Source organism: Ambystoma mexicanum, chromosome 2p (assembly GCF_040938575.1).
Source record: "Ambystoma mexicanum isolate Mex_15411 chromosome 2p, UKY_AmexF1_1, whole genome shotgun sequence".
Lineage (NCBI taxonomy): Eukaryota > Metazoa > Chordata > Amphibia > Caudata > Ambystomatidae > Ambystoma > Ambystoma mexicanum.
In genome coordinates this window covers 1002256934-1003304007 of record NC_090923.1, presented here as the reverse complement: position 1 = coordinate 1003304007, position 1047074 = coordinate 1002256934, and the positions used below count along the sequence as shown (strand labels likewise).

At 47.2% G+C, this 1047074-nt stretch overlaps 1 protein-coding gene and 1 long non-coding RNA gene across 4 annotated transcripts; one reads left to right on the top strand and one right to left on the bottom strand.

Annotated features, from left to right (window-relative positions):
* Window positions 1–340267: 340267 nt before the first annotated feature.
* LOC138567015 (uncharacterized) lies at window positions 340268–384405 on the bottom strand. Of its 2 annotated transcripts, none has more exons than XR_011302086.1 (5): window positions 384343–384405; window positions 357076–357174; window positions 356662–356753; window positions 342376–342578; window positions 340268–341910 (listed from the first exon to the last, which is right to left on the bottom strand). It is a non-coding gene; the product is annotated as an uncharacterized lncRNA (long non-coding RNA). The 2 variants fall into 2 exon arrangements; XR_011302085.1 differs by having other exon boundaries at window positions 356666–356753.
* Window positions 384406–384538: 133 nt separating this feature from the next.
* RELA (RELA proto-oncogene, NF-kB subunit) lies at window positions 384539–891580 on the top strand. 2 transcript variants are annotated; one of them, XM_069644816.1, is made up of 12 exons: window positions 384539–384628; window positions 448224–448627; window positions 492651–492689; window positions 506722–506879; window positions 507248–507396; window positions 576242–576333; window positions 603722–603856; window positions 655258–655362; window positions 715881–716093; window positions 733306–733386; window positions 746268–746339; window positions 888666–891580. In XM_069644816.1, the coding sequence occupies exons 2-12, from the start codon at window positions 448618–448620 to the stop codon at window positions 889313–889315; spliced, it is 1704 nt and encodes a 567-aa protein (XP_069500917.1). In that variant the 5' UTR covers window positions 384539–384628; window positions 448224–448617; the 3' UTR covers window positions 889316–891580. The 2 variants fall into 2 exon arrangements, with proteins under 2 accessions (XP_069500917.1, XP_069500918.1); XM_069644817.1 differs by having other exon boundaries at window positions 715884–716093; window positions 888666–890871.
* Window positions 891581–1047074: the final 155494 nt, after the last annotated feature.

Below are 1047074 nucleotides of genomic sequence, written 5' to 3'. Positions count from 1 at the left end.
ACATTTTATGTAATTGCTGCGGTGTCACTGAAATTGGTTTTGGAGAAGTAGAGTTGTAAAAAGAAAAATATGTAAAATATGAATGAATGAATTTTGTTGTATATAATTTTGTTATAAAATATTGTAAAGTTGCATTTTTCAACTAAAAAAAAAACTGCTAAAACTTGCGTTCACTAGTTTTCTTTTTTTGTTTTTTTTGGAGCACCACACCAATACTCTAATTTGCTTTGGATTGTATCACAGGTTATATTTATGTTAAATGTTAAAGGTATTTATACCGCTCCGTAACCAACGGAGTTGACCCCAGGTGCTCTGGCGGATCTGTAAATGAGAAAGTGGGATGGGTTAGTAAGGTGAAGAGGGAGTAGGATAGTGAGAGGAGTGGTGGTGTGTTGGCAGCTTCAACTCGGTATGCACCGGGTGCTGAGCTTTGGTGTGAGTATCGGATCGATGTCAGTCTTTGTGTGCTGTTGGTGCAGTTTATGTGTTGTTGCTGTGTGGTGAAGTGCGTGCAGGTTGTTGTGCAAGAGATGGTTGTGTGAGTTTTTTTAGTGAGATAAGTATGCAGAGATTTTGAGCTTTTTGGTGAGTGAGTTATATGACATTTAACATGCTAACATTCACAGCTCTATCTAAGTGTGGCGCTTGCTAGCCTTCATAATTCAATCTAAGTGTGGGGCATCCTAACATTCACAAAGATGTTTATATGCGACGCAAGACAGCATATACAATCCTGTCATGCATAAACTCTGGCTTGTGGTCACAGGGGGCTGCCCCGGGGAGGTCAGGTATGACTATCAGGAAGCCAATCACAGGGAGGGGGACAAGGCTGCATTCGGCCAGGAGAAATTTGCAGTATGAATCAAAACTGGCCCAAAGCAGTCCCGGGGCCTTGCCACTCACCTGGCCTTATCACAGGTTATATTTATAAAGATGTTATATTTGTCAAACTGGTTAATCACAAATAAATTCTTCTGTTGTGCTGACAGCAGTTATTAGGAAATTAAACTGGGTTCATGGGTAACAACCTTTGATCTTCACTACAGATGCAGAAAGGAAGTCCTATAATATGCGTTTGACCAGGGGACCCCTTCCCCTGGCTAAAAGCATTTTATGCCTACTAGCTGATGACTAACACCCAAGAGCTGGTTTTAGCCCCTGCTCATCTAATCTTAATTTTAAAGTCTCTGTTACGCTCACCTATTTATCCCGGGGGCGTCTGGAAGGCTCTGAGATCTGGAACCCTGGAATCGTTAGTTGCCCAGTGCTGAATAATGAATCTGCAATTACAGAAAGGAGGATTTGTGAATTGTAAGCCTTTGTTCTGTTTATGGTGGGAATTCGTTAATGTCTTTATCTCCTTCTTTTCAGGTGCGAAGGTCTTGATGCTGGCGTGCCTGATGGAGAGGCACGTTTTCTAGGTAAGAGAAAGCGCGAAGAGCAGCGCCTTTATTGTCTTTTAAAGCTAACCTGTGTTTTCTTCTTCTCCTCACAGGCCGCTGTTATGCTGCGAGTGTATGAAAGCGCGATGAAAAACAGGTCCCCGGAATACATTAAGGTAAGTACAGCGCCGTGCGGTTGTTTAATATTGAAAGCGAACTTGAATATGTCTCTTTTCCTTTGCAGATGTTGCTGTGGTGCTCTGGATGGAAGCATGGCGTAGCGCGATGGAATTCAGGTAAGACTGATGGAATTTGATGTTTTGGAAGCGCGCCTTCTAATATTGTTTTTTTCCTTTCTCGTTATTGCAGGTCGCAATGTTCGAACGGCAGCTGTGGTAGCGGTTCGCCGGAAGTCCTTAAGCTAGTACTCACAGGACACTTCTTCTTCTCTCGGTTTCCATAGATTGCAGCCCAGTTGAGATGCTGAGTACTCAGTGTTTTCTCAGGTAAAACAGAATAATCTTGTTCTTGTAGGATTGCAGGAAGATGCTGAAGACCAGTAGCTGGACACAGTGAGAGTCACGCTTCGGGTTGCAGAATAACACAAAGCGTGTTCTGCAGTCAGGGTGTGGTTTATACAGCCCAGGTTAAGTAGTACCAGGGAAAGTAGTTCCAGGCCTGCCACACCCGAAACACTAGACCGCATGGCTTGGTTCTTAGAACTAGATTGTGTGAGTGCTTCCATGTTGGATTTACAGGCCCATTTACATAAATGGGGCCTAGTTTGAACAGCCATTCCTTCCTACATATGAGCCTGGTGCCAGAAGCGCCTGGACTGGCTCCAGGAGCCCTTTTGCAGTGGTTTTAAGGCCCTCAGGGTTCTGGTGGGAGCCTGCTTGTGGCACAACTTGTGCCCCTCACAGTGGTCATGACAGTCTCAGGTAGACCCATATATCCTTGACTAACTGTTCATTTTCATTGCAGCAGCATCTCTCCAAGCGTTAGTGTATCAACCTAACCACCTGTGTCCCAGCAAGAAAAATCCAGTGAAGCACTTCACCCAGTCACGCAGGCAGGTAAGGATTTCTTTTCCCTATGTACCTTTGTTTGAGTGGAAGTGGTGAAGGTTTATACCGGGCCCTGTGCAATGTGCAGCCAAGTGTGGTTTTCACTGCCATTCTGTGGCCTAGTCCAGGACCACACTTCAAAAAAGAATTCACGTTGACGTCCACCACGTGGCTCACGGATGGAAGTCTCCTGATTGGGCTCCTCCGTCCCCCGGTTCCCTATATATCGTGTTTCCCTCCACCTATGGCCCCTGTGGTGCTCGGCAGACCTTGGAGGAGATTTGCGGGCCTGCAGGCTTCACCAGGTCCGAAACCCGACAGAAATCGGTGGTCCCAAAGTAGAGTTATAGCCCTCCACAGGGAGACCATCGTACCGAAAGAGAAGACTGGAGACGGCGCAGAGCTCGAAGACACAGGAGTGTCGTAGATTGTGCAGATTTGGCTCAGAGGTGAGTCTGTCACCCCCTCCCTTCCCTGAAGGGCAATGTGTGGCAGCGCCTGGAAAAAAGAGGGACGGAGGCGCCCCTCACTGCGGAGAGACCCGGCCCGAGGGCTAGCATTGAGGCTCGCCCAGCACTCAAGGAGAGGAAGTGTGCTCTGCATGGGCTGAGACCCCACCATCCAGTGAAATTAGGAGCGGAAGCTCCCTATGGCAGCAAGCAGACACCGAGGGACAGCCCGGGCCCCAGAGCTATCGGCGGCTAGAGGAAAGGTGAGGGTCCCGAGTCCTGGGGCATGGGTCCGCCTCCTCAGGCCCGGATCCAAGGACCCTGTGATTGTGAACTGGAGGCTGTTGAGTGATATCTGGGTGCTGAGCCCCCAGTGCCCTGTGGGATCTAGAGCTGCAGCTCCCACAGACAGAGACCAGAGATTGAGGGAAAGTCCCGGCCGCAGTGAACGCAAAGATCAGACACCAGAATTTTCAAAGGCTGCTGGAGAGGTGATGGCCCCCAGTCCTGGGCGTGTGCCCGCCTCCCCGGCACGGATCCAAGGGCCTGGTGATTGTGTGGTGGAGGCATAGGCTGTGGAATGGTATTTGTGTGCTGGGCCCACCCAGCACCCTGTGGGATCTGTGGCTCCAGCTCCCTCAGGGAGATACCGGACATTGAGGGACAGCCGGGGCCCTGGTGGATGTAGAGGACTAGACCTTGGAACGTGAAAAGGTGGCAAGAGAGGTGAGGGCCCCCAGTCATGGGGTGTGTTCCCTCCTCTACGACCCGGGCCCAAGGGCCGTATTACTTTTAAGCTGAAGAGTGGGTTGGGGAGCTCTGTGGGGGTACAAGGGCACTCCTTGGGCTCTCTTGCTTTGGAGGCAGCCCGGACAGAAGGCCCAGGTTTAAGTTGAGGTCATCCTGAGACCAGTGGGAGACCCCCGGGACAGGGGGTTTACCCTGGACAGGGTGACCCTGGTGGGTGGGGGTAGCACGAGGGGACCTGCAGACACATCGAAAGCCTTGAGCCACCAACTGGAGCTGTAAGAACGATGTAACACCTCCGGGTCATGTGACCTCAGCTGGATCAGGGTGTGGAGCTGAGGTGTGTGGCCCCCAACCTCAGGGGGTGTGCCCCCTTGACCAAGCCCCATTCATAGGGAGTTACACCCCAGAGGAGGTGGTGTGTGGATGTCACAAGGCTGGGGACAAGCAACCTGGGAGTCGCCCGGTACAATACAATCAGAAAGGCCCGGAAGAACCTGACGGGGGGCACAACATAGACTAGCCTTCCTCTGATACTGTGCTACAGGGGGTTTTCGCTATCTGGACCCTCTCTTGGTCCCTTCCTTTGCGAGGGGCGGGGTACTCATGGGAGGCCTGCACCAGGGTGTTCCCCCGTCGTGGTGTGACCTTGTATGTATTTCAGATCCCCGCTTGTGGATTTTGCGTTACAGGGCAGGGTTGTAGGAGTGCATAATGAGTCGGGGGGGACGATGGTGGCTGGAGGCGAAGCCTCTATGGCGACGAAGAAGGACGTTGCCTCGCTACTCGAGGAAATCAAGGGCATGAGTGCCGATATAGGGGGCAAAGTCGACAAGATCAATGTCAGACTCGACAAAATGGAGGAGAGGTTACATGAGGTGGAGCATAACCAATCCTCCCTAGACACTTTGGAGACTCAAATAGATGTGAGGATGAGTGAACTGAAGAAAAGAGAGTCAGATATGGTGCTAAAAATGAACGATTTCAAGAATCATGAGAGGAGAAACAACCTCCCGTTCGGGTCCCAGAAAAGGAGGGGGAGACGGAAAGAGATCTCAGGCAAACGATACACAAGATTATGAAACTCCTCTTCCAGGATGACTTGATTGACAAGACAAAAAGTAGAGAGGGTCCACAGAGCCGTCGGTCCTTCCTGAAGCCCAAAATCAGTCCTGCCACGGTTCCACAACTACCCGGACAGACTCAAAAGTCTGGAAAAGGCAAAGAGCAGGGTAGCGGTGATGATGGGCACGGCGAGAGTTACTATCTTCCAGAACCTCTCCTCTCTGACCCTTACGAAGAGACGGCAGTGCCTACCCCTGACGAAGTGGCTAAACGGTAAAGGAGTGCGCTACAGATGAGTATTCCCGTTCTCCATCTCCTTCGAGCTGGAGGGGCAGAGACACAGGCTTGTGACGGAGAAGGAAATACACAGTCACAAGGGAACTACTAGCAGAAGAAGGAACAGTCCAGGTACACATGGAGAGAACGATGGTGACATTAAGGGAAAGAGGGGGAAAAGAATCCCGGGCTCAAGGAAGTTTATGAAGCTGAACACGACCCCTCCCAATATGTCTTGACTATGCCCCCAGAGGAGACACAGAGAGGGCTGGAAGAAATGGTGATTATGGGCTTGACCCCCGGGGAACAACTGAGGGGAGGCATGGCCTGCACACTGGGAACGTAAATGTACTCTCATGTTGAGTTGTGGGGTTTGGGAAATGTTTAAGTTGTTCTATTTGCCAGGGGTTTATAGCGGTGGGGGGTCAAGGATGGGGGCAAACAAGTTTGAGTTGTTTTGAGGAGAGGCCTGGGCTTTGGGCTTGTTTGGTGGTTCGGACTCGTCTGGTTAGGGGGCGTGGGGCTCTCAGGGGACCTAGTTTTTATATAAAGGCTCATGTTTTGTTCATCTGTGGAGTTGAGCTTCCTTTTCAGAGGGGGTGGGGTTTTGTTCTGAGGTTCATGTTGGTCACAGGAATTGATCATGGGTGATAGAGGCAGGACAGCAATGGGGGACAGTCTATGGGTGTGTACATTGAATGTTAAAGGGCTCAACTCCCCTACCAATAGGTCTTTGGTCGCTAGAGAATTGAAAAGGTCAGGTATTGATGTTCTGTTCCTCCAAAAAAACAGATATCAGAAAGATGATGAACAGAGGGTCACTTGTGGGCATATTGGAAGCGAATATTGAGGTCTGGAATAGCCAGAAAGGCCAGGGTGGGGATTCTGGTTCGGAAAGGGCTACGGATGGAAGTAGCAAAGGTCTGATCTGATGCAGAAAGGTGATCTGTGTTGATCTCTGGTCTGATCAAAAAAATAAGGGACACATTTGCAACGATGTATGCCCCAAATCAGGGCCAGAAGAGATTACTGAAAGAACCCTAGAGAAAATAATGAGCGAGGGCCAGAGGCACGTTATCCTTGGTAGGGAATTTGATGTATGGATAGACACAAGGCTTCACAGGCAGTCCAGACAAGTGGGGGACCAGGAACCCCAGAAACGGGGGGGATGCTGAGTTGGGAACAGCCATGGAATTGTACGGGCTGAGGGACATATGGCGGCACCTCCACCCGTAGGAGAGGGGATTCACTTTCTATTCGGCACCACATGGCACTCTGACGAGAATAGACTACCTGTACCTCACTAGGGATCTCTGGGATGTCTCGAGGGAGTCAGGGATACATCCAATCTCATGGTCCGACCATGATATGGTGTCCGTAGACATTGGGCCTCATCACGAGTTGGGCTGTAGCCCTTAAATGCGGTGGTAACGGTATTACAGCCGCATTTAAGGGCTGGCCCTATCACGAGTTGGGCGCTAAATCGACTGTTTTACCTCCAGCTTTTTTCTGGGGCTGAAAATCCCTGTTTTCGGCTGTATTACAGCCGGCTGTATTAGCCCGCATAATTAGCGCCGAAAATTCCCCATTGGATCCAATCAGGAATGGGGATTTACCGTTAAGGTCCAACTCGTGATCCGGTGGTAATACCACCGGACTGGTCGGTATTAGGGCTATTACAGTCGGCTGTATTACAGCCGGGAATACAGCCCAACTCGTGATGAGGCCCATTGACTGGGGAGGCCTGTACCCTAGGAACTCTAAGTGGAGGTGTAATGACTCAATGTGTAAGGATCAGGTCTTCACAGAGGACCTTGAGAATAGCATTAAAGAATTCTTTGCCATCACTGACACAGGTGTAATGAGAAGGGGGACGGTATGGGACGCAGCAAAGGCCACATGGAGAGGCTTGCTGATTAGGGAGGGGGCCCGCAAGAAGAGGGAATGTACATTGATAGAGAAAGGACTCAGGGACAAAATAGGAATACTGGAGAGGCTTGCTCAGTCCTCTCCCGCAGAAAGGGAGGACCATATTCTGGAAGCGAGGGGTCTGAGGAGCTGGAGGAGGGGAAGGTACTTCGGAAATTCTATGAGAAAGGAGATTAGGCTGATGCCCTTTGTGCTGCAAGGTTACAGGGACAAGGGGCAGACAGATGGGTCATAGAGGTTGAGGGTAGGGGGGAGACAAGTGAGAGTGCAGCAGAAGGGATCCAGTAGGCATTTTCCTCGTTCTTTGAGGCCCTACATACAAGTGAAGGGAAGGCCAATATCAGGGAAATTAATGCATACTTTGAGGCCTCCCCCCACCCGCCGTCCCTATCAGAGGTTGATTCAGGGGTCATGGATGCTCCAATTACGGGTGAGGAAATTCAGAATGCCGTAGGACGCCTCCGGCCTAGAAAAGCACATGGAGATGACGGTTTCACACCATGTTTTTATAAAACCTTCTTGCCGTCATCCTTCCCTTCCTGACACTACTTTTTAATGATATCCTGGACACAGGAGAGCACCAGACTCATTCGTCCGGGCCCTAATCTCAGTGATACCAAAGGAGGGCAGGGACCCCAGATCCTCTGGGTCATATCGTCCAATCTCGCTCCTTAACATAGACCCCAAGATTTACGCTAGAGTTCTTGCTGCTAGATTGGAAGGGCATCTCCCGTGACTTGTACACTAAGACCAAGTGGGGTGTGTGGGTGGGCGCCAGGCTGCAGACACTATGAGGAAAACGCTCCATTTGATTAACGAGGCCCAGACTATGCAGGGTGATCCCACACTCATTTCTGTGGTTGCAGAAGAGACATTCGACAGGGTTGAGTGGGACTTCTTGGAGGCGGTCCTTACCAAAATAGGGCTGGGCGAGAGACTTCTTAATGGTATCATAGAAATGTATTCCTCCCTGAGGGCCTGCGTGGTGGTTAATAGGGGATACTCGAGGTGGTTTCACCCGGGGGAGGACAAGGCAGGGTTGGGTGCTTTCCCTCGCTCTCTTTGTGCTTTCGCTGGAACCCCTGGCCCAGAGACTGAGACAGGACCAGCAAGTTGAGGGGTTTATCGTTGGCGGTTTGACCTACAGATTGGGTGTTTATGCAGATGACATGCTCCTACATGTGGTGAACCCACTGACCTTGGTCCCAGCGCCGGTGGACGTGATTGGAGGATACAGACGCATGGCAGGGTTCAAAATAAATACAGGCAAGTCAGTCCTTTTCCCCTTGGATAAAAGCAAGGATGGCGAGGGGGGCGGTTTTCTCTCCTGGGCATGAAGGTAAGCTTGGGGACACTAATGTATCTGGGCATTAATGTCACGAGAGAGCTAAAGGGTCTCTATGAGGCAAACTCCCCCCCTCTTACTATAGAATTGGAGAAAGACCTAGTGAAATGGTGTCAGTTGACCATATCGTGGATGTGTAGGTTGAATTCAATTAAAATGGTGCTATTCACCAGGTTTTTGTATTTATTTCAAATGCTCCCAATACACATCCCCGACTCCTTTTTCAGAATGACCATGGGTACCCTCACACGATTCCTCTAGCAAAGGAAGAAACCAAGGGTCTCTAGCTTGATACTGAGTCTTCCAAAAGACCAGGGGGGCGTGGGACTCCTGGATATACAACTATACTACAAGGCCACCCTACTTAGGATCCTAATTCCACACCTCAGAAAATGGGAAGATTTGCAATGGGTGGTTCTCGATAACTATCCCTTAAGACTGGCGATGGTTGGAGAATGGCTGTGGGTTTCCAGGGCTAATCTGTTGAGGAGGATAAGAGAACACCCCATTTTGGGTACTATCTGGAGTGTTTGGCGCCAAGGAGCTGGAATGAGAGATGTCACCACATGGTCTTCTACACTGGGTCATCTCTGGGTGCCAGGTTTTTGTATTTATTTCAAATACTCCCAGTACAGGTCCCGACTACTTCTTCAGAATGACCAGGGGTACTCTCACACGATTCCTCTAGCAAAGGAAGAAACCAAGGGTCTCTAGCTTGACAAGGAGTCTTTCAAAGGACCAGGGGGGCGTGGGACTCCTGGATAGACAACTATACTATAAGGCCACCCAATTTAGGATCCTAATTCCACACCTCAGAAAATGGAAAGATTTGCAATGGGTGGTTCTCGATAACTATCACTTAAGACTGGCGATGGTTGGAGAATGACTGTGGGTTCGCAGAGCTAATCTGTTGAGGAGAATAAGAGAACACTCCATTTTGGGTACTATCTGGAGTGTTTGGTGCCAAGGAGCTGGAATGAGAGACGTCACAACTTGGTCTTCTCCACTGGGTCATCTCTGGGTGCCAGGAATCAGGGATACCATTCCGATTCCTGAGAGGTTCCAAGCATGGTACGAGGCGGGTTTGGAAAGGGTTGGACAACTGACGAGAAGGCAGGTTTATTATGTTACAGGTGTTGGAAGACACACTGGGGTTGGGCAAGCTCTCCATCTTCTCGTACCTATAGTTGAAGGGTGTTCTTACAAGGGAGGACTGGAAAGAGAAAATCCAGAGGGTACTCACCCCATCCGAGAAGATTGTAGACTCCACCTAAGGCTCGATGGGACTGATTGGTACACTATATAGGGCCCTGGTGGATACGAGAAAGGGATCCTCAAACAGGTTGAAACAGAGATGTGAGGGAGACCTAAGGATTGACCTTTCTCCCCAGACGTGGCAGAGAATGTGTCGGGGAACCTCAATCGCATGCCAGTACAAACTGCATGCCAATAAACTGTTACACAGGTGGCAGTACGACCCGGTCAGGTTGGCCAAAATGTTCCAAAGCGTGAGCCCTCTCTTTTGGCATGAGTGTCGTTCGAGAGCCGACTACTGGCATATGTGGTGGGGCTGTGATGTGGTCCAGTCCTACTGGGATGAAGTCCTCAGCTGGATCAGGGACCTGGATGGGACCTTGAGATGCAAGCCACCAATGTTGGTATTGTTTGGGCTAGAAGAGCAGGAGGGGGAGTATATAGGATTGCTGAAAATGGTGCATGGTCTGCTTTTGGCTGAGAGGGCTTGCCTGGCCACACATTAGAAGAGAGAGCTCCCACCGAGTAAGAGAGAATGAGTCAGCGCAGCCAAGAACCTATGCCTGATGGAACGCCTGACAGCGACAATACACAGTGATTCTAGGTCTGTGCCAACTGAATGAGCTGGCTTCTGTGAAAGACACACCTAATAGGTTGGACATGTGGTTACCCCGCTTGCTGATGGGAGGGGAGCCATGACCCCTCAACCTTTTCAACAAGTAGGTTATCGTCACAGACTGTACTATATACCTATCAAGGGGGTGGAGGACCCCCCCAAGAAGTGTTATGTAGTTTAAGTAAACATTGTAGAGCCTTTTCATTGTTAAATTGGCTAGGGAGGGGGATGTGGGGGTAAAGTCTAAATGACTCTGAGTTCTTTTGTTGTGATCTTTCAGATGTGGCCTGATGATACCAATTACCATTCTTAAATTTTTCTTGAAAATTCTATAAAAACTGAAGTTTAAAAAAAGAATTTGAGCTAGGACTTCATGATCTGAACAGGGAGTCTTCTGAGACTTGTATCAATTTGGTGTCTTTTTGTTTTTAATCCAACCAGTATTTCTGACCCATTTTTGTGAGGGGATTCTTTCCCCCAAGCTTTTCACATGTTTCCTTTTTTGAATCTTTGCATTTGGTGTTTGCCATTGTTTAAATCTTTTGGGGACTTTTTTTTTTAAAGTATTTTTTCCACCCAGTATTTCTGACCCATTATTGCATGTGCGTTTTTCCACCAACTTTTTCACAGGGTTTGTTTGAAATCTTTGCATGTGGTGTTTGCCATTTGAAATCCTTTTTGTTTTTTTAGGCATTTAAAATTTTTGAAAACCTGAAATGTTTTTTTATAAACCTGCGTGACATACACTAAAGTGGAGGTTTGCAATGTTTTTACAGATTCAGGCACCTTTTTGAGATGGATCTTTGAAACTAATTGCAAATATCTTTTTCACTGTACAATGGGGGAAAAAAGGTTGATTTAGAAAGGCCACTGTGTGTGTGTGCAGTCTTTCTACAATGAGCTGTCATAATTGTCAAACCTGTGCCACACACGAGTGCACGCAGGGGCTGACAGGCTCTGTGAGCCCAAGCGGAGTAGTTACAGGAGGCAGGGGCGAGAGAGAGAGAGGGAGCGAGAGAGAGAGAGAGAGAGAGAGAAAGAGAAAGAGAGAGAGAGAGAAAGAGAGAGAGTGTGTGTGTGTGTGTTTGTGTTGATGCAGGAAGGGGGTGGTAGGTTGGGAACTGGCAGGTTCCCCCCAATTAACGAGTGAATGAGTGGGAGAGGGTGGGGGCAGGGAATGAGGGGAGCAGTTTGTGATATTTCCGCATTTTAAAGCCAACACAAAAACGGCTGAAACAGTTTTTTGTGTTTGGGCTTTAAAATGTGGGAATATCACATAGAACTGCATCGTTTCCAAGTGCCCGAAGATGGTAGGAATCTCAAATGAAAAGCAGAAGGAGAGTTGGAAACAGATAAAATAAATGCAAGATCACGGAAATATGATGTCTCTTATTTGGACTTTGGGTTCACATTGGTTGCAGTTGCTGGAGAAGTTAAGCCGCAGTGTGTGGTTTGTGGCACTGCATTAGCAAATGACAGCCTGAAGCCAACAAAATGAAGTCAGCATTTGGAAACAAAACATGCCGATTTAGCAAAAAGGACCAGGGATTTCTTTGTACGACAGCTGCAAGGCATAAAAAAGCAAAAGGACACTGTTAAAATGTGGCCTCAGTACTTGCAAATGCCTTGGAAGCTTCTTACCACATTGCATACTATCTGGGCAAAATCAAAAAGCATTTTACAGATGCTGAGAAAATGATTCTGACAACAATTCTCGCTGTCAACCGAGTAATGCTTGGTGACGGTGCAGCAGAGAAATGCAAAAGTATCTCTATGTCTAACACCACAATTTTATGCCACATCTTTTTTGTTTTTATTAAAAGTTGTGTTTAGTTTATACATGATAAACGTTTACAACATTGTTCTTAAAGACAGTATAAATCAGATCAAAATGAAATACTAATCACTTGTTTCAATCGAGTAACATTTCAAACATTGTCATAATTAATATTATACAAAGTATTTATGCAAACAGATTTAAAAATTAGTCATTTGTTTCTTCAGAAAACATTTAGTTAATAAACAATTTTTCTTTCCAATTTCGAATCAATAACCAAGGTTATTCACAAACATGAAATTTTACAATCAATAACACATTATTTATACTCATATGATTGAGACTCTTGTTTCAAGTTCCCAGCTTCTGTAATTAATGGTGCATTTTTCATTGATAGTGCCTCATCAATTTTCCATAAGATACAAGCTAATGATAACATCAGACACATGCTCCCCCCATACATACATCTCTCCCCAAAAAATTATCTTGAGATAACAGTATCTTTTGGTGCATATATCCCCAAGAAATTATTTCTAACATCTTCAAAGAAGATGCAATCAACCACACGATGTTTCAAGGTTTCAATTTCTGTTCCACATTCACAGAATCGACATTTCAAATGATCATTTCCCATGATATTTTTTGCCAATGATGGATTCGCTCTAGTGTATGAAACTGATTCAATTTAAACCGCATATAGATGTTACATATTTTTCTAAAGGGACATTGTAATAGATAAATGAATCTCAACTCTCTCTTCCTTGGTCGTTGTGCATATTCAAAGTATGTTTTGTAGTTTTTATTGCAATCCAGAGTTGCAGACCAGTCTCCATCTATAGATTGCGCTTAAATTTTGATTAAGATCAGATATAGAGGAATCAATGTTGTCTAGGATCGTTTTCATTTCAAGGTCAAATCTAACCAGGGATTTAAGTCTTCCCTCACTAAGTAGCACATTTAGCTCAAGGAAAAGAGAGTTATGATATGGCGCCATGATATATGCGTATCTTGATCATTTCCGCCATGTCCATCTGGCTGCTAGAGATAATAGTCCCATTTCGTGTCTTACCATTGAATTTGGAACCGACAGGGACAATCCCAAGGTACGTTTCCATAAATTACCCTGTATGTGATTTAGAGTTACATCCATATTCAATAAGCACATATCCAAACCATATAATAGTATTGGTTCAACTTTTAATAAGTAGAACTCAATGAGTGGTAATAACGAAAATTCACAATACCTTCCAAATACAACCTTCATCATAGATGCTAATGGGCGCACTTTGGTTTTCAAATAAAGTTCCCAACATTTTTTAGAGTGTTGATCCGTTAGGGGATCACCAAGGTAGCATATTGTTTTTTCACATACTATTTCATTTCCAGCCAGTTGCCATGTGTATGATTTAATTTTTTTACAATTGCGAAAGATGAAAATTTGCGATTTAGCAGAGTTTGGCAAAAGGTTGTGCTCTTCAGCATACTTAAGAAATTTATTCAGTTTCAGTTGTAATCAGTTGTAATCCACTCAGTGTTCGATCAAACAATACAATATCATCTGCATAGCACAACCATGATATTTTTAAATCTCTGAGTTTTACGGGATACATACCAATCTCATTCCATAATTTGTCCATGTCACAAAGATATAAGTTAAACAATTTGGCCACCAGATTACATCCTTGTTTTACCCCTGTTTCAGTATAAATGGGGATTGTAAGTGCTCCTGATGTAGTTATTCTAATCGGGAATGTTGTTTGGTTATGTAGCAAAGCAATCAATTGCACCACCCGTTTAGGAAAGCCCAAGTCCAGTAATTTAGTCTACAATACTTCCCTTATCACAGTGTCAAAAGCATTGGTCAAGTCCATATAGACTGGGCCAGTGTGTGGTGTTTTAGATTGCGCAAGAATATGTGATATAATAAAGGCATTCAAAGAAGTCCCCATGTTCTTGTGAAATCCAATTTGAAATTTTGAGTAAATATTATTTGTGTCTATGAAGGATTGTAGATGCTGCAATAGTATGATAGCAAAGACTTCAGCTGAAGCATCCATGAGTGCTATAGGTCTATAGTTGGAAGGCAACATAGGGTTCCCCTTCTTATATATAGGAATAATAATGGCATTTTGCCATGACCTTGGGATTTGATTGGTTGCCAAAATATGTGAAAATTTTGTAAAGAGAATAGCACCCCAAAAATAAGGATCATCTTTTAAGATACAAGAGGGAAGACCATCAGGCCCAGCCGCTTTCATTGGATTTAGGGACTTAATTGCATCAATAATATCCTCCAAAGAGAAGAACATACAATCTTTATATTTATGTTGCAAAATTCCAGAGTTTAAATGCCAGAATTGAGAAGGTAATTTATTCTTATTTTTTGTGTATTCCTGCCAAGTGGATGTGGCAATCGAGGAACCCAAGTCATGTGCAGCAATCCTTTCTTTGTTATTCAGGATAGCCCAAATATTTCGGATGTTTTTTGTTATAATAAGTTTCATCATTTTTTGATTTACATATAATTTTGAATTAATTTTTATCATTTTTAACATGCGACTATATTGCGATTTTTTTAAAAACTTCTTAGCCACGCTATAGTTAGCATAAGTTAGAGTCAGCCCACGTAAAGCTCTTATCCTCCGTTTTTTTCACATTTTATTTTGCCAATTTCAGAATTGTATCGTTGTAAATCACTAGACATATTCAATGCAGGGCGTTGAGTAAGGGTTTCTATATATTTTTTATTATGTGAGCATTCCATTCCTCTCTCATGTGTGCGTTGATGTGCACATTTTGAGAGTGAAACACCCTACATACAACTCTGTGTACCAAATAGGTCAGCTCCCTACACATTGTTGGATGCCAATGAACCGCGGTCTGAGCACGATGAAGGGTTACCAAACCTGAGGAAGCTTCTTTGCTTAGGGTTGCTACATCGCATCTTGTACTAATACTAATAGGATTGTGATCACTCTGTGTGTCATCAATAATGTGCACATTGTCAACCATACCAATTAGGGAAGTGGACACAAAGAAATAATCTATGTATGATGCAAGTGGCCCCTTCGACCGAGTGCTTCTATGCGTGCCAGATGCATAATTTACCACTTGTATGTTCCATTCTTTAATGTAACCAAGCCAACACTTCCCTTTGACAGTTGCAGAGCTACTTTGGCTCATTCATTTGTTTTTAGGAGTAGCCATTGATGATATGCATGCTGCATTAAAATCACCCCCAATGACTATCGAGTAGTTTGGGTTTCTAATCATAGCCTCTTCTAGAATTTCATCCAAGGTGTCAAATGCGGCATCTATGGTGTTACGCGCCAAATTAAAATACAAACATACCACCAAAAACACACAAGTCGACAAACCAACTGAAATTCAATTGCTAACATACCATTTTTTGCATATACAACCTTGGATTCATGATTTATGGCATTGTTAATAAGTATAGCAGTTCCCCCATATGGACGGCCAGTTAAGGCAAGCTAAAGGTTGAGAACCCATCTATGTTGAGCTCACCAACACACATAGTTTCCTGTAGTAGTGAAATCGTCGGTGAACCCATTTTTGCATAACATGAAGACCATTGCTCTAGATTCTTTTTTCCACAACAATTCCAGGATAAAATTTTGAGATCATGTTGAATAGAATTAGTGTCAACAAATATTTATGATTGAGTCTGTTATTTTGAGAATTCAAGAATTGAGGTCATTAGAGGGGCCAACCAAGTGATATTTGATGTTGCACCCACCATTTCTGAAATTTTAGAAATAGGTTTGGCAGTTTGGGCAGGGGAAGTCTGTAAATTTGTTAAAGAAGACCCCACCAATTCAACGGGTTGCAGAGCTTCATTTAGGAACACATCAGCCTCCTCTATAGTCCTGAAGAGCCGCAATGATAGGCCACGAGACTCAGAGTCTTCCCTACGTTCCCACAGTAGCTCGAGTATTATCACAGATTGAGGTGCACAGATCATCCGTAAATTATTATGGTTAGCCAACCTCAACCCCTCGATATCATCAGAGTGAAGGGTCCTCAATTGTGGACTATCCTTAAAAATATGAAACAAAAATGATCTGTTCAATCTCTGCTTACCGTTTATAGATTGGTCACTAGACCAACCCAAGATATACCTTGTTTCTCTGTTAAAAGAGTATTCAATTTCCTCTTGTTCAAAGGTACCTCGAGATTGGGACATCCTACCATTGTTAGCCCTATTATAGTCTGCCCCATTTTCAACTAAATCATGCACACCCGTGATCTCTTTGTTTTCAATACTGTGGTTAGGTGGCATAACTTGATTTTTACTGTTGTTTGGAGCTGCCGTATTAGTATTACTTATCGAAATAGATTTCACATTCATGGAGCCAGTGATTTTATGTTTGGGCACTGCTCCCATGTTGACGATTGGGGTTTTTACGCCCTCAGGGGCCTTTCCAGTTTTTCGGTAAGGGGATAAAAGGTCGATAATTGACCTTGTGTCAAGGGTCCCCCAGTAGCATGATCACCCTCCCCAGACCATCTCTAGGATTCAGCTTTGTATTACCCTTTTTTTTTGTTTTCGTGCTGTTTCAGGCCAGGTGCGGCCACATTTAATACAACCTTTGATTCTTCATTTAGTTGGGTCAAGTCAATCCTTTGCTCATTTGGATATCCCATCAAGCAGCCAATAGATTGTCTTCCTCATTTGTCTCAATATTTGTTAATGTTTTGTTTTTTTTGCTGTTTTTTGTACCTTTTTTGTTTTTTAGAGAAGTACACTATCTGATTTTCATCAGGTTCATTACCCTCACTCCCGCTGTTCGTTCCTTCATCCTTTTCACTCAGTTGTACCAAATTTTGGTCAGTTAGACGATTACCTTTAAGTTGTTCTCTTCTGATTCCTTAATAACATTCACAAGCGCAGATGGACTATTAGGTAATTCCTCCTTTGGATCTACCAGAGAGCTAACTGCACCAACATTTTCACTTCCTCTCCCCCCACCATATTTAAAGTCATGGTGTTGAGTTATAAGGTAACGGAACACATCATCCAATTTAAGAGAGTTTTCCTTGACTACAGCCATTATTTCGGCTGTATCTAATGTCACTTTTGGAGGAATCGCCTCCTTTGATCCTTCAGCAACTGTTCTCGCATAAGTACGTGATTCATGAGTCACAATGCGATCAGGATCAATTTTGTGAGTATATTGATTTCTACCCCTCTGTTCTGTAGAAGTAAGAGCTTTTAGTAAACATGCATCCACTAGTCCCTGTCTTTCTGTTCGTCCAGAAACCTGTGCAATCAGAATTCCTTCAACTTTAGATATTTTGTTAGATAAAGCCATCATCCCTTCCTTTAGGGAATTCACATGCATGTGGGTTAATTCGTGGCCCTTGTCAAGTAAGTTTAATAAAGAGGTTATCACAGGAAAATTCATAACATCTTCATCATCTTTTTTTCCTTGAAAATTGGTATCAGCATTTTTATCAGAATGAATGCCAACCCTTTCCTCCACGCAATCATCTTCTTCCAAAGTTTTATTCATGTGGTGGTTGGATACAGAAGTCATCCCTTGTTCAAGTCTCCTATTTACAGCTATGGGAGAGCTACACGAGGGTCTCATCGATCTTTCATAGTACTGTTTATCATGCCCTCCAAATGAGTTAGAGGCGCGACCATCTTGTATGTTATGCAAACAAATTCTTTCAACTTCAGAAGGTAAAAATACAACAGGTGATTGAGGGTTCAGGGCAATTCGGCAACGTTTTTCCCATTCATTGACTAATGCAGGTGCCATAAAGGAAACATCCGAGATGTAATTAGGTATCACAGTATGAGTATCAATGTCATTTAGTGCTTTATGCATGTGTTGTACTTCGTTTTTTGATGTTTCACTATTTAATTTTGCTTCATGCCTGACCTTGCTCTCGTCAATTTCATCTCTAAAACCATTTGGCATACAAAACAGCAGTTGCTCATTCATGTTATAATTAGGTTCGGTGGCTAATGATTGCATACTATACGGAATATTGTTTATATCAGTGGTGCATTCATTGTAAACAGATACCTGTAATGGTATGGTTGTAGCCTCCACACGAGAGTCATGTAATTGGACTGGATTAGTTACGTTCAGCCCTATTTGTGTGTTACTATCAACTAAACTTTTGCCACTACGTAAGCTGCCCACCATTTTTCAAAAGCAGGTTCCTGATTTATATACTATTCGATCCTAGATACTTGTTTTGATACGAGTGTTTCACAATACCTGATAAGGAACCACCTAAGGATATGCACGTAGGATTAACCGTGCCAATACAAAGCAACTTTGTTTTTAACTGATGAAGGGTTTCAATTGAACAATCTAACTTCAGCGTTGTTTATAGAAAAAAGTACATACATTTAGTGAAGCAAACGAGATGTTCCATTCCAAAAATCAGAACGTGACCTCTCCCGCACCCTGCCGACCCGCCGAACAGCCAAACAGCCCAGCACACTTGGATACACTTCGGTGCCCGCGCGGTGCACATGCTTGTGTATTTTACAGCTAACAAAGTCCAATCAGGAAGTGTAGTGGTCGGGGCTTGAAGCGGGATCGGGGGCAGGGCTGGAGAGAGAAGACAAGAAACAGGAAACAGAAATCAAATGGGGTGAGAGAAGTAATTGCCGTGCACAAAGTGCACGGCACGGTAGTCTTCACTGGAGATTGCACTGAAGTGCTATTAGTAAAAGTCACCTTGTGTGAAAACCGAATGAATCAATCTGCCAGTGGCCCACACGTTGAAGCGAGATACGGCTCACGCAATGCTTCCTCTTACCGGCGGCAGCTATTCAGAGGAAACTTCAGCAGCGTGACCAGCCAAACAGCCCAGCACACTTGAATACACTTTTTTGCCACATCACTGACCTGTCCTCTGTTATCAGTACAGAATATTGCGCTTGAAACACAGTCAGTTTGCTCTATAGTTGGATGAGGCCGCTGACATTTCAAAAGAAGCTTATTTGATTGCTTATGTGAGGTACTGACATGGAAAAGAAATATTGGAGGATTTCAACAACTTCCTAAATTCCCACTGCCTAAAGTGGAAGGCGTGTGTTGGTATTTGCACAGATGGTGCTCCTTCAATGTGTGGTACTAGAGCTGGGTTAAAAGCAAAAGGGTTGGCAGTAGGTCCACATATATTGTGGACACACTGCATGATAAACCGGGAAGCTTTGCCTTTGTGCAATATGGGGAATGAACTCACAGAGGTGCTGACTTCTGTTGTAAAGCTTGTAAATGTTATTAAGATGCACCCCACAAATGCCCGTCTGTTTGTCACATTATGCGCAGAAATGGGAGCTGAACATGATGCTTTGTTGTTTCACACAGAGGTCAGGTGGCTCTCCAGTGGAAAGGTTTTTAATCGCATTTATGAACTCAGGAACAAAGTGAGACACTTCCTCCTGGGAGTAGACCAGACGAAAGAAGAGCCTAAGTGTGATTTACGCTGGCTTGTACTTTTAGCTTTACCTTGGTGACATCTTTGAAAAGCAACATTTCTAAACCTCTCTATACAAGGCACAGAAACCACATCATTTGCTATGGACGCAAAAATCTCAGCATTCAAGAAGAAGCTGGAGCTTTGGAGGAGGAGGGTTGATGTGGGCATTACCGATGCATTTCTATTATTAGCAGATGCACTTCAGGAGACGGAGTATGATCTTTCATGTGTTGCTGAACTAATAGGAAACCATCTCAGAGCCAGTCTCAAAGTACTTTCCAGAGGACCATTGTAACGTCAATGATTGGGTGTTTCAGCCTTTCCTAGCAGACGTAGGGGCCCACCTCCAAATACACCTCCAGGAAATGGAGCTTCAAAGGGACCCCGTACTGGAAAGCCAATTCAAAAAATTGTCTTTGGGTAGATTTTCGCTAAATGTGTCTGCAGAGTTTCAAAATGTACAGTCAATGTACTGTTACCTTTCAGCACCTCGTACCTTGGCGAGATTGGATTCTCAGCACTTGCAGCCCTAAAGACTAAATATCGGTCAAAGCTGGAGGTGGAAGAATCGTCAGTCTAAGTCTATAGATGGCTATTGAACCCAATAGTGATAGGCTGTCTGCTGAAAGACACTCTGTCATGGGTATCAGGCAGGTAGTTGGGGCAAGCTGGGTGGAGGCTTGGCAGGCCTGGCATAGGCACACAAAGAACCCATAACAAATCCCTCCTTTCATTCCTTCCTAGTGTTTGTAGTAACTTCCTGGTTACCACTTCCTGTTGCCAAATAGGAAGTGCATGATAACTCATGAGCTCTCTAGTGTTTGGGTGTGGCTGGCTACATAAGCCACATCCAAGATTCTTCCGGTGCTTCGTGTTGCTTATTGTGAGCTGCATCAGCAACACACTTGCCGTGCTCTGGATCAGTGTCATGATCTCTGCTTCCAAAAGGTCAGGGTTTTCCCAACTCCCTTGGAAGCAGATCCATAACCCAGGTTCCGAGTGCCAACCAGTCCCAATTGGGACCTTTTGGACCCAGTCCTGGCGCCAGTGGCACCAGGCTCATAAATATGCCCAGTCCCAGCGCTGGAAGCGCCGGGCTCATAATGCTTGGGTGGACTTACCTGCAGCAGACCATGCTGCTTACTTGCCTGCCAGTTGAGCCTCTGATCCTCTTCTGTTTGGAACTACTTTTCCTGTTGGGTGGGGCAGGAGCCACTCCCTAGATTCAGAACACTGGAACTCTTCTGGAAAGCAGGAACTCTTTTCTTACCTAGGCGTGACTGTGGAAGGAGACACCTAAGCACTACAGGAGGCTATTTAAACCACACCCGGTGGATGAATCTTGCTTTGCGTTATTCTGCATTCTCTGCAGCAGAACGCTCATCGTGTCTTCTGCATCGGATCCTGGGCCTAAGGAAAAAGGCTTACCATCCTGAATCCAGTCTTCAGCAACACCTATAAAGACAAGAAAGAACAGGTTAGCATTCCGGCATCTGAAAGACAAAGGCTTACCTATTCTTCGTGCGCTCCGGAGGTCTTCACACTGCATTCCGGCATCTGAAAGACAAAAGCTTACCAACTCTTCGCACGCTCCGGAGGCCTTCGGCGCTGCATCCCGCATTTGAAAGACAAAACAAGGTGCGTTTAAAGACATTGGGGAACTTTAATACTCACGTGCCATTACTCCTTTCCACATCTAACCCAGTGGGTATTCCGGCACCCTGCAGCCGCTCCGAACTCGTACCTGCAAAATAAAAAGACAGTTAAAGCGCATCGTGAAGCAGGCAACAAGCGCTTACTTACGTGCTTCCAGGCGCTTCTATTCATCACACGGACTCCATCTTCAACTCACTTCAGCCCGTCATCCGCCATCGCCGGAACCCTGCAAAACAAGAGACATCATTACTAAAGACTTTAAAGACAATAGAATTACTCGAAACTTACCGTTCGTGCAGTAAACGACGGACAGCAGTCCTCTGAAGTCAAGAGGCCTGCGCTGCCTACCCAGTGAAGAAACTGGTTACAGCACCCTGCCCCGAGGCAGATGGAGAGCTCGGCATTCACTTACCTAAGGTGAGAGCGTTAACCTTTGGGGGTCTACAGGAGAGCAAAAAAGGAAAGAGATAGGGACACCCCAATAACCCCAGTTCATTAATCCCATATTTTCTATCTGCAGACATCTCACTCTTGAAGTCAGGCATACAGTGCACAGAGGTCCAGCCCAAAGAGCCAACCGGGTTCTACACATCACCTTTGAAGATACGGTAGTTGCCCAGTCAAGACCGGCGCCTCTGCGAGAATCAGGTGAGCGTTACAATCAGCCAGCATCTGCTTACATGCTCCGGATCATCCTGCTTCTGCTCACCTGCTCCGGATCATCCTACTTCTGCTTACCCGCTCCGGATCATTCAGCTTTAGCTTACCTGGTTCTTACTCCACGCCGCAGCTATCTCCAGTCAAGAGGGGGCTTCTACACCAGTACCTGTAAGAACAAAGAAGAACAGTGTTAACACGCGCACATCAGTAACGCTGGACATAATCTTCCCGCAACGCTGAAATCCACAAGCGCACAAACTCCTGTAAGAAGGAAGAGACATTATTAATTGCGCTCGATCCAATAACGTGGACACTTATTTCACTGCGCTCTCTCTCTCTGCGGTGCAAAACCATCAAGTCTCCAGTAGCGCTGAACCCAGACACGAGGCGCTAATACCACATAATTTCTCCTGCAAGGGAAAGGGAGAGACATTAGCAGGCGTGGTCGAATTGAAGGCGCTGCACAAACCTACCAGCAGCTAGCTTATACACGCAGCGCTACTCACCCACAAAAATACTGACAAACAAAGACAATACAGACAATTTTGGACACTCAACATTCTCTGCACAACGTTCACTTGTGGGAAGGACTTTCTAGCCAGTGAAGATACTGGCGCCTTGTACTCTCTGCCTCGCTGTGAAGGCATAAAACAGCATTTGGCATCTGAACTCAGCCTACAGACATTGGCACCAATCACATGAGTGAATCGTTCCCCTGCAAATGCAGGATGGAGTGCACACCCTACTAAAGATCAAGGTAAGCCCACAGGGGGACATCACAGCACACAGTAAAGAGAAGGGAAGGGCCCAGGGGAATCGGGTGAATTCAGGTCCCAGTGCACACCTTGTATTTGACAGGTCATCCCCCGGGTGAAACAGGGGAAGTGAAGACTCGGGGTCAAGGGAAGCTCGTCCATCGCTCCTGCAGAGACACAGGTGAGTGTGACAGAACACAAAGCCATCCTCAATACCTCTGCCCAAGCGATGGAAACCTCTGAGGTAGACCAGCTTTCCCTATTGTTAGGTGAACTACGGGCCGAGGTGCATGCAGCCCGCTCAGAGACAAATGCCGTAAGGCGCGAACTGGTAGTCAACAGGGACAAAACAGATGATTTGGCAAGACAGCTCCTACAGACCCAAGCTGGTCTAGCACCCCTACCAGGTTGAGTTCCACAGGGGCACCTGTAGCCACACCCTTTCAGGTATTGCTTCCAGGTAACATCCTTTTAGCACCCCAGAACGCTTCTCTGGGGATCCCAAGAAATTTGGAGCGTTCATGAATCAATGCCGGCTACATTTCATATGCAAACCGGACACCTTTCTGAACGACCAAGCTAAAGTAGATTTTGTCCTCTCCTATTTAGGAGGGCACTCGGCAGACTGGCCTGTCCTGTTAGTGCTTAGGGACAACCCATTACTGAGAAATTGCCCAGGTTTTCAGCGTGAACTGGAAAAACTATTTGCCCATCGGACTCAAGGTCAGGCCCTGGATGAAGAGCTACTCTCTCTGCAACAGAGTGGTCAGGATCTTATCTCATATGTCGCCACATTCAATCGCTTAATAGCTGAATCAGGTTGGCCAGAGGAGAAACGAATAACGTTATTTTATAGAGGACTGAGAGGAGAATTAAAAGATGTCTTGGCGCAAGTAGTTAATCCTCTAAAAGATTGCAGTGAATACATCGACCTAACTATGCAACTAGACGACCGGTTACAGAGTCGCAAGGCCGACCGAACCAGATCAGAGCATAGAGCAGTTTATGTCCAACCAAAGGAAGCGTCCCATCGACAGGCCTCAGAAATACACTCAGAGCCCATACAATTGGGTGTTCGAGGGGGATGACTCACCAAGGCGGAGAAAGAACGGAGGCGTCAGGAAAAACTTTGCTTATATTGCGGCCAATCTGGTCATTTCCTCTGGAACTGCACGATTAAACCCCCAGGGAGGACAATGGGGGTACTAGATAACACAGGTGCGGTAGCGGAAAACTCCAACGCCCGGCAGATGTAGAGGTCGGTCTGTCGAGCCAGGAACGGAGCACTCAGATCTCACATTTCAGTATTCCTGTGGTTTTGGTAGACCCTTCACAGCCCACCCGAATGCATGCCCTCAAGGCTTTCATAGACAGTGGAGCTATTTGGAACTACCTGGACATAAATACTGCAAAGACCTTGGGATTAGCATTCCACCGTAAGGACGCCGCAGAAAGCGTGACAGCTGTGGATGGCACACAACTCCTTTCGGGACCAGTAACACAGTGTACTTCCACCATCACCTTAATCTGCCAAGATGGCCACAGACAAAGTATTAGATTCAACCTTATCGCTGCACCCCAATTCCAGCTGATTCATGGGATACCGTGGCTAGAGACACACAATCCAAAAATAGATTCGCAAGCTCGAACCTTACTCTTTTCCACAGAAAGTGCCTCTTGTTATGACATCAAAGGGATCAAAGGAAGCCCATTGTTAGCTTCACAGGAAAAGATAGCAGGTTTAGGCTTGGTGGGCACTTTACCAGAGAATACCAGGAGTTCCAGGATGTGTTCGCGAAGGAGCAAGCTAATACACTACCACCACATCGAGTTTATGACTGCCAGCTCGACCTGCAACCAGGGGCATAAGTACCGTGCAGCTGCATTTATGCATTAACCAAGGAAGAAAACACTCATCTACGGACCTACTTGGATCAATACCTGGCCAATGGCTTCATTAGACCATCTAAGTCACCAGCCGCCTCACCACTCTTCTTTGTACCGAAGAAAGAGGGGAACTTAAGAATGTGTATTGATTACCGGGCCCTAAATCAAGTCACCATAAACAATAAGTACCCGTTACCTCTGATACCAGTACTCATAGACCAGGTGAGACAAGCAAATATTTTCACCAAGCTAGACTTACGCGGCGCATATCAGCTGGTACGCATGAAGAAAGGGGACGAGTGGAAGACTGCGTTCCGTACCTGCTATGGCTTGTAGGAATACCAGGTCATGCCCTTTGGGCTTTGCAATGCCCCGGCTGCGTTCCAGAATTTTATGAATGATGTGTTACGGGAACTCCTCGATGTCTGCGCAGTCGTCTACATCGATGACATTCTGATCTACTCCACGACTCCCCAAGAGCATGTAACCCATGTGCGAGCTGTACTCCTCAAGCGTGAAAAACAACTGTATGCAAAGCTAGAAAAATGCTCCTTCCACGTCACTGAGGTGGAGTTTCTGAGATATCTACTGACACCGCAGGCGATCAAGATGGACAATAGAAAAGTGGACGCAATCCTCACTTGGTCCTCCCCACGTCTGTAAAGGGAGTACAGAGATTCCTAGGGTTTGCAAACTTTTATCGATGCTTCATACCAGGATTCTCACATATTGCACATCCAATAACGTCCTTGCTGCACAAACACTGAAAGTTCGAATGGACACCAGCGGCGGAAGAAGCTTTACGAGCTCTCAAGGAAAAATTCACCTCAGCCCCAATTCTGCAACACCCACAGCCCGATTTACCGTACATCGTGGAAACGGACGCTTCAAGCATTGCCATGGGGGCCATATTGTCTCAACAAAATCCTGAAACCGGATGTCTTCATCCCATTGCCTTTTGGTTAAGGACATTTTCCCAAGTAGAATTAAACTATGCAATTTCTAAGAAAGAACTCCTAGTAATCAAAAGCGCACTGGTGAATGGCGACATTACTTACTAGGAGCAAAACACACCATCACAATAATAACAGATCATCGGAACTTGCAATACTTACGCTCAGCAAAAGCTCAGTCTTCTAGAAAGCTCCGTTGGGCCCTATCCTTAATCGAATACGACTTTGTAATCACCTACCGCCCCGGAGTTAAGAATGGGAAAGCGGATGCGTTATCCCGCATTGGCACAGGAGAGGAAGTCTACAATGCCCCTAACCCGGTGGAGATCATACCCAGCCATAAAATTCTCAGCCTCTGCATCGGCCCATCTCTGTTAAATATTCTGCAGGAAACAATAAAAGAAAATATGTCTGAAGAAGACCGCTGTAACGACCCTCGCCCAAAACCCCCTCTGGCAAACCCATTGGCCAGGTGGAGTCAGGACTCGGGCCTCTACAGCCTGGCATCCTCTTCAAAAGCCCTCATGGGGCCAGTCCTGGTGCCTATGGTGCCAGGCTTATACACCATGAAAAACAATGTGCTTGGGAACTACTTTATTGTATTGTCAGCCAACATGGAGGCATCCGCATAGCTTGGTTCCTAAGAACCAAGCTATGCGGTCTAGTGTTTTGGGTGTGGTAGCCTAGGGACTACTTTACCTGGACTATTTTGTTGGGGCTATTTAAGCACACACGAGCAAGACAACACGCTTCACGTTACTTTGCATCTTGCAACGTGACGCTCACCGTGTCCAGCTATTCCCTCGAACCTCGGAGAAGCAGAACCTGCAAGGAGACAAAAGGAACATCATTAGCTGCAGGATCTTACCTGGAGTCTTCATCTTTAAACACTCGCAGCTACAGAGAACAGCTACCTCGAATCTGCCCGCCTCCCGTACAGAACGACCTGAAAGAGGAAGATAGAGGCAACATTAAAGAGCACAGTAGAGACATTTACAAATTACAAACTGCTCAAAAGGCTTACCTGGCTGGTCGCCTCTCGGCTGGCACCACTCCTACATTCCACTTGCACTGAAGAACACCGCGACCTACAAGGAAGGAAAACACAGGTTAGCAAAGGCAAGACTTTGCAGCGCTGCGCATAGCGCTTACTTACTGCATCATAGCGCTCTTAATGTGCCATCATTTACCAGCGGGGCTCAACCAAGCCAGTTTGCCGCACTGAAGCTGCGCATACCTAAGGGAGAAAAAAGAGACATTTTAAACAAAGAAAGGCATGCAGGATAGCAACAAAACTAAAGAACAGCAATAAGACCTACCTGAACAATATCAAACGGGCCGGCATCAGTGAAGTAACTGGACCGCACTCGCCCATGAAAGACAACGCGCCCCGGCAAAGAAGTCAGGACGGAGAGCACGCCTAATTCTACCACAAGGCAGAACCTTCCCCGCAGACCACATCAGGGCAAAGTTGAGAAGCATACCAGCGAGTAACCCGGCTGGGTGGCGTCCTTGTGGATACCAGGTGAGCATAACAACCAACTGGCTTGGGACACGCAGGGAGATCAGTTCACCATTCAAGACAAACTACCATACTACCAAAAACACCTCTACGTTCCAACTAAGGATCTGCAACAAGCAATCATATCAGAACACCATGACTCGCTGTTAGAAGCCCAACCGGGTATAGCCAAAACCATGAAGAAAGTTAGCAAATCTTCTTGGTAGCCAACTTGGTGAGAAGATATTGCCACCTACATAGGCACCTGTGAGGTGTGTGCACAATACAAAACATCCAGGCAAAAACCAGCCGGCCTCCTTCAGCCAATCACCATTCCGCCATTGCCCTGGCACACAGTATCAATGGACTTTGTCACTGATCTACCTCCTAACTCAGGTTATAATACCATCCTCGTAGTAATGGACCTCTTCTCCAAAATGTCCCATTTCATAGCTCTAAAAGGTATTCCCTCAGCTCAGACCCTGGCGCAGGTTTTTCTAGACCGAATCGTCAAGTTACATGGATTCCCTACCATAATCGTTTCAGACAGAGGCAGCCAATTTGTATCTCGTTTTTGGAAAAAATCTTGTGCCCTGGCAAGAGTAGAAGTCCGTCTGTCTTCTAGTCACCACCCTCAAACGGACGGCCAAACCGAGCGCACGAACCAGACCATGGAACAGTATTTGCGCTGTCTATTACACCAAACAAGCCAAAGCTGGACAGAAAATCTATGGATGGCAGAGTATGCCTACAACAACTCAACACATTCATCAACCCAAGCAACACCCTTCTTTACTATATATGGTCCAAACCCCAGAACGTCGGTCTACGATCCGCCAGAAAAGATTGAAATGCCTGCAGTAAAGAATCTACATGCCAGCATCATGAAAGCAGCCAAAGAAGCCAGCAGGAACCTACAGCAAGCCAAAGAAACACAGAAAAGAAACGCTGATCGCCATCGACGAAAAGCCCAGATTATCAAGTGGGAGACTCGGTCTGGCTGGCAACTAGAAACATTGCTTTAAAGGGTCCCAAGAAATTTCCGCCTAGATACATCAGCCCTTATACAATAGAAAAAGTCATTAATCCAGCAGCCATGAGACTGGCGTTACCTCAACATATGCGTATACATCCCGTATTTCACGTGTCACTATTAAAACCAGCACACCCAGGAACCCAAACTTCCACACCTCCCGCACCCATACAAGTGGGTGAAGAAGCACCAGAATATGAAGTAAAGAACATATTAGATTCCAAACAAGTACAAAAGGTCCTGTATTATTTGATTGACTGGAAGGGGTATGGACCCCAGGAAAGTTAATGGGAACGCAGCATGCACGTGCATGTCCCCCAATTGGTGCGGAAATTCCATCGGGACCATCCTGAGAAACCAAAGCCCTCATACACACCATTGGGAGGGGTCTTGAGGGGAAGACCGTCATGGGTATCAGGCAGGTAGTTAGGGCAAGCTGGGTGGAAGCTTGGCAGGCCTGGCATACGCACACAAAGAACCCATAACAAATCCCTCATTTCATTCCTTCCTAGTGTTTGTAGTAACTTCCTGGTTACCACTTCCTGTTGCCAAACAGGAAGTGCATGATAACTCATGAGCTCTCTAGTGTTTGGGTGTGGCTGGCTATATAAGCCACACCCAAGATTCTTCCAGTGCTTCGTGTTGCTTAGTGTGAGCTGTATCAGCAACACACTTGCCGTGCTCTGGATCAGCCAGCATCTGCTTACCTGCTCCGGATCATCCTGTTTCTGCTTACCTGCTTCGGATCATCCTGCTTCTGCTCACCTGCTCCGGATCATCCTACTTCTGCTTACTCGCTCCGGATCATTCAGCTTCAGCTTACCTGGTTCTTACTCCACGCCGCAGCTATCTCCAGTCAAGAGGGGACTTCTACACCGGCACTTGTAAGAACAAAGAAGAACAGCGTTAACACACGCACATCAGTAACGCTGCACATACTCACCGAATCTTCCTGCAAAGCTGGAATCCAGGTTAGTTGCACGAGCGCACAAACCCCTGTAAGAAAGAAGAGACATTATTCATTGCGCTCGCTCCAATAACGTGGACACTTATTTCACTGAGCTCTCTCTCTCTACGCAGTGCAAAACCACCAGGTCTCCAGTAGCGCTGATCCCGGACTCGAGGCGCTAATACCACATAATTTCTCCTGCAAGGGAAAGGGAGAAACATTACCAGGCGTGGTCGAATTGAAGGCGCTGCGCAAACCTACCAGCAGCTAGCTTCTACACGCAGCCTTACTCAACCACAAAAATACCAGCAAACAAAGACAATACGGACAATTTTGAACACTCAACATTCTCCGCACAACGTTCACTTGTGGGAAGGACTTTCTAGCCAGTGAAGAAACTGGCGCCTTGAACTCTCGACCTCGCTGTGAAGGCATAAAACAGCGTTTGGCATCTGAACTCAGCGTACAGACATTGGCACCAATCACATGAGTGAATCGTGCCCCTGCAAATGCAGGATGGAGTGCACACCCTACTAAAGATCAAGGTAAGCCCATAGGGGGACATCACAGCACACAGTAAAGAGAAGGGAAGGGCCCAGGGGAATCGGGTGAATTCAGGTCTGAGTGTACACCTTGTATTTGACAGGTATTCCTCCGGGTGAAACAGGGAAAGTGAAGACTCTGGGTCAAGGGAGGCTCGTCCATCGCTCCTGCAGAGACTGTGAAGCCATCCTCAATACCTCTGCCCGAGGGATGGAAACCTCCGAGGTAGACCAGCTTTCCCTATTGTTAGGTGAACTACGGGCTGAGATGCATGCAGTCCACTCAGAGACAAATGCCTTCAGGCGCGAACTGGTAGTCAACAGGGACCAAACAGTCGATTTGGCAAGACAGCTCCTACAGACCCAAGCTGGTCTAGCACCCCTAGCAGGTGGAGTTCCACAGGGGCAGCCTCCCGTGGCAACTGTAGCCACACCCGTTCAGGTATCGCTTCCAGGCAACATCCCTTTAGCACCGCCGGAACGCTTCTCTGGGGATCCCAAGAAATTTGGAACGTTCATGAATCAATGCCGGCTACATTTCATATGCAAACCAGACACCTTTCTGAACGACCAAGCTAAAGTAGATTTTGTCCTCTCCTATTTAGGAGGGCACTCGGCGGACTGGTCTGTCCCGTTAGTGCTTAGGGACGACCCTTTACTGAGAAATTACCCAGGTTTTCAGTGTGAACTGGAAAAGCTATTTGCCCATCGGACTCGAGGTCAGGCCCTGGATGAAGAGCTACTCTCTCTGCGACAGGGTGGTCAGGACCTTATCTCATATGTCGCCACATTAAGTTGCTTAATAGCTCAATCAGGTTGGCCAGAGGAGAAACGAATAATGTTATTTTATCGAGGACTGAGAGGAGAATTAAAAGATGTCTTGGCGCAAGTAGTTAATCCTCTCGAAGATTGCAGTGAATACATCGACCTAACTAGGCAACTAGACCACCGGTTACAGGATCGCAAGGCCGACCGAACCAGATCAGAGCATAGACCAGTGCATGTCCGACCAAAGGAAGCGTCCCATCGACAGGCCTCAGAAATACACTCAGAGCCCATGCAATTGGGTGTTCTCAGGGGACCACTCACCAAGGCGGAGAAAGAACGGAGGCATCAGGAAAAACTTTGCTTATATTGCAGCCAATCTGGTCACTTCCTCCGGAACTGCACGATTAAACCCCCAGGGAAGACAATGGGGGTACTAGATAACACAGGGGAAAACACAGGTGCGGTAGCGGAAAACTCCAACGCCCGGCAGATGTAGAGGTCGGTCTGTCGAGCCAGGAACGGAGCACTGAGATCTCACATTTCAGTATTCCTGTGGTTTTGGTAGACCCTTCACAGCCCACACTAATGCATGCCCTCAAGGCTTTCATAGACAGTGGAGCTATTGGGAACTACCTGGACATAAATACCGCAAAGACCTTGGGATTAGCATTCCACCGTAAGGACACCGCAGAAAGCGTGACAGCTGTGGATGGCACACAACTCCTTTTCGGGACCAGTAACACAGTGTACTTCCACCATCACCTTAATCTGCCAATATGGCCACAGAGAAAGTATTAGATTCGACCTTATCACTGCACCTGTAACGCTCACCTGGTATCCACGGGGACGTCACTCAGCCTTTTTTGACCTCTTACGACCTCAAACCCTTCCCTGGAGTCTACTCGGCTGGAGACTGGCCTGAAACACAGGATTGGTAGAGTTTAACTCCCTATTGTCTCTGTGTGTTTGAACCCCTTCTTCCCCGGGGTCCAACCCTTCCCTTTGATCCACAGCTCACCTTGTTTTCTTGGAAAGTGTTCTCTCGATCCTGCTTTCAGCGCAGGGGCACGTTGATTGATGCGGGCTCGTTGCTGCCTAGTTACTTCACTGGCAAGAGTCCGACAGGTAAGTATAATGAGTCTTTAGAACAGTTCTCTAACTTCATTCCTTTCCTTCCTTAGATCAAGGCCGGCGTCCGTGGATGGCGACGTGCCGCTGAGATGAGTAGCGTTGAAGGTGAGTGAGAGCGCAATGCGACCCTTTCGTATTTGTATTGAACCGAGTTCTTTTTCTGTGTCTTTTAGGTGCCGTGTCGTTTTCAGCGTGGATGCCGGTTATGAAGAAGAAATGTGGTGAGTAAGCGCGGTATGCGGCACCACTAGATGTTTACACGCTAACCTGGAGTGTCTTTTCCCTCTTGCAGATGGATGAGAAGTTCCCCCAGAGCGGCTGGGATTCAGGTAAGCGTTTGAAGCTCGTACAGTCTTTAAAAATAAGCAAAGATTTGTTGAATGCTTACTAATGTCTTTTTTCTGTTCTTTTCCCTTTTCCTTAGGAATCGGTGTGCCGGGATGGAAATGACACCGCCGAAGATGCCCGCAGAACTGAAGAAACGATGAATAATGGGCAGAAGCGCTGCAAGTTAAGGCTGTTTTCTAACGGTGTTCTTGTTCTTGCAGGAGCTGAGCGCAGAAGAAAGATGCAGGCCTACTGGAGACCAATACGAACACGGTGAGTGTCACGCTGCAGGTGCAGAAAACACAAAGCATGTTTCTCAGCCTGGGAGTGGCTTAAATAGTCTCTGGGTATCCCAGGTGTCTCTGGGCTGAACCACACCCAAAAGACTAGACTGCACATGCAGTTCTGGGAACCGAAATATGTGGGGGCATCCATCTTGTCCCCATCAATGCACTACAAGTCCAATCCCCAATGTTATCCTATGGGAGTGAGTGAGTCTGGTGCCACAAGCGCCAAGTCTGACTCCAAGAGGGTCTTTCGAGGGATGGAGAGGCCCTTGAGGGCCATGTAGGTGATCGTGGCCCGGCTCCAGCCTGACATTCTGGAGGGATGGGGACATGAGGGGCAGGAATCATGACAGCAATCCCCCCCCCCCCCAAGGCCCCTCTCAAGGTGGCTCTCCTGTCTGGTTTGTTTGGATGGTTTTGATGAAATCGTCTAAGCAAGCGAGGTGCATGGATGTACTCACAAGGCTCCCATGTCCTGTCTTGTGGACCATACCCCTTCCAGTCTACTAAGTAGTATAATTTGGATCTGACGTACTTTGAATCCAGGATGTCCTTGACTTCGAATTCTGGCTCCCCGGTGACTACTACTGGCTACGGTGGCGTTGCTACCCGGGTCCCAGGTTGAACAGGTTTAAGGAGAGACACGTGGAACACAGTATGAATCTGCATGTTTGACGGCAAAGCTAGTCTGACCGCCACAGGATTTATCACAGAGGTGACAGTGAATGGACCGAGGTATCTTGGACGGAAAGTTCGGGTTCCTTTAATGGACACGTGTTTAGACGCCAGCCAGACTTTGTCTCCCACTTGGTAGTTGGGGGCCTTTGCTCAGTGTTGATCAGCAAATTTCTTTTGGCGATTCTTAGCTTGAAGTAGGTGTTCAGCTGCCCTTTTAAAGGTTTGAGAAATGGTTGTGTGCAAGGTTTTGACTGCTGGCATTTCCAGGGTTGTAGGAACGTCCAACTCAGAAGTACTTGGGTGCCTGCCATACATGGTATAAAAGGGTGTCTGCCCAGTGCTGGTGTGTAGGGAATTATTATAAGCATATTCAGCTATCCATAATAGGTCGAACCAGCTTCCTTCAGCTTGGCGTAACATGCAACGCAGATACTGCTCAAGGGTCTGATTTGTCCTCTCAGTTTGACCATCTGTTTGGGGATGGTGACTGGTGGATAGCCGGATGTCGATCTGGGCCATAGAGCAGCATTTTCTCCAGAAGTTAGATACGAATTGAGTACCTCGGTCTGAGACTAAAACTGAAGGAAACCCATGGAGCCGTACGATGCCTTCAAGAAATACCTTTGCCAGAGTGGAAGCATTTGGGAGCCCCTTAAGAGGAATGAAATGTGCCATTTTTGAAAATAGGTCCACAACCACAAGAATAGTGTTAAACCCTTGACTGGGTGGTAAGTCAGAAATAAAATCGAGGAACAACGTGTGCCAGGGTGCTGGTGGGATTTCCAATGGTTGTAATAGCCCAGCCGGTTTCTGCTTGGATGACTTGTTTTGAGCACACACTCCACAAGATAGGATGAATTGGATAATGTCTTTACGCCACGTGGGCCACCAATAATTTCGTTTTACCTTGGCTAGGGTTTTAGCGATTTCGGGGTGGCCCTCGATCAAAGAATCATGATAACCGGACATGACTTGTTATCGTAGTTCTTGGTTTGGTAAGAATTAGGGCTGTACTGAATAGCATATTTAGTATTCGGCCGGATACTGAATAGTTTGTCAACTATTCGGCCAGAGCTGAATAGTGAGCCGAATAGTTTTTTTTTTTAGGCAAACATATTCTAGGGCATAAAAAATCAGCATTTCAATGAATTAACTACGGAGGCATTCTATTGCATGGGTACATATTTATTAATTGGACACATCTCTGTAAGCTTATGACAAAAGACAAAGAAAAAAAACAAAAGTTACGGGAAAAGCCCTCACTCTTAGTAAGAGTAACCTGTAAGGGGAAGGTTGTATTTTAGGAAAACAAGCCTTTCAACATTTTCAGCTAAGAGGCTACTTCTGTGTTCGGAATAAATATCTCCAGCTGAACTGAACACTCTCTCGCTGTCCACACTGGTAGGAGGAGGTGCCAAGTACACACGCGCAACTTTTGCCAACCCTGGAAACCGAACACTGTTCATGTCCCACCACTCCAGCGGGTTTGCAGTTTTAGGGAGCAGCGGCTCCCTCAAAAAGACAGTGAGCTCAGTGTCCAGGGAACTTATGGACTGACTCACACCAGCCGTGGACTGCTCAACAACACTGTCCGAGAATGCCCATATGCCACATGGTGGAACGCTCTTCTTGGGTGGCTCATCCTCTTGTGGGTCAGGGTCTGCAGGTTGCCCCTCAGGAGGGGAGGACTGCTCACAGAGGGCTAAGGCAGTAGAGTGCATAGAACATTTCACATTATTGGCCACAACATCATTGCTGAAAAATGTTAATTTGAACCGCGGATCGATGCCTGTTGCCACACAGTAGATAGATATAGCCTCAATGTCTTTGAATCTTGCCTCTACAGCCTTCAATAACTCTGCTTTCACCAGCTTCACACCAGTGTCCCTAACCTCGCCAGAGCTCAGGTAGGCCCTTAAAGCTTTCACAGTAGGAACAACCAAGGAGATGCTTGATGCATGAGAGCAAATCTCCTTTGTGAGCTCTGCAAAGGGTGCCAACAAAGATAAAACATTTTCTGCCAAAAGCCACTGGCAGGCAGAAAGATTTGACACTTTATCGTCCTCCGCACAGTACAAACTTACTGGCCGCCTCTGCCCCACCAGTCGCCCCAGCATCAAAAAGGACAAGTTCCACCGTGTAGATACATCTTGAATCAACTGCAATTCAGGCAGCCCTAGATCTTTTTGCAGTGCGTGCAGGCGGGACCTGGCCGAACTAGAATGTTTGAAGTGGCCTACAAGTTTCCTTGCATGTGCCATCATGTCTGACACAGATCTTTGCACAAAAAGGCCATCATGGATGCAAAGCTGTAGGGTGTGAGCAAAACACCCCACACTAGCTAGGTCTGCTTCTCTGAAGGCCTTGCACATGTTAGCAGCATTATCCCGAAGAATGACGTGCACTTTGGAATGGCTAATTTGCCACCTTTCTAGCATTTCTTGAAATGCTAATCCTATTTTGGCACCAGTATGGCTTCCGCCAAAAGCCTCGCACTGCAACAAAACTCCATGCCTTTTCATGTTGCTGGCCAGCCAATGCCCTGTTAAGCTCATAAAAGATTTCACAGTGTTATCAGATGTCCAAATGTCCACAGTAAATGCAATTTTCTCAGCCCTCTCAACCTCTGAAGCAATAAACTGGCTCACTTTCTCATACAGGTCGGGGATGATGCGTGTTGAAAAATATTTACGTGATGGAACCTTGTACCTAGGCTCCAATTTATGGACATCCTCAACAACAGAAAATGGTTGCAAGTCTAGCTCTATCATTTCGCCAATACTGCGATGCACTGCATGTGCGGAAGGGCTGTCCAGAGGCCACGCTTGTTTTTTGTCCAGACAATCTTTAATGGACAGCTGTGACAATGCCATCTTGCACTTTGTGGGAGACACATTGCTATTGATTCTCCCAACAACTGCCTCTTTTTTCCTTTCATATTGGACATATTCATTGTGATGTTTGGACCGCAGATGGTTGGTCAGTGCTGATGTGCTGCACTGTCTCGAGTTTGCAGATCCACGAGACAAAACCGCAAGGCACACAGAACACACTGCCTTGGAGTTATCGTCCATTTTTATGGTAAAGTAATCCCACACAGGGCTGGTTTTCTCCTTGGTGCTACTCATGCCGACAACGAAGGGGGTTCTGTAGCTCTGAGGGATAGGGTTTCTGCTGGGCACGTCTCCTAGCTGTTGCTTGTGGGCCTTTAGGTAAATCAGAAGCTCATACTGGTGACAAAGAAATGTAAAGCAAAAGTCAACTTAATTTTTTGGCAGGGCAGTACTGCATGATGGCTCTGGGCTCTGAAGTGGTATCGGGGTTCCCTTTAAAAAAGTTTTAGAAAAAACCTTTTATCAAAAATAACTATGTAAAAAACCGAAATATGAACGACAAAAACCTCACTTGAAATTGCCAGGAGTTGGTGTCATTATGTACATCCATTGACGGCAGCAAGCATAATATAGCAGTCTTTCATTAAATCAGGCATATGAGTGTTAACCTCCCACCGCAAGCTTCCCCTGAATAGTAAAACCCCCATAGTACTCACCAGGATTGTAGGCACTAAGCAGGCATCTGCATCAAGGTGGTGTAAGTCCGTCTCAGGGGTGAGCTTCCTTGGTAGGTGCTGTGTCTTTTCTGGGCTGTGGTATAACTAAAGTAAAGAAAAGGATGATGTTACTGCTAGACAAGTGTTGCAGGATTAAGAAAATGCACAATTTTTCTACTCATCACATTTTGTCACAACAAGTCTACAAGAACAAATACATGGCCCAGGACAACTGGATCATAAGATCAAGAAACTATGGCCTAAAAGGAACAAACTATGAGACTCTTTGGGATGCAGAAGTCCCATCACAGCCAGCGGGACTGAGATCCACTCATAAAATATTTCAGACACAGAACTCTATGGAGGGCAAGGCTAAAAGCAACCCTGGGGGCTGCTCCAGCAGGGACATCATGGCACAATGGAGGGGGTGGGGGAACATGGGAGAACATTGCGGGACAACAGTGGGGGTGGGGGTAAATGGCAGAACATTGCGGAACAACAGTGGGGGTGGGCGGGAACATGGGAGATCATCATGGGACAATTGAGGGGTGGGGGTAAATGGGAGTACATTGCGGGACAAATGTGGGGGTGGTGGAACATGGGAGAACATTGCGGGACAACAGTGGGGGTGGGGGTAAATGGCAGAACATTGCAGGACAACAGTGGGGGTGGGCGGGAACATGGGAGATCATCATGGGACAATTGAGGGGTGGGGGTAAATGGGAGTACATTGCTGGACAACTGTGGGGGTGGGGGGAACATTGGAGAACATTGCGGGTGGGGGGGAACATGGCACCCCTGCTGCCTCACCGTGATGAGGGGGAACATTTCAAAGTGAGGCCGCCGGGGTGGCTTCAGTGCCCCGGCGGCCTCATGAGTCTGGGGGGGGGGCGCTCCTGTAGGAACGGCCCCCCAATGCAAAACAAATGCCGGGCCACCGGCTTTGGCCCGGTGGCCTGACAAACACAACATTATTGCGGTGAGGCCGCGGGGGTTCCCTTTGGCCCCACGGCCTCACCGTGCTCAAGGGGCGAGGGGGGGCACATCTCACAGCGAGGCCGCCGGGGTCGGCAAAGTGCCCTGGCGGCCTCATGAGTCTGGGGGGCCGCTCCTGTAGGAGCGGCCCCCCAATGCAAAATAAATGTCGGGCCACCGGCTTTGCACCGGTGGCCCGACCAGCATACCTGCAATTACTGCGGTGAGGGAGCATGGGGGGGCACATTAGAAATCGAGGCCGCCGGGGTCGGCAAAGTGCCCCGGCGGCCTCATAACTCTGGGGAGAGCCGCGGCCCCCCTACCGGCTTTGGCCCGGTGGCCCGACAAACACAACATTATTGTGGTGAGGCCGCGGGGGTTCCCTGTGGCCCCACGGCCTCACCGTGCTCAAGGGGCGAGGGGGGGCACATCTCACAGCGAGGCCGCCGGGGTGGCTTCAGTGCCCCGGCAGCCTCATGAGTCTGGGGGGGGGGTGCTCCTGTAGGAGCGGCCCCCCAATGCAAAACAAATGTCGGGCCACCGGCTTTGGCCCGGTGGCCCGACAAACACAACATTATTGCGGTGAGGCCGCGGGGGTTCCCTGTGGCCCCGCGGCCTCACCGTGCTCAAGGGGTGAGGGGGGGCACATTTCACAGCGAGGCTGCCGGGGTCGGCAAAGTGCCCCGGCGGCCTCATGAGTCTGGGGGGGCCGCTCCTGTAGGAGCGGCCCCCCAATGCAAAATAAATGTCGGGCCACCGGCTTTGCACCGGTGGCCCGACCAGCATACCTGCAATTACTGCGGTGAGACCGTGGGGGTGCAGGGCACCCCCACGGCCTCACCGTGGTGAGGGAGCATGGGGGGCACATTAGAAATCGAGGCCGCCGGGGTCGGCAAAATGCCCCGGCAGCCTCATAACTCTGGGGGGGGCCGCGGCCCCCCTATGCAATACAATGTCGGGCCACCGGCTTTGGCCCGGTGGCCCGACAAACACAACATTATTGCGGTGAGGCCGCGGGGGTTCCCTGTGGCCCCACGGCCTCACCGTGCTCAAGGGGCGAGGGGGGGCACATCTCCCAGCGAGGCCGCCGGGGTGGCTTCAGTGCCCCGGCGGCCTCATGAGTCTGAGGGGGCCGCTCCTGTAGGAGCGGCCCCCCAATGCAAAACAAATGTCGGGTCACCGGCTTTGGCCCGGTGGCCCGACAAACACAACATTATTGCGGTGAGGCCGCGGGGGTTCCCTGTGGCCCCGCGGCCTCACTGTGCTCAAGGGGCGAGAGGGGGCACATTTCACAGCTAGGCCGCCGGGGTCGGCAAAGTGCCCCGGCGGCCTCATGAGTCTGGGGGGGCCGCTCCTGTAGGAGCGGCCCCCCAATGCAAAATAAATGTCGGGCCACCGGCTTTGCACCGGTGGCCCGACCAGCATACCTGCAATTACTGCGGTGAGACCGCGGGGGTGCAGGGCACCCCCCCGGCCTCACCGTGATGAGGAGGGACGGCGGGGGGGTCACTTACCTGGTGATTTCTCTGGGTCCGGGTGCTGGCATCTGCTGGAGCCCGTCTGTTGGCATAGGAAGCGAGGGAAGGGAAGAACTGTTCCCTTCCCTCGCTTCCTATTTCAACACGTTAGGCTGGTTCCTCTGTGGTCAGACTGCAGAAGCCAATAGGCAAACAGCTTGTTTGGCTTCTGCAGCCTGAACACTGTCAAACTTTCTATGATTGGTTGTCATCTCCCAAACAGGGAGAGGGCAGCTAATCATAGAAAGTGGACTTTGGCTTCAAGTCCCTAAACAGAAACTATTCTGCCGAAGCCGGATAGCTGTATTTCAGCCGAACTTCGGCAGAATAGGGACTCGAAGCCGAAGTTCGGTACAGCCCTAGTAAGAATAAACGATTCCTGAAGTAGGGCAACTGATCTTTTATCATGTAATGTTCTCCTTGTGCACTCCACGCTTGTAATTGCTCCGGACTCATCAGGTTTTGAATTTCTTCATGTAATTCTTTCTGAGTTATGGTTGCTGTGATTCCTAGGAGCTTGTCACTCGGGATGATTGCTATTGGGTCAGGGGTCTGATACCCTTGCACTTCCACCCCCATACGGGAAAGGGCATCGGCCTTCCCGTTTTTCACCCCTGGTCGAAATGTAATCACGTAGTCATATTCAGCAAAAGAAAGAGCCCAACGTAGTTGTTGTGAGGATTGGGCCTTTGCCGTTTTTAGGCACTGGAGGTTGCGGTGGTCAGTTATTACGGTGATTGTGTGTCTGGCGCCCAAGAGGTAGTGCTGCCATGCCTTAAAGGCTGACTTAATGGCCAGGAGTTCTTTGTCTGTGATAGCGTAATTGAGTTCAGGGGGTGTAAATTTACGCGACCAGAAGGCAACAGGGTGTAACTGGCCCGTTTCGGGGTCCTTTTGTGAGAGGACGGCTCCCATAGGCATGCTTGAGGCGTCCGTTTCCACCAGGTATGGGAGATCAGGGCGAGGGTGGCGTAAGATTGGGGCAGATGTGAATCTTGCTTTGAGTTCCTGGAAAGCTTCCTCGGCTTCTGTTGTCCACTGGAACCTTTTGTTGCTTTTCCTTAGCAATGACGTGATGGGATGCACGATTTGCGAAACTCCTGGGATGAACTGGCGGTAGAAGTTTGCAAAACCCAGCATACTTTGAACCCCCTTGAATGAATTTGGGGATGGTCAGTTCAGGATAGCATCTACCTTGTGTACATCCATTCGGATTCTATTCGGGCTGAGAATAAAGCCCAGGAATTCCACTTTGGAGACGTGGAATGAGCACTTTTTGAGCTTGGCGTAGAGCTGGTGTTGACGGAGTTTCTCCAATACGGATCGGACGTGTTTAACGTGGTCCTGCTTTGATGCGGAATATACTAGAATATTGTCGATGTACACTAGAGCACAGACATCAATCAATTCCCGTAGGACATCGTTCATGAAGTATTGAAATGCTGCAGGTGCGTTGCAAAGGCCAAAGGGCATTACTTGATATTCGTACAAGCCGTATTTGGTGCGAAAAGCGGTTTTCCATTTGTCCCCCTGTTTTACGCGAACAAGGTGATATGCCCCCTCAGGTCTAGTTTTGTGTAGATTTGGGCATCTTTGACTTGATCAAGTATTAAGACGGATTTCTGAACTCTGTCCTGGTGGCGCAGAAGTTCAGAAGGCCAACCTAATTACTTGGAACAGGGTAACCTCTGGACGAGGCAGACCAATCAAGGTAGCGATCGCGGCGGTCAAGACTAGGTCTCAAGAGGGGTGAGGGTGACTGAAAGCCCGCAATGAGCACACAAAGCAAGATCACTTACAAACTACTCCAAACAGTTGTTATATTAAAAATATATACACATTTATTTCAAAGCCTTTAAAACAATGACCGTAGCGAGAAAATCACAATATAACGATAGTAAACCAACACATACCATATCAACACAATATATATACAAATACAACAAGTCTCAAGCGTTATGTGCACGAAATGTGTAGTCCACCTAAAAGGGAGGGAAAACAGGCAGTGCGCAATAATGCTTAGACCCAGTTCGCCTTCAGAGGCACCTAACTAGATGGAAGTCCGAGCCCTGCGAAGAGTGGAGCCTTGTGCTCAAAAGTACCTGCACGCGCTGGTGCCAACGGGCAAAAGGAGAAGCTCTTCGAGGGAAATCAGGCAGTTCAGTTTAGTGCACAAAAGAAGAAGAACAAGTTCCGCGACTCAAGCGCAGCCTCCACAGTGGGCAGAAGCAGAGCGCGAGTACGGAAAAGGGTGCTGTTTGACACAGCAGGGAAAAGCAATGGGCTCCTGCAGGAGGGCGACCAGATCCTAGCTATGCTACTCACCGGTCCCCGATGCAAGCAGACCCAGGCTTCTCTGCGTCAGTTTCAGCAGCTGGCAGGTTCAGAAGAGCAGGGAACGCCTCGTCGTCGTGTTGAGTAAAAAGACGTCCCAATCGAAGAAACTCACACAGTTTGTTACCACAGCAGGGCAACGGAGCGGCCGTGTGTATCTGAGCCAAATGTACACTACTCACTTCAGACCTGGGAACGCCAAGTGTACGAAGCGTGTGAGAGTGACAAGGACTCGAAATACTACACAACCTGGCGGCGGTTACAGAGCAAGACTCCCGTGTAAGCTGGTCAGTCAGCTGGATGGCCCAGAGACGCTTCCGAAGGCTTACTGGCAGGAGATGGTGAAGATGCCGAGAATAGCTGTTCCCGCTGTTCCAAGGGTCGAAGTACCAGTACAGGCCTTCTGGTTCGATCAAAGGTGAAAAGGGTTTCACAAGGCGACAGCAGTGCAGAGGAGAAGTCCTTCAGCGGGTCACCAGCGATTCCTCGGTCCAGCCTCTTGGTTGCAGGATACTTGGCTCCTGTATTCCTTCGTTCGTGAGAACTCAGGAGATCGACATGATAGTGGTGTTTCCAGCCCCCTCTTATCCACGGTTCCCTTCGCGCCAAAACGGAGGGGACCCAATGGGAGATCCGCTCATCAACACTCACACCATTCGTGGACCAATCACGGACCACGGTGGTCCCAGGCATTCACACCACCCTAGACTCTCTTGCACCCAGGATGTGTATTGGGACCAGACATCCCAGCCCACATCCTGGAGGCACACACAAGACATGTAGAAGCCCGCGAAAGCATCCGTGTTTCGCGGGAAAGTACATGCCCAAATAAGGAAGGCCCCGGGTCGGCTCGACCTGGGGAAGGTGAAAGGAGCAAGACGGTCAGCGGACAGGACAAAGGAGCCTCGTGGTCTGGCCATTTTGGGAGCCAGGCCACCATTTTGGGTTAAGGGCGAGAAACGCGCTTAGAACGCCAAAAGGAGCTCAAAACACAAGAAACGATCGCTGCCACCATTCCCGTCCCTGAATCTCTTGCACCGATCAGATACAATCCTAAACGAGTATCTAGGGCCTGTAGAAGGCTAGAGACCCAAGAGAGCTGTAACTTATCTTACAGTGCCCTCTTGTGTCATGTTGCACGAAAGCCGCAACATGATAAAAGAAACTATGGGAAACAGCGTTCCCCGGTACTGACAGTCTTAAGGGCATGTCAGTTTCCCCGTAAGAAAGGAGCGAAAGCCCAGAGGAGTGCGGCAGAAGGCTGCACTTCTCTGGCAAAGTCGAGAAAAAGGTGAAAAAAAACAGCAAAAAGTTTAGGGGTTGCCACATGGAAGGAAAATTACCTACAATTACGAAATCTTTCCTAACACTCGCCCCTCCCAGACTATGGACAGGGGGAACTAATCCACCCCTGGATGAGTCTCTTGTTCAGGTCGGTTAAACATTCTGGACAACCCATCAACATTGCTATGTTGGACACCTGGCCTATGCTCAATAGTGAAGTCGAAGCCTTGTAGACTTATGGACCACCTAAGCAACTTTGGATTCTCCCCCTTCATGTTCATTAGCCACTTTAAGGGCTTATGGTCAGTTTGCACAGTGAAGTGGGTCCCATAGAGGTAGGGCCTCAGCTTCCTTAGGGCCCACACAACAGAGAAACATTCTTTCTCTACCGTGGACCATCTGAGCTCTCTGTCCTTAAGCTGGCGGCTAATAAAACCAATAGGGTGTTCCTTACCCTTCTCATCTACTTGTGATAGTACAGCTCCTATCCCAGTGTCAGAGGTGTCCGTCTGCACGATAAAAGGTCTTTGATAATCAGGGGCCCTGAGGACAGGGGCCTGGCACAAGGAGTCTTTTAAGCCATTGAAGGCCTTCTCACACTCGTCGGTCCAAGTTACCTTCTTGGGTTTCTTCGGAGTTGTGAGGGCAGTCAGAGGGGCAGCTATGGTGCCATAGTCTGCCACAAAATTGCGGTAATACCTCGTGAGTCCTAAGAAGGCTCTCACTTGGGTTTGCGTAGTGGGGGTAGGCCAGTCTTGTACCGCTTGTACTTTACTGGGAAGAGGCTGTATCCTCCCTCCACCTACTTCATGTCCAAGGTAAACCACTGAGCCTTGTCCAATCTGGCATTTACTAGCCTTTATGGTCAGGTGTGCTTTCTGAAGAGCCTGGAGCACAATCCCGAGGTGTTTCACATGGTCTTCCCAGGGGGCACGAAAACTGCTATATCGTCCAGATATGCAAGACAGAATTCGTCCAACCCATTCAACACATGATTCACAAGCCTCTGGAAAGTGGCAGGTGCATTCTTCAACCCGAACGGCATTACCTGGAATTGGTAAAGGCTGTCTGGAGTAGAAAATGCTGTCTTCTCCTTGGCATGTTCTGCTAAAGCTATTTGCCAATAGCCAGCAGTGAGGTCAAATGTGCTGAGGTACTTGGAGGCACCCAAAGTATCCACCAGCTCATCTGTTCGAGGCAAGGGGTGTGCATCTGTCTTGGTGACAGCATTCAGAGCCCTGTAATCCACGCAGAACCTCAATTGAGAAGTGCCTGCTTTTGGAACCAAAACCACAGGGCTGGACCAAGGACTACTAGAGGGTTCAATCACCCCAAGGTCTAACATCTTGTTGACCTCCGTCTTAATATAAGACCGTACTTTGTCTGACATCCTGTATCCCCTACTTTTGGTAGGTACACTGTCTCCTGTGTCAATGTTATGTTTGCACCAAGGTGTCAAACCAGGCGACTGTGAAAACAGGGGGGAAAACTGCCTAAGCAAACTTTTCACCTCAGCCTGCTGATCAGAAGTCAGGTGAGGGGCCACTCGGACACCCTCAAAGGAGCTATCTGAAGGACCGCTTTGGAACAGGTCGGGGAGAGGTCCAGACTCCTCTTCCTCAACATCTGAAGCCAGTAGCAGTGCTGCGATTTCGACTCTTGGGACGAAAGCCTTCAGCCTATTCACGTGAAACACTTTTGGAGCCTGTCCAGGCCTTCCAAGGTCCACTAAATAGTTAACCTCACCCAGGGGCTCCACCACTGTGTAAGGGCCTGACCATTTGTCCTGTAAAGCTCGAGGCCTTATGGGATTCATGATCAGGACTTGCTGACCAGGTGTAAAGTTGATGAGGGAAGCTTTCTGGTCGTACCAATGTTTCACCAGCGCTTGTCCTGCCTTCAATTTATCACTAGCCAAGCCCATCAGAAGTACCATCCGTTTTCTGACCCTAGCACATAATCAACTACGTTGGTAGTAACAGGGGGAGTGGGCATCTCCCATCCCTCTTTGACGATGGCTAAAGGACCCCGTACGGGATGACCGAACAGAAGTTCGAAGGGGCTGAAGCCAACACCCTCCTGTGGTACCTCTTGGTAGGCAAACAGTAAGCATGGTAAAAGAAGATCCCATTTTCTTCTCTGAGGTTCCTCCAGAGCCCCAATCATGCTCTTTAACGTTCTGTTGAAATGTTCCACCAGACCATTGGTCTGGGGGTGGTATGCAGAAGAGAACTTGTAGGTGACCCCACATTCTTTCCACATAGCCTGCATATACTTCGACATAAAGTTGCTGCCACGATCCGACACAACTTCTTTAGGGAAGCCAACCCTAGTAAATATGCCAAGTAAAGCTTTTCAATGGGATGGCCTCAGGATATCTGGTTGCATGGTCGACCAGTACCAGGATAAACCTATTGCCCGAGGATGTTTGCGGGTCAAGGGGACCAACAATGTCGATCCCTACCCTTTCAAATGGTACCCCCACAACTGGGAGCGGTACCAACGGAGCTTGGATTGTCGCGCCAACCTTACCAGACAACTGGCAGGAGGCACAACTCCTGCAGTGACTTTCTACTTGCACCCCCATCTTGGACCAGTAGAAGTGCATGGATAACCTTTGCTTGGTCCTCTTCATACCAAGGTGACCAGCAAGGGGAACTTCATGCGCCAACTGCAGGAGGAAGGGCCTAACAGCAAGGGGAACCACCAACCTCCTATGGTCCCCTTCTGTAGACTCTGTGGGCTCACTATACAGGAGTCCACCTTCCCAATAAATCCTATGCGTCCCAGGAGGTTCACCCTCAAGCTGGGAGCAGGCCTGTCTCCTTAGGCCTACCAGAGATGGGCACTCACGTTGGCCTTTACTGAATTCGTCCCTATCAGGACCTCCTTCAACTAACAAGTCTTTTAGTTCAGGATGATCGTTGGGGTCAAATACTTCAGGCATCGCCACCTCCTCATCAGGCCCGGGCGATTGACCAACTTCCTCCACCGCAGTGGTAGGCGAGCTCGGGGGAATATTCTCTTTCCCTCGTCTTGACTTGTCAACTCCTTTCGCCTTGGGTTTCCCCTTCGGCTGGGGCAGCGTATTGGTCTTGGCCAATGCTGCCCGTGCTTGAGACCGTGTGTAGGGTCTTTCGGCAGTGTCTCCTACGAGCCCTAAAGCTCTGAGATCATTACCTAACAAGACCTTTCCCGGGACGTTTCTCTGAATGCTCACTGGAATCCTGACTGCTGTACCATTTAAAGTAAGATTTACAGGTATTACTGGGAACATACGGAGTGGGCCGTCAGCCAACTTAGCGGGCATCAGAGTAGCTCTGGCAACTTCCTCTGAGTCTACCAAGGTAGAATCCACTACAGTGCGACTGCACCCACTATCCCTAAGAGCTGGAGTATCTACTCTATTGATCAGCACACTGTCTTTAAAGTAGTGCTTGGTATTATCCGGAATCCTAGCATAAGCCTCTGCGACTTTAGGCTCCCAGGAACCCAGGGACACTATAAAACTACCTCAGCCTCTATCCCGCTGGGAAATGAGTCTGAGGAGAAGGATGCTCCTGTAATCTCTTCTTCCTCGTAGAAGGAGAAGGCCAGATTAGCGGAGTGGACCCCCAAAGGTCTAACCTTACAGTGGGGATCCCCCTTCACGTGGTCAGTTGCTCCACAAGCAAAACAAGATCCATTGGGTCTGTTTACATAGGGAGGCTTATTGTAACCAGAGTTCTGTTTCGGAGGCTGACCTCCACTACCCTTTGAGTTCTCTTGTGTCTTACCCTTATTTTTCTTTTTGTGGCCCTTATGAGAAGAAGATTTATCAGATTCTCCACCCTCCATATCTTTGGACTTTTTCCCTTCCTCCTGCTTACCAGGATGAGTTTTGTCCTTATGGGACACTCGATGTGACACCCATAAGTCTGCTGCAATGGCCAGCTTCTTAGGATCTATCTCCTTCGAATCGGCCAAATGCTGCTTAAGCTCCGGGGAAGAAGATGCAAAAATGTGTTCCAGCATGACAAGATTTATCATGCCTTCGAAGGTAGAAACCTTATAACCTTCGACCCAGCCAGTTAAGTTTTTCAAGGATTCAGTGACATAAGATACCCAAGTATCACCTTCCTTTTTCTTATACTCTCTGAAACGTTTCAAATATTGGGCCGGAGTCTTCCCAAACTTTAAAATGAGAGTTTGCTTTACCATTGCGAAATCAGCTCGCTCAGCCTTCGACATTTCCATAATGGCACTACAGCCAGAATGGGACAGTCTGCTGAGTAACCAGGCAATCTTATCAGCATTGTCAACTTGTTGAACTTCGCATGCATACTCAAACGCATTCAGCCAGTCCATAATGTCATTCCTTTCTTCATACACACTGAGCAGATCTTTCGGAAACCTTGAATGAGAGGAAGCCCCAGACCCATGTCCAGGACCCTTGGACCCATTTGCAACCTGAAGCTTGGCCAGTTCCAACTGGTGATCCCTGTCTTTTTGTTTTTCTGCCTGTTCGATTTTTAGTTTGGCTATGCTGAATTCAAGCTCCTGCTGCCTAAACCGCAGCTCTTGCTTCTTGAATTGAAGCATAGCCTCCCCATCAGCACTGGCAGAGGAAACATTAGACATCTCATCCTCCCTGTCCTCGTGGTCGCGATGGATCAGTGCAGCGGCAGAACCGTCGGTTCTACCAGTGAGAGCAGCCCCACCTCCTTCCGCACTGTCCTCAGAAGTTATAGCGTCAAGCTGCGTTTCTTGCCACGCCACGATTCTTTGGATCATTTCCAATTTTGTGCCTCTCTCCGCACACATCTTTTTCAATGTTTCTGATTTGGAAGCATTTAAAGTTAACAAGGTATTTGTTTCCATACTGTTAGATAGGACTATGGCCTTTTTAAAGTTATACTACAACAATTCACTACGTGTCCTGGTTGGAATAACCTGAAATGCCTCAGTTCGTGCGCAACACTGGATACCTTTAGTCGTATCCCACCGCTGTACACCAATTTGTTAGGACGGATTTCTGAACTCTGTCCTGGTGGCGCAGAAGTTCAGAAGGCCGACCTAATTACTTGGAACAGGGTAACCTCTGGACGAGCCAGACCAATCAAGGTAGCGATCGCGGCGGTCAAGACTAGGTCTCAAGAGGGGTGAGGGTGACTGAAAGCCCGCAATGAGCACACAAAGCAAGATCACTTACAAACTACTCCAAACAGTTGTTATATTAAAAATATATACACATTTATTTCAAAGCCTTTAAAACAATGACCGTAGCGAGAAAATCACAATATAACGATAGTAAACCAACACATACCATATCAACACAATATATATACAAATACAACAAGTCTCAAGCGTTATATGCACGAAATGTGTAGTCCACCTAAAAGGGAGGGAAAACAGGCAGTGCGCAATAATGCTTAGACCCAGTTCGCCTTGAGAGGCACCTAACTAGATGGAAGTCCGAGCTCTGCGAAGAGTGGAGCCTTGTGCTCAAAAGTACCTGCACGCGCTGGTGCCAACGGGCAAAAGGAGAAGCTCTTCGAGGGAAATCAGGCAGTTCAGTTTAGTGCACAAAAGAAGAAGAACAAGTTCCGCGACTCAAGCGCAGCCTCCACAGTGGGCAGAAGCAGAGCGCGAGTACGGAAAAGGGTGCTGTTTGACACAGCGGGGAAAAGCAATGGGCTCCTGCAGGAGGGCGACCAGATCCTAGCTATGCTACTCACCGGTCCCCGATGCAAGCAGACCCAGGCTTCTCCGCGTCAGTTTCAGCAGCTGGCAGGTTCAGAAGAGCAGGGAACGGCTCGTCGTCGGGTTGAGTAAAAAGACGTCCCAATCGAAGAAACCCACACAGTTTGTTACCACAGCAGGGCAACGGAGCGGCCGTGTGTATCTGAGCCAAATGTACACTACTTACTTCAGACCTGGGAACGCCAAGTGTACAAAGCGTGTGAGAGTGACAAGGACTCGAAATACTACACAACCTGGCGGTGGTTACAGAGCAAGACTCCTGTGTAAGCTGGTCAGTCAGCTGGATGGCCCAGAGACGCTTCCGAAGGCTTACTGGCAGGAGATGGTGAAGATGCCGAGAATAGCTGTTCCCGCTATTCCAAGGGTCGAAGTACCAGTACAGGCCTTCTGGTTCGATCAAAGGTGAAAAGGGTTTCACAAGGCGACAGCAGTGCAGAGGAGAAGTCCTTCAGCGGGTCACCAGCGATTCCTCGGTCCAGCCTCTTGGTTGCAGGATACTTGGCTCCTGTATTCCTTCGTTCGTGAGAACGAAGGAGATCGACATGGTAGTGGTGTTTCCAGCCCCCTCTTATCCACGGTTCCCTTCGCGCCAAAACAGAGGGGACCCAATGGGAGATCCGCTCATCAACACTACCACCATTCGTGGACCAATCATGGACCACGGTGGTCCCAGGCATTCACACCACCCTAGACTCTCTTGCACCCAGGATGTGTATTGGGACCAGACATCCCAGCCCACATCCTGGAGGCACACACAAGACATGTAGAAGCCCGCGAAAGCATCCGTGTTTCGCGGGAAAGTACATGCCCAAATAAGGAAGGCCCCGGGTCGGCTCGACCTGGGGAAGGTGAAAGGAGCAAGACGGTCAGCGGACAGGACAAAGGAGCCTCGTGGTCTGGCCATTTTGGGAGCCAGGCCACCATTTTGGGTTAAGGGCGAGAAACGCGCTTAGAACGCCAAAAGGAGCTCAAAACACAAGAAACGATCGCTGCCACCATTCCCGTCCCTGAATCTCTTGCACCGATCAGATACAATCCTAAACGAGTATCTAGGGCCTGTAGAAGGCTAGAGACCCAAGAGAGCTGTAACTTATCTTACAGTGCCCTCTTGTGTCATGTTGCACGAAAGCCGCAACATGATAAAAGAAACTATGGGAAACAGCGTTCCCCGGTACTGACAGTCTTAAGGGCATGTCAGTTTCCTTGTAAGAAAGGAGCGAAAGCCCAGAGGAGTGCGGCAGAAGGCTGCACTTCTCTGGCAAAGTCGAGAAAAAGGTGAAAAAAAACAGCAAAAAGTTTAGGGGTTGCCACATGGAAGGAAAATTACCTACAATTACGAAATCTTTCCTAACACTCGCCCCTCCCAGACTATGGACAGGGGGAACTAATCCACCCCTGGATGAGTCTCTTGTTCAGGTCGGTTAAACATTCTGGACAACCCATCAACATTGCTATGTTGGACACCTGGCCTATGCTCAATAGTGAAGTCGAAGCCTTGTAGACTTATGGACCACCTAAGCAACTTTGGATTCTCCCCCTTCATGTTCATTAGCCACTTTAAGGGCTTATGGTCAGTTTGCACAGTGAAGTGGGTCCCATAGAGGTAGGGCCTCAGCTTCCTTAGGGCCCACACAACAGAGAAACATTCTTTCTCTACCGTGGACCATCTGAGCTCTCTGTCCTTAAGCTGGCGGCTAATAAAACCAATAGGGTGTTCCTTACCCTTCTCATCTACTTGTGATAGTACAGCTCCTATCCCAGTGTCAGAGGCGTCCGTCTGCACGATAAAAGGTCTTTGATAATCAGGGGCCCTGAGGACAGGGGCCTGGCACAAGGAGTCTTTTAAGCCATTGAAGGCCTTCTCACACTCGTCGGTCCAAGTTACCTTCTTGGGTTTCTTCGGAGTTGTGAGGGCAGTCAGAGGGGCAGCTATGGTGCCATAGTCTGCCACAAAATTGCGGTAATACCTCGTGAGTCCTAAGAAGGCTCTCACTTGGGTTTGCGTAGTGGGGGTAGGCCAGTCTTGTACCGCTTGTACTTTACTGGGAAGAGGCTGTATCCTCCCTCCACCTACTTCATGTCCAAGGTAAACCACTGAGCCTTGTCCAATCTGGCATTTACTAGCCTTTATGGTCAGGTGTGCTTTCTGAAGAGCCTGGAGCACAATCCCGAGGTGTTTCACATGGTCTTCCCAGGGGGCACGAAAACTGCTATATCGTCCAGATATGCAAGACAGAATTCGTCCAACCCATTCAACACATGATTCACAAGCCTCTGGAAAGTGGCAGGTGCATTCTTCAACCCGAACGGCATTACCTGGAATTGGTAAAGGCTGTCTGGAGTAGAAAATGCTGTCTTCTCCTTGGCATGTTCTGCTAAAGCTATTTGCCAATAGCCAGCAGTGAGGTCAAATGTGCTGAGGTACTTGGAGGCACCCAAAGTATCCACCAGCTCATCTGTTCGAGGCAAGGGGTGTGCATCTGTCTTGGTGACAGCATTCAGAGCCCTGTAATCCACGCAGAACCTCAATTGAGAAGTGCCTGCTTTTGGAACCAAAACCACAGGGCTGGACCAAGGACTACTAGAGGGTTCAATCACCCCAAGGTCTAACATCTTGTTGACCTCCGTCTTAATATAAGACCGTACTTTGTCTGACATCCTGTATCCCCTACTTTTGGTAGGTACACTGTCTCCTGTGTCAATGTTATGTTTGCACCAAGGTGTCAAACCAGGCGACTGTGAAAACAGGGGGGAAAACTGCCTAAGCAAACTTTTCACCTCAGCCTGCTGATCAGAAGTCAGGTGAGGGGCCACTCGGACACCCTCAAAGGAGCTATCTGAAGGACCGCTTTGGAACAGGTCGGGGAGAGGTCCAGACTCCTCTTCCTCAACATCTGAAGCCAGTAGCAGTGCTGCGATTTCGACTCTTGGGACGAAAGCCTTCAGCCTATTCACGTGAAACACTTTTGGAGCCTGTCCAGGCCTTCCAAGGTCCACTAAATAGTTAACCTCACCCAGGGGCTCCACCACTGTGTAAGGGCCTGACCATTTGTCCTGTAAAGCTCGAGGCCTTATGGGATTCATGATCAGGACTTGCTGACCAGGTGTAAAGTTGATGAGGGAAGCTTTCTGGTCGTACCAATGTTTCACCAGCGCTTGTCCTGCCTTCAATTTATCACTAGCCAAGCCCATCAGAAGTACCATCCGTTTTCTGACCCTAGCACATAATCAACTACGTTGGTAGTAACAGGGGGAGTGGGCATTTCCCATCCCTCTTTGACGATGGCTAAAGGACCCCGTACGGGATGACCGAACAGAAGTTCGAAGGGGCTGAAGCCAACACCCTCCTGTGGTACCTCTTGGTAGGCAAACAGTAAGCATGGTAAAAGAAGATCCCATTTTCTTCTCTGAGGTTCCTCCAGAGCCCCAATCATGCTCTTTAACGTTCTGTTGAAATGTTCCACCAGACCATTGGTCTGGGGGTGGTATGCAGAAGAGAACTTGTAGGTGACCCCACATTCTTTCCACATAGCCTGCATATACTTCGACATAAAGTTGCTGCCACGATCCGACACAACTTCTTTAGGGAAGCCAACCCTAGTAAATATGCCAAGTAAAGCTTTTCAATGGGATGGCCTCAGGATATCTGGTTGCATGGTCGACCAGTACCAGGATAAACCTATTGCCCGAGGATGTTTGCGGGTCAAGGGGACCAACAATGTCGATCCCTACCCTTTCAAATGGTACCCCCACAACTGGGAGCGGTACCAACGGAGCTTGGATTGTCGCACCAACCTTACCAGACAACTGGCAGGAGGCACAACTCCTGCAGTGACTTTCTACTTGCACCCCCATCTTGGACCAGTAGAAGTGCATGGATAACCTTTGCTTGGTCCTCTTCATACCAAGGTGACCAGCAAGGGGAACTTCATGCGCCAACTGCAGGAGGAAGGGCCTAACAGCAAGGGGAACCACCAACCTCCTATGGTCCCCTTCTGTAGACTCTGTGGGCTCACTATACAGGAGTCCACCTTCCCAATAAATCCTATGCGTCCCAGGAGGTTCACCCTCAAGCTGGGAGCAGGCCTGTCTCCTTAGGCCTACCAGAGATGGGCACTCACGTTGGCCTTTACTGAATTCGTCCCTATCAGGACCTCCTTCAACTAACAAGTCTTTTAGTTCAGGATGATCGTTGGGGTCAAATACTTCAGGCATCGCCACCTCCTCATCAGGCCCGGGCGATTGACCAACTTCCTCCACCGCAGTGGTAGGCGAGCTCGGGGGAATATTCTCTTTCCCTCGTCTTGACTTGTCAACTCCTTTCGCCTTGGGTTTCCCCTTCGGCTGGGGCAGCGTATTGGTCTTGGCCAATGCTGCCCGTGCTTGAGACCGTGTGTAGGGTCTTTCGGCAGTGTCTCCTACGAGCCCTAAAGCTCTGAGATCATTACCTAACAAGACCTTTCCCGGGACGTTTCTCTGAATGCTCACTGGAATCCTGACTGCTGTACCATTTAAAGTAAGATTTACAGGTATTACTGGGAACATACGGAGTGGGCCGTCAGCCAACTTAGCGGGCATCAGAGTAGCTCTGGCAACTTCCTCTGAGTCTACCAAGGTAGAATCCACTACAGTGCGACTGCACCCACTATCCCTAAGAGCTGGAGTATCTACTCTATTGATCAGCACACTGTCTTTAAAGTAGTGCTTGGTATTATCCGGAATCCTAGCATAAGCCTCTGCGACTTTAGGCTCCCAGGAACCCAGGGACACTATAAAACTACCTCAGCCTCTATCCCGCTGGGAAATGAGTCTGAGGAGAAGGATGCTCCTGTAATCTCTTCTTCCTCGTAGAAGGAGAAGGCCAGATTAGCGGAGTGGACCCCCAAAGGTCTAACCTTACAGCGGGGATCCCCCTTCACGTGGTCAGTTGCTCCACAAGCAAAACAAGATCCATTGGGTCTGTTTACATAGGGAGGCTTATTGTAACCAGAGTTCTGTTTCGGAGGCTGACCTCCACTACCCTTTGAGTTCTCTTGTGTCTTACCCTTATTTTTCTTTTTGTGGCCCTTATGAGAAGAAGATTTATCAGATTCTCCACCCTCCATATCTTTGGACTTTTTCCCTTCCTCCTGCTTACCAGGATGAGTTTTGTCCTTATGGGACACTCGATGTGACACCCATAAGTCTGCTGCAATGGCCAGCTTCTTAGGATCTATCTCCTTCGAATCGGCCAAATGCTGCTTAAGCTCCGGGGAAGAAGATGCAAAAATGTGTTCCAGCATGACAAGATTTATCATGCCTTCGAAGGTAGAAACCTTATAACCTTCGACCCAGCCAGTTAAGTTTTTCAAGGATTCAGTGACATAAGATACCCAAGTACCACCTTCCTTTTTCTTATACTCTCTGAAACGTTTCAAATATTGGGCCGGAGTCTTCCCAAACTTTAAAATGAGAGTTTGCTTTACCATTGCGAAATCAGCTCGCTCAGCCTTCGACATTTCCATAATGGCACTACAGCCAGAATGGGACAGTCTGCTGAGTAACCAGGCAATCTTATCAGCATTGTCAACTTGTTGAACTTCGCATGCATACTCAAACGCATTCAGCCAGTCCATAATGTCATTCCTTTCTTCATACACACTGAGCAGATCTTTCGGAAACCTTGAATGAGAGGAAGCCCCAGACCCATGTCCAGGACCCTTGGACCCATTTGCAACCTGAAGCTTGGCCAGTTCCAACTGGTGATCCCTGTCTTTTTGTTTTTCTGCCTGTTCGATTTTTAGTTTGGCTATGCTGAATTCAAGCTCCTGCTGCCTAAACCGCAGCTCTTGCTTCTTGAATTGAAGCATAGCCTCCCCATCAGCACTGGCAGAGGAAACATTAGACATCTCATCCTCCCTGTCCTCGTGGTCGCGATGGATCAGTGCAGCGGCAGAACCGTCGGTTCTACCAGTGAGAGCAGCCCCACCTCCTTCCGCACTGTCCTCAGAAGTTATAGCGTCAAGCTGCGTTTCTTGCCACGCCACGATTCTTTGGATCATTTCCAATTTTGTGCCTCTCTCCGCACACATCTTTTTCAATGTTTCTGATTTGGAAGCATTTAAAGTTAACAAGGTATTTGTTTCCATACTGTTAGATAGGACTATGGCCTTTTTAAAGTTATACTACAACAATTCACTACGTGTCCTGGTTGGAATAACCTGAAATGCCTCAGTTCGTGCGCAACACTGGATACCTTTAGTCGTATCCCACCGCTGTACACCAATTTGTTAGGACGGATTTCTGAACTCTGTCCTGGTGGCGCAGAAGTTCAGAAGGCCGACCTAATTACTTGGAACAGGGTAACCTCTGGACGAGCCAGACCAATCAAGGTAGCGATCGTGGCGGTCAAGACTAGGTCTCAAGAGGGGTGAGGGTGACTGAAAGCCCGCAATGAGCACACAAAGCAAGATCACTTACAAACTACTCCAAACAGTTGTTATATTAAAAATATATACACATTTATTTCAAAGCCTTTAAAACAATGACCGTAGCGAGAAAATCACAATATAACGATAGTAAACCAACACATACCATATCAACACAATATATATACAAATACAACAAGTCTCAAGCGTTATATGCACGAAATGTGTAGTCCACCTAAAAGGGAGGGAAAACAGGCAGTGCGCAATAATGCTTAGACCCAGTTCGCCTTGAGAGGCACCTAACTAGATGGAAGTCCGAGCTCTGCGAAGAGTGGAGCCTTGTGCTCAAAAGTACCTGCACGCGCTGGTGCCAACGGGCAAAAGGAGAAGCTCTTCGAGGGAAATCAGGCAGTTCAGTTTAGTGCACAAAAGAAGAAGAACAAGTTCCGCGACTCAAGCGCAGCCTCCACAGTGGGCAGAAGCAGAGCGCGAGTACGGAAAAGGGTGCTGTTTGACACAGCGGGGAAAAGCAATGGGCTCCTGCAGGAGGGCGACCAGATCCTAGCTATGCTACTCACCGGTCCCCGATGCAAGCAGACCCAGGCTTCTCCGCGTCAGTTTCAGCAGCTGGCAGGTTCAGAAGAGCAGGGAACGGCTCGTCGTCGGGTTGAGTAAAAAGACGTCCCAATCGAAGAAACCCACACAGTTTGTTACCACAGCAGGGCAACGGAGCGGCCGTGTGTATCTGAGCCAAATGTACACTACTTACTTCAGACCTGGGAACGCCAAGTGTACAAAGCGTGTGAGAGTGACAAGGACTCGAAATACTACACAACCTGGCGGTGGTTACAGAGCAAGACTCCTGTGTAAGCTGGTCAGTCAGCTGGATGGCCCAGAGATGCTTCCGAAGGCTTACTGGCAGGAGATGGTGAAGATGCCGAGAATAGCTGTTCCCGCTATTCCAAGGGTCGAAGTACCAGTACAGGCCTTCTGGTTCGATCAAAGGTGAAAAGGGTTTCACAAGGCGACAGCAGTGCAGAGGAGAAGTCCTTCAGCGGGTCACCAGCGATTCCTCGGTCCAGCCTCTTGGTTGCAGGATACTTGGCTCCTGTATTCCTTCGTTCGTGAGAACGAAGGAGATCGACATGGTAGTGGTGTTTCCAGCCCCCTCTTATCCACGGTTCCCTTCGCGCCAAAACAGAGGGGACCCAATGGGAGATCCGCTCATCAACACTACCACCATTCGTGGACCAATCATGGACCACGGTGGTCCCAGGCATTCACACCACCCTAGACTCTCTGGCACCCAGGATGTGTATTGGGACAAGACATCCCAGCCCACATCCTGGAGGCATACACAAGACATGTAGAAGCCCGCGAAAGCATCCGTGTTTACGCGGGAAAGTACATGCCCAAATAAGGAAGGCCCCGGGTCGGCTCGACCTGGGGAAGGTGAAGGGAGCAAGACGGTCAGCGGACAGGACAAAGGAGCCTCGTGGTCTGGCCATTTTGGGAGCCAGGCCACCATTTTGGGTTAAGGGCGAGAAACGCGCTTAGAACGCCAAAAGGAGCTCAAAACACAAGAAACGATCGCTGCCACCATTCCCGTCCCTGAATCTCTTGCACCGATCAGATACAATCCTAAACGAGTATCTAGGGCCTGTAGAAGGCTAGAGACCCAAGAGAGCTGTAATTTAGCTTACAGTGCCCTCTTGTGTCATGTTGCACGAAAGCCGCAACATGATAAAAGAAACTATGGGAAACAGCGTTCCCCGGTACTGACAGTCTTAAGGGCATGTCAGTTTCCCCGTAAGAAAGGAGCGAAAGCCCAGAGGAGTGCGGCAGAAGGCTGCACTTCTCTGGCAAAGTCGAGAACAAGGTGAAAAACAACAGCAAAAAGTTTAGGGGTTGCCACATGGAAGGAAAATTACCTACAATTACGAAATCTTTCCTAACATCAAGTAATTCAGGGATCAGTTGCAGGGGGTAGCGTTTTTTTTTACGGTAATCTGGTTCAGTGTGCGATAGTCGATGCACGTTCTCAAGTCCCCCTCCTTTTTCGGTACAAAGAATAGGGGACTGGCTGCTGGAGACTTTGAGGGACGGATGAACCCGTTGGCCAGGTATTGGTCAAGATAGGCCTTCAGGTGCTGGTTTTCTTGTTCCGTGAGTGCGTAAATTTGCCCACAAGGGATTTGTGTGCCGGGTATCAGGTCGATTTGGCAATCGTATGGTCTATGAGGTGGCAGGGTATTAGCCTGTTCTTTCTGAAAGACATCTTGAAAGTCCTGGTATTCACTTGGTAGGGTGCCGATTGCCACAGTCGCAAGCGTGGAGGTTCTGGTGTCTACCGGTTGTTTCTCTTGGCGATAACATGTGTGGGCGCAAGTCTCGGGAAAGGCCAATTCTTTTGCTTGCCAATCGATTCGAGGATTGTGAGCTACCAACCATGGCATTCCCAAAATCAACCAGAACTGTGGTGCCTTACTGAGGTAGAAAACGATACATTCTTGGTGTCCATCCTGGCACAGAAGGGTTAAAGCTGCAGTGCATTGGGATACTAGACCAGAAGCTATTTCTGTGCCGTCAACAGTTGTAACAGTGTCGGTGGTTGATTTAGGGCGTAACGGAAGCCCCATCTTTGCCGCAAGATCCTGGTCGATGTAATTCCCAACGGCTTCACTGTCAATGTATGCTCTTACTGCGTGCATCCAAGATGGTTGTTGGTGATTGATCAAGACCACAGAATGCAAAATGGGAGGTCTGTAGTTCACTTTCTTCGCTCGACAAGTGGACCCCTACACTTGCCGGGCTGGGGAGTTTTCCGATTCCTTGATGGTATCTTCCTTCTCCGTGGCCCCTACCGTCCTCTGCGGTGGCTTCACAGGGTACTCTTTAAGGAAATGACCTGACCTTCCACATTACAGACATAACTGCTGCTGTCTCCTTTTATCCCTTTCCGCTTAAGTCAAGGGGGATCTGACCCCCCCCGATTTGCATTGGTTCTCCTGAACCTTCCATTGTGCGGGCAATATTGTCCTTTGAACGCACATACATAGGGCGAGGGTCCGGTCTGGTTCGTTCTGCTCTTCGGTCCTGCAACCTATGATCCAGTTGAACAACAAGATCACTGAATTCTGAGCAGTCTTTCGGGGGGTTCACTAGTTGTGCCAGAACATCCTTGAGCTCCCGCCGCAAGCCCTGATGAAATAACGTGGTTCTCTTCTCCACTGGCCATTCTGCTTCAACTACGAGTCTATTGAACGTGGCTATGTATGTTAATAGGTCTTGATTCCCTTGGCGTCGGGACAGAAGATCGTTGTCTAATGCTTGCTGTTAGGGAGAATTCTCTGTTAAGGCTAATTTCCCAAACCTAGTGAGTCCCCCAGCAACTTTGCTGGATTTTTTGGGGTTTCTTTTTTTCTCCTGCTAAGAGTGAGACTCTTTTCTCCCACTTTTGGGCATGATTTGAGAATGTCCTTTGACTATGTAATGTGTTTTATGGGCTATGGGGTCTTTTACTCCATAGGGCTTCATGTGTTTTTGGTATGTGTGTTACACAGCACCCTCAGTGCAGTAACATAGGGGTGTCATAGTGACCCCCAACCATAGACTCCATACCCTGGGACTGACTACTGTCTCCCAGGGCATGTAAAGTCACCATTGGCTTTACTAGTCTCAAATTCTGAACAGAACCAGTACAAACCATCATATTGTGGAAGTACTGGTAGGAGTAATTCGATTGCCCCTGGGTCTGTTTTCCAAGGGGGCACTGTCCAGTCCCCCCTTGTCGAGCTTCTGGCTGGTGGCAGTGGATACCATGCGAAATATTGCACCGGAATATTTCCTATGGGATTTTCCCATTCATTTTAAACGCACCACTGTTTGGTGCAATGTTAAAGATACCGCCGGGTTATTTATTTAATATTTATGCCCTGGTTGGGTCTTTTTGCCAGGACTCAGTTTTAAAATGGCGTTTGTGTTCGCCTCTGAAACTCTAACCCAAGTCGAGCCCTTTGTTCCACTTTTTGGCGGGCTTCTCCACAGAAGCCCTCTAAATGGTGCCACTCTGTCTGGGGTCAACAGGATGTGAGGGAGGGGGATTAGGCACCCTGGACTGAGTTGCCTTGGCAACTCAAGTCGCACTCTTGTGTGATTGGCCCAGTGGTGAGCCGCCCGGCTCACCACTTAGCATGTTTGAGTGACAGCTAGGCTCATGAATGGGGGTTTTGCTGCATAAAAGCAGGGCTTTGGGGACTGGAACTTCAGAAGTCGCCACAGGACCCAAAGAGGGGAGAAGCTGAGCCATCTACAATGACGACACCACCGGTGGAGCCCTGCTGTACGAACTCACCACTTCCCCGACGACAGAGGAGATCTTCTTCCAGGAGAGTCTTCTTCCCCTTGAGCTGGTGGGACCAACCAGTTCTCCTTTATCGCCTTCCTGGATCGTCTAGTGGTCGAATCGCCCGTGCCAAGCACCCTGGCGGCCGGATAGCCACGCTTCACCACTACCACGCATAAAAAGGTCGTACCTTTTAACCGGGAAACTCTGAGGCTGTTTTCTCCCCTGGCAGTGCAACGACCTCCAGCTTTCCTCCACGTCGAGATCCTCTCTTCCCCTGGACGAAGCCCTGACTTGCACCCTCTGCCAGGAACATCTGCCCCCGCTGGAGCTTTCTCACCATTTCAGGTACTGTGTCCCGCCTGGTCTCCCTTGCAACAGATTGTCCAAGGTATCCCGTAAATCCTTGACTCTCTACCCTGGGGTGACCTCGGACCTGCTAACTTTACCTTTCTGAACTGATCCAACCTCTTTTTGACTTTTCTGCAAAGACTTTGGGCCTCATTACACGGTAGGCAGTAAGGGTTTACTGGTACCGGTATTTTACCGGTACCGGTAAACCCTTACCGCCTTACTACGAGGTCCCTTTGCGGGTTGGAGAATTTAACGCCTGCTTTTTGCTGGCGTTAAAAACCAACCCGCAAAGGGACCAGGGAGCTAATTACGGTACCGCAATTTGCGGTGCCGTAATTAGCACCTTCCCCATTCCCATTATGCCCTATGGGGCAAAAATGGGAATGGGGAAGGGCAATGGGGGAAGGGGGAATTACCGCCCCACCAACCTTGGAATAGGGCGGTAATTCCCCTTTCCACCAAGGTGGTGCTGGTATTTTACCGGCATGGACCAAGGTGCTAATAGCACCTTGGTCCACCGCCGTCCGTGTAATGAGGCCCTTTGAGTGCATTTCCACGGTGTGATCTTGGGCACATTCCGCCTTGCTCTCTCCAAGAGTAGGTCTGGCCTATGTACTTTTTGCTAAACGTTAGACCCTGCCTTTCTTGACTTGCTGTGGTTTCTTAAAAGTGTTGGTACTGTATGATTTTCCTATTCTGCCTTTTCTCTCCCTTTTTAAACAAATTATTGGAGTGCCATCTACGGTTACACGCTCACCTCTGTTTTGCTAAATAAGTGGTGTCTTAACCTAGACTTGTCGAATAATTAACCTGGTGAGGTGTATATATTTCTAGTGGCTGTGTTGGAACTTGCTTGACATATTAGTGCCAGTGTATTTTTTACAAGTGTGTTTTTAAATAAATAATTATATACTTTTATACCAAAGCTCTGGTCAGTGTTTGCTTGTGCTACTGTATTTTTAGCTCTATTATGTATACTCTATATACTGCCTAACTCTTCTTGGGAGAAGTCTCACTGCTTAGTCACAGCTACCAGGTAAATCTGGGTGGTACAGACTGCTACCAATTGGGTTTACTGCTTACTCCTGTAGTCTTAAACTTTTTGCAGAGGTCCCTAAGGGAACTGCACAGGGTTCTGCCTAACACCTGCCCATGAGTACGACGGGCGAACAGCTTTTCCATCTCCTGCTGAAAGCCCCTGAAGTCATGCAGCAAAGGATCGTCTTGGGCCACAAAGGGTACAGACCAGTCCGCGGCGCTACCACTCGGGTAGGATAGCTCAAAAGCGACCCGTGATTGGTCATTCGGAAAGGCCACTGGTCTACAAAGGAAGTACAGGCGGCACTGGTTCATGAATGTTGCAAACCTCTTGGGCTCCCCCGTAAATCGTTTGGGCGGGGCCAAGGGAACTGCCCCAGGAAGGCTTATCTAAATGGGATTGGCTGATGGTGCTGGCATCGAGGGCATGCTTCCCAGCAATGGTGCATGCCCTGCTTGTGACTGGAGAAGTTGCTGGCTTAAAACCTCAGTGCGTTCTTTGGCTACTATCAGCTCTCTCCTCAGGGTGTTGGTCTCCTGCCTGGCTGCATGTACTTCGGTCTAGCTGCCCCAACATGTGGGCTAACTGGTCGGTTTCTGACATTTCCATGACGCCCAGGTGGATTTTGATGTGAGGCTTTGTGTTCTGTAACGCTCACCTGGTATCCACGGGGATGTCACTCAGCCTGTTCTGACCTCTTACGACCTCGAACCCTTCCCTGGAGTCTACTCGACTGGAGACTGGGCCTGAAACACAGGATTAGTAGAGTTTAACTCCCTATTGTCTCTGTGTGCTTGAACCCCTTCTTCCCCGGGGTCCAACCCTTCCCTTTGATCCACAGCTCACCTTGTTTTCTTGGAAAGTGTGCTCTCCGTCCTACTTTCAGCGCAGGGGCGCATTGATTGATGCGGGCTCGTTGCTGCCTAGTTACGTCACTGGCAAGAGTCCGACAGGTAAGTATAATGAGTCTTTTGAACAGTTCTCTAACTTCGTTCCTTTCCTTCCTTAGATGATGGGCAGCGTCCGTGGATGGCGACGCGCTGCTGAGATGAGTAGCGCTGAAGGTGAGGGAAAGCGCGATGCAACCCTTTCGTATTTGTATTGAACTGAGTTCTTTTTCTGTGTCTTTTAGGTGCCGCTATGTTTTCAGCCGGCGCCTCTAGATGTTTCCACGCTAACCTGGAGTGGGTTTTCCCTCTTGCAGATGGATGAGAAGATCCCCCAGAGCGGCTGGGATTCAGGTAAGCGTTTGAAGCTTGTACAGTCTTTAAAAATAAGCAAAGATTTGCTGAATGCTTACTAATGTCTTTTTTCTGTTCTTTTCCCTTTTCCTTAGGAATCAGTGTGCCGGGATGGGAATGATACCGCCGAAGATGCCCGCAGAACTGAAGAAGCCATGAATAATGGACAGAAGCGCCGCAAGTTAAGGCTGTTCCTAACGGTGTTCTTGTTCTTGCAGGAGCTGAGCGCAGAAGAAAGATGCAGGCCTACTGGACACCGATCCGAACAGGGTGAGTGTCACGCTGCAGGTGCAGAAAACACAAAGCATGTTTCTCAGCCTGGGAGTGGCTTAAATAGTCTCTGGGTATCCCAGGTGTCTCTGGGCTGAACCACACCCAAAAGACTAGACTGCACATGCAGTTCTGGGAACCGAAATATGTGGGGGCATCCATCTTGTCCCCATCAATGCACTACAAGTCCAATCCCCAATGTTATCCTATGGGAGTGAGTGAGTCTCGTGCCACAAGCGCCAAGTCTGACTCCAAGTGGGTCTTTGGAGGGATGGAGAGGCCCTTGAGGGCCATGTAGGTGACTGTGGCCTGGCTCCAGCCTGACATCTTGGAGAGCTGGTGACATGAGGGGCAGGAATCATGACAGCACCCCAATTCCAGCTGATTCTTGGGATACCGTGGCTAGAGACGCACAATCCAAAGATAGATTGGGGATCTCGAACCTTACTCTTTTCCACGGAATGCACCTCTTGTTACGACATCAAAGGGATCAAAGGAAGTCCATTGTTAGCTTCACAGGAAAAGATAGCAGGTTTAGGATTGGTGGGCACTTTACCAGAGAAATACCAGAAGTTCCAGGATGTGTTCGCGAAGGAGCAAGCTAATGCACTACCACCACATCGAGTTTACGACTGCCAGTTCAACCTGCAACCAGGGGCACAAGTACCGCGCAGCCACATTTATGCATTAACCGAGGAAGAAAACATTCATCTACAGACCTACTTGGATCAATACCTGACTAATGGCTTCATTAGTCCATCTAAGTCACCAGCCGCCTCCCCACTTTTCTTCGTACCGAAGAAAGAGGGGGACTTAAGAACGTGTATTGATTACCGGGCCCTAAATCAAGTCACCATAAAAAATATGTACCCGTTACCTCTGATACCAGTACTCATAGACCAGGTGAGACAAGCGAAGATTTTCACCAAGCTAGACTTACACGGCGCATATCACCTGGTATGCATGAAGAAAGGGAACGAGTGGAAGACTGCGTTCCGTACCCGCTATGGCTTGTACAAATTCCAGGTCATGCCCTTTGGGCTTTGCAATGCCCTGGCTGCGTTCCAGCATTTTATGAATGATGTGTTACGGGAACTCCTCGATGTCTGCGCAGTCGTCTACATCAATGACATTCTGATCTACTCCACCACTCCCAAGAGCACGTAACCCACATGTGAGCTGTACGCTGCAAACTACGTGAAAACCAACTGTACGCAAAGGTAGAAAAATGCTCCTTCCACGTCACCGAGGTGGAGTTTCTGGGATATGTACTGACACCATAGGGGATCAAGATGGACAATAGAAAGGTGGAGGCAATCCTCACTTGGTCCTCCCCCACGTCTGTAAAGAGCGTACAGTTTCCTAAGGTTTGCAAACTTTTATCGACGCTTCATACCAGGATTCTCACATATTGTACATCCAATAACGTCCTTGCTGCGCAAACACCGAAAGTTCGAATGGACACCAGCGGCGGAAGAAGCTTTACAAGCTCTCATGGAAAATTCACCTCAGCCCCAATTCTGCAACACCCACAGCCCGATTTACCATACATCGTGGAAACGGACGCTTCAAGCATTGCCATGGGGGCCGCATTGTCTAAAAAAAATCCTGAAACCGGATGCCTTCATCCCATTGCCTTTTGGTCAAGGAAATTTTTCCCAGCAGAATTAAACTATGCAATTTCTGAGAAAGAACTCCTAGCAACCAAAAGCGCACTGTGTGAATGGCGACATTACTTACTAGGTGCAAAACACACCATCAGAATAATAACAGATCATCGGAACTTTCAATACTTACGCTTAGCAAAAGCTCAGTCTTCTAGGCAGCTCCGTTGGGCCCTATCCTTAATGGAAAACAACTTTGTAATCACCTACCGCCCCAGAGTTAATGTTACGCTCACCTGGATTCCACAGGGGCGTTGAACGAAGCTGGACTTCTGCGGTCTTCACCAGTGTGACTCATAGCGAAGTGATGATCGCCTGCACTTGCCCACTCAGTTTCGTCTGCCTGGCCCGCAAGAATATTTTCCTAAAAGCAGTAAAGGGGATTAGCCATCCGTGGTAGAGAGGTTGCACTAACACTATTTTCCCTGAAAACTTCTAGTATTCCCCTTCATAAAGTCTCACCTTATTGTTTGGAAGGAAGAACTCCCCATCCTGCGTGGAGTGCAGGGGCGCATAGAAGTTCAGTTACTTCACTGATCCGAAGGTATTTGGCAGAGTTCCAGACAATAATGACTCCGAGGTAAGTAGTGTGTAAACCGAATGTATAGTTCTTTTAGAGTTCAAATGTCTGTTAATACACTCTTGCTCCTTTCATACCTTTTCCGTTGCAGCGTGATCCAAGGAGTGAGTTCGCCTTGATGGATGAAGGTAGCGCTTAGGTAAGAGTCAGTTTGTACCAAGCACTGTCTAGCAAGTAATATTGTTCCAAATGTAATTAACCAATAGTTCTCTATCTTCTTTGCAGGTGCGGTGCCTTACCGAAAATGTCTAACGCAGGATGGTGTCCAGTGCTGCCTCGAGGGGGTAAAATTCTGAGTAAGTATCTTGCGGTAAGTAAAAGAATGTCTTTGGCAGAACCCTGCTCACCTTTTGTTTGTTCTTGTCTTTTCAGATACTGATGTTTCGGGCAGCGATTCAACGGGTGCTGCGCCGGGTCGTGGAGATGCTCCGAAGACAGGTGAGTATGGCGCAGCGCTGCAGCTGGCAATGCGACGCGGTTTATATTAATGTCGTTTTCCTTTATCCACAGGTGTGGCTGTTCCAGGAAAAGATGATGACCAAATGGAAATCTCCTTGTTCTAACCTTCTCTTGTTCTTTCCTTTTCTCTAGGATTGGCTCCGGACACAAGACGGGTGTGGCTGTAGACTGGATGCTGGACTGCAGACACAGTGAGCGTTACGCTGCTAAGATGCAGAATAACGCGAAGTGTGTGCTGCTCTTCGGGCGTGGTTTAAACAGCATCAAAAAAGTAGTTCCCAGGTAAGAAGTTACACTACCACACCCAAGCAGCAAAATAGTTCCTAAAGGAAAGTAGTCCGTTCATGGCCTCATGATGGCCTGTACATGAGTTCTTTGCAGGATGACCTGCATAGTTTAAAGTTGGCAATATGGGTTTTGGGAATTCCTGTGTCTTCTTGGGTGCCTGTTCCCTGGACAGATGGACCTGTTCCGGATGTCTGGGGGCAGGCATCGTGACAGTTAAGAACGGGAAAGCGGATGTGTTATCCCCCATTGGCACAGGAGAGGAAGTCTACAATGCCCCTAACCCGGCGGATATCATACCCAGCCATAAAATGTTCAGCCTCTGCATCGGCCCATCTCCGGTAAATATTCTGCAGGAAACAATAAAAGAAAATGTCTGAAGAAGACCTACTGGCTTGGGACACGAAGGGAGATCAGTTCACCATTCAAGACAAACTACCATACTACCAAAAACGCCTCTACGTTCCAACTAAGGATCTGCAACAAGCAATCATATCAGACTACCATGACTCACTGTTAGAATCCCATCCGGGTATAGCCAAAACCATGAAGAAAGTAAGCAAATCTTATTGGTGGCCAACTTGGCGAGAAGATATTGCCACCTACATAGGCACCTGTGAGGTGTGTGCACAATACAAAACATCCAGGCAAAAAACCAGCCAGCCTCCTTCAGCCAATCACCATTCCGCCAGCGCCCTGGCACACAGTATCAATGGACTTCCTCACTGATCTACCTCTTAACTCAGGTTATAATAACATCCTCGCAGTAGTGGACCTCTTCTCCAAAATGGCCCATTTCATAGCTCTAAAAGGTATTCCCTCAGCTCAGACCCTGGTGCAGGTTTTTCTAGACCGAATCGTCAAGTTACATCGATTCCCTACCATAATCGTTTCAGACAGAGGCAGCCAATTTGTATCTCGTTTTTGGAAAATATCTTGTGCCCTGGCAAGAGTAGAAGTCCGTCTGTCTTCTAGTCACCACCCTCAAATGGACGACAAGACCGAGCGCACGAACCAGACCATGGAACAGTATTTGCACTGTCTATTACACCAAACAAGCCAAAGCAGGACAGAAATTATATGAATGGCAGAGTATGCCTACAACACCTCAAAACATTCATCAATCCAAGCAACACCCTTCTTTACTATATATGGTCGAAACCCCAGAACGTCGGTCTACTATCCGCCAGAAAAGATTGAAATGCCTGCAGTAAAGAATCTACATGCCAGCATCATGAAAGCAGCCAGAGAAGCCAGCAGGAACCTACAGCAAGCCAAAGAAACAGAGAAAAGAAATGCTGATTGCCATCGACGAAAAGCCCCAGATTATCAAGTGGGAGACTCCGTCTGGCTGGCAACTAGACACATTGCTTTAAAGGGTCCCAAGAAATTTCAGCCTAGATACATCGGCCCGTATACAATAGAAAAAATCATTAATCCAGCAGCCATGAGACTGGAGTTACCTCAACATATGCGTATACATCCCGTATTTCACGTGTCACTATTAAAACCAGCACACCCAGGAACCCAAACTTCCACACCTCCCGCACCCATACAAGTGGGTGAAGAAGCACCAGAATATGAAGTAAAGAACATATTAGATTCCAAACGAGTACGAAAGACCCTGTATTATTTGATTGACTGGAAGGGGTATGGATGCCAGGAAAGATCATGGGAACCCAGCACGCACGTGCATGCCCCCCGATTGGTGCAGAAATTCCATCGGGACCATCCTGAGAAACCAAAGCCCTCATACACACCATTGGGAGGGGTTTTGAGGGGGAAGACTGTCATGGGTATCAGGCAGGTAGTTGGGGCAAGCTGGGTGGAGGCTTGGCAGGCCTGGCATACGCACACAAAGAACCCATAACAAATCAGGGATGTCATTTCACCAAAATGCCAGGGGTAGCGGAAATGACATCACAATGCCACACCCCCAAGAATGACATCACAGGAAGTGATGTCATTTGAGCCCGCCCCGTGTGCCATCCCAGGAAGTGATGACATTTGACCACACCCCCCACGTGACATCACAGGAAGTGGCATCATAAAGCATTATCCCTCAGTAAACTAGGAAAAATATGGTTGTGGTATCACTGTATTGTGACATGTCATACAAGAATGGGTCATCATATGTACAGTGTGTCAAGGCCCATGTTGCCATGGGAAGTGTATGAACCACAGGAATTTATCAAAACTACAATAGATGCATGTGAATTACCCACGCACACCGGCTGTCCCTGAAATTGTGCGCAATTTTGAAAACTTGGAGCGATGCAGATGACCACTGTCCTTACAACCCAGTGTCTGCACTACGCTTTGCACGTGGCACAGCTTGGCCCCCCAATTGACCTTTCATTACGGACAATGAGCCGTGCATGCAGAACTACCCGATACATTTGTTCTGACTTTCAAAGTTACGCGTTTCGGATCGCAGCACACACCGAGTAAATTACCCATTGCCACGTGTTTCTCAAATTACAGCAAAAGAAAAACTCTTGTTCCAAATAATTTCAAGGAAATGCTAGTCTCCTTATCAAAAGGTGATAGCAAACATGGGTGACTCAGCCCCCCTCAAATTCATTACCCCGAAACATCGCTGCATAGCTCCTCCATTTGGCATGTCACACTCACAGATCCATTCCTCACCTGTGGGAAAGTTCCCGCTCCCCCTCCCGGGAAACCTGTATTTACATAAGGGAAAGCTGATCCCGTTTGCATTGCTAGAGGGAGCGGACAGCAGGCCCACCTACAGGATTACTGGTGGGCGCATAAAACAGCCGTCCCGTTGGGGCCCATTTGGTTTCTAGTAGGAGATAGCAGCTTCCCTACACAGCATCTCGGTTTTTAGTTACAGCCGAGATCTCAAATCTGTTTGTGGTAAGAGTGATTAATTCATTGAGGTTTATTTTTCGCTTTGCATTCTGGTGCTTGTGGTCCTACTCTTAAAATGGAGAAATGAATCTAGAAGTGGCTGAACGTAGAGAAAACAAAGTAGTTGACCTCCAATATAGTTGTTATCTCAGCTCTACTGTTGTGGCGTGGTGGATTCCCTGTCTCGTACGCCCTCCCCTCACACAGAAGCGTTTTCTTAAAAGTCCAAAGCTTTGTGGCACCTGGCACCCCCTCAACGCTTCTAGACCACCTATATTTAAGTACACATACTGAAAGACATATAATAAAGGAACACTGTTAACTCTAATCATGGCATTTCGTGCTTCCTCCAATACGATAACCGTTCGGCCTCTTTCATCATTGGTCAGTTAGCGGGAAATGCAGCGAATCAGGTTAATGTCGCAGGTCACAGCGTTGAGCTTCAAACCCACCATCCTCGACACACTAAGCCTTATCATCTTCCAACATGAGTGCCATTTGGTTAATTATAGCAATGCCTGTTATTTAAAGGACATCAAAACTTCGAACCAGGGATGAAAGCGCTACACAAGAATACATATAATTACGTTTGTCTTATTTATAGTAAACTATCCGATGTTCAGAATACAGAGGTTCCTTCCCCTGGCATCGAAAAATGAATGGATGTGAGCTAGAATTTAATCTGAGACACAGCGTTTACTTAAATTCACACCTTTGTGGAAGGCGATGGGTATTACCGTTATTAAAGTGTACGCAAATGCAAAGGCAGAGAAATGGCTTTGAAGTTGAATAATTGCAAGAAAAACGGCGATGGGCTGTGCAATCCAGGTACTACTCTGACGCTTCTTGTTTGCTTGTGGCGCTTTACGAAATACCAAAGGAAAATACATGGAAAAAGGACAGTCTGAAGCGCGCGGTTGGCATTGTTACAATGCAGCAGCTAACATGCTGGGAGGTGGTACTTGCATTGCCATTTGGGAATTCGCAAATTCTATATATCATTGGCATGGTGATCTGTTGGATAGCATTACTATCCACTCTGTACTCTCGGTAGATTTCCATTATTTGCCAAACAGTCATCTAATCAGTGCCATCCACAAGCTACGGCACAAGAGAGCAACTTTTTACTTTTATGAAGCTGCAATAAGTGTATCTTTAACATTACCTGTGGAACCAGCAGGCCCCTGCTACGGCCCGCAGTGTGCTTTGCTGGGATAAGACGCTTTGTTCTGCCTCACGCATTCAACATTCCGCATTCAGCTTGGCTGATCAGAAATCAAGGCGCAGCGCCACTGCCTTCCTACGCAGTACGATGTTGGAGGCCCTTTTTTTCCTCTCAGAAAATGGCCTGCCAGGCCATGTGAGCAGCACCCACCACACGAGGACACTGACCGACCCCAGCAGCACAGAGTACACCCCCGCCTGACCCCACTCTTACTGTGTTTTTCAGGCTTTCAGCCTTTCATGCCGTGCAAAGGACAGGAGCGCCTGAGAAACCACACGTGCTGCTGGCACGCCCCCTCCTCCGATTGGAGGAAATGCCAGAGGTCGCAAGAGATTGACAGCGGTCGCTGGCCAATCAGCAGTGGTCGCTCTTGCTACCTCTGGCGACCCCCAAATGACATCCCTGTAACAAATCCCTCCTTTAATTCCTTCCTAGATTTTGTAGTAACTTCCTGGTTACCACTACCTGTTGCCAAACAGGAAGTGCATGATAACTCATGAGCTCTCTAGTGTTTGGATGTGGCTGGCTATATAAGCCACACCCAATATTCTTCCAGTGCTTCATGTTGCTAACTGTGAGCTGTATCAGCAACACACTTGCCGTGCTCTGGATCAGCCAGCATCTGTTTACCTGCTCCGGATCATCCTGTTTCTGCTTACCTGCTCCGGATCATCCTGCTTGTGCTTACCTACTCCGGATCATCATACTTCTGGTTACCCGCTCCGGATCATTCAGCTTACCTGGTTCTTACTCCACGCTGCAGTATCCGGAATCTTCACGCCAGCATTCCTGAAGGAGGACTTCCATTTAAAAGCACCGCGTTGCTCGCTGCAGCGCCGCGCTTCACTCACCTCTTCCCGAGACGCTGCCGAGCTCCATCGCGGCTCTCAGCACCAGTCGCCAGCCGCCACATCTCTGCACCTAGGGGAGAGAAGAAGAGACAAAAGGTGGGCAAGGGAACACAAGAGGAAAGCCGAATTTTCAGCTATATTACTTACCAGCTTTTCTTGGTGAACCATTCCACATCTCGGGTCGGCGCCACATCTTTGGCAGGTACCGCACCCCGGCCCCTATGGGGAAAGGACAAAAGACATTACTGGGGAATTATAAAGACATTTAGAGGGGTCGCCCTCATCACTAACTCACCTGATTTTACCACCGGCAATTTACCCCTCAACGCATCGCCTTGGTTCTGCACCTGAAATAAAGGACAGATCACAGGTTAGGAGAAACAACATAAAAGGAGGCTCACACTTGAACTTTTGCATCTTCATACTTACGGTATATCGCTCAGAAAAGTCAAGTGGATTTGCCAGCGCCATTCTGAAAACCAGTGAAGTAACTGGACGAACGTGTGCCCCTGCACCAGAAGCAGGATGGAGAGTTCATCCTTCCAAACCATAAGGTGAGCTTAAACCGGGGGGTTTTGGAGGAAGTCAGAGGAGAACGAAGAGGGAAAGGGGGGAGCAAGCACACTATTCAGCAGACAGTTAATCCCCTTTCTCATCTGCAGAAGGATATTCCTACGGGCCAGACAAGCAAGATTTGGGGGTCCTGTTCAATCGGTGGTCCGAATTCTGCGCATCACGCTTGAAGAGGCCACAGCAACCCAGACCAGACCAGCGCCTCCGTGGTAGCCAGGTGAGCGTTACAGAACGCGAAGCCTTGCTACAAATACTCACCCAGGCGCTATGGAAACTTCTGAGACTGACCAGTTGGCCCAACTACTGGGGGAATTACGGGCCGAAGTACACGCCGCTCGTCAAGAGACTAATGCTCTCAGGAGGGAAGTGATTGCATCAAAGGAAAGGACTGATGACCTGGCTAGACAGCTTTTGCAAGGTCAAGCTGGACAAACTCCTTTACCCGGTTCCAGAGGGAACCCCGCTCCTGTGCTTTCCAGTAACCCGGTGCAGATTAATCTACCAGGAAACATGCCGCTGGCCCCACCCGAATGCTTTGCTGGGGACCCCAAACGATTGGCCGTATTCATGAATCAGTGTCGTTTGCATTTCCTGTGCAGACCTGGGGCCTTCCCTAATGACCAGACTAAGGTAGCCTTTGTATTGTCATATCTCAGCGGCAGTGCTGCCGATTGGTCAGTTCCACTGGTAACTCAAGATGACCCGATTCTTCGTGATTTTCAAGGATTTCAAGCAAGCATGGAAAGGTTATTTGCTCGTCACTCCCAGGGGCAGGCTCTAGATGACGAACTTCTATCTCTGCAACAGGGCAATCAAGACCTACTTTCCTATATTGCAACCTTTAATAGACTAATTGTGGAAACTGGGTGGCCAGAGGATAAAAGAATCACGTTATTTTATCGAGGTCTACGCGGAGAACTTAAAGATGTCCTGGCCCAAGTTGTAAATCCGCCCCAAGAATGCTCAGAATATATAGACTTAGTGGTCCAATTGGATCACAGACTGCAAAACAGAAAAGCAGATCGGTCCAAGTTTGAGACCCGGGTGTTAGTCAAGACCCACGTTAACCTCAAGGGGGCTGAAGCCTCTGAGCCAATGCAAATCAGAGGAGTTAAAGGACCTTTAACTCAAAAGGAACGTGAAAGAAGGTGGCAGATGCACTTATGTCTTTATTGTGGATCCTCTGGACACTTTCTACGAGATTGCCCGGCAAGGCCGCCCAGGAAGGTGGTAGGAGCCGCTGATAAAATCCATGAAACCTCTGTATCGGGAAACGACCCTGCCCGACAAGCGTAGGGGTCCGCTTGCCGAGCTTGAAAACGAACTCTCAGACCTCGCATTTCATTGTGCCAATGGTCCTCGTAGATCCGGAACAGCCTAAGCGGTTGCATGCAATAAAGGCATAAATCGATAGTGGGGCTTTAGGAAACTACATGGATCGTGAATTGGTCTCCAGGATTAACCTCCCTCTGCGTCCTAAAACCAGCAAAGATGTCATCACCACAGTTGATGGAACCGAAATTGCCTCGGGACCGGTAACACATTCCACAGCTGAGGTGACACTTGTAGGTCCGGACGGCCATCGGGAGGCAGTTGTGTTTGATGTAATCAAGGCTCCACAGTTTCAGGTTATTCTCGGAATCCCTTGGTTAGAGACACATAATCCTCAAATTGATTGGCGAGCGAAGAGGATAACCTTTCCGGAGTGTGCACAAACCTGCTACCCAGAAAATCTGAAGATCAGTCTAGCATCAGTAACCTCTGTCTCCATGCAACTACCTCCGGAATACCAAGACTTTCAGGACGTCTTCCAAAAGGAACAGGCCAACACGTTACCTCCTCACAGATCGTACGATTGCCAAATCGATCTGGTGCCCGGTGCTCAACCCCCTTGTAGAAGGATTTATGCCCTTACTGAGCCGGAGAATCTGCATTTGAGACAATATTTAGATCAATACCTAGCCAATGGTTTCATTCGCCCGTCAAAGTCTCCGGCATCCTCGGCTTTGTCCTTCGTGCCAAAAAAAGAAGGCAACCTTAGAACTTGTATCGATTACCGCGCATTGAACCAGATAACTGTTAAAAATCGTTACCCTCTGCCTTTGATCCCTGAACTCCTTGACCAGGTGAAGGACGCTTGCATATACACCAAGTTAGATCTCCGGGGGGCTTATCATCTGGTACGAGTAAAAGAAGGCAACGAATGGAAAACGCCTTCCGTACAAAATATGGACTATTCGAATACCAGGTGATGCCTTTCGGGTTGTGCAACACGCCTGCTGCCTTCCAATTCTTCATGAACGATGTCCTTTGGGAACTCATCGATGTCTGTGTTGTCGTGTATATCGATGACATTCTGGTGTACTCCTCTTCGGAATCAGATCACAGAAAACATGTCAGGGCTGTCCTTGAGAAATTGCGCCAGCACAAACTGTTTGCAAAGCTGGAGAAATGCGTTTTCCATACCATCGAGGTTGAATTTCTTGGATTCATCCTGACACCCAAAGGGGTCCGAATGGACTCACGGAAAGTGGATGCCATCCTCAAATGGCCATCACCTAGTTCGGTGAAAGGTGTCCAAAGCATGCTTGGTTTTGGCAATTTTTATCGCAGGTTTATCCCGGAATTTTCACGAGTGGTGCAACCCATCACTGCACTCTTGCGGAAGAATAACCGTTTTGAATGGACCGAGGAAGCTGAACAGGCCTTTCAGGAATTAAAAGCTAAATTTACGTCCGCACCTATTTTGAAACACCCGCGTCCTGATCTCCCATATATAGTCGAAACCGACGCATCCAGCTTAGCCATGGGAGCTGTCCTGTCCCAGAGAGACCCCGAAACCAACCAACTGCACCCCGTAGCATTTTGGTCCAGAAAGTTCTCGCCGCCGAAAATAAATTATGCAATCACCGATAAGGAATTATTAGCCATTAAGTCCGCCTTTAAGGCTTGGCGGCATTATCTTCTTGGCGCCAGGCATACCATCACCGTGATCACTGATCACCGAAATTTACAATATTTAAAAACTGCCAAGGCTCAGTCTTCACGACAGCTCCGATGGGCTTTATTCTTTGCTGAGTTCGATTTTGTAATCACTTACCGTCCCGGCTATAGGAATGGCAATTGGAATGGGAGAAATGGACACAAACTCAGAACCTGTGCTGATAATTCCTGAACAAAGAATCTTGGGGATAACCACTTTACAAACCCTTGAAGACATTCAAGCACGGGTAAAACTATTCCTGGACTCTTCAGCCTTGCAGGATTGGATCAAAAGGGGGTCTGACTTTTCAATCAACGATGGCTTACCTTACTTCCGAGGACGTTTATTTTTGCCAGAAAAGGAATTGCAAGAACTGGTTATTTCCCGTCATCACGATACTCTGATGGAAGGACATCCTGGCATTGCCAAAACAGAGGAAAAAATTAAACGACAATTCTGGTGGCCGTCCTGGCGAAAGGATATTAAATCTTTCGTGATGTCCTGTGGAGTTTGCACCGAAAACAAAGGTCAAAAATCAAAACCCGCCGGTCTTCTTCAGCCCTTAGACATTCCACCAGCACCTTGGCACACCTTGTCACTAGATTTTATCACGGACCTGCCCTCTTGTAATGGATACAATACTATTCTGGTTGTGGTGGATTTATTTTCCAAGATGGCCCATTTTATTCCGTTGAAAGGTTTACCTTCAGCTTTTGTTCTTGCCAAGGAGTTCCTCGAAAATATCATCCGTCTGCATGGATTCCCGTCCATACTAATCTCCGATCGGGGAAGCCAGTTTATTTCTCATTTTTGGAAAAAATGTTGTCAACTGGCACAAATCGATGTAAGACTTTCAACCAGCCACCACCCACAGAGCGATGGTCAGACGGAGAGAACGAACAAGACCCTTGAACAATATCTACGATGTATGTTGCACCAATCGGAGGGTAATTGGAAGGATATTTTATGGGTGGCTGAATATGCATACAATAACTCGATACACTCTGGAACTGGTCAGAGCCCCTTTTATACCCTATATGGACATCACCCTCGTACTTCAGACTTGGACTCAGCTTTGAGCCTCGAAATGCCCGCAGTGGACCATTTGCATTCTACGATTACTCAAGCCTTCAAGGATGCTACTGCACACTTACAACATGCGAAAGGGAAATACAAAAAGAATGCGGATCTGCATCGAAAGGAGGCGCCTCCATACCAAATAGGGGATCAAGTATGGTTGGCTACCAAACACTTATCGCTCAAGGGACCTCAGACTTTTAATCCAAGATATTTAGGCCCTTACTCGATCAAAGCTATAATTAACCCAGTGGCAGTCAAGCTAGATCTACTAGCTAACATGCGGATTCACCCCGTTTTTCATGTTTCGCTTTTGAAACCAGTGCAACCAGGAACCAGATTAATAAAGCCACCAGAACCAATCCAGATAGATGGGGAGCCTGAATTTGAGGTGAAGAACATTTTGGACTCTAAGATCTCAAAATCAAAACTTTTCTATCTAATTGATTGGAAGGGGTACAGGCCTCAGGAAAGATCTTGGGAACCCAGCGACCACGTACATGCACCTCGGCTAGTAAAAAGGTTCCATCAGAATTTCCAGCACAAACCGAAACCTCCTGAGGGAACGACCTTGGGAGGGGGAGTGCTGTCATGATGCCTACCCCCGGAGTACCAGGCCAGGCCCAGCACCCCCGGGAGCAGGCATAACGCCCCCGGGTAAAAGCCCAGCGGCCCTTTATAGGGGCTCTTTGGACTCTGTCCTGGCACCGTTGGCGCCAGGCTCATGTTGGACATCAGTCCTGGCGCCATAGGCGCCAGGCTCATAAGGGGAAGTGTTTGGTGCACTTACCTGAAGCAGACCATGCTGCACACTTACCTGATGCAGACCATGCTGCATGAAGAACCAAGCCAAATGAGACTTAGGCGGGACTATTTTTCTGAAGGAACTATTTTGTTACTTGGGTGGGGCTGTGGAAGAATACTCACCTGGAACTTCTTCCAAGGCTATTTAAGCCACGCCCGGACAGCCACACGTGCTTCGCGTTGTTCTGCATCCCAGCAGCTGAACGCTCACCGTGTCAGCTCCTGCACCTGGACTCCAGCCACGCCCGCCTCGAACCTGGAACACCTATAAGGAAAGAAGAGAAGAGAAAGGTGAAAACCAAGAACTTATTCAAGCTTCTTACCTGCATCCGGAATCTTCACGCCAGCATTCCTGAAGGAGGACCTCCATTTAAAAGCACCGCGTTGCTCGCTGCAGCGCCGCGCTTCACTCACCTGTTCCCGAGACGCCGCCCGGCTCCATCGCGGCTCTCAGCACCAGTCGCCACATCTCTGCACATAGGGGAGAGAAGAAGAGACAAAAGGTGAGCAAGGGAACACAAGAGGAAAGCCGAATTTTCAGCTATATTACTTACCAGCTTTTCTTGGTGAACCATTCCACATCTCGGGTCGGCGCCGCATCTTTGGCAGGTACCGCACCCCGGCCCCTATGGGGAAAGGACAAAAGACATTACTGGGGAATTATAAAGACATTTAGAGGGGTCGCCCTCATCACTAACTCACCTGATTTTACCACCGGCAATTTACCCCTCAACGCATCGCTGTCCTGATCCGAGTCCTCCTCCCCTTTCTCCTCACCTGACTCCTCCGAGGTACGTACACACGGATCAGTCTCAACCTTGCCTGGCTTCTCCTTAGTCCTTGGAACCTTGCTTTTCTGTGTTCTGGTCTTCTTTTCGTGAAGATAGGGTCTGGCCCCTCCGGAGGCCACCTTGACAGAAGAGTGGACCTATCACCGGGGAACCCCAGGGGGCCAGCCTCAGTTCTAGGGAAAAAGCCTGAAGGCGGAAAAAACCCTAGTCCATAGATGGGTTCGGAAGGTAGGTCCTTTTGATGGTACAGATCTATAATTTGCAGTTCCAAGATGTCAGGGGTAATGACGTAGTCAGTGTAGCTGAAGGCAGGAATCCAAGAGACAAAAGCCAAGGTACGGAGTATAGGGGTAGCAGACCCTGTGAATAAGGTAGGAAAGGGATGGTAAAGAAAAGAAAAGGATATAGAAGTTAGAAGCAACAGGGAAAGGACTACTGTACCAAATCAGGGAGAAGGCAACTGAAATGTATCAAGTAGTCTGAAGCAGCGCTAACCTACCGCGGTGAAACGGAAAGGAACAACTCGCCAGAAGGTATTACGCCAGGAAGGTAGAAAAAGGTAGAAAAGTAACAAAGGCTTGAAGAATCGCCGAGGTGACTAGCAAAGGGATTCCGTGTCTGTGAAAGAAAGAAATTACCAGTCCGAAGGGCTGAAGGAACAGCCGATAGCAAGTCCAATAAGGAAGCTCCTGTTCCCGGACGCGGAAACACAGTGCGAGAAGCACCCTCGCGGCCGGAGTAGCAGGTTGAAGTAAGGTAGGTTGAAGTTTAGAGCAAAGAAAGAAATAGGGAAGCGGTACCACAGCAGATGTAACAGCGGCACTCGTGAGCGCCGAGCAGAACTGTAGCGAGCACGGAGACAATAGAAAGGTAATGAATAGGGATAAAGGGAAGGAACAAGGAGAAATGAGGACTAGGAGGTATACACAGGATGGCAATAATCCAAAGTCGGAGCATTGAGAGAGTGAAACAACAGATACAACGTGCCGAAAAGTGGGCGGAGCCGGAAATATATAAGCTCCAGTGCCATGTTGGGCGCCATGTTGGGTGAGGACTAGACCGATCACCGTCGGAAACCGCCAGCGATACCAATGTTTCCAATCTTGGGTCCTGACAATCGCCTTGGTTCTGCACCTGAAATAAATGAAAGATCACAGGTTAGGAGAAACAACATAAAAGGAGGCTCACACTTGAACTTTTGCATCTTCATACTTACGGTGTATCGCTCAGAAATGTCAAGTGGATTTGCCAGCGCCATTCTGAAAACCAGTGAAGTAACTGGACGAACGTGTGCCCCTGCACCAGAAGCAGGATGGAGAGTTCATCCTTACAAACCATAAGGTGAGCTTAAACCGGGGGGTTTTGGAGGAAGTCAGAGGAGAACGAAGGGGGAAAGAGGGGAGCAAGCACACTATTCAGCAGACAGTTAATCCCCTTTCTCATCTGCAGAAGGATATTCCTACGGGCCAGACAAGCAAGATTTGGGGGTCCTGTTCAATCGGTGGTCCGAATTCTGCGCATCACGCTTGAAGAGGCCACAGCAACCCAGACCAAACCAGCGCCTCCATGGGAGCCAGGTGAGCGTTACAGAACACGAAGCCTTGCTACAAATTCCCACCCAGGCGCTATGGAAACTTCTGAGACTGACCAGTTGGCCCAACTACTGGGGGAATTACGGGCCGAAGTACACGCCGCTCGTCAAGAGACTAATGCTCTCAGGAGGGAAGTGATTGTATCGAAGGAAAGGACTGATGACCTGGCTTGACAGCTTTCGCAAGGTCAAGCTGGACAAACTCCTTTACCCGGTTCCAGAGGGAAACCCGCTCCTGTGCTTTCCTGTAACCCGGTGCAGATTAATCTACCAGGAAACATGCTGCTGGCCCCACCCAAATGCTTTGCTGGGGACCCCAAACGATTCGCCGTATTCATGAATCAGTGTCGTTTGCATTTCCTGTGCAGACCTGGGGCCTTCCCTAATGACCAGACTAAGGTAGCCTTTGTATTGTCATATCTCAGCGGCAGTGCTGCCGATTGGTCAGTTCCACTGGTAACTCAAGATGACCCGATTCTTCGTGATTTTCAAGGATTTCAAGCAAGCATGGAAAGGTTATTTGCTCGTCACTCCCAGGGGCAGGCTCTAGATGACGAACTTCTATCTCTGCGACAGGGTAATCAAGACCTCCTTTCCTATATTGCAACCTTTAATAGACTAATTGTGGAAACTGGGTGGCCAGAGGATAAAAGAATCACGTTATTTTATCGAGGTCTACGCGGAGAACTTAAAGATGTCCTGGCCCAAGTTGTAAATCCGCCCCAAGAATGCTCAGAATATATAGACTTAGTGGTCCAATTGGGTCACAGACTGCAAAACAGAAAAGCAGATCGGTCCAAGTTTGAGACCCGGGTGTTAGTCAAGACCCACGTTAACCTCAAGGGGGCTGAAGCCTCTGAGCCAATGCAAATCGGAGGAGTTAAAGGACCTTTAACTCAAAAGAAACGTGAAAGAAGACAGCAGATGCACTTATGACTTTATTGTGGATCCTCTGGACACTTTCTACGAGATTGCCCGGCAAGGCCGCCCAGGAAGGTGGTAGGAGCCGCTGATAAAATCCATGAAACCTCTGTATCGGGAAACGACCCCGCCCGACAAGTGTAGGGGTCCGCTTGCCGAGCTTGAAAACGATCTCTCAGACCTCGCATTTCATTGCGCAAACCCACCACCAGCTAGCTTCTACACGCAGCCTTACTCACCCACAAAAATACTGGCAAACAAAGACAATACGGACAATTTTGGGCACTCAACATTCTCCGCCCAACATTCACTTGTGGGAAGGACTTTCTAGCCAGTGAAGAAACTGGCACCTTGAACTCTCTGCCTCGCTGTGAAGTCATAAAACAGCGTTTGGCATCTGAACTCAGCCTACAGACATTGGCACCAATCACATGAGTGAATCGCGCCCCTGCAAATGTAGGATGGAGTGCACACCCTACTTAAGATCAAGATAAGCCCATAGGGGGACATCACAGCACACAGTAAAGATAAGGGAACGGCCCAGGGGAATCGGGTGAGTTCAGGTCTGAGTGTACACCTTGTATTTGACAGCTATTCCTCCGGGTGAAACAGGGGAAATGAAGACTCAGGGTCAAAGGAGGCTCGTCCATCGCTCCTGCAGAGACACAGGTAAGTGTGACGCACTCCCACCCTTAACAATAGTTCTCCAATAAGCCACTGTCCAACTTGCAAGTGACTGCACTGACAGTAATCTCAAAGTTGTACTTAAGAAACAAATTATTACATCAGTTGCATGTCAAAAGTTACTGAAGGACAGCAAACTTGGCTCTTTACATTTGTGGGAAATAAATATCCAACACTACTTATATTCAAGTCCTCTGTATTGTAGCAAACCATTCTGAATGCTGTGTTTACAAATATTAGAGTTATTGCAAGCAATGATTTTGAAAGAATTTACAGGGTAATTCATAGATTTTAGCGCAGAGGCAGCGCACGCGAGCAGCGCAGAGAGGGAGCGTGCGCCAGCCGTGTGCGCTAAACAGCATTCTGGCGCACCGCGTATTCATGGAATTTCAAAGCCATTTTGAGCGCTGGTGCAGAGAACATCCCCCAGCGGCAGTTACGCTCCCAAGAACGCCCCTTGCGCAAGGAAAAGGCCTTGAAATCCTCAATGCAGCGCAAAGGGCCGCGCTAACCCTGCACCAGTTTACAGGGCCGGTACAGTGTATTTCTGGGGTGCGTGGGAAGTATCACACGCGATAAAGCTTGGGCGAGCGGGGTACGTGTATTTCGGGGGTGCACGGGAAGTATCAGACGCGATAGGCCTTGTGCGAGCGGGGTACATGTATTTTGGGGGTGCGTGGGAAGTATCACACGTGATAGGCCTTGTGCGAGCGGGGTATGTGTATTTTGGGGGTGCGCGGGAAGTATCACACGCGATAGGCCTTGTGCGAGCGGGGTACGTGTATTTTGGGGATGCACGGGAAGTTTCACACGTGATAGGCCTTGTGCGAGCGGGGTGCGTGTATTTTGGGGGTACGCAGGAAGTATCACACGCGATAGGCCTTGTGCGAGTGGGGTACGTGTATTTTGGGGGTGCGCGGGAAGTTTCACACGCGATAGGCCTTGTGCGAGCGGGGTACGTGTATTTTGGGGGTACGCGGGAAGTATCACACGCAATAGGCCTTGTGCGAGTGGGGTATGTGTATTTTAGGGGTGTGCGGGAAGTATCATACGCGATAGGCCTTGTGCGAGCGGGGTACTTGTATTTTGGGGGTGCTCAGGAAGTTTTACACGCAATAGGCCTTGTGCAAGCGGGGTACGTGTATTTCGGGGGTGCGCGGGAAGTATCACACACGATAGGCATTGGGCGAGCGGTTTACGTGTATTCTGGGGGTGCGCAGGAAGTTTCACATGCGATAGGCCTTGTGCGAGCAGGGTACGTGTATTCTGTGTGTGCGAGGGAAGCATCACACGCGATAGGCCTTGTGCGAGCGGGGTACGTGTATTTCGGAGGTGCGCGGGAAGTATCACACGCGATATGCCTTGTGCAAGCGGGGTACATGTATTTCGGGGGTGTGCGTGAAGTTTTACACACGATAGGGCTTGTGCGAGCGGGTTACGTGTATTTCGGGGGTACACAGAAAGTATCACACGCGATAGGCCTTGGGCGAGCGGGGTATGTGTATTCTGGGGTTGCGCGGGAAGTATCACACGCGATGGGCCTTGTGCGAGCGGGGTATGTGTATTTCGGGGTGCGCGGGAAGTATCACACACGATAGGCCTTGTGCGAGCGGGCTACGTGTATTTCGGGGTGCGCGGGAAGTTTACACGCGATAGGGCTTGTGCGAACGGGGTACGTGTATTTCGGGGGTGCGTGGGAAGTTTTACACGCGATACAGCTTGTGCGAGCCGGGTACGTGTATTCTGGGGGTGCGCAGGGAGTTTCACCCGCGTTTTCGTTAGCACGAGAGGGGTATGTGTATTCTGAGGGGTGCGCAGGGAGTTACACACGCCATTTAGCAATGTGGTCCCTCTGTGGTGTGTCCCTACCCATTGCCCATGCCCCGCAGGCAGCCCATCACCCCTGGGCATGCCCCACAGGCAGGCCGCATGGCACCATGCACCTGGGAGACTTCACACATGTCCCCCACCCACCATTGACGAGCAACTGCCAGCAGGCCCCGACTCATGTCCCCCTACCCACTCACCCACCCAGCAGTGACAGGCACCTGCCAGCAGGCCCCGACTCATGTCCCCCTGCACCCCCACCCACCCAGCAGTGACAGGCACCTGCCAGCAGGCCCCGAATCATGTCCCCCTGCACCCCCACCCATCCAGCAGTGACACCCACCTGCCAGCAGGCCCTGACTCATGTCCGTCTGCACACCCACCCACCCAGCAGTGACAGGCACCTGCCAGCATGCCCCGACTCATGTCCCCCTGAACCCCCACCCACCCAGCAGTGACAGGCACCTGCCAGCAGGCACCGACACATGTCCCCCCACCCACTCACCCACCCAGCAGTGACAGGCACCTGCCAGCAGGCCCTGACTCATGTCCCCCCCAACACGTCATCACGATCCACAATCATGGCCCTTATGGCCACCTAAATCCCACCCCACGCCACCCCAGTCCAAACACACAACCAAGTATTGCATCCACCCCACATTGAAATCCCCATCACATGATACATCCCAAATGGCAAGTATGCACATCAATACATGCCCGTCACACACACACAATGGGTGCAACTGAATGAGAAAACCCACATTGTGACATGCATGAAACCAATGAGAGAATACCACACATTGAAGTATGAAATAAAAATGTATTAAACACAAAACCAAGGGAATGAAATGAAATCACACAATAATGGAAATAATAAACAAAATGCTGCATGTCCAAAATAATAGAAAAAAATGTATGAAAGCAGAATCCAAATAAATCTGAATGAACATGGGTCCAAAGTGTCCGTCCCTCAAACCAAATCCAAAGGTAAAAAATAAGACAAATCCATTGATCCATGGTAAAATGAAAAAATAATGAAGTGAAATCCAGTCTTCAACTATATACAAAGTACAAATCCAGATTCCATGAGCCCAACTATTCAAAGGAAACCTACAAAAAACCCTACCTAATAAACAACTACATACAAAAAGGTGGGGCATTGTCCAAGCGCCCCAAATGAAAAAAAAACAGAAAGGAAACCTAACACTAATTAACTATATACAATGGCGGCGGGCAAGTCCTACGGCTCACTTGTTGATTTCCCGGGCCAGGGCATCATCAAACTCCCGGTCTATGTCCTGGGGGCAGGCCTGCTCCATGGCCCTGAGGTTTCGCAGGGATAAAGCCATGTCCACCTCCAACTCAGTGCGAATTGCCTCGAGGCACTCAGCCCGCCTCAGCGCCCTGCGCATGGAGTTCTCCGCCCTGACCATAGTGAGCCTTGCCTATTCCGCCCGCCGCCGCCCCGCATCTATTTGCTGGCCCAACCACTGCAACACGGAAGACACTCCCAATCCAGGGTCCTCCTGCCCTCCGGCGCCTGCCCCTCTGATGTTGATGGCCCGAGCCATCATCGCTCCCACCTTGAGCCTGCTGCTGCCGTGCATGTGCCCTGCTTCTTGATGCCTGCACGTCCTCCTCCTGCTGCTGGGGTCCAGTTGTTGGGGTGGCCACCCCTGCTGACCCTCCGACTCCCGACTGTGGCAGGGATGAGTCCTCCACCAGCCTGGCCGTTGGGTCAGAGGCAGCTCCACAGGGTACCCAGGTGATACTTGGGCCGGAAGATGGCACGGAGGATGACTGGCGCATAGGGGGTTTAGTTGAGGAGGGGGTCGGTACAAGGTCCAGCACACGGAGGAATCCAGCACTGGTGACCCGTCCTTGTAGGTTGACGCGGTCAAAGAGGCATCCCAGATAACGTGCAGAGTCTTCACGAAAACCCTGCAGGTCATTTTAGATGCCCCATTGATGCAACGCCATCCCAGCCAGGACAGGCTCAACACGGTCCCGGATTGTCACGTCCGCAGGGAGAGGAAGGCCAGTTGTTGTGCGCTCATCCCCTCCCTGAAAACGGGTCTGGACGAAGGCATCCCTGCTGGTGCGGGAGGATGCAGTAACAGGATCGGGGACAGGATTACACACAGGCACCTCCGCGGCAGCCTGTGCTGCCTCCTGTCTCTGCCCCTGGACTGCAACACTAGCACCAGTGGAACCCCCCCTCCAGACTCTGTGTGTGTTCCTTCCACGGCCTCCTCCTCAACCAAACCTCCCACCAACCTGGATGACTCCGTGCCATCTGCCTCCATCGGACCGTATGGGGTCTCAGCTGCCCCTTCTGCTGCTGAGGAGTCCACCTCCGACCTCCGCCTCTTGGACCTACCCTCGGCGGTGCGGCCACGGACGCGGCACCAGACTCCTCACTCTCTGACGGGATGACAACATGGGAGAGGGGCCGGGGCTTGCGTCTCTGGCTGGAGGTTCGATCTCTGCCGCTTTGCTCCACAGCACCGTCTCCGCCCTCTTCATCAGTTGACGCTGCAGACAGGGAGAGATAGAACACAGGCATCAGGGCACTGTACAATGGTCTGATACACACATGACAGTTGCACATGAGTGGTAGTGTCAAACTTCACACATGGCATCACACTCCCCAACACACATATCATTTCAACTCACACACATGAGCAAATCAACAGGAATGTTGCACCAGGCAGCACCATCCATACACAAACAACAGCATGAGCAGCCGAATGTTAGCCTGACGTCACATGCAACACGGGGAGTGCAGAACACATGCACACACACCACCAGACATATACGCATCTGTACATCTCCACCACCTGTCGCAGTGATATCATCGCCATCCATATCACATCTGCCAATCAGCCTCCTACATGTCAGTGTCACATGCATCCATGGTGTATCACAGTTGCACACTTGTCAAATACACCCACACATGCATTCAACCAGCATGCATTTCAACACATACACCATTGATGTGTCTCACACATGACAGGACTCACATGCGGCAGGCTCATTTCCCTGTACATACACATCCATACATAGGCCTACAAAGACATATGTGCAACCTGCACACTCCTGGCACACCTCAACATGCACAGCATCCAATCAGTACGCATGTACACTTACCGCTCAACTCCGGACGGGTCTGCCTCTCAAGGACCTGGAGATGGAGCGCTGGGTGTATACGTTCCAGGACCCTCATCTGGTTTTTGGTTAGGCGGACCCGGCACCCCTCAGCATCCGCTGCCTTCAAGAGGCGCCGGGTCTTGTAGAGGGTCCTGGACTTGAAGTCCTTCCAGCGCTTCCGGACGTGTTGAATGTCGCGGGCTGCCACCCCCTCCACGTTGATGGCAGCCACAATGTCCATCCAGATCCTCTTCCGTCCTTCATTGTCGGCGCGTGAACTTCCAAAGAGGGCATCATACTGCCCCAGGACTCGCTCCACCAGGATAGCAACTTCATTGGCACTGAAGCTGGTAGCCCTCTGCCTCTCTGCTGGGGGGTTGCCACTGGTGCCAGATGGTGTTGTGTCTGACATGGCAACCCCCGAGGCAGGTGTGGGTGGGCAACTGGGTCCTGGGGCTGGGCTGTGGAACGATGGAATCCCAGTTGGGAGTCTTCTGTTCCAGCAGGGGTGGTCAGAGCAACTGGACCCCTGCAGATAGTTGACGTGCAGGCACCAAACAGCAGGGCACGTGGCCAGCAGATGGCAGGTGGGAGCGTCCTCGGGACTCTGGGGGGCAGCAAAATGGCCTTCTGTGCAGAAGCGTGGTCTTCCGTGTGTTGTTGCGTGGCCTGCTTGATACGGAGTGATTTGGCACATGAAAAAACTGCACGTCAGCGTGTAATTCGAGGAAAGGCCCTTAGCGCGTAAGCGCATCTGTGATGTGATGCGCAAGGGCGTTTCCCTCAACACGGGTGCATGTTGATTGTACAAAACCTGCACGTCCGGGTGTCACTGCGTGTAATTGGTGGAAAGGCCCTTAACGCGTACGCTCGTAAGTGACGTCGCAGGTGTGGGCAGGGTTAAAAGGTACGCGTAGGATGCCATTTTCTTGTACGTACTTTTTATGGAGAGCGAGCGGGTGATTCTTGTACTTCTTGTCAGTTCACACGCGATTACTTCACAACGGTTCCAGTTCGCACTCCCTGTATACTCAGACAGCGTTCAATTCTTATTTTGGCGGGGGTGTTGCCAACGTGCACACGTGCGTCTTTTTCATGTTTTTTTTTTCCAGGGAGATGGTGAGTCGCGCACGTATTTTTCAACTGTGGTTGCCCCGGGTGTCGCATACCCATTCAGAGGTCATTGTAGCCTGCGTGTACCACGCGTACGCTTATTCTTGTGTTTCTGGGTACCACAGCGTAGTGTGGGTTCTTTATTCCACGCACGTGGTCTACCAGGGGTCGCGTGCACGTTAAATTTTGTTTTCGGGTTGCCTGAGTGTTGCGTGACCCGTCATCTTCCCCCTGGGGTCACAGACAGCCTTGCTAGAGCACTAGGGTATGTATTCCATCTATTACCCTACCCCTTTCACCCTAATTGCCCAGGACAATTATTTACTGCACCTCCCATTCGCACAACAACATCATTGCATGGTTGGGAGGCGACCAATCAGTAAGGGAGGCAAAGGTGGCCGACCTCAAAGAGGTGGGCGCAGTAGGGGACATGGCCAGGATGTGCAGGATGGCCCAAGAGGCCAGTGTGTGGAGGACCAACCAGGGATACCTATGCCCCCCCAATGGGTCGGGGAGATGTAGCTGACACCATCCCAGCTCAGGCCTTGTGAACCTGGCCCATATTGTCAACCGAACAGGCACATGATGACTCCCAGGCTGACTTCCGTGTCACCAAGTCAAAGCCACGTGTGGCGGTGAAAGTTGCTGTCACCAGGCACGTGGATCTGGAGCAGCAATGTCATCTGCTGCCCCAAGTAGCCAGGGTGAGGAGGCTGCAGCGGTAGCTGCAGCTCAATCCACCCCAGCTCTGAGTCTCCCAGCAGGACAGTGTTCGTCCAAGTCCATCACACCAAGGTTGGTCCTGCCAACATCACCCAGCAGCCAATGCCTGCAGTGAAACCTTTGGTCACCGTGCCTTTGGCTACTTCCAGTGCCCAGTCCACCTGCGCTTCAGCCCCTACCAACCAGAGCGGCGTAAGCCACTCAGGGTCCGCACCACCTTCCAAGAGGAAGAAGGGTGCTCCTGCGGTACAGGCTGGGACCCCAGACACGGCTACCCACTCTGGCACGTCAAGGAAGCCTAGTTTCAATGATGCAGAACTAGACGCACTTGTGCCCTTGGATTTGTGAGGAGCACAGCTGATGATTGCTCTAAGCGGTGGAATGACCTCAAACGCAGAGCAAAGAACAAGCTGGCTTCCAATTATGCCTCTACTCTGATGACTGGCAGTGGGTCTCCACCAGAGGAGGATGAACTAACAGAACATGAGGCAATCGCTGGAGAGTTCATCGCAGAGGATCAGATCCAAGGCGTGGGAGACCTACCTACCGTGGGAGACCTACCAGATCTTGAGGCAATGTCCGGTGAGTGGCCATACATGTGTGTGCAAACCATGTGCAAACCATGTGTATGTTCCTTGGGTAATGTGTTGTGATTGAGTGCCAGGTGAGGCTGTGTAGTCATGACTGCTATGGGTCACCCATGTGGTGCCTCCAAACCAGCCTTGGGTTAGGTTTATCAAGTATCCCTTCTGACCACAGTAGAGAATTAGCACCATATTACTGCACTTGCCCTTCAACTGTCATCAGTCATACTGTTTTCCTGTTCATTCTGCCTGATTGATGAAATTCTTAGCATTTTTACCACACATTTTTGTGCCGTACTGCCCCAAATGTAACATACTTCAGTCATAGAATACACCCCACAATGGCCCACATTTGTTACCTTATTATGGAAATGATTTAACCAATCAGGCTGATTGAGTAATGTGCACCTACACATGGCCTGCACACAATCATTTCGGGCCCTGTTTGAATGTTCAACATGACAATTGTCTTCTGTAATGTCGAAGTGACCAACCATTGATGTATCCATGTGCCTGCCATCACTGCATCAGTGAACACTGGCTTTGTTGCAGCGTGTGGCACATGCGTGTTTGTCACACTATTTTGCATGTTTAATTTCATGATGTCCATCTCACATGGATGGGTGACAATACTGATTTGCTACCATCTGGGTTTCCTTGTCAAATCTGCCATGGCTATGCTATGTGCCATCTGTGTGCTGGCATGTGTCATGTATGTCGATTGTCCATGCCACTCACAGGCTAATGTGTGATGCCAGTGCTATCAACCATGCAGCACATGTGTTGCTTTTCCATCTTGGAGTCCTCAGTGTCTGCTTTTTGCCTCCCCTTCCAACTCATTGACAGTGCATGCATGCCAGAGTTATTGTCATGTGTGACATGTGTCATTTATGTACTGGATGTCTGCCTCGGCATGCCTCTGTGTGTGGGCTATGGTGCTCATGCCCGTTTTCATTACTTTTCTTTCATGTTTTTGCAGGTGATGAGGCACTTGATGCTGTTGGGGAGGAGGAGATGGTGCAGAGCCAGGAGTACTCACAGCCACAACCGGGCACCACTGGAGCACGTGGGGTGGTGGTGGGTGAAAACCCATTACTCCTACAGACCGTACTGTCCACGGGTGTCTCTGGGTACACCACTGGAGACCTCTATGAATAAGGTGCTGAATCGGACATTGAGACATATGTCCCGTCGCAGGTGAGTGTTTCTGGCAGGGATGCTGTTCTGTCCAACCCACCTGCACTGGGGGTAGGCCCCTCTATGGGGCATTCAGTGTTGAAAAGTCTGCCTGTGGCGGTTACGGATGCAGGATCACACTCCACAATATTTGCTCCTGTTCCTGGGCCAGCAGATCAAAGGAGGAATGCAGTCCTGCAGCCTCAGACAATGCCAGCACAGCAAGGTGCACATCACCTTGCCTCAAACAGGTGTTGTGGCCGCCAACACGGTGGCCGTGCGCCACCAGGAAATACTGTGTGGGAGAACTCCATCTACACTATAGCAGTACAACAGGGGGCATTGTGTGAGATGATGGCTCAGGCCATGGATAGGGTGGCCACTTCCATTCTCCCCCCTGAAAGGCAGGTGGAGCTCCAGCAGCAGGCAACAGAGTCCATTTGCCACTCACACAGGGAGGACATGTTGGCGTCCGACAGGGACCGACAGGCTGGACTGGAGACTGTACGCACAGCCATATCTGTTAGAGTCACAGGCCCACAGGGATTGCCCTGAGGTTAGAACAAAGGTCCCTCAGGGATACTCTGTGTGAACTTGAGGTGTCCCGGAGTACAAGGTCAGAACAGCAGCTGGAGCAGCTGACACGCACACTCTCAGCTCAGCTCCAGGCAACCCGTCAGGAGATCCAGGTATCATGTGAGGCCATGCAGGCAGGAATGCGTGCTACCCGTGAGGTGCTGCATGGGGATCTCCGTACCATCATCCTGCAGAACCAAACCTTTCACACCCACATGGCTTGCTGCCATGGAGGAGCATGCCAGGGCTTTGCGTGGTCTGCCTCCCATATCACACCCACCTTCTGATGTAGCACCAGAGGGTGATGACAGCGACGGCAGTTCTCCCACTGTAGCGTAGCCGTGCAGGCCATGAGCCCATGGAGGTTTTTTTTTTTCTCTCAACATCCATGCATGTGGGTGTTGGGGAGCACGCTGTACCTCGTTCCTCGTGGGTGGCATCCCCCCCGGTCCACACATGACCATTTTTATTTTTTTATTTTTTATGTTACAGTGGGTCTGATCACGACTTCGGCGGTAACCCTTAAATCCGGCGGTAGTGCTAATACCGCTGGATTTAAGGGTCCGCCGAATCAGGACTTCGGCGGATTTAGCCCCAGCTCTGAGCTGGGGGGAAATCCGCTGAAAATGTGCGCTATTACCGCCGGCGGAAAATCCGCCGGCGGTAAGAGCGTGAAAAAATTTCCCATTGAGCCCAATGGGGAATGGGGCATTCCCGAATGGGCTCAATGGGGAATTACTTTACCGACAAACTTGTGATCCGGCGCTATTAGTGCCGGGGAGTTCGGCGGTAGGGCTATTACCGCTGGCAGTAATACCACCGGCGGTAACAGCCAAGTCGTGATCAGGCCCAGTGTGTTGCTTTGTGTGGCTCCTGTAGGCATCCACTGTGTATTCCAGCTGGGCACATGCAGGCTTGTCCTCTCTTTGGGTTATAAACTTGGGTTCCTGACACACACACACCTCCTGCTTCCCCTTTCCATGGGCTTGCAAAGGGTGTGACCAAGTGACACTAACTTGCACAGTGACATTGGGCTCCCATAAGTTGTGTGGACAGTCTGTAGTCCAAACTGTGTATACATCCCTAGTGGGGATTGTTGTTCAATTCTCCACTGCATGGTGAATTTATATATGGTTCTACATCCATGACTTTTTCCTTATATACATGTACCTTCTTCATGTCTTAAGAAGCGCATCTCCTTTGCAGATGCAGTTCATGTTGTATGCAGTACACTGACACATTTGCCTACCAGCAACATTCTGCAGTTGGAAGGGGTCGATGTGCTGCTTTAGTCAGGTTGTGACACTTGCACTACTTTAATTTTTTACTGTCAAATGTTGCCACTGTTTGATCCTGTACTGATGTTTTGTCTTGCTGGTAAGTATTTGTTCATGTGTGTTGTTTTTTATTCATTACTGAGAGGAAATTGTCTGTGGCTCGTTTCCATTTGGGACAGTGCACTTTGTGACACTTGTGTCATGTGTTGTGCATTCCTTTGGTTGCTTTCACATTGCATGCCATGGTGTATTGGGTAGCTGAGATGGGGAGGGGTTGGGTGACATGCCACTATTTTGATGTGGTATTATGCAAGGGGGTAGTCCTTCATGCTGCATGGATGTGTGCCTTTTACTGACACAGCTTTGGGTGTCTTTAAGTAGCTAGGGGTGCACACAATGTAGCACTTCCAGGTGAACAATCTCAGGCTAGTATGGTTGTGACAGTTGACTGTCCCTTTTGTCATCATCATTGATTGTCAGCTGGTATGTGCCAGGCCTGTGTGCACTCCGCAGGGGTGGGATTTTAGGTGAAGTATAATTTGCCACAAGCTGGGTATGGGCTGCCTCACCACGTGCCCTTTCACCTCCCATGCGCAGCGGGCGTGCATGTGGTTGGGGATGTGGGGGCACCACCATGTCCACCGGCACGCCCCGCTGGGTTGCAACGTTGTGCAGGAGACATGCTGCCACTATGATCCTGCACACTACTGGGGGCGCGTATAGCAGCTGCCCACCATAGCGGTCAAGGGAGCGAAAGAGTGACTTGAGCACTCCGAATGTGCGCTCCACTATGCCCCGGGTTGCAATATGGGCTGTGTTGTATCTTACCTCGGGTGGTGTGGTGGGGTTCCGAATTGGCGTCATCATGTAGGTGCTCAGAGGGTAGGCACTGTCCCCTGGGGAGGTGATAAGGGTTGTCATTAGTGGGGTTTTCACATTTCTCAGTGTCTGACATGCATGCATGGGCAGAGGCATTTATACTCACCAATTAGCCATGTGTAGCCGTGCCGCCCAGCTTCCAGGTCCCGGTTTAAGGGTGATATTCTGAATATGAAACTATCATGGCTGGACCCTGGATAGTTGGTATATACTGAGGTGATGAGTCCCTTGGCATCACATACAACCTGCACGTTGATGGAATGCCAGTGCTTGCGGTTTCGATAGATGTGCTCAGTGGCCCTGGGAGGACGTAGAGTCACATGGGTGCAATCAATGGCACCTAGCACTTTGGGGAAGTGTGCCACCCCGTAAAAGTCGTGGACGACAGCCTGCCTTTCTGCAGGTGTTTTGGGCATGTATGCCTGAGGGGCGTGCAGTCATGACGGCCAACACCTGGTGTAGGCAGCATGACTGCGTGGCCTGTGAGACACCCCCAACTTCGGTCCTCACTTGCCCACTGAAATGACCCAGTAGTCAAGAAGTGCAGTACATTGAGCACCTTTTCCAAGGGGCTCAAGTGCTTGGGAGCACAGGGTGGGTGATGTGAGGTCATTGTCACGACCCTCGGCCAAAACCCCCTCTGGCAAACCCATTGGCCAGGTGGAGTCATGACTCGGGCCTCTAGAGCCTGGCATCCTCTTCAAAAGCCTATGGCGCCAGGCTCATACACCATGAAAAACAATGTGTTAAGGAACTACTTTATTGTATTGTCATACAACATGGAGGCATCCACATAGCTTGGTTCCTAAGAACCAAGCTATGCGGTCTAGTGTTTTGGGTGTGGTAGCCTAGGGACTACTTTACCCAGACTATTTTGTTGGGGCTATTTAAACCACACCGAGCAAGACAACACTCTTCGTGTTACTTTGCAGCTTGCAATGTGACGCTCACCGTGTCCAGCTATTCCCTTGAACCTCGGAGAAGTAGAAACTGCAAGGAGACAAAAGGAACATCATTAGCAGCAGCATCTTACCTGCAGTCTTCCTCTTTAAACACTCGCAGCTACTGAGAACAGCTTCCTCGAATCTGCACGCCTCCCGGACAGAACGACCTGAAAGAGGAAGATAGAGGCAACATTAAAGAAAGCAGTAGACACATTTACAAATAACGAACTGCTCAAAAGACTTACCTGGCTGGTCGCCTGTCGGCTGGCACCATTCCGGACATTCCACTCGCGCTGAAGAACACTGCGACCTACAAGGAAAGAAAACACAGGTTAGCAAAGGCAAGACTTCGCAGCGCTGCGCATATCGCTTACTTAACGCATCATAGCGCTCTTAATGCGCCATCATTTACCAGCGGGGCTCAACCAAGCCAGTTCGCCGCGCTGAAGCTCCGCATACCTAAGGGAGAAAAAAGAGACATTTTAAACAAAGAAAGGCATGCACGATAGCAACAAAACTAAAGAACAGCAATAAGACCAAACTGAACAAAATCAAACGGGCTGGCGTCAGTGAAGTAACTGGATCGCACTCGCCCATGAAAGACAACCCGCCCCTGCAAAGAAGGCAGGACGGAGAGCACGCCTAATTCTACCACAAGGTGAGGAGAAGGCGCCAGAGGGACTGAAATCATATGGGGGTGGATGGAGGCTACTTACCCCAGTCGGTCAGTCTTGAACACAGTCCTCCTGTATTTTCAGGCAGAACCTTCCCCGCAGACCACATCAGGGCAAAGCTGAGAAGCATACCAGCGAGTAACCCAGCTAGCTGGCGTCCCTGTGGATACCAGGTGAGCGTAACAGTCATCCTCCCACTCCCTGACCAGTTCTAGGATTATTTGTGGTGGAAACCTGTACCTCCCATACACCTGGTCATCAGGCATCCCAAAAAGGCTGGTCCTGGGTAAAAAAAATGCGGGGCCTGGCTATCCTCCTCCTCCTGCGGTGTCCCAGGACCACTGCTGCGAGGAACGGTATATTCATCGTAGCGTATGAGCTTGTTTGTTGTTTGCGCGCACTTTTATGCTGCGCAGGGCCGCTTACGCCTGCTTCCTGCTGGCGTCCGTGTTTCTGGATTAGCGCGTCTTTTTTGGCGCACGGCTTTCCCCTGTTCGATTCCATGAATACGTGTTGTTAGCGCGCGTTTGGGCGTTGCGAGCATTTACTTCCTGTACTTCCCCCGTAACACCCACATTTTCACGCGTTGTTCCCCATTCCGTGTGTTACGTCCCGTGTTATGCCCACTTTTCTTGTGTGCGCTACATGATGTGCCCTTTCCCTGTGCGTGTCGCGCACGCCGTTTAGTGACGTGTGCGCCCGCGTGCGCCACCACGGATTTGGCACCCATCCCAGGTTTTAGAAGCACAGCGCATTCCATGAATCGATGAATGGCTGCGTGTGCAGCTTTAGCATGTGTGTGCTGCGATTTTCACGCTTGCACTCCCCTTTTCGGTGCACATTTATTCCATGTTAAGGAACTACTTTATTGTATTGTCATACAACATGGAGGCATCCACATAGCTTGGTTCCTAAGAACCAAGCTATGCGGTCTAGTGTCGCGCACGCCGTTTAGTGACGTGTGCGCCCGCGTGCTCCACCACGGATTTGGCACCCATCCCAGGTTTTAGAAGCACAGCGCATTCCATGAATCAATGAATGGCTGCGTGTGCAGCTTTAGCATGCGTGTGCTGCGATTTTCACGCTTGCACTCCCCTTTTCGGCGCACATTTATTCCATGAATTACTCTGCAAGTGTTTGACACCCACGCCTCCATTTGGGGCACCATTCTACACCAGTGCACGATAACCGTTTGCATACCGATAAACATTTTGGAGTCCATGTTGTGAGGGTATTCTCCCAGGTAGATCCCTTATCCAGGTGGCCAGGACATAGCTATCGTTGTTGGATCCATTTCTTGGGGTGGACCAGTGGGGGAGGATCACCTGGCTGAGTGTGGCCGGGTTATGCCAGGGGGAATATCCAAGGTGAGGCGCGGCATTATACCAAGGAGGAAGGTGAGGGGGACAAAGTCCCTGAGGTTTTCCTTGGTTATTCCACTTCTACCTCCCTTCCACCCAAAGAAGCACCCTTAATAAAACCCAATCACCCTTACACCTCTGATAAACCAACTCGGAGCCCAAACCCCAATAGACCTGAAAATTACCTCTATCAGAACCCCTGTTCTCTTATATCCTACCCGAATACTCCCAGTCATTTTTCTTCCCATCCCTCTGATTATTATTTCCCGCACTCCCAACCTGCTCAGATAAAACACTACCGTTCCCGCAATCCCCCTTGTTTATTTTATGATAAAAGTCCTGGTCAGTCCCATTCACATCACAAACACTACCAATCTCCCCATTCCAAGGTCATCAACCCTGCGGACATGAGGGTTGTAATTTTTTAGAACACCTCTTCCCTATCCTACCCCATAGGATACTTTTTGACTTGAACACTTTTCCCTGACATGAAAACCAAAGGACTAACCCTAGAGTTGTGTATCTGACATGTCCCGACACAAGAGTCAGGCAATTAACGGGAATCACACACACCTGACAACCCTTTCCTTTCCCCACAGGGATAAAAGGTGGAGCAAGAGAACACAGTACGAGCAAGACAAAATGCATGACGAGACAGATATCCAGACCCAGCAGTTCAAGAGACGGAGAAAGGCGGGGATTATCGAGAGATTGACGAGGGGAGACACAACCATGCCCTTTTCGACAAAACCCAGCGAACACTCTGCTGAAAGAATTGTAAGGTCGGGGACAACAGCCCAAGAGTGCTGCAGCAGATGTCAACGGTACACAGAGCGTATCAATGCTGATAAGCCGGTGCAAGGGAGACTCCTGCTTCCGTAGTACCAGCCTTGACTCCAGTAAAGAGGAGCGCAAAGCGGTTCCTCATAGCCAGTGAGTCGAGGGGAGAGCCGATAAGAACCGGGCTGTGGTGAATGGAAATCGCACAGTGGCAAAGGGAAAGAAGTTCAAAAGAACTGTAACATTGTAAAGGCGAGAACAGCTGCAGAAGGGACCGGCACAACACATGGCTGCTGCTCTGAGAACCTCTAGTCAATCCCTGAGTGAAACTACAGATACCAGAAGGCCAAGATAGGTCAAAGTGGTTGTACAGGAGGTCAAGCAAAATCCCTGTACAGTAGAAAGTCTTTGACCTAAGAACTATATGAGAAAGCAAGGTAAGTGAATCCCATGTACATTGAAAGTAAATGTTAATGTGAAGTTGGCAAGAGTGAACCAAGAAGAGGGATGCTGACGAGAAGGGGGCAAGTCTACAGTCCCAAGAAACAGTGGGTTGACAAGAGTGAACCCGGCGGAGGGATGTCCTCTGGAACTTTTTTAAAAGACATTGAAAATTGAGAAGGGGTTTTCACCCGGAAGAGGGGGACCCAGGGGTGAGCCAGTATCATCCTGATCAAGTGAACCATAGGAAGGGAGGTTCACAGCAAACTGTTGAAAAGACCTTGTACGAGAACGATAGAGGAAGATTGTTGAAAGCCATAGTGAACTGGTGGAGGGAGAACAACAGTAGAGAGGGACCTGAGCCCAAACGAGGGAGATCCAGGGGTGAATCCATCACCCGATAAAAGCCATAGTGAACCCAATGGAGGGAGACTGAAAGCAAAGAGGGGTCTGCAGCCAGAAGAGGGGGACCCAGGGGTGAATCCATCACCCGAGAAATACATACAACAGAACTTTGTGTTTTTGTTGTTGTTTTGGTTATTTGACCATCTGTCAGGCCCTCGGAACTAAGAAACACAACCACTGAGGCCCTGAAATCGAGAGGAACAAGGGTCAGCTCCCGGAAGAGGGGGATACAAAGGGTGAAGAATCCTCACCCTAAGTAAAATCAGGAAACAAACTTTCATTTTGTTGAAGGAACTTTTGTTTTGTTATTTGAATATTTCAGGCCCTCGAAGGCAAGAGACTTTCAAGAGAAACGAGACTTGGTGGCCATCAAACCTGATAGCTGCAAGTGGAACTGTCGTCTCATGCTGGGGAAGCCCAAGACTGTACTGTGCTCCAAGATCCCACCTTACCCCGTGCTCAAAACGTGGCGAAGGGAGACCCAAGCTACTGCATCCTGACATATTATTTGTGAACACTTCTTTCTTTTCTTGAAAACTATCCCACACACTTTTTGTATTAGTTGTATGGTTCGGTAATAGGTTTCTTAGTATAGGCTCTTTTTATTTGACAACGCCACTACGACTACCTCGTTATCATTTGATGGTTGACGCTTACTCCCATCTTAGATTTAGGTTTAGATTAGGCGTTTTCCCAACCTGCATACAGTTTAATAAACACCCTTGAACTGTGATCACTTGTGTCTATCTTTACTATTGCCACCATAAGTTCCTTACAATGTGTATAGGTGGGCCCAAGCCAGGTACATTTTTTTTAGGTTGGGCTCGGGGTCGAAAACGTTTGAAGACCACTGCTGTAGAGTGACTATCTTTTTTTAAAAAGGTGAAAAACCTTATTGCTATCTTGCTGGCACCGTTATATGTTAATATATATTGCTAGTTAATATGTATTGCTAGTTTGGAAGAGCACTTAGACCCTCACCGCTTTGAAACAATTTTGCTAATTGTATAGCGCCTAACAAATGACCAATAAATAAATAAAATAGGGGACAGTGCACGTGCGGGCTTGAACGGCAGAAGCTTAATGTACTAAACAAAGCTTTGGAAGACTAGTTGCTTTTTAAAGTGGTCCATTATCCACGTGCTTGCAGAGCCCTTATGTGTGAAGTTGCTATGCGTACGGTACGGTGCAAATAGTATTCGTATACATGACCACACCTTCAGTGGTTACGAGCAAATCATTCCAGTGCTTTATTGTGAATGAAAGAGTCACACAGGCCCAGCGATACTCAAGATTTGACTCAGTTGTCTGTTTAAGAACATTGCAGTGTTGAGGCGGCACGCAATGCAGACGTGCCTGCTGTAAACTCTGCTGATGGGCCCCTGAAACCCTGATGTTATTGCAGCGATTTTATGTTTGAAATTCCCCCTCATCAAGTCCTATAGCCTCCTAGATACTGGTGAACTATTTATGAGGCAAATAGCATCGAAAAAATCCTGATGTGAGCAGATCTTTTCCTGTTTCAAGGAACGCCATGAGGGATCAAGATGGCGTCCCTCGCTTAAGGAAAATCGGTGCTCCTGAAATCCTGGCCTAGCTCTGCACTGGCAGGGTGAGGGTACTCGAATCCCTTCCTCCTCAAGTGCTGTGAAGATCCACCGCTCCAGACAGAGAGATCTACTTGGCTGAGCCCCCGGTACTTAGCAAACACTGGCAGGGTTCCCGAACTAGGGCAGAGACACACCTCCGACCCAGACCCAATGAGGCGGTGTTCGCTGGCAGATCAGACCCCTGGACTACCTTGTTTCTGTTACGCTCACCTGGACCCCACAGGGGTGTCGATCGGACCCGGACAGCTGCGGTCTCCGTCAACGCGATGCGTAGTGCAGAGATGACTGTCTGGACTGGCCCGCCTAGTCTTGTCTGCTGAACCCGAAGAAGTATTTTCCTGCAAGTGGAGACAGGGATTAGCCACCTGTGGGTTTTAGTGATGGCCTCCCAACTGTTCTCGCTCTCCCCCACTAATCACCTCCGATATCCCCTTAGTAACCTCACCTTATGTTTGTAAAAGATGAGCTCTCCATCCTGCGTGTCTTGCAGGGGCGCGTAGATAACAGTTACTTCACTGGTTTGAAGGCGTTGGGAGAGTTCCGGTAAGCATTGACTCTGAAGTCCCAGGCGGGATTGGTAAGTATCAAGTTCAAAGAGTTCAATGTGCCCAATGCTCACTCTTATCCCCTTCCTTCCTTAAGTTGCAACTGAGTTCGTGAGAAGAAGGTCTCGTAGCTGCTGCTGGCGTTCAGGTAAGAGTCTGTGTTCCCCAAAGTTGTCTGGTAACTATTGCATGCGTTAACGTGTTGTTTTTCTCCCTCTTTACAGATGCGGCATATGAAGATATGGAGAATAATACCGCCGGTGGTAAATCAGGTAAGTCTATGGTGGTAAGAGGTATTTGTTGATTCCCTTGGCTCACCTTGTTATTCTTGTGCCCCTAGGTGCCGGAGTTCGGCGAAGAAATGATGGAGACAGTGCCGGATCGAAAGATGCTGTGAGAACTGGTGAGTATGGCGCCGTGCTGGAGCTGGCGAAGGGACGCGTGCAGGACTGATGTACTTTCCAGGTCGGGAGATGAAATGGATCCGGAATCAGGTGAGGAATTTGAAATAAGTTCGTTTTCTAACCTTGTCCTTTTCTTCCTCTTTATTCTAGGAGCTCCGTATTAGAGGCGGGCGTGGCAGAAGACTGGATGCTGGCTGCAGGCACGCAGGCGTGGCAGAAGACTGGATGCTGGCTGCAGGCACGGTGAGAGTCACGCTGCTGGATGCAGAATAACACGAAGCATGTGCTGCTGTTCGGGCGTGGTTTAAATAACCTCCAAAGTAGTCCCAGGAAAGAAGTTCCCCAGGACCACACCCGAGTAAAAAATAGTCCCTGTAGTAAAATAGTCCCATCCAGGCCTCACGTTGGCTTGGATTTATTTGCAGCATGGTCTGCATGAGGTAAGTAATGTCTATGAGCCTGGCGCCTATGGCGCCAAGACTGATTTTTATTATGAGCCTGGTGCCTACGGCGCCAGGACTGAACCCAGACAGCCCCTAGCTGGGGCTGCTGGGGTTTTTGTAAATGTCTGGATGCCTGCTCCCGGGGCTGATGGGCTTGATCCGGATGACATGACAGTTTCACGGTGATGCAAACCCTGCTGCTGTGGTCTATGAACCTTAACCTCTTACTGGCAATGCCCAGGTCGTGAGCGCAGGCGAGAGCATCGGACATTACTGTATTCTTGACCCCACAGGAAGCACAGAAATCAGCAATGCAGGCTGTGCGAGTGGAGGTCCACCCGCCCACGCCAACCCATACAGCCCTACCAGCGCTCTCTAAGGAAAACCTTGAAAACATGCTGTTAGCCCTCAAACAAGATTTATCATCCAGTAGATAAAGCAGGAGATTAAGTCAATAAATCAATCGCGGACCTGAACTCTTACTTAGGAGGCCTTGAATCCTGTGTGAACGACCTTGAGAACACAATATGTGAACAGACTCACAACCACACTGAATTAGCAAAGCGAATGGGGAGCATTGAGGAACATCGCAAGGATATCTGGGCGAAGTAGGCGGAGGAGAAACAATATCCGCTTCCGCAGGATCCCACGCCTTATCCAAGACCACAAACTAACTAATTATGTGAAAGATCTCTTCAAATCCTTGCTAGAGCTCCCGGACTCTAAAGAGTTGGTTCTTGATAGGACCCACTGAGTCTTTTCCTCCACAAAACAAAGATGCAATCTGCTGCCAGACGTCCTTTCCAGGGTGCATGGTGCATGCTTTTCACTAAAAAGAAGCCATCATGATGGTTGTTCGAAGATCAGAACATGTGGTTTTCCGGGCTCTTCTCTCGCTCTATTTCAAGACCTCTCGCCCTACACCTTAGCCAGTCGCCAGCAGTTGCAAAGAGTCACCTCATGGTTGCAGTCACAAAAGATCAGGTATCGCTGGGGGTTCACCTGCAAGTTGATATTTGATTATCAGACCCGCCACTACATAATTGGCTCAGAAGAGGAGGTGGGCAAGCTGTTAGAATTGAAATCAAAGTCTCTTCAGCGTGAAGATGAAACGCAGGAAATCTTCCACCTGGAGCCCACTCCCTGGCACGAGAGGAGGAAACCCAGAGGAAAGCGGGACACTAGGAAGCCATCCCCACAACCCGAGATTGAGTCATGCCCGGAGGCCCCGTACAGAGAGACTGTGTCTGGTGGCGAGTGTCTGCCCGATCAGGGCAATTTCTGATCTGCTGTGGTCCCCTGACCCGCATACAACTAGGGGATAAATACTCATTGGGAACAGCAAGTGCTGGACTGCCCCAGGGCAGGACAAAGACTGATATGTTTGGGATATTTCTTCTCTGTGAAAGATAGTGAGCTAAAGACTCTGGGTAAGTCTCTCGTAACCAGGACTAATGTCTGGCAGAGGGACTCCCAGGACCCCCCTTGTTAATCTGCATATTTAAGTAACTTTGGGTCTCACCCTAAGTTACTAGGGGAATCCAGACGTGGACCCCTTCCTCACTATTCTTAGAGAGGCACAGATCCACCCTACTGATGAGGTCCAACCAGACCGAAACACGTGTCTGGGGTTTCTGTTGGTACTCTTGCTCAGAGGAGAATTGCCTAGCATTTCGGTGCTGGACTGCCCCAGGGCAAGACAAAGACTGATATGTTTGGGATATTTCTTCTCTGTGAAAGATAGTGAGCTAAAGACTCTGGGTAAGTCTCTCGTAACCAGGACTAATGTCTGGCAGAGGGACTCCCAGGAACCCCCTTGTTAATCTGCATATTTAAGTAACTTTGGGTCTCACCTTAAGTTACTAGGGGAATCCAGATGTGGACCCCTTCCTCACTATTCTTAGAGAGGCACAGATCCACCCTACTGATGAGGTCCAACCAGACCGAAACATGTGTCTGGGGTTTCTGTTGGTACTCTTGTTCAGAGGAGAATTGCCTAGCATTTCGGTGCTGGACTGCCCCAGGGCAGGACAAAGACTGATATGTTTGGGTTATTTCTTCTCTGTGAAAGATAGTGAGCTAAAGACTCTGGGAAAGTCTCTCGTAACCAGGATTAATGTCTGGCAGAGGGACTCCCAGGACCCCCCTTGTTAATCTGCATATTTAAGTAACTTTGGGTCTCACCCTAAGTTACTAGGGGAATCCAGACGTGGACCCCTTGCTCACTATTCTTAGAAAGGCACAGATCCACCCTACTGATGAGGTCCAACCAGACCGAAACACGTGTCTGGGGTTTCTGTTGGTACTCTTGTTCAGAGGAGAATTGCCTAGCATTTCAGTGCTGGACTGCCCCAGGGCAGGACAAAGACTGATATGTTTGGGATATTTCTTCTCTGTGAAAGATAGTGAGCTAAAGACTCTGGGTAAGTCTCTTGTAACCGGGACTAATGTCTGGCAGAGGGACTCCCAGGACCCCCCTTGTTAATCGGTTCGAAGATCAGAACATGTGGTTTTCCGGGCTCTTCTATCGCTCTATTTCAAGACCTCTCGCCCTACACCTTAGCCAGTCGCCAGCAGTTGCAAAAAGTCACCTCATGGTTGCAGTCACAAAAGATCAGGCATCGCTAGGGGTTCACCTGCAAGTTGATATTTGATTATCAGACCCGCCACTACATAATTGGCTCATGAGAGGAGGTGGGCAAGCTGTTAGAATGGAAATCAAAGTCTCTTCAGCGTGAAGATGAAACGCAGGAAATCTTCCACCTGGAGCCCACTCCCTGGCACGAGAGGAGGAAACCCAGAGGAAAGCGGGACACTAGGAAGCCATCCCCACAACCCGAGATTGAGTCATGCCCGGAGGCCCCGTACAGAGAGACTGTGTCTGGTGGCGAGTGTCTGCCCGATCAGGGCAATTTCTGATCTGCTCTGGTCCCCTGACCCGCATACAACTAGGGGATAAATACTCATTGGGAACAGCAGGTCTCTGGAGGGGTTATTGGTCCAACATGCTTACTAAGGTGAGGGAGTGACAAGAGGGGTGAAATAGGTGCCCTCTGCGTGTACGCACGATACTGTTGGTTTAATGGTTCTAGTTGACGCTACTTGATTTTCCCAATGCTTTCTTTTATACCATTTGAGTTAAAATTTTAGAATCTTTTATTTTATGTGCACCATGCAACTTGACATGAGCTTTTTGCTTGGGACATAGTGACTCCTGATGTTTCTTGCGTAACCCTGAATGTTCGGGGTCTAAATGCCCCATTAAAACGCAAAGCACTCTTCATAGGGTGTCCGCTCTGACCTAATCTCTCTTATTCCTCCAAGAGACCCATTTATTGCCCTCTGATGAGTTTCACCTTAGTAAGAAGCTATACCCCGTGGTATTTGCGCTTCCAGCAGCTCTAAGAAATGTGGAGTCGCCATCCGGGTCCGCAAAGGTACCCCCCAAAAGCCTTGAAATTACTGTGAGATGGGGAGGTATATTATGGTAGTAGAACCCTTGTATGGTCGTAAAGTAAACTTGGCTTCGATCTATGGCCCAAATGACCAACAAGACTTCTCTCTCGCTTCGTTTTCTAGCAAATTGGTTGAATTTGCTGAAGGGGAGATTATTATGGAAGTCAGTTTTAATTGTGTTGTGAACCCACACATGGATAAATCCCTGCCCCCGTCATCCAATGATAAGAGACTTTTTTTGGCCCTCACTACACTTTTGCGTGTACACTCACTAATTGAAGCCTGGCGCTTCTTCCACCAGGGAGAATACACCTTTTACTCGGCGGTCCACAAAGGGTTCTCTAGACTGGATATGTTTCTAATCACTAATACCCTAATTCCATTAGTATGCGGCATCGAGGTACACCCGAAGGCCCTATCTGACCATGCCCCACTCGCGAGCATGATGGACCTCCCCCCATCCTGCTCCCAAAGCAGTCTGGCGCCGGAACGACTTCCACTTGGAGGACCCGCTAGTGCATTCCCATATTTCAGAAGCAATAGCGCACTTTTTACAGGAAAATTATATAGGGGATCTGGGATTTAGCACCGTCTGGGATGCTGGGAAGGCGGTCATTCGGGGATGCATAATTGACCAATTGGCAGCACCAGGGAGAGCTAGGAAGCTTCTCCAAACTCAACCAGAGGGGGGTAATACAGGAGAAGGAGGGGAGCACAAGCAGAAGGTGTCCCAACGCTCCTTAAGCGAGCTGCGAGTAGCAAAAAGCTCTGGAGGCATACCTCATGGGACATGCAGCCCATTCCATTTTGCTTACCAAACAATATTTCTACACGAAAGGGAATAAGGCCAATAAATTACTTGCCGCAAAATTAAACAAAGTGGACACACGCAATTACATTGAGGCATTGAGAGACAGCAAACAGAATAGAGCACTCTCAGAGGTGGGGAAAACATCACATCATGGAAGAATTCTATAGAGTAAACTCGGCAGCACATCCAGGTGATCAAAACGAGATGCAAGATTCTATCGGTAAATCTCACCTCCCTCAACTCCCCCAAAACCTGCGAGATCTCTTAGAAGGGCCTATCACAGACCAGGAAGTGTTGATAGCGATTTGCTCTCTCCCCTCAGGGAAAGTGCTGGGTCCAGGCAGCTTCTCTTATAAATACTACAAAACCATTTAGCGCAGCGTTGGTTCCATACCTGACCAAGCTCTTTAATTCCTTCCTATCCTCCAGTTCGGTGACAAGATCAGAGCAGAATTGGCCACTACCCTAATATTAAAACCGAGGAAAGATGCGGAAGAGTGTCCCTCGTATCACCCCATAGCATTGCTAAACACTGATGCCAAACTATTTAGCAAAATGATTGCTCTCCGACTTGGAGAAATTCTCCCAACTCTAATTAATAGCGACCAGACGGGCTTCATACAAAATCTTTCTGCACTTGATAATATTCATCATGTGATAGATCTCTTGGCGCTGGCTCCCCATCTCTCTGGGAACCCAGCTTTGCTAGCCTTCGATGCTCACTGAGCGTTTAATAGTGTTAAGGATTTCAATCTGGCGATACACTCTGCTCTCCATCTAGTGTACAGTGCAATGGAAAAACCTATTTGATTTATAGATTCAATTATTTGAAATATGTACCACTCGTATCACACACCTTACTTTAAAATGACCCCGGTCACACTGGACAAGAAATCAGGCTGGCTTGTAAAGGAATTATTTATTTACTTATTTAAGATGAAAATCACAATATATATATTAATAGGTAAACAACAATCACCAATGGGGTGACAGAACACGGAATGATATCTTTAATACACGAGGACTAAGTAATGACCAAAACAAATGCAGCAGAGAAAATACTTTTGCGTTGGTTTCAGATCAGATAACACAATGGTTAGAAATCCCCCTGCAACACCCCTCAACCCACCAATAAGCAAATTTAAATAAATATGAGGAGATAGCAGGTGTTCAGAAATAGTACAGATCACAGTGTCTCACTTCCCTCTTCCCCCCTTGCACAGAAAGAGAAAAACGAAGTGGGCTTTTCAACTGTCAGGATGACTTTTAAAGTGGCTGAGCAAGAATTCTAAATGTGTGGAAAAATGCTTAAATTGTTATAAATTCCTATGGGAGCCGCTTTAAACAGTTGCACACCAGCATAAGCAATGATTTAGTCAACAGAAAACATTTGCAATCTTAAGATCCAAGTCGGAAGCAGTTTAAATCTATTTTACACGTGTAAAATTTCTCAGGATTTTAAAATCGCGGCAAACTTTTCTGTGCGCGATATTCGCGATAACGGGAGAATCGCACTGTTGCCGGCCACCGCAGGGTTAATAAGAAGCCCCGCCCACTAAGGAGCGGGCGGCATGAGGCATGCCTCGAGGGGCGAGATTGGGAGAAGGCGCGCTTGGAGCCAGTTACGTTGGAACCGTTAATAAAAGAGGTTCATGCCTAAACCCTCCCAGTGTGTGTGTGTGTTTATTTCCTGCCCGATCCCGGGCAACACTGGCGACGAGGACCCTCCCAGCACACACGCTGGGATCCTCCGTGCCGGCAATCCGCCGAGCTCCTTTGGTCCCTGCGGGCCATTCCTCTTCCTCTGGCTGACGCCAGCGACCCCGCTGAGCGCGCTCTCCTACAAGGGCAGTCCGTCCACTCTCCGCCTCCTCCTACACGCGCCAGTGATCCCGCTGGGTGCGCCTTTCAATGCGGGCAGTCCGCCCATCCTCTGCTTCCTCCTACATATGCTAATAAGCCCACAGGGTGTACTCTTCCACATGGGCAGCCCGCCCAGCCTCCTCCTCCGCCTGGATGCGCCGTCGAGGTGCTGCGCACAGCACAGCCACTCCCCAGCACTCGGGAGATCCAAGCCGCTTAAGCGGCCTCAGAGGACAACACAGCAAAAGACGGAAAAAGACCAGCCCCCAGGCAATACTAAAATGCCCGGCTCCAAAAACACGTGCAGCAAACGGTGAGTGGAAGTCAAACCTTAATCACTCACACGTGCTGTCTTTCCACACCCTCAAAACAAAGGAACTGTAGTCCTGCAGAGGTGATCTATACTCAAGACGCCTGCACCTTACAGGCCCACGTGACCCCACCTAACTGACACACGGCCACGCTGCCAATTTGGAGGCCCAATCTACACAAGAGGTTGAGTCCAACACATCAAACCCCACGCCTGGGCACCACAAAGGACAAATCAGCCCCACAAAATGAGCAACCCAGCGTCACTCCAGCCTGCCCGTGCAGTCAAGTCCATCCAGCTACGGATGCCGCCGCCATTCACCACGACACTGCAAGCCACGAAAGGGCCAAGGTGGACCGAGTGGATGGAGGATTTCCATCATTCTGTGAGAGGGTCAGGGGATGGCTATTCCCCCCACAGAAGGGACATCTTCCTCAACCTGGTGGGGGGGGGGGATAAAGACCATTGTCAAGACCATCCCGGCAGCTTAACAAAATGACTTTGCAGCATTAATCAAATCACTTGACAAACTACTCATAATCGAACCAAACTCTGATTATGAAAGATACCTTTTCAACCAGTGTACGCAGAAACCACAGGAAACAGTGGACAAATTCATAACCCGCCTAAGGGTGAAATGAGCGCACTGCCAATTCGACGCGTTTTCGTTGGAGGAAGCAATACACCTTAGAGTCATAGAAGGCTGCCTATCGCCCGCACTCAAAAATCATTTATTAAAGAAATCACTCACCATTCCCGAAGTCAGCGAGCTCGCTCTTTGAAAAGAGTCGATGCACAAGCCGCATCCATGACCGGCACCAGCAGCCCAAAACAAGATACAGCTGAACTCATAGCTGATATCCAACCACCTCGCCAAAAAAACAGATGCTTATATCCATACAGACCACAAGCCCAGCAAATATCACGTCAACAGAGACAATGTTACCATTGCGGCATGGCATTTCCACACTCAGGTGCCTGCCCAGCACTGTCACAAAGGTGCACAAACTGCAGAAGAGAAGGACATTTTCAATCAGTATGAAGAGAAGGGAAGCCTTTCCCCACAATGGCAACCCAAGCAGCCGTCAGAACGCCTTTCCGCCCGATGCCTCTTCAATACGGAGCACAAAGATACTATCAACAGAACCAACTGAGATATGTAAGAGCTATTGACGAATATCAAGATTACTAATACCCACACGCACCTGATCACACAGACCGACCGCAACACCTAATGGACGAATATGACAACCCTCCAGAAGGGTTCAGTGAGGACCCATACTACCGCGATCCACCAGCAACCGCATACAATTTGCATTACGACCCACACAACCAAGACGAGTATGTCAACCTTGTGCTTGACAATGAGGAAGCCAGAGAAGCCCCGAAAATACCAATCGAAATGGAGAACTGCCTATTTCACTTTGTGGTAGACTCACCCACCGTGAACATTATGGGCGAACAAGAGTACAGGAGAATCCCAAGGCCACCAGTGCTCGAGCCCTCACACTCCAGAATTTTTCAGTGGGGCGCAACTACACCATTGCAGACAATCGGACATTTTACGCGCCGTTTTCTCCTGAATGGCCGTCAAGTGGACACCACCATTCACGTCATCAGATCTCTCACCAAAGGGAGATGCCTCCTCAGTTATCACACCACCTCTCACCTAGGTTTCACCTCCAGGAGGCAGTGTCACGAGAGCTTGAACAACTACTCACGGATGGCATTATCGAACCAGCAACAGGACCAACACCATGGGTTTCCCCCCCGGTCATAGTGCCCAAAGACGGGGACAGGCTATGCCTGTGTGTTCACATGAAGGTAGCCAACACCGCCATCCAACGCGAGAGACACCCAGGCCCATGCATCAAGGACATGATAGTCCAATTAAACAATGCTCGCATGCTCTCCAAACTCGATCTAAAACAGGGCTTCCACCAACTGGAATTGCATCCTAACTCCAGAGCTATAACTACCTTTGTGACCCACTTATTCAGATACCGCAGACTAAATTTTGGCATCTCCTCAGCCGCTGAAATCTTCTAGGAAATGGTGCGACAAATCATCAGGCCAATATGAGGTGCCCTGAACTACAGCGACGGCATCCTCATTTTCGGCTTGTCAAAAGAAGCCCATGACATCGTCCTGTTTGCCACCTGTGAGGCAATACAAGCCGCTGGCCTCACGCTCAACATCAAAAAATGCCGCTTCAGCAAAGCTCAAGTTTTTCGGACACATTTTTTCCAGTGAAGGGATGATGCCCGACCCTGAAAAAGTGGACACCATCACGAATCTCAAAGAACCACAACAGGCGGCCGATGTCCGCTCCTTTCTGGGTATGGCCGGATATTGCGCCAGGTATATACCACACTACGCATCCCTCACAGAACCACTCAGGAAGCTCCTACAAAAAGAAGCGACATTCAACTGGACTCCAGGATGCCAACATGCTTTTAACGACATCAAGCAAGCTCTCACAGAGGCCCATCTCCTAGCATATTTCAATCAGACCTGGCACCCGTAAGTGATAGTTGATGCGAGTCCAGTTGGCCTACGTGCAATTCTAGCACAGACAAGCGGAGCAGACGTACACCCCAGGCATGTGGTAGCATACGCAAGCAGAGCTCTATCCACCCCTGAAACAGCCTACTGCCAGGCCAAAAAAGAAAGCCTATCCACAGTCTGGGCCTGTGAACATTTTGACAACTTTCTAATTGGGAAAAGATTTACCCTGATAACTGACCACCAAGCATTACTATTACTATTTGGTAATCCACACACCAAGATGCCTCAGAGAATAGAGCGTTGAGGCATCCACCTTCAAGAATACGATTACGATATCATCCATCAACCCAGGGGTTTTGAATGATTGATATTTTATTTCTATCACGCTCGTACACAAGTGTTTCAGAGCGCGACAAGGCAATGGAGGGGAACAGGGGAGAACAAAACAGCGATCTTACTAGGCCCCGTGACATTAAGAACGCGCAAGTGCATGGCAGGGGAGGGGAAAAGTGCATGGAAGGGGGAGAGGTGGAAAGTGCAAAGGAGAGGAGAAACAGATAAATAACAATAAATAAATAATAAAGGCACCAAACAGTGGTAATGCAGCCAGCAATTTGCAAGTGCTAGGTTTAAGGCAGCAGACAGGGTAGGTCTGATAAGTGCAGGAAGAAAAAGGGGGGGCTGTATGGGTACAGATACAGACACCAGGGTGACTTAAACCCCTCCGACTATCTGTCACGACATCCAGTGGGGGCCACACTAACACAAAGAGGAGACGTTGCATATGTCAATTAGGTAGCGGAGAACTCATTACCTCCCGCGCTCTCAATAGAAACGGTTGCTGCAGACGAGCGGTGCTGGCCCACCCAGGGGTGTGCAGAGAAGAAATTGAGAGACTAGAGGGAGTACACATAGAATTAGCCATAAAAGACCACAACATCCTATTCAGGGGATGCTGCATCATAATCCCAGCTGCTTTGAGAAAAGAAGTTGTCCGCACCGCACATGAAGGACACCGAGGAGCCAAAAATACAAAGAAACAACTGAGGTGTCACGTCTGTTTCCCATTCATAGACGCTGCAGTGGACGAATGGGTAAAGAACTGTCATGCCTGTCAGTGCACATCCCCAGCCGAACCTCCAGCTCCCTTACAACATACACAAATACCAGACCACACCTGGGAAAGAGTGGCCATTGACTTTTACGGACCTATAGAGTCAGGCAAATACTTCTTGCTCCTGATAGACGAACACTCTTGATTCCCCATAGTGAAAACACTAGCCACCACAGCTTTTCCACTAGTAGCCGCAGTACTAGAGGAAGTACCCAGCGAATGGGGAATACCCAGAGTGATTAAATCAGACAATGGGCCGCCTTTCTGTGGATATGAATTTGCAGCCCTGACAAAACACTTAGGCTGCAAACACATGAAGATTACACCTCGACACCCGCAAGCAAATGGGATGGCAGAACGATTCATGGCATAATAAAGAAAACAATCCAGAGAGCCCGAATCAAAGCAGTCAACCCCCATCAAGCACTATGCCGGCTCCTCAGAGACTACCAAAACACACCACACAAAGCCACAAGCAAAGCACCCGCTGAACTCATGGTCCAGTACGAGGTACACACACGCATCCCACGAAACCAGTCAGCCACAGAGGACCCAGATGCAGAATTTCTACAGCGGGACGCTGAAGAGAAACAGAGGGCGAAACAAGACATTGACACAAGGCGTAAGGCGACACCGAAAGACTCCCAGATCGGAGATGAGGTACTGGTACAGTTTACAGATCCTAGGTCCCATGAGAGTCACAGCAGTAAAAGGAACAATGATGACAGCACAATGCCATCATGAGGAACTGCCAACAATTCAAACACTACATCAAAAGAGAAGAGTGCAAGTCTCCCCCGAGACCCAGCACCGGAGAGCCAAGGGCCCCACGAGACGACTTGTGGATTCCGCCGAAGGAAGGTCCCAGCAGAACGGATCACGGCGATGAAGCTCGGAATGAAGGAGAAGCAGAAGTCCTCCACAAGAGACCGCAGCGGGTCATCAATAGACCAACTCGACTGGTCGAAGAATGTTAAGAGGACGTTTGGACATTTTGTCCAGGGGTGGTGTTGCCGGCCACCGCAGGGTTAATAAGAAGATACGCCCACTAAGGGACGGGCGGCATGACGCATGCCTCGAGGGGCGAGATTGGGAGAAGGCGTGCTTTGCGCCAGTTACGTTGGAACCGTTAATAAAAGAGGTTCATGCCTAAATCCTCCCAGTGTGTGTGTGTGTGTGTTTATTTCCTGCCCGATCCCAGCCAACACGCACTGTTTTGAAATGCGTTTGAGTTCTATAAATAGCTATGGATGTTAGGTACAAGTAGAAGTTGATATTTCGTTTCTATCACAAAAACGGAGGGTGTTATAGTGGTTTTAGTAAAGGTCGTTTTTGCGAGATAGGCGTGAGAATGGAAAGAGGCTTCAGTTTTAAAATCAGAAAATATTGACTATGGACTAGAGCATCCCAGCTAAGCCACCAGGACGGCACAGGTAAGAGTCAGGAGTGATTCGCGACTCAGTCCTGGTTCCTCGCTGTCCACCCTGGAGCTCTAGGCTGGTCACTCGGATGAAATTAATAGATCACAGTTGACAAAATGACTAGGAAAAGGATGCTTTTACAGAAAAGACAGAATAAGATTTCACTACAGATTTAGACAATGTTACTGATTATGTAAGTAAGGATAGTTCAGAGGTTAGGAGGGGACAAGATAATGCACGGCAATCAACCGTTTTTAGCTTCCTGCTAATACTAATAAAACAAAATGGATTTAAGATTTTGGACCGTCACGATTCTGGACCATTAAATCGGATCTATCAGGGACTGACAGCTGGGCACATCGGACTGGACAGGGTCAGCAAGGCGCTCTGGTCACGGCACGGCACAGGACTGGATGGGAGGGTATTTCAATTCAGCAGGCAAGCATTAACAGCTCAGCCCAACTGTATTATGATACTTCCCCTAGGCTTTTGGGGTTCGGTTCTAGAATTTGAGTCCTAGCTGACAATGGTTCAGCTATGTAATAGGCCCTTGCTTTGCCAAGTTTCTGGAGTCTGGAACAAGGAAGATGTCGATTTCAGCAGCAGGGCGCTCCGCCAGCATCAGGAGAGTGAGTGGATCAGTCTCGCTTTATGTGTTGTCAGCTGTCTCTATTTATGCAATAAAATGACATCAAGAAGGGGGTGTGCGGGCCGGCTTAGCTAAGCTTGCCGCTTTGATCTGGTATAGGGTCAACAATTCATCTCCGCCTTGCATTTGGGGTGATTGTACCAAGGCCGGCTGATGTCACATTTTATGATTTGCTTTACAATCCTCAGAGACTTCCCTTTAGCCATTGGTCTCCAAATCTGATTTTACACTAAACACACATTTCTACATTAGTCGCTTTTATACAAACTACACACAAAGGTGCCATATTTTATGTAGCAGCTATTCCTCAAAACCCTGCAGCTGTAGGATCTTGTTTTAACTTTCTACAGAATTTTGTCCTTATGAACACACTTTCCAATTTTTCCGCAAATTTCCACAAATTTGCGTGTTTAACATGGGGACATGCGTGTACATTTTCACAATTCTAACAGTAATACATTTTGCATAAAACCACATATCTTGCCATTCCTGCCCAGAACATGTCATCCAGTTCTGCCTACAGTTCTGCCGCCTCTTCATACGCGCAGCCAGAAATTAAATTAACAACTCTGTCATTTTTATATTTTTCACCATTTTGAATAGCAAGTTATAAATCTTTTAAAAATGTGTTCTTTGTTCATGTTAAGCAACAGATGGTCGCTTGGCTCCACCTCTTTTTGTCTCCCTGCAGTCCAAGGCATCCCCCTCCTCGCTTGCTCCTTCCAGAGGCCATTTACGACCCCTTTTCACACTTCCAATTTCGTGGGCTGCAACTTGTCATTGTTCCTTTGCTCTCTGTAGACCAGATTCTGTCCCAACCTGCATTAACACCTCCCTGTTAGTTTCTGCTGAGAGGAAGGCCCTCCTTCTGGAGAAAAAAAACCTGCTTTTCCAGTTCTTTGAATCTTCGGCCAAGCTAATTAACTTTTAAACTTTAGCAAAAACCACATCTGTTGCATCACATACAAATAAATGTTTTTCTTGGACTTAAAATCTGTGGAATCAAAAACACAACTAAAATCTGTATTCCATTTTTGGCAACAATCCTGTTTATGTTTGCTAATTCAGCACACATTTGAGTTTTAGCTCACTTTTAAAGTTTCATTAGTAACTTCTCTGACAGCTGTCATTCTGTACTGCACCCAGATTTTGGCATAGAGGCTGTCAGTTTTCAAACTTTGTATGTTTCACCATATTTCATTTGATACATGGATTTTAGCACCAGACAAGATTGTGAATGTTGAAAAGTGTTGTGTTATAGGCATTTTGAAGTTTTTGGCAACAAAGCAAATGTCATTTGTAGGCACATTTTTTGGGTTTTATTTGCAAAGGGCTGCTTTTCTCTCTGCATTCTGTTTGCTGGTCATGGAACCCCCTGGCACATTTCTGCAGGGTGTGCTCCATTCCACTGCACATGCACCATGGGTGGCAGGTTGTGCCTCCCTCTTTTTGTGTGCTGAAGCACACGGTTTTTGTAGGTTTTTGTAGGTTTTTGGCACGCACAAGGGTTTTGCCACCATTGTTGCCGTTTCTTACTCCATAACAGGCAGGGTGATGCCGCATAGCATAGAGGAGTGGGTCAATACATCCCACAGAGCCCCCCCTCCCAACTTGATTTTGACTGCCCGTCAAGGGGAAGTCGGGAGATTGGGATGTTCTTTTCTTTTGTCCATGTGGAGAACTTCAGCTTCTTCTCCAGTCAGTGATGAAGTGACACGCTCTCCTCGCTGGTTCTGGTCAGGAGACTTGCTGTTTCTGGTTGGGAGTATGGAGCGCCACTCCGGGCTCCTTGGGTCTTTCCTCCTGGTCCCCAAATGGTCCTCCTTGGTAGTCCTTTGGATGATTCTTAGTCCAGATGCTAGAAGATAGAATAGAGCCTGGTTATAGATATTTTCCCACTACTGTGTCCACACATCATTTGGGGTTGTCCGCTGTGGGAAAGACACTTGGATTGGTTATAATTGGCACTAGTCCCCATCTGGGTTTCCTGCCTGTTCCTCTATTTGCCGCAAAGTATGCCTGGGATGGCAACTCTTCAGCTGGTTTATGTGCGCCCACTTGTCTTCCCCTTCTGCCAAACTGCCCTTGGGGATGCGGATTCTGTAGGCGACTGGTGAGAATCTGGCCACAATTTTAAAAGGACCCCGCCAATTTGGGAGGAATTTGCGCTCTTTGGCTTGGTTCCTTTGGAAATTGTACAGGTAGACCGGGTCTCCTATTTGGTATTCCTTTTTAGTTGTCTTAAGATCATAGTGGGTCTTCATACTGTCTGCAGATCTTTCAAGATTCCGCTGAGCATAGGCAAAAGCATTTTGAAGGTGTTTTCTCAGATTCTCAATATATTCATGAGTTGTGGAGGCATTTATTAAGGTCTGCTCTTGGGTTCTGTAGAGCAGATGCTGGGGTAGCACCATCCTTCATCCAGTTATCAGCTCAAATTGAGACATTTTTGTTGCAGAAGAAGGGGTAGATCTGATGGATATCAGGACAAGGGGTAATCGAATGCCCCAACTTGGCCCAGAATCTGCCACAAACTTTTTTAATATGCTCACAATAGTTTTGTTGTATCTCTCAACTCCACCACTAGAGGACCGCTGGTAGGCAATGTGTAGTTTCCTTTTGTCCCCTAGTATCTCCCACATCTTTGTCATCACTTTGCTAGTGAAGTGACTATCTCGGTCTGACTCAATCCTTTGGGGTAGTCCAAAACGCGAGAAGATGTGATTGATCATCAGGGCAGCTGTTGTTTCTGCCTTGCAATTTGGGGGCGGGAGACATTTCACCCATTTAGTGAACAAGCATGTTACGGTCAACATGTACTTGTTCCCCCCAGAGGAGCGAATCACGGGCACGATAAAATCGACTTGCAAATCTGACCAAAGCAGTGTCATCCCCCTCTTTTGGAGGGGAGCACGGTGTGTGAGTGACATTGGCTGAAATTGTGCACACACAAGACACCCCTTCAAGTATTGGTCGAGGTCCTGCCCCATGTGGCCAGTATGCAACCTCTCGCAAGATTTCTAATGTCGTATGAAACCCCCGATGACCGACTGTGGCCGCATCATGGGCGTGACTTAGCATCAGGCTTCGGAATGAGGTAGGGACCACCCACTGGTCATGGCCAGCTACGGATCTCCTTACCAGCAAACCGTCTTGGATTCAGAACATTTTTGGACATTTCATCAACACTCTGAGGTCCTCTTTCCCAATGTAATCGGCATCAGTCAGGGGAAAGTTTATTGGATCCCCTTTTTGATCCGTAATCAAATCAGCATCTGGGGTCTCCTTACTCCATTGTTCAGTTGAGAGTTCATTGTGAGCATTTGTCTGGGACCTAGTGATAGCAGTGACCTGGATTTCCCCCAACAGGGACTTGATCTCAAGTAGATCCCCTTGGATGGCTCCGGTTTTGGCCAGCTGATCAGCTAGGTCATTTCCAGTTTTGTCTGGTCCCTCTTGTAAAGACTGGTAGGGGGTGTCTGCACTTCTGCTCTCTGTATGGTAGAGGAGAGGCACAGAAGGCCCCAGCCAAGATTCTCTATAAGGTAGCATTGGACGAGCAATCAAGGCCTAGCTTCTCAGGAGGTGATGTGGGCTGGTTCTTAAGTACAGTCTAGTCCCCGAACCCCCACAAAGGAAAGTCCACACATTGTATTACTGAAAACACAGTATTTATATAATATTCAAAGGTATGTACACGATCACAATAACGCACTTTGTACTCGGAAGTCAATAATGATAAATATATTGTAAGAGGATTCAATTCAGCACTACAGCCACGTCAACGCCTAGTCTAGAATACTGAATGAAAACCCTTATTGATATATCTTTATGTCCAGTTCATGCGTTCTGGATGACTACCCCTATATAACACCCCTCTCTTGGAATCCTCCTGACCCCACTGAGCCAAGAAGTAGTTCTGTTTTGCAAGTTAAAAGGTTTATTTGAGAAGTAAAGCAATATATATCTATCACACTTTTTAATAAATTAATAATTGAATATCACACTTAATCTGAGATGATAAAGATTAACAACGGAGAATCTGGCACTGCACACTTCTTGATAATCACTAAGGAGTTGACATGAAATGGATAAGATAGCAACAATACTTTTATGGTTTCAAATGGATGCAATGTGGAATGAAATGCAGTAAAGAAAATAACTTGATAGGATTTCAGCAAAAGACAATGTAATCACTTTCTTGGACAATTCACCCCCCCCCTTTTATGCAATGCAAGGAAATGGAAGGAAGGCACACAGTTCTCAGAAATGCAATTAAATGTGATTCAGTTCACCCCAGCAAGCTTAGACTACAGAAGTTGGAAACACAGGCCCAAATGCTTTTAAATGTGCTGGCAATGAAGAAAAAAATATGCTAAAATGCTTTTAATTCCCTCTAGAGGTTCAGGTTGAGGATTAGTTGGTTTAAATTAGTTCAGGCTTACTTTAGCAATGTCCTAGGAATGATTAGCAGGTTAAACGAATTTCTGCAACGGAAGCAAAAACAAACTGCTGTTTTCACACGTGGAGAAATTTGCAAATCGCAAATCGTTTTGGGGTCCTAGGACAGCCTAGGATCTCAGCTTCCAGATGAAAGTTACTGCAAGTCTCTAGCACAAACGGTCACGGAGATATGAGCGATTAAATAAAGGTCGTTTTTCAGATTTGAAATTTTAAAGTTCAAAAAGACAAGTGCAGCTTGCAACTAGAAAATGACAGGTGACAGCTTTACAAACGACAGGTGACAGTTAGGAGGCAGTTCTACTTAGATTAAATAGATTGGATTATATTATTTTAACTAAGAGATTGGTTCTGCACAGTTTGCTAGGTACTCACACTATATTCTTGAATTAAATGGGCCTCGCCACGGATCTGGTCAGGTTTTAGACTGGACTCTGGTCTCTGCACTTCACAATGATCTGGGTCAGCTCTGCTCTGCTGGTCTAGTCTGGGTTTCTGGTTCTGGATATTGATAGATTTGAAGTCTGGATCTTTCTGCACAGCTTTCTCTAGAGATTGATGGAGGTAAAGTATGGATTTTCCAGCAGAGCGTCCTGCAGCAAATGGATTTGAAGGTCCCTATCTGTCCTGTCTGTCTGCTTTTATCTGTTTTTAAAATGGGTGTGTGTGCAGCATCACTAGGCTCTACCCCTCTCCACTTATCATTGGCCAAGCTTTCATTTCTCCCCTGATTGGGGGAGCTAAGTTGTGTCAGAGTGATGTCATTTTACAGCCTGCAGAAAGTCCACTCCTCCTGTCAACTTGCACACAAATCTAGATTTGAACCAAATACATATTTGCAGAGGTACATATTGTTTAGAATTACATGCACCCCTCACATATCACAGGAGGTATCCCCTGTTCAAACTCTGCTCTTCCTGGGGGCTTGCATTCGGAAATGGCAATATTTTGCACTTTTTAACTGGTTTGCAATTTCGGACATTAACCCAAATTTACACACATGTGCGCAAGGAGTATGGACATTAGTTGATGAAGTGTCAGATTTTTCACATGCACACATTTTGAGTAATATCCTCTTTTCCGCTAAAACCCCCCTGAACATACCACCGGTTCTAAAAACCTCTTAAAATGTGGGCAGAAAAATCACAAGAATTATGGTATCATTTATAAAATTTTCACATGTCCGCTCTATGAATGATCCATCTTTTTAGAGTTATGTTCTGGCCCCAAAGGGGTGTGGTTTCCCCCCAGCACAAGGTTGAATTTCTGGTTTTTCCAGTTCTGCCAAGCCAGCTTGCTCTCACAGGCAGTGCCCCTCCCCTTCCCTTCCAGGAGGAAGCTACATTTACGACATCTGCAATAAACCATCTGCCTGGGTGAAGGGGGTTGCATTGTTCAGAGCTCCTGTATTCTCTGGGGGCTCCCCTTAATTCAATTATCAGAGAGATGGCATATCCTTAGTATGGCCAGCAAAAGGCAGATAGGCCTGGGAACACAGCTGTGACTCAAGTTTCACTCCTGATGGGGGGTAGTTGCCAGGCAAAATTGGAATCTCTTTAAGCCAGTTTTTAGCTACATGTCATTTCTGTTCCCCAGTCTTCTGCATTCAAATAAAACTGAACATTTTTACATATGCAGCTAGAATGCTGATTCTAAGTTAAAAACTATGACATTTAAACAATTGAAACCTATGTGACACTCAAAAGTAGGTCACTCAGTCAATTTAAAAATTTAAATTTTTAGTGTCTTTCAGTCCAAATTTACTTAAACTGCTGAAATCCACAGCTCAGCCAGCCTTGTTATAAACCTTCACGTCACTTCAGAATATAACTTTACATTGGATCCACCTCTCAGTAAGTCTTTCTTTGGCCTGCTTTGGGTTCATTTATTCAGTTTTATACAAAAAGTAAAATCTGGTGTTGTTTTAAAACGCCGGCTTTTTGATAGTGGTGAGTACTGGTACTGCACCCCTTTTTGGGATTTAAGAAAATGAATTCCCAACAGTTATGGGTTTGCTTTTGGCAATCAGCATTGCTATTCCCAATGGTTTCAGACTACTGTGTGGGTAGTCCAATGGTGGTTTTAGGCAGTGTCCTTCTGTGCCCATAACATCGGCAAAAATGAGTGGCAGCCTATTCTTCATGCATTTCCCTGTGCATTTTCTGGGAAGCTCTGGCCATCATGATGTTTTCCATGTCAGTACTGCACAGTTTTGAGGTAGGGCTTGGATGCGTGGATAAAAACATCCCACAAGCCCCCCTCTTGCGATGGCCATTCTGTTTCACTGATGGGACTCGCAAGACCTGGGATGTTTCCTCATCTTCTTCCAATAGATGGCACAGTACAGCATATTTTTCTCCATCCGGTCCGATCGATCGGTTCTCCTCGCCGGTCCTGATGGGAATATTGGGCGGTACACTGGGCCCCCTTGCGTCATCCTCCCAGTCTCCGGATCATCCTCCTTGGCCGGTCTCCAGGTTTTCTTTCTCCTAGGACGACAAAGGAAGAGCGGCAATACCTATTCATGGACATTTCTTCCACCACTGTTGAGATAGTGGGGCAGCATATGCATTTCATCATAACGAAACATTACATTCTTATTTTGAAAAAAAAAACAGTATAACTAAGAGACAGTTTCATGCAAATCACAATATTTTAGAGACTAGATGTGGTATGTTTTATGGTTGGAACTGAATTAGTCTGAGACAGTACCCGCTAGGATTCCAGAGGATTCCTCCAGTTGTTGCAGAGTGTGCCTGGGATGGCAACATTTCAACTGGTTTATGTGGACCCACTTGTCTTCCCCCGCTGCCAAAGGACCTTTGGGGATGTGGATTTTGTAGGCCACAGGGGAGATCCTGTCGATGATCTCAAAGGGTCCCTTCCATGTAGGCAAGAATTTCCGCTGTTTTGCCTGGTTCCTTTGGAAATTGTATAGATAGACCCGGTCCCCCACCTGATATTCCTTCCTGGAAGTCTTCAGGTCATAGTGGGTCTTCATGCTATCAGCTGATCTTTCTAGATTCCGCTGAGCATAAGCAAAAGCATGTTGGAGGTGTTTCCTTAAATTCTCCACATACTCATGAGTAGTGGAGGCATTTATCAGTGTCTGCTCTTGGGTCCTATAGAGCAAATGCTGAGGAAGCACCATCTTGCGCCCAGTCATCAACTCAAATGGTGACATTTTGGTTGCAGATGAAGGGGTAGATCTGATGGCCATTAGGACCAGAGGTAATCGGATATCCCAACTTGGCCCTGAATCTGCCACAAACTTCTTTAATATGCTCACAATGGTTCGGTTATATCTCTCTACTGCCCCAGAAGAAGCTGGCCTGTAAGCAATATGCAACTTCCTTTTGACCCCAGTATCTCCAACATCTTTGTCATTACTTCACTGGTGAAGTGGCTACCTCTGTCTGACTCAATCCTTTGAGGTAGACCAAAACGGGAAAAGATGTGGTTAATCATCAAGGCAGCTGCGGTTTCTGCCTTGCAATTTGGGGCTGGGAGACATTCCACCCACTTGGTAAACAAGCATGTCACAGTCAACATGTACTTATTCCCCCTAGCAGAGCGAATCACAGGGCCTACAAAGTCGATTCGTAAATCTGACCATGGCAGTGTCATCCCCCTCTTTTGGAGAGGCGCACGGTGCGTGTGGGATGATGGCTGAAATTGTGCACACACAAGACACCCCTTCAAGTATTGGTCGAGGTCCTGCCCCATGTGTGGCCAGTATGCAACCTCTCTTAAGATTTCCAATGTTGTGTGAAACCCCCTATGACCGGCGGTGGCCACATCATGGGCGTGACTTAATATCAGGCTTCGGAATGAGGTAGGAACCACCCACTGGTCATGGCCAGCTTTGGATTTCCTTACCAACAAACCGTCTTGGATCCGGAACATTTTTGGACATTTCATCAACACTCGTAGGTCCTCTTTCCCAGTGTAATCGGTATCCGTCAGGGGAAAGTTCTCAGGGTCCTCAAGGTGTTGGTAGAACTTACCAATAATTGGATCCCCCTTCTGAGCGGTAATCAAATCAGCATCAGGGGTCTCCTTACTCCATTGTGCAATTGAAAGGTCGTTGTGAGCATTTGTCTGGGACCTAGTGATAGCAGTGACCTGGATTTCCCCCAACAGGGACTCAATCTCAATTAGATCCCCTTGGATGGCCCCAGTTTTGGCCAGCTGATCAGCTAAGTCATTTCCAGTTTTGTCTGGTCCCTCTACTTTGGAATGACCCTTGATCTTCTTCCAATAGATGGTCATCTCATTCGAGGTGACCAGATCATCAATGTTTTGGATCAACTTCCCATGTTTCAAGGGTTTGTTGTTAGCACATAACATGCCTCTGGTTTTCCAATTAACCAGGTGCTCCACGAACCCGTTCCATACATAATCCGAATCTGTGATTATGACCAGTTCGTGGAGTTGATGCTGGACAGCAGTGCGGATGGCCTGATGCACAGCCATCAATTCTGCCACCTGACTACTTCGGGGACCAATTTTGTATCCAGCGGAGGGTTCTGGGGACTCATTCACCTATGCATTCCCTACGCTGGCCACCAGTTCTTTCTCCCCGTTGTTGTCAACATGGTAAGAGCATCCATCCACATAGACAGTGGGCATTCCCTCACACTTGTCCTCTTCAAAGACTTTGTGTGGGGAATTAAGGTATGCCTCCATGTTGTCCTTTATTTTTAGACTTTCGTCCTCGAGACAGTTTTCTCTGGCCCAATCATGCAAGTCAGCCAGACCTTGCGCGAGGGGACTCTTCTTGTTTTGGCCATATCTGACCTCCACAGGAAAGCCTTGCATTGACAGAATCCAGGAAGTAATTCGGGAATTACTCACATTTCCGGCCCGGATTCTGTCACTTTGGAGATATTGCAGAGGCTGGTGTGGAGTCTCCACTATGATGTGTTCCCCCTGGATAAACGGGCGGTAATTCTTCAATGCCCACACCGTCGCCAGGAGTGCCTTCTCACAATCGTTGAATTTTTCCTCCACAGAGGATAAAGTTTTGCTCGCATAGGAGATTACTTTATTGACCTTGTCATGCTTTTGGTATAATACTGCCGTCAAGCACGTATTAGAGAACCCTGTCTCCAGGAAGAACTCCTTGTTTCTGACAGGGTAAGCTAGGCAAGGCGCTTGTGAGAGGCTTCTTTTGAGTTGTTTACCGCCTCGGCTTGTTCTGGACCCCATTCCCACTTGACCCCCCCTTCAGGAGATGAATCAGGGGTCTGGTGATCTCTGCGTAGCCCTCAATGAACTTTCTGCTGTAATTAGTCAGTCCAAGGAGGCTCCTTAGTTCCCGTAGAGTTGTGGGGTCTTTCAGTTTCTGAAGTGCTTCCACTTTCTTTTCCTGGGGACAGAGACCCTGAGGAGTAATCTCATGCCCCAAGAAATTAACACGGGTTCTACACCTCTGTGCTTTCTGAAAGGAAAGTTTTGCTCCGGCGGCCCTCAACTGTGTCAGAACATAACGGATCTCCGCTATGTGTTCCTCCACAGATGAACGTTTGATGAGGACATCATCTACATAAGCCAGGTTACCCCTCGCACCCAGGTCGGGCATGGCCTTATGTAGGAAAATGTTGAATTCATTGCCGGAGTTGAGGTATCCGAAGGGAGTCCGGGTCCATGTGTACTGCTGGCCCCCAAAGGTAAAAGCCAGTTTGTATTGGTCCTCCCTGCTGACGGGATCTGGGCCAGCCCTTGGTCAATGTAGGGCAGAGGCCATCGGTAAGTATGGACCCGTTTGTTGAGCTCCCTGAGGTCGGCGCAGAGTCTCCACTGGCCGTTTGGCTTCAATATTCCCAGCACCAGATTATTGAAGGTGCTGTGGACGGGACGGATTATTCCCCGGGACTCAAGGTTCTTAATTATTTCAGTAAGGGACTCCATTGATGCGAGAGGCAAGCGATATTGCTTCACAAACACAGGAGTCATGCCAGGGTCCGTGGGGATTGTTGTTGTGTGGATGTCAGTGCGACCACAGTGATATGAGTCTACCGCAAAGAGATCTTGGAAATCCAAGAAAACTTGTTTCAACTTTTGCTTCTGTTCCAGAGTCACACAGGCGTCAGCTAGGTTGACTCTCTCTTCCACCATCTGCCTGAAGCCTGGAAAGACTTCTGGTTTGGCTATTTCAGCGGCCTCCTCCAGCTGGGTGGAGAAGTCCCTGGTCAGAGTGCTGATTTGGACTGGAGGCTTCAGGTGGGAAAGGCAGCCCTCATGGACTTGGAAAATCACCTCATCCCTCCTGAAGTCACAAGTCACATCTTCCTTACCATAAGGGCAAGAAGTGTACACCAGGAAGTTCCCCCCATGCCGGGTAAAAATCCTGTCTGGTGTTGTATTGTCATCACTGTCACTGTCAAAGCAGTCCTTGGGGATTGGCCCTAACAGTTCATTACCTAAATCTATGGAAAAATGTCGGTCATCAACCGCCATTCCAATAATGGTGCCTGCGGCTAGAGTAATACTCTTTAAGTCGCTGTTATCCACCTCCATTGGAATGGTGTCATGTTCTATGTTGACTAATGTGTTGGGTTTACCCCTAACCCTTGCTGTTGGAGAGAAGCATTTAGATGTATGTAAGCATCAGGGTTTTGCAAATATTGTCCTCTTTTAACTTTCACTTCCAGGGAGAATTGTCGGGTCCTTTCTGGGATGGTGACTTCCTCTTTGATCTGAATTTCAACTGCATAAGGTAGCAATTGAGCTGACCTAAATGCTTTTTCTGGATCATCAAAGCCCATGGGATTATCCGCTAATCGGGACCAAGCTTTGAAGTTTATTAGGTCCAAACTAATGGCAAAGCGATTGAGAATGTCACTGCCTAAGTAAAAGGCGGCAGGGACGTCTCGCACGACCCAACAATTGTGGACTATGCTCTTGTTGCCAATGGAGATTTTGAGCATACACCTGCTTGGCAGGAGATGCTTGGAATTAGGTGCTTCCAGGTCCATTTCCCATTTGTCTATCAGTTTGAATGTGGGAATGGCTGGATCTTTTGGGAGTTGGCGGAACATGGCTTCGCTGATGAAGCTCTTACCGTTGTTCACACACACTCGAGCGAGAACAGAGTCCTTCCCATCATTTAACTGAACAGGGATAAACAACTGCTCTCCAATTTGCTGAATATCAGCCAGGCTCTGAGCTGATTTCACATCTTTCTGGACTATAGGAGTGGGAGTTTCTGATTGTGGATTAGTATAGAATTTCAGAGTGTTTCCTTCCAGCGTGGAGTACCACTTTAGGCTGGAAGGAAGGTTGATTTTCAGAAATAGAGAGGACACCCCATCACCAGTCTGTTGTCCTACTGCTATTACTGTCACGTCTGGAATTTGGCTATTCTGGAAGTGAAATTTTACTTGGTCAGATTTTTGTTCAACCATGTGGCAGGTGCCGTTTAAACTAACATGGTTGACACTCTGTTTTAATTTTATTGGTCGGCTAGTCTGGGTCCAGAGGACCTTGTTTACGCAATCTATTAAGGGTGACAACCTCCTCAGGAGGTCATTCCCCAGTAAACAAGGGGTGCCCTCTGGAGTCACAACTATGACTGGGTGTTTCAACTTGTGTCGCCCAATTTTAATGTCCAAGTCTGCCGTCCCCTCGACGGGAATTTCCTTCCCGTCAAAGTTCTGGAGTTCCAGGAAGTGAGGTGAGAGGAATTTGGTAATTCTCTCCCCTTCCTGCATTCAGTTCATCAAAGGCCCTTCTGGACAGAAGGGTAGCTTGAGATCCCGTGTCCACCAGTGCCAAAATTGTACCCTGCCCCTGTACTTGTACCGGGGCATAATATCTTCCCTCCTTCTCCTCAAGGGGGCACAGATAATGTACATTTTTGGACAACTGGTGGGCTAATTTTCTGGTTTTGGACATGGCGAGAGAAGAGATTTGGGCAGAATTCTGTGGAGAGTCTTGGGAATCTGAAAGAAAAAGTTGGCAACTGGAGATCAGAGCCATTGTGGGTTCCCCTGGCTCCGGTTCTGGGCCGCCCCCCCCTTTTTGGAGGCAGTCACCAGGATGGGTTTGAACCAGGGGATTTTCTTGCTGTTGGTTCTGGGATGAGATGGTGGGCGGCGGTAGCTCAGTCTCCCCATCTCCCCAGTCTGGATTTGTATCCCTAGGGACCCATTTTTCTTTGGGAGGAGTTCCCCCCTCTCTGAAGGAGAAGATCCTTTTCCCAGGATCCTCTGAGGATCCCTCTCCCTCAAATTGGAAGATCTGTACCTCCTCCTCAAACTGAGTCTGTTTGGGTCTTTTGTTTCTCCTACCCCCCCTCTGCTCCTTAGGAGGCAGACTTTCAGGGGCAAGAGATTGTGTTTCCGGTTCCTGGGTTTCCAGGGGCTGTTTACAAGTGAGGAAGGAAGCTTCCTCCAAGGCTTTACACCCCCCTTCCCCTTGTGCCTCCTCCCTGGGAACCGGTGAGTTATCGGGGTGCTGCCCCCGTCATTGTTCTGGGGCACCAGGTCCAGAGTTGGGTGCGTTCTGCGCCGGCATGCCGTTCTGAGGGTTCTGCTGCGCCCTCAGTATGTGACCCAGATCCCGCGCCATGTTTTGAACCTGGCGCTCTAACTGGGAAACCCGCTCAGGCTGATACGGGGCCCTGTTTTCTCCCCTGGGCTGATCCCGGGAAGGGTAGCTATCCCTTCTTTGGTAGTACCCCTGGTTGGGAAGATTTGGGTACCCCTCCACCCTTGGCCTCCCCTCTCCCGGATTAGGTTGTCTGGGCTCAGGGAATTGGGGAAAGAAGGGTGGAGGATTTTGGGGCTGAAAGTCGGGTGGGTATCTGGGGAAAAAGTTCTGCCCAGGGTTTGGTAAATTTCTGCCCTCCTGTGGAAAGTTTGGAGGGAAGTTCCCTGGGTTCGGTGCTCGGTTGGATCCCCCCCCTTGGGCTGGGGGAGTCCACACATAACCCAGGATGGGTCGATTTCCCTTGTAACGGGGACTTACATAATCAGGAGAGCGAGGGACCCCATTTGTAGGGTTGCCTCCTTGGCTCCCTGTCTGTGACTGACCCGAGGACCTCCTGGGCCTAGCATTATTAGGTGCAGGTAGGTTTTTAGGCCCCCCCATCTCCAAATCCAAAACGGGGGTGACCTTCACCTCTGCCACCTTGGCAGCAGCAGGGGTGCTGTTGGCTTTGGGGTTTTTCTGGGCATTACTTTTGCTATCTACCGGTTTCTGCACCTCATAGATCCGGGTAGCCTGTTCAATGACCCAGTCTAAAGATCTTTTCTCGTGAAAATCCCTCACGAGCTGGGTCATTATGTATTTGGGCAAGGCATGAAAAAATGTATTAATGAATTCTCTACTGTCTGTGCGCACCCTTCTGGTGGTCTGCGCAAAAGCACGTTTCAGTTCTTGCACAAATTCTTGTGGGGCCTGATCCTCCCCACATTGCAAATTGTAGGCTGCCTTGCGAGCCTCTTGAGGATTTCTATAAATCGAAAAATGTTTCAAGATGGCCGCCTTATAGGTGGACCATCTTAAATGATTTTGGTCCTCCAGCCCCGCAAAGAAACTGGAGTATTCCGGGGAGAAGTTCCACTTTACATATTGAATACAGCTTTGGCTGTCCTTCAAATGGAAAGTCTCCATCATTTGCTCAAACAACTCTAAGTGCTCCCAAACAGAATACTTAGCGTTCTTATGGTAAGGCGTGATGACGCTCCTGATCGCCTTAATCTGCTTTAAGGGGTCCTTAAGCAAGGCCCTTTTTGCCTTATTGGCCTTTTTGGTTCGGGTAACCCTTGTCCATTCATCCTCTGACTCAGAGGCACTGCTCCCAGAGGTTCCTGTCTGTTCTTCCAGGTTTTCCCGGATTCTGCAAGCCTGGGAATGGCTGGCTGAATGTGGGGACCTGGTCTCCTGTTTCCTGTGGTGCTCAGAGGAGTCCTCAGATCCCTCCTTGCTGCCAGGATTTGCTGGGTACTCCCCCCACTGACCTAACTGGGCAGAGGTTTTCAGGATGCCCTTAAGGGGCCTACTCTCCTGGGGTTCCCCACTGAACTGTACTGTACTTGGGTGCCCATACCCGGATGCCCACCCCTCCATTCCTGAGTGGTACTGGCCTATGAGCCCCATACTTTTAGCTGGATAGTAATCTGCCATCCCTGTGGCCCTGTGCTCATGTGCGCCAGGGGACATGGGGGTGGTAGAGTCCAGGGACTGGGAGAGATGAAGACCCCTGGTGTTAGGGCTCCTGAGGTTATGGTCAGGACTCTCTCTTTCCCAGCGGACCTCATCTCTATCCGCCCCTGCTCCCTGTTGCAATGCAAGAGCCTGCGCTTTCAGTTCCTCAGTTAAGGCCTTACTCGACTCTATCAGTCTCTCCTGCATGGCTACCTGTTGCTGGAGCCTATCATTGTGCTGGCAGAGAGCCTCATTCTCTCTCTGCGTTTCCTGATTGGTCCTGGAGCACTGGGCCAGTCTTTGCTGCAGGAGGGTTACCTCCTGAGCTGTGTCCCTAGTGGCCTGCTCCTTTCTTGCCAGAGCATCCTCCACCTTCCTGGTGTGCTCTAACAAGTTATGGTGTTCTTTTTGGAGGTCACCCAGTCCCTGGAGGGCCAGGTGATTTTCTTCCAATTTCCTTTTTAAGTGGCAGACTTCCTGGCCTAAGGTATCCCTTTCCTGACTAAGAGCCTGCATCTGTGCCGCCAGGTCATCCCTTTGCCTTTGGAAGGCACCAGCTTTCTGGCGCTCCCGGTCAAATTCTGCCTGGGTATCCAGGTCTTTCAGAATCAGTTTATTGCTCTCCTTTTTCTCTCTATCTAGCTGGCTTTGCAGGGTGACTACCTGCTCCGCGCATGCCCTGTTGAAATTGATCTGTTGCTCCAACTTTTTCTGCTCTGCAGTAAGGAGTCCAAACTGTCTTGGTGCTCCTTCTGCAGGGCCAGAAATCTGGTATCCTGGTCTGTCTTTTCCTGTTGTAGGATGCCCATATCCTCTTTTATTTTAATGATATATTGTCTACTATCATTTTCTGACTCCTGGCTCCTCTGCAGCCTCTGCTCAGAAGAGGCCAGATCAGATCGGGCCTTCTCTACTGCCATCTGTTGCCTATTTGCCAGATCTTGGCTTTCAGTGCATTTATCCTGCATGTCTCCCATATATAGGTACAGGTATGCTGCTATCCTGGCAATCTTATTGTGTCCATCTTTGGCTTTAGGAGCCATATATAGTTCACTCAGGGCCACATGTAATGGACCCTGATCTCTCCATAGGTCTGACCCTGTTTCAGTGACCTGTCGCGTGATGGCCTGCAACCAGGCATCCTGGCCCTGTTCAGTCCATTCACCTCTCACAAACAGTTTATGTAAGAGGTGCTCTCTGGCTATTTTCATGTCTACTAAGGTCGTCATTCTAGAGATTGGTCTCTGTCCTGACTTACAGAAGTTTGTATTTTATTTTTTTGCAAAACAGACCTTTTCCTAAGAGCGTTCCTTTGAGGAGTGCTTTACAGCGTAACACAGCGTGGTGATCCAACCGGATAGGTGTATCTGGTCAGCTGGCACGCTGTATTAATCTGCACAAATGGTAGATCTAACCCAAACGTCCGGCACGAGCCCCCAATTTGTAAGAGGATTCAATTCAGCACTACAGCCAAGTCAACGCCTAGTCTAGAATACTGAATGAAAACCCTTATTGATATATCTTTATGTCCAGTTCATGCGTTCTGGATGACTACCCCTATATAACACCCCTCTCTTGGAATCCTCCTGACCCCACTGAGCCAAGAAGTAGTTCTGTTTTGCAAGTTAAAAGGTTTATTTGAGAAGTAAAGCAATATATATCTATCACACTTTTTAATAAATTAATAATTGAATATCACACTTAATCTGAGATGATAAAGATTAACAACGGAGAATCTGGCACTGCACACTTCTTGATAATCACTAAGGAGTTGACATGAAATGGATAAGATAGCAACAATACTTTTATGGTTTCAAATGGATGCAATGTGGAATGAAATGCAGTAAAGAAAATAACTTGATAGGATTTCAGCAAAAGACAATGTAATCACTTTCTTGGACAATTCACCCCCCCCTTTTATGCAATGCAAGGAAATGGAAGGAAGGCACACAGTTCTCAGAAATGCAGTTAAATGTGATTCAGTTCACCCCAGCAAGCTTAGACTACAGAAGTTGGAAACACAGGCCCAAATGCTTTTAAATGTGCTGGCAATGAAGAAAAAAATATGCTAAAATGCTTTTAATTCCCTCTAGAGGTTCAGGTTGAGGATTAGTTGGTTTAAATTAGTTCAGGCTTACTTTAGCAATGTCCTAGGAATGATTAGCAGGTTAAACGAATTTCTGCAACGGAAGCAAAAACAAACTGCTGTTTTCACACGTGGAGAAATTTGCAAATCGCGGTAAAATTCACGGGTGCGCCGGGCGCGATTACAGAGGAACTACAAGGACTATCACTATCGTTTTGGGGTCCTAGGACAGCCTATGATCCCAGCTTCCAGATGAAAGTTACTGCAAGTCTCTAGCACAAACGGTCACGGAGATATGAGCGATTAAATAAAGGTCGTTTTTCAGATTTGAAATTTTAAAGTTCAAAAAGACAAGTGCAGCTTGCAACTAGAAAATGACAGGTGACAGCTTTACAAACGACAGGTGACAGTTAGGAGGCAGTTCTACTTAGATTAAATAGATTGGATTATATTATTTTAACTAAGAGATTGGTTCTGCACAGTTTGCTAGGTACTCACACTATATTCTTGAATTAAATGGGCCTCGCCACGGATCTGGTCAGGTTTTAGACTGGACTCTGGTCTCTGCACTTCACAATGATCTGGGTCAGCTCTGCTCTGCTGGTCTAGTCTGGGTTTCTGGTTCTGGATATTGATAGATTTGAAGTCTGGATCTTTCTGCACAGCTTTCTCTAGAGATTGATGGAGGTAAAGTATGGATTTTCCAGCAGAGCGTCCCGCAGCAAATGGATTTGAAGGTCCCTATCTGTCCTGTCTGTCTGCTTTTATCTGTTTTTAAAATGGGTGTGTGTGCAGCATCACTAGGCTCTACCCCTCTCCACTTATCATTGGCCAAGCTTTCATTTCTCCCCTGATTGGGGGAGCTAAGTTGTGTCAGAGTGATGTCATTTTACAGCCTGCAGAAAGTCCACTCCTCCTGTCAACTTGCACACAAATCTAGATTTGAACCAAATACATATTTGCAGAGGTACATATTGTTTAAAATTACATGCACCCCTCACATATCACAGGAGGTATCCCCTGTTCAAACTCTGCTCTTCCTGGGGGCTTGCATTCGGAAATGGCAATATTTTGCACTTTTTAACTGGTTTGCAATTTCGGACATTAACCCAAATTTACACACATGTGCGCAAGGAGTATGGACATTAGTTGATGAAGTGTCAGATTTTTCACATGCACACATTTTGAGTAATATCCTCTTTTCCGCAAAAACCCCCCTGATCATACCACCGGTTCTAAAAACCTCTTAAAATGTGGGCAGAAAAATCACAAGAATTATGGGATCATTTATAAAATGTTCACATGTCCGCTCTATGAATGATCCATCTTTTTAGAGTTATGTTCTGGCCCCAAAGGGGTGTGGTTTCCCCCCAGCACAAGGTTGAATTTCTGGTTTTTCCAGTTCTGCCAAGCCAGCTTGCTCTCACAGGCAGCGCCCCTCCCCTTCCCTTCCAGGAGGAAGCTACATTTACGACATCTGCAATAAACCATCTGCCTGGGTGAAGGGGGTTGCATTGTTCAGAGCTCCTGTATTCTGTGGGGGCTCCCCTTAATTCAATTATCAGAGAGATGGCATATCCTTAGTGTGGCCAGCAAAAGGCAGATAGGCCTGGGAACACAGCTGTGACTCAAGTTTCACTCCTGATGGGGGGTCGTTGCCAGGCAATATTGGAATCTCTTTAAGCCAGTTTTTAGCTACATGTCATTTCTGTTCCCCAGTCTTCTGCATTCAAATAAAACTGAACATTTTTACATATGCAGCTAGAATGCTGATTCTAAGTTTAAAACTATGACATTTAAACAATTGAAACCTATGTGACACTCAAAAGTAGGTCACTCAGTCAATTTAAACATTTAGATTTTTAGTGTCTTTCAGTCCAAATTTACTTAAACTGCTGAAATCCACAGCTCAGCCAGCCTTGTTATAAACCTTCAAGTCACTTCAGAATATAACTTTACATTGGATCCACCTCTCAGTAAGTCTTTCTTTGGCCTGCTTTGGGTTCATTTATTCAGTTTTATACAAAAAGTAAAATCTGGTGTTGTTTTAAAACGCCGGCTTTTTGATAGTGGTGAGTACTGGTACTGCACCCCTTTTTGGGATTTAAGAAAATGAATTCCCAACAGTTATGGGTTTGCTTTTGGCAATCAGCATTGCCATTCCCAATGGTTTCAGACTACTGTGTGGGTAGTCCAATGGTGGTTTTAGGCAGTGTCCTTCTGTGCCCATACCATCGGCAAAAATGAGTGGCAGCCTATTCTTCATGCATTTCCCTGTGCATTTTCTGGGAAGCTCTGGCCATCATGATGTTTTCCATGTCAGTACTGCACAGTTTTGAGGTAGGGCTTAGATGCGTGGATAAAAACATCCCACAATATACAATTCTAAAGTGGTACCACTAATGTTATCGAATCTCATTAAAGTGCATCAACTGTATGGTTAAAATGTCACACAGATTAATAATGAGGAAACCAGCAATAGAGATAGGCAGGAACGTAAGATGGTTGAAACAATAGGTAGAATGCTGGCCCCGTTTCATAGACACAGTTCTGTGTGGAGATCCCCCCACCTGGGCAACCTGTAAAATAAGATATATCGCACACGCCCAGTCCATATGTTCAATAGTCTCACTTCTTCCTATTAAGGTTTTACCCCCCCAATGTACCTGGTGGAGTAGAGTTCTCCGACGATGCGTCGACCGATCAATTCTTGAGTGCCTCCCTTTCAGGCGGGAGCCACGGATCGCCGAGAGGTGTCGGGGAACTTGGCGTTCTGTGTCGGGGAATCGACGGCCCTTCTTGAGTGCCCTCCCTTTAAGGCAGGAGTCACGGGGCGTCGAACGTCCGACGGTGAACAGGGTGAACTACGGCAGGGAAGTGGCAGCTTCGTTCCTAGCGGTGCTCGTCGACGACAGAGCGTTGGCGTCCTGCAAGGAAGAGGCGTGCGGGGCACCTCGGTGACGATAGTTCTGGACCGCAAAGAGATGAAGAACTGTGGCCCAGCAAGGGTGTCGAGTCGTCGGCGTCTCTGTGGTCCTTAGGTGGCAGAAAACCCACCGGTGGATGCTCCTCGGCGCGTTGACGGTCGGCCTTCTCCGGCGGGAGACAAGCGGATGACGATGCAGACGAGAGCGTCCAATGATCAATGGAAGTTCTTAGGCAAACGGGAGCATGGGGGCTCCAGTCGGCGATGGCGGTATGCGACAGTGGCGGACAACAGTCCGAGTGCTTCTCCTTGGAGTTCCGCAGCAGTCCCCATATCGGGTCGGCAGCCTGTCGAAGGGCTGTCTACCAGGGAGCGTTGGCAAAGATCAGCTGTGCACGATGGTCCCTCGTAGCTCGGGAAGAGGGCGCCTTACCAGGTCCTCTCTGGGTCAGTCCTTGAAAACACAGCAGCTTTTAGATTGTGAAGGAGAGCCACGGCACTTCTTCTCGTCCAGCAGGGTTTCAAGGTCAAGCGTCAGTTACTCCAGTTACTCGTCGTAGTGGACTTCAGCTTCTGAACACGATTCCTAGCAGTGAGAGGTCCCCAGATATACTGTTGATCTCCCATTCATTCCGCTGGGTCACACTCAAGCATCCAATCACGACTACGGGCATTCAGGCAGGCAGGCAGCCAATCAGGCACACAAGGTATTCAGGCCATTAGCTTCTCTCCAGACACTCACAACAAGTTATTTGTATTGGGACAAGTACCGAGCCATTCAACACTCCAAGCTGCATTCATACCAGTTTCAGGCAGGGTTGTCTCAGTCATTGTGTCAACCACCAGATACTAGACACCCACAACACAGAATGCATATTCGTCATACACACTATTCACCCAGGTCCCACCCACAGGAGGTTCCCACAACATACATCACCGGGAAGGCTCCAGCTAGTCTGGCCAGGCCTTCACAACAACACCATATATGGCATTTCCACCTAACAGTCAGTCAGGTGGAAAGGGACAGAGTCAGGGCTTCCCAGGACTTTGGGAAAACAAGGTAATGGGTAATAGAAAGCAAGAGGCCACCGGGGCCATCTTGTTTTCCATCAGGAATCAACTGATCCCAATGGCAGGGCCGGGGTATCCCAAAATGGAGGATACTCCGCGCACCTGTCAAATTCAGCATGGAGCTGCCACCAGCCCATACCCTGCTCTGCGGGCCACCCACAGATGCCCAAAAACATACACTAGGTGCACATGGTTGTACCCCCACCCATGGGTGCCATAAGGGTATCCCACAGGTCTGTTCACCAAACCAAAAGAGAGCTGCACCGCCAGGAGTCCCACAAGAACTACTGCGCGGAAAACACGACAGAACACACGATAAAAAGCAGTAAAGGACAAGGATACGGAGGCCCTGTCCCTCCGATGCATTTCCAGCATCACAGTCGCCCCCCCCAGACTGAGGTGGAGGGTGCCTAATCTCCCACGGGATAGACACCCTCATCCAGATGGTCAACATACCTTCTGGAAAGGCCATCTGCATTATCGTGACTCTTCCCTGGTCTGTGCTCTATGGTGAAGTCTAGCCCTTGCAGGCTAATGGACCACCTGAGCAGTTTCGGGTTCTCACCCTTCATCTGCATAAGCCACTTCAGGGGCTTATGATCTGTTTGGACCTTGAAGGTAGACCCCGTAAGGTAGGGCCTAAAACACCTAAGGCTCCAAACTATACTAAAACATTCCTTTTCAACAGTAGCCCACCTAAGTTCTCTACCCTTGAGTTGTCTACTGATGAATATGATAGGATGTTCTCTCCCTTTGTCATCTAACTGGGACAAGACAGCTCCAATTCCGGTGTCGCAGGCATCCGTCTGGATGATAAAGGTTCGGCTGCAGTCAGGCGCACACAACGCGGGTGCCCGACACAGACTTTCTTTCAAGCCATCAAAGGCCCTCTGACATTCCTCAGTCCAATTAACCTTCCTAGGCTGTTTGGGTGAAGTCAGAGCTGTCAGTGGTGCAGCTATGGTCCCATAGTCCGCCATGAAATTGCGATAATACCCGGTGAGGCCCAAAAAGGTTCTCACCTGGGTTTGAGTAGTGGGAGTCTCCCAGTCCTGTACATCCTGTACCTTACTGGGGAGAGGTTGGATTTGACCCCCTCCTACCTCATGACCAAGGTACGTGACTTTCCTCTGAGCTATCTGGCACTTGCTGGCCTTGATAGTGAGGTTAGCCCTTTTTAAGGCCTGCAACACTCTACCCAGATGTGTCAAGTGCTCCTCCCAAGTGGAACTGTAGACGGCAATGTTGTCTAAATAAGCCACACAAAAGGCTTCCAGCCCACTGAGAGCATGATTGACCAATCTCTGGAAGGTGGCAGGGGCATTCTTCAACCCAAAAGGCATGACCCTAAACTGGTAGAGTCCTTCTGGTGTTGAGAACGCCGTCTTTTTATTGGCATGGTCCGTCAGAGCTATTTGCCAATAGCCTGAGGTGAGGTCAAAGGTGCTCACAAATTTGGCAGCACCTATGGTGTCCACAAGCTCATCAGCCCTGGGCAATGGGTGCGCGTCAGTTTTGGTGATAGCATTGACTCCTCGGTAGTCCACACAGAACCTCCAATCCTTGGTACCTGCCTGGGAACTTGCTTTGGGGACAAGGACACGGGACTGGACCAGGGACTGGTTGAAGGTTCAATAACACCCAGATCCAACATCTTGGTGACCTCAGCCTGGATGTGGTTCTTAACCGTATCTGACATTCGGTAGCTCCTGCTCTTGACAGGCACGCTGTCACCAGTGTCAATCTCGTGCTTACACCACAGTATAAGGCCTGGCGTCAGCGAAAACAGAGAGGCATACTGCTGGAGCAAAGCCCTGCAGGCCCTCTGCTGCTCGGTTGTGCAATCTGGAGCGAGCTGCACTCCCTCCACTGAGCCATCCTGAGGGTTGCTATGCAGCAAATCAGGAAGGGGCTCACTCTCATCTTCTTCTTGCTCTGAAGCTAGCAAGAGACATGAGACTTCTGCTCGCCTGTGGAAAGGCTTGAGCCTAGTGACATGGAATACCTGAGGGGCTTCCCCTGGGATTCCCATGTGAACCAGATAGTTGACCTCGCCCATCTTGGAGATTATCCTGAAGGGTCCAGTCCATTTATCTGCCAATGCCCGAGGCTTGGTAGGCTCCATCACGAGGACCTCCTGTCCCGGAGTCCAATCCACTTGCGACGCTTTAAGGTCATGCCAGTATTTGTTCAATTCCTGGCTGGCCTAGAGATTCGCCGTTGCTTGATCCATCATCTGTGTCATCCTCCGTCTGAGGCCTAACACATAGTCCCCCACTTGCTTGGCGGGACCGGGAGGGGTGGCTTCCAAACCTTCTCTGATCAAGGCGAGGGGCCCCCTCACGGGATGTCCAAAGAGTAACTCAAAGGGGCTGAAACCAACACCCTCTTGAGGTACCTCTCTGTAAGCAAACAGCAGGCATGGCAGGAGGAGATCCCATTTCCTCCTTAGGGGCTCTTCCAAAGCACCTAGCATGCCCTTGAGAGTTTTATTAAATCTCTCAACCAGACCGTTGGTCTGGGTGGTAAGAGGTAGAGAACTTGTAGGTTACCCCGCACTCTTTCCACATGGTTTTCATGTAACTAGACATGAAGTTGGATCCTTGGTCAGAGACAACCTCCTTGGGGAAACCAACATGGGTGAAAATGCCCAGGAGAGCCCGGGCAACCACCTTGGCAGTAACAGTCCGAAGGGGTATAGCCTCAGGGTACCTGGTGGCATGATCTACCAAAACCAGGATGAACCAATGTCCACCTGACGTGGGAGGGTCAAGGGGACCGACGATGTCGATGCCCACCCTCTCAAACGGTGTGCCAACCACTGGCAATGGCTGCAGTGGGGCAATGACACTGCCTCCAGTCTTGCCAAACAACTGACAAGTTGGGCAGGTCCTGCAGTGGGACTCCACTTCTACTCCAATCCGAAGCCAGTAGAAATGGGCAGAGAGCCTCTGCTTAGTCTTCTTGGTACCAAGATGACCAGCCAAGGGCACCTCATCCGCCAACTGCAGTAGGAAGGGCCTGTAAACCTGGGGTACCACCAACCTCTTGAGGGCACCAGGTTCAGGCTTAGTGGGCTCACTAACAAGGAGCTCACCCTCCCTATAAATCTGGAAAGTCCTAGGCACTTCTCCTTGTGCCTGGGACAGGGCCTGTTTCCTCAGACCTTCGAGAGAGGGACACTCTCTCTGTCCTTTACAGAAGTCTGCCTGGGAGGGTCCCCCTTCAGATGACAAGCATTGAAGATCGGGATGATCCTCCGGGTTGAGAACCTCTCCCACAGGAGAGTCTTCTGGCTCTTCTCCCACAGGAGTTAAGACGGGTTTACCACTGGACCCAGCCCTTCTGGAGCATGGATCCCAATCGGTGCTGTAGGAACAGCAGGAAGAGAAGGAGCTCCCTCCACAGAGGTCGCCTTCTTGCTCTTCCTTCGTCGTGCCTTAGGCCGCGCCTTCGGCTCGGGTACCTGACTCACAGCCAGACCCAGTGTCACCTGTGACCTAGTGACCGCAGCAGCAGTCATGGGAAGACCATCCGCGATCAACCCCAACTCAACTAGATCGTTACCTAACAGAATGTTAGCATGGACGTTGTCCTGAAACAGGACAGGAAGCTTTGCTGTCTTGTCTCCAATTACGAGTGTGACTCAGGCTACAGGCGATAATTTGGGAGGCCCACCAGCTAACCTGTTGGTTCTCAGAGGAGCATCTACATAGTCCTCTGGCTTGAGCAGGGTCCTGTCCACCACTGTCATGCTTGCCCCAGTGTCTCTCAAACCAGTAGAAGGCTGGACATTCAGGAGGACACTTCTCAAAAATCTACGGGTGTTCTGTGGGATAGTCGCCAGTACTTCCGCGTACTGGTCCCAGGCCCCAAGGGACACTAAGGAAATCTCTACGGGAGTACCAAATGTGATCCCTGTAGAGGAGGGGAGGACAGTGGCCTCCACCTCAGACATGGGGTAAGGGTAGGTCAGGCTGACAGCCTGTACTCCGAGTGCCTTACCTTTACACTTGGAGTCACCCCTTTTGTGATCCAGAGCCCCACAGTCCCAACAAGTGCCAGGAGTGCGGGGTACGGTACTGGAACCACCGGGAGCCTGCTTTGCAGCAGGTGGACCACTACTCTTATTCCCACCCACATATGACTTATCCCCACTAGATTTTTGGGTCTTAGGAGAGGAGGGTTTAGGTTTATTCGAATGTGACTGCTTTTGGGACTCCTCAGCTTTCTGAGAGGCCCCTTTTTCTTTGTCCTTGTCCTTCCCACTGGAGTCCTTAGGGGACACCCAGTGGCAGACCCACTTGTCAGCCAACCTAGCCAGTTTAAAAGGATCCAAAATGTTCTGGTCAGCAACATACTGACGCAGCTCCGGTGAACATGCTTCAGAAAAATGCTCAAAAAACAATAGGTGGGACAATTCAACAAAAGTTTTCACCTTGTAAACATCAATCCACCCCATCATATTCATGTGCGCAGCACTCACCCAGTCAACCCAAGACACATTCTCTCTTTTCTTAAAATCCCTGAACCTTTTAAGGTATTGGGTAGGCGTCTTGCCAAACGTGGCAATCAAAGCAGATTTCATAAACTCATACTGACCCCGTTCTTCCACACTCAGCTTCAGAATACAGTCATATCCAGTTTGAGGCACTCTGCTTAGCAAACACTTAGCCCAATCTCTTTTGTCAACATCATGAATTGCACAAGCCATTTCAAATGCTTCAATCCATTGGAGGATATCAGAACCCTCCAAAAACACACCAACCAAATCCTTCATAAATTTAGTTGCCGGGACCTGACACTCTCACTGGGTTTCGCTGAAGTCTCCACTCGAGCTTTCTCTAGCTGGATTCTATGACATTCAGTGTCCTTGTCTTTGAGTTCAAGATCCCTATTCTTGAGTTCAACTTGTTGAGCCAGCTCCTCTTTCTTAAATTCAGCATCTATTTCCAACTTACGATATTCAAAGGCCAATTTCATCCTTAATAACTCAAGTTCCAAGGAATTGCTGGGGTTCAGAACAGAGGCAGCAGGAATGGCGGCATTCCCAGAAACAGATTTGGTAGAAACCCCAGGGGCGGAGTCCTCATTGGTTGCATTCCCCCCCTCATCGAGAGTTTCACCATCTGTCTGGTAGTCCACCAGGGCAGCTATCAGCTCAGCCCTAGACTTATCCACAAAGTCTAACTCCCTGGCTTCACAAGCACTCTGGAGAGCCTCTAAGCTCATCCAAGTCAATTTACCGTTCGCAATAGACTCCATTGCTTGTAATGCAGTTATTTTGTACACCCAAACCTTAATCTAATAAAGTGCAGATATTTTGTAAGTGGCATGGTTATACACTGATTCTTAAAACCATAAGCATCCCACCGCTGCCACCAGTGTAAAGACTGGTAGGGGGTGTCTGTACTTCTGCTCTCTATATGGTAGAGGAGAGGCACAGAAGACCCCAGCCAAGATTCTCTTTAAGGTAGCAATGGACGAGCAATCAAGGCCTAGCTTCTCAGGATGATGTGGGCTGGTTCTTAAGTACAGTGTAGTCCCCGAACCCCCACAAAGGAATGTCCACACACTGTATTACTGAAAACACAGTCTTTATATAATTAATATTCAAAGGTATGTACATGATCACAATAACGCACTTTGTACTCGGAAGTCAATAATGATAAATATATACAATTCTAAAATGGTACCACTAATGTTATCGAATCTCATTAAAGTGCATCAACTGTACGGTTAAAATGTCAGACAGATTAATAACGAGGAAACCAGCAATAGAGATAGGCAGGAACGTAAGATGGTTGAAACAATAGGCAGAATGCTGGCCCCGTTACCTAAACACAGTTCTGTGTGGAGATCCCCCCACCTGGGCAACCTGTAAAATAAGATATATCGCACAAGCCCAGTCCATATGTTCAATAGTCTCACTTCTTCCTATTAAGGTTTTACCCCCCCCCCCCAATGTACCTGGTGGAGTAGAGTTCTCCGACGATGCGTCGACTGATCCTTCTTGAGTGCCTCCCTTTCAGGCGGGAGCCACGGATCGTCGAGAGGTGTCGGGGAACTTGGCGTTCGGTGTCGGGGAATCGACAGCCCTTCTTGAGTGCCCTCCCTTTAAGGCAGGAGTCACGGGTCGTCGAACGTCTGACGGTGAACAGGGTGAACTACGGCAGGGAAGTGGCAGCTTCGTTCCTAGCGGTGCTCGTCGACGACAGAGCGTTGGCGTCCTGCAAGGAAGAGGCGTGCGGGGCACCTCGGTGATGATAGTTCTGGACCCCAAAGAGATGATCAAGAACTGTGGCCCAGCAAGGGCGTGGAGTCGTCGGCGTCTCTGTGGTCCTTAGGTGGCAGGAAACCCACCGGTGGATGCTCCTCGGTGCGTTGACGGTCGGCCTTCTCCGGCGGGAGACAAGCGGATGACGATGCAGACGAGAGCGTCCAATGATCAATGGAAGTTCTTAGGCAAACGGGAGCACGGGGGCTCCGGTCGGCGATGGCAGTCGGCGACAGTGGCGGACAACAGTCCGAGTGCTTCTCCTTGGAGTTCCGCAGCAGTCCCCGTATCGGGTTGGCAGCCTTTCGAAGGTCTGTCTACCAGGGAGCGTTGGCAAAGATCAGCTGTGCACGATGGTCCCTCGTAGCTCGGGAAGAGGGTGCCTTACCAGGTCCTCTCTGGGTCAGTCCTTGAAAACACAGCAGCTTTCAGATTGCAAAGGAGAGCCACGGCACTTCTTCTCGTCCAGCAGGGTTTCAAGGTCAAGCGTCAGTTACTCCAGTTACTCGTCGTAGTGGACTTCAGCTTCTGAACACGATTCCTAGCAGTGAGAGGTCCCCAGATATACTGTTGATCTCCCATTCATTCCGCTGGGTCACACTCAAGCATCCAATCACGACTACGGGCATTCAGGCAGGCAGGCAGCCAATCAGGCACACAAGGTATTCAGGCCATTCACTTCTCTCCAGACACTCACAACAAGTTATGTGTATTGGGACAAGTACCGAGCCATTCAACACTCCAAGCTGCATTCATACCGGTTTCAGGCAGGGTTGTCTCAGTCATTGTGTCAACCACCAGATACTAGACACCCACAACACAGAATGCATATTCGTCATATACTCTATTCACCCTAGGTCCCAGCCACAGGAGGTACCCACAACATACATCACCGGGAAGGCTCCAGCTAGTCTGGCCGGGCCTTCACAACAACACCATATATGGCATTTCCACCCAACAGTCAGGCAGGGGGAAGGGACAGAGTCAGGGCTTCCCAGGACTTTGGGAAAACAAGGTAATGGGTAATAGAAAGCAAGAGGCCACCGGGGCCATCTTGTTTTCCATCAGGAATCAACTGATCCCAATGGCAGGGCCGGGGTATCCCAAAATTGAGGATACTCCGCGCACCTATCAAATTCAGCATGGAGCTGCCACCAGCCCATACCCTGCTCTGCGGGCCACCCACAGGTGCCCAAAAACATACACTAGGGGCACAAGGTTGTACCCCCACCCATGGGTGCCATAAGGGTATCCCACGGATCCGTACACCAAACCAAAAGAGAGCTGCACCGCCAGGAGTCCCACATGAACTCCTGCGCGGAAAACACGACAGAACACACGATAAAAAGCAGTAAAGGACAAGGATACGGAGGCCCTGTCCCTCCGATGCATTTCCAGCATCACACCTCTACTTTAGAATGACCCTTGATCCTTTTCCAGTTGATGGTCATTCCATTCGAGGTGACCAGATCATCAATATTTTGTATTCATTTTCCATGTTTTAATGGTTTGTTATTAGCACATAGAATACCTCTGGTTTTCCAGTTAACCAGGTGCTCCACGAAGCCGTTCCGTACATAATCTGAATCAGTGACTATGACCAGTTCGTGGAGTTGGTGTTGGACAGCAGTGAGGATGGCTTGATGCACAGCCCTCAACTCTGCCACTTGACTACTTCGGGGACCGATTTTGTATCCAGCGGAGGGTTCTGGGGCATCATTCACCCTTGCATTCCCTACGCTGGCCACAAGTTCCTTTTCCCAGTTGTTGTCAACATGGTAGGAACACCCATCCACATAGGCCGTGGGCATTCCCTCACACTTGTCTTCTTCATAGACTTTGTGTGGGGAATTAAGGTATGCCTCCATGTTGTCCTTGATTTTAAGTCTTTCGTCCTCGAGACAGTTTTCTCTGGCACAATCATGCAAGTCAGCCAGACCTTCCACGAGGGGACTCTTCTTGTTTTGGCCATATCTGACCTCCACAGGAAAGCCTTGCATTGACAGAATCCAGGAAGTAATTCGGGAATTACTCACATTTCCGGTCCGGATTCTGTCACTTTGAAGATATTGCAAAGGTTAGTGTGGAGTCTCCACCATGATGTGTTCCCCCTGGAAAAACGGGCGGTAATTCTTTAATGCACAAACCGTTGCCAGGAGTGCCTTCTCACAATCGTTGAATTTTTCCTCCACAGAGGATAAAGTTTTACTCGCATAGGACATTACTTTATTGACCTTGTCACACTTTTGATATAATACTGCAGTTAAGCATGTATTTGAGAACCCTGTCTCCAAGAAGAACTCCTTGTTTTTGACACGGTAAGCTAGGCAAGGCGCTTGTGAGAGGCTTCTTTTGAGTTGTCTTACTGCCTCTGCTTGTTCTGGACCCTACTCCCACTTTACCCCCCCTTCAAAAGATGGACCAGGGGTCTTGTGATCACTGCATGATCCTCAATTAACTTTCTGCTGTAATTAGTTAGTCCAAGGAGGCTCCTTAGTTCTCGCAAAGTTGTGGGGTCTTTTATTTTCTGGAGTGCTTCTACTTTCTTTTCCTGGGGACAGAGACCCTCAGGAGTTATCTCATGCCCCAAGAAATTGACACGGATCCTGCACCACCGTGTCTTTTGGAAAGAGAGTTTTGCTCCAGCAGCCCTCAACTGGATCAGAACATAACGGATCTCCACTATGTGTTCCTCCACAGTTGAGCTTTTGATTAGGACATCATCTACATAGGCCAGGTTACACCTTTAACCCAAGTCAGGCATGGCTTTATGCAGAAAGATGTAAAATTAATTGCCGAAGTTGATGTATCAGAAGGGAGTCTGGGTCCAAGTGTACTGATGCCCCCCGAAGGTAAAGGCCAGCTTGTATTGGTCCTCCCTACTGACAGGTACAGTCCAGTACCCATTGGTCAGGTTAATTGCGCTGAATACCTTTGACCCTTGGATCTGGGCCAGCCTTTGGTCAATGTAGGGAAGAGGCCATCGGGAAGTATGGACCCGTTTGTTGAGCTCCCTTAGGTCAGCACAGAGTCTCCACTGGCCGTTTGATTTCAAAATCCCCAGCACCGGATTATTGAAGGTGCTGTGGACTGGACGAATTATCCCATGGGATTCAAGGTTCTTAATTATTTCAGTAAGGGACTCCATTGATGCGAGAGGCAAGCGATATTGCTTCACAAACACTGGAGTCATGCCAGGGTCTGGGGGAATTGTTGTTGGGTGGATGTCGGTGCGACCATAGTCTTATGAGTCCGCCGCAAAGAGGGCTTGAAAATCTAAGAAAACTTGTTTCAATTTTTGTTTTTGCTCCAGAGTCTCAAAGGCATCCGCTAGGTTGACTCTCTCTTCAACCATCTGCCTGAAGCCGGAAAGACTTCTGGTTTGGCTATCTCAGCGGCCTCCTCCAGCTGGGTGGAGAAGTCCTTGGTCAAAGTACTGATTTGGACTGATGGCTTCAGGTGGGGAAGGCAGTCCTTGTGGACTTGAAAGATCACTTCATCCCTCCTGAAGTCACAGGTCACATCTTCCTTACCATAAGGGCAGGAGGAGTACACCAGGAAATTCCCCCCATGCCGGGTGAAGATCCTGTCTGGTGTTGTGTCATTGTTGCTATCACTGTCAAAACAGTCCTTGGGGATTGGTCCTAACAGTTTGTTACCTAAATCTATTGAAAAATGTCGGTCATCAACAGCTATTCCAATAATGGTGCCTGCACCCAGAGTGATACTCTTTAGGTCGCTGTTATCCACCTCTATTGGAATGGTGCTGTGTTCTATATTCACTAGTGGTGTTGGGTTTACCCCCAACCCTTGCTGTTGGAAATCAGCATTGAGATGAGCATAGACGTCAGGATTTTTCAGTTTCTGTCCTCTTTTAAATTTTACTTCAAGTGAGAATTGTCAGGTCCATTCTGGTATAGTGACTTCCTCGCCAATCTGAATTTCAACTGCATATGGCAGCAGTTGAGCTGACTGAAATGCTTTCTCTGGGTCATCAAAGTCCATGGAATTACCCGCTAATCGGGACCAGGCTTTGAAGTTTATTAGGTCCAAACTAATTGCAAAGCGATTGAGAACGTCACTGAATAAATAAAATGCAGCAGGGACATCTTGCACGACCCAACAATTATGGACTATGCTCTTGTTACCTATGGACATTTTTAGCATACACCTGCTAGGCAGGAAATGTTTGGAATTGGGTGTTTTCAGGTCCATTTCCCATTTGTCTAACAGTTTAAATGTGGGAATGGCTGGATCTTTTGGGAGTTTGCAGAACATGGCCTCGCTGATAAAGCTCTTACCGTTGTTCACATATACTCGGGCGAGAACAGGGTCCTTCCCTTCATTTAACTGAATAGGGATGAACAACTGTTCTCCAATTTTCAGAATATCAGCCAAGCTATGAGCTGATTTCTCATCATTTTGGACTATAGGAGTAGGATTTTCTGATTGTGAATTTGTATAGAATTTCAGAGTGTTCCCTTCCAGTGTGGAATGCCACCTTAGACTGGAAGAAAGGTTGATTTTCAGAAATGGAGAGGACTCCCCATCACCAGTTTGTTGTCCTACTGCAATTACTGTTACGTCTGGGATTTGTTTATTCTGGAAGTGGAATTCAATTTGGTCAGGTTTTTGTTCAAACATGTGGCATTTGCCATTTAAACTAACATGGTTGACACTATGTTTCAATTTTATTGGTCGGTTAGTCTGGGTTCACAATCTATGAGGGGAGATAATCTACGCAGGATGTCATTCCCTAGTAAACATAGTGTGCCCTCTGGAGTAACAACTATGACCGGGTGCTTCAACTTGTGTCGCCCAATTTTAATATCTAAATACGCAGTCCCCTCGAAAGGAATTTCCTTCCCATCGAAGTTCTGAAGTTGTCCAGGAAGAGGGGTGAGAGGGATTTGGTATTTCTCACCCCTTCCCGAATTCAGCTGATCAAAGGCCCTTTTTGACAGAAGGGTGGCTTGGGACCCAGTGTCCACCAGTGCCAAAATTGTACATTGTCCCTGTATTTGGACCGGGGCATAAAATCTTCCCTCCTTCTCCTCAAGGGGGTAAAGATAAGGGGGCCACATTTTTGGCCCATTGGTGGGTAAATTTCTTTGCTTTGGATTCTGACAAAGGGGTGATTTGGGCAGAATTTTGTTTGGGATCTTGGGAACCTGTAAGAAAAAGGTGACAGCTGGATATGGGGGAAGTTTTGGGCTCCCCTGGTTCTGATTCTGGGCTGCCCCCCACCCTTTTTGGAGGCAGTCACCAGGATGGGTTTGAACAAGGGGATTTTCTTGCTGGTCATTCTGGGGTTTGATGATGGGTGGTTTTAACTCATTCCCCACATCGACCCGGTCTTGATCAGGATCTCTTGGGACCCATTTTTCTTTGGGAGGAGTTCCCCCATCCCTGAAGGAGAAGATCCTTTTCCCAGAATCCTCTGAGGACCCCTCTCCTTCAAATTGGAAGATTTGCACCTCCTCCACAAAATGGGCCTTTTTAGGCTCTTTATTTCTCCTACCCGCCTTCTGTTCCTTAGGTTGCAGATTTTCGGGGGCAGGAGATTTTGGTTCCCGGTTCCTGGGTTTCCAGGAGCTTTCCACAAGTGGGGAAGGAACCTTCCTCTAAGGCTTTACACCCCTTTCCCCCTGTGCCTCCTCCTTGGGAACTGGTGGGTTGTTGGGGTTCTTCCATCATTGTTCTGGAGCACCAGACCCTTGATTTGAGGAGTTCTGAGTCGCCATGTTCATCTGAGGGTTCTGTTGAGCCCTCGGCATGTGACCCAGATCCTGTGCCATGTTCTGGACCTGGCGCTCCAGTTGGGACATCCACTCTGGCTGGTACAGGGTCCTCTGGTCTACCCTTGGTTGATCACGGGAAGGCTAACTGTCCCTTCTCCTGTAATACCCCTGGTTGGGATAGTTTTGGTACCCCTCCACCCTTGGCCTCCCCTCTCCCGGATTGGGCTGTCTGGGCTCAGGAAAGTGGGAAAAGGGTTGTTTTGGGGGTTGGTGTTTGGCAGGTACAGGGGAAAGAAATTCAACCCGGCATTTGAGGGATTACTGCCCTCCTGGGGAAAGTGAGGAGGGAAGTTCCCTGGGTTGGCAGCTGCCTGGTTGGACCCCCCCCCTTGGGCTGGAGGAGTCCACACATAGCCCAGGATGGGTCTGTTGCCCTTGTAAGAGGGGCGGATGTAGTCAGGGGAGTTAGGGGTCCCATTTGTGTGGTTACCTCCCTGACTCCCTGTTTCGGATTGGCCCGAGGGCCTTCTGGGTCTGGGGTTGGTAGGATTCTGTGCGGGAATGCCTTTAGGCCCCCCCCATCTCCAGATTTAAAATGGGGGCAACCTTCACCTCCGCCACCTTAGCAGCAGCAGGGGTGTTGTTTGGTTTTGGGCTTTTGTTAGTACTTTTACTTTCTAGTGGCTTCTGCACTTCATAGATGCGAGTTGCTTGTTCAATGACCCAGTCTAGTGATCTTTTCTCATGAAAGTCCCTCACTAGCTGGGTCATAATGTATTTAGGGAGGGCATGAAAGAAGGTATTAATAAATTCCCTACTGTCAGTGCGCACCCTCATGGTGGTCTACGCAAAGGCACGTTTCAGTTCTTGGACAAATTCTTGTGGGGCCTGGTCTTCCCCACATTGCAGGTTGTAGGCTGCCTTGCAAGCCACTTGAAGGTTCCTATGGATAGAAAAATGCTTTAAGATGGGGCCCTATAGGTGGAGCATCTTGAATGGTTCTGATTCTCCAGCCCCGAAAAGAAGGTGGAGTACTCAGGTGAAAATGTCACTTAACATACTGAATACAGCTCTGGCTGTCCTTCAGGTGGAAAGTCTCCATCATTTGCTCAAACAATTCAAGGTGCTCCCAAACTGAATAATTGGCATTTTTGTGGTAGGGCGTGATGACGCTCCTAATAGCTTTGATTTGCTTCAGGGGATCTTTCAGTAGAGCTCTCTTAACTTTGTTGGCCTTTTTGGTTCTGGCCACCCTGGTCCACTCATCCTCTGACTCAGAGGCACTGCTACCAGAGGGGGCTGTCTCTTCCACCAGGCTCTCCCTGATTCTGCGAGCTTGGGAATGGCTGGCAGAAATGTGGGGGCCCAGTCTCTTGGGACCTGTGGCGCTCAATAGAGTCTTCTGACTCTCCCTTGCTCCCAGGATTGGCCGAGTACCCCCCCATGATCCTAGCTCGGAAGAGGTTTTTAAAATGCTCTTAGTGGGCCTAGTCTCATGGAATTCCCCACCAAATTTGACTGACTGATCTCTAGGTAAGTGATATTTCTGAGGATCCAGTACTCTGATTCTCCCCTCACTGGAGTCTCCCTGATCAGAGAAGCTGGCCCTAGCACTTGGGAACCTGTACATAGATGCCCGCCCACCCATTTCTGGGAGGCGCTGATCTATTAGTCCCAGATTTCCCATTGTGTTGAAGTCTACCATCCCCGTGGCCCTTGGTTCATATCAGCCAGTGGACATGGGGGTGGCAGAGTCCATGGAATTGAAGGGATTAAAGTTCTTGAGTATATGCCAGAATCTGACCCTTTTGTTCCTCTATTAAGCCCTTACTGGTCTCTATGAGTTGTTCTTGCATGGCTATCTGTCTATGGAGCCTGTCATTATTTTCACAGAGAGCCTCATTGTCTCTCTGTGCTTCCTGCCTGAATTGGGAGTTTTGGGCCAATTTTTGCTGCAGGAGACTCACCTCCTGAGTTTGGTCCTTACTGATCCGATTATTCTTTGCCAGAGCATCCTCCACCCGCTTGGTGTGCTCTAGTAGCTTTTGGTAATCCATTTTGATTTCACCCAGTTCCTGAAGGGCCAGGTGATTGTCTTCTAACTTTGTTTTGTTTTTAAATGGCTGACTTCCTGGCCTAAGGTGTCCCTTTCCTGACTTAGAGGGCCCCTCTGTGCAGCCAGGTCATCCCTCTGCTTTTTAAGTGCCCCAGCTTTCTGACGCTCGTCAAACTCTGTTTGGGATTCTAGATCTTTAATGATGAATTTATTATTTTACTCTTTTAATTGGTCTATCTGGTCTTGTAAGACGACCATTTGTTCTGCGCAGACTCTATTAAGTTAATTATTGTGCCAGTTTTTGTTGGCTCTGTTTTAAAGAGTCCAACCTTTCTTGACACTCTTTTTGCTGTTTCAGTACCTGGGCATTTTGCTCTGCATTCTTTTGCAGTAAGAGTGTCAGTTCTTCTTGCAGTTTGCTGGCATACTGCCCAGCCTCTGTTTCAGCTTCTTGGCTGCTCTGGAGCCTTTGCTCTGCAGAGTCCACATTAGTCTGCATTTTCTGCCTCTTCGTGAAGTCTACATGGTCTGCATACTTTTCCTGTATGACTCTTATGTGGAGGTACAGGTAGGCCGCCATTTTGGCAATTTTGCATTGCTCCTCTTTTATTTTAGGGGTCATGTACAGCTCACTGAGTGCTTGATGTAATGGCCCTTTGTCCTTCCAGTTATTAAGGTTGGTTTCAGTGACTTCTTGTTTTATTCCCTGCAGCCATACCTGTTTGTCCTGTTCTACCCATTCACCCCCGACAAACAATTTATGCAGTAGGTGTTCCCTTGCAATATTGATTTCCACTGGGGTTCCTCATTCCGGAAATATTAATTTCCTTCTGGTTTATATCAGGGTAAATTTACTTTTTCAAACAGGCCTGATTTCTAGAGTATTTATTTTAGGGGCGCTTATACAGTGTAGCACAGTACTCACACCACACAAAGTATTACTACTCTGCAGGTTAGACTGCTGTGTTAGACTGTCACGGGTGGCGATCAATCAAATCTCGGACTCGAGCCCCCAGATTTGTTAAGGATTTCAATCAGGCGATACACTCTACTGTCGGCCTAGTGTACAGCGCAATGGAAAAACTTATTTGATATATAGATTCACTTATTTGAAAGATGTACCATTCGTATCACACCCCTTACTTTAAAATTACCCCAGTCTACACTGGACCAGAAATCAGGCTGGTTTGTAAAAGGTATTATTGATTTACTTATATGTGTGGTCAGCTGTCTCTATTTATGCTATAAAATGACATCATAAAGGCGGTGTGCGGGCCGGCTTAGCTAAGCTTGCCCCTTTGAGCTGGGATAGGGTAAACACTTCATCTCCGCCTTGCATTTGGGGTGATTGGACCAAGGCCGGCTGATGTCACATTTTATGATTTGCTTTACAATCCTCAGAGACCTCCCTTTAGCCATTGGTCTCCAAATCTGATTTTACACTAAACACACATTTCTACATTAGTCACTTTTATACAAACTACACACAAAGATGCCATATTTTATGTAGCAGCTATTCCTCAAAACCCTGCAGCTGTAGGATCTTGTTTTAACTTTCTACAGAATTTTGTCCTTTTCGTTATGAACACACTTTCCAAATGTTCCGCAAATTTCCAGAAATATGCGTGTTTAACATGGGGACATGCGTGTACATTTTCACAATTCTAACAGTAATACATTTTGCATAAAACCACATATGTTGCCATTGGCTGCCCAGAACATGTCTCACAGTTCTGCCGCCTCTTCACACGTGCAGCCAGAAATTAAATTAACAACTCTGTTATTTTTATAGTTTTCACCATTTGGAATAGCAAATTATAAGTCTTTTAAAAATGTGTTGTTTGTTCATGTTTAGCAACAGATTGCTGCTTGGCTCCGCCTCTTTTTGTCTCCCTGCAGTCCAAGGCATCCCCTCCTTGCTTGCTCCTTCCAGAGGCAATTTACAACCCCTTTTCACACTTCCAATTTCCTGGGCTGCAACTTGTCATTGTTCCTTTGCTCTCTGTAGACCAGATTCTGTCCCAACCTGCCATTAACACCTCCCTGTTAGTTTCTGCTCAGAGGAAGGCCCTCCTGGAAAAAACCTGCTTTTCCAGTTCTTTGCAGCTTCAGCCAAGCTAATTAACCTTTAAACTTTAGCAAAAACCACATCTGTTGCATCACATACAAATACATTTCTTTCTTGGCCTTAAAATCTGTGGAATCAAAAACACAAGTAAAATCTGATTTCCTTTTTGGCAACAATCCTGTTTACGTTTGCTAATTCAGCAGACTTTTGAGTTTTAGCTCACTTTTAAAGTTTCATTAGTAACTTCTCTGACAGCTGTCATTCTGGCGGCCCTGGGTACTGCACCCAGATTTTGGCATAGAGGCTGTCAGTTATCAGACTTTGTATGTTTCACCATATTTCACTTGATACATGGATTTTAGCACCAGACAAGATTGTGAATGTTGAAAAGTGTTGTGTTATAGGCATTTTGGAGTTTTTGGCAACAAAGCAAATGTCATTTGTAGGTACATTTTTGGGTTTTATTTGCAAAGTGCTGCTTTTCTCTCTGCACTCTGTTTGCTGGTCATGGAACCCCCCTGGCACATTTCTGCAGGATGTGCTCCATTCCACTGCACTTGCACCACGGGTGGCAGGTTGTGCATCCCACTTTTTGTGTGCTGAAGCACACGTTTTTTGCAGGTTTTTGGCACGCACAAAGGTTTTGCCGCCATTGTTGCTGTTTCTTTTTCCATAACTGGCAGGGTGATGCTGCATAGCATAGCGGAGTGGGTGAATACATCCCACAATAGCATGTCCTGGGACTATGTGAAATTACTGCTGCTTGCGCATGGGTTTGGGCCACGTTTCTCTAAGTTGGTGCTCGAGAATTTCCAGATCTCTGCTACTCGAATTAAGATCAACTCTCGGTGGATATCCCTGTTGCCCCTGGGCAAGGGGGCTAGACAAGGCTGCCCCCTGTCCCCTCTGGTCTTTGCCCTTGTCATGGAGCCCCTAGCTCAAAGAATCCGCCTCCACCCTGACATCCTTGGCTTCACACACAGGAAGACATGCCACAAAGTAGCACTGTATGTGGATGATGTGCTGTGCTTCCTGAGGGACTCGCTCACCTCCTTGCTGGCCCTGGTGGCCCTATTAGGTAAATTTACTAAGGTGTTGGGGTTCGATATCCAATGCGGGAAGCCTGTTGGAATGAGCCTGATGAAGACCCCAGAAATGCAGGCCACCCTATGGGAGATATTTCTGTTCCGATGTGCCGATAGGGAATTCTCTTATTTGGGAGTGCAGATAACCCCCATCTACTATGGGCTAGCAAAAGCTAATATTCCGTGCCTGTGGAAAGAAGGCAAGGAATTACTACAGCAATGGGACTCAGTGGAAATCTCGTGGCAGGGCCGCATCTGTGTAATCAAGATGACTCTACTCCCTAAACTTTTACACTTTTTTCACGCGCTATCATTAATTATCCCAGAACACAATTTTATCGATTTACAAAAAGTAGTGGGACAGTTCATCTGGCAGTGCAAACAGCCCCAAATTCTTCTCAAGCTTCTCACAAGTGGGAATGCGCGTGGTGGGCTGGGTGTCCCATCGATTCCAAGATACTTCCGGGCCTCCCAAGTTGCTTCATTGCTGAAATGGGCAAAAACTGTAGATGCTCACAAGTGGAGAGATAAACAGCAGACCGCCTCTCCTTTCCCCTTGAAACACCTCCTGTTTCTCCCTAGGGAAGCAAGACGCCTCCATAACACTTCTGGTAACTGCGACCCTGCAGAACTGGGACAAAGCATGTGCTAACAGGGATTTAAATCTGGGCTGGGTCCGCTCTCCCCGATTAACCAAAACCCAGCATTCATGCCAGGCATACACCCCAAGAATGTCCAGCTTTGGGATTCCGGTGACCCCCTACAAGATCTTTATAAAGATGCAGCGCCCCTCACATTCTTGGAATGCAAGGAGAAATGTAATCTGCCAGAATCAGAGCGCTTTCGATATGGGCAATTGCGCCGTTGGGTAACTAATACAATGGTTAGGCAGACAGGGTCCCGCGCCACAATGGTTATAGAACTTAAAGTGCTAGAAGGCCAAACCTCACATAACATATCCACATGTTATCGACTCCTTGAGAACGCTTTGCCTGAAGAAAGATTCCCCTATATGCCGACGTGGGAGAAGGAATTGGGCCTGGAAATCCCAGAAGTGTCCTGGATGAAAATATGGGCTACAGCACATAAAAGTTTGTGATGCACTCTTGTCAAAGAGGGGGGCCCTTAAGCTGTGTTATCACTGGTACATGTCCCAACAGCGCCTTCATGCTATACGCCCAAATTACCCTCATAGGTGTTGGCACGGATGCCGACAGTTGGGAGATTTAGCAGAATTAGTCTCCCAATTACTAATGGCAGAACGATTCACCGGGGCACGGTTTGGGAAATATGTGGAAGGCTGTGCATCTCTTACTGGTAGGTGAAAATGTGGGAGTTAATGGAGATGGAGAAAATGACGGCGCTGCTACCGGGACGAATGTCAAGGTTCTCCCAGAAATGGGGACCCTTCTTGGAGCGCGTCGCTGATAAAGAACAGGTGTTTTTCCGGCCTCTGGTTTTGGAGAATTTAACACTGTAGAAAGGCTATGTACCTTGCAAGGAATCACGGACACTCTATTACCACTCATGTCATTGCATCGAGTCAAGTGCTTTGGATAAAATCTTTTTTTTCTCTTCTCTCTCTTCCTTCCCCTGTTACGTTGCTGTGTAAGGCTTCCGTTTATTACTCCCGTAAAATGACATTTCGATGTGCACTGTTATCCTGCCTGTACATTGTGATGGATTTTTTTGTACTTTGACCATGAAGGCTTCAATTAAAAAAAAGTATGTAAAAAAAAAAAATGGCCATGGTTTGCGAATTCCCAGATGAGAATTTTGCGGTGCGCCAGCAGGTCATCCATGGGATCTCATCGGAAAAGCTATGAAGGCCATACTGTCCAAGAAAAACCTGCCCCTTGACAGAATACTAGAAATGGGACGACAAAGGGAATGCACAGACGAGCAGGCAACAGCAATGGAGACGACCACGAATCGGCTACCCATAGGCGCCCTGAAAGAAGAAAAGAACATTGCAGCAATTAACTTGCGGCCGGGCGCAGAGCGCAAGAAAACCCCTGCTAGACTTCAATGGCTACCCAGCAAATGACAGGACACGTGCAAATGGTGTGGGGGAGCGTGGCACAAGGGCAAACCATGCCCAGCTCTAGTGGCCACGTGCTGAAAATGCAAGAGGCAGAACCACTTTGCAGTGGTTTGCCTCAACCCTCCACCTCCAAGAGACACGAGATGGGCCCCCATCGCCCCAACCAGTAGAAGGAGCAGGCAAAAAGCACGAGCCTTGGCGGACAACCAAGACGCTGCAAGTAGAAGTGAAGAGGAAGATGCCTCTGCAAGTGATTTGTCTCAGGATTGGCAACCAGGGCGACCCAGGAGGTGCAACAAGCGAGTGCACCTGATCTTGACAGTCAAACGGAACAAGGAATCTACAAGCAAGAGAAAGGCCGTCCGAACCACCTGCCTGGTCGTAACCAATGGAACCGCCACGAAAGTAGTAATCAACACTGCGGTAACAGTGAATGTGCCATTAGCAAAGTTTAAAGAACTAAAACCATCACCACAGCTTCAGGGCAAGAGAGTGCAACTCTGCATACAGGTGCAAAAAGACACTACCTGTAGTAGGATCTTTTAAGTCTGAACTAACACACAATGGCACTTCCTGCATAACACACATCTACATAGTTGACAATGGAATAGAAACCCTGTTGACAGGGGAGTTGCCAGGTTTGGAAAAGACCCGGGGCTAAGCTTATGTTGGAACTGTTGGGACTGGGGGCTAGCTAGTCTTTTGGCTGTAGCTCCTGAGATTCTATCAGGGGCTACAACCAAAAGATCAGGGGCTATAGCCCCCTTAGCCCCCCCCCTAGCAACGCCCCTGCCTGTTGAGCTGCAAAACCATGGAGAAGCTCAAGCTCATACACTTCACATTCAGCCTCAACCCGCCAGAAATTGAGGAACTACTGGAAAAACATGCAAAGCTATTCCAAGGAATCGAATGCCTGAAAGGTCGAACTGTAAAACTGCACATTGACCCAACCCATTGAACCGAGAGCGGTGAGGCACCGGTGGGTCCCATTTCATCTACGGGAAGCCGTTGAGTCAGAGCTAGAGAAACTGGATCAATTGGGGATCATCAAGAAGACATCCAGCCCGACCCCGTGGGTATCACCCATGGTGGTAACTCAAAAGCACAAAAAACACAATGCCGTGCGCATTTGTATCGACATGAGGCTACCAAATGTCGCCATAAGCCGCGAGCGACACATCACACCGACGATTGATGAGCTGATAGTAGACCTCACCGGTGCCACTGTCTTTAAGAAACTCAACCTGGCACAGGAATCCAGATACATCACCACGTCCTTCTCACACCTCGGCCTCCGGAGATACCGCTGACTCAACTTCGGGATATCCTCTGCAGCCGAGGTATTTCATAATGAAATCTGGAGGGAACTACAGGGGTAAGCTGGCACTACCAACATCAACAATGACATCTTGGTGTATGGAACGACCCAAAAGGAACACAATGCCCGCCTCAGCATCGTTCTACAAAGACTAGAAGAAGCCGGCCTCACTCAGCATGCAGAGAAATGTGAATTCGGCAAGAACAAACCGCCATTTTTTGGTTTCGTATTCAACGCTGAAGGTGTATCACCAGACCCAGCATAGGTTGACAATATCCAAACAGCCAAAGCTCCCACCACGGTATCGGAAGTTAGACGTTTTATGGGAATGGCTACATACTGTGCCAGATTCATCCCAGACCTGGCCACCGTATCAGCCCCACTGAGTATACAGTCTTCCTAGATGTTTCTGGGAGACGATAATAGGAAAGATGCACTTTTCTTTATACTTTGTGTTCAGACTATCGTTACACTATTTTTATCATTCAGACGTGTATGCATTTCGGATAAAGTTGCTTAACTAATTTTAGCTGGGTTTGGTTAAGCTGCATTTCAGAGAGACTTGGATGCCGGAATCTCCAGCTGATTCCATGTTGGCGTGTATGCGCATCCCAGCATGCCGGAACTGGCATAACCCTCATGCCGGCAACACCATCAAAAACCCCCAAAAATGACAACACCGTCGTCCTCAGTGCCGGTGACTCAGAATCAAGCAACACGGTCCCACCTGCACCGATAAAAGTGTTCCTGCAAATACTGTGACTAGAAATACAGTGATCGGCAAAACAGGAAATTGGCAGGTGGCCAATACTAAAACACAATCCATTGCAATCCTGAAAGCACAGGTGACATCCACCACTCCTGACCACAGAAACTCCACCCTTACCATGGCATCAAGAGTCTGTGAGACCCGGAGGCGAAAGCCACGCTTCAGTCAGGCGGAGCTTAACAATTTATCGGACACCATAGTCCAGCATGCTGCAAAGCTCTTTGCAAACGACCAGCGCAGGCAGGCCCAGCTGCGCAATTAGGGCATCTGGGTGGAGGTTGCCCAGAAAGTCTGCAGTCTGCACAATCCCCTGCACTGTGTGAGACTGCCACAAGAGGTGGGATGACCTGCGCTTGAGGGTGCACAACCTCCTCCCGGCCTAGGGTAGACAGGACATGGGCACAGGTGGTGGGAGCGCATCCCCAATATTCCTGCTGCCCTGGGAGGAGACGTGCAGCAGTGTGCTGCACCTCGAGGCCATCAAAGGGGTCGGTGCTGCGAAGGCCGGAGCCAGGATACCTGAAGATGCTGGTGAGTACACATAACCCCATTGTAATGTCACCCCCCTTCACCCACTACTGTAGCAACATATGACATGAATGTCAAGTGTATCGTCCACAACACCAAGAAAGCCTGCATGCCCCCCCAAGAGACCACCAACCTGGCTGCACACACGGACATACACCTCCCCCAAAACATCACTTATACCACTAATACACCTAGCACACAGCACAGGCACCATGTACTGGCAACAGAACATGTTTCTGCTGCCACTCAGACACATAATCCCCTGACACAGCATCATTTGCGTGTGCCCGCTGTGCTTCCCCTGGCACAAAGTAACATCAGTGCTAAGCCTCTTCCCCACCCACAAATGACCAGTGTCACACACAAACGAAACATGCGACTCCCTCGTCCCAGCCAGCCCGACACATGAGCAGAAATGGCTGCCTATACCAGTAAGTGTTACAGGCATCAGGCACATGGCGACCCCATCCATGGCACCCCCCTCCTCAACCCAACATCACACAGCGTGAAGGCCATACCCCTAACACCGTACCTAGCAATTGTCAGTACACCACGACAGTATCTCTGGCACACCGCCCTACCATGCACGGACATCACACATCCACCCGCAGAGTATGCACGACACAAGCAGTTGTGCACCATGCCATGTCCCCGACACAGCACAGGCACAAACAAGAAAATACATGAATCTCTGCCTCATCAATCCACACTGTTCACTGACAACCTGCCTTTCCGACTCCCTCAGGCACATCATCTGACAATGAAGAGGCCCATCCAAGCACCTCAAGGGGCACCAGCCGTCGAAGCTGCCAGACCCAACGGACCACCTCCACCCAGGACAACACAGCCACAACTGCCACCCCAGCTGCACCCGTCGAGCCACCACCGGTCGGCACACACTCAAGCCATTGAGCCACCACTTGTCACACAAGCTCAAGCCATTGAGCCACCACCGGTCCTACAAGCTCAAGCCATTGAGCCACCACCGGTCCCACAAGCTGCACCCACCCAGGCAGCCCCAGCTGCAGCAGTACCACCACCACAGCCACAGCCACATGCTCATGTGTGCATTGTAGAGGACATAGCAGATGACGGTGGAGTGGACACGCGGGAGACCATCGACCACAGCACCGATGAGCCTTTGCTATTCAGTCCCATGGGCCCAATTAGCCCATAATGCCCCCTCTTCCCCAGTGTGAGGGAAATTGATTGCAGACTCAGCCGCATGGAACGACGTCAGGATACCTTGACAGCCCTGGTGCAGCAGCACCTCCAGGAGTGGGCGCCGTAATGCCAGTGCACTTGGCCGTTGTACAGATGTCCAGGAGGGCACGTGAGGGCAATAGTTTAATGTCATCTATAGCTGACACAATGGTTATGTTCCTCCAGGCCTTCCTAGACCGATGGCCCACGGAACTCCTCCACACACCATCCACCAGTACAACACCTGCTAGTTCCGTGCAGAGCAGCCCAAGGTGGCGTTCAATGCGGCTGACCAGCTCAGCACACAGCCGCACGGCTGACCCGTAAAGGGGACGTAAATAGGCCCAGGACACACATGTGCCCTGTCTTTGACTTGTTCAAGTTATCCTTGCAAAACATGGCAGGAGTTGCATAGAGACAGTTGGGGAGGGGCAGTGGGGAGGGATAGTTAGGGAGAGTGAGTGCAGAAGGATAGTTGGGGAGTGTGAGTGGGGAGGAATAGTTGGGGAGGGACAATGGGGAGGGGCAGTGGGCAGGGATAGTTGGGGAGGGACAGTAGGGAGGGGTAGTATTGCCAGTTTTTTATTCTTCACATTTGTAAATATTTTCATTGTACGAATTACAGTTGGTGTTGCATAGAAATCATGACTGGACATTGATTTTTCAGTGTAAGTGAGTGATTTATTTACTGTGCAGTGCCTAGTGTGCTAACTGGCCTGTGCCACGTGTGTGTGTGTGTGTGTGTGTGAAGTAATCAGAAATAGTGGTAAATCAGTTCCTTGCATGCAACACGGCCATCCATGCCATCACCGCGATGTGCAAATGGCAGTTCATCATCAGTCTCATCCTCATCTGCCTCTAGTGGGTGCATGTCCTTGTCAGGGGGCAGTGGGATGTTGTGCCTGATACACATGTGCAACATGGTACAAGCTAGGACTACCTGTCCCACCTTCACAAGGCTGTACATAAGTGCACCCCCGATCTGTTCAGACAGCAGAACCTTGCCTTTAAGTGGGCAAATGTCTGCTCTATTGTACAACGAGTACGGATATGGGCACTGTTGTATCCCTGCTCGTGCTGTTTGTGTGGTTGCCTCACGAGGGTCATCAGCCATGGTATCTGGGGATATCCAGCATTACTTGCACATGAGCAACAAAGTGTAGAATGTCATACTTGTGCCCGTATCATGTTGGCACAGTCTGTATAGTGTTCACTAAACAATGCAAAATTACACATGCTAATTGCTGGTCACGCAGCATATGTCATATTTTGTGAAGTTGAAATGCACATTGTCAGTGTGAATGGATGTCCATGCATTCTATGCACCATTTTGCGTAGGATCAGGGTGATCTTGGGGATATATGTCTGCAGTCATCAATGTCAATGTAATGACAAGTGCTAAATGCAATTGTGGCTTGTCCAGGTGTAAGTGTGCAGGTGCCATCACCAGGTGGCAATGTTTACCGACCTGGAAAATAGTCTTCGACACAGCCGGTGTGCCGACATGGCAGACCATGCTGGGGGCCGCAGACCTAGTAGGCATTGCTGACACGGGTAAGGACGTTAATCTGCGTTGAGATGAGATTTTCATTTTTTAAAATCAGTACATGCCTGAAGGTGTACTTGCACTCTGCGGTACATGACGTGCTGCATGGGAGTGGTTGAACAATACACACAAATGAGACTGGTGTGTGTTCTTATTGTGTTCAAATTCAATATTCCTGTGATGGGCATGTCACACAATCATACGTGTGGGTAAAAATTTGAACTTCAGGTCACATGCATATATGTATGTGCACTTTAAACAGGCAGGGGACCTGGCTTCTTGGTGTGCGCGGGACACTAGTGGCATGGAGGTGGTGTGTTCTGATGCATAAGGATTATCAGTCTGGGCATCAGGTGGTGTGGGTTGTGCTGATTGTGTTTGTGCTGGGTTTTGGGACATTGATGTGAAGCATTTTGGTACATGCAGTGCTTTTGATGTTACTGTATAGATTTGATGTTGTTATGCATTCACATGAACAGTTTGGTCAATTGAGACACGCCAGTCAAAGCCTTGTACTCAGGCATGCTATTACTGTGTTGCACATTGCATTCCACACATGCACTGCTGATAGATGTTATGCATACCCACATTGAACAGTGCACATGCTTGGGTAGATACACTCACCCAAGAGCCAGGTGCGCTATGGTGTTTGCTGTCCCTCCTCCCACTTTCAACAGTGCACATGCTCTGGTAGATACACTCACCCAACAACCAGGTACACTCTCCGCTGTGACATGCCATGTACCCAGGCAGCGTGGAGTTTGCAGCACCATGGAGTCATGGGTTGAACCAGGGAATCTGACACAGCAGTGGGTGATGAGGTGGCGGGCATCACACACCCTCTGCACATTGAGTGAGTGGTAGTTTTCTGTTCCAGTACACTGTCTCAATGGCATGCCTGGCCACCAGCTCCACATATATACAGTCCAATGCACCTATCACATTGGGCATGCCTGCAAGGGCATGAAACGTGATTGTAGTGGCATTGACCTGGTCAGCTGTTCTGGGTAGGCCGATGTGATCTCCATTGTGATGCAGGAGTGCATCGATGACCTGAAACAGAATACGTGAGAAACAGGGTTGCGATAGCACATGCAGTTCACCCACAGTGTGTAGATAGATGCCCGTGGCTAGGAAGTGTGGCACAGACACTACCCTGAGCAAAGGGGATATGGCTTTACGGATATGTATGGGCTGACCAGGTCATCATGGATCAGGTCCACTATGGATGTGATGGTCTTCCTGTCTAGCCGATACAGGATGTGGATCTGGCTTTGGCTCAGGTTGAAGGGTGTGGCCCTTATGCATAGTATAGGTGGCTGCCCGTGGGCTGCAACCTGCTGGCCATTGTTGTTTTGCAGGACCATGATAGCCCTCCTTCTCCTCAAGTGCCTCTGCGGCATTCTCTGCCTCCCTGCCTACTCAAGTAGTAGGCCTGCATGTAGGGCCTCCAGCTCTAATACTGCTACTGCTAGCATGGTAGTGTGGGAAGGGGTGTGGGAGTGGTCCTTTTGTGCTTTTGCAGTGCTCATTGGGGCCACGTGGGCTGATTTTGGGCACCTGTGGGCTGTTTCTACACACCTGACTCTAGTTAACGCCTGGTCCGTGATGCCAGTGTTTCCGGCGCAGAATTCATGGTGCTACCGGCATGTCTATGCCAGTGTTTCCGTGTGTGTGGAGCTCGGAATGTGCACGTACTAACGCCATGCTGGGGACCCAGGCATGGCGGATGCGTCTTGCCGCAGATTCCGGTCATGGTGTTGCCGGATACGGTAGGTCACTTGCAGCGGCAGTGTTAGCGGCATCACAACTCAGAGTATGCCGAACCGAATAAAGGTGCCGGTACGGTGTGACCTGCACTGCCATTTCCGGACAATCATACTTGTAATGAGGCACAATGTGGTGTGCAAACCGTTGTCTGCTTAACTGCTACCACTTTCCCTTGGCAGCAGGAAGGATCTAGATCTATGCCCCCACATACCTCCCTTTGCAAAGAAAAAATCTCTTGAAACTTCAGCTATCGAAGGAAGTCTGTAGTACTCCTGCCTTTCATATAGCTCACTTCTTTTCTTTGTTGCAGGTCTAATCCTTGTTGCTTGAAGTGTGTGTTCCCCTGTGTGAGAGGACCAACCCAGGGGTGTCTGAAGGGCAGGAGCTGCAGCCCTGACACTAAAAGCAGAAGGCTGTGTAATCCGCACTGCAACAAGAACTGTGAAAGCGGCATAATCTAATGAATGGGAAACACAGTGCGCTTATTCAACAATAGAGAAAGTGCAAATGAGCTATAAAACTAATAATTATTGAATACCGAACTGAATCAAAACATTGTCAACCATTAGAATTAAAACATTTGGAACCCAGAAAGAGAACAGAACCTGAAATCCAAGCAAATCATGGGGCCTCATTACAACCCAGGCGTTAAGGGTTTAACCCTTAACGCCTGATTACCATTTTAACGCCTGCTTTTAGCAGGCATTAAAATGCAAGGCGCTAACCCGCCTTGGTGCTAATTACGGCACCGTAAATTGCCCCTATGGGGCAAAAATGGGGAAGGGTAAATGGGGAATGTGGATTTACCGCCCCACTCACCTTGGAATGGGGCGGTAAATCCGCCATCCACCATGGTGTAAACAGAGTTTACACCATGGTGGTAAAGTAGGGAACTTACCGCCTGGGTTGTAATGAGGCCCATTGTATGTTAAAATGCTGATATGTATACAACTTTAAAGGATAAGCAAACCACAGCATTTTAAGTTCTAAATTGAATGTGACTTTAAGGAACATACAAATAAAAATGGGGCGTGGCTGGCAGCCATGCGATAGAGAAGCAATCTCCGTGAGCTCCTGCTTTATCTGCAGGTTTGGGTATCGGAACACCAGCTGTTCATTCTCGCTGCAGAGTCGACTGATAACAGCTTTCGGCACAGAGATTCGCTGCCGGCTGTAGGTGTGCCGAGATCTGGGCCAAGATGGCGGCTGGTGTTTTCGGGGATGCTGCTTGAGGACCCTGTGTGATGCCGAGTGCTGCCCGCGGGCAAGCACTTCGAGCCTGGGCGGGAATGAGCGCTGCAAACTGGTCTCCTCCCTGCCTGCCTGCTGGTGATCCTGTGGTAGAGCTCTGACTGAGGGGTGGAAACCCAAAGCGGTGTAACGCTCACCTGATTCTCGCAGAGGCGCCGGTCTTGACTGGGCGACTACCGTATCTCCAAAGGTGATGTGTAGCACCCGGTTGGCTCTTGGGCTGGACCTCTGTGCACTGTATGCCTGACGTGTAGAGTAAGATGTCTGCAGATAGAAAATATGGGGTTAATGAACTGGGGTTATTGGGGTGTCCCTATCTCTTTCCTCTTCTCCTCTCCTGTAGACCCCCAAAGGTTAACGCTCTCACCTTAGGTAAGTGAATGCCGAGCTCTCCATCTGCCTCGGGGCAGGGTGCTGTAACCAGTTTCTTCACTGGATAGGTAGCGCAGGCCTCTTGACTTCAGAGGACTGCTGTCCGTCGTTTACTGCACGAACGGTAGGTTTCGAGTCATTCAAATGTCTTTAAAGTCTTTAGTAATGATGTCTCTTGTTTTGCAGGGTTCCGGCGATGGCGGATGACGGGCTGAAGTGAGTTGAAGATGGAGCCCGTGTGATGAATAGAAGCGCCTGGAAGCACGTAAGTAAGCGCTTGTTGCCTGCTTCACGATGCGCTCTAACTGTCTTTTTATTTTGCAGGTACGAGTTCGGAGCGGCTGCAGGGTGCCGGAATACCCACTGGATTAGATGTGGAAAGGAGTAATGGCACGTGAGTATTAAAGTTCCCCAATGTCTTTAAACGCACCTTGTTTTGTCTTTCAGATGCGGGATGCAGCGCCGAAGGCCTTCGGAGCGTGCAAAGAGTTGGTAAGCTTTTGTTTTTCAGATGCCGGAATGCAGTGTGAAGACCTCCGGAGCGCACGAAGAGTAGGTAAGCCTTTGCCTTTCAGATGCCGGAATGCTAACCTGTTCTTTCTTGTCTTTATAGGTGTTGCTGAAGACTGGATTCAGGATGGTAAGCCTTTGCCTTTCAGATGCCGGAATGCTAACCTGTTCTTTCTTGTCTTTATAGGTGTTGCTGAAGACTGGATTCAGGATGGAAAGCCTTTTTCCTTAGGCCCAGGACCGGATGCAGAAGACACGATGAGCGTTCTGCTGCAGAGGTTGCAGAATAACGCAAAGCAAGATTCATCCATCGGGTGTGGTTTAAATAGCCTCCTGTAGTGCTTCGGTGTCTCCTTCCACAGCCACGCCTAGGTAAGAAAAGAGTTCCTGCTTTCCAGAAGAGTTCCAGTGTTCTGAATCTAGGGAGTGGCTCCAGCCCCACCCAACAGGAAAAGTAGTTCCAAACAGAAGGGGATCAGAGGCTCAACTGGCAGGCAAGTAAGCAGCATGGTCTGCTGCAGGTAAGTCCACCCAAGCATTATGAGCCCGGAGCTTCCAGCGCTGGGACTGGGCATATTTATGAGCCTGGTGCCACTGGCGCCAGGACTGGGTCCAAAAGGTCCCAATTGGGACTGGTTGGCACTCGGAACCTGGGTTATGGATCTGCTTCCAAGGGAGTTGGGAAAACCCTGACCTTTTGGAAGCAGAGATCATGACAGTACCCCCCTCAAGGCCCCTCCCAAACCGGGCTTCTCCGGGGGTTTTGGCTTGTCAGGAAATGTTCGGTGAAATCTTTTGATTAGGCGAGGAGCGTGGACATATTCAGCAGGTTCCCAGGATCTCTCCTGGGGGCCGTAGCCTTTCCAGTCAATTAGGTAGAATAGTTTAGATTTGGAGATCTTGGAGTCCAGAATGCTTTTAACTTCAAACTCGAGTTCTCCATCAACTAGGATAGGTTTTGGAGATTTGATTAGTCGGGTTTGAGGTTGCACGGGTTTTAATAGAGAGACGTGGAAGACCGGATGTATCTTCATGTGCGGGGGCAAGTCCAACTTGACCGCTACTGGGTTTACTATGGTAGTGATGGAATAGGGACCAAGGTATCTTGGGTTGAATGTGCGTGGCCCTTTTAGAGATAGATATTTGGTGGATAACCAGACTTGATCCCCTACTTGATAGTGAGGGGCTTCCTTCCGATGTTGATCTGCTCCTTTCTTGTATTGTTCTTTAGCCCTTTGAAGGTGAGAAACAGCTTCCTTAAAGGCTTGGGTGATTGTAGAATGCAGGTAGTCTACTGCTGGTGTTTCAAGATCTTGGAGGGGATCCAACTCCGAGGTTCGAGGGTGACTGCCGTACAAAAGAAAAAACGGGGTTTTCCCAGTTCCCGAATGGACAGAGTTATTGTAGGCATATTCGGCTATCCAAAGGATATCTTTCTAAGTTTTTTCAGTTTGTTGCAGCATGCAGCGTAAATACTGTTCCAGAGTTTGATTGGTCCTCTCGGTTTGTCCGTCGGTCTGAGGGTGGTGACTGGTCGATAGTCTCACATCAATTTGAGCCGACCGACAGCAACTTCGCCAAAAATGAGAAATAAATTGACTACCTCGATCCGAAATTAGAACCGAAGGAAAACCGTGCAGTCGGACGATGTTTTTGAGAAATTCTCGGGCCAGAGTTGCTGCTGTTGGCAAGCCTTTGAGCGGAATGAAATGCGCCATCTTGGAGAATAAGTCCACGATTACTAGAATCGTATTGTATCCGGAGCATGGAGGTAGATCGGTGATGAAGTCCATAGAAAGCGTATGCCAAGGGCGAGGTGGGATGTCAATAGGGCGTAAGAGGCCTGCTGGTCTTTCCTTTTGACTCTTGTTTTGGGCGCATACTCCACAGGACATTATAAAGTCTCTGATATCTTTCTTCCAAGACGGCCACCAGAAGTAGCGCTTGATCTTTTCTGAGGTCTTGGCCATACCGGGATGACCTTCCATTAAAGAGTCGTGATAACAAGAGATTACTTTTTTCTGTAAATCTGTGCTGGGTAGGTATAATCGTTCTTGGAAATACAATGGTTGTCCTTTACTGCAAAGTCCTTTCCCTGCAGATGCCAATTCTGTATGTCTGCTGGAGTTACAAGTTGCCTAGCTTTATCCTTAACTTCCTCTATGGATTCGGTGGCGATTACACCCAGAATTCTTTGTTCGGGAATGATTGGTACAGGTTTGGGGTTGATCAAGTGTTCTTCCACTCCCATCCGAGAAAGGGCATCAGCTTTACCGTTCTTTGTACCAGGTCGATAGGTAATTATGAAGTCAAACTCGGCAAAGAATAATGCCCAACGGAGTTGTCTAGAGGATTGGGCTTTTGCGGTTTTCAAATATTGCAGGTTTCGGTGATCCGTAATCACAGTAACGGTGTGTCGGGCCCCCAGCAGGTAATGCCGCCAAGCCTTAAAGGCAGACTTGATAGCCAGAAGTTCCTTGTCAGTAATCGTGTAATTGATTTCAGGAGGCGAGAATTTGCGGGACCAAAATGCCACGGGATGCAACTGATTGGTTACCGGGTCCTTTTGTGATAGAACTGCCCCCATGGCAAGGCTTGAAGCATCAGTTTCCACGATGTAGGGGAGTTCGGGGCGAGGGTGTTTTAAGATTGGTGCAGAGATAAATTTAGTCTTCAAATCCTAGAAAGCTTGTTCCGCCTCGGTAGACCATTCAAAACGTTTGTTTTTCTTTAACAAGGCAGTGATGGGCTGGACTATTCGAGAGAATTCGGGGATAAACCTGCGGTAAAAGTTAGCGAAGCCTTACATGCTTTGCACACCTTTTACGGAGGATGGTGATGGCCATTTGAGAACTGCATCGACCTTCTTCGAATCCATACGCACTCCGCCAGGTGATAATATGAATCCCAAGAATTCAACTTCAGTCACGTTGAAAACACATTTTTCCAACTTAGCGAAAAGTTTGTGTTGACGCAATCTTTCGAGGACCATTTTCACGTGTTTCCGATGTTCAGATTCCGATGAAGAATAAACGAGGATGTCGTCAATGTAAACAACAACACATACATCTATGAGCTCTCTGAGGACATCGTTCATAAAATATTGAAAGGCGGCCGGGGCATTGCAAAGTCCGAAGGGCATGACCTGATATTCAAATAGCCCATACTTGGTGCGGAAGGCCGTCTTCCATTCATCGCCCTCTTTTACTCGTACCAAGTGGTAAGCTCCTCTAAGATCCAGCTTTGTATATATGCATGCTTTTCTGACTTGGTCCAGGAGTTCAGGGATCAAAGGTAACGGATATCTATTCTTAACGGTGATCTGGTTCAGGGAGCGATAATCGATACAAGTTCTAAGGTCTCCTTCCTTTTTTGGAACGAAGAACAAAGCTGAAGAAGCAGGGGACTTGGAAGGACGAATAAACCCATTTGCCAGGTATTGATCCAGGTATTGTGGAAGGTGAAGGTTCTCAGGCTCGGTGAGGGCATAAATTCTACTACAAGGAGGAGTAGATCCAGGTATCAGGTCTATCTGGCAGTCATAAGACCTATGAGGAGGTAGAGAGTTAGCCTGATCCTTCCGGAAAACATCTTGGTATTCTAGGTATTCGGGAGGTAACTGGGGAGTCTCTGAAGAAATTGCGGCCTGTGCAACACCAGGTGGAGGGTGACAAGTAGAGACACATTCTGGAAACTGGACCGTTCTTGCTCGCCAATCGATCAGAGGATTGTGTTTCTCTAACCAAGGTATTCCTAGAATAATCTGAAACTGAGGGGCCTTGATCACATCGAACACGATCTTCTCATGGTGTCCATCTTGACTTACTAGCGTCACCTCTTGAGTGGTATGCGTTACTGGCCCGGAGGCTATCTCCGTACCATCCACCGTAGTAATGACGTCCTTTACAGCCTTGGGACAAAGAGTTAGATTCATCCTCAAAACCATTTCATGATCCACATAATTGCCGATGGCACCGCTGTCGACGTAAGCTTCAATTGCATGTAATCGATCCGGGTTATCAGGGCTAATGAGGACCATAGGTATCACGAAATGCGAGGTCACGGAACTGGTTTTCACGCTCGGCAAGAGGACCTCTATTCTTGTCGGGCGAGGTCGTTTCCCTGCTCAGAGTTTGTAACTTTGGTAACTGCAGCTCCTACTGCCTTCTTGGCAGGTTTCACCGGACAGTCTCGAAGAAAGTGCCCTGAGTTTCCGCAATATAGGCATAATTGCAACTGTTTCCTCCTTTCCCGCTCCCTTTGTGTTAGAGGACCTTTCAGACCCCCTATTTGCATGGGTTTCCCGGAGTCTACTCCTTTGGAAGGAGTTGGCGGTTTGGAAAATACTCGAGCATCAAACTTGGAACGATCGTCCTTCCTGTTCTGCAGCCTGTGATCTATTTGAACGACCAAGTCTATATAATCCGAACAGTCTTGTGGGGGATTCACTACTTGGGCTAAAACATCTTTGAGCTCTCCACGTAGACCTCTATAAAACAGCGTAATCCTTTTGTCCTCAGGCCATTGAGTTTCCACTATTAGTCTATTGAAAGATGCAATATAAGCCAAAAGGTCTTGATTACCCTGTCGCAACGAAAGAAGCTCCTTGTCCAAGGCCTGCCCCTGTGAATGTCTTGCGAACAGTTTTTCCATACTAAGCTGAAAGGCTTGAAAATCATGGAGAACCGGATCATCTTGATTAACTAGAGGGATCGACCAGTCTGCCGCATTGCTAGTAAGGTACGAAAGTACAAAAGCTACTTTTGCTTGATCAGTTGGAAAGGCTGCTGGCCGGCATAAGAAGTGCAACCGGCACTGATTGATAAATACTGCAAACCTCTTTGGGTCACCAGAAAATCGTTCGGGCGGAGCCAGAGGTACATTCCCAGGTAGGTTGATCTGCACTGGATTCATAGAGGATGTTGAAGGAAGATTTGCCCCTGATGCGGGTAACGGGGTCTGTCCGGCTTGTGACTGTAGCACTTGTCTAGCAAGATTGTCTGTTCTCTCCTTGGAAATAATTAGTTCCCTTCTTAGAGCATTCGTTTCCTGACGAGCTGCATGCCCTTCTGCCCTTAGTTCCCCAAGTAACCGGGCTAGGGGGTCAGTATCCGAGGTTTCCATAGCGCCTGGGCGAGAGTTTTGCGGTGGGCTTTGCGTTCTGTAACGCTCACCTGATTCTCGCAGAGGCGCAGGTTTTGACTGGGCGACTACCGTATCTCCAAAGGTGATGTGTAGCACCCGGTTGGCTCTTGGGCTGGACCTCTGTGCACTGTATGCCTGACGTGTAGTTTAAGATGTCTGCAGATAGAAAATATGGGGTTAATGAACTGGGGTTATTGGGGTGTCCCTATCTCTTTCCTCTTCTCCTCTCCTGTAGACCCCCAAAGGTTAACGCTCTCACCTTAGGTAAGTGAATGCCGAGCTCTCCATCTGCCTCGGGGCAGGGTGCTGTAACCAGTTTCTTCACTGGATAGGTAGCGCAGGCCTCTTGACTTCAGAGGACTGCTGTCCGTCGTTTACTGCACGAACGGTAAGTTTCGAGTCATTCAAATGTCTTTAAAGTCTTTAGTAATGATGTCTCTTGTTTTGCAGGGTTCCGGCGATGGCGGATGACGGGCTGAAGTGAGTTGAAGATGGAGCCCGTGTGATGAATAGAAGCGCCTGGAAGCACGTAAGTAAGCGCTTGTTGCCTGCTTCGCGATGTGCTCTAACTGTCTTTTTATTTTGCAGGTACGAGTTCGGAGCGGCTGCAGGGTGCCGGAATACCCACTGGATTAGATGTGGAAAGGAGTAATGGCACGTGAGTATTAAAGTTCCCCAATGTCTTTAAACGCACCTTGTTTTGTCTTTCAGATGCGGGATGCAGCGCCGAAGGCCTCCGGAGCATGCAAAGAGTTGGTAAGCTTTTGTTTTTCAGATGCCGGAATGCAGTGTGAAGACCTCCGGAGCGCACGAAGAGTAGGTAAGCCTTTGCCTTTCAGATGCCGGAATGCTAACCTGTTCTTTCTTGTCTTTATAGGTGTTGCTGAAGACTGGATTCAGGATGGTAAGCCTTTGCCTTTCAGATGCCGGAATGCTAACCTGTTCTTTCTTGTCTTTATAGGTGTTGCTGAAGACTGGATTCAGGATGGTAAGCCTTTTTCCTTAGGCCCAGGACCGGATGCAGAAGACACGATGAGCGTTCTGCTGCAGAGGTTGCAGAATAACGCAAAGCAAGATTCATCCACCGGGTGTGGTTTAAATAGCCTCCTGTAGTGCTTCGGTGTCTCCTTCCACAGCCACGCCTAGGTAAGAAAAGAGTTCCTGCTTTCCAGAAGAGTTCCAGTGTTCTGAATCTAGGGAGTGGCTCCAGCCCCACCCAACAGGAAAAGTAGTTCCAAACAGAAGGGGATCAGAGGCTCAACTGGCAGGCAAGTAAGCAGCATGGTCTGCTGCAGGTAAGTCCACCCAAGCATTATGAGCCCGGCGCTTCCAGCGCTGGGACTGGGCATATTTATGAGCCTGGTGCCACTGGCGCCAGGACTGGGTCCAAAAGGTCCCAATTGGGACTGGTTGGCACTCGGAACCTGGGTTATGGATCTGCTTCCAAGGGAGTTGGGAAAACCCTGACCTTTTGGAAGCAGAGATCATGACAAGCGGCGAGCAGAGACAGCGGATCAGGCTGAACGCTGTTTCATGCTCCGGATGGCAGGTGTGTTATTGCGCATGATACCCCTTGACTCCTTGCACACACCGACACAGACATTTTACATTCTGCAATACCACTGGGCATGGTGGCAGTTCCCGATATAGCAAATAGGGGAAGGGATACAAAAACGACCTTCTCTGAAGAAAGAGGCTGCAAGCTGATACCTCAAAGCACAGGAGGTTTTCTCTATTTTGTGCACTCCCTTAAGATAGCAAGGGTTCCCCCAGCTCACTTGGGGGCACTATCGCCTGCATCTTTGCTTGCCCTTGCTGGCAGAACGGTGATGGATCTCATAAATCTGCTGACCGTGCATTCCCATCACACTGGATTGCTTGGTATTCAACTCACAGCAAGAAGGTGATGGGCAGTTGCTGGAGGAGCCTGGTTAGAACACACCTTTGTGAAGTGGCATACTTGTGGGCCTGCTTAGGACTGCTGTATATAAGGGCCTGAGCAGCGTGTTGAATCATATTGTATTAGGAGCACAAAATACTTTCCAGTGGGCACTGTCGCCATGTGGTGGCTCTACGAACACTTGGTAACTCATTTGGGAGCGTTCTGTGCCCTAGCCAGACTCCATCTGCTTGTTAACTGGCTGGGACAGGGATAACCAGCAGTGCTACCATTAGCTACAGCACAGCTGCTCTGCGGGTAATAGAGGGTCAACTACAGGACCTTTCAGCACACACCTTCACAGCGCATATTCTTCCACTATCCTGCACCTGCGCTCCTGGCTTTGTGAAACCTACAATCCGGTTGGAGTTATCGCCCTGCCGTGTTGTTATCTTGCCCCCGGGGTGTACATTAGGGTGCACAGTCCCCAGCACCATTTTCACAAATTGGTTGGTATAGGGAGGCTCGGCCCAGAAACACGAATTCGCCAGGCTCCACCGGAGGAACTGGACAAAAGATTGTTTCCTGATGCAGCGACACGAGTGGGGACACGCTGGACACATGCCTGACAAGCAGAGTACGGGTAAATCCAGACAAACCAAGATGAAGGCGTTTGCATGCAAGGAGAAGGGTGGCAGTGAAACCCTGACAGATAGATGTGCCGCAAAGCCAGAGGCCAAGGCGCAAGAGAACCTGACCCTGAAGGCAATTGCAACACTGCAAACAACCCTGGAGAGTGGAATTGATATGGAAAGAATAGATGTGGGGCCGCTGCAGCAGGATGTTCACACCCTGGTGGACAGGGTGCAGACAGTGGAAGTGCAGGCTGATGAAAACAGGCAGAATATAGATGGGACCCGGTCCGAGGTGCAGGAGCTAAAGCTCAAGGTGGCCGTGCTAGAAAGCAGGATGGAAGACGCTGAAGGACGTGCTCAACGGAATAATATAAGGATACTGGGCCTGCCAGAGGGCAGGGACCCTATGACGTATGTAGAAAACATGTTGCTGCAAGAGATTGGGGCAGCGACCCTGTGGCAGGGGTTCACGGTGGAGAGAGCCCATAGGTCCCTAGCCAGGAGACCCCCACTAGAGGCACCTCCGAGACCATTAATTGCGAAGCTCCTGAACTATAGGGACAGAGAAACAATACTGGCTTTCTCCAGACAGGGAGGGATCATTGAAAGAGGATCAGTCAAGATCACAGTGTACCCGTACTATACCCTGAAGGTACAGAGGCAAAGGGCAGCTTTTGGCCCAACAAAGGCAAGACAGCGGCAGGCGGGCCTAAAGTACATGTTGATTTACCCTGTCAAAAGGTACTGCATAATTGGACCTCCCATTTCTTCGACAGCACAGGGGGGGTGCAAGCATGGATGGATACGATTGGAGTGCGCCCCCTGAGGAGGGAGCCAGACGCAGGCCAGCGATGAACCGTACTAGGTCGGAAAGGGCCTGGTCCTGGGCATAGGTAGCAGAGCAGAAGACTATTTTACAGATGGCAGGAGGCAGAGGCGGCGTGCCACACCGGAGGAAAAGGACCACCGCACACTGCCTCTTAGGTCGCTATTGACTGTCAGACTGGAACTTGGCCCTAGTTAGTGACTGTTGTTCAGGTTTATGGGTGCCCAGTAGGGGTACCCTGCTGCTGAATGTGAGACCGATGGGTGGGGAGGGAGACACTGGTTAAGAGTGAGAACTAGCTGAGCCCGAACTGTCTAGTAGCAATTGGGTATTTGTTGGGAATGTTGGGGGTTTTGGAGAAGTTATTTGTAGGTATGAACTGCATGCCGATCTGTCCTGCACCCTGCAAATTGGCATTGGTGCACTGCACGCCTTTGTGTTGGGGAACGTTGTTGGGCCGGAACCAGGTGAGGGGGAGGAAGGAGAAAGTGCTGCACCCTCAGGGTTAGGTGGGAGAGACCTGTGGGCTCCGATTTAAAGTGGGCATACGGGATGAGGAGCTGACAAGATGGGGGCGAGTGGGACATCCGGGCAGGGGAGAGGCAACACGACTGTGATGAGTGACATTAGGGCCGTCTCCTGGAATGCAAGGGGGCTCAATAGTTATATCAAGCGGAACAGAGTATATACGGATTTGCTAAGCAAGGGCATGCACGCAGCCCTCCTGCAAGAAATGCACCTCGTGGCAGCCAAACAAGCGATGATTGCCAGAAAGTGGGGGAGACTGTTATACGGGCCAATGTATTCGGCATACACCCATGGTATCTGTTAAGCTCACCTGGTATCCACGGGGACGCCACTCACTTGCGGGGACTCTGGTACCCTTCTCAGCCGCTCCCTGGTATTATCAGCGGGGAGGTTCTGCCCGGAAAACAGGTGGGCAATGTTCAATACTGGGCAACTGGGGTGAGAGCCTCCCAACACCCGGTATGCCGCAGCCCTCTCCCGGGACCTTTCCTCACCTTGTCATCTGTTTTGGCGTGCTCTCCGTCCTGCCTTCTTGGCAGGGGCGCGTTGTCCTTGTGGGGGTGAGCGATCTAGTTACTTCACTGATGCTCCCCTTAAAGTCTTTCAGGTAGGTCTTATTACTGGTATACTGTAAGCCTTTCTTGCACTAATGTCTTTTCTCTCTCCTTAGATGCACGAAAGTTCGCGGTGGGCCGTGGGCTGAGTTTGGGATCGCCGGCAGGTGATGATGGTGTTTGCGAGCGCCTAGATGCAGTAAGTGGGCGCTTGTGCGCGGCGCTAAGATGCCTTGCCTTTTCTAATAATGGGCCTCATTCCGGGTTTGGAGCTAACCATGGAGTAATTAGCTCCATGGTTGCCTCCGAAACCGTCCCAAATCCGGCATGGTGAATGGAGTAATTACCGGTCCATTCCAGGGTTGGAGGGACCGGTAATTCCCCATTCACCTTTTGCCCTTCCCCATTCCCATTTCTGTCCTATAGGGCTCAATGGAAATGGGGAAGGAGGTAATTACGGCACCGTAAATTACGGTACCGTAATTACCTCTGAGGTACCTTTAGGGGTCCCGTACTTAACTCCTGCTAAAAGCAGGAGGTAAGGAAGGACCCGTAAAGGGAACTCGGAATACGGAGGTAAGCGATTACCGGCATTGGCACCCTTACCGGTGCCGGTAATCCCTTACCTCCAACCTCGTAATGACCCCCAATGTCTTTTCTCTCTCCTCAGCTGCACGGGAGTTCGTGGTGGGACGTTTTTGTTGAATTCGGCATCACCGACGGGTAACGTGTGATTATGGTGAGAGTGCCTTGAGGCGGTAGGTAAGCGCTATGCGCAGCGCTCAAATGCCTTGCCTTTGCTAACCTGTTTGTCCTTTGTTCCTGTAGGTTGCGGCGCTCACCAGAGCAAGAAGTTCCAAGGCGGTGCTGGCCGATGAGCAACTCGAGAGGTAAGCCGCCGGTGCAGTTGTAAAAGTCTAATTTCTTGTTTTTCCTCCTTTTTGCAGGTCCGACGATTCGGGAGGCTCGCTGTTCCTTGGATGTTGTTTGAAGGAGCAGAGGGCAGCTAGTGGTGGAATCACAGGTAAGCTGCTGCGAATAACGATGTTCCTTTGTCTTTCAGGTGCGGTTCTTTCCTGGTTCGCAGATGCTGCTGGACACGATGAGAGTTACGCTGCAGGACTGCAGAGTAACGCGAAGCGTGTTCTCTAAATCGGGCGTGGTTTAAATAACCTCAGAAAAAATAGTCCAGGTAAAGTAGTCCCTCGGCTACCACACCCAAAACACTATAACGCATAGCTTGGTTCGAAGGAACCAAGCTATGTAGATGCCTCCATGTTGACTGGCATCAAGTAAAGTAGTTCCCAAGCACAGTCCTCATTAAGTATGAGCCTGGCGCCAAAGGCGCCAGGACTGGCCCCAAGAGGGCCGGGGCAAAGGATGCTTCAGCTTGGTGGGGGCCCGAGTCGGGACCCCTCCTGGTTTATGGGTCTGCCTGGGGGGTTTTAAGAGGTGGGTCATGACAGCACTCCCCCCCAAGGCCCCCCTCAAGGCATTCCTTCTGTCTGGCCCTGGTTTAGTTGGAAAGTTGCGATGATATGTTCTAATCAGGCGTGGTGCATGGATGTTTTCACAGGGCTCCCAGGATCTTGGGGTCCAAACCCTTTCCAATCGACTAGGTAATATAATCGTCCCCTCGAATACTTGGAATCCAAGATGCTTCTGACTTCGAATTCTTGTTCTCCGTCAATGAGTATGGGTTTTGGTGGTGTCCCAACCCGTGTACCGGGTTGCATTGGTTTTAATAGGGACACGTGAAATACTGGATGAATCTGTAGATTAGATGGTAAGTCCAGTTTGACGGCTGCTGGATTGATGATTGCTTTGTAAGGCCCTAAGTACCTGGGTTGGAGTGTCTGGGTTCCTTTGATGGGTACAAACTTGGCAGCCAGCCAAACCTTGTCTCCCACCTGATAGCCTTTTTCTGGTGTTTGTCGGCGAATTGTTTTTGTTTTTCTTTGGCGGAAAGATGATGTTATTTGGCCTTTTTGAATGCCTGGGTGATGGTGGTGTGAAGAGTTTTAACTGCTGGCATCTCCAAATTGGTTGGGATATCTAGTTCTGAGGTACTCAGGTGTCTACCATAGATGGTGTAAAAGGGAGTTTGTCCGGTACTGGAATGCAGGGAATTGTTGTATGTGTATTCGGCTATCCATAACACATCTTTCCAGTCTCTCAGTTCATGGTGTAACATGCACCGTAGGTATTGTTCGAGGGTCTGGTTGGTCCTCTCGGTCTGACCGTCAGTTTGTGGGTGATGGCTCGTGGATAGCCTGATGTCAATTTGCGCCATTGCACAACATTTTTTCCAGAAGTTGGAGATGAATTGACTACCTCGATCGGAGATCAGGACTGATGGGAAGCCATGTAGTTTTACAATACCATCCAGGAACACTTTGGCCAGAGTGGGTTCGTCAGGGAGGCATTTGAGTGGAAAAAAGTGCGCCATTTTTGAGAACAAGTCCACGACTACCAGGATGGTGTTAAATCCATGACTGGGAGGTAGGTCAGTGATAAAATCGAGGGATAGAGTGTGCCAGGGAGTGGAAGGAATGTCTAAATGTTGCAGAAGACCGGATGGTTTTTGTGACTTGTTTTGCGCACAAACTCTGCAGGACTGAACATACTGGATGACATCTTGACGCCAGGCTGGCCACCAGAAGTTTTGTTTTACTTTGGCTAAAGTCTTGGTGATTCCAGGGTGCCCCTCGATCAGAGAATCATGATAACTAGCATCAATTTGTTGTTGTAAATCTTTGGTGGGGACATACAATCGATCCTTAAAAAATGGTAAATGATCTTTAATAGAATATTGCTCCCCTCGAGTTTGCCATGCGAAGTAGGTATCTGGGTTCATGGTTCGTTGAATCTTATCTCTCAGCTCGACTTGGGTTAAGGCCGTAGTGAGTCCCAAGAGTTTGTCTTCCGGTATGATGGGGACTGAGTCCGGGGGCGTATATGCCAAATCATCCGTGCCAGTACGAGAAAGTGCATCAGCTGGCCCCTGGTCGAAAAGTGATGACATAATCGTATTTGGTGAAGAAAAGGGCCCACCGCAATTGGCGTGAAGACTGGGCTTTAGCTGTCTTAAGGTATTGCAGGTTTTGATGGTCTGTAATAACCGTAATGGTATGCCTGGCCCCCAAGAGGTAGTGCCGCCAGGCCTTAAAGGCGGATTTGATTGCCAAGAGTTCTTTGTCTGTGGTGGCATAATTCCTTTCCGGGGGAGAGAATTTCTTTGACCAAAAGGCCACTGGATGTAGCTGGCCCGTTACTGGATCTCTTTGCGAAAGGACAGCCCCCATCGCTGTGCTGGAAGCGTCTGTTTCTACGATATAGGGAAGATCGGGCGAGAATGTCGCAGGATTGGTGCGGAGGTGAACCTTCTCTTGAGTTCCTGAAAAGCCTCCTCTGCTTCTTCGGTCCAGGCAAATTTCTTATTATTTTTTCTTAACAATACTGTGATCGGGTGTACGACCTGTGAGAAGTCTGGTATGAACCGGCGATAGAAGTTTGCAAAGCCCAGCATGCTCTGTACCCCTTTAACTGACGTTGGTGAGGGGCATTTCAAAATGGCGTCCACTTTATGCAGATACATTCTGATGCCTCCTGGAGTAAGGATAAAACCCAAAAACTCAACTTCGGTGACGTGAAAAAAGCACTTTTCCAGCTTGGCATACAAATGATGTTCTCGGAGCTTGGAAAGGACCGAACGGACGTGCTTGATGTGCTCTTGCTTTGAGGTTGAGTACACTAAGATGTCATCTATGTACACAAGGGCGCAGACATCGATTAACTCTCTCAAAACGTCATTCATAAAATACTGAAATGCTGCAGGAGCGTTGCATAACCCAAAGGGCATGACTTGATATTCCAACAAACCATATTTGGTGCGGAAAGCAGTCTTCCATTCGTCTCCGCTTCTGACCCGCACCAGGTGGTACGCTCCTCGAAGGTCTAGTTTGGTGTAAATTTGCGCATCTTTGACCTGGTCCAGCATTTCTGGGATGAGCGGCAAGGGGTAACGGTTCTTTACAGTGATCTGGTTTAATGCGCGGTAGTCAATAGAAGTTCTTAGCTCCCCTTCCTTTTTCGGTACGAAGAACAAGGGACTGGCTGCAGGGGACTTGGATGGGCGGATAAATCAATTTGCGAGGTACTGGTCTAAATAAGCCTTCAGATGAAGGTTTTTGGGTTCCGTGAGAGCATAGATTCTACCGCAAGGAACTTGCGCACCTGGAACAAGGTCAATTTGGCAATCATAGGGTCTGTGCAGGGGCAGCGTATTTGCTTGATCCTTCTGGAATACATCCTGGAAGTCTTGGTATTCCTCAGGTAGGGTACTTGTCACTCCCAAAGTTACCGCTTCTGGATTCGGAGAGGCACTGAAAGCAAGTTTCTGTTCTTGGTAATAACAGGCTGGGGAGCAGTTGTCAGGAAAGGTTCATTTTCTTGCTCGCCAGTCAATAAAAGGGTTGTGAGCTACTAACCATGGCATCCCTAGTATGAGCCGAAATTGGGGAGCCTTGATGAGATCGAAAGAAATAAGTTCTCGATGCCCGTCCTGGCACACCAAGGTTATCTCGGCTGTGCGCCAGGTTACGGGTCCGGAAGCGATTTCTGTCCCATCCACCGTGGTTACCTTATCTGTAGTTGGCTTGGTACACAGGGGAAGCCCCATCTCTGCAGCTAAATCCTGATCTATAGAATTCCCAACTGCTCCGCTGTCGACGTATGCTTCAATGGCATGCATTCTTGCCGATCGTTGGTTATTAATTAGGATCACTGGAATTGAAAAGTGTGAGGTCGGTGGCTCTTTTCCCTCACTCGACCAACTGACCTCTACATTTGCCGAGCTGGGCAGTTTCCCGACTGACCCTCCTTCTCTTCATCTTTTTCCGTGGCTCCAACGGTCTTCCTAGGAGGCTTCATTGGACAGTCCTTCAGGAAATGCCCTGACTTTCCACAGTACAGACATAGTTGTTGTTGTCTTCTTTTATCTCGCTCTTGTTTTGTTAGTGGGGGCCGTACTCCTCCGATTTGCATGGGCTCCGTAGTAGCGTCTTGCACTCGGGTTACATTGTCTCTAGGCTGAACGTACACTGACCGAGGGTCCATTTTAGAACGGTCTGCTTTTCGGTCTTGCAACCGGTGATCCAGTTGCACAACCAAGTCTATGAATATAGAACAATCTTGGGGAGGATTAACCACTTGAGCTAGAACGTCTTTTAATTCACCGCGTAAGCCCCGGTGAAACAGCGTGGTTCTTTTGTTTTCAGGCCACCTGGCTTCAGCAACCAACCGGTTGAAAGTAGCGATGTAGGTTAACAAATCCTGATTCCCCTGTCAGAGGGAAAGGAGTTCATTGTCCACAGCTTGTTCTCGGGTATAGCGGGCAAAGAGTTTTTCCATTTCCCTCTGAAAGTCTCCAAAGTTATATAATAAAGGGTCATCATGGGACACTAATGGTACCGACCAATTTGCGGCACTGCCACTTAGGTATGATAAAACAAAGGCTACCCGGGCTTGGTCATTTGGGAATGCTCCCGGCCTGCAAAGAAAATGAAGGCGACACTGGTTCATGAAAGCTGCATATTTTCGTGGATCACCAGCAAACCTCTCCGCTGGTGCCAAAGGAACTGTACCTGGTAACACAACTTGTACCAGGGTCGAGTCAGTGGAAGGCATGCTAGGGTTTTGCATCGGTGGGTTGTTCCCAGGTAGAGGTGTCTGACTCGCTTGTGATTGCAAGACTTGCCTACTGATATCTTCGGTACGCTCTCTAGTCACCAATAAGTCTCTCCGGAGAGCGTTAGTCTCCTGTCTGGCGGAGTGAACCTCTGCATGAAACTCTCCCAACAATTGAGCCAATTGGTCTAATTCTGATGATTCCATGGCACCCAGGTAGATTGGTTTATGAGGCTTCGCGTTCTGTTACGCTCACCTGGTATCCACGGGGACGCCACTCACTTGCGGGGACTCTGGTACCCTTCTCAGCCGCTCCCTGGTATTATCAGCGGGGAAGTTCTACCTGGAAAACAGGTGGGCAATGTTCAATACTGGGCAACTGGGGTGAGAGCCTCCCAACACCCGGTATGCCCGCAGCCCCCTCCCCGGACCTTTCCTCACCCTGTTATCTGTTTTGGCATGCTCTCCGTCCTGCCTTCTTGGCAGGGGCGTGTTGTCCTTGTGGGGGTGAGCGATTCAGTTACTTCACTGATGCTATCCTTAAAGTCTTTCAGGTAGGTTTTATTACTGGTATACTGTAAGCCTTTCTTGCACTAATGTCTTTTCTCTCTCCTCAGATGCGCGAAAGTTTGCAGTGGGCCGTGGGCTGAGTTTGGGATCGCCGGCAGGTGATGATGGTGTTTGCGAGCGCCTTGATGCACTAAGTGGGCGCTTGTGCGTGGCGCTAAGATGCCTTGCCTTTTCTAATAATGTCTTTTCTCTCTCCTCAGCTGCACAGGAGTTCGTGGTGGGACGTTTGTTGAATTCGGGATCACCGACGGGTGATTATGGTGAGAGGGCCTTGAGGCGGTAGGTAAGCGCTATGCGCAGCGCTCAAATGCCTTGCCTTTGCTAACTTGTTTGTCCTTTGTTCCCATAGGTTGCGGCGCTCACCAGAGCAAGAAGTTCCAAGGCCGTGCTGGCCGATGGGCAACTCGAGAGGTAAGCCGCCGGTGCAGTTGTAAAAGTCTAATGTCTTGTTTTTCCTCCTTTTGCAGGTCCGTCGATTCGGGAGGCTCGCTGTTCCTTGGATGTTGTTTGCAGGAGCAGAGGCCAGCTAGCGGTGGAATCACAGGTAAGCTGCTGCGAATAACGATGTTCCTTTGTCTTTCAGGTGCGGTTCTTTCCTGGTTCGCAGATGCTGCTGGACACGATGAGCGTCACGCTGCAGGACTGTAGAGTAACGCGAAGCGTGTTCTCTAAATCGGGCGTGGTTTAAATAGCCTCAGAAAAAGTAGTCCAGGTAAAGTAGTCCTTCGGCTACCACACCCAAAACACTATACCGCATAGCTTGGTTCCAAGGAACCAAGCTATGTGGATGCCTCCATGTTGACTGGCATCAAGTAAAGTAGTTCCCAAGCACAGTTCTCATTAAGTATGAGCCTTGTGCCAAAGGTGCCAGGACTGGCCCCAAGAGGGCCGGGGCAAAGGATGCTTCAGCTTGGTGGTGGCCCGATTCGGGACCCCTCCTGGTTTATGGGTCTGCCTGGGGGGTTTTAAGAGGTGGGTCGTGACAGTACCTTGGTGTGGGTAGCTCCCGCAGTGCAGTGTAGACCCTTGGAATGTAAGTGTGACAGCGGAGGAAGGCTAACTATAGTGCACAGGTTTCTGGAACAAAGCGAGGTTCGTATAATTAATTTGTATGCCCCTAATCATAATTCTGGCAGTTATTCTAGATCCCTAGGCCCCTCGTTGATGCCATATAGAGGAGTCCTGTGGCTCTCAGGGGTTGGGGTTTTTAATTGCACCCTATACCCGGTGTTAGACAGGTCGGATGGCGGGTATGGGAAACAGATGCCACCGGCCAAGCCGCTGAGGGCATCATTGCGCGAGCTGGAGATGGGAGTTATCTGGAGGCAGTTGCACGGGGATATGAAAGATGACTCCTTTTATTCGTGCCCGCACAAAGTGCATAAACGCATCAATTATATGTTCATGGGCACTGAAACCCTTGGCGAATTTATTGCGACTGATTACAGGGCGAGAGTTCTCTCAGATCATGTGCCGCTTGTGGTGATGTGGCGGTGGACAGCAGGCACACCCCAAATCACGACATGGTGGCTGAGAGCGGAGGCACTGCTAGATGAGCAGTTCAGTGCCCACATGACAGACAGGATAGTGGAATTATTTGATCTTAATGAGGGGAGTGTAGATAGTGCTGGGACTCTGTGGTAGTCCTTCAAGATGGTCAGGGCCGGTCTTACAACAGATTGCACCCCAGGCGGGAAGTGTTTCTCTGCTTTTGCTCTTCATTTTTACTAACAATGACCCGTTTGCTGCTGTGACTCAGGTCAGAGAATCGACAATGTCAGATCTACACTAATGTCGTTCGTATGACCTCAAACATTTAGCCACTCTTAAAAGGTGATGAACTGGTCTTGAACAGTGTTAATTGAACCTCCAAGAACAAGAACCAGCAACATACCCACCGATAGCTGTACGAGCCCGTCTATCTCAGCATTAAAATACATGCATTTATGCAATATGTATTGCATCAAATATTTCACGGGAGGTTAAATATATTTAGGAGGGACACACAAACAATATCACTACTCCATGTGAGTGGTAAAGTCTACTTTAAACATATGCAGAGAGTTGACATGCATGTACAATTCAACATAGCTCCCAATGTTAATGTTAGAGAGGTGGCGTCCTAAAATTATGACATTACAATGTGGACTTTACATTGAAACACACTGCAGTGCATTACCGTGGCACAGAAATGGCAGTTCTAGTATTGGGGTTTGTTTCGCTCATGCTCGTGAACTCTCAACATTCTTAAATGTTTCCTCCGTGATCACTCATTTTATCTCCCAACAGCACCATGAAACTGTAAGATCGCAAAGAAAAATGATGTCTACCATCCCAACATAAAAACAAAAACAATCAAATTCTTAAAGGGTGGAAGGCAACCTTTTCTTGGGGCTCGTTAAGTTTAACTTTTGCAAATTACTAGTCGCGTGCTGCTTGAATAACATTTCATTTCAAGGGACTTGGAGTGCTGCGGGTATCAGAGGAAGCATCTGCCGTGTACCCCAAGCGTAGTGCGCTTTGCCCTCCACCCTCACCCCCCAGCCTTGCAGCCCTGCACTTTTTCACATTCTCCTTTATGGTAAAGAACATTGTCCCGAGCTTGGGAGAGAAATGGGCTATGCAGAAGGAGCTGCCTCCACAAGGTGTGTTTAGCTGCTGGTGTATCAAATGCAGAAATGGGTATCATCAAGAGCCCCACGCTCTGAAACACCTTTTGTGCACTGGTTGGTCACACGACAGAAAGTGTGAGCAGGTGATTCCCCAAAACTTAAACCATTATTTAGAGACCTGGCTTTGATTAATGTGGCGTTAGCTAGTCATGGCCATTTCCCAGCGTTTGTGTTAAAGGAGATCGGAAGCTGCACGGTGCAGGGTATTTTAAAGGCCATGAATTGATGCTACAGCATGTCGCCTCCAATGGAACAAAGAAAGTGAAGCATGCATCCTGCAAGTCTGGGTATTTGCATTATATGGAAGACGGGCCAACCGTCCACGGAGACGGTTTCTACTATAGTTGCTGAGTCGCTTTCCCAAACCAGCTGCTGTGCAGACTACGCTCAGCTTTTGGTCCAGCGCCTGCATCCATCCTTCACACCATCATTCACAAGGCACGTTCGTGTAGGTGTTTGTTTATCTCGTTAGACTAGCGTGATTGTTATTCCAAATAAAAGAAGCACAACGACAAAGAGTATTAGACAAGTCTGAGCGGGAGCAGGAAGTAGGGGGGCGTAGTAACCTCCAAACCGGCTCATGCGTGGTACTGGCCCCCAGGGCCTCGCCCTCAAAGTGATTTTGGCCTGGCCACGGGCCGAATGGTCGACGGACGGACCAATCCAACCCCGCTGGAACTTGCAACTAAGATAAGATCTGCTGACGGTGACACTCTACCCAGTTCTTCCGAGAACCGGCCTTTTGATCTCCTGAGGAGAGTCCACCACCAGTGCTTGCTTTCTTTTTCATGACTACTTGAGCCTTGACAAAAGTGTCTAGCTTTGTGGCCTCCAGAGGCCGTTCTTGGTTGGCCCAGTCATCTCCGCAATACCATTTTAAAATAAATAAAACACCTATGCAGCAATAGGCCTCACCTGCGAGGACGGAAGCAGGAGGAAAGAAGTGTGCTTGCCTCGGCAGGCTGTAGTTACTGCCGGGTGTCCTGAAACAAGGCCAATCAGCGAGGGCAGGATGCAGCAACTGTTTGTATTTGCTGATTCTGCTGCTGCTTGGCAGTGTGTGCTTGTGATGGGAACAACTTGAGGATTTAGTGACCCACTCGCTCCTCTTTTCTGCAATGGCCGGGCCGACAACACCAGCCAGCCCCAATCGATCCAAACTTCATTGTCAGTCCGCGCCCATAGCCTGGAGGAGGGCACACTGCATGTGTGCCCATGGGCTTGGCTGGCACCAGCGGCGCCGGCGCCACCCAGGGCCAGGGGAAGGTAATAACGCAACAAATGTTGCTAATTTATTTGCCAATTGCCCTGCCCTGCCTGAGGGCCGAGGCCAGGCCCGTTTCTTTGCCCGGGCGAGGCGGGCAACTGCCTGGGACGCAATAGCCCCAGGGGGTGCAATTGCCACAGTCCCTGGAGCCTCTGGAGGGGATGGAATTCCCCAGTTTGTGGGGCAGCGCATTGACATGGGGAAAGTTCCGCAGGTCAGGTGCTGGCGCTGCCCCTTCCGACTGTAATGTCACGTAGTACAAAAGTACTACGTGACATTACAGAAGTCAGAGGCTCCCTCTGACCACTTTCGCGCCACTTGGAGTGGGGAGCATTAGCACACCAATAAAAACACCTTAGGTCCCCCTGCAGCTAAAACCAGCCCCTTCCATCACACTGCCGGCAGGAAACTGCTAATGGTGACCCATTAGTCACTAAATGGTTTTGTGCTGGCATTGAGATGGGAGGGGAGGTGCAGTGGGCTGTGGGGAGTGGGCGTGCCTTGCAAGGACGCACCGTGGGCCCCGACACGGTACAAACGGAGACCCGTTTGGGCCCATGGTGCATCCCTGCAAGTCCAGAAAATGGCCAAAATAATAGTTTAAAGCAGCACTATTTCTTTCATGCCACTTCTTTTCCAAACTGTATATCAATTACACTTTAAACCACTTCCATGCTAATGGTGATGAGTTACTTCACTATGCAGATAATAGTTTTGACCAGTGTTGCTGAGTAAATATTCTTTAAGCACCAAAAACCGGTTTATTTATTTATGCAATGTTTGTCAGGTACATGGATACAGATCATTTATTTATTTATGCAATGTTTGTCGGATACCTTTATCCGGCACACATTGCATAAATAAATAAATATGCAGGTACCCGACAAACATTGGATGAATAAATAAATAATCCTGGTCCATGTATCCTTACAACAGTCAAGACTTTACTGTATCAAAGCATACACTTGATTCCCATTCAAAGAATGTTAAAGTGATTGTTTATTGGGTTCAGGTGTCTCCTTGTCATTGCCCTTTTGGCTTAGGTTGCCTCCAAACCCTCTTCAGCATCTTGTGTTCTTTGTTGGTTGTATATACTGCATCCTATGCCATATTCATGGTCTCTTGGTGTGCCCAGTCCTCATTATCTGCAGCCTAAGTGGGACTGGGGCATAAAATTGTCTTGGGCACCAGTAGAAAAGTGGTCCACCGTTGCAAATGGCAATTCATTCCTTGTGTGACGGACTGTTTGACTTTGGGTAGGAGTTCCTTAGCGGTGTAGTTTGGGAATGGCGCGCAGGGTGCAGTGGGAGTGGTGCACGGGGTGCGGCGGGAGTGGAGCGTGGGGTGCATTGGGAGTGGCGCATGGGATGGGGTGCATGGGAGGCGCATTCCTAGTGTTTCGCCCTGGGCACCAAATGGACTACAAACTGCCCTGGCCGAGGCCACAGCCTGCAGCAGTGCCAGTGGTAGAATACATGTGTAACACGTTCGTTTCCTAACATTATAAAAATGAACAGGCACATTCGTTTTTATAATGTTAGGAAACTAATGTGTTACACGTGTATTCTAGCACTGGCACTGTGGACTGCTGGTGCAGCGCCCCCTAGAGGCTGACTGATGTCAGGCAGCCGCCTGGGCTGCCTGATGCAAAGACCGGCCCTAAAGATGGTGATGAGAAGGGAAGCTATCGGGAAGATGGGTGGCATACGGAAGGGCCTGTTGCAGGATATTGCTACTGCGGAAGCACAGATGGAAGCGCTGGATGGTAAATGAGCAGCTAAGAGCGAGAAGAAATTGATTGTGCGCTGACAGGACTGCATAGCGGCCTGGGAGCGCTTAGGCAAGCACGACTATGCAAATACGTGGACTCCATGAGGCCAGAGATAAACCAGGAAGGCTGCTTGCATGGCTGTGTCATGCGGAAGAGAGAAGGCACATGATAGGTTCCAATAAAGACGAGTGCGAGGAAGAATGTAGAGCTCAGAGTGAGATCAATTAAGTCTTTAGCCAGTATTAACGGCGCTTATATACCACCGAGGAGGAAGACAACGCCACGGGCCTGGAGATAGCCTTCTCGTGTTTGGAGCAGGAACAAGCATAAATGCTGGTTGCTCCGTTCACGGTGGTGGAGTTGCAGGCCACTGTGTGCATGCTGTCCTCGGGCAAGACGCCGGTTGCAGACGGATTCCGGGCGGAATTCTAAAGGGAGTTCACAGGAGAACTACACTGTCCTTGCAGATGCTGGAGGAGGAATACAAGGTGGGCTGGCTGCCAGCAAGCCTTAGAAAATCCATTATAGTGTGATACTGAAAGCAGGCAAAAGGCTGCTGGAGTGCGGACCGTATAGACCGCTCTTGATGATCAATCAGGATTGCAAACTTCTTGCTGTAATGTTGGTTAATAGGCTGAAGGGCATAATTGGTACCTTGATACACTCCGACCAAACTGGTTATGTCCCAGGGAGGAACGCATCCTGGAACCTGTGCAGACTGCACCATGTCATAGATAGATCTAGGGAGGATGAAGTGGAATACTCGGTGGCCTTGCTCATGCCATAAAGGCATTCGATTCGGTAAGATGGGATTGGTTGTATCCTGCGCTGAGACACTTCTGAGTGGGGCCACGTTTTGCACAATGGGTTACTGTACCATAAGCCGCTGGCACATGTAAAAACGGGAAACACATCTCGGAGGCGTGGGAACTGGACAAGGGAACTAGACAGGAGTGTCCGCTCTCCCCCCTGCTGTTCATTTTGGCGCTGGAACCGCTCGCTGCCTTTCATAGAGCTGACTTCAGGGATGTAAGCATACCACTTGAGGGATATGTGCACGTGGTTTCGCTGTACACAGATGATATACTGCTTTACGTGTAGGACCCGGAATCCAATCTACCTTACATACTAGACTTACTGGACGGTTTTGCCTGGCTATCTAGCATAACCATAAGAAAAACTAAATTGAAGTTGTTTCAGCTGGCAGAACCGGTGACACTGGAGCAGCAGCACCTACCGAATGTAGGGTTACAGTGGGCGGTAGACTCCTTTAGATACTTGTGGGTGGATATTTACCATGACCCCAGAATGGAACATGAGGTGAACACATTGAGGGCCCTCCGTGGCATCAAGAAATCAATGGAGTTCTGGCAGCGGTTCCTGCTTTCCATGATGGATCGCACAGCGCTGCTCAAAATGGTTGTATTGCCACGACTGCTATATCACTTTGGAAGTATACCATATGAGATCAAGGGAATGTTTTTCCGCAAACTAGATATGGTAGTGAGAGGGTGCACTTGAGGGTCAGAGGGGGGGTAAAAGGAGTCAAATATCACTTGTGCACTTAGAAAAGACCATAAGGAGGGGGGAATTAAGCTGCTGCACTTTGAGGCATACTATCTGGCCGGACAACTGCAGTTTGTAGTGACTTGGCTGGCTGATGAGGCCTGGGTGACTGGTGCGGGTTGAATGGGAATGTCTGCCCTGGTCACACTGGGCAAGAATCTGTGGGACAGATTATGGAGGTTGGTGGGTAAGCGGGACCCGTATTCTGCCAATATATCATTAGCGGCAATCAGTGGACAGAGTCGGGAGGTGGTCCGAAATATCAGACTGCATTGGGAACCAAATGGAATATCTACTCTGGGTGATCTGTGCAAGGAGGGGGTTATGCTGGTCTTCCCTGAGCTGAATGAAACCGACAGTGTGTCAAAAGGACAATTCTTGACATACAGCAGGGTGGCTGAGGAGGTAGTGACCAAATGGCCGGATATCAAGTGGAGATTTGCAGGGATGATACGCTGGACTCCCTATATGACCTGACAGAGGGAGGACATGTAATTTCTAGGCTCTACGATTTGATTATGGATTGGGTGCGGGCCAAATAGGAGGAGGAGGTAGGACGGGCCTTCACAGATGGCAAATGGGCCACAGTAATGTTCTATGTGCGAAAAGTGTCTAGGAATGCCACATTTAAACAGTTACAGCTATTTATCACACATAGAGCCTACTTGACCTCCCAGGCCATTTCATGGTTCCCGGGAGCAGGGGAGCAGAGAAGATATGCTACACATGTTTTGAGCAGGCCAAGTAATTAGGGGGTTCTGACAGGACATCGCGAGTAGAACTTCCAGGGGAGTGATAGCAATGCATGAATGGCTGTCGGAGGCATATCTGCTGGGGCTGTTTCAGGGGCGGTGGATGGAGGTGCATGTAGCGAAAATAAAATATCTCATCTGCATACTGGCAAAGTGCAGAGTTGTGCTGGCTTGGAATCCTTCTGGGAGTTCCAGCATAGAGGCCTGGTGCGGGGACATTAGGAAGTGAGTGGGGGCAGAAACAGTGGCACAGGGTGGTGTACAGGGGTCCAGCACGGAAGTCACAGCATGGAATGCATTGGTTCAGCAGATGTTTGCGCCCTCAGGTGATATGCCACTGTGAGCTTGTGCTGCTAGGTAAGGCATGCCACTATGCCTGAACAGCAATGAGGCAGGGGAATTAGTAGTTTTGGGGGGTGTTGGGAGGCAGGAGGGGTTGACATGGTTTTGTTGTTTGAACGTTTTATTAGGTTGGGCCGTTTAGCCCGTTCGGCTGCACAAGAGTGGGCAAACACAGGCTACAAAGTTCTGATGGAACGTCAGACACAAGTTTAAAAGGAAAGGTCTAACTAGTATGTTGTGCAAAGAGACATTGATCGCACAGAGGGTACTGGGACCTGAACATTCACTCCCACTGTCTTTGTTTAGAAAGCGTGCAGCTGTTCGTTTGTAGCAGTTTATCTACATGGTATGGTTTTATGTTTATTTTGTTGAAAATGCTAATAAAGAGAATGTTTAAAAAAAGGAACATACAAATAAAAGGTGCTGCAATTACAGTGGAATTTTAACATTTACAAGGAGTATTGATGTCCACTTGTGTGAAAACTACAAACTAAATGAACTACTGTTTAAAAACTTGAACTTTGGAACTTTAAAGGATACCTTGCTTTTTGAACTGTTACACTTAAATCTTGGGGAAGGGAATCCCGAGCCCTGACTTGGGGAAGGGAACCCCGGGTCCTGATTCAGGCTATTTTATTTTAAGTCCAAGGAGGGTAATTGTGAGACTTTTTGTGGAACTGCTTTACACTTAGGGAAGGGAGCTGAAAGGAAGCTGTGAGCTGGAAGAAGCTCAGAACTTTATGTTAAATACTTTTCTTTTTGGTTGCTGACATCCCTGCACATTGTACAGATTTAGTTGTGAGGGCAAGTGTTGATTTCTGGACACAGACATGTTTTTCAGTTGAACTCTTTGAATCAGACTTTCCTTAGTTTTCTTTAGGTAGGGAAATCCCACCTTAGCATAGGGCAAGTTAGGCATTTTTCCATCCTGACAATTAAATTAATAAAAGTGGTTATTTTGAACTTTGAATCTGTTGTCTGTGTCTTGCTTCATGATGCCTTCACACACCCCCACACGCCAAAATCAGCACCACAGACCAGCACAAACACATACACACATATTCACACCAGCATGCTGTGATCGATCTAGTAGAGCCATCCCGGATTCCCCAGCAGTGATGTGCTACCATGTGGCCAAGGGACGGCGGCCGCTAACTGATCCTGACCCTGGGGGTGGTTTCATGAGGGAGGATCACATGGGAGGAGACAACTACCGGGGAGATATCATGACTTCATTGGACGAGTCCCACTGTTCCCCCCTTCACCATGAAGAAGACCCTCTGATACCAAAGTTCTCAATGGCTTTTTGTCATGCTAGTCAGGCCCCCACCATTCACCCAAACACTCAAAACTAACACATAACATCTTTTGTCTTGATGTGCCTTTTTGTGGAAACTGCAAGAAAAAGCATCCAGGAGTTAAAAGCCCAAAGAAAGTTAAGGATTCCAACTCCCATAACCAATCAGGTACTGAGACGAGGAAGAGCACAAGGGAGTTTATGCAGAGTGACAGGAGCTCAAAGTGCAACATACAGACCAGTTGTTTTTCCAAACCTGCAATGAGCGGGACATTTCAGAATGGCAACCGCACTATGGAGAGGGGAAGTGCAGCAAGCAGTGCAGAAGAGGACGTTGCCATTCACGCTGGAGCACCTAAACGCAAAGCACACTGACAGAGCCGGTAGAGGAGGCCATTGAGAAAGGAAGAGGAATGCTGTGTGCAAGCAAGAAGGGCCTTGGAGATGCCAGGAGCAGTGCAGGAGCTCCTGGAGGTTTGGTCGCTCAGCAAGGCAGCAAACTTCACCCTGGGCTGAGGAGGAGAGCTGGCGTGTGCCCGCTGAGCCAAGCTGAGTGCTGGGAAAGCATCCGCACACTCCAGCCTGGAAGGCAAGAAGCAATAACACAGAGGCACAAGCAATGTCAGGAACGCTCGAGAAGACCAGTGAGTCTGCTCAAAGCATCTAGGGAACCCGGCTGTTCCCGACAACCATGCCAACAATTGATTGAATGGTATAAGATTGGTAATGCAGATAATATACAAATGCAAAGTTTGTTTGAATGCAGTCATGGGAAAGCACAAAGGCAAAGTTTGTTTGGATGCAGCCAGGGCAAAGTACAAAGGCAAGATTCAATGAGAAGAATGTGTGAATGCAAACAAGACACCGTATAAAAGTCAAACCCCAATGAAATACAGACGTATGAGATGCCAATGTGGGGGAGAAGTTTGATTAAGTAAATTTCAGCAAAATATAACCACAAATAGATATTCCAAGCATCACATGGTTAATGCTGTTGTGGTACATTAAGGAACTGTGAAACACATAGGAAGTCTGGCAGGCGAGTATACCAGGAGATCTGAGAATCCTAAAGAGAAGTCCTGGCCGGCGAGTACACCAGGCAGTTGGAATTTGTATAAAGATTCCTGGCAGGGGAATTTACCAGGTAATCTGCTAAAATACAAGAACTCTTATAGAAGGATGATTACAGAATGTTTTGCTTGAACAGAACTTATTTGGTTAAACAAGAACTTTGTGAGTCCAGTGAAGGCACCAAGGAACTGTTAACTAAAGAGACATTTTGCCATCCTGGCTAAGAATCCAGGTGAAGGGGACCATCCTCTGGATCCAAAGGTCTTTACCTTTGGGAACATTTTCATTGGAGTCATTCTTATACTTTTGGTTTTGAACACTTTTTCTAACATCAAGTTAAAGACATTTCCTGGTACTTTTTGTTGTTGTTTTATAGGTGTGAGGGTCATGATAGGTTGTTTTGGACACAAGGACGGCTTTTCAATTACTGACATCCTGACACAGACAGATCCTTAGTTTTAGTTTCAAGGTAGGGAAGTTCCTTTTTAGAACAGAGCTATAGAAATGTTTTTCCAAACCATTTTTATTTAATAAACATGTCTGTACTTGGGAATTCAACAACCTTGTTTCTGTCTATCATTTCGGAACCCTCACAATGCACTTGTTCATTCACACAAGCACCCATCATTATACACTTGCTCATAACACAAGCATACATACATCCATTCCCATATTTAAACAATAAATAAATTAACATAAATGTACCATCTGGACCAGTCCTGAAGTTTTGCTCCAGCTCCTGCATAGCATGAACAGGAATGAGGAAGCAAGGGGGCCTGAGCGTGGGTGATGAAACCCCCTGTTCTAGCCTGTTCTGTGTGTGCAAGGAGGCACAGGAGCGCCCCTCACACACACAGACACGCAGTTCCCCAGCTAGCATTTCCAATAGGCTGGGGAAGCAAAACACCCCCAGCCTTGCATGGATCCTTGAGCATGCATGACTGAGGAACAGAACTGTCAAAGGGAAACTGTATTTCCCTTTGACAGTTCAGCCCAACGTGCTGTTGGTTGAACGCCCTCGGATTGACCAGAGTCCAAATGTATGCTATTATGCGTGCATGCATTTCAGCCATTAAACCTATATGAGGGTGGACAAGACCCTGCTAGTCATCTATGGATGAATGATGTGTAGATGGACTGAGCAGAGGTATACTATGAACTAAGCGGGTGGTTTGTGTTTAAGGAGGCAGATTGATGTGGGAAGCTACAATTTGAATTTCTTTTGTTAAAGGTAGCTTCATTCGTATGGCAGAAGTGTTGTGCAATAGTGTTTGTGTTATATTTGAGTGCAGGGTGTGTGGAAGGCACCTGCGCCTTCTGCTAAATTATGAAGGTGTGGTGTGTTGAAGTAGAAAATGGGTTAGCTCTACAAACAACAATGTCTACATCCTGGTTTCCATCTATGAACCTTGCACAGTTGGGCTAAAAGCAGGCGATAGGTACCTTGCACAATTAGGCTGAAAGCAAGGTATGGATACCTTACACAATTAATATGGCTGACTAACAAAAATGGGCTATAATATAATAGGTAATAAGAGTGGTGAGGTTTTAATGGAGTGCTGTTTTGGTTCTACACCGCACACACACCAAGCTTACCTTATCCATTGCTGTAGGTAGCCTGTGTCAGGTGTCCCACGCAAACATGGGCAAACACAGAGTGGAGGAGCTGCTCAGTAGAGAGCTGCCCTTTGCCTCTGGCCCTTAGCCAATGGCTGCCTCGGCAAGGCTGCCCTGGGTCACCCTGTTAAGCAGGTTGCTCCCCCACCCTCCAGCCAATCTCAAGAGACCCGCTGATGCTGATGAAAATGCTGCCCAAAGTCCAATTCTAGCAAGGAAGCAAGGTATCACGCGAGGCAGGGCAGGAAGAAGGAGGGAGAAAAGGCCACGGGGGGCGGGAGGCTTTGGGGAAGAAAATGGCCGGAAGGAGCCAGAAAAAGGAGGGTCAACACCCCCTCACCCATTATGGATGAGCCACCACTGAGAGAAACGGCTAGACAGGCTGCACTCAAATGCCAGTCTATCCAGGTAATTACTGTGATGAATCTGATGATGTTATCACTTCTTTCCCCTTAGTTAGCCTCTCCATATGTTGCCACGGGGCGGAAGCCACTACCTGATCCTGACCCTGGGTTGGCAGCTATATGCGGGAGGACCACCTAGGGGGAGGCAAGCCTTTAGGGGATGACACAACATCATTAGGAAAAGTCACATACCCCCTTCCCTTTTATTGCAATGGATGATAGCACAGGGGCAACGCGCTGGTCTTGGCATCAAGACCACGCTGAGCAACAGAGGATCCGTGCGTAGAAACCAAACTCAGGTACGGTACTAAGCGTGTTATGCATTTTCTTTTTTTTATCAAACACTCTCCCTCAAACATGGACCAGATCTACTTTAGGTGATCCCGAACATGACACAGAACAATATATCAACCACTGAGACGAGGAAGAGGCAGGGAGCAGTATTGGTCACTCCCAAAAAGTTCCCATACCAGTTTCCTCAACATCACAGAAGGAACAACGTGATAACACCCGAGACAAGAAGGAGGTTTAGAACAATGAAGATCACTGTGACCGGTAAGCCCACACAGCAGTCTAGTCTTTGGAAACTATGCACTCATGACAGCAAGTAGTGAGAGCTGCCGACGCTGAGCTGCACAGCGACCTGCACGAACACCGACCAGTAGACTGAGGGAGGGGATGAGGTGGGAAATGTTGTTGAGGCTGACGCAGACAGCAGAAGTGGAAACTGGAGTGCAGACGGCTAGCCGCACGAGAGCGCAAGGCAGTAGGAATCATATACAGACACAGCAAGGGTGCAGTGGCTAACGGGATGCAAGCCGAGCCAGCAAGCCGAAGGGAACCAAAGCAGCGAAGCTTGAAGGACAATAAAAGCACCCGGTAAGCCCAGGGAAAACTGAATGGTTACTAGGTTGCCCGAGAGTTTACGCCGCTTCATAGAAGCAACACATGAGCATAGTGAAATCTGTCAAGAAGCCAATTTACATGTAAGCTATGCCATAACGGGGTTGTTGAAGCCGCATCCTAAAAGAGAAAGGTAAGTAATTGTGAATGAAAGCCAAGCAAAAGTGAACACACTGGGAAAAGGGTAAAATGCTCATTGTATGAAAGAGAGATGTATTATTGAAACGAACACTGTTAAACAAGGAACAATATGCCAACAGAGGAAATATTGTTTCATGGATAAAAGGAAATCTCATTGTGTCAAAAGCCCTCTCAGGACAGTATACCAGGCAAAGTTAAGTGTGAGTAATATGTTGCAGAAGGAAGAGTATTTCAAGGAAGGTCAATGCCCTTGAGATTGTAAAGTGTCATAAAACTCATTGTGTGAATGTCCTGGCAGGAGAGTACACCAGGCAAAGTCAAGTGTGTGTAATAAGTTACAGTAGGAGAATTATCTCAAGGAAAACCCGTGCCCTTCAGTGTTGGTACTCACCTGTGTAACACAGGTATGAGAAACCCAAGGAGTCTGAGCCAACCACCAAGAAACCAGTCCAATGCCAGAGCAGTTGACAACCTGGGTTAATCCGTAACCCAGGTCTCCTCAGAGAGGGAGCGCTTTCTTCCGATACACCCCTCTGCCAATGGATAATACAGACCAGAGGAGTGGATCAACCGAAAGAGTGTGGAGAACACACCGCCACGGTACCCAAGCTGCAAGGGAAAGGACAACAATTACTCACAAGTGAAGGTGCAGAATGTACTGAGAGCTGGTATGATTGATCTACCTGTGAGTGAGCGTAGGTTTCCTGGAAGTGCGGGTATGAGGAATGGCTCTATCGGACCAGTATCTAAGGTAGTAAAAGGATAATCTAACTGAAAAGGCAGAACACATAGACCAACACTAAGTGATAGGCTGACTGGTTTCTTACCAGTATTCAGGATGATTCAGGAGAAGAGGAGGCAGTGTAAGAGAGTCAAATCAACTGGGAGGAAAAACGAGGGGAGAGGGAAGGGTTACGTTCAAGATTCTATATTGATTTTGGTATAATCTTGTCTCGTCCTTCTTTCTTAAATAATTTAGGCGAGCTTTATTGTTTTGGTCAGACCATTCAATTACGATCACAATATCCTAATAAAAGGAGGGGTAAAATAACAAAATTAAAGGGGCGAGTTACATGGCTCACTTTCGCCTAGATTGACCTCCATCCTGAGTAACAATTGTGGATTTTCATACTCACAGAACAGAAATCTCTTCAGGTTCCTATGTACGCATCAGCGGCATTCTGCATGGCTGCTTTTTATAGCCATTCTGGAAAAGAAACAATGTTTTATACAGCGTGTGACATTACAGGTTATGCCGTGTAACGTCACACGTTTTATTTCCACAAGTCAACAGCGTCTCGCTACCGTTACTCATGCCCATTTTTAATGGCTTTGTTGCATCTACTCAAACAGCGGGGGAAACAAAAAACACAACTTCATATGATCTGAATACTCACAAAATGAATTGTTAATATAATTGCAAAGCTAATTTACACATTGTAATGTAACAATCCCATCACTACTTTCATTACTGGATTGATCCCAAATTTATTAGGTATGTTTCGTCGATGGCAAAGACCGTGTTTTTATCTCTTGGGGTATGGAAATTGATTGTCCAAGGGGTGGAGTGTAATGTGTGTGCGAAAATGAGCTAGAAAACACACATAGCCATTTTTGACATTCATTTCCATAGCCACAATGGAAGTGTACATTTCTGTGAGCTCAATTAGCAGGCATGAGTTCTGCTACGTGTTCTATGTGTATATTTGGAAGCAGATGAGCTCATTTTAGAGGATAGTTGGCATACTGTTCAACCAAGGACATGCCAAGAAGGGAGTCGGAAGTGTGCAGGTGCAGTGATAAGGGGTGCTGGTAATGAGCGCGTAGGAGGTGAGCTGGATTTTTGCACTATTAACTGGATTTTTTCCACTCTGTGCCCCCATGCTTGCTGTCTGTCCTTCGGCCGGGGACGGTTGACAACCTACGGTGGGCGGGGATTTGTTCTCCCTAAGAGAAGGGGTATCCAGGTAGCAGATTCAGAATTGGAACCCCGGGTGATGAATTCTCGCTGAGAGGGAGGACGCTCTGCTCCAGACCCCGTTAGCACATGTGATCTTTCTGTCTATCCGCATTGGGACTGGGTAGTGTCATGGTGGCCAAAATGAGGCTTTCTTCTTCGACTACACTAAAGGTGATGTAGCATAATTATCTTTGCTTATTTTATGTGTATGTCTATTTATAATCAACTCTATGCATTTACAGAGTGTTGTGTATGTTCATATTTTATGCAAATAAAGGGCCTGTAAAGACCCGATTATATTCTAACCATTGGTCTAAGTGTGGGTTATTGTCTCCCTGAGTCCAATAACCTTTGCTTTGTGTGGTCTGGTAAGTGGTTTCTAGGGTAACTACACACAACGCAAAAGCAAAACATTTTGGTGCTGTGAGCAGGGTCTTTGTGCTGTTGTTGATGCCAAAGAACCCTACGAACTTGGAGCTTGGACTCAGACAGGCATTCTCTTTTTGCGATCAGAAAGAAAGTGAGTGTGTTTTGAGGTATTGTTAATCGGGGACGTGAAATATTCCTTGACGCCATGAGTTCCCTATTTAGGAAAAAAGGAAGCTCCGCAGGCGGAGACTGTTCTGAGGTGATAATCCCAGGGTGGACAAAGAGTCCATATGATAAATTGGCACACGCTTGGGCATGTGGCGCAGGTTTGAGTGAGACCTGGTATATGAGTCTAGGGGAGGCAAGTCCAGCCGAAATGGCGGGGTGCCTGTAGCAGGTGCCCTTGGAAAAGAGGAAGGAGTGTTCCACTCTAGGTAGATGAGGGTGGATTTTTTTGCATGCGTTTAGAAGGATACACCAACAGAATGTAGAATTGCAGGCACATGTTTTAAAATTAGAAAAGGAGCTGGCTGCTGGAAAACAGATTGCGTTAATGCAGCAGCTTCAAATGAAATTGTATCATGACAAGGCAGATAAATATCAAGCAGTAGCCGAGCAAGCTGCTGTGAGAGTTGCTTGACATAAATATCGAAAGAGGGAGGATGAACACCCAAAAGGTGGCAACAGTAATTGCCTTTGCTGGGGTTGATTGGGACCCCGACCAATGGGATGGAGATGTTTTTGATAGTACCAGCTCAGAGAGTGGGTCGGAAAGGGAAGTGCCGTAGAAGTGGCTGTTAAACCAGTCACGCGCAGGTGAGCTGGGCCAAATCCAAATATTCCAGGGGGTGGTTTAGTGGATATGACAACATTAGAGGACTCTCAGCAGGAGGTTGGGGAGATAATCGACTGATTTGAACAGCAGGCTGGCGAGCCTCTGTTGACATGGATGGTTCAATTGTTTGATGGAGATGCAGCGGGTTTGCTTGTGTATAAGACAGACGCCACAGGAAACACATATTCAGGAGACTTTGCGTGCGGGACCACCTCATGATCAGGATGGGAGAGAACCACAAGTGTCGCTATTACAGTTAGCTGCACAAGGGTGCAATCGCAAGTATCCAATGGCATCAGGTTGGCCCAGTGAGGAGAAAAAATGGTACACATTGAGAGAGGTGATTCAGAGGCTGAGAGAACATGCCATGAAAGAAACCATTCATGTTGAGACGCCCGAACATATGGGGATAGTAGAATTATGGTCCCAGCATGAAATACCATTATTCGAACTACTCCTCCGGCGTACATAAATGTCATTATGAGTTTGCTGGTGGGGATGACTGGTAAGGAAACGGATGAAGTAGTGGATGCTATCAGACAGATGGCTGATCTGGGATAATGGGATAAGGCAAAGGAAAGACCCAGAGAGAGCGAGAGAGAGAGCGAGAGAGAGAAAGAAAGAGAGAGAGAGAGCGCGAGAGAGAGAGCGCGAGAGAGAGCGAGAGAGAGAGAAAGAAATAGAGAGAGAGAGAAAGAAAGAGACAGAGAAAGAAAGAGAGAGAGAGAGAGAAAGAAAGGGAGACAGAGAAAGAGAAAGAGAGAGAGAGAGAGAGAAAGAGAGAGAGAGAGAGAGAGAGAGAGAGAGAGAGAGCGCAGTGACCGACAAACCCCTGGAAGGAGGTTCGATAGCTGAGATCCCTGAGTATCTAGAAAGGATACATTTTTGGTGCTACTAAAAGATGGAGTGCCGCGGGAAGACATTGATGGGACTGAAACCTGAGAAATACATCAGCTCTATAAAAAGAGCGGGCTAGCGGGCTAGAAGGAAAGGAGTGGTACAAGCAAGTGAACATGCAAGATGTCAATAAGTCCAATGGGGGAAAGGTTCCCTCCTCACCGTCTGAGGAGGCGGATGAGGAGTCCTTGGGGACGCCTTTACCATATCAGCCAACTTATGCTGAGTTACCGAAGGTTGTGAGCGCAATGTTTGAAACAGAGCCCAAATATGTGCATTCAAAATACGAATAGGATTGTGGTCAAACTCCGATAACGGCTGCCTGACTTGAGGCAGACAGACAGCCTCTTTTGAATGTAAAATTATTTTGGCAATCGGGCAATACACAAGAGTTTCGCATTTTAATTGATACTGGGGTGGAGGCCTCATTGATTCACCGGAATTTTTAATGGTTTAATGGTAAGCATTTCACCATTATGGGGTTGGAGGTAAAGAGACCCCCACAGTCCAAACCAGAGTTAAAATGAAAATTGGTCATTTGAAAAGGAATAAATATCAAGTGCTGACTGTTCACCTACCAGAATACATTATTGGCTTTGATATTCTGGAAGGGTTGACACTCAGGTTAGAAGGTAAAACCTATCAATTTGGGGTAAGTACATTGACATGTACTCCCGTCCTTGTAGGAAAATTGAAAATGCCCCCATGCAGGTTCCCATAGCCATAAAACAATTATTGGTGAAACAATATTGTATGCCTGGGGGGCAGAAGAATATTCCAGATACCATTAAAGAATATGTTAAAGCAGGTGTGCTACGATGTGTGACTAAGGCTTGGAACATTCCGGTTTGGCTGGTTAAAAAGCTGGACGGAAGCTATAGGATGACTGTGGATTATCGTAAGATGAATAAGTACACTTCTCGGTTAGTCCCAGCAGTTCCAGATGTGTTACTCTGATTGGGAATGTGCAAAAGTTCGAAGGAACCTGGTACGCGGCAATCGATCCTGCAAATACATTTTTCACAGTAACGATTGCGGAAGAATGCTAAGAGCAGTTTGCATTCTTTTGGAATGGGATGCAGTATACATTTCAATGTTTGCCCATGGGGTACATGCATAGTTCGATCATCAGTCACTGGCTGGTGGCAGAACACTTGGATAAGATTCCGTGCAAACCAGATGTGCACATTTTGCACTATGTCGATGATATCCTGATACAGGGGAAAGATGAGCAAAGCATGGAGATGCGCCTAGACCTCATTACTGAGGGACTGAGAACGGAAGGCTGGGAAATTAATGAGACGAAAACCCAAGGTCCTGCTGAGACTGTGATATTTCTGGGGATTCAGTGGCATAATGGGCATCGCGAGATGGCGCCCGAAGGCTACACAAAAGATCCTTGAGTTCTCTACGCTATGAATAAGAAACAAGCTCAACAATTCATAGGTCTGTTTTGGTTCTGGAGACAGCATATACCACATTTGCGGCAGATTGTGGTACCCCTTTACAGGGTTACATGAAAAAATGTCACTTTAAGTGGAGGGGGGGGCATGAAAAGCATTTCAATTGACGAAAGATACCATACACAGAGTGCTTGATTTATGGCCATTGAGGGCCACGGAAGCGGAGTTGAGTTGAATGTGTCAGTACAGGAGAACTTTGCCAATTAGAGTTTGTGGCAGAAACAGGACCGAAAGCGCATCCCTTTGGCATTCTGGAGTCGTCGTCACTGTTGACCGATAGACTTCTTTTGAAAAACAGTTATTGGCATGTTATTGGGCTCTTGTGGATACAGAGCAAATGACGGTGGGTCATGATGTATTGAGCCAGCTGCAAATTCAGATTATGCAATGGGTACTGAGCTCTCCTAAGACACATCTAATAGGGCATGCACAAGAGGCAAGCATCATTAAATGGAAATGGTACATTCAAGATGGTGTCAAAACGGGGAAAGGGGGAATTGATGTAATTGACACAGAAATCGGAGTACAAATTCCATCAGAGCATTTGTGATTAATTGCCCCTAGATCTTTTGCCCCTAGAGCTTTAAGAGGAATCCAGGTATTGGGAGGGATTGTTGATGCGGACTACCAAGGGAAAATAAAAGTCATTTTGATTAATAGTGGCGAGAACAAGCAACCTATCCATAAGGGTGATAGGGTGGTGCAGATAATCATTGTCCCTGTAAAAATGTCCATGTTGAAGAAGGTAGAACCACCCACTGTGATAACTACACGTGGGGATAGAGGTTTTGGCTCATCAGACAAAATGGTTCCAGGAGCGAAATTCTGGGTTAAGAAACCTAGTGGTCCGCCGGCTCCGGCAGATGTAATTGCAGCAGGGGAGGACCAAGTGGTTCTCGTGATGGAACCGGGGAAAAAGAAGTGGAGTCATGTTCCCGCTGACAAATGTTATTTACGTGAGTGATGTGCTTCACTGATATCTTGTTCTTTTTTGATATTTTGTTTTCAGACCCTGATCGTGCTGTTTGCGCATGTGGATGTGTGTGGAGTGCATTCGGCGGGTCCAGGTCATGCCAGAAACGGTGGCAAGTGTCTCGATGTTGCGGCTGAATTCAATGATTTGGACGACGAATGATTATGTTGATGTTATCACTTTCACTCCACCTGCTGCCAATTCCGCTGTGGGGTATCGTGGCTCCTGGAGGAAACGTCGAGAGCATGGTCTTTTGCCCCCTTCTGTAGTTTTCATGTCTTTTGTTCGACATGGCTATGTCGCCATTGTGGATCAACCTGAGAATATTTGGGTTTTCCTGCCTGTCGTGTACTGAACATATGGCATTTGTGTTTGGCTGATATCCACGATGCTACAAATTTGATTTCAACGTGCCTCGTGGCTGTGCCTATGCAGGCCCAACGCAAAAGCAAAACAAGTATCAAGATGGGTTTTAGTTCCCATTACAAGGTCCCTTTTAAAAATAAATCTTTGGGCAAGTTAGTATTTAGGATCTTATTTAAATTCTGTACAGCCTTCCGCATTGGTCTCAGAAAGACCTATCCTTCTTCTGGTTATTCTGTTTACTATCATTGAAGACATCATTTTGTTAAAATATAACACTATGGTGTTCTACAACTATGATGCTCTTACTTCTTTTACTACCTTTTCTAGTTGGTCGCTCCATCATATTTAGGCAACTTGGTTTTTTATTAACAATAACATATATTTGCCAATATTATTTCTAGCACATTTGACACTATTTAAGTGTCATATCCATGTCTGTCCAATATCTGTCTGTCACTTGTCCACCCCAATACGGGCCCTTGCTATCAAAAACACCATCTACCAGTTCTGTTTCCATTTCAATTTATCTTGAAAATATTTATGACTACAATACTCAGTAATTCTTCTTGCTACCATTGTCACCATATGCCAGTAATATTCATATTCATCCTGGCTACACAAATCTCAATTGCCACAGATTTTCCAAATTAGTACACATTCTCTAGTACATGTGTCATCATAGGAATACCACCATTTCAAGGTCTGCATTGAAAGCCAAACCACCAAACGGGAAACGCAATGAAAAGGACGACAAATCTAGGAAGACAATGAATAAATCTAAAACTGAATAAAGAAACCCCTACTACAACAAGAGAGACAACACTAATGTTAATGTTAAAGGACATTTGTACCGCACACTATCACCACCGGAGTGGTCCCCTGGCGCTCTGGCGGTTCTGAAAGAGGACGGGAGGTTGAGTTAGTGGGAGGAAGCAGGAATAGTGCAAGAGAGCAGTGATGTGCTGTTGGCGGCCTCAGCCCGGTGGGTCCGTTGGCTGGGAATGGGGTGTTTGCAGCCGGTAGTCGTTGTGTATTGTTGTGCCAGGCTCTGTTTGTTTTTGTTTTGTTGTTGCCATCTAGTGAAGTTTGTGCGGTTTGTTGTGCTGTAGGTTTTGGTTGTGTTTGGTTTGGAGTTTGAGAGGTGTATGCAGAAAGGGAGATTGTTAGTAGGGTTGGTTAGTTTGCGTCTCTATCCTGAAATGAAGCGCTCGGCTTGCGTAGTCTCCCCTGTTGCGGCTCTGTCCTGATCTGGGTCTGACTGGCATACAGGTTCCTTACTCCTCTAGCCCCGCCTCTAACATGCTCTCTCATAGTTCCCCTTATCCTCCATTCATACTCATGTGGCCAGTGCACCTGTCAATGACAACCTCTCAGGTAGTGGGGTGATTGCCAATATCTCGATAATTCCACACCAGTGTGGTACCTGGCGGTAATTAAGGGGTGGGCGAAAGTGTTGGTGGGATTGTCTGGGGTAGTTGACTCAGTCTCCGTGCGTGTCGCCTGTGTTCCAGTCTGTCCGGTGTCACCCGTCCAGGTGCCGTGGGCATTACTCTCTCGGGTCAGGGATGTGCGTGTCTTTTCACTTTAGTCATCCTTTTTTCCAGTTTCGGTTTCCAGGTCTGTGGAGTTGTAGAGCCAGGTTTTTAGTGATTTCCTGAATTTTAGGTGATCTTCAGTGTTTCTTATTTCTTTTGGGATGTTATTCCAGGATTTTGCGGCTAAGTCATAGAAGGAGGTGCCTCCAAGTTTTTTCTTAAGGTATGGTTTGAGTTCCAGGCGGATTTTGTTGCTTGATCGGAGGGGTCTCGTTTGGTTTGTAGACTGTTATTTTCTTTTGTAGGAATTCTGCTCCTTGTCCGCTGATTGCCCTGTGCGTTAAGCACATTGTTTTGAAGGTGATGCGATGTTTTACTGGGAGCCAGTAAACAACCAAACCATACAATATATGAAGTGTTATATTAACATTTTGAGCAAAGAGCCTAAGGTTGTAGTAAAAATGGGGCTTCTTCATTATGGGTTGTGACCTGTCACCCGGTTGCCCTTTATGAAGAAGGTCCAGCTCACAGGATCGCTGCCTCTCCCTGCAGGTCATTCTGCTTCACGAGCAATGGGCCATGCCTGCCTTGCACAAACAGCTCAGACATATTGAAGGCTCCAGCCTCATGACAATAACATCATTTGCAATGGCATCAATGTGTTTTACAGTAACAGTGTCTGCCTATCCCGCATACTGTTGGTGATTAGACACCTATTGAAAATGTTCCAATGGTTAGAGAATTACTTCTAAGGTGTATAGTGTTCGGCCCAATTTTGAGCAAAACAGTGTTCATAAATTGCACCATTTCAACCCAGTATTCAAAGGCTGAAAGTCCCTGCCAGAATTGGGACATATGCGTACAGGTTCATCACAAATCTCCATAAAGTGGGCCATTTTGGAAAACAGATCTACGACGACTAAGATTGTATTGTATCCGTTACAGAAGGGAAGGTCTGAAATAAAATCCATTGATAGCGTATGCCATGGTGCTGGGGGCACTTCTAAGGGACGTAGCAGACCTGCAGTACTTTGTTTTTGGGACTTGTGTTGTGCACAGGTGCTACAGGTTGCGATAAACTGGACAATGTCCTTTCGCCAAGTTGGCCACCAGTAATTTTTCTTTATTTTAGCTTGGGTTTTGGCTATTCCCGGATGCTCTTCTACTAATGAATTGTGATAGTTTGCGATGATTTGATTCTGTAATTTCTTATCCGGGATGTACAATCGTCCTTGGTAGTATGGTAGGTAGTCCACGATCGTATACCATTCTCCCTTCCCTAGCCATTCCTGTTGAGCTGGTGAACTCATCAAGTGTTGCAGGTCAGATTTTAAGTTGTCTAGAGTGGTGCAATCATGCCTTGGATTCGTCCTTCAGGGATGATGGCCACGGGGTCTGGTGTAGTGAATGCCTCTTCTCCCTCACTCATGCGAGACAGGGCGTCCGCTTTTCCATTGCGTACTCTGGGTCTATAGGTGATGACAAAATCATATTCCACAAAGAAGAGTGCCCAGCGGAGTTAGCGTGATGATTGCGCTTTAGCGGTCTTCAGATATTGTAGATTGCGATGATCCGTGACGACAGTGACTGTATGTCTAGCTCCAAGAAGATAATGTCTCCAGGCTTTGAATGCTGCTTTAATTGCTAGCAGTTCTTTATCAGTGATTGCATGATTCAATTCAGGTGCTGAAAACCTGCAAGACCAGAATGCCACGGGATGCAACTGAACTGTTTTGGGGTCTCGTTGTGACAGGACTGCACCCATTGCTATGTTGGAAGCATCAGTTTCGACCACGTATGGTACTTCTGGTCGAGAATGCCGTAGAATTGGTGCTGTGGTAAATGTTTGTTTTAGTTCCTGGAAGGCTTTCTCTGCCTCTGCGGACCAATTAAATTGTTTATTTTTCTGTAGTAAAGAGGTGATTGGGTGGACGATCTGGGATAACCCGGGAATGAACCGGCGATAAAAGTTGGCGAACCCAAGTACACTCTGTGCTCCCTTTATGGATGTCGGTGAGGGCCAGTTAAGGATAGCGTCTACCTTGCACTTGTCCATGCATATGCCCCGTGGTGTGAGAATAAAGCAGAGGAATTCTACCTCTGTCACATGAAAGAAGCATTTCTCCAATTTGGCATATAGCCGGTGCTGCCGCAGTTTCCCCAAAACTGCCCGGACATGGTTGACGTGGTCCTTCTTGGTGGTCAAATAGATAAGAATGTCATCAATATAGACAAGAGCACAGACGTCCAACAGTTTGCGGAGCACATCATTCATGAAAAATTGGAACGCCGCCGAGGCATTACGTAGTCCAAAGGACATAACCTGATATTCACAAAGGCCATATTTCATGTGAAAGGCCGTCTTCCACTCATCTCCTTTTTTGACTCTTACTAGGTGGTAGGCCCCTCGTAAGTCTAGTTTTGTATATATCTGAGCATTTTTTACTTGATCCAAGAGCTCAGGGATAAACGGTAACGGGTACCGTTTTTTTACCGTGATCTGGTTAAGTGCTCTGTAGTCAATGCAAGTTCTCAGGTTTCCCTCCTTTTTAGACACAAAAAAGAGGGGCGGAGATGCAGGGGGCTTGGATGGACGTTTGAAGCCATTTGCCAAATACTGATCGAGGTAGGTTTTTAGATGCTGGTTTTCCTGTTCTGTTAGGGCGTAAATCCAGCTGCAGGGAACTTGAGCTCCAGGTACCAGATCAATTTGGCAGTCGTACGGTCTGTGCGGGGGTAGAGTGTTTGCTTGCTCTTTTTGAAAGACATCTTGGTAATCCATGTATACAGGTGGTAGTGAACTGGTGAGGCCCAGTATGGTTTCTTTATACGACGATCCTGGGTTGGTAAGACCTTTTAATGAGAATCCCTTGCTATAACAGGTGTCGGCACAGTCTTGGGGAAAGGTCAGAACTCGTTTATGCCAGTCAATCCTGGGAGTGTGGGTCTCCAGCCAGGGCATTCCCAATATCATCTGGAACTGAGGAGCGCCGATGAGATCGAAGGTGATGTCCTATTGGTGACCGTCCTGACACAGAAGTGTGATCTTCTCATTGTAATGCGTCACTGGGCCGGATGATAGCTGAGATCCATCAACTGCTGTGATGTTTTCCGAAACCTGCTTCTGTCGGAAAGGAAGGCCTATCCGGGTAGCCAGATCTTGGTCCATGTAATTTCCCACAGCCGCATTGTCAATGTATGCCTCCAAGGCATGCATTTTCTACGGTTGCTTGTGGTTTACCAGGAGCACAGGGATGACTAGATGGGAGGTCTGTATAGGTTCTTTTCACCGCTAGACAAGTGGACCCCTACGCTTGCCGGGTGTTGGAGTTTCCCCGAGTCCTGTTCTTCTTCTTCACCCTCGTCAGTTGCTCCAACTACTTTCCTGGGTGGTTTCACCTGGCATTCTCTGAGATAGTGACCTGCCTTACCACAGTACAAACAGAGCTGCTGCTGTCTCCTTTTCTCTCTTTCTGCCTTGGTGAGTGGGCTACGCAAGCCTCCGATTTGCATTGGCTCGGACTGATCATGTGATTTGGTTTGATTCTCACGGGGTCGCAAGTAGACCGACTGCCCCTCGGCCTTGGCCCGATCTATTTTCCGATCCTGCAATCTGTGATTGAGCTGCACTGTCAGGTCGATGTATTCAGCACATCTTTCTGGGGGATCTACTACTTGGGCTAATACGTCCTTAAATTCCCCTCGCAAGCCTCAGTAAAAGAGCGTAGTTCTTTTCTCCTCTGGCCAGTTAGTTTGTGCTATCAGACGATTGAAGGAAGTAATATATGTTAGTAAGTCTTGATTACCCTGCCGTAATGATAACAGTTCATTGTCGAGAGCCCGCCCTGGAGTATGCCATGCAAATAGTTTCTCCATTTCATGCTGGAAACCTCTGAAGTCTTGAAGCAAAGGATCATCCTGGTTTACCAAGGGTATTGACCAGTCCACTGCAATACCTCCCAAATATGAGAGTACAAATGCCACTCTTGCTTGATCATTGGGGAATGCCCCAGGTCTGCACAAGAACTGTAGGCGACATTGATTCATAAAGATGGCGAACTTATTCAGATCACCTGGGAAGCGTTCTGGTGGGGCCAAGGGAAACCCCCCCTGGAAGAACCATGTGTACTGGCGTAGGCTGTGGAGGCGCGGAGGAGGGGCATACCCCGGCAGTGGGACTGGCCTGCCTGTGCCTGGAGCATTTGCCTTGCTAGTTCATCTGTCTTCTCCCGGTTCACAATTAGATCCCTCCTTAGGGCATTGGTTTCCTGTCTTGAGGCATGAACTTCAGCCCGTAACCCTCACATTAATTGGGCCAACTGGTCAGTTTCAGAAGTTTCCATAACGCCCAGGCAGAGATTCGAAGAGGCTTCATATTCTGTTACGTTCACCTGGTCTCTGCGGAGGAGTTGGGGCACGGTTGCAGCCCTCCTGGGGGTGAGGTCGCTCGGGTCCGACTTTGCCCTCTGCGCTTATGTGGTGGCTGGTGGTAATAGTTGATGCAGTTCAGGACTGCTCCTGTGTGGAGAATAGGCGGCGTGAGTATGCCAGCTTGTGCGCCTGATCCCCGTCCAGACCCCTTCTCCCAAACCGTGGTACATGTGGGATGCGCTGTCCCAGGAAAGGTCACCTGTTGATTAGTTTTGGCAAGCTCTCCGTCCTGCTGCTTCTAGCAGTGGCGCTTGTATGATCTGGACCGAGTTCCTTCACTAGTCCCTTGCATGTGGTAGTCCAGTCCTGCTGCGACTAAGCCACTATACTTCAGCTAAGTGTTCCTGTTTGCCTTTGTCTTTCCTCGTCTGTTTTTGTTGTATTGTAAAGTTTGTTGTCTAGTATTCCTGTCCGTTCTACTTTTGATGTTTGCTCTTTTGCTTTCTTCCCTTGCAGGTAATGTTGCCGGCCCGGCAGAAGCTGCGGAGCTCAAGGCTGCAGCAGAGGGAATGAAGAACGAAGCTGCAACAGTACAGTAGCTGGTAAGTTGTTAACAAGGGGGCTCGCTGGGTTCAAACGCGGCGCAGCGCGGCTCTAGGACGGATGTTCTAACCATGTCTTTCTTCTTCACAGGGTCCGAGTTTGTGGATGCGGAGTGCAGTGCTGCGGCGTCGGGATTAAGATCACTGGATGTCAGGAGATGAGTCTGCAGATGAAGCGATGAAGCACCAGTTTGCTGGAGGTGAGTATGCAGGAGAATGCCTGGTTTCAAAGGTAAGTAAACTGGTCGAAGCGGCGGTGAGCGTCACATTGCACGCGCGTGCACAGTAACGCAAAGCACCAGCCTTAAGAATGGAGCAGCTTATATAGCTGAGCTTCTCAAGCCAGGCCTACCAGGTTCAGCCTGCCTGCCACACCCTGCCACACACAATGAGTCAGCACATGAAGACCAGGCCAACGGAGCCACACCCGATGAGTCAGCACCTGAGGATGTTCTCTGGAATAAAGGCTTTCAGCTCATTGTAAAATAAAAGCACCCCTGCACTGAAATAAAGTAAAAGCACTCCTACACTGAAATAAAGTGTTCTTGCTCACATCTCTATATGAGCCAGGTGCCAAAGGCGCCAGGATGAGTACAGCCAGGGCCCCTGTGTTTATGGGTCCCAAAGGGACATAAGTGAGTCAAGTGACCCATTGCCTCCATCACTAGATGTGTGGTTTTTGTGTCCGGGGGCCTGTGGCCATGACAGTAGTTCCTCTCAAGGCCCCTCTCATGGGTGGTTTCCCCCCGGCCCTTGTTTAGAGGGGTTATTGCAGTGGAACTGCCTGATTAATCCTAGAGCGTGGACATGCTCATTGAGTTCCCATGTCCGATCTCGGGGTCCATAACCTTTCCAGTCTATAAAGGTAGTATAACTTGGACTGGACCATCTTAGAGTCTATGATCCTTTTAACTTCGTATTCTGGTTCTCCTTCAACTATTTCGGGATCCGGTGGAGTATCGATCAGCGTACATAAGGGAGTCAAGTGACCCACTGCCCCCATCACTAGATGGTATGGTTTTTGTGTTCTGGGGCCTGTGGCCATGACAGAAAGGTTCAGCTTCACAATGAATATGGGGTACCTCTTGGCTTTAGGCAATGCTTGTTCTCTTCAGTCTTTTGTACTCTTGTGAATGAAAGGTATGTCACTTGTACATAAAGTATAAAGTTCAGTCTTTCAGGAGAAACCACAATTGGGCACAGGCAACCACTCTTTGTTGTAGTTTTCCCACGATAAAGATTGAAACTTTGCAATTGTCACTGTTGTATTCTGCAATGGTCTTCGCAGCGTTTCCTTTTCTTAACTGGAGACACGAGATAACTCCTTAAACATTAATAGTCTTTTGTTAAAGGAACAATGGGCTGTAACAGCATTAGCTTCCTGTGTGAGCAAGAAACCTTTTCTTCAATACGTGTGTGTTAAATTTCCATTGTTTAAAGAATCGTTAACACAGCGGTCCACTTCTACTCGCTGAATATCTTACACGAGTGGCAAAGGAGTTGGTTACTGTTACTAGCCAGGCTCACACAATGCTTTAGAACGCTGTGCTTAAGTCACTGGCTTCTTAAGCATTTTCTGTGTGGGTTGCACTGCTTTCCCGACTTATATTACAACTTCTACTGCTTCTAGCTCGCTGGGGGTACGTCGCTCTCCGGAACAGGTGTCTTGGGGGTTTCCTCTAATCCTGAGAGCCTCGACTTGGGAATTACTTCTTTCCTCAGTGCTGACACGCCAACAGCTCTGCCACCACGGCAATCGGACTCACATGGAAAAAACGGTTTCTCCAGCACGTCTTCTGCTGTGCAGCCTCTGCACTTCAGAATATGGGAGGACAGGACTCTGTCAGAACATGCAGGTGAAATCCGCAGTCTCCTCGTTCCGGGGTCCCTCATGTGCTCCCACTTCTGCTTGGTCTGCCAGCCTCATGTTTCCTTCTGCTTCCACTGCCACAGCCTGCACTCCAGCCAACGTTCCAACTCTTTCCACTCTTTCTTCCTTTCTCTCCCTGAGGGGGCCTTTTATGCCTCCCAGGTTCAGTAATCATTTCCAGGTGTGGACTATTAGCCTCAATTGCCTGACTCCTGCAATGGCTACTAGGCTTAATTGCTTGACTTTGACAACTGTATGCCTCTTCAGCCCTCTTCCTCATCTCAGTCCCTCTAGGATTCTGGGACTTGTAGTTTCTTTCCACAAAGTTAGATGTTAGCATATTTGAATTATTTTTAAGGGTAGGTTGAATTCCCTTAAAGTTATTACGAGAGGGGCTATGCAGATTAGCCTTTGCAATGGAAGCTATTTTGTTAAAGACAGCACTCCCACACTCCTTTGTAGTGTACCCTTGGGTTTGAGGAAGGGGGTTAGTTTGGGATACCAAAAAGGATCATTCTTTTGGTAACGTTTGCTCAGATTTTACAACATTAAGGTCCACAACTCGAGATCTACAATTAGAGTTAGGGACATTAAAATGACAATAAGCTATTACCTATTAGGTACCTTGGGAAGATTCTTCCTTCCAGAGGAAAAATACCATGTCTCATCCCACAGACTCACATGTTACAGGTACTTTCTTCGATTTTGTTGGGCCAAGAAAGGATTTTAGCCAGGAGAGTGCTTCTGGAGAGCATATACCTACTTTTTGTAATCTATCTGCCAGTAGGCTATGATCTAAGTCAAAAGCTGAAGACAAGTCCAACTGAAGCAGTAATGCAGAACTCCCCTTCTTCAATGATCTCAATGATGTTTGTTTTCAAATCTAACAAGGCAGTTTCGGTCCTGTGATTAGTATGGAAACTGGATTGTTCTTTCGCCAGTATATTATTTTTCTCGACAAACGCTTGAAGTTGTGAGTACGCTATTTTGTCAAGGATCTTTAATTTGAACGGCACATTCGTTATTGGACAATAGTTTTCTGGTATCAGAGGATTCAAGTTGTCCTTTTTTAAAAGAGTTGTAATCCAAGACTCTTTAATAGCAGTAGGCACATGTGCCTCAGTAAAAGAGCGGTTAACAAGCTCAGTAAATCAGGGGGTGAGTGTGCTAGCAAATTCCTTAAACTAGGTAGCCAGGAAGCTATCGCCTTTACAAGACGTCGGCTTGAGTGTTTCTATAGCCTCAAGTACCTCTTGTTCAGAAACTTTGGAAAACGAGAAAAGGTTTGTTCTCTGGGTAGTGTCGTCCATCCCTGTAGTATCTATATTTTGTACAAGGAGTTGTCAATCTATTTTTTCTTTGATGCATGTTTGGTGTTGCTGGGTTTTCTGGCAGAAACTATCCAGTGTATTCTGACACCAGCCATCATCTATGATAATTGGAGGTTCGGTTACAGGTCCTTTAAGTTCCTTGAGAACTGTAAACAGCTCTTTGGATTTCACAGGGGCTCTTTCTATTCTAGTGTTGAGAGTTACACATTTAGCTTCAAAAATCAGTTTCTTGTACTCTTTGGCTGATAATTTATAGTCTATCAGTGACAGAAGTGACAAGTGACTTCTCCATCTACATTGCCCGTAGTGCAATAGAGTTGCCCTGGTATCACCAAGTGCCATTTGTAACCCCATTATAAGTCTCCCATGGCCCACCTTCATCCTCCCCCCAACTGGAAGATAGCACCCTCAATACAAACACCCAACCAAACATTGCATAGGGGGAGTTGGCGCACGGTCAACGACCCGGGAACAGCCGCAGGGATTGAACAACACGGTGTGCAAAAATGTTTGTTCTACATTTTACAACAACAACAAGAAAACGGGTACAACAGCCCCAACATTCTCAGAGTGGTGCGAAATTTTATGAGTAATGACTGCCAGGAGCCAGTGACACACAATTCATGGAACTTAGAGGTGCAATTGGCTGGACAACATCATGGCCAGGACTGAGGATAGTGGAAGCGGCTTCAGGTTGCGGTAGAGTGTTCGTCCAAGAACTTCATGGCCTCTTCAGGGATCATGAAAAAGTATATGTTGCCACTACATTCTATACAGAGCGTAGCCGGGCATAACCTTGCATATTTCATGCCCAGTTTCCTGAGTTTTTTCTTAACTGCCAGAAAAAGTCTTCCTTTCCTGCTGCATCACCACAAAAATGTCCGGGCATATATGTAGCCTGCTGGAGCCCAAGAGCAACTCTCCTTTTACTTGGGCGGCCCGGAGGATCGCATCTCTGTCACAATAGTTTAGCAGGCGAGCAATGATCAGGCGAGGCGGGGCTTCCGGGCATGGGCGCTAGTGATCGGTGAGCACACTCAATCACAAGTTTATACTTGTCTAGGTGTGAAAGGATGGTATGCTCAACAAAATACTGCATAGTGCCATCAAGATTATTCCCCGAACCCCAATTATCTGAATACTGTTGTGCCTTGACCTGATTCCAGTTTGTTATTTTTCTTGATAACAACCTGGACCTGCTTATTAAGGGTAGCTACATCAGTCTTCAACCGAGTAAGATCGTCTTCCACCGTCCCGTCTGTTTTCTACCTCCGCAAGGCGCAAATTTTTTCAAGTTTCTCTTTAATGGATCCGATCATGCCATTATTATCGTCCAGTTTATTGTGAACAGCGGTAAAACCCTCCTGCATACAAGCCATCATACAATGCATCTCAGTAGCTCAATCAGATCTGAAGCATCACCAACAGGCGAGGCATCACTTGGGGCAGCCAAAGCTTTTGGAGTAGCTTTGGTAAACATATTGAGCTTTGCTTCCTTCCAGCCCCCTTAGTCGTTTCAGTATCTGATATACTCTTGTGGTCACTACAATGGAAGATCACCACCCTCTGCTGTCAGCAAGACCAGGTAGCAGTGAGCCACAAGGTATAGATGAGAAGCACTGTCACCAATGTCTAGCAGACAGGGGTAGGGTCCCAGTGGTAGTTCGGGCGGAGATCTTGCTCCTACATGTAATGTAACAGTGCCAGGAAACACCTCTCACCAGGAGCCAGAGCCGCCTCTACCCCATAGCAATCCCAGAGCAATCGAATATTAGGCAAATGCAGTTCTTGGTAATGAGTGATGTTGTAGAGGAGGTCCCAAATAAAGCCTGCACTCCAACCGTCCATTTTGAAGTTCCAGGAACGTTGACAACGAGATATCTGACGTATGATGAGCAAATAAACCAGCAGAGAGCTGCAGTAGGGCTCTGCTCAGTGCCTATCGGAAGAACAGCACCTAGTTAAGTACCAATACCAAGAAAACCATGGACAGTAAGGTATCCATTGAGGAAACCCTACCAACAAATGAAACGAAATGAAGATTGCCTAAATACAGTCCCGGAAGAAACCAAAAAGGTCTTAATGGAAGACAAATGGGGACGTCACGAGGACCCAGACGGACTCACAGATAGAAGAAATGACGACCAGAAAATGACACAAAAAGACGAGATGCCATGAAAAAGGATATCGTGAACCTAAAGTGAAAGGCCAATGTTGAAATGCAAAGAAGTTTAAGCTGTAAGCAAGATGAAGATAGTGACCAGTTTACACTTGTAAATATGCTTGGAACTGCAAGAAAGCTAAGAAACAGTGCGGCTTGCTATGTTTAGTAGAGGAATAGTGCGGCAAGCGCATTATACATAATCTACCTCAAAATAAAGCACAGTATTATAAGTGTATTTCTCCTTTGCACAAGAAGCAGAATCAACCCAGGTTACTAAAGGCCAAATGAGCAGAGATTCATATTCAGCAAAACAAGAAGAGATGGCTGAATCGAAACTCGGCAGAGGCAACTCGTGCCAGGAAAGCGAAGGTCATATGAATAAATGAAGCGAAAAGTAGCTACATCTAATTGAAACTGAGAACAGAATATCCTGCCTCTGAAAGGTCGAGATAAGAAGACGTAGGCAGGCGGCAGGCTAAATAAGAATCAAATACACAAATGGAGAGAAAAGAGACAAATTCACAGTGTGGGAATCAAATGACCAGCCGAGCAAGAAGAAGCAAGGGTTCACACCTACGCTTGGCGCCAGACCAGGAGGAGATATCACAACTTTTCCAGGCAGAAGATGCAGTCTCGAGGACAACCACAGTGAACTAATAGACACATGGGCCCTCATTACAAGTCCGGCGCTGGACCATGGTGCTATTAGCACCATGGTCTATGACGGACTCCGGCATGGTGGATGGCGGAATTACCGCCCCATTCCAAGGTGAGTGGGGCGGTAATTCCCCATTCACCATTTGCCCTTCCCCATTCCCATTTTTGCCCCGTAGGGCATAATGGGAATGGGGAAAGGCGCTAAGTACGGTGCCACAAATTGCGGCACCGTACTTAGCACCAAGGTCACTTTGCGGCATGGGTTTTAACGCCTGCAAAAAGCAGGCGTTAAAACCTGTTACCTCTTAATCAGGCGTCACCATTTGCCCTTCCCCATTCCCCTTTTTGCCCCGTAGGGCATAATGGGAATGGGGAAAGGCGCTAAGTACGGTGCCACAAATTGCGGCACCGTACTTAGCACCAAGGTCACTTTGCGGCATGGGTTTTAACGCCTGCAAAAAGCAGGCGTTAAAACCCGTTACCTCTTAATCAGGCGTTAAGGGTTAACGGCGCCGACGGCGCCGTTAAACCCTTAACGCCTGACTTGTAATGAGGGCCATGGACACTAAAGTGATGATTGTAACCTTAATCGGAGGAAGGCCTGGTAACTAAGGGGCAACCCGCACCTGGCCGACCATTCTGCATGCTGCTAAGCAAAGTGGAAAAGTATGCATATGGTTGGTGCCAACCCAATCACAGTGGACCAAATACTCTAGGGCCCTATAGTTAGTAGACCAATGAGACGTTGTACTTTTAGTGATGTCTATAGTAGTCACTTTTGAAGGAAGGGCTTAGATGCCCATCTGACATAATGTACCCAATATACTTACCCCGTTAGCATATACAGATATAGTACCTATAGTAAATTTACCTTTTCCTAACCAATAGAATTGCATGTTAACTTTTGAGTGTTGCACGTCAGTGATGACGAGTTTTGAGTATAAATGTTACAACTTGTATGAAGTTCGTTGGAGTTTGAAGCGAGAAGGACAATCGCATCACTGCTGATATCCATGACTCCCCGTTTTCTGTACTTGTCATTAAACGGACTCCCTTTGCCAAACCATTGAGTTGTCCTTATTGATTGGTGTTGGAGTAATGAATCTGCACCCCCATCCATCTCAAGGGTGCAGCTATCTCATCTTAAAGTACTTCTGAGCAAGCCTTGGCTCTATGGGCTGGCTGGGGGTCTCGGAGTGCACTTGGTAGCAGAGATACATAAAGTAACTCTAGGTCTTCGGCAATATCACAAGTCCTTTTACATTCGGCTGAGTAGCCCGTGAAGCTCCCCCTAGACAGTGGTAGTGTAAGAAAACAGAACCTCCAGGACAAGGTCTGAAGGGACCTGTGTTTCCCCACGTAACCCCTTCCCATTCCTATGGGCAGCTGAGCGGGAAAAAAGCCGAAGGAGGCGGTAACGAAGGCGGTGATCCCAAGGGTCCAGAGAGGAACCATGCGAACGGTGAGTGAAAAAGACTGAGGGCCTCATTACGACCCTGGCGGTAAGCGAAAAACGATGCCGGTAAATGATTACTGGCATCGTTTTCCGCTAGGTCTGATCATGACCCGTGACCGTTAACTACGATGCCATTAGCGGCATCGTAGTTGACGCTCCCGCTAACTGCACCAAGGTCGCGCGCACACGACCTGCCACGCCATAAATACCGGCATGGCGCAAAGCTAAGCGGATCACGACCCAAGCGGACATGCACCTAATGCCATCACAAAGCCCGTTAAGTACCTTACCGCCATGGTGCTAATTACGCCATTGCGAACCAACCGTAAATGGCCATGTAAAGTGAACCCAGCTGCCACAGGTGCACAGAATCAGCACAGGTGGAGGCAATACAGACTCAGGAAGTACAAAAAGAGCACACCCTACCCCTTCCCACACCCAGTCACACTCCACAATGATACCAATAGGACTAGCAATGTTGGGGCTGGAGGACCTGATAGCAATGCAAGTGCTAAAACAACAACAACAACAACAACAACAGGCAGCACAGAGGAGACGCAGGAGGAGAAGGAGGGCAAGGTAGGGCCAGCAAGCCCCACCAGCACAGCCAGTGCCACCACGCAGGCAGCCCCCAATCCCACGCATCAGAGCCAGTCCATTCAACCTCACTGCTGAGCAGATCCACACCCTGTACCGTTTGGACCGGGACACCATCACCGCCATCGTAGACATGACACACAACGACATTGTCAGCATGATAGAAACACCAACCGCCATCCCACCCCTACTGAAGGTAGTGTCTGTACTCCACTTCCTGGCCACAGGCACCTACCAGCACACAGTGTGGCACTTGCATGGCATTTCACAACCATTATTTTCACGTACACTGAACCAAGTGCTCGATGCCCTCCTCAAGCACAGAGACAACCACATCTCATTACCACGGACTGCCCAGGAGATTGCAAACACCAAAGTGGGGGAATGATGCATACTCCACCTGGCTGAAAGGGGTGGGGAATGATGCATACTCCACCTGGCTGAAAGGGGGGGGGAATGATGCATACTCCACCTGGCTGAAAGGGGGGGGGTGATGCATACTCCACCTGGCTGAAAAGGGGGGGGGGAATAATGCACACTCCACCTGGCTGTGAGTAGCAGAGACAACGGAGCCAGATCATACGCTAAAGCAACACAAACTTCACCCAACACCAGTAAACCCAATGCCTGATGTATGCAGCCCTACCATGTGAATGAGGTTGTATCCCAACCATGACACAATCATCTGCAAGTGCATTGTACCAATTCAGACCACATGGACTACAACAAAATGCACCTACATGCACGTCACCAAACACCATCAACCGAAAGGCCTGTCCCCCATAACTGCGCACGAAGGAGGCACATGACTGACAGATACATCAACACACCATGACACAGACAGCAGGGCACCCAAAATGTCCCTAGAAACATCAGTATTGCTCACTGGGGTCATGATGAGGCCGACAGCAATGTTGCAATGATGTGAGCATTGACATCACAGGACACGTGCCAGGCCACCAAAACAAACGGCATGAACGAACACAGTGGATGGGCACTCCATGAACGAACACAGTGGGTGGGCACTCACAAGGCACTTGACCCCCCCTGCATATATTGGTTGATGGCATGCAAAACAGGCCATGAGAGCCATGAGCATGTACCGGTCGCATAGTGTGAATCAATTAGTGCATTTAGAAGTGGTCCAAAGTAACAGTTGGATGCAAGCCATGGTGGCACATCATGTTTCGAATTAGACGTCATGACTGACACATACATTCTCGCCCACATACAGGTGATGCAGGCTATCCCCTGAAGAGGTGGCTCCTTACACCAGTCCGGAACCCACAGAACCAGCACGAGGAGGACTTCAACCGTGCACATACACGTACCCGTGTGGTCATTGAGCAGGCATTCGGCCTATTGAAGGCACGGTTTCGCTGCCTCAGCAGGTCTGGTGGGGCACTCCTGTACTGCCATGAGAAGGTGGCAAAGATCGTCATGGCATGTGTCATGCTACACAATATGTGCGTCAGACGAAATGTGCCCCTGCCCCCTGACGCAGAACTGCAACCACCTGACGATGAGGATGAGGAGGGTGCAGATGGGGCCGCACCTCATGGAGGAGGTGCGTCAAATGCGTCAAAATATCATCAACCAATGCTTCTAGCACACATGGCTGGTGTGTATGACATGGAGACGGCACTTGGGGCACTGTGTGTGTCGGGGACAGGCACACTGTGGACTGTACACCAATAAAGCACACATACGCAATGAACAATGTCCACACATTTGATTTGTGCAAAAGGAAAATGTGTATTTTAAATGTGAATTGTTGTGACACACCCACCACCCCTCCCGCCTGAACACCCCAACACACCCGCTCCCCCCTCCCACCTGAACACCCCAACACACCCACTCACCCCTCCCGCCTCCCCCCTGGACTCCCCAAAACACACCCTGTGACTAAGTGGCTAATGTTGCATGATAACGGTGGGCAGCCGCTATTGCAAGCCCCCTCTCCCGGCCCCCGGGGCACCCCTGCCTGTACTGCGCCGGTTCCTTCCCGATCGGCGGATGGGGCTGCTTTGGGTGGAACTGGCAGCAGAGGAGGTCCCTGCCTGCTCATGTGCACACATGTCCCGAATGGAGTTGGCTAGCTCTGAGAGCATGCGCCGCACGGCGGCAAGTTCCGCACACATGTCCCTTGAGGAGGACTGCATTTCAGCCCTCAGGGTCCCTGTGCTCCGCTCCATTTCAGCCCTCAGGGTCTTAGTGCTCCGCTCCATTGCTGCCCTCAGGGTCTCTGTACATTGTTCCATAGCTGCCCTTGCCCCCCCACATTCTGCAGCATGCTCATTCAGAAGCGAGGAGAGTTGTTGCTGGGGCGTGATTATCTCCTCCAGGGAATGTTGGCTCTGCTGGCCCATGCCTATTGCAGATGGTGTTACGAAGGGGCTGCTCCCCTCCTGCTGATTTTCGACAGGGCATGGGGTGGATGGCCAGTCCTCATCTTCTGAATGCCCCTGTGTGGGATCCTCATGGGGGGTGCTCTGGGACAGACAGGGGGAATGATGGTGGTCAGTGGGGGGTCCGACATCGGGCTCCTCTGTGTCACTTTCAGAGCATGCTGCAATGGCAGCAGTTTCGCCTATGGTACTGCTTCCTGCAGAACCTGTGTCTTCTGTGGCGAACATTGTGGGGATGTGTGGTGCTGCTGCTGCCATGCTGCCTGCTGGGGTGCCTGTCAGTGGCCCGTCCTGTGTACTGGCAACGGATTTCGGCTGCTGCAGTGTCTTGGTCACTACAGCTGAGGTGGAGGGTGTTGGCACAGTGTTCTTGGCCCTCTTGGCTGGTGTTGTGGCAGGGGTGTCCTCATCCTCGGGGTTGGAATTGGAGCCTGTGGTGGAGGGAGAGTGTTATTGATGGGTCTGCGGACATTGGAATCGCGATGACTGACATCATTTTGGTTACTAGATGCAGCACATTTGAGGCAGGGGCATGCAGGTTGTCTCCTTTTTGTGTGGCTTTAGCATGGAGGTATGTGGGTGCCTGCAGTTAGGGTGTGCATACTACATGTGTACAGGGTGGAGGTCGGATGTGGCTGTGGGCAGTCTCCTGCTGATGTGTTGCATTTACACTCTAGGGCAACATTGTGCTACACATGAATGGACTTCGGTGACTATTGCATGGCTTGATTTGAGGCACCTACCTGCATCTCCTGATGTCGGTGCTCCTCTCTCCATCCCTCCTACCCCTTTTATGCTCTCCATGCCGATTGTGGAGGCACAGATTTCCTCCCATGGCTGGAGTTTAATTGGGGAATCCGATCCTCCCCCGGTTGCCAGGCCCAGGTTGCCGTTTGCGGAGAGGATGCTCCTGACGTGGAGCCTCAGGTCGTCCCACCGCTTTCGACACTGCTGTGCGTTGCGGGGTACGGTTCCCACCGCACTGACCCGCTGTGCCACCAGGGCCCATATGGCCACCTTCTTGGCAATTGCTGGCCTGGTCATTTGTGTCGAGAAGACCACCGCCGCATTCTCCTGGAGGGTCTCCGCCAGCATAGTGAGTTCCTCCCGAGTGAAGCGGTCCTGCCGCTGCCGATCGCAGGCTTTTTTGACAACTTTTGGCATTTTGTAGTGGAAAAATGGGTGGGTAATGGGTTTTGACAGGTCTTAGGGTCGGATGTAGACTGGTTGGGGAGGATGCCAATGGATTGTGTTTTTAAAGATGGCCGCCGCCGATCGCAGGCTTTTTTGACAACTTTTGGCATTTTGTAGTGGAAAAATGGGTGGGTAATGGGTTTTGACAGGTCTCAGGGTCGGATGTAGACTGGTTGGGGAGGATGCCAATGGATTGTGTTTTTAAAGATGGCCGCCGTGCTCTTTCCCGTTCCTCTGCGATGACGCTACTTCCGGTTCCGCTTATTTACGGTGACTGCTAATTACGGTCGCCGCTGTGATGGATGGCGGTAGTGCACCTTGCGCGGCGTACGATGCCGCTAGGGGCTGTTTTGGGGTCTTTTACGGCATGGCGTAGTTTACATTACCGGCATGGCGTAATGCTCGTGCGCGATGGGTCGGAATGTGCCGGACTTTACGGCATCGGACCAGGGCGTAAACGTTAATTACGCCATGCCGGTAATGTTGAATACTTACCGCCTGGGTCGTAATGAGGGCCTGAGTGTTTTGGCAAAAGTGCATGCTTTAGAACAAGTAAAGGGGAAAGGTAACGAGGGAGGCGGAGAAAAACAAAATGTAGCTAGAAGTAGAGAAGAATGTATATATATAAGGGGAAGGGAATAATGACTCAAGAGTAACTGAGAAGTAACTAGAAAGGATACCAGGGAGGATACCTGAGAGGAAGGAGAGAGGATTCCGCGGAGGAAACCCGAGAAGAGAGAGGATTCGCCTTATTCCTACGCTTTAATATAGCGGCTAGAAGAAACGTGTATCTAGGGTCCCAAATAAAAGGGGAACGAATAGGCTACCACAGCGATTAAAGACGCTGCGAAAGAGATACGTTTAAACTCCATGTAGGGGTACATTTTGAGGCAGAGATACATGTGGCCAGCTGGTTTTCGTCTAGTCTGTTAAACGTCTGTCTTACATGTTGTTTGTTGTGACGTGATAAGTTGAAAATGTTCTTGCGAAGAACTGATTTAAATTTTATGTGATTGAATAACTGAGATATAGTATACGAATTGATGTTTTTTGAGTAAAATAGAAGATATAAAATTTTAGGAGAGAATCTGGATTGGAGCTTGCAGTGATTGGTGCTCACTCATATTGTGGGAATTGTTTAAGTCACGTGAAGCTTTTTATATATAAGGAGAAAGGGAACAGATTTAAGCATGGAAGACATAAATCCATTGGCACACCCATGCAAACAATTGCCGAAACATGCACCTAAGCTGAAAAAATACAGTACAGAGTGGGTTGAGGGGATCGTCCACAAAATCTTTATGCCATGGCCACAGGGTGGGTCCTTATCTAAAGCTGTTTTGCAACACATGACAACATACTTACATGCCACATACACGGGCAAAAAGTTAGACAAATGCCTAGTTGTTCTAGAGCTTTGGAAAATGTATACACAGGGAAAGGAAGAGGAACCGCCAATAGATTGGATACTTAATATATGCTAAGAGGGGGTGAAACGCCTACCGTGCCACCCACCTCAGCCGAAACGAAGATTGAAGAAAATAAAGACAAGGGGTTATACCCGCTAAGAGAACTTAAAGCAGCTACAGGGTATAGCAACCCGGTATATGAGTCACCTACGCAAAGTAGTGAGGAAAATCAAGGGAAAGAAAAGGATAAGGTTATCATTTCCACAGTCCCAAGGGACAGGGAGAGACGTGATGATGAAAAAGGGACCAGACACAGACAAGTACATCTCTCGATAAGGAGAGAGAAGGCAAAAGATGGAAAGGAAATGAAGATAGAACTGATGAGATAGCATTCGCAAAACATAAATGGATGGGAGGGCAAATTCTATTGAAATTTGATGGCAAAGGCATTGATGATACAAAGCAAAGAGAGAGGCTAGATGATGTACAGAGAAAAGAGAAAGAGAAAGAAGTAAAAGACGAAAGAATATGAAAGAAAGATAGACAAAGTTGAGAACAGCTATATCACGAAGAGCAAGAAAGACAGCTTGATCGCAAACAGAGAGCAGCCAATGATCAAGACAGACAGAAGCAGCAAAGGTCAGAGGAAGAGCAAAGAATACGAGAGAAGAGAATAAAGAGACGAAGGGATGTGGAAATCCAAAGGGTAGATGAATGTAGAAATGAAAAGAAAAAGGAAGAAGATCGGGTCAACGAAGAGTCGAGGAAGCGCAAAGAATTCGATGATGATGTAGAACGTAAGCGAAGACAGAGAGCACGCGATCTTGAATATCTGAGGAGAGAGGTTAAAAAACCCACTCCAGTAGTAGATTGTAAGACATCGAAGAATTCTTTCCTGCGTATGATTCAGTACCAGGCACATCTAGGGCAAATATGGAAGATGACTCCGACACCAGAAGCATCGGAGAAACGATTGCTAGAATATATGATTTAATGGGGCTAGAACAAACACCCCAAGGGGAGGGGGAAGACGAGCGCCTGGAGAGCACTCAACTTTACGACACTGAAGATGTTTCCCAAAGTAGTGGGAATAGGGAACTATCCCTGGACAGATTAGAAATAATTAGTAACCAAGAAGACCCAAGAAGTTGCACGAATTGGGGACAGACAATGTCTGACACAGAGAGGGAGGAGCGCAAGGAAAATAAGGAAGAGAGACGGAGCAAAAGACGACTCCCAAGAGAGAAAGGAATAAGATGGTCAGACACTAGCGAGTCTGAACCAAGAGCATCAGAACTAGCCACGCAGTCAGACTGAAGTCAGAAGTATCTCACGGTCAGAGGGGGGTGTCTCCACCGCCCTTTGTAGACAGACTAGGTCACTGCCAGGCAGGCGGCGATGCGGGAACGTAACCCCTGCCATAGATAGAAGAACCATGAGGGGAGAGAGAGAAAGCTATATCCCAATTCCCGTTACTCGAAAAAAGGGGGAACAAGACCACAATATATTCCATGCCCACACATGGACCGAGAAAATGTGAAAAACAAGCTTCCAATGCTGATATCGGGAGCTGGAAAGTGGATACACTAGTTAGGAAAAATGACAGGAGGGAACACGTTAGCAATAGGGGATATCCAGGGTCTCCTAATCGCCATACTTGGTGTGAGAGCAGCCAAATTGTGGACACGGGCAGGTAACCCGGGTGTGACCACAATCAACATTGCACATGATGGGGCTCCATTTAACAACTGCAGAGCTGCAGTATGGAAAGCACTACGGGTACTGTACCAAGACACTTCTGATATGGGAGCTATAATGACAGAGTCTGAGGATCCGTTAATTTACATACAGAATTTCCAAGACGCGTGGGTACTCGAGACTCATGAATCTTGGGGGAAATCTATGCCTGTATTCTACCACATATTGTGCCAAGGTATGCCAGAGCCAGTACAGAAACAACTCAAGAAATTGGTAGGAATCGAGGCTAAACCTTGGTCAGAAATACAGCTGACCATCGCACACTATTGCAGGCTGCTGAGAAGAATCTCAAAAAGGAAGCTACACAAAAGGGTGAGGAAGCGAAATTGGTGCAGAAGAAATTGTCAAAATATGCTCTTGTGTGCTTGTCTGATTCCCTTAGTTCCCTTCGTTCCCTCCTCCTTCCCTCCTTCTGCACTCTCCTCACCTAAACTGCCGGAATTTTTGTTTGTAGACTGTAGGTTCCGCCTGGCCAGGTAATCCTTCTCCCTTCTTGGATGAATGTGCTTGTCACGGAAGGAAGCCACAGTTACCGCTAGGAAACAGCAGTTCCGTGGCCCCTTTTCCGGAATCAAGCCGGAGGAAGGGAAAAACCCAATCGGGAAGAAAAAACCCTTCGTAGCACTTGAGTTCTCTTCTTTTTCTTCTCTGTAGGTGTCGGTGAAGGCTGAGCAGGAAGCGAACAAGCAGAATGGCTTGAAGATCGGGCAGCGCCTTTGAAAGAGGCAATGAGGGAAACCACACTGGCAGAAGGGACCTCCGGAAGGTAAGCCGGGGACGGGTGAGTCCGCCCAGTAGCTCCGAAAGAGAAAGCCGAATCTGGTAAGGAAAGGAAGAGAGGGCAGAGAGGAATCCGGGGAGTCCAGCCAGGAGGCGGAGAGAAGGGAGACAGAAACAGGTAAGAAGGAGAAAGGTAGGTCCGGAGAAAATAAAGAACCGGACCTAACGAGAAACACTGAAGAACGCCCAAAGGAAAGCGTCAGAAAAACACTTTGCGGGAAGAGCGAAGTGTTGGACAGTGGAGCGAGGAAAGGCCACAGCAAAGCAAGGAGTGCCAAGCCTCGGGAGCGCATAAACCCGGAAGAGAGACTTCCGAAGTGGGTTGCAACGTGGAGTCTGCTGGGAAAAAGGAAGTTTTAAACTCCCGTCAGGTACCGCCCACAGGAATGGCCGAGAATGATGACCATAGAAAGAGGACTAAAACACACTGCCCCTGTGCCGCCACCTGTAACGCGGAAGAATCCGCCAATCGCGGCAGCGGCGGATGACAGTATACCCCCCTTAGAGCATGGAACACCGGGTTTCCCCGGGTGCAAGCGATGAAATCTGGCAAGCAACCGAGGGGCATTCACCTGAGAAGCTGGTTCCCAAGAGTCCTCCGACTCAGGGTAACCCTTCCAGGAAATGAGATATTCCAAACGGCCCTGATAAAATCTGGAGTCTAGAATGTTAGAGACCTCATATTCTTTCATGTCTTGTTTGGGGAAGGAAGGAAGACGAAGGCACTGATCTGTGATGTGGATCAGGAAAGAATGATTTGAGAAGAGAGGAATGGAAGACAGGGTGTATGCGATGGAGAGTGGGGGGAAGTCAAAGATGATAAGGCATTGGATTAACCTTAGAGATAATGGGAAAAGGTCCCAGAAAACGAGGAGACAGTTTAGAAGGACGGACCCACTTGGGCAAGAATTTTGTGGACAGCCATACCCTGTCACCCGGCTTCCAATCCGGACAATCCCTGCGAGGCTTGTCCGCCTCCTTCTTGGTACGTTTCTTGCTAGCTTCCAGGCTGCGTAAGGTGGTGGAATGAGCCTCCGTGATATTCTGCAACACATCTTCAACTGCTGGGGAGTTGGTAAAACTGGGCATCAAAGGCAGGATGGATCTTGGGTGAACTCCATACGTACAAAAGAAAGGTGAGTAACCCATGGCAGAATGTTTGGCATTGTTGTAGGAAAACTCTGGCTTAGGGAGTAAAGAGACCCAATTCTCCTGATGAGTAGTGACATAACACCTCAAGTATAGTTCCAGTGTAGCGTTCAGCCTCTCGGTCTGTCCGTTAGTTTGCGGATGGTAACCATAGGAAAGAGCACGTTCGATTCCCAATCGGTGACATAGCGCTGACCAAAACTTAGAGACATACTGACTACCGCGATCGGAAATAATCTTATCCGGTAAGCCATTCAGACGAAAGATGTCCCTCTCAAAAACCTCTGCCATTTTGGATGCAGTTGGGAGACCTGGAAGAGGGGAGAAATGAGCCAGCTTGGAAAAAGAGTCCACAGTAACCATAATGCAAGAACAGGATTCAGAGGGGGGAAGATCCACAATGAAGTCAGTAGAAATATGTCCCCAGGGATGAGTTGGTACCTCTGCCTGCTTCAGTAAACCCAAAGGTTTGCCTGCCTGGTATTTAGACCTGGCACAGATGGGACATGACTTGACATATTTCCAAGTCTCTTCCCTTAGAGTGGGCCAAAGAAAACTTTCGAGATGAGTTCCAAAGTGTTGTTCCATCCTCTATGTCCTGTGGTGCGTGAGTTATGACTCCAGCCTAAGATCTTGTCTCGCCAGGGACACTCTGTAACGTACAAGCGTTTCTTATACAAGACCCAGCCATCTTTCATTTGATAGAGTGATTTGGGGGATAGAGATATTCGAGGTAGTTCTTTCATGACTGCTGCTCGCACTTCTTGGAGGAAAGAACCGGCCAGGGTTAGAATCCGATTTCTGTGAAACATGGCTTCGGTGTTGATTAAGGCCTTCTCCTTGCTTGAGTACTTGCGAGATAATGCATCTGCCAATCGATTAGATGTTCCGGGGATGTAGGTGATTTGAAAATCATATTGCGAGAAAAGGTGGGCCCACCTTGCCTGCCTGGAGTTAGTGCATTCCATCTCCTGTAGAACCCTCAAGTTCTTATGATCAGTTCGGATAAGAAACTGGTTTCGGGCCCCCATGAGAAGGTGACGCCACTCCTCACAGGCAAGTTTCATAGCCAACAGTTCCTTCTCCAGAACTGAATAGTTCAGTTGGCTTGGAGTGAGAGTCTTAGATAGATATGCGACCAGATGTTCCACTCCATCGACAGCATGAAGTAACACTGCCCCAATGGCAATAGCTGAGGCTTCGGTCTCCAATATGAAAGGTTGTGTCTGACTGGATGTTGCAGAATCGGAGCAGAACAGAAAAGACCTTTGAGATGATGAAAACTCTCTTCCACAGCAGTTGACCATCGGAATGGAACAGCGTCCTTCTTCAACAGTCGGGTAGTGGGATATACCACCTCAGAGAAATTGGGAATAAATCTTCTGTAATAGTTGGAAAGCCCAAGAAATCTTTGAACCTCTCTGACAGTAGTGGGAGCCGGCCATTTCAGTATGACGTGTACCTTGTCCTGGTCCATGCTAATCCCATCTTCGGATAGCACATATCCAAGGTATTGCACAGACGAAACTGCAAACTTACATTTTTCAGCTTTGACCAACAGTTTGTTCTCCTGAAGACGCTTCAAAACCTGCTTGACTTGCAATACGTGTTCCTTCATGTTCGAGGAGAAAATGAATATATCATCAAGATAGATGATGACAGAGACTGACAAAAGATCAGAAAACATTCTGTCCATGAATCTTTGAAATATAGTTGGCGCATTCACTAATCCAAAAGGCATCACTTTATACTCGTGTAAGCCGAATGGGGTGCGGAAGGCAGTTTTCCACTCATCTCCTTTGGCTATTCTGAGCAGATGGTAGGCATTTCTTAGATCGAGCTTGGTGAATACTTTTGCCCCCTGGACTGTCTCTATTATGTTGGTGATGAGGGGCATCGGGTACCGATCTCGTATGGTGACTTTGTTTAGGCCCCGATAGTCAATACAAGGTCTAAGCTCATTAGAGTCTCTTTTCTTTATGAAGAATAAAGGAGCTCCGGCCGGGGACTTCGAAGGTTGGATGAGTCCATTCTCCATGTTGGTGTCGGGGGAAATTCTGCCGGGGTCGGCCGGGCCGTCCGCAGACCTCCGGGCAGGGAGGCCCCAACTCCTCCCGTATATCCCAAAGGAGATAGAGTATGAGACACACAAGAAGCAGTGTGACTCTGCTGTTTATTAAACACAAACGGCAGGGATGGGTCAAGGATCATACGCGTCTGACCTGACACACACACAATCGTGGGGCTCGCAGGCCCTTTTTACTGTAGTATGACGCGCTACCTGCGTCACTTTAGAAAATTAACAAAAAACCTATCGCCACTCTTAATTGGTTGCTCGAGTGGTAGGGTTAGTATAGCATACATATAGAGAATAATATGAGTGGCCGAGGGTTAGTCAGGTGATATATCTGGGTTGTCCCTACAATTAGATACATGAGAATTGTTACATGAAGACTCCTAATGGTTGGTTGATGTTAATGGCGTCAGTGATAAGAGCCCCATGTTCTGATTGGTGCGCCCGTGAGCTTCCCAGCCTGGGACCATCGCTGTTCCCAGCTCTCGGTGTACCTGCAATTTGCAACAATGTTTCACTATTGGTACATGCAGACAATGTGAAGACTTATTCATGAGCTGGACGGCCGACTACTCCCACCGTTGCAGATGTCCATTGATCCTTTCAAGTGTATCTGCCTGTGTCTTGTAACGAGGGATCCAGACGCCTCCTTCCTCCTGGGTTTGGCATCTCGTCAGGTTCGGCTTGGTCACGTGGGATGGGACCGTGTTTGAGGCAGAATTCTGCACAATTAATATTGTTTTTCCACTGTGTGTCTGGTTTGATTGCAGGTGCGACTTTGATGTTGGTGCGCGGCGTGCGAGGTTGCAACATCGTGCCCTTGATGGTCTGCTTTTGGATTGTGGGTTTGCAACATTACGACCTTGGCTGTCTGCTTTCCCCAGGCTCATTCTGCAGGATCAGCAACCTGATTCTTGTTCTGTTAATCGTCCACGAGAGCTCTTGCTTGCGGCCTGCTCAGGCCTAGTATATAGGTGGAACCGTCTGGTGCACAGGCGCTTTAGGTTATAGTCTCATATTGTCTTATGACCAGTATTGTGTCTTTGTTATAATTCTCATTACGGCACCTAAGTGTAGGAGAAGCGTAAGCAAGCTCTTTAGATGAGTTCATGATGCGTCTTGCGTTTCTGCATTTCTGAAAGCCTATATGGAAAATAATAAAGATGCACGTCCGTGAGTATGTCTGTCGCCTACGTCATAGCACTGAGTATATTCTTCATGTACATTGGAGCGGGAGTGTCCAGTGTGTATGTTGGCGCAGGTGTGCTATCCGTTGGCTAGGTCGTCATGGCATCTCTAAGGACGTATAGTTTTAGTCCAGTTGATCCATGCCGCAGGCATCGGCATGGGCAGGGCGGGCTGCTGGGCAGGCAGATGGACACATCCGTATGTTCCTGTACCAGGGTATCTGGTCGTCTGGTAGATGGGCAAACTCTTCTCGTGGTGGGTGCTTGGGCCGTGAACCTTTAGGCCAGGCGCGAGACGGGAAAGAGGGGAGTCTGTTTTTCCATTTTCCCACTTCAGTCCCCCCTCTGGTCGACTCGTCGACCACAAACATATCCTTTTCGTTATCTCCTCTTACTCTCCACACTTTAGTTATTCCTCCTAAATGTCCATAATGGTTAACATGATCTTCAAATGACCAATACATATACTCACAGGCTCCTCCAGGAGTACAGTATACCCATTTCCCTATGTAACTCCTGGGGTTTCTTGGGTTCTCGACCTTCACCGATGGTGGGTCCAGATGGTTGGTGATGATCTGGTTGCGCAATTTCTCTCTCTCTTGTATTATTATGCCTGTGTGTTGGCCGTCATCTGCTGGCATCAGTGGGTGCATACCGACCATTTCAAGCAACTCATCAGTGGTGCGTGCCTTCCGGGCTTTCCAAAATCTTATTATGATCAGGGTAGCTCCAGACAAAATAATACAGCCAACTATAATTTTCAGTCCATCTGACAGCCAAGATGGCATCCATGACCATAATAGCGAAAACCAGCTCTCATCCTTTTTCACACCCTTACTTTCATCCACCATTTTGGAGTGTAACTGGGCCAGTTGTGAAACTGCTTCTGTCAATGTACCGTTGTCAGCATCATTGGCAGGAATGAATGTGCAGCATGATTGTCCTATCTTTGCGCAAACTCCTCCTTCCATGGCAGTGAGGAGGTCCAATACATATCTGTTCTGCAGTGCTACCATCCTTATTGCTCGCAGCTCTTCTTTTATTGCGTTGAATCCGTTTACTGTAGAATTGATGGTAATCATAAGTTCCCATCTAGTTATCTGGAGCCATTTTGCGTTCGCGTAAGCCTGCAATCTTGGATGTATTATTGAGGAGAAGAACATTGCTGCTCTGCTGAATAGTCTGTGTTCTGGCGGAATCGAAGTGAGTGCCGTTTCCGACCTTCCCCATAGGTAATTTCCTGTCAGAGGTTCCCCTTGTCTTTTCCGTCTGTTTAGGACAGTTTCATTGCCGTTGGTCCTGTTCCCTGGCTCCCCGTGAGGCGGTGCAGATCTCTTATTTCTCTTGTCCCCTTCATCCATTTTGGGAAAGTTTGCCACATTCACATGCTTCTGAGGTACCACTAGCGATGGTACATTGACGTGCACCATCGTGCATACACCATTCCACAGAGGGGGCAGCGTGTGATATGCCTTTTCTCTACAGGCCCAGTAATGGTCCATTATCACTGCTGTTCCTGCTCCCCCCTCAGGTAACTCCATCACGCTTCCACAATTGGTGTTATATCCTACGTCCACCTCTCCTTTATGTTGGTAGCATACTTTAGGCGCAGTCAACGGCAGTATTGTTATCGGGTCGTCATCCGTTTTTATCCATGTGAGCATGGGCACGTATTTGATCCAAGTTGTCCAACATCTGTGATTGTGCGCATCGATAGTTGAAATAGTTTCTTTTGTTACCATGTTGCTGCCAACCACTCCTATCTCCCATTTGTTGTCCAAGTATACTTTCCCCGTTATCGTCACCAGTGGCCTCTCCCAGCATCCTAATTTACCAGGGACTTCAGTGGCGTACCAATCACATGATAAGTACTGCAGTGTTACTTTCTTTGTTTCTCCTTTTGCAGGACCACTTGTTATGTATCTAAATGCTTCAGCATGTAAACTGCTCTTGTGGTAACTCAAATAAGTCTTGAGGAAGTTGTTTTCGTATGGGTATGAGTCTCGTGTTTTCCACGTCATATGCACCACTGTTCCTTGAAATATTCCTTTCGTTTGGAACAGTGCCAAGTATATTATGCACCGTGCCGTATTTTCGTCTATTTCTGTGGCAACAAATGTTCGAGAAGCGCTCATGGCGTATGGTATTAATGAGCAAACGTAGCAGCTGTCTTCTGTTGTCTGCTTACCAATGCGGGTCATGTGTTGATACCATATGTTGTTTGAGACGTGTGCTGAATCTTGTATATAATTGTCAATACCTTTATTATCTGAGTATGTGCTGCGTTGTACTCTATTCTGCATGTGCGCAATTTTGCTAATATCACCTGACGTAACACCTGTTGCAGCTGGGGATGGGGGTGTGTTAGGTTTGGGTACAGCAATAATATTGGTAGCATAGCTGTACTGCCATACAGAGGCAGCTACAAACCCGGTGATTATCAAAATCCCTATTACTTTTATTACATATGCTAATTTCACCGGCATTTTGCTCTTACCTTGCTGCAGTCCGGCAGCGAATTCTTGCGATGTTAGAGTTGCCCGCCTGAAAATTCTTAATATGCTGGTTAATGTTAGTTGTTAAGCTCTCCCTATCAAATAGTCATTCAGTGCCCAGGCGAAGAGCTGTTCCCACGCTATTCTGAGCGATCTATCTCTTAGGGCAGGTAAGTATGGGTGCAGGTGGGGCATCGAATATTCTTCGTAGCACTTGAGTTCTCTTCTTTTTCTTCTCTGTAGGTGTCGGTGAAGGCTGAGCAGGAAGCGAACAAGCAGAATGGCTTGAAGATCGGGCAGCGCCTTTGAAAGAGGCAATGAGGGAAACCACACTGGCAGAAGGGACCTCCGGAAGGTAAGCCGGGGATGGGTGAGTCCGCCCAGTAGCTCCGAAAGAGAAAGCCGAATCTGGTAAGGAAAGGAAGAGAGGGCAGAGAGGAATCCGGGGAGTCCAGCCAGGAGGCGGAGAGAAGGGAGACAGAAACAGGTAAGAAGGAGAAAGGTAGGTCCGGAGAAAATAAAGAACCGGACCTAACGAGAAACACTGAAGAACGCCCAAAGGAAAGCGTCAGAAAAACACTTTGCGGGAAGAGCGAAGTGTTGGACAGTGGAGCGAGGAAAGGCCACAGCAAAGCAAGGAGTGCCAAGCCTCGGGAGCGCATAAACCCGGAAGAGAGACTTCCGAAGTGGGTTGCAACGGGGAGTCTGCTGGGAAAAAGGAAGTTTTAAACTCCCGTCAGGTACCGCCCACAGGAATGGCCGAGAATGATGACCATAGAAAGAGGACTAAAACACACTGCCCCTGTGCCGCCACCTGTAACGCGGAAGAATCCGCCAATCGCGGCAGCGGCGGATGACAGTATACCCCCCCTTAGAGCATGGAACACCGGGTTTCCCCGGGTGCAAGCGATGAAATCTGGCAAGCAACCGAGGGGCATTCACCTGAGAAGCTGGTTCCCAAGAGTCCTCCGACTCAGGGTAACCCTTCCAGGAAATGAGATATTCCAAACGGCCCTGATAAAATCTGGAGTCTAGAATGTTAGAGACCTCATATTCTTTCATGTCTTGTTTGGGGAAGGAAGGAAGACGAAGGCACTGATCTGTGATGTGGATCAGGAAAGAATGGTTTGAGAAGAGAGGAATGGAAGACAGGGTGTATGCGATGGAGAGTGGGGGGGAAGTCAAAGATGATAAGCCATTGGATTAACCTTAGAGATAATGGGAAAAGGTCCCAGAAAACGAGGAGACAGTTTAGAAGGACAGACCCACTTGGGCAAGAATTTTGTGGACAGCCATACCCTGTCACCCGGCTTCCAATCCGGACAATCCCTGCGATGCTTGTCCGCCTCCTTCTTGGTACGTCTCTTGCTAGCTTCCAGGCTGCGTAAGGTGGTGGAATGAGCCTCCGTGATATTCTGCAACACATCTTCAACTGCTGGGGAGTTGGTAAAACTGGGCATCAAAGGCAGGATGGATCTTGGGTGAACTCCATACGTACAAAAGAAAGGTGAGTAACCCATGGCAGAATGTTTGGCATTGTTGTAGGAAAACTCTGGTTTAGGGAGTAAAGAGACCCAATTCTCCTGATGAGAAGTGACATAACACCTCAAGTATAGTTCCAGTGTAGCGTTCAGCCTCTCGGTCTGTCCGTTAGTTTGCGGATGGTAACCATAGGAAAGAGCACGTTCGATTCCCAATCGGTGACATAGCGCTGACCAAAACTTAGAGACATACTGACTACCACGATCGGAAATAATCTTATCCGGTAAGCCATTCAGACGAAAGATGTCCCTCTCAAAAACCTCTGCCATTTTGGATGCAGTTGGGAGACCTGGAAGATGGGAGAAATGAGCCAGCTTGGAAAAAGAGTCCACAGTAACCATAATGCAAGAACAGGATTCAGAGGGGGGAAGATCCACAATGAAGTCAGTAGAAATATGTCCCCAGGGATGAGTTGGTACCTCTGCCTGCTTCAGTAAACCCAAAGGTTTGCCTGCCTGGTATTTAGACCTGGCACAGATGGGACATGACTTGACATATTTCCAAGTCTCTTCCCTTAGAGTGGGCCAAAGAAAACTTTCGAGATGAGTTCCAAAGTGTTGTTCCATCCTCTATGTCCTGTGGTGCGTGAGTTATGACTCCAGCCTAAGATCTTGTCTCGCCAGGGACACTCTGTAACGTACAAGCGTTTCTTATACAAGACCCAGCCATCTTTCATTTGATAGAGTGATTTGGGGGATAGAGATATTCGAGGTAGTTCTTTCATGACTGCTGCTCGCACTTCTTGGAGGAAAGAACCGGCCAGGGTTAGAATCCGATTTCTGTGAAACATGGCTTCGGTGTTGATTAAGGCCTTCTCCTTGCTTGAGTACTTGCGAGATAATGCATCTGCCAATCGATTAGATGTTCCGGGGATGTAGGTGATTTGAAAATCATATTGCGAGAAAAGGTGGGCCCACCTTGCCTGCCTGGAGTTAGTGCATTCCATCTCCTGTAGGACCCTCAAGTTCTTATGATCAGTTCGGATAAGAAACTGGTTTCGGGCCCCCATGAGAAGGTGACGCCACTCCTCACAGGCAAGTTTCATAGCCAACCGTTCCTTCTCCAGAACTGAATAGTTCAGTTGGCTTGGAGTGAGAGTCTTAGATAGATATGCGACCAGATGTTCCACTCCATCGACAGCATGAAGTAACACTGCCCCAATGGCAATAGCTGAGGCTTCGGTCTCCAATATGAAAGGTTGTGTCTGATCTGGATGTTGCAGAATCGGAGCAGAACAGAAAAGACCTTTGAGATGATGAAAACTCTCTTCCACAGCAGTTGACCATCGGAATGGAACAGCGTCCTTCTTCAACAGTCGGGTAGTGGGATATACCACCTCAGAGAAATTGGGAATCAATCTTCTGTAATAGTTGGAAAGCCCAAGAAATCTTTGAACCTCTCTGACAGTAGTGGGAGCCGGCCATTTCAGTATGACGTGTACCTTGTCCTGGTCCATGCTAATCCCATCTTCGGATAGCACATATCCAAGGTATTGCACAGACGAAACTGCAAACTTACATTTTTCAGCTTTGACCAACAGTTTGTTCTCCTGAAGACGCTTCAAAACCTGCTTGACTTGCAATACGTGTTCCTTCATGTTCGAGGAGAAAATGAATATATCATCAAGATAGATGATGACGGAGACTGACAAAAGATCAGAAAACATTCTGTCCATGAATCTTTGAAATGTAGTTGGCGCATTCACTAATCCAAAAGGCATCACTTTATACTCGTGCAAGCCGAATGGGGTGCGGAAGGCAGTTTTCCACTCATCTCCTTTGGCTATTCTGAGCAGATGGTAGGCATTTCTTAGATCGAGCTTGGTGAATACTTTTGCCCCCTGGACTGTCTCTATTATGTTGGTGATGAGGGGCATCGGGTACCGATCTTGTATGGTGACTTTGTTTAGGCCCCGATAGTCAATACAAGGTCTAAGCTCATTAGAGTCTCTTTTCTTTATGAAGAATAAAGGAGCTTCGGCCGGGGACTTCGAAGGTTGGATGAGTCCATTCTCCATGTTGGTGTCGGGGGAAATTCTGCCGGGGTCGGCCGGGCCGTCCGCAGACCTCCGGGCAGGGAGACCCCAACTCCTCCCGTATATCCCAAAGGAGATAGAGTATGAGACACACACAAGAAGCAATGTGACTCTGCTGTTTATTAACCACAAGCGGCAGGGATGGGTCAAGGATCATACGCGTCTGACCTGACACACACACAATCGTGGGGCTCGCAGGCCCTTTTTACTGTAGTATGACGCGCTACCTGCGTCACTTTAGAAAATTAACAAAAAACCTATCGCCACTCTTAATTGGTTGCTCGAGTGGTAGGGTTAGTATAGCATACGTATAGAGAATAATATGAGTGGCCGAGGGTTAGTCAGGTGATATATCTGGGTTGTCCCTACAATTAGATACATGAGAATTGTTACATGAAGACTCCTAATGGTTGGTTGATGTTAATGGCGTCAGTGATAAGAGCCCCATGTTCGGATTGGTGCGCCCGTGAGCTTCCCAGCCTGGGACCATCGCTGTTCCCAGCTCTGGTCTACCTGCAATTTGCAACAATGTTTCACTATTGGTACATGCAGACAATGTGAAGACTTATTCATGAGCTGGACGGCCGACTACTCCCACCGTTGCAGATGTCCATTGATCCTTTCAAGTGTATCTGCCTGTGTCTTGTAACGAGGGATCCAGACGCCTCCTTCCTCCTGGGTTTGGCATCTCGTCAGGTTCGGCTTGGTCACGTGGGATGGGACCGTGTTTGAGGCAGAATTCTGCACAATTAATATTGTTTTTCCACTGTGTGTCTGGTTTGATTGCAGGTGCGACTTTGATGTTGGTGCGCGGCGTGCGAGGTTGCAACATCGTGCCCTTGATGGTCTGCTTTTGGATTGTGGGTTTGCAACATTACGACCTTGGCTGTCTGCTTTCCCCAGGCTCGTTCTGCAGGATCAGCAACCTGATTCTTGTTCTGTTAATCGTCCACGAGAGCTCTTGCTTGCGGCCTGCTCAGGCCTAGTATATAGGTGGAACCGTCTGGTGCACAGGCGCTTTAGGTTATAGTCTCATATTGTCTTATGACCAGTATCGTGTCTTTGTTATAATTCTCATTACGGCACCTAAGTGTAGGAGAAGCGTAAGCAAGCTCTTTAGATGAGTTCATGATGCGTCTTGCGTTTCTGCATTTCTGAAAGCCTATATGGAAAATAATAAAGATGCACGTCCGTGAGTATGTCTGTCGCCTACGTCATAGCACTGAGTATATTCTTCATGTACATTGGTGCGGGAGTGTCCAGTGTGTATGTTGGCACAGGTGTGCTATCCGTTGGCTAGGTCGTCATGGCATCTCTAACGACGTATAGTTTTAGTCCAGTTGATCCATGCCGCAGGCATCGGCATGGGCAGGGCGGGCTGCTGGGCAGGCAGATGGACACATCCGTATGTTCCTGTACCAGGGTATCTGGTCGTCTGGTAGATGGGCAAACTCTTCTCGTGGCGGGTGCTTGGGCCGTGAACCTTTAGGCCAGGCGCGAGAGGGGAAAGAGGGGAGTCTGTTTTTCCATTTTCCCACTTCAGTCCCCCCTCTGGTCGACTTGTCGACCACAAACATATCCTTTTCGTTATCTCCTCTTACTCTCCACACTTTAGTTATTCCTCCTAAATGTCCATAATGGTTAACATGATCTTCAAATGACCAATACATATACTCACAGGCTCCTCCAGGAGTACAGTATACCCATTTCCCTATGTAACTCCTGGGGTTTCTTGGGTTCTCAAACTTCACCGATGGTGGGTCCAGATGGTTGGTGATGATCTGGTTGCGCAATTTCTCTCTCTCTTGTATTATTATGCCTGTGTGTTGGCCGTCATCTGCTGGCATCAGTGGGTGCATACCGACCATTTCAAGCAACTCATCAGTGGTGCGTGCCTTCCGGGCTTTCCAAAATCTTATTATGATCAGGGTAGCTCCAGCCAAAATAATACAGCCAACTATAATTTTCAGTCCATCTGACAGCCAAGATGGCATCCATGACCATAATAGCGAAAACCAGCGCTCATCCTTTTTCACACCCTTACTTTCATCCACCATTTTGGAGTGTAACTGGGCCAGTTGTGAAACTGCTTCTGTCAATGTACCGTTGTCAGCATCATTGGCAGGAATGAATGTGCAGCATGATTGTCCTATCTTTGCCCAAACTCCTCCTTCCATGGCAGTGAGGAGGTCCAATACATATCTGTTCTGCAGTGCTACCATCCTTATTGCTCGCAGCTCTTCTTTTATTGCGTTGAATCCGTTTACTGTAGAATTGATGGTCATCATAAGTTCCCATCTAGTTATCTGGAGCCATTTTGCGTTCGCGTAAGCCTGCAATCCTGGATGTATTATTGAGGAGAAGAACATTGCTGCTCTGCTGAATAGTCTGTGTTCTGGCGGAATCGAAGTGAGTGCCGTTTCCGACCTTCCCCATAGGTAATTTCCTGTCAGAGGTTCCCCTTGTCTTTTCCGTCTGTTTAGGACAGTTTCATTGCCGTTGGTCCTGTTCCCTGGCTCCCCCTGAGGCGGTGCAGATCTCTTATTTCTCTTGTCCCCTTCATCCATTTTGGGAAAGTTTGCCACATTCACATGCTTCTGGGGTACCACTAGCGATGGTACATTGACGTGCACCATCGTGCATACACCATTCCACAGAGGGGGCAGCGTGTGATATGCCTTTTCTCCACAGGCCCAGTAATGGTCCATTATCACTGCTGTTCCTGCTCCCCCCTCAGGTAACTCCATCACGCTTCCACAATTGGTGTTATATCCTACGTCCACCTCTCCTTTATGTTGGTAGCATACTTTAGGCGCAGTCAACGGCAGTATTGTTATCGGGTCATCATCCGTTTCTATCCATGTGAGCATGGGCACGTATTTGATCCAAGTTGTCCAACATCTGTGATTGTGCGCATCGATAGTTGAAATAGTTTCTTTTGTTACCATGTTGCTGCCAACCACTCCTATCTCCCATTTGTTGTCCAAGTATACTTTCCCCGTTATCGTCACCAGTGGCCTCTCCCAGCATCCTAATTTACCAGGGACTTCAGTGGCGTACCAATCACATGATAAGTACTGCAGTGTTACTTTCTTTGTTTCTCCTTTTGCAGGACCACTTGTTATGTATCTAAATGCTTCAGCATGTAAACTGCTCTTGTGGTAACTCAAATAAGTCTTGAGGAAGTTGTTTTCGTATGGGTATGAGTCTCGTGTTTTCCACGTCATATGCACCACTGTTCCTTGAAATCTTCCTTTCGTTTGGAACAGTGCCAAGTATATTATGCACCGTGCCGTTTTTTCGTCTATTTCTGTGGCAACAAATGTTCGAGAAGCGCTCATGGCGTATGGTATTAATGAGCAAACGTAGCAGCTGTCTTCTGTTGTCTGCTTACCAATGCGGGTCATGTGTTGATACCATATGTTGTTTGAGACGTGTGCTGAATCTTGTATATAATTGTCAATACCTTTATTATCTGAGTATGTGCTGCGTTGTACTCTATTCTGCTTGTGCGCAATTTTGCTAATATCACCTGACGTAACACCTGTTGCAGCTGGGGATGGGGGTGTGTTAGGTTTGGGTACAGCAATAATATTGGTAGCATAGCTGTACTGCCATACAGAGGCAGCTACGAACCCGGTGATTATCAAAATCCCTATTACTTTTATTACATATGCTAATTTCACCGGCATTTTGCTCTTACCTTGCTGCAGTCCGGCAGCGAATTCTTGCGATATTAGAGTTGCCCGCCTGAAAATTCTTAATATGCTGGTTAATGTTAGTTGTTAAGCTCTCCCTATCAAATAGTCATTCAGTGCCCAGGTGAAGAGCTGTTCCCACGCTATTCTGAGCGATCTATCTGTTAGGGCAGGTAAGTATGGATGGAGGTGGGGCATCGAATATTCTATGGCCAAAAGGAACTCTGTGTAGTAAACTCGTACCCTTTTCCTTTTCAGGTACGTTGGCCTTTTTATTTAATATACAAATTGGTGTGACAATTCTTCTGGGTAGTTATTGTCTGAGGGTACCATCTACTCCTGGGCAGTGAATTTGTTAGTTATCTACTTCTTAACAATACAATAATACGCGGTTCCTGCATGTGCGAGAGAAAAGAAAAGAGAGCATTCACGTGTTTACATGTGTATTTGTGCGAGACAATGTCCTTTAGTACAGTTACTACTGTAATGGGTACAGGGGTCAGTGGATGGTGGGCAGGGGGTGTTTGGGTTCAACCGGTGGGCGTTGTTTTACTCTTTGAGCGTGTGATCATGGGGTGGGCTGGATGGGGATCACCCCTTTCTTCTTCAGTTATTGTCTCTGGGGAGTCTGGGGAGTGACAGGGTATGGTAATACTTGGGCCGCTGGCTGTGGTAGAACTTCCTTCTTCTGTTGTCGATGTTGTTGCTGTTCTCTCAATGGACCTGTCGGTGGCGCTGGGGCGGGTCTGTTGTCCGTAGATCTTTACGTCGTGTAGGTGGTTCCAGGCACGCTTGTCCTTTAACTTTACTGCTCTTGTTGATACCTCCTCTACCAGATGGGGAACAGTAAAGCGTGGGTCATTCCATCTCCTATTGAAGTTGCGAAGTAGTACGTGGTCACCTTTAGCAACCTTACACAGTCCTTCCTTTTCCAGTTCTTTATCCGCGTCTTCTTGTTGGCTTCTATTAGACCCGCCCCGTGTGCGCTCGAGCTGTTGAGACACAAACACTACACTAGTAATCAAAGAAGACACATATTGGTACATTTCATCACCCAGAACACTTGCAGTGCTTTCATGGTCGGTAAATGCTCTTGACGTTGGCGTTAGGGGAAGGCGCATTTGACGTCCGGTAACCACCTCATGGGGAGTGAGGTGGTGGTCGGACCCTGGCCTATTCCTCAGCTCAAATAATGCTAATGGAAGACAATATAACCAACTCTTCTTTGTTGTTTGCTGTATCTTTGCAATTGCCTCCTTTAATAGGCCATTCAGGCGTTCACATACACCGTTGGCCTGTGGGTGGTATGCACATGCAAATTTATGTTTAATGTTCAGCAGCGATGTGATGTGCTGAAACATCTCGTTTGCAAAATGTGGGCCGTTGTCTGACCTTAACACCTCGCACACTCCCCACCTGGGGAAGACCTCCCTCACTAAGAACTTGGCTGCTCTAAATGCATCTGGGTGTGAACAGGGCCCTGCCTCAATCCACCTAGAGAATGGGCATACTACTACAATCATACACCTATTTCCTTGACATATATTGATCATATCAACATAGTCAATGTGGAGATGCCGGAAAGGTCCCTCTGGCCGGGGTATAGTACCTCTTATCACCTTTAGAGTGTGGCCGGCCGTAAACTGTTGACATGTGATACAGTTACTGATAAAATTCAACACATGCGAATTTAACTCGGGGCAGAACCAGTCTTCCCTAATTCGTGCTGCAATTACTTCCTTTCCTGTGTGGGCTGGATGATGTAGTTGGCTCAGGGCAGTGTTCAAAAGTGCCAATGGTATTACAACCTTTCCAGTGCCACCCTGGCGCCATAGTGTGTCAGTTGGGGACATTGTACATCCTCTTTTTACCCATATTTCCTTTTCGGCCATTGGTGCAGCCGCTTGTAGCTCCATAATCTGTGTGGCTGGGAGATGGGTGTACCCTTCTCTTAACAACATCTCTTTTGCTATTCCCCTCCCTCTCCCTCTCTGTGACTCTGGGGGGTTCCATATCTCACCAAAGTATGCAGCATACTTCGCATGTGCGTCTGCTGCTGCATTCCCTTTTGAGACGTGATCTTCACCATTAGTGTGTGCGGTGCATTTTACTAAAGCTAGTTCCTGGGGGTCATTTATTACTTCAATCAGTTCAGCCAATAAGAGAGCATGTTGCACTGGGGTGCCATCAGCTATCCTAAACCCTCTTCTTCTCCATTTCGACAACCCTGAGTGGACAGTTGATGTAACATATGCGCTGTCGGAATATATAGTCACTCGTTTGTCAAAGCTTTCCTTCAACGCCAAGATCAGTGCGACCAGTTCAGCGGCTTGAGCGGAGTAATGCTGTGGTAATTGTACACATTTCACTGCCACACACACCGGTACCTCCATCATTTTCACCACTGCTGCCCCAGTCCTCCTCACACCATCCCCCTGATCGATGGTTGATGACCCATCAATAAATAACAGCTCACCCCCCTCTAGTGCGTTTTCCTCAACTTTTCTAGTACATGAGTACATTTCAGTTGTTTCAGTACAGTCATGGGCATAGTCTCCCTCCTCAATTACTTCTGCTAGGAACCTTGCAGGGTTGACCGTGCTACATCTAACAATTGATAGTTCAGCTCTGGATAGAATGATCTCATAACCTGATGCCCTTTGCGTGGTTAGGGTGGATTTAGGTTTATTCAATATTACAAAAAGTGCATGTTCCACAAATAGTGTAGTCGGGCACCCCATGGTTATTGTTGATGCTTTCTCCACCGCAAAAGCAGCTGCGGCGAGACCTTGTTCGCAGGGGAAGTGGCCTAACATTACAGGATCTAAGTGGCCACTGTAAAATGCTACTGGTTTGTAGCCCATGCTTGTTTTTTGAGCCAACACGGCTTTCATTACTGCTGAGTCGCAATGTGAAAATATAAAAAATCGCCGCTCATAGTCTGGGGATGCCAGCACCGGAGCAGTTGATATCGCATCTTTTAATTCATCAAAAGCTTCTTTCATTTCCCTCTTCCACCCCAATTTGTTCTCCCCTTTATTAGCTTCCCGTAACGCCTCAAGCAGGGGCCCTATATATGAACTGTAATCAAATACCCAAGCTCTACAGTAGTTGCAGAGCCCCAGGAACTGCTGCAGTTCCCTTACAGTTTGTGGCATTGGAGTGGCCGAAATAGCTTGTGCTCTTTGTGGTGCGATCTTTCTTTCATGTTGGGATATAAGCTGACCAATGTAAAGTACCTGTACCTGACAGTACTGTATCTTTTCCATGTCTACCTTGTAACCTTTGTCAGCCAATATTGTCAACATCTTTAATGAGTCCTCTCTGCATGTTTTTTCGTTTTTACTGCAAATTATTATGTCATCCACGTACTGCAACACCGTGCTTTCTACTTCAATGTTACCCAAATCCATCTGTATCACTCTGTTGAAAATTGAAGGTGATTCACAATACCCTTGTGGTAATCTGGTGTGCTTCCACTTAGCGTTTCTGTAAGTGAAGCTCGTCAGATCTTGTGAGTCTGGGTGTAATGGTATTGAGAAAAAAGCATTTTTAAGATCGATCACTGTAAACCGTGATGCTTCTGCTGGAATGCCACACAATATTGTGGCCGGGTTTGCAGCTACGGGATATTCCGCTTCTACTATGTTGTTCAAGGGCCTGAGGTCCTGTATAAAGCGCCAAGAACCTCCTTTAGCCTTGCGCACTGGGTACACAGCCGTATTACATGGTGATTCTGAGGGGGCCAATATACCATTATTTATAAGGGCCGTTATGGTTTCATATATGCCCTCATCTGCCTCTTTTGATAGTGGGTACTGTTTTACTCTGGGGAGTATTGCACCTTTTTTCAATTTTATTTTTACTCCCCCTATACTTTTTATGCAGCCCACCTCATAGGGGCCAGTAGTCCATAATGATTTGGGTACCTTTGACATATCGTCCTTAAAGAAAGGGACCGGGGTGCATGTGGGTGCCTCAAGTGCCATTGCAATTTTCTGTGCTACTTGTTTGTAGGCCACTCTTAGCCATATTTCCACACTCATCATAAACACCATTTCACCTTCCTCCTTTTCATCTGAAAACAGCTCTTCATCTGACACCTGGGTGAGCCTACATCCTTCTGCTAATGCTATCACTGCCCTCCATGCTCTTCCTTCTTTGTCTTGGGCATGTACAGCAATATAATCAGCTGTTGCAATAATGCTCTCAATATCCATTGAAACCACCTTCCCTTCTGGTTCATTAACAGGTGTTTCTGGTCTGAACAGATAGGCTGCTGGCCTTCTCCATATTTTCCCTTCTATCCCTGGCATCCATGCAATTGCCATGTCGGTTCCATACTGGAACAGTTCACCATCTACTGGCTCCGCCCTAATCGCTGTCTGTCCACAGTATGCCTGCATAATTTGCCGTGCTGTGAGCATGTTAATCCCTGGAGTAGAGCAAATTATGCCGTCCTCAGTAAAGGAGATCGTCATATTCAACCTGTTCATTATATCTCTCCCCAGTATATTTACTGGTGAAGCACTATAATATAAAAGTGGAACTGACAGATCGTAATCTCCAATAGATAAGGGAATGTTATCAGTAAAGGGAACCAACCCTCTAGCCCCAGAGAATCCTTGGGTGTTCATGGTCTCACCTGACATCTTAAATTTACCTTCCCTTATGCAAGACCGGGTCGCCCCGGTGTCAACAAGGAATGATAATTTTTTGTCACCTATCGTTACCTCTATGCGTGGTTCCTCCGCACTATTAGGTGTTACTGACAGGATGGGACACACCAAGGCCGTCTGTGGGCTGTCCTATTGGGGGTACAACGACTGGCCATTCCCGGTATAAGGGTTGTGTCCCAAAACCGTCACCCTACCCAATTGCGTTTGTGGTATGTGTGGTTGTTGTGTGATCGCTACCTGTTGTTGTGGCAATGTTTGGGGCTGTTGTTGTGTTAATTGTTGTTGTTGTTCATTTCCTTGTGGCAACATTTGCTGTTGTGGTGTGCCTTGCTGTACTTGTGCGGGCCGTGGTTGTCCCTGATTACTCCATAATGGTGTTCCTGGTCTAACTCTACACGTGCGTGACATGTGCCCCAATAGTCCACAGCTCCAACACACCGGTGGTTCCCTATTCTGCCATGGAAAGCTCCCTGTGTTGTCCTGGTATACTGGTTGCCCTGTGGGATAGGAATTTCTAAATCCTCCCACCTGCGGTTGGGTACCATACCCGTACCCTCTCCCCCTCATAAGTCCTCCTCTCCCCCTGTTATAATTGTAATATCCAGCTTCTTGCATTGGGTATCCTCCTCCCATGTTGGGCGTGTATGGTTGGAGTGGCGGCACCTGTTGTGTTGTAATCTGTGAAGGTGGTATTTGTGAGGAATCTTGTGCAGCCACTACTTGTGTGGGGCTTTGGGTCATTGTTGGAGGTGTAGTTATTAGTGCCCCTTCCATTGTGTACTTAGTAAGCTTTTTCTGTACTAGTTTAGCCTCTTCCCTTTTCCTGTCCTCTTCCTTTTGTTTCATTTTTCCTTGCCATGTCCTACAATGATGCACTATAGTCAGTTGTATTTCGGGCCATGGTTTTGCTTCCATTCCCACTACTTTCTTTAGTTGTTTCTGAACTCCTTCCGGGTGCCCTTGTACCAGTATATGGTAAAATATTGCTGGTGTTTTATCCCATTGTTCTCTAGTTTCCATGCGTCACTTCTCTTGGATTTCCTGAATATAATCAACAGGATCTTCGTTCTCATGCATTTTGCGAGATGTAATTGCTCCTATATCTGAGGTGTCTGGGTACTGTACCCTCAATGCCTGCCATAGTGCATGTCTGCAGTTTGCGAACGGTGCCCCATCGTGCGATGTATTTGTTATTGTTACCCCATGAAATGCCGCTCTTTTCCATATGTCATCCGCTCTATCCCCTAATATTGATATTAAAAGGCCCTTTACATCTCCTACTGCTAGCTTCTGTCCTGCGGTGTGTTTTTCCATTTCATATATCCATTTACCCGCACCTCCACTTAATGATGGGAGCCTACATTTGATATTTTCTTTATCGGTATGCTTCCAAGGAACATACTGTGGTCTAACCCCACCTCTCTCCAACAGTGGCATTAAATTATGTTCCGTTTCACCCTTTGTGTTCCATAATATCGAGTCCTCACACCCTTCCTCCTCTTCTCTTTCTTCCGCATTTACACTTTCGTTTGTATTTCCCCTGCTCATACCTCTTTCTTCTCCATCTTTTCGCCTTCTTCCATCTTCCTCTGTATTTAATGTAGGCATGTGTACACCTCTTTCCTGCCTGCGACTAGGGAGGTCTCTAAGCCGCCATGTATAGGGTGTCAGTTCGTCTGTGAAGGGAGCTAGTTTTATTTTGCGTAACAAACGTGAGGTGGTTGAGCCTGTAGGGTGCGATAGGGGAGGGCGTGATGGGGATGGGGATGTTGCGTCCTCATTTGCCCGTCTTTCCTCTACTCCTGTCTTTCCCCCCTCACTTCTCTCCATCTCATCCTTTCTCCTACTGATCCATGGTGAGTCCATATTGGTCCGGGTGATGTATAGTTTATCTAAGCTTTCCCTTTCACTCTTCCTCCCTTCACTTTCCACTCTCTCTTCCTCACTACAAAAGCTATTTATAAACGGCACCCCCCACTCGGTCTTTTTCCCCCTGATCGTTACTGTTTGTAAATCTATTAGGTCCAGTTCTCCTCTTTCTCTTTTGTCAACCGCTCCCCTTTGTGCTGATGTTGTTGCTACTTCTGTGTCATAATATATATTCCCCCATCTTCCACTCTCTCTTCCCCTATCTCCTCTTTCTCCTTCATACCTTTCCTCCATCTCCTTGTTATTTTCCTCCCTCTTCCTTTTCAACTCCTCCATCACGTCACTTCTCATCTGTTCTAATATTCTCTCATCCTCTTTCTCCCTCTCCCATTTCGCCCTTTTTTTTTTCTACTATACTCTCCATCACCCTCTCTTCTTCGTATTTCTTAGTTGATTCTGATAGTAACCTCCTCCTCCATATTGCCATTTCTTTTTCTTCTTCTTCCCTTTTCTTTTCCCGCAGTACTACTCTTGATACCCTTTCTGCTGCTGCTTTTACCCTGTCAGCTTCTCTCCTTTGCTCCTCAGTTCGTTCCCTTATTTTTTCCAATTCGTTCTTACCTTCTTTCCTTTTCCTCGCTCTCGATCTCTCTTCCCTCTCAAGCTGCTTGGTCAATTCATTCTGTTCATCCCTTAGTTTTGCTAATCGTTCCTCCAAAATCTCTTCCTTTTGTCTTAACAGCTCTTCCCCCCTCAATTCACTCTCCCTGGTATTATCTTCATCTGTTTTCTTCACTACCTCCCTCTCTTCTCCCGTTAATGAACCTCGTAATTTTAATAATATCTGTGCAGCTACCCATTCATCATTTCCTATCTCCACAGTCTGGTCTTCTCCAGTCCTCCCTTCCCCTGCTGGCATTTTCCTATGAGCTACATATGGTGGAGGGCTGTGTGCCGGGTTCGAGTATCCCTCAGCCGCCCTTAACTGTCCTCTTTCTATTTCTCCCAATTCTCTTAAAGGGTACAACCCCCCTCCCTCTGTTTTTACTCCCGCTACTATGGGTATATCATTGCTCGGTTCCTTTTTTATTTCATCTGCTTTATTATTCTTTTCTCCTCCCTCACCTCTGTTCCCCGTGTTCTTTGGGTCCTCATACCCCTGTTTCCCATTCTCTTCTTCCTCCTTAATCTCTGTTTCTTCTGGTATTTCCCCCATAGTGAATATTCCATTTGGTCCTGGTCGGGACCCCTGGAACATCCTCCATAAGTTAAACACCTCCATGTGGTTTGCCAACTTCTTCCCTTTATATGTATTGTGCAGATGATTTAATAGTGAATGTTGGGCATATGGATCGAGGCTACCGTTAGGAGGCCACGGTGTTAGCATTTTGTTATCCGTCCCCTGGGTCCATTCTATGCTATACTTAATCAGTTTCTCCCTATGGGGTGGCAGTGTTGTGCATATGTATTGTAGTGGCGTGGTGAGGGTGTTCCCCCACCCTCCCGATCCTGTTCCGTATGACATAGTAGCGCTCCACTCGCTACCCTCCCTTAATCTGGTGTCAGTTTATCCCACTTAGTAGTTTACAATATACAGCCTTATATCGTTACCTGGCCCCGTAAGTTTGGGGACTTACGATAGTCTGCTTAAGGGAAATTATAAAAATATAGTATGTTACATTTGTACATTTTCCTCTGCCCTTCTTCCTTTATACAACACCCTTACGGCCCTCTGCGGCCGAGGCGCACGTAGCCCCCTGCGGCTGCGTACCCCGTATTACGTGCTTATACAGTCGTCCTGTTTTCACGTGCTCCTCCCCCTTCTACACTTGCCGTGGCCGGCGTTCTCCGTGCGCAGCCACGTTCCCCGCTTCGCCTTTTCTCGATCAACTCGTTTTACCGTTTATCTCCGTTTCTACTCCCTTACCACCGTTCTCTTCCTCAACACTCTCACAACGAGGATGCCTCGTGTTTGCGATATCCTATGAAAACCCTATTGGTGACGTCACCGATCACGTAGAGCTACTGGTAAGTTCTTCATATACTCTTTAAATCCAGAATACACCTGCAATCTACCCCCGTTAACCCCACAGCTGTCTTCCTGTCACTCCTGGAACAAGGTAATCAAATCAACACTATAATCGGACTGCGCACGCTGCGTCGCCTCGCGTGTGATACGCCCCTCGACAGGAGGGCTTAACCAGCCAATTATCTTCCGTATTTAGGCAACTTAACTAGCTACCGCCTACAGGGAAACGTCATCTACCTATCGAGTGTCTTGCTCGAACAATAGGGATCCTCATCTACTCATTGATCAATAAGTGCCAAATCGTAGGAAACCACACACACACCCCCTTACACGTAGTCGCGACCTAGGCCAATCAGTTTCTACGAGCGGCCGCACGTGATGTTTTCGTGCTCCGCCCCCTTCTCTCGCGTTACGTTGCCAACTGCTCTCGCGCTTGTTCAACTATCATTCATTCTATTTCTAACACTAAACTATCAAACCTTCGCCGTTCACCTGTGCAACACCTCCCGCCTCCCGTATTTAATTCTTCCCCCCCTCCCTCACAATTTCACATTGTTTGTTGTGCGTGGCATGCTCACCAAGTTCTCCTGATGCGGGGCCACTCGACTGCGTGCACCCCTCCAAGCGGCTCGCCACCTCCCCTCGTCTGGACCACGTCTGGACACTCGCCAACCGCAGGCGGGATACTTCTCAACCGGCTCCCGAGGGCCAATATTCGGATTGCGCTGTCCGGTCTTCTCGCAGTTCCGCGATGGTCCTGTAGTCCTCAGAAGGGGGCGACGGCAGAGGGGGCCGCGCCGCCGGGCCTTCTCGCAACTGGAGTGCCTGGAAAAAGTAAAAGTAAAAATGACGATCTTAAACAGATCTCAGCAGTGCCTCCAGCTTGTCGGGGGAAATTCTGCCGGGGTCGGCCGGGCCGTCCGCAGACCTCCGGGCAGGGAGGCCCCAACTCCTCCCGTATATCCCAAAGGAGATAGAGTATGAGACACACACAAGAAGCAATGTGACTCTGCTGTTTATTAAACACAAACGGCAGGGATGGGTCAAGGATCATACGCGTCTGACCTGACACACACACAATCGTGGGGCTCGCAGGCCCTTTTTACTGTAGTATGACGCGCTACCTGCGTCACTTTAGAAAATTAACAAAAAAACCTATCGCCACTCTTAATTGGTTGCTCGAGTGGTAGGGTTAGTATAGCATACGTATAGAGAATAATATGAGTGGCCGAGGGTTAGTCAGGTGATATATCTGGGTTGTCCCTACAATTAGATACATGAGAATTGTTACATGAAGACTCCTAATGGTTGGTTGATGTTAATGGCGTCAGTGATAAGAGCCCCATGTTCTGATTGGTGCGCCCGTGAGCTTCCCAGCCTGGGACCATCGCTGTTCCCAGCTCTCGGTGTACCTGCAATTTGCAACAATGTTTCACTATTGGTACATGCAGACAATGTGAAGACTTATTCATGAGCTGGATGGCCGACTACTCCCACCGTTGCAGATGTCCATTGATCCTTTCAAGTGTATCTGCCTGTGTCTTGTAAAGAGGGATCCAGACGCCTCCTTCCTCCTGGGTTTGGCATCGCGTCAGGTTCGGCTTGGTCACGTGGGATGGGACCGTGTTTGAGGCAGAATTCTGCACAATTAATATTGTTTTTCCACTGTGTGTCTGGTTTGATTGCAGGTGCGACTTTGATGTTGGTGCGCGGCGTGCGAGGTTGCAACATCGTGCCCTTGATGGTCTGCTTTTGGATTGTGGGTTTGCAACATTACGACCTTGGCTGTCTGCTTTCCCCAGGCTCATTCTGCAGGATCAGCAACCTGATTCTTGTTCTGTTAATCGTCCACGAGAGCTCTTGCTTGCGGCCTGCTCAGGCCTAGTATATAGGTGGAACCGTCTGGTGCACAGGCGCTTTAGGTTATAGTCTCATATTGTCTTATGACCAGTATTGTGTCTTTGTTATAATTCTCATTACGGCACCTAAGTGTAGGAGAAGCGTAAGCAAGCTCTTTAGATGAGTTCATGATGCGTCTTGCGTTTCTGCATTTCTGAAAGCCTATATGGAAAATAATAAAGATGCACGTCCGTGAGTATGTCTGTCGCCTACGTCATAGCACTGAGTATATTCTTCATGTACATTGGTGCGGGAGTGTCCAGTGTGTATGTTGGCACAGGTGTGCTATCCGTTGGCTAGGTCGTCATGGCTTCTCTAACGACGTATAGTTTTAGTCCAGTTGATCCATGCCGCAGGCATCGGCATGGGCAGGGCGGGCTGCTGGGCAGGCAGATGGACACATCCGTATGTTCCTGTACCAGGGTATCTGGTCGTCTGGTAGATGGGCAAACTCTTCTCGTGGCGGGTGCTTGGGCCGTGAACCTTTAGGCCAGGCGCGAGAGGGGAAAGAGGGGAGTCTGTTTTTCCATTTTCCCACTTCATTGGTATCCAAATACCTACGCAACACCTGTTTCTCCGTCTGCTTGAGAGAAAACATTCTTCCAAACGGAACCAGGGCATTGGGTTCCAAATCAATTGCACAGTCCTCGGGCTGATGTGTATGTAGTTTGGCATGCAACTGTTCCTGGAACACTTCTGTAAAGGTGGAGCAATAGCTGGGAAGAGCATGGATACCAATGTGGTGATTAGTGAAGATCTTTACTGGCTGGAGGTCTTCCCTACCCTCCACAGGGAGACAGTTCGTGGCACAGAACGAGGAACGGAAACTCAACTGGTTTTCAGTTCAATTGACCCATGGGTTGTGTTTGCGAAGCCACGTGATGCCCAGGATGATAGGGAAGTGTGCAGCCCTGATGATGTCAAACCTCAAAATGTCAGAGTGTTGATAGATTCTCATGGAAAGATCTTCTGTGGTATGTGTCAAAGGGCCTGAAGACAGGGGGGACCCGTCTACTCCTTCAACCTTCTGTCCCTCTTTGCGGGCAATCCGACATAGCCCTTGCTTATCGGCCCATAAAGTGTCAATAAAGTTGCATGCGGCACCACAATCCAATAGGACTAAGGTTTCCACCTGTTTCCCTTTTATGTCTAGGATCACTGGAAGTACCATAAGTCTGAAGTCTTCTCGGAAATCAGGAGAGGAGATGGATAAGGAAACATAGGGATGTTGAAAAGAGCTTGGTAACCCTCGGACACTGGTCCCTATTTGTGCCGAGGGAGTTAGTTTCCGACCTCCTACTTGGTAGTTCAGTGCAGTCCTTGAGAAGATGTTGATCGGAACCACAATACGCGCACGGACCCTTCTCTCTTCTTCGCCTTCTCTCTGCAGCAGATAAAGGAGCCCTGGTGGCACCGATCTGCATTGGTTCATCTGAAGTTGTCGCTGAGGAATGACCAGGGAGAGAGTGCAAAAAGGAGTCCGAAGAGGACCCGGAACCTCTCTGTTTGCGATGCTCCAACTTTCATTCTTGAAGCCGATATTCTATGTGAAAAGCGGCAGCTAATAAGTCAGAAAAAGTGGGTGAGCAAGGAGATCTGGCCAGTTCATCCTTGATCTCTTCCTTTAAACCCCTCCGGAAAATGGTGTACTGTGCTGTCTCAGGCCATCCTGCTCCGGCTGCCAGGGTCTTGAACGAAGAGATATATGACAGGACACCCAGGTTTCCCTGTCTAACGTCCAGCAGATCTTCACAGGCCGTGAAAGACAGTTCAGGGCGTTCAAATGTCTGTTTGAGTAGGTTCCGAAACCCTACATAATCCTGAAGAATACCGCTGGTCACCAATGGAGTATCCCAAGTTAGTGCATTTCCAGTCGTGTTGGAAATTAGAAATCCAACCTTCGCCTGGTCCGTTAAGAAAGTACTGGGCCTTAAGGTGAAGTATACCGTGCGCGCTTCCAAAAATTCTTTCACCTTCTTTGGAGAGCCGTTGAATTTGCCTGAGGAAAGTGCCATGGGTGGTAGTTCCGGCGGTGAGGGTTCTCTTGCGATTACCATTTGCTTGAGGAGCGCGTTTTCTGTCTTCACCCCCTGTAATTCTTGGGACATGGCTTGAAAGGCTTTCCATAATTCCTGGACTTGCTCTTCAGCTGACATCTTATTACTCTTTGGCGTTGCAATCTGTGCTTGTCCGATTCCCTTAGTTCCCTTCGTTCCCTCCTCCTTCCCTCCTTCTGCACTCTCCTCACCTGAGCTGCCGGAATTGTTGTTCGTAGACTGGAGGTTCCGCCTGGCCAGGTAATCCTTCTCCCTTCTTGGATGAATGTGCTTGTCACGGAAGGAAGCCACAGTTACCGCTAGGAAACAGTAGTTCCGTGGCCCCTTTTCCGGAATCAAGCCGGGGGAAGGGAAAAACCCAATCGGGAAGAAAAAACCCTTCGTAGCACTTGAGTTCTCTTCTTTTTCCTCTCCGTAGGTGTCGGTGAAGGCTGAGCAGGAAGCCAACGAGCAGAATGGCTTGAAGATCGGGCAGCGCCTTTGAAGGAGGCAATGAGGGAAACCACACTGGCAGAAGGGACGTCCGGCAGGTAAGCCAGGGACGGGTGAGTTCGCCCAGTAGCTCCGAAGGAGAGAGCCGAATCTGGTAAGGAAAGGAAGAGAGGGCAGAGAGGAATCCGGGGAGTCCAGCCAGGAGGCGGAGAGAAGGGAGACAGAAACAGGTAAGAAGGAGAAAGGTAGGTCCGGAGAAAATAAAGAACCGGACCTAACGAGAAACACTGAAGAACGCCCAAAGGAAAGCGTCAGAAAAACACTTTGCGGGAAGAGCGAAGTGTTGGACAGTGGAGCGAGGAATGGCCGCAGCAAAGCAAGGAGTGCCAAGCCTCGGGAGCACATAAACTCGGAAGAGAGACTTCCGAAGCTGGTTGCAATGCGGAGTCTGCTGGGAAAAAGGACGTTTTAAACTCCCGTCTGGCACCGCCCACAGGAATGGCCGAGAATGATGACCATAGAAAGAGGACTAAAACACACCGCCCCTGTGCCGCCACCTGTAATGCGGAAGAATCCGCCAATCGTGGCGGCGGCGGATGACATCGTGAGGGAGCCATGATAACTAGCGCCGCTGAATCAAGCATGCAGCAAGTCAATAATCCACAACAGAATAATCAGGGCAATACAGGGTTTTACCCTAGGTGAAGATGATTTAGAGGAAGATTATGGCAGAGCAATCAGGGAGGTTTCCAAAACAATCAAGGAGGTTTTCAAAATATGCAACATGGTAATCAAGATATGTCAAATGGGCAAATGATCCGACCACCGCCAGTATGTTGGTTGTGTGGGATGACAAGGCATTTAGCGCGTACATGCAGAAACCAAGGCATGGTGCAGAACGGCCAAGGGACAGGAGCAGGCATGGTGAATCCACCTGCGCCTTTACAACAGGTAGTTGCACAGAATCACACAGTGCAGCAACAAGCGCCAGGAGTGCAACACGGGTTGCAACCTCAGAATATAGTGAGTTTTCCACAAAGGCAGTCCCAACAGTCACCACTGCAATTGTCACAAACGATGAGCTCAGGGCAGACCATGAACCCTGGAAGGGGAAATAACTCTGCCAATGGGGGGAATCCATCAGCATATAGTGGGCCAGGCCAAAGCTATATATGGATTAGGACAGCTCACTGGGAACCCTGATGTGTTCTATCCTATCAGTGACACCAGACCCTCACCGGGAACCTAGGGTGGATGTCGTTATAGGGGATAAAGAATATTCCTTCTTAGTTGACACGGGTGCAACACGCTCGTGCATACGTGGAGGCAAGTTTTCCTTGTCTGGCGAGGCCATAAATACTCAGAGTTTCACAGGAGCTACAAGTCATATTCCCTTCACAAATGCACTTCCAGTCTCTATAGGAGAATGTGAAATGAATGTGCCTTTATTATATTCACGTCAGACCCCAGTAAACTTTTGAGTCGAAATTTAATGACAAAGTTAAACATGACAATCTCATTCACGGAGGAGGGCATAGTATGTTCAACTCTAGGAATGCACTATTCAAATGTATGCAAAATGATCAGAGCATACACAGGACACACGGCTATGAGGGCCATACCATTAGAGCCAGAAATATTTGCGTATGGTATGCGTATACTTATGGCAGGGCTGCCAGGCATTGCACACAGAATCATGAGAACCCCAGATGAGTTCCTATTTAGACCAAGAATACTGATGCACGAGGAGAAGGGACAAGTATTTCCCTTGATGATACACACAGTTGCAGTATGAGGGAGAATGGCCTTGATTGATGGTTTTGACGACAAAGGCCGACAATGGTGCGCAGTAATTGCCATTGAAGAACGATATCGATTGACTGAGGTCACTGATGATGATCTGTTTGAAGAGCAAACAGATATGGGAGAGACAACAGTGGAAGTGAGTCTCACCTTTCGGATGAGAATGATCAAAAGAGAAGTGCCTCAGAGAATGATGTTGGCACAAAACCGTCCTGAATATTTTGATGACGACATGGCCCAGGTACCTGTCAGTATGGACTACAGGACCCTATGATGTAGGCCTCTTGAAAGGGGTTGGAGAAGTGAAAATTAAACTGAAACCTGGAGCAATTCTACCAAAAGGCCGACAATATCCCATGTCCAGAGAGGCAGATGAGGGGATTTTTAAGACAATTTCGGCAATGATGGAGCAAGGCATCTTAGTGACGTCAGAGTGATCATGCAATACCACGGTTTATCCGATCAAGAAATCAAAGGGAGGGTCTTGGAGGCTAATTCAAGATCTGAGGCCAATAAATGATATTGTTGAGGCCAAGTTCCCTTTAGTTCCTAACCCGGCTACAATCCTATGTAATATACCTGTTGAGGCAAAATATTTCACGGTAATTGACTTGAAAAATGCATTTTTTTCAATCCTGTTGCACCGTGACTCACAAGATCTGACGTCATTCACATTCAGACAAATGCGTCTGAAAAGCACAAGGCTACCCCAGGTATACTGTGAGTCTCCTATTTTTGACAGAGTCCTGCAGATGGACCTAAGCAATCTTGAATTTGAAGGCGTTGTCCTGCAATATGTGGGTACCATCTTAATCTGCAGCACGACAGAGGAGCAATGCAGATACGATTCTGTTCAGCTATTGACTATACTGGCTGAGAAAGGATATAAGGCTGACACTCAATATTTGGTATCCTAGAGAAACCTAAGGGTACATTGACATCTCAGAGAGCTTCTGCTTATGAAGTGATCATATCGAATCCATCGATTAAAGTGGTCCGATGTAAGACAGTGAACCCAGCTATGTTTATAGCAGAACCAGTCACTGAAGGAGAGCCAATACATGACTGTGCAAAGTATGAAGAATTCTAAGATGAAATCCCCAGGGTGAAAGAAAATGCTTTGGCAGAAGGAGAAAGTGTCTTTATTGACGGTTCTTCGAGAATCGATCAAATTGATGGGCAAAGATATACAGGCGTTGCTGTGATGAAGCACACAGCAAATGGAGAATTCAGAGTACTTATTAGTGCGCGAATACCATCTCATTATTCAGCACAGGCTGCAGAATTATTGGCGTTGATACTCGCTATTGAGAATCACGCAGACCATGAAGTAACAGTGTACAGTGACTCCGCCTATGTGACGTCAACAGCGCACGCAGGCTTAGCGCGCTGGAAAAGGAGGGGCTACCTCCGAGCAGACGGCACACCAGTGTAGCACGCAGCCTTATTGGACAGGCTGATCAAGGCACTATAGCTCCCAGTGGGTATAGCGGTCGTGAAATGCGCCGCCCACACAAAGGGGACAGATTTTATCTCACGCAGAAATCAAGCAGCAGACACGGAAGCCAAACGTATGGCATCCAAGAATGAGACTATCATGGAAGTAGAAGTCACCCATACCAATGAGAGAATGATGGTTGCGCAAACTACACCTGAATGCTATAACAGTCTAGGGCAAACACAGTGGATGGAACTCCAAGGGGAGGCACCACAGGAAGAGAAGACTCTTTGGAAATGACAAGGGTGTTTTTTAGACCCCTCTGATGGTTTGTGGTGACAAGATAGCACTGGTAAACCAGTGATGCCTGTAGCCCTATTAAAAATAGCGCTGGAGCAGTTACATTATCCAGCACACATTACAAAAGAGAATTTAGCAGCAACACTCGCAGAAGACTGGCTCATACTGAATTTAACTGAGCATGTTGCATTTTTTATAGTAAGCTGTATAATCTGCCAACAATTCACAGCTGGGCACACATTAAAGGTAATGAGAGGCGTCATCCCCAGGCCAAATGGGCCTTTTCAGCACTTGCATGTCGATTACGTCGACATCATTCAAGTATGTAACGGGTACAGATACTTAATTGTTGTGGTGTGTCCATTCTCTAAATGGATTGAGGCAGGTCCCTGTACACACCCAGGCCCTGATTCATGGATTATTTGCGCCGAAAAAAAACAGGATTTGTGCACCATTCTGCCCACAAATCCCTGTTTAACAAATGGGAAATTTGCGGGCAGAATGGTGCACAAATCCTGTTTTTTTTTTGGCACAAATAATCCATGAATCAGTATCCCAGACTCTATCTGTGCGGGCACATTTTTAGTGAGAGAAGTGTTCCCCAGGTGGGGGGTGTACGAGGTCATGAGATCAGATAACGGAGCTCACTTTGTAAACGAGACATTCAAACAGATTAGCTTGCTGCTTGGTATAAAGCACACGTTCTCGTTGGCATATCATCCGCAAGGTAACAGGATCTGTGAGAAGCTCAAAGGCTTATTAAAGGGAAGGATAACCAAGTTGAAGCTTACTCTGAGAAAGGGATGGTTGCACTGCCTTCCTTTGGAACTATATGCACTTAGGAACCAACCCGGTTCCGACCATCATCTTACGCCACACGAGATAGCCACAGGAAGAAGAATGCGTACTCCTCTGACACCCCAAGATAGAGCTAGATGTGATGCCCAGTCAACAGGAGATCTTTTAGGGTCGGAAATGCAGAATTACCTGAATTGCATGACATCTTGCCTTACTGTAATTTCAGAGGAGCTGCAGCGACGACGGAGGGGTGCAGGGCAGCACGGAACAAAGAAGGAGATACTACTTCAGACACAGCTCAAGGACCTTGTGTACCATCCGTTTTCCCTCGAGATACCGTCCTTGCAAGGAACCATAGGAGGAAAAGGTGGGACGAGCCAAGATTTAACGGTCCCTTTACAGTGGAGGACTGCACTCCTTCCGCAGTGAAACTACAAGGCAGGAGAGCTTGGATTTTACTGGGCGATATCAAACCCTACATCGGAGAAGGCCCCCTGCCTGCACCCCAATGCGAGGAGATTACGAGGGACGGGGAAGAACCACAGCACGTGCAGACTAGATCCATGATGAAGAAAAAGGACGCATGAACAGCCAGACAAAGACAAGGAACTTTTTGCAAATTGTGGCTTAAAATTGGACACTTCCTCTCACTAAAAAAGGGGATAAGGCATAAACGAAGGACTCTCTGTGCATCTTAGTTGCAGGGTGAAGAAGAGAATTGCTCATATAAGCCACAACATAGTCTGTTGAACTTGAACTTTAAATAGAGGCACAATACAACTGTGACGAGGAAAGAACATGCCAAATTGCGATCGAGGACACATAAATTGGAAGAAAATACAGTATCCATACTCATTTCACACCGAGAGCATATTCAGAATCGCTTATGGTATCCCACAGTAGCAGCATCACACAGGAAGTGGTGACATACTTCGATCTAGTGCTAAGATCATACCCGTCATTGGTGGGGAGACTCACCAGTGACACTGACTTTCTTCAAAATCCCGAAAATGAAAAGGCAATAAGAAGATTGCTTACTGTAATTGCCGAACAATTTCTCCTACTTCTTGAGTACAGCGAGGAGAAGCCAAATGTCCCAAGCAGAGAAGGAAGTAAATTAGTTTTCTCAATACATTATTCTTTCGAATAATCGAAGACTGTCCAAATCTTGTCGGAAGAACGACAGACACACTCACGTTTCTCTGAGACCCAGCAAATACAGAACATCTAAGCCAACTCCTAAATAAAATTGTGATCTTAGTTGCACTTCACGCAAACGGACAGTGCAGACATTGTTTACATTAAAGAGAAAGCATACAATCCTGAAACTCAGCAAGACAGGACGGATGTCCCTGTCACCAGAAGACATCAGGTTGGCCCACAACGTCCTCTTTCATTTAGTCACTGACTTTCCAGAGCTACTGGGGAGACCGATCAATGTTGATGTCCTCACATTCATCCAAGATCCAGATAACGTTGCACAGATGGGCATGCTCTTGCATGGAATCATACTGCAAGTAGAACTCTCTAACCATCAACAGAACTATCTGAGGACATTCAAAAAGCGTTTCTGCCGAGGGACAGATCGAGAGAGCATTGCCAAAGATTTCCCTTCTTATTGTCCATTGACAAAGACAACATGTCTTCGGGACTGAAGCAAATCGGAGGCGTGGACAGGGAGCTGACCTACTTCGAACATGCACAGTAAAAGGACTTGCCGAAGTGTTAGTTTGATTTGATTTTTCCCATAGTTTAGCAAAGGAACTGTATCCTGAGATAAGAGGCAATTCACCGCCCGCAAGAGGGGGGACACTTGTGGGACACCTGAACTTCTTAAACACAGAATCCGAAAAAAGTTAATATTGTTCAAAGGAGTTATCGTAAGAATTAACATTCTGGCGAATGATCGAGATGGGAATCCAGAGCAACCTCGTTCTCCCGCAGGAAGAACAACGTCCCTATTCCACTGGAAGTAAATTCTGCCACCTGGCATACCGGGCCATAATGTATTTGTGTATTATAGTCATCATTGTTTTACTGTAATTAACGATCAGAACTGCATTTTTCATTGGTGCACAAAGCGTTCCAATTCCAGTGCACCCACCTAATGATGTACGCATGAAGCCTACGAAGGCACCCAGACCTTACATAGTCATTCCCATCCCTAGAAGATCTGATGGTCGGATGAATGAACTTGAAATGGATGTGATTAGCAATAACACACACACACTTGTGGTAACAAATGAAAAGGAAAGCCGGAGACAGGGTCTACAAAGCATGAATGTGATAAGATTACAGACATCTACACACATGCAAACACGAAATGCACATACACCAGGCCTCGTGTCAATGACTGCAGAACCACAATCCAATGCATGGGAGAAGAAAAGACTGCCTATTATGAGAAATCCCACTACAAGCGAAGTGAAAAGACAAATTAAAGAAGTTGAACCCCTGAAGAGACAAGAGGAGTTAGAAAATCGACCAGCAGAGACAGCATGGACAAACCCATATGTTCCAGTGAAAGGGACAAGTACAGGTTCTACAATACAGCCATATACTGAATCAATGCCAGTGTGGATATGGGCACTTCTAACCAAAAGGAGGCAAAAGATATACGGGGACAAGAAAAGAGCTACCAGACTTTCCTCAACTCAAATGGCGCAGATGAGAAGGCCTGCACAATGGACCGGGATACCTGAGGATCCTCCAGCAAGAAAGAGCCATACAGATGCATTCAGTGATGTGGTAATAGCAAACTACATGAAAACCTTGAGAACCAAGAGAAGCATGCATGGAGATGACAACGAACTAAACGGCTACCTGGATAGCACAGCACATCTGGGAAACAACATTTGGTACCAGCACATGAAAGAAGTTGGAAGACGAAGTTCAGAAAGGGAATGCTTTGTTTGCGCACTCCTACCGTACAGCATGGGAAAGTCCAAGATCTTCGTAGCTGTAGAAATTGATGTTCAGAAAACACATTGTCTTTCACACATAGCCATGTGCAAAACAAGAAGCCAGTTCATGGGTAGTGATGCCTCACTGAAATGGGCAACTGAAGCAACCGATCCAAATGAAGACGATTATGTCCAGGACATAAAGACAAGAAACAATGAAAAAACAAATCACATTGTGATCAGATATGAGAAGCCTGGAGTTAAAGGAGCAGAAATCAGAAGAGAAGCAAACCAGAAGCTAAACATTCAAGAAAAAACTCCAGAAGAAGCTCGGAGATGGAAGAACAGAGGCCAAATGCAGATTTGGGGAATAGTGCTTTGACCAGATGGATGGGAGAAAGGAGTAGTGATATGCAGAGCATGGATGGTCTTCGGTCACTACGAGCCTACCATCAACATAGTGCGAAATGGGTGCAAGCCATTGTGGCCAAAGCTTGCAAAACTTTAGACATGGGTCGAAGACAGGGGAGGACCCTTGCAGATAGTGCCACTGGAAAGCCCAAAATACTGCTTCAAGAATAATGGCACAAGAAAAATGGGAGAGAATCAGAACTGTGGAAGAGTTTTTGACGCTCCAGGAATGGTTCATGGGACTGCTGTAATTATGGATCCTTATTGGGCATATGGATCCAAAGCATACATCAGACTGCCAAGAGACTGGGGAGGTATATGCACAATAGTGAATGTCCACGTTCCAGCATTAGTGATCCCGAAAAGTGACCTGAATATTGACAATTTCCTGAAGCAGATGCTCACCTGAGAAGAGGAGATCTGTGGAACTGCTAACTCGAATGAAGAGAGAGAATTACTTCTCTGCTAAATCAGAAGAAGCCTTTCATGCAATCCCATGTGGACACAGGCTGTTTATCCTCACCTCATCGGTGTTCACAACTATTTTTATGCCAAGAATCCAAGTTGGAGCAAATACTAAATGGTTACAGATAACCAGATGGGAGTTACTGCAGACCATCAACACAACAATAAAAGGATTCAATGCGATTAAGGAAGAGTTAAGAGCCATCCGACTGATGACTCTCCAGAACAGATATGTGCTTGACATGATCACAGCCATGGATGGAGGAGTTTGTGCAAAAAGCAGAGAAACATGTTGCACATTCATACCTTCTCACGATGAGGAAAATGGAACTTTAACAGAAGCTATAATTATGCTAACAAATCTGCAGAACCAGATGATCGATGAAGCTAACGAAGTAGATGATGACAGCTGGTTTGGATCACTGTTTTCATGGGGTCCATAGTGGATGGCAGACGCATTCAAGTTCTTGGCAGGCCTGCTAGTGATGATATTACTAGGATTTTGTGTTATCAAGATAATAATCTCTCAGTGTCAGAAGACTGTGAAAAAAGCTATAGGGATGAGGGTCATGATTGACGTCAAGCCAGGATGGAAGTCCAAAGACCTGACTGATGAGAAAATAAGAGACTTTGTGAAGGCTAGAATTCACGCACCAGAGGGAACAAAGTTTCTCTACCCCAGGAAGCATCGAAAATATGTGGGAAGATGCGTTTACTGTAGGCCAAATGGACAATGGGCCTCATTACGACCCTGGCGCTAAGTGAAAAACGATGGCGGTAAATGATTACCGCCATCGTTTTCCGCCAGGTCCGATCATGACCCGTGACCGTTAACTACGATGCCATTAGCGGCATCGTAGTTAACGCTACCGCTAACTGCGCTAAGGGTGTGCGCATGCGGCCGGCCACACCGTACTTAGCGCCATGGCGGAAAGGTACGCAAATGCTGACCCAAGCGGACATGCACCTAACGCCATCACCCAGCCCGTTAAGTACCTTACCGCCATGGTGCTAAGTACGCCATCGCGAACCAACCGTAAAGGGCCATGTAAAGTGAATGCAGCTGCCACAGGTGCACAGAAACAGCACAGGTGAAGGCAATACAGACTCAGGAAGTACAAAAAGAGCACACCCCACCCCTTCCCACACCCAGTCACACTCCACAATGATACCAATACGACTAGCAATGTTGGGGCTGGAGAACCTGATAGCAATGCAAGTGCTACTACAACAACAACAACAACAACAACAACAACAACAGGCTGCACAGAGGAGACGCAGGAGGAGAAGGAGGGCAAGGCAGGCCCAGCAAGCCCCACCAGCACAGCCAGTGCCACCACGCAGGCAGCCCCCAATCCCACGCATCAGAGCCAATCCATTCAACCTCACTGCTGAGCAGATCCACACCCTGTACCGTATGGACCGGGACACCATCACCGCCATCGTACACATGATACACAACGACATCGTCAGCATGATAGAAACTCCAACCGCCATCCCACCCCTACTGAAGGTAGTGTCTGTACTCCACTTCCTGGCCACAGGCACCTACCAGCACACAGTGGGGCACTTGCATGGCATTTCACAACCATTATTCTCACGAACCCTCATCCAAGTGCTCGATGCCCTCCTGAAGCACACAGACGACCACATCTCATTACCACGGACTGCCCAGGACATTGCAAACACCAAAGTGGGTTTCCATGCACTAGCCGGCATACCCGGTTGCATTGGTGCCATCGACTGCACCCATGTGGAATTGGTGGTTCCACATGCCACGGAGGTACCGTACCGCAACCGGAAACAGTTCCACTCAATCAACGTGCAAATGGTCTGTGACTCCAACAAGATCATCACACATTGTTGTGCCCGATTCCCCGGATCAACCCATGATTCTATGGTCCTGAGGAACTCCACAATACCACGCTACATGGAGCGACATGCAGGCCCAAGATCCTGGCTACTCGGTGAGTCCAATGTCATGGAAGTGGGCAGGAGAATGACGTACCGATGCATACTCCACCTGGCTGAAGGGGGGGGGGGAATGATGCATACTCCACCTGGCTGAAGGGGGGGGGAGATGATGCATACTCCACCTGGCTGAAGGGGGGGGGAATGATGCATACTCCACCTGGCTGAAGGGGGGGGGGGAATGATGCATACTCCACCTGGCTGAAGGGGGGGGGGGAATGATGCATACTCCACCTGGCTGAAGGGGGGGGAATGATGCATACTCCACCTGGCTGAAGGGGGGGGAATGATGCATACTCCACCTGGCTGAAGGGGGGGGGGAATGATGCATACTCCACCTGGCTGAAGGGGGGGGGGAATGATGCATACTCCACCTGGCTGAAGGGGGGGGGGGGAATGATGCATACTCCACCTGGCTGTGAGCAACACAGAGAACGGAGACAGAGGATGGGCACTCACAATGCACTCAACCCCTCTGCATACATTGGGTGATGGCATGCAAAACAGGCCAGGGGAGCCATGAGCATATACTGGTTGCATTGTGTGAATCAATTAGTGCATGTAGAAGTGAGCCGAAGTAACAGTTGGATGCAGGCCATGGTGGCATATCATGTTCTTGATCAGACGACATGACTGACACATGCATTCTCGCCTACATACAGGTGATGCAGGCTATCCCCTGAAGAGCTGGCTCCTTACACCAGTCCGGAACCCGCAGAACCAGCACGAGGAGGACTTCAACCGTGCACATACACGTACTCGTGTGGTCATAGAGCAAACATTCGGCCTATTGAAGGCACGGTTCCGAAGCCTCAGCAGGTCTGGAGGGGCACTCCTGTACCACCATGAGAAGGTGGCAAAGATCGTAATGGCATGTGTCATGCTACACAATATGTGCGTCAGACGGAATGTGCCCCTGCCCCCTGACGCAGGACTGCAACCACCTGACGATGAGGATGAGGAGGGTGCAGATGGGGCACCACCCCATGGAGGAGGCGACGCACAGGAGGGGCGTGCAATGCGCCAACGTATCATCGACCACTGCTTCTAGCACACACGGCTGGTGTGAATCACATGGAGACTGCACTTGGGGCACTGTGTGTCTCTGGGACATGCACACTGTGGACTGTACACCAATAAAGCACACATATGCAATGAAAATGTCCACACATTTCTTTTTGTGAAAGAAAAATGTGTATTGAAACAATGAAACGTCGTGACACACCCCCTCCCCCCTGAACACCCCAACACACCCTCTCCCCCCTCCCCCCTGAACACCCCAACACACCCCCTCCCCCCTGAACACCCCAACACACCCCCTCCCCCCTGAACACCCCAACACACCCCCTCCCCCCTCCCCCCTGGAATCCCTACGAAGGTGCGGTAGTGTCTGTGCAGCAGGGTGTGCAGTAGTCCTGCTCGACTGTCAAGCCACTAATGTGATTCCCCTCCCCTGGCCCCCGGGGCACCCCTGCCCGTGCTGCGTAGATTGCACCCTGATCTGCGGATGGGGCTGCTCTGTGCCGAGCTGGCTGATGAGGATGGTCCGGCCTGCACATCTGGACGCATGTCCCTGATGGTCTGGACAAGTTCTGTGAGGACATTGCGCACAGCCGCGAGTTCCGTGCATATGTCCTTTGTGGACGACTCTATGGCAGCTGTGACTCGGTCTGCCAAACTTTCCATGCCATCCCTTGCCACCCCACACTGTGCAACATGTTCGTTGAGGAGGGCGGATAGCTGCTGCTGGCGGGTAACCATTTCCTCAAGTGTCTGCTGGTTCTGCTGGGCCATGGCTAGTGGCATTTGCATGTGCATTGGGCTGCTCACCTCAGGCTGGGGGGATGGGGTGGCCGGCCAATCCTCGGCCTCCGACTGCCCCTGTGTGGCATCCGCCTGCAGGGGGCTTAGGGATATGCAGGGGGAATGTGGCTGGGCAGTGGGCATTTCCTCATCGATGAGCTCGATGCTGCCTGCCTCACTGTCGGAGGTTGCCGCTATGGCAGCGATTTCTCCCAGGGTGCTGCTTGCAGCAGAGCCTGTCCCTTCAGTGGGCACGAGTAGTGACATTTGCGATGCTGCTGCTGGGTCTGTGTCTGCTGTTGTGGGGGCTGGCATTTGCCTGTCCTCTTCCCCAGGCAGGGTTTGCTGCTGGTGGTGTGTTTCCTTTCGGATGGCTGGGGTGGATGCCTGTGGCCTGGCCCTCTTGGTGGATGTGGATGCGGTGTTGTCCTCTTCCTGGAGGTCTGTGTCAGATCCTGTGGTGGAGCAAAGGAGGGAAAGTGTTATTGATGGGTACGCGGACATTGGCCGTGCATTGTGAGGGATGACATCTATGCAGTGGGTACATGCAGCACATTTCAGGCAGGGGCATACAGGTTTTGTGCCTTTTGTGTGGAGGTAGCATGGTGGTATGTGTGTGCCAGCAGTTAGGTTGTGCATGCTGCATGTGTACAGGGTGGAGTCTGGATGTGTCTGTGGACATTCACCTGGCGATGTGTTGCATATGCGCTATGGGGCTACATGGTACTTCACATGATGGGACTTTGTTGAGTTTTGCATGGCTTGCTCTGGCCACCTACCTGCATCTCCTGAGGTCGGCGCTCCTCTCTCCATCCCTCCGACACCTTGGATGCTCTCCATCCCAATGGTGGATGCACATATTTCCTCCCATGCTTGCAGCTTAATGGGCGATTCCGATCCACCCCCAGTTGACGTGGCTAGGTTGCGGTTGGCTGAGAGGATGCTTCGGACACGGAGCCTCAAGTCGTCCCAGCGCTTTCTGCACTGCTGGGCTGTGCGGGGTACGGCCCCCACTGCACTCACACGCTGTGCCACTAGGGCCCATATGGCCTTTTTTTTTGCTATTGCCGGCCTTGTCATCTGCGCGGAGAATACAGCTGCAGCATTTTCTTGCAGGGTCTCTGCGAGCATGGTTAGTTCCTCCCTTGAGAAACGGTCTTGGCGCTGCCGGTCACATGCTTTTTTGACAACTTTGGGCATTTTTCCTTGGCTAGTTGGGTGGGTGATGGGTGTGGATAGGTGTCAGGGTTGGATCAGGTATGGTTGTGGAGGATGGCAATGGATTGTGTTTTTCAAGATGGCCGTCGTGCAGTTTCCCGTTCCGCCGCGATGACGCTATTTCCGGTTCCGCCTATTTACGGTGACCGCTAATTACGCTGACCGCTAATTACGCTGACCGCTAATTGCGGTCGCCGCTATGGTGTGTGTGGCGGTAGTGCTCCTTGCGCGGCGTGCGATGGCGGTAAGGGCCGTTTCTGGCCCATTTACGCCATGCCGTACTTTACATTAACGCCATGGCGTAATGCACGTGCCCGATGGGTCGGAATATGCCGCACTTTACGCCATCGACCCACGGCGTAAACGTTGATTACGCCATGGCGGTAATGTTCGGTACTTACCGCCAGGGTCGTAATGAGGCCCAATGTCAACTAATGACATGGAATAAAGACGAACATGTAAGGACCACAGGAAGCCTGAAAGGAGTAATGAAGATATGGATTCCAAAGAGACACTTCTTCAAACCATCATGTATAGATCCAGAAGATGAAGAAGGAATGAACCCAGGCAATGGAGTGAAGATGAATATAGAAGAACCGAGTAAGATGAATCCAAAGACGGAAGTGAAAGTGGTCGATGAATCGGCCAGAAAGGGGAGTGTAGAGGAGGTCCCAAATTAAGCCTGCACTCCAATTGTCCATTTTGAAGTACCAGGAATGTTCACACCGAGATATGTGACATATGATGAGCAAATGAACCAGCAGAGAGCCGCAGTAGGGTTCTGCCCAGTGCCTATCAGAAGAATAGCACCTAGTGAAGTACCAATACCAAGAAAAACATGGACAGTAAGGTCTCCATTGAGGAAACCCTACCAACAAATGAAACGAAATGAAGATTGCCTAAATACAGCCCCGGAAGAAACCAAAAAGGTCTTAATCGAAGACGAATGGTGATGTCACGAGGACCCGTACGGACTCACAGATAGAAGAAATGACGACCAGAGAATGACACAAAGAGATGAGACGCCATGAAAAAGGATATCGTGAACCTAAAGTGAAGGGACGATGTCGAAATGCAAAGAAGTTTAAGCTGTAAGCAAGATGAAGATAGTGACCAGTTTACACCTGTAAATATGCTTGGAACCGCAAGAAAGCTAAGAAAACAGTGCGGCTTTCTAGGCTTAGTAGAAGAATAGTGTGGCAAGCGCCATTATACATAATCTACCTCAAAATAAAGCACAGTTTTATAAGTGTATTTCTACTTTGCACAAGAAGCAGAATCAACCCAGGTTACTAAAGGCCAAATGAGCAGAGATTCATATTTAGCAAAACAAGAAGAGATGGCTGAATCGAAACTCGGCAGAGGCAACTCATGCCAGGAAAGCCAAGGTCATACGAATAAATGCAGCGAACAGTAGCTACATCTAATTGAACTGAGAACAGAATATCCTGCCTCTGAAAGGTCGAGATAAGAAGACGTAGGCAGGTGGCAGGCTAAATAAGAATCAAATACACAAATTGAGAGAAAAGAGACAAATTCATGGTGTGGGAATCACGTGACCAGCCGAGCAAGAAGAAGCGAGGGTTCACACCTATGCTTGGCGCCAGACCAGGAGGAGATATCAGAACTTTCCCAGACAGAAGATGCAGTCTCGAGGCCAACCACAGTGAACTAATTGACACATGGACATTAAAGTGATGATTGATTGTAACCTTAAATCGGAGGAAGGCCGGGTAACTATGGGTCACCCCGCACCTGGCCGACCATTCTGCGTGCTGCTAAGCAAAGTGGAAAAGTATGCATGGGGTTGGTGCCAACCCAATCACAGTGGACCAAATAATCTAGGGTCCTATAGTTAGTAGAACCAATGAGACGTCGTACTTTTATTGACGTCTACAGTAGTCATTTTTGAAGGAAGGGCTTAGATGCCCACCTGACAGAATTTACCCAATTTCCTTACTCCGTTACCATATACAGATATGGTACCTATAGTAAAGTTACCTTTTTCTAACCAATAGAATTGCATGTTAAGTTTTGAGTGTGACACGTCAGTGATGACAAGTTTTGAGTATAAATGTTACAACTTTTATCTAGTTCGTTGGAGTTTGAAGCGAGAAGGCCGATTGCATCACTGCTGATATCCATGACTCCCCGTTTTCTGTACTTGTCATTAAACGGACTCCCTTTGCCAAACCATTGAGTTGTCCTTATTGATTGTTGTTGGAGTAATGAACCTGCACCCCCATCCATCTCAAGGGTGCAGCTTTCTCGTCTTGAAGTACTTCTGAGTAAGCCTCGGCTTTATGGGCCGGCCAGGGGTCTCGGAGTACACTTTAGATATTAATATGGGTGCCTCACTCCCCCACAGGACTCCACGATCGAACCAGAGAGCAACTGGGTAGGCTCAGTAGGGACCGCACATGGGAGTATGGCTGAAGCAGATCCAGCTATGCCTGTGGGACAAAGCTGGAGCTTGCAGTAAGTGGCTCTCAGACCACTCCAGCCAAGCACGAAATGAGCCTCAAAATATGCATGGTGCTGCTTGCAGTATATGCACACCACATGTCTCGTAAGGCCAGTATAGACCCCTGTCAGTCTTGAAGCCGCACCTGGTACTTCTCCTACAACCAGTCTCTCGAGCGTGGATACCGGAACGGTTTCCAGCGCTGCATTGATGCGCAGCAGGGGAGTGGGTCTGTTCTCCTAGTGCGCACAGATCCCAGCCTGCACTGGTTTGCCACCTCCAGCCCACCAGCAGTCGCAGTCCTTGTTGCCCCGGCTCCGCACAGCATCCTCCAGGGAAGGATTTACCCCTACAGTGTAGAGAGCGGGAGGACCCAGCAAGTCTCATGCTGCTCCCATCAGGCAAGGGGAGATAGTTGGAGCCTGCAAGCCGTTGTCCAAGCCCAGACATGCACCACAGGGGCTGGGGGGCCCCCTCACAGCTTCAATTTAATTGCGACTGCCATCTTTGTCGCGGACCTTGCGACTGCCTGCACAAGCCTCGTACGAGCCAGAGAGTATATTAAGGTGAACGCAGGGACCGAAAACCGCCTCACAATCCCGCGGGTCATCCACTCTTAAAGTGCCCACTCCTCCGACGGTACACAGGCGCACGAAAGTCATTGCTGCAGGCACCAGGTTGCGGGAGCTCAAGGGCTATGCAGCCATCTTCTCTTGTGGGTAACAGCGCCCCTCACATTTTTTATATTCTTAAGGAATCATTGTTTGAAAAGACACTTTTGCCATCCTAAAAACATTGTTGTGTAAAATAGACATTTCTACTAATCTTGAGGAATCATTGTTTGAAAATACACTTTTGCCATCCTTAAAACATTGTTGTGTAAAATAGACATTTCTACTAATCTTGAGGAATCATTGTTTGAAAATACACTTTTGCCATCCTTAAAACGTTGTGTAAAAGAGATACATTTGCTATTCTTCAAAATACACTTTTTCCCACCCCTAAGAAAGTGCTGTATGAAAGAGAAATGTCTGCTACTTTTAAAGAAACATTGTTTGCAAAGGGCACTTTTGCTACCCTACCTGAAATAATCCAGGTGAAGGGAGCCACCTCCTGGATTCAAGGATTGTTGTTGAATTTTGTGAAGGCATCATGAAGCAGACACAGACAAGAGATGTATAGTTTCGGCTATAAACGTTTATTAAATGAAAATAAGATTGTGAAAAAGGCCTATTCTTTTTTTAAATAATACTTTATTGGCATTTCTTAAACAGTTATACTATTCCCCACCCAACCTCCCCCTCCCACCACTCCGTTAGGGAGAATTCTCAAAAATGTGCTAATTCCCTACACCTTAGAGACCCCCAACAACTTTGCTGGATTTTGAGGACTTCATTTTTTTCCTGGAGAGTGTGACCCTTTTTCCCACTCTCTCATGTATTTTGATGTGTGTTTTACTCTTGTGTTCTTTGATTATGGTGTTTTAGACAACTCCATAGGTATCATTTTTTCATGTGTGTCACACAGCACCCTCAGTGCAGTGACACAGGGAAGCCTTTCAGGATTTCCAAAGGTGTAAATACCTTCTCTGGGATAAACTATTGTTTCCCAGAGAAAGTAAAGTGAAATTGACTTTACCAGTCTTTTCAAATTCCTAGACCCAGCACACCCTATCTTACAATAGAGTGCTGGAGGGGTTACCTAGTATCCCCTGTGTCTAGAAACTCATGTAGCAGTCAAATGCTACCCTTTCCTCTCGAAATGGCCGGTGGCAGTGGTTTTACAATGAACTACCATGATTTTTCCTGACCGCGAACACCGGTAGCGTTAAATCGCGGGAGCCATGTTTTTCAAGATGGCGTCTGAGCCCCCTTTGTTTAAACAGGTCCTGGTCTTCTTTTTTCGCCATTTCTTTGTGAAAAGGTCCTTCTAGAGTTTTGCTCTGCGCACCAAACCAGGTTTGGTCCCTTTGTTTCATCGCCTTAGGTGGGCTTCAGGACTGAAGACTGCCTCTGGCGCCCGAGTGTCCTGTGCTTAGTCTCCTAGAAGATCCAAATGCACTCTGGCGTGATTGGCTGGCTGACTGTCCGGCAAGCACAGCCACCCTGCTGGGTGAGTGGCAGCTAGGCTGGAATGAATGGGAGGAAACTGGATAAAAGGCGAGTATCTTGGCTTGGAAGGCAGAGTCGACCACTAGAACGAAAGAACCAAAGACGAGCTTAAAGAGGACGGCTGCTGCAACTCCTGGACCATTGGTTTGCCCGGTGAAGCTCTGCTGCAGGTCTGAATCACTAAGTTCATCTCGACAGAGAAGGCCTGCAAGGACAACTTCTCCCTTTGAGTTGGTGGGACCAATCAACTCGTAAGCCACTTGGATAACATTATCGCAGCTAGTTGTATTTTCCTCAGAGTGCTGCAAGAAACCGAATAGCCAGGGAGGGGGACACCAGTTTGTGTGCTTGTCTACAGCTACCGGAATTGAAGATTTGCCAAGTGCCAGCTTTGACCAGTCCCAGTGCAGTGCAGGAGTCCCCCGACGTCCACACTCTTGTCCCCATGACTGAGGCTCAGAAACAGCGAGATCTGCAGGAACTACCAGGAACAGAAGTCTTCAGCTGCATCTTTTTCTTCATGTAAGGCACTGTGAAAATCCGACTGAGAGAATTTACCCCTCACTGCGAAAGTGCTTGGAACTTTGGCAACTTGCAGGCCTAGTCAGCTTGTGACCCAACATATGAATCTTTCTTTTACAAACTACTTCTGAAAACTTTGGCAAAGACTTTTGCGTTTAACTACTAGAACTGCTTTATCCTATACAAGACTTTAGCCAATTTACTTTGGCCTAACCTATTGCATTGAATCAGCTCCTATGGTGAACTCAAACTATTTGCACTGTCTAAATAGTAACTGTATCTTCTTTTCGTTCACCAATGCCTTTTTGCTCCTACTTCAAAGTACTGTGAATGCAATTTTGCTCCTCCTTCAAAGTAGTTTAAATGCCTCATACCCGTACCGTGTAAAGTACTGAAGAATATTTTTGTGTGATATAGATTGCCTCCTTCTAGTGAATGTTTTATAACTGACTGTTGAATACATTAATAAGTGTTTAACCAAGAAACCTTGAGTGTAAGAGTTTATTTGAATACTTGTGATTGTAGACCTCTGTGTAACACCCTTACAGCTCACATTCCCTCTTGAGATAAGCCTGGCTGCTCAGCTCCGCTACCAATAATTGTGTAGTACAGACTTATACCAAAGGTTGGTTTTGCTTACACGTGTAGTCATAGTTGTGTGCAGTGGCCCCAAAGGGTACTGCATACAAACTGCCTAACACACTCTCTCGCCCCCTCGAGGAACCAGATCTCCACTTTGCTTCTTTCGAGTACTCTGCCTATCCTTCTATGCCCCTTTGACCATTCCGATTTCATCAGGTCATATCTAGCACCCGAATGTTCTGGCGGCACCATTGTTGGACAAAGTCACTTTTCAGGAACCATAGCATTTCCTACCATTCTTGCTGAAACCTGTCCGCATACCCTTGGGCCCTGTAGGTGATTGTTAGGCAGAAACCTGTGCAGATTTAAGACTACAGGTGTTAGCAGTAAACCCACTTGGTAGCAGTCTGTACCACCCAGATTTACCTGGTAGCTGTGGCTGAGCAGTCATACTTCCCTCAAGAAGAGTTAGGCAGTAAACAGAAGCCCTCATTACAACCCAGGCGTTAAGGGGTTAACGGCGCCGTAAAAGGTGGCGGCGCCGTCACATCCTTAACACCTGATTACGAGGTCCCTTTGCGGGTGGCACTTTAACGCCTGATTTTAGCAGGCGTTAAAAAACCAACCCGCAAAGGGACCTTGGTGCTAAGTACGGTGCTGCAATTTGCGGCACCGTACTTAGCACCGTCCCCATTCCCATTGAGCCCTATGGGGCAAAAATGGGAATGGGGAAGGGCCATGGCGGCATGGTGAATTACCGCCCGCCAACCTCGGAATGGGGCGGTAATTCCCCATTCCGCCATGGCGGAGTCGGTAAGTTACCGGCATGGACCATGGTGCTACTAGCACCATGGTCCAACGCCTGGGTCGTAATGATGGCCAGAGTATTCACAATAGGTCAAGAGAACACAGTAGAACAAGTAAACACTGACCAGGGCTTGGTGTAAAAGAGATATAATTATTTATTTAAAACCACATCTAGAAAAACACACAGGCACTAATAGTAAGCAATTCAAAAACACGGTCACTAAAAGATATACACTCCCTTAAAAGAATATTAGACAAGTCTTAAGTAAAGCCCCACTTATTTTCAGACAGCGGTGAGCGCTTAACGTAGATGGCACTCTAATAGTTTGTTTTTTTAAAAGGGAGAGAAAAGCAGAGAATAAATTGAAACAGATCCCAACACTTTTACAAGAACATAACAAGAGCGGAAGGCAAAGTAAAACCGTGAAGTTAGAGTTCAATAGGCCGGATCCACTTTAAGAGGATCAAACGAAATGTGTCCAAGGTCACACGGTGCAGTGCACAAAAGTCTTGTAACGGTTCAAAAAGGAGTTGGACCAAAGAAAGGGACCAGTCAGAGGGTCAAGGCGGCCAGCCCAGTCCAGAAGGTTAAGGGGTTATTATTACCTTGTAGCAATCTTTAGAAAGGGAGGCCTGGCGGACACGGTACCTTGAAGTGGTGAGAATACTCCAGCGGGGGCAGTTGTTCCTGGCAGCGGATGCAAGTCAGTGCTTCGTCTGGGGGAAGAGAGGATCTCGTTGTGGAGGAAGACAGGAGTCTGTTGCACTGCCAGGGAAGAAACCAGCCGCAGAGTTTCTCAGGTACAAGGAGCGGTCCGTTGATTCGCGATTCAGTGGTGAGTGGCTATCCGGCCGCCGGGGTACTTGGCACGGGCAGTTCGACCACAAACTGGTCTGGGGTGTGAAGAAAGAAGGTAAAACTGGTTGTGCCCACCAGCCAGGGGAAGAAGCCTCTCCAGCCGGGAGATCTTCTCTGTCATCGGGAAGTGGTGAGTCGGTTCCGCAGGGCTCCACCGGTGGTGTCGTCGTGGTAGGTCGGCTCAGCTTCTCCCTCGTCGGATTCTCAGGTCCTGTGGCGACTTCTGAAGTTCCAGTCCCAAAAGCCCTGCTTTTATGCAAGAAACCCCCATTCATTCAGCCTAGCTGTCAATCAAACATGCTAAGTGGTGAGCCGGCCGGCTAACCACTTGGGCCAATCACACAAGAGTGCGATTTGAGTTACCAAGGTAACTCAGTCCAGGGTGCCTAAACCCCCTCCCTCACCCCCTGTGGTACCCAGACAGAGTGGCACCACTTTTGGAGGCTTCTGTGGAGAAGCCCGCCAAAAAGTAGAACAAAGGGCTCGACTTGGGTTGGAGTCACAGAAGAGAACACAAACGCCATTTTAGAATCGAGTCCTGGCAAAAAATACCAACCGGCGAATTAATATTAATTAAATAAACCGGCGGTATGTTCGAGGCTATGAGAATTAAATAATTAAAGTTGGTAGCCTCGAACAATGGGAAAATCTCATAGGAAAATATTTGCGGTCGAACATAAAAAGTAGTTTCCACTGCCACCAGCCAAAACTCGATCAGGGGGTCGGAGACGTGCCCCCTCGACTAACAGACCCCGGGGCAATCGAATTGCCCCGACCAGTACGTCCACAATATGATGGTTTGTACTGGTTTCTGTTAATAATTTGGGACTAGTAAAGCCAATGGTGACCTTACATGCCCTGGGAGACAGTAGTCAGTCCCAGGGTATGGAGTCTATGGAGGGGTGTCACTATGACACCCCTGTGTTACTGCACGGAGGGTGCTGTGTAACACACATAGTAAAAACACATGAGACCCTATGGAGTAAAGGACCCCATAGCCCATAAAACACATTAACAGTCAAAGGAACACCATAAATCATGTCCAAGAGTGGGAGAAAAAGAGTCTCTCTCTTGGAAGGAGAAAAAAACAAACTCCAGGAATCCAGCAAAGCTGCTGGGGGACTCACTAGGTTAGGAAATTCAGCCTAAAGAGAGAATTCTCCGTAACAGTGATCCATTCCATCGCCACTATGTCCCAGAGTTTGCAAAACCAGTTCATTGTGGCCAGTGGAAGGTACTGTTTCCAGTCTTTAGCTATGACCATCCAAGAGGCTACTAAGGCCGTAGCCAATGCTCTTTTCTAGGATTTCATGATTACATGCAATTCCGGTCTCAACAGATCTGCCATGGTCTCCGGTAGTGTGAGAGGTAAAACTTCCGTGACTATTTCTTGTAAGCTTTCAAGGACCACGACCCAGAACCCCTTCATCTTGGAACAGTTCCATCAGATGTGCGCCCACTCCCCAACTCCTGTACATCCCCTTCAGCATTCTTCTGATGCTGGTAATTCCTCATTCACAAAACCAATCCCCATTCCCATTTGAGCTCCCATAGGGCTCAATGGGAATGGGGATGGAGCTAATAACGGGCCCGTTAATAACGGACCCGTTATTAGCTCCCTGGTCCCCTTGCGTGACCCGCAAAGGACGTCTGGTCTGACCAGACGTTCTGAGCGGATCCCGCAATGGAACCTCGTAATAGAGTGGAATGGCTCTATTACCGGTGCCGGTAAACCCATTCCGCCAACCTCGTAATGAGGCCCAATGTCTCAGGTGTACATACTCGAGTCTCTCCCCTTCCCCAATTCCCACTTTTGCTTTACAGTCCACAAAAGACATAACCTCCTCTGCCCCAATCATATCTCCAATCTTAACACATTCCTTTTCTTTCCATCTTTTGAATGTTCCCTTAGCCATGCCCGGGGTAAACTCTGGGTTATCGAACATGGGGGTGAAAGGAGATGGTATGGATGATAGATGTCCTTTCTTAATTCTCCTGTCCCAGATGTCGCAGTTTGTGCATAGAATTGTACTGCGCCTGGCCGTTAGTGGTCTCTCATTCCCAGGCAGCGCAGTAGGCCTGATAAGGGCGTCCCGGCCACCGCCCTATACATGCATGCCCAAATCTTATCTGTGCGGCCCGAAAACCATTCCCTGACCACTCTGAGCTGGGCCGCTTCATAGTACTGGTTTAGATTTGGAAGCCCCATCTCACCTATGTGTCTTGGCGACCTCATCAATTCTATTGACACTCTCGGGTGTGTATTCTGCAGAGATAAATGTAGAGATCAGCTTGTTTAATGAAGCGAAAGATGTGTTCGGGATCGCTATGGGATGGGTGTGAAACCTATAGAGGATCCTTGGGAGAGTTACAATTTTTACTGTATTTCCCTGACCTAGCCAGGAGATGTTTATCGGGGACCATTTTGTGAAATACATCTGCGTTTGTTTGACTAACTCCGGGAAGTTTGCCTTGCAGAGTGCTCCCACTGTGTCAATTTAATTCCCAGATATACTAGGTGACCCTTCGCTATACAGAATGGGGAGCCGTTTCGCATCCGCTCCAACGCTTCTTTCGAGAGTCCCACCTCTAGCATCTCGGACTTCCCCATATTGATTTTCAACCCACACAGCCCTTCCTGTTCTTTGAGGATGGTAACTATTGCAGGAATAGAATTCTCTGGATCTACTAGCGTCACTAGCATGTCGTCAGTGTATGTCACTGTTTTATGGACTCCCCCCCCCCCCCAATGGGACTCCCTTGATAAACTGATTCTGTCTGATTGCCGCTAGTAGCGGTTCCAAATATATGGCGTATAGATGTGGGACAGGGGGCATCCCTGCCTCATTCCGTGTTCCACCCTGATTGCTTTGGAGATGTGGTTGTTCACATCCAGGTGAATCTGAGCATTATTATAACCTGCCTGAACCATTTGCATACATTTTCCTCCAAAGCCCATTAGTCACATGGTCTGAAACAGGTACGGCCACTCCACAAAGGCTTTCTCAGCATCCAATGAAACTAGAGTGGCTGGTATCTGCTTGATTTCCAGTTTCTCCAATTGGTGGGCCACCCTCCTCGTGTTGTCCCAGGTTTGTCTCCCCTTGATAAAACCAGATTGGTCTTGCGCTATGATCCCCGGAAGCACCTCTTTCAATCTATCGGCCAGGATCTGTGTGTATTTTGACATCCGCATTTAGTAGTGCGATAGACCAAAAGGACCCGCAGCAGGTGGGATCTTTTGCTTCTCTCATGGATCCTGTCACTCCACCGCCCCCCCCTAAAGGTGTTGAATACTTTGGTCAGAATCCCTTATCTCTTTACAATAGGTCTTATAGAAGCTACCGTTATAGCCATCAGGCACTGGTGCTTTGTTATTTGGCATCTTTTAAATAGCCCTTTCTACCTCTTCCTCTATAAATTCCCTGTCCAACCCCTCTCTCTCCTCTGCCTTAATTTTATTAAATTCTATTCCTTTCAGGAAGGCCCGTATTTGTGGTGTATCCGGGTTCCCGATGGAGTACAATTCTCTATAGTATGCCGTAAAGGCCTGTGTTATCCCCTCTGTTTGGGTCTCCAATTCTCCATCCGCTAATCGTATTCCCGTCACCTGTCTTTGGCCCATCTGTTGTTTCAGGTGTCTGGCCAGCATTTGGTCTGCCTTATTGGCTGCGACATAGTATTGTTGTTTAAGCCCTAGCAGGGCAGTCTCTGTCTTTGCCGTGTGTAGTACCTCTGTAATTGCCTCTGTGCTTCTTTTACTTTGTTATAATTCTCTTTGGTTTTTTGACCCGCAAATAGATTTGGGGCCTGTATCAGAGTCTGTCTCTTTCTTTGTGCCTTAGGGCTTTCAACGAGATAAGTTCCCCCCTCAGTACCACCTTAAAGGCTTCCCGGACACTCCTTAATGAGACCTCACTGTTGGCATCTATTTCAAAATATTCCACTATTTTCTCCCTCACCGTTTCCCGCACCACCGGATCTCTCAAGAGATCCCCTGGAAGCCTCCACGACCAAAGGGGACTACGTGGTCTTACATTTTCTAATTGTATTGTCATTGAAGCATGGTCTGGTATAGAGATCGGACCTAAGTCTATGTTCTGTAATGTGCCTAGCATTCCAGCGGTCCCCCATGCTAGGTCTATCCTTGAGTACGTTTGGTGTACATGCATGAAACCTGCCTCCAATCCTCTTTTTGCTCCCCACAGATCTTTAAGGGCCATACCTACCAACCTATCCCGCAATGCCCATGAGGGATGACTGCCTTTCTATATGTTCTGTCTGCTCCTGTCCCTTACCGGGTCCAATATCATGTTGAAGTCGCCTCTGAGTAAGATTTCTCCCTTCGCAAACTGCTCTAGCTTCCCCAAGATCTGATTTAAGAAGGGGTCTTGCCCAATGTTCGGTGTGTATATGGTGGCTATGGTAAGCACCCCTCCTCCTAACTGGACCTGCACAAAAACATATCTCCTTTCTTGTCTACAAGTGTGTCACCTATTTTTGCACCCAATGTGTTCTTAAATCCCACCATCACTCCTGCTGTCTTGTTGCTGGCATTATCTTGTTAAATTTGCAAATAGTCCTTTATCCTTGTTTTATGCCTATCCTCTCTTAATATGTGTCTCTTGTAAGAGGAATATGTCTGCATTCTGTCTCTTTATTTGTGTCATCACCTTCCTCCGTTTAATCAGGGTATGTAGGCCCCAGACATTATGGGAGTATATCAGCAAAGGGCTTGCCCTCATTTTACTGCCTTCGCCTGCCCCTTCTTCCTGGCCTGATGTGATCTTCTGGTGTCCCTGGTGAGCCTCTCAGCTTGTGGTTCCTCTTCTCCCCCTTGCCCTCTCTTATCTCAGCCTCCCCTCCCTCCGACCTCTTCCCCCTTCCAGGTCTGACTCGGCGTCCGTAGATAGTCCCACTCAGTGGGCGCCGACCCAAGTTGTACCTGGACCCAAAGTTAAGGTTATGCTAACCTTCTGATCCCAAGTGGTTCCTCCTCCGCTCCGGCCGGACCACCATCGTGCGATCGTCCCAAGTAGGGTTGAAGGGCTTAAACAAAACCGTCCTGGTACCATGTCATTGCCTGTCCGCTCCTCCTCTCTCGGGCCCAGCTTCCGCCGGGGGAATTCTGCTTCATTTCCTGGGTCTTCCCCAGGGTCTTCATTTCCTGGGTTTTCCCAAGTTGTACCTGGTCCCAAAGTTAAGGTTATGCTAACCTTCTGATCCCAAGTGGTTCCTCCTCCGCTCCGGCCGGACCACCATCGTGCGATCGTCCCAAGTAGGGTTGAAGGGCTTAAACAAAACCGTCCCTGTACCATGTCATTGCCTGTCCGCTCCTCCTCTCTCGGGCCCAGCTTCCGCCGGGGGAATTCTGCTTCATTTCCTGGGTCTTGGGCCCTTCAGTTTCTCCCTCCTTTTCCCTTGGACAGTGGACCACTCCCACAGACTTGCTTCCCTTCTTCGTAAAGCTCCGGCTCCCTCCTCTGCCCCTGTAGCTTCCTCTTCTAATCCTAATACGGACATTCCCTCTTCCCATGATTGTGATGCTGGAAATGCATTGGAGGGACAGGGCCTCCCTGTCCTTGTCATGAAGTCCTTTTTCATTGTGTTCTGTATTGTTTTCTGCCCAGGAGTCCATGTGGGACTCCTGGCAGTGCAGCTCTTCCTGTGTTTGGTTTGGTGTACAGCCCCATGGGATACCCTTATGGCACCCATGGGTGAGGGTACAACCCTGTGCCCCTAGTGTATGTTTTTGGGTACCTGTGGGTGGCCAACAGAGCAGGGTAGGGGCTGGTGGAAGCTCCATGCTGAATTTGACAGGTGCACTGAGTATCCTCCATTTTGGGATCCCCAGGCCCTGCCATTGGAATCAGTTGATTCCCGATAGGAAACAAGATGGCCCCTGGGGCCTCTTGCTTTCTATTGCCTGTTACCTTGTTTTCCCACAGTCCTGGGAAGCCCCGACTCTGTCCCTTCCCCCTGACTGGCTGTTGGGTGAAAGTTCCATATATGGTGTTGTTGTGAAGTCCAGTCCAGACTGGCTGGAGCCTTCCCAGTGACTGTATGTTGTGGGTACACCCTGTGGGTGGGAACTGGGTGAATGTAGTGTGTGATCAATATGCACTTCTTGTTGTGGCTCTCTGGTTTCTGGTATGAGAGACAAAGACTGAGACAGCCCTGCCCGAAACTGGCCTGAATGCACTGTGTAGTGTTGAATGGCTGGGTACTTGTCCCAATCCACATTCCTTGTTGTGAGTGTCCGAGAGGGAGGAGGATGGCCTGAATGCACTGTGTGCCTGATTGGCTGACTGACTGCATGAACGCCCTTCTGCATGATTGGCTGCTGAGTGTAACCCAGCAGTGTGGATGAGAGACAGGATAGTATATCTGGGGACCTCTCACCACTGGAAATTGTTCAGAAGCTGTGTCTACACTTGAAGAGTAACTGGAACTGCTGATCCTCAATGCCCAGCTGGAAGAAGAAGACTTGCTATTGTATTTGCTTTGACCTGATCTGAAAGCTGCCGAATTCATCGAAGACTGATCCGAGAGAGGGCCTGGTAAGGCGCCCTCTTCCCGTGCTCCGAGGGACCATCGAGCACCGCTAACCTTTGCCGAAGCTCCCTGGAAGTCAGACCCTCGAAAGGCTTCCAACCCGAGATGGGACCGCCGAGGAGAACGAAGTGAAGCACCAGGGCTTCGCCGAGGTCGAAGTCCATTGCCGTCGACCAGGGTTCGCAGGTTTGTGTAACCGCTGGAGGCCCGTTGAAGTTGTGTTGCCCCAGAAGAGGGGACCGCTTGATGCCGTGACGCCGATGACTGGAGCCGCCCGCTCCTTTGCCTAAGAACATTTGAATCGAAGGACTGCCGGAGAAATTCAAGGCCGCCGACGCGCCGAGGAGAATCCGCCAGTGGGTTTCTCACCACATAAAGGCCACAAAGACTTCGACGACTCGCCGCCCTTGCTGGGCCAAAGTTCTTCAGAAACTCTTTGCGGTCCTGAACAATCAAATGCCGAGGTGCCCCGCACACCCCATCCTCGCAGGACGTCGCCGACGAGCACCACCTGGATCGACGTCGTGGTCTCGGCACCCTCGAACTTCTCATCGACGTCGTCGACGCCAAGTTCACCTTCTTCGACTCCTCTCGACGATCCGTGGCTCCTGCTTTAAAGGTAGTCATTCAAGAAGGATCCGTCAACGCTTCTTCGAAGAACTCTACTCCACCAGGTACATTGGGGGGTAAAAACATTATAGGAGAGAACAAGACTATTGAGCAATATACGGACTAAGCTTGTGCTACATATCTTTATTTTACAGGTTGCCTAGGTGGGGGGATCTCCACACAGAACTGTGTGTAGGTAGCTGGGCCAGTAGTCTGCCAATTGTGTCAACCATCTTGCTTTCCTTCCTATCTCTATTGCTGGTTTCCACGCAAACCCATTGGCCAGGTGGAGTCAGGACTCGGGCCTCTAGAGCCTGGCATCCTCTTCAAAAGCCCTCATGGGGCCAGTCCTGGCGCCTATGGCGCCAGGCCCATACACCATGAACAACAATGTGCTTGGGAACTACTTTATTGTATTGTCAGCCAACATGGAGGCATCCACATAGCTTGGTTCCTAAGAACCAAGCTATGCGGTCTAGTGTTTTGGGTGTGGCAGACCTGGGACTACTTTCCCTGGTACTACTTTACCTGGGCTATATAAACCACACCCTGACTGCAGAACATGCTTCGTGTTACTTTGCAGCTTGCAACGTGACGCTCACCGTGTCCAGCTATTCCCTTGAACCTTGGAGAAGCAGAACCTGCAAGGAGACAAAAGGAACATCATTAGCAGCAGCATCTTACCTGCAGTCTTCATCATTAAACACTCGCAGCTACTGAGAACAGCTTCCTCGAATCTGCACGCCTCCCGGACAGAAAGACCTGAAAGAGGAAGATAGAGGCAACATTAAAGAAAGCTGTAGAGACATTTACAAATTACGAACTGCTCAAAAGGCTTACCTGGCTGGTCGCCTCTCGGCTGGCACCACTCCGGACTTTCCACTCACGCTGAAGAACACAGCGATCTACCAGGAAGGAAAACACAGGTTAGCAAAGGCAAGACTTTGCAGCGCTGCACATAGCACTTACTTACCGCATCATAGCGCTCTTAATGTGCCATCATTTACCAGCGGGGCTCAACCAAGCCAGTTCACCGTGCTGAAGCACCGCATACCTAAGGGAGAAAAAAGAGACATTTTAAACAAAGAAAGGCATGCAGGATAGCAACAAAACTAAATTAAAGAACAGCAATAAGACCTACCTGAACAATATCAAATGGGCCGGCGTCAGTGAAGTAACTGGACCGCACTCGCCCATGAAAGACAACGCGCCCCTGCAAAGAAGGCAGGATGGAGAGCACGCCTATTTCTACCACAAGGTGAGGAGAGGGCACCAGAGGGACTGAAAGCATACAGGGGTGGAGGGAGGGTACTTACCCCAGTTGGTCAGTCTTGAACACAGTCCTCCTGTATTTTCAGGCAGAACCTTCCCCGCAGACCACATCAGGGCAAAGCTGAGAAGCATACCAGCCAGTAACCTGGCTGGGTGGCGTCCCTGGGGATACCAGGTGAGCGTAACATGAGATCTGATAATATTGGTGGTACCACTTTAGAATTGTATATATTTACCATTGTTGATTTCTGAGTGCAAAGTGCGTTATTGTGATAGTATACATACCTTTGAATATTAATTATATAAAGACTGTGTTTTCAGTAATACAGTGTGTGGACATTCCTTAGTGGGGGCTTGGGGACTACACTGTACTTAAGAACCAGCCTGCATCACCTCCTGAGAAGCTAGGCCTTGATTGCTTGTCCAATGCTACCGTAATAGAGAATCTTGGCTGGGGTCCTCTGTGCCTCTCCTCTACCATATAGAGAGCAGAAGTATAGACACCCCCATCCAGTCTTTACAATGATGTCACTCTCTGTTGTCTCCCATCCCACGGGAAAGGTAGTGCAAAGGGAAAAGTCCATTTGTATGGAATCTTCTTTTCCTGTAGCTTCTTTGTGATCTGGCCCATCGCCGTCCTCTTTTGTAGGATGGATGCCACCAAGTCCTGAAAGAGGCTTACTACTGAGCTGTTGATTAATATTGTTTCTTGTCCCTGAGCCACCTTTAGAATATTCTCCTTCTCCTCGTAGGAGGCCATGACCGCCAGGACATCTCTGGGCATATTTCCTTCTCCACTCCTCTTCGGGCCCACTCTGTGTACCCGGTCTATCCTAATTTCCACGGGGTGCTGTCTGGTAGCAGGGTTGCAAAGCATTGTTGGATAGTGTTAAAAAAAGCAGGGGCGAGGCGCGCACTCCAATTCCTGGCCAATATATTACCTGAACAAGTGTCCAAAAACAGTCACAGGGTTAAATCCGAATCACAGGGTTGATTCCCTTTTTGCACTGTTGTGCTCCTCCAAGTGTCTAAATAATTCACAAGGTTAAATCCTAATTTGCTGCCCAATAGTTCACAGGGTTGATTCCCTTCTTGCATTGTTGTACTCCTCCAAGCGCTTTCGTATCTGCAATACTCATCAGGGAGGCTGAGTGGCCATTCAATTCAGGTGAAACCAATATAAATGTGTTGCAGTCTCTAGGAATTATGGTCAATGTAGTGAACCCATTTAAACAATTCAGGTGACCAGTGAAAGACTCCACTCCAACACACACATCATACCCTTAGCAGGGGGAGGGGGAAAACCATGATTATGGCTCACTTGTAATTGGAGTGCGCGCCTCACCCCTACTTTTTTTAACATTGTTGTATAGTGGTTTCAGCTCCCTGTCTGAGATTGCCTCACCCAAAGCCTTTAATCCTGATGGTTGAGCGTTGCAATCTATTTTCTTAGTCCTCTCCTTGGATTTCAAGGTTATGTGTGGCGGAGGCTAACTGCTCAAGTAGTTCTAAGTTCTGACGGACCTCCTTGTCTATGTCTGACAGCCCCTGTTCCGTAACGTCCACTCTGGTCTCCACAGCGTTGATGTCTTCCCTAATTTCTTTCAATGAGACCTTTAGCTCCTCCTTCAGGCAACCGATCTGTTGCTTGAATGAGGCGGTGAGTCTCTCCTACATCCCGTGCAGGCACTTTTTATAAGTCTTCTTTGCTTAATGCCATTTCCTCGGGTCTCTGGTCTTCTTCCCAGTCTGTCTGGGTTTGGTCTTCTTGGCTTGTCTCCGCCTTCTGCCAATACCTTTCCAGTTGGCTCTTTTTTTGGCTTTTCTTAGGAGGTTGCTGACCTGGGGTCTGTTTGCCCTTCGGGCCTGTCATCTGCGGGTGGGGTTTTCCCTCCTTGTCCGTATTCCTTTCTGGATCCCACTGTGCTGCCTCTGCTTGCGCTTCTAGACTCTTCTCTCTCTACTACCCTTATCTGCTGTGCTCAGATTCTCGTCCAGGCCTGCCTTGGCACGTCCCCTTTGTCCGCTCCTCCTGCCCTCTCCGTTTTGAATCTTCCTGGTCTTACAATCGGAACATCAGCCTCCACCTGGGTTGCCCGGGGCCTGTACCACTTCTGTTTGGCCTTTGAATGCTCTTGATTAGGCTGTGGGATCTCTGGGGCCGTTTGTGGAGGCTCCTCCAATTGTCCCTCTGTGCCTAGGCGCTAGCGCTCTGCGTTTCTCTAAACTGCCCCCTGCGTGCTGACTTTCTCCTGTTGTCTTCCAATCAGGCTTCTAATGCATGATCTATGGTCTGTCCCAGAGCCTGTGATAAGAGGGAGTGTAGGTTGTCTCCCTGCTTGTCTTTCTGCCTGGGGCCAAGAGCCGCATACGCTGGGTGCTGCAAGCTTTGCCGAACAACGTGTACTGTGAGCGTGTTTATAGTGATTGTGCTTCCACCCTTCCTTGTTACTTATGATTCAGGGCTGCGAGTGTTCAATTAGGTGTTCTGGTATCCGCAGACCCCTTGTCTCAGTGAGGTCTGCTCTGCATGCAGGTTCGTTTGTTGAACTCTGCGGGCTAGTGGCCGATGTTACGCGGGTCTCGTCTGCCACCCTGCCACATCAAAGCACGCGCTGCCACGTCGCCTGTTATGTGAGAGGGTGGCCTTTTCCTTTAGTCTATGCAGCGTTAGTCCAGACGGCTTCCCCCTCGCTCCCGACTGCTTATTTACGGAGCAGCTGCTCCAGGAGTGATGCAGGAGGTCCCTGTTCTATTCCTGATGCCCCAGTATATGCAGCTCCCCCGGGGTTCTCACCGGTGTTCTAAAACCTCTTCAATCTCCACCGCCACGGGCCTCCTCGCCTCCCTTTCTCCTGCGCCTCCGATCACTCACAGCAACCCGTCTGCTCCTCGCTTCGGTCCGTTGGGGCTCTGCCTGCTTCCCGTTCGTGCTTTCAGGCTGCCTTCTCGGGAGCCGTGCCAGCAGTCGGAGGGCTTCTCCTTCTCCTAACGCCACAACAGCGCCTGTCTCTGAGGGGCTTCCACGCCGCTTGGAGTCTCCGACAGAACTTTCACTCTCCCTGTTATACTGACAGAGCGCTTACTGGAAACGTGTCATCTGTGGTACCTTCCGCTTCTTTTTACTTTCCCTTCCGTTTCGTCTTCAAACGCACAATCTTTTCGCTTAATTGTACACCTTTACAGCTGGCCGGCCAGAAGCTCGTGGGAGTACTCCTTCACTCCTCGGCAGCTATCTTGGGAGTCAACTTGCCCTATTCTAAGGGAATTTTTCCCTACCTAACAAAAACTAAGGAAAGTCTGTGTCAGGATGTCCAAAATTAAAAGTTCTCGCTGTGTCCAAACCTAACCCGCCCTTCACTTAATACTTGGAAAAATGTGTACAGGTTTAAATATCTAAATGATAAGTGTTTAATAACTGTTCAGAGCTTTTCCCGGCTCTGGGTTTACAACAGGGTTTTCTTTCCCCTGTAAGATAGGCATGGTATCAAGAGAGACACAGGCTCAAAGACAACAGTTCGAAAACCTTTATTCATACACTTGGTTGGGTTGGTTGAATGCCTAACTGGCCCTAACTCTAAAGGGATTGTTCCCTCAACCAATGTTTCTAAGGACTGTTGATGACTGAAAGTCCAAAACCAAAATCCGTCTGACTCTAAACCTATGCTTGCCCTCACTCCCTGACAAAATGTGACGGGAAGTTTTCTTGAAGAAAATAGTGGTTCAAAGAAAAGGAAATGGAAACCACAACTGATTTCAGAAAGTCTTACCAATAGGTGTAGTTCTGTCAGTGCAAGATATTTAAATTTAAAAGGGCAGCCCTTAGAACTTTTGACACAGAGTTCACAATATCCTTGAGTCTCTTGTGGTTCCCTTCCCCAAGCTTGGACTCTTCCAGCTCCAAACAACAAAAATAGACAGTTCCCCAAGTGTAGGCCTCTCTTTACACAGTTCAACAATGTCTCTTGCACAACTCTTGTTAGGCCTCTCAGGGTTCCCTTCCCCAAGCCAAGGCCCCTTCTGCCTTTTAACAAACAAAGTTCTTGTGCCTTCCCCAAGCTCAGGCCCCTTTTATCTTTACAAAAACAACGTTCTCTTTGTCAGGATGTACCTCTCACTGTACAATTCTTATATGGGGTAGTACCAGAGATTTGAGAACACTGGGCTCTTTGCTCCTCTCAAGTGTGGCCATTCTGACCTGCAACCCCTCTCCTTGCTCTCTACCTTTCTTCTGGCACCTTTTCTCTTCTGTGCCTCTTTCTCTCTGTTCTTGTCCACTTCACTGTGCCTCCTGCACGCCTTATTTTATATTGTGCACACTTGCACCCTCTTTTTGTCTTGTCATGTCTCTTGCACACTTCTCTTGCATTTATCATGCCCCTGGCACTTTCTGTTCCTCTGGTTGTGCACTTTTGCACCTTCTTGTTACGTTCTTGTGCTACTCGCACTTTCTTGTTTTCACCTTTGGGTCGCTCACACTTTCTTTTCACTTCCTCTTGCTTTTACTTTTCAAATCGGTCAGGTCACTCGCCCTCTCTTTCCTGCTTCGGGTCACTCGCACCCTTCTTTCCCTTATACTTCTTACAGTTCACTTTACTCTAATTTCAGCGCCCCTATCACATTTTTCTCTAGCTTTCTTTCTGGCTTTCCTTTTTTGTTTTATCTTTCTCTTTCTTTCGTCTTTCTTTCTTGCATGCCGCTTTACACTCTTCTGCTTACTTTTTTGCTTTATGCCTTTTCACAATCTGTCACTTGCCTTTCGCTCTGTACCGCTTTACTTCAGTGCCTTCCTCCTACTCCGCTGCAGTCAAGCTCCTGAGTTTCTCTCTCATTAACTTTCATGAGACTCACTGGGCAGCATTGCATTGACAGGCGGTCCCTCCAGGATACGTGGGGTTGAGGTCAGGGTCTCACCACCTGCCCCTCAGATACCCTTTGGGCCGGCACATGTCCCAAGGAAACAAGCACTCCACTGTACACCGCCAGCAGGGTACAGGTAGCCTCACTCCCACTCCTTGGAGACACGGCTCCCTTGCAACGATGCAACCCCTCACAGACATCAGGCCAGCGTATCTGCATGCTGTTCTCCTCCAGCCTTCGGCTCCTGCCCCTTTCTGCTCCTTGGCATCCCGTGCTCGCTCACTGATTCTGGCAGAACTCCACCTTTTATAGTGTAGGAAAGAGTCAAGTGGAGTCAGGTGTGCACAGTTGGGATAAAGTGCATGACCTTGCCTGTCTTGCTTCAAAATGCTTTTCCTATGAGTAATCCTCATTGATCTTAGTTGCATCTTCCTCGTCTCAGTGTTTGTTGGGAATGGGGAGGGGAGATGGGTGAAGGCTGAGGGAGAGTGGGTTGGGATAATGTTGGCAATGGGGGAATACCATGCCTCACCATTGGTTATTCTCCTCTCAATCCCTCGTGACCCTCCATTCACGCGATTCTCCCTCGCTTGTCCACCACAGGGTCAAGATCCATAAGCGATGGCCCTTTCCTGGCCACCTGAATGAAAGATCCCGAACAAGTAGGTAGGAGAATACCATCAGGTTTTTCACACCCCACACTTCAAGACAGCTCACAATGCCAAGGAATTCCCTTCCCAAACTTCAAGACAGTTCACAAAGCAAATTCCCCCAGCTTTCTTGCCTCTCAACTTCGTCAAAACACAGTTCTCATTGATAAGTTTCAGCTCCTCTGATTTGTTTACTTTTTCCAGTTTTACAAAGGTACATTTCACAGGATTCACAAACAACGGTTTCTTGACTTGAAACACAAAGTTTCTTTCATATTCAACCACAGGTTTCTCTGTCGTTATTCAAGTGGCTTTTCAATAGGTATGTGTCCTCAGTCTAAGCTCAGTTGGTGCAGTTACAGGCCATGAAACCGATACACATTTATCTGTATAGTGCAATACAAAGCCCAGGGGCATGGGGGCGATGAAAAGACAAACAACAAAAAATCTGAGAAGGCAGGTCGTGGGGGCAGAGGGCAGATCAGCAAACAGAAACGTTTTCAGTTGACATTTCAAGATAGAAAGCAATGTACATGCTTGCAAATCCGGTGGGAGCGCATTTCCTAGCTTGAGAGCTGCATGTGGAAAGGGCCTCTCTGCTATTTATTTATTTTAATGTGCCTTTGTAAGGCCCTTATACATCAAGTAAATTGTGTTTCAAAGCGCCCACAGGGCAGCAGGGAGGGAACATGGGAATTAAAGGCTGATATAATAATTAAAGATAGAGGCAGACCTACTAGGCCTTGTGGGCATTCAGAACGTGCAAAGAGAGAGAAGGGATGAGGGAGTGGGGGGGGGGAAAGAGTGCTGGGTGTACCAAGAGGGAAGTGCCGGGGAGTTGCAGCTAAGTGCCTAGGTGAGAGTGGTCAGCTGCCAATAAATATGTAAGTGCATGTCTATGGTGGCATAGGCCAGTGGGTGCCAAGGCATGTGCTGGGAGTGGGCGGCTGCTGAAGGTAATTGGGTGTGGGAGGTGGCCAGGACCCAGGAGGACACATAAGGGCCATGGCCACCAATCTCAGCAACTGTGTTAGCATACGAAGGAGGAGGTGAAAAAGGAGAGTCTTGAGGAGCTTCTGGAATTTGAGGAGATCTGGCTCAAGAGGAAGGGGGGGCTGTTTCATAGGAGGGAGCTGCTGAGGAAAGAGATCGGCCACCAGCTCTCTGTTTGACAAAGCGTTTCACACACACCGAGAGTTGGTGCTGGAGGAACGTAAAGATCTGGAAGAAGAGTATTTAGTGAGAGCAAGTTGTAGATAGTGTGGTCCCCAGACAGCCTTATGGAGGATGCAGAGGTATATGAATTTGATCCTTGCAACAACTGGGAGCCAGTGGAGAGTTTTTAGGGCTGTAGAGATGCCGCCCCTGGGCTTAAGGCCAATGATAAATCTTGCAGCCCTATTCTGGATTAGCTGGAGGGGCTGTAGAGAAGAAGAGGGTAGATTAAGAAATGGCTGTTCCAGTAGTCTAGCCTGGAGATAACCAGCGCTCTAGAGACACTGAGCTTCTGTGGGAAAGTGAGGAAAAGGGAGAATTCCTTTGAGGAGGTAGAGTTGAAAGTGGGCCTTCTTGGCAAGCTCCTGAATGTGAGGGAGGAAGGAAAGGGAGGGGGTGAAGATGACTCCAAGGTTTCTGGCTACAGATGAGGGAGAAGTGGGAGAGCCCATAGAAGATGGCCAGAGTGAGGGCGAGAAGGAGGGAGTATGAGTCCTAATAGGAAGAATCTCAGTCTTGCTGTGACGTTGATGCAGAGATCATTGGAAGTACTCCAGGAGTGGATAGCAGTCAGAAATGATGGAGGAAGTGAGGAGAGGGTTAGAGGGAAGGTTGAAGAAGAGTTGTGTGTCATCTGCATAACACTGGCAGTTAGGGGAGAAGGTGGAAATGAGGTGCCCAAGCGGAGCAAGATAGGTGTTAAAGAGCCATGGAGAAAGGTTGGAGCCCTGGGGGACACTGCAGGTGGAGATAGAGGTGGGGGAGGAAAAGGATCCCAGAATAACCTGGGACAGGGGTTCTGTTCCTGCTACAAGATACCTAGGGTATCGTGCCCGCTCTGAGATACCTAGGGTATTGTGGAGTCATTTTATGAGGATGGAGTGGTTTACCATATCAAAAGCAGAGGTGAGATCAAGTAGAATGAGAACAGCTGGAGAGTTGGAGTCAATAGATGTGAGCAGTTCCTCACAGGTGTTCAGAAGACCAGTTTCCGTTCCTCTGGATGCTTGGAATCCAGATTGGTGGTCATGGAACCAGCCAACAAGTTCAGTGTGCTGGGTCAGGTTGGCAGAGGACCAGCTTTTCCAAGAGTTTCCCAAGGAAGGAGGTGATAGATATGGGGTGATAGTTGGTTCGACACGAAGGGTCTGCAGGAGGGCGCACAAGGGAGTGCTTGAGGGAGGAGGGGAAGATCCAGTAGCAAAAGAGTGGTTGCAGAAATCAGCAAGTGTAGGGGCAAGAGAGACAATATTGTCCTTAATGGTTCTGGAGGAGCAGGGGGAACCTGTGTGGAGGAAACCTTCTTGGAGCAGACAACTCTGGTGACATCATCAGGTGTAATAGGAGAGAAGGATGAGAGAAAGGCAGATGAAGGATGGGAGCCCATAGGTGGCAGGGAGGGGACGAGGGACAAAAGGGTGCTCAGAATGTCCTGGGTTTTTGCAGTGAAGTGTGTGGCCAGCGCGTTGCAGAGGGTCTGGGAGGGAAGAAATGAGGAGACTGCAGAAGGGTTGGCTAGTTCCCTGCAGATTTTAAAGAGTTCAGCTGTGTTTTTGGATACACTAGAGACTCAGGCCTGGATGTGAGCCCTTTTCCTGGCATGGATGGAGAGTCTGTATTGTCTTTGGAGCAGGCGACAGGCCAGCTTGTCAGAGGGCGAGACTGAGGTCTGCCACTTCTTTTCCAGAGCTCTGCACTTGCGTTTCAGGGCTGCAAGTTCAGAGTCGGACTAGGTGTTACATTTGGAGGCGTTTCAGACAAATCCTCATGACTGGGGCAAGAATGTCCAGGGTGTTTGTAATGGCCAGATGGAGGTTGCTGAGAGCAGAGTCAGTGGTAGAGTCTGTAGTGGTGGGGAGAGCGGGGGATGAAGGTAGATGCGAAGGCAGCAGCTGACACTCGTTTCATCGGATTGATGTTCATGAATGAGATTGGCAGGAGTGGGGGAGGTGTGGTCAGAGGACCGAGAGGACCCAGGTGAGAGGAGAGAGTGGTCTGACCAGGAGAGTGGGGAGGAGAATGAGAGGTCAGTGTGGATGAAGGCATCGAGAGTGTGTCCAGCCGAGTGGGTAGGACCAGAAGGGAGAATGGAAAGGGAGAGTGAGGTGCAGAGATCACGGAAGAGAGTGGATACTCTGTTTCAGGAGTCAAGGTGGATGTTGCAATCACCCACGAGAAGGAGTTTAGAGGTAGTTGTGAGAAGAGGAGGAGAAATCAGCTCATTCAGAGAAGAACACGGTGGTACAGCCAGGTGGCCTGTAGATAGTGGCAATGGTGAGAGAGGAGGTGGGATAGAGTACCAGCTTGCAAACCAGGCTCTCAAAGGAAGAATAAAGCTGGGTGGGTATGAGGGAAGTAGGGACCCAATCAGGGAAGATCAGAGCAACCCCACCACCAGCACGGTTAGGGCAAGGCTTGGAGGTGATCTTTTAGCCATCAGGGAGAAGAGAGTCAAAAGCAGTGACTGAGCTGGCATTGAACCACATCTTGGTGAGAGCGAGGGTATCGAGGTCAAGGTGTTTAAGGAGGAGGCAGACATTGGCAGAGTGGTTGATGGCAGAACAAGCAATAAGCGTGGCTAGATGCAAGAGGTCTCCCACCTTTGAAGGTTTCATGAGTAGGGGTACAGCAGCGTGATACACCAGTTGGAGGTGGTGGAGGGACAGAGAGAGAGTGGAAGAAGGAGAAGCAGGTGTGAGAAGGAAGTTAATGAGGGATGGCAGGCACCGGTCAAAGAGGATGAGGTTTGGTTGAGGGCCCTGAACCAAGACAGTGCTCGTGTGATAGACATTAATGATACACCTTGATGATGCGAAGTCTGCCCAGAGGACTTCCCATTTGGTGCCACCATTAATGGGTAAGGATGTGAAAGGAGAGAGAGTAGAGATGGGGGGTCCATAGATCAGGAGAGGGGCAGAAAAGAGGATATCAGTGAAGACCTGTCTGGAAGTTGCACTGACATAGGTATCTGCGATAGGTAGGCCAGGGTTAGTGGTCAGGAGATCTTTTTTTAAAGTTTCTTTCTTCCAGACTTTGTGAGAGAGGGAGGATAGGTGATAGTGTAGCAATTAGAGAAGACAGGGGACATGATGAGTGCCATAGGGGCAGTAGAGGATAGTTGGAAGAAAGAGGAGGGGCTGCACAGCCCAGTCCGAGCACAAAGTCACAGGTGGCCTAGTAGCCAAGGCCAACAAGAGAAGAAATGTACTGGGAATACTTTAGTACTGCAGATGGGTGCAGAGATATTCAAAGACGCACACCACGCTTTGAAATTGCAAAAGGGGACACAAAATGCAGTGCAAAATAGGGTGCAGAAATGTTAAATAATACACACCAGGCTTTGAATTTGTAAAAAGGGACACAAAATGCAGTGCAAAATGGGGTGCAGAGATGTTATAAAATACACACCAGGCTTTGAATTAGCAAAAATGGACACAAAATGTGATGAACAGAAGGGGTGAGTGAGATTAAGTAGGCAGGAAGGCAGAATAGTGTAGGCACACTTTGGTATAACAATTGTTCAGGTTAGTGGAGGGGTAACATCAATGTTCAGCCAACACTCACAGGTGTTCTGCAGTGTGCGTAGGGTTGCACAGTTCCAAGTTTGGGTGTTAGCAGACTACCTGGCCAGGGACTGTCCCATGGTTTGCTTCAGGGGTGAAAAAGGTGGAGGGGGCCCTCTGAGCCCTCTTAGGCCCAAACAGGCACAGACAAGGGGTACAAGTCGGCCTTAGGTGGGGCCGGCGGTCACCTGCCGGCTCGTGAATTGGCTCAGAAGTAAGGGGCACAGGCCAATCAGAGCATGTCAGTCTATGCAGAAGGAAGTGCCAGTGCTGCATACAGGGGTGACCATTTTGAGAGGGTAAAAAATGAACAATGAATAAGGCACCAGTTAGCAACGCACATTCCTTCAGCATGTGCGCACTACTCCAAACAAGATAGTTTGGACCGTGCAGTAACCAAAAGGGAGGTATTGTTTGAACGCAGTGTTCTGCAGACAGGTAGCCAGGAGATACATTTGGCCAGATACTCAGATCCTTGACCATAGAGGCAACGATGGGTAATACAGTGTACACGAACAAGTGTTCACCCACTCACAAGAAGCCAATGTAAATCTCTTCTAGCAGAGGCTACATGATCTGTTCTGAGCAGTCCTTCCACAATACATACTGCATTGCTTTGAATGACCTGTAGCCGTGAATGTTCCTCTTTGGCAGTCCCTAACAAGAGACTGGCACAATAATCCAGCGTGGCACCTATAATGGCACGTGCAATCGAGGCACAGTTAGAAGTATTAAAAAAAAAGCCGAAGCTGTGGCAATAGTTTCAGATAGTATGATGTAGATGAAAGCAGACTGTTCACCTGCGCCTTCTTGGACAGATCTTGATCCAAGGCGACTCCCAGAGTCTTACCCTTGGACTGAGTTTTAATAGAGCATCCTGCAATGTCAAACTGACAGTACTCTTGGCTTAACTTCTGCAATTGAGGTGCAGTACCTACAAGAATCAGCTCGGTTTTAGAGTAAATAAGTGGAAGCTTGTTGGCTTGCCTCCAGGTTTGATGCACCTGTAGGTAAGGTTCAGGGAATTACAGTCCAGAACATGGTCTCCTGAAAGTGGCATAAGACACTGGGTATCATCTGCATAATTTTCATGGATGATCCCAGCTCCCTCTAGTTGGTCAAATAAAGGAAGCCTGAAGATATTAGACAGAGTTAGCGTCACACAGGAACCCTGCGGTACGCCACAAGGGACTGAGAACTCTTCTGCCGTCGACTCGTGAAAGAAGAATCTGGCCTTCCAGTCTGATAGAAATGAATGTACCCAGCCGTCAGCTGAGGCAGAGAAATGTGCTGTGCTACAAAGTCTGTCTATTAAGATGGAGTGGTCCACAAGATCAAATGCTGCTGACAGATTTAGTAGCACCAGCATGGCCAAGGTCCCCTTATTAAAGATATAAAAATGTTGTTTTTTAAATCAAGAAGAGTTGACTCTGTACTTGTAGGCACGTTTCAATTCAAATTATTTTTATCCAAAGATGTTAAATCAGAGCAGGAACTCTTTGATTTGTAGCTGTGCTGCTTTGACCAGTATTTTTAGCAAATATGGTACAATTGTAATTAGCCGATAATTACCCGGCACAGTTGCATCCACAGTGGATTTTTTGTTTAAGGGGGAAATCCAGCCCTGTTTGATATTTGCAGGGACAGAGCTTTCCCTAAAAGAGACGTTTATAAATTTGGTAGAGGGGCAAGCTCAGGACCACACTGTTGAACTGTATGAGCAGGACAAGCATCACCCTTATAGTTTGTAGGTTTTCATTTTCTCAGAACTTCAGTTAAATACTGCTCACTAATGGGCTGAAATTCAAATTTGGAACAGCCAACATTGGTGCTCCGGCGTGAGGCGCCCACAGTGGCATTTTTCCCAGGTCTGTTTTGGTGGAAATGCCTTTTTGAATATTCTCTATTCGTCAATCCTGGCGTTTTGAATAGGTAAACACCAGTTAGAGTCTTTGATGACTTGTGAAGAAAGCGGACAAGGTCCTCTAGTTCTTTAAGTATTCCAAATAACTCCCTTGAGTTGGAGGTTGTCCTAGCAATTCTTAGATCATAGAAGCATTTGTTGGCATCAGCTTTATCTTTTTTATGTGCTTTAGCCGTAATGGAGTAGGTGATTTTATCTTGAGTGGAATTCGTTTTTTCAAATGTTTCAAGGCCCTGATCTTAGTTGTTTATGTGGACGTCAGAAGAATACCAGTTTCTATTAGGCTGGGATTCTTTTCACCAGGGCCAGACAATTAACTGTTTTTTTACGGGTGCTCCAGTAGGCTTCCCTCAGCTCCTCGGCTGCATTCAAATTCAGTAAGTTGTTGGTAGTAGCTGAAAGGAAAGGGGGCATTGCCAATGGAGTCAGTTTACATAGATTTCTATCGGACATCAAGACCTTTTCAGGTTTGCTTTTATGATGGATGGGCAGAGACAAGCTCCACTCTAGAAGGTAATGATCGGACCAGGGACAGGGATTACTCCCCACATTGTTTATGGTAAGATTCTGTATGAGCGCCCAGTCCAAAGTCCTACCCTTATGGGTGGAAGATCTAACATGCTGGATGAAGCCTAAATCACAGAGTGTAGTGGTGACTAATCTAGAATGAGATTCTGACACATCAAAACCAAGATTAAAATCGCCCAGAATAAGAGTTCTTTTCTCAATATGTTAAACTCCTAGGTATGGCAAGTGTCAATGCGGGACCTGCGGCCTCGTGCAACCAAGTTTCTGTGATTGCACAGAGATTGATTTTGTGCATGCTTATATGGTAGGCGACCTCTGTAGAATGTTTAATGAGGAACCTTGTGTTATTGAGCATGCATTTTATTTCCTTAACTTGTACTGATGTTAAGAGTTTGTTCTTTATGGGAGTGTTCGTAGGAGCAGCCACATTTATTTTGGAATCAGTGGTTAGGGTGTGAGCACAGACCAACCGCAGTTCAGCAGTGTAATGAGCTTCTTGATCCGTTGTCAGTTTACCAAGTAATGGAGCGTCAGAGACGCTGTCAGAGTTCGATTTCACGTTTGCAATTGGTATAACTGAGGACAGCAACTCATGTTCCCATGCTCTGCCAGATGGTAAAAGCAAAGTTGTTAGAATGGGGTGGGGAGTAGGGTGACCAGATTTAAAAAAAACAGAAACCCGGAGGGGCCATAGAAATAGAAGTAGGACTAAGGTAAATACACATACAACGCATGCCTTTCGTTGTCTGCAGAACCCAGGCGGCGCTGGAAAGCGAACGCCAACTCTCCCAGCATACTGCTGTCCTCCCGCCTACTGGTGGGTACATAAAATTTCTCACCTGCGGGGAAGTTCTGTCCTCTTCCCTGTCCTCTACCTCGCCTTCCCTAGAGGACAGCAGCTCATGTCCCCCCACTCTGCCAGATGGTAAAAGCAAAGTTGTTAGAATGGGGGGGGGATAGGGTGACCAAGTTTAAAAAAAAAGAAACCCTGTCGGGCCATCGAAATAGAAGTAGGACGAAGGTAAATACACATATAACTTTAGTCCTACTTCTATGCCGTTGGCCTGTTGTGGGGGCGGGGAGTGGGTGTGCTAAAATGCACACTCCTCTTATTGGAGGAGAGCACCAGGGAGGGGAAGGGGGAGGAAATATTCACGCAAAAGGATTTGCGCCGGGACACAATTTTGGGATTTCGAAATCGGGTACAGCAAAAAAAGGGACCATAGCTGAAACCCCAGACAGCGTTTATAAAATTAAAAAAAACTCCTGGGACGTCGGGTGATTTCCCTGGACTGTCCCGGGAAAACCCGGACGTCTTGTCACGCTAGGGGGGTGCTATGTTTTGTGAGATTACCTGCTGAGTTTGTGTCAGTCCTATTTGCAAATACTTTTCGTGGATTTCAAACACTCTGGTTTTCTGTCCTTTAGAAGCTAAGCCAGCCATATCCTTGAGAAGGTGGATAGTGGCATGCCGAGATGCAGCGACTCGGCGCAAACCGGCCTCTGCAAACGGGTTGGTGCTTACACGCCACTGACATCAAGAAGAGGGTCGGGAGAGCCATGAGAGCTGGCGACCCCGTGGGCTGATCGGCTGGCAACCCCATAGGCTGATCGGCTACATGCACAACATGTTATCCGAGGAAAATAAAGTCTGTGAGGATATTCTGACCAGAGTCTACAGTATTCAATCCGATTCTTTAGGTAAATGTTGAAACTCAAAATGTGGCAGGATGCAACCAATATCAAAGCAATTCACAGCACGCGCATTAACAGACACACTTACTCCAAGCAGTCACTAAGAATGCTGAGTGCCCTTTTAATGCAGCGAAAACCGGCCTCTTCAAACGCGTCGGCACATTGCTTGACACTTTTCATCAGGTCCTTGTATACACAGTACCACTGCTTTGCAACCTTTAATTTCTTCTGCTTTCATGCATTCATATGGCTTTTGCCCGTTTTTGTTCTCCCAACTCATAAAGTCCCTTCATATATTTACAAAATGCTGTTTTCCGAAAAGTCCCCTTTCCATTTCTCATTGGGTCTTTAAATGGTTTCACACTTGCTCTTTAATATCTTCCCTTTAATTCAGTATTCCAAACGTAATTGCTTTTGTGCAAATCAGTATTTAAAAATACTGGCTTTCATTCATATTGGTATTCAAAAACAAATGTCTTCACAGGTTTCAGAGAAGCAGTAGACTAGATAGAAAACCCAGTCACACAGCCGCTCTTCGTTTACACTCAACCTGGGTCATGTGATTCAAAACTAGCTGTTTGAAACAGTTCGAGTCCACTTCTCCAACTTTATCAATTGTATATAAGTTCAAATAAATTCAAAGTCTTGATTGGAGTAATATGTGTTTTATCAAAGAAATATCAAAAAATATAAAAAAATGATCAGTAATGCAATCTTAGTGAGGACGCGGCTGATACGTCTCACAATTTGAGTAGACTTAAGATGCCAATGCATTTTGGAGCGTTAAACTCCTTCAGGGCAAGTCTGTACTAATGTGGGAGAATAATCACAACAAAACATAGAATATGGCATAGTGGTAAGATAGCATCCAGTGAGTAACATAAAGCAATCAACAATACCGAAGTCATTAAGTAAATACATAACAAATAAATGAAAAAATAATAATTACATACCCATAAAAGGAAGAATTCAGATCGAGTTGAAATATTAAAATAGAAAAGGAAAGAAATAGATAATGAGTAGAGTAATGTGGTATCACGTGTGGAGTTGACTGCCTGTGCTAGCATAAATAAAAGGTTACCTCGTGTGTGGTGTGTAGCCAAACGAGGTAGAGGGTTCAGAGTCAGTATCAGACGTATAGTCTTCAAGGGAGTTAAATGTCTAACACGCGATTGTGTGCTGGACGATATCCAGTGGCCGATCTGCAGAAGTGAGGCCAAAGTTAGTGAAAAGCGTGTAAACAAGGAACAGAGTAAGTAAGAAGCAGAGTGTAGGTGTACCTGAGAGTTAGAAACCGTAGCTGCGGTGGCCGGAGGAACGCCGTTGTGCATCGCCGAGTGTAAGCGTTGCCAAGGAAACAGTGAAAGATATAGACACGTGACCGCAATGCGTTGAGGAAAAGCGCGATGCGGCACGTATAATGGAGGACAGCATGTGAGATCAAAGGGCATCAGAGGGGCAAGAAAATCAATTATATAACCTGCAGGAGGTAAACCAGGAATTGTAGGAAAGTAAAGAATGTAAATAAAAAAATGAGAAACATAGACATAGAAAAAATACTAATGAATCAAAACAACAAGGGTACTAATATAATCAGACCATAATCAAAACCTACAGATGAAAACAATTAGAGACCTTTATTGTGACAAAGATATCACCATTCGTCCAGCAGACAAAGGAGGTGCTCTGGTAATCATGAATACTACTGATTATGAGACAGAATGTACCAGACCAAGATCAGACCATCTATGCACCCTTAGATCATGACCCTACTGCATCCATCAAACACAATCTTGAAATTCTATTTGATAAAGCTAGGGAACTTGACTGGATAAATGAACATACCCGCAAATTCCTCAATAACACCCATCCCAGAATTCCTAACTTTTATACATTACCGAAAATCCATAAAGATCAGGCTAAACCGCCAGGAAGACCAATAGTTGCTGGCGTGGACAGCATTAATCAACCTTTGGGAGTCTACATCGACTTTTTTCTTCAACCGCTAATACAAAAAACCTCCACTTATATCAGAGATACAACACATTTTTTTACAGAAACTCAACTGCACAACCTTCCAACGTGAACACCTGATGTGATGTTCACTATTGATGTCAAGAGCTTATATACATCCATAACCCATGATCTTGGCATAGAATCTGTTGAATGGCTTTTACTGGAAACACCAGCAGTTCGTGCACAGAAGGAATTTATACTGACTATCCTCCAATTCATTGCAGAAAACTCATATTTTCAATATCTAACAAGTTCTTTCTACAAATCTCTGGTACATCAATGGGTGCCACTATGGCGCCATCGTATGTGAACTGCTTTATGCATACATTTGAAACAGACCATATACTCAACAACCAAGAATGGAACCAAAATATACATTTGTGGTCACGCTACATCGACAACATTTTTGGAATCTGAATAGGCACTGAAGCCCCATTTAAGGTCTTTTTTGAATATCTCAACAGCATCGACCCGCGCATCCAGTTCCCGAGTGAGATATCTAAAGACAAAATCACATTTCTTGATGTTCTAATAGAGAAGAAAGACACCAGCTACAGCACCACTCTGTTCCGCAAAACCACTGATCGGAATAATTTATTACACCGTCTTAGCTTCCATCAACCCAGTCTTCTGAGGAACCTACCGTATAGTCAACTTTTACGAGTCAAAAAAATTGTCAGTGATCCAGAAGAATGTTTAGCCCAACAATCAGAAATGAAGGACACATTTCTATCACGTGGCTACAAGCAGGAAGAACTAGATTCAGCATCCCAGAAGGTGAATGCTCTGGATCGTGACACACTGTTGTCGAGTACCACCAAACCAAAAAGAGAACTTCAAACACCTGTGTACGTTTCAAGATTTTCCGTTCAAAGTAACAAGATCAAGAATTCCATCAAAAAACATTGGAGTATTTTTAAGAACGATGTTAGAATGCAGAAATTGTTTGACCAACTGCCGGTATTTGCTTACCAGAGAAGTAAAAATTTGTGGGATGAACTTCTTCGCACAAGACCCCCCTTGAAAGAACCGAGCACCCAACGTACGGGGACAAACCCCTGCTTACACTGCGCTAACTGCAATTTGGAAATCAAAGGGGACATTGTATACCATCCCAACACAGGCAATAAGATTCTTCTTAAATCATTTGGCACATGCGATAGTGTGAACATCATATATGGAATAAAGTGCCCCTGTGGGAAATATTATGTTGGTCATTCCACGAGAGCAGCCAAAGTACGTTGGAATGAGCATCGCTCCTGCATTCGTAACTCGAATCCTAACTCAGCAGTGACCCGACACTGGAGTGAGAAAAGCCACAAACTGACACAAATAAGATTCTTGATCCTGGAAGTACTGAATAAAGTCAATCCCCATGAGGATTTGGGCCTTCGGCTGAACCAAAGAGAGACATTTTGGATTGATAGACTTTCGAGCCTGTATCCCAACGGCCTCAATGAAGAGATTAACTATCATTGTTATATTTGAATTAGGTGTACTACTTTCTTGCTTTCATTCAATGTTATTTACACTGTTTCTGAATCTCCATAGATTGTGTTTGCACCACATTCCCGTACCAGCAGGTTTCACTATGTAAAAGCATCTCTGACCCTATCGTAACGCCGGCACTGAACGGTTATGCAATGTTTTTTGCTGTTTAATGCCCTTGAAGTCGTTTTGACACCATTAGCATGTACTAACCTTCATTAATCACCCTATCGTCACTTTATAAACACAGCACATTTTGAGCTGTTACATCAAGGCCGCCACTCCCGGACATTTGTCGGGGACTCAAGGTGGTACCTATTGGTGTCACCCACCACGGATAAGATGTATGTTTTTGAATTTCCATAGTGGTATTTACACGTAGTACTTTACCTTAGTGTTATGTTTTGTATACATTTTTTATATCTATGATTTGTCTTATTTGTCTTTGGTTTTCATTATGGTCTGATTATATTAGTACCCTTGTTGTTTTGATTCATTAGTATTTTTTTTATGTCTATGTTTCTCATTTTTTTATTTACATTCTTTACTTTCCTACAATTCCTGAATTACCTCCTGCAGGTTATATAATTGATTTTCTTGCCCTTCTGATGCCCTTTGATCTCACATGCTGTCCTCCATTGTACGTGCCGCATCGCGCTTTTCCTCAACGCGTTGCGGTCATGTGTATATATCTTTCACTGTTTCCTTGGCAACACTTACACTCGGCGATGCACAACAGCGTTCCTCCGGCCGTCGCAGCTACAGTTTCTAATTCTCAGGTACACCTACACTCTGCTTCTTACTTACCCTGTTCCTTGTTTACACGCTTTTCACTAACTTTGGCCTCACTTCTGCAGATCGGCAACTGGGTCTCGTCCAGCACACAATCGCGTGTTAGACATTTAACTCCCTTGAAGACTATACGCCTGATACTGACTCTGAACCCTGTACCTCGTTTGGCTACACACCACACGTGAGGTAACCTTTTATTTTTGCTAGCACTGGCAGTCAACTCCACATGTGATACCACATTACTTTACTCATTATCTATTTCTTTCCTTTTCTATTTTCATATTTCAACTCTATCTGCATTCTTTCTTTTATGGGTATTGAATTAATATTTTTTCATTTATTTGTTATGTATTTACTTAATGACTTCAGTATTGTTGATTGCTTTATGTTGCTCACTGGATGCTATTTTAACATTATGCCATATTCTATGTTTTGTTGTGATTATTCTCCCACATTAGTACAGACTTGCCCTGAAGAAGGAGTTTAACGCTCTGAAATGCATTGGCATCTTAACTCTACTCAAATTTTGAGATGTGTCAGCTGCGTCTTCACTAAGATTGCATTAGTGATAATTTTTTGATATTTCTTTGATAAAACACATATTACTCTAATCAAGACTTTGAACTTATTTTAACTTATATACAATTGATAAAGTTGGAGAAGTGAACTCGAACTGTTTCAAACTGCTAGTTTTAAATCACATGACCCAGGTTGGGTGTAAACAGAGACTGGCTGTGTGACTGGGTTTTCTATCTAGTCTACTGCTTCACTTATTCTCGAGTCAGGGCGTCTCCAGACTCATCACAGCCAGCTCCTCTGAGTTTTTACCGATTTTTTGCATATTTTTGTTAAAGCTTGAAGATCAACATAGATACCTAACTGTAAGTGTATCTACCCAGTTGTGCCCACTTATTTCCTTTTGATTCTTGCTTCACAGGTTTGAGAGCCTGTCTGTTGTGCCTGGTGTTCTCCCTTTCTGCGCTAACTCACTGGTTGTTGTGCAGGGCAATGAAGTGAGGCTTCTGACAGCTGTGATCCCTCCTCTCTTGTGCAGCGCCTCACTTTTTCCTCTGCAGCAGCACTCCGTGGCTTCCCATCTACCATCGATGCGTCTCTCACAGCTTGGGCTTCGTTCCCAAGCTCTGTCTGGTCACGACTGCTTCCTCTCTGCAGTCTGCCACAGGCTTCCAGCTTCCATCAGCACTGCATCTGTTTGGTGGTCTCCAGTGCTTCTGTCACGCTGCCTTACAGGAAGGGTCTGCGCTGTTCCAACAGTCCATGGACCTGCTTCCCCAGCTGACGCCATCTTCTATGTTCATGTCAGTTTTAAACCTCCCGCCAGGTTGATTAGTCCAAAAAATACTAGACCGATCACTACATGTTTGGGAGTTCTGCATTGCTCTTGCATGCCTCCTCCTCGTCCCAGTACCTAACTGGTGTAGGAGAGTGTGCGAGTCACTGGGAAAAGGATGCATTGATCTTGTTTGCCTCTTCCTTGTCCCAGTACTTCACTGGTGGATGTTAGTTGGTGACTCATTGAGAACATGGGGAAGGGAATGACAATAGCCTAGAAATGCCTGGGAGAGGCAAGGTTCATTATGAAAGGGAAAGGGGGATACCACATCTCACCTAAGGGTACCTCACCTCCTCGCCTCAAGTGACCTCTCCCCAGGTAGTCCTCCCTCGCATATCAACTCCCAGGGTCAGGATCAAGTAGCTTCGGCTTTTCCCTGGCCACGTGGGTGGAGGCATTGCCATGGAAAGGAGTGAGGAAACCCTCAGATTCCTCACAATTTCTCTATTTGCCTTTTACACACTTTTTGCTAAATCAAAAATCATAGACACTTACCTTACACCTTTCATTGTTCATTTCCAGTGTGAGGGTTAGATACGTTTTGAACACAAGGGCAGTTTGCATTATTTTGATAATGAGACACAGACTGATCTTTAGTTTTAGTTTCCTAGGAAGGGAAACTTTCTTTAGGATAGGGACAGAAAGGCCTTTATCCAACCTTTTCTTTTAATAAAGATGTTTGATGTTGAAAACATTGCAACTTTGTGGTTGCCTCTCATTTCTGACCTTTCACAGGTTGCTGTTGGTACTCTTGTTCAGAGGGGAATAGCCTAGAATTTCACTGCTGGACTGCCCAAGTGGGTGGGACCAGACTGATATTTTTCCTCTGTGAAAGGTACAGTAAGCTAAAACATGGTTGCAGACCCTCCCAAGTGGGAACTGTGAGGGGCCAGAAATGTGAGATGGACACATAGGTAGAGATTTCTCACAAGTTGCCATTTTATTAAATAAAAAAGGGGTGTGACAAGCGCCGATCTTTCCCTAGCCTAACAAGGATTTCCCTACTCAACAAACTAAGGCTAAAGAAAAATGACCTAACCTCCAATAGTATCTGTCCCTCACACTAATACATACAACAAAATCATACAGGAATTCCTAAAATAACACATACATTCAAACTGAATAGTTGTACATAGGAATCCTTGTGACCAGGTTTGGAGTCCCTGCCCCTGGATCAAGTCAGGAATTTTCAAACTAATTTTCAATTTCAATAAAGTTATTTTCATTCAATATGTTCTTCGCTTGGCAAAGTGACTGTCTTAGTTCAAAATGCTTTTCCACACTTGCAAACAATAGTTAAAGTAGAAAGCCAGAAGTCAAGGTAAATGTCCTCGGAAGATAAATCAATTATCACATCATATTCCTGCTTTAGAAACAACAGTTCATCAAACACCGTAATGTATCCGCCACTTCTTTTTACCACAACCTTCTACCACATCCACAGTACTTCCAAGTTATCTTCTTCCTGGTCCACTCGCCTGCCAGGACTAACTACTAATTGTCCCTTTCCTGGTTTACTCTCATGCTAGGTTAAAAGCTCCAACTACCACAACTGTTACTCTGTGGTAAGGCTTGTTTATACAACTGGCATCCAGTTTCTTTCTCCAGCATACTACACAAAAGGATAACAGTTTTCACGTTGATCCGTTTACCATAGTGAATGCAGATTACACTTCTCTCCTCCTTGTTCCTTATTATAAGCAGGGTGTCTCTCCTGCTGTATCTTTCTTTCTTCAGCAAACTACACAAAGGGGTTATAGTTTTTTCATTGATCTGTTTTCCATAAGCAATGCAGGTTACATTTCTCTCCCCCTTGTTCCTTAGAATAAGTAGGGTTTCTCTCCTGCTATATCTGATTTTCTTCAACACAACCTCTTGGCTGTGGGTAATGTGGTTTACAACTTCCTCCCTCAATGTATCTTGTTCAGGGACTATCAGATTCAAATTGCCTTGGTATCACTCTCAGCTCTCTTTGGCTTTGGCAATGTACGTTATACTGACCCCTTTTTAGATATATTATAGTTGTATCTCCTTGGATTTAATATTGCTCTTCTTTGGCTTCAGCAATGCAGGTTATAATATTCCGTCATTGGGTATTTGCCAATTTGGCTTTGGCAATGTGGGTTACAGTATTCTCCCAACCAACATCTCATAACGGGAGAGTTGTGCCCAGTTTACTTAAATTCAAATGTTCAGTATTCAAAATCAGTCAGCTGTCTCCTTCGGAGTGCCCGGGTCAACTGCATGAGGCCATTCACCGGTCTGTGCTGGGGTCTCCTTCTGACATGCTGCTTACACTTCTGCTTCACTTGTCAGGACTCCAGCAACTTTTTACAATTCCTGCCAGCCTGCCTTCGCCCCAGCTGACTGTCAATGAAGCCTTCACAACCCTGTGTGCTAGCCGGTGCCAATTTTTTACCGGAGCAGGCTGCAGGGCGCAGGGAGATTTTCTCTCCCTCTGGATCATCAGCCTCTATACCGCTTCCCGCTGGGCATCCTGTGCATTCACCAGGGATCCCGACCTCCACCAGACTCTCTGAACGGCGTCCCGCTGTCAGCACAGCAGCCACTCCATTCTTTGCTTCTTCCTGCTGCTTCTCTTTGGCCTGCACCTGACAGGCCTTTAAATGTTTAAAGGTCCCACTCAGGTATGGGTCATTACAACTAGATTGCTCATTACTCTTTGGTAACTCTGGACCCCTCTTCGTCTCAGTACTAGGAGCATTATGGGATTTGAAGTCCTTAATGTTCCTAGTTGTTTTAACATGATCAAATCCACTCTGTTTATAGGAATTATAAGCTGTATGTTTAAGGGAAGATGGTAAAGGAAGTAATGGTCTTCCTTAAGATTTATAATTATTCATTTATGACGAGCTTAATACCAACGAGTGGTTTCTAAGCACAGGATCGGGATTCAAACCTGTGTTGTGCTGCGTTGTCTTGCTTCCAAGACAAACGCGGTGCCACTGAGCTATCCTTCCTTTCCAAAGCACATTGTAGAATCAAAGTTACCAGAAGGCGTTGTATTAACTTCCTGTCCCTTATATACATCGTGTTCATGTTTACAATAAGGGTTCATATGCTTGACACCTTGTTTAAGTCTGGGATGGGAGGTCTTACTGTTACAACATGCTATTAAATATTCAGGCATTAGTGAAACCTCATGCACAGAAGAGGATGAATACTGCATTTCTCTTAACAGAGTCACCTTATTCCCTTGATAGCCTTTTCCTCCCATTTGACCCTCCCTCCTAACACTACCCCCAGGTTTAGGATTAGGTAGCGGATGCCTTTGCCTGGCCACATGGGAGGAGACTTTAGGCTGAGAATCTAGGATGATTCCACAGGATTCCTTATAGAATCTACCCAGAGAACAGGTTATTTGGCCGTTTTCGTTCTCGGTAGAGGGGCACCCAAACCTTGAATATATGTTTAGGGAGTTGGGGTTTCACCCTAAGTTACCCAGGGTAATCCAGACATGAACCCTTTGCTCACTGTGCTTAGAGAGGGACAGCTTCACCGCACTGATGAGGGCCGATTAGGCCGAAACACGTGTCTGGGGTTGCTGTTGGTAATCTTGTTCAGGGGGGAATTGCTTAGCATTTCGGTGCTGGATTGCACAAGTGGGGGGGCATGACTGATATGCAAATGGATCTTTCTCCTCTGTGAAAGGTAAAGTGAGCTAAAACGTAGTTGCAGACCATCTTGAGTGGGAAGCTACCCAGAGAACAGGTTATTTGGACATGTTCTGTGAAGAATACGAGGGCGTCCTCACTTCTTTTCCCCCTAGATTCTCATCTCAGGTGCGAGGGAGGATCACCTGGGTGGAGGGTACTTGGTGAGGGTGTACAGGGCGTCCATATGCGAGACATGGTATCCCCCATTGCCTGTTCAAAATGAACCTTCTATCCCTCAAGCCTTTGCAGGCTACTGTCAGACCTTTCCCTTTTCTTCCAGTCAAAATGCCCCCCAGAAACACCATCTCAACACTGGGACGAGGAAGAGATAAACTACATATCATTCAAGTACCAAGACGAGGCATAGTTATGCACTTTCTTTAATTCAACCCTCCCCAAACACCACTCTACTACTGAGACGAAGAAGAGGGCTATGGAGGATTTCAGATGGAGCCACCAGACGTGCTCCGCGAATTACATTTACTATGGTCGGGCAATTGGACTGAATGACCCACACCTGCAGTCATTTAACAATCCCAGTGGAGGGGCGCTGTTGAGCACATGGGAAAATGGCCACCTGATTTCGGTGCTCTGGCCCGTATTAATCCTTTCTAGAAACAATCCTGCATGGTGGTCTCCGTCAGGAGCGCAAACCAGGACAGCTGTAGCCCAGACCCCGCTCCACAACCCCTGTTAATTTAGGGAAGATCCGGGAAACCAACGCTGCGATACACCAGGCGAAAGCTGCTGCGGGGTGGCGCTTGGGCACACGCTGGCTCAGGGAACCGTAGCGCCTACCAAGACACACCGCTGCAGGGACCATCTGCTCCGGCCCTTGTGTGCCCTTTGCCTGGGTGCCCCCTCACATCACATCTGCACGAACAGCAGCCCGCCCGCCCCAGACTGGCCTGGCGTAGGCGGCGGCGCAGCTCGCCGGATCACTGAGGCCACACACGGGGTCCGAGGAGGGAGCAGGTAAGACCCCGCACACCCCCACAGACTGACAGGGGCCCCCCACCATCTGGTCTACAGGGAGGTGGACCGGCGGTGGACCGGCGGAGGCCGCGGGCCGGTGCGAAGCAGGGGCTGCAGTTATACATACACCCCTTGAGCTCCCCTGGGGGGGGCTAACAGCACGCACTATCACCAGCACTACCCACACATCCATATATACGGCAGCAAATTGGCATCTGGGCGGTGTGGCGGCCCCCTGCACGGACATTATCGCTGTGATTACCAACCCCTGCAGTGACCACTTAAACTGTCTGGATCATCAGAGTGGATGCACACACTAGGGGATCCTCTAGAACTGGCCAGACTGTGGGGTGAATAGGGCCAGTGATACACCACGCTCCCTGGATACGACAATATACGTGGATCCTCTTATTAAAAGGGATCAGGAATTGATACGTGGGAGGTCACAGTCCACCCGACTGCTTTATCATCGCCAAGGTTGCACAAAATCCTATTTTACCGTATGGACTGATCAGGACCAGCAAATACCCAGTATAAGTCCACAAGGCGAAATCCAAAGTACCAGGGCTCGGAATCCGATAAGGTCCTAGGCTGTTCTGAAGTGTCGCTAGTGAGACACAGAGACGGAGATACGGGTCTCCTGGTGCAGAAGTACACACAGCGGCCCTGTGCGGACTTACCACAAGTTTTAAACACGCTGGTTCTTTCCTGGTGGCCAACACACTATACGAAGATTTGTTGATCGGAAACACTCTCAATCACAGTGGCAAAATTCGCTGAGCTGTACACCACCCTTCATTTGAAAGCAACTTAGTGGAGACATAACTACCTGCCCACCCTCACCCTAAAAGAGGAACAAAAAAACAAGAGAAGCAACAAGACAATAACCTTTAAAAAAGCAAAAAAGCAGATGGAGAGCAGCACTTTTGAAGTCAATCGTCTCCAAGCAACAAGATGTCGAAAGGGGCTGGTGCAAGGAAAAAGGGCCCCATGGACTCCTATACCAACAGCCAATCACCAGGGCCATCCTTGGACCCGTCGGCTGCACCCCAACCACAATCCGAAGCGGACGGCAATGGGAAGGAAGATCGTTTGACCAATATAGTACAAAATGGCTTCCTAGCCGTCAACATCAAACTTGACGACATCGTGACCACTATCAGATCTCTAAAGGAAAGAGTGGAGAATGAAAGCTCACGAATAACGGAAGCGTAGGGCCGAATCAGCTCCAATGAGGACACCATCGCAGAACACGGTAGAGATATCGCAGAACTGAAAAATAACTACTCTAATATGCAAAACAAGTGCAAAGATCTTGAATCGAGATCCAGAAGAAAAAACATAAGGATTATTGGAGTTTCTGAAACGTTTGGTAAGGGCCCGATGGAGCCCCAGGTGGAATAGCTCCTTAAATAGCTTTTTGGTCCTGAAGCCTTCTGAGCCCACTTTCTTGTTGAAAGAGCACACCGCACACTCGCCCCTCTGCCCAAACCGGGCCCCCCCCCAGACAATAATCGCCCATCTACTCAATTACAGAGACAGAGACACGATCCTGAAAATGGCGAGGGAACACAGCACTTTGCAATATGAGGAGAACCGCATCCACAAATATCTGGATTTTTCAGCAGGAGTCCAAGCGAGTCGAAGATCGTACGATCCAGTTAAAAAAGATGCTGATGGAGCGCCAAGTTCAGTATGCAATAATTTTCCCGGCAAAGATGAGAATTCAGCACGGACGCAGAGCTCACTTATTTGAGACCCCAGCAGCTGTGAGGGCATATGTGGATGCCTCCATACCCCTGCCTCCCATGGGAAGAAGGCCAAACCAGAACGGCAGACCACTCCTTGAAGAAGAAAGACTAGATCCAGCGGACTGAGTGGACACACACCAATATCCTTTTTTTATCTACAGCAATACTTCTTGTTCCCCCGGGGACCCCATGCAACTTAATGATATTTGGGTTGTGAGCCCGGGGCAGGTGACCATGAGACAGCAACATGGCTACCCCAGGAGATTTCCAAAAAGTTACAAGGGTTCAGGTTTCTGGATTGGGGATACATCATCAAGTTGGGTATGATGGTGCGGGGGGGAGGGATTGGGTTGCACAGTTTGTTAATGTTAAGTACAAGTTTAAAAGCAGAGAGCCCTGTTGCATCGGATGAAGATGTACTGACAGTCCCACTTTATTTCCTGAGTCACATAACTTTGGTTATAAAGGACTATGACGCAGGCTGACAGGGTTATTACCATCAAACTCCTTTCATGGAACGTTCAAGGCCTCAACAACCCAATTAAGGCCCGGAAAATAGCAGCATACATTAGCAGACATAATCCCCAGATCATACTACTTCAAGAAACACATGCACTGGGCCAAGTCTGTGCCGGCTTTCTTCCAGGATGGGGCCCGCTCAGACATTACACCCAATACTCGTCCCAGGCCAAGGGAGTACTTACATTAATTCATCCAAAACTGGATTTCTGACTATGGGACACCAAAGTGGATCCCCAAGGCAGGTACGTGCTGGTCGGGGGGGAAGTGGCAGAGAGACAGGTTGTAGTTGTTAACACATACGGCCCCAACATCGATGACCCCGGGTTTTACAGTGATATACACAATATTCTAACTGTATCAGCTAACTCAGTGGTTATATGGGGGGGGATTTTAACACGATACTTGACACGGATCTCGATAGGTCCACAACTGCCTCCCGACCCCCGACCAAGGCGGCCTCAACCATACGCCAAATTATGAAGCAGATGTCTATGGTAGACATATGGCGAATATTACATCCCCAAGAGAAACGGTTTACTTATTACTCCTCAGTACACGACTCCGAGTCACGGATTGATTACTGGCTACTTAGCTGTTCCCTCACAGACGAAGTGGCTAATTGTGAAATGTATCCACGCATTCGCTCTGATCATTCCCCAATATCTATCACCTTAGCTTTCCGAGATACCAAACCATATGCCAGAAGGTGGAGGATGCCCCCAGCTATGTTGAGAGACCCACAGGTGTGCGAGACTCTGCACATTGAAATAGAAGAATTTTTTAAATTAAACATGCGGTCAGTCAGTAGCTACGCCACGCTGTGGGAAGCGTTTCAAGTATGGGTCCGGGGCAACATTCTGGCAAAATCCACAGGTCTACTCAGATCAGTTAGACGAGAGTTGGTCAAAATGGAGGCAAAGCTAGAATTACTCGAGTTTGAATACACCACTACACCAAGTGCAGAATCTCTGGCAGACATACACACTACACTTGGCGAATTCAACAAACTTGCCGAACGTGAGGTCTAGTACATGGCCGCACACGCCCGGGCACGCAGATACGGGGAAAGCAACAGGGCTGGGAAATTCTTAGCCCAGATGCTGAAAGCCGAGAGCCTTCATGACCCCATCACCGGTATACAGACACCCGATGGCAATATAGTCCACCGAGACCAGGACAATAATGACACATTTGCCGAGTTTTATAGAACACTATATTCTAATCAGGATACTAAATCCAAGGAAGAGATAGGAAACTACCTACACGAACTAGACCTCCCAACACTCACTTCAGAGACACAGATGCTATTAGACGCCCCCATTACTCTAGAGGAAATTGTAGAGGCCACCAAAACACTATCCTCAGGCAGGGCCCCGGGAACAGACGGCCTGGGTGCTGAATTTTACAAAGAATTCCAAGATACATTGGCCCCAGTTCTGCTGAAAGTTTGGCAGGAGGCAATGGAACGGGGAATATTACCAGACACTATGCCTGAGGCAGTAATAACAGTCCTTCTTAAGCCCCGTCGCCCCGCACAAGATATGAGCTCATATAGACCCCTATCACTCATTAATACTGATGCCAAAATATTCGCAAAGGTGCTCGCAACCAGACTACTGCCCTACATGCCCGTATTGGTGCATCCTGACCAGGCCGGCTTTATACCAACTAGACCCACAGCCCTGAATCTGAGGCGCCTCTTCGGTGTGATGGCACAGATAAACCCAAAGGCGAACGCGGTCTTTGCGGCGTTGGATGCAGAGAAAGCCTTTGATTCGGTCTTGTGGACGTATCTGTTCTCGGTTCACCATAGATTCGGCTTTGGCAGATATTTTATAAAGTGTGTTCAGTTACTGTACAGAAATCAAGGCGCAACGGTTCTAACGAATAACACCATGTTGGCTTCTTTTCTATTACACAGAGGTACCAGACAGGGTTGTCCCTTCTCCCCAAACCTATTTGCGCTCACAATCGAACCTATGGCCGAGTATGTTAGACAGAACCATGAACATAGAGGCCTTAGAATGACTGGGACCCCACAGATAATCTCCCTGTACGCGGATGACACGCTACTATACGTCCGAAACCCAGAAGAAAATCTGGGCCCCATTATGGCAGACATCGAAAAGTTCTCTGAGTATTCGGAATATTAAATTAATGTCGCTAAATCTGAGTTGTTCCCATTAAATTCCAGAATAGGGGCCATCCCTAATATACAACAATTCAAATGGTCCCCCGACCATGTACGATATCTAGGAATCATGGTCTCTAGGGATAAAAACACACTGTACGCTGAAAACTATGGGGAACTACTGCAATCTCTTTCTATTAAACTTCTATTTTGGACCAAACTCCCGATCTCACTATAAGGACGAGTAGCAATACTTAAGATGGTGGTGCTCCACAAACTGCTATTTCTTTTTTGTAACATCCCGATCTGGCCAGGTAAAGGATTTTTCGCAAGACTTAAGACACTGACCTCCTCATTTGTGTGGGGAGGGAAAACTGTACGGCTAAAATGGTCAAAAATGGTGGAGCCGTTCTCGAAGGGTGGGATTGCGGCTCCAGACTTTGAATTATATTACCTTGCTGCGCAGGCACACTTGGCGAGGTACTGGTAAAACACAGACGACACAGCCACACACATCCCTCTAGAAAAATATGCTGCGTCTCCGATGAACCTTAGGTCAGTGATGTTTGACTTCAAACGCAGAGATCCCTGTGAATTTGACCCTGTCAGCACTACAAGAGCATGGTTCAAGATTTACAAAAGAATTGGCCTAACAACCACGTATGACCCGGAGATCCCATTATGGGACTTTCCGGGCATAACACCCACATTTGACAAAGCTATTCAGAGAACATGGGATCCCAATAACCTATTCAAGATGTGGGATATGTTCCCAGAGGGCAGATATTGCGAATGGTCTGATTTCAAGGAGGCAGTGGGCGGGGGAAACCTAAAACAATTCCAATTTCATAGGATGAAGGCTGCTTTCTCTGTCAAATTGCCCACATTCCCGATGGAACCACCCACACACGTTTTCATCAGTGCAATGACAGAAGTGGGGGGACACAGAAAGGGAGTTTCCGCATTACATAACTTAGTCCAGTCACACACCAAATCATGCAATAATATTAAAGAATCATGGGAGCGAGATTTGGGGGTGGAACTGGGCGATACTAGTTGGACTAGATACAGTCAACTCACTAAAAGTGTTTCTATGAACTCAGGCTTACGATTGATCCAATTCAGGGTGCTTAATCAATTACACTACACGCCGGCCAGACTAGCAAAGTTTGTTGATGGCCACTCAGACAAATGCCCCAAATGCAACGCCCCCAAGGCAGACTCATATCATATGTACTGGGTTTGCCCAGAGGTGGCGAAATTCTGATGGGAGGTGGCAGAAATCCCTGAAGACATAACAGGCATCCCGGCTACTGCCACCCCCTTAAAATACCTGTTTGGGGACATCGGCAAAGTGGCTGAGACCACCAGACGTTTGTTCAACATTGCTTGTGCTATTGCAAAAAGGAACATCCTGAAATGCTGGAAATCAGCATGGGCACCAAAAAAGAGAACAGTTTTTAAAAGACTTGTCCATGGTAAATGAAAGCGAGGAGCAATTCATTATAACTGTTCCACAGAAGTGCCGACCCAAAGACATATGGTCATTGTTTCGGAGTTACCTGTTGGATTTATTACCCGAAGGAGACGAGGATGCCCTTTCCCCATCTGAATGATTGCAAATGTAATACACTGTATTGGTACACTTATACTTATTGTTTAATACTGTGAAATGCTAACTGTTTATGCTTCTGTTCTGATGTAACTCTCTCTGAAAAATAAAAGTAAAAAAATAAATAAAAAAAAACAATCCCAATCGATATAGAAATGGTGGCCACACAGCATGGAAGGGTAGAGACAATAGGCTGAAGCTTGGAGCCGGCTGGAGCAAAGCTGGCTGGAGAAACCGGAGCAGGAGACACGGGTGCTGGAAGCTGTGTTGAGCAGGGGAAAGTGACGCTGGGGCCGAGGTTGGCAGAGAGAGGGTCTGGAGGTCCTGCAAGCCCTCTGTGTCAGGCGCAAGCAGCAGGAGCTGTGGGGTGCCGACATACTTCAGTTGTCGCAGGTCTCCAGAAGAGCAAGCAGTACTCTCAATGACCTCCACGAGGTAAGAGCGTAGGTATTGGAGGCTGAAAGCAGAATGAGGAATGGAAAGAAGCCGACGGGAGCTGCAGTGTGAAGCCGATGAGTGGGAAAAAGGAACACTCATACCTGTGGCTCCGCAGGAGATTAAAACAAACTCTTTTTGAATATGGAAAAAAAAAGAGAACTGTTAAGTACACTTTTGAATGCCGAAGCATGTGCTTTCAAATACCAAATTAAATGAAAGTTGTTAGAAGCACTTTGGAATGCCAAATCAGGTGCTTTTGAATCCCGAACAAATTAAAAGACATTAAAAACACATTTGAATGCAGCATAGAGCAAAGGCAAGTTATGCGTACTTGTGAATGGAATGAAAGCAAAGTGTTGCAAGCAGCAGAGTCCGCAGAATGAAGTCTTTGATAAACAAGTGTTGGCAAAGCCAAGGGAATACTAAGCAGGGTATGAGACAAGAAACCAAGTATTGAACAAAGCTAAAGAGAGTTCAAGGAACTGCAAGTAAAGGGGAAACCTGTAATGGCAAGAACCAGAAGAATACAGGGTGTAACAATGGGCAGGGTTGCCAGGCAAGCCACATTAAAGTGTTGGAATAGTGTAACACTGATGAAAGATGCACGTTTCACTGTCAAAGGAAAGCAGTGGACAATTGTTGACGGAAGGCAGACAAGGGGTATCGGTTGCGTGACCTTAATGGGTGGACTGTGTGGTCTGACAACTGTGCCTAGACCGAGGGCCCCCTTTCATGGAAAGAACCAATGAAAGTATAAATAAAGAAGCTTGTGTTTTGCAACTGCCGCTTATGTGATTTTGAAGACAAGAAACAGAACAATCTAGGTAAACCGGTGACATTTACTGTTGATAAAAGTGCTGGAAAGTGTCTGAAGGAATTATGGTGCCTTGAATAGCTGGAAGATTTAAACTGGTGTTGTTTTGAAAGCTGGAAGAGTTGAACTCTTGGGGAAGGGAACCCCAATACCTTGTGAACAATTTTGAACCTGCGGAAGGGGAAGCTGATTACAAGCCAGGAGCTGAAGAAGCTCGTAACTTTGTATTGAACACTATTCATTTTGATGCAGACATCCCTACACATTGTATTCAGTTAGTTGTGAGGGCAAGTAATGGTTTTGGAAACAGACAGACTTTTCAGTTGGACTTCCTGACGCAGACCATCCTTAGTTTTCTTTAGTTAGGGAAATCTCACCTCAGCATAGGGCAAGTTAAACCTTACTCCATCCGGACTTTTAAGTTAAATAAAGTTTTGGGATCCAATTTTGAATCTCTTGTCTGTGTCTTTCTTCATGATGCCTTCACGGTTTGTTCTCGGTAGAGGGGCTCCCAGACAGTTTGCATATCAGTAAGTTCTCTTTAATAAAGTAGTCATATACAGTTCTTAGTGACTACTTTTACTTAGTCATTTAATTCAGATATTGTGCTCTTCAATTGCTCACTGGTATCGTTTACACGTCGGTTTCTCCCTCCCTTGTTTATTCTATACTCTTGTAACATTGGTTGATTTTATTCCCTTATCCCCTCGGGCCACTCTGCACTTTTCTTCTTAATCCAATTTGCAACGTTCTCTTTATTTAGTCTTCAATCCTCTTTCTATGTCTAATGAGATTGTTAAAAAAAAGTCTCTCCCTCTTATTCTGGGCTTCTATCACCTGATCTTGTCCGTGACGAGTAGGAAAGTGCCAGTAATAACACTTACTTCTCTGTGGAAATTTCAACTCTTGATATTTACTGGGACGAATATGATTGCTTCCGTAATAATTTTCACTTTTCTTCAGTACTCGGTCACAACTGGGACGAGTATGAGTGTTACAATAATGATTCTCACTTTTTGTCCATACTCGGATGAGTAGGAGTGTTCCAGTAATGTTTCTCGCTTTTCTTCGGTATCTTCGATATTTGGTTTTCACTGGAACAAGTATGAATATCCCTTTCGTTATCCTTGGCTTCCTCCCCGGGTCTCCTGCTTTTCCCCTTACCTTTATCTTGCAGGGTTAGCGTCACAAGGCCTGCGTTCAGGACAGGATTCTCCTCCATGACTGTACGGTTGGCTTCTCTGTTCCTGCTTCGGTAAGCACACTCAGAGAAGTGGTCTCTGTTTCCTGGACTCCCAAGTGCACCGATTCTCGGTCACGCCACCACTTCTGAATCAAATGCAGTTAGGACTTAGCAGTCCTTATGCTTCTCTTTCTCCTTCAGGTTACCACAGGTTCCGATTCGCACACCAGCCTCCTTCTGAGCTCGGAAGCTGTGCGTCTCTCGCTCTCTCTCTCTCTTCTTCAGTTTTACTCGTACAGCGGATTTGAAACTCCCAGGCCTCTCTCTGCCCCAGGTCTCCTTCTCTGAGATATATGACGTTGCCGTGGTACTTCCCCAGCGCAACATTAAAATCCTTCTTCTCTGTTCTGCTTGCAATCTTTTATTACTCCAGTGGTTTTCTTCGTCTCAGTACCATAGGCCTATTGCTTTGTAGGTTTATACAAGGGTTCTACATAACCATACACATCAATTTGTTCTTCATATTTTCTTCCAGCAGATGTTACTATTGATGGTTTATAGGTAAGTGTGTTATGGAGCTCCTCATCGGAATGGGAGTCCTTGTCCACCAGGGGGGGATGGGGGTGTCTCTCCTGGTAATGTGCCGCTTGCCTCTACCCCTATGGAGGGTATTGCATAGCAGGCTCACCTCACTAGCCTCACAGGGAAAGCCTCCCCGATGGAGAGAAGTGACAGAATCCAGCAATTCATCACAGACCTCACCGGGAGAGATTCCCCATTTGGGGATAATGACTCCCGTTCCCGTGAGGGACTCCCTAGGGACGCCCACATCATGGCTTACATGGCATGCTCCACAACATCAGAAACATTTAAATACCATGACTGCAACGAAGAAACTCTTAATAGATGCCAAAATATTACAGCAAAGGAACAGGTCGCTTTAAATCCCAATCTCCCATACACTGGGAGAAGTAGATTGAATAACAGGCACTTGATGTACCTAGACGAGAGAGGCAGAGTCAGCACATGCTGGCATGCTGGCGAGTTTTAAACTTGCCTGAAGCAGGAGACGGGAACGCTGAAAAGGAACCCTAAGCTAGAGGCTGGGACACTAGAAGTACTGCGCAATCCCAACACAAGAAACCCACAAGAAGGAACCGAGTGCTAAAGGCTGAGATGACAGAAGCATGGCGGCAACTCAGTACGAGCGTTCCAAAGAGGAGAAACCCAGAGAGAGAGAACCTAGCATGAGATATCTGCAGGGTTGGAGCCTGAAGGAAGGTGGTGGCGGGACCACAGGAGCCCTGTGGTGGACAGTCGGTCCCTCTAGCATTGCCGATACCACCACGCAGTAAAGGATGCGTGGTGCCCGACACCTTGTCAAAGAACAAAGATGCTGAAGAGAGGAGAGAAACCTCGCAGAGAAGTGCAACCCCAGACTACAGCAGTCACAGACCTGAGAGGAGGTCACAAAGAAACAAGGGTCCTGGAAGTATTCCCTCTCATAGTAGAAGGTAATGGGGACAACTGGCATAACGGGTGGCCTAAAAGTGAGAAGTATACCTACTGACTTGCTTGGAGAGAGCTAACAATTGCCCATCCATGGCAGCTGGTCAGAAAACGGTCTGTATGACCTATGCGTCATACAGACCATTTTCATATGTGATCAGACTTATTTGAGACTCAAGAGTGCTCTCTGAGCTACAAAATTATGCAAATATTAACAGACTTGTTATGAATGACGAGAAAACCAAAATAATGCATTTTGCTCGTAGACGTGTGACAATCCCACATATGATGGTGGCAAGGAATTGTATTGAACAGGTGGTAAGCTTTAAATATTTGAGCCTTGAATTTAACACCAAGTGCGATTATTTGGCAATAATCCCAGAAAAGAACAGGATGGCCATAGTATTGACCTCCACTATTACAAGATGTGCTAAAGAGGCCTATGGATATAGCATGGCTGCCATAATAACACTATACAATGTTTTTGTGCAACCTTTCTGTATGGGCTGGAAGCCTTATGTATGGAAGACTTGGCCTGACTAAGAATTACTGAGGGGACATAGTATTGGGACCTAGTACCCCAATTAAAATAATAAGACTTGAACGGGGCTCCTTTTCTCTGTAGGCAATGGCACTAAAAAGAAGATGTTTGCTATAAACATAAAATCACAATCTTCTCCAATATGCCCATTACTTTTAATGTTGGGAGAGGAAATTCGTACAAAACATAAATGTACATTTTCAAAATTGGTTACAAAGTTGTTTGAAACTATTGATTGTTAACCAAATTGGGATGAGGATTATTATATACTACAGAAAAAGTTTAGCACAAAATGAGAGCGGCGGGACTGGATTGACAATTACTCTCACTTGTCTACTCTTAAATGTTACCATTCAGTAGTTACAAATTTAACTTATAAATTTAAGGAATCTCAATTGTATTTTAAATTATGTCCGTTCCCTGCTTTGCGCAGATTTCTCTTCTTATTGTGGACCAATAGACTTTCTGTATTATCAGTCATTGGTGCCGAATTTGCAGTAGCTAAAACTGACAGAATATGCCGTCGGTGCGGCATTTCCGGTCAAGAAGAAACCCCAGACATGTCCGCACAGAATGCTGGGATTATGCACATTTTTATATGAAATGTCTACGACCATTTTATTGCAAATTATGAAAGCATAAAAAACAATTCGTTTTTGTGCTATTGCTTAAACACAGACAATGGGCCTCATTACGAGTCCGGCGGTAACCGCGGCGGTAAAGCCACCTGGTTACCGCCGGACTCGTATTACCATTCCGCCTCCGTGATTCCTGGATTTACCGGGGCATTACAACTCCGGTTTTCCGGGAATCATGGAGGCGGAATGGTGTTAATCCCCATTCCCATCGAGTCCCATGGGAATGGGGATTATGGAAACACTGGCAGCATCTCGTAATGCTTCCGGTGTTTCCTCGGCCTCCTGCAGGCGGGCGGTATTAAACCCGCCAAGTCAGACCTGGCGGGAACATCACCTCCCTTCCTGCAGGAGTCGGGATCAGGCGGTCTGGAAACAACGGAGGCGGTGGGTTTACCGCCACCGTTATTTCCGGACCGCCTGAGTTATGATGAGGCCCAGTAACTCAATGCACATAGCACTTTACCAGGCTTGGACTAGGCTTATAGTTGGAGAAATGGAATCATCTTATTAGGACACAGGTGGGCTAGTTGCCCCAGATCAGTTGTAATAAATATGCCAGGATTTTAAAATATTTCATATAAGGGTTTATTTTTATTAAGTAAGGTCAAATGTGAACATTAGTCATTTATAATTGATGGATTGTGACTGCATGTTTTAATGTTTGATAAGTTTTTTTGGATGTTGTATTTTGTAATGTGAAAGTTCGTATGAACTAAACGCATAATAAAGAAAATAGGCATAAAGGGGGGCCTAAAATGGAGCAGTATAATAAGCAAATAACTTATCTCAGTAGAAAGAATGAGATAAAGTTCCCCTTAGAAGAAATTACCCTAACTATGGGGATATAAGAGAAAATAATAATACATAGAGAAAGGAACTGTGGGTAGCAATACACTGGATAATGGGGAAAGCCACAAGATAATTGGTACAAGAAGAAGAGAATGCTAAAAGGAGGCATTGTATTGAACACAAGTGAAGAGAAATTAGCCAAATGAATCCAAACAAGAGTCAATCAGACCACAGTAAACCAAGTAACATTCGGCCAAGAGAAATAACTGACATAAAAACCCCAAAAGGGATTCCTCAAGAGAAGGGGAATCACACTGACGAGTCACAGAGACTGATGCAAGACATATGGCTACAAGATCCTCTCCGCCTCCAGGTCCAACCGTTCCGGAGGGGGTGTAACCCTGATCTTCCCAGAGTGGATTCCTGCTTCTGTCATTCCTATGCAGGTCTACTCCTCTTTCGAATGCCTTGTCTGCAAGCTCGCTCTCTCTCTCTCCTAGCCATTCCCTTACTGTGGCTCCTATCTATCGGCCTCCTGGTCAGATCTCCTCCTTCCTCTCCGAGTGTGCGGACCTCTCTTCTTACCTCCTGGTCTCGACCACTCAACCCCTCCTTCTTGGAGACTTCAACATCCACCTGGATGCTTCCCGTCCTTCCTCTGGGCTCTTTCGTGACCTTTGAAACTCTCTCTCACTCTCTATTCTCCTCTTTGGCCCGACTCACTCTGCAGGGCACACACTGGATGTTCTGATCTCCTCAGACCTTCCATTTTCTATCCCTCTCACCACTCCTCTCTCCTGGAGTGATCACGTTCTCCTTTCCTCCCACCTCACCCTCTCTACCCCTTAAGCCTAGCCAACTCCATCACTGCCACCCACCTTCTTGGTCATCCGACCCAAGAAGCGTGTGTCAGTTGAGACTTTCGCCACCACTTTCTAACACCCTGCCCCTTTTGGCTGACCGCACCCTGACACAGCCCTTTCCATGCTCCACTCTGCTATATCTGATACTCTCGATGTTCTTGCCCCCGTCGTGAGGATCTGCCTGAAGCCCAAAGCCAAGTGCAACTCCTGATACGACTCAGACCTAGTCACCCTTAAACGCAACTGCAGGGTGGCTGAGAGGAAATTGCGTGCTTTTGGTACATCCTCTGACAAACTGGCCTGCCGCCTGCGCTATAGGCTCTCTGTCCTCAGCAAGAAGAAAGCTCATATCCAAGCCTGCGTCTCTGCGGCATCTAACAACTCGGCTGAACTCTATAAAATCTGCAAGGAACGGGCTAATCCTGCCGCAGTCTATACCTCTCCTGTCCCTTCCCAGGCCCTCTGCACGGCACTGGCTTCTCATTTCATCTTTTTCTAAACTCAGGACATCCTGTCCCCCCCTTTCCTCCTTTCCCCTCCCTCCCTCTACCCCCTGCTCTTCCTCTGGCCCTTCTTCGGCCACCTCTTCTCCCTCCTTCTCTGCCTTTCACCTGCTCTCCCCAGACGAGGTTTCTAGACAAGTCCAATCTATGAAAGTTTTGTCAAAACAGGTTCATCCCTGTTCCTCCAAAACCATCAAGGACCATATTGAATCCCTGGCTCCTGCTCTGGCCTTTTGCTGCAACCACTCCTTCTCCACTGCAGTCTTCCCTTCCCCCCGGAAGCACTCTCTTGTGCACCCTCTTCTTATGAAACCCTCTGCCGACCCATCCTGCCCGGCTAACTATCGCCCAATCTCCATCACTCCTTTCCTGGGCAAACTCCTGGAAAAGCTGACCATCTCCCAGCTCAATCTTCACACTGAATCTGTTGGTTGTCTCCATGATCATCAGTATGGCTTCAGAGCTACCAGAAGCACAAAAACTGCTCTCCTGAACATCTGTAAAGACCTGCTCTCCAACCTTGATTCCAACACCCCCTGTGTCCTCATCTTACTTGATCTCTCTTCTGCCTTTGACATGGTCAACCATGCTATCCTGCTCAACCATCTCCATGATAACCTGGGTATCACCGGTCAGGCCCTGGCATGGCTGACTTCTTTCCTCTCTGAACAACCCTCCCAGGTTCAGCTTGGGTCCTTCCTCTCCTCTATCTCTACCTGTGGTGTTCCCCAGGGGTCTAACCTCTCTCCCTGGCCGTTCAACCAATACCTGGCACTTCTTGCCCACTGCATTGCCGCGCTCTGCCCCAACTTCCAGTGCTATGCAGATGACACTCAGCTCATTTTCAGGCTACCTTCAGCCACCTCTTCTCCCTCTCTCATCTCTGTCTGTCCGCCATCCAGGAGTGGTGTGCCGCCAATGATCTCTGCCTTAATCCCAGTAAGACCGAGATTCTCTTCATCGGCACACCCGCTCTATCCTTTCCTGTCACTCTCTGACCGGCCTCTCTTGGCCCTATTCCTGCTCCCACATGTGAGGCTAAAAACTTTGGGGTCATCTTCGACTCCACACTCTCTTTCTCTCCTCACATCTGTGACGTCTCTAAGAAGTCACACTACCAGGCACACCTCCTTAGAGGTATTCTTCCTTTCCTCTCCTTCCCCCAGAAGCTCACTGTCTCCAGAGCTCTAGTTCTTTCTAGGCTGGACTATTGCAACAGCCTCTCTCTAAATCTGCCTGCGTCTACATTCCACCCTCTGCAACTCATCCAGAATAGGACTGCAAGACTTGTCCTTGGCTTCAAGCCCAGGGATTGTATCTCTCCAGGACTGAAATCTCTGCACTGGCTCCCAGTGGCTGCGAGGATTAAATTCAAAACCCTCTGCATTGTCCACAAGGCCTTCTGGGGCCTCAATACCTTCAACTCTCTCTCCCTAAATATCTTCCTTCTCGATCTCTTCGCTCATCCGCCTCTAACTCCCTCGGGATCAGTTGCTTCTCCAAGCAATGAGTTGGTGGTAGATCTCTTTCCCCTGGAACATCCTCTCTGTCTCCCTGAAACTTGAGGAGAATCAGCTCTGGTTCCGGAATCTCAAAACCTTTCTCTTTGCCTCTGCTTTTTCTCCTCCTCTCCCCTGCTGACTTTCCTGGCTGAAACTGGTGACCAGTGGGTTACCTGGCCACCCTCTGATATCGGGCCCAGGTCCCCTCCCCCGCAAGTCGCACACCTGCACTGCCTTCCTGGCAACCCCTGCACTTGGGGACTGTTTTCTGTATCCATATAGTCCCACTACCAGCACTTGACAACTGATGTCTGCACTTACCATTGCACTTGCCACCAGCTGGCTGTACTCTTATTGCTTATTTATTTTATTATGCCATGTACTGCACTGTCCCCTCCCCCCGCACTTTCCCCCTTCCCTCTTCCCATGCATTTGCGTAATCTGAATGACACCTGGCCTAGTAGGATCATTGTCTCGGTCTTCCCTCTGTTCCCCTCCCTTGCCTCGTCACATCTTGAAACACTTGTGTATAGGCGCGTTATAAATGCTATTTCATATAACCAGAGAATATTAGAGGATTAACTATTAGTGAAGAATCCTACAGTCTGCTACTAGAATACCCACACAAGTTCGTTTTCATAAAGGTAGGGTCAGTTAGGGTAGTTTTTGGACAGCAGACTTTTCCTTTTGGACATTCACGACTGTCGGACAAGCACCTTAATTAAAAACATAGGCAACAACCACCCAGAGACAGGGAACACTAGGCCCTATATTACTTTAATAAAAACATTGTGAACCATGTCACAATTTGAACCATATCCATAAAGTGACCACGTCCATCTGACACGCCACAGCTCATTGAGGGGGACAGGAGTCTTTCTTAATGGAATACCTGAGAAACAGAGGCTTTTATTTTTGTTGGACCATCTTCAGAGACTTGAGGTTGAAACCCAAAAGGGGAAGAGAACTGGAACTACTAAAGGGGTGGGGGTCAAGTGTCAGTAATCCAAAGATAAGAGGGGAGCAGAACACTTCCATAGGGTGATTTGCATTTCGTTGCTGTTAGTGATAGGGAAGGCAATAGCATAGAGTACGTTTAGGACAGAGGACGATTGTTATTTTGAAGATATCCTGACAATCACCTTCTTTATTGTTATCTTAGCATAGAGAACCAGCCCCATTAGCGATAGGGCCAGGACAGGCATTTCTGTTCTCTAATAACATACAGTCAAACCCTAACATGTCTACATGTCTATCTCCTATGTCTGACCAAGGCAGGAACTACTGGCTACAGTGTGTTGGTGCCTGAAAGCGTTGTGTGTCTGCACTTTTTCCTGGTGTGGGAGACTGCTGCATGACATCTCTCACACCTGCTACTGAAGAGCATTGTGCGTCTTTTCTCACTGCTGTTGCTGGGCAATGTCATGCGGTTGTGCTCGCCGCTATATAGGTTTTACTCGACGAGTGTCACTTATTCCTCCTGAGAACAGCAGATACTGTTGGCTGCTGGAGGGGTACAGTGCTCATGTGGGGTCACGGTTTCTTCTTCACAATCGCAGGACTCGTGTGGCACTGATGGCCTCTTTCCTTGTTAGGCGGTATGCTCTGTCTTTTCTCAAGTTTGTTGACTATGGGGAAAAAAGAGAGTCTGGCTAGCATTTTGTACAGGATGTATTGTGTGAAAGAAATGGGTAGCACATAACTGCATGCCGATACAAGGGGGTAAGGTAATAGGACCCCATCAACTGCTGCCACCCTCTTGAGGGGAAGACAGGCTTTGTATTACACCCACAAATGCCTCCCACTCCCGGCTGAGACGGGTTCCCATCCCTTCCTGATAAGGTCAGTGTACTGGCATTGTCACACAGTTCATCGCACAGACAGATATTGCTATCTTATGCCAGTAACAGCATCACAAGTCAATTGTTGAGTCATTATATACAAGCTACAGCCCCTCACACCAATGTACTGCCATCATATGCCATGTGTGCTTCCTTTGCGTAGTTACAGACTGACCTAAACCACAATCCATTTTTATATTGACAGTGTGTGTCCCATAGTTAGGATGTTGAGGGGGCTCGTGTATAGCGTGGTTTAGTCAAGAACGACACCACAAATTTAACATATGTCACAGACCTTCTATCATACTGAACAAAGAGCAACCTTTTATATTGTGCTGCATGACAGAGTATCGCAATTTCTATGTGCTCTAACAATTGGTGGCATTACTACCCAACTCAAGGTTGCAGACATAACTGCATCACGCGCCTAAATATTCAAACAATCTCACCTGCTAGGTTTGGGAAGCCAAACTGTTTAATCAAAGCACTCTTTTATAGCTAACTTAGTTCATTAAGTTTAATCATTCATATTGGATGTTTATTATTCTACCATTTTAAAGGAAAATTGCTATTCTGAAACATGCACTCTTACTAATTTATGAATAAATCCCAGACATCTCAAGCTATCCCACATCAGGTGTGAACGGGCTTGTTACATACTTGTTTTTCTTTGCCTTCAGGCACTTCATTTTATTTTCTATACTACAAATGTACAACTACATGTTTTAAAATGCAAATAATAAAATAGGTATGGAACAGCAGGGCAATCAAGTGTCCATACAAAGCATTTTCCTAATTCCCAGAGAATAGTACATGAATAGTAATGTCCTTTAATTGGTGTATTGCATTAACGTAATCAAGAAAATAAAGATTGATTCAGCGTCATATTAAAAACCAAAACAATGCTTGGAGTAAATTTGCATTTCTAGAGATTCAGGTTGATCCATATCATTGATGTTTTAGCATGAGTGTCTTTATAAATCACACAGAGAAAGTACCATGGTATAGTATTTAGAATTTCACACAATAATAACTGCTGTTTTATAGGTTTTGAAGTATACCGCTTTAGGTCTACATTGAACTGTGTGCATCAGAGATTCATACATTTCTACCTACTTACCGCTTCGTGCACCAAAGAGTAGCAGAGGCACTGCCAGGGCTAAAAAGGATATTGCCAGCAGCTGCTACCCCTGTAAACTCCCAAATGACACCCATGCACCCTCGATTACCACTTTCTGAAAAAGACTATAAAAACCTGCTTTTCCTATGCTCAAAAACGACTCATGACCTCACCTGGCTTTAAAAAGAAATGTGTGACTTCTTTTTTTCCTCCCACCTCTATCATTTGAACCTTGTAAGGTGCTCCAAAACCCCGGAATGGCACTTAAAACTGCTGTGTCGTATGCATCCTCATACCTGAGCATGCAGAAAAGTGTGCCATTTTAAATGTAAAACATGCAGGTCTGCCTCAGTGAAATCCTAACAAAAGGGTTGTTTTTTGTGTACTGCAGGTTGGCACCTATCAAAGGCTTTGACATAACGTTGAGCGTCACAGGCTACAGGTGATTTTCTTAGTTCTGTTTCTTTCAAGTCTGACATTTAGTTATGTGGGCTGGGGCAGACACAAGTGTTAAATGGAGAGTGCTAATGGGCCCCTCCAATGTGAAGTCACAGTTCACTTAGAAGGGGACATCAGCATTCCAAAGCCTCTTAATTCTGTGTATACTCTGCAGTGAATACCTCCACCTCGTAGATCTGTTTGTTAACTTACCAATGCTAAGTAGTCTGTGTTGTGTCTAATTTGCTGTTAAAATGTGTGTGTCTGCACATTTTATTGGATTTATGTGATCACTGCGGAAAGAAATACCAGATCCGAAAAATCAAAAAAATATATTTGTTGTCCATTTCAACACAATTATATGCAGGGGGAAGATGCCTGCATCCCGCACCCCCACACTACCCTCAAATGATGTATTACCCTAACCCACCCGACATACAATTGTGCTGAAATGCACAGTAAAAATGTTGGCATTGTCGGGTTCGATATTTTGGGCCGTGAAATTATGGGGCATACCCATTTTATTCACAAGATTCTTGTGTGAAACAGGGACTTCTGTTTTAAGAACACGGTAAGGAAGTATACAGAGATGACTGGTTAGCTCTTGGAAGTTAAGCTATTATCAAACATAAGGGTGGTGTAATTGTTTTACAGACTCTGATTTTGGGAACAAGTTGAGTTTAAAATGAAGTACGAAAATAAGGAAAAGGGGTTATTTAAAAAAAGATAAAGAGAGACAAGCATGGTTACAAAAGAGTGCCCCGAGAGTCTCTGGATAGTGCCAACGCTGAACAGAAATTCTCAAATAAAAGAAATCTAGCAATTATCTCTCCAACGTAAACTGCCTGCTATAAAATGACTGCTGCTGTAACCGTGTTTTCAGCAGGATGCACATGCACTTGTTCTAATTGATTAAGCAGCAGAGTGATCCCCTCACATATCTTCATGAGCCGTGGCAGCGATGCATGCTACAGCTAAAACAAAGGAGGCATACGTTAGTTTTCAAAAATCGATTAGCAGAATTTGCTAATTAAAATGTTCTTGATTAGCAAACTTATTTGATTAGCAATTTTCTTTTTTTTAAAACAAAAAAAAAATATTTATTGAGTTATACAACCAACCAAACAATACAAACCGAACAAACAGTGCATGTTCCAACAGTTTCGTTACACTTTCTTGACTTCTAACCACTACTTCCCTTAACCCACCCCCCTTTACAAGTCTATTGCATTAAACCTTCGGGTCGGTCTCCTCTTCTACAGGCTCCGCTAATGACCCAAACAGTTCGGCTATCAGTGATTTCCAGGCCATCAGGGACTCATTCTCCTCCTCCCCCCCTGTGCTATTCACTTCTTGCCATGCCATGGTTTCGGCTTCCGCCCATTTTTGCAAATCTCTCCACCACACCACTACCTTTGGCACATGGCATGACTTCCATCCCATGGCAATCCTCCTTTTTGCAAGCACATAAGCCAGATCCCTCAGCTTACTTACGTGCCTGAGCTTCTGTGGTCTGGGGAACCCCCCCAGCAGACAGGCCCACACTGTATCCACTACCATCTTGACCCCTTTTTCTTCCAGTTTCTCTTTCACTCCCCTCCAGAATCGCTCTATGATCGGGCATGACCAGAACATATGCCCCATGCCCGCGTTCTCCTCATCACACTTGGGGCATGCTTGCCGCCCTGCATTTTCAAATCTCGATATCCTCCAAGGCGTCATATATGCCCTGTGCGTTATGTACAGCTGAATCTGTTTCAGCCTTGCGTTTCTAGACACTTTCTTATGATACCCCTGCACCCGTTCCCACATCCCCTTTCCCATCGGGGCCTCAACCTCCATCAAGTCTCAACTGCGTGACCTCCTTCCCCACTTTAGACATCAGCATTTCAAACAATCTGGAAATCTCATGACCCCCCTCAGCTATGTCATATATCACGTCTATGGTGGCATCTGATTCTTCCTCCAACAGAGTTTCAGGCCATGTTCTCTTAATCCTCTGTACCACTCTATGATACGTAATATACTGGCCCTCGTGCAACCCAGTTTCTTCCCGCAGCTCCCCAAAAGTAATACTAGAGCCCTCCCGCCAAATATCACCCATTGTTGCCACCCCAGCCGGTTCCCAGTGGTTCCGGAGTATCATTTCGTAGCTGCGCGTCTGCCCCCGTCAATACAACCAGTGGTATCTGCGGTGAGCATGGGGACGGGTCCTCCATCATTTGACATGCCCTGCGCCACACCTTCCACCCCAGTAGCATCATTTTAGTGCGCCCCACCATTTCCGCCCTGGGTACCCACATCATCTCTTTTAAATAAAAAGGTGCACAATCACACCCAAACAGCCTAAATTCAGAGGTCTCTTCGTCAGAGAGCCATTTGGCAACATACTGTAACTGGCTTGCCACATAGTACGCCTCATAGTTGGGCAGCTTTATCCCTCCTTTGTCATGGAAGTTCTGTAGATTCCATAACGCCACTCTATTTTGCGTGCCATGCCACAAAAAGTCCCTACACATGCTATTCAATTTGGTGAAGAACTTCTTAGGAATCAGGTACGGTATGTTCCCGAAGTAGTGTAGGAGCCTTGGCAGGACCACCATCTTTAGCATTGCTCCTCGCCCCATCATCGCCAAGGGCAGCTTTGCCCAAAACTGCATGCACTTCTCAGTTTTTTTAATGGCTACTTCTGTATTGCACCTATGCTCTTCCTCCACGGTGTGGTATATATATATATATATCTATCCCCAGGTACCGAAATGTGCTAACCGCCCACGGCACTTGCAATACAGGTAACCGCTCCGCTGGAATCCCCATGTACCCCCCTAATGGGAACAATCTGGACTTCTGGGGGTTCACTGCTATGCCGGACAGCACAGCGTATCTCTCCAGCACTTCTAGGATGTACTGGAGATTTTCTTCTGGGAATCGCAAGTACAGCAGCATGTCATCTGCATATAGGGAGATCAGATGCTGCTCCCCTTTCACCTCGATGCCTATGGTGTCATTGCTGCCTCAGATATATTGCTAGAGGTTCCAGGGCCAGTATGTAGAGCATTGGAGACCACAGGCATCCCTGTCTAGTACCCCTGCTGAGCGGCCACCTTTCCGATATCACAGATCCTGTCCTAATTCTAGCCAGCGGTTCGCTATATAAAATTTTCGCCCACCTTACATATCCAGGCCCTAACCCGTAGTGCTTCAGGGCCGCAAGCAGCCATGGCCATTTAACGGAGTCAAAGGCCTTGATCGCATCCAAAGACACAATTGGCATTTCCTCATCTTTTTCTCTGCCAAACTCAATGATTCTCTGGAGTCGCCTATGATTATTGGTAATGTTTCTATGAGGGACATAGCCCGTTTGATCCGGATGTATTAATTTGCCAATAACCTTCTTCAGTCTATTTGCTAAGACAGCAGTTAATATCTTGCCGTCTTGATTCAGCATTGACAAGGGTTTATAGGAACCAAAGCTGTGCCCAGGTTTATTAGGTTTGGGGAGAGGTATTATAACAGCCTCTCTCAGTGACTCCGGTAAGCGTCCCGTCTCGAACGCTTCGTTTAACATCTCTAGCAGTGGGGGGAGGACCTCTTCCATGTATACTTTGTAAAACTCACTTGGGAGTCCATCTGTCTCTGTGGTTTTACTAGTAGGCAGCTGCCTCACCACCTCCCCTAATTCTTCCTAGGTGATCGGGTTATCTAGTTCCTCTCTCTCCTCCTCGCTTATCTTGGGCAACCCCATATCCTCAAGCGTTTCTTCCATCATAGCGCAACTACTTTCCCCGTCATCTCCGTATAATACCTTATAATAATCCACAAACGCTTGATTAACTCCCTCCTGGGTGTCCTCTACGCTACAGTCTTCTCTCTCTATAGTCCCGATTGTGACTCTGGGGGTCTCACTCTTATAGAACAACACCAAAAGTCTCCCCGGTTTATCACCTCCCGCATGCTGTCTATCTACGTATTTTTTATAATTAAGGTTACACAATCTCTCCCAATATTCTGCACATTTTTGCTGTAGCCTAAGTTTCAATTCTAGCTTCTCTGCTGTATGGTCTCCGCCACTTAAGGCCTCTTCTAATTTTTCTTCCGTCTCCTGCAGTTCAGCCAAAACCCCACCTTGTAGGCCCTTGGATTTCGCTAAGGCTACCCCCTCATGACAACTTTAAAGGCCTCCCACAGTGTTCCCGCGGAATCCACGCTCCCAGTATTTGTTTCAAAATAATTTACAATCTCCTCCCTCAAGTCCTCCCTAAAAAAGGGGTCTCGCAACGCCTCCGCTCGTAGGTGCCATGTCGGGATCCTCGCTCTCGGGGGGGCAGTATTGCCATGCGAGAATCAGGTGCGAGTGGTCCGAAAGGACCCTGGCTTTGTACTCTATTTGTGCGATCTCCGCTATCATTTCAGGTGATGTGAAGACATAATCCAACCTCATTGATAACTGCTGTGGGGCAAAATAATGTGAATATTCCCTTTCCTGGGGGTGCCTCACTCTCCATGCATCCTCCAACCCAAAGTCATCCAGCAATGTCTGTAGCGCCCTGGCTGCAGGGGCCGGTCTATCCATCTTCCCATCCGATCTGTCCACCCTAGGGTTCAATATACAGTTGAAGTCCCCTCCTCAGATCATCGCGCTTCCTATGCATACGCTCAAATTCGCACTCAATGTTCTAATGTACGCTGCTGTGTTCTGGTTCGGGGCATACGTGTTAACAATGCTTATCTCCCTGTTCTCCACCAGTCCGCTCAGCATAACCATCCTTCCGTCTGTCTCAACCACCACTTGCAATCGCTGAAAAGGGACATGTAGCGCCACCCGAATAAGCACTTCCCCCTCCCTCCCGCCTCCCGTCCCTTCCCCAACATCACACCCCCCCAACTGTTGCCCAGCTCCATCCCTGGATCTCAGGCTCCCCCGCATCTAGCTCTTTCTTGCTCTCGCCTGTACTCGAAGCTCCGCAGGGTGAGGCCGCCCTAGTGGCCAACCTACTACTACTACAACTATAATTCGGCGGGTAGGGTGCTTTCGCCCTGCCGCTCCTATTACACATCGGATTGACTACACATTACTATACAATTTGAATATATGTACACGCTACTATATTCCAGTCCTTCAAGTCCGTTACAATCAGTGGTATATTATCAAAATATCAGCCTCCTACAGCCGCGCCCATTGTTCTTAATCTTCATCTAGGCACCCCTGGGGTGCTCACTCGACGCCTTAACAGTATGCATACCGTATCCCAGTCACTTATCGCGTCCCTCTTGGGTCTCTTCCGTGTCTTGTTCCGGGCAGCCCTGCAGATCCAGCCACGTCGATGCTTCTTCCGGAGTGTCAAAAAAATACACTTTGCTCTTGTGCACCACCTTCAATTTTGCGGGGTACAGAAGCATATATTTTATCCCAGCCGCACGCAGCCTCCTTTTGATTGCCACATAGCTGTACCGTTGCCTCTGGACCAACATAGTGTAGTCTGGATACACCGTGATGGTGCTCGAGGCCCTATTGATTGTTCCACCTTTTCGGAAGTACTCCAGTATTTTCTCGCGGTCTTTGTAGTTCAATATTTTGACTATTATCGCCCGGGGAGGAGCCCCTGGTCTTAGCTTCCTCATAAGGGCTCTATGTGCACGCTCCACTGCGAATCCCTGCGAGAGTTTGCAATTCCTTGTAGGAGTAGGTTCTCGATGTAGTCTGTCGGGTCCTGTCCCTCCTCACCCTCTGGCAAGCCCACCACGCGAATATTGTTTCTCCTCGCTCTCCCTTCTGCTTCCTCTGCCCGAGACTCCAAGTTAGCCACCTGTTGTTTGAGTACATGGATCTCCTTTGCGTTGTTAGTGCTGGTGTCCGTGTTAGTTTTCACTGCACCTTCCAGGCTACTTGTTCGTTCCGATCTTGCCTCAGCAGGGAGACATCTATGCCCACCGCGTCTATTTTAGCCTCCAGGGAAGTGCGCAGGTCCAACATCGCAACCCCAACCCCCCGCAAGAGTCTTTCAGCTGGTTATCAGCCACCGTGGTGCCCTCCGCTGGTACCATCGAGCCTTTGGGCGCGATGGCTGGAGGAGAATGTTGCGTTTTGGCAAAAATATCCATTGTGGATTGTTTATTCTTGTTCTTGCTCACGGCCCTTCGCGCCAACATTCTGCAGCCTCCGTTGGGCCTCACTATCACGATTCAGCGTCCGCGTGCCTCCCCAACCATCTTTTCCACCCTTATCAGCTATTGTAGTACTCTTCAAGCAGTCGCACCTTTCGCCGCAGCTTACTGCTCATCGATGCTGAGCGAGGGCTTCCTATGTCTGTCGTGGCGCGGCGCGGCCTATCTGTTCGCACCCGCATTGTCCCCGGGCTCTTTCCTTTCGGGTCAGCACGCAAGCCATTGCGACACAAGGCTTACCGCCACAGGGGTTTCGCTCCGTCTCCACTTCGCCATCATCATTCTTTCCCCGCGGCTGCTGTCTCTATTCTGCCGCTCTGGGTGCTCCAGTTTCGTTTCCTTTGTTGTCAGCCATCTTGTGTGACAATGGAACGAGCAGCCGCCGTCATTCACCGAGCAATTCCTCCAGAATTCCACACACGATTTACTCGGTCTTTATACAGTGAGCAGAACACACGTTCCCATGCATGTATAGTCAATCCTGGAGCCAGTAGCGCGTTTTTGAAGGTAGTTTTCACGGAACATACGTCAGATCCTCCGGAGCTGCTCAGGAAGCACGGCCTACTCCATGGCTACCCAAGCCACGCCCTTTGCAGTTTTCTAATATTTTAAATGTCACCAGAAGTTACTCGTACCCAAGACAAAAAAAATAGCAATAATATAGCATTTCTATGTACCTCTGAAGTAATACATTAGTGTGATGAGTGTCTGTAAAATGTAAAGGTTAGCTGCATGAATGGACACAAAAAGAATGAATGATAAAAAGGTTCTGAAAAACATTTTTCAGTGCAAGACTCTGTGCAGCTGGGTGCAGTCAAAGTTGTAGGGCAGAGTCTTTCAAATTGTACGCCTGACCCTTTTGCTATGCAAGGAGAAGTTCAGAAGTTTTATAAAACCACAATGTTAAAGAAAGTCCTAGCCTGAGATTTAGTATGGTTTTGCGGCAGGGAGGGCAATTGTCAACTTCAGGCAGACAAGATGGCCCTTGCCATTCATCGATATCAACAGTTTTAATATAGTGTTAATTACCACTTTCAGGGGGAGCGCCGGGCCGCTAACAGGCCTCAATCCGGAGTCAGGTAAACACAAGCGCAGCATTCCAGCCCTACCCATCCATGAAAGTGATATTTATTGCTATTAGCAAGAGTAGTAGATCTGTAGTTGTTCATACTGGATGGAAGTATTGATCACTATTTTGCGTACACTTCTAGTTAGTTTTGTGTATTCATTATGTATGAGGAAATAAAGTAAGTGACTAAGCAGAGTGGATGGTGTAACAGGTAGAGAACAGGGCAGAGTAAGTGGAATATTGTAGTTTTACAGCCATCTCACTTTCAGGGAAGTTGACAAAGCAACAGGGTGAAACGATAGGATGACAAGGAATTTGAGATCAGCTTATGGGTTGAGCACCAGTTGCACAGATTATGTAACCAGCAGGTCACAGAACTAGGTTTGCCATCAAAAGCATTTGGCCATGTGATCATGTACATTTTCTTTTTTTTTTTTAAACTGTCTTTATTTGCATTTTCCAAAACACACTATGCATGCACAAAAAAATAAAAACTCAACTGGAACAACAGGGAAATGAACCCCCATGTGACTCAACGCTCCACCCACCCTCTCCCAAACATATTATAGGCAGATTACTTTAGCACCAAGAGAGGAAAAAAAAAAAAAAGGAAACCACAGTTTCAGCACTATCAACAATAAACCCCAACCAATACATCTTCCCTAAGTATACATATCCGCAGCCCACAGAGGGGGGAGCACCCCCAGCAGACATCACAGGGACTACAAGTCTGAGGCCACATCCGGATCCTCTTCCCTGGCCATATAGCGCCTGAAGGGGCCCCAGTAGTCCTTAGGTTAGCTGTTGGGAGGAAGCGTCAGGTTGTATTGAGTCTCTCTGCATTCACAGCTAGCCATGAGGTTGAGCCAATGGTGGAACGAGGGTGGTGCAGGGGCTCCCCATTTGCGCGCCACTAGTGACCTTACGACCCCCGAAGCCATGCTTACAAGGCGTTTCTGGCAGGCGGAGCCAAAGTCCACCAGGGCTAATATACAGCATTCAGGGGTGAGTGGGATAGGAATGTCGATCATCCTCAGCACAGCTTCAGCGATGCTCAACCATAGAGCGTGGACCTGGGAGCAAAGCCACGCAACATGGAGGAAATCGGCAGAGGTTTGACATCCCCTCTTACATTCCAGGAGCTGAAACAATTTGTGCAATCTAACGGGGGAGAAATACATCTGATGTAAAAATTTAAAGTGGACCAAACGAAATCTACTATTGACAGAGATGGACTTGGTCTGAGCACAAATCAAGCCACACTGCTCATCAGACAATGTTTTCTCCAGGGTGCCCTCCCAACTATCCCTGTAGCAGGTGCGAGGTGAGGTCTTGATCGCCCGAGCCATACCATTCAGTGTCGAGACGATCTTCTTAGTGGTTGCCGGAGCAGTGATATATGAGATGAGGGTAGAGGGGTGAGAGGAGCTCGGGAAATCGCTCCACTTCCCTCAGTCGGAAATATAAAAGCTGTGTAATAGGGTTCCAAGTGCCCCTCGCTTTGAGGACCTCTCAAGGTACAAATTTGCCATCCACGCGACGTCACCCAGTGTGCGAATCTGGAGGTTAGATAAGTGTTGTACAAAAATTGTCTTGTGTGTAAGTGGAATACCCCGGACGTAGAATATAGGAGTACCATTGGGACAGACCGGCCCACAATGCAAGTCAATGCCAAGCTCTAACGGTGGTGTCCACAGGTTGAATTTCAGTTCTAGGACATTTCTCCCGTGCGGCCCATAGGAGACCCCTAAGATCATCAGGATACACAATGGCCCTCTCCAGGCAAGAATGAGGTAGGTCGTCCGAGGGGACAATTACCACACGGCGTACTGCGCCTGCGCGATCAGATAATATAAGAAGAGATCGGGTACATCCATCCCACCCTGGGAGTAAAGGACGACAAAGAGTTTCCAAGGAAGTGCGAGGATGTTTCCCAGCCTAGATTAGTTTGGTCATCATACTCTTTACTCGATGCCAAAAGGACACAGGGGGCCATATCGGAACATTATTAAACACATAACTTAGGCAGGACCACCATCTTAGACAGCGAAATGCGAGCAGCCTGAGAAAGGGGAAGGCGCACCCATGTGTCCACTCTATGTTCCAAGCGTTGTAAGGCGGAGAGGTAATTCTCTTGGTAGAGCCTTGCCGGAGATGTGGACACACAATGCCCAAGTAGCGGATACATTGCGGACACCATGCGAAGGAGTCCCCGACATCTTAAGGAGAAACACTGGGGGAGAGCGGAAGCACCTCGGATTTGGCCCAATTGATACAGAGGCCTGATAAAGCCCCAAAGTCAGGGAACTCTTCTACCACAGGGTTTAGATTGGTCTGTGTTTTTTTTAATGTAGATTAACATACCGTCCACATATAATGAGACGATATGTTAATCTATGTTAAGAATGTATGAGAGCGGAGTGTAATCCCCCTATGGGCATGATATTCCCTAAGAGCACACGCTACGGGCTCAATGACCAGGGCAAATAGAATAGGGGAAAAAGGGCAGTCCTGCTTGGTGCCCCGCGTTGGAAGAATAGGGTCAGACTGGATACCATTAGTATACACCAAGGCCCGTGGGGCTGTGTACAACAGACAGATCCACTGCAAGAACATGGTACCTATACCTGCCCGCCAGAGGACCTCGAACAGAAAAGGCCACTCGACCGAGTTGAATGCCTTTTCCGCATTGAGTGCTACCACCAGTATAGGAACCTTGGGGTTAACATTGTGCATCAGGGTGAACAGTCTACGTAAGTTATTCTGTGTAGAACGGCCCGGTATGAAACCAGCCTGGTCTGGAAGAACCAGGGCTGACATGAGGGGCAAAATCCTGTCTGCTAATGGTTTGGCAATGATCTTATTATCGGTATTCACCGACGACAGGGGCCTATATGATGCACAATGTCTGGAATCCTTGTCCGGTTTAAGCAGGACAGTCACCAAAGCCGTCCTAGTGGTCTCAGGGAGGAAACCCCGCCGAGGTGGACGCTTTGAACATATTGTGCAGGTGCGGGACTAGTAGGAACCAAAATGCCTTATACAGCTAGGCGGTGATGCCGTCGGTCCCCGGAGCTTCGCCGTTAGGAAGAGATTGGATAACTTTAAGCAATTCTTCGTCCGTGGGAGGGACATTCAGCAACACCCCCACTTCCAGATCCAGCCATCCCAGCGCCACCCTATCTAGGTACTGTGTGATGTCGTCATGGGACGCTGTAGACTTGGAAGCATACAGCGTATCACAGTACTGTCTAAATGTTTGGTTTATCCTCCCGGTATTTCTAATGGGTTCACCCCCTAAAGTCACAATTTCTACTATAGGTTGTAGGTGACGTTCCTGCCTTATAGCCCAAGCCAGTGGTTCTGCTCGGTCGGTCCCCCTCCACTTATCGGGCAGCTATGATCAGATCTCCCAAAAACCTCTCCTCATCAGCCATAAGAAGGCGGATCTCACGTTTATTGGCCTCAATGCTATCCTGGGTTTCAGGGGAATTATTTGGAATCAGGCACAACTCCAGCTCCTTCAGTTCCTTTTCCTTTGATGAAATGGATCTACGGATACACCTCAGGGCTCCCCCCTCCTGAGAAATACACCAACCCCGAATGAACACTTTAAACGCTTCCCAGACCGCTCTAAGGTCCGGGACAGAGTCAGCGTTTTTTTAAAAGAATTCAGAGGTGGCCTGGTGAATATCCTCACGGAAAGCTAGGTCCTCCAGAGCTCAAGCTCTAAATCTCCACCAAAGTTATCTGGGGGGACGGATGGACCATCGAATTGGACTAGTACAGGGGAGTGATTGGACGGGGGGGGTAGTATCAAAGATTTGGAGGAACCACGGGTCAGTTCAGAGGACAAGAAAATGTAATCTATTCTGGTGGAGCTCCCGTGTGGACTCGAATAAAAGGTGAATTCCCGTCTGTCCGGGTGTAGAAAGCGCCAGATGTCAATCAGGGAATAGTCCGAAACAATGGAGGACCATTTGGTAGCTGCACGAGAGAGGGATGTCTGCATTGAGGAAGACCTATCGTGTGTCAGAGACAGAGCCACATTGAAATCACCCACCCAAACCAGCTCATACCCCGGAAACGTACGTAAATGCATAGCGCAATTTTGAAAGAATTCCGGGCAATCATAGTTGGGACCATATATGTTTACAAATAGGACGGACGATCCCGCAATTTCCCCAGCCACCAGGATGAAGCGACCCTCTGTATCAGTGAGTGTTTTATGCAGCTTAAAGTCTAGTGAGCGTGAATGTATTTTGCCACTCCCCTAGAATGGGTAGAGTAGGACGAGGCATATCTATGTATTCAGCAACCCGCCAGCGCCGGTAATTTATGATCCAGGCCCAGTGAGTTTCCTGGCTCCTCACATAGTTTGTAATGAGGCGTGTCTTCTACCCGTTAGTAAACCTCCGCATATTCCATGTGACCACGGTGAGTGTTGTGTTGGAGGGGGCATCAACCCCTCGATGCAGAGTTACGTCAAGTGGGAGACTGTGAATAGAGGCAGCTAGTTTGTCAATACGGGTATATTCTGGACATAGTGTACACATAGTGGAGTCCCAAGGTGCAAATAATGTTGATGACATAGAAGAGTACGCAGCCACACCCCCTAAATCCAGTAGTACGTCTCGTACAGCAATCAATGCCCTTAGAACAAGAACACCCCCACCCAAGCCAGAAACCCCAATCTACCGGCTAAAACATCCTACCCTCCACCCAAAAAACCTATACCAAACAAGAAAACAGTGCCGCTGGGTGTGGGGGGTGTGGCGGCCGCTGCAGCTCCTTTTGTCCGGAGGCCATACCATATCCCCTGGAAAAGATTAAATTGCCATATTACCCCTTCACCTTCATCAAGAACACTGAAACCGACAGAAGTACAGCCCTATGAGGGCCCCAAACCATATAAAATAATGGAGCACTTCACCCAGCTCCTAGATCAGGGGGAACCCCGGGGAGACTCGTCTGGACCCGGAATTTCAGTAGCAAACCTCTCTGCCGCATCTGAGGAAGTGAAGAACAGAGTTTTGCCATTGTGCACCACCCTGAGCTTTGTGGGATCCAACATTGCATAGCGCACAGCCTTTTTCCTTAGAATGTTCTTAGCGTTTTCAAACGGTTTCCTTTGGTCCTGTACATGCTGACTAAAGTCCGGAAATAAACGTATTGTTGCTGAATCCCATGTTTTCTTCTCTCTCGCCGCCCGCAGCAGCGTGTCACGGTAGTTAAAAATTGAGGCGATGATGGCCCTCTCAGGAGCACCCAGGAGGGGCCTGTTCGCAAACGAGCGGAGAGCTCGCTCCACCATTAAATGATTAGTGACCGGCGGGTTGTCGAGGATCTCCATAAGTAGCTTTTCAACAAACTGTTCCATATGGTCTGAGTGGATTCTGCCACCCCCGTAATCTTTATGTTGTTCCGCCTAGATCTCCCTTCAAGATCTTCAATCTTGGCCACGACTTTCAGCACCATTTGTTGGAGGGAGGCGACCTCCCGCTGGAGCATCACAATTTTGTCCTCGCCATCCCCAATTCTATGTTCCGCTTCGGACATTCTGCTACACAGCTTGTCAATCTGAACCGCAGATGTGTCCACCTTGCAAGATAAAGCACCAATTTTTGCACCGAGACTGTCTGTACGCCCCTTCAGCGCTAACAGGGTTTGATTTAGAGCCCCAATGTCAATCTGAGAGGAGCCCGAGCCCAGCTCCTGCTGTGGTGGGTCACGGTCCGGCCTAGCAAATTGCTCCATTTTAGATTGCTTTTTCTGGTTGCCCATGCCAGCCAGACACCCGAGGAATATGCTAGCGTTTAGGTGTCAACTTCAGGGTGAGGAAGCATGGGGGAGATTTATATGAATGCTCCGGATGAATCCCTGCCAGCCCCGGCTCAGTCCACCCTCTGTTGCGCTCCCGAGGCAGGCACTGAAAATCAGGTGAGAAGGGCCGCCGAGGGGCGATACCAGGGCATCCAGGGAGCCCGAGCGGGCACAAGAGGCCACAGGCGGTCCACAGCTCCCAGGGCGCCAAATACACAGACCAAAGCACCCAGATCACAGCCCGGGCCTCCACACGGCACCCCCAACCAGGCCCCGGCACCAGTGCGGGCAGAACCAAAACAGGAGGGCAGCCACCCCCCGGCACCACCACGGGAGCAGGCACCACCACGGGAGCAGGCCCCACCAGCACCTGCGGAGTAGATAACCCTCCAGGGGCCCCAGAGCACAGGCCCTAATTATGCCGAGACTCCTCCCCCAACTCACCACCAATGTCGGGGACTCGCCGCCTGAAGAGTGACCCCCCCCCCCCCCCCCCCCCAAGTACACTGAATGCCGCCACAGAGTTCCTCCCACCGGCCTCACCAGCCCAGATTGAAGAAGACAAGTAGTCCTCCAGTAGGGGCTCCGAAGGCAGATCAGCCGACCCCAACAGCAGTGAAGAGGCAGCGGTGAAGGAGCAGGACAATGGGCCGGCCCACCTCAGAACCCGGCTGGAGGTATGAGCCACAGCTAGGGCAGATGCGGCCCAAGGCCTGCGAGACCCTGAACCAAGCCGCCTCAGCGCGGAGAAAGGTCCCAGACCACCAGTCCAATTTTATAGGAGCAAGTAGGGATCCGTGTCCAGGAGCCCCCCAGCAAGAGGAGCACAGCTGCCGGCGGGCTCGCCGTCTCACGCCAAGTCCATTGCTCCTGTCCACATCCAGCACTCTAGAATGACTAGCCACTGCGCTCCTCCATGGGGCTAGTTCCAGCGGTCCACATGCGGAACACATCGCTCCACTGCCTGGAACTTCCAGGATCTGGATGCGGGGCCGGCAACGCGGCGAGGCCGGAGAAGGGGACGCCAGTCCACGCAGGATCCACACTCAGCCCAGGTGCCACATACGAAGGCTGAAGCCGAACCCGGATAGGTTTCTGATGGGGCCCGTCCAGGAGCCAGCAACAGTGCACGTGTCCGTGCCGTAGCTGTTACCACGGGGTCGGGGGATGGACTTGCACCAAGGATCATAAGGCCTGATGGCCCGGAGCATCCGATCCAGAGGCTAATGAGGGAACCGCCGGACCCACGGAGCCACCACTGCTCCCAAGGATGCAAGGTGCTTTCCGCCACAGCTTAAATACAGGAACGCGGCTGGTTGCAGAGATTAGTAACCTTAATTCTTTCCGTATATCATAGCCTCCACTGGAGCGCTTTCAGGCTGAGGCCATCTTACGCGCCGCATCAAAGCGCCCCCCCCCGTGATCATGTACTTTTTCAAAAGTGTTAAATTGTCAATATAATGCACTTTCATAGTTGACATTATGTGATGTAGATACTACTTAAACTTTACTGAGAAACATGTAGACAATGCAGTGTCACAATAGTTTAATTATGCATTATTTAACAACTCAACTTTTTAGGAAGGGAATGGCAGGACTGTCGTTTTAAAATAAAGAAAAAATAACACTCGCACATACTGATCTCTGCCAGACAGGATATAGTTAGTTTAATGAAAGTGTAATCCAGATTACTTCTGATTTGCAATTATTTGAAAAAAAGAGAGAATATTTCTTGCCTAGCCCTCCCACACAGGACTTTGGCACTTTTAACAGTGGAAATGATTTCTGTTGCATTATCTCCCATTAGCCTCTTTGCACTTGCAGTGAACAGATACAAGTGGGGGGGGGGGGGGGGGGAGACCCTAGGGCAAGAGAGGAATGCCGGGGCGAACTGTGCTTTCATTGAACAAGGTAATTTAAATAGCTGGCTGTGCTACACGAGTGTCAATTTAATTAGCAAACTTACAGAATTGCAACACTGTTTATTTTATGCTTTGCAAAGAAATACTTAAATATGCTTAGTCTTTCTTCTATGTGCTGCATAGTCTCTTTTTGTTAATTGTATCCCTGTCTAGTAGTTCTTTAGCGTCTATGCACCTGCAACGTAGTTTCTAACTTCACCACCTAGAGCAGATGGAATGCAAAGTTTTGGGCATCGTTAAGTCGCCCCCCTCTCTGCGTGCAGCAGGGTCGTTGGCAACCAGACTATCGAGTGCTGCGGAATCTAGTTCTGAGAAGTGACATCGCTGGATGTGTTGGAGGCACTGGTATTCAGAGCACAGCAGCAAGCTGGGTGTGGTGGGGGGTTTCTGGGAGTGCCAGGGTGGTGTTTGCCGTTTAGTGATAGGGAGGCAGAGATATGTCAGAAGAAGCAGCACATGCACCTCAAAGAGAAGGTGGAGGGGGAGCTGACAGACTAGACCCACAAAAGCATCAAACACAAGTGACAAGAGGGCGGAGCCTTAGACTTCAATATTGTCTCGGGAGAATAGCTCAGGGGCAACACGCTCTCCTTCAAAGCAAGACGATGCAGAGCAGCACAGGTTCGATCCCCGGGTCAGTGTGTAGAAGCCTCTAAGCGTTATAAATAGCCAATTACAACTTACCGGAGAATATTGAATGACAGGAACAGTAGCAATCCCTCTTTTTTCTGGGTTGTTTGGTGGCTCATAGAGAGGCGGGACCTCATGTAGGGGGAGTAGTTACCCAATGTTTACAGAGGGAAGCATTGGGTCTTCAAAAACACATCTCTGTGTAGATAAAGCAAGCTAAGGCTGAGCGTAGGTGGGCTAATGATGACAATAACAAACTTTTATGGGGGTCACCTCCAGGTTTTACACAGAGTGGGATGTTTTTCTAATACATATGGCACCCTCTGAAAGGGTCCACCTAGTCCCTTATTTAGATCCTCCTAATACACGGCCCAAGATAACGGCAGCGAGAGATCACGATAGTGAGTTGAACGCATTCACTAGTACCCATATATGACGGAAGATATGCAGCAGGAGAGGGCTGTCATTGACATGGATGGCCCTTGGAGAAGGTTAGAGCCAGCATCTCTGTGGCGTGAGGTTGCAGTGTGCATCATGACAATTGCCCAATAACTGAGATGAGCCACTGACTCTCGGAGGTTGCGACAGCACGAACAGAACAGCAAATCCTGATCCAAGTCAAAAAGGAAGATCTTCCTGGGATCATTTTGGAGTCATCCAGTTACTCCATCCCAGAGTCATCAAAGGCTAGTTCAAGGAGATCATCCAAAGCCGTCCTGAAGTATGTGTATAGGACAAAATATTTAAAATGAGATGACTCTAGAGGTATTACAGAAACTATTCCAGGAGGAATTCGGATTACTTCCAGTGATGGTATTGGATTACTTCAGGATGACCCCATGACAACTTCGGGATGGGTGGGGGATTACTCCAGGATGACCATATGACAACTTCAGGATGGGTGGGGGGTGGAGGGGGATTACTCCAGGATGGTCCATGACAAATTTAGGATGGGTTTGAAATTGTGAATGATTATTGCAGACGAACTTCAGGAGGCATTATTTCATGATGCTTCCAAAAGATTTAGGAAAAGGGTTTTTGATTACCCCCCAAGATGTATCCCTTGTGTGTAAGACAGATGGTATTACTATAGGGCGAGTCCAGTTAAACCCATTGACAGTGTACTGGAAAACCTCAAGGAAATTTGCAGCCATCACTTTCAATCTTTTCCTTTTATGCTAGTGCACTCAAATGTCAAAGTTTGCTGATTTAGTATACAAAACTACAAATCCACCCTGCAATGTCACCAACCAACCTGTAAACTCCTTGATTTCAGTTCTCACGTCTAGCTAACATGGCATCACACCCAATAAACTCCCACAATTACATATCATTGCACTGCAAATACACACTTTCAGTGACCTAAACAGAATCCGTTAAAGGTCAACCTGCATGACAGACTGCCGACAGTCACTTCACCCAATATCACTATGAGTAGCTAACAGTTAGTTCGACCATTCACCAAACCCAAGAAAACACTTGCTGACCCCGCCAGAAATCATGGACCATACCTAATACAAAAACATGGACCATTTACAAGTTGGTGTTAGGGAGAATTCTCTCTTTAGGCTGAATATCCTAACCTAGGATGAGTCCCCCAGCAGCTTTGCTGGATTTCTGGAGTTTGTTTTTTTCTCCTGCCAAGAGTGAGACTCTTTTTCTCCCACTCTTGGACATGATTTATGGTGTTCCTCTGACTGTTAATGTGTTTTATGGGCTATGGGGTCCTTTACTCCATAGGGTCTCATGTGTTTTTATTATGTGTGTTACACAGCACCCTCCGTGCAGTAACACAGGGGTTTCATAGTGACCCCCCACCATAGACTCCATACCCTGGGACTGACTACTGTCTCCCAGGGCATGTAAAGTCACCATTGGCTTTACTAGCCCCAAATTATTAACAGAAACCAGTACAAACCATCATATTGTGGACGTACTGGTCGGGGCAATTCGATTGCCCCGGGGTCTGTTAGTCGAGGGGGAACGTCTCCGTCCCCCCTGATCGAGTTTTGGCTGGTGGCAGTGGAAACTACTTTTTGTATTCGACCGCAAATATTTTCCTATGGGATTTTCCCATTGTTCGAGGCTACCAACTTTAATTATTTAATTCTCATAGCCTCGAACATACCGCCGGTTTAATTAATATTAATTCACCGGTTGGTATTTTTTGCCAGGCATCGACTCTAAAATGGCGTTTGCGTTCTCTTCTGTGACTCCAACCCAAGCCCTTTGTTCCACTTTTTTGGCAGGCTTCTCCACAGAAGCCTCCAAAAGTGGTGCCACTCTGTCTGGGTACCACAGGGGGTGTGGGAGGGGGTTTAGGCACCCTGGACTGAGTTACCTTGGTAACTCAAGTCGCACTCTGGTGTGATTGGCCCAAGTGGTGAGCCGGCCAGCTCACCACTTAGCATGTTTGATTGACAGCTAGGCTGAGTGAATGGGGGTATGCTGCATAAAAGCAGGGCTTTGGGGACTGGAACTTCAGAAGTCGCCACAGGACCTGAGAATCCGACGAGGAAGAAGCTGAGTTGGCCTACCACGACGACACCACCGGTGGAGCCTTGCGGAACCGACACCACTTCCCGGCGACAGAGAAGATCTCCCGGCTGGAGAGGCTTCTTCCCCCGACTGGTGGGCACAACCAGTTTTACCTTCCTTCTTCGAACCCAAGACCGGTTTGTGTTTGAACTGCCCGTGCCAAGCACCCCGGCGGCCGGATAGCCACTTACCACTGAACCGCGAATCAACGGACCGCTCTTTGTACCATACCTGAGAAACTCTGCGGCTGGTTTCTTCCCTGGCAGTGCAACAGACTCCTGTCTTCCTCCACGACGAGATCCTCTCTTCCCCCGGACAAAGCACCGACTTGCACCCGCTGCCAGGAACAACTGCCCCCGCCGGAGTCTTTTCACCACTTTAAGGTACCGTGTCCGCCAGGCCTCCCTTTCTAAAGATTGCTACAAGGTAATAATAACTCAACCTTCTGGACTGGGCTAGCCGCCTTGACCCTCCAACTGGTCTCTTTCTTTGGTCCAACTCCTTTTTGAACCTTTTCAAGACTTTTGTGCACTGCAACCGTGTGAACTTGGACACATTTCGTTTCGATCCTCTTAAAGCAGATCCATTCTACTGACTCGGAATTCACGGTTTTACTTTGCCTTCCTCTCTTGTTATGTTCTCGTAAAAGCGTTGGGATCTGTTTCAATTTGTTCTCTGCTTTTCTCTCCCTTTTTAAAACGAACTATTAGAGTGTCATCTACGTTAAGCGCTCACCGCTGTCTGAAAATAAGTGGGGCTTTACTTGACTAATATTCTTTTAAGGGAGTGTATATCTTTTAGTGACCGTGTTTTTGAATTGCTTACTATTAGTGCCTGTGTGTTTTTCTAGATGTGGTTTTAAATAAATAATTATCTCTCTTTTACACCAAGCCCTGGTCAGTGTTTACTTGTTCCATTGTGTTCTCTTGACCTATTGTGAATACTCTGTATACTGCCTAACTCTTCTTGAGGGAAGTCTGACTGCTCAGCCACAGCTACCAAGTGAATCTGTGTGGTACAGACTGCTACCAAGTGGGTTTACTGCCAAACACCTGTAGTCTTAAATCTTTTGCAGTGGTCCCAGAGGGAACTGCACAGGTTTCTGCCTAACAGTTGGCACCAACCTACACATTCACCAGATCAACTATATAGTTCTACAAACAAGAGCACTTGCATCTTCAGTTCCACACAGCAGCATGTGAGCTACAAACATGTTGCCGATTAGTAGCAGGGGCTGACGTAGCAAACAAACTTGGTTGTGGGGATGTTTCAATTTCATTGTTTTCAAAGACCATAATCTTAATGATTGAGCAGGTGCGTGGGAACGTGTAGGTGTCACTTCACTTCTAATTGATATTTTATTTGTATCGCGCTCATACACAAGTGTTTCAGAGCACGACAAGGCAAGGGAGGGGAACAAGGGAGAACAAAAACGACCTTACTAGGTCCAGTGACATTGTGAACACACAAGTGAAGGGGGTGGGGGGGGGGGAGAAATGGAATGTGCTGAACAAACAAATAAAACAAGTGGTTGTGCAGCCACCAAGTGGCAAGTGCCTGGTTTAAGGCACAGACAGGGGGTGTCTGATAAGTGCAGAAAAAGGGTGGGGGGAATTGTAGGGTTACAGATTGAGACTCAAGTGCTAGGGTAGGGTTGCCAGGAGGCAGCGCGGGTGTGTGGCAGGGTGGGCAAGTGCCTGGCCCCGAAATCAGAGGGTAACCATGTGCACAATGCCCCAGCAGGGGGGAGGAGAGACAGCAGAAGCAAAGAGGAAGGTCTTGAGGTTCATCTGAAACCAGAACTGGTTCTCCTCAAGTTTCAGAGGCCCCAGCCGAAGACCTAGATCTACCCCGAGCTCGTTTTTTTGGAGTTATGACTGTCCCTGAAGGAGTTGGAGGGGCAAAGATCTCGAGAATGAAGGTATTTACGGAGGGAGGAGTTGAAGGTATTTTGGACCCAGGCCCCAGAAAGTCTTGTGGACAACGCAATCCTTGCAGCCACTGGGAGCCAGTGAACAGATTTCAGGGCTGGAGAGATACGATCTCAGAGCTTGAGGCAAAGGACAAGTTTTGCAGCCCTGTTCTAGATGGGTTGCAAAGGGCGCAGAGTATAAGCAGGTAGATTTAGAAAGAGGCTGTTGCGGTAATCCAACCTGGAGAGAACCAGGACTTGAGAGACAGTGACCTTCTGGTGGGGGTCAGGGGGAGGAGAGGAAAGGCAGAATACCTCTTAGGAGGTGTAGTTAGAAGTTTGACTTTTTAGAGACATCAGAGATGTAGGCAAAAAAGGAAAGAGTGGAATCTAAGATGACCCCTAGGTTCTTTGCCTCAAAGGTCAGGGTAGGAGGAGGGCCAAGGGAGGCCGGCCAGAGAGTGACAAGAAAGGAGGATGCACGTGTGCCGATGAGGAGAATCTCTGTCTTGCAGTCATTAAGGCAGAGAGCAGACAGGCAATCAGAGATGAGAGAAGGAGAAGAGGTGGCTGGGGGAAGACTGAAAATGAGGAGTCATCCTCATAGCAGCACTGAAAATTGGAGCAGAGAGGCACAATGCGATAGCGAGATTTGCCAGGTATTGGTTGAAAAGCCAGGTGAGAGGTTAGACCCCTGGGAACACTGCAGGTAGAGAGGGGGAGAGGGAGGAAAGGAAGGACCCAAGTTGGACCTGGGAGGGTCGATCAGACAGGAAAGAAGTCAGCCAGGCCAGAGCCTGATCAGTGATACCCAGGTTGTCACAGACGGTTGAGCAGGATGGTATGGTTGACCGTGTCAAAGGCAGAAGGGGGAGGGGGGAAATCAAGTAGGATGAGGCCAGAAGGGATGTTAGAGTCAAGGTTGGAGAGCAGGTCATCACGGATGTTCAGCAGAGCAGTTTACATGCTTCTGGCAGCTCTGAAGCCAGACTGATGGTCGTGGATGCAATCAACAGAATCGGAGTGAAGGTTAAGCTGCGAGATGGCCAGCTTTTCCAAGAGTTTGCCCAGAAAAGGAGTGATGGAGATCAGGCAATAGTTTGCAGGGCAAGAAGGGTCAGCTGTGGGTTTCTTGAGAAGAGGGTGCACAAGGGAATGCTTGAGAGGGGAGGGGAAGGCTCCTGAGGCGAAGGAGAGGTTACAGAAATCAGCCAGGGCAGGAGCAAGGGTGTCAATTTGGTCCTTGATGGTTTTGGAGGAACAGGGAAGAAGCTGTTTTGACGAGACTTTCATAATCAGACTTATCTAACAACCTTGTCTGGGGAGGAAAGTTGGAGAAAGAGGGTGGGGCGGCTGTAGGAGGGCCAGAGTTCATAGAAGGATAAGAGGGGGAGGGGATGAGAGGGTGGACAGAATGTCCTGGTTTTTTTTAGATGAAGTGAGAAGCAAGGGCCTGGGAGGTGACAGGACACGTAGAGACTGCAGCAGGGTTGGCCTGCTCCTTGCAGATGTTGAAGAGTTCGGCCGAGTTGTTAGATGCCACAGAGACCCAGGCTTGGATGTGGACTCTCTTCTTCGTATGGACAGAGTCGGTATTGACTTTGGAGCAGGCGGCAGGCAAGTTTGTCGGAGGAAGAGCAAGAACCCTCCATTTCTTCTCAGCCACCCTGCACTTACGTTTAAGGGTAGCTAGGTTAGAGTCGTACCAAGAATTGCACTTGTCTTTGGGCTTCAAACGGATCCTCATGACAGCAAGAGTATCGGAGATAGAAGAGTAGCGGATGGAAAGGGCCATTTCAGGACGTGAGTCAGCCAGAGGGGAGGCAGGGGACTTTTGGGGGGGGGGGGGGTGTTTGGGGAAGAATGTGGCAACGAAAGCCTCAACTGACACACGCTTCTGGGGCCTGCTGTCCGAGAAGGTAGGTGGCAGTGTTTGGGTTGGCTTGCCTGGGGGTAGAAAGGGCGCTATGGGAAGGAGAAGAGGGAGTGATCACTACAGGAGAGGGGGGGGGGGGGGTCAGAGGAGATCAAATCATCAAGTGTGTGCCGTGCAGAGGGAGTCGGGCCAGAGGGGAGGATAGAAAGGGAGAGGGAATCGCAGAGGTCACCAAAGAGTACAGAGGAGGAATAGGGAGGATATTGAGGTCACAAGAAGGAGGAGTGGAGTGGTTGAGGTCAGGAGGGAGGAGGAGAGGTCCGCCTACTCAGAGGAATGAGGTGATCTGACCAGGAGGCCAATAGATCATAGCCACAGTAAGCGAGTGACCAGGAGAGAAAGCCTGCAGACAAGGCATTCGAAAGGGGAGTAAGTCTGCATGGGAACGGTAGAGGCAGGAATCCACTGAGGAAAGACCCTCTTCAGACTGGGTGGATCCGAGTGTGGAGAGGATCTTGTAGCCGTCAGGGAGGAGAGTGTCAAAGCTTGTGACAGAGCTGGCCGTGAACCATGTCTCAGTGAGACCAAGGACATGAGGTTGAATTGTTCAAGGAGGCGGCAGATGTCAGATGAGTGTTTGACAGCAGAGCGTGAGTTGAGTGTCGCACGATGAAGAAGGTTGCCAGCCTTAAAGGACTTCCGGGGAGGGGTAGAAATCAGAAGTATGCCCTGCAGAGGGGAAAAAGGAGCCCGGGAGGAGAGGGGGGGGGGTCAAAAGAGGCAGGAAGTGAGGGCAAGGTAGCCAAGGGGGAAGCAGAAGGGGAAGAGAGATGGAACAGCAGGAGATTAAAGGAAATTGATGAGGCGAGGGAAGCGCCTATCAAAGAGGAGGAGATTGGCCTGAGGGCCTTGGACCATGATGGTGCCATTTAGGTAGACATTAATGATGACCTTAGAGGAGTCGAAGAGGGCTATGAGGGCTTCCCAGCGGGTGCCACCATTAATGGGGGAGGAGGAGAGAGGACAGAGCACTGAGATCATATGAAGAGTCCATAGAGCTGGAGAAGGCACGACAAAGAGGATGTCGTTGAGGGTCTGTCTGGAGGAAGCGCTGGAATGGGTGTCAGCAATAGGGAGGGATACAAGTCCAGGATATAAACACTAGGCACTCCTGAAATGAGGGGTGGCATTTTGATTGTAAGATAGTCTAGCGGTTTTACTTAAGATAACCAGAATGCTTGTTTTGCAACTCCAGGTGCAGAGGAGATAAACATTAACCCTGGCATATGGGTTGTATATCAAACAAGAAAAGAAAAAGGTTCCCTATTAGGGAACTCCCGTCCCCTGCCCACTATAGTTTAAAAAAAAGCCCAATTTATTGAGGCAACAAAGTGGTCCTTTCTAGGGACACAAATTGCTAATTCGTGGTAGTGTATTACATTTAGTACAGTTATGGTTTTATGTTATAATAAACAGATCAATTGCATCAATAATATTTCAAGATGACATACAGATCACCATTTTCTGAGTAACTCAAAATAAACGGTTTTTATTTTTGCATAGGGCCCAACACGTTTCATGAAATACTTCAGAGGCGTACAAAGTTTTCTACAAAAGATTTCAGCAAAGAAGTTGGACCAATTAATTATCCATTTTCATGATAAACACTATATACATACCAAATTCAGACTCAACTTAGTTATTTGCAATTACATACAATCAATTATCTCCAGTTGAATTAGTCATGCAAAAAAATCTAACATGACACTTAATACCATTTCTGTTGACCAAGATTCGTGGTTCATGTTAGTGTCAACCCATTTAAGCGGCTAAGCAAGTTTACAAGCAATCTTGAAAGAGAAAGAATTAATATCAGTGCAATCACTGGGTCAGCACGTTACAGAAAAAGTACACAGTAGAAGCAAAGGGCATAGCAAGATTTGATTTCCAGCAAAAACCACAGCTAGATTTGGTTCTAAGCCAAACGCAAAAACACAGCTAGGTTTGGTTCTAAGCCAAAAGCAAAAACACAGCTAGAATCGATTTCAAGCTGAAAGCAACAACACAGCTAGAATTGTAATTACAGCTAGATTCAGATGCTAGCAGTGGGTATAGAACATAATGCAATCAAGAGTGCAAAGATGGAAGACAAGCAGAAGGAAGTGAAGTCAAGAGAGGGTAGGAGTGTGTCCAGAAGGTGGGGAACTAACCCATCGTTAATAAGGAGGTGTGAATGTCATGGTAGTCCAGATCTCTTTGAGGTGTGAGGTAGCAGCATCATAGAAGCTCATGTGCAGGGGTGCAAGAAAAATCCCAAGCAACATTCTGGCATTAGGCAGGGGCCTTCGTTGTGGGCCTTTGTAGTCTGGGCCAGCTCCCACCTCCTGGTTGCCGTGATTGGCTTAAGAAGCCCAGTGCAACCAATGGGAGGAGGAGCAGCTGGGCCCAGGCAGGCAGGTTAAGAGGAGACTGATGCGGCCATGCTGGAAGGCCAACAAACAATAGGGCAATGCTGCAAAGTACCAAGATAAATGGTACAAAGGTGATCAGAAAGAGCAAAAGAACTTTCAATGATGATTAGATGGAGTTCAGGCATGACCGTCATGCTGCAACAAGTACACACTGTTGAGAAGACATGTTGATAGAGTTGAGCGTGTCAAATTAGATCTGTCCGACAAAGTGTAGCAGCCAATTGACTGTTACTTGATAGTTCAATATTTTGTAGTTGTTGCGCAGCTACATCTTTGGGAGCTGCAACATTACAGAGACATCTGCCGATTTACTGCTGTGTCTTCAATTGTCCAGGTGAAGTAACAGGCGGGTTCTGAGGCAGGAATGCAGGCAGAATGAAGAACACTAGCCACCCCTGCCAATAGACTTAGGTTTTCCAGCTTTTGTGACCATAACTGTTAACAGCCATTACTAAGTTTGAGAATAGTCGGTTTCCACCCATCAGTTTTTACAATATAATTCTCTTTATTTTCTTTTTTTACACTGCATCTTCTTTTTGTAGTTCATGCAACACGCTTACATTTTCCAGCACTTCCCAGATTTCACCAGTAGCTGCTTTTCCTCCTCTGCCTTTCTTTTTTAAGCCTGAATTAGTCCCTCTGCATCACAATAGGTTTTAATTATTTCGGCAAATGTTTTCTGTGTCTCAATACACTGTTCCTTGGCTGCGGGTATGAAAAAGGCAAGTTAAAACTTCAAAATGTGACTATCAATACAACAGACTTTTTGCTTGAGCTGTACACTGGGGTAAGGGACTCCCCTTAAGCATGATCCTATCCGTCACCTTGGTGTCATTTTTGCTTATTCTTGCGCTCCTTGGCGTTTTCCCCTTGCTCCCCATAGAGCTGCACACATACTCTAACCTGGACTACAGTCCCCGAGAGCATTCAACCCATTGCGCGTTGAGATCGTTGAGGTAAAAGGCGCCCTACCAATGCCCAATAACAACAGAAATTATGCAGACCATCTATACTTTTACTCTAGAGGAAAGAAATGCTGTAAACGAGTGGCGGGCATTGTGCAGCACTCACCTGTTTGAAGAAAGGGAACGCCTCCACCTAGGGACGTAAAATGAACCCTCCTCCCCCACCCATCAATTAAATAGAAAAAAAAAAAAACACATTGTTTACCTGCCGACTGGAAAAACACTACTACTTTGGAAACCTTTTCTTCACGTATTCTCTTCTACTTTCATCAAGACCCTGCATCAGCCATTTACAATTAACTTCACGAGAAATGGCCAAAGGCTCAAATTCCCAATCCTTTCAAATACACAGATAATTGGCAGAATCAAAGAAAAGCACATTAAAGTGTGCCATGATTCAATCATTACCTAAAAGAAGGAAGAAAACGTACATTTAGTATGCTTCAAGTATTTGTGAAACTTGCCTTCACCCAAAACCATTCATTTATAGCGGGCTTGCTATGGATGCTCCTGCCCGATGTGTCCCTATTTGTGAGTGAAGCATCTCTTGGTGCTTGATAACTTCCTCCAAGACCTCACCCATTGTGGCTTCAACTAGTTCTATCTGCTCACTAATAATTAAAGGTGGGTGTTCTGGAGAGGCAATAAGTTCTTAACTGCAGAGCTCTTGTACCTAAAATGCTGCAGTCATTTTGTGTGTTCTTTAAAAGACAAGCACCTGTTTTAGTTTCTTAAATGTAACTATCAACCTTAGAGAGAGTCCCAGCCTGCGGACAGCAACATGTACAGGAAATTATAGGGTTCAGAAATAGGAGGGTATGCAGGGACAGAACCCATGACCAAAGTGATCTTTACTGTGGAAGCAAAAAGTAAACATTACACCTTAGCAGGCAGGCCTTTGCTAATATGAGCCAGGCACGATCTACTAGAAGGGTCAGAAACCCTCCCCTAACCCCCATAAGCATTGCTACTGTGCCATAACTATGCACTAAAGCTGAAATAGAAATGGAAAAGTCCTGCAAAAATGTAAACCAAGCCATGGGTACACTTTGCAGAGGCATGGTTTCTCACACATGCGCCACAGACTGATACATGTAGATAGCATATTAATTAGAGGGTCGGGTGCACCTATCTGAGGAAGGCATTGACCTACTCAGGTAGAGCATTGTGGTGGCATTGGCACAACAACAGTGTTAAAGCCAGAGAGGGGCAGCCAGTAGGCGTATTTATTCCCTAAGCGGCGACGGTTTGAAAGCAATCAGACTGATCAGTAGAACAGTCATTGTGAGGAATTAGAAAGGGGAAGGGGCGGAATCGCCCCACCCAAGCCACGAGAAGAGGGCCTCTGTATGCTCGACTGCTAGGGTGTCTTAAGGCAGTGGTCTTCAAACTGTAGAGCCAAAGCTCTCAATACAGGATTATGGTGACTGCTTTTAATAGAAAATAAAAGCATTTGTGGCTGTGGGGGCACCCCGGAAAACTATGGAGGGGGTCTCAGCATAAAAGGTTTTGAAGACCACTGCCTCAAGGAAATAAAGTGACCTCCCACTTTCAAATAGCAAAGCAATTAATAGTACTTTCACGCCCAGGTCAGAAAACCCCTGCTACCGCACCAGTCCTCTGTTACACAAGGCTGCAGAAAAATCCAGAAAAGCAAGGAAATGGCTCCAAGCTTCACAACATCTAACGAGAATGAACTGGTCCCATCATTAGAGCCAACAAAAAAACAACCGTTATCATCATAAAAGCATTCACCCCAGATCATCATGAACAATGATCAAAAAAGATATTTTCAAATTAATGACATAGGGATCACTAGCCCTGGCAAGCATTTAATAAAGTTATACAGCGTTTCCGGTCAAACTATCTTCAATTAACTGCTGCGGTGCCATGGTTGGGAAAAACAAACAGGAATCTCATCAACCTATATAGAGATTGGGACATTAGTACAACTAGAACATGCAGTAATCTGTCCGAGTCCCTGAAACGTACATTTTATTCAATCATGTAGCGATTTCCCCAAAGTGTTGAACATAAACTAAACGTAGATAAAGGAGCGCACGAGTCATGGAGGGAATTAAAACACTCTCCCCCCCGCCCAGAGGCTGGCACAACTTCATACTACTGTGAACTGAAAAGGCAACAGGAAAAATAAAATATACATACATCAACTGGGGGTAACAAGCTCTCTATGAGTTCTTTCAAATAAATGGCATAAAAGCAATACAACAGCTCTGCCTCATAGGTATAGCATCTGTAACTTCCAGCAGTGAAAAAATAATATTAAAAAGCATTACAATACAAAATAGTCTCTGAATGCCAGTCGAGTTTGCTTTTTATTTTCATTTAATGTGTTTATATAGCGCTTTAATCCAAAGCGCTTTACATTATAACAAGATATACATTTCTATGTAACAGTAAAATCAATTTACCAACATGAATCAAACCAATAAAACAGTAAGAGCAATTTATCTGTGAGGGAAGGAGGGGTGAGGAAGGGAAGGAGGAGGGAAACAGAAAGGGTATAAGGGTGAAGATGCAAGGAGGGTAAGGGGAGGGAGAGGTGCATAGGGAAGATGTGAGGGAAGGAGAGAGAATGAGAGGAGGGAAAGGTATCAGGGCGGGGAATGGAGAAGGAGAGATTTCAGGGAAGCATGGAAGGAGGAAAAGGTAGGTATGGAGCGGATAGAGAGGTTGGGAGTTCCAGTGCAGGGGGGCTAGGAGCTGAAAGGAGCGGAAACGGCAGGCGGCACATGGGGAAGGAGGGACGGTGAGAAGGAAGAGACCAGCAGAACGAAGGGAGCGGGAAGGGGTGTAGAAAGAGAGGAGAGATTAGGGGAGCAGGATCATTGAGAGTTTTAAAGACTAGACAGAGGAAATGAAATTTAATTTGGGAGTGAAAGGGAAGCCAACCAAAGTACGGAAGAGGGGCAAGGAGACAGAGGGTACAGATAGCTGAGTGGTAGAGGGATTTGAGGGGGCGAGATGAGAAGCAGGCAGTCCAAAGAGTATAGAGGAGCAATAGAAGAGGCAAGAGAAGATAAGTGAGGAGATTAAAAGTTTAATGGCATCGAAGGTGAGAGAGGAGCAGACTTTGCAAATGTTGAAAAGGTGGTAGCGACAGGCGCGGGAGGTAAGAGAAATTTGGTGGGAAAAGGAGAGGGAGGAGTCAAAGTGAATGCCTAGATTGCGAGCGCGGGCAGAGATGGAAGATTCGAGGGGGGAAGTGAATAAAAGGTGGGGGAGGGGGAAGAGAGTTGGAGGGAAAGAATAAGACTTCAGTTTTATCAGTATTGAGGGAAAGAAAGCGGGATGACATCCAGTTGTTAACAGCAGTAAGACAGGAAGAGAGTTTAAGGTGGAGGTCGGAGAAGGAAGAGAAAGAAAGGAAGAACTGGATGTCATCAGCATAGAAATGGTGAGAAATACTGAAGGAAGAGATGATGGGGAAAGGAGAGAGGTGTAGAGAGAATAGGAAAGGGCCGAGAACCGAGCATTGGGGTATGCTGTAGTCCAAGGGGAGGCGAGGAACGACCGCCCCAGGAAACAGCAAACAAGCGGGAGGAGAGGTAAGACAATTGAGCAAATTGAGAACAGAGCCTTTGAAACCAAAGGAAGAGAGAGTGTTGAGAAGTAGGGGGTGATCGACAGTGTCAGCAGCAGAAAGGTCAAGGAGGATAAGGACAGAGGATTGTTTAGAGTATCGAGCGGAAAGGAGGGAGTTGAGAATATAAGTGAGAGCAGTTTCAGCTGAGTGTTTAGGTCGGAAGCCAGATTGAGAGGGGGGTAGGAGGGAAAGGTTAGTGACAAAGGCTGGAAGCTGGAAGTAGGCGAGGCGTTCAAGTAGTTTACAGAGGAATGGGAGAAGAAAGATTGGACAGAAGTTAGAGATAAGAAAGGGACCAGCAGTTTTCTTCAGAATAGGTCCAATAGTGGCATGCTTTAATGTGGAGGGGAAGGTTGCTGAGGAGAGGCAGATGTTGAAGAAGGAAGTTAAGTAAGGAATAAGAAGAGGGTAGATCTTCGGGATAAGGAGAGTGGGGAGAGGGTCAGCGGGGGCCGACGTAGGGGGCGCTTTGGACAGGAGGAGGGCACACGTCCGTTGGGGAGACAGGCGAGAAGACAGATATGCAAGCTGAAGGGGAATGGGGAGGAAAGAAGGAGGGGTGGGGGGAGTAGGAAGAGCAGTTACTGTTTTGACAAATCTTGGAGGAGAAGAAGCTTGAAAAGTCAGAAGGAGAGAGGGTGGATGAGGCTGAAGGGTCAGGTGTAGTCGGGGAGAGAAGACTAGAGAGGGTTTGAAAGATACGGCAAGGGTGAGAGGCTTGGAAGTGGAGAAGGTAGTAGGAACCTTTAGCAGAGCTGAGGCATGAGACATAAAGAGAATTGTAGGAGAAATAGGAGGTTTGGTTGGATAGTGAGAGAAATCTGAGCCAGAGTCGCTCGAGGCGAGAAGAGGAAAGAGTGGATAGAGCATCGTTGGCCAAGAGGGAAGAGAAATCAGGGAGTGAGGGAAGAGAGGAAGAGCAAGTGTCGAAATAGAGAGACAGACTAAAGTCGCAAAGGTCACGTCGAGAAAAGGAGGTAGGGGAGGGTATAGAAGTAGAAGAATGGGTAAGGGGAGTAAGGGAGAAGAAGAGTAAAGCTTGGTCAGAGATAGATGGGTAGTGTAGAGACGGAAGAGATGGGGTAGGTTGAGTTAAAGGTCAAGACTGGAGCCAGAAGAGTGAGTAGGAGAAGGGAGCAGCTTTACAGAACCTCTTTAGGGGTGCTTTGACCTTGAACTTAACTTGAGAAACGAGTACATGTCCTGTATACCTTTCACATTACACAAATCTCAAACTGTAAACAATCTTCCCCAGCTTGTGGAAAAGGAGGAGCCAGGTGAGTCAAAGCTCTGCTTTAATGTAAATCTTTTTCAGTTGCTGGACAATTAATGGTTGCCACTTAGAGAGTGTTGTTCTGTCTTTTGACTTTTTCTTTTGTTGGCTGGTGTTCAATGACAAAGCAGCGATGAGGGCGTGATCAATGTTAAGAGAAATAAAAAGATGGGGGGCATCTGTCCACTGTTGGTTAGAGAAGCCTTTTTTTTCTCCCTTCTTAATGAGATGGCCAATATCTGCAACCAGTCTCTGTGCGCAGAAACAACAGCAAATCTAATTTGGGGCTTTTGTAAAGTAAAGCGTCCTGTGCCACTAGAAGCAGGAAGGCAGGAATCAGAGCGCATTCATCAGGGTGTTTTAAGCATCCCCGGCCTGAGACTACACCTGGCGGTATGTGCAGCACACACACAGGGGCTCAAACTGTCTGCCACACACTTTATAAAATGTAGCCAGCTCTTATGCCAGCCAAACAACTGTGCCCCTTGGCACTTTGCTTTCGCATTAAGCAAGATTGAAGATGCTGCGAAAGTCTCACATGCTTCCCACGTGCCACATCAACAATCCTCACACAAGGGAACTCTATGCCAGTGGGCGCCTATGCACCATCATGCAGCTGTATGGGCAACTATTGAAAATTACAAGCATAGAGCCACCGTGCCCAAGACACATACTCGCAGGGACTACGCAACACTGCAATGTTCTTAAGCAGACAACCGAGTCAAATCTGGAGTATCGCTGGGCCCCTGTGATCTCGTTCCTTCAGAGTAATGCACTGGAATTATTTGCTCTTACCCAATGAAGGTGCAGTCATGTGTACGGGTTGTGTAATCACCGTACACATAGCAACGTCACACACATGGGCACTGCATGCACGAGGGTAATGGACCATTTTAAAAAGTAAAAAAGCAACCAGGGATTTTGCAACGGTGTGTTCAGATCATCAAGCTTCCGCTGTTCAAGCCCACACGTGCACTGTCACCTAGGGACCACAGGGAGGTTCTAAGTGCTCTTACAAACTAGCAATCAAAATATATGTTAACATAGAACGGTGCCAGCAAGATAGCAATTAGGTTTTTCACCTTTTTTCTTTTTTAAATAAAACACATTTTCATATTAACACTCTACAGCAGTGGTCTTCAAACTTTTTTGACCCTGAGCCCTCCTAAGGAAAATGTACCTGGCTTGGGCCCCCTTATACAAACAGACTCAAAAACGTTCATCGGCTGTGAACGGTTATCGCGCGCTGGTGTAGAAAGGGGCCCCAAATGGAGGCGTGGGTGCCAAATAATAAACTCTTTCAAAATCAGTGCGAGCAATAACTCAAATTAAATCAGACACATATTTGTAAAGACACCATTCAGAATGTTTTGCTACAATACAGAGGACTTCACTAAAAGTAATGTTGGATATTTATTTCCCACAAAAGAAACCGCCAATATGGATGTCCTACAGTAACATTTGACATGCAACTGATGTAACAATTTGTTTCAAGTACAACAACTGAGATTACTATCAATGCAGTCACATGCAATTTGGGCAGTGGCATATTGGAGAACTAGTGTGATGGGTGGGCCAGTCTTTCAGCAGCCAGCCTGTCACTATTGGGTTCAATTTTTGCAAAAGCCAACCACAGGTTTTCTTCCACTTCCGGCTTCGACTGATATTTAGTCTTCAGGGCTGCAAGTGCTGAGAATCCAAACTCGCAAAGGTACGAGGTTCTGCAAGGTAACAGAACATTGACTGCACATTTTGATGCAGACACATTTTGCCAAAATCCACCCAAAGACATTTGTTTTCATTGGCTCTACAGTAGGTGGTCACTTTGAAGCTCCATTAGTTCCTCCTCGAGGTGCATTGGGAGGTGGGCCCCTACATCTGCTAGGAAAGGCTGAAACACCCAGTCATTGACATTACAATTGTCCTATGCAAAGTACTTGGTTCGGAGATGGTTTCCAATTAGTTCAGCAACACATGAAAGATCACACTCCATCTCCTCAAGAGTAAAAATGGAAACGCATCAGTAATACCCACATCAACCCTCCTCCTCCAAAGATCCAGCTTTTTCTTGAATGCGGATATTTTTGCGTTCATAGCAAATTATGTGGTTTCTGTGCCTTGCAGGGACAGGTTTAGAAAATGTTGCTTTTCAAAGATGCTGCCAAGGTAAGCTAACAGTACAAGCCAGCGTGAAATCACACAGAGGCTCTTCTTTCTTTTGGTCTAAACACAGGAGAAAGTGTCACTTTGTTCCCGAGTTCACAAATGATATTTCAAACGTTTCCCCTGGAGAGTCACCGGACCTCAGTGTGAAACAACTAAGCATTTTTTTTATAATAACTCTTTATTTGCATTTTTAAACAATACAGTTCCCCGGTAACTGCCCGCCCCCCTCCACCTCTCCCCTGTTCGAGATTAGTACTTGGCACCTCGGACCTCTTCGGTGAATGTCCTCGTCTCCCCGTAGAGATCTTATGTTGCGTTTGCAACTCCTGAAATCCCACCAGTCCTTTATTGGCTGAAGCTGATGAACCTGAGTCAATCATTCCAGACCTAAGAGACACATTCTCCTAGGGCACCAAAGCCCCCTGTTCCCACTTTTTAAGAACTCCCGTACCCCCAACCAGTGCTCCAGGAATCTACGATGGTCCCCTTGCAAAATGTACATTTAACGTTCCAGCGCGGCAAAGTTCCATATCTTTCCAACCCATTCATGTTCCACTGGAGGTTCCTTGGCCTTCCATTTTTGTGCTAGTGCTAGAGTTTCTGCCATCCACAGGATGACAAACTTACCATCCACCTTTGAGGTCACGTCGTCGATTGTTCCATCCAGGCCCATCAGTGCCAAGCCTCTTATCCCTCCTCGTCACCCCCAGGCATCGTTCTGTTGCCTCCTCTATCAACCCCCGTACTCTTGTATACAGGGGCACTCCCACCATATATGGCTTTGTGCCACCTCCATCCCGCATTTCCTCGAGCAGAGCTTAGATTCCCCAGGGTACATTTTGGGACTTTTGTTGGGGTCAAGTGCCAGTGTGTCATCAGTTTTACCCATATGTCTCTTATATAGAAGGACCTCGTCAGCCTGAGTATGTTCCTCCGTATGTTTACCAAGTCTGTTTCTTCTATTGGGTGCCTGGAGGCTTCCCCCCAGCGTTTCAGGTACCCCCCTTTGTGGTGTGTCCTGCCCATTTTTATGTGAGTGTATATTGTTGCCACTGCCCCTCAGTTCCCGGAATCGATGATTAGATATTTTTCGAAGGCAGTTGAATCATGCGTCGCCAGCTCCTTCATAAGGGGATGCTGGAGCCAATGTCCGATTTGGGTGTACCGAAAGTGCGCTCTTCCCTACCCCGAAGTCTATCTTGCACCGAGTAAAGGGTTTCACCTGAGCTCCTTTCCAACCTGGGGTAAACTGTGCATTCCTGAACATTAGAGCCAGCGGTGCGGGGTAGGAGGGGATATGCGCCCACTTGATGGCTTTGTCCCAAGCATCCCGACTACAGACAGAATCTTGCTACTGTACATTTGGGGACGGGGGGTCTTTCCACCTTGGGCTTCCATAGCACTATGTCTAAATTCTTCCCTGCCACTGCTCTGTCCATTGGTGTCAAAATCTTGTTCATGTTATCCTTGTGCCAGTCTCTGATCACCCAAGTAATAAGTCCGGTTCCCCCAGCCCACCACTATTTATGTGGGTCACCATTACCCTTTTCGAGATCCTCGGTCTCCTGTTACATACAAATCTGCTTGTGTATTTTTGGAGGGCTCTAAATAGGGAGGTGGGGGCGGCCAATGGGAGCGCCAAGAAATAATATAAAATCTGGGGAAGTATGACCATTTTTAAAACGTTTATTCTGCCGAGCCATGTTATGGACAAGGGCCCCCAATCCACTCTTGATAGCTTCTACTAAGTGTGGATAGTTTACCTGAGAGTGCTTTATCGACTTTGCCAGTTTAATTCCTAAATATGTTATGCTCCTCTCGACCCATCTATATGGGGTACACCTTTTGATGTCCAGTACTACCTCCTTTGGGAGAGTCAGATTTAAGATTTCAGTTGCGTGTATTTATTTTTAGCCCTGCCATAGCCCCAAACAGCTCCATTGCCTTGTGTATTGCTCAGAGATATTTCTAGGTGAGTTATGGCCATTAGCATGTCATCTGGGAACGCGGCTATCTTGTGTTCTATCCCTCCCCTTCCCGAACGGGACCCCCAGTTATGTCAATATTAGTTCTTACTACTGATAAGAAGGGCTCCAGATGTATCGCATAGAGAAGGGGCCACAACGGGCACCCCCTTTTTTTTGTGCCCAGTTGAACCGTCTCCGATTCCGTTAATTGGTCATTCGCAACCAATGGTGTATATAGTTAGCTCTAACCCCACTCATGAATTTGTCACCAAATCCCATCCTTTCCATAGTTTTAAACAGGAATACTCACTCCACCCTGTCAAATGCCTTCTCTGTGTCCAAAGCCATAAGGAGAGATGAGATCTCTTTCTTGTTGGCCTTCTCAGTAAGATGTATTATACTTCGAAAATATTGTCACTGGTCTGCCGTCCCCTGACAAAATCTGAATGATCAGTTTGGATGATTGCTGTCTAGTCTATTTGCTAATGTCTTTGTGCATATTTTGGCATCTACCTTAATTAAGGCGATTGACCTATACAAGCCACACTCCATTGAGTCTTTTCCCTTCTTAGGGATAAGAATAACTTTTGCCTCTTGCATAGTTTGTGTGATGACGCCCCGCAGGGAAAATGTGTTAAATAGGGCAACGCTGTTTCTCTGTGCGTCTTATAAAATTCTGAGGTGAATCCGTCTGGGCCTGGAGATTTATTCGGAGAGCAGTGCTTTTATTGCCGCCCGGATTTCCTCACTGGTGATATCATGCTCAAGGGATTCCCTCTCTTGTTCCGTGATGCCTGGGAGACTAACCTCGTCTAGGCATGGCTCTTGAGCGTGTGGGCTCGGGTTATCTGAGCTGTAGTATTCAAAGAATTATTTTTTAATATCTTCAGTATTGCTTGAGTTGTCCCCTTGCACTTTTATTTTTACTGTAGTTTACGCCTTCTCCTCAGCAGCCTTGCTAGTAACCTATCGGACTCATTTGCTTTTATATAGTATTTCTGTTTAAGAGAGTAGGGCACGCTCGGCTGCTCTGGTCTGTAGTTGGTCTAGTTGGGCCCATACTGCCCTGTATTCCCTCTTTGTTTCCCGCCTGCTCCAGATCCCACCCGACTCATTATCTCCTTGAGCTTTGCCTCCAAAATCTCTTCTTCTAATCTCCTTTCCCCATCTCTGCAGACCTTGATGGCTAGAATTGTCCCCCTTATTGTTGCTTTAAAAAAGGCATCCCACCACGTCTACTGTGACATGTCCGGATACACGTGGTCTTCAAAGAAGCTCTGTATCCCTACCTTTACCTCTTGCACCCATCCTTGTCCCCCCCTCCATACGTCCACTAGCGCCAGATTACTTATTCCTTCCGAGTTCCCCCGAAGATTTCCCCTGGAATGGCAGGAAGGCAAACTGGTTACGGTAGTCCAAGTAACCAGCCTTTGACCGGAAGTTATGGCGCAGCATATGGGAGTCAGGGGAGCATAAGTGCATATGGTAAGTAGTATTAAGGCAAGGTCTATCAACAATGATGCTAGTGGTATTTCACAGCTGCCTAGAAGGATAATTGTGCACTCTTACTTATTGGCAGAGAACATGCACTGATATGATGTATAGCACCCATAGTATTTCAACGTTTCAATGCATGGGAAGGGAGGGAAGAAGGGAAAATACAATGACATTCTTACAGGACATGAACAGTGAGGATGTGAAATTAACTATCATCTTCGGCATGACGACATATAGCTTAAACATAGAAAAGGAAGGAAGGAGGGTGGGAAGGAAATGGTCAGACAGGAGACTACCATATAGTAAGTGCGTAGGAGAAAGTAAGGGGAGGACAGGCGGGGGAGGTGAGAACAGTACAGTCAAAAGCCGCAAAGCGAGCAGGAGAGTGAATACAATAGTCAGTAGTTAAACCATGTTGCAAGCCAGGATACAAGGAATTCTTAACGTTAGCTTGTGTCGCATCTAGATAGAAATGTGAATGTTAGCATGCGCCACACTTGGATGAAACTGTGAAGGATGGTAAGTGCAACACTTGATTGGAATCGTGATCACTAGCCTGCCTCACATCTAGACAGAATATTGAAAATTAGCAACTATGGAATAGTGAATGATAGCAAACATCAGACATAGACATAACTGCAAGGACAGCAATGCCAACTAACCAATCCACTAACAATTTCATCCCTCTGCATACACTTCTAAAACTCTAACCAAACACAACCACAAGCCTAAAACGCAGCAACGCGCACTAACTTCACTACACTGCAACAACAAAACAAACCCCACATAGACTTGCACAACAGCACCCGACGACTACCGACCGTAAAACACCCCAAGCCCAGCCAACGGACCCACCAGGCTGAGGCTGCCATCAGCACATCACTGCTCTCTTGCACTTTTCCAGCTTATTCCCACTAACTCACCCCCCCCCTCCCTCTTTCAGAGCCACCAGAGCGCCAGGGGACCACTCCGGTGGTGATAGTGCGCGGTACAAATATCCTTTGACATTAACATAGCGGTTGAGCTTCCCTTGCTTCCGTCTCTTATGAGGTCCCATGCTAAATTAAAGTCTGTCAGGACAATGGGGGCTTGTGCACATTTATCTAGGTTATTCAATGCTTTCTGAATTAATGCATCCTGGCCGGCGTTGGGTGCATATAGCGTTGCTACGGTTTAGGCCTCCCCCTTCCCCTTCAGGGTTACCTCAAGGTACCTCCCCTGATCATGCCTGTGGATGTCCATGTGCGTCAGGCCAAGGTTGTTCCTCAGGTCTAGGAGCACCCACCCTACTTTCGTGCTAGCCTGCGTCGATTGGAAGATTCGGCTAAAGCCCCAAAGCCTTATCCCTTCCCTATCCGAAGTGGGAATGTCCGTTTCCTGGAGGGCTATTATACATGGTCCTTTTCCGCTTAGCTGGGGAATTCAAGCCATTGACATTAAGGGACATGAGTGTAAGATCTTTGTTGTTGGCCGTTGACCCCATGATGTTCCTGTGAAAGCTGTTTCCCCATGGACCCTCTTTCGGACCACCACCCAACTTGGCTTCTTAAGCACGTGCACCCCTCCTGGCCACACTCCTTTCTTTTCCATGGCAGTACCTCATTTAAGCCACAAGGAGTAGCAGACGGGAGGAACATGGGAGATCTCCATCCTCGGACACCCCGCGAGACCCAGGCAGACCGGGCACCAAAGGAAGCGAAACGAAGATGGCTGATCCAAGAGAGGCCACTCACCCGAGCTGAGCGGGAGCAGCGGAGAAGTCTCCCCCGAGTCCTAGACAACCGCCCCCCCCCCCCCGCAGGCCAGCCGACGGAGACCGGAGGCCCAGAGCAGCCCTGCTGAGCTGCAAGACGAGGGCCAGAACGCTGCCTCCATCCAGGCACGTACAAAGGTGAGGTGGGACCGGCAGCAAAGGAGGCAGGCTCCAGGAGTAAGAAGCAGCAATCACGCAGGGCAGGCTCTCAGAGAGGCCTGCCCCGGAATAAGACGCCCTACCACTAGGGCTGAGAGCTGACCCATACCTCTGGTCCTTCCGGAAAGAACTAAAAACATGGCTCTTCAACCTAGGGAACTAGCGATAGCCGCACAACTGTATAACATTAATGAACTTGATACCCTGCGTGTTATCCCATACCCCTGCATGACCAACGTTTACCAAGGTTTCCACTGCAAAACCTCTGCAACCTTAAGCAACATGAGAAACTATGTGTAAACAGCATAATCAAATGTACCCGAAGATCTGTACTGTAAATACTTGTAAAACTGTAACCATAAGCAATATAAGTAACCAGCTAACCAACATGCTCCTGTACCCAGTGCCTAGTTGTCCCTGGACTATGTGCGCTTAAAATAAATGTCAAAATAAATTAAAATTAGCTTATTTTGAAATGTCAGTGACTCATCCAACTGTAGGGAAAACGGAATGTGTTTCAACTGCGATATCAAAGGACAGGCCAGTGATGCGGCAGAAAATGTGGGCGTCAGATATGGGAATATTTTGCATTTCTTTGCTGCACCGTCACCAAGCATTACACGGTTGACAGCGAGAATTACTGGCAGATTGATATGATAGGTTATTTATAACGCGCTTAATAGCCAGAGGTTTCTAAGCGCGGACCTGGGGATCGAACCTTTGTTGCTCCGTGTCGTTTTGCTTCCAAGGCGAGCACTTTGCCACTGAGCTATCCTCCCAAGACAATCACTTTCTCAGCATCTGTAAAAGGCTTGTTTTTGCCAAGATAGTACACAATGTGGTAAAAAGCTTCCAAAGCATTTGCAGGTACCGAGGCCACATTTTAAGAGTGTCTTTTTGCTTTTCTTATGCCTTGCAGCTGCCATACAAAGAAATTCCTGGTCTTTTTTGCTAAATCGGCATTTTTTGTTTCCAAATGCCACTTTTTTTGTTGGATTCAGGCTGTCATTTGCTAATGTAGCGCAAACCACAAACTGAGGCTCAACTTCTCCAGCAACTGCGATCCATGTGAACTCAAAGTCCAAATAAGAGACATATTTCCGTGTGTTTGCATTTCTTTTGCCCATTTACACCTATCCTTATGCTTTTAGTTTGAGATCCCTACCATCTTTGGGGACTAGGAAACTATCCAGTTCTATGTGATATTCCCACATTTTAAAGCCCGAACATATAAGACAGATTTTTTTAAAGCCGTTTTTGTGTTGACTTTAAAATGCAAAATATCACCTACTGCCCCCCCGTGTCCGCCCCCACACCTCCCGCTCATTCACTTGTTAATCCAGGTGTCTGTGGGGCTTTAACCCCCCCAAAATCACCCATTTTCCCACCCACCACCCATTCCCGCATCAACACGCATCCTCCCCACACATACTCACTCACACACAGTCCAAAATTCACCTCTGCCTCCTCCAACAACTCCGCTGGGGCTCACAAAGCCAGTCAGCCCATGCACGCACTTGTGTGCGGCAGGGGTTTGACAAGTATGACAGTCCGATTTAGAAAGACCGCTCTGTGTGGTCATAGAGCAGTCTTTAAATTAAGCCCCCCTGCCCCATTGGTACAGTGAAAAGGTCTTTTTCACTTCGTACCAACAAAGCGTTTCAAAAAGGAGCCAGAATCTGTGAAAACATTACAAACCACCACTTGTAGGTCGCGGTAGTTTTTAAAAATCATTTCAAATTTTCAAAAATTTGAAATGCCTACAAAAAAAGTGATTTCAAATGGCAAACACTGCATGTGCAAAGATTTAAAACTAACCTTGTTTAAAGGTTGGGGAAAACACCCATGCAAAAATGAGGGAGAAATACTGGTTGGATTAAAGAAAATATAAAAACACCACATTGATACAAGTCTCGGAAGACTCCCTGTTCAGGTTGTGAAGTCCTAGCCCAATTACTAGTCCACCGACTGGCGGCAAAAACCACACCTGGCTGCACATTGTGCAGGGTTGATATAAACCTCCAGCACTTCTACTCAACCAATGGTACACAGGGAAAAGAAATCCTTACTTGCCTGCATGGCTGCGTCAAGTGAGACACTGGATTTTTCATGCTGGGACCCATGTGGTTAGGTTGATGCACTGATGCTTGGAGCAATGCTGCTGCAAGGAAAACGAACAGTCAACCTGAGACTTCAAAATTAAGATTAGAGGTGCAGGGGCTAAAACCAGCTCTTGGGTGTTAGGCATCAGCTAGTGTGCAGGACCTAGCGCTGGGAAACCAAGAGAGAGTACACAGTGCACTGTAAATGCAACTCCCACATGAGACGTGAACTTTCAGTACTGCTCCAAACTGGACATGAGAAAGGAACAGCCTCCAAATAGGTTTGAAATGCCCGATTGTGACTGCTAACTATACCTTTGAAATTGCCCCACCTTCACCCACAGCAAAATACAGTTGGTTTTAAAAAAAAGTCATCCTTACTTTCGGCAAATCCTACTACAGAGGTCAGGATTTTTTATGCTGCCACTGCTGCTGGGGACTTTGCTGTCCTAGATGGGATGATAAAGCCAATTTGTGTTCCTGCAATTGAAGAAGTACAATTACAAATTATATAGATGTACTAGATTTACCTTACCAATATCAGCGCACATCCTTCACCGCACACAAAAGGGACCTAGGGTGCAGAGCCCTACTGGGAAATCTCAGAAGTTAGCTATAGGCCACTTTACCCCATCTGGCAGAGAGCACAGAGAGCAGTCAGAGCACATAACTGTAAACATGACTCGTACTCAAGACACTGAGGCAAAACATGATAGAAAGAGCATCAGCTGGTTATATTTTACCCTTTCTATTCCCTTCCTGCAATAGTTGTAATATGTAATTGGCTATTTCTAATACGCTTGATACCCATAGGTTTCTAAGCGGGGACCCGGGGAATCAAACCCGTGTTGCTCCATGTCGCCTTGCTTCCAAGGCGAGTATGTTGTCCCCGAGCTATCCTCACAAGAAGTCCAGTCTGCTGGCATTTCAATCATTCATCTACATATCTTGCACATAATCCGACAGGGTACTACTTAACCCACTGAAGCCATTTAGCTTTAACTGCAGTTCAGTGACAGCGCTGAAGGAGCAGTAGACTGCCGCAGCTGCCGGGCCAGACACGAGGGCCCCTGGCTTATCTGCAACATATGTTGCCCCATGCATGCGAATCCACAGCATTCATTCCAATTTAAATTACTTGTATGGCAGGGCTGCACCCAAAGTACTGTTGGTAATGCAGTGATTTTTAGTACATCAAGGGATGCATAGACTCGCTCTATAGTAGTGGCTACCGGAGTAGCTCAGCAGGTTGACAGACTGTTGTTGAGATGTTATATATGCAAAACTTGTTAATCAAATGACTTTTTGCAATTACTTATAAAAAAGGAAGTGCTATAAAATGTGTTTGGCCAGGGGAAGGGGGTATTTTTGCCTCTGTAGTGAAAATCCAAAGTTAGCACCCATCAACTCAGTTTAATTTCCTAATAACTGCTGTCAGCACAATGGAAGCATTTATTTGTGATTCATCAGTTTGACAAACAAACATCTTCATAAATATAACCTGTGATAAAACACAAACCAAGGGGCACACAAATTACAGAGTATTGGTTTGGTGCTCCTACGCAGTGATGTTCATCCCCATGGTGTCCCTTTGAGGACAGAAGAAAAACAGGATGAGCAAACAGATCCAGGAAATGCGTGAGTGACGGCTGGGGAAAGGAGCAAAGATTAGGTCAGCGAGTCCCCAGCTTTCCTCAGTGAAGCTAGGGGATTCGTAAAGCCTGGTCAGTGTGGAGGCAGGCCAGGTCCCGAGATCCGGCATCATATGTTTGACCGGATCTCCGCCCCGGCCAGAGTTTGCCCATAGACCACACGGATGACAAGGCAGAGGGGCAGCCACAGCAGGGGGGCCAGTGTTTTATGTTATCTGGCTCCCCCAAGGCAGATTGCTGAAGCCCAGCAATGTGTGTGCCAGATATCATACAACACCGGCAATGAGTGCTTCCGTCCCTGCCCGCATACTCTCCCACATGGCCTCCAAGGTGGGGGCACAGAGGGAGAGGGGCGCAGGAGTACCAGCATTGCATGGATCCGACCCCCCTGCTCGCCTCCTCTCCCCACGCGTCAGCCTTCAGGGGTCCGGGGGGGTGGGGGAGGGGGGGAAGAGGGGAGCAGAGGGACCGGGAAAGGCCTGAAATGCTTGCTTCTCGGCACCCCCTCCAAACGTGGTGTGGGGGTTAAGCGAGAAACGGCATCCCTTATCAGGCAAGAAGACTGAAGCAACGCAGCCTGGATGTGCAATCCAAATGCAGGAAAGTGCACGTCCAGGCTGCGTTTATTTCCTGTTTCGTGGCCACGTCTCACATCTCAGTGAGCATGTGCATTGGGGAGGGGGCAATGGTTCGCCATGCACAGCTAAGTGAGGCAGATTCTTTTTTTCTCGCCTTCCTGGATCACGCCTTCGCACTCCCCAGGTGGGGGCACGCCCACAGATTTTCACTGTATAATGGCATACACATACCTGCCTACATTTGTAGACGAGAAACCCGCAGAATGATGTCACCACCACCCCACCCCTTTTTCGGCAAGACTCTGCCTACATTTATTTTTGTAAACACACACACACAAATAAAAAAAGACAGACATCAATATGACCAGAGAATCAGATACATTTGTAATCTTTACAACACTATTTCCCTGTAGATTCAATGTTCATAAGAAAAACTGATTCCCCCCCCTGTTCCCCCCCCCCCTCATCGTGTCTGATTGTTGCTGGGGCGTCTGCAGAATTTGTAGTATTGGCCCACAACAATTATATTCTGACTACATTGTAAAGCGCTTTGACACCTTGAAGGGCCTGGGAAGTGCTAAAGTAAACGTTATAAATATACAAATAGGTGTGGCTAGTCGGTGTCATTGAGGCTGTGGAATGAGCGAGCTATGTGGCAGGGCCAGCATTTCTCACAAGTGGGGCCACTGACCGTGTGACTGTTTGACCATGGTGCACTTTTCGTTCACTGCAGGGGGTCAGGTCACAATGCTGGAATAGGGGCACTCTTTGACTGGACAGCCACGTCAATGCCTGCAGCCCAGGGTGAGGGGGTGGTCATGTCGTGCCTGGAGGAAGAGGCAGGAATGACGGCATTGGCATTGCATATTTCAGGTGGTGGGATCCTGATCCTCCGATATTATGGCGCAGCTGCCTTGGAACTAAAGCACGCACTTCGCAGTATTAATTCCAGTGAACTCAGAGACTCAACACTCTTCCCTGGCGACGAGCGGAAAAACCTGGAGTCTCCGGGCTAAACCCGGAGGTTAGGCAGGTATGAGCATACATGCACATGTAGGCATCTAGTCAACGAGACAACACAGGGAAATAAGGGAAATCTGTCCTATACAGACAGAGGTACAAATGCGGGGGGAAGAGGGGGAAAATCAAGAAAGACATCTTATGGTGCAGCTCAATGCACTGCCTGGCAGCAAATGTATCACCCCGGCGCAGGAGGACTCGGCAGCCCCGGAGGAATCCAAGCCTGTGGTGGCCTGCTTCTGGTCACCAGGGTGAGCCACGGATGAAGTCGGGGCACCCGACAGACACACACACAGGACGTTGTGCTCACACAGCGAATGGGCCGCACGGATCCCACGGTTAGCTCCAGATCACTGGAGGGATTCCTTCCCAGCTGGGGGCACTCAGCACTCGTCGGTCCAGGCCGTGGGGGCACCAAGGCAGGACCCCAGAGACAGACCGCAACCACCCCACCGAAATGAGGACACACAGACACGGGTTGCCACTTCCTGAGGCTCTGGTGCACTGCCCTGTCCGTGCCAGCAGAGCTCCTTTTATTAGAGAGGCGTCATGACGCGCTCTCACACTCAAAACACTAGACCCACACACATCCCTCCTTTATTATAACAAAACAAAAATCAAACCCCACTGCAAAAGAGCGACCCTAGAATGGGTATAATTTGGCGCATTCCAGTCCACGCACCCATTCTTATCCTACATAATCACCTTAAACATGAGGTGCATTGCAGTCCTAGCACCACCTAATAACTAATCAAAACCTTGAACTTTAACCACTGCAAACCAAAGAGGTGTGTTCCAGTCCGCACACCACGGGGAACGACAGCGGGCTGTTCCGACTCAGAAAATTCCGGGATCGAAGTGGCCACTGGCGCTGCTGCAGGACAAAAAGAATATATTTTCTTCATATACCTCCTCTTCCATGTCATACCACATTCTCCTTTGGTCTTCCACCACACTTAGACTGCAGCCACTCTGGTGGCCTTTCTACCCTTCGACGCACTCCCCCCCCCACCCCCCCGATGTCCCCACCATGCTGGCTGGCGTTGCGGCGAGCCACACCCGTGTGAAGTGATCCACCTTACTGCACCTCCCACAGATGTGTCCCTTAGCAGGGCAGTCTTGCGGGTGTGGAAGAACCCACCCGCACTGATGGCATATTGTGGCACCGGGGTCTCTCCTTGACCAATCTCCCCTCCTCATCGGCATCCTTCCTTGCCACTTGCCGACCTCCGACACCTCCTCCAGCTTGATCCGCTCAATGGGGGCCTCCAGCTTGAGGTGTTGTCTGGATGAGTCCATGACTGAGGCCTGCACCTCTGCCAGCTCCTGGGCACAGCCAGGTTCTAGTATCCAATTGAGGGTTAGCGCTGGGTCCCTTGGGTATTGCTTGTGCAGCTTCGAAGAACTGCAGCCGTAGATGATCTGCGTCCAGATCTCGTCCTCCTCAAAATTGCCCAGGGCACAGGACAGTGCAATGCCGTGCAGCTTCCTGTGAAATGCATCGAGGCTCTCCCCTTCCTCTTGCCTCGCGCACCTCATCCTGAACCGTTCATAGTCCTTTTTGACCATGGGCCTGAAATACTCGTTCAGGGCTGCGATGGCCGCGTCATAGGACTGATGCACGGGCCTTAGTGTCTTGAACAGCCTCTGGACGGCCAGTCCAGCGTAATACAGGAGGGTTGGCCGTTTGGCCTTGTCATTCATGTCCAGCGCCTCAAAGTATAGCTCCAGGGTCTCTACCCAGGCTGTCCACCGGGATCCCAGACTGGCAGGCGCACCCACCACGTCAAACTGAGGTAGTGGTGCGAGCTGCCCTCGACATGCCCCCTCGTCATCCGACATGAACGCTGGGTGGGGTGCCGGATGAGACCACTGCTGGTTGGTCTTAGGGTGTGTTCACAGTCAACGGGCCTCAGGTGGCCTGACCACTCGTAGACGTCTTTGAGGGTGCACAAGCACGCCTAGGTAGCCGTTACCCTGTTGGTGGCTGACAAAGATGTTTCGGGGCCCAGGAGAGATTAAAGACAGAACTCACACCCAGGATATCGGGGACAGGGGCCCATCGGCACTCTCCCGGGGAGAACCCATTGCCCCCAGGCTAGGACCCTCCGTTGTGCAAGGGAATAGAGAAGAAAACAAAACAAACTGCTCTCTGCCCCCTTCCCTCCCTTTGCTGTTGGCCCGTTATTCCTGGGCTTCCACCTGCTTCTTCACCGCCAGGGCCAATGGTGTGGGTTACACCTCCTTTGTCTGTAGGGAATGGCAAGCCCTATTCACTGGCGGCCATGCCCCCTCTTTGGGCAGCTGCACAGGCAGAGGCCTCGAGGTTCACCTATTCTTTCTTCTTCTGGAGCCAGCCCGTATCTCAACGTGGCCACTCCCCTTCTCTTTGTCCTCTCGCTCCGGCCGCAGCCCGATGGACCAGGCCACATCCGTTTTCGTGCCACGCACCGCCCAGGGCCCAAAGGGAGACTTTTTTGTTTTTTAAACTCCCTCACGCCGGGCAGTGATTGGCTCTTCTTGCTGTAGATCGTTTACTGGGGACCCGTTGATGGGGGTGCACGAGGACCAACCACAGCCCCTGCACCTCCACCGCCGTGAGCCTACCCAGGTGTTACGCTCACCTGGCTCCCACAGGGGCGTTGATCGGAACTGGACAGCTGCGGTCTCCATCAACGTAACACGTAGTGCAGGGATGACAGATTGGACTGGCCCGCCTAATTTCGTCTGCTTGATCCGTAGAAGTATTTTCCTGAAATTGGAGAAAGGGAATTAGCCACCCGTGGAATTGAGTGATAACACCCCACTGTTCTTCCCACCAATAACCTCCGATATCTCCTTTCATAGTCTCACCTTATGAGCTCTCCATCCTGCGTGGAATGCAGGGGCGCGTAGATAACCAGTTACTTCACTGGTCCGAAGGAGTTGGGAGAGTTCCAGACCAATATTGACTCGGAGGTCCCTGGCGAGGAACCGTAAGTATATAGGTCGTAAGAGCTCAAAATGTCTGATATTCACTCTTGTCCGATTCCTTTTGTCTTGCAGCTTGACCCAAGAGAAGATTGCCTCGTGGCAGCTGGTAGCGTTCAGGTAAGAGTCTGTATTACCCAATACTGTCCGGTAAATGATACCTGTGTTTAATCTGTTGCTTTCCCTCCTTTTACGGGTGCGGCGTGAGAAATTATGACATCTTGATGAATAATGCCTCCGGCGGTAAAATCAGGTAAGTCTATGGTGGTAAACAGATTGTCTTTGTTTATTCTCTCGGCACACCTTTCTGTTCTTTTGTTCCCCTTAGGTGCCGGAGTTCGGCGAAGATGAGATGGAGACTGCGCCGGACCGTGGAGATGAAAAATGCCTCCAGCGGTAAAATTAGGTAAGTCTATGGTGGTAACAGAGATTGCCTTCGTTTATTCTCTCGGTTCACCGTGCTGTTCTTTTGTCCCCCTTAGGTGCCGGAGTTCGGCGAAGATGTGATGGAGACTGCAGCGGATCATGGAGGTGTTGCGAAGGCTGGTGAGAATAGCGCGTCGCTACAGCGGGCGATGCAACGCGTATAAAATTAACTTCTCTTTCCTTGTTTGAAGGCGCAATGGATCCGGAATCAGGTGAGAAATAGAAGTAATGTTCTTGTTCTAATCTTTCCTCCTTCTTTCTAGGAGCTCCAGACTCGAGGCGGGCGTGGCAGAAGGCTGGATGCTGACTTGCAGGCATGGTGAGCGTTACGCTGCTGGATGCAGAATAACGCGAAGCATGTGCTGCTCTTCGGGCGTGGTTTAAATAGCCTTCAAAGTAGTCCCAGGTAAGAAGTTCCCCCAAGACCACACCCGAGTAAGAAAATAGTCCCTGAAGTAAAGTAGTTCCCTTCAGGCTTCACGTTGGCTTGGATTCTTAGCAGCATGGTCTGCATGAGGTAAGTGCAAGCATATGAGCCTGGTGCCTATGGCGCCAGGACTGACCCCTTCTATGAGCCTGTTGCCTATGGCGCCAGGACTGTACCCAGATAGCCCCTAGCCGGGGCTGCTGGGCTTTTTCTAAGCATCTGGATGCCTGCTCCCGGGACTGATGGGCCTGGTCCGGATGCCCGGGGGTAGGCATCATGACACCAGGCTCCGCCCCCTTCTTTTGTTCATCGAGGCTCTCTTGCTCTCCGGCTGAGAACGCAGATTTTGTTGCGCGGTCTACAAGCACACACAGCCGGTGCCACAGCAACTTCGTCCACACAGTGACCCATCGCCCCAGGCACCGCACAGGCCCTGGACCATAGTCAACACCACCTGCGCCCACGTGGCTTATACACGTGCATCCTTCAGAGAGGCACCCAGCGACCCGCACACCGCAGGGTATACGGGACCCAGACCACCTCATCGCCAATGTGGTAGCCCGCCTCCGGTCACCGGGGCGGGCCACGGATGAAGTCGGGGCACCAGACACACACACACACAGGACGCAGCGCTCATGCACCGCAGGGATCCCCCGGTTACCTCCAGATCACTGAATGGATTCCTTCCCAGCTAGGGGCACCCAGCACTCGTTGGTCCAGCCGCAACCACACGGCAACCCCATCAAAATGAGGACACACAGACATGAGTTGCCACTTCCTGGGGCTCTGCTGCACTGCCCTGTGCGTGCCAGAAGAGCTCCTTTTATTAGAGAGAGGCATCATGATGTCATGACGCTCTCTCACACTCAAACACTAGACCCACACACAACAAAGCCTACGCGAGTCTGTGCAGCAGTGCAGAAAAAGCAAGCATGTGGCTGTGTAATAACATTGTCCGTACAGCATATATGTATAATTATGTGGTAGTTTATTTCTTAGAGCCCCCGGAGCCTAAAGCCACTGGGCCAGCCTCACATCCAGGAATGGTTCGAGAATGGCTACATTCTCGAACCATATTATGTATACAGATTCTACAGGCATACGTATTGCATTACTTATAAGCCACTATAACATCTCATTCCCTTATAACAACAACAAGAATTAGATACTAATTGAGATATAAGAGAATAAAACATTGGAAACTAAATAAAGAGAGGGTTTGGTAAATCAAAGATAACACATTCCAACAATACGTAAAAGGATATATGGGACTGTGATGGATGACCACCACTAATAGTAAAAGAAGTCATTGTTGAAGTTTCGAATAATTTTTTGGTTTCTCTTGGATAACCTGCCACCCATAACTTCATTTCCTCCATCATGGCGACTATTTACTGTTTATTTGTTCTTGTGATCTGATGTTCCTTGGAGACTGCTCTCGCTGGTGCTCGATTTACATGTGATCTGATGTTCCTTGGTTATTGTACTTACTGGTGCCTGGTCTATTGAAATCTTTTTCCACTCTCACAACGTCATCACAAGACCATCGCTTCCCATCCTCCAACACAACTGATTTGTCAGAACAGCTCATTACCCTCTTTGGAGATCTGAACCTGGATTCACCCTTCAGTATTTTCCTGGGTTCTCTGACACAAACCCAATCTCCCTCTTTGATGATCATCTTCTTCACTACATTCCTGCAATCATAATAGTTCTTATATCTCTCCTGTTTCTCTCTTACATTTCTTAATATACTTTCAATATCCAACCTGGTCTCACATGTCTCCATGAACAACCATGCAGGTCTCAACCGATTAGATGCCACTCTGCCCTGCATCATGGTAAATGGTTCTATGCTCGTGGTGGAGTGTTGTCCTATAGGCATACCGATTCTTTGAGAGCTTCTCTCCATGGAAGAGAGTTCGCTATGGCCAAATTAATCACACTCTTTACAAACGTATTCATGCTCTTGATAAGTCCGTTGGCAATCCGATGGTAAAGCAAAGTTGTTATATATTCAATTGCTCTATCCGTCAGAAATCCTTGGAGTTCTAATGATGTAAACTGAGACCCATTATCAGATACTAACTCCTTGGGGTCGCCTTCTCTATTGAAAATTTCATTCAAAAAGTCTAAGATTTTTTCAGTGGTAACACTCCCCACTCCACCCACTTTGACGTATAATCTACCAAGACTATCACATATATTTTAACAGTATCAATATTTTCGTATGGCCCCATGACATCAATTGCCAACTTGGACCATACTGTCACGCTCACCTGATTCCCACGGGGGCGCTGGCCTGGTTTGGAGTGCTGATGCCTCTTCAATGGTGAAGCGCAGGGCTCTGAAGATGGATAGGACGGGCCCCTCAACTCTGGCTAATCTGGCTCGCAGGAATATCCTCCTGTACGTGAAAAGGGAGTATTACATCTGGCGGAATAATGCTCGAGCCTCCCACTTCCTTCCAACCCTCCTCGATACCCTTCCATGATTCCCCGTGAAGTCTCACCTTAGGGTCTGAAAGGACGAGCTCTCCATCCTGCTTCTGACGTAGGGGCGCGTTGAACCCAGTTACTTCACTGGATTGAGGTTGGATGGGAGTTCAGGTAAGCTTGATTATACTGGTAAGGCGCTGTAAAAGTTCTTTTGCAAGTTCAAAAGTTCAAGCTTTAAATAATAATGTTCTTTGTCTTTTTTCAGATGAATGAATGAAGATTCCTTTGGAGACTTCTTGCAACAAAGCGCTAAAGTTGATGTCTTTTCCCCATAGGGGCCGGGGTTCGGAATGCCGGAGATATGGCGCCGACCCGAAGTGAAACGTGCAGTTCCAGTAAAGATCTGGTAAGTCCTAGATGAGCGCTCAGGTAATGTTTTTGCATTCGCTCATCTAATGTCTTTGTCTTTTTTCCCCATAGGGGCCGGGGTCCGGAAAATGCTTGGAAGCAGCAAGACCCGAAATGAAATGGGAATGACCCAACAGGTAAGTCTTAGAAGGAAACTGGGCTTTTCCTATTCCCTTCCTTCTCTCACCTTGTGTTCTTGTCTTTTTCTCTCTAGGCTCTGGGAAGTGGCTGCGGATCCGGATGATCGCTGCTGAAGATGGAGGCGCCCAAGAAAGGTGAGTGAAATGCAGCGCTGCAGCGATCGGAGCGAAATGCTTTAAAAAATGTCTTCCTTTTCAGGATCGTCGGTGAAATGTCTCCGTGATGCAGGTTTAGCAGGTAAGCCTTCTTCCTCCCCAATTCTCTTCTTATTACCCTTAGCAGGTGTCCAAGGATGCTGACAAGCGTGGCTGAAGTCCAGAAGCAGGAGCAGACACGGTGAGCGTCCAGCTGCTAGGTGCAGAACAACGCGAAGCACGTGTGGCTGTTCGGGTGGGGTTTAAATAGCTTTGGAAGAAGTTCCAGGTATGTATCCTTCCACCGATCAGGTTATGTATCCTTTCCCGACCACACCCGGGTGGAAAGTAGTCCCACAGGTAAAGTAGTCCCATTCAGGCCTCAAGAGGGCCTGGATGTAGGAGCATGGTCTGCATCAGGTAAGTGCACACTAAAACACTTGAACACATGTCCAGCTTTATGAGCCTGGCGCATAAGGCGCCAGGACTGGGGTCCAACATGAGCCTGGCGCCTAAGGCGCCAGGACTGCGTCCAAAGGGCCCCAGCTTGGGCCCGCTGGAACTTCCCTGGGGGGAATGATGCCTGCCTCTGGGGTTGCTGGGTCGGACCTGGCTCCTTGGAGGTAGGCATCATGACAGTACCCCCCCTCAAGGCCCCTCCCAAGGTTGTTCCCTCCGGGGGTTTTGGCTTGTTCGGAAATCTCCGGTGGAACCTTTATATTAATCGAGGTGCGTGAACATGGTTACTAGGCTCCCACGATCTCTCCTGAGGTCCATATCCCCTCCAGTCAACAAGATAGAAGAGTTTCGACTTTAACACCTTTGAGTCTAAAATGTCTTTAACTTCGAATTCTAATTCCCCTTCAATTTGAACTGGGTCTGGAGGCTTGGACAGTCGGGTTCCTGGTTGTACTGGCTTCAAAAGTGACGCATGAAAAACTGGATGAAGACGCATGTTGGACGGTAAATCCAGTTTAAAGGCCACTGGGTTGATTATACCTTTGATGGGATAAGGTCCTATGAATCTGGGATTGAAGGTTTGCGGGCCCTTGAGGGGTAAATGTTTAGTTGCTAGCCATACCTGGTCTCCTACTTGGTAAGGAGGAGTTTTACTTCGGTGCAAATCAGCGTTTTCTTTATACTTTTTCTTGGCTTGCTGTAAATGAGTTGCAGCTTCTTTGAAGGCTCGGGTTATTGTGGAATGCAGATGATTTACTGCGGGCATTTCCAGGGTCAGAGGTGGATCTAGGTCAGAGGTCCGAGGATGGTGACCATACAAAGTATAAAAAGGAGTTTGTCCGGTTCCAGAATGCACTGAATTGTTGTATGCATATTCTGCAATCCAAAGGATGTCTTTCCAATTCAACTCGGATTGGTGTAACATGCACCGAAGATATTGCTCGAGAGTCTGATTGGTTCTCTCGGTTTGTCCGTCGGTCTGTGGGTGGTGGCTGGTGGATAACCGCACATCTATTTGTGCTAGTTGACAACACTTCTTCCAAAAATGGGAGACAAACTGACTTCCACGATCCGAGACTAATATGGAAGGGAAACCATGTATGCGAACTATATTCTCCAGAAATGCCTTGGCCAAGGTGGAAGCTGAAGGCAACCCTTTTAAAAAGGGATAAAGTGGGCCATTTTGGAGAATAGATCCACAATTACAAGGATAGTGTTGTAACCACCACAAAGAGGCAGGTCAGTTATAAAGTCCATTGACAAGGTGTGCCATGGTGCCGGTGGAATATCCAAGGGTTGAAGTAGGCCGGCTGGCCTTTTCTTTTGACCCTTGTTTTGGGCGCAAATTCCGCAAGACAACACAAAAGACTTTAAGTCTCTTCTCCAAGAAGGCCACCAGAAGTGGCGTTTGATTTTTTCCTCCGTTTTAGCGATACCAGGGTGTCCTTCCATTAATGATTCATGATGATGGGCAATAACAAGTTCCTGCAATTCTTTACTTGGCAGAAACAACCGCTCCTGGAAGTAGGGTAAATCATCCTTAACGGTGTAATGAGGACCCTTTTGACTCCATTCCAGTAAGGCTGAAGAGTCTAGAAGTTGTTTTACTGGTGTTTGGATATCCTCAATAGTTTGCAATGAAGTTAAGCCTAAGATTCTTTGTTCAGGTATGATTGGCACAGGTTCTAAACTCGAATTGGGTTCTTCCATGCCAATCCGGGATAAGGCGTCTGCTTTACCATTCTTGCAGCCAGGGCAATAGGTAATTACAAAATCAAATTCCGCAAAGAATAGAGCCCATCGGAGTTGTCGTGAAGATTGAGCTCTGGCCGTCTTTAAATACTGCAAATTTCTGTGGTCCGTAATTACGGTGATGGTGTGTCTGGCCCCGAGAAGGTAGTGACGCCAAGCCTTGAAAGCAGATTTAATAGCCAGTAACTCTTTGTCGGTAATTGCGTAGTTGATTTCCGGAGGAGAGAATTTTCTGGACCAAAAGGCCACAGGGTGTAGTTGGTTGGTTTCTGGGTCTCTTTGCGACAGGACAGTTCCCATGGCCGAACTGGATGCGTCGGTTTCCACAATGTAAGGGAGATCTGGGTGCGGGTGCCTCAATACAGGTGCAGAGGTGAATTTGGTTTTCAGGTCCTGAAAGGCTTGTTCGGCCTCAAGAGTCCATTTGAAGCGTTTATTTTTCTTTAGGAGAGCTGTGATGGGTTGGACTGTTCGGGAAAATTCCGGGATGAATCTTCGATAGAAATTGGCAAAGCCAAGCATGCTCTGAACTCCCTTCACCGAGCTAGGAGATGGCCATTTGAGGATGGCGTCCACCTTTCGCGAGTCCATTCGGACTCCTTGAGGTGTCAGGATAAATCCGAGAAACTCAACTTCTGTGGTATGAAAAACGCATTTTTCGAGCTTGGCAAATAGTCTGTGCTAGCGCAATTTCTCAAGAACTGCCCTAACATGTTTTCTGTGATCGGATTCTGAAGAAGAGTACACCAGGATGTCATCAATGTAAACAATGACACAGACATCAATACGTTCCCGAAAAACATCATTCATAAAGTACTGAAAGGCGGCAGGTGCATTGCACAAACCGAAGGGCATCACCTGATATTCGAAGAGCCCAAATTTGGTGCGGAATGCAGTCTTCCATTCGTCGCCTTCTTTTATACGGACCAGGTGATAAGCTCCTCGGAGATCTAACTTGGTGTACACACTAGCGTCTTTCACCTGGTCGATAAGCTCAGGGATCAGGGGCAGAGGATAACGATTCTTAATCGTTATTTGGTTTAGGGCGCGATAGTCTATACATGTTCTAAGGTCGCCCTCTTTTTTCGGCACGAAGAACAAAGCTGAAGAGACAGGAGACTTGGACGGGCGAATAAAACCATTGGCTAGGTACTGATCTAAATACTGACGCAAATGCAGGTTCTCAGGTTCCGTAAGAGCATAAATCCTACTACAAGGTAGTTGAGCATTGGGTACCAGATCGATTTGGCAATCATAAGATCGATGGGGAGGTAACGTGTTAGCCTGTTCTTTCTGAAAAACGTCTTGGAATTCTTGGTATTCAGATGGTAGCTGTACAGAGGTGGAAGTTGCTGAGGCTAAACCCATAGCTGAATTTCTTGGATAACAAGTTGGTTCACAATCAGGAAAACTTATCTTCTTTGCTCGCCAGTCTATTCTTGGATTATGAGTTTCTAACCAAGGAATTCCAAGAATTACTTGAAATTGTGGGGCCTTGATCACATCAAACACAATTGCTTCCTGATGTCCATCCTGACCCACCAGTGTCAATTCAACAGTGGAATGCGTTACAGGCCCTGAGGCTATTTCGGTTCCATCTACTGTAGTAATGACATCTTGGGTTACTTTCGGGCGGAGAGGGAGCTTAATCCTGGAAGCCAATTCACGGTCTACGTAATTTCCAATAGCTCCACTGTCGATGTATGCTTTGATAGCATGCAACTGCTGAGGCTGTTTTGGGTCCACGAGCACCATTGGCAAGACAAAATGCGAGGTCAAAGAGTTTGTTTTCAAGCTCGGCAAGCGGACCCCTATGCTTGTCGGGCTAGGTCGTTTCCCGAATCAGGTGTCAATAAATCGTTATCAGTGGCTCCAACCACCTTCTTAGGTGGTTTAACCGGACAATTTCGAAGAAAGTGACCAGAAGCCCCGCAATACAGACAAAGTTGCATTTGCCGCCTTCTCTCCCGTTCCTTCTGAGTTAATGGTCCTTTAACACCGCTGATTTGCATAGATTTGGATACATCGGCACTCTTGGAGTTAGCGTGGGTTTTGATCGGTACTCGGGTTTCATACTTGAACCGATCTGCTTTTCTATTTTGAAGTCTGTGATCAAGTTGAACCACAAAGTCTATGTAGTCTGCGCAGACCTGGGGTGGATTTACTATCTGAGCTAGAACATCTTTAAGCTCTCGCGCAGGCCTCGATGAAACAATGTGATCCTTTTATTTTCTGGCCATCCAGTTTCCACAACCAGTCTATTAAAGGTGGCAATGTAGGACAGGAGATCCTGATTACCTTGTCGTAAGGATAGCAGTTCGTTATCAAGGGCCTGTCCTTGAGAGTGTCGAGCAAACAATCTTTCCATGCTGGCCTGAAAGCTCTGAAAATCCTGGAGAATGGGATCATCCTGATTTACCAATGGAATAGACCAATTGGCAGCACTGCCACTGAGGTAAGATAGTATAAAGGCTACCATGGTTTGGTCGTTAGGGAAGGCCTCGGGTCTGCATAGAAAGTGTAAACGACATTGGTTCATAAAGACGGCATATTTCTTGGGATCCCCCGCAAAACGTTCAGGCGGGGCCAAAGGCATGTGTCCAGGTAGATTGATTTGTACCGGGTTATTCAATCCCATTGATGTGGAAGTACCACCGGAATTCGGTAAAGGAGTGTGCCCTGCCTGGGCCTGCAATAACCTTTTGGCCAGGTCATCTGTTCTTTCCTTGGATAGGATCAGTTCTCTTTTGAGAGCGTTAGTCTCCTGGCGGGCTGAGTGCACCTCTGCCCGTAATTCCCCCAAAAGCTGGGCCAGCTGGTCAGTCTCGGAAGTCTCCATAGCGCCCGGGTGGGAAATTGTGGGTAGGCTTCGCGTTCTGTCACGCTCACCTGATTCCCACGGGGGCGCTGGCCTGGTTTCGAGTGCTGATGCCTCTTCAATGGTGAAGCGCAGGGCTCTGAAGATGGATAGGACGGGCCCCTCAACTCTGGCTAATCTGGCTCGCAGGAATATCCTCCTGTACGTGAAAAGGGAGTATTACAATCTGGCGGAATAATGCTCGAGCCTCCCACTTCCTTCCAACCCTCCTCGATACCCTTCCACGATTCCCCGTGAAGTCTCACCTTAGGGTCTGAAAGGACGAGCTCTCCATCCTGCTTCTGACGCAGGGGCGCGTTGAACCCAGTTACTTCACTGGATTGAGGTTGGATGGGAGTTCAGGTAAGCTTGATTATACTGGTAAGGCGCTGTAAAAGTTCTGTTGCAAGTTCAAAAGTTCAAGCTTTAAATAATAATGTTCTTTGTCTTTTTTCAGATGATGAATGAAGATGTCAGAAGTGTACCAAAGTATCAACTGAAAAGGATACAATACTCAAAAGGATACAGGAGGTAGGGTCTTCCGGATCCCTGTTCACCCGACTTGATAGTCGTGAAGTCAACAAAGACCTTCCAAATGATACAACCCTCTGGCTGATAAAACAGGCAGAGCGATGGATCACTGGAAAGGGCGTGGGTAAGGTATAGTAATCCAGCCTAGGACAAATTAAAGTATCATGAATAACTGCTCCAACCTGAGTATGATGAATTAGATAATGACAGGAATGATCACACTGACCTGTATCTCTGGGTAGAACAATCCAGAAGTCTCTTGATGGATTTGGAATGAAGAACAAAACGACAGGGAAGGGAAAATTAGTAAGGGAGACTTATCCCGAACGGAACGAGGCTCACGCTAGATACGGGTTGAATTCACCACAGGATAGCGTCCAAAGTTCAGTTCAAAGTCACTTCCAATGATCCTTGAAAGGCTTCCTTCCCACTTTAGGGATCAATCCTTCTGTTAATTCCACAGATGCAGGAGTTAGAAGAAAATAGCGTATGAAGACAACGTGCGCGTGTGGATTTACACGCGGGCAGGATTCGCGCAGCCTGGGCCAGCCGCGTGTGAAGACAACGTGCGCGTGTGGATTTACATGCGGGCAGGATTCGCGCAGCCTTGGCCAGCCGCACTTGAAGACGAAGAGCGCGTGTGGATTCTACACGCGGGCAGGATTCACGCAGCCTTGGCCAGCCGCGTGTGAAGACAACGTGCGCGTGTGGATTTACACGCGGGCAGGATTCGCGCAGCCTTGGCCAGCCGCACTTTAAGACGAAGAGCGCGTGTGGATTTTACACGCGGGCAGGATTCGCGCAGCCTGGGCCAGCCGCGTGTGAAGACAACGTGCGCATGTGGATTTACACGCGGGCAGGATTCGCGCAGCCTTGGCCAGCCGCACTTGAAGACGAAGAGCGCGTGTGGATTTTACACGCGGGCAGGATTCGCGCAGCCTGGGCCAGCCGCGTGTGAAGACAACGTGCGCGTGTGGATTTACACGCGGGCAGGATTCGCGCAGCCTTGGCCAGCCGCACTTGAAGACGAAGAGCGCGTGTGGATTTTACACGCGAGCAGGATTCACGCAGCCTTGGCCAGCCGCGTGTGAAGACAAAGAGCGCGTGTGGATTTTACACGCGGGCCGGATTCACGCAGCCTTGGCCAGCCGCAATTGAAGACAGAGAACGCGTGTGCATTATCACGCGAAGGGATAGCTCCAGGAATCAGCGTGTGGCGGAACACACGCTATCGAAGACCCAAAAGTAGCTGTAGGATTATGCCAGGAAGTAGATCAGAGGTTCAGCTACACAACGCCAATAGAGACGATCAGAAGCAGCGAGTGAAGTTTCTACGCTGCTTAAATACGTGATACCGTAGTTCACGTGACGAAGCAAAAGTCACGTGAAGTTAGCGACGTGAAAAGTGTAAACGTCGTTTTCCCGGTAACGTATCGAATAGCCTCCATTTGGAGTAGAACGGTCTCGCTGTCCTACGAGCGTAGCGACCAGCATGCATGACAGTGCCATCCCCCAAAGGGACAACCTCTCCCCTTCTTGTGTGAAAGCGCTTCAATAAAGCAGGAGCATGTATGTTGGAAAGAGGTTCCCAGGACCTATCTTCGGGACCATAGCCCTTCCAGTCCACCAGATAATATGGTCTACCAGAACGGAGTTTCATATCCAGTATGTCCTGTACCTCGTATTCATCAGACCCCCGCACAGAAATAGCAACAGGCCGTACAGACAGTCTAGTAGTGTCAGAGAACGGCTTGATGAGCGAGACGTGGAATACAGGATGCACCCGCCATCGTTGTGGCAAAGCCAGACGTACAGCAGCAGGATTAAGAACATGGAGCACTTCATACGGACCGATGTATCTAGGCAACAATTTCTTTTTGCCTGGAATCCTTAAGTTCTTAGTGGATAGCCAGACTTTCATCCCAGCCTTATAGACAGGTGCGGATACCCTATGAGCATCGGCATAGAACTTGTCACGTCGTTTAGCCTGCTCCAATTGCTGCTTCACCTTTCTTTGTAATCTCTTCAGATCACGAAGAGTACGGCCTGCGGCAGGCGTGTCCAGGGATAGAGCGGAATCCAGAGGTATTGATCGGGGGTGTTGTCCATAGAGAGCATAGAACGGTGAAGTGCCTATGGCACTATGATAAGAGTTGTTATAGGCAAATTCAGCCGCCGGCAGTACCGTGAGCCAATCCGATTGATATTGCAAACACAGACACCGCAGATATTGTTCCATAGTACAATTGACCCTTTCAGTCTGTCCGTCGGTTTGAGGATGATAAGCGCTGGACATTCTATCATCAATTAGTAATGCAGATGTTAAAGCTCTCCAAAAGCGTGACGCAAACTGCGAGCCCCTGTCAGTAATGATTACTGACGGTAGACCAAAGAAACGAAATATATGTTGGATGAACAGTTCAGCCAGAACAGTAGCAGTTGGTAAACCAATACAAGGAATAAATAGGGCCAATTTAGTGAAATAATCCACTACGACCCATAGGGTATCATATCCCTGATTTGGGGGGAGTTCCACCACAAAGTCCATAGATATCATGTCCCATGGTTTGGTAGGGACAGGCAGGGATTGGAGTAAGCCCACTGGTTTACCAGGTGTATTTTTACATTGGATACATATAGAACAAGAAGATACGTAGTTTATAACGTCTTTTGCCATGGATGGCCACCAGCACCACCTTTTGAGCAGGTCCAGTGTTTTCTTCCGTCCAGGATGGGCTGCAATCAAGGAATCATGATTCCATTTGAGGGCTTTATTCCGCATTGAAGGAGTTGGTAGATAAAGCACTCCTTGTGTGAATGGTAAACCGTTATGCACGTCCAGATTCATATCCTGGACTACTTGTGGATTGTTTTTTACCCACTCTTGTATTTCGGTTTTTAAGGATGGTTGAACCGAACAACTACAAATCACATGATCTGCCAACAGCTGGGTCTGTACTTGTTTTTCTTCCTGCGCCTCTTTACTCATACGGGACAAAGCCTCCGACTTAACATGTTCTCGGGCAGGACGATAGGTGACCTGGAAATCGTATTGGGCAAAAAAGACATGCCATCTGGCCTGACGGGCCGTAAGGCATTTCATGGATTTGAATGCTTGGAGGTTTCTATGGTCAGAGTACACCAACACCTGTTTGGCCCCAAGAAGATGATGACGCCATTCTCGGAAGGCATCTTTGATAGCCAGTAGTTCCCGCTCAGTAACGGTGTAGTTCCGTTCATATGAGGTGAGTTTACGAGAGAAGAAAGCCACTGGGTGTTCCTCCTTGGTTTCCGTGCAAACTTGTGAGAGCACTGCGCCAATAGCGACACTGGATGCATCCGCTTCAACGACAAACTGGCGATCAGGATCCGGATGTTGAAGCACGGGTGCAGTGGTAAATGCTTCCTTCAGCTTTTCGAATGCTGCTTGGGCATGTTGGTTCCAACAGAAAGGTACTTTGGAACTAGTTAAAGCCGTCAAAGGAGTTACTGTTTTGGAAAAGGAATGGATAAATCTGCGATAGAAATTCGCAAAGCCCAAGAAAGACTGTAGTGACTTGACGTTATGTGGAATTGGCCAGTTCAAGACGGCCTTTACCTTGGAACGACTCATTCGAGCACCTAGATTGGTAATGTCGTAACCCAGGAATTCCACTTCCTGTGAATGAAAGACACATTTTTCGGCTTTCACATAAAGATGGTTCTCCCTAAGTCTTTGTAGGACTGTAGAAACATGTCTGACGTGTTCCGATAAAGATGATGAGTAGATCAAAATGTCGTCCAGATAGACAACCACAAATCGGTCCATTATGTCTCTGAATATGTTATTCATGAAGAATTGAAATGTGGCGGGAGCATTGCACAGACCAAAAGGCATCACCAGATATTCGTAAAGACCATACCGTGTCTTAAAAGCGGTCTTCCATTCGTCGCCTTCACGAATGCGAACCAAATTGTATGCACCTCGCAAGTCCAATTTGGTGAAGTAACTGGAAGTGCCTAACTGATCCAACAGAACGTTTATTAGTGGTAAGGGGTATTGGTTTTTGATGGTGATATCATTAAGTGCCCTGTAATCAATGCATGGTCTGAGGTCTCCCTCTTTCTTAGGCACAAAGAATAGAGGAGATGCAGCAGGAGACTGTGAGGGCCGTATAAAGCCCGTTGCTAGCGCTTTGTCAATGTATTCTTTTAACACGACATCTTCTTTAGGTGTTAAAGAATAAACACGGCCTGTAGGAATTTTGGCTCCAGGAATCAATTCGATAGGACAGTCGTACTGTCGATGAGGAGGTAATCGTTCTGCCTGGCCTTTATCAAAGACATCAGCATAATCAGCGTATTCGCATGGTATTATATTGTCGCATCGATGTACAACGCTGATAGCAGATTCCTCCACCATAGAGGCCAATATGTGTTGTTTATTTGACACCTCCTGACTGGTAAAGCAATGTTCATTGCAATGAGTCGAAGGATATTGGAGCGATCCCGAAACCCAGTCAACAGCAGGATTGTGAAGGGTTAACCATGCAAGACCAAGTATGATCTCGTACTGCGGAGCAGCAATAACATCGAAGATGATTTCTTCTGAATGGTTATTAGATAACGTCATCTGAACCGGTACCGTCTCCTGGGTTACCATACCAGAAACTAAAACAGATCCGTCCACGGTGTTCACCGTTTCAGGTCTTTTTTTGTTTACAAGGGGTAAGGAATGGTTCTTGGCATAGGTGATGTCTATATAATTGCTGGTGGCTCCAGAATCAACCATGGCCTTGGAAACCACTTCTCGCTCATCACAATGTAACGTCACCTGAACTATTACAGGTGCATGTTTAGGAATGGTACTGGAGTCCGATGAAACACTCGACATAGGGACTCCTGCTAATGTCGAGTTTTGGCGTTTCCCGCACGCTTGACGGGTTTTTTAGGACATGTTGCCAATAAATGCTCGGAAGAACCACAGTACATACATAAGTGGTTTTTTCTTCGGTTCTCCCGTTCTGCATTGGACAATCGGCCTCTCACGGCGCCTATTTGCATGGGTTCAGGGTCGTTAGAGACGACTGCTGGTGTCTCTGACCGCCCCGAGACTGGCATGAAGGGCTTTTTCTCTCCCTTTCGAGCATTCCTTCGGGCGTCGATTTGTAGAACCAAATCGAGCAGCTCTGGGAAACCCGTAGGAACCACAGGAACAGTAGATAAGGCGTCTTTCAGTTCTTCAGAAAGACCCTTGTAAAAAACAGCCGTTTTCTTGCTGTCAGGCCATTGGGTTTCCGCCGTCAGTTGATTGAACCGGGCAACGTAAGACATAAGGGGTTGGCTGCCCTGTTGTAGGTTAAGCAACTCTAGATCTGTGGCTTGAGTAGAGTAACGCATGTCAAAGACTTTACTCATAGCAGTCAAGAGATCGTCACAATCGTACAACAAAGGGCTATTAGTTTCCAACAAAGGGTTAGCCCAAGCAGCGGCTGTGCCCCCTAAATGGGAAAGCACGAAGGCTGCTTTTGTGGTTAGATCAGGAAAAGATGCAGGACGGCAAAGAAAATGGAGTCGGCACTGATTTACAAAGGTTCTGTAGGTTTTGGGATCACCCGTGAACCTTTCCGGAGGGGCCAAGGGAAACTGAGTGGGCATAACCACATTAATAGTTTCCTGTGGGGGTGCCGTAGTCCCAGATCCAGATGCAGTAGCCATCGGCGCCTGTGCTCCCTGAGGACTACCATGTAGGGCGTCTTGCATAACGTCCATACGGTGCCGTAACATGTCCTGTGCAGTAACCATTTCGTTTCTCAAATCGTTGATCAACTGTGTCAAAACAGTTAAAGGATCCGTACCCTCCATGGCTTCTGATTCTGTCAGAAGTGTACCAAAGTATCAACTGAAAAGGATACAATACTCAAAAGGATACAGGAGGTAGGGTCTTCCGGATCCCTGTTCACCCGACTTGATAGTCGTGAAGTCAACAAAGACCTTCCAAATGATACAACCCTCTGGCTGATAAAACAGGCAGAGCGATGGATCACTGGAAAGGGCGTGGGTAAGGTATAGTAATCCAGCCTAGGACAAATTAAAGTATCATGAATAACTGCTCCAACCTGAGTATGATGAATTAGATAATGACAGGAATGATCACACTGACCTGTATCTCTGGGTAGAACAATCCAGAAGTCTCTTGATGGAATCGAATAGCCTCCATTTGGAGTAGAACGGTCTCGCTGTCCTACGAGCGTAGCGACCAGCATGCATGACAGAAGATTCCTTTGGAGACTTCTTGCAAAAAGCGCTAAAGTTTATGTCTTTTCCCCATAGGGGACGGGGTTCGGAATGCCGGAGATATGGCGCCGACCCGAAGTGAAACGTGCAGTTCCAGTAAAGATCTGGTAAGTCCTAGATGAGCGCTCAGGTAATGTTTTTGCATTCGCTCATCTAATGTCTTTGTCTTTTTTCCCCATAGGGGCCGGGGTCCGGAAAATGCTTGGAAGCAGCAAGACCCGAAATGAAATGGGAATGACCCAACAGGTAAGTCTTAGAAGGAAACTGAGCTTTTCCTATTCCCTTCCTGCTCTCACCTTGTGTTCTTGTCTTTTTCTCTCTAGGCTCTGGGAAGTGGCTGCGGATCCGGATGATCGCTGCTGAAGATGGAGGCGCCCAAGAAAGGTGAGTGAAATGCAGCGCTGCAGCGATCGGAGCGAAATGCTTTAAAAAATGATGTCTTCCTTTTCAGGATCGTCAGTGAAATGTCTCTGTGATGCAGGTTTAGCAGGTAAGCCTTCTTCCTCCCCAATCCTCTTCTTATTACCCTTAGCAGGTGTCCCAGGATGCTGACAGGCGTGGCTGAAGTCCAGAAGCAGGAGCAGACATGGTGAGTGTCCAGCTGCTAGGTGCAGAACAACGCGAAGCACTTCTGGCTGTTCGGGTGGGGTTTAAATAGCTTTGGAAGAAGTTCCAGGTATGTATCCTTCCACCGATCAGGTTATGTATCCTTCCCCGACCACACCCGAGTGGAAAGTAGTCCCACAGGTAAAGTAGTCCCATTCAGGCCTCAAGAGGGCTTGGATGTAGCAGCATGGTCTGCATCAGGTAAGTGCACACTAAAACACTTGAACACATGTCCAGCTTTATGAGCCTGGCGCCTAAGGTGCCAGGACTGGGGTCCAACATGAGCCTGGCGCCTAAGGCGCCAGGACTGCGTCCAAAGGGCCCCAGCTTGGGCCCGCTGGAACTTCCCTGGGGGGAATGATGCCTGCCTCTGGGGTTGTTGGGTCGGACCTGGCTCCTTGGAGGTAGGCATCATGACACATACCTTATTGGGTACTTCTACTGGTTGCAGTGGGGTTTTCCTCAAGTTCTTTGTTTTATCACTTGCAGCACATGCAGTGCAATTTTTAACATTCTCTTCCACCTCTCTCCACATGCCCGGCCACCAATAATTACTTCTTATTCTTCTATTATTCAAACTCCTTCCAAGATGTCCTTCATGGGCCAGGGAAAGTGTCTTGTTTCTTAATTTCATTGGAGGGATTATTCGATCACCTCTAAAAATGTGCTCGGAATCCATTGATAATTCTTCTTTGAATTTTACATAATCTCCCACGCTTTGGTCACAATCATTCCAATCACTGGCAATGGCTTTTCTGATCTCTACTTGTTCTGGGTCTGTGCCAGCCAAATCCTTCCATTCTTTCTCATCAATGCCCGGGTTTATGGCGGCAATGATATCTTCCGCAGTCTTTGTCTCTGTTTCCTGGTTTGGTAGTAATCTGGAAAAGCAATCAGCCACTTGATTTAGTGTACCTGGCGTATAACATATACAGATATTGTACTGCATTATGTCTAAAACCCAACGCCTAATCCTTGGTGATATCAAATGGGGCGCTTTACACTGCAGGACATGTACAAGCGGCTTGTGATCTGTCTTAATGAGAATGGGTAGACCTCACACTAATTTCTAAAATGTTCCAGGATCCACTTTACCCCGAAGGCTTCCCTCTCTATCATGGAGAAGTTACATTCCGCCCCTCTTAATACTCTTGATGCGAAAGCGATGGTTAACATGTCTTTGCCCTGGAGCTGTTCACCACCTAAACCAACCTTACTGGCATTGACTGAAATTTTGGTCTTTGCTTTGCAGTCAAACATCCCCAGTGTTGGCGCTTTGTTGATGGCAGCTTTTATTCGTCCAAATTCACTCTTGCATTTGTCTGACCATATGTATTTTGCTTACTTTTTCATAAGACCCCTCATGTTCTTGGTTTTACCGGTGTAATCATCCACAAATTTAGAATAGTATTCTGTCATGCCTAAAAAAATGTTTTCCGGTTCAGAAATACTCAATATAGTGTTCATCAATTCTTCTTTAGGGCTGATACCCCTGGCATCAATTGAATGTCCTAGATATGACACCCCGTCACACTTGATTTTGCATTTTTCGAGTTTCAAAGTCAGACCACTTTTTTGAATTAACTGCAAAACCCCCATCAATTTCACATGTTCTTCTTCAGTACTGTGAATATCAGTATACATCAGAAGGTCATCTTGGAAGCATTGTACGCCATCGAGGCCTCCAAACAGATCTTTGAAAAACCACAGCAGCTGAAGCAAGGCCATAACGCATCCTTTTAAACATGAATGCACCCAGGGGAGTGACAAATGATGTGAGATTTTTGGATTTTTTTTCTAAAGCTATCTGATGATAGGCCGAGAACAGGTCAAGCGTGCTGAAAAACTTGGCTGGTTTTGTTGTTAATAATTCACTTATATTCGGGAGAGGGGGTCTGTCTATCCAGGTGTTTTTATTGAGGTACCTCAAGTCCACGCACATCCTTATGGTGCCATCAGGTTTTTTCACCAACACTATTGGGGCAAGCCATTCCAAACTCTCTATGGGCTCAATAATGTTCTGTTCACATAGACGTGAAAGGTCTTTTCTTAATGCTTCCTTCATACCAATTGGAACACCTCTAACCTTGTGTGCTATGGGTATAGCTCCTTTTTTGAGAATTATCTTATGCTGAAAGCCATCTAAGAGTCCAATCTTTTCACTAAACACACTGGGAAACTATTTTGCAAGTGAGGCTTTAATGTCGCTATTGTCCTTTAGCACACTTAGGATGGGGATGTCTTTACCTGGGTGAATTCAAACTCGTAAAGCAGCTTGTTCCTCCCAACCTACCACGGACGAGCCATCTTTTGCTGTGTATAGTCTGCAATATGTTTCTCTGTCAAGGAACTTCAACTTGACCCAGGTACATCCAATGATATTTATGGGATTTTTTCCATATCCCGTTGCTCTCATACTAGTGCATTGAATCTCATGCATTTTGCCAAACAATACTTCAACAAAAGTCTTGACATCAACTATGGCATACGGGGATCCGGTGTGCACCATGATGGGCAAGGGTATCCCATTTATCTGCATTTCTACCCACAGTCCCTTATTTTGTCTTATCGGAGAAACAGTGAGTATTTGTACGCGTTGTGCATTTTCACTGTTGACGGTCAGCATGCTGTCTTGTCCAGAATTCTCAATGGCTCTCACCATGTTCCTTGGCACCCTGTTGAAAGGGTACCTGCTGACCCTGCTTAACCTACCACGAATGTTTCTGCTGACTTTGGCAAAAGGTCCTATGTGACAACATTTGTAACATTCTACAGCCGCTGCAGGACATTCCTTATCACTATCATTGTGCCTGTACCACACTTCTGGCAGCGGCTTTGATTTTGATTCCTGTATCCTGCATCTCTGCGTCTTCTAGAGTTGACTCTTGAGTTGTTGGTAGTCATTCTCCTCACCATTGCCACCAAGGATTATTTTGTGTCGTCATTTGGTTCCTCGTGAACCATTTTGATTTCCTTGTCATCAGTTCTATCAAACCTTTCTTTAATGCGACGATCACCAAAATCCATACTGCTGGCTATTTCTATTGCCTGCTCCAGTGATGGATTATTGGTTTGCCACAATCTCTGTTGTATGCGCGGGTCCGCCACATTCAACACAAGTTGATCTCTTAAGTATTCTTCGCCAATGTCGGTGAAGTTGCATGTAGACATAAGTCCCCTGAGAGATGCCATATAAGTGTCTATTGATTTGCCTTTTAACTGCCGCCTCGAAAAGAAAAATACCTCTCCAGTACGTTAGTCTTGTTGCCAAAATATTTGGCGAGCTTCCCTAATGCACACTCAAATTTGCAGTTACTGTCGCCAGAACCACCCTCTCTACCATCCAAATCAGGTAGTGCTCTGAAGATTCTTATAGCTTTTGCCCCAATGCAGTTTAGAAACATGGCCTCTTTGAGAGCATCATTATATTTGCTGCCGCCGATAGTCCTCAGGTATACTTGGAATCCATCAATCCACTGCTCCTAAGGAACATGTGGGATTCCCTGGATGTGGGAGGAACTGTACTGGTGCCGTGACATGCTGCATTGTGATAGGATATAAGATTAATTATGACTGGTTCCTTTTTTTTTTTTTCCCCATTTCACTCCAAAGAATGCAGTTTTTTCATTGCCTGATCTTCTACCAGGTGAGACAATAAAAATCCCCTTTCAAATGTGGCTTTTATTGTAGACGCGAATACATTTATATGGCACTCTTCCCTTCTTTCATTTTTTTTTTTACTTCTCTTAAAACCCTTGGTGTTATCCTCAGTTTGGCACCTTACTGTTGAGCTGGATGCGTGGTTTAGTTCATGTGCACTCTGTGCAAGTACTGGCTTTTACAAGCATTCATTTGTAACATTGCCCTCTATTGTTCGTATTCCTCACAATAGTTCGAGGGCTATAGATCCTCGGTATAGCCCTATCACTTTTCTTGTGTTAATTCGCCCTTGCCATCAACTGTCATCGTTTCTCAAGTGATACTTTAACTTCACTATTCCTTTCTGTATTTGATTCTTCTGTGATTTAATTTAATGACATACTAATATAGAGATTAAAAAAAGATGGCTGCCATGTTATAGTATGTTAATGTCCGGGGCCGACAGTTATGGATTCAGAAGACGCCGTGCCTCGCGCCACGCTAATTGGAAATGTCGCTTACTTCTTTCCTCTTTATAATTTTATATCTGCACCAGTGGCTCATCTTGCTCTTTCTGTGGAAGTACTATTTAGGCAGCAGCGTCACCTTCGCCTCAATAAATGGTTACTGTGGCAGTCCCTCGGCGTATATGAAGCCGTCCAACACAGGACACCACACCCTTCACTCACAGTAGTGATGTTGGACAAACTCTGGGGGCTCAATTCACGAATATCCTCATCGCCAATTGTAATAACATTGTCCGTAGAGTATATATATGTACATTTATGTGGTAGTTTATTTCTTAGAGCCCCCAGAGCCAGCCTCGCATCCAGGAATGGTTCGAGAATGGCTACACTCTCGAACCATATTATGTATATAGATTCTACAGGCATACCTATTGCATTACTTATAAGCCACTACAATAGGCTGTTGTAAACATGGGACTTAATTTCCAACTGGGCGAGGTCATTGCTGTTCAAACAGTGAAAGCGCATTACGCAGAGATTAGAGTGAAGAAAGATGGCACATGCCGTGTACGTAAACAATACATCCGACTTGCTGGCAGCCGAATTTGGAAAAAAACATCTGCCCTGAAATCCCTTGAAATCCCCTGAAATCCCTTGGCGTGCGCTGCAAGGCCATCACTTATGTTTGAGGGGGGTAATGGAGCCGGGGATGGGGATAATCATTACCAGCAAAGAAGACACACTAAGATCCATTGTTGCTGCACCCAAAATCAAAATGGGAAAAACAAACCTACCGGCATACCTGTCGCATGGAAACACTTCTGAGGTGTATACGCGCCTTCTAAGCACACACAAAAAAACAAATACCTGCTCATGCACAGCATTGAATCCAGCCGCCTCCATGATTATTTTCCTAATTACGTAGACGTCCTACGTCTAAACGACCTGACGCATTTCAGAAATACGTATAATACTCCTGGACGCCTTAAAGGCATTTTAAAAAGTGTCGGCTCATTTTTAAACAAAAACACAATTCCATCGGGTCTCATAGGGACTTTACATATGTGTTTCAATTTATAATGAAAGCGACATAAGGCCTCCCTTTACCAAACGCTCCTTTTCCAGTTTCCAGACAGTTTCCAGTTAGTATCAGGTGGGTGCATGCGATCTAGTTCTCTATACCTGCGCTGTCTCCAGTTCCAGTGCCTGCTCTGAAAGTAATGACTCCCCGGGGCTAATGGCTACAGAGTTCAGTACTTTTTCTGGGTCTAATGATGTGGATAACTGCCACAGTGTCTGTTGCAGCTCTAAAGGCTGCAGGCACAGAAACAACACTCCGATGAATATAAGCAGACTATCTTCTCTAGAGCGAATGAGTGTAGAGTCTGCAGACGCAATACCTGCTCTGGAGCTAGTGACATACGTACTTGCTCGACAGCTGCATCTTACGAAAAAGTATCTGACAATAGCTGCAAATCATTACACACACACAGTACCGGATCTGGAATACCGATTTCAGACACCGTACCTGCCCTGGAACTAATGACGTTTGATACAGTACCAGCTAATCTGTATCTGCTCGAGCTAATGGTATGTAACACAATACCTTCTCATGAACACATTTGGGGTTAACGATTGCAGATTTCCTTTCCCATTCGTAAATGCCCTCTTGACACCTCGAACCACACTCTCTGAAATGAACGTACAGCGTAAAGAAGTGATCAGTAGGGATAAACCATAGTGCCAGATTTTCAAAACGTGTTTGGTGCAACTGATGGGTTCACTTCACTTGCGCCAAAAAGGTGGTGAACCGTGCACAATGGACTTTTAAACGTGTGCTTTTTAGTTGGGCACATTGAGGTGCTCTTTTCCGACCAAATGCGCAACTGTGCAAGCCAGAGAGTGGAAAGGGCGTTCTGTCCATTTTCAAATAAATCCCGATTTTCGAAAGGGGTGCACTTTTCAAAGCACAGGGAAGAAAAAACATTTCCCTGTGCCTATGTGGAACAGGTGCAGGGGGTTATAAAATATATGGGAAGATCACTTCTGATGCTCTCATGCAATGAATGAGTGAATGCTGTGTGTGAATAAGCGAGTTAATGTTGTGTCAAATAATGTGGGTGTGTTTGTGCTGGGATAGGGAGCTGATTTTTGGCTGCTGAGGGCAGCACAGTAACAATGCACTTAAAAAAAAATAAAAAAAGTTTTTTAGTGGCGTTTTCAACAGTAAGTACACACGTAAGCCCCACCTCCATCCCAACACTTGTAACCAACAATGCACCCAGTCCTAAGGCCCCCACCCCCACCCGAGTCCATAACTCTGTCGATGGCTCCCAGTCCAAGTTTTCTGTGAGTGGCCAGCTCTCGCCAGCCGTTGTATGGGCTCTTGCACTGTTTGAGAACTGCTCCACCCCCTGCACAGTCCTCACCTCCCCTAGAAACTTCAGCCATATCTCCTCCCATCTTCCTGTGAAGGCGCCCTCCCCAAGTGGAGCGTGTACTTGCACTAGCCCCAGCAATATCATTTTCCTCGTGCACCATGCGGCCCGCAAGTCCCGTTGCAGGTGATTCAGGACAATGTTGCAGCCTGAGACACCTTTAGTGATACCCTTGAATCGACTGTCACCCACCCCAGTGCAACAAAGTTCCAGATTTTGCTAACCTATTAGTGTTCTGTGGGGGCAGCTTTTTGTTTCCATTTGTGTGCCACCACAGGCGCTGCCGCCACTATTAGGATGACAAATGTCTTTCTTTGAGCTTTCAAGGGTAGATTTTCCAGAACTCTGCTCATTCCCAGGATGGCCATTCCTCTGTTGTCTGGTATCTGACTTCCAAAAATACTATTAATTGCTGCATGGATCATGTCCCAATAAGGGTGCACGACTGGTCATTCCCAACAGATATGTTTCCACAATCCCAGTTCCTCACATCCCCTCCAGCAGAGCGCTGATTAAGTTGGGTAGAATTTATGTAGTTTGTCTGGGGAGATGCCATTGGACCGTTATCTTAACCCACATCTCCTGAATCTGGGTGGGCTGCATGAGCTTGGGGATATCTGCCCATAACTGAGTCCAAAGTTCCCCCTCCAGTAGCTGCCCCAATGCAGTTTCCCTCTGCTCCATATAGTGCCTTGCCTAGCTCCTTGCCCCCTTCCCATATAACGCTCCTACCAAATGCCTGTCCTGCGTCCATCATTACGAACCCTTTAAAGGGCGTGAGATCCCTGGTGGCCGTTGACCTGGCCATTGGGCTTGTAAGCTAGTGCCTCAGTCAAGTAGCGATATGTCTCTCCCCCCCCCCTCATCTAGCACGAAGTCCTGCTTGCACTGTGCAAAGGATTTAATGTCCTGAGCCGAGAACATGCCTTGTAGTTTGCAGCACCCTGCCGCCTCCCACCCATTGATGGCACCCCTTTCCATACCTGGTGTGAACTGGGGATTCCTAAACGGCGACGTCAGCAGGGAGGGGAAAGTGGTCAAGTTCACCCACCGCACCAGCTCATCCCATGAGTCCCCCACTAGGGCCACTATCCTTCAACAGTACATGTTTGCAGTTCTTTCCCCCTTGGGTGCCACAACACCTCGTCCAGCGGCGAGCTCACCACCGCCTTGTCCATTTGACACCAGACCTTCCCGCTTTGCCCCTGAACCAATCCTGGATCACTCTGATTTGAGCAGCAACGAAATGGTGGTAGTTTGGCGCTCTCAGCCGTCCTTTACACCTGGAAGACATTAGCATCTGCATAGCTACCCTGGGTCTCTTGCGATTCCAAATGAATGACCCCACATGTTTTTGAAGGTCTCTGAAGAGACCTTGGGAAACCTCCACTGGCAGAGCTGTAAAATAGTACAGTATTCTTGGAAAATTCACAATTTTAAAGGCATTTATCTTCCCCATCCAGGATATTGATAAGGGCACCCATTCCGCCAGCTGCCGGTGAGCTTTTCCGCTAAAGGCGGGTAGTTAGCACAGTAAAGAGCATCCAGAGCACAAGTTATCTGGACCCCGAAAAATCTAATGCCGGTTTCCGCCCATCTATAGGGTACTATACCCCGCAATTCTTGAAACTTTTATGAGGGGGCAGTCACGTTTAATAACTTGTGGGCATTTGTTTTTAACCCTCCACCTCCCCAAAGAGAAGTTCCTGCGAGATCCCTGGAAATGAGGTTTCTGGTTCTGTGAGCATGTCAGCACAAAAAGCTGGGAGACTATGCTCCTCACCCCCAAAGGGAGTCTCTTTAATATCCGTGGAGGTCCTAATGCTGGGCAAGCGTGGCTCCAGGTGGATGGCTGTAATGCTTGTGCAAAATAAGAGTTGAAACAACACAGCGTCGATGCGCAGCCATTTTGGACATTTATCTCCCATCATTATAAAGCCTGTGTCTCCGTGGGCCTCGGAAAATAAATAAGCATTTCAGTAGCGAAAGCAGAGCAAGGTCACATAGCTACATAAGTATTATTATTATTTTTTTTTTTTTTTTTTTTTTTTTTGTATTTAATCAAAAGATTTTTACAAAATTTGAGGTTTCTGTCTTTTGTCTGTAGCGTGACGGAAAGAAGAAAAAAGAAAGAAAATGAGAAAATGAGAACAGCTCTCTAAAAATGTGCCTTTGTCGGCCAGTTTATGGCTTCCAAGATTTTATAGGATGCTATTTGCCATGTTTTGTCGCCTCCAATCAAACGAGACCAACATATTTCTTCGTCCTCTATGATGAAATCTGTGAAGGTTGATTTTAAGTATCGACTTCTTATATGTTGGTTTGAGGCACATTTTAGGAGCAAGTGGCGGATTGTTTCCTTTTCTTGTATCTCACAAAATCGACAACTGTTGTTTCCCGTCTGGCCTCTAATTGACAAGATCTCATTTGTCTGCAAGACATTTAAACAGGCTCTCATCAGCATGTCTCTCCCTTTCCTGGATGGAAACTTCTTTATATATTCCTGGAGTTCATTGAGTTTTTTCGTGTTTGGAGGCAGGTGTAAGGTTAATTTATTTTTTCCTGCTGTCTCCAGGGTGCTTATCCAGTCGAGTTCTTTGATTTTGGTAAAGGTTCTCTTTGGGTACTTTATTAGTTCTTCTTCGTCTGCATTGACCTGTTCTAGCAAGCTGAAGTTTTCTTCTTTCCATTTTTTAAGGGATTTGCTTGTATTCCTTTCTATTTCGAGATTAATGAGAAAGTATATTGATGGTGGCTCAGCCATCCGGCATTTCCTGAACAGTCTTAGAGACGATAGTGAGACTGAACTTCTGAGATAGGGTAAACTAAACTCTCGTCGGATTGAGGCTATTGGGGTCGAGTTTGGGAGTCTGAGGACTTTTCGCCAAAACTTTGCCTCAATTTTTGTCCAAATGGATCGTGGTAAGTTCATCATAGCATCTCCCCCATATGTTAATGTCGGCATCACCTTTTTCTTATAGTGTTCTAGCACCGGGATCAGTGAGAATCTTCCAAACTTTTTATCTATGGCCCTAGCTTGGGCTGCCAATTTGTTGGCTTTGGACATCAGGACCGATTGCATGGCTTTGTCTTGCGAAGAGGAGTCTAGGGTTACTCCTAAGTATTTGAAGTCGAACACTCGCTCGATCAGTGATCCTTCCAAAGTTAGTTTCAGTTTTTCTGTTTTCCTGGTCGCTTTTTCCAGTACTAAGAATTTTGTTTTCTTTGCGTTTATTTCCAGTTTGTTTTCTTGCATATACCCTTGAAGCTTTGTCAGTTGGCGCTGCAGACCGATTGGTGTGTGATCCATTAGGACCAAGTCGTCTGCATAAAGCAATCGTGTTATCGGGGTTTTGCAGATTTTTGGGGGAAATGCTCGAATTTTTGGATCCTCGTTTTGGATGTCACCAATGAATGCCAGAAACAGGGCCGGGGCCAGCGGGCACCCCTGCTTCACTCCTCTCGCTGTTGGGATGGGTGATGATAAAAGGCCGTTTTGATCGAGTCGGATGCGTATTGAGGTATCGGTGTATAGTGCCTTAATCGGGTTTAATATAGACGGTGGACAATCCCAGGTTTCAAGTTTGGACCATAGGCGGGCCCTGTCTATCCGGTCGAATGCTTGTGTCAGATCGATGAACGCCACAAAGATTCTCGTTCCTCCTTCCAGTACTCTGTTTTTCAGCACGTTTAGCATTAGAATGTTGGCTGTCGTGCCCAGATTTTTTTTGAATCCCGTTTGGAGTGGATCGTTACAGGGTGATTCCTCCATCCAGATCTTGAAACGATCGAGAAGCATTGAGCCAAACACTTTACCTATGACATCCAGGAGCGCAATTGGTCTGTAATTTATCGGGTCCTTTTTGTCTCCTTTCTTGAATATTGGAACGATTGTTGCTTGTTTCCACGAGGGTGGTATCGTTTTTAAGTTGCAGCATCTGCCAAAGATTTTGCTTAGCAGACTTGGCCACTCATTTTCAAGTGTTTTTAGATCGGAGTTCGTGATCCCATCGGGTCCTGGGGCATGGGAGTTTTTTAAGCCTCTGATTTTCATTCGGATTTCCTGTGGGTCATCTATGATTATCCATGGCTCAGGAGACATTCCGCCCTGTAGTTTTAAGTTGGTACTTGGTGCCTGGTACATAGTAGTGTAATGTTTTGTCCAAGTAGTTTCCCCGATCTCGGTTGTGATTGTGTTTTCTTGGGTTTCGTTAACCGCTCTCAAAATTTTCCAAAATTCTTTTATGTTTTTGCCACTTATCGCTTTTAGAATGTTTTCAGCATCTTGTTGATAGAGAGACAGTCTGTGGCCTTTTACCCATGCTTTGTAGAGTTTGGTTTCCGCTTCTGCCGCTCTCACAGCCCCTGGAGATCCTGAAGATTTTGCTTTGCGTTGTATTTTCCGCAGTGCCCGACGTTTCTCCACCAGTGTTAGGTCATACACGTGTCTTGGGGGATTTCCACTGTTTGTTTTTATTTTACGAGTCTTCTTAAACTTCGTCAGGAATGGCGTATAGTCTGTATTATTTTTGCCCAAGTGATTTGACATTGAGCTGAATCCTTTGTCTATTTCCTTAATGGCCTCAGTTGTAAGGTGTAGACGGTTTCCCTTCGTGTTGGCTATGACTTGGTGCTCAACGTACTCGTTCTGTGGCCTTATTGACATCCAGGTTGTTGACAGGGGGTTGTGGTCACTGGCTGTAACTCTTGTAATTACAAAATCTTTCGTTATTACCAGTAGTGGTTCAGTGACGTAGATGTAGTCTATGGTACCTGTCAATTCCTTCCTTTCCCATGATGGCGGGCGATTTGGGTCTGGGAATGCTTTGTGCAAATTGTGAAGGTTTCTTGAATTCATCAATTTGACCCATAGGTAGCCGCGTTGTTTGCTTGTTGAGTTGTGGCCTAGGTCCGCCACTCTTTCTTCCGAGCTCATACACGTAGCGTTCAAGTCTCCGCAAATGAGGAAGTATTTTACCAGGTGTTCCGATAGTGCCTCATCTATAGCGTCCTCCATTTTTTCTATGTAGGCGGTAGGCTCTATGCTTGCGGGGTTCCAGTAGGTGTTTGCTACGATTAAGGTGACTTTCTCGTAGGCATTTTTAACGGTACTCCACCGGCTCCATGCCGCCTTAACCATCAGAATCATTTGGTTGCTGATCAATGTTTCTTCTAGTTTGATCCCTGAGTCTTTTTTAGATGCAATCAATAAGCCCGACGAAGGTCTTCCTCGACATCCTTGTTTGGCTGGAGCAAGGATGACTTCGAACCCCCCTATTGCAGGGGGTTCAGTCAGCCAGGTCTCTTGGAGGCATAGAAGGTCATATGATCCCAGGTCCATGTCTTTTGGAGACAGTAGATGGATGTGTCCTCTCGTGTTCCATGAGCACATTTTTAGTTCGCACTTTAAGGGGGTCGCGCGATGTCTGTCTTGTAGAATGTGCTCGTCTCTCGCGGGTTGCTATGTTTGCTTTTTTTCCCTCAGGATTTTGGGCAACCAGGACCATATGTCTTTCGTGGGTTCGCATCTTTTTTGGGGAAATTTTTCTGTTGAAAGTTTGGCTGTTATTTCTGGAATTGCCTTGGCTTTATTAAGTTTTTTTGTATCTTTGGTTTTTGTGAAACTTTCGTAATTTTTGTTTTCTTTCGAGGCTTGTCGCTTTTCCCTCAGTTTCTCTTCAACTTCCCGGGCTTTTGCTCTGTCCTTGTTTTTTTCAGGCGACTTATTGCGACCGGTTCTTCCTAAGGCACTTTTTGGGTGTCTGTCTACTTCCTTTTTACTGGGCTTAGTACGCCTTATGTTTTCAGCCTCCCTTTTATTGTCTTCTTCGCTTTTGTTTGATTGCACTTTGACTTCGTAGCCCATTTCGTCTAGCTCTTCACTACAGTCGAGGATCAGGTTTTTCAACGTTGTTGATGTTACGTAGAGTACCGTTTTTGCTTTTGCATTTACGTGGCTTGGCTCTACTACAAGGAGATCTTCTGATTTTATTTGATTCAGCTTTCGAATGTATTTAAACAGTGTTAGCACTGAGTTTCGGTTCAAGATTATTTCGTCTCTGTTTTCTTTCACTTGTGTGATCTTTATACGCCATTTAGCTTTGTCCACTTTTTTCGGTTTTCGGTTATATTTCTGTGTTCTGGATCTGTACCGAAAGATCATTTCTCCTTTGTCTTGTGGCGGGCTGAGTCGTTTTCCAGTATTGGGTTTGTTATGGGCATTCGTGGATTGGGAACGCGGTCTGCCAGGTGTTATGTTTCTAGACGGCTTTCTTTTGTGTTTTTGATCGTTCCGTCTACCTGCCGATCTCCTTCTTGATTTACCGCGTTCACCCTCTTTCTGTCTGGAGGAGTTGTATCTTTGTTCTTTTTTCCAGTTTCCTGAGGTCTGATTGTCTCTAGGTCTCGATTTCGACCTTTCGTTTTCTTTTTTTGTTTCTTTCTGCATCCTCTTTGGCTTTGTCTGTCTATCTGTATCAATTGGACTGGCGCCCTTGTTCTTTGTATTCTTCGCGTTTTCCCTAACATTTTTTGCTGCTTTTTCTCCAGTCACTTCTTCATTTCTTCTTCTGAATTCTGTGTTTTCCTTTTCTTTGTGTGATTGTGAAGTTGGTGCTTCACAGGAGCAATGTGCAGCTAGACTCGTAGGCGAGTTTTCTGCCAGGTGTTGGCTCAGATTCATCATTTCTTCGTCTTCGATGCGTTCAATTGTTGATGGGGATAGGGTGAAGGTTCTTTTTTCTGGCGTTTCAATTGTTGACGGCGATAGGCTGATGGTTCTTTTTTCTGAAGTTTCAGGGTTTTTTGTTTGCCTCGACTCTATTTCTTTGCCTTTCGTTTGTGGTTTTTCCTTGTGTTTTACTGGTCGTGTGAAAAGTTGAAAAATACCTTCTGCAGTTTGGTTTCCAGTTGAGGGTTGTCTAGGTGGTGGTCTCTTTGTTGATTGAATCTGTTTGTTTTAAATTCGCCTCTTTATTTGCACCCTCTGTTGGTGGATTATTTGTTGTATGACCTGTAATAGCTATGGATTGAGTCCCCCTGGTTTTATTCACCGGTCTTTGTTCTTTGTCTTCATACTGCTCTTTTTGTCGTGAAGACGAACCCTCGTCATTTATTATAACTGTGCTTGATTTTCTGGCTTCCAAAGCCATGACATATGCTTCTAAGAAGATAACTTTGCTGTGGATCATCGCTTGGATGCTTGTGTGGTCTTTCAAGGAGTCAGCGATAGTTTCGTAAAGTTTCATGAATGGTGCCAGTGCAATGTTCACTGATGACATAATTGACAGTAAGTCCATTTTTTTTTTATTTGAGGGATCCGTCGGGCTGGTCGAATGATGTGGCGAGGTTTTTCTTAAGGGGGATTCAGTTAACATTGTTGTCTGATTTGTCCAGCTGCCTCGAATTTGCCTTGTTGTTTCTAGTGAGGCTCTTCCTTTTCGATTTTTGTCGGTGTGGAGACTTCGATTGTCATTTCCCCCCATGTTCAAGTTTTGGTTGATAAGGGGTCTCGTAAGATTTTCTTGGTTTAGTTCGTCTGAGTCTGCTGTAGATGGCCTTCCTATTGTCGTGTTTTCATTTTGGGCTTTGGAGAGCCCCGCTTGGTTGAGTTTTTCTGGCACCAGCGTTTTGTTTGGTGTTTTATGAACTTTGTCTCTGTCTGTTCCTGTGAAGTTGTCAACATTGAAGGCTGTACCCTCTGGGAGTGAGGGTGTAGCCGGATTTAGCTTGCATGAGACTTCCTTTATTTCTGTTGTTAAATCCATTGGGCCTTTCGGGTCAACTATAATGAGGCTCTCCTCTTGGTTGGTGTGGGGGCTTTCTTTGTGCTCGGACATGACAGTCCCCATTTCTGACTCTTTGCCCGGATTTCTCTTCAGTTCCCCCTTCTCTGTGACTTTTGTCGGCTTCAGATTTTGCTGGCCTCTTGGTGAATTCGTGGAAATCTTTTGGGGTAGTATCGGGCACGGTTGTTCCCCCTCAGGCCCCACTTTGTCACTCAACTGTCCTTGTGGCTTATTACTTTCTCCTGAGGGCCGTCTTTTACTATGCAGCCGGTTATCACTGACATAGTGCTCAACTCTGCGTAGTTTTGCTACCGGCAGGCAGTCGTTTAAAGCTTCCAGTATTTCGAGATCTGTAAGTTCCCTCTGCGGGTACTCTTTTGTTGCTTTTTGTCTAATGTTTGCGTAAAAGTAATCCTTTATTGAGTTTTTAAGTGCCCCTCCTTCTCCTCTCTGTGGGTCGTTTTCATTTGTTTTGACCAACAGTTGGTCAGGTGTTTTTTGTTGCTGTTCGAGCTTCTGGGGCCTTTTTTTCGTTCTGCTGCTGATCTTGTTTTTCGTTGTTATACGGTTCTTGAGTTTCTTGAGAGGCAAGGAACTTGTTCTCTGTCTTTTCTTTTTGTTGGGGTTTGATGGCCCTTGTACATTGATTTTTTCTGAGACCCAACTGGTCTCTGCACTTTCCTCCGCCTCTTTGTGAATGAGAGCCACCACTTTCACTTTCCTTTCCGCTAGTGAACTCGTCGGCGATACTCCTGTGGTGTGCAGCTCTCTATCGGGCTCCCCCTGCCCATTCACCTCAGGTGGGGTGCCCGACACCTCCTCCGGTTCTGCCTCTCCTGAGGCAGTCGTGCCATCCATCTCTTTTCCCCTCTCTCCCTCAGCAACTTCCACGTCTGGCAGCCCTCCTTCGAGAGCTCCCGTCGTGGGGCGGGGAGCGCCCTGCGGGGCTCCAGGGGAGGGAGGTATTGGGTGCTGCGCCGGACCGGCAGGCCTAGCTCCCACTCCGAGGCTCGCTCTCCCGGCGGCTCTGTCCTCCTTAGCCGTGTCTTCCCTCTCCGTCCGCCCCTCCTCGCCATCCCACGCGGACCGCGGTCCCCCTTCGAGGGCCGCCTCCGCGGGGTCTCGCTCAACCGCGGCGGCTCGGAGTGGCGGCCGGGTGTCTTTCCGGCCAGCCAAGGCCTCGACTGTCTTGATTTCCAGGCTCTTTGCCCATATATCATCAGTTGCTCCTCCAGTTAAGGATGGTCGTTCCTGGGGGTCGTGTTGGTCTGCTTTGGGGTCTTCTAAGACTGCAGGCCGGAAGACTTTGCTTTTGGTTGGATGTACCTTTATGGTGTTCGCTGGCTCTTGCTGGAACGTCGGTTTTGGTGAGCCCATTTGAGGCAATGTCGCTAGGTAATTCATGGATATTGGTGTTTGTTGTTGTTTTTGACTCAGCTGTTTCTGGCATAGTTTGGCGCTCCTCAGGCGTCTGCCCTCTTCTTCCATTTCTTCCTCTCTCGGAGGGTCATTCTGCTCTTGGTTCATGACAATTTCCCGCATTTCTCTGTTTGCCCTTGCAGCCCTGACAGTCATGACTGCAGGACTGCCACTCTCCGTCCACTCCGCGTCCGCTCCGCGGATAGAAGGGGTTTATATAAGGGTCCTCCCCCACGCTGAAAACAGTAGAAATGGGCAACAGACTCTCCTGCAGGACTGCCACTCTCCGTCCGCTCCGCGGATAGAAGGGGTTTATATAAGGGTCCTCCCCCACGCTGAAAACAGTAGAAATGGGCAACAGACTCTCCTGCAGGACTGCCACTCTCCGTCCACTCCGCGTCCGCTCCGCGGATAGAAGGGGTTTATATAAGGGTCCTCCCCCACGCTGAAAACAGTAGAAATGGGCAACAGACTCTCCTGCAGGACTGCCACTCTCCGTCCACTCCGTATTATTGCTGAGTGGACTTACAGTGGAGAATAGTTGTTGTATTGTGCACTGAAGGACGAATACGAGGAGGGAGTTGGAGCGTCATGCAGGTGCATGATAAAGGTTTCTGGGAATGAATGCGAGGAGAGGGGCGCTGGTTTTTTCCACCCTCTGTCCCTTCAACTTGTGATCTGCTCTTCGGCCGAGGGCAGACACAACTGAGAAGGGTGGGGATATGCCACCATAAAGAGGGCATTCTGTGAAAAAGTTAGTTAGAACTTGGACCCCCCGCCCCGGATGATGCAGTCTCGCTGAGAGGGAGGACACTCTGCCTCAGACCCCGTTAGTATGAGTGATCTCTTTGCCTACCTGCTCTGGGGCTAAGCAGTGTTGAAGTGGCCAAGATGAAGATGTCTTCTATGTCCTTATTAACGGTGATGCCTTCTTTTTATATATTTTTATTTGTTTCATTCTATGTTTGCCTTTGTATACCAAGCTTATATCTATATATGTATATTGAGTGAATAAAGGGCCTATAACAATCCATTTTCATAGTTTATTATAACGATTAGTCGGAGTGTGATTTTGTGCCTATCTGAGTCCACTAACGTGTTTTGCCAGTGGCCGGCGAAACGTAAGAATAAGGGTTCTCCTCATTTGGCCAAGTGAAACAATGGCGTAGAAGAGCGGGAAACCCTGTTTGGTGTCTCGTGAGACCATGATCCACTGGGAAAGTTGCCTGTTGATTGCCAGGCACAAGGAGGGAGTTTGGTAGTTAGCTCTTAGCATTGAAAGGAATTTATAACCGAATCCCATAACCTCCATGGTATGGAAGAGGAATGGCCATTTGACCCGGTTGAATGCCTTCTTGGCATCGAAAGTTAGAAGTGCAGGGTTTCTCGATTTTATTTACTTTTTCAATCAGATGACTGACAGACCCGCCAAATGTTATCTGAGATCTACCTATGCCTAATAAATCCCGACTGGTCTGGATCAATCAGTTTGGCGAGGGGCTTATCCAGGCATGACGCCAGAACCTTGGTGTAGATCTTTGTGTCTAGATTAATCGGGGCAATCAGCCGTACGAACGGCATAGTGACATCCATACCCGGCTTTGGGAGAAGCACAACAGCTTCTTCCATAGTCAGGGTGACGCACTCTCCGCTCCCACCAAAGAGTTGGTGAGCTGGACTAAGCACAGCACCAGTGCCTCTCTAAAAGTTTTGCAGTTATATCTCCCTCAAGTTCTTCCCGTTTTTGAGTGATCTTGGGGAGTGGGCACCAGGACAAGTATTCCCTTTGGGCTCCCACTTCAGGGGAATCTGATGTGTACAGGGATGAATAATATTCTGTGAAGACCGAAATTATGTCGGGTAGAGCAGGGCTTTCTTGCCGCCCTCCCCGCCTTTTAAATTTTTTTTATTTCTTTTATTACATTTTTAAAGAAACACTTCACTTCACATAGAATCCGCTAAACACAGATACCCAACATTTCCCCCAAGCAACAAGAAATGTGTCCTTCTACTTAACCCCTGCAGTCTACAGCCCCCCAGCTCTTATAAAAACATCTGTATGGCTCTCACGTGCTAATTCTCAATTGTCTACCTTTTTGTGAGTTCATTATTCTCTAGAACAAGTTCCAGCTACAGTTTGCGTATCATTTTGTCTTATGTAAAGTATGCAGAGCGTCAAGGCTCTCTCCCGCCCTCCCACCACACGCCCCGTGAGGAGTCTGATTGGGTTCTTTTCATCGCTGGTGAATATATTTGCAACAAAATTCTGACCATTCGATTTCAACTGTTAAGGGATCTCCATGGATTGTTGTTGTTAAGCGTTCCATTATATATAAGTTTCGGGCTCTGTTAATCCATTCTTTGTTTCCGGGCGCAACTCTCCCTTCCAGTGTGCCGCCAGGCATGCCCTTCCTGCAAGGAGTAAGCCATGGACCAATCAATATATTCTCCCACAAGTTCTTGTAGACCAAACCGAACCAACATCAGGGTTTTCTCCTCTTGTGATCCAGTCTAGGTCCCTAATCCAGTTTAAGACCTCATGCCAGTAGGATTGAACCACAACACATCCCCACCACATGTGCCAATAGTTGGCTCTTGATCCACACTCATGTCAGCACATCGGACTCGCACTCTGATACATACTGGAGAGCCTAACCGGGTCGTACTTTCATCTGTGTAAAACAATTTAATGGCATGCAATTTGTACTGACAGGAAATTGACATCTGGATGGCACCCCTAAATATTCTTTGCCACGTTTGAGGGTCAAGCTCCATCTCCAGGTCTCCCCCCCAACACTGCCTGTCAGAGGAACCACTTGTCTGTACTAGGGCCATGTATAATGCTGGAGCAATCCTTTTCGGCTGCAGTATCTAAGATCCTCTCGGAGGGTGTGAGCTTCCTCTGTACCTTCTCTCTCCAAGCCTCGTCCTATTAGGACCCCCTTCAACTGTAAGTACGAACAAATGGAGAGCGTACCTATTCCCAAGGCCTCTTCTCGCTCCGTTATTGTGATCTACCGTCCGTTATTGTGATCTACCGTCTAATAGGTATCCACTGTTGTCCAACCCTTTCTAGTCCTGCTTCAAACCAAGTTTGGTATATGTCTGGATTCGGAATCGCATCCCTGATTCCTGGTACCGATAGATGTTCCAACGGTGAAGGCCACGTTGTGATGCCACCCAGACATGCTCCAGATGGTTCCCAGAATGTGGTGTTCCCGTATCCTACGTGGCAAATTCGCTCTACGAACATTCTCCTACAGTAGCCGGTCATAGATGATAGTTGTCCAATCCCAACCATTGTAAGTCTCCTAGCGGTCTGAGGTGGGGAATCGATATCCTAAACTGAGTGGCCTTATACTACACATGTATGACCTGCAGTCCCACTCCCCCATTTTCCTTGGAAAGACTTGGGGCCTCACTAGAAACCCTTGGTTTCTTCCCCTGCACAGAAAACGCAAGCGCGTTCTCTTTTTTACTTTAAAATAGTGGTCAGGAATCCGAATGGGCAGCTTCTAGAATAAGCACTTTAAGCATATTCAAACGTCTGAAAGTAAGCGTTCCCCAGAAAGGCAGTAACCCCCTTTTATTGAGAGGCAGTAAAGGACACACCCCAGGAGGGAATGAGACCAGGACCAAGTGCGGGTGAAGTGAAAAGGGTATTTGTAAAGCAATATACGGCATGCAAAGGACTCTGCAAACTCCGAGAGCGCTCTGTCTGACAATAGCAAAGACAGTCATATTTATTACAAAAATACGTCATGCGTCCTGTAAGCTATAGGGGGCACATAGTCTCAAGGATTGGGTGGCGTTGACTAGACTATAACGATATGTAGAAGAGCTGCTCCAGGATTGGTGAACGTCTGCGTGGTGCCAACGTGGGGTGGACGGGTCAGCTGGGCTCGTCGGGTTGGAGCTGCCAGGCCGGACGCAGTCTGTATCGATGATTTGATGGCTGCACTAACACTTTGCCCTTCTGGCCACACACACACTCATCATGTTATAGAATTCCAGTTGTCCTGCAAATCCAACAATACATTAATCTAAGGCCAAGTGGGAGACAGAAAAAGAGAGTATGCACTGTGAAGCTTCACTAATACATCAGTACACATTTACTCTTGACCTAAGAGCCTGGTTTCATGAGTCCAGGTGTCTGGTCAGGGGGCACGAGGTGAGCTGCCTTGTCACTCTATTCTGTTAGATGTGGTGAGGGATTGTTTTACGATATGTTAGTACAGGGGTGAATAACTATCTCTATGGCTCGCTAAACTTGGGGTGAACTGCAATACCATTGGATCAGTAAGGGCACATAACTGGCCCTTCAAAAGGCGACGGGATTTAGGACCAGGTAGCACGTAATTCACTTGGCCAGGCCATGGCAGCCTCTGACATGGGGGAGGTAAATACTTGAAGCAGGTCCAGCAGAAATATGGGAAGGTGAGGCTGTGCTGTTCGAGCACCAGCAAGCCCTGGCGCGCCTTGGCGGGAGGAGGGGGAGATGACCTTGTAACTTCGAGAGATTCTCTATCCACTTGGGCTGTACAATATACCATTAGAGGGGACAGATACTAAATCTAGTAGCATCAGGATGATTACACATTTCTGTCGTTTACATATGCGTATATTTCTACGTTCATAACAATGGAGGTTTCCAGTAGCACATGCAATATATAACGTTAGTCAAACACATACTTGTAATTCATGAGACAGGCAGATGAATAACAAACGTGAGGTAGTGTCAGGTTGGGTCGTGTACTCGGGAACATGGAAGCAATATGTTCATTTAATATTTTCGTTTACAGCACAGACTAGCTTAATACCCTAGAGGACCTACATACTATTCAAAACCATGTTTCACTACATCATACACAAGCATTTTATGTATTGCTTTTCGCTCTATCCCTTCTACACTAGCAGCAAACATTGGTTGGCACATGGTAGATTTTTCGGACATCTTGCATTAAACATTATAACATAGTCTTGAGGAACAATGGAGGTCATCTTGCTTTAATGACATTCGCATGATTTAACCTTTTCCAGAATAGGACGTCAAAATGTGGGGGGGATCTGGGCGGGAGGTCCTGGGCACCATATATCTTGAATGCTGGGGATTAGGCGCGGGATCCGGGCATACTTGATTTAGATGGTTCTTGTTATTTTCAGACTCTGGCTACGAGTCAGGTCACTTCTAGGGCAGTGTGATGTACTGTGTGAGGTAAATGATACTGTGTTTGTTCTGTTACTTGTTTGTGTCTAATTGCTCGTGAAAACGGGCCTTCAGCAGATCTGCCATGGGGAGTCCGCGATGGCCAATCTGCAGCTTTTGCACGCAGGCTATTTCAAATGGGCACTGGTCAGCATACTTAAAATGGAGTCTTGGCGTTTACAAAATGGTGTCTGTTGTGTTATACTACGGATTTTATGGCCCCACGCGTCGATCAGCAGCCATCCTGCCTCCTGGGCCCAGGTGCACGGGGGGCTGCCGACGAGTCATGAGCCTCACGAGAGGAGGGCAATGTGGGGGAGGGGGTCCTAAAGACCTATCCTCCCATACTCGTCCCAACCAAAAGATCGTCGGCTTGTTCCATTTCTCTAGGTCTTTATCTAATTCGGACATCAGGGGTGTGAGGGGGGGGGGGGATTTGCTTAATACAAACCCCTAAATTCTTTTGTGACATTGATAACCAAGTAACATAGTGATCCCCAGTTAACTTTGATGCCAAAAGATGAAAAACACGCCTATATCATCGTCCCTGTTTCTGTCCAAGGGGAATAGGACTGATTTGCCCATGTTCATTTTAAACCCTGCCATGTGACCATATTGTTCAAACAAACTAACCGCAGCCGGTGTAGGTGTCAGTGGGTTTACCACACGCAGGAGCATGTCCTCCGCAGATAGTCCAATTTTGTATACTGTCCCTCCCATCCCAAATCCTTCCAGTTGGTGATCCTCTCTCAACCTATGGGCCAGGGGTTCCAAGGAGAGGACAAAGAGAGCCAGAGAAAGGGGTAACCCTGCCTCATCCCTCTACCCAGTGCAAACCAACGTGAGTATCCTCTGTTCACTGCCAGGCATGCCCTCTGGGAGGAATAGGTTGCCATTATACCACGTTTAAAGTATCTTACCTATGCCAAATTTAGTAAGCCCTGCCTCTAAAAACTCCCATTCTACCCTATCAAAGGCCTTCTCGGCATCAACGGAGAGGAGCGTGGGATCACCTGGTAAGCCCTGAGCCCCATTTATCAAATGCAATGTCTTCCTCATCGTGTCTCCCTCCTGACGCCCTCTGGCAAATCCCACCTGGTCAGAATGAACCAGTCTCAGTAAGTGTCCCTTCAACCTGGCTGCCAAGACCCTAGCATATTTCTTAGCATCTAAATTTAAAAGGAAAATTGGGCGGTAAGAACCACAGGACCGAGGCTCCCTGCCCCCTTTTGGTATTATTGTAATGAGGGCCTGGACAAATGAGTCTGGGCCTCTGCCTGTCTCCATAATATAGTTGAACAATATTGTCAGGAAAGGGAGCAGGGCCGACGAGAAGGATTTGTAAAATCCTGAGGTGCCAACAGTCTTCCACTGGTGCTTTCCCTAGCTGGAGGCAGACTATAGCATTCTTAATTTCATCTCTGGTGATTGGAGCATCTAAGGCACCAGGTTCCTCCTCAGATAACAATGGAAGGCGTGACTTAATCTCTTCTGTAGCAGCAGTCCCTTCACTTCTATTTAAAACCTCATGGAATGAGGCAAATGCCTCCTGATCCCTTCTACTGAAACTTTTGTAATCTCCTCCCTTCCCTCTATCTTCAAGACCCATCTCTCAGCACGTTGTCCTCTTAACCTCCCGGCAAGACGAGTGTCCGTCTCATCTCTCTCTTCATAAATCTGTTTCAGAAACTGTAATCTTCCCTCCCTCTAGCATTCTCGGTTCCTCTCACGCCCCTAGCCTCCATGATATGGTCCTCCCTGTTACTAGTGGACGACCGTGCAAGTATTCCCAAAGCTCCTATTTTCTTCCACATTCCATTCACGATAAGGGTACGTTACCTCGGGCCCCCTCTCTGATGAAAATGCCTCTCCATGTGGTCTTTGCAGCGTCCCATACACTTCCCTTTCGCACTTTCCCCAGTGTCATTTAATAATAAAATCCTTTAATTCCATTCTCCATTTCTCCTTTAAGCACAGGGTCTTTCCACAGGGATTAATTGCACCTCCACTAAGAGTTCCTAGGAAATAGACCTCTCCATCCAGTATCAACTGACACCATATCGTGGTCGACCAACTAACTGGCTGAATCCCAGTGCCAAGTCCCTTGAAACATAAAGATAGTCTATTCTCGTTGAGATTCCATGTGGGGCGGAATACAAAGTAAACCCCTTTTCTTGTGGGTGGAAATAACGCCATATGTCCTGCAACCCGTATAGTTCCATAGCTGAGGAAACTCTGTACAACCCTGTTTCTTGGATTCTTGTCCCACCGAATGCTTAATCTGCCTGTCCAAACTAACATCCATCCACACATTAAGGCCCCCACCCTGTCCCCTCATTACTTTCTCTAGTGTTCTCTGTAAGAATCTTCTTTGACCCTGGTTCAGGGTGTAAATTGTGGCAAATGTGAACCTTGTTTTCTTGATCAAACCTGAGATCAGCATAGCGCTTCCCTCAGAGTCTGAGCACACATTTGTGACTTCCATTCTGAGCCCTCTACCGACCAGAATCCCGACTCTCGCTTTTCTCGTTATCCCAGATCCCCAATATTCACATCCATTCTGGCCACAGGGAATCTTGCATTCTTCGCCCCTCAGATACCTGGTCTCCTGAAGGAATAGGACATCCCAGACCTTCTAAATTCCCTAGCGACCAAAGACCTCTTAGTGGGGAGTTGAGACCCTTTACATTCAATGTATACACCCACAATCTGTCTCCCTTGGTCCCCTCTCCTGGGTGTTCGGGAGACGTTTAATTTCTTTGCCAATTCCCTTTAACCTTAGGGACCCCAGCTCCTTTGCTAGACTAAGCACTTTTTAATTTTTACTTCCGAGTGAGTGGGACCTTTTTCTCCCTCGTGTGTTTTCCTGACTATGATTTTCTCTGTTCCTTGCTGTTTTATGGAGTCTGGTAAACTCCATAGGCATCTGCTTTTGCATTGTGACACACAGCACCTTTTGTGCAGTGCCACTGAGAAAACCCCCATTCATTCAGCCTAGCTGTCACTCAAACATGCTAAGTGGTGAGCCGGGCAGCTCACCACTTGGGCCAATCACACAAGAGTGCGACTTGAGTTGACGAGGCAACTCAGTCCAGGGCGCCTAAACCCCCTCCCACACTCCCTGTGCTACCCAGACAGAGTGGCACCACTTTTGGAGGCTTCTGTGGAGAAGCCCGCCAAAAATTGGAACAAAGGGCTCGACTTGGGTTGGAGTCACAGAAGCGAACACAAACGCCATTTTGGAACCACGTTTCGGCAAAAAATACCAACCAGTAGATTTATATTAATTGAATAAACCGGCGGTATGTTCGAGGCTATTTTAAAAAGTGGTAGCCTCGAACAATGGGAAAATCCCATAGGAATATATTCGCGGTCGAATATAAAAAGTAGTATCCACTGCCACCAGCCAAAACTCGGTCGTGGCGGACTGGACAGTGCCCCCTCGAACAGACCCCGGGGCATCGAATTGCACCGACCAGTACGTCCACAATATGTTGGTTGGTACTGGTTCTGTTCACAATTTGAGACTAGTAAAGCCAATGGAGACTTTACATGCCCTGGGAGACAGTAGTCAGTCCCAGGGTATGGAGTCTGTTTGGGGGTCGCGACGACACCCCTGGGTTACTGCACGGAGGGTGCTGTGTAACCCACACATCAAAAACACATGAAGCCCTATGGGGTAAAGGACCCCATAGCCCATAGAACACATACAAAGTCAAAGGAACACCCCAAATCATGTCTAAGAGTGGAAGAAAAAGAGTCTCACTCTTAGCAGGAGAAACAATAAACCCCAAAACTCCAGCAAAGCTGCTGGGGGACTCACTAGGTTTGGGAAATTAGCCTTTACAGAGAATTCTCCCTAACACCATGTGTTAATATCCCCGCAAAAATATCTCCATATTTTTGCGGTTATATTTAGGCATGGAACCTGCATGGGACACCCTCGCAACCCCTGTATTTTAAAAGGACCGGGGGACACCCCCACTCCCAAAAAACCCTAATGTTATCCCCACTAAAAATATCACCTATGGCCGTTGCCGACGACCATATATACAGTGATATTTTTGGTGGGGATAATATTACCTGATACCCCACCCTGCTGTGTGTTTGACAGCCTAGAGCTGTGAATGAATGGGAACTTGCATGAAGAGCAGAGTCGACCACTGGAGGGCAACATCCGAAGCAGAAGATAAGACGCAGCAACACCCTCCTGGACCACAAAGTGCCAGATGAAGCCCTGCAGCTGTGCTAACCCCGTTTCCGAATCAACAGGCAAGACCTGTAAAGGACTTCCTCCCTTAGGCTGGTGGGACCAACTAGCCTCGCGACAATCTCTATTTTGGTGCACCCCCCTGACTTGCTGTGACTTTCCAAGGCTACAGAAGCCCAATACCCGGGGTAACTTAACACCTTGTGAGTGCATTATCTTCCGAAGTCTGAATCTGGACAGATTTTCATGGGCATCCAGAGGACCCTACAGAAGCAAGAAATCTGTGTCCAGAGACCCCTCACCAGAGTCCAGGACAGAGGGGTCAAGGAAATCCTAACCAGAGCATTTAATTCTTCTTTGGCGCTGAGGAAAAAGGCCCCAAAACCGCAAGGAGCAGCTGAATCGACAGAAATTCATTGCTGTGGAGTCCCTTTCTGTCTCTCGAGTGCTGCCGCAGAAGCCCGCCAGATGTCCTCCCTTTCGTCACCACGACCAAGCACCAGAAACAAGTGTCTACTGCATCTCATCGTGAAGGCAACCAGCTGGAACAACTTCTTCGTTTCAAAGGTACTGCAGGGCTTGGTGTACTTCATCCTTTTGCCATTTGGGGTGCTTCCTTCTTTGGGAGTGCGATTTAACCCTACACTGAGAAACCTAGAGGTGTCTCACTTGCTAGTCCCCGGGGAATCTGTCATCCTGGTGGTCTTGACACGGCCATCGCTATTGTATCCAGTTCCTGGAGGGTAGACCAGTGCGGGAGGCTCACCTGGGTGGAAGCCCTTTAGGAGTGGGAAGTCGACAGGTGCAACACTCTATTCCCCCTTACAACTCCTTTTCCCCATTGTACCATGTGGGATACTCAAACTCTACCCCCCCCCCTTTTTTTCCGACACAAGCACTTTCGCACACCACGAAAGACAACGGACTAACACCAGAGCCGTTCATCTGCCATGTCCCAACACAAGTATCGGGCAACTGACCAGAATCGCACAAACCTGAAAGCCTTTTCCCTTCCCCACAGGAATAAAAGGTGGAGCATGAGAGCACACTACGAGTAAGGCAGACCGCACGGCGAGACAACTATCCCAGGATGGCAGTTCAAGAGGAGGAGAAAGGCGGTCAGTACCGAAGGGGCGGCAAGGAGAGAAGAGACCTTGCCCTTTCCGACCCAGATCCACAAAGCCTACACGAAAGGAATCCTAAGACCTCGAACAATAGGCCTCATATGTTGCAGATGTCAACGGTTGGCGAGGCCTCCTATACTGATAACCAGGGCAGAGAGAGAAACTTGCTACCGTCCTTGACTCCAAAGACGAGAAAAAACAAGCGGTTCATCGCAGCCGGTGAGCCGAAAGGAAAAACTATATGAATCCGAGGTGTGTTGACGAAAGTTGCAAATGGCAATTAAACGGAAATCAAAGAACTGTTAACTCTTGAGGGGAAAACCAGCTACAGAGAGGTCCGGCACCACATGGGTGCTCACTCAGCAGACTCTGCTTAATTCCCCTACTGTTGAAAGTACCAAAACCAGAAGGCTGTAGAGAGCCGGAAGGAGAAGGTCAAAGGGGGGTCATACAGGCGTCTAGCAAAATCCCCCGTACAATCGAGGCTTTGACCGGCATGTAATTGAAAAGCTAAGGGAGACGAATCCCGCATAGTGAAAAAGGAGAAGGAACTGTGTGGTTGGCAAGAGTGAACCCGACGTAGGAATGCCGACAGAAGGAGGTCCAGCATGATGCCCCAATGAACATTGTTGACGAGTGAACCTAACGAAGGGATGTCCACGGTGGATTGTTTAAAAAGACATTAAGACTTGTGAATGCGTATGGTGAAAGTATCTTTGAATACAGGCCATAGTGAACCCAACGTGGAGGCAAACCATCAAAAAGGGTCCGAGCCTCGAAGAGGGGGATCCAGGGGTGAAAAGCCATCACTCAATGAAACGTGAATGCAACAAATGAAATCTTTTGAATACAAGCCATAGTGAACCCGACGGAGAGAGGCTGACGTTCGAGAGGGGTCTGAGCCCGGAAGTGGGGATCAAGGGGTGAAGCATAATCACCCTAAATGCAATAAGAAATTAAATTTTGTTTGTAATTTTGACCCTATCGGACACTCTGAAGCAAGAGATGTAACCACTGAAGATCCTGATGCCTGAGAACGGAACTGTAGTCTCGTGCTGGGGAAAGCTTGAGTGTGTGCTGTGCTCGGGAGTCCCGCCTTGTCTCGTGCTCAAAACGCGGGGAAGGGAGACCCCCAGCTACCACATCCTGACTTATCATTTGTGAACATTTCTTTCTTGTGAACACTATCCCGCACTCTTTTTGTATTCGTTGTAAGGTTTGGCAATAGGTTTTTCTTATTATAGGCCCCTTTATTTGACATGACACCACTAGGACTGCCTTATTATTTGATGATCAACGCTTGCTCCCATCTTAGATTTAGGTTTAGATAAGGCGTTTCCCCAACCTACTGTTTAATAAACGCACTTTAACTCTGATCATTTGTGTCTGTCTTTACTGTTGCCACCATGAGGTCCTTACATAACTAAGTTGACCACAACTTACCTGCATTGGCCTTACAGCTTGTGCTTTCTAAAGGTGACTCTTCTTGAGTTGCTGTGATTTCTCTTTTGAACACTCACTATTTAAGAACACATTTCCAAGAAGAGCATCAGAACTTTGACTTTACTGTCCTGGCTCCCTAAAGGCCTCCTTCTGAACCTATTGGCTCTGGCAGTGCTTGTTCCCTCCAAGTTTTAAATGTTGAACAATGCTGGGAAAATAGACTGCCTGCATCCCTTTGGGAGAAACTAACTGTTCTTATAACCTATCAGTCTGTTCTGATCTAAACCTAATCTTTCCTTCCTTGAAAACTCAATATTGCAAAGGTGATGCTATATACATGATATACTGACCTCAAATGACATCACCTCTGGGGGCTGGATCATTTGAAACATATGCATGAATTACTCTCCTTCTTTATTGTCCACTTTATTTAATTGCATCCTAATTTAGTATTAATGTTAGAGCTAATTACTGCTTTTAAAAGAATGCTTTATTTATCGGTGTATAAATAATGTATTATATAACTTTAAGTGTTTACTGATTTCATTGTACAGCTCACATTACCCCTCTTGAGATGAGCCTGGCTGCTCAGCCCCACTACCAACGTGTGTGGTACAGGCCTATATTAAAGGTGACTTACCTAATACCAAGAGAAGTCGTCTGTAGTCTCACACCAGTTGGACTGCACTATTTCTTACCTAACACCGGGCCAGCCATAACAAGATCTTTTACCCAAACCATGTTGCTGAATCAAAGTTAACCCTCCCACACTATGTTGAATAATTCCATGAGATGTAACAATTCTCATTGTTACGATTTTTCAAAAATGATTTCTCTTTACCATCTTACCCTATCCCCTTTTTCTGTAAGCGTTGCACCAGCGTTACCTAATGAAAGCTCCTATGCTAGAGATTAGGTAGGGATAGAAAGCTTTTTCGACCTATCCTTCTGTCTTTCAGACCTATCCTGTATTTCCACAGTCACTGTGCACCAATGTTCATCTTTGGTTAAGGGATCACTCACTGCCCTTTTGGAAAAAAAAACATACACAGTTGTGTGTAGCCCTCCTTTCATGTAAAAACACTAGCCTGTTAGGGCTTCACCCTGTATACTATCGTACTTGGTGCCCTCTTTGTTATGACTGAACTTTGCAAGAGCCACACCAAAAGCTTTAAGTCCCCATCTCATCCCATTTTCCCCCCCCGCCACTCCACCATCTCTCCTCCTCCCCCCCCCCCCCACAGGCACCAGCCACTCCCACATAACATCACTACATCACTAGGCGAGTGCCGAACCACCAAGCAGGCCCGCCATCCAGGCCCCACCCCCTAACACCTCGAACTGCGATTTCCCCCACAATGTTAACCAATGCAATAACCACAGACCGCTTTTGAACCTCTAAAATCCCACGTGAAGCAACCCCACTAATCAATTTCATCACGTCGGCCACAGTCTGTCCATCCCCTCTCTGTGCATACTGATAGTGATCCCAACCATGAAGAAAACTTGAAATGTCACCTTCACATCCTCCTCCAAGAATGCATTCAAGAGGTGTTGGCCCGAGGCATGGTCAGCTTCCTAAATTTCCTTGAGCCTGGGATTTTTCTCCTATTCGGGCCCTTAATGCGCCATTGTCTATCTCCTTTGCGGTCTCCTTGTGGTACCGCGGTCGATTCTTCACTCCCAATTGGCTCTACTGAGACCAGCCTGTACTTATGCCCCTCCAACTCAAAAGAGATCGAGAACTGGAATCCCCAATCTATATTGGACTCCCTTCCCATTCAGCCATTTTGTCGGAGGCAGACACAAACACCTCTTTGTAAGGAAGGACAGGTCCTGGAAGACTGTAATTCTTGCAGTACCCAACATCACCGGGCCCTTGGCCTTAAATCTTGAGCCTGTCCGGGTAGTTGTGGAAATGCGCAAGAACTGATCTCGGGGCCCCTGGCTGAGCCTCCGGCCCAACTCGTCATCAAAGAGGAGTTTTGTGACTTCATTTATGTTTCTCCTGAGATTCCCCTTCAGTCTCTCTATCCTTCTCTGGTATCCCAAAGAATCTGAGGTTGTTCCTCCTTTTGTGTTTTTCAAAATTGTCCGTTTTCAGGGCAATCGCTGCTTCCCTTCTCTCTATTTCGCCCATCCTCCCATCTATTTGGGTCTCCAAGGTGTCCAGGGAGTATTGATTGTATTCCACATCCTACAGTCTCTCCTCCATTTTTGTCAAGTCTAATATTGATCTTGTCAACTTTACCGCCGATATCTGCCCTCATGCCTCGGATCTCCTCCAGTAACGAGGCGTCATCCTTCTTAGTTGCCATCGAGTTCTCACCCGCAGCCACCATTTTCCTCTCTGTTTTACTGTCTGTCCCTTCGGGTCTGCCCAGATATGCAAATTCAGCCAGTCTGGATCTAGAATCCATATACCACCAGGCCAACGTGGAACATTCAAGTGGGACAGTTCCCAGCGAGCACCCCTTTCCTCAGTGGGGATGCCAGGTATAACTCTCTTGTCCAAGCTTGACTAGCCGCTCCCAGGGATTCCCCACAAGGCAGGTTCTTCCCCTGCAAACCTCAACTTTTTTGAGCCCTAGATTCACCCAATCCTGGACTCCCGGGGCCCTTTTCGGCATTGAGTAGCTCTCGCAGCTGTGTCCTCCTTTAGATGCTCTTCAAGTCTCCCTCCGGGCGGACTCCTGCGGAGCACAGGATGCCAGACTCATGAACGTCACATCTATATGTTTGGGATATAGGTGAGGCAGACATGCCCCGAGATCAGGGGCCCACACCTCCCTTACAGCCCCTTCTTGGTGTGCCCAGTGCGGAGTCACCTGCATAGACATGGGTGTCTATGAAGTCCCACCGTCCTCCAATAATTTAATAATCTCCACTTAGTTACTCCAGGGCCTTTTTGTTTTTTCTAAAGAGTCTGCCAGCGTGGTTTTCCAAGGGCCCGGTCCTTCACCGCCTTCTCTCCAATTCAGATGCTTCAAGCCTCTCACAGGTACCTACTTCTCCCGAGCTCAAACAGCGGTGAGGCAGGCACACACCCCAGTTCTGCGTGACTATTGCTAATTGCTCTACCAGCTTGTCGATCTTCCCTGTGTCCTCTGCAATCTCTTGTATGGCTCTCACCGGTGCATCAGTCTGCTCCTCGTTTCGTTCTGTCCCCTTCACCTCTTGCAACGATTGGGGCAGTTCACTCGCGTCATGCTCAACTGCGATTGAATGGTATTCGCTATCTTGTCCCAAAAATCCTGAAAGCAATGGTGAAGAAACTGCTGGGTGACCACTTGATCTTTTGCGCTGCCTGCCAGCGCTCCCAAATCCTCTCCTGCCCCAGGCCCCTGATCTCCCCCAGCCGGTAGCTTGCTGTCTCTGCAGATTTCCCTCTTATGGTTTCTTCACCGACTTGGGGGAAGCTTGCATGTCCTTCCCCCTTATTTTTGGGCACAGTGCTTAGGCAGGTCTTATGGGGGAGTGCTGCCCCCTCCTCTTCTCCCTGAAATGTGTTGCACCCTTCGGACCTCTTCTACCCACTTTTTCAGGACGTAGGAGCCTTCTCCCTGTGCCGCTTTGTGGGTCCGCCCTTGACTCTGCAGGGGGGTGGAACTCCCTTCTCACTCTGCGCAGGTGAGCCACTGTTTGTTGTCGTCTGGTTTTAAATGATCCTCCTGCTGTCCTTGGTGCCAGGATCACTCTGCCCGAAGCCTGACTAAATGACCTCTTATTCTTCCTTGCCCACCATGGATGTAGATGGACTTTAGCCCTCTCTTCGGCCTCAGGATTGGCCTGGGAGGCCAGGGCCCCACCGGTCACTGTCTCTTATGCGTGGCACGCCTTTTGCCCCTTGTCTTCCTTGCTGTGATTCTGGATGCGGGTGCGCTGGCTGAGGCACTATATGCAGCTCAGAATTTACCTCAAATGGCCCTCCAGCTGCCCCGGCCATAACCACACGGAGCCTTCCTGGTCTTCTCTGAAAGTGCCGTCTTCAAAGCTTGGGCAGTGCCCCACCGTGGCGATCCCACACTCCTCACTGTCATTCTGCTCAAAGCTGTTGATCTGATCAATGCCTGTTGATCACTGGCCAGCCTCTGCCTGCTTGCACTTTCTTTGGGCCAGGGCACACGCTGGCTTGTGATGGTGCTCCCCCAAGGGGAGGCAAAGGGGGAGTCGAGCCTCTTGGGGTCCTTGCCTTCCTGTCTCTTGACTTTAGCTGTGTGGCCCCTCCTGGGCCTTTTGGCCGCTCCGGGTGCTCTTCTCTGCTGCACAGCTCTCAGCAGTGGGCTACGGGTATGGCTTCTCCTGATCTCTCCAATGAGACGCTGCTTCTCTGGCAGGAGGGGTGGGCGGCTTGGTCCTGCATCGATCTTCCTGCTGGTGCTCACCACCAGGGGAGCCCTGGCTCCATGAATCCAGCCCCAGTGGGCTTCCATTATCGCAGGCAGCTCCTTCCTGACGACTGGCTCCTTTGCCGTCTGACAGCAGCTGCTTTCCTCCACCCTGCCTCGCAGCCGCACTGGGTCCTCTGTATCCCCGTGTCTCCCTGAGTGGTTCTTTTTGCTCGCGGTCTGTGAGCGTGTCGCTCAGCTCGGCCTGCACCGGCCAGCGGGCAATGTGCCTCTGCACCACAGACACAAAGGCCGCACACCCGCCTTTGCCGCAGCGATCCGGGCTGCTTCACTCACACTGCAGCCTACATTGATAAATCCCCGCCTGGGGAAGGCTCTTTTAATCTATCTTGGCCCCTGGGTGTGAGCTCCACGATCCCGCTGCTCTCCCCTTGGCAGCTATCTTGGAATCCCAATCACGATGCACTTTATTTTTTTTTTTTAATATATATATAGAAAGGATTATATGCACTTTTATGTGGCATTTTGGGGCACCCAGTCTAGCCATTCTTTGCTGTGGCCTTACATTTTTTTTAATTTTTTTTTTTAACTGGGATTCTATTACGCATCCAGACTCGCCAGTATTGTGCAGCCAATTTGGACATGTTTTCTTGTTGTGACAAGACATTTTTAAAGGCAAAGCCAACAGGAGTGTGTTAAGAGCCATGGTGGGCATGTTTTTGTATAGCTTTCGGTGTGGGTTGCACACCCTAAATTCCACCTTGGGGTAAATTTCCTTCTGAGAGCAATTAAACTTTCTTTGCATTGGCTTTCTTAATAAAGGATGGTCATTTAGTTAATTTTATTTTCTGTTCATGAAGTTTTAATTGTCAAATCTATTCAGTGCAGATGCAAATCGTGCCGATGCATTTCAAACTATTTATAGTCCTTCATCGGGGCCTGTGATTCTCGTCTGATCTGTACACAGTCATATGCAACCAGTGATAATTATTATATTCAACCAAACATCATCAAAGTTGGATATGCATAACAACAAACCAATCCATCCATTAAGATCAATGTTGGGCCACAGGACAAACCAACAACATGTAGGGAATGGGGAACACAACATGGAGAAGAACGTTCATCAGATCGATATATTGAAGCACTGTTATCTTGTACTGGTGTCTAATGAAGAGACCGTATGTCACAGTGATGAATTATGACACCATTTCCTCATCTTACTATCTGATTCTATACATGATCCCGTGAATGAAAATGGTAGTATCCCTCATGGTTTAAGAAAGTGTGTATTAATCTGCTTTGGGATTTCTCATTTATCGATCTTCTTCGGCTCAACCCAGTGGATACCAGAAAAAATATTAAAACCTATTATTCTGTGCAAGTGGCCATATATACACTATGGGTGGTGTAGCATGCTTGCTCTATAGTGAGAAACATGCGTGATGACTAACCTTTGTTGCTTAAGTAGGCAGTGCAGTACGATGCCATGTTTCTGCAAAGAAATTGGTAGAAAAAAAGTTAATTATCTGAAACGCCTGGCCAGGCGTAATGCCGTTGTGCTGGCAAGTTCCATAATTGACTGTAACGCTCAACTGGTATCCACGGGGACGTCGCTCAGCCTGTTCAGACCTCTTACGACCTCAAACCCTTCCCTCGAGGCTATTCGACTGGAGACTGGGCCTGAAACACAGGATTGGTAGAGTTCAACTCCCTATTGTCTGTGTGCTTGAACCCCCTTCTTCACCAGGGTCCAACTCTTCCCTTTGATGCACAGCTCACCTTGTTTTCTGAGTGCTCTCCGTCCTGCTTTCAGCGCAGGGGCGCGTTGATTGATGCAGGCTCGTTGCTGCCTAGTTACTTCACTGGCAAGAGTCAGACAGGTACGTATAATGAGTCTTTTGAACAGTTCTCGAACTTTGTTTTTTTCCTTCCTTAGATGATGGCTGGCGTCCAGGGATGGCGGCGTGCTGCTGAGATGAGTAGCGCTGAAGGTGGGTGACAGTGCGATGCACCCCTTACGTATTTGCATTGAACTAAGTTCTTTTTCTGTGTCTTTTAGGTGCCGCGACATTTTCAGCGGGGATGCCGGTTATGAAGAACAAATGCGGTGGGTGAGCGCTGTATGCAGCGCCTCTAGATGTTTCCACACTAACCTGGAGTGTCTTTTCCCTCTTGCAGATGGATGAGAAGTTCCGGAGAGTTCCCCCAGAGCGGCTGGGATTCAGGTAAGCGGTTGAAGCTCGTACAGTATTTAAAAATAAGCGAGGATTTGCAGAATGCTACTAATGCCTTTTTTCTGTTCTTTTCCCTTTTTCTTAGGAAGCGGTGTGCCGGGATGGGAATTTCACCACCGAATATGCCCGCAGAACAGAAGGAGCAATGAATGATGGGCAGAAGCGCCGCAAGGTAAGGCTGTTCCTAACGGTGTTCTTGCAGGAGCTGAGCGCAGAAGAAAGATGCAGGCCTACTGGAGACCGATCCGAACACAGTGAGTGTCACGCTGCAGGTGCAGAAAATGCAAAGCACGTTTCTTAGCCAGGGTGTGGCTTAAATAGTCTCTGGGTATCACAGGTGTCGCTGGGCTGAACCACACCCAAAAGACTAGACCGCACATGCAGTTCTGGGAACCGAAATATGTGGGGGGCATCCATCTTGTCCCCATCAATGCACTACAAGTCCAATCCCCAATGTTATCCTATGGGAGTGAGTGAGTCTGGTGCCACAAGCGCCAAGTCTGACTCCAAGTGGGTCTTTGGAGGGATGGAGAGGCCCTTGAGGGCCATGTAGGTGATCGTGGCCTGGCTCCAGCCTGACATCTTGGAGGTCTGGCGACGTGAGGGGCAGGAATCATGACATTCACTAACCCCTGTGTGATGAAAGTTCAACTAGTCTATGCGCTGTCTCGCTCCGCTCGTAATGGGACCGAAGCGAATGTGAGCCCACTGTTGCTTTTGCACACAGGAACGGTAGTCATTGTGACAGTTCTGAGAGAAACCCAAGATGGTGTACGTTCTTATTTGGGTTCCTACAAACAGGTCGGCCATCTTGTAATGGCGCGAGTGTAACGCTGTGCAGCCCTGAATTCATCTGATCTATTTGGTCATGTAGTCCTTTTCTCAGGGACCCAATGAGGTAATCAATATTATAAGGTAGGTGTGGTTAAGAATTGTCAAACTGAGGTACATGTATTACTGCCTATTTCGGACAAAGTGCGGCCCTAGAATTAAACTGAACAGCTAGATCAGATCATCCATCCCTCGTAGGAACAAATGAATAAAAAATACTATTGGCATAGCATGATTGGGAAATATAAAACTAGAGTAAAAAACTACTGCCTGACTCCGGACAATTCCTCCCTGCGTGTTGACAGGCTAAATATACCTGTGCTACTCTGCCATGCTTTTTAGTGTATGACCATGATTCTGGTAGAATAGGTGTGTGAGGGACAATACCAAAAGTCTGGGGTGTGATGATGAGGTACTGTCTGTGTTTCTGGCCGTGCTCACTAGGCCCTAAACTCTGATGACCAATGTGGGTGTGAGTCTAGACCTATGTATGTGGTGATTTGGTCTGCGTGGATAACCATTATCTTAATGGCATGTTGGTAAATCACCTGACCTAATTATCATGCTTTCAAAAGCAAACCGTACCAGGGATGCACTTCATGCTAAGTTTATACATATGTTACTGAGCTTTCAATAGAGCAAGGATTTCAGTTCAGATTCAAAACAATGCAGATCTTATTCCTAGTTCATTCCACTAAAGAAAAGACATGTCAATTCATTGGTGCCTTTATAGAAAACAGTGAAGCTCCCGTTCTCATTCCACTAGGTGAAAGTAAATTGAGTTTGTCTATCCAATAGGCTTCTCGTGCTTTTTCATTTCACATCTTGTCTGATGTCTCTTGTATAAATGACTGCTAATACCTGAATTCTAAGCTGGGCAATACTATGTCCTTTTTCCTCAGTGTCTTGCCGCTGCTGAGGACTGATTTTTGTTCCTGATGCATGATTTATGCTCATACATCCTCACACAGATTTTTCTTCCTGTTTCACCCACGTAATAGATTCCACATGGGCACCTAATAAAGTATACTGCGTTCTTGGTGAGCCAGGTAGCATCACCCCTCAATTGGACCTTCTCCCCTATTCTTGGATGCAATACACATTCCCCCTTTGTAATGTTATTGCCGTTCCTGCAATTCAAGCACAGGAAAGTTCCATGCTGTCTGCCTCTTTTGTCTTTCCTTTTTTTGCCCTTGGTGTTATCCAATAAATTCCTTTGGTTGTTACTCTCCTGATATGCAAAAACTGTGGGATTTGGGAATGGATCTTTCGTCACTCATGAGGATATCCCAATGCTTTGGGATACATTGTCTAATCTGTTGGCTTTGGGTTGAGAATGTGGGTACAAAAACCAAGGGTGGTGCTTCTCTTTGTCTTTTACCTTGTAACAGGCTTTCTCATGTGTGCGTCATCAATTTAGATTTTGCTGTTGCAAGGTCTTCCTTTGGATAACCTCTTTCGCCTAGTTTTTTGCACAGTAATGCAAGCTTGCCTTCACATTTTCCTGGATCGCTAGCAATCCGTTTCATCCTTCGCATCTGTCCATGTGGCAGGTTTCAATGTGTGTTTTGTGGATGGAAACTCTATGAAGTAAATTGTTACCATCTGTGGGGTTAGTGAACAGTGTGGTAGAGATGGTGTTGATGTTATCACGCACTTTAATCTGTAAATCGAGGTAATGTACACCTGTGCTGCCAATCTCTGCGGTGAACTGTATCCTTACATCTATCAAGTTGATGTATATCAAAAACTGGTCCAGTGATGCTCAATTGCCATGCCAGACTCCAAAAATGTCATTGATATACCTAATCCATGTTTTAATATTGGCTGACCACCCAGGGTGTCCCAGTATGTATGTAGTTTCAAATTTAAACCTAAAACATTTGGTGTCTGCCGGTGCCATTATTGCTCCCATAGCGGTCCCCGATGTCTGTAAATGGCCATTACCATGCTTGAAATAGGTGTCTGTGTAATAAAATGCAAAAGGGTCATGATGAATTTCTTTGGATGCTCCGATTTCTTCTTCTTTTTAGCAGCATCTATTCCACTACTTCTTGTCCTAGTTTGTGGGGAATACTCGTGTACAAGCTGTTATCGTCTATGGTGAATAGAATGTCTAACTGAAAGCTCTATATCATGTAGTATTTGTAGAAAATGTTTGCTATCCTTGACATAAGTTGGTCTCTTCTGTATCAGTGGTTGCAGAAAGTGATCAATGTAAGAGCCCAGTGGTTGGAGTATACCCCCTGTTGCTGCGACGATGGGGCGACCAGGTGGATTGTTCATATTTTTATGGATCTTAAGGTGCAGATAGAATTGTGGTGTTTGTGGATGGGGTGTAGACCAAAAAGCTTTTGTCTTATTGAAAATCCATTCCATTTCTTCTGCTTGTTGTAAGATTACCTCTAAATTGGCTGAAATTTCATCAGTTGAATCATGATCTATTGGGGCATAGACAGTTGTATCGTCTAGCTGATGTGTACATTGTGCCATGTAGTCACTGGTGGTTTGAATCGCTAGGGCGCTACATTTATCTGCTGGTAAGATTGCGTTTCTTTCATCTGCATAAAGTATTTTGATGAATGACGGTTCTATTCTACTTTGTCCGATATAGGCAATAATGCATGTACCTCAGTTTGACAATTCTTAACCACACCTGGCTTTTAGTATTGATTTACCTCATTGGGTTCATGGGAAAAGGATTATATGACGAAATGGTTCAGGTGAATTCAGGGCTGCACAACGTTGCACTCACTCCATTACAAGATGGTCGACCTATTTGTAGGAACCGAACTAAGAAAGTACTCCATCTTGGGATTCTCTCGCGCCTGTCACCATGACTAGCTTTCCTGTGTGCAGTAGCAACAGTGAGCTCGCATTAGTTTCAGTCCCTGTACAAGCGGAGCGAGACAGCCCGTAGACTAGTTAAACTTTCATCACACAGGGTTAAGTGAATTATGGAACTTGCTAGCACAATGGCATTACAGCATTATGCCTGGACAGAATGTTTTGGATAATTGCATACTTTTCTACCAATTTCTTTGGAGAAATACGGCATCATGCCACGCTGCCTAGTAAAGTAACAGTGTTTAGTCGGCGCGCTCATTACTCACTATAGAGCGGGCATGCTACACCACCCATAGTTTAATGTATGGCCACTTGCACGTAAAAATAGTTACTTTTAATATTATTTTTTTGGTATCCACCTGGTTGATCCCAAGATCGATAAATGAGAACTCCCAAAGCAGATTAATCCACACGTTTTCCTAAACCATGAGGGATACTGAGCTATTGATTCACAGGATCACGTTATAGAATCAGATGGTAAGATGAGGAAATAGTGTCATATTTCACCACTGTGACATACGGTCTCTTTATTAGACACCAGCACAATATAATGGTGCTTCAATGTACCGATCTGATTAACGTTTTTCTCCATGTTTTGATTGTGTTCACCATTCCCTACATTGTTTTGTCCTGTGGACCAACGATTCCATATTTCATTTGAATTATGATGGATATATGGATGGATTGCTCGTTATGCAATATGCACTTTGATGTTGGGTTGAATATAATAATGATCACTGGTTGCATATGACCGTGTACAGATCAGATGAGAATCACAGGCCCTGATGAAGGACTAAAAATAGTCAAAAATTAATTGGCACGATTTGCAGCTGCACTCAATAGATTTGTTTGACAATTTAAACTTTATGAACAGAAAATAAAATTAACTTATGACTATCCTTTTTAGTAAGGAAACCATGCGAAGAAAGTTTAATTGCTATCACAAGGAAATGTAACCAAGGTGGAATTTAGGGTGTACAACCCACACAAAGCCTCAACCGCCTTTTTTGTTCACGATTGACGTGCCCAGTACGGGGGCACGTACTAGTGCGTCTGCACCCCACTCACAAGTACTGAGAACTATATTAAGACATCTGAGAATACAAATTAAAAGGTAATCACCAAGTAAGCGCAGTGCCATCTCGCACCATTATCCATTGTTTTCCTTAGTATCATTAATGGCATTATGTTAAGTTGATTTGTACCATGCACTGCTACCACCCTCGGGCAGTCTCGAGGCACTCGCGTAGTGCTGCAAAAAAGGAGCAGGGTGGTTGGTGGGGGAAAGCGTGAGAGGATGGGTTCAGAACCAGAAAGAACTGGCGTCTAAGTGTTTTGCATGTGCTCATTTGTGAGCAGCCTTGCACATTGTTACCGTATGGGTAAGATTCCATGCCTCGGGTGTGTGTTAGTGTTTTGTGTTGGTGTTAGTGTTGTGTGGTTACTCTGGGTTGGTCATGTGCACTGGTTAGTGTCCATAAGGGATTCAGAGTCGCAGGTCAGCCTGTCAGTGAGCACAGCGAATAGAGCGTTCGCTTTGACATCCGTGCAGAGTCTGCTGACGCAGGTTAGAATCCCGGCAGGGCCAAACTCAGCCTTTCATCCTTCCGAGGTCGATAAAGCGCACCACACACCGTGGGAAATAAGCAGCGCTCGGATACCTGAGGGTTTGTAGAGCTATATAAATGCACAAACAGGTGGTCGTAGCTGTAAGGTAGTCAGGCATCTTGGTGTTTTGTTGCATTTTAGATGGTATTGGGCTATGTGGGTGGTTAACTCTGGATGTCGACATAGTAATGGTTCTCTGTATGTTTGTGTGGCTAGTCCATGATCTGGTATCGAGGCGTCAGTTTTGTAGGAGGAGCTGAAAGGGAAGAGGGTTAGTAGTGTGGTCTGTCTCTGGGGCGGCCCTTTGGATGATGCTAGACTGTATCTAGTCAGGTTATTTGCAGTTCTTTGGCCCCTCTTGCCTCCTTGTTTGCTGTGTTATTATTACTGGTGTCCCTTCTAGGCTGTCATTGTCTCCTGAATAGCCAGGTTTTTAGCAGTTTCCTAAAGGTGATGTGGTCTTCTGTTCCGCCGAAATTTCCTTTTTTCGTAGGGTTTTGTCTCTATTTGTAGGTCGTTACTGGATCTTATTTCTCTTCTTGGGCTTTACCGGCTAATCTTGTCTTAGAGGAATTCCACTCCGTCTCTGTGCAAGGCTTTGTGGGAGATGCAGAGTGCTTTGAATTTGATGTGCTTTTTTTACTGGTAACCAGTGTAGGCTTTTGATTGATTTTTATATTTATATCTTGCATATCCTGAGGAGGAGCCTAACCGCAAACTGCATCTGGGCACAGATGTCATTTTAATCGGATGGCTATAGATTACCTGTACCAAATGACCTTGAACAGATACGTTTTCAGTTGCTTCCTAAAAATGGCCAATTTGCCATAGCTGCAGAGGAAGTGAATTACAGGCATGGGAACTCTAGTCTTGTCTCCCCAGTTGGTGGTTCTGGAGGAAGGAGTTACTAACGGGCCTTTTGCCATAGATCGCAGTGTGCGAGTGGGATGGTGAGTTACGATCCGGGATATCAAATAGGCTGGAGCGAGGCCATGAATACACTTAAAAACAAGACGTAGAATCTTAAACTGTATTAGCTGCTGCACTGGGAGCCAGCGAATACCTATTCGAAACTCTGAAATTGGTTTTTGTCATGATAATTATGTCGCATTGCTGAGTTATGAGTAACCTAAGACGCTGAAGTTGGTATTTAGGTATACTGGCCAGCAGGGCATTACGATAGTCCAATTTGGTGTTTGTGATAGCTCCTATCTCTATTGGGTGATCTTTCTCAGAAATGCGGGAGCAGAGGTTTTAGGAGTTTCATTTGGAAGTAACAGGCCTTAATAATTTGGTTGACCTGTAAATTACAGCTCATACTGGACTGCCAGATTTGTTACTGTCTATGTGTATTTGGTGGCTACTCCAAACAAAGCTGGGCAAGGCACCAGTTCAACATATTGATCAGTTTCTTTTGGACAATAATCTGTTTTAGAGTGATTTAATTGGAGTCTGTTGTCCAGCATCCAGGATTGAATTTATTCGGTACATTTTAATATCTGGTCCAATGGCTAATTCAGATGAACATATATCTGCGTGTTGTCTGCATAAGAGTGGCAACGCAGATCGAATTGGGCAAATATATTAAGCACTGGGTGGATATATATTTTCACTAATAAAGCTTCGGACAGGTATGAGCCTGCCTTAACCTGTTGAGGGCGATTGGTCAAAAACGATGTTAACCACTGAATGGCCTAGTCAGACATACGCACCAGTATGCCAACATCAACAGTATCGAAAGCTGCTGACAATTCAAGCATGCTAATGTCACCATTGTCAGCAGTCTTGAGCAGATAATCCCAGACTGCAAGTAGAGCGGTCTTGATCCGATGAACAGCTCTGAATCCTGATTGGTAGGGGTCTAAGATATAATTTTCCTCCAGAAAACTCTAACTCTATATTGTGGTACAACGTGGGCTTTTTTAACAGTGCGGTCAAATAGTATTTTTTTTTAAATTGGTCAGGTACACCGACTTGGGAGAGCGTGGCATTCACCAAGGTCTGAACAGGCTCGCTAATGGGCATGAGTGTGCCGTTTAGCCAGGCAGGCTGGAACAGGGTCGTACTTGTGATTAGTGGGTTTTAACTGAGCAATCAGTGACTCAATCCTTTCTACTGTGACAAAGGAAAAAGTGAACTCAGGCCCAGTCACTTGATTCTCTGGACCTATATTCTCAGTAGCAGCCTCTGTACAGAGGATCTTTGTTTGGCCGTCAATGCTACTTCTAATTTGGTCAATTCTTTCTGAAAAGAAAGTATTAAAGTCATTGACCATCTTTTGTGAGGCCAATAGGCTGGCTTGTATGAAAATAGGATTAGAGACATTGGACTTTAGCTAATATGATCTCTTCCTTATGTCTTTGATGCAGGCTTCACCCTAGCGTGATCAATTTCTGTTCTAGTCTTGATTCATTTTTTTCGCAGCCTTCTGATATAATCCTTTAAGGATTTTCAACGTTCCATTATACCATTGATTATTTTTCTTAGGTGCTACTGTAAACTTTTTTAAGGGGGTAATATTGTCAGTTAACCTGCAGCTCTAAGATCAATTTTGAGTACAATGCTGCACATGTAATATCAGTTTGTGCTGCTGTTGGGTTACCCAGTAACTAGTCTTCCGAAAAACAGTCCAAATCCTTTTTCCGGCAACGCAGTTCTGAATTTATACTTCAGTCTATTTGAAAAAGGGTTAGTGGTCATGTTGAAATGCACCATAAAATGGTGTGACCAACTGTCACGTTGACTTTATAGATTTAGACCTCTAGACAGTGCCCACCTATGTGTCGGCAGCAAAGATAGGATGCTAAGATTATGAGACTCAGGAATGTCTCTGAAATGTCTACAATCGGCTTCGTCTGACTCATTACACCATATGTTTAGGTCCCCTGAAACTTCTGTTCCCAGATAAACATCCAGGGTGTCCACAAAAAGGCTAGCTGATCCAGGTGACATGCGTCATTGGGAGAAAATAGGCAGGTGCAGGCCAGTACCTGGGATGCACTATCCCAGTTGTATGTCAAGTTCTTTTAATACAATATAGCAACTCCACCTCCTTTTATATTTTTCCCTGTTACGCCACTTAATGTGGTAATTGCCAGGTACCAGGCGGTGAAAGGAGGTTGTAAGGTAGAGGTAAACCGAGACTCATTTATGAAGAGGACATCTAAATTAGTGGTCAGATTGGTGTTCTTAATGACTGATCTAGCATTGATTATAGCCAGGGGTGTTGCTAGGTCTGGAAAATATCTGGGGCTACGTTAATGTTGGGACTCTCAGGACTTGGGGCTAGCCAGCCTTTTGGTTGTAGCCCCTGAGCTTCTATCCGGGGCTATAGGCCCCTAAACCACCCCCCTGGCAACACCTCTGATTATAGTCATTGTTAGTTTAGTTATATTCAGAGAATCATACTTCAACATAGTGTTCTCTGTGGAACTAACTATGTATAAGCTAAAGGAGTTGTACTCCTGCAGACTATATAAATATTATGTTTGCAGCAGAATTACAGGAGCCGGCAATGCGCTCTAGGACGAGTGTTCTGCGTATGCCACAGACCGGCTTGACTTTGTCACGTCTGTTGAGCAAAGAAGTACCTGTAAGAACTACAATTCCCCTGGGAGATGTAGTTCTCTGCTGGTCATGTGCGGCGAAGTTGGCACTTTCTATTTACCTAATAAAAGTCGGGCGCCACCTGAAATTCGAATCTAGACTGGGTCACAATTTTTAAAATACTTACTTCGTAAAAGGCTAATATATATCAGCACCATGCTTCAGTGCTGGAGTGACATGTTCTCTTCTGTTTAGTCTTAGGAGGATCCTGGCTGCTGTATTTTGCACCATTTAGGGTTTCTTGGTGAGTCTTTCTGGCATTCCTAGGTAGAGGCTGTTTGCGTAGTCCATTCTTGTGCTGTGTTTACTGTGGGGGAAGGACAGGTAGTGAGTATTTGTAGGAGGAGGAAGAAGCATTTTTTGGCGCTTGCATTGACTTGCGTTCCAGTAATAGTCAATTGTCCATGAATATTCCTAGGTTGTTTACTACATTGGTAGTCTCTGGTTTTGTTCCCATGCTGGTTGGCCAGTCCAGTTGTGGGTTCCCTCTGTCGAATCCTGTGGGTGAGAGCATTATTTCCGTTTTTGCCGGGTTCAGTTTGAGGTTGTACGTTGTCACCCAGTTGTATGCCTGTGAGGCAATTGTTGAGGTTATTTTGTTGCTGTGGTCTGTTCTATTTGTTTTCAGTCGGTTGCGTCGTCTGCATAGTTTTTAGGCGGTAAATCCTTGGGATTGAATGATTTTTCATCTTTGGGCACATGTAGAGGGGTGAGGCTGCAACCCTATGTGACTCTGCAGGATATATTTTTGGTGTTTGAGGTAAACTGTGGTAGATGGGTTCTTTCAGTTTGTTTTGTTAAAAATGAGGTAAGCCACTTAAGTGCAGATTCCTGTATGCCACATTCCATCAATCTTTTTATCAGTGCTGCGTGGCTGGTTGTGTCAAAAGTCGTTGGACCGATTGGGTGTCGTCGCCTGCGTTTATTTTCAGGTTGTCCTATACCGATGGAAGTGCTGATTCTATTCCTCTCGATCTGAAGCCCACTTGCAGTAGTTGGAGTATTCAGTTTGTTTAAACATGTTTAAGATGGATCTAGTAGGTGTGGTTCTCCAGGATCTTTGTTTGGTAGGCCGGGTTGGATATCGGTCTGTAGTTGCTTGGGTCTTATGACCTTTTTTTATCGGTGGTGTGATGTATGCTGATTTGAAGGAGGACATCACTATTACTCTTTTGAGTAATAGATTCATTAGGTTCTGTAAGCGTGTTGTCGAGGATTCCTTTGAAGACGTCTGGCGGGCAGGGGTCCCTTGGAGATCCTGCGTAGTTGGTGTCCTTGATCAGTGTGGTGAACGTTTAATCTGTGATTGGATCTAGGCAGATTCCCTCAGCTAGGTTGTCTCCTGTATTGTCTATTTTTGCTCTCAGATGGTTGGTGATTTTGTCACAAAGTATTTGTGTGGGGGTGATGGAACATTTGCAGGAAGAGTGTTTTTCATGTTTTTTTTAAATATATTGTGCATTACTCAAAAAAAGACTTTCCTTTTAAAGTTCAAAGTAGTAGAGAGTAATTGGGGCAGGGGAGGGTACATTTCTCAAAAAGGATTAAATCAAGCTTTTACAACCTGTTCAATTAGGAGGAGAAAGAAGGTATCTTCATTTTATTACAAAGCAATTTTTATGAGGTGCATTTCATTTAACAATTTCAGAAGTTCCATTGATAACATTTCCTTACCGGATGACAGCCTGTGCCAAAAGTCCTGGGTGTTTAACCACTCGGTATCATGCACAAATTGATCACAATATTTTTCTCTTAGTGGGAATGTGGCTGTGCAGGTTATTAAAAGATGTCTGTCTTGGGTAAACCCTTCGCCACATAAATCACAGTCCCCTTCTTTGTGATTTTGCCATATTCTTGCAGTTTTGCTCGTTTTTACTAGATTTAGACAAAAACGCAGAAGTTCGGCTCGCCATTTGGAGTTTGGAAATCTTCTTAAATATGGCAGTACATATTTGTTTGGTTTCTCACAGATGCTCAATTTGTTAGCACCTTCCAGATTGCTGAATGACGCTCCTTGTTGTGATCCAATCATTTCTCAATAAAGCATGCATAGCTTTAACTGGATTTGTAATCAAGTCTCCCTTGTTACTTCACAGGTTTGAAGAATTTGGCTGGCATTTCTTTGTAATTGAATCAAAAATGTGCTCTTGTCAGAGATTTAATGATCTTTTATATTCTCATACAAAGAGTTTTTGCAAGGATCTAAAATAGATCTGTAAATTAATAAGAGTGCAGGCCTAGTTCATATCTGAGGCGTGCTATAGGTAGGGACATCGGGAGTGATTTTCTTTTTCCATATTCGGCCTTCTACAATTGCCCAGTTAAGTTTGCGAGCGTCGGGATTGATTTCCATCCCATACAGTATTGCTGGTATCAGTTTTCCCTTGTAGAACTTTAACAGGGGTAACGAGGATCTACACAATGATTTCAATTTCTTTATCTGGCTGATGTATTGTGTGGTTCTTAACTCTAGATCACCAGTCAGATCTTTTAACAACTTGGTTGTTCTAAGAGTAAATAAAGCCTAGATATTTTATCTTTTTTGCAGCCAGTAAGATGTGATTATTCATGGAACATATAGGTGCTTTTGTTCTATTTGGAAATATCACTGTGTTAGATTTTGAGGGATTAATTGTGAGCTCATTTGTACTGGGATACTGTTCCATAGCCTTGATTAGATGTGACCCTACAGGTGTTGTGGTCAATCGGGGCTATGTCATCACCGTATGCTAGAAAAATGACCAGGACTTTTGCCTGTGCTGGGGCATACAAGTGTATGAGCCAGCAAGAAATCTGCCAAATCTGCTAGGTAGAGATTGAAAATGAATACGGCTAAAATGCAGCCTTTTCTTACCCCATTGACAGTTAATATATCGGGTGAGAGATCTGCTTTTAGATTGAGTCTTACTTGAGAGATGGTAAGTTGATGAAGGGCTATTATGACTGCAAGCAAGTCTTCAGGAATTCCCCATGGTCAGTTTGGTCCACAATTTTGCCCTAAGTTGAAGGCCTTTGCGAGATCAAGCAAGGCACTATATGTAGGTTTCAATTTCTTGCATGCACTTAGGTCTTTTACTGTGTAAAGAATTAGGCCATTAAGCATTGTAGAAGGACCTTTTCAGAAACCTGTTCGTTTAGCGAGTGCTCTGCCCATTTCCCCATTTCTCTCGATCTTGGAGTACTAGGCCTGCAAAAATCTTACTGCCAGTCAAGGACTTTCTGTGGATTGTTTGCTGATGAGGCATAGTAGAGTTTTCTTTTTTTTTTTTTCTTTTTTTTGTTTTGAGGACTGTTGCTTTGTACAATTGAGTTGTCTTTGGTATTTTATTTTGTCTTGTCTGGTGTATTGTTCTCTCCATTTTGTTTCCATTTTGCAATTGTTTTTGAGTTTTTTTTTTTCAGTTCTTCTGTGAACCATTTTGCTGCCAATTTTTGTTGGTGTTGCTTTGAATGTTTTAGCTGGTGCTAATTGTTAAAGCGCCTTGGTGATCCAATTGTTGAGTGTGTCTTCTGTTGTATCTATGTTTATATCTCTTTCGATTGGGACGGTTGCTTCTAGAAGGCTTTTTAGGGCTTCTAGGTCCAAGTTCTTCCCGAACTTGGACTAGGTTCTTTTCTTCGTGGTGTGGAGTAACCCCTTCCCTGTAGGCAGGTTTGGGGTGTGAAGTAGAATGGTATCAAGTAGTGGTCACTCCACACCATTGGTGTAGGTGGCGCGGATGCGCATAGGTCTTCCTGCAGAAAATTGCAACCAGGGTTTCTCTGATGTTGTGGTTGGATCCATTTACTATTTACTTGAACTGCAAGGTTTCCAAGAGTGCAGAGTGAGTTTGCGGTGTACTTGTTTTCTTTTTCAAACCATATGTTGAAATCTCCCAGTATGACTAGGTTGTCGTGGTGGGTTGATCAGACCTTCCAGCTTATAGCGATTTTGCGATCCTGCAAAATGCTGCGAAAACGGCCATTTTGCGCAAAAACAGCAATTTTTGCTAAAAAAAGGGTAAAACTACAAATGCGCAAACACATCTCGTCACTTGCGACCAAAAAAAGAGCAGTCCAATCCACAAGGGACACCTGAATGGGCACATTTTATTAAAATGTGCCCATTCAGGTTTCCCTTGTGGATTTTATATGTGCCCCCATTCAGATCGCCTTTTTCACCTCGGGCGTTTCTGCCAATTTAAAAGTGCATCCTAAATTTACACGCAAGATGCACTTTTAAATGTGCAGAAATTGCAAGCAACCCTGTGCGCACGGGAGCTGGGGGTGCCACTGCATGACAGGGGCCCTCATTACAAGTCCGGTGGTAGCCGTGCCGGTAAAATCGGGACGGCTGGCGGCGGAGTCATTTTATTTTCTGGCAGTCCCTCTGGCCAGATGCTGGAAAAAAGAAAATCCCCATTCCCATAGAGTCCCATTGGACTCAAATTGGAATGGGGAGTATAGATGCACCGGCACTGTGTGCAACAGTCTGGTGCATCCGTCAAGGTCTGCGAGCGGGTGCCGTTCAGCCTGCCAGGTCAGACCTGGCGGGCTGAAAGGCACCCGCTCGCAGAACTCCTAGTTTGCCGGTCTGGAAACAACGGTTGCGGCAAGTTTACTGGTACCGATGTTTCCGGACCAGCAATCTCAGAATGACCCCAAGGGTCTTTCTTGACCCGGTTGTGCTAGGTATATGAACCGCTGCTATGTTGCTTGCATTTCTGCTCCTCAAACAGGATAGAAATGCATTTTTCGGGTCGTATTCTACAGTGGACGCGCTGGGAGCTTGCAGAACACTGTCGGGAGAGCGCTTCTATTCAAGGTACTACCCATTTTGACCGCCAAAAATCGATCAAAAATTTGACCTATTTCGTCAGTACCATTCGATCGATTATTTTTATTTATTTTATAAATACCGAACATGTGGAGCAGGGGTGTCGCCCGCTCCTTATGTTCAGTATTTCGGCCTTGGGGGTTGCAGGGGTGTCCCTCATCCCCCCCACCCTGCTTTCTCAAAATTGAAGGTGGGGGACTGAAAACAAAAAAAAAAAAAAACTAAAAAGGGACCCTGCGGCGTCAGATCCATCCTGCGTTAGAGGGACTGATCTGACACCGCAGGGTTGGAGGGGGAAGCGGCAGCGACTAAGCAGTTATCTAGGGGAGGGTGTGGGTTGGTGGTGAAAGGTACATTTTGGGTTGTTTGGCTGAAGTGCAAATATTCACGGCTTAATTGAAAAACTGTTCTGCCAAGCCAGAGACCTCTGGGATTCTTCCTATTAAATTAATACAAAAGATACATAATAATGACACCCTGACTGTCTTTTAGCCTTGCATTCTGCTTCTTTCCTACAATGTGGCAATCTAACACCCTCCAGATAATACAGAATGTCCAGCAAAAATGCTGCAATAAATAAAGGTTTGTGCCGCAAAATCCTGGAAGGTCTGGTTGATGGCATGGTGGTCATGTCTGCTAGTTTTGTTGCAAAGTTGGGGTTGTAAGAAGCTGGTCTGTAGATCAGGAGGAATACTATATTGGATTGGTCGTTGAGTTCTATCTTGATGAGGAGGGATTCAGAGTCTTCCGCGTTGGTTGTGATGATTCAAGATGCTTGGGCATGTTCTTTGTGTATAATTGCGATTCCGCCTCCTTTGGTTTTCTCTATTGGCGTGAATTAATTTACATTTGTTGGGTATTGCTTCGTTAGCAATGGCTTTATAGTTGTCAGATAGCCAGGTTTCTGTAAGGTAGAGCACGTCTGTGCCTCCTTCGCTTAGGAGGTCATGGATTTGAGTGTTTTGCCATGGATCTAACATAAAGGAGGCTGCAGTCTATTTTGCTTGATTTCCGTTTCGGGTGGTGTTGGGCAAGAACTGATGTAGCAACACTGTGTGAGACTACGCAACACTTGTCAACTTGGTATTAGGTAGCCCATCCTTTGTTATAGGGCTGTACTACACAAGTTGGTAGTGTGACTGAGCAGCCAGGCCTATCTCAAGAGGGGTAAATGTGAGCTGTAGTAATGAAATGCGCAAATGCAGGTGACCAAGTAACACTTATACTAAGTTATAAATATTTATTTATTTAACATGCAATCAAATATACTTTAAAATGCATTTTCGAGAATCAGCACAAGTTAGTGGATACTCTTTGGAAATGCTTATTACACACTTCCTACACCCGGAGGAGACTTCATTCACAAGGACAGTAATGGCATTTATATATCGCTAGTTATACTTTGCAGATTCTGAGGTTGCAGAAAGGAACGGTTAGAGGAAGGAAAAAGGTTAAAACAGGTTCTCAGGGCATGTGAGTAAACTTGTACCTCAATGAGGTCTAGACAAGCTTTTCCCAGCAATAACCGTTTAAAACAGGTTACCACCTATGAGGGACAGAAGAGCCAAAGTCAATTGGGCAACAGGAGCTGAGGCACTTCTTAGATATAGACAAGTCTTGCACAAAGTTAGTTTGGTAGAGATCACTTGTAGAGTCGCACGCTGTTAAGCCTGTGAAAAGCAGAGTTGGAATCAACTCCAACAAAAGTAACCAATGCAAGTCTCAACCGAGAAGAGCACAGCTAAGGAGACCATTAGTTAAGTACCCCAAGTCTAAACGGTACCTCTGGTTTGAAGGAGAGTGGTCCAGCTGGAGGCTGTCCTGTTGCAGCGATGTTCTGCTTCTGGATGGTGCCTGGGATACTCCTGGAGCTTCGGGACGGATTACAGACGTTTCACTAGATTATGGATTTTTAGACCCATGGCACTCAGTTCTTGCAGCAGGGAAGAAGTACAGCCAATCAGGGAAGATGTCCAGTGGCGTTAGTCTCTGGGTTAGTTTGTTCCACTAACCCAAGGGAAGAAGTCGTCCCTTCCGGAGCTTCTCTTGTCCGTTAGAAAAGTTGCATTCAAGAATTCCTAGAGACCAAGGACAGGGGAGTTTCTGGAACCTCCCTCACATCCTGTCCTCCTAGACCCACTGGAGCCAGAGGCGGGTTTCTGAACTGAAGCCCGCCAAAGGTAAAATGAACAAAGGGTTGAAACCTGGTTTGGCACGCGGAGTAAAACCCAAGAATGACCTCACAAACAGAAAATGGAAAAAAAAGAAGGCCGGGCTATTTTGCAAAATGGTCACCCAAGGGTGCTGTACTGCAGATGAGGATTCAGCCGGTGGTAGAAAAGTACAACGGTAGGAAGATTAAAGCACTGCCACCAGACATTGAACGTAGTGAGGCTAACATAAAAAACGTTACATGAGAATGTAGGATAAGGGGTTAGTAGGTAACCCCACCCAGCACTCCACATAAAATGGTGTGTGCTGGACCCACAAAGAGTCTTTTTGTTTATGGTGGTTTGTTGAATTGATTGTTGCATTGTTGGATTATGCACAAAGCAAACATAAATACTGTGTGACTGACTGGCATATATTGGTGCTGTCAGCATGGAAATGTATTGATTGTGAGGGTGCTGGGTTCCTGCGTTTGACGGGGATGGCAAGGATTCTCACCCAGGGAGGGCATGTTATGTTTAGGCCTCTGGCTTCCCCTTTAGCCTAATGTCTCAAGCTTTAACCTTGCCACATCTGCATATCATTCTACAAACTTAATCAGCAAGTCATCGCCCAAATCATCAAGAACAAACATGTTCCATGGCAATAGACTTGAAGTAATCGGCACGTCATCGGGGACAAACGTGCAATCTCTTGAAGTGGTCAGCAAGTCATCCTAACAACATCAGGAACAAATGTTTCTAAAATAGGGTTGATGTTAGCATATTCATTAAGTCATCTTAAACTCATCCCCCAAATCATCACCCACCATTCTGAGACATTTGCTGATGACTTAAACAGCGTGATGACGTTTGATCTGGGAATGACTTCTAGTGTAGTTCGATGATCATCAGATGACACCAGGATGGTTTCTAAAGTCATCCTTTTAGAGCAGGGCATTCACGTTGAGAGCAGAGTGAAGAGAGAGGGTGGGGGCCTACTAGAAATGTGAATGGCAGCCAGGAGGACAAACAAACCAGTGAGGGTGTGAGCGGCACCATGACATTTAGATAGAAATGGTAGGAGACCATAGGAAGAACCCATCTTTTAAGTGGGATCCGTAATAAAGGGTGGTTGCCCTGGAAAGTGGGTGTGATCAAAACATGGTGGAGTTGCCTAAAGGACAAGTAGTTTGTGTCGGCAAGGGCCAACTGCCCCAAGCTAACAATACCTCAAACAAGAACTAAAGTAACCCCAAACTACATTAAATCGAGGCCTATCACAAAAAGATCTTCAATATTGTTTGTCTCATGCCCTAACATCTTTGTAATCGTAGCCTTTAGTGTGTAAAGCACAATTTCAAGTGAAAAGCACTTTTACAAAAGTTTCTTTTACTTTAATATAAATTGAATACAATTACATATTTTTAACATGATCACAATTGCAATGGTACAAACCACTCCACGTTCTCCATCATTGACCAGCATTGGACATACTATATATGACAAAGTTCAAACTACCAACATACATAACATCAGTGGCAGATTTAAGGCGAAGGGCCCAGTGGGCAAGATTGACAGCGGGCTCTGGGTAGGCAGGATTTAGGTTGGGAGGAGTTAATGGCTGTTGCAAGTGCAACATTGATCAACTTTAGGGACAAAATTTCCATATACTGTAAGTTTTCTTTTCTTCTATTTGTATTGGATCTCTCACATCAAGATAACTTATCCAGAACAGGACTGCCCTCAAGCCCAGGGATCGTATCTCTCGAGCTCTGTAATCTCTCCTCACTGGCTCCCTGTGGCTGCAAGGATCAACTTCAAGACCCTCTGCATTGTCCACAAGGCTTTCTGTGGCCTGGGACTGCTCTACCTCTTCCAAAAACATTTTCCTTCTCAAGCTCTCTGCTCATCCATCGCCAACTTTGAGGGTCGGGTGCTTCTCCAAGCAGAGAGTTGGGGGCAGATGCGTCTATTCGTCCAGGGCCTTCCTCTGGATCAGCCTCACTACCTCTTTCAAACTTGAGCAGAAGCACCTCCATTTCCGGAAGCCATTCAAGACCTTTCTTTTCGATTCTGATTCCTCTCTTCCTCTCCCCTGCTGATGCACCTGACTGCTCTGCGCACTGATCACTTGGTCACCCTCTGAACTCGGGCCCAGGCTCCTGCATTTCCAGTTGCCCTTTCACTGCCTCCGGGCTCTCCAGCACTTAAGGGTCTGTATCTGCAACCCTACAGTCCCTTCTCTCTGCACTTATGAGCCACCCGCTGGCTGCACTTAAGTTAACTGCACTTCCCCCCTCACTCCCGGCACTTATCCCCTTCCCCCTTCCCTCTTCCCCGCACTTGCACGATCTGATAGACACAAGGCCTAGTAAGATTGTTATTTTGTCCTCCCTTGTTTCCCCCTCCTTGACTGGACGAGCCTTGTACAGGCGCGTTATAATGCCACATCATATATCGTATATTAGTGAACAATATCTCACAACGAGGTAGACTATGCTCTGTGCGAGCTAGTCCACATAATAAAATTATATATGAGCCAGCGTTGCAATTATACAGAACTATGAAGATTAGCATTACGTCATATCTAGACAGAACTGTAGTATTAGCTTGAATCCTATGTAGACCGAATTGAGAAGATTAGCTTGCATCATATCTAGAAAGAACCGTAATACTAGTGTGCAACATTTCTAGACGGAACTGTGAAGATTAGACAGATTCATATCCAGACAGAAATGTAATACTAGCTTGTGTCATATCCAGACAGAATTGTGAAGATTAGCTTGCGTCATATCTAGACAGAACTATAATACTTGCCTGCATCATAACTAGGCAGAATTGTGAAGATTATCCTCCATCACATCTAGTGAGAATTGTAATAGCTCGCGCCACATCTAAACAGAATTGTGAAGATTAGCATTGCGTCACATCCAGACAGAATTGTGAAGATTATCACTGCGTTGCCTATAGAGATACTTGTGATACTAGCGTGCGTCACATCCAAATAGAATAGTAAAGATTAGCTTGCATCACATCTAAATAGACTTGTAGAGATTAGCATTGTGCCACATCTAGACCGGATTGTGAAGATTAACATGCATCGCCTCTAAATGGCGATGCCACAAACCAACCCCACTAAACAATTTCTCCCCTCTGCATACAACTCGCACTCCACAAACAAAACCACACCTCCCAAGCACTACAAACCGCACGCACCTCACAACATCGCAGCAACAAATATAACACACATAGCCTCGCACAACAACACATGATGGCTACCAACCGAAAAGCACACCTAAGCTCAGCGAACGGTGTTAACGGAACTGAGGCTGCCAAGAGCACATCGCAGCTCTTGCTCTTTTTCCTGCTCAACCTTACTAACTCATCCCACCCTAGTCCCTTTCTCAGATCCGCAAGAGTACCACTACGGTAGTGATAGTGCACGGTCTAAATATCCTTTGAGATAACATATGTGCATAACCTGACTTAGAATAAACTGTACTAACCCAGAGTAAAAGAGAAGATGGACAACTAGTGTAGAAATCTCAATCTACTGTTCTTCCCATCTGCTATCCCTTTTTTATTCTGTCCTCTTCCCCTTCAAATTCAGCCACCCACCATCCACTCCCCTTACCACCATTCCCATTTATCAGCACCCCCATGTCTTTGTGGCCTAGCTGGAGAGAATCTAGGATACTGCCTCCTCTCCTCCGCAACGATTGAGCAAGAAGGGCCCATATTCCATCTGTTTCAGCACGCTCTTACAATATGTCCCCGAACACTGTGACTACTCCCAGCAGGCGTGGAGGCAGGGCTTCAGGCTTCTTGTGAATGAGAAATCCTCCCTCCCCCAGAATACTGCACATGGAATGGGACATTTTGTGGCTTAATAAATAGCCTTTTGAAACACAAAATTGCAGTGTTCCAGTTCTTTTTATGGTGTGAAGTAGTGCTACTACTGGAAAGAAAACCATGATGCAAGAACATTTGGAAATGTAACCAATATCCTCAGAGTGATATGCACGTTTGGAAATAACATCTGTTACTTTGCATGGTTAATATGAAATGGGTCACTGTTATAGAACAAGTCTATTCAATCTTGAGTGAGGCTTTTTTTTGGAAAGTGTACACTGTGAACAGAAAAACTTCCCAAAGGCATCTAATTTTGGCATCTAAGGCAAGGTGCGCAGATTGCACACTTTGGCTAAGTGGTGAAGTCAGAATTTGAGCCTAGTATGAAATGTTGGTATTTGACCAGTTATCTTCCTAGCTCAAGTTGGGACAAATATGCATTCATGTTTGGGTTTGAAGACCTAAAATAATAGTCTGTTTTATGCAAATGGCTTTAAAAGTTCCCAAGTCGCCTTTTCTTTTCACTTTTTCAATATGGAGCTAATTTTTGTATGAGCCGTAACGTAAATGGATGGTCTAAAAGTCTGCTGTAAGGATTTTACGGCATGCATTCATGTCGCGGCTCATTTTCATCCATTAGTATGGCGGAGAGGAGGGGGGAACGCAAATTGCATTTCGACAGCCTCTCTTCCTCTCTGCCACACAAACGCTGGGATGCCTGTGTAATGGGTGCAAATGACCAAAATTCAGCAGTGGGGGCACCTGTGCACGCCAGTGAATGTGTACAGGTCCCCCTCGCCGAATTACTCAAACTCAAAAATGAGCCCCTCTGTGTCCGGGGAGGAAAAAGTGTAAATTTGATCTGCAATTAAAGATTCTGGGCTATCTACAATGGACTCCTTTTGAATCTGTCTGCTTTTACCAGTCGTAAAAGTCAGGTAGATTCCACAGGAATCCATTGTTTTTCCACCAACCTGTGTTTTTATGCTGCTGGAAGACCAATCGGATTTCATAGGCGGACCTGAAAGAGCAAGCAAACAATTGAAGTCTGCTCTGCAAAATTGCCTGCAAAACTATTCAAAATCCTGATTTGCGTAATACGTGGCTTTAACCACCATTTTACCCACTCTGTGGGACACGAAAAATTACCCTGTATGATTGGTATTTTCCCCCACCCTGAACGGAAGCATACACATTCCAGCAGGCAAATCAATAAGAACCTAAAATAAAATCTCAAACGGTTTGACAGCCACTCCCCCTCACCATGTCTAATCCACCAGCATTCCTAGCATATTAAAAACTTAAAGATTTGAACAAAAACGTGCTACACTAACAGTCGGTGCCATCATTTACCAACAACCTCCCTTTGTAAATGGTCTGTTGTGAGAGGATCTCAATGGGAGGCCTTGTAGTCTGGGTTCTTTTCCTTTTGAGGTGAGAGGCTGAGGAGGGGAGTCCTGTGGGCTTTTATCCCTGGTCTGTCTGCTAAATATGCCTCTGCACAACATGTAGAAGTATGCTGCATGGCTAACGCATCAATGTAAACCAGGCACTTGTAATTTAAACTTGTCACTGCAAGTATAAAACACCAGGGTGTGTAGCAAATCCCCATAAGTAAACCGTTTTTTTTCATTGTTGCCTTCCAACTTAAGTTTAGTTTCTAAAGACCCCATATTTCTTTTTGGCCTAGCCTTCTTCAGGGCTTTCAGTTTTGGTCAAAGGAGAGATTTATAAGGAACCTAAAATGTGATTTTAATATAACCTTTTATTGTTTTTAAATAAAAACATTTAAAAAACCACAACCTATGTCAGTGCTTGATTGAACAACATCAAAAGGATACCATACAGATCAAGAACATATTAGAGGTCAGGGGATCCTGTATAGTACAGATCAGTTCAAGGAGAGACTGGGTGAAACAAAGTGAAGTATTCCTCATCCCTCCCCTGCCCACCTCCCCCCATACCTTTTTGAAAGTTTTGGGGGCAACCTCTTGTATTACGAACCATTTCCTCCAGGGATAAACAGTCCACTTCAGTTCCCCCACATAATTGCAATAGACCTCTTTGCCAGCCCCATCGTCGCAACCAGGAATATTTTTTTCGTACTTCCTGAACCCTGCATCTCCATAAATCCCAAACAGTGCCAGCTTCGAGGGGCACCTGATAACCCAATACTGTAGACAAGTTTCGAACACATTTCCCCCCAAAATACTTGTATGTGTACAATCCCATAGCATGTGATAAATGAGACCCCTCTCTCTGGTGTCGCAAGCAGACATCATCACTCACCCTTCCCGACCATGCCAATGCCGATCTAGAATAGTACACCCAGTTAAGTATTTTAGATTCCATCAGGCAGAGCCTGGCCGAAATCCCCACCTCTCGTGGGATCATAAGCGCCTCTACCCATTCTTCGGGCTTCAGGGATTCCACATCCCTCTCCCATCTATCCCAAAGTTGGGTCAGTTTGGTCGTTGCAAACGCGGTGAGCATTTGGTACAAGGTGGAAGTCATCTTCAAGTTAATACCGTTTGGCAGGAGGTTGGCCTTGAGAGGTGAACACTTCAGAATCTCGTCCAGGGAGGGGAACTGAGATCCCATGGCATGAGCCAATTGTATATACAAGAACCTTTCCCCATCCGGTAATCATATACATCCTGCAGTTTCTCAAACTGGCAAAGTTGACCCTCCTGTACCACATCCGCCAGGACCTGAATCTCTTTTTTCCTCCCAACTTGCAAAGTGTCCCATCTTAAGGTAGGTGAGCGTTATGCCAGAGGGGTTGGTCTAGGGACTGCCTATCCCCACATCCTATGTTCCAGTGGGCCTCCACTCATACCTATTGGGTGTGCTTTATCAGTTGGGCCTGGGAGGACCCTCTCCCCTCCAGTCCGTGTATAGCACCAGTCTAGGTGGTCCCGCCCCCCCATCCACCCCTTTTCTATCCCAATGTGGTGCAGCCTAGTGTCCCCATGAAGCCAGTCATTTGCTGCCCCGAGGTGCGCAGCCCAATATCATTGGAGATTAGGCAGGCCTATTACCCCTTCCATACTGACCTCTGCAATGTCTTAAGAGGTACCCTCGGCTGTTCCCCCTCCCCTGCCCCCCACAAGACCCCGCAAAGGATACCCTCAATGTTCGGAGAAAGAAAACTTTGGGAACCATAAGTGAAGCGTTTTGTTATAGAAATTTAGGGAGAGCCAGCATTTTGGAGAGTTGCTTTGCCCAGCAAGGTCAACGGGATAGACTGCCAGTGCTTCAAGTCTAGTGCAAATGTATCGAACACAGGGGAAAGATTAAGCCTAAGGAAGACCCCAGGGACCAGACCCACCTAAATGCCCAAATATTTGAAGCCTGAGATCGAGCTCTGATATGGGCAGTCTGCAGGATTGCGTCTTCCCCCTCCCTGAATCTGGAAAAAGACTGACTTCTGCCAGTTTACCCTAAACCTGCTAAAGTCTTGGTAATCTGCTGGAATGCGGGTTACTGTAGGGCATGAGCTTGAGGGCTTACTCGTATAGATCAGAAGGTCATCTGCATAGAGCGAGATCCGGCTTCCTCCCTCTCCCAGGGCCATTTGAATCCCACCCAGTCCGGGTATGTCCAGAGTTGGATTGCGAGTGGCTCTATGGCCAATTTAAACAGCAGGAGGGGAAGGGGGCACTCCTGTCTCACCACCCGCCCCAGGGGGGGAAGTTCCTGGAGGAGATCCTGTTCTGACTGACCCCTCGGGTGGGGGGGGGGGGGATGTGGACTATATATCAGACGGACCAAGACAAAAGGTTTGCCCCAAACCCCATCCTACCCATGAGTTCCCAGAGCGAGTCCCGACAAACCGTGTTGAAGGTTTTTCAAAATCCACTGTTAGCAGAGCTAGTGGGTCTGGTATTGTAGCTGCCTGACGTATGGCAAAATACTCTTCGGAGGTGAAGGCATGAACCTGCATTGGTCCGGGTGAAAAGGGAGCCAATTACTCCTGCAGGGTTGCCAGGACTCGCGCAAGATTCTTGGCTTCCCCTTTGATCCATGATAAAGGCCTATAGGAGGTTCATAGCTCGGGTGGCTTCCTCGGTTTCAGAATGACCACTAGGCAGGCCTTTCTGAGGTCTGGAGGGAGGTGTCCGTCTTTCCTGCATCTTGCAAAGAGGCCATGCATTGGACTAATAACCAGCTCCCCCAGTCGCTTCCACACTTCCACCGAGAAACTGTTCGGCCCTGGCGTTTTACCCGTTTGCAGCTGTGTAAGCGCTCTAACAATCTCCTCTTCAGAAATATCGGCCTCCAGTTCCGACGCCTGCTCTGCATTGAGCTGTGGAGAGCCATGCACACCTATAACCAACCATAAAAGCGTCCTCTTCTCCACCCCCGCACCCCCCCCAACATGAAGCACCTGTCACCCTAATCCCGCATCAAACAGACACAATGAAATGCAACCAACCATGTGTGGGGTGCTGGCTGAAGCAGCCAATGCGAGCCCTGGGCAGACAGAACATGCGTTTCCAGCCAAGACCAGGCTTCTGTGGGGTTATTTAAGAGGTGCACCGTCCACTCATGATACACCTTCAACTGCACCGGGAAGAAGGCATACTTGACCTGCACCCCCCGCCCCCACAGCAAGATTATTTTATTTCTTCACTGAATCGCAAAACTGGCAGGCCTTCTGAACTTCCCTGGTGTAGTCTTGGAAAAAACCCTATCCTGTAACCATTATAAGTAATGGGGCTAGTGGCCCTTACCACCTGCAACAGAGCTTCTCGATCCCTATAATTCAGGAGTCGTGCAATGATAGTACGTTTGGATTCTGTGTGCTCTTTCTTTTGAGAAGAATTTTGAAAGCTTCTTTGGGGCGAACAGGTCCGCCAGTCATTGCTCAAGAATCGCTTCATGCTGGGCCCTTCCTCCTTTTCAGGCATCCAGAGGATGCAGAGATTATTGCGCTGTGACTTTCCCTCGCTGTCTTCCACTCTTTGTTTCAGATGAGCAAGCTTCTGGGAGACTGCCACCATTTGTTTCTCCAACCCTCCAACAGCGTCCCCTGAGTCTCAGATGTGCTGCTCTGCCTCTCCCACCATCGAGGCGAGTTTCTGCATGTCTGGCCTCCAGAAAGACTTCTAACTAAAGATCTCCAATATTTTCTTCCACGGAGGCCCTGGATTCCCATATAGCCCCCATTATGTCTGTGAGGGAAATCTGCGTATCCTGCTCAGCCACCTTCTCCTTTCCTTTCGCCAGGGTTTTGGGATAAAGAGGATGTACTGGTCCATCGTGTTCTGGAGCTCTCCCACTTTCTTTGACCATGGCTCCCTTTGTGACTGGTCTGTGGGGCAAGCCTTGATCTCTGCAGTTATCTCCCACTTAATACTCCAACTCTGCAGCCTTTATGCTTGCCCCTGCCCCGGGTCCGGCAGGATTCTGTTTGCTCCCTCTGCTCGTCATAGTCCACCTCTCAGAATCAGGTGGAGGCGGCCTGCTGCCCAGATGTTGGTCCACCTTGATCCATGCGGCTTATGCTGGTCCACACTTCCAACACTTCAAACACTGATCCGGTTGGGAAGATATCCCACATCCCTTACCCTGGAGGTACCGTTCGTCTGGGTGCCCTCACCCCCAACTGCCATTCCTGTAGGGTGAAGTGACGCTTGCCACAACCATCTCGTTCCCAGAAGCCACGAGAGACTTGGGGTCCCTTGAAATGCCAACTTGAATTGTTGCCATGATTATGAGCATGCAGCAGTCCTCCGAGCCCAGTTCGCCTCAGGATGCAGGGTCTTATTCTGTCCTGATTTGGCTTCCTGCACTACCTCGCTCTTAGTTGGCTTCGCAGGTGCTACACCCAGCACCTGGCCATCTAGCCGTTTGTTGGCGTCCCGCACCCCGGGGCCTCTGAGTGTCCCTGCTGAATGCGCACACTTGTACGGCTCTCATGCAGGGCTATGGATGTCGTGCCCCTATGTTAAGCGCCTGGGAGTTCACTGTCACTGGCCCGTTATCTTCCAGCCCATCAATGATCCGGAACCCGGTGAGCCGCTGGCCGAGCACTCTGTCAATCTGCACCTTTTCAGGCCCAGTACATGCTCTGGGTTTCTGCTGCTGCAGTTGCACACTACCGGCCCCTGCCCTTGCGCTGTCACAGGTGAGCGGTTTTTCCGCAGCGGTTAGGCTCTGCCAACACAGAACCAGCCTCATTAAGGGTTTGGAGGTAGCCATGCTGTCTTTACCGGCATGGCTACCTCCAAACTCGTATCCAGGTCCCGAAAAAAGGGAATTACCGGGCCATTCTGACTTTTGCAGGCCCGGTAATTCCCATTTTCGGGACCCGGACCCGGTACGCCCCCATTCCCATTTGAGCCCCCTTAGGGCTCAATGGGAATGGGGAGGATGTTAACAACTGACCTGTTAATGCGTGGTGCGTTGTTAGCATCCTGGTCTGCTCGCGGGTGTGATTATGCACGTCTGGCCAGACCAGACGTGCATACCCCCAATCGCGAACAAACTCGTAATGTGGTGGCCCGGTATGAACGGTGCCGGTACCTTACCAGCACAATTCATACCACGGCCGCCAGGGTCGTAATGAGGCCCAATGTCTCCCAAGTCCAGCTGTTATATCACTGCCTCGGAGAGCCAGGCTGTAATTCCTTCCCCCTCCCCCTCTCTCCCCACCAGGTGGACACAGGTTCCTCACCACCACAGCTTGGTTCCTTGCGGTGCAACTGTCTCAATGGTGACCAGGTCTCTCACTTGGCGAGCTCCCAGCAGTCTGCCTCCGCTCGCCCAGTCTTCACTGGCTGTGACATCCTCCCTCCGCTCTCCAGTGGGCACCCGTGCTGGAGGTCTCCTGTGCCATTTTCCCCATCGCGGTAGCCCAGCAGCGTGCTTAACACCAGACCAAAATGGCATGGGACCGGGCCCACCACCTCCAACCATCGGCACCAAGTTTCAGGGATTCCCAGCCCCAGTTTCAACTGAAATTACAGCAGGATATAGCGCATATCTTCTGCTTGCACCAGTCGAATTGCAGCAGGGAACAGGATTTTGATGGCAGGATATCAGCGGCCCCGGCGCAGTTGCAGCGGCTCACGTCTTCATCCACCTGCTTCTCAACTGCTCCCCCTCTAAAACCTGAATTAAAAATTGATGAGAGGGCTGGCACATTATCTCAAACATTCAGGTTTGAGAAGTTTGAACACACACCTAATCTGCAACAAGGTACTTTTATTAATGTGTGGATACAAGGTTGCAGGGCTATTCCCGCCATATGCTAATATTGTCTGTGTCAACTTTGTGGATCTACTTGTGCTTTTAAAGAAAAGAAAAACATACCTTATTGTTAGTTCATGGCCAATTCCATGTGCAAGATTCCCACCTGCAAAACGGCGGTAGTCCTTACGAACTGATGTGTAATAAAACGTGTTGTAAACCCCACTCAGCACTACCACTTCTCGAATATGTATTCATACTTATTACGCTCAGTAAGTCACTTACTAAAGTGTACTCTCAGCGTGTCTTCTCCGCAGGACTGCACCTCCTTATCCTTTGTCCATGCAACTGGCACCTGGGAAGCTGTAATGCTCATGGCTAGTCAAGGTATGTTGGGTGACATTTGACCCTATTAACCTATGTTATGGAACCGTTTCAGTAATAGGATAGCCCATCAGCGGAACATAGTATACACAGTGTCTGGTTAAATGTACAATTCACTGCCTGTAAAATGTTGAAAGTATTGTAAAGCAAAGGTAGCCATTAACATAATATTGCTGACCACTGTAAATCATCATTTAAGCCAGTTGTATGCATCCTTAAGTGGTGTATACATACTTGCTCTAATTTGTATTATCTATTGTAAGTGGAATAGTTGTCTCTGTCTGGTGCTAATGTGTATAACCATCCATTTCAGATTTTGATCATTGTGATTATAGTCCAGGAAATGTTGGCTTAAAAGGGCTGAGGTTGTTTTGTTCTTTACTTTGCATAGTCTGATGGTAACTTTGTGATATCCTAACTGATCATGTGTATGAGGTTCTTGGAATTACAGTTGGTAAAATTGGTCAATGTCCAGTGACAATCATGCTGCATAAACTTGTTTTTTATGGTGAATTCAGACCCTTCAGTTACCACACAAAGTCCACTAGAGGGTTTCTTTAAGTTCCAACAGGCCTCAAGGGTGTTGAGTGGCTATGGTGGTGTTACTCTGAATCTGGAGTGGACTGAACTTTCTCCTAAAATGTTTGCCACGTTTAAGGGCAAATAGGGAATACTTAGTAAAGCATCCTGTGCATCTAACCAAATTTCAGACTTTATTTTACCAGTTTGTTTTTTATTTGTGTTGTGCATTTTGAAAAAGTAGTCACGCATGCCATCTTGTTTAGAGAAGTATTGCTTTGTCTCAGTTGCAATAGAGCATCCCAGTTGGTAAACTTTGCACTTTTGGCAGAGCTGTTCAATAATTTCTGGGTGTGCCCCTTTATCGGAGAGTCTCTCAATCAATTCATTAGCTTAAGGATCGTAATCTTCTTGGAAAGTACAATTTTGTCTTGTGGTTAATTTTGTCTTAACCACAAGAATTGACAAGACACATTTCCTCTCAATGCCTTGGGGTGTCGACTGAAATAATGCAACATTGAGTTGCGGTCTTTTTACGATGAAAGGAGTTGTGAATAAGCATCCATCCCTAAGGCCAATCAGCAGATCTAAAAAAGGTACGCTATCAGTATTGAGCTGAAATGCACATTCAGATTGTGCTGAGTACACTAATTTATAAATATGTACAGTTGTTTGATATTGCCCTTTCAGATAAAGACTTCCATGTGTATAACGTTTCCAGTATTAAATGCGCCCAGAATAAGGGTAGTTTAAGAATATATACTTGCCCTCAAAGTTTGACATGTATGTTTTGGCCAAGCTTGGTGTGAAGGCCGCACCCAAGTCTGTTGCATTCTTCTGCGGGTATAAGTCTTGTCTGAAAACAAAATAGTTGTTGCATAATATCCATAACATCTCCATTATAAATTCAGTGGGACCATGTGTGGGCCTGGACGGTCATCTAGTTTCTAAGAATGATTTCCAAAGCCTCCAATTTGGTAATATTGGTATAGAGAGTTTTAATGTCCCAAGCCACTAGGATCTCTTCCTCAAATTTCCAGTCCTTCCAGTAAATTGTTGGCTTACAGTGGATCCTTCAAAAAGGATCTAGCGTGTGCCACCAGTGGATGAAGGAATGAATCGATAAATTGGCCACTGGGTTCTAATAATGAACCACACAGGGAAATGATGGGTCAACCGGGAGGGCATACTGTTTTTGTGGATTTTAGGAATGGGATATATTACAGGGTACCTTTTTTATGTCTCGGAGCATGAGGAAAATCGCCTTAGTTTGTGTTGGAAAACCTGAATCCACACCCTTGGTAAATAGGTCTCGTAGTTGTATCAAGTTCAATGAAAGATTTGAAGTTATTTTAGTATAGTGGCGGTATTGTCCAATAGTGTTTTAACCATCTCTACATAATTTGCTGTGTTCATAAATGCCCTTGTTGACGGGTTTTATAACAATCAAATTATTTTTTGTAGCTCTTTGATTGCTCTATTCTTTGATTGTGATGTTATGTGACTGGGGGGGCTCTTTGAAAATGCATGGTAATTCTCGAAGAACCATTTTTTCATACGAGGGAATCTCTTGGGGCATGTAATTGTCACAAGGCGTGACATGAGCTTGTGGTTTGAAAGAGGTGTATGCTGGCTTCTCTTCATATTACTTCCCACTAAAAAAATACTTTTAGTCTGTTGGTTCTAAAGAATCTGCTGAGTTCCACTTCAGTTTTTGCCACACTTGGATTCTGCGTTGGGACGAAATTGAGGCACTAGATGGCACACGCGTCCGGGCTTCAGTAAGGGATTAAAAATGGATATTTTTAGCATGGGTAGTTTCTCCTCAGGGTACTGAACGTGCCATGTGCTCCCTGACTTGTTTGGTGCCATTGTTGCGGTGGATGTCGGCCATGCAATTGCCCTCCCCTAAAGAGGCATAGGGCCTAATTAACAAAATGTTTTCCAATGAGGTTTTGCCATTATAAAACGCTTCTGTGAATTAGGTCCTCAGTATCTCTGCTTGAACTCGGAGATTCCTTCAAAGCATCAGGTTCAACGTGTTATTTTTAATAGGAAGGAATATAAAGAGGAGCCAATTTACACCTTGTTCAAACCACATGCTAATTCCATGCCTTGCTGCCCTACAGATAAGGGGTGTATCGGACACCTTTACTCCCTAATAGGAAACTAACTCCACCCCCCTCCCCACCCCAAAAAAAATGCAGAGTAAAAATACTCCCAACAAAAAAATAGGAAGCAGACACGTGCAGCTTGCACCCCTGCTTTCACCGACACAGTTCCATGGATATGTTTGGACCAGTAATGCACGTAGTACCACTGGAAAAACAACTATTATAACTGCCTGATCGGAAGAAGTAAACTTGTATCTTTTAATCTATATGGCATGAAAAACTAGGTGAAAAGATAATGATGACAAAAAATATCAATATTCCAATTAAGATACATTTTCCCAGTTCTAAATTGCTCTAATCGGGAATTTGAATTACATTTTTACTAAAAAAATCATTTTACTTGCAGCTTTAAAAAATGGAGTAAAATATTCCCAGTTCCATCTACAGTACTGATGCCTTGTGATAGTGACCTGCTCCCAGAGATTCTCTTCTTTGAAGAAATGGTTCCTAGAAAATAGGCATCCATTTTCTAAGAGCACCCCTCACCCCCCCCCCCCCATCACAATAGAAGAACCTCGAGCAATCCAGGAGCTACAACAAAATAATGTGATTCTTGTACAACCTGCCGACAAAGGGGCGGGAGGGTGTGTATCATGTTTATGAACATTACAAATTAGTAGAGATGGTTAAAACACTATTTAAAAATACCAGCCATTATACTGGTATGGTAATATACAGAGAGCTTGCTGATGCAGACCTATGTACCACAAGATCTATGTACCACAGGTATGGATTCTGGTTAACACAAAAGGAGGTGAAGTTTATTACTCCCAGTGACTTAGGGAACCCTGTAATATATGCCCTTCCTAAAATCCATAAAAACAGTACAAACGCCGTTGGCCAAACTTTCCCTATGTGGTTTATTACTAGAACCTAGTGTCCATGTTGATAATTCCTTCAACAACTAGTGGCACCCACAAGAGCCTTTTTGAAGGACACAATGCCAGCAATCGATTTACTAGAAGGACTGGAATATTGTCCTGAGAAGAACTTCTAGTGATCTACAACATTGCAGCTCTCTATACTAATCTTCCCGATTTGGAGGCTTTGGAACTCCTCGCTAAGGAACTAGATGGCCATTCGGGCCCATGCATGGTTCTGACTGAATTTATAATGGTGATGTTACAGATTATATTATGCTACATCCATTTTGTTTTCGGACAAGAGATAGATCTTCAGAATAAAGCAACCGCCACGGGTGCTGTCTTTGCACCAAGTTTGGCCAACATTTATGTCAGTCTTTGAGGGTAAATGTATCTTCTCAAAAAACCCTCATTCTCTGCACATTCGATGTTGGAAACTTTATATAGATGACATCTTTTTTTTGTTGCATCTGGAAGGCCAATGTCGAACAACACGTATTCATGGATTTGCTTGATAGGCGCAATTTGAATTTAAATGTCAGTTCAATACTGATGGTGTTTTTAGAGCTGCTGGACATAGGAATTGATCCTTAGTCACAACTCTTTAAAAAAAAAAAGAGAGAGACCGCTGTCATGGGTACCAGGCACGTAGTCGGGGCAAGCTAGGTGAAGGCCTGGCAGGCCTGGCATAGGCACACATAAAACCCATAGCAGATAGCTTATTTTAATTCCTTAGTGGTGTTTGTAGTAACTTCCTGGTTACCACTTCCTGTTGCCAAACAGGAAGTGCATGTCAGTCCATGAGCTCTCTAGTGTTTGGGTGTGGCTGGCTATATAAGGCACACCCAAGATTCTTCCAGTGCTTCGTGTTGCTTTCTGTAAGCTGCATCAGCAACACACTCATCCTGCTTCTGCTTACCTGCTCCGGATCATCCTGCTTCTGCTTACCTGCTCCGGATCAACCTCCGTGCTTTCTCCACGCCGCAGCTTTCTCCGGACACGAGGTGAAACCTACACCGGCACCTGTAAGCACAAAGAGGCGATCTCGCTCCAGTAACGCTGCGCATACTCACTGAATCTTCCCACTACACTGGAATCAAGGTTCGTAGTCAGAGCGCCCAAATTCCTGCAAAAGAAAGGAGACACATTACTTACTGCGCTCGCTCAGTAACGTTGTGCATACTTACCTAGTCTCTGTGCATACTTACGGGACCACCGAGGCTCTCCAGTAGCGCTGAACCTAAGCTTGTGGCGCAACGCTATGATCCACTCCTGCAAGGGAAAGGCGAGACATTACTAGGTGCGCTCGAACCTATAACGCTGCGCATACCTACCGGCGGTTCTGAGTTCTACACGCAGTGCTACTCGCCCAAGCTACCTTGGCAAATAAAGACAATTCGGACAATTCCGGACTCTCGAATCCACCGCGCAACGTTCCCCTTTTTGTCTTCAGCATATTGTGGCTCCCAGGATGCACCCTATAACCAAACAAAAAAGTGATGGATGAAAGGTTTTGAATTAATCTGAACCGCTGGCACTGCTCTGTGTAATCTTCCACACCACAGATTTCTAGCTGGTCTGAGCCATTGCAAAAGGTGTCCAGCCATGATGCACGCCATAGGGGCAAACCTGGCAACCCTGTAACCACAAGTCTTTAACGATCCTGACGATTAATCAAAGTACCTCGTTGCAAATTAAGTGTGTTCAAACTTCTCAAACTCAGTTTCTTGAACCACTGATTGTCGATATGATGGGGTTTTGCCTGCCGCGTCTTATAATAAATCATTCGTAATTCACGTTTTATATTCATCATACACTTCTCCTTTGACCAAAACTTAACCTTCTGAAGAAGGCTGGCCTTAAAAGAAATATGGGGTCCTCGGAGCCAAAACTTAAGTGAGTGGGCAACAAAGAAGGCTACTGTTTATGGATGTGTTCACTAATATGGGGGATTTGCTACACAACAGCAGTGACACGTGTTTAAATTAGTGTCTGGTTTACATTGATGTGTTAACCATGAAGCATTCTTGTGCATGTTATGTATGTTGCTAGTTTGTATTTTGTCATACATTGTATGTCTAATGTTGGTCATTGATCGCGCCCTCTAATATGTAATAGAAGATAAATCTTTTAATGTTAAAGCTAAAGTTGTGGTGTTTGTCCTATCGCAATTTTGATTATATGAAATGTCTGTATATTCTGTTATGCAGTTTATATTGAGGTTAAGCACTCTTGTGAAACTGCTATTCACTTGACATTGTGCTCAACACACCTAGACTACAATTGCCAAGCTGTTTAGGCATGAGCGTACCCATATTGAGGATCTTTGCTTGGTGAAATGCCAAGCACAGGAAGCACTGCACACGTCTTTTGTGTCACTGAGCATTGCCTCAGTTAGTCTTGTCTGCATACTAGAACTAAAGCTTCTTCAGGCTTAGTGTCTAAATAAATCGCTGTGTGTAACTAAATCCGGTTTCTCACTCTGAATATAAGCAATTCAGTCAGTGAGTAAATTACCTTAATTCTGTAAATAAATGGCCTAAACTCAGCAAGGCCAATAGCTTTTCTCCTTCTGGCTGCCTTCCCCGTGATATCTGCAGCTATTCCCCTCTCTTTACTTTTTATGTAGTATTTGGCCACTTTAGGAAATCACGTCTGTGGGCTGTAGCCTTTACGCCCCGCGCCCCTCCATCCCTGGCTCCCTGTGGCGCATGGCCGATGGTGCTCAGAAGTTAGTGTTGACCTCAAAAGTTTGATTGTGCCCTTGTGGGTGGTGCCGGCACGAAGGACTCCTGCATCAAACTGCTGAAACATGTCACAAAAGTGCACACATTCACAACTCTCTGTGCATGCTAGATCTTGAGAATTAAATGTTCTCGTATGGGTGGGACATCAAGGAGCCCCTGCAAAAATGACACTTTTGGAGACTGCCAGGACTGTGCCCATGCCCACAGTACTGGGAAGGAGATGAGCAAACCCTTAACTGGTGCTGTATTGGTAGACAGCCAAAGATCAACATGAGGGGAGCTTAGAGACAAATTACCATTGTTCACGTGGGAGGGGAGCTTTATCAGTGGATAAGTGAGGGACAACCTGTTCAGAATATGAACACTGGTTTTGGGGAAGTCGGGGTTAATACAAACTAGAGGTATGTAAATTGGTGGGTGTAGCCCTGAGTAAAGATTGCAGAAAACCATCCTACAAAGTGACGATTAGCATGTATGTAATCTACACACGGCGTTTTGGAGAGTTGCCATGTGATGGGCACTAACAAACACTCTAGGCAGCAGAAGAACAGCTAGAACATATCGAAAGGGGGCACAAGAAAGACCCAACAAAAAACCCATTTAAACAGGGGAATAACACAGGCACTTAGGGACTTGATGGTGTTGGTAGGTCCTGAAAAGAGTAATCTCAACTCTCAGGGTTGGGCAGGGATCACAGCCAGGATTTGCCATACTTAGAAGGGCAACAGCATGTTGGTCTTGTGGATGCATGTTGAATTTAAGGGGATCCCTTCCTCTCATAGTTTAAATCTAGAAACGGCAAACCAAGATTCTGATACTCTGCAGCCATTTAGATGTGGTGGTGGGAGGGGGAACGAAAGTTGAGCGTGGTTTAACACCGGATACATTCTCTAACTTTGGCTATTTGGCAGCATGTCTAAACCTAGAATATCTTTTTACAGGAGAAGAGGAAGAAAACCTTGTGAGGGAACAGCTCTCCCAGACCAATGATCCCATCCATCAAAATCCATCAAAGGCGCTGTGCACTCTTGCAATAAGAGAACAGTTCCAGACTGTGATTTCTCCACATTGTTACCAAAAGCAGCAACCTTTTGCCAGAGCCCAGCAGTGAAATTTGGGATTTGCGTCCTGCTTTTGAGAGAAGTGAAGACGGAAGAAATTCGGACAACAGGTCCTACTCCTTGCTCCTCGGATTGCAAGACTTGAGAACCAAGTCCTCATCAGGAAGTGAGGGGGGGGGCAGCGGCCCTCTGCGGAAGGTTACTGCAAAGTATAGCGGGCTGTGCAGTTTCAAACCATCAGGTGTTGGCGCCTGCCCGTTCTCCAGTGGCACAAATGGATGGTGGTGAGCTAATGTCACTAACATTTGTTTTGCTTCCTTTTTGTTTGCCTTCCTGTTTTTGTGCAATATCGTCTTTTACATTTTCAATGAGATGTTCCTGCAATTACAGATCGTTTCTGCCAATTGTCTTGCCAGATGGGCTTGCATGAATTGTATGTTACCTTCTCTCTTGCAGTTTTTGTCTGAATTGATTGGGTCATGTGAGATTGTGTTTGACTACTGAAAGTTCACGACTATTTTCTTTTTTTGCCAGATGGCTATGAAAGGTCTGTCGTTGTGAACATGTTTTGTAAGGTAATGAGTCTACCCGATGCATGACTGGCACAGCAAGCATGATTGCACAACGAAAAGTAGCAGTTAATAGACACCAAAAACATCATGTCCTTCCTGCGTCTTTGGCATTTTTTTAAATTGTCAGTGTGGAATATTGTTTTGTTTCAGTGGGTGCTTCTCTTGGAACCCTACTGAGAACCGGATTATATACACCTCTGCTTTTAGCTATGCCCACCTCTTATTGATTAGGCTGTGAAGAAGTCTGGGCAACAGCACTTTGTTCAGTGTCAAAGCTGTTCGGCCTATCTACTGGCATATAAACTATCTTGGGCTGGGCTCAGTCACTGGTGAAGGCATTGTGATGGGTATAGTAGACAGGTGTTGCATTTGTGGTGGGCGTTGTACTGGTGCAGAGCCAGGCAGTGATTTTTCCATAGCATAGTAATGTAATTATATTCATTGGCACAAGTCTGTCAGGACTATACTCCGCTGGTGATCCCTAATAAGGTTGAAACCAGGTTATGTAGTTGTCCTGACAGCCTTGCAAAAGGGTCGTCTTGGGTTGATTAAGCTGTGTAAAAGTAGCACTGCCTTCTAAATCTAAGACAGACGGTTTCCTGCAGAAAGAGGCTTGCTTTTGGGCTAATTTGCATACCCACAATGCCATGCTGATGTGACTCCAAACTATAGGTGAACTTCCAGCAATGGCTACTTGTTGGCATTATGGAATGTGTGACTTGGCTCAAATGGCTTATCCTATTTTCACATTTCAGATGAAAGGGTTTTTTCAAAACTTTTTAAACCCACCACTTTCTTGTGTATTCAATTCATTGGCACAGTAAATTTGGTTTGGCAAACTTCCTGCCATTTATGTTGGTGGTCATATTTCCTGGCAAGGTGCATTATGCATTTGCTCTTGTGAGTATAATAACTACCTTATTTTGATTGGTATCTTTCTTCCAGCTTAACATGAGAGAGAATTTTAGCCAAGCGAAGTTGGATAGGAGTGGCCATGTCCCTATTGGCTACCCATGTCAAGCTGGCAAGTGGATGGGTGCTTTGAAGTTGATAGAGTATGCAAGAGTAATAGACTCATATCTAGCTAGACCGAATTTTGTTGTGGGGGATTGTTGGGCAGAATTATATGCAGTACCCTTTGGGAACACCACACACAATTAAGACTACAAGTGACAGTACAATTTCACCTTTGGTATAAGCCTGTACTACACAGTAACGTGGTAGCAATCGTTGAGCAGCCAGACTTATATCAAGAGCAAGTGAGTAGTATCAAATAGTTACACAAAGGACAGCAATTACTATGATTCAAACAAACACTGACTCAAGGTTTCCTAGTAAAAGAAAATACATTTATTTACTCATCAGTTTTATATAACATTTCACTAAAGTAAAGCATTTTAAAAATCACTCTCAATACACCACACCACACCACTCCCAATAAGTTCCAGACAAGTTAATCTCGCAAAATGGCACTCCAGCAATTTAAAAAGGATGGAAAGACAAAGGTAATAGAAATTGAACCACACCAACAGTTAAGTACTCGGGGCAATTGAGCAAGAGGAACTACAGTGATAGAATCAGGTAGAAAAGGCTTAGGGCCAAAGTCAATAGGACAAAAGTATTTTGCTCAAGATCACACGGTTCAGGGTAGTTCGCAGTAAAGTTTGTGCCACGGGTTCCGAGGTTGGTTGGCAGAAAAGTTATTTCAAAGAGAAGAGAAGGACAAGCTCTCGGATTGGAGAAATATTTCAAACACTTTAATCACAGCTGAACGAAACGAACAACCGGATTTGCACAGTACCTTAAAACGGAGAGGGAGCTGTAGCTGAGGCGGACGTTCTTGGTAGCTCCTGCAGGCTCACGGTTCCTGAAGCGACTGATGGACTGACAAGAAGTAGGAAGACTGGAGGGTCCTGCGCTACCCACGGAGAAAACCAGCAGCAGAGCGAAACCACAAATAAAAGGTGCGCTCCTTAAAACCCAAGCAGAGTCTGACCTTCCTGGCTATCCGGCCCACTGTAACTCTGTACAGCGAATTCGACCAGAGGAGGGGTCCTGGCTTGAAGTTTGGGCGCTGGTTGATCCCACCAGCTCAAGGGAAGAATATTCCTGGAGGATCTTCTGTCATTGGATTCTGAAGATTCGGAGCTGCAGCAAGGCTTCACCGGGCGGTTCAGTAGGGGTCCTCTTCTGTCAGCTCCTCATTGGTTCTTTCGTTCCAGTGGCGACTCTGCCTTTCCAGTCCCAGAGACCTGCTTTTTATGCAGTTTTCCCCCATTCACACAGCCTGGCTGTCAATAACACAGCAGGGTGGCTGCCCTGGCAAGGACAGAGACCCAGCCAATCAAACAGGAGTGCGACTTGGGTTACCAAGGGAACCCATGGCAGGGGTCCTAAGACCCCTCCCTCACATCCTGCCTACCCAGACTTTCAGACGCCTTAAGGAGGGCTTCTGTGCAGAAGCCCGCGAAAAGACGGTGAACAAAGGAACCCAACCTGGTTTGGTGCGCAGAGTAAAACACGAGAAAGACTTTAACAAAAAGAAATGACGAATAAACCCAGCCGGAGCCGGAATAAAATACATTTGGTCAAGCGGGGTTATGTTTGAGGCTAATAAAATAGCCTACAACAATACCATTGTTATTTAAGATAACCGCGGTATGAAAAATAGGGTAGTTACCACTGCCACCAGCCAAGTCTTGATGAAAAGGGAACAAATCAGTGCTCCAAGAGAAACAGACAAGAATTAACCCTTCCCAATACTCCATGTAAGATGGGGTGTACTGGGTCTGTAGTTTAAAGAGACTACATAAAGTTAATGGCAACTTTACATTTACAGTAGTCAGTCCCAGAAACATGGAGTCAGTGGCAAGTCTAAAAGACGACCCTGTGTCACTGCACTGAAGGTGCTGTGTAACACACAAACAAATGAGCGCTCATGGAGTAGGTGAGGCTCCAGAGCCCAAGATCACACAAATGGTAAAAACACACAAAGCAAAACACATGTAAGTGTGGGGAAAAAGGCTCACTCTTACCAGGTGCAAAAATATGAAACCCTAGAAATCCAGCAAAGCTGCTGAGGGACTCATTAGGTAAGGGAAATCAGCCATATATCAGAATTCTCCCAAACAGGGATAGCTGCATTCTAATGGCAGAGGTGGTGTGGTGTATGGTTGCATATGTGTGTAGGTGAGTGGCTTTGACTTTGTCTCTCTTCCATAAGCATGGGGTGTGATGTGTACCAGTGTACCCCCGAGTGACCTTTGGTTTCGTGGACTTTGCATGGACTTTCTCCTTTGTTTTGCTGGAGATTGTTAGATTATTCTTACCATCTTTCGGTGTTTGCAAGGACGTTTTTTTGCTGCTCCGGCCTGCCTGATGTGGTTGACTTGCACAAGAGTTGGGTTTGTCAGGGTGCTAGGGGGAATAGTCATGTCTTGAGGGCCTTCCAGAAGGCCAAGTGGTCCTCTTTGCTTTGGATGTTAAGCAGCATCGAATTACAGATAGTGGGGGCTTGGACAGAGAAGGAGGAGCCTCTTTTTCTGGTTGATTTGAAAGTGGGGTTTACAAGGAGTGCAGTACCTGAATGCAAGTTTCTGTTGGGTTGGTAGCGGGAGATATTCTGTTGATGGTATTCTGGGCCTGTCTTGTGGATGGCACAGTGAGTGATGCATATGGCTTTAAAAGCAGACCCATTGTCTGACTGGCAGCCATTTGAGGACACAGAGGGCCAGGGTGATGTGCTCTCTGGGGCCAAGGGTAAGGAGGAGCATAGCTACGGAGTTCTGGACTTTCTCGGTTGATAAACGGTGCCCCCAGGTAGAGGGAGTTGGCATAGACTGAGGGAGAGGACAATGGACAAGATAGCAGTTACTCTGTGGGGATAGGAGAGGTAAGGGAAGATGCGTCTGAGAATGTGGAGCTGTAGGTAGCAACATATGGTGTTAATGTTGTTTGAGAGTGTCAGTTTAGTGTCCATGGTGCAGCTGAGGTTTTCTAGTGTAGTAGCTGCAGCAGGGTTAGGAGGGGCAAGGGAAGAGGGCCAGTAGGTGGGTTGGGGGAAGAGGGAAGTATGTTCTACCCACCCCCTGAATTGAGAATAACCAACCCTTCTCAGGGTTACTCCTTGTACTAATATACATAGTGAAGTTGTAGTTTCTGCTCTAGTTAAGGATACTTGACACTTTCTGTAGGAAAATGAAAAAACGTTTTGTTATGTATCTGGCATGGTCTATGTAAGTTCACCACGTTTAGCATGCAACCAATCTTGTCAGATCCAAGCCCAATATGGGGAAGTTACATGACATTTTCATGTCGGAAAATGTTGCTGGGGAGGCCAGTGTTTATTGCACTGGGTTTTCCATAGACCTAAACAAACCAAGCCTTTGGGATGCATATCGACATTTTCTGATCCGTTTTGGAACTCCTCCATTCATTTATGCTTAAGTTGTGCATACTGAAACCCCATACCCAGATCTGATCAGTAAAATTACAGATAGGAAGAGCGTGCATCTACATACGCACTGATTATGTGATAGTGTAATATGCCTAGCATATGGCCCATCAAAGAAAAGGAGGGGAGCAAATCAGCATTGCTCTGAATCCACTCCACAGGAACACAAATGCAACTTTAGCACTGATGAACTTCACTTTAGGTAGTTTACTTCTCTATTATAGTTTAAATGAATATTGTGAAGTAGAGTATAGTGAGAGTTGAGATTTAATTCGTACTGCAATGTACTTTGTATTGGGGACATATGTCTACTCTACAGCGTGTTTCTACCTTCATGTTGGCATTCCCAACAATTTTAGACTTCACCTTTTTATAGGTAGTAACTTTTTAAAACTTTGTTTTACACTGATTTCGGAAGCAGCTTTGTGACGAAAGGCAACGAGCCCTCTTCAGAGCAATTATTCTCTTAGGAATTCAATATAAATGTAGTAAAATTACAGCATTTTTGTTTTGCAATTGCTGTTTTTTGTTTTGTTGTAGCACAAATGCCAAAACGTTTTTGCATCAGGACTGTAGAATACGAACTATGTGAAGCCTGTACTGTACCTTGCACTACCACTTTATTCTGTAGCAGATCTGGCATCTTTAGCCACCTTGTGTGGGATCTTGGCACCACAACCCTCCTTCTCCTGTATGTCAAACAGATCTTGCCAGCTCAATTCACCTGTTCTGAATTCATAGATGGGTCTTGCCAAACTGAGCAACCATTTTGGAGCCCACAAGAGATATAGGTACCTTTTTAGCAAATTCTGGTGTGCTCATAGCTTAAGCAACCTCTTGTGAGGCCAAATGAAGTCTTCATAGTTTGAGCCTCTTATTTTAAAAGTAGTCAATTATGCGACATTGCTTCACCCATTGAACACTTGCTCATAGACCCTACCAGACAGTCTGTGAAAATAGGCTAGCTGCGTTTGGCGCTCTTTTAAAACTTTACAGACAACCATTGGAACAACTCTCTCCGTATATTTGGAGATTTAAATAAGTAGCGAATAGCTCTTGGGTGAACCTCCCAAGTCTAGAGGACAAGGAGCTAGTGTGCAGCAATACATACACACGCACATAGTATTTGAGCAATGTCACTTTTTGGATTAAGTATACGAAGAACTATTTTCACATGTTTTCGAGTAAATTCTGGAGAATTATTATTTTTTTTTTATTTTTTTTTTGTCCAGTTCTTAAAATTATACATGAAAACAAAGTGAATGATTGGTTACCCACTGAAAAGTATTATCAAAATCTGACGAGTTATCGCAAGTTCCAAAATGCACACACTGTGTTAATCATATTGCCTATATTCGCAACAAATTAAACTGGGTATTCATGGGAATTCCCAGTGGACAGTCGAGGTCTAAAGTCACTAGTTTATCTTTGTATGGTGCAGTTTTCTTGGAGTTATGTAATACGCATTTTATATAGCATCAAACTGCCATGGCTATTGACTCCAACTAATGTGGTTTGAGAATTCGGTAGACTGTAGCCTGTACATTGCATTGCAGGAAAATGATAATTGCTTTGGCAGCGATGGCTAGTGTTGTAACATTTTTTTTGGCAGTTGTGTTGGGTGGGGTTACTTTGTGTTTGACTTTGTTAGCGAATGCTGGCAAGAGAACCAAATTGGGTCATTGGACTCTAAAGCTGCATTTGGAAAACTGCGCTAGAAGGCGGCGTGAACTGTGAATTGGGACGCCACTATCCTGAAGCATAAAATTGCAGTTTTTGGCTCTACAGTGATAAAGTTTGCATTACTGTGTATCCAACGCCATTATATGCTGTACATTACAGGAAAATAATTCTGTTAGCAGTCATGATTAGTTAAGCAACCTTTTCAACTATGTTGTTGGAGTACTGTATGTGCGCGCAACTGTCTGAGATGTGACTTTCGATCCTGCAGTTTTTGATCAGATTGCAGTATAAGACACAGCTGTCATTGGTGGGACTTCAGTGCTGTACACTTGTCTGAGAGTGCAGTCACTGCACAGTTTAGGGTTCCTGCACAGAAGGCTGCATCAGTTCCACGACTGTCACCACATAAGGTTATGTCGCTCTTCTTGCTGATATATCGCTTTGTGTCTTAGTAAGGCCAACTCGCAACACTCATCCTAACAAATGAGTAGGGGTACCTTTTTGAGATAAATGTTTACCAAAATCTCTGCAGTACACAGCCCCTCTGCTCCAAAAACCAGTTCTATAGTATGGGTGACGCATAGAACACTTCATGACAGTATGGCCTTCAGTTTGCAATTTCACTGCTGAGAATAAAGCCTCGACTGCTACCTAAGCGCTCATTAGGCCGTGTCGTTAGACCGATGAAGTTTCCTGGTGCATTGTGCAGACTGGGTCCTTCTTGTGCAGTGGCTGGTTTTGCAGGATTGTTCTGCTTGTATACCCCCATTTCCAACCCTTCTTTGGCCCTATACGTCAACCCATCAGTCTCCAATGTAAATATTTAAAATACAGATGAGATACCTTGGATTGTCGACTTCCTGGTGATGCCACTCAGAGGGTCAAAGTTTCAAATAAAAACATTCTCCATTGAAATACTGCATCCTTGAATTCTCAATTTTATTCTCCCCTTTTTGTTCATTGTAAGCCCCTAACCTACGACATTGAGCAGTTATCAAAAAGTTTCCAACTATACCAGATGAGTCGGAGGTTCTTCTGAATTCGGAATCGTAACCGCCATCATTCTGATGTACTCTTTCTAAATATTCAGAATTGGACCGAAATAATAATGTTTACCTTAGCATGGTGGTATTGAAACTTTATTTTAGGTTGAGAATCCCCCACTCTCCCGTCCTGATTAAAATTATTGTTGCTGCCTCTTCCAAATAGTCGCCATACTCCCTTTTGCAAGGGGGCCCATCCCCCCACAGGGGCAGCCCCACATTTTGAAGACCACTGCATTAACCCCTCTAAGAAAAATGTTCTCTTATTAAATCCTGTCGCTTGTAGAACTGTCATTCAAATTGCCACCACTTATAGGTACAGCAATTATCACTGCCAGACCAGGCGAGGAGCCCCGGGTGCCAATTTACAGTAACAGACTTTCGCCACAACTCCAAATGGACTCTTTTGTCCAAATCACATTTCCATCTTCTTTGAATTGCAACCTAATTGTAAATGGTGAACATCTAGGTCACCAGAGTGCTTGTCCTCTTGCTCCTGAAATATTGTAATAACATATCTAGAAAGCTGCAAGTCTTTTTGAGTGACTTGAGCCCTGGGATTTTTTCAACAGGTTTGAAAACCCAGACGTAACTCACCTTTACAAAAAACACACAGTAAAAACATGTGCACTTATTAGCAAATGGTGAGTGATCAGTGACTCTTTGCGAGTAAGAAGTGGCATATGTGCATTAATTGTGCCAGTTCCTTTTTATGCCAGTCTAGTCGCTTGCAACTAGTAATTCTATTCTCTGCAACTCCTACTTAAACACGTATCTACCAACAAGATCTTTGCAATAATCATTTGGTAACTACAATCATTGGGTAAGAACAATACCCAGATTTTAGTGGAATCTGCCATTTGAGTCACAAATAGTACAGCCCCACCGAATAGCCATCACTAGAAGTTCACTTCCCTTTTAGAGCTGCAGGAGCACAGCATTGTGGTATGCAAAATAACCAAAATGCTAACCTTTAGCTCTGAAAATGTTTGCCCTGAGTTTCAAAAGGCAAACAGCGGGAGATCCCAAGCAGTGTTGGCTCTGGAACAATCTCCTGTCTCCCCTTAAAGCTCCACACACCCTGTAGAGCAAGGATGTCCAGCTCAAGGGCCGGAATCCTGAATGGTTTTCAGTATATCCCTCATTAATATTTATGTGAAAAATGTGCATACATTGAGAAACATTGTATGCAAATTTATCTCATGACCATTAATGAGGGGTAAATCTGACCTGTTTCTTTCTCTCGAGGCCTGGAGTTGGACAACCCTGCTGTAGAGGATCGAAAGGAGTCACGAACCGCTGGTTCCACAAACAGAATGTCTATTGTAGATATCATCAGTACATTAACTTAATAGCTTCACTTACATTCTAGGACTAGCACTTCTGTTCCATCTACGGCCAAACTTGGCCATTACCTGTTTATCTCAAATCTGCCAGTCTTGGCCTTGGAAGTGAAGTGAAGGGTTACTAGACCTGTACCTACTTTCACTTGACTTTTTAAATTGTAATGGCCATACCACCAGGCCACGGGATCTTTCTAACTTGCGGTACTTTAGCAAAAGCTTTACCCACATTGTGAAATCCTCTCTTCCAAAGCAGATCTCTCTGGCCATTGTATTTAAGTAACCACTCGAGCTATTAACGTCATGCTGTGCTGTCTTTTCCTCATAGATTGGTCACCTCTGTTTGGTACCCCATGGCTTGTAAAGCCCAGACCGGGCACGTTTGAAGTGAGTTAGCACATTATAAAACTTAAAATAAAAGTATCCCTGAACTACAGCTACTTGGGTTAAAAAGGTGGCATAAGGGTGAGCTCGGATACGTTTGGGGGAGGAGCTCCGTTTAATGGATAACAATCACTTTGTAAGTTCTGAACCATCAAGCAAATTTGAGGGAGGATGAGCAATGACGAGGGAAGGAAAAATACATGGCAACGTCCCAAAATTGATGCACTTATGGCCACCATTAGAAAATGGACAGAGTCAAAAGTAGTTTCTGGTAATACTTTTGTTTTAAGCTATCGAAGCTGTTTCAAGCCACAAGCAGGAGCAAAATGGATCAAGCTTCAAAGTTATTTGATCCCTTCATGCTGGTTTGATGCAGTGTCTTGTGTTGTCCTTGCTCACGTATTTTACTGTCCTATTGCCTCCCATCAAACCCGTCTTGACTTATATCCATTAGGTCACTTCTCCACCTGCCATTTCTCTGCCTTAACTGCCCTCTCCTAAGAGGCCAATGCCTAGAAGGCCACAATGGGCACCAACATTGCAAACAGCGGTTTACACCAAATTGAAGACTTTGTACCTCTAGACACTGTCTATTAATGATTTCCAGGGGTCTGCTGTTCTAACAGGCACAGCCTACTTGAGCCAACCTGCAAGCTTGTGTCGCCCAGGGTGGGACCTCTGATGTCATTGCCCACCTCCCATCGGGAACTTCTTTGAGACATGTGCTTTATTTGTCTTATCACTATGGTATTGGGCAATGGGCCACTTTTGTTTGGTTTTAGTGCCAGAGAAAGGGCTAAATATGTCTGGGTTTCACTGTGGCGCAATACCAGATTTGCACGGTTACTAGCACAATTATTCTCGTACCAGTACTAAAACTGCTCAAATTAGGTCATTGCTCCACCCTTGCTAATTGTAGCCTGAGCACAATGCCAATGTATGCCTCACACTAAGATACAGTGACATTTGCGCCCTAGATAAGAAGGTGCAAATATCCTTCAAACCCACATGGGGGCTAATCTGGTAATTGCACCAGCCCTAACAAACCTGCACATCTATTCTTTGCACAACCCTCATGGTTCGTGTTAGGGAGAATTCTCTGTTTAGGCTGAATTTCCTACCCTAGTGAGTCCCCCAGCAGCTTTGCTGGATTTCTGGAGTTTGTTTTTTTTTCTCCTGCCAAGAGTGAGGCTCTTTTGTTTTTTTTTTCCCCACTCTTGGACATGATTTATGGTGTTCCTTTGAATGTTAATGTGTTTCATGGGCTATGGGGTCTTTTACTCCATAGGGTCTCATATGTTTTTGTATGTGTTACACAGCACCCTCGGTGCAGTAACCCCGGGGTGTCATAGTGACCCCCCCCCACCATAGACTCCATACCCTGGGACTGACTACTGTGTCCCAGGGCATGTAAAGTCACCATTGGCTTTACTAGTCCCAAATTACTAACAGAACCAGTACAAACCATCATATTGTGGACGTACTGGTAGGGGCAATTCGATTGACCCGGGGTCTGTTATTCGAGGGGGCACTGTCCAGTCCCCCCCCCCCCCCCCCCCTGTTGAGTTTTGGCTGGTGGCAGTGGATACTACTTTTTATAATCAACCGCAAATATATCTCTATGGGATTTCCCCATTGTTCGAGGCTAATACTTTTTAACATAGCCTCTAACATACCGCCGGTTTATTTCATATTAATTCACCGGCTGGTATTTTCTGCCAGAACTTGGTTTTAAAATGGCGTTTGTGTTCGCCTTTGTAACTCCAAACCAAAGTGTTCCACTTTTCGGCGGGCTTCTCCACAGAAGCCTCCAAAAGTGGTGCCACTCTGTCTGGGTACCACAGGGGGGGTGGGAGGGGGTTTAGACACCCTTGGACTGAGTTACCTTGGTAACTCAAGTCGCACTCTTGTGTGATTGGCCCAAGTACTTGGCATGTTTGACAGCTAGGCTGATTGAATGGGGGTGTGCTGCATAAAAGCAGGGCTTTTTGGACTGGAACTTCAGAAGTCGCCACAGGACCTGAAAATCCGACGAGGGAGAAGCTGAGCCGGCCTGCTACGACGACACCATCGGTGGAGCCCTGTTGAACCGACTCACCACTTCCCAACGACCGAGGGGATCTCTCGGCTGGAGAGTCTTCTTCCCCTGACTGGTGGGCACAACCAGTTTACCTTCCTTTCTCGCATCCCAGGACGTCTTGTGGTCGAATTGCCTGTGCCAAACACCCCGGCAACTGGATAGCCACTTACCACTGGACTGCGAATAAAAGGACCGCGCCTTTTAATTGAGAACTCCGCGGCTGGTTTCTTCCCTGGCAGTGCAACAGACTCCTGCTTTCCTCCCCAACAAGATCCTCTCTTCCTCCGGGCGAAGCACCGACTTGTACCCGCTGCCAGGAACAAATGCCCCCGCTGGAGCATTCTCACCATTTTAAGGTACCGTGTCCGCCAGGCCTCCCTTTCTAAAGATTGCTAAAAGGTAACCATAATCCCTTAACCTTCTGGACTGGGCTGGCCGCCTTGACCATCTAACTGGTCCCTTTCTTTTTGGTCCAACTCTTTCTGAACTTATTGCGAGACTTTTGGGCACTTTGAACCGTGTGACCTTGGAAACATTTCGACCGGAGCCTCTTAAAGTGGGTCCGGCCTTGTTAACTTTGACTTTACGGTTTTAACCTGCCTTCTTCTCCTACTGTGTTCTTCCGAAAGTGTTGGATCTGTCTATCTTTGCTCTGCCTTTCTCTCCCTTTTAAACCGATTGATTAGAGTGCCATCTTCGTTAAGCGCTCACCGCTGTCTGAAAATAAGTGTTGCTTTACTTGAGACTTGTCTAACTAATCGTTGAAGGGAGTGTATATCTTTTAGTGACCATGTTTTTGAACTGCTTGATATTAGTGCCAGTGTGTTTTACTAGATGTGTTTTTAAATAAATAATGATCTCTTTTACACCAAGCTCTGGTCAGTGTTTGCTTGTTCTACTGTGTTCTTTTGACCTATTGTGAATACTCTGTATACTGCCTAACTCTTCTTGAGAGAAGTCTGACTGCTCAGCCACAGCTACCAGGTAAATCTGGGTGGTACAGACTCTACCAATTGGGTTTACTGCCAACCACCTGTAGTCTTAAATCTTTTGCAGTGGTCCCAGAGGGAACTGCAGAGGTTTCTGCCTTACAGTTTGTTCGCTGAGGAATGATTGTATCCACGCTATTGCCTCGCTGGAGAAATGGGCAGCTGAGTCCAAGTGGCTACATAAGTCATTGTGATCCACTAACTCGAAAGCTGCCGACAGGTCAATGAGGAGGAGTAATGCAAGTTTACCATTGTCTCTTAATTTGTCTATTTGGGCTTTAAGATCGATGAGTGCTGTTTCTGTGCCGTGTAATGGCCGGAAACCAGATTGACGGGAGCCTAATAGTTGGTTGAGTTCTAGGAAGTTCTAGATTTGCAACCTTGTCTAAGATTTTCAACAGGAATGGCACAGTGGTGATGGGCCTGTAGTTAGTCGGAATGGAGGGGGTCTAACGTTTGCTTCTTAAGGAGTGCGAGTACCCAGGATTCCTTAAGGTTGCTAGGTATCGTGCCGGAAGTAAAGGAAGTGGTAATAAGCTTGGTAATGAAAGGTGCTAGATCACTAGCGGCATCCTTCATAATTGTATTCCCCCCTATAGCATTTGTAATCCTTGGGCAAGAAACCACTCTTCTCCCCCAACCTAGCACATGTATGGAACACCGAAGACTGGGGACCCTGATAGCTGGCTCATCAACCAGCAATTGGGTCCTGAAATGAACTATCTACAGATGCAAAATTATGACACCCTCCCTATACTCCCAGATTGCAAATGAGCACAGCAATTTCATAGTCCATAATTTGGTATTGTGTTGAAGCAGGGCTCGGAATTTCCACTAGCCATTGGTGAGTGAAAGGCGAGTGAGAAATAATGTGCTAGGTCAGCAACTTGTGCTGATCGGTGAACAGCACGAGTTGCTGAACTCATTGCCCTTACACAGGATTTCACAATCACCCCACAACGCAGAGCCACTATATACACTGATTCACGTTACACTTTTGTTATCTCACACGACTATGGGATCCTCTGGAAACTGAGGTTACCTAATTTAACAAGGTATGCCCATTCTCGATGCACGCTATGTTGAAGCCCTGCTTAATGTGATCTTGCTACCTACCGAGTTGGCCATTGTGAGGTGCAAGGCCCACACTCTACATTCAGACAGCACCTCGCAGGGTAATGCGCTGGCAGATGGCCATGCAAACAATTTGGACCTCAGGCTCCTGATTATGCGCTGCTGTTTCTCCTGGCATTTGAGGACCCCAAGCATCTCTTTCCGCCGGCAGACCTCCGAGATGGGCACCCCAGGCCGAGAAACCGGGCTGGGAAAGTAACAAATGTGTTTGTTGCTCTGATCGCCCATGGCGTGATAACACGGGCCAGATAATACCCCCACTCTCGTTTTTGTATGTAGCATGTGTTGCTCTCTCTGTCCGATTCAAGCAACGGAGTATTACCTCAGAGGTCCAGAGATATTGGTTTGCACCCAAGTTTCCCTCCATTGCTCAGAAATACTGTGCTCACTGTCCCAACAGTCTCCGGTCAACCATGGAAAGCCGAAAACCACTCCAGGGGCACATGAAGTCCCTTATGGCCCCTCCGTGAATCTCCAAATGGACATAACGAAGTGTGCCTCCTTGGAGTAGTACTAGTCATTGACACATTTTCTGGGTGGACTGAGGGCAACCCCTGTAAATATGCTGATTCTATTACAGTGGCCAAGAAACTGCTCAGAGTTCATCCCACTTTCCAGCCTTCCAGTTTCCATAATTGACAGAGGCACCCATTTCACTGGACAGATTGTACAGAACATTTGCAGTGTTTTGGGGGATCCTTCAGCACTTCCATTGTTGCTTTCACCCACAATTGGCACGGGCATTGAACCGCTGAAACTTTGACAAGCAGCTCCGCCTTGCTAACGTCTGTCAAGAAACCGGCCTAAATTGACCTGATGCCCTCCCTTTTGTACTCATGGACATTAGAAACACTAAATGGAGTACACAGCCTATCCCCCAGGAGGTACTCATGAGGAGGCCCTTGAGAATGCCATTTACTCCTCCACGAACTTGTTGAATGATGATCTTGTTGTTTCCTGTTGCAAAAGACTAATGCTCGTTGTCGGGTTTCACTTCCAGCAAATCCAAGGAGCTCTGCATCGACTGCCTGAGTGTGCCACGCCTCCTTCCAGGAGACTGGGTGGTCCTGATAGTGCATCAGCAGGAATCCTTCATGCATCCTTGCTGGAAGGGTCCTTTCCAGATCCTGCTGAACCGACACCGTAGAACGCTGTATAGGCCATGACTCCTGGGTCCACATGTGTGAAAACAGGACGACCAATCTATGATGACCAACAGCAAGGGGTCCAGGGCAAAGACCATCCGCCGTCGGACAGCACCAAAGATGCAGCAAAGTTCCAATCTGTAGGGGTGTAGGGTAACGACCCCCCCACCCCCTCTTCAGCTGCTCACTCTGGTCCCAGCAGCTAAAACCCTAGTGGCTCTGCATCCAGCACTATTCAACGATGAAGTTCTGCTACCAGTCCTGTACAACTTGCGGTGTGCGGCCACCAACTCGCCTGACATCGGCAGGTGAACCATATCTACGGAAAGCATGCCACTGTTACACCCGTCTTCTATGGGTGGCACATCACTCTCAAACGTTTTTGTCACCAACAGCTACAATAACGCTGCGCATCTGGAGTGTAGGTGCATATGTCCTCCGGCCCAAGGAGGTTTTGGAGGCCAATTGAATGTGCCCAGCACCTCCAGCTGATTTCTTCTAGCTCTACACATCCGCCATCCTCGCAGGGATCCTGAACATTTGCATCATCCTCTCTCCTTTCTACTGCGTCCTGTAATGACTGACGCCCTTTGTAACCATCGGGCACAAGTCCACAATCTCCGCAGGGTTGGACCGCTAAAGCTAGGAATAATGCAGCTATTGCATTATTGATGCATTCACTGGCTGAATTATTTCCCCCCATGTTGCTGTTCCCTACCATGGTATGTATGCTGCCTCACCCTACATCCACCATTCGACACCCAGACTCCAACACCGTACTCCACTTTTCTTGGGCCTACGCTGTCCTAATAAATACCTGATAGATATTTATGCTCCCAACTTCTTTTGTACGCCAGTAGGAGGATACCCCTCATCCCTGCCCAGTACACACACTCACACACTTGCTCTCAAACTTGGGCCGCGCGTTACACAATATAATATATTCCATCAAGGGGTTCTGGGTTCATTCGGGGGAGGCAAACGTGGAATAACTTAAGGCGTATCATGCATTTAATAGTGAAGGCCAATATCTGCCATGTACCTTCAATACTTATATCGTTAGATGCAGAAAAGGTATTCGATGGGGTGGAGTGGCCAAGTTTAAGGGCGGATGGGTTGGGGGATGGGTTCATACAAATGATAAGAGTGAACTATAATCACCAGGTAATCAATGGCCAGCTATCCCGGCCTATACTGATCACAAGGGGAACAAGGCAATGTTGCCCTTACTCCCCGCTGCTATACGCAGTATACCTGGAACCCCTACTCATGAAATTATGAATTAACCCAGAAGTGCAGGGATAGCATTTGGAGGAGAAGTACATAAAGTAGTAGCATTTGCAGACGACATGATGGTGGCACTGACGGAGCCAGAAACATCCATGGGGGCACTGGTGGTGGAGCTGGGGAAGATGCAACAACTGGCAGGGCTTAAGATTAACATGCAGAAATCGGTGATATTGGGTCTAGCACTATTGTCGTAACAGTGCCCATCTCTAAAACAATGCTCTCCTTTTGCAATGGCTAATGGTAAAAAACTACCATGCGTTATTACGATTAGTGGACAAAGATTTGAAGAGGTGGACCCAGTTAAGGTTCTTGTGGCTCGGTTGCATTGCGACTGTTAAAATTGTCACTTTTCCAAAAGTCCTATACTATTTGCAAGCGCTACCGATGGCGGATCCCAAGGATTTCTTTGTGGCATTAAACAAACTGATCTCGAGACTTGTCTGACAGAATAGACGCCTGAGAACAGCACTACGTACCAGAATGGCCCCAAGGATGGAGGGGGGGGCGGTGGGGACTAGGCCTCCCAAATGTCGTTAAATTCTACGAGGCAGCACAATTGAGGGTGGGAAGAGAGTGGTTTTCGGGGGATGAAGTGAAGCCATGGGTGCGGATGGACAGGGCTGTAGTGGGGAAAACCCTGGATGAAATTCTCTGGCTGGACAAGCAGGATGGACACCAAAAAAAGCCAAATAGTTTCAGTGGTATGCGACATATGGGAAAGACTGTTAGAGCGGGGAGCCTTCTTGACGATAGTCGCCCTTCACACCTCTTTGGCAATCCACAGTTTATACCGGAGATAGTGCAGGGAGCGTATCAGGCTAGGCGGACGGTAGGCTGTAGGAAATTGGGGTGGTGGGGGCTATGATACTGAAAGGGACAATACGCTTGTTTGAACAATATAAACTGCATATTGGACTGAATGAACAAAATAGGATGGGATGCTATTGGATGAGGCATTGGATTATGGGACCAGGGATACGACCAGCAGTGGGCAGGGTATTTACCAATTTCAAAAAGTACACACTCGGTTAGCAAACCACTGGTGTCCACCCTGTATAATCTTCTGCTGGAAGAGGAACCACCAGAAAAATTGGGATATATGACATGGTGGGAAAGTACTCTAGGCGGTGGCTGTCATGATGCCTACCCCCGGGGAACCAGACCAGGTCCAGCTACCCCGGAAGCAGGCATCAAGTTGTTTTAAGCAAGCCCAAAAGCTCCTGCTAGGGGCTGTTTGGGTGCAGTCCTGGCGCCTATGGCACCAGGCTCATATGGAGAGTCAGTCCTGGCGCCAGGCTCATAGAGTAGAACTTACCTGATTCATAGTAGTGGAGTGGTCCGACGAAAGGAAACGGCCCACTCGAAAGTCTCTGCAAAATGTTTGATGATCCGTTATAAAGTGACAAAGTGAACAAACTCTGAAATGTGCGATGGTCAAGATTATCCCCAACAAAAGGGGAAGTTTAAAGGTGATTGCTTTAAGAGAAAGATTTCTTTGAACTTTTATGATTGTTATGGATCTGCCAAGACCAAGAGACACTGGGGCAAAATACCATAAGGGAGAGCTGAAGTGAAAGCCGAAGTGATACTGCAGTGGTCTATGGAAAAAGCCTTGCGCCTTCCAAATTCTTCGTTCTCAGTGAAAGGGCTGAGCCTGACTGAGGGAGACCTGGAACATGAAATAGGTTGGGGGGGAAGGGAACCTCTAACGAATGTGAATAAAGCTTTGGGCAGGGAGCCCCTGCAAGGGCTGTGATTCCGAGGTCCGAGCACTGGCTGAGGGAGATCTACATTGAATCGGGTAGTTTTTTTTTAAAGAAGTCCAAGCCTGATAAAGGGAGACTTACTTTGAACTTTTTAACTGTGAAAGAACTTATGTGACTTCAATGTAGAAGGCCAAGCAGGCCTCAACCCCTGTTTTGAACTGCCATTTTATTTTTTTTATTTTTTCTGGTAATCTGATCCAGTGTGTCATCCTGTCTACGAGGGCCGCCTTACTCAGTGCTGTCCAACGTGGGGAGGAGAGCTGACTCTTGGTCCTTTGTTATAACACTGACTTTCCTTTGCATACACATTCCCCTTTACGCACTTTTTGTATAAGATATAGGGCAGGCTTTAGATTTTGTGTTAGAATAGGCCATTTGATGTTACATAGACTGACTAGGACTGTGTTTTCTTTATTGGATGGTAGAGACTACTCCCGTAATAGCTATAGGTCAAAGTAGGAGTTTTTCCAAACCCCAATTTAATAAAGGTTTTGAAAGTTGTAGCTCTTGTGTCAGTGTCTGTTAATCACCGGTATGGGGAGTGCGTAAAAAACAGACTTGTCCTCTTGTGCTGGGGATTTGCTTGAAGAGCTTGGGTTGGAGCCTCCACCCGAGCCTCCTCTCTGTGAGGGAATGAACTCTTTAAACTGATATGACCACCTTTTGAACTGTACAGACAAGGGGACCGATCAATCAAAAGAGCGGGGAGAACACACCGCCACGGACCCAGCTGTAAAGAAAAGAAAAGAGATGAATATTTTAGCGGAATCAACCCTGGCTTTCCCCAAAACTATTAGCCTTAATAGAGTACCTGAGTGAGTTCCCCTTAAGCCAAAAAAAGGACATGGAGCAACCTATAAAGCAGAAGAGACTTTAGATACTAGCTAAATGTGAAAACTGCCCAATGATGGTAATCAAGGAATAACACTTTACCACTGGTGGAGGTAAGAATAGTGCAAAGAATCCTGGGCTACAACGAAAGTATAAAACAAAAAAAAGAAGTTTAGTAGAGTAGCTATCCCCGGACGGAACGAGGGTTGCACTGGTTGAGGGGTGGTGCACCACAGCAAAGCGTTCCAAAATGCACTTAAGAAATGAAGCAATGTTATCCAAAGATGAGGTAACAGTTCGATGAACAGGATTCCAAAATGAAGAATTGGTTTTACCAGTGTTATTCCCCAGGAGAACGCAAACACTGTGAGGAATGGGCTCAAGAGTCCGTGGACAAGTGAGAGACGGTATTCATACAGGAAGTAGCAGTAACAAAGTCTTAAACCAGAGATCCAGGAGCAGGCATAAAGGTCTGGTACACGAGCGGACAGCAAACAAAACCAAGACAGGATCAAGAACTAGAAGTCCGTGTGCAGGCAAGGTCGGTACACGGAGAAAACGAGAGACTTTCGGAATTAAAGCACAGAAAGTAGCACTTCAGAAAAATGCCGGTTGCAACTATAAACAGAAGCGGTGTTCTGAAAACCGCTGTAGGTTAAATACAACAAGGAGGCAGAACATAATCGAAAACAAGGCTCCCGTATTAATGCTGGGAACTACAACCCATGTCAGGTTTTCTGGGAAATGTAGTTTATTGCAGCTATTCTCCATGGCAGCTGCCACCGTGAGAAAAAAGGTGCATGACAGCGCCATAGCCCTTAATGAAGAGCAACCACTTTCTTGTTCCTCTTTCTGTCTTTACATAGAGCTCCCCAACTGTTCTTGTCCTTGTTAACGCGGGAGACTGGAGAGGCACGGGGCAGACACCGGGGAGTGTGATGAGGCGAATGTCGGGGTGTAACAGTGTCATACCATGCCTACATCACAGGTCTGAGTTAATCTAGGACAGAAAATTACCATGTTTCAAAGTCCTATTCTCCGTAAACAAATATCTCTTACAATGCATTTGTAAGGTGAATTCCCACAAATATATATAGAATGTTCCCCTCCCTACACCAACCAAATACTTTAATAAGAGTCACAGAACAAGTCTTCCAAGTACACCACTCATTCAGGATGTTTGTTTGGCAGAAAGAGCATGTTAATCGGAAGAGAAGCCCACTACATTAACAGGACCCCATTTGCCTCGTTCAGTCGTAGATACCTTGCATTGGTTAGAATGTTTAATAATGGCCCCCACATTAATTTAATTTTTCCGGTCATTTACCATAGGAGATTCAATCACGCACATCACCATTAATGTGCGAATGCCATTCTCCACTTATTCTTTTGGGTTTCAGGCAATACCCAACACAGACCTCAGGGGGTGCGCTTCCCAGTTGCCCTTCGAGCTCACAACAATATACTGCTATTTGAGGACACAGCCTTGTTGAATGCATAAACGTTGCATCAGGTTGAAGATGCCTGGGACAAAAATCGAGCTTGGATGCATCAAATGCAGTGCTGTAGGAGTCCTGTAGAGCATGTGCAAATAAAAATCTTGTATTTGCAAAAACGAAGCATTTTGGGACACTGAAAGCTTAAACAATTGTTATCGATCTTTTGTCAAGTTATTTTCCTCCCAAGACTGTTCTTCCGGCATTCCCTATCTGTCAGCAAGGGTAATGCCCTCTTCCACTAGATCTCTAAGGAAGCCCCTGATTTCGACATGTCCCATACTCTATCAAAGTTACTGACTCCTTGGGTTTATCAGGAATTGAAGCCAAGGCATTGTTGCTCCTTTACCCAATTTGGAGATAGACTTTTTTAAAGATTGTGGTGCAACATCAGCTCTTCAAATATCAAGTATACCCCCATCCATGGACATAACCCATCATTCTGCACTACCGGCCTCTATTTTGGGTCTCTTCTCAGGCTGCTTAGACAAACCTGGATGGGTCTACATCAAACATCACTTGGCTTAAATCTGCTGGAGTTTTAATACCTTGCATGTTGTCTACCAACACCAGTCCAGAATCTCACGAGATTGAGAAGCAGTGTATTTCTCGTTTTGGTTCGGGCCTGGGATCTCAGCAGGCACTGCTGGTTTGTCAGATCCAAGAAGTCTGGGTTTTGGGAAATGGGAGGTTTGAATGCTCAATGTGAGGCCATGAAGTAAGCATTGAAATCTGACATCCTCACCCTACCAACTTTGTAAGAATAATTATAAAACCTGACGGAAAACTACACTGTGTTGCACCCCAGATCCGTCTTGCAAAAACCTACATCCCAGAACGACTTAGCTGGCATATAAACTGTGGCCCAGCTATCTTCCCCCAACACGGTGGAGGAATTCATAACCAAAATACCCCTGAGTCGCTCATTCACCATATGACATATCTGGTTTTATATGAGAACAAATGTGTAGCTCTGGTATGTCGATGGCCCCAGCAGGGGTAAAAATTCAAGTTGCAATCTACAAGCCAGGCATAAAAAGTCACTTGTTTCCGCTGACTATTGGCAAGTGCTAACGCGAGGCCAAGACAGTGTGTACATATTCTGTGCACATTCTCCCTTATATGATGGGACCAAACAGCACTCTTATTTAATCTTGAAAAATGTACAAATGCAGAAGAACCCGATCCTTTGATGCAACAGCGGACAATGGAAAATGTTGCTTTAGAATCTTCCCAAGACAGCATTCCCAATACAGAAATTAGCTGTAAACTAGATAGCCTATATGAATACCTAACAGAATGGTTTGCATCTAAACTAGATGACGTGGCACATTTGTGACCGATTAATGCAACCCAAAGATTCAACTCTTCCCTCTCAGGTGTTCTCCCCTGCCCCCACAATTAAACAATATTAAAATAAAGTAACTCGTAGAGGACGTAACAGGGCCCTCAGATGTACTTTGGTTTGGTTCACTCTTCATTGCAAATCTTCAAAAAGAAGTAATATGTACAACCAGAACCGCCTACTATTGTCTTCACCATCCTAAGAAGAACCATTGACTGATAGTGACTTGTGTAATATTGCAGCAATAAAACAATGGCACTACTACACAGACATTCTGTGCAATAATACAATTAAAAGAAGACAGCTTGGGGGCGTGGCTTGCCGCCATGGCGGTCAGAACAGCTCTGAGAGCTCCCCGCTGGTGCGACACATCCAACAATAATGTACCAATAAAACTCTAATCCTCGGCACACATCATCCAAGCCTGAAACCAGGGAGCCCTCTCCTGAGACCTGCTATTCTCCCAGCACAGAAAGCACTGGAGTGCACTGTGGAGCCCCCTTGGTCGAACCAGACATTTATGGGGTGCAGGATCCATTGGGAGAACCCTGAAAGCAAACAGAGGCCCTCCACATGGGTGGCTGGCAGAAGCTGTGTCTCCTCCTCTCAGGGCGCTCCTGGCCCCCACTGCAGCTCCCAGCCCGCACCCAGTAAGTGGACACACGGCACCGTTCAAAGGTAAGGTGGCACCTGCCGTATTACTGGGGGTGGGGGGAGAGGGCGCAGGTACGGAGGGGGGCACATCGATTGGAAACCCTACTCTCTGAGAAACACTAGACTAATCTTTTTAAGCCACACTTTCCCCCATAGCACCGGAGTGGTAACCACCCCAACGGGAGTAACTGACAGCCTGGCCCAGTCTCTCCCAGCTTGAACGCACATCTGAGGCCGGATTTGTCATAGGGGACTGCGGCACCTCTGCAGGTTCACAAGCCAGCTGCCATGCCATACTCTCATGCAGGATCATCAGGGGCGGCACCTGGCACCACGAGATCAACGGCCGCAGGTGAATAAAAGGCGCATACAGCACTCGCTCCCATTGAACACTAAAGCACAAAACAGGGGTACAAACAGTGCAGAACCCGCATTTCAGCATAGGGGTGACCACAGCACAATGGCCAAGAACCCTAAGACGACAAAACAGACGTACATCGCTAGACTGCAGACAACCCCCATGGCGGAGAAGACAAGGGAATTGCACCGAAATCATGGTCTCAAGGAACCATACAGACACAACGCCTGATCAAGCAACACAAGCGGTCACGAAATCAGACCTCCAAGAGCTATTATTGGCCCTGAACACCGAGGAATATCTGAAAGGTACTGAAGAGGTGTTTAACAAGATCTCAACCCTGGACAAGCGAGGGGGGGGGGGGAGTAGAAACCAGAACAGCGGAAATTGAAACCACACTTTACGAACAAAATTTCGAAATTGGGGAGGGAGCGGACAGGATTGCAGTGCTCGAAGCCAGATGCGAAGCACTTGATTCCAAGCAGGAAGACACAGAAAACCGATCTAGGTGCAACATCTGCTTGCGGGGGAATCCCCACATCCGTCTCTGTTGAGGAACTGGGGTCTTACATAAACAACCTATTCTGCATTATCCTGATCCTTCCAGATGAATTCCACCCCCCTGGCCCCCCTCCAGAACTAGACAGAGTGCATAAGAACAAAGCAGGGCGCCTCGACCTCATCGGACGTACTAGCAAGAGTACACTTCTATAAAGTAAAAGGAGATAATGCGGGAAGCCAGGAGCTCAGCCCGCATACATTTTAGAGACGCTGCAATCTCTCTGTACCAAGACCTAGCAGCTGTCCCACTAGCGTAGAGGAAAGCCCTGAAGCCTGTCATGGAATGGCTCAGAGAGGAAGGTTCCATACCGCTGGAGTTTCCCCACTGCTCTAGCCTTCACCTGGGAGGTCAAGTCCTGGCATATCCTCTCCCCAAAGGACGCAGAGAGGTTCCAGGACTCAGTGGACGACCCTGGTAAGGGAGCTTCTGCCACAGAAGTCTCATTGAGGGAGTCCCTAAGGTCATGGTCCCGAGTGGAGGGGCGGCACAGAATTAGAGGCCCCCCATCCAAGAGTAAAGGGAATAACCACTGACGATGGAATCTCCCGCGGTCCCAACGGCAGCTTCATCCGTTACGTCCCAGGGCCACAATGGGTTGAATGCAGCTACCACGTCCTTGAAAAGAACGCCCATGTGGCACGGCTGAATTTTCAGGCTGCAATACCACCCTGCTCCCACTTGACTCGACACCCCAACATGGCTCACACGGAAACACAGCAGCCAAACTCCCGGCAGCAACATACAAAATAGTATAAACCCACGAAACGCCAATTACCGGATCACCAAGCTTTACTGAGTCATAAGAGGCACGGATGCCTCTACCCGAGTTGGGTGCGTTGGCCCAGCAGGATAACCCGTTGGTTGAAGGCTGGCCCTGACGGCCTGTTTTTTTCCTTTGGGGTGGAAGAGAGTTGGGGGTGGGGCAAGACGAGGGGGGAAAAGAGCATACTTGAAAGGGAGCAAGCTATGCAGGAAAACGATCCAAACTACAGGGGAACTCTACCAATGAGACCTAAATCGGCCCCCAAGCTGACGCAGAGACTCTCACAGGAGTCATCGGGAGGGTGTGGGGGGGACTAAGCAAGGTGTCACACTGCCCAAATGACAACCACTAACAAGGAGTTCACCATGATGATATGGAATGTACAGGGCCTAAATGGCCCGGGAAAAAGGAAATCGGTAGGACGCAGGCTCTTCCAGATCGCAGCAGACATCGTCTGCCTACAAGAGGCTCAACTCCTGGCAGCGGACGAAAGAGTCAATTTCCACCAATTCCCGAAACGCTACTTCGCTTCATCAGGACAAAAAAAAGGTGTGGCCCTACTAATCAGCCACAACTTCCCGCTAATACAAATTAGTCAAAAGGGACCCGGAGGGGGGAGATATCTCCTACTGAAAGGCTTCCTGGTCGAGCTATCACCCTAGCAGCAATATACTGCCCGAACAACGCACACGACTGTTTTCTCCGCAAAATCCTGCCAACCATATCCGCCTTCACCAAGGGTCGTTTACTAATTGGTGACGACTTCAACCTAACCCGGGACCCGAATATCGATAAAACGCTACCCCCAACCAGGGAGGACCTCGCCAAAGCACTGGAGGTGGCAGAATTCCTAATGGAGACCGAAACCATCGATATCTGGAGACTAATCAACAAGGGGGTCCCGGACATCACGTTCTTCTTGCACGTTCACAAGCGATACTCAAGGATTGACCTTCTACTAGCATCTAGCAGTCTCTTCCCGTGCATAGAGGACATCCAAATTGGGCACAGGATCATTTCAGACCATGCTCCTGTGACTATGCCCCTGCGAGTGCAGGGGTTGCCGGACCCACCAGAGATTCCGGAAGCTGCAGGAGCACATGCTGGCGGACATCGCAACTAGCACAGAATTATCAGAAACTCTCTCAAACTATTTCAAGGAAAACACTACAAGCAAAACCTCAATAGCTATCGTCAGGGATGCGATGAAGCCAGTTTTCAGAGGTGTGGCGATCAACTGCACGGCAGGACACAGATGACGGCACCAACTGCAGCAATCTGGAGGAAAAGATGGCAGAGCTGGAAGTCGACTTCAAGAGACGACACAACGAAACTAGGCAGGGAGCTCAAAGCAAAGGCGGCACTGGAAATCCACTTAGCGGACCGATCAGCCAGAGCACTGGAGTGCACCTAACAGTATTACTACTTACACAGCATTAAAGCAAACTGCTTGCTGGCGCATAAGCTCAAACAAACTGCACTCACGAATCAACATCCAGTGCTTACCAGACCCGAACGGCAAGCCCTGTTATGCGGTCTCAGAGAAATTGGGGATAATGACGGAATACCACAAGAATATCATCACAGGTGCCCCATTGGAGAAGGCAGCACAGCTTCAATATCTATCTACTGCCCAAAAAAGAACATTGTATCCCCAACTGGAATCCCTGGAACTCCCAATTACGGCCAAAGTGTTGGGAGATGTCATTCGCTCCCTGAAAACGCGGCAGGACGGGTTAACAACCCAATTTTACAAGAAAGTTGCCCACATCTTGGCCCCTCAACTGGCAAACCTGTACAACTCATTTCTTTCAACAGGATCCACTACCCCATCTATGGAGGAGTCTCAGACAGTTCTAATACCGAAGCCTGGGAAAATCCCAGAACAATGTTCATCATACAGACCCATCACATTAATGAACAGTGACGCCAAAGTGTTCTCAAATCCTAGCGGGCAGACTGGTGCAATTCCTCCGAGACAAAATACACTTGGATCAGAGGTTTCATCCCGGGCTGCAACACACAGGACAACACCAGGCGTACCATAAACCTAATAGAATCAGCTAACCGGGCTGGGTTGGAGCTAGCAGTCATATCACTTGATGCACACAAAGCATTTGACATGCTGGACTGGGGCTACATCAGGGAGACCCTGCCCCACTACGGATTCGGCCCGAAATCGTTAAATGGACCCTAGCCAATTATCAACGTCCCTCCACTATACTCCGAGTAAACTGCGCCAGATCGGCCAAAATCGACGTAACTAGAGGCACCCGACAGGGGTGCCCCCCATCACCGCTCATCTTCGCGCTCTCCATGGAGCCCTTCATCAGCAGGATCCGCCAAAGACCGTCCATACACGGACTGGAATTCAAAGAGGAATCCTATAAAGCAGCCCTATATTCAGACGATGTCCTGTTGACTGTTAACCGAACCAAAGCATCCCTGAAGCATTTGGGGAGGCTTCTGGATTCAGGGTAAAATTTGCAAAATTTAAAGCACTGGGCATCAACATGTCGAGAAAACTCAAGGAATCTAGTATTTACCCAATCCCATGGGCGAAGTCACAAATTGGCTACCTTGTCCAGATACCAAGCAAAACCGAAAGAACGTACAAAGTAAAATTCACCCCGCTGTTTAAAGAGTTTCATAACAACCTAGCACGCTGGCAGAAGCAAGAAGTGTCATGGCTCGGAAGGATCGCTGCTCTTAAGATTAACCTGATTCCGAGACTGATCTAGCACTGCTTGGCCCTCCCGGTTGCCATCCTGAGGAAGGCCATCCAGAAGCTACAGACGAGCGTCCTGAAATACGTCTGGGAAGGAAAGAAGCCGTGGATTCCAAAGCAAATCATGCTTCGGAGCTCGGCAGGGGGCGGCGCAGGGGTCCTGGACGTGGCCAGGCACTGCCTTGCAGCACAACTCTTGCAGGCCTTCACATACCAACCAACCCCGCTGGATAAAACTGGAGGAAGACTGGTGCCGGAACCCACTGGAATTGCTTTCACACTTGGCAAGACCCCGGATCCCACCCCCAACTCAAGCCCCCCAACAGCGACGAGCAACCCAGTTGAGTGCTGGAAAAGGGCAGCCCGCCAGTGGAACTGCAGAAGTGTCGTGGGCCCCCGATCTAGGACAACCCTGATTTCACACCGGGTATCACACCAAACCATTTCGACAAATGGAAGGAAGGTGGGCTGAAGAACATAGAAGATTTCCTCGAGAATGGCGCCCCGCTAACTTTTGAAGCCTGCAAAACCATATTCCAAATCCGAGAAACTGAAAGATCCCGGTATACGCAGCTCACATTGGCTATCCCAGGACGTGATAAGGAAAAACAGAAGCAGAGACCTAACGGCGATAGAGCGAACGCTCACAGGGTCCCCCCTCCTTAGGCAAAATATCCACCCTGTACAGGCTGTTGGACAGATTAGATGTCAACAAAAAAGAGGTCTACATACTGAAATGGGGGGAAAAAGGACATCAGATTCATTGAGCCTGAGGAATCGGGCCGCATCTGGGCCTGAGTACACTGAAGTTCTAAGTGCGTCACCAATAAAGAAGGCGCAATTAAAGCCTTCTAGAGGTGTTACTTAACGTTGGAGATCCTCAACAAATGCAACCCAACAATCCCACCATGATGCTGGAGAGGATGCTCTGACACAGGCACGCTGCTCCACCTCCTGTGGTCCTGTCCCAAAGCCACACAGTTCTGGAAAGAAGTCCTGGGACAAATCAAGTCGATCTCATGGGGCTCAGGGATAGTCCTGTTGGGAGCCACGGGCGACAGTCCGTTTCAACTAACCTGCTCTATAGCAGACTTGTGCTCGCATCTACTCAAAGCAGCGAAAATCTCCATCGCAAGGCTATGGAAACATCTTGAAGGCCCAGCAATTCCCATCTGGTGGCCCAAGTGTTGGGACATAGTGGCGGCAGAAAAAATAACACCATTCTGTCTCGGCAACAGGAGCAAGTTCTACGACACCTGGGCACCCTTTCTGGACTATACGCAGCAATTCCCAGGAGTGGTGAGAAAACCACCAACCCTTCGATGGATGGCAAAGCAGGATTAAAGAGTCTGCCAAGGGCAGTGAGCGTACACCGAGGGGCCTTGCGCTGAACTAGGGCCCTCAGAAGAATTCAGACCCAGACCAAAGTGTCTTAACGCCCGTACCACTTGAGTCCTGTAACTGGACCCTAGGATGCAATTGATCACCCTCACATAGCACAATGTGCAGTCAGCTGTCTCCTTGTCACACCGACACCGACACCCCCCCCCCCCCTTCCTCCAACCCAAGGACTTTTATTGTTACGGTTAATTGTTTGTTTTCGTTGTTTCTTGAATTTTCATCATTGCACATTTTATCCGAGGTCTGATGCGCCTGTGGCTTGCCCTTCTAACACCAATAAAAAAGAATCTGTGGGGGGAAAAAAAAGAAATCTTGTAGAAATACCATTCCCCTCCCTCACTAACCTAGTTAAGACACAAAATGAGAATGTCATTTCTGCAGGCAGACAAACTGTCGGAGCACAAGTAGCAAGATTACTGCGAACTGCAAACGTTATAGCTATTGTAAACTATTCAGATGACTGCTGAATTTAAGGTTGTCTAACACCTTCTGCAAACCTCAGATGGTCCTGCAGGACTAAGCCTTTAACCAATTTAACGTTTCTAGCTAAAATGTTGGTGAGATACGTGACAACAGAGCTAGAAGAACTTACAAGTGTTGACTACTTTTTGGACCCTCCGGAGGCTGAATTGGGACCTAAGCACAAAACTGAATCAGTTGTTGGATGTCTTCCATATTAAATTGGATTTGGGTGAGGTCTGGACATTTTAAATGTATACATGGCTCTTGACGCAGTGGATCATCCCATTCTTTTCTACCAGCTATTGGAAATGTGAGAGCATTAACAAACTCTGGGCAGAATTAAATCCGATCACCAAAAAGTAGCCCCTTTCACGTCACGTGAGAGTCGAAGGACCAGACATCTAACTGCAGCGCACTGCGTGGGTCGCTGCCCTCACCCCTACGATTCAAGGTTTTCCGGACACTGCTGATTAATGTTTGGAGACTATTTCCTTTCCAGGAAAAGAGTAGGCCATGGCTTCTTTAGCATATTTACATATGTCAAGTTGCAAACTACTGGCCAGGCATTTAAAAAAAAAGAAAAAAAAAAAGTTACTTGCCTCCTCTGTTCTGATGACCTCAACGCGCATTCTTACTCCCCAAGAATCAATTGGCACTAGCAACGGATAGTGACTTGTAAATATGGAGGTCTGGTTTTAGTGCTCGCCCACTTTTTTATTATGCAAATGTCATTTTTCTGGGTCTCGCCAACTACCTTCTGCAGCAGCTACAAAGGTTTCTGAATTCTACGGAATGACTGCTGCTTCATATTGGGAGATTTGAGCTCTCACCAGCACTGCAACCCATCAAACAGCAGATAAACATCAGGGCTATTTGTATTGTGCAGAGCATTCTTTTGCCTGGGCCCAAGCTTCTAGGCTGCCAAGTTGATCCGATACATACTTATGTGAACTCTACGTTGCCCCTAAGGCCTGTAGATGCTCCTTCACCGTGCCATGTGTTTATATTACAGAGCGCCCAGCACTGTAATCCTGATGTGGTAGAATTACAAACGCTTTAGAAGAGACCTGAAGACTTCCACAAATGTAATAACCACTCCAATTATTGGTGACTCAATCTTAAAAACAGGTTTTGAATATTGCAAAGCAACTTCAGGTGATGAAGAATTTAAACCCTTTTCGTTTTGGTGCAACGAAAGTCAACCTAAGTGGAATGGGTAGTTCCAGATGTCAGATACTGTGGCCAACGCCCCGAGCTACACTGGACCAATGATTGATGCCCATTGAGTCCTAAATAAGTCTAGGGTTGCTTGTGATCTCATGCAGAAGGCATGCAACACAACCATTCATGCTGGACTGTTCCCTTTGCATTTTGCCCCTTCTGTAATGGCACAGACTGAAAATAAACAGTTTGGGTGCCACCCAAACTAATTGCCAATGGTTAAGCTAATTTCAATTCCATTATCACTCTTAAGTGTTGCCATACTATTATCAGGGGTGCACATTTAAGATCCTAGGTAGTAGCTAGACCTAGAAATTCACTCGGCCCTCAATTCTCCAGATGCACACAGCCAGTGCTCCAGATAGGATATTGAGGTGGGAATATTTTACTTCCCATTTTTAAACTTTGAAAATAAATATGATTTAAAGGGAGTGAAAAGGAGTTGTCATCTTCACAAGAGAGTAGATTGTATTTGACATCAAGACGACTCATGCAAACTGTATGGAAATCATAATTCCAATGGATTGTGCTCCCAGGTATTCCTCATCTTATGATATTAGTATCCTGCCAGCTTTGCTGCTTCGGAAAAAAAAATTATTGGCAGAGGGCGCTGTTGTGGCGTCGATGTCCCGTATCGTGTCAACATCACCATCAGTATAAATGGCTTGTGCCGCGCCCATTGGCTTTAGTTCTGTTTTTCCGATTGCTTCGCTCTCAAACGGTGCGCTTCGAAATTTTCTTCTGAAAATGTTGTCTTCTTCCACCACTTCTACTCCCAAGACAGGGTTCAAAAAATGTATCGACTGCGGATCGAAGATGTCGATTACAGATCCTCACCGCGTTTGTCTTTGGTGCCTAGGTTCTGACCATCGAACCGGCGACTGTGGCTCCTGTCAGTCGATGACGGAGAAGGCCCTTCATGAGAGGAAAGGTAAACTGGCGGTGGGGCAGGAAGTTTCTAAGGCCTCCTCGAAGGCCTCGTCAAAAAGACATAGAAAGTCGACCTATTCCAAAGAATTGGATTGTCGTAAACACTAAGCGATCTCAAGCTCGTAGTAGATCGAGACGCTCTTCATCTTCGTCTTCAAAAAAGGTTAAGAGGAGACCTAGATCTCCCTGTTCATCCTCCGAAACATCTACCGAATTGGTACGATGCCCGACTAAGTCGGATTCCCCAGGAAAATGGGAAGAATTTGGAAGGAAGAAGATGGAAGGCTTTGAGAATGCGGCCTCGACCCCCTCAAAAGCCAGACCCCAGCCGCTCCATCGGACGACACAGGGAAGTCAGGAACTAATGTGGTAAAACCCAGTAGTATGGGTGAGCGAAGATTCCTCGAGAATGGAGTGTTTCCCCGACACCGTATAAAAAAACAAGTCGTTGAAACCCTCGACGACTTCGTCGACGGCTTCGACATCAAAGCCAAAAGCATTTTTGATGCCTTTGTCAAAGACCTCATTGTTGTCCTCGAAGACTCCTTCGATACCATCGAAGGTTCCTTCGACCCAAACTCATGAACAGGAAAGGAGATTTACTCCTTTACCTAAGACATTTAAGCCTATGTCTTCTATTTTTGAAGAAAGTGGCTCTGAAGAAGAGGTTTCCCCTTTTACTAGAGAGGTCCCAGAAGAATAAATTGTTCCAGAATCGAAAATGAGACCTGTGTGATACCCTTCACTCTGCTAGTGGCATTGATACGTCACCTGAGCTGGAGTTTGCAAAACCTGACCCTGCAGAACATGCAGATTCAGGGTACAGAAGTTTAATGAATAGAGTGATGGAATACATGGGCTAGGGTAGAGCCTAACCCACTTTTGATCAGGATGATATGACTGACCTAGTTGATCAGGGCCCCCAGAAGGATCCAGTTCTCCCTTTCCATAGGGAACTTCAAAGAACGGTAGAAAAAAACTGGGACGTTCCTGATAATATTGCTGCAGTCAACAGTAATTTTCCTAAGTAGTATAGAACTTCTAGTTCTGATCCTGATTATTTAAGCAGGCATCCCACTCCAGATAGTCTGGTTATTCAGGCTGCAACTTCCTCAAGGCGGCATATCCATCCATCTATCCCCCCGGATAGAGAGGATAAGAAGGTGGATGCTTGGGCCCGTAAGGTCTTTACTTCGGGTAGCATGGCTCTCAAGTCAACTAATGTCACCTGTACCCTGGCCAGGTTCACTCATTCTCTGTGGGACTGCATTTCGGCAGCGACTAAACATATTCCAGAAGGCGAGGAAAGGGAAGGATTCCTGAATATTGTCAAAGACGGAAAGGAGGCAATGGGGGAATGTCTCCAGTCTGGACTGGATACTGCTGATCGTATCAGCAGATCCATGGCTGCAAGCACAGTGCTACGCAGATTTGTGTGGTTGAGGAAGTCTGGGTTTGCACCAGATGTGCAGGCCAGACTTCTCAACATGCCTTTTGATGGCTTGAGGCTGTTTGGTAGTAAAGCTGATGAAAGCTTAGAAAAACGACAGACCTCAAAAGCGGCAGCTAAATCTCTTAGCGCCTCCATGCGACAGCCTCCGGCTCATCTTCCTGGAGAGGTCGTTCTTTTCGATACTACTCCTCTTTTGGTAGAGGAAGAGGAAGGGCCATTCAAAGAGGCAAGAGAAATGTTGCTCGTGGTGAACAAGGGAAAAAGTGCAAAACCAGCCTCAGGAACAGCATCTTTGCCCTCAGCAGCTCCTGCAGCCGCCTCCAAATCACTCTGACGCCTTATCACACAAAACCCCGGTGGGAGGCAGCATCTCTCAGTATCTGAAAGAATGGTGGGGCATTACTTTAGATGCCTGGGCACTGGAGACAGTAGCTCAAGGTTACTGCCTTCCCTTCCTAAAAAGGCCTCAGGACCATCCACCAGGAACCAACTCTGTCAAAATTCCAGATCCGCTCCTGTTGCAGGAACCCTGCTAGAGAAAAGTGCAATCGAGGAGGATTGAGACCCATCCTGGACTTAAGAAACTCGAACAAGTTCCTCAGGAATGACAAGTTCACGATGGTAACCCTTTCTCAGATCCTCCAGGCTCTCCAATTCCAAGACTGTTTGGTGTCATTGGACCTTCAGGATGCTTACTTTCATGTGCCAATCCATCCCAAGCACAGAAAGTACCTGAGGTTCGCGGTTGACGGTTCTCACTTTCAGTTTCGAGTTCTGCCATTTGGGCTGACCTCCGCCCCAAGGGTTTTCAAAAACGGATGGCGGTTGTGGCAGCGAGTCTCGGGAGGGGGGGTGGGGGATTCACGTCTACCCCTACCTGGACGATTGGTTGATCAGAGCGTGTACTCCCAAACAAGTTCAGGAGCATCTGTCGATCACCTGTCACTTCCTTCACAAACTGGGCTTCTCCCTCAATTTCAAGAAGTCTCACATGATGCCATCCCAAAAGCTCCAGTTTATCGGAGCAGTTTTGGATACTTCCTCAGGCAAAGCCTCGCCTCCCGAGGTGAGAGCGCTCCACATTCTGCAGATGGTAACAAAGTTCCAAAATGCCCAGCATCTGCTAGCCTTTGATTTTCTGAGGTTGCTCGGCCTCATGGCATCCTGCATTTTTCTGGGTCCAGAGGCCAGATTGAAAATCAGATCCCTTCAGTGGGCCCTCAGAACTCAGTGGTCCCAGTTCTCGGGAAGCATGTCGGATCTTCTGCAAGTCCCGAGCACAGTTGCTCAGGATCTACTATGGTGGGCTTGCAACAACAACATCAAGGGAGAATCTTTTTGGCAACCATGGCCTGAGATGACAGTAGTAACGGACGCCTCACTCACGGGGAGGGGAGCCCATACCAACGATCTGACAATCGGCGGTCGTTGGTCTCCCATCGGAGTCCAAACTACTCATCAAACTATTGGAGCTGAGGGCAATTGGACTAGCGCTGAAGGCCTTTCTGCCCTGTGTACAGGGAAAGAATGTCCTGATAATGACTGACAACACAGTGCCATGTACTACCTCAACAAGAGAGTAGGCGGAGGGTCACTACCACTGTGCAGAGAGGCGATGCAGCTCTGGTTCTGGGCAATACGAGTAGGAATCTCTCTATTGGCAGTTCACCTAGCCGGAGAGCAGAACACGGCGGCAGACTATCTGAGCAGGCAGAGCAGTCTCCCACGAGTGGGAGCTAGCCCAGGAAGTCCTTCTGGAGATCTTCGCCCTTTGGGGAACCCCTCAAGTGGATCTCTTCGCGACCACGGTAAACCAGAAGTGCAAACCGTACTGCTCAAGGGAATTTCCTCTGAGAGGAGCTCTAGGAGACGCGTTCGTGGTGGACTGGAAGTTTCCACTTCAGTACGTGTTTCCTCCAGTCCCTGTGATTCCTCAAGTAATCAGGAGGTTGAGAAAGTTCAGGAAAACCATGATCCTAATTGCCCCGGATTGGGCCAGGAGGACGTTGTACCCAGACCTTCTGGACATGTCCATCTGCCCTCCAATACGTCTTCCGCAAAGGGAGGATCTTCTCTCGCAAGAGGAAGGTCGGGTTCTCCATCCAGAGGTCAAGACACTCCACCTTCACGCATGCTTTCTGAGAGGTTGAGATACAAGGATTGGGATCTTCTGGATGACATAATGGAGATTTTGCTTTCAGCCAGAAGGCCAACAACAAAATCCTTGTACCGGTGTCGTTGGAACAAATTCAGTAACTGGTTCAAAAATAAGTATGTGGACCCTTTTCAGTGTGGCACTCCAATGGTGCTCTTTCCTATTGCATCTAGCCAATCTGGGGCTCCAGATCGGAACAATTAAAGGATATCTAACTGAGCTGTCCATTTTCCAGCGCTCCTCAGAAGAGGTGTCTTACTTCAAAATTCCATTGATTAATTCAATTCCTGAAAGGACTTACTAATGTATACCTTCTAGTCCCCTTTCATGTCCCAACTTGGGGTTTAAATCTAGTACTTAAGTTTCTAACTTGTATATCTTTTGAGCCTCTGCTCTCCTGTCCCTTGAGGCTTCTAACATTGAAGACTGTCCTTCTTGTGGCCTTAACATCAGCCCGCAGGGTTAGTGAACTACAGGCTCTTTCATGTAAACCTACTTTTTTACAAGGACAAAGTGGTTCTTAAGGTTAAACCATCTTTCTTATCAAAAGTAGTTTCTGACTTCCACTTTTCACAAAAAATCATATTACCAACATTCTATCCTCCTCCTCATTTGGGCAAAGAGGAGAGACTGCATAGACTGGACCCCATAAGGGTTCTCAGTTTTTACATTTCAAGAACGTCAAAATTACGTCAAGATGACCAACTTTTTGTGGGTTATACAGGTTATAAATTAGGATTAGTGGTGACAAAACAAACTATATCCCGCTCGATCATTCTTGCTATAATTGAGTGCTACAGATTGGCGGGAAAAGACCCACCGGATGGGCTGCAAGCCCATTCCACTAGGAGGGTGGCTACTTCTGCGGCTCTGAAGAGGAAAGTCCCTGCAGCAGATATTTGTTCAGCTGCAACATGGGCATCAATGCATACCTTCATTTCATCAAGCATTATTGCTTAGATGCCTCTTCCTCCAATGAGGGTTTATTTGTCAAGGCAGTATTTCATTCCGTCCATGAGAACAATAACCAGTAATCCCACCGCCAAAATTACCACTGTTATGGGGGTCTATCATAAGCTGAGGAATACGTGGGAGGACACAATCCATTTCGAAGAACAAGATACTTACCAACTGTAACGTTCTTTCGACTGGATGTTCCTCCCACTTATTCCTCATCACTCCTTCCATCCTCCCCTGCAGTACAGTTTACGTTTCTTACACTTTCCTCTCACGAAGAGTCTATCAGTCATGAGGCACGCCTCGGTGGTCCTCGAATATTTCCTCAAACAGAACTAAAGCCAACGGGAGTGGCATAAGCTATTTATACTGATGGTGACCTCGACACGGTACAGAGCCTGTCGAGGGACATCAATGCCACGACCTCGTGCACAGCGCTCACTGCCGAGAATGTATTTTTTTTTTTTCGAAGCAGCGAAGCTGGCAGGGTACGACTATCATATGATGAGGAATACGTGGGGAAACATCCAGTCGAAAGAACGTTACAGTTGGTAAGTAACTTGTTCTTCTCCAGCGATCCACATCATAATAGAAAAACATGTTTCCCTCACAATTAACAGATGCAGTACAGTGTGCAGTAGAACACCCTCTCGTCATTGGAACAGATGAGCAACAACACTGCAAGCTCCCTTGCATGCATAGAATCGGTACAACAGCAGCATAAACCATTTAACGCTTCACTTGCACAGAAGTCGTCCACTTGAATAGGAGCTGTTCAGGCTTCCAGTCGCACAAACTGAAACAATGAATCTGGGCAACAGCAGGCCTGTAAGAATGTGGTTGTATTTTCCCTTGTTCCCTCCCTTGCCTTGAAGCGCTTTGAAACACATTGTGCATAGTCGCTATATAAATAAACGATCATATCAAATCATCCAAACATTCACCATGTAGAACAGGTGGAGTGGATCATTGCATTGTAAAGCAAAGGTTGACGATACCCACACATGGCATAACAGCAGGAGGAGCACCAACCACATGGAACAGGAATAGTTAATTGTCTCTGCAGTGCAAGGTCCTGATGGATATACCGAATATAGCATTCATAGCAACTTATGCGAAGGCTAACTGTGTTTCTTCAAACAGGAAAGTAGAAATTAAGTAAAATGGAATTAGAAAGTATTCAACTTTAGAACAAATGATTTGTGTACCATTACCAGCCACTCTAAAGCTGGTTCACTTCCTACAGCATGTTGCAGAATAGGATATTATTACAGAAGGATATGTCACTCAATGTGCCTATCATTTTTCCTCTACAAAGTTCTGCACATTGGATCTCTTCTGTAAATACTGCAATTACATTTTTAACACACACCTGGAAACAGTAAAGCAAACCTACATATTTCCTGCTGTAGGTGGGTAAACGCGGAAGAAATGGTTCGCAACCAGCTGCTGCAGTGTTGCAGCTCGGGGATACTGAGGAGACACGTCCTGAGGGAACCGGGACTGACTCTGCAGCAGATCTTGGACATGGGGAGAGCTTACGAACTGGCAGAGGCAAGAGGGGAGAAGATGGACGCAGCCACACACTCCAGGAAAGAGGAAGAAGCATATGCACTAGGACGCTCTGCCACAGGGAGGACGAGATGGGCACCAAGAAGAGGAGACGGCCCCAAAGCGCCAAGTGCTGCTCCGTTGTGCCCCTACTGTGGGTATGATTTGCCGCATGCAGGTGAATGCTCGGCAAAATCGAGTCTGTGGTCGGTGTGGCACATCGGGACACTATGCCAGGATGTGCAGGGCGGTGGCACCAGTAGCGGCTTCAAGAGGACCAGAGAGAAGCGGCAGGAGTGACACTAGGAGAGTGAGGGGCGTGTCTTCTGTCGAACAAGGTATGCAGGATCTCAACATCGCAGAAGAGGATGATGAAGAGATTTTCTTCATTTCGAGCATCGCTAAGGGCCCTGGGAAAGGTCGACAACCCACATGCACTGTCAACATTGGTGAGGTCCCCACTCCGGTCCTCATAGACACTGGGGCGTCTGCGTACTAGCAACTGAACATTACAATGCGCTCCCAGGTCCGCCGGGACTGACAGAATCCACAGCGCGAATTTACGCATTTGGAGGGGATACACCTCTTCCCATCCAAGGAGTGTTTGTAGCCCCAGTTTCTCACGGTCAGAGCAGAATAAAAGCAAGGTTTTTTGTCACCAACGTAAGCCCGCACTCCCTCCTGAGCTGTGCTGCATCCGAAGCGCTAGACATTGTGCACTTCACTTTTGCGGTATATCGCACTGATCTGGATTGTCTGTTGCAACGTTTTGAGATGATCTTCACAGGCATTGGAAAACTAAAGGCCGACCCCATATGGTTACACATCGATGGGTCAGTGAGACCAACAGCGCTTAAACATCGCCGCATCCCTTTCCATCTAAGGGCACAGGTAGAAAAGGAGCTACAGTCACTGGTGGACCGAGACATTATTGAAAGGGTGGAGGGGCCCACCCCCTGGGTCTCTCCAATTGTGGTGGCCCCAAAGCCCAAACAGCCAGGGGCAGTACGCATCTGCGTAGATATGAGGCTGCCCAATGTAGCAATCAAGAGGGAACGTCACCTCACGCCCACCCTTGATAACATTGTTGGGGAACTCCAGGGGGCGAAGGTTTTCTCGAAGCTAGACTTGAGATCAAAAGGCGGTCACCCGGCAGTTCGCGCCGGGGACCGGAGCAGACGCACATCTCCGGCGTACTCTCTGTGTGTGCCTGAGTGTGTGGCCCCTGCTAGCCCCCACGCCCACAACAGGCATGACTCCAGATTTCGGGGAGTTAAGACATTTTGAACATCACGCACTAATGCCAAAACATACTTGCGAGTGTACCCTCCACCAATTGCTCATACTTTCTAAAATGGAAACGTTTTTATAACTGGGGTGTGTGCTACAACACATTCTGCAACCCCTCTCCATACAACTGTAACAAATTCTCTCATATCTGCTGTCCTTAGCTAAAAGTGGACTTTCTGTCTCATCCAAGAGCACCTCACAGCCGTTTCTAGATTCACTAGAAAAAGCTGCTGCGCTCCACTTCATAAACAGACTAGTCAAGCATTTTCTGCAACGATTATTTCGTTCTTACACCTCCCCCCCCCCCCCCCTCTACCCCCCCCAGCTACGAAAATGCCACCTGAAAGGAGTTTGAACACAGTCCTCATGAAGTCACCATTCAACCTTTTGGCTACCGCTCACATAAAGTTTGTCTTATGAAAGGTCACATTCTTGGTGGGCATAACATCCTCTAAGAGTATCGGAGTTACAGGTCCTAGTAATGGATCAGCCATACCTAAGGTTTGGAATAAACAAAGTGGTACTTGGTGACAATCTCCACTTTATCCCTGAGATCTCCGAGTTTCCAACCATTGCGCTTCCTATCTGTTTTCAAAACGCCACAACACCAGCGGAGGCTGCATTACGCTCTTTAGATTTAAAGAGGGCGTTTAAATGCTATTTGGACAGGACAAATTCCTTCAGAACCCCCACTGAGCTCTTTGTGGAATACGGCCAGTCCAGTAAAGGGAAAGCAATCATAAAACCGAGCATATGCAAGTGGATCTCCGCCGCCATTTCTTTTTGCCTTGCAAAAACTAATCAACCTCTACGGGCAACAGTCAGAGCACACTCCACAAACGCCATTGCTGTTTCAACGGCACTATGGGCTGGCACACCTTCACAAAGAAATGCTGCCTGCAAAGTAAGCATTCAGCAGACGCAGGGATTGGAAAGGCAGTCATACAGCGTCTGTTGCAATAAGGTATGTCCTGCAAGTTTCTGTGCTTTTACCTACTGTCACCTAATCGAAGCTGATACTGCTGTGTACTCAATTCAAAGCATGTGAATGTATTAAATATCCAATGCCGGAGAAGGGATAACTTGCTTACCTGTAACTCCATTTCTCCAGCATTGGTATCGTTCATGGGTTCACATACGCACTCGAGCCTTTTCCAGTGTTAAAAACGCTCTAGCATTCCACTAGTCAGCAAAAACTAGTTAACATCTGAAGGGAAGCTGCAGAGGTGGTGCTAGATGCTCTAGGTCTCATTGGTGGGGACCGCAAGCACCCATAAGGTGGATATGCTGCAAAAGGTGTTAGATTCCTTTGAGAAAAGGGTAACAAACCAGTAACCGAGGATTCCCAGGAATATTCATAGCATGTGCATCTATGAAAGATACCACTGCTGGAGAAATGGGAGTTACGGGTAAGCAATTTATCCCCCCTGCTCCTAATCTAATCCCTCCATGGCTCACGTCTTCTACAACCTTAACACTACTTCAGCTCTGCAGTTGCTAACTCTTAATCTGCATCCCTTGGCTTTGTAGCAGTTGTCTGAGCTGTGCACCCCTGCATCTTCACTGTTATTGCCTCCCAAATGCTAATGGCCAGCAGATGCTCTACCCTTAAGACTACCACATTGAAATGATGTATGTGCAAAATACATTCTCTAGTTTGTAACTTAACTCTGCGTTATCCCATAACCTGTTATTTTTTATTGTGACCTCTGGAGACTTGAGGACAAATGGCATTTCATCCCTATATCTGCAAAAGATGTTCACAGGTTTTGTCAGTCGGTTCCCATCTTCTATTTTATATATGCACCCTGTTCTGTGCTTTGGAATTGCATTGTGGTTAATACTTCCTGGTTTTATAGTATGTACTTTTCAGACATTTCCATCTGTATTTATGCACATTTATTTTGGGGTCATTTATCTGTAGTCATCTACCCACCATTTAAACAAAAAATATAACGAATTCCTTTTCTTATCTCCTCCCCGCTTAGTTTGCACTAACCATTGATGAGCCTGGAAGGCATGAATGACTGCTTGGAGAGCGAAGCAAGGAACTGAATTTCTGTCCATCTGTCTTTATGAATAAATGCTGACCGGAAACAGTAATTTAGTGTGTGTGGGGGGGGGGGGAAGCGAAACTGTGGAGTCTTAATTATGGTGACTTGGGGCTCTACAACACCTCTGAATAAAATGGAGGTACAGATTGTGGATAGCAATTACCCCCATGCCAGGGATCGTACTTGGCCGACAATGGTTTGCCAGCCAGAGGATATTTCAGCACGAGCAAAGCCAGGATTCTCGGCTGTTACCTGCCCTGTTCACCCCTGGAAAAGGGGTGACAATTTACAACCCAGGGCGCTTTGTCCTAGGGCTTTGTTCAGGGTGCAAACAAATGGAATGCTTTTCTTTTATTTATTTTTTTACTAAGATTGTGTGAGCGCATCTTTACTTGCCTAAACTCTAAGAAAGAAAAACAAGCTGGCCCCGCCATAATTGATAGAATAGGGACCATGTCTCCTGTATTTGTATTGCTGTGGCACGGCACAGACTGGATGAAATGTAGCAACCAGAGTTCGTGCTTGCAGGCAAGTAGGTTAAGTGGGGATTTTCGGATGACTTGGCTTCTGGTGGGGGTTGGGGGGGACGGGCTGGGAGAGGGACTTGGTGACGCAAAGTGATGCGCTGAAAAAAGATGGCTGCACTTGAGAAGGGGCTAGGTGACTGCTGTAATGCGGGTGGGCACTGGCAATTTCCACCTGCGATTGGCTGAGCACTATTTTCTGGGTGCAAGTATGCCTGGAACCTACGATGTATATTGGAATTTGGTCCTGGTAACAGAGCCAGAGAAATAGTAGCAAACGGAGGGGCAGAGTGGAGAATGGAATGGTGATTAATGGAGAGGTGGTGTGCAGAAAAGGCAGTATGTAGTGAATGAAGATCAAGGTGAAGTGAGACTGGGCGTGTTGGGAAGGGGCAAGCTCATAAAAATGCGTGAGGCTTTGAGAGCAATGTGCCTGGTTAGTTTGTCTTGTTGTTTATTTGTTAGGCACACCGAATCCGTGGGTAACTGGGCGCAACGAAAGCATAAAGTAAATTCACAACTTAGGTTACAGAAAAGGCATGTTGCATAGGATGAAGGCAACAGGTGGGATACAACGGTGAGTAATACAAATACAGAAAACATAAGTGAAGGACGAACAGAGCTATATACAGTAAGTGCGAAGGTTGCCGAGCTGGGTAACGTGGGACAGGTTAAATGTCATTGGAGCGCAGCCAGTTGACAGTGTTCCGTCTGCAGCTGAGACAGGATTGGTCAGTTCTCAGGTAAATGGGAAGGGCATTCCAGGCTTGGGCGGCTTTCACTGGGAAGCTGATTCCTCCAGCTTTTTTTAAATTTAAATCTGGGAATGTTTAAACAAAAGGCATTGGTGGTTCTGGAAGGTCTGGAAGACCCTTTCCTTGCGATTCTCTCTGTGAAGTAAGGGGATGCTACATTGTTCAAGCACGTGTAGGTTAGGATCACTGTTTTCAGCAGGATTCTATAATTTATTTTCAGCCAGAGATTTTCTCTTCAGATGTCTGACACATGTTCTCTGTTAGGAATGTGTAATGCAGTTCTTAGCGCATTATTTTATATAATTTGGAGTTCATCTAAAATGTACTTGTTGGCTTCCTGATGTAGGGCATTGCAATAGTCCAATTTAGATAATACTAATGCTTTGGCAAGTGTAATGCAGCTTGCCTAAGATAGGAATGGCCTGCAGGCCCTGATTAGCTTGCAAGTGCAGGCTGTTGTGGAAGCCAGGGAGTTGACTTGTTTCTCTAAGGTGAGGGCAGAATCAAGGTAGAAACCTAAGGTGTTTCCTTCTTTCATAGCCTTGATTGTGTTTCCATCTATATTAAAGGCAGAATAGTTGTTCAGTTTTTTTAGGTTCATGGCGGAGCCCAAAATCAGCATCTGTTTTGTCGTTATTCAGGCATAGACCATGGGTTGCCATCAATGCCTGAATAAGGAGATAGATTTTATTTACCAAGGCTAAGTCGTCGTAGTGATTGCCCAAAGTGGGATAAGGATCTGGGTCTCCTGTGCATAGTTAGTGTAGGTGACACCCAGCCTATCCAATTTGTCGAACAGAGGCTTGGTAAAAATGTTATACATAGTCGGCGAGAAACAAGATCCCTGTGGCACGCCGCATGTAGTTAAGATTGAGTCAGCAGATGCCGATGGGGAGAAAACTCTCATTGGTTCAGGAACGATTGGACCTAGGCGATTGCATCTTTAGAGAACTGAGCTGCTGATGCCAGGTGTCTGCCTAGCACTTCGTAGTCTACCAGGTCGAAGGCAGCAGACAAGTCGAGGAGGAGAAGCATAGCTGTTTTCCCGTTATCCTTAAGCTCCTCTATTTGGGTTTCAAGATCGATTAGTGCTGTTTCCGTGCCATTTTGAGGCCTAGGAGGTGGTTGTCCTCAAGGTAAGACTGTATTTGCACATATGCTACTTTATCAATTATTTTTAAAAGAAAGGGCACAGTGGTGATCGGCCTGTTTAGTTGGGATGGTTGTATCTAGAGTTTGTGTTTTTTTTTTAATTTTTTTGTAGTTTTTTTTTATTTTTTTGTAGTGGTAAGACCCATGATCGTTTTAAGTTACTTGGGACTGTATTAGTTGAGAAGGAGGCATTGATACACATTGATACGTTTAGAAATTAATGGGGCAAGGTCTCTTGCTGCTTCTTTTATAATTTGGGCTGGACAATTATCGCCTTGGCAATTTGATGGTTTTTTAGTGGAGATGATTTTTTCATTTTTCTGTATGGAGATTTTGGTAAATCTGAATGGTTGTAATAATTTGTTAGATTCAAGAGGGTTGGTCAGAGGTGGGTCATAGGTATCTAGTAAGGCTTTTTTATTTGCAATCTCATTTTGAAGTAGACTGATTTTATTAGCTAGATCGTTTTGTATGCTTGTACACCATAGTTTATCCTTGGGGGCATTGCCTATAGGTGGAGTAGGGGATTCCATTTCACGTAGTATCACAAATAGTTCTTTCGTGTTAGAGCTAGCTTTAGATATTCTATCAATATGGAGGTATTTTTTTGTGTTATTTCTTTTTTTAGCTGTTGGCGAAGTTTGTTGGAGTTAATTTGTTTTCATCAGTAGGGTCATGATTGACCCTACCCAAGGTTGCTAATTTCCTTTTTTGAAGTCTCAGATTTTTGATGTGTGGTGAGAACCAGGTATTAGGGTGTGCACGCTGTTTGCTTCTGCGCATTTTAAGAGGCACAATAGAGTCTAGTGCCTTAGACATGGTACTATGCTAAGTTTCAACCATGTGATTGGGGTCGGAGGTACTAGGTAGTGAATTCAGTGATGGAAGGATGAGGGGGAGGAGACTTTCTGGAGTGATTCTTTTTGCTTCTCGTCCGAAGAGGAGGTGCCATAACTATATTTTTAACTTGTTGTAAAGGAGTGACTAAGGAGAACGAGATAAAATGGTGGTCAGTCCAATGTTGGGGAGTGATCTTGGTGATGGTGGTATCACAATTCAGATCCGATACCCAGTCTAGGGTCCTGCCTTTGTCATGGGTAGGTGAGGAAACTCTTCGGGTCAATCCTTGTTCTCACTGGAAATGTACTATTGTTTGGGCATTTTTGTCTAAGGGGGTCATGGAACCCAAGGTTAAAGTCACCCAGTAGTAATATTTGTGTGGAGTCTTTGATATTATTTGCTAGGATGCTAGATAAGTCCTCTTCAAATGTCCTGATAGGTAATGGGGGCCTGTAGAATAAGTAGATGGTGAGAGTATGGTAACTGGATATGGGGAGCCAGAGGCTAAGCAATTCGCAGGATGGGGAAGGAGGTGACGGTACAAGTCTTATAGACGAGTCAGATTTAGCCATGAGGGCTAAACCGTCTCCTTTAGCATTAGGTCTGTCTGCTCTAAATATCTGGTAATTTTCTAGGAGTGCTAGCGTGAGGGCTGGGCCTGCCGCTTCGTGCAGCCACGTCTCTGTGAGTGACGAGAACGGTTTATCACAGCACAGTGAACTATTTTGCTTCTGTGCTAACTGACCTTAGGTGTGGTGGGACAGGATGAAAAGTGTACCTCCTTTGGCTTTCCTGAAGTTGACATAACAAGGAGACATACTGTGGACTAGATGTCCGATGGAATGAGCCATTGATGAAGAGACTCCGAAAACCTACAGATTAGGTTTGTTGGCTATTGTTTAGCAGTATATTGATTGTAACTTTTCTTTCTGCTTTATTCCAGATTACCTTCCGTTCCTTGGTCGTGATTGGGGCCTTTCAGGTATGTTTGTTTTCCCTTGTGCCTACAGTGTGTTTTTAACTCTAGCAAACTCCTTTGTAGTTCCTTACAGATGCACTGCAATATTAGAAATGTGTGCAGAGATATGTCATTGCACTTCCTATAATCCTGGTTGGTTAGCTGTTCTTGATGACTCTGTATAAGTGAATCTTCTATACAATACACAAATCACTCCTTCTGCAGTGTGGTCAATAAGGACTAGATGGATGGGCTCTTCCATAGTGCATCTGGACTGGGCAGTGAATTACAGAAGGGATTACGTCTTGGGAAAACTGAGTGAAATGCCAATAAAGGACATACCTTTGTGTGGCACCCCCCATAAACCCCACCCCCACTCTCCTACTACTGGTTTAAAGAGGATTACTTCCACTTTTCATCGAAACTGCGAGCTGTGTACACAATATTGCTTTGAAAATTTAACATATTCGAAAATGTATTGGTTATACATTTGAAGAATGTTGGTTATGTGCTGCTGATGCTCTTGCAACAGAGATGTGAACATGCTGGATATTGCAAGCACACAATGAAAAGAAGGGCCATAAGGATGCCGCAATGAAATGCAGAGATTGGAGAGGGGGCACACTGTTATGGAAGGGGTAGCATGAGGAAATGTTAGAGGATGGAAGAGGCAAATGGAGAGCAGAAGAGAACAGAAAAAGGGGAGTAGCATAGATGGTACATAGATTGGCCTCAAGAGAATGGATGGATAAATTCTGGCTTCTGGGTCAATGACCTGGGAGAGGTGGTGTTTTTGGGGCAGAGACTAGGCGCAATTGAAAGACTTAAAGGGTACCTACTGAGTGGGGCAAGACCTATGGCGTACATGGAAGGGGGGGGGGGTGGTTCTGGGGCCAAGACAGCAGAGGAAAGGGGCTTGTACGATGCAGACTAATAATGGTGAAGGAGGTATGAAGCACAAACCTGTAGGGGTTGGTAAAGTAGCACAAACCTGTAGGGGTTTGTAAAGTAGCACAAACTTGGTTGGTCATGGGGGAGAAATGGGCATTTCTTTGGGGGTTTTGGGGGGTTGGGAGGAATGGGTAAATGCCTAAGCAGGGGAAAGGTTAAGGGACACAGAAGGCTGAATAGAGGGGGCACAATATGCAGATTGAGGATTACATGAGGGGGATCGCAAGATTGGGTAATGAGATTCCCAAGAACGGGTTGTAAATCATACAAAAAAGGAAGGTGAAAGATTGTAGTGGTGTCCAGCGGCAGTAATAAGAGGGTATTAGAGGAGGGTGCAGGGACACAATAGGATGTTGTGGTGGAGGCCGACTGGGGGACTTGATGCAACGTCCCACTGGGGCGGGGCGTACAGACAGTGGGAGAAGTGGCTCAAACTGTAGATCTGCAAGGCTTTGGGCATCTGCGTATATGCCATAGAAGGTTTGTTTTTCCGTTTGAGAATTTTGTCAAATGCAACAGTGATTAAGTTGATCTAGCCTGTCGTGCCGCTCAATTTTTGTCTGAAGGTGCACACTTCAAATGTGTGCTTTTTAGCTGCCAAGTGACCCATTCCATGCGTGTCTGATTCAATCCTTGCTTTTTAGCCAACAGCACTTTTTATGCTAGCACTTGTAAGCCCATACTTTTACTGGGGAAAAATAGAGAAGTCCCTATATGTAAAGTGCAAAGCAAGGACTGCCTGCAGATGAGCATGTGTCTGCGAACTATAACGCTAGTGCAGGCAGACAACACATTGATAATGGAATGGTAAAGGACTGTGGCTGCTGTGTAGTGCTACTGTATGTGCATCCTTTACATTCCCATAATGTACAAAGCAAATGACAATTTGAAGCCTTCCTGGTATGACGCCATCCTAAAGGAGAATGGCTGTGGTACAGAATTTTAAATTGGATATGATGAGGAAACTCCTTATATATTGCCATACAACAGTAAAAAAGAAGACCATACTAAATTCCAACTTGTGAAAATATTCCTGTGGCTTGGTATTGTGGTATTCAAATGTGTGGATTTTTATCTGGGAACTGGAGGGAGCCAGGAATGATGGAGAGTAGTCGTTTTTTGTTTTTTATATATATATATATATATATATCAGATACAAGAGGTTGATGGCTTTCTTCAGCTGGCTCCCTACTATGGAACAACCTCCCCTTCCCTCTGCATCTTGAGCAGGACTTCTTTAAATTCCGTAGCACTTCAAGACTTTCCTCTTTACCCCCTCAATCCCCCCTTCTTTCCTCTGCTAATCTCACAGTTGCTTTGATTAGGTACCAGGGCCCTTATGCATCCTCTGGGCCTTGACCTTCCACACTCAATCGCCCCCAGCGTCTGTCTATCCTCAGCGCTTGCCTCGGCACACCTTCCATTCTGGAGGCTCGCACTTTTATCTTACCATATACTTCATCTGCTGTACCTGGATATGGGTCTTCACTCTACAGGTGATCCCCCGAAGTAAATCCTTGGCGTCTATGGTTAACCGGGCGCATTATGATTGTATAGAGCGTACTTGGTGGGAGAGTCTGGTGGAGCTTTTTCATCCCCGGATCAAGGCGGTGATCAACAAACTGCAGAAAGTGTTTTAGGTGTCCAGACCCCTGTGGCCTCTAGGGCAGAGGGTAAAGTGCGTACGAGGAGAACATTAAAATGTGCATTAATTAATACACGCTCTCTGATTTAAGCATTCTATTGAGAGTGCTGATTATATTTTGGATCAGTCTATGGATATACTGGCAATCACAGAAACATGGCTGCATGAGGCAGCTGGCCCCTCGCTCTCTCTCTCTCACTTGCTGTGCCTTCTGGCTATAAAATCTTTTGTACAGATTAGATGGGAAGGTGGGCGGTGTGGCTTTGATTTGCAGATCAGTCTTAGATATTCGTATGGTTCATATTCTGGAACCTACTGGGTGGGATGATCTTGTGAAATTGACAGTTGACTATAATACCGCAATTAACTTTGTATTATTGTATTGTTCGCCTATTGGAATGCCAGACTTTCAGATAGAACTTCTAGATATGTTTCTTCCTTTGATTAAATGACAACAAAATTAATTATATGTGGGGATTGTATCTTATGGTGAACTAATGTGTTAGACCAGAATGCTATATCTGTTGAGGCCACATTAGAATATCTGGGCTTCAGTCAGCACGTACACGAGCCTACACAATGGAAAGGCAATATCTTAGATTGGTTAGCAAGTCTGAATATACAGTTTACGGAGGTGGATGTGTGTCCCTGCCTGTGATCAGACCACTATTGTACTAATGTTACCCAAGCGGTTGACTAAGAAGAAGCTGGAAAGAATTACTATTGTTTCAAGGAATACCCAGAAAATTGCTCTTGAGGCATTGAACCCATTTCTGTCTCCCTCAACAGATGTGGCTAGCCTTGAAACAGCAGATGATCTAGCGCATGTTTACCACTCTGCTTTAGATAAGGTAGTGGACTCTATTGCACCTTTTTAAAATCTCGTAACTTGATTTAAGAAGTCCTGGTACTTGCCAGAGATTGACAGGTTAAAACTAACAAAGCGGAAAGCCTACAACAAATGGACAAAATCTAAGACTAGAAAATAAAGAAGGAAGCACAATGTGGTCATTGTGGGGGCCAAGAAAGTGGAGTTCGAATCCAGGATTAGTAATGCAGGCTTTAATACACGAAAACATTGTAGGGTGCTAAGATTTAGAAAATCCTCTTGTAGAAGACAATATTGTGAAAGATAAAGGATGGTGTACTTCTGTTCATGATGCTATGTCGAGCAATCTTCAGAAGATTTGAGCAAATGTGTAATAAACCGAGCAGATGAGAATATCAATGCATTTAAGTTGCTTGCATTTGTTTAATTGACCCCTGTGAGGATAATATGCAGGATAGGTTGGCATTCAGGTCTTTGGAGTTGGAGACATTGTGACCTGACTAAAACCCACATCTTGCAAAGGAGATACCTGCCCGGCAGTTTTGGTCAAGGCCTGCTCATCTGTGTTAATTTCCGCAATTACCAAATGTAACAATAAATCATTTGTGGAGAGTTCTGCCCCAGATTGTGTCAAAAACGCTTTGGATTAACCCCTCTTAAGAAAGCCGACATTGGATCCCACTAATCGGTCCATTTACCAACGTTCTGTTCTTGCTTAAAATTCTTGATGGAGTAGCATATCTCTAGCTACAGGAACACCTTACCTCAAATATCTTGAGTAACCTCAAATAATACCTTGAGTAAGCGCCAATCTGGCTTTTGAGCGGCACACAGTATGGGGACTGCTTTTGTTGATTTTAAAGGCCAATATTCTGCAGCTTATGGAGCAGGGATAGCTTGTGATCGCAATGTTGTTAGACTTATCGGCTGCGTTTGATTTATAGGACCATGATATTCTGGGGTTTTTTTTTGCGCCATCGAACTACAAGAGTTTATAGCAGCAGAGGCTATTGATGTCCCTTTTGGGGTGCCACAAGGATTTTGCCTCTCTCCTTCCCTCTATAATTTCTATACTAAGCCATTATTTGAGTTTCTCAATACAAGAGGGATGATGTATACACATCATGTTGACGATACTCTGTGTCTTATCCCCTTGTGAGGGGATTATAAAGAAGACACAGGTCGTTAATGGAGTGTACTTCATAATTCAATATTGGATGTTGAAGAATGGCATAGCCCTTAACTACACAAAAACAGAGTTAATGATCCCCGGGACCGGTGCGAGATTTAAGCATCTTAATTCGGACTATGATGATCTTATCATTGCTGGCTGCTCCATTGCCACCCTGCCTAAAGTTAAGATGCTCTTAGTTTATATCTGGATAAAACTAACCATGAAGGCACATGTTAATAGTTTGGTTTCCAATTCTGCCGATTGCATTAGGCTTGTATGTCAACAACGTTCCTTTTTGTCAGAGCAGAGTTGTGCTAGTTTTGCTAGGGCTATATTAGGTGCTAAGCTCGATTATTGTGGCACGCTACTGTTAAGAATAGATAAAGGAGAAATGGGGAACCTCCACGGTGCTGAAAATGGTGCAGTATTCACAATAACTGGTGTGGGGCATAGAGAACATGTTACCCAAGTAAGGAAATAATTGCACTGGCTTCCATTTGATGCAAGAGTTCATTCTCTCTTACATTTGCACGCAAATGCCTATTCGAATCCGGGCCAGACGATCTTAAAGAAAAGCTTTCTTAGAGTATTACGATCAAATAATTCCAACCTGTTGATGGTGCCAAGAGCTAATTGTTCTATTGTGGGTCAAGGGGATTTCTACTTTATAGTGCCCAAACTAAGTAATGCCCTTCCCCCAGATTTGTGGTAGTGCGAGTCTCCTGGCCTGTTTAGAAGAACCCCTTAAGACTCCCTTATTTTATTGAGATGCTTTCTGTTTGTGTCCGATTGCCGGCTTTGTGCTCCTTGGCCATACCTCTATGATCCAACGCCCTGATGCCCACAGGCTTGCTTCTTTGGCGCTATATGAATAGAAATGGCTTGCGTGAACCTAGTTGATTTTTAACAAAGAGAAATCTTCCCCCTTTTATCTTCTAGAGTACCTAGAATGTTAATATTTGGGATGTTCCGGCATGCTGGGAGGACTCCCCCGGTTTTCCCAACCGCATTAACGTGGAAGATGTGGGGGTAGCTTCTCATCTATATTCTCTTCCTTGTTTTTGAATTTGTATTTCTTGGAATGCTATTATATACGGTTTTTCCCTTATTTATTTATTTTTTCTCTTGACCGGGGAATTCCATCCCCTTATGTCATGAGTTTGCTGTTTGATTGTGATTCTCCAGTGTCTACCCCTGCTTCCACCTTTATGCCCCCCCTTTCACTTTTGAATTCTTTTCAACTTTCTATTAATTTCTAGTGTAATAGAACTTATTCTCCCCTTGCCCATCTCTCACGGTACCTGCCCCCAGACATCAGGAACGGACCAACCAGCCCAGGGTATTGGCACCCATGGGGACCTTCAAGGTCCCAAAGGATTCCCTAAGGGCTTCCTGGACTCGGTCCTGGCGCCGTTGGCGCCAGGCTCATGTTACCATCTCAAGTAAGGCAGGTTTCAAAGGGAGAGAACCACATGCAGACCAGTTTGAGGAAGGCTGAAGGGACTACTTTACCAAGGAACTACTTGCTAGGGTGTGGTTGGAGGGACTACTTTACCTGGGGACTACTTCTTAAAGGCTATATAAACCACCCCTTCAGTACAGAACACGCTTTGCGCTATTCTGCACTCCTGCAGCGTAACGCTCAGTGTCTGCAAACTCCAGGCCAGTCTTCAGCCACGCCCTTCCAGTTCTCTCGAGCTACTTGCAAGGAAGAAAGAGAGAGAAGATAACAGAACAAGACTCTTACCTGATGCTCCATCTCGGTCGCTCTGGAGTCTCCGCTTCTGCTGAGCTGCAAAGGAAAAGACACCAGTTTAGCTGCGTAACGCTAATACTTCGCAGAAGGCTGCTTCTTCCAGCGATCCATTGAAGCACCCTCACTCGATCGCCGCTCTGGAGCTATTGCATATGTAGAACACAAAAGAAGACATCAGGTTAGCCACGCAGTCGGGAAAGGCCTCATTCAGACTTTTAAATCTTGCACAGCACCGCTACTCGCCTGAAGGCAGCACTTCCTCACGTTCCCGCAAGACATCACCACAGAATCTGTCTTGGATATACCGCACCTGCAGAATACAAACAGCACAACAATTCCGTGTGGAAAGACTATTGCATAACGCTGGCCCTAAACCTACCTTGGAAGCCAGCTACCATCCGGAAGGGACCCTGCTCCATATTAAGCACCAAGGGGAAACCTGTAAGGAAGAGGCACAGGAGTGAACTTTTGGCAACTTGAACTCTTAAGCAATCCATACCTTGGAATAAAGACTTACCCATTGAGTCACTGTTGTCTGGAACTCTGCAGCATCAGTGATGTAACTAGATCTATGAACTACTACGCACCCCTGCATACAGTTGCAGGATGGAGAGTCCGTCATTCATAACATAAAGGTGAGACATAGCAGAGGGGTGCAAGAAGAGGTCACGGGAGGTCGGGAGTTGCCCTCGTCTTTATGGTTGGGTAACATTTGACTTAACATTTTAGGCAACCTGCTTTCGTGACGAAAAGGGAAGTCAGAGGGGGACACAAGAAACCACTCAACACCGGACCGTCCAGCGCCCCTGTGGAGACCAGGTGAGCGTAACACCATCTGTGTGCCCTGTTCTGGATCACTCCTTCTCTAACCACCCCCCTCCCATACCCCCACTCACTTACTCTTGGCCATACTTTCCAACAGTGCAACTCTCTGGGGCAAGTGAAAGTCTCTAATGAGCCCAAAGACGTCTTGCCCTCGGAATTGACCCACCAGAAATACCCAGAGACAAACTAAGACCTAACATTGGATTGTAAGTGACTTTGAGAAGCCTATATACCCACACCTGGGCAACCCGAGCTCTTATCACCTCCCCACCATATCTTCCTGTGTTTCACAGAGGGTTCCCTGTATGTTAATGTGATAGGATATTTGTACCGGCACTATCACCACCGGAGTGGTCCCCTGCCTGGCGCTCTGGCGGTTCTGAAAAAGGGAAGGGGGTGAGTTAGTGGGAATAAGCTGGAAAAGTGCAAGAGTGCAGTGATGTGCTGTTGTCAGCCTCAGCCCGGTGGGTCCATTTGCTGGGCTTGGGGTGTTTTACAGTCGGTAGTCGTGTGCTGTTGTGCGATGTTGCAGTGTAGTGAAGTTTGTGCGGATTGCTGTGTTGTAGGCTTGTTGTTGTGTTTGGTTAGAATTTGAGAGGTGTATGCAGAGGGGTGAAATTGTTAGGGGATAGGTTAATTGGCATTGCTGTCCTTGCAATTATGTCTAGGTGTGATGCTTGCTTTCATTCACTATTCCTTCTGAGTGTAGGACTTGCTAATCTTCAATATCCTATCTAGATGTGAGGCAGGCTAGCAATCACGATTCCATCTAAGTGTGGCACTTTGTGACATTCCCAGTTTAATTTAAGTGTGGTGCATGCTAACATTCACATTTCTTTCTAGATGCAACACAGGCTGAAGTTAAGAATTCCATCTAAGTGTGTGGCACATGCTAACACCCACAATCCTATCTAGAGGTGACACAGGCCAATCTTCACAGCTCTCTCTAGGTGTGGCACTAGTTAACATTGGTAATTATGTTAGTATCTAATGCACGGCAACATTTACAGTCCAGACATAAAAAGATTTAGGCTAGTGGTCACAAATCTCTCCAAGTATGCATGTTGTAAGTCTATGGCAGTCTATGTTCTGGAAAGGTAAGGTAGAGTGGCGGGGGCTTTCTGGAGTGCTCTACACCCCACCCATGCCACACTTAGTTTTTGTTGGAGTCTGTTGTCTGCTGGCTTCATTGGCTTCCGCTGCTGACACTTTCTGTAGCTGCCTCTGTTGGGGCCGCCCTTTGCCTTGGGGCCCGTTGCCCCAGGGATTGCCGGGCATAGTGCTGCCCTGGTGAGTTTTGGGATAAGGGGGAGGAGTCAATCGGGGGCCTGGAGAGGGCTAGGGTGGTGGAACTGGGGAAGGGGAGCGAGGAGAGGGTGTCGGGGAAACAATGTGCCGGGTGAAAAAGCAAGAACAGGTGGCTATGGGGCACAAGAAGGCAAAATAAAGCTGCTGGGGCCCACCAAAATCGAAGAAGCACTCACCTGCTGCCTACGATCTTAAAAGTGGCACAGGAGCGTTTCAGCAAGGGGTAAGGCCTTTGCTATTTACACCGGCACAGAATCCACCAATCAGGGCCTGGGGAGGGCTAGGGAGGCTTGACTGGGGAAGGGGAGCGAGGAGAGGGTGTCGGGGGGGGGGGGGGTGGGGGGGGGGAAACGCTGTGGCGGGTGGAAAGGCAAGAAGAAGTCTATGTATGTTCAAAGAACTTCTGTAGGTAGCCTAGAGTTGTCTCTTCTGGGACACTTCAGCTGACAATGCTCCTTTTTTGTGTCTGTGCCGATTTCCAATCATCTTCCATTCTGTCCTGTATCATTTTGGCTGCTGTGTCGGGCCGACCCTCCACACCACCCTTTTGTTACTTTTGACCACCAAGGCTTTCTTCTGGGAGGTGTGGGAAATTCCCATTGATGTTGTTGTTCGCCCAATTGTAGGCTAAGGGCCTCTCTTCACACGTCGTGATGCAATGTTGCTTGCCCTTACAAGAAAATAATAAGCCAAAAGGGAGCATCCACTTATATTATATTTGCTTCTGTGAGAGGGCTTTGACTATCGGACCCACCGTTCTTCGTATTTGTAGGGTTGATTGAGCTAGGTCTTGATAGAGATGTATTTCTGCTCGATTAATCCTTGTGGCGGCTGCCAAACATGCTGGGTTAAGAATTTGACCATAGGAAGTGCTAGCTGCCAGGACAGCTCACGCTCTAGCTCCCCTCTTCTGGGACCCACACGATAGATCTGATCCATTTGATCCAATTCCCCCTGCACATCTCCCAAGAGCTCCCCAAAGAGTCATCTTCGACTCCACCCTTTCCTTCTCGACTCATATCTCTGACGTCTCTAAGAAGTCAACTTCCAGCTGCACCTCCTTAGAGGTATCCTTCTTTTTCTCTCCTTCCCCCAGAAACTTGCTGTCTCCAGAGCTCTGGTTTTCTCCAGGCTGGACTACTGCCACAGCCTTTCTAAATCTGCCAGCCTCTACTCTCCGTCCTCTGCAACTCATCCAAAACAGGACTGCAAGACTTGTACTTTGCCTCAAGCCCAGGGATCGTATCTCTCCAGGACTGAAATCTCGGCACTGGCTACCAGTGGCAGCGAGGATTAAGTTCAAAACCCTCAGCGTTATCCTCAAGGCCTTCTGGAGTCTCAATACCTCTTCCTAAATATCTTCCTTCTCAAGCTCTTCGCTCATCCGCCTCCAACTCCCTCAGGGTTAGTCGCTTCTCAAAGCAGCGAGTTGGTGGTAGATGTTTCCTCTGCTGGGGCCTCCCTCTTTAACTGCCTCCATGCCTCACTAAAACTTGAGGAGAACCATCTCTGGTTCCGGAAGCACCTCAAGACCTTCCTCTTTACTTCTGCTTTCTCTCTTCCTCTCCCCTGCTGATCTCCTGGCTGAATCTGAATTTGCACTGGTTACCTGGCTACCCGCTATCTCGGGCCCAAGTCCCCTCCCCTCCAGTTGCACACCTGCACTGACCCCCGCCCCCCCCCGGCAACCTTTGCACTCGGACTGTTTCTGTATCCCTACAGCCCCTACCAGCACCTGACACGTGATGGCTGCACTTGCCACCAGCTGGCCACACCTTTATCTATTATTGTCGTTTTTTTTGTTCTTTTTTTTTTTTACTGTTTTATGTACTGCCCCTCCCCTTTCCGCCTGCTCCTCCCCCCGGCCCCTGCACATGTGCAAGCTCAATGTCACCTGGCCTTGTAGGATCACTATCTTGGTCTCCCCTGTTTCCCCTCCCTTGCTTTGTCGCACCTTGAAACACTTGTGTATAAACGTGTTATAAATGTCATATCATACCTCTTTTAGATCTTTGTTGCCAATATCCTCAAAGTTCTCAATACGGATGTTGGATCCCCTTGAGCGGCTCTCCAGATCTTCACATTGAAGTTCTAGGTTTTGGGAGAGGCAAGAGAGATGTTCAAGTATCTCATTCTCTCTTGAATATTCTACCATTTCCTGCAGGTCTCTTTCGGTTGAATCAGTTTTTTCTTCTAGACTATATTCCCTTTAATTTCCTGCATTGATTATTTTAGTTCCGATTTGAGGATTGCAAAATGGGACCGAAAAGATTTTAAGGATGCCAAAGTATCTCTTGGCAACAAACAATAGCTCCTCCAAGAATAGTTGAAATGTCTTTTGTACAACAACTTCTTAAGAATGACAAAGAGTATCTTTTTCCAAATAGTGGTAATTTTTGTAAGAATGGCAAAAAGTCTCTTCTACTCGCCACTTTATAAAATAAGGTCTCCCGGGGTCTCTCCTGCCAGGAACCCTTTCCACAATGTCTTTTCTATTCACAACCTCTAGATAGATTTCCTGGTGCACCCCCATGCCAGGAATCCCCCCCCCCCCCCCCACTGGGCCTAGTAGATCCCCTTGTATACTTTCCCTCTAGGTATCTTTACCCCCTCTCCACAAAGGCTCACGGCCTGATGCACTTCTTTCACCAGGTCTTCTCATAATCTTTCAGTTCTATCTCTTTAAGAATAACACGTATATATGGAGACCTGTTCAAGTTTTGATTTGTTATCATCACTGTTAATGGTCACTGGCTGGTGGCAATACTTGTTCCATTTTTCCCTATGTTGACTTTTCATATATGAAAATGAATACAGTTTGTGCCTTTCACTAGCTTCAATAAAGTTAATTTGCTCATAACAACATTTACTCCAGCTTTCCCCAAATCGACATTTCGTATATGGAGACATGTGTATATTCAGTCTTTCTATGTTGCTTGTTTGACAATTAAAATGATTTCCTAATAGTTCATGAGCCAGTTGGTATGCCACAAGGGCTCCAAATCCGCTTGGACAGACTCACCGGTGTTTGCTGGCGTGTCCGGCCTGTGGCGCATGGCGGCAGTGATGTCCATTCCTCTGTGAAGCGTTCTCCGCTTTGGAGACCCTCTTGCACTTCTCTTGTGAGCTTCTCCGTCCTCTGCCATTGGGGTTTCTGCCTTTCAATGTGACCGCATCCTCGACAGCCTCTCCACTGCTGCTGGCGTGTCGACGGTTATTCTGCGGCACCTGCTCTCCTTTTCTTGGTCTCTCGTTGTCCCAAGTTCTCTCTCATGTGTCTGCCTTCGGGTCTGATTCCTGCTGCGCATCTCTCTGCTCCTCCTTCACTACTGCCATGGAAAGGCACACCATTTTTAAATATTCTGCGCAGCCGATGGGCATTACAACAACTGCCCTGCACATGGGAGGGGGGAGGGTGAGGGTTTCCTTCTGTTCCACATCATCTCCTTTCTTCATCCCAGTACTGAAGGTTTTATGGGAGTTGGAGTCCAGCGGAGTTTTGGACTTTCTTTTAAAATATATTTTGCTTCCGCTTTTTGTTCACATCGAAACCAACATGAACAGGAGATGTTGAGTGAGAATTATGTACACGTGTAGTGTGAATGGTATCCTGCGTAGGGTGTTTAGCAAGAAGGGGTTTTAGGGTTTTACCACTGGAAGGATTGGTATGATGACAACATGCGATCAGTAATTTGGGTATTCTAGGTCATCACATCTCCCCAACAGCCAACCCCTCTCATGTGATACTCCCTCATAGTAGCACCCCTCAGGGTCAGAATCTGGTACCGGCTGCCGTCCCCTGGCCACATGGGTATGGACTTTAGGCTGGGGTTCAGTGATGACGCCACAAGACTCATCAGTTTGTTACCCTTTCTTGTGGGTCCCAGACCAGTATTTAATGATTTACTGTTGGTAAACTTGGGGCCTCATTCAGAGGTTTGCAGTAACCCGGTGCCACTGGTGGGTTGCCGCCGACCGACAACACCGAATCCGCCGTCTGTCTTCCTGGTGCCACTGGGACATTTCAAGTCCCGGCGGCGCAGGAAGTCAGGTGCAGATTCACTAATCCTGTGGAGTCCTACAGGACTCCATGGGAGTGAGGAGATGGAGGCACCGGCACAGTTGCGAACGGTGCCAGTGCTTCCGTGAAGTCTGACTGCAGGGGCCGCTGCGCCCATCAGGTCTGACCCTGCTAGGAGCAACAGCTCCTGCAGGCACTCGTAGTGTGGCAGTCCGGAAACAAGAGTGCCGGTAAGCTTACTGTCACCCTTGTTTCCAGACCGCCACTCTCTGAATGAGGCCCCTGGTTCACTTCCCTGCCAGGAACTACCATGAAGAAAACAATCTGCCATGTTCTTTCTTTCACTACTTGTTTAGTAAGTGACTTAGGACCAACCACTGCACTGAGGAATATTATGCCTACAACACTCTTACTTAGTGTTAACTTTGACTGTTGCACCCAGCCCCCATTCAGATGTACTACTTCTCCCGTTCTGCTTCTTGGGAGTTCTTCACCGGGATCTCTGTGCGGGTGGTCCTTAATGCTGCTCTCCTATGCCGACAGTGGTTCTTTTTGACCCTGTGGCAGGGTATGACTGGCGGCTTCAGCAGTGTTCCTTGCTCCACTTGTCCACCCGCTCTGGGTTACGCCACCGCCTTTCTGGTTCTAACTTCCTCAGAGTGGCCCGACACCTCGGGTACAAGGGTTCCCCCTCCAGCCTCCTGACCTGGGGGGGAATCTGCACATGGCTTCCTTGCTGTTCAGATCTTTAACTTCCTGGCCTGGGTTGCCTTTCCTGCCAATTGGAGACTTTTCTCTGTTTTTATATTAGTTGATTGGCAATTATTGGCATCATCTCTTGAGTCCTTCAGTGTTTTTGGTCTTCCATTTGTTGCTCCCGCCTCATCCCAGTACGTCTATCACTACTCTCCCTTGAATAACGGATGTTCTTCTTCATCTGTCAGTCAAGTCTCTGGTCCTACAGAAATACATGGCCTGTATTGGAACATGACTGGGGTTTAGAAGTTTGGGAAGTGTGTAGGGTGCTGGGTGATGACTATACCAGGTCTTCCTTGGATGTTCGTCCCTATCCCCAGATGGGAAGTCTTTCCCCAGGAGATCCTCCTGCCGAGTACCACCCCCAACGGCACTATTCGGTAGGGACCTTCTCTTCCTGGCCTCATGAGAAGGGGCTTTCCCCTCGGGAATAAGTGGCGACATCCAAGGATTCGTTACACTGGCCATGGACACACATGCATGGTATCCCTAATGTTGGGGGCGGTAGGAGTGGAGTGTATAATAGTTTTGCAGTACAAAAAGGAATGGGAGTGCAGTGTATACTAAGGTGATTTAATTTTGCCTAATGACTGCAGTGAAAGCTGAATGATTAACCTCACTTTGTTTTCCTATTTTTGTCATGACCTTAACCAGTTGTTTGTGGCCTTTATTTTCATCAACTGTTTCATGCCTCCCGCTTTCTGCTGTGCTGGCTTCTATTCAGCTATTAGTTTGTTTGCCTGGTCATGACTAAACCATTTGTTCCTTCTCCATTTCTTTTTACTTCTCAGATGCCTCACCCCCTGGCAGCCAGGCCCCATATGTGGAGATCATCGAGCAACCAAAGCAGCGAGGAATGCGTTTCCGCTACAAATGTGAAGGCAGGTCAGCCGGCAGCATTCCAGGCGAGAGGAGTACTGACACCAATAAAACGCACCCCACTATCAAGGTGTGTACAACTCATAGTTCCATTACGGGCTGTAGGATTTCGGGTCGTCAAACAGGGTCCCTTTTCTTATTCAGCATTGTCATAACCATACAAAACATCTGACCCATGCATGAAAACTCAGACGAGCAGGTATTTCCAACTCCTACACACACTCAAGCATAATAATGGACTAAAGAAGGCATCCTTAATATTGGTTGCATACTGAGGCGTATCGCCCTATAACAGGAGAGTGTTTGTTACACTAAGAGGTTATGGACTGTGCTATCTGTGAGAGGAAGCTCTATGATTTTTGGTATTGACATGCAGACATTTTGTAGAAACTGAATAACCACACCTTGTTCATTTGCATGTTTCCATCTTCTTTGTAGATCAACAACTGCAATGGACCTGCTAGAGTTCGCATTTCACTTGTCACCAAGGAGCAACCATACCGACCCCACCCGCACGAGCTTGTTGGAAAAGACTGTAAGGATGGTTACTTTGAAGTAGATTTGCCACCAGAGCGGTCCATCCATAGGTAATGTTCATATGTTTTTTACTTACAATAAGTCCGTCTGCTAGGGGATGTGTTTGCAGTTCAGGTTTTCCCACTATTTAGTGAAGTCTTGGGCATTGGGACAGTCAACCGAAATGCCAAAGATCGTACACCAAGTGGTGCTTTGTAAGTCTTACACAAGTTGTTTAAGTGGAATCCCTCTGGGCGTTGCCTGGAAGTAGGACATATATAATTACATAGCAATCAGATCAGAGATAGATGTATAGATTTCTGAGGCTTGTGGAATCTGCTTAGATAACATGCTGTGCATAGGCCGACATCTAGTGGAAGCTGCAGAGTATTTGTTTGTTTTTCGAAATTCCAAAAGGGGCGTCGAACTAGGGCGTGCCAGTAATACTATCCCTAGTGTGACATCCACTGTACCCATGATCCCTCACGCATGTAGGACCCTCAGATTGTTTTTTTTTCGCCATACTTGTCAGAAGCAAAGTTGCGGAGTTCCCTGGCTTTTAGCCATTTATCATAAATTTAACAAAAAATCCCTGTTTCTCAAATCCCACGTCGGGAATCCGAAGATCGTCGCCGGTACTCGGAGAACGAACAGCTGTCAGGACTGCACAACGGACTTTGGCCCTCGGAAGGCCTCTGCAAGTAGGGAGAGTGGGGGGTGGAAAATACACTCGTTTATTTTCCTACATACTCGCCCGCTGCCAGATATTAACATATGGAAAGTACTCCATTTAAATTTTGCCCCAAGTGCAACCGTAAATTCCCTTGGGTAGATGAGCATAACACCTGTAATCTGTGTCTTCCTAGGGACCACCCCGAGGCAAATTGCAGAGCTTGTAAGCTCTTCAAAGCAAAGACACGTAAGGACCGCTCCACCAAACGTTGGGCCCACTACGCCAGGCAGCTCGAGGCCATGGACGTTGTGGGTTCCTTCAGTGATGGTACAACGCCTTGGTATCGGACGGCGAGGGCACAGGGGTGTCGTTAGGCACCCAAGCGCAAGCTCCCGACCTCAGAGGACTGTCCGGCGGAGCAGTTATGGGGACAACACCCGGCGGCAAGGGCTCTACCCATACACCTTCATCTAAGCACACTAACCTCACCCGAGATTCGACACGTGTGTCAAGTGATCGGCAGAAAAAGGCACAGAGAGCGGTCCGCAGAATCGGTGTCCTCTGGGCGCTCCAGGTCACGGTCGCCCCATGACACACAGCAACCGTCTACGATTGCTAAGAGTGCCACATTTCCTAAAGTCAGAGGTATGGTTGTCAGATGAATCCGACCTCTACCCCCAAGCAGCACGTTCGAAGTCGACTCCGGAAGTTCGATCGGCGTCTGCCTCCGAGATTCAACGTCCCTCCTCTAAGACTCCAGAATCTCGCGAACACAGCTCCGAATCTCGACGCCAGGCGTAGAAAGATTCAGGGAAAGCCAAATAGTCAGGAAAACATGCCTCTACACATGGAAAAGGGGAGAAACGGAAAAAAGCCTCTGAACACCAGGTTCAGAAAGAAAAACACCCCAAATCTTTAGCGAAGTCCAAGGCCCCTGACCCTGTCACTAGGCCTAACGTTGTCCCTCCCACTCCCCAGGATATGGGAATAGAAGAGGAACCTCAGCAGGAAAGGGTTATTCCCAGTTCCAAAGAATGGAGCTCGGAAGACATCGATAGAGTAATGAAGAAAATGTCTTTTATGGTAGATTTTTACAAAAAGACTCTAATTACTTCCAGAGCTATTGGAATACCCCTGCTACCTTTGCCCCTTTGGGATCCAGAGACCCTCAACCTCCTACTAAGAGACTCCGTACTGAGACTCCAGTTCAGGGGCTGATTTTAGACCCATTCACTATTGAACCTAACCAGCAGTATGGTGAGGAACCAGAAATGCAAACACTGGACGACCAGGCAGGGGTCGACTATTATGGAGACAATGAGGACCAGGATGAGGAGGAGGAAGACGAGGCAGAGGCCTATTGTCTCGACTCCCCTATTCCCAAGGACCCACCGGCGAATAATCAGCCCTTGCTGAACGAGGTTTTAGCTAAGGCTGCAACCAATTTCCAGATAGACACTCGGAGGTTGGGGGGTGCCCAAGAAGAGAGGGACTTTGCAGAGCGAGTTCTGGGGGATAAAAAATCCATTGCCCAAGCCCATGCCGATTCTGAAGTCTATTCAACGCAGAATCAACCCTTCTCTGCTCACCCCTAATCTTACCCGGGCAGTTAACCCACAAATGGAGAAATTATTCAGGGCTGCCCCCTCCGACCCACTTTACATAAGGGGTCAGCTCAAACCCGACTCATTAGTGGTTACAACCACCAGGAAGAGGGCGGGAACACCTCTAACATCTTCTGAAGCTCCCCCAGACAAGGAGAGCAAAAAAATATATGGGCTAGGAAGGAAAGTGGCTTCCACATCCGCTTACCAAGCAAGGACCGCTAATGCCACCACTCGGCTGGCAAGTTACAATTGTCACCAATGGGAAAAGGTAGCGGCCCTCATTGCCTCTGCACCTGAACCTCTAAAGAGCCAGTTGGCCCAGATTGCGTCGGAAAGAAGATCGATGTCCGGATGCATTCTCAAGGCTAATTTTGATGCAGCAGACAATGCAGGCCGGCTTATTACAGAGAGCACAGTAATCGAGAGACACGCTTGGCTGAGGCAGTTGGGGATTAAACCCGAGACCCAAGCCACCCTCAATGACATGTCGGTGGAACCAAATGTCCTGTTTGGAAAGGTGGTGGAGGGAGGCGCTCAAAACGGCCAAGGACGAATATGACACCTTATAGTCCCTTGGCCAACTAACTAATAAACCCACAAACCAACAAGGGAATAATAATAATTTTTGTCGCTCTCGCGGCCAAAATTCCCAGAGGGGGTCCAATTATTTTCTGGGCCAAGGAACATCGTGGGCCGGCAACCAACAGGCTACCCAGGGTTACGCCACAGGTCAAAAGAGGGGCCATGGTAGGAGGAGAGGCAGCCCAGGTAGAGGCGCTACGCCTCCCAACAAACCGTGACATTCCGCTCCGGGTCCCTTCCCATGCATCCCCAGTAGGGGGTGGGCGCATTTCCATCTTCACCCACGCATGGGAAAGGATCACTTCGGACAGATGGGTGCTGTCCAGTGTCCGCAGGATACTGTATCGAACTGTTGGAACACCCCCGCGACCATGCCCCAAGACAGAAAATACACTCCTTGGAGCACCAAAAAATCATCCTCGAGGAGATAGTCATTCTTCTTGCAAAGGACGCGATAGAACTCATCCCGGGCAACCAGGTAAACCAGGGTATTTATTCATCTTAGTTCCTTGTGCCAAAAAAAATTTAACTATGCACTCAGTATTAGACTTACGCCCTGCAAACAAGTATTTCAAGCCTCAAATTTCGCATGACTACACTCCAAGAGGTAATCCCTCTACTAAAAAGAGGAGATTACTTGGCAACATTGGACATGAAAGATGCTTATTTTCATATTTCTATGTTCCCAGCACACAGAAGGTTCTTGCGCTTCAAGGTACACAGCCAGCACTACCAGTTCAAGGTGCTGCCCTTCGGGATAGCCTCCGCTCCAAGGGTTTTCACCAAGGTATTGGCGGTGGTGGCCGCACACCTAAGCAGGGAGGCCATCCCAGTGTACCCTTACCTGGACGACTGGCTCTTCAGAGGGATAACCCCTCTAATTTGCAGATCCGACATTCAAAGAACAATCAACCTCCTCTTTCAATTGGGCTTCTCAATAAACGAGAAAAAATCAAGCCTGGGGCCAAGCATCTCCAAACAGTTCCTAGGAGCGGTCCTAGACACCAAAGAGGGGTTGGCCTTTCCATCAGAGGAAAGAATTTGGAATATGTTACTGCAAATTCCTCAATCAGTCCGGTCGCCAGATAAGGTGCGCAAATCGATGCGTTTACGAGGCATGATAGCATTGTGCATTTACCTGGTTCCCCACGCGCGCCTGCACATGCGTCCCATGCAGGAATGGTTGGCGAAACAGTGGTCTTAGGCAAGTGGTCAGTGGGACGAACTAGTAGTCGTTTCGCCAACACTAGTACAGAGTCTTCGCTGGTTGACAAGAGAATCTTTCAAAGGGAGGAAACCCTTTTGCGATCCAGAAATACAGGCCGTAGTCGCAACAGACGCCTCCCTGTCAGGGTGGGGAGCACACCTCCTTCACCACACAGCTCAAGGTCTCTGGTCTCGCACAGTGGCTCAGAATCACATCAACCTGCTAGAACTTCTGCCAGTTTTCAGAGCGCTTCGGGCGTTCGAACCCCACCTAATCAACCTGTCAGTGCAGATCCTAACAGACAGCACAACGGCAATGTTTTACTTAAACAAATGGGGGGCACTCGTTCCCCAAATCTGTCCAAGCTTGCCCAGAAAATTTGGATATGGGCACTCAGTCAGAATATTTACCTGTCATCTCAACATGTTCCAGGGGATCTCAATTCACTAGCGGACGCTTTGAGCAGAGATCCACTCCCAGAAGAACACGAATGGTGTCTACACGAATAAGTCGTAGAAGACCTCTTCTCTCATTGGGGTTTCCCCACTATAGAGCTATTCGCCACAAGCGAAAACAAGCAATGCCCAGGATTCTAATCCTTGTTCCCCCAGCCATGCTCCAGGGGGAACGCTCTATGGATGAACTGGTCAGGGATGTTTGCCTACGCTTTTCCACCAACCCCTCTGTTGAGGAAGGTGGTCAACAAGATGCATAGGGAATCTATAACGCTCATCCTAGTTGCTCCTATGTGGGCGAGACAACTGTGGTTCCCGCACCTGCACAAACTGGCAGTGTGTGAACCCATCAGACTCCCGTGCTGGCACAACCTACTATCCCAGCACAAGGGACAAACGGTGTATCCTCAACCCAGCGCGATGAACTTGGCAGCATGGCTCCTGAAGTCATAGTTTGGCTATCTCAATCTACCACAGAGATGCATGGATATCCTAAAAGAATCGAGGAAACTAAACACAAGACACTGTTACTTTGATAAATGGAAGAGATTCGTTATTTGGTGCCAGAATAAACAAATAAACCCAGTTGATTGCACTCCTTCCAATATTCTCACATACATGCTCCACCTGCTGGACACAGGGTTGGTATTTAATCCACTCAAGGTACACCTGGCGGCGCTATCAGCCTACACCACCTCCCATAACAAGGTGTCGTGGTGGAAAGTACTAGTGGTTAAAGCATTTATGGAAGGGGCAAAGAGACTCCAACCTCCAATTTCTAATCCACCACCAGAATGGGACCTTAATGTGGTGCTTGCTAAACTCATGGGGGGGGGGTGTCCCCCCTTTGAACCCATGCATAAAGCTAGTCTCAAACACCTGACCTATAAGACTGCCTTCTTAGTAGCAAACACATCCATAAGAAGAGACAGTGAAATTCAGGCTCTGTCAGTGCAGGATCCTTTGTTTACTGTTCATAAGGATAAACTGGTTCTACGAACTCGCCCTAGGTTCTCACCCAAGTGCATTTCAAAATTTCATGTTAACCAGTCCATTGAGCTACTGGCCTTCTTCCAAGAACCCAAGAGCTCTGCTGAGGTGAAACTACACACACTAGATGTGCAAAGAGCGGTCCTCTACTACGTAGACAAGACCAGACCACTAAGGAAAACAGATCAACTGTTCGTCTCCGTAGCCACAGGCAGAGAAGGACATTGCGTCTCTAAAGGTGCCATCTCCAAATGGATAGTCAAATGTATCCAGCTTTGTTACTCCCTTTCAAATAAAACTCTGCCTTTTACGCCAAGGGCCCACTCGATTAGAGGCACGGGGGCCACTCTGGCTTTTATTGCAAATGTACCCCTTGACACTATTTGCAAAGCAGCTACATGGAGCTCTATTCACACCTTTACTCAGCACTACTGCATTGACACTCATTCCAAGACTCAAGTGGGACAATCTGTTAGAAGACATTTATTTGCTTATGACCCTTCTCACATCCCTCCTTCTTCTAACACTGCTTGCTAATCTATGCACAGCATGTGATCTAAGCAGATTCCACAAGCCTCAGAAGGGATACATTACTCACCGTAATCGTATTTCTGATGCTTGTATCTGCTTAGATTCACATGCGCCCGCCCTTCCTCCCCTATGAGAGAAGGTGCATGGATGCTTGTAGTCTTATCTATCTGCTTGAATAATCTCTACTCGCGCTACTCCTCATGCTACCTACCGCATGTCAGAAAAAATACAATCTGAGGCTCCTACACGCGTGAAGGATCATGGGTACAGTGGACTGTAATATTCCGCAGCTTCCACTAGATGTCGGCCTATGCACAACATGTGAATCTAAGCAGATACAAGCATCAGAAATACGATTACGGACAGGTGTGTGTGTGTATGTATATGTATATGTATGTGTATATATATATATATATATATATATATATAATATATATTTCTGAGGCTTGTGGAATCTGCTTAGATCACATGCTGTGCATAGGCCGACATCTAGTGGAAGCTGCGGAGTATTACAGTTTGTTTTTCGAAACTCGGCGTCGACACAGGGCGTGCCAGTAATACTATCCCTAGTCTGACGTCCACTGTACCCAAGATCCCTCACGCGTCTAGGATCCTCAGATTGTTTTTTTTCCGCCATACTGGTCGGAAGCATCTTGCCGAGTCCTCTGGCCTTAGCCATACTTTTGCTAAAATTATAAAGTAATAGTAATCTATTGACATCCTTCCCCACCCCAACGTCGAACTTCGACACTCGACGCCGGCTGGAGAAGAAATCGACCGTCGGCTGCTGCACGACGGATTTGGGCCTCGGAAGGCCGCTGGCCTCGGCCCTGCAAGTAGGGAGAGTGGGGGGTGGTACATACTCTACACTCTTGGTATATAGGTACACCTTATATATTTCCTACACTTATCAGCCCGCTGCCTCAAGGTGCGTATGGAGGGTACCCCTTTTCAATTCTGCCCCAAGTGCAACCGCAAATACCCTTGGGTCGACAGACACGCCACGTGCAATCTCTGCTTGCCGAGGGACCACCCCGAAGCGAACTGCAGAGCGTGTAGTAGGTTTAAACCTAAGACACTTAAGGACCGTTCAACGAAGCGTTGGGCCCACCACGCCAGGCAGGCGGCCATGGCAGCGAAGGGCGCCTTCATCGATGGCAGCGACGCCGTACTTTCGGACGGCGAGGGCATTACGGCGTCGAAAGACAGCCGAGCGCAGGTCCCCGACCTCGGAAGGTCGTCCGGCAGGGTGGCTTTGGGAAGACCCCCGGCGACGCAAGCGCTTCACATACTACACACACTAAACACACTAAGTCCAACCGAGACTCGACGACGTTGAGTTCTCGGAAAGAGGCACAGACAGAACGGTCCGACTCTGTTTCCTCTGGGCATTCTCGATCGAGATCGCCGCATGACGCCAGGCAATCATCCACTCTTGCCAAAAGTGCCTCGCTCCCTAGGCTAACAGAAGTTCGTTCGTCGGGAGACGAAGACGACTTCCACCCCCAGGCCGCGCTCCAGGAGGCCGAGCCCGCAATTAAAACCAGCGAGGCCCCACGCTCGAAGGACAGGGACACCTCTCCCGATCCTCGACGCCAGGCGTCGAAGAACTCCGGAGCCACTAAGGGACAGGGAAAACATTTTTCTACGCACGGGGAGGGGGGGAAAACAGCAGAAGAAACTACCTGTACATTCTTCCACACCTGTGAGACAACCCAACCCCCCTAAACAGACAGACAAGTCCAGGTCTGCTGATGGGTCCACAACCAGCAAGCCTACTCAGGATAGATCCCATAGGCTTGCTGAGAAAGTCATTCCCAGTTCCAAAAAATGGTCCAGTGAAGACATAGATAGGGTCATGTCAAGAATGTCTTCCTTGGCTGATTTTTATGATAAAAATCCTGAACACTTCCTCTCGTATGATCCTCAAGGGGCCACACCCTCAGGCTCTACTGATCCTATCCCCCCGAGTAAGAAGGCCTGGTTTGAAACCCCTATGCGGTCTGAACCCTTCGAGGTACAACCTTACGTAACACCATACTCTCGGTATCAAGGAGAGGCTTCCCTTGGTGGAGACCAGGAGTTTGATATGATGGAAGAGCAAACCGGGACGGGCTACTATGGGGATGATGAGGACCAGGAAGAAGAAGAGGATGACCCGGAAACATACAGAGTAGATTCCCCGGTAGAGAACGAAGCCCCGGTTACCGACTCCCCGGTCGATAACCAGCCCCTCCTAAATGAGGTTCTCACTCGCGCAGCAGAACATTTTCACATTGACACCCACGGTGTACAGGAGGAAAGGGACTTCGCAAAAGAGTTAGTGGGAGAAAGGAGGCCGGTTGCCCAGACCATCCCTATCCTTAAATCAATTCAGCGGAGAATAGATCCGTCCCTGGTGAACCCAAACCTCACCAGAGCAGTCAATCCCAGGGTTGAAAAACTTTTCAGGGCAGCTCAGTCTGACCCTCTCTATATAAGAGGACATCTGAAGCCAGACTCCCTAGTTGTTACCAACACTCGTAAGAGGGCTGGAACACCCTTGTCTTCGTCAGAAGCTCCTCCCGACAAAGAGAGCAAAAAACTATATGGTTTCGGCAGGAAGGTAGCCTCAACGTCCGCCTATCAAGCAAGGATTGCTAACTCCACCACCCTGTTGGCCAGCTACAACTGCCATCAGTGGGAAGAAGTCGCGGCTCTCATAGCCTCTGCTCCTGAACCGTTAAAGGGCCAATTAGCTCGGATTTCCGCAGAGGGTAGAGCCGTGTCTGGTTGCATTTTGAAAGCAACCTTCGACGCCGCGGACAACGCAGGCAGATTGATAGCGGAAGGCACTGTTATCAAGAGACATGCGTGGTTACGGCAGTCTGGTTTTAAGACAGAAACGCAGGCATCATTGTTGGACAGGAAGCCGATCTGTTGTTTGGGAAGGCGGTCGAGGACGCACTGAAAAATGCCAAGGACGAATACGAAACACTCAAATCCCTTGGCCAGTTAACCAATAAACCCCCTAACCAGAGAGGGAATAGTAATTTCTGTCGCCCACGTGGCCAAAATTCCCAGAGAGGAACTAACTATTCCCAGGGGCAGGGTACACAGTGGAACAACAGTCTACCCAAGGTTACGGCAGGGGTAATAGGAGAGGTCGTGGTAAAGGCAGAGGCAGCCCCAGCAAGGGAGGCGGCACGCCTCCACCAAAGCAGTGACGCTCAGTTCAGGGTCCCTTCTCACGCAACCCCAGTAGGGGGACGCATTTCAAACTTCACCCAGGCTTGGGAAGGGATCACATCAGACAGATGGGTGCTGTGAACAGTATCCACAGGATATTGTATAGAACTACTGCAGCGTCCCCGGAATCATCCTCCACGACAAAGAGTACACTCTTTAGAACATCAGAAGATTCTCCTCGAGGAGATCGCCATTCTGCTAGAAAAGGATGTGATAGAACTCGTCCCGGGACACCAGGTAAACAAGGGTATTTATTCAACTTACTTCCTTGTGCCAAAGAAAGATTTGACAATGCGCCCAGTATTGGACTTACGGTCTGCCAACAAGTATGTCAAGCCCCAAAAATTTCATATGACCACGCTACAAGAGGTAATCCCCCTCCTAAAAAAGGGGGATTACATGGCAACCTTGGATATGAAAGATGCTTATTTTCATATTTCCATGTTCCCAGCGCACAGAGTATTTGCGCTTCAAGGTGGACAGTCGACACTACCAATTCAAGGTACTGCCCTTCGGGATAGCTTCAGCACCAAGGGTATTCACCAAGGTACTGGCGGTGGCGGCTGCACACCTACGCAGGGAGGCAATCCCAGTGTACCCTTATCTGGACGACTGGCTCATAACGGGGGAAACCCCAGGAATTTGCAGGACAAACATTCAAAGGACTATCGACCTCCTTCACGAGTTAGGCTTCTCAATCAACGAGAAAAAGTCAAGCCTAGTGCCAAGCACCTCAAAACAATTCCTAGGAGCAATCCTAGATACCCAAGAGGGGTTGACCTTTCCTTCAGAAGAAAGAATTCGGAATATACTACTGCAAATTCCGCATTATCAGTCCCGTCAACAAATAACGGTACGCAAAGCAATGCGTTTACTGGGCATGATGGCGTCATGTATTTACCTGGTCCCCCACGCGCGCCTGCGCATGCGTCCCATGCAGGAATGGTTGGCGAAACAGTGGTCTCAGGCAAGTGGTCAGTGGGACGATCTAGTGGTTGTTTCACCAACACTGGTACAAAGCCTTCACTGATGGACAAGAGAATCTCGCACAGGGGAAACCCTTTTATGATCCCCAGGTACAGGCAATAGTCACTACAGATGCATGCCTGACGGGGTGGGGAGCTCACCATCTCCACCACACAGCTCAGGGTCTCTGGTCTCACTCAGTGGCCAAGAACCACATCAACCTGCTAGAGCTTCTGGCAGTATTCAGAGCACTTCAGGCGTTCGAGCCCCACCTACTAGACCTGTCAGTGCAAATCCGGACAGACAGCACAACAGCCATGTTCTACCTGAACAAGCAAGGAGGGACTTGCTCGCCAAATCTGTCCAAGCTTGCCCAGAAAATCTGGATATGGGCACTCAGACGGAACATCTTCCTGTCATCACAACATGTTCCAGGGGAGCTCAATTCCCTAGCGGATGCTCTGAGCAGAGACGCCCTCCCAGAGGAACACGAATAGGTGCTACACAGAGAGGTCGTAGAAGATTTCTTCTCTCAGTGGGGTTTCCCCATTATAGACCTATTCGCCACAAGCGAAAACGGACAATGCCCAGGATTTGCATCCTGGTTCCCCCAACCAGACTCCCAGGGGAACGCCCTGTGGATGAACTGGTCAGGGATGTTTGCGTACGCTTTTCCACCAACTCCTCTCATCAGGAAAGTGGTGAACAAGATGAACAGAGAGTCGATGACGCTCGTCCTAGTTGCTCCCATGTGGGCAAGACAACCGTGGTTCCCACACCTACGCAGGATGTCGGTGTGCGAGCCCATCAAACTTCCAGCCTGGTACAACCTATTGTCCCAGCACCAAGGGCAAACAGTGCACCAGCAACCCAACTCAATGAACCTGGCAGCATGGCTCCTGAGGTCATTGGACATCTCAATTTGCCACAGAGGTGTATGGACATCCTAAAGGAATCTAGGAAACCAAACGCAAGGCACTGTTACTTTGACAAGTGGAAGAGGTTCGTTATCTGGTGCCAGAGTAGATCAATCAACCCGGTTGATTGCACTCCTTCCACTATTGTTACATACATGCTCCACCTGCTGGATGCAGGATTGGTTTTTAACTCACTGAAAGTACACCTGGCAGCGCTGTCGGCTTACACCACTTCCCATAGCAAGGTTTTGTGGTGGAAAGTACCAGTAGTTAAAGCCTTCATGGAAGGAGTAAAGAGACTTCACCCTCCTACTTCAAACCCACCACCAGGGTGGGACCTTAATGTGGTGCTAGCCAAGCTCATGGGCCCCCCTTTCGAACCCATGCATAAAAGCAGTCTCAAACACCTGACTTATAAAACGGCCTTCTTAGTAGCTATTACTTCTATAAGAAGGGTCAGTGAAATTCAGGCTCTGTCAGTGCAGGATCCCTTCTTTACTGTCCATAAAGACAAACTGGTTTTACGCACACACCCTAGGTTCTCACCTAAATTTATATCTAAATTCCATGTAAACCAGTCCATCGAGCTTCCGGCTTTCTTCCAGGACCCGCAAAGCTCGGCTGAGGTGAAACTACACACCCTAGATGTGCGTAGGGCGGTCCTCTGCTATGTAAATAAGACCAGACCGCTAAGAAAAACAGATCAACTGTTTGTCTCCGTAGCTACAGGCAGAGAGGGGGATCGCGTCTCTAAAGGTGCCATCTCGAAGTGGATTATTAACTGTATCCAGCTGTGTTACTCACTTTCTGAAAGAACTCTGCCTTTCATGCCAAGAGCCCACTCTACTAGAGGCATTGGGGCCACTCTGGCTTTCATTGCAAATGTACCCCTTGACACCATTTACAAAGCAGCTACTTGGAGCTCTATTCACACTTTTACTCCGCATTACTGCATTGACGCCCATTCCAAGGCAGATACACAAGTGGGACAAGCGGTTCTAAGACACTTATTTGCTCATGACCCTTCTCACATCCCACCTCCTTCTTCAGGTACTGCTCGCTAATCTATGCACAGCATGTGATCTAAGCAGATTCCACAAGCCTCAGAAGGGATACATTACTCACCGTAATCGTATTTCTGATGCTTGTATCTGCTTAGATTCACATGCGACCCACCCTTCCTCCCCTCTAAGAGAAGGCGCATGATGGGTTGTAGTCTTACCTCTCTGTCTATCTGCTTGGATTATCTGTACTCGCGCTACTCCTCATGCTACCTCATGTCAGAAAAAATACAATCTGAGGATCCTAGACGCGTGAGGGATCTTGGGTACAGTGGACGTCACACTAGGGATAGTATTACTGGCACGCCTTGTGTCGACGCCCATTTTCGAGTTTCGAAAAACAAACTAATACTCCGCAGCTTCCACTAGATGTCGGCCTATGCACATAATGTGAATCTAAGCAGATACAAGCATCAGAAATACGATTACGGTGAGTAATGTATCATATATATATATATATATATATATATATATATATATCTCTCCAAAATCGCCCCGAATGACAGAACTCAAAATGAGAATTGCCAATCGCGAACCTCAGGTACTTTCTGGGCCTGAGATGGATTGCCACATGAAAGTAAGCATCCTGAAGGTCCAATGATACCAACCAGTATTTGAGTTGGAGAGCCTGAAAGATCTGAGAAAGGGTTACCATCTTGAAGTTGTGCTTCCTGAGGAACTTGTTCAAGTTTCTTCTTAAGTCCAAGATGGGTCTTAATCCTCCGTCCTTTTTGGGAGTGAGGAAATAAGGGGAGTACCAACCCTTTTTCCTCTCGGCTACATATGCAGGGTCAACATTTTTCTGCACAAGGAGCGGATCCAGATTTTTGACAGAGTTGGCTCCCAGTGGATGGTCCTGAGGTCTTTTCTGAAAAGGAAGGCAGTAACCTTGGGCTACTGTTTCCAGTGCCCAAGCATCTGAAGTAATGCACTGCCATTCGTCAGATGCTGAGAGTTCCTGCTTCCCACTGGGGTCTAGTGGGTCAAGACCTCAGAGTGGCTTCGAGGCGGCAGCAGCGGCGACTGAGGTTACAGTTGCCGCATCTGGGGCTGATCTAGCACCCTTTCCTCGTCCACCATGAGGGAATCTTTTTTTGTCCTCTTTGATTTACCTGTCCTCTTCCAAATGAGGAATAAAAACGAAAAGGACGACCCCTCCGGGAAGATAAACCCGAGTAGGATTGTTGCTGAGGTTGACGTATGGAGGCACTAAGTTTACTTAGAGGTCTGCAGCTTCTCTAGACTCATCTGCCTTGCTGCCGAACAACCTCAAGCCGTCCAAGGGCATATTGAGTAGCCTGGCCTGCACATCTGGTGCAAACCCAGACTTCCTCAGACATGTAAACCTGCGTAGCACTGCGCAAGACGCCAGAGACCTGCTGATGCGGTCAACAGTGGCCTTCCCCCCCATTGCCTCCTTTCCATCCTTCACAATAGCCAGGAAGACGTCTTGTTCCTCGCCTTCCGGAATGTGCGGAGCCGCGATGACAGTCCCACAGGGTGTAGGTGAACCACAAAAGGGTACAAGTAACATTGGTAGATTTTAAAGCCATACTACTCGGAGAAAAAATCTTGCCAGCCCAGCCATCAATTTTCTTGTCATCCCTATCTGGGGGAATGGAAGGGTATGCAGACTGTTTGGTGGATGTAGCTGCCTGTACCACTAAGCTTTCAGGTGTAGGATTCTTGGTTAAATAGTCTGGATTAGTGGATGAAGTTCTAGTCAAGACACTCAGCCTTCATGCATGGTTTCTGAGAGGCTGAGATAAAAGGATTGGGACCTCCCGGACGACGTAATGGAGATTTTGCTTTCAGCCAGAAGGCCAGCAACAAAATCTTTGAATCAGTGTAGTTGGAATAAGTTCAGTAACTGGTGCAAGGATAAGAATGTGGATCCATTTCTATGTGGCACACCTATTGTGCTTTCTTTCCTGCTACATTTAGCCAATCTGGGACTTCAGATTGGTACAATAAAAGGATACCTAGCAGCGCTTTCTATTTTTAAGCGGTCCTCTGAAGAAGCATCTTATTTCAAGATTCCATTGATTGTATAATTTCTGAAGGGTCTCACTAACATGTACCCGCCAGTCCCATTCAATTTCCCTGTGTGGGATTTAAACTTATTAAAATTCCTTGCATGCATTCCTTTTGAACCTTTGCATTCTTGCTCTGTAAGACTTCTCACATTGAAAACCGTCCTACTAGTGGCTATTACATCAGCCTGCAGGGTGAGTGAGTTGCAGGCTCTCTTGTAAGCCTCCACACACCGTTTTCCATAAAGATCTACTTAGTCAAACCTTCATTCCTATCGAAGTTGGTCTCTGACTTTCATTTGTCTCAAAAAATCAGATTGCCATCTTTCTATCCTCCCACCTGTAGGTAAGGAGGAAGAAAGGCTTCACAGCATGGACCCAAAAAGGGCTCTCCGCTTTTAAATTTCTAGACTTGCAAAATGTTGTCAGTGACCAACTTTTCATTCGTTATACCGGCCACAAATTAGGTATGGCAGTACCAAAACAAACCTTATCCCGTTGGATAATAATTATTTTTAAAAATGGTTATTTGTTTTTTCAACATATAACCGTACTGCACAATAAGCCGTTGTTCAAAATAACGCACGCATACAGTTTCATGTCACTTTTTCTCCCTTCCCAGCCCGTCCCTCCCCCTGGCCTACATCTCTCCCCGCACACTTGCTTCCCACCCCTCCAAACATTGTCTGCCATTATTCCCCTCCTACACGACTTTCGCTCCCCTCGATCTGCTATGGATATTGCAGTTACTAATTGTCTCCAGGCGTTCAATGTTTCAATCTCTGCCACCCCCCCCTCGTCTCTTGCCACACCCTTGTTCCCACATCCACCCATTTCCTTACATCTTGCCGCCAGATATGCGCTGATGGTCTCATGCATGCTTTCCTGCTCATTGCTATGCTGCGTTTGGCTAATATATACGCTAGGTCTTTAAATTTGCTTACATGTTTAGCTCTACGCGACCTAGGGAACCCCCCCAAAAGGCATGCCTAGGGTCCCCAGAATCCGCTTGTTTTCGGGGCATGACCAAAACATGTATACCATTCCTGCATTCACTTCCCCACATTCCGGGCATGTCTGAGTACCTGCGCAGTGGAACTTGGCTATTTTCCTAGGGGTCATGTATGCTCTGTGGGTTACATAAAATTGAATCTGTTGCAATCACGCGTTTATCGATACCTTTTCATGGTATCCTTGCACTCTGATCCACAGCCAGTCTTCCATTGACACCCACATCTTCCTCCCAGTCTAATCTCGTTTGGACAAACTCTTTCCCAATCTTAGACATCAGCAACTCATATACATGGGAGACCTTGTGGCCTCCCTCAGACATAACATAAAATGTTTCTATCGCTGCATCTGGTTGTAGGGTTAGCACTGCTTCAGGCCACGTGCCCTTTATACTCCTCACTAGCCGTGAATATGTGAAATATTGTCCCCAATGTAATCCTGTGTCCTCCACCAGTATCAAACTCTTTGGGCTTCTCCTCTGACCATACATCCCCCCCCCCCCCACTGATGCTATGCCTACTGGTTCACACTTACTCCTGATGTTTAGCTTCATTTGTTCATCTACCTCTTCATCTGTGGGGAACACCGGGTCGGATTATTTATCAATTGGCAAGCGCTATGCCACATTCCGCCCCCCCCCACCCAACACCCCATCCGCCGCTCCCACCTCCCCCCGACCCAGCAATCTGCCTTCTCCAACCCTTCATTGTTTTGGTAACCACATTCTTTCGTTCAGGAAATAAGGGGTACTTTCGGCAGGCATCAGTTTAGATTCAAGTGTTGGTTCTTCCGATAGCCACCTTGCCACATACTGGAGCTGGCTAGCCAGATAGTACACTTCAAAGCTTGGCAAACTAATGCCTCCTTGCTCATATGAATTGTGTAGCTTACACAATGCTATTCTATTCCTTGAGTTATGCCAAAAGAACCCCCTACAAATGCTCTGTAGTTTCAAGAAGAATCTTTTGGGTATTGTATGTGGGATGTTTGCGAAATAATGTAGACGCCTAGGCTGCACCACCATCTTCAGTAATACCACCCTCCCCATCATAGACAATGGTAGTTTGGCCCAAAATGCCATACTAATTTCAATACCACCTTTTCTGTGTTCTTCTTTGGGATTGTGATATATATCTATACCCAGATATCTAAACGTCTGTTTCCCATATTATTGGTAGTACCAGCAATTCATGATTAGGCGTTCCTATGTATCTCCTCAGAGGGAATATACTTGACTTTTGTGGGTTAACTGTTATACCTGGTAGCCTCGCATATTGTGCCATTGCCTCCAAGATGTATTATAAGTTCTCTTCTGGGTATTGAAGGTGCAGTAGCATGTCGTCCGCATAAGTGATATCAAGTGTTGCCCTCCTTTGGTGCTAATCCAAACTTCACCATATTGCTGCCACAGATATGCTGCTAAGTGTTCCAACGCTGGGATAAAGAGCATCGGGGACCACAGGCATCCTTTTCTGGTGCCCTTACTTAGCTGCCATTGTTCTGAAATACAGGAGCCCGTTTTGACACATGCTACCGGCTCGCTGTACAATAATCGCACCAATCTCCAGTATATGGGCCCAACCCTGTACTCCTCCAGAACCGCCAGCAACCAAAACCATTTGACTGGGTCATCCGCTTTCACTGCGTCGAGTGAAATTATTGGCGCCTCTTGCCAGTTCTCCTTGGTGTGATCAATAACATAATGGAGTCTGCAGATTGTCAGTTATATTGCTATGCGGAACATAACCCGTTTGGTCTGAGTTTGCTTATGATTGGTCTTAACCTGTTCGCCATCACTGCCATCAGGATCTTACTATCCTGATTGAGTAATGAAAGGGGCCTGTAGGACCCTCATTCTGGGTCAGGTTTACTGGGTTTAAGGAGCGGAATAATAATCTCCTCCCGTAGAGTCTCAGGCAGTGTGCCTGCACTAAGCGCCTCATTGAGCATTGCTTGCAGGCGGGGGGAGGAGAGGGGCAGAATTTCCATCTTCTAAGCTTTATAAAATTTGTTAGGGAGTCGATCTGTATCTGGGGCCTTGCTAGTGGGCAATAGCTTGATTACTTGCTCTAGTTCCTCTGACGGTAACTGGGTTTCTAGGCTTTCTATTTCTGCTTCTTCGAGTTTGGGGAGTGTGATCTCTGTTGGTGCTTTCCGTATGTCTATCGCTTCTCCTTCAGTGGAATCTGCATACAGTCGCTTGTAGTATTCCAAAAAGCATTTGTTTACTCTTTACTGGGTATCTCGCACCTGCCCATCCCTCAAATGTATCGCTCTAATGGTCTGCTTAGGGGTATTGCTTTTGTATAACCAGGCTAGTAATCTGTCTGATTTGTCTCCTTCTGCATGCTGCCTCTCTACATATTTTCTATAGCTTGGGTTGCCTAGTCTCTCCCAGTGGTCTTCACCTTCTTGTTGTAATTGAGTTATGGTCTTGGCCTCCTCTGGGGATCTTGTGCCCTCCCGCATTGTTTCTAACTTCCGTTCTGCTTTTTGCAGTTCACGTATCATGACCCTCTGCAACCCCTTGGATTTAGCTGTTGCTGCTCCCCTCACTACTACCTTAAATGCCTCCCATAATGTCCCAGCCTAGTCTACACTGCCTGTGTTGTGTTTAAAGTGCTCTCCTCTCTCCACCCTCGGGTCCTCTCGGAACACTATCTTTTAATGATTCCGCCCTAAGGCTCCATGTCAGGATTCTTGTTTGTGGCAGGATCTGTCATGTCACAACCAGCAGGGCATAATCCAATAGCACCATTGCTTTGTATTCTGCTTGTCCCCTCCTTTATTAGGTCTGCACCCATGAAGTCTGCACCCATGAATATATGATCGAGCCTTGTATACAGGTTTTTGTTGGGGCGGAATAATGTGACTATTCCCCATCTTGTGGGTGGCGCAGCCTCCATACATCTACCAGCTGAAAGGCTTGTAACAGGGTGTTTAGGGCTTTAGCTGCAGGGTCGGATATGCCAACTTCATGTCCGACCTGTCCATCAATGAGCCCCCACACCACCGCTCCTTCAATGTACTGGCTGATCTTTGTCTACAGGGTTCGGAAGTAAGCTGTAGTATCTTGGTTCGGGGCATACACATTAATTATACACACACTTCTTTATTTTCCACCAACCCCCTTATCAATACCATCCTCCCATCTTTATCTATGATGGACTGTAGTAGCTTAAACGGGACATGAGGCGCTATCCATGTTATGACCCCTCTGACATACGCTGAGTAGGTAGCTCCTAGGGTTGTCCGTTCCCATTTCCTTATTACTACGTCCTGCTTTTCTTTGGTCAGGTGGGTTTCTTGCAGCAATGCTATATCTATTTTTTGTTGTTTCAAGTCATAACCCTATTGGGTTTGATATAATTATTTAGCCGCTTCACATTCCAAGTTGCTATCCTCCTTTCCCCCATCTTATCCAGTTTTCAATCCTCCCATCCCAGCTCCCACCCTCCTCCTCTCGTTTCCTGGTCCGTGTCTGTAGGCCGAAGTATCTCTATCGCCACCGCTTTTGTTATCTGTCCCTCCCCCTGGGTTATACATTAGAGTCCCCCATCGACGTATCACTTATCACTCATCGCCGTTCCGGTTCTCTGACGGCATATTCTGAGAATCCAACCAACTGTTTACCTCTTCTGGGGTTTCTAAAAACGGGGCTCAGTCTTTGTACAGCACCTTCATCTTAGCCCGATACAGTAGCAGAAACTTGTTGGGCCGCACGCAATCTCCTTTTCACTGCCCTGTAGTTCATCCGTTGCTTTTGTACCAAAAAGGTCTAGTCCGGGTGCGCTGTGATGGATGCCGAGGCTCGATTGATGGTGCCGCCTTTTTGAAAATGTTCCAATATTTTCTCCCTATCCTTGTAATTCAGTATTTTGCCTCGGTGGGGCACTGGGTTGTGGTCTCCTTGTCCGTGCTCTGTGTGCCCTTTCTACTGTGAATCCCTGGGTAAGCGTGCCCGCTCCCATTTCCTGCAGGAACATGTCCTCTAAGAAGTTGGTCGGGTTCTGACCTTCCTCGCCTTCCAGTAGCCCAATGATATGCACGTTGTTGTGCCTGGCACAGCCTTCTACTTCTGCCCTATTTTCCAGATTCTGTTTCAAGATGGCAACATCCGAGGTGTTGTCCTTGCAACTGCTGGCATTGGCCTTCACCTATTTTTCTAGCGCCCCGGTGCGCTCCGACAGTGCTCTGACGTCTTGTCTCAAGAAATTCATGTCAATCTGCATTGCATCTATTTTGAATTCTAGTGACGCTTTCAGTTCCGCTATAGCAACCAATACTTGCTTGTCCATACTTCCTTGTGTATCTCCTTTGTTTAGTTCTTGTGGCTGCGACTTTGTTCCCTCCATCGTTTGTGCGGGTCTGGTAAACGTGTCCGAGGATGTCTGTTTGCCTTTTATTATTGTTTGCTTTAGACGACATCGCAGTTGCCTTCTCTCTGGTGCTCTTTCTTCTTCCTGGCATCCGTGGTGGTGCTGGCGCTGTGCCCAGTGGGGGGATGCCTCCTGGCGTTCTTATGCGGGACCTTGGCAATGTGCTCCTTCACAATGTCTTGGCCTCAGTGCCTAGGCCAGTCCACCAGTTGTCATGTACTTCTCCCTGGGAGATGCAGCTGGTGATTTATTTTATCTGTGGTCTGGCGTTTGTTTATGCCTGATTGCGTCTGCCTCCCCCGGCTACTTGGCCCCTTTATACTCGCTCCCTCCTGCCGCAGTCAGGACTATGAGGTGTCCCCTTTGCCTCGCTTCTTATGGAGTCCTAGTACAGGGCTCCTCCATTCACCCTGCAGCGCCCCCTCGACTCTTCCCTTCAGGGGCCGGTACCTGCTTATTGCCATGTGGCAATACGGCTCGTGCACATGACTTAGGTGTCTGATCTAATCCCCTTCCACCTGTAGTAGACCTTCTCACCTTTGCTACTCCTTGTGAGGCACACTGTGTTCGGGGGGTCTTTTTGCGCCATCATCTGTCCTTGTGTCTTCTGCAATATTTGGTCCTAATGCATTCGCCTGTCACCGCCCTCTTTTTTTTAGTTTCTTCTGCCTCTTTTTTAACTTTGCGGGAGTGCCTTTCAAGGGTATGTTCTGACCAACTGCTCTCATCCGCTTCTGTTTGTCTCAGAGGTCCATGTATTCCTGTTGCTTGCGGTGCTGCAGTTCAGCCGCACTATTGTCCAGCTCTGTTCCGTCTCTCCTGCCGAAAGGTGAGCGGCTCCTGGTGTACTGCTTATAATGCCAAAGTCGCGTTTCTTCTCAGGTGCATATATCTATGTTCGGATGCGGTGCGTTCCTTCATGTGTCCATGTAGCTGTCTGCAGTACACAGGTGCCAGGACACACCTCAGTCAGCTGGCTGTATTTTCCACGACTGTCTGCCCCTTCTGAGCTTCAGCCAGGTGCTACAATGTAATGCTGATAAGCCGCGTTCCTCTTCACTTCAGCAGCCGTTCACACACCCGTTATAGTGTGTCCTTGTGGTTTCAACGTTACCACTCCGCGTCCTGTGTACCCAGTCTGCTTTCCAAACGAATATGCACTTCGCTTTGCACCAGCTGTCCTCCTTCATGGAGCCTTTGTTCTATCATCGGGTGGGCGCCATCTTAGTTATTCGCCCCCAGGGTCTCTCGATCTTCTCAGACTCTGTATTCCTGCTTACAAGCACAATTCTTCTCCAGCTTTCTTCGGCAGCGTGCTCCACATGTTCATAATGTAGTAGCTTTAGGTTCAACTGTTTCCTCGTACATTATACGCCTATTTTTTTGCCGGATCGTTGTCGGATCATGGGAGCTCACGGGATACGCTTCTTAGCTCGTGGCCATGTACCAATGCCCCCCTATCCTGTTGAATAATTATGGCAATTGGTGAATGTTACAATCTGGTGGGTAAGGAACCCCGAGAGGGGCTAAGAGCTCACTCTACTAGGGGCATGGCAACTTCGACAGCTCTTTAAAGGGGTGTCCCGGTGCAAGACATCTGTGCAGAGGCCACCTGGTCGTCTATGCATACTTTTGTGAAACGCTATTGTTTAGATTTCACGTCATCCCAACAAGGTCTGTTTGCCAAGGCTGTTCTTCATACGGTCCACGATTGGAGTCAATTGATACTCCCTCCTCCAAATGTGTTTATTTTTTATTTTTATTTTTTTTACTGCTTTGTGAGTCTATCAAAGATGAGGAATACCTGGTAGGACACAATCCATTTGAAGAACAAGTTACTTAATAACTGTAACGTTCTTTCGACTGGATGTTTCACCCACTTATTCCTCATCGACCCTCCCAGCCTACCCCGCCATACAGTTTTCTTGATGTACACTGAGTTCCTTGAGAGCTTGCGGTCTGGGGTGCGCCTAATCAACTATTGATTTGGGGACCTCGAAAAAACAGAACTGAAGACAAAGGGCGTGGCTCGAGCGATTTATACCAGGGATGACGTTGACACACTACGGCAGCCCTCGAGGGACATCGACGCCACAACGTCGAGCACAGCGCCCTCTGGGGTGGAATTTTCTTTTTCCAAAGCAGCAAAGCTGATGTGAATATCAAAGATGAGGAATACGTGGGAGGAACATCCAGTCAAAAGAACGTTACAGTTGGTAAGTAACTTGTTCATCTCAGCGACTGAGAGGTTTAGCACGGGAGGAGGAGGGGTTTGGGGGTAGAGGAGGTTAAGAGGAGAGTCTTGAGGTGCTTCTGGAATTTGAGGAGCGTCCGGCTCAAGATGCAGAGGGAGGGAGGGAGGGAGGGAGGGAGGGAGGGAGGAAAGGAGGGAGGGAGGGAGGGGCAGGGGGGGCTGTGCCAGAGGAGGGAGCCAGCCGATGAGTGCAAGGGCCTGGAGGGAGAGTATTCTGAATGAGCTGTAGGAGGCGGAGGGTAAGTTAATGAAGAGGCTGTGTAGTAGTCTAGCCTAGAAAGTACCACGACTCTAGAGACATTGAGCTTCTGGGGAAAGGTGAGGAAGGGAAGGATGCCTCTGAGGAGGTGGAATTGGACATGGGTCTTCTTGGCAAGGTCCGAGGGAGGGAGGCACGGAGGGAGAGAGGGAGAGAGAGAGGAAGGGAGGGAGGGAGGAAGGAAAGAGAGGAGCCTAAGATGACTGAGGTTTCTGGCTTCAGAAGAAGGGGGTGCAGAGGGGGGACCCATAGAGGGTGGACAGAGTGAAGGGAGGAAGGTGGGAGCAGGAATCCCGATGGGAAGGATCTCAGTCTTACTGATATTGAGGCAGAAGTTGTTGGAAGCACTCCAGGACTGGATAGCAGAGGGGCAGTCCAGAATGGAAGAGGATGGAAGAGTTGGTTGTCCTCTGCGTTGCACTGCAAGTGTGGGGAGAAAGTAGAAATATTGTGAGCAAGTGGGGCGAGATGGATGTTAAAGAGCCAGGGTGAGAGGTTTGGAACCCTGGGGGATGTCACAGGTCGAGATAGAGTTGGGAGAGGAGAAAGAGTCCAGGATCATCTGGGAGGGATGGTCGGTGAGGAAGGAGGTCAACCAGTGCCCTCTCCGAAATACCGAGTATATCATGGAGTCTTTTCATGAGGATAGAATGGTTGACCGTGCCAAATGCAGAGGAGAGATCGGATAGAATGAGACCAGCAGGAGAGTTAAGAGTCCAGAGATACAAGCAGTTCATCACTGTTCTTCAGGAGAGCAGTTTCTGTACCTCTGGATGCTCGGAATCCAGATTGATGGTAGTGTAGGCAACCAACCAGCGCAGTATGCTGAGTCCATTATGGGAGAACCAATTTCTCCAGGAGTTTCCCAAAAGAAGGGGTTGATAGGGATGGGGCTATAGTTTGCCGGACAGGAGGGGTCTGCAGAAGTGTTTTTTTTTTTTATTTTTAGTAGGGGGTGCATGAGTGCTTCAGGGAAGAAGGGAAATACCCAGTAGCAAGAGTGATTCCAGAAATCAGTAAGTGCAGGTGGGCCGATGTTGTCCTTCATAGTTCTGGAAGACCAGGGGGAGACCTGTTTGGAGGAAACCCTCATGTAACGGACAACCCTAGCAACCTCGTCCAATGTGAAGGGGGAGAAGGAGGACAGGAAGGCAGAGGGAGGATGGGAGGCCAAGAGTGGTAGGGGGAGGGTGAGAAGGGGGAGTAGAGTGCTCAGGATGTGCCGAATTTTAGGAGTGAAGTGGGAGGAAAATGAAGTGCAGAGGACCATAGAGGGAAGAGGTGTGGTAGAGACTGCAGAGGGATTGGCTAGTTGCTTGTAGATTTTAGAGTTCAGCTGTGTTGCTGGGTGAACCAGAGATGCAAGCCTGGATGTGAGCTCTCGTCTCGTAGCAAACGGAGGGACAATATTGCCTTTGGAAAAGGCGACAGGCCAGTTTGTCCGAGGATGAGCTTGACGTCTGCCATTTCTGTTCCACAGATCTGCACAGCTCTGCACTTGTCGTACCGGGTGTTCCACTTGGTGGCGTGCTTCATGCGAATCCTCATGACTGGGGCAAGGATATCGAGAGTGTTTGTGATGGCGAGGTGGAGGTTGCTAGCAACCGTATAAGAGGTAGTCTGCTGTGGGACGGGAGGGGGGATGAAGGTAGATGTGAAGGCAGTAGACACTCGTTTCATGTCCGAGCACAAGGTTGACAGAGATGGGGGAGGTGAGGGCTGAAGGGGCCCAAGTGGGAGGCTAGGAGGGAGTGGGCTGAACAGGAGAGAGGGTGGCGAGAGGGAGGGGAGTAGATCAGTGTGGATGAAGGCATCAAGGGTGTGTCCATCTGAGTGGGTAGGACCAGAGGTGAGAATGAAAAATGAGAGCGAGGTGGAGAAGTCATGAAGAAAGTGGTAGCTGTGATTGAGGAGTCAAGGTGGATGTTGAAAACACCAAGTAGGAGCTTAGAGGTAGATGACGGGAGAGAGGAGGAGAAATCTGCCCATTCTGAGAGGAGCAGTGTGATTGGCCCAGGTGGTCGATAGATGGTGGCAATGGACCGGGTTGAGGAAGGAGAGATGAATAGCTTGCAGACCAGGCTCTCGAAAGCGAAGTATGGCTGGGTGGGTATGAGGGAAGAAGGAACCCACTCAGGGAAGATCCAAGGCAAACCCACCGCCATCTCGGTTGCGGGGTGGCTTAGAGATGATCTTGTAGCTGTCCGGGAGAGGGAATCAAAAGCAGTGACTGAGCTGGCCTTGTCTCGGTGAGGGCGAGGATGTCAAGGTCCAGGTCTTCAAGGATGAGGCAGATGTCAGCAGAGTGTTTTATTGCAAAGCGGGTGATTAGCGAAGCCGGTGAAGCAGGTCTCCGCCTTTAAAGGTTTTCGGAGGAGGGAGGAGGTGAAGGGACCCCTGAGGGACCATCAGATGTGGAAACAAGGTACAATCCCCACACACGAACTGACACGCTAGACACAAGGTTGTATTCCCAAAATCTAGGGTTTATTGCAAAACAAATGGTCCCAGTTGGCCAAATGGTCCCACACCCCGCGACGTGTGTCTAACAGACCTCGAGGGACGCAAGAGAGCGAAAATCTTACATCAGTTACATATATACAAAATGAGCATCTTACTATCAGTAATGACACATTTGACACATTCGATGCCGCCCCTAATTCATTCCCTTTGAAGTGGAGGCGATGATCGACCATGGTGACGAATATGACACTTTAGATCACCATATTTAGTAACAGTTTGCAATCTCGAATTTACAGACACTATTCTTTATTTGTGAGAACACAGCGCTTCTGTTTTCATGGACAATCTGCGCGTAGGGGGACTGGCACATTCATGCCTTACTATCTCCTGGTTTCGATTCACGCTCTAGAGGTCAGCTTGCTCTCCGGGGCCCTCACAGTGCTCAGAAGGGCGGCCGTAAAGAACATAATTCAAACCCTTTAATATTAGTGTCGTCCATTGCTATTCTTTTAAGGAGACTCATAGGCATCCGTGTACTGATTAAAATGCCTTGCTCCTTGCCTTCAAGGATATGTGCGGGAGGGAACCGGGCATTTCTGTCTGGCTCTCCAGCGTAATGTTTTCAACATGTCTTTAGTAACCTTGGACAACTGAAGCGGAATGATATCTTCAGCAAAGCAGTTTTACATGAGGCAAAGTAGCAGCGTTTAGAGAGAACAGAGAGAAAACAAAATGGCGATTCTGGTCATCTTAAAATGGCCGCACTCTAGTTAAGCTAGTAACTATGTAATGACTATATATTCTTAACCCTTTAAATGAGGCGGTTGGTCTTCGGCCAACCAATTATCCTGCATTGCCTTCCGTTCGAGGGGTGTCTAATTTTCTACAATGACAAACCCTCCTCTTGGCCGTATGCCAAATGCCTCATCCAAACATTGCATCTTCCTCCGACCAGGTGTTTGGATCGGATTCGGAATTTGATTTGAATTCTGACTCATATACACTCGTATCCTCCTTAATATTATGAATATCGATCGCCATGAATTCTTTGATAGTTTTAGATTCATTACTATTGTGCGTGTTTGGTCTAGTAATGTTTTTTCGTTCCACTATTTGTACACATTCCTCACTAATTTCAGTGCATACTATGGGGAGACAGTGTATGCAACAACACGTCACGAATATTCCCAAAATTGCTACTAAAATTGCAAATGGCTTCCATCCCCAGGACCGCAATACTTCCCAGAACCAGGAGCTTATGTTCAATTCCCAGCCTCCTTCAGGGGGGTGAAGATCAGAGCTTAATATGTGCAGTTTTCTTAACGCTTTGAAAATCGTGGGGGAGGAGTCGCTTACAAATACGCAACATGATGATCCCACGATTTTGCAAACACCGCCGCGATCGACTAAGATTATATCGAGGGCCATTCTATTTTGTATTGACATCGATCTAATTCCTTTTTCCTCAAGAGTCATGTTATATAATATGTTGGTTGTTCCATTTATTGTCTCTTCTAATATTCTGGACAGTCGTCTTATAAGAGTTTATTGCTTGGGCCCAAAATGGTATAAATGATTTTGCTATGTCTTCTACAATCAACACGTCTTCAATATTCCAGGGAGGTCGTGACATAGTCAATTTGGCTGTATCTGCAGTTTTTGAAAAACACCCCAGGAAACAGCCTAAATAGCAAGTACCTCCCCAGCTTCTTGGTAACCAAGGATATGCTTTTTCTCCACATATGAAGTACACAGGATCTCCCACATATATTGGTTCCACTTCTTTGTCAAGGAATGCTATGTTTTTGCAACCAGTGAATGTCCCCACCTGAAAAGAGCCCTTTTTCTGTAAACAAAAAGGGACCGAACATGGATTATAATTACCTGTATAGGAAGGGGGCTTTGCATCCTTGTTTCCTTCTGGGTTCATATGAAACGTGATCACAGATGATTTATAAGGCACAGACAATCTATCCTGTGGCATTATTGCTGGTGTAATTAATCGTGTTTTATGGAATATGGAGCAGCCCACCGGTTTCATAATCACTTCCGCGAATTCATTCATGTTTGTTTTGTCTAGTTGACCAGTTTCACTCTCGTTCCATTTCTCAGAATATAAGGCACTCCGAGAGGCATAGCATGCAGAGGTCAATGGCAGGGGCTGTACATACCATCCTATTCCCTTACCACCATGTTGGGGCAAGTGGGCATAAACCCAACAGTTGTTTCTTCTTAGTATTGAGTGTGTCATGTTCATTTTCAATAGTAATGTGTTGTTCCCATACCCTTCCCTATTTCTCTCTTCCATTGGGGACAAGGTATAGGAAATCACATGAACTGGGCTTTCAGTTGTGGAAATGTTTACAACAGGCAAAAGTACCTCCAAAGGGTGCATTTCCTCCAAGTACCACAATACTGATACGGTCAGTATTGGGGCTAATATACTCATTATACACATTATTCTTGTTAGACCCAGCATACCATTCTTCCGACCATGTCCTTTTTTCACCTTTCTATGTACTGCGTTTAACTCATTATCAGCATTGGTACAGGAGGGGATGTTTGCTGATTCCGGCATCTTCTTTCGTCCTTCTTCTTTTGCCGTGTTCGTCGTGAATATTCTCCTGTCGATGCGTTTGTTGGAATGCTAGAGTTCAATAAATGTCTACAGTCTTTCCATGCCAGTCTTATCAGCCTGGATTGCCTAATCATTTGGCAAGATCTCTGTGCATTCGCACATTGCTCTAGAGTTTCAGAGCAGTTGCCTTTGTACCATGTGCGCCCCCGTCTTGTCGGGTTCCGGACACATGGATTTAACACTGAGGAGCTGCGTTCGTTGAGCTGTCTGGTTTGCACAACCCTCACGCCACCCTCCTCTAGGCCTCCGGTTCCTACTTCATCCAAGAATAGGAAACGGAGGCAATAAAATCACAAAAAGATGAAGGTGTGATCACTCCTTTTTTCTGCTCCGCAAGTTATACCGGTTTGCCCCCGGTATCATGTGGTCGACAAATAGTGCGGGTGCACTTCCGGTCTCAAGCTTGGAGTCATCCTGGGGCGCAATGGCAGATGATGGGCGCCCAGGCGACGATGCAGGCTGTGGCGCAACAGAAGATGGTGGGCGCCACAGAGGTATACGCTTGGTGTCGGCCAGCAGTGATGCAGAATCTGCCGGACCATGTTGGGGCATTCTTTGCCCTTCCTCTTTTATGGCAATTTCATCAGGCTTTGTTTCAGGATCGAGCAGTTTCTGTGGCAAGGAACTGGCAATTGTTTCTGGAACCGCTGTCTCTTTCTGGTTGTTCTCCCGATCAGTCAAAGTGTCAAGTGGTGGTGGGACTTTCTTCGCCTATGTGGCATGTATCCATGCCTTTCGTCCATCCACCCGTATCGCCGTCTGCGTAGTCAGGAGGATCTGGTAGGGCCCATGCCACCTGGGTGCTAACAATGTTTTCCGTTCAAAATCTTTCACTAGCACCCAGTTTCCTGGCTCCAATGCGTGTCCTGGGCCAGTGTATCTTATGGGCAGCGCCTCCTGCACCTGCTGATGAATCAAACAGTTTTTTCATTAACAGATTACAATAGATGCTGAGTAAATAATGTTCCACTTCCCTCAGCTTTTTAGGCCGAGGTGCACACCAAACATTCGCTGGTCTCCCCATGATAATTTCGTACGGGGAGAGCCCAGTTCTCGCCTGCACAGATTTTCGCATACACAGTAGCGCTATTGGCAATGCATCTACCCAAATTAGCTTGCTACCTGCACAGATCTTACTAATCTTGGACTTCAAGATTCCGTTGTGGCGTTCAATAAGACCGGCCGACATCGGATGTCTCGAACAATGAAATCGTGTATCGATTTGGAGGCCCGCACAAATCTGCAGTACCACTGCACCTACAAAATGCAGACTGTTGTCTGACCATATAACACGAGGCAGACCAAAACGAGAGAAATACTCCTTCAGCATTACTTTCGCCGTGCTCATGGCAGTGCAGTCTTTTAATGGATACGCTTCCACCCACTTACTGAACGCACATATGACCACCAAAACATACTTCAAGTTTTGGCATCTCTCCATTTCTATGAAATCAAAATGGATTACCTCAAATGGCATAGAGGGAGGCCAAAACTGCCTGTTGGAGTCATTGTTCCCTTTCCCACATTGTGTTGTAGGCACGTCATACAATTCTGTACCAACATCTCAGCATTCTTTTTTATGAATGGGTTTTCCCAGACTGTAGGTAGATGTTGAATTATTTTCTTTGCACAAATATGGGTGGGACTGTGAGCCATTGTAACCATTGAATTTACATAGGCATTTGGCAACATCCAATTCCCGCTCTTCTTTTCCACCCAACAACCCTCCAGATCCAATTCTGCAGAGCCCTCAGCCCACCCTCGTATTTCATCGACAGTGACTTCCGCCTGCATCTCTTTGACAGTGACAATTCCATTCGAGGGGATTGGGTCCTCCGACGTATTCCATATCTATGACATGTAATCACCACAGCTGTGCTGCTTCGGAAACTTTTTCGGCGTCTGCGTCCTGCGCCGATGACGTCGATGCGCCGTCGTCGAGGACCTCCTCCGACGTCATCCGATGTGATAAGTAGGACGCACGACGCCCATAGCCTCAGTTCCGTTTTTTCCGCGAACGTGTTGCTTCGTGTTTCTCGGTTTAAACGCCTCGACTCTTTGGAGTTCTGTTCTTCTCGGTTCTTCGAACCTGTTCGTTTGTGAAAATCCTTCAGAAGATGTCTTCTTAGTCTTCGACCCCGCGTCCGGGTTTCAAGAAGTGCGGGGAGTGTGGGTCCAAGATGTCGGTGACGGACTCGCACGACGCCTGCCTCTGGTGCCTCGGGGGGGCCCACGACACGGATGACTGTATCGACTGCCAGTCGCTCACGTCCAAAGCCTTACGCGAACGTAAGAAGAAGTTGTCGGTAGGTCGGGTGTCCAAGCCCCGGAAGTCGAAGTCTGCGGGGCTTTCGACGGATGATTCGAGGGGTGACTCTCCGTGTCATCGTCGGAAGTCTCGTGGGTCTCCTTCTAGGAGTCGGTCTCGCCACTTCTCAGCCTCTTCGAGGCATTCTCGGAAGTGCCGACTCCGGTCGTCTTCCAGGTCCTCTTCGGAGGGCTCTGCCCGGCACGTCGCTTACCCCTCCAGCCGTGCGACGCCGGAGGAATGGGCTTCCTTCGGGAAGAAGATGCTGGCGATTCTTGAGTCGCAGGGTACTCAGCCGTCCGCGCCCCCGAGTGGGGTCGGTCGTGTGAGGTCGAGAGACACCGCTCGCAAGAACGGTCGGCACGAGTCACGGGAGAGGTCCCGTACGGACAAGGGGACTCGTTCTCGACGTACCCGTTCCAGGTCCCGGTCCTCGACGCGTTCGAGACCGTGTGCACCTGTGAGGTCTTCGAAGAAGGCATCAACGTCTGTGGCGTCGAGGGCGTCGAAAGGCTTTCTCGAGGCTCTGGCTCCGAGGAAGTCGTCGATGCCGTCGACGCTCAGGTCGTCGAGGGACACGCTCGGGGCTCCGGCCTCGAGGGCTGTGTCGACGCCGCCGATTCTGGAGGCGCTGCATCTGATGTCGACGCCGATTTCCTCGACGTAGACGCCGATCCTCTCGGCGCCGATGCCGGTTCTCTCGACGCTGGCGCCGATTCGCTCGACGCCATCGACGCCTTTCGTGTCGGAGGTACCCCAGGGCACGGGTGGACCCCCTAGGAAGGCTCTCGTTAAGAGCAAGCACTCTCGAGTGCCTTCTTTTCGCAACCTGGACTATATTTCAGAGGCGGATGAGGATTCTGATGGCCTGGTTCCTAGTCGGGTTCCGGATGAAATTGTCTCGGGCCATAGTCAGTTTGACGAGTTGAGACAGTCACTGCATGATGCCAGTGGACTGGACACCTCTCCGGAGGTGGAGTTTTGTAGGCCTGAGCCTGGCTCTCATGCTGATTCCTCGTACCGGTGCCTTATGGCTAGGGTTTCTGAGTACTTGGGATGGTCTGCTCCCCCAGGGGAGTTTGTGCAGGATGATCTGACAGACATCCTTGATGTTGGTCCCCCAACTGACCCGGTTCTGCCGTTCCATATGGCTTTACAGAGAAGGGTGGCGGCCGCTTGGACTGCTCCGGAGAGTCTCCCGGCGGTGGGCAGATCCTTGTTGCGAAAATACCGTCCAGCCAGTGGCGACCCCTGCTACTTGACCAGGCACCCCACTCCGGAGAGTTTGGTGGTGCAGGCGGCCACGGCCCCGGCGAAGCAGGCGTCGTACCCTACCATCCCTCCTGATAGGGACGACAAACGTTTTGATGGCTGGGCGAAGAAAGTGTTTTCTTCTGGTGGTATGGCGCTTCAGGCGGCCAACTCCATTTGTGCCTTGTCACGTTTCACGCACACTCTGTGGAACTGTGTTGCGTTAGCGGCTGAACATATTCCCGAAGGGGACGAACGGGATGGTTTCCTTGCTATGGTCCAGGATGGTAAGGATGCCATGTGTGCGTCCGTTCAGTCGGGTTTGGACTTAGCTGAATGCGTCAGTAGGTCCATGGCGGCGAGCACCGTGATACGCAGGTTTGCGTGGTTGCGGAAGTCGGGGTTTGCTCCTGATGTGCAGTCCCGGCTCCTCAACATGCCCTTTGACGGTGAACACCTTTTTGGCAGCAAGGCTGACGAGAGCCTTGAGAGGTTGCAGACCTCAAAAGCTGCAGCGAAGTCGTTGGGCGCTGCAGTTCGCCAACCTCCGCCTTTTCGTCCTAGGGGACAGCAGTGGAGGGGTGGTTCCTTTCGCTATTACTCAGCCTTCAGTAAAGCGAGAGGAGCTGGCAGTCAAAGGGGCCAACGCAGGGGTACCAGAGGTGGACGACAGGGTACCCGTGGTGCCAAGGCCGCTCGGGCAGTTGCCTCTTTGCCCTCAGGTAACGCTGCAGCCGCTCCCACTCAGTCGTGAGGCCATGTCCCATGGTTCGCCGGTTGGGGGAAGGCTGGCGCAGCATCTTGTAGAGTGGCAAGCCATTACTTCAGATGTGTGGGTTCTGGAGATCATAACCCACGGCTACTATCTTCCTTTTCGGGACAGGCCTCGCGAAAATCCACCGGGGAACCTCTCTTTGCAGAGTCCGGATCCGCTCCTTGCGCAGGAAATTCAAGCCCTGCTGGAGAAAGGCGCCATAGAGCTGGTGCCTGTAGCGGAGAGGAACAAGGGATGGTATTCCCCTTATTTTTTGATTTCGAAGAAAGACGGGGGATTGAGACCCATCATGGACTTGCGCGGTTTGAACAAACTCCTCAGGAAGGACAAGTTCAAGATGGTTACTCTCTCCCAAGTCCTCCAGGCCCTTCAGCTTCAGGACTGGTTGGTGTCACTCGACCTCAAGGATGCTTACTTCCATGTGCCGATCCATCCCAAGCACAAGAAGTACCTGAGGTTCGCGGTTGGCGACTCGCACTTTCAGTTTCGGGTCCTGCCGTTCGGATTGACCTCCGCCCCGAGGGTTTTCACCAAGCTCATGGTGGTGGTGGCAGCGCATCTCAGGCAAGAGGGGGATTCACGTCTACCCCTACCTGGACGATTGGTTGATCAGGGGGAGCTCTCCCGAGCAAGTCCTGGATCATCTATCGGTCACCTGTCGCTCCCTTCACAGGCTGGGCTTCTCCCTCAATTTAAAGAAGTCCCATTTGACGCCAACACAGCGGCTCCAGTACATCGGAGCAGTGCTCGACACTTCCCAGGGGCAGTGTTTTCCTCCCCAGGTGAGGGCTCTTCACATTCAGCAGATGGTGCACAAGTTTCAGCATGCCCAGTCGCTCCCAGCGTTCGAGTTATTGAGGTTGCTCGGCCTCATGGCATCCTGCATTCTTCTGGTGCCAGAGGCTCGCCTGCGGATGAGATCTTTGCAGTGGGCACTCAAGAGGCAATGGTCGCAGTCCTCCGGCAGGATGTCGGACTCGATTCAGGTGCCGTCCTCGGTCGCCCGGGACCTTCTGTGGTGGGCCGTCGAAGGCAACTAGATGAAGGGGGCTCCATTTTGGCTTCCCTGGCCGGAGGTGACGATCGTGACGGATGCATCCCTCACAGGATGGGGAGCTCATGCCAACGGGCTGACAGTCAGCGGTCGTTGGTCTCCGTCGGAGTCCAGACTCCATATCAATCTGTTGGAGCTGAGGGCCGTCAGGCTAGCCCTGAAGGCTTTTCTGCCGTCTGTGCGAGGGAAGAATGTCCTGATCCTGACGGACAACACAGTGGCCATGCACTACCTCAACAAAAAGGGGGGGCAGGGTCACTTCCTCTGTGCAGGGAGGCGATGCAGCTCGAGTTCTGGGCCATCCAGCAGGCAGAGCGCGATCTCTCACGAGTGGGAGTTGGCGCAGGAGATTCTCCTGGAGATCTTCGCCCTTTGGGGGACCCCTCAAGTGGATCTCTTCGCCTCCAGTGTCAACCGGAAGTGCGAAAGGTTTTGCTCGCAGGAATTTCCTCCAAAAGGAGCCTTAGGAGACGCGTTCGTGGTGGAGTGGTCATTCCCGCTGCTGTACGCGTTTCCTCCAGTCCCTGTCATCCCGCAAGTGCTGCGGAGGTTACGGAAGTTCGGTTCCCTGATGATCCTCATTGCCCCGGCGTGGGCTCGGAGGACGTGGTACCCGGACCTTCTCGACTTATCCATCTGCCCTCCACGTCGTCTTCCCTACCGAGACGATCTGCTCTCACGGGAGGGGGGTCAGGTTCTCCATCCAGAGGTCAGATCCCTCAACCTTCACGCTTGGCTTCTGAAAGGTTGAGGTATAAGGATTGGGACCTCCCTGAGGACGTGATGGAGGTGTTGCTTTCGGCCCGAAGGCCAGCAACAAAGTCTCTGTACCGTTGGCGTAAGTTCTGCGACTGGTGCAGAGTTCAGAATGTGGATCCTTTTGCATGTGACATCCCCATGGTTCTGTCCTTTTTACTTTCTTTGGCCCACAGGGGCTTGCAAGTGGGTACCGTTAAGGGTTACCTGGCAGCGCTGTCCATCTTTAAGCGCTCGTCTGAAGAGTGTTCTTACTTTAAAATCCCTTTGATTTCACAGTTCCTGAAAGGGCTCACTAATGTGTTCCCTCTGTCACCTTTCCTGGTGCCCGGTTGGGATTTAAACCTTGTTCTTAAGTTTCCTATGGGTGCTCCGTTTGAGCCTTTACATTCTTGCCCTTTGAGGCTGTTAACTCTGAAAACTGTGTTTTTAGTTGCGGTTACTTCCGCTCGCAGAGTGAGTGAGTTACAGGCACTTTCAGTTAAGCCTCCCTTCACTGTATTTCACAAGGACAGGGTTGTCCTTAGAGTTCGTCCTTCTTTTCTTCCGAAGGTAGTGACGGAATTTCATTTGGCCCAGAAGGTTGTTCTTCCGGCATTCTATCCTCCTCCGCATCCTGGTAAGGAAGAGGAGAGGCTCCATAGGCTTGATCCTAGGAGAGCTTTAAGCTTTTATGTTTCACGCATGTCCAGGGTCAGAGTGGATGATCAACTCTTTATTGGTTACGCTGGAAAGCGTTTGGGGCAAGCTGTGACGAAACAGACTTTGTCTCGCTGGATTATTTTGGCCATCTCGGAGTGCTACCGTTTGGCGGGTAAGGAGCCACCGGCTGGCTTGCGGGCCCATTCTACCAGGGGTATGGCTGCGTCTACTGCCCTGCAGAGGGGTGTTCCTATTCGCAACATTTGTGATGCAGCCACCTGGGCTTCAGTACATACATTTGTACGTCACTATTCCCTTGATTCCATCCGAGCACAGGATCTGGCCTTTGGCAAGGCGGTCCTTTGCTCTGCTATTTGATTGGCTATTCTACATTTTGCTTCTAAATTCTTTCCCTCCTCCTTGCTTTGGTACTGCTTTGGGAGTCTGTCATAGATATGGAATACGTCGGAGGACCCAATCCCCTCGAAGAACAAGTTACTTTCTTACCTGGTAACGTTCTTTCGATGGGATGGTCCGACGACGTATTCCATATCGATCCCGCCCTGCCTTCCCCGCTACAGAATTTCTTTTGCGATTGCAGCTTACGTTCCGCAAGGCTTTGTGTCTGTCTGGCAGTTGACTTATGTCGCACGTTCTGGGGGAAAAAACTACAACTGAGGCTATGGGCGTCGTGCGTCCTACTTATCACATCGGATGACGTCGGACGTCGGAGGAGGTCCTCGACGACGGCGCATCGACGTCATCGACGCAGGACGCAGACGCCGAAAAAGTTTCCGAAGCAGCACAGCTCTGGTGATTACATGTCATAGATATGGAATACGTCGTCGGACCATCCCATCGAAAGAACGTTACCAGGTAAGAAAGTAACTTGTTCTTCTCTATCATACAGGGTACTTCCTCCGACTGTACTGTTAACATTTTTGTATTCAAATCAGTGGCAGTTTGTTTCGCAATTCTGTCTGCAAATGCGTTTCCCACTTCCACCTTGCATGTCACCTTATTATGTGCTTCACATTTTACTATTGCCAAGTGCTTTGGACACTTAAGTGCAGACAGCAATCGTACAATCAAAGGGCCATGTTGGATTCTAGCCCCGTTTGATGTTAGAAAACCTCTCTGGGCCCACAGTCGGCCAAAATTATGAACCACGCCGAAGGCGTATTGGCTGTCAGTGTATATGTTCACGCTTAGATTTTCAGAGATTTCACAGGCTCTCGTTAAGGCAAGTATTTCCACTGCTTGGGCAGAGTTATAAGGAATTCTTTTACTCTCTACAATGCTTTTTAACGTGGTGATGGCATATGCGGCAGTTGATGTGCCGTCGGGTAATTTAAAGCAGGAACCGTCACAAAACAGTTCTCCATTTGGTTCTTTTAGTGGAGTATCACTCAAATCAATTCTCCCTTTCATTTCCTCCTCAGTAACCATTAAGCAATCATGGGGGGGGGTGTGATTAATTTCCACCAAGGTCTTCCTCGGGCATTGGCATCAATTGTGCTGGATTCAAAGCGCTACACCTCATAATTTGGATGTGGGGTGCGAACAACACTATTTCATATCTAGTTAATCTAGCAGAGGTGAGGTGTTGCATCTGCGTTCTATTGAGTAGAACATCTATGGCATGTGGCACCATCAAGATTAAAGTGTGCCCCATTACCATCTCTTCTGTTTGTTTCACTGACGCAGCAGCCGCTGCAACAGCTCGCTAACATCGTGGTAGTGCACACGCTACAGGGTCCAGCGCAGAAGAAAAATAACCGCACGGCCTATTTCTTCCACCTTGTTCCTGTGTTAAAACAGAACGCGCAGCCTTCATTCTTATGCACAAACGTGTTTTCATAATTTCGCGTGCCCAAAACTGGAGCAGAACACAATACAGTCTTGAGCAAATCAAATGCTTTCTGACATTCTTCATTCCACTGCAACAACATCATTGCATCCTTTTTTGTCAACTCCACCATTGGCTTCACAATTAACGCAAAATTCACAATCCACTGACGACAATAAGAAGCCATGCCAATTATAGCTCTGACTCCTTTCTGTGTCTTCGGAATAGGCATACCAGAAATGCTCTCTATTCTCTCCGGCGTTAGTCTCCTCCCTTCTTTTGAGTGTAGATAACCCAAATAAGCTATCTCCTTCTGACCATACTGAAATTGCTTTAAGCTTGCTTTATGACCATGCGCAGCTAGATGAGTCAATAACGAAACAGTACCATTTTTTACAAATCTCTTCCATGTCTGCAGCAATTAATAGGTCGTCAATATACTGGAGCAATACACAGCCTGTCGGAAGTTCTAGCATGTCTAGCTGTTCTTTCAATGCTCTACTGTATGTACTTGGACTTTCAGTATAGCCTTGTGGAATACGTGTGAATGTGAATGATCGTCCTCCTAATGTGAAGGCGAACAAATATCTGCTTTCCTTGTATACTGGAATGCTGAAGAAAGCATTCTTCAAATCAATAACACTAAAGTATTTTGCCGAAGCTGGAATCGTGGTCAAAATTGTGGTAACATCTGGAACTAACGGGAGTTGGGGATCTACTAATTTGTTTAATGCACGCAAATCAATTATAAAACGGTACTGTACCTCATTACCCCCTTTTTTATACACTGGAAGAATGGGGCTATTGCATGTGCTGCCTGTAATCTCTTCAATCACTCCCAATTTCACCAAATCAGAAACAATACTTTTCAATCCTTTCTCTCCTTCTGCTGAGATTTATTACTGCAGGATGCGCGGTAACGTTACTCATTCTTTTAAAACCATTTTCACTGGCTCTATCTTCAAGCATCCCACATCATTGTCATTCACTGCCCAAATACAAGTTGGCACCTCACTCAATTCCCCTGTTAAAGGTTTAGTCACAAATTCAGATGTTGGAATATTCTGAGGAGAAATGGTCAAGAATACCCCCATCTGGTGTACAGTGGATAACTGTGCTTAGTTTTTTCAATACATTTAATCCCAGGAGATTTTCCCCACAATTCTCTGTTAAAAGAAATGGACAATGTTCAGTAAAAGGCCCTATTGTCACTGCTACTGATTTGGACTCGGGATTTATTACCGGGGTACCTGCAAACGCTACTGAGATATTTTGTCGCCCTGACAGAGGTATATCTGGAACCAAGTGATGGTCTATCGAGCACTTCTGTGCCCCCCGTATCTACGAGGAATCTATGCTCTTCATTCCCGACTTTCATCTCTACTTAGGGTCCTTTCTGATTCGCGGGAATGGACACTGGTTCTGACCCCTGTCGTGGGCTGTCCTATTGCGGTAACAATCATCCGAAGTGTAGTCACTGCTGTTATTGTAATATGCACCCGATTGAGTATCAAAAATATTCCTGCCTCTTCCTCTATTTCCATTTTGTATACCCTGCTGATTTTGGCTCTGGGTAAAAGTAGTTTGATTCGGAGCCTGACCTTTATTCTGTGCACCATTCCCTTGATTATTCTGGTGCAGCTGCATAAGGTTTCTGTTGTGGCCATTTGTTCCTGGGTGCCCTCTGTGCTGTCTTCTCTGTCCATACCCGCCTCTATTTTGCAAGTGTGGACATTGCGCTCGCCAGTGTCCTTGCTCTCTGCAATATGCACATTGATTTAATCACGAAGGCCCTCCATGCATTTTTAAATGATTCCTGCCCTGTGCATTTCCCCTGTTGTGTCTGAATACTTGCTGGAGTAACACCCCTACTATCATCCGCAGGGCTTCTATTCTTATTTGCAATGGGTGCTCATTACATATCTCATTTATTTCCCCCACGGAAATCCTAGGGCTTGACATCCATCTCATTGTCTCCCGCATAAACACTTGCAGTCTATGTCTATCACCTGTCTGCCCCGATGGCAGCAAAGATTTCTGCTGCATATAAGGCCCCGCCGCTTTCTTCCTACCTCTCTCAATATCCTTCCTCCCATACCTGGGTGTGGCAAGTACTTCGGAATATTCCTCAAGTTCATTCTTAAGCTCAAACAGTCTGCTCACATGCTCTTTTATTTCTTCATCTCTCCCTCTACAACGGGCTAATGCATTCAAATCAAACAATCATTGCGGTGGTAACTTCCCAATTCATTTTTTCCATTGTGCCGACAAATATTCCCCCATGCATTCCAACAATATCTGTCTCTCGTTGTTCCTTCTGAAGTCATACAGTGACTCTAGCGTGGATGCCCCATCATTTTCGTCTATATATTGCGGGTCACTCTCATACATTCACTTTGCTCAATTTCACTCATTGGGGGGCAGTCGGGACAGAGGCACCCTCTTGGGCGGGAGGTACGGAGGGGGCAGGGAGAGAGAGATGTCTGTTGGGGCTGTGATAATTGCAAAACACTCGGGGCTGGCTGACTAGTGGGCAGTGTAATTACTGACGCAGCCTGTGGCTGTGCTGGGGTTGGGAGGGGCTGAGCAACGGGAGGGGGTTGAACGACAACTACTGACAGTCTTTTTAGTCTCTCCCCTCGGGCCTTGTTTTGTTTGTTAATATTTTGTTTATTAATTCGTCTGAGTGTAACTGTGGATATATTTTTTCAATATTCAATTGATCGCGTCCATTTGCCTTCCTCAAACTATTACTCCACTCCTCCTCCTCCTTTTCCTCAGCTTTCTCCGCTTTTGACTTATGCCTGCGCGCATGTTTCTCTCTACTTCTAGATTCTTCTAGATGGGAGCATTGCTTCCCTCCTCCAGTCCCTAAGGATATCAAGTGCCGCAGGGCTGCTTTCTTACTTATCAACCCCTTTTCTAGGTTATCTATCTGATCCATCTCCATTACTCGGCCACTGAAGATCTTCCTGGGTTGCTTATGCCAAATTTCACAAAACATTATTGCTCCCACACCATACTTTATATACATATCATAAGCCGGCGTTCCCCCGGGAGGCGCGACCTGGCCAGTTTCCAAAGATTGTTCGCCGCAGCGGAAAAATCCCGCTAAGGTGGACAATACCCCAGGCATGTTTTAACCTTACCCTGGCTAATCAAACTTACTCTGGGTGTTTGATTTTGCAAAATCAACTCTCAACCAATAACAGGATCACTTACGAATCGGGCCACGACTCACCTGATTAGTCAATTTGTCTTTTAAAGACACAATTTGTCCGTATACTGACGCAACCAATGACGTCTTGTCTGCGTATCTTGGCTCGGCCTCGTTTCGGGACCCTCGCCCCCTTGTTCACTGGCAGGGACGTTGATCAGGGATCAGCTGTGTGCAGATCTGCAGAAAGCAATCTCATCACTTACGCAGGGCGCCCCAAACACCTCTTGATCCCGCCTCGATCGCTCCCGTCCTCGCCATTCTTACCGTCTTCCTTATTTTGCAACGTACACGATGGAACAAGTAGGGGAGGGTCCCTATTCGGGCGCCATCTTGAAGGGGCCCCGGAGGGCCCCTCGGATGTAGAAACAAGGCACAGTCACCACACACAAACTGATAGGTTAGACACGAGGTTGTATTCCCAAAATCTAGGGTTTATTGCAAAACAAATAGTCCCAGTTGGCCAAATGGTCCCACGCCCCTCGACGTGTGTCTAATAGACCTCGGGGGACGCAAGAGAGCGAAAATCGTACATCCGTTACATATATACAAAATGAGCATCTTACAATCAGTAATGACACATTCGATGCCGCCCCTAATTCATTCCCTTTGAAGTGGAGGCGATGATCGACCATGGTGACGAATATGACACTTTAGATCACCATATTTAGTAACAGTTTGCAATCTCGAATTTACAGACACTATTCTTTATTTGTGAGAACACAGCGCTTCTGTTTTCATGGACCAGCTTCGTGTAGGGGGAATGGCACATTCCATGCCTTACTATCTCCTGGTTTCGATTCACGCTCTAGAGGTCAGCTTGCTCTCCGGGGCCCTCACAGTGCTCAGGGCAGCCATAAAGAAGAACATAATTCAAACCCTTTAATATTAGTTTCGTCCATTGCTATTCTTTTAAGGAGACTTACTGGCATCCGTGTACTGATTAAAAATGCCTTGCTCCTTGCCTTCAAGGATATGTGCGGGAGGTAACCGGGCATTTCTGTCTGGCTCTCCAGCGTAATGTTTCAACATGTCTTTAGTAACCTTGGACCATTGAAGCGAAATATCTTCAGCAAAGCAGTTTTACATGAGGCAAAATAGAAGCGTTAGAACAGAGAGAGAGAAAACAAAATGGCGATTCTGGTCATCTTACAATGGCCGCACTCTAGTTAAGCTAGTAACTATGTAATGACTAATGAGCATATATTCTTAACACTTTAAATGAGGCGGTTGATCTTCGGCCAACCAATTATCCTGCATTGCCTTCCGTTCGAGGGGTGTCTAATTTTCTAAACTGACAGAGGAAAAGAGAATATCAGTGACAATGTCTGGGAGTTGCACTGATGTAGGTATTGGTGATGGGCAGACCAGGGTTACTGGTAAAAAATAAATGTGGGTGTACATTTCTTTTTATTAGGTTTTAACAGGGTTGTACAGTATTCAGACACGACAAAACGAGGGAAGCCCCTCCGGGTGGTACAAGTGGACGCATGTTTTAGGCAGCTAGCAGATTGAACCATGCTCCCAAGTATAAGTCTTCAGCCTAGTGGGCTGTAAGTGTGCCGCCTGTGCCCCTGTAGGGAATGCGGTGCTCCTCACCCAGACTTTAAGTAATCAGGCCGGGTCAGTTCCTTTCTCCAACGCACTTGTACCCCCACCCCTCTCACTGAAAGGTATTCAAGCATTCGGTTTCCACCATGGAGCTACCTCTGTGGATCGCTGTGGAGATCTTCTCCCATAAGGTATGTCTTTCACTGTAGCGGACCATTCCTGCACCGTTGAGAGGTGTTCCCTTTTCCAATATCTGGCCCTACGGGCCCGTGCCGCTAGTAGAAGTAAATGGACTAGGGGTGATGGTGCACCCCACCTGTCTTCGCACCTCTCCAACCCGAACAATATAAACAGGGGGTCCAGGTTGTGTCCACCTACCCCTCCGCCCCATCCCTGATCCAGCCCAGAACCTCTGACCAGAACACCTGGACCCGCAGTGAGTCCCACCACATGTGCCAGTAATCCACCCTGGATCCACACCCCGTGCCAACAGTGGGGTTCCACCGTTGGGAACATTCTAGAAAGACGGACTGGATTGTATTGACACCGCGTGTAATTTATACTGGCAGGAGTGAGAGGTCTTGAATGCACGCCTACCCATTTGCTGCCACAGGTTATCTCCCATCTCCATGCCCAAGTCCCTCTACCATTGTGATCGGATTCCTCTGGTAGCCCCCACCTTGAGTGCTTAAAGTGCCCCATAGAGGCGTGACATGAGGCCCTTCATGTCTGCATACGCATCAAGTACTCTCTCCAATGGTGTGAGTTCCCTCTGGATATACTCCCATTTATCAGACATAAATATCCCCTTGAGCCTGAGATATAAGAGAACCGACAAACTACCCATTTCCAATGCCTCCTCCAGCTTCTGAATACTTATGAAGTCCCCATTTTGGACCAATTGGCGCACACTAGCAAGTCCCACCTCAAACCAAGACTGATAGCACTCAACCTCTGGTATGTCATCTCTGACTGGTGGTACCCAGATATGACTCATCAGGGAGGGCCAGGTAGTGATTCCCCCCATGGCCATTACTTCCCAATGTACCCTCAGGATCGGGTGCTCTCTAATGCGTCTCGGAAGTCGCTTCCTAGGGACCCAGAGCCATTCTCCCACCGTTGCCTGAAGCAAATGTTGGTTCTCCAGAAAGACACATTGTTTATCCGGATCTTCCCTCAAGTGCGGGACCATTGCTCTAAATTGTGCTGCCCTTTAGTATGCCATTAAGTCTGGCAGTCCCACTCCCCCCCCATCCTTGGGCAGAATGAGTGTTTCATAGCCCACCCTGGGCTTTCCCCCATGCCAGAGCAACCTTCTAATGCATCACCTAGCTTCTTTAAGGTGTTAGCACCCTTGGTAGGAGGTTCATTTTTAACGCATTTAATGTCCCCATCCACGACAGTTGCCTCTTCCGCCAGGTCTCCATTTCAGAGAATAATATTTCGAACCAGGGCGGGTAGTTGGCCTCGCGCAGGTCCTGGTCCGGATGGACAATGTTAATCCCCAGGTATCTCAGCCCATCCAACTGGATCTGCAGCCCCCAGGGCTCCAATTACTCTATGTTCCTGGCAGCGCCTGGAGCGAACGGGAAGACTGACTTGCCGATGTTTACAATGAAACCCGAGTACTTCCCTGATCACCTCCATGGCGGCAGGGATGGACTGGATGGGGTGCCTCAGGTGGAGCATTACATCATCTGCATAAAGTCCAAGCTTAAATTCCCTATCCCGCACCTTAATGCCCTCCACCTGCGAGGACCTCCTTAGGTATTCAGCCAATATTTCCATGGTCAGGGCAAAGAGTAGGGGCGATAGTGGGCACCCCTGCCTCGCACCCGTAGCGAAAATGCCCGGGATAGTCTCCTGTTAACTGTGACCCTGGCCGAGGGGGCCTTCATATAAGGCCGGATGCCCAGGTGGATCCCCCCCCCCCCTGCCAAAGCCATATTTCTTGAGTACCCCCTTAAGGAAATCTCAGTCCACCCGGTCAAAGGCCTTCTCTGCATCTATGGCCACCAGTACCGGGTTCCCCTCTTCTTCCACAGCCGTTCTTATACGTTGGAGTGTTTTGTGCAGGGTATCCACCCCTTGCCTAACTCTGATGAAACCCACTTGATCAGAGTGGATCAGTCTTGGCATAAAACCTTCCATCCTAGTGCCAGTATCCTTGTGAAAACCTTTGTGTTCACGTTGAGTAGGGAAATGGGTCGGTAGGATTTACAGTCTGCGGGGTCTTTATCTCCCTTTGGAATGACTGTGATTAGTGCCTTCCCAAACGATGGGGGAGGGGGGGGGAGAGGAGGGGCCCTCCCCGTGGCCATAATACTGGTGAATAGGGCAGCTAAGTGTTGTGCCAGGGGTCCGGCAAAGGTCTTTTAGAACCCTGCCGTGTAGCCATCCTCCCCGAGTGCTTTCCCCAATGTTAGACCCAATATCGCACTCAACACCTCCTCTTGTGTGATTGGCTTGTCCAGTTGGAGGGTCTCCCCAGACTTGAGTCTCGGGAGCGGGACTCCTGCAAGATACTTTCCCAGCTTATCTTCATCAAAGACTCCTTCCTTACTATACATTTTTTCATAGAACGCTGCGAATCCCCCTGTTACAGCTCCTACCTCTGAGAGCCTCTGACCCCCTTCTCCTTGGATCCCAGCTACCCAACTCTCTGCCCTCTGAGTTTTGCGGCCAGCATGGCATCCACTTTGTCCCCCTCTCGTAATGTCTTTGTTTCAGGTATTACAGGCTAGCGAGTACTCTTCCCATCTCTGTATCCTTTAATGCCTGCCGCTTACCTCTAGCCACCCTGAGATCCGCCTCCCTCCTCCCCGCTTCCTTACCCTCTACCTTTTCCAAGAGGCAGATTTCTCCTCTGAGATTCCTGGATAACAGGGTCCTAATCCTTTTCTTCTGAGCCCCTTCCCTAATAAGAAGGCGCCTCCAAGTTGCTTTCGCAGTGTCTCATACCATTCCCCTTTCAACATCCCCCGTGTCATTGAGGAAAAATTCTTCAATGGTCTCCCTCATCTCCTCCACGAAGATGGTGTCTGTGAGGAGGAGGAGGTTGTTGCATCGCCAGAGTGATTCTTTGGGTTTCAAGCCAGACAGAACCACTTCCATCTCTACTAAGTCATGGTCTGACCAGCTGATCCGGAAGCGTTTGCAGGATCTCACCCTAATGAGATATTGTTGTTCCACAAATAAGTAATGTATTCTTGTTCTGGAGCCATGGACCGGCAAATAGAAGGTGTAGCCCCTCTCGGTCGGATTGGAATCCCACCAGACATCAACAAGCCCCGGTTTCCACATGTAGTCCGAGAGACCTCTATTTGCAGCCCCCCCATTCCTCTGCTCCCTGCCGGGATGTGCCCGCCACTGTGATCCGTTTCCCTGTCTGCCCAAATGTTGAAACCCCCCCGCCATCTGTTGAGGAGGCCCTCCGCTCTGTCCATGATCACCCCCATGGCCTCCCTCAGGAACTACATTTGGCCAGTGTTTGGGCAGTAGATGGACACTATAGTTATTCTGGCATTATCTATGGACCCTGAGACCACAAGCACCCTCCCATCTGTTCGACCCAGGCCACTGGTTCAGAGAGCCTAGCCCTCCGGTTCAATATAATCTCCACTCAGCCCTTTTTAACAGGCCCAGAAACCTGCCCAGTGTAGGCAGTTTTTCAGTTCCCTCCCCAATAAGGAGCATTTTGTGGGAGAATTGAGGTCCTTCACTTTCAAGGAGCCTATCTTGAGAGCCTCCACCCGGAATTCAGTATTAGGGAGCGCCATTCAGAGGGAAGCGCCATTCAGAGCTGTAGTGTCTCCTCTCGGCCCCTCAGTGTTGCGAGGCACGGTGTCCCCTCCCCCCTTTGTACATCTGGTGTGCCTGTCCATGTATCCATTCCTATGTGCACCCCGGTATCCCCTCTCCCACCTGAACTTTACATTTTCTGAGACGCCCACACTAGGGTGTGCTGCTGAGGATGAAAGCACTGCTCTCCTGTTGATTCCCTATAACATCTCACCTCCCCCTGGTGGGAGTAATGCACTTAAAATCCCCCATAATTTGTTGGCTAGAGGCTCCCTATTTTTAATTTCTCTTCCCCCGTCTCCTCTCTGGGAGGGGTGTTCAATTTCTTTAATTTTCTGCCGCCTTGCATCTTCTTTGTGGCCTGCGAGCTCAACAAGCCTTGTCCTCCAAAATCGGAAATTGTTGAAAGGTTGACTTCCAGATTTAAATAATTTGTAGCTGTCTTCAAAATCTGCTCACAATAACATTTTAGATATGTTCCCCAATTTTTTAACACTGTACAGAAACAATATAATGCTACTACACTTGCAATTTCAATGCTAGATAATGTATTACAAAGTATTTACACCGATATAATCTGGTTTATGATGCATTCATTTATATCCTTTACCTTTCCATCATTTATATTGCTTATCCTCTCTCTGGAAGACACGTGTCTGGGGCAGCTATTGGTACTATTGTTCAGAAGAGAATTGCCCTAGCACTTTGGTGCTGGATTGCCCATTTGGCTTGGAGAAAGTCTGATGTGCAAATGGATATTTACTATCTGTGAAAGGTACACTGAGGCTTGGTGTCTGTAAAACCCTCTGTTATATCCAAACCCCATGCACACATGCAATCCATGGCACTTGCGCTGATGGCCTCTGTTAGGTAAGATTTTCATAGTAATGATAATTCTTCCTGACCTGTGTCTACCGCAGAACCTTTAGCTTTATACTGTTGGATTAATTTTACTTATACCGCTGTGCGTGGGAACCTTTTTCCACACTCACTGAATAATTTATTCTTTTTATGGGTATGATTATTGGGGCTCTCCATAGTTCCCCATAGTGTCTTTTCAAATGTATCATCTGACAATTGTTTGGCATTAAGTTTCTATTGTTGCTAGGTTGCCCCGGGGGCTCCACATTTTACTTTCTCTGGCTAACCTTGAGAGAATTACAATTCCCAAGGGTAGAACCGATCTTTGGACCCCGTTTACATTTTATTAAGTGAGACTAGCACACCCAACTTAAGTGGAGTCCTGGGGTGATACCGAGTATCCCCTTTCTCATTTTAAATAAATATAACATTTATGTTACATGGACAAACAAACATTAATGGTTTGTGGCAGTAATTTGTTGAACACTGATGTGAAAAGCTTCCCTAACACAGTATATAAAAGGTTAGTTTATTTACCTTAGTAATGTTCTTCCATTCTGGAAAGTATATATGATTTACTGCTACGTCCTGTCCCCTTTCCTCCATACTTCCGGGAGGGACCCGAGCACTTTGAAAAAGCATCAAAAAATGTTGCAAACATTTTAGTCCTTCCTCTCTTTCTGCGCGGGGCACAGCACTCTGCCATAACCCCGCCCTTCTCGGCTCTGCATCGCCCATCAGTCCTTCTCTCCGCTCATTCGGGACTGGACGCACTTGCATCTCCTCCTAGCTAGCGATCGCGTAATAGTCTGTCTGTCGTTTAAACTAGACTTTCCAGATTGTTCCTCGTGTCATCAACGCTTCGCGAGGGCGGATCCCCATCCTCTTTGTTTAGAGTGTTTGGGTCCGAATCACCGTTGGGACTCCTGTTTTTATTGTGATTCCCTTTTAATGTTGGTTAGAACAGTGGGAGGTGTTCCAGCATACTCCTCCTTCGCATTTTCAATCTTTCATCGATGAAAAGAAGAAACGCCCAGTAAGTACTTTAATTTTTAGAGCCCCCCGGCCGGGAGATACCTTACCGGGTTCTTCCCGGTCCAGGAGGAGCGTTGACCACTCTATCACCGGGGCTTGCCCCGAGGTGCCTTCGGGGCCTAATAAGTGTACCAGAGTTGTCTCTGAGGGTCTCCGTGAGGGGCCTGTGGATACCGGAGTATGCTCCGAGGCTCCTCCTGTGGGGGCTGCTTGTAGACTTACTGAGTCTTGGGGTACCGGAGCTTGCTCTGAGGCTTCTTTATCAGCTTCCCTCAAAAGTACCGGGGTGCGCCCCGAGGCCTCGGCTGGGCTTGGTGTTACCGAACACATGTTCGAGGCCCACGGTGGAAAGGCTGCGACCGGACTTGGGTCCAACGTCCCTCGTACAGAGGCTATGGATACCAACATTTCTGAGAAACCTGAGAAGGCCTTATCGGTGAAAGCTTTTTCTCACCGTCCCGCTCTTGTGGCAATGCCAGAACTGTTGACGGGGCAAGGAGTGGTAGCTCCTCCTTTACCGACAGTGCCGAGGTCCTTCCTGTGAAGGCTAGTTTGGCTATTGGTATGTCGCAGAAACATTCCAGGCCACATAGTACCGGCTCGGCCGAGGTTCCTTGTGTAAAGGCTAAAATGAAGAGCCCTCAACCACCGATGGGGACCCCTGCCTCACTTCCACACGTGCCGCAGTTCCCCACAGGTGACGGCAAAATGGCAGCCGTTCCCGCCACGACCACAGCGGCCATTTTGGGCGCTTCCCCTCCAACTACGCCGTCGGCCTCAGGTGTAGGAAATGGTTCTGTGGGTGAACAAAAGGTTCTTTGTTCGCACCTGTTTCGTCCAGTTTACGACTGGACCGCTCGGATGCCCCTTCCGCACAACATCTCACTGCCTGTGGGTTCGGCACCCTTGATTTTTGTGGACACTTCTGGGGATGGGCCCCTTTGGCAACCCTCTCCTCTGCATACCTGGAATTATCCTCATGAGAGGCCTCTTCCAGCAGCTCCAAAGCCGTCTCCGGAAGATGCCTTTTTCGGCAAATTTCAGACGCTCATGCATACCGACCCCATGAGGGAGTATTTCAAGGGTCTTTTTAGGGAGATATGCCCGCCTGCTCCTCTGGCTCCACCCGCGCTTCCAGTTCCGCCGGCGCTGCCTTTCCCTACGGTGCCTCCCCCTACACTTCTGCCCTTGCCTCTGTTGTCCCCAGTGGACAAGGCGGTGCCCGACTTAGTTCAGCAAGACCCTGGCCTGTCTGATGATGCGCACGGCGATCAGGACAGTGAAGACCAGCCCCACTCTAATCCAGCTTTCCACGACCGGGTGCTGGACATGTGTCTATTGGATGTTCCAGTGCCTGAGGCACCAGCTCCGCAGGAGGGTGTGCTTTCGGGGGCATTCACCTTATCTCCTTCGGAGCGTACCGGACTGTTCTTGCAGAAGGACGTTTTAGCCGAGGTCCGTAGAGTCTGGGAGAAGCCACAATCTGGACTTTGAGTCAATAAGAATATTGATGCGCGCTACAGGCTGCATTCTTCGGAAGAGGTGGCCCTAGCATCTTGTCCGCCCCCCCGGCCCCTCCTCCACCGTGGTGGCTGTGGCCACTTTACAGTCCAGGCCTGCAGCATCCTCTTCTACGACGGCTACTCAGGTCCTGGGGAAGGACAAGCTCCTCGACTCCCTTGGGAGGAAGATTTTTGCTAACTCGACCCTGCAGCTCCGGCAGGCCAATGCAGAACTAGTGTTAGTGGCGGCGAATATGAAAATGTGGAAAGGTCTTTCTGAGTTCGAGGAATTCGTTCCGGTCGAATAGCTGGAGGACTTTAAGGCGCGATTGTCCAATGCCAGGATCTGCTGGAGGCCGCGGCTCATCATGTCGACACTTCGGCTCAGAGCCTTATGCTGGGAGTTTATACCTCTCGACAGGCTTGGTTGCACGCCACCAAGTTCTCAAAGGAGGTGCAGGACAAGGTGTTGGACCTGACGCTTGACGTTAAGGAGCTTTTCCATTCCTCAACTGATGTGGAGCTGACCAAAGCGAAGGACAGCACCCAGACAGCTAAGTCCTTGTCCGTCCTGGTTAAAACTCCTTTTAGAACCCAGAGACCGGAAATCCTGCAGAGTGGATACCCCTTTGGGTAATTCCTGCCAGAGGCAGCAACGGACTCGGTTTTTCTCCCGCTCCTCAGCCTCCTCCTCAGGTTCAGGTGGTAACACCACCAAAAAACCCACCAAATGAGGGTTCTCTGCGCTCGCACGAGACCCCAGTGGGAGGACGCATTGTGTCTCATTGGGAGGCGTGGCACACCATCACCGAGGACAGGTGGGTCTTGGCAGTCGCTCGGGCGGGCTTCCCCTTACCTCCTACTGCACCCTTCAACCCTCCTTTCCAGCAGTCTGGATGGTCCTCCCTAAAAGCCGAGGTTCAGAAACTGCTGGACCTCAGAGCTGTGGAACCTGTTCCCCTTGGGGAGCGAGGGGAGGGCTTCTACTCCCGGCTGTTTACGGTGCCCAAACCCAACCAGGCTGGCTTGCGCACCATCTTAGACCTTTCCCAGTTCAATCTTTTCCTACCCCAAGAGAAATTCAAGATGATCACGCCCGGCCAGATATGGTCCTCCTTGCAGATGGGCGATTGACTCAGCGTGGTGGACCTTCAAGACGCGTACATGCATGTTCTGATCTGGAATCCACACAGGAGATATCTCCGTTTCTCTGTGGTAGAGGAGCACTTCCAGTTTCGAGTGCTTCCTTTTGGCCTCAGCTCGGTGCCGCGTGTCTTCACGAAGATGTCGGTGATCGCGGCCTTTCTTTGTCTGCAGGGTATCCATGTGTATACGTATTTGGACTGGCTCTTACGCAGCCCTTGCCCGTTGAAAGCTGCGTGCAATCTTCAGTCTCTCCTTCAGCTCCTGTTCAACCTCGGGCTGTCGATGACCTGGCAAAAATATTCCATGATGGTCTCTCAGGACTTGATTTTCCTGTGTTTTCGCTGGAACACGATCGACTGCAGACTTTACTTGACCGGGGACAGAATGGCGGATCTGTTGGCCACGTGGCAGATTTTTGTACAGTCGGAGAGCATGTCGGCCTGGTGGTTCCGGTGGCTTCTGGGCCTCATGCGTATTGGCTCTTCCTCTTGCTCGTCTCAAGATCAGGCGGACTCCGATGGCTCTTCAGAGTTCTTGGCGTCAGGCTGTGGATCCGGACTCCAAGTTGATAATGATTCCGGCTTCCATGAGAGCGGACCTGGAGTGGTGGTAGTCTCTCGGCAACCTATCGGTGGGGGCGGGTTTTCAGGACCCACCCCCTATGGTAACAGTCACAACGGACTCCTCCCTTCTAGGGTGGGGTGCGACGTTGGATCTTCTTCAGGTCTCAGATCTTTGCTTGCCTCAGGACAAGCTCATCCACATAAATCATCTGGAGCTTCTGGCGATCTTCCTAGTGCTCCAGGCGTTCAGACCGATCATTGCCAACAAAGTGGTCCGTATCCGCACGGACAATGTGGTGTCAATGTATTACATCAACAAGCACGGGGGCACCAAGTCTCCCCCTCTCGTGGACCTGTCCATCCAGATTTGGGAGTGGGCGGTTCGTCATGGTGTCTGGCTAGTTGCAGCACCCTTTCCGGGCCAGCTGAATGTCACGGCAGATGCCCTCAGTCGGCGGACGATGGTCAGCTACGAGTGGGAATTGAAGGCGGAGATCCTCTCATGGATTTTCCTGCGTTGGGGCACTCTGGAAGTGGACCTTTTTGCGACGGCGGCAAACAGGAAGCTTCCTCTGTATGCCTCCAGAAACTGGCTGGGAGCCTCATCTCTGGGGGATGCTCTCGAGATTCCATGGCACAACATGAGGGCTTACGCTTTCCCGCCTCTGATTCATCGGACGATTTGCAAGCTGAAGAACACAGTGAACTGTTCTCTTCTACTCATAGCTCCGTGGTGGCCAGCCAGGTTTTGGTTCTCAGAACTTCAACACCTGTCAGTGTATCCACCGATCAGGTTATCGGTGAGTCCCTATCTTCTTCAGCAGGGGGATCAACATCTGTGGCACCCCTCCCTACAATCGTTCAGCTTGGTGGCATGGTGCCTGAGCTCATGTCTTTAGAACATCTCAACCTGTCTGCGGATAACATGCGCATTATCCAGGGAGCCAGGAAACCCTCGACGAGGTCTCAGTACAGAAGCAAATGGCTCAGGTTCTGTCATTGGTGTTTACACAAACAACTGGACCCATGGGCGGCTACGATTGACACAGTACTGTCCTTTGTATCCCACTTAGCAGAGTCGGGAATTCACGTTCTGTCAGAACTTATCTTTCGGCGGTATCCACTTACCTGTCTACGGACCAATGCTCTTACTCTGTCTAATCGAGTGGTTAAGAGACATTTTGCAGGTTTGACACGCCTTTATCCCCGGTTCGTAATCCGCACCCATCGTGGGATCTAAATGTGGTCCTTACGGCGTTGTGCCATAAACAATTCGAATCAATGGCCACGGTGGACCTCCAGCACCTGTCGTGGAAGGTGTCCTTTTTGGTTGCTGTGACCTCAGCGAGGCGTGTGAGTGAGCTCCAGGCTTTGTTGGTCGAGCATCCCTTCTTGGTTTTTCACAAGGATAAGGTGGTCCTACGGACAAACCCTTCTTTCCTGCCAAAGGTGGTCTCTGATTTCAATCTAAATCCGTCAATCTCCCTGCCAGTCTTCTTCCCGAACCCTGCTTCAGCATTGGAAAGGGTTCTGCACTACTTGGATGTTAGAAGGGCTCTTAAATTCTATCTGGACAGAACTTCCGAATTTAGGAGCTCTTCTCAACTGTTGGTGACCTTTGGTAATCCACAAGGCGACTATCTCCAGATGGGTCGCTGCCTGTATTATCAAGTCTTACACTCTCCAAGGACTGCAGCCTCCTAAAGGTATTCATGCACACATGCTGCGGGGCAAGGCAGCTGCAGTTTCCCTTCAGAAATATGTCCCCTGGGAGACCATCGTAAAGTCGGCTACTTGGGCCTCCCCCTCGGCTTTCTGTGTGCATTATTGTCTAGATCTGAGCTCCAGATCTGATGCTCAGTGTGGCCAGTCTGTGCTGAAGAACCTTTTTCAGTAGGTGGTTTTCCATCCACCAGTAGTTCCTGTGAGGAGTGCTTGGGAATCTCCCATAAGTATGGAGGAAAGGGGACGGGACGTAGGAGTATAACCAGTTTACTCAACGTAGTGACCACCTTACTCCTATTCCATAGTCCCATTTCCTCCATACACCAGCCCGCCATCCCCTCTAATAAGGTTCCTTTGTTATTGCTTAAAGGTCTCTGTGCCCGCGCAGAAAGAGGTAGGACTAAATGTTTGTAACATTTTTGATGCTTTTTCAATGTGCTCCGGTCCCTCCCGTCCCACAGGACGGAGGAATGTCCCATAAGTATGGAGGAAAGGGGACTATGGACTAGGAATAAGGTGGTCACTATGGTGAGTAACCTGGTTAATTTTGCTCACCTGTGAATTGGTTGTGCCTCTTCCACAAAGGTAATGCTGTTGGTTTCACTTAATTATTCATGTAAGGATAATTGTATAAGTGTCCCCCAACTGGGTTTTGCCCCCCCCCACCCATAAAACTGGGTTTTGCTTCCCCTGGCTTGCTGTTAGCCTGTCCAGAAAACATCTGCCATAGCTTTTACCTACCTAGAATAACTTTGGGTCATTTATAAAGTGTAACACTGGGTTTTGCTTTCCCTGGTCTGTTTTAGACAGACACTAGGAGTCTTAGGTTACACCTGCCTTTCAGTTGCTTATAGTATGGGTTTTACTTACCTTGAGTGTAACTGTGTTATCCTAAAATAAGTTTGAATAATTGCTTCCCTTAGTCTTTGAACTGAAAAGCAACCGTAATGCAATATTACACCCCAGTGTCCTCCTCCCCTAGAATAACTGTTATCCTGGATCAGAGTTATAGGTTTATATTGTGCCTAAGATCGGAGTGTCACTAGATCAGAAAAATTATTGTCCAGTTGATTAGACCATTTGATTTCTTTCTGAGCGTCACGGTACAACTGATAGGGTCTACTACTCTGGTATTACTGAAAGTAATCTAAAGGTAACTATTTTGACTTCCCAAGAACTCCTGTTAGGTGTTCCAAATAAGGTTATATGCTTTGGTCTGTGTACCTTCAAGCATAGTGTTGTGTTTTTATAAATGTGGTTATATATAATGTGATAGTACTCATTTTCCCCAAGATTTATCTGGACCTACTCATTTAAATAAACCATTTATTTTTACAATACAGTTTGTATTACAATTTCATTTGTACTGATTCTACAGCCCTCTGTCCCTCCAAAAACCAGCCTGGCTGCTCTGGTTACGTTACCCTGAACTCATTTGGGTACAGCATTATACTAAGATTGGAGTCTTGGACTGCCCCAGTTGAATGCTTTTACTAAGCTCTTACTTGGACTTCAGAAAGTGTCCTGACAGCCTCCAAAAAGCAGACGCAATAAGTCGTTACAATAAGGTATATGTTTTATATATGTACGAAGTGGAGGTGCATCCCATCAACAATAAGTTTGATGAACGGGTAATGGAAAGGGGTAAAAAGGATGTCATTGCAGAGATGCCAGCTATCCCATGGCTCCAGTTGGCTACATGGATCAAGCCTTTGCATCCCTTGACAGTTTCGGACCGGCACAACCAATACCTTTTACACACGAGTATCCCATAAAGGTATTCAATGTTGACTGGGTTAGCCTGCGCTCCCCAGCTGTTCTCCCCTTTTTGAAAACTTGATCTTCTGCCAAGGGCACATCGTACTCGAATATTGTGAACCAATTCTTCATCGCCTCGGGCCCCTTCCTGACCTTCTACAGCCTTCCCAAGAAGATTTTTGCTTCACCGGCGCGATCGTGCGCTTTCACACACTACTGCAATGTTGAGCACAAGGCTACCCACTTCTCAGGGCTGGACTAGAAAGTTAGGGGAACTACTCTGAAAAATTGTCAAATGCTCCTTGCGTGTTGAGTAACCGTTTGCTTTACAGGTTGTGGCTGTGTTTGCCTCATTTGTCGCATTATGAAGCATATTGTATACATGCTGTATAGTAGAGTATTGTGTGTGATGACTGTTTTCGCATAACTAAAGTTTACTCGCATCTATTGGTCCTGTCGACAATAATTGTATAGATATCTTTCATATACACTTGTCTAAGAGTAATTTGTGGTTTGTTGCTGTGTGCTCATTGCGGGCTTCCGATCACTATCGCCACTCCTCAGACTTAGTCTTGACCGCCTGCCAAGCTACCTACATTGGTCTGGCTTGTCCAGAAAGTTCCCCAGTTTCACTAAACCAAGGGTGGCCTCCTAAACTTCGGCACGTCAGGTATGAGTTTAGAAATTAACACCCTCCTCCAGCACTTGTACACACAGGTCCTCCTTCCTTACCCTATGCACTAGCACAGCCAATTGGCACAAGGCCTTGTCTGAGCATGAATGTTACTTATTTAGTTTGGGCACACAATGTCACCTGTCTCGCAAGAAGGTAGAGAGTGCTGCTTCAGGTGCGCGAGGGAGTATGAACGGACATGCATGAATTATAGTTAGCGCTGTGCAATTGAAGGCTGTCCCCTGTTACGCTCACACCAGAATGAATACAACCCTATAGGGAAAGAAGCCAAGAGATAGCTTGCAAGGATAACAAGGCTTAATTGTACAGAATACAAAAAATATCAGCAAAGGACTCTGCTGCTCGAGAACGTTCGGACTCCAGAATAAATGTTTCTGCCTTTTGAGAGGCCACAGCGTCATTAATGACATCACATATAGGGTCTGAACCTCACAGTTGACTGCTAAGCCAATATACATGATCCTGCTCCATATGGGATGCCAGGCTACAATTGGTTTGTTTCTCAGCCGTCTGCCGATTCCCACGTGGGTCTGCTGGGCTCATCGCTCCATGGAGTGAAGGTCCGGCCTCTCATAAATTACATTGTGAAAAGTACGATAATATGCTAAGCCTACTACTACATCACTATGGAATGAACCTGGGAGGCTCCTTGCCTGGTGCCAGGGGGAAGGGAGGAAGAAATACAGTCACACTGACCACACATTCTGCGCTTTGTGCCATGAAACAGTGCTGAATGAGGGAGAGGTGGGGTTTAGATTGAATATCCCCGGATGTAGCAGCAACACATACCGTTCTATTTTACATGGCTGTTTGTAACTGTCCTTGGTTTTCTGAACCACTTGCCCGAAGCAGCGGCGTGTCCATTACTTTAATATTTTCTTTGTTTTTGGCATTCTTTCACAAAATCGAAACCTACCTGTCTCTGGCTTCAATCACTGAAAACAAGCTGCTATTGTTGTTTGGCCCTGAGCACAAGTCAGCAACTGTTCGAAGCACACAATGTGTTGAATACCTACAAATAAATAATAACACTTATTATATTGAAAGTGGACATACGAAAATTTAGTTTCCATTCCTTCGATCTGTTAGGAGGGGTTACTCAGTGTGACAGCGAGAGAATGGAACTTCCTGAAATTATGTAAGCTCAACTATATATATTATTTGTGTGATTAAAAACAGCATGTGTGCTGTATGCATAATGACTAATTCAGCGTGACCCGCGAATGTGTGGTTTGACCAAAAGAATTGACGCAGTATGTTATGTTGAATGATATTTATACTGTGCGCTATAAAAACCGAGAGCATAACTCGCGGTTTGTTTCGGTCTAGTTATGATTGTTATTTGTGTATAGTTTAAAGAGGAACGAATAGTTTTTTTTTTTTGGACTTATTGCTTACTGGCCTTATGGGTTGTTAGTGGAGCATATTCTGACGATTACTCATCGAAGACCCGCAACCACAACTTGTATGCAGGCTAATGATAGCTAAACCGCTTTGTCCTGTGGAATATCCTGGTGTGCTGTCACCGTTGCATCGTTGTGTACCATAAAGTGGGGGTTGGGAGGAGGGTTGGGGGCTGAACCTTTTCTGTGGGCACTTGGTTCTCTTTTTGATTACTAATCTTACCAGTTCTGTTATAGTGCCATCTGTCTGTGGTTCAACATAAAACTTTACTATCTTTCCTTATTTTCTGGTGGGGCTTGCTATGTTAAGCGGGTGCTTCTGGTTCTCCATCTCATTGGGGGCTAAATCTACTTCACAGCGCTAACCTTTCATGCACGTGTGGTCTCAAATACTCCCCCATGTTGTTGTGTTCATTACGTGTGGTTTGTGTTTATTAGGTTTCATCCGGTTTCTGAATTGTACAGTAACGTGTTGTATTTGATTACCAAACGGCTACTAAAATATTTTATTCTGTTATCTACACAGATATATTGTACCATTCTGATTATGCCACAGTTTCCAGCTACCGTCGGCTGGATTCTTCAATCAACATTTCCAGATAACCATAAACTGTGCTTATTATATAACAGTTATGTGGGACTACCGACGGGGACCAATCTGCCCTTTGGCGGTACCAGCAATAGCGCTCAACCTGTCAGCGTTCATGGGGTAACAACGTGCGAAAGCGTTGCGCTTGAAAGTGCAAAGAATCCATATGTTCTCACAAACGGAACACCATGTGCATCATTAGAAAGTTTTGCTGGTGTAACATAAGGACACAGAGTACAGGGATTGATCAGTTGTTGAAAGCAATTGGCGTATCATGAGGAAGTTATAAACATTCTAAGCATGCAATGTTCAATAGCTAGAACTTGTATGGTAAACTAATATTGTTCATTTCGTGCACTTAATATAAAAGCACTTGTTACATTGCAGACTATTGATGTTTTCTTTAAAATAATGTTTTGCTATCCTATTTGGGACAATTAAGAAAGGTTATGCGCTGTGAGAGGATATGTGTGTTTATCTTCCTGTTTCTGCATTCAGTAATGTTATGGCGTGGGTGATCCCTTGGCACGTTTGGCTACGCTGGCCACGAACGTCCTGAAACTAGGTGGAGCATATCGTTTGGATTAGTGATGTCAGCTTCAGGGGCAGGTGATATGATTTGATGCTGCGAGCGAGCTTTAATTTAGGACGATGCATCAACGGATGAGATTAGCACAAGATGGTCACGCCCAACTCTTTCTTTTCTCATTTGTAAAAGTGAGGAAAACTAAGGTAAGATGCATAGGATTTTTTTTTAAATCAATTACGGTATGCTTAAATATACATGTCAGAACGATCAGGACAATACCATTTGTGAGCTAACTTCCCCTTTGATGTCTCCTAACAAGACTTTTGATGTGGGTGGGGGTGTTTATGCAGAGTGTTAAACCTAGAGCCTTTAGTGCCATAGCCAGAGAGGTGTTGGTGTGGTCTATAGGGTCATTTAGGCACAAGTTCACATATCCTGAAAGGATAATTTTGGACGTTGGTTTAAGGTTGTCATTGAGAAGATGAATGAGGTCGTCTTCGAGGAGCCGAGGGATTCAGGAGGCCTATATACTAGACTTAGTAGTATAGAGCTGGTGTGGGAGCTGGTGAGTTTTAGGGAGAGCAGATCAGTTGCCATCTAGCTTGGAGGGGTGCTTACTAATATTCAGGGTTTCTCTGTATATTAGTGCCACTCCCCCTCCTCTTGCATCCTGCCTATCTGCTCTTAGGATGGTGAATCCGGGGGATTGTTAGGAATCGTGCAGGGCCCGAGGCTGGATGTAGCCAGGACTCAGTAAGGGCTAGGAGGCCTAGCCTGTGAGTTTCAGTGAGCTAGTGGATGTCCAAGGTGTGGACAGGTACAGATTTTGCATTGATCAAGGCACCTTTGAATTGGGAGTGCTGGGTGTTGGAGATATCAGAGGTAAGTTGTTCTGACAAATCTGTGGTTTATGTGGTTTGGGCAGGGCTTTGTTGGCAGTTAAGAGAGCTTGGGACCTGGTTGGGGCAGACTGGTGGGGTAGACTGGTGGGGTGAGTATGGGCAGCAAGGTGTTTCATAAGAGGGGTTATTATTATGGATTAAGGTGCAGCTTGCCAGCCCAGAGTTTGTGGTGTAGATGTGCTGGCCATAGGTTATGAGCACTGGGGCTGATCGATATGTAGTCTGTTATTTCTTGAGGATAGCGGAGGGGGGGGGGGGGGGGGCGTGTGGTCAGTGGTGAGGGGGGTTTGGTGCGCAGAGGAAGTGGGGTGGCTCTGGGACAGAGTATATGTTGTGCTGCTGGTCGCTTGGCTATGTTTCTAATGGTGTGTAAGCTAGAGTGTGCAGCCGCGCTGCGCTTATCAGCTGTTGCAGTGATTTGCTCAGCGAGTCGGTCAGTGAGTTTTTGTAAACTAGTGTGACTCATGCAAGGTCTCATGGGGGAGGGTTGGTAGTGCAGGTGTGAATAACTATGAGCGGATGCCTTAGCATTATGCGTCATGACTGAGGAGGCGTGAATTGTCAGTGCTGGGATGCGGGATGACAAGGCGTTTGGACAGGAGGCATGCAACAAAATATTAGTGCTGGATGGATGTAATGGCCTAATGAAATGCTTGGCACATAATTGTAGCAGCATTGCTTGCTGAGCTGAATGCGTGCTTCTCTTTGGATGCTTGAGTGCTCACAAACTTTCCATTGTTTGTGGCTGGGTCAGGAGTGGCGTTTGGCTTTGAGCTTTGGAGGCCTGCGGTGCTTCTCTCTGTTGCATGGGGTTGATTGTACTTCAGCTGTTGTGCATGGCAAGCAGGGTTAGGATTGACCTCTTTGCACTGCTACGAGCAGCGGAGAGCTGCAGAGAGTGAATGGAGCCTTAAATCACAGCCTTTAAGAATGGCCAGCTCGGCCATCGGGCTCTGGTCGGATGTGGGGCCATGAACAACTTCTTGCCAATCAAGTTGCACAGGGACACAGTGGAGGTTTCTTGAATTTCACTAAACAGTATATACTTCTCTGAATACAGTGAATGTATCTGAGCATGCAGTGGATCTATTTCACTGTTTAATACCTGTATCCCAGTATATTCCTCTCAGTATAAAATGTATCTATCTATGTACAGTGTGTATATTTCAGTGTCTAATGTATGCCTCTCGTATGATATATACGTCTCAGTATGTAATGTATACTTTTCAGTGTTGAGTATATACATTTATGAATCTTGAATAATGTCCCAAACAGCCCCACCCCCATAGGTGTCGATCAACTAGAGATGGCGATCATTACTACTCTATCTAATTTCTCAGACTGGAAAATGCATAAATCAGCTAAATGTTAAGTGTTCTTGGGGATGACCAAGTTTACTTTACTCCCCTGGCATGTGCAAGGAATCAGTGGTGTGGTAAAAAGGGACAGTACCTTGGCATATATAAGCCAGAGACACATTGACATTTTATTTTTGCAATAGGGACCATTGTCCTAAGGAACACAGAAGATTTGGCAGGAAGCAGTAATGGATGTTGGTCTGTTCCTTATGTACATCTGCTGCATGTTTGCTTATAAGGGTTAGGGAAGCTATCCTTCTGCAGGTTGAGTCTTTACAAGACTGGAATGGTAGTTTGGTAGGGATAGGGCAGCTGAGTGGGAAACCAACATTTATACTATGTATATATAGATGATGCAATATTTTTCTCAGAAATGGTTGGCATGCTACTTGGTGTAAGGAACTCATGGTGGCAACAGTAAAGACAGACACGAGTGATCACAGTTCAAGGGTGTTCATCTGTATGTACAGGTTGGAAAAACGCCCAATCTAAACCTAAATCTAAGATGGGAGCAAGCTCCGACCAACAAATGATAAGACAGTCCTAGTGGCTTCTTGTCCACCAAAAAGGGCCTATACTAAAAAAATAAAAAATAAATTAAAAAAACAATTAAAAAAAGAAAACTATTGCCAATCTTTACAAATAAATACAAAAAGCGTGTGGGATAGTGTTCACAAGAAAGAAGTGTTCACAAATGATAAGTCATGATGTGGTAGCCTGAGGTCTCCCTTCCCCACGTTTTAAGCACGGGACAAGGCGGGACTCCTGAGCACAGCACACTCGAGCTTTTCCAGCACCAGACAGTTCCATTTCAGGTATCGGGACCTTCGGTGGTTGGGTCTCTTTTCTACAAAAAGTCTCTTGCCTCTGATGACTTGATGGGTTCCGAAAATAACAAAGTTCCTTTCCCTAATGTATGTAGGGTGATGACTTAACCCCTGTCTTTCCCTCTTCTGGGCTCAGACCCTTCTCCAATGTTTGGCTCCCTCCGTCGGGTTCACTACAGCATTCACGTGTCGTTTGGTGATGGCTTTTCACCCCTGGATCCCCCTCTTCCAGGCTCAGATCCACCAAAACATTTCTAGTGATAACTGGACCTTCGGTGGTTCAGATCTTGCTTCCGAGGGCCTGGTCTATTCAAAATAATATAGAAGATTTCCTTTCGGTATGTACATTGGTTGAGGAGTAGTCGCCCCTCGGCCCCCCTCTTCCAGGCTCAGACCCCGCTTGAAATTGAGCCACCCTCTGTCGGGTTCACTATGGCATTCATAAGCCTTAATGTCTTTTTAAACAGTTCACTGTGCACATCCCTCCATCGGGTACACTCTTATCAATCACACTTCTTTCTCTTTTCTCACTATGCGGGATTCACCTCCCTTAGCTTTTCATTTACTTGTAGGTCAAAGACTTTCGATTCTACAGGGGGTTTTACTAGACCCCTGTATGACCACTTCGACCTTTTCCTTCTGGCTCTTCTAGGGCCTTCTGGTATCAGTAGTTAAAACAAACGCGGGATCAACCAGAGTCTCTTGAATGAGCGCCCACGTGGTGCTGGCCCCTCTGAAGCTGGTTTTCCCTTAATGTTAACAGTTCTTTGAACTTGCCTTAATTTGCCCTTTGCGACTTTCATTCAACACAATTTGGTTTCTTATCAGCTCTCCCCTCGAATCGCCAGCTGTGATGAACTGCTTGGCTTTTCTTGCCTCTGGAGTCCAGGCTGGTACCACAGTAGCAAGCGTCTCTCCCTGTTCTGATTATCAGTGTAGGCATAGTTTGTGTACAGTTAACATCTGCTGCAACACACATTGGCTATTGTTCGTGGTCTTGCAATTGCTTTCAGGGAGGCTTTGCGGGTCTGGGTTGGAAAGGGCAAGGTCTCTTCTCTCCTTGTCAGCCTTTCGGGTCTTGCCACCTTTCTCCTTCTCTTGAACTGATGTGCTTGGATAGATGTTTCACCGAGTGGAAGTACCTGGAAGTACCTCTTTGCCTCAGGATGTTCTTGTACCTTTGTGGACTTCCTTTGCAATGTTGTGAACTCCTACAAGCCTTTTGGAGCGTTAATTTGGCTTTCCATTGCTAACCGTTGCCAAACCACACCCACTTCCCAGGCAAGGCTACAAAATTGTCTATGCGGCCACCAGCGCGCGTGCGCACTGAGCGGAAGTACCTGGAATTACCTCTTTGCCTCTTCACAGCGTTTGTCCCCGAGGCAACGAGGGCTTCCAGGGCTACCAGGGTTTACAACAACTTCTGGAGGTGGCAACAACATGTTGCCTCGAACATTGAAAATGGAATGCCCTGTATCAAACTTTCCGCTCTACCGGTAAGCGAAAAATCTGCAGCGCGTTCAAGAGCTGCTAGCTAGTCATGTTCCACACCTTTGAGACGCAAAACTGAAAATGCATTTAGAACGTCCCCGAGTGGTATCATGAACTCTGACATCAGAGCTTTCTGTAGTGGCACGCTTAAAGCCCACATGGCCAAACCTGTGGGTGGTACGGGGGGCAACCCAGAAATAAAGATCCTACGGGACACAGGCAGGAGATCCTGTGAGTAGAGAATCTGTCTTACGTAGAACTACTCCCCACTCAAACCCCCCCCCCCCCCCGCAGAGGCATTCAATCTAAATGCCCAAACGGAAAACAGCAAAAACATGTCGTTTGACACCGCGATCCTAAACATGGTCCCACCAACAGTGAAAATACCTAAACCTGATTCTCTAGCGGTCAATTGCAGCTGATGAGGCACTCTTCTCAGTTAAAACGCTGCCCGAAAATCTGTCTGGCTCACCTGTCGTGCTCCCTGATGTTAGTCATATCATTACAGACTCAATCATTTAATTTATCCAGCCCACCCCACGGAGGCCTCAAGCAACAACGCATAGTGTAAACACATCTAAGCAAATAAAACATACCGATAAATTAGTAGAGTTCTCATTACAGGCAATGAGCCTCGCAATACAATCATTGAATAAATGATTTGAATCCTTAGATCGGAAACTATCAAATCAAGCAGATCATCTGGAAATAATGCATGCATTGCAAAACTCTGTGGGGTCAAGCCTAAATCCAAAATTGGGCCCGTCGCAACAACCGATAACCCCAAAAGCCCCCGTAATCTCCATAGCTTGCCAAACTGACATGGAGCAACTGCACAAACTCTCAACACCACCAGTTGAACACCATAAGAGAAAAATCTATGTAAATATGCCATTACCATTCATAAACAAGGTAATTTATGAGGACCCAGTAGAGGATACCAATCTGCTTAACCAGAGTATCCCAACCTCAAAGCTCTCGGAAGCAGATGACCCGGTGGGAGGGGAAAAAGAAAACGTATACGATATTCACTCCAGGAATGCCCATCAAAAATAAAGACTGTGTTAGCAAAACTGACCAAAAATTAGAAAGCATTTAAGAGTGCAGGGAGTGCCACATCGAAACAATTTTTTAAGGCAATTACTTTGCCCAAAAAGAGCGTTTCAATAGCCTCTCAAGCTGTTAAGAAAAAATACTTAAAGCAATCACAAGCGAAAAAAAAGGTGACCCTTTGGTCAAACCTTTGCATGCGCTTGATTACCCATCTCTAGATGAATTGGTAAAAGAAGTCTCGAATTATAAGACCACAAATGTTGAATCCAAAAAGAAATGTTCATCAACTTCCCCTAACGATCCATCAAGTAACAAACCTACCAATGATGATAATGAGAAAGCGATGGACATGCATAGAGCTGAAATCTGCAAGGCAGTGGATGCCTACATGAAGGGCCATGTAGCACCAGCTCTTGCAGTCTTAGGACCCAAAAATGGCCGCCACAGGTGAGAGAGCTACCCAGTGGAGCTAAACCACTCCACAAGGAGCAGGATCACAGCGAAAAGCAGCGGCTCAATACATTAGGAGCACCCACATCAGAACAGTTTAGGCCGACCTCATTAGCTAGTTCGGATAAGAGGCAGGTAATAAACCTCGCAATAGCGATAACCAGACCCAGTGCCCCTATACTATCTTATAGCACACCTCCGATTTCGGACGTTAACAGTCACATCAGACCTCCCAGGGGCCCTCATGCCTCTCATTGAGAGTGCATTAGGCAATTTTAAGGAGCAAAGCACTCTCAACAGACAAATTGACAGGACCATTTCTCACAAAAGTGATATGGTTAGGGGTTCCAACTTACCATTTCGCAAACAACCTGCTTCCAATTCTCTAGTGCTGGCCTCTAAATCTCCTCCTGCCATCCAATACGACCTCAATCGAAGGTCAGTGATGGCGATTTTCTCAGATGTACATCAGCTTGAGGACATAATTTCTACGGATATTGCATTGGTTGAATTTCCAGATAATACAAACCTAAATTCTGATAGATTGTGTATATGAACTCGCAAGTAGTCCAAAATCTGATTTGGCAATCAAAGGAAGCTCTACACAAATTGGGCTTCATTATCTATGTAGATCCGACCCCATGTGGGGAGTTACCCACTGACATGAAACAATTCCAACCTGAACAAATCAAACCTGTAGTGAGTACCAAAGTAAATAGTGCTCAACAAAACGACAAGCAATGTCAGTGCAATAGCAATCAACGCTAACTAGTCTCTGTGCCTGGCAATTGTGACATCTCTCTGTTAAGTTGGAATACAAGAGGGTTTAAACGTCTGCTAAATAACGATCGGAGCAATATAGGCAAATTCGACAGGAAACATGGTTGTCTCAGTATCCAATTTGGTACAACCATTAAGTACATTTAAATCCAGCATCCAAATCTCTCCAAGGGAGACCAGCCTCAGGCTGATTTCTGTAAAAATAGATAAGGGACTTTCACCTGAGTTTTGTGTAGCTCCAAACAAGTACATGCTGTTGGTAAAGCTAAAGACCCAGAACACGGACTACGCCATACTTAATATATACTGGAATCCAGTGCTATTGTCGGATGACTGCTTCTTTAGGGATCTAAATGCTTTGTTGGACTAGTGGTTGAAGACCAAAGGTCATCCCATCTCGTATTAGCTGGTGATCTGAACCTCATTTGCTTAGCCTTGATTAACTCGCACAACAAGGAGAGACTACATCAGTGGAATTCAAGTTTGCCTATACTAAATGGCGTGTTTGACTCTGATAACCCGCAGTGCCGACATGGAGCAGAGGCTCCAGTGCAATGACCATCGACTATATCTGTCAATCATGTTGTTTTGCCTTTCTTGAAGAAATTTCGTGTGATCAATTCCTCTGAGTGACCACAATATGTTAACAGCAGAATGGGAAACCAAAGTTGGAAATGTTGTAAGGGTGGCTAGACAATCTAAAGGATGTTGAGGATGCTCTTTCATTTCAATCAGTATTTAACTCCCTCCTTGAGTAGTGGAGTCACGCAATTGGAAAGTGTGGGTATAGCGTATAGCGATGTGATGCATTTAATTCAGCAACGAAATTAAACGTCACCAGGCAACATCACTTGCATATATATAACGTTGTAAGAACAAGAAAATCGCTATACCGAGCTGAATTGAGAAAGCTTGCCAATTGTCCTCCGACCATCAGAGACGAGCTCCCCAAAAAAATCAGAGCTGACTATAAAAACTGGATCGAATGTCATAGAGTGCAGTTATATCAGAGGGATGGTGCTGACATGCTAAAGATCTTGGCAAACAAAAATACATCCAAAATGTGGGCCATTATAAATCGATATACCATAAGGCCTCAAACAGCAATGCAATCTACCGCTGTGAACACACATCAATTGGTAACACGTTTTAAGCAACTATACCCTGTCCCTAATGGTTGTGAAACTTTGTAACAGCTAATAATTCCCATTAAATTCCATCTCTCCTTCCACCAAGACGATATCCTCTATCTCATCAAAACAGCCAGTAACTTCAAAGCAATGGGCCCGGATCGCTTGTCGAACTATACATTGAAATATCATCCAGAGATCTGGGCATTTATTTTGCACAACATTTTTTTAGCTATAAATCATACCGAGAGCCTACCTAAAACTTGGACACCAGCGATTTATTTAATTTATTTACATTTTTAAAGCACTCACACAGCCCACAGGCATCGAGGCGCTGTTATAGGAATTGTTTGTTTTTTAGTTGCATAATTGTTTTTCTTTTTTTTTGTCTTGGTTGCATATTTATAATGCGCTTAAACACCCAGAGGTTTCTAAGCACGGACCCGGGGATCGATCCTGTGTTGCTTCGTGTCGTCTTGCTTCCAAGGCGTGCATTTTGCCGCTGAGCTATCCTCCCGGGACGATCACTGTGCCCATCTACAAAGAGATTGGCATTCCCCAAATAGCTACCGACCCATCTCGCTTTTAGATGTGCCAGGCAAGATTTACTGTCGACTAATCCTCATAACTAAATGTGTTGACAGCGAAAGAGAATCTTAAATATCCATTTCAATCGGGTTTTGTCACGGACTTGAGCACAATCCCGAACATACTCACCTTAAATATGATTAAGTCCCAATATGCTGCCCGGGGTCAGTCACTCTATTTGGGATTCATTGATTTTCGGGCGGCCTTTGACTCCATAGATCGAGTGCTCCTATACGCAAAACTGAGAAAGCATGATTGCCCGACCACCTTAATATCCCCAATCATGTTATTTCATATGAAAACATTAATGCAAGTGCGAGTAACCTTTGATGGTAAATTATCTCCCCCAATTTCCATGCAAAGAGGATTAAAACAGGGTTTCTCGCTTCTTTTCTGTTTAACCTTTTCATATTAGACATGGGGGAAACCTTTACAAATTGCTCTGGTGATTTCCCCCCCCCCCCCCCCCCCCCCCCCATATACGAAGCACCCAAAAAGTTCCATATTTATTGTATGCGGGTGACCTTGTACTCCTGTCACAAACACCATTGGGTCTTCAAAAAATGTTACACCAACTAGATATGTATGCCAAAGATGACAACCTGGTCATAAACACAAGCAAGACCCAAATAATAGTTTGCAATAATAACTTGAAGTCAAAAAAGTACAAGCATAAATGGTATTTACAGGGAAGCAAATTGCTTAATGTCCAGCAATATAAATACTTAGGTGTGATTGTACAAGACACAAATAATACTAATCTGTACACTCTAGAACTCAGAAGCAAATTACAAACATTAATCTCGCAAGCCAAAATTCTTGCCACGAGGTTTGGAAAATACTCCCTTAAGCATATAGTGACATTTTATCAAATGAAAGTTCTTCGTAGCTTACTTTATGGTGTGGAAGCCACATTGCCCAAAAAAACGAAAATTCTGGGACGTGTTGGAGTCCAAATTTTGGCAGCAAATTCTGCAGTTACCTAGTTGCACTCCTCTATCCATGATATGACATGAACTTGGAGCCCGGTCTTTATATTGTCAGGTGATATGGAAGAGATGTGCACTATTTCGAAAATGTCTCTTAGGCCTAGAAACATCCAACATTCTAAGAGTAGTGGCACATTATTTGCTAACATCTGAAAATGAATTCCCAATAGCTTGGCATAATTGCACAATGAATGCGCTAGCTGATGCATCCATCACCATGGACTTACTCGTTACAAATCCAGGACGTGTCAAAATAAAAATCCACCAACGCGACTGGACAGATAATATAGCAAAGTGCACCTCACTTAAATATTTCAAAACCCTTTTGTTTGGGAGCAAGAGATACAGAGTGATGGCTGAATAGTTGAATAAATGCCCATCTCCACACATCCGCACACAATATATGCGTTTTAGACTTAATTAATGGCACACTCGCGAAGTGTTATGCAGGAGAAAATTGGTACCCCTAAAACAGAATTATTGTCATTACTGTCTGAATGTAAACAAAAAAAGAGACTCTACATCTCATTGTGGAATGTCCTGAATGAAGTGTGATACGTTTTTTAAGAAAGTATTTGATCTGCATAGCAACTTGCATCATGATCGGATATGGCAATTGATTTTCTGAAGTCTGAGACTAACAGTGAAAATTGCTATAGTACACTATCTTGATGTGGTCTTACCGACACTTAAACATTGATGTTCTGTTTCTGAAGTTCCCAAATGGCCAATAGGCCAATAGGACTGTTTTTGTTTAATTCTGTGCACTAATTACAATAGTAATGATTGTAATAATTATCTTCTTCCTGGTTGAAAAATGTTTTTCATTTGTGTGAAAAGATACGCACAACAAGTTTTGTAAAGAAAAGTATTTGAAGAGTTGACCTGTCGACTAACCAAATAAAAAAAAAAGAGAGATGTTTCGTCGTGCTGTCTGCTTTTCTCGTAATGTGCTCTCATGCTGCACTTTTTATCCATGTGGGGAAGGGAAACGGCTGTCAGGTGTGTGAGGTTCTGGTCAATTGCCTGACTCTGCCTGACCCTTGTGTTGGGACATGTCAGGTTAACCACGCTAGTGTTAGTCTGTTGTCTTTCATGGTGTAAGAAAGTCTTTGTCATAAAAAGAGGCTTGGGGGCTAGAGTTTCTGAGTTTCCTATGTGGCAGGATGGGAAAAAGGTGTTAGAAGAATGGGGATACCGCGTCTCGCCCATCAGTATCCCATTTCCACTCCTCGAAGACCCCCCCCCCCATCCAGTTGATCCTCCCTCACTGGTCCACCCCCAGGAACTGGATCCAATAGCAATGGTCCTGTCCTGGCCACCTGGATGACAGATCCCCCGGGGACTAGTTAGAGGGACACCTTCAGGTTTCTCACATAGGCCACCTACATCATTGGTGTGTGACTTTAATTGCAACATGCAACCAATCGCAGGAACTTGAATACCACTGGACGTACAGGAAGGATGGTGAGGCAAGCTTCCAAGGCTTTACAACAGGTGGTGATAAGAGTTGAAAGGGTGTGGTCATCTCCACCCAACTGTCATATGTTGTATTATTCAGTCATATAGATCAATAATGCAGATGATTATCAACGGGTCACTGTTGGATCACACCCCTTACAATTTGTATTTAGCTGGAAAACCTGTACATCCCTCATTCCAACCTGGAGGCTAAATGTAAGTGTGGTATCTGATGGTTATTACCATACTTGATCGAAAAATTATTTAATATTTTCAATTTGACCAATTTTTTTTTATTGTTGGGTAAATTCGATGAAATATATATGGGGTGGTGTAAGGGAATAGTTAAAGGTGGGGGGCATTCAGGGGGATTTTGGGGGGGGGGATCTTCCCCTGCATTTTAGAACCAAAATAACAACCAGAAATATTTCAGTCGAAATGGAAAAGGCCAAATATTTTCGATCCAGTAGACCCAAACCATCTGATGCAGCAAATGGGGTCTGCATTGGCCAAGAAATTAGATGTTTTTCAACTTCAATGAAGATTCGATTCGTAATTGTCTGGTAGTTGAAAGTAGTCTACACGTGTTACCTTAATTCCTGCCGATACCTTTTTTGGTGCAGTGGAAGTTGGAGCAGAACAGTAACCTGAATTTCTCCGAACATTGAGAACCTAGTACTCGGTCATGCTACTTATGCTGCTATGTTCTCTGAAGAATCTCTTCTAGGGAAGCAGTTGCTGATTGGGCTAGCAGCAAATTGCTTCACCTTAATGCTAGGACCCTGAGCCTTCATTCCTGGCTGTTGAGGTGTAAGGTTTGGGAGCTATCAGAGGAGGTTCTTTGTGCAATACTTTTGGCAAGCGTTCTTTACCCATTTAAGTTGGTCGCTGGCAAAAGTTCACAAGTTGGTGTCATGATGTAGAGCTTGAGCCATTGTTGGTCTCAATCAGCACAGTTTTGACGTTTCTGCTAAAATTGGTTCTGATTTGAACATTGGTATAGTGAAAGGTTACTTGGTGGCCTTTTCTGTCTTTAAAAGAATGCCTGAACAAGATTCATGCATTTGTGTTCCTTTTTGAGTTTTCATTTCCTCAAGGACTTAACTGAGAACATCCCAAAGCCTTTTTTTTGGCCCTTACATGGAATTTGAGTTTGGTTTTGTTTCACTGCCAACAAAAGATCAGTGTACCAGTGTGCTTCACTCCTCCACCCAAGGAGGAACTGTGGCAAGAATACTATTATGCATCAGAAAGAATTTTACTGAAGGTAAGTAATTTGTCCTTATTCCGGGGTTGAATCCTGGATTTTATCAGTGTGTTGTATCCACCTATTCTCTGTTGCTATAAATGTGAAGGAAGTTGGCATTTTGCACTTGGACCTTACACCAGAAGCTCTCCTTTGTCAACTCCCACCCGAATTTGCAGCTGTTCTTGGTGTTTGGTAAAGATAATCCCAGAAGGGGGCTTGTGTAAATCGTGCACAAGTCTGCTACTGAATGGGGCACTAAAGTGACATAAGGATTATACAAGCAACCAATAGGTCTTCAGTAAGAAGCAGATTTCAAGTCATCCTGCATGGTGGCAGCAGCTCCCAATTTACATTTCTTTAACCTTTTTTTTCCAGTTTTCAGAATTTGGGAATTCAGTGTGTGAAGAAGCGGGAACTTGATGAAGCAGTTGCTGAACGGATCCGTACCAACAACAACCCCTTCAATGGTAAATTGCCCTCCAATCTTCATTTTCCTTTCCTTTTGCGTGCGCTTTTCAGAATTCAGATCTAAATGCATACAGAAGGTGTTCTCAGACATGACTCACTTTCTTCTCTGAATGTGCAGTAATCCTTGTCAGAAGGCTTCTCTCTAAAGTGGAGAAAATAACATCCCATGGTCCTCATGCTTAAACAATATCAGTCTGTCAATGTTAGTATATCTATTGCGACAAGGCTGAAACCCACTTGGGTCTTGTGAATTACTTTGCAGACTTGCTTAGAATAATTTGTCAGTTTAGCTCGTATTGTAAAATCTGCATTTTTTAAAAAATTGACTCATTTATGGCACTGTCATAATGTTACTATCCAAAGAATCTTTTCCCTATTTGAGACTCATTGACATGACATTTTCTCTAAAGGTAGAATATAACAGTTTGTGCAGTTGGCCTTGTAATTGTTTTAATGTAGATAGAGGGGAAGAGTACGTGTGGCAACTGGACCTGCTTCATTTGCTAGGATGGTTTTTCAACAGCAGATAATGGACCTGCAGTTGCAGTCCTTGGACTCCAGAGGTGGGAATACATAATGACTATGCTCACTACTTGTGGACAGAAATAATGGGTACCGATCCAGAAAACATCGTGCTGTGACATGAGATGCGGTTCACCTGGGGAGGTGCCAAAGGTTCCACTGACATGGATCTTGCCATTAAACTCATTTGGAAAATGTAATTTGCACTTGAGAGTGAGTCCTAGGTTGTACTTCTGGTGAGAGAGAGGTCCTGTACTTTATATTTTTCCCCACTGATTAAATTGCGCAGACTTTTTTTTGGCCCTTTTTACCCTCATTCTTGAGACCAAATCCTATGATTGAGCTCTTTTTTTTTTTTTCTGTTGTCTTTTTTTTTTCCTCCCTTATCACTACAACTTGCTAGTACTTTTTGTCTAGCTCCACTACCTCCCTCAAGGGTGCTATTGTGGTGAGCAGCTGGTTCCCATACCTTTTTCTCTAAAGTGTGTATCACTTTTTATTAGTGTGCCACTACTGTGCACCATTGTTACTGCAAATATGCTTTTTGGCCGCTAGATAGGCCTAAATTGTTACTGTTGTCTAAGCTCTGCCTGTCTGGGCCTCTGTTTTGTTGTCTCTCCATCTTGTTTAGGATAGGGAATGGTTCTGCCTCTTCCGGGCTCTGTACAGAGACCGGAAAGGGCAGCTGTGCAACACCAATGCACAACCTCACCTTGATGTTTGATAACAGCTCGATTTGAACGGTGAAACATTTCGGTTAAGTCAGCAAGGGTTTACCCCCTGCCCCCAGCATGTTCTGTATCTGAGGAAGTCTTTGAGACATTCTTAAGTGGATTACTGGAACCCTTATCAGAAGCATTGAGAGGATCCTTGAAGGATGCTGGACTGCTGCTGAGCCCGTGATTGGCCAAGCCATATTCTGTAAAGCAAAGCGCCACATCTTTCAGCCACGGGAAGTCTACCACAGGTTTCTCCCTCCCTCTCTTCCTTGAGCCAGTATGGACAATTTGTTCTTCCTCACCCTTTAATTTGGAACACTTAGTCTCTACTAGGACCCACAGAGCTGCTCTGTTCTGGGTGGTCTACACTTCTTTTTAGGGGATCCCACCTTGAATCTGGACATCAAGCGGATTGGCCTGTGGCTTCCTTTGCTGTGTGACATTGAGGGACATTTGTGTTGCTTGAGCCCCAGGCTGTTGGCCTAAGTCCTTAGTTCCATCCTTGTTGCTAGCAATCCCTGGCTGCACCATCTCAAGACTCCTCACCACCAGTCCTGTGGACTGTCCTTCTCCAGCGTTGTAGGACATCTGTAGAGGCCTTCTCTAAAATGGATCCTAAAGTCCAGCTACAAGTACTGACCGTGGGTCTGTAAACTGGGTCTGAAATTGCCACCGGCTAGACCCACTTATGACCAAACACTCACCTCTGCACCCACCACCCATGGGCCTTCTTCAATTAAGCCAACAGTAGTAGTAGTAGTATTCTCCAAGTCCTCTGACGTACCTGGAGTTGTTGGTCAACCTCCTGGGTCTGTGTCTCCTGTGTATATGTTTAGGGGCGACGTGGAAGATGTGGGCGCTTTGCATACCCTTCTCCCCCCACACCCTGACGCCATGTACATCTCCAAAACGTTTGCATGTCCTTACCTGCCGTCATCCTTAGTCTATTGATAGTGAAAACTGAATGCATGAATCTGCTCTGGGGTGTACGCCGACACCCCAGATTGGTGACAGCCCCTTTTTTTCAGGGAACCTGTGTGTACATACTTAACACTGCATAATACGAGCACAGCACTTGCCCATTGGTTTTGTCCTATTTTACCTATGGGAGGACTTTTCGTATTTTCTAAAAATTCGCCCAAACAGCTCATCTTGAGGAACCGCAAGGATCTATTGACTTTTCAGATCAGTATTGGTGTTTTTGTTGGTTTGCCTTGTGGGGCTTGTGAATCAATTTGGACTCGCATGCTTTGCATATTCCTCCATCTAGTGGTTAGTTCAGAGTATTGCAACATTTTGTAGGTTGACGGACGGGAAGTTTCCTGCCATTCTTTCGTTTTCTTTTCATATACGTGTGCAGGGTCCCACAATCCCCATTGGTTCCTCTACCCTCAGATTGTGTTTTTCCATCATTTGTCTGTTCCCAGAATTTGTAACGGGAGATTTTTCAACTATGAAACTAGTAATATTTCCACAACTGCTATTCCGGGACAACCCCAAAGAAACTTGCCAGTGACTGGGAGATCAGAGGAAGAGATAATCTCCTATACAAATTCAAGGCGTGATTGGGTCAATCTCTCTGTGACTGACATACTAATTGTTTAATTTCGGCCCACCTTCCCAACCGGTTCACGCCATGGAGGGTATACTCTTTGTTTTGTCCTCAATGTAACAATGTGCCCCATGCTCGATACACATGGTATGCAATCGATGCTCATCTTGATGACGCTGAAAACTCCTACACAGCATGTAAAATGTTTAATGTAAAAACTCTACAGTGCCGGCGTATCCAGCGCTGCTTGGTGTTGGCTATGTAGGCCGATGTAAAGCCATAGAGCTGTTCATCCTTAGAGAATTAGAATCCCCTATAACACCACTAGATTATTGCACTAAAGATGCAATCTGGTGCTCGAAGAGACAAAACACGCTACTAGAGAAAATATCACTCTTACAAACAAAAATAGGGACTAAAAAACTGCCGGTTGATGCACAATTTTTAGAGACAATCGACTCCTCTACCAACCTATGTAGACCATTTGCGTTTTCCCCTGTCTCCATAAGGGAAGTAGAAGGAATAATATCTAGTCTTAAACCAGCCAGATGCCAAGGGGACATCTGCTCACCGACAGTCGTCAAAGAGTCAGCGGAGTAGTTCGCTCCATTCATCACCTCGTCCATGAATGCATCCTTCGAACCGATTAATGTTCCGACTAACTGGAAAGATGTCTGTCATTCCACTACTAAAAAAAAAAATGAGGCTCGACCCTAACATCCCTATTAATTACAAGACTATAACGACAGTAACTTTCTTATTGAAAATTCTTGACAGGGCTGCATACTTACTAATTCAAGACAATCTCTCCTAGGCTTTCGACAGTCAGGTTTCAGACCGGCTCATGGTACTGAATCAGCCTTTATAGACCTAAAAAATCAAATGGATGAACTAAAAGACAAAGGTAACCTAGCCCGCCTCCTCCTCCTATTAGACCTATTAGCAGCCTTTGATTTAGTCGACCACAAAGTCTTGTGTAAACACGTGACCTCGGCAGCCCACTTCTCCGCCAAAGCTTCCACTTGGATACAGTCCTTCCTCTCCAACAGAACCATGAGGGTATTCGCACCGACAGCTTCAGCTGAGCCTGCCCCAGTCTCCTGCGGAGTACCACAAGGCTCTTGCGCCTCCCCCACATTATATAACATTTTTACCAAGCCACTTTTTGACAACTTAGACAACATGGGTGTCACCTACATTAACTACACGGATGACATCCAAATCCTCATCCCTATCACAGGCTCTTACGACAGATACCAAACTGCTAAATGAAATATACCAAACTATTCAGGCGTGGATGGCTATCCACGGCCTCTGTCTTAACAATGATAAGACAGAACTACTCCTTATCGGATCACAGACCCATCTAACCAAACTAGAAACCAATTTAAATCCTTCAATATTGATGGCATCGACATCAAAGTCTCCAAGGAAGTGGAAACTCTCAGCATTTATCTTGACTCCACCCTCACTAGACAAGTTAATGCTACGGCCTCCGCAACAGCCTACACATCGGAACTGATTAATGCCTGCAGACTATTCCTGTCCCCCGACAGTTGCATCACACTGGCCAGAGCCCTCATACTATATAAACTAGACTATTGCAATGCCTTGTACCCAAGTACGAACAGACGGAATGTGAATAAACTACAAGTGTTACTAAATAATGCGTTGAGAGCAGCACTCAACATCCCGAGAGCCAACCACATCACCTCAGCTAGACGCAATGTCCACTGACTTCCTGTTCAAGACCGAATCGTGTTCAAATCTCTAGTACTAACACACAATTCCCTCTCCAACTAGGCACCGAAATACCTTGTGAAGAAATTCACTAGAAATCAATCTGACCAACCCACCTGGTCCAAACATACACACTGCTTAAAGATTCCAAGATTCAAGCTACAAAAAGCTGGGGCAACAGTTGTCCAGAACTTCAGGGAAAATGTGTAAACTTGGCTCTTTGCACAGTAGCGGTAATTTTTAAATTGTTTTTTTTTTTGTTTTGTTTTTTTTTAAGCCTACAGCACCTGGCATTCCCAGGCGGTCTCCCATCCAGGTACTAACTAGGCCATACACTGCTTAGCCTCCGAGATCCGGCACATTCATTCAGTGTGGTGTGGCCGTAGGCGGTACAGTAGCAGTAATTGGCGGTGCCCTTGACCTACATTTGTAGCTATGTTTTGACTGATGTCCGTCTACCTGTACCCCTTACAATGTATTGAACTGTCGTCTGTCTCGCAACATTTCTGTAATCTTCAAGCAATGCGCCCTGATACCTTTGGGTTTGGTGCGCTATATAAATGAACAAATAAATAAATACGAGGATGTAATTTAGGTGAAATCCATTGCAGAAGGATGATCAGTCAGACTGAGAAATAACTAATTTCAACTTTGCAAACAACCCACAAGGTTCAAATTCAACCGGGCCTATCTCCGGATAGCTTGCAAGCAAGCATGCTCTTGCTACTTTTCATTGGCTGCTAAGGCCCCTGCGCCATCGGAAATAAAAGCTGTATCATACATTCAACTGCCAAGGGGGAAATCGGGACCAGACTCTAACAAAGGCGATATCCAGCGGTGGACTAGGAACCAGAAGTGACCCGGGACAGATTTTTTAAAGTGGCTTCATAATACACTGTGCAAGTGAATGTAGAGAGTAAGCCAAACCCCTCCAAATTAGGGTTTGGGCATCTCCGCTCAAGGAAACCTAGAAAGTTTGATCCAACAAGGGTATTTTAAAGCACCATCATATAATCAGATTAATAAAATACTTAAACATAAATTGACAAAATACATTTTTTTTACAGTAAGGAATAACATACTGGCATTTTTATAACAAATACTTTGCTTTAAAGCGATGCTGTGACTGGAAGGATAAGCTGAGCAGAACACCTATATTAAAGAGACCTTTAATGTATAGGCCTGCTGGGAAATCGACAGAGTTCCCTGTAGGCCAGTCCACCACTGGTGCTATCAATATTCGCATGGAAACCAATACACAGCTCCGAACAATTAGATGCTGAAGGCCCATAACACTAGAAACATATAAAAACTAAATTTGCCACTGAAGGGAATGGGGCACCTAGACCTAAATATGGCCCTTAAAGAAACTGCTCCTAAAACATATTTCCAAATATGGTGTCCTGGGGACTCGAGCTAAAACGTTGGCAGCCAAAGAGATCATTGAAAAAGCACCCACCAAAAGTACAGAGCTAGAGAAGTGTAATCCAGGGATGGTAACATCCATGCCTAAAACAGGAGAAGCCGAGAAATGCAAACTTTGCAAAGCACCCTTTTTCAATGCCCTGAGGGCAACATTCCCAACCGCTCCCTGCAGCAACAGAGGACACTTCGTCACACACACTCCTGCAAGGGGGATGTGAACGACACGAGGAATGGGAACTATGATGGTGAGGTTGTGGTTGAGGAAGAGTGCAGAGGGGATAGATAACCTAGATGTGGACAACTCCTCATGCAATGCCTAGTGTTAAGCCACGATAATAGCCCCACTTTTTTTGGCTCCTGAACTTTTTGCCCCTGGTCTTTTGTGGTTCCTTGATCTTTTTGGTGGCCAAAGGGACTTCACTGAAAGTCCCTCAACCATTACGTCTCTTTTTACCTTATGTGATATATATGGTATTGGGTTGCCCCTAAAATGCCCAGTGCCAGGGGTGCCTCAGGCTACCCATGTTTTCTCTAAGGTGATCTTCTCACCCTATGCAGGTTATAGGCAGCTATACTTTAGTTTTGGCTTCACCAGGGGTGAAAGCCATTGTACGGCATTGGTAGGCTAATGTACCTTTTTGGAAGCCAGTGGAGTGCCAATTGGTTTTTTAAATGCTGGTATCGGTCATTTTGGGTTTCAGGGCTTTCCTTTGTCTAGGTGACCACGAGGTAGGCTGCAGATGGCCTTCTCATTATGTGGACTCTCATGGCAGCCTCCATTTTGGTCCTAACGTGTTTAGTCCAGCATAGGTCCAGTCCCTTTTGTTCAAGGGTATTTATTTTGTGGGAAATAGTTTATTAAAAAAACATTTCACAAGTTATACAGTTGCAACTATTACATAAAGCCTTATGAAAACATTGATAATTACCTTCAAACTTTTTAAATATTAAAATATTGAATCATTTAGCACCTAAACTTCTGAATCGATTTTCAGTATTATTCCTGTTATTTATTTTAAAATATCCTTATTACTGTCATATCCTGATTACTCAAATTCATACATTTTGTGTTTGTTTTTTTTTGGGGAATCTTGATAATTTGAAGAGCAAAGATGTCTGGGATGCAACAAAATACTTCAGCAACCACTATGCCTGGACTATGAACAAATGTTGTGAATATTAAGGCTCTTCAATTTGCTGTACATAAATGTAATAAGTGTTTGTGCATTTGAAGCATTTTTCTTTCTATTCCCCGGATGGTGCCCATCTCTCCAAAGACACTAAAGGGTTAAATGAAACCTCATGTACATGTATATGGAGTTTCCTACCCCAAATCGCAAGAAATACACAGGAAGTAAGCACATATGTCTCAGAATTTTTTCCATATTCAAGTTTTTACTTTGAAATCAGAGTGCCGATGACACCATTTGGTTTTTTTTTTTGGGGGAGTGGGGGGCGAGGGGGTTTTCCAGCAGGCAATAACGATTAGGATCTAAATCGGATAGAATTGAATCACATTTTTGTACAAATGTGTGTAAACTATTTTAAAGATTAATTTTTTCAGTAACTGCAAGGAATAAAATAAGCAGTATTGCATCGCAGCTTGTGATACACAACTGCAGAGATGCATTTTTATTTAATCATGTTGCACACATTTACATGAGTTGTAGTACAAGGACATCACCTTCTTAAAGGGATGGTCTAGTAAAAATTTTTATTTAAAAAATAGGCCACATAAAAAAAATACACTAGCATCCTCCGTTTTAAAACTTCCTTTGTAAAATTTTGAGCTATTCAAGCTCAAAATTCGAAAAAGCAAGCACAGGGGCGCAGCCATTTTGTGAAATGGAGGCCCTCCTGTGCTGGCTTTTGCTTTTGCGGCACTAATGAAGGAAAAGCCAGCCAGCTGTAGTAAACAGTCTACCGCTGGGTGGCTTTCCCTTTATTAGTGCCGGGACTCGGAGGACGCGGACCGGAGACCAGAGCAGGAAAGCTGCAGCTGAATCTCGGTAAGTGCTATTTATTTTTTTTTTACAAAAAATAAGCACTAGCTGCGGTTTTTTTCTAGGAGCCCGGAAAACTTAGAAATAAAACCGCAGCTTTAAAAACGTTGTATTTATGTTTGCGGTCGCTTTTGAAGCGACCGCAAACATAAATACAACGTTATTGTGTTGGAAAACGCTGCGGTTTTAAAACCGCAGCGTTTTCCAACACAACCGCGTTGTGTCTCCCTGAATCTGCTTTACCATTTGGGGCTCTCGGGCTCCCCACGGCTCCTCCAGCCCGGAAAACTTAGAGAAAAAAAAACGCAGCTAGTGCTTATTTTTTGTGAAAAAAAATAAATAGCACTTACCGAGATTCAGCTGCAGCTTCCCTGCTCTGGTCTCCGGTCCGCGTCCTCCGAGTCCCGGCACTAATGAAGGGAAAGCCACCCAGCGGTAGACTTTGTTTACTACAGCTGGCTGGCTTTTCCTTAATTAGTGCCGCAAAAGCCAGCACAGGAGGGCCTCCATTTCACAAAATGGCTGCGCCCCTGTGCTTGCTTTTTCGAATTTTGAGCTTGAATAGCTCAAAATTTTACATAGGAAGTTTTAAAACGGAGGATGCTAGTATATTTTTTTTATGTGGCCTATCTATTTTTTAAATACATTTTTTTACTAGACCATCCCTTTAAGGAGTCTGTGTGTACTGGACTGCAGTACATTGTTAGTGTGGTGTTCAAAGGGGGAGGCAGACTCGGACTAGGCTGAAGCATTGTATCAATTCATGTGCCCTGCCAGAGGAGCTCACGTGCAGGGACACAGAAATAGCAGACCATTGGTGCACCTGCTGTCCTTTCTTCCTGGATTCTGTAAGTAAAATGACAAAAGCAAGAATTGTTTGCGTTTGAGGGGCAATGATTCTCACATTCTCTTAATCTGGTGGCTGTTGCAGTGAAGGAAAATCCCCCTCCCTCATCCATTATGTGCATATCCCAAGCTGGGGGTGGGGAAAGCACTGAGCAACTACTTCACTGATAGACTGGTGTTCTCATTTCTGTGTGCCGAGATCAACAAATATTTTATAAGGTCTAAAGCGTGGCTGAGCTGGTGGTGTGTTAAAATCCTATAGAAGACAAAACCTATAGAGGACAAATTACCATTGTGACCGTTGCCTCCCAAGTGGGATTGGGCGCTAGTTTGGAACAGAGCCAGGTCCATTGCAGTGTTGGTGCCCCCTGCTGTTCCCCCTTCATATGTTCCACAGTTCCCTTCTAAAAACACACACACTCTCTCATACAAACACTCTCTCTGTATTACACACACACCCACATACCGTCTCCTGTATTACACGCATGCACACACACACTCACACACTGTCTCAGAAGCACTCTTGCATCCCCCCCAGATGCGCACTCTCTCGCACACTGTCACACTCACGCTCTGTGTGTTAAACACACACACTCACACACTGTCTCACATGCACTCTCTCACATCGACACACGCGTTTTCTCTCACACACTCGTTCTCTCTCTTTCTCTCTCTCTCACACACACACACACACACACACTCACGCACTCTTTAAACCAGGACTATTGATTTTGACAATGCTTGTTTGACTGATCTGTATTACAGTAAACCAGTGGTATTCCAACATTTTTATATTGCGTGCGCCGCCCCTTTGAATAAACGTATTGTTTCATGGCCGCCATACCAACTATAACTGCTTAAGTTTTATTTTTAAAGCAGTCACTCAACGTTATCCCTTTTTAAAGAGCCTCGGACCCTCCTAGGGATAGGGGAGAAGGCAGCACCGTAGTTTGAAGACCACTATAAGCTCTTGCTTTCTTGCCTTATTGTTTTACTGCATTTATGGGGAGGTTTTTCTTTCAAAGATTCTGCGGTGCCCCTTATTACAGAATTCCGTGTGATGTCTTTCACAGTTTATTAAGTCTCTTCATATCGTTTACATAGTTGCTGAAATAAAGGTTCCCCATATCTCAGCGCTACTTTGCAACTTCCTAATAACTCATGGCAGGATCGCACTTGGCCCTGCTTGCACCTTTTGCCAGCTACATATTGCTACCAACACCCTCATCTCTGCCATAACATGACATATGAATGACTTTTAACATCTTAGGGCCCAATTCATGGAATTTTTTTCCACGGTTCAAAGGGACTTTTCGCTGACGACACAAACCCTTATACACGGAACTGTGCAAAGTGTATTTTTGCAGTGTAAAGTCGGTACAACGTCATTTTTGTAGTACAAATGACTTTGCAATGTACATTTTGCAGAGTTCCATGAATCAGGGTTTGTGTCAGCAGTGCAAAGTTACTTTTCAATAGTGCAAAGTCACTTTTAACCGTGTAAAAGAAAAATTGAATCGGGCCCTTAAACTGGATGCCCATCTGAAGCACTTGATTCCATGAAGAAATACAAGCAAATCCCAAACAACCCCACCAGGAACCAGGATCACTGTCATACAAGAAATCAAAACGCATATAATGGAATAATTGAACACATTTTAAATCATTTCCAATAATTTCACAAAGGATTCTAACATGTCTAGACGTTACCATTCCAATCAATACATACACGGGTAACACTGGGTTAGCTAAATTTAAGGGCCAAGAGAAAACTGCATTTGGGCAAATTTTTAACAATATTGTATGTATGTAATAACATTACCGCTAGTCTATGCAAATATGTTTCTTAAACAAACTCCCACATTTCTTTCTGTAGCCTTTTACCATTGATAACAAGCTTGTTTGCCCAAGGTGACATTTATATACTCTATTTTTCGTTATACTTGTACGGCTGAAGGGGTGTACATGAGATTCTAAAACAGACTAAGAAGCATTACTGTAGATTCACAAAGCAAAGCCTGTGAGGCTACAGCAATGCCCTCGGCTTTACAAGCATAAAGGCAGGCGCACACTGCAAGGTTCTGCTGCTTCTGCATGATCATATTTTATTAGCAGGGGGTATAGGAGACATCTAAGCCCAAATGGCAATGACACAGGCCTTATTGTTGGAATGCAAAAATATCTGCCTTTAATTTTGCACTTAGCCCACAAATCCCCCACTTCTGGGCTTTTCCTGTGCGCTCACTGTCTTAAAGGAAGGGCCCACAGGCGGCTTATGATCGACTCAGGAAGACTTTACAATAAATATTTTTACCTCCTTGTTATATTTCACCATCTCCAGCAGTAGCCCATATTCCGGCGCCCCAAGGAACAATAGCTGTTTTAAAAGGTTTTTGATGGCCCATTATCAGATTATCCAGCTTTTCACCTCTGCAATAGCGCTGCTTTTAGAAGCGCTCTCTCCCGCCTGTTTTCACTGAACAGTGTCTACATGCAACATGTCGTTTCTGATGAATAGTTTTAAAACATTCGCATTGATCGCCTTTAGTTGGAGCTAATTAATCGAAGACATTGTTTGGACTACAAAGAAATAATTCTTGACCCTCCTCTCCCGAGCAGGAACCTGCATGAAAGGCATAATCATTGCAGACTGGAAATATAATTAAAGTACCCCTGTAGTCATGCCGGTCCTTGCAGCATGAGAAAAAGCTAGAAAGATGGTCGAGCCTCACACCAATGCCCAGGACGCTGCAAAGGGCAATGTTATGTTATGTTAAAGGTACTTATATAGCGCACTGTCATCAACGGAATTGGTCCCCAGCCGCTCTGGAGGATCTGTAAAGGAGAAGATGGGATGGGTTAGTAGGGTGAAGAGGGAGTAGGATAGTGAGAGGAGTGGTGTACTGTTGGCAGCTTCAACTCGGTAGACACCAGGTGCTGAGCTTTGGTGCAAGTATTGGATCGGTGTCAGTCCGCGTGTGCTGTTGGTGCGGTTTATGTGTTGTTGCGGTGTGATGAAGTGCGTGCAGCTTGTTGTGCGAGAGATGGTTATGTGATTTCTTTTGAGTCAGATAAGTATGCAGAGAGTTTGAGCTTATATTGTTTAGTGGGTTATATGACATTTAACATGCTAACATTCACAGTTCTGTCCAAGTTTAGCACTTGCTGACCTACATAATTCCGTCTAAGTGTGCCACTCGCTAACCTTCACAATATTATCTAGATACGGCGCAGGCTAATGTTCACAATTCTAAGTGTGGCATATGCTAACATTCAAGTTCCATCTAGTTGTGGCACATGCTAACATTTACAGTTTGATCTAGGTATGGCGCATGCTAGCATTCACAATCCTATCTAGATGCGGCGCGGGCTAATGTTCTCATTTCTATGTGTGACACATGCTAACATGCTAAAATTCAAGTTCCATCTCGGTGTGGTATATGCCAACATTTACAATCCTATCTAAATGCAACACAGAATAAAGTTAGGAATTTCCGTCTAAGTGTGGCACATGCTAACATTAACAGTTTCATCCAAGTATGGCGCATGCTAACATTCACAATCTGTGGGCCAAAATAAAGGGCTGTGCAGTGAAGCAATTCATCTTAAAAATGCCGGATTGTCTGCAGCAGCCCTGGTCCTGTTATAATGGCCCTAGTCTGCCCTTGCAGCATGTCAATTTTTCGGGAGTGGTGAAAGCCTCCTGCTTAGCACCTACTACTATTACCTAGGATGAAATGAAACCTAACTCATCTCTGGCTGATCTCAGCGGCGAGTAGTGAACTCGCTGAGCTATCGGGTGGACAAATCCCTCTGGGGTGGGCGGAGGGATTGTGTGTGGTTAAAGATGTGACATGTTGCAAACAGTCGCAGATTTTTATGCGTTATGCAGCCTGTCCTGGGTCATCGCGCCTTGGCGTGGAAACGCGTCCTTTTAAAAATCCGGTTGGGGTGAGGTGTGAAGCGTACACACACCTACAGAGGCTTGGTCCCACACTACCACTAGACAACTTAACAGGGGTGAAAGGGAGAGGATGTTACCCTTATTAGAGGAACGATAGTCTGCTTGGAACATTTTGTTTAAACCCATTTCATTACTAATAATAATGATGTCAGGTATTTATATAGCGCTTCGTGCTGGTTTCCACCGGCCTCTACGCGCTGTCATAGGTTTTATCTCTGGTCATTGTTAAAGTGGTCAAATTGGCGACCTGTGAAGGATGGAGGATCGAGTCGGCTCAACTAGAGATTTGGAATAGCGATGTGCAGGTTTGCTCCATGTCTGGGGTGACGGTCATCACTCGAATTGTCCACCCATCCTGATGTTGTTGTGCACTGTGAAGTGCGAAAATATGCATTGGGTAGGAGGCATGCATTCACTTTCAGATCCAGAATCCGAAACTAAATGGGTTTACGGTATCAATGTAAGACTGTTTGCCCATATGCATAGCTTATAAATTCACTGCGCAATCAAAGGAAGGGACTAGATAGCCAACACCTAAAAGATGCGCCGTTTATACATCCTCGACATATGCGCCCTATATTGCTTGTTCGTTTAAAGAAACCTTGCACATTGGGATTGAATAATAAGAATAATGTTTGTTGGTTATTTCGGCATAATAAGAAACGGGGCCTCATTACACGATGTGCGCTAAAAATCTCAAATTACCGGCATGGCGCTCTTAACATGTCCGCCCTCGCAAGAGGGCGCTAATAGCGTACCATTACGAGTACCCAGACACGAGCATTGCGCCATGCCGGTAATAACCCTACCGCCATGCCGCAAAAGTCTCTTACCACCTTCGACGAAAGTGCAGATAGCACCTCTGCCCTCACACTGCATGCAAATAGGTGACCGTTAAATTGCAGAACCGGAAATGGCGTCATCGCACAGGAACGGGAAAGAGCACGGCGGCTATCTTTAAAAACACAATCCATTGCCATCCTCTGCCCCCTGGACCTGTTTCGAGTAGCTTGCATTTGGAAATCATCAGGGACACCCTCAACATGCCCAAGGCATTAAAAAAAAACACCGACCGGCAGCGGAAAGAAAAATTTACCTCAGAGTAGCTAATAATGCTGACCCAGACCCTAGCTGACAATGCCGCTGTGGTCTTTGCCAGCGACATGCGGCGGGAGACACTCAGGAAAAAGAAGGCAATCTGGGCTGAGGTCGCAGTGAAAGTCAGTGCTGTGGGCACCACCACCCGCAATGTGCGTGAGTGCCGAAAGAGGTGGGATGACCTGAGACTCCGGGTGAGGAGCATCCTTGCCGAAAAGCACAGCATTGGAAGGTGGAACTGCGTCGCCCATAAAACTGAAAGAATGGGAGGAGACCTGCGCCAACCTCATTGGAGTGGAATGCATACAGGGAGTCGGGACGATGGAGCATGGCGTGGCAACCACTTCAGATGGAGGTGAGTGTACACATGAAAGCATGCAATGTGAATCTACTGTCCCCCCCCCCCCCCCCCCCCCAAATGTGAGCCCAGAATCGCCTCATGGATGGCCAAACATCCACACATTCATCACACCTTGGCCATGTCAGTGTCAGACCCAAACACTCACCCATGCACACATCACCAGAGACAAGTGGCACACACAACCATGCATGGATGAGCCACTGAACTGACACATCACCTGCATCCTTTACAATGTAGTCAAAATGCCCACAACTGCATTATTGATGTATACTGCATTAAGTACATAGAAACGTAACCAATGACATCCCCCTTCTTGTCCCCGACAGGCTCACATACAGACAGTGAGGATGCTGGCAATAAATCACAGGCACCCCCTGCGCATAAGAAAACAAGGGCTTTGGACACAGAGGACACCCCCACAACATCAAGGGGCAAAGGCAGAAGGGTCCAGATACATAGTGTGAAACATCGGTGGAGCGCCACTTCCAAGACACAAGTTGCCACACCACCAACAACTGCCCCACCTCCGAAGGTTATCCCACCACCACCGATACCAGCCACAGAGGGCCCACCCTCAGCTCCAGCTAGTTCCGCAGGAGAGGCGGCAGCCACTGCCCCACTATCTGATGTGGAGGACTCCAACGACTTCCACATGGAGATGCACACCCCAACCCCCCCTGGAACCCCCGAGCCATCACCACAGCAGACACCTGGGTCTAATGTCACTGGCGATGAGAACATGGGAGCTTTTAGTAGCCCCCCCCCCCCTGGTGGCTTCATCTGTTGACATGGTACCATCACAGGCCACAGCATCCACACCACCAGAACCCAACACTGCCCTCGACCTGGCCAGCATCAGCAGGAAATAACTGTGCTGGTTGAGCAGCATGTGGAGGAGGCTGCCCGTCTAAGGGAAGAGATTACAGAGACAGCAAGGCACTCCAGGGAGGGGATGGAGGCATGTACAGACAGGCTGTGTGGGGAGATTACCCGAATCAGGGAGGTCCTCACACGGATAGCGGACGCATTGGACCGCCAATTCCCACCACAAGCACCACCAGAACAGTCTGCCACCTCCTCATCCGCCAGTTCTGACGCTCCTCACGCACCACCAGGCGCACGTCTACGCAGCCTCCCAATGCTGGTGTTGGCAATGGCCAATAGGGAGTGCATGGTGATGCCTCTGCGTGCATGGCTGGAGGGAAACATTGTGGCAGACACATCTGGAACTGTTGTGGGGGTGGGGGGGAGGGTGTTATGGGACTGTTGTGGGGGGTGGTTGAAGGGTGTTATGGGACTGTTGTGGGAGGTGGGGGGAGAAGGGTGGTGGGATGTTTGGGGACATGCACATTGTCTTCTTTACGTTCCTTAATACACTGGTGTTTGAACAAAACACAGGCTTGGACATCTTCATTGTGTATGTGTACTTTATTGGCGCCATTGTCCATTGTGCGCTTCCAAACATGACCTGCATCCCCTTCACCTCCGCCCTCATCACCATCATCATCCTCATCAGGTGCTTCTATTTCAACGTCCGGGGGCAGTGGCACATTCAGTCTGATGCACATATTGTGCAGCATGACACATGCCATGGTGATCTTGGCCACCTTCTCATGGCCATACAGGAGAGCGCCACCAGACCTGCTAATGCACCTAAGCCGTGTCTTCAAAAGGCCAAAAGTCTGCTCGATCAGAATGCGGGTACGGGTATGTGCACGATTGTATTCCTCTTTGTGCCTGTTCTGTGGGTTCCGTACAGGGGCGAGGAGCCACCTCATCAGGGGATAGCCGGCATCACCTGTATGGGGGGGACAAATGGGGTCCTGTTACTGTTCACCTCAAGAGCGGCCTGTTCATATCACACAAATTGACTTTTCATTGTGATTGAAGTATACAATTAACAGCATACATGCAGATGGTCTGTGTGACTGCAATGTGCAAAGGTGAGCTCGACCCTGCAAGTAGACATGCCCCATTAATGCCTCCAACAGTAATTGACATGTCCTGGGTGAGGCCAGGTTTTAGGTGTCCCCTGGCCCAGGCAGATTTGGTACCACACTGCTGGTGTTATGCCATTCCAACATTGATGTTCCCATGCTGAGAGGCATCACTTCAGTGGTGCTATAGGTGCGTGGTGCAATGCTATGGCTATGGGTGATCCCTTTGCATGCTTTCAAGGGCGCATTGCATTATTGATGTTGTGCTGGACTAATTCTGTATGACTATCTTGACGGCATGTATGACATTTGTGTATTTTGTGGCGTGGAATGTTGTGCAATGTGGATGTGGATGGATGTTTAAGGTTTCTAGACCTGGATTGTCATCTATGTTGTGTAGCTTATACTTGCATGTCCGTTCATCTCAAGTACGTTGCAGCCTTCCCAGATGGACATTGGCGTACATCTGTATGTCCATTTGTCCGACGGACGACAAGCTACACCCATTTCGAGTATGTATCTCTTTCCCCCCCCCTCTCCCCCCCAAATGACACTGCCATGTGCTTGCCCTGCTACTCACCAAGTAGCCACAAACGTTGTTTGGCTTGTCGCTCCATGCAGCGTGGGATAGTTGAGTTCCGCAGGACCATGGAGTCATGGGTTGATCTGGGAAATCGGGCACAGCAATGTGTGATTATCTTGTTGGCGTCACATACCATTTGGACATTGATGGAGTGGAATTGCTTCCTGTTTCGGTACACTACTTCATTGTGATGTGGTACAACCAATTCCACATGGGTACAGTCGATGGCCCCGATGCAACTTGGGATGCCTGCCAGTGAATAGAAGCCAACTTTGGTGTTTGCAATCTCCTGGGCAGTCCGTGGCATGAATAGGTGTTCAGGTGCATGCTTCTGGAGGGCATCAAGTACCTGGTTCAGCGTGCGTGAGAATACTGGTTGTGAGATGCTATGCATCTGCCCCACTGTATGCTGGTAGGTGCCTGTGGCCAGGAAGTGGAGCACAGTCGCCACCTTGAGTAGAGGGGGGATGGCAGTTCGGATGTCTATGAGGCTCACAATGTCGTTGTGTATCATGTCCACGATGCTGGTGATGGTATCCCGGTCCAGACGGTACAGGGTGTGTATCTTCTCTGGGGTTAGGTTAAATGGACTGGCTCTGATCCTGGGGATTGGTGGGTGCCTCTGTGGTATGATTAGGTGCCGTGGTGGTGCTTGCTGTGCCTGTCTTGCCCTCCTCCTCCTCCTCCTGCGTCTCCTCTGTGCTGCCTGTTGCTGCTGCGCTGCAATCATGTCCTCCAGCCCATGTAATGCTGCAAATATTGGTGTGGGAAAGGGTGTGGTGTGCTCCTTTTGAGCTGCCACAGTCTCCTTTGCCTCCATCTGTGCTGATTGTGTCCACCTGTGGCAGGTGGGAACAATGCTCAGTTCTCTTAACGGGTGGTTCACGATGGCGGTATTAGCGCCATCGCGGTAAGGGCTTTTGGGGGCTTTGCCATGCCGCTATTGGCATGTCCACTTGCCTTGTGATGCTGTGCTATTAGCGGCATGGCGTTATTTACGGGATGGAGAGTCTCGCGCATGCGGACTGCCCGCTATTAGTGGCACCGTACTTAGCGGTGCCGCTAATAGCGTTGAGCCGGGTCGTAATTCGCATGGGGATTTAACGTTACCGTTATTCCATTACCGGTAACGTTAAATCCCTAACGCCTACCGTGTAATGAGGCCCACAGACACGATTGGCATCTCTGCATCTTTACACCCTCATAGTCACTGTAGTGTAAGGTGGTCTTTCAAAATCCATTAAGGGACATGTTGGTTAAAATGAGAACATATGGTGGGACATTAAACTGCCCTCCCACAAATTAAAAAAATAAAACTCGAGACAGGCCCACAATCTGCAGAGAGTTGGATTTGACCTATAATTCAAATGGTTGTGCTGTGGTTTTCATGACCGTCGCCCGCGACAGCTCCCGTTGCATAGGGGCGGTCGGGACTCCTGTGCGCAGCGCCTGCCAGCTAACCAAGTATGCAAACCATGCCGTGCCCGCCACAGCAATGGAAGCATAAAAGGAATATGCAGGTCAAAAGAGGAGGCCAGCGCCAACATATTAAGTACATGAAAAGTATGGCTCTCCACCAGACACAGGAACTTTACAGCAATGCCACAAACTAATAAGACACAATTTGTGCACCCCTTTACTTATTGTAAAAGTAGCGTCCCTACTAGCTCAAAAAAGATCGATACTGCCAGAACATTGGAAGTATACACCTGTGTTCAACCTGTTTCTCCTTATACCCACCGACTTTGCACATCACATAGTATCGCAGCATTATCCCCTATGAAACCTGTAAAATCTTACCTTCCAATAAACACTGTTATGCCAACTATAAATCTTGGCAGGCAGACGGGCGGCTTCCTCCCCGCCACTCCCAGCCTAATCAATCAACCCCTTGTCACTTCAGCAGCGCTGAAGGAGGGAACGCGCAGCCAGGCCCGAGCCCTAGCTTCCTGGAGAAGTGAAATCAACAAATGTTGCTTTTTGCTTCCTGAGGCTGCAGACTAGAATCATAAAAATCAACGCAGTGCCTGGCTTTGCTGGACAGCAGCAGGAGCCCAGTCAGACTGAGTCCCAGTGACATGAATTAATGAAAACACACTTCAGTGACTACATAACAGTATTAATTAATTTAACTAACGTTATTTTTTATAAGATTAATGCAGCATCATCTTGAACTCTCGGACTGCTGGTGCGGCGCCCCCTAGAGGCTGGCACGTCAGGCAGCCGCCTGCACTGCCTGACACAAAGACCGGCCCTGCCTGTGGTCTCACGAGGAAGCCTTACATCACATCAGTGCACTGGGCTCTAAAATAAGTTCTTACTCTAATAGATAATTTGGTGGTGCGCGTCCTGGCCAACAACACGACCAGTGTTTTACCTACGGAAGCAAGGCGGAACACAATCCAACACCTTGTCCCAGGAAGCGGGGGCCATCCGGCAGAACATTCTACTTCAGATCTTTCACTTGCCCAGGATGCAGAACAAGCTGCACAGCCGCATGAGTGGTAACTGCACAGCATCCAGATGTCCAAAGTTTTCTCAAGGTGGGGTCAGCCCCCTCTAGCTAGTCCCAACAACAAGCAGTGCCAGAAATTTGCCAGCACGATTCTGCATCCCGGCTCGGGGGGGACGCATTTTTGTTCCCTTGGAACAGGGTGTTTGCCTATGCATTACCTCCATACTCCTACGTCCTGTCCCCTTTCCACCATAGTGCGTGTGCATCCCTCTCTAGGGACGGGAGATGGAACCTTTTTCACCATAAAAAAAAAACTTCTTCCCCTTTAAATTTAGAGTTGCGTGGGGAGCGCATACCTGGGAGCATGCGCTCCTCCGACTACGCCCACCGGTGCCACTCCCAGTCACCTTTTCTGCATTGACTGGAACAGGCCACTGTCACCAGCGCTCCTGGTTTGGCTTCGACCTTGTAATACCACACGCTCTTCCCTGGATATTTTCTTCTATCTTTTGTCTTGTTCAATCTCGGTCCTCTGGCGCGACACTCTTCCCCGGTGCATGTTGATGTCTGCGGACTTCAGCTTGTGTCCAGCTTGCGAAGGGCTCTTCCCTACGTCTGACCCCCATGCTCTTTGCCTCCACTGCCTTTGCCCCAATCACTGCTGGGAGGGTTGTACTGCGTGGGACACGCTTACACCGTGGGCTCTGAAGAACAGGCTAGCTCGATGGAGGGAGCTCTTCGAGAAGTCTCCTCCAAAGGGCTTGAAGAACTTCGTCAGATATAAGTCAAGGCCCAAGGTAGGGCTGCTTTTTTCCATCTCACCCCACAAGGGCGATTCTGTCCCAAGGAAATGCGCCGAGCAGAAGGAACCTTTCAGGTTCTTGCACCAGCACAGATACCGAGGCTACTCCAGCTACCAGCCGCCAGGCCGAGGGGGTCATTGGATCTTTCCGAGGACAGTGCGGAGGGACCGCAGGGTCCTTTTTTACCAAGTGTACACCAGAGGGGGCTACGCCCTAGTACCGGTCTGAGGGGCCTCCTGTACACAGCACACAGTACTACCAGTGATGCGGCCGAGGGCAACACGTCTACCAGGCCCCATCCTGAGGTACAGGGTAGGTCTCATGCTCCACCGCCAAGAGTCCTGGAGAAGGCTGGGCCCAGTGAGGCAAGCACCACGACTTTGGCACGCAGCTCGACAAGATGGCCGTTGCGCCGTACAAAATGGCTGTTCGTCTGATACCGCCCCTTGGTCCCAGAGCAAGTGGGGGAACGATTTTCGAGGTGGGACTGCTCTCAACCAGATACGTGGCCTACTGCTTATCCATCAGCATCGCAGGGCAGATTTACCCCACAACAGGCAAGACAATGTACGCACCGGCCCCAGCAGCTGCCCGCTACCCCGGCAATATCACTTGCCACCCCACCGGCCTTATAAGTTCCTCACACTCATGAGATCTCCTCAGATGGGGCGGGGGGGCGCATCCTTCAGGATGTGATCAGGGAAATGCTCCCTCCGGCCCCTCCGCCTGCACCTATAGTCATTCCTCCTATGGCTGCGGTGCCGTAGACCTCTGTGCAGCCCCTGCTGCCCTTGCTGGCTCCTTTGATTCTGGCTCCCCTGCCTCTCACAGTTCAGGCGGTTCCACACCAGCCTCCACACCAGCCACCAGCTCTGGTTTCTACACTGGAGCCCTCGGCACCCAGCACTCCTCCACCTGCTCCGGACCAGTCTCGCAGGTGGACGCTGAGGAGGACCCCGACACGCATTCAGTCCAGGCCTTCCATAAACTGCTTGCGGGTTTTGCAGAATATTTGGGGCTTCCTCAACCAGAGGTTGAGCAACCGTAGGCGGGGGTCCTGGCCGAGGTCCTCACTCTACGCCCTGCGGCTAGAACTGGAATCCCGATGCAGAAGGAGATTGTCGCCTTGGCCAAAAAGGGATGGCTTAAACCCCATTCGGCCCAGCCTGTCAATCAGCGCCTCAACGCCAAGTATAGGCAATTGGTGCGGGATCACTCTTGCTATCGGCACACACTCAACCACACTCTTCGGTAAATGCTGCAGTGTCACTCTACTCCAAGCCTGTCGGCCTCCGCCACATCGACCTCGGCCCTTCTAGGCAAGGAGAAGATCTTGGAGGCTTATGGAAAGAAGGTTTATGCCAACGCTTCACTGCACCTTCGATGTTCCAACACGGACGCCATGCTGGCAGCCGTTAACCAGAGGCTTTGGCAGGAAATAGCTTACTTTCTTCCAGAACCTGCGGTGCAGAGCCAGGCACGTTTCAAGGCCCGGCTGGCTGAAGCTAAATTGGTGGCACAAGACATGGAGTCCACCGTGGCGCTCATTGACACCTGAGGCCATGCCATCTGCATCGCTGCAGACATGAGAAGGAGTGCCTGGCTACGGGCTACCAAGTTCAACCCGGATGTCTAGGAACGCATATTGGACTGTCCATTCGAGGGTGACAACCTCTTCCATTCTACAACTGACAAGGTGCTAGATAAAAAGAAAAACAGTTCCCAAACTGCAAAGTTTTTATCCTCACGAAGGCCATGTCCAAGGCATACACCCAGTCGCATCAACGCTTCGATGAGGGGCGGGCGTTCAGCGGGTCCCGGGCTTCCATCAACTGAGGTCTAGACAGCCTGACCGTTCTCGGAGTCAGCACCGGCGCAAACAGAAGGGGGGAGCAAGGGCTTATTTCAGGCCCCTTCCTCTGCACCAGCCTCAGAGGGAAAAGGCATGACTCGTCCCTTTTGTACCCATGTGTCTCCGGTAGGGGGCAGGCTTGCCCATTACGCACAGTCTTGGCGTCGGAGGTTCGCGGACCCCTTGATCCTATCTGTAGTATCCACGGGATACCAGCTACCGGTTCCTCCCTCTCCTCTCTCCTCTCTCCTCCAGTCCTACAGATTGCAGACAGCAACTCAGCGAGGCTTGGGCTTCTACTCCAGGATTTTCGCCATACAAACGAAGAACCACGCTGACCTGAGAGTTGTTGGCACTCTCCATCCTTAACCTCTCCCTCCCTCTCCAAAAATTCAACATGGTTACGCCAGCACTCATTGCAGAGACATTGTGCGGGGGAGATTGGATGTGCTCCCTGTATCTGAAGGACGTGTATCTACATGTCCCAATTTGGCAGCCTCATCGCGCCTTTCTTCAGTTGAGGATCATGGACTACCATTTCCAATGCAAGGTCCCACCCTTTTAGCCTCAACTCAGCCCCCAGGGTATTTACTAGGCTTATGAATGCAGTGGCAGCCCTCCTCAGGGCCGAGGGCCACCATGTCTACCACTACCTGAACGACTGGCTCGTTAACTCGAGATCTCTGGTGGCGGTTCACCACACTCCCTCCACACTTATGATCACACTCCACAAACTGGGATTTTCTATCAATCTCAAGAAGTCTCAGCTGCAGCCTACTCGGAGACTGGCCCTCATATGGGACCTGAGCGCCGAGAGAGTTTTCCCCTTGGAGGACAAGATCATGGCCTTCAAGATGGCCGCTGGTCACTTTCTCAGCCGAGAGGTGACCTTGGTTTGGTGGTACCGGCATTTATTAGGTATCATGGCAGCGGTCCTACTGGCCGTTCTCCACCCCAAGACTCAAGATGAGGAGATTGCAGCTGCACTTCGCAGCCTCATGGAATCGGGAGCGGGGCTCATCTGGTGGTCCAAAGACTGCAACCTGAGGCCGGGCAAGCCCTTCCGGCAGACAGCACCTCAGGTCACCACCACCACGGATTCCTCCCTGGAAGGCTGGGGCGCTACACTGGACAACCAGTGTCCATGGAGTCTGGTCCCTTCAGGAGCAGGAGGCTCATCAACTGGCTGGAGCTGAAAGCTATCTGGCTCACTCTCAAAGCTTTCCTTCCGCTTATTTGCGGCAAAGTGGTCCTCATTCAAACCGACCACTCCACCAGCATGTATTACATCAACAAGCAGGGTGGCACTAGGTCCCCTTTGTGCATTCTAGCGGTCAGCATGTGGGAATGGTCCCTAGAAAACATCTACCTGAATGCAATCTACCTCCCGGGGGAGTCCATCCTGGAGGCGGACAGGCTCAGCAGACTGCGAGCTGACTATTACGAATGGCAATTGAAGGTCCTGCTCGGGATCTTCAGTAGATGGGGACATCCTCTGGTGGATCTTTTGCCACCTGGCCCAACAGGAAGTGCCTGAGTTTCATGTCATGGCAGGGGCAGGGCCGCGGCTCTTTGGGCTATGCTTCCCGATACAGTGGACAACATGACTGCTTATGCATTTCTTCCCACGCCCCTTGTCCACAGGGTGATCTGCAAGATGAGAGAAGCGTGTCGCCTCCGCATCATTCTGATAGCTCTGTGGTGGCTGGCGAAGCCATGGTTCTCGGAGCTCCTCGACCTCTCGAACAGGCTTCCCAGTCACCTGCCGCTGGGCCCACCTCACCTTCTATTGCAGCAGGGGGACAGGGTCATCCACCCCGCCCCAAAGAAGTTAGCCCTTGCAGCGTGGTTCTTGAGCAGGTCACACTGAAGCATCTGAGCCTGTCCCAGGTTAACCCAGACCTCATTCAGGGCACTAGGAGCCTGGCTACTAGGAGCCAGTACAAGAGTAAATTGACTAGGTTCTGTCACTGGTGCAGACTCTAAGGAGATCGCCCTCTTCCCCCCCTTACTTGTACCTTGGACCATGCGCTTTCCTTCTCGGCACACCTCGGTAACTCGGGTGTGCAAATGGACACACATGCAGCACCCACCTTGTGGCCATAGGAACCTACAGGAACTTGGAGGAGGTCCTCCAACCCGGTGGTTAAATGGCATCTGGCGGGCTTCACCAGGCTCTACCCGCCCATCAAGAAACCATACCCTGTATGGGACCTCTATGTAGTGTTGGGCGCGCTGGCACACAAACCTTTCGAACTAATGGCATCTACAGACACAGACTGGTCACCATTATAACAGCCCTCTTGGTGGGTCTTACGTCTGCACGTAGGGTCAGCGAGATCCAGCCACTGGATGCTTCAGAACCCTACACTACTTTTCACAGAGATGAGGTGGTCCTGAGAACGCTCCCCGCATTCCTACCTATAGGTGTTTCTCCTTTCCATCTAAATGAGGAGATGCTGTTACTTTCTTTGCCGATCCTAAGGACAATGCTCAAAGAGTCTTCCACTGTCTGGATGTCAGACGTGCACTGAAATTCTATCTGGACAGGACTAGGAGCTTCCGCAAGTCGGGCGCTCTGTCACCTTCGGGCAGGGGTGGGGGTTCAAGGCCGAGGTATCGGGCAGGCTTAAGATGGGCAGCACAAACTACTTCCAGCGAACATGCATGCCCACGCTGTCAGAGGAAAGGCCACGGCGGTCGCATTCCAGAGACTGGTCCTGTGCCAGGTCATCAGCAGGGCAGCCAACTGGGCCACCCTTTCAGCTTTCTGCAAGCACTACTGTTTGGACGCCGGCTAAGTCATATGCGGCTTTCGGACAAGCAGTTCTAACAGTACTTGTTTTCTTAAGTAGGGACACCTCTCCAACCTGGGGCTACATTCAGTTGTAATCGCCCATGCAGTATGGAGGAAATTGGATGGGGCATAGGAATAATTATAAGTTACTCACTTTAGTGACTAATGTACACTTAGTCCATAGTCCCCTTTCCTCTATACGTCCCACCATCCTCATTCCTAATAAAACTGGTGTCATTAGTCAATGGTAATATTGTTGATGCGTCATTGGGGACCGAGGAGTAGCGCTGGTGGGCAGAGTCAGGGGAGCGCATGCTCCCCGGGCCGTGCGCCTCCAAATTTTAAGGGGAAGAAGGTTATTTCTATTGAAAAAGGTTCGGTCTCCCGTCCCTCGCGAGGGACGCCCATGCATTATGGAGGAAAGGGTCTATGGACTAGGAGTAAGTTAGTCACTACGGTGAGTAATTTAATATTTTCCTCTCATAAGGAAAACGATACAGATGATACCCAAAGATTGTTGCAGGATAATCTTGGTAGCCCCTTACTGGCACAGGCAGACCTGGTTCTCCCATCGCCTTCAATTGGCAGCGGACAATCCAATTCATCTAGGATCTTGGGCCAATGTTCTATCCCAAAACAGGATGATCTTTCATCACGACCCAGGCTCTCAAGTTAACAGCGTGGCTCCTGACCACTCCGAATTCGGTCATTTGAATATCACTCAGAACTGTCGGCGCATTCTAGCAGCAGCTAGAGCCCCTGCTACCAACATTTCCTTTAGCCAAAAATGGAAAAGATTCTGTGCCTGGTGTGCACAACAGCCTGACCTGCCTCTGCTAGCTATAACACCTCATCAGATCCTTCCTTATCTGCTAAAGTTAGCTACAGAGGGTCTGGCAATCTCTTCCATCAAAGTGCACTTATCGGCACTCTCCAGATTTACAGGGAAAAAATCTCCTCTCTACAGCGACATGCTAATCAAACACTTCTTAAAAGGCCCTTTTCGTACCTTCCCGCCAAAGAAAAAGATTACACCTATATGGAGCCTGAACCTGTTCCTAGCACAGCTTATGAAGCCTCCATTCAAACCTTTGTCGACAACCCACATCAAATTCCTAACTTCGAAAGTGGCTTTTTAAGTGGCCATTACATCTTCTAGATGTGATTTGGAGTTTCAAGCCTTGGTTATAGACCCTCCGTATCGATGGTTCATGAGGGACAAAGTGGTTCTCTCCACAAATCCTCATTTCATTCCTGAAGTACCTTCAGAGTTTCATAAAAATGCTACCATAACTCTACCCACATTCTTTCCAAATGCCACTTCACCAGCAGAAGAGGATCTGCACTCTCTGGGTGTCAAAAGGGCATTGAAATATTATCTGGATCGCACAAAATCTTTTTAGATGGACTAAGCAGCTGTTTGTAACCTTTGGTCCATCCAACAAAGGAAGATCCATATCAAAACAAGACATTTCAAGATGGGTTTCATATACAATCTACTTCTGCCAGTCTAAGGCCAACAGACAGTTATAATCGACCCCCAGAGCGCACTCCACTATAGCCACGGCTGCCTCTGCAGCTCTCTGGTCTGGGGTACCCATTAGAGACATTTGCCAAGCGGCAACATGGGCTATGCCCCACACTTTCACAAGGCACTGCTGCTTATACAAGCAACATGCTGAGGATGTACAGATGGGACGGGCACTTCGACTGTTCCAGTAAGGTAAGCCCCACAGCTTACGGGGTTGTTTCCTTTCTCTACTTGAAGATGTATTATTTTTGCATTAACGCAGACCATTTTAAAGTACCTAATAATCTGTGTTTGCCGGGTTTCCACCTCCTGAGCATTTATACTGCTACAAAATCTATTCACAGCATGTGAAGCCATGAAAGATCCAATGCTGGAGAAGGGAGTAGAATCTTACCTGTAACTCCATTTCTCCAGCGTTGGTATCTTTCATGGATTCACATGCGCCCTCCAGCCTACCCCCTTTAGGCAAACATCCTCTTTGAAAGATACCCTTCAGCTGGAGTGGTTGGAATCTGAGAGGAAGCTGCTTGGGCAGAGCTGTACACTTGACGTCCCATTGGTGGGTACCAAAAGCACCCAGAATGACTTTGATGGGACACTCAAGGTGCCAATTTCTTCCATAGGACAATTACTAAGTCAAAGTTACTGGGGTTTCCCAGCCTGACGACTGGGAATATTCACAGCATGTGAATCCATGAAAGATGCCAATGCTGGAGAAATGGAGTTACAGGTAAGAAACTACTACCTTATTATTCGTTTTGAGGCAGGAAAACCCCTCATAGAAGTAGGGATAGCGAGATCTTTTCTTCCTTTTCCTCACTTTAATGAAAGACCATAGCCAAAGCCATGTCACCTTTGCGACCGCTTTGCATGTGCCCCTCTATATTCCAACTTGCCCCACAACACCTTGCTTATGTGCCCACTGATTACTGTTACCATTCTTAAGCAAACCTTAATGAATATGCTCAGACTACTGCTGTGACCTGCTGCACAATATTTGATAGACATAATATTTACTGTCTAGCTAAATACCACATTGTGTATGTTATTTGACAATCCGTTTGAGACCATCTAAACTAGGATTTTCTTTTATGGTTTTATAAAAGCAACATGTTACAATGTTCATCGAAATATCTTTTCGTAGCATTTGGCTTTCCATTCTCTTTGTTACCCTGATATGTTGACAATCTTTGTTTCAGTGTCTATAGCTGAGCTCAAGGGGGACTATGATCTCAATGCGGTGCGTCTCTGCTTCCAGGTCTTCATCCAGGATCACTCCTGTGGCCAGTACATGCAGCTGCCTAAAGTGGTATCGCAGCCCATTTTTGATAACCGTAAGGAGGTTTTACAACTACTAATGTTCATTAAATGGTAGTACGATGTGTATGGTCACCAAAATGTGTATTTGGTTTCACAACTCACTAAAAAATTGTGTGGGCATTGAGTGGTACAATGCTACTGTAGTAGATATTTGTGTTTATCTCCACTTGTGAGCAGTAGGTTTGTTATTGACATTGTCACCAATACCATATTTTATTACATAAAGTAAATTCATTCTTACACTATCCTTGGTGCAGCACTGTTGCAGTGCGACTTTAGGAGCGTGAGTGATGACGCCCTACTCACTAGCTCTTCCCTAAGCAACAATCCAGTGCAAGATCTGGTGATGAATTACCACGCCATACAGTGACAAACTTAAGCACCCCTACAATTGCAAGAGCGTAAAAATGAACACCCTTATTATGTTACTGCAGAATAGAAATAGTCTACTCGATTGAAATTTTATTCTGTAATAAAACCAGGTTGGCGATCATAAAAACAAGTTGTGATTTGTTTATTTAAATAGCACAGCAATAATGGTAAAACATTAGAGCTTAGAAGTATTGGAGGTCTTTGCTTGTCCTGGGCCAGAATGGTGGAAATAGTCCAAAAGCTACTGAACACACCTTTTTAAAAGGCATCCAACACACTGCTTTTGTGCCATGGATCGCTTCAATACTCTGCAGAACTTGTCACTATTTCACTAGCAGTTTCTAGAGTTGGGCCAACAATTGCAGGCCATTCTATACACTAACTTCAGACGACTGTCGCTACTAATGTTTCCTAATAACTCCTTTTTGGTTGATGGTAGTTGCACAGGCTAGAGATTTTTTTTCTTTTATATTTGTTGCCCCCTTTCTGCCATTTTTAACTCCTCCTTACTGCCCCGATCGCTCTGATTAGAGACTAATTTCTGCATGGGAGGGGCAAATATTGGTCTCAAGAAGCACACGCTACACAAGGGAGTTAAGCGGCTGGAGTGCCCTCCCCTGCCATTAAATTACATTCCCTCAACACATGGAGGCCAGCGACTGCCCCAACTGCCTTTATCCGGCACACTCCATCCAGGACTGCTCAATCTGTCAGTCAAACTCTCCGGGACCGCCACTGCAGGGTTGTGGCTTGGCTCAATGGCACGGGGAGCCTCTGACTCTGCTTCAGTCAGTAGTCATGCCTTAGTCAGAGCATATCAGTCCAGCGTGCTTCCTCTTCCTAGAGGTAAAGATCACACAAGGATACCTCTCGGAGTAAAAAAGGCAAAAAAGGTCCAGCCGACCTCTGCCAACTTGGCCTCAACAGCGACATCACTGACCGCGCCAACTGCTGCTTCGACGTCTAAGAAGCTTTCATTGTGATGGGTAAACGGGTCAGGCCTTCTTCCTTCTCTACACCTCTGTCGACGGGTCAAGTCAGCAGGTCTTTGTCCATTACTCTTTCGACGAGTCCGGGCACGTCCTCGTGGCACGTGAAGGGTCTTGATCGCCGACCCCATCAACGTTCCACAAAGCAAAAACTTGTCCACACTGTCATCGACTGGCAAGGTTCCATATCATTCAACAGTAGCTAGGTGGTCCCCTTAACCCATTGACATCAGGGGAAACATAACTAAATAAATGAAGAGTCACATGGGATAAATCAATATTCGTTTACATATTTCCATTAATCATTGTGCTATGCTATAGTCCACTCTTTTTTTTCCTCGGTTTATTAGACCATACCACCTATGATAAACCCTTCTCATCAACAGGAATATATTCATGCACAGTTGTCAACACACATACAATGTTCAAAATCTATGCACTCTCCATTAGTGTTGGCTTTTCACACTGTTTGATGCACGTTTCTCGATTCGCTGTCCAAATTGTGATCAAATTAACCTATTATTTTTCTTTATCGTCCGATGGATAGAGCTTTTGACGTGTTATATTTAAGATGTTTACAATCATATATTCCCGTTGAATAGATATGGGTGATCATAGCTAGCATGGTCTAATAAACTGTTGACAAGCATGGTTTATTGCACGATGGTGATTAATGGAAATATGTAAATATTGATTTATCCCATGCAACACTTCCGCTTCATTTAAGGTTCGATATCAACCACTGCAGGCCTCGGCGACTATCATCTCCTCCTTTCGATCTACAGCTGGCGCCCTGCAACCACCTTCGGCCCTGGCCGTGCTGCCATTGCCTCCAAGCCAGTTTCCACTTGAGCAGATTCTTCAGGATCCCGACTCTGATGTGCTAGTAGGGCGTTTCTCTGAGGGAGAAACGCCCACTGTGGAGTTGGAGACTGCGCAGTCTTGTCCTAAGTTGGCCATGCCTCCCCCTACGGCGATGCCAGCACCTGTGGGGCTGCAGCCTTCAACTCCAGTTGGCCCATCACCAAGGCAGCCGCCACCCCTTCCAGGGGACTGTACTGGAGATATCTTCATGGACATACAAAACACGTTGTAGTCCTTAGTGTCTGAGCTGCTGCACCGGCTACCTGGCCCACCCACTCCCCAACGAGACCTGTGGGGATCACGCAATGCACCTCCTCGTGCCCCAAGGGACCCGCTGCCGCCTTTCCCTGTGCATAATCTTACAGACACTGAATCTGAAGATGTGTCCCAGGGAGGGAGAGAGAGAGAGAGATAGAGATAGATAGATATATATACACTCACACTCACACACCATTTCCCCGCCCCCCCCCCCCCCCCCCCAACTGATTAGTTTGAAGACCTGGTGTCAGATGATGGTGAACCAGATGTTTCTCTCTGCGATTCTCCCTAGATGAAATCTGATCCTTTCATGCCCTAATGTCAAGGGCTTCAAATTGGATTGGTCCCCGAGGAGCAGAAGGAGGGTTTCCTCTACCAGTGTTGCAAGCAGCTCAGGAAGTCTGTTGGGAGACATGGGAGGACGGTCTGTTAACCTTGACCAACCCTTCCTCAGCATCTCCAAAAAAAAGGAGAGGACCGACGAAAAAATAAAGGGTTCTGGATTCCGCACCCAAGACCCTCGGATCACAACCCTGTCCTGATTCTGTGGTGTCCCCAGCTGCCGCAAACGCTCATTGATCCCCTCCTTGCAATGCTCTGTTCCCCCTTGGCAAAGAGGTCAAGCATCTGGATGTCTTTTGGCAAGTGTATAATAAAAACTGCTACCGCCATCAAGGCAGCCAATGCTAAGGCCATTTTATCAAGATATGACTGATAACTTTGAAGTTGGGTTCCATTCACAAATTCCTACTGGAAGATAAAAAGGCTTTCTCTCTGCTTGCCACTCGGGCCATGCAATTTCAGTCTTTTGACATTGGAGGCATTGGCTTCAGACAGCTGGGCGACACTGCTGTTTTATGCAGGCAAGGATGGCTTAAGGTCACCAACTTTCAGCCAGAAGTTCAAACCAAGGTAGTGGATATGCCCTCTTAATGGCTTAGATTTATTTGTCAAGAAGGTGGTAGACACCTTGCAAACCATTAAGGCGTACACGGAAATAGTACATTCCCTAGGCGTACTGCAACAACGCTGCAAATCCTTTCGATATGGAAAGACTTGTTCCCCTCGAACATCAAGATATTACTATTAGGAAGAATTCTCTGTTTAGGCTGAATTTCCTAACCTAGTGAGTCCCCCAGCAGCTTTGCTGGATTTTTGGGGTTTATTTTTTTCTCCTGCCAAGAGTGAGACTCTTTTACCCTCACTCTTGGACATGATTTGAGTGTGTTTCTTTGACCCTAGATGTGTTTAATGGGCTATGGGGTCTTTTACTCCATAGGGCTTCATGTGTTTTTGTGATGTGTGTTACACAGCACCCTCAGTGCAGTAACACAGGGGTGTCATAGTGACTCCCCATTATAGGCTCCATACCCTGGGACTGACTACTGTCTCCCAGGGTCTGTAAAGTCACCATTGACTTTACTAGTCTTAAATTCTGAACAGAACCAGTACAAACCATCATATTGTGGACGTACTGGCTGGGGCAATTTGATTACCCTGAGGTCTGTTAGTCGAGGGGGCATGTCTCCGTCCCCCCTGATCGAGTTTTGGCTGGTGGCAGTGGATACTACTTTTTATATTGAACCGCAAATATTTCTCTTTGGGATTTTCCCATTGATCGAGGCTACTATCTTTATTTATTTAATTACCATAGCCTCGAACATACCGCCGGTTTATTTAATATTAATTCTCCGGTTGGTATTTTTTGCCAAAACTCGGTTCAAAAATGGCATTTGTGTTCTCTTCTGTGACTCCAACCCAAGTCGAGCCCTTTGTTCCACTTTTTTGGCGGGCTTCTCCACAGAAGCCCTCCAAAGTGGTGCCACTCTGTCTGGGGTACTTAGGAGGGGGGATTTAGGCACCCTGGACTGAGTTGCCTAGACAACTCAAGTCGCACTCCATCCTGATTGGCCCAAGTGGTGAGCCAGCCAGCTCACCACTTAGCATGTTTGAGTGACAGCTAGGCTGAGTGAGTGGGGGTTTTCTGCATAAAAGCAGGGCTTTGGGGACTGGAACTTCAGAAGTCGCCACAGGACCTAAGAATCCGACGAGGGAGAAGCTGAGCCGACCTGCCACGACGACACCACCGGTGGAGCCCTGCTGGACCGTCTCACCACTTTTCCGAACGACAGAGGAGATCTCCCACCGGAGAGTCTTCTTCCTTTGACTGGTGGGGATAACCAGTTTCACCGTCTTTTCGCCTTCCCGACGTATCTCGTGGCCGCCTTGCCTGTGCCAAGCACCCCGGCAACCGGGATACCACGTTTTACCACGACCGCGCCTCCATCTGTGGCTCTGCACTCCAATGGATTGCCTCCTTCCTCAGCAACAGGAAACAAATCTCCTTCCTCTCCCCTTTTGTCTCAACTGCTCGCGCTGTGAACACTTGAGTACCCCAAGGTGCATGCCTCTCTGCTCTTCTCTTCAACATCCATCTGACCAGTCTACCAGGAATCACCCGTGTGCGCAACCTCTCCTGTTAAAACTACGCCGACGATACCCAAATTATCCTAAAAATCCCCAAGACCAGCACCAACCCACTTCCGGACCTTGAAGCTTGTCTCCCTAATATTAACCGATGGATGACAAGTAACCACCTCCTTTTGAACACTGATAAAACTGAAATCATGGTGTACGGCAATACTGCCCTTCTCCCACAACCACACCCATGGCCCCCCTCCCTCGGCCCAGCCCCTCCTGCCCACTCCAATATAGTGAAAAACATAGGATGCACCATGGACTCAGGCCTAAACCTCTCCCGTCTGATCATTTTTGTTTCAAAATGCTGTCATTACTGCCTCAAGTTGCTTACTCATATTTCCTTACCTCTCCTACCCCAACAGACTCACAGCTGCTATATCTATTGTTAAATTGAGACTGGACTATGCCAACTCCTTATATCTGGGAGCACCGGAATAGCAACTAAAACTCCAAAGAGCCCAAAACGCTGCCGCCCAAATCCTCCTCGCCCTCAGTCACAGAGACCACATCTCACCTGCTCTCCGCACGCTCCACTGGCTCCCAGTCGGACGAAGGTCCACCTTCGAGACCCTATGCATTACCCACCGAGCAGTGCACACGACCAGCCCTAACTATAAGAGAAGATAAAACCCTACCTCCCATTTCACACCCTAAGATAAGCACTGCCCTCTTTCTAGAGATTCCAACTTCTAACTCGGTCAGGATCGGAGGATCCGCCTTCTCAACCTTGGCCAAAACTCTGTGGAACTCACTCCCCCCCACATATTCGACACACCCAAGACTACATGGCCTTCCGCAAAGCTCTAAAAACCTGTCTTTTCCATAAATGCCAATTAAGACCATCTAAGGCAGCTGAAACCTTGCAACCTGCGGACAAATGTTCACAAAATCCCGAGCAATGACACCTCTGAATTCGACTATTAAGTCACTCATAATTTTACTCTGAACACAGCAATCGCAAACACCGTCCTGAAATCCAGAACAGCAAGCTCTTTAGATCAAAACCTCTGCCCAGACACTCGCCTCTCCTATCAGCATTCTCACTCTCTACTCTACACCAACACACAATTTGAGTGCAGCTATGCCCCTTGATCAATTTCGGCCTAGCTGCTCACATACGAACAATACTTTATGAACACCTCAACAGTCTGATAAAACGCAACTATACCCCACAAAAATTGGCCTAGCTGCACACATGCATCCTGCAGAGGCCTAACGCAGCCAGAACCCAGTCTTGGTGAACAAACTCCTGACTGCACACATTCAACTAGCATCAAATACCACCACACCTAATGCTAGGATGCAGCTAACATCAGCCAATCGCATCCGCTGCACACTTAATCAGTGCACCCAATGACACCTTGCTCTTTCGACTGACCTGGACTTGTGTCCCAGAGAGCGTTCAACCTACCAGCACTTTGGTTCATACCAATGATATATAGAGCACTATATTAATACCTAATAACATAACAAACCAGCTGTATATCCCGGTATTAGGATTCCTTTTGCAGTGTCTTTGCAGGTCTGCGTTGAAAAGGGCAAGGGCACTTCCCTTCTTGTCGTCCTTTCTGGTCTCGCCGCTTTTCGCCTCAGTTTGAACTGCCGGTTCGCAATAGCTGCTGCCTCGTGTGGTTGGCCTTGCCCAAAGTGTGCTTATGTGCTTCACCTTTTATCCCTGTGGGGGAGAGAAAGGGCTGTGAGGTGTGTGTAGGTGTCAATTGCCTGACTTTGTCTGACCCTTGTGTTGGGACATGTCAAGTAAACCGCTCTGGTGTTAGTCTGTTTGTCAGTGTAGGAAAGTGTTGATGTTGGAAAAGGGGGGTGACATTTCTAGATATCCTATGTAGTAGGATGGGGAAAAGGTGTTACAGGGAAAGGGGTAACACGTCTCGCCCATCAATATCCCCCTTCCACTCGACGAAGACCCCTTATCCAGGTGATCCCCACTGGTCCACCCCCAAGAACTGGATCCAATAGCAATGGCCATGTCCTGGCCACCTGTATGACAGATCCCCGGGGACTAGTATAGTCACATAACCAAATGCCTAGCCCTGTGTTTACACACCTTTTGTTGCTCGGGTACGTATGTCCACCCGTACCTCGATGACTGGCTGTTGCAGGAGGAGTCCCTTGCCCTGACAATCCACCACACCGCAAGGACTATCCAATGCTTACTGGCTCTAGGATGCTCTGTAAACTTTCCAAAATCCCGTCTGACCCCCCTCTCTGTGAGCGCTCCATTTGGGGCTCACTTGGACACACGATCTTGCGTGGCCACTCCTTTCAGAGGAGAGGGTGCAATCACTTCTTGCTAAAGTAATCTTAACGTTCCCAGATGTCAATGGCCTCTGTCGTCTCCTAAAATCCCTGTTAAGGATGATGTCCTTGTACATTCCTCTCCTTCAGCATTGTAGGCTCTGCCTCTCCAGGAATTCCATGATGCACGCTGGCGGCAGGCCTTTGGTTTGTGAGAGGACAAGATATTGCAGACACAGCAATTCAAAGATGCTTTGCGCTGATGGCCAGTCCGTGCTCATCTCGTCAAGGGCGCTTCTTTTCGACTATCGCCCCCCTCATCCCCCCCCCCCCCATCAAGTGAATGTCACTATGGAGGCCTCGTTAGAGGGCTGGGATGCGAATACAAGTCTCTGGACACACAAGGCAAAATCTCTTCATTTTGTATTGACCTTTCAAAAGCCGCATTTATACATATTGTGCATATAAATAAACAAAATGCAACAAAAGAAACTTGGCTATCAGCAGGGCAGCAATTGCATCAAAAACATTCCCTTCTGGTGTCGTGTTCAGGATCAAATAAAAACAAAGATAAATAATAGGCCAGTGATTCAGGGCTACACGTTTCGAGGGGTTCAACATCATACAGATCCAGGAACATACAAGGCTGGTATGATACAAAAGGTATATTAACACGCAATCACAGCCACCTCAAGGTCTCATCAGGTTGGCACAACACTTCCTGCAAGATAAGCCTTCAGGTTGGTGGTGGGCTCATTCATATCTTTCTTCAAGGCCATGTACCACTCTACTGTTTCAGCAGTGGACCACTTTAATAAATCCCCCACCATACAGTATAACTAGGGCCTACACTGGTCTTCCAAGACATTCCAATTCTCTGCTTGGCCAGTATACAGGCCAAGTCCACAATCCTAACCACATGTCTGGCCTTATCTGGGACATATGCCCAATAGGCATTCCCTTAGTGGTCCACTTCTATCTACTTAAACCTGCTTCCTCCAGCACCTGCTGGATACTGAGCCAAAAGGCAAGCACTTTTGGACACAGCCAAAACATATGCAGGTCTGCAGGCTCTCTACCACACCACATGGTATCCCTTGCTTATTAAAGTGTGCCACCATTATATAGAGTCATGCAATTCTTGTATAATACATTCAAATGTAGCAGACGAAAGCATGCATTCCTGGAGACCTTTTTTGGTGAACAGTAGCTCAGTGTCCCATTGCCTCATCAAACTTGCATTCCAAATCGACCTCCCATGCCACCTTGATGTGCGAGACACTCTCATTGTCAAGCTCTGGTATAATCGTGCTGCGTGTTTCCACACATCCTCGAAGTCATTTAATGTGGACAGTATGTTATCTCGTTTGGGCTTTTATGGCCAAACAGGCCACTATACCTTAGCATACTTAGTGAGACTTGTATAGCCCAAGAATTGTCCCTTATGAAGGCCATATTCATTAACTTTCTCCAAGAAGTCCCTCAACATTTCATCCTTCAAGATATCTCCCTAAGTGGCAAGGCCCTACTCCTCCCATCATCGGAATTGAGACACATCACCCCTGTCGCTGCACAGGCTAGCCTACAACGGTATGTTCGGAGAGCATGCAGAGGATCTCACGTATCCTATGCTATACTCTTCTCGCTAGATCCAATATGTATGACTTATTTGGGAGGCAGCTATCCGCGATCCACATGGCCTCCTTGAAAACAATGGGTCTTATAGCACCATACATCAGCGAGGTATCCAATGTCTCTGCATCCGACAACCATCCAGCCTGGAACTAAGCCTAAGCAGCCAGGTAGTTTAACTCAAACCACGGCAATTGAACCCTGCCATTTTCGTACCTCAGTCTTAGTGTAGATGGTGCAATTATAAGTTTCTTCCCGACCCAAAGAAACCCTTTCACTAGAGAATCTAAGGATGTAAAGAACTAGCATGGGATGTGAAATAAGACATTCGTGAAGACATACAATATGCGCGGAAGCACCACGATTTTGATTTAATGCCACTCTCCGTTAGTGAAAGCGACAACCGGTTCCAGAACTTCATTGACTAGATTCCCTTCAAAGCGCTCCCAGTATTTTTCACATGCATATCCTCAGGCCGGTGCCATTTGTTGACCCCCTCCCTAGATACCAAAATGTCTGAGTGTCCCAACTTGTATCCAATGATGGGAGCTCGTCCAAGTTGCAGGTACGTAGTCCAGCCAGAGGGAAAATAAAGGACTTCTCCTTGCTAAAGGAGATACCAGCGGGTTTTGTGATACTATAACACTTCTATTTATACAGGAGACAATCGTCTGCATATAGCAAAATCAAGTGACGCACCCATCAATCAAGAGCTCAGCTTCCTCAAACTCACACTGCAAATGCACCCCTAAAGGCTCCAGTGTTAATATATATAACATTAGTGAGAGGGGGCAGTCCTGTCTTGTGTCTCTATGCATCTTCAGGCAGCAGAAATATGCTTACCTGTGAGCAACCTAGCAACAGGTTTGGAATAAATCCTTCTAGAGAAGCCGTCCCAATCCCATAGCTATCCAAGACTGCTTCGATGACGTCTAGTGACACCACTGCATAATGCGCGTCATGTGTTCAGGACCTGTCAATAGTATACTGGAGCCTGCACATATTCAATGATATGCTTCTATTTGGAGCAAATCCGGTCTAGTCAGTGTATCAAAAATCCAGTAACGCGCTTCAGTCATGCGGCCAACAATGTCGTCAGTATCTTGATGTCCTGATTCAGCATCGACCGAGGCCTATAGGATTCACACAGTCCTATAGACCTCTGTCTATAGGAGTCTGGTTTAAGAACCAAGACTATTGTGTATTTGCGCATACTGTTGGGTAGACGCCCTATCTCATAAGCCTCCTCAAACACCCTAAAAAGTACAGGCACCAGTGTGTCACTATAGGTCTTATAAAACTTCGGTAGCCCATCCCCATATAACACGCTGTAGTTCATCCTTAGTTATGGGTGCTTCCAGGGCAGTGGCCTGTTCTGTCGTCACCCTGGGCCTGGGTAGCTAAATATGGGTCAGTGTATAGGTGAACTCGTCCTTATCCACTGGCACCTGAATGTCATAACGACTGGTAATACCGGCTTTGATATGATCAGTCATTTATAACGCGCCTGAACACAAGTGTTTCTAGGTGCGACAAGACAAGGGAGGGAAGACGGAGGGAGGTCAAGACAACAATCTTACTGGGCCTTGTCATGCAGTTCGGGCAAGTGCCACAAAATAAAGTGCAGGGGGAAGGGAGTTGGTGGAAGTGCGAGGTTATCGGGAAGTGCAATCAGACAGCATTGCTCTGAGTAAGTGCAACCAGGACAGAGCGGCTCTTGGTAAGTGTAAGCAGGCAGGGCACTGTAGAGGCAACAGTTAGACAGGCCTTAAGTGCATGTTAGACCCAGAGGCAGTGCAGGGTAGACTGAGTGTGGAGGAGGCTGGTACCCAGAGAGACCCTAAGGTTAGCCAGCAGCCAGTTGGCACAGCATACAGGTAAGTCAGCAGGGGAGAGTCTGGAGCTTCTTCCGGAACCTCAGTTGGTCTGTCTCAAGTTTCAGATGGGCAGGGAGGCCTTTCCAGAGCGAGGTGCCTGCAGAGGAGAGGGATCTACCACCACTCTCTTCCTGGAGAAACGTCTGTCCCTCAGAGTTGGAGGTAGCTGAGTGAACGGCAGGGGTATTTTGGAAGAGAGTTGTATGTAGTGCGGGCCCAGGCCACAAAGCCTTGTGGATGATGCAGAGGGTCTTGAACTTGATCCTTGCAGCCACTGGGAGTCAGTGGAAAGATTTGAGGGCTGGAGAGGTACGGTACCTGGGCTTGAGGTCCAGAATAATTCTCTTTGCCGTTTTGGATTAGTTGCAGAGGGCGGAGAGTAGATGAAGACAGATTGAGGAAGAGGCTGTTGCAGTAGTCCAGCTTGGAGAGAACCAGGGTTCTGGCGACGGTGAGCTTCTGGGGCAAAGTGAGAAAAGGAAGGATACCTCTGAGGAGGTTCAGCTGGTAGTGAGCCTTCTTGGCAAGGTCTGTGATGTGAGAAGAGAAGGAGAGAGTGAAGTCAAAGATTACGCTAAGGTTTTTTGCCTCCCAGGAAGGCAAAGGAAGAGGGCCCAAGGAGTCCGGCCGGAGTGAGAGAGTGAAAGCGGGAGCAGGGATCCCAATGAGAAGGATCTCAGTCTTACTGGCATAAAGGCAGAGATTGTTGGAGGCACACCAATCCTGAATCGCAGATAGACTGCCTGGAATGAGCGAGAGGAGAGGGGGGTTGAGGGCAGCCTGAAAGAGAGCAATGTCATCCGCATAACCCTGAAAGTTAGAAGAGAAGACAGATCAGGTGGGCAAAAGGGGCCCACGTAGACATTGAATAGCGAGGGTGAGAGGATGGAGCCCTGGGGAGCACCACATGGGGGGAGAGAGAGGTGGTTGATATGAAGAACCCAAGGTGGACCTGCGAGGGTCGGTCCGGGAGGAAGGAGGTCAACCAACCCAGGGCCTGATCCCTGATGCACATGTGCTCACAGAGTCGATTGACCAGGATGGCTAATTGACCATGTGGGAAGGTCAAAGAGGATGAGGACAGAAAGAAGGCAGGAGTTAAGATTAGAGAGCAGCTCTTCACGGGTGTTCAGAAAAGCAGTTTCTGTGCCACTGGCTGCTCTGAAGTAATGGACAGAGAACAGATTCAGTGTGGATGGAGGGCGCAGGGGGAGTGTGCAGGAATTTCCCAAGTGTTTCCAGGAGTTTGCCCAGGAAAGGAGTGATGGAGATCGGGCGATAGTTTGCCTGACCGGTAAGGATCGACAGAAGGATTTTTAAGGAGGGGGTGCACAAGGAAGTAATTTGTGGAGTGCTTGTGGAGACATCTGCTGAAGACCTCGTTAATTGCCGCCTGGGACTTGCAGGTCTCGCCACATTCATCTATGAGCTCTGGTATCACCTGCCTGGGTTTCATTTTTACATAACCATGCCTGCAACCGACCTGATTTGTCCCCTTCCCAATGTATTCTGGATGTAAATGTGCCATAATCACATGTCCTAAGCCGTTAACCGGTTTTGGTACATGCTATGTGCAAAGGTAGCAATTCCTCTTCATCGTGGCCCTCTCCAGTCAACCCCCTCCAATTTCTGTATGTTACCCTCCAGTCTGTCCAGCTCGGATATTGAGGTATTCCTTATACCCCTTGCCTTGGCAAAAGTCACCCCCGCACCAGTTGACCAAACTACCAACATTAATATCCATGCACTCCAACTACATTCGCCAAGTGACTTTGGAAAATGTCATCGGAGAGGGCGTTATGATATGGCATTTGTAACGCGCCTATACACAAGTGTTTCAAGGCGCGACGAGGCAGGGAGGGGGGAACAAAGGGAAGACGGACAGCGATTCTACTAGGCCAGGTGTCATTCAGATCGCGCAAGGGTAGGGGGAAGGGAAAAGTGCAGGGGGAAAGGCAGAGGGGAATGTGCAGTATAGGGGTAGAAGAATAACAAGATAAATAATAAGGGCCAGCTGGTGGTAAGTGCAGACAAGTGCTGGGAAGGGGGGGCTGTAGGGATGCAGAGACAGTCCCGCAGTGCAGGGGTTGCCAAGGAGGCAGTGCAAGGGGAGAGTGGCTGGGCCAAGGACCGAGATCGGTGAGAGTGGCCCAGTTGCAGAATTAGTGCAGTTTCAGTAGGAATTTAGCAGGGGAGAGGGGGAGAGAAAGCAGAAGCAAAGAGGAAGGTTTTGAGGTGCTTCCTCAAGTTTCAGGGATGCAGGAAGGCTGTTCCAGAGGGAGGCCCCTGCCGCAGAGAGAGATCTACCCCCAACTCGTTGCTTGGAGAAGCGGCTGACCCTGAGGGAGTTGGAGGCGGATGAGCGAAGAGCTAGAGAAGGAAGATATTTAGGAAGAGAGAGTTGAAGGTATTTTGGCCCCAGAAGGCCTTGTGGACAATGCAGAGGGTTTTGAACTTAATCCTCGCAGCCACTGGGAGCCCGTGTAGAGATTTCAGTCCTGGAGAGATACGGTCCCTGGGCTTGAGGTCAAGGACAAGTCTCGCAGTCCTGTTCTGGATGAGTTGCAGAGGGCGGAAGAGTAGAGGCAGGCAGATTTAGATAGAGGCTGTTACAGTAGTCCAGCTTGGAGAGAACCAGGGCTCTGGAGACAGTGAGCTTCTGGGGGAAGAAGAGGAAAGGAAGAATACCTCTGAGGGGGTGCAGCTGGTAGTGTGACTTCTTAGAGACGTCAGATATGTGAGGAGAGAAGGAGAGTGTGGAGTCGAAGATGACCCCTAGGTTTTTTGCCTTGCAGGAAGAGGGCCAAGAGAGGCCGGCCAGAGAGCTGCAGGGAAGGAGGGAGTGGTGATGAGTAGAATCTCAGTCTTACTGGCATTAAGGCAGAGGTCCTTGGCGGCACACCATTCCTGGATAGCAGACAGACAGTCGGAGAGGAGGAGGCCGACGGTAGCCTGAAAATGAGCTGGGTATCATCCGCATAGCACTGAAAGTTGGGGCAGAGAGCGGCGATGCGGTGGGCAAGGAGTGCCAGGTACTGGTTGAGGTATTGGGTAATATTTTCGCCACCAAAAATATGGCAACATTTTTGTATGGCGATATTTTTGCGCCGAAAATATCACATGGAACCCTGGTTGAACAGCCAGGGAGAGGGGTTGGATCCCTGGGGGACACCACAGGTGGAGAAAAGGATGTCAGAGAGGAAGGACCCCATTTGGACCTGGGAGGGTCGATTGGAGAGGAAAGAGGTCAGCCACGCCAGAGCCTGACCAGTGATACCCAGGTTATCACGGAGGCGGTTGAGCAGGATGGCATGCTTGACAGCAAAATGAGAACACACGGGGTGTTGGAGTCAAGGTTGGAGAGCAGGTCTTCACGGATGTTCAGGAGAGCAGTTTCCGTGCTTCTGGCAGCTCTGAAACCAGACTGATGGTCATGAAGACTACCAACCGAATCAGCATGGAGATTAAGCTGGGAGATGGCCAGTTTCACCATGAGCTTGCCCAGGAAGGGAGTGATGGAGATTGGGCGATAGTTAGCCGGGCAGGAGGGGTCGGAAGAGGGTTTCTTAAGAAGAGGGTGCACAAGGGAGTGCTTAAGGGGGGAAGGAAAGACTCCAGAGGCGAAGGAGTGATTGCAGAAGTCAGCTAGGGCAGGAGCCAGGGAGTCCATGTGGTCCTTGATGGTTTTGGAGGAACAGGGGTGAACCTGTTTTGACGAGACTTTCATAGATCGGACTTGTCTGGATACCTCTTCAGCAGAAAAAAGGGGAAAGGCAGAGAAGGAGGTGGCTGCAGAGGGCCAGAGGAGCAGGGAATGGAGGGAGGGAGGTCATAGGAGGAGAGTGAGGACAGGATGTCCTGAGTTTTTGAAATGAAGTGAGAGGCCAGTGCCGTGCAGAGGGCCTGGGAGGGGACAGGAGAGGTAGAGACTGCAGCAGGGTTGGCCAGTTCCTTGCAGATTTTAAAGAGTTCAGCCGAGTTGTTAGATGGCGCAGAGATGCGGGCTTGGATAAGGGCTCTCTTCTTGGTGAGAACGGAGAGCCGGTATTGCCTTTGGAGCAGGCGGCAGGCCAGTTTGTCAGAGGATGAACATGAAGCACGCTATTTCCTCTCTGCCACCCTGCACTTGCGTTTTAGGGTGACGAGATCCGAGTCATACCAGGAGTTATATTTGGCTTTGGGCTTCAGGCGAATTCTCATGACCGGGTCAAGGATATCAAGAGTATCAGAAATAGCAGAGTGGAGAGCGCTGTGTGAGGGTGGGGGGGGATGGGTGAGAAGGTGGCGGCGAAAGCCTCAACTGACACGCGCTTCATGGGTCGGATGACCGCGAAGGAGGGTGGCAGTGATGAAGGTGGCTTTGCATGAGGGGGAGGGAAGGGGAGGTGGGAGGATAGGAGAAAGTGATCACTCCAGGAGAGAGGAGTGGAGAGAGGGATAGAGAGGGGAATGTCAGAAGAGCTCAGGGCATCAAGAGTGTGCCCCACAGAATGAGTCGGCCCAGACAGGAGAATAGAAAGTGAGAGTCGCAGAGGTCGCAAAATTGTCCAGAGGGGGGACAGGAGGCATCCAGGTGGATGTTGAAGTCTCCAAGAAAGAGGAGATGAGTGGTTGAGGACAGGAGTGAGGAGGAAAGGTCTGCCCGCTCAGAGAGGAAGGAGGAAATTTGCCCTGGTGGCCGATAGATAGTAGCCACAGTAAGGGAATGGCTAGGAGAGAGAGAGAGTTGGCAAACAAGGCATTCAAAGGAGGAGTAGGTCTGCGTAGGAATGACAGTGGCAGGAATCCACTCAGGGAAGATGAGGGCAACACCCCCACCAGTATGGTTGGGCCTGGGCATAGAGAGGCTTATGCGTTCACAGGCTTATGCCATGTTGGAATCAGAGCAATGGAATCCTGTAGAACCCCGGTAACGATCAAAGGGGAATGATCTGAGATGATTCTGCTGGCATAGAGTTTCATAAATTCAGCTCCACATTCCCTACCAGTGAATAGGTAATCAATCCTAGTATGGACCTTGTGTGGTGCAGAGTAATAAGTATAACATCTGTTGTCTCCATTGAGAACCCGCCAGATGTCGACTAGAGAAAGACCCTACAGCATAGTATGCAAGGTCTTGGCCTCCAGGGAGCGCTGTGCAAATTTACGGTTAAACCTATCCAGGTCAGGGTTCAGCGTGCAATTGGCCACCCCTGAGCCCCCCAATCCATAAAAGACCCCTAGGAGGTGTCAGTCTCTCGTATACGGAGCAAAAGAAAGCCAAGGCATTGTGGTTTGGGGCATAGGAATTCACTATGCAGACCTCTGTGTTCGATGCAGCCATGAACAATCACCATTTTACCCTGATCATCTGTTTCAGCTTTAATCAACTTAAATTGTACCGTCCCAGTGAGAGAAACCGGAACACCCTTGGCGTACAGGCTATGTTGAACCATACCCTCTATCCCCCCCATTTGACCATTCTAGTAAGGTCCTTTTGAATGGATTGTGTCCTCCAACGTATTCCACATGTTTGCCATGTAATGTCCACGGCTGTGTACTTGGGAAACTTTTTCGGCAGAGGGCGTCCTGCGTCGATGGCGTTCGGTCGATGTCCCTCGAAGACCTCCGTCGAGGGCGACGTCACTGGATGTTATAAATAGGATGCATGGTGCCTGTAGCCTCAGTTCCGTTTTTTTCTGTAAACATGTTTGCTTCGGAGACTTGGCGCGCCTTGTGTATTCCCTGTAAATGTCGTTTTATTCAACCCCTACGATTCCACAGCCTGGCTTCAAGACTTGCCGGGGGACTGCAAGTCAAAAATATTGATTACCGACCTGCATCCCATTTGTTTGTGGTGCTTGGGTGAGAGTCACGACACTTATGATTGTTCCAAATGCCAGTCACTGACTGCTAAGGCCTTGCAGCGCATAAGGGGAAGCTTCAGGTAGGTAGGGGTTCTAAACCCAGTAAGTCCCGTAAATCAAAGTGACCAAGGGGATGTCTACCGACGATTCGAGGGGTGGCTCTCTGCGTCGGGAAGAGTCCTGGGGTTCTCAGTCCTTGAGTGGTTCCCGCCATTAATCATCCTCGTCTCGGCATTCTCGGAAGCGCCGTCACTGGTCGCCTTCCCCGTCCTCCTCGGAGGATGGAGCCGCGAGGAAAGTGGCTTGCCCGACTAAGTCCTCGACTCCGGAGGAATGGGCTGCCTTTCGAGAGCAGATGTTAGCAATTTTTCAGTCGCAGGGCACAGTGCCATCCGCGCTTTCTGATGAAGCCGGCAAGGAACGGTCTTGCACTGTGGCTCGCACGCCTTCGGGCTCGGGTCCTCGACGCAACGCTCATCAGGAACCTTCGAGGTCCCGTTCGGACAAGGCTCAGGACAGTCGCAAGAGACGTGCTTCCCAGTCTCTGTTAGGCAGAATCCTGTGCAGTTCCCTTAGGGACCATTGCAAAAAGATTAAGACTACAGGAGTAAGCAGTAAACCCAATTGGTAGCAGTCTGCACCACCCAGATTTACCTGGTAGCTGTGGGTGACCAGCCAGACTTCTCTCAAGAAGAGTAAGGCAGTATATAGAGTATACACAATAGGGCTAAAAACACACTGGAACAAGCAAACACTGACCAGAGCTTTGTATCAAAAGTATATAATTATTTATTTAACACACACTTTAAAAACACACTAGCACTCTAAATCAAAAGCAAGTTCAAACACAGTCAGATAAAGTATAAACACCTCCCTTGATAACTATTAGACAAGTCAGAGTTAAAACACCGCTATTTGTTAAAACAGATATGAGCGTGTAACCTAGATGGCACTCCAATAGTTAGGTGAAAGGGAGAGAAACTTGCAGAGCATAGAAATAAAGCAGGTCCCAACACTTTTATGAGTTCTCAGCAAGGGAATAAAGGCAGTTTCTCCAGCATGGGGTCTGGCATGGATTCACATGCTCATGAATATTCCCCGTCGTCAGGCCGGGAATCCTCGGTAAAGAAAAAATCCTTATCAGTTTCGTTTCTGATCTGTCTTTCTCAGTAGTAACCAATCACTGGTCTCTGGGTCATACTGCCCCCAGCCAATGACTGCCCTCTCCCTAAGCCCCGCCACTGGCAGCCTTCCTCAGATTTTTACCGCACACTCAAGTGTTGGAAGTCCTCGTGTTTAGCTCTCGAGCTTTTGCTGTGTTTTCGCGCTTTTTTTCAAGGAGAATTTCTCATTTTTCGGTCAAATAGAGCCTCAAGCTCCACCTTGTCTACATCCGATTAACGGGTATCCGTGTTGGATTTTTCTACGCCCCTCAAGGGTGAAGATTTCGTCGAGTTATGCTTCTTGGAGTCCAGGAGTTTCTGCGGCCTACCCGAACATGGCCCAGGAGAAAGGAAGCTCGACGCCCGGAAAGCTGTTCAGGGATTGCCCTGGATGCCAGCTGCAGAATGGGTTCAAGGAGGACGAGCACTCGAAATGTCTCTACTGCCTTCATGAGGACAAAACGCACGTGGAGAAGGACTGCATTTTGCGGGAACATGTCAGAACGGACCATCAGGGACCGACACCTTCGTCTCTCCAACTGGCTGGAAGGAAAGAGTCCGTCAGGTGAGAATAAGAAGTCCGAGCGGTCTTCTAAGTCCTGTGAGGGCGCCCCGGCGACGGGGGCCCAACAAAAGGCAAAGCACCGCGAGTCCACGGGCTCCGGGAGCGCCAAACAGTCGGGCTCCTCGGCTGCCAGGCAGGGCGCATCCTCCCCAGGGCCATCAACCAAGAGCCAACGCTCTGGCTCAGGGAAGAGGAAGGCCGAGAAGCTGGTGAACCTTCTGGAGAGGCCCCGGTCGAGCTCGAAGGATCGGGCCAAGGGGGAGCGAGGCGGTGACCCTCCCCCAAGGTGAAGGCCACAGGCCCGCATAAGGTGGCAAAGGCCTTGATTCACCCGGCCAAGGCCTCTATCGAGGAAGTTGCGGCGGCCCTGGCGCAGCCTGTGGAGGCTACACCAGTGGAGGTGACCTCGGGGCCCAGAGTCTCCCTGCCTCCGCGGAGGGAAGCCTCTTTCAGACCCCTCGAAAAGACCCCTGTGAAGACTCCGGCGGAAAAAGAGGGGGGGTGGGGGCCATTGTGGACACGGACACAGCATCCGAGGAGGAGCTGGTAGAAGTCTTAGAGGGCCTCGACGAGGGCGTCGAAGAGGCCCGTTCCCACAGGAGGGATCCCGACAAAGGTGACGACGAGAGCGATGGCGGCACCGGCGAGGGTCCTAGACACCCGTCGCTTCCGGAGCCGCAGGACAACTTGGTGGCCATTCTGTTGGCAATACAATCGTTCTGTTTGGAGATGAGGACCAGATTGCCCTTACCACCGATGGAGGAACCGGAACCAGTCTCGACGGAGGAGCCAGAGCCAGGCCCGGCAGGAAGCCCCCCGAACAAGAGAAAACGGATCCATCTGGCCCCGCCTTTTCAGCCCTCATGGCCCACTTAACCTTTCCCCACGTCCCCCGTCCCTGGGGATGACACGGGAACGGACACGGCCATGATGAGTACCGACGACAACGGCGGTGACGACGGGACGGAGCTCCCATCGCCCCCAGCCCGGGCCTCCCCGCCCGACGAGATCGGATCTTTCCATGCAATGATTGCCAGGGCATCCAAGCTTTTTCAGCTCTGCCCCGAAGAGAAGAAGGAAGGTTTCCTCTACCAACGGCGCAAGGCCAAGAGGAAAACAGTCCTCGCTGTGCCTCTGCTGGATGAAATCTGGGACGAGGGCCTCACCCTTCTCAAGAACCCGTCTACGATGCCTGCCAAGAGGGATCGGTACGAGAAGTGCCGGGTCCCTGACGCGGTCCCTTTGTGCCTTAGGGCACAACCGACCCCTGACTCAGTCGTCTTAGCGGCGGCCAAGAAGAAAGCGGGGGGGGTGGGCATCGGCCTCAACGTCAACTTCCCCACCGGACTGCGAAGGAAAGAAGCTGGACGCAATGGGATGACGAGTTATCTCGTCGGCAGCAACAACGATTAAGGCGGCCAGCGCCCTCGCAATCGTGGCCCGCTACGACAGGGAGTTATGGTACAAGATCGCCCCCCCTGTTGGACTTCCTACCAGACAAGCGGGCCGAGGCTCTGGAGATCTTGCAAGAAGGCGAAGTGGCGTCAGACCACGCCATTACGGTGGCAACGGACATTGCCAACACCGGTTTCCGCCAGCTAGGCAACAGCGTTTGCCTTAGACAACGAGGGTGGCTCAAAGCGACGGATTTCCGCCAGGACGCACAAGCCAAGGTTTTGGACATGCCATTCGACGGGAACAATCTGTTTGGGAAAACAGTGGATGAGTCCCTCCAAGCCATCAAGGCGGACACTGAGACAGCTAAGGCCCTAGGCGTTCTCCGGCAACGAAGGCCGTCCTTTCGGAGCACCAGAGGCAAGCAGGGTGCCGCCAAGGGATTCGGTGGTGGCTCCTCTACGTACCGACGAAGCGGCCCGCTCCTCGTCACAGGAAGCCTATAGAGGACGAAGCAAGTCGGGTGGACCCCGCCGTCGTCACCAGGGAGGCCAAGGCGTCCTCCAAGCAAGATTGAACCGACCGTGGTGTCGGGCCCCCACCGAAGCACCCCGGTGGGAGGCCAGCTGATGAAGTTCGTCAGTGTGTGGGAGTCCATCTCTACTGACCGTTGGGTGCTGGAAACCCTGGCCCAGGGGCATGCCCTCGAATTTCTAAAGAAGTGCCCTCGCGTGCCACCCGTGGCCAGGAAGGAAAACCACGTACCCCAGCTGCGGCTGGAGGTAAGGGCGATGCTCAAGAAAGGTGCCATCGAGCTCATCCCAAAGAGACTTCGGGGCTCCGGGGTCTACTCAAGATACTTTCTCGTAAAGAAGAAGACAGGAGGTTGGCGTCCCATGCTGGACCTGCGGTGACTGAACAAGTACATCAAGGCTCAGAAGTTCCGGATGGTCAACCTCACTCCCTGGCTTTTCAACCAGTATCTGGCACTCCTTGCCCACCGCATCGCCGCTCTCTGTCCCCACTTCCAGTGCTATGCGGACGATACCCAGCTCATTTTCAGGCTACCCTCGGCCTCCTCCTCTCCTTCCCTCATCTCCGACTGTCTGTCTGCTATCCAGGAATGGTGTGCTGCCAATGACCTCTGCCTTAACGCCAGTAAGACTGAGATTCTACTCATCGGCACACCCACTCCCTCCTTCCCTGCAGCTCTCTGGCCGGCCTCCCTTGGCCCCCTTCCCGCCCCTACCTGCAAGGCTAAAAACCTCGGGGTCATCTTCGACTCCACACTCTCCTTCTCTCCTCATATATCTGACGTCTCTAAGAAGTCACACTACCAGCTGCACCTCCTCAGAGGTATTCTTCCCTTCCTCTCCTTCCCCCAGAAGCTCACTGTCTCCCGAGCCCTGGTTCTCTCAAGGCTGGACTACTGTAACAGCCTCTGTCTTAATCTGCCTGCTTCCACTCTCCGCCCTCTGCAACTTATCCAGAACAGAACTGCGAGACTTGTCCTTGGCCTCAAGCCCAGGGACCGTATCTCTCCAGGACTGAAATCTCTTCACTGGCTCCCAGTGGCTGCGAGGATTAAGTTCAAAACCCTCTGCATTGTCCACAAGGCCTTCTGGGGCCTGGGGCCTAAATACCTTCAACTCTCTCTTCCTAAATATCTTCCTTCACGAGCCCTTCGCTCATCCGTCTCCAACTCCCTCATGGTCAGCCGCTTCTCGAAGCAACGAGCTGGGGGTAGATCTCTCTCCGCAGCAGGGGCCTCCCTCTGGAACAGCCTTCCTGCCTCCCTGAAACTTGAGGAGAACCATCTCCGGTTCCGGAAGTACCTCAAAACCTTCCTCTTCGCTTCTGCCTTCTCTCTCCCTCTCCCCTGCTAAACCTGCTTAACTCCCCACTGAATTCTGCACTAAACCTGCATCTGGGCCACTCTCAGCGACCTCGGTCCAGGGCCCAGCCACTCTCCACTTGCACTGCCTCCCTGGCTCCCCCTGCACTGTGGGACTGTCACTGTATCCCTACAGCCCCCCTTCCCAGCACTTCTCAGCACTTGCTCTGCACTTACCGCGCACTTGCCACCAGCTGGCCCTTTTTATTTATTATTTATTATTTTATTACGCTACTTACCTTGTACTGCACTTCCCCCCACCTCCTCCCCCTGCACTTTCTCCTTTTCCCCTTACCTCTGCACTTGCGCGATCTGAATGACACCTGGCCTAGTAGGATCGTTTGTCTGTCTTCCCCTTGTTTCCCTCCCTCCCTGCCTCGTCGCGCCTTGAAACACTTGTGTATAGGCGCGTTACAAATACCATATCATATCATATCATATCATACCCTCCAGCAAGTGCTGGGACAGCTGGAGGAGGACGATTTCCTGTCGTCGTTGGACTTGGAGGATGCCTACTTCCATATCCCCATTCTAAAATGACACCGGAAGTTCCTCAGGTTCGTGGTCCAAGGACAGCACTACCAGTTCAAGGCCCTCCCGTTCGGAAAAAAGTCGGCACCCAGGGTATTCACCAAGTGCCTAGACCCGTGGTGGCGTGGCTACGCCTACAAGGGATCCACGTCTATCCCTACCTGGACGACTGACTTATCCGAGCAAGGACAAGGGAGCTCGCCGTAGAACACACAGCGAAGACCGTCCAGCTGCTCACGGACCTGGGATTCTCCATCAACTTTCCCAAATCCCACCTGGTCCCGTCGCAAGTCTCACTGTTTCTGGGAGCAAAGCTCGACACAGTGGCGCGTCTGGCCTTGCCGTTGGAGGAAAGGACGAAGGCCATCCTGGGCAAGGTGCAGCGTCTGCTGGCCATGGATGTGGCCAGGGTGAGGTCCATCAAGTCCCTCCTGGGGATGATGTCCTCCTGCATATATCTTGTGCGCCTGTGCAGGCTTTGGATGCGCCCTCTGCAAGAGTTCCTCGACGCCCGCTGGATCCAAGTGACGGGCAGCTTCGAGGACAGGATCCCGCTCAACGAGACCTTCTGACGAGCGATCCGGTGGTGCGGCACCCACGCTCATCTGACGGCGGGCACAGACTTTAAGACCCCATCTCACCAGATAACGGTGACGATGGATGCCTCCGTGGAAGGGTTGGGAGCGCACACCTGAGAACTTCACGCGAGAGGCCTCTCCCGGAGGAGAAGCCACTCCACATCAACATCCTGGAGCTCCGTGCAGTGTTCTGGGCCCTTGGGTCCTTTCTCCTGTCTCTCAAGGGCAAGGTGGTGAGAATCTTCACCGACAACACCACCATGATGTTCTACATCCAGAAGCAGGGAGGAACCAGATCCCCAGCCCTCTCCAAGGAAGCCCAGGATCTGGGGCATTGGGCCGTCGCCCAAGGGATGTTTCTGGTGCCCTTTCATCTGGCAGGGATAAAAAACACCATCGCCGACTAGCTCAGCAGGGAGCTGCGCTCGTGCCACAAGAGGGAAGTACATCAGGATCAAGTGGATCGACTCTTCCGACAATGGGGAAAACCGCAGATCGACCTGTTCGCGACGGCGACGAACTCCAGGTGCCAGAGGTTCGCCAGCAGGTTTCCCCAGCCGAGGAGCATGGGCGATGCTTTCTCGTTCCCCTGGGACGGCCTGTTCCTATATGCGTTGCCGTTGCTGCTCCGACTCGTCAGCCAGCTCAAGAGGGCCTGTCGTGGAAGACTGCGTTTCTTGTGGCCATCACCTCTGCACGACGAGTGGGAGAGATCCAGGCCCTATCCTGCAAGCCTACATACTTTACTTTTCACGACACGAGGGTGGTGCTGAGGACGCACCCCTCCTTTATGCCCAAGGTGCTATCGGACTTCCATCTGAACAAGCCCTTGGTGTTACCTGTTTTCTTTCCGTCGCCTTCATCACCGGCCGAGAGGTCTTTGCCCTCGCTGGATGTGGCTAGAGCGCTGAAGTTCTACGTGGACCGCACAGAGTTTTCGGAAGACATCACAGCCATTTGTGAACTTTGGACCTGTGAACCAAGGGAAGGCTCTCTCGAAGGCTTCCATTTCCAGATGGCTCTCCGGCTGCATCATGCACTGTCTTCGGTTGGTAAACCGACCGTTGCCCAGCCGTCCAAGAGCCCATTCGACCAGAGCTATTGCTGCTACCACGGTTGGTTCTGTTCACAATTTAGGACTATTAAAGTCAATGGTGACTTTACATGCCCTGGGAGACAGTAGTCAGTCCCAGGGTATGGAGTCTGTTTGGGGGTCACTATGACACCCCTGTGTTACTGCACTGAGGGTGCTGTGTAACACATGCACAAGAAACAGATGATACCCCATGGAGTGAAAGACCCCATAGCCGAAAATCACACAAATAGTCAGAGACATATCTCAAATCATGCCTAAGAGTGGGAGTAAAAGAGTCTCACTCTTAGCAGGAGAAAAAAAAAATCCCAAAAATCCAGCAAAGCTGCTGGGGGACTCACTAGGTTTGGGAAATTAGCCTTATAAGAGAATTCTCCCTAACACTCTGCCCTCGTCTCCAGCGAGACTGCAGAAACCGGGTAAGGGCTCAAGGTCGGCGTCGACTCTGTCGGCGCCGTGTCCGTCAGATACCGACGTCTAAGCTTTGCCTTCATTCCAGCCCTCGGCGCCGTTGTTGACGCCGAAGCCAGCAATGCTGTCAACTCTGAAGCCTTTGGCGCCCTCGATGCCTTTGGGGCTTTTTGCCCGAAATTTACCATTGGAGATGCGCGATACTTTGGATCCTCCAAAGAAGGCTCCATATGTCTGTGAGGCCTGTGGTGGATTCCAGACCCTCTTCTGTCCCGAGGCACGGCTTTTCCCTCCCTCTGGATTACATATATGAGGAGAAGGAAAGGTCAGACTTTGATATGGACCCTGTTGAGCCTGATGTGGCCCCTGTCTTTTCTGGAGACAGTCAATTGGATGAGTTGAGGCAAACTCTTCATGTCGTCAGTGGTTTGGACACTTCTCCGGAAGTGGAATTTGGCAGGCCTGAGCCTGGGGCTCATGCTGAGTCGTCTTACTGGAGGCTCACAGAGTATCTGGGCTGGTCCAGTCCTCCCGAAGATTTTCTGCAAGAGGATCTAACAGACATTTTAGACCAGGGTCCATCCTCTGACCCGTTGTTACCTTTTCATCTGACATTATAGAAAAGGGTAGCGGCTGCTTGGCAGTCACTAGAATCTCTTCCGGCTGTTAACAAATCATTAACCAAAAAATACTGCCCTTTCAGTAGTGACCCCAGCTACCTTTTCGTCTCAACGCACTCCCAAGAGTTTGGTGGTTCAGGTCGGCTACGGCCACCTCGAGGCAGATGGCATACCCTACAATCCTTCCTGATAGGGACAAACGCTTTAACTGTTGGGCACGCAAGGTGTTTTCTGCGGGGAGGGGGACGGGAAGGAGTATGGCGTTGAAGTCGGCCAACTCCACTTGTGCCATCGCAGGGTTTTCACACACTCGGTGGAATTGTTTCATTAGCGGCTGAGCATATTACTGAAGGGGAAGAAAGGGATGTGTTCCTTGCTCTTGTGCAAGATGACAAGGATGCCATGTGTGAATCCCTTCAGTCGGGTTTGGACACGACTGACGGTGTTAGCTGGTCCGTGGCTTCAAGCACCATTGTACGCAGATTTGCGTGGTTGCAGAAGTCTGGTTTTGCTCCAGATTTGCAAAGCTGTCTTCTGAACATGCCCTTTGATGGAACGCATTTGTTTGGAAGCAAGGCTGACTAGAGCCTTGAGAGGTTGCAGACCTCAAAAGCTGCTGCTAAATATTTGAGCGCAGCTCTGCGTCAACCTCTGCCTTTTCGTCCTAGGGGACAGCAGTGGAGGGGAGGTTCTTTTCGATACTACTCCTCCTTTGGTAGGACGAGGGGGGCCGCCAGTTGAAGGGGTCAGCGTAAAAGTGGTTGGGGAAATGGAGGTGCCAAAGCCACTCATGCAGCTGCCTCTTTGCCTTCAGGCACTGCCACAGCCGCTCCAAAACAGCCATGTCCCACGGTTCGGCGGTTGGGGGCAGACTGTCTCAGCATCTCTAAGAGTGGCGAGCCATTACTTCAGATGTGTGGGTGCTGGATACAATCGCCCACGGCTACTGCCTTCCTTACCTAAAGCGGCCTCGCGACAATCCACTGGGGAATCTCTCTTTGAAGCTTCCGGATCCGAGCCTTGTGCAGGAAATCTTGACCCTGCTAGAGAAAGGTGCTATAGAACTGGTGCCTGTAGCAGAGAGGAACAATGAATGGTATTCCTCTTATTTTTTGATCCCAAAGAAAGACTGGGGATTGAGACCCATCTTGGACTTGCGTTGGTTGAACAAACTTCTCAGGAAGGACAAGTTCAAGATGGTCCACTCTTTCTCAAGTCCTCCAGGCCCTTCAACTTCAGGATTGGTTGTTGTCTCGGACTTACAGGATGCTTACTTTCATGTGCCGATTCATCCCAAGCACAGAAAGTACCTGAGGTTGGCGGCTGGCGGCTCGCACGTTAGTTTCAGGTCCTGCCATTCGGATTGACCTCCACCCGAGGGTCTTCACCAAGCTAATGGTGGTGGTGGCAGCGTATCTCAGGTGCGGGGGATTCACGTCTACCCCTACCTGGATGACTGGCTGATCCATGCGCGTTCTCCCGAGCAAGCATTGGATCACCTCGGTCTCACCTGCCGCTCCCTCCACAGGCTGGACTTCTCCCTCAATTTCAAGAAGTTGCATCTGACACCTTCCCATCAGCTCCAGTACATCGGGGCTGTTGGTCACGTCCTTGGGGAAGTGCTCGCCTCCCAAGTTAAGGGCTCATCCCATTGTGCAGATGGTGGACAAGTTTCAACGTGCCCAGAGTCTCCCAGCTTTCGAATTCCTAAGGTTGCTCGGCCTCATGGCTTCCTGCATTTTACTGGTACCAGAGCCCAGACTGCGGATGAGATCCCTGTAGTGGGTACTCAAGATGCAGTAGTCGCAGTTCTCGGGCAAGATGTCTGATCCCGTTCAGATTGGAACCTGATGAAGGGGGAGCCGTTTTGGCAACCATATCCGGAGGTGACGGGAGTGACGGATGCTTCCCTCACAGGATGGGGCGCTCATGCGGAAGACTTGACCGTCAGCGGTCATTGGTCTCAGTCGGAGTCCAGAGGACGCCATCTGCCGAAAAAGTTTTCAAAGTACACAGCTGTGGACATTACATGTCAAAGATGTGTAATACATTGGAGGAACATTCAATCAAAAGAACGTTACCAGTTGGTAAGTAACTTGTTCGTTCATTGCATTTCTTGTATAAGGTTATGGAAACCCACTTCCATTGCAAATAGGATGCAATCCTGAGCCCGATATGAGGACATGCCCTGGACGTTCTAGGACACTATTTTAAGTGTGGTCCTTCTTCAAGAAAAGGGGGACCGGGTGTGGGGATGGAGAACTCACCCTCTCCCACTGGACGCCCACACCAAATAGACTGGAATTTCACCTAAACATCCCTACCTAGTAATGCCCCCCAATCTCCTATCATCCCGCATCTGTCCATCCCACATACATCATACCCAGACAATTCTGACATCTATATTCTTCAAACCCTGCCATAACTTTGCCCAATTCCAACTAATCTGAATTAGAGAAAAAACGGACCATAAAAGCCACTAGAAATTGGTGGCTCTGCAGTAAAATACCACTCGAGCCCTCCTGCCCCACAAGAACAGACCATCTCCAGGGGTCCGCAGGTCTGGTGGATACCGTCACAGCGCTATCACCAATGGCACTTTCGCCCCAGGGTCCTGGGCTGTATGCACCATGTCGGAGTATACCAAGTTCTGTCCAGAGAGTCGCATGTCCAGCTCCCGAGACATCTGCCGTCTCTTCCAATATAGTATCCTACATTTGTTGACTCAGTCTCAGGCTCATATTCAGGTGTACTGCAATCCTGTTTATTCAGGGAAACGGGGCTCAAGTCAGCCGTTCTCAGTGTCCCTTGCTTTCATCTCTGGGCAAGGTTCCAGTCCACACTCATCCGTCCACTGTTTGAACTCACTAGGATGAAGAAAGAAAAGTGATTTGCCTTTATAAAGTAATTTAAGCCTAGCAACATAAACTAGTATGTATTTAAGTTTAGGTTTGGACCAAACGCATTTCGCTTCTTTTATACAACAGATATATAGTCTGGGTAGATGTCCCGGAGCGACAACCCACGTTTAATTTTGCCTTCATTTCTAGATAATTTAAGTATTGTTTCTCGGTCCCGGAAATTAAGGTTTCTTGGAATAATGGGGTGGGGAGGTGCACCCTGGGGTGGGTGGTGGGGCCAGTGATCTGTGTGCCTTTTCGTAAGTGAAGCCCTCTGAGAGCTTCCTGTGGCCAGTCTCCTGCAGTAGTATTTTTTTCAATAAAAGATGTAGGGTCAGCCACCTCCTAACCCTCCCCGAGCCCCATTATTTGAACATTATTGGAGCAGGACCTGCCCTCTGCATATTCACCCTGCTGCTCCAGGACCTTGTTCTTGTGCACAAACTCCTCCACCGTTGCTTTCAGCATCTCGGTGGTGTTTTTTGTTGTCGGGATCTGTTCCTCGTCTGCAACCCGGGTGGATAACAATCTCACATCCTGGCGAAGTAGGTTCACATCAATCTTAATTTTGTATTCAATGGAGGTGCAAAGTGCGCAGTTGCTGCTAGCACCTCGTCTTTCGATCCATCGGGCGAGAGCCCCATCGGCCTGCATCCTGACATCAGGCCCCGTAGGATTTTCTTTCTGGGCTCCTCTTGGCGCAAACTAGTCCGTCTGGTCTTTTCTGGTGTGCCTTCGTCTTGGTCTCCGACATGTGTGAGAGGCAGCTACTGCATTTCTCCAGCAGTGTGGATTACAACCGGGGCTAGCGTTCTTCAGGCGATGGAATCCATTAGCGCAGCTAAGCCACCAGTGATCACTAGAAAAATGCAGCGTCGACACATTGCACACCTTTATTACCCTCAAGAGATCTCTAAGCTATGCACTTAGCAGAAGGCAAACTAATCCAAACCAAAGTGGTGGGGGGTTGCAGCGGCAAGGCGGGTGGATGGAGAGAGGGGGGTTATAACGTTGGAATCGGACTCACTGACCAGAGGTGGTCTCCTGTGTGCAGGGAGAGCTTTGCATATATCACACTGCAGTGATTGAAGTGTGCCTTTTTAAATTGCCTGCATCGTTTACTTTGATGAGAAGAGTCAATGCCAGGCAGTAGCCACTTGTGGATTATTATATAGATCTCGAGCAAATGGCACAGAGCACCCTCAACAGCAGAGCCTGAACCTTCTCCCTCCAGTGAGTGAGAGGGGAGCCCACAGGACGCAATGTCTTGCACCATGGCATTCCAAAAATATCCAGTTGTTGCAGGCCCACAGCCTGTTATTTTCTCCCGGGTCCCCCATACCACCAGCATCTGGTGCACAGCTCTTTGCACTTGCTGTTACTGCGCACTGATGTGGTATTTGGCGTGAATTTCACCACCCACCAACAGAGGACTGTGATACACCCAGAGCAGCACACATTCTTCTACCATCGGTTGCACTCCCCCTGGGCACGCATTGAGCAAATCCAGTGGGCACCCGTTATCGCCTTATGCAGCCTCAGCACTGAATCGGCTGCACTGTACACGCGCTGCAATCACCGGCAGCCTTCTGCATGCATCCAAATCTAGAGGCAGTGCATCTGCAGGACAGGCTCCTCAAATAGACACTCTGCTCTTCACTTCACCTCTCCCACCTGTTTGGTGCGCATCGCGGGCGGTCCGCATCATCGGGTACGAATATCTGCTCCCCGTCACTTGCCCAGAGGCGATCCAATATTAACAGCAGGAGCAGCAGGGCATATTCAGTCTGAGAATCGGACAAAATCCTTTAACGCAGCGCTTAACCTCTGCCCACCCTCCGGCAGCTGGCAGCCGCCATTTTATGGTCTACGCTGACCGCAGGCCTGAGTGACTATCTGCTGAACTGAGCTACCATTCAGCTCAGGAGTAGTTGGTGTCGCACCCCAGGTCTTCTGACATGTCTGCAGCAGAAATGAGCCTCTGAATGTAGGTATTACGGATCATATATAGGATCGGTCTCGGAGGCTTGGCCATTTCCTGCTCACAGCATCGTGCCAAGCCACGGCCCCACGAGGAGAAAACTCTTCATATCAATCTAGGCCACAAACCTTAGTCATCTTCAATTCCGCTCTCTTATTCATCCCTCACATCATGGACCCTATCAAGAAGTCCCACTTCGAGCTCCACCTCCTCAGAGGCATTCTTCCTTTCCTCATCTTCCTGCTGAAGCTCAATGTCTCCAGAGCTCTACTCCTCTCCAGGCTGGGCTACTGCAACAGCCTCTTTCTCAGGCTCCCTCTTTACTCCCTGGCCCCCTTCCCGCTAATCCAGAATAGGACTGCAAGATTTATCCTTGGCCTCAAGCCCAGGGACCGTATCTCTCCAGGCCTAAAGATCTCTCCACTGGCTTCCAATGGCTGCAAGGATCAAATTCAAGACCCTCTGCATCATCCACAAGGCTTTATGGGGTCTGGGACGCTCCTATCTCCAACTTTCCCTCCCTAAATACTCTCCTGCTAGAGCCCTACGCTCCTCTAACTCGAACACTTTGCCTGTCAAACGATTTTCCAAGCATAAGTGGGGGGCAGGTCTCTCTTCTCGGCTGGCGCGTCCCTTTGGAACGTGCTCCCTGCCCCTCTCCGACTTCAACCAGACCCTGGTGACCTGATCCTCATGAATCTCACGGGGTTCCAGGCCCTTCTTCCCAGTCTATACCAGCACCTCTACCCCTCCCCCTGCACTGCCATTGCGGGCCCATGTTTGGCTTCTCTGCAATCCACCCTGGGAGTCGCCTGCACTAGCACTTATCCTGAGCTTATCCTCCTTGGCTCCCCTTAGCGCTTCCCTCCTGGGTCCTCCACCAGCACTTGCTGCTCCTCTGCTACCCCACCATCCCTCCCACCCTATCTCCTGCACTTGCACGCCCAAATGCCACAAGGCCCAGTAGGACCATGATTGTTTTTACTGTTTTGCCATTGTTATTTTTCCCCTTTTCCCTTCCCATTTAGCCCTGTGGTTCTTTTAAACACTATTCAGTTATATAAGGGCCTAGCAAATGCACAATAAAATAAAAATCTTGTGGAGTTACAAGCAGTGGGTTGGGCCCTCAAGTCCTTCCTCCCTCAATTCAGCGGTCAAGTGGTCCAGGTCTTCACAGACAACACCACCACAATGTTTCATATCCGCATGCAGGAGGGCACCAGGTCTCTTTCTCTGTTGGCGGAAGCCCAGGCTCTTTGGCACTGGATCAGAACATGTTTCTCATTCCTTTCCACTTAAAGGGTGTTCAGAACACGTTGGTGGATTCCCTCATCAGGGAATTCTGTTCCTGTCATGAATGGGAGCTCCTGCAATCTCAACTCTGTTGGATCTTCAGTTGATGGGGCACCCCAGAAGTCGACTTCTTCGCCACCCATGCCAACAAGAGATGTGTGGATTTTGCCAGTTTGTTCCCTCATCCGAAGAGCCTGGGAGATAACTTCACATTCCCCTTGGAGGGGAAATTCCTGTACACTCCCCCTGCGCCCCTGATCTCTTGCTGGCTCGAGTGTTTGTCTTCAGACAATATCAGGTGCAAACTGATTTTAGTGGCCCCTGCCTAGCAAAGACCGCTCTGGTACTCCGACCTCCTCGCCCTGTCTTCTGCCCCACTGATGAAGCTGCTTCCTCGGTGTGATCTTCTCTCCGTGAGTGACAGAGCAGTATTGCACCATGACCCGTCCTCTCTCCCCGACAGTCTGTCTTCTACACTTCTAGAACTCTGCGATCTACTGCTTCCACAAGACTGCAAGGACATTCTAGCTAGAGCCTGCTCTTCTTCCACAATGGCCTGTTACAAATGTAAATGGACGCAGTTGGGGACAATTCTCAGCAATGTGCAAATTCTTTTGTACCCTAGAGACCCCCAGCACCTTTGCTGGATTTTGAAGACTTTTATTTTTGTACCTGGAGAGAGACCCTTTTTCCCACTCTCTCATGTGTTTTTGCTATGACTTGAGCACTGTTTCTTTTGGTTGTGGAGTCTGACAAACTCCATAGGCGTAATCTTTTACATTGTACCACACCACACCTTCAGTGCAGTGGCACAGGGAAGTCTTTCAGATTTCTCAAAGGTTTATAAACTTTCTCTTGGATAAACTACTGTTTCCAAGAGCAGTGAAGTGAAATTGACTGTACTTACATTGTAACTTTCTAGACCCAGCACACACTATCTTACAATTAGTATCCCCTTTGTCTAGTTTCTCATGTAACATTTTTATGTTAACCTTTCCTCGATGAATGGCTGGTGGCAGTGGTTTACTTTTAACTACTGTGGTGTGCTTTTCCCGCAGGCTGCGTTCGCAGCTGCAGTAAAGAACCCAAGAGTGCCATTTTTGTCAAAATGGCCCTAGTCTTTTTTCGCCATTTCTTTGTGGAAAGGTCCTTCGTGAGATTTACTATGTGCGCCAAACCAGGTTTGGTCCCTTTGTTCGTTTTGTCTTTGGCGGGATTCACGAGTGATGCGTGCCTCTGGCTCCAGTATGTCTGGCTGGGGCAGGAAATGAGGGAGGTGCCCGAAACTCCGTGCTTAATCCCCTTGGTTACAGGAATGCACCCAAAGGTGATTGGCCGGCTGGCTGTTTGCAAAGGACAGCCACCCTGCTGTTTGACTGGCAGCTAGGCTGGAATGAATGGAAGAAACATGCATAAAAGGTGAGGCTTTTTGGCTTCGAAGGCAGAGTCAACCACTGGACGAAGGAATCCGAAGAAGAACTTGGAAGAGACGCATGCTGCAACTCCCGGACTGTTGGTTTGCCCAGTGAAGCCCTGCTGCTGTGCTGAAGCTCCGAATTCGCCTCGACTATAGAAACCCTGCACGGACGACTTCTCCCCTTGAGTTGGTGGGACCAATCAACTCCAAAGTAAGCCACCTGGACATCCTTTCAAAGCTGGTTGTATTTCCACTGCAGTTGCTGCTGGAAACGAAGAGCCAGGGAGAGGAACACCAGATAATGTGCGTTACTTTTAAGGTGGCCAAGAGCTCCAGGAAGATCCTCTGGTCTCCCAGGAAGCAGGATTGACCGAGTGGTGCCACTTGCTGAGACACGAGGAGCTGAAATCGCGAAGTGCCACTGTATAGAAGTTGGTCCTTTTCTGTCGCCGACCGTCCCGTTGCAGTGCAGGAGTCCTACAGATGTCCTCTCCTGTACCCACGACTGAGGCCCAGGAACACACGATGTGCAGAGCTGTACAGGAACAGAAGCCAACTGGAACCATTTATTCTAACCAAAGGTACTGTAAAGTCTAAATGAATTTACCTCTTGTTGTGCAGCCTCACCTGTGCTCAGTGGAGACCTGTTTTAGTTGCTTCTGTAGATTTGCTAACAGCTTCTTTACCTCATAAGCCAATGAGCTTGTGGCCCTACTTTGATTTCTTCTATTCTACAAAGACTTCTAAAACATTGTGCAAGACTTTTACCTACCTGTAAGAATTGCTTCAGCTCACCTAGACTTTTGAATGACTCTTCTTCCCTCTAGCTTTGTTTTGTGCCTTCCTTCTAGGAAGGGGTTAACTTATTTTGCATTGGGGGGTTTCCAAAAGTACTTACCTGCTTCAGAATATTTGTGTGATCTCTTGTTGTGTTTTAATAACCCTTTTCTTTGACATATTCCAAGTATTGCTCTAAATGCAACAGTAATATATTGTGTATTTTGGAGTGTATTTGTGTGTGACTATTATATTGCCCCTTCTGAAGAAGGCTTACTCGAACTGACTGTTAAATAAATTAATAATTGTTTAATCAAGTGTTAGGATAGTTTTTCTGAAGTCCAACTAAGGGCTTAGTACAACCATTCAACTGAGGCAGTACAAGACTCCACTCTTAGTGTAAGGCTGTACCACCTGAGTACATGGTAGTGCAGACAGAGCAGCCAGGCTTCTCGTAGGAGGGAGAGAGGGCTGTAGAATTAGTACACATGAAATTGTAATACAAATGGTCCAAAGAAACACTTTGTATTGTAAGAATAAAGGATTTATTTAAATGCAGGTAAGCCCAGATAAATCTAGGGGTAAGTAAGCACTAACACATTCTGAAATCACAATATAAAAACACACTGTACTTGAATGTACACGGACCAAAGTATAGACATTTGGAATACCTAACAGTAGTTATAGGGAAGTCCAAACCTTTTTATACACATTCAGTATAGGTGAAGCCTATTCTTGGGGAGTAAAAAACAATGATTACTTTCACAATTACATTCAGTAATGCAAGGGCAGTAGACCCTATGAGTTATACACTGACTCGGAGTACAAATCACCTAATCACTTAATCAGTCAACTGGACAATATACCTTTTGTGAATAGTGTTGAGTAAAACCGAAAGATGTAATATTCAATTACAGGTGCTTCTGAAATCTTTGAAACACAGATAGAGATGAGCAGTAACTCTTGTAACTTATTTTTGAATGGCACACAGCCAACTCAAGTTAAGTAAAACCCATATACTTTTTTAACCTCACAATGAAGGGGAAAGTAAACCCCAACGTTACATTCTACTGAATGAAAGTTATTCTAGGTAGGCAACAACCTAATAGACTTATTCTGGACAGGCTAAGAGCAAGTTGGGGGACACTCGTACAATTATCCTCAAAGGACTAATCTGGTGATACCAAAAGTTGGAGGACACTCATACAATCACCCTGCAGGAACAATCTGGTGAAACCAACACTTTACTTTTGAGAAGAGGCACAACCTAATCACAGGGGAGTAAAATACCTTCACATTTACTTTCTATTAGACTGGCAAAACGGTTTCTAAGGAAGTTTCTCCAGCATGGGGTCTGGCATGGATTCACATGCTCATGAATATTCCCCGTCGTCAGGCTGGGAATCCTCGGTAAAGAAAAAACCAGTATCAGTTTCGTTTCTGATCTGTCTTTCGTAGTAGTAACCAATCGCTGATCTATGCGTCATACTGACCAGAGCCAATGACTGCCCTCTACCTAAGCCCCGCCTCTGGCAGCCATCTTCAGATTTTTACCGCACGTTCAAGTGTTGGGATCCTCGTGCTATTGCTCTCGAGCGATAGTGCTATTTTTCACGTTTTTTCTCAAAAACTTCGATTTTTTTTTTCGGTCAAAAAGAGCCTCAAGCTCCACTGTTTCTTCATCCGATCAACGGGGACCCGTGTCGGATTCGTCTACGCCCCTCAAGGGTGAAGATTTCGTCGAGCCACGCTTTTGGAGGACTCCAGAAGCTTCTCAGGCCCATCTCGGACATGGCCCAGGAGAAGGGAAGCTCGACGCCCGGAAAGCTGTTCAGGGTCTGCCCTGGATGCCAGCTTCAGAATGTCTTTAAGGAAGATGAACACTCCTTTTGTCTTTACTGCCTACATGAGGACAAGACGCACGTGGAGAAGGACTGCATTTTGCGGCAATATGTCGGAGCGGACCATGAAGGACCGCCATCAACGTCTCGCCAACTGGCTGGAAGGGAAGAGCCCGTCAGGCGAGAAGAAATCCGAGCGGTCTTCTAAGACCTTTGAGGACGCCCCGGCGACGGGGGTCCAACACAAGGCCAAGCACCGCGAGTCCGCTGGCACCGGGAGCGCCGAACGGTCGGGCTCTACGGGCGCCAGGCAGGGCGCATACACCCGGGCACCATCAACCACGAGCCAACGCTCTGGTTCGGGTAAGAGGAAGGCCGAGCACCCGGCGAAGCTCCTGGAGAGGCCCCAGTCAAGCTCGAAGGCCCCATCGGAGGGAGAGCGAGGCAGTGTCCCTCCCCCCAAGGAGAAGGCGGTGAGCGCACCTAAGGTGGTGAAAGCCTTAATCCATCCAGCCAAGGCCTCTATCGAGACAGTCGCGGCGGCCCTGGCTCAGCCTGTGGAGGCTACACCAGTGGTGGCGACCTCGGGGCTCAGTCTCCCTGCCACCGCGGAGGGAGTCCTCTTTTATGCCCATCGACAGGACCCCCGTGAAACCTCCGACGGAGAAGAAAAAGGGGGGGCAGGAGGTCGTCGTGGATTCAGCCTCAACCTCTGCGGAAGAGCTGATCGAAGTCTTAAGCCACGGCGTTGGCGTGGAAGAAGACCAGCCTGTCGGGAGGGATCCCGACGTAGAAGACGATAACGTCGAGGGTGCCGACGGGGCCCCTGACCGCCCGTCGGACTCCCCTCAACCAGCGCCGCAAGACAACTCGGCGGCCATTTTGTTGGCTATACAGTCCTTATGCTCGGAGATAAGGACGAGACTGCCGTTACCACCAGCGGAGGAACCACTCCCGACGGGGGACCCGGAGCCAGGCCCTTCTGGGAGCCCTCCCCCTAAGAGAAGGATTCATCCTCCACCTCCTTTTCAGCCATCGCGCCCTGTTCAGCCCTCCTCCCCGTCCACGACTCGTGGGGATGATACGGGGACTGACACGGCCGCGACGGGTATGGACGACGAGGTTTACGACGAGGATCTGCCGTCGTCACCTCCCACCCGGGCTTCCCCGCCCGACGAGATTGGATCGTTTCACTCCATGATCGCCAGGGCATCCAAGCTCTTCCAGCTCTGCCCGGAAGAGAAGAAGGAAGGTTTCCTTTATCAACGGCGTGAGGCCAAGAGGAAGACTGTCCTCTCCGTGCCTCTACTGGACGATATTTGGGATGAGGGCCTCGCCCTCCTCAAGAACCCATCCACGACGCCGGCTAGAAGGGATCGGTACGAGAAGAAGTACCGGGTCCCGGACGCGGCCCCCTTGTGCCTCCGGGCACAGCCGACCCCGGACTCCGTCGTCTCCGCGGCGGCCAGGAAGAAAGCGGGGGAGGGGGTGGCGCGGCCTCTACGTCGACTTCCCCGCCGGACGGCGAGGGAAAGAAATTGGATACAATGGGACGCAGGGTCATCTCGTCTGCAGCGACGACGATTAAGGCGGCTAACGCCTTGGCTATCGTAGCCCGCTACGACAGGGAGCTGTGGTACAAACTGGCCCCCCTGCTGGACTTCCTACCGGACGACAAGAGGGCGGATGCTCGAGAGATCTTGCAGGAAGGAGAGGTGGCGTCAGACCACGCCATTACAATTGCGACGGACATCGCTGACACTGGATTTCGCCAGTTGGGCAACGGCGTGTGCCTTAGGCGGCGTGGATGGCTCAAGGCTACTGACTTCCGTCAAGACGTGCAGACCAGAGTCTTGGACATGCCGTTCGATGGAAACAACCTGTTTGGAAAAACAGTGGACGATTGCCTTGATGGCTTGAAGGGAGACACGGAGACGGCCCGGGCTCTTGGGGTTCTCCAGCAACGGCAGCCGCCCTTTCGGAGCAGCGGAGGCAAACAGGGTGCCTCCAAAGGTTCCGGCGGCGGATTTTCCACCTACCGTCAAACGGCCCGTTCGTCGTCGCAGGAAGCTTACAGGGGACGAGGCAAGTCAGGCGGTCCCCGCCGTCGCCGCCAAGGAGGTCAAGGCGGCAAAGCCTCGTCGAAGCAGGACTGAACTGGCCGTGGGGTCGGGGCCCCCACCGAAGCACCCCGGTGGGAGGCCGGCTGGCGAGCTTTGTCCGCGTGTGGGAGTCCATCTCCACCGACCGTTGGGTGCTGGACGCCCTAGCCCAGGGTCACGCGCTCGAGTTTCAAAAATGGTGCCCGCGCGTCCCCCCTGTGGCCAGGAAAGAACATCACGTCCCTCAACCTCTCTTGGAGGTAAAGGCGATGCTCAGGAAGGGCGCCATCGAGCTCGTCCCAAAGAGGCTTCGGGGCTCCGGAGTTTACTCAAGATACTTCCTCGTGAAGAAGAAGACGGGAGGATGGCGTCCCATCCTGGACCTACGACGACTGAACAAATTCATCAAGGCACAGAAGTTCCGGATGGTCACCCTCCAACACGTCCTGGGTCAGCTGGAGGAGGGCGATTTCCTGTTGTTGGATTTGGAGGATGCCTACTTCCATATTCCCATCCTAAAGGGACACCGAAAGTTTCTCAGGTTCGTGGTCCAAGGGCGTCACTATCAGTTCAGAGCCCTTCCCTTCGGACTAAGGTGGGCACCCAGGGTGTTCACCAAGTGCCTCGCACCGGTGGCGGCGCAGCTGCGCCGAGAGGGGATCCACGTCTCCCCCTACCTGGACGACTGGCTCATTCGAGCCAAGACGAAGGAGCTCGCCGTGGAGCACACGGCAAGGACCGTCCAACTTCTCATGGACCTGGGATTCTCCATAAACTATGCCAAGTCCCACCTGGTGCCCGCGCAAGACGCACTGTTTCTGGGAGCGAAGCTCGACAGTGTCGCTTCTGGCCTCTCCGTCGGAGGAAAGGACGAGGGCCATTTGGGGCAAGGTGCAGCGGATGCTGGTTGCGGACGCGGCCAGAGTGAGGTCCATCAAGTCCCTCCTCGGAATGATGTCTTCTTGCATTTACCTCATCCCCCTGTGCAGGCTCCGGATGCGCCTGTTGCAGGAGTTCCTGGACGCGCTCTGGTTCCAGACGACGGGCAGCTTCGAGGAGAGGATCACACTCGACAAGAGTTTCCGACGAGCGATCCGGTGGTGGGGCACCCGCGCACATCTGACGGCGGGCATGGACTTCCAAACCCCCGGCCACCAGGAGACAGTGACCACGGATGCCTCCCTGGAAGGGTGGGGAGCGCACACCGAAAATCTGCACGCGAGAGGCCTTTGGCTCCCGACGGAAAAGTCCCTCCATATCAACGTCCTGGAGCTCCGTGCAGTGTTTTGGGCCCTCAGGTCCTTCCTTCCGTCCCTCAAGGGCAAGGTGGTGAGGATCTTCACAGACAACACCACCATCATGTTCTACATCAGGAAACCGGGCGCAACCAGGTCCCCAGCCCTGTCCAGGGAGGCACAGGATCTGTGGCATTGGGCCGTCGCCCAAAGGATGTTTCTGGTGCCGTTTCATCTGGCAGGGATAAAAAACACCATCGCCGACTCACTCAGCAGGGAGCTGCGCTCATGCCACGAGTGGGAAGTACGACAGGATCTAGTGGACCACCTCTTCCGACGGTGGGGCACACCCCAGATCGATCTGTTCGCGACGGCGACGAACTCCAAGTGCCGGAGGTTCGCCAGCAGGTTTCCCCAGTTGAGGAGCATGGGTGATGCTTTCTCGTTCCCCTGGGAGGGCCTGTTTCTATACGCGTTCCCTCCATTGCCATTGCTGATCCGGCTCATCAACCAGCTCAAGAGGTCACGGTGCAGGATGATCCTCGTCGCACCTGCGTGGCCGAGGCAGATATGGTTCCCGGACCTTCTGGACTTGTCAGCGCCCCCGTCAATCAAGCTGCCAGTGGACGCGGATTTTCTCTCCAGGGAAGGAGGTGCCATCCTCCATCACGACCCGAAGTCGCTGAACTTGCAGGCCTGGCTCCTGCAGCATTAGAGTTTGGAGGTTACGACATACCGGCCGACTGCAGAGAGGTTCTTGCAAAGGCCAGGGCGTCCTCAACTCTTAAATGCTACGGACACAAATGGAAGAGGTTCTCTGTCTGGTGCCACGCACAGAAGATTAACCCTCTGCGGATTACGGCTCCCCAAGTACTGCCGTACCTACTGACGCTGGCTAAAGCTGGACTGGCGCACGCGTCCATCAAGATTCATCTTGCTGCGATCTCCCGATACACCAGAACCACAGGGCGGACGTCTTTGTGGTCTCATCGTCTGGTGAAAGAGTTCATGAAGGGACTGTTCAGATCGTTCCCGCTGGTGAAGGCTCTGGCCCCGGCGTGGGAGCTCAACGTGGTGCTGACCAAGCTCATGGGACCTCCGTTCGAGCCTCTGCACTCGGCCCGTTGAAGTTCTTGTCGTGGAAAACAGCGTTTCTTGTGGCCATCACCTCCGCACGACGGGTGGCAGAGATCCAGGCCCTTTCCTGCAAGGCCCCGTACTTGACTTTTCACGACACGAGGGTAGTGCTCAGGACGCACCCCTCCTTCATGCCCAAGGTTCCGTCGGACTTCCACCTCAACAAACCCTTGGTGTTGCCCGTTTTCTTCCCGTCGCCTTCGTCGCCGGCTGAAAGGACTTTGCACTCGCTGGATGTGGCTAGAGCGCTGAAGTTCTACGTGGACCGCACGAAGGGTTTTCGGAAGACGTCACAACTCTTTGTGAACTTTGGACCTGTCAATCAGGGGAAGGCTCTCTCGAAGGCTTCCATTTCCAGATGGCTCTCCGGCTGTATCATGTACTGTCATCGGTTGGCAAACCGACCGCTGCCTGGCCGTCCGAGAGCCCATTCCACCAGAGCGATCGCAGCTACCACGGCGTTCCTATCTGGTGTGCCCTTGCTGGACATCTGCAGGGCTGCTACGTGGAGGTCGACGCACACCTTCACGAAATTCTACTGCGTCGATCGGGATTCCAGGGAGGAGTCCAGGGTCGGCAAAGCAGTGCTGCGCAACCTGTTCGCCTAAGGTGAGCCTGGTGAGGAGGTAAGATTTGCTTAATGTTGAGTTTGATGTAATGCTTAATGTTGAGCCTTTGCCACCTGCCGTGGTTGTGCATGTGTGTACTGCTATGTATTCTTTATTCATGAGCATGTGAATCCATGCCAGACCCCATGCTGGAGAAGGAACAAGTTACTTACCTGTAACTGTTGTTCTTCAGCATGGGTCTGGCATGGATTCACATGCGAACCCTCCCGCCTACCCCTCTGCGGCTCTTCACTTGGTCATACTGCCACTTCACGTGCTACCAAATATGAAGATGGCTGCCAGAGGCGGGGCTTAGGTAGAGGGCAGTCATTGGCTGTGGTCAGTATAACGCAGAGATCAGTGATTGGTTACTACTACGAAAGACAGATCAGAAACAAAACTGATACTGGTTTTTTCTTTACCGAGGATTCCCAGCCTGACGACGGGGAATATTCATGAGCATGTGAATCCATGCCAGACCCATGCTGGAGAACAACAGTTACAGGTAAGTAACTTGTTCCTAACCAGACTTTTAAGAATAGTGCATCACACATCCAAGGTAAGAACTTTTGCAACTGTTCACTCTTAGAATTAGTTACCAACCAACTCTTTACAAGCAAGTTACTTTAAAAAATGTCTTTTCTAGGCAAAAGTCCCAATCCCTTAAAAGTCTTTCCCTTATTCTTGGAGCATGAGTGTTCTCAATGGCAGAAGGGAGGTCACTAAGACTAGTGACCCACAGGCAGTCAGAATAGGTTCTTCAGTGGCAAAAGTCAGAGTTCCTTAGGAAAGCTGGGCAAACGGGTGAGTACTTTACTTCAAGGGTTAGACGAGGCTCCAGGGGCTTCACAGAAGACACCCTAGCAGGATTCTAGCAGTGGGACTGGGTGCACTGGATGAGGGGCCTCCCCATCATAGAAAACAACCCACAGCTACACAGAAATCCTAACGGGCTTAAGGTAAGTACATACTAAAGCCAACACAGTACGTCAGCATTGAAGATTTTGCAGCTGGAGGACTTCAGGGTCTCCAGCCAAATAACCGTCCTTGAATTCCTTGTTGTTGTGACTGAAACCAAGACCTTGGAAGAAACTTTGCAGCAGGGATCGATGAATAAGGCTCTAGGCAAGGTTTCCCTCGCAGCTGAATGTGGTTCTGCGGATTTAGCACCTTTTTAAGGAGAACAGTAGAAGACAGAAAATTGCAGTTTAATTCTCGTCATTACAAAGGTCCAGCACTCTGCTGAGGGGACTTTTCGGACTCAATTCGTGTCTCTGGAGATCCACCAGGATCCCCACTAAGTTTTAGCGAGATTTGGAATTCAGAAGACCGTGCACCGCACAGTGGCTCGGGGTCCCAGGGTATTGAGGTATTGCAGCAACGCAAGTTTGCAGCAATGCGTGGACTGACTCAAAATGTAGGTCTTCTTGACTGTAGGAGGTCTCACCAGGCTCTGGTTTGGGGTTGTCGTTTTCGGAGTCCCCAGGTCGATTGGAAGGAAGGGCTACAGCAGGCTCCAGTTACACAGCAGTCACTCCGGTTGCTGGAAATTGTTTCAGCCGCTTTTCCTTCATCACCCCTTTCAGTTTCGGTTCCAGTGGTCGACTTTTCTTCAGCTTCAAGGTTCTCAGTATTTATCAGGAACCACAGCACAACCTCTGCATTCTCTCCCTGCATTTTACAAGAACGGGCGGTCTGGTTGTCCAATCAGGACAGCCAGCCCCCCACTGGGATTTGTCCCCATTCATACAAGGCGTAAGACAAAGGGCTGTGGAGTTTTGGACTCCTCCCTCACAGACTGACTGGAGCTTGGGCGGGGAGCCCAGGGGGCTCCCACAGAAGATGAAAATCACACAAAGGAATTTCCCACCCTGGATGTCGGGAGAAGGAACAAGAAACGACAAACAATAAAATGGCAAAAGAAGAGGACTGGGGCCATTTTGGTAAAACACACAGCCTGCGGTAAAGGTGCACCAAATGAATACAAGGTATCACTGCCACCAGCCATTGAAGGTAAGCTTGTCCCTGTAACAGAATTGTTAGTTTTAAGGTGAAAGGGGATACATTGTATCTCCCCAGCACTCCACATAAGGTGGGGTGTGCTGGCTTCACATATTAAAATGTAAAAGGGATCCAAAGATCCTTTCTACCCTTGGGAACTGTAGTTCAGTAGAACTGTAGTAGTAAAAGAAAGTTAAAAGGGAAGCCCTTGGGTCAACCCAGCAACAACAGACACTTATTGCCAATAAGTTGTTAAAGAGGATAACTTTAAAATAAAACACTATGGAGAGTCAAGAAAACGACACCTATAAAAGATTTAAGATTACGTGAGTGTGGAAAAAGGTTCCCACTCACTGAGGTGTTAACGAAAAATATCCCATTAGTAAACCAAAAGTTCTGGGATAGACCCAGGTCAGGAAGATTTACCAGCTCTGTGGAAATCTTACCCTAGATCAAGAAACCTTGTTTGTAAGAGTGTATTTGAATACTTGTCACTCTGAATCTCTGTGTAACTCCCTTACTGCTCACATTGACACCTCTTGAGATAAGCCTACCTGCTCATCACACTACCAACCTGTGTAGTACAGACTTATACCAAAGGTTGGGTTCCTATTGCCAGGAGGTCAGGGTTGTTGTAATGCACCCAAAAGGGTACTCCATACAATCTTGCCTAACGGAAGTATTTTTTCTGCTGGTGCAAGGGACAGCGCCGTGACCCATTCAACATGCTACCGAAGAACGTCCTACCATATATGCTCTCCTTGGCTAATTCGGGTCTGGCACCTTACTCTATCAAGGCGAACCTGGCAGCTATCTCATGCCCCCGTCTGGGCCGAGGGGGGACCTGGAGGAACACCTACCCCCTCCTCAAACTATGACTCGCCCTCCAGACTAATTACTGCTTCCTCATATTAAAAAAAAAAAAAACGATTTTAAGTGAGTTTACTTTTCATCTGTGAACCTCCTGCATTCCATTTCTGACTCCTTTTTTTTTTTTAAACGATTTTAGGTGTTTTACTTTTAAATATCTTTTTTATTTATTTATTTTTTTACATCTGTGATCCTCTTGTCTGAAATCCCATTCCTTTCTGGTTTGCATCTATGCATTTTTGGTTACTTCTACTAGGCCACCTGTGAGTTTAGCTAGAACTGTGCTTTGCAGCCACTCTTGTTTAATTCCTCAACTAACCTCTGCCGGCCCTACGGCTCTCTCCGTTAGGGAGAAGTCGCATAAATGTGCTAATTCCCTTCACCTTAGAGACCCCCCGCAACTTTACTGGATTTTGAGGACTTGGATTTTTTTACCTGGAAAGAGTGCAATACTTTTTCCCCACTCATGTGTTTTGATGTTTGTTTTACATTTCTGTTGTTTGAATAGAGTTTTAGATAACTCCGTAGGCATCATCTTTTCATGTGTTACACAGTACACTCAGTGCAGTGACACAGGGATGTCTTTTAGACTTCCCAGATGTTTAAATACCTTCTTTGGGATAAACTGCTGTTTCCCAGAGAATGTAAAGTGAAATTGACTTTACTAGTCTTTTCCAAATTCCTAGACCCAGCACACTCCATTTTACAATGGAGTGCTGGAGGGGTTACACAGTATTCCCTGTGTCTAAACACTCATGTAGCAGTCAAATGCTACCCTTTCCTATTGAAAAGGCTCATGGCAGTGGTTTTACAATGAACTACCATGATTTTCCCGACCGCGAACACCAGTAGCTAAAAATCACGGGAGCCATGTTTTTCAAGATGGCGCCCTAAGCCCCTTTCTTTAAACCGGTCCCGGTCTTTTTTTTTCGCCATTTCATTTTTTAAAGGTCCTTAGCGCGCCAAGCCAGGTTTGATCCCTTTCTTCGTGTGCCTTTGGCGGGCTTCAGGACTGAAGTCTGCCCTTGGCGTCTGAGTGTGCAGGAAGTGAGGGAGGTACCCGAAACTCCCTGTACTTAGTCTCCTGGGAGACCCAAATGCACTCTGGCGTGATGGGCTGGCTGACTGTCCGGCAAGGACAGCCACCCAGCTGGGGGAATGACAGCTAGGCTGGAATGAAAGGGAGAAAACTGTTTAAAAGGCGAGTCTTGTGGACTGGAAGGCAGTCGACCACTGGAACGAAAGAACCGAAGACGAGCTGGAAGAGGAAAGCTTCTGCTACCACTGGACCGTTGGTTGCCCGGTGAAGCCCTCCTGCAGGTCTGAATTGCCAAACTCCATTCGACAGAGAAGCTCCTTTGAGGACAGATTCTTCCTCTGAGTTGGTGGGACCAATCAACTCATAAGGCACCTGGACACCATTCTCAAGGCTGGTTAGGTTTAACCAGGGAGGGGGACACCAGTTTGTGGTGTTGAATTTACAACTACTAGAACTGAAATGACTCCATTTTGTTTGCTTTCTTCAACGATCCCGTGCAGTGCAGGAGTCCCTCGACGTCCTCCCTCTTGTCCCCAAGACTGAGGCTCGGGAACAGTGAGAATTGCAGGAACTGCCAGGAACCACGACTTCAGTAACATTAGTTTTCTTCATACAAAGGTACTGTGCCAACCCGATTGAGAGAACGCCACTCTCACTGTGAAAGTTCGTGAAACTTTCCCAACTCGCAGTTCTAATCAGCTTGTGACCCCACAAATGATTCTTTTTTGTCTAAACTACTTCTGAGAACTTTTGCAAAGACTTTACCGTTTGATACCAGAATTGCTCTTTCCTATCCAGAACACTAGCCCATTGACTTTGGCCTGGCCTATTGACTTGAATTGAACTATTCTTGTGAATTGAAACTATTTGCACTGCCTAGAAAGTATATGTAATCTATTCTACTTACTTATGTCCCTTTTGCTCACTGCTAAGTAACTGAACTGCCATTTGGCTCCCTTTTCCGGGGAGCTCAAACTCTCAAAAGCTTAGAGTTTTGTATTGAAGTGTATTGGTATATAACATTAAGTTGTCTTCTCCTAGTGAAATGCTTTATAAATGATTGTGTAATAAATTAATAAGTGTTTTACCAAGAAACCTTCCATATGTGTCTACTTGAACCACTGTGATTGAAAGTCCTTTGTGTAACTACTTGTACTGCTCACATTCACTCTTGAGATATACCTGGCTGCTCAGCTCACTACCAGCAAACTGTGTGGTACAGACTTCTACCAAAGGTTGGTCTTGCTTCTACCTGTAGTCCTAATTGTGTGTGTTGGTCCCAGAGGGTACTGCATGCAATTCTGGCTCATCCAGGACTATGAGGAAAACATTGTCTCTTGTCCCTGCACTCGCTGATTTCTGCAATCACTCTTTTGACACTGGATCTTTCCCCTCTTCTCGTAAGCATTGCCTTGTGCCCCACTCCTGAAAAACCTTCAGCAGACCCTACCTGCCCTGCCAACTACTGCCGTATTTCCATCATCTTCTTCCTGGGGGAGCTGCTGGCGAAGCTGGCATTGCCTCAACTCACACACCGGACTTGTTGGTGGTCTCCACAACCATCAATCTGGATTCCAAGCATCCAGATGCATGGAAACTGTTCTTCTGAACACCCGTGAGGAACTGCTTGCATCCCTGGACTCTTAACTCCCCAGCTGTCCTCATCCTTCTCAATCTGTTTTCTGCCTTTGATGTAGTCGACCATTCCATCCTCATACAAAGGCTCCGCGATACCCTTGATCTCTCGGAACGGGCACTGGACTGGCTGACATCCTTCCTTACTGACTGCTCTTCCCAAGTCATCTGGGCACCTTCTCCTCTCCTACTTCCTTCTCCACCTGTGGTGTCCCCCAGGGTTCTATCCTCTCTCCCTGGCTCTTTAATATCTACCTTGCTCTGCTTGCACGCCTCATCTCCTCCTTCTCCTCCAACTTCAGTGTTTTACACAGACGACACACCGCTAACTTCTGCTGACCCTATTGCACCTTCCATCATCCCTGAATGTCTTATCTACCATCCAGTCCTGGTGCACCTCCAATGATCTCTGCCTCAATGCGTGTAAAACTGAGATCCTTTCCATCGTGACTCCTTGCTCTCTCCTTCTTCCTTTCACTCTGACCTTCCTCATTGGGCTCTCCCCCCTGCTTCTTCTGAAGCCCTAAACCTTGGAGTCCTCTACGACTCCTCTCTTCTTCCTCCCCCACACTTGGGACATTGCCAAGAAGACCCACTTTCAGCTCTTCCTTCTCAAAGGAATTTTCCCTTTTCTCACTTTCCCGCAGGGGCTAAATGTTACACGAGCCCTGATTCTCTAGGCCGGACTATTGCAATAACCTCCTCCTGTATCTACCATCTTCCACTCTGCGACCCCAACAGCTAATCCAGAATAGGGCAGCAAGACTTATCCTTGGCCTTAAGCCGAGGGGCCGCATCTATCCTGCCCTAAAAAGTCTTCACTGGCTCCTGGTTGCTGCACAGATGAAATTCAAATCCCTCTGCATCACCCACAAGGCTGTCTGGGCCCGGAGATCACACTACCTTCAACTTTCTTATTAAATACTCTCCCTCCAGACCACTACGTTCCTCTGGCACCAACTCTTTGTGGGTAAAGCGTTTTGTTAAACAGATGGTAGGTGGTTGTTTGCTTTCCTCCGCTCGCTCCCTCCTATGGAACAGCCCCCCCCTCCCTCTGCACCTTGAGCAGGACTTTCTTAAATTATGGAAGCTCCTTAAGACTTTGCTTTTTACCTCCTCCTTTCCTTCCTCTCTCCTCTGCTAATCCCACCGTTGCCGTGATTGGTGTCCTGGGCCCTTATGCATCCTCTGGGCCCTTGACCTCCCACACCCAATCAGCCCAGCTCCTCTCTACCCTTAGCACTTGCATTTGCACACCCTTCGCCCTGGAGGTTCACACGTACACCTAACACAGCTCTAGGCCGTGTAGCACTCAACAATCCTAGCCCTTCATCTGTGGCTCACCCATGCGCTCAGATTCCCCAGCACGTACTCCCTCTGCCCTCTTCCTTGCTGCATTTGCACATTCTGAATAATCACAAGGCATAGTAGGTTTGTCCTTTTTCCTTTTTTCCCTCCAACTACTCTTAAATATTGTTTTGTAATGTCTCACTCCCTTGTTCCCTTCCTTCGCCCTGTGGGCGCTTTGAAAAAGTATTTTACTTGCTGTATAAGTGCTTAACAAGCAAATGTCCTCCCCGGAGACCCCATCTTTTGATCAAGGAGTTCTTCAAGGGTCTGTTCTGTTCCAATGACCGGCCCGGCCTGGCCTGGGAGTTGAATGTCATTTTTTCACGGGTCCATGTCATTTCATTGCGGGATGTTTTTTCGCTGTTTTTTTTTTTAACCGTAAATATCGGTTAATGAAAAAAAACTCATTTTTTTTTTCAGAGGCTTCCACAAACCCCCAAGTCCCCCATCCACTTTAATTTTTTTTGTTATTCTCAAACACATATATATTTTTCTACCCCAACCCTAAAAATTCTGTTTTTTTTAAAACTCCGATGAAAAGGACGTCATACCATTTTCGCGTGGCTCATGAGATTGAGCCTTTGCACAAAGTCTTTCTCAAGTTCCTGTCCTGGAAGACTGCTCTGCTGGAGGCCATTACGTCGGCAAGAAGGGTGCACAAGATCGGGCTTTTTTTCTGCAAGCCCCCCACTTGGCTTCCCACAAGTCAAAGTGGTGCTGCGCACTAGCCCTTCCTCTATGCTTAACTTCCTTCAGCATTTCACCTCAATGAGCCAGTGGTCTTACCGGTTTTCTTCGGTTCGCCTTCACCTGCAAAATGTCCTCTGCATTCTCTGGACGTGGTGTGATCTTTAAAATATTACATCTCCCGCACAAAGTTGTTCCGGTAGACCTTGCAAATCTTTGGAACATTTGGTTCCTTTCGGATGGTAAACTGACTTGCCAAAGCGTCAATCGCCAGTTGAATTTCCTTCTGCATCTCCTTCTGTCATAAGCAAGCTGGCAGGCCTCTACTTGGCAAAGCCAGGGGCTCATTCTACAAGGGCCTTTGCTGCCACAACAGCTTTCCGGAGTCCCCTTGCTGGACATCTGCAGTGCCGCCACCTGGAGATCAGTGTTTCTTCAAGGAGCTTGCCTCTGCCCATTATGGTAATCTTATACTGCTTTGTAACGTATTCATACAGCATGTGAATCTATGAAGAATCCAGTCCTGGAGAAGGAATAGGTTACTTACCTGTACCTCCTGTTCTCCAGCAATTGTTTTCTTTCATAAATTTACTTTGCAACCCCCCCCCCGCACCCCCCTCAAGCACCTTCTCCACTTATGGCTCTTCTTGGCTCATATTGCCACTTTACATGTGCTGTGCTAAACCTAAAGATGGTCCACAGGGATGGCGCTAAGAGTGCCCTTTCTGTTGGCTGTGGGCAATATGATCCAAAATGACTCTACTAGAACAATGTGACTGCAGTTTCAATTTTGGAAAATAAACAGCTCTATAGCTCTATTACTGAGGATTCCCAGCCTGACGGTGAATATTCATACAGCATATGAATCTATTAAAGATTCCAATGCTGAAGAACAGGAATTACAGGTAAGCCCCCTTATTGCTTTCATTTGCAATTTTACCTCTTTGCCTCCTTCATGCTTGACCTTGTGCCACTGCTTTTTTTTTGTGATTTATCATCATATCCCTTGTTAGAGTGAATTCTCAAATGTGCTCATTCCCTCTACCTTGGAGACCCCCATCAACTTTGCTGGATTTTGAGGATTTGATTTTTTGAACCTGGAGAGAGTGAGTGACAGAGGTCTTTCAGATTTCCCTAAGGTTTAAATACCTTCTCGGATATAAACTAATGTTTCCCCAAGCAGTAGAGTGAAATTGATTTTACTTAAATTTGTAACTTCCTAGACCCAGCACACTATCTTACAATAGGGTGCTGGAGGAGTTGCATAGTATCCCCTTTGTCTAGCTTCTCATGTAACATTTTTATGTTACTCTTTCCTCACTGAATGGCTGGTGGCAGTGGTCTACTTTTTACTACCATTATGGGATTTTATCGCAGGCTGCGTTCGCAGCCACGGTAAAGCACCCATGGGTGCCATTTTTGTCAAAATGGCCCCGGTCTTTTTTCGTCCTTTCTTTGTGGAAAGGTCCTTCTCGAGATTTACTCTGCACGCCAAACCAGGTTTGGTCCCTTTGTTCATTTTGCCTTTGGTGGGATTCAAGAATGAAGCCGACCTCTGGCTCCAGGGTGTCTGGCGGGGGCAGGAAGCAAGGGAAGTGCCCGAAACTCCCTGTGCTCTGTCTCCTACGAGACAGGAATGCACTCTTAAGAGGTTCATTGGCTGTCCCGCAAGCACAGCCACCCTGCTGGGTGACTGACAGCTAGGCTGGAATGTATGGGAGCAAGGTGCATAAAAGGCAATGCTTTTTGGCTTGGAAGGCAGAGTCGACCACTGGACAAAGGAATCCGAAGAAGAACTTGAAGAGGACGCCTGCTGCAACTCCTGGACCGTTGGTTTTCCTGGTGAAGCCCTGCTGCTGTGCTGAAATGCCAAATTTGTATCGACCGACAAGCTCCTGCAAGGACGACTTCTCCCTTTGAGTTGGTGGGACCAATCAACTCCAAAGTAAGGCACCTGGACATCCTCTCAAAGCTAGTCAAGTGGAGTGTCCACTGGAGTCGCTGCTGGAACCGGATACCCAGGGAGAGGCACACCAGTTTGTGTGTGTTGCTTTTAAGCTGGCCAAGAGCCCCAGGAAAATCCTCGACTCCCAGGAAGCAGGACTGACCGAGTCTGAGCCCCCCCCCCCGCCAACAGAGTGCGGGACCCCCGGTGCAAGGAAATCCCATCTCGACAGCCAGGAACCACGGTGTTGCTATTTGCAGTAGACGCAAGAAGCTGAAACACTCAACAGACACTTGTTTGAAGTTTGCCGGTTGCGAGCGGTGACCATTCCATTGCAGTGCGGGGCTCCCCAGAAGTCCTCCCTCTTGTCCCCACGACTGAGGCTACAAAACAGCGAGATCTGCAGAGCTGCACAGGAACTGAAGTCATCTTATGCACTTTTTCTTCAACCTAAAGGTGCTGTACATTATAAGAGAACTTGCCTCTTGTTGTGTAGCCACTTGTCCTCGTTGGAGACGCATGCAAATGTGTAGAGTTGCTGTCAGCTTCTTTACTTCACAAACCCAATCAGCGTGTGGCCCTACTTTGATTGCTTCTATTCTACAAAGACTTTTTTAAACATTGGAAAAGACTTTCTACTTACCTGCAAGAAGATTTTCAGTTCACCTTGACTTTTGCAAACTTAACATTGGCTGGCCTGGCTCCCTGAATGACTCTTCTCTTTTCTGCTTATGTATTTTGCCTTCCTTCCAGGAAAGGGTTAACTAACTTTGCATTGGGAGTTGTTTTGAAAGTACTTAACCTACTGAAGAATAACTGTGAATACTTGTTTTATTCTGAACTCTCTTCTCTTTAACACTTCTCCCAAGAATATTCTAAATACAACAGTAATGTATTAATGCCAACAGCACCCTAGCTATTGAAGTCACCTAAGGGTGTAAGTAGTGCCTGTTGTCATCCCAAATGGGTATTTGCTGATTTAGGTAACCAAGAGTGCATTTTTGGAGTGTATTTGTGTGTTTTTACATTGTTCCCTTCTGAAGGCTTACTGACTGGTAAATTGTTTACTCAAGAAACCTTGTGTGTAAGAGTTTATTTCAATACTTGTCACTGTGAATCTCTGTGTAACTCGCCTACAGCTCACATTGACCCCTCTTGAGATGAGCCTTGCTACTCAACCACACTACCAACCTGTGTAGTACAGACTTATACCAAAGGTTGGGTTCCTATTGCCTGTGGGGTCAGGGTTGAAGTGTACCCAAAGGGTACTGCATACAATCTTGACATTCCTATATGATAAATAACAAAAAAGCTGTGACTCCAAGCTTCCTTTTTTCTCTTTATATTTTTTATATCTCTGGGTAAGGTAACTAGAAAAAAAAATGCTGCAATTTGCTGTGTCAGCACTGATATAGAAATATTGTTGTCTGCCCCATTCAAAGTAGTTAAAGGGAAATAACAAGCAAGATAAAAGTGTTGGAATGCAAATAAAGTGCATCAGGCTTTAGGGGATCAGAATTGAAAACCAACAATACATTCTCCAGATGTCATTTATTAACTGTCATTTGAGTATTACATTTGTGGTGGGCTGGATGGATGAGCCCCAGGACTGAAAGCGGATGGTTGCAGCCACTATAAAGGATTTAAGTTGTCAAGTTTCCCAGTAGCCGAAAATCATTTGAAATCTATTTCTAACAAAAGCCAAAAAGCAACTGCAGACTCATGTAGTTGCACAGTCCTCCAGTCACATAGTTATTTATACCCCCCAACAGGTGCTCCAAACACAGCTGAACTGAAGATTTGCAGAGTCAACAAGAACTCTGGTAGCTGTCAAGGTGGGGACGAGATCTTTTTGCTCTGTGATAAAGTTCAGAAAGGTATGTGTAGAACAAAAATGTGATGGGATTATGGGATGATGGGAGATGAACGGTTTGGGTTCTTCGTAATCGGGTGCAAGTTTGTGATGTGTAAATGTACACGGACATACCTGAATGTACCAACTGTGACTGAGTTTGTACTTCTTGTCCCTCTTCCCCCTGACTCATTGGTATGTCTTGGATTTAACACTACATACTGTAACCTTCTTTTCGCTGTGAAACTAAAAGCTTAATGCAGAGGTGTATCTTATTCACCCACTTACACACTGTCGTTTTAAGGTTTGCAGGTCCGGCTTAGCATGCAGTAATAGCATATCTCCACAATACAGTACCCGAAAAACAGTTTTGTTAAAAATCACTGATTATGTACACTTCTACTGACAACCTCTGTGGTGCTGGTATGCAGACCTTTCATCGAAAAATGTTTCAACAAAACTTTGTCCATCGAATTCCAACCAATGGAAAAAATATGCATCAAATGCATATTTGTGTGTGGTAAAGGGTTAATTTTGTTTGGGGGTGTGTTTTTACAGGGTCAAAACGGGTTTGTGGGGGACCCCCCACAAAAAATAATAAAATGCATTCGATGCACATTTTATCGTTGGCTGAAATGCGATGGAAAACGTTTTGTTGAAACATTTTTCGATGCAAAGACCTGTAACCTGTGGTGCCATCCCATTGCCAGAATAAGACCATACGTGTCATGATCCAGATTTTACAAAAAGTTCAAAATATGCGTTTTTCCAATACTGTGTAAGGTGTGTGTAATGAATCACAGAATTTCGCACACACATGTTCACTCACGTGATAAGCACACAACCACCAGCCAGTCGACAACAAAATCATCTAAATATGGCCACGCGGTAAACAAACTCGCCTCTGGTGCATCTACCTCAACAGTCCTCTGCACCCACACCACGTGTGCGACACGATGGCACTCAAACTTCTCCAGGCACTGGATCTTTCATGGATTGACATGCTTTGAATATTCCCCGCCGAAAGGCTGGGAATCCTTGGTAACATTTTATTATCGCTTAAAATGGAACTTTTAGGCTCACTTCAGTATCCCATCCATGCCCTTTTACGGGGAATTCTGCCTATCGCAATAGGACTTTGAATGACGAGCCCCACCTCAGAGGCCATCTTCAGATTCTAACCACACGTCATGCTGAGGAGTCCTCAAAGTTTTCTCTCCTGGAGAAATTGGGCCAGAAACCAAGATATTTCCTTCAAAACTCAGAAAACCTTCCATCAAAAACAGTTGTTCTTTTACCTTTCAAATATGGAAGAAAAGCATAGAGCTCTTTTCAAAGCAGGCCAGTCATGTGGAATTCAAAATGTATAGGAGGGAGACGAGCATTCTGAATGCATTTATTTTCTATATCCAAATCGCATCCAGGAGGATTGTGAAATGTGTGCGACATTTAGCACAACAATCCTCAAGGTTAGAAAAGGGAGACTAGCCCTTTGGTTGAATGAGGACAGGTACCCCCGGCCCCCTTCAGAGGCTGAATGCCAAAAAACAGGCCAAAAACTCATAAAAGCGCCAGGTCAGAGGATATAATGTCTTCTTCTGCTGCTACTTTTAAAAAGAAAAATGAAGGAAAAACAGAAAAATGTGTCAGTCGACAACCTTGCAGATGAGAGATCCGTCGATCGAGAATTACAACAGAGTTCACAGGAAACGCTCCGTCATCCAGCGCGACGATCCCCCGCTGCCCAGAAACCGTCGACGGCAGGGCCATTATGTCGCAACCCACTCATATTTGACGACTGTTAAAGCATCGTTGTCTGTTTCATCACAGTCGACGATCATCAAACCGTTGTCGCCAACCTTGTAGACAGCAAAACATGCAAAATAATCGATGACTATTTCGCCTACACACCAGTCAACGTAATTCATGCCTTCAAAGGCCTCGACTGCAGCATCAGCTGCTCCCTCGACAGTACCGTCCACGGAAGTCCAAACAACATTGATGGCGGCATCAACATTACATGGAAAGTCGCCAACACCTCTCCTGTCTGTGCCTCAACGGGGTGTGGGGGGAAGAAAAGGACATTGACGCGTCATCGTCCGCGGGGACTCAGAAAATGTCAATCAGGAAAAATGAAGGGAAATTAGAAAATATATGACACAAACACAGGTCTGGAGGCAGACCCATGCCAGAAAGAACAAATTGGAGACACTGTCCCTGTACAAAACCCAATAGTCCTCAAAATACCAGTCAGCCACCTGCACTCAAATATCGTAAACAACCAGACCATAATCACTGAAAGTTGCCCATCTTCGCCTCAACCAGAGGGAGACTCTGATCACCTAATAGCGTCTAAGGGCCTGGCCCTGTCTCCAATCTTGTAAATTCTTCAAGGCCAGATACTGGAGCACCATATTGATTCTGACTTTGAACAGGGGTACTTGCCCCAGTCACCTGAGGAAAACCAGTTTTCGCCAGGGGAAGATACTGTGAAATCTGGATTGCAAGAATGTATGGAAGCGACACCAGCAGTCCTGGGCTCCCCTTTAAGGCCAACAGAACCTTTACTTAACCCACAGTCCTTGTTATCAATACAAGTTTTATCTACTCTCCAGTCTCTACTTCAGCAACTGGATACTAGGTTGCCAATCGGCCAACCACAGGCATCTGATAACGCACCAGTCCCTTCAGGAGAATCTTGCAGTTCTGATACAACAGCAAGCGGCCAACTTAATGAACCATGAGTTAATAAAGGCGTACAACCTCATTGCAAAGGCCGCCTATCAAGCCTTTGAGGGGAAACTTAATGGCACAGCTCCACTAGATCAGGAGGGTCTTCTCCAACTAAAAAACAAGGGTCTTCTCCAAAACCACAATATTCTCCTTACAGTCCAGAAGAACTACAGTCCTCTACTACGCACGACGAGGGAGGCAACAGGGACACTGACACTTCTACCTCAAAATCACCAGCCAACTGGGAGGACCTAGACTTGGGTCTAAACCAAGACACTGAGGAAAGGGCACATCAGCTCCACCTGATGATATAACTGCATTCCACAATGCAGTCCAAAAGGCTTGTGAAGAATTTGGCCTGGTTCCATCGGAGCACTAAAAAGATTGTTTCCCGTTTGATTTAATGCACAAGCGGAGAAAGGCGGTAATGTCAAACTCCCAGTCTAGACAATGTTTGGGAAGAAGGACTGTTGATCATGAAGAAACCCTTCTCAGAATCTGAATGAAAAGGTTGCCTAGAGAAAAATAGTCTAAAGCACCGGAGGTGTCCCCAAAATGACTTGCATCCCAACTACCCCCGACTTGGTGGTTTTATGGGCAACGTGCAGTAAATCTAATTCCTAGCACATTCCTAGCACTTCGTCCATGGATTAACCACTAGTTCGGACCCCCAGCACTTTTCTCCCCACTTCCCCACTCCTTTCTGCACTCACACGGCATAGTAGGTTTGTCCTTCATCTTCTCCCTCTGCTCTTAATATTGTTTTGTAATGTATTTCCCACCCTCCCTCCCTGCCCTGTGGGTGCATTGAAATCGTATATTCCTATTGTATAAATGCCTAACAAGCAAACAAATAAATACACAAGGACTAAAATGCGCAGTTCCGCCTGACAATGACCGCAGGAAACTTGTCTTATTTGCCAAGAAAATTCTATCCATAGGAGCCATAGCAGTAAAAGCAGGAAATTCACTGGCAATACTCCCGCTACAACTGTGAGATGTGGAACCGGATGGCTCTGATATTAGACTACTTGTAAGAAGATAAAAGAAAGCAGGTCCTAGATATCCTGCGAGAAGGGGAAGGTGCCTCCAATCATGTAATCAACATAGCAGTCGATATAGCGGAGACTGGGTTTAAAAAAAGATAATAATGGCGTTGTGCTATGAAGACTGGCATGGTTAAAATGCACAGATTTCAGGGCAGATTTTCAGTTAAAGGAATTAGTCATGTCTTGTGAGGGAAACCAATTGTTTGGTACCTAAATTCACGATGCCCATAAAGCCATGAAAGCGGATAAAGATACAGCAAGATCGCTTCCCACGCTAAAAATGAGATGCACTTTTCCCCCCCTTCAGAGTAGCCTCCGGTCGTTCCTTGGCAACAAACTGAGGCGGCAAAGGGTACCATAGGAGAACCTCATATTCCCAAACTACGATTCTTCGTAATAAAAAAACCAGACGACTCATGGAGACCAATTCTGGACCTAAGAAGTCTGAACAAATATGTCAAACAAAAACTCTAAAAGGTCACCCTGGCAGAATTAAAGTCAATAAAGGAGGGCAACCTCCTGGCGTCACTAGACCTCAAAGATGCATATTTTCGAATTCGCAAAAAGCCACAGAAAATTAAGATTTGCCGTGGGCACAAATCGCTATCAATCCAAAGTCCTCCCATTTGGTCTTTGCTCTGCCCCAAGAATATTCACAAAATGCCGAGCCCCAATAGCCACACCGTTTAGAAGAAAAGGATATCTTGTGTATCCATATCTCGACGATTTGTTAGTACAAGCTCCCTCGCGCCTAGCAGCAGAAACAGCGATACAGCAGGTGTCCGACCCCCCTCTTATGCCTCAGCTTTGCATTATCCTGCTTCATGCCATCGAACAAGCTAGTGTCCCTAGGGGCACAGTTCAACACAGAGGGTCAGGTGCGCAGCATCCATTCCCCACCTGGTCATGAATTTTATCCTGGGAGCCAGGATCACAGTCGGGACTGTCATGCAGCTCTTTGTAACCATGTCTTCCTGCATTGCCCTAACCCAACACTGCAGGTTGCAAATGAGACCGCTAAAAGAATTCCAAGCAGATCAGTGTTAGATAACAGTAACCAGGTTACACGGATAGCTTGCGGTGGTGGCTCACACCAGTCCACATCACCAAAGGAGTCACGTTCAAGGATCCTCCATTCCAGTAAATTCTAATCGCATCACAGATGCCTCACCTACAGGATTCGCCACGCATGCAAACCAGTTATCAGTAAAATGCCATTGATCCGCGACTGAGACACAACTCCACATCAACATACTGGAGCTCAAGGCAGTAACGCACCCTTTGCTCATTCCAACCAGTGCTCAAAGGGAAAGTGGTACGAGTGTTCACAGGCAATCCGCCCACAGTGTATTACGTGTGAAAACACAAGATCAAGGGCCCTTTCCAGGGAAGCCCAACAGTTATGGCACTGGGCCATCGAAAACACCATGCATCTGCAAGCATTTTTCCTTCCAGGAAAGGAAAACTAAACTGCAGATCAAATCAGCAGAGCCAACGACCTGACACGACACGAATGGCAACTAGCAGACAGGAAGCACCAACAAATCTTCAACCAGTGGGGAACACCAACCATCGATTTGTTTGCCACATGGGAGAACAAAAAAATGCTTGTTGTTAGTGAGCAGGTCTCTGCACCACCATTCGCTAGGCGACGCATTTGCAATGTCGTAGGAAGGAATGTTCGCCTATGCCTTTTCCCCCACACCAGTCATACACAAAATCCTGCAAATGATTGCGACATACAAGTTGTGAGAAACCAGAGTGTGTCTCACTAGCTAGTCCCCGGGGACTTGTCATCCAGGTGGCCAGGACATGGCCATCGCTTTTGGATCCAGTTCCTGGGGGTGGACAAGTGTGAAGGATCACCTGGGTGAGGTGCCCTCAGGGAGTGGGGTTGGGACATCCGCTGGTGAGACGCGGTATTCCCCCCCCGCCGCACCCCCCCCTTAACACCTTTATACCATCCTCCCAGATAGGGTATCTTGAGACTTCATCTCCCCCCCTCCCTACTGTGAGGAACTCATGGTGACAAGTAAGAAAGTAAGATGGACACAAGTGATCACAGTTCAAGGGTGTTTATTGAGCAATGAAAATGCTGTGCAGGTTGGAAAAACGCCTAATCTAAACCAAAGTCTAAGATGGGGACAGGTGTCATCCATCAAATGAAGAATAAGGCAGTCCTAGTGGTGTCGTGTCAAACAAAAAGGCCTATACTCTGAAAACCTATTGTCCATTCTGAACGCTCATCAAAGAAAGAATGTGGGATACGTTTCAAGAAAGAAATAAGTGTTCTCAAATGATAAATAAGGAGGCGGTAGCCTGGTTCTCCCTTCCCCACGTTTTGAGCACGGGTTAAGGTGGAGTTGGACGAGCACAGTACAGTATCAGACTTTTCCAGCATGAGATGACAGTTCCAATAGTAGGTCTCAGCACCGTGAAGGGTCAAGTCCCGTTTCCTCCGAGAGTCTCTTGACTTCGGGTCTGATGAGTTTAAACAGCAAAAAAAGTTCCTTTAACAAAGAAAGTTCATTCCCAATATTTGCTGGGTCATGAGTTCACCACTGGATCCCCCACTTCTGGGCTGACCTCTGTCAATCGAACTCCTCAGTTGAAATAGGGTGATGGCCTCACATCGAGGTCCCCCTCTTCTGTGCTGACTCTTCTCAGTTGGATTCTACAAATCTTAATAAACAGTTGCAAAAACACACTTTCTTGGGGCTCTAGACTCTGCCCCTCCTGAGATTTGTTTCCCAGGTTTCCTCTCACTGCGATATTCACTTCCCTTTCTTTTAGCCAACTTACAGATCAGTCTTTTGATTGTACGGGGCTTTTGCTCGACCCTCATGTATGTTTGGTAGTTCATTTCTATCGGGGAGTCACCAGTGCTTCTCGAGTTAGCACCCACGTGGTGCCGGTTTCCTTCTTCAGCTGGTCTCACCTTAACTACCTTTTTTAACCATTCAATCACAGTTCAATGAAATAGATTCTTTCTTGCCACTCTGAGAATTGCACTCAACACATCCCGGCTTTTATCGATTATCCCCTCGACTCACTGGCTACATTTTACCGCCTGGCTTTGGGCTTCTCTGGAGTCAAGGCAGGTACCACGGGCGTGGGAGTCTCCTCTGCTCCGCCTTATCAGCAATGGCTTTCCCTGTGTGCCGTTGACATCTGCCGCAGGACACTTGCTCTATTGTATGCGGTCTCAGATTCCTGCCTAATGAAGGTTCCACGGGTCTGTGGTGAAAAGGGCAAGGTTGATTCTCTCCTTGCCGCACTATCGCCTCCCACCGCCTTTTTCTTTCTCTTGAACTGCCACTTTCTTGTAGTCGTCCCATCTCCCATCGTGCTGCTTGTCGTATCCGTCTTGCTCGTTCTGTGCTCTCTGGTAACACCTTTTATCCCTGTGGGGGAAGTGTTCGGCAAAGTTTGTATGCAGTACCCTCTGGGAACACTACACACAACTATGACTACAGGTGTAAGCAAACCAACCTATGGTATAAGTCTATACTACACAGTTTTGGTAGTGGGGCTGAGCAGCCAGGCTTAGCTCAAAAAAGGGAATATGAGCAGTAATGATGTTACACAGAGGTCAACAATCACAGGTGTTCAAATCGCACACTCAAGGTTTCTTGGATAAATACTCATTAATTTATCAGTCAGTTATAAAACATTCATTAGAAGGAGGCAGTTATATCATAACGCACACATATACTTCAATACTTTTCAAAGGGGAGTAAAAGGTAAAGATTATCAGAACATAAGACTACAGGTATTCTTACACTGTGCAAATACTTTGAGTTCACCAGAAAGACATTTCCCTGCATATCAAAGGGGAACAAAGGTCTAATGTGAGCACTGTTCTTGGAGAGGCACAGCTTCACCTCGCTGATGATGCCCAACAAGGCTGAAACACGTGTATGGGTTGCTGTTGGTAATCTTGTTCAGAGGAGAATTGCCTAGCATGTCGGTGCTGGACTGCCCGGGCAGGACAAAGACTAATATGCAGGGACATTTCTTCTCTGTGAAAGGGACAGTGAGCTAAAGACTTAGAGTCTCTCCCAGGGGTTATTCACCCAAGAACAGGTCATTGGGCTGTGTTCATGCTGGTACAGAGAGTCCCAGAACCCCCCCCCCCCCCTTTGGTACAAAACAAAGGTTGGTTTGCTTACACCTGTAGTCCTAGTTGTGTGTAGTGGTCCCAAAGGGTACTGCATACAAACTTTGCCTAACACTGCAGACATAATGCTACTTGAAAAGCAGTCTTCCAGGGCACAATCGCGTCCTTCCGACGGGTGGCAGAACTACATGCACTAACCATTAGACCTCTGTATCTACGGTTTGAGAAAAATAGTCCTTTTACAAACAAACCCTATGTTTGTTCCCAAGGTGTTGTCCAACTTCCAGCTGCAAACTGAAGTAACCCTACCGGTTTTCTTGGCACATCCGTTCACACCAGCGGAGCAAGCTCTACATTTGCTTGACTTTCGAGTCCTGAAGTTCTACATAGAACCAAAAACGTATGATGAATATCTCAACTGTTTGTGGATTTCGGCACTGCTAACAAAGGTCAGTCGTTTTCATAGCATGGTATTCCCAGATGGGTTTCCACCGCAATTTACACTGTGCACGCCCAGGCCAGGCGACCACTGAAAGGGCCCATTTGTGCTGATTCCACTAGGGCAGTGGGGTCTTCAGCAGCTCTGTGGGCAAGGGTTCTCTTGTCGGACATATGCCATGTGGCAAACTGGGCAGTTCCGCACACCTTAGACAACCATTACTGCATGGAGGGACAAGGAGAAGCTGAAGCAAGGCTGGGAAGAGCCATCTGACAACAATTGTGTCAATAAGGTATGCCTTCTCCCTTTACACTTCCTGTTACAAATTGTTAACTGCTGTGGCAATTTGTTCAAAGCATGCAAATCCATGAAAGATCCAATGCTGGAGAAGAGTTTTTTGCACCCACCTACCACCCCTAAGGAAGCAAGGCTACATTAAGCCAACTCTCATTCTGATGGGGTCGGAATCTGAAGATGGCCTCCTGGGTGGAGCTAGTCACTCGACGTCCCATTGGCTGAGGACGTATGCACCCAAAAGGACATGGATGGGCTACTAAAGTGAGACTAAAAGTTCTATTATAAGCTATAGTAAAATGTTCGTGAGGATTCCCAGCCTGTTGGCGGGGAATATTCAAAGCATATGAATCCATGAAAGACACCAATGCTGGAGAACAGGAGTTACAGGTAAGCAAAATACTCCAAACGTCAAGTGATGTCTGCTGCACATACAAAATCATCGGACCATGTTTCGAAAACGCACGCTCCTGAACTTTCGAAGAAACCTCCTACACAAAAGACAAGTTCTGCTAAACAACCGTTGAAACACCCTCCTTCACATCTTATCTTTGCTTTCTGACCCAACACATGACTGTGAAGAGGTTAGATTTCCTCTAAAACATACACCTAGGACAGGCACTTGGAGAAAAGTGGGATTTGAGCTAACTTTGGACAAAATCTCGTCTTTTGTTTCCTTTATGGGAAAAATATCCTGTTAGACAAAAACACATTGATTTAGAAGGACAGCCTCCTTCTAAATACTCTAAATTACGTTAAGTCCATTTACAACCACACAGTGAAGGTCTTGCAGGGAAAGTGTTTTATTTAGATCCAGATAACACTGATAACCGGTAACCTTTACAAGATTATCAAGGTGACGAGGTGTTGATCTTTAGAATGAGGACGACAAATTTCTGCTTCCTTCGCCTCGGGATGATGACCAACATGTGGCTCCTTCTCCTGTTCATGACCCAATCTTGTATAATCTGCTGTATTTTTAAGCAGAACGTTTTAAGATTCAGACGCAAGATGTCCCTGAAGATTTAGATTTTGTGGAAGAAATGCTAGCAGACAAACTCTCTATAGGGTGGTTTATTCCACTGCATCAGTCTGTATACAAAATAATTCAACTTTCATTAATCACACCATCACTTACCAGGGCGCTAAATCCCACGGTGGGGAAAAAATATATATATGGTCCCCTTAAGCCTGATTCCCTGTTGGTTACCACCACCCGTACAAAAAGGCAGGGAGCCCTTTAGCGGCCGCAGAAGCTACTCATCAAAAGGACAGTAAAACACTGTTTGCTCTAGTGAAAAAAGTGGCTACCTCTGCCACTTACAAAGTGTGTATTGACAGTAATACCACTCTTCTTTCCAGCTATAATACGGCACTCGGGGACAATGTTCAGTCACAGCTAGACTCAGTCCCCGAACCACTTTGTACTCAGATTTCAAAGACTGTGCCAATATATCTTTGAAATTTGTTGCAGTTAACGCTTTTCCTGATTGACAACTTCATAATATTAAATTGGAAATATGTGCATCTTGATGTTTTTAGAAATTATATTACCGAAATGTAGTTATTTATTTAGGATAGTTGAATTTATCATTCCAGATGGATGTTATAATCTTGATAATGAACTGGAGGATCTTACGCAATGTTTGAGATGTTGTTTAGTTTTATTATTATTCATTTTATTATTTGATATCTTGGTAATATAGTGATATGAAGGTTGGAGGTCTCTAGTGTAGGTCTCCAATTGCTAGGTCTCCAATTGCTAGTATAAGCTAAGATTATTTGATCATTCCTCATACTGGTCAATGGTTCAGTTGTTATTGATCTGTGATGGAATAATCAAATAGTTATTGGATTAAAGTGATGTTGTTTTGATATTAGAGGGGGTTACCTTTTATGCATATAGCATACTTATTCAATGTTGAATTTTGATTTAAAAAATAGGTGATTGTTTGATTTGACTAATGTTTGTTACCGGTGGGGTGGGTATGTGTATCACTAATTGACTGGGTTAAGAAATGTGATATGTTTAGATTCAATGTCATGGTTTTTGAAATATTGAGTAGGAGGTACATGGAAATTATGTAGATTGTTGTTAAAGGGAGAAGTATTGTGATTATGTTTGGGTTGGGCTTGGGTTCTGACGGTTGTAGTTTAGTAGCAATAGGTTATATGTTTACTTTCATTTATTTGTCCTCATCTTGGACAATATTCAAGATGATTTGGAGTTGTATGTTTTGTGTATTTTTGGGGTAAGGGGTTACTTATATATTTTTTTTGCTTCACTTTACTCTTGGTCATGGGAGCAGGATTGATTTTAGGATTCAACACTGTATGTAGGAAATGGATATTCTGATTGATCATTAATTTGTAGATGATGGGGTCACTACATTTTGTCACTTGGAATGTTAAAGGGATGAATTGTCCAAAGAAGGGAACGTCTATAATGCTCAAATTGAAAAGGTAAAAGGCAGATGTCATCTTCTTACAGAAGACTCATTTGACGGAACAACCAAGTACTTTTTATGGCACTTCAAAATATATGAAAGTTCTGTTGAATTGTTACACAGGAAGATCAAGAGGAGTGGGACTGCTATTTCGGAAAACCCTAGGCATGAAAGTTGAGAATGTTGTTATGGATGATGAGGGACGATTTATTTTGGTTGATGTCTTATATGAAGGAAAGCTTTTGACATTGGGATCTATATATAGCCCTTGTACAAATGGTATTGGTTTTTTAACACTTTAACAGATTGTTTAAAAACCATGAAGGGTGACAAGATTGTTTTAGGTGGTGTTTTGGATGCTTCTTTTGATAGATTGTCAAAATGTGGATTTTCAGGTTCAAAATTGAATGGTGTTTTTAACAGTTTTTTAGATACGTTTGATTTAGTGGATAGTTGGAGACTATTACATCCCAAGGATAAGGAATTTGCGTTCTATTCTCCAGTTTGCGATTCTTACTCAAGATTGGATTATATGTTGGTGACTGACACGTTGATTGATATTATGGGTGTTGATATAGGTGAGAGGTGTCTTTCAGACCATGCTTTGGTAAACTTGAATATTGATAGGAAAATGGGTTCCTTGAGCAGAGATAAATGGAGACTAAAGACATTCATTCTAAAGGATGAGAAGGTGTGTGAAGAGCTGAATGTTTTTATTGACAACTTCTTTGGGGAGAATTTGAATTCTGCAGATCTGGTGGTATGGAATGCTTTCAAATCTACTATTGGGGGAGAATTGATTAACTGGACTTCAAGAAAGAGAAAAGAGGGGGAGAAACAGAAACAATCTTGAATTGAAATTAAAACTCCTGCAACAAAAATATGCATTATCTGGTAAGAAAAGGGATAGGTTGGGAGTTGATGAAGCCTACCTGCAAGAATTGCTTCAGACCACCTAGACTTTTGTCTAATTGACTTTGACCTGGCCTGGCTCCTTGAATGACTCTTCTTCCCTCTGACATTGTGTTTTGTCTTCCTTCCAGGAAGGGGCTGACTTGATTGCATTGGGGGTTACCAAAATTACCTGCCTGCTTCAGAATATTTGTCTGATCTCTTGTTGTGTTCTAATAACCCTTTTCTTTGACATAACTCCTAAGTATTGCTCTAAATGCAAAAGTGATATATTAATGTCGACAGTGTCCTAATTGTCTGTCACCTGATGGTGTAGGAATTGTCTGTGTGCCATCCGAAATGGGTATTTGCTGATTTAGAGAAACTAAGAGTGTGTATTTTGGAGTGTATTTGTGTGTTACTATTATATTGCCCCCCCTCTGAAGAAGGCTTACCCAAACGGACTGTTAAATACATTAATAATTGTTTAATCAAGAAACCTTGCATGTAAGTTTATTTGAACACTTGCCACTGTGAATCTCTGTGTTACTCCCCTACAACTCACATTGACCCCTCTTGAGATAAGCCTGGCTGCTCAACACGCTACCAACCTGTGTAGTACATATTTATACCAAAGGTTGGGCTCCTATTGCCAGGAGGTCAGGGTTGCTGTAGTGCACCCAAAGGGTACTGCATACAATCCTGTCTAACAGGAATCACTTCAGACAATTGGGTACTTTCCACTGTGTCCCAGAGCTACTCCATAGAGTTCCTCACAAGACCTAAATACCATCCACTGAAACAGAAAATGTTGCAAGAACGAACACCCATGAATTCTACAAGAAGAGATTCAAACTCTTCTACTAAGGAGCGATATAATGGGTCCCTCACGAGGTAAACAAGGGTATTTATTCAACATACTTCATTGTCCCTAAAAAGAATTTAGCTATGCACCCTGTGTTAGAGCTACATCAAGCAAACACATATGTGAAGCCGCAAATGTTTCGAATGACAATGCTTCAGGAAGTAATCCCTCTCTTAAAACAGGGGGATTACATAGCAACATTGAATATGAAAGATGTATACTTTCATATTCCAATGTGACCAGCGAACAGAAAAGATCTCTGGTTGAAAGTCGGCACAACTCATTACCAGTTCAAGGTACTTGACTCCAGCATATCCTCAGCGCTGAGTATTTACCAAAGTCCTTGCAATAGCAGCGGCCCACCTGCGCAGAGAGTCAAATGATTTATCTGGTGCAATCCAATTTATTGTTCTCCTTCACACTTAGTTCTCTACTTACTTTATCTGTTGGATTCAGGTTTGGTCTTTAACTCTCTTAAAGTTCATTTAGCAGCACTCGCTGCATACACCACCTCTCAAACTAAAGTGTCTTGGTGGAGGTTGCCAGTAGTGAAGGCTTTCATGGAGGGGATTATGCCCGCAGTGTATGATGAATAAATGACGTCCCTGCCGCTGTTCCGAAGCGGATAATGCAGCAAGGATCATCAGAAGGTCTGGGGCACACAATGATCCCAGGATTGGCCCTCAGACCCTTCAGGAACCCCGAATCGGTAACCGTGAACTCTGCACTCCCGTCTGCCACTCCTAGTTCAAGATGGCAGACATGCTAGGAAGTTGCTGGGATCTTGTAACCACAGAATTACCACGGCTTTCAACATCAATTGACAAAAGCTCAGCAAAATCTATGCTCAATAACTCGCGTCCTACCCTCGGATTCCCTTATACCTTCTGCCTTATTCTACGTGGACCTGGCCAGGGGTTTTACTAACCACTCAAGCTTCTGCCTCGCCCATGGTCCGGCTCCCCAAAGTCTGATTTCTCACGTCTGGGGGCCTGCCCCTTTACATAGTGCTGGACAGAATCCGCAGATCTCACCCTCCATCGGCAGTCCTCCTTGGGTTCCCCCTCATCTCCACGGTTTGCCCCCGGGTTCTCATAAGTGCTCCCGGAATTGAGACCTGGTACCATGGCCAAACATCTTAAACCTCCCAAGACACCATGCTCCTCTCCGCAGATAGAGTCAAGAAATCAGACCCCCCGAAACTTAAGCCTCAAAAAATGCTGGAAGACAGAGGGACCATTGCAACCAAAGACTTTCAAGCCTTCATGTCTGACATCAAGTCAGAATTCAGATCTTGCATGTCGGAATCACTTCGAAACTGGAGCAGACGGACCAGAGGGTCTCGGATTTTGAGCACGGGTTGGGGGAGGCCGAGGACCTAGCCCAGGAACACTCTACTACCCTCTTGGAGGTGTTGGGCACAATTCAGGCCTTGATGGACAAAACCGAGATCCTCAAATTCAAACAAGAGGACCTCAAACAGAGCCCAACGCAGTAATCTGCGTATTTGAGGGGTCCCCTCTTCAGTTCCTGATGAGGATCTAGCTGAGTATGTGGGCGACTTCTTTCATTCGCTGTTGCCGCACTTGGACCAGTCTCAGCTCCTACTAAATCGCACCCACGACGAGGAATGGAGTCAGACTTCCCTCCGGATGTAATCACGAGAGTCCACTTTTATACCACCAAGGAAGCCATCGCTACAATAGGCCGCTCACGCGACAAACTAAAGTTCCAAGGCGCACCGCTTCAAATCTTCCAGGACCTCTCGCTCTCCTGAAGCTGCAGAAGCGTAGGGCCCTTCGACCGCTCACGCTCTTTCTCTGAGATCACCAGATTCGCTATCGGTGGCTATTTCCAACAGCCCTGCAGTTTTCTCATAATGGAACCCCCAGAACGATTAGCCACCTCGAAGATGTAACAGCATTCCTTCGCCCCAGCTCTCCTAGAGGTGCAAAGACTCCCTCCCCCAACCATGCAGAGACCGGAGCAGGCAGATCTTCCCCTAATCCGAGGCAGGCATCCTGGTCAAGAGTGCAAAGAAATTACAAAATTAAGTAATGTCTGGGAGCGTCCCTGAGGACCATACAGCACTGGAACACGAATTACCAAACGCTGCTGCGGGCCCCGTGCGGCCCATGCCTGACTCTGGGTGCATGTCGCCGTATTTCCCTCGGAGTGAATGCCAACACTCCTGGTTGGTTATAGCCCTGTTGGCTGAGGGGAATTCCGATGAGATGAAATCCGCCCCCCAAGTTCAGGTTCTGGCTTCCCGTTGGAGGTCAAAGTTGGCAGTCCTCCCCACCTGTTGGAGGCATCCTAAAAAACTCCAGTCACAGGATGATCCGGTTAAGAATGCACCTCTCGACTGTGGCTGACTCTGGCTCCCTCCACCCCTGGGGTCTACTCAGTCTCCAGAGATCCTGCCCCTGCATCAGAAACAAAAATTTGTCACTGTAAAAGTCAGAGGCCTAAACTCGTCCCCCCCCCATATCCCCCTGCCCCGCCCCCCCTGAAAAGGAAATCCACTCTTCAACAGCTACAGGATGGGGGCCTCAGTAGCCTTTTTTCAAGAGACTCACTTGATCCAAGCGGACTTCCCCTGCCTTTGCAGTAGACTCTTTCCCCTGCAACTCCTGGCCTCTAACGCTTCATCGTAGTCAAATGCCTCATCTTCGGCCAACTATACTCCCTCATCTCAGCTTATGCCCCGAATGATAATCAAGAAGGGATCTATCGAGACTCTCCTCCCATTCATAGAGGGTCAAGTCATCATTAGAGGAGACTTCAATGGAGCCCCCGACCCGCTTATGGACCGGTCACATCCCCATCCTCCATAGACTTAAAGTTGGCAAAGAGCCTGCTTCACCTCTTTCGGACCCTAGATGTCGTGGACACTTGGAGGGTAATGTACCCTGATGAGAAAGACTTTACATTTTACTTGTACGTGCACCGAACCTTCTCCCGGATTGACCTGCTGCTGCCCTCCCCTCAGGTCCTGGCTTTGACAGATATCACATCACCATTGGCCCCAGGGTCTTCTCTGATTATTCTCCAGTCTTGCTGACCCTGCAAGCACATGATCCCGATTGCACCCTCCATTCCCCTCCCCCCCCCCTCCCCGCCGCCACCGATGGAGCTCGTATGATCCCATCTTGAATGACATGGCGGTAAGGGACTCCATTGCTAGGTTGATTATTAACTTTTTTTGCGGAAAACCGGAATGAGGACACGTCCCCAGCCAACACCTGGGATGCCATGAAGGCTGTGCTGAGGGGGGGGAACTGATCGCCCAAGGTACAGCTTTTCACAAATAAGCGGAAGAGATGGTCCCAGAAATCCTATCTGATTTTTACAGGCGGTACGGAAGAAGCTGGAGGCGCTTTGTGCCGAGGCCACGGCGCACTTGCTAACCCGAACTAAACAATGGTATTACGCCAAAAGCAACAAAGCAAATAAACTGTTGGTGGACAAGCTCACCAAGAAAAGACACCATCTTGGGCCTCCGCGACCCCCACGGCACGGTCCAATTTGCGGAACGAGAAAAATTTCAGCTGGCGGTGGCCCAGCTTTCAGAGACAATGACAGCATCTCCAAGAGACCAAACTGAACAACGGAACTACCTGCCGAGTGCTGCTCTTCTGCACCTCAAGGCCGCGGCAAGGGATAGTCTTGCGGCCCCCATCAGACTAGCAAGTCGACGCGGCCTTTGAGAGCCTTAAATCCAGAGCCCTGGGCCCAGATGGATACTCCAGTTGATTTTATAAAATCTTTCGCCCCCAGTTGGTGGCCCCCTTGACACTCCTCTTTTAACTCCTTTGCCACCACAGGAAGTATCACCTCCTCCATGCAGGAGTCGATTACGGTCCTTATTCACAAGCCTGAAAAGGACCCCAGGGACAATACCTCATATAGGCCCATGTCATTGCTAAACCTTGACGCCAATATATACTCTTAAGATCCTGACAAATCGCTTAGCTTGTTCTCCCTGATATTATAGACCTGGACCTGCCAGATTTCATAACTCATAGGTCAACGAGAGACCACATCCGCAGAGCCCTGAATTTAATAGATGTCGCCAATCAAGAATCGCAAAAACTCGCTCTGCTGGCCCTAGACTCAACTAAAGCCTTTGACAGAGTGGACTGAACATTTCTGCACCTCTCCCTCGAAGCCTTTCACTTTGGCCCATTCCAAAAGATGGTCCTAGCTAGCTATCAGTCCCCTAACACTCCTGAGAGTCAATAGCCACCTATCTGATCCGATCCCTCTAATGTGTGGAACGAGACAAGGGTGCCGCCTATTCCCCCTGCTGTTCGCCCTGGCAATGGAACCCTTGGCCCAACACATCCGCCTGAATCCTCGGATCAAAGGCCCACAAGTAGGCCCCTCCCAGCACAGGATTGCCCTTTACGCGGACAACATGCTATTGACCATCACTGACATCTCCGCCCTGGCCAAAATTCAGAGATTCGGGAGAGTGGCGGGTTTTGCCATCATCAAGTGGCCCTGGGGGTGGAGCTAGGTCCTGGGGAAAGGGAATCCCTAGAGAAACAATGCCCAATAAAATGGAGTGGCGGGCGATCCCTTATCTGGGGGTGCAGATTCCAGCCCGTCCAGCAGATGTCTATCAGGCAACTTGGCTCTCGCAGGAGATCTTGCTTCTGGCCCGCATTACGGCTTGCAAGATTAATCTCCTCCCATGGTTCCTCCATGTCTGCTCCTCTCTGCCCATTTCGATCCTGCTCCCCACTCTGCGGCGTCTGCAAAGAAAGATGATTAGCTTCATCTGGAGGGGCAGGAAGCTGCAAATTCCCCAGAGAACCATGATGGGCAGTCGCAAACTCGGTGGACTGGGGGTCCCTGACCTCCGTAGATACCAGATAGCAGCACAACTAGCCCACCTTCAGGCATGGTGGATTGCCTCGGGGCGCCCAAAGTGGGTGGAGATCAAACAATCCCGCGTCCCTCTCCCTCTTCGCTTTCTCCCATGTCACCCCGTCACTGCGCTGAACCAGGCCAAATATTCTGGCCTCTACTAAACATCTGGTGAAAGCCTGGGACTCGGAAACATAGGGGCACCCCGAGGGGGGCCTGAGCCCATCCTCCCAAATCTTTCACAACCCGGGCTTCTCACCGGGCTCCTGCCCCTTGAACTTTCAGAACTGGCTGGCGGGAGGCCTCGAATCCCTCGGGCAACTCTTTGAGGAGGGCTGCCCACTACCCTTTTGGGCAATGCAAGGAGAGGTTCCGGTTAGTGGAAACAGATAGGTTCACCTATTCCCAACTGCGACATGACCCCTTCGTCGCCAAGGCCTCTTACATGTCTCAATGGGAGACAGACCTGGGGCACGCCATCGAGGATCAGACTTGGGTAGATATCTGGTCGATTACCCGCGTGTCCTCCCCGTACATTACCAACCGTGAGTGCGCCCACAAGCTGCTTCTAAGATGTTACTACTCCCCCCCCCCCCCCATTGCTCGGCTTGCATCACTTTCATCAGGCTCTAGACCCCCAATGGTGGCATCTCTGCGGACTCCCAGGGTCCTATTTCCATATGTGGTGGACTTGCCCTAAGGTTAGAGAATTTTGGTCCCAATGCCTCGCCACGATAAGACATTACCCAAGTGGCAATCCCTTTGGCTCCCAAAAACATCCTTCTGTGAGTCCCGGGCTCTTACCCGAGAACGGCAGGAAGGCTGCCTTGATAACCCAACTCTTGCTGGCGGCAAAAATTACTTCCCCCTCAAAGCCAAACAGGTAAAAAACAAAGTAAAAAGATTGGTGGTCAATCAAAACTATATAGAGAAAGTTGCCAAAAGAGCAAGCTTTCCTAACCAGTAATATGTGCAGTTGTAAAATTACAAAAATGCCAAAACAGACAGTCTCTCAGTAATGACAGGCTTAGGGGCTAGTCGGCTTCCCCATAAGGATGAGCAAAGTAGGCAGGGGAAGTAAAGCAGAAGGCTTTTCCGACCTCAGTCTGAACACAGTTTTGAACAATAAGCAAAATGACTGGGGGTCCAGTAGGACGCTTTAGAGGGAACGATGCAAAAAGATAATCTTGCCCAACACCAGTACAGGTGTTCAATAAATAAACCTTGCTTCTTACAAGAGTGTATGGGAGATGAACATTGCCATATATGGTTAAGGCTATTGCCTATCTCAAGAGCAAGATTTGCAGATGATAGAACCAGATACGATCTGTTTGCAAATGGTGTCAGGGTTTCAAGGTCTAAATCATTCCTGAGGCAGCTACGTTTCTTTTTTCAGTCTCAAAGGCCTATAAAATCTGCTGTTCAGAACAACATTATCACAACTTTGTTTGCTCTTGCAGACATGAGAACCACTACATATGTACAGAGCATCACACAAGGACTTAACAATTCCAGGGCACATGAATTACATTACACTCCTAAAAGTCTGTGGCTTTCTCCAAGTTCTAGGTTTGTTCCACAGATGTACCTCACAGAGACTTCAGTTGCAAATGCATTGCAGACATTCAGGTGAATGTCTGTTGTTTTAGCAAAGTTTGTTAGGTAAACAATGTGTGTTTTTTTTTTTTTATATAATTTGTTTGTAAACTGCATCCCACTTAAAATACGTGTTTCTTGATTAGATGTATAGGCACTGAGGCCTGATACCACATGTATCTATAATGCTGAGGTAGACTGGGGCCAAAGTTGAGACCTCATAGCCAAAACCTACCTTGTCGGTCAAGAGAAATTTCATGGGACCTTAAAATGATTACATTTTAATTGGTTTGATTTAAATATACTTGGGCAGTTGTGAAATGTTAGGTAGAGTTTCTTTTTTATGTGAAACCACCTTTATATGCGAGTCTCTCAGCTCTTTTTGCTAGACTACTTTCTCCTTTCTTCTGAGTGAGTGGGAACAGTTTTCCACACTTACTCATACACGTTGTCTACCCCGTGTCCCTGCTTCCCTTCTCCTCCCTCCTCCCACCCCCAGCCGTCCCCCATGGTGTGATTGGCTGCTCTGGGGCAGCCGGCGAGCCTAGTCGCCGTCCCAGCTCCCGACCGCCTTTCCATCCGGGCGTGTTCGGGTGGGCGTGGGTGAGAGACCGACCCTCTTGGGCCTTGTGATCTAGGCTTTGTTTTGGTGCTTGAGTCCCCCGGGCCCTGCACGCAGCGTTGTCCGCCCCATGTCCCTGCTTCCCCTCTCCTCCCGCCACCCAGCCGTCCCCCGTGGACTGATTGGCTTGCTGGCCCCTTTTGACTGACCCTTCCAGGGCAGCCCCCTGCCCGGCAGCCCTTGCGGCTAAGGGCCCGGGGCAAAGGGCGGCTCCTACATTGGCGGCTCCAGGACGTGTCTGCAGGTATCCGCAGGGGAAGCAAAGGAAGCCAGACACCAACAAAACTGTGAGTATGGCATGGGTGGGGTGTAGAGCAATCACACTACTCCAGAAAGCCCCCGTCACTCTACCTTACCTTCCATAGCATAGACTGCCATAGACCTAAATCAAGACATACCTAGGAAGACTTGCAACCACTGTAATTGGATTGTAAATAGTGCCTTACGATGCACATGAACTTACTTGCCAACTTTAGCTAGTGCCACACGTGTAGGGAACTGAACTTTAGCTTGCATCGCATCTAGATAAAAATTGGTATTCTTAACATGCACCACACTTAGAATTCTAAACCCTAGCTTGTGTCGCATCTAGATAGAAATGGGATCGTTAGCATGTTAGAAGTGTCCCCAATAGCCTCTGTGAAAAGTTGAACTTAGAAGTGTGCCCAATAGCGTCTGTGAAAAGTAGAATTTAGAAGTGCGCCCAATAGCCAAGTTGCCCAATAGCCCCTGTGAAAGTTGACTTTAGAAGTGTCCTCAATTTTATTTTATTTTTATTTGGCTTATTCAAACCTTTAAAATAACAATACAATACAATCTCCCAGTCTCTCATTTCAAGTCTTAGTTTCCTTCATCAATCTGAAACATTTTGATTTCACACATACAACCCATGTTCCTACTCCGTAACAGTTTTCTTAATTACGTAAACCCAGTTTCTCATTCTCCATGTCTAAATTACTTTTTAGCAATCAAAGGAAATTTACTAGAGCAAATAGAACTGCTCTTTTGTTCCCCTCAAACAGTGCCTTCCACCAATCCTCTGTATTCATGAATTGATGCTCAGTGATCAATTTCCCAAAATGTCTTTCTCTTTGGTGTTCAAAAGCAAAACAACTCATGACTAAATGTTTGATGGATTCATTGCTCTTTTTACAAAATCTGCACACTGGATCAATGTTAGCATACTTTGTCCATGTAGCCAAACGTTCTTTTGTTAAAAACAAATTCATTCTGAAACGCATGTACAGAGCTCTTGAGTATTGATCTGGTAAGCAGGTTAGATGTGTGTCGCTGACCGTAAACTTTTGCTTCTCCCGGTACCTTGCACATTAGAATTGAATTTGCTCTTGAGTCACAGGTCGATATCCAGTCAGTTCTCCAGATTTTCGTTTTAGCCATGTCTTGATTCTCTACTAGCAGTGAGAGATTGATGCCATACTCCTCTAGTAGAGCCTGGGAGAGGACGTTCCAGTCGAACAATGTAGTAGTGACTCTGTCTTTGTCAGACTTGTGTAGTAGTTCAAATTGCGGCACCAGAGTTTTAACCATTGTTTTTCTATATATACTTAGTAGGTTCCATGTAACTCTTGCTTTAATTGATATGAGCCCTAGCTCATACCGTAGACATGTTGTTGATGTACCCTTTGGAAGCTGCAAGACACGGGACCAAAAAATGTTTTCTAGGGATTTCCACAAGTCCTCTGCAAAACCAAATGCATTTTCTCCGCCATATATTAATGCAGGTAACGCTTTTTGCTCAAAAAATAAAATGACAGGTTTTAACGAAAATTTGCCAAATTTCTTATTGATTAGTTGCGCTTGACACGCCAGCTGCCGACACTTGCTTTTTGCAACAATAGACCACGGCTCATCTCTTCTACTGGCGCTAATTTTCATGCCCAGGTAGGTCGAGCTCTTTACGATTTGTAGGTCCTCATTTGAAATTTGCCAGCGAAATTTTCCTTTTTTGCCTTTTTTTCCCTGTAACTTTTCCAAAATCAAAATTTCACTTTTTTCTTTGTTGATTTTAAGGCCGTTTTCTGTTGTGTAATGCTCAAGACAATTGAGTTTTCGCTGGAGCCCAATCGGCGTCGAGTCCACCGAGATGAGGTCATCAGCATAGACCAAGTATTCTATTGAGGTTCCATAAAGTTTTGGAGGAAAGGTAGCTACACCATTGAACGCTTGCTTTATATCTGAGATAAAGAGATTAAAAATAATTGCTGCCAATGGGCAGCCTTGCTTCACGCCCTTATATGTAGCAATATCAGCAGACAACGTGCCTTTCTCATCCAAACGAATCTTAATAGAAGTGTCTGTGTGTAACTCGCGGATTGCATCCACTAGACTCAAGGGACAGTTCCACCTCGTGAGTTTTTCCCACAACAGCGCCCTGTTTATGCTGTCAAACGCCTGTGACAGGTCTATTAGTGCCGTGTATATCTTTGTGTTTGACTTCAGTGCATCCATTTTTAGCAGATTTAGCAGAAGCAAGTTCAACCCACATCCTACTCCTTTTACAAAGCCCGCTTGTCTGGGATCTACGTGGTTTGAAGCTGTGGCCCATTTGAGGAGTTTTTGTTGTAGGAGGCTGGCATAGACCTTCCTCAAAACGTCAAGTAGCGCTATAGGTCTATAATTTCGAGGATTAGTTTGGTCCCCTTTTTTAAAAATAGGTACTACCACCACGTTTTTCCATGACTTTGGGGTTGAGCAGTTTTTAATGACCCTTTCAAACAGCGTTACACAAAAGTCTGTCCATAATTCTGGATTTTTCTTGAGTGTGAAGTTGGTTAAGCCATCTGGCCCGGACGCTCTAGAGTCGTGCACGTTTTTAATTACATTAAGTATGTCAAGACGCTCAAACACCAAATCCCATTTCTTTAGCGCCGTATATACCCAAACTGTGGAAGATGGATCTTTAGCGTATAGATTCGAGTAGAATTCGGCTCACTTTTCTTCCGAGACTGCGTTGGCTTGTAATGCATGTTGAGGAGCCAAGCTGTTGTTTATCAATCTCCAGTACTCAGCCGATTTTTTACCAGACATTTTCTGTAACACAAGTTCGGAGTCATTTTGCATCAGAATTGCGGCATGTGATTTGTGCCAGTTCCGATATCTTTGTTTAATCATTCGTTTACACTCCTTCCTGGTTATACTGCTTGTATTTTTTATGGCCTTTAGTTCTTGTCGCATGGCTCTTTTTCTTTGCATGACAGCAATATCAAATTTGTGTTTTGCTCGAAACCCCTTGTGATATGTGTTATGTTTCTGTTCTTCGTAGTCGCACAGAAGGTCTCGATATTCAAGTGCTTTTGAGCCATATTGGAAATTGTGTGTAATGGCAATAACTTCTGCATCCAACAAATTTAGACAAATCCTATTGGAACCAGCAGTCATCGCAAAGCCCCAACTTTCCTTAGTACACAGAATAGACAGTTCAAATATGAATTGAACCATATCGTGGTCACTATGCTTCATTCTGACAACTTCCATTTTTTTTGTCCGTTTGTGGATGTTTTCAGAAACGAATATATAGTCAAGTACTGAGGCCTGATCAAATCTTCTCCATGTAGGACATGCAGGAATGTCCCCAACAGTATGGCCGTTGAGCATTGATAGACCACGAAGCTCCATTTCTAGGCACCATTGAGCTGCTACTCCTTCATGTTTATGCGCCTTCTTATCTTTTAGCTCCGTTCTATCTCCGTTTTGGGCGCAGACAATGTTTAGATCCCCACACACAATTAGGTCCAGTGGCAGCTCCTTTGTTAAGAGGTCATCGATCAATGCTGTAATTTGATCAATAAAAAGTGAGTCATCCTTGGCCAGATGATTCCAATATACGTTAATGATATACAGACAAGGTGCCTTACATCCATTTTGGTGGGTAGTGATAGTGACAACCTGGATAAAAGAAGATGGAGTGAAAGAATTCAAAATCCGAAGGCCGGACGCTTTTTTTATGGCCACAAGCAGGCCAGCCATCGATCTGCCTTTTGCCTGTTTTATGGCTGGATTAAATGCCACATCAAAGCCTTCCAACAACGGAGTTTGCGAGAGCCACGTTTCTTGTAAGCATAATAAGTCCAATCCACAGGCCCACGGTGATTCAAAGAGGTGCAAAAAACCACGGGTATTCCATGAGCCCATGGTGCACCCTTTAGGGTCCTCTGGTTCCTGGCATTACTTCTCCGGTTGATTATTTATGGTTGCAGCCAACCATGTCCAGTCATCATCTCTGTTGCCTGAAGATTCTTGATTCTTTGTGTCAACCCCTGTGCGCAAAGGGTTTTTCATTCCATTAATCGTTATTCTTATCGGATCCTTTATGTGGGATACCTCGGTAGAGATTAAGGCATGATGCAGACCCAACGGTGACTTGCCAGTTTTGGTTTCACCCTGGTTTGTTTCTATTTCTTCAATCGGAGGATAATTTGTGGCAGCAACTATTGACAGGTCTGTCTTCTCTTCGGACGAGCCAAACTGTCTGTCTTCTTTGATTTTCGCTATGTCAAACCCCAGCGATATTAATACGGGGCCAGCATCCAACAGGGCTTCCACTATGAGTTTAGACTGTAGATGTAAAATCACAGCATAATTTTTCTTCTCATCGAAGAATTCAACGATTTTTAGATCCACGGATTCAATTGCTCTTAGACTTGGAATTAAATGGCACAACCATAACACATTATGTCGATTTAGAATTAGATCATCAGATGTTTCAGTTCGTTCCAAGAGGAGTCGGTGTAGACCTTGTGTTGAATGTGCTTGTAACTTCCTTCCCTTGTTGTTGACTTTTGGAGTATGCACGTTTTTGTCACTCTGCCTCACTGTTTGCAGGCATGAAGTTTGTCTATTTCTATGTGGTATCGGGTGACCATTATTCACAGAGAGAATCTCTGTTTTGATCTTGCGCGTTAACAGTATCGAGCAACACCTCCTGGTCAACTTGTGGATTTGACAACCGGCCTTCGATTTGCGACTTGGCAGCAATTAATTTTCGTTTGGCCCCTAGTGTCGTAAATATAGGTTCGAAACGATCCTTCGCATTTTGTAGCAAGGGTAACGGTTGGATTAGTTGGCACTTTCTGGATGGAAAAGTCGAGGAGGTCGCTGTAATTTGATCCTGTGTTACAGCCTGTGTCACTGTGTCACATGCTTTTATGTCTGCCTGGACCGCCGGCACAATAAGTCCTTCTAGAGCAATTACAGGTTGCATCATAATAGGTGCTTCAGGCAAACTCAAGGGGTGGAGCACGACAGGCTCCTTCTCTACAAGTTCTTCATCATTATATGTTGAAAGGTTTATTAGAAGTTCGGTGCCATCGCTGCTGCTACTTATGGATTCTTCTAAAACGATTGGGCCAGCTGGTACTACATGTACTCCTTCCTTTATTCCAGCTTTTTCAGCCCCATGTAAGGGTCCGTTAACCGTTACGTTGACTGTTTTAAGATGACGCAGGAATTTTCTTGAGTCAGCATTGCGTTTAGCTTTCCTTTGCGGCTGATTTTTACTTTTTTTAATCAAGCCGCTCCTAGGCTGTGCACTACTTGCATTGGTCTTTTGGGTGTCCAATGGGCCTTTGAAGTTGTTATATAGTTCGGGCATCGAGACAGCCACTCCTTTGAGGGGAGTAGCTGGCTTTTGAGTGCTTGTTGCTTCCCTGTTGGCTGGTAGTGTTGAGGTCGATGGCACTTGTGGATTTAAAAGAGCCAAATTCGAGGCCACTTGGGACTCCTTAATAACGCTGGCGAAAGCACTACTGACCTTGTTTAGTTCTATTAAAGGAACGTTCACAGGTTGGCAGTCAACTGCAAGTGTGCTATTCACAGCAACCACAGACAGTGATACACCGCCAGGATTCTTCAGTGTTTGTAATGAGAATACCTCATTGCCAACAGGGCTCTGACGGTTCAGTGCGTTTTCCATTTGTAATGGTGAGCTTAAGGTAGCATCTTGTGCTGGGCTGCTGGGGTGCTTTTGAATGTTCCGTGTAACATTGGCACAATCTTGTTCAGTGAAGCGTTCCACATTTGCTGGATTAGCTGTTTTAGGTAACGCACAGTTTGCTGGACAACGGGTCACATCCATTTGTTGGTCGTGCTTCTTTTTCTGCTGTTGAAAAATCCCCAGTGCCTCTTTTGCAACTTCAGCCAACAATCTTTTGTCCAAATTTGCATTTTTGGCATGGTCAACGAGGGTTTCTATGGCCCAAACGGTCTTTCGATGGATTTCATGAAGTACTTCTTTACAGTGGAAGTTTTTGTTTTCCATGCTAAGCAACTTATTGTTTATTGTAGCAACCACTGATGAAAGCTTTTACATTCTCATTAGGATTTTCATGCATTTTGATGAATGGAGCAATTGATAATGTCATGGATGAAATTATAGTTGCTTGTAAGTCTTTGGCATGGTAAGCAGTATCCCTCTCTTCTAACACGTTACTGATAGCTCATGGATGTACCCTATCACGATTCACAGGTCTTCTAATCTTCGGGTAGGGGCGTTCCATTATCGATGAGTCAGTAGAGTCTTCATTTGTTGAAGAAACAGTAGCGGCTAAGGGTTTAGTGGGTTCTAGCCGTATTGTGTTAGTTGTTAAGAGCGGTGATGAAAGTTTCAGTGGAATAGTTGACATTTTCAGTTTTTTATTCTGTGAACAACTGACGCTAGGGGATATGCTCCTAATTAGCCTCCTACGTTTCAATAAGGAGTTTGCCTCACGTGATTGAGTTATAGGCTGTGGTAACGTTGGTGCTTCATCAACACACGGAGCAATATTTTCACACTCCGACATGGACACTCCACAATTCGCAAAATTCTTTTTAGGCTCTTTCCGCATTAAGGCGTGTGAGGGCGTTTAAAAGTTTAACTACCTCCAAGAGTTCCTTCTTTCCGATCCAGGTTTCAGGTCATTGAAGGGAGCAGGGCAATCTTGGATAGATGACTCTTGATTTTGGTCTTGGCTAGCCACCCTTCCCACCCATGGTGGTGTCACACTCTTCATTAACACACCATCTTCCCCACTTGACTCTGAGCCATTCTTACCCATGAATACCTCATCACTGGCATCATCTGCCGTGTGGTTGGTATTGCCAATGAAGGCTGCTGTATCTACAGCACTGTAGAACCTAGGCCGTGGGGACATCGGATTTCCAGTGGAGTTGGGCGATTTATTAGTAGACAAATTCAAGTGTGGAGTCGCACCATCCATGGATATCTGATGCTTGGCCTTGTCACCAGCAAGTACACTGTGTTCACATGGCAGTTTGTCAACATCGTTCATCAAGACAACTGAAGTTGTCGCCATATTTGCTTCAGCAGGGGATCTCGTCTGCTCCACAAGCCTTACATGTGCCCTCCGCCTACCACGTCCACAGCGGTAGGCCCCACTGCCCCGGCAGCACAATATCCATGGTAGAATCCTTCTCCATTTACATCCTCAACAAGGGTAGCCCCACCGCTGCCACTCATGTCATTTATTGAATGCCGCTCCTCAGGCAACCGAGTTTCCTGTTCCTGTACGTCCACTGATAACTCGGTAGAGGGCCGTGTCTGAGGGCAAATCTCCCAATCCATGACTCGAGCAAGGCAATTAGGTGGTTTCAGCATTGCACTGTGCAAATGACCACTTATTTGTTCCCTTATAAGTGAACCTCTAGATAGTATAGGCGGTGGTAGTACGTCAGCTGGGTGGATGACAGTGATTATTAACTCAGCAGGCCGCTCCATATGTAACCTTGCTGCACTAGCAGCCTTCTGCTGTTCATTTATATACTGCGCCGGCTCCATGGTCGGCATAGATTCTAGTTTGCGCTGGGCACGAGTTTCTCGCATTGTGCGAGCCCGCTTAAAGTTCACTGTAATGCTCCTTAGAAGTGAATGTTAGCCGTTACAAGAATAGTTTCTAGATTGTCAGTAGAGAATTAGACCACATCCACGGCAAGGACACACACACCAGCTCCCGCTTCCACTTACCAGCGTTTATATGGAAGTGTGTGACCGTATTGTCCAAGTCCAAGATGGACGTGGAGCCGATGCAGCTTCTCACCGCAACCAGCGGGAAACAGCGAGTCCAGGCCTTTTCTCCTCTCAAGGTACCAATAGTACCTTGTACGGGATAAGCCCCGCCTCCTCCAGGAAGCAGGGAGCAGCAAGAGCTCCTGCTCGCAGTGCTGCTGGCCTCAGAAAACAAAGGCTTTTCTTGGCAATACGTTTGCTGCACAAAGCACACCTTCAGCGTCCACAACTACACGCCACTCGGGCGGTTGGGCCGGCAATTAGTACCCGGCTGTGGTCACGTGATCAGTCACGTGTACGGGATAAGCCCCGCCTCCTCTAGGAAGCAGGGAGCAGCAAGAGCTCCTGCTCGCAGTGCTGCTGGCCTCAGAAAACAAAGGCTTTTCTTGGCAATACGTTCGCTGCACAAAGCACACCTTCAGCGTCCACAACTACACCAGTGTCCTCAATTGCCTCTGTGGAAAGTTGAATTTGGAAGTGTCCTCAATAGCCTCTGTGAAAAGTCGAACTTAGAAATGTGCCCAATAGCCTCTGTGAAAAGTTGAACCTAGAAGTGTCCCCAATAGCCTTTTGTGAAAACTGACTTTGTGTGCCCAATAGCCTCTTTGTGAAAGTTGAATTTAGAAGTGTCCCCAATAGCCTCTCTGAGAAAGTAGAATTTAGAAGTGTTCCCAATAGCCTCTTTAGAACATTTTAGAAAACATTCGAATGACCATATAACCCACCATATGCTTACTCTCTCCTTTACACCACCACTCAACTAAAACACAGAGTTACTATGACACCATTCGGTATAACTGTTCTCATACCAACATCCGTCACATACTCCACATCACTCTATGTAAACACTGCTTGTTACACACCCCCAGCCAGGCGTTCTCCTCAGGCCTAACGCAGCCACATCCGGTCTGGATAAATCCTGCCAGAACGAACACATACTCCTGACCCCTCAACCACCACACCTACCGCTAAGAAGCAGCTATTACACGAATACCGCACAAGCTGCAGACATACATGGTGCCCACACGCACCTTTGACTCTCTCTACTCCCTCTACTGACCCGAACTTCGGTTCCCAAGGGCGTTCAACCTACCAGCGCCTTCAGACCATACCAATGGTATATAAGGCGCTATATAAATGCAAAATAACAATAACAATACACATTTACCCTATCATGGGGATCCTTTTTATATTTCTTTTGATACCTTTTTCTTGGAGGCATGCTTTCCTCCAGGTTTTGTGGCATCTGTCTTTTACTTTTGTAGCACGCCACACTCTGTGCAGTGTTGCTGGGAACCCTTTGGGCTTCCCTTTTTATTTTGAGTTGTTTGCCGTGAGAACAATTTTTCAAGAGCAGGGGGATATATAGTATCCTTTCTATCTTTTCTATACTATTATGAGATCAGCAAACCCCACCTTATGTGGAGTGCTGATGGGGTACACTGTATCACCTTTCTCACTGCTTAACATTTTTGTTAAAGTGACAAACGAATCTGAATGGCTGGTGGGAGTGGTTTTATCCTATCTACTTTTGTGCAACATTTACTCCCAAGATGTACTCAGCCGTGGTAGTGCACAGAAGGGTCACCATTGACCAAACTGATGACGTTTTTCTTTTTTCGCAATTCAAGATGGCTTGTCCTTTCTTCTGACGTGCAGGGTGGGTGAGGTCCTGGTTTGACTTTTGTCTTTGACGGGATTCCTTTGGGAATCCCGCCAAGGTTAGTGTTTCTTTGGGCCTATGGGTATACTGAAAGTTCTTTGTACCTCCCGACAGCCCATCCTCCCTCATAAAATGAGCCTGGATGCTCAGCCATTGCTACCTAAAAAACCTGTATGGGTCAGTCCTATACTAAGAGTTGGAGCCCTGTATCCCAAGTGTGACTCTTATAAAGTCCTATCAAAGGTGAACTTTTGTGGGCATTTTTGGTAAAACTCCTTAACATGAATTATCAAGAAACAAACTGTTCTTTGTAGCAATGATAAATCGGTAAACTGTTTTTATTCTGCTGCATGCTTTGTATGAATGTATGGAATGAAAGGTAGAGAATTTATTTAATTTTCCTTTTTGCGACTTTTTTTGCCAACTTTAGTGTTCTAGTGTCTACTTTTAAACTAGATAAAATGTTGTTTCTGGGATGTGGTGGAAGGCCTTACGTCTACCCGGATCACTCCCAATTTCCCTAATAAGATACAAACTAGTACTGCAGTCGCTTAAATCCAGGGTGAAATGGCGTTCATTAAGGCTTTAACGCAGCTGTATTGAAACAGAGTCCCCTCTCCCTTTCAAAATAGGGGAAATCGCACAAAAGATTGGTTTGTGGACACTTGGAAAAACTTACGCTGTGTAGTGTTACATGGAACTATCTGAAGAGGCAAGATTGGATTGACGCACAAACCAAAAGGTCAATTTATAAATTACCATTGAGTTTGGAGCATGAATTAAGAGGCTTGAATCAACTTCCGAGATCTCTCAAAATATCCCAGCCCCAAATATCGTGACTTGTTCATGCGGTTAAGAATGAACCTTCTACCCACCATGGAAGTACTCAGTGTGAGGAAACTGAATGATAAAATGTCCTTCTTGCTGATTTTGCAAGGGGAATGAAAAAATTGAATCAATTAAACTTCTGCTAATAAAATGTAATATGCTTACTTCAACGAGGCAGAAACACATGATCGAGAAAATGTTATGTGCACAGTGATTATGTTTGCATGAAAAAGTTTTCTCGATGCTCTAGTGCCTAGAAACAGTCAAAAGAAGTCTTGCCTAATTCTAAAGCACTTGGGAATGAAGGAAGTCGCCACTTGCAGGTCTCATTTGGATGGAGATGGTCAACAGGCGGAACCATGCACCTCAGTGGGCACACTGGTACACCGTGGGTGGTTGCAACGAGTCCACATAGCACAGGACACAACATTCAGCTGCTATGGCTTTTGGGCAACAAGTGTTCATGTTATCAAATGATGGCCAAGGTTTGCCAACTGGTGGCTTCATTGAGCCCGTACTTGCCGGTCTGTAGACGAAAAATCCATAGCTTTTCTTGTCTGAACAGCAGATTGTGGATGTTCCCTCCCCTTGTGGGTGTTGCCATTCTTTCAATGATTGTCCACGTGAAGTCTGCTGGGGTGTGCTGCTTTTTGTGAGTAAAGGCGCACACAGCGGTGCCCTGATTCTAGCCCTCAGGAATGGGGCCTATCCACATAGCACCACAGAAACCGGTCGGCTGTAGAACAACCTGACCTAGTGCATATTGCCATCCACACAGGTCAGGTTGTTCCTAAAAAGGATCCCCACAGTAATAAACCAGTGATCCATTTCAAGAAAAGAAACCTCTTGAGAGGAACCTCTAGAAGAAAGTTATCTTCCTTGTTTTCCTTTCATCTGCAAGGCAGCAGACACATGCGTAGACTGAGGTGGTCTAGCATGTGCCTTTTAGCACATCACAGTGCATCAGAGACGAGTTGGAAAACCCAGTCGGAGTAACTGGCCCTTTTGCAATCTATCCCCACTCGACAAGCTGTGTGTTTTTTTTTGATGTGACTACGATTTTGGGCAACGCACAGTTGGCAACCCCATAAACAGTCCCTTGTGTTTTTGTTTAGTCCACAGACACTACCTACAGCCTCAGGTGACTTCAATAGTTAGGGTGCTGGGGACATTAATATGTTACTGAATAATTTTTAGGAATATGTCAAATGAAAAAGATTAGAACAAAACAAGAGATCACACAAATATTCTGAAGCAGGTAAGTACTTTTGGAAACCCCAATGCAAAATTAGTTAACCCCTTAGTCATTCAGGGAGCCAAGCCAGCCAATGTTAAATTGGCAAAAGTCAAGGTGAATTGAAGCTCTTCTTGCAGGTAAGGAAAAGGCTTGCACAATGTTTTAGAAGTCTTTGTAGAATAAGAAGAAATTCAAAGTAGGGCCACAAGCTTATTAGGCTTGTGTGGTAAAGAAACTGTTGGCAACTCTACAGTGGCAACCGAGACCAGTCTCCAACGAGGACAAGCAAGGTGGCACAACAAGAGGTAAGTTCTCTCAGACTTTACAGTACCTTTTAGGTTAAAGAAAAGTGCAGCAGATGACATATGCTCCTGGGCAGATCCTGGGGTTCCTGGGCCTCAGTCATGGGCACAAGAGGGAGGACCTCTGGGGACTCCTGCACTACAATGGGATGGTCACTGCTTGCAACCGGCAATCTTCAAACAAGTGGCACTTCAGTGTTTTCGCTCCTCGCATCTACCTCAAATAGCAACACTGCGGTTTCTGGCTGTCGAGAAGGGCTTTCCTTGCATCTGGGATCCCGCACTCTGTTGAGGGGGGCTCAGGCTCAGTCAGTCCTGCTTCCTGGGAGTACGGAGGAGCTTCCTGGAGCTCTTGGCCAGCTTAAAAGCAACGCACACGATCTGGTTATTCGTTCCAGCAGCGACTGCAGTGGAATTTCAACCAGCTCCGAGAGGATGTCCAGGTGGCTTACTTTGGAGTTGATTGGTCCCACCAACTCAAAGGGAGAAGTCGTCCTTGCAGGTGCTCTTCTGTCGATATGAATTTGGAGTTTCAGCACAGCAGCAGGGCTTCACCGGGCAAACCAACGGTCCAGGATTCCAGCAGGCGTCCTCTTCAAGTTCTTCTTCGGATTCCTTCGTACAGTTGTCAACTCTACCTTCCATGCCAAAAAACCTCACCTTTTATGCAGGTTCTCCCATTCATTCCAGCCCAGCTGCCAGTCTCCCAGCAGCTTGCCGGACAGCCAACCGGCCAATCACCTAAGTGTGCATTCTTGTCTCCTAGGAGACTAAGCACAGGGGGTTTTGGGCAACTCCCTTGCTTCCTGCCCCCACCAGACACCCTGGAGCCAGAGGCGGGATTCCATTCGTGAATCTCGCCAAAGGCAAAATGAACAAAGGGACCAAACCTGGTTTGGCCCGCAGAGTAAATCTCAAGAAGGACCTTTCCACAAAGAAATGGCAGGAAAAGAAGACAGGGCCATTTTGACAAAAATGGCACCCTTGGGTGTTTTACTGCAGCTGTGAACGTAGCCCACTGTAAATGCACACCACAGTAGTTAAAAGTAAACCAGTGCCGCCAGCCATTCAGTGAGGAAAGGGTAACATAAAAACGTTACACGAGAAGCTAGACAAAGTGGGATACTAAGTAACCCCTCCAGCACCCGATTGTAAGATAGTGTATGCTGGGTCTAGAAAGTTTCAAGTGTAAGTAAATTCATTTTCACTTCACTGCTCTTAGAAACAGTAGTTTATCCAAGAGAAGGTATTTAAACCTTGGCGAAATCCGAAAGATTTCCTGTGCCACTGCACTGAAGGTGCTGTATGACACAAGCAGCAACATTGTATAAAGTGTGTGGGGCGTTTGGGATGAACAACGCAAATACAATTGGAAGCCAAAGGAAATAGTTGAACTTTGTAATTGAACTTTGGGAGGCCAAGAAAAGATACCGTACGCAGAGTGGTCCGGCGCCATGTGGGTGCTCATTCGAAAGTCTGTTAGGTGTCCAACTGATGTGTAGTGTGAGAGAAGGAAATATTGAGATCAAAGCGGTCATGCAATGGGTCAAGCTAAAGCCTGTACACATTTGAAAGTCTTTGATAGTTTAATTTACGTCTCAATTGGTCTGAGCCCGGCTGAGGGAGACTAATTGAACATAAGAAAGGGACCTGAGCCCGGAAGTGGGGGATCCAGGGTGAACACCCTAATTGTATACTGAATAGAAAGTTTGTGTCTTGTTTCTGGTACAGCAGTCTCTCTGCATCAAGGGACTTGTGAGAAGTAAACAGACTTGGACAAAGAAGGTCCTGAACTGGGAAAATTGAACTGTATCCGAGTGTGTGCTTTGCTCAAGTAACGCGCCTTGCCCCATGCTGAGAAAGGGAGGCCAACAGCCCGAGCATCCTGACATATTATTTTGTTGATACCATTCCTTCCTTAGACATGCCTTTGATAAGATCGTCAAGCTTAGGAAAACACAGTTAAGGAAGAATTTGAAGGCAATCACCCATTTAAATTGGCCCATGAGAGCTTACGAATCTCAAACTAAAACTTGGATACAAGAACTGGCAAAAAACCCACCATGCTGCCATGTACCGACTGGATGGAGAAACAATGCTCCATGCATTGGAATACCAAAATAGTGGCAGATTTGGGCAACATTGAACAAAACTAGTATTGACCATCAAAGCTCCTTCCAGATAAATCCAATACAAGAGGCAGTATGGGTCCAATATTTTCGAGAATTAGATGCTCATGACCCCTCTACTAAGGGGCAGACCAGTTACAAGTGGCCCTTGGGGGAAAAATGTATCTTGATGTGGATATTTCCTATCGAATCCAAAAAATGGAATACCTCCCTGGCTCCTGGGCCAGATGGCCTAAGAAACCAAATGTTAAAAGCCCACCCAGAATCCTGGTCATTATTCGTTTTTCTATTTTTACACCCAGGTGTTGAAACTGAAGAACATTCCAAAATTCCTGTAAGAAGTCAATAATACCTATATTTAAGAAAAAAGATTGATCTTTACCCGCACCCCCCAGCTCCCACCAATAAATTGTCATCCTTTTGCATTATTGGACTCTCCAGGTAAGATTATCACTAGCCTCTTAAGAGATATTAACCGCTGGGTAAAGAGGGATGCCCTGGGAGATAGGTTAGTGAGGTTTTGTTCTGGGTTTGAGCACTTCAATACATTTGTTGGCCTTGTTCCTGATTAAGAAAAGAGCCATTTTGTCGGTCCAACCCATTTATATGGCTTTTATAGATTTTAAAATAGCCTTAGATTCAATCCCTAGAGAGCTCCTATTGTTAAAGATGAAATGGGCAGCATGTCCAACATATATCTTGGCTCTAGTTTCGCAGTTGTATTCGAATACTTCTATTCAAATCAGGTTGACGCAACAAGGTCTTTTAACTCAATCAATTCAGACATTTAAAGGTTTTAAACAAGGATGTATTTTGGCACCTGCTCTTAACTTTTACTTATCTGACATTGGGCTCTATTTTAATAGTGTTTCATACCCTTCGAAGTTGGGTATTGCATCCCTGACGTGGCTCCTCTATGTGGATGACCTGTCATCTTAGATAAGTAGATGGGTTTACAAAGATCCCTAGGTGTCTTCGAATTATGTTATTTAGAATAATTTTGTCATAAAACTAGAGAAATCTAATATCCTAGTTTTTAACCCAAAGAATGGCGGAAAGAAATGTTAATTTGAGTGATGCTTGTATATCAATAACACACCTCTGACCCTCCTGCATGGATATCAGTATCATGGAATGAATACTAATGATAGTTATCAAGAACTTCCTTATAAAGCAGACCTAAGAATGAAATTCAGAATTTGGCTTCGCAGGCACAGATAATACATAGGAAATATGGTAAATATTCATGTGTACCGTTACATACAAGCAAAAGGTCATACCGATTTTAATCTGTGGGTGGGAATCTAAAGATGTTGAAGCGTGGCCTTTCTGGAATCAATTGGAGGGTCAGTTCTGGGTCTGGGCTGGTCGAACGTTGTTATAGACATATCGGCAGAGGCTGATATTTCTACATATTTGATCACCCTCCTGAATCCGGAGTGGGCCACGATGAAATGGCTTTATGACTGGAAAATCACGGGTGATTAGTGTAATAAATATAGGAATTTTAAGAACGGTCACTTTCAACTGAAATCCTTTAACCAGGTTGCCGTCTATATGATGAAATTCCCGCCCTCAAAATATAGAGCGTTGTTTTTAAGATTTTGCTTAAACCTCTGGCCTATTAAGGAGTTCCTGGGAGTCGGACTGAATTTCGATTGGGGAAAGTAGTTGTCGGTATTACAAAAAGCAGGATGAACTGGAAACCTTGAAACATCTAGTGGTGCAATGTCCGATGCTTCCAATTCTTTCTTCAGTCCTTATTCAGGGAGTTTAGAGATTTATCACCTGATAACCTATGGGTGTAATGAGTTTTAGTGGGACAAGTCTATCTGTAACCATAGCTGCAATTACATTTTTAGAGTTTTGGGGAAATTGGATTTAAATATATTAAAAAGGATCTTGGTAAATGGTTATTCTTTTTTTCAAACTTTTGTTTTTTTTCATTTGTTTTTTTACCTTGTGTAATTTTGATTCGATTAATCGTTTTAACATGAACTTTTGTACATTTCATTTGATTGTATTGAAAGATTGAATATTTTTTTCAACTAAAAGATTGAATATTTTTTTTCAACTAAATAAAAAATAAAGAAATAAGAAAATTAAAATGACAGTGGAATGCTTGAGACACCCTTTAATGGCAAAGAAGCAGCACTGTTTAATATATGGTCTTGGCGGGATCCCTGCCCTTAGAATCCATGCTGGCTTCTGAGCTGTGCCTCCTGGACCAGTTCTGGTCCTTCAGCAGAAGCCATTCTCTAGCCTGGCTGTGTGGAAGGACCTCCCAAAAAAATAAACTCTAGCTGACCTGGGCTTTCTTTCACCTCCCTGACCCCAGAGAGCCTAGTTCATGCAACATTGGCTGGTACAAAGGTGGCCGGCCACCTTGCTGACCCTAAATCTTTGAAAGGAGCGTAAGAAATTGGATATCCTATATACCAAAATGTTTCTTTCAGGTAACTTGGCTTTGAGGAAGGTGAACACATCTTGTACTCTGGTCTGCTGTTTTCCTAATGGCCTACTGGTAGTAAGACTTTAGTAAGCTATCCCAGTGGTTAGTAAATCTCCAACTCATAGTATCAGTCTGTACTAACTCAGGACCTTGGTAGAGTGGCAGAGCAGTCAGGCTTATCTTAAGAGGAAGATGTGAGCTGTAGGTAAGTACACTGAACCTTGCACACCAAAGAAACATATACGTATAATTCATATAGAATTATATATACACACCAGAATCACTTTAAATAAATGTTTACACTAGAACACTTTTGGAATCCTTGAGAATACACTTCAAAGGACACTTTTACTTTCGTGTTTGTGTGCGGTTACATTTGTAGCAACGATAGAAAGCGAAAAGACAATATTATCGTATTATTGGTTATTACAGGCACCTGCGTTTTATACAGTAATACTTTTACTCTGCAAACACATATAGTAAAGTTATTTCAAAGGAGGAAAATGGGTAGTTAGTGTAACATTAGTTTGGTTCAAGGATCTAGAATGGGTTTCTTCGCACAGCAAGTCCTTTGTCCAAAAAACACAACCCTAGCTAAAGGTAGTTCAAGAGTGGGCTCTTGACCAGCAGCAGAATGCAAGAGTTCCAGAGGATTTCTTCGAGTCGCTAGTGTTATAGAAGCAGCAAGTTAACCACTAACAAGGGAGACCTGTGAAAGGACTCTATGAAGGAACACAAGCCGCAGCTTGAGTGCAAGAGGGGGTGGTCCTGGACACTTCTGGGTGCACTTCAACGCTCTGGAGCGACTTCTTGGAATCAGGTGAGCAATGCCTAATGTTCGTGCTGGCTGCTCCACAATGTTGCAGCTCTGGACCCGACCTCTGGATTCCTTGGTCTGATGGCTGATGGCAGGACAATGGACGGGATCTCTGAGCAGCAGTCTCTAGGGAGGACCTAGGGAACGACTTTCAGCAACATCTTGGTTCACTATGCAGCTTTGGTGCCTTTTTTGCAGCACCAACAAAGGACACAGATTGTCCAGTCATTCTTCTTCGCTTCCTGCAGTCCCGCACTATGATGAAGGGGCTGGGTGTGTTGGATGGGATCTCTGGAGGGTCTTATGGATTCAGCAAAGATTTGGATGGATTTGGCCTTTCCACGACGATGCACTCAAAATGGGCAGCAGGTGTCCTGGTATTGGGGTTCCCCTGCTCTGGAAGCTCCTTGGGACTTTGGGAGATGGCTCAATTCAGAGTGTCTTGGGACTGGTTGTTCCCACCAGCCCAAAGGGAAGGAGTCGTCCTCTTTGGAGCTCCTCCGTCACATTGAAAACTGGGTCAGGGCAGCAGTGGTCGCTTTGCGGTGTTGCAAAAGGTCCGCAGGCATCTCTGGTCATCTTCTTCGGTTACTTCAGTTTCCAGTGGTCGACTTGCTTTACCCTCCAGAAGCCTCATCTTTTATACAGTTCCAGCGCATACTCCTCTGCAATCTCTCTCAGCATTTTACAGAAAGGGACGTTTGGCTGTCCAGTCAGGACAGCCAGATCCTGATCCCCTGTGGGAGCTGGTCCTATTCAGACACTCTGCCAGACAAAGGACAGGGGGGCTGGAAGACTCCTCCTCCACTTGCTACCTGCCCAGACCCTCTGGAGCCTTGGCGGGGTACCCGAGGGTTCCCACCAAAGGCAAAACGCACACACACACTGACCTCCCCATTCGAGAATGGTAGAAGAAGGGCTAACAAAGGACAACCATGCTAGCAATGGCGAAAAAAGAGGGGAGGCCCCAAGTTGGTACTTGGGTGCCCCTTTTGTGCACTACCGAGGCTATGGACACAGCCTGCTTTATATAAATTACACAGTAGCTGCCACCAGCCTTAACTAGGAGATTGTCCATCTGACTAAAAAGTCACAGGAGTATAGAGAAGGGGATACTAGGTATCCCTTTGGCACGCCACTAAAGGTGGTGTGTGCCATAGAGTTTTGGAAGAGATACTAAGCATTTGCTTGTCATTCTTGGGTGACAGGATATCTGTCCCTGCGGCGGCTGAGGCATAGCTCAATTAGATAGCATTGCTGGTGGGTGCAACACGGGCAGCTTACCTTTCAGATGTAGAATGCTGAATGTAAGTCGAGTTGCTATGTGTCACGGTAATCATTAATGTCCAGGCTGGGAGCCTCTGCAAGGTTACGTCCTGTCTGCCTTAGTTAGGAAATAAAGTGGTTTGCAAGGAAGTGGGTGCATGGCAGATTAGAGGGTGTATGTTTTGTATTTGAGTCCTGAAATACTAGCTCCAGTCTTAAGGCACAGGAGGGGTGCAGAAGACAACAAAATGTGCTCGGTGGAAGCCCTCTGCACACAAATGCATTGGTTTGTCAGCTGACGCTGACGGCGGCCCCTGTGTGTTTGTTTATTAAAGTCGTCCGTGCTAGGAGCAAGAAAGGGAAGAAGAAACAAGGGGCCCGCGCCTGATCCGGCAGGTGCCTGGATGGCTGCGGACAGCACCATCGACTGGATGGGCTGCCTGCCTCTGTGCCTCAGGGAATTACCCCTGTCCAATTTGGCCATTCCAGATACGTCTTTGGGCAGGCCCAGAAGACAGCAGCGAAGGCAACAGTGACAATGGACTGAAGGACTCTGGGACAAAAAACTGTTAAAATCTGTGACACGGTCCTCCTCAGGAATTTTGTGAGGAGGTGGCAGGTTCCCAGGTTCATGGGATCCCACATTCTCGCAGCAATAGCAGACAAGGCTGTCTGGTTAGAGGTAAAGACAGTCTGGAACCACCTTATGGACATCGAGCCCTACCAAGTAGCAACCTTGCCTGGCAACGAGTTCAACGGGGCCAACGATCAGCAGCAAGAGGAGCAAAACAACGATTTTGAGCTTACACTGTCGAGTGGGACACACCCAATGGTTACTTGCTCAAGGGCAGCAGAGTTGGGGAATGGACTATTGATCGATTTAGAGTGAGGATACCCTGTCTGTTTGTTTATTTTATTCTCTACATACCTTTGCGAGAAAGCCGACTGCATTGATTGTTGAAGTGTTTATGGGCTCCCAGGCTTCCCTGGGCCTGCAGCACCATGATTGGCTGGTGAACCAGCTTGAAGCAGCCAACACACAATGCCTCTACCAACAGTTTTCGCCGGTCTCAGCCGCAGCGAGTGCAAAGCTACACATGCTGTGCATAAGGTACTGAACTCCCCACCTATTACTGGACTCGAGGCTACGGCCCGCATAGACTATACAATTGCTCAGTATATGCCGAATAACAATAATTTGTTCATACTTCTACATGTTTGCCAACAGAATAATACTGTGATTGCACTTATACCCCATAGTAATGTCCTCAAAACCGCTTTAGGGAAGGCAGAGAGTCCTGCTGCATATCTAGCAATCATTGAGGATAAGGAGCCAATCGCACCCTTCACAAGTTTGGATAGCCTGCGCATTCATGACACTAGCACGTGCATAACCTGTTTACTTAACAGCGCTTCACCACATCACCTTATGCATGGAAACAATTCTGTTAATGTTGCACTACATATACACTTTTCTTGCCACCAAGTGAGCCCTCTGCCGCTGCCCAGCACTTTTCTTCAAGCAGCTTGGGGCTGTGCAGAGCATCTTCGGATGGCACTGCAAGCGTTCTCTGTCAGACAGGCCTCCCTCACGAACTCGCGCGAAAGACAAAGAAAACACCCCAATGCTGGTTTGATCTCCACCACCTAACCGCAACAATACATGCTGCATGGACCAAATCCCAGAAGCTACCACTTCCCCCACACCCCAACCACCAAGCCTCGCTACTCAATGTGGCGATGCAGAGAAACCACTCAACAATCCCACTTCGGAAACCACATCCCCCACAAATCCTGGCTCCTGCACACTCACTGCAACTGGACCTCACTGCTGGCACGTCTTAAAAGACCCTAACATCAAACCGCTCTGCACATGAATCCACACCATTTACAACCGCTAACCACCTCCTCAAGTCCGATATCGCCCCTCCATCTGAACTGTGCTTACTCGAAAAGGTAAGCCTCAACCGGCACTCAAAGAGCGGGTCAACATACAGCACAAGCAGCCCCTTCCAGTTCCTACACCATCAGCCACCCCTCATATCCTGTGCAAACCCTCCCATGCAAGATTTGTGCCCCCTTGACCTCAACAGCCTGCAACTCTGTGCTTAGATATCTGAGACTACACTCCCGTTTCAGCAGCACTCCCCTAATGACCCTACCTCAGATTCTGACCATGAGGAATTGTGCACAAGTACTGCCACACACTGCCTGTCAGTTGCTCCCACTCAGCAAGCATTAAGCCCCCAGCAAACAAGGGCAAGCATGGCGCAACCTGCATCTCAACTCCAATCATGGTGATCCTCATCCTGCGCACTTAACTCCTAGCTGCCCAGTCCCTACTTTCAGCTCTGGTCCGACAATACAGCCAAGTCTAAGAAAAAACCCATCACTCGGTCATCTCACCATCACTGTCCCCCCGAAGGCCAGCCCCAAGCACATCCCCACATTGCCATACCTCCTTATGACCACTCAATCCCACCACTCCCAAACCCACATTAACCATAATCTTTCACCCAACACTAGAAAGGTTACAGCCGTACCTTGTAAGAGCCTAACTTCCTCCAAGACACCAGCAACCTCCCCTACACCCTCGACAAGTGACCACCTCTCAGGATTCACCGCCAGGGCCACCCCTCCAATTTACCCCCCCCCCCACTTTCACTCTGCCCCTCCTGGCCTGCGCCCTCGTCATCACGCGCTCACTGCCGGCCTATGCTCTGGACATCAATGATCTGATCACCAAACACGACCTCAACAGCTTAGCCATCTCTGAGACTTGGCTTCTTGAGGCATGTGGCCTAGCACTTTCTCTAGCTATACGCTATCTTCTTCCTCCAGCTGTAACACGAAGCTCACCAGAGACAACATCCTGCCACTGCTCAACAACCCAGGCTCCACCCCCTGTTCGAATCCAACTCCAACTCCTCCTTTCTAATTCAGTGAACACCATAGCCCTGCTAGCTCCTTTAAAATCCAAAACAGTCACTCAATTCATGGTTCGCCCCTGACCTTTTGGAACTGTGCATGCAAAAACGATAGGGACAGTTGACTTGGCTAAAGGATATCACTGACTCACTGAAAAACGAGTTCACAAAAATATCCAGACTCTACAAATCTGCCACAATCGCAGCCAAATCCAACTCTTTCAATTCTAGAATCAGCCATGCGAACTCGGATGTAAAATAAATGTTTGCCATCTTCAGAGAACTGGAATCTCCTGCCCCACCGCCCTCACTAAAGACGTAACCTGGTGCTCAGACATCCAGGCAGTCAGTACTATTAGGTCAAATCAACACCCTGAACACAAAAATCCTCTCGCAACAAGCTACATTCAACAAGCACCTCATAGCCGCAAGTATCGGGTGCTCTCCCTCCATCCCCCACTCCCTCCACCATGCATTCCTTCTTCAGAGACCTCTCTGAAAGTGAAGGCCTTAAGTTGATCAAAAGCGATATGTCCTGTACTCATCAAAGATTGCACTGACGTGCTAGCACCCGTCATCACAGCCTTTACAAATGCATCCTTCGCTAAAAGCACCGTTCCAGCTAGCCTAAAAGAAGCATGGGTCCTTTCTCTTCTAAAAAAAAAAAACTCACTAGACCCAGCCATCCTTTCCAACTATAGGCCAATCACCACAGTCCCCTTTCTACAAAAAATACTAGACTGTGCAGCCTACCTGCAATTTCAGCAATTCCTGGAGGACCACAAAGTCCTAGGGTTGCGTCAATCTGGCTTCCACCCAGGGCACAGGACTGAATCTGCCCTTCTTGACCTAAAGAATATGCTAGATGAGATCAGGGATGAAGGAAATTCAGACCGGCTCTTCCTCCTAGACCCATCTGAGGCATTGTACGTTTATTAATTTCTAATGCGCTCCAGACCCGTGGGTAGCAGGGCGCAGCAAAAGATAATGCGAAGCTTGCAATGTTGCAGGTTATACAAGTTACAGTAATGTACAGGAATCACAGAAAAACAAGGTAAATTACACAAAGGTGGTACAGATAACATGTCATAGTTCACCAAGGAGAATAGGAACAGTATCAGGTGTCAGGACCTGGAGATAAGGTGGGCAAGTGCAGCTAGGGAAGTAGGGAGACTAGTGGTCATTGAAGATGTGTTGGATGGCGTTCCTTCTGAATAGTGGGTATGGTTGATCTGCTCTGATTGTTTGGTAGTGAGTTCCAAGTTTTTAGCAGCCTTCACTAGGAAGCTATTGCCACCAATAGTGGTTAACTTGAATCTGGGTACTACTAGGCAGTTGGCGTTGGCAACTCTGGTTGGTCTGATAGAGGTTTTATTGTGTATTTTGTTCATGAGGTAGCTAGGGGCGGTATTGTTTAAAGCTTTGTGTTAAGGAGATCATTTTTTGCTGGCTTTTGTTCTCTGTAGATAGCCATTTATGTTGGCGTCTGATGGTGGAGATGTGTACTCTTTTTTTTTATTTATGCCAAGCGCTGCTCGCAAGGCATTGTTTTGTAGTATTTGTAATTTCTGGATGGTAGTTTTATTAGCACCACTGTAGAGGGCATTGCCGTAATTGATCCTGGAGAGAATTAATGCTCTGGACAGGATCATGCAACTGTCGTTGGAGAGGAATGGCTTACCAGCTCTTATCAGCTTGCAAGTATAGGCAGTGGTGGAGGCCAGAGATTTTACCTGCTTTTCAAATGACAGTGGAGTCTAGGTAGAAGCCAAGGGTTTTTACTTCCTTGGAGACCCCGATTCTGTTTCTGTCCAGGTTGAAGGAGGAGAATTCCTGACCTAATTTGTTAATATTTACATGTGATCCCAAGATTATTAGCTCTGTCTTGTCGTCGTTCAAGCACAAGCCATGGGTGGCCACCCATGCTTGAACTATAAGATATACTCGTATGATCCCCAGAAAGTGGGAGGAGAATCTGTGTATCATCTGCATAGTTAGTGTAAAGTTAGTGTATTCTGTAAATTGCTGTATATTGAAAATTGTATATCACAATTATGTAACCTTCTTTAAGCGCCCTTCTACCTCTGGGTTTGGAGCGCTATACAAATAAATAAAACAAACATACAAACCCAGAAGGTCCAGATCGTCGAACAAAGGTTTGGTGAAGATGTTGTATAAGGTTGGCGAGACGCAAGAGCCTTGGTAAACACCACACAGGATGGGGGTGGGGTCAGCTGCAGCTGATGGGGATTAATACTCTCCTTGTTCTCTCGCTCAGGAATGATTCCAACCATCTGATAGCCTCAGGAGAGAAGTGAGCGGCTGAGGCCAGGTGTCTGCAGAACACCTTGTGATCGATCAAATGCAGCTGAGAGGTCAAGTAAAAGCAAGAGTGCTGTCCTTCCACTATCTCTCAGCTCATCAATTTGGGTCTTTAAATCGATTAGGGCGGTTTCCGTTCCGTGTAGTGGGCGGAAGCCAGATTGTGTAGTTCCTAGGCGGTTATGCAGATCAAGGTGTTTTTGAATCTGGATATAGGCGGCTTTGTCCAATATTTTGAGGAGGAATGGTACCGTGGTAATAGGGCGGTAGTTGGTCGGGATGAGCGGATCTAAGGTCTGTTTTTTGAGGTGTGGGAGCACCCAGGAGTGTTTTAGGTTAGCTGGAATAGTGCCTGATGCAAAGGAGGCATTAATCAATTTTGACATGAATGGTGAGAGGTCTCTGGCCGCATCTTTTACTAACTGTGCTGGGCAGATGTTGCCTTTACAATTAGACGGTTTGAGCGAGAGTATGATTTTTTTTTTTTTCTACCTCTAAAGGAGAAGTTTTGGAAAAATTAAATTTGTTGTTGTGCGCCTCGAAAGAGTCACTAGGTGAAGAGGTATTGGGGATGTGCTGTAAATTCAGCAATCTTTTTTTTTTTTTTGTTGAATTTTGTTTTGGAGCGTTTTAATTTTGTTTGCTAGCGCATGTTGGATATCTGCGCACCAAGACTTGTCCTTAGTAATTAGATCGGGTGTGGCTATTGGCGACTCTAATTCTTTCAGTATGGAGAAGAGTTCCCTCATACTAGAGTTGGAATTGGTGATGCGTTCATCATAGGAATTCCTTTTAGCAAGGCATACTTCATTTTTAAAGCGTGAGGAAATGGAGGTTAGTTTTGCTTTGTTTTCGGCTGAAGGGCATAGTCTCCAGGAGTTTTCACTTTTTTTCTTTTTAAAAGTCGTAGGCCTCTTAATTGAGGCGTAACCATTTGTTAAGGTGAGCCTTGGGTTTGCTTTTTCTAAGCTTGAGAGGGGCAATTTTGTCCAGTGTATTGAGCATGATGTTATTATATTCCCGGACTAAAGCGCTGGGGTCGAGATTGTCAGGCAAGGCGTTTAGAGTGGGTAGCATGGCAGGGATAACTTTATCCACTGTGATACTTTTTTTATTTCTGGTTAGGCAGGGTGGCGCTGGCAGTGAGACCATAGGAGAGGGTCTGAGTGCTGATAAGTTAAGGCTATAAGTGAGTGATCTGTCCATGGTTGAGGAGAGATGGAGGAAATGGAGACTGTGCAGTTATAGTCCGCTATCCAGTCCAATGTTCTCCTTTTTGAGTGAGTGGGTTTATTGACTTTCTGAGACAGGCCTGATGCGTTGATGATCTTGGCTATGTTTAGAGCTTGTTTATCCGTGGGATCATTAAAGCCTAAATTGAAATCTCCTAGTAAGAGAGGCAGAGAGGTTAGTTTAAGGTTGTTAGTAATTATACTGTGTAGATCCTCCTCGAAGGTTCCAAGAGGACATGGGGGTCTGTATATTAAATGGATGGTGAGGGATTGTGCGTTATTTATCTGGAATTTAGCAGAGAGGTTTTCACAGGATTGCAAGGTTTGAGAGGGGGCTGTTCTGAGGGAAAGGCTCAATTTTGAGATGATGGCAATTCCGCCACCTCGAGAGCCATCTCGGTCTTGTTATGGTGTAACCTTCTGGGATGGCTAGCATGAGTGATGGGCCTGCTGAATTATGTAACCAAGTCTCGGTTACCGCCAGGAAATCTAGGTTATTTTCTGTGATTAAGTCTGCTATGTCAAGGGCATGGGCAACAAGAGATCTCACGTTGAGAAGCGCTCCTTTAAGTGGCGGGGCCTCCGTTGGCCTGATGCCCTGACTAGGACTGGATAAGTTAGTGTCCGTAGACTTGTACTTATATCTTTTAGTTTGTGTTGCGTTTGTAATATCAATCTGTTTTGGCTTGTGTAGGTAGTTGGTTTTCAGGTTAGTTGGTGGTATTGTTCTTCTGAGTGGATCGTATAATTTGGTGAGTCTAGCACAAAGTTTAAGATTTCTATCTGATAAGGTACATGGGAGGGAGATGATTTCAGTCCCTGTGGCACCAAAGTGTTTGGGTTGAGTGGTGGTAGGATTATTGAACACTGTTAGGCAACGTGTGTGAAGATAGGGTTTGACACAGAAACGGAAGGCTCAGTGTGGCATTCCTGACTCATGGTGATGAAGTGTAGGGTGGCGGCCATAATGCTGTAGTATAACAGTGAATTTGGCATCTTCTAACAATTCAAGATATGGGCACGTAGGTGTGTGAGGCCAAGTCAGCACTAAGACATGTAAGAATGACGTACAGTAGGTACCTAGGTTTGAGTAGGGCTAGTGACAATCACTGTGCCAATAGGTTGGGGTGTGGGCCAGTTGGGTCGCAATTAAGCAGCTAAGCCAGTGATTCTATAAGCAAATGGGGCGTGAGCATGTGCCAAGCACTGTTGATAGGTGCGCCTGGCAGTAGGATGTGTCGTGGCTAGGTCTAGTATCTAGAGTTAATGCAGCAACAATAGGCAATGCATAGGGGCACCTGGGCATAAATCAGTTAATGCAACAACAAATGGGCTGTGCATAGGGGCACCTGGGCATGGATCATAGTGCAGCATCAAATGGGCAATGCATAGGGGCACCTGGGCATAACTCAGTTAATGCAACACCAAATAGGCAGTGCATAGGGGAACCTGGGCATAAATCACAGTTAATGCAACAACAAATAGGCAGTGCATAGGGGCACCTGGGCATAAATCACAGTTAATGCAACAGCAATAGGCAATACATGGGGGGGCACCTAGGTAACTTGTGACGTTGCGCAAAGCTCACAGTATGGCAATCGGCAAGCAAAAGAACAAATATGAGGGCATGTGAAATCTGGGAATGCGCACACATTGTAATCAGATAGGGCAGGCTTCTTAGAGGTGGGTGGGCCCAGGATCACCTCGGGTTTGCAGCTGGGCTTAGGCTGCGATGGGCACTACTCCGGCACAATAAACAGATTATCAGGATCACACACATACACAGTGGATTAGGTGATTACCTGGGTAAGTGTCTCATTGATGAGGCGTATTCCGTAGGATGACTGCGGCAAAGTTGAACAGTGAATCCACATGGGTGTCTGTAAGGATAATATCAGTTAGGTCCCGAGAAATAATAGGGTTTCTCATGTGGGTCTCACAGGGCAAACAGGATGGCCTTTATCTGGCCTTCCTTGGGCCGCCGGCTTGCCGCCTGCCGGCGGATGTTGTTCATTAAAGTAGCTGAGGCGTTGCTTAGCAACAAATTCAAGCCTCCCTTTGGCAACGTGAGACGCCCGGCATTTTGTTTCCCGCAAATCAGATGCGATCAGCTGTTCTGGACCGAAAGCAGATTAAAGGTGTAGAAGCAGGTGAGGGTGGGCAAAATATGAGGATCAAAGCATCAAATACTGGCAATGCAGTGCGGGCCTCACCATGGAAGGATGGAAGGGTGTCTGCTGCTGCATTTGGTCAGCATGGGCGTTCCGGCATAGTCGCCTGGCATCAGGGGTACTCTGTGGCGGCAGCTGAGGTGTTGGTGGGGGCTCCTGCCCTCGCCACCTCGCTAGATGAATGATCTCCTGCCCTCGCTAGATCATCCTGGTTGACCACCAAGTCCTCTACCGCAACCTATGCTAATTTCACCCCATGTGCCACTGCCTGGATTGCTTCCTCCTTGGAAGGTAGTGTCATGAGGGCCTTCTAAGAGATTGCAAATGCCCTCTGCCTCTCCCATCACCTGCGGTGTATCGCAAGGGTCTTGCATCGCCCCAACACTTTACAACATCATTGCCAGACCTCTCTTTAATATCCTAGACTCCCCCAACATAGTTTACACCAACTATGCTGATGATGACTCAAATACGGATCCCACTTTCAGGCAACTACGCAGATGACTCCACCACCCTCAACATCTATTCTACAATACAGGCCTGGATGGCAGCAAATCATTTCTGTCTCAACAGCGACAACACTGAGATCTTAATTGTTGGCTCACCTAATGCCCTCAAATCTCTCAACAATCTAAGTATAAATAAGTCCGCTGTGTACTTGGAGGTTTGGGGTGAGGGTGGGTGGGGGTGCTTGGGAGTTGAGGTTGAAAATGTGATGGGTGATGTTGTTGTATACCTCCTTTACTGTGTATATAGTTTTAATGTGTAGTTGGTTTGGTTGATTCTAAAATTGTTGTGACTTGAATATTCTGTATCACTCTGTATTTTGTAAAATTGAAAAAATGAAATTCAACAAAACAAATCTCAACAATAAATACACTGCCTTCCAGATTTACAATGGCCTAATTCCTGTCTCAACCTCAGTTAAAGACTCTAGGAGATTTCCTCGATGCCTCACTCACGATGTCTAGACAAGTAAGTGCCATCGCCTCTTCAGTAGCCTACGCCACGAAGGTCCTCAACGCAGCCAGACCCTTCCCCACTAAAAATAACTGACTTAAAATTGATTGCCTGTGCCATCATTGGCTCCAAGATGAACTACTGCAATGTCTTATTCAAAGGCACGAACTCTGGAAATATCAAGCAACAAGTCATCCAAAACAATGCCCTAAGAGCAGCCAGGAGCGCTTCATCGTTAAAACTCTCGCCATTACCCACAAGTGCATCTCCAATACAGCGCCCCCGTATCTCATCCAAAGAATCACTAAAGCTCACTCCTCAAGACCCACCAGAACCCCCTACACTAATTGACTAGTCGTACCCAAAGTAAAGAGATGAAAAGACGGAGGCTCAAGCTTCCCTTACCTTGCTGCCAAACTCTGGAACAACCTCCCCCTCCCACTTTGAAGGCTGAGAAATCCTACTGGATATTGCGTAAAGCTTGCAAAACTCAGCTCTTCTAACCCACTACCCCACTTGCACACCACGCTTACTTGTCAAAAACTGATCTTTATCACCACCACATTGTACCATCATGTATGGGAATGCCTCACCAATCTGTAATTGTGATAAACTGTAATTACACCTATGCCACCCTTGTTCTTTCGTGACGAAAAATCACAATTGCTGGGTTGTATGTGCGCCTTACAAATGAAATAAATAAATATCTCCCCTTAAGAACTGTAGTTACTTTAGGATATAGAAAAATAATCTTAAAGGAGGATCCTAAGGGTCCCCAGCAACAGTGCCCATAATGAGCTGTGTGCTGCAGTAGTAAAAACACATATGCCTTTAATAGCTATGGAGCAGACAGACTGCATAATACAGATAGAATACAAAGAATAGAGTTCCAAAAGACAGAGCCCACAAGAATGAGTGGAAAAAGGCTCCACTCATTCAGGATTGAAAGAAAAAGGTCCAGAAGTCCAGCAAAAAGTGCTGGGGGGATCTCACTAGGAGAGGGGATGAAGCATAAAAATGATAAATCCCTGCACCCTTTAGATTTGTTTTGGGGGTAGGCATTACTAATTTACCATACTGCCCTTGAGCATAGCCTGAGCTCTCAAGGTCTTAAATAATCTGGCAGTCGTGGCAGCAGTTCCACGTTGGCTAGTTTTCAATTGTCATTACTTTTTAGTCTGTCCGGTCATTTTAGATAACAAATTAAATAATTAAAGAAAATCGCTTTGTAGCAGTTATACTCGTAAACAAGAAATGGCGTTGAAAATGTCCAATAATTGTGAAAACAGGGAGGTGATGGGAGAGCGTATCGATTTCTGAAAAATAATCAGTTGGGCATTGAGAAGGGTGGCGATTAATGGAGGGAGCTGTCTAGTTTGAAGAATGTTTTAAGTTGGACAACATTTCAATTGCCCAGAAAAGCGAGCATGGCCCTCGGAATCTGTGCAGTGTTATGGCCATATTAATATTAAAGGGGGATTTGAAAATCTGGAAATTATGTAAGATAATTATTCAAAGCAAAATATTTAGTGCTCATGTGGTGTTTTGGCTCATGTCCAGGTGCCTCCCTAAATGTGGGCAATTCTTTATCTTAGGGAAATGATCTTCAAGATTTGGGTTGTAGAGAGCCTGATCCTTTCCCTTTCAGCAGAACCATTTTATGTAGAGTTGGATTTAGATCCCTGATCTGCTGACCAGAGTGCACTTAATTCCAAACCAAACTCCTATTTAGCAGCAGTCCTTTATTTGGAACACTGTTTTTGTCTTCTGTTGGCCTTGAAGGAGAAATCTACCTATGACAAGCTTAAAAGGAAGCTTGTGTTTGGCTTCCCTGTGATTTTTATCTCTTTGGGTCTGGAACCCTTTTGGTGCCACACTGTTCTTCCTTCTTACGTCTAAGCCATTCATTGGTAGTTCCTTCTGAGTATCTACAGAAAGTAAGTTAACTAAGAATTTGACTTATTCATCCCCCAACCGATTCCTTCCATTAGTCCTCATTGGTTATCCTTTTCTCCTTCCTCCTATTTATTTGTCCTCTCATTTTAGTTTTGTTTGCTGTATTTTGTATAGAAAGCTAGCTGTTTTCTTCAATTGAATATCATTGCTGTGTATGTTCATTACATTTTATTTGTAGAGTGTGAAGTTGCCATTAAAGGCATCATGGTGCTGTCTGAGGTAAGTAATGGAGGGAACCACATTAGAAAAGGTAGGTTTTCAGTAACCAGCAAAACATGTGCTGTTCTTTAGTGGCTCTTTAATGTTAGAGGAATGGAGTTCCAAAGCAAAGCAAAGCAACAGAGATTTAGAAGGCACGGCCGCCAATACGTGAAAGCTTAAACCGAGGTACAGAAAACAGACCGACCTCAGCTGAGCAAAGGGCACGGACTGGGACATAAGGGTAAAATTTAGCCTGTAGATACTCTGCACCAACATCATAGAAAGCCTAATGAACCAAACAGAGCGACTTGAATTGTAATCTGTTAGCCACGGGGAGCCAATGAAGATGGCGAAGCACTGGACAAATGTGGGAACGCCTGGGTTTAGAAGTTGCAACTCTGGCAGCCGTGTTTTGCAGCACTTGCAGACGCTGCAAAAGGTAGGCCAGCTCTGCCAGTAGTAGGGCGTTACAATAATCCATGATAGATAAAATGAGGGAGGATACAGCTGGAGCGTGACATTGAGAGGGTAAATAAGGCACATTTTTGGTTAGAGATTTAATCTTGCCTTGATCTCCGCTCTCTTTCTGAGATATTCACTACTGTGGCCGACTCATTGGTCCCTGTGGCTGATATCTGGGTGCATGGTCGGCCTTCTGAGTCCTGAGTTCAATGACGATCTTAAACTTCTTCATCTTAATCTTAGGCAAGCGGAACGGAAATGGCGTGCTTCTTACTCCCCTGGTGATAGGGCTGTATTTTGTGCAATCACCTCTACTTATCTCACCGTTAAACAGGCAAAACAAAAAAAGGTACCTCTCAAAACTGAGAATTCTATTAAGCCCAAAGAATTGTTTAACGTTGTTCGTTCTTGCCTGCTAAGGGATCTCCTGCTGAGTCCACTCCCCCCTTACAGGAGGTCTGTGACTCATTGGCTGATTCTTTTTTTTTTTTTCATTAAATCGTTGATTTTAGCAAGCATATCTCTTCTGTTCGCAAGCCTAACACGGTCACTTCTGCCCCGTTATCTGTTGCGTCCCTGGCGATTAGGCCTTTGTCTGCACCCAGCACCTGCTGGGATTCTTTCCCTTTCTTTTCTGCAGGGGATATTGGCTCTGCGGTGGAGAGAATGAAATCGGCTTCACTTGCCGATACCATTCCTCTGTGAATTGTGAAAGCAATTTTGCCTCATTATTTCTAATTGTATGACTGCGATTAATCATTCTTGTTCTACAGGGAGTATTCATTCTGCACTTAATTGTGCTATGGTTATCCCTTTGTTCAAGAAACTTTCCCTTGATCCTTCTGTCCCAGCTAATTTTACCGAATATCGCTCCTTCCGGTCTTCATGAAGTAGCTGGAATCATTAGTTGCCCCTTTGATTGGCCAGTTCTGTGAAGATACTTCTCTGTTTGACACTTTTCAGTCAGATTTTAGACCGGGCCCAGGTACAGAGACTATTTTGGTCTTGCTGATCGGGGTGGAGTGGCGGCTCTGATCCTTTTGGATCTTTCTGCCGCCTTTCACACGGTCGACCACTCTATCCTAATCAGCCGTCTTTCTGCTGCTGGGATCTCTGGATTTGTTCTCTCTTGGTTTCACTCTTTTCACTCTAACCGCTCGCAGATGCTTTCTTTGCAACCCTTTCTCTCTGCTGTCTCTGCTTTGGTATGTGGGGTCCCTTAGGGTTCTTCGCTCTCTCTCCCACCCTGTTTAATATTTACATTCAGCCTCTTGTTGCTTTTATTTGCTTGCACGGCTTCAAATGTTAATCTTATGCTGATGATACGCAGATCTTGGTTCTGCTGGACCTTCTCCATCTCGCCCATGCCACCCAGCTGAGATTGCCTGCAGGCTGTGGGGAGCTTGATGAGCAACAATTGGCTTAAATTGAATGGGGATAAGTTGGAGGTTTTGGTTGTTGGCTCTGCTTCCGTCACGTCTCCCTGGATCCCGTCTCTCTGGCCTTCCTTGTTTGGTTCTTCCTGCTACTATCCCTGTGGTTAAGAATCTAGGAGTTAAACTGTCGGCTTCCTTGTCTGTCGTCCCAGATCAGCTCAGTTTGTCAAGCTGGTAATTTTCAGCTGATGATTCTTAGAAAGGTACTGCAGTTCCTTCCTTTCCATCTTTGCGCTCCGGTGGTTGCTTCCCTGGTCCTGAGCCGGATTGATTATTGTAATTCCCTTTATTTGTCCCAACCAGATTATCTGTTGCATCGTCTCCAGATTCGACAGAATTCAGTTGCCCGGTGCCTCCTTCAGGGATCAGGTCTCCCCAGTTCTGTGTGCTCTGCATTGGCTGCCAGTGGTCAAATGTGTGCTTTTTAAACCCCTGTCTTGTGCACAGGTGGTTTCACACACTGGGTCATGAGTATTTGCAGTGGAAATTTTGACCTTGCGTGTCTACCCGCTTGTTGCGGTATAACGATTGTTTCTTACTTGCTGTGCCCAGATTCCATTGCGTCCCAATCGGCGTCTGCTCGTTCTCAGTGAGAGCTGCCAAACTGTGGAATGCCCTGCCTATTGCACTTCACTCCATGGCTGTCCATCTGCAATTCAGAAAGCCCTTAAAGACCCTACTCTTTTAGTTTACATCTGCTTAGGGTTTGTCTCAGTCATTACCGCCAGGGTTGCCTTTTGGTGTCATTTGCGCTGTACTTCGGTACGAAACAGATAACATAACACAAGCTGAAAATGTCCTCTTTGACAAATAGCACCAATTTGTGCAGTTCAGTGGATAGGGAAGAGGACATTTTAATGCCTAAGTTCTTCACTGAAGAGACAGGGGTAGGGCAGTGACCGAGGGGGGCCAAAGGGCTGACGTCCAAAACTGTAGCAGATGGGGAACCCCCCACCAACACCTTTTTGTTTTCTCCCTGTTCAGTTTAAGCCAGTCAGCAGACATCCATTCCCCCACAGCTTCAAGACAGCCCCGAAATCTTGTAGCAGTGTCATGGACTGTCGGATCTAAACGGATCAAGATTTGGGTGTCATCAGCATTGGAGTAACAGCTGAAGCTGTGGGGTGAAAGAAGCTCAAGTCAGTGGTTTGATATTGGTGTTGGGGAGAGGGCTGAGCCCTGCGGAAGACCACATAGAAGTGGGGTAGGTTGAGAATGGAAAGGGGGCAAGGAAAGAGACTGAGATCCATCAGACAGAAAAGAGGAGAACCGTTCCAGAAATGCCTGCCATGGCGAGGTGATCAAGTAGGACAGTGGTGTCAAAAGCCGCAGAAAGGTCTAGGAGCAGCAACGCTCCCACCCCGCCATGATCGTAGGCGAGTAAGGTCATCGGCCACCGAAACCAAAATGTTTTCTGTGCCCCGGCCAGGGTGAAAACCAGATTGGGATGAGTGAAAGAAAGTAGATTTTTTTTGGAGAAAAGAACTAAAAGGACGGGACCAGCTAGGGACCATCTAGAGTCTCCAGAAGTTTTATTAATGGAAGAAGAGAGAGGGGACGGTAGTTGGAAGAAACTGCTGCATCCAGTGTGGGTTTTATTACTGGAGGTATCACCAGGGAGTGTTTAAGGAAGGAGGGGATGAGCCCTGAGGAAAAGGAATCATTAATTGAGGCAGTTAGCAATGGACCAATGCTAGGCATGATGTCCTTCATTATAGCTAGCGGAATAGGGCCTCTGGGGAAGTAGATTAGTTTAAGAACAGCCAATGATGGGTCATCTGTGGTGAAGACAGGGAACGATGAGTCCCAACAGAATGTGGGAGCGGGATTCGGAACGGCAGTAGCAAGACCTGGGGGATGATGTCTCAAGGTTCTGACCGTAGCCTGGATTTTATCAATTTTCTCAAAGTAAGAAGAGAGATGATCCGAGTGTCTGAGAAGGTGAGATGGCTACCAAAGGAAGTGAGGATAGAGCGCACACAATATTATAAAGCTCTTCAGGTGCATCAATAGAAATACCATGTCCTCCAAATCAAGTTTGCCCTAACCAACCATGTGGTCTAGATAGGTCTAGCTAGGTTTTGTTCCCTAAGTGTCCTCAGACTTGGGGCATCTGAGCAATTGATGAGGACGAGTCATCCTTCTCTTGTAAGAATAACCTGCATATGGTTTCTGGCTTTAGGCCCTACTTGATTCCTGTTATGTCTGATGTTTAGTTTGTGGAAAAGCAAGTGCTCTTTTATCATTGTTAGCATTGGCATAATCTCCAGGTGCTGACGTGGCTCTGTATGAAATAGGGTGTGGTAGGTTAGTGAGGGAAGGGTAATCGGATAGAAGTGGGGCTCTTAGGTTGATGCTTGAGGAACTGGCATCATGTGCGAGTCGGTTTTCCAAGTAAGCTTTGGTTGTGTGCACTGGCATATATTCAGAGTGATCAGGCCCAGCATCAGGGATTGTTTGCAAATGTTTGTTGTGTTGGATGTGTGTTTTGCATGTCATTTGACTGGCCCGTAGGGCGTGTGTGGTACTTAGGAGGTATGTGGGAGAGGAGCTGGGGTGGTTAGTACATTGGCATTGTCAATGTTTCTAAAGTGTGATACCTTGGTTACCTTCACAATATTTCTGTGTTGTTCTACCTGGGCTAACCAGCATTCTTCTAAGTGCAATACATTGACTAATCTTCACTTTTCTCTTAGATGCAATACATAGGCTAATTTCACAGCTCTTTTAGGTGCTACACATTGGCTACCCTAAAGAAATCTTCTGAATGCAATGCATTGGCTTCATATTTCATCTAAGTGCAGTGTGTATGTTAGCCTCATAAATCTATTGTGTGCGACTCATGGGCTGGTTGTCATGGCCACAGGCCCCAGAACACAAAAAACACACCATCTAGTGATGGGGGCAATGGGTCACTTGACTCACTTATGTCCCTTTGGGACCCATAAACACAGGGGCCCTGGCTGTACTCAGTCCCGGCGCCTTTGGCGCCAGGCTCATATAGAGATGTGAGCAGGAACACTTTATTTCAGTGCAGGAGTGCTTTTATTTTACAAGAACTTTCCAGGAGCTGAAAGCCTTTATTCCAGAGAACATCCTCATGTGCTGACTCATCGGGTGTGGCTCCCTAGGCCTGGTCTTCATGTGCTGACTTATCGGGTGTGGCAGGCAGGCTGAACCTGGTGGGCGTGGCTTCAGAAGTTCAGCTATATAAGCTGCTCCATCCGTGCAACGTGACGCTCACCGCCGATTGGACCAGTTTACCTTTGAAACCAGGCGTTCTCCTGCATACTCGCCTCCATGAAACCGGTGCTTCATCTGCAGACTCATCTCCTGACATCCAGTGATCTTGATCCCACCACCGCACTCCGCATCCACAAACTCTAACCCTGTGAAGGACAAGGTTAGAACATCTGTCCTAGGGCCGTGCCACATTTGAACCCCGGGCGCCCGTAGTTAACAATTTACCAGCTAGTGTACCGCTGCAGCTTCATTGCTCATTCCCTCTGGCTGCCGCCTCGAGCTCAGCAGTGTCTGCCGGGCTGGCAACATCACCTGCAAGGGAAGAAAGCAAAAGAGCAAACATCAAAAGTGGAACGGACAGCAATACAAGACAACAAAACAGATGAGGAAAGACAAAGGAAAACAGGAACACTTACCTGAAGTATAATGGCTTAGTCGCAGCAGGACTGGACTACCAAGTGCAAGGGACCAGTGAAGGAATTTGGTCCAGATCAAACAAGTGCCCCTGCTAGAAGCAGCAGGACAGAGTGCCCGCCAAAACTAATCAACAGGTGAGCTTTCCAGGGACAGCGCATTCCCATGGTTACCACGATGTGAGAGAAGTGGTTTGGAAGGGAATCGGGCGCACAAGCTGGCATTCTTACGCCCCCTATTCTCCGCGCAGGAGCTGTCACGAGCAGAATCACCGATTACCACCTGTCACCACATTAGCGCAGAGAGCCAAGTCTGTCCCCAGCGACCTCACCCCCGGGAGGGCTGCAACCGTGCCCCAACACCTTCGCAGAGACCAGGTGATCGTAACACTGGTCTTCACCTTTCTTCTAGGTGCAACACATTGGCTACCCTCAATAACTTCTTAGTGCAATATGTTGGCTATCTTTATATTTTCATCTAAGTCCAGTGTATGTGCTATCCTCCTGAATCATCTATCGTGTGCGACGCAGCGGTACAAAAAAAACTGATCCAGAAAGTCAACTCGGAGACTGCTCAGAGCGGTCTTTCTAAATCGAACTGTCAGCCCCTGCGACGCACACGAGTGCACGCAGGGGCTGACAGCGGGACCCAGAGGAGTCGTCTCAGGAGTCTGTGTGTGTGTGTGTGTGGTTTTCTTTGTCTGTGTGCGAGGGACTGTGTGTATAAAAAGGAATGTTTGTGAAGGGGAGGGTGAAGGGTAGAGGGTAAATGTAACTGGTTGTGTGTGTTTATGTGAGAATATGGTGAGGGATTGAGTGGGTATGCTTGGGGTGAAAAGGTGCAGTGGTGGGGCAGCAGGGGAGCAAGGAGGAAAGAGGGGGCTTGGGAGGTGATCCCCCCCCCCCCCCACACCCAAATTCATGCTACTTAGACTTTTTGAGAGCTGCACAAAATCGACCGAAGTAAATCGATCTTTATGTGCGGCCATCAAAAAGCAGACTTTTCACATAGAACTGATGCAAGGGCCATACTTGACATTTCTTCTGAAGTGAAAATCCATGAGCACAGTGCAGGACAACATAATGTTAAGAGTAGGAGGTGGTAATGTAGGAGTGGTAGAGTTTTACCAGAGCACAGTAATGGCTGTACTCCCTGCCCATACCACCTTACCCGGATGTAGCTGTAAGGTGTCCTTTCAGATGTCCATGGGCAAACGGCAGATGGGCTTTGGCCCTTCGCCGGCTGCCTGTGCAAGGCTTCTCGGGATTCACTTCTAAGAGTACTCCCTGGAGATGGATGGCCTTATCAAGGATGGGGGCTGACGGGAGTGGGGCGGGGAGATGGCCAGGGGAAAGCAAATGGAGGGTTGAGGAGGCCGAGGGAGCCACAGCCAATTGCTATGAAGATAGGATTAGAGGGGGTGGAAAAGGGACCGAAACAAACCACAAAGGCAATGCCTTCTACAAGCAATCCATCACACACAGATTGAAAATCACACTAAAAATACAGGTAGACTTCTCCAAAAGAACTCCAAACAGGCTGTAAATCTCTTATCTGCTGCACAAGATGGCTAAGGATTACCAACAGGAAGGCAGGGCAAACAAGTAAACAGAAGGACTTCAAAAACAGAGGGCAGGCATACTTGACTGTCTCAGCCAATTGAAATGAAGATGGGAGTAGAGGGGCAAAAAAAGGACAAACAAAGGACTACACCACAAAGGCTGTAGTTCAGCGAGATTTGGTTAGTGTTCCATTCAGGTATTGATACCACAAGGTTGTTTTTGACATTTTCTCCACCCAATAGTGATGAATGATCAACAGAATGCACAAGTTACAAATTAAGTTAAACAACGTAATTTATAATCCACAGGTTGGGCCGAATGAATGCCTTTCGGCCCTCGGGATTCTACCTAAAACTCAATAAGGGTTACTATACCAACTGTGTCTGAATGCGTTTACTCAGAGGTGCAAAGGCCTATCAAATGAACTATCTTCATTCCTATACATTGTCTCTTAGATATAGTACCCTCCTTGTTCTTGACCAAGTCATACTAGCAATTATTTCTCCCCAGTCCCTTTGCTTGGGGTACTACTACTTCAGTGTACATCTTCTTGCCCTCCCCTGCAGATCCTAGGCCAACTGGTAATACACTTTAACCCACTTACCCCAACAGGTATTCCTTCCCCCCTTGCTTAGGGAATATCTGTCTGTTCATTAATCCCAAAAATCTGGTCTTAAGTTAAAATATATTTTTACTTGCCCGAATGGAAATGGATCAAGCACTCTTTCTAAGTTGAACTATTGCGTCCCTGGGCGCACACACGTGTGCACAACGGTTGATCGGAGCAGCTGCGCCAGAAGAGTGAAGTTGTGGATGTCGCAGGAACCAGATAAGTGTGTTGGGGGGAAGAGGGCTCTATGTTTGTGCCTGGGAGAGGAGGGAGAATATTTCTGATGGGTAAGCGGGTAAATCTTTGTAATTGCGTAAGTGTGTCTCTTGGGTGGGGCTTGCTGGGAATAGGTTTGGGCGAGGAAGGGAGGCAGTGTGTAAGGAAAGGGTGTTCGGGTGGGGTGAAATCCCCCGATTTGTACAAAATCCCACAAGCATGGGAGAGGGTGTGGTCAGGGGACCTGATACCCAGGGAGTTGGGTGATATTTCCGCATTTGAAGGCTGCACAAAATCGGCTGGAAAAAAGCAGTCTTTTTTTATTTTTGTATGCGACTTTCAAAATGGGGAACCATCACATAGAACCAAATGCCTCCGGTTGTCCTTCTGCCCAGTCTTCCTTCAGAGTCTGCCGTACAGCCCCCAGCAAGATGTTGACCTGCTTCTTCTCTGGGTCGGATCTGTGCCAGAGTTGGAGATCTATCACCAGAGGGCTTTCCAGTCTGTGGTTCTGGTATCAGACAGTGTCTTAGATGGTTACGTCTGCATGCTTGCAACAGTCCTCAACCTCTTAGTCTGGTCTCTGCCAGTGTCTGTCTGAGATATAGCCCTCATTAGGCTGTTCGCTGGCCTTGCCTTCTGGCTCTCTGACCTCCTCCTCTCTTAAGGGTGGTAACCCAGTCTGGTAAAACCTGCAGCTGACTAGGATTTTATAGTACTGTTTAGCTGTGATAATTCAGTAAATCCTTGGAATGTTGGTTTGCTATACCTCTTCTCCTCCTGACTCAGTCCTCCAAAGCATTCTAATATAGGTGCAGGTTCCTCTCGGTCTTACCCTCCCCCCCCCCCCCCATTTCTTTCTTGCTCATTGAATGTTTCTAAGAGGAACAATATGGAAGAAAGGCCTACGTTTGAAGAACACATTTCTTATACTTGGCAGTGTTCTTTCTGATGAAGAACACCTTCCTTCCAAAGATGTCTCAGAATCTGTGCCAATTCTCTTGTTCCTCAGCTTCTTGAGTGCAGGGAAGAAAATGGTGAAACTGAGTTAAAGGGATGCAGGTGACCCCTATACATATTACTCATGAGCTGCCATTCAAGGTAATTCCCACCAATCAAGTTGAAGAGGGCCGTAATGCATCCCCTGGTGGCTCTGAAAGTTTTCTATGCCAGGGAACACATTTCTAAGATGTGTTGTCTGTGGGAGTAAAGACATATACATGAAAGACCATTACCCAAGGTAAGTAATTTGTTCTTATGTTGCGTTGTAAAGCCCTTTTTTTTATAGAGGTGATCTTTCAGGAAACTGCCTAGGCTACTGAAGACTATATGTAAATGTCGGATGATGATGATTGCTTGCAGCTTCTCAATTTGTTTAAGCAGTGTTGAGGAGTCCTTTTGGTCTGACTATTGTATTGGTTGTTTTCTCTGGCTGTATTGATTGTTTTGTCTTTGCATTACTTGCCCATTCTTGTTTACATGGACCACAGTGGTCAAATGTGCCGCTAGTCATGATTATTGAAGCATCACTCTTTCAATGCGTTTTATCAACAACCTTCTTGCTTGTAGTCTGGTCAGTATATTATCACCTCCTTCCAATGCCTTTTGTAAGCTTGTCCTTTAACCATTTGGATGTAGGAAGAGCAGAACCAATGATTAAGAATAATTATATTAGTGACATTTCAGGTAATAGTCTTTGCTCTCTCCTGTACTCAATGTATCTTTACTAAGGATATGCTTGACTCCAACCTAACATTAATATAGATGGTAGGTGGTAGTAAACCCTACTAGAAAAAGATTGATAGTTGCTAACACAGAGGACCAAGACGAGCTGTGTGATAAAGACATTTGTGTAAATCTACTTGGCTGCAGAAAATGACAGTTTGGAAAGAAGGGACAGAAGGAATAATAGAATTGCTATCCCATGAATGTATTTTCTCTCCTATTAATGTTCCAAAATGCAACATCTGATTAATTGGTGCCAATACATACAGACCCGTTTGCAACCAGTTCACATGTAAGCTTTTTTGATTGGCTTAAACAAGGTTTCTGGAATGTGGAAAGTAATTAAAATATAGTTTTTCCTTCCCATGCTATTATTTTGTCACCTTTTCTGATGGTCACATATTGGCCCCATCCTCAGGATTGTAACTGCCCATCATGTTTTTTCCTTTCTTGTGCAGAAGATATTGAAGTGCGCTTCTTCTTGGGTGCCTGGGAAGCCAAGGGGACCTTCTCACAGGCAGATGTTCACCGGCAGGTGGCCATAGTTTTCCGCACACCTGCATTCCAGAACCAGGGCATTCGAGAGCCAGTTAGAGTACAGATGCAGCTGCGACGTCCCTCTGACAAAGAAGTCAGCGAGGCCATGGAGTTCCAGTACTTGCCTGATGAAGGTGGGGCCTTGTCAACGTTTCTCTCAACCTTCTATTTTCAATCCTTTACCTGATTACCCTGAGTAAACACTTGACCGTCTACCCTGTTGGCCTTAGACAAATGTGTGGTGAGGGATCAGAGGAGCAATGTGCCTTTGTTCCTAGCTAACCCCTTTTCACTATCGTGGCACTTAAAAACCACCACAGTGGCCAAGGAGAAAGTTGTATAGTAACTGTGTTCATTTCAGACTGAAAAGCAACATCTGGTAAAAGGCTAGGAAATCGTTTTTACTTTGACTCTCTGTGGTAATTTACTAAGTGTTTCAATTTATGTGACCATCACATGGTATGTATATTTTGGATTGGAAAAGAAAAGTGCTTTTCTAAATGAGAATTTTAAATGGGTGTACATATTTCTGAGGCTTGTGGATCTGCTTAGAATCACATGCTGTGCATACACTAACATCTAGTGGCTGGTGCGGAGTAATACAACATTTCTTTACTCGAAATTAGGATGTCAACGGGCCGGTCCTGTAACACTATTCCTACTGTGACTTGTACAGTACCCATGATCCTTCACGTGTCGAGGTCCTTGGTGTGTTTTTCTCCAGCATGGGGTCTGGCATGGATTCACATGCTCATGAATATTCCCTGTCGTCAGACCGGGAATTCTTAGTAAAAGGAAAAAACCGTTTCACTTTCACTTACAAACTGTCTTTCTCCTATAAACCAATCACTGAGCTCTGGGTCATACTGCCCCCAGCCAATGACTGCCCTCCTCTGGCAGCCATCTTCAGATTTGTACCCCCTGTTCAGGGAGTCCTCGTATTTTGCTCTGAGAGCTTTTCTACATTTTTGGGTTTTTTTTATACCAAAAAGTTAAGATTTTGTCATAGTTTTTGTGCTCTTTCGTTCCTTTGACTGGCAAGCATGGATCCGTTTGTCAGCGTCTTTCATTGCCCTTCAAGGGCAAGAATCGTCAAGTTCATTTCAGAGGCGAAGGACATAGGTTCTCTCTTCAAGCTCTGTTCCACATGCGGATTGAGGAATGTGTTTGTGGAGGACAAACACTCCCAGTGCCTCTGTCTCCATCTAGATCACAAGGAAGCGGATTGCGAAAATTGCCTGGGATTCTCCAAATGCACCCTCGGCATAGGCGATTGGTGGCATGGCTCTACGCCAAGGCCTCTACCCCGTGTGGCAAACAGGGGCATGCCTCACACAGGACTAGCCGGTCTGAGGTCGGCTTCTAAGTCCTTTGAGGGCGCTCCATCTGTGGGGGGCCCAAGACAAGGCCAAGCACTGCAAGTCCGTTTCATCGGGGTCGCCGCGCAAGCGGGTTCCGGGACCAGCAGGGTGCGCTAATCTTCGCCGTCTGCCTCCGTCTCAAGCCATCGCTCCAGCTCCTCTTCAAAGAGGAAATCGGCTAACACCGGGAAGCTGCGGGAGAAGGCAGAGAAAGCCAAGGCACAGGGTAAGGTGTCTGACCTAACCTTAAAGGGAGAAGTCGTCTTCATCAGTCGAGCTGGTGGCGTCCGCCTTATCGAAGGCGAAAGGGGCTGACCCAGTCCACGGGACCCCTGCGACGCCCAGAGTGGCCCTTTTTTCCAAGTGGGAGGCTTCGTCCAAGCCGGTAGGGAAGATGCTGGAGACAAGGAAACCACCCCTGAGCCCGTCTCTGACCCCTCAGGATGCAAAAAAGGGGGGGGGGGGCAGTGGTGACCTCCAGTGCTCCAAGGCACAGATATTTCTTCTTTGGAAGGAAGAGGACATGGTTTCTGTTCACACGGTCCCAGAGGATGTGGGAAACGACAGTGATGATAATTGCGGAAACGCGGAGGACAACAAAATCTTTGAGGGGAAACGGCAGAGCCGACGACGTAGGCACTGGGCTCAGCAAGCCTACTCCCCCTCCATCTCCCAGAGACATATCGCTGGACATTCTGTCAACTCTCCACACGCTGGTGTCGGAGATCCAGAAGAGGATGCCGATGGCACCGGTGGTACCGGGACCCCCGCCGGTGAAGAAGAGCAAATGGCACCGCACACCTCATCAACCGTGTCACATACCCTACCCCCGCCAACCCGCAGGCATACAGGGACGGACACTGCAACGACAGATACGGATGACATCAGTGTCTCCCCACCGCCGAGAGCTTCTCCACTGGGCTATCAAGACCAACACCGACACGGCCTGGGCCCATGGCACGCTTTAGCAGAATTGGCCTTCCTTTCGGTGGGGGATCCTCCTCGTACCGCCAACCCTCCCATTCCACGACCCAGGAGGCTTAAAGAAGTCGTTCCAAGGCATTTGGAGGTGGCCGCTGCCGTTTCTCCCAAGGCGGAACGCAATCCCCGAAGCAGGATTGAACTGGCCAGGACGTTGGGGCCCCCCACCCATTCACCCCGGTGGGAGGCCAGCTGGCTGGCTTCATCAGCGAATGGGGAAAAGTTCTCCATCGATCGATGGGTGCTGGACACTCTCGCCCACGGACACACTTGTGTTACAGCAGAAGTATCTGCTGATACCATTGGTGGCCCGGCAGGAGCAGCACATACCTCGGCTTCTGCAGGAAGTGGGGGCCATGCTAAGAAAAGGGGCGATGGAGCTGGTTCCGAAGCAACTCCGGGGCTTCGGAGACGACTCCAGATACTTCTTGGTAAAAAAGAAGACCGAGGGCTGGAGGGCCATTCTTGAACTGCGGCGTCTAAACCAGTTCCTCAAATCCCAAACATTCTGCGAGAAGCTTCTGAAGTTCCTGCGCTTCGTCGTGCAAGGCAAGCACTACCACTTCAAGGCCCTCTGCTTCGGAATGAAGTCGGTGCCCAGGGTGTTTACGAAGTGCCTAGCACCAGTGGTGGCCCATTTATGTCTGCAAGGGATACATGTGTACCCGTACCTGTTCGACTGGCTCACCCGGGCCAAGTCAAGGGAGATCGCTGTCGAATACACGGACAGGACCGTCCGGCTGCTGACAGATCTGGGATTCTCAGTGAACTATTCAAAGTCCTGCTTGATTCTATTGCAGGACATACTATTCCTAGGGTCCAGGATCAACGCAGTCTCCTGCCTGACAGCCTCCTCGGAAGGGAGGATAGCAGCCATTTTCATCAAGGTGTAACGGCTGTTGGCACTGAAGATCGCTACAGTATGGACCACAAAGTCGCTGCTCGGTAGTCGTGTATCTACCTGATCAGGCTCTGCAGGTTGCAGATGCGACCCCTTCAGGAATTTCTAGACGCTCGGTGTGTCCAGAAGCTTTGCGGACAGGATTGTGCTTGACAAGGAGTTCCGTCGAGCGATAAGGTGGTGTTGCGCACGCGCCAACATTGCCCAGGTCACGGATTTCCAGAGTCCCCAGGAGACTGTCAGCATGGACGCTTCCCTGGAGGGTTGGGGTGCCCACACCGGACGTCTCCACGCCAGAGGCCTGTGGCTACCAGAGGAGAGGGACAGGAAACTGCAAACAGGGTTCTGGGCCCTCCAGTCTTCCTCTTGTCCCTCAAGGGCAAGGTGGTGAGGGTCTTCACGGAAAATACCACCACAATGTTCTACATCAGGAAGCAGTGGGGCACCAGATCCCCAGTGCTCTCCAGAGAGGCACAGGACTTGTGGCACTGGGCTGTCGCCCAGGGGATGTTTATTCCTTTTCACCTGGCGGGGGTCAAGAACACCATTGCTGACTCCCTCAACAGGGAGCGCCACTCGTGCCACGATTGGGAGCTTCGGCAGCATCAAGTGGACAGCCTCTTCCTCAGGTTGGGGTAAACCCCAAATCCATCTGTTGGTGATGGGGACGAACTCCAAATCCCAGAGATTCGGCAGCAGGTTCCACCAGCCGGGAAGCATGGAGGACGTGTTCTCCTTCCCGTGGGAAGGCCTGTTCCTGTACGCGTTCCCACCGTTGCCTCTCGTTCTGAGAGTCATCAATCAACTCAAACTGTGCTGATTCAGGATTATCCTCGTCGCCCCAGTGTGGCCGAGGCAGATTTGGTACCCAGACCTTCTGAGCCTGTCGAGGTCGCCTCCAGTCAAGCTGCCCGTGGTCGCGGATCTGCTCGCCAGGAAAGGAGGCAAAATTCTCCACCACAACCCAAGATCGTCGAAGCTGAAAGCGTGGCTCCTGCAGCCTTAGAGTTCAATGGGTATGAGTTACCAGCAGAATGCAGGGAGTTCCTGGCCAGGGCATCGTCGACTCATTAATGCTACGGGTACAAGTGGAAGCGTTTTGCAACTTGATGCAGAAGGTCAACCCCCTGAGGGTCACGTCTGGAGGAAGGGGGCTTCCTGACATTGCTGGACCTAGAGGACGCTTACTTCCATGTCCCCATTCAGATGGTCACGTTGCAACACATGCTCGGGGGTAGGTGAGATCCAGGGCCTGTCCTGCAAGCTGCCTTATCTGACTTTCCACGAAACTAGGGTGGTGCTGCTGCGGACGCAGCTCTCATTCATGCCAAAGGTTCAGTCAGAATTCCACCTCAACAAGCCTTTGGTGTTACCTGTGTTTTCTCCCACGCCTTCGTCGCCGGCTGAACGGACTTTGCACTCACTGGATTTGGCGCGTGCTCTGAACTTCAATGTGGCACGCACAAAGAGTTTCCGGAAGACTTCTCAACTTTTCTCAACTTTTCATGAACTTTGGTCCTGTGAACCATGAGAAAGCTTTGTCCAAGGCTTCCATTTACAGGTGGCTCTCCGGCTGTATCACACACTGTTGCTGGTTGGCAAACCGACCGCTGTCTGGCCGTCCGAGAGCCAATTCCACCTGAGCGATTGCTGAGACGACGGTGTTCCTGTCTGGTGTGCCCCTGCTGGATATCTGCAAGGCTGCTATGTGGATTTCTACTAACACCTTCACAAGATTCTACTGCGTCGACTGGGATTGCAGAGAGGAGTCCAGGGTTGGCCAAGCAGTGCTACGCAACCAGTTCGCTTGAAGGTGTCTGTTCTGGAGGTAAGCGTGATTGCTTCTGTTGAGCCTTGCCACCTCCCGTGGCTTTGTATTCTTCACGAGCATGTGAATCCATGCTGGACCCCATGCTGGAGAAGGAACACGTTACGTACCTGTAACTGTTGTTCTCCAGCATGGGTCTGGCATGGATTCACATGGGAACCCTCCCTCCTGCCCCTCTGCAGTTCTTCTTGGTCATACTTTTATGGGCTACCAAATCTGAAGATGACTGCCAGAGGAGGCGCTTAGGGAGAGGTCAGTCATTGGCTGGGGGCAGTATGACCCAGAGCTCAGTGATTGGTTTATAGGAGAAAGACAGTTTGTAAGTGAAAGTGAAACTGTTTTTCTTTTACAGAGGATTCCCGGCCTGACGGGGAATATTCATGAGCATGTTTTGAGCTTACCCAATTGGTGTTGCTTGACCTTACAATATCCTTACAGCTTGTGTGCCAAATCATGGGTTAAATCCCAACCTATTATATGAAAAAGTTTTATTAGCATCTAGCTTGTATTGTTCCCAATCTGCCTGCCTAGTGTGAAATGACTCCTTATGTTCTGGGCTTAAAGTAATTTTAATATTTTGTTAATGCAAATAGCTCAAACCATATGTCACAATCAAAGTAGATATGAGATGTGTCTAAACATTTACTAATGAAGATGTTTTTTCCTTTTTTCTCTCTATATACCCTGAACCTCCCTACCCATCACCCCTCCCTCAATCTCAACTAAACTTTGGAACGTGCACATTTAATACTGTTGAACACTGTTGAACGCAACGAATGGCAAAACTGCAAACATGTATTATCTTTTCTTCAAATGACATTTGTGACTGTTTATGGTTTCTGCAATTCAGGTTTGATTTACTTTGCTTTCTTCATATATTTCTTTGGTTTATGGATGCATTTTTTTAAGCCCTGATTTGAAAAAGATGGGGGTGGGGCGGTGTACCGTTGAAACACGTGTCGTCATATAAGTCAAATGTTAATATCAATACAAAACTTATGATCACCAAGAACGAGTTCTCTCTTTTTTCTCTTTTTTGCCGCATGAATACAATGAAGAGTAACCCAAGTATAGTACCCTATATGAACGGAGTTGAGGAACCAATTAACTCTTGTTACCATTCTTTCATGCGACTTCAAAATACGTTTTTTCTATAAGAAAGTGGGCGCTGAGGTCCATTCCAGAGTACCCTTGTGAAAGGTTCCTCGAGGATCAAGCAAGATTTGTAAGATGTTTGCCTCCAATTTTGGGAGCCAGCAAATTGTCCTCTTTGGAAAAACGTCAAGGGTGTATAAAATCCCCGGGACAATTGCTGTACTGAAAGCCAAGAGTTTTGCCTCCAATGAATGTCCACCCCGCATATCAATCACCTTCCTAATGGCGAGCCAATTAGTCCACGCCCTAGGCATTATGGAATCCTACACATACAGAAATGATGTTGTAGCTTTTACCTGAATGCCCAAATACCTATATGTATCTGCCTGGGTCCGTTTGGACAATCCCAGATGCCAATGAAACTTTGTCCCCCATTTACCGATGGCCATGATCTTAGTTTATTTCATATTTATTCTGAAGCCATTCGCCAGCGCGTATATAAGCAGTGCATTCGAAGAATGTTGTAGCCCCATGGGTGTTTTATCGAGTATGACAAGGTCATCGGCATAAGTCAAGCCAGATCAGCCATATGTAAATTGTACAATAATGACATCAAGAGACACTGCTGCTTTAAACCCACATTTTTCACAATAGACTGGGATAAAGTACCATCCTGCGATAACCGAACTTGGACCTGTGTTTTATGGTGCAAATGTTTGATGAAGTGGGAGGGATGGGTCAGTGCCCCATTTAATTCATTTTCCCATAATTTAGAACGATTGAGCGTATCAAAGGCTGAGCTAAAGTCAACAAAACAGGCAGAGAACGATGTACCAGGGTACCTATAGACATCTGAGATTACATTCTAAAGGACCCATAGCGAGTGCTTGGTACCAAAGCCCTTTCTAAAACCAAAATGATGCTTTCTTAGCAGGTTACTCTTTGGGACTTGTTAGGCAAGATTCTATGCAGTACCCTTTGGGTGCGCTACACCAACCCGGACCTCCTGGCAATAGGAACCCAACCTTTTGTATAAGTCTGTACTACACAGGTTGGTAGTGTGGTCGAGTAGCCAGGCTTATCTCAAGAGGGGTCAATGTGAGCTGTAGGGGAGTTAGACAGAGATTCACAGTGACAAGTATTCAAATAAACTCTTACACACAAGGTTTCTTGAGTAAACCATAATTAATTTATTTACCAGTCAGTTAGTAAGCCTTCTTCAGAAAGGAGCAATATAAAACACACAAATACACTACAAAATACACTCTTAGTTATCTAAATCGGCACATTCCCATTTGGGATGACACAAATGCACTACCTACACACTCAGGTGACTGCAATAGTTAGGGTGCTGTTGGCATTAATATATCACTGCTGCATTTAGGGCAATATTTAGGAGTATGTCAAAGAAAAATATTATTAAAATAAAACAAGAGATCACGCAAATATTCTGAAGCAGGGAAGTACTTTTGGTAACACCCAATGCAAAGTAGGTTAACCCCTTCCTGGAAGGAAGCCCAAACACAATGTCAGAGGGAGAGTCATTCAGGGAGGCAGGCCAGGTCAAAGTCAATTGGACAAACGTCTGGGTGAGCTGAAGCAATTCTTGCAGGTAGGGAAGTATTGCACAATTTTTTAGAAGTCTTTGTAGAAAATAAGAAATCAAAGTAGGGCCACAAACTGATTAGGCTTGTGAGGTAAAGAAGCTGTTAGCAACACTACAAACGCAACCAAGACAAGTGTCCACTGAGAACAAGTGAGGTTACACAACAAGAGGTAAGTTCTCTTAGACTGTACAGTACCTTTGGTTAGAAGAAACAGTTCCAGGTGGCTTCTGTTCCTCTGCAGATCCTGTGTTTCTGGGCCTCAGTCGTGGGGACAAGAGGGAGGACGTCTGGAGGACTCCTGCACTGCAACGGGGCGGTCAGTGGTAGGAAAGAACCAACTTCTATTCTACCTAAAATAGTCTCCAAATTCCATGGATCTCAAAATATTTACCCGCCCCTCATTCTGGAAAGGAAGAAGAGAGGCTCCATAAACTTGACCCAAGAAGATCTGAGTTTCTATATTTCGCAAATGACGAAGTTTCGCCAAGATTATCAGCTCTTCATTGGATATACTCTTCATAAATTGGGACTAGCAGTAACGAAACAAACCCTGTCCGTATGGATTATTCTGAGCATTGGAGAATGTTATAGATTAGCTGGTAAAGGCCCTCCAGAAGGCCTAAGGGCCCATTCTGTGAGTGGCATGGCAACATCTTCTGCCCTACAAAGAGGGGTGCCGATAAGGGACATCTTTAGGGCAGCCACTTGGTCTACCATCCAAACCTTTGTAAACATTAATGTCTAGACTCCTCTTCATCTCGGGAGAGAGGATTTGGGAAGGCAGTCCTTCATTCATGACTGATATTAATTTTGAAAATGTGTTCTCCTGCCTCCAAAACTAACACTGCTTTAGTCTATGAAAAGATGAGGAATACATGGGTGGACGCAATCCATTCCAAGAGCAAGTTACTTACCCCTGGTAAGGTTTTTTTGACTGTATGTCTCCCACGTACTCTCATTGCCCCTCCCAATTTTACCCCGCTGTAGAATTTCCAGGCATTACACTTTACACTCTTTTAGAGTCTAATACCGTATGATGCTAAGCTGCTAATTCTGCAATGGTAAACGGGGGGGGGGGGGGGGGGGAACTGAATCCAACGGGCACTGCGCATGCTATATATATATTCTGGTGATGACTTGTAACTTGAGACGGAGGCCCTCGAGGGACATAGTCTACAGGATCGACGCACAGCACCATCTGCAGAAATATTTTTTCCCAAGCAGCTGAAGCTGAAAAAGTGATCACAAGATGAGGAATATGTGAGATAGAACATCTAGTCGAAACAACGTTAGCCGGTGTAAGTAACTTGTTCTCATCCACAGGAACATTTGATTTCTTCTACTACTCCAAGACTAAGCCGCTACGAACTGCCTTTTAGCTACGGTTGCGTTTTTGACTTTGAAAGACTTGCTGTGCCGCGAAACTACCTCTAGAACATGAAGCTCTGCTAGGATACTAACCAACGGTTTTCCTTGCTAAAAATCACTATCTTAAATGTGTATGCAGACTGAATACAATTACCGTTATACTTTGTGGCTGCGCGGTATTACCGATAAAACTATCAAACTCCTGTAACCATTGGATGCATTCAGCAACTACCAACTAAGAAGTGACCCATTGAAAAGTATACCCATTTGTCTTGGTTTATTATGCTAAGTATTTAACAGTGGCTCTTGTGTAAATATCTATATTTTAATATATATTTATGTGCAGGTGTTTCTTTGATGTGCATTACTGATTGGGTTCAGTGTACTTACCTACAGCTCACATTGTAAGATAAGCCTGACTGCTCGGCCACTCTACCCAGGTCCTTGTGTAGTACAGACTGATAGAGTTGGGGGATCTACAAATCACTGGGATGGCTTACTGAAGTCTTACCTCCAAGTGGGACTTCAACAAACGGTACGAAAGGCAATGCGCCTCCTGGAAATGATGGCTTCCTGCATCTACCTAGTGCCTCACGCCAGGCTGCACACGTGTCCATTGCAAGAGTGACTAGTAAAACATTGGTCGCAGGCAAGCGGGTTGTGGGACGATCTAGTGGTGGTTTTGCAACTGGAACAGAATCAATCTGCTAAAGTGAAAGCCTTTCCACACACCAGCAATCGAAGCCACTCAACAGCCGTGTAAATGACCGGGTTGGGCGCTCTCTTCCTTCACCACACTGCTAACAGCCTCTGGACACAGGTGCTAACCAGGAAACTCATCAACCTTCTGGAACTACTTGCTGTCCTGAAAGCACTCCAAGCCTTCAAGACTCAGCTAGCGTTAAGACTGTCCTAGTTCTCAGTACCATGGCAATGTTTTATCTAAAGAAACGGGTGGGAACAGACATATTGCATAGCTGTCCAAACTAGCCCAGAACATCTGGCTGTGGGCACCACATCACGACATGTTCCTAGTGGCACAATGTGTTCCACAGGAAGTCCATTCTGGGCAGACTTGCTAGGTGGGAGTACAATGCTACCCTCAGAGTATGAGTGGCAACTACACACGTGCTAGTCAACATCTTCTTAAACTAAGGGTTCCCAGAAATAGACCTCTTTGCAACACTAGAATGCACAATGCCAAGATTACGTGTCCAGTTTTCCCCAAAAAGGATCCATGGGGAATTCACTTCAGATGAACTGGTCAGGGAAATGTACATGCGCTTCTCCCCCTCCCCCAACACCCCTTCTCAACAAAATAGTCCAAGCTACAACAGGAACAAGTAACGTTGCTCCCAATGGCTCCAATGTGGGCACGACATACCTGGTTCTCCCACCTTCAAATGATGCCCTTGTGTCCACCCATGAAACTACCATGTCCGGACAACCTGTTAACTCGGGATCAAAGAACGCTCCACATATGTCCTCCAAAGCTGAATTTAGCAGCTTGGCTGCTGTGGTCATAGAATTTGGCCACCTAAACCTAGACCGAAGGTGCATGAAATACTCAAAGAAGCGCTTAAACCTCAAGGCATACATTTTTTTTCAAAAATTGATTAGCAGAGTTTTCTAATAAAACATTTTGATTAGCAAACAGACCCGTTTGTTTAACACATTTGCACTAATATTGTTAGTGTCACCAGACTTTATTTGTACCAAAGACATTAAATGGGCAAAAATACAACAGTTTTGCAAACTGCTGAAATAAGACATTAGAGATAGGAGTCACACCTTGAAAATTCTTTAAACTTCAGCTAGACCTGCAGGTCGGGTAAGCTAGTTTACCTATTCAACCTAAGAGAAATTCACTCAACTCATAGTAACGGAGGACAAAAAATTTAAAATGCAAGTGATAACAAAACCACTATGTTTGGCACACTGCTGCCATCCAGAGATCAGCCATGGATAGTGAAACTTTTATTTGACATATAGTGCAAAGTACATGTTAAATTTGTATTTGTATATATTTATTTATAAAGCGCTGCCAGGCCCGGGGGGATATGGGCGTGTAAGGTAGAGCTGGTTACAAAGGAGCAGTTAATCAGAGTTATGTTACAGTTACAGGAAGGTACAATCAAAGCAAAACAGTCAGCCGAAAAGTTCTGTGATAGTTACAAGTAGGAACAGGCATAATAAGAAAGTGCATACACAGATATATTCATTACAGGTGATTGGCCACTGTCCATAAGGCTATGGTTAGGCTGTCATGGAGTCCATGTTATGGAGCCAACACTTCGTGCTATGTTTGAACCGGTTAAATGAAGGTTCTGCACGTAAATGCGCGGGGATGGTGTTCCATAGTTTGGACGCTTGTACCGGGAAGCTAGCTCCACCCGAGTTGTGAAGTTTAAATCTCGGTATGGTCATGGTATTAGTTTGTGCTGCTCTAAGAGGTCTCGAGGAGGAGTGTGGTATGAGGTGGTTAGTGAGGTATGCTGGAGCAAGGTTAGCCTTAGCTTTGTGTGTGAGGGCCAGCGTTTTCAGGGATATTCTATGCTTGACAGGGAGCCAGCGTAGATTACGTCTGGTCTCAGAAATGTGTGCTTTTTTGCATTGCAGTAGTCTATTTAGGAAAGGACTAATGCTCTCGTGAGAGTGATACAATTGGGTGCGGAGATGAATGGTCTGCAAGCATTGATTAGCTTACAAGTGTATGCAGCTGATGACGCTACTGCGTTAGTTTGTTTAGAGAAGGATAAGGTAGCATCGATGTAAATACCAAGAGTTTGTGTTATTTGAGACTGAAATAAGATTACCATCTATGGTAAAGGCTTTGAATGAGGGATTAAGGTTTTTAAGTTTGGCATGAGTGCTCAAGATGATCAGCTCGGTTTTATCGTCATTGAGACACAAGCCATGGTGTGCCATCCATGCTTGTATAACAGTAGATTTCATTGAGGGTAGTGCTGTCTGTTTCGTAGTCACCCGTGATAGGAATGAGTATCTGGGTGTCGTCCGCATAGTTGGTATACGTGACACCCAGTGCCATCCGCACAAGAAACAAGAAAGATATTACTCCTGACAAACTCCTACCTATACTACTCCCTATATTGAATAATATTGATTCAGATGCTGACCCTAGAGCTCTAGTGGACACTTACAACCAGGCTATACTCAAAGCTTTGGACTCCATTGCCCCTCTAAAACTGCGGAAACCGAAACCACAGCGTCACCTCAACACTTGGTTCACGCCACAGTTAAGAGAATTACGTAAAACCAAAAGAACCGCTGAGGCACTTTGGAAAAACACCCCACAGCTCCTAACAAATCTGAACTAACCCTAGTATCCTCTAGCTACAAAGAAGCCATATTTCTTGCCAAAAAAGACACCTATAGTGTTGGATTCCGCTTGTGTAATCCTTTTATTAAAGAACTTTTCAAAATACTCAAAGAATTAGAATCCCCCATTGCCCCTACTGACAAATGTATTACGGACGCACTATGGTGCAGTAATATCCAGAAAGCCTTATTAGATAAAATAGCTTGCCTACAATCCAAAATCAATGCAAACAAATCCTTGCTATCTGCAGACCCTAACCACAAACAACTACCTAACATATCTCCAACTTTCCAGACAACTTGTAAACCTTTCAGCTTCTCACCCCTCTCAACTTGGGATGTAGAAAACATCATCAGGAAACTAAAACCTTCAAACTGCCAAGGTGATGCCTGTCCTGCCCCGAATGTCAAAGCAGCTGCACACGATCTGGCGCCATTCTTCACCAACCTCATCAATGCCTCCTTCAAATTTGGAATAGTTCCTGACAACCTTAAAGACGCTTGGGTCATTCCACTCCTCAAAAAACCCACGCTTGACCCAGCCAACCCGTCTAATTACAGATCAATAACGACTGTACCGTTCTTATTAAAAACACTGGATAGAGCAGCCTACCTACAAATACAGGCTTATCTAGAAGCTAATAATCTCCTAGGGCTTAGGCAATCAGGCTTCCGGCCGAGACACGGTACGGAAACTGCACTAATTGACCTTACCACCCAGATCCAAACCCTGAAAGACCATGGCAAACTTGCATTCCTTTTGTTGCTTGACCTGTCAGCAGCGTTTGATCTGGTTAACCATCAAACACTGTCACCACCTGAAATCTGCAGCCCACTTTTCAGATGCAGCTACGGCTTGGATCAGCTCCTTCCTGGCGAACAGAACTATGAGGGTCTTCTCTCCCACAGATTCCGCCGAGCCTGCCCCAGTACCTTGTGGTGTCCCGCAAGGCTCATGCGTGTCCCCGACACTTTATAATATATTCACGAAACCCCTCTTCGATATCCTAAAATAAGTTTTAAACATCTTGTAAATGCTACTCGCCCTTCATAAAATCTACTCGACTATGCGAGTGGACGAAAAGACTTTGTGAGCCATAGATGAGTGTCTGTAAAATGTAATGGGATAGCTGCATGAATGGACACAAATAGATATGATAAAAAAAGACTCTGAAAACAGTTTGGCCCATTGGCTCCTGCAGGTGGTAATATATAATACAATCATGATGCAAAGCAAACTCTGGAGCCGAACTACAGTGTTTGGTACTGCAGTAGATCTGTAGCTGTACCGACTAGATGTAACTATTGATAACCACTTTGTGTAAGCATCTAGTTCGCTTTGTGTATTCATTATGTAAGAGGCAAGAAATAGACTAAGCAGAGTGGATTGCGTGCAGGCAGAGAACTTGGCAAACTAGGTGGAATATTATAGTTTATGGTCATCACACTTTTAGGGTAGCTAGTATAAAGCAACAGGGTGATGATATAGAATGCCAAGGAGTATGGGTTCGCTCATGGTTTGGCCACCAGTTGCAATATTTATGCAAACTGCAGGTTACAGAACCTAGGTTTGTAATCAAAATCATTTGATCACGTTCATTTTCAAAAGTTTTCATTCGTCAATATGATGCATCTTGTCCAACAAAATGAAATGTAGTTGACACTATGAAATTTAGATGCACTAACCTAAACTTTATTGTAAAGCATGGCGATGATGCAGTGTTTTGCAGTATCAATACTGTAATTATGCATTATGTAAGAACTTGCATTTTAGGAATAGAGTTGCACGACTGTCTTTTAAAAGAAATATATAAAGTAGACACATACTGGTCTTTGCCAGACCGTATATAGAAAGCTTAATAAAAGTATCATCCCGATTTACTTATGGATTGCCATTATTTCAAAAAGAAAAGAATTCTTGCCTAGCACTCCCACACATGACTTTGGCACTTAAGAGTGGAGGAGGTGATTACTGCTGCACGTTCTCTCCATTAGCACTTGAAGTGATCAGAGAAAAGAGGAACGAAGGGTCAGCTGTGCTTTCATTGAAGAGGGCAACTTAAATAGCTAACTTTGCTACACGTGTCCATTTGATTAGCAAACCTACAGAATTGTATAGCAAATTGCTATGTGATACCGCTTATTTTATGCCTTGAACCTAACACAAGGCATTGCTAGTTTACCAAATGGAAACGCTTTGTGTTATGGTGCAGAACACTGTCTCTTAATCCAACCGACTGTTGACCGTCCAATATAGTCAATGACCTGCTCTACCTACTAGACTCCGGATTGGTCTTTAACTCACTCAATGTACACCTAGCGGCTCTCTCTGCTTACACCACAACTCAAAGCAACATTTCGTGGTTGAAGGTGCCCGTAGTTAAAGCTTTCATGGAGGGCGTCAAAAAACTATACTCTCAGATTTCTAATCCTACTACCGGCTGGGATCTCAATATCATACTCTCAAGGCTCATGGAGGCCCTCTTTAGCCTATGCGCAAGGCCAGCCTTAAACATCTGACATACAAAAAAGCCTTCCTTGCAGCAGTTACCTCAGTCAGAAGGGTGAGTGAACTACAAGCTCTGTCAGTACACGACTTCTTTGTAGTTATACACTTTGCACACACTCTAGATTCTCACCAAAGTTCATATCAAAATTCCATGTAAATCGGACAATAGAACTACCTGCGTTTTTCTAGAACCCCACAAACGTGGCAGAGAAAAGCCTTCATGTATTTGATGTATGGAGAGCTGTCATGTTCTACCTTCAAAAAACTAAACCAATCAGAAAAACAGACCTTTTTTTCGTATCTGTAGCCGCTGCAAGCGAAGGGGACCCCATCTCTAAAGCAGCCATTTATAAATGGATTCTAAACTGCATCCAACTGTTATTCTCTCGCTAAGAGAATGTTGCCATTAAAGGCTAGAGCACATTCCACTCAAAGCACAGGAGCAACTCTAGCCTTTATAGCAAATGTACCCGTAGATGCCATTTGCAAGACTGCCACTTAGAGTTCAGTATACACTTTCGCCCAACGCTACTATCTAAACCCACACTCTAGGGGTGATACACAGGTGGGACAAGCATTGCTGAAACATCTCTTTGCAGCAGTACCTTTTAACAACCCACCTCCTTCTACAAGTACTGCTCGCTAATCTAATTGTACGCTTTTACAACTGTACTGTTGAGCACAAGACTCCCCTCTTCTTAGGGTTGGACAAAAAAAAACGTTGGGGAACGAACTCTGAAGTATAACCTATTGCCATTTGTGTATTAAACTTCACCCCTTTCGTCACAGGTTGTGGTTGTAGCTTGTAATTCAATTGCACTAGGAAACGTAATGTATATATGCTGTATAGTTTAAGGATTTGTGTGATCATAGTTTTACTCACTGCCAAAGATACTTGTGTCTATTTGGTCTGGTCGACAATAATTGTATATTTTTTTTATTAATACTAGTCTAAGAGTAATTTGTGGTTTGTTACTGTGTGTGCTCATTGTAGGCTTCTGATCCCTCTCACCCCTCGTGAGACTTGGTCTTGACCACCTGCCAAGCTACCTAAATTGATCTGGCTTGTCCAGAAGGTTCCCCTGTTTCATTAAACTGAGGGTGGCCTCCTAAACTTCTGCCCACCAGGTCAGAGTTTAGAAATCCATCTTAACACACACAAGCTAGAAATGATTCACAGGTGGGTCAAGCAATGTTAACACATTTATTTGCTTCTCTTCCTTCAACTAATCCAGCACTTTCTACAGGTACTACTTGTTGGTCTGTGCAAAGCATGTGATTCTAAGCAGATCCACAAGCCACAGGAGACGAACATTACCTTTCAGTAATGTTATTTCTGATGCTTGTATATGCTTAGATTCATATGCGCCCAACCATCCTCATTACCTCGTAAGTCATCACACTTCAACATTATAGACTTATGCATTCTCAGAACAGGAAAAATAATAATCCAAGGACCTAGACACATGAAGTATCATGGGTACTGTACTCATCACAGTAGGGATAGTATTACGGGAGCTCCTGTCTACGTCCTATTTTCGTGTTTCAAAAATAAATATTGTAATACTTGCCACCAACCACTAGATGTCTCCTCTGCAAAGCATGTGTATCTAAGCAGATACAAGCATCAGAAAGACTATTACTGAAAGATGTTTGTCATATATATCTATGTATATTAAAAGTACAATAAAATGAATCTTAACTTTTTTGGAAAACACATGATAGTTCACCTTACACCCTACTCTGCTTACAGCTACCCTTTCTGACCTTTTATTAAACCATATTCTTATTAAACTGGGTACAGTACCATTTGTACTGTCCCCTAACTCCTCCCAACTATGGCTGGCTCACTTTTAATAATTACACTTTTGTTCCTGCATGTAAAAATTTGAGATTTTGCTTTTCCTAGATGTTTCATTCTAGATTTTTAGCATTCATTTTCAGTCTATATTTTGAGAAGTTAAACCTTGCAATAATGTCACCTGCAGGTGACCCGTAAGCAAATCATGAGGCGGACCCCCGATGGATGAAGTCCACTATTATGATCAACTGCTTTCATGGATAGGGGTTGTCAGGATGATTGGAATTTTAAAGTACATTACAAAATATTTACCAATGTCTAATCCTATTTGAAACTCTAACATAGCTAAAAAGTTATTTCTCTACACTAATTCATGGCATATAGTTCGATATATTATCTGTCCAGATCAGAAGTATCCATAGAACAGACTGTTCCCATTTGCTGCTCTTGTTTTCTTGGTTTTTGCTCCTGAAGCCTTTTAAATTGATACATGCCCCCCAAACTGAAAACCATAGATCGCATTTGCTTTCCTCTGAATTTTCAAATTTCTTTCTAGGTGACCTTCATCGCATTGAAGAGAAGCGCAAGCGAACATTGGAGAACTTCAAGAGCATGGCCAAGAGCATCCCATTTACAGGTGATGGAGGCTAAAGAAGGTGTCCCTCGGTAAAGGGAAGCTTTATTTTATAGAGTAACAGGTGAAGTAAGGGGTTATAGACTGAGAAAGACCCATCAGTGGTAGGGCAGAAAGGAAAAATCAACCTTTCATACTAATCTATCATTATTGATGAACAAAGGGGGCTTTGGTTAATTTATGGTGCAGTGGACTCCAAGGGCTCCCATATGAGGTATTTGAGCCCCTCACTATTTAGACAGTATTATATGTAATGAAGCATCCCATGACAAAGCATAATGGTCACCGTGAGACCACCAAGTTTTATCAAGTCCACTGGCAGCCTTCGGCTATGTTGCAAGAAAGACTTATACCTGTGACACAGCCACTGGCTGGTGTAATGGAATGTTTAATACAGACTGGAACTCAATTTTGTCTCAATTTTCTATTTATTTTGCCTCCATTTTTCTATTTTATTTATCTGCGCTCCTCAGCTTCTGCACTTTCCACTCTCCCCCTTCCATGCACTTTTTCCCTTTCCCATGCACTTGCGCATTCTCAATGTCACTAGGCCTAGTAAGATTGTTTTTATGTTGTGCTGTGTTCTCCCTTGTTCCCCTCCCTTGCCTAGTCGCGCTTTTAAACACTTGTGTACGAGCGCGATACAAATAAAATATCATATATCATAACTGCAGGATCTTGCCAAAGCACATGGAACAAAGAATACCAGGACCATGTGTTCCAAGAGATTGAGAAAGATCCAAAATGGCAGATTGCAATTATCACTTGCTGCTGGCAGACAATGGCTTTGTGGGAATAGGGACCTTACTTGAAACCTGTTAACGAATGACTTATACCTTTGCTAAGGAGTGAGAGCTGCTCAACCTATCCCAGAACAAGACTTCATCTGTGGAAGGGAATAGGGGATGGATACAGACCCCGAAGTTCAGCTTGATCTTCATAGCATGTACCCCTTGGGGTGGTGCATCTACTTAAAGGCACTTGTACCCTGAAATACAGCTGGTTCAAATCGTACCTTGCTAATCGCCACCAGTTTGTACAAATGGATTCCTCCAGAACACCACCTCTACCCCATTTACTATGTAGTCGTGCCAGGATCCTCCCTCTTCCCTGTGAACTTAAAGCTGGAACAGCTTGGAACCCTCCTTGCTCCATGCAAAATCCACATCCAGTAATATGCAGATGGCATGCAGCTCTATCTCAAGATATCCTCCATCTAAGACCTCTACAGGCTCAAGGCCTGCCTCTCATTGATCCAGTCGTACATGTCTAGTACTTGCCAGAAGTTCAATTACTCCAACTGAATTCCTACTGCTGACCAGCAACGCCGAACATCCAGACCTGGCTCTCTGCTATGCACCTTGAGGGCTTCACAGCTGGCCACTTGCGCCAAGTCCCTTGGGATTGACATAGACGTACACCTCTCCTTCAAACAGCACATTGCAAGCAAGACACGAACGGCTTAGTTCCAACTTCCTCTCCTGCAAAAAATCAAGCCCTTAATTTCAGAAAACAACTTCAGATCTGCTGTCCAAGCCTTGGTCCACTCTCATCTCTACCCTGGCTCCCCTGAGATGTGTCCTGCGTGCTGCAAATTCGACCACATCACCCCCAACTTTCATCGAACTGCACTGGCTCCCACTACAAGCCTGTATCATTTTCAAATCCTGCTGCATCCTATATAAGGCAGTAACCCTGAAGTCCTCAAGCTACATCACTGAGAAAATCTGCATTTCTGGAGGGCTACTATCCACCAAAAGTAAAGACATGTGCAGACTTGAACTCTGCTGGTGTTGCAAGGAAAAAAGCAGAAGACAGGCCTTCTCTTTCTGTGCCCCAAGACTCTGGATCCTCCTCCCCATCAACATCCGATTTTTTTCCCCCCTCGTTTCTACAGTTCAGGAAGGAGCTCAAGACCCTCCTCTTCAAGGAATGGCTTGTTCCTAAAACCTAGGTCCATACAGTCTATTCCCCACCATACCTGAGGCTTGGTGATCCGATCCCCGTTGTTTCCTCCCCTTCTTACTTGTATAACCATTGCTGAATTGCCCTCTATCATCTGTTAGATCCCCACTATCTTGTTTCTATACTCCCTAGCCTTATTCTCCCCCCTCTGATTGTAAAGTGCTCCATTGCTTCCCAAAGTTAGGGCAGCGCTCCATAAATACCCTTATAATAAAAGAGCTTCAATCTGAGAAGGATGATTGAGGTGCTTTGAAACCCTAACGTGCCGCTTTAACTATAAGGGCATTTTGACCCTTCAACGCTTCAGCATTGAAAGTGCCTAGAAGTTTCAAACCCGAAGAGCTAATGTGAATATTGGTGTAAAATATGTAGCATACACTAATACAAATTTTGATCCAACCAAAAAATAGTGGGACTTGTTGGATCAAGGATTATGTCAAAAGGTTGTTTGTTCTTGGAAGAAGACAAAACCTAAAAGACTTGACAAAGCCACTCGTCTTCAACAGCAAGTCCAGAGTTGAAGTCCAATTTATGGAGAAAAGTCATAAGTAGATAAAACCGTGAACCCCTTTGGCAACTCTGGGATCAGGATTTAGTGTATAGAACTTTAAGAGAATGTGAAATGCACAGAAGATATAAGACTGACTTTTTGTGAGAGGTAGCTTGACACCACTTGTATAGAGAGTGATGTCACTTCTAAGGAATGGAGTACCATGATAAAAATCCAGTTAGCCAGTTATGCTAATTACATACATTGATCCAAAAAATGAAAGGCAAATAAACATTTTTGGTTTTTGCTTGTTTGAAGCACACTGCTCCCTCAAACATGTATAGGCCTGATTGCCATGGATGTTAGAGGGATGCACCATTCACTGGGACTGATCTACCGCTACAAGTTGGGTGGGAGAAAAGAAGAAGCAGTCATTTGCCAAAAACATGTGGTGGATGGCGCAAAGTAGCCTTTTATAATTGTGTGTGGGAACGTAGAAAATCATTCAAAGGACAGATTGGTAGACACAACAAGAACTTTCTATCTCTGGTTGTAATACATGAGAGTTGTACTTCATAGAGTAGAACACAGTCTTTTGGGTAGATGGGCCTGATGGGGCCAAGCACTCAACCCGCTATTCTGCATTTCACCTACAAAGCAGTCGCTACTGCTGCTACTTGCCAAAAGACATCATTGTGTCTCCTCCCTCCCAGCCCCACTCACTAGGATTCGACTGGCCAAGCGCCCTGTGCATCTCGGTGAACCCCATCAATATTGCCTTTGCCCCCCCCCCCTCCAACTTCCACATACCATCTCATGTTGATCAATGCTCGCTCCTCAGGCACTCACGCTGCAGAGACCACTGACCACCTCTCGTACATCTTGATTCCTTGGTAATCACTGAAACATGGTTTACCATATTCTCATACCACATATTGATTCAGGTTAATTCTATTCAAATATTGCTTTGTCTTTGAAGATCAATCAGTATTTTAGTGTTCCTGTTGTCCTTTTCCTTAAAATATGTTCTAACAGAAGATTTTTTGTTGTTTTTCAAGCGAATATCAACTTTATTTGGTTTTCATGGAATACAACTAGTTTTAAAAGTAATGTTTCTTGGCTGGAAAAAATAGGTCAAGAAATAAAAGTTCACGGGTATCCCTATACACAGAATACCTAAAAAAAAAAAAATAGCAAAACTGGAGTAGCTGGACCAAGGTAGATCAGAGAAAACTCCTATTCTTTGGGGTCCGGAGATGTATGTCTTGTGTCAGGGCACATGAAAAAAGCCTACCGGTTTCAGTGGGAAAGAATTATTTGAACCACTTTCATCAGGGCTAATGCAGATCAACATTTAGTGGTGTGTGATCTTTTTCCTTTTGCGTTGAGATGAATCTAGGTTGTCAATAGGAGGCCCACCCTGTACAGAGGAGAGAGCGGGACATGGAATAGAGAGGGAGAGACAGAGAGAATCTATATTAGAAGTTTGATACAACAATGATTCTCATGGTTCCCTATCAATGGGATATCATCATACCATCTCTCTCTTACCCTTTAAAGATGGATTATCCCATGTGCAATGGTCCTAGATCAACACACGCATGGATATGGATATTTTTCTTCTCCAATGTCGTGCTTTCAGAAGTGCATTCTTTGGGAACCTAAGGAGAAGACATAATATCTCTGAGTTCCTTGAGAAAGTGCTTCAGGAAACATACCGTGTCTCCCAGCACGTTGCATCAGTTTGCATTAATTAAAATAACTCTAGCTGAGCATTTGTCAATGAAGGTCAACTCAGTCATGAGTTTGGCCTTATGATACACATCAAAGATATTGGTGACTCCAAAAACCACCTTGGGGGAAGTGTGGATTGCCAAAGAGCCCACATTTCTAAAACCCACTTTCAAAGCCCACTTTCAACAGTATGTGTCCCGCCCTACGTCAGCGGTCCATACTCTCCATAACTACACAGTCTTTCAGGTAAGTAATAGTATCCAAATGCGTGGGCAGTCGAGTCCACTATAAACTCACCTCTAGTATTCCCAGGGACGCTTTGTTTAGAAGCAGAAGCACTGCGATTAGTGCCACCTTGCCATCCGGAGTCTCATACCCAATCGCACAGTGCTTCTGTAGATGAACGCGTCTCTATTGACTCGCGAAGACGTGAGAAGTCGCGTGTGGATCGTGGTAACGAGAGGCATAGACAGTGAAAAAGGAGATTTTGTGGGTCTGCAATGGTGGACATGTTGGTATGGGGTGAATAACCTTGTACATATTGCTGTTAATAGCCAGGGCGTAAAGTTGTGTCCCATTGGTATATATGCACATCCTTTCACTTGTTTATACCACAGAGTGTCATAGTGCCATTGCCTCGGGCATGTATGGTACGATGTTCTGAAATTAAACTGTCACTTCTGGGGAAATTTGTAAAGCCGGTAGAAGGCAGTGTAAGAACACGATATTGGTTGGACAATTTGGCAGTACAAATGAAGTCTATGCGATACATTCACTCGTAAACATAGTGCTAAGAAATGGTAGCTGCTGAAGAGGAAATGGCTCAATTACTCAGATTATAAAGGGTTGCCAGATGATATATACGTTGTGGGACCAATCCAAAGCCATTAGTATTCGGAGCAATGTAAAAAGACAAAGAAAAAAGGAGAAGAAGGAATTTGGTAGGGCAATTTGGCAATGGACATGCTTAAGCCTGTCAAGGTACAGAACATGCAGAAGATGCATTCAAACATAAACATTTACATAATATATTGAAGATGTGACTGAAAAGGATTGTGACTATATATTTACAGTGTTGGAAGGGTTTGTAGACCTGATCTTGTACCACAAGCACATGCTGCACAGATCCCCTCTAGTAAACTCTTTAGTGATGAATCTCTCTAAATATGTTCTAACACAGGAACAGCAGGCACTTTTGGAAGGACTTTCCATTGTACCGACTTCCCAACACAATCCTTTTCAAACTTGGATTGAGGCAGCCCAACTGATCTGAAAGACGAGCACTCTTTCAACTTCGGAAACTGAAAAATGTGCAACAAACCTAAGAAACAAATCAACTTTTTACCCACCTCCCAATGGGATATTTCTGAATCAATTACATTTGAAAAAGCTCTATTCAAAAAGTATTGACAAAAATCGAAAAGGAGCAACAACATACTTTCCACAACTTCTCTAAAAAAAGAAAAAATAGCCCAAAGGGCCCTGAAAGACAATGACCAAATTATCATGAAACCAGCAGATCAGGGTGGAGCCACCATCATCCAAGATGTGGAAGACTAACAAAATGGTCTTGACTCTACTCGAAGACCGAACAAGCTACAGACAGGTGGGGAAAGACCCTACTGAGGAAATCCAGAGGCTGATTCTACCAGTTCTAGAAGAAGCAATATCTGAAGGCCATATTAGCCTGAAGGAATACGAGTTCTTAACCCCTAAAACACCTAGGAGACCGGCTTTTTATGCATTGCCCAAAGTCCATAAAGGGAGAACACCCATCCCAGAAAGACCAATCGTATCAGGCATAGGATCCGTCCTGGAACCACTCTGAGTTCGTAGACTACTTTTTAAGCCGAGTATGAAAAATGCAATCTTATCTAAAAGATACAACTGCGATACTCGTACTCCTGAAGGTCCGGCATTCCAGAAACCCATCTACTTGTGACCTTGGACATTGAATCACTATATACGCGAATTCTGCAGATGGCCACTCTACAAGTGGTGGAGAAGACTTTGAGAAATCTGGACCCACCACTAGAAACTCAAGTCAATTTAATCATGCAGTTGGCGGAGATAGCCCTAACAAAAAAATGATTTTTTGTACGGTCAAACATATTTTGAGCAAACATCGAGCACTGCCATGGGCGCGACTTTCGCACCCAGCTTGGCCAACTTGTATGTAGCTGCTTTCGAGGAAGATACCATCTATTCTGATGTAAAACCCTGGAAACCCCAGATGGAACTCTGGACACGATACATAGACGAAGTACTCTTGAACTTCAAGGCAACTGAGTCAGAATTGGTAACCTTTATGGTTTGGTTGAATGAGCAGAACAGTCATCTGACCTTCACAGAAACAGATAGCACATCACAGCTACATTTCTTAGACCTTCAACATGAAATCCGAAACAATGATAACAACACTCGTATTCAAAAAACCAACAGATAGAAACTCGTTGTTGACCTTCTCGAGCTTCCACCCAGAGAGCCTGAAAAATAATCTACCCTTTGGACAATTCCTGAGGTACAGGAGAAACTGTTCGAATACATTGGACTATGAAAGACAGTCAGAACATCTTGCCAACAAACTTAAAAAGAGAGGGTACCTGAGACGGACCATCAAGCAGGCTAGAAAGAGAGCACGCAATATGCCACGTGAAACCACACTGCAACAGCATGAAAAACAAGATAAGCAAGAAGACAAAATAACGGCAGTCTTCACCTACTCCCCCCCTCACCAATAAAATCAAAAAAGAAGTCCTTAAACTTTGGCCAATTTTGAATGTGGGGGAAACCAATGTGGCCACCTCAAGATTTGCGATGAAGAGGGGCAAGAATCTTATGGATTCCCTTAAACACGCCTACAAGGTACCTAAAGACCCTCCGTCTGAGACACTGTGGGATCAGGCAAAACCAACGGGACACGCCCCATGTGGGTCGTGCAGTGCCTGCGCTGGAACTATAAGAACCAAAACCATAGACATTGGATGGCGTTACCCAGGGACACAAAAAGACATGACCAACTGTAATGCTAGGAATGTAATTTACCTTATTACGTGCCCATGTGACTTGATATGTGGGGTTGACCACTCGCCCCCTTAAAACAAGATTAACAGAGCACCGCTCATGCATACGCACCAAAAAAGTTTCAGCACCAATGGTCGAACATTTCTTGGAAATGAAACACATCCCAACTGAATTCCAGTGGACCATCATTGAGAAGGTGAAGATCCCAGCAAGAGGAGGGAATCTCCATAATTTGCTGTTCAGATGTGAACAGCTGTGGATATACAGACTCAAAACAGATGTTAAAGGCCTAAATGAGTCTGTGTTGGCAAACCCTTGCAACTCTGTAAATGTATAGTCACAATCCTGTTTAGTCACATCTTCAATGTATTATGTACATGTTTGTTTGAATGTATCTTCTGCATGTTCTGTACCTTAGCAGGCTTAAGCATGTCCATTGCCAAATTGCCCTACCAAATTCGTTTTCCCATTTTCTTTTTTGTCTTTCTACATTACTCCGAATACTAATGGCTTTGGATTGATCCCACAACTTATATCATAATCTTTGAGTAATTGAGCCATTTCCTCTTCGGCAACTAACATTTCTTAGCACTATGTTTACGAGTGAATGTATCGCATAGACTTCATTTGCACTGCCGAATTGTCCAACCAATATCGTGTTCTTAGACTGCCTTCTACCGGCTTTACAAATTTCCCCAGAAGCAACAGTAACAGTTTGATTTCAGAACATCGTACCATACATGCCAGAGGCAATGGCATTATGACACTCTTTGGTATAAACAAGTGATAAAGGATGTGCATATATACCAATGTGACACACCTTTACGCCTTGGGTAATAACAGCAATATGTACAAGGTTATTCACCCCATACCAACATGGCCGCCGGCACTCTATACCATTGTAGACATACAAAATCTCCTTTTTCACTGTCTGCCTCTCGTTACCACGATTCTCACCTGATCGCAAATTAATAGACATGTTCATCTACAGAAACACTGTGTGATTGCGTATGAGACTCCGGATGGCAAGGTGCCACTGATCGCAGTGCTTCTGCTTCTAAACAAAGTGTCCCAGGGAATACTGGAAGTTAATTTATAGCAGACTCGACTGCCCACGCATTTGGATACTATAACTTACCCACAAGACGGTGTAGTTATGGTGAGTATTGGCCGCCGACGTAGGGCGGGACACATACTGTTGGAAGTGGGTTTTGGAAACGTGGGCTCTTTGGCAATCCACACTTCCCCGAGGGTGGATTTTGGAGTCACCCATATCTTTGATGTGTACCATAAGGCCAAATCGTGACCGAGTTGACCTTCATTGACAAATGCTCAGCTAGCGTTATTTTAATTAATGCAAACTGATGCAATGTGCCAGGAGGCACAGTATGTTTCCTGAAGCACTTTCCCTAGGAACTCAGAGATATTATGTCTTTTCCTTAGGTACCCAAAGAATGCACTTCTGAAAGCACGACATTGAAGGAGAAAAATATCCATATCCATGCGTGTGTTCATCTAGGACCATTGCACATGGGATAATCAATCTTTAAAGGGTAAGACGGAGATGATATGATGGTATCCCATTGATAGGGAACCATGAGAATCATTGTTGTATCAGCCTTCTAATATAGATTCTCTGTCTACCCCATGTCCCGTTCTCTCCTCTGTACAGGGTGGGCCTCCTATTGACAACCTAGATTCATCTCAACACAAAAGGAATACGATCACACACCACTAAATGTTGATCTGCATTGGCCCTGATGAAAGTGGTTCAAATAATTATTTCCCACTGAAACCGGTAGGCTTTTTTCATTGTGCCCTGACACTTGGAAACAGACAAATAAGGTCCATAAATCAGGCCACAAATTGTTCCATTCCCCAAAAACTACAAGGAGGGACTATGTATCGACTCTGAGGAACGGAGCCTAAACAAGATGTACATCTCCGGACCCCAAGGAATAGGAGTTTTCTCTTATCTACCTTGGTCAAGTTACTCCAGTTTTCTTATTTTTTTTTTTTAAGTATTCTGTGTATAGGGATACACGTGAACTTTGTTTCTTGACCTATTTTTTCCAGACAAGAAACATTACTTTTAAAACTAGTTGCATTCCATGGAAACCAAATAAAGTTGATATTCACTTGGAAAACAACAACAAATCTTCTGTTAGATGATACTTTACTGTTCATGTTGTCCTTTTCCTTAAAATACTGATTGATCTTCAAAGACAAAGCAATATTTGAATATATTTAACCTGAATCAATATGTGGTATGATGATGATTAAGGGAAGATTCGGGTATTAAATCCCTTAACCTGGTTCTATCCATGGACACCTTACCATATTCACCCTTCTCCCCCCCCCCCCTCCTCCCCGATTGGCCATGCTCCGCCATCCCCTCTCCCAGAAAAAACATGTTTGAATCACTCACCTATTGATTCCCTTTATCGCACAAGGAAGCAATCACCTTCCACCTAATCTACAGACCACCTTGCAGGAGTGACACTTTTGTTGCCGACATCTCCAACTTAACTCTCCTCTGCCAAATTAGCATGTTCTAATAATGTATTTCTCAGATGTTAACGTCCCAGAGTCACAGGCTCCAAGCATGTTTTTTGCACTGACCAGTTTGATGGACCTTAAGCAAATTGTGCTCTCCCCCACGCACAACAAAGGCAATACCCTAGACTTGGTCTTCTCATCATTGCATCCTCCCCACTCCCCCACCCCCCCTCATCACTTGCGCAGACCCTTTCCCACTTGACTGGTCTGACCACGCTGCCGTCTATCGGTCACCCACTCGACTTCGGCCCACAATTGTCGGGCTAAACGCCACCTCACACAATGCCGCTCTTTCAACACCTTCCCGGTCAATGAGCTAGAAGCAAACTTTGCAGACTTCCCCACCATAGGGTATGTTTCAGGCCTCCTGGAATTATTTAACAACTCTGCTGTGAACCTGGTGGACACCCCTCCCCCCCCAAAACCACCCTCTCTAATACCAAACCATTGGCTCCTTGGTTCATCCCTGAGCTCGCCTCCAACAGATGCTCAACGAGAGCCCTAGAGAAACAGCAGGACAAAATCCATCACCCTGGAGACCTCACCAACCTCAATTCTCTGTGCCAACCGTAGGATTCGGATTACCAAGGCCAAAGCTGCTTACTACTTTACCACCATTGTGGCAGCCTCTAACAGGAGCAAAGCCCTCTTTGAATCGTTAAAAGATTGTACCAAACCCTCACCCGACCCTGAGGTGCCAGCAAACCACTCAGAGAGGGGATGGGGGGTGGGAGGGGATTGCAACGCAATCAACACATTTTTTAATTTTAATTTAAAAAATGGACAAAAATCTGAGACCCTCGAATCAACCTCCCATAGTATTAGTCCCCTGCTGCACCGTAGCATGCGCACTGATGCTCCGTATCGAATTCTCTCCTCTCTCCCCCGGATCTCCTAAAAACGACTAGCACCTTCAAAACCTACTTCTTACTCGGACTAGATCCTGCTGGCCTCCATCATTAAACAGTTGACTGGCCCGCCGCTCAACGCGCTTCTCCACATTATTAATGCCTCACTCGCAGAAGGTTCATTCCCTGATAACCTCAAGACTGGTCTGACACAACGTCTTTTGAAATAACCAACCCTAGATCCAGATGACCTGGCTAACTACTGCTCCGTTGAGAACCTTATGTTTATTGGCTAAATCTTGGAAAAAGTAGTCACTACACAACTACTTGCCAGAATCGAACAGCTTGGCCTCCTAAATGACAGTCATGGTTCTGCCCCAAGTGTAGGATCGAGACCCTCCAAATCGCTGATCAGGGTGACTCGTGCCCGCCACCCCTGTTTTCCTTGACCTGTCTGCTGAATTCGACCATGCATCCCCCTCCCCCTCTCCCTCCTTCCCGACAGGATGGGATTCTCTGGCACTGTTCTGAATTGGTTTACATGCTACCTCTCGTGCAGACACCATGCCATCCAGATAAACTCCACCAAAGCTCCATCCTCTCACTAATCCGTTTTGACCTTTACATGGAGCCTGTGCACTCCCCTCAAAAATCCCAAAATCCCAATACACCCATCCACCAATATGCGGACGATACACAGTTGTAGACGAGTAAGTGGCGTGCAGGACATCATTCGTCTCTGTGATTACGTAGCCATCATCCAGTTCTGGATTTCCACTACCTACCTCAATCTAAACCCATTCAAGACTGAATTTGTCCATCTCTGTCCGCCCACTTGAAAACGTGTCCAGCATTGGTTCTATATGAACCAAGAAGGATTTGATCCACAACTCTCGGACTCTTCAAAATCCTTAGGCTTCACCGTTGATGGCCTGGCCTTGCAAAAACATATAGCCAATAAGTCGCAAACATCCTGGCTTTGAATCTCCACCCTTCACAAAATCAAACCCTTCATCCCACTGCAAGACCTCTAGACCGTAGTGCAGACCCTTGTGGTTTTGCACATAAATGGGGGGGAAATGCCCTCCTGACGGAGCTACCAGCTAGATGCTCACTTGGCTCCTCTAAAAGCAGTCCATCATGCTGCAGCACATTTTATTAAGACTGCATGGAAATTTGGCCAAATTAACACTGTACTATACAAACAACATTGGCTTAATCTCCTGGCCAGAATACTGTTCAAGACTGCATAAATCTACAAAGCAGTCGCAAGTAGTACACCAGCGTACCTGGCGGCTAAGCTCCACATATCTGGTAACACACGCTCCTCATGCAGCAAATCGACCAACCGGCTTCAATCACAACTCTTCTGCAAAGAGAGGACCTGCAGACAATCTTTCTCTTGTCACCTACCCACCTTCTGGAACTCGATCCTGGTATCTGTTCAGAATGCCCCCACAAATCTCCATTTTCACAAATCTCTCAAAACATTACTTTTTGAAAAACATCTCACCAAAGACTAATTCCAGTGGATGCACATACTGTGCAGAACTCAACTCGCAATACTATGCTACTGTTAAAAGATGCCAGCCCAAATGCTGGCTACTCGCACTCTGTACAGTGCTCCGCTGCTCTCGACGTAGGTTTGGGCTTTAAACAACATAAAAATAGATGGGGATGATCTTAGCAGGGCAAAAAGGGTAAACATGTATCTTCCCATTTAGGGAAGTCGTAGGGTATTGACTTTCACAGGATTATTTGGTAGAAATGGGGAGTCCACTTAACAAGTTGCCAGTTAGAAAAGAGTTGGGTTGTTGGTCTGTGATTTGAATGGGTGCGGCTTTATTAAACTAAATGGATATGCAAGGTCCTTTTGGGTCAAGGTGTTCAGAGGTTTTGAGTTGATGGCGACTTTATAAGTGAACTTGAGTGGGGAAGCACGTAGTCACATTTTCTATGGTACAGGAAACCATGAGCAGATAAAGGCCTATAAAAGGGGCAAAACGGTGATTGAAAACGTGCTGGGGATAAGAAAGTCCTTGTGTGGGGAGTGAAGGGGGGGGTTGTGCAGGGGCCTAGCTCATGATTTGACCTACTTGTTCTAATGCATGCATTCACACCTTTCTCAGCATGTGTACACACCCATGTGTCCTGCGCAATGTTTCTTCATCTCCTGAAGCCATAGATAGTCAGCACTCAAACCTAGCTTTTGAGCTTTGTCCTCCTTGAATGTCCAGTCTTAAAACGGCTCATTCCTTCAACAGCACCTTCTGACTCCAGAATGCCTCGTAGGATTGCAACACCAAGCAGAACTGTCAACGTAACACCAAAGCAAGGTCAGTGAACTTTTTGTTGGAGACGGCCATCACCCAGACACCGCCAAATTACATACTGATTAATACATTGTAGTAACATTTTTTGCAGCTTCACTCAGATACGGATTTGCAAACTATGCGTAATCCTGCCATGCATTTGTGGTCAGGAAAGTTACTATTTTTTAGATAAAAAATAATGTGTGCTTCAACCAGTGGTGTGACTGAAGACCCCTGTGATGTTACCCATAATGCCCTGCACATCAACAGTATCTGCTCCTAAGTGCTGTCCTCTTCCAGATTTAATAGGCTGTCGTTCCCAGAAATGGGTCAGACTGGAGTCCTCTCACTGGCCTGCACTTTAAAAATAAAATAAAAAACATTGTTAGGACAGAATTCAATTTTTAGGGGTCTTACATTCTCCTTTTAATGAGACCCCTACTCATTTTTTGGCTCCCCCTATTTATTTTGTGGGGGGTTTCTAATGTATTTTGGTGGCCAGACCAACTTCTGCTGAGGTCCCCTTGCTTCTATGTCTCTTTTTACTGTACATAGGGTGTATGTTATTGTATTTCCCATATTGTGTCCATCGGCTTTAAGGGGGTAGGCTTTTGGTAGCTAATATTTAGTTTTGCTTTCAACAAGGGTGCAAGCAGATTTACCGCATTAGTAGCCCAATGTAAATTCTTTTAAAAGCCTTACTGTCTGCCATTTTGTTTAAGTTGTCTTCCTTTGTTCAGGGGAAACCACAAGGCAGGCCTAAAATGACTGTTCTATGCACTTTATGAGCCTAAAATGGCAGCCCCCATAGTTGCTTGGACTGGTTTAGACTACTTTCTGGCTGTGAGCAGGCTACTACACTTCCTGTGGGATTGGCCCTGGGTATTTGGCAGTTTGTGAGGCCGGCCTGATGGCTGGCCACCAAAACCTTTTATTTTAAATCCCCTAATGGCGTGGTGGGCTGGCAGAAAACGGCCCCTTTGAGTGAAGGCACTTATAAGGGAAATCCATGTTCCTTCACTCAATGCTTCTGGACATTTGGAAGGAGAGGGGATTAGTTTATCTGCCCGAGTAATTCTTGCCACATCCTGCTGTTGCATTCTGGGGTTTTTGTGGGCTGCATGTCCATTCCCCGTCCTCCACGTCCCGCTAATGGGGCCAGGCCTTCCATCCGGGGTCGTATTCCTGAAGCCTATGAACCTGGCTTACTTTTTGGAGGCAAGTAAAGCATTTTTGTTTTACAAGATCATCTGGTTCTGGGGCAATGACCAGTCGCCATGGCTAACTCTGTTCCCCATGTGAAATTCCTTGTTTCAGATGGCACACATCACCTTGCATGGTGGTGCGGTAGGTTAGGAGTCTTTAAAGTAGTCTGAACAACGGGAATTTTTTAAGTGGTGTTTTAGAGTTAAGGAACAAAAGCAGTAAAGGTCTTAAGAAACCTTCTCGCAGGGCCACAACCTTGGGGCAAGCTTTGGGGAGACAGTTACTTTATATTTTTTTAATTTTGTCTTTTGATACATTATGGTTATACTTACATGGTTTGCCTAAGAAGTGCTAGTTGCAGCAGATATTTTCTACCATTTTTTTTTTAAATATTCTTGCGTGCACTTTTGCATTTTACTGCATAATGCCTTATGTACTCTAAAATGCCCATGCCACAAGATTTTGCCCTTTCCTTTTGGCCTACTTCCTGCCCTCCCGGGTCCTGATTTGCTGTGTATGGTAAGCCCTTTCCAAAGCGGTGGTATGAATTTGTGGCCAGATGTGGGGACTGGAACTGTTTGGTCCCAGTTAACATCCTGGCTGGCTAAAGTGCATCTGTTGCTGAGCAGATGCGGTTGCTGGAGACTGTTCATGATTGAACAGTCCCTACTAGTTTAAATGGCGCTGATCCTTGTAATTGGTGGGCTTGGGGGTGACATTTCCAGCACAAATCTAGGATAAAAGGCAGCTATTCTTGAGATTGTCTTTGGAGCCAATTCTAATGGCCCTTGTGATTCAAATGACACTATGTACCCACCTATTCTAGCAAGCGAAGAACTTTTAAAATATAGAACAATGTGTTTTAACAACTTTCTTCTTTATATGTTCGTCTCAAATTGCTTCATTACTTACCTTGTCGTTTTTTCACTTACCTAGCTACATCACTGTACCCTTCGAATAACTGTTTAAAAGTAAAATGTTTGTCTTCTGTAGCCAGAGCACCCTAAAAGCTAAAGCTTATAGACAAAGTAAAGAGAAAGTCATCCATTAGACAAACAAGAACTATCAATTCCAACTGTCTGATAATTCCCAGATTCAAACTCTCCACCATTGGAGGCAACAGCTTCCCTGTGAAAGCTGCTACACTTTGGAACTCTTTGCCACACAACCTTAGAGCCGATCAACCCTATTTGCACTTTAGAAGAAATCTCATCAGTCATTTGAACTCCAACAACCCCCATATATAATTGTACATTTTACACCTATGTATAGATTTTGATACTTTCTGGTTGAGACCTGCTCTCTCCACAAACAGCCCCTGTATATATCTGTATATCTCCTTGTTAGGCAGAAACCTGTGCAGTTCCCTTGGGGAACACTGCAAAAGATTTAAGACTACAGGTAGAGCAGTAAACCCCTTTGGTAGCAGTCTGTACCACCCAGATTTACCTGGTAGCTGTGGCTGAGCAGTCAGACTTCTCTCAAGAAGAGTTAGGCAGTATGTAAAGTATACACAATATGTACCAAAACACAATAGCACAAGCAAACACTGACCAGAGCTTGGTTTCAAAAGTATATAGTTATTTATTTAAAATACACATAAGTTAAAAACACTCTAGCAAAATATAGTAAACACTTCAAACACAGTTATAATGAAAGTAGATTCAATCCTTTCTCCTATCTAGACAACTCTAGGTTAACACCACTTAATTAAAACAGAGGTGAGTGCTTAACGTTAGATGACACTCTAGTAGTTTCCAAGAAAGGGAGAGAAAAAGCAGAAATGGGTTAAACACACCACTCTAAGGTCCAGAACACTTGCAATAGGCTCAAAGAAGCACAAAGTCACAGGTGAGCAAAAGTCACTAGGCAGGGCCCACTCTTAGAGTAGCCGGAGCGAAAATGTGCCCAAGATCACACCGTTAGTTAGAGATTCAAAGTCTTGCAAAGAGTCAAAAAGAGTTTAGAGTGGCTCAGAAAGTTTAGCCAAAGTGTCCCAGGCACTCCCAGGTTCGAAAGCCGGGGACTAAATCTACCCCGTACAGTCGGTGGCAAGGGAAGCCAGGCGGAACACAGTACCTTAAGCGGAAAGGATCCTCCAGCGGGGGCAGTTGTTCCAGGCAGCGACAGCAAGGCTCGACGTCGGTCAGGGGAGAAGAATATCTCGCTGAAGAGCAGAAGAGAAAGGTCGTAGCACTGCCCGGGAAGAAACCAGCCGCGGAGTCCTCCGGTTAAAGGGTTGGTACCGACTTTCGCGGTATGGGGGTAAAGTGTGGTAGGGTTCCGGTTGCCGGGGTGCTTGGCACTGGCAAGGCGGCCACGAGATACCTCGAGAAGCGAAAAGAAGGCGAAAACTGGTTGTCCCCACCAGTCAAGGGAAGGAGCCACTCTGTTAGGAGTTCTCCTCGGTCGTCGGGAAAAGTGGTGAGACGGTTCAGCAGGGCTCCACCGGGTGGTGTCGTCGAAGCAGGTCGGCTCAGCTCTTCCCTCGTCGGATTCTTGGTCCTGTGGCGACTTCTGAAGTCCCAGTCCCCAAAGCCCTGCTTTTATGCAGCAAGCCCCCATTCACCCAGCCTAGCTGTCACTCAACCATGCTAAGTGGTGAGCCGGGCGGCTCACCACTTGGGCCAATCAGGACGGAGTGCGACTTGAGTTACCAAGGTAACTCAGTCCAGGGTGCCTAAATCCCCCTCCACCCCTCCTAAGTATCCCAGACAGAGTGGCACCACTTTGGAGGGCTTCTGTGGAGAAGCCCGCCAAAAGTGGAACAAAGGGCTCCACTTTGGGTCAGAGTTACAGAGGCGAACACCAACGCCATTTTAGAATCAAGTTTTGGCAAAAAGTCCCAACCGGAGTTATAAAAATAAATATATAAACCGGCGGTATGTTTAAGGCTACCGTAAATAAATAATTAAATGTGTTAGCCTAAAACAATGGGAAATCCCATAGGGAAATATTCGCGGTCGAATATAAAACGTAGTTTCCACTGCCACCAGCCAAAACTCGATCAGGGGGGACGGAGACGTGCCCCCTCGACTAACAGACCCTGGGGCAATCGAATTGCCCCAGCCAGTACGTCCACAATATGATGGTTTGTACTGGTTCTGTTCAGGATTCAAGACTAGCAAAGTCTTTGGTGACTTTACATGCCCTGGGAGACAGTAGTCAGTCCCAGGGTATGGAGTCTATGTTGGGGAGTCCCTAGGACACCCCTGGGTCACGGCACAGAGGGTGCTGTGTGACCCACATCACAAAAATACATGAGGCCCTATGGAGTAAAAGACCCCATAGCCCATTCAACACAAGGTTTAACCAAGAAAACACACTTCAACATGTCCAAGAGTGAGGGTAAAAGAGTCTCACTCTTGGCAGGAGAAAAAAATTAAACCCCAGAAATCCAGCAAAGCTGCTGGGGGACTCACTAGGTAGGGAAATTCAGCCTAAACAGAGAATTCTCCCTAACACTCGCCCCCCCCAGACTAAGGGACAGGAGGATTTAATCCACTCCTGGATGAACCTCATACCTCTAGTCGATGATATACATCCTAGAGAGTCCATCAGCATTTTGATGGTGACACCTTGACCTATGTTCAATGGAGAACTCAAAGGTTTTCTTTTGCAAGCTAACGGACCTACAGACCCTTTGAGGAACATCAGTCTTTTTGTTATAGGGGATCTGGTTGACCAGTCCCTCAGAAGTTGGTACAACTTCTGAACCTATGTTAGGCTTTTTCAAGGGGTCCTTATAAAGGATTCCCTTAGATCTAGAGGGGCCTCCAAGGTTCCTCACCACCTCTCTTGTGGGAGCAGGTTGGGTCTTAGGCCTCTTGGTTGGAGGGGTTGGGGTTAGGCAATGTACCTGCTTCCCCTTCCTCTTAGATCTACCCTTACCTATTTTAGGAGTTTTCCCCCTAATATTAGGATTTGAGTTGGGGTCTTCAGTAGAAGGTCCAACAGTCTGAAGGTTTTTGGCCTTAGACTTTTCTTTTCTGGTTTTCCACCAGCACTGAGAATTACCAGTTCTCTCAGGTCCAGATAGGGGCCTAGTTGGTCTATCCACCTCTTCCTCAGAAGCAGGGGGAGTCAGAGACTCTGAGACTAGGGGAACAATGATGGAGCTTGGTTGGGGCTCCCATGTTCCTAGCATACTATCCGGAAAGGTGCCTGGGTCAGAGGTCAACTTACTAAACCCAGGGCTTGTAGTGGGGTTCTCAGTAGAGGGTCCCATAGGCTTAGAAGGGTCCTTCAAGGTAGCCTTTCTAGCCAATTTGGTTAAGTTCTGCTTCTCCATACTGGGAGGCCTGGGGGTATGTGACACTACTCCTAGAGTTCTTAGGTCATTCCCTAACAGGACCTTCCCAGGTACCTCAGCCTGAACACTGACAGGGATCCTTACTGTCATGTTGTTACATTGAATGAGGGCTGGTAGAATAGGAACCATTTGGACAGGGCCTCCAGACATCTTAGTGGGACCTTTGGGTGCTTTGGCCACATCTTCAGGTTGAAAGAAGCTTTCATCCACTACTGTTCTGCTGGCCCCAGTGTCTCTCCTGGCAGGAGTATCCTGGCCATTGACAAGAACACTGTCCACATAATACACCTTAGAGTTAACAGGTAGGGAGTTATACACAACCCTATTCTGGGGACTAACCAGACCCATAGGCTCTAAGTTTACAGTTGCTTGAAGACCCAAGGGTTCTTCAGCAAAGAGTTCAAAGTGGGCACTAGCCATCTGTACTTCATCCTCAGGAGTGAAGGCTAAGGAGACTGTGCTGATCCCTGCAGGTTTACCCTTGCACTTGGGATCTCCTTTGATATGGTCAGTACCCTGACAGACATAGCATTGTCCAAATGCTCTCTGGAAGGGTGGCTTGTTCTGACCTCCTTCTGGCTTGTGGCCAGAAGGTACAGTAGCCTGACTAGGTTTCCCATGTGGCTTACCCTGGTTATTTTGTGGTTTGGGGCCCTCTTTGGGATAGGAATTATTAGAATTCTCTTTGGAGTCTTTTTTAGGCTGTTTCTCCCCATCCTTCTTCTGAGTTACCCCAGAATCCTTGTGAGTGGCCCTGTTGGCAACCCACAAGTCAGCAGCCTTAGCTAGTTTCCGGGAATCTAATTCCTTGGAATCAGCCAAGTGTTGTCTGAGCTCAGGAGAGCAGGCATCATAAATAGTCTCCAACATAAACAAATTCTTCATACCTTCATAAGTGTTCACCTTGTAACCCTTAATCCATCCCTCTAAGTTTTTCAAACATTCACTCACCCAGGTAGCCCAAGGGGTACCATCATGCTTTTTGAGGCTCCTAAACCTCTTAAGATACTGGGAAGGGGTCTTCCCAAACCTAGCTATCAAAGCTAGTTTCACACATTCATAGTCCTTCCTATCCTCCTCCCCCATCTCCATTACCACATCAGTTGCAACAGGGGGAAGCCTAGAGAACAACCAGGTGAGCAAGTCATTTCCTGTGATGTTCTGGAGCCCATGATTATATTCAAACAGAGACAACCAATCCAACACATCCAACTTAGGCTCATACATACCAACCAATTCTTTAGGCATCCGGGGTCTTTTAGGACTGGAACTTCTAGAGGAGCCAGAGAGAGAAACATTCTCAACAGATAATTTCTTCATTTCTAAGTCATACTTGAGCTCCATTTCCCTTAGCCTTAGTTCTTTGTCAGTTTGAGCATTAAGTTTCTTATACTCCAATTCTAGCTTCATTTTCTCCAGTTCAAAGTACTGAGGACTAAATGTGGGACCTGGTAAAGGTCCAGTAGGCACAGCAGGTAGAGCAGGCAGAGGCCTAGGGGGGACAGTTACAACAGCCTCACCCTCCTCTTCTGACTCTTCCTCAGAATCATCAACATTTTGCTCCATGTTAACTTCAACACTGTCATCTACAGTTGCTGGAGTGGTAGGTTCCTCTGAACCATCACCCAGACTTTGGTTAGCTAACAATCTTTCAATCAGCTCCATTTTTTTGCCCTTAGTCAGGAGATCCTTATGTTTACAGAGCACTCTTAAACAATCAGCAGTTTTGGCTGCAAGGGACTCTTGACTATAGCTTTCTATAACTGACATGTTAGAGGTTTTACTTTTTCAGTGCTAAGCTTTGTGGTTAGTTGCACTAAGGTATCTAAAGCACAATAAAATGTATACTCAATACAAATCCCACCGCTGTACACCAGTTTTAGGCAGAAACCTGTGCAGTTCCCTTGGGGAACACTGCAAAAGATTTAAGACTACAGGTAGAGCAGTAAACCCCTTTGGTAGCAGTCTGTACCACCCAGATTTACCTGGTAGCTGTGGCTGAGCAGTCAGACTTCTCTCAAGAAGAGTTAGGCAGTATGTAAAGTATACACAATATGTACCAAAACACAATAGCACAAGCAAACACTGACCAGAGCTTGGTTTCAAAAGTATATAGTTATTTATTTAAAATACACATAAGTTAAAAACACTCTAGCAAAATATAGTAAACACTTCAAACACAGTTATAATGAAAGTAGATTCAATCCTTTCTCCTATCTAGACAACTCTAGGTTAACACCACTTAATTAAAACAGAGGTGAGTGCTTAACGTTAGATGACACTCTAGTAGTTTCCAAGAAAGGGAGAGAAAAAGCAGAAATGGGTTAAACACACCACTCTAAGGTCCAGAACACTTGCAATAGGCTCAAAGAAGCACAAAGTCACAGGTGAGCAAAAGTCACTAGGCAGGGCCCACTCTTAGAGTAGCCGGAGCGAAAATGTGCCCAAGATCACACCGTTAGTTAGAGATTCAAAGTCTTGCAAAGAGTCAAAAAGAGTTTAGAGTGGCTCAGAAAGTTTAGCCAAAGTGTCCCAGGCACTCCCAGGTTCGAAAGCCGGGGACTAAATCTACCCCGTACAGTCGGTGGCAAGGGAAGCCAGGCGGAACACAGTACCTTAAGCGGAAAGGATCCTCCAGCGGGGGCAGTTGTTCCAGGCAGCGACAGCAAGGCTCGACGTCGGTCAGGGGAGAAGAATATCTCGCTGAAGAGCAGAAGAGAAAGGTCGTAGCACTGCCCGGGAAGAAACCAGCCGCGGAGTCCTCCGGTTAAAGGGTTGGTACCGACTTTCGCGGTATGGGGGTAAAGTGTGGTAGGGTTCCGGTTGCCGGGGTGCTTGGCACTGGCAAGGCGGCCACGAGATACCTCGAGAAGCGAAAAGAAGGCGAAAACTGGTTGTCCCCACCAGTCAAGGGAAGGAGCCACTCTGTTAGGAGTTCTCCTCGGTCGTCGGGAAAAGTGGTGAGACGGTTCAGCAGGGCTCCACCGGGTGGTGTCGTCGAAGCAGGTCGGCTCAGCTCTTCCCTCGTCGGATTCTTGGTCCTGTGGCGACTTCTGAAGTCCCAGTCCCCAAAGCCCTGCTTTTATGCAGCAAGCCCCCATTCACCCAGCCTAGCTGTCACTCAACCATGCTAAGTGGTGAGCCGGGCGGCTCACCACTTGGGCCAATCAGGACGGAGTGCGACTTGAGTTACCAAGGTAACTCAGTCCAGGGTGCCTAAATCCCCCTCCACCCCTCCTAAGTATCCCAGACAGAGTGGCACCACTTTGGAGGGCTTCTGTGGAGAAGCCCGCCAAAAGTGGAACAAAGGGCTCCACTTTGGGTCAGAGTTACAGAGGCGAACACCAACGCCATTTTAGAATCAAGTTTTGGCAAAAAGTCCCAACCGGAGTTATAAAAATAAATATATAAACCGGCGGTATGTTTAAGGCTACCGTAAATAAATAATTAAATGTGTTAGCCTAAAACAATGGGAAATCCCATAGGGAAATATTCGCGGTCGAATATAAAACGTAGTTTCCACTGCCACCAGCCAAAACTCGATCAGGGGGGACGGAGACGTGCCCCCTCGACTAACAGACCCTGGGGCAATCGAATTGCCCCAGCCAGTACGTCCACAATATGATGGTTTGTACTGGTTCTGTTCAGGATTCAAGACTAGCAAAGTCTTTGGTGACTTTACATGCCCTGGGAGACAGTAGTCAGTCCCAGGGTATGGAGTCTATGTTGGGGAGTCCCTAGGACACCCCTGGGTCACGGCACAGAGGGTGCTGTGTGACCCACATCACAAAAATACATGAGGCCCTATGGAGTAAAAGACCCCATAGCCCATTCAACACAAGGTTTAACCAAGAAAACACACTTCAACATGTCCAAGAGTGAGGGTAAAAGAGTCTCACTCTTGGCAGGAGAAAAAAATTAAACCCCAGAAATCCAGCAAAGCTGCTGGGGGACTCACTAGGTAGGGAAATTCAGCCTAAACAGAGAATTCTCCCTAACACTCCTTTGTATAGATATTGATATTTTTATCCTTAAAGACTCTGTATATCTTCTATTCCTGTAATCCTTAACTGCATATGTCTACAATTTTATCTCAACTGTATATTTCTGTAACATTGTAAGCCTCACATATTCTTTCTGCCTGCGCCCTGCTGCCCCTGGGTATGGAGCGCCATATAAATAAATAAACAAACGTGTATGTTTGAAGATCTACTTATCTGCGGTTTTTATTTGATAAGAGTTGTTGACGATCTAAATAACTTTCTGCCAGACTTGTGTTAAGAGCACTCTCTGCTTAATTGAACCATTCACCGCTCACACCCTACTAAGTCTAAGCCTTACTGATCAGTCGCACTGCCTTGATAGTTTGGCTAAACATTAAGTGTGTTTTCCCCTGTGGGTTGCCTCTCCGAATCTGTCCAGAGGGCTGATTCTGAAAATCCATTTTAACACTGTTCAAGCCATACACTCTGAAAAGTAAGAAGGAATGGGGCAGAGCATAGTGAGGCTTAAGATAGATATGTTTATCTGGAGGTCCACAGTTTGCTGCAATCTGGGGCATACCTTGCTCATCCTGCTGCTCTGAATGAGCAACATAGTGGTGCCAAGGAACAGAGGAAATGGTTTGTACAGCAGGTTCGCAGAGAGGCTGCAGGGTAAACTGAGAGCTGATCAGTGTACTTGGTTTCAACAAGCTTCACACGACACCCAAGAGATGTAAACCTATGCTGATTTTGCATTCAACATGGTGGAGGTTCATCTTTAGTTTGGGCTATTAGGTAGCGCTGAAAGCGCTACCTTAAAAGCCGAAACTATTGTCATTAACATAAGACCATCAAATGTGGGCTTTGAAAGTGGGTCTGTAATGCTTTCCCAATGGAGATATTTGAGGAGGGATACACAGTTGGAATCCTACCCATTCCCTGCCCCTAGCCAATGTAATCGCTATGGCTAATCCCACCCATTCCTGCCCATCTCTGAACTCTGATTTTGAGCGAGCGCTTCCATGGAGGCAGCCATTGTGGATGACTGTCTCTAAGGAAGCTCTGGAAACAAGCCGGCCATCTTTGAATGGTAAAGATACCATGCATCTTCCAAATAAAATGACACATTATTTAAAATATAGTAATTTGCATTCTGGGAGTTTGTTTTGATTACAATGAAATGAGGGCTAGTTTTGGTAAGCTGCCACTATAGTGGCTTAATAGTTAGGATTTTTTTATTTTTATAAGTGGCCATTCGCTATAGTGCTTATACAGTTGTCATAATGTACTGTGCAAATACAGTAGTTTCTTTTGGTCCCTATGGCTAGTTTCCTTTCCAGGATTCCATTGTTCGATTTTGTATTTTTACTGTACAGAAAATAGTTTCTCATTGCGGGAATGCGATTCGTCCATTCGTTTCATGGTGAGGGTTATTTGCTTATCTAATGCACGCGCGTGTACAGGCCACTTGATTGCTAGCTGAATTGTAACAAGTTGCATGGTATCACAGTGCTAGTCCTACCGGTGGTACAGAAGGTGAGCTGTCTGGTTTTATATGAGAAATCACTTCTCGCAATCTCTGCCGAAATTCTTTCACATCAACAATGTGGAATCGTAGAGCTGCCGAGAAAGGTTGCTTTAGTGCAGCCTTCACGAGGAGGGGGCTGGGGGGGGGCGTGCAGCAAAATGTCCTCCTTTGCAACAGGAGGGCGAGTAATTGCAGGTATGTTAGTTGAGGATCATTGAGTTGGATAATAACGCCCAATATTAAAGGACCAAGTGAACGTTCCTTTTGTGCAGGGGACGTTTCCCCATTTCTTGTTTCGGCTATTAGGTGGCGCTTAAGACAAGGAGGAAGAGAACATGTGCTGAGGGGCATAGGGTTTGTGGGTGTTTTTTGTTTTTTTGTTTACCAACCCATTGTGTGCCCAGGGCCATGCTGATCCTTGTGGCATTTCCCACCTATTATTTGTCCCTCCATCCAAAAACATCCTCCTAGGATCCCTTTGAGCTAGTTCTATCTATCAGTAACATTAAATGTTGCCCTGCCAGTGATATTTCTAAGCAATCTCCTGAGAGTTGATGGCTTAATTGCATCTTTGAATGCACTGCGGGTGTATTGAAATGTCTTAACCTAGTTTGATTTCAGCCACTTGATTTATATCCGTTTCTTTCATTCAAGCCCTTTTGAAAACACGCATTGACAAAGCTAAGAACTGTGGCTTGTGTATAGGTATGCGACTTTAATGGGCACCTCTATCACAGGTCGACGTAATTGCCCCTTTTCAGCTATTGCCACATGATGGCCAGGTACTATACCATTATGGAAGTGTCTGGCAAACAGTTATCCCATGTCTACATGCAGTCGGTTGGCTTTGCCAATGCTTGTTTATTTTATATAGAAAAGGACAACTAGTAACATGTCAGTTTTGTTGGGCTATTTTTGGATAACTTAAACCTAAAGTGCAGTTTTTAAATGTATGAATGCTCAAGCTCTGGACCGTTCCATGCTTGAAGAAGACTTCTTAGGCTGAGCCAGTAAGAGTCTCACACCTAAAGCACAGATGATCTCTTGACCAGTGCCAGGGGTCTCATTGAAAATGATGTGGAATTAGACCGGGCCAGTGTATTTGTTTTCTCTTAAAACATTAACTTGAGCTCAGAAACCCCTACATCTTAATGCAGAACATATGAGCTCTGCTACAGCTCCCATTCTGTGACTTCCTTTGGACTGTTCTTTAATTTTTTCCCAAGGACGAATTAAACAAGCACTGGTACTTGAGCTAAAAGTGCCAGGCTGCGTCTGTACTGGCAATCAATGTTCAGCCCAATTCCTGATAGCAAGAGACACGAGACAGGGTTGCCCCTTCTCGCTGCTAGTCTTTGCCCTGGCTAACGAACCGCTAGCAGATAGGATATTCCAGAGGCATGCGCACAGAGGTTTACGGTTGTCGGGCCCATCAGAGATCATCTCTTTATATGCAGACGATGCTCTCCTTTTCATTCGCCAACCCGAGCTCAACCTATTCCCAATACTAGAAGATGTAATTCGATTCGGCGAATTATCAGGCCTCCAGGTAAATTGTTCCAAATCGACTTTATGCCTGCTGACTGATGCTACCAACCCGCCATCGGAGCTCCTAGGGTTCACATGGGCTCAGAAGGAGATTACATACCCTTGGTGTGGTGGTCACTCAAGATCCGGCCACGCTGTATGACGCTAACTTTGCCCAATACCTAGCCATCCGAAACCGGAAATGCGTGGCTTGGGCAAACCTGCCGATTACCCTAGCTGGCAAGACAACCGTTCTTAAAATGGTGGTATTGCCACAGCTACTTTACAGGTTCCTCAATGTTCCACTGTGGCCGGGGCGAGAGTTTTTTTACTACTCACTCGTACTATTAATACCGGTCTCTGGTGCGGTTCAGATGAAGTTAACCCTAGCTGCCCCAGTATCGAAGCTTGGCCTAGGAGTTCCTAATTTTGAGGGCTATTGGATAGCTGCCCAGGCCCACTTTGCTTCATTCTGGTTCATGCCCTCTGACCCCCACCCCCCCCCCCCCCCCGCCCCACTAACATGTTAAATTGGAACTCCTTGCTGTGGACAACAGGGACATCCGCACTACAATCCTCTTCCCCCTTGACACAAGCTTTAAACCCGCTGATCCTGTCAATCTAGCCTTGAGTAAGATGTGGAGGCAAACCTGGGTTACACAGCCGTTTCATGGGGTCTCCCCTCTCTGGAATTTCTTACCGGGTTCCCCCCAGGTGGATTTAACGACTGTGAACTGATGGGCCGAAGCTGGCTTGGCTTCTGTTCTTGATATTTTTGTACAGGGCACCTTCACCGAATGGGCCAACCTACCAGAGTCACTACGGGGCGGGCCTTCTCGCTGGTTGCACTATGCAGGCTTGCATCGTGCACTGAAGTCCAGAATCCCTGACTTCCCTTCGCTCCCACAAGATAATCCCCTACTGTCAGAATTATTAACCATAACAACTTTTAGGGGCAAGGTCTCCAGACTATATATGCCATATTCCAGAATGAGATATCCCCACAACTCACTAGACTCGGAACAGTGGGCCAGCGATCTGGGAACTGAGATTTCAGACCAAAGGTGGGAACGCATGTGCACTTATACACGAAACATCTCATTCAACTCACGGCTTAAATGTATACAGTTTAAGATCCTGGATAGAACGCTGATGAGGCGGACTACATGCACATGCTGTGGTCATGCACACATCTTGTTTAATTCTGGTCTGAGGTATGTGCATCCATTTCCGCAATGCTGGAATGTTTCTTCATCCCTTCCCCCTTGACATGTTTCTTTTATGATCTCCCCATGTTAAACTGTGGCTCCAGGAAGCTAGCCAGTTTGTGCCTGTTGCTTGCCACCCAATGCATTTTATTGCTTTGGTTACGACACGGCCCCCCCCCCATGCATGAACAATGGCTCTGCACGGTCACATGGCCCGCTGACGCTGAGGAATGTTGGTTACTACAGCAGCCACCGAGAGCTAGACCTAGTGATATTTGGGGCCCTTTCCGCTCCTGCATCTCCTCCATGTCTCCCAGGTAAGGCAATGGGGGCGACGAGCCGCCACAACTCCCCCACCCCCCTTCTGATATTGATTATCCCCTTTGTATTGCCTCATTCATATCACTTGTGTTGATGCCATCCCCTGGTCATCGTACAAAATTAAGTTGTTCTACTGCACATGAACGGTTTGACATTGTATATGTTCACCTGATATGTCCAATGATCAGTTATGTACCCCTTGTTTCCGTTGTTGTGCTGCCAAGCTTTATAATAAAGTTTTTTTTTTAAAGTGGCAGGCTATTATGCAAGTCTGTGTAAAAAGGACGAGCATACTCGTCCTTGGCACTTATTTTGAGATTGCGTTGCGGTCAGGGTTCTTGTTATGAGGCCAGTTTTGATTTAACGTGCAGGTTTTCACAGAATGAGCAAACTACTTGCCTCTACCAACACTATGATCCTTCATAATGTTTTGTGTGGTACAGCCCTTAATGCTACCCCTAGCACCACCACCAAGCCACCCGTCCTGTTCCCGCCCACATCAGGACTGAAGTATTGCACTCTTGGTCAGTAGTTTTGACTATTAGGTGGCGCTAAGTCATACGCTGAAACTATTGCATTGGAGTGCAGCTAGGGAGAAGCGGCTTATGTGGGACACAAAGCATATAGGTGTTTGGTTATTGACCCACCCATTGACTGGCCATGGGCATGCTAATCCCTAGGGCAATTCTCACCCGCTTCCTGCCCCACAAACATTCTTTGAGCTCGCTTTACGAAGCATTACCATCAACGTTGTGCTTGAAGTGCCTGCAAATGTTTTTTCAAAGCAGTCTTTTCAGAGTTAATGTCATAATTGGAGCTGTAAACACACTACCGTTGTAGTAAAAATGTCTTAGCCAGGTATGCCTTCAGCATTCATAAGCACTATGCATGCTCTTCACTGAAGTCCTGGTAAACAGAAAGCATTGGCAAAGCCCACACTGCTATTATGTGCTCAGGTACTCACGCCATTTTCACAGCTGCTAACATAGATGGCCAGTTAATACCACTACTGCAGTGCCTCGCAAACGCTTTTCCCAAGCCTACACAAAAGGCCAAACTGTTGGGATTGCCAATTCTTGTTTTATTTTCTAGCATCCATTTTACACTGCTGCACTTATTTGTAATGGCCGGCCATCAGAAGTAAGATTCCAGTGAAATTATTGAATACATACATGGCCATACCCATTATAAGGTGAAGGGTACCTTTTATGGTGGACAGTCCGGATGAGGCAGAGTGTTCATGTGGGGAGGACATTTCTGCAGTCACTTAATGTCCTGGTGTGAATGACCTTTGAAGTCTTTGTGGGCAGAGTGATTACCGGCTCACAGTATTAGAAAGACAATATTGAGAGATGTCTATGCCATTGGAGGGGTTTGTTGAATTCAAGCAGTGTGCCATACAAAGCATAGTGAGTTTGGATGCCAAGGTAAAAATTGTCCAGAAGGTTAGTAGAGAGGCCAACATAGGAATATTTGGGATAGCTCACAGGTTCTCTACGGACACTGTGAGACCTGAACTGGCAAATTTTCTTTCAGTTGTTGGAGCGCATTTATAATCTCCCAATATGGGGGTCATCCAAGGAGACTGATCTGAGGAAACCTTATAAAAGGGAAGAAATGGTGTGCTCAAATAACCTTTTCAGAGAAAAAATTTAGCATGCAGCGATTTAATATTTTTCTCTAGTTTGGTATTTGTGTTCTCCAGGTTTGGCTCTTTCATGGAGTCACATGCTCATGAATATTTCCCATCGTCCGGCTGTGAATTCTTGGTAACATTAAAGCGGTTCACCTTCACATTTTTTAAACTGCTTGTCACTTTAGTGCTCTATTAGTCATTGTGGGTTATACGGCCCACAGCCAATTAGACCGGTCCTCTTGGCTCCAACCCTAGTGGCCATCTTCAGATTTTTTAGCTCATGTTAAGTTTTGGGAGTCATCGAGGATTCTCTTCTAGAAAGTCAATGATTTTTTTTTTTTGGGGGTCTATTTATGCTACTTTTTACATCTAATCTTCCAGTTGGTTGTTGCTTCACTTCTCACCCATGGCGGTTGAATTTCAGCCCATTTATCTCCGGGGTTCCAATCTTCCGTCTGAGGCCTTGAAAAGCCTATTAAAGGCCTGCTTGACATGTAACTTTAAAACCATTAACTTCGAAGATCTTCATGAGCAGTGTCTTTACTGTCTTTACCCGGACCACGACTTGACCAGCTGTGCCATCTGTCAGTTGTTCTCCTCCAACACCCAAAAGGATCGCCACCTCGGGTTAGTGTCTTGGTTGGATGAAGGTGCCAGATCCTCTGACTCTTGCTATGTCCTTCGTTATGCCTCTACCAGGCACAGCAGACCCCTGGAGTGCACTCCCCTTTGAAGAGGTTGAGGTCCCACAACAAATCTTCCCGGGGAAGGCGGCTAAAAAGGGACATGAGTCACGCGCTCAGGTTGCTCCCTCGTCGATAGTGTTGTTGACGTCTCCATCCACGACTATCTCACCACGTGGCCCCGAACCCCTTCGTTGACAGCATCGTCGTCAACGACTGGTACCCTAAATTCATGTTGATAACTACCTCGTTGACGATGGTTACTTCTGCCCGGTGACCACTTTGATGACCAAGTTTTCTACAATAACTTCTTTGTTACCATCTAGACCTACGCCGTCGCCAAGTACATCTGCATTGTCGACAACTCCCTTCAAAGGCCTGTAGTCTCCACGTTCCCAAAGTGGGTTGTTGTGGACAGGGATAGCCCCATCCGCATTGTCCCATCTTTCAAGGCCGACTCATGCTCAGCCACTGTTTTAATTGGTTCCTTATGTAGTCCCATGTTGTCATGCCTGCCTCCACATCCGGCTCCGTTGCTACACCTACACGTTCCTGTTTCCCGGTGTCATCAGCTTTGAGAACGGCTAGACCATTCTATACTCGGTGGAAGCTGTCCGGGAGACGCTATTGCTAAGATCACGTATCACATTACCAGCGCAGTGACGTCTACGTACGTACGCATGTCAGCTGACACCATTTAAGGAAATGGAAGCCTTGCACATGCGCTTCTGATCGTTGTTTGTGATCCTCGCGTTCCGGAGCTTGAATGCTGTTCCTCGCAGAAGCCTGCCTTCCAATGCATTTGTTTCGGAGATTACTGCTGATGTTTCCTTGCAGTTGCCATACTTACCAGGGTACGGTTGCCTTCCTGCATTCTGACGCAGTTTCCCACAACTCCAGTTCCTCCTCGAGCTCGGTCCTTCCGTGCTCTAAGCGGCACTCCTCTCCTCTTTCCAATCGGAGTCGCCGCGCAGCCCTATTCTAGGATACTCCATCAACCCGCTCTGCCTCAATCTGCTTCAGACCCTGCAGAGTCCCGCTCTGCATACCGCTGTGCATACCGCTCTGCATACCGCTCTGCTTCAGACTTTGCAGAGGCCAGCTCTGCATTCCACTCCGCTCCAGTCTACCAAGACTCCAGTTCCTCCTCGAGCTCGGTCCTTCCGTGCTCTAAGCGGCACTCCTCTCCTCTTTCCAATCGGAGTCGCCGCGCAGCCCTATTCTAGGATACTCCATCAACCCGCTCTGCCTCAATCTGCTTCAGACCCTGCAGAGTCCCGCTCTGCATACCGCTGTGCATACCGCTCTGCATACCGCTCTGCTTCAGACTTTGCAGAGGCCAGCTCTGCATTCCACTCCGCTCCAGTCTACCAAGACTCAGCTCTACCTCAGTCAACCATCACTGCCTTACTTACCGAACTCCTACTGCTTGGGCGTGCTTTCCTGGATCAAGACCTTCTTCACATCTCCTACATGTGCACGGGATTTTGGACGCTTTCCTGCGTGTGCACCAACCCGTCTCTAGTGCGGCCCTCGTTACGCTCCGGTTAGAACCCTCACTACCCTTCCCTTGCCGTTGTTTCCTTGGATTCTTTGGACTTCCTTGGCTACATATCCAGGTCAGTGCTTACAACGTAGGTTCATATTTTCCTACTTCTCAAACAGCATTCTAAATAGTTCCTCTTTATCTACAGCTTGGTGAATCTTGGTCCATCCATGCCCTTCCCACTAATAGCTCTATCTGACTGTAGGTTTTACTAGTCAGAGCGTGACATTAGTTAGAAGGTTCTCTTTGATACGCTACGTTCTACCTCCGACGTCTCCGTTGGAAGAAGACTTCGAGTGTATCCTTTGCTACTACCAGCCTGTATCCTTGATTTATTCTCTGGTGTTCATTTTGTTTAATTGTCTTGAGTCAAAGCTTAACACATGTCCATCCATGGTCCCTCTTATACTGCGCTAGCAGGGTGCGGATTCAGAAGTTGTGTCCTCCGAAACAGAAGAGTGGGTGGAGATCAGGTGGCTCCTGTTGCTAACATGCCTCCTCCAAAGCAAGGCCTTCCACTACAATAAGGAACTGGTCATCCTTCTCAACTGACACCTACCCCAATGGGCATGTCTTCTGGCTCAAGAGTGTCGATGAGTATATTATCCACACTACAAACACTTAGCTACCTACTCCACAGTTGCCTTCTCCAGCACAACGTGTGAGTTTCTTGTAAGGGAAGGCCAGGCTCCACTTTTACCTCCCGTCACCATCACAGATACAGACACAGATGACTATCTGACAGATGTTTCTCCTGGCAAGCATTCTAAAGGCGATTTTGAAGCACTGGCGCCAGTGAAAGACTCCTCCGGATGAGATTGGCTCTTTCCATGCCCTTATGTCCCTAGCAGCAACACTTTTTGATCTTCTACCCGAAGAACAGAAAAGAGAGGGATTCCTTTACCGACGGAGAGAATCTGCCAGAAAATCAATGGTGGCAATTTCAATACTAGCGGTTATTTGGGAGATTTGGGAGGACAGCCTCCTGTTGATGAACCACCCATTTTCAGCACCCCCCAAAAAGGATTGCTTCAAAGAAAAAATGGAAAGTCTCAGAAAGCAGCACCCAAGTGCCTACATACGCAACCTTGTCCGGTCTCCGTTGTCTCTGCAGCTGCTCCTATGCTTTCTGCCAATCCTTCCTCTCCCTGTATGGTGCCGCCAGAGAAAGAGGGCAACCAGCTAGATGCCTTTGGCAAGAGAGTCGATCACTACAGCTACGACAACCATCAAGGCAACTAACTCACTTGCAATCCTCTACTGCTACGATCGTGAACGCTGGTTCAAATTAGGATCAACACTAGATTTTCTCCCCAATGAGAAGTGGGATGAAGCTCTTACACTGCTACCTGAGGGGGAAGTGAGTCGGAAGGATGGTTGAAGGCCACAAATATTCAGTTGGCGGTCGAGTCAAAGGTGGTTGATATGCCTTTGGAAAGGTGGTCAATGAGACCCTACAAGCCATCAAGGCAGACACTGAAACAGCCCGTTCACTTGACACACTACAACAACGCCGCCTGTCCTTTCACTCGGGTAAAGCAAGGTTTTCAAGGACTTCGAGAGACTACAGGTCTACCATCCACAAACATCCCACAACGGCACCACCCAAGAGGGTTATAAGGGACGGTCTTGTCCCTGTAGGGGAAACCAGCAAAGATGCAGAGCTTCCTTCAGAAGTCAAGTTCCAAAGCAGACCTGACCAGGCCACAACCCTCACCCTACACTTTGACACCCCAGTAAGGCAACCGTGTTGCACAATGGAAGAGCACCACTGACAAATTGGTGCTATCCATCATTCAACAGGGCCATACCCTGAAGTTCATGTGAAAAATGTCTATCCAGTCCTCCTGTCCCAAAGGTGGAAAAAACACCAATCCTTGGTTCTCCAAGAAATGTGATTCCTCCTGCTGAAAGGGACAATGGAAGTTACACCACTGCACCAGGGGAATACTCCAGATACCTTCTGGTAAGGAAAAAATCAGGAGGCTGGAGACCTATGCCAGGACCAGCTGAAGGAATGGGATTTCCTCTCCTCTCTGGACCTAGAGGATGCTTACTTTCACATCCCCATTAATCATCAGCACAGGCATTTCCTCTGATTAAATTCCAAGGCTGGCACTACCAATTGAAAGCCCTGCCCTTCGAGTTGAAGTTGGCTCCAAGAGTTTTCACAAAGAGCCTCCCCCAGTCGGGGCCCACCTTCGTCGTTCAGGTGTCCATGTTTACCCATATCTAGGCTGGTTGGTGCGCGCTCCATCTCTGCTACTAGCGACACGGCGCAGCACACCAAGGATACCATCCAGTGTCTAGTATCTCTGGGGTTCTCGATTAACCTCGGTCAGAAATCGCTATACCTGGGCTCGCGATTCAACACTGTCGCCACGCCTTCAGAGGAGAGGGTGAAGACTATACTGAACAAGGTCCAACAGCTATGGGGTCTGCCGATCGCATCTGTCTGCTTTCTCAAGCCTCTCCTGGGAATGATGTCCTCATGCATCCCATTCATCCCTCACTGCGGCTCCAAATGAGACCACTTCAAGAGTTCCTGGACGCCCTCTGACAGCAAATATCGGGTAGGAAAAGCCATATGCCATCCTTCCGCCAAGTTCTCCAATGATAGTCGTTTCAACCTCTCAGGGAGCCCCTTTTCGCCTTCCAGCGCATCAAGCTACAGTGACCATGGATGCCTCTCTGGAGGATTTGGGAGCCCACACTGGAGAATGTATTGCCGGAGGGCTGTGGTTAACCTAAGAGGAAAGCCATACACACCAATGCCCTGTCCTGGAGTTAAGGGCAGTGTTCTGGGCCCCCAAAATCTTTCAGACCGCAGCTGCAAAGCATGGTAATTTGCATCTTCAGACAATGCCACCATCATGTTCTATATACTCAATCTGGGTGGGAGCAGCTCTTCAGCTGTGTCTGCAGAGGCGCAGGCACTGTGGAAATGGGTGCTGGCGCACAGCATGTTTCATATTCCCTTCCATATGCCAGGGATCCACAATATGACGGCAGATTCACTCAGCAGGGAACTCTGGTCCTGCCACAAATGGGTAACTTCGCCAGAGCCAAGGTCTTTGACGTTTCTCAAAGTGGGGGGCATCCAGAGATCAACCTGTTCACTAGAGCAACAAACAGAAAGTGCACCAAATTTGCAAGATGATTTCACCAAGAGGGGTCCATTGGGGGGACGCGTTCTAATTACAATTGGACTGACCTATCCTTTATGCTTTCCCTCCGATGCCTCTACTACCTCCAGTTCTCATAACAAACCTGTGGCACTATGATCCTGGTGGTCCCAACCTGGCTGCAGCTAAATTGTACTCCGACCTTTTTCACCGGCCATTGGCTCAATTTATCAGATTAACTCCACTTCCCAACCTTTTCTTCAGAGGCGGCAAATCCGTGCTACCCCGCAACCCAGCATCCCCCAACTAGACGGGCTGGCTTCTGACGCCCTAGAATTTTGAAGCGTTCCACTACTTCCAGAATGCAAAAGAGCAGCATCTACATTATCCTGCTACAAAAGCAAGTTGAAACGCTTTGCCATGTGGTGTGCAACCCAGCACCTGGATCCATTACACGTTCAGGTGCACAAGTTTTGCCATACCTCATGTCTTTTGCAAAAGCTTGTTTGGCACATGTTGGGCAGAAACCTGTCCAGTTCCCTCTGGGACCACTGCAAAGGATTTAAGACCACAGGTGGTTGGCAGTAATCCCAATTGGTAGCAGTCTGTACCCCCCAGATTTACCTGGTAGCTGTGGCTGAGCAGTCAGACCTCTCTCAAGAAGAGTTACGCAGTATACAGAGTATTCAAAATAGGTCAAAAGAACACAGTAGAACAAGCAAACGCTGACCAGAGCTTGGTGTAAAGGAGATATAATTATTTATTTAAAAACACATCTAGTAAAACACACTGGCACTAATATCAAGCAGTTCAAAAACAGTCACTAAAAGATATACACTCCCTTCAACGATTAGTTGGACAAGTCTTAAGAAAAGCAATACTTATTTTCAGACACAGTGCCCCCTCGAGTAACAGACCCAGGTGCAATTGAATTGCCCCTACCAGTACGTCCACAATATTATGGTTTGTACTGGTTCTGTTAGTAATTTGGGACTAGTAAAGCCAATGGTGACTTTACATGCCCTGGGAGACAGTAGTCAGTCCCAGGGTATGGAGTCTACGGTGGGGGGTCACAATGGCACCCCTGTGTTACTGCACAGAGGGTGCGGTGTAACACACATAAGAAAAACATGAGACCCTATGGAATAAAAGACCCCATAGCCCACGAAACGCATGAACATTCAAAGGAACACCATAAATCATGTCCAAGAGTGGGAGGAAATGAGTCTCACTCTTGGCAGGAGAAAAAAAACAAACTCCAGAAATCCAGCAAAGCTGCTGGGGAATCACTCGGTTAGGAAATTCAGCCTAAACAGAGAATTCTCCCTAACAGCACACTTTTATCAAGGTGCATTTAGCAGCAGCCGTTTCACACTACACACTTACCTCAAGTCAGCGTTCCCTGTGGTCACATAGATTGGTGAGGAAATTCTTCAAGGGACTGTTTTTGTGTTTTTCCCTATTCAAGTCCGTTGGGCATTTTGAAGCTAATGGGCCCTCCTTATGAGCCTCTACACAGAGCCTCCTTGAAATGTTTCTCCGGGAGACTGCATTAATAGTTCCATTACGTCAGCCAGACAGGTTGGCGAACTACCGGCCCTTTCCTGCAAACCTCCCTACCTGAGTTTTCACCATTCTCCAGCATTGGATCTTTCATGGATTCACATGCTTAGAATATTTCCTGTCATCATGCCGGGAACCTCGGTATATTTATGGAAACGTTTTTCCTTGGGGGGGGGGGGGGGGGGGGGGGGACACTTGTGTCCTATCGACGTCCTTTTGGGCCGCTTACGCATGACCCAATAGGACGTACAGTATAAATAGCCCCGTCCTTGCGGCTCCCTTCAGATTTCAACCGTCTCCAAAGTAGTCAAAATCACCTTGTGTTTCTACTCTTTGTAAGGTTGTATTTTTCCTTTCCCAATGTCTGGGAAAGAGTTGTTCCGCCCATGTGTCCCGTGTGGAATGAAGAAAATTTACGAAGGAGATAGACACATGGATTGCCTTTATTGTCTTTATCCACCACACTCTGCGGACAGCTGTGATATTTGCAAGGGTTCTCACAAAAGACGTTGAAGGACCGTAATAGGCGTCTAATAACATGGCTGAACGAAGGTGCCTACCCTCCATCTGAGGTAGGATCAGTGCACAGTCTAGCATCGAACAGGCCTAAATTCCCTGTAGTTCCTCGCCGCTCTGTGTCACCGGAGCCTCCGGCGAAGAAGCCACTTCCTATGGAAAAGAGTTGTTCCTCGTGGGGGAAACATCGACGAAAGACGCCCCATCATCAAAGCATGGTCATGTGGATCAGGACCGTCAACGAGGAACATTTTCCTCTTCATCAAAAAAGTACAAGAAAGACGCTTTAAGGAGCTCCTCCTCAGGGGACCATCCTAGGTCTTCTCGAGTAGAGACTCGACAAAGCACCGGTCTAGAGACTCCAAAAAGGCGGCATCGCCTAAGGAGTCTGCCTCACAACTACCACCGCCATCGACGGCTTCACTACTGCCTGCGTAGTCAATACCCGCAGTGGCCTCATCGACCCCAATGGCGACGATTGACAGGGAAGTGGCTCCTGAATTTCCATCGATGGTGGATCCTCCAGAGGTTTGGCAACCGGTGGTGCATGATGCAGTCTGCTAGATACCCTATTACAGCAAGAACCGTCTTTCTCGTTATCGTCGATGGAGGAGGAGCGGGAACAGGTTGTTTGTCCAACAGATCTTGGCTTACAGGGCGTTGGCCCGTCGACGGCCTCGGGGGATGCAAAATGCCCCCTCTACATCGTCTCTGCTAAATCCGCAGTCGGTGTTGTCTTTGCAAGTGTTATCTATGCTGCAATCCCTCTTAAACCCGTTAGATGTAAGATTGCCTCCCATGGGTACACCTCCAGGGATACCAGTAATACCTGTCGACGACGCGGCCGGTCCTACTCCACGGTCAACATCAAGGGCTGGTTTGCCGGTCTCCCGTCCAGTTAGCGAAGAACCTCCCTGCTCACACCCGGAGGAAGGTGACTTACAGGTTTCTGAGTCGGATCAAGGTCCTAGAGACTCCTTCTCAGACATTTCATCGTCGCCTTCGAGGGACCCTACGCTTGAATCGGAGGGAGAAGTGGAAACTCCTAGAAGCCCGGTATAGCCGTCCCCTCCAGATGACATCGGGTCTTTTCATGCTATGATGGCGAAAGCCTGTATCAAGTTTAGTCTCACCCCAGAGGAAGAAGAGAAGGAATGCTTCTTATTTGACCATATGGGGAAGAGGAGAAAGTCTGTCTTCTCGGTTCCCATTCTGGACCATGTTTGGCAGGAAGGCTTGAGTACCATGCGCCATCTATTTTCAGAGCCTGCAATCAATGGCAGGTTGGAAAAGAAATTTAAAGCCCCGGACTCTACACCTAAGTGTTTGACCGCGCAGCCCTCCCCGGAATTAGTAGTGTCAGCGGCGACTGGCAGAAAAGCTAGATCGCAACACAAGTGCACAACCCCTCTGGACAGTGAAGCTAGAAGGCAGGATGCCTTTGGTAAGAAAGTATTAGCAGTGGGAGCGCCGACGGTCAAGGCGGGTAACTCGTTAGCTATCATGGCACGATACGACCGTGAAATGTGGCATCGCCTGGCCCCCACCTCGGAACACCAGCCCGAAGAGCACAGGAAGACAGCCATGTTACTGGTGCATGAGGGGGAAGAGGCATCAAACCACTCTATCAACATCGCTGTGGATTTGGCAGAGTCGGGATTCAAACAAATAATGGAGTGGTGCTAAGAAGGCAAGCCTGGTTAAAATGTACAAACTTTAGGCTGGAAGTCCAGTATAAAGTGCTAGACATGCCGTGTGAAGGTGAGCAGTTATTCAGGGAATACGTTGGACGTCCCTTAAAGGCATGAAGGAAGATTCAGATACGGCAAGGTCGCTGGGGGCCTTACAAAGTGGACAAGCGCTTTGGCCTTTTCGCCCCTTCCGCGGAGCTTCAGGGAATTCCCGGTTCGCTTCATCCGGGGATTGGAGTTTCAACAGATCATCATACTCCTCCCAAGGGTACAGGTGGGATGTCCAGGCAACACTAAGAAGCCGGGATTTCCAGGTTTCTAGGAGGAGGGGAGGACAGTCTTCTTCCACCAAAAGTAAGCAATCAAAGTCTCTGCATTGACAATCTTCAGGACGTCCTGGGGAGCAGTGTCCCGTCGCGTTGACGAGTGGGAGAGAATAACATTGGACCGTTTGGTGTTGGACACAGTGAAACTAGGCCACTCTTTGCAGTTCAAGACCATGCCATCTCACATTCCACCTGTGTATTCGGCGCAACCCCATCTTCACATATAACAGCAGGAGGTTGTGTTTATGCTGCAAAAAGGGGCTTTAGAATTTGTTCCGGTGGCCGAGAGAGGCCTAGGGGTTTACTCCCGTTACTTCGTGGTCAAAAAAACCCAACGGCAAGTGGCGACCCATTCTGGACCTTCGAGCTCTCAACAAGACTCTGCAACGCCTGAAGTTCAAAAAGCTTACGCTTCAGGAGGTCATCTGGTCTATACAGCCGGGGGATTTGCTGGCATCGTTGGACTTACAAGACGCATATTTCCACATACCCATGCGTCGACGACACAGACAATTTCTGAGGTTTGTGGTGGGTCAGAGTCATTACCAGTTGAAGGTGCTTCCATTCGGCCTGAAATTGTCTCCCAGGACGTTTACGAAATGTTTAGCTCCGGTGGCAGCTTGGCTACGAAGAAAAGGTCATCACGTCTACCCTTACCTGGACGACTGGCTAATAAGGGGCTCCTCGCCGGCAGTGGCGCAAGCAAGCCTAGAGGCCACCATGCAACTACTACAGCGGTTAGGCTTTGCAATCAACTTTGAAAAATCCTTACTAGCTCCCTCAAGGAGCTTGCTGTTTTGGGAACGGAGTTGGACCAGTGAAACCTTCCTTGGAGAGAGTTCAAAAGCTCAAGCAAAAAAGCGGAGGAGTGGAAAACTGGCACCAAGGTGTCAGTCAGAAAATACATGTCGCTGCATCATGTATTCCGCTAGTGAACTGTAGTCTCTTCATGAGACTGATGCAGGATTTTTTGGCAGACCGATGGTCTCAAAGTCGTGGATTGTGGTCCGACAAGTTGAGGATCAGCAACAAGCTTCTTGAAGCACTTCAGTGGTGGCAACTCTCAGACAATCTGACAAGAGGGATGCCTCTGCTGGAACCGGAATTTCAATCGACAGTTGTGACGGATTTATCTCAAACATGATGGGGGGCCCATCTGGGATCCCTAAAAGTTCAAGGCCAATGGTCCCCAGGAGAATCGACCCTTCAAATCAATGTGCTGGAACTAAGAGCGGTACGTTGGGTTCTGAAGTCATTTTTGCCGTGCATACGGGGATCAGTGGTGAGAATAATAACGGACAGTACAACCACAATGTTCTACCTCTGGAAAAAAGGGGGCACTCGTTCCAGAATGCTCTCGAGCGAAGCTCAGGAAATATGGCATTGGGCCCTCGAACAAGAAATAAGCATAGTGCCGTACTACCGATCGGGGGTGAACAATGTACAGGCAGACTCTCTCAGCAAAGAGATGAACCAACTCAACGAGTGGGAGCTGAAAGATCAACAAGTGTCGAGCATCTTCAGGAAATGAGGTCGTCCTTCTCTGGATCTTTTCGCAACCCGAAGTGCAACCAATTCGCCAGCAGATGGCCACAGCCCAACTCGCTGGGGGATGCGTTCTCCTTCCCGTGGATGGGCAGGTTCGCGTATGCGTTCCCTCCGTTTCCGGTCATTCGACGGACCATCCAGTGGATTCACAAATATCGATGCTGTGTGATTCTAATTGCTCCTCACTGGGCGAGACAGTGGTGGTTTTCAGACCTGCTCCAGCTATCTGTGGCAAAGCCAGTGAGGTTTCAATAGACGCTGGACCTTCTATTCCAGGACAAGGGAACGATTTGGCATCACGACCCGGGCTCCCTCAGCCTGACGGCTTGGCTCCTGACTTCTCCGAGTTTGGGGCCCTGAACATTTCTTCAGATTGTTGTCGAATTGTAGAGGGGGCGAGGGCTCCGTCCACAAATATTTCATATGCATGTAAGTGGAAGAGATTCTGTGTGTGGTGCAGGGATCAACCGATCAACTGAGGGTGGACCCGTTAAACATCTCGTCAGAGAAAGTTCTGCCTTATTTGCTACACTTGCCGAAAAAAGGGTTGTCTTTCTCCTCCATAAAGGTTCACTTAGCAGCCATTTTAAGATTTACTCGAAAAAGGCACTCGACTCCGTTGTTCAGTGATCGACTAGTCAAACATTTCCTGAGAGGGTTATTTTGGACCTTTCATCCAGCCAAAAAGTTCCCTCCTAGTTGGAGTCTCAATCTGGTGCTGTCAGGGCTAATGAAGGCTCCTTTTGAGCCTATGTCGTCGTCGGCCCTCAAAATTTTGCCGTGGAAAATGGCCTTTTCGGTGGCTATTACTTCAGCAAGAAGGCTGTCGGAGCTGCAAGCGCTGGTGATTGATCCCCCCCCATACTGGTGTTTCTTCAAGGACAAGGTGGTGTTGGCAACTAACCCGCATGTTATACCAAAAGTTCCAACTACATTCCACAAGCACTCTTCGATTGTGTTACCAGCATTCCTCGCTGCAGCTTCTTCTTTCGCAGGAAAAGCTCTCCATACGTTGGACGTCAAAAGAGCATTGAAGTTTTATCTGAATCGTACTCAAGATTTCAGGCGTACGAGACAACTGTTTGTGGTTTATGGACCCTCTGTAAAGGGAAGACCAATCTCCAAACAAGGACTGACCCGCTATTGCCTTCTACCACTCTAAAGCGGTAAGCCTCTGGAGAGACGTCCAAAGGCTCACTCAACAAGATCCACATAGTCATCGGCAGCATTGTGGTCCAGAATCCCGCTGGTGGACATCTGTCAGGCGGCCTCCTGGTGGGTGCCGCATACATTTACCCGGCATTATTGCCTAGAGCAACAGCATGCAGCGGACGTGCAGATGGGACGGGCAGTCCTGCAACACCTGTTTCAGTAAAGCAAGCCCCACAGAGGGGAGTAACCTCCTTTCAATGTACCATGGTTATGGGCTTTCTTGCCAACTGCTTGTGGTGTTCTTGTAGTATTGGTTTGCATTGCAGACCTCCAAGTTAGGAATACTGCTATATAATCTATTCTAAGCATGTGAATCCATGAAAGATCCAATGATGAAGGGAGTAGTTTCTTACCTGTAACTCCATTTCTCCAGCGTTGGCATCTTTCATGGATTCACATGCACCCGCCAGCCTCCCCTGAATACAAACTTGATATGCCCCTACTACTTTGGGGGTTAAAATCTGAAGGGAGCTGCGGGGGCGGGGCTATTTATACCGTACGTCCTATTGGGTCACGCGTAAGCGGCCCAAAAGGATGTCGATGGGACACAAGTGTCTGGTTTTTTCCGAGGAAAAACGTTTTCATAAATATACTGAGGTTCCCGGCCTGACGACGTTGAATATTCTAAGCATGTGAATCCATGAAAGATACCAACGCTGGAGAAATGGAGTTACAGGTAAGAAACTACTCCCGTATAAGGTGGTTCTGCATACAAAGCCTTCCTTCATGCCCAAGGTCCCTTCGGCATTCTGCCTTAATGAACTGCTGATTCTGCCATTGTTCTTTGGCTCGCCTTCGAGCTATCCTTCGAGCTATCCTTACTCTCTAGATGTCGCACGAGCCCTAAAGTTCTATGTTTCTCTCAAAGTTGTTCTGAAATTCATCACAACAGTTTGTTGTCTTGAGACCTGTCAACCAGGATAACGCCCTTTCAAATCTTTCATTTTGAGGAGGCTTTCAGCATAGATTTCCCCCCTGTATCGTCTGGCCAACAGGCCCCCTTACAGGAAGACCAAACGCCCACTCAGCGAGAGCAGTGTCTTCTACTACGGCATTCCTGTCCAGTGTTACCCTCCTAGACATCTGCAAGGCAGCCAAGTGGTGGTCCATCCAGACCTTCACACGGTTCTACTGCGTCGATGGGGATTCCAGACAGGAGCACTGATTCCGCCATGCAGTGCTTTGTAACTCCCAGAGGTGAGTTTGGTTCTTCTGTGAAGCTGCGCCTCTGCCTGTTTGGTTGTGTATATTGTGGAAGTCAGAAGAATGACAGACTTCGATTAGACATTCTACTCAGGCTTTATCAAGCCTAGATAGTCTATCTTTCATTATTCTATAGGACTTCCCTAACTAACAAAACTAGCTAAGGTGCTCGTCAATAGTCCGCGAATGCCTGTAAATGAGGAATCATCCATTGTCGAACTCTAACCTATCTGTCTCTACCACTATACTAGAAGAAGGCCTGTCTTCTCCTGAGTTTTCTTGGCTTGTCTTCCAGCCACTCTTCAATGAATAATCTTTAGATAGTCTCTAGTAATCTTCATGTTTTAGTGTCCTGAAGGTTTCTTTCTTGTATTTATTTTCTCTTTCCTCGCTGCGATGAGCAGTAGCTTTTTAAATAAATCTCAGTTTCTTTCATTACTCGGTTCTCTTTACTTTTGGCTCGGATGAATATGAGCATCTGGATGATAATTCTTATTCACTTGTATTATATCCTTGATATCTTGACTGTGATGTGAATGAGTACCAGTAATGAATCTGTCTTCTCCCTGGGTCTCACCTTATCCCCTTTAACTTTCGTGTTGAGGGTTAATGTCACTGTGTTCGTAACGGCTTCCGAAAAGGTTTCCTTTTCTCAATTTCTCACGTCCCTCCACACGTTTCTTTTTCCGTCTCTTCCTGGTTGGCGGTCTGCTTTCTCGGGTTTTCACTCGTCCCGAGTTTGCTGTATGCAGATTGTTTCAGCGTAGTTATTTGGACCTCTGGTCCACCACAATCGTCTTTCGGTCAGGCCACCACTATGGGTCTCTCTTTCTTGCCTCCTTGAGACACTGTGTGTCCGCTCTCATCCATGCTTCATGTCCAGCTACAGACTGTAGCACTTCTGACAGCTCTGGACTCTTCACCGTTGCAGAACGCTTCACGTTTTATCTCAGCGCTCCGTAGCCTGTGTGTGTGTGTGTGTGTGTGTACTGTTGAATCTTGTGGGCTAAGGTTTCTCTTCCCTACACTCTGCCCCTCTCTGGGATGACATAGCTGAAGGGATTCCCCTGTGTACGAAGCTATTCCTTCACTTTCTCTACTTGGTTCTCTTTGCCTCCATATGCTGCTTCTTCATCCCAGTAAACTGGGATTTAAAAGGATATTTTCTCAGGTTGGCAGTAACAGATGTTGGCTTGTTCTTCTGAGGTTTTACTATCGGGAAGATACATTGCTGTAATTTTAAAGGGTTCTCTAAAGAGTTCCTCCTGAGAACCGGAGTCCTTGTCCCCAAAGGGAGAGTGTGTCCCATGAAGTCCCACTTGACTCTACCCCTAAGGAGGGTTTTGCGGAGAGGGCTCACCTCCCTAGCCTCAGAGCGGGGTGCTCCCCCTTGGGGAGAAAAGACAAATTCCCTCAGTTCATCACATATCCACCCCCTCAAGTCGGTGGCGCCCCCTTCGTCGCTAGTCCCATCCCGCCTTGCTTTCACATCTGAATGACGAAATCAATCTCCTGGTTGATGGGGGACTGTGGTATAGCCCAGTTACAAATGGGTTAATCAAATAGCTTCATACAAAATTCCCATGATTGTCGCGGAGAATACGATTTTGAATTCTCTGGCTTTAATAGTTCACCAAAAGTTGGAAAAGCAGTGCCTATTATAACTTCTTCGGGCAACCAGGTACTATAGCTCACTTTATTATTTTAGGTTGGGATCTTCTAAAGTCAGAGGTATTTTTGGTAGGTTTCCACATCTTCATGTACGCATGTGATTTTGATGGGTTGACTGTCTTCAAGGTCTTCACGATATAGAAGATTGGATCAAACTGCAGTTGGTTTGCTTCCTGAGTCGACAAGGGCAGTTGCCCATAGTCCATTGACGAGAACCTTTTAGTGAGTTTTAATGGGTTCTCATCCACAGTAGCACATTTCTAATGTATCTTTTTCAGGCTCTTGTTCTTCTATTTCCCCTTCCCAAAGTTTGGCGGCTATCCATCCTATCTCCATTTTTTCCTCTGGTTTGTTTTTGGGACACAATCGGGCAAGGTGTCCTTGTTCTCCACATGAGAAACACATAGGAGGAGTGGGGAAAGGTGACTTTAACCTCGCTGTCTCTTCCTTTTTGGTAATGGGTTTTTGTTATGTGGCCTACTCTGGCTCCCTTTATTGTACATTTCTTCCTTCTGGTTAGGACTGTTGGCAAGGAACTAGGGTCCTCCTGAACCCCCAAGCGCTTTAGGGTTAGGCAAGACATCTTTAAGGTACTATAATGGACTAGGGTGGAGGAGAGGCAATGGGAAGGCTCTCTCATGCAAACAAAATCACATACACATAGACCTAGGCAAGCACTGAAGAAGGTAGTTATTGTCTAATATAAGGCGCAGTTAACTATTAGTTGGATAGATTTGTAATGTCAGATCCAAGGAATTGCTTAGCTAGTACTGTAGAGGAGTCAAACTCCCCCCTCCTCCCCAGAAGGAACGTGACCTGGAGATCTAAATAGACCACAGGCTTAAGTGTGCAGTGTTCTTCACTATGGCCAGCACAAGCTGACTCACCAGGTGTCCACTGTCCGTCTGCGGGTTAAAAATAGGACTCGCATGTTTTGTGCGGCAAAATGCAGAATGGAGTAAATTATAAATGTAAATTGTGGAAGAAACTACTGGACCCAGATAACGTGAGCAAGATGAGTGAAATATGTATAGAAGGAATGAAAATTGTTTGTACATAGATAACAATGTTTAGTTTTCTTTGGGCTAGGTGTCGCAATATGTTTCTGATTCTTCAGACCCACTACCCTCCTCCGACTCCTCACCTGTGGAACTGGAATCCGTGGTGTATTGTGCTGGTTCTCGGTACTGGCGATTGGTTGTTGAGACAAGCCTTCCTCGATGGGAAGCCACAGCGGCCACCTGTGAGCTGTGGCCCCTTCACTGAAAACAGGTGAAAAATAGGGGGAAAAGCTACAGGCATAAAAAAACCCTATGCCAGATTTAAGTCCTGTTGGTGTGGTATCCGTAGAGAAGGCTGTATGGTAAGTCAGCAGAGTATTCAAATCCGGTAACCGGAACTTCCAAACAGTACAAATGAGGAGCCGTCTGTAGGTGGAAGCAGCAGGATTCCACCACCGAACAAAAGCAATCAATGCTCGACCAGAGAACTCTTTACAGTGAAGGAAAACGGAGTATCAACAAAACAAACAAGGGAAAAGGGGAAAAAGAAGGGGAAAGCAAGGAAAGGGCTGGCACACGCGAAGCGAGCGGCAGTCCAGAAAAAACAAAGGAAGTAAGAACAAACGGAAAAGGAAGAGGGCGGGGCCAGGCCCCGAGTTCTGAGATGGAAAGAAAGCACAACCTGTGCAAAACGGAGAAAGCGCTGTAGCAACTAAGGAGCAATCGGGGCGCGTATCCCAGACGTTGCAACGCGCCGGTAGCTGGGAAGACCGGAAATAAGTACTTCCCAGCTGGCCGCGGTCGCAACAAACAACATGAAAAAGACTAGACCGTCACCTAGGATGGAGAATAACGTGCCGGAACACTAATGGCCGCCCCAGCAAAACTGCTGCCACTTCTTCCATGCGCCCGTGCGCATGACACTAGGCCTCAAGGTTTGTAAAAGTCTACAGAGCTGCAGTGTGTTTTTGCATAGCTAGCAAAATGTAGAACAGCATGCCCTGACAAAACTGCTGACAACAAAGAAAGAAAGCTTTGAAGCATCCCTATTATGGAAAAAGGACGGATTTGGCTGAAATCATGGTCCAGTGACCTCACCATGGAAATTCAGACCTAAATAAACCCCTGCTTGAAACCTTTTTGGCAGGAAGGAAAGGGAAGAGGGACAGGAGAAGACCTTTTAGGCAGCAGGGTCTTTTGCTACCATCCTCATTTGTAAGAATTATCCTTACAAGAACAACTTTGGCCTCATTTTCCTAGAGGGGTGTATTCCTTCTGATGTGGGTGTAATTAGGGACACCCTTACTGGACCTTGAGGACATTTTTTTAATAAAATCTGGTTTGATCGGTTTTTCTGGTGGCACAAAGGGTCTTATCTCCTTTTGTTTTTACTAGGGGGGGATTAACAGTATTTCTCCGATATTTGGCGACTTCCAAATGAATTTGGGCTACTTCAATGACTGTATCAAGAGGGTTTATGTTGTTATGGCATAACCTCTTTGTAATGAGTGGTAGGACTTGAATACATTTCTGTAACTCTAGAGTCTCCAATACCCCAGGCAGAGAATTTGTCCCAGCCATTGGTAAGGGGGTATTTTGAACCTGAGCTGCTAACTCTAATGGGGTTTCATTAGTGAGAAGACACATTTCTCTAAACTTTAATCGGGGAGCAACTGTCTGCCCTGCTCTTTCAAATAGAGCCCTTTTTATCTCTGAGAATGGGGTAGTGCTTTGCAGATTGACCTTTTGATAAGAGGCTTACAGGTCCCCTTTTAGCAACTCGGCCAGATAGCAGGTTTTAACCCTTTGTCCCAATTAAACTGGGTGGCCAACCTTTCAATAGTATGAAAAAGGCCTTTAAATCCTCTCCTTCTTGGTAGGATTGGAATACCTGATGGGGAACAATCCGGTGGGATGTCCCACTTCTTATTTGGTCCAGTGCATCCTGAACACGTTGGTCCACCTGTATTTGATTGTTTTCCAAGCCATCCGGGAAGGTTTCTAGGATACCCATATTGGGATTAATTTGACCTTCTAATTCTGAACTTGGGCTGTCATCACTTCCAGCTTCTGCCCACTCATCTGATCTTAAGCTAGAATCTACTTTATCATGAGATTCCTCGTCCACTTCTGAATCATCAGTTCACTATGGTTTGGGTCTTGATTTTTGTTAATGATGGTGGTACCCATAATAAACCTATTGGTGGGAGATTATCAGTTGGTCTGACCATGTATTTTTTTTTAATGCTTTGGGTAGTCTCTATTTCAGGAGTTTAACATCCCATCCTGACACCATATGTGGTAGGTCAGAGGGAGGACAAGACTCTGATTAAACATTCTACTCATACTTAATTAAAATAATATAGATGCAGCCTCTCTTTCCCTATTCTATTGGACTTTGTACCTAACACAACCAGCTATGGTAATGTCAGTGAATGTGTGTAAATGAGGAATTGTCCACTGTCCAACTCTAACCTATCTGACTATCTGACTCTACCACTATACCGAACAACCTAAAGGTAGGTGAAGGCCTCTCTTCTCCTGAGGTTTTTTCTTGGCCTGTCTTTCAGTCACTCTTCAATAGATCATTTTAGATGGTCTCTAGTACTCTGACGTCCCATCCCCTTTTTTTCCATATTGTATGGGCGTCCCTCACAAGGAACAGGAGATGTAACCTTTTTCACCAGAAAAAATCTTCTTCCCCTTGAGATTTAGAGGGGCGCGGGGTGCGGCCCTGGGAGCATTTGCTTGACTGACTCTGCCCACCGGCGCCACGCCTCACTCCCCTCTTCCGCATTGACGGGAACGGGCCGAATTCACCATGTAATACCACACGCTCTTCCCCGGATATTCTTTCTCTGTCTTTTTCTTTTCAATAGGTACTTGGTCCTCAACGCCACGCTCCTCCCCGGAGCATGTTGACTTCAGCGGGCTTCAGCAGGTGTCCAGCCTGCAAGGGGCTCTTCTCTATAACCGACACCCATGCCGTTTGCCTCTGCTGCCTTGGTCCCAACCACGGCTGGCGAGGTTGTTCCACGTACGATGCATTGACTCCACGGGCACTGAAGAATAGGCTAGCTAGGTGGAGGGAGCTCTTCAAGAAGTCCCCTCCGGAGGACCTAATGGACTTCACCAAACATCGCTGGAGGCTGAAGGAAAGGCCTCTATTCACCATCGCACCCCGTAAGGGCAACTCCTTCCCAAGGAAGCGCCCTACCGGGAGGAGCCTGTTAGGTTCCAGTATCGGCACACGTACCAAGGCTAGTCCAGCTACCGGCCTCGCGGCCAATGGTTCTCCAGATCCTTCCGGTGTCAGTGCTGAGGGACTGCACGGTTCTTTTACCGGGGTTACTCCCGAGTGGCAACGCCCTAGTACCAGCATCCTGTCCAAGGGGGCACCTTCACGCAGCACTACCGGCAGCTCTGCCGAGGGCAATACGCCTCCAGGTCACGGCCTGAGGTGTGGAATAGGCCTTTTGTTCCAACACCAAGCATCTTGGACAGGGCTGGTTCCAGCGAGCCAGGCACCACGACTTCGGCACTTGGCATTTAGCTCGACAAAATGACCGCCACGCCAGACAAGATGCCCACTCATCGGATACCCCCTCTTGCAGAGTGGGTGGAGAAAGAGTCACAAGGTGGGACAGGTGTCAACCAGGTGCGTGGCCTACAGTTTATCCATCAGCCGTGCAGGGCAGGTTTCCCATGCACCCCAGGCAGAGTGTGCCCTGGCCCCAGCTGCCCTTGGCCACTCTGTCAATATCACCTACCACCTCTACAGCCTCCGAAGACCGGTTCCTCGAAAGGTTCCTAGGGCTGATGGGAACTCCCCAGATGGGGGCCCTCCTACGGGATGCCATCAGGGACATGCTCAGTCAGGTCAACCCATCAGCACCCATAGTCATTCCTTCGATGGCTCCGGTGCCACAGGCCCCAGCACAGACGCTGCTGCTCCGGCCGGCTCCTCTGATTCTGGCTTACCTGCCCCCAACAGTACAGGCGGTTCCACACCAGCCTCCGCAGCAGCCACCAGCTCCGGTCTCCACTGCACAGCTCACAGCGCCCAGCACTACTCCACCAGTTTGGACCCCGCAATCCTGGTGGGCACGGACGAGGAGGAGGACCCTGACACAGCATCTTCAGCCAGGGCCTTCCACAAACGCCCTGCAGGTTTGGCAGAGTATTTGGGCCTTCCTCAGCCTGAGGTAGAGCAGCCCGAGGAGGGGGTTTTAGCTGAAGTCCTCACCCTAACACCTCCTACCAAAATGGGGATCCCGATGCAGAAAGACGTAGTTGCCCTGGCCAAGAAGGGGTGGCTCAAGCCGCACTCGGCACAGCATGTCGATCGGCGCTTCAACACCAAGTACAGGCAGATGGAGGGGGACACACTCTTGCTTTCAGCGCATCCCCAACTGCACTCTTATGTGATTGCTGCAGTGTCACTCTATTCCAAGCCTCAAACGTCCTCTGCCACATTATCCTCGACACTGCTAGACAAGGAGAAGATCATCTTGGAGGCGTACAGGAAGAAGCTGTATTCCAATGCCTCCTTGCACCTGCGGCAGGCCAACGCAGATGCCATGTTCGCAGCCGCTAACCAAAGGCTCTGGCAGGAAATTGCGGACTTCCTCCCAGAACTTTCGGCACAGAGCCAAGCGCGCTTCAAGGCGGGATTAGGAGAATCCAGGCTGGTAGCGCAGGACATTATGAAGTCCACCGTGGCCCACATTGATACCTCTGCCCGGGCCATCTGCATTGCCACGGACATGAGAAGTACAGCCTGGCTCCGGGCTACTAGGTTTAATCCCGATGTCCAGCTCGCCAACTGCAAAGTCTTTATTCTTACAAAGGCCATGCCCAAGGCCTACACCCAGTCTCAGCAACGCTCCGACAAGGGGCAGGCGTTTGGTGGGTTCCAAGGCTTCCAACAGACGACCGGACCCTTGTCAGCATCAGAGGAAACAACAAAGGGTGAGTTAGGGGACGTTGAGGGATTTTTCCAATCCCCCTCCTCTGCAACAGCCTCAGAGGGTAAATAGGCACGACACGCTCCTTCGGGTCCACGTGTCTCTGGTGGGGGTTGGGCTTGCCTTTCACGTGCAATTTTGGCACCGATTCTTTCAGACAACTGGATCCTCTCTGTAGTCTCCACAGGGTACCGCCTACCAGTACCTTCCTCTCCCCCTCCTTCCCTCCTCTCCCACAGATTGGAACAGCAACTCTGCTGGCGGAGATCCGATCGCTCAGTTTAGGTTTTTATTCCAGGATTTTCGCCATACAGAAGAAGAACCAGGCTGGCCTGAGAGTTGTGTTGGACCTTTCCGCCCTCAATCTCTCCCTCCCTCTACAGAAATTCAAGGTGGTTACGCCAGCTCTTATTTTGGAAACACTGGACATGGGAGACTGGATGTGCTCCCTGGATCTGAAGGACGGTTAGCTACACATCCCGATTTGGCAGCCGCATTGTTCCTTACTATGCTTCAGGATCATGGGCTTCCATTTCCAATACAACGTGCTACCCTTTGGCCTCAACTCGGCTCCCAGGGTATTTACTAGGTTGATGAATGCAGTGGCAGCCCTCCTCAGTCCCCAGGGCCACCACGTCTACCCATACTTGGACGACTGGCTCTTCCTGGCCACCTCTCCAGAAGCCGTTCAGCATACTGCATCCGCACTGATGAACACACTCCATGACCTGGAGTTCACTATCCATCTCAAGTCTCAGCTGCAGCCCACGCAGAGCCTGACCTTCGGCTTCATCTGTGACACAAGCTCTGTGAGAGTCTTTCCCTCAGAGGACAAGATTGCTGCCATCAAGAGAGCTACAGCTCACTTCCTCTCCAGGCCTGTGACCTCGGCCTGGTGGTACCAACACCTACTGGGTCTTATGGCAGCGGACCTTTTGGCCGTGCCCCACACAAGACTTGGGATGCAGAGATTACAGCTGCACTTCGCAGCCTCATGGAATCAGGAGAAGGGCTCCCAAGAGGAGCCGGTCAACATTCCTCCCTTTCTCCTCTAGGACCTCCACTGGTGGTCTGCAGACTACAACCTGAGGCAGGGAAAGCCCTTCCGGCAGCCGGCCCCTCAGGTCAGTTATTTCAGACTCTTCCTTAGAGGGCTGGGGAGCCTCCCTGGACAACCACAGCGTCCATGGAGTCTGGACTCGGCAGGCGCAGGAGTCCCACATCAATTGGCTGGAATTGAAGGCCATATCGTTGGCTCTCAAGGCCCTTTTGCCATCTTATCGAGAGCAAGACCGTTCTTATCTAGACAGAGAACTCCACCAGCATGTACTATGCCAACAAGCAGGGGAGCACCAGATCCCCTCCGCTGTGCAACCTGGCAGTTTGCATGTGGGAATGGGCTCTGGAGAATAACATTTACCTCATGGCGGTCCACCTTCCGGGGGAATCCAACCTGGGAGTGGACAGGCTCAGCAGACTGGGGGCAGACAATTACAAGTGGCAATTGAACAACCTGTACTGAAAGATCTTCCTCAGGTGGGGACATCCCCCAGGTGGATCTTTTTGCCTCCCGGGACAACATGGAACGACATGACAGCATATGCCTTCCCGCCCACACCCCTAGTCCACAGAGTGTTCTGCAAGATAAAGGTGTCCCGGCACCTCGGCATCATTTTGATTGCTCCCTGGTGGCCGGCCAGACTGTGGTTCTCAGAGCTCCTCAGCCTTTCGGACAGATCACTCATTCACTCTCCTGGCCCAGCAGGGTACTCCACCCTGCTCCTCACAAGCTATCCTTTGCAGCATGGTTCGTGAGCAGCTCACGCTGAAACACTTAAGCCTATCTCAGGCTAACCTAGAGGTCATCCAGGGTGCTGGAAGGAAGGCTACTAGGAGCCAATATAAGAGTAAATGGTCTAGATTCTGTCATTGGGCAGACTCTAAGGAGATTGACCCTCTTAAGTGCACCTTGGACGACGTGCTCTCCTTTTCAGCACACCTTGCCAACTCCGGTGTGCAGGTGGATACATGCCGCACCTATCTGGCAGCCATAGGGACTTGCAGAACTCGGAGGATGTCATGATCTCTGCTTCCAAAAGGTCAGGGTTTTCCCAACTCCCTTGGAAGCAGATCCATAACCCAGGTTCCGAGTGCCAACCAGTCCCAATTGGGACCTTTTGGACCCAGTCCTGGCGCCAGTGGCACCAGGCTCATAAATATGCCCAGTCCCAGCGCTGGAAGCGCCGGGCTCATAATGCTTGGGTGGACTTACCTGCAGCAGACCATGCTGCTTACTTGCCTGCCAGTTGAGCCTCTGATCCTCTTCTGTTTGGAACTACTTTTCCTGTTGGGTGGGGCAGGAGCCACTCCCTAGATTCAGAACACTGGAACTCTTCTGGAAAGCAGGAACTCTTTTCTTACCTAGGCGTGGCTGTGGAAGGAGACATCTAAGCACTACAGGAGGCTATTTAAACCACACCCGATGGATGAATCTTGCTTTGCGTTATTCTGCATCCTCTGCAGCAGAACGCTCATCGTGTCTTCTGCATCTGATCCTGGGCCTAAGGAAAAAGGCTTACCATCCTGAATCCAGTCTTCAGCAACACCTATAAAGACAAGAAAGAACAGGTTAGCATTACGGTCTTCAGTGACAGCTCTTCACTTACCTGGTCCATCAGCTGTCACCAACGCCTCGCGCTGCATTCTGCCATCTGAAAGACAAAGGCTTACCTACTCTTCGTGCGCTCCGGAGGTCTTCACACTGCATTCCGGAATCTGAAAGACAAAAGCTTACCAACTCTTCGCACGCTCCGGAGGCCTTCGGCGCTGCATCCCGCATCTGAAAGACAAAACAAGGTGTGTTTAAAGACATTGGGGAACTTTAATACTCACGTGCCATTACTCCTTTCCACATCTAACCCAGTGGGTATTCCGGCACCCTGCAGCCGCTCCGAACTTGTACCTGCAAAATAAAAAGACAGTTGGAGCGCATCGTGAAGCAGGCAACAAGCGCTTACTTACGTGCTTCCAGGCGCTTCTATTCATCACACGGGCTCCATCTTCAACTCACTTCAGCCCGTCATCCGCCATCGCCGGAACCCTGCAAAACAAGAAACATCATTACTAAAGACTTTAAAGACATTAGAATTACTCGAAACTTACCGTTCGTGCAGTAAACGACGGACAGCAGTCCTCTGAAGTCAAGAGGCCTGCTCCCCTTATCCAGTGAAGAAACTGGTTACAGCACCCTGCCCCGAGGCAGATGGAGAGCACGGCGCTCACTTACCTAAGGTGAGAGCGTTAACCTTTGGGGTTCTACAGGAGAAGAGAAAGGGAAGAAGAGACATTCAATAACCCAGTTCCTTAATCCCATATTTTCTATCTGCAGACATCTTACCCTTCGAGTCAGACATACAGTGCACAGAGGTCCAGCCCAAAGAGCCAGCCGTGTGTTACACATCACCTTTGAAGATACGGTATACACCCAGACAAGACCGGCGCCTCTACGGGAATCAGGTGAGCGTTAGAGGAGGGCCTCCTCTCTTCCAACCCAGTGGGCAAGCAACCTCTGGCGGGCCTCCACAGGCTTTACCTGCCTATAAAGAAGTCACACCCGGTGTGGGACCTTAATGTTGTGTTCGGCGCCTTGGCGCACAAACCTTTTGACCCTATGGCGTCTGCGGACATCAGGCTGGTTACCATAAAGACAGCTCTGCTTGTAGGTCTCACCTCAGCTCGCAGAGTCAGCGAGATTCAGGCTCTTGTGGCATCAGAACCCTATACCACTTTTCACAGGGACAATAGTCTTACCCACTTTCTTTGCCGACCCCAAGGACAAACCTCAGAGGGTCTTGCACCATCTGGATGTCGGGCGCGCGCTGAAATACTGCCTGGATAGAACCAAGGACTTCCGCAAGTCAGATGCCTTGTTTGTCACTTTCGGTGGGTCAAGACCCCGTTATCAGGCCTCCAAGGCCTCCATCGCAAGGTGTATGGTTGCGGCCATCAAGGAGGCCTATGAGGGGCAGCACAAACCAGTGCCAGCTAACGTACATGCCCATGCAGTCGGAGCCAAGGCCACGGCCATCACGTTCCAGTGGCATGTGCCGTGGCAGGTCATCAGCAGGGCAGCTACCTGGGCCACCCCTTCGGCTTTCTGTAAACACTACTGTTTGGACACCGCCTATATGCCAGATGCAGCACTCTGGCAGGCGTTTCTAAGGAACCTTTTTTCGAAGGGATTGTGTCCTCCGACATATTCCTTATCTTAGATAGATGTCTCCTTCCAGCTCTGCTGGCCTCGGAAAATTTTTCTCTAGAGGGCGCTGCGTGTCGACCTCCTCCGAGTCGATGTCCCTCGACAGCCGCCATATCGACGTCATCCTGCCTATAAAGGCCGCGCGCAGCGTCCGTTGCTCAGTTCCGTTTTTCTGCGCTTACTCAGTGCCTCGGAATACCATTGCTCAGTTTTGTCAGGTTAATCCTATTTACCTCGAGTTATTCGATACCGTACTCGATGGCTTCTTTGTCGGATCCGGCTTCAAAAAATGCCGAGATTGTGGGGAAAAGATGTTGCTGACTGACCCTCAGAGTTTGTCTGTGGTGTTTGGGAGCTGAACACCATTGTTCGGAGTGCGAGGACTGCATGTCCATGACAGCTAAGGCCCTGAAGGAGCGTAGGGGGAAGCTGGAGAAAGGTAAGACTTTTAAAGCTTCTTCTTCCTCGACGAAGTCGAGGCATTCGTCTCCTTGTCACCATTCGCGCTCCAGGTCTCGGAGTGGGTCCCATCACTCCTCAAGATCGAAGCACTCGAAGAGGAGACGTCGAAGATCCCCTTCTCCGTCTTCCTCTTCCTCTGTTTCTCCAAAGAGAATCCCTTGCCCCACGAAACATAGTTCCCCGGCTGAATGGGAGGAATTCCACAAAAATATGATGAGCGTCTTCGAGAAAGCGGCCTCGACCCCCTCGAAGACTGCCGAGAGCGATACTCTGGTCGAAAGACCCGAAGGTCAAAAACGCCACGAGTCGCAGTACCCGGCGAAGGAAACCTCACGAGCGCGTCTCGAACCCTCGAGTAGGACTATGACCTCAAAACCTTCCTTGACGGTTCTGTCGACGCCAAGGTCAGTGTCTTCGACGCCGTTGTCGAAGGGACCTTCGACACACAGGTCTGTCGACTCGACGCCAGCTTCGACACCGGCGTCGACGCCAAGAAAAGTCACGGTTACGACACACCCAGTGACTATCCCCAGGTCCTCGTTGACGATGGCGTCGAGATTGTCGAGCAGAATCCCAATTCTGTCGAGGTCATCGAGGCCTCCGCCTTTGTTTTCGACGCCACGCTCGAAGCCTTCGGCGTCGGCGACATCGACGTTTTCGAGGCTGATTATGACAAGTTCGGCACCCTCTGCCTTGGAAATGGGGTTTACACCCTTTATGAGTTCAGAACAATTGAGAACTATGTCCTCAATTATGGAAGAGGGTGAATTGTCTGAACAGGAAGACACATTTGAGTTGCAGGGACCTGTAACCCCAATTAGAGAGGAATTTTCCTCTGAAGAACGCAGGTTAAAGGATCTTCATGATTCCTTACATGAGGCAAGTGGGTTAGACACTTCCCCTGAGGTGGAGTTTGCTAGGCCAGACCCAGGGGAGCATGCTGAAACCCCCTATAGAGCCCTAATGGCCAGGATCACAGAGTTTATGAGGTGGTCTGCACCTTCACAATCTTTCCAACAAGATGACCTCACGGATATTCTTGACAAAGGCCCATAGGAGGATCCTGTGGTGCCTTTTCATAAAGCTCTTCAGAGGAAGATTATGACGAGCTGGGAAACCCCAGATGTCGTCCCGGCAGTAAATAAAAAAACTGTCTACAAAATACAGGGTATCTTCTACAGACCCGAAGTTTTGTCAAAACACCCATCCCCAGAAAGTCTGGTGGTACAGGCAGCATCTTCTACTGATGTCAAGACGGCTTATCCTACCGTCCCGCAGGACAGGGACGGTAAAAAATATGATGCTATGGCAAAGAACGTTTTTTTCGGCATGTAGCATGGCGTTAAAATCTGTTAATGCTACTTGCACCCTTGCTAGATTCGGCCATACACTTTGGGAGTGTGCTTCTACAGCGGCTGACTGCATCCCGGAGGGAGAAGAAAGGGAGGCGTTCCTGAATATCATTCAGGACGGTAAAGACGCTATGTGCGAATCCCTCCAGACGGGCATTGATTCAGCTGACAGCATCAGCAGAGCAATGGCGGCAAGTACAACAACCAGGAGATTCGCTTGGTTGAGAAAGTCTGGTTTTGCCCCAGATGTGCAAGCCAGGCTCTTGAACATGCCATTCGATGGCTCTTCTTTGTTCGGGAAAAAGGCGGATGACAGTTTAGAGAAACTGCAAACTTCAAAAGCAGCAGCAAAATCCCTAGGCGCTGCAATCCGTCAGACACCTTTTCGTCCCACAGGAACCTCTGCGAGGGGGAAGTCCTTTCGCTTCTACTCCGCATTCGGAAGAGGTAGAGGACGACCGGCTCAAAGGGGACAAAGAAGAACTACCTGAGGTGGACGGGGTAGATATTCAAAAGCCGCAGCAACAGCAGGTGCCTCTTTACCATCGGCATCTGCATCAGCCGCCCCAAAACCACTCTGAGGACTTCCCTCACAGGACACCTGTAGGAGGCAGGTTGACTCAACATCTGGCGGAATGGCAGGCTATCATGTCAGATGCTTGGGCATTGGAAACAGTTGCCCAAGGTTACTGCCTGCCTTTCCTACGCATACCTCAGTCATCCACCGGGATCAGCTCTCAAAAAGCTCCAGATCCGCTCCTCTTGCAGGAAATTTTGGACCTGCTAGAGAAAGGTGCCATAGAACCGGTATCTGTAGCGGAGAGGAACAAGGGCTGGTACTCCCCTTACTTTCTCATTCGAAAGAAAGACGGAGGACTGAGACCCATCTTGGACTTGCGAGAATTGAACAAATTCCTCAGGAAAGACAAATTCAAGATGGTCACTCTTTCTCAGATCCTCCAGGCCCTTCAGTTCCAGGACTGGTTGGTATCTCTGGACCTTCAGGACGCTTATTTCCATGTGCCTATCCATCTCAAACACAGGAAATACCTGAGGCTCGCAATTGGCAACTCTCATTATCAATTTCGAGTGCTGCCATTTGGGCTGACCTCCGCCCCGAGGGCCTTCACCAAGCTGATGTCGGTAGTGGCTGCAAGTCTAAGGAGGGAAGGGATTCACGTCTACCCCTACCTGGACGATTGGTTGATCAGGGCTGTATCTTCGGAACAAGCTCAGATCCAGCTAGATCACGTGTGCCACTCCCTTCACAAACTGGGCTTCTCCCTCAATTTAAAGAAGTCACAAATGATACCATCGCAGAGACTCCAGTTCATCGGAGCGATCCTGGACACTTCCCTGGGAAAAGCCTCGCCAACAGAGGTGAGGGCTCAAGATATTCTACAGATGGTTACCAAGTTCCAAAATGCCCAACGTCTCCCAGCCTTCGACTTTGTGAGGTTGCTAGGCCTCATGGCATCCTGCATTTTCCTAGTGCCAGAGGCTCGCCTGAGAATGAGATCCCTCCAGTGGGCACTGAGGACTTGGTGGTCACAATTCTCAGGAAGAATGACAGATCTTCTTCAGGTTCCCGACAGGGTGGCTCGAGACCTTCAGTGGTGGGCCTGTCAGGAGAACATTCTGAAAGGAGAACAGTTTTGGCAACCCTGGCCGGAAATAACAGTAGTCACGGATGCCTCACTCACGGGGTGGGGAGCCCACGCCAACGACTTGACCATCAGCGGTCGTTGGTCTCCATCGGAGTCCAGACTACATATCAACCTGTTAGAGCTGAGAGCCATCAGACTTGCGCTGAAGGCGTTCCTGCCAGCTGTACAAGGGAAAAATGTCCTGATAATGACAGACAACACGGTGGCCATGCATTACCTCAACAAAAGAGGAGGCGTAGGATCACTACCCCTGTGCAGAGAGGCGATGCAGCTCTGGTTTTGGGCAATCCAAGAAGGAATCTCTCTATCGGCAGCTCACCTAGCCGGAGAGAAGAACTTGACAGCGGACGCTCTGAGCAGGCAGAGTACAGTCTCCCACGAGTGGGAACTAGCTCAGGAAGTCCTTCAAGAGATCTTCGCCCTTTGGGGAACCCCTCAGGTGGATCTGTTCGCCACCAGCGTCAACAGGAAGTGCGATCTGTTCTGCTCAAGGGAATTTCCCCCGAGAGGAGCTCTGGGAGACGCGTTCATAGTGGAGTGGGAGTTTCCGCTTCTGTACGCGTTCCCACCGGTCCCTGTCATTCCTCAAATGATCAGGAGGTTGAGAAGATTCCGGAGAACCATGATCCTAATTGCCCCGGATTGGGCCAGGAGAACGTGGTACCCGGACCTTCTAGACTTGTCCATCTGCCCTCCAATTCGACTTCCACTCAGAGAGAACCTACTCTCACAGAAGGGAGGTCAGACATCAAAACCCTCAACCTTCACGCTTGGCTTCTGAAAGGCTGAGGTACAAGGATTGGGACCTCCCTGATGATGTTATGGAGGTGTTGCTTTCGGCAAGGAGGCCAGCAACAAAGTCTTTATACCGCTGCCGTTGGAACAGATTTTGCAGCTGGTGTAGAGAACAGAATATCGACCCCTTTTCATGTGGTACACCAATGGTTTTGTCCTTCCTACTATATTTAGCGAATTCAGGCCTTCAAGTTGGCACCATTAAGGGCTATCTCGCAGCGCTATCCATCTTTAAGCGCACTGCGGAAGAACCATCCTATTTCAAGTTACCCTTGGTAATACAGTTTCTAAAGGGGTTAACCAATGTTTATCCCCCAAGACCATTCCAAGTTCCCCTGTGGGATTTAAACTTAGTCCTAACTTTCCTGATGGGCTCACCTTTCGAACCACTCCATTCTTGTTCGTTAAGTTCCTTACCCTTAAAACTGTTTTATTAATAGCACTTACATCTGCTAGAAGGGTGAGCGAATTACAAGCTCTTTCTTGTAAACCCCCTCATACAATCTTTCACAAAGACAAAGTTGTCCTGCAAGTGAAGCCTAATTTCCTCCCAAAGGTGGTTTCTGAATTCCATATCACTCAGAAGATTACCCTACCATCTTTCTATCCTCCTCCTCATCCGGGGAAAGAGGAAGAGAGGTTACACAGGCTAGACCCTAGAAGGGCTTTAAGTTTTTACATCAGTAGACTAGCCAGGATAAGACAGGCAGACCAGCTGTTTGTAGGTTACACAGGTCACAAGCTGGGGTTACCAATAACTAAGCAGACCATTTCCAGATGGATCATTCTAGCCATTCTGGAATGTTATAAACTGGCAGGGAAAGAGCCCCCTCAAAACCTTAGGGCTCATTCGACCAGAGGTATTGCAGCTTCATCTGCCCTCAAAAGAGGCGTGCCGATTAAAGACATCTGTGCGGCCGCTACATGGTCGTCTATCCATACCTTTACACGATTTTACAACTTGGATTCCTCCTCCAGTCAAGAGACTAGGTTTGGAAGGGCTGTACTGCACTCTATTCATCAATAGAAGACAGCGGGAAGTCAGTACTCCCTCCTCCAATGATAGAATACTGCTATGGGAGAATTATTGTGGGCTACAAAACGGAACTGAGCAACGGACGCTGCGTGCGGCTTTTATAGGCAGGATGACGTCGACGTTGATACAGCGGCTGTCGAGGGACATCGACTCGGAGGACGTCGACGCGCAGCGCCCTCTAGAGAAAAATTTTCCGAGGCCAGCAGAGCTGGAAGGAGATATCTATCTAAGATAAGGAATACGTCGGAGGAACATCCCGTCGAAAGAACGTTACAAGGTAAGAAGTAACTTGTTCTTCTTAAGGAGGGGCTCCTCGCCACCCTGGGGCTACATTCAGTTGTAATTGCCCATACAGTATGGAGGAAAGGGGACGGGCCGTAAGAGTAATTAATAGTTCTACACCGTAGTGACTAACATACTCTTAGTCCCCTTTCCTCCATACGTCCCACCATCCCCCCCCCCTAATAATACTGGTGTCATTAGGCAATGCCTATCATTGTCAATGGGGACTGAGGAGGGCGCCGGTGGGCGGAGTCAGGCAAGTGCATTCTCCCAGGGCCGTGCCCCTGGCTGCCTCTAAATTTAAAGGGGAATAAGATTTTTTTTCTGGTGAAAAAGGTCCCGTCCCCCCTCCTTCGCGAGGGACGCCCATACAGTATGGTTCAAAGGGGACTATGGACAGGGTACGTTAGTCACTACGGTGAGTAACTATTAATTAATCTTTTACCAGTTAGTACAGTTTGTTTAATGTGGATTTGACAGGGTTTCTTCTCCTGCTTTCTTTTTCCTTCAATCTTTCCCTGGGTTGTCTTTCCCACAATTATTCTTCCCCTCTGAGATATTTCTTATATTCCTGAACAGTTCAATTCTCTTTAATCTTTCCTTCTTGGCTTCCTGTGCAAATGGTTTCAGTGTAGTTATTTGGATCTCCAGTCCACCATGAACCTCCTGTGGTCATGGCACCACTCTGGGTCTCTCTTTCGTCTCCTTGTGACGCCGTACATCCACTCCCTTCCCTCCTGTGTGTCTAGCTACCGGCTGTAGCACTTCAGACAGCTATGGGTCCTGCATGTTGCACTTGTGTGCAGGCATGTTATAAATGACTTATGTCTTGTCATAGCTGCCCGTAGTCAGCATGTGTCCTTTTTGAATCTCGTGGGCTGTGTTTTTGCTTCCTCAGACTCCACCCCTCTCTGGGATGGCATTGCGGAGCAGGCTCACCTCCCTAGCCTCACAGGGAGTAAATGGGTGGGGGGGGTAAGGGTGAGAGGGTTATGAGGCTCCCCTTTGGTGAGAAGGGACGGCTCTTAGTCAAGAGCATTTAAATCCATGAAATATCAAATGCTGGAAAAGGAATAAGTTAATTACCTGTAACTCCTTTTCTCCAGCAATGGTATCTTTCATGGATTCACATCCAACCCTCCCTCCTACCTATGAATCCTACGGATTGATACCCTGCCTAAAGTCTCCTCCCAGGTGGCCAAGGAAAGGCAGACGTTTCCTGATCCTGACCGTGGGGGTGGTGTAATGCGGATGGATCACTGGGGAGGAGACGGGGCCCACGGTGGTGAGGAGATCCCGTGGGATGGGACGCGGTATGTGTCCTTTGAAAGGGGTCATCTTCCTAATTAGCCAAAACGGATAATGGCTTATTGCCATTATAATATATCTGAACCGCACATGAAATCTGTGGTTCTAGACACTAGTAAAATTAAACCTAATCAAACCTTACCCACAGAAAGACCCTTCAGAGTATTTCAGGATAAGCACCCGCCTTACCACCAAAGGTATAATGGAAAGGAATCGATAAGTATTGCCTTAAATAGACTGTCTTCCTCTGTACCTACAAGTTGTAATTATGTATCTTTAAATTACTTTAAGGCGACTAAATCTACCTTTCAAAATCAAGTTATTTGAAATAATTAACTTTGTTGTTGGGGACTGCACGTCCCATAATCCCATAGTACTGGGACGAGGACTGAAGAGGTGTGCTGCAGTAGTAGTCGGGCAACTGAGCCTAACAGCCCACACCTGAAGGAACCTGAGAGGCATAAAAGGCCCCCTCGGGTGCAGGCAATCGGAAGGAGCTGGAGCTGTGACTAGAGTGCGTGCTGTAGTAGCAGAAAGAAGTCACCGAGCTCACAAACCAAGCAGAAGTAGGAGAACCAGAGGGACGCCAGAACGTGGATGCAGCACATTTCATCCGCTTGTTCTGAGTTTGGGGAACAGGACCCTCTCAGAAAGGCAGAGGCTGCACAGTGGAAGACCAGCAGGAGGGCTGTCTTTCCCCACGTGAGCCTGATTGCCGTGCAGAGAACATGTCAGAGACCGAGGTGAGGAGCTGTTGTCAAGCTGTGGGTCTCGGGCATGAGAGTGGCTCCTTAGTGGCCGGACTGGAGACACCTTCAGTGAGGCTGGGTGTGGATCCCTGAGAAGCCAGAAGCAGTAGAAGTTGTGAACCCCGTGGAACAAGGTTCACAGAAGCCAGTGAGTGAAACCTAGAGTTCCAGTCCACGCACAAGCACTGCCGGCAACAGTATCCAGTTTCCTATTCACTCACGTGTAGTCGGAAGCAAGCTGAAGTTATTAGTTGAAGCTTTAATGAGGGAACAATGGAAATGTAGCACTTGCGTACATCGGGTAATTTGTGCAAAGAGCAAACGCTGATAAATACCATTGTTAAACCTTTAAAGACTGTAAATCTTATAAAGAAGTGGTCGCGTGTTGCTTATTAGGAAAGGGAAATATTGCAAAGGCCATTCCTGAACATTTAACGTTACCAAGACCTTTGTTAAAACCTCTAATCTTTTGAAAACTACCTGAAGAAGTGGTCTTGCAGCCGTCGCTGATCCCCATCTCCCCCCCCCTCAACCCCAATAAAGATGCCCTGCAACCGAACCACTGAAAACCAAAACAAGGATCTACTAACCAGCAAAACCACACCAAAGAGATCCATTACAATCTAATCAATGCTAGGTCAATGTCGAAAAACGCCACGGAAATATACGATAAATAAAACAAAGGTTAACAAATAATTCATAAACGGTGGGGGGAGAGGGAGAGTACTTTTTGAAACGTTCCAATGTCAAATAAGTTTAACCCTTTCCTGGGGAAAAGATAAAGCACAGAGTCAAAGGTAAGAAGAGTCTCTCAAGGAGCTAGGACAGCCAATGTTAATTGCACAATGTCTAGGGGAGCTGAATCTTCTTTGCCTGTAGGTCAAAAGTCTTACACAATGTTTTTAGAAATGTTTGTAGAAAATAGAACACTTGAAGGGCCACAAGCGGGGAGGCTTGTGAGGGGCAAAGCTTTAGCAACTCGGCAAGGTAACCAAAACAGGTCTCAACTTGGAGCAAACAAGGCTACACAACAAGAGGTAAGTTCTCTTAGAATTTACAGTACCTCTGGTTAGAAGAAATGGTTCCAGCTGGCTTCTGTTCCTGTACAGCTCTGCAGATCCTGTTGTTCCTGAGCCTCAGTCATGGGGACAAGAGAGAGGACGTCTGGGGACCCCTGCTCTGCAATGGGAAGGTCAGCAGCAGCAATGGGCAAACTCCAATTCAGCAGTTCTTTGGAGTTTCAGCTCCTCACGTCTGACAGCAAATAGCAACACTGCAGTTGTCGGATACCACTTTGGACTTTCCTCGTATCTGGGGTCCAGCACTCTGTTGAGGTGTCTCAGGCTTGGTCAGTCCTGCATCAGGGAAATCCAGAGGATCCTTTTGGCGCTCGGGTGCGACTTAAAAGCAATGCACACAATCTGGTGTTCCTCTACCTGGCACTTTGGTTCCAGCAGCAGTGGAAGTACAGCCAGCTCTGAGAGGATGTCCAAACTGGCTTACTATGAAGTTGATTGGTCCCACCAACTCAAAGGGAGAAGTCGTCCTTGCAGGGCTTCTCTAGTCGAGGCGAATTCAGAGCTTCAGCATAGCAGCAGGGCTACACCGGGTAAACCAGCGGTCCAGGAGTTGCAGCAGGCCTCTCTTCCAAGTTCTTCTTCGGATTCCTTCGTCCAGTGGTCGACTCTGCCTTCCAAGTTAAAAAGCCTTGCCTTTTATGCAGGTTTCTCCCATTCATTCCAGCCTAGCTGTCAATCACACAGCAGGGTGGCTGTCCTTGCTGGACAGCCAGCCGGCCGGCCAATCACTTTGGGGTGCATTCCTGTAACCAAGGGGATTAAGCACAGGGAGTTTTGGGCACCTCCCTCACGTCCTGCCCCTGCCAGACATACTGGAGCCAGAGGTGGGTTTCACTCGTAAATCCTGCCAAAGGCCAAATAAACAAAGGGACCAAACCAGAGTAAATGTCAAGAAGGACCATTTCAACAAATGACGAAAAAAGAAGACTGTCGCCATTTTGACGAAATGGGCCCCCATGGGTGGCTTACTGTGGCTGCAAACTCAGCACGTGGTAAAATCACAATGGTAGTAAAAAGTAAACCACTGCCACCAGCCATTAATTGTAGAAAGGGTAGCATAAAAATGTTACATGAGAAACTAGACAAAGGGTATTATAAGTAACCCCTCCAGCACCCTATTGTAAGATAGTGCGTACTGGGTCTAGAAAGTTACAAAATGTGAGTAGTCAATTTCACTTTACTGCTCTTGGAAACAGTAGTTTCACCAAGACAAGATATTTAAACCTTTGGGACATCTAAGAGACTTCCCTGTGCCACTGGACTGAAGGTGCTATGTGTCACAATGTAAAATATGATGCCTATGGAGTTTGTCAGACTCAAAAGTTAAAAGAAACACAGGGTCAAAACCACAATAAAAATATGAGTGAGAAAAAGAGCTCACTCTCTCCAGTTTAGAAATTCCAGCAAAAGAGCTGGGGGTCTCTAATGTAGAGGAGAATTAGAGAATTTTTCAGAATTCTCCCCAACACATACATTTCTCCTTTATTCACTTTTTTGTACAAGAGTTAGGGCAGGCATTAGGTTTTGTTAGCCTAGGCCATTTTGATTTGACAAACTCCACTAGGACTGCGTTATTTATTATTTGATGGTCGAGACTACTCTCATCTTGGTTATAAGGCAGGCTAGGAGTTTCTTCAACGCTAACCATATCAATAAAGGTTTTACAAATAGTACCCATTGTGTCAATGTCATACTTGTGATACCATGTCTCCCCTACACTCATCTGTTCTTACTTGCTACAAACACAAGTGGAAGCGCATTAGTGTAGTGCCGGCCACAGACGAGTTCTCCACTGCGCATGACCACGCTGCAGCATCTCCCGTCCCTGCTGTCACTGACCTCGCTCATGCATCTATCAAGGTCCACTTGGCTGCCATATCCCGATACACCTGGGCTCCAGGCAAGCTCTCCCTGTGGTTGAAGAGGCTTGTTAAGGAATTCCTGAAGGGCCTCTTCAGAACATTCCCTCTGGTGAAGGCTCCTGCCCAGGCTTGGGAGCTAAACGTGGTATGAACCTATGCTTTGAGCCTCTTTGTGTTTTCTAACATGGAAGACTGTCTTCCGGTTGGAGATCACCTTGGCCAGGTGGGTAGGGAAACTGCTGGGGCTCTCCTGTAAACCTCCATATTTGTAGTTCCACTAAGCTAAGGCAGTTCTCCAAACTCATCCCTCCTTTATGCCAAAGGTACCGTTGGAGTTACTTCTAAACAAGTATTTGGTTTTACCAGTTTTCTTCGAAAATCCTTCTTTGCCTGCTGAAAGGTCATTGCATTTACTGGACATTGCGCGTGCCCTGAAGTTCTATGTTGCACGCACAAAGGACTTTTGAAAGACCTTTCAACATTTTAGTCGATTTTGGACATGTGGGACATGGAAAAAGCCCTGTTTAAGGCTTCCATCTCCAGATGACTCTCTGGCTGTATCATGCATTGCCTTTGCTTGGCCAACAGACGCTACCAGGCTGGTCGAGAGCCCATTCCACCAGAGCCATTTCAGCGGCTACAGGGTTTCCTTCTGGTGTTGCCCTGCTCGACATCTGCAGGGCAGCTATATGAAGGTCTACACACACCTTCACAAGAGTCTGTCAACAAGGATTCCGGGGAGGAGTTCTGTATTGGCCAAGCAGTGCTATGCAACCTGTTCGAGGTGATTCTGTTCTAGGGGTATGTGTATTGCTTCTGTGAGCCTTGCCACGTGGTTGTGTATATGTAATGCTATGTAATAATATTCATAAGCATGTGAGAATCTATGCAAGACCCGATGTTGGAAAAGGAACTAGTTCCATACCTGTAACACCTGTTCTCCAGTATGTGTCTTGCATGGATTCACATGCAAACCCTCCCCCCCTCTCTGACTCTTCTTGGTTCATACTGCCACGTTAATGTTAAAGGATATTTGTACCACACACTATCACCACTGAAGTAGTCCCCTGGTGCTTTGGCGGCTCTGAAAAAGGGAAGGGGGGTGAGTTGAGTGGGAATATGCTGGAAAAGTACAATAGAGCAGTGATGTGCTGTTGGCAACCTCAGCCCGGTGGGTCAGTTGGCTGGGCTTGTGGTGTTTTACGGTCAGCAGTCGTTGTGTGCTGTTGTGCAAGTCTGTGTGGTTTGTTTTGTTGCAGTTTAGTGAGGTTTGTGTGGATTGTTAGGCTTGTGGTAGTGTTTGATTAGAGTTTGAAAGATGTATGCGGAGGGGTGAAATTGTTAGTGGATCGGTTAATTGGCATTGCTGTCCTTGCAATTATGTCTAGGTGTGATGCTTGCCATCATTCACTATTCCATCTGAGTGTGGCACTTGCCAATCTTCAATATCCTATGTAGGTGTGAGGCAGGCTAGTGATCACGATTCCATCTAAGTGTGGCAATCTGTAACATTCACAGTTTCATTTAAGTTTGGCGCATGCTAACACTCACAATCCTATCTAGATGCGAAACAGGCCAATCTTCACTGTTCTCTCTAGGTGTGGCACTAGTTAACATTGGCAAGTAAGTTGGTGTGTAATGCAATGCAACATTTACAGTCCAGCCATGAATAGATTTAGGCTGGTGGTCACAAATCTCTCTAAATATGCATGGTGTAAATCAGTGGCAGTCTACGTTATGGAAAGGTAAGGTAGAGAGGCATTGGCTTTCTGGAGAAGACTAATTGCTCGACACCCCACCCATGCCACACCTACAGTTTTTGTTGGTGTCTGTTGACTGCTGGCTTCATTGGCTTCCCCTGCTGACACCTGCAGACACGTCTTGGAGCTGCCAATGTAGGAGCCGCCTTTTGCCTTGGGGCCCTTAGCCAAAGGGGCTTCCCGGTCAGAGGGCTGCCTTGGGAAGGTCAGTTATGACCAGGAGGACGTACCAATCAGGGAAGATGGGCGGGTGGGGGAGGGTGGCACTAGGAAAAGGCCAGATATAAACAAAGGACTACAACCTACGGACTGCACCCTCTGGATGCAGCACAGCACAGAGAAACCCGCTCAGAAGCCATAAACACATTAGACAAACACCCCACATTAGCACACAGTGCTCACGCCCAAGAAAATTAAATAAATAAAAAAAATGTAAAAAAACTCACACCACTCCAATACATAAAGCAGGCCAAAAACTGATTACAATCATTATTATTATTATTATTATTATATTTATTGTGTCTCTTAGTACAAATGTACTTTTAACACAAGAAAACATCACCTAATATAAATCTATTTTAAAAAGGCTCAAAAACAAGAATTAGAACTTGGCACAAATGTAACCCTATAAGTGCCATGGGGAACCCCTTGCCGTCCAATCCCCCATACCCCCCGTGCCAAGGCCTTTTTTGGTGATTTCGGTATTTGGCCATTCAATGCCTTGTAACTTTTTTGTTACATGAGATCTTTTTTCCCCACATGTAGGGCCACCCAGGAATCCTAGGTTGCTGTAGAGGGGTGAGAGAAAATAACCAAAAAGGGTGAACATTTTGGGTTTTTTCAAAAAATGCCAATAAAATGATGTACAAAGAAGCCTGTGTTTTTTTTCCTTGTAAGAGCTAGGAACAAATGGTTTGCTGTGCTGAATGCCCCAATTTCCTGGCTTTCAAGAACAGGTTGAGTAGAAAAGAAAAAAAAATATTTTGATGTGGTTATCAACCGCTTTGTGAGCGGTAGGCGATTTTTTTGCCAAATGGACATGCGTGGATGGAATGGAAGAAAACGGTAGGGAAGTGGAGGACTGAAAGGCATACATTTCGGAAAAGTAGACAAAATTCCAAGTTTAGGAAGGGGTGATTTGTGCAGGTCAGGCAACAACTAGGTAGGGGAAAATTCCATAGTTTGGGCGAAAAAGCGGGAAAATGACCGAAAAAAAGGTATATGGTGGACATGGTTGGCTTAGTACGGCAATGGGGATTGTGGGTAATAAATTCTGGGCCGCTTCGCACAAGTAAGACCTCTGTACATTCCCACGGGTGTCCTCTTTTGGGAAATGCATGGGATTCCCTGTTTTCCTTGCCGGCTTCAACACCCTAGGCCCAAATCTGTAGGCTGCCCACGTGAACAAAATGTGCTTTGCCGAAAGGCTTGGGGTTACCAGTGGGTTAGCCTTTTCCTTTTGCGCCCAGGTAGGTGCTCCCACACATGTGAGGTACCGTTTTCGTCGGGACACCGGTGGGAACGCGGGAAGGTATGACATCTGTTGTTGCCGATGTGTTCCAGTGAGTGGACAGAGGGAAATATCTCTGAAATTGGCTTGAAATAAACACAATTCTCAGACATTTCGCTCTGGCCACCCACCGAAACGCGCCACCAACAACACATGGCCTACCTTCCGTGTCCCGATGAAAACAGTACCTCACATGTGTGGGTGCACCTACCTACCTGGGCGCAAAGGGGAAAGCCTAAAACATGGCTAACCCCAAGTCTTTTCCGGCAGCTGAATTTCATGATTTTTTCTGAAGCGCACACCATACAGATATGGGCCTAGGGTGTTCAAGCCACCAAGGAAAACTGGGAACACCATGCAATTCTGAAAAGAAGACACCCGTGGGAATCCAAAGATGTCTGACTTAGGCAAATCTCCCCAGAATGTATTACCCACAAGCCCCACCAAAGACCCACATGGGAGAAGAGTGCCCAAGGCCAGGGATATTGCCGCTGACTTTGCTGGAGCTCTGGCTGGCCTGCGTTACAGCTTCTCCCCACCAGGGAGTCCCGCCAGTGTGCCAATACCTCCACGAAGAGAAAAGCTATAATGCAGCCCAGCCACAACTCCAGGACGGTTGGAGGTTATGTCCTCGGCCTTGGACATCCATGTACCATGTAGGTGTACCGTCCCCTAAGCACAGCGGCAGCTCCAGGGAGCCCCGGCAGGATCCCCATTCCTCCCCAGAGGCGACATCTGTAACAAAGCACAGCCAGAGGTGCAGCCTGGGCTTGCAGACTGGGCTTGCAGACTGGGCTTGCAGACTGACAACCCACATGGGAGACATCCGCTCCCAGGGAAACACCAATGTTCTGCTGGCATGGGGGGCAATTTGTGGCCTGGCCCTGCAATTCTGTCCCAGCCCACCAAAATATCTGCCCACACGGCCTATTCCCACCCACACAACCAACCATCCAGCCCCAGTCTCACCCACCTCACTGGCAGTGGGCCCTAACCATAGAATAATAATAAATAGTACTCATAACGTTGCAGCTGCTCGCGTAGAAAAAGCTGTAAATGAAACAAACATGTTACCTACGGTCACCCCAGCAAAAACAAATCTACACTTGCACAAGCCATCCCTGGTGGTCTACTGAACCTTACTCCCTCCCCTTCCTCCGCAGTGAAAACACATTTGCCCCTTCCTACAGGCAGAAATCTGCCCCCAGGGAAGGCTGCATGAGGTGCCCCCCCACACTCATTTAGTGTGGGGAGAGAAGCCCACCCCAAAAGTCAGACAAGACCCCCAATGGATGGGGCAGTAGAGTTAGGACACCCTGGGTGCAGATTGGCACACCAATTTGCCCATCTGCGTCAAGGGAAGTTTGGTAAACAAAGGAAAAAACTGAAAATGGTACACTACACTTTAGGGGGGGCTGAGGAGCACCCTAAACCTCTGGGGAATTTTCTAATGTAAAGGGGGGTGGCCCTCTCCCCCACACCAAATGCAAGGGGGGGCATCTCAATCAACCCTCCCTGCGGGTGGATAAGATGGGGGGGCATCTCATGCAGCCTTCCCTGGGGTCAGATGCCCCTTCCCAGGAGCAGATAACTTTCCCCAGGGAGGGCTGCATAACATGACCCCGAGCCCATTTTGGGTGGGGGCATACACCCTTTGCATAAAAACAATTCCCTGGTGGTCTAGTGGGGGTGGGTGGGGGACACTACCCCCAAAACCATCAGACATGTTTTCCCCCCTTGGGCCCATTCCCTAGGGCAGATGGGCACTAACCTGCAGGCCCCATCCTTTGGGTGACCTGCCCACACTTTCCTGGTGCCCCCCCCCCTAATTAGATGGGGGGGCTACCTCATGTACTCCTGCATGGGGACAGAAATCTGCCCCAGGGAGGGCTACAAGGGGTGCCCCCATTTCCCCTTGGGGTGAGGGGGAGAGGGCCACCCCCCTTTTATGTAAAATAAATCCCTGGTGGCTAGTGGCCCTCCACCCAAATCTCCCTTTGTGGTTTTTTTTCCTTTCAAGTTGCCCCTTCTCTGGGGGCAGATGATCAGCCATCTGCCCCCAGGGTTATCCATATGTGTCCCCATGCTTTGGGGGTGGGGGGGAGAGGGCTGCTTAAAGTAAGCAGCCCCCACCTGCCCCCGCTTTCAAAACAAATCCCTAGTGGTCTAGTGGGCATTGCTGGGCGCGGATAGAGTGCTCTGTGCCCCATCCGCGCCCAGCAATGCTTTCACAAAAGGTGTCGTTGAAAAGGGGAGAATCTCCCCTTTCCAACGACACCTCCCTCGATCTCCGGCTTGAAATGCAGCCGGAGATCGAGGGAGAGGGAGAAGGGCACTCACCTTCTCTCTTTTACCACGGCAGCCCGAAATGGTTGCTGCAGTGAAATTACTTTCACGTCAGTGTGCATTACGCACGCCGACGTGAAACTGAAAGTAATGCAGCCCCCGGGCAGTGAGGAGGGACCTCCCCCTCACATAACCCGGGGGTTGGATTACAGTTTTGTGTGATCCCTGCTTTGCAGGGATCAAACAAAACACAGTGCCTAAAAGGACGAACAATCTCGTCCGTGGCAACCTGAAGGTAATCCCCAGGACAAGATACTTCATCTTTGGCACTTAAGGGGGTAAACAATGCTTAAATGTACCTTCTAAAACACCACTGCACATTCCTTTAAAAACTCTAAAATATGTATGGACAAACTCAGTTCATTACAATTTAAAATCCATCGCCATAATTCTTCCTCTGTAATAGCGTACTTCAAAGTTAAAATTCTGTTGCGCAGTGAGCACAAAGTCGGACACTGGACACACAAATGCTTCAGGGTCTCAATGTGTATGTGACAGTGGCGGCAGTCTCTCCTCCCGAAGGATCTTCAATCGCCGCCCTAGTATTTCTTGTGTTTGGACCAAGATTAGCCTTATTCGTAGCATTTGGCACCTGAAATCTCTTGAAGGGTGCTTTTTTAGGTACGGGTCAGGCGAATTAAAAGTTTTACATGTCCAGAGAAACTTATCACCAAAACATTTGTGTTGAAGTAGGGATTCGCTAACACCAGCCCACACATGTCTAGCCAATTTTGGCTTAGCCACTGTTGGAGTAATTACCAATGCCTCTGTTGATATCCCTGTTTGCTCCAATATTTTTTCACAACCGGCAACCCAGTCTGTCAGGACTTTACATCCACCTGTACTCAACGTTTTAAGGCCTCATAAATTGGTGCAACCGGTAGATTTAGAATGCTAGCGAGCAGCTGAAGCTTCCCCCCAATTTATAGCAGTTTGGATGGGGAGTTGGCCCAATTCAAAAAGAACCCCCACCAGAGGAACTGATTGCAGTAGAAGCTCACGCCAGACCATACCTTCTAATCTAGACAAGTCTATTTGTCTTCCCCTGGTTTCAGCTCAATATGTCAGTTTAGACACCAATTGTTGCTTGTACAGTTTTAAAGCCGGGAGAATCGAGAATCTCCTGTACTTGGTGTCAAAAATATGCAGCTATATCAATGCACCAAAAAAGTTAGCCTTAAAATCTACCACCAATCCGGCCCGTGGAGATCATCATATATGGGCAAGCCTAAGTACACAAATTTAGAAACCACTTCAAGTTTGCCAGATTTCAAATTCCATGGAAATGTTTTGTATTTTTTTCTCCCACATTTTAAAACCAAAACCTTAACCTTTTCTGTATTTAAAGACAAATCCAGAGTTTACAGAAATTCTTCAACTGCCGTCAATGCCCTTTGCAGGCCTATGGCTGTTCGGTCACATAAGACTGTCATCTGCATATAATACATATTGTATTATCAGAGATCCCAGCCTAGGAGGATTTGTTTGCTTTACCAAGGTTGCCTGCAATACCCAACAAGTAAAAGCGAAAAAGAAAAGGAGCCAATACACATCCCTGGCGTAAGCCCCTATTTGTCGGGATCCATGAGGAGTATCCTCCATGTGCGTCCAACCTCAATCTAATTCTTGTTCCCATGTGCAGCGCCTCGAGTATACTCACCTAAAGATGCTTCCAAAGTGGTTTCCCTGCCACATCCTTACACATGGCAGTCCACAAAAATAAAATCCCAGGATGGCCACCCGGGGTGGAGTTTAGGAGGACGAGTGTCATTGGCTGGGGCGGTATAACCTAAAGTGGCACTTATAGGCTATAGAAGCGACTAGCAATTTTAGCTTAAAGCTAAACTGCTTTCATTTTACCGATGATTCCCAGCCTGACGGGGACTATTCATAAGCATGTGAATCCATGCAAGACCAATGCTGGAGAACAAGAGTTACAGTTAAGTAACAAATTCATTTTATTTAGCAAAGCAGCCGATCAGGCCCTAGAAACTGCAAAAAAGGACTATGAAACACTGAAGACATTGAATCAGATGTCAAACCGTCCTTTTCAGCAGAGGGCAGCACAATAAAGCTGTCATTTTCATGGCCAAAGCTACTCAAGATCTGCAGCTTGGACAGTTTACTCCTCTGGTGTAGGTTCCTAATGGTTCAGAAACCACTGTTGGTCGTCTTCCTCAGAGTCCTCATTTTCAAGGCCTTTCAGAAAGGGCAAAGAGATGACAAATCTCAAGAGACTCGGCCACTTGAGCAAGACAATGACTCCCTGTTGCAGGTCCCCTCCCATATCACCCCAGTGGGGGGGGGGGGCATCACAACATTAACCCACAAATGGGAGCGGATTACCACTGACAAGTGGGTGCTGTCAACAGTAAACAAATGAGTTCCAACAACCGTGCAATCACCCACCAGGACACAAAGTGATACCAGTAGAATACCTGCAGATGGATACTGCTACAAAAGGGACCCATAGAATCCATAAACAAGGGTATTGATTCGGTGTACTTCCTTGTGTCAGAGAAAGACCAGACAAAAAGCCCAGTGCTAGACAGAAGGACAGCAAACACATATGTAAAGTCACACAAATTCAGGGTGATAAAGCTTGAAGTCATCCTACTGTTTAGAAAGGAGACTTTATGGCAACACTAGATATGCGGCCTGCACATCGAAAATACCTACGCTTCAAAGTGGTTCAAGCGCATTATCAATTCAAATAGGTCCCTTGCAGGATACATCAGCCCCCCCTGTGTGTTCACAAAGATACTAGCAGTGGTTGCTGCGCACCTACAGACATGTTTTTTCCCAGTGACCCTTATCTGGACAGCTGGCTAAAAACCTGACAAACCTAAGAAGTATGTCAGGTAAACAGACAGAAAACAATACCTCTTTTGCACAAACTGGTTTTTTCCATCAATGAAAAGAAGTCAAACCCAAATCCCCAGTCAGCCGAAACCATTCTTGGGAGCAGTCATTTGGACGAAAAACACATTGGTCTTCCCCTCCAACGAGAAGGTCCGAAAACGTATTCGACAAATACCTTGTTATACAGACACTCGACAGATAAGTCAGAAAGGCTATGTGCCTTCTCCGCATGATCTGCATCTTCATCGTGCCACATGCAAGTCTTCATATGCGTCCAGTCCATCGATTGGTTAATGAAACAATGGTCACAGGCAGAGGGCAATTGGGACAATCTAGTGGTAGTTTTGCAAACACTGGTGTCGGCCCTTCAACGGACAAAAGGGAAAATGTTTTGTCAATCCACCAGCACACCTTAAAATCACAAAACGCGGAACACTCTCAGGTTGGGGGAGCGCATTGGCTCCACCAAACAGCACAGGGCATGTCGTCAAACACACTCGCCATGAAACACATAAACACCCTAGAGTTGCTAGCAGTTTTCAAGATACTACAATCTTTCCAATATCAGTTAATTGGGAAGAATGTGCTAATCATTACAGAGAGTACAACAGCCCTGTTTTACATCAACAAACTGGGCGGGTCTCACTCCCTCAGTCTGTCCACACTAGCACAGAAGATCTGGAACAGGAGCCTCTGAAGAGCAATACATCTCCAATACCAACATGTCCTACGGGAACACAAATGCCTAGCAGGCACGCCAAGCAGAAACTCATATTGGCCCTCAGAAAACAAATGGGAGTTCCATTCAGACATTCTAATTGACATTTTTACACCCGGACATAGATTTATTTGCCACAAAAGAAATCACCAGAAGGAATACAAGGCGAATGCACTGTAGATGAGTTGGTCAGGGATAGTTGCTTATGCTTACCCTCTGACCCCACTGTTAAACAGAAGTTACCAAAGAGCCTAATACCGCCAATATGCACTTTTTAGATTTTCTTTCCCCACCTCCTCAAAATATCCATTTGCCTGCCAATAAAACAGGCATGCCCTTACAATATGTTGATACAGAATCAGGGGTTAACCCTTCATACTCAACCCCCAAGTTACCAACTTAGAGGCTTGGCTCCTGAAGTCCTTGTTGTCGAATGCAACAACATTCTAAAAGAAGCCCATAAACCACTAGTTGCTGCTATAACAAATGCAAGAGGTTTGTGATATGGTGTATAAAGTCAGGTGTCAACCCAGGTGACGGCTGACCATCACATATAGTGCACTACTTATTGGACTCTGGTCCAGTTTTTAATTAATAGTCCATCTAGTGGATATGTCTGCTTTTACAACTTGGCAAAGTACATTTTCGTGATGGAGAGTTCCAGTCATTCATCAAAGCCTTCACGGAAGGAGTAAAACAGCTTTATCCTCCAATTGCAAACCCACCCTCAGGATAGGATTTAAATATTGTCCTAAGCAAACTGATGGGCTCTCCTTTTTTTGAATATTTATTTTATTGATGATATCGTTGACCATAAGCACTCCAGTGACACTGTACGGCAGACAGTATTACCACCAATATTTGTCGTTTTGACCAGATTGCGTTCAGAATTCCCTACTGTTGCGGCATCCTCCCACCTCCCACCATGCCCTCAAAGCTGTTAATACCACCCTAATGCCGAGGTGATGGCACTGTTCCCCTTCCTTTTTGCTTAAGACCCCATCACCCACATGGATCTGCAACGCTCCCCCCCTGTGAACTACCCATTACATACCCAGGTTTACCACCCCTAATCTTCCCCTCTCACCTCCCTGTCTAAGGCATATGGACCTTTGTGTAAAACCAGCTATCCTGGGCCCCTACTCTCCATGCCCTGTTGTGACCATAGCTGCTACTGTGCCCTGATATCTTCTCGGTGGGTCCTGTATGTCTATTGGTCTGCTGCTGGCCAGCAGCGTCGTGGCAAACAGGTTCTCGTTCACTTCACAGTTGGATAAGGCTCTCCGCCCGTTTGCTTGGAGAACACCAGACGAGGCCTGCTAGGTAAGCAGCTCAGTGTGACACAGGGCGCAGGACCAGCGAGGGAGGCCGAAGTACATGCGTGATCTTCCAAGTTGAGAGGGGGGAAGAAAGGGTGCAGCTACAAGACCGGGCTGAAGGCTGGGGGTCTTGGGATTACTGAGAGGACTGGAGTGTGATGCAGGGGGAAGGCCACCCCACCCCCTCAACCCCTCCAAATACTTAAAACTCAAGTCAATTAACCCACCCTCTGTGCCTCTCTTTGGTATAGATTTAACAAATATTCTAAAGCCCGAAGAAGGGAATCCTGACTCTCATAAAAGACCTGGCGAAGTACTGAAAAACCCCTCTCCACCTGGCAGTGTTTAGCAGGATGACTGGTCAGGGCCCCCAACCCCTACTAGATCAATGGTCACGGTGAGGGACAGAGGAGACAGGCTGGGTAGTGACACAGAAGATAGGCCTGGAGAGCATTGGGGAGCAATGGCCAAGGAAAAAACAGCAAGTCAAGCATGCAGGCAAAAATGGATGGATATACGGTCCCCCAACCCCCATAGGGCTGTAGTGGGGAAAGGGAAAGGGAAGACAGTGGTCCATGAAGAGGGCCAGGTAAACACTTAGCCCCCCAGAGATCCTTCAGGCGATGCAAGAGTCCAAAACTGCATTGGAACAGAAGATGGATGCTATAGGCGAGGACATGGGACTCCTCAGACAGGATCTGTGGAAGATGAACCGGAGCAGAGGATTTCAGACTTTGAGGAAGGGCTGGGCCCGGTTAAAAAAAAAGATATCGCTGAGTTCAAGGACAGAACCAAATTCCTGGAGTCGGTGGTGGAGGATGCCAAAGGAAGGCCCTGCAAAAATAACATGTGCATCCTTTGTCTCCTCGAGAAATTTGAGGGCCCTCCATGCAACTCTTCCTGCAGGGGTGGTTGAAGGAATGGATGGAACGCAACAAACTATCCAGCTTTCTCTCAGTTGCTCATAGGATCCCCTGGCATGCAGCCGAGACAGGTTATTGCTAAAAACCTATAGGGACCGGGATGCGATCCTAAAGGCGCTCTGAAAAAAAGGTCCCATAGAGGTGAATGGGGCAAAGGTGGTGGTATTCCTGGACTTTACCAGACCTTTAGAGAGTGAGACAGCCATTTGATGAAGTGAAAACACTGCTGAGAGTGATGGAGTCTAAATACGCCATCTGTATCCGGTTAGTAAGGCCCAAGAGGACATTGTCTTTCACGTACCTGGCAGAGGGAGGGGCCTCACTACAAACCAAAGGATATTCCAAGTGCCTAACTATGCATGGATTAAACTTAGAAGGATGTCACTGTCTAGTGGACTTGCTGGGGCTTGGTGTGGTCCCACTGGCCTCAGTAGAGTGAGCTCTTGTGCCAAGGCGTGCCCCCCTTAACATGCATCCATGGGGCTTGCTCATATATAGTTTAAGTGGGGTCGACAGATGCTTCCGGTTGGGGGGAGACGGGAGTGGGGTTTGTTATGGTTGGGGAATATTTGTGGGGGATTTCATTGGTTTAATGTACACCAATGGCACAAACTTGGTTTTCACATTCACAGATACAGGGGAACATCTGGGACTGTTCCCTAGATACACCCACAGATGGTTGATGTAGCAGGAGTTTAAGACCGTGGTAGGGCAGCCACTTTTACCTGCATGTCTTGGAATGTGATTGGGCTCTTAGATAAAATTAAGCAAAGGCTGTTCTCCAACTTCCTCAGTGTACATAAAGCCGACATAGTGCTACTGCAAGAAACACACCTGTTGGGAGCGGTTTGCACTTTTTTGGGGAGAGCTAGATATGCTGTTGAACACGCAGGATTCTCCAGGGGGGGGTCGCAATTCTAATCAGGAATACCCTCCCGCTGATCGTGTTGTCGGTGGAAAGGGATGTAGATTGTAGATATTTAATGCTTGAGGGCACGCTTGGGGACGGGGGGGGGGGGACGATGTGTATTATTTCAGTATAAGCACTGCTTTCCCTTTGGGCAATTACCTACACCAGAATACAGTCTTTGCCAGCCAGACATGGGGGAGATATCACAATAATTGGGGATGGGGCAAACTCAATGATACAGTGCTACCAGAGCATGATAGATCGTCCTACATCGAGGGACAGGGTAGGCCACGCACGTAATTATACACCTTCGAGGCGTTTGGGATAATTGCCGTAACTTGCATTCAATGACAAAAGGCTTCTCTTTCTATCCCAAAACACAACTCCGTCTCGAGGATCGTTTATTTTTTGGTTCCCGCCACAATTATCGACAATGTGGCAAGGGCAGTGTTCCTACTGCTGGGAATTTTAGATCATGCCCCCCTAATTATTACAATAGAAGGGAAAGGATGTAGGCAAGCAGGGGAATGGAGAATAAAAGCATATTCACTTCGTAATGCCGAGATATCGGATAACGCAATCGATGGAACAATGCTGTAAGCACAATGAGGGGTACGTAGCAAGCCATGCAGTGTTGTGGGAGGCATACACAAAGGTTTTGCGGGGTGAAGTGACAGCGGCTATAGGGCACCACAGGTGGGTGAGGCGGGAGGAGGTGAGGTGGGTTAGAGAAATACATACTGATATTGTCCAATAGCTGACAAAGACGGAGGATATAGCTTTATAGCTTAGGTGTTTGCTCACAATTATCAGGAACTGCACAGGGAGAGGGGTGGTAATGGGACGGAAGAGATGGAGAGCTATTTTGCTACCATAGAATTCCCTAGGATTGATGCGGTGGAGAGTCCGTCTCTGGAGTCGGTTCTCACTGAAAGAGATTCAGGGAGCGATAGGGCAGCTACAGTTGGGGGAAAACCCTCTAGTCCCAATGTCTTCACAATTGAGCTTTGGAAGGCTGCAGAGCAGAAGGTGGTGGAAACAATGGGGGTGGGGCGGATTTTTCTTGGCAGCCTGGGGATGAAGCAGTTGCCAGCCGGCCAAAATAGTTGTCATTCATAAGAAGGGAAAAACCCCCAGAGAAGTGCAGCACATATAGACCTATTTCCTTGCTGAATGGGGAGGCAACAATATTTGCAAGGATTACTTAGGGTCATAGATCGGCATTGGTCACTGTAAATCGGCTTGTTTCTGCTGCAAAGGACCGCTCTGATGAATCTCAGGAAAGTTCACAATGCCGTAGGCATGGCTGCTGAGTTTGAAGGACTGCACGCCCTCATAGCCCTTGACTCAGATAAAGCCTTTGATTCAGTGCGATGGGGGTTTCTTTGGGCAGTTATGAGTAGGACGAGTTTTGACCCTAAATTGCAGAGCTGGGTGAATTTGCTCTACACCAATCTCACGGCAAGGGTGAAAGTGAATGGGGTGTGCTTCAGAGTGTGTTCGATACAGAGGGGGACCAGGCAGGGATACCCACTTCCCCTACCATCTTGTTTCTACTGGCGGTGGAATCCATGGCTGCGAAGATTAGGGTGGTCCTTCGAAATTAAGGGCTTTCGTTGGCGGAACAGTCAGGAGGATTGGGTGGCCCTCTAAGCAGATAAGATTTTGTTTTACCTGGGAAACCCAGGAAGTTCAGCCCATTTGTGTTGGACATGGTAGGTGAATCCAAGGCGCACAGTGGCCTACGCATCAACTGGGACAATTCGGAGCTGCTACCAGTGGTGGAGTGGGATGGAAGCCGATCTGGAGGAATGTCCCCTCACGGTGGCACAGGGAGCTATTAAATATCTGGGAGCAATATTGGCACAGACGAGCCTGAATCAGATGTCGGACACTCAGCCTTCCTTGCCGGTCTCGTTGCTCAGAAGGGCCAAACAGCTTAAGATGATGATGCTCCCAAGGGTGCTTTATGTCCTTCAGAACACACCAGTCCTGGTTCCCCACAATGTGTTCGGCACCATGGAGGGTTTGCAGAAGGAGGCACTGTAGGGCAAGAAGACTCCATCACACTATCCACATTGGCCAGATCAGTGTGTTAGGGAGGTCTGGGGGTCCCTAAAGTCAAAAAATAATACTGGGCTTCCCAATTAGAGATAGTAAATGAGTGGCTTTTCGATGACATGGGGGCTTCACATATCTGGCTGGAAAAATACGTGATGGGAAACCTCCCCTCTGCACTAATGCTATACTATGCTTAGGAGGATGGGCTGGGGTGGTGATGCTGGAGGCACCTATCTGGGGTAATCAAGATGTCTCACAGGTAGGAAAGGTGGGCTAACAAGCCAAATGGGTGGCGACAGGCATCCGGATGATGAAACCATCATTGCCCAAAAGCTTCTAGTAACTTTCCAGTATCTGAAGGCTACCCACGGGCTGCACGAATATGATTGCTTCACATATATGCACCTACAGCACGCAATAAGACACGAAGTCCATGAAGAATAGGGCATTCTGGAACGCTCCCCCTTGGAGGCAATTTGTTGGAAGAGAGGTTCTCAGGGAAGGTGATTACTACACTATCAGGTGATTCTCCACACCACCTCTACAAATATTCCAGGGCAAATGGGAGAGGGACATGGGAGTGATGGAAGAGAAAGACTGGATGGGGGCCTTGAGATCCCCTAGGGAAGCTAGGGTATCAGTGGACTGAGACTTGTTCTAGTTAAATACTTCATATGATCTATTCTAGTAGAACAAGCCTGTATGTTATGGGGAAAGCTGGGGATCCGAACTGCCTGAGGTATGGGAATTTGGAGGGTACTTTCCTACACACCATCTGGGAATGCCCAAGGATACAGCCCTACTGGAGATATGTCAGAAATGCTGTGTTTCTGCGGTCCTGGGGAGTCTGTTACTGGAAAGTTTTAAATTATGCCTGTGTTAGGGAGACTTTTCAGAAATGTGCTAATTCCCTTCTATTTGGAGACCCCCAGCTCTTTTGCTGGACTTCAGGACTTTTAATTTCAAGCCAGGAGAGAGTGAGCCCTTTTTCTCGCTCTCATATAATTTGATTGTGATTTAGACTCTGTTTCTTTTAACTTTGAAGTCTGACAAACTCCATAGGCATCATCTTTTACATTGTGACACACAGCACCTTCAGTGCAGTGGCACAGGGAAGTCTCTTAGATTTCCCAACGGTTTAAATACCTTCTCTTGGTGACACTACTGTTTCCAAGAGCAGTAAAGTGAAATTGACTTTACTTACATTTTGTAACTTTCTAGAGCCAGCACACACCATCTTACCTTAGGGTGCCCGAGGGGTTACTTAGTATCCCCTTTGTCTAGTTTCTCATGTAACATTTTTATGTTACCCTTTCTACAATTAATGGCTGGTGGCAGTGGTTTACTTTTTACTACCATTGTGTGTTTTTACCGTGGGCTGCGTTCGCAACCACGGTAAGGCCCCCCAGGGGTGCCCATTTTGTCAAAATGGCCCTGGTCTTCTTTTTTCACCATTTTTTGTCAGAAAGGTCCTTCTTGAGATTTACTCTGCGCGCCAAACCAAGTTTGGTCCCTTTGTTCGTTTTGTCTTTGGCAGGATTCACGATTGAATCCCGCCTCTGGCTCCAGTATGTCTGGCAGGGGCAGGAAGTGAGGGAGGTGCCCATAACTCCCTGTGCTTGATCTCCTTAGTTACAGGAATGCACCCAAAGGTGATTGGCTGACTGGCTGTCCGGCAAGGACAGCCACCTTACTGTGTGATTGACAGCTAGGCTGGAATGAATGGGAGAAACCTGCATAAAAGGTAAGGCTTTTTGGCTTGGAAGGCAGAGTCGACCACTCTGAAACGGGCTCTGCAGAACTGTACAGAAACAGAAGCCAGCTTGAACCATTTCTTCTAACCAGAGGTACTGTAATGTCTAAGAGAATGTACCTCTTGTTGTGTAGCCTTACCTGCTCTCAGTTGACACCTGTCTTGGTTAACCTGCAGAGTTGCTAAAGCTTTGCCCTTCACAAGCCTCCCACCTTGTGGCCCTTCAAGTGTTCTATTTTCTACAAACATTTCTAAAAACATTGTGAAAGACTTTTTACCTACCTACAAAGATCTTCAGCTCCCCTAGACCGTGTGCAATTAACATTGGCTGTCCTGTCTCCCTGAGAGACTCCTCTTTGCCTCTTACTTTGTGCTTTGGCCTTTCCCCCAGCAAAGGGTTAATTTACTCTGCATTGGAAGGTATCCAAAGTACTTACCTGTTTATGAATTGTCTGTTAACCTTTTTTTTACTCCCCTATTCTATCTTTTGCACCAAACTCAGTAATGCTCTAAATGTACCAGTGATAAATCAATGTCCACAGTGCCCTAGCTATTTAATTCACCTGAGGGTGTAGGGAGTGTCTGTGTGCCATCCCCAAAGGGTATCATCTGATTTGGAGAAAGTGTGTTTTGTAGTGCATTTTAATTGTTATATATATTGCTCCCTTCTGAAGAAGGCTTTTACTGACTGTGAAATAAATTGTGTTATCCTTGAGTGTGTTTATTTGAATAACTGCTACTGTGAAACTCTGTGTCACATTACTGATCACATTGACCCTTCTTCAGATGAGCCTGGCTGCTCAGCCACGCTGCCAACCTATGTAGTTCAGACTTATACCAAAGGTTGGGTCTCTATTGCTAGTAGGTCAAGGTTATTATAGTGCATCCAAAGGGTACTGCATACAGTCTCGCCTAACAGCCTGTTACATATTTGGGGAGATGCAGCCTTTTCCCCCCCAAGGAACAATGCCTGATCAAAACTTTGCTGATAGCTGTGAAAAGGGACTTGACTGCAGGTTGGGGCGGGCAGGCAAGCCTGAGGTCATCAACATGGCGAGAAGGAATGGACTATAACTGCGAACTAGAACGTGTACAGAGACAGGGGTTGTTCCCTGAAACATGGCCAAATATGAAACAAATGGCTAGATGCGATTTGAGGGGCGGCGGTCGTGGGGGAGGGTATAGAGAGAGCTTACTAGGCTGGGAAGAGGTCCAGGATATTGTGGGGGTGGACATACAGGATGGAGACGTGGAATGGGTGGATACCACAGTGATCCTATACCAGACGTGACGCACCACACATTGTGCGACTCTTGTAATGTGAAATACCATATTTCTATGCAATTTAGCTATTTGTTTTGTACCTTTTTTTTATTTGAAAACTTGATAAAAATGATTCATAAAACATCTGCCCGTCATTTTGTGCTCTCCTTAGAATACCCCCATTTCCAGTTAAGCGGAGCCTCAGGGATATGCTTTCCTACCGTTTCCTTTGTGACTATTATATGTTGCCAGAATTTGTTTACCCTGAATCCAAGCCATGTCATATGTTTGAAAACTGCTAATTGTACATGACATTGACTACTTTCGTCCGGCCTTTCTGGGTAATAGGCATGAAGTCTGAGGGGAGGGGGTGCAGTACATTTGGTGTAAGTACTTGGGAGTGTGTGAGCCTAAATCTTTGCGTTAGCCTTAGCGTCCACCCTGTGTGATTAGATAAATCTGTAGATGAATGAAACCAGTTTAGTGTATCGAGGAAGATCCAAGACATAATGGCGGCTATTGGTGACAGAACAAGTTCCCCCCAGGATGCTCAGAAGAAATTTCTGTATCGCATGTTTGAACCTGTAATATAGTGATTTCATTCCTTGTCCCGGTTCTTTGAGTCGCTACACTAAGCGCATAAACCCTTCCACAAATGTGCACCCCCCCTTCTCCCTTCCTCCAGCCCAGCCCAAAGGCCCCCTGATTGGGTAAGATCAATTGCTTGCAATGTAGGGTCTAGTCGGAACAGCAGAAGCAGGCAGCCACTTTACTGCAGCTCCCTGTGCCGCAGTGAGTAAGTCCCTGTTGGCCTTTGCTTTTTTGCATTTTTGGGGGTAATTTTGGTTGATTTTTACATCCTCTACTTTAATTGGCTCCTGTTTTAGGGACCCGATTGCTTTTCTCAATTCTCTTTTCCTCTGCCAGGTTTCCTCATCCTTTACCTCCATCTCCCACTTTACTCACACTAATACTGAAGTCCTATCTCTACTGATGAAGGCTAATTACTCTTGTTCCTCGTCAGTCCTTCTTGCCCTCAGCTGGTCAAGCCTATTGCCCCTTAAGTGACCCCTCATCTCGCTGATCCCTTGAACCTGTCCAAAACGGCCACCGTCATCCCTCACCTAAAAAATCAAGGGGCTGACCCAAATCTGCTAGAAAACGTTTGCTGTGTCTCTCCTTCAGCACTACTCTAAAGTGCTGGAAAGGGTTGTGTTCAACCATCTTACCAATTTCTTAGCTATCCACAATATTGGAGACCTACAAGCATGTTTCCGCTCCTGTCACTTCACAGAAACTGCTCTCATGAATGTCTCCATCTTCATTGTATCTGCTAAGCACTCCAACCTATCCTCTGTCCTAATTCTCCTTGACCGGTCAGCTTCCTGAGAGTATTAAGGGGATCAGAGTGATAGACGGTGTCACTGTTCTTTCCGTTTGAGCCCTTACTTGGATTGAATCCTACTAACCAATTCGGACTCCTGGAATTACCACTTCTTAACTCAACTCACTCCTCTAAATGCTGGGGTTCAACAAGGCTATTTCTTGGGTCCTCTCCTCTTTACACTCTGCACCTCTGCTCTTGGGGCACTAATTTCCTCCTTCGTCTTCTCATACCAACTCTGTCGACAACACCCAAATCTTCTTCTGTTTTCCTTGAACTCTTTTATCTATCAAAATGTCCAACTGTCTCTCTGCCATTAGCTATTGAATGGCTTTATACTCTGATGTTAAACTCTTCCAAAACCGAGGTGCTCTTCTTCACTGACAAATACACTTTATCCTCTACTGCCTATCTAGTTCCCACCTGACACCCTCTCCTACTCCTCTTCAGCTAAAAACGTGTGTCATCGATGACTCTTCTAACTCTAACACCTCTACTTTCTTCTCCAAAACTGCAATGACGGCTCTCCTCAACCTCTTAAATATTAGGAAAATCAGGCGCCTCCTTCCTTTCAACATGCCAAGCATCTCATAACCACTACCTTTGTGGCACCTCACCCTCTATGTGCTTCCGCGCTTTCTCTCCTCTTGCTCCACTTGCATGGAATTCTCTTCCCCAGACATCCGAGATACAGTTCAATGCCAAATTGAAAGCCTACCTCATCTCCTCTGTTAGCTTGAAAGCAGATGAGAAGTAGGTTAAGATGCCAACTGTTTTCCCTTGCCTCTAACCTACTTCTATCTCTCACTTTCTCTGCGCCACTCTAGCACTTCATCTATAATGGTCACATTCCTAACCTAGCTGGCCGTACCACCTAACTGCACTTAAAAATGTTGATTGTCCTTAATCTATGCAAGTCCACCCATGTATTGTTCCCATTGACTGTTTCATTTACTCCACACCACAACCTGGTCAGAATGTGACACAAACTCACCAAATGTAAAGTAGCTCACTGCTTCTGGTCAAATATGTTATCTTATCTATAGTACTTTATTTTGCGATCAAAAGAGCATTGTCCTTCCCTGTATACAAATAAATATTCCATTTAAGATCTGTTGAGTTTTAGGAAGTGGGTGGCCATCCAGATGTGTAGGGATGGTTTGAGGGTGTTGATTTCTTTGGGACGGGGGTGTTTGAAATGTATTTCCTTGTCTGCATAGTGAAGAAAGTAGATGTTGTGCCAGCTAGGAGTATGTCTGATTGATTCAACGTATAGGTTGAACGGGAGGAGAGATTGGGAAGATTCCTGTGCTACCCCTACTTGACTAGGGTGGAATTTGATTGGTAGGGGGTCATGGAGACAGTGCGTCCTGTCAGTCAGGAATGAGGTAAAGTAATTGGGAACAGTGCCTGAGATCTTCATTCTGTGGAACAGGATGGATAGGAGGATGGTGTGGTCAATGTCAAAAACTGCGGAGAGGATGACGAGGACTAGACAGGATGTGTGTCCATTACCAGTGATGATGTTTGGATGGTCTGGGTTGTTAAGTAAAGGTGATTGGAATGGGTTAAGGGTGTTGTGGTGGTTCTATGTTCATTCATCGTCAGTTTTTTTTCCGCAGCGCTTTTTGCTGAAAGAAATTCATCAAATGTATTTAGTATTTTTGTTTGGGGTGGCTTGATTCCCCCGCCCATATTATTTATTCCCTATACACCAGCTCACCCTACATGCCCCCACCCCCATATTTATCAAGTTTTTATTTTTTTTTATTTTTTTGGGCAAAACATTTTCAGCCAAAAGTGCAGCAAAAAAAAAAAAACAATGAATGAACTTTGCACCGTTGTGGTAATGTGCTTTTGAAGTTAGCTTCCGACAAAGTGTTTCATGATTCTGACGAGGGAGGCCATGATTTTGATGCCCAGTAATGTTTGGGAAATGTGGGAGTGAGGAATGGTTTCTTGAGGGGAAGATTTGTCCTGTTTTGAGTGCAGGGTTGGGGGTGCCATGAGAAACATGATTTGATAATGGTGATCCAATGTAAGCCAAGGGTGGTTATGTAGTAAGATGCAGACTGAGATGGGCATGCATTTTACCGGAAGTGGGCTGGTTTTGTTTCAGCTCTAAGGGTGTTTGGGACGTCTTGGTTGATGGGATGGAATGTGTTGATGTGTTGGAGGGTCTGGCGGTGGGGCTCAATTTGTGGAGGAGTGGGCCTGTCTGCATTTTGGTGTTGAATTAGTCCATGAGGGAGTTGCACACTTTGGTGGATGGAGGTGAATTGAATATTTTAAAATGTTTGTGTACGATTGAGGGTGTTTTGAAGTTCAAGGTAATGGCAGTTTGGCATCGAATATGGCCTTCCTGTATTTGAATCTGCAGTCTTTGAAGGGTTTCCTGGTTCTCCAGCATGGGGTCTGGCATGGATTCACATGCTCATGAATATTCCCCGTTGACAGGCTGGGAATCCTCGGTAAAGAAAAAATCAGTATCAGTTTCGTTTCTGATCTGTCTTTCTCAGTAGTAACCAATCACTGGTCTCTGGGTCATACTGCCCCCAGCCAATGACTGTCCTCTCCCTAAACCCTGCCTCTGGCAGCCATCTTCAGATTTTTACCGCACGCTTAAGTGTTGGGAGTCCTCGTGCTTAGCTCTCGAGCTTTTGCTGCGTTTTTGCCCTTTTTCAAAGTGAATTTCTCATTTTTCGGTCAAGTAGAGTCTCAAGCTCCACCGTCTGTACATCCGACTAACGGGGATCCGTGTCGGATTTTTCTACGCCCCTCAAGGGTGAAGATTTTGTCGAGTTACGCTTCTTGGAGGATTCCAGAAGTTTCTGCGGCCTACCCGAACATGGCCCAGGAGAAAGGAAGCTCGATGCCCGGAAAGCTGTTCAGGGTCTGCCCTGGATGCCAGCTACAGAATGTGTTCAAGGAGGACGAGCATTCGAAATGTCTCTACTGCCTTCATGAGGACAAAACGCACGTGGAGAAGGACTGCATTTTGCAGGAACATGTCGGAACGGACCATCAGGGACCGACACCTTCGTCTCTCCAACTGGCTGGAAGGAAGGAGTCCGTCAGGTGAGAAAAAGAAGAAGTCCGAGCAATCTTCTAGTCCTGTGAGGGCGCCCCGGCGACGGAGGCTCAATAGAAGGCAAAGCACCGCGAGTCCGCGGGCACCGGGAGCGCCGAACGGTCGGGCTCTTCGGCTGCCAGGCAGGGCGCGCCTTCCCCGGCACCATCAACCACGAGCCAACGTTCTGGTTCGGGGAAGAGGAAATCCGAGAACCCGGGTAAGCCTCTGGAGAGGCCCCAGTCGATCTCAAAGGATTCGGCCGAGGGGGAGCGAGGCAGTGACCCTCCCCCAAAGTGAAGGCCTCAAACGTGCCTAAGGCGGTAAAGGCATTGATTCACCCGGCCAAAGCCTCTATCGAGGGAGTCGCGGCGGTCCTGGCGCAGCCTGTGGAGGCTACACCAGTGGAGGTGACTTCGGGGCCCAGAGTCTCCCTGCCTCTGCGGTAGGAAGCCTCTTTTAGACCTATCGAAAGACCCCCGTGAAGACCCCGGCGGAAAAAGAGGTGGGGCCGGTGGCCATGGACACAACATCCGAGGAGGAGTTGGCAGGAGTCCTAGAGGGCCTCGACGAGGGCGTCGAGGAGGCCCGTCCCCACGGGAGGGATCCTGACGAGGGTGACTATGAAAGTGACGGTGGTACTGGCGAGGGTCCTAGTCAGCCGTCGCTTCCGGAGCCGCAGGATAACTCGGCGGGCATTTTGTTGGCGATACAATCCTTATGTTCAGAGATAAGGACGAGATTGCCCTTGCCACCGACGGAGGACCCGGTACCAGGTCCGGCAGAGGAACCAGAGCCAGTCCCGGCAGGAAGCCCCCCGAACAGGAAAAGACTGATCCACCCAGCCCCGCCTTCTCAGCCCTCGCGGCCTGGTCAGCCTTTACCCACGTCCCCCGTCCCTGAGGATGACACGGGAACAGACACGGCCACGACGGGTACCGACGGCGGTGACGGGACGGAGCTCCCATCACCAGCCCGTCCGATGAGATCGGATCTTTACACGCAATGATCGCCAGGGTATCCAAGCTTTTTCTGCTCTGCCCCGAGGAGAAGGAAGGTTTCCTATACCACGGCGCGAGGCCAGGAGGAAGTCAGTCCTCGCCATGCCTCTGCTGGATGACATCTGGGACGAGGGTCTCTCCCTTCTCAAGAACCCTGCTATGACGCCTGCCAAGAAGGATCAGTACAAGAAGAAGTAACGGGTCCCCGACGCGGCCCCTCTGTGCCTTAGGGCACAACCTACCCCGGAACTCGGTCGTCTCAGCGGCGGCCAAGAAGAAAGCGGGGGGGGGTGTCGGTCTCAACGTCAGCTTCCCCGCCGGACGGCGAAGGGAAGAAGCTGGACGCAATAGGATGACAAGTTATCTCGTCGGCGGCAACAACGATTAAGGCGGCCAACGCCCTCGCGATCCGCTACGACTGCGAGTTATGGTTCAAGATCGCCCCCCTGTTGGACTTCCCACCGGATGACAAGAGGGCCGAGGCTCTGGAGATCTTGCAAGAAGGCGTAGTGGCGTCGGACCACGCCATTACGGTGGCAACGGACATTGCCAACACCGGTTTCCGCCAGCTGGGCAACGGCGTTTGCCTTAGACGACGAGGTTGGCTCAAGGCAACTGATTTCCGCCAGGATGTGCAAGCCAAGGTGCTGGACATGCCGTTCGACGGGAACAACCTGTTTGAGAAAACAGTGGATGAGTACCTCCAAGCCATCAACGTGGACACAGACTGCTAGAGCGCCGCAGGCAAGCAGAGTGCCTCCAAGGGATTCAGCGGTGGCTCCTCTACGTACCGCCAAGCAGCCCGCTCCTTGTTGCAGGAAGCCTATAGAGGACGAGGCAAGTCGGGGGGACCCCGCCGTCGGGGCCAAGGCGGCAAGGGGTCCGCCAAGCAAGATTGAACCGACAGCGGGGTCGGGGCCCCACCGAAGCACCCCGGTGGGAGGCCGGCTGGCAAAGTTCATCAGCGTGTGGGAGTCCATCTCCACCGACCGTTGGGTGCTGGACGCCCTGGGCCAGGGGCACGCACTCGAATTTCTAAAAAAGTGCCCCCGCATTCCACCCGTGGTCAGGAAGGAAAATCAAGTCCTTCAACTACTCTTGGAGGTGAGGGCGTTGCTCAGAAAAGGTGCCATCGAGCTCATCCCGAAGAGGCTCAGGGGCTCCGGAGTATACTCAAGGTACTTCCTAGTAAAAAAGAAGACAGGAGGATGGCGCCCCATCCTGGACCTGCGACGGCTGACCAAATACATCAAGGCACAGAAATTCCGGATGGTCATCATCCAGCACGTGCTGGGACAGCTGGAGGAGGGCGATTTCCTGTCGTCGTTGGATTTGGAGGATGCGTACTTCCACATCCCCATTCTGAAAGGTCACTGAAAGTTCCTCAGATTTGTGGTCCAAGGACGCCACTACCAGTCAAGGCCCTCCCGTTCGGATTGAAGTCGGCACCCAGGGTGTTCACCAAGTGCCTCGCACCGGTGGCGGCGCGGCTGCGCCTGCAAGGGATCCATGTCTATCCCTACCTGGATGACTGGCTCATCCGAGCAGGGACAAGGGAGCTCGCCGTGGATCACACAACAAAGACCGTCCAGCTGCTCTCGGACCTGGGATTCTCCATCAACTTTCCCAAATCCCACCTGGTCCCGTCGCAAGTCGCACTGTTTCTGGGAGCGAAGCTCAACACAGTGGCGCGCCTGGCCTCACCGTCGGAAGAAAGGACGAAGGCCATCCTGGGCAAGGTGCATCGCCTGCTGGCCACGGACGTGGCCAGAGTGAGGTCCATCAAGTCCCTCCTCGGGATGATGTTCTCCTGCATATATCTTGTGCGCCTGTGCAGGCTTCGGATGTGCCCTCTGCAAGAGTTCCTCGACTCCCGCTGGATCCAAGCGACGGGCAGCTTCGAGGACAGGATCCCGCTCAACGGGACCTTCCGACGAGCGATCCTGTGGTGGGGCACCCGCGCTCATCTGACGGCGGGCAGACTTTCAGACCCCATCCCACCAGATAACGGTGACGACGGATGCCTCCTTGGAGGGGTGGGGAGCGCACACCAGAGAACTTCACGCGAGAGGCCTCTGGCTCCCAGTGGAGAAGACGCGCCACATCAACATCCTGGAGCTCTGTGCAGTATTCTGGGCCCTCAGGTCCTTTCATCCGTCCCTCAAGGGCAAGGTGGTGAGAATCTTCACCGACAACACCACCACGATGTTCTACATCCGGAAGCAGGGAGGAACCAGATCCCCAGCCCTCTCCAAGGAAGCCCAGGATCTGTGGCATTGGGCTGTTGCCCAAGGGATGTTTCTGGTGCCCTTTCATCTGGCAGGGATAAAAAACACCATTGCCGACTCACTCAGCAGGGAGCTGCGCTCGTGCCACGAGTGGGAACTACGTCAGGATCAAGTGGATCGACTCTTCCGATGATGGGGAAAACCCCAGATCGACCTGTTCACGACAGCAACAAACTCCAAGTGCCAGAGGTTCGCCAGCAGGTTCCCCCAGCCGAGGAGCATGGGCGATGCTTTCTCGTTCCCCTGGGAAGGCCTGTTCATTTATGCGTTCCCTCCGTTGCCGTTGCTGCTCCGACTCGTCAACCAGCTCAAGAGGTCCCGGTGCAGGATGATCGTGGTTGCGCCGGCGTGGCCGAGGCAGATCTGGTTCCCGGACCTTCTGGACGTGTCAGCGTACCCACCAGTCAAGCTGCCGGCGGACACGGATCTTCTCTCCAGAGAAGGAGGCGCCATACTTCATCATGACCCGGAGTCGCTGAACTTGCAGGCCTGGGTCCTGCAGCGCTAGAGTTTGGAGGGTGCGATATCCCGGCTGACTGCAGAGAGGTCCTTGCAAAAGCCAGGGCGTCCTCAACTCTCGTGCTACGGACATAAGTGGTAGAGGTTCTCTGTCTGGTGCCGTGCACAGAAGATTAACCCTCTACAGATTACGGCCCCTCAAGTGCTGCTGTACCTGCTGTCGCTGGCCAAGGCTGGACTGGCTCACGCCTCCATCAAGATACATCTGGCTGCGATCTCCCGATACACCAGAACCACAGGACGGGCGTCCTTGTGGTCCCATCGCCTGGTGAATTAATTTAGGAAGGGACTGTTCCGATCGTTCCCGCCGGTGAAGGCCCCTGCCCCGGCGTGGGAACTCAACGTGGTGCTGACCAGGCTCATGGGGGTGCCATTCGAGCCCCTGCATTCGGCGCCGCTGAAATTCCTGTCGTGGAAGACTGCGTTTTTTGTGGCCATCACCTCCGCACGGCGAGTGAGAGAGATCCAGGCCCTTTCCTGCAAGCCTCCATACTTGACTTTTCACGACACGAGGGTGGTGCTGAGGACGCACCCCTCGTTTATGCCCAAGGTGCCGTCGGACTTCCACCTCAACGAGCCCTTGGGGCTACCTGTTTTCTTCCCGTCGCCTTCGTCTCTGGCCGAGAGGAATTTGCACTCGCTGGATGTGGCTAGAGCGCTGAAGTTCTACGTGGACCGAACGAAGAGTTTTCCGAAGACATCACAGCTGTTTGTGAACTTTGGACCTGTGAACCAAGGGAAGGCTCTCTCGAAGGCTTCCATTTCCAGATGGCTCTCCGGCTGCATCATGCATTGTCGTCGGTTGGCAAACCGACCGTTGCCCGGCCGTCCGAGAGCCCATTCGACCAGAGCGATCGCTGCTACCACAGCGTTCTTGTCTGGTGTGCCCCTGCTGAACATCTGCAGGGATGCTACATGGAGGTCGACACACACCTTCACGAGATTCTACTGCGTCGACCGGGATTCCAGGGAGGAGTCCAGAGTCGGCCAGGCAGTGCTGCGCAACCTGTTCGCTTAAGGTGAGCCTGGTGGGGAGGTAAGAGATGCTTAATGTTGAGTTTTATGTAATGCTTAATGTTGAGCCTTGCCACCTTCCGTGGTTGTGCATGTGTACTGCTATGTATTCTTATGTTCATGAGCATGTGACTCCATGCCAGACCCCATGCTGGAGAAGGAACAAGTTACTTACCTGTAACTGTTGTTCTCCAGCATGGGTCTGGCATGGATTCACATGCAAGCCCTCCCTCCTGCCCCTCTACGGCTCTTCACTTGGTCATACTGCCACTTTGCGTGCTACCAAATCTGAAGGTGGCTGCCAGAGGCAGGGCTTGGGGAAGAGGGCAGTCATTGTCTGGGGGCGGTATGACCCAGAGACCAGTGATTGGTTACTACTGAGAAAGACCGATCAGAAACGAAACTGATACTGATTTTTTCTTTACCGAGGATTCCCAGCCTGACGACGGGGAATATTCATGAGCATGTGCATCCATGCCAGACCCCATGCTGGAGAACAACAGTTACAGGTAAGTAACGTGTTCCTTAATATGAATTAAAACAGACATAGAGGGGAGACTATTTGGTCAATTTCTTAGGTGATAATGGTTGTGGAATTGTTGAGGCGTGCTATGGATATGGTGAGATGTGTGCAGTTTAATTTGCCTGGCTGGGGACTAGGGGGTTGTGTCACAGGTTAGGGGATGATTTGCCAGAGTGAGAGCATGAAGGGGATGGTGATGTGGTTTGACCATGATACCCAGCTTCGATTTTGCATAGAAATAGAATTATTGAAGAAATTAGATTATCAAGGGTGTTGCCACCCATGTGTGAGGGATAGGTGATGTTTTGAGTGTGTGGGGGAGAGTGGTGATTGTGCTGTTCAATATGGAGTTGTTTGGTTGAAAAGGGCCTGGATTGAAATTGGCAAGGTACATTTGTGTGCAGCCTGAGCTTGGTTGGGTTGGTTGTAGTCCAGTCTGACCATTTAGAGTGGAGGTTGGGATTGTTTAATGGGTGGTGGTAAATGAGACGATGAAAGTGGGGGTGGGTGATATTTTGATGGAGGGGAGCAACTCAGAGAGAGAGCTTAAAAGGATGTGCATGGTGGGCAAGTGGGGTTGTTGAATGTGAGCGACTTCATACATGATGGCATTGTCACCACCTGTTGTGTGTGGGCGGTCTCTGTGCTGGATGAGGTCATGTGGGGAAGGATGTCCAGGAGTGTCGAGGGGGTCGTGGGGTGATGAGGTTGATGATTTCATGTGCGTGTGCAGGGTGGCAAATGTAAATGTATGTTAAGAGTTAGCTCAGTGGAGCTGTGTACTGGAATGCAATTTGTATGTTTGTGTGCTGTAGTTGTGACACCCAGCAGCAAAAACAGGCTGACCGGCATAGAGGGATATAGAGAAAAAGGTAGACTTTTGCCCTTCACTCTGTCCTCCCTAGAGATTGGACACCCTAAGGAAGCTGCTTATATTCCCAAATTGATTTGGAAGTAGTTGGACGGGAAATAACACATAAAAATTGAGAATTACAATTGAGTCCTCTTTTCACTCTCTGGAGCAGGAACACCGACGGGATGGTGGTAAGGCGTTGCAGGGAGGAAGCAACCAAGCTGCAAAGTGCTGCCTGCGAAATGGGGTTTATGGGTGTAAGACTGCAGCTCTACCTGAGAGAGAGAGCCTTGCAAAAAAAAAAGCAGCATGGGGACCAACCCCATGGCATTCTAAGGGCTGGTGGGGATAAAACCCCAAAATTGATGATCAAGAATCCTAAGGCATCTAGTGTGCAGACTACCCAGAAGAAGGGGGAAGTCATCCCCAGCCATAAAACACAGCACTTGAGGACTATAATAGGAGGCACACCTAAACATGACGCTGAGACAGAAAAACATGGTGCCAAACAGCGACGCCAAAATATGGTTCTCACCAGTTAGGCATCGGACTACACAGCACCAAAACAATTGCAGCTGAAAAAATATCTAAGCAATAAGAGGCGCAAAGAACACTGCACTGACAAGTTTGAAGCAGAGTACAAACTTTCCAAACATAATTGTGCCGCCATTCACACTAGGAACGTTGGGACCTATGCACCGTGAACCTAAGGACAAATTGTTCATCTCCATCATTCTTTAAATCTACAGCCAAGGGCCTATGCGCCATCTGAAAAGACACTTTCAAGTTCCGTGCCTAGCAGGGACGTAGATGAAACAGATTTTTCCCAGAAGGAAACGGACCGGGACAGTGTTTACCACTCCATTGAGCAGGGGATACCATCATGCTAAAAACAGGCCTTTACAGAAGAAAGACTAAATATATGGCAGCGGAAAGTGGAGCGAGAAGTGGTTAATTGTGGTCAGAGTATTTTTTTTTTTCTGTCCATTATGGAGGTGTTGTTACGTCCTGAGTAGCTGACTTTCTATTTCAAAGCTCACTCCGGACACGGAAAGCAGAGCGAGAAGTGGTCCGTCATGGACAGCAGAGACATCGGACACCATTCAGGTCGGTGATAAACCAAGTGTAAAACCGGTGCTGTTAAACTATAACTTCTAGGACTTCTAGTACAGTAGTAAACTGCATAACCATCTACTACTGTACAGTGCCAAGCTGGTTAGTCCTCCCCTGCTAATTTGCTTGATCTCTTCTCTGCATACAGCCACCACCTTCTAGTACAATTGTCTCCTGTAATGAGCAAAATAAACTGAACTGCATATAAATACTCTCTCCTACCACTCAGTTCAGTTCGGAATTACTGAAGATCTAACCTCAACTGCAACTGAATAAAAACATTCAAAACAAACGAGATTTATATCTTTCCAAGCGCACTCACTGCATATTAGTCAAAAACATTCATAGCAACTCTGACAACTATGAGTTGTTAAAACGAAAAAACTAATCTAAATAACAGATCATTAAAATTCCACACCTCCTCCGAAAACATCAATCAATAAGAGGACATGTGAAGAAAACACGGCGACTGCGAGGTGCTAACCCTTGAGCTGTAGTTAAGGTGCTGCTGGTGACTGCAGGGTATTAACTCTTTGAACAGCTGAGGTGCTCACGGTGACTGTGGGGGTGTTAACCCTTTGAGCTGTGAACAATTGTGGTACAGTGACTGCAGGGTCCTTACCCTTTGAGCCGTGAAGTTTTGATACAGTGACTGCAGGGTCCTTACCCTTTGAGCCGTATAAGTAGAACATAAAGTAAAAATAGTGACTGCTGGGCTTATGCCCTTTTAAGCTGGGAGAACGCTGCGTATGGGGATTGCGGGGCAAGAACCCATTTAACCGCGCGTGACTTAAGAAACTAATTCTCATAGTCAAAAAAACCATTGCCCTCAACGTAAGGCGAAGTAAAGCTAAAACTTGAGAAACCAGATGCCAATTAAAAAATAAACAAGAAGTCCCACTAATATATATAACCTGAGGAGTGGAGCATTCACAGATCTATGAGCACCTGTACTTGAAAATGAGACTCGAAAGACATCAAGAACAAGCAAAACAAAATACCCACAAAACAAGGAAATGAATACCCAATGGTTGAATGACACCTTGGAACCAAAAGACAGAATCTCAAAACAATCTAATAGTAGATCAGATCCCAGAGGATCCTCCAGCATCTCTCTGGACTAAAGGACTGCATAATACAATAACAAAATATGAAATGGAAAATAAACAAATGCTTTAAAAAAAAAAGATGTAGCACCAGCGACGTAGATTCAGTAGAGATCTATGAAACACTGCAATTACCAGTTGTGAGACAACTTTTGATTGAAAATGATAAGCATATAATAGCAAATGTCAGAATGAATCAAGAAAATGTAAGATATGATAGCAGGGAGAACATAAATCCAAAAATCTGTAGTTAATAGTGCATCTCCAGCATATGAGGTGACACTGGAAAACTGTATATATTCTCCTAATCAAGCCACAAATTCAATTTGTGATCAACCACATATGATGCTTCCAGCTTTGAACGTTGTTAACTTCACTAGTCCATGTATTTAAATTGTTGAGGTTAGAAGTACAATCACAGTCATGTACACTGTTGGAAATTACCACAAATATGCACAATTGTGAATCTTAAATAGTGGGTCTAAAATCTGTCATTAACACACCTATGATGCATGACTTAAAAGTAATGCACAACATTACCATAAATCAAGATGAAAACATGGACAAACTGCAGACCTTAGTGTCTGAATCATTTGTGTAGAACATCATGTAGAAAAACGCTCCTCTGACAAAGATGGAGATGAACCAGAAAGGGGCATTGACTATCATGAACAAGAAAATAAAGACCTCTTAGATGACATCCCCGCCCCCGAAGGAATACTAGAAGAATTTGAGATTCACTAATATAGTGGAAAGCATAGAAATAAGTGAAGAAGACCTCCAAACAGAGTACTCGCAATGAGCAATATTTCAATAGCCTCAGCGAATGATATACCAAAAAACTCACAACCTAAAAAGAATAAATAGGCCTAAAGACCTATTAACAGCCCCGATCACATCACAGCAGAGAGAACCTAAATCAAAAAATTAAAAAGGACAAAAAAAATCAAAATTAAATACAAACAGCATTTGTGTGCTCTTAAGATATCAGAGATAGAAGGCAACAACTAACAGGGTAAAAAGAAAAAACAAAAGGAACCAGAAATGGAGGCAAGTTCTCCGATCAACGTAGCGGGCAAAAAAGTTATTCCATCGCAATTATCCTTAAACAAAAGAGGAAATAATAAAAATGTCTACTGCATCGCAAACAGTCAAGGCACCAACGATAACTGAACTAGAGCCCAAATTTTACAAATGTAAAAAATGTCAATCCATAGCAAATACCTCGCCTTCCAAACAAGATCAGGTACAATCGAACAACATTGAAAAGAATACAAGAAGAAATGATGAAGGAAATCAAATGGGTAAACTAGAAGATGTTAGAGGAAAACAAGAATCAGTAAGATGGGAATCTATCTTCCAGAAAATGTAAATATAAAGCTATTAAAGTACATGGGAAACAGAGAGCAAACCAAACGATCATAAAGAATTGCAAGGCTAGTACTGTTGGTACCCAGGCATTCTTGGAGGCCAAAGTAATGCAATCTGCAGAAAGCCACTCTATAATACCCAATAACACATTAAACAATCAGGAATCTGCCTTTCAAGACTCCCTAAAAATGAAGACTCCTATACCAACGTTACAACCATATGCAATGCCAAGAATATGGCTAAATCAGTATAAGAGGAAAATGAGACAAAACCACTAAATAGAAGCGGGATTCTAGCAATAAAACAAATCGCTGCGCTTTATTTCTTTGCCTCTAATGATATTGAGCGAGTCAGTCAACATAACTGCACACATACAGTAGAATTGGCCTTAAAATCACAAATTGGAGCGGATACACTATTAACACATGCAGAAGCTTTTAATAATATTGGTATTAAAATATCTGCATGCCCAATTGAGAGCCTAAAAGTTTGATCATAGTTCGAGGGATGCGAAAGGAAAGGGAAATACTAATTCCCAAGGTTACACCAGTAATCCATCTAAACGAGAAGATAACCTAAAACAAACTGTAAGAAAAGAAGATAACCTAACGAATTCTGACTGTGGATGATCATCCCAGAAATCATGAACTTCGTATTTGAGAAAATGCAAGAAAATCAAGATTCTCTTTAGGATGTTAGAACTATACATATTGGGATGGAACACGAGAGGATCATAATCATTTAGACCCAGACTAATGAAAGAAGAAATCTTCAATAACTATGATGTAGTCATCTTCCAGGAAACATGGCTGCTGGATAAATTAAAGTTAGATGGCTTCATCACTATAGATCAAATGGCAACAGCAGGTCCTCTGGGTAGACCATCAGGAGGCCTAATGATATCATCAAAGACCTCCGCATGTTTGGACCTTTGAACTCATTACAACCGACTTTCAGTCTTCTAGCAGCCAGAGTGAAGATGCGAACAGGAAGCACCTACATGGACCTAATCGACACGATCTACTGGAATGCTTCATAAAATCAACTGATTACGTTCTTGGAAGCCCTATCAGATTTACTCTCAAAAGTGCATGATGAGTACTTGGAGATTTAAACTCACAATGTATTCCATTACTTCATAAGAAACAGGTAAATTATTGAAAAAAACAAGAAATGGAAAAAAATGGGCTCAATTTCTAAAAGACCAATACTTAAGAATAGTAAATGGCAGTGTGAGGTCATATACCAGTGAATATTAACTGGTCAAGAGCTTAAAGCATTTCTATTTTAGACTATCTGATGCTATCAGAAGCCTTATTTGAATGCTGTGAAAATGCGTCCGTTATAGGTGGAGGAACAAGTTACCAGAAGAGGTCCTCAGCAACATTGAATTTAGGAAAATCATATGCTAGGCAAAAATACCCTGAGGTCCTCGAAGTAAATAATGGTAAAAATTGAGTCCGAAAATGTAAACATGGAATATTATTAAATAATAAGTTACACAAGCTTTTTTTTCTATCAGATTATTTGTATTGGCATTTCACTAGTACAATAACATCACATTTTATAAAACAAACACCCCGAGTATCTGGTTCAAATCAGCGTCCCTAGTTCACCTCAGGTTGAGAAATCATGTGCTTATTTCATTTAAATCACTATTCGTCCTTGAACCAGTAAGCAATATAAGCAAAGATGTGTTGTACAAACTAGAACAGTAAGAAATGGAGAGCTTGAAAGAGAAAAGAGAAAAAAAAAATATATATTTTCACCACCCTATAGCCTGCCAGACATTACCACACTTTGCCCCATTCCATCTGACGGACAAACCTCAGTCCCACGTCACGGATTTAGCAGGTATTTCAATAGTCTTGGTTGAAAGAACATATGTTCCTTCTCCGCTCACATATTCGAGGAGTTGTCCCCATATGCGGGAGAACCTGGTCAACTTCCCCTCAATCATTGCTGTTAGCTTTTCCATCCCCAGTATTTCTCAGACCTTCACCCACCAATATGCTATTTGGGGACCCTCTATCTCCTTCCAAAAGCGGACGCGTGTCAGGTGAGCTGCCATGAACAGGTGGGAAAGCAGCTCCACCCTGGGGCCCGACATTGGGTAGGAGCTGTCCTCGGCTGCATCGCCCAGTACCAGTATCTGTCGGTCTATAGGGATCAAGACGCCAGTGATTTCCCTGATTTTGGACCTTATTTCGAGCCAAAAGGATTGTATAATGGGGCAATGCCACCACAAATGGCCTAGGTCTCACTTCTCCTCATATCCGTGCCAGCATGTATCGGGGTACTCTGCATTCATAGCCTGTAGTCTGTGCTGAGATAGGTACCATCAAAAACATAGTTTGAGCGCTCCCTCCCTAATAGCAGTGCATCGGGGTATCCCGTGGGCTCTCCCCCGAATTCTCTGCCATGATTCCTGTGATATCGTTTCGCCCAATTCTCTTTCACATGCTAACATATAAAGTAGCTTTTCTTTGATAGGAGCGTTTTCCAGGAGGCGAAAGCAGGTGGCAAGTCTGAGAGTGATGACCCACTAGCACCGTCAGTACTAGTGGCAACTCATGTTATGGACGGGTTAGTTATCCAGTGGCGTAGCTGTATATATTTGAATCTCTGTTTCTGGGAGGTTGAATTTCCCTTTGCATTGCTCAAATGTTAGAGGCGGGTTGTTTTTTCCTAGAGGTCGTGTAATCTTGATGGCGTTCCTGTCGACCATAGCCGGTATGGCTCGGGATGTAGTCCCGGAATGAAGGCAGGGTTCTGCATGATCGTGGACAGAGGGCCCAGGCCCGGAGAGAAGCCGGAGAGAAGCCTCTTTTGGGTGCAAGCTTTATCCCAACAACGAAGCATTGTTGCTATGGTGGGCAAGAGGGACCTTGTTTGGTACGAGCTGTTTTCGGGAGGAACGGCAATAATTTTAATGGCAGCTGGGATGCTGATTGTTCAATATCATGCCACTTAGGCGACTCTGGTGGGTCAGTCCATCCCAATATAACCACAATCTGCGTGGCTCTGTAGTATCGCAGGATGGAGGGAAGTCCCAAACCGCCATTTGCTTTTCCCCTCGTGAGGATTTTCCGCAGATTACACAAACTTTCGAAAAGCGATGGAACACATACTCTATAGAAAATACCCTAGAAAACTTTAATAACTTCTTATGAGAAATACAACCATCAAATACTTCACTATTTCATTTAACAAATATGCTCATAAATTTGATGAAATAATATGGACCAAAAAAAAGAATTGAGGAAAACTATCAGTTATCTAAAACATACAAATCTTTCAATAGAAAACACAGCAAAAGGAGAAAAAAAGCATAGAAATGAATACAGAAATTGCATGTTAACAGCTCTTATAACAAAATATTCACGTAACTTCTGGGAATTATTGAACATGAATAATCCACAGTATAAATTAGAGTAATGTCATTTCTGAAACAAATTGGTCCAACTATATTCGAAATGCATTCAGGTGTCAGAATTCTGAACTAATTAAAGATCAATCAGTACCCTGAAAACTGAAATTAGACAAATGGTTACTAGCGATGGACAGGACAAGCTACTTGGCAATATTGATGTGTCTAGCTGGGAAGTTTATCTACGGAAGAAATTTGCTGGTGAGGAATCGCCAGTGGAAAGAAAATCATGGATGAACCTAAACATTGATTTTGATGATATAGTAGCCATTATTAAGAGGCTGAAGTCCTCGAGGGCTCCGGGGCACGACGAACTGTGTGATCTAATCAATAAGGATAATACGTGACTTCTTGTCGGATAGTCTTATGATGCTTTTTGAGAAAATAATTAATACAGGCATTATGCTGGAGTCTTGGAGGACTTCCCATATCATAACGGTCTTTAAAAAAATACTGCCTGCTGGCATTAACTGATGTAACCAGTGAAATATTTTGTAACTTAATACTGAAGGAAATCAATCTTTGGGTATCTTGGGATAATGTCATCAGTAATTTACAGACCGGTTTCAGAAAAGGCTGTTCCACCAACACCAATATCTTTGTTATAAATACACTTATCGAAGAGGCCAAATGTAAAGATGCCCTACCTTTATACCTATTGTTTGTAGACTTTTTGTCTGCATTGGATACAGTAGATGGAGCTAAACATGAGAAAATGGGCATGCCTGAGCACCTGCTATATGCATGTAAAATGATACTTGAAAATACTGCCAGAGTTCGACTAAATAATATGGGTGAGCTGTCTAAACAGATTCAGATTAGAAAGGGAGTTGGACAGGGGTGTGCTCTTGCATCAATCTTGTTTAACTTGTTTCTATCTGACTTTGGTAATATATTCCTTGAAAAGCATAACCCGTTCCCCATAATTGGAAGTAATAAAGTGGGATGGATTAGTTACTTAGATGATTTAATAATTATTGATAATAGCTTGATGGGAATCTCCCATAGTGCTCTGGCTGTGTTTAAGTATGCTGAAATAAATGGTTTAAGAGTAAACCTGGAAAAGATGCAATTTATGGCACTAGGTAGAAAACGTACCTGTAGGGCTTGTATTGACAGTCGTATGGGAGCTATTAAAAAGTTGCCCTGTTTATAGATATTTGGGCTACGATCTCACGTCTGAAATAAAGAAAAACGAAATAGTGCAACATAATTAGAGAGCTAAAGCAATATCTACCATGGCGGCCGTTTACAATTATTTAAAAAAAGACAGCCAGCTATAGCCTATTAGGTATTTTTAATATCTATAAACCGAAATTGTCAGCGGCATTCCTATAAGCTTTGGAAACATCATGTGAAGAGTGAAGGAATTGGGCAGACTGCCTTGAGGGACTCATTGGAGAAGGATCTCGGGGCTTATTATACCCCGATCAAAGCCATAAGACTGGAGATGGGCCTGATATCCCGGTCTACGCTCATTGAAACAAACCAAGGTAAATTATATATAAAGCTCATGTTTGCTAAACCCAACTCACTATTGTACTATCTCAGAGCTGCACTAGAAGAAAACAAATGTGTTACACTGAGATTTAAAACCATACATGAGAGTTTTTTGCTAGGAAAGGATGGAAACCTCATTGGAAATATGAAGTTGTTGTCCTAAAAGGCTTAAAGGATAGTGCAGAAAAATGGGACTGGGTAACGAGCCATGAAAAAGTATCTGCTATGAGGTAGCTTAATACATTCTCCAGGATGCATTTTGTATATAAACAGCCCCAATCCTACCTCAAGCTCCTTCCCTCTCCGATAACATGGAGGATGTTTATGAACCTACGATTAAACAGATTGGAGGTTCTGGAGGTTGGGGATGCTTGGCTTGGCCTGGCCAAAGAGAAGCAGACTTGTAGAATTGAGTCATCTAGGCATGTCATCTAGGCATGTCCTAACCTATATTATGACACTATTTGAGTAAATATGTGGAGAACCTTGATGACATCACTAGAGAATTATTCTGGCTTAGATGTGTATCTGGCTGCAGTCGTGGTCTCACTATTGCAATAACACAGATGTGGAAATGTGCCCGAAAGTACATAATGAGGTTTGAAGATGATGTGAAACGTTTGGTAAATCTTTAGATTTTGGAGTGTAAAAATAGGGATGATGACATTAGCTATGTGCTAGCCTGTCTCTGTATGCTTCTCTTTTGTATAGCTGTTTGAATTTCTTTTTAAAGTTATTATTTATGACATTAAGTAGTGTAGGGAAAATAATTAAATGCCCTACTTTTATATGCTATACGGTTTTATATGCTATACGTTTATTTTTTTGTATATCTTCTTTTTCTTTAGTAATATGTGTAAAAGTTTTGTTTGAACTATCTACACAATAAAAAGCAAACACATGAAGATATTCCTAAACTATCTCAATACATACACAAACAAGATCATGAAAGCCTGCGAAAGAGAACTAGATGATCTGATTGAAAACCCAGAACTCGTAAAGAAAGTGTTATCTCAAACAGACTGGATCGTGAGGATAGCCCAAATGAGAAAATATAAAATGTTCACTTTGCTACTACCATTTGATAAACCCAAACATTATTTACTAAACTATTTGAATTGATTTCCAGACAAAATATTAAGGACAGAGCTCCATAGGTTCCGATTAAATCTTGTTAAAATAGCAGAAGTTCAGGCAGTAAGAGATAACACCACCCATAATACAGCATGTAACTTATGCGGAGAAAAGATAGTGCAATCTTCTCAACACATTCTTACATGATGTGTTGGCACTGCAGAATTATGTAACACAAGATTTATAAAGTACACTGTATCAAGCAATTTGCTCAACACACTGATTTTGGGAGCATCTAAGCTTTGGTTATGAAAGAGCACTGACAGTTGAAGTAGCAGAGATCATGATGGAACTAGGGCTCTTAGGGAAAGAGCACTTCTAACCTTTTTACTACTTATTAACTATCATAAGAACTGAACATAACCTATTACTCACATAATTCAGTTACAAAGTTTAATCAAATCGATAGCATTAGGAGACTGCGACTGTTTACAAATGCTAGCAAGTGTATTTCGTTTAAATTGTATTTTCTTAAATTCTTATATCCTTTTCTACATTGTCTTTTCTCTTTTATCTATACACATGCGCCAATTTGTTTCCTATTTTATACTGAGATGCTTATATGTAATGAAATGTGTAAAAAAAAAAAAAAGGAATGACTAAAAATGCCCAATAAAAAAGATGTTCTACCATCAGAATATTGATGAGTCCCATGAAGGGGACCGGTAAATGCATTCCAAAATACCACAGGTAGATTATATCCACCCTGACAATGTTTATTTTCAGGGAGATGTTACTCACGAATACACACACATTGAAGGAGAGGAAATAAGATGACAAGTAGGGCAAGACAATCCTCACGATTATTGGATGGATTTGGGTATAGAAACTACACATCTAACTCCCCCACAGAGGAGCAATGTTCCTATGTGGTACTTCGTACAGTGGCAGTGTAGGAAAGGCATGGTATCACAAGTATGGGACTAACACAATGATACAATTTGTAAAACCGTTCTTGAAAATGTTGTGGTCTGAGTAACTCCTAATCTGTCCTGTCACTAAGATGGGGAGCAGTCTCGACCATCAAACGTCAAAAAAGCAGTCCTAGTGGCATCAAATCAAAATGGCCTAGGCTAACAAAACCTAATGCCTGCCCTATCTCTTATACAAAAAAGTGTAAAAAGAGTAATATATGCAAAAGGAAGAAAACAGTGTTCAAAGGAATAAAGGTAGTTGAACCAGCTCTCCTCTAAACAGTTGAACCAGCTCTATAAGCAGTTCCAAACAATGGATTGAGGCCTGTCTGACCTTCCACGTTAGTCTTTTTCTTGACTTTCCAAAATTGTATTTTCAATGTAATGTTAAGAAAAGTCCCCCTCTGCCTGGCTCAGAAATTACAGCACACAGTTCACAAAGGTCCCCCTCTGCCGGGCTCCTACCTCTCCCCTTACAGTTCAACACAAACTTTCCTTTCAAGGGGCTCCTTCCCCAATTTTACTGTACTTCAGATCTACCTCAATCGGGCTGGGACCCCTTTCGAAGACTTTTGAATGTGCGTGGCATTTTTACCAGACCACCGCAGGACCACTTGGACTCATAGTTCAAGGTTACTTTCACTTAGTTTGCTTCAGAACTTCAAGACAATGTGCCTTTCGCAGAGACTTTCAAATGGGCTACTTCCTTTTGCCGCACCACTCTGTTACTTAGTATCGCTGATCCCACAGCTGCTTTTTACTTCAAAGTTCATTGACGGGTCTGCCTTTCTTCAGTTCTCATCCACACGTGTGTAGCCTTCATTTGTGATAATGTTGCTACTTCATTCGCTTTAACACACACTGGTCTCTCAGGTCACTTGCCAACTCACCGGCTGTGTGTGCGTTTTTCTATTTTCAATTTACGAGTCCAGGTTAGTACCACAGGCTTGCCCTCGCCTCCCCAACTCTGCCGTTCACCAGGAAGGGTCGCTGGCACGCTGGCATCCTTGGAACACAATGCAATCCTTACTTATGGGATCTGGCCTTCTCCACATGTTTCGCGGTCTGCCGGAGGCTTCGACCTCTAGTAGGGAACCCTTGGGGTTTTCGGCCCGCTGTGCTCATTTTTTAGTCCGTTGCTCTGCTCCAGTAGGTGTGCCCTCGTGCCGGGATTGCTGCTCGTGTTCCGCCTTGCTCAGAGTGTGTCGTTAGGTGTTGCCTTTTATTCGTGTGAGGAGAGCTAACTGGTATCAGGTGTATGTACTTAGGGTAAAGTGCCTGACTTTGCCTGACCCGTTTAACGGGATATGTCCAGTATCATGTGAGGGAGTTAACCTGGTTGCTCTGTCACCCTCTTCCTCGGCCCAGTGTTTGTGAGAAAAGGGGCAGGGCTGGGACTTTGGAAAATCCTATAAAATAGGATGGGGTTGATTAACAAAAAAGGGGGAATACCTCGTCTCACCATCGCTGCCTCACCCCCACTCCCTAAAGACACCTCACCCAGGTGATCCTCCCGCACTGGTCCACCCCCAGAACGGGATCCAAATGCGATGGCTGTGTCCTGACCACCTGGATGACAAGTCCCTGATGACAAGTGGGTGAGAAGCCCTTTGGTTTCTCCCGGCAGCCGCATGATTGGTCATAACCCTGGAAGATGAGGAAGACCGGATTTGATCGAAAAGACATCGGAAGATCTAATAACAAACATCCTGTTTTAGTTAATGGGCTGTGTTAAGAGGCATGTGTGCCAACTATGGAAATGGATGCAAGGGTCTGCTGTTTTCAGAATTAAGACAAAATATCAACTTTACCATCAGATGCATTCATTATTTCTACCAGGTATCTATTTCCTTGTCGTTATCACTGCATGCAAACGCTGAAGGATACTTGCATACACAGCGGACGCATCATATTATAAGGAAAGTAAAAAACATTGTTATGGGAAGTAAGAGGGCCACAACTGCAGGCTACCACCACTGCATTACAAATGCCACTGCGTTTGACTGTGGCTAAATCCAAGTGCAACGGGAACATATATCAACATTCTCCAGCATTGGATCTTTCATGGAGTCACATGCTGTGAATATTCCCTGTCGTCAGGCTGGGATCCTCGATCACTTTAACCTATCGTTTTCCTATGGAAACTTTGACAATTTAGTGTCCTATCAACGTCCTTTTTGGGTGCTTTAGTCCCCACCAATAGGACGTAGCGTATAAATAGCCCTGCCCGCGCGGCTTCCCTTCAGATTTCAACCGTCTCCAACTGTTGGGATCACCTTGTGTTCTTCGTGTTTTGCACATGCGTCTTGATACTCTAGAATTGTGATGGCTTCAGGGGCTCCAAAGAAGTCTCTTTTCCAGCCCTGTGCTACTTGTGGGTTGAAGGTGACGGCCATATGGATTGCCTCTACTGCCTTCACCCCATCACTCGGCAGACACTTGCAAGATTTGTCAAGGGTTCTCACAGAAGACTCTTAAGTACTGCAATCGGCAGCTTATCTGTTGGCTCAATGAGGGCACATACCCGGCCTTGGAGGTGGGGTCGGTCCGAAGCCTGTCCTCGGAGCGGCCTGTGAAGTCGGCGGAACATCGCCGTGCGCCGTCGGCCGAACCTCCGCCGAAGAAACCTTGTCCTGCTGTGCCAGCATCGGAGGTGGGGGAAGAGCAGTAGATCTTCAAGTAAGCAGCTGTCAAAGGGTACGTCTTCGTCCAAGCATGGTCGGTCCGACCATTCCCAGGGGTCTAGTAGTTGGCCCGAGAAGTTGACGGCGCACGAGAAGGGTTTGTCCAAGCCGAAGGAATCATCATTGAAGCTCTCGTCTTCCGGGGACCATCACCAGTCATCCTCCAGCCAGGAGTCTTCTAAACACCGGTCCAGTGATGCCAAGAAGGCAGGGTCTCTGGTGAATCAGACGTCGAGGGAGGCAGTTCCGACCATGACTGCGTCGACTGTGGACCCGTCGTCGACGGTTGGACTGCAGGCTACCCTTCCGTCGTCGACAGTGGTGTCGTCGGCCCTCGGCGACGACTGTGGTTTCCAGTGGGCCGATGCTGTTCTCGTCCACGCGAGTGGAAACGGATGGATTGTCGACGAGTGGGGCGTGGCAGTCTTCCGCCTTTGATTCACTTCTGCCTGACATTATGCATTAAGATCCAGCGACTTTTTCAGTGTCTTCAGAGGTGGCCGACCAGGATCCTGTGCTGGGGCTGTCTGCTTTGGGCCTTCAAAGTGTGGGGCCTTCGACGTCCAGTGGAATGGGCGCTGGTCCGGCAGGTTATCTGCTGATTAACCCACAGTCTCTTTTGTCCCTCCAAGTACCGTCCACGCTGCTGTCATTGTTGGGTCAGCTAGATGCAAGGTTGCCTCATCCGAATGTGGACCCGGGGGTGCCAGTGGTTGAGGTTCCTGGGGGCCCTCCGAGGAAGTCTCCTCCGGCGCGGTTGCCTGTGCTGTTGCCGGTGAGGGAAGGTCATCCGCTTTCGTATCCAGAAGAGGGCGGACTGTCGAGTCTAAGCCAGAGAGTGTTCCATGGGACACTGTCTACGGCTTCGTCTTCGCCGAGGGACGACTCATGGTATACGGACGTGGCGATGGAACCATCCCCACCCGATGATATTTGGGCATTCCACGCCATGATGTCTAAGGCGTGTGTGGAATTTGGATTGGCACCAGAGGAGGAGCGGAAGGATTGCTTCCTGTTCGATCATATGGACAAGAGAAGGAAGGCTATCTTCTCAGAGTCTATTCTGGACCATGTGTGGCAGGAGGGCCTGCGCACGATGCACCATCCATTTTCAGAGCCAGCTGTTAAAGGTCGGCTTGAGAAGTTCAAGACCCCGGAGTCTACCCTGAAATGCTTGATTCACAGCCCACACCTCAGTCGGTGGTGTCGGCGGCAGCCAGCCGGAAGGCCAGAAGTCAACACAAGTGTGTTACTCCTCCGGAAGTGAGACCAGGAGACCGGATGCCTTCGGGAAGAAGGTTTTGACTGTTGGGGCGATGACCGTTAAGGCGGAAAATTCATTGGCGATCATGGCCCGTTATGATCGCGAAATGTGGCATAGGCTGGCACCTATTCTGGAACATCTGCTGGAGCAAGCACCGCAAGGACGCCATGCTGTTGGTGCGTGAGGGGGATGAGGCCTCCAACCACAACATAAATATTGCAGTGGACCTGGCGGAGTCTGGGTTTAAACAGATAACAATGGGGTGGTGCTTCGGCGACAGGCCTGGCTCAAATGCACTGACTTTCGGCTGGAAGTACAATACAAAGTCATCGACGTTCCCTGTGAAGGGGAGCCCTTGTTTGGGGAAAAGGTTGATGAGGCCCTGAAAGGGATGAAGGAGGACACAGAAACCGCTAAGTCCTTCGGAGCCTTACAGAGTGGGCACTCTTTTCGCTCCTTTCGCCCATTCTGGGGTGCTTCAGGTAATGCCTGGTTTGCTTCCACCAGGAACCGTTGTTACAGTCGGCCCAGGTATTCCTCGCAAGAAGAGTCAGGACTTCCAGGCTCAGCGGAAGCGGGGTTCGCAGTCCTCCGCTTCTAAAGGGCGGCAGACTAAGCCACAGCAATGACTGCCTTCAGGTCAATCGACTGGGGGGGCAGTGTGGCTATGCACGTGGATGAGTGGAGGAAAATAACATTGGATTGTTGGGTGTTGGACAAAGTGCATCTAAGCCACTCGTTGGAGTTTAAATTGTCTCCCAGTTCCCATTCCACCAGTGTTTGTCGTGCAGCCCCTTTCGCAAATCCTGCAGCAGGAAGTGGTTCTTATGCTGGAGAGAGGGGCTATAGAACTGGTGCCGGTGGCAGAGCGGGGCCAAGGGGTGTATTCCCGGTACTTTGTGGTGAAGAAGCACAATGGCAAGTGGCAACCCATTCTGGATCTTCGGGTGTTGAACAAGACTCTGCAAAACCTGAAGTTCAAGATGTTCCCTCTTTCGGAGGTCATCCGATCAGTGCAGCCGGACGAGTTTCTGGCGTCATTGGACCTACAGGACGCATATTTTCACATTCCAATGCGTCAACGGCACCAAATGTTTCTTCGGTTTGTAGTCGGCGAGGAACACTACCAGTTTCGGGTCCTCCCATTTGGCTTGAAGTAGTCTCCCAGGACGTTCACAAAGTGTCTGGCACCAGTGGCTGCGTATCTACGATGAAAAGGTCATCATGTATACCCCTATCTAGATGACTGGTTAGTGAGAGGTTCGTCACCAGGGACGGTGCAAGACCGTCTCGATGCTACAATGCAGCTGTTGCAACGACTGGGATTTGCCATCAACTTTGGGAAATAATTTCTGACGCCGTCTAAGGAATTGGTGTTTCTGGGGGCGGAGTTTCTCACCCATCACAATCTGGTGAAACCTTCCAGCGAGCGTGTCAAGAAGTTGCTGCAAGGGCAGGAGAATGGAAGGATGGCACAAGGGTGTCGGTCCGAAGCTACATGTCGCTGCTGGGGGCCATGGCTTCGTGTATTCTGCTGCTGCCAAACTGTCGTCTCTTCATGAGGCCGCTGCAGGAGTTCCTAGCGGACCGGTGGGCACAGTCGCGGATCTTGGTCCGACAATTTGGTGGTCAATGGAAGTTTGGTGGAGGATCTTCGCTGGTGGACATGCAAGGCCAATCTGGTACAGGGCATGCCATTGCTGGAGCCAGAGTTCCAATGTACGATTGTGACAGACGCCTCTCAGACGGGATGGGGGCTCATCTTGGCGATTCACAGGTGCAAGGCCTGTGGTCTCTGGAGGTTTCTCCGTTCCACATCAATGTGCTCTAGTTGAGAGCGGTACGCTGGGCCCTCAAGTTGTTTCTACCACGCATACGCGGGTCGGTGGTGAGGGTGTTGATCGACAATTCCACCAGCATGTTTTATCTAAGGAAACAGTAGGGCACACATTCAAGTGTCCTGTTGAAGGAGGCGCAGGACGTTTGGCGTTGGGCACTGGCTCACGAGATCAGCATTGCGGCCTATCATCTGCCGGGAGTGTTGAATGTGCAGACAGACACGCTCGGCAGGGATGCCAACCAGCTGCATGAGTAGAAGCTGAAGGAGCAACAGGTTTCAATGATCTTCCGCAAATGGGGGCGGGGGGGACATCCCCCGTTGGATCTTTTTGCAACCGTGGAAAACCAGCAGTGCCGGGAGTTTGCCAGCAGAAGGACTCATCCAGAGTCTCTGGGGGATGCGTTTTCATTCCTGTGGATGGGCCGGTTCGCGTATGAATTTTCCCCCGTTTCCGCTCATTCAGCAGACACTCCAGTGTATTTGGAGATACCAATGCTGTGGGATTCTGGTGGCTACATTCTGGACCACGCAGACGTGGTTCTCCGATCTCCTTCATTTGTCGATGGAAGAGCTGATTCGGTTGGGGGCGGCTTTGGATCTCCTGTCTCAGGATGAGGGCAGAGTGTGGCATCACGATCCGGGCCATCTCAGCCTGACGGCTTGGTTCCTGACTACTCCGAGTTCAGCCATTTAGGGATTTCCCAGAACTGTCGACAAAATTTGCAGGCAGCAAGGGCACCATCTACGAATATCTCCTACAGACGGAAATAGAAAAGGTTTTGCGTGTGATGTACGAACCAGCCTGGGCTGGACCCTGTGAACATTGTTCCGGAGCAGGTTCTCCCATACCTGTTGCATTTGGCTGAAGAGGGCTTGGCTTTGTCCTCCATTAAGATGCATTTGGTGGCGATATCGAGGTTTACTCTGAGGCGTCATGCGGCTCCTCTGTTTAGTGACCGATTAGTAAAGCATTTTTTGAAGGGGTTATTTCGAAATTTTTCCTCCTATGAAGAAGTTTGCACCGGTATGGAGCCTTAATGTGATACTTTCGGTTCTGATGAAACCGCCCTTTGAGCTGATGTCGACGACTTCTTTGAAATTTCTGTCATGGAAGGTGGTGTTTTTTGGTGTCTATTACGTCGGCCAGCCGGATATCGAGTTGCAGGCATTGGTTGTTGATCCTCCATACTTGATTCCTGAAGGATAAGGTTATTCTGGCCACTAACCCGCATTTTATCCCCAAAGTGCCTACTGTATTCCACAAACTCTTCCATTGTTTTGCCCTCGTTTTTTGCTTCGGCATCAAAGCCTGCAGAACGGGCCCTGCATTCTCTGGACGTTAAGAGGGCATTAAAGTTTTATTTAAATCGAACTCGGGACTTCAGAAAGTTGAGGCAGCTGTTTGTGGCGTATGGTCCATCCACTAGGCTAGGCTGGTCAGCAAACAGGCTGAGAGTTCCTCTTTGGAAAACCACTAGACCCTGCATTAGTGAAGGCATAAAAAGCAAAGCAGAGAAGTGAAAATCATTAGGCTCGCTTTCCAACTGCCCGTCTCAGCATAAGGCGTGCCTATCTACCAAAACAGGCTATCAGGCCCAGCACTCCCCGTCTTACCACCAGGCTTACTAAGGTGTTCACTCTACCCAGGGCGGTTGAAACAAGGGCTGCAGGTTTCCAGTTGCTCTCAATTTCAGCAGGGACATAATTGTTCACAAAGACGAGGAAGAGGCTGTACTTGTGGAGGCTCCACCAATGGTGTGGTAGCCCCAAAAAAAATATCACATTGTCCCCCTCCTGTGCCACCCCTGCAAGGGAGAAGAGTTCTAGACAAGTGGGTTTTAGATTCAGTGTGCCATTGATACTGTACAGAATTTCTCAGACTACCATCAAACTATCCACCTAGAAAAATGCACACAAAACAAGACCATCTCCCGCTATTGTAGGCATTGGTCAAATCTCTCCAAGATAAGGTGATTAAAGGTTATCGCATTACTGAACAAAGGAGACTTCATGGTGAGGAGCATGGCCAGGACTCCCTCTGAGGAAGTGATTGTCACCAACCCTTTGAGATCTGCTAAATATCCTGTGGAAAGAAGTGCTGGAGAGCAGGAATCGATGTTGGTGGACCCGTAGGGGTGAATGATCGGGGGTGCAGATTGAATTTGTAGTGGAGGTTCTTGTTTCGAGCAGTGAACAGGCCAGCACAGCAGGGAAGTTCGATACTGCAGACTCAATGTTTCTAGGAGGTGGAGCTGGGAACACGTCGCTGAATCGGACGGCGCTAAATCGGACTTCTCTATCACCCCTGGTCCAAGAGGTGCCCCGGCCCAGTGAGCAAGACAGTAAGAGTGGGGCGTAAAGGCAGAGAGGGCCATTGTCGTTGCTGGCAGTGCCTCTGCTCTCTCTGGGGATCACGCCTCCATGCTTCTTGGGTGCACTACCTTGGAGGAAGCATCGACCAGCATATGAACCGGTCGTCGGCCGCGAGAGGGGTACTAAGATCTGTGTCGTGCCTGGAACCGAGAGTCAGAGCTCATTGTAGACGCAGTGACAACGTCCAGAAGGGCTGCAACTTGGGTGGAGGCTGTGGCGTGGAAGGCAATCCGAGGCGACGGTGGTAGTCAAGTGGCTAAGAAAGCTACCCTGTCCCTGGCCTGCATCTTCATACCAGATTCTAAGGCGGTGCTGGGGGTACCACCTGCTGCCTCTCAGTTGTTAGTTCCAAGGAAATACTCATGGACTGCAGGGACCAGCCTGGATGGAGCTATATGTGGGCTCCAGGAACAAAGTAAGCATAGTTTACCTGACTGTGGGAGTGGAATGGATCGCACCAGTACTGCGGAGAGGGTAAAAATGGAGGGCCTTCTAGTGGTCCTACAGGAATCCATCCTCTAAGTTGGGGCGGATGTCTCCCTGGTCAGGGCAGATTTTCATAAGGTCAGCGAGAGTTACTGTCATGGAACGACGAGTCAGTGACGGGGAAGATACAGTGACATTAATGCAAAATCATATATAGGGATTGGCACTGGCTGTGAGGGCCAGGAATATAAGGCAGAGGATGCAGAGGGGAGGTCCCACATATTTAACATTCAAGTGCTGGGTATACCGGAGCGCAAAGGGCATTGTGTGCAATTATTCATTTATAAGCTGCTAATGAGAACCTGCAATATAAAGGGGCTGTCAAAGTTCACTATTAAGAGAGCTCACAGGGTACCCAGGAGGATGACTCGCCCAGGATCATGGCTAAGCTACTTTTAAGCAAATTTTAGAGACAGGTGTGGTCTTACAAGAAGCACGCAAAAGTGGTCACTTTTAAACTGGACAGTGCCAAGATCCTGAGCTTTCATGACTACACTCAGAAAGTTCAGAAACTGAGGAGATTTTTTGATGCCATGCGACGAAGACCTGGAGAAGTTAACCTTTTATATGATGGTTTCCCAACAAAAGTTGAGACTATTGGCAGATGGAAAATCACATTTCATATCCCACAGGATGCTTGGGACTGGTTGGAGAGCAGATATTTGGATGGCGGAGTGGTTAGTGGCCCGGGTGCCAGATTGGACAGATCTTCGATAAGAATTGATTAGAGTAGGGATGGTGTTTGCAGTGGCTCATGGATGATGGTGCAGGTTTGACAAAGGTCTCAGACTACATTTGTGTAGGGGTTGTACCATGGAAGATGGTGTACCATTGGAAGAATGGGATGTTGAGGTTGTTGGGGGGCAGTGGGTGCCTGTATAGATGCACAGTAGTCCTACATCTGGCGAGGTGGACGTCATATACATGGAAGGGGCAGATCGTAAACACAGCTTGAAGGCTCTCTGAAGATATGTAGGGAGGGTCGGGTCATGACCTCTGGATTGCGTCCCACAGGCCCACAGTCCGATATACCCCTGGGTGGTATACTCCTATGATGGTTCAGAACTAAAATTGTTTTGTTAGTTTGTATTGATGTTTTATGGGGGGCGTTGGAGAGGGGGCCTGCGAAATTGGGGTGTTCAGGAGGGGGGAAGAGTAAGGGGGGGAGAATGGTTTGGTTGGTTGTTAGTGTCAACGTGTGGATGGAAGGGGGGGCGTGATTCAGTCAATGAAATTCTTTGTAACAAGTACCATGTGACGACATCTCAGAAATGGTGTTGATGAAGATGAAAACAGTTCTGTGGAATGTTAGAGGGTTGCGCAGTAGGGGGCTCTTGTTAAGTGGGGATGTTTCTGAAAATAAATGGTGTTCAAATTGTACTTTTACAAGAGACGCATCTTCGGGACCCTGATCTAGATGATGTAAGACTTAAATTTGGGGGGAGGGGGCAGTATTTGGATCAGACTACTCCTTATTTGCAAGAGGGGTCCTTATTTGGATGGCAAAAGATGTTCCAATATGCAAAAAAGGTGGGGGATTTGGAAGGTAAGACTTTGATATTAGTAGGTAGCCTGGAAGGGAAAGTAATTTGTCTAACTCCTACACACCCACTGAGGACAGTAGAGTTTATGTTCAATTGGAATTGGCAGGACGCTATAAACATGATCTATTTCTTTGGGATGGTGATTTTTTTTTTTTTATTGCTTTTTGGACCCAAGACTGGAAAGGTCAGTGAGGATGGGCCGGTTCAAGCAACAATCATCCCTTGCTGTGAATAAAGTTGTTTCTGACCTACACTTGTTTGAATTGTGCAGGGAAAAACCCAGGATGAGGAGGCTTATTCCTTCTATTCACATGCGCATGGTTCCCAATCAAGGTTACACTACCTTTTCGTAGGCAGGGAGCAGTTCACATGGTTCTCTGATAGACTAGAGAGGATTCTTTCTGACCACGCTCCATTAGTAACTACGTTGATGTTGGGGAAAGGGAAACCAGCTAGAACACTCTGGAAATTGAGACATTACCTTGATTTAGCGTTTGGATATACAATCAAGGACAAAATATTTTTTGGAGAAGAATGCACATCCTACAGAGGACGTGGGTTTGATCTGTTAGTGTTTATGGTCACAATGAGGGATTTGCAGATCAAATTCATTGGGGGCATGTAAAGTATTAAATAGTTCCCTCACGGAAGTGGAGCATGACATTCTTCGGAGCGAGAGGGTTGCTAGTTGAGGAGGATCTTTTGTGCACATTGGGCCAACATTGGGAGCTCCATGAGGCATTGGTCAGGTTCAATTATAGTCAGCAGGTGATCTGGATTCATGGCAAAGGGGACAAAACTGGTAGATAAGTGTGGTTGATCTGGCAAGAACTACCAAGATCGACAATAGCACAGGTCTATGACAAGACAGGTTTTTTGCAATCCTCACAAAAAGACATCAATGTGCTGTTTCAAGAGTACTATACCAGTGATGGTAAATTTTCGGTCCCTAAACTGAAAATGTTATATGATTTTGCCTACAGCAGAGGAATCTTCCCAGAGTCTATGCGCGAGGCGATAATAAGTGTTATTGAAATTCCAGAAGGACCCAAGGTATTGTGATTCCTACTGACCCATATAATTGATCAATTTAGGTGCCAAAATAGTGGGGAAGGTAATGGCTACGAGACTGTCGAAAGTAGTACTAGCCATGGTGCACCCAGACCAAGGTTTGTATTTGTTGGGGTGAAAAATACCGCCATGGACCTGAAGAGATTGACTCATATCATGGATAGTGTCAAGACCTTAAAGGAGGAATTAGCAATGGCATCCTTGGATGCGACAAATGTGTTTGGCTCACTTGAATTGAATTGGCTCTTTAAGGTTCAGGAGAGGTTTGGTCTGGGCCCAAACATAGTACATTGGATTTGTATCCAATACGAAAGGTCCATGGTCAAGGTTAAAACTGGGAATTTGGTTTCCTCTACATCGGTCTTGGAGAGGGGCACCAGGTAGGATTGCCTGGTATCTCTGCTTCTGTTTGCGGTGGCACTGGAACCGCTGACATGCTTCTTTAGAAATTATATGTTAAGAACTGCTCACATCCGTTATGTATAGGGTGGCGCTGCAGATGCTAATAAGATCCAATCAGGAAATCAGGCTGGCTCTCCATGGCAATAAGCTCTACTTTTTGGCTGCCCACTTACAACATGTTACCCAGCGGAATGATGTGCCAGAAGACGAGGTAGGTAGATTTAGTCTTCCAAGGGATGGAGATGCTTTGGGATCAAGAGGTAATGTGTATAGTGAATGTCCTACAAAAAACGTCGTAAATGCTGGTGGTGAAATTTCGACTACAAGGTATATACAGCCCTGACCTACTGTTGAGCTTTGGTGCATCTATCTTTGATCTTTATGGACATGAGGCTTTCCCCTCTGTGGGGTAGGGGGTGCAGATCAGTGGGGGACTTTTTGTTCGTGGAAGGAACATTGCTTACTTTTGAACAGAGGGTTGAACGCTATGAAATGTCGCGTTTGTTGTTTGACTTATTCAAGGGCCATTCGAAGAGTGGCTGATCTATGGAAGAATATCCCGGAGGAACTGGAAACTGCCATTATTGTATGCTTTTTTTCTATGGAGGAAGTAAAGGGGGCAATCTCGCAGATTTATAGGATGCTGATTTGAGGGGTGGTCCTCTCTAGTCCTCCAAGTGAAGGATGAGGGAAAAGGACATGGGCTATGCAATATCAGAAAGGGAATGGTCTAGGATATGGGAACATGTGAAAAAGGTGTCTAGAAATGACCGATTTAAGTTGATCCTGTTTAATTTTCTACATAGGACATATGACACCAGCACAGTTGCCTACACTGGACTCTGAAATACCCCTTAACTGTCCAAGATGTGGGCAGAACTCAGCAGGGTTCTGGCAGATGGTATGGGAATGTTCGCTGCTCTAGAAGTATTGGAATTCGTTGTTGGCTAGTGTTAGGGAGATCCATCAGTTGCATGCCAAATCCTCCCTCCTTGTGAGACTCCCCAGCACTTTCTGCTGGACTTTTTGACATTTTTCTTGCTCTCCTGAATGAGTGGTCTTTTCACCTCATTCATACCTTTTGCTCTGACCATGGGAAAGCCTGTTCATTGTGTTTTTACTAAATTTTATGGAGTTATGCTTTCCTCCATAATTTCTGAAGGCATCTGTACTTCCCTTTTGCAGCACACAGCACTGTCTTCACAGCTGTGGCTACACACAGAAGGGTGCCCTTGTTTCCAACATGATGGGTTCTTTCTTTTTTCGCCCTTTATTGTGTGGTTGTTTTTTCTTGGTACTTCTACCATCCTGTGTGGGGGGGGGCGGGGTCATGGATTCACATGCTGTGAATATTTCCCTGTCAGGCTGGGAAACCTTGGTAACTTTAACTTGGAATTTTCCTATGGAAAACTTGGACACTTTAGTGTCTTATCGTCCTTTTTGGATGTCTCTCGCCCTACCAATTGGATGCCTGGTATAAATGGTCCCCCTCCGCAGCTTCCGTTCAGATTTCAACCATCTCCAAACTGTTGGGATCACCTTGTGTTCTTCGTGTATGTGCACGTGCGTTTGTATCGAGAGCTAGGATGCCATCTATGGCTCAGAAGAGGTCTCTTTTTCGACCTTGTGCTACTTGCGGCTTGAAGAAGGTTTACGAAGGAGACGGCCACATGGACTGCCTTTACTGTCGCTACCCCCATCACTCGGTGGATGCCTGCGAGATATGTCAGGGTTTTCGCAGAAGACTTTGAAGGACTGTAATCAACGGCTTATATGTTGGCTCAATGAGGGCACGTACCGGACTTCTGAGGTGGGGTCGGCCCGGGGTAGCCAGGCTTCTTAGCCTGTGGTGAAGTCCATGGAACATCGCCGAGCGGCCTTGGCTGAGCCTCCGGCGAACAAACCTCTCCCGCTGTGCCAGTGTCGGAGGTTGGGAAAGGCAGTAAGTCTTTGTCGCAGCAGCAGCAGCTATCGAAGGGAGCAAGTAGCTCTTCATCCAAACATGATTGGTCGGACCATTCCAAGGGGTCTGGTGGTAGGCCCAAGAGATCTACAGTGTCAGAGAAGGGCTTGGTCAAGCCGAAGGAGTCTTTGTCGAAGCACTCATCGTCCAGGGACCATCACCAGTCTTCGTCCGGCCGGGAGTCTTCGAAGCACTGGTCCGGTACTTCCAAAAAATCTGTGTCGCTGGTGAGATCGACACCAAGGGATGTGGTTCCGACGACGACCTCGTTGACGGTTGCTCCGTTGTTTCCTGTGGTGCTGCAGTCTACGGTCCCGTCGTTGACGGTTGTGTCATCAGCGCTGTCCACGACAGTAACAGTTAGTGGGCCGATGCTGTTATGGTCCACGCAGTTGGAAACGGAAGGGCTGTTGTTGACAAGCATGGCGTGGCAGTCCCCCACCTTTTGAGTCTTTCCTTCCCGACAACATTCTGCATCAAGATCCGGCTACATTTTCAGTTTCTTCAGAAATGGAGGAAAACCAGGATCATGTGTTTGGCCAGTCGGCTTTGGGTCTACAAAGTGTGGAGCCTTCAACGTCAAGTGGAATGGGGGCTGGTCCGCCCGGTTAACCGCTGGTTAACCCACAGTCTCTTCTCTCATTACAAGTGCTGTCTATACTTTAGTCGTTGTTGGGGCAGCTGGATGCGAGGTTACCTCCTCCTCCTGTGAGTCCGGCGGTGCCGGTGTTCGAGGTGCCTGGTGAAGCGCCTAGAAAGTCTCCTCCGGCATGGTTGCCATTGCCGTTGCCGGTGGGGTTAGGCCGTCCACGGTCTCATCTGGAAGAAGGCAAGCTACCGGTATCTGACACTGAGTGTTCTGCAGGACAATTTGTCTACTGTTTCGTCGTCGCCGACGAGGGTTGATGCATGCGACACGGAGGTGGAGCAACCACAGAGTCCGGCGCAACCTTCGCCACTGGATGATATTGGGGCATTTCCACGCCATGATGTCAAAAGCATGTCTGGAGTTTGGATTGTCACCTGAAGAGGAACAGAAGGATTGCTTTCTCTTCGACCATATGGGCAAGCGGAGGAAGGCGGTCTTCTCTGTGCCTATTCTCGACCACTTGTGGCAGAAGGGCCTGCGCATGATGTGCCATGCATTTTCAGAGCCGGCTGTGAAAGGGCGCCTTGAAAAGAAGTTCAAGGCTCCGAAGTCTACCCATAAATGCTTGGTGTCGCAGCCCACGACCGAGTCTGTTGTGTCGGCAGCGGTCAGCAGGAAGGCCAGAAGTCAACATAAGTGCATTACGCCTCTGGATAGTGAGGCCAGGAGGCAGGACGCCTTTGTAAAGAAGTTCTAGATGGCTGGGGCGACAATGGTAAAGGCTGCAAATTCCTTGGCGATCATGGCCAGATATGATTGTGAAATGTGTCTTCGGCTGGCCCCAATTCTTGAACATCTGCCGGAGCAACACAGAAAGGAAGCAATGCTCCTGGTGCGGGAGGGGGAGGAGGCCTCCAGCCACAGCATTAATATTGCTGTGGACCTGGCCGAGTTGGGATTTAAACAAACAAATAATGGGGTTGTGCTTCAACGACCAGCCTGGTTGGAATGCACTGACATTTTTCCGGAAGTGCAGTATAAGGTCATCGACATGGCCTGTGAAGGCGAGCACTTGTTCGGTGAGAAGATCAGTGAAGCCCTAAAAGGGATGAAGGAGGATACGGAAACTGCTTAATCCTTCGGTTCCTTACAGAGTGGGCGTTCTTTTCGCTCCTTTCGGCCTTTCCGTGGGGCTTCAGGGAATGCTCAGTTTGCTTCCACCAGGGATCATGGTTACAGCCGCTCCAGCTACTCCTCGCAAGGGTATCGACAGTCGGTCCAGTCGGCACAGAAAACCCAGTACTTCCAGGCTCTGCGAAAGAGGGCTTCAGTCCTCTGCGTCTAAGCGGAGGCAAGCTAAACCTCAACAATGACTGCTGTATGGACAATCTACTGGGGGGGGGGCAGGGTCGCTCTACACTTCGACGAATGGAGAAAGTTCACATCGGATCGCTGGGTCTTGGACACAGTGCGTCTGGGCCACTCGGAGTTTCATTGTCCTCTGATTCCTAGTCTGCTGGTGTATGTGGTGCAGCCGCCTCTTTCAGTCCTGCGGCAGGAGGTGGTTCATGCTGGAGAAAGGGGCAATAGAACCAGTCCCGGTGGCAGAGCGGGGTCAGGGGGTTTATTCCCGGTATTTCGTGGTGAAGAAGCCCAGCGGCAAGTGGAGGCCCATTCTGGATCTTCGGGCATTGAACAAGACTCTGCAACGACTGAAGTTCAAGATGCTCACCCTCCAAGAGGTCATCCGGTCGGTGTAGCCGGGAGAGTTCCTGACATCGTTGGATCTGCAGGTCGCCTATTTTCACATCCCTATGTGGCGACGGCACGAAAGTTCCTGCAGTGTTTGGTCGGAGAGGAAAACTACCAGTTTCGAGTATTCCCGTTTTTGGCTTGAAGTCGTTCCCCAGGACGTTCACGAAGTGCCTGGCGCAGAAGGTCATCATGTGTACCCCAACCTGGATGACTGGTTGGTGAGGGGCTCGTCGCTGGGAAGGGTACAAGACAGTCTCGTGGCAACCATGCAGCTTTTGCAAAGACTGGGATTAGCCATCAATTTCGACATCTCATTTCTGGCGCCGTCCAGGGAATTGGTGTTTCTGGGGCTGCAGTTTCTCACCCGGCAAAATCTGGTGAAGCCCTCCAGTGAGTGTGTCAAGAAGGATCTCCTGTCTCAGGACGAGGGCAGGGCATCACGATCGGGGGTCTCTCAGGCTGGTGGCTTGGCTCCTGACCACTCCAGAGTTCGGTCATTTAGGTATTTCCCTAGAATGTCAATGGATTTTGGAGGCAGCGAGGGCACCTTCCACAAATATCTCATATGGACCTAAATGGATGAGATTCTGTGAATGGTGTAAGGGTTATCCTGGGATTGAACCTTTGAACGTTTCTCCGGCACAGATTCTCCCATACCTGTTGCATTTGGCAGAGGGGGGGCCTACCATTGTCATCCATTAAGGTGCGTTTGGCCACGATCTCTAGGTTCACGAGGAGGTGCCATGCTGCTCTGCTGTTCAGTGATCGGTTAGTAAAACATTTTCTGAAAGGGTTGTTTCGGACATTTCCTCCAATAAAGAAGTTTACGCCGGTGTGGAGCCTTAATTTGGTCCTTTCGGCTTTGATGAAACCACCTTTTGAACCCATGTCGACGACTCCCTTGAAGTTTCTGCCATTGAAGGTGGCTTTTCTGGTGGCGATTACCTCGGCCAGGTGGATATCGGAGTTGCAGGTGCTGGTCATTGACCCTACCTACTTGAGATATCAGAAGGACAAGGTTATCCTGGCCAATAACCCGCACTTTATCCCCAAAATGCCAACGGCATTTCACAAACTCTCCTCTATTGCTTTACGCTAGTTTTTTGTTAAGGCGTCCACGCCAGCAGAATGGGCCCTGCATTCTCTGGACATTAAACAGGCTTTAAAGTTTTATTTGAATCGCACTCATGTCTTCAGGAAGTCAAAGCAACTGTTTGTGGCATATGGCCCATCCAACAAGGTGCAGGCCATCTCCAAGCAAGGACTTTCGCGATGGTTTCCTCTACTATTTCATTTGGCCATTCGAAAGCTGGGAAGCCTTTGAGGGGGGGCTCCTAAGGCTCATTCGACGAGGTCAACTACTTAGTTGGCGTCATTATGATCGGGGATTCCGCTGGTGGATTTTTGCCAGGCAGCCTCCTGGGCGGCGCCGCATACCTTCACCTGCCGTTACTGTCTGGGGCAGCAACATGTGGTCGATGTGCAGGTGGGGCGTGCGGTCCTCCAACGCCTGTTCCTATAAAGTTGCAGTTTCGGGTTTTTTTGTTTCTGAGCTTTTTCGCTTGATGCGTTTGTTGTCTCATGTATGTGATTAAGTGCTGTGTATTAGTTTGCCTATTGCACGCCACCATTCATTGGTGGTACTGCTATGTAATCTATTCACAGCATGTGAATCCATGAAAGATCCAATGCAGGAGAAGGGAGTAGTTTGTTACCTGGAACTCCATTTGTCCAGCGTTGGTATCTTTCATGGATTCACATGCACCCGCCGGCCGCCCCTGCAGGCAAACCTGGATTCCGGTTCCCTCTACTTTGTAGGTTAAAATCTGAAGGGAAGCTGCAGGTGTGGGGCTATTTATACCAGGCGTCCTATTGGTGGGGTGTGAGGCACCCAAAAAGGACGTTGATGGGACACTAAATTGTCGAAGTTTTCCATAGGAAAAAGCCAAGTTAAAGTTACTGAGGATTCCCAGCTTGACGATGCGGAAATATTCACAGCATGTGAATCCATGAAAGATACCAACGCTGGAGAAATGGAGTTACCGGTAAGAAACTACTCCCTTACTTAACATTGAACTGTGTTCATGATCTGTATAATTCACTTCTAATGGTTTACTCAACTGAAGTATTGCTTAGGTTTCCTAGTGTATTGATTGGTTAAAATGGTACTTTTGCCCTGTGTATATAAAATAAATCTTTATTTTACTATAACTACAAGTGTGTAAGTTTCTTTGGGCCTATATACTGAGTTCACTGTACTTACCTACAGCTCCCACCCACCTGCTAAAATAAGTGTGGCTGCTCTGCCATTCTGCCAACTCTTTGAGTAGTACAGACCTATACTAAGAGTTGGGGTCTGTATACCAAGGGATAGTTTTATTTTATTAAGTCTCACCTTTGGTAGACTTTAGGAAAACTCCTGTAACAGATAGGATTAACACTCGGCTTCATGGTTCCTACAAATGCATGCCTACTTTATGCATGTTTGGCTATAGGTCTTGGGAAGCAAGAAGGAAAAAAAGGGGAAACAAATGGTGCAATTTTTTTTCTTTTACTGCCGATGAGGGGATAGTGATTTGATTGGGATCAACTATTAAATGATCTTACTTCTTCCTCAGTCTTGAAGCCACCATGAAGAGGTGATGACTCCAGTGGGCACATGTATAGAGGTTATTAAAGATTCTTAGGGGAGGGAAACCAGGGTAGTGTGCAGATTGCAAGGGAGCAGGGGGTGGCGGGGTTGGTAGTTTACATCTGAGAGTGAAGGAGGGGGGAGTGTTGGGTGCAAATACGTTACACTGTCTGTATTCACTTATTGTTTGGATGAAGCCCAATAAAAACATGGAGAAAAAAAGTATGCTGCATGGCAACGCTGGACATGAAAGATGCATGCTTTCGTATTTCCATGCTCCAAAAACACCATCATATTCCAGCATCCTACTCTCTCGCCTTCCCAACTGTTTGGGATAGCCTGCACCACAGGCTTGACGCGAAAACGCTTTACCAAACGAAGGTGCAGTCTTTTTTAAGACTTTTAGAATAGGGCCAGATAGATGCATGCATCCAATCTTTGCGCCCGCCCCAATCCCCACCTGTGCTTCACCAACCAACAACTCCCAGTTCTTGTTTTTTCACTTGTGCGTTTGGACGTGGGGACAGTTTCTCCATGTGCTACCCTTTTTTTGGGCATTATGTATTAATTTTGCAGTTCCCCCCGCCCCCCCTGAGGGGTGTATTTTTCAATTTTATCAGATACTTTTTGACGATTACGTTCTAGTGATGGGGTGGTAAGCACTTCGCATGGTGGTCCCACACAAGCCTGTGTCAACTGTCTCAGGAACTTGCACATGGTGAGTTCCTGTCTGTTCTGTTTGGGCCTAAAATTCGGGTCGCTGAGCACCGGCTTTGTCTCTGTGCTTATGAAGGGTCCAGTGCCACAAGGTATCGTGCACTTCATTGAGGGACAGAAGACTTTGCATCCTCGCTTCAAAAGAGAATCTGGACCGTGCACGGTTTCTAACTCTGCATTGCACAAACATTCTTTATATAATTCTGTGCATGATTCTCCTTCAGAGCCTATTGAAGCATCTTATTCTGTGCCTGATCATTTTGATAGATCCAAATATTTCACAGTACCACCTCAAGAGCTTTTTGGAGCCTTCTCCCATTCCGTAATTTTTACTGGAGCAGGGTCTTCCCCATCTGCCTTCCAGGTACCAGATGTTTTTACAAAGATACCTAGACCGGTAGTGTTGAATGTTTACCACAATACTGTTACCACGTTTTGAGCTTCTACACCTCATATGGATTTTTTAGGGGAAGAGGTTGTTCCTGGGCCTACTTCACACTGTTCAGATTTCATTGACCCAATAACGTCTGCAGAAATGCAGTCTGTTTTGTCAGATGAGTTCTTTAATATTTTGGCTGTTAAGATGGAATTTCAAAATGAACCCTGGGGGTGGATTTTGGGAAGCCGACCTATTGTGGTAAACAGGAAAGACGCTAAAGTCTAGCCGAACCCAATGAAGGTAGGCAGCAAACCAGTAAGGCTTGGATTTAGGAGGGAGTGTCGGAGTGGTCTATGGCTACAATTGCTCCACACAGAAAATCACCAGTAATTCCAGTTAGTCGAGTGCAGAAATGTACAATGATTTATTCGGTCTTTAAGGTACACTCTAAGCAGTGAAACCACTAGGCAAATATTATCACACACTTATTATAAAACACATATATACATTCACTCTTGTGAAAAGATAGGAAATCATAAGATTCAAAACCAGTGCAATACAAGTAAGTAGTCAGATGCATAATACAAAGTAGAAACACTTCAGAGCAACATTAAACCTTTCCCTATTAAGAAGTCCAGCCCTGAGAGGGATTGGGACCTAGTACCCCAAGGTCATCAGTTCCAAAAGATGTACTTTTCAGTTAGGTTTATCACGTTATTGGATGATGTTGGTGGTTGCAATTCAGAATTCCAAAAAGTTAAGGGAAGTTCAGGTAAGTAGCTTTCTCAATTCAGCTAGACTAGGGCAGGCTGATGAGGGGATCTTTCACCAGACCACCACCAATTTAGGTCAGGAAAGAAAGAAATGGGGACAGGACTTTACGCCCATGCAACCCAATAGATGGTGGGTGGCAGAGATGTTAACTTTTACCCTTACTTATTATCTACCCCTCTGTACTCTGATTTCTCTAGCGACCACTGCAGAGGTTTTAAATTCCATTGGGCACACATTCTTCTGTGCTTTATCTGGTCGAGGGCGGTCCAAGGGTAGTAGATGCAGAGGTCACTTTAGACCGCAGGGTTTAGTTTTGCTCGGTCGCTGTTAGGGAGAATGTTCATTTCTGTGCCAATTCTCTTTAACCTTAGAGACCCCCAGCTCTTTTACTGGACTCTGAGCTTTTTTTTTTTTTCAAATCAAATTTTTATTGGTTTGCACAAATCAATGTTACATTGCGAGAAACCCGCATACTTCTACTCCACTATGCATACCATTTTCTTATAACATTTCCCCCCCATTCCCAAAACAATTCCGAAACGACAACTCCTTGATGGGGGGTGGGGGTATCAGACACCCCCACCTACTCTGCTCCCGCCTATGTCCTGGGTCTTACGTCTCCAAAAACAGTGCCTACTCAATGGCTTTCGAGGGCGTCGTCCTGTGCAGTATCCTCGTCAATTCCTCCATCCTGTATAGGTCCAAAGCCTTTGCCGCCCATTCCTTTTTACTCCGGAGTGTTTCCCTTTTCCAACCCCCCACCAGACAAGCCCTCGCCGCCAGCAGGAGAAAGTGCAGCATATGCAGCAACCTCCTCCAGTTCTCCCCTGCTGTGTCAATCCCAGACAGGATCAGTAGTGGGTCAATCTCCCTCTCCACTCCTTCCAGGTCCCTAACCCAGCCCAGCACTTCCTTCCAGTAGCGCTGCACCTTGGCACACTTCCACCACATGTGCCAATGTCTGCCACAAGCCCACACTTCCTCCAGCAGTGGGGGTCGGAGCTAGGATACATCTTCACTAGCCTTGCCGGGTCCCATTGCCACCTGTACAATAACTTTAGCCCATTTTGCTTGTATTGGCAGGCTACTGACGTTCGATGGGCACACAGGCAAAGCCGTTCCCTTTGGTCCAGGTCTTTCTTTACCCAAGTCACCCTCCCATCTCTTCCCGAGTGTGCCCAACTCCTCCCCCCTTGCCTCCAGTAGTGCTTGGTACATTTTTGAGATAAGCCCCCTAGTTCCCGCCGCCGTGTCAAGTATACGTTCAATGGGTGTCAAGTCTCTTTGTAGTTTCTGTTTCCACCTACTTTACATCAGAGCCCCCTTTAGTTGCAAATATTTGAAGTCAGAGAGGGTCCCCAGCCCGAGGGCTGCTTCAAGTTCTTATTCCCAGAAAGCCATCCTTCTTAACGACCTGTCCCACCCGCTCAAGTCCCGCCTCCAGTCTTGGAAACATTCATGACCCGGTATGACATCTCGACTTGGTGGTGCCCATATATGGCTCAACGGAGAAGGCCAAGTTGTGATTCCTTTCATTCCCTTCCTTTCACACCAAAATGCGAGTAGCGGGCCCAGAATGTTGTGCAGACGAATCCCCTTTGGCATCGATCTCATGGGCGCCCATAGCCATTCCCCCAGGGTGACCTGGCGGAAGCGGTAATTTTCAATTGCTACCCACTGCTTGTCCTTATCCATACACCGGTGAGGGACCAGGGCCCTAAATGGAGCAGCCCTATGGTATGTTTGTATCTTGGGCAAGCCAACCCCTCCCTTTCCCTTCAGTTGGATCAGTAGCTTGTAAGCCACCCTCTGTTGCCCCCCCCTGGCAGAGGAATCTAAGCATCTTCTTCTTAAGGTCATCGAAATGGATTCCTGGTATGTCAATTGGGAGTGCCTGGTATAAATATAGCATACGCTGAAGAATCGCCATTTTAAGTGCATTTATGCGCCCAATCCACAAGATAGTCAGCCTTGCCCACTTTTCCATATTCCCTGCCAATTTGTGCATAATAGGGGGAAAGTTACACTCGTATATTCTCTCGAGTTCTCTCGGTATGTGTACCCCCAAGTACTTTATACAGTCCCTTTCGAAGGGATTGTGTCCTCCGACGTATTCCTTATCTTAGATATCTCTTTCCAGCTTTGCTGGCCTCAGAAATTTTTTTCTCTAGAGGGCGCTGCGCGTCGACGTCCGCCGAGTCGATGTCCCTCGACAGCCGCCGTATCGACGTCATCCTGCCTATAAAGGCCGTGCGCAGCGTCCGTTGCTCAGTTCCGTTTTTCCGCGCTTACTCAGTGCCTCGGAATATCGTTGCTCAGTTTTCGTTGTGAATTAATCCAATTTCCTCAAGATATTCGATCCATACTCGATGGCTTCCTCGTCGGAACCGACGACCCCTCGGTCCGGCTTTAAAAAATGCAGAGACTGTGGGAAAAAGATGTCGCTGACTGACCCTCACAGAGTTTGTCTGTGGTGTTTGGGAGCTGAACACCATTGTTCGGAGTGCGAGGACTGTATGTCCATGACGGCTAAGGCCCTGAAGGAGCGTAGGGGGAAGCTGGAAAAAGGTAAGACTTCAAAAGCTTCTTCTTCCTCGACGAAGTCGAGACATTCGTCTCCTCGTCACCATTCGCGCTCCAGGTCTCGAAGCGGGTCCCATCACTCCTCGAGATCGAAGCACTCGAAGAGGAGACGTCGAAGATCCCCTTCTTCGTCCTCCTCTTCCTCTGTTTCTCCTAAGAGAATCCCTTGCCCCACGAAACATAGTTCCCGGGCTGAATGGGAGGAATTCCGCAAAAATATGATGAGCGTCTTCGAGAAAGCGGCCTCGACCCCCTCGATGACTGCCGAGAGCGATGCTCTGGTCGAAAGACCCGAGGGTCTAAAACGATGCGAGTCACAGTACCCGGCGAAGGAAGCTTCTTGAGCGCGTCACGAACCCTCGAGTAAAGCTATGACCTCGAACCCTTCTTCGAAGGTTCCATCGACGCCGTCGACGAAGGTTCTGTCGACGCCGAGGTCGGTGTCTTCGACGCCGTTGTCGAAGGGACCTTCGACACACGGGTCTGTTGCCTCGATGCCATCTTCGACACCGGCGTCGACGCCAAGGAAAGTCAGGGTTGCGGCGCACCCAGTGGCTATCCCCAGGTATCGATGACGATGGCGTCTAGATTGTCGACATCCTCAAGCAGAATCCCAATTCTATCGAGGACCTCGAGGCCTCCGCCTTTGTTTTCGACGCCACGTTCGAAGCCTTCGGCGTCGCCGACATCGACGTTTTCGAGACCGATTACAACAAGTTTGGCACCCTCGGCCTTGGAGATGGGTTTCACACCCTTTTTGAGTTCAGACCAATTGAGAACTATGGCCTCAATTATGGAAGAGGGAGAACTATCTGACCAAGAAGAGACATTTGTGTTGCAGGCATCTGCAACCCCAGTTCAGGAGGAGTTATCCTCATCGGAACGCAAGTTAAAGGAACTACATAATTCCTTACATGAGGCAAGTGGGTTAGACACTTCCCCTGAGGTGGAGTTTGCTAGGCCAGACCCGGGGGAGCATGCTGAAACCCCCTATAGAGCCTTAATGGCCAGGATCACAGAATTTATGGGGTGGTCAACGCGTTCACAGGCTTTCCAACAAGATGACCTCACGGATATTCTTGATAAAGGTCCACAGGAGGATCCTGTAGTGCCTTTTCATAAAGCTCTTCAAAGGAAAATCATGACGAACTGGGAAACCCCAGAAGTCATCCCGGCAATAAATAAAAAACTGTCTGCTAAATACAGGGTATCTTCTGCAGACCTGGAGTTTTTGTCCAAACATCCATCCCCAGAAAGTCTGGTGGTACAGGCAGCATCTTCTACTGACATCAAGACTGCTTACCCTATCGTCCCACAGGACATGGACGATAAAAAATATGATGCTATGGCAAAGAAAGTTTTTTCGGCATGTAGCATGGCGTTAAAATATATTAATGCTACTTGCACCCTTGCTAGATTCAGCCATACACTTTGGGAGTGTGCTTCTACAGCGGCTGACTGCATCCCGGAGGGAGAAGAAAGGGAGGCGTTCCTAAATATCATACAGGACGGTAAAGACGCTATGTGCGAATCCCTCCAGATGGGCATTGATTCGGCTGACAGTATCAGCAGAGCAATGGCGGCAAGTACAACAACCAGGAGATTTGCCTGGTTGAGAAAGTCTGGTTTTGCCCCAGATGTGCAAGCCAGGCTCTTGAACATGCCATTCGATGGCTCTTCTTTGTTTGGGAAAAAGGCGGATGACAGTTTAGAAAAACTGCAAACATCAAAGGCAGCAGCAAAATCCCTAGGCGCTGCAATCCGTCAGACACCTTTTCGTTCCACAGGATCCTCTGCGAGAGGCAAGTCCTTTCGCTTCTACTCCGCATTCGGAAGAGGTAGAGGACGACCGGCTCAAAGGGGACAAAGAACTACCCGAGGTGGACGGGGTAGATATTCAAAAGCCACAGCAACAGCAGGTGCCTCTTTACCATCGGCATCTGCATCAGCCGCCCCAAAACCACTCTGAGGACTTCCCTCACAAGACACCTGTAGGAGGCAGGTTAACTCAACATCTGGCAGAATGGCAGGCTATCACGTCAGATGCTTGGGCATTGGAAACAGTTGCCCAAGGTTACTGCCTGCCTCTCCTACCCATACCTCAGAGTCATCCACCGGGGATCAGCTCTCAAAAAGCTCCAGATCTGCTCCTCTTGCAGGAAATTTTAGACCTGCTAGAGAAAGGTGCCATAGAACCGGTACCTGTAGCAGAGAGGAACAAGGGCTGGTACTCCCCTTACTTTCTCATTCCAAAGAAAGACGGAGGACTGAGATCCATCTTGGACTTGCGAGAATTGAACAAATTCCTCAGGAAAGACAAATTCAAGATGGTCACTCTTTCTCAGATCCTCCAGGCCCTTCAGTTCCAGGACTGGTTGGTATCTCTGGACCTTCAGGACGCTTATTTTCATGTGCCTATCCATCTCAAACACAGGAAATACCTGAGGTTCGCAATTGGCAACTCTCATTATCAATTTCGAGTGCTGCCATTTGGGCTGACCTCCGCCCCGAGGGTCTTCACCAAGCTGATGTCGGTAGTGGCTGCAAGTCTAAGGAGGGAAGGGATTCACGTCTACCCCTACCTGGACGATTGGTTGATCAGGGCTGTATCCTCGGAACAAGCTCAGATCCAGCTAAATCACGTTTGCCACTCCCTTCACAGACTGGGCTTCTCCCTCAATTTAAAGAAGTCACAAATGATACCATCGCAGAGACTCCAGTTCATCGGAGCGATCCTGGACACTTCCCTGGGAAAAGCCTCGCCACCAGAGGTGAGGGCTCACGATATTCTACAGATGGTTACCAAGTTCCAAAATGCCCAACGTCTCACAGCCTTCGACTTTTTGAGGTTGCTAGGCCTCATGGCATCCTGCATTTTCCTAGTGCCAGAGGCTCGCCTGAGAATGAGATCCCTCCAGTGGGCACTGAGAACTCAGTGGTCACAATTCTCAGGAAGAATGACAGATCTTCAGGTTCCCGACAGGGTGGCTCGAGACCTTCAGTGGTGGGCCTGTCAGGAGAACATTCTGAAAGGAGAACAGTTTTGGCAACCCTGGCCGGAGATAACAGTAGTCACAGATGCCTCACTCACGGGGTGGGGAGCCCACGCCAACGACTTGACCATCAGCGGTCGTTGGTCTCCATCGGAGTCCAGACTACATATCAACCTGTTAGAGCTGAGGGCATCAGACTTGCGCTGAAGGCGTTCCTGCCATCTGTACAAGGAAAGAATGTCCTGATAATGACAGACAACACAGTGGCCATGCATTACCTCAACAAAAGAGGAGGCGTAGGATCACTACCTCTGTGCAGAGAGGCGATGCAGCTCTGGTTTTGGGCAATCCAAGAAGGAATCTCTCCATCGGCAGTTCACCTAGCCGGAGAGAAGAACTTGACAGCGGATGCTCTGAACAGGCAGAGCACAGTCTCCCACGAGTGGGAACTAGCTGAGGAAGTCCTTTAAAAGATCTTCGCCCTTTGGGGAACCCCTGAGGTGGATCTGTTCGCCACCAGTGTCAACAGGAAGTGCGATCTGTTCTGTTCAAGGGAATTTCCCCCGAGAGGAGCTCTGGGAGACGCGTTCATAGTGGACTGGGAGTTTCCACTTCTGTACGCGTTCCCACCGGTCCCGGTCATTCCTCAAATGATCAGGAGGTTGAGAAGATTCCGGAAAACCATGATCCTAATTGCCCCGGATTGGGCCAGGAGAACGTGGTACCCGGACCTTCTAGACTTGTCCATCTGCCCTCCATTTCGACTTCCACTCAAAGAGAATCTACTCTCACAGAAGGGAGGTCAGGTTCTCCATCCAGACATCAAAACCCTCAACCTTCACGCTTGGCTTCTGAAAGGCTGAGGTACAAGGATTGGGACCTCCCTGATGATGCTATGGAGGTGTTGCTTTCGGCAAGGAGGCCAGCAACAAAGTCTTTATACCGCTGCCGTTGGAACAGATTTTGCAGCTGGTGTAGAGAAAAGAATATCGACCCCTTTTCATGTGGTACACCAATGGTTTTGTCCTTCCTACTCTATTTAGCGAATTCAGGCCTTCAAGTTGGCACCATCAAGGGCTATCTCGCAGCGCTATTCATCTTTAAGAGCACTGCGGAAGAACCATCCTATTTCAAGTTACCCTTGGTAATACAGTTTCTAAAGGGGTTAACTAACGTTTACCCCCCAAGACCATTCCAGGTTCCCCTATGGGATTTAAACTTAGTCCTAACTTTCCTGATGGGCACACCTTTCGAACCACTCCATTCTTGTTCGTTAAGATTTCTTACCCTTAAAACTGTTTTAGTAATAGCACTTACATCTGCTAGAAGGGTGAGCGAGTTATAAGCTCTTTCTTGTAAACCCCCTCATACAATCTTTCACAAAGACAAAGTTGTTCTGCAAGTGAAGCCTAATTTCCTCCCAAAGGTGGTTTCTGAATTCCATATCACTCAGAAGATTACCCTTCCATCTTTCTATCCTCCTCCTCATCCAGGGAAAGAGGAAGAGAGGTTACACAGGCTGGACCCAAGAAGGGCTTTAAGTTTTTACATCAGTAGACTGGCTAGGATAAGACAAGCAGACCAGCTGTTTGTAGGCTACGCAGGTCACAAGCTGGGGTTACCGATAACTAAGCAGACCATTTCCAGATGGATCATTCTAGCCATTTTGGAATGTTATAAACTGGTAGGAAAAGAGCCCCCTCAACACCTTAGGGCTCATTCGACCAGAGGTATCGCAGCTTCATCGGCCCTCAAAAGAGGAGTGCCGGTTAGAGACATATGTGCGGCTGCCACATGGTTGTCCGTCCATACCTTTACACGGTTTTACAACTTTAATTCCTCCTCCAGTCAAGAGACTAGGTTTGGAAGGGCAGTATTGCACTCTATTCATCAATAAAAAGAAGCATGAAGTCAGTACTCCCACCTCCAATAACAGAATACTGCTATGGGAGCCTATTTAAGATAAGGAATACGTCGGAGGACACAATCCCTTCGAAGAACAAGTTACTTCTTACCTTGTAACGTTCTTTCGTTGGGATGTTCCTCCGACGTATTCCTTATCGACGCTCCCATCCATCCCCGCAGTACTACCTCCCTTGTTGTTGCAGCTTACGCTCCTTCAGGGTGATTAGTCTAGTCCAGAAAGAATTATTGTGGGCTACAATACGGAACTGAGCACCGGACGCTGCGCGCAGCCTTTATAGGCAGGATGACGTTGACGTCGATACGGCGGCTGTCGAGGGACATCGACTCGGCGGACGTCGACGCGCAGCGCCCTCTAGAGAGAAAAATTTCCGAGGCCAGCAAAGCTGGAAAGAGATATCTAAGATGAGGAATACGTCGGAGGAACATCCCATCCAAAGAACGTTACAAGGTAAGAAGTAACTTGTTCTTCTATTGGTATCCCCAATCCCGAGCAACTGTGAAGCTGATGCAGGGAGCCCTCACTCATAGGGAGAACGACTGATTTGTCAATATTAATCTTAAATCCGGACACCTTCCCATAATCCCTTATGACACTCGGGGTGGTCTGTAGTGAGTTTCCGGTGTCAGCAAGATGCATGAGAATGTCATCAGCATACATGCTGATCTTATACATCTGTTGGCCCACCTCGAATCCTCTTATCTCCCCTTCTGCCCTTATCTTCTCACGCAGGTGTTCCATAGCCAGGGCGAAAAGTAGAGGTGACAGTGGACAGCCCTGCCTGGTGCCCCTAGTCAGCTGGAACTCATCAGACTTGGTTCCATTAACCACAACTCTAGATGTCGGCCAATGTAAATCGCCTTAATAGCTCTACACATTCTTTCCCCCACCCCTATGTGTCTTAGAACCCCAAAGAGGAAGGCCCACTCCACCCTATCGAATGCCTTCTCAGCATCTAAACTCAACAGTGCCTTATCCCGGGACAATTCCCCACATGCACCATCAGGTCGATGGTTTTCCCGATCGCATCTGGGCCCTGCCTTCCCAGAATAAAGCCCATTTGATCAGAATGTATTATACGTGGCAGTTTACTCTCAAATCTCGTCGGTAGGACGCGAGTGAACATTTTTTGGTCCACATTCAGAAGCGAAATCGGACGATAAGACGAACAATGCACTGGGTTTCTTCCCTCCTTAAGGATGACCAAGATCAAAGCCTTACTGAATGAGGCCGGGGCTCTCCCTGTGTCCATAATATGGTTATATAATTTAACCAAATGTGGGGCCAGGATTCCAGAGTATTTCTTATAGAATTCAATTGTGTGTCCGTCTTCCCCAGGCGCCTTTCCGTTGGACAGGCGGGCTATGGCATTTTGGACCTCCTCTTCTGTAAGTGGGCTGTCCAAATGGGCAACCTCAGGTGCGGTAAGCCTACTCATGTGAACATCCCTTAAGTACTCCTCTATCTCACCATCCCCCCTCCATTTCGGTCACGTATAATGATTCATAGTAGCACGCAAAGCCATCTGCTGTAGCACCTGGCGTGCGCCGTATCCCCTCTCCAGCGGCTTCCTTCCCTAGCTGTGTGACCAATCATTCTGCCTTTTGGGCGCGGAGCCGTGATGCCAAAAGCGCATCCGCTCTATCTCCCTTCTCGTAATAGCGCTGCTTCAGGTATCTCAACTTCCATACCGTCTCCTCCATACCCAGGACTTTCAATTCTGCCCTTTTGGCCAGGCCCCTATCTCGAAGTTCCTCTGTCTCCTCTTCCCGCATGCAGCTCCACTTCCATCTTCATTATATCCTCAAGAAGCCTCTTCTCTATCAGACCCCCACTCTCTCTCTTCTTTCTTGCCCCTTCCCTCATTAATATTCCTCTCCACACAGCTTTCCCAGCGTCCCATACTATCTCCGGGCTCACCTCCCCTGTGTCATTCCGTGTGAAGTATTCACTTATGTCCTCCCCCAGGCTATCGGAGAAGAGTGGGTCTCTCCAAAGCGAGTCATTGCACCGCCATGTCCCCTCAGGTTTAGGCAATCCGGAGATCTCAGAGTCCCTGTCACCATGTCCAGGAGGGCATATCGTTCCATTGCATGTCCCAGATGACCCCACCTATCCTCACCTACCCCCACTATTCCCTCTTTGGTCTTCCTGTCCCATGTTGAATTCGCCCAAGCATTAAGGTCCCCTCCCCTATCATGTAAAGGTCAGCCTCCCACCCATGTATCCCCTCCAGTGCTTCTCTTGTAAAGGTTTCCTGCCCTTGGTTGGGGGCATATAATGTCGCCAGAAGTATTTTGGCACCATCAAGCGTTGCTTCCAGTATCAGCAGTCTACCCTGTAACAAGGCCGTAGCCACACTATTCTGGATGTGCAAGTGTTTATGGAGGACTATCCCCACCCCCCCCTTCTTTCTGAGTCCAGAGGCCCAATGGACGGTTCCTATCCCTCCTCTCAACTCTCCCTCCACCAATCTAGTTTCTGCCAGGAATAAGATTTCGAGGGGATTGGGTCCTCCAACCTATTCCATATCTGACAGTAATCACCACAGCTGTGCTGCTTCGGAACATTTTCGGCGTCCGTGTCCTGCGTCGACGTCGATACGCTGTCCTAGAGGGCCTCTGTCGAGCCGACGTCACCAGATGTTAAAAGTAGGACGTACGACGCCCGTAGCCTCAGTTCCGTTTTCGCTTCGGAGATCTCGGCGTGCCTTGGTTCTACTGAATCGTTCTTTTGTACCTGTTTGTTTGTGTATTGAAGATGATGTCTTCGGCTTCTTCCACCCCGCGGTCGGGTTTTAAGAAGTGTCGGGGGTGAGGGTCCAAGATGTCATTGACGGACACGGACAACGATTGCCTGTGGTGCCTCGGGGAGGACCACGATATGGATGACTGTGTCGACTGCCAGTCGCTTACATCGAAGGCCTTGCGGGAGCATAAGAAGAAACTGTCGGTGGGTAAGGTGGCCAAGCCCCAGAAGTCGCGATCCGCTGGACTTTCGACGGACGAATTCAATGGGCGACTCTCCGCATCGTCATCGTGAGTCCGGGGGGTCTCGCGAGTCGGTCTCGCCATTCCTCTGCCTCTTCGAGGCACTCACAGAAGCGCCGTCACAGGTCGCATTCCCCGTCCTCATCCGAGGACTCTGCTCGTCGGCGGGTTGTTTGTCCCAACAAGCATTCCACTCCTAAGGAATGGGATTCCTTCCGAAAGGAGATGATGGTGATTTTTCAATCCAGGGCTCCGGTCCGTCCGCTCCGTCGAAGGACGCTGGCCGTGACCATGCTAGAGATGCCACTCGTACGCCTTCGGGCTTCGTCGCGACCACCGGGCACCTTTTGAGGTCCCGGTCGGACAAGGATGGTCGCTCTAGACATGCCCATTCCAGGTCCCGGTCCTCGACGCCCTCGAGACCGTGTCAGCCTGTGAAGTCTTCGAGGAAGACATTGACGCCTGCGGCGCCGATGTCGTCGAGGGACTCTCCGAGGCTCCGCCTCTGAGGAAGTAGTCAACGCCATCGGTGCCCAGGCTGTTGAAGGACACGCTCGGGGCTCTGCCCTCGAGGCCTGTGTCGACGCCATCGAAGTTGTCGGCACCTCGCTCGACATCGACGCCGATTCCCTCGATGCCTTTCGAGGCCGCTTTGTCGGAGATACCCCGTGGCACGGTGGAACCCCCCAGAAAGGCTCTGGCCAAGGCTAAGAATGTCTTTGTCCCTTTTTCTGTGCCCTCTTTCCGACCTCTGGATTTTATTTCTGAGGGAGATGAGGTGCCTGATGAGATTTTGTCTGGTCACAGCCAGATTGAAGACCTGCGTCAGTCACTGCATGACGCCAGTGGTCTGGACACCTCTCCGGAGGTGGAGTTCTGTCGGGGTCGGCCTGAGCCTGGCACCCATGCTGAGTCCTCGTACCGGCGCCTTATGTGGAGGGTCACGGATTGCTTGGGATTTTCTGCAGGATGACCTGACGGACATCCTCGACCAAGGCCCGCCAACTGACCAGGTACTGCCATTCCATATGGCTTTGCAAAGAAGGGTGGCTGCAGCTTGGACTGCTCTGACGAGTCTCCCGGCAGTGAGCAAGTCTTTGCCGCGAAAATACTGTCCAGCCAGTAGTGACCCCTGCTACTTGACCACGCACCCCACTCCGGAGAGTTTGGTGGTGCAGGCGGCCACGGCCCCAGCAAAGCAGGCGTCGTACCCTACCATCCCTCCTGATAGGGACGACAAACTTTTTGATGGCTGGGCGAAGAAAGTGTTTTCTTCAGTGGGTATGGCTTTACAGGCAGCCAACTCTGTGTGTGCCTTGTCATGTTTCACACACACTCTGTGGAACTGTATTTCATTGGCGGCTGAACATATTCCCGAAGGGGAGGAACGGGATGGTTTTCTTGCTATCGTACAAGATGGCAAGGATGCTATGTATGAGTCTGTTCAGTCGGGTCTGGACATGGCGGATTGTGTCAGCCGGTCCATGGCGGCGAGCACCATAATACGCAGGTTTGCGTGGTTGCGGAAGTCGGGGTTTGCTCCTGATGTGCAAGCCCGGCTCCTCAACATGCCCTTTGATGGTGAACATCTTTTTGGCAGCAAGGCTAATGAGAGCCTTGAGAGGTTGCAGACCTCTAAAGCTGGAGCAAAGTCATTGAGCGCTTCAGTTCGCCAACCTCCGCCTTTTCGTCCTAGGGGACAGCAATGGAGGGGAGGTTCCTTTCGGTATTACTCATCCTTTAGTAAATCGAGAGGAGCTGCAAGTCAAAGGAGCCACCATAGGAATGCCAGAGGTGGAAAACGGGGTACTCGAGGTGCTAAGGCCGCTCGGGTAGTTGCCTCTTTGCCCTCAGGCACTGCCGCAGTCGCTTCAGCTCAGTCATGAGGCCATGTCCCATGGTTCACCGGTTGGGGGGAAGGCTGGCGCATCATCTTGTAGAGTGGCGTGCCATTACTTCAGATGTGTGGGTTCTGGAGATCATAGCCCACGGCTACGGTCTTCCTTTCCGGCAGAAGCCTCACGACAATCCACCAGGTAATCTCGCTTTGAAGATTCCGGATCCGCTCCTTGCGCAGGAAATTCAATCCCTGCTGGAGAAAGGCGCCATAGAACTGGTGCCTGTAGCGGAGAGGAACAAGAGATGGTATTCCCCTTATTTTTTGATTTCGAAGAAGGACGGGGGATTGAGACCCATCATGGATTTGCGCGGTTTGAAGAAGCTCCTCAGGAAGAACAAGTTCAAGATGGTTACTCTTTCTCAAGTCCTCCAGGCACTTCAACTTCAGGACTGGTTGGTGTCTCTTGACCTCAAGGACGCTTATTTTCATGTGCCGATCCATCCAAAGCACAAGAAGTACCTGAGGTTTGCGGTTGACAATTTCAGTTTCGGGTCCTGCTGTTCGGATTGACCTCCGACCCGAGGGTCTTCACCAAGCTCATGGTGGTGGTGGCAGCGTATCTCAGGAAAGGGGGGATTCACGTCTACCCCTACCTGGACGATTGGTTGATCTGGGCGTGCTCTCCCGAGCAAGTCTTGGATCATCTGTCCGTCACCTACCATTCCCTTCACAAGCTGGGCTTTTCCCTCAACTTAAAGAAGTCCCATTTGACGCCAACCCAGCGGCTCCAGTACATCGGAGCAGTGTTCGACACATCCCTGGGGCAGTGTTTTCCTCCCCAGGTGAGGGCTCCTCACATTCAGCAGATGGTGCACACGTTTCAACATGCCCAGAGTCTCCGGGCGTTCAAGTTCTTGAGGTTGCTCGCCCTCATGGCATCCTGCATTCTTTTGGTGCCGGAGGCCAGGTTGCGGATGAGATCTCTGCAGTGGGCCCTCAAGATGCAGTGGTCGCAGTCCTTCAGCAGGATGTTGGACCCCGTTCAGGTGCCGCCCTCGGTCGGCCAGGACCTTCTGTGGTGGGCCGTTGAAGGGAATCTGATGTAGGGGGCTCCATTTTGGCTACCCTGGCCGGAGGTGACAATCGTGACGGACGCATACCTCACGGGATGGGGAGCTCATGCCAACGAGTTGACAGTTGGTGGTCGTTGGTCTCCGTCGGAGTCCAGACTCCATATCAATCTGTTGGAGCCGTCAGGCTTGCCCTGAAGGCTTTTCTGCTGACTGTGCGAGGAAAGAATGTCCTGATTCTGACGGACAACACAGTGGCCATGCACTACCTCAACAAAAAGGGGGGGGGCAGGGTCACTACCTCTGTGCAGGGAGGCGATGCAGCTCTGGTTCTGGGCCATCCAGCAGGAAGTTTCGATCTTGGCAGTTCATCTGGCCAGAGACTAAAACGAGACGGCGGACGCTCTGAGCAGGCAGAGAGCAATCTCTCACGAGTGGGAGCTGGCTCAGGAGATTCTCCTGGAGATCTTCGCCCTTTGGGGGACCCCTCAAGTGGATCTCTTCGCCTCCAGTGTCAACCGGAAGTGCGAAGGTTCTGCTTGCAGGAATTTCCTCCAAAAGGAGCCTTAGGGGACGCGTTCATGGTGGAGTGGTCCTTCCCACTGCTGTACGTGTTTCCCCCAGTCCCCGTCATCCCGCAAGTGCTGCAGAGGTTACGGAGGTTCGGTTCCCGGATGATCCTCATTGCTCCGGCTTGGGCTCGGAGGACGTGGTACCCGGACCTTCTCGACTTGTGCATCTGCCCTCCACGTCGTCCTCCCTATCGAGACGACCTGCTGTCACGGGAGGGGGTGGTCAGGTTCTCCATCCAGAGGTCAGATCCCTCAACCTTCACGCTTGGCTTCTGAAAGGTTGAGGTATAAGGATTGGGACCTCCCTGAAGACGTGATGGAGGTGTTGCTTTCGGCCAGACGGCCGGCAACAAAGTCCCTGTACCGTTGGCGTTGGAGAAAGTTCTGCGACTGGTGCAGGGTTAAGAATGTGGATCCTTTTTCATGTGACATTCCTGTGGTTCTCTTTTTTGCTTTCGTTGGCCCACAGGGGCCTGCAAGTGGGTACTGTTAAAGGTTACCTGGCGGCACCGTCTATATTTAATTAAGCGCTCGTCTGAGGAGTGTTCCTATTTCAAAATTCCTTTAATTTCTCAGTTTCTCAAAGGACTCACTAATGTGTTTCCGCGGTCACCTTTCCAGGTGCCTGGTTGGGATTTGAATCTTGTTCTGAAATTCCTTATGGGTGCTCCATTTGAGCCTTTACATTCTTGTCCTTTGAGGCTGTTAGCCCTTAAAACTGTGTTTTTAGTTGCGGTCACTTCCGCTCGCAGAGTGAGTGAGTTACATGCACTTTCAGTTAAGCCACCCTTCACTGTGTTTCATAAGGACAGGGTTGTCCTTAAGAGTTCGTCCTTCCTTTCTTCCGAAGGTGGTGTCGGAATTTCATTTAAGCCATAATGTTATTCTTCCGGCATTTTATCCTCCTCCACATCCTGGTAAGGTAGAGGAGAGGCTCCATAGGTTGGATCCTAGGAGAACTTAAAGTTTCTACATTTCACGCGTGTCCCGGGTCAGAGTGGACAATCCGCTCTTTATTGGTTACTCTGGAAGGTGTTTGGGACAAGCTGTTACTAAGCAGACTTTGTCTAGATGGATTATCTTGGCAATTTCTGAATATTACCGCCTGGCGGTTAAGGACCCTCCGGTAGGCTTACGGGCCCATTCTACTAGGGGTATGGCTGCCTCTACTGCTCTGCAGGGGGGGGCCACATAGGCTTCGGTCCATACTTTTGTACAACACCACTCCCTAGATTCTATCCATGGGCAGGATCTGGTCTTTAGCAAGGCGGTCCTTTACTCTGCAATTTGATTGGGCATTCTAAATTTCTATATTCTAAATTATTTTCCCTCCTCCATACGTTGGTACTGCTTTGGGAGTCTGTCATAGATATGAAATACGACGGAGGACCCAATCCCCTCGAAGAACAAGTTCCTCTTACCTGATAAGCTTCTATCGATAGGATGGTCCAACGACGTATTCCAAATCGCTCCCTCCCTACCTGCCCCGCTACAGAATTTCTTATGCGATTGCAGCTTACGTTTCGGCAAGGCTTTCTGTGGTCATACTGGCAGTGGTTTGGTGGCACACGTTCTGGGGAAAAAAACTACAACTGAGGCTACGGGCGTCGTGCGTCCTACTTATAACATCCGGTGACGTCGGATCGACGGAGGCCCTCGAGGACAGCGTATTGACGTCATTGACGCAGGACGCAGACGCCAAAAATGTTCCGAAGCAGCACAGCTGTGGTGGTTACTGTCATAGATGTGGAATACGTCGTTGGACCATCCCATCGAAAGAACGTTACCAGGTAAGAGTGTAACTTGTTCATCTAAGGAAGCCTTCTGAAATTCATGCACTACTAGAGAGAGTTTAGTGGGGGAATTTAACCCTTTCACATTCAGGGTGCCCAACCACAAACCCTTTACCACTTCATTCACCCCCATAGCTAATTATGGCCTTGGTCTTGCCCTTCTCAGCATCTGGGTTCAGTGTCTCCCAAAGCATAGTCTGTACTAATTCCGGAGAGATCCACATCAGGAATCGTGTTACAGCCCTGCCCATGCCGGTTCCACAATGTACTCCCTTAACTAACGTTTTAACTGTAAAACTATAAACCGCCTCCAACGTGGAGGTCCAAACCTTAGAACGTGAGGTGCCCCCTCTGTCACCGAGGGCCACTCCTGGAATAATAGGACACCCTCCCTCCAGCCATCGGCCAATCATTACCGTTCCTTTCCCAAGCCTCCCATTCTTTGTCTGAGAACCTCTTTATAACTCGGCTCTGTGTAGTCTCCTTACTGCCCAGAGCGTGTCTGATCTTTCTTTGGCGACGGGCCACTGAGCTTCAAGAGTTTTTGCCCCGTCTGGGTCCTTCTCCTCCTCTGCGGGCCCGGTGTTTGTCGTGTACTTGTCTCTCCAGGTGCAGAGTCCCGTAGACCCGACAGAGCCCTTTCCTGATTTCCCCCAGCCGATGTCAAGTGTTGCAGTGCCTGCTCCGCCTCCTCAATTGATGTTATCCTATATTCCATCCCCTCGGATTCAAATTCCAGGGAGAACAGGTATCCCCACCTGTAACGGATCCCACTTTCGCGCAGCCGTGCCATGAGCGGCCTGCAACCTCTTCTCTGTGCCAGAGTGAGATTGGAGAGGTCATGATATATAGTAACCCTGAAGCCTTCAAAGTCCACCTCTTGCTGCTGCTTCGCTCTATTCAGAATCTCCTGTCTGTCCTTATAGCTTAAGAATCTGACGACAATAGAGCGGGGGCCATTTCCATCGGGTTTTCCTCCCCTGTGTGCCCTCTCCAACTGTTGTACTGTTCTGCCCCCTTCTGCTGCAAAGAGTTGGAGGATCAACCTCTGAACCGTTTCCTCAACTTGCCTCAGTGTTTCCCTGTCTGCCTCCTTCAGGCCCAGTATCCTCACATTATTTCTCCTCTCTATTTTGTAAATCATCAATTTTGAGCCTCGTTTCCTCCTCTCGAAGATCCAGTTCAGTCATTCTGGCGTCCATTCGCATCTCCACCATGTCTGTGTTGAACTGATTATGCTCTAATGCCTCCACCTTGCCCTCCACCGTACTCCCTCTTCCCGTCAGTTCTGTCAGCGAGGACTGCATGTCCCCCCACAAGGCTTTTATCTCAGCTAATATGTGGCCAATGTCCTCTTTGGTAGAGAATTGCGAGAGATCAATCCCTGTAGCTATCGTCTCAGTTTACCACGCTCCAGTTCTGGAAATCACTGTCCGTGGTCATTGGCTGTATCCCCTCTGTTGTTGCAAGCAGCACTGCCCACCCTTGGGGGCCACAAAAATACCACAGGAGTCCTATGCTCTTGTCTAGATGCCGTCTGGTGGGGGACCCTGTGTCCCTGCCGCACAGTTGTCCCTTCCCCACCACTATATGTGGACCTGCTGTTCCAGGGTACCCCACTTCCTGCTCTGCAATCGGGGTAGTGTGGGCCACAGGCCGTGCTGCTGTTCTAGGGGGCAGGGGACAAAATGCCCTCTGCGTGCTGTCTTCCCGACTTGCACGCTTCTCCTCTGCAGCGATCCGCAACATGCATGTCTCCCAAGACAGCTCCAGTGTCGAGCCAGGTCCAGTGTGTAGGCCCAAAATGGCGAACACCAGCTCACCTGTGTTCGCCACGGGGCCAAATGTGGGGCCAGATCGCCGTTCTTCAGCTGCTTTGCTACGTTTCTCAGCACCACGCCCAGGCGTCACTTGCACTGGTATGTGCTGCAGCGGCACGCGGGAAGAATCCTTTCCCAGCACAGTCCTTCTGGGGTTGCAATAATACCACGGAGGGCAGACTGCAGGATACACACACATTAAAAGGGGAGGGGGAAGGGGCAGGCGCCTGCTATGCCCAGCACGACCCCCGACCTACCCGGTAGCAGCCAATAGAGCCGCCCAGGGGTGCCGCACTCCGTTGCCCGGGGGAGCCGACAAATGTGTGTGTGCTCGTAGAGGTCACCACCCTGCCCACAGCGCCCCTCGGCTTGCAGCACCTCACTGTCGCCGGTCGCAGCTCACCTCACATGATGAGCTCTGGCCTCGGACGCTGTCGGTTGCACAGAGAGTTCTGATCCAGGCCGCAGCGCCCGCTTTCCACTGTCTCGCCAGGCCAGGTGAGCCGCACCATCGCCTCTGTCAGCCGAGCTGTGGATCCTCCTACTAATGCCTCCGGCTCTCCGGTTCTCGAAATCACTCTCCAGCAGCCACTACTTGGGCTTAGGTGCACGGTACCCTCGCAAATACGCTGGAGGAAGCGGGAGTTGCACTATTACGCAGCCATCTTGCCCCCTAGTGGTTTCCCTGACTCTGGGCTTTTTAATGTTTACTCCTGAGTGAGTGGGACCTTTTTCTCACTCAATCATGTGTTTTCCTGACTATGATTTTCTATGTTCCTTACTGTTTTATGGAGTCTGGAAAACTCCATAGGCATCTGCTTTTGCATTGTGACACACAGCACCTTTTGTGCAGTGCCACTGAGAAGTCTGTTAATGTTTAACTACATTTTCTGAATAGTAAGATGACCCCTGTCTGTCTTACTTACCTTTACTTTATGGGTCCAGTACACACCACCTTATGTGGAGTGCTTGGGGGGGGGGGGGTTACATAGATCATTTAACCCATTCCTCATGTAACTTGAATGTCTGGTGACAGTGGTTTCTTTTTTACTACTTAGTGACATGTATCTGCAGGCTGATACCTCAGCTGCAGTGCTGCACCCAAGGGTGACCGTTTTCTCAAAATGGCCCCCATCTTCTTTTTTCACCATTTCTTGTCAGTTTGTTCTGGGCTTTTACTCGGTTGTTTGCATCAGGTTTGAGTCCTTTGTGTGATTTGCCTTTGGGGGGGCTTCAGCCATGAAGCAGGCCCGCCCAGGTTCCAGTGTGTCCGCAAAGGCAGGAATGATCGATGGTCCCGAAACCTCCCTGACCTTTGTCTCTAGGTGTGCCTCAGTGAAACCAGTTCCAATTGGCCGGCTGGCTGTCCTGGAGGATAGCCACCCTACTGTGTGATTGACAGCCTAGGGCTGTGAACGAATGGGAACTTGCATAAAAGTGAGGTTTTTGGAACTAAGAGCAGAGTCGACCACTGGTGAACAACATCCAAAGGAGAAGACGAGAGAAGACGCCAGCAGCACCCTCCTGGACCACGAAGTGCCCGGTGAAGCCCTGCAGCTGTGCTGACCCCGTTTTCAAATTGGCAGGGAAGACCCGTAAAGAACGACTTCCTCCAGTAAGCTGGTGGGACCAACTAGCTTCGAGAGACACTATTTTGGCGCAACCCCCAACTTGCTGCTACTTTCCAAGCCTTCAGAAGCCCAATACCCGGGGTACCTCGACCACTTGTGAGAGCATTGTCTTCTGAAGTCTGAATCCGGCCAGATCTTTGTGGGCATTAAGAGTACCCTACAGAAGCAGGAAATCCACGTCCAGAGTCCCCTCACCAGAGTCCAGGACCGAGGGATCAAGGAAATCCTAACTGGAGCTTTTCGTTGTTCTTTGGCGCTGAGAAAAAGGTGCCAAAACCACAAAAAGCTGCTGAATCGATAGAAATCCATTACTCCTGAGTCCCTCTCTCGGGTGCTGCCTTAGGAGCCTGCCAGACATCCTCCCTTTTGTCACCACGACCAATGACCAGGAACAAGAGTCTGCTGCATTGCATCCCGAAGGCATCCAACTGGAGCAATGTCTTCATTTCAAGGGTACTGTGGGGCTTGGGGTACATTATCCTTTTGCCATTTGGGGGGCTTCCTATTTTTGGGAGTGCGATTCAACCCTACACTAAGTTGTCCTCAACTTACCTGCATTGGCCTTACAGCTTGTGCTTTCCAAAAGTGACTCCTCTTGAGTAGCTGTGATTTCTCTTTTGAACACGGATTATTTAAGAAACATTTTCTAAGAAGAAGAGCATCAGAACTTTGACTTTGCCAATTTGCTTTGGCTGTCCTGGCTCCCTAAAGGACTCCTTCTGAACCTATTGGCTTTGGCAGTGCTTGTTCCCTTACAGGTTTGAACACTTAATGCTGGGATAATGAACTGCCTGCATCCCTTTGAGAGAATCTAACTGTTCTTATAATTTATCAGTCTGTTCTGAACTAACCCTAATCTTTTCTTCCCTAAATAACTCAATACTGCAAAGGTGATACTATATAAATGCTATACTGACCTCAAATGACATCACCTCTGGGTGCTGGAACACGTGTAACATATGAATTAATCACTCACCTGCATTATTGTTCACTTTTTTAATTGAATCCTAACTTGGGATTAATGTTACAGCTAATTACTGCTTTTTATAAAGAATGAATTAAATATATTTTGTGCATAAATATTATGTATTCTATAACTTTAAGTGTGTACATGTTTAATTGGATACTTTTACTTACTGATTTCATTGCATTGTACATTATGCATCTTAAGATAAACCTGGCTGCTCAGTCACACTACCAACTTGTGTAGTGAGGCCTATATTAAAAGGTGGGTTACCTAATACCAAGAGATAGTCTTGTGTAGTCCCAGACCAGTTGGACTGCACTCATTCTTACCCAACACTGGTGGCAGGTGGTGGGATTGGTCTAGAGTGAATACAGCGACAATTGGTTGCACTTGTGCGCAAATAAACCATTCACAAGGCTTGCTCCATCAAAAAGAAAGTAATCTTGTAACTGAAAATAATGCCAGGAATGGATAATTTTAATCAACATTCCTTTACTGCACTTACAATGGAACAATTGAAAGATTTATGTAGGACAAGGGTTCTGAGTTTAAAGGGTAGAAAGAGTGAGTTGATTGAAAAATTGTTCAGTCACCAAAACCCTGTGAGTAGGCCCATAAACCCTGCTCCCAACTTTGATGTGGAAGACCTTGATAGTTTAGAGCTTAGCTCCAATCTGCCAAATAGGTTAGAAGGTGAGGGGGATCCTCAAGGAGTGGGCAACTCCCCTCTTCGGCCTGTTCCTAAAATTCAACCTACTCCTATCACGACCCCTGTGGGTCACACTATAAGCCCAGAATATCTCTCTTGAAAGAATTAGACGAACTAGAATTCAAGAAACTTGCAGTTCAATCTGAAGACCAAGACAGAGAAGGCTCATAGTGGGAAATGCAGCATGAGTATGTTATGAAAAAGTTGTCCATTAATTCTGCTTCCTTCTCAGGGTCTTCTCGGTCTACTAGTCCTGAGAGACCTTGCTTACCAAAAGAGGCTGTAAGTATGTATGTTCCTAAATTTGATGTGTGGGATTGGTTGAGTACATTTGAATTCACTTATGGTTTGCAGAATATTTGTGGAAATTATTTCGTTTCGTGGATCATGTCTAGGCTCCCCCAGAATGGTTGTGATACCATTATGGAATGGAGTGCTACAGAGAAGAAAAATTATGAACTAGTCAAACAGGCACTTGTTGCCAGATTTGGGAAGACTCCTTCTCAATACCATAAAAGATTTAAAGACCATAAAAAGAAAGATGGTATGCTTTGGGCTACCTAGGTTTGTGAATACCTGAAAACCATAGATGGTTGAGTTTAGGGTTACAAAGTTAAACTCCTTTGAAAGAATGAGGAATATGTTTTTACTAGAAAATATTTTTGATGCCTGCTCTCCTGAACTGAGAAAACACCTGGCTGACTCCGGGCTGATCCCAAGAGATTTGCTCAAGCTGTTGATTTATGTGTAGCCAACAGGGCCATTCATAAGTGTTCTGGGGCAACTCAGAAAAAGGATGAAGGGGGAAAAAGCACAAGAAAGATGGTAACGAAAAATTCAAATCCTCCACCTCCTAAAGAGGGCCATAAAAAACAGAATGGTACATCTCATGGGAGTCCTTAAGGGGCTAGTGAAGCCTCTGGGGCCAAACCAGCGGGAGGTTACCAGAGACCCCCATTCCAGAAAAGCTTTGGTAAAAGTGTGGTTTGTGGGTCTAGTGACCATGTGAAAAGGGGATCCCAGATGTAATGGCAAACCTTCAGGGAGTCCACACGGTCTCCTTAGCTGTCACTCCAGAGGAGGAAGCGCCAATGTCAGGTGCTCGCTTTCACTAACTAGCTGATGACCCCATTGGATTTCAAGCTAGTGTTTCTTTAGGGTCCTTGGGTCTGTGGAAACAGCAGAATATAGAAATGTATAACACAATACCTGACAACACAAAAGAATATTAGAACGGTGTACTTGTAAATGGCCAGGAGACTCGTGCCATCAGAGACACTGGGGCCAGTATTACAGAGGTTGATGAAAGCTTCTTCAAACATGACGATGTACCTAAGGCACCCAAAGGTCCCACTAAACTTGCTAGAGGCCCTATCCAAATGGTTACTATTTTGCCAGCCATGACTGTACGAATTCCTGTTAGTGTGCAATCTGAAGTACCTGGTAGAGTCCTGTTTGGGAATGACTTGAATACTCTTGGCGTAGTCTCCATTACCCCCAGGCCTCCTAGCAAAAAGAAACAGGAGCTGACAAGATTGGCCAGAGAGGCAACCTTGAGGGATCAGTTTGAGGTCGGGGAGGAATCCAGTACCTCAAACCAGCAGACAGGCCAAACCTCCACTTCTAGAAGGTTTGTGCGGTCCCTTGCTTTCCTTGATTGCGTGTGCTTAGGCCCCGTGCTTTCCTGCGCATTCCTTGATCGCGTGTGATCCTCGCGCTTAGCCCGCTTGCGTTCCCTCCCAACTCTAGGCCTTCTTCTCCACCTGCTGCGTACCCTCCGCTTCCCATGCGAGCCCTTCCACCCCTCAGAACACCCTTCACTTGTCCTAGGCCATCATTAATGTTCACCTAAATGGCACCGTCTTGGTCCAAGGCAATCCGGCCAACCTCATCGTTTTCAATAGACTCTTCCCGTGCCTTATCAACTTACTTTCTTCTCCTGCTGTCCCTGGTCTCCACACTTTAGCTCCTCTGCCTCCCTCCTCCTTGCCACCTCTACGGCTGCCCCTGCTGCTTCTCAGGCCACCCTGTTGCCTCTTCCTTCTGCCACCCCTCCGCCCTTCCGCCCAGGACCAACTGTCCCAACGGGGGTGTAGCCTTGATATTCCAGGAGTGGATCCCTGCTTCTATCATTCCTATGCAGAACTACTCCTCCTTTGAAGGCCTGGTCTGCGGGCTCTCTCCTGGCCTTTCTATCAGTGTGGCCACTATCTACCGGCTGCCCAGCCAGGTAGCCACCTTCCTCTGAGTGGGTGGATCTCTCCTCCCTCCTCGCCGCTACCCATCAGCTTCTCCTCTGAGACCTTAATATCCACTGGGATGCATCTTATCCTTCTGCAGGACTCTTCACAACCTCTGCGATTCCCTGTCTCTCTATTCTTCCCTCTGGCCTGACTCGCTCTGCAGGGCACACTCTGGATGTTCTGATCTCCTCAGACCTCCCCCTCTCCAATGCTCTCACCGCTCCTCTTTCCTAGAGTGACCACTTTCAACTTTCCTCCCATCTCTCTCTCTATCCCCCAGGCCAAGCCGATCCCAGCACTGCCACTTACCTTCATGGTCATTCGACCCATGAAGCGCGTGTCAGTTGAGGCTTTCGCCGCTACTTTCTTTCCTCCTGCTGCACCTTTTTGCTGACTCCCATCCTGACACAGCCCTCTCTAGCCTCTCATCTTTCTATCTCGGACATTCTTGATGTACTTGCCCCAGTCATGAGGATCCGCCTGAAGCCTAAATCCAAGTGCAACTTTTTGTATGACTCGGACCTCATCACCCTGAAACGCAAGTGCAGGGTGGCTGAGAGGAAGTGGAAGGTTACTGGCACACCCTCTGACAAACTGGCCTGCCGCCTGCTCCAAAGACAGTACGGACACTCTGTCCTCGCCAAGAAGAGAGCACACATCCAAGCATGCAGCTCTGCAGAATCTAACAACTCTTCAAAATCTTCAAGGAGCTGGCCAACCCTGCTGCAGTCGCTACCTCTCCTCTCTCTTCCTGTGCCCTCTGCACGGCCTTGGCCTCTCATTTCATCACTAAAACTCAGGGCATTCCTTCCCTCCTCTCTCCCTCCTCCTCCTCTCTCACGCCTGGCCTGCTTGTGGCCCCCTCTACTCCTACTGTCTCTTCCTTTCCCTTGTTCACCCCAGACGATGTCTCTAGACAAGTCTGATCTAGGAAAGTCTTGTCTAAACCGGTTCTCCCCTGTTCTTCCAAAACTATAAAGGACCACATTGCAGAACTCAGCCAAGGCCGGAGCAAGAGTGTCAATCACTTTTTGCCACCAGAACTTTCCCTTCCCTCCTCCGCCACCCTGCCGCCCCCGAAGCACTCCCTTGTGCACCCCTTCCTCAAGAAGCCCTCAGCCGATCCTTCCTCTCCGGCTAACTATTGCCCGATCTCCATCACTCCTTTCTTGGGCAAACTCTTGGAAAAGCTTGCCATCTCCCAGCTTAACCTTCACACTGAATCCGTTGGTTGTCTTCATGACCATCAGTCTGGCTTCAGAGCGGCCAGAGGCACAGAAACTGCTCTCCTGAACATTTGTGAAGACCTGCTGTCCAACCTTGACTCCAACCTTCCTTCAGTCCTCCTTCTCCTTGATCTATCTTCTGCCTTCGGCACGGTCAACCATGCCATCCTGCTCAAGCGCCCCCTTGATAACTTGGGCATCACTGATCAGGTCCTGGCCTGGCTGACCCTCTCAGGTCCAACTGGGGTCCTTCCTCTCTTCTATCTCTCTCTCTACCTATGGTGTTCTCCGTGGGTCTAAACTCTCTCCCTGGCCTCCTCTCTCTCTCTCTCTCTCTCTCTCTCTCTCTCTCTCTCTCTCTCTCTCTCTCTCGTCGCCCACTCTGAGTCCTCTTCCTTCTCCTACCTGTGAGGCTAAGAACCTTTGGGTCATCTTCGACTTCACCCTCTCCTTCTCTACCCACATTTCTGACGTATCTAAGGATCTACGTGATCTGACCGCGGCTGATTTTCCCACGGCCGGAAAGTTTGCATGAGAAATGTGCGAACCACAAAAGGTATGCACATTTCCATTGCAAATACATGTTAATAACCCCTACATGCTGACACCCATGACACACCCCCCACCGACACCCCCAACTTAAACAAACCGTACTTACCCTTTTCTTCACGCTTTTTTTTTTTTGCTTTTTTTTGGGAGCTGCACTATAAAGTATAGTGAGCAGGGTGTTGCAGGGGACACACCTGCAGCCCCCACAGTATTTTTTATATACTTACCTACAATGCTACCACCAGAGGTTCAAACTTTTGGTGTTCAAACCTTTGGTTGCATTTTTTGGGTTTTTTGTACATGCAAATATTTAGATTCAGTAAAAACGTACAAACCCTCTAAGAAGTCGAGACTATCGGCTGCACCTCCTCAGAGGTATTTTTCCTTTCCTCACTATCCACCCGATTCTCACTGTCTCCAGAGCTCTGGTCCTTTCAAGGCTGGACTACTGGAGCAGCCTCTTTCTAAACCTTCCTGCCTCTACAACTCATCCATTACAGGACTGCGAGACTTGTCCTTGGCCTCAAGCCCATGGATCATATCTCTCCAGCTCTGAAATCTATTAATTGGCTCCCAGTGGTGGCAAGGGTCAAGGTCAAGACCCTCTGCATTCTCCACAAGGCTTTCTGGGGACTGGGTCTGCACTACCTTCAACTCTCTCTTCCTAAGTATCTCCCTTCTCGAGCTCTCCGCTCATTCACCTCCAACTCTGACGAAAGTCACTGCAATTATGAATATTTCACCGCCCCCTGATGCGGCAGAATATTAGTAATTGCTGATACTTTCTTTTTAAGTTTCCAGGACTCCCCAGGGCCAGGGGGGACCTGGACATTTAAAAAGAAAATGCCTACAATTATCAATGCCGGCATTCTCTGCTCTCCGGCAGTAATAAGCAAAAGCTCCCAGTAGGGGGCTTTCGCTTGATTATCGCCGCAATAGCAGTGGGAGAACACACTTTAAGGCTCATTTGCCAAAATGTTTACATTTTGTAAAATGAATGAGCCTCCTGTGCTTATTTTAACTCTGCTCTTGTGGCAATAATCAAGCAAAAGCCCCCTACTGGGAGCTTTTGCTTATTGCTTACGGAGAGCAGAGAATGCTGGCAGGCTATGATTTCCATCCCACTTGGTTACCTTCATTGCCACCCAGAAGTACCAATGTACCAGCTGTGGCAGATCTAGGACTTACTAGTAATCCAAACACAAGCCCTCCATTCTTTACAATCGATCAGAGCACAAACAAGAAATACACTGATATGCATAGAGATCCAGCTCAAAGCGATTAAAAAGGTGATAAGGTATGGCTGTCTACTCGACACTTGCCCTGCCATCTCAAAACTGGGACATTTGTTTTAAGTACTATGGGCCATTTGTTAGGTAAGAATTAGTGCAGTACAACTGGTGTGGGACTACACAGGACTTGTCTTTTGTTATTAGGTAACCCACCTTTCAATAGAGGTCTGTACTACACAAGTTGGTAGTGTGACTGAGCATCAAGTTTTACGTGAGCTGCAATAATCCTCTTTTTAGGGGCTGAGTGGGTGAGGATAATGAAACACAAATTAAAGAAAATCCCACAAATCAGCTTCCTTCCCTTGCCGCTCAGAGTGAGCCTACCTGATGTATGTGTACTTAATTCTTTGCATTCTTTAACCCAAACAAAGGGCACTTCAACATGTGATTATCGAAAAATACACATTTTAATATTTATCACATGTTATCAATTCAAATGTACAATGTTAAAACTCCACATCAATTTGTTCCAAACACATATTCAACAACATATCTTTGTGTGTGCATATTTCTTCATTACAACTGAAAGCATAGAAATATATGCTTAGAAAATCTTTTCTATGCCTTTCCATGGTGTATTCTCCTCTTAGAACCACCACTCTTATTTATGCCCTTCCCAATTTCTCCGGGCAAAACGGACTCAGTCCGGAGAAATTGGGAAGGGCATAAATAAGAGTGGTGGTTCTAAGAGGAGAATACACCATAGAAAGGCATAGAAAAGGTTTTCTAAGCATATATTTCTATGCTTTCAGTTGTAATGAAGAAATATGCACACACAAAGATATGTTGTTGAATATGTGTTTGGAACAAATTGATGTGGAGTTTTTAACATTGTACATTTGAATTGATAACATGTTGTGATAAATATTAAAATGTGTATTTTTCGATAATCACATGGTGAAGTGCCCTTTGTTTGGGTTAAAGAATGCAAAGAATTAAGTACACATACATCAAGTGTGACTGAGCAGCTAGGCTTATCTTAAGAGGGGTAATTTAAGTTGTAGAGTTGTACAAAGAAATCAGTAAGTACAAGTATCCAATTAAACACAATGTATTTATACACAATGATATTTAAAGCATTCTTTAAAAAGCAGTAATTGACTGTAACATTAATCCCAAATTAGGATTCAATTAAAAAAAGTGATCAATAAAGCATGGGAGTAATTAATTCATACGTTACACATGTTCCAGCACTTGGAGGTGATGTCATTCCAGCTCATTATAGCATTTATAAAGTATCACCTTTGCAGCATTGAGTTATTTAAGGAAGGAAAGGTTAGGGTTCAATCAGAACAGACTGCTAAATTATAAGAATAGTTGGATTCTCCCAAAGGGATGCAGGCAGTCTGTTATCCCAGCATTAAAATGTTCAACATTTAAAACCTGTGAGCGAACACGCACTGCCAAAGCCAATAGGTTAAGAAGGAGGCCTTTAGGGAGCCAGGACAGCGAAAGTCAATGGACAAAGTTCTGATGCTCTCCTTAGAAATGTTCTTAAATAGTCAGTGTTCAAAGGAGAAATCCCAGCAACTCAAGAGGAGTCACCTTTGGAAAGCACAAGCTGTAAGGTCAATGCAGGTAAGTTGATATGAACTTAGTGTAGGGTTAAATCGCACTCTCAAAGGCAGGAAGCACCCCAAATGACAAAAGGATAAAGCACCCCAAACCCCACAGTACCTTTTAAAATTAAGAATTTGTTCCAGATGGTTGCCTTCATGATGCAATGCAGTAGACCCTTGTTCCTTGTCCTTGGTCGTGGTACGTCTGGTGGGCTCCTGCGGCAGCACTCTTGAGAGGGACTCTGCAGCAATGGATTTCTGTCGATTTAGCGGCTCTTTGGGGTTTTGCGCCTTTTTCACAGCGCTAAAGAACGAAAAGCTCTGGTTAGGATTTCCTTGATCCCTCGGTCCTGGACTCTGGTGAGGGGACTTGAGGTACCCCAGGTATTGGGCTTCTGCAGCCTTGGAAAGTTACAGCAAGTTGTGGGTTGCGCCAAAATAGTGTCTCCAGTCTAGTGGATCCCACCAGCCTAAGGGAGGAAGTTGTCCTTTATGGGTCTTCCCTGCCGATTTGAAAACGGGGTCGGCACAGCTGCAGGGCTTCACCAGGCACTTTGCGTTCCAGGAGGGTGCTGCTGGCGTCTTCTTTCGTCTTCTCCTTTGGATGTTGTTCTCCAGTGGGCGACTCTGCTCCTAGTCCCAAAAACCTCGCTTTTTATGCAAGTACCCATTCATTCACAGCCCTAGGCTGTCAATCACACAGCAGGGTGACCCTCCCTCACTTCCTGCCTTTCCTGAACCTCTGGAGCCTGGGCGGGCTTCTGGGCTGAAGCCCGCCAAAGGCAAACCACACAAAGGACTCAAACCTGATGCAAACAACCGAGTAAAAGCCCAGAAGAAACTAACTCACAAGAAATGATAAAAAAAGAAGAGGGGGGCCATTTTGAGAAAATGGTCCGCCTTGGGTGCAGCACTGCAGCTGAGGTATCAGCCTGCAGATACATGTCACTAGGAAGTAAAAAAATAAACCACTGCCACCAGCCATTCAAGTGAGTTAGTGTAACAAAATGCTACATGAGGAATGGTTTGAAGGAGTTAATATGTAGCCCCCCAGCACTCCACATAGGGTGGTGTGTGCTGGACCCATAAAGTAAAGGTAAGTAAGACTGGGGTCATCTTACTATTCTTGGGAACAGTAGTTCATCCGAGGAAATGTAGTGAAACATTAAGAGACATCCAAGGGACTTCTCTGTGGTACTGCACAAAAGGTGCTGTGACCCAATGCAAAAGCAGATGCCTATAGCGTTTACCAGGCTCCATAAAATAGTAAGAAACGTAGGAAATCATGTTCAGTAAAACACATGAGTGAGTTAAAAAAAGGTCCCACTCACTCATGAGTCCAGCAAAAGAGCTGTGGGTTCTCTAAGGTTAAAGGGAATTGACACAGAAATGAAAGTCCTCCCTAATACCATTCAAAATCGAAAGAGTCATAGATCCTGTGGCATTCCCCAGGTGATACCTAGAGCCACTCGCATCAACATGTAGCTGCCACAAGCCCCTATCCTGCTCTGTGGGCAACACTCATGTGCCCCAAAACATACACTAAGGGTTACCCCTATCCATGGGTGCCCTAAGGGTATCCCATGGGTACTGTTCACCAAGAACAAAATGAAGAGCTGCATGCTAGGGGTACAGACTGGACTCCTGTGCAGAAAATAAGCAAAACACACTAGTCTAATCCTGTTTTCAACATTGCATTCTGGGACTTGTAGTCCTGGATGTCCTCATAAACAAAGGACTGCAGGTCCCAGAATGCAAAGATGAAACTAGGATGGACAAATGTCTCCCGAATGTATTGGATAATGTTGGCGTTTGTTACAGTGTCCTAGTATATTATCTGTGTTATATTATTTTGCCATACGGGGAGACACAGTAAGTGCCTTTATTTAGGATTTACAACACAGATGCACCAATGTGAAGGAAGAGGCGGCTGATGACTCTGCACCACAGAGTTCCCAGGGAGACAGTAATCAGCATCACAGGCTTCAATAAATTATTCCCAGAAGTGGCAAATATACGCACTTTTGAAAGACATGTGCTTTCTTGGTATGAAGGTCACTAATCGGTGTAATCAGAGTCACGACTTTAGGAGCAGGTCTACACTAATCCTTTTGAATTAAAGTAAGAAATACGAACAACGAAGTCAAATTAATATTACGTTTCCTGTGCTTTCGTGGATACATACAGAGGAGAACCGAGAAGGGATGATAGCGCAGAGGCAACGTGCTTGTCTTGGAAGCAAGACCAAACAGAGCAACAAAGGTTAGAATCCCGGATCTGCGCTTGGAAACCCAACTCGGGTATAAAATAACAATTAAATACATTAAATGAAACTCATAATTTCTTTAAGTATTCATGAAAGCACAGCAATTTAACTGAACTGAACAAGTACATTAAATAATCCCCTTGCCGTTGATGTTTGGAATTGAACTGCTAACAAATCATTCAAGGCACCAACGAAGGGCCAGGATTGGAAAGAAGACTGATTGGGAGGAGACTTCAAGTCGTCCTCAATTGGCCCACCCACAATGCTCAGGGCAACATAGGGTGGTGGCAGTACAAGTCGCCCACCTTGGCTCAATCTCAACGTGTGTGTGTGTGTGTGTGTGTGTGTGTGTGTGTGTGTGTGTGTGTGTGTGTAGGTGGGGGTGTGTGTGTAGGTGGGGGTGTGTGTGTGTAGGTGGGGGTGTGTGTAGGTGGGGGTGTGTGTGTAGGTGGGTGTGTGTAGGTGGGTGTGTGTAGGTGTGTAGCACGTTCAAGTGTCGAATAGTAATCCTTATCCAAGCAACAATTAAAGGAAACTAATGTATTTGTTAGCATTTTGATTTAGTTCTCCAATAGGTGCTGCATCAATCTAGATTGTACCAAACGGCCCCCCTCATATTAAAAAAGTGGTTCATCCTACAAAAATATTTTTACTCTCCTCCTTGTGACCAACAAAACTGTGAAGGAAAAATTAAAGGCAGTTAATTTCAGTGCCCATGTTTTATCAGGGTTTCAAAGAATCACACTTGGTTGATTTGATCCACTTTTGTAGTGCTCCAATACACACTAAGGGTCTCTGTTGAGGTGGGAGTACTTATGATTGTGTACCACGAGTTTTTTATAATTATTTCTTCCCAATCGGTGCGCTGAGAACGGTTGTATGTGCACTCCTGCTGGATGCCTTTGTCAGTGCATTGAGTGTTGGGTAGTGTCCCCTGGCATCGCCAAAGAAAACCTAACTAGAACTAAAGTAGTCTGATCTCCTTATAAGGCTCACCCTATGTATTTAAACACTCTTTCCAATCCCAAAAATAATTGAGCGACTCGTTGAGGATATTTATATGCAATAAACACTTCTTTATGTCCATGTGCCTTCTTGATATTACCAGAGTTAACTTCACAAGAAGGAAGTCTGCTGTGGCAGTACTTTCACTCCCTTTCTGTGGCTTGCAAAGATCAGCTGATGTGTTCTGCAGGTATTCCATGCATATTGATTCCATAGCAGAAGCCAAGGTGAGCGGATCTGTCTTGAAAAAGCTCTTTGAGTTCTTGTTAATGAATTTGGTAACAAACGGCTTCTAATAGTTTCTGAGAATGGATGCCTATGTTTTGACAAGTGATGTTCTTATAGTCATTGAGCGTGACCACAGCATTGCGAAACCTGAGGGCTGCATTCTAATACAACAGGAAATCACATTCTCTGTTAGAATTTCCCAAACCCGTTGACCTATGTTTTTCAGATGTCCTGTGTCTACCCTTAATTTCTTAGGATACATTTTATATTCCAATGCTTTCGTAATTGTGTGTACACTTGGGCTTCTTTCTGCTTTTCAGTCACTTCATTCTCATTTTTCCCCATATAGAAATGCCAGAGAGGATGCCAATCCTGTTGCCTGTGGTCCCAATGAAGTCAAACATACAGCCATTACAGTCCTCTGTACCCTTTATCTTCAACAGCCAGGCTGTGTGTCCTCCCTCATCCTCTTCAGTAACCCTGCAACAGCCCAATCAGGTGTACTCCACTGTGGACTTCAGCAGCCTGGGTTTTGGAAGTAATTTTCCACAGCAGTCACAGATGGCTGTACAGGCCAGCACAACAGCAGATGACGCAAACTTAACAAACCTCTTAGGTTTGCCGAGTTCAGAGGAGCCTGCAATGGAGCTGGGTAACATCCTAGGTGATGGGGACCAGTACGCTAGCCTGAACTCTATTGAGAACTCTGACTTCTGCAAGATGCTGAGTGAATCCATGGCCAACCTGCAGACCCAACATGAGGTGCAGCCAGCAGAGGCCTCTGGTTCCAGTACAGCAGGTGCAGGCTGTCAGTCTACTCTCATGACCTACCCAGATTCCATTGCCCGACTGATGGGTGGCAGACCGGATGATGATAATGGCCAACAGTTGGACAGTGTTGGCAGTCTGCTGAATGGATTCATGAGCTCCATGCCCGGTGATGACAACCTAACATCCATGGTGGACATCGATCTGAACAGTATACTAAATCAGTTATGAGTCACAGGGAGGGCCAAATCTGCTACATATACAGTAAGGCTTTGATGGTGTAATTGGAAGACTTCTGAAGAACAGCGCCCAAATGACAAGAGGATGGCTTTAATGCTTGACTAGTGGATGCATTGTGTTAATGGTCCTCCCTCTCGTCTAAAGGCAAACCGAACAGTGCCAAGGACAAGGATGTGTTGAATAAACTATCATAGCTATAATACACTTTGGACTTTGCCCTTCCAGGCAGCTGCACATATGGGATGTGATATTTTAGAGTTGGCTGTGTGCATGATATTTCTTTGCTTTTTGTTGCGTCCAGAATTCAATCTGGTTACTGAAGGTGCCCCGGCAAAGGTAGCTGGCAGTCTCATTTGGGATCCCAGTTAAACCTGTGGTCCAACTACAGTGACAATTGCAGAGATCCTACATTCCTGCCTTTGCTGATTTTCATCTGGCCGTCGCCCACCCCTGCCACCACCCCATTCCCCAACCTCAGTCTGAGACTTAATTTGTCAATGGTTGTGGAGAACTGAAGTGTTTCACCACTAGAAGTAATCCTTGAGGAGCGTCCAAGTGTTTGAATTCATATTGTCCTTGTAATTCCCTCTGACCTCTAGAGGCGATTCATCCCTAATAGGTGACAGTGTGTGGAGGGAACGTGCACTGCTGAGGGCCCTGCAGCATGGTATAAGTGCCCCAGAACAGGATTACAAATTAATGGGCATCTGTCCCATGCACTGAATACACATCTGTAATGCTTGCTTTAATACACTCCGTGTCTGGCCCACTTGTAACCAGTAAATCATGTATCTAGCTGCTGTTGTACTTTCTTCAACAGTTTACAAGTTGCAATATTTTTAGAAATTGCATTACTAGTCATGGCATAGGGTAAGGAACATCTGAAGCTGAAATAAATCTATATGCAAGGTGGTCAAATAGATTGTGTTACACCTCCTAATTGTACTGTTCCCTTTGTCCCTAGGCACACACTGCCCTCTGAGTTTTGGTGACCTTTCTCTGCACTTTGAGGAAATTAGAGAAATTAAATGCTGTATAATAACCTTCCCACAAGCAAAATATGACCCCCCCACAAAGGAAACATGGCTGGAGCTTTTCCTGAAATCATGTTTAAGAAGTGTTGATTGATAGGAATGCAGTCCTGTCTTGATGGTGTTGGTATAGAGGTGGTTCTTTGGTGTTAAAATGAGAGCAGAGGGTCTTGCATCTGGACCTTTTTTCTAGATGTTGTATCCATGCAATGCCGTTCATTGGCCTACGCAATTTGAGGTGGTGTTGTCAATGACATAGGCTCAGAATACATCTGACTACATTCACAATCGTGGTGGCCTCACCTGAAAATGAAAAAACACAGGGTTTAGACCACTTCGTAGAATTGGCCCAAATCTGTGGCATCCTTAACAGTCTAATTTTCTGACAAGAACACTTTGTATCATTGTTTTACACCTTACTCCTAGTTGAAGACTGCAAGAGCCTATTTTCTACCCCCAGCCTTGTACACCTTTAAGCTATTGAACTCATTTGAATATTATGGATTTCACGATCTATTCTCTGAGTGGTCTTTGTGTTTTCTATTCGTTTTTTGCTTAAATTGTTTTTAGGTTTAAATCCTGTTCATTAGCAAACTTGTGATACCAAAGCACCTCTTTATGAAGGTGAGAAGAGAAATGTATACAATATCTACTGACTCATTCTTGTTTAAATTACCTGGGGAAATGAAGACCTGTTACAGTTTACCATATCTCTTTTGCAGTTGGTTTGGTTCACATTTTAAGTCTTTCTCAGTGTTTTGATGCAATAACCCAAAAAACAAATTACATGAGGTTATTCTGACGTGGTTTAAGTGTTCATATCATGATTCGTTGGTTTAATGTACTGGGTCTGCAGCCCAAAGCTCTCCTGGTGTTTACCACTATAATTCGTATGATACCGCACCCTTGACTTTGCAGGCTAATGCTCATGAGAGTTATAGTCCAAAATATTGCAGATCTAGTAGTGCATGCTGTAACATTTTGACTCAATTAAGTTGATAGCTGCATTATTAATATATCTGTTCTGATGGAAGGGGGCTTTGTTTCCCAGTGTAATACCTATTTGTTAGCACAAGTGTATATTATATTCATATTTTTGCATGTTCCTGACAGCCAGCGGTTCAATTCATGATGAAATGCATGAAAAGTAACTTTCCTCATGCACTTATTGATTGGCACCCCAGATAAATGGATTTGACACAACTGTCAGATTATTTTGCTATTATTTTGGCTACCTTTGCTTTTGTTGGGAAAATGATCTGCTCACCATTTTGCCTACTTTAGAACTTCATCACCCCATCTGAAAAGTTCCTCTGTTAGCTGAAAACCATTTATGCCCCAGGAGTCGAGTACCAGTCTTCTACTTTTTGTTACATTTTCTTTCTGGTGGTCAACAGGTTTTCTATGATGGGGCAAGGGCTATCCAATTGTTAGCAATTGCAGTTGATATTTGTCGATGTCTACCACTTGCTGTCTGACCATCAGTTTCCTGACTGACACGCTTTTAAGCATGTCGGCTATTTACCCTAAAAATTAGGGCCAAGCCTAGTGGAAAGCCTTTAAGTCTCAGAGCAAAAGCTGGTTTTCTCAGGAGAAATTCAAATTCTTCACCAAACAGCCTGATGGGTCAAATTCTTTTCTGCATTACCTATCTGAGTTTTAGGTTCTGATTGTCACCTTAGTCCTTTCTACCAAAGAGGCTTAAACCAACTGCCTTAAACTCCCCACCGAGTTGTCAACTGAAATATTGGTTCAATATTTCATTTAATGCTGTTGGCCTCAAATACATGCAATTCAGTCTAGTTCTTCACCCATGAATAGCTCACTTTTGCAATATTACTTCAGAGTAGGAAGATCCCGTTCTCACATGAGTGCCAGGATCATTTCATGTCAAATGCTTTACTATCCAAAACTGCAATGCTAAAGCATATTTGATTGCAGAAAATACTATCACGCTCATTTGGTATTAAAGCACTCTTTAACACAAGTTAGTCTTTCAAATCTGATGCACCCCCATTTCAGATGGAGAAACTATGACTGGAGGGGCAGAGGGTCAAGAAATACGTATACTTAATCAGGGTTGGTGTTGTGGCATTGAACACACAATGTGCTTGAAAAGCTACAGCATGCGTTAAGAATATTCTCCCAGGTAGACCATCAGCTGAGAACAGGTGTCCAGGCACTGCTTCAATGCACACAGCTGTGGCTGAGAACAATCTGTAACATGAAATTGTTCTAGAGTCACCTGTAACTTAACCTAATAGTGGGATCCTGAATTGTCCAACTATTGATTAAAAGCAGAATTGACCTTGATTATTGTGCCTGTAATTGGGCACCATATGTAAAGCTGAAGAGATGACTAGGTTGACAAAGATCCAGAATCAAATGAATTGTTCTTCATTCTGTAGCTACTTTGACCAGCTGATGAAAGAGGTCCCTTTGATAGACTGGCAGTCACTACGACGTCCGTGTCTATGCCATCAGGGTTTGGTTCTTTCAAGTGCTCCTTGTTCTCCTTGTCTTGTGGACTTTCAATGCCTCCTCTGCCACTGGTGCCGCTGTCTCCCAATCTTTGTCCAATCCTTCAGACAACCTAGACTAGGATGATCGGGATTATCCTGACAAGCAAGATCCTTCCTCAGTGAAGGCATTTCCCGACAGCATGGTAGGGTTGCTGAATTTTGAGAGATTTCTCTTTTGAAGGCTCTGAAAGCCAAGCCTCAGTCAGAGCAGCTAAAAACCCTGGGTGTTCAGGGGTTCAGCAACAGGTGGATGTAGCCTGAGGTCTTCAAGATCTAGCAAAAACCCCACAGCACCCCAGTGATCAATAGAAGGGTGGCTGTCTACAGTTCACTTATTCCCTTTGATGTGGTATGCCTAACCTCTGCTCCATTCATCAGTTGTAGCTGCAGCTACACTGTACCACCCTCACCTTCTGGTGTGGGAGGGGAGATACGGCCTCTGCTTTGGGCACCGAAGAGAAGCTGCTTTATAGGATAGGGATGAGAATCTGCCAGAATTCATTACTCCATTTCAGTCAAGAAAATGGATGCCTTACTAGATGTGCCTTTTCTGATGTTCTAGAAAGAGGTGGCTAAGTTTGAGACATTCTTTCCCCTTGACAAACTGGAGTGGTTAGTCTGGCTTTGGAGGCTAAACAAGTGGTGAATTACAGAACGGAATTTGCTGTACACCATATTGACAGTCTCATTGTATGCTTTGAGGCACTAATGTATGCATCAGGCCTGGATGACCACCGCAAAATGTAATCATGATCAAGAGAAGATCCTCTGCCTACCCACTGATGCAATCAATTTGTACTATTTTTCCATGGATGAAGAATTGAAGAAAAAGACCTGCACCCAGATTACCACGTTACATGCACAGGCTCATTAAGACTTGTTCCAAGATTTTTCGACTCTTATAACCGCATGAGGCATTTCATTCCCAATTCTTCAGGGGGTTTCAGGACAGACATATAAGGCAACCAGATAGTTCCCCCTAGTACCGAGAGGTACAAAAGGCAGTGCACCTCCACCAGGAGTTTCTTTCAAGGCTCTTTGACTTTTCCAATCCAAAGTGTAAACAATGCAGATGTTCAACCCCATGTTTCTTGTTAAGATGGTTTTCAATAAGCGGCCCTGGTACACAGAGAAAACAAAGAAGTTAGTCAAAACCCAATACAGGTAGGTGACCGGGCAGCCTAGGCTTAGTCTCAGGAAAAGTATGAGAAAGTTCTAGGCTACAATGAGTCCATATAGAGCAACACTAATAATTCAAGTTGGAAATCAGTATATAAAAATACAATTATTTATTAGGCCTTTTAGTTTAGCTTATAAAAATCACAGGTATTGTCAATCAAAATAATATATAACAGATATACACATTCACCAATAGGAGAACAAAGATGCATATGAATTAGTTACCAGTATTCAACAGGTGAAGTACTCAGATGCAAGGACAATAGATAGAAATAGTTGGAATAAACACAAGAACAGTTTCCCTCTATCGTATGAAGTTCAACCCTAATATGATATGGGGCCTTGTGCCCCAAAGTCACAAATTACAAGCTATAGCTTCAAGTTACACGTATACAAGTAACACAAGCGTTTACCCCAAATTGGGTAAGTACCCCACTCTATCCTATTCCCAAGATAAAGTCCTAGAAAAGAATCTATGGCCCAGGTTTGGCGACCAAAGGGAGTTTGGGACAAGAGGTTTGCACCCAATGTTACCCTATGGAGCGGGGTGCGGAGGAACAGAAACCGATAGACTAGCTTCCCACCTTTACTCAGATGCTTCCAAATACCACTGCAGGTCTTCCGTAATCCATTAAGGACACAATCGTCTGCATTTAGTTTGGGTGAAGAAGGGCCAGGGATGTAGGTGCTGAGTCAATTTTGGTGTTGAGAGTTGGTCACGTTGCACAGCAAATGGTTTGTCAGCTTCCAGAAAAAAAAACAAATGATGAAAAGATGCAGACGTCTGTGGTGCAGACCCTTCAGGACACCTCACAGGATTGAACAAAGATTGTTGCAACAAAGTTCACCACGGTCAGGTGGTGACAGACTTTCGTACATCGGCAAACACAGAAGCAGCCCAGGCACAGCTTCCCTTAGCGGGAGATGGCTGAATTTGCAAGGACGGGTGACTTGTGGCACAAAGACTCGACTCCGAACAAAGACGGCTACAGCATGGTAGCGTAGGTGAGAGCTGGTCAGTCTACCGGTTGTTCTTGGGACACCTATTAAGGCTCCCAAGGAACGGACCCTCTAGCACGGCTCACGGCTGGTGGTTCACACAGGTCCAAGGGTTGAAACACCAATCCTCTTCTGAGGTCAGGCAGTGGAGCAGGGATTCACCAGGCCAATCACTTGGAAGTCCATGCTGGTCAGCTGCAGTGGCTGTCATCGGCCGGCTGCTCTTTTTTCGTAGACCTCTTGGTTCGACGATCTGTTGAATAGCTGCAGGAACCTTCCTTTTATCCAAGATTCAGGCTGGGAGGACGCCCAAGCCCACTAATGGTAAGGATTTAAACATTCAAACAGTCATGGGTTTTAGGTGGCATAGGATGTGGACTGGGACCAGTCAGTCTCTCACTCTCTCGCTCTCACTCTCTCTCACACACACACACGGCTTAACTGAACTCCATGCAGTCAGGACGGGTTCAAAACAAGCAAAAATAATGGGGTTGCATAGATTCCGTTGCAACCACATTCTTGTTGCTTGTTTTGAGCCAAGTGAAAGGTGGAAAAAAATATTTCCCAACATTTCTCCAGTGGGAAGCAGAAACTGTAGGGTTTTCTCCTCAGACCCCTTGGAATGTTTGTTTGCTGTTGGGAAAACAACCTCTGCTTTCAGCCACTCATTCATGTCCCCCCCCCCCAGATTGGATCAACCACTGTCTTCCAGTGGGTGTTTTTCGAGGGGATTGGGTCCTCTGACGTATTCCATATCTATGACATGTAATCACCACAGCTGTGCTGCTTCGGAAACTTGTTTCGGCGTCTGCATCCTGCGTCGATGACGTTGATGCGCCGTCGTCGAGGACCTCCTCCGACGTCATCCGATGTGATAAGTAGGACGCACAACGCCCGTAGCCTCAGTTCCGTTTTTTCCGCAGACGTGTTGCTTCGTGTTTCTCGGTTAAACGCCTCGACTCTTTGGAGTTCTGTTCTTCTCGGTTCTTCGAACCTGTTCGTTTTGTGAAAATCCTTCGTGTGAAGATGTCTTTTACTTCGTCTTCGACCCCGCGTCCGGGCTTCAAGAAGTGCGGGGAGTGTGGGTCCAAGATGTCGGTGACGGACTCGCACGACGCCTGCCTCTGGTGCCTCGGGGAGGCCCACGACACGGATGACTGTATCGACTGCCAGTCGCTCACGTCCAAAGCCTTACGCGAACGTAAGAAGTTGTCGGTAGGTCGGATGTCCAAGCCCCGGAAGTCGAAGTCTGCGGGGCTTTCGACGGATGATTCGAGGCGTGACTCTCCGCGTCATCGTCGGAAGTCTTGTGGGTCTCCTTCTAGGAGTCGGTCTCGCCACTCCTCAGCCTCTTCGAGGCATTCTCGGAAGCGCCGACACCGGTCGTCTTCCAGGTCCTCTTCGGAGGACTCTGCCCGGCACGCCGCTTACCCCACCAGCCGTGCGACGCCGGAGGAATGGGCTTCCTTCGGGAAGAAAATGCTGGCGATTCTTGAGTCGCAGGGTACTAAGCCGTCCGCGCCCCCGAGTGGGGTCGGCCGTGAGAGGTCGAGAGACACCGCTCGCAAGAGTGGTCGGCACGAGTCACGGGAGAGGTCCCGTTCGGACAAGGAGACTCGTTCTCGACGTACCCGTTCCAGGTCCCGGTCCTCGACGCGTTCGAGACCGTGTGCACCTGTGAGGTCTTCGAGGAAGACATCGACGTCTGAGGCGTCGAGGGCGTCGACAGGCTTTCTCGATGCTCCGGCTCCGAGGAAGTCGTCAAAGCCGTCGACGCTCAGGTCGTCGAGGGACACGCTCAGGGCTCCGGCTTTGAGGGCTGTGTCGACGCCGCCGATGCTGGAGGCGCTGCATCTGACGTCGACGCCGATTTCCTCGACGTCGATGCCGGTTCTCTCGGCGCCGATGCCGGTTCTCTCGGCGCAGATGCCGGTTCTCTCGACGTCGGCACCGATTCGCTCGACGCCTTTCGTGTCGGTGGTACCCCGTGGCACGGGAGAACCCCCTAGGAAGGCTCTGGTTAAGAGCAAGCGCTCTCGGGTGCCTTCTTTTCGCCACCTGGAATATATTTCAGAGGCGGATGAGGGTTCTGATGGCCTGGTTCCTAGTCAGGTTCCAGATGACATTGTCTCGGGCCATAGTCATTTTGACGAGTTGAGGCAGTCACTGCATGATGCCAGTGGACTGGACACCTCTCCGGAGGTGGAGTTTTGTAGGCCTGAGTCTGGCTCTCATGCCGATTCCTCGTACCGGCGCCTTATGGCTAGGGTTTCTGAGTACTTGGGATGGTCTGCTCCCCCAGGGGAGTTTGTGCAGGATGATCTAACGGACATCCTTGATGTTGGTCCCCCAACTGACCCGGTACTGCCGTTCCATATGGCTTTACAGAGAAGGGTGGCGGCGGCTTGGACTGCTCCGGAGAGTCTCCCGGCGGTGGGCAGATCCTTGTCGCGAAAATACCGTCCAGCCAGTAGCGACCCCTGCTACTTGACCAGGCACCCCACTCCGGAGAGTTTGGTGGTGCAGGCGGCCACGGCCCCGGCAAAGCAGGCGTTGTACCCTACCATCCCTCCTGATAGGGACGACAAACGTTTTGATGGCTGGGCATAGAAAGTGTTTTCTTCTGGTGGTATGGCGCTTCAGGCGGCCAACTCCATTTGTGCCCTGTCTCGTTTCACGCACACTCTGTGGAACTGTGTTGCGTTAGCGGCTGAACATATTCCCGAAGGGGACGAACGGGATGGTTTCCTTGCTATGGTCCAGGATGGTAAGGATGCCATCTGCGAGTCCGTTCAGTCGGGCTTGGACTTAGCTGAATGCGTCAGTAGGTCCATGGCGGCGAGCACCGTGATACGCAGGTTTGCGTGGTTGCGGAAATCGGGGTTTGCTCCTGATGTGCAGTCCCGGCTCCTCAACATGCCTTTTGACGGTGAACACCTTTTTGGCAGCAAGGCTGACGGGAGCCTTGAGAGGTTGTAGACCTCAAAAGCTGCAGCGAAGTCGTTGGGTGCTGCAGTTCGCCAACCTCCGCCTTTTCATCCTAGGGGACAGCAGTGGAGGAGTGGTTCCTTTCGCTATTACTCGTCCTTCAGTAAAGCGAGAAGAGCTGGCAGTCAAAGAGGCCAACGCAGGGGTACCAGAGGTGGACGACAGGGTACCCGTGGTGCCAAGGCCGCTTGGGCAGTTACCTCTTTGCCCTCAGATAGCGCGGCAGCCGCTCCCACTCAGTCATGAGGCCATGTCCCATGGTTCGCCGGTTGGGGGAAGGCTGGCGCAGCATCTTGTAGAGTGGCAAGCCATTACTTCAGATGTGTGGGTTCTGGAGATCATAACCCACGGCTACTGTCTTCCCTTTCGGCACAGGCCTCGCGACAATCCACCGGGGAACCTCTCTTTGCAGAGTCCGGATCCGCTCCTTGCGCAGGAAATTCAAGCCCTGCTGGAGAAAGGCGCCATAGAACTGGTGCCTGTAGCGGAGAGGAACAAGGGATGGTATTCCCCTTATTTTTTGATTTCGAAGAAAGACAGGGGATTGAGACCCATCATGGACTTGCGCGGTTTGAACAAACTCCTCAGGAAGGACAAGTTCAAGATGGTTACTCTCCCTCAAGTCCTCCAGGCCCTTCAGCTTCAGGACTGGTTGGTGTCACTCGACCTCAAGGATGCTTACTTCCATGTGCCGATCCATCCTAAGCACAAGAAGTACCTGAGGTTCGCGGTTGGCGACTCGCACTTTCAGTTTCGGGTCCTGCCGTTCGGATTGACCTCCGCCCCGAGGGTTTTCACCAAGCTCATGGTGGTGGTGGCAGCGCATCTCAGGCAAGGGGGGATTCATGTCTACCCCTACCTGGACGATTGGTTGATCAGGGGGAGCTCTCCCGAGCAAGTCCTGGATCATCTGTCCGTCACCTGCCACTCCCTTCACAGGCTGGGCTTCTCCCTCAATTTAAAGAAGTCCCATTTGACGCCAACACAGCGGCTCCAGTACATCGGAGCATTGCTCGACACTTCCCTGGGGCAGTGTTTTCCACCCCAGGTGAGGGCTCTTCACATTCAGCAGATGGTGCACAAGTTTCAGCATGCCCAGACGCTCCCAGCGTTCGAGTTCTTGAGGTTGCTCGGCCTCATGGCATCCTGCATTCTTCTGGTGCCAGAGGCTCGCCTGCGTATGAGATCTTTGCAGTGGGCACTCAAGATGCAATGGTCGCAGTCCTCTGGCAGGATGTCGGATCGGTTCAGGTGTCGCCCTCGGTCGCCCGGGACCTTCTGTGGTGGGCCGTCGACGGCAACTTGGCTTCCCTGGCCGGAGGTGACGATCGTGACGGATGCATCCCTCACGGGATGGGGAGCTCATGCCAACGGGCTGACAGTCAGCGGTCGTTGGTCTCCGTCGGAGTCCAGACTCCATATCAATCTGTTGGAGCTGAGGGCCGTCAGGCTATCCCTGAAGGCTTTTCTGCCGACTGTGCGAGGAAAGAGTGTCCTGATCCTGTCGGACAACACAGTGGCCATGCACTACCTCAACAAAAAGGGGGAGGGGCAGGGTCACTTCCTCTGTGCAGGGAGGCGATGCAGCTCGAGTTCTGGGCCATCCAGCAGGAAGTTTCGATCTCGGCAGTTCATCTGGCCGGAGTCGAAAACGTGATGGCGGACGCTCTGAGCAGGCAGAGCGCGATCTCTCACGAGTGGGAGTTGGCTCAGGAGATTCTCCTGGAGATCTTCGCCCTTTGGGGGACCCCTCAAGTGGATCTCTTTGCCTCCAGTGTCAACCGGAAGTGCGAAAGGTTTTGCTCGCGGGAATTTCCTCCAAAAGGAGCCTTAGGAGACGCTTCGTGGTGGAGTGGTCATTCCCGCTGCTGTATGCGTTTCCTCCAGTCCCCGTCATCCCGCAAGTGCTGCGGAGGTTACGGAAGTTCGGTTCCCGGATGATCCTCATTGCGCCGGCGTGGGCTCGGAGGACGTGGTACCCGGACCTTCTCGACTTGTCCATCTGCCCTCCACGTCGTCTTCCCTACCGAGACGATCTGCTCTCACGGGAGGGCGGTCAGGTTCTCCATCCAGAGGTCAGATCCCTCAACCTTCACGCTTGGCTTCTGAAAGGTTGAGGTATGAGGATTGGGACCTCCCTGAAGACGTGATGGAGGTGTTGCTTTCGGCCCGAAGGCCAGCAACAAAGTCTCTGTACCGTTGCCGTTGGCGTAAGTTCTGCGATTGGTGCAGAGTTCAGAATGTGGATCCTTTTGCATGTGACATCCCCATGGTTCTGTCCTTTTTACTTTCTTTGGCCCACAGGGGCTTGCAAGTGGGTACCATTAAAGGTTACCTGGCGGCGCTGTCCATCTTTAAGCGCTCGTCTGAAGAGTGTTCTTACTTTAAAATCTCTTTAATTTCACAGTTTCTGAAAGGGCTCACTAATGTGTTCCCTCCGTCTCCTTTCCTGGTGCCCGGTTGGGATTTAAACCTTGTTCTTAAGTTTCTTATGGGTGCTCGTTTGAGCCTGTACATTCTTGACCTTTGAGGCTGTTAACTCTGAAAACTGTGTTTTTAGTTGCGGTTACTTCCGCTCGCAGAGTGAGTGAGTGAGTTACAGGCACTTTCAGTTAAGCCACCCTTCACTGTATTTCACAAGGACAGGGTTGTCCTTAGAGTTCATCCTTCTTTACTTCCGAAGGTAGTGACGGAATTTAATTTGGCCCAGAAGGTTGTTCTTCAGGCATTCTATCCTCCTCCGCATCCTGGTAAGGAAGAGGAGAGGCTCCATAGGCTTGATCCTAGGAGAGCTTTAAGCTTTTATGTTTCACGCATGTCCCGGGTCAGAGTGGACGATCAACTCTTTATTGGTTACGCTGGAAAGTGTTTGGGGCAAGCTGTGACGAAACAGACTTTGTCTCGCTGGGTTATTTTAGCCATCTCGGAGTGTTACCGCTTGGCGGGTAAGGACCCACCGGCTGGCTTGCGGGCCCATTCTACCAGGGGTGTGGCTGCATCTACTGCCCTGCAGAGGGGTGTTCCTATTCGCAACATCTGTGATGCAGCCACCTGGGCTTCAGTACATACATTTTACGTCACTATTCCCTCGATTCCATCCGAGGGCAGGATCTGGCCTTTGGCAAGGCGGTCCTTTGCTCTGCTATTTGATTGGCTATTCTAAATTTTGATTCTAAATTCTTTCCCTCCTCCTTGCTCTGGTACTGCTTTGGGAGTCTGTCATAGATATGGAATACGTCGGAGGACCCAATCCCCTCGAAGAACAAGTTACTTTCTTACCTGGTAATGTTCTTTCGATGGGATGGTCCGACGACGTATTCCATATCGCTCCCGCCCTGCCTTCCACGCTGCAGAATTTCTTTTGCGATTGCAGTTTACGTTCCGCAAGGCTTTGTGTCTGACTGGCAGTTGACTAATGTCACACGTTCTGGGGGAAAAAACTACAACTGAGGCTACGGGCGTCGTGCGTCCTACTTATCACATCGGATGAAGTCGGACGTCGGAGGAGGTCCTCGATGACGGCGCATCGACGTCATCGACGCAGACGCCGAAAAAAGTTTCCGAAGCAGCACAGCTGTGGTGATTACATGTCATAGATATGGAATACGTCGTCGGACCATCCCATCGAAAGAACATTACCAGGTAAGAAAGTAACTTGTTCTTTTTGGCCATAGGCAGTTACATTACCAGGTCCCTTTCTCTGTACTGAATTTTACAAAGATGTTGTTCTTGGAGGCTACACACCACCTACTGGAGGGGTTCTGTATCTATCCGTACCTAGCCAATTGGCTAGCTCATGAAGCCAACCACCAGGAGGTCACCAGCTCCCTTCCGCCCACCCTCTTCAATCTGGGTCTTTCTGTGAACCAGAAAAATACTTCATTGATGACTTCTCATAGTCCAAAGTTAATTGCTTTTCATTTGGACATGGCAGGAGCTAAGTTGTTACCTACCATAGAGAGGACATGCAAAACACCTACCAAATCTTCCTACTTGAGAAGCAAATTCAGCATGGTGTTTTCAGAGGCTCTGTGCTTCATGACCGCATGAGTTCTTGCAGTAGTAACTCACGCTTGCCTCAAAATGAGAGGGTGATTGTTTAGCTGGCGGGGAGAGAAGACAGCCACCGTGGTTGTGCTTGGCTCCAAGAACAAAGCAACATCAGTGAAATCAACATAGCTGGTGAGTGTAGAAGGCAAGGTTGCAAGCAACAACATTGTATGGCGAGCGCTGGATCAAACATTGTTAAAATTTGTGTGATAAAAAACGCAAGTAAAGTTGAACTGCTGATGAATGTTTGAACTTTGAACGAAAATACAATACCTTTGACAGTGATCTGTCACTGCGGGTGTGCTCAGTCGAAGGTCTCTCTAAGGTATGCAGCTGAGAAGTGAAAGTTGGATTTGTAATAAGAAGAAAGAAAAGAATTGTGAATCAAAGTGGTCCTGCGTGTCATGATCCCAGTCAGTGAGCATAGTCCTCATTCAGGCATTCAGGCTAGGCAGGGAACATTATATCAATCAGCAGGTCAAAGATGGGTGTTAGCCTGGCACATATGGCATTTACAGCATCTACTTCCATTGACTCCCGTGATGTTCAACAGTAACTTCATACACAACATGGCTGCCGCAAAACCCTTTTACAAGTAGCAGCCCAGTTCTATTCATATTTGCAGAGGAGCTACCTAAGCCCCAACTCCACTGGAACGCATGCTTCTCGTCTGCTCCGCTGACAGCGGATAACGCTACCAGCGTTTCTCCTCACAGAACCTGTGAAAAAAGAATATTAAATGGAGACATTAGTTTAACGAAAAGCTAGAGTACCATAGTTCACAGAAGAGACTTACCCAACAGAAGTTATCTCAGACGCTGTTATCTTCAGTTAAGAACATTTATTTGCTCACAGTCGCAGCATCTTCAGTCAGCAGTTTTTCACTCGCAGCCACAGCATCTTCAGTCAGAAGTTTCATTCGCAGCCGTCGCATCTAACGAAGGTTTTTTCCTCTGCTTTCCGAAAACCTGCAGACAACACGAGTTATTTTAATTAAAAAAAAAAACTCCACAGTTTCAGAGAAGCCGTTTTATAAGCATTTATGTACCTGAAGGTTCTTCAAGTTTTTCACCTCACAGTTGTTACCGCGCTCCACCCTGAAGGCTGCAGTTACTCCGTATTGGCGAACTTATGTTTTAAAACGTGTCCTCATCCTGAGTAACTCTGCAGCCATAATTCTTTTCCCGAATTCCTAGAACCTGAGAAAAAGAACAAAAGTAATTAGAAAGAGATCTCTCCAACGCAGGCATCAATTCAAGCCATTAAAGATTACAGTATCTTCACCTGCTTACTTACCCAAAGACTCATTCTTAAAAGAATAGACATTTCAAGGCAACAAGCTATAGAGTTCATCAGCAACCCAAGTTACTATTGTTTCTCCATCTCAACGCGCCCCTGTAGAAAAGCAGAAAGGAGAACTCCACGATAATTAAACACAGGTGAGAAGGGAATTCAGCCCTAGAGTTAGAAGGGAGTGATTTGAGGGAATACACATCTCATGCAGGATTATCTCAGTTAATAGATGTTATAGCATTTCTATTGTTGTCCTTTGTTTGTTCAAACAGAAAAAGAATCCTGTAGGCTCCAAGGTATCGGGTCCACAGGCTGGGAAGGTATTATGCTCCTGATGAGTCCAGGTACGTGTTAAACTGCGATGGGTCAAGCCAAATCCTGCGCACATTCGAATGTCTTCGATTGTCATAAAGTAAGGGAAGTTTGGGAATTGAGATGAATTGGTCTGAGCCCAGCAGAGGGAGACCAAGTGAAGGTTTTGTGATAAAGTGGGTCTGAGCCCGGCAGAGTGGGTCCCAGGGTGAACAATAAATCACCCGTGAAGTTGTACATGTGAAATCCTAAGAAAAAAAGGAACTTTAATGTTTGTCGTATTGCATCAAGCCCTCTGAAATAAGACTTTGAATTGCAAAGAGACTCTGGCACAGAAGGCCTTGATGTTGAGGTTTTGGACTGCATCCCCGTACTAGAGAAGCCAGAGAGTGTGCTGCCTTGTCCCATGCTGAAAACATGGGGAAAGGAAGCAAATGGCTTGAATATCCTGACATATCATTTCTTGAACACTTTTCTTTTGCATAACATTGTTTCCCACACTATTTGTATTTAGAGGTAAGGATTGGCAATAGGTTTATTAGTATAGGCCCTTTCATTTTGACTGACTCGACTAGGACTGCGTTATTATTATTTGATCGTCGTAGCTTGCTCCCATCTTTAGAGTTAGGGTTAGATAGGTGTTTTTCAAACGCAATTGAAGTTCAATAAACACCCTTGAACTGTGATCACGTCTCTCTGTCTTACTGATTGATACCATGCTTTCCTTACATCTTCCTCCAGGATGATTTGAAACAGGACAGTGAATATTCAGTTACATATTTCTTCATTGTTACGTTAAAGAAAAAAGCAGTCAATGCTATAGCCTACCTAATATAACTTTGGCTAATTTTACCCTCCGCCGACAGGGCGTTGAGTGCTCGGCCCATACCATGAGGCCACATTCAGAATTTACATACCAGAAAGAAGAATTTACATACCAGAAAGAAGACAATCTTCTTTTCATATACTGTCATGATCTCTGCTTCCAAAAGGTCAGGGTTTTCCCAACTCCCTTGGAAGCAGATCCATAACCCAGGTTCCGAGTGCCAACCAGTCCCAATTGGGACCTTTTGGACCCAGTCCTGGCGCCAGTGGCACCAGGCTCATAAATATGCCCAGTCCCAGCGCTGGAAGCGCCGGGCTCATAATGCTTGGGTGGACTTACCTGCAGCAGACCATGCTGCTTACTTGCCTGCCAGTTGAGTCTCTGATCCTCTTCTGTTTGGAACTACTTTTCCTGTTGGGTGGGGCAGGAGCCACTCCCTAGATTCAGAACACTGGAACTCTTTTCTTACCTAGGCGTGGCTGTGGAAGGAGACACCTAAGCACTACAGGAGGCTATTTAAACCACACCCGATGGATGAATCTTGCTTTGCGTTATTCTGCATCCTCAGCAGCAGAACGCTCATCGTGTCTTCTGCATCTGATCCTGGGCCTAAGGAAAAAGGCTTACCATTCTGAATCCAGTCTTCAGCAACACCTATAAAGACAAGAAAGAACAGGTTAGCATTACGGTCTTCAGTGACAGCTCTTCACTTACCTGGTCCATCGGCTGTCACCAACGCCTTGCGCTGCATTCCGGCATCTGAAAGATAAAGGCTTATCTACTCTTCGTGCGCTCCGGAGGTCTTCACACTGCATTCCGGCATCTGAAAGACAAAAGCTTACCAACTCTTCACACGCTCCGGAGGCCTTCGGCGCTGCATCCCGCATCTGAAAGACAAAACAAGGTGCGTTTAAAGACATTGGGGAACTTTAATACTCACCTGCCATTACTCCTTTCCACATCTAACCCAGTGGGTATTCCGGCACCCTGCAGCCGCCCCGAACTTGTACCTGCAAAATAAAAAGACAGTTAGAGCGCATCGTGAAGCAGGCAACAAGCGCTTACTTACGTGCTTCCAGGCGCTTCTATTCATCACACGGGCTCCATCTTCAACTCACTTCAGCCCACCATCCGCCATCGCCGGAACCCTGCAAAACAAGAGACATCATTACTAAAGACTTTAAAGACATTAGAATTACTCGAAACTTACCGTTCGTGCAGTAAACGACGGACAGCAGTCCTCTGAAGTCAAGAGGCCTGCTCCCCTTATCCAGTGAAGAAACTGGTTACAGCACCCTGCCTCGAGGCAGATGGAGAGCACGGCGTTCACTTACCTAAGGTGAGAGCGTTAACCTTTGGGGTTCTACAGGAGAAGAGAAAGGGAAGAAGAGAGAGACATTCAATAACCCAGTTCATTAATCCCACATTTTCTATCTGCAAACATCTTACCCTTCGAGCCAGACATACAGTGCACAGAGGTCCAGCCCAAAGAGCCAGCCGTGTGTTACACATCACCTTTGAAGATACGGTATACGCCCAGTCAAGGCCGGCGCCTCTACGGGAATCAGGTGAGCGTTACAGATACTTTCACTTCAGAAAAAGGGCTTTTCTTCAATATGAAGGGCATTTTGACTGGGTCATTATTCTTTCCAGAACAAGCACCTCCTAATTCTGATTAGAGAATGTCTCAAGTAGATAGGAAATCCCTTTACAGAGCATGTTCCACATGTGGTCTAAAATAACGTTGCTGAGGGGGACAAGCAAGAAGTTTGTATATACTGCCTTCACCTTAGTCGTACTATGGATGACTGTGAAATATACCAGGAATGTAGTGCAAAAACACCTGGATACTGTCACAGGCTCCTGGTCGGCTGGCTAAATGAGGGTAGATGTGTACAAGGGGAGGGTTCCCAACATGTGGCTGCAATTTGCAGCAAAGTTACTTCATAGTCAAACTGATAATGATTGAGGTGAAAGAGTTTTTCATCCGACTGCCTTCAAAATTGAAAAAACAGGACAGACTGTGGACCACTATCAACTTAGGTCGCAAATCAAAATTTTTCATAGACATATTGACTTTCTATGAACCATTTAGTAAGCACGAAATAATGCTTAATAAATAATCATTCCTTGCTAGTGCAGTTTCTTCAAAGTCAGCAATATTTGTATTTAATCCGAGTATTTCTACATACATAAATATGTTATCAAATAATGAATCATTATGCATACATTGATACATGAAGTCCATTTCAAATAATAGATGCCTTGGTATCTACCCTCATTTAGTCAGTCTTCCAGGGGTGTGGATCTGCCCTTGGTAAGGTGAAATAATCCCACCCCTCCCCTCTTATCTGATACCAATAGGGTAGCCCCCCTGCCCGTTGCAGCCCCCTCTGGCGATGGGCCCCAAGACAAAGGGAAGCTCCTCCAGAAGCATCTCCAGATCATGTCAACTAAGGAAGCAGGAAGCCTGCAGGTATCAGCTTGCTTCGACTGACAATGTAAGTGTGGTGTAAGTGCGGTGCAGACGGGGGAGGGCAGTGCAGCAATTTCTGCAACCAACTAATCTGTGACTCTCTAAGAATAGTGAGCAAGGGGTCTGAGGCCCAACCAGGCTGAAACACGTGTCTGGGGTTGCTGTTGGTACTCTTGTTCAGAGGAGAATTGCCTAGCATTTCGGTGCTGGACTGCCCCATGGCAGGACAAAGACTGATATGTTTTGGATATTTCTTCTCTGTGAACGTGAGCTAAAGAATCTGGGTAAGGCTCAAGTAACCAGGACTAATGATCCGGTAGAGGGACTCCCAGGACCTCCCTTGTTTTTTGGCATTCTCCAGACTATATGCCTCGTCAATGACAGCAGACAAGTCGTTTATTATTTCTTCAACCGCAGTTTTGACTAGGTTCCAATAGATATTGATTAAAGAAAGAAGTTTATTGTAGGAGATTGGAGCCTTGTTTTCGGAATGAGTCTGCCTGAGATTGATTTGTTGAATGAAAGATTCATGATTGGTAGAATTGATGACTTCAAAGTTGATTCTGGATTTTATCAAGGTCAGTAGGCGAGCAGTTGCGCAGCCGACTCTAGTTGATACTGCTGGGTTTAAAAAAGTCGGAGAGCCATCCATAGTTGGTTTGTTGGTTAGCCACACTTCTTGCAAGCATATGAAATCTTTGTCAGCCCAACAGGCTTTCCCTTTTTCGAGTAAATGGGAGAGACCTCTCGTATAACATTCAGAAAAACCCTGAAAAACACTTATTTAAGTGAAGGTGCTGACCCATTTACCCCGCCTGTCCCTTCTTTATATGTATGTCTTCTATCTTCATGTGTGCGCCCCAATGCCTGAGGGCTTTCGGCACAATATAAATTAATAAATAGATTTTTTTAAAGTATTTCATGATGCAAGGGATAACCGTCTACTTCGCGCTTTGGTAGCATCTGGCTATTCAGCATTCCCGTTCACCAGGGCAGCTTCTAGCCATGACCAAGACGACTCCTCTCGAAGTTCTGGTGGGTTTTCAAACTTCAATCCTACTTTTCGCTCTGTGTGGTTGCTCCCCTTTTGGTTTATTGTGAAAGTTATCTTTTCTGTCTGACACCAATATAAAGGATTCTCCATTTCATGGGGCGTTGGCCCTTTGGGTGTTCGTTTTGTCAGCAGATCCATAAGAGTAACCGTTTCCGTTGTAGAATGGTCGTTTTAGTATAATTTACTCCAGTAGGGTTAATTAACTCGAGTTTTAAGAAATTGTCATCCAAAGTCCCTCTTTGGTCGGTTAAATCAAAACCCAGTGACAGCAAACTTGCTGCAGAGGACAAAAGTAGATTTTTGATGATTGTTGAACGTGGGTGGAAATCTCGGTGTTCTCTTGGGAATTTGATTATAGAGAAGTTGTCTGATATAATTTGGCGAGGAGGAACGCAGAGACAGAGATTTAACACAATGTCTATTTAATATACATTCCTCTCCTTTGCCGACTATTCTCTAGTGACCATTCATTTTGTTATTTTTCCTGGCAAAAAGTGAGATTTTCCCCCCAGTCTCTGCCAGTCGAGCATCTTTCTTTTTATTTTGACACTTCGGTTTGAACAAGGTTGCTGATCTCAAGTTTACAGTCTCGAACTCCTTCCGAAGTCCCTCTTGTATTATTCGAGGGCCCTTCAGAGGTTGAAGTAAGTTCCGATGAATAGATTCTTTTCACATGTTTAGAATATTGGCTCCTTGGTCATTCCTTTAGTCAGCCCACAGGTTATGCGTTTCCTTATTGCAATGTCTCTTTTTTTCTACCACACTCTGGAAGGTTTTGGCTGAATGTACGACACTTATAGGAGCCTGATTTGTTACAGTATGGAGGACTAGGCCCTGACTAAGAGGATTTAATAGTTCTTCGATCTGACAGTTGTCCACATCCATGAAGTGAGTCATGAAAATCGATAGGACAGATACGAACCCTTCACCTTTACTTAGGTATTGGTCACTACCCGCAATTGTACCTGGCAGGGTTTTACCCCTTGTTTTTACCAAGCCCCGTTTAGGTTTTTTTCAATTCATTTTTTTTAAATGTTTTTCTTTTTCTGACTGGATCCTGGTCCTGAAAACCCCTCTAATCCTTTGATTTTACCATCGAAGTTGGTTTTCGTTGTTTATTTGGTCTGCTCGGTGATGTAAAGGCTTTCTTAGTTCTACCAAATATTGGAGGCATCTTTGGAGATAGAACGTCCGAGGAGACTATGTGATCAGCCGTTTGCCCTGATGGCAAGGTTGTGGTACTTTTCAGTAATGGAATTCTCCCCACAACTTTTGGTGCATTGTATCTCATGGTCTGGCACTTCTCTTTCCAGGATCTCCTCAGACCCTTCAAAATTGGCATAGTTTAGCTGGAAGTGTGACCTTATTAAATGGCTCTTTAGGGTGAGCTGTTTTGACCACACCTTACTCAGTTTCAGGTTTTAATATTTCTCCAGAGGTACCCTATTTCTCTGTAAGGGCCATTGTCGCGATGTATCCTTCAATGAAAATTATTTTTGTGTGCATCATTGCAAGCAGGGTTATCTGATTTTAAAGTGTTGTTCATTGCTTCGTAAAGTTTCATAAATTGAGCCATCGCTATTGTCACTATGGACATCTGGCTAAATGAATCCTAGCCAGATTGTCTTGACGGTTCCCTTTCCTTCCTTTGACCTCTGGATGTTCTAAGTTCCGAAATGGACAGACTCACGTTTACGCCAGCAGAAAATGTAGAGTTTTTATTCGGGGATTCTATGGGGCCATTACTTATTTATTTTTTTGTAGATAATCCTTGGATTTCGTTCCCTTAGCCCAACCACTACTCAGATTTTCCAAGTTCTGAGTATTCAGTTGCATAATCAAATCCATGTCAGCTGTTCCTCAGGTGATAGACGCGACTCTGTCAGTTTTAGCAGATTTCATTAAATGTATACTGACGGTCAGTGAATTGTTTTTTTTTCGTTTACGAGGGTAAGGCCATTTAGTAAGGCAACGTTAGACACATGAGTATTCAGTGACACTACATTATGATTTCGACCCGTATTGAATCGCCTCCTATTGTGTCCGAAAGTAGAGTGCTTGATCTGGCCTCCAGAACATCGCTCACACCACTTATCTGATGAACTTAAAAGGGGGCGCTTCTGGGCCGGAGTTCATTCCTCTATTGATTGACCATTTTGTGATCTGTCTATCGTGGTTTGAGCCTCGACATTAAAGTCTACCAAGCTGTCAGGCTGAGTCTTGAGAGGTCCACCGGAGCTGCTGAGCCCTGACAGACCCTCAAAAGCGTGGATCACCCGGCCACCTTATTCACAGCTGAGCACACAACACCCCCCGGGGGAAAGGGATATTGGATAAAATAAAAAAGGAACAGATTCCTTCAGTGCGCTCAGGATTATCTGTTGTGAGAAGAAGGGAGAACAGCAATTTTTGTTATTTAAGAGCAGACCATCTCAAAACCTTCTTGAAACCCTAGACTAAAATATTTGAAGATGTATACCTGTTATTCCTCTGCTGTCAGCCGAGAGGAACTTCTTTGTTTTTCAGAGAAAATGATTATGAAGAGTATTTTTATAAACATACTAGCAAATGTCCTTGCCTTAAAATCTGTACCTTACTAACTGCTTACTCTTCACTTCTTGTGCATTCTGCTGATTTGTGTCCAAAGTCACTTTGCACATTAAATTACCTTTTTTTTTTTTTCCAGTTTCATCTTGTTTAAAACTTTCTCTCTGAAACAGACACCTAAGAGTTAATTCGTAAGTGTTCAGAATCTCCTCACTTTCTAAAAAGCACGGCTGCTGAAATAGATGCTCTCCCGTATCCACGGGTAGGCATAAAGTCGCCGTGCAACCACCAGGAAACAAAAATTGAAATTGACTTAATAAAAAGATATTGCGCTGCTGCTCAACAAGGGAGTCCTGGCGGCGTCGGACTGTTTACAAGTGAATGTCGCAATCTGCGTGCAGCTATTTACGGAAACTGACTTCAAAGAAGTCTCTGCGCTTCCCCCCTCCTCGAAGTCCAAGCGGCATTAAAATAGCAAGCCGCAGAGCCCAATATCCTTGCAATAACATTTGACGTGTGCTCAACAGGGGAAAACAAACTACTGGTGAGGGAAAGCTTCCGGGTTTACCCAACACTTGTTGCTTCCAAGCAATGGAACACGTGAACAAATCTTTCCATTCCACAAATGCAACGGAAGGGAAGAAAAATAAACAATCCGTTCAGGAAAATGAAGCGTGAACGTTTAGGAAATTGCGTGAAAGACAATAAAAGGGAGTTGAGAATGTTCTATAGCTAACCTTGTGTATTCCCCAGCCAATCAGATCACCAAACGTCTTGGCTTGGGCAAGTGTCCACACTCTAATTCATGTATTCATGGAGTTGGGCCATAACTGTATTTTAAACATAAATTTTAACCTCCAAATATTTTACCCAGCCCGTTCACATCATCGAGAGAATTAGCCACCAACACTTCAATGTAAAACCCTGGCACAAGTATTCCAAGAGTTCTCAGTTGATCAATTCTTTGTGCCCTTTATTAGGTTACAGGCTTCTACCGACGTCCCCAGTCCAGTTCCTTTAACAGGCCCACCGGTCCACCTCCATTTAAAAAATAAAAAAAAAGACTGCAAAGTTGCTGCCTTAATTTCTTTGTTATGCCCGCTATTAGGTGAGGTGCTTATATAGGGTAAAAGATGTGAGTTCTCTTGTTTTTGGATGTCTAAAAAGGAGGCCGTCTCAATCGGCCAGCAGAGGTCTTCTCCGTGCCCCCACCCCTCCCAATAGTCAGTCTTTTGGGGTTGTAAATGGGGGTTCAGGTGTAAACCCGAAGAGACTCCCCCAGACGCAGACTCTTCATTCCTCACAACCCACTTGTTTCTAATTGTATGCAAATAGTGGTTTTCCTGGTTGATTTGGGGGACTGGCGAACGTGGTAGTGATAGTTCATGTGATGGGGGACCAACACCCTCCTGCCGGACAGATGAGGTGGAATGGGCTGTGTCAGGTTTCGGGAGGTTCCCACTCTGGCTCCCACTTAGGGGCAATGCATTCGAATCGCAGCCAGGCATTCTGATCTCCTTCGAGGATTCACATTCAGCAGGAGGCAGGTCTCTTGGCACTCCCCACCCCTGCCCCCCATTTCTTTCTCCAGAAGAGACTCTGAGGGGACTCCTGCCCCTAGGGAGGGAATTGAGACCGGTCTGACCTATCGTCCATGACTTCCGTCGGGTTCAGATCTTCATGGCCCTCTGAACAATCCCCCGCCACACCTTTATCCATCCCTGCCAATACAGCCCTGTGAGGGAGAGACGGAGGGAGGGCAGTCACCTGTGTGAGCTGAAGTAGAAGCATTTTGGTTCTCACCTGCTTCTCTACTACTTTGATGATGGCCACCTCATCAGCAGCTGCTTCGTCGACAAGTAAGGAGAAGCCTCGGGCAAAGCTTGCAGTGAGGGTTTTTGCTACCATAAAGATCCACGACTACTGCTTTGTTGACTACCACTAGCCAGTTAATAAATGTGCTGGTCATGTCAATAGCCAAGGGAAGTGGCTAGACCAGGAGAACAGTACGCAGAGAACACAGTCGGCCCTTTTGGCCATTTACACTAGCTCTGACGACACAGGGTGCAGCATTAGTGCTTGGAGGCAGGGGGCTACAGCCCTGTAGGCGTGGATTCGCCAAGCCGTACAAGCCCATTGAGACACACCAACGCTACACCAAGGGCCCCTCTGAAAGCTCCAAAAGATGCGTCCCAAGACATCCTCGCAGTGCTCAGTTCTCTGGTCTCAGATACAGCAGCGGCTACCACCTGTAGTGAACCATTAAGGAAGCGACCCTAGGTACAGCCCTGCAAGGCCTCCTCACAGGCATCACTCAGCTACCCCGAGGTGACAACGTTACCACTGCCGGTTCCAACTCCACCAGATGAGGCACTGCACACTTATATGGCAACTAAGAGAGATGCTGGTACACCAGACCGTGATGAATTCGATTACTTTACTGCGGTGAATAGAGTGGCAGCACGTGCGGATGATTCCCCCAGAGCTTCTCCCCCAGATGAAGTCTGGTCATTCCATTCCATGAGGGCTAGGGCTTCTACCCTATTTAATCTGGTACCAGAAGAGGAAGGAAGGTTTTCTCTACCAGAGACGTACCTCAGCCAGAAAGACAATGTTGTCTGTCCCGCTGCTGGACGAAGTGTGGGAAGTGTATGGCCTGGCCTTAATGAAGTCCCCGACCTCTGCACTGGCAAAGTGGGACCGGCTAGAGAAACCAATATAGGGTGCCAGACTCGGCCCTCAAATGCCTCTGCTTGCAACCATCCCCAGATTCAGTGGTTTAGGAGGCAGAAAGCAAATGGTCAGCTAACCCACCCTCAAAGTCTATGGTCCGCCAGACCAGGAAGCAAAGAAGCTGAATGTGTCGGGGAAGCACATGATATGTATTGCAGCATCGACCATCACAGCTGTCTACGTACTGGCCATTCTGGGCCGGTATGAGGGAGATGTGGTTTAAACTAGGCCCACTCCTAGAATTCTTGCCGGACAAGGAGCGGACGGAGGTGCTGGCACTGTTTCAAGAAGGGAAGTGTCCTCCTATCTTGCCATCGCTGTTGCGCTCAGGCGTCAAGGTTGGCTGAAGGCTACCAATTTTAGGCCGGATGTTCAGGCCAAGGTGGTGGATATGCCTTTCATTGGCGATTAATCTCTTCAGAAAGGCAGTGGATGAAACACTGCAGGCCCTCAAGACCGACACAGAAACAGCTAGGTCGCTGGGAACCATGAAACGGTGCTGCTCTTCTTCCTTTCAGTCCTCCAGGAGTACGTTTTGAAGATCCTCAAAAGATTACGCCGCTTCTTCCTACTGTCAGCCTTCCGCTCCATAGTGCAGTCACCATATACAGGGGCCGGTCCCAGTATTTCGGGGTAGGCTCACAGCGCTGTTGGTCGCCCGCAAGGGAAGCCACAGACGACCCAACAGTCCTGACTTGGCCCAGGACCTCACTTCCGCATCCCAGTTTGAGGCCGTCTGTCAAATTTAGTCGAAGCCTAGAGGGAAATTACCTCATACGAATGGGTGCTGGACATTCTGCAAAACGGCCACACACTGGAATGCGAACGCATGTGTCCTCATATTCCACCAGTAACAAGGAAGGAACAACACACTGCCCAGCTGCTGCGGGAAGTACGAGCCATGCTGGCAAATGGTGCAATAGAACCCATCCCTTTACGTCTCTGGGCTCCGGAGTGTACTCCAGATACTTTCTGGTCCAAAAGAAGTCAGGGTGGGGGGCCGGGTGCCTAATCCTGGACTTACAGCGCTGCAACAAATACCTAAGGTCCCAAAAGTTCAGGATGGTCACGTTGCAACAAGTACACGGCCAACTAGAGGAAGGGGTCTATGTGACAACCCTCGATCTGGAGGATGCATAGTTCCACATCCCCATTCATCCAAAACATTCAAAGTTCTTTCACTTATTGGTTCCGGGGAATCACTACGAGTTCAAGATGCTACCTTTTGGCCTGAAGTCGGCACCAAGGGTGTTCACTAAGTGTTTGGCGACGACTGGCTCATTCGGTCACGTCCTCAAGGCCTGGCGATGCAACACACGCAGGAGACCGTATGGCTGTTAACAAGGCAAGGATTCTCTTATCAATTATTCCGAAATCCTGCATAACGCCATCGGAGGATGTCTGTTTCGGGGGCGCGCCTCAACACAGTGGCGTCCCTAGCATTCCTCTAAGAAAAGCAGGTGCTGATGATCCTGGGTAAGGTACATCGTCTGTCCTCCATCAAGTCGGCAACCATCTGAGTCATCAAGTCGCTGCTGGGCCATTCTGCAGGTTGCAGATGAGGTCACTCCAGAAGTTTCTGGACTGCAGGTGGCACCAGGCCATGGGCGATTGGCAGACAAGTTGAAACTCAACTTGGAGTTCAGGCAAGCCATCCAATGGTGGGGGGTGCGCTCTCACCTTAAGTGGGGTTCCCCATTTCGGACCCCTCCATTTCAGGCAACGGTCACCATGGATGCCTCGCTGGATTAGGTGCACACACACCGGGCAGTCCCATGCTAGAGGCCTTTGGCTGCCAGAGGAGAAGGATCTGCACATCAATGTGCTGGAGTTTCAGACTGTGTTCTGGGGCCTCAAGTCGTTTTTGCCCCTGCTGAAAGATCAAGTGGTACGGATCTTCACGGACAACACCACCACCACGATGTTCTACATCAGGACGCAAGGGGGAACCTGATTCCCAGCTCTGCCATTGGAGGCACAAACTCTCTGGCACTGGGCGATCCTTCAGAACATGTTCCTCGTACCCTTTCACCTATCGGGTATAAAGAACACCATAGTGGATGCCCTCAGCAGGGTGCTTCAGTCTGATCATGAATGGGAGTTGCACCAGGGGCAAGTGTCCCGTCTGTTCCGCTTATGGTGTTGCCCCGAAATTGAGCCATTTGCCACGCCAGCAAACTCCAAATGGAAGCAGTTCACCAGCAGGTTCCCTCAACCGGGGACATTGGGGGACGACTTCTCACTCAGATGGGAGGGTCTAATTCTGTACATTTTTCCTCCAATTCCCCTCTTGCTATGAGTCAACACTCTGAAGAGATGCCGCTGCAAGATGATGCTCATCCCCTGAATGTGGCCACGCTAGATATTGTACCTGGACCTGCTCCGCCTATCAGTGGCACCAGACATCGGGCTGCCTCCTCTTCCAGACCTACTGTCCAGAGAAAACAGAACCATCTTACATCATGATCCATTGACATTGAGCCTCACGGCCTGGCTCCTGCAGCCTTACAGTTTGGCCACTATGAACTTCTGGAGAAGTGTAAAACCGTTCTTGCCAAGGCCAGAGCACCCTCTACTTTATCGTGCTACGGTCACAAATGGAAGCGCTTCACAGTGTGGTGCAGGACCCAATGCATCACGCCACTGCGTGTCTCGGCTCCTCAACTCCTACCTTACCTGCTCTCGCTGGCCAAGTCTGGTTTGGCCCACGCCTCCATCAAGGTGCACCTGGCTGTCATTTCACAATACACTCCAGCACAATGTTTAACTTCAGAGCGCAGCAAGTTTTAAAGTAGTGGCAAACTTCAGGGGGCACCTATATTCTAAACAATGTTTAACTTCAGAGCCCAGCAAGAACAAAAGCAGTGTTAAACTCCAGAGAACAGCAGACTTGAAGTCAGTGGCGGACTTCAGAGGACACATGGATTCAACAGAATGTATAACTTCAGAGTGCAGCAAGTTTTCACCACAGTTTTTGAGGGCACCTGCATTCTACCCAATGGCCAGCTTCATAGTGCAGAATTAAGTTAAAGTAAATACAATGACCATACTCTAAGATTCCGCTAAATTCAACAGAGTGGCTGCACTCTAAAATTCAGTTATCGTCAGTATAGTGACTACACTCTAAAGTTCAGCTAGTTCAACACAGTGAGTATACTCTACAATTCAGCCAAATTCAGTACAGTGGCTATACTCAATACACTGGCTATACTCTAATAATGCCTAAATGTACCCACTGGCTCTACTTAAGGCGCACCTGAATGCTATGACTAACCTTCATCAACTTGGGAAAGTAGCGAGATTCAACGCAATAAGTATCAAGCAGTAGTATTAACATCATAAATGCTGAGCTCTATGCAAATAGTAGGAACAACTTAAGGGGTTAAAGTAGTGGCCAAATTATAGCAGCACAGCATTGGCCATATTCCCAGTTCCTACCACCTTACCTGGTTGTTACAGTAGACCGCTTTGTAGGGCGCCCAGGGTGAACAGGCACAAACAGGCAGTCAAGGTGCCTTTTGCCTATGGCCCTTAGCTAGCTGCCTGGGCAAGACTTCCCTGGAAGGGCCTCAGGAGAGGAGTGTTCTGGTCACGTGGATGGATGCCCTGGTCAATAGTGATCAGGCTGGGCGGGTGATGGGAGGGAAGATGTGATGCAGATGCTGATCAGTGCAGGCGCACTGAGACATGGACGGACTTGCTGACAATTTACAGGCACAGGGGAATAGAAATTCTTACCAAAAGGAGGTTTCCTTGACGAGGGTAAGCTGCAAAGTGAGCTTGGGAGCTCAAACAATGGAATAAAATGTTAAGGTGTTATCAGAGTGTTCCGGTCACGTGGGTGGATGCCCAATAGCGACAAGGCTGGGCGGGAAGGTGCGACCCAGGTGCCGCTGAGAACAGGAGCACCAAGGCACAGAGGGACTTCCTGACAATTAGTCACATGGGAAGAGAAATCCTTACCAAAACAAGGTTGCCTCCACGAGGGTCAGTTGCAAAGCTGCAAAAGGAGGTTTCCTGCACAAGGGTCAGCTGCAAAGTTAATGTCGGGGACATGGGTTTAATTGTTTTTTAAATGTCTTTAAAAGCACCTGCCTCTGCTTTGCTATCTCATTTATGCTTGGTGAAGAAATACAAGAACAAAGGGAAAGGAGGATACTCTGTTTTGAGGGGATTGACCTTTCCGGCCAGCGACTGCGAGCTTCAAACGGACAGGCATGCAAGCTTTTGTAGAATAAGCCTTAAAGCATCTGCTGCTTTCTTATTTAAATTTGGCTGGCCAATTATGCAGTTCCTTTATGAAGATGTGATTGTGAACAGTGGGAAAGGATATGAAGAAAAATCATAACCCTTGTTAGAGGACAATCATAAAGAGGGGAAGGCCTTGTGTGCTTTAAGGCCAACCTTACATACAAGAGGTTGGCCACAAAGCATGGAATGGCAGCAGCCCTGGATTTGGCCAGATTATGCGTCCTAAGTGAAGTAGTCATTTAAAAAATAAAGGCTACAAAAAATGTGATTTAGAAAGACCGCTCCATGACCGCACGGAGCAGTCTTTCTAAAACAAACTGCCTTACCCCTGCCCCACACAAGTGTGCGCACGGGCTTTCAGGCACTTCAGGACCCGGAACCAGCATCGAGGGTAGGGGAGGTGGGTTGTCGGGCATGGAAATGTGGTTTTTCGATTTAGTTTTTTATAGGTTGCCTAAAATCGAGTACAGACATTTGATTTTCCAGTTAGGTGACCTATAAAACATCAAAAATATCCCATAGAACCAGATTATGGACAGGCAGTCATGGTTCAAGTGCTCGGACATTATCGCTGATGTTCAGGTTTAAGCTGTTAGGAAGAGGAAGGCCATATTGTTCTTGATATAATGGTATTGAAGGGCTGCAGAGATCATATCAAACCTACAGGCATAAAGAACTAGCTTGGCTGTCCCGTTGAGGTATGAGGCCAGCCAAGAAAATGCAGGCCAAAGAAGCCTGACTCCTCTTTTGGCATTGTCCCCCAGCTACCCTCAGTGGGTGGGAGGGTTGATGGGGGCAGGGGAATAGAGGATATTCCACTTTGGCTAAGACGGGCAGATAATAACACAGGTGGGTGCTCCAAATCATCCTTCAGGGCCGCACACTCTGGATTTTAAGAAGCACTCCACCACATCCTTTGTGACAAGTGTTAAGCAGCAAAATCCACTGGTCAATGTTAAGAAAAGAAGTCTCTGATAGATGAACAGGTGGGGGAAATAGTCTCCTTACAATGGTGGGGACAGGGAGTTTACTCCTGCTTCTTTCTTGTGGAATAAATACAAAAAAGACATGGGGGGCAATTATTTTGTGGGGTACTTCTGCAAGCTAATGTGGTAGCATGTTGACTCTATATATTTTACAGTGGCTGCCAGAAGTCTGCTTATGTTCCATCAATTTATAGGACAATTCCATATTCCTAACCACAGACCATATTGCACGTTCCTTGGGTTTCTAGTAGAAAATGAACATTGGCAGTTCAAGGTGCTGCTGTTTGTGAAAAACCCAGGTGTGGAACACAGGCCAAAGATTCTAGCCCCAGTGGCGGCTCAGTTAGAAGGGTTTCATGGACACACTTCTCAACTACTGGCAAATGACGGTTTCAGTAGGTAACGCACAATCTGCTGGATTCTGAAGATCTTTTCCCACTTTGTCAATGGTGGCTTTGGTAGTCCAGTAGCTTAAGAGGGAAGAATTCAGAATCTTGATTGTCCCGATGTGGGCTCATCAGTTCTGATATGGTCTCCATGTCATTGGTAAGCCACATTTACCTCAATAAACATCCATCTTTCTTCAGTATGAATCGGGCAAGTCCTTTTACACAACATGCACTTTGAACCTGATAGCCTAACTTTTAATATGAGAATATCGACACTGAAACCTTCCTCAAAGATGTTTGAAAATCTTGCCACGCACTTGAACGTCCACTGCACTTCTATGAGATGGATCGACATATTTCAGGAAATTGAAGGAATTATACTTTGGATGGTCTGCATAAAAGACCATATCGGCAGCTCATCTCCGTAAATAAATGTTGCCTTACTTGCTGCACTTAGCTGAGTCTGGTTTGCCGGATTCATAAATAAGGGTTCACCTAATGGCAATTTCATGATCTAAGAAAAAGCACAAAGAAGACATTGTTCCAGAACCAGTTAAGGACTTTCTGAAGGGTTTTAATCTGACTTTCCATCAGTAATGCTGCTGACTATGGTCTACTCATTTATTATAGTTCTTTGAAAGTTGATGTTGGCCCTTTTTGAGCATATGCATTTGGTCTACTTAAAACTGATTTACGTTACATTGACTTGCAGAGTAAGTAAAATGCATGCCTTTTTGACATCGGAGCAGAATTAACAGCTATATGGTCATTCCTGAAGGTGTTCTCCAGGTATTATTTAGAGAAAGACCCCAAATCTGATATGATATATGCCAAGTGATGCAGAAGAAGTACTTCAACTGATGTCAAATCTGTATGCTTAAATACCTCCTCAACTGATGGCAACCTCTGGACCCCCTCCTGCCAGATTTGTACTGCTTGTTAATCTCTGTATGTTCAGAATGTGAAACAATGAACAGAGAAATCAAAGTTAAGTACCTATAGTTCTCTACCTTTGATCTTTTTTTAGGTTCACATGCGACACACCCGTCTGCCCTAAAGATTGGCCTGGGAGTACACTTGTTACTATGGTGTACCATGACAAATCCATATGTTCTACTGCTTTCCATTCTTAAACCTGGACATCTGGTATGGCCGGGGTGGGTAGAATGGGAATATTGGGCCAAGCCAAGCAAGTGTTGTGCCTGGGGGAGTAAGGGAACTATGGCTTAGGAGTACAGTAGTTGATTAACCTTTACTAATACTAAAGGAAAACAGATCCCGGTATAGGTCATCAGACCGCGTTCCAAGTGGTGATCTGGTGTGAGTTAAGATCTGATATTATTGTGATGGACTTGGTTTATAATTGAGACATATTTCATATGCACAGAGTGTAATGAGCTGAACTTTGGTGTTTCCAGTGTTTGTAGGCTTTACGTTTTGTAGGTGGCAACCCAAACTCTTTTTCAGCTAATGCTATTTCTTTTTAATAAATTCAATGTCCATCTTGGCCTCTGAAAGTAAAACTTGGACAGGGTCTATCACATGGCAGTTACTTTGAATGTGATTCACTCTGTTCTGTCGCAATCTGCCTATCGGAGGCACTGTTATTCGTATCTGCATTTGAAGACATAATTCTGCCTCAAAGGCTGGTTGTATTCTGGGAGGGTCACACCAGTAGCCTGGATTCTGACAGACTGTGTCACATCTTGAATATGCCTGAAGAGAACATACTTTGTGCTGTGAGCTCATTTACTAGGTGCAACCAGTAGAGTAACTTTGATGAAAATGTTGGGGGGGGGGACATGACATCTGAAAAAAAAGGTGCCCCAGCCAATTGAATGGGGACAAAATGGAGTGCCATGAAAGTTGGGGGGGACAAACACCCCTACCCCCCTATAATTACGCCCATGGGTCCAACAACATGCCTATTTGAATACATCTTTGTAATAAAGTATACCGCAAATACACAAATGTAATTCAAAATAATTTAGTAATAAGATACAATTTATTGGAAGCAGACAGATTCAATCTGACCAATGCATTTTGTTTGTTTGTTTGTTTGTTTAGTATTTATTATGCGCACCAGACCCTAGGGTATGAGGGCGCAGGAGGTAAGAATACATACAGCTTATTGCAGGTTGCGGGAAACAACAAGCAGGTTTCAGGTTACAGTATACAACATGTCATACATGAGAAATAGTTGACAGGTTAATGATTTGGTAAGGCATTGGCAATGAGAAAACAGTAATGAGGGCAAATTCATACATTCATTTAACATGATTCGCTATCAACCAGCTGATCACATTTTGCCTGAAGATGGTGAAAGAGTGTTCTGTTCCCAATGTGGTGGGTAGCTCATTCCACAGTTGTGCGGCTCTAACTGGGAAACTAGTTCCACCTATAGTGGCGAGTTTGTATCTGGGTACTTGAAGGCGATTAGTGTTAGCTAGTCTTGTTTGTCTAATAGAGTTAGTTCTGGAGTATCTCTCTGCTAGGTATTGCGGGGCTTTATTGTTTAGTGATTTAAGTGTGAGAGATGCAGTTTTGAATTTAATTTTCTCGTGGGTGGTGAGCCATTTGTGTTTCCTTCTTGTTTCCGAGATATGTTCTCTCTTAGGAATATTCAATGCAGCTCGGAGGGCGTTATTTTGCTGTATTTTAATTTTGTTGATAATAGCTTTAGTTGCTCCAATGTATAGGGCGTTACAATAGTCTAGTTTGGAGAGGATTAGGGCTCTGGCTAGAGTTAGGCAGCTGTTCTGAGATAGGAATTGTTTCCCCGCTCTAATAAGTTTACATGTGTAAGCTGTTGAAGAGGCTAGAGTGTTTACCTGTTTGGTAAATAATAAGGTAGAGTCAAGGTATATGCCTAGTGTTTTTACTTCCTTGGCTACTTGGATACAGTTCTCATCGATGATGAAGGAAGAGTAGTTAGTACTTAGTTTGTTGAGGAGGGATGTGGTGCCCAAGATGAGAAGCTCTGTTTTGCCATCGTTCAGGCATAGGCCATGTGTGGCCATCCATGCCTGAACAATGCTGTAGATTCTGTGCACCAGTGCTAGGTCCTCACCATAGTCCCCTGTAAGTGGGAGGAGGATCTGGGTATCATCTGCATAATTTGTGTAGGTGATACCCAGATGGTCCAAGTCATCAAACAGGGGCTTGGTGAAGATGTTATATAGCGTTGGTGAAACGCATGAACCCTGTGGCACGCCGCATGTGATCGGGATGCGGTCCGCGGCTGCTGTTGGGGAGAAGACCCTCATGGTACGGTCACTAAGGAATGATTGGATCCACTCTATGGCTTCAGTGGAGAAGTGTGCTGCTGTGTCTAGATGGTTGCAGAAGACCTTGTGGTCCACTAAGTCAAATGCGGCAGATAGGTCTAATACAAGGAGTAGTGCTGGTTTGCCAGTGTCCCTTAGCGTATCAATTTGGGCTTTAAGATCAATGAGTGCAGTTTCTGTGCCGTGGAGTGGACGGAAACCAGATTGGCGGGGAGCCTAGTAGTTGGTTTAGTTTGAGGAAGTTCTGGATTTGGATGTATGCCACCTTATCCAGCATCTTTAGAAGGAACGGCACAGTTGTGATCGGTCTATAGTTGGTGGGTATAGCCGGGTCTAGAGTTTGCTTTTTGAGGAGTCGGAGCACCCAAGATTGCTATTACTTGGGTTGGTGCCGGTGGTAAAGGAGGGGTTAATCAGCTTTGTGATAAAAGTTGTGCTGGGCAGAGGTCTCCTTTGAAGTTGGAAGGCTTCAGTCCAAGTATTACTTTCTCCACCTCTAGTATAGATACTTTAGAGAAGTAGAATTGGGTGGTTGGTTTAATTTTAGGCAGTTTTGTTGTGGTAGGCAATGAGGAGGATGCTAATGTCTCTCTCTTGAATTCTATTTTCTTTTGGAGATTAAGGACTTTGTTGGATAATGCATACTGGATATCAGAGCACCATTTTTTATTTTTAAGGCAATTGTCTTGGGGCGTTATGGGATTTTACAGTTCTCTCAGTATAGAGAACAATTCTTTAGTACTTGAGTTGGCTTGTGTGATTCTGTTATTGTAAGTCTCTTGTTTGGCTGAGAGGATCTCTTTTTATATTGAGATGCGAGGTTGATTAGTTTCAGTTTGTTTTCCGGAGTAGGGTGAAGTTTCCAGGTATTTTCGCATTTTCTTTTTTCTAGTCTGGGGTTTTTTAAGAGAGGCGTAAACCAGTTGTTTAGATGGCTTTGTGGTTTGCTGTTTCTGAGCTTTAACGGAGCAATGTTGTCCAGAGTTTTGTTCATGATTTTGTTGAATTCTTCAACTAAGGCGTTTGGATCTAGATTGTCTGGTAAGGCATTTAGAGTGGGCATGATGCCAGGGAGTAGTTTATATACTGTCATATTTTTTTTTGTTTCTGGTAAGTGCGGGTGGTGCACAGCGTTGTTGAGGTTTAGAGGTTATGGTATTAAGTATGAATGATATCAGGTGATGGTCTGTCCATATTTGAGGTGAGATAGTAAGGGTGGAAATGTTGCAATTATGGTCAGCAACCCAGTCTAAGATTCTCCCTTTGATGTGTGTGGGCTCATTCACACTTTGGGCGAAGCCCAATTCTGTCAGGATGTTAGCGGCTGCTGTGGCTTGTGGGTCATTGGTGTCATTAAAGCCCAAGTTGAGATCGCCAAGTAGAAGTGTGTGGGTAATGTCTTTTAGGTTTTCTGAGAGGATAGTAGACAAGTCTTCTATGAATGACTTGATAAGACAAGGAGGTCTGTATATCAAGTGAGGTTGAGTGTTTGAGAATTGGCTATAGGTATTTTTGTGGACATTATCTCGCAAGATTCGGTGGTTAGTGAGGGGGTGAGTCTCATACCAAGCTCAGTTTTGACTATGATGTCTAGTCCGCCACCTTGAGCTTCCCGTCAGTCCATTCTAAGGATTAGGAACAGCTAAGGACAATGCTGGGCCTGATGCCTCATGGAGCCATGTTTCCGTGATGGCTAAGAAGGCCTTAGCCTTCAGTGGAGATAACTTCAGATATTTCTATAGCATGGGCAGCTAGAGATCTGGCGTTTATTAAGGCGCCTTTGAGTTTAGGTTTAGATTCGGTAGGAGGGAGTGAGATGCTATTTATTGGGACTGTGGAGGTGGTAGTTTTTTCACTATTCATTAGGGGCTTTTATGGCTTTTGTAGTTGTGAGAATTTGATGTAGGGATGGGATCGGAATGCATTGGTGGGTTCGGTGGGTATTAATTTCATATTTGATGAGAGGATCATAGATTCTAGGTAGTCGTGCACATAGTCTGGCATTTCTCAAGGTAATGTTACATTGCGTGGTTTGTTGTGAATTGTACTGGAGGCTAGTTGGTGTAGGGGGCGATAGGAGGTTGTTAAAGGTGTCTATAGAGGCTCCTGTAGTGGACGACATAGTGTGCAATATCATGAGTGTGAGTAACGTGCCCAGGTGTACTAGGTTGTACAACATTAGGTACATTGTAGGATAAGAGGGGTGCACTAGGTCTAGGTGGTAAGGTTCAGTAGTATGATAGCGTCATTAGGCAGATAAAGTAACGCGTCATGGAGAGTTGGCACAAATATGTGATGCTAGGCGCTGTAACTCTGCCAGGCTTAATAAAACTTGTCTGTTGGTACATCCAGGTCTGAGTTTAAAAGAGACAACCTAAAATTATAGTGGAGCCACCTAAGGCCGGCTCAAGCACAGCCAAAATCACAGCTTATTAAACTTATTTGTTGGTACACCTAGGTTCGAATTTAGCAAGCACAACCAAATCACAGCTTATTAAACTTATTTGTTGGTACATCTAGGTTCGAATTTAGCAAGCACAACCAAAATCACATGTTATTTAACTTATCTGTTGGTACAACTAGGTTCGAATTTAGCAAGCATAACCAAAATCACATGTTATTAAACTTATCTGTTGGTACAACTAGGTTTGAATTTAGCAAACACAACCAAATCACAGCTTATTAAACTTATCTGTTGGTACATCTAGGTTAGAGTTTGGTAAGGACAGTCAGAATCACAGTGGAGTCGCCTAGGCAGGCATCATTATATGATGCTATATGATGCTAAGAGTTTTCATTAGCGAATAGAGCTTAATTTGTTGATGTATCATCATGGAGCACAACTATAGAGTTTGAAATCTGGAACTTGAATAAGCATAGGAGCCTATATAGGTGTAATCAGTAGTGCGGAGATTGCGCCACCAAGCTGATGGTATATATAGATAGAAGAGTGCAACTGCAATTTTCATTTAGAGTTACCTTGGGTACCGGTGTGGTAGTCTGGCACTAGGCTCTAGAATTCCACGGATACATTTGTGTAAAAGTTACCATATGCTGGCTAAGGAGCAGAGTAATGCGCCCACAGCCACAACTTGGCAAGACAGGGCAAAGACAGGATCCTTAGTCGAGATCCTTTTTGGATTGTATTCTCCTTCAGGGCCATTCTGGAATAATTAAAGAAAACAAATAGGTTCAGATCTATATCATAGTAGTGTGTGTGTATCAATATTAAACACAAATGTATTTAAATTTTGTCATACCTCTCTACCTGGATAACAAAACGAGCAGCATCTAAAATAGAGAAAAATGCAATAACAGTTTAAATGCCAATGTATCCAAAGCTACCAGATGAGAACCCAGAGAGGTTTTTATTTTGTTTCTGTTTCATGGTTTAAATATTTAAACCTTAAGTCAAAAAGAAAATCATTCATATCACAGAAACACACTTTACAATACATTAAAATATTGATAAAACGATCATCAACAATCGCATTATAAAATCCATTAATAGAAAATCTGAAATTATACATTCCTTTGAGCTAGTAAGTCCATCTGTGAGAAGTAATAATAAAGTGCAAGCAACAGGCACCTAGAACAGTGATCCACATAAAATCGTTCCCAAAGGAGCTCCCGTGGCGATAGTCTAAGCCCGTGATTAAAACGCCCAAAGTGGAATTGCTGCAAATTTTCCAACTCAAGACAGTTCACAACCAGATGTTTTAAGGATTTAGGACTAATGTGGCAATAGCAACAATTAACATCTTTCAGACTCTTCTCCCTCCACAGATATCTATTTTCCAATGAGGGTAATATGTTGTATCAAATAAGTAACATTGATCAGGCAAATTTCCATGATAGATACAATTGAAGATATGGGGCAGGACATCCTAATTTATGGGAACTTATACATAGATGCTTAAATATTTCATAAGCGCCTAGTCTATCGCATGTTTCTGTCCATTCCTGATGCCATAAACGTTTTCTCACCAACAATTAATGATCAATCCAGTCCTCCAGGCTTAGGGACATTTTCTGCAATTGTACCCTCCAAATCTGCAGAAATGAGTTTACTACTTTAGATGTATTCATATCCATAACCCAGAAATGTGTGGGGGGGTAGGCAGTTGGATACATTTCTCACATAGTTGTAATCTTTTCCATAGGACTTTAGCATGTAGAGACACCAAGCCTAGCTCATAGTGTATAGCTACCATAGGCACTGATTGAGGTAGTTCCCAGGGTGTCCATCCATACCATTCCTACTATGAGATCCAAGTTAAACTCTCTTAACTAATTATTTATTTCTAGCCAACAGTAAATCATTGGGATCACTTTTGAGCTGTAAAATTCAATGGAGGGCTTGAAAGAAAATGTACCAACACGTTTATGTAATACCTTAATTTCAAAATGCTCAGTCAGCAATGTGTTCCCTTGTGTTCCATAAATCTTGAAACTTTGGTACTTTATATGGATAGCCTCCATCTAGTGTTGATACTTCTCCTGCCAGCTTACAGTACCAATAATTTGGTCCTTGAGTTATTATTTGTTAAGGCATTATTGACAGCATAATGACAAAAGGTTTCCAATACGCTGGAAATTCCAACCTTTACACAGTCCAACAATAAGATATTGTCGGCCTATGTCAGCCAATATATTTTGTAGCCAAAGACAGCCGGTGAGAACCCAGAGAACTAGATTTTTTTTTTTAAACAGGAATTTCTAAAATAAGGCATCTATGTGTACTTGTGTCACCCGGCAAACAAGTTAAAAAAAAATGAAACTATGGAAACATTGGGATTGTGTGAGTATGAAAAAAGACATAAAAATAATATTCCAAACATTTCAAAAATAAAGAATGGCTTACCAATTGAAAAATTGAACAGTGCCACAAGGTACAGATGGAAATGGCAAGTAAGTAAAAATTAGCTGCCATGGTTTCCCTGAAAATATGAAGCCGCCAGAACTGGTGTGCATGTAGGTGTTATGGCGTCCTAATGTTCAACACAATTACTTCATCAGACTGGTGTGATGATGCCATGTGCAATATGAGATCGAAATGACAGATCACTAAGTGGACATAACAATATGGAAAAAATAGAACAAATTAATGACGAAACCAACTATGTAAGAGCAATGAATGATGTGCAAATGTGTATGAAAAAAATATAAAAGAAATATGAAAAAAAACAGAATGTGCGAGAAAGAAAGAAATGTATAAACCATTAAAGAAATATATGTATACACAAAATCAAGAGAAGAAAAAGTTCCTAAAGATACCAATACTCAATCTACACACATTTCAGAAAGATAAAACATATATATGAAAAACCAAAGGACCAAATATGCTGGAACCATGACATTCATGGTAATATATTTGACATATAAAATGCACATCTACACTTGAGCACTTTCAGTATACATATATGAAAGATAAACTGGTTACAGACACCAATTATAAAAGGCATGCTAAATTGCACTCCTCGTTCATGTCATCTGTCGAACAGCATTCAGCTGGTCTATCCAATATGCTTCCCTGCAGTTAAAAGTCCTATTAATATCATTGTGCGGTTTGATGTAAATAACCTATAGAATTTGAAAATGTATCTGTGACAACTGATGGCAATGTTCTTGGAAATGTCTTGTGACCCCTGAATTCAGGTTTCCTGTGTGAATGTTGGATCTGAGCCTATTCCAGTGAAGTTTTGCAGGTCTCCTGCATTGTCTAACATCATAAAATCTTCAGGGGCATTTGACAAAAGTAGCATAATGTTTAACGATAATCTTTTCTCCTGTTCTGGGGTAGTAGACTGTATTACCATTAATGGCATTATTACAGTTTGCACAATGGAAGCAAGGATAAATCCCAACTTTGGGCTTATTAGTGTCTTTATGTCTTGTGTTCTTTATCACACCTGTGTGTACAAGCATGATTTGTAAATTGTTTGATAATCCTGCTGAGAGAAACTGCGTCCGTAGGAAGCAACCTCTGTGCTGTTTCCTGTGCTCTGGCCCCTGAGAGGTGCAGCTTGACACGACACGTTGCTTAGTGCATTTCCTGAGATCCTTTCTTCTGATTGTCGGCGAGGAGTCGGGAGCGGAGAGCGGCACTCTTGGAAGGTCAGAGTGAAGCTCATGTGTAGCTTGGTGCCAGTGATGTGGCATCTGCCCGTGGCCCGTAACCTGTGGCACTGGGATCGCTGTTTGTGCTGCCTCGGTTTTGAGGTCTGCTGTGACTGCGGAGGCGTGCCCGCAGCTTGTAGCCCGCAGTGTGGAAACTGCTGTCGGGGCAGTCGAGGCAGTCGCAACTGCCTAGTAAACCCTGTTGAGCCTGCCTCCCACATGACGGTAAGCCAGTAGGTTGTGGGGGATTATCATGTACCATCTCTGCCCCCATTTGGCTACGTTGAAGCTCTGCAGTAACGGTGGAAGCAACTTTTTAGCTGTTCTTGCTTTCACTCATCCATCAGTCCTGGGATCCTTCGAGCCTCAGTGACTGGCTGCAGACGAAGACCAAAAAAAAAGAGGCATAATTTAAAAGTGCTGATGATATACTGGTGATACACTTCTGGGGTAGACTTTAGATCTGAGTGACTGTTCTTAGGGGTGAACAGGTGTACCAAGGTGAAAAAGGTTTCTTCCACCATCTATAGATCACCTTGAGGAAATTTGAAAAATGTCTACGGATTCAAATTGCCATCCCAGCGCAAGAACTAGATTGCAAAAGAAAATGTGTGCTGCGCCAGCTCAGCAGATACAATCCACCTTGACAAATGAATGTACAAGTCCAGCCATGCCACCCTTATCACGATCCCCCCTCAGGAGCTCTACATGCCCTTTGGAGCAGAAAATTAGCCAACCCTTATTTGGAATATTGATGAGCAAAAAGTGCCCTTTGTACTCCTTTCCTGAATGTACCTCCCCCGAAATGATACAATTGGAATTCAGAATAGGTTGGGAGTCAATTCTGGTGATCCCCTGGACACTGCTTCAACCTCAAACAAGAAGGAGGTGTTAAACCATACAAAAAACTCTGATCTAGCAGCAAAGCTGTCAGTGGACATCTCACTCCTGACAGAGAAAATAAACACTCAATGGCGCTTAAGCATCTTGATGATAAAATACAGACTTGATGCACTGAGGGACGCGCCAACTCCCTCCAAGGACGAAATTGTAGAAAAATTCCAGCAAGATTTGGGTATTGACAACTTTCAACAGGAACCCGGGGAGCACAGACCTTTTATTGCTAACATCTTCGAAGATCTGCGGCTGAATATTGAGACAGGCAACCCTCAGTGGGTAACCGGGGAGTCCGAACGGATCTTGGAGTTTGCAGTGGTCAATGCCCCTCGGGGCACAATGGCAAATTGTAGCATTGTGCCAGAAAAATGTCAAAATCCAGTCGGATTACCATTATTAGGTACTAGCACAGAAGAGGATGATTGCTTACAGGCCATCCCAGCAAGAAGGGGTGACTCATAGTCTTCGAAGTCCAGTATGGCATACAACTATAGTGGTTGTGGAAACGATCAGCTCAGGTGGGTCAAACCCTAATGGATAATATAGCTACCATCCAAAACACAGTGATGGCCTCACTGACTATATCCTTAGCCCCATTTTGCAAGTTGTATGAATCCATACATTCTACCATTCAAGATCCTCATGCACACATTGCAACAAAATCTGATAAGCTTGGACACTTTCACAAAGAAACTTGAACAAAGGCTGGATATTGAGGCAGAAACCTCTAGTCAATGGCAGCGAAGATTATTCGATCTGACTAGGAGTGAGATGGCTGACAAATCCCTGTTAATGGAGTCCATTTTAGAGGACGGAAAATGGATGAGGGCCCATTGGAAGGCAAAAGGTTTTCCAGCTCAGGAGGTGAAACCTGGCCCACCCCTAATATTATGCTAGAGGATGTTCGGGCTCCAAATGCAACAAAGGAAAGTGGGAATGCCATGGCCGACCTTATGGAAATATCTGACTCTAAGCCAATTAAGGGGGGGGGTGAAACTCGTGACCAGAAAAGAAAAAGCAATGTGTTGCAAGAGAAGAAATCGAAAAACCTAAAGCAAGTCCCCAAAAGGAAGATTAATGGATAAAGAGCTTTTCTACGGAACATACAGGTTGCCCCTCAAAGAGAACTGCCTAGTTCAACTAAAAGACCTTGGGCTTCATTACAACGTAGGCGGTAGGGGGTTAACGGCACCGGTAGAACTACTGGCGCCGTTAACCCCCTACCGCCTCATTACAAGGTCTGCTCGCGGGACCGTCATTAACGGGCCTGTGGTTCGCATCCTCCCCATTCCCATTCAGCCCTATGGGGGCCCGAATGGGGATGTACTGGGTCCAGGTTCCTTGAATGGGGAAATACCGGGCCCTCCAAGGTCGGAATGGCCTGGTATTTCCCCATTCAGGGAACCTTGACCCGGTATGGGGGTAGCCATGCTGCTAAAAGCGGCATGGCTACCTCCATACTTGTAATGAGGCCCCTTGTATGGAACTGGTGATGCCTAAAAACGTACTTCTTTGGGAGAATGATGATAAAGATAGGCTGGATTCAAGCCAGCTGTCCAAACCAGATGAGACTACTCTGCCGTCAGATACTTGTCTTCGTGATCCTCTGGAAATTATGGACAACGAGGAAGATGACAAATGGAACTTGAGAAACTCTGATTGGAGGGAAATTGAAAAGCAAGAAGCCCTTCTACTACAAAAGCTGGGAATGAAAAACCTGTGTTGAAACTGAACACAGCCTCAACCGGATATTACTTTCCAAACTATTGAAGAAAAAAGAAAGGCTGCTGAACTAAAAAACTGCTCGGCTCCTATTGGAAAAAAATCCAAGGGGGAAGGGAGGCATGAATCGGGGAACATGGAAAGGTCTAGTAAAAACATCATAAACGAAGAACGCTCTTTTCGCCTCAGAAGGTCTGATGAGTCTTTGAAACTATCTCTAGAAAGAATTGTAGTGGACCAAAGGACCCTACTTCTAAACAGAGGTAATGTGATAAAATTGCTCCAATGTATCCCTGCTCTTAGATTCATATCAACCAACGATATAAGAGTGGTGGAATTTCCATCCGAGGAACATGAGGATTGCGTTGTCCTCCACTTAGAATCACGCCTTATTAATGAGGCTCTGTTGGAGCAAAGTGAAAGGTTGTTGTCATTGGGGTACGACCTAAGTGAACATAAAATTAAGCAATCACGGAACCATCAAACGACAAAAAGCACTCTGCAACCTACTTCTATGAAAAACACCAAAAAGCCTGTGAGCCAAAGCGAAGCAGATTCATCAGGGTCAACAAGGGTTGCCCAGAAGCAATACATGAGACTCTTGGGAAATGTTACAATCAGGAACCCCGGATGTAAAAATGTGGCTGAAGACCGGCATGGTGTTTGCTGAAAATATGGTGCCTATTCAGACTGATTGGAGCTGGCTTGCGGGCGCATTGGCAAAATCCCACAGAGAATAGACTGCTGAGAAAGACCCAGCAGAATATCTGAGAGTGGGATCCTGGAACACTCGGGGCTTTGAATTTCTGTTCACGAATGAAGGGAAGATCCTGGGAAGCTACAACATAATATGCCTCCAGGATAAATCAGCGTGTGACGGTTATGAGGCCTACTTGAATCCAGCTCTTAGGGGATCTGTGGGCCCACCATTGTCTGGTCTCCTGACACTAATTAAAGTGGAACAGGGTTTTAAGATATGCCACCATCTTACACCTGATCCCTACGTTCAAATCGTGAAGATCGAGATGCTCAATTTAAAAGGATTAACTAAACTCCTTTTGATAAATGTCTACCAAGGAGTAAAAGGTTCTCTAGCTGATAAGCTTGTGGACCTAATCATGGAGAAGGCCGACCAGGCCCTAATAAATGTGGAAAATCCAGAAATTCTGATTTGCGGTGACTAGGAGGACAAGACCGTAGATGGGCTAAGATAAATATGTGTGAACTGTGGATGCTTAATGGGCAGACTGAGGGTGATTGTCCCTGTACTGCTACTTGGAGAAATGGAACTCAAGCAGCCTGTTTGGATTATTGTTTTGTGCCTTCCAATCTGGGAAGGAGGTTTTTTAAAATATGAGATAGTCCCATTGCCGCAGAATGACCATGACCTTCTTTCCATCCCTGTGCAGGTACCTACGGGTCTACACAAGCATAGGGTTATACCCTTGATCGAGCTAAATGAAGGGTTGAATAGATTGAAAATTCCACTTCACTGAAGGGAAAAACACTCATGGGCCTTTGGGGGAACAAATGAGCTATACAATCAACACACAAAGGGAAGTCCCCCAAATGAACCACTTAAATAAGTTAATTCTCGTACAGATGAACCTACAATGAGGGTCATCAATTATTTATACTAGTGAACTAATCACTATGAAGTTACACGACACAATATAAAATATAAAAAAATTACTTCATTTATTATGTAGTCCAACCGGTCCTACAGTCAAGTTTATAAGAACACTATATTTAATATTCTCATTTCATTTACTTGTTGATACAAATCCAACAAATACTATAAGATGACAATAAAAACATGCATTAGACATTGGACACGGAAAACCAAACATTCAAATCTAAGCATAACATTTATAAAGCAAGACAAATACACAATTATTGTATTTCATATTTTTAGCAAAACAAGATCCAATCTTGTGGAGCACATATGCTTATGAGTGAACAAATGTACACTGACGGGTCAATACAGGTATTCTCAAAACAAATTTGCTGGGAAACCCAGTACCTCTCCTGTATTGCTGGCCCTATCTCGCTAAGCTAAATAGGTTCTACACACGCCAGGTACCCTTACAGATAACATTTCAAAATTGACACATCGCAGATCTACGTCCTATACAAATACACAGGGCTGAATATCTGTATGGAATACCCTGCTAATGTGGACCGGGCGTTTCGGCAGATATTTGATATCGCTGCCTTCTTCAGGACCCCAAGGGAAGTTAGTGTGGATCTGATATGAATAAAATTACTAAAACAGAAAATTAAAACCAGACTGAAACCTACATATAAAAGTGCAAAGTGTAGATAAAAGGGAAAGGAAACTACAGCAAACCACTCCCAAGGTACCACCACATGCCGAGTGAACATTCACCTAATATTGTTTCAACTCCAATAAAAAAGAAAAAAGAGATTCATCCAAGAATATTCCCAAACCAGTGAATTTGGTGAAAGAAGAAAATTGGTGACAAAATTCCACATATTTGTTACGTGTTAAAGGGATTCCTCTCCCCGTGCACATATGCCACAGCACCTGTGTCTCGATGCTCACAACCCAATGATGTGTGACCACACATGAATAGACTTACTCAATGTTATAAACAAGGATAATTGTCCCTGGATTAGGAGCACCAATAATGGTGGAGTGATGGCATTGGGTGACATAAAATTTCTCGACCAACACAGTTCCGCTACGAGGTAGGGATGTAGTGAGAGAAAAGAGATTCTGTGTCTGGGTATTTGCTGCAAAGTAATGGTATGCTGCAAGCTATAAGCTATTCTGATGACAGCCTATATCTTGTCAAATGAATATTACATAACATGACCAGAGCTCCCACCTTAATGTGGGAGCTCCACACTCATCGGTGGTAATATGTTGTCCATGCAGTCCGGCTAAGGGGAACCAGAGTCTTGTCCCCAGTCACTGCAGTCACCTACCCCACATAGGGGAGAAGGAGAGAGAGTTGGATTCCTGTGCTAGAATAAATTAAGACATGTCTGTAAAACTCATTCCCCTCAATTGTCTCATACAAAGTAATTACGCACTGTATTGTCTGATCTAAAACAGCCTACCAGTGCATTTTGTGTATCAGCTAGTTAAACTAATCAGCTAATCAGGGAGTTTATGACTCGGTAACAGTTAGAAATATGCACATTATCCCCTATTGTTGACTACTGGGGCTGCTGGCGCATCAGATACAAATCGCCCCAAGCAAGCATGCTGCACTATCAGTGCAAGCAAAGTGTGTTGACCCACGACACTGTCACCAAGTGTCTTTAATACCGGGGGCGGGGGGCGAATAGTGTTACGGTGCCAATATCCCATAATGCTGGTCAATGGCGCACCTCCTTATACTTGGCCATTATTTTTTGATCACCTTCTTAACCGCGTAGGTGTGAGTAGGGTGATCAAAACATTCTGGCCTCTTGTAAAACTGGAGCTAACGGATGAACCTTTACCCTTGTTTGCCACGACAAGACAAAAGAACTTGAAGGATTTGTTCGTACACTTCAAACCACGGATCAATAGAAATAGGATGACAGGCTGGGATTTACCACCCATTACATGACATTTTCCTTGTGGTGGGTGCTCGGTATGCAGGTATAGCAAGAAGGAAAAATAATTTGAAGTAAGAGGCAGGAACTGGACCTTACGTGCTCATACTTATTGTAAAACTCTAAACGCCATTTATTGTGTGGAGTGCCCATGTGGTCTAAAATATGAGGGGCCGACATTGAGGCCCGTACACATAGGAATTGTTGAACATAGATCACGACCGAGATGCAAAAACATCAATGCACATTTGGTCTCCCACTATATGGAGTATGGGCACACCACCAAGGATGTGAGCTGGTGGGTTCTGGAAGCTCTCTCAAGGGGTACCTGCTCATCGAGACAACTCAATATGTCTGAAGCCAGATGGATACATTTCTTAGACACTATTGAGAATGGCCTCAATGAGGCCAATCTGCAACATCGATGACTTTCTGATTCTAACAGTCCCAATATGGCAAGCTGTAGCCCGTTATTTGTTTGCATCTGTGGTCTGGTGCCACACATCCACAGTGCTGACTTTGGAGTACTTGGTGTGAGTATGTGCCCCATGAGGGTACTCCAAGTGTTTTTACCCATTGGGGTACACTGTTGAAAGAAGCATTGGTAAAGGACTTCTTTGGTACCAGCCCTTCTTGGTTGTTATTTTTTTTATATATTTTTTGATTTTAATGTTTAGGCAGGGGGTCCTTCATTAATTATTGGTAGGGTCAGGCAGGGTACTGTATTGCACTTGTGCATTTTTGTGTCTTATATCCCATTTTCATTAATTAATGGTCTGCAGAGTTCTTACTAGACAGATTACACTGTGAGGTATGAATGCACCGTTTCGACTTGCAATTAAGTTATTCCCATCTTCCGTATCGATTTAAGATATCAGTTGTTTGTACTCCTTCTTGCTACACAGCATGGGAAGGCAGGTAACAATTCTGTCCTATTTCCATCCCCATGACTGTCTGGGGATTACCATGGTCACGTGTAACCATTCTGGTCACGTGACCATCAACTTCTGTATTTAACCAACAGGACATTAGAAATCGAGCCCTCTGTCGTTTTCGAGAGCTTTGATGGAAACAGGACAGCACCGCTCTGTGCATTAATAGGTAAGAAGAGTGCTATCTACATGTGAGGGAGTGGCAATCACTGGGCGCCGAGTATGAGGAGGTGCGCCAGTGACCAGCATTACGGGATATTGGCACAGTAACACTTTTTTCCCCCCCACAGTATTAAAGACACTTGGTGACAGTGTTGTGGGTCAACACACTTTGCTTGCACTGTTACTGCAGCATGCCTGCTTGGGGCGATTTTGTATCTGATGTGCCAGCAGCCCCGGTAGTCAGCAATAGGGGATAATAAGCCTATTTCTAACTGTTAGTGAGTCATAGACACCCTGATTAGCTGATTAGTTTAACTAGCTGATACACAAGGTGCACTGGTAGGCTGTTTTAGATCAGACAATACGGTGCGTAATTACTTTGTATGAGACAATTGAGGGGAATGAGTTTTACAGACATGTCTTTATTCTAGCACTCTCTCTCTTTCTCCCCTATGTGGGGTAGATGACTGCAGTGACTGGGGACAAGACTCTGGTTCCCCTTACCCGGACTGCTTGGACAACATATTACCACCGATGAGTGTGGAGCTCCCACATTAAGGTAGGAGCTCCGGTCATGTTATGTAATATACATTTGACCAGATATAGGCTGTCATTAGAGTAGCTTATAGCTTGCAGCAGACCATCACTGTGCAGAAAATACCCAGACACAGAAATCTCTTTTCTCTCACTATAGCCCCACCTCGTAGCGGAGCTGTGTTGGTTGAGAAATGTGATGTCACCAAATGCCATCAGTCCACCATTATCCTGATCCTAATCCAGGGACAATTATCCTGCTTTATAACATTGTGTAAGTCTATTCATGTGTGGTCACACATTGTTGGGTTGTGAGCATCGAGACACAGGGGCTGTGGCTTATGTGCACGGGCAGAGGAGTCCCAATAACACGTAACAAATATGTGGAATTTTGTCACCACTTTTCTTCTTTTGCCAAATTCACTGGTTTGGGAATATTCTCGGATGAATCTCTTCTTTCTTTTTTATTGGAGTAGACACAATATTAGGTGAAGGTTCACTCGGCATGTGGTGGTACCCTGGGAATGGTTTGCTGTAGTTTCCTTTCCTTTCTATCTACACTTTCCACTTTTATATATAGGTTGGTTTCAGTCTGGTTTTAATTTTATGTTTTAGTAATTTTATTCATATCACATCCACAGAGCTCCAACTTCCCTTGTGGTCCTGAAGAAGGCAGCGTTATCAAATTTCTGCCGAAACGTCCGCTCCACATTAGCGGGCATTTCATACAGATAGTCAGCCCTGTGTATATGTATAGGACGTAGAACTGGGATGTGTCAATTTTGAAATGTTATCTGTAAGAATTATGGGTACCTGGCGTGTGTAGAACCTATTTAGCTTAGCCAGATAGGGCCAGCAATAAAGGAGAGGTACTTGGTTTCCCAGCAAATTTGTTTTGAGAATACCTGTATTGACCCGTCAGTGTACATTTGTTCACTCATAAGCATATGTGCTCTACAAGATTGTATCTTGTTTTGCTAAAAATATGAAATACAACAATTATGTATTTTTCTTGCTTTATAAATGCTATGCTTAGATTTGAATGTTAGGTTTTGAATTTCCAATGTATAATGCATGTTTTTATTGTCATCTTACAGTATTTGTTGGATTTGTATCAACAAGAAAATGAAATGAGAATATTAAATATAGTGTTCTTAAAAACTTGAATGTAGGACCGGTTGGCCTACATAATAAATGAAGTAATTTTTTGATATTTTATATTGTGTCGTGTACCTTCGCAGTGATTAGTTCACTAGTATAAATAATTGATGACCCTCATTGTAGGCTCATCTGTATGAGAATTAACTTATTTAAGTGGTTCATTTGGGGCTACTTCCCCTTTGTGAGTTGATTAGATTGAAAATTCCAACATCAAAAACTCCCCTCCTATCAACTTAGTTAGACCAGGGCATTGGGAAGGATGGTAAACTGGTACAGTACGAATGGATCTTGCAAGGCTTTAAACTGAGAATATGTAGTGGCGGTCAAATCCATCATACCCCTAAACATACCTATAACATCGACCTAGTTAAGGCCTGTAGGGAATGCAAGGCCAATGTAAGAAAACTAAAACATATGAAAACTGCAGACTCCGAAGTGCAAGTCAAAAAACGTAGACAGGCTTATGAAAACTGGGTTAAAGCACACAGAGTTACACTTGCCCAGAATGATGCAGAGAGGATGCTGCTGTCAGTTTGTGAGAAAAACTCCTGAAATATTTGGGAACTGATTAATAATGGTAGTACCGGCAGGAAAGATCACATGATGGGTGGTGTAACTGAAGAGGGTTTGGGTCAGCCATTAGTCAAAGTTATTTGCGGGAGAGAACACCAAATCTTTGATCCAAGAGGCTCGAGATACAAAGGGCTGGAGCTTCAACTTTGATGTATCCGAGGCATGATTAATGATTGAGGCTTAGTTCCTCCCATGCAGCAGGGCCTGATGGCATTTCCAACTCTGTATTGAAGAGCAACCTCAACGCTTGGGCGAAGTTCTCTGTGTCCCTGTTTACACAGGTGATGTTGAACAGGTAGGTCTGGAGTCATGGCAGGAGGCTTGGGTTGTCCTGCTATTCAAAAAGGGCTATAGGGCTGATCCTAAAAACTATCGTCCTATCTCCCTCTTGGATTCACTGGGCAAGTTGTTTGGCTAAGTGGTCCTCCCGAGATTTGAATGCTTGGGCAACCAGGTCGGGAATTCTTAACCCCAGACAAACAGGATTCGTTAAAGAAGTCTGGACATCTCTAAATCTGTTTGCATTAAACCTGTTGAAGCAGAGGTCGATTGAAAACAAATCCACAGTACACATGGCCTTTTTGGATCTACATCAGTCCTTTGATGGTGTGGACCGGGCTCGTCTGTGGGCAAAATTGGAAAGTTGGAGATGTCCGACAGAAATGCTGGAGGCTATGCAGCAGGCTCTATATATAGGGACATCAATACAGATTAGAATGGGGACAGAGGGACTGATTTCTAGAAAGATCATGACCTTCCGTGGCCTTAAATAAGGCTGCGCCCTGTACCTGTCTGACCTTGCGAGCTCACAGGAAACAATTCGAGCATTTCCACCTCAGCTGAATGGCTGTGAGCTCCCCTAGTTGCTATATGCAGACCATCCTCAATCTAACGGCCATCGGTCCGCAGCGTAGAATCAAAGCTTTCAATGAGTATCTAACTAAGAATGGCACGAGAATGAACGCTAAAAAATCACAGGTTCTAATCATGTCATCTGCTAGAAGGAAAAAAAGGATGCCTTTTACGTGGAGGGTGAGGGAATGTCAGCTAGAAGCAGTTGAAACTATTGAATTATTGGGGAGTAAAACTTTTACAAAAACGTAAACAAAAGTGCCCAATTGGATTGTCTGCAATCAAAATAAAAAAATCGGACAAATCAGGGAATCGCCATCCACTGGTGGACAGGGCCTTTTAACTTATACCAGTTCTCACCTTTTACAAGCAGAAGGTGACACAGATTCTTTCATACGGAGCAGAAATGTTGCTTAATCTAAGTGAAAAGGTGTGTGGCCCCTGATGGAGGGTTAATTTTGGCGTAATGTATTAAGACTTCCCAAGTCACTGCCAATAGCTAATATTCGACATGAGTTAAAATTACTATCACTGGCCTCCATAGTGCTGTGGAAGGAGATCTCTCTGTATCGGAAATGCATTATATCAGAGGGGCCCCTGCATTTGCTATAGTGAGATCATTGAGCATGTCTAAGGAAAATGCATGGATGCATGGCTCGCAAAAGTACTTGGAATACTGTCTAATCGTGGGGTGTATTCCGATCGGCTGAAGGCAAATCCAACTAAGGTCAAAGAGACCTATAAGAGAGCTGATTGGATACACACTAGTGAAGCAAGACCCATCGATGTATCGACCTTTAGATGGTGGGTAGAAAAAAAGGGGCTGAATGATCTGCCACTTTACCTATGTAAATTCCCCTCTGCCTTCTACCGGGATCTCCTTCTGCAATGTCGCCTGAATGTTATGCCCACCAGAGAGATACAGTTCAGACGGCACCAGACTTGGGCTTGAAACAGCTCTTGCAGATTCTGCGAGAATGGGGAACAAGTAGAATCACTCTTTCACATTGTAATGGAATGCCAGGCATTACATTACCTAGATCCCAAAACATGGGAGAATATCTGAAATGGACTAGATCCCTATCAATGCAAGAATGTTAGAACTGGCTGTTAACGGGGCAGAAAATAGGTAGGACCTTGAAATGCTTACATTTGTGAACCTAACAGTCGGCCGCAATGCAGTAATAACCCACAAGTTGGGCAATAAATTGGAACCCTTGGAGGAGGGAACTGCAAAAACTGGGGCAGTTGGCCAGACTGCTTGAGGGGGGTGGAATACTATTGGAGACGGGACTCTTTGTTTTTTTTCACCTTGTGATTTGTTAAGGAAATAATTTTATTTTGCTGCCATTCTGTTTTTTTATGTAGAATGAAGATCTGTGGTTGTTTGGACAATATTTGGGATTTTAAAACTGTTAAAGGTTTCTTTTTGTTACTTGTTGAACTATTTTGAAACCAGTAAAGCATTTCTTTTTAAAAACATTTGTATGAAAACCTAGATGAAACTGTAAACAATGTGTTCAATCTACTGTCCATATGGAAAAAGTTCCAATGTTTGTATATGATTTTCTTAATTGTGCTTCTCTGAATCTCGACACAAACACTAAAACATGATTTTCTCTAGTAGACTTCTTTGTCAATATAAAATTCCTAGAGAGACCTTACACCTTATTTTTAGTGATCATGAGTGATTATGTGGGGGTATCCCCTCTGTTCGAAAGTGTCTATCATCCAATCAAGTTCAATGTTACTTTGTACTGTATCACTCATTATTTGTTTGATCCTCAGTAACAGACTTAGTTTCACCCTCACAACTTACCTTATAGCCAGTATAATACATTGTTCCTATCTATTGGTTTTTGGTAGATGTTGGTGCCAAAACCCTTGTCAACAGGATTTACCTTTACATGAAGAAAGTTTAAACCAGGAGTCCCCAACTCAACTGTGAATTGTATCCTAGGGTCTATCAAATTCAAGCATTCAACAAAGTTCAGCAGTGACTCATTAGGGCCATTCCTTATTCTGAAAATATCATCTATATAATGACCGCAACAGTTCAAGTACTTCTACCATATGGGATGTTAAAGAATTTGAGCCAACTCAAATTTAAACATAAAACAGCATACGCTGAAGCCATGGTTGTCCCCATGGCGGTGCCTGTAATTTAAGTAGCACTGCCCATTAAAGCAGAAGTAGGGGTTGTGAAATATGAATTCTTTGGAGGAACCTATGGACCCCTACTGTAACAGCATCCATTCTGTAGCCTCAAGACCTAAATCGTGTTGTATGCTAGTATACATGCTTTTCACATCAATATTAAAGAGAAGATAATTTGTATCGAAAGTTAGACCTTGATGTAGCCTCAAAAAGTGGGTAGTGTGTTTTACATATTTTCTGGTTTTCTAAATCATAGGTTTCAACAAGATGCAAAGGTCGTTATATTATAAAAGATGTCTCTGGAGAGGAGTTATAGAAGTCCCCAAACCAAAGTGATTGATTCCAAGGTCTTAATGAGTGTCCATGCCCAACCATAGGGCAAAGAGCAGAAGAAAGGCAGATTCAAATGTCAGCGGGCTTGTTTTCAAGTGACAGTACCTACCCTTCGGAAAATTCTGCAGGACAGCATGACAAGGGGAAAGAGAAAGGAGTCAGAGGAAAGCACATTTACACCCTTTAAAAAAAATATCAATACTGCAGGAATGTAGACTGCGGCAAATCTAGAAGAACCCTACTTCTCACAGGAAGAGGTTACATGATGTGGAGGGGGGTCTATGGGATAATTATAGCATGGACTTTCCAGATGGAAAGGAACCATGTTCTCATCATCGCCTAGTGATGACCAAGCAAAGCACCATGCAGTAATATGTAATGCAGTGAACAAATCTCAATTGAACCATCAACTAGGTGCAGAAGATGATTATTTCTTAGTGCTGTCCTTAGAAGAACAGAAACAACATTCCACAATCAGTTCCTTTCATGTATCAGATTAAAGACCAGTGGTTGCATACCATGCTTAATCCTGATGTAGTGAGACAGGTTAATTCTTGTACTGAGAAAATGTATTTCCGAATATCTTGTGACCCAATTATTATAAGGGATCATACCAAAGCCGATGGTAAGACCACCATAGCAAAAAAAAAAAATGCAGTTCTCTGCACTGATTAGACACATACTTGCCCTGGGGGCAAAATATATCCCCCATGGTGACCTATAACAGAATTGCAAATTGGCATACATTAGAGTTCATATTGAAGCTACTTCCTGAAGCAGCTAGGATTAAAAGTTCAAGAATCCTCCAAGGGGGAAGGATTAAAATCCAACACCCTTATTAAAGCAAGACTTAATGCTGCAGAAACAGCTGTCAGGTAAGTAGCAGTAACACTCAAGGTGGCAATTTTCAGACCTGAAACAGCAGGAATGTTTAACAGGCCTTTCAAAGGTGAAAATCATTTTGGTCCACATAGAAAAATCCCTTGATAAAGCTAAAAAAATAAAATGGGCACTGCAAGGTTTTTATGAGCTATCTGTGCCAGAATCTACAAAAGGAGAGGTGTATGTAACTGCAATAGGGGCTACAGAACGCAGAATATGGACCTTCACACACTTTTTCATGCTCAGCTGCCACATGGCAACAATACCCACAAAAACACCCTTGGGTCACACATGTCCTGAGATGGAGACTGTGGAAGAGGCAGCCTCGTAAAGTGGGAATCCTCCAACAAAGAGTGACTGACCAACTCTGATCTGCTTTCACAGTACGCCTGTAACAGGAATAATAATGCTATTCTCAAAGGTGGTGGGCATGTCACAGACAAGAGGTTACTAGAAACAGTACAAACTAGTAATTGCATTGATTTTCTGTGCCAGCCAAGCAACATGCCAACAAAATTGGACAAAACCGAAGTACCTTCCATTGCTGCTAGCAGAAGTAGATTCACTCCTGCAAAGTGTGGCAATAGAGAAAGTACCAAAGCAAAGTTGGAACAACAGCATCTATCCCATATGCTCCATTCCCAAAAACCATGGAAAACTGACCAGTTTTGGTCCTGTACAGTAGGTCCAACACCTGATCGATAAAAACTATCCAAGGAATCAATAAGGAGTGCACGATTTGCAAGAAAAACAAGATTTATATTTGCAAGAAAAACATGATTTATTACATGTAAATACGGCTGGAAGGGTCAGTCCGCTCCATAGAACTGAAAAACAGAAAATACTCTTGACACGCCCATATCATTTTACAGTTTTTATAGATGAAGACCACAAAACAATAATTTGCTACAAATATCATTTACATGTTAATCCCACACTCTGCATTGGCTAGCCCCTATGCAGGAATCTAAACACAGCCTATACAACCCAAACCCATTGGTCAGTAACCTAATTTAAATGTTGCCCCTACGGATGACCTAATTGTGCAGTCGACAAAAAATATTCACTTTTGACTGGACAATATTATTGATATTATTGTTGCTGCAATGGCATTTTCCCATTGGCCAGGACAACTTCATGATGTGCATACACCCCGAGACGACGCAATCCTGAAGTCAACAAAATGGACACAATGCTACTTTCTCGTGAGACGAGACAACTTGGCACCCCTCAGCGATTCTCAGACCTTGCAGCTATGCACTTGGCAACACCTCATGCAACTCTTGTCTTAAAACATGTTGCTTTCCTAGCATACATCCTTCCATATCTTTCTTGGTAACCAGGTGGCTTTATAAGAAATGCAGCTCAGATACTGCTCCTGGGGACTAATTTCTCAGATGTATTTGCTCTTTTTCGCCTGTCAGCTGCAGTTCCAATGGTCCTACCACTTCTTAATGAGAGCAGTATAACCACACCCTTGTTCAACACCTCGGCTGGGCCTTGCCTCCAGGCCTTGTTCACACCCAAACGTGTCCTTCACTGTCATTACATTTATCCAATGTTGGGAACATAGCGTTACCTATCTCCTGCCTGAAACATCTGGGAACAGCTAGATCTTATAACAATAACCAATCTCTGCGTGGCTCTTCACCCTTCCTCCAAAGGCCTTGGCCATCTGAACACTTGCAGGGGGAAACAGAAATAAAATGTCATTAAATTAATAGGACAGAAGCTCAGAAATGTGGCCTGGTGTCCTAAATAACAAAAAAGCTACCAACTACTAACTGGTCCTAGTTCAAAATGGCAGGGCTCTGGCTAGGGTGGTAGGTGGCCCTTGTGGTAATGACGATTAAGATCTACCCTACTAACTGCCTGCACCATCTGGCCTTTCAGCCATATACTCGACACTAACAAAAAGCGTGTCCTACTACAATCGCGACACAATCTAATTCTTTCTACTGCAAAAAAGACATAATGGCATGGGCCTAAATGCTACGTGTAATGGACAGTATCTTTTATGGCCCCTCCTCTTATCATATATCATTCTTGCTAGAATGTGTCCAAAAAAGTGCACTTCACACGTGAACACAAATGCTAAAACAAATGATAGAAATACTGATGCTAAATTGGCCAGCTGTCCATACTAATAGAATGTATGCAGCCTGAACCTCCTTCCAAGTTTGGGATGTTGCACCTGCATCCTGCAATCCCCCCTTTAGTTAATTCATTAACTAACCTACTTGCTTCCTGCTGCTTGCTTGCTTCCTGCTGCTTATCAAAATCTGTCTTGGGTACCCATACGTTACACACATAACGCAAGCTCTCTCCACTCTGGGCATACTCCTGTGGAGTACATGTTAGAAAACAACCCCCATCTCCCGCACAATCAAAATAATTCTCTTGAGTGGGTGGAGGATAAGAAAGTGTTTTTGGGGGACCAATTGGCTGCTGTACCCTTACCATACAATGCTCTCACTGTTCCATTTGTTTGTGTGTGTACATGTTTCAAGAGGGGAGGGACCTGCTTTGAGGGTTAGGGACATCATAGTTGTTCCTCTGGACAGCGGCTTTGTGCAACACCTTATCATTAGTTGGCTGGAACAAAAAATGGCAAGCACTACAACAAGGACAGGAATCTGACCCATGCAGATATTGATGATAGCCAATCTTGCTTCACTACCCCACCTTCCTTTTACATTAAAGTGTGTAGATCATGTAGGGTCATAATTGCCTGTGTTAGGGACATGTTATCTGAATTGTGGAATGTATGTGCAACATGAACTGCCTATTTTTTCACACACTCCACCCTCCATGGCAGTGAGCAAGTCAAGAATATATATCGGTTCTGCATTGTTATTAATCTAATGGGCCTTGATTCTTACCGAATTTCATTAAGGGCATGCTCAGTGTCATTTGCTAGTTGGATTGTCTACGAGTTTGTTATTTGTATCCACTTGGAGTTCACCGCTCCGTGTATTCCTAAAACAAGCATGGAGGTGAAAAATCTCTACATTTTTGTGAACAGCCCATATTGCTCAGAAATAGCATTATGTTTCTCTGTTGAGTCGTGGGAAAAATAGTTCAAGCGTTCATGGTGGTGGAGGAGGCCCAGTGAATGGCGGGCCCACTGGTGGGTGGAGTTATGGGTGTAGCTTGGGGATGCTCATTCATTGTAGAGCAGCGAGGGAGCAGACACCCTTCCAGAACAGTGGGAGCTGGTTATATGCGAGGCCTGACATGTCCAAAGACATCCATAAGTGCTGCTGTTCCTCCATTGAGGTCTGGAATCTTGATTGTCCTATTTCATTGCCCATTGGTGCCAACAGGCATGCTGCCATTGCCCCTGAAACAAAGAGAATGGTGTAGGTTTCTGTACTTTATTTGGTCGCTCACATCGCTTTATCCATGTCAGTTATTTCACATAACCTTCCCACACAGTAAAACATGTCTCATTGATATACGTCCCTGATTCCTCCGAATGCCCAACCAGTCCACTTGTTTTGCATCCCATCAGTCCTTTAACCCACTTATTGTTGTGAAGCACAGTGGGCCTCATTACGGGTCCGGCTGTGACTGTAGCGCTTGACTTGCCGGTAACACAGGGGTATTACAACCCCAGCGGACGGCAAGTCAGGTGCCAGTAAAATATGTTTCCCATTCCTAGGGAATGGGGAACACGGAAACACCGGCACCAGTAATAACGGTGGCAGTACTTCAATGAAACTCTGTGGGCAGGTGCCGGTCCGCCCGGCAGGTCAGACCTGCTAGGCGGGTTGGGACCCACCCGCCACAGTTGTACTTTGCCGGTCTGGAAACAACAGTGCCGGTACGCTTCCTGGCACCGTTGTTTGTGGACTGGCAAGGCTTAATGAGGCCCAGTGTCTTTGGTCTATAATTGAGGTCTTATTTCGCATTGTAACTGCTAATGCTCCTTTTTCTCAGAACACTCACTGTCATCTGCTTTCACCATGGTTGCTTGAATCCTGTGTCCCTGAAAAAACTCACGCACCCTACATAGGGAAAGGTGCACTAAGAATTGTGCTATTAGGGGTGGCATCTCTTGTGGAAGAAAACAAAGAATGACCTGTTGTTGCCAACGGGGAACCCTTTTTGCACTCCTAGGAGGACTATGTCCTGTTGAGAGTTATGGTTAGACCATTTTTAAATCTTAAACACAGTTTCTTTGAGAAAGTAATCCAAGCTTCTAATGCTTAATGGTAATTTTATCAATTTATGCAAAAGCCAGAGAAGATGCAGTGCAACAATTCAAGGCAAATTCATTAGAACATGTGTTTAATTAATTCAATTAAGCTGGGGCAAAATCGATGTCCTGTGTGCTTTGTCAGCAAATACATTAAAGATTGATTCCAAAACCAACATGTTTTTCTGACAAAAAAGAGACTATTTTCAGAAACAATGGTAAGCAAGTATCCACATTTCACCAGCATGCAAATGTCCATCCACCTAGTAGGTGTACACAATGCAGTGGTGTGTTGCTTTGACAGACACGCAGGGATGCCTTGCAAGAATTATTCATCAAATATTCTTAGACTCAACAAATACAGTGTCCAAATAAACTCAAACAGTTGTGAAACAACTAGTGCCAATGCGTTTCGAACTATTCTCTTGTGGAAGAAACAGTCTGGATGTGCCATGTGCATGGGGTATTAAAGAACAAATATAACAGGTGTCATTTGACTTACCTCTTCCCACTGCCCTCATGTGATTATACCACAGGTTGTCTGTCTCGGGGTGATGCACATTTGTACATCTTGCAAAGAAGCCTTATTGTTCAATGAGTTCAAAAAGTTTTTAAATAGCTTACCTTTTGCTTACCTTTTATTCCTCCTCCTCCTCATGCTATTGGTGGGGGGACATCACTATGTTGGCCTTCCGGGTGTTGGTTAGATGCATCCAGGTCTTCCTGCCTGCAACCAATGCTCTGGGTGTGGAATAGATGGCAGAAAACGGTCCCTCGAAGCATGGTTCATTCCATTTTTGGTTGAAGTTCCTGACAAATATTGAATCCCCTGGGAAAAGGTGCTGTGGTTGTTGGCATGATGTGTCCTGTTGTGCTGTTTTTTTCTCTGTGTGCTTCGGAGCCGCTTCCATTGTATGAGAGCCCACCTGGTGGAAGATAAGACTGACGGCTTTGGTTAAGGCCCTAAGATATCCCTCCAACTCATCTCTTAAAATGTGTGCAGAATTGTGGGCATCAGAGGCTGTGCGTGCAGGTGTGAGTGGGGTGTCCAAACTCTTGCCTGTAATTGTCTCAGGTGGTGTAAGATGGTGGTCTTTCCCTGGCTGATTCCTATGGGTGAACAACGCAAAAGGAAGACAATATAGACAGTTTTCTGTAACAAAGCACACATTTTAGCTAAGCATGCCTTCAATAGACTATTGAGGCATTCTACAATCCTGTTGGCTTGTGGGTGGTATACGGAACATGACTTGTGCTTTTTGCCCAATAATGAGGTCATTTCTTTGAAGAGTTCATTGAAAAAGTGTGTCCTATTGTCAGATTTCAGGACATCACAAATTACCCAGTGAGGAAATAGCTCATTAACAAATGTTTAGTTGCCGATTTGGCATCAGGATGGGCACATGGACCCGCTTCAAGCCAATGAGAGAATGGGCACACCACAACAATTAAATAATGAAAATGACTGCACCTGTTAACTATGTTTATGTAGTCAATATGGAGCTGTCGGATTCAGAAGAGGCTACTCAACTTCCCACAATATTATGGTCATGAATCTACTGAGAACTAGGGCCCGTAGAAGGGGGGAACCGCCGTTGTATGCACTATACATTGATTTCAAAGCGGCCTTTGATGCGGGCCCTAGAGAACAGTTATGGTCTAAATTAGCCGCCCTGGGTTGTCCTGCTGGTTTATTGTATTACCTCAGACGGCTGCACTATATCACCTCAGTTAGTTTGAAATTAGATCAAGAGGGGCATCTGACTGGAAAAGTGCAGCAGAATAGGGGGGTGAAACAGGGTTGCGTCACCGCCCCTTTGGTGTATAACCTTTATGTCCAGGACATACCCGTGGCTATAGATGCTGCTAACAATTGTCCTCCAAAAATTGGGGAGGCTGTCTGTTCTGTCTTGGCATATGCAGATGATTTGGTCATCTTTGATCATACCATCAGCGGACTGCGTAGATCTGCCACGGTGCTTTGGGAATACGTCTCTTGTAATGGTCTCACCATTAACCTGGATAAAACCAAGGTTTTGATATTTACCAGTAAAAGAGTCTCCCGTGTCAATGTCATGGTGGGAAACGTCGAGATCTCATACACGTCACAATATTGCTATTTGGGAATAGACTTTGAGCCCAGTGGTGAATATGTGGCGTGTAAACATTCCCGTATTACACATGCAGCGCAAGTAACAGCTTTAATTCCCAGTTTTACAAACAAGCAGGGAGGCTTTACACTATGGGGTACGTGCCAACTCTATATGCAAGTATGTATTCCTATGATGACCTATGGCCTAGAAGCACTTTTTGATATAGAGCTTGGCTGGCTTCAGGTCATCGAAGGGAAATTCTGGCAGCGTGTCCTTGCCTTAGCACCGGGAGTCCCTATGGCCATTATACGTCTGGAATTGGGAGTTCCCTCACTGTATGCCACTATCATGAAAAAGAGACTAGGGTTTTTTCTGAAGATGTGTAGTGGAATAGACAATCCACTACTAACAACAGTAAATCCGGAATTATGCAAGAAACAGAACCCCTGTTCTTCGTCTGTTAAGATGACAAAATATCTAGCTGATATTGGCTGGGCTTGGCAAGGAGGAGTGTACTCTACTTTGGTATAGAATGCACTGAATAAGCGTGTTGAAATGTGGGATTGGTTGGAGAACTTTGCTCACCTCAGCACGCTGAAAGGCTATCAATTTGTACAATATAGGTTATATTCTTTCATGAAACCACAGGTTTATCTCAATCTCTACCCCTCTAAAAGGTTGCAACGCTTTATACTGCTACTTAGGATGGATCAACTCCCAACCTTGATGGTCACGGGTAGTAGAGAACATCTCCCAAGGGACCAATGGATTTGTAGGGTATCAATGAATTAGAAACAGCTAGACATTTACTAACCCAATGTGGTTACATGATAGATATAATCCTCCATTATATTAGGAATTACACCCATGACCTGGCAACAATCAATGACTCAACCTTTTGGCACCATTGCATCAATTCTGAGAGCCTGCGGACGCTGGCAGCCTTTTACAATATCTGGCTAAGGATTGAAGAAAGGTTGGGTATCAAGATTTGAATAGCAATTGGAAAGCAGTGTGTGGTTCATCATACTATAGATTCTTGCTTATGCCTTGTGAAGCGGTGAACTAAGGTCTTGGCTTTCTATTGATTTGAGGTTGTATATCCTCAGTGTTTTGATGTTCTGATGATTGTTTCTTTTTATCTCATGCTCATGTGTACAAATAAGTGGAAGATTAATTCTGGTATGTTTGTTGCTTATTTGTTTTCTTTTATACTATGTTTACTCTATATTTTACATTTTTGCACTTTTGCTTTTCTCTTATCGGTGTCTGATTTTTGCATTATTACAAACGTTACATTTGAATGTGATATGTATCGTCTAGGATTGCTTGTCTACTGTGTTTTTATGCTCTATTGTATGTAGTTTTATGCTATTCGATCTTAGGTATTTTCTACTATATATATATATATATGTTCAAACTTAGATTATGTGTAAAGTTTATTAAGTAAACTATATCACATTAAATAAATTATTATTGTCAGATTTCAGGACATCACAAATTACCCAGTGAGGAAATAGCTCATGTACCAAATGTTTAGTTGCCGATTTGGCATCAGGGTGGGCACATGGACCCGCTTCAAGCCAATGAGAGAATGGGCACACCACAACAATTAAATAACGGAAATTACTGTACCTGTTAACTATGTTTATGTAGTCAATATGGAGCTGTCCAAAGGGCCCCTGTGGGGTGGGGCAGCATTGCTTTCAGTGTTTTGAGGGTGTGGCCTGTACTGTATTAGTGGCATGTAATACAGTTTGACATAAAATTATCTATGTTTTCCTGGAGGTTGGGAACAAGCTACTTCTCCTGCAGATCAGCTGTGATTTACTGTTTGGAGACTGTGAATCCTCAGTAATTTAAGAATAAATAAATATATATATATATATATATATATATATATATATATATATATACACTTTTCCCATAGGAACAAGCAATATCATTTCCCTATTATACCTGTACAGGCACTCCCTTATTTAGTCCCCCCCACCTCATTTTGGTCCTTTTTGACCCTAACCAATGAGGTGCCAGGTCTTAAGCTCTACCCAAGGCGGCCATCTTCTGATTTTTCACTACAGTCTAGTGTCTAGGAAATCCTCCACAGTTCACCTGAGCTTTGGGGAAGATCCTGCATCTGGCCCCGCATGGCCATGGGGGACTCCAGCAAATACTGTCTTTACCCTTATGGCATGCTAAGATGTCACATTTGTCAAACATTCACACAAAAGATCCCACTGGATAGGCACAGGAGACTCCTTCATTTGGAGAGTAAGTGCCATTCGTCTGAGGATGATGGGTCTGTCAAAACAACTCCTGTCATTTCCCTCAAGACCCCAGAGAAGAATGCTTCAAAGAGAAGAGCTTCATCAGTGGAAAGGGGGACAGCACCACCGGCTAAAACAAAAAGGGTAAGAACAAGTTAAGGATACCATGTGCACCATCCACGACATCCAAAAGCTCACTCTTTGTTTGGAAAACATCAAAAGCGGCAGGTTAGACACCCTCATCGACCACGATACCAAGTCATCGTCCACACGGACAAATCATCCACAAGGTCCTCTACAATGGGCATAGCGTCCATGGCCCGATCATTGCGGCTAAGTTGCAGTTGATGGGTGCATCGTATGCGAGGGATCAATCACAGAGTGACGAATGGTCTTCGTCTACATCGACGGGAGGAGTCCCCGTCCACGGCTAACTCGCCGCCTATGGACAATCCCTCGTTTGCGGCTATTTCTAAAAGTCCTTGATCCACGACTACCTCTAGGAGCCTTTGTCCACGAGAGCCCTCGTCCATGCCCTTTGACGGGAGGAGTACTGTCTACGCTTAAAGTGCTAGGAGCTCTCGTCCACGGCCATCAACGGTCCACGTCTAACCCGCTGTATACGAAAAAGCCCTTGTCGATGACTATTTCTAAGACTGTTAGAAAATAACTGTCTAGTCGCTGTTCCTCCACCACTACTCTGCCATTCACAGGAAAAACAGTAGTACATCCTCTACCTCTCAGGTCCATGGAGCACAGTGATAAACAGTGATAAACAGAGGACAGTGATAAACACACCCTGCCAGTGCCACATGTCTCAGTGGCTAATGTTAACCTGTCCCCTGTCTAGAAATGATTAAACATCCAGACATACTTTTACAAGAGGAATTCTTTGACATAGGAGAAGACCGATACCTTAGAAGTGACCAAATCCAATGTTTTCATGGAAGAAGTGACCAAATTGTTTTTTTGATGTTTTTACCGGAAAAAAACATTTTTTTAATAAAATTTATGTGGGTGTGGGGTAAGGGATATTAATAAACGTAGGAAGGAGGGAGGTCTGCAGGTGGTTTACCCCTGCAATAATAAAAAAAAACTAATTTGGTCACTTCACTCTTTCGAAAACATGGATTTGGTCAAATCACCTACATCTGGAGAAGACAGGCAACAGTCTGTGCCCAAAGAGCACAGCCCTCCATGGCACTTAGCCTCAGCAGATACTTCAGACCGCTTTTCAAACCTTGTTGATACAGTCAATTGGGGAAAACAAATCCTGGCTGAATTTCACAGGAGGCAAAGGGCCCTTAGCTAAGAAGCTCATGTCGATCTAATTAGGAGTCACAGAAACATCTCCCCACCTCGGGGATGGGTGGGTGCTTCACTGTCACAAACGCAAAGGAGCATCTCTCTCTGCCACAGTCCATAAGCGCACCTTTATTACTGTCCTTGACTTACTGGCAAGATCCGGCTGATGACCACTACAGGGATTTTTTTAGAGCTGGACATGCAGTCGGATGAGCCTGAAGAGGGGGAAATCCCCCTAGAATCACCCCAACAAGATACTGATAAATGGGAGGATTATGATGTTCAGAAGCAAGAGAGGCGTGACCTCCCTGGAAGCTCTTCACTGCCAAACGACGTTGCTTCCTTCTATACAATCATTGCAACAACAATGTTCGATTTCCAAGTATCTTGCACAGAAAAGAGCATAGAGACAAGCTAAGGGGTACGGCCACGACCACACCCATTCTAGGCACCATATGTGAAGCACCGGAGAATATCCTGGCCAATCCACTTTCCACTCCTTACACTACGGTTGGGCCTTGTAAAGAAATACAAGGCCCCACAAAACTTGACTCAGTCATCACTGTGGCAGCCAGGAAGAAACTGGTGAATCCTGCTTCACCACTTACACCCCGCCTGACAAAGAAGGCAGGGAACTCAAAGTTGTAGGCAGAAAAGTTCAGCTACTACATCCTTCTCTATTAGGCCAGTCAGTGTCCTCACCATGACAGCGAGATATGGCAGGAAATTGTGGCACGAGAGATCCAAGTTCGTGGAGCACCTTCTAGTCGAAACTTCAAGACGAAGCAAGAGCCATCATTAAAGGTGATGAAGCAACATCTGACCACATGATTAACTCATCGGTGGAGGCGACAGAGTCTGGGTCAGGCAGATGGCTCATGGAGCAGTCCTCAGGGGCCAAGCATGCATGAAGGCGACCAACTTCAAACCTGAAGTACAGGCACAGATCCTCAAAATGCCATTAGAAGGCCAAATCCCCCTTTGTTAAAAAGATTGACAATCACCTGAAGGGTATTAAATCGGACACTGACACAGACAGGGCCATCAGTTCAATGAGAGACAAGGAGACAGAAAGGCATACCTTTCGTGGCAGATCAGGGAAGTTTTGTTCCAACAACAAGCTGTATTCCACGCAAAGGCCAGGTCAAATCAATCTCCCGACAGAAACTAGCCGTCCTCCAGTTACATGACTCAGAGAGGCAGGCGTGAGACTGCCCAGACAGGGGCGCAGTAGTTCAAACAAAATGGATGGGAAGCACCATCCCCTGCCACATCGCACCTCAGTGGGAGGGCAGATCAGCCACCACCTGCATCAATGGCAAAAAATTCACGTCAGACAAACAGGTGCTACAAATAATAAACAAAGGACACATCATCAAGTTCATCACATGGCTACCAGCCCTGCCTCCACATGCACGCAATACACGCCACGTGGACAGGTCAAGCTAGAGGTGGACACATTGCTCAAAAAAGCCACTATAGAGGCTGTTCTTCACAAAGAAGGACGGAAGGGATTCTATTCACGCCTTTTTTCTAGCAATGCAAAAGAACGGACAGTGGTGCCCGCTCCTAGACCTACGTGTTTTGATCAAATAGGCAAGCGCATAAGGTTCAAAATGACCACACCAGAACGGGGGCTCCCTTGGTTCCAGTTGGGCGATCTTCTAGCTACAATCAACCTAAAGATGCCTATTTCAACATACCCATTCATCCAGTGCAAAAACGCTACCTGGGGTTTATAGTAGGAGACACACATTATCAGTTCCGGGTGCTTCGCCTACAGGCAGTCCCGAGGATATTCACCAAATGTCTTGCCCCGGTGGCAGCGCACCTAACAAGAGTATGTGTACAAGTCTTTCTGTACCTTGACAATTGGCTCATCAAAGCAAACCCAAAGGTACGGACAACCAGAGGGGTCCATTCGAAGAAAGAGACCATCACAAATATAGTTTTCTCCATCAATCACGAAAGAACAGTAGTTCTGCTGGTGTATAATGCCCTCTTCCCAAGGGCAGAATTGCATAGCTGCATTCTGCAAGTCAGACCTTCATCAAGAGAAGAACAGCTCTCCCAGCTGGTCAATGGGTTCTTAAAAACACACACAAGCATGGTGCATCACTACAAATTCCTGATGGGCATGTTGTCTTCATGTATATTGCTGGTTTCTACTTGCAAGTTGAGAATTAGACCAATCCAGGAAGAACTGAACCGACAATGGATTGAAGCATCTGGCTCATGGAAAGACTTTGTGGATCGGTCACACCCTTTGGGTGGTGGGTGGACAAAAAACCTAGAGCAAGTCATGCCTTTTTCAGGCCCCCACTTCCATGCTTCTTCTCAGGACGGATGCGTCCCTGTCAGGATAGGGAGCCCATCACAGAGACTTCTCTGAGTCTTAGATGCCAAGGGTACATGGTCATTGCAGGATTGCAATTGCACATCGATATCCTCTAGCTCAGAGCCATTTTATAGGTGCTGAAATCCTTTCAACCAGTCCTCACAAGACAGATGGTCACCATACAGACAGACAACACAACCTCAATGTATTACACCAACAAGCAAGAAGGTAACAGATTTGCACTGTGGTCTGCAGAGATACAGCAACATTCTTGCATAGTGCAGGGAATTTCTCCATGTCCCACAAATGGGAACTCGTATGGGCCGAGGTCCAATGAATTTTCAAAAGATGGGGTTGCCCCCACATTGATCTCTTTGCCACCAGGCACAACAGTGAATTCCCTCTCTTTGGATCCAGGTACCCGGAAGAGGACTCGCTGGGGGTCGCCTTCTCCCCGTCATGGACAGATGAGCGCTTAGATGCCTTCCTTACGATAACCTGGTTAGCCAGAGTACTGAGGCAAATAAGAAAACAAACCAGCAAGATGATTTTATTAACACCGGTATGGGCACTGCTAGTCTGGTATCCAATTCTCCTACAGATGGCGAGTCCCACGCCCATCCATATCAGGGTGCACCAAGCGCTACTATTGCAACAGAACAAGCAAATCCTTTGACACACCCAGCATTGTTTCTCTCAGGGCTTGGTTTTTGAACTACAAAAGCACAACAATGTAAGGTTGCCAAACAGATAATGGAATATTATTGGAGCATCCAAGGTGCCCCCATGCGCACCACATGCAAAGAAAGGAAAATGGTTTACACCCTGGGGTGGGACACAACAGCTCGACCCACGGTCAGCCACAGTAAGCGAATGGCTGCTTGACCCGATACACTTGGCTATAGCTGTCCGGTCACTGGATTCTGTCAAGGTTCACCTCTCGGCTATCACGCCTAACTCCAGAGGTCACACTGCTATAGCCTCTGTAACAAACCCTGCAGTTAAAACCTTCCCACCAGTGTCAGCACCGACTCCAAGCTGGAGTCTCAACACAGTTTTGATGATGACAGCTGCGACTCCTTACGAGCTCATCCACAAATTCGATCTAATTTCCTCTCGATAAATTTGCTTTCTTCGTGGCGAGCGTCAACAGACGAATCAGCGAACTACAAGCCTTACTTCCAATTGTCTTTGGCAATCATGCCTCCATCACGGATGCACCTTGCACTCGCTAGATCTATCGCAAGTACTCAAAATCTACTTAGAGCGCACTTGCTAGTTCTATGGCGAGTACTCAAATTCTACTTACAGCGCACTAGTGCTTTCAGAGCATCTCCAAGATTGTTTGTTGTAGTGCTGTGTAATGGTCAAAGCAATTCCGATCTTGGCCTTCCCAAATGGGTGGTAAATTGCATTACCCATTGCCAAAAAATCAAAGGCAACCCACTTACCCGTCCAGCTATTGCCCATTCAACCAGAGGGAGGGCATCCACAATGGCTTTCCAGGCAGGAGTGGCCATGAAGGGCATATGCAGTGTCTACCAGGAGCAAACTCCATACATTTGTCAAGTACGCTGTCTAGAAGGAAACGCTGAAAGGGAGCCAGCTGTAGGACAGGCAGTCCTGCGACATCTGGTTGCATGAGGTAGGAGCATCTATTGTTCTTTCCCTCCATGTTTCAAGCATGCATAATGGGTTCAGGGTACTCTCTGTGGGTACTATTATTGACCTATGTGTACTTAAGTTAAGTAGGTGGCATGCGTCCACTGCTTGGTATTCTATGAAAGATCCCATGCTGGAGAAGTCTTAGCTACTTGCCTGCCATTGTATTTCTCCATGATTGGTATCTTTTATAGATTCACATGCCCCCACCTGCCTTCCCAGTGAGGCTGCTCCTTAGGCAGACAGTCATCATTATAGCAGTCACTATCAGGACTCGAAATCTGAAGATGGCTGCCTGGGGTGGAGCTTAAGCCCTGCCACCTCACTGGTTAGGGTGAAAATGGACCAAAATGAGGTTGAAGGGACTACATAAGTGAGTGCACAGGCATAATGGGTTTTCTATGTTAAACCATAACATAAATTAAAAAAAAATATATATATATATATAAATATATATATATATATATATATACACGAGGTCTGACCTATCGGAGAGTCAACACGATACATTGAGTGCTGTTATCTTACGAACAGGACGTAACGTCTACACTAGTTTGTCTGTCCCTCGTACTTTCCGATGGCAAATTGTTGTCTACTTTGAAGACACTCGTAACCATCCGTGTGAAAGCTCGTAACCATCCGTGTGAAAGATATTTTGCATACTTGGAATACACGGATTTTGGACTCCAAGCTTGCATGGTCTTTGGTTGTGTTTGCTGTTGGCTACTTGTTTTTGGTGTAGGCTTCACATCCTGTTGTGTAGTGTTGTGGTTGTGAAGGGCAGTTGGTCCCCTGATGAAGTTCTCAGTGTCAATCGTTTTTTTTAAATTATAAGAAGAACAAAACATGTTGGGTGTTCTGTTCGCACTTGAAAATACAGCGGTGCCTATAACAACATATTGAGTTGTACTTGGTTCCCCTTTTTTGCAGAGAAAGGACACATAGATATAGGACCAGTCATATAGGTTAAGGAAGACAGCCTGTAGCTAAGGAACCCCCCCATGTCTGCACCAGTACTGTGATTCTTTCACTGGGAAGCAAATTCCTCCAGCTTTTGCTCGCTTAAATCTTGGTATCTCTAGACAGTGAGAATTTGCAGCCCTGGAGGGGTGGGTCAAGGTTCTCCTAACCATTCCTTCTGTGAGGTATGGGGGTGTGGCATTGTTGAGGCATTTAGCAGTCAGAGAGACAGTTTTGAGTGGGATTCTGTCACTTATCTTTAGCCAGTGGTGTTCTCTTCTGGTGTTGGAGATGTGTTCTCTGTATGGTATGTTTAGGGCAGTTCTAAGGGCATTATTTTGTAGTGTTTGTTGTTTGTCAAGGATATATTTGTTAGCTCCTAGATATAGGGTGTTGCAGTAATCCAAGGTTGACAATATTAAGGCATTAGCAAGGGTGATGCAGCTAGCTTTGGTTAGAAATGGTCTGCAGGCTCTGATAAACTTTCACGTGTACGCGGTGGAGGATGCCAAGTAGTTGACCTGTTTCCTTAGGGTTAAGGTGGAATCGAGGTAGAAACCTAGTGTTTTTACCTCTTTAACTGCTTTCATTGAGTTCCTGTCTATATTGAATGCGGAGTAGTTAGAGTTCAATTTTTTTAGGTTAGCATCTGATCCAAGGATCAGGATCTCTGTTATATCGTCATTCAGGCAGAGGCCGTGAGCTGCCATCCATGCCTGAATGAGGAGATATATTTTATTTACCAAGGCCGTATCCCTGTCAATGTTGCCCGAAAGGGGTATGAGGATCTGAGTGTCGTCCACGTAGTTCGTGTAGACGACACCCAGTCTGTCCAATTTGTCGAATAAGGGCTTGATAAATATGTTATACATCGTAGGCGAGACACATGATCCTTGTGGCACGCCGCAAGTCGTCCAGATCAGGTCAGACGATGCCATGGGGGAGAATACTCATCATTCTGTTTTCAAGGAAGGACTAGACCCAGGCTATTGCATCACTGGAGAAGTGGGCGGCCGATGATAGGTGTTTGCATAATACTGCGTGGTCCACCAGGTCAAAGGCCGCCGACAAATCAAGGAGGAGTAGCATGGCCATTTTGCCTTTGTCCTTGAGCTTGTCAATTTGAGTTTTTAGGTCGATTAATGTCGTTTCCGTGCCATGTTGTGACATGAATCCGGATTGGCGGGCGCCTAGTAGGTGGTTAGTTTCAAGGTAGTTCTGAATTTACAGATAGGCTACTCTGTCGATTATTTTCAGGAGAAAGGGTACCTTGGTGATAGGTCTGTAGTTGGTGGGGATGTAGGGGCGTTGGTATGTTTCTTGAGCTAGGTAGAACCCAGGACTCTTTAAGGTTACTTGGGACGGTGTTAGTTCTGAAGGAGGCTGTGGCAATGAGACGGTCAGGCGGTGTTGATAAAAAGAAAAGAGGTCTTTTATTCAGACTTACAAATGGATGAAAAAAAAATAAGCTTAAAGCAGAAATAGCTTCAATGTTCTTCTCTGTGCTTATGCTGGGTTCCTTCTCTGTTCCTTGCAGGGAATGTGGTAAGGACTTCTGACAAGACTTCTCCTCCTAGTCCTCATACGCCCACGAGCCTTCTGCAGCTCCTGCTGAGCCGCCTGGTTCGATCTGCAACAAAACCAAGAGTGAACACCCCTTCTCATTACAGCGGTGTCTTTATATAGGCAGAGCTTAACAGGCCAATCAGTGTTCACTTCCTCTTCCAGTTTATAAAAGCTCTCCCAAGCCCCGCCCCTTTTCCCCTTGAAGCCTTGCAACCTGTCTTCGTCCTCGACTCCCACCACCTCCATGTCCCAGTCTCCTCTGACCAAGTAAGTGCCTTGTGCTTCCCGTTTTTCTGTTCTGCTGGTAGGCTTTTTGTGGGTCTCTGGGAATGTTGTTTGAATTGTATTCACGTGTTTGGGCGGCACTGCTATGCTGCAGCAACGCCGTGTCTCATTGGCCGTGGCTCCGCGGCTCTCATGATGGCCATAACAGCTGAACACCCGCGGCTCCCCTATGCCACGGCAGCACCGCCTCTCACTGCTCACGGCCCTTCGGCTTCCATGACGGCTGCAACAGTCGAACGTCCGCGTCTCTGCCAATTCACAGTAACGCGGCGTTCCGACTCTTGCATGCCCGTCCTGGGGTTCTGTGGCCGATGGTATACTGTCTCCTCGGCCGTCGGCTGGAGGCAGTCCATTCTTCTCGGCATTGACTGCTGGGCCTCTTCCTGATTCAGGTTTTTCGTTACCGTCCCCAGTCTTTGCTTCTCCTCCTAGGTCGGAATTCTCCTGACCCCACCATTCCCCAAGCAGGTGTGCTCCTGGGTCACGGGGAACCACGGTCTCCTTTGCCCCTTTAGGGTATGGTTGTGTCTCCTGACCGTTACATAGGCATTAATTAGTTTTGAGATGAATGGAGCTAGGTCTCTAGCGGCATCTTTTATTATTTGGGCAGGGCAGTTGTCGCCCTGACAGTTAGATGGCTTCAAGGATGAGATGATTTTCTCAGCTTCCTGGACAGTGACTTTAGTAAATCTGAATGGAGCTGGAATGTTAAAGGCTTCAGTAGGGGAGGAGGGTTGCATCTCAGTGGGGAGCAGGGAGTCTTTTCTAATAGCAATTTTGGTTTGGAGTGAAGTTATTTTGTTGGCCAGGGCATTCTGAATGCTGGTGCACCATTGTTTGTCTTTAGGTATGTTGTCTAGGGGGGGAATAGGGGAATCCAGTTCCCGGAGGATCACAAAGAGTTCCTTTGTGTTGGAGCTGGCTTTGGATATTCTTTCATTGAATAGTTCTTTTTTAGTGCAAATGATTTCTTTTTTGTAGTTGTTAGAGAGATGGGTTAGTTGCAATTTGTTTTCATCTGATGGGGTGTGTCGTCATAGGGTTTGTAATTTTCTTTTTTGAAGTCTTAATTCTTTGAGGTGTGGTGTAAACCAGGCATTGAGGTGAGCTTTCTGTTTACTTTTACATAGTTTAACTGGCGTAATAGTGTCTAAGGCCTTAGTCATGGTATTGTTAAAGGCCTCAACGAGGAAATTAGGGTCAGAGTTACTTGGAAGGAGGTTGAGGGAAGGGAGAATATGGGGTAGTAATGTGTCTTGCATGATGTTTTATTTGCATCTGGTAGCAAGGGGTGGTGCCATAACTATGACTTTGGGAGTTTTTTTGTCTATTGCTATAGAGAAGTCAATCAAGTGGTGGTCAGTCCGCAGTTGCAGGGTTATTTTAGTGATAGAAGTGGAGCAATTAAGGTCAGCTACCCAATCAAGGGTCCTACCTTTAACATGGGTTGGAGCAAGGACTTTTTGGGTAAGTGCATGGTCCGAGAGGATGCTCGCTATTATCTGAGTCTGTTTGTCCTCTGGGTCATTGAAGCCCAGGTTGAATTCGTCAAGGATTAAAATCTGCAAAGAGTCTTTGGTATTGTTTGCCAGGAGATTGGATAGGTCCTCCTCGAAGGTGGCAATAAGGCCTGGTGGTCTATATAATAGATAGATAGTTAAGGTACGGCAGCTAGATATGGGAAGTTTGGCCGATAGTATTTTACAGGACTTTAGATGTAGTAGCGTTGAGATTCTTAAAGCAAGGTTGGTTTTGGCTATGATAGCTAGGCCTCCACTCTAGCATTAGGTATGTCCGCTCTAAGTATTCAATAGTTGTTAGGAATTGCTAGCATGAGGGAAGGGCCCGTAGAGTCATGCAGCCACGATTCCGTGACCACTAGGATATCTAGATCATCAAGGGATAGAAGATCTGCTATTTCGGTGGCATGTGCCACTCGAGATCTTGCATTGATGAGAGCTCCAGAGATAGTGGTCAAGTTTTTGGGCTCTTGGAGTCTAGTGGGGTCAGGTCTAGATTGATTGCTTCTAGTATAGGGTTTCAACGAGTGGTGGGCGGGGTTAGGTGTTTTGGGCAGGCCCTCAGGGTCTGATCTATGTGTCCATACATGATCCAGGGCTCTAATATTGTAGTTAGGTTAGGGGTTTCGGTTAGAGTTATTATTAGTTCTGGGCTCGTAGAGACGGGGTAGTCTAGCTCATAATCTGTTATTTCTGTCAGGTAAGGGACATATCGAGTGCCTAATTTGGGACATTATTATGTAGATAAAAGGTAGGATCAGATCAGCTGTAGATGGCTCAACAGGCTCAACAGGGTCTTTCGGATGTACATAGTTCAATGATGCCAGCTATAATAATATGTAGTTGGCTAGTTGCCAGGCTAGTATAGCATTGACATATGCAGGTACAATCAGTGGATTGGGCATAGGCTAGTGAGATCAGTCGACTAGGCTAGTCCGACATTAACCTATGCAGGTACAATCAATGTATTAGGCATTGGCTAGTATGCTCAGCGAAGTAGGCTAGTCTGACATTGATATATGCAGGTACAGTCGATGGATTAGACATGGGCTGCTATGCTCAGCGAGGTAGGTTAGTCTGAGATTAACATTTTCAGGTACAATCAGAGGATTAGAAATAGGCTAATGAGGTCAGTGAAAAAAGGCTAGTCTGGCTTAGGTTGAATCAGTATGGGTCACAGAATGCAAGTAAATAATGAATACAGCAGGCAAAGAAGACAGTTGCGGCCTGACATTAACATATGCAGGTGCAATCAATGGATTAGAAATAGGCTAATGAGGTCAGTGAAAAAGGCTGGTCTGATTTAGGTTGAATCGGTATGGGTCACAATATGCAAGTAAATAATGAACACGTTGGGCAAATAAGACAATCACGGTCATAGAGGGCAAGTCCCGTGGTAATAAAAGGGAGTCTACTGGGTCAGCCCATGGGGTGTCATGGTAGGAGCAACAGTGGATTGATACAAGGATAAACACAGTGCGGTTTTCAGAAGGCATGATCAATAAGGAATACATTTTCAGTATCAATAAACGAGATTGAGATGAGCAAAATTTTGCCAGAGCAGTCTAAAGTCAAGGTGGTCTAGATATGCGCTTTCAGATTGTAGGCAAGAACGGTAATGCACGTAATAGATATGTTCAGGAGGCACAGTGGGCTAGTTCAATAGTTCAATCTAAACAGACAAGATAAAGAGGGTCACACTGTTCGAGAGTGATAATGATCACATTGCCAAGATCGATGGTAGGCACCGTAAGCTAATTCAGCGTAACAATAGCTAGTCATAGGTAAGTCCAACATAGGGTCAGTGCTCATGCGCATCCGCATGGGCATTCGTAGGCAATGCCTGTTAGGTGGGATTTAATCGTTAGTGTTGGTGTGCATGAAGATGGGCACAATAGTGCAGTCCACAAGTTCTTGGTTAGGCAAGGGGGTGGATGCTAAGGTTACAACAAAGTTAGATGCGCATTGTATCAGGAGGTTAACAGCTATCGGCCAGCGTGGAGCTGAGTGTGTACCAGTAATGATATAATGCACAGATCATTCTTAGTGGGCGATAGCAGCATCCCGTTGTTATACGGTAGCGCTCTGTGTGCAATGAAGACGTAGTGAATAGGACAAGTAGTGGTGGCAAGATAATCTTATGGTACGGAGGTCGCTTACCAGAGGAAGACGGGTCTGCGAGTCCGTCGTCTGGCCGGCATAAAATCACATTCAGCGGCTAGACAGGCGAAAAGGCAGGCTCTAGCCTTATGAGGCGGGCCTTAGAAGGAAGTGGCCGGCTAAACCCTTCCGGTCACTTCGCTCCTTGGATATGCTGAGAGGGCTCAAACCCATGGTTGCCTGGCAACCAGGTGTAAACTGAGAGCGGCGGCCATTTTACAGTCTCTGCATGTGGTTTCGTAACTAACTCGTCGATGTTTCTCGTGCCGCAGCCGGTTCATGGGGCTGATTGCATTACAGCAAAATGAGCAGGGAGGCAGCAGGCAGGCGTATAATAAGATATAAGAAGGATTCTTGAGATACAGCGATCTCAGCCAGGTCGTCTCCGGTGGGCCTGCTTCTCCTGAGGCAGCCTGGGTGGTTTGGGGGGGAGGGGCAAGCTCCTACCCTCCTGGGAGGATTCTGTTTTTGTACACTGTTTTTTTTACCAACTTTATTTAATAATTATACAGTAAATAATACAACTGAATAACAACAGAATGGCAACAAGTAAAAGATTACTCCATATAAATAAGTGCAACAAAATGCAAATTACTACTAAAGTAACAGCATTTCACAAAGAAATCCGAAAACATTCCCACCCGCCTATCCCATAGCAAGACGTGACAACACAAAACACAAAAGCAACAACAGGACAAAACATACACCCCTGCCAACCCCCAAACCTCAATATCCACAAAATAAACCAAAGCCTACACCTCATCCAAATAAATCACTGAATGACCCCCATATCTCCTCGTACTCAGTTTCCTGATGTTGTCGAATTGCCTGAGTCTTCTCATACCAAGAGAGCGTCTGCATATCCGCCACCCAGTTCTCGCAATGTGGCTTTTTCCTGGACTTCCACACCTTCATTATTTGTTTTATGGCCATCAACAACGCTCTATTAATCCATTCCGAACAATTCCACATCTCCACACTTCGACTATCAGTTGAAAGGAAAATCACTGACAGAAATGTACGAGGCAATGTCATACTAGTTACCATATCGATACAATCCAGAACCTCTCTCCAAAAGTCCAGCACTCTACTACACTCCCAGAGCATATGTCGATAGGTCCCTCCCGAGCCTCCACACCTCTAGCACATACCTACATCAGCCAAGCCTCTCTCCTTCATTTTCACTGGTGTCCAATAAATACGGCCTAAAAGACGTTGGTGAATATACCTCAGATTTAAATTGTACACTGTTTTTAAATTGCGTCAATTTAGTGTATGTTTATACATGTTTTACTATGAATTTTGTCCATGCACTGGGTTGTCCAAACATCAGAAGGGAGTCCGGAGAGACACTTGGATTATTTGGTCTTTGATTGTCCGTTTCTAGCAGTGGGGCGGAATCTCTGTGTCCTTAAACTTTTCCCATGGTCTCTTCTTGTATTAGTCTGCACATTTTACCACCACAACCATGAATGGAAGCGCTAATGCATGCATTAATCTAGAAAGTAATGCTGCACTGGTGCACCATCTGACTTTTTGAACCCTCTACTGTTCCATCTTGTTGTTTGTTTGTTTTATTATTTAGAATGTGCAGCATACCCTAGGGTAACAGGGCGCAGCAATTACATGAATATGCGAAGCTTAGTTACAGCAACAAAATAAACATTTACATACAAGTATCAATTACATAGGGTATATACAAATGGTACCTATTTACAGGTGGATGGTACAAGAGCAAATATACACATGAAACAGAGAACTTACATCAGCAATGTATGCAAGGTATAGGTGTTTGTGGAGTACAAGTATACAGTCGGTGGGAAGGGTAGTTGTAACTACCAGCAGCAGTGAGTCCTGGCTACTTGCTAAGCAGGAGTTATCATTTAATGGTCATTCTATTTCAGCCACAAGATAATGTTGGTCCTGATGTTTTGGTAGGATTGGTCAGTTCTCAGTGTGGGAGGTAGGGAGTTCCACAATTTGGCTGCTTTCACTGGGAAACTGTTGCCTCCGATTGTGGATCGATTGAAGCTAGGAATGGAGAAGCGATCTCTGTAAACTGTTCTAGGTGGTCTCAGGGAGATCTGTTTATGGAATCTGTCGACCAGGTAAATGGGGGCAGCATTGTTAAGAGATTTGTGGGTGAGTGACAACGTTTTTAGAAGGATTTTGTCATTGGTTGGGAGCCAAATATTCTGTCGGCTACTCTCAGAGATGTGGTCTCTTCTAGAGATGCCTAATGCCGCTCTGAGGGCATTGTTTTGTAATGTTTGGATTTTTCTGATAATGGCTTTAGTTGACCCTAGATAGAGGGCGTTGCAATAGTCCAGGCGAGATAGGATGAGGGCTCTGGCCAGGATGGTGCAACTAGTGTCAGAGAGAAACGGCTTGCCTGGGCGGATGAGTTTGCACGTGTAAGCCGTGGTGGACGCTAAAGAGTTGACTTATTTGGCAAATGACAGGTTTGAGTCAAGGTAAAAGCCTAGTGTTTTTACCTTGTGTTCTACTTTGATACTATTGCCATCAATTATGAATGAGGAATAGTCAGATCCTAGTTTTTTTAGGCTAGAGGTGGTGCCCAGGATGATGAGTTCAGTTTTATCATCATTCAGGCATAGTCCATGCATGGCCATCCATTCTTGGATGATGATGTACACTCTATTCACCAAGGCCAAATCCTTTTCATAATCCCCTGAAAGCGGGAGGAGGATCTGGGTATCATCTGCATAGTTAGTATAGGTGATACCGAGATGATCCAGATCATCGAAAAGTGGCTTAGTAAAAATGTTGTACAATGTAGCCGAGACGCAAGATCCCTGAAGCACGCCAAAGGTGATTGGTATAGGGTCGGCAGCTGCTATGGGCGAGAAGACCCTCATGGTTCTACCATTTAAGAAGGATCTAATCCTGGTGACCGCGTTGTCAGAGAAGTGTGCTGCTGTGTTAAGGTGGTTGCATAGAATAGTGTGATCGACCAAGTCGAACGCAGCCGAGAGATCTAGGAGGAGGAGTAGGGCCGATTTGCCGTTATCTCTAAGCTCATCAACTTGGGTCTTAAGGTCGATGAGGGTGGTCTCCGTTCCGAGTTGAGGACGGAAACCTGATTGTCTGGCTCCTAGTAGGTGGTGTACTTCCAGGTGTTTTTGGATTCGTACATAAGCAACCTTATCCAGAATTTTTAGGAGGAAAGGTACTGTCGTGATTGGCCTGTAGTTGGTCGGCGGAGATGGGTCGAGAGTAGGTTTTTTTTGGAGTGGAAGTACCCAGGATTGTTTGAGGTTGGTAGAGATGGTACCAGTAGAGAAGGACGCGTTGATGAGCTTCGTTATGAAAGGGGATAGGTCTCAAGCTGCATCCTTAATGAGCTGCGCGGGGCAGAGATCACCCTGACAGTTAGAAGGTTTAAGGGACAAGATAATTCTTTCCACTTCAGGAATAGAAACTTTGGTGAAGTTGAATCGGGTGGATTCATTAACAATGGTATTCCCAGTTATTTTGGATGGGCGAGGGTCATTTAGGGAAGCTCTTTTACTAGAGATTTTGTTTTGTAAGGTGGATATTTTATTGGCTAGAGCGTTTTGGATCTCTGAGCATTTTTAATCTTTAATGCATGTGTCAGGTAGTGCTATGGGGGTCTCTATTTCTTAGAGAATGGTGAATAGTTCCTTCATATTGGATTTGGCTTCGGATATGCATGTGTCGAAGGATATTCGTTTAGCTAGAAATATTTCTTTTTTATGGAGGGAGGATAGTTTAGTGAGTTTAAGTTTGTTGGCTACTGAAGGTAGTTTTTTCTAGGTGGCCTCGCTTGATAACCTTGAATGCACTGTAGAAGTAACATATGCTCGGTGGCATAGCAAAATGTGGGGCCCCCCTGCAAGCCTTGCTTAGGGCCCCCCCCACATCCCCAGCAACAAATCACAGGTCGCACCACACTCTGGGCTGGCCTACACTACCAGCCCAACTGCCAAAATCAGCTCCTCGGCCCAGAATTACCTCCACACCCCTCTTCCTCATCCCAGTACCTACCTATGAGGCACACTGCCTCATAACTAAGTACTGGGATGAGGAAGAGTGGAATTAGGCGTAATAAAGATTACAGGCAACAAAACCAGGCAGTACATCCATATCCCTCTACCTCAGAGGTCTTCAAACTGTGGGGCGCGCAGCGGCCGCATCTCTTGGGGGGCGCGAGAGCCCAGCATGAAATGTAAAAAATAAAAAAATATATTTGTTTTAGATTGGAGGAAGTGGGCAGGGGCGCCTCACATGGTCGGCTGGAGCATGAAACTGTATCAGGCACCAATGAACAAGTGACCCGCAGTTGCAAATGGATATTATTTCTTTAGTCAGAGACTGTTTAAATAGTACCCACGGGGGTAATGTTTGTTAAAATGTAAGCAAACTGTGATGTTTAAAGAATATTTTTTCAGCAACAATTACTAGCTGCATAGTGAAGTAAGTCATCACACTGTCCCACATCAGCCATAAAAGTGGCCCATTTTGACTGCCCCGCACTAGTATTTTGAATTTTAGTACGGGCAATGCCCTATTGCCCTATAGGCCAGTCCGAGCCTGGCAGCTCATCCATAATGGCAAGGGAGGGTCCACCCAGTGGCCCCCTCAACCATTATGGAGGAGCCAGCCCATTGAAACACTGAGCACTCGCTCAACTGATTTTTCCAGCTGAGGGAGTGCTCCTGGACTGGCTGAACTGTTAAAGGGAAACATTGTTTCCCTTTGACAGTTCAATTCAGTTCCCCAGCCGCACATGCTCACTGAGCCATGCAAGGCTGGGGGCGTTTTGCTTCACGAGCCTTGCATAGCTCATTGGAAATGCTGGCTTGGGCACTGCATGTCTGTATGTGCGAGTAGCGCCTCCTCACACATACGGACAGAGCAGCCTGGAGCAGGCCCCTGCAGAAGGTAAGTTTATGTTCATTTATTTTTTATTTAAATGGCCCTCATTACAACCCCAGCGTTAACCAATGGCGCTATTAGCGCCATGGTTAATGCCGGTAACTTACCGATTCAGCCATGGTGAAATGGGGAATTACCACCCCATCCCAAGGTTGCCGGGGCGGTAATTCCCCATTTACCATTGGCCCTTCCCCATTCCCATTTTTGCCCAAAAAGGCTCAATGGGAAAGGGGAAGGCGGTAATTGCGGTACCGTAATTACCTTCAAGGTCCCTTTGCGGGTCCCTACCTTAACGGCTGGTCCAGACCAGCCGTTAAGGTCGGGAGCCGCAAAGGGAACTCGTAGTAAGGTGTTAAGGGGTTAACGGCGCCGCAACCTTTTACGGCGGCTTTAACCCCTTAACGCCTGGGTCGTAATGACCCCCAATATGTGTATGGATGCATGTATGCTTATATTATGAGTGAGTGTATGGTGATGGGTGCTCGTGTGAAAGATAGAGTGATTGCTGTGTGAATGTGTGGGTGTGTGTGTTCATTTTGGTCCGTTGAGCTGATTTTGGAGAGTGGGAGGTAGAGGGGGGAAGGAGGGTTGTACAACAAAGGCATTTTTGAAAAATGCCTAAATGCCTTTGTTGCACAATCCCCCTACTCACTGCCAAAATCAGCTCTCCTGAGGTGCTGTGGAGCCCAGGGGACAGGGATGGTATTTTTTTTACTGGATATCTGTCAGAGGTGACCAGTCAAAAATACCATGCTTTCCCACTTGGCACCCCAGTGCCTTGCATACACACATAATCATGTTGATTGTGTTAGGCCCAGTGGGGCCCAGGGGACAGGGATGGTATCTTTTTACTGGACATCTATAATAGATGTCCAGTAAAAAATGTCATGCCTGCCCCCAGGGTCCCCCAGTGCCAAGTGCAAACTGTTTGGCTTTTTACTCATTTCTTTTTAAAGTATGCTCTACAATGCAACATTTTAACCCATTATTTTAAAACAATGTATGGGGGAACACCCCCCGAACACCCCTTGATTGGTTTGGGCTCCCTTGCTGCGCTCGGTCGCTTTGTTATTTTTTGGGGGAAATATTTATGCCCCTCCACTTAAAAAATTCACTAGCTGCCACTGGCCCTCGTACTGTGTTGGGAATGGGGTGGGGGGAGCCCAGGGACTGTGGTCAGAGTAGGATGGGTGGGAGCCATGGGATAGTGGTGGGAGCAGGGTGGGGAGAGCCTAGGGTCTTTAATGGGGTGGGGAGAGCTCAGGGACTGGGTAGGAGTGGGATGAGGGAGCCCAGCGACTGTTATGGGAGCAGGTGGGGGAGCCCAGGGACTATACTGGGAGTAGGGTGCGGTGACGTCACACAATAGTTCATAGCCATTTATACATACTGTCCATTTGGCATTTTATGGAGGGACCGGCCTGCCCAAATTTTGCTCAGGGAGGGCCCAGGCCAAAAAAGTTTGAAGACCACTGCTCTACCTTGTCCCAGTACTTGTGTATAAGGCAATGTGCCAATAGAATTTTATGCCCCAAGAAAGCCTATAGAGCAAGACCCTGGTCACTGCTCGAGAAAAATCTCTTCGTCTTTTTAGTACAAAGTAAACAATATTTCTACATTTTCAATCAAAAATTTCAACAACAAAAAAAATACACAATATATATCTTTTTTTATATAAGAATTAATTGTATTCTTGATTCATACCATTTTTTTCAATGAAAACTTAAATTACCCCATTCATTAAAGAAATATGTATATATTTCTCTTGCTTTTTTTCCTTTTTCAACAAAATATACATATACATACTTACATGCACGCACACACATTTACACAAAATAAATGTTCTTACCTTTCAATCCAGGACAGGGAACGAGACCTCCAGCTCCATACAGCAGGACAGTTGTTCCCGCCATGTTGCTGAAGACCTCCATGTCACAGTGTGCAGGGGATCCCTGTGACTTAAAAAATAAATAAGTTCTTTTTGAAGTCACTCTGCCGTCATAAAGAAATTATTTCCATTACTGTAATGGAAATAATTTCTTTATGAAGGCTGAAGGACTTGAAAAACAAACAAATTATTTTTGAAGCCTGAGGGCCCTCCCCCCGCCTTGTCATATGGCATCAAGGCCCTCCACACCGCAGGGGCTGTGGAGGCCTCGGCTACACCAGTGCATATGTTGAGTCTGTATAGATTGTGACGTGACACCCTTTGGACATTTCTAATGCTTCTATGGGTCCTATCAGTTCTCCAGCATGGAATCTTGCATGGATTCACATGCTATGAATATTCCCCGTCGTCAGGCTGGGAATGCTTGGTAAAATAAAGCAGTTTAGCTTAAGTCAAAAACTGCATTGTCGCTTGTATATGCCGGGAGAATAGCTCCGGGACAATGCGTTTGTCTTGGAAGCAAGACAACACATAGCAACACAGGTTTGAATCCCCGGTCTCATGCTTAGAAACTGGTTCCTGGTATTAAGATTGTTATAAAAGAATTATTATAATTATAGCCTGTTGCTTACACTTTGGTTCATATTGCCTCAACCAATGACACTCCTCCTCCTTAGCTCCACTCCTGGTGGTCATAGTCAGGTTTTGGTTTTCCAAGAAAGAAACTTCAAGGGGGCCAGATGCATAGGTCAAACAGCTGTCCCATGACCTTGGAGAATATCACATTAAGCTCCCACGCAGGGGCAGGAGACTTCAGTATTGAAAAGGCCCTTAAGGAACTCCTTGATGAGTCTATGTGACCACAGTGAGAACTTGCCCGGTGTCAGGGTGTACCTGCAGATGGCACCCAGGTGTACCTTGATCGGTGTATGTGCAAGGCCAGCCTTGGACAGCAAGAGCAAGTAAGGAAGCATCTGCGGCGCCATAACGCGCCATGGAGAGATCTTCTAGTTCTGCCGCTTGTGCAGAATAATGTGCGGGCAATCTCTTTTTTTATCATCATCTCATACTCTCCATCTATGAGGCTCACTACTGCTGCACCAGTGTGCCTTTCGCCCATGGTCTGATCAATTGTTGATGACCCATTACAGAAGAGCACTTCCCCCAGTGCATCGTCTAGTACAATGGTACCCTCCTCTGTAGTGCCTTTGTATGTTGTGCAATCATGTATTGAATCATCTGGCTGTACAGGCTCTGCTATGAATATTGCAGGGTTCACTGTGTGACATCTGTCAAAGTGAATGGAGTGGTTTGACAGGATCACTTCATAGCCTGACGCCCTCTGTGTGGTGAGGGTGGACTTAGATTTTTCTATGATGGCGAAAACTGCATGTTCCACATATAATGTCACTGGGCAACCCATTGTGATTGAGGAAGACTTCTGTATTGCGAAAGCAGCTGCTAATAATGCTTGCTTGCATGGAAAATAACCCTGCATCACTGGGTCTAGCAGTCCAATGTAGTAAGCGAGAGGCTTATATCACATTGATGTCTGTTGAGTGAGGTCAGCCACATCACTTCACCATTTGAGTGTGAGAACAGAAATAATTGCTTGTTGTAATCTGTTGTTCCAAATCAGTGCATTATAAATGGCCTTTTTAAATTCCTGAAAGGATTAAGTCATCTCATCTGTCCAGGCAAGTAGTACCTTTATTTTCTGCACTTCTTTGAGCCTTGCAACACAGGTTTTATGTAGGTGGAATAGTCCAATATCCAGGCCCTAAAATAATTACATAATCTTAAAAACTGCTGTATATGCTTAACCATGGTGGGCTGTGGTGTGTGTTGAACTGCTGCCGCTCTTTCTGGTGTTACTCTTCTCCCTGCTAATGATATGTTTTGCCCTAGATATATTACCTCTTTCTGGCAATACTGCAATGTTTATTTGCCTACCTTGTAACCCTTTTCTGCAAGTAAAGTTAAAAGTCTTACTGAGTCCTCTGTTGGGCTGCAAACCAAAAGGTTATCTACATATTAACTGTGCTCTGTTCTTGTACATTTCCTAAATCCATTTGCAAAATCACATTAAAGATTCTTGGGGATTCACAAAACCTCTGCGGCAATGGAGTGTGGTCAAACCTTTGTCCATGGTAAGTAAACACTGTGAGGTACTGAGAGTCTGGGTGCAATGGAATGGAGAAAAATGCATTCTTTAGGTCAATTACTGTAAGTAGGTCACTTGAGTGGGGGTGTTCCAAAGGATGGCGGCAGGATGGGGGAACCTTTGGAAATTCTTCTTCTCCAATATTGTTAATGGCCATAGGTCTTGAACAATGTGAGCCTTTTGCTTTTTTCCACAGGTTATATAGCCGTATTACATTGTGATTCTGACTACTATATTATTCCTTGTTACCATAATGCTACAATGGTGGTATAAACCCCTTCATCTGTTTCCTTTCAAGATGGGGTACTGTTTTACTCGGGGCAACACTGCACCTGGTTTTAGCTTAATGCAAACCTCCTTTATACCCTTCAGTAATCCTAGTCGTGGGGGTTGCTTGAACACAAGTCACTGGGCACCTTCTCCAGGTCTCCCTGCAAGTGTGATGGCAATGTCGTAGCCATGAGCATGGTGTGAGGTACTTCTCTCTGTTCTGTTACTGTCTGGCTAAGTATGCACATTTCAAACACCATCTCTCCTGTGTCATCGGCGTCTTCGAACAGCTGTTCATCACACCTCTCTCAGTGACTTGGTCAATTCTATGCCCAAAACTGTGTGTCATTCTACCCATCTTTGTTGGTACCAGACAGTATTGCCTTGTCTACCTTTGTGATCACAGTTTCTACATCTAAGATGATAATGGTGCCTGGAGTACTTTCATGGGGAACAGCTGGTCTGAACAGGAATTCAGCAGGCATGCACAGTGTCTTGTCATGAATCCCAGGCACAAAACCAATCTTGATGTAGGGGCACTTTCTGCATGGTGCTGTTGCTACATAGTTCTTGTGTTATTCCTACAGCTATAGCATGGCATATGCCTGGTGTTGAACACACTATACCTTCCTCAGTGAATGAAATGTGTCATATTCAGTTTGCTCAGGAGATCTCTGCCCAGACGGATAACTGGGGTGTCTTTTCAATACAATAAAGGTGCTTGCTAACAACTCATGTGTGCCTACAGTGATGAGTAAATCTTCAGTGCACGGAACTGATAAAATTGCCACAGAGAATTCTTGCATGTCAATTATTTTATCTGACAAGGGAAATTTCCCTTCCCTGAAACAGGACTTGGTAGCTCCTGTTTGATGATGAAGCTACATTTTTGGTCACCTATCCTCACACCTACCCAGGGTTTCTCTTCCGGTTCAGAAGTGATCAACAGTACGGGACATGTGAGAGCTCTCTGTGGGCTGTCCTACTGGGGATAGGTGTTCATGCCTGGAAGTGGGAAGAGATTCCCCTCTAAGACGCTTTCTCCTTTGTAATGCATTACTGTACTCTAGCAGGGATTTTTTTTTTTATCCTATGGGTGAATGGGGGCCTGGGTCAGTGGCTGCTGAATTTGCGTCTGTATGACATTTGGTGGAGTGTATTGAATCGGTTGTGACTGTATGGTGCCTGGGGTTTGCATGGGGCATGGGGCATATGGGATAAGAGGGGGTTGAATTTGAGATGGTGGGTGGTAGGTTAGCCGAAATGCTGGACCGTTAGGGTTGTTTAAGAAAAATGTGGCCTGCTTCTAAATTCTTGCGCAAAGCGCCCTATCTTCCCACAATACCAATACTGTCCTCCAAACCTGGGTCATATTCCTCCCAATTCACTCTCTCTGCCCCTCTGGTTATTGCCCATTACCTCCTGAAAACCTCCTGTTTCCCATCGCCTGTCCCTTCCATCCATTCCTGCTGGGCATTCTGCGCCTGCTGCCCTTCCTTTGTGTTGGTAATCACTGCCCCTTCCATGCTGAATTTAGCTATCTTTTCCTGGACCAACTTATCCTCTGCCTTCTGCCCTTCTCTGCTATCTGTTTCACCTTTTCTTGCTGCCTACAAAAATGCACTGTGTGTGCCTGTATCTTGGGCCATCTTTTCACCTCGATACCCACTACTTATCTAAGTATGCTAGCATTTCGGCGGGGAGACGCCTGCGCAACATGTGATAGAAAATAGCTATGTTCTTGGCCCATCCTTCTTCTGTCGCTAATCTCCACATTTCCTGAATCTGGGGAATATACAGTGCAGGGTCTTCGTCTGCTCCCATCATGTGGGCCATGATGGAATTTATGTCAGGTGTTAATCGGGCTATGTGTCTCTCAATGCTTTGCATACATATGCTTTACAGTTGTTAAATGGTGTGCCACAGTGGGTGTCACTGTACACCCATACCCCTCTGTATCCCACCTTCCTCCATATCTATCCGCTTGTTCCCTTAGTAAGGTGGTGAACAAACTCTTTATGTACCCTATAGCTGACGTGATCCCTGCTGTTTGTTGTTCTTAGGCATACATCCACTTGCCAGCTCCCGCTGTAAGAGAGGACAGCGTCTTCATTAGGTTGTTCTGATCTATGTGGGGCCAGGGCACATAATGCATTCCCCTTTTCCTATTCTGTGATGTCTTCCTTACACTTTACCAGGGCCATTCGGCTGAGCCGTGGTATTGGCCTGCAGCCCCATGGTGTTATTGCGCTATGTTCTTTATCTGTCTCCCAATCCTCTTCTTCACCTGCTGCTTCTCCTTCACCGTATATTGTGTCATAATCTAAGCTTTTGTGGTGTTCTTCCCTATACTGTGGAACCTCTGGAGCTCCCCTGAATTGAGACATTCCTCGCTTGAGTCTACCTTGATATCATTAGGTTGTTCCGATCCATTTGGGGTCAGGCCACATACTGTGCTCTCCCCGCTCCCTTCTGTAGCAAGGGAAACTGCATTCCCCTTTTCCTATTCTGTGATGTCTTCCCCCGCTTACCTTTTACCAGGGCCTTTCGGCTGAGCCGTGGTCTTAGCCTGGTGCCCCATGGTGTTATTCGTGTGAAAAACCAGTAGGTGTCTCACAACCTATTCCCCTGGGATCCCGTACTCAGGTGGCCACGGAAAGGCCATCGCTTTTGGACCCCGAACCTGGGGGTGGACAAGTGAGGGATGATTACATGAATAGGGGTTCCTCGGGGAGTGGGGGAGAAGCACCCAATGGTGAGACATGGTATTCCCCTTTTTCCACATCCCATCTAATCCTAAAACTACAACTGCCATAATTCCTCCCCACTTTACATTGACAACATTACTGAGGTGAGGTGAGGACTGATGCTAGAAAGAGGACCTCTACTGACTCGCAATTGCTCTGTCCCTGTAAGGAGGCCATGCAGAGTCAGGCATGTAATCCTAACTATACACACCTGCCACTTGTTAACACTCCCTGTCAGGATAAAAGGTGGAGCGCACAGGCACACTTTGAGCAAGGCTGGATAAGGGAAGGAACAGCTATTTCAGGGCTGATTTGAATCAGGCTATGGAAGTTGGATGGCCAAGGGGCTGATCAGCAGATGTCGAGAACGAGAGAGAGCCAGGTGAGAATTCCACACTTTCGGGAAGCCATAACCGTTCCAAGATTGAAACTCAGTGAGCGGAAGAGAGAAACCTTCTAAGTACTTGAAAGCAGCCCATGACCCTCCTGGGTGAACGGCGGAGTTGGGGAGGAGCAGAGTAGCCATTGGTAATGGCCTTGACTGCTGGATGAAGAGTGTTGATGAAAGAAAACCAATTAACATGACTAGTAAGTTATCGAAAGCAACAAAAGCTCAGTTTGCCTTAAAAGCCAAAAGGAACTGTAACGCAAGAGTCGAAAGGTTGCGCGTGTGCCGATAAAATGCGTAATGGAAAGGACAATTGCTGAATTGTAAAAGGAAAGGATACAAAGTAGCAGACTGGTCCTGCAAGGAAAAGTCGCACATTCGAAAGTCTCTGTGAAATGTTTTGATCTGAAGTGCATTCCAATGGGAATCAAAGACAAGAAAGTTGTTGCGATCCCAAAAGAAAGTTGAATCAGTGAAAAGCAAGGTATATGAACTTTGAAAGAGGCCAAGGGGGCAAAGCAAAGAGAAAGAAATACCAATAAGTATTGGTTTTGCATATGAAGCAAGGTATATGAACTTTCAAAGAGGCCAATGGGGCGAAGTAAAGAGAAAGAAATACCAAGAAGTATTGGTGTTGCATATGAACTATGAAAGATGCCAAGAGAGCAAAGTAAAGAGAATAAAACAACTACAGACAGCAAGAAGTATTGGTGTTGCATATGAATTTTGAAAGAGGCCAAGTGGGCAAAGTACATGAACTTTGATAAGAAACTACAAGTACCAAGAGGCATTGGAGTATTTCAAGATAAAGAAAATTGTGAATTGTCAAATTGTTTAAAAGGGAGGTCAAAGCGGTCATGCAGAGTTCTATGCAAAAACCTTGCAGTTTCCAAAGTCTTAAACAGTGAAAAAAACCTGAGACAAAACCTGGGGAAAGGAACCCCACAAGGAGAATAGACAGGTTGAAGCCTGGGAAAGGGAAGTCTGTGCAGAACTGTGTGTTCAAGTGAAAAGGTCAATAGACAGGCTCGAGCTCAGCGGAGGGAAGCCTGTGTTGAACTGTGGGAAAGTAAAAAAAATAGAAATGTGTATTTATAACAAAGCAGATGAAGCCTAAGGAAAATTATTGAACTTCCAGAAGTCCAAGCCTGAACTGTTGAATTGTACCAGTAAGTCAAAGTGTGTGAACATGATAGAAGTGTGCCATCCACCTATCCTTTTTAAGAAACTCTCAATACCCTGTAGGGCTGAACGTGGGGAAGGAAGTTGTTACTCAAGCCATACTCAAGCCATTCTGACATTTCTTTTGAGACACTATTTTCCTTTTATATTCCCTTAACACATTTTTCATTGTTAGAAGGAGGCCAAGGTTTTTTTTGTATGGGCCTTTTTATTTGGACTAGACTGACTTAGGCTTGTTTTGTTATTTATTTAATGGTCCGGATTACTCCCATTCTAGAGTTAGGGCCATTTAGGAATTCTACCAACCCAACCAAAATACCAAATAAAGGTTTTGGAAACTTATATCTATTGTGTCTGTGTCTACTACTTCATACCATGCCTTCCTTACATGTGTCTGTCTCCTAATCCTCTTCTTCACCTGCTGCGTCTACTTCACTATATATTGTGTCATAATCTACGCTATTGTGGCATTCTTCCCTATGCTTTGGAACGTCTGTTGCTCCCCCTGTATTGAGACACTCCTCACTTGCGATATCAGGAAACAACACCAGGTCCAAGTCTGACTGAGGGAGACCGGAAGTGTAATAAATTAGGGAAAGGGAATCCTAAAGGATGTGAAGGTAACCCCTGCAAGTGTTGTTGAACTTCTTTGCTTTGAAAGGTATGAAACCAACTGAGCGGGATCGAAGTGAACTTTTGCTTTAAGAGGTCTGCGCCCGACAGAGGGGGACCGGCGTGAATTTTTTTTTAACTTTGTTTCGAAAGCTGGAAAGAAAGAATTTAACATGGATTGCCAGGCGGGCCTCGGTCCACGTTTTGCCCTGCCTTTGTGTTAAGAACATGAGCCAGAGTGTGCCATCCTGCCTACGGGGACCGCCTTACTCAGTGCTGTCTAACTTGAGGAGAAGAGATGACTCATAAAGAATAAATGTGGCTATCTTTAACACTGATTTTCCTTTGCATACATATTCTCCTTTACACACTTTTTGTACAAGATGTAGGGCATGCATTAGGTGTTTTTAGTATCGGCCATTTTGATTTGACAGACTCAACTGGACTGTTTTATTTATTATTTGATGGTCGAGACTACTCCCATCCCAGCAATAGGGCAAAGTAGGAGTTTATCCAACCCCATTGAAAACTTCAATAAATGTTTTACAAATTGTACCTTTTGTGTAAGTGTCATACTTGGGATACCATGCTTCCCCTACAATGGTATTAGGCTCTCAACCGTAACAGGGGACAAATGAGTTTGGGCTATTATGGAAAGGGTATCCTAATATAGGTTGGCTACGCATGGCACTACAGGGTATATCCATCTGAAAGTTCTATTAGACGCAAACCCAATACCAAGTTCTGTCCGGGATGAATGGGCAGAGCTCTAGGTTGGTGGATATAAATGAGGACGATGTGAAAGAGAGGATAAAAATGAGGGAGAATGAGGCCAAGAAAGGATATGATAGGTTGAATTCTGTGCATGAAAAACGAATGCATAGAGAAACTTTGGTAAAGGTGAAACAGGCTAGAAATGTACAAAAGGGATTGCCTACATTTTCCAGGACCATGCATGTGAAAGAGGTTTTCTTTGAATTCTATGAGGTTGGAGAATCATGAAATTTGGAATAAAGAAAGGTTGCCTAAAATGCCATTTAGTAGTGTAAGGAGTTGAAGGGCTAGACATTTCAATGAGGGGTGAGAGTCAGCATAGGGGGTTGTTTGCTCATGCAAGTGGTTAGCAAAGGAAAGTAGATATGTTGCATCTCGAACAAGTAACAGTTCATGTGTACATTATATAAATAGTGAGTATTACTTTTACAGGAGAAGGACCACAAAACTTGAATGAAAATTCACTAAGCGCTCACTGTGTCAGAGCCTGCATCTTAAAACACTGCCTTTTAGCAGAAGCAGGAAGACCTGGAAAACAAGTCATGATGCAATAATGTCAGAATCAAAGGAATCCTATGCCATGTCTCAAATGCAGAGCTTGTAAAATGTGTTCAGGACCTGTTCAGAACTCTACTCCAACTACCCTGCAAGGCTGACATGGAAATTGACTAGGACCTCAGCCACCACAGGAAAACTGAATTCCGTGGGTACTTACGAGGTTCCAAAACAAAGGGGGTCTGGGAATCTCTCTAACAGCACAAACACAGCCCAATGACTGTTCTTGGGTGAATAACCCCTGGCGGAGACTCTACCAAGTCTTTAGCTCATTGTCCCTTTCACAGAGAAGAAATGTCCACGCATATCAGTCTTTGTCCTGCCCAGGGGCAGTCCAGCACCGAAATGCTAGGCAATTCTCCTCTGAACAAGAGTACCAACAGCAACCCCATACATGTGTTTCAGCCTTGTTGGGCATCATCAGTGAGGTGAAGCTGTGCCTCTCTAAGAACAGTGAGCAAGGGGTCTGTAGTATCAATGAGGAGGCAGGAAGGTATAAATATAATTAAGGGGTTTATTTGTATGTTTCAATTACAAAGATAGATATATTTAAAAGGGGATATGAAAGGAGTCTCTGAAGGGAGCTGCTTCCGTCTCTCCAACTGTTTCTTCAGTGTTCCACTTCCACCTCCACATTCTCCTTCCAGAATCCCTGTAGATTCCACATCAGTGCAGCACATGTTACCATGCTACACATCCCTCTTCTTTCTAGCCAAGTCGTTACTCTCCATAGTCCGTTAAGTACATTGGTCTCTGGTATCTTCTTCCAAACCTTGATACTGACATCTTCATTCCATTTGGTACATATATGGAATTTTCTGGTAAGGAACATTTCTGATTATCTCTATTTTCAACCACATCACTTTTATCCTCACTCTCACCATTAGCTTTCCTATTCACTCCCATCACTCTTCCATTATTCCATACTCTTCCATCACTAGTTCGTACAGCACGTTTAAACACCTCAATAACTTGGATAGGATCAGACCACTTTATGCCTTTTACTCTCAAAGCCTCCGGCAACTCCACTCTCACAAAACATCCTACTTCCAATGCCTCATTACACTTGAATCTTTTCCTATCATACCATGCTTTATTTCTACTTTGTCTCTGTCTAATCATATCAACAGCATTACTGGTTCTCACTCCCATATTTACCACCTCACCCATCCATCCAGGACATAATTTGGTGGTTGCTTTTCTACCTCTGCTCAATTCAAATGGTGATACACCAGTAGAAGTGTGCGGAGTAAACCTGTGTGCCATAATGACATTTCTAACTGCTTCTTTCCAGCTCATTCCGTTAGCCCATGCCCATCTAATGGCCTCTTTCAGAATCCTGTTGTATCTTTCTACTACACCATTTGTTTGTAGGTGATAAACCACACTAGTCACATGTTTAATCGATTTCTTCACCAAATAATCTTCCATCTCTCTCGAGACGGATTGTGGACCATTGTCAGATAGGATAACTCCAGGATATCCTTCCGGACCACATACTTCTTCTATGAAACTGATAATATTTTTAGTAGTGACACTGGGCATCATCTTCACTTCTGCCCATCTTGTTAAAATATCAATCATAACCACACAAAACGTTTGACTTCCTTCACTCCATATGGGACCCATTATATCAATCCCTACTTTCATCCATGGTCTACTCGGCACATCAGTCATAACCATCGGATACTCGCGACTCACACAACTCTTATCAGACTTATTGCAAAGGATACAGTTTCTTATGATCCTCTCGATTTCCGCATCACTTCCCGGCCACCAGTATGTATTCCTTATCCGGCACTTGGTTTTGGAAATGCCTTGGTGCCCTTCATGTCCCAACTCAATTATTTTCTTCCTGACATCTTCAGGTGGAATTAATCTGTCTCCTCTAAACAAGTATCCATCTTGTACGCTCAACTCATCTCTGACACTCCATAATCCTTGCACATCTGCCTCCTTAATCTTATTTACAGGAACATGTCTATTGTTCATATTTTCCATCACAAATTGCAATTTTACATCTTTATCCATGGCTTCCAACCATTCTTCCTTATCAATGGCTGTGTCCTGTAACATACATATCATTTCTTGTTGATGCTCATCACTTCCATTTCCGGTCTCCTCTTGGACATTCGTAAGCCTAGACAAACAGTCTGCAGCATAATTCCTCATTCCTGGAATATACTTAACCACTATATTGAACTCCTGCATTCTATGAACCCATCTTCGTATCCTTGCCGACACTTTGTCCAAACCTTTGTTCATAAATAGTTCCACAAGTGGTTTGTGATCTGTGTTTATCTCAAATTGTGTCCCCCAGACAAAACTTCTGAATTTGTCCACTGTCCATACAATAGCCAAAGCCTCCTTTTCGATAGTTGCATACGCCTTTTCTGCTCCCTTTAACAGACGTGAAGCAAATGCAATAACTTTTTCCTCTCCAGCATGTAGTTGCGCCAATACTGCACCCAGACCCACATTACTGGCATCCGTTGTGATCACCGTACGCTGTCCTCTTACAAAGTTCTTGAGTGCAGGCGCAGTTGTCAGAGCATTCTTTATATAATTGAATTCCTTCTCACAATTTTCACTCCATTCATTTTTATCATTCATCCTGGTGAGATCCCTCAATACAGCTGTGTGATCTGCAAATCTTCTAACATATTTAGAATAATACTCGGCCATTCCTAGAAATGTTCTCAATTGTTCCTTATTGCCCGGTGTGGCCATATTATTGATTGCAGACATCAAATCCTGCTTAGGTGTAATTCCTTTCTCTGATATAACATGACCTAGATATTCAATTTCCTTTTTATGAATCTTCGACTTCTCTCTGCTCAACGTCATGCCCATCTTGTGCAATTTTCTCAATGCTCCATCCAAAATTCTATCATGCTCCACTTGGTCTTTAGCAAATACAAGAATGTCATCTTGAAAAAATATAATGCCCTCATCACCATCAAAAATTTGATGCATGGTCTTCTGAAACACTGAAGCTGCCGATATAAGACCAAATGGCATCCTCCTATACTGATATAAACCCTCCGGGGTTATAAATGCTGACAGATGCCTTGAGTCTTTGTGCAATCTGATTTGGTGATATGCAGAGGTAAGGTCTAAAGTCGAAAACACTTTTGCCGACCCCATTGTTGATAGCAACTCTTGAATGTTGGGAAGTGGGTGTCTCTCAGGAATGATGCACTTGTTTAGTTCTCTGAGATCAATACACACTCGAACTTTTCCGGAACTCTTCCTCACCACCACCAACGGTGATACCCATTCTGAAGCATCAATCCTTTCAATTATGCCCTGTTCTTCTAATTTCTTCAATTCGCTTTTGACCTCATCTCTCATGGCCAAGGGTACATTCCTCAGTTTCTGCGCAGCTGGTTTACTATTCTCTCTAAGCTGTATCTTGTGCATAATCCCTTTCACACATCCTATTTCATCTTTGAACACCTCTTTCTTCACTGTCTCCGTAGACATCTCTTTAGATTCAATCATATATATAGACTCCTCAGCACTGGCATCCAATCTGACTTTCAGCCATGCCTGATGCGTCCAACTCAACAACGGCATTGTTCCCTTTCTTGACACGTAGACTTTTCCTTTGGTAATTCTATCCTTAAATGCTAGTTTCGCTTCGAACCATCCAATAATGTCTATTTTCACACCACCATAAGCACTTGGATTAATATCCGACTCATTAAGCCATCTTGGACCCATTCTTCTCTATATCTTTTTGGGCAACAGCGTGTATTTTGCTCCTGAATCAGTCATCATTCTTACTGGAGCATCATTTATCATGATGATGGTCTTGGGACTCTCCAGTTCCATGCCATTCACAGTATCACTAACAGCAAAGACACATTCTTCCTCTTCATATTCTTCTGGACCTCCAATCCAATTCATACTTCCTTTATCAACCCTACAACATCTGGCCATATGGCCCTTTCCATTGCAGTTTTTGCATATGATGTGGATAGCTGGGCAATCAGGACTGTTAGCTAAGTGCATGGAACTGTCACACCTGAGGCATGTCCTAATCCTTCCTCTGCCTCTCTGGTTCATTTGACTCATTTGAGGCCGTCTATTACTCATAAACCGTCCTCTGTTGTATCCTCCATAACCTCGTACGAATCCTCTACCCCTTACATCATTACTGTATCTGTAAGAGTTTTGCATCTTGGGTTCTTCTTTCCGTTTCACCACAGCATTTTGATTATTCCCATTATCACCTTTTGTCACTTGAATTGCATTGATAGGGTTTTCTGGTTTCAGAGTAGTACTCTTCACCCTATCCTCCAGTGTCTTGACACAATTCTCCATGTGTTCAACTTCTTTGGCTATACGCAATACCACCTCCAAATCCGGATCATCTTCAGCCCATAGTCTCTCTCTAATTTTAGCGCTATTGAACTCCAGCATGAATTGATCCCTGAGCCTTTCATCTAGTTGTGGCCCAAATTTGCAGTTCTTAGCCAACTTTCTCAATACAGTTATAAATTGTTCCACACTCTCTCCATTTTCTTGCGATCTCTTGCCAAACTTATACCTTTCCAATATTGTACTCAGTTTCTTCTCATAGTGTTTATTCAACTTAGCAATACATTTTTCGTATTCATTCATATCCCCTTCATCATCAGGTAGTTCCGGTAAGTCCTCATACTTTTCTTGTCCTGCCGGTCCCAAACAGTGAAGTAACAGTGCTTTATTTCTCTCCACACTGTAGTTTGTTCCACAAACCACTGAAGCATAATGCTCAAACGACTTCAACCATCTCTTCCATGGTAAGTTCGGTTCTCCAGCTTCGAGCAGAAACACGGCTGGTGGCGGGACACTGTGAATCGACATATTGCCAGCTGCAGACTGGTCACCTGCTCCCCTGTTGCTAATGAATGCTGCAGACTTCTTTGCAATATCACTGCCAGGCTCTTTTATTTTCACATTCAAAACACTTCCTTTTGTGTTTGGTGTACAACTTCCTGAATATCACCATGTATCTCACTTAGCTACTGCTCTGTACAGGTACTGGGACGAGTAGGTGCATGAGCGAATTGCTAGATCCTCATTTAAATGTATTTTTTTTTTATATATATGGCTACATATAAGCGCCTCCACATGCGCTGCCGTAATAAATATAAATATAATTTGCTGTGCCACTTTATCAGTTTCTTCAGAGGTCCGGGTTCTGGCCTACAACCATCTACGATCGCCGTAGCAACCGCTAATCCAATCTAATATGGCCGCCTTTGCGTGACGCGCGTCACGACATTGCGGGTCCTTTACTTTAAAGCGCTTGCGCTCGACTTCCTTCAACGCTGCGAGCTCGCGGTGAGCTCCGGATGATGTTATGATTCACTTTGCAGCGCGAGATGCACACGCGCACAATCAAACAACAACCGTGGGTCCAATTGGACATAAGTATGCTGATAAACACACTGTTTTTTTTTTCTTCTTAAATACGCATGAAGACAGGATACTTTCAGGGTAATTTCACTTTCGATATGGTAACTGCTCTCCAAAACATCTTCGTCGCCAAATGTAGTATCAATGAGGAGGCAGGAAGGTATAAATATGATTAAGGGGTTTATTTGTATGTTTCAATTACAAAGATAGATATATTTAAAAGGGGATATGAAAGGAGTCTCTGAAGGGAGCTGCTTCAGTCTCTCCAACTGCTTCTTCAGTGTTCCACTTCCACCTCCACATTCTCCTTCCAGAATCCCTGTAGATTCCACATCAGTGCAGCACATGTTACCATGCTACACGGTCCACGCCTGGATCGCCCTGCTAATTTAGGGTGAGACCCAAAGTTAATTTATGCAAACCAGAGGGGGGGTCTGGGAATCTCTCTACCAGCACAAACACAGCCCAATGACCTGTTCTTGGGTGAATAACCCCTGGGAGAGACTCTACCAAGTCTTCAGCTCACTGTCCCTTTCACAGAGAAGAAATGTCCCCGCATATCAGTCTACACAACTAAAGAGTGCATTATGAGAGCAGCAAAACAGCAGCCATATATTACATTCATAGACGCGCAAATGAAGATATTTAAAAACAGCTCAGCTTCCTTAAAGGAAGGCATGCATGAAATGACCAATTGGGTCTGAACCCCACAAGTTAAATACAGGTCAGGATTCCCAAGTTCAGTCAAATTTACAAGGGAAGGGAAGAAATGGTCAGTTGTGACACTGGAAAAAGCATCGGCCTTCTTCGTCCCAATGACCAGGGCACCCAGGGAGTTTAGTCTGGGGGCAAAATACCCAGAGAAGTGGACCAAAATAGGAAGATCCGAAGGGAGAAAGAGGGAAAGAGGCGGACTCAGGAAGCCCATTGTGGACGTAGCAAAACTGTTAAAAAGACTTGAAAAGGCCAAAGGAGAAACATCCTGGCAGTTCTCCCCTTTTGGAATCTTAGAACAAATGTGGAGGTCAGGTTGTTTAAGTGTCGGATAGTTCCATGCTGGAACCTGCCATGGACACACATCAATATTATTGATTACTGTTCTGTTTTTTCAGTGAAAGGTAGATGGCAAAATAGCCTGACCCATGCCTGGCAAATGCCAAAAACTCTATTATTGTTCTACTGAAAAGTGGTAAGAAGGAAGATTAGGGGGGCATGGCCTGGAGCGCCAGCAATGTGGCAGCTCCTTTAATGGCCTCCACATGGGTCCACAGTAACATTCGAATATCCTAAGTTCCCGCTATGGCAGCGCTCGTAATAGATGGGTCCAGGTGGCGGAAGGTGGAGAGCACTAACAGCAGCAACCTGAGCGGATAATGCAGATGAGATCCCTGAAAACGCGCCTGCGACCGTCAAGCTGATTCAAAATGGCAGGCGCGCCACTTCGGCCCAGGTCCCGCAGCCTGCCAGCAACCCTCCCGACTTTGGGTCTGCCCCAGATGGCTGGATCCCCTCTGGGCATGCCGACGGAGCCTACCAACTCCAGCTCCCCCAGCTGCACTTTGTCATGCCCGCTGCCAAGTTGGGGGCTGACCAGGAGCTTGACCCGGACTGGGCCCATGAGGATTGGGTCCCCCCGGGGTAGCGCACCCTCTCCAGCACCGCCAGTCGGCCTCCATTCCCTGGATCCCCCCTCGACCCACCTGTTATATTCACCGGGGTTCCCAGGCCCCTATTTGACTTGCTCCTCAGTCCTCGTAGAGCGCTGGCGGCTTTCTCCTGCCCCTCCGGTGTCAGACCCCGGACCTCTCCTTCCTCCGCCTGCACTCAGGCGTGTCCCACCAGCGGGACATTTGAGCCCTCCCCTCTGGAGGCGGAAGCGGTGGACCCGCAGGCATTTGGTGCCCCCCCTGGAGGGGGGCTCCCAGCTATCATCAGGGATGACTCCTGAGCCCAAGAAGAGGCCCCAATGAACGGCGGCCTCGGATACGGCCGACCACAGCCGGGGGCACCTGTCAGCTCCCAATGAGAGCAGAACACTCCAACTCTCTCAGCCGAAGCAATCATTAGCTCCACGAGCTCTTGCCCAGCCCTCACAGGTGCCTCCTGGATGTCAACCCCCCTCTACTCAGCCTAACACACATAACACATGGGCTCTTCTTCCACCGCAGCCCTGGTCCCCTCCAGACTCCTTCAAGAACCGCCTAACCACCACCTGCCTCCCTTTGGGGGTCCTCACCGCGGTGAGTGTGAGATGGAACCACCGGGGCCCACAAGATCTGCCCCCCCTCTCTTCTGAGTCTCATCGACCCTCCCCTGGATCCCAGGGCCTCCAGATCCTCCACTGCAGTCTAGGCTAGCATTGACTCCTCCCTCAGCTTCCTGCGGCGCCCCTGCCCACCTCCCACCTTCAACAGCTCGGAGAGGCCTGACTCCTCCACCTTCACGGCGGGAACCTGCAGCAGATGGTGAGTAGAGGGCCAACAGCCATTTTACGTCTGGGAGCCCCGTTCGCCCCCCTACTCAGGTGTTACCACTACTCTGCTGCGGTGAAGAACTTGACACGCATATCCTGCCCGCTCATTTACTGGGGCGCCGGCCCACTCTACCCCCCTGATGCCACCATTCCTAGATAGTGTGGTTCTTTAGCTGGTATCTCGGGACTTCCCACGGGTCAACTAGCACCCTACCCGCTAGCTAACACGCTAACCTCGGGCAAAGCTCACTGGGAGTTGCCCCCCACCTTGGAGCCATGGCCAAAGCTCTGAAACCTCCTAAATCCGCAGACATTTCCACCATGCTGCTGGCAACGGAGAAAGGAAAGAAAGCAGACCCTCCTAAACTCACACCCCGAAGGCAACAGTGGATAAAGGAACCCTTGCAACCAAAGAAGTCCTTCATGTTCAACATCAAAACGGAATTTAGATCCTGCATGTCGGAACTTACTGCAAAACTAGAGCAAACAGAGCAAAGGGTCAGTAACATTGAACACAGGATGGGGGTGTTACCCAGCACTCCACGAGTTAAGGGCACTTGGCCCCCTCCGTTGGGGAGGCGGAGTGCTAGTGTGACGTGGGAGTGGGGAAGTGAGGGTTTGTTGGGAAAGGCGCGTAGGGCGCCAGTTACTGCGTAGATAGGGAAGAATAAAGAAGCTTCCTCTACGTCTCCGTGTGTGCGTCCTTTCCTTGTGCCGCGACACCGGCAACATTGGCGACGAGGCTGTTCCTCGCACACCGGAGTCCTCCAGCGGCAGTCCGCCGCGTCCCAGCTCGCGTGCAGGGAATCACGCGGAGCCTCCTCCTCCTGCTCCTCCTTCCGTGGCGCTGGGCACAGAAACCCGCCAGTGCTCGCGCGGGCGGCCGCTCACCCGCTGCGCCTCCTCCTCCTCCTCCAAGAACACGGTCGATCCTCCTCCGCATGCAAGGCCGCATCTGAAAAAGAAAAAAAAAAAAAAAAAACTTTTTTTTTTTTCGTTTATTTAATACGACGCGTGTAAACCGCATCCTCCACGCCAGGCGGTCCCTACTGTTCACGCATGCCGGCAACCTCGCCCTCACATAAAGCGGCTGCTCCAGTCCCCTGTCACGGACCACGCCAGCGACGACGTCTGTGAGCCACCTCTCACCGTTAAAGGTCCATAGCCGGACCTGCCTTCGCACTTTTGGGTGAGTGCGCGGGTACACGCCAGTGTCTCCATAACCACACACCGCCCGAAGATCGCAGAGGTCTCATCTCCTGACGCCATGAGCGTCCAGGGATCCAATCCTGGGTCCCCGCAGCCTGTGCGCGCAGCAAAATCAATACAGCTGAGGCTGCCCCCGCCATTCACCATGACGCCACAAGCGACAAAAGGGCCCAGGTGGACTGACTGGATGGAAGACTTCCACCATTTTGTGCGGGGGTCCGGCGAAGGTGACTCCCCCAACATCAGGGACATCTTTCTCAACCTCGTGGGGGGTGAAATCAAGACTGTAGTAAAAACAATCCCGACGGCAGAACAAAACACCTTCTCCAACCTGATTAAGGTCCTGGACAAGCTACTCATCATCGAAGTCAACCGAGACTATGAGAGGTATCTATTCAACAAATGCACCCAGCTGCCACACGAGACTGTTGATGAGTTTATAACTCGCCTAAGAGTGAAAGGTGCTAACTGCCAGTTCGACGCTTTCTCCCTAGAAGAAGCAATACGGCTGAGAGTGATAGAAGGTTGTCTCTCTCCTGCACTCAAGAAACAACTTTTGAAAAAGCCTCTCACCATCCCCGAAGTGAGCGAACTCGCTCGCATACACGAGAGAGTTGATGCACAAGCCTCGTCCATGAGCAACACAAATAACCCCAAACAAGACACCAATGAACTCATAGGCGCCATACAGCCGCCTCGACAAGGCGACAGAGGACCACAACAATATAGAGCACCAGGGGCACCAACCCCGCGCCAGCAAAGACAGTGCTATCGGTGCGGGATGTCCTTCCCACACTCCGGGTCGTGCCCAGCATTATCCCAACGGTGCACGAACTGCGGAAGAGAGGGGCATTTCCACTCTGTATGTAGGGAGGGCATACCATTTCCCCTGATGCGTCCACAAGCACCCGCCAGAACGCCGTTTCGGCCGCCACCCTCACAATACAATCAACCGAGGCAGTACCAACAAGGGCAAAACCAGAGACGATATGTCAGAGCAATTGATGAGTACCAAATGCAGGGATACTACGTGCAACCAGACCAGGTGGACCAGCCCAGGCATCTCATGGATGAATACGAAAACCCCCCCATGGAACAAAGGCCTGAGGCATTCTATCATGAAGATCAAGAGGCGGCCTACAATGCGCCGTATGATCCATATGACCAGGACGAGTTTGTCAATCTCATTCTTGATAACGAAGAGGCGAGGGAAGCCCCAAAAATCCCGATCAAGATGGGAAATTACCAATTCCAGTTCATGATCGACTCAGGCGCCACTGTGAACATCATGGGCGAGCAGGACTACGGCAGGATGTCAGACCCACCGCAGCTTGCCCCGTCACATTCAAGAATCTTCCAGTGGGGCGCTGCAACCCCTTTGCAGACGGTGGGACAATTCGCTTGACGGTTTCTCCTGAATGGACGACAGGTGGACACCACCATCCACGTCATTCGCTCGCTCACCAGGAGTAGATGCCTAATCAGCTACCACACAGCATCCCGCCTGGGTCTGATCGAGATCCACGTGAAAGCAGGTGATACCATTACCGCAACCTCAAACAACCCGAAGGACTCAATCAGCACAATAGCGTGTTTTCAAAACCAGAACCTAATCACACAAGACGACGTAATGGAAAGATTCCCAAAGCTGTGCACCGGATTGGGAAAACTCATAGCCCCTCCCATCAAGCTACACATTGACCCGCTAGTACGCCCAGTACCGCAACACCCCAGACCGGTCGGGTTTCACCTCCAAGAGGCAGTGTCTGAGGCTCTCCAGCAATTACTCTCCGACGGCATTATTGAGCCAGCGACGGGCCCAACCCCATGGGTCTCCCCCCTGGTGGTCGTACCCAAAGAAGGTGGAAAAATCCGTCTATGTGTGGACATGAGGGTGGCCAACACGGCTATCCAGCGGGAGAGGCACCCGGGTCCATGCATAGAAGACATGATTGTGCAGTTGAACAACGCCCAGATGTTTTCCAAGCTCGACCTGGTTCAGGGCTATCATCAGCTGGAGCTACACCCTGACTCTCGAGTCATCACAACATTTTCGACACACGATGGCCTATTCCGGTATCGCAGACTGAATTTCGGTATCTCGTCCGCTGCGGAGATTTTTCAGGAAGCCATACGTCAAATTATCAGACCCATTAAGGGCGCTCTGAATTACAGCGACGACATACTTGTGTTCGGCGCTTCCAGGGAGTCCCACGACACAGCGCTGCACGCCACGTGTGAAGCCCTTCAAGCTGCTGGTCTCACGCTCAACATCTCCAAGTGCAGATTCAGCAAGACGAAACTTAAATTTTTCGGCCACATCTTCTCCAGGGAAGGGATGATGCCGGATCCCGACAAAGTTGCCACAATCACTGGCCTTGGCGAACCGCTGCAGGTTGCAGACGTCCGCTCCTTCCTTGGCATGGCGGGGTACTGTGCGAGATACATTCCTCACTTTGCCTCCCTCACCGACCCGTTGAGGAGGCTCCTGCAGAAGGAGACAGCGTTCGAGTGGACTCCCGCATGCCAGCAGGCATTCACTGCCATCAAGCAGGCCCTCACGGAGGCTCACCGCCTTGCCTACTTCAACCCCGCGTGGCACACCGAGGTGGTGGTGGACGCAAGCCCAGTCGGCCTCGGGGCCATACTAGCTCAAACCAGTGGGGCAGACATCAACCCTAGACATGTGGTCGCTTATGCGAGCAGAGCGCTATCCACGCCGGAGCTGGCTTATTCGCAAGCCGAGAAGGAGAGTTTGGCCGCAGTATGGGCATGTGAACACTTTCACAATTTCCTCATCGGGAAGAAGTTCACGCTGATCACCGACCACCAGGCACTCCTATCCCTGTTCGGGAACCCGCACACCAAGATGCCGCCAAGGATTGAGCGGTGGGGCATCCGGCTTCAAGAGTACAACTACGACATCATCCATCGCCCCGGAGGTGAGCTGAACCCAGCCGATTATCTGTCACGACACCCTGTGGGGCCCCCGCTGACGCGGAAAGGAGATGTGGCCTATGTGCAATATGTAGCAGATCGATCGCTACCACCAGCGTTGTCCCTCGAAAGGGTGGCCGCCGCATCTGCCGCCGACCCGACAACAGCCCTTGCAATCAGTTTGACTTTAACCAACAAATGGAAGGACCACCACAGGGCAATGTTAGCCCATCCGGGCGTCAACAAACAGGAAATCGCGAGACTGGCCAGAGTGCAGGGTGAACTGGCTGTGAAGGACAACAACATTCTTCTACGAGGCTGCAGGATTGTTATTCCCGCCACACTACGAAACGAGGTGGTCCGCACGGCCCATGAAGGTCACCGAGGGGCTGAGAACACCAAGAAACAGTTGAGATGCTACGTCTGGTTTCCCTTCCTAGATGTGGCGGTCGATGAATGGGTGAAAAACTGCCATGCGTGCCAGTGCACCGCCTCAATGGAACGTCCACCTCCGCTGCAACACACACAGATACCAGATCGCCCCTGGGAACGAGTAGCCGTGGACTTCTACGGACCGACCGAAGCTGGCGACTACCTCCTGCTGCTAATAGATGAACATTCAAGGTTCCCCATAGTCAAATCGGTCTCCACCACAGCGTTTCCCCAGGTGGCAGAGGTGCTAGAGGAAGTATTCAGCGAGTGGGGGGTTCCCAAAACCATCAAGTCTGACAATGGACCACCATTCTGCGGGCACGAGTTTGGAGAACTAGCGATGCATTTGGGTTTCAAGCACATGAAAATAACCCCTCAACACCCGCAAGCGAATGGGATGGCGGAACGCTTCATGGCCTCCATCAAGAAAGCGATACAAAGAGCCAAGGTGGAGGCAGTCCACCCGCATCAAGCACTGTGCCGCCTCCTGAGAGCTTACAGGAATACCCCGCATGAAGTTACGAACAAGACTCCTGCTGAACTAATGTTTCGCTATGAGGTGCGAACCCGCATCCCACGCAACCCTTCAAGTGAAGAACCGCTTGACACTGACACTCTCCAACGTGATGCTGAAGCAAAGGAGAAGGCAAGACGTGACACTGATGCGAGGCGCCACGCTGAAACAAAAGATTTCCAGGTAGGAGATGACGTCCTTGTGCAACAACCAATAACCAGGAAGACAGATCCGCGGTTTGCCCCAAGTCCCATGAGGGTAGTCGCAGTAAAAGGTACTATGGTGACGGCTGAAGATCAAAATAGAGCCGTCACCAGGAACTGTCAACAATTTAGACACTATATCAAGAGAGAAGGCTCGGAAGAGCCGAGGAGGTCTGTCTCCCCAGAACCTCGCATGCAGAGAGATGACCTGTGGACCCCTCCGGTCGGGAATCCGGGAGGGACAAGACAGGGAGTGAACAATCCACTTGTCCTAGAGGCGACAGCTCAAGATGAGAGGCCCCGACGAGTGATCAAGAAACCAATGAGACTTGTTGAGGAGTGTTGAGCTGATGTCAGGATATAATGTTCGGGGGTAGTGTTACCCAGCACTCCACGAGTTAAGGGCACTTGGCCCCCTCCGTTGGGGAGGCGGAGTGCTAGTGTGACGTGGGAGTGGGGAAGTGAGGGTTTGTTGGGAAAGGCGCGTAGGGCGCCAGTTACTGCGTAGATAGGGAAGAATAAAGAAGCTTCCTCTACGTCTCCGTGTGTGTGTCCTTTCCTTGTGCCGCGACACCGGCAACAGGGGGAATCTGAAGAACTAGCCCTGGAACATTCTAACTCACTAGCGGAAGTGCAACGCACAATCCAGACCCTGATGGACAGAACCGAGATCCTCGAATTCAAGCAGGAAAATTTGGAAAACTGCTCCCGCCGCAATATCCTGCGCATCCGAGGGGTGCCTTCATCAATCCCCGACAGGGAGCTACCCAAGTACGTGGGCAACTTCTTCCAGTCACTTCTGCTGAACCTGGAGGAGACTCAACTCCTACTCGATCGCACCCACCGACTGCGCCCACGGAACCGACTCAGACTCTCCCCCGGACGTAATCACGAGAGTCCACTTTTATACCACCAAAGAGGCCATCTCGGCAATAGGTCGCTCAGGTGATGAATTATCTTTGCAGGACTCCCCTCTCCAGATATTCCAGCACCTCTCCCCTCAAACCCTGCAGAAGCGCAGAATGCTGCGTCCACTCACGCTCTTCCTCCGAGACCAGCAGATACGCTACCGGTGGCTATTTCCTACAGTGCTACAATTCTCGCACAATGGCACCCCACGAACCATCAGCCACCTCAACGTCAATCCAGCGCCCCGGCTCTCCCCCAGCCAAAAGAGTCCCGATATGGGCACAACTTCCCCCAAGCTGAGACACGCCTCCTGGACAAGAGCGCAGAGAAGCCACAAACCTAAATAAGATCAACGATGCACCTGAAGAACACATAGCGCTGGAACCAACTAGGCTTACTTAAGCCTGCTGCAGGTCCCATGCGGTCCATACCCTCCTCCAAGGCGGATGTCACTGTGTTACCCTTGGAGTGAAATTCAACCATGTTGGCTGATGACAGCCTGGGTGGCGAGGGGACGCACCGATATATCAGGATCGGTCCCCCTCGCCACAGTTCTGGCCCCCGTTGGAGGCCTATGTTAGAAGTTTACACCTCCTGTTGGAGGCTACTTGAAAACCCTGAGCCTCAGGAGAACTTGATGCAGCTTACCCCTCATGACAATGGCTGACTTGACCCCCCACCCCTCCTCTCACGGCAGGAGAACATGGTGGGCCCGCCCCCACACCTGAAACTGAAGTTCACCACCCTAAATGTCAGAGGCCTAAATTCCTCTCCGAAGAGGAAGTCTATCTTACAAATGCTACAGGATGAGGGATCCTCCGTAGCTTTCCTGCAAGAGACTCACCTGATCATGGCAGACTTATCCCGCCTGCGCAGCAGACTCTTCCCTCTACAATTCCCGGCTTCCAACGGCACCAAGAAGGGAGGCACTGCCATTCTTTTCGCAAAGGACCTGAACCCGCAGATTCTAGACTCGCTACAATGCCAAGAGGGTCACTTCATCACAATCAAATGCATCATCTTTGGTCAACTCTACACCCTTATCTCAGCTTATGCTCCGAACAAGCATCAGGAAGGGTCTATCGAGACTTAGAGGAGTCCCTCCTCCCATTCATTGAAGGGCAAGTCGTCATTGGGGGAGACTTTAACGGAGCCCCAGACCCTCTCAAAGACAGATTGCACCCCCGTCCCCCAGGGACCTAAAACTAGGAACAGAACTGCTCCACCTTTTTTGGACGCTGAATGTCATTGACACCTGGAGAGTGTTATTTCCGGAAGAGAAGAACTTCACCTTCTACTCATATATGCACTGCACCTTCTCCAGAATTGGCTTGCTGCTGGCCTCCCCCCAGATCCTGGCCTTCACGGACGATGTCTCCATTGGCCCCCGGATCCTCTCAGACCACGCCCCAGTCTCATTAATCTTGCAAACTCACAACTCAGACCCCCCCCTCGCCACCAAGGGAACCTTTATGACACTATCCTGGGTGACATGGCAGTGAGAGACACCATTGCCAGAAAAATAAAAAACTTCTTCATGGAAAACCGTGACAAGGACACCTCACCAGCCAACACCTGGGACGCCATGAAAGCCGTGCTTAGAGAGGTACTAATCGCCTAAGGCGCAGCCTTCCATAAACGAACACAGGCGGCCTGTGCCACCCTGGAAGCGGAGGTTTGAGAAGCGGAAGCTACTCACAAGCGGAAGGGCTGGTCCCCGAAAACGTATAGGGCCTTAAAGGACAAGAAAGAGACTGGAGGCGCTTTAGGCCGATGCCACGGCAAATATACTAACCAGAACAAAACAATGGTACTATGTCAATAACAACAAAGCTAATAAGTTGGTGGTAAATAAGCTGGCCAAAGTGAAGAAAAGAAATACCATCCTAGGCCTCTGCGACCCACAGGGAGTGACCTAATATGCGGAGCATGAGAAGATACGCCTGGCAGTAGCCCACCAATATCAGAAATAATGACAGCAGTCCCAAGGAATCCAAGTGAACAGCAGGCCTACATCCGAGAGGCAGCTCTCCCACTCCTTACGCCTGTGGCGAGGGAAGGACTCGAAGTGCCCATCACAAGCGAGGAAGTCGAGGAAGCCATACAAAGCCTGAAATCCAGAGCCCCAGGCCCAGATGGGTTCTCCACCCAATTCTACAAACTATTTTAGCCTCAACTGGTGACCCCGTTAACTCGACTCTTCAACTCATTTGCTGCCACTGGGAACGTCCCCCCAACCATGCAGGAGTCCACCACAGTCCTCATTCTCAAACCCGGAAAAAAACCCAAGGACACTAGTTCATACAGACCCATCTCACTATTAAACCTGGACGCCAAAATATGCTCCAACATTCTGGCCAACCGCCTAGCGCCTATCCTCCCTAACATTAAAGACCCGGACCAGACTGGGTTCATAACCCACAGGTCGACATAAGACAACATCCGTAGGGCTCTAGACCTGATAGAGATTGCCAACCAGGAAACGCAACAACTCGCCCTTCTGGCCCTGGATGCAACCAAGGCTTTCGAGAAAGTGGATTGGACTTATCTACGCCTCACCTTTGGCCCGACCTTTCAGAGAATGGTCCTAGCTAATTATCAAGTGCCCAAGACCCGGCTGAGAGTCAACGGCCTCTTATCGGTTCCAATCCCACTCACATGTCGAGCGAGACAAGAATGCCCCCTGTCCCCCTTGCTTTTCGCCTTGGCCATGGAACACCTGGCCCAGCAGATCCGTCGAAACCCTCGGATCAGAGGCCCTCAGATAGGCCCCGCCCAACACAAGATTGCTATTTAGCAGACAGTGTGTTACTGACCATCAATGACATTAAGGTTTCCATGAAGGCGGCCTTGACCGAAATTCATGGCTTCGGGAGAGTAGCTGGGTTTGTTATCAACTCCGGGAAACCAGTGGCCTTAGGGGTGGGACTGGGCCCAGGAGAGAGGGAAGCCACAGAGAAACAAAGCCCATTCCTGTGGAGCATCAAGTCTATCCCATATTCAGGGGTTCAGATCCCTGCCCAACCAGCAAAAGTGTACCAAGCAAACTCCCCCCCTTTTCGAAGAAATGGAATGGGACCTCAACCGCTGGCAGTCGCAAGAAATCTCCCTCTTAGGCCGTATCACGGCATGCAAAATTAACCTCATCCCGCAGTTCCCCTACGCCTGCTCCTCTCTTCCTGCCTCAATCCCGCTCTCCCCTCTGCAGCGGCTCCAACGGAAAATGATAGACTTCATCTGGAAGGGCAAGAAAGCACGTATCCCCCGAAGAACCATGATGGGCAGCACGAAACCGGGTGGACTGGGTGTTGCAGACCTCTGCAAATATCAAATCGCAGCCCAGCTGGCCCACTTTCAAGCATTGGGAGTTGCCTTGGGGTGCCCGAAATGGGTGGAGATCAAACAATCCTGCCTTTCTCTCCCCCTTTGCTTTCTTCCGTTTAATCCCTCCGCCTTGCGCAGAGCTTGGCCAGGTATGCTGTCCTCCACAAAACAATCAAGGAAGGCCTGGGATTGGGCCCAGAGGCACAAGGGTATCCCAAGCGACCTCAGCTCTTTCTCCCCAATCTTCCTTAACCCAGCTTTCTTCCCGGGCTCCTGCCCAATGAACTTTAGAAATTGGGTGGCGGGTGGTCTCGAGTCACTGGGGCAGCTCTTCCAGGGGGGCGTCCCTCGCACCTTTGAACAATGCAAAAGAACCTTCCAACTTGCGGAAACATACAGGCTCACCTATGCCCAATTGAGGCACTGGTGCTCCCACCCCCAGACCTGAGCGACAGCAACCCAAACCCCCGCCCCACTAGAGCTCACAGTAAACGACCTGCCAGAGCGGGGAAGATCTCATCCCTCTATAAACTACTGCAGGAGGACCCTTTCCACGCTAAGCCCTCCTATATGACCAAATGGGAGGCGAACTTAGATCACGGCATAGTGGACCATACCTGGATGAACATCTGGTCAAGAATGCACATGGCCTCCCCCTGCATCACTAATCGGGAATGCACCCACAAACTGCTTCTGCGCTGGTACTCCCCGCCCCCTTCGCCTTCACCACTTCCAGCAGGTTTTGGACCCACACTGCTGGTGCCTCTGCGGCCTTCCAGGATCCTATCTTCACATGTGGTGGACGTGCCCTAAAGTAAGGGTGTCCTGGTCCCAATGCCTCGCAGCAATAAAGGATATTACCCAAGTGACAATTCCGTTAGCCCCCGAGCAGGTCCTCCTGGGGATCCCGATCCCAGACTCCTACCCACGGACAGGACGGAAGGCAGCGCTGATAACCCAACTCCTGCTGGCGGCCAAAATCACAGTGGCACGCATCTCGATATCGGCGGAAGGCCCCTGATGACCCTTTGGTGGATTAAAATTTGGGACATCCTAATAGCCAAAAAGGATACGGTTGCCAAATAGTGCCTTCTCCACCGCTTTACGAACATGTGGGCACCGTTGTTAGACTATGACCAGAACTACCCGGCCCAGACCTATAAGCCACGCTTGATTGCGAGAGCCCTCCACTTAACCAGCGAACATTTCTGCCTGGCCCGACCCAATGAAATCGGGAGACAAGACCCATCTAGGGATGGGGCGGTGGGTCAGGGGCAATGTCAACTCATATGCATTTCGAAGGGTTAAAAAACAAATGTTAATGTATATGTTCTCCGATGTGCTGTGTTATAAATAAACCAATTTTAAAAAAAGAAGGAAGATTAGTTTGCTTCGGCCTGCCTGGATGGCCCCTCAGAGCTAAGTGTAAGAATGAAAGCTCTACTCCCATTAAGGTTAGGGGGCTATCTCCAAGAACATCATACGGGAGAATATGTTGTTTTACATTTGTTTAGTTTAAATATTGTATTTCAAGTTTTATGGAGTTCAACCTGAAAGCTAAATTCATGGACCTCATCATAGATGGTTATGTACTTCCAGATCACAACATACAATTACTCAATCAAACGGCTTCAAGATCTAGAATCCACAATTGTAATCCATCAAGAAACACCCCTATTAACAGGGCATTAGTTCCTGCTGCATCATTGGAACTTCGCACAACAATTATTTACTGCTTGCGGCCAGAAAATGGGAGGAAGCGCTATACCAATATTTACAACTACTCTGTGTAAACCCAAGGATGTATCGCATCGCAGGAACCCAAATGAAGGTGTATACTGGTGCAAGGGGAATTGTTTGGGCATTTAAATACAACATGCTCCTTGTACACACCAATTGAAAAGCAGCCCTAATTTCTATTGGATCTGCTACCCTTACTAACGGCCCTGGCGAAGGACACTTGATGGAGGGAGGAGATTTCAATACAGTCCCTGATATCTCTGCAGACAAACCCCTTCCTCCTTCCTCACCAGACTAGACTATAAAAATGCACTCTCAATGGCAAGAGTTTTGTGGGAACTGGGATTAATTAACTCCTGGAGTTTCTTGCAACCTGAAGAAAAAGATTACACACACTACTCATATTTACATAAAGGTCACTCCAGAATCGATTTGATATTCCTCCCCTCAAAATTGATTCCATATGTCTATGAAGTTAACATTGAGCCCAGAGTTATCTCAGACCATGCCCTGGTAGTTGTCACAATCATAATAATTGGAACTTCAGTTCCACAATGTTCCCTTTGGAAATTATATTTTCCAATTCTCACATTATTTCCAGGAGAATTCCAACCGCCAAATGAATATGGGAATCCTTTAGGATGGGCTTAAAGCCATAATAAGGGGTTTATTTTCAACTGTCTGCTAGCCATTTCAAGAACAGGGAGAAGCTTTGGTCACAACTAGAGGCAGAGCATCACATAAAGGAACACCAGCATGCAAAAGAAGTCAAATTCTCGTAAGACTAGAGGAGGGAAAAGGCGGCAAGGCTCAAACTGAAGGCCCACTTGGTAGACGTAACCTCCCAAGTCCTACATGAAAAACCAAACAATACAACTATGTTAAGCGGAATAAAGCAAATCTGCGCACCCGCGAAAAGTACAGAAAAGTACTGTTGGCTGTGTTGGCTTTTGACTGCTGCTGGACTCTGATGAAACGCTGAGCCTTTCAACTTTATCTGTGCTTTGAAGGCGTTCAGTGCGAATCGTGTGCTTTCATTTCATTTGGCACTGGAGGACGTCTTTAACAGAGACACCAGGCCTGCCTGGACTTCTACAAAGGGAAAAGGAGGTGTGTTTTGTTTGGTGGACCTGCCCCCTGACCTATGACGCCTAAACTGCTCATAGGACTAAATCATTATCACAAAAGAAGGAAAAGAATCAGAAAATAACGAAGCTGCAGAAAAGTAAAAACTCCAGGCAATTCATAAAGTTATTAACCTTGCCTGATAAACGATTGCAGGATAAAAGTGCTGCAATTGTGAGAAAAATATGCGGCAATAGCCAAAATAAAGGGACTATCAACACTACACACTCAGGTAGTGAAGGAGAAATCAGACACCTCTCAATCTGAACTAAAATATGCCCCGTTGGATAAATTGGTCCTAGAAATTGGTAAAATGAACGGGAAACAGGAGGTAGACAAAAGAACTGAGGCTAGAACTGGTGAGGTTGCTCAATCTTCAGAAGTTGGATTACTCGCACTGCCTAGACCAGAGAAATATCTAACATTAGAAGAGCGCAGAGAAGAAATTGAAAAATCACTGCGGCAATATTTGATACAACCGGTAATGACCCCTAAATACATGGATGAAAACCCTCCAAAGTGGTTGAAAGAAGGGAGAATGAATGTGCCTGTGAACGCTCGGTCGAGTCATTTGGAAATTAATAGGGGGGTTGTCGGCAGGCAAGTAGAGGTGAGGTTACCTCTGATCCCCTGTGCCCAGAACACTTCTGGCATTAATAGAACTTTTAATGGGAGAAACAGTGAAAAGAATGAGAGAATGAACGGCAGACATGGTAACTGTAATGAGCTGACTCATGTAAGTTTGATAATGCAGTGCAGGGGGGGGAGTTTGGGGTGCACGATCTAAATAGATCATCAGTTCTAAATATTCTGGGAAATGTTCCACGGCTACAAAGTGTGAAGTCATCAGATTTAGCTCAGATTGAATTCATTCATGAATATGATGGAACGGTGGTTAAGATCTGGATGACATCAAATATGGTAAACGATGCAATCTGGCAAGAAAGAATGGAAATCTATCAGATGGGTTTCATGCTACTAAATTTGGCTGAGAATACGCAGAAAAGTGAACTAACTCAACCAAAATCGTTCAACATGCCTGAAGGTAAACAATGGAAGCAAAATCCGGTCTCAGTCTCGTATTCCAATATGCCTGTCAATCAATCACAAGTAGTCACCTTTGCAGCTAATGAAGTAATGCAGAGGAGATGATAGCTAAATAACAGCACAGAAAAACAACTTGTAAGGGCGGCATCTTGGAATACGAGAGGTAATGCTCATTTGTCCTCCTCATCTTGGGTACAGTTGGAACAATATGATTTATTAATGCTCCAAGAAGTATGGTTGGAATCTGTGCCAGTCTGGGAAAACCATCAACTGGAATTGATACCAGCGACTAGCAAAAGTCGTGGTAGACCTAAAGGGGGTCTGTTGGTGGTACTCAAGACTGGTAATGGATGGAAGTTGATGCCGTGGCACTCCCCAAATAGGCATATTCAAGTTGTAAAAATTACGCATGGCAAGAAAAATATAGCCTGTGTGAATATCTACTGGAATCATTTGGATATTAAAGATAGTACCTTTTTAAATGATATGGGGGACTGGTTAGACTTAATAGCAAGAGATGCCACGATTAACCACACTATTGTGGCGGGTGATTTGAATATGAATTGTTTGGGAAGTGACACAGGAAAACTATCGGCAACTGCTAGGCAATGGAACTTGCTGATGAGTGAAAAAGGTCTAAATATGGTGAATGGTGCAATATCTGAAGACATTCCCCCTAAGTGTACTTGGCGAAGAGGCAAATCAACGTCTATAATTGATTACATCTTTGTTGATAATAATATGTTCAATATGCTGACTGAGCTCAAAGTTTTAGAGCTTAAACAGAGTGATCACAGTATATTGGCAATGAATTGGCAATTGAATGTCGATTTGATGGGGAAAGCCAAGGATTCACATCACAACTCCGTAGTGGTTTCTGCGAAGGGCAATCGTTTCAGATGGACTCCGCCTATGTTATCAGACCTACTGAAAATCATCTCATATCCAAAAGATATGTTGGAGCCAAACCTATTATATCAAGAGGGGAACTATCTTCCAGCTTTGCATTTATTCAAAAAGAAAAGTGTTAATGGGGGGCAGAATGATTATAAAACTCGTAGACATGTGAGTGATAATGAGGTGTCCTTAAGAAAAACGCAACTCAGGAAGGAGATACGTAGAATCAAGACATGGGATCCTGTACTACGTAAAGCAGCAACTATTAAATTGAAGAACTCATATAAAAATTGGCTAAAACAGCATCGAGCACATATGATTTCTCAACATGCAAAAATCATGCTATATTCATTGACAACTAAATGTTCTGCTTTGATTTGGTTTGATAAAAAGTGTATATGTTCCTGTTCAATCTATTAGCCAAGTTAATGCTGTGCCGGAGGAAGTTTGGACAGAGTATTATTCATCTTTATATGCGAGTAGTGTTTGGGCTAAATATCCACCGGGTCAGGTTCCTAAGGGATTAGTACAACTAAAAATCATGGAGGAAGATATTTTATACTATATAAAGAAATTGAGCTCTTCAAGAGCAATCGGCCCGTATGGGCTTTCAAATTCCATGTTAAAAGACCATCCAGAAGCTTGGGCTGCCATTCTGCATGTAATATTTGATCAAGTAATATACACAAACAAACTACCAACCTCTTGGCAGAAATCGATACTAATCCCTATCTATAAAAAATAGGATAGAACTAATCCCAGAAATTATAGGCCGGTGGCATTATTGGATGCACCTGGGAAAGTGTTTGCCCGTTTTGTGTTGGAAGAATTTAACCAATGGACCGTAAAATCTGGAATTAACGATCCATTTCAGATGGGCTTTCGCCCGGGGCTGGGAACAGTAGTTAATCTACAGGTCCTTCATGCCATCAAAAAACACGAACTCCAGATGAATCAAAACCTATACATGGCGTTCATAGATTTTGAAACCGCCTTTGACTCTGTATCTAGGCCTCTGCTATTCAGGAAGTTAGAACTTAGGAGATGTCCAGAATATGTGAAACATTGGATTCAGAAGTTTCACACGAATACCTCAATTCAAGTGAGAACTTCACTTGATGGCACCCTAACTCGCAACATTCTTACCTTTAGAGGTTTGAAGCAGGGGTGCCGAATGGCCTCCTCCTTATTCAATTTCTATATAGCTAATATAGCTGAGGATTTTAAGACTGTGGTGGCGGACTCTCCACGGCTGGCTGCAAGTGTGATCCCCTGGTTGTTTTATGCAGATGATTTGGTTCTGCTGTCAAAAACAGCCAGGGGGTTACAGAGGCTGTTGGAAGTAGTAGGAACTTTTGTCAAGCAAAATTAATTGAGTATAAACTTGGCAAAGTCAAAGACTATGATGATTGAAAATAAGCACAAGAGAAAGACCGCTCATCTATCCTGGTTTTTGCAAGCGCAGCGGTTAGAAGATGTTAAGGAATATAAATACCTTGGCCTCAATGTAAATACAACTGAGGCAGACACACCTTATTATAAGGAAATCAGACAGAAAATGAAAACAGCCACTGCCCAGGCTACCTTATTGAATCATAAATATGGAATGTTTACATGGAAACCTATTATCATATTTTACTGCCAGAAAGGAGTACCAACAGTGACCTATGGTGCTGAAACGAGATCCTGGAGAGATGATAGGTTTTGGTCTGTGTTAGAGGGTACTTATTGGAAATCGATCTTGAAGCTGCCTAAATCGGTGTCAATACATCTAATTCGATAGGAGTTCGGGTTGACATCACTCTACACAATATATATGTGGAAAATGTGCTGCATATATCGTAAATGTCTTATCTCAATAGTAGAAAACTCAATCATGTATATCTTGTCAACATATATTCTAACGACAGAGCACCATGCGATGGCATTGTGGAGGCGAATGGTTCGAGAATTTTTGATAAAAACTGATGTATCTGATAATATGTTGATCACTAATCCAGTGAAGGCAAAGACCAAAATTCTATTATGGGATTGGTGCAACACCTATGACCAATGCATAAATAGTAAACAAGGAAATGTGTATAAGGTGGAGATAAAAAAGTTAAGAACAGCTGAATCATACGTAATGAAATTCTCGGGTGCGAGACATAGAGACATGTTCTTGAGATTTAGGCTTAATATCTGGCAACGAGGGATGTATTAGCAAAATGGAAACTAATCCCTGAAAAGATGAGCTATTGTAGATTTTGTAAAATTACTGGAGTGAGGGAAACATTACATCATCTAATAGTCATCTGCCCCTCTCTAATTGAGAAAAGAACTGTGTTTTTTAGACCTCACTTGGAAGATTACACACTATTGTGGAAGGAATCACTGTGGTGGTATTTATATAATACCAGACTGACCAAAGTTAGAATTGCAATAGTCAACTATCTATTGGCCTTGAAATTAACTGATGACAACAAATGATTCAATGTTTGATGTGATAGTTGAGTACGATCAATAAGCAAGAATGTGTTCAATCAATGCCTTGGTCATATTAAATGTATTTAACTTTGCTCCCGTATAAGGGCGTCGGCTGCTGAAATAACGAAGAATAAATTGTATTGTAAGGGCAAAGAAGATAGGAAATAATTTTTAATTTAGTTTTCATTCTCACTTTTCTCTCCTTTTACTTTTCTGTGGGTTGTATTGTAAATAGAGAGTTGAATGAAATTTTGTTAGTTAGTGTCATTAAGGATTTAGTTTGATTAGATATGATCCGAGGATCGATTATTAGTTATTGGCCAAGGCGTTGGTTATGATTATGATTATGTTTATGGTTCTCCTTTTTACCTTTGTAAGTTTTAATCTATGTTGTCATGTTATCAAGGTGGAATTGAATTGATATGTAATTCTTTAATTTTGTATTTTTAGTCTGTATTTTATATTGAAAAGTTGATTTATCAACTGTAACAATAAAAAAAAAAAAAAAAAAATAAAGCAAATCTCCTTTTAGCATACGCATTAAAAACAGCTAACTCTAAGAAGGAAATAGTAGCTCTTGAGAAGGGAAAATGCTCTGTTATAAGGAAGAATAAAAGAGGCCCTACTGACATCTGTTCAAAATTGATGGTAGGGTATCTCTATACCACCCACTCCCAGTACTTAAGGGAAATACTCTTACCAAGCTAACGGTCCATGAACTCAATGATTTTGAGTGACCCTTAACATCCAAACAAAATGTACTTGGCTATTGCTACCCTTCTCAACAACAATGTTCCAAGGCCTGATGGCTGGTTCGCCCACCTTTTATTCTAAACATTTAATAATCAGCTCTTGGCCCCATCTGCCCATCTTTTCAATTCCTTCTCATCAACTCAAAGGGTGTCCCCTGCGATGACTGACCCCATAAACACTTTGCTACTAAAGCCTGGGAAAAGATGTTCTTAAATCTGAATCCTATCAGCCAATCAGGCTTTTTATTGTTTATGCCAAAATATATTCTAAGGTCCTTGCAGCGCAAGTGTCGCAGTTCCTCCTTAAACTGGACTTGACCAGAAGAGAGTTATATCCAGTCATAGTGCCCATGCCAACATTCATAGCGTCTTAAACATTATCGAAATTGGGAAGAGGAGGGCTGTCCCCTTGGGACTCCTAGCCTTGGATGCACACATGGCATTCGGCAGGATAGACTGGGCCTTTCTTTCAAAAGTACTAAAAGAATTTGTATTCTGCCCAAGGGTCCTAGCCCAGATTTTTGCTAAGATGCCTCTCTCATCCTTGATAGCAAAAACTAGAGGCACTTGTCAGGGAGGATTCTTATGTCCATTGCTTTTTTCATTCTAAATGGAGCCATTCATGTGGAGTCAGATTGAATGAAGGGATCAGAGCTCTACAAGTAGGTGAAGTTAGATCATAAGATTACATTGTACACCGAGGATATTTGACCAAAGTTCCCTGCTCACTTCCAGTATTAATATTAGAAGTAGATGTTTTTGAAAGAGTATCTGGATTCAGAGTCAATCATCCCAAATTACTGGGACTCAACATCTCTTTAACACAAAAAAAATGTATGAATGAAATTGAACAGAAACTCCCTTTCCAATTGACCTCCAAACCCTTGGGGTGCTTGGGAATTTGCATACCACCATCAAGAGAAGTTTACACCAAACTAATCTCTTACCTGTAATAAAAGAGCTCACAAATGACCTAGAGAGATGGCCCTCTCAAGAAATCTCGTGGCTGGGCCGCTTAACAGAAACAAAAATTACCCTGGTTCCGAAGCTACTGTACATCTGTCGGGGCATCCAAATACAATACCTAAATTGGTCCATCCATTCACTACAATAACACATTTCAGAATTTGTATTGGCACGTAAACGCCCACAAATCCTAGCACTGACTAGAAGAACAATGCTGGTGGGGTTGGGAATGCCACACATTGAAAGATACATATGGGCAACCCAGAATGTCCCGGTGTTCCAGTGGACCAAAGGTAATCCTTACCCCCTTTGGGTGTACTTTGAGCAGGAAGTTCTTGAGATACCCATGGAAACATTGCCACGCATAAGAACAGCAACTAGGGCAACATACAGGACCTCATTAGCATCAACCCATGCAGCTCTTCATCATTGGGATACGGCTAACACATTTTGGAGTCGGGGAAGCAACCCAGGGCTAATGTCCCCAATAATAGATGACCCAAATTTTTCACCCGGGTCTTTCACAGAAACTAAAATATTTTGATACACTTAAATCCATCACTGATCTCGAATTCACAAATAAACGTAACGGGGACCCAACAACCCAAAACTCACCCTAAACAGTGGCCTAATCAAAAAAACGAATCTCGCACATCTACACATTTCTTGACAGGCTTGAACCTACTGAGGAGTATCAGTCAGTATATGAATAGGTTGGAAGAGAACTTAGGCATCCGAATCAAACCAGAATCCTGGTTGCATATCTGGACCAGACCACGCAAACCATCCAGCTGCATAACCAGCAGACAATGCTCTTATAAGACTACCCGTAGTGCCTCTCTCCAGTGCGGGTGCATACAATCTGGCCAGACTTCTCCCTGATGTGCTGGAGAGAATGCAGAGTAGAAGGCATTCTGGCCCATATCTGGTGGTTTTGCCATAAATCTAAGATTTTTTGGAAGGCAATACTTTTGAAAATGAAAGCTATTGCTGGGATAAACTTACCTATGTACCTTCTAGTAGTGCTATTGGGGGACATTGCAGAGGAGAGGTACCCAATGTCAGAAAGATCGTCCGAACTAAGAACCCATCTCCTCCAAGCAGCAAAACTTGTTTTGGCCAGAAATTGGAAGAATTAGGAGGGTGCTATTCTGAACAAGTGAGGACTGAAGTATTGGAGAATCTGGCACTAGAAAAGTTTATTGCCTTCTCGTTTAATCAATTCCACAAATATATCCAAACATGAGATCCCTTTATCTCCTATTGCACAGAAAACCCTCAACATATGTTCAAATCCTCCCTTTAGGCTCACTTTTTTGTTGATTATTGAATAATTGATTATTGAATAACCTGCATTAAGACTGCATTGGAGGGATGTATTCATTCTACCATTGGCCAATCATTCAAAAAGCAATTATGACACCCATTTTGGAGGGCAAAAACAACCAATTCACACCTGGGCAAGTGCGCTCAGCCAATGAGGTGGCTGGAACAGTGGGCAAGAATACACAATCCTCGCCTGCTGTCCCAGCCCCCTGAGGCCCTTCCCCAGGTGGTGCTTTGTTTTTTTTGTTGTTCCACTGTGTGGAGGCAACAAAGGGCCTCTCCCTGTTGCTCCCCATCACCTCCACTTACCTTTCGAGACCAGAGAATTGCGCTCTGGTCCCAGAGCTCCTCCTGTCTGGCTGCTGCCATAGACTCGGAAAAGGGACATAGTCCCTTTTCCATAGGTCGGCGTACATCTTTTATTTCTTCTTTTCTTCCGGGAGATTGGCTGTGCTAGCAGCGCGTATCTCCCAATGAAAGATTGTGAAAGCCATTTGACCCCGGATTAATCCTGGGGTATGAATGGCTTTCATGCCCTGCCAGGAGGGCGGACATGGCCTTTAATTGCCCACCTTCAGAGCTGAGGCTCTCGCTTCACACAGGCCTGCCTTAGCTTGGGCTGGCGGGCCATTAAAGACTATGTCCCACCTCCAGGAAAGGTATGAAAGCCACATTCATTCTTTGTAGCTGACTATTCACCCAATTAACATTTCTGATGGAAAGAATTGAGTGAACCCTCACTTATGATGTTGTTAACCCCATTGTTTCTCATGGAAAACATGCAATACATACAATTATACAAAGGAATGATAGATAGAAGTTTTTCGAAGGGATATGGTTGTTTTGAACTTGGTAGAGATCTGGTCACTCGTACATCTCAGAGAACAAGTTTTCACTTTTTTCCCCATGTGTACAAAATGTACTTGAGGTTTGATTTGTTGTATCTCCTCTAACAGCATTTATTGGCTACCTAACACTTCTATTAATGTTCTCTCTTTCTCAGATCATGCTTCCACTGGCGTCTCATTGAATATACCAGGGCATCAAAAAACACCTGGATGATTCATTAATGAAGGTGCCAATTGTATGTACTGGGATGAATGACAGGATTCTTAGTACTTGGAGCCCAACATTACAGATGATGTCTGCCAAGCAGCCATACAACATTAACTTCCCACCATGCTTGATGAAGGTGCCTGAATGAATGTGACAGGTCAACACAAGACATGCAGTAGGGAGAGGAGTGTTAAGGAGAGGTGGCTACGTAGGAGGGGAATGGGGAGAATGGATAGAGGCTTAGGAAAAGTTTGTGTATAAGTAGAGGAAGTTTAGGGAGACTGGAAAAGGCCTAAAAATAGGTTGTGGAGAGGTTAGGGGTTTTCTAAAGTAACATTTGCATAAGTGGAACTAATACTAGACACTCTTAAAATGCATCACTCATGTCATAAATGGCATCACTGGTAATGCAAATTACAACTGAAAGTGAGAGCGTTAATGTTTAAATAAAAGCACTGCTACACACTTAAAAACATAGAGAAACTCAACTGATTTGTCTTTATTTCCCATCTGCCTCCTCATGCTTCAAACTAATGTCACTTTTCAGCCATCAGATTCTAACAGTCCTGAGTCAGTAATAGATGTGTACAGACAATTGAGAAGTGGCTAAGCACATCCAGTTCCAATGAGAAGAGTAAAGGTTAAAGTATATGGAACTCAGTTCCAGAAATTTAGGATTCTTAGGGAGAATTCTCCATAATGGCTAATTTCCCTTTCCTTCTGACTCTCTCAGCAGCTTTGCTGGATTTCTAGGATTTATTTTTTTCACCTGGTAAGAGTGTGAGCCTTTTTTCCCCACTCTTACATGTGTTTTGCTGTGTGTTTAACATTTTTGTGTTCATAGACTGTCGAACCTCAACTACTCCATAGGCATCATCTTCTTACTGTGTGTCACACAGCACCTTCAGTGCAGTGACACAGGGTTGTCTTTTTCAGACTTCCCACTTTAAACTCCATTTTCTGGGACTGACTACTGTCTCCCAGAACATGTAAAGTTGCCATTGACTTTATTAGTCTTTTTAAATTCACAGAACCAGTACAAACTATCTTCCATAGAGTACTGGAAAGGGTTAATAGTTATTCCTTTTTGTCTGTTTCCCATGGAACATTATTTCGTTCTCATTTCTTTAAGATTTGGCTGGTGGCAGTGGTATCTACTATTTTTTCCCTACCGCGGACTATGAAAAGAGCCTTGGTACTGTTTTAGGCTAAGTTAGTAGCCTCGAACTTTAATCCGCTGGACCCCTTTTAATTTTATTTGGTTCCGGCTGGGTTTATTCACCATTTCTTTTTGTAAAGGTCTTTCTCATGTTTTACTCTGCGTGCCAAACCAGGTTTGGTTCCTTTGTTCGCCGTCCATTGGCGGGCTACTGCACAGAAGCCCTCCTTAGGCGCCTGAGAGTCTAGGTAGACAGGATGTGAGGGAGGGATTTTAGGCGCCCTGCACAGGGTCTCCTTGGAGATCCAAGTCACACTCTAGTTTCATTGGCTAGGTGGCTGTCCTTCCAGGACAGCCACCCTGCTGTGTGATTGACAGCCAGGCTGTGTGAATGGGGGAAAACTGCTTAAAAGCAGATCTCTGGGACTTGGAAGGCAGAGTCACCACTGGATCGAGAGAACCGAAGAGAAGCTGAAGGAAAAGCACTACTGCAACTACTGAACCTCCTGGGTCAGAATCTCCTACACTTCGACAGAAGATTTGCAAGGAATCTTCTTCCCCTGAGCTGGAGGGACCAACCAGTTCGCCAAACACCAAGCAAGGCCTCCCTCCCCTGGTCGAATTTGCTGTGCATCGCTGCAGTGAACCGGATAGCCAGGAGGACCGGACCCTGTTTGGGTTTTAAGGAGCGCACCTTTTATTCGTCACTTTGCTCTGCTGCTGGTTTCTTCCCTGGGCAGTGCAGGACCCTCCAGTCTTACTTGTTCGTGTCAGTCCGACAGTCACTTCAAGAACTGTGAGCCAGCAGGATCTGCCAGGAACTTCTACCTCAGCTACAGCATTCTTCTTCTAATAAGGTACTGTTCAAATCCGGTTGTTCGTTCTGTCCGACCGCGGTGAAAGTGTTTGAAATCTTTTGCTAATCCGAGGGCTTGTCCTTCTCTACTCTTTTAAATAACTTTTCTTCCGACCAACTTTGTTTCGAACTCTTGGCAAAGACTTAACCGCGAACTACTCTGAACTGTGTGATCCTCTGCAAAGACTCTGAACCATTGATATTGGCCCAGGCCTATTGATTTGAATCCTAGTTGTAGTAAGCCTGTTCTAGATTGCCCTGCCTACTTACTTGTTGGTGCTGCTTGATTTTGAATAACCTTGTCTTTCCCTCCCTTTTTAAATTGCTGGAGTGCCATTTTGCTCACACTTCATTTTGTGAGTTTAACTTGTCCAGAATTCATTGAGTGATGTGTAGTGCATTACGATTGTGATTTTCTACTGTTTTACATTAGTGAACTGTTTTACAAATGATTGTGTAAATAAATGTATATTCTTTTACTCAGAAACCTTGAGTCAGTGTTTGTTCGAACCATAGCCATTGCTGTCCTTTGTGTAACTTCTGATACTGCTCACTTTACTCTTGAGATAAGTCTGGCTGCTCAGCCATCACTACCACTTTACTGTGTAGTACAGGCTTGTACCAAAAGTGAATTTGTACTGTCACTTGCAGTCTTAATTGTGTGTGGTGTTCCCAATAGGTACTGCATATGATTCTGCCTAACAAGGATATGTTAAGGGTGCACGGGAGAAATCGGTGACTCTGGCATCAGAAGTCAATACATGAAATGCAAACAAAAAAAGTGTCCATACCTTATGGACACTCCCATCCCATGCACACCTATATTTACTGAAACATATTTTCAGTCAGAATTTTAATCTGTTGTAGTAACATTAAAGCACTTCCTCCAAAAATTGTTATACACCAAAATAGTGTCCAGAATTTTAGTGTGTTTCATAAATGATATACTTAGTATATACATGATGAACTCACTACCTCAGTCAATCTTGTTCAAAATTATATACATTTATTTATTGTAATGTGATACAGTTTTAAAAAAAATTCAAACTTTACACATTTAACACATAATCTCAGCAAAGAACAAGATATTAATTACACTACTTACTTAATAATCGATACATCAATTGGTCAGATGTCAAATAATCAATTCAGCAACCTTTCTCGTATAGCTACAAAATACTACATAAATGCATTGATAAATATATAAAAAGACACATTAATCAACAGATCACCCAAACAGAAGGTATGTAAGAGGGAAGAAATATCCCAAATTAACCAACCAAGCCTAAAACAGATCAGTAGGTTCAGAGAGAGGTAGAATACTTCCTACCGGTCACAACTGCTCATTTGTTTTCCTGCAATGGACCAGATGTTAAGCAGTGCAATATGGAGCCTAGAGTTAAGTGTGTTAATACAATAGTGCCAGAATTCATTAGATCCCAAATGGTCCATTTTGTATTCATAAATTCCAAGATATTTGGACTAATATTGGGTCATTAATGGGCACTGTGTTAACACATGTCTTGCGGTTTCAAGATTAGTTACAATACCACATATTCTGCAATTTCTTATAGAATCTCGAGACGCACCATCCCAAGGTCTGTTTGCTAAAGTGGGTAAACAATTAATGCGCATCAGCAGAATAAAACGTCTCAGCGCAGGGGAGGGACATAGATTGAGGTACAGTTGGCTCTTCTTAAAAGTATACAGGACATATGTCACAAAACTATAACTTCTTAAAGTAGCCAAGTGCCCGTAGTTCTCCTGCCAGTCCCAAAGCGAGATAGACTTCTGGAGATGATAAAACATATTTTGGTTATCTTGGCCCCAACATGGGGACCAACCGCTTACCTCACTGAGCGTCAACATATCTTTCTCCAGTTTAGACTGTTTACTGCCTCTCATGGCATATTTTACACATTTCAGTAGAGGATTAGTAGAATTGTTCTTAATCTTAATGTATAACTCGGCTCTCTTGCGTAATACTATAGATTTAAGGGAGAGAAGCCCCAATTCTAGTCGCAATATTGCCATAGGAATACATTGGGGGAGGCCTAATATACATCTCCAAAATTTCCCCTCCAGAAGCTGAAGCCAGTCTAGGTTCATGTTAATCAATGATTCGAGGCCATAAATGACCACAGGTATAAAGCACTGTACATAAAGTTGTCTTGCACCCCAAATAGAATCGCCACTATGCTCCTGGGTAAACCTACATATCAGAGCTGTAGGTTGGGCTGCTTTTACCTTTCTTGCCTGGATGCAGAGTGTATAATTCCCCCTACTGTCAAACTCTACTCCTAGATATTTGTAGGAGGGTGTGTAATTAATTTCAAGAATACCTACACACATAGAGGGGCAAGCTACTTAACCTGCTGTAAACAGGAGTACTTCGGTTTTATTTTGATTAATGGTCAATTCATTCGCTTCTGCGTACTGCCATAACCTTGTAGCTGACCTCTGGAGTCCGCTGAATGTATGAACAAATATCACAACGTCATCGGCGTACGCCAGGATCGTACACCGAGTCTTACCCACTTTGGGGAGACAATTCCATACACCCCGAAAATATTTGGGTATGTCTGAGACGAAGAGTTTGTAAAGCAGGGGAGCAGTAACGCAACCCTGTTTAACACCCCTTTGCTGTATAACTGGAGATGTTAGATTGCCCGCATTATCAAGACGTAGCTGTACCGTGGTGTTTGTGTGAAGCAACTCTAGATAGTAGATAAGGGGAGGAGGACATGACCAACTTTTAAGTTTATGCCACAGTAAAGCTCTATTAACTGTGTTGAAAGCTGCCCTAAAGTCGACATAGAGAGCATAAAGAGGTGGATTATTGGGGAGCAATGCTTGGTTCCTAAATAAATCCATAACTAACAAGTTATGTGCCGTTGAATAACCTGGCCTAAAGCCACTCTGAAAGTGGTCTAAAATCCCTGTTTTTTCCACCCATGCTTGCAGAATTTTTAGTAGGAAAGAGGCAACATTTTTGCAGTACTGTCAAGCATTGAAAGGAGTTGGTAATTGGTAGGGTCCAGTCTGTTACCCTTTTTAAAAACTGGTATCAGAATGGCCCTTTGCCATGTGGTCAGAATTCTACCGTCTGCTATCACTTTTTCAAACATTATCTTCACTAAGTTCGTCCAGAATAAAGGATTACTCTTTATGACTGCATTGGAGAGCCCATTAGGGCCCGGTGCTCGAAACGCTTTCAGGTTCTTGATATTACTTAGTAAGTCATTAATAGTGGCTGTAAAGGGGGAGGGTATAAGGGAGATATGACCAGGTGTCTCTTCAAATCTAGCACCACTATTGTTACGATTTTCAAGGAAGGAAACCCATTCCTGAGCACCTATTGGGTTCAGCATTGGGGTTCTCCCTTTACTCTTTGCTCCACCTAGGATAGCCCAGATATTACGGGAATTCCTGGAGCGAAGTACACTCACTGTTTTACACCAATTGCCCAATTTAAGGTTTTTTTTATAGAATTTTAGCCAAGTATGAAATTTGTTTTTTAATTTTCTGATGTTTAGGGCAATTACATTCAGAGAGTGATTAGTAGTTCTGAGTATATCTCCCCTAAGTTTTCGTTTCGGATTGTGAATTATCTTATCAAATGGGGGGTGAGAGGACTTATCCTTCAGCGCCAGACGGCGTCTGCACATAGCGTGCTCACCCGAGAAACTGACTATCCAACTTTCAATTTCCTCGGGCGACATGGAACCTAGTTTTTATTCAATACCTAGGTTCCACTGGCCAGTTACCCTAAAAGCCTTAAGAGTATTATTATCAGACCAGATGATTCGATTAGCTGGATAATTTATAGTTAAATCTCCACTCTAGATATTCTCAAGGGTGGGGAGAAGAGCATCTATGGTCAAGATGAGTGGATTGTGATCACTCCATGGGCTCTGAGTAACAGCCATATCAATAAGCATAGTCGCCACTTCAGCGCTGGTATAAATATAATCGATTGTACTCTGGTACAGTCCCTGATGCCAGATACTCTTTCCTGGTCTGTCACTCTGGGTTCGACCATTCATAATTTCCAAGTCCCAGCATTTGAAGAATAAATGCCAGCATTCGCCCTCGACGTCCTCTTTTACGGTCTCCATTCTGCTGCATTGGTGTAGGCGATTATCGTTAGCTGTTCCCCCATCCCCAGCAATGTGGCAGTTCAGATCACCGGCAAAGATAATGAAGTTAGAGCCGGTGGCCCTTCTCCATTTGCCGATTAAATCATGCAGTGCTTCTTGAATCAGTTGTCGATGTTTAGCACCAGGGGGGTTATAAACATTGATTATAAGCACTTTTACCGATGCAGCACCCGTCCCTACTACCGCTTCGATTGCACAGATGCAGTCCTCATAGGTTGTGCTTATCCCAGAACTGGGGATGGTATTCTTCACTCCAATCAATAGTCCACCATAGGGGCGCCCCCTGGGTCCTTTCTTGGCTAGACAGTGGTGTGTAGTATAGCTGTCCATAAGAAGTGGTGACGTAAGCCATGTCTCCTGAATTAGAAAGAAATCTTGAGTATCAATAAGCGGAAGAGAGCCCTGGGAGGTAAGAAGATGAGTAAAACCTTGGGTATTCCAAGACAGAAGAGAACAAATTTATTGCTTCTGAAGAACCATAGGGAGTGAGTCAGCCAGCCATTTCAGGGTGTTCTGAATATCGCTCAGCTGTACCTTATTACCAGTAGGAAGATTAGGTATTGTGGTCTGACTGAGCTTCCTGGTCTTATCTGCGCTTGGGATTAATGGATCCTCATCTTCTTTATTTACATCGACCCCCAGACCCACTTGTGATAGGCTAGATTTGTGAGCATGAATTAGATCAATTGTATCCTGAACTTCACAGTGTAATGCAGTAACATTAGGGTTAGGTACTTTCAGAGGTTGCACAAAGGAAAAATCTTCAGACTGTATAACCCGCAATTGTGGGATTAAGTGAAGTTTGGCCAGTACTTGAGATCTAGTCAGCCATTTGTCTGCGTTCCTTTGGTTCAGATTTTTGATGAAGCATATTTTCGGTTGAGTGCAGTTTGGTTTGTCATTTTGTTTCAAGGCTGATGAAGATTTCTGTGGGTGTCTGTCTTTCCTTTGAGGAGTGGAATATGCGTTTGCTTCTTCCTCTGGATAAATTGGTGATCCTGGATCTTGATAATTACTGCTGACATACGAGAGCTTTTTAGATTTGTCAGGTAGGATCCAGCTATTTAATATACCTGCTTGTGTACTCCGGCGCTTCTTTGATCTGCACGCTCTTTTCCGTGCTTGTCTAGATTTCATTGGCATGGGTGCAGTTGCTGGGAGTGGAGAAGCTATAATCACAGTGGCTTTTTGGTTCTCTAACCGTTTGGTCAGTCTCCGTTTCTTCTTGGATATAGAGGCCACCTCATTTTCCGTTGGTGCAAATTCAACTTCTTTATTGGTAGAAAGAACCTCAGTTATAGAATTTTCCTCTGGGGCCTGTCAGTTCCGGGTGAGGGATATCTTGCAAGATTCTAGGTCCGGGAGACCCAGGTGCAGGACCGTATTGACATGGATTCTACCACAAAGTTTGAGTAGAATTTTTAATGCAAATTGCATAGTGCCCATCGAAGCCTGGAGTTCAGCAATTGATGCTGCTTGGATATGAGATATATAATTTCCCCTAGTTTCATCTACCACAGCTGACCCTTCGAGGTCAATGTACAAATTGGGTGAAGCCGAAAGACGGCCCCTTTCTGAGATAGATGGTTGAATATCGGGGGGAGGTGGTAGTAAATCTCCAGATTGGGCGGGAACTGTGCCTTCAGTTGTTGCCCGATCTTTGGGGGTAGCAAATGAAGCTGTCGCTGAACTACCACCTCCTGGAAGAGGGGTCATTGATTTTTGGATGGACAGGCACAGATTCAACAGGGAGTTATTGTCAATATCCTCATAATTAGAGAAATCCAATGCCTGAGTCCCGTTGGGATTGTAATCAGACAGATCTCCTAGGGGTTCAGTAGTTGGTGTGTTTGTTTTGGGTAAGATTTTCTTGAAAAACGCAGGTATGGTCCCTTTAGCAGGCTTCCCCTTATGAGCAGACTTACTATCTTTTGCAATGGGTGCAGAATCGTCCTTTGTGGTATTGCCCCTCCTTAAATTATATCGAGATTTAGTGGTTTTGGGTTTTGCCATTTTAAACAAATTACACGTTAAAACTAATCAGGATCAAAGAGGGTATTGCCACCTCCACAGTCTCCTGATTACAATTAAATGAGCAAGTGCATAGAGTGGCTTACCCGTCTATGTTTCGTGTTGCACAGTCAACTCCGTAATTAGGTACCAGCCGTACAGCAGTAGACTGAGTCTTAAATAGCCCTTAGGTCCATTGGGGCTTATAATGACTCGCTTGCTGATTGGACAGGTCTCAAGTCTCAGAGTGCCACAATATTTCCACTCAGCTGTATCTATACAGGCCCCTGACTGTGCACCTCAGCACCAAACAGCCGCAAAACAATCTGCTCCCTTGACACCTTCGGGCTTAACGCCGCAAGAGTGGTTGTGTCGACCGTAAATGGGAGCTGAAGGTCACGTGATCCGTCACGTGACTGCCACTGGGTCCGCCTCCTCCAGGAAGCGAGCGCAAAGCATTAAGAGCTTTCAGAGCTCACAGTGCTGCAACAAAGTTAAAATGCTGTAGGCAGGTAAACATTGCTAATTCCAAGCAGTCCTTCAGTGATTAGGGTAACATTTAGTAAAGTGACAGTGAAGTAACAAAATCATTTTAAACAGGATAATATTAAACATGCAATTTTTCAACAACAGTTTTTCAAAAGTTATTGTATTTATAGGTGTTGTTTGCCTGTCGTAGAGAGGAGTGTTCTGCTGAAGGCCTATCCCAACCATGATGCTGTGCAGAACCTTGGTGGAGTTGTCAATGCATATTTGCATGATGCATGTTTGCAAGCATTGTGTGTGTTCTTCATAGCAGGATTTAAAGGAGTTAAATGAGGTGTGGATCATGGACATCTCGTGCTGCAGGGCCCTGTTACTTTGAAAACATTTGTTAACTTACTAGGATAGGCAATAAATGCTTTTTCTACAGCTGCATCTGCTCATTCATTGATGACTGATTCTATGTGCAGATACAGTTGTTAGTTCTTAAATTCTTTGTTGTATTCATGCCACTAGCTGATTGGTTTTCGTCATGACTACACGTTATCCTGCAGTGTTGCAAGACAACCTGTGCCTGTCATTGCTTTCTGAAGGGTTAATATTATGAGTTTCTTGTACTATCACCTCTTTCTCATATGCAAGAACATTTTGTAGTGCCCACCACTCCACTGGCTAAGAGGAGTTTCTCCTCTTAGTTTCTGACTGTAAGGCGTGAGAGGCCGCTTACACGGACGCTCCACTCGGTGGAGTTTGCCGTGGGGTTTACAGGACTACACGTCATCCTGGTGGCCATGGCAGCGCGTGATGTCACGCAATGCATTTTTGCGAATGGAAGGTCGCAGTGCGTGACATCATGATGCCGTATGACGCAGGCCCAAAGGGAGGCCATGATGCGCCGCACCCAGAAGCCAGGCGTTGTAAGAGGTGTTAATGGGCTCAGTGTCTCTGTAAGAGATAGAGAAGCCCTTTTGAAGCGGGTCACGTGGTTATGTGACGCAAGAGGAGGGAGAAGGAGAAAGGGTGAGTTTGTTTCAGTTTACTTAGAAAGTATGAATAAAGAAAGACGTATGTTCCATTCAGTGTGCGGTTCTTTTATTTATGCATAGCCTTCCCGCTTTAACAACTGGCGACAAGATTTATTCCTCGCACTCCGATGTCCTCCTCCTTAACGCGTGTGATCCCACCACACTACTCTGACACGGCTGCCTGAGCCGTATCCGCGGCTGCTCGCTGGAGCCGGCTCCTCCTGCAGAATGCCTGATTCCGGGCCCGCTCGGAAGAAGCACCGTCTACAACCCGCGCGGCAGCCCGCCAGTCGGTAAAGACCCGAAGTCCTCCCGGCCACGTGCTCCTCCCAGGTGGGTGGTGCCCCTTGTTAGGCAGACTCCTGTGCAGTGCCCTTAGGAACCACTACACACAATTAAGACTACAGGTGGCAATACAAGTTTTACCTTTGGTACAAGCCTGTACTACTATGTCAGAGTGGTAGCAGTGGCGGAGCAGCCAGGCTTATCTCAAGAGTATATGAGCAGTAGCAGAGATTACACAAAGGGACCACAATTACTGTGACTCAAGCAAACACTGACTCAAGGTTTCAGGTAGGAAAAATATAAGTACATTTATTTTTAAACCATTCGTTATAAACACAACACTTCTATTACACTCAAATAAAAACCACATGTTAAATATACTACAACTAACCAATTCACTTTGTACAGGAAGCCTCAAGGTAAGTACCCTGTGTTTGAATGAACCGGTGTTACGAACAAAACATGTTACCGCGAATACGATTGCGATCACTTTTTGACAGTTCGGTCTACTAAGCAAATGCGTATCTGTGACATGAAATGCTACCGGGACAAAAACACACTTAGCACCTGAGATACCCAGAGGGAGTTGGAGGCAAAAATCACAGGCAATATTTTGGTTAGGCAGGCAGAATCAAGAAACACTCAGAGGCAGGAGTTCAAAAGTCAAAGGGCCGGAGCCAGGGTCGAAAGTCACCGGGGCCAGTTGCCGAAGATCACACGGTCAGACAGTTCACGATTTAACGTAGCCAAAAGTACTTCGATATTGTCAATGTTCGGAAGCAAAAGTTATAAGAAGGAGGGAAGACAAGGGCAAGCCTTGAAAAATGAAGAATAGGGATTCACCCAGTTTCCTCATTAGAACACAGTACCTTGTTCCAACGGTGCAGCTGGTGCCCTGGAAGTTGTTCCTGTTGGTTTCCCGCAGACCCACGATTCCTGGAGCTTCGTTGTGAAGGAGGACGTCTGAAGGGGGTCTGCACCACACAGGGATGAAGCCGGCAGCAGTGATAAGGAATAAAAGGTGCGCTCCTTAAAAACAGGAGAGGCTCTTCAGCTGGCTATCCGGACCACTACATCGGTGAGCAGCAATTTCGACCATGGAAGAGGATCCTCTGGCTGTAGAAGATGAGCTGGTTATCCCCACCAAGCTCAAGGGAAGAAGACTCTGGACTGGATCTTCTCTGAGTCGTTGAAGGGCAGATAGCTCAGGACTGTATCAGGGCTTCGCCGGGACAGGGTAGTTGCAGCAGCCATCGTTCTCTCCGCTTCTCTTCAGTTCCTTGTAGTTCCAGTGGTGACTCTCTGACTTCTAGCCCAAGAGACCTGCCTTTTATGCGAACAACCCCCATTCACTCAGCCTGGCTGTCAATCACACAGCAGGGGGGTTGTCCAGCCCGGACAACTACCCTGGCCAATCATGACAAAGTATGACTTGGGTTTCCTAGGATACCCTGTGCAAGGGGTTACTACACCCCTCCATCACATTCAGCCCACCTAGACACCCAGGCGCCTTGAGGAGGGCTTCTGAGCAGAAGCCCGCGAAAAGACAGTGAACAAAGAAGGCGAACCTAGTTTGCCACGCAAAGTAAAACACAAGAAGGACTTTAACAAAAAGAAATGGCGAATAAACCCAACCGGAGCCAAAAGAAAGACGATTTGGTCAAGCGGGTTTATGTTCGAGGCTAATATAATAGCCAAGAACAGTACCACGTTTATCTAATATAATCGCGGTAGAAAAGTTAGGGTAGATACCACTGCCGCCAGCCAAGTCTAAATGTTAAAAGAGCGAAACAATGCTCTAAGAGGTACAGATACAAAGGGATATGAGTTAACCCTTTCCAGTACTCCATGGAAGATGGGGTATACTGGATCTGTTGTAGATTGACTAAGTAAAGTTAATGGTAACTTTACCCTTTTCTGGGGGACAGTAGTCGCCTCAGAAATGGAGTCGAGAGAAGTCTCAAAGACAACCCTGTGCCACGGCACTGAAGGTGCTGTGTGACACACAAAAAGAAATGGCGAATAAACCCAACCGGAGCCAAAAGAAAGACGATTTGGTCAAGCGGGTTTATGTTCGAGGCTAATATAATAGCCAAGAACAGTACCACGTTTATCTAATATAATCGCGGTAGAAAAGTTAGGGTAGATACCACTGCCACCAGCCAAGTCTAAATGTTAAAAGAGCGAAACAATGCTCTAAGAGGTACAGATACAAAGGGATATGAGTTAACCCTTTCCAGTACTCCATGGAAGATGGGGTGTACTGGATCTGTTGTAGATTGACTAAGTAAAGTTAATGGTAACTTTACCCTTTTCTGGGGGACAGTAGTCGCCTCAGAAATGGAGTCGAGAGAAGTCTCAAAGACAACCCTGTGCCACGGCACTGAAGGTGCTGTGTGACACACAAAAAGAAGGGGGCTACTGAAGTGGTGTACTTCAAAGTCCACAATCACAAAAACAGGTAGAAACACATAGCAAAACCTTGGTAAGAGTGGGGGGAAAAGCTCTCACTCTTACCAAGTGGAAAAAAATAAACTTCAGAAGTCCAGCAAAGCTGCTGGGGGACTCACTAGGTGAGGGAAATTAGCCATACATGAGTATTCTCCCTAACACCCCTCACCCCACCAATTCCAACGAGTGATTTTTCGTGCAGGCACGCTGGCCTGCTACAGTCTTGTTCAAACTGCATACTAAATCAACGATTTTCCTATGTGCACGTGGGCCTGCTGAAGACAAGCTCAAATTGCATAATAAATCAGTGTCAAGTCCACTACAAGACTGCATAACACATTAGGAACAAGCCTGCTGCCCCCATACTAGGACAGGAGCCCACTCCCCCCCAGCCACACGCCAGCCACTCTGAGAAAACATGTGATGACTCAGTGCACCACCTCCTGCCAAGGGCCACCAGCGCACGGTGTGGAAAACATCTCCTGCGCATCAACAAGAAAGGAGGTGCGACTGGCCAACATTGTACCTCAACCCACTTGCCAGGCAACCCATATCTGCCACGCTGTCATGATGCCCACCCCCGGGCATCCGGATCGAGTCCATCAGCACCAGGAGCAGGCATCCAGATACTTGTTAAAACCCCAGCAGCCCCGGCTGGGGGCTATTTGGGGTCAGTCCTGGCACCTTAGGCGCCAGGCTCATCTTAGTAACCAGTCCTGGCACCTTAGGCGCCAGGCTCATCTTAGTAACCAGTCCTGGCGCCAAAAGCGCCAGGCTCATAGACACATAGCTCTCAACTCACCCGCTTTTGGCGGGTGTCACCCGCCTTGCAATGGGCTGACTCACCCGCCAAGCCTCCTGCACGCCCATTCATTCCAATGGGCGTCTCACCCGCCAAAAACTAAATCGGGTGATTTCACCCGCCTTTGCGAGACAAATAGATGAGAGCTATGTAGACAGTACTTACCTCATGCAGACCATGCTGCAAATGAATCCAAGCCAACGTGAGGCCTGGATGGGACTATTTTGTTACAGGGACTATGTTTTACTCGGGTGTGGTTCTGGGGAACTTCTTACCTGGAACTACTTTGGAGGCTATTTAAACCACGCCCGAACAGCAGCACACGCTTCGCATCCTGCAGCGTAACGCTCACTGTGCCTGCAAGTCAGCATCCAGTCTTCTGCCACGCCCGCCTCGAATCCGGAGCTCCTAGAAAAAGGGGAAAAGGAAGAAAAGGTTAGATCACGGACATTATTTTAATTCCTTACCTGATTCCGGATACAGCACGTCTCCGAGCCTGGAAAGGACATTATTCCAGCAAGCGTCGCATCGCCAGCGTTATACTCACTAGTCCACAGCATCTTTCACCTCGGCACTGCCTCCATCATTTTCTTCGTCGAACTCCAGCACCTGGGGGGAAAACAAAAGAAACAACAAGGTGAGCCAAGAGAGACGACAAATACAATCTCTTACCACCATAGGTTTACCTGATTTACCACCGGAGGCATTACCCTTTAATACGCCTCATCTTCATATGCCGCACCTATAAAGGGAGAGAAAACAACAAGTTAAACTCATGCAACTTTTACCGGACAGTGTTGGGTAATACAGACTCTTACCTGAACGCCATCAGCTGCCTCCAGGCAACATTCTTTTGAACCAGCTGCAATTCAACAAGGGAATGGAACAAGAGTGAACATCGGACATATTGAACTCTTTGAACTTTATAAACCCCGGAGTCAATATTCCTCTGGAACTCCTCCAGTACCTTCAAACCAGTGAAGTAACTGGTATCTACGCGCCCCTGCATGCCATGCAGGATGGAGAGCTCATCATTTAAAAACATATGGTGAGGTTACTAAAAGGGGATATCGGAGGTGACAAGTGGGGAGAACGAGAACAGTGGGAGGGGGTCATCACTAAAATCCACGGGTGGCTAAATCCCTTTCTCCACTTGCAGGAGAATACTTCTAATGATAAAGCAGAAGAGATTAGGCGGGCCAGTCCAGACAGTCATCTCGGCACTACGCATCACGTTGGTGGAGACCGCAGCTGTCCGGGTCCGATCGATGCCCCTGTGGGAACCAGGTGAGCGTAACACATGCCCACCGGTGCCATCATGAGTTCACCCCCTGGCCAAGCTGGGCAGCCTCCACCAATCCAGGCTCCTGCCACGAAATCTACTGCCACTGCATGGCGTATGTCTTCCCCGTTCTCTATGACCCCGCAAGCGGACAAGGGCCTGCGGTGGGTAGAATGGCTCGAAGACTTTAACAACTTCATCGCGGCAGCAGGCGAAGAGACCTCCCCCAAATTACGCAGAATGTTCCTCAACATAACCGGAAACGAGGTCAAAACACTAATAAAGACCATTCCAGTGGCGGAACACCCAGATTTTATGTCATTACTCACAGCCCTTAACAAGAGACTTGTCATTGAGCCAAATAGAGACTACGAAAGGTATATGTTTAATCAATGCACCCAAAGACTAGATGAGACTAGATGAAACAGTAGACAAGTTCATCACCAGGCTACAAATCAAAGGGGCGCACGGCCAATTTCACGCATTCTCAATGGATGACGCTATCTGCCTACGTGTGATTGAAGGGTGTGTTTCACAGATGCGGAAAAACAACTGCTCAAGAAACCACTCACCATCGAGGAGGTCAGCGAAAGGGCCAGGATCCTCGAAAGAGTTGACATACAAGCTACCCAGATGCCAAGTAACACCACGCCCAAACAGGACAAAGGTGACCTAATAGTGGCAATCCAGCCGAACACCATGAGAGGAGGTGACAAGAAAACTGGGATAGGCTACTCGTCAACACCGAGGATGCAACGGCAGTGCTACTGCTGCAGGAGGGCCTTTCCCCACTCCGGGACATGCCGTCCACTCACCCAGAGGTGCAGAAACTGTGGACAAGAAGGTCATTTCCAGTCAGTCTGAAGAGAGGGCAGACCTTTCCCCACACCACCAGCATCGGCAGCGCCCCAGTACAGGTCTTTCAGCCAGAAGCTGCAGAATCCGGCATACTAGATGCGTCCATACCAACAAGGAACACGAAAGTATGTGAGGGTCGCAGAAAAACTCTACCTTGAAGAATACCCTCCAGAACTGGAGGCACATGACCAGAATCCACAAATTCGTGATGGATATGAGGGACCACCACCATCACGCCAAGGATACAACCTGATGGCACCTCAAGGACAAGAATATGAGAGTGATCAATATGACCAGTACACACAAGATGAATATGCGAACCTCATAATGGATGAAAGGGAAGCTAGAGAAGCACCCTGAATACCAGTAGAGATATGTGGCAGACAGCTTTGCTTTCTAGTTGATTCAGGGGCCACCGTGAACATCATGGGGGAGACAGAATTACAGCAAATCCGGAACAAACCAACGCTAGCGCAGACCACATCCACATTTTTTCAATGGGGTGCTGACATCCCGCCACACTCCATTGTATCATTCAAATGTCGACTCATCCATGGTGAACGTTTCATGACATCGATCATCCACGTGATACGGAGCCCAACCAAAGGAAGGTACCACCTGAGCTATCGGACAGCTTCCTGTCTAGGCCTAATCGATATTCATGAACACAAAGGTGACACCATCTACTCGACGCCCCCTACACCCGAGGCGCAGAACCAGATTTGCAGCATAGGAAACAATCAATCAACGATGCACACCATTACGAAAGACACCATACTAAACGAGTTCCTGCGCCTGTGCAAAGGACTATGCAAAATGAAAGGGCATTTTGTCACATTAGACATCGATCTCTCAGTTCGTACAGCTCCTCAACACCCAGAGAGAGTTGGGTTTCACCTTCAGGAAGCCGTGTCAAATGAGCTTAACCAACTTCTGCAGGATGACATCATCGAGCGGCTGAAATCTTCCACAAAGCCATCAGACCAATAAAACAGACGCTCAATTACAGCAACAATATTCTCATATTCGGGAAGTCACGAGAAGAACATGACACAGCCCTATGGGCAACCTGCGCCGCCGTTCAAGGTGCGGGGCTGACCCTCAACATAGAAAACAGCAGATTTAGCTAAACCAAACTCAAATTCTTTGGTCACATTTTCTCTGTTGAAGTTATGACACCGGACCCTGACAAAGTTTCCTACTACCTTCAAGAAGCAGCACAGGCAGCCAATGTGCGCTCATTCTTGGGGGTGGCTGGCTACTGTGCCAGATACATCCCACACTTTGCCACCATCATGGAGCCATTACAGCGCCTGCTACAAAAGGAGGTCTCCTTTGCATGGTCAACTGAATGCCAAACAGCGTTTGACACCATCAAACAAGTTCTAGCTGAGACCAGGAGACACCTATTTCGAGCCAGAATGGCATACAGAGATTGTGGTCAACGCAAGCCCAGTGGGGTTGGGGGCCATACTAGCACAAACCAGTGGAACAGACGCCCATCCGAGACACATCATGGCTTACGCCAGCAGGGCACTTGCCCCCACCGTAATCAGCATACTCACAAGCCGAGAAAGAAAGCTTGGCAGCTGTGTGGGTGTGCGAACACTTCCACAACTTCGTAATAGGCAAGAAGTTCACGCTTATTACAGACCACCTATGCTGTCCCTATTTGGGAACCCCAGGACGAAAATGCCCCCCAGGATTGAAAGATGGGGCATCAGACTCCAGGAATACGACTTCGAAAGCATTCACCAACCCGGGGGCGAGAACAACCCAGCTGATTATCTATCAAGGTATCCAGCTGGCAAACCCATGCCCAGACGGGGCAACACCGAATACATCAGCTATGTCACGTCCAATGCGCTCCCTCCAGCCATCTCACTCGAGACCGTGGCGTCGGCCTCGGCTACGGACCCCTCTATGGCCTTAGTAATCAGCCTCACTGAGAATAACAGGTGGAGAGACTACCGTCGAGCCGTGCTCAGACACCCGGGAGCATGCTAAAATGAAATTGAAAGGTTAGCCAAGGTACACACGGAGCTAGCCATACAGGACAAGACACTACTCCTAAGAGGATGCTGTCTGGCCATCCCGGCGACTCTCCGTCCGAGGTCATCACGACAGCTCATGAAGGCCACCGTAGGGCGGGCAACATCAAGCGCCAACTCAGATGTCATGTCTGGTTCCCATTCCTGGATGCAATGGTAGACTGGTGGGTAAAGAACTGTGTAGCATGCCAATGCACAGCAAGGTCCGAACCTCCAATCCCACTCCAGCCAACACAGATCCCAGAACACCCCTGGGCAAGAGTCGCTGTAGACTTCTACGGACCCCTCGAGTCGGGAGAGTATCTATTACTTTTTATCGTTGAACACTCGAGATTCCCGATCGTGAAGAGAACAACATCCACCGCATTCGGCCAGGTAGCAGCCATCTTTGATGTTATAAGCGAGTGGGGAATCCCAGACACCATAAAAGACACCATAAAATCTGACAATGGGCCACCCTTCAGCGGCCATGAGTTTGCAGTGTTTGCGAAGCACATCGGGTTCAGTCATCAAAAAATTACACCACGCTGGCCTCAGGCCAATGGGATGGCGGAAAGATTTATGGCCTCAATCAAAACATTCAGTAGCTGCCAGTGCTATCCATCGATGTTCAGGATCAATTTGTGCAAAATACGCAAGATATTTAGCAAAGTGAATTCTCCTCAAATTTGTGAGTTCTGGGCACTCAATAATTACATGTTGCAATGTTTCAACAACTGTTTCATCTTTACAAAAACGACACCATTTAGCATTCGAGTCAATCTGTTTTATTCTAGCTTTAACCTCTCGAGTCGGCCAGATATTAAATTGTAAACACAATATTGCATTTCTTGTTGGAGCAGTTGGTGCTAAGTTTAAATATGATGCTGTTTCTCTATAGCATTTGGGACCAAATACTGAAGTGTCAAAATCTTCGTATTGTAAACAACTGGCCCTCGTAGCAATCCAATCCATTAAACAGAGTTTTTTTTTAGCCCGCTCAGGATTAAATATGAGGGTCTCAAGCGAAATGTCAGCATTCAGCATAATAACAAGAATATTTCTAGACCATTGTTTCGGAAACAATTTGGAGGATTTGAGTAGGTAGCATGAAACTGTAGCTAATGTAGTGTTGTACATTAAGACAACAGGCATTTACGAAAAAATGCACATAATCGCCAATTATACATTGCAGTTAACGAAATTAAACCGAGTTCATAGCAAATGAGCGCTCCAGGGGTGCATTGTGGCAGGTGTAGAGTAGCACGCCACAATTTGGCTTCCAATGACTTCAAAAAAGTCAGTGGGATTGTACTATATGTCTCCAGACCATATAATATGTGGCGACTACATTCTGACTCCAGTATATAATGGTGGGCTTTATAGATAATTTGCCATACTTGGAGACAATTAGTCTTGTTTGGTAATTGGTAGTGGATAGCTTTTGTTCTATTTTACGTAGTTGCGAGAGATGGGAGGGACAACCATCAAAAATAAGACCTAAATAAATATAATTAGGTACTACTTGTAAAACAGTATTTTCTATTTGCCACACCAGTCGGTGTCTCCTCAAGCCCTTAGGTACATATGTGACGATTTGGGTTTTATTGCTATTTACAACCAATTCATTATCTCGAAAATAAGAACAGAGTGAGGTGAGTAGATTCCGCAATCCGCTTGGAGTTTTCGGGACTAGAACAAGATCGTCAGCGTACCATAGGGCATTAAATTTCATACCATTCTATTTTGGAGCATCTGCCACCACCTTAGTAAAAATCCATTGAACATCATTAATAAAATAGTTAAAAAGTGCTGACGCTAAAATGCATCCCTGTTTCAATTATCTATTCATTACAACAGCATTTGAAAGCAACCCCTCCACATTTAGTCTTATAAAAACCTTTGTTTGAGACTAGTGAAGTGAAAAAATAATGTGAGTTAGGGTTGAGGGACAATTTGCTTGGATCAATTTATCCATGAGTTTTGGTCTTGATACAGAGTCAAATGCGGAATGTAAATCTACAATGGCAAAGTAGACTGGATGTCTCTTGATTTGAGCTTGGTGCCTGATAGCGTTTAAAGTGATCAGGTTCACAGCGGTCCCCAAACCTGCAACAAACCCAGTTTGTGCTGGATCACGCTGCCCCACTTTCACCGTCCAGTCATTGAATTCTCTTAAAACCATCCTAGAAAAAATAATGTGAGTTAGGGTTGAGGGACAATTTGCTTGGATCAATTTATCCATGAGTTTTGGTCTTGATACAGAGTCAAATGCGGAATGTAAATCTACAATGGCAAAGTAGACTGGATGTCTCTTGATTTGAGCTTGGTGCCTGATAGCGTTTAAAGTGATCAGGTTCACAGCGGTCCCCAAACCTGCAACAAACCCAGTTTGTGCTGGATCACGCTGCCCCACTTTCACCGTCCAGTCATTGAATTCTCTTAAAACCATCCTAGAAAAAATGTTTCCCGGCACATCCAACAACGCTATCGGCCGATAGCTTTTGGGGTCCTTACGGTCACCCTTTTTGTATATTGGTACTATTAAGGAAGAGCGCCATGAATTAGGAATGATTTTTGTTTGCATGATATGATGAAAGGTATTATTTAGAATACTCGCCCACTCAGTTGGGTTTTGTTTAAACATATAATTTGAGAGGCCATCAGGGCCCGCTGCCCTTGACGAGGATGATTTCTTAATAAAGTCCTCGACTATTGATACTGAGCACTTCAAACGCGAACAGCTGACCAAGCTAGTATTGTAGTTGTAGCTATTCATCTTGCGATCAGCATACAATTTAGTGAAATGGTTAACCCATTGAACTTCTGTTACCCCATTCAGTTGAGAGTTCACTTGTGAGGTAGCATTACATTTGTTTAATAACTCCCAGACCTGAGCAGAGTTCTTATTGTAGCATGCTGTTAAAAAATGTTCACTATCAATTTGAAATAAGGTCGCTTTTCTCGAGCGTACCCAGTTAAGGTGACGACAATTGGCTTTTTTGATGGCTTTGGTCCGGTCAATCATAGGTAGTTTACATAGACACCTAATCTCTTTCCTATATGCTTTTTTCTGCTCATGAAGGGCCAAGTCAAAACCATGAACATGATTTCTAGAGGTCTTATTATGCACTGGACAAACATTTTTAAAGGTGTTTAAAATATCAACATAGGATTCGTTATTATTCAACCTTCACAATTCAAAGCTGAAAGCTTATCGACCGACCATCTAAAGCGATTCTTACCATTATTGTTAGTAGGCACTTGTTTAGACCATTGCTTTAAAGAAAAACTGCTATGATTTCTAATGGTCCAGAATAAAGACAGTAGGTGATGATCGCTTTGTGTCTGCCTGACAACAACAAATTTACTGGTATTCATAAAAAACACTATTACTCATGAAAATATAATCAATAGTGGATTTAGAGTGTCCTCTCTCCCAGGTATTCATCGGGGGGATATCACCAAAAATAGCACCATTAGCCATCATTAAGTTAAGGTCTTTCATGATCAGGTTCATCTCAAACTGTCAGAGTTTACACCCTTTTTGTTTGTCTCAAAGCATGAGAGATTCAAATCACCTACTTCTAAAATACCAGAAATTTCTTTGTCAGTAGCAATTGTTTCAAACAGAGTTGACAAAGCACCATAAAATGTGTCCTCAAGAATACCAACTGGATTTCGATAAAGGTTGATCAGTGCATATGTTTCTAGGCCAGCGGTGATCTTAACTAATTGCATGAACTTATTAGGTGATTTCCACGCAGATATTGTATGCCGCCTACTGGATTTCACTGCCACTAGCAAGCCAGAAGTTGGCCTGCCTTTACTAGAGGATTCTGCTGGCAGTAAAACAAGGTCATGGTCATCCCATACGGGAGAATGCAACATCCAGGTTTCTTGTAAGGCTGCAATATCATAATTATTCAAATGATCATTTTGGGTCCATTGCAGATGAGAGGACCCTCGCGTATTCCAACTGGCCAGCGAAATGTCAATGTTTTTATCTCCTGTTCGTGGTTATGAATGAATGTTTGATGTAGAGGATGATGTTAAATTTTGAGCATTTCCTTTGACACAAAAATGACATGTACAGGCTGGTCCAACTGTCAGGCCATTTGTTATCCCTATATTATCAGACTCCTGAAGTATCTGACGCGCTGGGTCTTGGGCCAATAAAAAGCCCAGATTAAATAAATCCATTCTCGCATTCCATAATAAATTACGAACTATTCCCGATTTAATCCATAATCTAACTACAGATAGATTTCTATCAAAGAGAAATTCAATTTGATCTATATCGCTAGAGGATATGGCTTCCAATCCCTCAACATCACCGAAAATATTAAACACACTTGCACGGCATAGGTCATATTTTGGAAATGCCCCATCACGACATTTCAGGACACGACATTTCAGGATCAATGTATGGAATGTTTTAAATCTCTGTGTGTTAGAATCTCTCTTATCGTTCATGTGAGCTTTAGAAGCTATCTTCTGGGTATCAGGTTTTTTTTTAGCGTTTTGTGGGGCCTTATTTCGAGAGCAACCACCAGTCAATAAGGCTACTGTAGTTTTAGAACTACTTGTTTGTGGGTCTCTAAATGAAAGATCTGTCTGTTCATTACTAAAATGTACTGTATTGGTTCGAAGAGACTGTAAATTAGTAGGGGTCGCTTCTGGCAACACTTCTGTTAATCTTTTCAAAAGATAAGAGTCAACCACCACTTTAAAGGTAGATAAGCGGTTTTCAAAACCTTGTTGTTGAGCAACAGTTGAGGCAGAAGGATTATCAATACCCACTACCGTCACTCTAGAGTGTATTTGTGTCGAGGTTTCTGGAGGTTTTTGGTGTTGACTCCGGGTAGTCGCCCCTAAATTATGAGACAACAATTCAATCAAATCATTTAATGGCGCATAGCCCAGCAGGGATTCCTGTACCCCTGTGGGATTAACTGGGCAGGCTCTGATCTCGCAGCTTGATTTGCACAAGTAATCAGGCCCAGTGAGGGAGTCACCACTTTATTGGACACAGTTTCTTGTGATGTCTTTGTTGTCACTGCTGCAATGCAGTCAGAATCTGTCGAACCCACAGCAGAAGTATCTGATACTTGCTGTGTTTTAAGCTTGGTCTGAGTGTTCTTACCTCCTGGTGGTAGCTTACCACAAATTTAGTTTTTTTACTAAGTATTGATTTAGGGCATTTTTTTTGTGTGGCCCGGTTGGGCACTTCACAAGTATTAGTAACCATCGGAGTTTGGGGTGCACTTCTCTCAGAGGAATCAAGACTAATCCAAGAGTCATTCTTCTTTTCTATCACAGTATCTGTACTCTCAACGGGACGAATAATTTTTGCAAACAGGGGCAAAACTGATTCAGTCATGGCAGGAGGGTTACGAAGAGATTCTAATGTCGTGAGTCTCTGCATAGCACTTAAGCCAATATGATTTGTAAGAACTTAGCCAGAAAAACAATGAGACTCTAAAGTCGATATTCTTTGCATTAAATCTTTCGTTATAGTTGTATTAGCAACAAGATGTGAGTTGTTTTTCATCCAATCCCCAATTTGATCTAGCTTAGAGGCTTGAATGGCGATTTTGTGATCTAAAGACTCAAACAATTTAAATAAGCTAGATATAGTAGGCAGTAGTTTGTTTGTGCCTACACCTCTTTGCGCCAAATTTCTGATCTGAATGAATCAAAGTACGTAGTCAAGTTTCTTCAAGCATATTTTCTTAATTTATTTGATATATATTCTGCCCATATGGATGACACGTGTTTCGGCGTTTCTTTGGAGCCTTTTTCAAATCCGGGCTGAATGCAAACGTAACATGTAATAAAACAAAACACAAAATATAACATGTGAAATAGCATTTTAGCATATTTTGTAACACATTTAGTAGTTAGAATAGTGACTTAGGCTGTGTAGTACATCCTTTGAGCATTCTCAAATTACATGAACACCTAAAAGTGCAGCACCTCTTAGTTACCTCAAATGGTTAAAAATAAATCCATTACAGTGACTATGTTAGTTTTTAAAATTAAATATGTGCAATCCGAAAAAGAAGTAAGTATGGGATGGCATGGACCTAACAATTTTTGGCTGTCAGAAAAGCATGTAAATTTGTTTTCTTACCCTTATTGAATGTAATACGAATCTCCCTTTCCTTATTTCCGGGAATTCGTTTTTAGTTGAAGTATATCACGGTAGTTCCAGGGTTAAATCCCACCTAAAACAAATTTGATTATTCTATTATGCTAACATTAGCCTTTTAACCTTCTATGGGATTGATTCTTTGTGCATGATTCCCTTGCATATATTTAGACACATTTTAAACTCTGGTAAGCATGACTAGTAACATCTTTCTCATTGAATTTATATAAAAAGTGTTATTCATATTTGCAATCCTCTAATTGCATTACATATCCTTGGTCTCATGCATTCTGTTACTCTAGCGGTCACTAGGAATTACTTTTTCAGTTACAACGACTGGTAATCGATTTGCTCCCCATTTGTGTTTACCAAAACACCCTGTCGCGTGAGTTTGAAATCCCAACAAAAATATATTTTATTTATGCCACTCGACATCAAGCATGCTGATTTCTACATAAAGCATGCTTGTAGCGGTGGTCTTTATGTATAGTAGTATTTATGGCCCCTAAAGTTAGTCCAAAAGAGCTGGGTTAGTAGCCGGCTCAAGTGGTTTCCTGAAGGATTGACAACGACGCGGCGTGGGTTGTAAAAAAGAAACGTCCTCAACATGTCTAGTTGAGTCCATTGAGCCTGGTCGATTGTAATCCGTCAGGACCGACACTCTCGAGCTTTCTAGTCTCTATAGTTTGCATGGACCGAGGTGTTTAGCAAAGGGACCTCAGTAGAAATTACTTCCACAACTTCATCATTCACCTCGCACACCACTGAGTTGTTCACACCAGAGTCATTATTAATCATAGCATCATCTGTCTGTGTGATTATTTCCACTTCATTCAAAGATTCCTCTTCCACCACTGGAAAAATGTGCATACATTTTGTAGTTTTATGAGGAGACTGTGGTATGGCTAGAATAGTAAAATCAGAAATAGTGACACCTAGGTCAGGAGCATTAAGATTGCTAGACGGAATTGTTAATTTCTGTGACATATCAATGGGCGATTGAGGTGTGATGGTTTCTTTAGATTTAGAGATCGGGCTCATTGCAGTACTTGGAATAGACACATTAGTGATTTTGTCATAAAAATTATGAATGTCCCGATTAGAAACAAGAGTCTTTTTAATCAGCGTTAGAGTAATGTTTTTTTTTAGGTTCGAGTGAGGCTTTTAGGCTTATCACCAGATTTGGGGACAGCTTAATTCGCCAGAGTGTTTAAAGAGTGTTTTAGCACAGCACCACTCGGCGTTGTGCAAGTGTTATTTCCATACAGAACTTTGTCCTGCACACACGGCATTCCTGCTGTTAAATTGTACATGGCTTTTTCAAAATGCTAATACTAAATCCAAGCTTTAAATTTTCGTTGCTAGTCTACTCATAGTATAAAAATATTGTAAAAAATATAAATAGGACACTCAACACACAATTGAAGTTAAAAGGCAAAATACAATGGTTCAGTAAAAAGTCTCAATGTTTCACGGAATTTGTAAAAGGTTTGAAAAAACACGAATTACATCCGCATAGAGAAGCATTACCTGTGGACACAACAGAGTTTCACCAGATTTCCACCCCTGGACCCAGAGCCCGCAGCGCCACGGCGAAGCAGCAAAGCGGGACTCTGCGGGACTCCACGGTGCGCGCACGCGGTGCACGCGGGCTCTCGATTTTATAGCACGCCCACTTGAACGTGACATGGCCCAAAAGCAAACACAATAAGTATAAATATATGGACTAAAATAGTCTAATAAAGTCTAAGTTAAGTGCACTTGTGAACATCCACCTTATGGGGATCGTAGTTCACTTTCCAATGGTTCCAATGAAGAAAGTTTCCAAGCGGTCCAGCGGCTCCAGCAAAGCAAAGCGGGACTCTGCGGGACTCCACGGGTGCGTGCGCACGGTGCGCGCGGGCTCTCGATTTTATAGCACGCCCACTTGAACGTGACACAGCCTTTTGGGGATCGTAGTTCACTTTCCAATGGTTCCAATGAAGACCAAAACTCATGGATAAATTGATCCAAGAGAATTGTCCCTCAACCCTAACTGACATTATTTTTTCACTTCATTCTCAAACAAAGGTTTTTATAAGACTAAATGAAGAAAGTTTCAGAAAGTTTCCAAGCGGTCCAGCTACTCCAGCAAAGCAAAGCGGGACTCTGCAGGACTCCACGGGCGGCAAATTACCATAAAAGCCAACACATACAAAACACATTGCACACAGAATTAAAACCATTAGTGATGACTTCCAAGATGGCTGCCGTATCAGGAACACTGTGAGTAGGTGTTCCTTGACCCCTGCCACTTCAAAGGGGAGAAATCAAAGCCAAAATCCCCTCCACAGCAAGATTTGGCAGGTAATATGAGGTGGAGGTAGAAGCCTATCTTTGGAGCCAGGTCCGGGAGCCGCCAACAACAAATAAAGTGACGAGCGGGTGCTGTCACGGATGAGCGCGGGCTGGTGTACTGCGGAGGAGCCGAGGCTGCAGTTAGAAGGACATGGAGTGAGGGCAACTGTGCCGAGGAAAACAACACGTGAACACCACAGATGGCGCCCAAGCACCTGTGAGCCTCAGCAGCCGAGAGAAGCACCAGGAGTGCCGGGGGCAGTGAGGCGGCGAGGACAGAACAGGATGGAGAGCACCGTTCGAATCAGCCGGACCGTAAGTGGAAACGAGGAGCAGCTGTCCCGCAGGTCAGGGACATCATTTCACCAAAATGCCAGGGGTAGCAGATTTGACCCACCCCAAAGTGACATCACAGGAACTGATGGAAGACAACCTTTCACCCCTTGACAAAACAGGAAGTGGCATCACACAGCATTGTTTCTAAGTGCACTACGAAAAATATGATTACGATATCACTGCAAAGTGTATACATTTATACAAGAATGGATCACCATATATGTAATTAATATCAGCGTGTATAGGCCCATATTAAAAAATTACTGTTAATGCAAGCAGACATCCAAAGCCAAACGAGAAAGATGTGTTATTATACAGCACTTACGCTTAAGTGCTTAAAATAGAACAAATATACATACAATAATACTCAACCTGTGTTGGTACTCATTTATCAACCTCAGCAGGATGAAAGGCTGAGTTGACTTTGCCTGGAGTCGATCCTGCAACCTGCAGATCACACACACATTGCAGCAGCGAGCGCTCAACCCACTGAGCTATCTTAATGGCTACAGCTATCAGAAAATCAGTCACTCCAGAAACAAAGAGCCACATGCTGCTGGCCACAGCCCAGGAGCCTAAATTGAATTTAGAAAAAAAAGAGTTTTTTGTAAAACATTGTTTTTTTTAGGGGTAGCCAGGGAGACCACATAGGTAGCAAGGGAGACCAGGGGTAGCAAGGGAGACCTCAGGGGTTGCAGTTGCGACCCCTGGTGACCCCTAAATTACATCCCTGCCAAAGGTCCCAGAAGAGCAGTGCAGAGCAGAAAGAAAGGCAAGCCCCCATCAGCTGGGCTCCGGGACAACGGTGATCTTGGCAGGCATAGCAGAGGGAAGAGGTGCGGTGGACCCTCCCAGCAGCCTGCAGGAGCGGGGCCTCATGAAGCTGCCCGACTGGGAGATGGAAGGAAAGAACGTCTGTAGGCAATAAGGTGAGCCGTGACTTGTTCCCCCCCACACCTGCCCCCTCGAAGAAACAATCAGCCCCTTCTCCCTTCACCAAGTTGGGGCTTGGAGAAAAACGGCAGTGGATTGGAGGGGGAGGGCACAGCATTCCACGCGGCAGAACTTATAGCGGGATCTTCAAGCTCCCCCATCAGTGCAAATAGTCCAGCGGTATAAAAGAGGAGCGCTGCAAAAGGGCTAAACATAGCTGCCCACCAAAACTCACAACAAGGAGGCGGGAGCCACAAGGGAGCACAGCAGATCTGTAAGGAACTGGACAAGGAAGAAAGAAGGCCTAGAAGACCCGTCTCAAAGGCCTCCTTGCCTAGCCATCAAGGCATGTGTCAGAGGGAAGCAGACTCTGCAGTATCCGGGAGGAGTCTGGGGACAAAGGAGGTGAAAAGGGGTTGATACCTATACAGCCTCCCGCCCTTCCTGCAAGGAAGTGGGAAGCAATCACCCAGGAAGTTCGACCAGGAGAATTAAAATTGGCACAAGAAGCAGGAACAGTCCTGGAACCAATTACATCCCCTTTACTGGACTAACAGAACAAGCCAAAATCATAAGAGAAGGGTAGCCAAGGCAAGAGCTACAAAGCAGAAGATAGCAATGAATTAGAACAGATAAAAGGGAACAGGCGACATCCAGACTGACAACATCAATGTCCAAGTGGAAGAGAGATGCCAAGAAGCAGGAGGAAGGAGGCCCAAACCCTGATGAAAGGCACGAAAAAGGGTGGAGAGGGGACGATTCAGAAAATGTGGAGGAAAGAGGGCGTTATCATGACAGACAGCGACAGAGGAACAGACAGGATTGGAGAGGAACCCCGCCCCAAGGTGGTCCAAGAGGAGAAGGGGGTCACTCAAAAATTCATGGAACAATGTTCCCAGAAATTTGGAGACAGAATGGCGAATATGATGCAAACACAACTAGAAAAGATGAAGGAGGACCTCTCAGGGGCGATTAAAGAGGTCAAACGCGAGCTACATGGTTTGGAGGCTAGAGTGGACACCAATGAAAGGGCCCTGCAAGAGCTGACGAGGACAATCACAAAATGGAGGAAATGATGGAACACCTTGCTAGAGCTACCCACAACTTAGAATTACAGACGGAAGACCTTGAAAATAGATCACGAAGGGCAAACATTCGGATAAAGGTGATTCCGGAGACAGTAGGAGATGTAGACCTACAACAAGCAGTTCAGCAAATATTTGCCTCCCTGATAGACCTATCAAATCTGGAAGAAATTCTGGTGGACAGAGTGCATAAAGTAGGACCAAAGCAAATTGAGCTGGCAGCCAGGCCTAGGGACGTTGTGGTGGCAATGCACGACTATAAACAGAAGGGGAAAATTCTGCGGACGGGCAGATGAGTTTAAGTACAATGGTAGAGCAGTGCAGCTATACCAGGATCTCTCCCAAATAACACTATCCAGAAGAAGGCAGATGCGCCCGGTAATACAAGAGTAGGTAAAACGCAACATACAATACAAATGGACATTCCTATTTGGACTCCTGTTCGAAGTAGAAAAAAGACAGAGGAGAAACACCACAGTCGGAGAAGGCGCAGAAATACTGGGAATTGAGATGGACCCGATCAGCACGGAAGAACAGGGCTCAGAAAAGGAACTCCCAAAAAGGAAAGTATGGGAATGGTCAACCCATGAGTCGAGCAAGAAGGCGAGGAAAAAGCAGCGTCCGCATGGCCCGAGACCCCCAGAAAAGAACACACCGCAGGACACAGACCCCATTGAAAAGAGCCCACATAAGTAAAGAGAACCACAGCGATAAGGGATAAGTAAGAACTCCTGGGGAGGGGAATATATTTAGTGAAGCGATACAAGTGGTGGGGGGGCAGGTGGGATCTTGGAAGTTACACATGTGTCAGGAAGGACCCGCAGAAGGGCTTACTGGGGGAGGCAATTGGCTCAACACCGAGCAGGAGAGTCGGGAGGGGCTAGAGGCTGGTTGAGTCACCCCAGGGAGGGAAGGGTGGGGTAAGGGACGGGGGAGGAAGGGGGGAACCAAGTTTGGATTTAAGGCATGAGAGGGGGAGTGAATCACCCCACGGTGGGATGGTAAGTAGGTCTTCATTACACAATGGCTAAGGATAGAGTGCTAAAAGTCCTATCGTTGAATATCACAGGGTTAAACTCACCAGTTAAAAGGAAAAAATTGGACCACTGCCTGGCAAGGGAGTCCCCAGATATAATAGCCCTGAAAGAGACCCATATACAGGAAAAGGACGAACACACATTTAGAATAAGGGGGTACAATCAAATTCAACAGGCAAACAGCTCAAGAAAGACTGCGGGCACGCTAATAGCATTGAAAAACAACCTGGAGCTTAAAATAATGGACGTAAGCAAAGACAACAATGGTAGGTACATTGCAATAACATGCCAGGGTCAGGGGGAATCCATAACGGTAGCGTCACTGTACGCCCCGAACACGGGGCAAGATCATTATATACAAACGATAATACACAAACTAGAAGGGTTCGCCAGAGGAAATGTAATTTTAGTAGGGGACTTCAATCTCGCATGGGACCCGGAGAGGGATAGAAGTGCTAGAGTATATCACACTCAGAATAGGCCATCAAAGGAACTGAAGGGGAAGATGGATAATCTAGCACTAGTGGATGCATGGAGGGAAATGAGAGGGGAGGCAAGGGGGTGCACCTTTTACTCCCACGTACATAGAACAGCATCAAAGATAGATTATCTATGGGTGTCACGCCCCCTCTTGGGGAGGGTTAGGGAATTGGAAGTGGGGGCTATCACCATATCTGACCATGCTCCCATCACTATGGGCGTCATTACGACCCTGGCGATAGGGGGTTAACGGGGCCGGAAGAGCTGCCGGCTCCGTTAACCCCCTACTGCCGTATTACGAGGTTTTCTCGTGGGACCCGGTAAGGACGCCTGGTTTTACCAGACGTCTTTAGCGGGTCCCACGAGCAGACCAGCATGCTAACAACGGGCCGGTTGTTAGCATGCTCCCCATTGAGCCCTATGGGGGCTCGAATGGGGATGGGTTCCTGGAATGGGGAAATACCGGGCCCTCCAAGGTCGAAATGGCCCGGTATTTCCCCAGTCCAGGAACCCGGACCCGGTACCCGGAATGGGGGTAGCAATGCCGCAAATAGCGGCATGGCTATCTCTGAGGTCGTAAAGACCGCCTATGTCATTTACAACATCAAACCATACAGTAGGTCTGTGGAAATTGAGGTATCAAGCACACATCTTCAGGGATCAAATTCTAAGGATAGAGCTGAAGGAAGAGATTGACCAGTATTTTCAACAGAACGAGACCCAGGTTGAGGACCTGCAAACAGTCTGGGATGCCTTTAAGGCCACGATACAGGGTAAGATTATAGCTGTAAAAATAAGACTGGAAAGGGAGATCAGACTCCTAGAAAGGGACCTGGAAGACAAACTAAAGACACTCACACTTGAAATGGCAAATAAGCCATCGGGAGAAGTTCGTAAAGAACACAGGACGGTGAAGGGTCAGCTAGAAACACTATTAACAAGCAGGGCGGAGAGGGCATTGTTGCATCTCAAACAGAAATGTTATACTAAGGGAAATAAAGCAGATAGATTATTGGCGAGAATGCTTAGAATGGAAGAAAAGGAGAGAACCATCTTAAAAATAAAAATGGCAGAGGGGGGAGGAGCGAACAGACAATGAATCTATCAAGAAGGAATTTATGGAATTTTACAGGAATGTCTAAATCAGAGAGCCCGGAGAGGGGAGCACAGGAGGATTTCTTGGACAACTGAGCACTACCCAAGATTACGGCCCAAGAAAGGGAGGAGTTAGAGAAGTAGATAACCAGAGAAGAAGTGATTAAAGTGATAGTCGCACTTCCCATCAATAATGCCCCGGCACCCGACGGCTTCTCGGCTGAATTTTATAACTCATACAAGGTGATACTGGCCCTGCATTTGGAAACCTTGTACAATACATTTGGCTAGGAAGGGGGAATAATGCCTTCAATGGAAGAGGCGAAGGTGATTCTTTTGCCTAAACCAGGGAAGGATCAGGCGCTTTGTGGTTCATATAGGCCAAATGCACTTATCAACACGGACGCCAAGATATGTACCACGATCTTAACAGCTAGGTTGGAATCTCACTTCCCCGGGCTGATAGACCCAGACCAGTCGGGTTTCATACAGGGAAGGCAGACCCACGACAATACAAGGAGAATAGCCCACATCATAGAGAAGGTGAATAAAAAGCGTACTGCAGCTCTAGTGCTAGCGCTAGACGCAGAAAACCCTTATTATATAACAGCGATTTCTCTTCCATACATTGCGTAAAATGAACTTGGGAGAGGCTTTTGTATCAAAGATTGCGGCTAACTACAGGACACCATCCCTGCGCTTGCTCATAAATGAGGAAATATCCGAGCTAGTGAGTGAAAGTATAAAGGGGCACAAAACAGGGATGCCCGCTATCTCCGCTATTGTATACCATGCACCTGGAGCCTATACTGAGTAGAATTAGGTCCAACCAAGAAATCGAGGGGGTCCAATTTGGTGGGAGAGTACACGAGGTCGCGGCATTTGCAGTCGACATGCTGCTGATGATAACTAACCCAGGGGAATCCCTGAAAGCAGTAGATAAGGAGCTAACTCAGTTCAGAGATGTAGCTGGGCTGAAAATAAATAAGAGTAAATCGGAGATCTTAAGCCTACAGATGACACCAGAGAAGGAAGGGGAGGTAAAATCCAGGTCACTGTATGCGTGGGCGGAGAATATATTGAAATACCTGGGAATTTACCTTACAAAAACCACAGACAAACACAAACTTTTTGAAGCTAACTATACCCCCTATTAGAAACCATAAAAAAGACGCTAACAAGATGGAGCCCACTATATTTATCTGGGCTAGGCAAGATAAATGCCATAAAAATGGTAGTACAGCCAAAATTACTATATGCGCATATGGCAATCCCCACAAGAGTACCAATGTCCTTCTTTAGAGCACTACAAAAACACACACAGGCCTTTATCTGGGAACGGAAGAAGACAAGAATCCCATAAAGTTTGCTGCTCCAACCTAGGAATAAAGTAGGTATTGGGGGATAAGACCCAATAGCGTATTACCCCGCAGCCCAAATAAGAGTGGTGAGGGGCTGGTCGAGGGAAGACAGAGGAAAGAGATGGAGGGAAATGGACAGAGTGGTGGTGAGTCCAACCTTAGATTCAGTGCTATGGCTACCCCAAGAAAATAGACCATAAAACATGTACTGTAGTTCCATTGAAGCCCTGGTAGGAAATACGTGGGACAAACTAATAAAACACTGTAGGATAACCACGTTCCCCCCGCCACTCACATCGATCTTCAGAAACCCAAAATACACGCCAGGATGGGAGGGGAAAAGGTTTGAGAAATGGCAAGACGGGGGTTGCAAAAGGTTACGGGATCTGTACGAAGTGGGAGAGATAAAAACGTTCATTCAGTGTAAAAGCGACTTTGGGCTGGGGGAAGAGGAAAGGTTCCAATATGCTCAGCTTAGACACTGGGCCCTAAACCCTAGAAATACGAAGACAGCCATGTGAGAGCTGACCCCCTTTGAAAAATGTGTGCCTACTAGTTCCGGGGATAAGCACTTGTTTGGGGACTTGTACAAGCTTATTAAAGATGGTGAAGACGCCGGGGGAAGAAAGTTCATGCTCAATTGGGAAAGGGAAGCACAGCAGGAGATTGAAATAGAGCAGTGGGCCAGCATATGGAAGAATATCCCCAGTCTGGGTCACTCACTGCAAATCCAAGAGATCTGGATGAAAATGATGTACCCGTCGCACCTCACACCCAGTCGACTGGCAAAAGTGCACCGAACAGCCTCAGGACAATGCTGGAGGGCGTGCGGGGCAGAGGGAACCTGGGCACACATTTGGTGGTGTTGCCCAGTGGTAGAAGAATTCTGGGACTTGATCCAAGAAGCGATAAAGGTCATACTGGTTTTGGAGAAAAAGACAAATATGGGTCTGTTCATACTGGGCATGGACGGAGAGCTAGACAGACTGGCCACAAAGGTCTAGCGGAAAGTCTATGTAATTTTGGTAATGGCAGGAGCCCTACTGGTAGCGCGAAAATGAAAAGTGAAAGAAGCACCCACAGAACATGAATGGGTGGGCAAAATATGGTCCTTGGTCACAATGGAAAAGGTAACATACGAGATCAGAGGGAAGCACCCGAAATTCATTGCGGACTGAGACTTGGTGATACAATTCCTTTTGAAAGACTCCCGGAGAGCTTGGTGCCCAAAGAAGGTGCAACTCTTGGGATTTGTCTGAGGAGCACTTCAAATAGGAAGCGGAGAGGGGCTGATACAATGGTTAAGGATGACCGATGGAAGAATGACGGAAAGATGAACCCACATAGATTGGCTCACATTGAACCTGGTTTGGGAGGGGAAGGGACTTTTGGGGCTAGGGGGATTTGGGTGGGAGGTTTACAGTTGTTTGAAATATTTTATAAAATGCCAATAAAAAACATATGTAAAAAAACATTAGTGATATCAATAAAAATCAATTACTATCAATTATTGCTTAGACAAAACTTCAAAATCATGCTACCTGGAGAATTCTATTGCTCTACTAAAAAGAGCATATATTGGTCACTACTTGAACTTTACCAAGTGCAAATGTGCATAAAGTGCATTGAATGTTAGGACAACATGGAAAATCCTGCATAAACATATACAATTCATATAACAAGGTAAAATGTCAATCATAATTTTTAGGTCCATTAATAACACAAGCAGAGAACATATATCTCAGATAACCACAACGTCTATAGGACCCTTGATATCCTCATTGGCTAGTCCACATATTTAGATCTTCTTCTCCAAGCCCTTGGTAAATACCAGCCCATTGCAAAAATTGCAGATTATCTTTAGCTGCTAGACAAAGCCATAGCTTCAGCAGTGGTATTAACTGATCACGACATGAAGACAGGCTTTAGGGATCCTCTTCTGAAGTCCCTGTAATGGGGGCAAAGCAGGGCAAAATATAACCATATCTTCAATTGCATCGGCGCAGAAGGAACATGTCTAGATAGCATTATGATTCCACTTGCTCTTTAGGGAACCCAAAGGGAGAATGCCCATATAGGCTTTGATAAACAAAGATCTAATTTGTTTTGGGTGCATTTCATCCAGATAATCTTCTTATCCCACGGTCTGCTTTAACGACCAGTATTTTAGGAACTGAATCGAAGTGAACAATCTCGCACCAATTTCATCTTCCCTTAGTGCCCTGATAGCATGTACAATAAAAGTTTTGTAATCTCTGCCAATAGTATCGGGATTGGTCCAATAGTTGATAAGCCCAAGGGCTTGGAATTCATTCTTTGAAACAAGAACGATGGCAGAGTCATGGCTCCTTCCTGAGACATCACCTTCGTTACTGCCTTGTCTATACTTGAATAGATTTTCATTGGTCCACAACCATATCTAATAAAACAATGGTTTTGCATTGCAAGCTCTTTCGATAGACTGTACATCCAATATAATGTTAAAGGTATTTGTACCGTGTACCGTCACCACCACAGTTGGCCCCAGGCGCTCTGACGGATCTGAAAAGGAGGTTGGGGAAAGATAAAAAGGTGTGGGTTGGGTGGGGGTTAGTAGGTTGTAGTGGGAAAAAGGAAAGTGAGAGTGTGATTTCTATGTTGGCAGCTTCAGTTCGGTTTGCACCGTTGACTGAGCTTCAGTGCAGTTTTCGGGTGGGTGCGGCTTCCCATTTGCTGTTGTGAGGGATTATGCGTTGATAGTCTGTTGTTACAGTGTGGTGAAGTACGTGTGTATTGCTGTGCAGAGATGTGGTTGTGCGAGTTTCTGTATGGGAAGCATATGCAGAAAGTTGAGGTTTTAGAGATGGGTTAATGGATTTTCTTTACCTCTTTATCTTTGCCTTTCTGTGCTTACCATTTGAGATTATCCTGTGTGTTTGGTATTCCAGTTTGAATGCCTGGTTGGAGTTGGCGTGTGGGGGATCGGCTGTTTTCCTCTGTGTTACCATAGTGGTATGTCTACCTAGCTGATGTTGAGGTCTTGCCTGCCCTGGATTTGCAACGATTGGGATAGAGGTTTCTGATCACTCCCTATCCGACCTTTGGGGTCCTTGCCTACCTATGCTTCCTATGTGGGCAAGGGTTGTTCAGGGTCATGGGTTACTCCTTAAGGTTCTTGTTTCTCGTTGAGTGCTTGCTTCCTAGTTGTTTCCTTCTGGATCTGGAGCGAGGAGCCAAGTTTTTGAGTATTTTCCTGAATTCCAAATGATCCCATCACTCCCTACCCAACCTTTGGGGTCCTTGCCTACCTATGTTTCCTATGTGGGCAACTGTTGTTTGGATGTCCTCCCCTGCCCTATGGTTAGGGGAGATTAACTTAGGGTCGTGGGTTACTCCTTAAGGTTCTTGTTTGTCGTTGGGTACATGCTTTCTGGTCGTTTCCATCTGGTTCAGGAGCAAATAGCCAAGTTTTGAGCAGCTTCCTGAATTCCAAATGATCCCTTGTTTTGCGTATGTTTTTTGGTACGTTATTCCAGGTTATTACTGCCACATCAGAGAAAGATGATCCTCTGAATTTCTTTTCATTGTATGTTTTGTTTCTAAGCAAATGTCGTTGCTTGATCGGAGTGGTCTTGCCAAACGGTAGACGGTTATTTTCTCCTTTAGGAACTTTGCTCCTTGGCCGTGTATTGTTCTGTGCGTTATGCACATTGTTTTGAACTTTATTTGCTGTTTTATTGGTAACCATTGTAGCATTTTCAGCGCTGGGGTAATGTGTTCTCTTGGTGGTAGTTTGAACAGGAGTCTGGCCGCACCGTTTTGGATGCGCTGAAGTTTTTTTAATAGTCGTTTTGGCATTCTTAGGTACAGGCTGTTTGCGTAGTCTACTCTGGACATGATGAATGCGATGATGGTGAGTGTTTTGTGGGTGAAGGAAAGGAATGCTAGGATCCTTTTTATCGCGTGTAGGCGTGTAGGAGGAAGAAACATTTCTTGATTATGGCATTTACTTGTGGATCAAAAGTTAGTTTGTTGTCCATTAAGACTCCTACTATTGTCGATGGAGTTGGTGCTGTTCCAGGTTCCGATGGCCATGTGAGGTAGTGGCTGTTTTCTCTGCTTTTGGATATAATCATTGTTTATGTTTTGCCTGGGATAATTTTGAGGCTGTTGGTTTTCATCCAGCCATAGAGTTCTTGTAGGCAGTCTACCAGTGTTGTGTTTCCTTCCTGTGTATCTTTTATTTTGTAGACGATCTGTGTATCATCAGCGTAGTTGTAGCATGATTTTTTTGTTGAAACTTGAACTTTATTGGCATTTTGAATATAACAATACAAACTTTGACTGCGAACTGCTTTCCTAAAATGCTCCCCCCGCTCTAAATCCCATCCCGTTGACTTACATCTGTGGCTTAGTTTGTGGGCCGGAGTTCATGTTTGCGGCCCAAGCAGCATCCAAAAGCTCATTACTCTACTCCTGGAACAGTTCCGGCCTCCCCCCATAGTCCGGTTGCACCTCATACCCTCCCCCCATCCCCATGCAGCTAACTCTAGCTATTTCCATAAGGCTCCCCTCCACCATGACAACCAACCTCTCCGCAGACGGCCTCAGGGCCTCCTGGCTTGATTCACGTTCCTCCCATCACCCTGCTGTGTTTCACCTGACGTTATCCCCTAGCGGTCCCTCTCTGAACTGAGAGTTCTGGGGACGTAGAGCTCCTTGCCAACCAGCCCCCAGGCCTAACCCCTCCTGGCTCACCACTTTTTCAATGCCCATACTTCCAAAAGAAGGGCACCCACTGGCTCTCATTGATCAGATGTGTGAGGTATTCCATATCGTAAATGGCTTGCACCTTTGCCACCCAATCCCTTTTGACTGGCATCTTTGGATTTTTCCACATCTGGGCAAGGCAGCATCTGGCCGCCATGAACATCACCCTAGTCTGCCTCCAGCGTTAACCCAAAGAGAAGTCGCCATGGGGAAAGTTCCCTATTGATCCCGTCTACCCCTTTAATCCATGACAGGACTTCCCTCCTGTACGATTGCACCCTTCCGCTGTTAAGACTCACCGCCTCAGTGGTGTCCAAGAATCCGAGACACTCCTGGAGTCTCTGGATGCCAGAAGTGGAACTGTAGGTACTGCGCTGGTCAGGGACGAGTTCTTCCTATCAATGTACCCCTCTGATGTTAATATACAAAGGAATCAAGCAATTGAAAGATACAGGAAACACGCAACACGGAAACCACCAGCTGTAATACAGAAAATACAGCCATTAGTAATACAGACCAATATACCCTTCCACCCCCCCAAAATAGCAGAGAAGGGTAGGAATGAGCTAACCTCTACAGTAAGTATGGTTACTACAAATTGAGCCAGCATGCATGTGGTATGGTGCAGCGGGGGTCCCTTTGTGCTCCCAATTAGACCAGGGTTATCTGGGGAAATAGGGAAGTCAAGTAAGACAGAATATTGGTGGGTTTAGTCAAGTCAAACAAGTTTATTCGGATTATGAAAAATCCATTAAACGACAAAAAAAACATGATTAATCACAAATAAAGTTACATTTCATAAAACTCATCCTAATAATAAAGTCATAGGCATTCGTAACCTAGATAACCTGCCATAAACATTGATCAAATAATTACATGAATAATTAAAACCCATGAAAACACTAGCAGTATCAGTTAGATAAGAAGGTGAACTTTAAATCCCTATTAAAAGTTTTTTCAGAGTGATAACTAGCATCTCCCTGCATTAATAATAGACCCTTTCTAAAGAACATCGCTCTCTTAAAAAACATAAGCAGTGCCCACGCTGTATAGGGCGTGTCGGCACTCAATAGAAACACCAGAGCTGCCTTGTGGGAACGTATCGCAGTCTTCTTAAGGGCAGGGATCAAGGTCGCTCTACGAATGCCGGCATATCCAGTACAGAAAAACAACAAATGGGCTAAATCCTTGAGATGATAACCACAGATTGGGCAGCCTGCAGAATCAGGGAAGCCTTTCCATTTGTAGGTATTCCCTTGTAACCTTAGGGAGTCAAACCGTGCCCTCGTGATCAGCCACCTATCCTTTTTATGAGGGCTCCAAGTCAGATAGGGTTGTATTCCTGTGAGCCTACTAATACTGGTATGGAATTGACCAGATCTGTGGCCATACTCCTCCAGAATTCTTTTCCTCACATTAATCTCCCCCAATGCTATTTTATATTGCACCCCCTCACTCTTTGTAATTAATATGGCGGGTGGGAAGAGGGATCTTAAATTAGCTGCCCCCAGAGTTTTCCAGACATATACAAGCCATGGGATTTTTTTCCATCCATCTCTGCCCAGCACAGCATGAATAATGGAATGGCAGAGAGAAGCATGTTCTTTGGCTCATAACCGGACCCAAAAGAAAAGTGGAGCCATTGCCCACTGATCCTCCCAGAACTCCACGCCCAGTTCTCTGTGTACAGCTATTCCAGAGACGCTGGGCGGGAGTCCCAGCAGGTTTTTGAAAAATTTTGTCTCCTTCCTTTGTATCTCGGCTGCATTCTGGAAACCCCAAATGGACGCACCATACATAGTGGTGGCTACGGTTTGTACTCTGTAGATCTTGGTAATCACATCCAGTGGTTGTCTCTTACACTTGGTCATAAATCTAAAGATGCCCCCTAGTTGTTGGCTCATCTTGGCTGATTGTTTAGCCACATGGGCTACACCGGTTAGTGCTTCTGAGAAACTAATTCCCAGATAATCAAAAGCCTTAACTCTAGGTATGATTTCCCCAACACAAAGCATTGGCTTCATGGGGGCAGAACGTTTTCTGCCCACACAAGCCATGACTGCTGATTTCTTTGTGTTTATTTTTAAACCCAGGTTATTCATAAATGTTGCATAAGCATTGATCAGGGCCTGTAGAGCCCTAGGTGTTCTTGCTAAAAGGACTGTATCGTCAGCATAGGCCAGTACCGGGTAGCCCCTACCCCCCAGAACCAGGAAGTCTGTCAGAGTATCAATAAGGTCCTCGGAGAGGCCGTTAATATAAAGACAAAAACAAATGGGGGCCAACACACAGCCTTGTCTTACTCCACACCCCACCTGAAAGCAGGCTGTGCAATGTCCCCCTGGACCACTACGAACACATGCCTGGTTGTCTGTGTGCAAATCAACCAGCACCTTCAAAATATCCCCAGGGCAACCCAAGGACCCGAGCACAGCACAGAGTTTAACTGTCCACTTTATCAAAGGCTGTGCTCAGGTCCATAAAGGCCAGGTAAACTGCCTCACCCCGGCTAAACACTGAGTTGGCCACTAAGAGGTATAAGTTGAGACTTTGTTCCATTGTGCCCACACCAGGGCGAAACCCAAATTGGATGTCAGAAAGGATAGACTGTTCACATATCCATGTTTCAATTTGGGCCAACAGAATTCTTCCAAAGATTTTAAAGGAGGAATCCAACAATGATATTGGCCTATACGCACCTGGACTAGACATATCCCCCCTCTTGAAAATTGGGAAAATTATCGCCTTTTTCCAGGAGGGGGGATACTTCCCCGATCGAAGGCACGCATTAAACACCACCGTTAAGAGTGGGGCCCATAAGTCAACAGGATCTTGAAATAGATCAGAGGGGATCATATCAGGGCCTGGGGCTCTATTATGCGCTTGAAGCCTAATGGCCTTTTCAGTCTCCTCCACCTCAAATTTCAGGCATGGCCCAGCATAGTCATGGGACACCTGTATACTTGTTGACCCAAACAAGCTCCCAAAATGAGTTAACCAGGCTTCTTCTTCCACATGGGTACCACTGCCCACGTCGGACCAACAACTCTCCGGCCCATTTTTTACATAGGCCCAAAAGGCCTTCTGGTCCCCCCTCAAAGCAGCACTCAGAAAACCTTCCCACGCTAACCCTTCCATCTCCAGTTTCCTCCTCTTTAGCTCAAGGCTATACGCCTTCCTGGCTAAGGCAATCACAGATCTGCTGCTCAAAACATCCTTGAGTGTCCGCAGCAGGGATTTCTTCGCCCTTTTACATGTCTCATCAAACCACCCTCTCTTCAGTGTCTTCCCCGTGGCCCTTGCAACTATGGTGAATTTGGTT

Coding starts and splice junctions, on each gene's coding strand:
- RELA (XM_069644816.1), top strand. Junction 576,334..603,721: donor CAACAACAACCCCTTCAATG/GTAAATTGCCCT, acceptor TCTTTGTTTCAG/TGTCTATAGCTGAGCTCAAG. Junction 746,340..888,665: donor CAACGTAACACCAAAGCAAG/GTCAGTGAACTT, acceptor TTCCCCATATAG/AAATGCCAGAGAGGATGCCA.